The 1,153,433-nt window shown below is 40.0% G+C and overlaps 6 protein-coding genes across 9 annotated transcripts; 2 read left to right on the plus strand and 4 right to left on the minus strand.

Annotated features, from left to right (window-relative positions):
- Positions 1-222,352: 222,352 nt before the first annotated feature.
- mfsd1 (major facilitator superfamily domain containing 1) lies at positions 222,353-279,947 on the minus strand. Of its 3 annotated transcripts, none has more exons than XM_063045861.1 (17): positions 279,747-279,947; positions 267,572-267,624; positions 265,546-265,658; positions 261,976-262,018; positions 259,883-259,950; positions 255,396-255,504; positions 253,991-254,093; positions 252,894-252,992; positions 252,029-252,140; positions 248,232-248,288; positions 246,838-246,994; positions 245,411-245,508; positions 235,877-235,989; positions 234,839-234,886; positions 234,682-234,742; positions 223,653-223,764; positions 222,353-223,285 (listed from the first exon to the last, which is right to left on the minus strand). In XM_063045861.1, exons 1-17 carry the CDS (start codon positions 279,895-279,897, stop codon positions 223,226-223,228), a joined length of 1,557 nt encoding a protein of 518 aa, XP_062901931.1. In that variant the 5' UTR covers positions 279,898-279,947; the 3' UTR covers positions 222,353-223,225. The 3 variants fall into 3 exon arrangements, 2 of the variants coding, with proteins under 2 accessions (XP_062901931.1, XP_062901932.1); XR_010017661.1 differs by lacking the exon at positions 222,353-223,285 and adding an exon at positions 224,029-225,056 and having other exon boundaries at positions 223,716-223,764; positions 279,747-279,945; XM_063045862.1 differs by lacking the exons at positions 222,353-223,285; positions 223,653-223,764 and adding an exon at positions 223,772-225,056 and having other exon boundaries at positions 279,747-279,945.
- Positions 279,948-283,709: 3,762 nt separating this feature from the next.
- Positions 283,710-350,205, minus strand: gfm1 (G elongation factor, mitochondrial 1). The gene is made up of 18 exons (XM_063045865.1): positions 350,034-350,205; positions 343,773-343,925; positions 342,125-342,257; positions 340,765-340,969; positions 339,045-339,161; positions 330,904-331,054; positions 330,467-330,621; positions 329,542-329,626; positions 328,431-328,568; positions 326,291-326,392; positions 325,583-325,639; positions 324,427-324,564; positions 318,619-318,701; positions 294,245-294,407; positions 292,296-292,440; positions 289,837-289,997; positions 289,098-289,151; positions 283,710-288,599 (listed from the first exon to the last, which is right to left on the minus strand). The coding sequence occupies exons 1-18, from the start codon at positions 350,106-350,108 to the stop codon at positions 288,468-288,470; spliced, it is 2,247 nt and encodes a 748-aa protein (XP_062901935.1). The 5' UTR covers positions 350,109-350,205; the 3' UTR covers positions 283,710-288,467.
- On the plus strand, positions 304,845-311,897 carry lxn (latexin). Its single transcript, XM_063045863.1, has 6 exons — positions 304,845-305,084; positions 310,206-310,271; positions 310,539-310,707; positions 310,809-310,945; positions 311,041-311,103; positions 311,220-311,897. The coding sequence occupies exons 1-6, from the start codon at positions 304,866-304,868 to the stop codon at positions 311,412-311,414; spliced, it is 849 nt and encodes a 282-aa protein (XP_062901933.1). The 5' UTR covers positions 304,845-304,865; the 3' UTR covers positions 311,415-311,897.
- Positions 350,206-361,609: 11,404 nt separating the features above from the next.
- On the minus strand, positions 361,610-399,507 carry mlf1 (myeloid leukemia factor 1). The gene is made up of 7 exons (XM_063044902.1): positions 399,343-399,507; positions 393,063-393,225; positions 391,464-391,541; positions 391,115-391,243; positions 389,871-390,030; positions 377,101-377,212; positions 361,610-363,022 (listed from the first exon to the last, which is right to left on the minus strand). Exons 1-7 carry the CDS (start codon positions 399,375-399,377, stop codon positions 362,899-362,901), a joined length of 801 nt encoding a protein of 266 aa, XP_062900972.1. The 5' UTR covers positions 399,378-399,507; the 3' UTR covers positions 361,610-362,898.
- Positions 399,508-407,225: 7,718 nt separating this feature from the next.
- rsrc1 (arginine/serine-rich coiled-coil 1) lies at positions 407,226-799,251 on the minus strand. Its single transcript, XM_063045866.1, has 10 exons — positions 799,171-799,251; positions 766,067-766,264; positions 764,015-764,143; positions 722,874-723,050; positions 627,367-627,403; positions 588,148-588,199; positions 465,046-465,114; positions 416,691-416,794; positions 411,491-411,634; positions 407,226-407,511 (listed from the first exon to the last, which is right to left on the minus strand). The coding sequence occupies exons 2-10, from the start codon at positions 766,246-766,248 to the stop codon at positions 407,413-407,415; spliced, it is 993 nt and encodes a 330-aa protein (XP_062901936.1). The 5' UTR covers positions 766,249-766,264; positions 799,171-799,251; the 3' UTR covers positions 407,226-407,412.
- Positions 799,252-802,439: 3,188 nt separating this feature from the next.
- Positions 802,440-810,255, plus strand: shox2 (shox homeobox 2). 2 transcript variants are annotated; one of them, XM_063044904.1, is made up of 5 exons: positions 802,440-802,686; positions 804,957-805,165; positions 807,486-807,543; positions 807,895-807,987; positions 810,014-810,255. In XM_063044904.1, exons 1-5 carry the CDS (start codon positions 802,440-802,442, stop codon positions 810,253-810,255), a joined length of 849 nt encoding a protein of 282 aa, XP_062900974.1. The 2 variants fall into 2 exon arrangements, with proteins under 2 accessions (XP_062900974.1, XP_062900973.1); XM_063044903.1 differs by having other exon boundaries at positions 807,895-807,983; positions 809,977-810,255.
- Positions 810,256-1,153,433: the final 343,178 nt, after the last annotated feature.

Raw genomic sequence — 1,153,433 nt, forward strand, 5'->3', positions numbered from 1 at the left:
ATGAGAGAAAACTGGCAGGGAACATAAAAACTGACTGTAAAAGCTTTTATAGATATGTAAAAAGGAAAAGACTGGTAAAGACAAATGTAGGTCCCCTACAGGCAGAAACAGGTGAATTGATTATGGGGAGCAAGGACATGGCAGACCAATTGAATAATTACTTTGGTTCTGTCTTCACTGAGGACATAAATAAACTTCCAGAAATAGTAGGGGACAGAGGGTCCAGTGAGATGGAGGAACTGAGCGAAATACGTGGTGTTGGGTAAATTGAAGGGATTAAAGGCAGATAAATCCCCAGGGCCAGATGGTCTGCATCCCAGAGTGCTTAAGGAAGTAGCCCAAGAAATAGTGGATGCATTAGTGATAATTTTTCAAAACTCGTTAGATTCTGGACTAGTTCCTGAGGATTGGAGGGTGGCTAATGTAACCCCACTTTTTAAAAAAGGAGGGAGAGAGAAACCGGGGAATTATAGACCGGTTAGCCTAACATCGGTGGTGGGGAAACTGCTGGAGTCAGTTATCAAAGATGTGATAACAGCACATTTGGAAAGCGGTGAAATCATCGGACAAAGTCAGCATGGATTTGTGAAAGGAAAATCATGTCTTATGAATCTCATAGAATTTTTTGAGGATGTAACTAGTAGAGTGGATAGGAGAGAACCAGTGGATGTGGTATATTTGGATTTTCAAAAGGCTTTTGACAAGGTCCCACACAGGAGATTAGTGGGCAAACTTAAAGCACATGGTATTGGGGGTAAGGTACTGATGTGGATAGAGAATTGGTTGGCAGACAGGAAGCAAAGAGTGGGAATAAACGGGACCTTTTCAGAATGGCAGGCAGTGACTAGTGGGGTACCACAAGGCTCAGTGCTGGGACCCCAGTTGTTTACAATATATATTAATGACTTGGATGAGGGAATTAAATGCAGCATCTCCAAGTTTGCGGATGACACGAAGCTGGGCGGCAGTGTTAGCTGTGAGGAGGATGCTAAGAGGATGCAGGGTGACTTGGATAGGTTGGGTGAGTGGGCAAATTCATGGCAGATGCAATTTAATGTGGATAAATGTGAAGTTATCCACTTTGGTGGCAAAAATAGGAAAACAGATTATTATCTGAATGGTGGCCGATTAGGAAAAGGGGAGGTGCAACGAGACCTGGGTGTCATTATACACCAGTCATTGAAAGTGGGCATGCAGGTATAGCAGGCGGTGAAAAAGGCGAATGGTATGCTGGATATAGCAAGAGGATTCGAGTACAGGAGCAGGGAGGTACTACTGCAGTTGTACAAGGCCTTGGTGAGACCACACCTGGAGTACTGTGTGCAGTTTTGGTCCCCTAATCTGAGGAAAGACATTCTTGCCATAGAGGGAGTACAAAGTAGGTTCACCAGATTGATTCCTGGGATGGCAGGACTTTCATATGATGAAAGATTGGATCAACTAGGTTTATACTCGTTGGAATTTAGAAGATTGAGGGGGGATCTGATTGAAAAGTATAAAATCCTAAAGGGATTGGACAGGCTAGATGCAGGAAGATTGTTCCCGATTTTGTGGAAGTCCAGAACGAGGGGTCACAGTTTGAGGATAGAGGGGAAGCCTTTTAGGACCGAGATTAGGAAAAACTTCTTCACACAGAGAGTGGTGAATCTGTGGAATTCTCTGCCACAGGAAACAGTTGAGGCCAGTTCATTGGCTATATTTAAGAGGGAGTTAGATATGGCCCTTGTGGCTACGGAGATCAGGGGGTATGGAGGGAAGGCTGGTGCAGGGTTCCGAGTTGGATGATCAGCCATGATCATAATAAATGGCGGTGCAGGCTCAAAGGGCCGAATGGCCTACTCCTGCACCTATTTTCTATGTTTCTATGTTTCTATGTTCTATATCTAGAAATGCATTCCTTGAAATATTCAAGAGGCATGCATTCAAATTCCTTCACCAGTTGAGCATATCTAAATATACTGTGCCATATTTATGGCATCTGTGCACCATTGAGAACATATACCATAAACGCTGCCTGGGCAGGACGAAAAGCATCTCACCCTAACCATGGACTTTTTACTCTCCTCCCATCCAGTAGGCACTACAGGAGCCTCCACTCCCCCACCAGCAGGCACAGGAAGAGCTTCTTCCCTGAGGCTGTGACACTGCTGAACCTCTCATCACAGCGCTAAGCAGTATTGCACCTATATTGTACTGTCTCAGTACTTTTATATTTGTGTGCTGTAGCACTTTTTTTATTCGCAGTTATTTTGTAATAAACACTATTCTTTGCATTTCTGGTCAGATGCTAAATGCATTTCACTGGCTTTGTATCTGTACTCTGCACAATGACAATAAAGTTGAATCTAATCTAAAGATGAAAATCAGTTCATAAAAAAGAAGCACTACATTTATTATACTGTTAGTAAAAGCGATCTAAACCATGTGAAAATTGAAGAAACCTTTTCTTGCTGACACTATCCACTACATCAAGATTGACCACCAAAACTAGATAATAGTACTACAACGAAGAGCTGGTTTCTAAGCTCTAAAATTCAATGACTCAGTTAATTTATATTCACCTTGGTCAGCTGCAGCCCAAGGGTTTGCTGCTTGTTCATATTAAATTTGCTTAGAAAATTGTGCAAAAGACTCCCATTTTCAGGATTTTCTCTTTGTTACCAAAGAAAGCAAATATGGCAACATTTCACATTTAGACATGACGATGCTAATGATTGAGGTCACTTGGGTTCAACACTAGATATCCAAGATTCAACAACATATCACAGGATCACCAATGCACAAGTACCACTTCTATATACAAAGCTTTCTTCCAAATATGGCATGAACTCACTGCACAACCACTCCCTGAGAGAAATAAAGCATGCAAGCATGAATGGAAAATGGACAGCTTTATGAAAGGCCTTGTGGGACGTTCACAGTTGAGATGAGAATGTGGTACATATGGTGATTCACAGATTACCAATAGGGAGATAATAGTTTATGCATCAAAGCTTCTTCAATAGGAGATCCACATCCTAAAGTGGTTTAAATACTTTACTCCATCTTTCTAGATATTCGTGCATCAATTCTGATTGCACCCTAACTGCATGGACAGAACCCCAGCAGTGTGCAATGCAAAAACAGCTTAGCTCCCCTCAGACCAAGATATTTGCTGCCAATTCCAATATTAACTCCCAGAAAGTGCAGAGAAATTAGAAGCAAGCCGAAGACCCGAGTATGTGGTTTTCCCGGCAGTCTGAAGTGGTTTGTTATCTAATGAGAAAAGTGAGGAGGCAATTCCATTTAATTAAAGCTGCCCTGTGTGCAAAGTGGGTTGGAGATACATCACATATTGGCTTTAATTTATGAATGACACGAAGGAAATCTGGAAGTTGAACCTGACCAGAGGGCTTAAAAAGAGGATCTTCATAGCAGTCATAGAGTCCATTCTCGCGTACAGATGCAAGACGTGGGCACTCACCAAGACTATGCGAAAGTCTCTAGATGGTTGCTATACACAAATGCTCCTGATGGCTCTTGACATGAGTTGGCAACAGCATGACAAATGTCAAGCTCTATGACGACCTACCGACACTCACCACTAAAATCGAGGCGAGAAGACTGCAGCTAGCAGGGCACTGTCTACGCCACCCCGAGCTACCTGCCAGTCTAGTCATCATATGGGAACCCAAGCACGGGAGGATGAACCCTGGGCGCCCTCCCAAGACTATGGTCAACACGCTCCTAGAAGACAGTGGCGCGGCTAATGTAGATGAACTGAACACACTGATGAGGAACAGGGAGAAGTGGACAGTCTGTCATCGTGCCCGACACCAGCCCCCGAGGCCTAAGTCGATGTAGTAGTAGGCTTTAAAAGTCAAAGTTTGTGGATGAGCTGGTGGATACTCATCATCAACCTGGCCTTCCAAAGCTGCTTCATGAAGGGCACTTAGGATCTCCAAGCTAAATATCCCTATTGGCTCCCATTCATTTTAGTTACTTGAACTTGGGTCTGAGAAATTAAATAAATTTGGAACAAGGAAAGGTGTTACCAGAAACAGTAGTCATGAAACCACTCTAATACCATTAAAAAAACATTTGTTTCACTAATGTCCATCAAGGAGAGAAATGTATAGCCCTCAGCCAGACTGGCGTTTATTTTACTTTAGTGATACAGTGTGGAATAGGCCCCTTCAGCCCTGTGAGCCCCGCCATCCCAGCGACCCCCGATTTAATCACGGAACAATTAACAATGACCAATTAACCTATCTGGTACGCCTTTGGACTGTGGGAAGAAACCGGAGTACCCAGGGAAGAGCCATGCATTCCATGGGAGGGATGTACAGAATGCTTGCAAGTGGTGCTGGTATTAAAGTCCGAACTCCGGCAGCCTGAGCTGTAAGTGTCGCGCTTTCAATTACTGGAGACCCAACGCAGTTCATGACTTTTAATTGTTCTCCACAAAGAGCCAGGCAAATTATTCAGTGAGGGATTAGGAATGGATATTAAATAATAGCCATTTATCAGTGGTGCTTGCATACTGTAGATAAATATTAAAACAATTGTCACATGATTGAAGGTGCAGGCTGACCACTCCTCAATGCACATGAACTCTCTCTGTGGAGAGTATTAGGAGTCCCACATTTCTGGCCATGCACATAACAGACGATCTCAACTGACCCCTCAGCACCACCTCTTGAGACAAGGAAACACACTAACATCTTCTTTTGTTGAGGGGATTAGTCCGCCCTCCATTCTGACTTAATATTTGTAACAGGAGCACCACTGAGAGTGTCCTGACCAGCTGCATCTCCGTCTGGTACTGGAATTGGAAGGTATCTGACTGCAAAACCCTACAAAGGATTGCGAGGACTGCTGAGAGGACCATCGGGGTCTCTCTTCCAGCCATCTGAGATATTTCTCAGAAGTACTGCATACACAAAGCCCTTAGGGATCCCTCCCATCCATCCCATAACCTCTTTGACCCCTACCAGCAGTCAGGAAGTATCGCAGCATTAGGACAAGGACTGTTAGGTAGGATGGAAAACAGCATCTTGCCCTCAGACCATAGGACTGCTGAACTTCCTTCCAGCACCCAGCTCTCACCGCTTACTAAGCGCCAGTACTGTTATACTATTTACTTTTTAACTTGTGTAGTAAAGGCACTCTATGTTAAATGTTATTCTTCTGGAATATATTTTATTATTGTTAATTCATTTACAGTAATAATACTTTTATTATGTTTGAGTTAGACATTTTGTGCCATACACCGTGGCCTGCAAGAACATTGTTTCAGTTAGCGGTATGCATGTATATGTTGAATGGCAATAAACTTGAACTTGATAAAGCAAAACTTGGCCTGTCTAATGCAAAAGCTCATTAATGGACCTCACGTGGCTATCTGAGTAAAGTAAAAACAACAATACGTAGAAATTAAGAGCCAGAAAATAGAGGATGTCTGAATCTTCCAATTTGAAAGATTCCCAAATGGGTCATCCAGACCCTCTGGGAGGAGAGTAAAAGGAAAATTTAACATCCAGAAGTGTCACATTTTGGTATTATTAGTCATTTTAATAGGAAATTGAGTCTATTCTATAATAATTTGAAGCGAAGTTCAAGGTAATTGACTAAGAAGAACATGAGCATCAGAATTTAATGGTTGAAATGTATTCAGTCTTCAATGACTTTAACAATATTAAAAATTTAGTTTTTGCACTAGAATAACATTTTGTAACAAAAAATCTAATTTCATGATTAGCTTACCTGCTGTATTTCTGTAAATTACACCATGAATTGATTCACTTCTCCATAAAAAAGTCTCTAAGTACAAGATACAAATTTGCAAAACCCTTGTAAATCTATTGCATATATGTTCCACAAGCATTTCACTTTAATTGCTTGGCTTTTTGAAGTTCTCGATCATAAAACCTACAAACCTCAATTTATGAAGACATAAGAAACTGCAGATGTCGTAATTCAAAGCAAAAAAGCTGTACGGTCCTGATGCACTGTCTCAGTTCAAAACATTAACCACCCCCCGCCTCCACAGATACTGCCCAACCCGGTGAGTTTCTCCAGCAGTTCGCTTTTTGCCTCTCAGTTTATAACTTGTCTTTTCTGTTCTCCCAGGAGAACAGTTATATTCTAAATTTTCCTCTACAAAATAATTTCATTCTGCAGAATGACAAAATAGTCAATAACTTGTAACAATGTAGTAACAGGGCAGAATTTTCAGAATTTATTTGGCTAAGAAGAGTTACAAAAAGGTCATCTGAAGGATGTATAGCACAGAAAATTTTTCCTGTGTATTGTTTATCTCTGACCATTGCTAAAATGGATTTGGTGCAGAGCATAAAGTGATAAACTAGTATGCCTGGCTAGCCATTATTAAAGTCTAACCAGAGAACAGCATGCATAATTATAGAGCACCAATGACCTTTTGAGAAGACCGTATTACACCAGGCTAGACTTCACATTAAAAATCTTTTTAAAATATCTGAGTTAATCATTACAACACAGACTATGCATTATTTTCTGCCCCACAGCTTGAAAGCAATGGTTTTGTGGAAATAGAAAAGCAACCACAAAGGATGAGAGAGATTTGGGAGATCAGGTACCACAAGCTAGCAGTGCAAAGGTACAAAAAGTAATCAAAAAGGCAATTGTTGGCCTTTGTTTCAAGAAGGCTGAAATTAAAATGGGACAATGTTTAAGCTTCAGTTATATAGAACCTCTGTTAAATTTGACCTCGCATTCAGTGGAGAAACCATAAGACTTAAGAACAGAATTGGGCCATTTGGCTCAACAAGTCTGCTCTGCCATGTTAACATGGGTGATATATTATTCCCTCTCAATGTCATTCTCCTGGATTTTCCCCAAAACCTTTGACACCCTTACTAAACAAAAACCTATCAACATTCATTTAATAAACCGAATGACTTGGCCTCCACAGTCTGTGGCAATTAATTCCACAGATTCACTGTCTTTTGGCTAAAGAAATTCCACCTCATCTCTATTCTGAAGGGAGACTACTCGAAGTATGCTCTCCACATCCACTCCATCCAGCTACCAAATGCTACTCACACATTTAACCTTTCATTTAAGTTCAAATATATTGTCATTCAACCATACATATGCACACTGCATATAAGTATCTCCCCCCTCCCCCGGGGAAGTTTTCATGTTTTATTGTTTTACAACATTGAATCACAGTGGATTTAATTTGGCTTTTTTGACACTGGACAGCAGAAAAAGACTCTTTCGTGTCAAAGTGAAAACAGATCTCTACAAGGTGATCTAAGCTAATTACAAATATAAAACACAAAGTAATTGATTGCCTAAGTATTCACCCCCTTTAATATGACAAATCAAATCATCACTGGTGCAGCCAATTGGTTTTAGAAGTCACTAGTTATTTAAGGTGATCTAGCTATATATAAACCAGTTTGTAGTCAAGATGTTCAATTGATTGTAGTAAAAATACACCTGTATCTGGAATGTTGAACTGCTGGCAAGTCGGTATCCTGGCAAAAACTACACCGTCAAAACAAAAGAACACTATAAGCAACTCCGCAAAAAGGTTATTGAAAAACACAAGTCAGGAGAAGGATACTAAAAATTTTCCAAAAAAAAAACCTTTTATTACCTTTCAATAAAAGGTTATTGAAAAACACAAGTCAGGAGAAGGATACTAAAAATTTTCCAAGCCACTGAATATCCTTTGGAGTACAGTTGGGTCAATCATCAAGTGGAAAGAATATGGCACAGCCATAAATCTGCCTATAGCAGGCCATCCTCAAAAACTGAGTGACCGTGCAAGAAGGGGACTAGTGAGCAAGACCACGAAGAGACCTATAACAACTCTGGAGGAGTTACAAGCTCCAGTGGCTGAGATGGGAGAGACTGCACATACCACTATTGCCCAGGTGCTTCACCAGTTGCAGCTTTATGGGAGAGTGGCAAAGAGAAAGCCACTGTTGGAAAAAAAACCTCACAAAATCTTGGCTAGAGTTTGTCAGGAGGCATGTGGAAGACTCTGAAGTCAGATGGAAGAGGTTCCATTGTCTGACGAAATCAAACTTGAGCTTTTTGGCCATCAGACTAAACACTATGTTTGACGTAACATCATCAAAAAAAACACCATCCCTACCATGAAGCAAGGTGGTGGCTGCATCATGCTGTGAGAATGCTTCACTTCAGCAGGCCCTGGAAGGCTTGTGATGGTGGAGGGTAAAATGAATGCAGCAAAATACAGGGAAATCCTGAAGGAAAACCTGATGCAGTCTCCAAGAGAACTGCAACTTGGGAGAAGATCTGCTTTCCAGCAAGACAATGACCCCAAGCATAAAGCCAAAACTACACAAGAATGGGTTAAAAACAACAATATTAATGATCTGGAGTGACCCAGTCAGAGTTCAGACATCAATCCAATTGAAAATTTGTGGCTGGACTTGAAAAGGGCTGTTCACTCACAAACCCCATGCAATCTGACAGAGCTTGAGCAACTTTTTAAAGAAAAGGGGGAAATCTTAAGTATCCAGATGTGCAAAGCTGGTAAGAGACCCATTCATAGACTTAAATGTGTAATTGCTGCCAATTGATGCATCTACTAAATACTGACGAAGGAGATGAGTAAATTATGCAATTGATTATTTGCATTTAATAATTGTAATAAATTTAGACCAGTTTATAGAAATTTGTTTTCACTTTGACATAAGAGTCTTTTCTGTTGATATGTCAAAAAGGCCAAACAAGGTGTTCAGAACAAAACAGACAACGTAGAACAGTACAGCACAGTACAGGCCCTTCAGCCCACAGTGTTGTGCCAACCCTCAAACCCTGCCTCCCATATAAGCCCCCACCTTAAATTCCTCCATATACCTGCCTAGTAGTCTCTTAAACTTCACTAGTGTATCTGCCTCCACCACTGACTCAGGCAGCGCATTCCACGCACCAACCACTCTCTGAGTAAAAAACCTTCCTCTAATATCCACCTTGAACTTCCCACCCCTTACCTTAAAGCCATGTCCTCTTGTATTGAGCAGTGGTGCCCTGGGGAAGAGGCGCTGGCTATCCACTCTATCTATTCCTCTTATTATCTTGTACACCTCTATCATGTCTCCTCTCATCCTCCTTCTCTCCAAAGAGTAAAGCCCTAGCTCCCTTAATCTCTGATCATAATGCATACTTTCTAAACCAGGCAGCATCCTGGTAAATCTCCTCTATACTCTTTCCAATGCTTCCAAATCCTTCCTATAGTGAGGCGACCAGAAATGGACACAGTACTCCAAGTGTGGCCTAACCAGAGTTTTATAGAGCTGCATCATTACATTGCGACTCTTAAACTCTATCCCTCGACTTATGAAAGCTAACACCCCATAAGTTTTCTTAACCTGTGAGGCAACTTTCAGGGATTTGTGGACATGTACCCCCAGATCCCTCTGCTCCTCCACACTACCAAGTATCCTGCCATTTACTTTGTACTCTGCCTTGGCGTTTGTCCTTCCAAAGTGTACCACCTCACGCTTCTCCAGGTAGAACTCCATCTGCCACTTCTCAGCCCACTTCTGCATCCTATCATCCATATAGATCACATCCACTGCACTACCCTCATCTATATGCCCTGTCACTTCCTCAAAGAACTCTATCAGGCTTGTTTGACACGATCTGCCCTTCACAAAGCCATGCTGACTGTCCCTGATCAGACCATGATCCTTTAAATGTCCACAGATCCTATCTCTAAGAACCTTTTCCAACAGCTTTCCCACCACTGACGTAATGCTCACTGGTCTATAATTACCCAGACTATCCCTACTACCTTTTTTGAACAAGGGGACAACATTCGCCTCCCTCCAATACTCCGGTACCATTCCTGTGGACAACGAGGACATAAAGATCCTAGCCAGAGGTTCAGCAATCTCTTCCCTTGCCTCGTGGAGCAGCCTGGGGAATATTCCGTCAGGCCCTGGGGACTTATCCGTCCTAATGTATTTTAACAACTCCAACACCTCCTCTGCTTTAATATCAACATGCTCCAGAACATCAACGTCACTCATATTGTCCTCACCATCATCAAGTTCCCTCTCATTGGTGAATACCGAAGAGAAGTATTCATTGAGGACCTCGCTCACTTACACAGCCTCCAGGCACATCTTCCCACCTTTATCTCTAATCGGTCCTACCTTCACTCCTGTCATCCTTTTTTTCTTCACATAATTGAAAAATGCCTTGGGGTTTTCCTTTACCTTACTCGCCAAGGCCTTCTCATGCCCCCTTCTTGCTCTTCTCAGCCCCTTCTTAAGCTCCTTTCTTGCTTCCCTATATTCCTCAATAGACCCATCTGATCCCTGCTTCCTAAACCTCATGTATACTGCCTTCTTCCACCTGATTAGATTTTCCATGTCACTTGTCACCCATGGTTCCTTCACCCTGCCATTCTTTATCTTCCTCACCGGGACAAATTTATCCCTAACATCCTGCAAGAGATCTCTAAACATAGACCACATGTCCAGAGTACATTTCCCTGCAAAGACATCATCCCAATTCACACCTGCAAGTTCTAGCCTTATAGCCTCATAATTTGCCCTTCCCCAGTTAAAAATTTTCCTGTCCTCTCTGATTCTATCCTTTTCCATGATAATGCTAAAGGCCAGGGAGCGGTGGTCACTGTCCCCCAGATGCTCACCCACTGAGAGATCTGTGACCTGACCCGGTTCATTACCTAGTACTAGATCTAGTATGGCATTCCCCCTAGTCAGCCTGTCCACATACTGTGACAGGAATCTGTCATGGACACACTTAACAAACTCTGCCCCATCTAAACCCTTGGAACTAATCAGGTGCCAATCAATATTAGGGAAGTTAAAGACACCCATGATAACAACCCTGTTATTTTTGCACCTTTCCAAGATCTGCCTCCCAATCTGCTCCTCTGTATCTCTGCTGCTACCAGGGGGGCCTATAGAATACCCCCAATAGAGTAACTGCTCCCTTCCTGTTCCTGACTTCCACCCATATTGACTCAAAAGAGGATCCTGCTACATTACCTACCCTTTCTGTAGCTGTAATAGTATTCCTGACCAGTAATGCCACCCCTCCTCCCCTTTTTCCGCCCTCTCTATCCCTTTTAAAGCACTTAAATTCAGGAATATTGAGAATCCATTCCTGCCCTGGTGCCAGCCAAGTCTCTGTAATGGCCACTACATCATAATTCCATGTATGTATCCAAGCTCTCAGTTCATCACTTTTGTTCCTGATGCTTCTTGCATTGAGGTACACACATTTGAGCCCTTCTACCTTGCTGTCTTTACACCGTTTATTCTGCTTCTCTTTCCTCAAAGCCTCTCTATATGTTACATCTGGCTTTACTCCATGCACTTCTTTCACTGCTCTATCGCTCTGGGTCCCATCCCCCTTGCATATTAGTTTAAACCCTCCCGAACCATGCCAGCAAACCTACCTGCAAAGATATTGCTCGAGTTCAGGTGCAACGCATCCAATCTGTACAGGTCCCACCTTCCCCAGAAGAGATCCCAATGATCCGAAAATCCAAAATCCTGCTCCCTGCACCAACTCCTCAGCCACGCATTCAACTGCCATCTACAATCTAATCAAGGACAGGGGAAGCAGACAAAGCAGTGGTCTTTGATTCCCCCATTTTGTGGACTCTGAACTGATCCTCCCTCTGGGACAATCTAATCAGAGTAACTGAATGTAGACACAAGGAACTTCAGGGGATGACCTGCTAAACCCGAGACCATTCTCAGAGGAGTAGCTACCAAAAAAGCAATCTGTAATCTTCAGTTAGACTCCGTCTGGATCGCCTTATTTAACTGGTTTGCACCAGTCAGAGTTGAAAGACACAAATACACATGGCTAGGGTGGGCAGAACCATCAAACAATGCTGGTTGTAGCCCTGCACAAGAACCAGTAATAAGGTGACCCAGGTAGGTCAGGTGACTTTGAGCCTTTGGGAAGGAGATCCACTTGTTCAACCGATGATGAACACTGTTTAAGAGTCAGGAGCTCCAAATACGCAGGAGCAATAACTCCAGCAACCAGAGCAACTAAGGAGGACCCCACGGACACGTGGAGATCGGGACCACGAGGAACACCTGGTCAGTGTTGACTCATTTCCCAGGAAATACCTTTTCTCTTCAATGACTGTTCATGGAGGGTCAGGGATTCTGGTGGGGTGCACACAGCCAGTTAGTTTGTGAATCCATGCGCTGCTTAGTTGAGACAATAAAAGTTACTTGTCAGTAAATACAGATTCTCTGTGCCTCACTGATCATTATTACAAGGGTTAATTCTTGTAACAGAGGCAATGTTCTGCTGGACTAAGGTGCTCAACAGGGTACATATAACTCACACACATAACACATAAAGTAATGTTACCACAAATAAATTAACAAATAATAAGGTGTATACAAGATACAAGTCAGAAAGTGAACAGTACAACTCTACTGGCCTTTCATGCATGATTGCAACCTGGGTGGTGGCAGGCAGTCTTACAGCCTGGGGCAAGAAGCTGTATCTCATCATAACAGCTTTTACCCTGGGAGAACGTACTGGGATCATTCTTGTAAACCTTCTCTGGACCCATTCCAAATACCTTCTTTAGATATGGAGCCCAAATCTGTTCACAATACTCCAAAAATGCTCTGACCTGTACTTTATAAAGCATCAGCATTACATCCTTGTCTTATATTCTATTTATACCTACTATTTATATCTACATTATATTCTAGCCTTGCCAAAATAAGTGCTAATGTTTGCCTTTCTCACCACCAATTCAACCTCCAGATTAACCTGAAGGAAATTCTGCACCAGAACTAACAAGCCCCTTTGCACCTCCGACTAATGAATTCTCTCCCTATCTAGAAATTAGTCTATACCTTTATTCTTTCTACCAATGTGCATGACCAAACACTTCCCTCCTCTGTATTCCAGTTGCTACGTCTTTGCCCATTCTCTTAATCTGTCCAAGCCCTTCTGCAAATTTCCTGCTTCCTCAACACTACCTGCTCCTCCACCTGTTGTTTCATCATCCGCAAACTTGGCCAAAAAGCCATCAATTCAATAATTAAAGATAGTGCTGAAGTGGTGACTTTTCATGTGGAGTTCCCAACCGAATTACCAAATACTCTGTTTTACACCTCCTACAAATGAAATCTGCAGACACAGGGACTGCAGGATATAACATTGATCTAAGTCACTTAAAACAACTAAAATCTTCATAACCTGTGGACATGGGACTCCAGACCACTGAGGGAGCAAGTGCAGCAGCTGGAAACATGGAGAACTGACTGAAGGTAAAACTGAAACATGAGGCCCTAAGCCCCCCCCCCCCGCAATCATCCTCAGACTATTCCATGTACGGTCACTGAAACAGAAAATTGAGGACTTCAGAACAAGACTGCAGTATCAGAGGGACATCAGGGACTGTTGTGTACTCTGCTTCACAGAGATGTGGCTCACCCTCAGCACTCCAGACCCAAGGGCTTCACCTTTCACCACATGGACTGGACAGTGGTGGCACATAAATACAGAGGCGGTAGCGTTTGCTTCATGATTTACTCATCGTGGTACAGATATGGCAATCCCGTCTTAGTCCCACTCCCTCAACTTGGAACATAAGGCAGCTAAGTTTTGCCAGTTCTACCTGCCAAGTGAGTTCTCTGCCGCCATCCTGATAGTGGAGTACTATCTACCCCTAGCACTGGAGGAACTGAGCACCATGATCAAATCATGAGACAGCTCATCGTGATGCCTTCCCAATCTTCGCTGGGGACTTCAACCAGGCCAGTTTGAAAGAATCTCTGACAAACTACCACCAATGTATCACCTGCAGAACCACAGGGGTTAAGAGATTGACCACCAGCAAGAATGGTTACTTTGCCAACCCATCCCCACACTTTGGCAACTTCGATCACATGGCTGTACTTCTCCCACATATTAGTAGAAACGTAAGACCGTAGCACTAGCAGAGAGGATGGCAAAGGTATGCTGAAGGGTGATGGAGCAGTATATAGGGACTCCTTTGAATTGGTGGACTGGACAACAATCAGGGTTTCATCTTGGGATCTGAATGAATAAGTCACCACTGTCACCGACTGCATCAAAACCTGTATGAATGAGTGTGTGCCTTCAAGATCATACCGAGTCTTCCCACACCAGAAGCCCTGGATGAACCAGGAGATTCACAGCGTGCTTGGGACCCAATCTGTAGTGTCCAAGACCAGCAATCCAGAATCCATCAAGAAGTCCAAGTATGGCCAATGGAAGGTCACTGTGAGAATGAAAAGGAAGTTCAGTGTGAAATTAGAGACACAATCAAATGCACGGCAGCTGTGGCAGAGTTTACATGCCAGTACCTTCTACAAGGCAAAACCCAACAGCTCAAACAGCAGTGAAGCTTCATTCCTCGATGAGCTCAAAGCCTTCCAATGCATGTTGTGAAAGGAAGATTAACATAGCATCTGGCAACCACATGACCTCTGTTTCAGAGGCCCACGTCAGAATATCCTTCAAAGGACGAAGCCTTGCAAAACAATACAGCCTGACAGCATGCCTGGCAGAGTTCTGAAAACCTACGCTGAAAATCAGACTGGCTCTTCAGCCTGCTTTGGAACACTCAATAGTTTACAACAGCATAACATACAATATGTCATGCTGCTGTTTCTTAATTACATCTCAGCATTCAACACCTTTATTCACACAATACTAATCAACAAACTTCAAAACCTGGGCCTCTGTACCTACCTCTGCAATTAGATCCTCTACTTCTTCACTAGGAGACCACAATCAGCAGGGATCACAATAATATCTCAGACCCGCTGACATTCAACACAGGAGCACATTAAGGATGTATGCTTAGCCTCTGCTCTAGTCTCTGCACTCATGACTGCGTGGCTAGGTACAGCTCAAACCCCATCCATAAACTCACTGACAACACCACTGTTGTTGGCAAAAGCTTAGATGGCGACGAGTTGGTGTACGGGAGTAAGACTGCACAGCTGGTTGAGTGGTACCACAACGTCACACTCTTCATGTCAGCACGACCAAGGAATTGATGTGGATTTCAGGAAGGGAAGGTCAAGAGGCCTGACAGTCCTCATTACTTGGCCAGTAGTGGAAAGGGTGAGCAGCTTCAAGTTCCCCAGAATCAACATCTCAAGATCTATCCTGAGCCTGAAACAGTGATGCAATTACAAAGAAGGCACACCAGCAGCTCTACCTTATTCGGAGTCTGAGGTGGCACGTATATCACCAAAGACACCTGCAAATTGCTATAGATGTACAAATGTGCAATGAAGAGTATTGTAACTCATTGCATCACAGCTTGGCTTGGAGCCTCCAGTCCAGAGGATTGCAAAAGGCTATAGAGATTGTAGACCCAGCAACTCCATCATAGGCACAACCCTCACAACCAATGAGAATAGTGATGCCTCAAGGAGGCAGCATCCACATGTCCCCTTTGCATCACTACCTTTGGGAAGGAAGTATTGTAGTCTGAAGACTCACACTCAGTGATTTAAGAGGAGATTCTTCCCTTTCACCATCATATTTCTGAATGGTCCATGAACCAATGAACACCATTCATCTTTTGCACTATTGAATTTTTGCATTTTTATGTCTTGCACTGTACTGCTGCCACAAACCTACTAATTTCATGACACAAGTCAGTGATGAGGAACCCAATTCTGATTCTGACATGCAATGTGAAAGGTAGCAGACGCAACACGCAACACCAAGCCCTGCAGAACCACCAGACACCAGTAGTCAACCAGAAAAGGTCTCCTTTCTTCCCACTCTTTTCCTTCTGCCAGTTGATCTTCTATCCATGCTGGTATTTTACCTGTAATACCACGGGCCCCTTTCTTGGTTTAGCAGCTTCAGATGTGGCACCTTGTCAAAGGCCTTTGGCCGGCACCTCTCTCATGCCTCATTCAACTGTCATGCCGATAAGCTCAACTTTAGCTTCTCCCTCTCAAACTGCAAAGTGAATTCTATCACTAGCTTCCTATGGGTTTCTTTTAAGCTCTCTATTCAAATCTGGTTCATTACACAACACCAAATACAGAATTGCCCTTTCCCTTCTGAGTTCAACAAGCTAAAAAACCATCATGAAGCATTCTACATATTCCTTCCCTTGGGATCCAGTGCCAACCTGATCTTCCCAGTTTAACTGCACATGGAAGTCCCTCATGACCAACATAACATTGCCTTTCTTATATGCCTTTTCTGTCTTTTCTTGTCACTTGTATCCCACACCCTGGCTACTATTCAGAGGTCTGCATGCAACTCTTATTAGGATCCTTTTACACTTGCATTTCCTTAACTCAGCCCACAAGGTTTCTACATCTGATCCTAATGTTATTGCCTGCCAAGGATTTCATTTCATTTTTTTACCAACAGAGCCACGCCAACCCATCTAGTTACCTGTCTTTTCAATAGGACATGTATGCTTGGATGTTAAGCTCCCAGAAAATATTCCATCAGCCATGAAACCATAGCCCTAGTTATGAGATCCACCAGGACCCTGAAACCATTGTGATTCAGGTCAAGACTGACCTATGAGAACAGCTTCCACTTTCCCCCATACAAACCCCAATGTACCACACCACTCTTTGCCAATTGGGACTGGAAGGACTTCAGATGTGAAAAAATAACAGCACCAATTAGCCAGAAAGTATTTGAAAGGTTAACGTTTGAAATACTGGTAATGCAGTCAATTGTCTATAAGGGCTGAATAGCAATTTAATAAAACTGTAAATGTAAAAAAGGGGTTGAATATGATAAATTCAAAAGCTCAATTTAAGAACAAGACAGCTTAAATTGTAATCACCAAATAAATTCTTACTTTGATGCAAAGCTTGTTCCATACGAACATATACTGTGAAACTGATCTCCTCCAACCATGACACAATTTAATAACCTTACTAAAATAAGCACATTTCAGTTTCTCCTTCAAACCAAATTAATTTAAATCTCCATTCCTCAATCAGATACTTATCCACCAAGTACAAATTAAAACCATCCATAGGAGATCATTTTTCCAGAAAATAACATTTCATATTCCAATTACAGTAGGACACATGAAAGTGATGTCAAAGTTGATGTATTAAAATGTACATACAGAATTAGACAGAATTCACACCTCGTCATGGAACTGCCAATATTGGTTTGGCTGCTTTTTCAGTTTGTTGCCCTCCTGCAGTATTTTGTTTGGCTTTTTTTTTGTTCAGTTACACTTCTCACCTCCCCAGTTTGCTTTTAAGTTTAAGAATTAACAATTGCAAAAAGTAATTATAAATGAAACTGAACAGATACAATATTAATCTATTTAGTATCAAAGATTATATTTCTTTTCATCATATTGAGCCAAATTTAAATTTCTTTCATCCAACTTCATTCTCATTTTTGTTCACAATTCACGATTAACTTTCTTTTGCAGCTCATCTTCTTTCATTTGTTTTATCACCTGCAAATCCCCTAAGAAACCTCTCAGCAAGGACTGACTTTATCTCAGAAGGATACGGGCAACTTGTTCAGACAAAATGGTGGGAAATCATTCAGAAATGTTATCTGGTAAGAAGATGCCTGTCAAAATGTTAACAATTTTTCTTTTGATTAAATTTATGCTCTGACACAAAAACTACCAATGGGGCAATGTGAGGAACCTCAAAAATATTAATGTAAAATTATATCTAGTGATTCACAATTTATTTTAAGTTGCCCTATTCGCACACAACTTTGCATTCAGTCGAAGCAACAGTTCTCATTGACCATCAAGAAAGCTCATTAATTTGCTCATTTCTATGGCAAAATCTGGCCATATTGTTGCATACTTTTGCAAATACCCATAACCATCCCTTGCAGAATTTCACTCACACTTTCTACCACTATATCAACTTGCTTATTAGATTCAACTTTGTCATTGTGCTGAGTACAGATACAAAGCCAATGAAATGCAGTTAGCATCTGACCAGAAATGCAAAGAATAGTGTTTTTTACAAAATAACTGCGAATAAGAAGTAAGTGCTACAGCACGCAAATATAAAAGTACTCTGACGGTAAGTATGGGTGCAATACTGCTGAGCGCTGTGATGAGAGGTTCAGCAGGATCACACTCTCAGGGAAGAAGCTCTTCCTGAGCCTGCTGGTGCGGGAGCGGAGGCTCCTGTAGTGCCTACCAGATGGGAGGAGAGTAAAAAGTCCATGGTTAGGGTGAGATGCATCCTTGATAATGGTTTTCACCCTGCCCAGGTAGCGTTTATGGTAGATGTTCTCAATGGTGGGCAATAGGGTGCCGATAATCTGCTGGGCAGTTTTCACCACCCGCTGGAGGGCTTTGCGGTCTGATATGGGACAATTGACGTACCACACTGAGATGCAGTTGGTGCGTATGCTCTCAATGGTACAGCGGTAAAAGTCCATCAGTATCCTGGGACAGAGGGGAGCTTTCTTGATGCTCCGCAGGAAATAAGGGCACTGTTGCGCCTTTTTGATCACAATGGAGGAGTTCAGGGACCAGATGAAATCCTCGGAAATGTGGACACTAAGGAATTTGAAGCTTGATACACGCTCTGTTGATGTAGATGGGGACGTGAGCATGGCTCCTAGCATGCCTGAAGTCCACAATGATCTCCTTGGTCTTCTAGGTGTTAAGGGGTGTTACATGATCACAATGCTCTTGCGTTCTCTCTCTCTCTCTCTCTCTCTCTCTCACACAACTATTCCATATGTGGAATCCCGCAATCTGCTTGCACAAATTGACTTACAGTATATTCACAATTCACAGGCATTATCTGTTATACAGACACAAATAATTCTCTCCTATTATCTCTGAAACACATGAGCAATCCTTTTCCATACTTTCGCAGACAGACAATTATTATCTGCTGGTAAATTTTCTCAGCTGAATATGAAGAATTCAACAAGCTATATTATCACACTACTTCAAAATAAATTGCATTTTGCAATTGGCATGAGCACAAATGGCGACAGAGTGTAGGTTTTCAAGACAGTCATTTAAAAAGTCAAAATTGCTGGGCCTGGAACAAAGATAACAGCTACTTTTAATTGGATAGTTAATTTCACCATCTCCTTATCTTCCCAGTCAAAATAATTTTAATAGAATTGCATTTGTACAATATAAAGCCTCAAATGTTTCAGCAATTTATCCCATGCATGCGCTTTAGATGATATGAAGCTCCTAATGTCATGACCCCAGCCGGCCTCTGTGACATGCTGTAGAGCTTTGCTACTGTCACGAGTCCTGTAGGCCTCTGCAGCCTGCTGTAGAGTGTTCGGCTTCTAGGTTTCTCAAGCACCGGTATTTACTAATTATTTTAACGGAGTTGTTAAGCCCTTGTGCTTTCTGTGAGCTGGCATGGGTTTTCCACTTCCTATGATTATTTAATGCAGACTTCCGTTTAGCACTCAAACGCAGTTATGGAGGTCACTTCAATTTACCTCACAATACTGTCTTTCATTATTTAAAATCTACAGGACTTTTTGGGGTAACTTAGTTTTCAGTTGATAAAGAACTAGTAGGTGTTTTATTTCCCAACTTTCTACACCACACTCCAGTCCAGTTGGTGGCAGTAATGCACCTTTAAATTGGACTGCCAACCACCATTAAAAGTGAGAAGAGAAGAAGAACAACTCATCGCAGAGTCCTTGTGCTGAGAGTGATTTATACCGCGGTGTCACTCAGTTGTGCCACTGATGCTCTGTTGCAATTTCCATTTATAACCTCGTTTCCACTTCTGCATGGGCATCTGTCAATCCTCCGCACCTGGGTTCAGTCGTTGCCAGCAGTCACCATGATACCTACTGTGGAAACAGTTGAGTTTTGGGTAGCTCTGCCAAGTCAAGAGTTTTCATCAGAGCAAGATTTTCTATTTTAAATCACATCCGTAACAAAGCCCAAAAGGGGGAAAATGGCAGGTGAGCTTTCCATCCATTTCCCAAGTAACTGTCTCAACAGTACTGTACTGCAGAAGCATTCTTTGTCTCCCAATTTATTCCTCTAAAATCCATTTACAAGGATATGAGTATTACCAACAAAGTTGCACTGCAGTTGGGTAGGGAGTTACAAAATTAACAGTGACTGATGGAGTAACAGTGATGTTACCTCAGACAGTGGTGTGAAAGTCAACGAGGAATGTGAAGGTTGTGGCATTCACATGTATCTGTTGCCTTCGTTGTTTGTAGCAGTCAAAATTACAAGTTTCAGATGTCCTGCCAGTGTTCCAAGCCAATAATGTTCCTTTTATAAACGGAACACAAAGAAGTCGCAATTCTTTGGAAGGAATTGAGATTCTGGGTGGTGATATATTCAAGTGGTGGTAACTGCAAAGAAATTGTGGCTCTTTTCTCCTTTGCTCCTGGCTGCCTCACCTTGAGTCACAGTTGAGTTCCCACCTGTCTACCAAGACAGCCACCTTATCCACATGACTCGTTCCAACAGATCGCTTTTTGCTCCACCACTGTGGTTGCCTCTCAACTGTAGTAGCAGCAATTGGGGGGAAGGACAAAAAATGTCAGCCATACCTGTAACATCCACATCTTGAGAACAAATGAAACTACTATCTTTCAAGCACGAAGCCTTTGTTTTATTTATGAATACAGTTGATATTCAGCTTACTTCTCTTTTAGAAGGAAAAAATGCTGCCATTAGTTTCCTGAGCAGAGTGCATGTAACGTACAGGTAATAGCAAGACTACTGCGACACAGGGAAAGGTGACATTGTTTGCATGTGTGGAGTCCACATTTATCTTCCGATCACACTAGAGCAGTTAAAGGGGTGAGGAATAATTTATATATATATATATATACACACACACACACACACATTAGCACTTATTTCTGACATTGTCTGAAAGGTGATTTCTCTTATTATTTTAATATTGAAAGACAAAGTTGCATGATACTATAAATTCTTGTTCAAGGTGGTGAAACTATTCTAACTGGGTCACTTCTTCATGCTACATTGGCAAAGGGCTTTCAACCGTCCAACGAAATATTGGAGAAAGAAATTAATTAGAGAGAAAGAAAACTGGAGAAATTCAGCCATGCTCTGTAGTCAGTGAAATCATACTGTGTTCATTTGAAATGAATTTAAGATTAATTACATAGATTACTGAGGAGCTCTTTCCATACTGTGCCATTTTAGCTTTGAGGTTTTAGTTCCCCTCCCCAACAATGTATAATTAGCCCGCCTGAGTTTAATCTACAACCGAAGACAAATTAGTGAAACCATTTTTCTAAGACGAATTAGATTAAAAACTGATCTATAAATTTTCAAATGTGTGGTATGTCTGAATTGTCACAAACAATTCTAATTTGAGGCTGCCAACTGCAACTGTTCTTTACCTAATACAGTGTCTACTCGGTAGTTTGAGAAAATCACAGCAATGAGTCAATTCAGGAGAAAATAAATTACACTGTGGCCAAATCTTGCCAAGGTGATAATGCACTACCCTTCCAGTCCTACACAGTCTAAAATTAATATTCAGCTGAAATCTATATACTGAAAAATGATTTGCGCAGTTAGGATGGCTTTTGGAAGGCTTCTGCTATCACAAGGAATTCTAACAGCTGAAAATACAATAGAAACTTTTCTTCAGGCATGGAAGTGTATTGATATTAAAGTTATCTGTGTGTATGGCTGATGGTTATGGTTCAAAGGGGAAAAAATCTATTAGCATAAGGCTTTCACAAACTCAATATCCCACTGCACTTTACAGGGGAGAATGCAACCTCCCCAGCACCTACCTTCTTCAAAATAGAGTATAGAGATCATTTCCACCCACCTGAGAAGGCAGGGGATCTGACTTTAACATTTTATCTGTTAACAGTTAATAAGCATGCAATTTCTATTCTCAAGATTTAAAAGAAAGTAGTTTCAACAGGCTAACCGAAGATTGCTGCATCAAAATTAATGCACAGGGCAGATCTGTCCTCTCTAAATAGTAACAGCCTATTATGCAGAATGGATAACTATAGTCCAATTATGTAAATTCATTTTACATTTCTCTGAACCATGACACATTTCTTATTGACTATGGCTGACCATTACAGCACATGAACTGAATTATTACATTTAAATAGCACTGAAGGGTGCAACAGATACATTAAACACTGGCCCGAGCAGATGCAATTGAAGGTCACTGAGATGATACTTAAATGAATTTCAAGTTTTATTGGTTTAATGTGAAACAAAGGGAACATGTCGGTAATGTGCACAAAGTGTAAAAATCCATAGGAAATAGATTTTTACAGTCATATATATAGAGATAATTTAAGATAGTTATGGTTCATTATCTATAAATTTTAAGTTTGCTAAGCACTGACGCAATCACATCCAATGGCTTAAATATTCCACACTGAGATGTAATATGAATTTCTTTTTAATCAAAGTTACTTCAGATCAAGTCTTAGTTTTAGATAAATCACCTTTTCTATATTATAGTGATGCACTTTGGAAAAAGTAGAAGTTATTAATGTGAACAAGTCAAAGTTCTTAGACAAATCTGGATGTACCCATGCCCTTTATGTCCAAGCACATTTTACCGGCAGACAGCATAAAAGATAAAGTTCCAAGATAGCTTTCTTTATTCCAGGTCTGTAGTCCAAGCCTGGATACAGTCATCAGTTGCATTTGAGTGGTGATTTCCATTCAATAGAAGGCCATTAAAACACCAAACTGCAAAAGCAGAGTTACAATGCACGATGAAGTGCTTTTTTAGGAGATGAGTTTCAAAGAGATATTCAGAGAAAGATGGGACAGTCAGAGATTAGGATATATTCCAAAAGTGAGTGAGTGCAGATGACTGAAGCTTCAGCTGTTTAAGAGGAGTCTGGAGAAAAGAGAAGCACGAGAAGCTAGATTCAGAGGATGGATATTTTGGCATTCACTGAATACAGTTGTATTAAAAGGTAACAAGTCACTGGCGTAAGGAAAATGCTGCAACGTAGAACCACATTTTCCAAGCAGGGCATACTTTAGAAGGTTAACGTAGAAAATACTTGATTCTATCCACTTACAAAAGAAATTACAAACCTCATTTTCCTTCTGCTTTAAGGATTGGCTCACTGTGGGAAATAGAACTGAGATGCATTAAGATTTCCACACGAAAAGCGAATATCTTCCTTACTCAAATTATATTTGAACTTTTTTTTTGTTTAATCTTCACTTTGACCATTCCCATGAGCAAGCGAACAAGAATTTATGGTGAACAGTACACTGAAAATTGTTTTACTAATTGATATGAATCTACTGAATAACTCCATTGCAATAAAACAAGGGGTCAACTCCCCATAGTTTAAAGTATATGTAAATTAATTATATATCACAAAAAATTATTAGTTTGTACACTGTACACCAAAAATATGCACAAAATATTTCCCAGTTATTGATGCTATGTTACATCTTTCTGGGAAATAGCCACACCTGTTGCCATTGTTGGGAGCTGCTCTTTTTTTTTGCTTCAGTCGGAATATTTCTTAAAATATCCTTGTGATAAAGAGGCTCACCTTTAATCAGCAGACCTATTGCTAAATGACTAAGTTGAAAATGAGAAATTTGGTGGGCTTACATGATTCAACACCATGATTAAAAATTATTGGCTAACTAGAGGAATAAAAGCAAAGTAAATTTTCATTATCTTAACCGTGCTTTCACCCAGTTCTTGGCAAATGGGCATCAGAAATTCATTTCATCTACCCCCACCACATCCCGGAATGCAAAGAAGCTAAATATTTTTCCCCCATACAGACAAACTGGTCTTGTTGACAACCATTCCACTCTGGATACTTGGTAGCAAAGTGCATCAGGAAAGCATGCCCTTGCATTCAGCATGACCCCTGCCCATCCCCCACGAGTCATCTGTTGTCGGCCCCCAACCAACACATATTCCACTCTCCCCTCCTACCCCTCCTCACAGTCCCCCACCCTGCTCTCATAACTATACCCCTCTCCCACACAAAACCACCACGGTGGGCTTCACAGCTAAACAGGTGAGAAGACAGTTGAAACGTCTCAACCCAAGCAAGGCTGCGGGCCTGGATGGTGTCAGTACCAGGGTGCTCAAAGCCTGTGCCCCTCAGCTATGTGGAGTACTTCGCCATGTCTTCACCCTGAGCCTGGGGCTCCAGAGGGTTCCTGTGCTGTGGAAGATGTCCTGCTTCGTCCCTGTGCCGAAGACACCGCACCCCAGCGGCCTCAATGACTACAGGCCGGTGGCATTGACCTCCCACATCATGAAGACCCTGGACAGACTTGTTCTGGAGCTGCTCCGGCCTATGGTCAGGCCACACTTAGATCCCCTCCAGTTCGCCTACCAGCCCCGACTAGGAGTTGAGGATGCCATTGTCTACCTGCTGAACCGTGTCTACGCCCACCTGGACAAGCCAGCGAGCACTGTGAGGGTCATGTTTTTTGACTTCTCCAGTGCGTTCAACACTATCCACCCTGCTCTGCTGGGGGAGAAGCAGAGGATACTGAGGATGTTCTACGAGTCTGTGGTGGCCAGTGCGATCATGTTTGCTGTTGTGTGCTGGGGCAGCAGGCTGAGGGTAGCAGACACCAACAGAAAACAAACTCATTCGTAAGGCCAGGGATGTTGTGGGGATGGAACTGGACTCTCTGACGGTGGTGTCTGAAAAGAGGATGCTGCCCAAGTTGCATGCCATCTTGGACAATGTCTCCCATCCACTACATAATGGACTGGTTGGGCACAGGAGTACATTCAGCCAGAGACTCACTCCACCGAGATGCAGCACAGAGCGTCATAGAAAGTCATTCCTGCCTGTGGCCATCAAACTTTACAACTCCTCCCTTGGAGGGTCAGACACCCTGAGCCAATAGGCTGGTCCTGGACTTATTTCCTGGCATAATTTACATATTACTATTTAATTATTTATGGTGCAACTGTAACGAAAACCAATTTCCCCCGGGATCAATAAAGTATGACTATGACTATGACATGCTCTTCACATTATGAAATAGCAAATCTCCTACACAATGTAAACAAAACTAACACCAGTTAAATTGTATCTCTGATTTTTGTGAAAAAAAGAAAATATAGAAACCAAATAAATGAGGCACAGGTGAAGCAATAAAACAAGCTGCCTAACACCAGATGACAAGAATAACACAACCTTAGTGCCCAGCAAACAACGTAGAATAGCTTGTTGACTGTCATATTTAACCCTATTGAGGCCGCTCTAGCTTCAGCCGACAAAAACAAATGTCCCATCCTCCAATAAAACATTCAATTATTAGTCACACTTGAAAACTGGCTCTTAAACGAGTTACACAGCAAGAGATCAACACTGTGCTAAGAACTTGATGAATACCATCGCCTGTGCATTTAAGGAGCACCTTTCCAACTTCAAACACCATCTTGCACCAGTTATCCACATCAAGGGAATCCACTTCCAACTGTGCCTCAAATGAGAACTTCTTGAATATCAAAAATTGAAACAACCTTACAAGTTTATCACTAAACCCACATTTGCTTCATACCTCAGCAGTGCTAAAAAGTCACAAGCTATTTCCAGCTTTCGCTATCTTTATTCTTCAACAAATGAAAATTTGCTGAAATATACAACCACAATTCCAGAACTGTACAAGGGTAACTGATGAATCATAATGCACAAAATAAAAATAAACATTATTTTTCATACAACATGGAGACTAACAGAAGAAATTGATGCAACCCCAATTTACACAAAACTTGCACTTCTGCAATTTACTGTACTAGAACCCTTTGTAACCCTGCAGCCCTATGCCTGAGGGTTATCTGTCACAACAGCTGATTGTATAAACCATTTCATTAAAAATGTGGATTTTATCAAAATATATTACATAAAAATACACATCAAGATATTCTCTGTTTAGATCCCGAGCTTCTTAAATTGCATGATACAAAGATTACAGTACAAACATTTCATAATTTTTTTTAAAAATCAATGAAATTTCAATTTTTTTAACAAATGTGCAAAATATTTCAATTCAAACTTTGTACTGATCACTTCCAAATGTCTTGAATATTCCACAATAAAGGAAAATTGACAAAAGCAGGTTTCAAGTAAAAATGAAAATACAAAGCCTTGTAGCACAGCTTGATTTGCTAATGTATATCAAAACCATTCCATTTAGCACACCAGTAAGATAATGTCCTATGTATGTACAATGTACACTTTGCTCTCAGATGGTTGATTCATATTTAAAAAGCTTATTGTGGGCTACATCAACGGGAAAGTTAAGATGAAAAATGAGTGAAAACTATCAAATACATAAGGCTGAAAATGAATCAGGAAAATTGTTCTGAATTACATTGAAAATATTCTAATCCCCATCATGCTCTGTTCCTTATTACATATCGCTGTATGTAATCTAACTTGCCCCATTGTAACAAATAATCCAATTAGCAGAACATCCTAATGTTAATTTAAAACTAAATGCTCTCAGAACAAACTGAAATCTTAAGTTCGTGTAAAAATATTTCTGTTGCTAAACATTTTACTGTAAAATTTGAAATTACTAAGTCCACCTTCTTGTTATGCATGTATACTAATTTTGAAATATTAAATAAATGTGTGATATGATGAGAATAAAAGATCTCATTTTTGTGCACTATAGTGTTTCTCATTTAACACTAAATCTAGTTGAAGGTCACGGTTCTACTCAATACTGCCGTACTCTGCCTCTTCCATTTCCTTTTTTCTAGTTTCTTGAATGGATGATGGTTGCACGAGGAACCAACATAACTGCAGCTTACGTTTGTTGATGGGGATTTCAGGGTAAATATATCCAGCTAATGTCACAGACCTTTCCTCCCCACCCAAGGAATTATGTATTCCCTCCATCTTTCCCCATTACTCCTGTTATGTGTAATATTCATTCTGTCTACCTTCCCCTCGTTCTTCTATTATATATTCCATGTTCAAAATATTGGTTCACACCTCACACACATTTGCTCCTATCCTTGTATCAGGCTTGAATTTGACCAGTTTATTGTTTTTTTTGAAGTAACACATGCTGCGGATCTGCTGGACTGACTATGCTTCAGTTGCCATAAGCATTGCATAAGGTGCTTTAGTAAAGGTATTGCAGAAAATTAAATCTCACAGTGCAAGAGGCAACCTATTGCCATGGACAGATGATTGTCTGGCTAACAAGAAACAGATAATGGGCAATAAAGAGTATTTTTCTAGTTAGCAAATAAATAGTACTGGTACCTCAACTTTTTAAGAATACATAAAAATTCTCAATTTTTTTAATTTAATAAAGTTAAAAATTCTAACAATTTAGTTTTCTCTTTAAAATTCTTAAATAGGTAGCAATTTGGAGATAACACAAAGATGGGTAAGAAAATATGTTACAAGCTGGACAGAAGGAGGCTATGAAGTTAAATAATTGGCAAAAGATTTAGCAATTGGAGCATAACATAGGAAAGTGCGATATTATCCATTTTGGCAGGAATGGGTATCAAAATCACAAAGAGTGCAGAGCTCCAAGATACAGAGGGATCTTAATGAGCTTAGTCAAAGGACTATTATACACACAGTAAATATTACTTAAACTAACATGATGCTATTGTTTATTGCTAGAGGAACTGAATGCAAAAGTAGAGATACTATATTTCAGTTGTACAAGGTATTGGTGAGACAACATCAAAAGAACTACACATTTTATTGGTTTCCTTATTTATGGAAGGATGCAAGTATGTTGGTACATTGCAAGCAGTTCAAAGGTTCACTCAGCTGGAATGGAGAGGGATAGTGGTTTCATCGCGAGAAAAGACTAGACAGGCAAGGCTCGTGTGTGCGCGATGATTTACACAGAGAATGGGTGGTGGAGGGGCTGCAACTGAAATACACAATCAGAAGTTGCTTTATTAGGTACTGACGTGAAACGCAGTGTGGTCCTCTGCTGCTCTACCCATCCAGGTCAAGGCTCAATGTGTTGTACATTCAGAGATGCTCTTCTGTACACCACTGTTTTAACCTGTGGTTATTTGAGTTACTGGTCACCTTTCTGTCAGCTTGAACCACTCAGGCCATCCTCAGACTTCTCTCATTAACAAGATGTGTTTGACCACAGAACTGCCACTCACTAGATGTCTTGTGTTGTTTCTCGCACCCTTCTCTGTAAACTCCAGAGAGCAGCATGCATGAAAATCCCAGGAGATCAGCATTTTCTGAGATACCTAAATCAGCCTGTTTGGTACCAATAATCATTCCATGGTCAAACATCCCCATTCTGATGTTTAGTCTGAACAACTGAATCTCTTGACCATGTCAGCATGCTTTTTTGCGTTGAGTTGCTGTGACATGATTGGCTGATATATGCATCAACGAGCAGATGTACAGCTGTACCTAATAAAACGGCCACTGCATGTATAACATTTTAACTGGTCGAGGTAGTTAGCGTGGGAAAAGATGTTTCTTCTTGTTATGGTATCCAGGATAAGAGAATTAAGAGATTCCCTACTAAGTCAGATGAGAGGATTTTTTTCCCTCTTAAAACTGTTTATCTTTGAAACACTCTTTTTCAAAAGGTAGTGGAAGCAGAATTTCTGAATAATTTTGAAAGAGCTAAATGGTTTACCCTTGTTCGTAATCTATATGTCTATAATATGTGTTTGAATATTGGCCTCTCACAACATCAATCCATCGGCTTCCTTTAACCAATACAAAAGAATGCTTTCAGGAGGTCCCCAGAGCCAGAGATATCAGGGAGGAAAAGTTCACTGTATTTTCAAATTAACAAAAAAAAGGCAATTGCTTTTACTTTTTTACTGTTCCAGTGCAACCCCAGGGAAAACAAATAAAATCCATTAATAGTCACCAAGTAATTCTCTAAACAAACTTTACACAACAGTCAATACACCAGAGTCAAATGTTGACGTGATTACAATTTTTACAGACCTGTTTATGGTACTCCCTGCTATGCTTAATCAATTTTATCATGTATTATTCATGACCTGCAGTTTGCACTTGGATGAGAGTCCAAATACACTCTGAAACACAAATGTAAATTTGTTAAATGTAGAAAAATCTGATGACACAAGACATTCTGTTTGGAAAACGGTTCTGCAAATCCTGAAACTAAGTCTTTTACTTTTACTTGCTATGGCATGAAATTATTTCCAATATTTCTATGTGGTTTCAGTGTTGTTTTATTTAAAGGCAAAAAACCCTCATATCATAAAGATGAGAAAGTCTGCAGATGCTGGAAATCTAAAGCAACATACATAAGATGCAGGAGGAACTCAGCAGGTCAGGCAGCATCTATGGAAATGAATAGGCAGTCAGTGTTTCGGGCTGAGACCCTTCTTCAGGACTGAGAAGGAAGGGGAAGATGGTGGAGGCAGGGGAAAAGGCTAGTTCTAAAGTGATAGGTGAAGCCAGGTAGGTGGGAAAGCTCAAGAGGTGGAGAATAAAGAATCTGATAGGAGAGAAGAGTGGACCACAGGAGAAAGGGAAGGAGATGACCCGGGGGAAGTAACAAGCAGGTGAAAAGAGATAAAAGGTCAGAGCGGGGAACAGAAGAGGGAGAGTAACATTAGTTTGGCTTCATCCCATCAAACAGAATGCTACTGATCAATTTCCATTTCGGGTATATGATTGATAAACCGTGACACTGCGGATTTACTCAAATAGTTTCTGAAAAGACAAAATCATTTTGGGAGGACCGACCTGCTGTGCTATTCATATATAATGTGGTTTTCCTATTAATATCTACAAGGAAAACAAAACAATCTGAAGGTATTGGATGATGGAGTCCATTGCAAATAATGCTGATGCTATCTGCTTGTGTATCCTTGAACAATAAACTTGCTCTCTTAAAACAAGTCTGACAAGAAATCTCTTACAGCACATGTAGCAGGTGAAAGCCTCAACAGCTGAGGTATTTTTCTGAGAGTTTACTTAAAATCTCAAAACAAGGAAAAGAGTCTTTAAAGATATGAGTAGTCTACAACAATGTGGGACATTCCTCACATCAGTGACTAGATAGCTTTTAAATTAGAACGGATCAAATCGCCCAGAAAATAACCTCATGCATCTTGATTTACATAACAAGAATAATAACTTCAATTTGCAGGAAATGCAGTGAAATATCTCAAGGGAAATCTCTTGAGAAGCAAATAAAAATTAATACTTATCTACATTTTAGGGCTAAATGCTCAAAGGCCCAGTCAAAGTTTCTCATGGAAAGAGCATCTTAAAAGATGCAAAGAAAGGAATGCAATTTAAATGGTTAAGGAAGAGAATACAATAATCTTGGTAGCTGAAGGCCTGTTTGCTAATACGAGTGCAAATAAATTCATATACAATCTCAAGACCAGGATTAATAGCAGTGCAGCTATCTCAACAGGGGCAATCACAGGAATTTTGAATGATATCAAACATTTGGTCAGTAAGACCAAAGAACTGATTGTGGACCTTAAAAACGGTAAGATGAGGGAGCACACACCAGTCCTCATTGAGGGATCAGAAGTGGGAAGAGTGAGCAATTCCCAGTTCCTGGGTGTTAATACTCCTAAGGATCTAACCTGGACCCAACCTATTGTTGCAGCTACAACAAAGGCATGACAGTGGCTATATTTCATTCAGAGTTTAAAGAGATTTGGTATGTCACCAAAGACACCTGCAAATTTCTGCAGACATACCATGGAGTGCATTCTAACTGGCTGCATCTGGTATGAGGGAGGGGGCGATTGCACAGGATTGAAATAAATTGCAGACAGAGTTGTAACCTTAGTCAGCTCTATTATTAGCACTACCTCCGTCGTATCCCGGACACCTTCAAGGAGCAATGCCTCAAAAGGGAAACGTCCATCATTAAGGACACCTATCACCACCCAGGTCATGTCTTGTTCCCATTGCTACCACCAGGAAGGAGATACAGAAGCATGAAGCACACACACAATGATTCAGGAACAGCTTCTTTCCCTCTGCCATCCAATTTCTGAATGGACATTGAACCCATGAACACTACCTCACTATTTTTGTGTGTGTGCAGATATATATTAAATTTCACAACGTAGCTGGTGATATTAAACCTGATTCTGAAACAGAGTTCAGGCAGGAGTACACTGGATTAGTTCAATCTGGAGAAACTGAAAGCATGAATGAAAATTATCGAACAAAAGTTCCATTACAGACTTCTCTGCAGAATTATTTGAATTCAAGAGAGAATATTTAGCAAGCAATGTAACATTTGGATAAGTCATTTGACCAGTAATGACCAATAACATACTCCTTATTTTCAAATATGGAACATCCTTGTCATAAAGAGCAACATATAAAATACTGGAGGAACTCAGTGGGTCAGACAGCATCTATGGTGGGAAACAGACAGTTCACAGCTTGGGTCAAAACTTCTCATCCAGATTGGAAAGAAAATGGAAGACAGCTTGTATAAACAGGTGTGGGAAGGGATGGAGCAAGAGCTGGGGGTGGATATCATTGAGAGTGGGGTGATAGGCAGATGAGGGTGGGGGAAAGAGTTCTCTCCAGTCCTGATGAAGGGTCTTATCCCGAAATGTCAACTTGCTACTTCCCTACATAGTTGCTGGCCGACTCGCAGAATTCCTCCAGCATTATGTGCATTGTTCCAGTATTTCCGGCATCTACAGTCCCTCCTGTCTCCCTGTCATCAAAACCTAGGCATTCTTTTGATCACACAAAAAATAAATTTGCAGATTCAGAGTAAATATTTTTGGAGATAGATGTGAGAAGCACAGAGGAACACCTGGAGAAACTTCTGAAATGCCTGCTTCACTGCCTCTGCTACTGTGCGATCGAGAATCTCCGGAGTGGTAGGCCCCAAATCCTCGGCTTTGCCTACTGCTGGGGCCGGGGTCGAAGCGCTCAGCAGAGATGGTGCTCAGTGTTGGAGGCTTGAAGTCTTCGGAAGGACTCAAGAGTCGGCTGTGGACGGGTGCTTCCAGGATGCTGCATTTTTTTTCCTTCTACTGTCTGCGTGAGATGATGGGACTTTCAAGAGACTTTGGGACTGTTTTTTTACCGTGCCCATGGTCTGTTCTTCATCAAATTACAGTATTGGCTTGCACTGTTGTAACTATATGTCATAATTATGTGTTTTTTGTCAGTTTTTCAGTCGGTTTGTCTTGTGTCTCTGTGATATCATTCTGGAGAAACATTGTATCAGTTCTTAATGCATACATTACTAAATGACAATAAAAGCAGACTGTGTGTCCTCATAATCTAATCTAAAAAATTTAATCCAAAATATTTTACTTAACAACATGTTTCCTAATTTTCTCTCTCTTCTCCCGAAAAAAAAATCACAGCCCTAAAGGCCAGCATGATTTTTTTTTTTAGCTCTGTAGCATAGCAGACTCCAATTATCTGCAAGGTAAAGCCAAAGTTCAAAGTGTGCCTTTTGATACCATTTTAAATTTTATTCTTCATTTACTCCTCCAGATGGCAAAAAGAAAGCAAAATGTGGAAAACGCCTGAAGAAATTCAGGGTCTTTGCAAACAGGCAAAAAGTGACTCTCCCGCAGAGTCACATCTGCCAGGAGTGCATGCGACTGGGCGATCTGGAAGACCGTGTAAGGAATCTGGAGCAGCAGCTGGATGACCTTCGACTCATAAGGAAGAATGAGGCAGTCACAGATGAGAGCTACAGGGAGGTAGTCACACCTAGGCTGTCGGAAGCAGATCGTTGGGTGACAGTCAGAGGGGGGAAAGCAAAGGTGAGCAGACAGGTAGTGCAAAGCACCCCTGTAGCCATTCCCCTGAATAATAAGTTTACCGTCCTGGATACTGTTGGCAGGGACAACCGACCAGGTGTGAGCCACGGTGGCAGGGCCTCCGGCACTGAGTCTGACCCTGTGGTGCAGAAGGGTGGGACAGAGAAGAGGAGAGCTGTCATCATTGGAGACTCTATAGTCAGGGGAGCAGACGGGAGATTTTGGGGACATGAAAAGAACACCCACATGGTTTGTTGCCTCCCGGGTGCCAGGGTCCGGGATGTTTCCGACCGGGTGCACGACATCCTGGTACGAGAGGGAAAGCAACCAGAAGTCGTGATACATGTTGGGACCAACGACATAGGCAGGAAGAGGAATGAGGTCCTGAAGTGCGAGTTTCGGGAACAAGGCAGAAGGCTGAAGAACAGGACCTCAAGGGTGGCGTTCTCAGGATTGCTGCCAGTGCTACGTGACAGTGATGGTAAGAATTGGAGGAGATGGCAGTTGAATGCGTGGCTAAGGAGTTGGTGCAGGGAGCAGGGTTTTACATTTTTAGATCATTGGGATTTCTTCTGCGGAAGGTGGGGCCTGTACAGATTGGATAGGTTGCACCTGAACTCGAGGGGGAACAATATCCTTGCAGGTCGGTTTGCTCGCAAAGTCCAGGAGGGTTTAAACTAATTTGCGAGAGGGATGGGACCCAGAGCGATAGAGCAGTGAAAGAAGTGCATGGAGTAAAGCCAGATCTAACATACAGAGAGGCCTTGAGGAAAGAGAAGCAGAATAAACAGTGTAAAGACAGTAAGGTAGAAGGGCTGAAATGTGTGTACCTCAATGCAAGAAGCATCAGGAACAAAGGTGATGAACTGCGAGCTTGGATACATACATGGAATTATGATGCAGTGGCCATTACAGAGTCTTGGCTGGCACCAGGGCAGGAATGGATTCTCAATATTCCTGGATTTCAGTGCTTTAAAAGGGATAGAGAGGGCGGAAAAAGGGGAGGAGGGGTGGCATTACTGGTCAGGGATACTATTACAGCTACAGAAAGGGTGGGTAGTGTAGCAGGTTCCTCTTTTGAGTCAATATGGGTGGAAGTCAGGAACAGGAAGGGAGCAGTTACTCTATTGGAGATATTCTATAGGCTCCCTGGTAGCAGCAGAGATACAGAGGAGCAGATTGGGAGGCAGATTTTGGAGAGGTGCAAAAATAACAGGGTTGTTATCATGGGTGACTTTAACTTCCCTAATATTGATTGGCACCTGATTAGTTCCAAGGGTTCAGATGGGGCAGAGTTTGTTAAGTGTGTCCAGGACGGATTCCTGTCATAGTATGTGGACAGGCCGACCAGGGGGAATGCCATACTAGGTCTAGTACTATGTAATGAACTGGGTCAGGTCACAGATTTCTCAGTGGGTGAGCATCTGGGGGACAGTGACCACCGCTCCCTGGCCTTTAGCATTATCATGGAAAAGGATAGAATCAGAGAGGACAGGAAAATTTTTAATTGGGGAAAGGCAAATTATGAGGCTATAAGGCTAGAACTTGCGGGTGTGAATTGGGATGATGTTTTTGCAGGGAAATGTACTATGGACATGTGGTCGATGTTTAGAGATCTCTTGCAGGATGTTAGGGATAAATTTGTCCCAGTGAGGAAGATAAGGAATGGTAGGGTGAAGGCACCATGGGTGACAAGTGAAATGGAAAATCTAGTCAGGTGGAGGAAGGCAGCATACATGAGGTTTAGGAAGCAGGGATCAGATGGGTCTACTGAGGAATATAGGGAAGCAAGAAAGGAGCTTAAGAAGGGGCTGAGAAGAGCAAGAAGGGGGCATGAGAAGGCCTTGGCGAGTAGGGTAAAGGAAAACCCCAAGGCATTCTTCAATTATGTGAAGAAAAAAAGGATGACAGGAGTGAGGGTAGGAACGATTAGAGATAAAGGTGGGAAGATGTGCCTGGAGGCTGTGGAAGTGAGCAAGGTCCTCAATGAATACTTCTCTTCGGTATTCACCAATGAGAGGGAACTTGATGATGGTGAGGACAATATGAGTGAGGTTGATGTTCTGGAGCATGTTGATATTAAGGGAGAGGAGGTGTTGGAGTTGTTAAAATACATTAGGACGATTAAGTCCCCAGGGCCTGACGGAATATTCCCCAGGCTGCTCCACGAGGCGAGGAAAGAGATTGCTGAGCCTCTGGCTAGGATCTTTATGTCTAGGAGGGAGGCGAATGTTGTCCCCTTGTTCAAAAAAGGTAGTAGGGATAGTCCGGGTAATTATAGACCAGTGAGCCTTACGTCTGTGGTGGGAAAGCTGTTGGAAAAGATTCTTAGAGATAGGATCTATAAGCATTTAGAGAATCATGGTCTGATCAGGGACAGTCAGCATGGCTTCGTGAAGGGCAGATCGTGTCAAACCAGCCTGATAGAGTTCTTTGAGGAAGTGACAGGGCATATAGATGAGGGTAGTGCAGTGGATGTGATCTATATGGATTTTAGTAAGGCATTTGACAAGGTTCCACACGGTAGGCTTATTCAGAAAGTTAGAAGGCATGGGATCCAGGGAAGTTTGGACAGGTGGATTCAGAATTGGCTTGCCTGCAGAAGGCAGAGGGTGGTGGTGGAGGGAGTACATTCAGATTGGAGGATTGTGACTAGTGGTGTCCCACAAGGATCTGTTCTGGGACCTCTACTTTTCATGATTTTTATTAACGACCTGGATGTGGGGGTAGAAGGGTGGGTTGGCAAGTTTGCAGACAACACAAAGGTTGGTAGTGTTGTAGACAGTGTAGAGGATTGTCAAAGATTGCAAACAGACATTGTTAGGATGCAGAAGTGGGCTGAGAAGTGGCAGATGGAGTTCAACCCAGAGAAGTGTGAGGTGGTGCACTTTGGAAGGACAAACTCCAAGGCAGAGTACAAAGTAAATGGCAGGATACTTGGTAGTGTGGAGGAGCAGAGGGATCTCGGGGTACACGTCCACAGATCCCTGAAAGTTGCCTCACAGGTGGATAGGGTAGTTAAGAAAGTTTATGGGGTGTTAGCTTTCATAAGTCGAGGGATAGAGTTTAAGAGTCGCAATGTAATGATGCAGCTCTATAAAACTCTGGTTAGGCCACACTTGGAGTACTGTGTCCATTTCTGGTCGCCTCACTATAGGAAGGATTTGGAAGCATTGGAAAGGGTATAGAGGAGATTTACCAGGATGCTGCCTGGTTTAGAAAGTATGCATTATGATCAGAGATTAAGGGAGCTAGGGCTTTACTCTTTGGAGAGAAGGAGGATGAGAGGAGACATGGTAGAGGTGTACAAGATAATAAGAGGAATAGATAGAGTAGATAGCCAGCGCCTCTTCCCCTGGGCACCACTGCTCAATACAAGAAGACATGGCTTTAAGGTAAGGGGTGGGAAGTTCAAGGGGGATATTAGAGGAAGGTTTTTTACTCAGAGAGTGGTTGGTGCGTGGAATGCACTGCCTGAGTCAGTGGTGGAGGCAGATACACTGGTGAAGTTTAAGAGACTACTAGACAGGTATATGGAGGAATTTAAGGTGGGGGCTTATATGGGAGGCAGGGTTTGAGGGTCAGCACAACACTGTGGGCTGAAGGGCCTGTACTGTGCTGTACTATTCTATAGCTGAAAATGCATACATATCAAGGCAAATACTCCATTCACCCTTCCGTGCCTGCCACAACACATACAGTAGGTATTATCCAGGACATGTTCAATATTAGTAGCAGAGTTTTAAGGGGAATCTACAAACATTTTAGACATGGTGTAGCTTTCAGATATTGCCACTTTCCCCAAAATGCCAACAGAGCAAGAAAGCTGTAAAATAAATGTTACCAAACAGCTGCTGTAAAAATATTCCAAAGCAGCACTTTTGAAAACAAAGATGCAACCTGGGGAAAAAAAGCTGAGGATTCCTATTCAGGCTCTTCAAATGCATAATATTGTTTAGTCTTCAAATGAGCTTCACCAACTCATGTTCCTCACAGGACGTGTAGGCTTTTTGCCATCAATGATGTTATGCTTGCTTTTGCAGTTCATGAACCCAAAGTACTCATGTAATTGTAATATTTATTGAAGATTTATTAGTATTCTATCAAACTGGCCACCCACAGTACTGTGTCAGTCTGTTTAAACAAAAATCTCCATTAAATATATTCAATTTTTTTTTTCCAAACTAACCACCACCCAGAATCCTCCTCAGATGATAATTATCAGAGGTTTTCAAAACGCAGCTTAGAGGAAAATTGATTTCAAGCCAAAACATCTGCAATTATTTCTAATGCCTCAACATGTTATCACTGTAATGTAGAACTTTCAGCAAGACAGTATTTCACGTAATAAAAATGTTTTATGTGACACATTTCTGAATTTACTGCAGGCTTTCGGTTTATTATGAGATGTTATAACAATAAACTCAGCACAGATAGACTAAACCCACAGAACATACTCAATGTGTTACTATTAATTAGGTCCAGAAGTAGGTTAGAAAATATTCTTCGTATGCCACATAGTTTAAGAGCATCGTGTTCATCGCCTCATTCTAGAAAATAAATCGTATTTGTGTTGGAGTAGCTTCTCTTCAGAAGGAGCTACTAAGTTCATTAGCTTCTGTGCAGTGGAAACATGGGGAGGCTGAAATAGTCAGATTGTGTGGATGGGTCAGCAAGAACTAGGTGGGCTGAATGGCCTGTTTCACTGTTGTACAACTCTCTGATCAAGAGTACACATTAACATAATGGGCAGGAAAGTGCCATGTAGGACGTTTTTGAATAAAACAGGCTTGTTTCACAGTTAGCAGACAAATAGCCAGTGTAAGTAAACTAAGGGAAATTCAGCAATACTTTGGCTTTTAATCCAGCTCAAAATCTAATGTGATACACAAACATTGTTGATGGAAATCTTCTCCTTACCTCAAAAGAGTCAAAGAGGAATACAGCGTTGTTCCAGGCCCTCAGCCAAGTCCTTGTCAACCACTGTGCTTACACAGCTAGTCCCAAATCCTGAATTCAGCTCGTACCCCTCTAAGCCCATCTCCCCCCCCCAATATACTTCCCAACTGATGCCATTATATCTCTCTCTCAACAACTTCCTCTGGCAGCCCATTCCATGTACTGCCACCCTCTGTGTGGAAAACAGTGCCATTCAAACCCCTTTTAAATCTTTCCCCCCCTCACCCTAAATCTATGTTCCACATCTCTGCTCACCCCCATCTGGGTATAAAGACTGTTACCTTCTTATCGATGCCGCTCATAATTTTAAACATTTCTGATGCGTTCTGAAGAATAAGGACCTACCCCGTCAACCATAAGACAAAGATGCACAAGACACAGGAGCAGAACAATGCCATTCGGCCCATCAAGTCTGCTCCACCATTCCATCATGGCTGATTAATTATCCCTCTCAATCCCATTCTTCTGCCTTCACCTCCTAACTTTTGATGCCCTGAACCTATCAACCTCCACCTCAAATATACTCAATGACTTGTCCTCCATAACTTCCACAGATTCACCACTCTCTGCTAAAGAACCTCCTCCTCATCTCTGTTGTACATGGTCATTACTTCGATTCTGAGGCTGTGCACTCTGGTCCTAGACGTTCCCACTTCTAGAAACATCTTCTCCACTTCCACCAGTTCTAGGCCTTTCAATATTTGATAAATTTCAATGAGATCACCCCTCATTCTTCTAAACTCCAGTGAGTACAGACACAGAGCCATCAAATGCTCCTCACGTGTTAACACTTTCATTCCTGGAATCATTCTTGTGAACCTCCTCTGGATCCTCTCCAATGTCAGCACATCTTTCTTAGATAAGCAGCCCAAAGCTGCTCACAATACTCCAACTGCAGTCTAACCGATGCCTTATAAAGCCTCGACATTACATCCTTGCATTTATATTCTAACAGTCTCGAAAGGAAGGCAAGTCCAATGTTAGCATTAATTACCACTAACTCATTCTGAAAATTAACCTTTAGGGAATCCTGCACAAGGATGTCCAAGTCCCTTTGCAAACCAGATTTTTGAACTTTCTCCCCATTTAGAAAATAGTCTACATCTTTATTTCTTCTACCTAACTGCATGAGCAAGCACTTCCTACATTATACTCCATCTGCCAATTCCTTGCCCATTCTCCCTATTTGTCCACAAGACTATAAGACACAGGAGCAGAATTAGGCCATTCAGCCCATTGAGTCTGCTCTGGCATTCCTTCATGGTTGATCCCAGATCCCACATCCCGCTCAACCCCATACACTTGCCTTTTCGCAATACCCTATGATACCCTAACCAATCAGGAAACAATCAACTTCCACCTTAAACATACCCAATGACGACCTCCACCGTAGTCTGTGGCACAACATTCCACAGATTCACTACTCTTTGGCCAAAAAAATTCCTCCTCACCTCTGTTTTAAAGGGTTACCCCTTGATTTTGAGGCTGTGCCCTCTAGACGGATACCCCTACCAGAAGAAACACAGAAACATAGAAAATAGGTGGAGTAGGCCATTCAGCCCTTCGAGCCTGCACCGCCATTCAGTATGATCATGGCTGATCATCCAACTCAGAACCCTGTACCTGCCTTCTCTCCATACCCCCGATTCCTTTATCCACAAGGGCCATATCTAACTCCCTCTTAAATACAGCCAATGAACTGGCCTCAACTGTTTTCTGTGGCAGAGAATTCCACAGATTCACCACTCCCTGTGTGAAGAAGTTTTCCTCATCTCGGTCCTAAAAGGCTTCCCCTTTATCCTTAAGCTGTGACCCCTTGTTCTGGACTTCCCCAACATCGGGAACAATCTTCCTGCATCTAGCCTGCCCAATCCCTTTAGAATTTTATATGTTTCAATAAGATCCCCCCCAATCTTCTAAATTCCAACGAGTATAAACCTAGTTGATCCAATCTTTCATCATATGAAAGTCCTGCCATCCCAGGAATCAATCTGGTGAACCTACTTTGTACTCCCTCTATGGCAAGAATGTCTTTCCTCAGATTAGGGAACCAAAACTGCACACAGTACTCCAGGTGTGGTCTCACCAAGGCCTTGTACAACTGCAGTAGTACCTCCCTGCTCCTGTACTCGAATCCTCTTGCTATATCCAGCATACCATTCGCCTTTTTCACCGCCTGCTGTACCTGCATGCCCACTTTCAATGACTGGTGTATAATGACACCCAGGTCTCGTTGCACCTCCCCTTTTCCTAATCGGCCACCATTCAGATAATAATCTGTTTTCCTGTTTTTGCCACCAAAGTGGATAACCTCACATTTATCCACATTAAATTGCATCTGCCATGAATTTGCCCACTCACCTAACCTATCCATGTCACCCTGCATCCTCTTAGCATCCTCCTCACAGCTAACACTGCCGCCCAGCTTCGTGTCATCCACAAACTTGCAGATGCTGCATTTAATTCCCTCGTCTGAGTCATTAATATATATTGTAAACAACTGGGGTCCCAGCACTGAGCCTTGCGGTACCCCACTAGTCACTGCCTGCCATTCTGAAAAGGTCCCGTTTACTCCCACTCTTTGCTTCCTGTCTGCCAACTAATTCTCTATCCACATCAATACTATACCCCCTATACCGTGTGCTTTAAGTTTGCACACTAATCTCCTGTGTGGGACCTTGTCAAAAGCCTTTTGAAAATCCAAATATACCACATCCACTGGTTCTCTCCTATCCACTCTACTAGTTACATCCTCAAAAAATTCTACGAGATTCATCAGACATGATTTTCCTTTCACAAATCCATGCTGACTTTGTCCGATGATTTCACCGCTTTCCAAATGTGCTGTTATCACATCTTTGATAACTGACTCTAGCATTTTCCCCACCACCGATGTCAGGCTAACCGGTCTATAATTCCCCGGTTTCTTTCTCTCTCCTTTTTTAAAAAGCGGGGTTACATTAGCCACACTCCAATCCTCAGGAAGTAATCCAGAATCTAAAGAGTTTTGAAAAATTATCATTAATGCATCCACTATTTCTTGGGCTAGTTCCTTAAGCACTCTGGGATGCAGACCATCTGGCCCTGGGGATTTATCTGCCTTTAATCCCTTCAATTTACCTAACACCACTTCCATACTAACATGTATTTCCCTCAGTTCCTCCATGTCACTGGACCCTCAGTCCCCTACTATTTCCGGAAGATTATTTATGTCCTCCTTAGTGAAGACAGAACCAAAGTAGTTGTTCAATTGGTCTGCCATGTCCTTGTTCCCCATGATCAATTCATCTGTTTCTAACTGTAAGGGACCTACATTTGTCTTAACCAATCTTCTTCTTCTCACATATCTATCAAAGCTTTTACAGCCAGTTTTTATGTTCCCTCCCAGTTTTCTCTCATAATCTTTTTTCCCCTTCCTAATTAAGCCCTTTGTCCTCCTCTGCTGGACTCTGAATTTCTCCCAGTCCTCAGGTGTGCCGTTCTTTCTGGCTAACTTGTATGTTTCTTCTTTGGAATTGATACTATCCCTAATTTCCCTTGTCAGCCACGGGTGCACTACCTTCCCTGGTTTTTTTTTGCTAAACTGGGATGAACAATTGTTGTAGTTCATCCATACGATCTTTAAATGCTTGCCATTGCATATCCACCGTCAACCCTTTAAGTATCATTTGCCAGTCTATCTTAGCTAATTCACGTCTCATACCTTCAAAGTTACCCTTCTTTAAGTTCAGAACCTTTGTTTCTGAATTAACTATGTCACTCTCCATCCTAATGAAGAATTCCACCATATTATGGTCACTCTTACCCAAGGGGCCTCTCACGACAAGATTGCTAATTAACCCTTCCTCATTGCTCAATACCCAGTCTAGAATAGCCTGCTCTCATGTTGGTTCCTCAACATGTTGGTTCAGAAAACCATCCCGCATACATTCCAAGAAATCCCCTTCCTCAGCACCCTTACCAATTTGGTTCACCCGATCTATTTGTAGATTGAAGTCACCCATTATAACTGCTGTTCCTTTATTGCACACATTTCTAATTTCCTGTTTAATGCCATCCCCAACCTCACTACAACTGTTAGGTGGCCTGTGCACAACTCCCACCAGCGTTTTCTGCCCCTTAGTGTTATACAGCTCTACCCGTATCGATTCCACATCCTCCCGGCTAATGCCCTTCATTTCTGTTGCGTTAATCTCCTCTCTAACCAGCAATGCCACCCCACCTCCTTTTCTTTCATATCTATCCCTCCTGAATATTAAATATCCCTGAATGTTGAGCTCCCATCCTTGGTCACCCTGGAGCCATGTCGCTGTGATCCCAACTATATCATATTCATTAATAACTATCTGCACTTTCAATTCATCCACCTTGTTACGAATGCTCCTTGCATTGACACACAAAGCCTTCAGGCTTGCTTTTACAATACTCTTAGCTCTTATACAATTATGTTGAAAAGTGGCCCTTTTTTTATTTTTGCCCTGGATTTGCTGGCCTGCCACTTTTACTTTTCACCTTCCTACTTTTTGCTTCTACCCTCATTTTACACCCCTCTGTCTCTCTGCACTTTTTCCCATCCCCCTGCCACATTAGTTTAAATCCTCCTGAACAAAAGTAGCAAATGCTCCCCCTAGGACATTGGTTCCAGTCCAGCCCAGGTGCAGACCATCCTGTTTGTACCTGTCCCACCTCCTCCAGAACTGGTTCCAATGCCCCAGAAATTTGAATCCCTCCCCCTTGCACCATTTTTCAAGCCACGTATTCACCTGAAATATCCTCCTATTTCTACTCTGACTAGCACGTGGCACTGGTAGTAATCCAGAGATTATTACCTTTGTGGTCCTACTTTTTAGTTTATCTCCTAACTCCCTAAATTCACCTTGTAGGACCTCATCCCGTTTTTTACCTATTTCGTTGGTACCTTTGTGCACACTGGCTGTTCACCCTCTCACTCCAGAATGTCCTGCTCAGAGACATCCTTGACCTTTGCACCAGGGAGGCAACATACCCTCCTGGAGTCTCATTTGCGGACGCAGAAACGCCTATCTATTCCCCTTACATCAAATTCCCTATCACTATAGCTCTCCCACTCCTTTTCCTTCCCTCCTGTGCCACAGAGCCAACCATGGTGCCATGAACTCCGCTGCTGCTGCCTTCCCCTGATGAGACATCTCCCCCAACAGTATCCAAAACAGTATATCTGTTTAGGAGGGAGATGACCTCAGGGAACTCCTGCGCAACCTGCCTACTGCTACGCTGTTTAGTGGCCACCCATTCCCTTTCTGCCTGTGTAGCCTTTACCTGCGGTGTGGCCAACTCACTGAGCATGTTATTCACGACTTTCTCAGCATCGCAGGTACTCCAGTATGAATCCAGTCACAGCTCCAGCTGCTCAATGCGGTCTGCCAGAAGCTGCAGCTGGACACATTTCCTGCACACACAGTCATCAAGGACACTGGAAGTATCCCTGATTTCCCACATGCTGCGGGAGGAACAAACCACAGAACATCCTCTCCATATCCATCCAGTCTAGTACTTTCAACGTTCAGTATATTTCAAAGAGATCCCCATACATTCTTCTAAATTCCAATGAGTTTGGACCCAAATCTGCCAGACACTCCTCATATGTTAACCTCTTCATTCCCAGAATCAACCTTATGAACCTCCTCTGGACTCTCTCCAATGATAACACATCCCTTCTGAGATATGGGGCCCAAAACCGTTGACAATACTCTAAGTGTGGCCTGACTAGCGTCTTATAAAGCCTCAGCATTATCTCCTTGCTTTTATATTCTATACCCCTTGAAATAAATGCCAACATTGCATTTGCCTTCTTTACCAAAGACTCAACTTGTAAATTAACCTTCTGGGAGTCTTGCACGAGGAACTCCCAAGTCCTTTTGCATCTCTAATGGTTGAAACTTCTCCCCATTTAGATAATAGACCACACTATTTTTCCTTTTACCAAAATGCATAATCATACATTTCCCAACGCTGTATTCCATCTGCCACTTTTTTGCCCATTCTTCCCATTTGTCTAAGTCCTGCTGCAATCGCATTGCTTCCTCAGCACTACCTACTCCTCCATCTATCTTCGTATCATCCACAAACTTTGCCTCATAGCCATCAATTCCATTATCCCAATCATTGGCAAACAATGTGAAAAGTAGCAGTCCCAATACTGACCCCCCCAAGGAACACTAGTCACTGGCAGTCAACCAGAAAAGGCCCCTTTATTCCACTTCCTGCCTTCTGGTTGTCAGCCATTCCTCTATCCATGACAGAATCTTTCCTGTAACGTCATATGATTTTATCTTGTTACGCGCCTCATGTGTGGCACCTTATCAAATGCCTTCCACAAATCCAAGTAAATGACATACACTGCCTCTCCTTTGTCCACCCTGCTGTTACTTCCTCGAAGAACACTAACAGATTTGTCAGGCAAGATTTCCCTTTACAAAAACCATGCTGATTTTGGCTTATTTTATCATTAATCTCCAAGTACCCTGAAACCTCATCCTTAATAATAGACTCCAACTCTTTCCCAACCACTGAGGTTAGGCTAACTGGCCTATAGTTTCCTTTCTTTTGTCTTCCTCCCTTCTTACAGAGAGGAATGACATTTGCAATCTTCCAGTCCTCCAGGACCATGTCAGAATCAAATGATTCTTGAAAGATCATGACCAATGTATCTGTTATCTCTTCAGCAACCTCTCTTAGAACTTTGTGAGAAAGTCCATCTGGTCCAGATGACTTACCTACCTTAAGACCATTTATTATGCCTAGCACTTTTTCCTCTGTAATAGCAATGGCATTCTCTCCTGCTCCCTGACACTCACAAACCTCTGGCACACTGCTGGTGTCTTCCACAATGAAGAGTGATCCAAAGTACCCATGAAATTCATCTGCCACTTCGTTGTCCCCCATTATTACCTCACCGGCATCATTTTCCAGTGGTCAAATATCAACTCTCACCTCCCCTTTACTCTTTATATAACTGAAAAAACTTAAGGTATCCTGCTTTATATTATTGGCTAGTTTGCCCTCATATTTCGCCTTTTCCTTACTTGTAGCTTTTTAAGTTGTCTTTTGTTGGATTTTAAAAGTTTCCCAATCATCCAACTTCCCAGTCACTTTTGCTACCTAATATGCCATTTCCTTGGCTTTTATGCATTCTTTAAATTCCCTTTATCGCCATGGTTGCCTACCCCTGCCATTTCAGAACAATTTCTTCTGTGGGATACATCTGTCCTGCGCCTTGTGAACTATATCCAAAAACTTCAGCCATCTTTGCTCTGCCGTCATCACCACCAGTATCCTCCTCCAATCGACCTGGGCAAGCTCCTCTCTCAGGCCTCTGTAATTCCCTTTATTCCATTATAATACTGATATGTGACTTATGCTTCTCCCTCTCAAATTGCAGTACGAATTCGATCATATTATGATCACTGCCTCCGAAGGGTTCCTTTTCATTAAGTTCCCTAATAAGATCTAGGTTATTTCACAACACCCCATCTAAGACAGCCTTACCCCGTGTAGGCTCAAGCACAAGCTGCTTTAAAAAGCCATTCATAGGCATTCAAAAATTCCGTCTTGCAATCTGACGCCAGCCTGGTTTTCCCAATCCCCTTGCATATTGAAGTCCCCCATTACAATTGTGTCATTACCTTTATTACATGTCTTTTCCAGTTCCCTTTACAATCTCAACCCCTCATCTTGCCTGCTATTTGGTGGCCGATATTTGATTCCCATAATGGGTTTTTTACCCTTGCAGTTTCTTAACATCACCCGCAAAGATTCAACATTCTTTGACCCTATGTCGTCTCTTTCTAAAGATCTAATTCCATCTCTTACCAACAGAACAAAAAGCATCACCTATGACTTCTTGCCTGTCCTTTCGATACAAAGTATATCCTTTGATGTTAAGCTCAGAACTATAGCCTCTTTTAGCCATGACTCAGTGATGCCCACAACATCACACCAACCAATCTGAGTCATTCTGAAGACTCAACACTATCTGATCCTTCCACCTATCCTTGTATTGTCTGTAAACTTGACCACAAAGCCATCATTTCTGTCATCCAAATCATTGACATTTTGTGTGGAAAATAAGTAGTCCCTACACTGATCCCAGTGGAACACCACTAGTCACTGGCAGCCAACCAAGAAAGGCCCCCTTTATTCCCACTCTGCCTCCTGCCCATCAGCCAATCTTCTATCCATGCTAGTATCTGTCCTGTAATACAATGGACCCTTAACTTATTAAACAAACTCATGTGCGACACCTTGTCAAAGGCCTTCTGAAGATCCATGTCAACAACATCCACCAACTCTCCTTTGTCTATCCTGCCTGTTACTTTCTGAAACAATTCCAACAGATTTGTCAAGGTAAATTTCCTCTTATGGAAACCACGCTGACTCTGGCCCACTTTATCATGCGCCTCCAAGTACCCCAAAACCTCATCCTTAATAATGGACTCCAGCATCTTGCCAATCACCAAAGTCAGGCTAACTGGCCCATAATTTCCTTTCTTCTGCCTCTCGCCCTTCTTTGGCAAGCTGGAGAGCCATATGCAATTTTCCAGTCTTCAGGAACCATTCCAGAATCTAGTGATTCTTGAAGGATCATTATGAATGCCTCCATGATCTCTTCAGCCATCTCTTTCTGAACCCTGGACTGTCATCTATCTGGTCCAGGTGACTTATCTACCTTCAGACCTTTCAGCTTCCGATGCATCTTCCCTTTCGTAATAGCAACTGCACTTCCTTCTGCCCCCGATACTCTGGAATATTGCTAGTGTCTTCCACAGTGAAGACCAATTAAGTTCATCCACCATTACTTTATCCCAAATTACTGTTTCCCCAGTGTTGTTTAACAGCAGTTCGATTTCCACTCTTGCCTTTCTTTTACTCTTTATATATTTTTTTAAAAACTTGTGGTATCCTCTTTTATATTAGAACGTAGAATAGTACAGCACACTGATGAGCCTACCTTCATATTTCATCTTTTCTCTCCATGGTTCTTTTGGTTGTCTTTGGTTTTTAATGGCTTCCCAGTACTCTAACTTCCCACTAATTGTTGTTATATTATATGCCTTCTCTTATGCTTTTATGCTCTCTTTAATTTCTCTTGTCAGCATATTTGCCTCACCCTCCCTTTAGAATGCTTCACCGTCTTTGGAATGTATCTATCCTGCACATTCCAAATGACCCCAGAAACTCCAGCCATTGCTGCTCAGTCGTCATCTCTGAAGAGTATCCCCTTCTAATCAACTTTAGCCAGCTCCTCTCTCATGTCTCTATAATTCCGCTTATTACAGTGTAATAGTGATACATCTGTCTGTATTTTCTCCCTCCCAAACTGCAGGGTGAATTCTATGATCACTGACTCCCAAGAGTTCTTTACCTTAAGCTCCCTAATCAAGTCTGGTTCATTATACGTTTGTACAACACTGAATCCAGAATTGCCTTTCCCCTACTGGGCTCAACCACAAGCTGCTTAAAAAGCTCTCATAGGCATTCTACAGATTTCCTCTTGTTTTGCAGCACTAGTCTGATTTTCCCAATCTACCTGCATATTGAATCCGCATGACTATCATAACATTGCCTGTATTACAAGCCTCTTCTATCTCCCATTGTAATTTATATTCCACATCCTGGCTACTGTTTGGGGGGCCTGTATATAACACACATCAGTGTCTTTTTACCCTTGCAATTCCTTAACTCTACCTACAAGGTTTCTACATCTTCCAGTCCTAGGTCAACTCTCTCTAAGGATTTGATTTTAAGTTTTGTTAAACCAACAGACCACCATCTCTGCTTACCTGCCTATCCTTGCAACACAAGGTGTACCCTTGAATGTTAAACTCCCAACTACCGTCTTTCAGCTATGACTCAGTGATACCCACAACATACCTGCCAATCTCTAACAACACTACATCTATTCTGTATATAGCATGCATTCAAATATAATACTTTCAGTGCTGTATTCATTACCCTTTTCAATCTTGCCCCCATGTTACACTTCAACTCATCCCACTGACTGCAATTTTGCCCTATCATATGCCTGTCCTTCCTTAGTCTCAATACATTGACTTGTATATCAACTGCTTCACCCTCAGCACTATCATTCTGAATAATGCTCAATGAAACCCAATTCAATCTTGTTTGTTTGCCTTACCTCACTAAAGCATTCAACAAATCCCATTTAAAGAAAATAGGCTCATGTACATTCTACAATGTTCAGTTCAAACAAACTATCGTACTGATTGATGTAAAAGCCTATAGAGTTTCCCTGGGAATCTTACCACTGGGATATAAATCTACAGTGTGCCATTTTTTCTTTGGGAAGAAAGAACCCACAGGCTGTATGTTTTCTTGCCTTTTCACGCACTTTTGAAAGTGCCATGCAGTTGTTCTCTTGGGATTTTAGGAAAAATATCTCCTTTGAGGTGTAATTATTCAATGCTGATTAATAAAAAGTCAAAGAATTTCTCTATACTTAAGACAGAGTAGCAGTGGGTGAAGGTCCAAAGCTATGTCAAGCACCAACTTTCTTGACAACAATTTTCAGGTAACTTGATGAGGAAAGAATATAGATATACAGATACACACACACACACACACACACACACACACACACAGGTTCTAAAGTGTACGCAGTAAATAAAAATTTAGAAACATCAATTCAAGAACTTGGATGAATATCCAGCTTTATTTACATGCAAAACAGAATGACAAGATTAAACTAACTTGCTCATAATGCAGCTTTAACATATCAAATCATGCAATGATCTAGAAGTCCTTGGCCATGTAACAATCAGAACATACTTACCAGGTCAAAATTAATTTAAAGTTTACTCAAGAATTTATTAGCATTAAATTAAGCCATCAAAATGGCATTCCTTGTAACTTAAAATCTCTTGCAGTTCACGTACTTGTGAATGCTTATCAGCAGTCCTCCAAATCCTTGCTGCCGTTCACGTACGTGGTCTCCTGAAAATACACGCAATTCTCAATTATCACGTATTGTCATTATATTGAAAGGGAATTGCCATCCAATCTATTTCCTTTGCCTCCATAAAACCTGCACCTACCAGCTAAGATTCATCCATAACAAATAACAACTTTAAAAATACAATCAGCGATCAATGTTAAAAAGGCATTTTATATCCAGTTTCGCTCATATAAATATACAAGACCTTACTCAAATATTCATTCAGTTCTTATTTCCTGGAGTGTTTAGCCTCACGCCATATATATCGGTTGCTTGCTATGTGCCCGTTGTAGCTGCCCCAAATTAAAATCATGGTGTAATGGCACATTGCTGTTCACTCTTTTACTCAAGGCCCTGTTTTTCATTTTTTTCTGGTTGCTCTGAAATCAAATGTAAATTAAAAAATTATTTGTATCAGGGTTACGAATACAGACCACTGCAATTCCTCCTGGTTCATGTCTGCCCACTGCTCCTATGTAGACGGAATGGTATTAAGTTATTACATGCCATACATGGGATATGTTCCTGCTCTTTCTGTCGAGATCCTACATAAATCTGAGAAAATGAAGTTAGATCTATAAAAGGTACAGTAAATAGGGTGATTAATAAAATGCTTAGTACTGATAAAGTAGTACTCAGCACATAAGTGCTTAGCAATTATAGCTTAATAATTGCAGCTAAGTGCTTTACTGTATGTTTATAGGATGCTAATTTGGTAAAATCATTTAAGCAATATTTATGAGAATCAGCTATAATTTGATTACAAATTTGATATTTCTGGCTTTTCCATTTAATAATACTGTGAAAATAATCTGCAAAGTAAAATGAAAATTAAATGTGAAATGTTGCAAATAGAATCAGACACTTTTGGGGAATGACAGCAGTGCATGCTGATGCTGTGATGAATGATATCATCTTTTACTCTGACACAGTTATTTAATGACCATTTTTGCTTTGACTTCTGTCTTGCTCTCATAAAGGAACATTGTAAAGGATCACTGGTCATTTTGAAGCTGCATCAGCAAAAAACCCCAATACATCTTCACAACACAAGAAGTGACCAAACCTTCAAAGTGAGTCTGCAGGTTGTGGAATCAGTTCAGAGTTGAGGAGAGTGGCGTTATCCACACTGGTTCAGAAGCCTGACGGTTGAAGGGTAATAACTGCCTTTTTTAAATGTTTATATATATTTAATGATGGGATCCAAAGACAATAAATAACAAACTATGTAATGCAACATGTGGAGCAGAGCCGAATTTCAAAGTTGCAATAAAGCAGAAAGGAAAAATTCACTTAGAATCCTATTTGAATCAAAGATTATCCAAATAGGGAAATATCAAAGACAACTGATGCATGGCAAATCAAGTACAGTAAATTAAGGGTGTGAAATGCAATGGGTTAAATTCCTCAACTTATCTGACACTATAAAGCTGTGGCTATTCTGTCTTCTTGCATCTAGACGGTTCGTTACCCATTCAGTTGTATCACCAAACTGACAACAAACAGAATTCAAGAACACAGTCACAAACAAGAGAAAATCTGCAGATGCTGGAAATCCAAGCAACACATACAAAATGCTGGAGAAACTTAGCAGGCCTGGCAGCATCAATGATAAAGAGTACCATTGACATTTCAGGCCAAGACCCTTCAGGAGGACTGAAGAACCCGGACTATATTATTATAAGATGAATTTTCAGTTATAATAAACAAAAGGATACCATTTCTCTCAACACAGCGGGCCAGGCAGCATTTCTAGGAAGAGGTACAGTCGACGTTTCGGGCCGAGACCCTTCGTCAGGACAAAGTGCTGCTGCGTTCACCAGCAACTTTGAAGTGTATTGCTTGAATTTCCAGCATCTGCAGAATTCCTCGTGTTTACGATACTATTTCTCTCTAGCCACTGACCGGCGTGCTCAGGGCTTATAGAATTTTCTATTTTTCAAATATTCAATGTCCACTGAATTTTGTGAATTTCGTATAAACTATGATTCTGTTCAGATACACTAAATTACACCAGAAGATAACTTGTTATTAAAATCAGAATCAATTTTTTTATGTCTGTCTTATATGACATGAAACTGTTTTGCAGCAGCAGCATGGTGCAAGGACATAAAACTAGAAAAGAAATGTAATGAAATAAATATAGTGCAAATAATGAGGTCATGTTTGTGGACCGTTCACTGCTTTTGCAAAATATTTCTGCATATATCCTATCAATCTAATAATTCATATCCAGACAAAGCATAGTGTTACCCACTGAATATACCAAATGCAATTTAAGACTAGCATATTTAACTTGCTGTGAGTACTGCACATTCCTCATCCTGCCACGATGCTGGATTTAAAAGAAAATCCTTAATCATATTCAGTTATGTGCAATGGTCAAGTTAGTCCATGACTGGCATTTGAGGCTTCAGATATTTTCCTTGAACCATCACTACCAATTCACAGATACCTACCCGAGCTCTCCTTATGCAAAATAAAAGCCAGTGAGATCAGGTGGCTGCAGTCAGATAATGTTCATGGCCTTCTTGATAAAATGCCTAGTACTTGTATTATCTAAAACTGCCTATACTGCTGTCAGTTGCTGTAACAGGCAACAAGACAAATCAGGCAGCATCACCAAGTGTAATCCTTCCCCATGAGTTTAACGCAATCTATGCATCTTGAACAGAAGGGGATTAAAATGTCACCACCCACCCTGAAGGCATCCAATGCAGCTAAATCCGCAGTTACTGTTGTGAACACAAGATCAGTCTTCCGGAGAGTGAACCCATAGAGAGCAACTGGCCTCGATCACGAACCTGCCTGTGTCCTCAGATCCTGTGACACTATGGCTACTGCATAGTGACTTTGACACCTACCATCGTGAAGTGAATTAAGAGGCTGGTGATGGCACGCATTAACTCCAGCTTGACCCAATGCAATTCCCCCTCCACTGAAACAGGTCGACTAGCCCCGTAAGGAACCCTGGAGCAGCGGAACAGTAAAGATATCAATCTCAGACTAGTAAACACAAGGAAGTGTTAGACTAGGGTTTATTGACAACCGCTCCACCGTCTTTACTTCCTGGCCAACAGATCTTAAGCAGCAAGGCCAGAGAGCAACATCAATAGTGCTGAGGTCGAGAGGGCTGACAGCTGCAAGTTCCGAGGAATAAACATCACGAATAGCTTGCTGTGATCCAAACACACTCATTCCACAACCAAGAAAGCTCAGTAGCAGCTCTTTCTCAAGAGGCCATAGAAATTTGGCATGGTCTCCCTTTGACCCTCACCAATTTTTGATCAATGCACCACGAACAGCATCCAATCCAGACGCATCACGGTTCAGTACGACAACTGGTCTGCCCATGACCACAAGAGGTTGCAGAGAGTCATGGACACAGCTCAGCTCATCATGGAAACCAGCCTCCACCTTACAAACTCTGCATACAATTCTTGCTGCACTGGTAACGCAGCCAGCGTAATCAAAGACACTGCCCATTCTCTCTTTTCTCCCCTCCCACTGGGCAGAAGATACAAACACCTGAAAGCACATACCACCAGGCTCAAGGACGGCATCTACCCAACCCTTTTTAAAAACTACTGAATATTTCCTTCATATGATAAAAGGACTCCATCTCACAATCTACCTCATTATGACCCCGCACCTTATTGTCTACCTGCACTCTCTGTAACCTCTTGTACTACTTCAAAGCACTGCTGTAAAGAAGTGTATCTGTATAATCTACCTGCAAACCAGGTCTTTCACTGTTCATCAGTCCATGTGACAATAATAAATCAATTTGCCCCACTACACGACTACCTTCAACTCCACAGAACTGATACATTTGGAAGTACCATTGATAGACTGATGCATTTTCATGGATTTGCAACCTTTGTCAAGTCTGAGCCTAGCCTTAGAACTTTTACATACTAAGGGTATAGGTGTCATGGCTTATGGGCTCAATCATGAAGTTTGCATTGTGGCCTATCCTAATCAGCAGAGAGATATGGGTTTGCTCAAGCATATTCAGGTAATATACAGCCAATGTACCATAAATTTGATCTAAATTAATTCAATATTCAGGCCAAAAATTATCTGTTTAATACTCCCACTCTGAACACCACTCAGTCCGCACAAACTAGACTTTGCAAAACTATGATTATGAATTTCATTTCATCGGTGGACAGAGAAATGAAAAATAGTTGTCACTTACACATTGTACAGTGCCGTAAAGTTAACAAATTTCATGACATTTGCTGATGACAATTAAATCTGATTCGGAAAAGGAAGAAAAATGTGCGCCAGCAACTTTAGCACAATAGCTTTCAATACATTAACAACATAATAACTACATCTCCCATCCATTGATACTAGCGAGTTCTGGATGTTATCTGTTTCCAAAAGGATACAGTCCTTCAGAGTCATGCTGAGAAGATGGAAAGACTCTGCATCCTCAAGGATTATTTTCTGAGTAACAGGCGTAACTCAGAACTGAGACTGTATCTCATGACATTCAATTGAGTTTTATGGCTCAAAAAATAAAGATGTGTCAGGAAATTTTTCAGGATTGTGCATGCTATTCTCAACCAAACAATGTGAGGATTTGTGAAAAAGGAAAAAAATCAGGACAAGTTTGCATTGCAAGTCAATATCTTGGAACACAGTGCACCTCAGTTTGAAAAGTGGCAGCTGACCATTCCAGTTTATGAAACTCAGAATTGGACCAACTCCCAGGATGAAGTGCATGGGAATCAAGTGGAGCTCAAAGCTGCCAAGCACAGCACAGAATCAAGCCCTTTGGCCTATCTAGTCCAAGCCAAACTAGTGATCTGTCTAGTCCCATTGGCCTGCACCTGGACCATAGCTCTCCATACATCTCCCACCCATGTCCCTATTCAAATTTCTTTTCAATGTTGAAATCGAACCTGCAGGCACTTCTGCCGGCAGCTCCTTCCACCACCCTCTGAGTGAAGTGCCCCCTCATGATTGAATTAGCTTTGACCAACTATGAATAAGCTTGATCTGTCTCCTCTGTAGTCAGGATATAGGTTTTATAGTGTATTCTAAAGTTCGTCTTACAGACCAATAATCTGACTGAAGGGTAGACACTGGAGACTGCAGATGCTGGAACCTAGAGAGGGGGAAAACTGTCAGAGGAACTCAGTACATCCAGCAGCATCTGCAGGAGAGGAACTGTCAATATCTCAGGTCAAGACCATGAATCGGGATGGAGTATGGTATGAAGGTGAAAATGGGAAGCATTTGGGAGAAATTAAGCACAGACGGAAGAAAGAAAGAAGGGAGAAGGAGTGTGAAAATGTGTGATGGGGGAGGGTGGACTAGAAGATGGTCTGAGAAAGGAAACAAAAAATTGGGAGGACCAGAAGTGGATTGGAGAAATCAGAAGAGTGGCTCACGGCAGGTAATGATTACATGCAACTGGAAAATTCAATGTTCATACCATTGAGTAGTTTGGCATACTTAAAGGATGAAGATGACATATCAAATAGATCAAGTTTGTAGTAAACTTGACTCTAACAAGCTTGCAAAGCTGGTCTAAAAGGGACAGAATATTGATAATCACTCAAGGTGAATTCTCTAATGGACAGGTTGCTCCTGGCTGGCTATCAAATTATTTACTAATTAGTACAGGCAGTTGGCTAAATAAGAAGAGCTTTGTCCCGATTTAAAATCGTCAACACTCGGCTTGGTAGAGGATATCCTCGGGAGGAAAGGGTTTTCTCTACCAAGAAAACAGATAATTAATTTGAGAGGATTTTTCAAAATCTCGATTACAGAATTGGAAAAAAAAGCGAGCAAAGTGATTCAGCAAATGACAAAACAAACCAATTCTATCAAACCGCTTTAAAAGTTTAACTTTGACATAGTTACTGAGGGAAACCTACAACTAACGATTGCCAGGGGAAGTAATCGGTAATTCCAATTGCCAGCGACCATTTAAACTGATAGGTTTGTTTTTTTTAATTCACAAAATGAAGCAAAACCATGATATAGATTAATGAAATAGCAACTGCATTCACTCCAGAAAAAATAACCCAACCCAAACATATTCCTCTCGAACACTCACAGTAGGATTACCTGCATCGATTTTGATACTGCTTTAAGCGCGATGAATCCGGTGCAATATTCGTTAATTATATATACAACGCTGGAATAAACTGAAGAGTCAGTAGTAAGCATTCAAATTCACCTTACAACGTGAAACCAGAGAAAGGCGTGCTGTTCTATCGAATGTAGCCAAGGAAGGGACGGGCACAAGGAAAACTCAGTTTGCGTGCGGGAAATCTCCAACACAGTGTGTCTGTGCAGAGCAGCCGCCGCCCGGACGCACGGGGTTGATCTCCCCGGGAAGCTACACGTGAAGGCAGCCCCATCCCAGTGAAACCAGCGGGCAGCCACGGTGCTGCACATCCCTAAATTCAAATCCACCTACAGAACATCTAGAATAGAACAACAAAAAAAGAATACAGGGTTAAGAGGAAAATAAAATCAATTACCAGGCGCATCTTGGCGTTTCCCAGGCAATGAAACTGAAGGCTGAATTCTTGAGCAAGAATCGGCTCTCCAAGCTCTGGTGCGCCGTGCAGAGTCCTGTAGTGAGAAGCTCGGGTGTTACGCACACCGTGAGCATCTGAGCGACACCGTCAAAGCGAAAGCACCCACCCCACAGGCAGCAGGCGGACTAACAAAACACACCAATGAACTGATTACAATTTGGGAAGTGAATCGAGCGGGAAGGTTGGGTTAGCGCAGGCGTTTGGTCATGCTCCAACAACTGCACAGAAACGTGCGCGTTGCATCCACCGCCGTTAAACATTCAAAAGTGCGCACGGAGTGGCCTTCCCGATGCATTCGTACCCTTTGCTCGGCGGCGATTTACACTCTTTAGAATTGCAACGATTTCAGATCTAACTTGTAAACCCAATTCCAGCTGTTTCTATATGAAGTGTCCAAAAGCCAAACAGACTGTATTTTAAACGGGTTTAAGGTTTTCTATTGTGCCGAAGGGCATATGTTAAGTTTTGTAGACTTTTGGGAATACAGCATATTAAGTCCCCCTTTGTTTCTTTTTCTTGTTATTGTATTGACAATCAAATTAATTTGTATCCACGAGAATGCTAAAATTGACGTGATTTGTCTTCCATTTGCAAATTACACGGGCATTCGAAAGTTCTTATTAATGCAAGTTTTATAAATGCAAATTTGGTTCTCGTAATTTTAATCGAAACCATTCCACAAATAAGACCAAGAATTTAGGTTGACTCTCCAAATCAGTACTGAGGGAGTGATTCAATGTTTGATAGTGGAACAAAGAAATTCAGCCAGGATTCTTTTTGCACTATTCCGATTGAAATAGAGGGCTTCAGAGTGAAACATGACAGCAGCTATTTCCAGGTCAAATCACATCAGCAAGTTCAAATACTCACTTCCAGTCGTCATATGTGACATGGTACCATTTCATTGCCAGTCATTTACATATTGCAGCATTCCATAACCACATTTGGAATTTAAGCACCCAGCATTGGTCATTCCTGGAATAATTATGCTCAGTCAGAAACTTTACTATTTAAATGTGGCCTTCTTGAGCAAGTTGCAAACCTGTACTGGGAACCTATCAGTACAAGTTGCTTTTTATTTTACTTAACTTGTTTGTGGCTTCTACCACTGCACTGACATACACCCCATGACTTCTGGTCCTAATATCAGATTACCTCCTGCCCCTAAAGGCTTTATCTGTGACAAATATCCCTTCATACCACCTCCAACCAACTGCACACCTTCGGACTCCCTACAACTACCTTCCAATCACAACCAGGTCCCCAGTTGCTGATGCTTTTCACACCTTAACCCCCAAATCTGTCCCATTTCACATCCCATCTTCCTTTGCATGTGCTACATGAGTCAAGAAAGGGGGGCAGTTAGGGTCCCACTGAAATAATTGTTGGCATTCTGCACAACAAACCTTTAGTGCACTTTTAATATCACACGTTTTTATACCTGAATCTTAAACTTACTTGTTCTCTCAAGTAACACCAAAAAAATCATCCATGGCACTATTTTGAAGAGAAACAGAATTATTGCCCACAGCTGATGTTTGACTGTTAATCAACATTAGTTTAAGGTCATATTTTATGGCCTGTGGGATCTCCCTTTGCAAACATCAGCTGCCCCCTTTTCTACTTTAGAACAGTAACTGCAATTCAAACTGCCATATTGGCAGTGAAGTTCAAAGTAAATTTATTATCGAAGTACATATATGTCACCCATATACAACCCTGAAGTTCATTTTCTTATGGTCACAGTAAATACAAAAACATAATAGAATTAATGAAAGGTCACACTCAACAGGACTGACAAACAAGCAATGTGCAAAAAACAACAAAATACGAAAAGAAAAATACTAATAAATTAAGTAGATAGATTAAAAAAAAGATAGGCAATAAATATTGAGAACATGAGATGAAGAGTCCTTGAAGGTAAGTCCATAGGGTTGTGGGAACAGTTCAGTGATGGGGTGACTGTAGTTATCCCCACTTGATACTTGATGGTTGAGGGGGTGCTAAGTCTTCCTGAGCCTCCTGGGGCTCCCATACCTTCTTCCTGGTGGCAGCAACAAGAAGAGTGCATGGCCTGGATGGTGGGCATCCTTGTTGATAGACGCTGTTTTTCTGCAACTGCAACTGTGTAGATTTGCTCAATGGAGGGGACGGCTGTATCCACTACTTTTTGTAGGCCGTTCCGTTCAAGGGCATTGATGTTTCCATACCAGTCCATGATGCAACCAGTCAATATTGTCACCACCATGCATCCACAGAAGTTTGTCAAAGTTCTAGATGACATGCCAAATCTTTGCAAGCTTTTAAGAAAGTAAAGGTGCTGTAGAGTCTTTTTTCACAATGGCAGTAAATACAAAAACATAATAGAGTCAATGAAAGACCACAGCCAACAGGACTGACAAACAAGCAATATGCAAAAAAACAACAAAATACAAAAAGGAAAAATACTAATAAATTAAGTAGATATATAAATAAATAGACCCAGGACAGATTCTCTGAAATGATAACACAGAGGAATTTAAAGCTACTGACACTCTCTACCTCTGATGAGGACTGGTTCACAGACCTCAAATATTCTCGTCTGAAAGTCAATAATCAGCTCCTTGATCTTGCTGACATTAAGTAAGAGGTTAACACGAGGAATTCTGCAGATGCTGGAAATTCAAGCAACACACATCAAAGTAGCTGGTGAATGCAGCAGGCCAGGCAGCATCTCTAGGAAGAGGTACAGTCAACGTTTCAGGCCGAGACCCTTCATTAGGACTAACTGAAGGAAGAGATTTTCTCTTACTAGCTCTTCCTTCAGTTGGTCCTGACGAAGGGTCTCGGCCTGAAACGTCGACTGTACCTCTTCCTAGAAATGCTGCCTGGCCTGCTGTGTTCACCAGCAACTTTGATGTGTGTTGCTTAAGTGAGAGGTTGTTGTTGTGGCGCCACCTTTGATCCAGCCAACAACGGTGGTGATGTCAGCAAACTTAAATATGGTATTGGAGCTGTGCTTAGCCTCACAGTCATAAATTAAAGCGATTAGAGCAGGGGACTGAGCACACAGCCTTGTGGTGCACCTGTGTTGATGAAGATGTTAGATGAGATGTTTTTTTGCTAATCGAGTCTGACTGGGGTCTACAAATTTAAGAAATCGAGGATCCAGCTAAGGTCATTGCGTGAATGAAGTCACCGGAGAAAAGTACTGACAGTGTGCAGCAGTTTCTTTATTTGACAAAACAAGATACAGCAGGCATTGTATGGAGACACTTTGGGGCGAAGGTCTGCCTGTGCACAGCACTTCACACATTTTATGTGCGAAACATCTAAGGACAATTCCAAATTTACAATGCTTTCTTTGAAGCTACACTCGAACTTCACACCTCCCGATCCACACCCACACCACAGACATCTAAATGAATTTTAATCTGCATTGTCTGGTCTGTGATTCATGGATTTTAGGAACCTATTGTTCATTTAAATTAAATCTACAATTTACATTCATGTTTGAAAATTGGTGGCAGAGAAGTCATTTGCTAAATGTAAATGTGCTAAACTCAAAAAGTCACTCAACAGTCATCCATAAATTTGTTCAAGTTGTTCTTTAAATGCAGATTCTGCTAAATAACTAGAAGATGATCTTTGGTTTTTTGCTTGATACTGAAATAAATTCTGAGAATTAGCCTTCTTGGTAAAAGTTTGAAGTAAAATTGCATTTAAAGTAACTAATCTAATCTAACCATTTAAAAATATAATTCCTATAATAAAATAGCTATACAAGTAATCCCAGGTTTGTTATATTACAATAATTTTCACACATAGAATCAATAAAAGCTGCAAAGAGAATCGATCCAGAAGCCTGGTGAGTAAAGAGGACACATGGAATGTGTGCGACAAGTTGGTGACCAAAAGAAACTCAGCAACATAAGTGGTGGCGTTTCCAGCTGAGTGAAGTTGTTGAGGGCTTGTGTGATTGATATGCACTGTCCTGGAACAGGATATCTCATGTTTGCTAAGCTTGCTTTCTAAACAACAGCAATAACCACTTGTAAGATCAAAAACAGTTGTAAGTAAACTCCCAACTATATGTTTGTTTAACTTCTGGTCATAAATGGGAGTCAGTCTTTAATTCTTAAAATATAAACATAAAGCAGTAATCAGCTTGAAGTTCAAAAACACAGCTTTGCAAACAAGCTCTGTAGATAGCGGATACTACCTGTCACAAGCATGTGCTAGCTCTCTACACCTGCTTTATTACTGCTTGGGAAGTAGATATGTTTACAGTTGGAAGGTTTTATATCCTCAACAAAGCTAGCTTCACAGTCACCCAAGAGGGAGAAAAAGGGTATAGATGTAGCGAGCAGCTCAGGCTTATCAGGAATGGGGTAAAGAACATCAAGAAGAAACCTGGAAGAAACACGAGGTGAACTAAAATTCATTCCTCCAGCTTTAGATTCTGTGATGGATGACTTATCCATCTGCAACTCTTTAGTAAGTCTTTTTAGTTTGTAGGAATTGTACTTGTGTTTTGGAAATCCTTTTCCTTTTGTGCTTTGGGTTTGGAAATTGTTTATAATTTGGTAATGTTAAGGATAGAAACCCTCTGTGAATTTTAAATATGTTTTAAGAGTGTTATTTTGATTTGAATGTGTATCCCTGAAAATAAATGAACTGTGTTTCAAACTACTTGGTTAGCTGAAACTATCTTCTCCTTGGTAGAAAGAAAGGGTATTGTAGAATAGTGGGTATTGCCAGCTAAACTAATGGTGGGGAATAAGCTAGTCTTTGATGATTGGGTAGCTGAGTGTAATCTCCCTTTAGATAGTGAGAGTACTTGTGGTTATTTATATCCAATAGGCCTTAAGGTCTTTGAGTTTAGGACTTTGCGGTCAGCAAACCCAACACCATCACTCATTAATTGTAGCTGATCTCTGGAAAACATACAAATTGAAGGGAATTAATGAAGAAAGAACGAGAACAAAGCATAACAATTCTGAACTAATGAAGAAGATGATGGATACAGTGTAGATGATGGAAATCTGAAATGCAACAGAATGCTGAAAAACTCAACAGGTCAGACAATGTCTGTGGAAAGGGTTAATAACACAAGCTTTTAATTTTTCATCAGAACAAGCAAGTTCTGTTACAAACTGGCTATATGAAAATAATGAAATCAAAATCAAGTCTTGAAAACAGTAACATACAACATTAGAAGATAAGCTGCTGTCCCTTAAGCTTATGTTGGACAACATTGAACATACTGTTTTGAACAGAGACTGAATTAATCCTCTTCCCCCACAACCCTTCTCTGTATGAGGTCAAGGACACTTGAGAGTGGGGAAGCCAGGAATTAGTGAAGACAATGCAGGGGCACCCATGTAGAAAATCTCATTATCAGAGCAGATTAAAAGGAAGCAACAGAACTAGAGAGAATGGAATAGATCCCTTACAGGAGGGAGGGTGGCAGCAAGTATGGTCATGATAGAAGTGTGCCTTGTTGTTAACCAGTCTTCTGAGATGGAGATAGAGAGATCACATAAGGATTTGGAGATGATACATATGAAGGCAGAAAATGGCGAAAATGACTGGCAAGGTAATGACATGTTCATGCTGTGAATAAATGAGGAAAACTGTATCAATATAGTCATCAATGCCTTGGAAAAAGAGTTCAGAAAATGATTATAATAGAACTGCATCAAAGACTGTTCTATGAATATCACAAAAAGACAGGTTTAGTTTGGGCAGTGTCGCTCTCTCAGCGATATGTTTGATCTGGAAAATAAAAGAGGAGTTGAAGGGTAAGTTGTGCAAAGTGAGGATCAGCTCAGCCAGGTGAGTGTACAAGCGGGTGGAGGGAAACTGTTTTCTCATTTATTTAGTGATATAGCTCAGAGTAGGACCTTCTGCCCTTCAAGCCATGCCGCCCCAGCAACCCCGACTAATCACAGTACAATTTACAACGACCAATTCTCCTACCTGGTACGTCCTTGGACTGTGGGAGGAAACTGGAGTCCCGGGGGAAAACACCCATTCCACGGGGAGGACATACAGGGACTCTTTACAGACGCCACTGGAATTGAACTCTGAACTCCAACGACCCAAGCTGTAATAGCTTCGCAATTTTGGCTATGCTTCCAATATTGGCTATGGTTCAATGAAAAACTGCAGGGTTCTCACACTATCATTCATGCCTGTGGCCATCAAACTTTACAACTCCTCGCTTGGAGGGTCAGACACCCTGAGCCAATAGGCTGGTCGTGGACTTATTTCCTGGCATAATTTACATATTACTATTTAACTATTTATGGTTTTATTACTATTTATTATTTATTGAGCAACTGTAACGAAAATCCAATTTCCCCCGGGATCAATAAATTATGACTATGACTATGACTATCCTCAATGTAGCAATTATATGGCTGCTGTAAAGATAATCTGGTTAAAACCAGGAACTTACAAAAGGTATCCAAGGATGCCACAGGACAGTAATGGCAGTTTCTTTGGTTTTCACTTACTGAATTCAGGATTATATCAGATCTGGCCTAACTGCAGAAGATTCCCATCAATCTTAAAATTTCAGATCTCCAGCATCTACAGTGTCAAGGTTTCAGCATCGATTGTCTCCCTCTCTCTTTCTCTTCTGGTTACATTCATCTCAGGTTTGCACCTTCTCCAGGTGGGTTAAATACAATAAAGTCTTTACCACCCTCCCTCAACCGGCATCATCATCATGTGAGTCTCCTCCCTATCAAATACATCTTCGTAAGTAATGCCAAGGCACTGTATTGCTTCTATTGGTTGAACATAAAAATTTAAAATTCAAATTATTGTATTAAATTTCATGAAAAATTAGCATATTTTAACAATGTTCTGGAGTAGTTTACCAATACTTATTTTAAAAAAATAATTGAGATAAGCCAGTCTAATTTTCAAAATCTTAATAATTTGCAGTGAAACACAAGAACAGTGATAATTCCCTACTGCAATTATCATTTGCCCCAATTACTATGACCTTTCAGACTGCAAAATTGGCTTTCCTCCTGATTATCCCCAATCGAGGAAATACAGAGTACCTTCACAGATATAATAGATGTGGATTGACATTGTTGCTATGCTCCTGCTTGGTACAAAGTGAGGATGTGAAATAGATCCAGGCACTTTCTCCAGGAAGTTGCTACTCTGCTGCTGGACCCACCAGCAAGTTTAGAAACTGAAAATCAGAAAGGCAGCCAGCATTTGACCTGCAGTACATCAGACAGGCGTGCAAACATAGTCAAATGTGGAAGTCCAGGACGCTGAGGCATGAACAAACCTTCCTTCTGAACTACTCTATGTGAACCAACACCACTCAGCCCATTGGTCCAGCATCCATTGGGCTTCTAGACCAACTGCACTGCTGAACTGGCTCTTTGGCAGTAGATTTATTTTCGGGGACGCTGCAGTTCATGTTCTGTGGATTGTTTTATTGCTTCTTTTTTATTGTTTGCATGATTTGTTCTTTCAATTTCACACATTGGCTGTTTGACTGTCTGTGGTGAGGGGTTTCTCGTGATTTCTATTATCTTTCTTTGTCTTGTGGCTGCTTGCAAGAAGATGAATCTCAAGGTTGTACATTGTATACATAAATGTACTTTGATCATTATTCTGCTATTGTATTAAATGTCAGTCATGAATCAACTGGAAGCATTTGTCTCCAAATCAAAGATTTTGGGCTGGAGTCACGTTGCAAAGATTTAAGCACAGATATCTCAGCTAAGGGAATGTTGCACTGATGAATGAGAAACAAGAGAAAACCTGCAGATGCTGGAAATCCAAGCAAAGCACGCAAAATGCTGGAGGAACTCAGCAGGCCAGGGAGCATCTATGGAAAAGAGTACAGATGTTTTGGGCCAAAATCCTTTGGCAGGACTAAGGAAATGTTGCACTGATGAATGAGATGTCGAACTGAAGCTCCATCTGCTTTCTAAATGAAGCCCAGCATTTTTTCAAGGCAGAGCAAGGGATGATCAATGACAAATACTTACCCTTCAACCAAGATCAAAAAACAGGTTATCTGGCTATCAAAACAATGTTGTGTGGGGACTTGTTGTGTAGTACCCTCATTACGGTGGGACTTCAAAAGTACTTAGCTGGCTATAAAATGCTGAGGAATACTCTGAGGCTGTATCAGGTTAGTCTAATTTTTCCCTGCTAATTTTGAAGAGATTTACCTACTATATAGATCTTTGCCAAATTTAATGACCAAAGGTTCATTTTAGTTCATCTCTTCTCTACTCCTGTTCAACTCTAGTCATACTCCCAAATTTTACTTCAACTTATTTAGAGATATAGAGTGGACAGGCCCTTCTGGCCCAATGAGTCACACGGCCCAGCATCCCACCTACTTAATCACAGGACAATTTACAACGACCAATTAACCTCCTAACTGGTACATCTTTGGACTGCAGGAGGAAACTGGAGCACCCAGAGGAAATCTTCATGCTCACACACTCCTTACTGGTGGCACCAGAACTGAATTCTGAACACCGACACCCCAAGCTGCTACGCTACCGTGCTATCCACTTTCACTGATGTCTCTGCCCTTTTTATTTTGTTTCCCTGACATTTCTTCGATGTCTTCAATGCAATAATTTATTCTCACATTTGAGGATCTAAATTCATGAGTAGATCATGAGCCAATTAGCCTTTCCAAACATTTCTCTATACGCATTTCCGATGTTTTCAAAAAACAAATACATTGAAAAGAATCAGAATCAGAATCCTTTATTATTGCCAAGTATGTGGACACATACAGGGAATTTGATGCCGGTTTCCCTGAGCTCTCGCTGTACAGAATCAAAAAGCAAACAAAACTATAGTGCAAATAATTGTGAACTATATACAATGAGGTATACCTGTGTATGTACAGGTGGACTTGGTTTATAATAGACTAAAATTCAAGTGTTCATAAGACTGATGGCATACGGAAGGAAACTGTTCTTGTACCTATTTGTCCTGGCATACGGTGATCTAAAGCACCTACCAGAAGGAAGGAGTTGGAACAGGTGAGGTCCAGGGTGTGATGGGTCTACAATGATGCTGCTTGCTCGCTTCCTGACTCTAGATGCATATAAGTCCGGGATCGAGGGCAGCTCCACACCAAGAATCCTTTCCGCAGCCCTGACGGTTCTTTGGAGTCTATTCTTGTCTTGTTTGGAAGAAGCAAAAGTGGTACACAAGGGATTCTGCAGTGGCTGGAAATCAGGGCACACACACACAAATTGCTGGAGGAACGCAGTAAGTTGGGCAGCATGAACGGACGGGAATGAACAGTCATCACTTTGGTTGCTGAAGATTTTTTGCCTGAAATGCTGAGCTTTTTATTCCCTTCCATAGATGCAGCCCAACTTGCTCAGCAAAAGAGAAATACTGGTGGACAGTATAAAAAGAGCAATACAATTCTCACTCTAACCCCAAACCCACAGTCCAAATTAGTTTTAAGCATTTTTCAGACATTTCTCAACATCACACCTTCCAATTTATTTTCTTCACAAACAGAGCTGAGTATTTATATTTGGATTTTGATATCAAAAGCTGGCAACACCTCACTTTACATACAGTTTGGATGATCATGCAAAGTGACTGCAAATTGCTGTGAACAATTAGATAGCTGGCATATTGAATATCATTCACTTCTATAATTTACATTCTTTAAAAAAGCAGATGTGCTGGAAAAGTAAATATGCTCCAGCACATATAAAAATATTATTGTAATTTGTCTTGTTTTCTAAGAATCTGGGGAAAATGTTTGTTTTACTTTTCCCAGAAGAACAATTGCCGGATATCCCTGACTATTTTCACTCATCATCTTGACAATTTGATTCCTGGCACATTTGCTTTGATACTCTCTGCTTCCAACAAACCACAGAGATAAAACAAAAATTCTGCCAGCTGTTGCTTTGAAAATGTCATTGCATAGATGACTCAAAGAACAAAGAAGTCATAAATGCTCAATTCCATATCATAACATTGCAACTAGGAGTACTAATGATCAAATATTCAGGAAATAAAATAATCATTTTAATACTCCATGGTAAGGATAATTTATTCACAGGTAATTTTATATTCATCTAAATGTTTGCACTGATGTCAATTTGTTTATGAGTAAATATTTGCTGCAATTTGAAAAGAAAAATGCAAAGACAAAGTAGAAATAAACTAGCATATATGTGTCTAAAAGTGTTAAAAGGTTATGAATAAATCAGTTTGTGAGAAGCATTTCTTTTTACTCTTATTTAGTTTACTTCTCAGCTTCAGACTGAACACATCTGCAAATTGAAAGATTACAAAGCATATAATACTGAATTCAACCTGCAATAATTTTAATAGTTTAAATGCACAAAACAGGTTTCTTCATGACTTATTTTCAGTTTTTTCTCTAGCTAATCTTTAAAAACTATATGCATGAAGCATTTTAATGAATTAGCTTGATTTTCATTGATATTTTATTGCTGAGTAAGATGCATGGTCGTATTTAGCAGATAATATTCTCAATGCAACCTAAAGAAATATCTTGTAAATATGAACCTTATTTTTGAATTAATGTATTGATATTTTTGTTTAAAGCTCTTCAAATTAACTTCTGAAGGCTGATAATAAATGAGTAGTGTACGTTTTGCAGTTTATGATTTTAAGAACTGTGCTTAAAGTGTAATTCTTAATGCCATAAACAGCAAACTATTTACTTCGCCTCAAAGATTAATTTGGTTTAAATATTAATAACTTGTGTTTTAATTTACTACAATACATTTGCTACAATTTCACTGCAGCAGGATTTGTTTTACACTTCAGTTACATTTTACTTCCTTTTTGCTAAGGCAAACAAGAACCAGATTATTAAATCATACTAAAGTTGTATTAGCTGCCTTTGTAATGAGCCTGTAAGGATTTCCTTCTGCAGGGCCCCATTTGTCTATACGACTGGAATGGACGCTGATGAAATCATTTACCTATAGGGATTAAATATGGGGAGATGTTAGATAGGATGGAAAATTCTTTGAGAAGTGTTTTGCTATAATTGAGCAGCAAAGATCTGTAAATAGCCGATTCTTTTGTGGATGTGAATATCTATTCAGTAATTGTTGTCAGTTTACATTGTAAACACAGTCGAGCAGTAATTCAGAATCCTGTATAAAATGCTAGGCAATAACCATATATTATGCTTTGTTGATGTTCAATGGAGTAGCTGATTATGAGTCATAACGTGGAACATGAAAAGCAATTATATTTCTTTTCTGAACTGCTGGGACACACTCAATGGGCTGAATGGCCTAACTTTGCTCCTGTACCTTATATATTTAAACAGTTATCCAAAATAACATTCACAAACATGTATATACGAGAGGAGCACACACAAATCGCTGGAGGAACTCAGCAAGCCAGGCAGCATTTATGGAAAAGAGTAAACAGTCAACATTTCGGGTCAAGCCCCTTCATCAGGACTGATGAAGATAGACCGATATGACTGACCAAATAAGGAAGATAAAGTAAGGAAAGCAGAATCTTCAGACTCCCTGCCATGATTCCATAAGCATTAACTCTGTGGTTAAATTATAATCCTGCATGGTTCTGATAATTGCCATTGTTTTTAAGATAATGCAGTGAAGCTGTTTGGCTTTTCTACTATTTCCTTAATTGAAATTGTATTGCTCTCAATATGTTTTTCTAATTGTTTTAGTGCCATTACAATTGGTTAGATATGTTAAATATTGCTTTTGCCATTTTTAAGTAAAACCTGTAATAAGAATACCATAATTGCTTAACAATTTAATACGAAGTGTTAAGTTTCAAAAAATTGCAGAGAGCAGGGAGAACCTTTGGCCTATGACCTTGAAGCTCATTTTTATGTGTGTTTCTATAAATATCCGGCTGGCATGTTGTGTTATCTCATTATATTGTATGCCATTGACCCATTATGCTGTTAAAATCTTTTTTAATTACTTGACAATTCATCATAGTAAAAGGCAAGTAAAAGCTGTGCTTTATAGTTGTCTGCTACTGTTGGAGTGGCCCACAGTTATGGCTAGCGACTCTATAGGAACATTCTAAGACAGTGGCGGATCTATATAATCAGCCCAGCAGAACAGAAAGCACTTTGATAGAGTCAACCATTGTGAACTGTCATTGTCAGATCCATTAACTGGTCTGATAAATCTGTTATGCCATAACATTCCATTTAAATTGGACTCCTAATCTCTTACTTCTATGTGCTTCTCCTTGAGTAACAGGAAGATGCGGGATTGCTGACCAGGAGGTGTCTCATTCTGCAAAGCTGCTGTCCACAAGGGCCCTGGTTCTGTTAACTTTCTTGTGACAATGGTCTCAGCGTTCTGGTTAGATATCATTTGTTGCACCTCAGGGATTTAGCAAATGGAATTTTCTTCTCTCTTACAGGAACAGTTGCGACCACAGTCATTCCCGGTAGAAACAAAGCTGGGCAGACAGATGGGTGCTGCAAATACTTCTAAGAACACCAACTGACAAAAGGCGCTGAACGATTTGCAGCATGGGAAAGGCCTTTTGATCTGTCAGATCTGTAACATTTCCGGAAGCAATTAGTCTGTTCTCAATTCACTGCGCTCCCTATATTGCAGCAAAACCCATCCCTTCAGATATTTATCAACATGGAAGCACATTGAATCTGCCTTCAAACCAAATATAACTTAAGACCATGACCATAAGATATAGGAACAGAATTAGGCCATTTTGCTCCTCAATTCTGCTCTGCCATTTCATTATGGCTGATCCAATTTTCCTCTCAGCCCCAATCTCCTGCCTTCTCCCTGTATCCCTTCATGTTCAGACCAATCAAGAATCTATCAACCTCTGCCTTAAATATACATAAACACTTGGCCTCCACAGCTGCCTGTGGCAAAGAATTCCACAGATTTACCACTCTCTGGCTGAAGAAATTTTTTCTCATCTCCGTTCTAAAAGGACGCCCTTCTACTTTGAGGTGGTGTCCTCTAGTCTTAGACTCTCAACCATAGGAAACAGCCTCTCCACATCCACTCTGTCAAGGCCTTTCACCATTCAATAGGTTCCAATGAGGTCATTCTTCATTCTTCAGAACTTCAGTGAATACAGGCTCAGAGCCATCAAATGCTATTCAAATGACAAGCCATTCAATCCTGGAATTATTTTCATGATCCTCCTTTGAACCCTCTCCAGTTTCAGCACTTTCTGTCTAAGATAAGGGCCCAAACCTGCTCACAGTTCTCCAAGTGGGGCCTCACCAGTGTATTATAAAGTTTCAACATTACATTCTTGCTTTTATATTCTGGTCCTCTTGAAATGCTAACAACACATTTAACTTCCTCACCACAGACCCGACCTGCAAGTTAACCTTTAGGGAATCCTGCACAAGGACTGCCAAGTCCCTTTGCACCTCAGTATTTATTTTTGTATTTTCTCTCCATTTCGAAAATAGTCAAATTTTTCATTTCTTTTACCAAAGTACATGACCAAACACTTCCCAACACTGTACTCCATCTGCCATTTCTTTATCCATTCTCCTAATCCATCTAAGTCCTTCAATAGCCTCTCTGCTTTCTCAAAATTACCTGCCCCTCCACCTATCTTCATACCGTCTGCAAACTTTGCAACCAAGTCATCAATTCCATTATCCAAATCATTGACATATAACGTAAAAAGAATTGGTCCGAACACAGACCCCCGTGGAATACCGCTAGTCACTGACAGCCAGCCAGAAAAGGCTCCCTTTATTCCCACACTTTGCCTCCTATCAACCAGCCCCAGCTTCATTGATACCATGGGCTTATAGCTTGTTAAGCAGTCTCAAGTGTGGCACCTTGTTAAAGGCCTTCTGAAAATCCAAGTACACAGCATCAACCAATTCTCCTTTGTCTGCCCTGCTTGTTATTTCTTCAAGGAATTCCAACAGATTTGTCAGAAAAGATTTTCCCTTGAGGAAACCATGCTGACTACAGGCTATTTTATCATGTGCGTCCAAGTACCCTGAGACCTCATCCTTAATAATCGACTCCAATATCTTCCCAACCACTAAGGTTAGACTAACTGGCCAATAGTTTCCTCTTTTCTGCCTTTTTCCCTTCTTGAAGAGTGGAGTGACATTTGCAATTTTCCAGTCTTCCTGAACCATTCCAGAGTCTAGTGATTCTTGAAGATCATTACTAATGCCTCCACGATCTCTTCAGCCACCCCTTTCAGAACTTTGGGATGTACATAATCTGGTCTAGGTGACTTATCCATCTTCAAACATTTCGGTTTCCCAAGAACTTTTCTCTAGCTTTCAGCATCTCACACACAACTCGCGATTTTACATAGCAGCACTTTGCTCCTGGACAATGGCAGATGTCAGTAAAGGCCCAGACTCTCAGTCTGATAGTCTACATGCAGAAATCCGGGATTTACTGCTGTTCTAGTGGCGAAATGTTGGTGTTTCCATCTCAAATTGTCAGTAATACCAAGCAACATTGGCCCATTATATCTAGTGAAGAACTGATAAATAAAATGTGAGGCTGAGGCCTAAAAAAAATCTTCTTCCAACTAATAATATTTAGCTGGAATGATGTATTTCAAAATTCGGATTTAACTCCTGCTCTTGGAGTTTTTTTTAATATGGCAAGTTCATAATTTGAATGCATAAGTTTGACTTTATCAGGAACTTGACAAGTGGGTAATTTATGAAGAGGAGCACATTCATCTATATTGATGCTCCTCTACCCATTAAAAGATAAATGCAGTGCTGCTTAAATCTCCAGCTCTTGCCTTTAATGCCCTCTTAAATTTGAGTAGAAACTCAATTTGATTGCAATTTAAATGCCAAAATACTAAACTCCCAAGGGGTTCATTTAAAGCAGAGAGCTTGTTAAAATCCTGAGAAGTGAAGGGGAAGCAAAAGCAGTCAAGGGCACTGTCTCTGACATGTCTCAGTTCAGTACAAGAAATGCTGCCAAATACATTAATCATCTCCGTAGTGTTAGGGTGTTTTTGGATGAGCTTAAATCATCTCCAACATATGAGCTGTTCTTATACTGCCCGCCGCCCGGTAGTACATCTATGAGTTGTTTGAATAATTATTTCAACTGAAACTTCAATAGCTAGTTGGAGAATGCAGTCCTGCTTGCCAACTGCAATGGAGGAACTCGAAAGCGGAGATTACACAATAGATCAGAAAATATCCATTTTCCAAATTGTCATTTCAATCCAAAAGTGCTTGAGGCTGTATATGAAGAAATAGATCCACTCAATTATGTAAACTGCCTTCTGTGTATCAAGTGAGACTGCTAGGATTTGAATATTCAATTCTGACACTGCATACCCTGTGCACTTTCAGCAGACTTTGCTGTTTTCATTAAAACATAAAGAAGAGTTGTAAAAAGAAACATTAAACTTAAGAGAAAAAATATGGTATTCTATGGGCATGAAAGTTCTACAAATTTTATTAAAATCTAAATACAGTCTCAGAGCATTGTTTAGATTTTACTTACTTAACCAAAGTTCCACTGACATAATAAAATGTTTCAAGGTAAATGTTTTTGTCCTCTCTTTGTAACTTAGACAAACCTAAAAAAAAAGAAGCTGAAAACTTCTTACTAAGCCAATCAATCTGCAGATTTAACTAATATATTAACAAGTCTAAAATGTGCTTCTGTGTTTAAATTTAAATGTTGCTGATCTGGATCCAACTCATTAAAACTAGTACGGAAAAGATTCTTGAATTTAAAACAAAATACGTTTTATCTAAAATGTGAATGTTTTAATCCAATATACTGTATAAATTAAAATAGTAAAATAAAAACAAAATAAGAAATGAAGGAAACACGAGGAATTCTGCAGGTGCTGGAAATTCAAGCAACACACATCAAAGTTGCTGGTGAACGCAGCAGGCCAGGCAGCATCTCTAGAAAGAGGTACAGTCGAAGAAATGAAGGAACTTATGTTTATTTACTCTCAAAATGTTACAGTACTGAGGCCAATCCAAAGAAGATAAGGCTACACCTTCTCGAATATACAGAGTCCTAGCCCTCTCCAACAATGCATTTCATCAGTCTAACACAATAACAAGGTGATAGCGATATACATCCAAGCCAACAGAAGTGTCATTTATAGCTAGGCTGTAAAGATCAAGGATAACATCAGAAAATGCTGGAATTGATCTAGCAGCCTACATGGAGAGCAAATCTGAGCTAACAAGTCAGGGTAATGACCTTTCAGCAGAATCATCAGTTATTTATGAAGATAAGACTCCAGCAGGAACACTCAGATAGTGTTTTTTTGGAGACTCTTCCAAATTAATTGTAGAAAGAGTAATACAATTACTCTACAAATGTACAGTAGAATAAATACAAGGAGGCAGCAAGTGTATTGAGAGGAAACAGCATAACTGCCAGATGTTTTTTTCCGATATAGCTCTGTGTTTAATCAAGTTCAAATTTAATTGTTATCCAACCATACACATGAATATAGCCAAACGACGCAGAGTTTTTCTGCAGCCAAGGTGCAAAACACAGTACACAACGAGTCACAAAATTTATGCCCAAGTCCTTGTGTGATATGGCCAATAGATTGATGGAGAATGGGAGGTTGCCCTAGAGCCATATTTCTGCAAGAACAAGCACAAAGCAGTCGAATCATCTTGCGCTAGTGCAGCCATGGGTGAACGCAATCCAGCTTGTCTTCTACCAAGTGAACACTAGAGGGCAGGAGAGCTCCCAACCCAGCACAGACTCCAGCTCTCTGTCACAGCATCTCTGGTGTCTCCATCACTGGGTGACTGCAACAGACAACCCCACAGCACGAGGGCCTGGTCCGCGCAACAACAAAGCATGCGATTGCAAAACGAGTCTTGCAATGACAAAAAAAAATGTCCAAGACACTCATTTGCAGCATTTGTTGGGCTGCACTCCGTCTCTGACACCTTCCTCCTTGGGGACCGGGTGGAAACACAATGCACAAGTCCAGCTCTGCCACAATTGAGCAACTCGCCAGTGAGATAGACCTGCAGCACTTGATGTTTTCAGTATCTAGCTGTGTCTTGCAATCGCACAAAAGACGCAAAGAATGAACAGTTACCACTTTTTTTGGACCCAAAGAGGCTGCTGTGACTGAGTGCACTGCTATCTTACCAGAAAGCATGATGCATGCACAATTTATCTGCATAATAGCAGATGTTCAGAAGCTCTGGGTACCAATGTTCACCCACTTTTGCATACAATCAACACGTGCATCATCCACACTAAAGACTGCAAATGTATGAATTAGATTCATGTACAAGTTGCAGGCAGCTTGTTATGTCAATCAATATGAAACTACGATTTAACAAAGGGGTCATTATTTAAATACAATTAAACTGCTGATTGCCATCAGTGGAGTGCTTGCTCAAGCCATGCTCATTGCTTGCAGAATTTGTGCTTGTAAAGTCTAAAAAAGTGGTACTGCAGGAGTTCCAAGTGTTTGCTCTGAGGCATGGCCGGTTTGGTAGCCGTGCCTTTCTGAGAGCATAAAGTGATGAGGAGGACAAAGACAGGGGTAGGTGCAATACCACAGGGGGATTCAGAGTGAAACATAGTAAGACACAAGACCATAAGATATAGGAGCAGAATTAGCCCATTTTGCCCATTGAGTATGCTCCACCATTTCATCATGGTTAATTCATTTGCCCTCTCAGCCCCAGTCTCCTGCCTTCTCCCAGTATCCCTTCATGCCCTCACCAATCAAGAATCTATCAACCTCTGCCTTAAATATACATAAACACTTGGCCTCCACAGCTGCCTGTGGCAAAGAATTCCACAGATTCACCACTCTCTGGCTAAAGAAATTCCTCCTCATCTCCATTCTAAAAGGACACCCCTCGATTCTGAGGCTGTGTCCTCTGGTCTTGGACTCCCCACCATAAGAAACATCCTCTCCACATCCACTCTATTGAGCCTTTTCAAAATTTGACAGATTTTAATAAGATTTTTGGTTTTACTGACGTTGAGTGCAAGGTTGCTGCTGTGACACCACTCTACTAACTGGTTTTTCTCGCTCCTGTACACCCTCTCATCACCATCTGAGATTCTGTCAACAACAGTGGTATCATTAGTAAATTTATAGATGGCATTTGAGCTGTGCCCAGCCACACAATCTTGGGTGTCGAGAGAGTAGAACAGTGGGCTAAGCTCACATCATTGAGGTGCACCAGTGTTGATTGTCAGCAGGATGGAGATGTTATTAGATTGTGATCTTCTGGTTAGGAAATCGAGGATCCAGTTGCAGAGGGAGGTACAGAGGCCCAGGTTCTGTAGCTTTTTGATCAGGACTGTGGGAATGACGGTGTTAAACACTGAGCTACAGTTAATCAATAGCATCCTGACATAGATACTTGTATTGGCCTGGTGATCCAAGGCCGCATGGAGAGCCATTGAGAGCATGTCCACTGTAGACCTATGTAGGGATAAGCAAATTGCATTTGGTCCAGGTCCTTGCTTAGGCCAGAGTTGATTCTAGCCATAACCAACCTCTCAAAGCACTTGATCACCGTAGACATGAATGTTACTGGATGACAGCTCTTCTTGGACACTGGTATGATTGTTGCCCCTTTGAATCAGGTGGAAACTTCCAACTGTAGCAGTGAGATATACAACCCTGAAATTTATTTTCTTGTGGACATACTCAATAAATCTATATAATAATAACCATAGCAGAAACAATGAAAGAACATTGAACTAGGGTGTTCAATGAGAGAAGGCAACAAACTGTGCAATTACAAAAAGAAGAAATAATAACAATAAACAAATTTGATATATGGAACTTAGAAAAATAGAGGGCTATGCGTAGCCCTAGTAATTTCTGAAGTAAGTACATGTTTGGTACAGCATTCTGGGCCAAAGGGCCTGTACTGTGCTGTAGGCTTTCTATGTTTTCTATGTTACTGCTCATTCTTTGGAACTCCAGAGAGTACAGGCCCAGACCCATCCAACACTCACCAAATGACAAGTCTTTCATGAACCTCCTTTGAAACCTCTCCAATGTCAGCTCATCTTTTCTTAGACGAGGAGCCCAAAACTGCAAAGTGAGGCCTCATCAGTGTTTGAAGCCTCAACATTACATCCTTGCTTTGATATTCCAGGCCAAGGCCTGAATGCTGAAGAGGAACCTGAGGTGGAACTTCTTCATGTAGAGTGTGGCCTGAGAAATGTGGATAGGTACGTGGATAGGGGGGATACGGAGGGCTATGGTCCAGGTGAGCGTCAATGGGACTTGGCAGAATAATAGTTCAGCACACACGGTATGGGCTGAAGGGCTGTTTCTGTGCTGAGTGTCCTATGACTCTATGACTAGGTGTTACTCCACAGGAAGTTGCAATGATCTTCTAGGAAGAATTCTTGAATATGAACATCAAAAGGGAACAAAGCAGAGATATCCACAGAAAGATGCCAAATGTTGAAGCTGGATGTGTAATGACAGAACTCTATGAGGACAATTTTACTGGTAGCTGTTAGGAATATGGCAACTCTAAGCTTCAGTATAATGAGCTGCTACTAGCTTGGGGTTGATTGAGCCACACTGCTACTTTAGAAAGATTTCCTGATGCTCTCCCTTCTAAGAGGAGTGAAACATTTAATTCACCATTATATGGGACACTTTAACCAATAAAAGCAAGTTGAGGTTAAGTGGAACAGCCACTGGGGAGTGGGGAACTGAGGCTTTGTCAAGGGGGCACAAACGAGGAGCAGGTAAAGTTTTTACTTCACTGCTTATTCAAGATATAGGAACCTCATGGTCTCCATAATGACACTGTCTGTGGAAAGTGCACCCAACCTCAACTCCTCACAGACCAGATCAAGGAACTTGAGCTGGAGTTGGATGTACTCAGGATTATCCAGGGTTCTGAGGATATTATAAATAAGAGTTACTGAGGTGGCCATGTTTATCACAAATAATAATGAGGCAGCCTACAAAGAAGAAGTCATCACCCTGGCACAGTGGTGTCAAGAAAGCAATCTCTCCCTCAATGTTGCAAAAACAAAGGAGCTGGTTGTGGACTACAGGAGGAATGGAAACAGGCTAACCCCTATTGACATCAATGGATCTGGGGTTGAGAGGGTGACCAACTTTAAGTTCCTTGGTATACACATCTCCGAGGATCTCACATGGTCTGTACATATCGGTTGTGTGGTGAAAAAGTCACAACAGCACCTCTTTCACCTCAGACAGTTGAAGAAGTTCGGTATGGGTCCCCAAATCCTAAGGAATTTCTACAGGGGCACAATTGAGAGCATTCTGACTGGCTGCATCCTGCCTGGTATGGGAAGTGTACTTCCCTCAATCGCAGGACTCTGCAGAGAGTGGTGCGGACAGCCCAGCGCATCTGTAGATATGAACTTCCCACTATTCAGGACATTTACAAAGACGGGTGTGTAAAAAGGGCCCAAAGGATCATTGGGGAATTGATGATCCCAACCACAAACTGTTCCAGCTACTACCATCCGGGAAATGGTACCCCAGCATAACAGCCAGGACCAGCAGGCTCCAGGACAGCTTCTTCCACCAGGCCATCAGACTGATTAATTCAAACTGATACAATTGTATTTCTGTGTTATTTTGACTGTCCTGTTGTACATACTATTTATTACAAATTACTATAAATTACATATTGCGTATTTAGATGGAGATGTAACGTAAAGATTTTTACTCATGTATGTGAAGGATGTAAGTAATAATTCAATTCAATTCAGGTGCAGGCTATGTTCAGATGGGTGACCACCAGAAGTAAGAGATGTAAGCAGACAGTACAGGATTATGCCATGTGCTAGTGAGATGAGAAATAGCTACCTTGTACATAGTGCATTTCAACGCAAAGAGCGTCAGACTCACGGATCATTGGACTCAATTGGTTTGGATCTGAAATAGAGAGGAACTAAGAGGGAGGGTTTAAACTGAAGTGGCAAGGGGTATGGGAACCACATCAGCAGGGCAACAAGTGGAAAGGTAGAGGGCAGGAAAGATGGTATATGGCAGGAAGGAATAAAAGGAAGGATAGCAAGAGATAGGTCAATAAACCTATCAGGGCCAATGGGCTGAAATGTGTTTATTTCAATGGAAGAAATATTATGGGTAAATAGAATGAATTCAGAGCCTGGATCAGTACATGCAATCACAATGTTCTTGCCATTAGAGACCAGGATATGAGAGCAACAGGAATGTCAGCTCAACATTTCTATATGTTGTTGTTTTAGACATGATAGAGAGGGGAATAAAGGAAGTAGAGGGGTTTTATTAGTAACAAGGGGGAATGTCACAGCAGTACTGAGACATAAAGGCTTTATTCACAATTCTGGACAGAATCCTGGTAGAAGTTTATAAATTATGAGAAGCACAGACAGAACTTTTCCCCCAGGGTCGAATCGTCAAGTACTACGGAAACTTGGACGGGCACATGAACATGTGAGGAATGGAGAGATATGGATCGTGTACAGGCAGAAGAGATGTATTTTAGTTCAGCATCATGTTTGTGGCAGACATCATAGGTCATTGGGTTTGTTCCTATGATGTGATAATTTGTTCCTGTGTTGAATCCATCCCTGCAAAGGGGAGGTATTGTAGAGGGGCCTATAAACCAACTATTAACCAATGCTCCACCAATTATGGATTGTTTTTTCCTGCCAGAGAGGGGGAAGCCTGTGACAGGGCATTTTACAATATATAGGGATGATATGGCTATAATAGTTGAAAAATTAGCAATGCATGAGAATTGTGAGATGTGGAAATGAGGCTTGTAGCTTGATAAATGTACGAATAAACTCTTCTCAGGCTTCCAACCAGGTACAGTTATCGATTTCAACCAATGTTTCGATAACAAACTCTTTTACCTTCATCAGGGATGATGCCTGGGCTTGTCTAGTCCCATGGTAATTTTACCCCTGTCATCTGTCCCTCCTGATTGGTTAGTCCTTATCCAATCAGATTCCCACTGTCCCACCTTGTTTACGATCGAATTTTAGTTCTTACTTGGAGAGAGGCCTTCATTTTTGTTAAAATTATTTTCTTCGACTTTTATTTCAATGGCTTCCTTCTCCATGCAGTCCGAAATGCAATTGGCGTGGCACAGTAGTTTTGTGCTGTCAAAGTCAATCCTATGGCCATTGCGAATGCAATGTTCTACTACCACAAATTTTTCCAGGTAACCCAAATGGATACACCTCCTGTACTCCTTGATGCAGGTTTCCACCTGGCTGATATATGCTGCAGAAACCTGATTAGATGAGGACGAACTGGTTAGGAGGGATGGGCAAACTAGACATGCCTAGGCATCATCTGTGATGAAGATGGCAGAGTTTGTCATCAAAACATTAGTTAAAATTGATACCTGTACCTGGATGGAAGCCCAAGAAGAGTTTATTCATCATATACGCCAGAAAAGCACCAGATCCTGGATAAACGTATGTCAAGCAAAACATTTAATTACAAGCTGTAACTGAGAAGATTACTGGAAGTAAATATAGGTTTTGGGATATTGATTAAGTGCTGAGATTGGTGCAACTAATGGCATCAAAGATATTTATGGTACAAAAGACAGACATTCATTCCATCATGTTCCATGGTGGACACCAGGTAAATTTGACTTGCCGTGAGGTTATGCTGCTTTGGCTTCTCAATCACATCCTTTTTGAATGTCGTGCAAGTTCCTGCCACCATTACCCTTCCAGGAGATGAGTTCCTTTGAACAAAGCAATTTTTTTCACAACTCACTTTTAATCAACTTAAATGTACATTCTCTAAAGACAGGGTCAAGCCCCGTTTTACATTCCCTAAGCCTCTTGTGATTCTTATGTACCTGAATTACATTTCCCTTTAGTCTCAAAGGGGGAAAAAGTGCCAGCATGGTGATCAGTTCTCTTAATTCTAATTCTCTAGCTCTGGCAGTATCCTGAGAAATTTACTCTGCACCCTCTATAATAGAACATAGAACAGGACAGCACAGGGACAGGTCTCTTGGCTCACAATTCTGTGCCAAACTAATTAAGCTAATGACACCCAATTCCCTCTGTGTGCATAAGGTCTATATCCCTACATTCTCTGTATACTCATTTAACAAAGAGCCTCTTAAGCAGCTGTCATTTCTATCCCCACCATCACTCCTGGCAGTGCATCCCAGCACCCACCACTCTTTAGAATAAAACCTTGTTCCATGCAACTCATTTGAACTTTCCCCTTCTTCTCCATTAAATGCATGCCCTCTAATATTAGAGGCATGTTATCGGTTCCTGCAAAGCGACGACAGTACACAGTAGGTCAACTAATGTTCTATGTAGTTCTGGTTGAAGTTGTTATCACTTTCTATGCCTTGGTTAATAATGGCAAATACCCCATCTGTTTTCTGTCTTGCTACTTCAGGGGATGATGAACATGCGCTCCAGGATCTCCCTCTTTCACTGGTCACCTTACTATCCCACCATATGTCAAGTTTTTCCTTGCCTCATTTGCCATTTCCAAAAGTGTAACTTCACATTATCTTCTGCAGATTCAATTTTATTTTCTGAATCTTGTGCCCACCTCCCTAATTCAGTGATATCTTCATGTGACCTGGAACCATCTTCCTCATAATTAATCACACTGATATTAGCATTATCAAACTTCTTAATTGTTCCACCTACAGTTAAGTCAAAATCACTGCTATGGAAACCTACAGCACACAGCTTCCAATTTCTAAAATTCCTGTCAACCAATGTTCATTTCCTGCCATTTATCCAATTCATAATCCAACTTGCCACATTCTTTGGATCTCTTGGCCTTCCCACGAAAAGGCAATACCCCCTCTAGGGCATCACAGCCAGTCAACATCATAGCACCATGGGATAATGAATTCAGGACAGCCACAGTGATTGGACATTCAGTATTTTGATGGGAATGTGTGTCGGGGGGAGGGGGGTAAAGACTGCAGTAGTAATTTCTACTGCTTCAAGTATGATTCCAGAATAATTTCATCAGAGATATCCTCCTCCTTCAAAAAACATTCATCAGAGACGTCATTCTCCTTCAAAGGGTTCATCTGATTCTCTTGTCTATTCATCCCTTCCCACTAATCTCCCTCCTGGCACTTATCCCTGCAAGCAGAAGAAATGCGACACCTACCCATTCACCTCCTCACTCACCTCCATTCAAGGCGCCAGTCCTTCCAGGTGAGGCAATACGTCACCTGCAAATCTGAATCTGATGCACCTGATGCTGCCTCCTCTACACTGGTGAGACCTGATGTAGATTGGTTGGACTGCTTTGTTGACCAGCTTCAGTCTATCTACAATAAGCAGGATTTCCCAGTGGCCAACCACTTTAATTCCAATCTCCATTTCCATTCCAACATGTCAGTCCACAGCCTCCTCTACTGCAACAATGAGGCCACTTTCAGGATGGGGGAGCAACACTTCATATTCCATGTGTAGTCTCGAATCGGATGGCTGAGCATCAATTTCTCTCACCTCTGGTAATTTTAGAAGAATGAAGGGAGATTTGATGGAGGTATACTGTATAAAATGATGATGGGTATAGATAGAGTGAATGCAAGCAGGCTTTTTCCACTGAGGCAAGGGGAGAAAAAAACCAGTGGACATGGGTTAAGGGTGAAGGGGAAAAAATTTAAAGGGAACATTGGGGGGGCTTCTTCACACAGAGAGTGGTGGGAGTGTGGAATGAGCTGCCAGATGAGGTGGTAAATGCGGGGTTTTTTTAACATTTAAGAATAAATTGAACAGATACATGGATGGGAGGTGTATGGAGGGATACGGTCCATGTGCAGGTCAGTGGGACTATGCAGAAAATGGTTCGGTACAGCCAAGAAGGGCCAAAAGGCCTGTTTCTGTGCTGTAGTTTTTCTATGGTTTCTATGGTTTTCTCCTCCACTTGCCCTCTTTTTCCATTCCCTATTCTGGCTCCCTTCTTACCTCTTCTCCTCACCTACTATCATTTCCCCCGGAGCCCCTCATCCTTCCCTTTCTTGCATAGCCCACTCTCCTTTCCTGTCAGATTCCTTCTTCTTCAGCTGTTTACCTTTTCCACCTATCATCTTTCAGCTTCTTTCTTCATCCTCCCTTCCTGGCTTCACCTATCACCTTCGAGCTTATACTCCTTCCCCTCCCACACCTCCTCCTTGTGGCTTCCCCCCCCCCCTTCTTTCCCAGTCATGATGAAGGGGCTGAGCCCAAACTATTGACTGATTCTTCCTTTCCATAGATGCCCCCCGCCTTGTTGAGTTTCTCCAGCATTTTGTTTGTGGTATTCCAGAACAATCTGTTGCCTCTCAAGGACAGAGTAAAGCAAGTCAGAGTGCCTGCAGAACACCAACTACAAAGAATGAAGGATTGGGTCGGACAGGCATATTTCAGGAAGCTAAGAAATCAGATGTTTCCAGGTTCAAAAGTTATATGATATACACATTAAATTCATTGTCACATAGAATCTATTGTGCCAGATGCTGCTAATGATCTAAGATCCAGCTCTTGAACTCTGCCATTTGATGATACTTCTTACCCATATGGTTGTCTAGAATATTAGAAATATACTAGCATTTCCTCAGAGTACGTCCTTCTACAGGACTGAGAATCCATACCAAGCCTCTTGTGGAAGAGCAATTAAAATCCAACCTTTCTCTTTTGTCAGTACCTAATGGGCTAGTTTAATTATTTAGTTAGTTAAATAATTGTTGCTTATTGACTTAATCTTGTGTATTAAAAGAAATTGAGTAGTACCCCTTTCCCTCTAAATAAATTTCCTTGCGCACATGAATTTTTTGATCTTGACCATAAGGTCATTGAAATTGTTGCATTCATCCCAAATTCGCTCATCCCACTGCATTTGTACAATATGGCTGAGCCACACAGGGTCGGGGAAAATCTGTCCTTTTCCTCTCCTCCAATTAGTCATCACTACAAGAATGAAAAAGTGTAAGGCCTACACTTTCCTTTTCCTTGTATCAGGCCTTATCATACTAGTCCTGTTCACAGCTGAAACCCACCAGTTCCTGAGAAGTGCAAACTGCCTTCCACATGTGCTTTTGAGCTTTTGTGGGTACTGATCATCCTCAGAACTGGGATCCCTACTTAGACACAACTGACTGCACACTACAATCCACACTATGAATAAACAGTATAATCTTAGTATGCTGCTTAACCAGCTAAAGTGGGAGTGGTTTAATTGTATGCTGCAATCTCCTTTCCTGTTTTCTGCTGCAATCAAATTAATCTTCCATAGTCTCTTATTCAACTTAAGAAGTACATTCATAAATCTGATTGATTCACTCTCTGTACTAAATTACTTGCACAGCTGGCTTGAATTAAATGGGCGACAGGATTTTGTAATAGATTCACGCTTGTTGAAATCTTGCTGTCTCTGAGGGTATTCCACGGGGAATTGATGATAACTCTTGGATAGTTGTCACAGTGAACAGTCTCTGACTGGTAATAACTAATATTTACTTCATAGGAAGAAAAAGAGTGAAAACAGCATCCCAGACTGACTTCTGGAGGGGAAACTCCTAGAACAGGTGCTCCTCAGATTACAAAAGGCTTCCATTCCTGTGAACAGTTTGTAGCAGGAATAATTTGCAAGTCAGAAATATGGTAGCAGACTGAGCTCCCACAAGACAGAATATGCGACACTTAACAAATCCCCACTGCTGGTCTCCCCAATGCTTCTTTGTATGGGTGGACTGTACATAAGTCAGGCATTCAAGCCTGGAGAGGACCTATAATTAAGAGTGTCTATAATTGAGTTATGGTGAGAAGGCAGGAGAGTAGGGTTGAGAGGGAAAATAAATCAGCTATAATTGCTTGGTGGAGCAGACTCCAGGGGCTGAATGTCCTAGAGTCTGATCCTAATGTATTATGGTCTTAAATAACAATCAAAACAGGAATGCGAAGAGGTAATCAATGTGAATGAAATATTGATTATCAACTACAAAGTATGACTTCTTTGTGTTGGTGGCTCATCTTCCAAGATCCATACAGGTTCCTATCATGACAAACAATTGAATGGTATGGAAAATTAATCATATTACAGATATTTCATTTCTAGGCAGAGCAAAAACAGTGATACAGAATGAGTACATAGGAGACTTCCATCATCTGCCAGTGCATATAAAAATTGGCCCAGTACACCATAACTTCATTTGCACTCATTATCTCAAATTAGCTCAGCTTGAGCCTAGAAGGCCAGACGACTAATTGGTATTAATATTCATGTTAACCAGCCCAAGAATAAGGTGTATTTGAGTTGAGGCTGAGGTGAAATAGCACTTTGGGCATAAAAGTCAGTTGGATATTGGTCAATAATAGTCCAGAGATCAAATTATTGAACAGGCAAAATATCAGAAGCATAGGAACTATCCAAAATTCCTTTTAAAATATATGACCATGCACAAAGATGATCCAACTACCATTCATCATGATCAGACAAGGTTTTTTCCCCACAATGCACAGTATTCTGAAGGGTGAGAATTTTGGCTCAGGCTCTACAAATCACAGAAATGCTCTTGACACAGTTTCACAGTTATAAGAAATAATATCAAACCGTATGTCCTAAAGGTTGGTACTTTTAGAAGGGTTTAGATCTCTTCTGCAGCTGTCTAATGAATCTCACTTCTATGTTTGCCTGCCGTTCTTCAACAAATAAATCACAGAAGGGGGAGGGGCATTTCAAAAAAGCACATCTACTGAATATCTACTCAGTCATCCTAAGATACTGACCCACAATTAAAAACAGTCCATTGTAATTCAATATAATTTAACAGTAAGGCAAGTGAAATTACATCCCAGCATAGAAATGGTTCAAATGAAGATTAACAATGTCATGGCAAACTAAATTTTCAATTGTTTAAACTCATTCAGATGCAATTTACACCCTCCCATGCTTCCAATGGAAAGCAAGACCAAAAGGTGCTGATTTAAACCAGCAACACACATCAAAGTTGCTGGTGAATGCAGCAGGCTAGGCCGCATCTCTAGGAAGAGGTACAGTCGACGTTTCAGGCCGAGACCCTTCGTCAGGACTAACTGAAAGAAGAGCTAGTAAGAGATTTGAAAGTGGGAGGGGGAGGGGGAGATGCAAAATGATAGGAGAAGACAGGAGGGGGAGGGATAGAGCCAAGAGCTGGACAGGTGATAGGCAAAAGGGATATGAGAGGATCATGGGACAGGAGGTCCGGGGAGAAAGACAAGGGGGGGGAACCCAGAGGATGGGCAAGGGGTATATTCAGAGGGACAGAGGGAGAAAAAGGAGAGTGAGAGAAAGAATGTGTGTATAAAAATAAATAACGGATGGGGTACGAGGGGGGGTGGGGCATTAGCGAAAGTTGGAGAAGTCGATGTTCATGCCATCAGGTTGGAGGCTACACAGACGGAATATAAGGTGTTGTTCCTCCAACCTGAGTGTGGCTTCATCTTTACAGTAGAGGAGGCCGTGGATAGACATGTCAGAATGGGAATGGGATGTGGAATTAAAATGTGAGGCCACTGGGAGATCCTGCTTTCTCTGGCGGACAGAGCGTAGGTGTTCAGCAAACGCGGTCTTCCAGTCTGCGTCGGGTCTTGCCAATATATAGAAGGCCACATCGGGAGCACCGGATGCAGTATATCGATTCCCCTATTTCTTCAGCTCACATACTGACACAGAAGCTCTGCTAATTATTTGGCATTTTTGGGACTATTCTTATTTAATTGCATTAGTGACTGGTCTGTTACTGCAATATTGCACTTGTTTCAACACTGCAGAGCACCAGTTAAACATGCAGTAACCAGGGTAAATCCAGACCTCAGTGTAAAGTATTTTTCTGTACATTTGGCCCATCAGTGAAGCCAAATATTTTACAGGTCTTCTGCTGGTCTGAAGCTTTAATTAATACCATCTGAACTGTTAACTGGATGTCACATATCACATCAAAATCTAGAACCAAATGATAAAATTCTACCATAAATCTATCAGTTTCTAGGAATGTATGGTTTTGTGCTGGAGCAAAGAAAAAGGATTTCATTTATTCCAACTAGAGCAGGCCAGCAGACTGTTCTGAGACCCAGGGTAATACATTTTATTAAGGACCCAGGTAAATCAGTTTAAAAGTCCCAAATATAAAAAATAAATAAGAAAATTCTAAAGTTGTTAAAATAATTTCCTTATCATTTTCAGCATGGTCCACTGCGCTATTTTACAACTCAATGTCTTATGTTGCAATTGCATCTTGTCTAGTCATTATAACCCAACTTATCACGAGAATTACACCCAGCTCTACTGAAAATGCAATACAACTTTTTTGCCCTGTACATGGTTACAATATAAACGCTGACAGGCCAAGTGTGGAATGAATGGATTAACTATATTGATTGCCTCTCTAATTGCCTTGACAACATACCTTAATGTTAACCTCCAAAAAAGACTACACACGCGTGCCACTTCAAGTGTCCGTACTCTGTAATGAACCCCCTTAAAGAGAGATTGCATAATTAAATGCAAATTATCAGCCCATTCTTGTACAGTATGCATTCAGTTAAAAAAATAAAATGCACCTATTCTCCTTTGGTTAACTTCACTACATAAATTAGATATGCTATAGGTGTACGAACAGCATCTTAGCTGTCACTGAAGATGTATGAACCATCTATTTGTGCCTTTACTACCACATTCTGAAGAGGTTCTTATTTTCACATTTATTTCAAGGGTCTGCATAATTATTGGTAAAACTTCAGCAGCTTCACAGAAAACCTGCTCTTCAAGACAAGAGGAGGAACATTGTTCAGCACTATATTGCAGCAGAGGCCAAAACGATACAACCCTGAATATTATTCCCAGCTACTTGCAATGAGCAGAAAATATAACTAATCAACTTAAATCTGCTGTTGTCTCCTTCCCTTCTGTTCATGCGTTAGATTGGAATCAATCAGTTGAGAACTCAATCTAAAGCAGACTTTGTTTTGTTCTCTTGCTGGTCCAGTGACACATTTCCGAACCAGACAGTTGTCAGTTTGAGGACTGAGGGAGTGAAACATTTGAGTTTGGCCTATCAGATAATACTGACAGCTCTTTCCTTCGCTGCTGTAATAAATGGATCACTTTTCTGCGATGGGATGATAAACACGGATGAGAAATGAAGGTTGAGGGGGAGTTAACATAGGTTCTTTAAAGGCAAAGGCATGACAAATTATTACAGGAAATGCCTGAGCTGCTGCACTATATTTTGAATATGTCTTCACTGTATAAATATAATTTCACCCCACTCTGCCCTAGTGCTAATCCTGCAGCTCTTTCACTTGCTCTGAATTCCAAAAGATCCAGACTACTGGAGCCTCTATTCCATGGCCCTTCCACAAAAGTCGAAGCTAGCATTGTGAATTAAGCCCAAGATTCTGCCTCCCCACCCACATCATTTCCTGACAATTCCTCATAACTCCAACCTACTGGACTGGCCATTGGAAATTCACCTCTGTCACTGGCAGTTTGATTAGTTTTAAATATTCAGGAAATTTTAATGAGAGTTGAAATTACAAGTTGAAATGGTGGAAATTTGGACCCTAGGGAAAGATGAGAAGTGGCAGATCTGTCAGACATCATAGTATTGTTCCGAAGCAATACTGTTTTGTGCTGTGCAGTTAAAAACAATACTCAGCAGTTGAGAAAATTAACATCAGACTATCTGAATGAAGTATTCTAACGTTGTTCAGAGAGCAGATTGAGCCTTGGCTCCAAGCTGACACTGCATACAGATGAAATACCCTGATGGAGAGAATCATGCTTCGTTTGCGGTGATCTCAGCTCAGGCACAAACTCCATACTTCCACCACAAAAATTCAGGAGTCTGAAGCAGAAATCAGCATTGATTCTATAATATTAATTTATTCTTGGGCTTATCAAAGACAATACTATATTCAGTTCTTGAACATTTGTATTAATTATGTAACTAGGTCATGAGTTTAGTAGGCATAATGAAGTCAACATGGCTCTCTGTTGATGATGCAAGTACCATAGTTGAACCTCTTGTTCAAAGTAATTTATGACCTGTAATGGCTACTTTAAATAAAATATGCAAGCACTCCAGCAGTATCAAGGTCCATCTTAGGGCACATTAAAGTCCTAAATAAAAATCATACCATCTCGAACAGTGAAGATCCCATCACTGAACTTTTTACATTTTCAATTTTGCCCTCTTTAACATTTACAAATGCCTACCACTGAATACATCTTATATTATAGATTCGAGCTGTCCAACAATAATTAAGGTAGAAAATCATAGGCCTCACCAATATCTTCCAATATGGTTATTGCTTGTAGGGATTTTCACTCTGTCTGCAAAATGGTGGCCTATTAATGCAAGTCTTGTTTAAAGTAAGCCCACAATCATTTTTCTATAGACAGGACTCATTAATGGCTTTCCAGGATAATAAAGATTTAAAGGAATGGTCCATGAATCCACAAATTCTGATACCTTGCTATATTATCCTTTCACTACACCAAAAGTTATTAAGATAGTTGATTGAGTTGGAAAATGACACAATGGATAGTGCTAGATTAAGCAGGTGTTCAGTAGCTGGCATTTTGATTAGATTAGATTAGATTAGATTAGATTCAACTTTATTGTCATTGTACCGAGTATAGATACAAAGCCAATGAAATGCATTTAGCATCTGACCAAAAATGCAAAGAATAGTGTTATTTACAAAATAACTGCGAATAAAAAAAAGTGCTACAGCACACAAATATAAAAGTACTGAGACAGTACAATACGGATGCAATACTGCTTAGTGCTGTGATGAGAGGTTCAGCAGTGTCACAGCCTCAGGGAAGAAGCTCTTCCTGTGCCTGCTGGTACAGGAGCGGAGGCTCCTGTAGCGCCTACCGGATGGGAGGAGAGTAAAAAGTCCATGGTTAGGATGAGATGCATCCCTGATAATGCTTTTTGCCTTGGCCAGGCATCGTTTATATTACAATTAGTATTGTAACCTAAAGTTCACTTAGTAAAAAGTAAACAACACTTTCATACCTTTACTCCAGATCTAAATGTCAATAAACACATCTAGAAAATACAAAAATGTATATGGTAATTCAAAGCACTTGTTTGTGAATTCCTGTCCTAGATCATTAGAAATTAGGCACATGAGCCTAGGCAAATACAAATTAACATTACGATTAATCTACTATGGATGTAAAAAGCATATAAGCAATATTTTATGGTCTGCTTGGTTATGTTTTTCTCAAATATTACATATTAAAAGTTAGACCCATCAAAAATTATTGAAACCCATTATGAGAAATGAACCATTTTATTTCCTCAATTCCAAACTTGTTAAAAATTGAAGATGCAGGTGGAATAATGGCAACATTTATGAACCATATTTTGATGTGTGTTAAATCAGAACTGCACTCTCTCAGTGAAAACGATTTGGTCCTTCGGTGGTAGTGAAGGTTTCTGCAAATAAAACAAGTGAGGTGTTTCATGTTCAACAAGACCCATAACACATTTTATTGAAATCCAAAACCAATGCAACAAAAGCTTGCTAAAAGACCTTTTACATAATAATGTCATATGAGCCTCTTAAAACGAAACCCCAACTCAATGTCGGTGGTTGTGAATTATGTACGTCTCCCAATTGCGTTACTCTACACAGCAACCCCCGCCCCCCACACCCCCACACTTCCGGCCACAGAATTCACTAAGATCAGCATTGCAAGTCTACTCGGAGCTCAGACAAGCCACCTGGCTCGGGCCCTGCGTTCCACAGGTGGAGGAACCACAGGTGCCTCCATTTCATTCAGAGGTGTGTTGACACATTCATGGTCATCATGTGTCACCAGGTGCATGGTAGCAGAATACTCCAAATCTTGGTAGACCAGTTTAAAGCAATCTACCAAAATACATTCAGGTTTACCCCTCTTATCTATCAGAAAAGTCTTTTCTCTCCATCTAAAACATTGAACGGGCCATCTTGTAGGTGTACAAGATAATAAGAGGCATTGATCGTGTGAATAGTCAGAGGCTTTTACTCAGGGCTGAAATGGCTAGCATGAGAGGGCACAGTTTTAAGGCACTTGGAAGTAGGTTCAGAGGAGATGGCAGGGGTATGTTTGTTTACACAGAGAGTGGTGAGTGCGTGGAATGGGCGACCAGTGGTGGTGGTGGAGGTGGAAACAATAGGGTCTTTTAGGAGACTCCTGGATGGCAACATGGAGCTTAGAAAACTAGAGGGCTTTGGGTAAGCCTAGGTAGTTCTAAGGTAAGGACATGTTCGGCACAGCTTTGTGGGCTGAAGGGCCTGTATTGTGCTGTAGGTTTTCTATGTTTCAATCATAAGGGAATGTTGATGTGCATCATGGCGGACGGAAACAAATGAGGCGGAATGTAGGTCAACAGAAACCTGAGTGAGCTGTATGCTATGATAGCAGGTAGGAATAGGTGAAAAGGAATTGAATTTACTGAGGAGGGTGGAATGCTGTTGAGAGGCCAACCAGGTGGTCATGGCATCATGAATCAAATTACCTGGCACTCGTAGCTTCTGCCTGTATACCAATTCAGCCATGAACACTGAATTGGAGTTGTTCTGAGCCCCAGCAGAACCCATAGGAGACAATCATGCCAACACTCATTGGTCAGGGAAGTCCTCAGAGCAGCCTTCAAGGAGCATAGGCTATTGGTTTGCGGGTGATATGCTTTTTTTTTTACGTGTGTCGTACCAGCACGTGTCAGGATTAACCAGGTCACGTTCCTGACTCGACCCTTGTATTTTTTATGAGGCCGAGTGGCTAGCTTGACACTCAACCTGGCACGGATGGAGGCCGGCCTGGATTTGAACTTGGGAACCTTTGCTCCGGAGTCCAGCGCTGATCTCACTGCGCCACCAGCCGGCTGGGTGATATGCTGAGGTGTGATGTATCCTAATGTCAAGTTTCTGGTCCATCACAGCTCAGAGATCTTAAATAAATTGGGAACTGTGGTCAGAGGAAATATCAGAAAGGGTGCCAAACCAAACAACCCTGGTGCTGGTGAATGCCCGAGCTGCACCTGCAGCCATCATCGATGCTAAAGGGATGACTTCTGGCCACCTGGTGGTACAGTCCACCATGGTAAGGAGACGTGTGAAACTATGGTGGGGGTGGGGGTAAAAAAAAAGGACCTAAAAGGTCCATATTGACATGGTCAAACTGTTGTTCAGGGACCTTAAAAGGTGCCAATGGTGCCTGGATATCATGGTTAATCTTTGCCCACTGGCTCTCCACACAAGCTGAAGTCCAATCACACTTGTCCTTTCTGAGGCCATGTGAAACAAACTTCAGTGCAACCAGTTTCTGTGAGGCCTTGCAGCCCGGATGCAAGAGGCCATGCAGTCCATCTGCAGTTTGCAGGCACGATGGGGCGCGGGTGACCAGTTGAGACATCTCGCAGGAGAGAAACCCCAGCTTCCCCGAACTTTATGTCAGCCAACTGCAGGCCTGTGACTGCTGTTCGGTAAGCCTGGACCTCTGGGTCAGCAACTTGGTCGGTTGCCATGCCAACATAGTCAACACCTATGTGTATGGTCTCAACGGCTGGCCATAATAGGCAATTGACCATTGTGAATATCCATTGTGAACTCAGGTAGGTAGGCCAGGTGGCATTACTTCCATGCAGACCAAGGGTCTGATATTTTGGTCATCGTGTGCACAAGGGGTTTGTAGTCAACGAATGCTGGGAAATATCAACCCTCTAGAAGAAAATGAAAATGGCAGACAGCCAGAGAGAGACTGAGAGGCTCACAGTCAAACGTGCTGTACTTCCTTTTGGGGGGGGGGGGGGAATGGAGCTGTCGGCTGGAGAAGGTGGGCGGCTGCCACAAGTGTCTAAACAAACTGTTCGTGCACGGCACCCACAGCATTGTCTGAGGGGTTAGTTGTAATGGATATGGGTGCACTGGGGAGAGAGCACCAGTGGGGTCACATTAGAAAAAGCTGGTTTGTCATCATCAAATTCACTGGTGATGTCCGCTGATCAGTCAAGCACGTGATTAGGGGTATTTCCTTTAAGCACACTATACAGGGGGAGCATAAGTTCAGCATCTTGCAGAATGAAGTGGTGATAGAAATTCACCAGGGCTAAAAACACCTGTAGTTTTTTTTTAGTAGTGTGGGATGGTGGGAAATCTATAATGGTGGCCATTTTTGACGGGAGGGGTTTCACACCTTCTATGGAGATGCATTGGCCAAAAAAGTCAATGGCTGACTACCCAAACTGGAATTTAGCGGGGTTAATAATCAACCCATGTTGGTATAAGCACTCGAAAACTGGGCAAAGATAAGATAGGTGTTTAGATTTGGACCACTGGTGACAAGTATGTCATTCAAGTAAACAAAAAGAAAATCTAAGTCTTTTAATACTAAGTCCATCAGCCGTATGTCTGTGCTGCATTTTTCAGTCCAAGTGCAGAAACTCTAAAATGCCAAATCACAGCTGTTTTGGGAATGTCTTCCGAGCATGCAGGCACCTGATGGTAGCCTGCAACTAGATCGACTTTGGAAAAAATTAACTTTACAGCTAAGCAAGCCAAAAAGTCTTGGATATATGGGACTGGGTAATGATGGGGGCTGGTGACCTCATTAAGGCATCTGTAATCAACACACAGGCAACAACCACCACTGGACTTTAGGGACCATATGCAGGAGCGAAGTCCAGGGGCTATTCAACTTCTGTACAAGGCCAAGACTTTCCATGTTGGCAAACTCAGCCTTCACGTTTGTCAGCTTTTCTGGGTCCGGTCTATACGCACGAGTATGGACTGGTGGGCCAGTTGTAGGAATGTGGTGCTCAACCCCGTGTTTTGTGACTGTAATGGAGAATGTGGGCTTGGTGACATTTGGGAATTCACCCAGCAGTCGAGTAAACTCACATGCGGTGGAGCATGCGCTTGACAGAGTCATTGTGGGGAGCTTACTGGGGGAGCAGGTAATGACAGAAAGTCCTTGACATCCACAAGCCAGCAGTTCTTAAGACTGACAAATAGCTCTTGGGCACACAGGAAACCTGCACCAAGCAGAGCTCTAGACACTTCAGCCAGGACTAAGTCCCATGTGTAACATCACCCACTGAAGCAGAGGGTCACCCGTTGTGTCCTGCAAGTCTGGATCCTGCTGCTGTTGGTGGCCTCCAGTGAGGTTTTGTCACTCTTTGCCTTCTCATCAATAGGCAATGCTGGCAGCACACTCACTTGAGCACCCGTGTCACACAGGGAGCATCGCTCTGAAAGGGTGTCCATAATGAACAGTAAGTGACCCTGGCAGATGGAACCCATGGTGTTCGCAGACCTCTGATGTCTCGATGCACTGGCACTGTCCAAGCTGCAAGGCAGTCAGCATGTCCTAGCATTCCGGCCGAAGTGAGCCATGGGTGTCCTTATGTTGGGATTCTTGCTGACCAGGCTTATTGAGGCAGAGCGAGGAGGAGGAATGGTGCACCACTGCCCAGCTGAGTGTGGACTATCAGCCATTTTAATAAGCTCTCACGGTCCTTCATGGGTGAATTAGCGAGGGCTATGTGAACTTGATCGGGCATCTGCTGCATGAAGAGTTCTTTAAAAATAAACAAGGATGGAGATTTCCCAAGAGAGACAGTATTTGGTCCATTAGCTCCAAAGGCTTAAAATCGCTGAGACTGGGTAAGGAGAGCAACTGTTTGGCGGACTCAGGCTCTGATAGTCCGAAAGTCTATTAAAGGTGAGCTTACAGTGATCAGTGTCAGGCAGGTGTTCAACCAGACTCACCACTCTCACTGCCGTGGAGTCGATGAGCTCTGCTACCACGTAGTAAAATTTGGTGTTGTCTGCGGTGATTTCTCGCAGAGTGAAGTGGGCCTCAGCTCGCACAAACCAAGCCATGGCATTTTGCTTCCAAAGCTCTGGCAGTTTCAAACATGTTCAATAACTCTGGAGTCTTCCTACAGCGTCGGGGTCACCAATGTAGCTTTCCGCAAATAAAACAAAGTACGGTGAAAACTGTAACACATTTTATTGAACTCCAAAACCCACAGAACAAAAGCGTGCTGAAAACCTTTTACATAATAACACCATCACGTCAGACCAGTGAAACCCCAACTCAATGTCAGAGGTTGTGAATTATGTACATTTCTCCAATTACAGTACTTTACAGCAGCACTAAAATATTGTAGGATATTGTACAGTTTATTTTTTAAAACTTTGGTTCCATTGATCCACATTTGTCATCAGTCATTGCATTGTCATAACACTCAAGATGATTTCTGTGCTTCGATACGTGAAAAAGGACATCCAGAAATCTCTAATTCACAGGTGATATTTCAGCTACCCTCCATAGGGTGTACTTTTCATTGTCTTTGCCAGTATAATCAACAAATTTGAACCAGTGTGAAGGAAACCTCTTGTGAACTAGTTCTTCTGAAAACCTGAAACTTTGTAATGGAAGATAGTTACTGAGCCCCAATTAGTCTCTCACAAAATAAATGGTCCTAACAAATGAATTCAAGCAACATATTTTCTTCCTCGTGCAAGGGGTTACAAAATCATATGCATTGTTAATTTTTAGCATTTCAACTTTCATTTTGCTAGAAATTATTAATCATTAAATTAATACAATAGGAAAATATCTCAAAGTTTCTTTAAAACTGACATTGGTGTTATTCAATGTCATTGGTTGCTGAGCCAAATAGATGAGATCATAGCTGCTAGGTGACAAAGATTACCTTTAAAATGACACCAAATTGATTTTGGAAAAGACAGGCTTTAACCACAAAGGTCACCAGATTTTGTGGCAGTTACCTCCTCTTCTCGAAGGTTAGTTCGAAATATGAGATATGAATGGTGAGGTTTCTCCAAGGCCATTAGTGTACAGTGCATAATATATCTGTCGCTGTGGTGATACAACGATGCTCATTGCTCATGCTGAAAATAGGACCCCACAGACATTATGTTTAAGTGTGTTTTTAATCCTACTGTCATCTACTCAGTTGCCAACATATTATAGATTCTGCTGTGGCACGGTAGGTTGCTTCAGTCATCAAGTTATGGAAGTTACGAGTTCAAGTTCTACATCAGGCACGTGTAATGAAGGCTAAATTTCAGTACAGTATCAAGAGATTGCTGCAGTTAGAAGCATCTTCTTCTGGATAAGACATTAAGGACTCATGGCTTTGGAGAAACTTCTCACCATTCACTGAAAAGATTCCACAGCACTACAGGGAAGAAAAGAATTACTCTGTAGTCTTGGCCATTATTTAACTGTCAGTCAACATTATCAAAGACAATAATCCAGGTGTGTTTTTTTTTGTTGTTTATGGGATCTTGCCATGTATAGATTGGTTACCCATTTTCTACACTGCCACAATGACTATACTGCTTATGTACAATATTTTTAAACATGCTGAAATGGATCAGGAAGATAACATACAAACATAAATTGTCCTTCCTTTGATAAAGTTTGGATTTTTCAATGCTTTATTGTTAAGGGATACATTTTTTTGGGAACCGAGACAGTTGTTCCAATACATTTTGTCTCCCTCTGACTTGCAAAGACAAGGTAGGAATTACAATGGCTTGATTTATCGTTGTCTGTCTCCTTGTTTCATTTCAATCCTTGGTGGTGTCCTTGATTGTTGGTAGCAGTTTTTCACCTTAGATCCCCTGTAAAGAAGACTATTGTTCAAGAAAATAGGAATAATGGTTCTTACAACTGACTAGATTGATATGCAATTCAGCCGAGTAAAAATTTAATTTCTAAAGGTTTCCACCCCACACAGATTGTCACCGCTCCCCACATCAGAAATATAATTATATTTTCAGAAGGAAATTACATTTTCTGATGAACAGATTTTGTTAGAGAATTGCAATGCAGTAAGATTTCGAGCAGGTATAACAAATTTAGGAGCTGTAATTACAGAAGAAATGAGAAATAGTCCCAATGAGCATTAACAATCCTGGCAAACTTTCAAATTATGAATATTTGCTATCAGGTGTAAAATATTTACAATGAACCAAACCAGTTCCACAGTTATGATTCACATTCTGCAGACCCTCAATCCAATCTGTATGCAAGTGAATGTGATAAGTTGGAGACCATCATAAATTATTACGTTTTGATGTGCTACATTGCCTGTGAGCTGTCGCCTTACAAATATGCTGAATTCTGGAGCAAGCTCCCAAATGGGCTTATTGAAGTATAAAACCTAATATTTGAAGAAAATGTAATGTTTATTTTTTCCTGAATCACAAGAAAGATAGCTATTATTTTCTGAAATTATGGCTGTTCAAAATTCCATAAGGAATTCTGGAAATGAGATAGATTTATCTCTAAGTATCTGCTGCATTGCACTAGTCCCAAGGTCTCTTTTAGGAGCTAGAAAGGCAAGATTGTTTTGGCTGTATATGAGTGATGAGTCCATAATACTGAGTCAATGTATAGTAATTTTTAATTTAATGTCTGTTTACTTGTTAATAAAATTCAGCTTCAATTTATGCTCAATCATCATTAACTTAACAAGACTGAAGTGAGATTTTGGTCCTCTTACAGCATACAGAAGCATATACATTTGTAGTGAAAGCAACGGCAAGAAACAGGAGGTATCTGAAAACAACACTTTCCAGTCTGCAATAAAGAAACTTAGCCACATATAAGTGTGTGTGTGTGTGTGGGGGGCGGGGGGTTGCAAATTACATTTTTAAAGAAAAATAACAAACATTGGACTCTACTGTCTAGTAACAGTATGACCAGAAAATCCTAAACACAAAAAAATGGAGATTGCACTGTTTTGGTAGTAGTTTTCTCAATGTTTAAGATAAAATTTGACTAAGGTTCAAACCTTTCACCTGCATGACATCTTCAAAAATCCTGCTAAGCATGCCTAGAATTGGGACATAATAAAAGAGACTAAACAAGCAATTGTAGTTTGCATTCAAATTTAAACAAAATATAAAATCCTTGCAGTTGTACATGACATGTTTGCCCTTGAGAAGACACAAGAATGTCATATTTAGTTACTTCTGAATCCAACCACTATTACGCTGCAGATAAATATGACAGTTGATTTGCATAAAACAAGATCCTAATCCTCAAAAGATAAATTAGATCCAAATTTGGATAAATGATTTTGATATTGATGGTTGAAGTAGAAATTGTGGCAGCAGTAGGTAAGGATCAGTTTAAGATTTCCATTGAGATAGAGAAATAGTGCATGATTTTTAATTAGAAAAAGTAAGTTTCAGATTCTTTAAAAGGAATTGTGTTAAATTATAGCTTAGTGAGAATTATCTCTGGATTATTCCCAATTAATGTTGCTGCACCAGACAGCCAGAAGGATGAGAACTAGCATGATGTGATTGGTGTGTAAAGGTGTATAGGACCTGTAGAGCAGAGGAGTGCTGGGCTTTTGAAATTTCCAAGTTGCAAGACAATGCCCTACACTGGAAAAATATTCAACTAAATCAAAAAAGCACTCATGACCTAGCAAAGCACAGTGGAAATTGATTTTCAAAGTTTAGGCACATGGTGGTGAATATTGGTAGTTCAGGTTGAAGCGTTTGATGTGGCAGTGATTGTCGAGCTTGGCAATTAGCTTGCAGACATTTCATCACCAGTCAAGGTGACATCCTCAGTGCGTAGTTGATGGTGTTTCTCTCTGAGAGTGCTCGTGTTTATATAGGCTGCCCGTTCACTTATCTCAGTCCTGACTGGCTACCCCTTCAGCTGACCTTTGAATTTTATTGGCTTGTGTTTTGTTGGTTCCTAGGGGCTCGTAGATGGTGTCTATTTCAATGTTTGTTTATGGAGTTATCAGAAGAGAACCATGCTTTAAACAATTCTTGTGCCTGCTTTGTGTTTGATGTGACAGAACCGCCACAGTGACCCAGTTAAAGCGGTGTTCTTCTCGGTGCACCGAGATCAGCTTCAGTGGATCATGTCCCATACCACCAATCTGGGTGACGGAGTGAGCTGAGGCAGAGTGGTTGGGTTTTGGCTCATTCAGTAGTCAGCGATAATGGGTCAAGGTGAGGTAAATTACCTGTGAGGAATAGAAACAGGAAGTATGTCTGTGAGACTGGTGTTCTGAACTGGGTTGTCAGATGTGGGAAGTCCAGGAGACTCCCAGCCTCCCGGACAGCCACATCTGCACCAGGCATGTCGAGTTGCAGCTCCTTAGGGACCGGGTTAGGGAACTGGAGATGCAGCTCGATGACCTTCGTCTGGTCAGGAGAAGTGAGGAGGTGATAGAGAGGAGTTATAGGCAAGTAGTCAAACAGGGGCCTCAGGAGACAGGTAAGTGGGTAACAGTCAGGAGAAGGAAGTGTTCCACAAAAACTGATACCCAAATAAGTATAAACGTAACAAGTGGATGCTGCAACTATTTGGTTTCGCTTGAACAAATGGACCCAGACTCGGTAGTTCCTCCGAGACTCACTTTATTGTTAATACAGAGAAGAAAAAATAGAGAGTTGCGAGAAATGTTTTATATTGTACACTACCTACACCACTAATAAGTAGGGCTAACTTAAACAACCCCTAGCGGTCTACACCGCCGAGTATACTTAGCAATATCTGCGTGGTCCCTGAGGCAGGCGATCGACTGTGGACTGGCTAGGGTGGAGGCCCTTGTCCCTGGTTCAGCTGCTCGGCCCGAAGGTGGGACCCAGGCGAGTGGTCTGCCCAAGAAAGAACTTGCCCACATTTATAGCACTATCACCACCTCCCAGTCCAGCTGGGAGGGGCGAGGCTTCCAATCCGACACTTACACGACCCTAACCTTTTGGTCGGCTAATCTTCAACAATCGGCCTCTGCCTCCTCAGGGGCAATCTTACAACCAAACAATGTAAGAAAGACATTCTTTAGAGACAAGGTGATTAATTACTTTTACACAAATCAGCACTTCTAGATTGCTTTCAGGGTATGACTATGACTATGAGGTTATCAGGTAGACCGGAGTCTCATTGTTCTCCCCTTACCTAGTATCAAGGGTCAATTTGCCCAACATGCAGGTAGACCTTCAAAACAGGACAGACCCACAAATTCCTAACTGTTAACCATTTCCTTGCCATATCCATTTTTCAGACCCACACATCTCATCCATACAGGAAGGACAGGAGTCAGATACTAGAGAGTACTCCTGTGGCTGTCCCCTTTAACAATAAGTACTCCTGCTTTGGTTCTGTTGGGGGGGGGGGGAGACATGGCCTACCTGGGGGAAGCAGCAGTGGCCGCGACTCTGGCACAGAGTCTGGTCCTGTGGCTCAGAAGGGTAGGGAAAGGAAGAAGGCAGCAATAATAGAGGACTCTATAGTTAGAGGGTCAGACAGGCAAATCTGTGGATGCAGGAAAGAATCACGGATGTGAGTTTGCCTCCCAGGTGCCAGGGCTTGGGATGTTTCTGACCGTGTCCACAATATCCTGAGGTGGGAAGGTGAACAGCCAGAGGTTGTGGTACATATTGGTATCAATGACATTGGTATGAAAAGGGAAGAGGTCCTGAAAACAGACTACAGGGAGCTCGGAAGGAAGTTGAGAAGCAGGACCTCAAAGGTAGTAATCTCAGGATTACTGCCGGCGCCACGCAACAATGAGTAAAGGAATAGAGTGAGGTGGAGGATGAAGGTGTGGTTGAGGGCTTGGAGCAGGAGGCAGGGATTCAGATTTCTGGATCATTGGGACCTCTTTTGGGGCAGGTGTGACCTGTACAAGAAGGACGGGTTGCACTTGAATCTGAGGGGGACCAATATCCTGGCAGGGAGGTTTGCTAAGGCTATTGGGAGAGTTTAAACTAGAATTGCTGGGGGATGGGAACCGAACTGAAGAGAAGGAGGAAGGAGCAGTTGGCTCACATATACAGAAAGCTTGGAGACAGTGCGAGAGGAAGGATCATCATCAGGTGCCATGCCCAGTTTGAGCTTTGACTGCCATGGCCCACACGCTCCTGTTTCGGGTCAAATGGATCAATTCATTGGAATTCATTTCCAATTCTCTGGCAGCTGTCTCCATCATCATTTGTCTTTGTCTTCCTCTTGCTTTCTTCCCTTCAATCTTTCCCATAATTACCATGCATTCTAACTCTTCTTTCCTAATCACATGTCCAATGAAGTTACATTGCCTCTTCATGACCTCATACATTATTTATCTTTTTGTGTTTGCTCTGTTAATGGCATCCTCATTAGTTATTCATTTTGTCCATGATATTCTTTGCATCCTCCTCAAAAACCACATCTCTGCTGCTTCAATTCATTTCCTCATGTTACTAGATATTGTCCAACATTCTGAGCCATATAACATAACTGGATAAACGTAACATTTCAGTACTCTGAGGCAGGTTGTCATGCCTAGTTTAGTATTGGTCAGTATACTCTTCATTCTCGTAAAGGTGTCTTTTGCCATCCCTATTCTTTGATGTCCATGTCACACCTGCCATCTGATGTCACCCTGCTTCTTAAGTAGCAAAAGTTCTGTACTTGTTTTATGTCTTCCCATTTATTCTCAGTCTGCAGATAGGATTCTCCTTTTTGGATATCACCATACATTCTGTCTTTTTGCCATTGATACAGACCCATTTTTGTACTTTGTTCAACAACTATATCAATTAAGTTTTGTAGTTCTTCCTCCGTACTTACAATTAACATAGTGTCATCTGCATATCTGAAATTATTGATGTTTTCACCACCAACTTTGATTCCCAAGATAACTCTTATTTTTTGTAATATTATTTCACTGTACACATTAAATAAATCAGGAGAGAAAACGCACCCTAGTCTAACGCCTCTCTTGATTTTTGTAAACTGACTCACTTCTCCATCTATTCTTACAGCAGCAGTTTGTTCCCAGTACAGATTTCTGATTAGGCAGAAGTCTTTTGAATCTAGATCTAGAGTCTTCTGTAATATTTCAAATAACTTATTGCGCTTCACTTTACCAAATGCTTTTGTGTAGTCGATAAAACAAACAAACATACCTTTTTGCACTTGGATAGCTCGTTTTGATAGTATCCTTAACCTCAATATTGCGTTTCTTCTACCTTCATCTTTCACAAAACCACATTGTTCTTTACCTATTTCAGCTTGTATTTTACTTTTAGCTCTTGTCATCAAAATTCTTAGAAGTATCTTGGTGATATGACTCATTAAACTTATTTGCTCCAGGTTTCTTAAGAAGAGTGATAAATACCGCACTGATTTTTTCATCTCTTCTGGTATTATTCCAGTCTCATGAATGTCATTGATTAAATCAGTAAGTTTTTCAATTCCATAATCTTCAAGGGCGATAATTTGTTCTATTACTAATTCATCAGGACCTGATGCCCTTTCTTTCTTCATCTTATTTATTGCATTACGAACTTCAGATTTTAAAATACTTGGACCTTCAATGTTTTTCTTAATTTCTGGTTTTTCACCTCGATTGTCTTCAAACAATTCCTGAATATACTCAGTTCATCTATTCATAATCTCATCTTTTTCCATAATAATACTGTCCTTTACTTTCAAACATCCACCTGAAGAACAGAGGAGCTTTTTACCAGTGATATTCTTGATTTGTTAATGTAACCTTTTGGATCAGTAACAGGGATTCTTTCTATTTGCCCACATTCCTGGTTTAACCATTCTTCTTTGGCTTTTTGACATAAGTTTTTAACTTTTTTATCTAAGGATTTATATTCTATAGGATTTGCTTTCTTCCGTCTCCTTTCTTCCACTAGATTTTTGATTTCATCTGTTATCCATTTATTCTTTGTGCTTTTTTCTTTTTTTTTGGAATCACTGACTTTGCTGATTCCACCAAGGCATCCTTTAGAGAGTTAAATTTCATTTCTACATGATTGCTATCATCTTCAACAGATTCTATTTCTAGACTTTGAAATCTATTCCTTACTTCAATTGTAAATTTTTGTCTTAAGTTTTCTTCTTTAATTAATTGCAAGTAGTCAAGGGATCTTTCAGGTTTTTGCTTATTTAGTTAAGTTTTACTTTTACATGACATACTACTGGGTTATGGTCACTATTACAGCCTAGATATGTTTTGCATTGAGTCACTGAGTTTCTAAATCTTTGGTTTATAGTAATAAAATCAATTTATTTATAGTAATAAAGAGACTGCGGGACCGCTTCATCAAGCACCTCCGCTCCATCCACCACAACAGCCAAGATCTCTCGGTTGCCACCCACTTCAACTTTGCTTCCCATTCCCATTCCCATTCGGATATGTCCATACATGGCCTCCTCTACTGTCATGATGAGGCTAAACTCAAGTTGGAGGAGCAATATCTCATATACCGTCTGGGTTGTCTCCAGCCCCTTGGTATCAACATTGAATTCTCCAACTTCCAGTAATTCCCTCCCCCTCCCTTCCCCTATCCCAGTTTCACTCTGCCCCCTCCACCTGCTGCCTACCACCTCCCTCATGGTTCCGCCTCCTTCTACTACCCATTGTGCTTTCCCCTATTCCTTCTTCACCTTTCCTGCCTATACCCTCCCTGCTTCCCCTCCCCCACCCCTTTACCTTTCCCCTTACTGGTTTTTCACCTGGAACTTACCAGCCTTCTCCGTCCCACCCTCCACCCACCTTCTTTATAGGGCCTCTGCCCCTTCCCTCTTCAGTCCTGATGAAGGGTTCTGACCTGAAACATTGATTGATCGTTTCCACAGATGCTGCCTGACCTGCTGAGTTCCTCCAGCGTGTTGTGAGTGTTGCAGTTACTGAACCTGCCGGATCTGCTGTTGGCATTCGCTCGTATCCTGAGCAGGAACCCTTGCTACCGTTCCAGGTCAGAGCGGCCCTGAGAGCAATGAATGACGAAGGAGTAACTCCACTTTCCCCAAAGCTCTGAAAGTCCCCAGTTAGAGCCTCATCATCGGTTGCAGTTTAGAGCCATACCCAGGACAAAGAGGAAGGATAGGCAGGTGATAGAGAAGGGATACACTCAGACTGATGGTTTGAGACGTGTATTTTAATGCAAGAAACATCATGAACAAAGTGGATGAGCTTAGAGCGTGGATCAGTACTTGGAGCTATGATGTTGTGACTTGGATGGCTCAGGGGCAGGAATCGTTACTTCCAGTGCCAGGCTTTAGATGTTTCAGAAAGGACAGGGAAGGAGGCAAAAGAGGTGGGGACGTGGCAATGACACTAGAATACCACAGCACAGTACAGGCCCTTCGGCCCTCGATGTTGTGCTGACCCATATATTCCTTTAAAAAATCGTACTAAACCCACACTACCCCGTAACCTATTTTTCTTTCAACTACGTGCCTGTCGAAGAGGTTTTTAAATACCCCTAATGTTTTAGCCCCCACCACCATTCCTGGCAAGTCATTCTAGGCACCCACAACCCTCTATGTAAAAAAACTTACCCCTGATGTCTCCCATAAATTTCCCTCCCTTAATTTTGTACATATGCCCTCTGGTGTTTTCTATTCATGCCCTGGGAAACAGGTACTGGCTATCCACCCTATCTACGCCTCTCATCATCTTGTAGACCTCTACCAAGTCCCCTCTTTTCCTTCTATGCTCCAAAGAGAAAAGTCCCAGCTCTGCTAACCTTGCCACATAAGACTTGTTTTCCAATCCAGGCAACATCCTGGTAAATCTCCTCTGAACCCTCTCCATAGCTTCCACATCCTTCCTATAATGAGGTGACCAGAACTGAACACAATACTCTAAGTGTGGGCTCACCAGAGATTTGTAGAGTTGCAACATGACCTCTCTACTCCTGAACTCAATCCCCCTATTAATGAAGCCTAACATCCCATAGGCCTTCTTAACTATCCTATTAACCTGTGCAGCGACCTTGAGGGATGTATGGATTTGAACCCCAAGGTCCCTCTGTTCATCCGCACTCTTAAGTAACCAACCATTAACCCTGTACTCAGCTTTCTGGTTTGTCCTTCCAAAATGCATCACCTCACACTTATCTGGATTGAACTCTATCTGCCACTTTTCTGCCCAACTCTGCATCCTGTCTATATCCTTTTGTAACCTTCGACAACCTACAGCTCCATCCACAACTCCTCCAATCTTTGTGTCATCCGCAAACTTACTCACCCATCCTTCCACCTCTTCATCCGGGTCATATATAAAAATCACAAAGAGCAGGGGTCCCAGGACAGATCCTTGAGGCACTCCACTAGTCGCCGACCTCTAAGCAGAATACCTTCCTTCCACTACTACCCTCTGCTTTCTTCCTGTAAGCCAATTTTTTATCCAAACAGCCAAGGTTCCACTGATCCCATGCCTCATGACTTTCTTGATGAGTCTCTCGTGGGGGACCTTGTCAAATGCCTTGCTAAGATCCATGTAGACCACACCTACCGCCCTACCCTTATCAATTTCTTTTGTTCCCTCTTCAATTAGGCTCATGAGGCATGATCACCCCTTCACAAAGCCATGTTGAAATACTTCTTCAAGTGCTCGTAGATCCTATTCTTAAGAATCCTTTCCAATAGTTTGCAGACCACCGACATTAAGACTTATCAGACTCTGCTTATCAGAAATTGTGTCACAGCTCAAGAAAAGGAGGAAGTCATGGAGGGTTGTCTACAGAGTCTCTGTGGGTGGAAATTAGAAACAGGAAGGGGTCAATAACTCTACTGGGTGTTTTTAATAGACCACCCAATGGTAACAGGGACATCGAGGAGCAGATAGGGAGACAGATTCTGGAAAGGTGTAATAATAACAGGGTTATCGTGGTGGGAGATTTTAATTTCCCAAATATTGATCAGCATCTCCCTAGAGCAAGTGGTTTAGATGGGGTGGAGTTTGTTGTGTGTGTTCAGGAAGGTTTCCTGACACAATACGTAGATAAGCCGACATGAGGAGAGGCTGTACTTGACCTGGTATTGGGAAATGAACCTGGTCAGATGTTAGGTTTCTCAGTGGGAGAGCATTTTGGAGATAGTGATCACAAATCTATCTCCTTTACCATAGCGTTGGAGAGGAATAGGAACAGACAAGTTAGGAAAGTGTTTAATTGGAGTAAGGGGAAATATGAAGCTATCAGGCAGGAACTTGGAAGCATAAATTGGGAATAGATGTTCTCAGGGAAATGTATGGTAGAAATGTGGCAAATGTTGAGGGGATATTTGCATGGCGTTCTGCATAGGTACGTTCCAATGAGACAGGGAAAGGATGGTAGGGTACAGGAACCATAGTGTACAAAGGCTGTTGAAAATCTAGTCAAGAAGAAAAGCTTACAAAAGGTTCAATAAACTAGGTAATGATAGAGATCTAGAAGATTATAAGGCTAGCAGGAAGGAGCTTAAGAATGAAATTAGGAGAGCCAGAAGCAACCTTGAGAAGGCCTTGGCAAGCAGGATTTTTAAAAAAAACCCAAGGCATTCTACAAGTATGTGAAGAGCAAGAGGATAAGACACAAGAGAATACAGTGGAAAAGTGTGTATGGAACCGGAGGAGATAGCAGAGGTATTTAATGAATACTTTACTGCAGTATTCACTTCGGAAAAGGATCTTGGCAATTGCAGGGATGACTTACAGTGGACTGAAAAGCTTGAGCATATAGACATTAAGAAAGAGGAAGTGATGGAGCTTTTGGATGTCTCCAGGACCGGATGAGATGTACCCCAGGCTACTGTGGGAGGGGAGGGAGGAGATTGCTGAGCCTCTAGTGATGATCTTTGCATCATCAATGGGGACGGGAGAGGTTCTGGAGGATTGGAGGGTTGCAGATGTTGTTCCCTTATTCAAGAAAGGGAGTAGAGACAGCCCAGGAAATTATAGACCAATGAGCCTTCAGTGGTTGGTAAGTTGATGGAGAAGATCCTGGGAGGCAGGATTTATGGACATTTGGAGAGGCATAATATGATTGTGAATAGTCAGCATGGCTTTGTTAAAGGCAGGTTGTGCTTTACAAGCCTGATTGAATTTTTTGAGGATGTGACTAAACACACTGATGAAGGTAGAGCCGTAGATGTAGTGTATATGGATTTCAGCAAGGCATTTGATAAGGTACCCCATGCAAGGCTTATTGAGAAACTGAGGAGGCATGGGATCCAAGGGGACATTGCTTTATGGGTCCAGAACTGGCTTGCCCACAGAAGGCAAAGAGTGGTTGCAGACGAGTCATATTCTGGCATGGAGGCCGGTGACCAGTGGTGTGCCTCAGGAATCTGGGACCCTTTCTCTTCGTGATTTTTATAAATGACCTGGATGAGGAAGAGAAGGGATGGGTTAGTAAATTTGCTGATGACACAAAGGTTGGGGGTGTTGTGGATAGTGTGGAGGGCTGTCAGAAGTTACAGCGGGACATCGATGGGATGCAAAACTGGGCTGAGAAGTGGCAGATGGAGTTCAACCCAGATAAGTGTGAGGTGGTTCATTTTGGTAGGTCCAAATATGATGGCAGAATATAATATTAATGGTAAGACTCTTGGCATTGTGGAGGATCAGAGGGATCTTGGTGTCTGAGTCCATAGGATACTCAAAGCTGCTGCGTAGCTTGACTCTGTGGTTAAGGCGGCATACAATGCATTGGTCTTCATGAACCATGGGATTGAGTTAAAAAGCCGAAGGTAATGGTACAGCTATATAGCACCTTGGTCAGAGCCCACTTGGAGTACTGTGCTCAGTTCTGGTCACCGCACTACAGGTAGGATGTGGAAACTATAGAAAAGGTGTAGAGGAGATTCACAAGGATGTTGCCTGGATTGGGGAGCATGTCTTACGAGAATAGGTTGAGTGGGAACTTGGCCTTTTCTCCCTGAGTGACTGTGAAACCTCAATACATTAATTGTGTCTTCTCAGTTAACCTGAGCCCCCACAACAAAATGGATGTAAAGCTAATTAGAATTCAGCACTGACTGGCTTTCTGTGGTAAATGAGGAGCTGGCAAATCCATTGGTCATAAATCATGGGATTTTCAGTGGGGGTCATCAGCCCAGGTAGCAGATGTTCAAACTTCCAAGGTCTTACCCACAGGAACATTTTTATTTCATCTATTCCCAGATTTAAACTGACTTCTCGGCCTCTACTAATGTCCACCAAATTTCATTGCTGCTGTTTATCCAATGGGCCACCCGATCTGTCATTGGCATAATATTCAAACACTCAGACCCAAAACAGCGTACATCTATAAGGTATCCATTTAAGTTAACTGGAAGCCTAAACCACCTGCCATTGGAAAAGCTCAAACCATTATACCTTTCCCTCTCGTTCCATTTAATTCCCATTAGATATCACATTACTTGACAGTGCTTTCTGTTAGTCAGTTTCCTTTTATTTTCAGAGGATTTGGCAATGAATCAAAGGCAATAGAAATTTGAGCTGGATAAGGTCTTCTTTCCTACATGATAATCCATCTTACCTTATGAATTAATTGATTTTTCCGTATTCAGAAACAACTGAATCAACTAGAAATATTCTATTTCTGTCAAATTCAAGGAGACAAACCCAACTCAATGTTGTTCCCTTTAAAAATACAGAACAAAGTCATTAGCACAGTATACATATTCGCAGAGTAAAACATGAAAACTCATCTTCAAAATATATAACATTGTATGTAATTGTGTCACTCTTGGTCAAGTGTCTAACTGCCCTTTACACAAGTTTAAACAAAGATGACATAGTTCTGTGGAAAATTTAGTCCAATCAACAATGTATTAAAATTTAAAGGCTGATGACAATTTTTATTTGAAGTATCTAAACCTTCCACCCCAATAGTCTATCATTTTGAGGACAATAAGCAGAGCCTATTCTCCGTTCTTGCTTACATCCAGAATAAAAAAGAAACCTTTATCTCAAGGGAGCTCATTAGCACAGCAATGCTTGCTAGAAATTTAGCCATCAGCAGCTCAGAGTGTTGCTCTTTGCTGTTGCTGTCAAATAACCCTTTTTATCAAGGACAGAAGTGATGTGGTGCCCTACAGCCTAATGCTTTCATTTTCAGTGCTGTGATAAAGCACTCAACCAAACACCAGAAAAACACATACATCCTTAAATTGCTGCAGAACCATTCATAATTTTCATTTATGAGTACATGGGGAAAATACTCTTGTGTACTTCAATTTGAAGGGCAGAGGTGGATTTGTCAGGCTTTTACGGTTTTCAGTCATGTTACAGGGCTCAGCCCATTTAAGCACTTGAAGCAGAGGAAATACAGCAGGTGCTCTGAAAGCTATTTCTGAGGCAAGATACATATATCAAGTCCATACTCGTCCTTCTTACTCATTAAGGAGATATCACGGGATGGGTTTTTTAAACTTTAGAGATTGAAAGAAATGGGCAGCAAATAGAATGCCTTATTATTGCAACTGGCAAGAGGCTTGGTGTGGGTGGGGGGTGGCTAGGCAGCATTGCATAAACAGAAACAGTATTGAGTGGCTCCACTGTTGGACTCTGCTAAGCCAACTTGTTAAAACATACACAGATCGTATGCCATCAAGCTGTTACCCCAAATTATGTCAATAGACAGTGGGATCACTTTCTGTGTGAGCTCCCCTAAAGAGTTGGGACAGCCTACAAAATACAGCAGTGAAGGAGATCATAGCTACTTTATCTCCATTACCGTTCCACTGTTTGCTGTGCCACGCAGCTTCATTTGTTATCAACCATTATGACTTATCATAAATTTGAAGAAGTTGATGAGAGAAATTCAGTTCTTGTGATATATATGAATTTCAAAAAACTTTTTGAAAATTCTTGATAATGTCATCGTAAAGAAGGAACATGAAGAAACAGGAAGCGGGGAGAAGTACTGCGAGTTTTCTTATCAAACTAAGAAAAATGAAGCATTTCATTTTGGTGGGAAGAGCAAGAAGAGGCAAGGCAAAGAGAAGGGCAAAACTCTAACAGGCATGCAACAATACAGCTAAACCTGGGACTGTGCACAGTTTATTCAGAGTGACAGGGCAGGTTACAAAGGTGGTTTAAAGGAGCACATGGGATCTTGACCTTTATAAATAGAGGCAGAGAGTACAAGAACAAGAAAGGCATGATGAACTTCCATAAAAACTAAAATCTGGCATACTGTTTACAGTTCTGACCTCCACATTTTGAAAAGTCATGTCTTTTACTGTAATACCCTGGTTCATATTTTTACTGTTATGCTGTATGCATTTCATTTAGCATTTCTGTAAGAGCAGTCCGTTCTGTTTTCAGCATGGTTGGGTTATTGTTGAAGATAAGAGATGAGGTCAAATTAAGGGGAGGTTTCTTTGCTGAGGGACACTAAGGTTGGGCTTGGGGCTTTTGTTCGAGAGGAGATGAAGAGAGAAGACGCTGGGGAGAACCGGTCGTAGGATATGACTCGGTGGGTGACCCATTTGTTCAAGATGGATTACGAGCGACGTTCAGAAAGTGGTGTGTGCTTTAACGTTGACCGAGGGCCCATCGCGTGAGTGACAGAGACGTTCAAGATGAGTTCCAACTTGTTCACATTTGACTGTTACATTAAACCCTTCAGTTAAATTAAGATTCTTAAATATAATCTTTCAATCGTACTGTGTTATTTCATAGCACTAATTTGTCACAGTATTACAAATTACACAGCATCCACTCAAACAGAGGGCTGGGGTGGGAGAGCGTCTCAATCTCATGAGTTTGGCGGGGCCAGAGGTTGTCTTTCCTAGACTTACACAGCCAAGGAAACCGGGGATTTCATTACAGAGAGAACAAAATGCACCAAAATGATTGCGGGGACAAGGGACTTCCGTAATGTGGAGAGACTAGATTACTTCCTGGAACAGGAGATCTGAAATAGGTACTTAGAATCATGGGGAGTGTAGGAAGGGTAGATAGAGGAACTACTATTCCTTTTGAAAGAAGGGCCAAGAACTAATGACATAGAATGAATCCAAAAAATAAGAAGAAACAAAACCAACTTGAGATTCTGTTTTAATGCATCATGTGTTTTCCAGTCTGGGATGCACCGCAAAGCATAATAATGGAGAAATATTCAATATAGTATTCAAAAGGGAACTGGACAAATACAGGGTTGTGGGGAGAGGGACCAACTATGTTACTCTGACCTAAGCTGCAATTGACTCAACAGGTTGAATGACCTTGCTCTGTGCCATTAACGTTGTGATTTTGCATTCACATTAGATACTGTGTTTTCACACTCAGCAAAAATATGTCCTTCAGATTCAGTGAGTGAAGGAAACACAGCTTGCAACAGCACCTCAGAAAATAGTTATTGAACTAATGCAGATTAAATGGAATATTCATTGAGTCAGAGAGCACAGAAACAGGCCCAAGCCCATCCAGTCCTTACCAACCTGATTTTCTGCCCAGTCCTATCCACCCATTCCTGGACCACAGTCCTCCATATCCATCACGTCCACGTACCTATCCAAATGCTGCAACAGAATCTGCATCCTCCATGCTCACATCACTAACTGAGTGAAGTAGTTCCCCCTCAAGTTTCCTTTAAACATTTCACCTTTCACCCTAAACCTCTGACCTTCAGTTCTAGTGTCACCCAACCTCAGTGGAAGAAGTCTATCTGTACTCCTCATACCTTTATATACCAAGATCACTCCTCATCTCTTACAGTCCCAACCTGTTCAACAGCTCCTTCGTAACTCAGTTCTCAAGTCCTGGTAACATACTCATGGATGTCTTCTGTACTCTTTCAAGATTATCGATATCTTTCCTGTAGGTAGGTGACCAGAACTGCACACAATACTCCTAATTCAGATTCATCAACATATTATACAACTTCAACGTAACATCCCAACTTCTGTACTCCATGCGCTGATTTATGAAGGCCAAGCTGTCAAAAGCTCTCTTTAAAAAAGTTCAAAAGTTCAGAGTAAATTTATTATCAAGGTAACTATATGTCACTATAGACTACCCTGAGATTAATTTTTAATTTTCTTGCAGACATTCACAATAGAACAGAGAAACACAAAAAAAATCAATGAAAAACTACACACAAATGAAGACTGACAAACAACCAATTTGCAAAAGACGACAAACTGTGCAAACAATAAATAAATAAATAGATAGATAAAGCTGAGAACGTGAATTTGACAGCCTTCAAAAGTGAGTTCATAAGTTATGGGGTCAGTTCACAGTTGATGTGAAGTTATCCACACTGGTTCATGAGTCTGATGGTAGAAGGGTAAATAGCTGTCATTGAATCTGGTGGTATGGGTCCTAAGGCTCCTGTACCTCCTTCCCAGTGACAGCATTGAGAAGAGAGCTTGGCCTAGATGGTAGAGGTGCTCAATGATAGCTGCTGCTTTCTTGCGGCAGCACTCTATTCCGATGTGCTCAATCATGTACAAGGTCTTTATAACCCTCTCTACCTGTGACACCACTTTCAAGGAGTTGAGGATCTGTATTCCCAGATTGTTTGTTCCACTGCACGCCCAGTGCTCTTCCTTTCATGGTGCAAGTCTTATTCCGGCTTGTCTGCCCAAGTGCACTACCTCACACCTGCCTTCATTAAATTCTACCTACCATTTTTCAGCCCATTTTTCCAAATCACACTGCAAGCAGTGATAGCCTTCCTCGCTGTCCACTACATTCATCTACAAATCTGCTGATCCAGTTTACCATATTATCATCTAAATAATTCATATAGACAATTAACAACAACAGACCCAGCACCAGTCCCTGCAGCATTCCACTTAACACAGTCCTCTGGTCAGTAGGACAACCATTTTCTGCTGCTCTCTCTTTTCCCCCAGGCCAATGCAGAATCCAATTTACGACTTCATCCTGAATGCCAAGCAACTTAACCTTCAGGACCAGTCTCCCATATGGGGCATTCTCAAAGGCCTTGATAAAGTCCATGTAGACAACATCCACTGCCTTTCTTTCATCAACGTTCTTGATAGCCTCTTCAAAAAATTCTACAGAACTGGTTAGATCCCACCTATCAATAATCAGGCCATCTATCCAAATACTTATATATCCTGTCCCTTGGAATACCTTCTAACAACTTACCCACTACTGATGTCAGGGTCACTGGCCTGTAATTTCCTGTCTTGTTCTTAGAGACTTTCTGGAGATCCTGTCCTTTAATAAGCCATGGTGAGAAAGAGCCTCTCAACGCCTAACCAAAGTACAGCAAATAATTTGTCATGTTCTACACAGTGTACCTGCAGGTCTCATAACACACCAGTTAAGCACATGATTTGCCAAAGACATTTTGACAGATTGCTACCTTGTTCAATGGTACACCTTTCTTTTCTGGTGCAGGAAGAGGGAGGAAGTTATCCATAGGTTTCAATAGGTACATTTAATGTCAGAGAAATGTTTACAATATACATCCTGAAATTCTTTTTCTCTGCAAACATCCATGAAAACAGAGGAATGCCCCGAAGAATGAATGACAGTTAAATGTTAGAACCCCAAAACCTCCCCCCACAGCCCTCTCCTACACACAAGCAGCAGCAAAGTAATGATCCCCCTCCTCACCAGCGAAAAAAGCATCTGCACCCCCCACCAAGCACTCAAGCGTGCAGTAAAGCATCAATAAAGATACAAGACTTGCAGTACCCCAAAGATGACTCGTTCACTCAGCAATTCGACATACTACAGGCTCTCTCTCTCCCTAATAAGGGAAAAAAATGTGCCCCCCCCCTTTCACAATGAGGGGGGAAGACATAACAAAACAACTCGCCGATTTATGGTGTTAAAAGTCTGTTGCATCACTTTTTCCAAGCTCTGTGCACAAAGAACTCGGGTTTGTTTTGGTCTCCAAATTTGAGGAAGGACATTCTTGCTATGGAGGGAGTGCAGCGTAGGTTCACTGGGTTAATCCCAGGGATGGCGGGAATGTCATATGTTGAAAGATTGGAGTGACTGGGCTTATATACACTGGAATTTAGAAGGATGATAGGGGATCTGATTGAAACTTATAAGATTATTAAGGGATTGGACGTGCTAGGGGCAGGAAACATGTTCCCGATGTTGGGGGAGTCAAGAACCAGAGGCAGTTTAAGAATAAGGGGTAGACCATTTAGAACGGAGTTGAGGAAAAACTTTTTCACACAGAGGGTTGTGGATTGGTGGAATGCTCTGCCTAAGGCCAATTCTCTGGATTCTTTCAAGAAAGAATTAAATAGAGCTCTTAAAGATAGCGGAGTCAAGGGCTATGGGGAGAAGGCAGGAACAGGGTACTGATTGTGGAAGATCAGCCATGATCACAGTGAATGGTGGTGCTGGCTCGAAGGGCCGAATGGCCTACTCCTGCACCTATTGTCTACTGTCTATTGTCTCTGGGCACACAACTAGCAGCCAGCTCGCTGCTTTTGATCTTCTGTCTCCCACGACGCAGCAGGCGGTGGCACTAACCTTGAATACACCCACCTCCAGAGCCATGAAAATCTGGCACCCTGAAGGTGCACTTGTCTTCCAGGCTGTGTCCTTGGAATATCGAGAAACAGCCTGCCGTGAGGCCCTGAAAGTGGGTCCCACTTCCGCAAATAACCGAAGTCAGCGTGTAACTGCAGGTCAGGATCCTCAAAAACAACCCTGAAAAGGAGAAAAAAAAAGAGGTAGAAATAGAGTAATCTTATTTAATTTCAATATTTGAGGTAACTGCAAATGTTTTCTTTCCTCTACTCCTTGTGGTCTCCCAATGGCTTTTAAGCTCGGAGGGAAGGAGAAAGTTTTTAGTTAATGGTAAAATAACAAGGCAGACATACAGGGTAGCTAAATGGGCAACAATATCTAAAGTCTGTCAGGAATAGGGAAAACATAAATCTAATAGTATGTCTTTGAAAGAAAGGTCAAGAATTAGTGGGCATAGACTGAAGTCCAGAGGCAAAAGAATCAAAAGCAAATTGAGATTGGTGGAGGGGCAGGTAGTGTTGAGGAATCAGGCCAGCTGCAGAAGGATTTGGATTAGAAGAATGGGCAAAAGAGTGGCAAATGAAATACAATGTTGGAAAATGCATGGTCATGCACTTTGGTAGAAAAAGTAAATATGTAAACTATTTTCTAAACAGGAAGAAAATCCAAAAATCTGAGATGGAAAGGGACTTGGGAGTCCTTGTGCAGAACACCCTGAAGGTTAACTGGCAAGTAGAGTCGATGGTGAGGAAGGCAAATGAATGTTAGCATTCATTTCAAGACGTTTAGAATACAAGAACATGGATGTGATGCTGAGGCTTTATAAGGCACTGGTGAGGCTTCACCTTCAGTATTGTTAGCAGATTTGGGCTCCTCATCTACGACATGCTGGCATTGGAGAGAGTTCAGAGGAGGTTCACAAGGATGACTCCGGGAATGAAAGGGTTATCAAACAAGGAACATTTAATGTCTCTTGGTCTGTACTGGCTTGAATTTAGAAGGATGAGGGGGAATCTTATTGAAACCTTTCGAACATTGAAAGGCCTAGACAGAGTAGGTGTGTAAAGGATGCCTCAATTTAGAGTTACAACAGGGTAAAAACACTGAGAAAAATAATAGAAAAAAGCTGTTGCTGGGACTTCATCAGCTGCACTTAAGGCTTTGAAAGATGGTTATGGTGAGAGTTGATACACTCTCTCACTCCTTCTAGAATTCCATAGATTCTGGAACAGTCTCCACAGATTGAAGAGTAGCAAGTATATTGCAACATTTAAGAAACAAGAGAGAGAAAACAGGAAAAATACAGTTCAGCTGGCCTGATATCAATAGTAGAGAAATGTTATTATTAAAGAAGTGGCAGCAGGGCACAGAATTCAAAAACAATAGGGTTGGGCAGAATTAGTGTGGATTTAGAAAAGGGAGCTATCATTTGATATTTACTAATCTTGTAACTAGCAAAGTAGACAAGGGGAATCACCGACTTGGTGTTCAGAACTTTAAATAACTTATTTTGCAACATTTTATCAAATAAAATTAGACCACACAGAATTGGGGATAATATATTAACGTAAAGGAAGGATTAGGATCTTGCACATGGGCAGAGAGACTGTGACTGGAGTGTGTCAGAGACCAGTGTCAGATCTCCAGCTGCTCACAATTTTTAACAATCATTTGAGAGGGCGGGGGGTGGGGGAGGATGGAAAATCAACTATAAAATATCCAGGTTTGATAATGATACAAAGTTGGGTGATATCTTGGATAGTGAAGATGATGTTCAAGGGGATACAAAGAAGCAAAACAAATGGGCAAATACATGGCTGCCGAAATATACTGTATATGGAAAACTACAAGACCACTGATACAGGTAGAAAAGTAGTGTAGTATTTCAATTGCTGGAGACTGAAAAACCTGTCAGTTTCCTTAAACATATTGCTGAAAGTTAATGTTTAGGAACAGCAAGCAATTGAGATGGCAAATTGTACAATGGCCTTTAAAGCAAGAAGATTTCAGTACGAGTGTAAAGATCTTGTCATGAACCCCGTGACGGGAATAAAGAACCAGCAGAAATAGAAAACACTTTGGAGTCCGGTATTACTATAAACTAATGATATTTATTAGTAACTACACAATACAGTAATATGAATGTAGATAAATCAAACAGGTTAGCAATGATTATATATATAAGTAAGCATATCAGTAAGTGTGGAAATATATGTATGAAAAACCAAGCTTCTTTAAGTCTAGGGGTAAAAAGATACAGTCTTACAATGATGAGTAAAGTTCAGTTCAGTTCGTGGTATTGAGTTGAATAGTGATGGAGAGAGAGAGAGAGGGAGAGATTTGAGTCTTCAGGTGAGTTGATGGCGTTGATCTTCTCGTTGTCCTTCGAAATCCTTTAAAAGTCACCCACTCTGACTTTAACAAAGGGGACCGGTTTTCTGTGGTGGAGCTATCCCCCAGGCGAGGGTGGACACATGGACAACTTCCCACCAGTCAACCCTTTTCCTCTTTCCACTGCAAGAGCGATGGATCGATGCGCCTGATCAATCCTCCAAAACCCACTTTTCCTGCGGGCACAACAATGCTCATTCAGTGTCCAAACATGTGTCTGAGGTCTGTATCATCCGACCTCCTATTTATCTCACCGTACTGGGTACCACCTGTCATTCAAATAATCCCTCCTTCCTCTCTGTGAAAGAAATGCAAGCAGGCAAAAATCCTCGAAGAAAGTGTCAACAACTTGCCAAAAATCATAACATCGAGTGTCCATTAAATAACACCGCCTTCGGTCAACATAGCAACTTATGAGCTGCTTGGTGCTGTCTTCAACTTCAGCAGAAATTCAAAAGTTAACCAGTTCTTTCTCGTGCCTTAAAGTGACAGTCCCACAGTCTCTCTTTCGTCTCTCTCTCTCTTTTACAAACAAGCTGTTGGTGTTAAATAACTCTCTCTCTCTCTTTTACAAACAAGCTGTTGGTGTTAAATGACTCTCTCTCTCTCTCTTCAAAAGCATAGTTCATACGGGTAATTCAGGGTCCCGTCACAATCTTAAAAGAATTTTCTGGAGCATTGGTGAAACCTCATTTGGAAAACTGTGCAAAGGCTGGTCTCCCTCCCGCACAAACAATGCTAACTGAAATACAGAAACCGCAGTGAAAACTCACCAAATTGATTCCTTGGATTGGGGCAGGGAAAGAGGTGTCGTTCTCTGTGGGAGAAAATCTACAGATTGAGTTTATCCTTTCAAGTTTAGAACAATGAGATATGAACTAATTGAAAATGTCTGTTATGTTTACATTGAAAGGCAGTGCAAGTGCAAGGGAATGAACGGCTATCCTATTTCCATTTCACATCTTTTTATGGTTCATTTATAGACACTTATTTCCCAGACACCATCAGAGTATTAAATGGCAATTTCCCCGCATAATGATCAGAAAAAAGCATGTCTCTTGTGAATAAAAATAATTTTCAGGGGAAACACATTCCATTGGCAACTTGATTTATGATTGTCACATGTACCCAGCTACTGTTTTGCATGCCATCTGTACCGACAATTTCATCACCTCAATGCACTGAGATACTACAAAGGACAGTAACAATACAAAATAATATTTAGTTACAAAGAAGTGCAGTGCAGGCATACAAAAAGGCTCAAGGCCATAAGAAGGTAGATTGTGAGGTCAAGAGTCCATCTTATCATACTAGGGTCTATTCAATAGTCTTACAGCAGTGGAATAGAAGTCTGGTGGTATGTGCCTTGAGGCTTTTGCATTTTCTGCTCAATTCGAGGGGAAAGGAGGGAGAATGTCTGGGGTGGTTGGTGCTTTCATGTATGTGGGGAGAGAGAGAGAGACACACATACAAAGTCCAAGGACAGGTGGTTGGTTTATGTGATGTGCTGAGCTGTGTCGATAACTGAGGTTTCTTGTGATCTTGAGTAGAGCAGTTGCCACCACAAGCCATGCTGTATCTAGATAGGATACTTTCTATGGTGAGGGTTGACAGGGTGATACCAAATTTCCCTAACCTCCTGAGGAAAGAGAGGTGGTGGTGTGCTTTCTTGATCAGTGTATCTACGAGATAATAGTGATATTCACTTTCAGAACCTTGAAGCTCTCAAACCTCTCAACCAGAGTACCAATTGTATAAGTAGGACTACGTGCACTGCACCCACTTTCTGTTATCAATGATCAGCTCTTTTGCTTTGCTGACATGGAGGGAAAGGTTGTTGTCAATGTTACCATGGCAATCAGCTCACAACTTTGGACACAAATACCCCCGAGGCACAAAACCACACTTCATCTTGCAAGCTACTTACTAGCCCTTTTTTGGAGAAATGCCTTGCTCCTAATTCGTTTTCAAATATTACCTGATGTCATCCAACTATTACTAAATTATAATCATCAATATTTCTGACATACTTTACTGCACATTTATGCTGTGTGCTCAATGCACTGATGTCAAAGAAATAACGATCTTTAGTATATGAGACATAAGAGCAGAATTGGGCCATTTGGACCATTGAGTCAACTCTGCCATTCAATCATGGTCAATTTACTTACTCCCATTAACCCCATTCTCCCTTATTCTTATAACATTTGAAACCCTTACCATTCAAGAACCTATTAAACTCCACTTTAAATACACTCAATGACAGGGCCTCCACAGCTGTCTGTGGAAATGAATTCCACAAATTCACCTCCTTCTGGCTCAAGAAACCCCTCCTCATCTCTTTCTAAAGAGATTTCATTCTATTCAGAGACTGAGCCCTCTGGTCCAAGACTCTCCTCTATCGGAAACATCCTTTTCATGTCTACTCTATCTCGGCCTTTCAGGTAGGTTTCAATGAGTCACCTCCTCACTTTTCTAAACTCCTACAAGTACAGGCACAGAGCCAGCAAATGCTGCATTGTATGTCCTCTGTTTTGCTATTATGCTGTCTTTGACTTCCCTTCTCAGCCAGTTATCTCATCCCCCTTTCAAATGCTCCTGCTTCTTCAGGATGGACTGATCCTGTGGCTTCCAAATTACTCCCAAAAAGTATAGCCATTGCTGCTGTGCCATTATCCCTGCTGGTGTCCCCTTCCAATAACTTTGGCCAACTACTCTCTCATGCTTTAGAAGTAACTACACAACTGTGATATCAATGCATCGATTTTACCTTCTCCCTCTCAAACTGCAGGGTGAATTCTATCATATTAAGCCCATTGTCCCCTCAGGGTTCCCTTACATTAAGTTCCCTAATAAAGTCTGGTTCATTAGACAACACTCAATCCAGAATTGCATTTTCTCTTGGGGCTCAAACACAAACAGCTCTAAAAAGTAATCTCAAACCAAAAAGGAGTCCCTATCTTCTGATCCTGTCACTGCTTTCTGAGGATTTGATTTCAGTTTTCAGAACAAAGTCACCCAACCCCCTCTGCCCATCTACGCTTCCTTTTGATACAATGGGTATCCTTGGATGTAAATTTCCAGCTGTGATCTTCTGTCAATCACCACTCTGATGCCCACAGCATCATACCTGCCAATTCCTAATTGCACTACAAGATCATTTACTGTATCTTGTTTTGTATATATTCACCACTCTTCTTTTCAATTATGTTGCTATTTGAAGTTAATTAATCTACAAATGACAACAGATTATTTAAAGCTGGTGAGTACACTACAATTTGTCCCTGACTGTTCAAATATTATCTATTACAATCTGTAGTTTTAATTGTTATTGCCAGATAAGGAAGACAATTACATTGTTTTTTTTAGTAAAACAATTATGTCTGAAAGGAATACGTTTCCCTTTTTCTCTTGCTTTCAACTTTACTCATTCTGTTTCTGTTCCATAAATTTTCTTAGTTTTTCATTTGCGCTGCTGGTTTTCTCAATAGAGATGAAACAGTGACTTGTGCACCCTCTCCCAAGAGAGCTGTTTCTTCTCATTACTCCAAATCTACATCAGGAAAGCACCAAATTGAAACTGACGGATTAAGATAAAATCAAATGATTCTGCCCCACCAGCAGGGAGCCTAAAAGACAGCTTGCATCAGACTTAGGGTCAATATAATGTAATGCTCACTGTGAGCTGTATTACCCGTTAATCCCACTTCTCCATTGTATAGCAAGAATCTGTGTAATTGCCTCCATTTTTTATTTATAACCCCTTTGACCAATTATGGAAGGGGCACATTTGATCTTCGAGTTCAGATGCAGCTTGCTGACAATGGATGACCAAAGCCTTGTTATCCCTCTGGACAGTGTAGCCACTTTATTATTTTCCTATTGCAAACCACATTTCATAGCTGAAAAAATCCATTAGGCATGTCTATTCTCTAGGATTATTACTCTCTCATTTAAATTGCTAATAAAAGATGCATTCTCTCCTTTGCAAAAGGGTAGATTTCACTAAATCAAGGCCACGAGGGGATAGCGAGGCTGAGAAAATACTAAACAACTCTGAGGATAGAAGATAGAACAGTATAGCACAGCACAGGCCATTCAGCCCACAATGTAAGTAATCACATTGCCAGCTAAATTAATCCCTTGAGCCTACACACTATCTATATCCTTCAATTTTCCTCACAATCATGTGACTATCTACATGTCTCTTAGAAGTCCCTAATGTATCTGGCTCTATCACCACCCAGGTAGCATATTTCAGGCCCCCACCAGTCTGTGTAAAAAAACATGCCCCATGCACCTCCTTTGAAATGACCCCCTTTCACCTTAAATCCATGCCCTCTGGTATTAGACATATCAACCCTGGGAAAGAGACACTGTCTGTCTACTCTATGCCTCCCATAATCTTGTAAGCCTCAATTGGGTCTCCCCTCAGCTTCTGTCACTCCAGAGAAAACAATCCAAGTTTGACCAAAGTCTTGCTGTAGCACATGCTCTCTAATCCAGGGACCATCCTGGTAAACCTTTTCTGCGCCCTTTCTAAATGCTTGACATCCTTCCTATAACGGGGCGACCTGAACTCTATCCAGTGCTCCAGATGCAGCCTAACTAGACATTTATAAAGCTGCAACATGACTTCCTGAATTTTGAACTAAATGCCTTGACTAATAAAGACAAGCATGCCATATACCTTCTTAACCACCCTATCAAATTGTATAGCCATTTACAGGGAGCTATCAACTTAGACCCCAAGATCCCTTTGCTCATCAATACTGTTTGGAGTCTTGCCCTTAACAGTGTACTATCTCTTTACATTTGACCTACCAAGGTGCAACACTTCACATTTGGCCGGGTTAAATACCATCTGCCGTCTATATCTGCAACTGATCCATATCCCACTGTATTCTTTGCTAGTCATCCATCTACAACACCACCAATCTTCATATAATCAGCAAATTTACTTATCTACCCATCTCTATTTTCATCCAGGCCATTTACTGCACATCACAGACAGTACAAATCCTTAGGGAATATAACTAACCATAGACCTCCTGCTAGAATTATTCTCTTCGACCACTACCCTCTGCCTTCAATGGGCAAGCCAGTTCTGAATCCAAATAGCCATTTCACCATGGACTCCATGCATCTTAATCTTCTGGATGAGGCTCCTAAGTGGGACCTTACTAAAATCCACAGCTCTACTTTCTTCACCTTGTCAAAAACTCAATCAAATTAGACACAACTTGCCCCACAGATTATCCCTGGTTCCTTTCTTGAAAAATGGAACAATATTAGCTACTTGCCAGTCCTCCAGGACCTTGCCTGTGACTGGAGAGGACATGAAGATATTGGTCAGGGTCCCCAGCAATTTCTTCACTTGCCTCTCTCAATAACTTGAGGCATATCCCATCAGGCCCTGGAGACTTATCCATCTTAATGCTCTTTGAGAGACCTCTCCCAAGTCCTCTTGCTCCTGATGTACTGTATGCTTAGAATGCCTTGGGATTTCCTTTAATCCTACCGGCCAAGGACTTTTCAAGGCCTATCCTGGCTTTCCTAATTCCATTCTTGAGTTCTTTTCTGGCTTCTTTATCATTCTCATGGGCTCTGTTTGATTCCAGATTCTCAAGCTTTATGTATTTTTCCTTTTTCTTCTTGACTAAATTCATCACCTCTCTCAGCATACAAGGTTCTCTTAACTTGCCATCCTTGTTCTTAGTTCTGACTGGAACATACCTGTCCTATACTCTGTGTAGTTGGCCTTTAAATAGCCTCCACATGTTGGTTGTAGACTTGTCCAAAAGCAGCTGTTCTGAACTAACTGTCCCTAGTTCCTGCTGAATGCTCTCATAATTTCCCCCTGCTCCAGCTTAATATTCTCCTGCAAGGTCTGTACTTATCTTTATCTATAGCCATTTTAAAACTTAAGGAGTTATGGTCACTGTTCCCTAACTGTTCACCCACTGAAAGGTTGGTCACTTGACCAGGCTCATTACCCAGCATCAGATCCAGTACCACCCCCTCTTCTTGCTAGACATATACATATTGATTTAAGAGATCCTCCTGTTGCATTTGACAAATTCTGTCCCATCTAAGTCTCTTACAGAAGGTTTCAGTTTATATTAGGGAAGTTGAAATCCCCCATTACAACAACCCTATTGCTTTTTTTTACACATTTCCTTAATCTGCCTGCATATCTATTCCTCAATGTCCTGGTGTCTATGGGGCGGGGGGGGGGGGTGTCAGTAGCACAATCCCATCAGAGTGATTGCAGCCTTCCGGGTTTTGAGTTCTATGCATATTGACTCAGTGGATGAGCTCTCTATCATGTCCTGTTTTATGATCTCAAAATCATTGGATTTTTCCATATCCAGCCATCAGATTTTCAGCTTGTAACTCAATTTTGTCCACTTGTAAAAAAAAATGGTACATTTCTGGTTTTGTGTTGGAACAATTGTGGATTCCACGCTGCATCTTGGTGCAGAGGAAAGGCAAAAGGAAGGTGGTTGCAGAGGCCTGTTCTCCCTGTGAAGATTTATTGTCCATGCTTTACTCTATTTGGGGAGTAAATACAAAGCTGAAACATGTTCAAGGTCCTTATTGATCAGCAAAAACCTGCAATCAACCAAATGCCAGCAAAAATGTCAGCAATAAATGACCAAAACAAGCAAATCGGTCGCAAAATGTCACCCTTGTTTTTTGCAACTTTTGTCAGCAGTTTTATTACTATTGGCCAAGGAACATTTGTTAATGGAAAAAAAAGGGAGAATTAGTACTTCATAACTGTAACATAGTTAAAAACCTTTCAGCAAACCAAACAAAAATTACAAATCAGTCAAGCTTTACATGAATTATTAATTTCCCAGCACAATACCAGATTTCAATTATAGCTGGCTTAAGATAAACAAGGACATGCCTTACAGCCACAAATATAGCAGGAAATTAATTTTTTTAATACACATGAAAATGTCTTCCTTAATAACACATCAGAGATAACAACATAACCCCCCATCTTGCTCAGATGTAAAAAAATGCCAACTATTGTTTATGGTCCCGAAATCTTATATTAAATTCCTTCTGTGAATATTTTGACAGACATATCACTCAATATAGGCTGTGGCTTTCCACTTCTTTTGAAGCCCTCAAGAGTGCATTGGAGAAAAACTGTGAGCTGGTTAGCAGACATTAAAAATTGGTAACTTATGTTGATAAAATAGTTTTTTCAAAAAATGGTACTTTGGCAACATTACTATATAGCACAGCAACGAAGGTCATTTTCTCCTTTCATCTCTTCACAGGGCTCATCACTAGAGACCCTTCAACATAAAACTTACAATACCTTAACTTCACCACAGCTAGAATTTAGCAATCTATTTGTTTTTTTTTTGCTTAAATAGCTTTGAGAAAAAATATTCTATCTTGTTCTCTGTGAAATGCTGCCAAAAAAATTACAAATGTTACCACAATCGCAGGGTATTGCACCATTGCTGTGAATTCTAGGAACAGTACAGTTGCTTTAATTTTTGAATACAAACATCAGAGCTCTTGATTAAATTTTTCTGGAAGTTGGAGCTATCAGCATGCTGAATAGATAGACTGACATCATACAAAGCCAAGCACTGAGGCAATGCAAGTTAACACCTCATGCACGATATTAGCATTCTATTAACCAGATTTGCACAGAAATAAACCCCCTGACTGCTCACTTTTTGCAATTCACCAAACAAAACTGCATGAGTTGTGTTAGGGATGTGGAATGGGAATGGCAGTGGTTATCATTCTGAAGAGGACTGTTCAAGACTCTGTTTAAACATGTTCAGAGAATCATCCATATGTGAGAATTACAACTGATGTGCAAAATACAGTATTTCAGCTTGATAATAAAACCAACAATAGCTTGATTATCTATAATTTTCCAGTGTAAAAATAATTTGGTGAAAGAATGCTGAAAACAAAGCTTCTCTTCCTGCAGCACAGATATCCCATGAATCCAAAATCCAAGCGATCAGAGGGTAACAAGTTAACACTGACTGCTATAACCCTGTAACAGGATATTTAGATCCTAACCACCGGCTCCTTTTTAATTACTGATGCAGGCTGCCCATCTGAATATTCCAAATTCTTGTTTGATTTCTAGATTCCCTGCAATTGTGTGTTGTTTATCAGGAATTGATTGATGGTTCCTAAATTAAACTGAGTTCTTTGATAATTAAATTGGATATAATCAGGTATTTTTATTAAAAAGCAGATATGCAAATTTACAAATTATACATGGGTTAAAGAAATTGAAAGTCAGAAACTGCTGGAGTATGCACAGACCCATCAGAATCTGAAACACAAAGACAGGTTTACTTTCCTTAAAGGCCAAGCCTGCATGTATTAACCAGATTAATTCTGAGCATTTAAATTAGCGGATTGAGATGGAAAGAATGAAATACAAGAGGCTGATCTGATCCCTGGATATTTTGCAGCACATCTTCCCATGGTGACTGCAATGCAATCTGTAAAATTTACTGCTCCCTTGAGTAAATTTTACACCCTGTAGAACCAAGAGTCACTTTTTTGACAAAGCCAGATAAGGAGACTCTTACACAAGGGATTCTACAGATGGTGCAAATCTTGAGAAACACACACACACACATTGCAATATTTTGGGTTCAGACCTTCCAAAAGGACAGAAGCCAAAATATGCAAGTGGGAGGAGGGCTAGTGTCATGAGCTGGTGGGTGTCGGGTGATACCAGATGAGGGGAAAGGCGGGTGCGTGGGGAAGGAGGGAAATTGTGAGAAGCTGGGAAGTGATTAGTGGGAAAAGGGCAGGACTGAGGAAGGAGGAATCTGATGGGAGATGACAGTAGAGTAAAGGGGGTGGAGAACTGAAGGGAGACGGTGGTCAGGTCATCAGGGTGCGGAGAGAAAGAAAGGGGCGGGGGGGAAGAAGAGTGGTTCTCAGAAATTTGAGAAAACAATGTTCATGGCATTAGGTTATAGATCACCCAGACAGAATACAAGGTGTTGCATTTGACCTCAGCGTAACAGTAGAGGTGGACATGGACAAACATGTCGGTGGGGGAATGGGAAGTTGAAATGAGATTGGTGGGCGCTAGAAGATCCTGCCTTTTTCAGGGGAAGAGTGAAGAGGCTCAATGAAGTGGTATCCCAATCTGCTTCAGATCTCGCCAATGGTAGAGGAGACCACAGCAGGAGCAGTGGATCCTGACAGACTCACAGGTGAAGTGCAATCTCACCTGGAAAGGTTGCTTTGGGCCCTGAATGATGGTGAAGGAGGTGGTGTTGGGGCAGGTGCAGCACTTGTCACAGTTGCAGGGATAAATGCCAGGAGGGCCATCGGTGAGGAGGAATGAGTGGACGAGGGAGTCACATGGAGAGTGATCCCAATGGAAAGCAGGGGAAGGGGAGAGAGGAAATTATGTGTCTGGTGGTAAGATCATGTTGGAGATAGTGAAGGTTACAGAAGATGATGTGCTGGACACAGAGGCTCACGAGGTGGTAGGTGATGACAACGGGAACCCTGCCCCTGTTATGACGAGGGGGGGAATGGGTAAGGGCAGACAAATGGGAAACGGATGAGATACTGGTGAGGACAGCATCAGTAATAATGGAAGGGAAACCCCATTTTCTGAAAAAAAGAGGACCTTTTAGATGTTCTAGAATGGAAAGCCTCATCCTGAGAACAGATGCAATAGAGACAGAGGAACTGAGATAAGCGAATAGCATTTTTTTACAAGTGACAGGGTGGGAAGTGGTATAGTCATAATAACTGTGAATATTAGTGGGTTTGTAAAAGATGTCCATAGATAATCGAGAGAGAGAGATGTCAGAGATAGACTCCACCATCCTCTCCTATCAGATTCTTTCCTCCTCAGCATCTTCTATCTATCTCTTCCCACCTTCTCACATCATATCCCTCCCCCACCCACCTTCCCTTGCACCTAATGTCAACCAACACCCAGCAGTTTCTACTCCTCTACCTCCTCCACCATCCTATTCTGGCTTCTGTCCCCTTCCTTTCTACACCTGATGAAGTATCACGGCCTGAAACATTGACTGCTTGTTCCTTTAAGGAGAGATTGAATTCACATGCACCCTTTACTCTAAGAGTCTTGTGCTAGAATTCATACCAATGCCTGCTTACTTTGTCCAATATTAGCAAAAATACATGACAAATGTTCCTTACTGAATTTGGAAATGACCTACAAGTATCTGTACATCATCTTCAGCATGTGCACCTAAAATTACAGAAGTAATTTCAGAAGTGTTGCTTTCTCACAACTTTTTTTGTTTATGATAGACCTCTTGAAGCTGAATACAAACATAATTTCAGACTACATGCATCAGATAGGACTTTGGAGAAACAAGAAATTAGCTTTTATTGAATGTAATGTGTTTAATTGTACAACAGAGCTGATACTTTGCAATAGTTCAACAGAGCTAAAAATGTTTTGTTGACAATTTTCATTTGTACTTCTCGCTTCTCGCTTAAATGTACAACAATAATCAGCCAGCATTGATGGATTCCAGTTGCCCTGATACAATTCCTCCGTAACTGCAATGTCCTGGTAAAACCTTTCACCTTGCTCGTCACTGGCAGTGCCAAGATTTGTAAGGTAGAAATCAAAATAGGAATGCAGAAGATGAATCTTTAGTGACATGTTGCACTTCATGGTTCTGTATGTTTGAAGCATGTTGTCAACCAGCTGCACATAGTTTGGTGCCGTAGTTGCCAAGAAAACTTTATAACATCCTTGAATGCTTTCCACGTGATTTTCTCAGATTCTACAAGAAGTTTTTCGAATTGCCTGTCAATTATGACTTGCTTGACTTGTGGACAACAAAAATGCCTTCCTTAATCTTAGCATTAGTTATTCTATGAAACATCTGTCTCAAATATCAATACCCTTCACAGACATTTTTGTGTCTGGTGGCAGCAGATTCCATTTTGCAGTCCATCTGGGTGAAATTCACAAATGCTCCAGAATCTCCTGAGAGGGGGGAGGATGAGAGACTCAATAGGATGGACATAAAGGCAATAGCCAGGACTAGAAACACTATAACAAGAAGGCTCAGGCAAACAACAATGACCGGGGAGGCATTCATTATAAAGTGCCATTGCGGCAAGATCTGCAAAAACCAAAGGGCTGAAGATGGACCAAAGCAGGTCCAGTCGTGGAATGAAGGCAACTCAAGTGCAAAGCATGGACTCAGCATCTGATGAGACAATGGAGACTCCAGCCAGGAAACACCCCACTGAGCTGAAGATCTCTCTGCACCTGACCTGCCCCAGTGCCAAAGAAGGGACCAAGTGAGTGACCCTGTGACACCATAAATCCATTCATCGAGGAAACAGAGGATCAGATGGCTTGGAATATCAGACAATGCATCTTAGAAGCAGTTCGATGACGACCTGGATTACATCTTGGAAGATACATTGGCAGGACCTGTCTACAGGAAAATCGATTCCCTCACAGCCATTGTGTTCAACTTTGCTAAAGAGTGATTCGGCCCAATGGAATAGAAAGGGGATCTTAAACCATCCCGGCAACCAGAGGAAAAGGGGGATTCACCACCTGGGAAGCGAGATAAAGCTCCTGAACAAACAATTCAAAAACAGTTCACCTGATGAAAAAGGTGGTGTCAAAGCTCTAACCAAGCAAACTACAGGAACAGCTGTGCAAGCTCAGGAGGGTGGAGCAGCTGTGAAAGTGAAGAAGGGGGAAAGAGAGAAGGAGAGTACAGTTTGTTAAAAACCCATTCAGGTTCACCAGGACACTTCTCAGCCAGCAAAAATCTGGCACCCTAACCACCTCAAAGCAAGAAGAGGAACAATTTCTGCGGGAATCACACAGCAATCCCTGTACGAATCAGGGACTATAATTCAATCCAAAAGTCCCCTAAACAAGAATCCAGTAATTGAGCTGAATATGGCAGGAGTTGCAGGATGTCATCAAAAGGACACAGACATCTGCCACCCCAGGACCAAGTCGTATACCCTACAAGGTATATAAGTAATGCCCAAAACTCCGCTGGAGGTTGGGGAAGATAATGAGGAAGTTTTGGACTCAAGGCTCTATCCTACCAAGCTGGAAAATGGCTGAAGGACGCTCTGTTCCTGAGAAAGAAGACTCCTCCACATTCACCCAGTTTAAAGCAATCTCCCTCCTTAGCATGGAGTGCAAGATATTCCTCTCAGTGCTTGCGAGGAAGCTGACCTCTTAATTAATGGTGAAGCACAATATCAACACTTCCATCCAGAAAGGTGGCACCCCGGGTTTTTCTGGGTGCCTTGAACACAACTCAATAATCAGCCAATTGATCCACGTGGCCAGGTAGAAGAAAGGCGACATAACAGTCACCTGGTTAAACCTAGCCAATGCCTACGGATCAATTCCACACATCCTCATCGAGGTTGGCCTGGACCTCCACCATATCCCACCAGTAATACAAGACATGATCACCAGCTACCTCGGAGGATTCAGCTATGCTTCACTTCAGCCCACTTTACAATCAGGTGGCAAGACCTTCAAAAAGGGATTTTAACAGGCTGTACCATCTCCCCCATCTTGTTCGTCATGGGTATGAACCTCCTCATATCAGCAGCAGCAGATGTAATCCGAGGCCCAGTGCCGGAGCCCGGCATTTGATAACCTGCAATACGGGGGTTCATGGATAACATCACAGTGATCACTGGAACCCATGTTCAAGCAAGGTGGGTGTTGGAAACCTTGGACAACATAGCTACCTGGGCTAGGGATGACCTTCAAGGCCAGGAAGTACAGATGCATGGCGACTAGCAAGGTTACTAGCAAGTTCAGTCTTCAAGTACAGGGAGAAGTTATTCCATCCAGGACAACCCAGTAAAATGTCTTGGAAAGTGGTTTAATGCAGCAACGATGGACAGCGCCAACATCACTGACACTATAAGGCAGACTGAAGATTGGCTGAAGAAGATTGACAAAACCAAGTTTTCTTCATTGGGGCTCTACATAAGATCAGGCCAGCTACAGCTCCCATTGTCATCAGTAGTGGAGGAGTTCAAAGTGGCAAGTTGTAGAGTTCTGTTAACACTGAGAGCCTCTGATGACAGGCTAATAAACCAAGCAGGAGTCACAGCAAGACTGGGCTGAAAGTGGGCCACCAACTTTGCAATAGACCACGCAGCGAGCTCCTTGTCATTGAGAAACATCTTTGGCAACCCATACCTCGGATGGCAAGGCCTTGGCTCTGCACACTTTTGACGATGGGGGAGTGCAAATGCAAGGAATAGGCATGACATGGTCCAGGCAGAGGTACAGAACTCAAGTGATGTTGAGGCAAAGGATCTATTTTGCTGGTCTGAACCATCCCATCCCATGCCTAATTTCAAAGAGCAAAGATCCCTGAAATGCCACTGACCACTTTGCAGCTGACAAAACCCATTTCCAACTCCACCAAAATAAAATAATGCAAAACTCTTAAATGTAATTTGAAGTAGTAAGTAAAAATATATAATTGTATTGCAATTTCTTTAGCTCTCTTTAACTGCAGCTTTACAATATTTAGTGCAGTACTGGAGAATTGGGAACTGATTTCCAAGTGTAAGTGCTGAGGAATCTATAATTGAGCTACATTGCTGGGTCACAAAAGAAGCCAGTGGTGGAGCATCTTCATTGATAAGTACCCTATATGTTCAAATAGTTTGGAAATTCTGCATCTTAATATGTTAGTGTAGATAAGAAATCCTATCATTTACCATCAAATTCCAAATTAAACATTGACCATGTCATAGTTACTCTCTGAATCATCTACACATACACAGTAGCGCTTCTCATTTCCAGTCTGATTTTCTATATTGCCTTCAAAATAAAACGATCAAAAGCAATATTTTCACAAAGCAGATGTCATCCTGACAGAAGTCTCACACAATGAGATCCAGACAATGCAGAAAACCATTTTTTAAAAAAAAGAAAACTAATCAAAAAGTTATCATTTCTTCTAGAAGCCTTTAAAAACAGCGTTCTACACTTTGATATTTAACTTATTGCTTCAAAATAAATATTTTAGAATAGAATTAAGAGGAGCTATGATACAAGAGAAATATCAATATGCTTTTAGGAATGTAGGATGAATGACTCATACATTCAGAATTCGAGCACATGATTGTTTTCATCAATTTGCAATATTCAGGTTTTTTTTCTTTCATATTCATATCGAGCATATGTCAAATCATATGCTGCAATATATTAATAATGCAACAAAAATTGACTAGTTATTTCTTTGCAGAAATATCATACAAGATCTAATGGTACACACACAAAAGTGAAATTTTGCTCAGAGAAATAATTTTAAAAATCTATGTACAGTATTTGCACGTGACTGCAAATAACACACAATACAATTGTCAGAGCCACTTCAAAGTATGGAAATGCAGATCAACATTACAGATGGTGGAAATTTGGTAGCCAGATAATTAACTAGAGACTTGAGACAGCAGATGCTGGAATCTGCAGTAAAATACAAGATGCTGAAAAAAAGCAACAAGTCAAACAGCATCTGTGAAGGCAAGGGTTTGATCTCAGCGTTAGGTCCTGATGCAGGGTCTCAATCTGAAATACCTAACACAGATGCTGTTTGACTGGCTAAGCTCAGGTATTTATTTAATAGTTACCTCCACAGATGCTGTTTGACTGGCTAAGCTCAGGTATTTATTTGATAGTTTTGAACTGGGGATAGTAACAGACTAATAAACCATATTATCAACCGAGTACCATGTGGCTAACAAACTGGAAATGTCCAAACGTAGACAAATATGATAAAGTTTGATTGATTTATTCACTTCAAAGTTAAACTAAAATGAAAGCTGTATGTGAGCTGTCATAGTTACTGTATTTTAAGAAAAATCTTTATCAAGAGCTGCTGTTGTTACATACAAATGAGATTACAAAAATATGGCATTGTCACACTGAGGATAAAGCAATTCTAAATATGTTTTTCTGATGTCCCACCTTCAGAGCCCTCACCATCAAAAATCATTAGTTATCCACTGCACTATCTGTAGCACTGGCTAGATCACAAATTTTATAGGCATCTTCTCAATGGTGTCAATGAAGTCAACTAGTGTCTCTAATAGCAAGATAATTAAATTGCAGTCTGATTTGGTTTGTAAGCCATCACTGTATTGACATGTTTAATTATGTTCAGTACCAATGATAAAGAAAAATACTTACAGAAGACAAATTGTTGATTGATGTCTGTGGGGGTTTGATGTTTACCAAATGAAGATGGATGGAACCAGTTGTCTTGGTCCATAATTAATCTGGAGAACGTGTATGTTATGTAGCAGGGTGCATCACATTCTTTGAATATTACAAGGCAAAACAAAAGATGATCTAATACTCATTAATATTAAGTACATCACTGCAAAAAGCTACACATTTAAACAACTGAACCTTATACTAACACAAGATTTGACAATTTTCATGATTAAATGAGGATAAAGATTCAGATTAGAATGAATCATAACCAAATACTCATTAACGATTTTTATTTAGCATTAATGTTTTAATTTCAAATACTTTTCAAAGTTTGTCTGCAAATTGAAGCAGAGGCAAGCTGAAAGCAAAAGCAAACAAAAGACATTAAGAAATTAATTTTAAACAAAAAGCTGATGGTAAAAAAAGTCAACAACTGTACAACAGTAACAGCTTACAGTTATGTATCATTTTTAAAAATAAGCAAACAGTAGATTCTTCACAGTTCTAGGATCAAGTAAAACCTTGTTCAAAGATTTGAGGATAAAGGAAGTGAAATAGAGAGGCACAAAGTTTAAGGAAAGAATTTCAGTGTTTATGCAATGCCACAAGAGAAGTAATTAAAATTAGGGATGGTCGAAAAGCCAGATTTCATTCTGAAGAGAAGTCATCATTGTTAAATATCAAGTCAATTTCTCCCACGGTCGACGTTGCTTGGCTCACTGAGTACTCTCAGCATTTTATGTTTGAGTTCAGAATTCCACCACATGCAGTTCTTTGTTTTACGTTCAGAGCTCTATTCATTCAAGGTTGTAAGTAGAGGCCAGGCCAGTCTCATATCCGGTGTCCCTTCTTGGATCCATCGCAGCAACTTCTTATGGGTTGGTTGGGTTGGGGAGGAAGAAGAGTTCTGCTCAATCCCTGGAACTGGATTGTAAAAATTGAAATTCGGTAGGCCAAAATCTTCAGATTCTAGCCAAATATGACAATTTCTCTAGCCTCTATGATTTTAATGCCATGCTAAATTACCAAATCCAAACAGTTGGAAGCAATTAAGCACAACATATGAATTAATGCCATGCACAACAAAATCCATGTACAATCATCCTTACAATATTCTTATAAAGCAGAAGAAAAAGTTTCAGCTCTTGTCCTTCATTAGAAATGTGTGCTCATTTTAAAATCAATGACAACTGCAGTGAACTGCAGGGAGAAATATCATTGTACAGAGATCTAGGTCTGTGTATAACAACTAGAAATATCATTTTACAGAGATCTAGGTCTGTGTATAACAACTACTGAACTGTTTATTAATTCAAGACCTTTACAAATGCACATTGAAAATTAATCGAATCCAGAAGCTGCTGAATAGACAGAACAGTCACTGCAAATCAGTTATTTATTGGTTGAAATGTCCTGTCTTAGTTATCACTGAAGATCTACTCTCAACGTTACTACATTATGCAGGGAATGGTAAAAATATTGTACTGGAGCAAGGTAGGATGATCAAATATTAAACTTTCAAAAATTATGCTGGCTTAAATTACTAGCTAATGATTTATAACTATAGAGTGTTATTCTAATCCATATATGTTGAACTTCAGAGAGAAAATGAGAGGTTAATTTCTGAGGGGGTGACCGCGATTTTGTGGAATCTCCATCTGGCAGAAGGCAAAATAAAACAGAATCAGCACGTTCAGTGTTTAGTTGTTTCTCCAATGTGTTAGGCTACAGATGTACATGAAGCTAAATGAGGCCCCCTGGGAATTTTAGCACTCATCTCACCATGTTTAAATTTATTTCTCTTTATTGACAATTGCTTAAATGGTTATATTCTTATAATTTTCTCACTATAGTGAAAAGAAACATCAATTTTCTGATTCACTCTCATCAAGTACTCCAAATGGTGAATCATATTTTGCGAAAATAGATCAATTCCTTAAAAGTTCTAGATAACTAACTGAGGTAATCCATCATAAAGGGTAAGTAGGTGTACCCACATCTATAGAGCAGGGTATCTCTACAATGCCTTGAAGTTTGTGGGCTACATATCCGGAAATTAGCCAGCATACCATGCAACAACACTTCTCTACATGTGTATGTTTGGAAGACATGTGCTTGTTCAAGTTCAGCCAGGTCTTTCTGTCTCTTACTCCTTTAGTTGCTTAATATCATTAAATTCACAATGGATCATAGAGACTTCATGTATTAAAAAAACTGGACCAAGAACCTTAGAAGTTTTACAAATCAGAAGCTGTTGAATTGGAAACCATTAAAGTTTCTTTAAACTTTCTCCTTCTAACCTTAAATGCACGTCCTCTGGTATTTAACATTTCTACCCTGGGAAAAAGATTCTGACTGTCTACCCTATTGATGCCTCTCAAAATTTTATAGATGTCTATCAGGTCTCCCCACAGTCTCTGACATGTCTGAAAAACAAGCCAAGTTTGTCCAATGTCCCTTATAGTTCATACCTTTACCCTGGCAAGCATCTTCAGTGCCCTTCCGAAAGCCTCCACATCCTTTCTATCAGGGTCAAACAGAATAGCACACAATACTCTGTGTGGCTGAACAAAAGATTTAAATAGATGTAACATGACTTCCTGACTTTTACATTCAATGCATGGACCAATGAAGGCAAGCATACCATGTGCCTTCTTTCCTACCTTATTCCACTTGCAGGTTGTTTTTCAGGGTGCTATTGACTTGGGACCCAAGATCCCTCTGGTATTACGAGTCCTGCCAGATACTTTCCCCCTGCATTTGACCTCCCAAAGTGCTCAGATTTCATGCCAACTCACCTTTTGTCGTTCAATATCTGTAACTAATCTATATCCTGCTGTATCCTTTGACAACCTTCTTCACTGCCCACAACTTCACCAATCATTGTGCAAACTTATTTACAAACGTATTAATCCACCCATCTGCATTTTCATCTGAGAAATGCATTTACATCACAAGTAAAGCAGCACTGATACCTGCAGAACACCAGAGGCTGGACCTTTAGCTGCTCCCTTCTGTCTTCTATGGGAAAGCCAGTTCTGAATCCAAATTACCAGGTCACCATAGATCCACGATTCTCAATCTTCCGGATCAGCCAAACATGAGGGACCTTGTCAGGTGCTTTACTAAAGTCCATGTAGAAAATGTCTACTGGCCAACCTTCAGTCACCTCCGTCTCCTCCTCAGATGAAAACTCAATCAAATTTGACAGATATGTAACATCACCTGTCTCTACTCACCCAGAACACCCCCCCACCCTCCAACCCCAAGCTATGCATCCACTCCTTTCACTTCCTGGAGAAGAGAAACTGTATCCCTGCCTGTGACTCACAATCAATCCCACCCACACCTTTCTTTCTTGCCATTATCTTATGTTACCATCAATCCTCTCAGCTGCACAGTAGAAGATTCATGTGATGAAGGCACTAATCATAGAGCATACATTCAAACGTGTTTTTTTAAGTGAGCTAGCGTATCCTAGATTCAATACACTATTCAAACTTATAACTCATGGTCACCATCTATCCCGCTTACTTTTTCTGACTACAGAGATATAAGTGAGCTGCCACTTTATATCAGTCAGAACTCTTGAGAAGAGGAATAAGTAATGAGTTGACCGCAGGTATCATCTCCTGACACTAGCACCTCCCACAAATTCCCTACCAGCCAGTGGCAGCTTGCAAGAGTATTTTTTTTAAATGCCCCCTGAGATATTCAAAACCTACTCATTTATTTAAGTAATTACCACCAGTAATTCAGAATATTAAAATAAAATGAAGTTATCTAAGAAACACATGTAACTGTACTATTTCCCCACAGAACCCACAACCCCAGTCAGATGACATGATCCTTGTTGCAAAACCAATCTTCACTGGGTTTAAGTTGATTGTGGAGCGTGTTGTATTTAGATGCTCTCTTTGATGAATTGATGCTTCAGACTGGGCTCAGTGATGATTTAATATCAAAATACCGCCAATTAAAAACTATGCAAAATCATTAAATTAGGCAATCATATTTATAGAAACAATACTTTGTCTCTCCTTTTGCCTGCCAACCTGCAGACCCAGAAACAGCTTTCAGATCTTGCACCAAGTCTAATGGTGGAGGATCCAGGTAACGATTCCTCAGCAAGAATCGACTTTTGCACAATGCCTTCTACAATATTCAGCCTATTATTCACCAAGGTTACTCCAAACAATTGGCCCTCCTAAAAAGGATTCATGCAGCAGGTCCATGGGAAAACCACCAAACTGCAGCATTTCATCCATCCTAATATGGAAAAATATCCCAAGTCCATTGCTGTGTCCAAAAACCTGGAACCACCAACTCAACAGTACTGCAAGGGGACCTACACCAGACAAACTAAAGCAGCTCAATGCAACTCACCACTATCATCTACTCAAGGGCAATTAGGATGCATCGTAAGTGTTGCTTTGCCAGCACAACCGGCATCCCAAACGATACTGTTATTAGGTTTTCTATTTGTGTAACATAAAGAATCACAAAGAAACTCCAGCAAGAAACACTTCATGCGAAACACATCCAAGTTAAAAAGAACCCGTTGTATTTTTCCACAATAACAACAGAAGCACCTGAAATTGGAAATCGAACGCAATGCAGATATCAAACATTCCATTGCTAAGTTAGACAAAGAAATCAATTTCTATAATTTCTCCTCCGCAAGAGAAATTACTTTGATTGGCCCTCACTTACAGTGATTGGTGCTGAAAGGATAGCACATTAAATTGAAAATCAATTGAGGAACAAATCCAAAAACGTCTTCTGGCATAAATCGCATCACTTGGTCTACGATGTATTTGATTGTCATTACAACTGACAAAAGCATTTATCTGACAAACAAATGGTGTGCACTTTATAAGAGTTAATCCAAATTTTATTTTAGAGTGGCACAGTGGTGTACTGGTTAACACTACGCTTCACAGTACAGGTGACCCGGGCTCAATTCCCACTGCTGCCTGTAAGGAGTTTGTACGTTCTCCCCATAACTGTGTGGGTTTACTTCGACAGTCCAAAAAGACATACTATTTGGTAGGTTAAATGGTCATTGTAAATTGTCCTGTGATTGGGCTAGGGTTAAATCTGGGGTTACTGGGCAGCACGGCTCGAAAGGCTGGAAGGAACTGTTCCACACTGCATCTCAATTAAAAATAAATAAAAACTATAATACTAATTCCTTCTTTTTTAGTAATTTATTTTTTTATTGGATTTCATCATCAAACAAACATTTCCATAAGATGTATTTCAGATACCGTACATATATATAATCATATTTGTCACAAATCTCCACATAATATTTATCTGAGGTATACACTTATAGAAAGGACAGGAAAGAAAGAACAATCGAAAGAAGAAAACTATTTACAAAGTAGGGAGTGATTTTTTTTTACAACATACTTATTGACTTGAGAATAAAATCAGGCCTATGAGGTGTTACGTAGTTAAACCATTTTTCCCCGTATGGATCAAATTGTTCCAACTTATGATTAACAGATGCTGTTATCGTCTCCATTTTGTAAATGTCCATTGTAATTTCCATCCATACGTTTAAAGTTGGGCTCTCCTGAGATAACCATTTCCTGATAAGGGTCTTTTTACCAGCCACCAGCAGTACATTCATTAAGTATTTATCTCTTTTCAACCATTCTTGAGGTATATACCCAAAATATATGGTCTTACTCCCTAAGGGTATTTCACATTTAAAGATGTCTTGTAAGGTATTATGTATCCCACTCCAATAGTCTTTGATAACGGGGCATTCCCAGAAAATATGATAATGGTTTGCATTTTGATTTCCACAACTTCTCCAGCAAGCAGCGGAGTTACTATTATAATGGGATTTCTGAGAGGGTGTAATAAAATATCTTATCAAGTTTTTCCACCCAAACTCCCTCCATTTCTGTGAATTGGGTCACTTCCATTGATACCTCCATATTATTATCCAGTCTTCCTCAGATATTTTTCTCTCTCCTTCCTTCTCCCATTTTGTTTTAATGTATGAAGTCGAATGTGTTTTAAGATTTGACAAACCCTTATAAATGCTTGAAATTATTCTACTACCATTGACTGAATTATATGCTTTTCTAAATAGTTCTATCAGACATGTACTTGTCTTGGTCACATTTTTAACCATCCTATTAACATACTGTCGCATCTGTAAATACCGGTAAAAGCCTTGTTTTTCTAATAAATGTTTCTCTTTGAGCACTTCAAAACTGAACAGTGTTCCTTCTTTCACTATATCGCAAATAGCTGTTATTCCTTCAGCTATCCAGTCCTTAAATCTAGCAACATACATCAAAGTTGCTGGTGAACACAGCAGGCCAAGCAGCATCTATAGGAAGAGGTGCAGTCGACGTTTCAGGCCAAGACCCTTCGTCAGGACTAACTGAAGGAAGAGTGAGTAAGGGATTTGAAAGTTGGAGGGGGAGGGGGAGATCCAAAATGATAGGAGAAGACAGGAGGGGGAGGGTTAGAGCCAAGAGTTGGACAGGTGATAGGCAAAAGGGGATACGAGAGGATCATGGGACAGGAGGTCCGGGAAGAAAGACAAGGGGGGGGGTGACCCAGAGGATGGGCAAGAGGTATATTCAGAGGGACAGAGAGAGAAAAAGGAGAGTGAGAGAAAGAATGTGTGCATAAAAATGAGTATCAGATGGGGTACGAGGGGGAGGTGGGGCCTTTGCGGAAGTTAGAGAAGTCGATGTTCATGCCATCAGGTTGGAGGCTACCCAGACGGAATATAAGGTGTTGTTCCTCCAACCTGAGTGTGGCTTCATCTTTACAGTAGAGGAGGCCGTGGATAGACATGTCAGAATGGGAATGGGATGTGGAATTAAAATGTGTGGCCACTGGGAGATCCTGCTTTCTCTGGCGGACAGAGCGTAGATGTTCAGCAAAGCGGTCTCCCAGTCTGCGTCGGGTCTCGCCAATATATATAAAAGGCCACATCGGGAGCACCGGACGCAGTATATCACCCCAGTCGACTCACAGGTGAAGTGATGCCTCACCTGGAAGGACTGTTTGGGGCCCTGAATGGTGGTAAGGGAGGAAGTGTAAGGGCATGTGTAGCACTTGTTCCGCTTACACGGATAAGTGCCAGGAGGGAGATCAGTGGGGAGGGATGGGGGGGACGAATGGACAAGGGAGTTGTGTAGGGAGCGATCCCTGCGGAATGCAGAGAGAGGGGGGGAGGGAAAGATGTGCTTAGTGGTGGGATCCCGTTGGAGGTGGCGGAAGTTACGGAGAATAATATGTTGGACCCGGAGGCTGGTGGGGTGGTAGGTGAGGACCAGAGGAACCCTATTCCTAGTGGGGTGGTGGGAGGATGGAGTGAGAGCAGATGTACGTGAAATGGGAGAGATGCGTTTAAGAGCAGAGTTGATAGTGGAGGAAGGGAAGCCCCTTTCTTTAAAAAAGGAAGACATCTCCCTCGTCCTAGAATGAAAAGCCTCATCCTGAGAGCAGATGCGGCGGAGACGGAGGAATTGCGAGAAGGGGATGGCGTTTTTGCAAGAGACAGGGTGAGAAGAGGAATAGTCCAGATAGCTGTGAGAGTCAGTAGGCTTATAGTAGACATCAGTGGATAAGCTGTCTCCAGAGACAGAGACAGAAAGATCTAGAAAGGGGAGGGAGGTGTCGGAATCTTAAATCTAGCATCCAGTTTATTCGGCGTAAAATCCGAGTCATATGCACACCATTTAAGAATTGCAATGTCTCTCTCTAGTTTTTATTCTTTTGTAATAGTTTTCCATATTTTAAGAGTTCATTTCACCCACGGGTTGTCAATATTGTGTATGTAACTTTGTAGGTTATCATCAGCCAAAATTGCCTGTATGGGGATGGAAAGTATCCCCTTCTCAATGTTTTTCCATTGAGTGTCATATGATGGGTTGCACCAGCATATCACGCCTCTCAACTGTGCTGCAAAATAATAATCTCTAAGAGAAGATAGGCCCCATCCCCCCTTTTCCTTGGCTAATTGCAAAGTTTTGAGACGAACTCTAGGCCTTTTACCTTGCCATATATATCTTGATAGCACTTTGTTCCATTCATTGAATTGATTTTGGTTAATCTCTATTGGTAGGGTCTGAAAGAGATATAGTAGTCTGGGCAGTATATTCATTTTAATAGAATCAATCCTTGAACTCAGACCAAGGAATTAGGTTCCATCTCGTTATATCTTCCTTAGTTTATATATATATATATATATAGGCTGATAATTGCATTCTGATAACTTTGCCAGATCTCTTGGCACAATGATACCCAAATATTTGACGGCCTCTGTTTGCCATGCCCAAGGATATCTACATTCAATTTCTCTTGGTGGGCTATAGATATATGAATGTAGTTGGGTTTTATCTATGTTGATCTTGTATCCTGATAATTGGCCATATTGTTCAAAGGATTGCATCAATTTAGGTGAAGAGTATGTTGGTTGCCCTAGATAGATCAAAATGTCGTCCGCATAACAGGCCAGTTTATGCTCTGTCCCTTTAATAGTAATTCCCCTGATATCTTCATTTTGTCTGATGTATTGATCTAATGGTTCCAGATATAATGTGAAGAGTAGCGGTGACCATGCACAACCCTGTCTCGTGCCCCTTTCTAGGGTTAAACTATTATATCAATGGATATTTATCTTAATCCTGGCAGTAGGGTTGTCGTATAGAGCCTGTATAGTTTTAATAATTGTGTCATGTAGACCAAATCTATGTAAAACTCTGTAAAGGAAGTTCCAACTAACCAAATCAAATGCCTTTTCAGTGTCCACGCTTATCACTGTTGCTTCAATTTCATTTTTTTAATATGATGCATAATGTGAAGTATCCTTCGTATATTGTCTTGTATTTAGCGTTGTTGTATAAAACCTGTCTGATCATTGTGGGTAGAAACTCTTCTAATCATTTTGCCATGATGGAGGTAAATATTCTATAATCCACATTAAGAACAGATATTGGTCTAAATGACCCACATTTCATTTTATCCTTGCCTTCTTTCAGTATAGCTGAGATTATCACCTCTTTCCAGCTGGGTGGCATTTGCGTCTTTCTTAGGGTCTAGTTCAGTGTGGGGAGTAAAATAGGAATTAACTCACTTCTAAACTCTTTTTACCACTCTGCTGTATATCTATCTGATTCTGGTGACTTGCTTAATTTAAGCCTACTAATTGCAGTTTTTAGTTCACCTTCAGTTATGTCAGCAGTCATCATTCTATTTTGTTCTTTGCTTAAAGTGGGCAACTCTAAAGAATTCAGGAAGGTGTCAATTTGGGTTAAGTTTCCCCCTGTAACTTTGGAATATAGAGTTTTGTAAAACATTTCAAAAGCTTCTTGAATTTCACTTAGCACTATTTTTAATCACTTTCGTTCTTGGATCCCTTATCCTATGAATTGTATTTTCTGCTATCTTTTTTTTTCCATTTCCATGCCAGTATTTTCATAGATTTAGATCCACTTTCATAGTGTCTCTATTTCAGAAACATTTTTTTTTCTAATTTCTTGCGTAGCCAAACTATTAATTTCATTCCTAATTTTTAAAATTTCCTCTAGTGTATCCTGTGCCAAACTCAATTTGTGTTTTTTCTAGTTCCTTCAGCTTATTTTGTTTTTCCTCGAATGTTCTATTCCTTACTTTTTTCTTATATGAAAATATCACTATAATTTTCCCTCTTAAGACAGCCTTCAGAGTATCCCATAGAATGGGAGGTGAAACCTCTCCATTATCATTGAATTCTAAATGAAGATCAATTTCTTCTTTAATTTGTTCCTTAAAATAGGGATTATTGAGTAGACTTGGATTTAGTTTTCAAATAGTATTCTTTGGTTGTAGGTCAAAGTCAACAGATAAATATATAGGTGCATGGTCACTTACATCTATTGTCCCAATTCCACAGGTGATTATTTTGTCTCTATCTTTTCCAAATGTTATGAAATAGTCTATTCTTGTATATACGGAATGGGGGGCAGAATAATGAGTGTAATCTCTTCTGTCGAGGAGAAGGTCTCGCTATATATCAATTAGACCAACATCCTCAAAGAGTTTTAACTTCCTTATGTAAGGACTTTGGTTGTAATTGTAATTTTAGTCTCCCCCACATATCAAGAGACCTTCTGTTTCCGTTACCATAATACCAGTAATTTTCTGGAAGAAACTAATATCACTTCCTGGGAGTGCATATATATTCAATAAAGTAACTGGATTTCCATCTATATTCCCCCTTACCAGAATATATCTGCCCTCCTCATCTCCCATTTCGAATACTTTTTCAAAATTTAGCTTACTTGAGATGAGAATAGCAACTCCTCTTCTATGTCCTGATTTATATGAGGAGAAAAACAAATTAGTGAAACCCATTCTCTTGAATTTTTCATGCTCATTAACACTTAAGTGAGTTTCCTGTAAATATACTACATGGGGCTTGTTCTTTTTTCATTTTTGATAGAATTTTATTGTGCTTGACTGGATTCAACAGCCTATTGACATTAAAAGAAATGAATTTTACTTTGTCCTTAGCCATGTATATTTATCTGTTAGTATATCATTGAAATTGGCAGAATGTAACTTAATCGATCTACTCCCTGAACAAATAAGAGCCGAGAAACGTGAATAATTTAAAAAAAGGAAACGAAGGTGTGATTCCAAGGCTGGGGTCTCCAGATGACCCTGGGTTGGGCTAGAAGAAAAGTCTAGCCGTGGGGGATAGCCTCTCTTACCTGAGTTGAGGACCCCCGTTGCAGTACCTATAAAAGTAAGTAAAAAAAAAACTATGTCCATTACACAGAAATGATTTCCCTGTATATTCCTCCCATATATATATTCTCATTTAGGTGGGGGAAAAGGAATGAATAAATGAATTTTTAAAAACTGAGTAATATAAAATCCACGTTATAACACGTATTTCTCGAGATAGGTATATCACCGTCTATTTTTGCTTCCGTTTAGTTTATCAGCACTTTTAAAGTTAGCCAAACCTTATGGCTCTTCTGGAGGAGGTGAGGGCTGCCGTCGGAGAACTGACAGTCTCTTCCTAATACTGTATCTTTCTCTCATCCTGCTGCCGTCCCCTGCTTTCTTGGTTCTCTTACTATTTCCCAAGCAACTCGGGACAATTGCTCAGAGTCTTCCTCGGTTTGAGCACGCTAATGGACAGTCATCTGTTGTCCATGTCTGTAGTCACCTCCTCCACCATCTGGTACAGTCGCATCCCTTCTTGGTAAAATACCCTCAGTTTAGCAGGGTACGGGGTTTGGAATTTAATCTTTTCTTGCTTTAATATTCGTTTCGCTTCGGAATATTCCTTCCGTTTCTGTAGGACCGCTGGGGGGTAATCATGATCGAAATATATTAACTTCCAGTTACAAAAAAACCCTTTTCTTACCTCAGACCCTTCATAGCATCTCCGCCTTGCTCTTGAATTGAAGGAATTTAAGTCCTATTGAGCCCAGTTTACTTTCTCTGTCTCCGGAGGGCCGCGGGATGAGTGAACGATGCGCCCTCTCAATTTCAACCTCCATAGTCTGGGGAATGTCCAGCACTTCCTGCAGCCGCTTGTCTACAAAGTCCATCATCGACAGTCCCTCCACTCCTTCTGGAACATTATAAATCCTGATATTTTTCTGTCGTGATCTTCCCTCCTGGTCAAGCAATTTACTTTCCTGTTGATCTAATATTTTTATTGTCTTACTTGGTATCTGTTCCACGTTTCGCACGTGATCTTCCACCTTCTCAATTCGACTCTCTGCCATCGCTATTTTCTGATTGACGTTAGCAAGCTCTGACTTTATATCATTGAGTTGCTGCTTTATATCTTTTTGGACTATTTGCTGCTTCACCTGCACGAGGCCCAGCGTTAGCCTCGCCGCCACGCGCACGTGTAGGGAGTCGCGCGCTGTACCTCTCTCTTCCACAGGCTCTGCAGTGGTGCTTTTTAATCTCCATTCTTGCCCCCCTTATCAATTCAGATATTTTCAAAAGCTCTTATACTTGATGGATTAACGAGGCAAAATATGCGTTTTCCCGGAGGAGCTGTTGATTTAAGCTGCCATTCTGAATGATGACGTCACTGGAACCATACTATTTCCTCCTTAAGTGACAGAGGAATTTGGGACTTCGTCAATCAGAAGCTGTTACCTGCTGGGAATATGCTCACAGCACATCTTGAAAGAAATCTGAAACTGCCACTACGCATTTATGTATTTTCAATAAAAAGCAAACAAATAATTTTAAATCCATTCAAGTAATCCATAAATGATATTGGCAGAAGTAGAAATATACATTAGGAGAGAAAGAAAGGTATATTCAATTAATAATGAATTCTGAATTATTTGTGGAAGGTTTATGAAAAGCTGAAAGACAACCATTATCCTAACACCGGTGTTCAAACCACTTGATTTTAGTCACTACACCATTCAGTGAAAACTAAAATCAATAATCATTTTTCCCCAGGTAATGGGATATTTTGTCTGCAAAGTCATAAATAACAGCAGCACCTTTGCCATTAAGAATGGCAAAATAACAATTAGATTATAATCAGTATTCTGAGGCATTTGAAAATTTTCTGGATGAAATGATGAAGAATGCCTAAGAACCAAACGTATCAGAACAGCTAGCTTGTAACAAGTGGGTGCTTATCAACCTTAATCAAAAATTGCATATTCTCCAATTTGTAACTCTGTTAATCATACAAATTAAAAACTAGGAATGTCAATTGAATTGTAGTGTTCTGTATTCAATGGTAATATGCATCAATTACAGGTGATGAGAGTTTTGGAGTTAAATATGTTGTATATGATCTACATTGTTTTGTACTTAGGTTGCAATCAGCCTGTACACTTGGTGTATGATTGCCACATCAGGACTTCAAAAAAGTGTTATGAAATGCAGCACAGAAGGAAACCATTTGCTCATTATACCCACACTGCTCGATCTAGCTAGCTCATCAATCCCACTCTTCCCTTAGTTTGTTATAAATCTGTTCCTCACGTATTTGGAAACACTCCCTTCCCCATGCATCAACCTATCATTTCACTTCTTCCCCTCCACATCTTCTATCTGAGAAGGGTACTGCCCTCAGAAGTTGAACGTGAATTTAAAACATTGCAAATAAAGCTTTCTTTTTCCTTTCCTCATGACTTCATCTGTACCTTCATTTGTTTTAACTCTCTGTCTGTCTTTTTAAAAAAATGAATATAGAAGCAAAAGGAACCAGGCTTTTGCCCTCAGTGATAGGTGAAACTAACAAATCTAGTAATTAAATGCCGAACTAAACTAATTCCTTCTGCCTACACAATGTCCTGACGAAGGGTCTCAGCCCGAAACGTCGACTGTACCTTTTCCAATAGATGCTGCCTGGCCTGCTGCGTTCCACCAGCATTTTGGGTGTGTTACTTGAATGTCCATATCCCTCCACTTTCTGCATATTCAAGTGCCCATCTCAGAGCCTCATATTTGTCTTCACCCACCACTCCTGGCAGTGTATACTAGGCACCCACAACTGTGTAAAAAAATCTGTCCCACACATCTCATTTGAACTTACCTTGAGAAAAAGATACTGCATACCTTCCCTACTTATGCCTCCCATAATCTTGTCATCCTCTATTAGGTCTAGCCTCAGGCCTTTGATGTTCCAGAGAAAATAACCCCACAGTTTGTCCAAACTCTCCTGATAGCAGATGTTTTCTAATCCAGGAAGCATCTGGTAAACAACTTCTGCATTCTCTCCAAAGCATCCACAACCTTCCGATAATAAGATGACCAGAACTGAATGCAATACTCCAGATGCAGGCTGATGGAATTTTTTTAAAGCTGCAATATAATTTCCCAAATTTTGAGCTCAGTACCTCATCTAATAAAGCATGTGTTACCCTTTATCACCCTTTCACTCTGCAGCCATTTTCAGGAAGATCAGGAAGCCCCAAGATCAACAAAGTACATCAATAGTATTAAGGATCTTGCCTTAATGTACTATCTCTTTACCTTTGATCTTCCAAAGTACAACACTTCAGATTTGGCCAGATTAAACCCCATCCAACATTTCTCTGCCCATGTCTATAACTGATCTATATCCACTGTTCACCTCTATTCAGAGCCCCAAACAGTCCTTCCGGGAGAGACAGCACTTCACTGGTGAATCTGCTAGGATCATCTGTTGAGTCCAGTGCTCCCAATTCAGCCACGTCTGCATAGGTGAGAACCATTGACCCATTTCTTTGTTGAACACCTCCACTCCATCTGCCAAAAGCGGAACTTCCCGCTTGCCAAACATCGTAATTCCAATTCCAACATGTCAGTCCATGGCCTCCTTCTGTCCCAAGATGAAGCTGCCCCCAGGATGGAGGATCCACAAGATCATCCTCAAGATGAAGCCACTCTCAGGGTGGAGGATCCACAAGATCACCTCAAGATGAAGCCGCCCCCAGGGTGGAGGATCCACAAGATCATCCTCAAGATGAAGCTGCCCCCAGGGTGGAGGATCCACAAGATCATCTTCAAGATGAAGCCATCCTTAGGGTGGAGGATCCACAAGATCATCCTCAAGATGAAGCTATCCTCAGGGTGGAGGATCCACAAGATCATCCTCTCAGGGTGGAGGAGCAACAGTTTGCATTCGCTCTGAGAAGCCTCCAACCAGATGGCATAAAGATCGATTTCGCCTTCCAGTTGAAAAAAAATTCCCTCCCCCTTCCTCCTTCTACTTCTTGCCTCTGCACACCTGGCTATTACCTGCCCCTGGTGCCCCCCCTCCTTTCTCCTGTGGTCCACTCTCCTATCAGATTCCTTCCACTCCACCCCTTTACCTTTCTTATCCATCTGGCTTTACCTATCACCTACTAGCTATCTTCCTTTCCCTCCCCCCCACCTTTTTTATTCTGGCATCTCCCCCCTTCCTTTCCAGTCCTGAAGGAGGGTCTCAGCTGAAACTGACCATTTCTTCATTTGCCTGACCAGCTGAGTTCTCCCAGCATTTTGTGTGTGTTGCTTTGGATTTCCAGCTTCTGCAAAATTTCTTGTGTTTACCATATCCTGCTGTATCCTTTTTAATATAATTGTTACATTGACAACTTTGGTCTGCACTCCATATCAGGTATTTCCTGTACTCTCCACTCCTCCACCTCTTTGCAATTTTAAGCATGCTCATTTTCACATTTTTCCTGTTGTTATGTAGGCTCTTCAAACTGAAACAGACTCTTTTTTCTCTCCTCCAGATAATGTTTGAGTGTTTGACAAGTTTTGGTTCTTGTTCAAAGTAAATGTATTATCAAGTACATATATGTTACCATTTATTACCCTTGAGATTCCTTTTCTTGCGGACATTTAAAGTGAGAAGAGAAATTTATGAAAGAACAAAACTTAAGCAGACAAAGACTGACTTACAGTCAGTGTGCAAAAGAAGACAAACTCTGCAAATCATAAATAATACTGAGAACATGAGTTGTAAAGAGTCTGTGAGATTGAGCCAGCAAGTAGTAGAATCAATTCAGAGTAGTAGTGATTGAAGTTATTCATGCCGGTTCAGCAACCTGATGGTTGCAGGACAATCACTGTTCCTGAACTCGGTGGTGTGCGGCCGAAGGCATTTGTACCACCTGCCCTATGGCGGTAGTGAGAAGCAGCTCTTAATCTTTCTGGTTTCTACCCATCTCTTTGCAAGGCTGTAGAATCTAATCCCTGGTGCCGTTCTAGTTAAACTCTTCCTTTTTTAAAACTTGGATACTTGCAGAATGATGCACTCAGAATTAAATACAATATCTCAGCTAAAGCCTGTCTGGTGCTTTACAGAGATTCGATGCAACTTCCTTGCTTTTGTATTCTAAGATGTCGTATGGGATCCTGGCTTTATTATAAGATGAATGAGCAACTAGTATTAAATTGTTCATTCACCTTCATTGTCTGCTAAAGTCCCTCCCCTCAAAATACACATGTATATTTTCTTAGTTGTATTTTAGCATTCCCAATGATCACCTTCTTTTGTGTGGTCTCAAGTATGGAAGCATCAAGTGTTACTGCGTGCAGCCATTCTGTTTGTTCCAACAAGACTGAGTTTGACCAGGACAAATTAAGGTCTATGGAATACCCTGACAAGCAGTCATCTTACCTGTGGAGAAATTCCTCAAGAACCTATTTGACCTCAGAAGCAATGGAAGGAGGCCATTTGACTTAAAAAGTCCATCGTGACTTTATGAGAGTAATCTAGTTAGTCTCACTTCTCTCCTCATTCCCACAGATCCACAACTTCCTTCCTTCTGATATAGACCCAGCTCCTTCTGAACATAATCGAATCAGCCTCTACGACAAAATGTGGAACTGCATTTGCAATCCAATTGCTCAGTGTAAAACTTGTCCAAATGTCACATTTGCTTGACAGTCACATTCATTCAGTATCCTTATTTCTTGGCCCCCTTCTAAAATGGGAACTGTCTCTCCATCTATTCTGTGTACTCTATTATTTTAGATATCTTTATCGAGTCTACCTGTATCACTCTTTGTTCTGAGAAGATAATCACGTTTTATCCAGTTTATCTGCATAACTGAGTCTTTCATCTTTAAAATCAATTTTGTTGACCTCCTCTGTATACACTCTGTAGTCTCTAAATCTTTCCTAAAATGTACTTAGAAATGGACACAGTATTCCAGGTTATCCTTATGAAGGGCCTTTGATCTGATCTGTTAACTGGTTTTCATTTTCTTTATTTTTTTTATTTGAATCTACAGTAACCGACCCTTTCAACCTAACAAGCCTGTGCTGCCCAATTACACCCATGTGATCAGTTAACCTATTAACGCGTACTTCTTTGGTATGTGGGAGGAAACTGCAGCTCCTGGAGGAAAGCTACACAGTGACAGGGAAAATGTACAACTCCTTACAGACAGCAGTGGAGTTGAACCTGGCTAGCTACTGCTGAAATTGCATTACACTTGCTGCTACACTGCTATACTGCCCCTTTCCACAGATGCTTCTTGACTGGTTGACTTCTTCCAGCATATCTTTGTTTCATACTGCAGGTATGGCAGACAAATGTTTCATGAAGGATCAAAAACATATTGCTCTTTCACTCAGTGCTTCTATGAGCCTTCTATTTTCTAACAGTTCCAAATAACTATTCACAAGTACCTCCAAATCTCTCTATTATTTTACCTCTTTCAGATTTATGCTTTCTTGCTTCTCTCATTATTCTTACCAAATATTTCATACTACTCAGTGTTAAATATCAGTTGCTACATAGCAGTCTGTTTTATCAGCCCTTCTATTCTTTGTCAATTTACTCTCCTCCTGACAGTTCAACGTGCCTTGAAGTTTGTGACATCGGCAGCTTTGGAATTTATGCTATTGGACACCTGGATAATGCCCTCCCCCCTTCTTCAGGTTGTGCCTTCTACTCTTTGGAGACCATCCATTGTTAAATTTTGAGTTGCCTGAATCATTAAAATATATTGAGTAAAGTAATGGAACAAATGACAATCCCAATGAAATCCCACTGTGCATGTTCCTCCAGTCCAAAAAGGAGGGGAAAAAAAATCAATCTTTGGCTCCTACTATCCATTTCTCATTACTTCTATTCATGCTGTAACAGATCCTCTTAGTCCATGGCTTGAATTTAGATGTTATTTCATTGCATGATTGATGATGAGAATCCTGAGGGAACAGGGTGGAAGAGATCCATTTGGCTTATTCCCAAAGCAGACTATCAGCACCATTTGTCTAAAATGGTGGCTTTGCCAAAATTCAGGCAATAGGCACCAAGCTGTGGCCAGAATGGTGGAGAGAAGGGGCCTCCCAGTCTGCTGCTTTCAATAGCTTGGGATCCTCAGCACCACCACAACTTGACCTGATGGCTTTGGCGAAAAAGAGGCCATCATCCACTTACTCGCAGCAAACTCCTTTGTTCCGATGTGGAGGGAGATGTATAGGTATCTGCCTGGTTCTTTCCCAATGGAATTCTATGCTATGGCTTTTCCCCAGGATGCACACCCTCACAATTATCTATGAATGGAATGCTATCAACCAAGTCAGAGAGCTTTGGTAGTTGTCTGAATCCTTTTAAACTCCCATCCATTCAACTTGTCAACTATTGTGTTCCAAGGTCTCAAGCAGTATGTATTGTGGAAAGCACATAAGCAGACATCCCACCTCTCCCGGGAGTTCCGGGAGTCTCCCGCATATCGATAGCAGCTCCCTGATGCCCGCAAATTATATACAGTATCCCAGAAATTGATTTTTTAAGAGAGGGAGAGGGAAGAAAAAGAAAGAAAGAAAATGAATGAATCCTGCTTGATCTCTCTTTGTGCTAAGTAGGCCTATCTCTCTTCCATACACCAGTCATTGAAAGTGGGCATGCAGGTACAGCAGGGGGTGAAAAAGGCGAATGGTATGCTGGCATTTATAGCGAGAGGATTCGAGTACAGGAGCAGGGAGGTACTACTGCAGTTGTACAAGGCCTTGGTGAGACCACACTTGGAGTATTGTGTGCAGTTTTGGTCCACCTAATCTGAGGAAAGACATCCTTGCCATAGAGGGAGTACAAAGAAGGTTCACCAGATTGATTCCTGGGATGGCAGGACTTTCATATGAAGAAAGACTGGATGAACTGGGCTTGTACTCATTGGAATTTAGAAGATTGAGGGGGGATCTGATTGAAACGTATAAAATCCTAAAGGGATTGGACAGGCCAGATGCAGGAAGATTGTTCCCGATGTTGGGGAAGTCCAGAACGAGGGGCCACAGTTTGAGGATAGAGGGGAAGCCTTTTAGGACCGAGATTAGGAAAAACTTCTTCACACAGAGAGTGGTGAATCTGTGGAATTCTCTGCTACAGGAAACAGTTGAGGCCAGTTCATTGGCTATATTTAAGAGGGAGTTAGATATGGCCCTTGTGGCTACGGGGGTCAGGGGGTATGGAGGGAAGGCTGGGGCGGGGTTCTGAGTTGGATGATCAGCCATGATCATAATAAATGGCAGTGCAGGCTCGAAGGGCCGAATGGCCTACTCCTGCACCTATTTTTTCTATGTTTTCTATATTCCATCAGTTCCGTTACTGCTGACTGTAATGACGCTGAAATCATCCGGACAACTGTCGGTGATGAAGTACAAAAGCCTGGTGAAGAAATTCCCAAGGCTGGCGGTGACAACCTAACTACGCGAGGCTGTCCTATACGCGCACGGCGCGTTGGCGTCTTAAGGGGAATTAGAGCGGGGTTTAAATTGGAGCGAAATTCCAAAATCGTCCGCTAAGGTATCTTTAAAAACGCGCTCGCAGCAAGCAAATTCTTCGGGGTTTTTTTTTCCCTGAAACACTTCCACTTACAGGTACATTGAAGCCCGCGATGGGCTGGGTTTAAGCGCAGCTGTTTTCAGAAGAAAGACCGATTTTAATAAATACCCGGCCCCCACCAAGGTCTCGTCATTAGGACAGTGAACTGTTTACCTGTGCTGCGCACTTTATATGCATTTTGAATTACACTTTATTAAATAATAAGGTAATATATTGTTTTATGTGGTGTGCGTGATATATGTATTGTGGCTTCACCGTGGTCCGGACAGAGGTTGTTTCGTTTGTGGACAATCAGCCAGATGCCAATAAACTTGAACTTGAAGATACAGAACTTCTAAATCACTCATTTAAAATCCCCCATTTCGACGTGAAAAAGTAAGTTCTGATCCCGACTATTGCAGGCAATGTGTGTGCGTGTGACTACAGACGTATATGCAATTGGACGTTGTCCGAATGGACGTTAAGTGGTGCACACCTGTAATAAGGATACACCTTTTGCTTATATTTCTTTTAGGAACCGCAACATATTAGGGAGGCTAAGCGCAGGGAAGGCTGCTCAAGTATTTCACAGTTCTTTTCAGCAGAAAACCAAAGTCTGACAGAGAAGGGCACTGGAGCTGAGGTGTACTTTACATCTTTCATCGTTGAGCATAACCTGCCATTCCAGGTGTGTAAGCCTACAGGCAAGCTTTTCAGGAAAATGTTTCCTGATTCAGAAATAGCAAAAAACTATGCCTGCTCATCAACCAAGACAGTAGCTATTGTGAACATGGCACATTAAGACAGAATTCAGAAGTCAGCTGTCTCACAAAACAATTGTGAATCTGATGTCTTGCAAGATTAACAAATTCATTGACACAGACTGCTATGAGGTTAGGACATGAAATGAGTTTTTGCACGGTGAGATGTCTGCATAACCAAGTGCACTCCATGCAAAAGAGCAATGGAGAACGCAGGTGCATAAGACCTTCAGCTAATCTTTTTAAATAGCAAAAACCAGCTCAACTGAGGCAGCTTTTTTCAAAAACTGAAAATTTAAAAACTTCAAGTCACTATCGCACTTGTAGATGTTTACCACAGAAACCTGGATTTGAATCTCATTCTATATACCCTTCTATATTGAAGTAATATTTCAGGCTTTCAAACCAGCTGAATATGCACGACTGACACTCATCTTCTAAATCATTAACAATATCACAAAGACCAATTATACCTTCATGTGTCCAACAGATTATAAAACTGAGATTATGATTTCCCAGAGAGGTCATGATGAGCCTTTGAAACTCCTGTGAGAATGGTTTGCATCTCAGCAAAAGGTTTTTCACCTCAGTGATAACATGTCACACATACATCTACAGGAGTACAAATGGGGGATGTCCTGCAGAGCAGACTCGACGGGCTGAATGGCCTAATTCTGCTCCTATGTAAGACTTATGGTTTTGTGGACTTTCCAGATGTGGGCTCTGAACTCATACTCATGGCCTTGCAGCTCTCCTGGGTGCTGTGACCTTTCCTTCGCCCGCTCCACTCTGGGTTAGTGGGAGAAATTGGCTGGACTGCAAATGATGGGGTGAGATAAACAGGCTTGGTGAAATACAGAGATTATACAGTGGGAGGATGGGTGATGGAAAGAAGTGAAGGGTAGATGGGATCAGGCTAGAGCTGGGAGGCTGGAGAAAGGGATGATTGTTTGCAGAAATTAATTAAACGGGAAACAGGAAGTGAGAATGTGGAGGGAGGTGGTGTGTGGCAGACAGGCGTTGGCCAAAGGAAGGATTGGAGTGTCCCAAAGACATCACTAGAACTTTGTGGAGTGAGGAAACAAACATAGGAAAACCACTTAAGGGAGAATCTCTTTAGAAAAGAGAGACTCCAGACTCCCATCAACAGACCTGGCAAAATCAGACACTTTGAACAAACGCCAAGGTCCTGCTTAATTAAAAAAGACTGACAATTTCTATTACTATAGATGTTGCCTGACTTGCTAACCAATTCCAACATTGTGTTTATTTCAAATTTCCGGCACTTTCATTTCTTAAAGCAAGTTCTCTACAACTAAGTTACTGAATGAAACAGATTTTTAAATACAGACTTTACATATCCTTCACAAGTATGTCCATTATGGTACTTCATCTTCCTTCAGCCTACATTGGGGCACTGGCGTTCATTATTCCAGATCCCAGTGGGTTCAGAAACACACACTGAGGACCACTGATTGATTCCTTCGATATAATTGTTAAAGGGCATACATCAGCTGGAAAATATTTACTCCATTAAGCAATTATCTTGGGAGGCATTAACTTTGGCTCTCAGAATAAAATTTGGAAATGAATTGCAACCCAGAGCATAAAATTTTCATGTCACTTTGAAGATAAAACAGAGCATCTGTGAGATATTGCAGAACATAAACTGAAAAATTGTATTTCAACATAACACGTAACCTTGCAGCTATAGATTTCCCTCACTCTTCCATTTTCTATCAAATCTGTCTTAATGAGCATGAAACGGAATGCTTGGAGCAGTGACAGGTAAGTTTGAAAACAAAGTGACAACCTAGTAAAGCTGTAACATGCACCTGCATTTCTGCAGAATAGCAGAGGGAATGATCAATGAAATGACCGAAGCAGTTCCACAACCAAGGCAGGAGATGAAAGCTCCGTAGTCTTCCTCAGATGATCGCAAATCAGAGGTTCCATGAGCATTGTTAACCTCAACGATGGCAAAGCCCAGCAAGTGCACAATAAGAGAAGGCAATTATTTTCAGCTTGCTACATTCACATATAATTGACAAATAGCTGAATGCACTGGTTACAGTTCAGTTATGGAACAATAGCATTTAGGAGCAGCCTAGTTTTAAAAGCTCATGTGCTTCAGGACTCTAGATCTTTCGTCAATGTTTTTCAGCACAACACTAATAACTACACGACAAAGCAGAAAATTGTTGAGTTATTTCCTGTCCACAAAAGTGGGTCGAATCTCATCCATTCAGTTGCCTCTCCATTAGTTGATACGCAGGAGGAAATAAAGAGACAAAAGTATCATCAATGGTACAGCAAGTAACACTCACCAATAACCTGCTCATTTTAAATCAGGACTATCCAGGTACATTTCATTCCAAAAGGCATCAGCAAATGGATGTGACTGGAAATCCATCCATCATTAAATTGGAAAGGGATGTTCTTAAACTGGTGTACCATAGCAAGCCTCATTTAGATTAGATTATGAGAACACTCAGTCCTCTTGTCATTTGTAACTTTTCATACAATAAAGAATAAACCCACGTGAAGGAGGACCTGGTCAATATTTAGGCTTGATTGAGAAGTGACAAATAAAACTTGCATCCCAGATTTATGATACAAAGACTATCTTCAGTAAGAAAGAGTCTATCCATCTTTCTTTGCATTCCAGTAATTGAATTTTCCCATCATCAATACCCTAGCACTCACCATTGTCCCTTTAAAAATTATGTACTTAAACTGATCCAGTTACCAACCAAAAAACAAGTCAGAACCTTGATACTTGGTGGCAAATGACTAACCTCCTGACTTTTGAAAGACTTTTCACTTCTACATGCATTGGGATACCCTTCACTTGCCTCAATGCGTCTTGTTCCAATGAGATTCGAGGTACCAGACACTATCCCAGGCAAAGGCGCTCATTTCAATGGGTCTGATCCATCACTCTGAACATTAATACATCTCTATCACTGACTACAAGACGTGCTGCAGCAATTCACCAAGTCCTCTTCAGTAGCACATCCCAAAACTACAACATGTAATTGTTTGAAAGTCAAATCAGCAAATGCTTGGTAACACGGTTAAGCTCTTCATCGAATGTACTCTCGACTCTAACTTAGAAATAAGAATCTGATCCTCCATCTGCAAGCAATATCTTGAACGGATGCATGCACCACCGATAACTTAAGAAAACAGATGTCGTTGATTTCTCAAGGGCAACAGGCAATAAAAGTGGGTGACCACTACATTCAGTGACATCAAAAATATTTGTTTCTTGGTGTTCAGCTCTGAAGATTCCAGATGGATGTGGACTAATGGTTCAAACTACTGAAGTATCACTTCTTCAATTTTGTACTTTGGAACAAAAACCAAAATTTCAATCGCCTTATTGATTACTTTTTCAGGTAGCAGCTCATTAAGGTCTGAGTAGCAGCTCATTAAGAAAATATCCTTGTCTCTTTCTCGATCTGAAATTGTCAATCTCACACCTCCCACACAGATGTGCATTTTCATCGAGAGATTCCAAGCTTCATTAGATGTGTGGAATAGGATCCAATAGCATCTCTCAATAGTTTATCAATAACGGTATCGTTTGGTGACAGTACTGATGACTTCTCCTCTTCCTTTACTGATGACTGGGAAAAGGCAGATAGGGCAAAAGCTGGCCGAGTTTTCTTAATAGACTGGCATTTTTCTATAACTCATTGTATGGGGCCTATCAGTAGTATCAACAGAGCTCCATGAACTAAATAAAAGTACAGAAGGAGTAAGCAGAGTGGCCAAATGGTGGGAGTAGGCCGATGGCGACCGTAGAAGCGATAGGCTTTGGCTCAAAAGAGGTTTCAGCTTGGAAGAGGTGTCGGCTCTGTGTAAAGCACCTGTTAAGGTTTCCTTTTTTATCTTTTTTCCTCTCTTACTGTACCATTTAAATGGCTGTGGTGTGTTCTTTATGTAGGATGTCGGAGAACTGGGAGACCCGGAGTATCCTGGGGAACTACATCTGCATGAATTGCATCTGGCTGCAGCTCCTTGATGACAGTGTTAGGGATCTAGAGCAGCAACTAGAAGGCCTTTGGCTTGTACGGGAGAGTGAGGATATAATTGATCAAAGTTACAGGGATGTAGTCACCCCAAAGTTGCAGGAGGCGAGTAGCTGGGTGACTGTCAGAAGAAATGGAAATAGGCAGTTAGATCAGAGCACCCCTGTGGCCATTCCCCTCAAAAACAAGTATACCACTTTGGATACTTTTGTGGGGGATGACCTCCCGGGAGAATGCCATGGCAACCGGGTTATAGGCACTGAGCATGGGTCCGTGGTGCAAAAGGGAAAGAGAGAGAAGGGAGTGGTAGTGATAGAGGACTCGGTAGTGAGAGGAACAGACAGGAGATTCTGTGGATATGAATGGGACACCTGGATGGTATGTTGCCTCCCAGGTGCCAGGGTCAGGGATGTCTCAGTTCGTGTCCACAACATTTTGAAGAGAGAGGCGGAGCAGCCAGATGTCTCGGTACATATTGGTACCAATGACATAGGAAGGAAAAACAAGGAGATCCTGAAAAGAGACTTCAGAGATCTAGGTAGAAAGCTGAGAAGCAGGACCTCCCAGGTAGTAATTTCTGGATTGCTGCCTGTGTCACATGCAAGTGAGGGTAGAAACAGGATGATTTGGCAGATAAATGTGTGGCTGAAAAGCTGGTGCAGGGGGCAAGGGGGAATGACCTGTTTAAAAGTGCTGGGTTGCACCTGAACCCGAAGGGGACCAATATTCTCATGGGCATGTTTGTTAGAGCAGTTAGGGTTTAAATTAATTTGGCAGGGGTGGGAACCAGAGTAGGGACTCAGGATAGGATGGTGAAAAAGTAAAGATAGTGTACAGTCATACTGTCAGGAAGGGCAGGCAGGTGATGGGATTTAGTTGCAGCCAACAGGCTGAGTAACAAATCATTAGGGATGCAGAATCAGAAAGCATAGCAAATACGGTACTCAAGGTGTTGTATCTAAATGCACTTAGTATAAGAAATAAGGTGGATGATCTTGTTGCACTATTACAGATTGTTGGGTATGATGTTGTGGCCATCACTGAATCATGGCTGAAGGATGGTTGTAGTTGGGAGCTGAATGTCCAAGGTTACACGTTACATCAGAGGGATAGGAAGGTAGGCAGAGGAGGTGGTGTGGTTCTACTGGTAAAGAATAGCATCAAATCAGTAGAAAGATGTGACATAGGATCGGAAGATATTGAATCCTTGTGGGTTGAGTTAAGAAACTCCAAGGATAAAAGGACGTTGATGGCAGTTATATACAGGCCTCCCAACAGTGGCTGGGAGGTGGACCACAGGTTACAACAAGATATAGAAAAAGCAATTCAAAAGGGCAATGTTATGGTAGTCATGGGGGATTTTAACATGCAGGTCAATTAGGAAAATTAGGTTGGTAATGGATCTCAAGAGAGTGAGCTTGTTGAATGCTTTTGAGATGGGTTTTTAGAGCAGTTTGTTGTTGAGCCTACTAGGAGATCAGCTATGCTGGATTGGGTGTTATGTAATGAACCGGAGATGATTAGGAAGCTTAAGGTAAAAGAACCCTTCGGAATCACTAATCACAGTATGATTGCGTTCAACTTGAAATTTAATAGGGAGAAAGTAAAGTCTGATGTAGCAGTATTTCAGTGGAGTAAGGGAAATTACAGTGGTATGACAAAGGAGTTGGCCAAAGTAAATTGGAAGGAGCTGCTGGCAGGGATGTCAGCAGAGCAGCAATGGCGTGTGTTTCTGGGGAAAATGAAGGTGGTGCAGGACATATATATTCCAAAAATGAAGAAATACTCAAATGGTAAAATTGTACAACCATGGCTGACAAGGGAAGTCAAAGCTATTGTAAAAGCAAAAGAAAGGGCACACAATAAAGCAAAAATTAATGGGAAGATAGAGGATTGGGAAGCTTTTAAAAAGCTACAGAGAGCAACCAAAAAGAAATTAAAAGGAAAAAGATGAAATATGAAAGCAAACTAGCAAATAATATCAAAGTGGATAGTCAAAGTTTTTTCAAGTATGTTAAAAATAAAAGAGAAACGAGAATGGATCTAGGACCACTAGAAAGTGAGGCAGGAGAAACAATACCGGGGGACAAGGCAATGGCTGATGAACTAAATGAGTATTTTGCATCAGTCTTCACTGTGGAAGGTACTAGCAGTATGCCTGATGTTGCAGAGTGTGAAGGAAGAGAAGTGGGTGCAGTTATTTTTATGAGAGAGAAGATGCTTAAAAAGCTAAAAGATCTAAAGGTACACAAGTCACCTATACCAGAGGAACTGCACACTAGGATTCTGAAAAAGGTAGCTTTAGAGATTGTGGCGGCATTAGAAATGATCTTTCAAAAATCATTGGACTCTGGCATGGTGCCAGAGGACTGGAAAATTGCAAATTTCACTCCACTCTAAGAAATGAGAAAGGTAGCAGAAAGGAAATTATAGACCAGTTAGCCTGACCTCAGTGGTTGGGAAGATGTTAGAGTCAAATGTTAAGGACGAGGTGATGGAGTACTTGGTGACACAGGACAAGATAATACAAAGTCAGCATGGTTTGTTTCAGAAAAAATCCTGCCTGACGAACCTGTTGGAATTCTTCGAGGAGATTACAAGTAGGATAGATAAAGGGGATGCAGTGGATGTTGTATATTTGAACTTTCAGAAGGCCTTTTACAAGGTGCCACACATGAGGCTGCTTACCAAGTTAAGAGCCCATGGTATTACAGGGAAGTTAGTAACATGGTTATAGCATTGGTTGATTGGTAGGAGGCAGTGAGTGGGAATAAAAGGATCCTCTTCTGGCTGGCTGTCAGTGACTAGTGGTGTTCCGCAGGGTTCGGTGTTGGGACCACTTCTTTTTATACTGTACTGTATGTAAATGATATAGATAATGGAATAGATGGTTTGTTGCCAAGTTTGCAATGATACAAAGATTGGTAGAGGGGCTGGTAGTATTGAGGAAACAGGTAGGATGCAGAGGGAATTAGACAGATTAGAAAAATGGGCAAGGAAGTGGCAAATGAAATACAATGTTGGAAAATGCACGGTCATGCACTTTGGTCGTGGAAATAAATGTGCGGACTATTTTCTAAACGGGGAGGAAATCCAAAATTCTGAGATGCAAAGGGACTTGGGTGTCCTAGTGCAGAACACCCTAAAGGTTAACTTTCAGGTTGAGTGGTGGTGAGGAAGGCAAATGCCATGTTAGCATTCATTTCAAGAGATTGAGAATACAAGAGCAACGATATGATGCTGAGCCTTTATAAGGCACTGGTGAGGCCTCACCTTGAATATTGTGACCAGATTTGGGCCCCTCATCTTAGAAAAGATGTGCTGGCATTGGAGAGGGTCTAGAGGAGGTCAGAAGGATTATTTCAGGAATGAAGGGTTATGATACAAGGTACGTTTGATGGCTCTGGGTCTGTATTCACTCCAATTTAGAAGGATGAGGGGGGAACCTTGTTGAAACTTTTCGAATGTTGAAAGGCCTAGAGAGTGGATGTGGAAAGGATGTTTCCCATGGTGGGGGAGTCTAGGACAAGAGGGCACAGCCTTAGGATAGAGGGGCGCCCTTTCAAAACAGAGATGCAGAGAAATTTCTTTAGCTAAAGGGAGGTAAATTTGTGGAATTTGTTGCCATATGCAGCTGTGGAGGGCAGGTCATTGGGTGTATTTAAGGCAGAGCTTGATAGGTTCTTGATTGGACATGGCATCAATAGTTACAGGAAGAAGGCTGGGAACTGGGGTTGAGGAGGTGGGGGAAAAAAAGGGATCAGCCATGGCTGAGCCGTCTCAATGAGTCAGATGGCCTAATTCTTCTCCTAGGTCTTATGGTCACTGATGAAGTGCAATTCCTAAAAGATTACAAAATGAGGACAAACAACAGGAATTCTGCAGATGCTGGAAATTCAAGCAACACACATCAAAGTTGCTGGTGAACGCAGCAGGCCAAGCAGCATCTGTAGGAAGAGGTGCAGTCGACGTTTCAGTCCTGACGAAGGGTCTCGGCCTGAAATGTCGACTGCACCTCTTCCTACAGATGCTGCTTGGCCTGCTGCGTTCACCAGCAACTTTGATGTGTGTTGCACAAAATGAGGAGCAAGCTTTGGCCAATAGATTTTCAACAGAGAAGCCAGAATATTGTCACAAATAGTTGTTGCCATTTCAGTAAACTTAACAATTTTCTGATGCCAGTTTCATCAATTGTACAGTTTTTGCTTGAATATTTCTGAAGTGACAATTAAGCATTTCATGTGGTTATTGCAAGACATATTCGAAGAAACGTTAGGTTACAACATGCAGCAATAGTGTTCATAACATCAACTTGAGTTATATAATAAAGAATATTTTTTTGATTCTGAAGATATATTTTAGTACCATGTCTTTGGATTAGCATGTGATGAATGAGTAGTGCTCGGCCAGTGTAATAAAATGTGCAATATAAGTTATGAAAATAAGATTTTCTCCAGTGTAGCATAGAAAATGTAAGTGAATGAGGAAAAGAATAAAGCCCTTTGCTTGAATCCCAATGAATGAAATGTTACAGAAAATTAGATTAGAGACAGTTCTTCAGATATTACGCATCAAATATATATGAATTCCTGACAGAAAGGGTGCCTCGCAAACAAAGCTGATAGGAGGAGGATATTTATTTCAATTTAGTAGTTTTATTGCTCAATTATGAAGTTACTCATTGAGCATCGTTGTGCGTCACTCCTCTCAATGTGCATGGATTCCACCTCATAATTAAAAGTAATTTTGTGCAAATTCCCAACTGCAAACAAAACTAAAATAATTCCAGTAAAATTGGTATCTTAATAGGTAAGTCGAAGCATCAATTCTTCAATTTTGAACTCTGAAACAAAAGTTCATGGCCATAAGTTAAAGGCGGCATGCACAAGAGATTTGCAAAGATATTTGCTGCTTCAGTAGCAAAAGAATGATGTGTCTATTACGAAAGCATAAGCTTAATCTATTTGTGATAATTATTAAATTACATTTTGACTAAAATCCATTGTCTAATAAGGGAAGAAACCAAAAGGTAATAAGTCTCAAGCAATACTGTCATCCGACAACTGAACGCTACAGTTCAGGTTAAATGTAAAATCTCAATATAAAAAAAATAAGTAAAGCATGAAAGCCATAAATGCTTTCAAAATTCTGTTGGACAGTGTTAATGGATGACATCATGACCAAAGGAAAACAAAATACTGGCATGGACTGCAACTAGGAGTGCATTAGGCCCTCAAATGATCCAGGGAATGCACCCCAGGACACATTGAACAAAGCACATGAGGGTTATTTAATTTTTTGCTGATATGCCATATTTTAACCAAACAGTGCAAGTTTTGTCAAAGAAAAATGACTTGGCTCTGTTAAAGGTAATGATTTACACCCTGATCCGGCAGCAGAAATCAATGGAAGACTAGCCTAATTTCTGGAACTTGGATGAACTTTAGGGACTGCTTGAGAGGGTTACTTATTCTGCTTATGAAAAAAAGGTTCTTTTTTGCATCACCTTAAATAAAAATCAAGGAAGAAATAAAGTCAAATTGATGCTAGGAGTCAGAACAAAAAGAGAAAAGGCAGAGAAAGACGAGAAAGAAATAAAGGCTAAGAGATTTTCACAATTTTTCTGGAAATAGAAGAGGCTTTGGTCAGGATAGAGCAAATAAAAAGTATAGTCAGGCTCAGATACAATTTTCTCACCTTGTTCAGAGAAAATGAATGGAAAGGAGCGAACAGAGACTGAAGCTGTTAGCATTTGGTGGGCAGACCTTCATACATGGCTAGTTGAACATAAAACTCCAAGAGCACCTAGAGGTCAGACACAGACAAACCAGATCTCCAGCTGCACTGTTGGACTCATCACTCAGCTCTGTGGCAGAGCAACAATGTGCTTAAAGATTGTCTGAATGTATTTAATGTCTGGCCCTCAACCCGGGAAAACTAGTGAAGGAACAATACCCCCACTGTGATTCTGAATGGGATTACCAACCCCTGTGGCTGAACAAATGATAGTAAATGATAAAATCTAAATTATATACTAAAAGTATCTTAGTAGTAAAATAATTCTTGCTTTAAGTTTATATTCATAATTTTTAAAAAATTGTTTAAACCCAAATAGTTTTAAAATACTTGTAATTCAGATATTTGTTAAAATCTATGTGTTTTTAACACTGATGATTGATGGGGATCATTGGGATCCAATACCCGAGGATTGCTCACATACAGAGCCTTCTGAGATGAAATTGGTCATTTCAGTCAGCAGTATACACATCGTACAGATGAGCAGGTTCATGTAATATGCCAGGTCCACGGCAATCTACCCCAATGGTTTCTGTTCAGAGAGCGTGGAACATTACAATGTAGTTTCTGAGGAAAATGCCAAATCATGTACAAAACAACTCTCATTTTTAAGCCATGAGCAGCATCTGAAACTCTAAAATAATTTAAACCATTGACGTCTGTGCAAATCTGAGGCATTTATTGAAATTTTCCTAAATGTTTTCCTCGCTGTCTGGAGATCTTCACCCTAATAGCTTTCCATATTAGAATTTTTACTTAAAATGCCCTTCTTATATTTCAAAAGATGTTCCCTTTTATTTACACCAGAAATAAAATCCATCCATTATTCCCCAATGCATCTATACCCAAAGTCATCCACATGCAATGTGTCCATCCATAGTGACTGAGACCTTTCAGCTCATGCTCCGGAAACCTTGGCAGGCAATGTCCAGCCAAGGACACTAAAGTAGTTTGGAATCCATCATCTGATATAAACATTCAGCCTCCAATCCAACAATAGAGGCTCATGGTTATGATCCAGTATTTAGATTATGGAAGTTCCCAATCAGATATTAAGTGAGCATGGCTAATTGTCGTGAGTTAAATGTTGGTGATTGGTTTTCCACTCATAATCTGGCCACATAACTTCCAGATCAGTAAAATATAGTTATGCAAGTAATGGACAGTTGAATTTATTTCTTTCATTAGATTTCACTTTCATCAAAAAAATCTATTCACACTTATTTCCATTTCTTATTTCTTAATCAATTTCCAATGCTGATTTATTTTCTTGAGTCATCAGATTTGATACTTGATTAAGGCTGATCATAAAAACAAAATGATTTTTATAAAGTTAATTCCACTTAAGGCATCTAGTTTTATTCTCAGAAAATTTTATTAAATCAGTGCCGCATGTTTTATTGTTTCATATTCAAACCAACATGCCCTGTGACAACTTCTAACTTGAGTAACGAATCCTGTCAGGATCAAGTATTAACCAAAATTTAGTTTGTTTCATGAACTTGGGGAACCCTGTTATGTCACATCCAGCTATCTTTCAGATATTTAATACTTCATATTCTTTTCATGTCACAGTGTACTGGTCTTAGTAGAGTACAGCACAGGGACAGGCCATTCAGCCCACAATGTCATGCCAAACTAGCTAAAAAGCAAATCAAAAAGCACCCAAACACTAATCCCTTCTACCTAAACCTTGTCCATATCTCTCCATCTTCCTTACCTCCATGTGCCCATCCAAACATCTCTTAAAAGCCTCTATCACCATACCAGGCAGTGGATTCCAAGCATCCATAATTCTTTGAATAAAAAACTTATCCCTCACCACCCCTTGAACCTACCCCCTCCCACCTTCAATGCATGCCATCTGATATTAGGCATTTCAACCCTGGGAAACAGATACTCTCTGTTCACTCTATCTACACCTCTCATAATCTTGTAAACCTCTATCGGATCTCCCCTCAGCCTTCAGTGCTCCAGAGAAAACAACCCAAGTTCATCCAACCTCCTGTGATACCACATGCCCTCTAAAACAGGCAGCATCCTGGTGAACCTCTTCTGCACCCTCTCCAAAGCCTTAACATCCTTCCTATAATAGGGAAACCAGAACTATATGCAGTACTCCAGACAACATACATCAAAGTTGCTGGTGAACGCAGCAGGCCAAGCAGCATCTATAGGAAGAGGCACAGTCGACGTTTCAGGCCGAGACCCTTCGTCAGGACTAACTGAAGGAAGAGTGAGTAAGGGATTTGAAAGCTGGAGGGGGAGGGGGAGATGCAAAATGATAGGAGAAGACAGGAGGGGGAGGGATAGAGCCGAGAGCTGGACAGGTGATAGGCAAAAGGGGATACGAGAGGATCATGGGACAGGAGGTCCGGGAAGAAAGACAAGGGGGGGGGGGTGACCCAGAGGATGGGCAAGAGGTATATTCAGAGGGACAGAGGGAGAAAAAGGAGAGTGAGAGAAAGAATGTGTGCATAAAAATGAGTAACAGATGGGGTACGAGGGGGAGGTGGGGCCTTAGCGGAAGTTAGAGAAGTCGATGTTCATGCCATCAGGTTGGAGGCTACCCAGACGGAATATAAGGTGTTGTTCCTCCAACCTGAGTGTGGCTTCATCTTTACAGTAGAGGAGGCAGTGGATAGACATGTCAGAATGGGAATGGGATGTGGAATTAAAATGTGTGGCCACTGGGAGATCCTGCTTTCTCTGGCGGACAGAGCGTAGATGTTCAGCAAAGCGGTCTCTCAGTCTGCGTCGGGTCTCACCAATATATAAAAGGCCACATCGGGAGCACCAGACGCAGTATATCACCCCAGTCGACTCACAGGTGAAGTGATGCCTCACCTGGAAGGACTGTTTGGGGCCCTGAATGGTGGTAAGGGAGGAAGTGTAAGGGCATGTGTAGCACTTGTTCCGCTTACACGGATAAGTGCCAGGAGGGAGATCAGTGGGGAGGGATGGGGGGGATGAATGGACAAGGGAGTTGTGTAGGGAGCGATCCCTGCGGAATGCAGGGGGGGGGGAGGGAAAGATGTGCTTAGTGGTGGGATCCCGTTGGAGGTGGTGGAAGTTACGGAGAATAATATGTTGGACCCGGAGGCTGGTGGGGTGGTAGGTGAGGACCAGAGGAACCCTATTCCTAGTGGGGTGGTGGGAGGATGGAGTGAGAGCAGATGTACGTGAAATGGGGGAGATGCGTTTAAGAGCAGAGTTGATAGTGGAGGAAGGGAAGCCCCTTTCTTTAAAAAAGGAAGACATCTCCCTCGTCCTAGAATGAAAAGCCTCATCCTGAGAGCAGATGCGGCGGAGACGGAGGAATTGCGAGAAGGGGATGGCGTTTTTGCAAGAGACAGGGTGAGAAGAGGAATAGTCCAGATAGCTGTGAGAGTCAGTAGGCTTATAGTAGACATCAGTGGATAAGCTGTCTCCAGAGACAGAGACAGAAAGATCTAGAAAGGGGAGGGAGGTGTTGGAAATGGACCAGGTAAACTTGAGGGCAGGGTGAAAGTTGGTGGCAAAGTTAATAAAGTCAACGAGTTCTGCATGCGTGCAGGAAGCAGTGCCAATGCAGTTGTCGATGTAGCGAAGGAAAAGTGGGGGACAGATACCAGAATAGGCACGGAACATAGATTGTTCCACAAACCCAACAAAAAGGCAGGCATAGCTGGGACCCATACGGGTGCCCATAGCTACACCTTTAGTTTGGAGGAAATGGGAGGAGCAAAAGGAGAAATTATTAAGAGTAAGGACTAATTCCGCTAGACAGAGCAGAGTGGTGGTAGAGGGGAACTGATTAGGTCTGGAATCCAAAAAGCGTAGAGCTATGAGACCTTCAGTACTCCAGTACTCCAGATGTGGCCTAACCAGAGTTTTGTAAAGTTGCAAAGTCTTTATAAACTTTTATCAAGTCTTAGAGTCCACATTGCTGAACTATGTATCTTTTCTTAATAGCATTCACATAACATGAGTATTCTGCTTTTATATTGCTTACGTGTCATTTCTTTGGATATTTAATTCAGTATATTCTCTTCATATCACAATATATTGATCTTGGAGGCTGTGGTAAACCATATATGTTGTAACTGGGTTAACTGGACACGCCCCTCTGCTGACTGCCCCTGTGGCTCCTCCCTCAGACCCCTGAATAAAGGTGATTTCGCCTTGCCCCTCCCCCTCAGTCCGGGGGCAGACACTCACCATGGAAGTCGTATTGTACAGCGAATAAAAGCCTTTCAGTATTTACCCTACTTCAGTCTTTTGGCGCTATTGAAGGTGCTTCAGAGGCCCCATTCCTGAAATAACTATTTGCATCTTTTCTTAATGCTATTTGCATAACCTGAATTTCCTGCTATCCTGTTTTTATATTGCTCACTGCAATCAGAAAGCCACCTCCCTCAAGAAATATCTCCATTTTAATAAGATGAGTTGCAACAAGAAGACAGGTACCTATGCTAAAGATGCTCCACTGAATACTCAGATTTCTTTTGGCCCAAAGCTCATTTAAGATGAGCTAATTCATTCTCAAACAGCTGTTTACCAATAGGGGGACAATTACATGTTGCCAATATCATCTAAAAATAAAAAAAATTTATTTGCTGCTATTTCAGCATGGCCCGATCAAGACATCAAGTGCTAGAGAACGCCAGATTTCACTATTTCAGATTTCTTGCTTTTGCCTTTCTAATCAGAAAGCAAAACATGACAACCAGATAGATGCTTACCCTGCATACCTTCATGAATCATTTCCAAACTGAACTCACAATATTATTTGACAATAACCAATCTTTCAATTAATGTACAAGGCTAAATGTTAAGTGCATATTTAACTACAATTTTTGATACTCTAAATAACCAAAATCAAGAACACACCATGAAAGAATGACTAAACACATACTATGTGCAAAGAAAAGATAAGTCAAGCTTATTTAATGGAAGCTGGATGGATTGTGATGAGCCAAGCAAACTGTAAGTGAAAATGTAATGAAAACGTCAACAGCATTTCAACTCGACTAGAGAGCGAGATTACTTACTATAATAATTTTGGAACTGAAATGACAGTCATCTATACTAACTTGCAGGGACATGCTGTAAATCTTCAGTTTTAGACAGGGTCAGTCTGCCAGCAATTATATTTCCCAAGATAACTTGTTACAGCAGTAATAATTCAACTCCAGAACTAATAAAGAGCAATTAAACATAGGTGTTGAACAAATACAAGTATATTTGGATCCCCAATGAAGAGCAATACCAAGCTTAGAGACGATTAAAAGGATCTGAAAAAGTCATATCATGTACAGGTCGATTATATCCCACCCATCTCATATCATTTCCTCCTAAATCAAAGGAGCATCTGTAAAATTTACATGGACAGAACTGAGGAGATTCCCTTTTACTGACTCCTCTTGTACATTGAAAACAGAGAGTCAGTGGAAGGACTCTGTGAGTTAATTTCAAAACTGAAAAGAAATGGACACCTCTGGAAGGCATAGCTTAAATAAATAGATTTCACAATCTTGTGCTGTTCATGTTCAATCACCTCTTGGTACAGGAATTATTATGGTCCATCTCTCTGCACTTTTTTTTTTCTTTTTAAGCAAAGTAAATGTGATTTCCTGAAATATTGTTTCAAAAAGCTGTACAACTTGCCAGCCAGAAATTCACGCCATCTGCTGATTACTTATTTTTACGACCAAGCTCAATAGAATGAAACTTGGGATCTACTCCAATGTTTCAAGGACAGAACAAAATGTGCTAACTGGTCAAATCCAAATACATTCATTAAAATGAATAAAATAAACTGGCAAAAATAACCTGTTGTAAAGAAAAAAATATACTAATGCATTTTCAAAGATTCAAAAAACTTTATTGTTATTCTAACCGTACATCAGCTCTGCAGGACAGAATGAGACAGCGTTTCCCAGGAGCAGTGCAATCATAACATAACAAGCGCAACACTAAATAATAAACATAACAATAAATAGTAAAACACAACGGCCACATGCCAGTTAAAATCAAGTTATAAGTGTCCAGTGCAAGTTAAAAGTGTCCAAAGTAGAGTCAGGTAGAGCAGCTATTTAGCAGTCTGACTGCCTGTGGGAGGAAGTTGTTTAGTAGCCTTGTGGTTTTAGTTTTGATGCTCCTGTAATGTTTGCCTGATGGCAGAAGAACAAACAGTTCATGGAGAGGGTGTGAGGGGTCTTTAATGATGTACCGTGTCTTCTGGAGGCATCAACTCTGAAAGAGGTCTTGGACAGAGGGTAGGGAGACCCCAATAACCTTCTCTGCTCCCCCAACCACCCTCTGCAAGGCTTTTTTGTCGATAGCACTGCAGCTGGAGTACCAGGTTGTGATGCAAAAGGTCAGCACACTCTCAACCACGCCTCTGTAGAATGTAGTTAAGATGTTAGTGGGGAGTGATGCTTGTTTAAGCTTCCTCAGAAAGTGCAATCTCTGCTGGGCCCGTTTCACAATCCCAGTGGTGTTCCTGGACTAGGTGAGATTGTCTGAGATCTGCACCCCAAGGAACTTGATGTTTTCCACTCTGTCCACTGTGGAGCCGCTGATGCTGAGGGGTGTGTGCTCAGGCTGAGACCGTCTGAAATCGGCGATCATCTCCTTGGTTTTGGTGACATTAAGCTTCAAGTTGTTATCCCTGCACCAGCTCTCTAGGTGTTTGACATTGTTTCACCATTTTTGCTGATGAGCCCCACCACTGTGGTATCATCTGCAAATTTAATGATCAGGTTCTCCTTGAATCTGGCTGCACAGTCATGTGTTAGCAGTGTAAACAGCAATGGGCTAAGCACACAGCCTTGTGGGGATCCAGTTCTCAGTGTGATGGAGTCAGAGATGTTCCTGCCAACACAGACTGACTGTGGTCTCTCTGTCAAGAAATCCAGAATCCAGCGACACATGGCAGTGCTAAGGCCAAGCAGCGACAGTTTCTCCACTAGTCTCTGCGGGATGATGGTATTGAACGCTGAACTGAAATCAATGTACAGGATTCTGGCGTAAGTGTCTTTGTTGTCCAAGTGAGAGAGAACTGTGTGCAGTGTGGTGGATATTGTGTCCTTTGTAGAGCGATTTGGACGATAAGCAAACTGTAGAGGATCCAGCGATGAGGGGAGGCTGGCTGTGATATGAGGCTTGACAAGCCGTTCAAAACATTTCATCACTATGGGGGTCAGGGCAATGGGACGGTAATCATTCAGACAGGCTGCAACTGATTTCTTTGCTACAGGGATGATTGTGGAGGTTTTGAAGCATCTGGGGACAATAGCTTGACTAAGGGAGATGTTGAAAATGTCTGTCAGGACATCTGCTAATACATCAGCACATTCCTTGAGCACACGTCCAGGGATGTTGTCGGGACCTCCCGCTTTTCGTGGGTTGACTCTGGCAAGGATCCTTCGTGTTTGCTCTGGATCAATGATTGGAGCCGGCTGGCTAGATGGTAGAAAGGGACTGACTCTCCCCCTTGCTGTAGTGTTTGATGCTTCTAAGCGGGCAAAGAAATTGTTAAGCCTGTCTGGAAGAGAGACGTCGCTGTCATCAGTTTTCTGCCTAATCTTGTAGTCTGTCAGAGCATTAATTTCCTGCCACATCTGTCTGGTGTCACCTGTGTCACAGAAGTGTCCATGTATTTTGCCCGTGTAAGCCCTTTTCGCTTTCCTGATCCCTAGTGAAAGCGCAGACCTGGCTGAGCGAAGCGCACTCCTGTCCCCCGATCTGTAGGCTGTGTCACGGGCCGACAGTAGTGTACGCACCCCTGTTGTCATCCATGGCTTTTTATAACCACGTGCGGTGAAGGTTTTCATCACAGTGACATCCTCCGTACATTTGGCTATGTAGCTGATTACTGCCTCCGCATACTCCTCAATGTCTGTATGGTCAACATAGGAGGCTGCTGTTTTGAATATGTCCCAGTCTGTGTGCAAAAAAACAGTCTTGTAGTGCTGAGGCTTTCAACCACTTTATGAAAATATCACATATAACATGAAACTTGTGAACTCGGAAGTGAAAGAAAAGGATGGCTACTGAATTTAACCTTCAAAGCATTTAAACTTCACAAACTCCAGATCAATCCTTTTACAAATATTCAAGCTGTATTAAATTATCTATCAGAAACAGATTTCATAAATTCCCATTCCATGGCCCATGTTGGTTCATTGCCTCCTCTTGTCCCTCGCTGTGGCCTCACTCAGGGTGAAGGAGCAACACGCTATATCCCGGCTGGGAAGCCTCCAATCTGATGGCATGAACATTGATTTCTCCTTCCAGTTACATAAAAAAATCCCTTTCCTCCATTCCCCCCCTCTGGCCCTTACCTCTTCTCTCCTGCCTACCATTTCCTCCTGGGTCCCTTCCTCCTTCCCTTTCTCCTATGGTCCTCTCTTCTCTCCTATCAGATGACTTTATCTCCAGTTCTTTACCTTTTCCACCCACCTGTTTTACCCACCATCTTCCGGTTATCCTTCTTCTTCTCTCCCCCACCCCCACCTTTTTATTCTGGCATCTTCCCCCTTCTGTTTCAGTCCTGGAGGAGGATTTGGCCCAAAACATTGACTGTTTATTCATTTCCACAGATGCAGCTTAACCTGTTGGGTGCCCCCAGCATTTTGAGTCTGTTAGATTTCCAGCATCTGCAGACTCTCTCATGTTTATGATCAATTTGGATTTGTTTTGTTTACAGACTTTGCAGTCCTTGTTAACTCAATAACTCAAACACAATCACAATTTTGTGGAGCAGTGCTCCCTGGCTACTATCATTTATGAACAACTCCATATGAAATAGATCAAAAAGCTAGAACAGCTCGAAACAGCTTTATCAGGGCAATAAGCATATAGCCCATCAAGAAGGGTAAAGCCTTTACTGCATGGACTATTAATGCCTGCCTATGACACAGAAAGGAAAAGAGATGTGATCGTGAAAACAATAACATTGGAGGTTCAGCCAGCAACAGTTGCATGAATCACTGAGACATGCTGTAGTTAGTTGCATTTAGCTTACACTGAAACAGGAATGGTGGAAAGAATCAAAAACAGAATGAGAGAAAAAAAAGAGTCAAAAACAGGAGAACCAATTGCATAAAATACAAATCACTATATTTGTATTTTTACCTTTTCCATTTGCTGATACAAATTACAAGCCAAAGCCCTCATAATTTTTGATTGAATTTTCTTCAAGACCTAATTTATTACCCAATAATAAAATGCTACCTAAGCCTGTATTAGATCATGTTGCAGAATAACTTATCAAATGAACATTATCAATTTTATAGTCTGATAAAAAGGAAGTGTAAATATTTTTAACGTTCCTCACAGGCCATGCATTACTGTGCAGATTATTAGTTATATTGGTCAGCTCTTTTACTTCATATGATTGCATTTATGAAAATATTATGATAATGAAACAGATTGACATGAAATTATATTATCTGAGCAATTAACATACAGTATCTGTCAATTCAATCAATATTCTTGTGAAACTGTACTTCGATGCGTTTATCTTGGAAAAGTTCTCGCAGAATTTCTTACTGAAATGTGATAGTCCTGCCTGAGCCCATGGATGTTCAGCATTTTCTGAGCATTACTGGAAACCCTGATTGTGCTCCAAGCTTTACAAAAATATGAGCTTTATTTGCATTCTCAAAAATTGCATTTGTAAGTATTATTAATTACAATACCTGTTCAAACAATTATACCAGATAAATATTGTTGTGGATAGTTTCAAATTTAAGAAATTCATATTTCCACAAGAAATCCCACTGGAAAGAATTGTTATCCTCAGCTACAATGGCTAACAGAATTAAGATACATCTTGGGCTCTGAAATAATGGATACTCATGCTAAAAATACTTAATTAGAAACTTGCAACCATAAACCCCAAACTAATTCTAATTTTTTTTTTGTTCCTCCCGTGCCTTCTTGGTGCATCAGGTGGCAACTTTGCCTTTTCTTTAGCATTTATCTACCTTATGAGGCCAATTTGCTAGCTCAACATTGAACCCAGCATGGGTGGAACTTGTGCAAGGGGCTGGCTGGATTCATACAGACCATGCTCTCTTCTCACTACTACTATTTTGCAGAAGATACAGGGGCCAGAGGTCCTACACCACCAGGTTCAGGAACATTTATCACCATACAGACATCAGGTGCCTGAACCAGCATGGGTAACTTCACTCATCTCAACTCTGAACTGATTACATAACCTACAGACTCATTTTCAAGGATTTTACAATTAATGTTCTCGGTATTATTTTTATTTGCATAATTGTATTCTTATGCATATTGGTTGCTTGTCAGACTTTAATTATGTATAGTTTTTCATAAATTCTATTGTACTTTCTCTGTTTCCCTATATATACTTGCAAGAAAACAAATCTCAAGGTACTATATGGTCTCATACATATGGTCTGTAGATAGCGCTTACTTGGATCTTTGACAAGATGCTGAACATGAGGCTGCTAAGTAAGATAGGAGCCCATGGTATTACAAATGGGCTGGTGTTATTCAGCATTTTAAATGTTCTGAATAACAGAATTGATGGCTTCGTAACTCGCACAAAATGCTGGAGGAACTCAGCAGGCCAGGCAGCATCTATGGAAAAGAGTATAGTCGGTGTTTCGGGCCGAGACCTTCACCAGAACCGGAGTCGGAGATTAGAAGGTGGGGGAGGGGAGGAAGAAACACAAGGTGATAGGTGAAACTGGGAAGGAGGAGTGGTTAAGTAAAGAGCTGGGAAGTTGATTGGTGAAAGAGCTACAGGGCTGGAGAAGGGGGAATCTGATATTTCCAAAAGATCTTTCTCTCTCCCCTACACTCTGCTTTCCGCAAGGATTGCTCCCTATGTGACTCCCTTGTCCATTTGTCTTTCCCCACTGATCTTCTTCCTGGCACTAATCCTTGTAAGCGGGACAAGTGTTACACCTAGCCCGACACCTCCTCCCGCACTCCCATTCAAGGCCCTAAGCAGCTCTCCAGGTGAGGCGACACTTCACCTGAGCCTTTTGGGATTACCTACTGTTTTTAGTGCTCCCGGTGTGGCCTCCTGTATATTGGTGAGACCCGACATCGATTGGGAGACCACTTCACCGAGCACCTATGCTCTGCCTGCCAGGAAAAGCTTGATCTCCCAGTGGCCACCCATTTTAAATCCACTTCTCATTCCAACATGTCAGTCCTCCTCTACTATCGCGATGAGGCCACACTCAGGTTGGAGAAGCAACACCTTATATTCTGTCTGGGTAGCCTCCAGCCCGATAGCATAAACATAGATTTCTCAGACTTCCAGTCATGCCCCCACCCCCTCCTTCACCATTCCCATTTCCCTCGTACACCTTATCTCGTTGCCTGCCTGTTACCTCCCTCTGGTGTTCCTCCCCCTTTTCTTCCTTCCTTGGCCTTCTTTCCTCTCCAATCAGCTTCCCCCTTATCCAGCCCCGGATCTCTTTGAACAATCAACTTCCTGGTTCTTTTCATCATCCCTTCCGGTTTCACCTATCACCTTGTGTTTCTTCCTCCCCTCCCCACACCTTATAACTCTGACTCCTCATCTTTTTTACTCCAGTCCTGCTGAAGGGTCTCGGGCTGAAACATCGACTCTACTCTTTTCCATAGGTGTTGCCTGGCCTGCCGAGTTCCTCCACCATTTTGTGTGCATTGCTTGAATTTCCAGCATCTGTGGATTTTCTCTTGTTTGTGATTTAGGGCTTTATGGTCATTTTTGAAAATGATGCAAAGATAGTTGGAGAAGTAGGTCGTATTGAGGAAGCAGGGAGTCTGCAGAAGGACTTGACAGATTGGGAGAATTGACAAAGTGGCTGATGGAATATAGTACCAGGAAGTGCGTGGTCATGCACTTTGACAGAAGAAATAAAAGCATAGACTGTTTTTTAAATGGGGAGAAAATTCAGAAATTGGACATGCAAAGGAACATAGGAGTCTGAAGATTTATCCACCATAATGTATTTCAAAATATCAAACACCTCATCCATGTTGATATGCTCCACAACATCACCAGCCCCTCCCCCAAATCGCTAGCTCCCATACTCTCTCTGTTGTAAAAATAGATAAGAACTATCTAGTTAATGCCTTGCCATTTCCTGCGGTTCCACACATAGGTCAACACATTGATCCTTAAGTGGACCTTCTCTCTCCCTTTTGCACTTTCTATTGTATCGCTAAGGATTCTTCTGCGCTTTTTATAGTATCACTAAGGATTCTCCTTGAACTTGTCTGCCAGGGATATCCAATTTCTCCTTTTTGCCCTCCTAAGTTCCTTCTTGTCTCCCCATTTCCCTTATCATCCAGGAGCTTGCTTGATTCTAGCTGCCTATATCTGACATTCACCTCCCATTAACCAGACCCTTGATGACAGCTGTGAAGATCCCTGCTGCACCTGATGACCTTGTGATCTCTGTCTCAGAGGATGATGTTAGGCTGTCTTTAAAGAGGGGGACCCTCATAAGGTAGAAGATCCGATGGAGTACCTGGTAAGGCTCTGAAAACCTGTGCCAACCAACTGGTGGGCGTATTCAAGGATATTTTCAACCTCTCGCTGCTACAGGCAGAAGTTCCCACTTCCTTGAAAAAGGCAACAATTATACCAGAGCCTAAGAATAATGTGAGCTGTTTTAATGACTATCGCCTGGTAGCACTCACATCAACAGTGATGAAGTGCTTTGGTCATGACTAGAATTAACTCCTGCCTCAGCAAGGACCTGGACCCATTGCAATTTGCCTATCATCACAATAGGTCAACGGCAGACGCAATCTCAATGGCTCTTCCCATGGCCTTAGACCACCGGTACAACACAAACACCTATGTCAGGATGTTGTTCATCAACTATAGCTCAGCATTAAATACCATCTGAGCTGATTGGTGATAACAACTCCTCCCCGCTGATGATCAACACTGGCGCACCGCAGGGGTATGTGCTTTGTCCACTGCTCTACTCGCTATATACACATGGCTGTGTGGCTAGGCATAGCTCAAATACCATCTATAAATTTGCTAATGATACAACCATTGTTGGCAGAATCTCAGGTAGTGACGAGAGGGCGTACAGGAGTGAGATATGCCAACTAGTGGAGTGGTGCTGCAGCAACCATTGTAGGGCAAGACGTAGGAACACATACCAATCCTCATAGAGGGATCAGAAGTGGAGAGAGTGAGCAGTTTCAAGTCCCTGGCTGTCAATATCTCTGAGGATCTAACCTGGTCCCAACATATTGATGCAGTTATAAAGACGGCAAGAGAGTGGCTATACTTCATTAGGAGTTTGAAGAGATTTGTTATGTCAACAAATACACTCAAAACTTCCATAGATGTTCTGTGGAGAGCATTCTGACAGGGTGCATCACTGTCTGGTATGGAGCAGGGTGCAACTGCAAAAAACCGAAAGAAGCTGCAGAGGATTGTAAATTTAGTCGGCTCCATCTTGAGTACTAACCTACAAAGTACCCAGGACATTTTTAAGAAGCAGTGTCTCAGAAAGGTAGCGTCCATTATTAAGGACCTCCAGTACCCAGGGCATGCCCTTTTCTCACTGTTACAATCAGGTAGGAGATATAGAAGCCTGAAGGCACAGAGTCAGCGATTCAGAAACAACTTCTTCCCTTCTGCCATCAGATTCCTAAATGGACATTGAACCCTTGGACACACCTCACTTTTTTTTTAATATTGTCAGGGTGCTGGAGCAGGGACCCAATTGCAGACCAAGTACTGTGCGCACTGTGATATTTACTGAGTAGCAAATCCAGGAGGCCAACAAAGTCAGTGTCAAAGTTCAGGCAGAGATGAAAACGTCCAGAGAAATCCAAAAACCAGAATCAGGAAACAGACAGAGTCAATATTCAGACAGACAGAGTACAGATATAAATACTGGAAAGGCTCAGGAAAACTCACTGGCACAATCTGACAACAAACAGGTGAAAACACAGGACTGAAATACACTGAGAAATAAACAGAGGCAGATGATAGGTGGAGCACAGTGAGACACAGGTGGCAGCAATACAGGTAATAATGAGAGACAGATGAGAGACGGAGTACTCAGTAACACAGGGGCTGGAGTTCAGCAGGAGTGGGGACAGGAGCACATGGCAATTCAAAACCACAGACAGACAGCTAGGGGGAAACACACAAAAAGACAGTGTTCAACTGGAGGTACTGACAGTATCCCCCCTCTATGGTCGCCTCCTGGTGTCACAGCAGGTAGAGCTGGGTGCTGGCGATGAAGGTCCTTGAAGAGACAGGGGTCCAGAATGTTATGGGAGGGGACCCAGCACCTATCCTCAGGACCGTAGCCCTCCCAGTCCACAAGGTACTGGTGGCCACAGCGACGAACGTCCAGCAGTCGATGCACCGTGAAGACCTTTGACCCATCGATGAGCCGTAGGGGAGTAGGGGTTTGGGGAGAGGACACGGGAATGGCTCATGAAAGGCTTGATGCGGGACACATGGAAGGTGGGATGTGGTGGAGAGTGGAGGGGAGCTTGAGACAGACGGCAGCAGGGCTGATGACTTTAACAATGGGAAAGGGGCCGATGAAGCGGGGGAGGGGGGCAAGCTTGCAGGAATCCACTTTGAAGGGCAGGTCTTGGATTGAAAGCCACCCATGCTGTCCCAGGTGGGAACGCGCGCCCTTGGAGTGATGGTGGTCAGCTTGACGCTTGATCCTGGCAGAGGCATGGAGAAGGGCAGAGCGAGTGCGCCTCCACATCTGCTGAATGCCTCGGCAGATGGAACGCCAATCTCCTCCTCCTGGGCAGGAAACAGTGGAGGTTGGTAGCCAAGGCAGCACTCAAAGGACAGACCAGTGGATAAGGATGGATGAGAGTTTATGGCGTACTCACCCCAGGGTAGCTGCTGACTCCATGCGGAGGGGTTCTGAGAGACCAGACACTGCAATACTATCTCCAGCTGTTGGTTGGCCCACTTGGTCTGGCCATTGGTCTGCGGGTGCAATCCTGAAGACAGACTCACTGAGGCACCCAGAAGATTACAGAATGCCCTCCAGAAGTTGGATGTGAATTGAGAGCCCCTGTCTGACACAACATCGACAGGTAAACCATGTAATTTAAAAACATGGGATAATAGTAATTTGGCTGTTTCTTTGTCAAAGGGGAGTTTAGGTAAAGGAATGACGTGTACAGACTTGGAGAAATGATCAATTACTGTGTGAATGGTGGTATAACCATCTGATGGGGGAAGACCAGTGACGAAATCCAGGGCAATGTGGGACCAGGGTCTCTTGGGGATAGATAGGGGTTGTAACAGACCAGCGGGTGAGCGGTTAGAGTTCTTACCTTGAGCACAGACCGAGCAGGCTCAGACAAAGTTGTGGATGTCATCTCCCATGGAGGGCCACCAGAACTGCCGACTGATGAAGGCCTGAGTATGCTTGGTTCCAGGGTGACAGGATAACTGGGAAGAATGACCCCACTGCAATACCTGTGAGCTGACAGAGCTGGGAACATAAACACGGTTAGTGGGGCATTGACTAGGGGCTGCCTCGTTCTGTTGAGCAGCTTGGACAATGGATTCGACGTCCCATTGTGCTGCACCCACAAGACAGTGAGCAGGGAGGATGACATCGGGGACCTCAGGGGTCTCAGAGGAGGGAAATCTTCCGAAGAGGGCATCAGGTTTTCCATTCTCGGTGTTGTAATGTGAGAATTATTAAAAGTTAATACTAATTAGGATAATGGGGGGCGGGGGGGGGGGGTTTACTTCTGTTCTTTTTGCTTCCGGTGTGATTTGTATATAGTGTGCCTGCCATGCTGTACGGGTTGTGAAAGCCTCTGTATATACAAAACGGTTTTGACGTTCGAGATAAAGTTGTTTCTTTAGGCATGAAGTTGTCGAGTGTGCCTTTTTCAAGGTAGAAGTTACCACATTTTTTTGGTGACAAGGTAAACTGGTTTTGTGGACGTGTCGGCACGTCTCGAACGGGAGCAGCAGCGCCGATAAGGGGCCTTACGTTTGGATGGCTACGTTTGGGACTATCGTTGAATTTGTGGAGTTAACGGAGGACTGGCCAGAGTATGAGGAAAGGCTGGGACAATTTTTCTGTGCTAATGGAATTACTGAGGAGGCTAAGAAGTCCTCTATTCTCCTGTGTGTGTGTGGGGGGGGGGGGGGCAAAGACTTACAAGTTAATAAGGAATTTAGCCACACCGTGGAAACCGGGGGACATTCCATATGACAAACTGGCCAAGCTCGTGGGAACCACGACAATCTGAAACTTTATGTGATAATCTAACGATGCAAGTTTCACAGTCGTTTCAGGAAGCCAGGTTAGTCTGTGGCCGAGCTTTGGCAGCTGTCGGAGCATTATGATTTCGGAGTGGTTTTGGAAGCCATGCTCCGTGACAGATCGGTATGCGGCATTAATAATGATGGCATACCACGCCGCCTGTTAGGGGAAACCCCACCGTTGACTTTCAAGAAAGCCTTAGAGATTGCCCAAGGCATGGAGATGGCTGCTAATAATGTCAAGGATATCCAGAAAGGACATTGGGGGGGTCGCAGTCGGCCCCAGTGTACCAAGTCAGGAGGGAGGCAACAGGCAAAGCGGGTGGAATGTTTCTGGTGTGGAGGGGCGCACTATGCAAATGATTGCAATTTCAAAGACACTGTCTGCCGTGCTTGTAGCAAAAAGGGACATATAGATAAAAAGTGCAGACGTTCAAAGGGTAAGATTAAGCCTGGGCGGGGGAAAGCTCAATAGGCTCAGGCAGCCACACACCATCTAGAAGAAGCAGATGAAGAGGCAGTGTGTGCCTACAACATGTTTGCAGTTTGAACAGATGAGGAACCACCTGAACCATATTACGCCACAGTCACTGTCAGGGGAAAGGACGTTAAGCTTGAGATTGATTCAGGGGCTACTGCATCATCATTAGTGAGGAGACCTACAGGAGGACATGGGGGTCCAACCTGCCTCCCATTAGACCGTCAAAGCTCAATCTCAGGACCTATACGGGGCAGCCCACACCTCATTTAGGGGTGTTATATGTGGACATTTCAGCCAGGGGTCAGAAGGCTGAAGCCAGGCTAGTGATAGCTAAGGGCAGGGGGCCCAGTCTTTTCGGACGCTATTGGCTTCGCAAAATCCGGCTAAACTGGCATGAAATTAAGTATGCACACACAACGGGGGACATTCTGCAGTGGTACAGTGCTGTTTTCAGGGACGAGCTGGGAACACTGAAGGGTGTGACAGTGAAACTCCATGTCGACCCTGAGGCCAAACCACATTTTTTAAAGCCCAGATCAGTGCCCTATGCCATGAAAGGCAAAGTCGAGAAGGAGCTGGAATGTTTACAGAGGCTGGGCATTATTGAGCCTGTCCAGTTTTCAAGGTGGGCGCTCCCATTGTTCCAGTTTTGAAGGCAGACAAAATGGTGAGGATATGTGGGGATTACCTATAAGCTTACGGTGAATCAGGTCTCTAGGCTGGAGGAGTACCCATTGCCACGGGTGGATGACCTGTTTGCGACCCTGTCAGGGGTAAGTTGTTCACAAACCTGGACATGAGCCACGCCTACCAACAGCTGCTGCTCGACGAGGATTCAAAGGAGTATGTCACAAATAATACGCACAGGGATTATTGAAGTACAATCGCCTGGTGTTTGGAGTGGCATCCAGCCCTGCCATTTTCCAAAGGACACCGGACACTTTGCTGCAGGGAATTCCACACGTAGCAGTGTACCTTGATGATATTTTGATCACGGGGGCTATGGAGGTGGAGCATCTGGCTAATTTAGAACGGGTGCTGAAGAGGCTCTCAGACGCAGGGATGCAGTTGAAGTGCGGAAAATGTATGTACCTGGCATTGAGTGTGACTTACCTGGGACACAAGATCACAGCTGAGGGGCTTTGCCCTGTGGAGGATGAAGTGAGAGCTATTAAGGAGGCCCCAAGCCCTAAGACTGTCATGGAACTCAGATCATTTTTGGGCATGATGAATTATTATGGCAAGTTTCTTCCTGACCTCTCAAGGGTTTTGACCCCACTGTATAAGCTGCTTCACAATGACACTAAGTGGCAATGGGGTGAAGAACAGGAGAAAGCTTGCAAGGAAGTGAAAGAACTCCTCCACTCAGCGAAGCTGCTTGTTCACTATGACCCAGACAAGGAGATCACCCTGGCATGTGATGCCTCGCCCTTTGGAGTTGGGGCAGTTCTCTCACATGTAATGGAGGACCGTTCAGAGAAGCCTCTTGGTTTTGCCTCACATACCCTGACGGCTACTAAGAAGGGTTATTCACAGCTAGACAAAGAAGGCCTGACTATTGTTTTTGCAGTCAAACGCTTTCACCAATACCTTTATGGACGCGTATTTACAATTTATATGGACCATAAACCACTGATGAGCCTGTTCAGTGAGACTAGATGCATCCCACCGCTAGCCTCAGCCAGGATACAGTGCCGGGCTCTTACACTGTCAGCCTACCAGTATACTATAGTGTACAGAGCGGGTGGGGATAATGCAAACGCCGATGCACTGAGTCGACTACCTTTACCTGAGACACCTGTTGCCACATATGTGCCTCCAGAGACTGTGTTTTAACTGGAGAGGCTGTCAGAGACACCTGTAAAGGCAACCCAGATCAAGCAGTGGACAGAGAGGGACCCAGTCCTGTCTCAAGTCAAGATTTTTCTTTTACAAGGTTGGCCAGAGTTGTGGACGGAGAGGAACTGAGGCCTTATGCCAAACACAAGACAGAACCCAGTCTGCAGGATGGCTGCATTTTCTGGGGGGCGAGGGTCATTGTGCCTCCCCCTGGCCATTCACAGATTGTGGAAGAAATTCATGAGGCTCACCTAGGAGTGTCTCGAACGAAAAGCCTTGCAAGATCCTACGTTTGGTGGCCAAAAATGGATCAGGATCTGAAAACAAGGTAAAATCATGCACGCAATGTCAGACTAATCAGAATATGCCACCACCAGCTCCTTTGCACCCATGGGGGTGGCCAGACCACCCCTGGTCTAGGCTACATTTGAACTTTGCTGGCCCTTTTATGGGGCAAATGTTTCTTGTAATGGTAGATGCGCATTCTAAATGGATTGAAGCTCACATAATGAGCAACATCACAGCCCCCTCAACCATAGACAAACTCAGGCAAGTGTTTGCAGTCCACGGGTTGCCTGACACTCTGGTCACTGATAATGGCCCGACGTTCACCAGTGAGCTGTTCAGCGAGCTCATGCAGCAGAATGGCATTCATCACATTTGGACTGCCCCTTTCCACCCAGCCTCCAATGGTTTGGCTGAACGGGCTGTTCAGACAGTGAAGGAAGGCCTGAAGCGGATAAAGCATTTAGCTTTTGGCTTTGGCTTAGCATTTGGCTTTCACGTTTCCTGTTTAAATACCGCCTCATGCCACAGACTACGACTGCCCGCACTCCAGCAGAGATGCTGATGGGGCGTAGGCCCAAGTCAAGATTGGACCTGCTGCGCCCGGACATGAAGGCAAAAGTGAAGAGAAAGCAGGAAAAGCAGAAGGAGGGACATGATCAACATGCACGAGAGAAACAGTTAAAACCGGATGACGATGTCTATGTAAGAAACAATCAGCAATGGCTGCCTGGGGTTATTCTTAAGCAGAGTGGTCCCCTCTCCTATGTTGTTAAGCTGTCTGATGGGTGTGTTTTCCGCAGACATCAGGACCATGTGTGCCTGTGTCATGATACTGGCTCAGAGGCAGACAGTTCCATGGAATTTCCAATTGCGAGAATTGGAAGCATGTCCACCAGTGACTTTGCCAGAGGGCGAGGCGCTGGCAGAGGGGTCGGGGTCCCCTGAAGAGGATGGACATTCTCACACACACAGACCCCTCTCATGCCCCCAACACCAGAACCACCCAAAACACCATCACCAGCGGTGCCTGCTGGGTCACCGGGGGTAGTGCGCAGATCACAGCACACTCGTAAACCTCCTGACAGACTGAATCTTTGACGGGACAGTTGTTTTGTTGTTGCTGTTAGATTGAACGTTGAATTTGTCATGTTTTCCAGATGTTTTGTATTGGTAAACTATTGCTGAGATACTAGTATAAGTTTTCAGGGGTATGCAAGTTAATAACACCAGTGTTTTTATTTCCTAGTTTTTTACATTTGGGGAATGTTGGATTTCAAAGGAGGAGAAGTGTTCTAATGTGAGCATTATTAAAAGTAAGTTAATATTAATTAGGATAAAGGGGGGTGGGGGGTTTACTTCCATTCTTTTTACTTCTGGTGTGTTCTGTATATAGTGTTCCTGCCATGCCGTACAGGTTGTGAAAGCCTCTGTATATAAATAATGGTTTTGACGTTCGAGATAAAGTTGTTTCTTTGGGCATGAAGTTGTTGAGTGTGCCTTTTTCTAGGTAGAAGTTACCACACTTGGAACCAGGGCAGAAGAACAGAGTAAAATTGAATCTTGAGAAAAACAGGGACTAATGAGCTTGACGGGAGTTGAGACGCTTGGCCGTACAGATATATTCCAGATTCCTGTGCTCAGTCCAGACTAAGAATGGGACTTTGGCTCCCTCCAGCCAATGCCTCCACTCCTCCAGAGCTGGCTTCACAGCCAGCAGCTCCCAGTTTCCGACATCGTAATTCCACTCCATGGGAGTAAGGCAGTGAGAGAAGGCGGTGCAGGAGTGTACCCTCTCATCCTTGGCTGAGCATTGAGAGAGAACAGCTCCTACACCAATGTCAGATGCATCCACCTCCACAATGAACTGCCGGTCGGTGTCGGGTTGAATCAGGATGGGGGCAGAGGTGAAACGTTCCTTCACATCAAAGAATGCTTTTTCAGCAGCAGGGGACCAGGAGAATCTGACAGCAGGTGAGGTAAGAGCAGTGAGTGGTGCAGCCAGTGAACTGTAATTTCTGATGAAGTGGCGATAGAAGTTAGCAAAGCCCAAGAAGTGTTGCAACTTCTGATGAGTCGAGGGTTGGAGCCATTCGACCACAGCCTTGACCTTCTGTTGGTCCATCTGAATGAAACTGCCTGAAATTACATACCCCAGGAAGGAGACTATATTGCGATGAAACTCATTTCTCAGCCTTCACAAAGAGCTGGTTCTCCAGAAGGCGCTGGAGAACTCTTTGGACGTGACCTGTGTGCTCAGCAAGGGATTTCGAAAAAATCAAAAAGTCATCGAGATACACAAAAACAAGTTGGTTCAGCATGTCCCTGTGAACATCATTTACCAGGGCTTGGAAGACAGCGGGGCCATTGGTAAGACCGAATGGCATGACCAGATACTCATAATGGCTTGATGTGGTGATGAAAGCAGTCTTCCACTCTTCCCCTTCGCAGATGTGGACAAGACGTAGGTGTTATGGAGATCAAGCTTAGTGAAAGCTGAGGCTTCTTGCAGTAGTTCAAATGCTGAGGTCATGAGCGGAAGAGGGTAATGGTTCTTAACAGTGACTTCATTCAGTCCCTGGCAATCAATGCATGGACGCAAGGAAACATCCTTCTTTTCAACAAAGAGAAAAACCGGCACTAGCAGGGAAGGAAGACGACCGGATGATGCCTGCAGCTAGAGACTCTTGAATGTACTTATTCATAGCTTCTGTTTCAGGTATGGACAGGGAATACAGGCGGCCCCTTGGGGGAGATGTGCCAGGCAAGAGGTCAATGGTGCAATCATATGGACAATGAGGCAGCAGGGAAGTGGCCTGGGACTTGCTGAACACAGCCTTGAGGTCCATGTATTCAGGACGGATGGCACTAAAGTCTGGAAATTCCTCGGGGGATTGAGGCTTGGAGACAAGGGGATCTGAGCATGGCGGAGGCAGTGGGAGTGAAGAATGGGCACCAGCCTACAAGCTCATGACTGAGCCAGTCAATGTGGGGGTTTTGACTGACTATCCATGGATGGCTCAGGACAATAGGAGCTTGAGGAGAGTCAATAACATAAAGGGTTAACTGTTCATGATGGTTGCCGGATAAACTAAGACTCACCGGGATCATGACATGGGTGATATTAACCAGTCTCTGACCATTCAAGGCATTGGCCACCAATGGTGACTGGAGAGCAGACGTGGGTAATCCCCACTGGGCAGCTAAGCCAGATTCGATAAAACACCCCTCCGCACCAGAATCAACCAAGATGGAGACTGCTCGCCATAGGACGCCCCACTCCAGAGAAGTATGAGAGTAAGTGGCATCAAGGAGGGCGGACAGGGGTCACGCTCACCAGTACTCCTCATTCTACTGGAGTGCACTTGGCTTTTACTGGGCAGGTGGAGATGAAATGTCCTGGTTGGCCACAGTACAGACAGGAACGGGTGTTGATTCTCCTTTGTCTTTCAGTCAGTGTCAGGTGGGTATGGTCACAGCCTTGGGCTCTGGAACAGGAATTGTAGATGGGGGCAAATGGTAGGGCAATGTAGACTGACGAGGAGCTTGGAACTCACCCCGTGACCCCAAGGGCCTTCTGGAACCCCTCCCACTGCAGCGCTGCTGAAGGCAAACATCAATATGGATGTTCAAATCCACCAGGGCTTCAAAGGTGACAGGAAGGTCCTGGGTGATCAGCTCATCTTTGATGTCTTTGGAGAGGCCGTTCAGGAAGATAGCAGACTGTGCCTCCGAGTTCCAGCCGCTGGAGGTGGCTAGGGCCCAGAACTCTATGGTGTAATCTGACACAGATCTATATCCCTGGTACACGTGCAGCATTTCACAGGCAGCTTCTCTCCCATGTTTGGAGCAATCAAACACTTTCCTCATCTCCTCAGAAAATAACTGAAAACTGATGCAGAAAGGTGAGCCTGCCTCCCAGACGGCTGTTCCCCATTCTCTCGCCCGACTGGACAGTTGAGTGATGACGTAGGCTACCTTGGCTTGATCGCTCGGAAAGGTTGTTGGTTGTAATTCAAAAATAAGGGTGCACTGGGAAAGAAAAGAGCAGCAGGTACTGGGCTTACCTGAGTACTTTTCTGGAGGAGGCAGACGGGGCTCTTGGATGGGAGGAGCATGCGAGGACACAGATGGTGGGGCCGAAGATACGGTCGCAGAATGTTGATGGGCGCTCTGGGACAGCTGGAGTGACTGAGTCTGGGCCACAAGGTCAGCTACATCGGCAGAAAGCGACTCTGCTGCCCTGAACACGGAGTCCAGCTGGTTCTGGTGTCTCCCCAGCATCACTCCCTGTTGTTCCAGGGCAGCTCTCAGGCAACCGGGGTCCGCTGGATCCATTCTGGCCAGATTGTACTGTCAGGGTGCTGAAGCAGTGACCCAATCGTAGACCAAGTACTGCGTGCACTGTGATATTTACTGAGTAGCAAATCCAGAGCAGCAACAAAGTTGGTGTTAAAGTTCAGGCGGAGATCAAAACATCCAGAGAAATCCAAAAACCAGAATCGGGAAATAGGCAGAGTTGATATTCGGATGGACAGAGTTCAGATACGAATGCTGGCAAGGCTCAGGAAAATTCACTGGTACAATCTGGCAACAAACAGGTGAAAACACAGGACTAAAATACACGGAGCAATAAACAGAGAGGCAGATGATAGGTGGAGCACAATGAGACACAGGTGGCAGCAATACAGGTGATAATGAGAAACAGATGAGAGACGGAGTACTCAGTAACACAGGGGCTGGAACAGAGCAGGAGCGGGGCCAGGAGCACATGGCAATACAAAACCACAGACTAACAGCTAGGGGGAAACACACAGAAAGACAGAGTTCAACTGGAGGTAATGACAAATATATAGTATTTTTGTTTTTTTGCACAATTTTTAATCTATTTAATATATGTATACTGTAATTAATTTACTTATTATTAATATTTTATTGTGTTTTTCCCCGTCTATATTATGTATTGTGTTGAACTGCTGCTGCTAAGTTAACAAATTTCATGTCACATGCCGGTGATAATAAACCTGATTCTAATATTCCTCATCGACCAAAATTCCCTAATCATGATAGACTACCTGTCACTCTAACAGGAACATGTTGGCCTTGATTTACTCACATTTCACTCTTGAAGGCCTCCAACTGACCAGATGTCCTTACTTACAAACAGACCGTCCTGGTCAATTTTTATGAATTCCTGCCTGATGCTTCAGAAGTCAGCCTTTCCTCCAATTTTGTAATTTGAATTGACGAGCAGTCCTATAAGTTTCTGTTACTATCTGTAAATGAAAATAATTATGGTCACTGATCGCAAAGTGCTCCTCCATTGACACCTCAGAGATTTGTCCAACATGGTACACTAATAAGAGATAGAATGGAGCCCATTCTCTCGTAGCATCCTCTACAAATTACTTCAGAAAACTTTCCCAAACTTAAATTCTGCCCATCTAATTCCTTAGCACTAAGGCAATCCCAAATAATATTTGTAACATTAAATGAACTGTTATTACAACTCCCTGTATTCCTAATTGTAATCCTACATATTTACTCCTCCAGTAATGGCTTACTATTTTTGGGGTCCTATAGAATAATCCCATAAGGATTATTACTTTATTATTTCTAAACTCTACTTGCATTACTCCACTGGACATTTCCTCTGGGATGGTTTCTGAGGTATTGCTCTCATATTTCCCCAATCAATAGTGCAAAACTCCTTCCTCTTCACCTCTGTCACACGAGAAGAACTAATGCCCCAGAACACTGAGCTAGAAGTAGTCCCATTTTTTATCTTGAAGGAAACTACCTTTTCTCGCTGAGCTAGACAGTTCACAGAATTTACAAGATGTAATATATTTGATCCGCAATTCCACCCATTCTTTAAAATCAACCACCAAGAACTTGAAATGATTTTGTCCATCGTTATATTAGAACACAAAGAAAATGCTCAAGTACCAATTCTTGATGGAAAAAAATTATATATTAAGGTTGAATCTGTAGTTAAATTATGACAGATATTTTTAGGGTAAAAGACAAGTACAAGGCTTTGAGATTTTTCTTTAAATATTAATTCAAAACACGTGCTGCTGCATGTGATACTTTGACAATGATATCATCCTCAGAGCTTTTCCTACAAGGATCACTTTTCCCCTCCAAAAAAATCGAATTGTTCTGTATGGATACTTTTTAAGAAAATACTGCTGCAAAGTACAAGCAAAACAAATGTGGAGGCATCTCTTCTGGAGCAAGTTACCTTATCAAGTCTTTCTGAATACTGAGTACAGCAGCAATTTATGACAGTAGAGAATAGAAAGACTGGATAGACAAGCAAGAACACAAATCCGCCCCCCCCACCCCATGCACACACATCCCCACCAAAACCACACCCACCCAGATAAAAAGAGCAAAATTGAAGATTTACATGCAGAATTTCCATTAGAACTCACTCAATATTTCTGGAGAATAAGCAATTCAATACAGAGATAAAGAATTTATAATACAATTTCATCCACCTACTTTGAACCAAGAATTCTTTTTCTGACACAAAGAACTCGAGCTCTGTGTGAAAATTAATTCAAATTGAGATGCAAATATTCAGAATATTGAAGAGAGTGAAAGTCGAGTGAATCCGCAAACTAAAGGAATTTGACATGGACAGGGATCCTTAAGGAATATTACGGCTTCATTTATCTTTTCTATTATTCTCTATAATACAATGCATATTTCAAAATTTGATAGTAGTTTTGGAGTATTCTAAAAGGGTGCCCCAGGAGATATTACTTTCTTTGAAAATTGGACCAATCCCAAGATGATTTCTTAAAGCTCAGTAAAATTGTTCAGAAGAACATCTTCAATATAGAATAAAATGAACATATGACAACCAGGCCTGCTTCAAAGTAAAGCAATAGAGGAAATTAATTCTCTTCTCTGCCATGTCATTTCATCCAAATTCAGGAATTATAATCCTTTGTCTGGAGATGTTATGCCGAAGTGACAGAGTGTAACCTACTTAGTGTTAAATTTTACTCTGTGACACTAAGAAATATGCCAACAATGGAAGCAAAAGATCTTGAGTAACAAGCACAGCACCAAATTAAATTAAAGAATCAACTAATTAATTGCATAATTGATAAGATCATGGCTGATCAACTGAAACAACATCACTTGCTTTTGCAATAATACCAAATTTGATGGACAATAAGAACAAGTCCTGAGGTGCCTAGATAAGGGAACATTTGCAAAATCTACCTGTGGACAGTGATCCTTCCTTTAATGCTGGCTTTAAGGATTGAGTCATTAGTTACCCGCAGTCTGGAGTTGAAAATATATTTAGGAATACAGGTTTTGAACAATGGCTGTTATAAAAGAAAGGAACAGTAAATCTGCCCACAGATTCTCTATATTTTTCATGAACCTTTGGTTATACTTTACATTATCAACTGAAACTATGTACTTAATATATCTAGCTATGACTAGATCAGTTATAGATTATGGTTGTATTGCTTATGGTTCCGCTGCTACGGCAGTGCTTGGAAAACTAGACACCGTGCAGTCCAAAGCACTTAGACCCTGTTGTGGAGCTTTTAGAACAACATCAGTCCCGGCATTATGTGTGGAGATGGGAGAAGTGCCTCTGCATTTAATTCGAATTCAGCTGGGCCTGCAGTATTGGGTAAAACTAAATGGATTCAATCACAGCTGTCCACCAAAGTGTCTTTTGCAGGGGAAGTCGGAGCGCCAAAGTAAAATTAAAAGATACCCATTTTTAGATTTGGTTAATAACTGGGCTGTGAAATTGAAACTGACTGAGGAAGACATAGTTGGCCAAATTTGCTTGCCACCCGTCCCTTTTTGGCTCTTTCCGGAACTAGATGTAGATCTATTCCTCTTTTTTCAGCTTAAAGGAAGCTGTGCAATTTCATCAGTGTTGATCACAAATGAATATTTAAATAATAAATGGGGATCTTATCTGAAGATTTTTACTGATGGCTCAATGAACCCAGAGAGCGGTAGGGCAGGATTTGGGATGTATGTGTCTCAACTTGGAGTTAAGATTGGTCACCGGGTTTCAGATGGTGTTTCTGTCTTTGCAACAGAATTATTAGCAATCCTCTGGGCCTTATGGTGGATAAAAGACTCTCGACCACGTAGGGTTATCATCTGTTCGGATTCTGCTGCTGCTTTAGAGTCTATAAAAGGGAGTAAATCAAAAGCTCGTCCTGACATAGTTATTGAGATTCTCTTAGTGTTGTTTAGAGAAGGGAAGATGGGTTGTGCAGTTAGATTTTCGTGGATACCTGGGCATGCTGGAGTAGAGGGAAATGAAATTGTGGATGGCATTGCAAAGTCTTCCTTACAGAGCAGGCAAGTAGAAATTAGAGTTCCCCTAGGCAGAGCAGAATTGAGAAGTAGGATTTAAAAAGGTATAGAGAAGAAATGGCAGGAGGATTGGAAAAATGAATTAAGGGGCAGGCATTATTTTTCTAGTCACCCACTAGTTAAAAAGGTCTCAGACTGCTATCTTTTAAGTCATAGAGATATGGTGAAATTTACAAGACTTAGGTTGGGGCATTGTGGGCTAAACTATTGTTTAAAGATAATAGGAAAACATCCTACTGGATTATGTGACAGTGGTAGTCCAGAGACAGTCCAGCATGTTTTGCTGAGCTGTAATTGATACAAAGTTGAAAGAAGCATGCTGTTCAAGAGGCTATCTGGCTTAAATTTATTTTGGTTTTCTATTCAATCTTTGTTTGGCCATCAAGAGAATCAACATCTGATTGAAGAGTCTATCATTCAGTTTGTACGTGAGACTAGGTTGTATTCGAGAATTTGAGTTCCTTGAAGTTCTATAATTAATAATACATCCTGTGAAGGGCTGTAATAAGCCTAGATGCAGCGGCGGTGGTGGAGGAGGAGGTTGTTGTTGTTGTTCCCCATACCTTCGAATGAATAAAGAAATTACTGAGACAGTGTTAGGAGTGCCAGATGATGAAATTATGAATTTTGACGTAATGCAAGAATTGAAATACTGAATTCTAGCAGCAATACTCCCCAGTCGAGGTATTATGTGGTTGCAAGGCGTATCGTGGCCCACCTCTGATACTCCTCCTTCTGGATCAGACTTCATCTCAAGAGATGGATGAGTCATTAACATTCTTTGCAACCTCACAGACTTTGAATATACATCCTTTCATCCTACAATCTGTAAGGATGTCATTCCTTCTTCCCATTTCCATTGTCACCATCACATCTGTTACAATGATGATGCCTTTCTGGTGCCTCTGAAATACTATTCTGCCCCTGAATTTTGCCTTCCCCTCTGCCATACTGGAAGGATCTATCAACTGTATTCTCTATTTCCTGCATGGCTGCTCTCAGTTCCCAGGGACTGAACAAAAATAAACATCCTCTGGTACTCACCTTCCTACCCACCAGCTTTGGCATTCACCATATTATCCTGGGCAATTTCAACCAGCTCCAATCTGATCCCACCATTTATCATATCTCCTTTTCCTTGCATTTCACAGGGACCAATCACGGTCAGACTCCCAGGTCTATTCTGCTGACTTTACCCACCACTCCCTGTATCTCCTCACGCAACCAGGTATTCAATGGCTGTCCACTCACCTCCTACTTTCTCAATTTCCAGGGACCTAAACAATCATTCCAATTAAGGCAGCAACTCAATTACATTTCTTCAATCTCATTCATTGCGTAGGGCGAAACCATCACAAAATGTAAGTTTTGTGATTTCCTCAATTTTGAAGAAACCAAATGGAGATTAAGTAAAGTGCTCCTCAGGAGAGCTCCCACGCTTCCTGTTGTATGTCACTTTGTCAACCCCACTCTTAGTCAAACCTGTCTGAAGTCTCCTCCACTGCCACCAGGGCCCATCATAAACCGGAGGAAAACATCTGAAATTGCATTCTGAGCACTTGGAGCCTCCTGGAACAAACACCTAGATTTCCTAATTCAGGTAAACTGCTCTCTCAACATTTCCCACATAATGCTTGCATCCCTTCCTCAACTAGTTTCTTCAGGAGGCATTATTAATGGTCACTGCTTTTGCTCCTTATCACCTGACCAGTTTTAATCAAACTGATTATAGTGTCACTCCTCACTCCCCTAGCCATTCAAAAATTGTGAACTCTCTACTTTTCTCCGAGATCTGAAAGTCCTTGACCAAAAAGATTAACTAGTATCTCTTTCCACAGATGTTGCTCAACTGGTTGTGTTGTGGCATTTTACTTTTTTACATTTCCAATTCCAGCTTTTGCAGTTTGATTTGTTTTTTCCTGAATCATCAATGTTCTTTAACAAAATCATTCACTAGATAGTGAACAATGACATCGAGCAATTAGTTATTGCCTTTATTTAGTTGAATTTCATAAAGGTCATGACAAGTTGCCTTCTTGAACTTCTGCAGGCTTTGTGGTGAAGGAATTTGCAAACTTGGAGGGGTGGAGCAAAGTTATGATGGCGCTAAATGAAAACTCCTTTGCTTGCATCTTCGGAAACAGCTCTATTTCTATCTTTAACATCTCTTTCTTTCCCTTCCAAGACCCTGACCTGGAGCTACACTCTGACTTCGGTTCCTTGCGGGAATGGGACCCACTCTCAGGGCCTCATGACTGGCTGCTTTTTGATATCCCAAGGTCATAGCCTAAAAGGCGAGCGTGCCTTCAGGGTGCTGGATTTTCATGGCTCTGGAGATGTGCTGATTCCAGGCCAGGGCCCGGCTAAAACGTTGCGGGAGAACACGGAACATCAGGAGCAGCAGGTAAGCTATTGTGGGTTGTGTGTCTGAACAGCTGTGCTGTTCTGGAGCTGATTCTCCGAGCACAGAGCCTGGAAAAGCGACGCAACGGACTTCTAACATCGTAAATCAGTAAGTTGTTTGTTATGTCTCCCCTCTCGCTGTGAAACGGCTATTTCCCTTATGAGGGAGGGAGAGCCTGTGGTATGTCGAATTACCGGGTGAACGAGTAGTCTTTGGAGTACTGAAAATCTGTGTCTTTATTGATGCTTTGCTGCTCGCTTGAGTGCTCGGTGGGGGGGGAGGGTGGTCATTGCCTTGCTGCTGCTTGTGCATAGGGGGGTGCTTTGGGGCTCCAACGTTTAACTGTCATTCATTCTTTGGGGCACTCCTCAGTTTTCATGGATGTTTGCAAAGAAAAAGAATTTCAGGATGTATATTGCATACCTTTCTCTGACATTAAATATGCATATATGAAAAAAGGAGCCATCTTTAGATAAGTCATCTGTCACCCATCACATTTAATGTGTCAGGCACAGTTTGTAACTCCCATTTTAGATTTGTCAGAACAATCAAGCTTAGATTAAGCCATCAAATAATGAACAGAAGGTAGTGAATGCAGGTCAGTCCACTCTTAGAAAACAAGATTTCTTAGTTCTGAGCTGGAGGCCGATTCCCCTCCTGTCAGTGCTGCCCTCCAGTGTTCCATTAGTGAAAGGCAAGCTGGATTGCTTGTGTCTGTGGCTGCACTTTTTTTTAAAAAAAAGTGCATGATGATCGGTCTGCTGGTGCTTGCTGACAACATCTCTCACGCACCATCAACCCACAGGGGATGACACACACGGACTTGTGTGTGCGACATGTACCTTGTGCTGTGTATGATTATTGGTGCTGTGTTTTGCACCCTGGCCCTGAAAGAACACTGTTTCATTTGGCTATATCCATGGGTATTCATGTATGGTTGAATGACAATTAAACTTAAACTTGAACTTGAAGCTGTTCAGAAAATGACATTTTAAATACATCAGTAGGAATTCTGAAGGCAATCAACAATTTTGTGTTAAAGCTGGCTTACATCCTCACTAAATACTGCCACAAACATTGGATGCTTTAAAATTCTTTAAAATTAGGTTGACATATCAATTTTGTACTTTGTCACCATATACAATCCTGAGATTCATTTTCTTGTGGGCATACATAGTAAATCCAAGATACACAATAGAATCAATGAATGACGACACCCAACAGGATGGACAAACAACTAATGAATAAAAGATAACAAACCATGGAAATAAAAGAGAAATAAATAAAATAAAATGAGCAGTAAATATCGAGAACGTGAGATAAAGAGTCCTTGAAAGTGAGTCTTGGATTGTGGCTTTAAAAACGCAAACATGAGGAATTCTGCAGATGCTGGAAATTCAAGCAACACACATCAAAGTTGCTGGTGAACGCAACAGGCCAGGCAGCATCTCTAGGAAGAGGTACAGTTGACGTTTCGGGCCGAGACCCTTCATCCCGACGTACTGTACCTCGACTGTACCTCTTCTAATAGATGCTGCCTGGCCTGCTAAATTCACCAGCAACTTTGATGTGTGTTCCTTGGATTATGGGAGCAGTTCAGTGATAGGTGAGTGAAGTTATCCCCTCTAGTTCAAAAGCGTGCTGGTCCTGAAGCTCCTGTACCTGCTTCCCGATGGCAGCAATGAGAAGAGGGCTTTACTGGTGATGGACTGGGCTGTATCCACTACTTTTTGCAGGATTTTCCATTCAAGATCATCGGTGTTTCCATACTGGGATGTGATGCAACCGACCAATATATTCTCCAACACAAAATCGAAAGTAGTTTGACAAAGTTTTAGATGTCACGCTGAATCTACAAACTTCTACAACAGTAGAGGTACTGCTGTACTTTCTTTGTAATGGCTCTAATGTGCTGGACCCAGGACAGATCCTCTAGAATGATAACACCAAGGAATTTAAAGTTACTGACCATCCCCACCTCCGATCCCTTGATGAGGGCTGGCTCACGGACCTCTGGATTTCTCCTCCTAAAGTCAATAATCGGCTCCTTTGCATTTCTGACATCATCTCCTCTACACCCTCTGCAATACCTTTTGTCAATTTATAATATGATGACCAAAACTATATGCTGCACAGCAAGTACGATCCAGCCGAGGTTCAGAACAAGTTTACCATATTTTTCAATCTTTTCAATTTCATCCTACTCGAAATAAACTTACTTTGTTTTTAATTTTCTTATGGCCTTGTTAATCTGTGGCACAACTTTTAACTTTACACAACTGTATTTGTACTCCAAGATCCCATTGTTCTTTACACCAACAAATCCTGCACCTTCAAAGCAATGTGATTTCTCAGCTTTTTCTTCCAAAATGGCTATTCATACACATCAAATTTAAAATTAATGAGCCAATTATTCACCTATTTTGCAACTACACAACATTAATGTCCTCCAGCAACTGGTTGGAGAACTCATCAGCCTAAGCAACCGCAAAACTTACTGTCTCCCCCCTCCCCCCCCGCCAGAAATTATATTGTTCATTCCAGAGACTAAATGGTTAACAAACAGTAAATCATAAATACTAGTGTTCAATAAATACAACTGAGTTATAAATTTATATTTGTAACTTAATAGGATTTGTACCTAAATGCACACAGGAAATTTATCGGAATAGCTTTTCATTATTTCCATGCTTTGAAGCAACTATTCTGTTTATGGCTGCTTTAAATTGGAGGACAAACTGTAATGAAACAATTTATTACAATGGATTCTGCTTTCCCTGTACAATAATTGCCACATTAAACAACCAACTCTGAAATGATCAAATAACATAATCTGCACAAGAATATCATTCTAATATTGCACTCACTTTTCATCCTAATTTGCAAAGAAATAGATTCCCATTTATCATTCAAAGGACCTTAAATTTTGTGGTTGCGAGGGGCCAAATATGTCAGCATTTGACATCATTACACCACAAATATGACAACTTCTGCAGTATGTATTTTGTGGTTCAACAGAAATCTAGAGATTTCTGTCCGTGATTCCTTTTTCTTTGTAACATAGCTTTGCAGATTTTTCCAGTGTATTCTTCGGTAATCTCATAAGAACCAAAAAAGGTATTTACAAGATATTCTATCTGGAAATCTCTGAAAACATTGCAACATTTTCTGAACTATAGAAATTATTAATTGCAAACTAAGCCTTAATTATGAGTCAGCATTCTTGCTGACTCCAAAAAGCCCCGATTTTACATACACAGATTGTTATCAAGTATTTCAAAATTCAGTGGATATCACCATAAACTAGTTCATGAATTGAAACATCACAGAGAAACAGTTCCATCCTTGATTTTGTGTTCAGTTAAAATAAGCTTCTGCTATTTGCCTTCAAATATGTTTTTGGCTGCTATATGTGAGAAATGTTGTATTTTATTGGTTGCCCAGCAAGCTTAATGAAAGCACTGTATACTTCTTGATGCCATAAATGCCTTACACTTGCACTTAACTACTCTTATTTAAGAACTACCATCAGGGAGGAGGTACAGGAGTCTGAAGACTGGTACTCATCGGTTCAGAAACAGTTTCTTACACTCCACATTAGATTTCTGAAAGATTCATAAACGCTACCTCATTATTCCTTTTAGTTGCACTTTCAAGGTGAAATGGCTTGATAGAGTGGATGTGGAGAGGATGTTTCCTGTGGTACGAGAGTCTAAGACCGGAGGACAGCCTCAGAATAGAGGGGTGTCCCTTTAGAACTGAGATGAGGAGGAATTTATTTAGCCAGAGAGTGGTGAATCTGTGGAATTCATTGCCACAGGCAGCTGCAGAGGCCAAGCCTTTATGTGTATTTAAGGCAGAGGCTGATAGATTCTTGATTGCTCAAGGCATGAAGGGATACGGAGAGAAGGCAGGAGATTGGGGCTGAGAGGGAAAATGGATCAGCCGTGATGAAATGGTGGAGCAGACTTGATGGGCCAAGTAGCCTAACTCTGTTCCTATGTCTTATACATTTGGTAATTTATAGTAATTGAATGTTTTTGCACTGTATTTCTGCCACAAAATGACAATGATAACAAAACTGATTCTCAATACATATTACACGGACACCACAGGTAAAATGCACATTCTAGATTAAAGCCCAGGCAGACACCATGGTGAAGCTCTCTGGACGTGTCTGATTCTTTGCACGTGATACAATGCGGATCAAAACCAACCTGGATTCATTTTGCCCCAGTTGGGTTGTATCAGGACAACTTCATAGTATCCTTGGAACAAACAACTATTAAGGAGCCAAATTCTCCAAATGAGCGAAGATGATTGTTCTCAAGTGATTGCCACATCCAGGTGTCCTGGTAAAATTGAAGATAAGGGACAATAATGTGAAAACATTCTAATGAATGACATCATATCTCACAATAGAATAGAGAATATAAAAATCCATCATTAATACTCTTAGAGAGATGTAAAAACTCCTTAATGAAGCCCTAATTATTCTATCTAATTTGTCAAGAATGCTTTGGCAAGCTTCGTAGCCAATCATCATAGTCCCAGGATGTAACTACAGGAGTTCCTCAAGGCAATGACCTCAGATCAACCATCATCAGTTTGACCGTAAGACAAAGGAGCAGAGTTAAGCCATTCAGCCTATCTGGTCTGCTCTGCCACATGATCATGGCTGACTTAAACCACAAGACATAGAAGAATTAGGCTATTCGACCCCTCAAGTCTTCTCTGTAGTGGGGTTGAGAGGGATTTATTTTCCTTCTCAACCCCATTCTCCCTGTTACCTTACTAGTCAAGAAGCTATCAACTTCCACTTTTGATATATCCAGTGCCTTGTCCTCTATAGCCACCTGTGGCAATTAATTCCACAGATTCTTCACCCTTTGGCTAAAGTAATTCCTAATCTCTGAACTGATGAGTTGTCCTTCTCTTCTGAAACTCCTTAAATATCTGAAAAATAATTACATTTATATTGATGCAAAGCCTAATTAAGTTTTGCAGAAACTTCTTGCACGTAAATTGATATATTAACACTTATTTTAGACGGGAAAATGCACATTCAAATCTTTCCAAAATGCTTACAATTACTTTTATTTTAAAATGGGTTTTCTTATAGCAGTTGTTAAAATGCTCACTGGTGGGAGTGAGATGTACTCACCAAAATTCCAGAGCCAATGATTCCTCCTGAATTTTACACTGAGCGAAATGTTCTTTTTGGCAGACCTTCTGTAGAGCATTGGGAAAAGAGCAGTATATTCACTTAGATAACCAGAAGGGCTAATCCAAGAAATATTATACTGAGACATCTTGCAGTCTTTCTGGACCAAGATTGCTAGTCAATGTCAGCTCCAGAATTTCCACCTTATGGTCCATGAATTCTGATGCATCTCTTATCATTGGAGCTCTAGTGCATCTGACAATGCAATAATGACAGAAGAAAAATTCTTTCACCATTGATTTCATTCCATCAGAAGACCAAACATGGTGATGTTCATTTCTAAAAATAATGCCTAAGAAAGAGAACTCATTCCTGAATGTTCTCAATCCAGTAGCACAATAACTTTACCAAAATTTGGAAATCCGTGGTCTGTGATCAGATAAATTCAGCATAGGCAGGAGCACACAGATGTCTATATAAAGAAGCAGTCCACACTCCAGATTACCTGTCACTTCAAGGACTTTCCGTATTTCCATTGGGGATGTGAGAGGGGTGGCAAATTCTGCAGGTCACCCATTGGCCATTCACATCATCCAAGGGAATGCCTAATAATAAAGTGATGGATGATGATAAATGGCTATCTTGTTTAAAGGTTGCACCAGTAAGTAATTTTCAGACTTGTCACAGAATTAAGTGGAATGCTGCTGTTTTACACATAATCATTATCTTACTGAACATTAAGTTTGTGGCAAGTTTGTGTAGTGGTCAGATAATTGGATAATTAATTCATTGGAATCCTCCCTCTTCCACATGATTAACACAACCTTCATGTAACAAAGCAAGAGGCCATCAAAAGACAATTAGTGAAATTTACTGCAGTACAATTATAAGATCCATACTCCCCATCAATGTACAGCAGGTAACAAAAGGCAGAAGTTTCAATAAAGAAACACGTCTTTTCAGTACAGGCAGTCCCTGGGTTACATAGGGATTCTGCTCTCGACGATTATCCAGAAGCTGATATCTCACCAAGCCAAAAATGCCTATATTCTATGCCTACGTACACTTGTGTAGATAGCATTCCAACTGGTTGCATCACCGTCTGGTGTGGAAGGGCCACTGCACAGGATCGGAAGAAGCTCCAGAAAGTTGTAAACTCACCCAGCTTCATCATGGGCATTAGCCTCCCCAGCATTGAGGACACCTTCAACAAGTGATGCCTCAAAAAGGTGGCATCTATCATTAAGGAACCTCATCATCCAGGATACACCCTTTATTATATACAAGTTATGGATGACTTGTATATGTGAAATTTGTTGAGTATAGCTGCGATAAAACTCTGATTCTGCTAGAATTCTTTCATTTCATTGAAAGAATCATCCTAACACTACCATCTCCAGTCATTAATCAACACCATGAGACTTTTTTTTATTATTACAAGTTTGAAAATGCATTAAAAAGCTTTTGGAAGAACTTGCACTAAGTCATGTCTTCATATGTCTGGTCATCCACAACTTGGTAAACCCTGATATTTGAATAATGTCTTCCCCAATCCAAGCGTTAGACAGAATATAGTTAGGATCCTCATGTCTCCATCATAAAGTAGCTATAATCTAGATTATTCATTAATTCTTTGCCTCCAACCTCTGATTCAATTTGTGCAATGTAGTGATTAGAGTTGCAAACCTATATTCCATCTATGATCAAACCTTGTCTTCTATTGTCTTGTTACCGCCTAATGAATCACTACTCAATCTTTATAGGAATAGATACTAAGATCTGATTTACCTTCCTTATTGCTTAGAACTCAAGATAAACAGAAACTCTTCTTACTGAAGGTTTACATTAAAATTCATGGCAATTAGACTAATTCTCACGTCCAGAAGCAAAACCAATGGCTTCCCACAAGAACAAGTCTTACAATTCAGCAAATCTGCATATTGACAATATTACCGTGGATGCTTTAAACTTTCAAATGTGAATGATCAAATTTTTTAAAAAAAAAGTTTAAGCAGGTGAACAAAATAAGGCAATAATAATCTTAACCCATTTCACACTTCCATACATTTGGAAAGGGGTGCAGTTTAGGTAGGTACAGTACATTTGGACAAAAAATAGGTCCAATTTAAAAATTGCACTAAACTTCCTGGATCTCCCCCTTTCTACTCAACAGCTGCCCTTATGAAATGTCTGGAAGAATAGCCCATAATAATTTCACCACAAAATAAAGCAGCATTTTTATTTTCAAACTGATAATTATCAACAAATGCCAACTTCCTATTCTCACATAGTCATACTTTATTGATCCCGGGGGAAATTGGTTTTCGTTACAGTTGCACCATAAATAATAAATAGTAATAGAACCATAAATAGTTAAGTAGTAATATGTAAATTATGCCAGTAAGTTATGAAATAAGTCCAGGACCAGCGTACCGGCTCAAGGTGTCTGGCCCTCCAAGGGAGGAGTTGTAAAGTTTGATGGTCACAGGCAGGAATGACTTCCTATGACGCTCTGTGCTGCATCTCGGTGGAATGAGTCTCTGGCTGAATGTACTCCTGTGCCCACCCAGTACATTATGTAGTGGATGGGAGACATTGACCAAGATGGCTTGCAACTTAGACAGCATCCTCTTTTCAGATACCACCGTCAGAGAGTCCAGTTCCATCCCCACAACATCACTGGCCTTATGGATGAATTTGTTGATTCTGTTGGCTTCTGCTACCCTCAGCCTGCTGCCCCAGCACACAACAGCAAACATGATAGCACTGGCCACCACAGACTCGTAGAACATCCTCAGCATCATCCAGCAGATGTTAAAGGACCTCAGTCTCCTCAGGAAATAGAGATAGCTCTGACCCTTCTTGTAGACAGCCTCAGTGTTCTTTGACCAGTCCAGTTTATTGTCAATTCATATCCCCAGGTATTTGTAATCCTCCACCATGTCCACACTGACCCCCTGGATGGAAACAGGGGTCACCGGTACCTTAGCTCTCCTCAGGTCTACCACCAGCTCCTTAGTCTTTTTCGCATTAAGCTGCAGATAATTCTGCTCACACCATGTGACAAAGTTTCCTACCGTAGCCCTGTACTCAACCTCATCTCCGTTGCTGATGCATCCAACTATGGCAGAGTCATCCGAAAACTTCTGAAGATGACAAGACTCTGTGCAGTAGTTGAATGGTCATCATATCCATTCATGATTTACATTCAAATACCAGCATTAAAAAGGGAGGAAAATTTATTAATCCAAGTATTTAGGATTTCATGATTTATTCTACTCCCTCTGATAAAATCCCAAATCCGATTTCTAAATGGACATTGAACCTAAGAACACAATCTCACTTTATATTATTTCTGTTTTTGCACTATTTTTAATTTAACTATTTAACATATATACTTACTGCAGTTCATTTACTTTTTTCCCCCCTCTCTATATTATCATGTATTTCATTGTACTGTTGCCACTAAGTTAACGAATTTCACATCAAATGCCGGTGATATTAAACCGATTCTGACTGAGCTCATCTCATACATAGCAAGTAAAGGGAGCTGCATGCAAATTTCTTAAAATTTACACTGTATAGACCAACAAACTTCAACTATAATCATTGAAATTTACAGCACACCATTGTTCTATCATGTATGCGCCAGAAATTTGAAGAGTGCCTTTCACTAGTGCAGCCCAGATCCAAGGCACTGTACTCAAGGATTGCAAACCACCTCACAAACAAGAAATTGTTTAAATTGAATCACTGAAGGCATCAAACAAAATTGCAACAGGCATTGCATGGTTTCAGAACCAGGAGAAAGGAAAGAAGCTTGACAAAAACAAATTGTTCCAATGTACCCGTTTCCAAGAGTGCTGATCACCATGTGCCATCACCTCCAATTCCTTGATCCCGGCTGTCAGATTTGCAGCTGGTTACACTTCCCACAGACGTTATCTGGTGGACTGAGTTTCCCTGACTTCCAACATCTTGCAGGAGGTGCATTCCATTGCCCCAACTGCCAGTTTGTCGACACCAAGTCAAAGTATTTTTAAATGAAATGCAGAATTAGAATTTAATCCAATAAATTTTAAAATGTTGTATCTGTTGAGTTTGTTAAACTCAATTTCCCATGATGATTTCACTATCTGCATTAACAGCATAGTACTGAAATATAGCCAAGTATGTGTTGCTGTGACAGAGAAAATATTTTATTAGCAACTAATTACTGCTTAAGACCACAAGACACAGGAGCAGAATTAGGCTATTCAGCGAGTCTGCTCCACTATTTGGTCATGGCTGATTTATTATCCTTCTCAACCCCATTCTTCGGGCGTCTTCCCATAACTTTAGGTGCCCTTATTAATCAAGAACCTATCAACCATCACTTTAAATATACCCAATGACATGGCCTCCACAGCCATCTGTGGCAAAGAATTCCATAGATTACCCTCTGACTAAAGAAATCTCTCATCTCTATTAAAAAGAGATGTCCCTCTATTCCGAGGCTGTGCCCTCTAGACCTAGAGTCTCTCACCAGAAAGACAGAGTCACAGAACACCAGCAGCACAGAGAAGTACAGCACAGAAACAGGCCCTTTGGCCTAACTTGTCCATGCCGAACTATTAAACTGCCCAGTTCCATTGGCCTGCACCAGGCCAAACCCCTCCACACCCTTTTCCTCCATTTCCCTATGCAAATTTCTCTTACATGTTGAAATCAAATCTGCATCTATCACTTCCATTGGCAGCTCATTCCACACTCTCACCACCTTGAGTGAAGTTCCCCCTCATGTTCCCCTTAAACATTTTACCTTTCACTCTTAATCCATGACCTCTAATTTCAGTCTCACCCAACCTCAGTGGGAAAAAATACTGCATACATTTCCCACATTTATACTCTCATAATTTTGTGCACCTCTGTCAAACCTCCCCTCGATCTCCTGTGCTCTAGTAAATGAAGTCCTAACCTATACAACCTTTCCTTCAACGCAACTAAAGCTATTTTTGGCCCATCCCCGCATGGTCAAGCCCCTCTCAAAAGCAAAGATGGTTCAACCATCCTGAAGAGCAATGCTGACATCAATTCTAGATGGAGGGAGCACTTTGAAGATCTTCTAAATCAAACTGTCTCATTTGACAGGAATGTGATTACCAACATTCCAAAACAACCCATTGATGATTCCCTAAGCAAAATACCAACAGTTGAAGAAGTCAAGGAAACCATCAAAACCTTGAAAAACAACAAGGCCACTGGACTCGATGGAATGCCAGCCGAGGTCTACAAAATTGGAGGTAACCCGCTTCATTATCAACTGCATCAACTTCTCATCAAGATCAGGATAAATTAAGACGTACCAGCAGACTTTAGAGACTCAGCAATCGTTACCATCTACAAAAGGGCAGACAGTCGATCCAAATGCGGAAATTATCGTGGAATTTCGCTGTTAGCAACAGCAGGAAAGATCCTCACCCACATCATGAACAACAGGCTCAAGCCTTTAGCTGAAAAGATCCTTCTGGAGACACAAGCCGGTTTTGGACCATCATGTGGAGCAATCGACATGATCTTCACAATGTGACAACTACAAGAAAAATGTCATGAACAACTTCAACCTTTGTACATGGCATTCATTGACCTCACCAAAGCCTTTGACTCGGTATCAAGGGAACTCCTATAGGATGTTCTATCCACCTATGGATGCCCTGAAAAGCACATTCGAATCCTGAGACTCCTCCACGATGGTATGCTTGCCAAAGTCATAGTCAGCAACAGTAACTGTGAGTCTTTTCAAGTTAGATCAGGAGTAAAACAGGGATGTGTGATTGCCCCAACTTTGTTCACCATCTTAATTGCGACAATCATCCACATTATCAAGGATGACCTACCCCCAGGAATCGAAATTGTCTACAGAACAGATGGCAGACTTTTCAAATTTGCCTGTCTCAAATCCAAAATGAAGACATCCACGAGCTCCCTCATCGAGTTCCAATACGCAAATGACAACAGTGTTGCAGCACTTTCAGAAAACCACCTACAACAGATTCTGACTGCCTTCAACCGTGCATACACAAAACTTGGACTTACCATCAATTCCAAGAAGACTCAGATCATCTATCAACCATCACCAATTGAGACAAATCGAATAGAACCATCATTCCAACTTGGCGAAACAACTCTGGAAAATGTAGACCACTTTCCGTATCTTGGAAGTCACCTCTCCTCCAATGTTGACCTTAATGACGAGATCCACCATCGTCTTAAATGTGCTGGAACAGCTTTTGGACGTCTCCAAACAAGAGTCTTTCATGATCATGACATCCGAACAGACACCAAAATGTTAGTGTACAAAGCAGTGGTAATCCCAACGCTCCTGCATGCATCAGAAACCTGGACAACATACCGACAACATCTGAAGGAACTTGAAAAGTTCCATCAATGCTGTCTTCGAAACATCTTAAATATCATCTGGGAAGATAGAAGAACCAACGTCAGTGTGCTAAATGAAGCAAAAACAACAAGCATTGAAGCCTATGTCATCAAGAACCAACTAAGATGGAGCAGTCATGTTGTTCGGATGAAAGACGAACGTCTGCCGAAACAAGTCTTCTAGTCCCAGCTTAAAGAAGGCAAACGTAAAAGAGGAGGACAACAGAAGAGATTCAAAGATGTCTTAAAAGCCAACATGAAGATCAACATCAACAATTGGGAAACCAATGCCAAGGACAGGAAACTCTGGCAAGCCATCATCTGAGAAAGAACGGCAACTTTCGAAGCCAACGGATGTGCAGCATTAGAAGAAAAGAGAAGGAAGTGGAAAGAGAGGCAGCAACAACCAAAGCCCGATCTGCCATCTGGAATTACCTGTCCTCAATGCGGAAGAACTTTCAAAGCCAAGATCGGACTCATAAGCCACTTGAGAGCCCATAACTAGATCAACAGAATGAAGACCATCATCCTCGACCTCGAGGGATAGCCATGACGATAACTCAGATATTAAAATCCTGGCAACATCCTTGTAAGTTTCTTCTGCACTCTTTCAATCTTATTGATGACTTTCTTATAGGTAGATGACCAGAACTGCACACAATACTCCAAAGCAGGCCTCACCAACATCTTATAAAGTTCAATTTAACATCCCAACTCCTGTAGTCAATACTCTGATATATGGAGGCCAATGTGCCAAAAGCTCTCTTTATGACTCTATCTACCTGTGAAGCCACTTTCAAGGCATTATGGATCTGTATTCCCAGGTTCCTCTGTTCTGCCAAACTCCCAGGTGCCTGACTACTCGCCATGCAAGTCCTACCCTGGTTTATCATCCCAAACTACAACACCTTACACTTATCCATATTAAATTCCATCTGCCATTTTTCCAGCAGGTCCACATTCTGCTGCAAGCCTTGATAGCTTTCGTTACTGGCCACTATGCCAATTTAGGTATCATCCACAAATTTTCTGGTCCAGTTTGCAACATTATCATCCAGATCATTGATATAGATGATGAACTAGTGATCCAGTATTGATCACTAGCCAGCACACCATTAGTCACAGGCCTCCAGGCAGAGAGGCAACCATCTACTATCACTCTCTGGCTTCTCCTGTGAAGCCAATATCTAATCTAATTTACTACCTCATTTTGAATGCCTTGTGACAGAACCTTCTTGAACAACCCATCTAGGACTTCATCAAAGATCTGCTCATGTCATCTAGACAATATCTATTGCCTTGTCTTCATCAACTTTCCCAGTAGCTTTCTCAAAAAACTCTCTAGGATTGGTTAGGCATGACTGACCAAGCACAAAGCAATGTTGACTGTCCGTAATCAGTCCTTATCTATCCAAATATATATCTGACTCCTGCAATTTCTGCACCAGCCTTCCACAAGGTCTGAGGGAACACCTTATCAGGCCCTATAAGTTTGCCTCAATACAGCAAAAATCTCTCCTCTACAATCTGCATGCAGTCTATTACCTCTCTGCTGTTTTACCTCATTTCTATAGACTCTGCATTTACATCCTGTGCAAATACAAATACAAAAAAAAATCCATTTAAGATCTCCCTCGTCTCTTTTAGGCTCCATGCATAATGACCAACCTGATATTCGAGAGGTTCAAATTTGTCCTTTGCTACCCTTTTGCTCTTAATATAGCTGTGGATGCCCTTTGGATTCTGCTTCACCTTGTCTGCTGGAGAAACATCATGCGTTCTTTTAGCCTTTATGACTTTCTTGCATTTCTTACATTCCTCAAGAACCTCATTTGTTCCTTCTTGCCTACACCTGATACATACCTTCTTCTTCTTCACTATGACCTCAATATCTCATGAACACCAGGGTAATCCTTAACCTGTTACCTTTACCTTTGTCCTCTCAAAATCTCACCTTTGAAGGCCTCCCAAAGCCACACTTCTGCCAGAAAACAGCTTGTCCCAATCCACAATTGCCATATTCTTTCTGATACTATCAAAATTGGCATTTCTCCAATTTAGAATCTCAACCCAAGGACCAGATCCATACTTTCCTTGAAATTATGGCATTGTGAAATCTAGATGCAAAACGTTCCCCTACACAAACTTCCGTCACCTGCCCTGTCTCACTCCTTAGTAGGAGATCTAGCATCGCTCACTCTCTAATTGGGACATCTGCATGTTAAGGAAACTTTCCCGAACACATTTAACAAACTCCATCCCATCTATCCCTTTTCCAGAATGGGAGTCCCAGTCAATATGTGGAAAGTTAAAATGTCCCATGTTTCTTGCAACATTTTGTGATTTCTCTACAAAGTTGCTCCTCTAAATACCTTTAAATTGCATGGTCTATAATACAAACCTATTCATGTGGTCATACCTTTCTTATTCCTCAGTCCCTCCACCCCAATAGCCTCTGTGGACAGGCTCTGCAACCTGCCTTGTTTGAGCACTATCAGGCCATTTTCCTTAACTATTAATGCCACCCCTCCCACTGTCATATCCAAAACAACAGAACGCTAGAACCTAAAGCAGACTGTCCTGCCCCTCCTGCAACCAAGTTTCACTGATGGCTACAATATCACTCAGCTGACTTTCCTACAATACTCCTTTTATTGACATATACAACTCAGAATATTACTCCCAAGATACTCAGTCTTTTGATTCCTGACTTTGTATGTCGACCTAACACCTTTCCCCACAACCACGCCACTATCTGCTCTGGTGCCCATTCCCCTGCAACTGTAGTTTAACCCTGCCCCCGTGCAGCACAGCACTAGCAAACCTTCCCACAAAGACATTAGACTTCAGCTGAAAGCCGTCGTGCCTCTACAGGTCCCACCTTCCCTGGAAGGGAGCACAATGATCCAAAAATCTGAAGTCCTCCCTCCCTCCTATCACCTTAGCCTCATGTTAAACTGCATTATCTTCCTATTTCTGGCCTCACTAGCATGTGGCATGGGTAGCAATCCTGAGATTGCAACCTTGGAGGACCTGACCTTTAACTTAGCAACTATCTCCCTAAACTCACTTTGTAGAAGCTCATCACTCTTCCTAGCTATGGCATTGGTACCAGTGTGGATCATGACCTCAGGCTGCTCACTCTCGCACTGACACCAGCACCCAAGAGTCAACATATCATCTAAGAATCTTGTCCCCATCAACGGAACCTCCTGTCTGTTCCCCTAACCATTAAATCACACATCATAACAACTCACCTCTTCTTCCCCCACCCCCTTTCTTCTGAGCTACAGAGCCAGACTTAGTGCTAGAGATCTGACCACTGTGGTTTTTCTCTGTGAGGTCATCCCTCTCATCTCAGCAGTATACTTGTTATTGAGGGAATGGCCACAGGGGTACTCTGCACTGGCAGCCTATTCCCTTTCCCTCTTCTGACAGTCACCCAGTTACCTGTGTCCTGCAGTCTTGGGTGCAACTTGGTTCAAAAAACTAGGTAATGATAGGAATCTATAAGATTATAAGGGTAGCAGGAAGGAGTTTAAGAATGAAATTAGGAGAGCCAGAAGGGGCCATGAGAAGGCCTTGGCAGACAGGACTAAGGAAATCCCCAAGGCATTCTTCAAGTATGTGAAGAGCAAGAGGATAAGACATGAGAGAATAGGGCTAATCAAGAGTGACAGTGGAAAAGTGTGTATGGAACCAAAGTAAATAGCGAAGGCACTTAATGAATACTTTGCTTCAGTGTTCACTACGGAAAAGGATCTTGGCGATTGTAGGGATGACTTGCAGTGGACTGAAAAGCTTGAACATGTAGATATTAAGGAAGAGGATGTGCTGGAGCTTTTGGAAAGCATCAAGTTGGGTAAGTCACTGGGACTGGATGGGATGTACCCCAGGCTACTGTGGGAAGAGAGGGAAGAGATTGCTGAGCCTCTGGAAATGATCTTTGCATCATCAATGAGGACAGGAGAGGTTCTGGAGGATTGAAGGGTTGTGGATGTTGTTCCCTTATTCAAGAAAGGGAGTAGGGATAGCCCAGGAAATTATAGGCCAGTGAGTCTTACTTCAGTGGTTGGTAAATTGATAGAGAAGATCCTAAGAGGCAGGATTTATGAACATTTGGAGAGGCATAATATGATTAGGAATAGTCAGCAAAGCTTTGTCAAAGGCAGGTCGTGCCTTACAAGCCTGATTGAATTTTTTGAGGTTGTGACTAAACACATTGATGAAGGTAGAACAGTAGATGTAGCATATATGGATTTTAGGAAGGTATTTAATAAGGCACCCCATGCAAGGCTTAATGAGAAAGTAAAGAGGCATGGGATCCAAGGGAACATTACTGTATGGATCCAGAACTGGCTAGCCCACAGAAGGCAAAGAGTGGTCATATTCTGCATGGAGGCCAGTGACCAGTGATGTGCCTCAGGGATCTGTTCTGGGACCCCTACTCTGTGATTTTTATAAATGACCTGGATGAAGAAGTGGAGGGATGGGTTAGTAAATTTGCTGATGACAAAAGTTGGGGGTGTTGTGGAGGACTGTCAGAGGTAACAGTGGGATAGGATGTAAAACTGGTCTGAGAAGTGGCAGATGGTAAGTTTAACCCAGATAAGTGTGAGGTGGTTCATTTTGGTAGGTCAAATATGATGGCAGAATATAGTATTAATGGTAAGACTCTTGGCAATGTGGAGGATCAGGGGGATCTTGGGGTCCAAGTCTATAGGACACTCAAAGCTACTACGCAGGTTGACTCTGTGGTTAAGAAGGCATACGGTACATTGGCCTTCATCAATCGTGGGATTGAGTTCAAGAGCCGAGAGGTAATGTTGCAGCTATATAAGACCCTGGTCAGACCCCACTTTGAGTACTGTGTTCAATTCTGGTCGCTTCACTACAGGAAGGACGTGGAAACCATAAAAAGTGTGGAGAGGAGATTTACAAGGATGTTGCCTGGATTGGGGAGCATGCCTTACGAGAATAGGTTGAGTGAACTCGGCCTTTTCTCCTTGGAGTGATGGCGGATGAGAGGTGTTCAAGATCATGAGAGGCATTGATCGTGTGGACAGTCAGAGGCTTTCCTCCAGGGCTGAAATGGGTAGCATGAGGGGGCATAGTTTTAAGATCCTTGGAAGTAGGTACAGAGGAGTTGTCCGGGTAGGTTGTTGTTGTTTTTTAACGCAGAGAGTGTGAGTTTGTGGAATGGGCTGCCAGCAGCGGTGGAGGCGGAAACGATAGGGACTTTTAAGACTCCTGGATGGCTAAATGGAATTTAGAAAAATAGAGGGCTATGGGTAAGTCTAGCTAGTTCTAAGGTAGGGCCATGTTCGGCACAGCTTTATGGGCCGAAGGGCCTGTATCGTGCTGTAGCTTTTCTATGTTTCCAACTACCTTCCTGTATCACCTAATGATTAACTCCTCAGCCTCCTGAATGATCAATTCATCCAGCTTCAATTCCTTAACAATGTCTGTAAGAAGCTATGGCTGGATGCATTTCTTGCAGATGTAGTCATCGAGGACACTGGAGGTCTCTCTGTCTTCCCACATCCTGCAAAGGAGCATTCCGCTACCCTACCTGACATCCATACTGCTCTATGTAAAAAGAAAACAAAAGAAAAAATTTAACAAAAATATCTACCTGGAGCCTCTGCTTTTCCTTGCTGAAGCTTCTATGAGCCAAATCCTCAACTCCCCACTCTAGCAGGGGCCCATTCACCCGATAGCTACTCCCACAATGCCTGTTCCACTTAAACTTATCTTTTTTTTATTGGCACTTGCCAAGTGCCTAATTTCGTAAAATTCAATGTCTTCCAGCAGCGTGTGGCACACAGGATATCCTGACTGCCCCACTCGCTTCTTTTGAAATCTCTCTCCTGCTATATAAGAATCCACCATCTCTGAATTCAACTGAGAATGTTGAATGTTGATGGGTTTTGCTCCTCACAACCACAATAAATAGATAAATAAAATCTAGGGTCTTTACATCATAAGTGGGAATCCATTTCAAAGCTAATTAGTGTGGACAGCTATATCCTAAAGTGCAGTATAAGAATGACATTTCAGTGCAGCTTCTGTCATTGAGCTCTTTAGAGCTGATAGCTTTAACATTGCTGTTTCTGTACAGTGAACCTGCAATAAGCAGCTTCAGTGTGTGTTTTCTACCACTTTAAAAGTGTCATAAGCCAAACAGCTCACCTAAAATCATGGAAATAACAAAAAACTTTCTATGAAATTTGTTTTATACATCTATGATAACAAATCTTAATCATAGAACTATAACTAGCATTATGAGCAAGAAGTAATGTGTATTTTAATACTTATATCCACATAAATTAAATGAAATATAGGACTGGTTTATAACTATTAAATAACATACTACATTTGCAAACCATACTTCCTTATAGTCTGAAAAAGTATTTATTACTGAAACATGACAAACCAACTCTTCTTCGCTCAGTCATCAGCAAAGCAAAATTGATTTCAAACAACAGAAAATTCTACTGTGATTTCCAAATTGGAGGGCAGGATTTACCAGGAATATTTAAGTTCAAATCTCAATTTATAATTGTGAAATGAGTGTTGCAATTGCTACCAATAACGAGCCTCCATTCGGAAGGAATTTGAGGGCTTCAACTGGCACGAAGAATTTAGTAATTAAATTGGCTGATAACCCTTGAAATACAAAAGTAAGCACAAAACTCTCAATTGGAAATTACATCATATGCTCCTCTCTTACAATTATAAAAGCCATTCCTTCAGTGAATTCAGTTCAGTGCACGTAAGTTCAGTAAACAGCCAAGAGCACAGTCTACCACCAATGATTCAGTTGAAGATGTGCTTCATCATGAGTCTCGTTCTTGACCAAGCTACTCCTCTATCATTTCTTAATTGTTGTTTATATATCATTGTTAAAAATTGCCCAACTGTCTCACTTATAGCCACACAAACCCATGGCCCAGCAAAGAAATGGACTGCCAGGGGAATCAGCACAAAAGCAGGGTCTTTTGTCCAACTCATCCATGGTCCTTGTCTGTTTTTAGCTCATATCCCTCATTACCATTTTAATCTATGCACCTGTCCAAATGCTTTTTAGACTGAGTAAATGCTGCCACCTTTACAGCTTCACTGACAGCTCATTCCAAATGCCAACTATGCAGTGTGAAAAACCTAAAAATCCCTTTTAGATTTTTATCCTCTTACCCTAAATTTATACCCCTTAATTCTAAACTCCCATATCCTGAGAAAAAGACTGATCCTGATTTTATATACCTCTGTAAGGTCATCCCTCAAGCAAGGGAAAAAAATTTCCCAGCCTCTCCTTACAACTCAAGCCTTCAGTCCCAGTAACATCCCTGTGAATCACTTCTGTCTTCTTCCCAGGTTAACAGCATCCTTTCTCTGAGTGACCAGAAGTACACACAATTGTGGCCGATACATTTGTGACACGAAGGAACGCACAGGAACAGGGTGAAATCAGATACAGGGATGTCTCCTTCCCAGAGTGCTCATTTTAAAATGTTGCATACACATTCATACTGTTTTAAATGCACTTCAAAAATGGATACATTTAAATTCATGCAAATATGTATGGGGAATCTCGCCCAAAACACATGATTCTACTGTCTTGGAGATCAAGGTTAGCAGGTATATGGAAGGATCTCCATCTACAAGTCATACATTATACTGAGTTTGAAAAGGAGCCAATGTTCATTGATGTTTTATTTACAAACTGAAATGGTCTTCCAAATAGCACAATAGTAGTGTCTTCATAACATGAACTATAGCAATTAAAGGCAATTCATCACCTTCTGAAGGGCTTTTAGAGATGGGTTCTAATTATTGGCCCTTTCCAGTAAAACCTTAGTACTGCAAGTGAATAAAACATTTAAATAATGCTTGGCGCATATATAAATCAGTATTATCGAGTCATTAACCTTTGTGAAAAATATTCTTCAATGTCACATTATAGCCATACACAATTCCTTCCAAAATAACACCGCATTCTTCAACTGCTTGAAAGATGTGCAATGAAACAAAAAAAAACGTTCACTAAATCCAGCAAGCTATCCTCTACTAATCTTTACTGAGCTGCATCAGCTTCCTGTGTCATTTTATGGTACCCTGTTTTCGAAAGAGACATCATTTATCTCAGTAATCTCCCTTTAAATTGGATGCCTCTTATCAGACAATAGCTTTAATGGATATCTCCTGTCAGAATGTCGATTATTTCAGATTTACTCTGCAGAAAGATTTGAAACCTTTTGCAAATATTTTGATAAAGTAAAAACTGTATGAGAAGAAATTAAGCCAAGTAGATAAAGCATATTATCTTTGCTAAATTACACCCACCACTTTCATATAGCTTTATTTAAGGATGATACAATTACATTACAACACAAAACATACAATAATTTGAAGAATCTCTTAATTCTGTTGCAAATTCACAAATTATGAAATTTTGTACCCATCACACTGTAGTATTTTGATTTTGCAATCTGATCAGAAATAATCTTTCAATCATTTGCTATTATTGAAAATTTGATCACCTGAAGGAACAGTCTATCACAATTTCATACCTCAGTGCTGATTATATAGCTTCAGTATTACTCCTTGGGACAAAACGAGTTTGAGGTATTATGCATCAACTTGTTTTTTTTTTACCTCTTCAAGTCTTTAGAATTAAAATTTTCCAATTTTCTGCTTTGAAGAAAATGAGAAGTTCTGACAGCACTTTTAACAGCAACACTTATAACCAAAAACTTTTAATGAAGTTCACAATTTTTATAATTATACCTTTAAATGATTCTGATAACTGCAGTTGGGTGGTTGGAACGCCATATTCCTACTTATCAGAAACAAGTGAATATAACCATGCTCAATGAAGTGATGCTATTTCAACATTCAGCAGCACAGGGGAGGAGACAGCAACTTCTAAAAAGTTGCCTCTTTTCGGCAGAGTTAATATGCACTTTGCCAAAATATTAAAAAAATAAGGTCAAGTGGAGCAGCCAGCAAAAAGCTGAGGCTTTGGCAAAGAGGCACAGGTGAGGAGCAAGTATGAATTGGGTAAAGTTTTTTTTTGTTAATCTGTGACCTTTGACATTATTGATAAAATAACAGTCAGGGCAGTGGAATTTTCTTTCAAGCTGTGGCAAGTTAGTGAACTTAAAGATCTCCCTATGACCACATCTGTGTGAAAAGTATACCCGGATGCAGCTCCTGACAGATCAAGTGAAGGATCTGGAGCTGGAGTTGGCTGTACATAAGGTAATTCAGGATTCTGAAGATATCACAGATGAGAATTTTAGTGAGGTGATCACTCTCAGCTGCAGATTACAGATAGATCATTGATCACCTGAAGCGGAATAAGCAGACAAACCAGGATTCTCTTTTGGCCATTCTCCTAACAACTATATCCCTTTGGATACTGTTGAGGGGATAAGGGACGACAGTTTAGAATTCAGCACCAATCTGTGGCACTGTGCCCATCTCCAAGGCAAAGAAGGGAAGGGTGAAGTCAGACAGAACAAAAGTGATAGGGGACTTGATAATAAGGGGTGAAGGTATGCATTTTATGGCTGCATGATGGGAAAGATGTGGAGATTAGATAACATGTAGAGGTGATTTACCAGGAGCTGCCTCGATTAGAAAGTATGAACCATAGGTTTAAAAAAATACTTGGGTTGCTCTTGCTGGAGTATCACATGCTGAAAGGAGGCCTGATGAAGAAGCTTTACAATTATGAGAGGCATAGATAAGGTAGAGAGTCATAATTTTTCCCTATGGTAGAATTGTCAAAACACTAGAGGACATGCTTTTAAAGTTAGAGGGGGATAATTAAAAAAGGTATGAGCGGCAAATTTCATTTTAAAACATAAGAATATTTGCCCCTGAAATAGTACCAAAGGTAATAGTGGAAGCTGGCTGTTTGATGGAGTTTAAAAGGCTTTTAGATAAACACATGAATTTGAAGGGAATGGAGGAATATTGATGATACACAGCAGGACATTTAGTATAAATTGTCATCAAGATTGGCACAACATTGACTGAAATAGCTATCAAATGTGTACTATTCTATATTCTCAATATGCTCACACAATTCTTCTGTCAAATCAGAAAGTGTGCTTTCAAGAAAAATAGGCTTTCAATAAAGAATTAGAAACAATTCCATAAAAGTGTGAACACAAATTGTTTGGATGATAAGAAAATAATTAATTCCATGCATGGACACAAACCAGCACAAAACACTGCATTCTTGCAAAAATAAAAAATCATTACCAAGTCCATAAATACTGTAAGGATATGCAGACAACTGGCAGACATCGGCATTTTGAAACACATTCTTTATGTAGAAAGCGAACTTGCTGCTCATGTGATTTATATTGTGGACAGCTCAGACTTGGGTCATTTAATCGAGCAAATCGACATCCATCATTGGTCTACGCTTCTGGTTTTGCAATCTGAGCAACATATAGCTCTCCAGAGAGCAAATTAACAAACCCCAAAGTGCAGATTGAAGTGAGACATTAACCAACAGCTAGCCTGTGGTACTGTAATTCAGTCCTGTGTATTAGAAATATGGAGCTAATTTTCCAGCACAAAGTAGTCAAAGCTCCCTTCCAGGTAATTAATACAGAGAAACTGCTGCATCATCACATAGTTAAACCATAGCTTGAGGATATGAACATATTGCTTGACAAAACTATGATGCATTCTGAACTTCCATTTTAAAATAAGGATGTATTCTTTTCATAAAACTGATTTCTTCCAAAGAACTTTATGCTGGTTGATCCTCAATGCTGCTGCTGCAAATGAAGATTAATCACAGACTCTTAATGCAAACGAATAAAATTCTCAATGGGTAGGATTATGAAAAAGTATGGAAAATCAGTATTTTTCCATTAAGATAAAGACTGAAAGTAGATATAATTGCTGTTTCTCAGGCTCAAAAAGGAATCAAATGATTTAAATCATAGCAAGCTACTTGGCCTCGACCAGAAGAACCCAAGATGGACTGCAACTTAATGAAGGCAAATTCACAATAAGCCTACAGTAATACCATTTCACAGAAAGAGGAGTTAATCAAGAGAACAAGCTCCCAAAAATAAAGGAAGCAGGTAGCATTGATTTATATAAATGGAATTTAAGTAAATTTATTCAGTGACATTACTTTACAGGAAAATATTGAAATACTTTTTGTACTTGTATGCAGAGATGTGCTCTTGGGATTTCTGCAGGGAACAGAGACATGGCGCTTAGAGAAATCTCAAGAAAGAAGGCTAAACATGACAAGCAGAATTTACTGTCCAATGTGTGATGTGACAAAGTGAACAATATTTCCACCAGGGAGCAGCAAGTATTGTACCATTCATTCCCATCCCTATCTCAGCTCTTCTGCTATCATCTATATTTTAAACTATTCCATACTTCTCAATGGCGGTTCCAATTTCCATCTTGAGTTCATTCAAGAACTGCTGTATGCATTCTTTCTAACTTGTACCCAAGCTTCATTTGCTCTTTGAATTTGACCTTGTTGATCTAAATCATCTATTTGAATCTCTCAGACTTGTATCCATAATCCGCCATTATCTTACTACTCAAACTGTAGTTTTTTGTCCATCCTTCTAAAATCCGAGTTCTTCCAATGGTGACCTCATATGCTTCCAACTTCCCTACACTTCTGAAAATTCATCCCTTTCTTTCAAGTTGTTCCTTAGTCTGGAGCAGTCGCTTATGGTGAGTAAGCGTGAAATTTATGAAGTGAGCAGGGTTTGTCAGGATTTTCAGCAAAGTTTGAGATCATTTGGATTATTGGACACTTGGCAAAGGCCAATAGAGCGTTTAAGTGGAGCAGCCGTTATCTGAGTGGACCAGGGTTAGAGTTGATGGATGAGGCTTCGGGTCAAGAGGCTTCAGTGTGAAGAGATAAAAGCTGAGACAACTTTATGGCAAGTTTCTTTCTTATTGCAGTTAGAGCAGTGGGAATGACAGTCAAGACAGTGGAGTGCTCCTGTTGTGGGATATGTGAAGACTGGAGATCTCCAGTATTCTTGATGACTACAATTACAAGAAATGTGACCAGTTGCAGCTTCTTACAGACCATGTTAAGGATCTGGAGCTGGGGGAACTCTGGAGTTAGGGGAACTCTGAATCATTCAGGAGGTTGAGGGGTTGATTGACAGGTGATGCAGGGAGGCAATTTGCACCTAATGTGCAGGACACAGGTAACTGGGCGACTGTTAAGAGAGTGGAAGGGGATAGGCAATGTGCAGGGTACCTCTGTGGTTATTCTCTACAATAACAATGGATATTATTGGAGGATGACTTAACAGAGGAAAGCCTCAGCGATTAGGCCTCTGAGACTGAGTTGGGCTCTGTGACTCAGAAGGGAAGGAGTGAGAAGAGGCAAGTAGTGGTAATAGGGGATTCATTGTTTAGGGAGACAAACACAAGGTTTTGTAGATGGGAACAAGATTCCCAGGTGGAATGTTGCCTCCCAGATGTCATGGTCAGAAACATAGGGTAACTGATCAAGTCTGCAGCACTGTTCAGGGGAAAGGTGTGCACCCAGAGGCCATGGTCCATGTCAGTGCCAATGACATAGTCAGGAAGGGTAATGAGCTCAGGGAGTTAGGCACTGATATAAGGGCAGTAGATCCACGGTGGTGCTCTGGATTGCTACCTGTGCCACATACTAAGTGAGGCTAAAAATTGGAAGATAATACAGTTTAACAAGTTACTGAGAAGATGGTGCAGGAAAAAGAGCTTCTGACCTTTGGACCATTGGGTTCTCTTTCAGAGAAAGTGGGCCTGAAGTAACTGGGCAGTTTGTACCCAAGCTGGAGGGTGACTAATATCCTTGAAGAATATTTGCTAGTGCTGCTTGGTGGGGCGGGGGGGTATTTAAAAGTTAGAGCTGCAGGGGGGTGGGAACCAGAGTGTTAGGGGCAGCTCGTGTAGTGGAAGTGGGGAAGTAGATATTAAGCCTACAAAGACAGTAACTGAATGGTTGAGGGTGGTGGGACTAATGCTCAAAGTTGCATCTATTTCAATGCAAAGAGTATGTAGCTATGCCAATGAACTTCGAGCATGGATCAGCACGTGGAGTTGCGATACTGTAGCCACTCTTGACATCGGTTGGAAAGACATGACTGGCAGCTGGGGGGCGGGGCTTGTCTACTGATATTATAGACCTCCCAATAAAAGGATTATAAGGCTGTGATAACGGATGTTTTGAACTTTTTCCATATTGCCTGGTTTTCCCATACTGTAAAAGGACTGGATGGGATCTTCCTAAATCAATATGTAGAGTTCCCAACTGGAGGGTGTGATACTGGATCACCTTTTAAAGAATGGAACATATCAGAAATGTGTGTGGGGAATACACTGGATCCACGGATCATTATTCCATTAGTTTAAGAGAATTATGAAGGATAGGGCTAGTCCTTGGTTTGAGATTCTAAATTGAAGAAAGACCAATGTTGATTGTATCAGAAGAGATATGACAGATGTGAATTGGGATAGGTTGTTTTCTGGCAAAGGGGTACTTACCAAGTGGGAGGCCTTCAAAAGTGACATTGAGAGTACATATTTGTATGTTCCTGTTAGAATAAGAGGCAAGGCCAACAGGAATAATTGGAGAACTTTGTTTTTTTTTAAAAAGGCAATTGAGGCCCTGATTAAGAAGAAAGAAGGACATAGCAAGGGACAATTGAGGTGTTTGAGTACAAGAAATGAAAGCAAATACTTCCAAAGAAATCAGGAAAGCTAAAAGAAAAGGGACAATCCAAGAGCTTCTACACATCTACAGAGAGCAAAAGAAAAGCAAGATTCAAAATTCTGGTAGATCTGTGTGGTCATCTATGCAGACAGCTGTAAGAGATGGCGAAGATAATGTGGATTTTCTTTTGTATCTGTACTTGCTTGGGAGACAGACAGACTCTACAGAACTGAGGCAAATCAGCAGTGAGATCATGGATCATATATGGATTACAGAAGGGGATATGTTTGTTTTCTTGAGGCAAATGAACAGAGATAAGTCCCCAGAGCCTGACAAGTGTCCCCTTGGTCCTTGCAGGAGGTTAGTGCAGAAGTTGCACAGGCCCTGATCTAGGTATTGAAAACATTAACTACAGAAGAGGTGCTGGAGGACAGCTAATGTTATTCTATTGTTCAAGAAAGACTAAGAATAAGCTAAGAAATTATAAGCCAATGAGCCTGATGTCAGTATTGGGTAAATTAATGGAAGGTATTAGACAGGGTCTGATTCGGGATAGTCAACATGGCTTTGTGCGTGATAGGTCACATCTAACAAATCTTATAGAATTTTGAGGTTACCAGGAAAGTAGTTGAAGAAAAGGCAGTGGGTATTTGCCACATGGATTTTAGCAAGGTCTTTGACAAGGTCCCACATGGGAGATTTGTCTAGAAGGTTCAGTCACTTACCCTTTAGGATGAGGCAGTAAATTGGATTCAACATTGTCTTTGTGGGAGAAGTCAGAGAGTAGTGGCGGATAGTTGCTTCTCCGTCTGGCAGTCTGTGACTTGTGATGGGCTGCAGTGATCACAGCTGGGTTGGTTATCATTTGTCATCTATGTTAATGATTTGGATAGTGTGGTACAATGGATCAGCAAAATTTTTGGATGACACTCAAGATTTGAGATGTAGTGGAAAGCAAGGAAGGCTATCAAAGCTTGCAGTGGGATCTGGACCTAGTGGAAAAAATAGGCTGGAAAATGCCAGACGGAATTATATGCAGACATGTGTGAGGTGTTGCACTTCTGGAGAACAAACCAGGGTAGGGCAAACACAGTGAACTGTGGGCCTCGTGGGTAAAACAAAAGGATCTGGGAATACAGGTCCATAATTGCTTGAAAGTAGAGTGACAGATAGACAGGGTCAAAAAGAGAGCATTTGGCATGTTGGCCTTCATAAATTAAAGTATTGAATACAGGAGATGGGATGTTATGTTGAAGTTGTACAAAACATTAAGGCATCATTTGGAGTACTGTGTGCAGTTTTGGTTACCTATCCACAGGAAAGATGTAAATATGATTGAAAGAGTGCAAAGAAAATTTACATGGATATTGTCCAGACTGACGGACCTGAGTTATAAGTAAAGTTTGAAGGGAGGTTTGACAGAGGTATACAAAATTATGAGGGGTACAGATAGGAGTGCAAGCAGGTTGGGTAGGACTGCAACCACAAGTCATGGATTCAGGGTGAAAGGTAAAATATTTAGAGGGTACCTGAGGGGGAATTTTACTCAGAGTGGCGAGAGTGTGGAACAAGCTGTCAGGAGTGGCGGATACAAATTTGATTGCAAAATTTAAGAGAAGTTTGGATAAGTACATGGATGAGAGGGATATGAAGGCCTATGGAAGAGTTCCTGGTCAACGGGACAAGCAGAGTAACAGTTCAGCATGACATCGATAGGCCAAAGGGCATGTAACTGTGCTGTATAACTCCATATCTTCTGAAGTCCATGCTCTAAAATCATATTTAAGCAAAGATAACTCAAAATCATTAACCCTGGCTCAATAAAATTTCATGGTTCTTACCTTTTAAATCAAAATTAAGTGTACTTGCATTGCAATCAAAGGAACAAGTATGGGAACTAAGTGGCTACAAAATCAGGCTACTCCAAAGCACCTCACAAACTCAATCTCTGCTTCACAGGGCAATGCAACATGGAAACCACCACCACTTGTAGTTTCACTCCAAATTGTGCACCACCTGACTTAGAAATATGTCCCTGGTCCTTCATCATTGCTAGATTCAAATCCAGTTTGGTTCAGGCACCAAAGCCTTTTCCTTGGAGCAAAAGTGGCTAAGGTATATTAAATCATAAGGACCATAGATAAGATGAATAGTTAGTCTTTTTCTGAAGGTAGTCTAGTCTAATACTAGAGATCATAGATTGAAGGCAAGTGTGCAAACTTACTGGGAACTGAGTATGAATTTCCATCCGCGTGCACGCTGGTAGATATAATGAGCTGCCAGAGGACATAGTAGAGGTGGTTACAATTACAACATCTTAAAAAACACACATTTGGACAGGGACATAGATTAGAAAGGTTTGGAAGGTTATGGGCCAAATGCAGGCAAATAGAACTAGCTCAGTTAGACAAATTGTTCAGCACTAAAAAGTTGGGCTGAAGAGCCTTATTCCATGCTGTCCAACTCTATGACTTGATGATGGTCCTCTTGGCACCACTGTGATAAAATAAAATGAAAATTACAAGTTTTAACAAATTGGTATTGTTTATTGTCTGTCATAATTATTTCACATGAAGGGTTGCTTCACTTGCATGATGTGGCTGGATTCTCTAAACACGACTCCTCACAAAAACTAAAGAAAAAATTATCTCTCAAGGTCCATTTTATAATGACTTAGTGGATTTTGGACTACAGTAAATATGATCTCTTCACTGTTGATTTAAAAAAAAACAAGTAATTCTTCCACTGGTCATGGTAACTAATATATTACCTTCATGAAAAGATACTCATGTCTCCTAGCTTTTGAAACAACCAACTGAAAATATATGCAGTTTGCACTATCGCATGTAGAAATTTGGTCATCATGTGCAGTGAAAACAATGCAAGGAGATAAGGTAGTGCAGGTGCTCTAATCTATAATGATATAAACTGTTCAAATGAATACCTTCCCATCCTGTAACTTAATGCACTCCCAGCAGAGTACCAATTGCTCGAATATATAGAACTAACCACTAGATGGCAAACCAACAACATAATGAATGCTGATTTCCTAGCAAGTTCTATAACCATGGTGCAGTTATTTTATCCACAGTAAAATCTAATTAAGTAATTTTAACAATGAAAGTATGCAGTTATAGGCCAGGTTACTAAAAAAAAGTTAACCCTTCAGTTCCCTCAAATCTTTTCCCTCACTCTTAATCTATGCCCCATTGGTTTGGACTCCTATAGGGAAAAAGACTGTTCCTATCCACCACAGAAATAGCTTTCTTAATTTTAAAACATTTGTGCAGGGTTTCCTCTCATCCTCCTATGGTTCAAGGAATATAGACAGCCTAGCTACCCTCTCTCAATTACTCAGGGCCGCTAGTCCTGATAATAACCTCGCAAGTCTTTTCAGCACTCTTTTCAGTTTAACATCTTTCCCATACAGAATGTACACAGTACTCCAAGTACAGCCTCAACAATGATTTATGCAACTACAACACAATGTCTCAACCCCTCAATACTCAAATGATTGGACTGATCACAGCTAAATGGCTTTTTCAACATCCTGTCTACCTGTGATGCAACTTTCAATGAACTATGCACTTGCAGTCCTAAGTCTCTGTCTGATTGCACTCCCTGGTGTCCTACCATTCATAGTTTCAGTCATATGCCAATTTGATTTCAAAATGCATCACCTCACATTTATCTGCATCAAAATCCACTTACCACTCCTTGGCTCACTTCCTTAACTGAGCAAGATCCCCTTGTAATCTATGATAACCTTCTTCACAATCAACACTACCTAATTTTGTATCATCCACAAACTTACTGACAAGCCTTGTGCATTTAAATCCAGTCAATAATGAATAAGGATTTGTTCCTCAGTATAGAAGACAGTGACTAGTGGTATGCCACAGAGGTGGCACGCCGCTAGTCTCTGGCTTCTAGTCTGAGAAACAACCATCAACCACCAACCTCTAACCTTTGCTTCCTACCACTGAGCCACTTTTGAATATGCTGCGTATTATTTAATGCAACTCTGATATTGAATCCAACAAACTCAAGCTTCTCCTAGGACTTGTGCCTGGCTTGGTTATGGAAAAGTTACCTGCTGGACCATGGATTTAAAAATTGTGACAGAGTACAGACCAACTGTCACAGCCAATGGCCTAAGGTATCTAGTTGTAAACTAAATTTGCTCTGAATTGCATTGTCTGTTATTTAGTACAATATAGGCTTCCAAGGGCAACTTCAGTGAGAAATTATATGTTTCCTTACACAAGCAGCATTACCATTGCCCTGCTTTATTACAAACCATTACACAAACGATTCAATCTAGCTTTAACCCTGATGTGAACTTGACTATGTGATTATTGACAAGGGTTCACTTCAGAAATGAACTATGATCTAAAAGCAAAGTGCTGCAAAATGGAAAATATTGGAAATACTTAGCGTTGGTGACAGCAGAAAGTAAAGGTTATTGACATGGCAGAGCTTTCATCCAATAAAACATTGTTGAGCCAAACATTCATTGTTCTTCTCTTCCCACAAATGCTTCCTCACCTAAATGTTTTCAGTGCTGTTTTGAGAAAGAAACACCTTTTGTACAATGGTTTTGTGACTTGGTGCACAAGGTAATAGCCTGCCGTGGATACCAGTGAGCTGGATAGGTAATTTCACAGTAATGTCTAGAACCAAGTGCATTCAGTGAAACATCTGTTTTTGGAGAAGCAGGTCAGTGAAATGACTGCTTCAAAAGATCTGAAGAAGTTATTCAATTACTCTTCTATTCAGATGTTGAAAGCATCTGAAAATGTAAGATTGTGATAATGAGGAACTTGATTTTCTTAAATGAATTCATTGTTTTTTTTTTAAAAAAAAGATTACCTGATTTGGACACAGGTGGCAGAGCCCTCCATGAGATTGGCCCAACAACGTTGGAAAAGTAAAAAGTGTGAAAGGGATCTGATAGGGGAGTGTGGAGGGGGTGGTGATAGGCAGGTGAGGAAAAAGGGTAAAGGGTGGTTGGAGTGGGGGATTGAAGAAAGGAGGGGGAGGGGAAAAGGGAAAAACTACTGGAAGGAGAAATTGATATTCATGCCATCAGGTTAGAGGCTACTTACACGGAATATGAAGTGCTGCTCCTCAAATCTGAGAGTGGCCTCATTGTGACAGTACAAGAGGCCATGGACCGATATGGGAGAAAATCCTTTCAGTTGATTTCTGTTCGCTCAAGAGTGATGCGAGTTGAGAAATAAATAATTACTAATTAATAACTTCATAACCATATTCACAATACTTGTTGTGTTCCAAATAGCAATCTAAAATCTTTTCATCCTCCATATCAACTTGAGTTGGATAGGAAACGCATTTGCAACTTTTAATGTAAATTTCTTACTATAAAAGTTCAGTGTTAATTAAACAGCATTTGGTCACCAAGTACAGTGCATTATGTGACAGGAAGCTATTTCATGTCAAACACTACTAGGCATCTTTACACCTTATACAGGAAATCATCAAGCTTGATGCTAACAAAGCTAACAATACTGTGTCATTGTTATATACTATATGAATGAAAGCAGAAATAAGACAACTATGAAACATAAACTTAAAAAAAATTCATGGTTGTTGTGGACAAGCAAACGCTCAAAAGCATGTACCACCAGGTTTGAGGACAACCTCTACCCTGTTATTATAAGACTTAAATGTCTTCCAAGTAGGTTGATATGGACTCTTGACCTCACCACCCATCTCATTAGAATGCAGCACCTCACTGTTTACCTGTACCGCACTTCTCTGTAGTTACACTTTATTCTGCATTGTTATTTTTTTAACCTGGTCAAACTGAATACATCGCACAATGGTTTAATTTGTATGAACAGTCTATAAGACAGGATTTTTACTCTATCTCAGTATGTTTTCAATAATAAACCAATTCCAATACTGTTCAGGAGACTAGAGATAAAGCTTCCCTATCATATTCAAATAAATGACATGTTCCTTTGCCCAGGGACCCCAGTTTAACATTTAAGAATGTAAGAAATAAGAATAAGCCATCTGACCTTTGAGCCTGCTTATCAGTCATTAAGGTCGTGACTAATCTTTCACATCAGCACCATTTTCCATTATAATTTCTATATCTCTCAATTTCCCTGATGCCCAACAAGTCTGTGTTTCTATCTTGAATCAATCCATACACAATATCTTCTAAAGGCAGCACCTATCATCATGGACCTTCACCATCCGGGTCATGCACATTCTATGTTTCAGGAATAGCTTCCCTTTCGCCTTCAGATTTCTGAATGGTCCACGAACACTACCTCACTAAACATACATCAAAGTTGCTGGTGAACGCAGCAGGCCAGGCAGCATCTATAGGAAGAGGCGCAGTCGACGAAGGGTCTCGGCCTGAAACGTCGACTGCGCCTCTTCCTATAGATGCTGCCTGGCCTGCTGCGTTCACCAGCAACTTTGATGTATGTTGCTTGAATTTCCAGCATCTGCAGAATTCCTGTTGTTTGCGTTTAAACTACCTCACTAATCCTCTTTTGCATTACTTTATTATAACATGTAAATTTTTTTATGTCTTGCACTGTACTGCTGCCACAAAACAAATTTCACAGTACATATCAGTGATAAGAAACCTTATTCTGATCCTCAACGATAGTGTCTAAGCCTCTAGGCCAAAGAATCCAAAAGGTTTCTTTGAAGAAAACTGCCCTCTGACGAAATTTCTCATTATTATCCTAAACTGCCCATGCCTTATTCAGAAATTGTGCCACCTGCTCCTGAGGCAGGGTTGAAAAATTCCTCCATGCTCCCAGCCTATGAAAATCTTATATCAATTTGTAAAGTTTAATAAAATCCCCTCTAATTATTCTAAACTCGAGAGAATACAGACCCAATCCAGTCACTCTCAAATGGAAAACTCACCATGTCTGGACCCAGTCCAGTAAATTTATGTAGTAGTCCCTCTGTGGCAAATACATTCTTCCTGAAGGAGACCAAACTGCACAGAATACTCAAAGCACATTGTTGCCAAAGACCTAAACAACAGCAGTAAGACCTTATTATCATCTCATGCTAAAGGCAAGCAGACCATATGCCTACCTGATAAAAATTGTTGCACTTAATATTGGTACGCAGTAAGTGTGTAGAAGCAAATCCATACTATTCAAATTTTAACTATTTAAAGTATCTTACTTTCATGATCTGGACAACCTTGTACTTCGCCAGACTATGCTCCACCTGCTTTGTTCATGGCTACTCACTTATCTTATCCAGAACCCTTAAGGTTTCTGTACTTACTATCCTGTCCAGTACTTTCAGCTGAATTGTCAAAACGGCGTTTTAGTCTCCACAGCCAAACTGTTGAAGAAGCTTGTCAAAAGGCTTGGTACCAAGTTCACATCTCTACAGTATTCCAGTGGTCACAGCCTACCAAACTGAGAGGGATCCACTTATTCCCACTCTGCTTTCTGTCCAACCAATTTTCAATCCATGCCCGTATAAAACCTGGAGCTCCATCTGCTCAGATCTTATTGGCTAATCTGTTGTGTAGAACCTTACTGAAAATCTTCCATGAATCAAAATACATATCTCTATTAGTTCCTCCTTCCCTATTTAACAAGTTACATCCTCAGAAACTCAAACAAATCAGTCAAATATAATAAAACATTGCTAATTCAATTATTATTTTCAATGTGTTTTCATATATTTTCAATTCCCCGCAACATAGGAAGCCATTTGGCTCATCAAATCGATATCTCAAAGCAATCCCACCAGTCTTTTTCCCAAAATTCCTTGCAATTCTATCCTGATTCTCCTTCCATTAGCTGATGCTTTGAAGGCATATAGTAGCCAGTTAACCTATTAACAAAACTTGTGGATGCAAAAGGAAACTGAACAGCAAAGGAAATCTGTTGGGGGGGGGAAGAGATGAACTTGGGTCATTGAAGCTGTTCTGCATTAGCACAAATGCTGAGCCACTATATGGCCCATTATTTTGCAATATCTTTAAATTATTGATACCAGCATTATCTCCACCACTGATATTATATTGAGAGGTTAGAAGGAGGGAGAGAGGAGTCATATTTTTTAATTTGCACTTCACAAAAACAATTCTAGAATAAAAATATCTGGAAGATATCCATAACCACATTTTCTCAAAGATGCCAGTGGACTGCCTTATTGAAATACTGTGGAGGGCATCTTAAGTCAGTTATGTTTGTACTACAGTAAAATGCAAATCACAACCAGCAAAGACAGGTTTCCTTCACTTTAGGAACATAAATGAAATAGTCAAGTATTTTGCAATAATCCAAATCTTCATGGCAAGATCTTCTGATATTTGCAGATTTGCCTGAAACCTAACTCACCAGTTTGGAACTGATAAGTCAGAGACATTTTAAAAATAATTGAAGCTGATGACAAAATTAGAAATAGAAATGAAAGTAATTTATGAAACTCCATTCAAATAAAGAACATGCCAGATGTATCAGGTATGCATGACATCAAACAACTGGTTCACAAAGTTAAGACAATAAAACAGCACCTGCATCTAATTTCCAGTAGCTGAGAAAGTCTGGAACATGCTGTCATGTGAAAAACTGGCATCAGCATGATGTAGCTCATTGCCGAGACGTCCTCAATAATGCATCATCTCCTCAAAATGGAAATATTCATTTATCAGCTTTCATGCACACATTGATACTATCCAATCTGCAGCATTACTACCATGTTCTCTCCTCTACATCTGGAGATTTATTTAATCGGATACAGTCAATTGCATAATAAAGCAGTAATATCCTATGGATTTAAAAAGAACTTTAATCAATACAAAATGGCCATTAACAATGTGTGCAATTCATGTGCATGTTGACGTAACATGCCTGAAGACAATGTTTCCCGGCTCAAAAAATTGTTCATTGCTTAATTGCAGCTTAAATAGTGGTTACAGTCCAAATTACAAAGATAAAATCTGTGGACATACAAACTATCCAATACCGAAGAGCTCCAGGCTAGTTGAAGCTGATACTTTTCCTGATTGCTTGGATTTCTGTACTTCTCAGGTACCCTGTACCAAGTAAAGCAATGATTATGATACAAATTAAATATTTATCACTATAGATATATTGGAAATCTCATCCTTCTCCAAATGGAAAACACTGTGCAAAAGTGCTGCTGTAGTATTTCATCTGTAAATTTTCCATTAGAAAAGTATTGTAACAGTCTTCTGTCAGTTTATTTTCATAGCTCCCATTGTGGAAAATTAAAAGTCCTCCCAGTGCAATTCTTCAGATTATTTTAATACACTCCGAAATGCCAGTGCTGATCCATGGACAGTGTAATGTTCTGGTAACTGAAAGAAATCAAAACAGGTAGGAAACTTCCACATTTTGCAAGTAACATGATTCGTTACAAGTGAATGGATGGGATAAAACTAGAGACAAATACACTGCTCTTAAAGCAGGAATATTGTTAAAAGCACCAAGTAAAATAACATTTGACAAAATCTGATTTGATGGGGACTCAAATAAGTAAATCTTGGAGCAATAGTACTGAGCACAATCCAAATTCTAAACAATGTAATTTCGTTCATGACAATCAATTCATTCTTGGTTAAAAGTATCTTCTGTATCACTTCAGATTTGTTGCATATGAGATCAGTGATACTTTCAAGTGGAGCTATTTTACTGAGACCATTTTATATCAAATCATTTTCTTACTTGTGCACCAAGTCTGGAGAGGTATCGGTTCCGGACTGCAAATGCATTCATTGGCTGAATTTTGGCCAAGTCTTCAACTTGTTGTTGACGAATCCGTTCCCCCTTTGCAGCCCTACAAAACAAATAAAGTATCATTTATACCTCAATACATCACTTGAAACAAATAAAACATGGCTAACCACCAGATCACTGTTGACAGCATGAGTTTGACCATCTTTTAAGATAGGAATCAAACATCATGTTGAAATTCCAATCCATTCCCCAAAAATCACAAGTGTTTTCCAAAATCTAGATAACTCTAGCCTAATTGCAAATATTTCTCATTCATTTATCTTCTAAACGAGCGACGATTGAAAAGTGCTTCAGATGTCCTTACTTCAATGATAGATAATTCCAAGATCTATTCATGTCAAATTGGACAGGATAATGAGAACATGGACTAAAACTTCATTTCTGTGACACTAAAAACAATAGCTTGGAGTTCCTTCATCTAGCATGAACACTGCAAGCACAAGGAGAAAAATCAAACAGTATGTATTTTTGTTAAGCAAAGAAATTTTTAAATAGAACATTTCCATTTGTTGGCAAACTGTTGGTTCAGTTTATTTTCTAAAACAAATACATGGGGTACCTTTATTTCCCAAATGTTCACTTATAATGAAAAATAATTACTGAAACGAAATTGATTCTACAGAGAAAATGAATTTCAGTTCAACTTGCCTTAAATCAAGTGGAAAACTAACTTGCAATCAAATGATAAATACATTGAGCTGACCAGTACTCTTACAAGATAAGTACAATACAAAACACAAGTACGAAAGTACCACTGTGCACATGAAGTGACCGTAATGAAACAACCAACCAACCATTCGAATTACTTCACTGGGAAATTAATATGTTTTGACACAGACCTAGCTTAAGCAAATTTAAGCAACAAAGAATTATTTTTAGCTTGGGATTGTTTCCAGTACGACAAAACTTTCATCATTATTTTCTTAAGCTTAATAGGCAAGTTTACAAATAAATTCTGAATTGCTAAACTTACCCATTCAAGGAATATCAACTCAAAGGTGGATAACCAAACCAGGGATCACAGAATTATAACAGATGTACCATTTTCCAAATAGTTAAAAAATTCCAAATTATTTTTACAAACAGTTAAAAATAAGCAAATACGTTAAAACATTTGGCAGTTTCTTAAAATAGTATTACAACATTTTAGTGCTCAGATTTTTTTTTGATGTTACAATCAACATTAACAATCTTCTATTAAACTAAGAGCTTTCTTCCCTCCACCCCTTTCCAAAATCTGTAAAGTGTATTAAAAATATATTCTTCATGTTGATGTTTTGATGAAGAAAGGTTGTGTACTTCTGCCCGAGGGCTGCCAGTCCTAATCCTCATCTGTAAAAAATTGTGGTGAAAGTTACTATTATGAATCAGCTACATGAAATTATGAACACTAATATGACCACTCATGGGCTTCCATTCCAGTTAAACAAAAACTGCTGATCTTTAAGTTACTTTGCCTAATCACTGCTTCAGAGTGTGTAAAATAATATAATTCCTAAAATGCAGACCTCTTACAGCAAGTAACCTTAAAAGTTCAACTGCACATGTCCAAAGGCCAGAGCAACAAAAAAAAAACCTGAATACTTTGAATATGATACTGTATACCAATTTTAAAAGTGGTGCATGTAGTGTGATGGATTCTGACTGGGTATACAACAATTATGTAAGGGCATTTGATGAAAGTGAAGCATGTCATTGTTCAGGTTCAAAACGGCCCACAAATTTCAAAAACAATTATAGTTTGTAAATATGGTGAAACAAAATAATCGTATAGAATTTTAAAACTGCCTCTGGACTACATTGTCCAATGAAATGATGCTCTTTCACCAACATGATGAATAGGATATGGAAGTATGAATTAACATTTAAGAAACAGAATAAAGCAACAGGAGAAAAAATTAAGTAACTGTTTTAGCACACTGGAAACATTTCAAGTCCAAAAGCAGTAGCAGCAGCAAGGATGTTAAAAAAGTAGATGCAAGCAAGACCAAAAGTCAAGAAGCTAGCTCTTTGATTTTCATCTTTATTCCAAAACAGAATGAAAATACTTAATACAAACGACAAAATAAAAGTATATTTCTGCAGATTGTTCAATTCAATGCCAACTTTAGTAATCACTCCTAAAACTGGAAAAGTTGTTAGAGAATTTATTTTTATACAATATAGATTTATTTTTTATCTTTATACCCAGAAACTGGCTAAATCCTGTAAAACTGAGAGAAAAGAATCTCTGCACACCATTTCTTAAAGGCCCCAGGTTTAAGCACCAGTGAAGAATCCTTCACTGCACTGAAAACTCCACTACAAATGACTAAGGCCACCAATAAAGCAGAAGCATGATATCTCAATTTGATTTGAAATAAAAAGAAGTAAGATTGATATTGATATTGGCCCTGATCAAACTTTATATAGTAATCTCCAAATAAACATTTTCATTCCCAACAATTAGAGCATGTTAATTGTAATAAATTAAGCTCTGCAATATCTTATAGATATTCCATATATTGTGAATTAGGTCATTTGAAACTAAATTTCCTAAGCTTTAAGAAAAAAGTGTCAAGCTTCCCATCTTCAAAAGCCAACTGAAAAGTCTATTCAGACATTCAACAATGTTGTCCCACAGACCTTAGTGAACAAACTCTACTCCTCAGTTTAAATATACTACTGAGCAATTGAATATTGGAATTCCTAACTAACAGACCACAATCAGGATGCACAACCGTGCCTCCTCCATCATCCTCAACACAGGTACACACACCTCCTCCACCCCAGGGCTGAATGCTCAGCTGATTGCTGTACATGCTACTCACACACAACAGCGTGGCCAAACACCCGAGCAATCTCATTGTCAAGTTCACCGATGACATGACAGTGATGGGGCTCATCATCAACAACGATGAGACGGCCTACAGAGAGGAGGTACAAGAGCTCAAGGCCTGGTGCCAGACAAATAACTTCTTCCTCAGTGTCAACAAGACATACGAGATGGTTATCGACTTCAGGAGAACTTGCACCACTCACCGCTCTTCACATCAGTGGAAATTGCAAGCAGTTCTGAACTCCTGGGAGTGTTACATTTCATACAAACTCTCATGGTCCTAAAATACATCCTACATGTTCAAGAAAGCTCACCAACACCTCTACTTTCTGAGGAGGCTGAACTATGCACACCTATACTTACGTCTTTCTCCAGGTGAGCAGTAGAAAGCACCTTAACTTTTGTATCATTGCATGCTACGGAAACGACACTGTGGCAGGCAGGAAGGCTCTACAATGGGTAGTCAAAACGGCCCAACGTATCACCAGCAAACTACCCACCATCAAGTACATATATACAGCAAGTTGCCAGAAAAAAGGCCAGTCACATCACAAAGGATCCCACCCACCCACGGCTGTTTGTACCACTCCCATCAAGGAGAAGACTATGTAGTATCTACGCCAGAACCACCAGATGCAAAAACAGTTATTGTCCTGAAGCAGGAAGGCTGATGAACACCTCCACCCACTAACGCACCCTTCCAAACTCCCCCACCACTACTTTATCATTTCCCGTCAGTCATCTTAATTACAGGCACTCCCGTACCTAGTGTCACTTTAAATGTACAATGTACATAAACTCTTATAGATTCATATTTATTGTGTTTTTTGTGCTACTTTGGATCTGCAGTAACAATTATTTCTTTCTCCTTTACAGTTATGTACTGGAAATGACACTGAACAATCATGAATCACTGAAAGCCAACATCTCTGAATACAAAATAAATTTGCAACTGAAAACCAAAACAATCTCAACAATGCCATTATTTTATTGACATATTCTAATATATAGCTATTATTTTAGAGCAAACCTTCCAGGACAAGGCACAAAGGGTTTGATTCTTTTGTCTCAAAAGCAGTCAATGAACAATGTGAGAAATACTCAAAGATATTTAATGCAAGAACAAGCAGAGCTTCAGCAAGTAAAACTAGCTGCCAAAATACAAATAGGTTATAAATGTAATCAAATTTGAAAATGCCATACAACTATTTCAGTCATTATTTTGTAACAACCTACATGGTTATAATCACCTATAGTTCAATGATGACTGCACACATGCAGTTCTATGATTCTTGAACTGCAGTTACAAACTGTTAATGCTGCAACTCCACAACCAGGTTTCTTTAATCATTAGACTAATGACAGAGAATACAACTTTCCAACATTTTCAAGTAAGTTTTAACAATGACCAGCAAAAAGCATATCTGAACAACGTAATCACACAATAGCTAGAAACATAAAAAAAGCCATTTCATCAGTTTATTTAACTATTCAAAAAAGTATCCTGAAAAACTGCAAGCCATATGGCCTAACAGCAGACTTCAGCCATTCGGCTCATTGAATCTCCACCATTTGAAAATGGCATTATCTACCATGTAATCCTGCTTTTGTCATAACCTTTGACAATGAATTAATCAAGAACCCATCAATCTCTGCTTTAAATGTACCCAATGACTTGACCTCCACAGCCACCAGTGGCAATAAATTCCATAGATCCATTTCCATCTCTTCCTCATTTCTATTTGAAAGGGCTATCTCCTTGAGGCTGAGCTCTTTGGTCCAAGACACTGCAACTAATGGCATCAATTCTCTCTACGTCCACTTTTATCAATAGGTTTCAATGAGATCCTCCCCATTCTTCTAAACTCCAGAAAGAACAGGCCAAGAGCCATCAAAAGCTTCTTGTACATTTACCCTCTCACTCCCTGGACGTGCTCATAAACCATGCCCATTGGACTCTCTACAATGCCAGTAATCCTTCCTTACAACAGGCCCAAAACTAATTAAAATTACCCAAATATGGGCTGACCATCACATTATTGCAGACATTGATTTTATATTCTACTCCTCATGAAATTAATTTTAACATTGCATTTGACTTCCTTTCAACACAACCTGCAAGTTAACCTCTTGGGAATCCTGCACTAGAACTCCCAAGATCCTTTTCACCTCCAATTTATGAATTCTCTCTGCATTTAGAAAATGGTCTGCACCTTTATTCCCTCTACCAAAATGCACAATCACACAGTTCCCTATGCTCTATTCCATCTGCCACTTCTTTGCCCATCCTCCCAACTCATTCAAGCTTTCTGTAAACTCCCTGCTTCCTCAAAACTACCTGCCCCTTCAACTTATCTTTGACTCACCAGAAAACTTGGACACAAAACCATCATTACCATTATCCAGAGCACTGACACACCATCAAGAAAAGTAGCAAACCTAACATGGGCCATTGCAGAATACCATTAGTCACCAGTGGTCAGTCAGCTAATCCTCTATCCAGGCTTGTACCTTTCCTGTAATTCCGCAGGCTCCTATCTTGTTTAGCAGCCATATGTGCAGCACCTTATCAAAGGCCTTCTTTAAAAAAAAATCCACAGATTCCCCTTTGTCCATCCTGCTTGCTACTTCCTCAATTCTGTCAGGTGAGATCTCCCCTTAAGGAAATCATGCTGACTTCAGCCTATTTTACAATGTGCCTTCAAATAATGGAAGACCTCATCCTTAATAATGGACTAAAATCATAATTACCAATTAAGTCAGGCTAACTGGTCTATAATTTTGGCCCCCTCCCTTCTTAAAAAGTAAAGTGGAATTTGCAATTTTCCAGTCCTCTGAAACCACTCTGGTCTCAAGCAATTCTTGAAAGAGATCACTATGAATACCTCCGCAATTACTTCAGATACCCTTTCAGAAACCCGAGGCACAGTCCATCTCGTCCAGCTGATTTATCCGCCTTCACACTTTTCAGCTTCACAAGCACCTTCTCCATAGTAATAGTGACTACACTCACTTCTGTCTTGATTCTCTTGAACTTCTGGCATGCTGCACAGTAAAGATTGATGCAAAATACTTATTCATTTTGTACATCATTTCTTTGTTCCCCAATACTAATACTCCACTGTCATTTTCCAGCTGTCAACCCTGACATTTATTTTACTCATGTATTTGGAAAAAAAAATTTAGTACCCTCTTTTATATTAGCTAGTTTACCTTCATATTTTATCTTTTTGCTCCTTATTGCTTTTTAGCTGCCTTCTGTTAGCTTTTAAAAGCTTCCCAGTCCTTTAGTTTTCCCACTAATATTTGCAATATTGTATGACCTTTTTCTGTTTATGTGCTCTTTTTGACTTCCCTTGTCAGGCACAGTTGTCTTATCCTTCTTTTAGAAGGCTGCTGCTTCTTGGGGACGAAATGATCCTGCATCTTGTGAATTACTCCCAAAATTCCAGTTATTGCTACTCTACCATCATCTCTGCTACAGTCCCCTTTCAATTAGCATTGGCCAGCTTCTCTCTCGTGCTTCTGTTGTTACTTTTACTCATACGTAATACCGATACATCTGATTTTAGCTTCCCCCTCTCAAATTGCAGGGTGAATTCTACCTGAAAATCCCTAATCATATTTGATTCACTGCACAACATCAAATCCAAAGCGTTAGTTTGGAAAATAACATTGTAAAAAATCATTGAATTTGAAATGTGAAAAGCAGTTGAAGCAGTTCAGAAACAAAGATTCTCAAAACATAATCAAAATGGCTCACATACAGTGACTAATTTTATTCCAGGTACCCTTGCAGGATCAGACAAAATTAGATAGTAATCATAACATATGCCACGAGGTTAATTCATTGTTGGCTAATCTTTTGATCTGGATAAATCATACATAATACACAATAAACGCCAAACGCTTAAGCAAATGATGCTTGCCCACAGGAGTTACACAAAAAGACAGCCAACTAAAACAAGCAAAATGATCACTAGCTTCACAATAAAAATTACACAATAGAGAATTTGAAATTTGCAAGTTTTATGATTTAATATTCTCAAAGTGATAAACAGAAGTATAATAAAACAAAACTCTAGAGGATTATTAGGAGCAATGTTCATTTTACTGCAACTAAATTAAGTAGTAAGCCCAAGGATATGTGCAAGATTAGGGACCAATTTTGGAACATTTCTAAGGATTTTTTTAAAAAAGATTTCAATTATTCAATGTTTCACAAAGTCTTCCAATGCTCCTTCTGTAGTGAATTTAACATTTTAACACTGGATTGAATCCCATCAAGAAAGCCATTAAAATAACCAAAATATATGAAATTGCAAGAGTGGACTCTCTTTTGATAACAGATGATGTCAGCCATTGTATTCATTATGGTAAAAATATTCAGACATATACTACAATCTCCTCCAGTACTAGATGACATTCAGCAAACCAAAATCGTGTACACTATTATGATAAATCCACATTCACAGGTACTGTGCAAAAGTCTTGGGCATATGTAAAAAAAATACTAAAAAGCGGAGATGCTTTTAAAAAAGAAATGAAACATTTCTAAATGTCAAAAAAATTATAAAGAGCAGTAAACAGTTAAAAAAAAGCATATCAAATCAATATTTGGTGTGACCATCCTTTGCCTTTAAAACTGCATCAATTCTCTTAAGTACACTGTTGTGCAGTTTTATAAGAAAATCAGCTCATAGGTTGTTCCAAGCATCTTGGAGAACTTGAAACAATTCTTCTGCAGACTCTGGCTGTCTCACTTGCTTCTGTCTTTCTTGGTAATCACAGACAGCCTCAGTAATATTGAGATCAGGGCTCTGTTGAGACCATACCAACTGTTGAAGAAGTCCTTGTTCTTCTTTTTGCTGAAGCTGGTTCTTAATGACCTTGGCTGTGTGCTCAGGGTCATTGTTCTGCTGCAGAATGAAGTTGGGACTGATCAGACTCCTCCCTGATGGCAGTGCGTGACGGGTGAGAATCTGCTTGTACTTCTCAGCATTGAGGATCTCATTAATTCTGGCCAGATTACCGACTCCATTTGTAGAAATACAACCCCAAACCCGAAGGGCCGCTGTGTTTCACTGTTGGCTGCCGTCACCCATCAATATAGCTCTCTCCAGCTCCTCTATGGACAAACGCGTCAGTCCAGAATACTTGCTGCCATTGTTCAGTCCTTGTGGTCCAAAGACCCCAGTCCTTGTGTTTTTGTGCGTAGGTGAGTCTCTTGGCTTTGTTTCCACTTCAAAGGAATGGTAGCAACTCTTCCATGAAGACCACTTCTGACTAGAGTTCTCCAGACTGTAGAGGGGTGTACTTGGGTTCCAGTGGTTTCTTTAAGTTCAGAGCTGATAGAAGTGCTTGACTTCTGATTTAGAAGGGATGCTAGTTTGACGTAGCTCTCATGCATTGCACTCAAGTTTCCATGGACGCTCAACCTTGCCCGTTTCTTTGTACTTCTTCAGGAGAGTTTGGACAGCACATCTTGAAACTCCTGTCTGCAACAAAATTTCTGTTTGGGAGAGACCTTGCTGAAGCAGGATGATAACCATGTGTCTTGTGCTCACTCTTGCCATAGCGTAAGAATTAAAGATTTGATTCTTACACTCTGCCACATTCTCACCATATAGTCTGGTTGCTTCGACACTCATTTCTTTTTCAGTTAATCAGTTTACTTCATTCAACTTATTATGTCATCGATCATTAGCATCCTGTTTGTTAACTTTGTTTAATCATGCACTGGGCTATATACCGACAAAGTAATCAAGGTTTTATTGGTGAAAAGTGGTCTATTACATAACTTTCTTTAATGAATGTTTGAAAATCTAAAATTTGCTCTTTTTTAATGCAGAAGACAAAAAAATAAACAAAACAAGATTTATATAGAAAATTTAGACTGCCTAGGACTTTTGTACAGTACTGCACATGGTATAATGAAAAACAGAGGAACTCGAGCTTGAAATGATGCCCCATCTTAGCAAGTTAACTGGCAAATCTTTAAAATGTTAACCTTGCAAAGCTTCTGGTAACCTAGATACTTACATGATGCGGCACTTTTTCACTGCACCAAAACAATCAACTGGAGGAATGTCAGGAAAAGAAATACCAATACCTTACTTTCGGTATACTGGGGTGTAACCAATCATTTTTCAAAGGAACAGAGTCCAAAGTGGATCTAGTTACACTAGTGGTACATTATAAGAATTCTTTGAGACAGGAAATGCTGTGCTAACCTGGCAACAGTAGGAAATGGGCTTACAATTCAGCTTAAAAACATTACATCTGAATAATAGATCAAATGTTCCAATGCAAAGTCAATGACTGCAAACATTAATTTTGCTTCTTTTCAAATTTGTACTATATAATTAATTTATTTGTCAGTTTAAGTATTGTTGCCCAGGTCCCACCGTGTGTGGACAGAGACCACTTCACAAGTTGCGAATGGAGTTGGATGATGTGCAATCTATGAACACCTCATTTATGATTAAGTATTATTGATGTAGTAGTTGTACTCATTTCAGGTAAGGATATTTGTCCATGAACTCCCACAATAATGTCCAACTACATCCCTTACTTTATGCCAAGTCTGACTCCCAGCCTGTAAAATATTTCCCCAATTCCCTCTCACTTAAATGGTTTGATGGCACAAAACTGACAATTATAAACAAGAGAAAATCTGCAGATGCTGGAAATTCAAGCAGCACATACAAAATGCTGGAGGAACTCAGCAATCCAGATAGCATCTTGGGAAAAGAGTACAGTTGACATCTTAGGCCAAGGCCCTTTGTCGGGACTGGAAAAAAATATGAGGAGTCAGAGTAAGAAAGTGGAGGGAGGGAAGGAAGAACAAGGTGATAGGTGAAATTGGGAGCAGGGAGGGGTGAAGTAAAGAGCTCGGAAGTTGATTGGTGAAAGAGATGCAACAGTAGGAAATGCATCTCATTTCACCGAGATGCAACAGAGAGCGTCATAGGAAGTAATTCCTGCCTGTGGCCATCAAACTTTACAACTCCTCCCTTGGAGGGTCAGACACCCCAAGCCAATAGGCTGGTCCTGGACTTATTTCCTGGCATAATTTACATATTACTATTTAACTATTTATGGTTTTATTACTATTTATTATTTATGGTGCAACTGTAACGAAAACCAATTTCCCCCGGGATCAATAAAGTATGACTATGAGATACAGGGCTGGGGAAAGGAAATCTGATGGGAGAGGACAGAAGGTCACGGAAGAAAGGAAAGTGGGAGGAGCACCAGAGGGAGGTGATAAGGAGATAAGGTGAAAGAGGGAAATGGGAATGGAGAATGGTGAAGGGGTCAGGGCATTACCTGAAATTCGAGAAATTGATGTTCAAGTCATCAGGCTGGAAGCTACCCAGATGGTATACAAGGTGTTGCTTCTCTAACAGCTTCTTCCCCTCTGCCATCCGATTCCTGAATGGACTTTGCAGCATTGGACACTACCTCACTTTTTTAATATGCAGTATTTCTGTTTTTGCACGTTTTAATAATCTACTCAATACATGTAATTGATTTACTTGCTTATTTATTATTTTTTTTCTCTCTCTGCTAGATTATGTATTGCATTGAATTGCTGCTGCTAAGTTAACAAATTTCACGTCATATGCTGGTGATAATAAACCCAATTCTGATTCATATTATGGTCAATATACTGTTAAGCCTATTTCCCCAAGTTATTTTCAGTACATAGTTATTTCTTCATAGAAAATTGACTAACTTTGCTTATGACTAGTTTCTGTGTTACTGTAATCTCCAAGAGCATCTAAAGCAATGCTGGCTAATGAGTTGCAAAGGTTAAAAGCATGTTTGCTACCCCTGCATGCAATCATGTGTTACTGATTCTTTTTTGTTCTATCTGCTTTTATGTCTGTTATACTTCCCTTTATTTCTTTTTGGTTCTCAGTTGAATCTATAGCAATGTAGAGAGAAAATGCCAGACAATAGCATTATAAACTGCAGGTGTGATCCTGTACCACTGAAGGCACACAACAACTCCAAGATACATTTATTTAGGAACTGATCTTAACACTAAAACCACCCATGCTTATTTATTCTTGCTCTTTCCACTTCTGTCATAAACACTTGGATGTTACAACTTGTCCCAATAGAACTTACTCTGCTGCAGCAACAGCTTGGAGTTTTGAACGTTTCCATGCAGTCACATTTAGATCACCCTCTAAAAAAAATTAAAACAAAGATGATTATGAAAATTTAAGATTCTTCAGAGTAATCAAAATTTAACAATTTGGAAACTTTAATTGGAAATTCATACCTGACAGTAAATCCACAAAATAGAGCAGTACCACAGCTATTAGTGCCGCTGAAAAATCAAAGGCAAACATTGTAGTCACGCCTTGATAAATACAACCCAGTTAACTAAAAACAACTTAAAATGAACAAAATAAACAAATTTAATTCACAAAATTAAGCTCTTTCACTGCTTTCAGGCCAAGGGAGAAAGAAAGGGGGAGGGGAGCCCAAAGGAAGGTGGAAAGCAGGCAAGGAGTGATTGTGAGAGAGACAGAGAGAGAAGAAAAAGGGGGGGGGGAAATAAAAATAATAAATAAGGGATGGGGTAAGAAGGGGAGGAGGGGCATTAACGGAAGTTAGAGAAATCAATGTTCATACCAACCTGATGGCATGCGGGTAGCCTCCAACCTGATGGCATGAACATTGAGAACATTCTTTCTCCCTAGGCCTCCCGTCCCATGATCCTCCCCCTTCTCCAACTCTGTATCCCTTCTGCCAATCAACTTTCCAGCTCTTAGCTTCTTTCCTCCCCCTCCTGTCTTCTCCTATCATTTCGGATCTCCCCCTCCCCTTCCCACTTTCAAATCTCTTACTAGCTCTTCTTTCAGTTAGTCCTGATGAAGGGTCTCGGCCCAAAATGTCGACTGTACTTCTTCCTACAGATGCTGCCTGGCCTGCTGTGTTCCATCAGCATTTTGTGTGTGTTGCTTCAATTTCCAGCATCTGCAGATTTCCTCGTGTTTGCGTTTTTAAAAACAAAGTATGTTTTTACATCCAAGGCATTCTTTGCAAAGGGTGAGAGTTAGATGTTTTTCAACAGATCAGTTGAGGCCCAAAATTCATATTCTTCAACTGATATGTTTCGAATCACTTTCAAAAAGTGCTGTGCCCCATACACTAGCTTCCTGATTTTCAAGATCAATGAGGCACCAAGTTATCAACAAGTAAAATTTTAGTGTATTGTCCATGTAAATACTTGGGTATTCACTTGAGTTGACATCCTAAGCAATACAACTGATAGGCTACCAAATAAGACAAGTACAGAATATACAATGCTTACCACAGAGACAGGCACAAAAAAATACTTCAAGTAACAGGTACCCTTTTGAATCCAATATAGAACCTGCGGCAATTGAAATCACTGCAAGACCCAGATTCTGTATAGATTGCATGCTGAAATGGGAGATTCATATTATGATAAACAATACCACAATAAGTTTACTAACAACTAAATTATCCACATAAAACTAGGCTTATCGAACAGCTCAAACACTTAATTTTTTGGAAAACAGCTGACTTCCTCAACAGGAAACATGCAAGGTGAATGGTTCAGAAAAAAAAGTCAAAAATGAAGAAATTCCAGAACTGAATCAATCACAGAATAATAGCTTATAGAATCATAATACAGCACACAAACTGTCCATCCGTGCAGATCATGATACCTTGCCATGCTCATTCCATTTTTCCCCATGTCCCTCCATACCATTCCCATCCAAATACCAGTCCAAAGAGTGCTGTTGTCTCTGCCTCCACAATCTCTTCTGGCAACCTACTGATGTTCACTATCTTATGCTCGGTAAACAATCTGCCCTTCAAATCTCCTTTCAAACGTTAAACTGTGCTCTTTTGATTTAGACCCACTGTCCTGGGAGAAGGATCTTATTGATGCTCCTTATAACTGAGTCTCCCACATTCCACTGAAAATGAACCCAGCCTATCCAATTTCTTCCAACAATGACAGTTCCCAATTCTAGACAGCATTCAAGTCCATCTCTTCTGCATTCTTATTGCTACCAAATGCTGCCTATTGTGTGGAACCAGAACTGCACACAGTACTCTGAGTGCAGGCTAAACTATGTTTTGTACAATGCAACATCACATCACAATTCTTATGCTCATTACCTTGACCTGTAAAGGTAAGCATACCAAATGCCTTTTCTTCCTGTTATCCAACCTTGTTGCCAGATTCAGGAAGCTATAGGTTGTACTTCAGCATCTCTCTGGACATCATTGCTTCAAAGGTCTCCTCTATTTACACTTTATGTCTTACCAGAATTTAAATCCCCATTACCTCAGCACATGCCTGATTCTAATCCTATCTATCACCACTCTGCTAAACACTTCAGATAGTTTACATCCTATCTCCAGAGTCAACTCCCTTGGACCCTACCAATTTTCATGCTGTCTGGAAACTTCCAAATGACACTATTAACATCCCCATCCAAGTATTTCACAGACAGTATATTCCCAAAGGTCCCAGACCAATCTGTGTCCAAAGTCATGTTTAATTGTCACATGCAGAAGTACACGTATGCACAGGAGCAACGAAGAACTTACGTGCAAGCAGCACCATATACAGAAAGCATATAAGCAGCATTCACAAGAAAAACAAATTAAATGATTTCCAGTCAGATAAACACTCATTGGCCAGTACCATCTGCTTCTCATCACCAGTCTGCCAACACACCTCCGATCCTTTGGACTTTAATCTTTTGGGCCAACCTATCATGCAGGACCTTGCCAAAAGTCTCATTAAATTTTGTGTAAACTGTCTCCACCGCATAGCCTTCATCAATTTTCTTAGGTACCTCCTCAGAAAAATTTGTTTTGCAGAGCATGATCCCCCTGCACAAAACTAATTCCTTCTGATCAGTTCCTCCTTTCCATCAGAAACCTAGCAATCTCCTCCCTTACTTCCCTCAGTATCCTGGGATAGATCCTGTCAGATCCTGAAGATTTATCAACTCCAATATTTCTAGTACTTCCTCCTTTCTGTTAAAGACATAGTCTTTTAACTCCATGGCCTCCAAATCCTCTTACCTGGTAAATACCAATGAAAACAGGTTATTTAGGATTTTGCTTACACCCATCTCGATACACAGAATATCCCTGGTCCCTGAGGGATATATTCCTTCATCAGCTAATCTCTTGAGTCTAATATATTTTTTGAAAGGTTTGAAGATTTTTCTTAATCCTACTTGCCAATGTCACTTCATGTCTCCACTGCCACGATGAGGCCAAACTCAGGTTGGAGGAGCAACACCTCATATGCCGTCTGGGTAGTCTCCAGCCCCTTGGCATGAACATTGAATTCTCCAACTTCCAGTAATTCCCTCCCCCTCCCTTCCCCCATCCCAGTTTCACTCTGCCCCCTCCTCCAGCTGCTTATCACCTCCCTCATGGTTCCGCCTCCTTCCACTACCCATTATGCTTTCCCCTATACCTTCTTCATCTTTCCTACCTATCCCCTCCCTGCCTCCCCTCCCCCACCCCTTTATCTTTCCCCTTACTGGTTTTTCACCTGCAACCTACCAGCCTTCTCCTTCCCACCCTCCCCCAACCTTCTTTATAGGGCCCCTGCCCCCTCCCTCTTCAGTCCTGACGAAGGGTCTCAGCCCGAAACGTTGACTGTTTGTTTCCACGGATGCTGCCCGACCTGCTGAGTTCCTCCAGCGTTTTGTGCATGTTGCTTTGACCCCAACATCTGCAGAATATTTTGTGTTCACTTCATGTCTCCTTTTTGCTCTCCTGATTTATTTCAGCTTCTTCCTTTATCCCCTATAACCCGCAAGTGATTCATTTGATTAAAATTCCCTCTACCTGGCACATGTGTCACTTTTATCCCTAATGAAACCTTTAATATTTTTTTATTCCCTAAACTTATCACCTTTGCTTCTTACTTTTGCGGGACAAACTGAGTCTGATGCCTTTTAATCTTGCTTTTAAACATCTCCTACTTATCAGCTGTTGTTCTCTCTCTCAGCTACAGAGCAGCTACTTCCAATCTAGCACTCCGAGGTCCGATCTTACTCTATCAAAATCTGCCTTCTCTCATTTTGCGACCCTAACAGAAAAACTAACTTTATCTTTTTTTAAAATATTGCCTTAAAGCTTACTGAATGATGGTCACTGTTCCCAGATTTCTCACATAGTCACTTCCTAGATTCCTTAGTAGCTAGTTTTGCTTAATTTTTCATCATATTGGCAGACATTGGTGATCTGAAGGCCTTGTTTCTATTTTGTACCGTCTTCCACCAACTCCCTGTCATCATGGACTCACCTTCACTGCGGAGGAGGAGAGAAGGGCTTTGGAGAAACAGCAAAGCATCAGGACCTGATGGTGTGAACCCCAAGCAGTGTGCTGAGCAGCTGTGTGAAGATCTCCAGTGCACTGGAAAGGATCCTGACTGCGTGGAAAACATCATGCCTGGTCCCAGTGCCCAAGAAGGGCCAACTGAAAGTGTTGAATGACTACTGTCCAGTGGCCCTGACCTCACACGTCATGAAAACTGTCAAGAGGCTGGCCCTGGCTCACCTCTGACCCCTGGTCAGATCAGCCCTTGATCCCCTGCAGTCTGCCTACCAGGAGCACATTGGAGTCGACGATGCTGTCATCTACCTGCTGAACAGAGCCTACTCTCATTTGGATAAGCAGGGCAGCACTGGGAGGATCATGTTTTTTGATTTCTCAAGTGCCTTCAATACCATACAGCCCTCACTGCTGGGGGAAAAGCTCCATTCAATGCAGGTTAGCACTACCTTTGTATCCTGGATAACGGACTACCTGACTGGCAGACCAGCTTGTGCAGTTTCAGAGTCGTGTGTCAGACATGGCTATTAGCAGCACTGGGGCCCCACAGGGGACTCTATTGGCTCCCTTCCTGTTTACCCTATATAACTCGGACTTTAGGCACACCGAGTCATACCATCTGCAGAAATCTCTGATGACACAGCAATAAGGTGTATAAAGGGAGGACAGGAGGAAGCATACAGGGCCCTGGTGGAGGACTTTGTCAGATGGTGCAAGCTGAATCATGTGCAGCTCAACATCAGGAAGACAAAGGAGATGATGATGGACTTTAGGAAGACTAAGCCTGCACTGCGGTGATGTGCTGGGGCAATGGCATCAGCACGGGTGATGCCAATAGGGTCAATAAACTGATTAGAAAGGCTGGCTCTGTTGTAGGAGTCAAACTGGACACACAGGAGGATGTGATAGAACAAAGGACTCTGCGGAAAGTCCTGGCAATTCTGGACAACATTTCTCATCTTCTGCATGCCACCTTGGCTAAACAGAAGAGCACGTCTAGTAACAGAATAAAACAACTGCGCTGCTCCAAAGACTGCTGTTTGAGGTCATTCTTACCCTCGGCAATTAGGCTCTATAATGAGTCCACATATATCCAGGGAAGTGATGACACCCCCCCCCCGTTAAGTCTCTTTGAGACAACTTATTTTTTTTATTCTAACTTCTCTTCAAATATTTGTATACTTGCATATCTGTGCACTTATAATGCTACTCCGACACTGTAATTTCCTTTGGGATCAATTATCCAGTTTATGACCCAGCTGGTGGCATAGTGACATCAGTGTCAAGATTTCAGGACGAAAGGTCCCGAGTTCACATCCAGCTCCAGCCAGCTCCCCTGCACACTTTCCATCCGTGCTGGGTTACGAGCTGGTGATCTCTTTGGAAACTCACCCGGCAGAAGGCAATGGCAAACCACTGCTGTAACTTGCCTCATATGCAGTTCCCCACTACGTCAGAGAGGTGCGGAGGGAAATTGTCCGCTAACCGGAGAAACTCCAGATGCGACGTACCTTTCCTTTCCTTCCTATCAGTTTATATCTCTCTCATCTATGTCTTTCCTGATTTGGATTGTTATTTTATTTCTAATTACTGGATCTCACTCCTTCCTTGTGGGTTCACAGCTGTTGTAATCGCACGTTACCATGTTGTTAAACAATTAGCTTTCGTCATTAGGTCGGCCATTTTATATCTTTGTACATTTCAATTAGTGGCTAGAAGCACTTGTTAGGAGTCGAAGGAATTTCAATCAATATTTGTATCTGTCTTTCAGTAGAACGCTTAGTAGTACTGTCTTCTTACACTGGCTCTTTGCGTATTGTAACATGTTGGTGAATAATAAAACCACCTTCAACTACAGCTACACCAGGACTGGAGTTATCTCTCTGTCTAGCTAAAAAAATAATCAAGGAAAACTGTTGAGTGAGTGCAGAACAGGAAAATGATACTCAATGGTGATTCCATCAGTGGCAGCAAGTTAAAATGTCGGCAATGGAAAAGAGAAGCCTTGAAACCAGGTCAGTGTGATCGATAGGCTCATCTCGATTACCTAGACAGACTAAAGCTTCAGTGGCAAGCATGGCAGCACTGGAAGCCTGTGCCAGGGCTGAAGCAGCAGAAAGCGAAATTCCTGTAAAAGTGAAATAGGCTGAACTAAACAGAGAAAATCCACCTGCAGTCCACATTAGAGGCACTGCAGCATGAATAGGAGGTGGAGGCAGTTTTAGCTGAAGTCAAAGTCTTTGAGGTGGGCATGAAGCAGCCAGCTGACAACAAAGTACATCAAAGACCATTCTGCTTATGCTTATACCCACTCACTAGCAGACACTGAAGATTCAGGCCAGCCAATCAAGACTGGCAAGACTGAAAGGCGGACTGGGGGGGGGGGCTCCCCTTCCTCAAGATAACACCCCGCAACTTGACACCTTTCACCCAAACAGGGCAGAACAGAGACTGCCTCCCTCTCATGCTCAATGCTCCGATGTACCATGGCATAACTAACACAGGTGGTGATGCTGCTCAGCCTCCTGGTAAGGTGCATACACTCCCTATGAACCAACCTCATCATCATGTGTCAGGTCTTGCAAGATTCCTAGCCCATCATGGCCGGATTCATGAAATTCAACAATCAGCCAGAAAATTACTGTGCTTGGAACTCCACATTCTGCAATGCCACTTGTTACGAATTCGTAACATACCAGCAGCAAGAGATGACAAATTGAGTCGGGTTTTAATATTAAAACCACTATATTTATTTACATCTACTCAAAATATATAAAATTAAATAAACTACTTTCTTAAACAGAAGTTAACAGTGTTATGCGTCTATAGCTCCCTTACAGTCAAACTTAGAACTCGTTCTTAACAAATCTTACTCAAGCATCGTCTTAAAGTGGTAGTTCAGAGAGTCCCAGTAATTCACGAAATAGGTGAGAGGAGAGACTTGTGGATTCACAGTGCAGCGACGAGGTGATCACCATGAATTCCAAAGATTCCACGGCTAGCGAATGAAGAAATAGTTACCGAAGATCCCAGCAGAGGAATACTATTCCGAAGTCCACGAAGAGCGATTTCACAAAGTGACTGTCACGAAATCCACACCCACGGATTATACGAAGAACAGACACGTCTCCACAGTGCACAGTGTGCCGCTGAGTAACCCAATCCTTTGGGTATGGGTAAGCATTAGATTTTACCCTTCTTGATCATGAGCTGTTCCCAGTTAGCTCGAAATCTGCGATCTTCACACTCTCTCTCTTTCCTTCGACTCCTCCTCAGCCTCTGCCCACATTTCTTTTATACCCTTGGCATATGTCATAAGGTAACGCTCACAGAAACGAAACTGTGGACTCCCAGTAAAACAAAACTGGGGACACGTCACACACTGAAAACCTCAAGCTCAAGCCAAGTGAAGAACTCGACCTGCTGGTAAAGTGGCTTGGATCCAAGTCTGCTGAGCATGCAAGCAGATTTACGGTCAGTTTACATCAAACATCCTAGTGCTGCTTTCACTTTCGTCTGGCAAAGACTGGAAAAGTGCTACGGATCCGCGGAGACAATGGAGACCGTTGTTTTCAACAAACTTGAGTCCTTCTCCAAGATTTCTAGCAGGGAGCCCCTATGACTTCAAGAACTAGAAGACCTACTAATGGAGTTGGAGGCAGTCAAAGCCGAAAGCTACTTAACGTGGCTAGTGTTGCCTTGACTTTGCATGAGGAATCTGTCCCATTTGGAGAAATTCTCCTTTAGTCTGCAGGAGAAGTGGATGTCAAAGAGGACCAGATACAAACTGGAAAAGGGAATCAGCTTCCCACCCTTCTATTTTTCTAGTTTCATCCAGACTGAAACAAAAATGAGGAACAACCTCAGTTTCATTATGACCACGTTCAGCTCGGTGCCACTTAAATCAGAAAAACATGTTAGAGGCCCTGTCATGGTGCACACACCCTCTCCTGAGTGTAAAGGGTTCAGGGAGACACCTCTAGGAGTGAAGAATCTTCCTCAAAGAGCACTCCATATGGTTCCGCTGCTGTTGTTCAACCAGCCACTGGGCGAGGGATGAAATGGTGTCACCCAGTACTCTGAATGTGACAGAGACAAACACTTTGCAGCTCTTCATGTTAGCCCACCTCCCTGGTCTGTGAAGAATAACACAAGTACCTTATTACAGCATGGCAGGGAGGGAGATGAATCCCCTTCCTAAGTTGCCGCTTCTTCCAGCACAAGGTACTTGAGCAATATAATGGGTCTCCAAATGCTCGCTTTGCACAGAGGTCAGCACTGGGATGGGTGATAGTAGGAGATGTCTGCCTAGGGAATGCATACAAATCTTCACCTGTGAACATCTTCAGAACTAGCATTCTGGAAAATAGACACCCCAGTTTCATGACTTCCTGCCTTCGCAGTATCCACATCAAGGAGAGCTTTGGCCAGTCTTGCCAGCCTCCAGTCTCTCCCGCCTTGACCTTCAAACAAAGAGGTTGGACAAGCAACACAACAAGCAAAGGTGAATCTGTTTTTGTCCATAAAAAGGACGACTACAAACCAGTTTCTTCAATAGATGGCCTTCCCTTCCTGAAAGTAATGGATAATCAAGATCCATCAAGTGAACTCATACAGCTGGGTGACACTGTTCCCTTTCCTTAGCCCCGGACAATGCCTCCCAATCAACTGTGAGCAAACGAGCAGTTACTTTCCTTCACTTACACACGTACTCCAGAAATGCTCTGATATTACTGAGGAAGAAAACAAACACTACAAATGGAACAAAAGTCTGTTGGAAAATGATTGAAACATGTACTCTGATTACAAATCTGTAAAAATGAAGTCAATATTTTAAGTTTCTACAAATTTTAGATTTGTTTTGAATTCTCTATTGTATACTGGTATTGGACATTATCCATTTGGCTTATTTCAAAGTCTGGGTAGGGATCCCTCTTGAAAGACAAAATTTTACTCTGCATTTCAAATCCAGCTGATGGTCCTATTATTCTTTAGTATTTGACTGTGCTATTCAATTGATCAGGAACATCGATTCTAATATGTTTCCAATTCTAATCTGATTCCAGTATGTTTAATGTTCAGTTGGCGGCATCTTTTACAGATACCAAGCAGGGAGTGCTATCTCTTATTCCTGATTTAGATTGTTATTTTATTTCTAATTTCTAAATTTCACTGCTTCCTTGTGGGTTAATAGCTGTTGTAATTGCTCATTATCATGTTGTTAAACAATTAGCTTTCATCATCAGGTTGGCCACTTTATATCTTTGCATATTTCATTTAGTAGCCAGAAGCACTTGTTAGAAGTTGAAGGAATTTCAATCAATGTTTGTATCTGCCTTTCATTAGCACGCTTAGAAGTAGTCTTTTTACACTGGCTCCTTGCGTACCATAACACGTTGGCAAATAATGAAACCATCTTCAACTATAGCTATGCCGGGACTGGAATTATCTATCTGTCAAGCTTAAGAAAATAGTGAAAACTCTTGAATGAGGGAAGAAAATACTACTTCTGCCAACCCTGAATTACATTTCATAAATTCCTCCTCATCTAAGACAATACTTGTAGTTTGGCAAAGTTACCCGATCTACCATTTTTTAAAAATTCCTGTTCACTACTGGGATAAGCAAATAAACCCAAAGTGACTGCCCCTTTCTTATTACACTTATGCAACTTCATTAGAGGAAGCCTAAAAAGATATCGCGAATACTATCACAATACTTGCCTAACAAAGCAGCACAACACTTCTTCCTCCTTTACAAACCTATCACGCTTGAAATGTCTACACCACAGAACAATGAGCTGCTCATCTAGCCCTTCCCTCCTCCGCTGAAGCATACCTCTATGACAGTAACAGTATCAAATCCCTGCACTGATACATGCGCTCAGTTCATTCACCTTGTGAAACTGCTTGCATTATATTAAGTGCAGTTAAACCTACAAGTCCTTTTATGTTTCCCTTCCTAACTATGCCCACTATTCCCACTGGACTTGCCTGTTCCATTTTAAAATGGAATACAAACTGATACAATTATCTGAGTCAGTCACTCCATCTGCTGCCCTGTCACTGTGTCCCAACCCCTGCCTTACAGGTTTAAATCCACTCTACAAGGAGATTGGTCCCCCTTCAGTTCAGATGCAACCATTCTTTCTTGTGCAGGTCAACACTACCCTAGAAGGGATCCCAATTAATCAAACGCTTGAAGTTCTTTCTGAACCACACACTCACCTGCTCTATCTTCCTATTTTGACACTCACCAGAATGTGGCATGGAGAAATAATTCTGTGATTCTGACCCAGGAGGTCTTGCTTTCAACTTTCGACCCATCTTCCCAAATTCCCTTTTGCAAGAACTGTTTCTTTTCTTCCTTTTGTTAGAATGCAATAGACCACATTTTCTAAATTGGTCTTTACAAATATTTAAGTCTCTCCCCTCAATGAAATCTACCTTGAACTTGTAAATATTTGCAGCCATATTGAAATAATTTTGAAGCATTATTACTTACAAGCCATAAGCTGTTCCCAGTTGGTGTTCAGGAACAACGAATGCCACCATAGGCCAGAGTGCACAGGCGAGCAAAGAATATGATATACCCAGTAGACACTGAAATTTTAAAAAATGTTCTCTTTTAATCTGTACTTGAATATAGAACTTCAAAACCAAATTTAGCATCAAAAAAAAATTTCTATTCAAATGTGAGATTTGTGCAAATATTTTTGACATAATGAGCTGGTCGTAGAAACTGAGTTACAAGTCATCCAGATGTTTTAAATATATTAGGTAGGTGTCAAATCTACCAACCTGAGGAACGTGTGGATGGGTAGAAACAGAGCCAACTCCCATAAATCATCTATTTTTTAAAAATTTACTGAGATGCAGCGCAGAATAGGCCCTTCCAGCCCTACGAGCCATGCTGCACTGTAATCCCCCGATTTAATCTCAGCCTCGTCATGAGACAACATACAACCACTAATTAACCTACCAACTGGTACATCTTTGGACTGTGGGAGAAAACCAGAGCACATGGAGGAAACCCATACGGTCATGGCGAGAACATACAAATTCCTTACAGGCAGTGGCAAGAAATGAACCCAGGTCAGCTACACAGTAAAGTGTTGTGCTAACTACTAAGCTACTGTGCTGCCCTAATGCAACGTTAAATACAAAACTTAATGAACACATCTTTGGAAATTAAATTAGTATACACTGTGATGCAATCTTCTGTTCCCTATCAATACCAAAGTTTAATTTGAAATCAGCTTGACCAAAATGGCCAAATCTGCTATCTAAATCAATGCCAGATGCTGTGGCCAGTTTCACCCAGTTTATTTTAATACAGTGGAGAGGATATAACTGTGGGATAATTTCAGAAATTAATTAAGAGCCAATTTCATGGTAACAGACCAGGCAACACCAAATTTCTTGCAGTGAAGGACGTGAATGAACTAATTTAAAACATTTAAAAAATTTCCATTATATAAAACAATTGAGATCGCACAGCTGGCATGATGGGACAAGAAACATGCATCCCTCGATTAGTTGTTCAGGTCTTTGGTTTCCAGTGGCCAGTGCTTCCCCAAACCCCTTAACAATTAATGGTAACAAACAACTCATCCACAGTAGAATAACGGGCACAAGAACTCTGTCTTCAATGCGATTTAAACTTTTTTTTTAAACAGGTAAATTCAGATGGAAAGTTCAGATTACAAGTCCACATTTACCTGTACTTAAATGACATTAAGAATGAAGTTAAATATTCGTCATGGAGGATTTGTGTTTAAGTACATGATTAGGTTTTACCAATAAACTTGCTAGACAGAACTTTGCTTAAAACATGGTTAAAGATTAGTGATATTCAGATTAAAAACATGAATGGGATTTACATTACTTTTCAATGAGTTTCCTTACAGTATTAATTGAAAACATGTTTACCATGGCAATCCAAGGGTTCCAGAAGGTGAATGCTAACATCATATGAGCAGCCAGTGTCATCAGAACAGCAGACATCACCCAAAATATATTCTTCCCTACTTTATCTACCATTATTCCCAGAACAGGTGAAGCTGGAGCAGAGATAACGTATACAATACTAGAAAAGAAAACAAAGAGATGAATATCCCACAGGATACTGGTGGTCAAACATTTCCCATAATCATTACTCTTTATGAACACTACAATCATAACAGGGGAATCTGTTAATCCAAATTAACAAATACAATTATATCTTCACGTTGGGAAAACAAGTTTTTAAAATACCAGTGATCAAATTCAATACACTGCCTCCAGATAATGAGGACAAATAGTCAACTTTCCGTTTTGATTAATATCATGAAATCAGATGCCATTATAGCACAGAAAAGAAGCCACCTGGCCTATACTGTCCATACCAGCTAAAAAGGGACATATCTGGGTTAATTCCTCTTCTCCTGAACTTCAGCATAGTGGGTCACAGCATATCCAATACTCTTTGATTGGGAAGATCAGCCCCTACCACATTTAGGCAATTATAAGACTCCAATTACATTTTTTCCCCAATTTTGTTTCCAACATTCCATAACCCTACTGTCAGCTCATTCTAATTACTGATTTCTTTTCTAAAAGAAATAGATACTTACTGTTTCAGTTATATTTTTCTGAGTTTTACACGTCTCAATTAAATCAACCTACCATACAAAAGTAGGGAATTCCACCACAGCTGAATTGTGCTCATAATTTGAAGTTCTTCAGCTGACTTATCTGTATCCTCTGCACCACCTCAAGTATTATCACATCACTTCAAAGCATTCTACATTGTGCCAATGGCTGCCCAGTGTTTTCCCCCCACTTCAATTGTGACCAACCTACCTACATTGTGTGTCTCGGCTGGTAAATGTCATGTCCCACACGCCATTTTAAACTAACGTATCTAAAATGGACAACATTTAACAGATCTGCAATGAACAAACTGGACATAGTAGAAAGTAGTTTAATGTTTCTTAAATTATTTCTTAAAATTTGCTTTCCAATCCTCTGCCCCAACAGGATTTATCTCAATAAATCAAGGTGCAATTTACCAGCATATTGTTATTGAATTGACTGCAAAGTTATTCAAAATATCTGATCTGACAATACTATTGCAAAATAAGATGTTTAAAGAACTGAAGCACTCACAAGTTGCTTAAGTATACAAATAAATTCATAACCAAAAAAAACCAAATACAGAGAATTTAAAGGTATTAAATTGAAGTGATATAAACAGATGCTGTAAATTGTCTCACTAATCCTTCATTGCTAATCCCAACAATTTTCTTGACAAGCAAATCCAGAATTGATCATAACTAAAATACCTGTTAATTAAACTGGCTTCTTTCAGAGAAAAGTTGAATTTTTCAATGAAGAACACTCTACAAGGTATAAATAAAAGCATGTTAAACATACACATTTATTGAAGAAATAAACATGTGCCAGTCTTCCTTGGAAATCGGTGGTGGAGAAAGTCAGAAGCTGTCCTGGGCCCAGGACACAGATAAAACCAAGGGAAAACAGACCAGCATTTTTACTTTCTAAAGAGGTTATTCCCGGCTTCTCATCGAACACTGAAACTAACTTCTACAGGCATGTTGTTGAAAGCCGCCGGCCAGTGGTGTTGTGATATCAGCACTGCGCCATGCTGAGTTGAGAGTCATGCTAGCAACTCTGCCTTGTAAAAAAAAGTGAAATGCTACGAAAACGACAAAAATGCCGCCCAATGTGCCATAAGGCGCAAAAAGGAACAACTGTTGAAAGCACACTGACAGGTTGCATTATAATCTGGTATGGCAATTTGAATGTGCAGGAGTTTAAGAGGCCGCAGAGAGTAGCGGACTCGGCCCAATATATCATAGGTAGATCCTTACCCCCACCAGTCCCAGCTACAGGAGGTGTTGCCCTCAAGGAGGCATCTAACATCCCTAACATCTAGTCTATGCCATCTTGAATCCTGAAGCCCACAACACCAGGTTCAAGAACAGCTACTTCTCTTCAATTATTCTGTTCTTGAACCAAATATCAAATGCTAATCACTTCAGTTTAGCAACACTATGAATTCTTTGACAACTTTGCACTAAAATAGACTTTGTTAAAATTGTTAATCCATGTAAAAACTGTGTATAATTTATTTTTAATTGTTTTCTGCTGCCTATATGCTGCTGTTGTACTTGCGTATACACATGTACTTGTGCATCTGATAAAATCATTTTTGCCTTTGATAATGGCTGGATACTATTTAAATTCAAATAGATGCTTTCCAAGTTTTCAAATCACAAGTGCCTGTTTTTTTTCTTGATTGTCTTATGATAGAAGGCAGATAGAAACAATTAAAATCTAAAACCAGACAAAATGTCTGTAGTCAGGAAAATTTACTATACTGATACAAAAGTCTTAAATTTGTCACAGTTATCAGAGTTTTGTTGTACTCCATCGAATAGTGCTCAACTCAGGTCATACAAGAATTTAGGAAAATAACTTTAGCAAATTATCAATTTTAGATCCACTTCTCTGAGCACACATTTACAGTATTTCCATCTCCAAATACATCCTTGTGTCATCTATTACTCCAAATTCATTGGCTAGGCGTGCAGTAAAGGAATCCTGCAACATTAAGAGCAGTATCTTTGAACAGCTTAATGCTTCAGTGAAATTGTTTCACAAACAGAACCTCCCTGCTTGCTCAGGACAACCTTCCTCTTTAAACTACAAGTAACTTCATTGATACCATTGCTTGAAAAGCATGCATGGGATGTCTGCCATTTTCATTAAATGCCAACAATTTTATTTGAAAATAATTTGTTTCTTTCTCATGATAATCTTCCGCAGCTTATTTGGCTAATTCACCTCATTCATTTTTGTAATTCAAGCATGTCATATGGGAATTTAAAAAAAAATGAATAATTCAGAAAATAATTAAATGTTGCACACCTTCTCCAGCAAAGCACAGCTTATTCTCTTTCCAATCAAGTACCACCTCAGCTCATGATTTCCCTTTTGAGACTGAAATTGAGTTCTCTTCTTTCTATGAATACCTGTATAAGAACAACTTAATCTTTCTGCTACGCAACTTGCAAAACGACTTTGTTACATAGAATTGTAAGAAAAAAATTGTGAACCCTTTGCAATCATCTGGTTTTCTGCGTTAGTTATTCATAAAATGTGACCTGATCTTTCTCTAAGTCACAGTAACAGAGGAACACAATCTGCCTAAACTAATAATACACAAACAATAGTACTTTTCATGTCTTTATTGAACGCAATGTTTAATCATTCACAGTCTAGGCCGGAAAAAGTATGTGAATCCCTGTATTTAATAACTAGTAGAACCTCCTTTAGTAGCAGTAACCTCCACCAAATGTTTCCTGTTGCTGCTGGTCAGACTTGCACAATGGTGAGGCAGAATTTTAAAACATTTCTCCATCAAAACTGTTTCAGTTCATCAATATTTCAGGGATACTTGATTGAACAACCCTCTTCACATGCCACAGCATCTCAATTGGGTTTATGTCTGAATTCTGACTTAGCCATTCCAAAACAAAAATTGTCTCCTTTTTAAACCATTCTGTTGTTCATCTACTCTTGTGTTTTGGATCACTGTCTTGTTGCATCATCTAACTTCCATTCAGCTTCAGGAGATGGACCGCTACCCTGACACTTACTTGTACAACATGTCTTTTTACAATTTTGAATCCATTGTTTCCTCAACAATTGCAAGCTGTCCAGGCTCTGAGGCAGCAAAGCAGCCCCAAACCATGATGCTCCTTCCACCATGCTTCACAGTTGGGACAAGAACTATTGTTTGTGTGTTTTGCCTTTTTCCCTCCAAACAGCAGTGTGCATTTCTGCCAAAAAGTTCAACTTTTGTCTCATCTGTCCACAGAACATTGTCCCAAAGGTGTTATGGAACATCTGAGTGGTCTTTTGCAAACTTGAGACATGCAGCAATGTTTTTTTTTGGAGAGCAGTGGTTTGCTCTGTATTGTCCTTCCCTGAACACCATACTTATTCAGTGTTTTTCTTACTGTGGATACACGAATAGAGACTTTAACAAGTTCTAGAGATTTCTGCAGGTAGTTTGCTGTTACACTTGGGTTCTTTATCGCCTCCTTCAGCATTGCACGTTGTGCTCTTGGTGTGATCTAAGGAGAGTAGCAACAGTACTGTATTCCCTCCATTTGTGGACAATTTCTCTTACTGTGCACTGATGAACACTCAGGTCTTTAGAAATGTCTTTGTAGCCTTTTCCAGCTTCATGCACCTCTACAATTCTTCTTCAAACGTCCTCTAACTGGTTTGACCAAGGCATGATGCACATAAGCAGATCTTTCTTGAGAAGAGCAGGTTTCATCAGTAATCCTGACTGTGTGTCTTTTTTATAGGGCAGGGCACCTCTACAACCACACCTCCCTCTCATCTCTCTCATTGGAACACCCGATTCCAATTGGCTTTTGCAGAAGGCATTACCCCAGAGGTTCACAAACTTCTTTGAACCTAGAAAGTGATTGTTTAAATGCTGTACTCTGTATTGACAAGTAGTACAATTGTTTGTGTGTATTAATTTCCGCAGATTATGTTTATCTATTATTGTGACTTTAAAAAATGGGACCACATTTTATGAGTAATTAATGCAGATAACCAGGTAATTGGAAAGGATTCATAAACTTTTTCTTGCAACTGTACAATAGCCCTCCATTGCTTTGTCAATGATTAGTTGGCATCATCCCACTATCAGCATTCTTTTGTCCAGTCATTTTCTTTCTCTTGGGCTACAGTACTCTGAAATTTTGAGACATCTGAAAAGCATTTACAACTGTCAAAGGTCCATGCCAAGATATTATTTTGAGTCAATGAATTTATTTTCCTTTCAGAGCTCTTCCTCCACGATTTAAAACATGATGAAATGTTTTTCCAACCCAAGATATGGCAATTACCACAAAATGGCATCTTCCAAGTTCCTGCTCTTAGACATCTCAAGATTAACATGTCTACATCACATAAATACATTAAATACCAAATACTGAAATGCTTTCCCACTGCCTGCCTCTCATAAAATAAACATCAACGCCCCTAAAATAAAAAAAAATTGACATTAAGCAATTACAGAAAATGCACTTACTTTCCAAGTCCAATAAATGGAAATACAGCCACATAATAACATACACAAATGACAAATATCAGCCAGAGGGCTCGTGGAAAATCTTTTACATCTGTCAGTTTAATGACTTCACCTAGAAAGATGAGAAAAATTGTCAAGCATTTGGTGTGTCAATTATTTTAATAGATTAGCAATTAACAGGAATGCACACAGATTATCAAAATGCCTATTTTTCAGAACTTCGTTTGTAACCCAACTCATTAATTGTTACTGGTGCCTCTCAATCCAGTAACAATTATCCCAGTAGATTTCTACTCATATATTACCACTGCAGGAAGGAATGTGATCAAAAATGTTAATAAAGAGTATTCTCAATCTCAAAAATGAGAAGAAAGAACAGAATTCCTACATATCATGGACCAGTCACTTTCTTTTGCTCATGCTGCAATACAGCAGAAGCCTGATATACAATTTGCCTTCATCAAACTCTGGTGGTTGTGGATGGAGCACAAACTTTGCTGAGTAAAGGTGCCTGCCAACGACATGTTTAACACTCAAGTTTCATACTTAAACTTTTGAGCAAGCATTTAAAGTATACAAGGCACAATGTTAAAAATGCCTTATAATAACTGTTTTAGCAGCCATCTTAAAGTTAGTGACCTTCACCCTCTCTTTAACTTACTAAATTTGAAAAAAATTGCAGCATCTAATCAGCCACCTACTGAAAGAAAGTGCTCATATCAATAAGGAGAGAAACTGGACTACAAGTGATAGTTGCAAGTTATACAAATTAGATCATATTCATTCCATCATGGCTTTCCAAGTTGAATGTTTAAAACGTTCAGTTTCAGTTACTTCTATCAAAACAATAAAGATTTGATCGCACCTGTTTTCCCTTGATCTTTGTTTAAAATCCTTTTAGCTCTTCTGTCTAAGTAACCAATGATTAACGCACACAACAAGGAGAAAACACATGTTGAGGCAGCTACACAAAGAGAAATACAGTTAAATGATGTTCAAACTGTTCAATAGAGAAAATTAAAAAAATACAAACTGAAGAATCCTAAATAAACCAACATATTCCACAACCTAATGGAGATTAATTGGTCATTCTGCTCACTTAAAAAAATTACTTTGCACAAAATGTCTGGTATTTTACCCCAAAGGAGGGGAAAGTACTGGTCCAGAGAGTATACTTTCTCAAATTATGACAAAGAATGTTTACATGAATTGCCACAACTGGCAGGTAAATAATTAGTTTAAAACTCATTTGAAGCCCAACGTCATCCTAGTATGCATCTAAATGATCCTCAAAAAATAAGTGAAACCTAAAATTACAATTTTTAAGTAAACTGACAATATCTAGAGGATGCTGACAAGTTAGTGCAATACAGTAATGATATACTTCAAAATCCAAATCTCAATGAGCCACATTCACCCTTTCTATATTTTACTGATTTTTAAATATTAGTTGCAGAGAAACGATGTCATACAACAGCAAACCAAAGATTACTTGTAAATATCAAATCCATTTTACTTATAGTCCAGTGAGAAAAATGATTAAGTCAAGAAACACTTTTGCTTACGCTGGCATTACACAAGAATTATGAGTAATGTACTCAAATATCCAAATACCAAATATCAATCAATTTCAGTACAACAACTATTTCAGAAGAAACAAGTTATTTTTCTACTGAAAGGTTAGCGGTGAAATTCTGAATCAAAAACCTAGAAACTATCTCCTTTCTGAATCTTTCTTGCCAGACTTACTAAATGAACCATGACTGGCCCTCAAACAAGTAATGCTTTCACTTCTGTGCCAGTTAATTAGCATAATAACTGAGAAGCAATCATTATTGAAAATTGAACTTCTCAAACCTGAATTACAAGAGAATATAAATACATGAAAAATAACAAAGATGACTGACATTCAAATCAGGATGTTGCTTAGTGAAATCATTTAGTTAAAAATGAGGTACGCACCTATCATGAGGCTTATACCAAGAGTCTTGTAGCCTGTACAGCCTACCATCACTGCTGCTCGGGAATAGATCCATCCCATAATGTTCATGTTCACAGTACTGCCCTGTAAAACAGCAAAGTTTAAACTTTATGGTCTTAGATCTAGTTTGTATTTCTTAAAATAAAGTTTCAATAAAATAAAACAATTACTCCATGTGCTTCACTTGCATCTCTATGAAAAAAAATCATGAAAACCACTATATTGTTGAAGAGATGGTAACACTTTAAAGGTACACTTATATAAATTAATTTCCAGATTTTTTTAGAAACATCTGAATAGACTTCTAACTAGCACTTTGAGTTTTCCCTTCCCTTGAGAATAAAATTGAAAAGTAGTGCCCTGATGATATGCTTCTGACACTTTGCCAACTTGAACCTAATTAAGAGCAGTGGAATCAGAAGGCAGCTAAGAAACTGCAAGAGCTACTTTTGAAGGGAAAGTAATAGAAAATATTTAATGCAGACGAATTAAAAATACTAAATATTGCATTAAGGTAAAATAAAATATTTCTTTCATGAACAAACAAATGATGAAGCTTCTGCGTAGATTTGATTATCAACCTGCATAACAAATGCAGTCAACGAAATAAATTCATGCCAATTACACAATCTAATCAACTGAGAAGTTAGAAGAAATTGTGTCTAATCTATTTCTTGGCTAGATCACATTACAAGCTGTTCGGTATTCTGCAAACATCCCAAGTACTGAAAGTACAGAAAACAAGAGCTAGCCAGTCAAAGGGTTATTGGGCCTTTAGGACCTTTGAACAAAGCATGCAATGGAACACTAAACAGAAATAACAAAATATTGCAGATATTGAGATTCAAGTTCTTAACTGAACAGCAAATGTTAATTGAAAGAATTACCAAGCTGGAGGTGAATTTGAAGACTGATTAGATGGGGTTCTAATGTACGAACACATCTTTTAAGAAAAATAGGAACATAAACTTTACTATGCTCTCAAACCTTATAGTACTGAGGCAACAGAATTCCAGCTAGTAGAATGAAACTAATTTATAAAAAAAGAAAAACAATCATACTAAATCTAAAACAGGGCAACAGTATTCCTTTCTTTCCCTAATCCAATTCACCTTTCCCCAGTTTTATGCTCATTATGTTTATCACAACAATGCTCGATTGCTTCACTGTCACATGCTCATTAATAGTTCATTGGTGCAAACAAACAGATCGAAAGATTACTGAAACCTAGCACAAAATTATATTTATGATTAGCTCTACTGATGTTCTTTACTGCAGATGTGTGTTAAAATGGTATTTCCAGACATCTTAATGAAGAAAATCAAAGTTTGATAACCCTTTGGGACTTTTGTTCTATATTTCTGGATCTAAATTATGCAATCATACCAGTCTAGCCATGCTCAGCTGTAATCCAAACACAAGGTTCAGTTCTTTGCCTTTAAACCAGCTGACTGCATATGTATTCTGTGCTACTGCCAGTGACTCTCCACCAATCCTGTTGAAGGAAAAAGATGTGATTAAGCTGCACCGCCATTTTATTAATTAAATGATGCCAACTCCCATACAGCAAAGTGGATACTCCTTTTGACATGCAGGTAGAAGCCATTTTTAAACATCACATTGTAGTGAAAGAAGTGAAAAAATTAGAAAATCTTAGAATACCATCATTAAATATTGCTGGATCATTCCAAGTTGAAACTATAAGGCAACTTTAGCAATATAGAATCAAGTGCCGAATACAATAAAAATAAAAGACAACCAAAACATGACAGTAAGAAGTTACATAAAAAACCTAACTCCAATTAACTAAGGTGGAAGTGTATTGATTCTATAAAATTGATATTGGATTTAAAGTTCTATGCAGGGTCAAAGGCGAGCTAAAATGGAAATTGCCTGACACAGCTCAAGACAGTAATGAAAAAAAGGATCACTTAGAGATAAGGGAAAAGAATTCTGTCCTCTCGATGTGTAACAGAGAAAAAAACTGCAGCTATTCAGGACTAGTTACAGGTTAAGCAAGCTGGCAAAAAATGAGGAGAAAGAAATTCCCCACTAGAGGGCTTGGAATATAATTACCAAGGGTAAGTGTAGATTAAAAAAAAGGATATAACCACAAAGAAAGACTTTAAGATTAGTTTCAAGTAATTCAATAACAGCAAAAATTAAAACTGTTCCAAAAGAATAGCAAGAAAACATTAAAAGCACATGAAGCACGATAATTACATTCTGAGACAAGCCCTATGGCCCTTCGAAAATTCAAAATGGAGTTGCGGAAACAGATACGAATGTGGGAAATAGCACCATATTTAAGGATGAAAGTGAAATGACTGGAATTGTGGGCTTTAATTGCAAGGAGTGTGGTCAAGAATGAAATACAAAAGCAGATTTGTTGGAGACTGAGTGGTGAAACCTTGCTCCAGTATCAGCACGACAGCTGAGTGGTTGGCAGTTGAGATGAGAGAGAATAGGTGAATAAATTCGCAAACACGAGGAATTCTGCAGATGCTGGAAATTCAAGCAACACACATCAAAGTTGCTGGTGAACGCAGCAGGCCAGGCAGCATCTCTAGGAAGAGGCACAGTTGACGTTTCGGGCGGAGACCCTTCGTCAGGACTAACTGAAGGAAGAGCTAGTAAGAGATTTGAAAGTGGGAGGGGGAAGGGGAGATCCAAAATGATAGGAGAAGACAGGAGGGGGAGGGATGGAGCCAAGAGCTGGACAGGTGATTGGCAAAAGGGATATGAGAGGATCATGGGATTGGATGCCCAGGAAGAAGGAAAAGGGGGGGGGGGGGAAAACCCAGAGGATGGGCAAGGGGTATAGTCAGAGGGACAGAGGGAGAAAGAATGTGTGCATATATAAATAAATAAAGGATGGGGTACGAGGGGAGGTGGGGCATTAGCGGAAGTTAGAGAAGTCAATGTTCATGCCATCAGGTTGGAGGCTACTCAGACGGAATATAAGGTGTTATTCTTCCAACCTGAGTGTAGCTTCATCTTTACAGTAGAGGAGGCCGTGGATAGACATATCAGAATGGGAATGGGATGTGGAATTAAAATGTGTGGCCACTGGGAGATCCTGCTTTCTCTGGCGGACAGAGCGTAGGTGTTCAGCAAAACGATCTCCCAGTCTGCGTCGGGTCTCGCCAATATATAGAAGGCCACATCGGGAGCACTGAACGCAGTATATCACCCCAGCTGACTCACAGGTGAAGTGTTGCCTCACCTGGAAGGACTGTCTGGGGCCCTGAATGGTGGTAAGGGAGGAAGTATAAGGGCATGTGTAGCACTTGTTCCGCTTACAAGGATAAGTGGCAGGAAGGAGATCAGTGGGGAGGGATGGGGGGGGCGAATGGACAAGGGAGTTGCGTAGGGAGCGATCCCTGCGGAGAGCAGGTGGGGGGGGGGAGGGAAAGATGTGCTTAGTGGTGGGATCCCGTTGGAGGTGGCGGAAGTTACAGAGAATAATATGTTGGACCCGGAGGTTGGTGGGATGGTAGGTGAGGACCAGGGGAACCCTATTCCTAGTGGGGTGGCGGGAGGATGGAGTGAGAGTAGATGTGCGTGAAATGGGGGAGATGCGTTTGAGAGCAGAGTTGATGGTGGAGGAAGGGAAGCCCCTTTCTTTAAAAAAGGAGGGCATCTCTCTCGTCCTGACGTGAAAATCCTCATCCTGACCCCCCTCCCACTTTTCCTTCTCCCTGGGCCTCCTGTCCCATGATCCTCTCGTATCCCTTTTGCCAATCACCTGTCCAGCTCTTGGCTCCATTCCTCCCCCTCCCATCTTCTCCTATCATTTTGGATCTCCCCCTCCCCCCCCCACTTTCAAATCTCCTACTAGCTCTTCCTTCAGTTAGTCCTGACGAAGGGTCTCGGCCTGAAACGTCGACTGTACCTCTTCCTAGAGATGCTGCCTGGCCTGCTGCGTTCACCAGCAACTTTGATGTGTGTTAGGTGAATATAATCAATGGGTTGTATTCAGAAGATGTGACAATTTTTTTCCAAAAAATTCACGTGTTCACAATGCAAACATTGTTGGGAAACTCAATATTTATTCAGTATTTACCCCTGAACCAAGGAGGCAGTCACAAGTCAACCACATTTGAAGGATGAAAGTTACTTCTATGTCAGACTGGGTGGGGATTGCAGACTTCCTTCTGAAGATATTAATGAATCTGATGCTTTATCACATTCTAGTATATTCGTGATTATTAATAAGATAGTTGTTTATTCCACGTGAGGTTTTTCAGCTGCTGAGGTAGAATCCAAATTCATATCTCTGAGGTCTGGCAATTAGTCCACCTTAATCTCTGAAATAAACTTGTAAAAAGTATAGGTTCAAGGCTTAGGCAAAGAAAATAAGTTAGTTGGACAGATGATTTCAGTACAGGTATAACCTATATTTTTGTGGAGACTTTAATGGAATGAAATATCAAAGGCATTTTATGTGAAAATAAACAAAATTTGACAGTGACACTACAGCAGATAACAAAAAAGTCAAGGAAATAAGTGTGCATGAATATCTTCAAGGATACAGAGAGGGAGGAAGCCAAAAGTGTTAGAGAAGGAATTCCAGAACTTAGGGCATGACAGCCAAAGCTAAACACTCCAGTTTTGGAACTACCGTATTACAGACCAGATAAAGTAGGACAGAAAGTGGTAACTGATATTCAGATTTCCTCACGTGGAGTTAAGAGGGAGAGGTGAATTAAAAGGGCAAGGTCATAGAAGAATCTTAAAATAAAAATGATAATTTAAAAATGAAAGTAAACATCAACCAAGAATCAATGCAGGTCAGCAAGTACAGGAAAAATGGGTGACAAGGAGTTGATGCAAGTTAGGATCAGTAAACAAAGCTCTGGATGATATATCTATGCAGAGCGGATAAAGACAGCTAGAGTTGTTGGTTGTTGAAGTTTCAGGACAGCAAAGACAAGTTCATTTTAGTAACACAGTTTTGGCAAAGTTGGAGTTAAGCAATATTAGAGATGCAAACATTTTCTCAGGGATGGCACAGATAAAGTCAGAACCTCATTGTTGGTTCATGTCAGTGTACAATTCTCACTGCCTCTTCCCTCTTTCGAGACCCTTCACTTGAATCCTAACTTAGTTCGAGGTTAGGTTTATCTAATGGTGACCCTTTAAAATACCTTGAGGTAAATGCACTGCACAAATGGAAGTTTTAATTGTCCTTGTTTTGTTTTTTTTAATGTAACCACACAGATCATCAAAGAAAACATTGTGAACATGCATTCAGCCCAATTCTTTTTTTTAAATCCCTGGATATACCAATGAAGACATTTAAACAAATATTATAACCAATAACTGTAAACCAAACTTGGATGATAGAAAAGTGAAACAACAGATAAGGCTGTACATACTCAAATCATGCAGCCAATTCTTACAAACTTAATTAAAAAAAACTGTGTTAATTCGACACATTTCTCCAACATTAGGACAATGAACTTTAAAACAATGACCAATATGTTAAGAAGAGATTTCTTTTCATTCCTTTTGGATCCTTTAGGCTTAGTATGTGTGGAACATGGAATAGAGAACAGTACAGCAGAAGAACAGCCCTTCAAATCGTGATGTCAATGCTGTGCATAAATATTAAATTAAAATGAATTTCTTCTGCTTGCATATGAATCCATATTCATTCCGTAAACATCACTATCACATCTGTTTCCACCACTATGCCTGTAGATGTTCTAATCAGTTACCTTCATGTCAAGTACCAAATATCTTCAAATAAATATATTTATGCCAACTTTAATAAGATATAAATAGAATAATTGTTGCCATGACTGTAAGGAATCAAGGAGTTCATATTGACCAACACATGCTTGGCAAAGAAACAAACATCAACTTACCCAAACACAAATCTTCCAAATTCCATTAGCCAAAAAGCATTCAACAGGGCTCCAGATGCAACAATAACCTAAAAAAAAAACAACAATGATATTTCTTTTCATTGATGCTTCTAAGTATGGAATGGTGGAATGTCTCAGGAGGCCTCCCCGCGCTCCCCCCCCCCCTCAATGACTATCAGACTCCCAAATCAAACATCACTTTCACAGCCCCACCCCCTGGAGTGTAGCAATGCTTTTGTACTCTTAACACCAACTCTCTTGGTTATTCTATCATTGTCATTTTAGTATTTTTCTGTATGATAGATTAGACTACAATCTTTGCACCACTCTACTGTTCTATTCTTAAAGTTCAAAGTACATTTATTATCAAAGTAAGCATACTATATACAACATTAAAATTCATCTCCTTACAGGCAGCCCCAAAAGCAACGTATACCACCAAAGAATGATAGGAGTGTACGTGCCGGGGAGCCACAGAGCACACACGCCAGGGAGTCAGGGAATGTAAACCCCAGGGAGTCAAGGGGTATGGGAAGAGGCTACAAAATTGTGTCTTGAGCAATGAGGATTTAGCCATAATTTGTTAAGAGTGAATTGTTTTTTCTCAACATAAACAGAGGATTCCAGATAATTGGTCCATCAGTTAATCAGGGCAGCTACTTGTGTGTGACAACTCAAAAAAGAACAAAAACTAATCAAGAAAATAGTTGTGATTCTCTTCAATGATTTTGGACACTGAGCACTTAACTGGGAGAAGAGTCTTGCCAAACAGTTTCTAACCAGCATCAGTTGCATGAACTTATGTGGCTGTCAGACACTACACTGTGATTAGAGTGAACGGTTTTTAAAAATCGCGTCAGCTGTGCGTGTATGCTCAAAGAGGATTGATTTTTGTCACTGATTTTTGGCGAGAAATAAGCAGTGAAACAATTTAGAACTGTTTGATCACTGCAGTTTCAAGCATCCAGGCTTGGAGATGCCAGAAATGGCTGGAAGCGAAAATAAAATGATTTCACCATTCATCTTGATTGTTACTATGAAAATGAAGATTTGGAGGATGCAAGCATCGAAATCATTGGATGAAGGCTGTCCATTATCTACATTAGGTGTCTGCACTAATTTGTTAATTTACAGTCTATCAGACAGATACGGCAGCGTGTTGGTTGTTTGTCATATCTGAACACGACAGCGAAACCTGTGCGGGAGAGCTTTTAAAAGTGGAAAAGCTGTGGCACTGGGATGATTCTACTCTCTCGACCTTGGAAATTTGGGATCCAGTGATACCAGTAGTCATCACAAACTGGAAGCTTCCTTGGTTGCAGGAGATAACCATGACTTCTTCTGTAACTTCTACATACCCTTCGCTCTCCAAGAAACGTAGAACTACCTTCTTGCCCATTGGATTTCACTGTTGATCACATCCGCTCAATTGGTTGGAACTGACTTCACATGCAAGGACAAGCATGTCCCTATTTCATTAGGATACGAGACCTGTCAGCTACTTTCACCTGCTTCAGCCCGCCTGTCTAAGTGCAGTACCGGGATGTGGCCTCTGTCTTATGCAAACTGCTACTTGGAGCCACAGGTGAGCGCTGAGTGCCTGAAGGGGATCAAAGGTGAGTGAGTTGTCCCAGCATGGACACAACAAGCCCCTTCACTAGAAGTGCTACCCCTCCATGGACACTTCATACGCGGAGGGCAGTGTATCCTGGATGAATTCCTCCATCAATAACTGTAAGGGACTAATACACAGTTTAATAGTACTCTAGTAGCATTGGTAGTGTTCTGTATTTCACTGAAAGACAAAATTATTTACTCAGTTAAATGGCAGCTTGTCTTTTTATATCTTTTTAACTATTTCTATGAAACTTTGCCTAATTAGGACAGTTGCTTGAGACAGAATGTACGGGTCCCAGTTAACTGGAATCCACCGTATACTATATTCTAATTGATAAGTTGCAATCCACATGAATTCTGAAACAGAATCATATAATGGAAATCTGTTGATGAACTAGGCAAATGCAAACTGAATAATCATCCACAATTCTAAAAAAAAGGCTTATACACTTGGATAAAATAGTCTTTCTACTCACCTGGCCAGAACAGACAAATAAGCTGAAGATTATTGTTCCTAAACTGTAAGAAAAAAGTTGTACAATTTACATCAATAACTTTCATAACATGACAGAATTCACCCTGCAGTTTGAGGGGGAGAAGCTAAATTCAGATTTATCACTATTAGAGAGGCATGAAAGAGGAGCTCGCCAAATTTGATCTGAAGGGGACACTAGCAAGGATGTCTGTAGAACAGCAATGGGTGGAGCTTAAGGAATATTCTAAACGGAGGATAAGGCAACCGTGGAAGTCAAAGCAAATATATTCTTGCAAAGCTAGTGGAATGAGAAGGTATTAAAAACCAAAAGAAGAAAACTAAAAAAAAATAAGGAGAGAACAGATGAAATATAAATGCAAGCTAGCCAACAATAGAAAAGAGGATTCAAATTTTTTTTCGGATATATAAAGAGTAAAGGACAGATGAGACTGCTGAAAAATGATGCTACAGAGGCTGAAATGGAGAACAAAAATGGTGAACAAACTTAATAAGTATTTTGTGTCAGTCTTCAGTAAGTAAGCAACCAGCAGTGTGCCAGAAATTTGAGTGTGTCATGAGGCAGACGTGGGTGTAGCTGCTATTTAAGAAGGTGCTTGGGAAGCTGAAAGATCTGAAGATAGTTAATCCAGCTGGACCAAATGGGCAACACCTCAGTTCTGAAAGGGATAGCTGAAGAGATTGTGGAGGCATTAATAGTGACCTTTCACTGGATTTTCGAATGGTTTTAGAGGGCTGGAAAATTACAAATATCACTGCACTCTTTAAGGAGTGAGGGAGGCAGAAGAAAGGAAATTATAGGCCAGTTAGCCTGACTTGAGTGGTTGGTAAGATGTTGGCAGCCCATTGTTAAGGATTAGTCACATGATAGAAATAAGCCAAAATTAGCATGGATTCCTTAAGGGAAAATCTTGCTTGACAAATGTGTTGGAATTTTTTGAAGAAATAACAACTAGGATAAAGGGGTCAGTAAACACGAGGAAATCTGCAGATGCTGGAAATTCAAGCCACACACACACAAAATGCTGGTGGAATGCAGCAGGCAAGGCAGCATTTATAGGAAGACGTACAGTTGACGTTTCGGGCTGAGACCCTTCATCAGGACTAACTGAAAGAAGAGCTAGTAAGAGATTTGAAAGTGGGAGGGGGAAGGAGAGATCCGAAATGATAGGAAAAGACAGGAGGGAGAGGGATAAAGCTAAGAGCTGGAAAGTTGATTGGCAAAAGGGATACAAGGCTGGAGAAGGGAAGAGGATCATGGGACGGGAGGCCGAGGGGGAAAGAAAGGGGGAGGGGAGCACCAGAGGAAGATGGAGAGCAGGCAAGGCTGCACCGGGAGCACCAGACGCAGTATTTCACATCAGCCAACTCACAGATGAAGTGTAGGCATCACTGGAAGAGGCTTCACAGTAGTGAATTTAAAAACACAAACACGAGGAAACACGAGCTACACCTATCCTTACACTTCCTCCCTCACCACCATTCAGGGCCCCAGACAGTCCTTCCAGGTGAGACGACACTTCACCTGTGAGTCGGCTGGGGTGATATACTGCGTCCAGTGCTGCCTTCTATATATTAGTGAGACCCGACGCAGACTGGGAGACCATTTCGCTGAACACCTACGCTCTGTCTGCCAGAGAAAGTAGAATCTCACAGTGGCCACACATTTTAATTCCACTTTCCATTCTGATATGTCAATCCATGGCCTCCTCTACTGTCAAGATGAAGCCACACTCAGGATGGAGGAACAACACCTTATATTCCTTCTGGGTAGTCTCCATCCTGATGGCATGAACATTGATTTCTCTAACTTCCGCTAATGCCCCTCCTCCCCTTCTTACCCCATCCCTTATTTATTTCCCTTTCTTTCCCCTCTCTCTGTCCCTCTCACAATAACTCCTTGCCTGCTCTCCATCTTCCTCTGGTGCTCCCCTCCCCCTTTCTTTCCCCCGAGGCCTCCCGTCCTATGATCCTCTCCCTTCTCCAGCCTTGTATCCCTTTTGCCAATCAACTTTCCAGCTCTTAGCTTCTTCCCTCTCCCTCCTGTCTTCTCCTATCATTTCGGATCTCCCCCCCACCCCCCCACTTTCAAATCTCTTACTATCTCGTCTCTCAGTTAGTCCTGATGAAGGGTCTCGGCCCGAAACATCAACTGTACTTCTTCCTATAGATGCTGGTTGGTCTGCTGCGTTCTATCAGCATTTTGTGTGTCTTGCTTAAAGGGGTCAGTACACTCTTTTCAACTGATGCTGGCTGGCCGGCTGAGTTCCCCAGCATTTTGTGTATGTTGCTTGGATTTCCAGCATCTGCAGATTTCCTCTTATGAGCAGATGTTGTTTACTTGAATTTTCAGAAGGCTTTTGAAAAGGTGCTGCACATGAGGGTGCTAAACAAGACAGAGCTCATGGTATTACAGGGCAGATAATAACATGGATAGAAGATTGGCTGAATGGCAGGAGGGAAAGAGTGGGAATGATGGGGGTTCTTCTGATTGGCTGCTGGTACCTAGTGGTGTGCCACAGGGGTTGTTATTGGGACTGCCTCTTTTAACATTATATGTCAATGATTTAGATAATGGAATTAATGGCTTTTTGGCTAAGGTTGCAGACGATACGAAGATAGTCAGAGGGGCAAGTAGCGTCGTGGAAGCAAGGAGTCTGCGAGACTTTGACAGATTGGGAGAATCGGCAAAGAAGCGGCAGCTGGAATACAGTGTCAGAAGGTGTACGGTTGTGCACTTTGGTAGAAGGCAGACTATTTTCTAAATGGGGAGCCAATTCAAAAATAAGCGGTGCAAAGGGTCTTGAGAGTCAATGTGCAAGATTCCATAAAGATTATTTCTAGGCTGAGTTGGTGGTAAGGAATGCAAATGCAACGTTAGCATTCATTTCAAATGGACTAGAATATAAAAGCAAGGATACAATCCTGAAACTTTAGAAGGCATTTGTCAGACCGCACCTAAAAAATTGTGAGCAGTTGTGGGCCTCCTAATCTACAAAAAGACATGCTGGCACTGGAGAGGGTCCACAAGAAGAATTCCAGTAATGCGTGAAGAGAATTTGATGGCTCTAAGCATGTACTCGCTGGAGTTAAGAATGAGGGGGTATCTCACTGAAACCTATTGAATATTGGAAAGCTTAGATACAGCGGGTGTGGAGAGGATATTTTCTGTAGCGTAGGAGTCGAGGACCAGAGGGCACAGCCTCAGAATAGAGGGACATCCCTTCAGAACAGAGATGAGGAGGAGGTTCTTTAGCTAAAGGGTGGTGAATGAGGCTGCTGTGGAGGCAAGTCACTGGGTATATTTAAAGTGAAGGTTGACAGATTCTCGAGTAAGTATATGGAAGGTTATGTGGAGAAGGCAGGAGAATGTGATTGAGAGGGATAATAAATCAGCCATGATGGAATAACTGAGCAGACTTGATGGGGCAAATGTCCTAATTGAGCCCCTATATCTTATGGTTTTTCAGATCATAACTCTACCTGTGTTTAAAAACTGCTATTTTCAGTCCTAATTTACAAGAAAAAAATCAATCTTTACTTTTGGTCTTACCGCATTCCAAATACTCTGTCCAGTAAAAACCCTCCAAGAAAGCAAAGGATAACATTGGGCCACGAATACCAGGCATACAGCTCCATGAATTTAAAAGTGTTAACATGCATATCCTGCAAGATAAAAATATTTTCATAAGCGGATTTTCAAATTCTGTTGATAATTCTGAAATCTTACAGAAGGGCATAGCATTATTTAATTTTGATGTCATTGAATGAAGTAATAATGCACAACTACTTAATATCATATTAAATGAAACATTCGAAATGCTGGAAATCATAAGTAAAAACAGTAAACAAAAAATTAGAGAAAATTTATAGGTCATTGGCAGAAACCCAATAGTTACATCTCCACGTATACAGCCTCTTCTGCTGAATTTTTAGATAATTTTCAATGATCATTCAGATGTATAATTGTGAGCTGGAGGACAACAATGAAATCATGCTTCACATGAAAGAATTAAGGATTCATAAATAAGAAAGCAAATGTAAGAACAGAGTTTTCTTTATTATCAGTATTTTTAATTAATTCAAATTATGTGATAAATTCCAATTTCTTGAGTGAGAATTTGAAATTATAAAATAATAACAAAATAATTTGAAATAAAACGTTGGTCCCCTGGATCATCAAGATGAAATATAATGACAATCAAATTAGATACTAAATGTGGTCTTGTGAATTTGCGAAAAGGGATACAAAAATAATTTTAAATCACAATTCACTGCAGTTCAGTTTTGTTTGAAATACACCGAAACCATGAGTTAACCACAGTGGTTTTTACCCATGACATTCAATTTGAAGTTTGAGATACAACTTATTTCAATTCAGTATTGCACAGCTAAGTGATTTTAACCACAGAAATACAGCTTGGATAACTTACAGAAACCTTTAAATACAAATAACTCAACAAGTTTAAGAAAAATATTTACTACAGGAATGTAGTTTCATATTCAAATACATTAAAACAAAAAAGCAAGGAAATATACCAGTAGTATTTTTAAAAAATTACATGCGAATGTTATGTTTGTTCAGTTGAAAATATTGATCTCAAAAATAAGCACATTAAGGTTACCTACTTCATGAGTTAAATAACGGAAAATGACAGTGCCTAGAAATGCATTCCCACTCAAATATATATATAGACTAAATTTCCAGAGATACAGTTGGATTCAACTCTACAGCACACTTAGCACTGCATTTGGTCAAATACTGGACAATTTACTAACCATGCTTGTGTATAGTAAGCTGTTCCTTGGCAAACTGGAGATGAAATTTAAATTTTAAACGGACTATTTTTAAGATATAGATCCTCCTGAAAGGCTGCGTATACAATTACTGAAAGCTCAAAGGTGAAGAATTCATTTAATGGACATAAATGTTTGTTGCACTTCAAAGGATTAAACAAAAAAATCTTTCAATCTGCTAGCAGTTGCAAAATTGTCCCAAACTCCCCCCTTTTTCAACTCAACAGGACTGTGAAGATCAGTATTTAGCTATTAAGAAAATCAAGAGATATGACATTTGTGTGGGAGAACAACACCGAACTAAAAGATCAGTCAAATTCTTACTGAACAGCAGAGCAAACACTTGATCATATTTCATGCAGACATCTCAGTTGAATTGCTTTACATTTGTAAGAGAAAGTACACTTCCCCAGTGACAAATACAGATAACTTAACCACTTCTGCACTTAGACAAGATCTGAACTATTTCATTGCACTAATCCCTGTCATTTGCACAGAATTAGAGTGCGATGATTGTAAAAGGTTTCAGCTTGTTACAAATTTACCCACACCTCTGATTATGAGTGTTACAGGACTCAGCTCCAAACACACACACGGTCTGCAATTGTAGATAACACAACTGTTAATTGTCAGGGCATCTTAAGTATTCAATATAGCAAAGTTTCACAAAATTAAAAGTATTACAGAAATCACACAAAAGTATCTGAAACAAGCAAACGAATATATTTCTCTAAAATCAGTCAGTCCTTCAATATTAATGATGCAGTTTTTTTTACACTTACGTTCATAACTTGGGTTTGTAGAGCAGCAGGGTTATCATAACAGAAATAGCTACCTGTAAAAGAGAAAAAGAAAAGCTGAAGCACAGGTTAAGGAACCTGAAGATACAGATAATTCAGAAACAGCTTCCTCCCCTGTGCCATCAGATTTCTGAATGGCCCATGAACACCACCTCATTATTCTTTTTTTTGCATTATTTTTGTAGTTTATAGCCATTTTATGCCACTGTCTGGTACTGGTGCATAACAAATTTCACACCATCCAAGTCAATGACAATAAATCTAATTCTGTACATCTTCCTGATATTAATAATTGCCTGCACTTTCATTTGTTTGTTGATGCCAATTACACCGATTACACCTCAATGACCCTATGATTTCGGTATCTGAGGGTAACGTGAAAGCATCCTTCAGGACAGTGAACTCATCATGGAAAGCATCCAGTCCAGATGGGGTAACTGGACAAGTACCAAAGATCTGTGCTGATCAAATCTCCGAAGCATTCACCAATATCTTTAACCTCTCGCAGGCTTCAAATCGTACCAGTGCCCAAGAACATGGTAACTTGCCTCAATGACTATTGTCCAGTAGCACTTACATCCACTGTGATGAAGTGTTTTGAGAGGCTGGTGATGAAACATTATCAACTTCAGCCTGAGAAGTGACTTCAATTTGCCTACCAGCACAATAGGTCCAGAGAAGATACTATTTCATTGACTGTTCACTCAACCCTGGAACATCAGGACAGCAAAGATGCATACATCTGGATGTTCTTTATTGACTACAGCTCAGCATTCAGTTCCATCATCTCCACAAAACTGATCAGTAAGCTTGAGGACCTTGACCTCAATACCTGTGTGTGCAATTAGATTCTCCATTTCCTTGCTTGTAGATCCCAGTCAGTTCCAATTGACAACATCTCCTCCACAATCTCCATCAGCACAGGTGCTGTCTGCTTAGCAGCTTGCTCTACTCACTTTATACTTCTGAATGGGAGGCTAAGAACAGCTCCAATGCCATATTCAAGTTTGATAAAGAAAACACCGTCGTTGTCCAAATTAAGGATGGCGATGAATCAGCATATATGAGGGAGACTGAAAATCTGGCTGACTGGTGCCAGTACAGCAACCTCTTACTCAATGTCAGCATGAACAAGGAACTAGTTACACTGGACAGCAAAGTTTTTCTGAAACTGTTGCTTCCTCAGAAATATTTTGTGGTTATGCTAGACTATTTGAAACTGAACACACAAGTATAATTTCAAACTACTTGTATCATGTAGGAATTGGGAGAAATGAGAAATTAAACTTCTTTTGAATATAACATGTTTAATTGCATAACAGTGCTGATGCTTCGTAATAGTTCAACTAAGCTAAAATATTTTGTTGATGATTTTCATTTGTACTTATTGTCTGCGGCTTCTTACTTCAGTTTCCAACAACAAACAGCCAGCATTGATGGGTTCCAGTTGCCCTGATACCATTTCTCCATTACCGCAATGTCCCGGTGAAACATTTCACCTTGCTTATTCACTGGCAGGGCCAAGATTTTCAGGGTAGAAGTCTGAATGGGAATGCAGAAATTGAATCTTTAGTTACATGTTGCACTTCATGGTTTTCTATGCTTGAAAGATGTTGTCAACCAGCTGCACGTAGTTCAGTGCTCTGTTGTTGCCAAGAAAATATTCAATAACATCTTTGAATGCTTTCCATGCAATTTTCTCCAGTCCCACTAGAAGTTCTTCAAATTGCTCATCATTGATGGCCTGTTTGGTTTGAGGACCAACAAAAATGCCTTTCTTAATCTTGGCATCAGTTATTCTGTGAAACATCTGTGTCTCAAATATCAGAACCCCTCACGGAAATTGTGTCTGGTGGTAGCAGATTTCATCCTTGCAATCTTAAACCCAGTAACTCTGCTTTTGCCTTTGACAAACCCAAGTCTCTGACCAGGTCAATTAACTCAAATTGAGTTATCAGATGAGGCTCACTCAACGTAAAGGGTTCAAAATCTGTATCAGTATAGTTTTCCAGTCCTGCCTCGTGCATCATGGCATCCTCCTCTAGACGCACATCTCTGGCAGTTTCAGTATTGTAAGGTAAGACTATTATCATGTGGCACAGGTCTCAAGGTTGAAGTGAGATTAGGGCTTTCAATGGATTTCTTGGTTTTAGCAGAGAAACCAGGCACACTGGTCAGAAAGAAGTAGCATTCTGTCACATGATCCTTCTGCTCTCACCATATCATTGGGACAGCGAACGGCACTGACTCCCGAGTACATCTGAGCCAAGAACCATGATCAACAGCCTATGTTGTACAACAAATGTGAGGATCCCAGGCCTTTTCTTTGTTCCCAGTTTTACACCCAAAATAGAGCTCATAGGCTTTCTTAATAAGTGGAGTGATGCTCTGTCTATCAGATTTAAGTGTATACTCTTCACAAATACAACAGAAAACATCATGGCTGTTGCAATATTGGCCAGACAAGTACTCCTGAAAATACGATTACTTTAAAATACACCCAAAAGTACTCGGGAAGCATAATCTTTGTTGTCCAGTGTCATTGACTTCAGATGGAGGAAAGCAGAGGTCCATGAGCCAATCCTCATTGGGAAATCAGAGGTTAGTAACTTTAAATTCCTTGGTATTATCATTTCAGAGGACCTCTCCTGGGCCCAGCATGCAAATGCAATTACAAAGAGAGCTCTGCAGCACCTCTACTTCCTTCGAAGTTTGCAAAGGTTCAACATGACAGCTAAAATTTTCACAAGTTTCTATAGATGTGTGGTATAGTATACTGACTGGCTGCATCATGCCTGGTATGGAAACACCAATGCTATTGAACAGAAAATCTTAAAAGTACAGGATACAGCCCAGTCCATTATGGGTAAAGCTCTCTCCAAGCACATCTACATGAAGTCCTGTCACTGGGAAGCAGAATCCATCATTAAAGACCCTTACCATTCAGGCCACGCTCTCTTCTCGCTGCTAGCATCAGGACCCACACCCCATGTTCAGCAACAGTTGTGACCCTCAACCATCAGGCTCTTGAACCAGTGCCAATAACTGCACTCGCCCCATCTCTGAACAGTTTCCACGACGTATGGAATCACTTTCAAGGACTCTTCATCATGTAGTCCTGAAATATTTATTCATTATTTTCTTTTGTACTTGGTTGTCTTTTGTTGGCTGTTCTGTTGCGTGTTTCTTGGATTTATGTATATGCCTGCAGGGCTATATATGGACGTCAGCGAGTTAGACCGGTGGGGAGGATTTAAATGGACAGAGACTTTTCTTCAGCGGTTTGATCGAAGCATGAATGGGCAAGCGCATGGACATCAGTGAGTTAGAACAGCAGGAAGGATTTAAAAAGGAGACAGCTTTAAAGAGCGGGCGACCGAGTAGGAGGAGTTCAACGGGGCTAGGGAATTGGAGATGCAGCTCAATGACATTTGTCTGATCAGGGAAAGTGAGGAGGTGATAGAAGGGAGCTATAGGTAAGTAGTCAAACAGGGTCCTAGGGAGACAGATAAATGAGTAACAGTCAGGAGAGAGAAGAGTCAGATACTAGAGAGTACCCCAATGGGTGTCCCCCTTAACAAAAGTACTCCTGTTTGATTACTGTTCGGGGTTGGAGGGGGGAGAGAACCGACCTGAGGGGAAGCAACCGTGGCTACACCTCTGTCACAGAGTCTGGCCCTGTAGCTCAGAAGGGTAGTGAAAGGAAGAGGATAGCAGCAATGTTAGGGGACTCTATAGTTGGCGGGGGGGGGGGCAAACAGGCGATTCAGTGGACACAGGAAAGAAACAGGATGGTCGTTTGCCTCCCAGGTGCCAGGGTTCGGGATGTTTCCGATTGTGTCCATGATATCCTGAAGTGGGAAGGTGAACAGCCAGAGGTCGTGGTACATACTGGTACCGGCAACACAAGTAGAAAAGGGAGGAGGTCCTGAAATCAGACTACAGGGAGATAGGAAGGAAGTCGAGAAGCAGGACCACAAAGGTAGAAATCTCAGGATTACTGCCTGTGTCACACGACAGTGAGTATAGGAATAGAGTGAGGTGGAAGATAAATGTGGCTGAGGGATTGGAGCAGGGAGCAGGCATTCAGATTTCTAGATCATTGGGACCTCTTTTGGACAGGCGTGACCTGTACAAAAAGGACAGGGTTGCACTTGAACCTGAAGGGAACCAATATCCTGTCAGGGAGGTTTGCAAAGGCTATTGGGGAGAGTTTAAACTAGAATTGCTGGGCCGTGGGAACAGACCTGAAGAGACAGAGGAAAGGGTGGTTGGTTCACAAATAGAGAAAACTTGTAGAGAGTGTGAGAGGGAAGGTAGGCAAGTGATAGAGAAGGGATATGCTTAGTCCTATGGTTTGATTTGTGTCAATTTTAATGCAAGAAGCATCATGAACAAAGCGGATGAGCTTAGAGCATGGATCAGTACTTGGAGCTATGATGCTGTGGCCATTATAGACACTTGGATGGCTCAGGGGGAGAAATGGTTACTTAGAGGGCCAGGCTTTAGATGTTTCTGAAAGGACAGGGAAGGAGGCAAAAGAGGTGGGGGCGTGGCACTGCTGATCAGAGATAGTGTCACAGCTCTAGAAAAGGAGGAAGTCATGGAGGGATTGTCTACTGAGTCTCTGTGGGTGGAAGTTAGAAACAGGAAGGGGTCAATAACTCTCCTGGGTTTAAACGCAAACAACAGGAATTCTGCAGATGCTGGAAATTCAAGCAACATACATCAAAGTTGCTGGTGAACGCAGCAGGCCAAGCAGCATCTATAGGAAGAGGCGCAGTCGACGTTTCAGGCCGAGACCCTTCGTCAGGACTAACTGAAGGAAGAGTGAGTAAGGGATTTGAAAGCTGGAGGGGGAGGGGGAGATGCAAAATGATAGGAGAAGACAGGAGGGGGAGGGATGGAGCCGAGAGCTGGACAGGTGATAGGCAGAAGGGGATACGAGAAGATCATGGGACAGGAGGTCCGGGAAGAAAGACGGGGGGGGGGGGAGTGACCCAGAGGATGGGCAAGAGGTATATTCAGAGGGACAGAGGGAGAAAAAGGAGAGTGAGAGAAAGAATGTGTGCATAAAAAAGAGTAACAGATGGGGTACGAGGGGGAGGTGGGGCCTAGCGGAAGTTAGAGAAGTCAATGTTCATGCCATCAGGTTGGAGGCTACCCATACGGAATATAAGGTGTTGTTCCTCCAACCTGAGTGTGGCTTCATCTTTACAGTAGAGGAGGCCGTGGATAGACATGTCAGAATGGGAATGGGATGTGGAATTAAATGTGTGGCCACTGGGAGATCCTGCTTTCTCTGGCGGACAGAGCGTAGATGTTCAGCAAAGTGGTCTCCCAGTCTGCGTCGGGTCTCACCAATATATAAAAGGCCACATCGGGAGCACCGCAGTATATCACCCCAGTCGACTCACAGGTGAAGTGATGCCTCACCTGGAAGGACTGTTTGGGGCCCTGAATGGTGGTAAGGGAGGAAGTGTAAGGGCATGTGTAGCACTTGTTCTGCTTACACGGATAAGTGCCAGGAGGGAGATCAGTGGGGAGGGATGGGGGGGACGAATGGACAAGGGAGTTGTGTAGGGAGCGATCCCTGCGGAATGCAGAGAGGGGGGGGAGGGAAAGATATGCTTAGTGGTGGGATCCCGTTGGAGGTGGCAGAAGTTACTGAGAATAATATGTTGGACCCGGAGGCTGGTGGGGTGGTAGGTGAGGACCAGGGGAAACCTATTCCTAGTGGGGTGGTGGGAGGATGGAGTGAGAGCAGATGTACGTGAAATGGGGGAGATGCGTTTAAGAGCAGAGTTGATAGTGGAGGAAGGGAAGCCCCTTTCTTTAAAAAATGAAGACATCTCCCTCGTCCTAGAATGAAAAGCCTCATCCTGAGAGCAGATGCGGCGGAGACGGAGGAATTGCGAGAAGGGGATGGCGTTTTTGCAAGAGACAGGGTGAGAAGAGGAATAGTCCAGATAGCTGTGAGAGTCAGTAGGCTTATAGTAGACATCAGTGGATAAACTGTCTCCAGAGACAGAGACAGAAAGATCTAGAAAGGGGAGGGAGGTGTCGGAAATGGACCAGGTAAACTTGAGGGCAGGGTGAAAGTTGGAGGCAAAGTTAATAAAGTCAACGAGTTCTGCATGCATGCAGGAAGCAGCGCCAATGCAGTTGTCGATGTAGCGAAGGAAAAGAGGGGGACAGATACCAGAATAGGCACAGAACATAGATTGTTCCACAAACCCAACAAAAAGGCAGGCATAGCTAGGACCCATATGGGTGCCCATAGCTACACCTTTAGCTTGGAGGAAATGGGAGGAGCAAAAGGAGAAATTATTAAGAGTAAGGACTAATTCTGCTAGACGGAGCAGAGTGGTGGTAGAGGGGAACTGATTAGGTCTGGAATCCAAAAAGAAGCGTAGAGCTTTGAGACCTTCCTGATGGGGGATGGAAGTATATAGGGACTGGACATCCATGGTGAAAATAAAGCGGTGGGGGCCAGGGAACTTAAAATCATCGAAAAGTTTAAGAGCGTGAGAAGTGTCACGAACATAGGTCGGAAGGGATTGAACAAGGGGTGATAAAACAGTGTCGAGGTATGCAGAAACGAGTTCGGTGGGGCAGGAGGAAGCTGAGACAATAGGTCGGCCAGGACAGGCAGGTTTGTGGATCTTGGGTAGGAGGTAGAAACGGGAAGTGCGGGGTGTGGGAACTATAAGGTTGGTAGCAGTGGATGGGAGATCCCCTGAGCGGATAAAGTCGTTGATAGTGTGGGAGACAATGGCCTGGTGCTCCTTAGTGGGGTCACGATCGAGGGGTAAATAAGAGGAGGTATCCGCGAGTTGTTGCTGTGCCTCGGCAAGGTAGAGGTCAGTACGCCAGACTACAACAGCACCCCCTTTATCAGCGGGTTTAATAATAATGTTAGGATTAGTGCGGAGGGAGTGGAGAGCAGAGCGTTCCGAAGGAGTGAGGTTGGAATGGGGACAAGGTGCGGTAAAGTCGAGACGGTTGATGTCCCGTCGGCAGTTGGCAATAAAGAGATCCAGAGCAGGCAGAAGACCAGAGCGGGGTGTCCATGAAGAAGAGGAGGGTTGAAGACGGGAGAAGGGGTCATCGGTGGGGGTGGAAGAGTCCTTGCCGAAGAAGTAGGCTCGGAGACGGAGACGGCGGAAGAAAAGTTCCGCATCGTGGCGAACACGGAACTCGCTGAGGTGTGGGCGAAGGGGGACAAACGTGAGGCCCTTACTGAGAACAGAGCGTTCTGCCTCCGACAGTTGAAGGTCGGAGGGGATGGTAAAGACCCGGCACGGATGAGAGCTGGGATCAGAGGGGGGAGGGGGGAGGCTGGGGGTGTCAATGGAGAGGGGAGGGTTGGGGTGAGAGGAAGATGGAGCCTCTGAGGGCCCAGGAGTTGACGGTGGGATCTGAGGAAGACGGGGCTGCGGAGTGGTGGTGGGGGAAGGGGAGACGGGAGTCACAACAGCAGCACATAAAGACCCGGCCTGGAGTTCAAGGCTGGAGTCGCAGTTGGTGGTTGCGCGATCGCTTTGAATGTCTCCATGGTCGTTGCTGGAGTCCGGGTTTTGAATATGTCCTGAGGTGTTGGAGCCGCCGAGATCAACGGCAGGGGCCGCAACCGAAAGTTCATGCCTGCTAGCGTCGGGGCCAGCAGGCTCTGGACTCTCCTGGGTGTTTGTTTTATAGACCACCCAATAGCGACAGGGACATCAAAGAGCAGATAGGGAGACATATTCCAGAACGGTGCAGTAATAACAGGTTTGTCGTGATGGGGGATTTTAATTTCCCCAATATTGATTGGCATCTCCCTAGAGAGAGGGGTTTAGATGGGGTGGAGTTTGTTAGGTGTGTTCTGGAAGGTTTACTGAAATAGCATGTAGATAAGCCTACAAGCGGAGAGGCTGTACTTGATCTGGTATTGGGAAATGAACCTGGTCAGGTCGCTCAGTGGGACAGCATTTTGGAGATAGTGATCTCAATTCTGTCTCCTTTACCATAGCATTGGAGCGGGATAGGAACAGACAAGTTTGGAAAGAGTTTAATTGGATGAAGGGGAAATATGAAGCTATCAGGCAGGAACTTGGAAGTATAAATTGGGAACAGATGTTTTCAGGGAAATGCACAGCAGAAATGTTGAGGGGATATTTGCGCGGCATTCTACATAGGTACATTCCAATGAGACAGGGAAAGGATGATAGGGTACAGGAACCGTGGTGTACAAAGGCAATTGAAAATCTATTGTCAAGAAGAAAATAAAAGCTTACAAAAGGTTCAAAAAACTAGGTAATGATAGAGATCTAGAAAATTATAAGGCTAGCAGGAAGGAGCTTAAGAATGAAATTAGAAGAGCCAGAAGGGGCCTTGGCAAGCAGGATTAAGAAAAACCCCAAAGCATTCTACACGTATGTGAAAAGCAAGAGGATAAGACATGAGAGATTAGGACCAATCAAGTGTGGCAGTGGAGAAGTGTGTATGGAACTGGAGGAGGCAGCAGAGGTACTTCATGAATACTTTGCTTCAGTATTCACTGCGGAAAAGAACCTTGTGGGGATAACTTACAGTGGACTGAAAAGCTTGACATACAGACATTGAGAAAGAGGATGTGCTGGAGCTTTTGTAAAGCATCAAGTTGGATAAGTAACCGGGACTGGACGAGATGTACCCCAGGCTACTGTGGGAGGTGAGGGAAGAGATTGCTGAGCCTCTGGCAATGATCTTTGCATCATCAATGGGGATGGGAGAGGTTCCGGAGGATTGGAGGGTTGCAAATGTTGTTCCCTTATTCAAGAAAGGGAGTAGAGACAGTCCAGGAAATTATAGACCAGTGAGTCTTACCTCGGTGGTTGGTAAGTTGATGGAAAAGATCCCAAGAGGCAGGATTTATGAACATTTGGAGAGGTATATGATTAGGAATAGTCAGCATGGCTTTGTCAAAGGCAGGTCGTGCTTTATGAGCCTGATGGATTTTTTTGAGGATATGATTAAACACATGATGAAGGTAGAGCAGTAGATGTAGTGTATATGGATTTCAGCAAGGCATCTGATAAAGTACCCCATGCAAGGCTTATTGAGAAAGTAAGGAGGCATGGGATCCATTGCTTTGTGGATCCAGAAATGGTTGCCCACGGAAGGCAAAGAGTAGTTGTAGACTGGTCATATCCTGCATGGAGGCCGGTGACCAGTAGTGTGCCTCAGGGATCTGTTCTGGGACTCTTCGTCATTTTTCTAAATAACCTGAATGAGGAAGTGGAGGGATGGGTGAGTAAATTTGCTGATGACACAAAGGTTGATGGTGTTGTGGATAGTGTGGAGGGCTGTCAGCGGTTACAGCAGGACATCGACAGGATGCAAAACTGGGCTGAAAAGTGGCAGATGGAATTCAACCCAGATAAGTGTGAGGTGGTTCAATCTGGTAAGTCAAATATGATTGCAGAATATGGTATTAATTCTAAGACTCTTGACAATGTGGAGGATCAGAGGGATCTTGGTGTCCGAGTCCACAGGACACTCAGAGGTGCTGCGCAGGTTGACTTTGTGGTTAAAAAGGCATACGGTGCATTGGCCTTCATCAACTGTGGGATTGAGTTCAAGAGCCAATAGGTAATGTTACAGCTATATAGGACCCTGGTCAGACCCCACTTGGAGTACTGTGCTCAGTTCTGGTCGCCTCACTACAGGAAGGATGTGGAAGCTGTAGAAAGGGTGCAGAGGAGATTTACAAGGATGTTGCTTGGATTGGGGAGCATGCCTTATGAGAATAGGTTGAGTGAACTTGGCCTTTTCTCCTTGGAGTGATGGAGAATGAGAGGTGACCTGATAGAGGTGTATCAGATGATGAGAGGCATTGATCGTGTGGATCGTCAGAGGCTTTTCCCCAGGGCTGAAATGGCTAAAACAAGAGGACACAGTTTTAAGGTGCTTGGAAGTAGGTACAGAGGAGATGTCAGGGGTAAGCTTTATACAACCTGTATTGTGCTATAGGTTTTCTGTGTTAATATTTTGCCCAGGAAAATGCTGACGTCAGTGACAAACGGCAACGCTGGATTTATAATTCCATAATACTAAATCATCTGCCGTAGGCTACCTCTTTAGTGCATTCATAGCCAGCAAAAAAGCTTCACAAGATTCCTTCTATTCATAAATTATATCTCAGCAAAACAAAATGTGTGTTGATTTGTAATTTTCAGACAACTAAAAGCCAATCAAAACAGCCTGGTTTCCACATGCAAAGGCACAATCCATACTGTTATTGCCAAAGGACTGAGTTTTGCACTTGGGACTGTTCTCACACCCCAGCATATTGCTGTATATTTCAATTCCAAAAGTCAGATTCAGTCAGATTCTCCCACTGCTCCAGTGACATGAGGTCAATGTAGAGGTTTAATTCTGCCTGTCTGGAGTTTACCAGTCAAAGCCAAAGTAAAATTTATAATCAGAGTACATACATCTTACTACATACAACTCTAAAATTCTTTTTCTGTGGCATACTTAGCAAATCTATAGAACAGTAACTGTAAACAGGATCAATGGACAAACAGTGCAAACACAGATATAAATAGCTATAACAAAAATGAAACAAGATAAAAGAGTCCTTAATTATTGCAGTTATCCCCTTTCGTTCAAGAGCCTGATGATTGAGGGGTAGTAACTGTTGTTGAACTTGGTGGTGTGAGTTCTGAGGCACCTGCAACTTCTACCTGATAGCAGCAGTGAGAAAAGAGCATGGCTTGGGTGGTGAAGATTTTTGATGATGGATGCTGCTTTCCTATGGGACTGTTTCACGTAGATGTGCTCAATGATTAGGAGGGTAAAACCGTGATGTACTGGGCCAAATCCACCTTTTGAAGGACTTTCTGCTTCAAGGCATTGGGTGTTCCCGTACCAGGCTGTAATGCAGCCAGTCAGCACACTTTCCACCACACATCTATAGAAGTTTGCCAAGGTTTTTGATGACATGCCAAATCGCCACAGACTCCTGAGGAAATACAGGCACTGTCATGCTTTTTTCTCAATTACATTTACATGATGGGTCCAGAACAGGTCTTCTGAGACAGAGACAGCCAGGAATTTAAAGTTACTGTTGCTCTCCACATCTGATCCCCGATGGGTACTGGCTCATAGACCTCTCTCCTGAAGTCTACAATCAGCTCCTTGGTCTTACTGACATTGAGTGAGAGGTTGTTGCTCTCACAGCACAAAACCTAATTTTCAATCTGTCTCCTGTATACAGATTCATCCCCCATTTGATACAGCCCACAACAGTGGTGTCATCAACAAAGTTCTGTATGGTGTTGGAGCTGGACTTAGCGATAGTCATTGGTGTAAAGCAATTACAGCCTGGGGCGAAGTACACATCGTTGACGGTGCTCCTGTGTTGACGAAGATTGTGGAAATGCTTTTGCAAATCAGGACTGACTGGAGTCTGCAGGTGAGGAAATCCGTTATCTAACTGCATAAGGGAAACTGAGGCCCAGGTCTTGGGAGTTTACTGATCACTTTTGAGGGGATGATGGTGTTAAATGCTGATCTGTAATCGATAAAGAGCATACTGCTCTGAGAGCACCTGATGAGCCAAATGACCTACCATATTTATTCAAAGTACAAGGAAAAAATGTAACTCTTTCTGCAGTCTGCAAATAAAATGAAAAAGAAAACACATCCGAAGGGAATTTTTTTAACCAAATGTTCCCATTTACCACAGCAAACGTATGCGTGACAGTTGCGCAACCTAACAACTTCGTCCTGGAACAATAGCCCGCCCTGAAGGCAAAAGGAACCTTTAATAATATGAACAAGGTCTACATTCACAAGCAAACTCAATTAGACAATATCAGCACCAAAAACATACATGAAGCAATACAAAACAATGAAGGAACAGGGTCGAAACACCAACAGAACTCAACTCAGCAAAAATCCCTCTGTACAATTTGCTCCGCGGGCCGGCCCTGGGAGTGTGACGGGATCCCACGAAGTTGCCCGGGGCGGTGGAAATGTGGAATCCGCAGGTCGGTCGGGTCCGGAGACGGGGGGAGAGGAACCTTGTATGCGGGATCCCACCGGCCCGTTCCGGAATCTTCCGGCAGTAGATGCCCCAGGACGGGTCAGCGGCACAAGGTCCAAAGTCAGCTGACTGAAAACTTACCGAAGCCCAAAAAACACATAAGGGCGAGCACCACGAACCGGTGTAGCCCTCGCTGGGGGTCGCACAGGGCCGAGGCGACCCTACCGCAACATGAAACCGGTTTGTCGTCCTGGCAGCCCAGCAGAGATTCCGCCTCCTCCGCTCCTGCCATTGCGCCCGCTCTGCCTGCCCGCCCACGTGATCCAGGTCACACTTCCTGGAGACCAGTCAGCAACTTCCGCTTCTGATGACCTCAGGGTCAGCCAGCGTAAGGAGCGCTTGCCTCTTCCATACGTGGAACTCGGATCGGCGTCTCTCTCACCTGAGGAACTTTGTTTTTCTCTATTTTACATGTGCCCGGAGTAACGCAGTTTCGTTTGGCTGTATTCATGTATGGTTAAATGACAATTAAAGTTGACTTGGGCACACCTCATAAACAACCCCTTCAGAAGACATCTTACTCGACTCGAATGATCGCACTACGACTGCTTTAAATTAACTTTGTCATCATTCTCACAGTCGGGTCGAAACTGTGCCATTCTTATCCTGGCTCATCACATTCATGGTCCCGATCATCCAATATTCACGAGTCGATTTATTTATTGCCATATACACTAGGGTGCAATGAAATTGCTTGGTCACAGAAAGTAACGTAGTGCAAAACAGCAGGATGGTTCAAAGATTGCAGTTAAATCTGAAGAAATGCAATTTGCAATACTGTAAAAAGAAATACTAAAATGACAATGACAGAAGTAGAATTGATCGTCTCAGAACGTAACCGCGCCAGCGGGAAAGGAACGTGAAAGTGTGATTGGTTCTCAGAAATGGAGAATTAACAGTTAAGTCAATTTTTATGGTGTTGACTGGTCCACTTGAAAGAAAATGTCTCTTCATTCACATATTTAAAATATCGTAAACAATAATGATGTTTGTTTTTCAGATTTTGATATGGCATTTTGCAAATGCTGTGTAGTTTACGGAAGGACATCTGCCAAACACACTGTTCCCTCCAAGAATCTGACATTTTCACCCGACACTCGTAGCAACTTTTACTTGCAATGACAGCAGGTATAATGCTGGAAATTTAACCACATTTTAATGTCAAGAGACTCAAATACTCCCTCAACGTTAAACAGCAATTCATTTGCCACGTAGTCATTGAATCGTTTACTGTACAAAATTTTATTTTTGAATTGTATATTTTGAAATAAAAAATCATTTGTTTCTCTGCCAATTTAATGTGCTGCGTAGAATGCACTCAATCTGGTCTTCTCTATAATGAAGAACCAAATAATAGTAACTAAAGGAGATGCAGGTGCTGGAACTTGCAGCGAGAAACAAATTGCTGAAGGCCCTCGACCATTCAGGCAGCATTAGTTAAGGCATAGGGATAGACAATATTTTGAATGCAGAGTCCTGAAGTGTCAACTATACTTCTGCCTCCATAGATGCTGCCAGATCTGAATTCCTTCAACAGATTTTAATTTTCTTCAGCCTGGGAAGTGAATTGCAGAATGCTTCTGTATCGTCCACAGGATCGATCCTGAGATGCGATTATTTTTAAATCAATGTTGAAATTTTGATCCTCAAATTATTCTCACAAAGCATTACAATAGATGAAGAAACATCATCTTATAAGTGGCCTGTTTTGATGAATGGGTATCAAGCTGTAGAATCACAATTTTCTCTCTCCATCTTTTGCCTAACCTGCTGAATTGTTTCCAACATTCTCTTTTATTTCAGACACGTAGCATCCGATGTTCGTATCCTCGTTCTAGCATTATTTTTCTTTCTTCTTCATTCATCCCTTAAATTTCCATCTCTTTCAGATACGTTAACTGTGATTAAAAAGCCTTCAATCTCATGTAATTTCTGTCTCCATTTGAAAATATATTCCATTTGTTCTGTCCTGTATTCCAGACCCATATCATTTACAACTTCAAATATTTGATTTCTAGTTTTTCCCAAATTTTGATAAAATGTCATGGACTTTTTTTTCTCTTTCTCTACATTTGCTGAGTATTTCTGGCATTTTCTGATTCTACAACCTTTGCACCTTTCATCCGATGTTCTTAATACCTTTTGCTTATTTATTATTTTTTTGTTTCCTTTCTGTATTTGCAGTTTGTTGTCTTGTGTGTATTGATTGTTTGCCCATCTTGTGTGCAGTTTTTAATTGATGTTTCTTTATATTTACTGTGAATGCCTGCAAGAACATGAATCTCAGGGTAGTATATGGTGACAAAAATCGACTTTGATAATAAACTTACTTCAAACTTGGAAAAGTTTCAAGCACCTAAATTTCTTTTCTCTTGGACATTCATCAAATGGAGAACAACAGGACATTTAGAAGATACTGCAGGTTCAGAATCAGAATGAAAATGTCATTTTGTCAAATGTGACCTGAAACATCAGAAACAATTTTCCCGAACCTTTTATGATTAATGGCAATGCATAAAAAGGTGTGGCAGAGTAAGTAGGCACATTAACAGTTAGTGTAACACTTCATAATCCCAGCTTTAAGATTGGGGTTCAATTCCCCTTCACTGAACGCAAGGATTTTGTCTGTTCTCCCTCTGAACGTATGGAAATCCTCTGGGTGCTTTGGTTTCCTCCCACATTCCAAAGACATGGGTTCAGGTTATAAAGTTGTGGGCATGCTATGTTGGAAGCATTGTGACACTTGCAGGAGTGTGTTGGGACACTGAAGCAAACAACACACTAATATTTTTTCTAAGCTTGTGAAATACACGGTCATTCCAGCCCTGGAAATTTCAAATTGCCCAACACATCACCGGCACCAGCCTACCCACCATTATGGACATCCACACAGAAAGAACCTGTAACATCTTTGAGAATCCCACCCACCCTGCTTATCCCACTCTCATCAAGGAAGATGCTACGTAGCATCCACGGCAGGACCAAAAGACTCAAAACAGGAACTTTCTCCCAGCTGCAAGGCTGATTAGCACTTCTGTCCACTAACTACACCATGGTTTTATTTCCTGTTAGTCACCTTACAGGTAGCACAGTGCTACTTTATGGACATACAATCAATCTAACTAACTTATGCACTTATAGTTATTGTGTTTTATTATTGTAGTGTTATCTTTTCTGTTTTTGTACTGCATAGGATTCAGACGAACAATTATTTTGTTCTCCTTTGCACTTGCGTTCAGGAAATGACATTAAACAATCTTGAATCTGGAATAACAAACACAACAATATAAGCATTCTGGAAAGGGCAGTAACCACAGGGGTAAGAATTAGCAAACATTTTCTTTTCTGCATTGTTGGCACCAGCCACCTGAGGGAAAGTTCCAAGCTACTCAATGGGGCTAAAATAAAACTGGGATTAAAGCAAAAGTATCTCTTCTTTCTTGGAAGTTTATGGAGGTTCAGCATGTCATCTAAAACTTTGATAAACCTCTATTAATGCACAATGGACAGTGTCATAACTGGTTGCATCATGGTAATGGCCCTAATGCCCAGGAACGAAAAATGCCTTTAGAAGGTGGTGATAGAGCACAGTTCATTACAGGCACAGCCCTTCCTACCATTGAGCATTATTACACAGAATGCTGTGACAAGAAAGGAACATTCATCGTCAAAGACCTCCACAATACACTCCATGCTCTTTTCTCGCTACCACCATCAAGCAGGAGGGGCTGAAGCCTTAGGTCCCACACCACCAGGTTCAGAAAGTTATTACACTACAACCATCAGGCTGCTGAACTGGCATGGATAACTTCACTCACAACTCAACCTACAGACTCACTTTCAAGGACTTTTTCCAACACAAGTACTCATTATTATTATTATTATTATTATTATTATTATTATTCTATTTGGACAACTTGTCTTCCTTGGCACATTGTTAGTCTTCATCTATGTATGGGATTTCATCAATTCTATTTTATTTATTTTCCTGTAAATAGCTGTGAGGAAATGAATCACAAGGTATAGTATATGATAAAGACATACTATGATAATAAATTTTACTTTGACTTGTTCCTCTGCTGTATAACAGTATGACTCTAAACACCAACAAAATCTGATTCCAATTATGCATCCCTCAGGCTGAAAAGAAATGGCAGAATGAGATGAAGATTAATATCACTGATATATTTCATGAAATCTGTTGTTTTGCAGCAGCAGTACAGTGTAATACATTAAAAATGACCGTACATTACAAGAATGTATACAAGATATATATATTTTTTAAAATTAAATAAGTAATGCAAAAATAGAGAGGCAGTGCTTGTTGGTTAGTTCATTGTCTGTTCAGAAATCTGATGGCAGAGGGGGAAAAAGCTGTTCCTAAAACGTTGAATGTGTCTCCAGGCTCCTTTACTTCCTATCTGATTATAGATAGGGTCCTTAATAATGGATGCTACCTTTCTGAGGTATTGCCTTTTGGAGATGTCCTCAATGCTTGGGAGACTAGTAGCTATGATGCAGCTGGCTGATTTTGCAACCCTCTGCAGCCTTTTCTGACCCCTGCAGTGGCTGCTCCACACCAGACGGCGATGCAATCAATGAGCATACTTGCTACAGTACATCTGCAGAAATTTGCTCGATTCTTTGGTAACATACCAAATCTCCTCAAGGTCCTAATGAAATATAGCCACTGATGTGCCTTCTTCAAAATTGCATCAATATGTTGGGCCCAGGATAGATCTTCAGAGATGTTGACACCCAGGTCTTGAAACTGCTCATCCTGTCCACCACTGACTCCTCGATACGAACTGCTGAGTGTTCCCTCAAGAAGTGAATGGGCATATTTATCATAATGTGCCAAAAGTTGCAAATTTCAGGAAATCTATATTCCTGCCAACATAACTGCTATCTATATTAACATCTAATAAGCAGTGGATTATTCTCACAATAAAAAACATTCGAGTTAGGAGTAAAGAAATTTGACCCTTTCAAACCTGCTTTGCCTTTCGATAAGAACAAGACCGATCTGATTTCACCACAAATATATTTCTGACAAATGTTTTTCCTCGATCTATTAACACAGCTTGAACTGCTGAACGATCTTACATTTATAATCTTTAATTTTCCATTGTTTATATTCTCACTCTCTAACTCTGCTCATTTCATTGCTTTTATTTATTTTGTCTATTTTCTATGTCTCTAATTGCCCCATCTCATTAATCCATTGTCTAAATGTTATCAACAACTCATAGCAATGGTTACACTTGCCTCACACCACAAAGATATTCCCGGTATATTCCCCCACTTTGTCTTAAACTTTTACCCAATTCTGACCAAGGGTCTTCAAATATTCTGTTTCTCTTTCCACAAGTGCTGCCATATCTGTTGAGTGTTTACGGTATTTATTAAGTTAGAGGATTTTGTAAACTAAAGCGTTGAAACAGAACTTAAGAATTCAATCTGGAACTATTTCTTAACTCTTCTGAATACTCTACCAACTGTGGAGGCTGAATCATTAAAAACGAAGACAGGTTTTTTTGGTCAAGAGAGGAGTCAAGGGTGAAAGAGAACAGTGAAACAAAAATTCCAAGGCCTAGATGAGAACTTCCATAATTTACAAATGAAAGAGGAAAGAGCAAACTGCATGATTATTTTGATATTATAATAAGGAATTCTACCAAGCTTCAAAGAAAAAAGCTGCAACAAAATCTAAAGAGGGCCTCCTGGTGGCACAAAATAGAATTACACAATCTAACAGAAATTAATAGCCCTAACTGTTTTACACTAGGATGAGCAATACAATACGAGAACATTAGAAAGTTTTTTTTACAAGTTTTTGAAAGTTTTTTGACCTAACAAAGCTTGCCAAATTCTTATTCACATAGTACGTTGAAATAACCATAGAGTTTAGATTTCAAAGTCTCTAAGGTACTACTCTCAACTACACAACTGGGTAGCTTGTTCCATGTGTCCACAACTCACTGTGTAAAGAAATGCTTCCTAATGTTAGTCTGAAATACCCCTTTAACCACTCTCCACCTATGGCTTCGTGCCCTTGTTGATGGATTAATTTTGAGGTAGTAACTGGCATCCACCTTACTGATTTTGAATACTTCTATCATGTTTCTTCTCATTCTACGGCTACTTAGGCTAAAAAGAGTTGATTCTTTCTTCATATCTCATACTTGCAGGCCTTGAATGAGTCTAGTCACTATTCTCGAAACTCTCACCAGTGCCTTCACATCCCTCACAAAATATGGAGAAGTATATATTGATGCAACACATTCAAAATGTTGGCCACATCTGCACAAGGACTCCTAAAGATTAACTTACAGACTGAGTCAATGGTAAGGAAGGCAATTGCATTATTAGCATTCATTTTGAGAGGTCTAAAATATACAAGCAAGGATATAATGCGAAGGCTTTATATGGCATTGGTCACACTACACTTGGGAGTGCTGTGAGCGGCTTTGGGCCCCTTATCTAAGAAAAGGTGTGCTGGTATTGTAAAGAGTCATGAGAAGATTCGTGAGAATGATTCCAGGAATGAAAGTGTTAATGTCTAAGGAGTGTTTGATGGCTCTGGGTCTGTACTCACTGGAGTTTAAAAGAATGAGGATCTGATTGAAACCTATCGAATATTGAAAGGCCTAGAGTGGGTATGAAGAGGATATTTCCTATAGTGGGGGAATTGAGAATGAGAGGGCACAGTCTCAGAGTAGAGGGACACCTCTTCAGAACAGAGGTAAAGAGGGATTTCTTTAGACAGAAGGTGGTGAATCTGTGTAAGTTGCTGCCACAAGTGGCTGTACTGGCCATGTCATTGTGTATATTTAAAGTTGGATAGGTTCTTGATTAATAAGGTCATCAAAAGTTACAGGGACAGGTAGAAAAATGGGGTCGAGAGGAATAATCAGTCATGATGGAATGGTGGAGCAGAATTGATGGACCAAATGGCTTAATTCTGCTTCTATGTCTTATGGTTTTTCTGAAATTCCTGACCACAAGACGGAGATGATTGAATGGTCAGTGGAAATGATTTCTTTGAGGAAAGCTCTCATTGGCAGAATCGTAAAATCTTCCATGACCAATAATTTACTATTTATAATTTTATTTATATTTTGACATCTGTATTGGATCCTAGAAGCTATTCTGAAGTGGAAATAACTTAGAAACATGTTTCCATAACTAACTGCTGCCAAACTAGACCTGCATTGGCATTTCTTCAACTACTGCCAATTTGAACGATGCTGTACAATGTACAACTTTACATTGTTTCAAAAAGTGGTAGTAAAACATACACGCAGGGGTCTTAACAATTACAATGACCTATCGTTTTGTTTTCTTGGAGAGCGGAACAGTCCAGTGTTCCACTCTACAACTCATTTTGCTGACGTCACCAAAGTACCAAATATTTTGAGATTAATGCACTCATCTACCAATTGCTTGGAGATAAAATGAAAGTAAGTCGCCTGTTGTAAAATTTCATGCTCACCATGGGAATGAAAATTGTTCAAAACTAAAAATAACATGACCTTCAATTTTCCAAACCACAATAGCCAGTTCTATAAAGTTTGCAGTTCAGTATTGACTGGCGTAATTAATGTTTCCAATTCTACTTCCCTCAAAATAAAATATTTTAAATCATGTTTTGGAGAATTCAGAATTGTAATCCATGGATTTACAATATATTTTGAAGATCCCAATCAAAAAATGATTTGTATGTAATTTCAAAAGGATTTGGATGATTTTAAAAGTGAGACGAGAACTAAAAATGCAATGGAACATGAATCTACTTTCCCATGGTGGGAATTTCATCTTTAAATAAAACCCCATAAAATTCTCATCAATTCAACTGGAAGACACACATAACATCCATTGTTAATTAGCCTGTACATAATAATGGCCAAATTAGTTAATGGTATCATCAGTGGCCAAATGAAATACATTTCACCTAATATTAGACCAGAACATTTTTTGTATTCTGTCATTGCTGCAACTTGCTCACTGTGAAAATCCCTGTGATACATGCTGAAAGGGCACTGACCTAGTCCTGTCTACAATCAAATCAGCGAGGGCCATTGATATCATAGCCTGCTCAGTATTTCCAGAATTTTCTGCTTTTACTCCACTTTTGAAAGTTTAAATTAATGTTTAGATGCAAGTATGCCACCTTTATATGCCAGCATATCGAAAAAGGCAATCTTTATGGAAAAATCATTCAGGAAAGATTAAAACAGAATGTGGTAAATAATCTCAATAAATAGCAGAACATTTCGTAACTGACACATGACAGTGCACCAAAACCTAGTTATTGTTCCTCGCCAAAAAACAGTGGTTTCATACTTTAAATTAATGCAGTACCCTTTTAAATTATCACAAAATATAAGCCAAGTTTTATTTTTGAAATACAATGTCTAATCGGAGTAAAATTTAGCTGTCAATCACTATTGTAATCAGAATTAAACAGGTCATAGTTGGAAAAAATGTAGCCTTAGTACAGGATTTTGTACTTTGATGGACGATGAAATACTAAGGATAAACAACAGAAACAATAAAGATTGTCTTCATGGAAAAAATGCTGAAAACAAGGTTTTGAGGAAAAACCTTTCAAATAAGTTCAAAGTGCTCTAGACCACAGTGGATTGCAAGTAGCAGCATGAAGAAATAACTGTCCATGCGCTACAACCTGGTTATCAGTTTCCTTAAAAAAAGGTTGATTTGTTAACCGGAAAATTACAGTACAATCAGCCACTTCTTGAAATGTAGCGATTGCTAAATTAGCTGATAGTTACAACACATTTAGCTCTTGGCTTTTCCTTTTTTAGCTGGCAATTGACCAGTTGCTTCTAGGTACTTGTTGACCAACTCTTCTTGTACACTGGGCAGACATGGCTGGTATCTGCTGTAGTCCATAGTGTATTCACCTTTACCCTGCAAAAAATATTTTCAGAAAGTTGAAAACAAAGCTCGGTGTACCCCTTACAGTATCTTGTCATTAATTTGAATTAGTTCTGATATGTTCAAAGACTTAATACACTTGATCAATTAATTTTCATTACGTTATTGTTGAGTATCATTGAATTGTTGTCGACTCATGGTGACATATGGATAGTGTAGTTATCCATAGGGTTTACGGAAGTAGGTTGCCAGGCCATTCTTCCACCTGCTGTTACGCAGGTAGGGACTCGGCCTGATTCAAACTCAGGACCATTCGCCTCGAAGTCCAGTGCTGATGCCAGTACACCACCAGCCAGCCCAATTTTCATTATATAAAGGACAAAAATCAAATCCAAAATATTTATACTTAATCTACAAATAATGTATCCTTCAATCACATTGCTACATCAATTATTGTGAAAAGTGATCGAATAAATGGCCTTAAAGTAGAGAAATATGAACTTATCAACAATACGCAGTTCTATGATCTACCTCTGTGCAAGACCGGAGTTCTGAGGCATATCCGAACATGTCATTCAGTGGTACCTGTAAAAAAAAATAAATATTTTGCTTTCCAGACAATTCAAAATGCTTTCCCTTACTCAATTAAGTGTTGGTTGTTTTGTGATTTGGCATGAAAGGTAAATGACTTGACATTTTAAAACAACAGACAAAGAAGTGTACTGATGCAAAATTAGGCTTTTTAATAGTTATTTTTGACAAGTCTCACAAAAGCATATTATAAAGATTCTTACAGAATTTATCATACCCCCTGCTACATAGTGCTCTACATTATACCTCAACAACTGGGATTCTTTATGTGATATCACTATTGATTTTTCATCAATTATATCTAGAAATAAATAAAAGATTTTGCAGAAACCATTCCATTTAGTCACATCTATTTAAACATTTTGTGAACACCCAAGCAGGAACATTTCTCGTAGAATTCTTTAGGATATTGCTGTGGCACTTATGTGGTTCATGTAATGAGAAAATACCAATATTGCCACCAAAATGGCAAAGGTTTCAATCCATAATATTTTTAAATTACAAAGGTACTTTAATCTTTCATGACATGTTCCAAATGTCGGATCTCCTTCTGAAACAGCTTTTGGTGCTTTTGGACAGGAAGTACAAAGAGGGAAATACCTTCTTCAGAATAAGTATCAGCATGGTGACTCAGTGATAATTAGCCATATATTACACAATAGACAGGCATAATACTTACATCAGCATAAAGTGTGAAATATCCCTCTGTTCCATCCTGGCCAGTGATAATACCATGTCGACGATTGATTCCAGCAATGACAACTCCTTGAAATTCATTAGGAGCTACCACCTCGACTGACATAATGGGTTCCAGAATGATCACACTAGTCTTCTCCATAGCTGAACAACAAAATTAGAAAGTAATTACTGTAATATGCTTGCTTCTTCAAAATCTCAAGGATGAGGACTACATCCCAACTAGACTATACAATTAGGAAGGTATGCAAATCCTTATTTAGGAGTGAAGATGCATTTTCTACGAACATCCAAATCAGAGCTGGGTGTTTGCTACTCCTTTTTACATACCTTCAGGGGATGCTCTACACACAGAGTGCCGGGTAAGTTCAATTGACCAACTGGGATGCCCACATGCTCAAATTTAATATCTAACTTGCAATTTACATGAAGTTAAGTATACTCGTAATTTTTCTAATTAATGCAGCTGCAAGAAGCCAATTCCATTCCTCCCCTTCCCCTCCTCCACTCAAGGTTTTAACAAATCACATTCTAAGACAGCAGGGAGAGAAAAAAGATTAGAAGACCAATTAGCCAGTTGGTAGGAATTGCTTGAACACAATGTCCACGAAATGATACCAGAATGACTAGAAAAATCACAATATGCTCCAAAAGAGTCAACATGGTTTTGGAGAAAAATGTAAATTAAGTTCTTTGAGGATGAAGTTAGAAGAACAGGCAAAGAGAAATAAATTGACATACTATGTTCAGATTGTCAAAAGATTTTTGAGAAGGTGTCACACACAATATTGTTGCACAAAATGAGCTCTCTGACCTATCTTGTATATTAGCAAGGATGAATAATTATTGAAACAGAAGAAACCTAGACCATAAGATATAGGAGCAGAATTAGACCATTTCGCCCATCGTGTCTGTTTCGCCATTTCATCATGGCTGATCCAATTTTTTTTCCTCAGCCAGTCTCCTGCCTTCTCCCAATCAAGACTCTATCAACCTCTGTCTTAAATATACATAAAGACTTGGCCCCCACAGATGCCTGTGGCAAAGAATTCCATAAATTCACCACTCTGGCTTAGAATAAACAGACTATTTTTGGTCAGCAGGTTATTACTTGCTGATGTCACAAAAAGTTATGTTGGACTTACTGCTATTGACAATTATCTGAATGAAAGTGAGTACAATATTTGCTAACAGTACTAAACTGGATGGTTAAATGAGCTAATTTAGACGCAAAGGGCTATTGACAAGAATGTGCACTGTAGGAACGTATAGGAAAATGGGAGCCTTTACTAATTTTGGTTATAATTAACAAAAAAACATCAGACTATTTTTAAATGGTAAAATCAGAATAAATGTTGGCATGCATGTAGTTGGCTGGTAACCAAACTACAAAAAGATATAATTCAGGTGAATAATTTGGAAGACAAATTTTATTTTGTCTTTTATCTCCGGAGTGTTGAGCACAAAAGAACTCCAAGAAATTTATTTTCATTAGTGTCTTCAGCACTCAACCTGGGACTGTCCCTGATTTTAGATTCTCTTAGCCTCACAGCATCTTTCCTGTTGAGACCTCTTGCTAACTCAACTGTTTCAGTCTGATCAACTCTCATTCTTCTGAAGTACAGGGCAAGGAGATCAATCCTGCTCTTTTCCTCAGTGCAAATCCCTCTTCCAGAAATATTCACTAACCCAGACTTAATTATCTTACTCTTACAGAGGACACTAGATGCTCAGTCAATAAATATATTCAAAGCTGATATTCATATGAGGGGTAAAATGGGATTTAAAATTTTGGGTAGAATGTGCATGATTTGCATGATTTTGTTATGGAAAAATCAGCTCAATGAATTGTATGGATAATTCCGGCTTCCATTTCACAGATTCTTAGCTGATCATTCTTACCAACGGCTGGGTAAAACTAAATCCGATAGAATTCACTTTCCATCAAAATGTATGATTATCTAGATTTGTATAATAGTGTTTTACGAAGCCATACATTCCTTAGGTGCAATTATCAAAATTTGTACAAGTTCAATTTTGTGACATGTACAGTAAATGTAATATAACACAGTTAAAATGAAAATGATAATATGCTTTCTTTGCAAATAATCTTTTGTCAACAAAGGCAAAGCTCCTAGCATGAAGAAACTTCTCAATTTCTAAACAAAGATATCTGCAAAACTAAATTAATGTTTGCTGAAAATAAAACATTTGTACTTCCTAAACAAGACACTTCTGACCAAAATTAGATGATCTAGTAAGTTCAATAAAATATTTCAGAGTAAAAAATTTATCAAGGAATTTGCATAATTCATAGAAGTTTTAATTAAGAAATATATTATTGAATTTACTTTAATTTCACATTTTAATTCCCAAGATACAGAAGACATTGAGAATATTTATAGTTAATATTTTTTCATATTTTCTGTGAACTCTACAAACCCTGTTTGACTGCACCCTCTCCGGCTCTGATGAAAGAGATTTCATTGGAATCCACCATGTGATGCGCACCATCCTCCAATACAAATCGCACTCCAGAGACCTTATGAGCTGTAAGAGGACCCTTTTCACAGGCTTCAAGAAAACCCTGTGAAAATAACATGCAACTTTATGACATTTGAAACACACAAGAAGATTTACAGATACCAGAGGAAGTCTAAACCTAGAATAATGCCTACTAACTGTTAAACCCAATGCAGAAGATAAAGTAAGCTGTATATTCACCTTGTAGATAAATATTTAATGATGCCTTCAAGATTAAAAGGATTTGATGAGATGAATGTAATAACGATGTGTTGATCATTTGCTGGGAAAGCAAAACTACGGGCCAAAAAGATTTCACCGATACAGGTAAAAGGACATCCAAGATAATTCCATGAGTGGCTAGAATGTGAAATTTGTTTCCAGATATGTTTGACATGATTAGTGTTGAAGAGGAAGTCAGATAACAGGAACGGAAAGATGAGGTGACCGAGTTGAACAAGACACAAATAGAATGAGGAATATGTGGTGGGTAATCTTTAATGTGGATTACTGAAAGAAAGGCTATATCATATGCTGTAAACATTTTATAATTTTCTCTGCACTCACTAATTGGTTCCCCAAGGTGCCTCTCCTTCTTCCCCTTCTCCCAAGGTCCACTCTCCTCTCAGATTCCTTCTTCTTAAGCCTTTTACCCTTTCCACCTATCACCTCCCAGTTTCTCAATTCATTGCCTCCCCACTCAAAAGCCTTTCCCCTCACCTGACTTCAACAATCAGCTCCCAGTTTGTACTCCTTCCCCTTCCCCCACTTCTACCTTCTGGCTTCCTCCCCCTTCTCACATCCTGATGAAGGGTTTTGGCCCCAAACATTGACTGAGTATTCCTCTCCACAGTTCCTGCCTGACCTGCATTTTGTGTGTGCTAGCCTAGATTTCCAGCATGTGCATAATCTGTTGTCTTATATCTCAATTTAGTACTGGATATCTTACGAGAGGTGATTGATAAGTTTGTGGCCTAAGGTAGAAGCAGTCAATTTTAGAAAACCTAGCACGTTTATTTTTTCATTTACATACTTAGTCCGGCGGTCGTGGAGCATATGGATCCCTTCTTTGTAGAAGTTGGCGTCTTGGACCTCCAGAAGTGGTCCATAGCAGGGGTGTTGATAAGTTTGTGGCCTGAAGTAGAAGGAGATGAGGAGAAACTTCAAACTTTCTGCATTTTCACTCAAAGAGTTGAACTGCACGTGCATGTAACGAGAGCTGTATAACTCATCTCCTTCTACCTTCGGCTAGAAACTTATCAATCACCCCTACTTTGGACCACCTGGAGGTCCAAGATGCACTCGTTACATGCATGTGCAGTTCAACTCGGAGTGATAATGCAGAAAGTTTGAAGTTATTAATTCATCTCTTTCTACCTTAGGCCACAAACTTATCAATCACCCCTGCTATGGACCACTTCTACAAAGAAGGGGTCCGTATGCTCCACGACCACTGGACTAAGTGTGTACATGTAGGAGGGGACTATATTGAAAAATAAATGTGCTAGGTTTTCTGAAATTGACCCCTTCCACCTTAGGCCACGAACTTATCAGTCACCCCCCCTTACAGTTCCATAAATTTCATGTGTTCTAGTTAGCTAGTTTTAATTTTGCCTTTATCTACCAATGATTGACTTTTCTGCATAACAAAATTAAATGTTTGGTTCTGTTGGGAGTGATTTGTGGGTAGCAATTATTCTGACAATTTTTCTTCAAAAGCAATTACAAAATCTCCACATTTCTATTCTCCTACCCCAAAGAATAAAGTATAATAAACTGGGTTGTTGAAAATATTGCTGGTGACAAATTAAGAAAAATTATGGTAGATAAAAATGAATTAAATGGAGATGGAAGTAATAATCCATTACCTTCTCAATGGCTGGTATAAACTGCTGTGGTACATTTGTTCCAATTGTTCTGTCAGCAAATTCTAACTTGATGTAGTTTTCAGGTTCCAAAGGTTCCAACATTCCAATAACTTTGCCATACTGGCCTGCACCACCAGACTGCTTCTTGTGAGTAAATTCAAAGCTGGGAAAAAATAACAATAATCAAAAAAGATCCTGTAATAATCATGTAACCTGTAAATACAAAATATTTTTTGCATGTCATTGAGCATATTTAAAGTGGAGGCTGATAGATCCTTGTTAATAAGAATGTTAAAAGATATTGAGAGAAAGGCTGAGAGGGATAATAAATGAGCCATGATGAATGGTGGAGCAGACACAATGGAGTGAGTGGCCTGATTCAGCTCATATGTCTCATGGTCTGAAGATAAACTTCTCTGATAATTTTCATTTTGAGATCCAATCCATTCAGCATGACATGACGCGACAATGCTGCTGCAATTAACTACCTTTGGGTGAACCCGCTGTTCTTTGGGTGACCCTGCAGCACTTTGGGCTTTTCTATCACAGAACCAAATGAAAAATTTTCATGAGACTACTTAATGAGATTGCCATGGAGATTAGTGATAAATATTATTATACCACTTCCAAAACTGTGGCAAGCTTCAGGTCAACTTCACATTACTAAAAATCCATGACAGTCTGCATTGCAGATATTTATGTGAAACTAATAACCAGAAAGGACTTCTGGTTAATATGAGAGAACAGCAATAATTAAGCTAGTTATTTGACCTTCATTCTGCAGAGGATTATAAAAATATTTAATCAGAATCAATTAACCTGAGGTGCCACTGTAATTTTTGGTAGGCCTCAGGAAGATGTGGGGAGGATCAGTGAAAACCATCTTCTAATTTAAATTACCACAATCCCTAGCAACAGGCATACTATGGCAAATAAATAAGAACAAATATCATCCAGCTCATTTTTTGGTAGTTTGTTTCTAACATTTATACACGTTTTATAATAAAAGGTGGTAGGCACCATCTACCAAAAAAACAGGACAGCTGAGTCTTTTAAAGGAAGAGGAGGTGGAATTTGCTTCATGGCAGTTCTTTCTCAATCCTGCTCACCAGACCTGGAACATCAAGTAATTCCTCCCCTGGCCAACATCAGGCAGCATGAAACAGCACACCCTGATGCCTTCCCTATCGTTGCGGGGGATTTCAACCAGGCCAGATTGAAGACGTCGCTGAACAACTACCACAAACAACATCACACTTGAACACTGTTATGCCACCATCAACAATACTTCCTGTGGCATCCCACACTCACAACTTGTAAAGTCCCACCTGGCTACACTTCTATTCTTGATGTATAGGCAGAGACTAAAAATGCAGCACCAGTTGTGAAGACTAAGGTGTTGTCAAGGGAGGCAGAGGATCACTTACAGAACTGCTTTTGAGTCAGTGGACTGGACAATATTCAGGGATTCATCTTTGAACTGAATTAATACGCCACAGTTGGCAGTGACTTCATCAAGACCTGTGTGGAAGAGTGTATGCCTTGGAGAACTTACCCAAACCAAAAGCCATGGATGAACCAGGAAATTTACAGTCTGTTGAGGGCTAGATCAGTGGCATTCAAGATTGGTGATCCAGAACTATACAAGAAGTCCAGGTATGACCCATGGAAGGCTATTTTAAGAACGGAAATACAATTCTGAAAGAAGTTAGAGATGGAATCGGATGATGTCAATTCTGCTAGGGCTTGCAGGCCATTACTTCCTACAAGGTGAAACTTAACATCATGTATTGCTGTGATACTTCACTCCCAAATAAGCTCATTGCCTTTATGCATGCTTAGAAAGGGAGAATAAAACTAGATCTGTGCGAATTCCTGCACCATCTCGTGATCCAGTGATCTTTGTTTCTACGGCCAACACAGTCAACGCATTAGGACCTAACGGTATACCTGTAAGGGCACTAATAACTTGTGCCAACCAATTGACAGCAGTGTTCAAGGACATCTTCAATCTTTCACTACTGCAGTTGGAGATCTGTATTAAATTCCTGCCTGCTTTAAAAGAGTGACAATCAAACCAGTGCCCAAGAAGAGCAGGGTAAGCTACTTCAATGATTATTGTCCAATTGCACTCATATCTACTATGATAAAGTGCTTTGGGAGGTTGGTCATCACCTGAATGTACTCCTGCCTAAGTCACTATAATAGATTAAAGGCGGGTGCAATTTAATTGGCTCTCCACTCAGCCTCGGAGCACTTGAACAACAGCAACACCGAGTGTGTCAGGCTGCTGTTTATTGATTACACCTCAGCATTCAACACAATCATACCCTCAGTTCTAATCAACAAACTTCAAAATCTGGGCCTCTGTACCTCATTCTGCAACTGCTTCCTTGACTTCCTCATCAGGAGATCATAGTCTGTGCAGATCAGAAATAACATCTCTCACTGACAGTTAACTCCAGCACAACTCAAGGATGCATGCTTAACCCACTGCTCTACTCTCTCTGACATATGTAGCAAGGCACAGCTCAAACACCATCTATAAATTTGCCGACGATACCAGTATTGCTGGCAAAATTTCAGATGCTGACGAGGAGGTGTACAGGAGTGAGACAGATCAACTGGTTGAGTGGTGTCGCAACAATAACGTTGCACTCAATGTCAGCAGGACAAAGGAATTAGTTGTGGACTTCATGAAAGGGAAGTCAAGGGAACACACCCCAGTCCTCATCGAAGGATCAGCAGTTTCACTGGGTGTTAACATCTCTGTAGCTCTATCCAATGTATTGATGCAATTACAAAGAAGACACGACAACGGCTATATTTCATTTGACATTTGAGGAAACCTGCTGTGTCACCAAGGACTCGTACAATTTTCTTCATTGTACTGTGGAGAGCATTTTAATTGGTTGCATAATGGTCTGTTATGGAAGGTCCACTGCACAGGATCAGAAAAGGCTGCAGGAAGTTGCAAACTCATCCAGCTCCATCATGGGCACTTACCTTCCCTGCACTGAGGACACCTTCAAAAGCACTGCCTCATAAAGATAGCATCCATCATCAGGACCCCATCACCCTGGGTGTATACATCTCGCACAAACTATCATAGTCTCAGAACACATCCTACACAATCAGGAAAGCTCACCAACGCCTCTACTTTCTGAGGAGGCCAAAGGGAGTTGGACTATGCACATCTGTAATCAGGTCCTTCTACAGATGCGCAGTAGAGAGGAAGGCTCTACAGTGGGTAAGCCAAAACTGCCCAGTGTATCAGTGGCACTAGCCTATTTACATACACACACACACACACACACATATATATATATATATATGAAAAGGGCCAGTAATGTCATGAAGGATCCTACTCATCCTACTCATGGACTATCTCTCCCACTTTTCTCAGGGGGAGGCTATGTAGCATCCATGTCAGGTCCACCAGATGCAAAAACAACTTTTCCCCAAGCAGCAAGGATGATCAACTCAACTCCTCCACTGACTAATCCACCCCCCACCATTTTAGCACTTCCTACCACAGTTGTCTTATGTACAGAGACATTCCTAGTATCATTTTATGTACATACAAAGTAGGTAAGCTATCTTATTTATATTGTGTTTCATCGTGTTAACTTATTGTGCTTTTTCCCCACTGCATAGGATCCAGGGTAACAATTATTTCTTTCTCCTTTACACTTGTGTACGAGAAATGACATTAAACAATCTTTAATTTTAAATCTTGAGGAACAGATCTGGAAACAGATTTTACAAAGGTTGTCATGGGTGATTTCAACTTCCCTAATATTAATTGGCACTTCCTTAGTGCAAAAGGTTTAGATGGGGCAGAATTCTGTTTGTTGTGTGTAGGAAGGATTCCTGGTAGAAAATGTAGACAGTCCGACTAGAAGAGAGCCATACTGGATTTGGTGCTCAGCAATGAACCAGGTCAGGTATCAGATCTCTCAATGAGTGAGCATTACAGAGGCTGTGACCAGAACACCCTGACCTTTAACATTGCCTTTAAGAGGGATAGGAACAAATGGAATGGGAAAGCAATTACTTGGGGAGGGGGAATTAGGATGCTATTAGACAGGAAATTGGGAACATAAATCGGGAATGGATGTACTCAGGGAAATGAACAATGGAAATGTGGACATTGTTTAGGGAGCACGTGCATGGGGCTCTGAATAGGTTTAGCCTATTGAGTTAAGGACGGTAGGGTGAAGAAACTACGGTTGACAAGAGATGTGGAACATCTAGTCAAGAGGTAAAAAGAAGCATATTTAAAGTTTAGGAAGCAAGGATCAGACAGGGCTCCAGAGCAGGGTTTCTCAACCGAGGGTCCATAGGAGATTATGATTAGTAAAAAAAGAAATATCACTTTTCGAACTTTGCGCTCGCAGTCTGAGCAACCCTGTTAGCCATCTCGTTAGGGATCTCTCAGCCCAGTACAGCAGTGCACTGTAGGCCTCTGTTCATTTGGTTGAGTCCATGCTCAGTTTTTGATGCGAGATAGGGGAGACCATTGATAATTGTTGAGCACTGTATTGCATGGAGGGCAGGACAACAGGCTGATGAGCAGCATGGTGCATTTTCCAAGCACTGAATGGACTTACCCATCATGGGCTGTGACGTCAGCCTCTCCCTCCCGAATTACCTCCCCCAACTTCCCCTTACATGCCCTTGACTGACTTAAGGGAATGAATAAACTCCCCCAATGTTGTAGAAAATTGGAGGGAAATTTTCATTCTAAAGATGGAATTTTTATGTGACATGACTCAACTGCTGGCCTGCCACTTTGCTGTTGTTGTAAACATTACAAAAGGTGGATTGTGAAGGTTAGCAGTGAATTGTATTGTGAAGTTCCCTTATATTTTTGTTTCCTCATTTAATTACTTATACTGTTTTTATTAAGCAACAATGGACACAAATAAAGTCCATCTTTACAATGAAAGCTACTTACAAATGGGCTTTACATGGACTGATGATCCAAGTTATCTTATTCCTTCGTCCCTAGTCTGTAGCAAACAACTTAAATTGACGCGAACTACAAATTACCGTCAAATGACATGTAAAAATGCTGATTATTTTAAACAGCTATTGGAATCTCAAAACAGAGTAAAGCTTTTGTTAATAAAGGCACAGTCAGTAAAAAGACTCAGGAAGACTTAGTAGCAGAACTTATGACCCAGAACATTTTAACCAGAGAGTAGTGAATCTGTGGTTTGCTCTTCCACAGACTGCGGTGGAGGCAAGTCAGTGGGTATATTTAAGGTGGAAGTTGATAGCTTTCTGATCGGTCAGGGCATCAAAGGATATGGTGAGACGGCAGGTGTATGGGGTTGAGTGGGATCTAGGACTAGCCATGATGGAATGGTGGTGCAGACTTGATAAGCTGAATGGCCTAATTCTGCTCCTATGTCTTATGGTCTTCCCCCAAAAAGGAAAAGTCACACAGTTGGTGAGAACCTAATAATGCGAGCAAGTAAAATTATAGTGGGTAAAATGTTCGGACAAGATGCAATACGAGAAACTAAAAAGGTTTTGCTCTCAAACAGTACAATAAATTGACATATTGATGCTGAAGAGGTTTTGTTAGATAAACAGAAAAGCAACAACTTCTCTAACCAGGATGATGAATCAACGAATTTCACCAATAAATGTCATGTTGTAGCATTTGTGAGATTTGTAAATGATGACGAAATTCAGGAAAACCTTTTCTGTTGCAAAGAGCTGCCCGAAACAAGCAAAGGCTAAGATATATTTAATGTTTGGTCTTCATTCATATCTGGAAACAAAAGGCCTGTCTTGGAGGAACTGTGTTGGCATCTGTACTGATGGTGCCCCATCAATGGCTGACTCCATGAGCGGTTTAGTTTCTCTTGTAAAAAAGGAAAATCCTGACGTTCTCACAACACACTACTTCAACATTGCAAATAAATTTTTATATTGTAAATAGCATTAATTAAAATTAATTTGCAATGTTTATTTAAATTAAATCTACCTAGCCTACTTTCAGAAAAATTAAATTTCATTTTGACTTAAGCCAGTTATTTAACAGAAATTTATTATGTTTGCCTTACGAGTTTTTAAAATTTATGAAAGGGAAAGAAAGAGATTAATTTCAAGAAAGGCAAGCTAAGCCTAACTACCTGTTTTTTCAAGAAAGGGTGATCAAAAGAGCATTGACAAATATTTTTGGATTATTACATCTACAAATTACTAATCACGCTAACGCACCATGAGCTGTAGATATAATAATTTTTGTGCAGATGTTCCCTGAGACCTGAAAATTATTTCAAGGGTTTCCCCAGGGCAAAAAGGTTGAGAAAGTCTGCTCTAGAGGGTTAAAAGGTAGCCAGGAAGATGAAAAATGGACGGAAGAGCGAGAAGGCGTCATAAGAAAGCCTTGGTGAGTAGGATTAATAAAAACTGCAAGGCATTCCACATGTATGTGAAGAACAACAGGATGATTAGTGAAGGTAGGACAAATCAAGGACAGAAGAGGAAACCTTCCTGGAATTGGAGGTATGGGAGGTCCTTAATGAACACTTTGCTTCAGTATTTACCCGTGACGTCTGTGAGGTCAGCGTAAAACAGATTGATGTGCTAGAGCAGGGGTGCCCAACCTTTTTCGCACTGCGAACCGCTTTCATATTGACAATATTCTTGCGGACCGGCCGACCGGGGCGGGGGGGTTGCCAGCGAACAAGAGTAGTGGCCAAATACGCTGGGTTTACCCCGAGAAAGACTACAATGACCATGAAGCCTTGCGCGGGCATCAGTGCGCATGCATAAGTTGCGCATGGGTGTATGATTTTTTTTCCACAAATCGTTTTTGGCGATTCTTTTTGGGGGGGCGGGGTGGGTGTTAATCACGACCGGAATACAGATGATAATTAGCTAATACACTCAATTTCGTTTCTAAAAGGGTTTATCTAACGAATTTAATATTAAACAGCGCATATTTTCCTCGCATGAATATAGTGATAAGTCAATTATCAGGGGAGGACAGGGGAGCTTGAAGTAAATGTTGAACGAACTTCCAGTAGAAGTGGTAGAGGCAGGTTCGATATTATCATTTAAAGAAAAATTGGATAGGTATATGGACAGGAAAGGAATGGAGGGTTATGGGCTGAGTGCAGGTCAGTGGGACTAGGTGAGAGTAGCATTCAGCACGGACTAGGAGGACGGACAGAGATGGCCTGTTTCCGTGCTGTAATTGTTATACAGTTATATAAGTCAATAGCATCATAACATTTTAAGTATTGTTTGGATATAAAACACACAGCACATATTTTCCCCGCATGAACATATAAAATCATTGCAACACACCAATATCGGTGAATCAGTGGGAGCCCTGGGCTTGTTTTCCTGCACAAGACGGTGCCATCGAGGGGTGATGGGAGACAGTGATACTCGAACGGGGTTCCTTATGTCCAGTCTTCTCCGCAATTTAGTTTTCGTTGCATTCATTGCAGAGATATGTTGGAAATGGAAGCAACATTTTCAGTGCTTTCGTGGCTATCTCAGGATATTTAGCCTTGTCTTTGATCCAGAATGGTGGCAGAGATGTTATATCAAACATACTCTTCAGCCCGTCATCATTTGCAAGCTCAAGGAGTTGATCTCCTTCCCACGCTGAAATGGATGACGCGCGGGTAATGACCTTGCATGCGTAATGGCTCAACAGTGGGCGTGACGGGGAATGAGAAAAGGTGCAGCTGACTCATATCGTCAAATCATATTGTTTCCTCGCGGCCCGGTACACATGCTCCGCGGCCCGGTGGTTGGGGACCGCTGTGCTAGAGCATCGCGATTTTAAGAAAAAGGAAGTGCAGGAACTTTTGAAAAACTTTAGGATAAATAAATCCACAGGGCTGAACAGGATATACTCCAGGTTACTATGGGCAGCAATGAAAGACATCGCTATTCCTTTGATGATGATCTTGTGTCCTCACTAGCCACAGGAGTAGGTCCAGATGATTGGTGGGTGGCGAATGTTATTCCTTTGTTCAAGAAAGGGAGTAGGGATAACCCTGGGAATTAAAGACCAGTGAGTCTTTCTTCAGTGGTGGGCAAATCATTGGACAGGATCCTTAGAGACAGGATTGACGAGTATTTGGAGAAACAGAGTCTGATTAGAGATAGTCAGCATGGGTCTGTCAGGGGTAGGACATGTCTCATGAGCCTGATTGAATTTTTTGCAGATGTAACAAAGCACATTGATGAAGGATAAGCAGTGGATGTAGAGTATATGGATTTTAGTAAGGCCTTTGACAAGGTTCCCCATGGTATGCTCATTCAGACAGCCAGGAGGCACGGAAACCAGCGAAACTTGGCTATGTGGATTCAGAATTGGCTTGCCCATAGAAAGCAGAGAGTGGTTATAGATGGAGCGTATTCTGCCTGAAGTGTGGTGATCAATGGTGTTCTAGATCTGTTCTGGGACCCCTGATCTTTGTGATTTTTATAAATGACTTGGATGAGGAATTGGAAAGGTGGGTTAACAAGTTTGCAGATGTTGGAGTTGTGGACAGCGTTGAAAATCATAGGTTCCAACAGGATATTGACAGGATGCAGAGCTGAGTTGAGAAATGGCAGATGGAGTTCAACCTGGAAAAGTGTGAGTGATTCACTTCGGAAGTTCGAATTTGATGGCAGAATACAGTTAATGGCATGATTCTTGGCAGCGTGGAGGAACTGAGCGATCTTGGGGTTCACATCTGTAGATCCCTCAAAGTTGCCATGCAAGTCGATAGGGTGGTTAAGGTGGTGTACAGTGAGAAATCTTCATTATTCAGAGGGATTGAGTACAAAAGCTGCAAGGTAATGTTATAGCGCTATAAAATACTGGTTAGATCACACTTGGAATATTATTGTCAGTTCTGGACACTTCATTTTAGGAAGGGCATAGAAACTTTAGAGAGGGTGCAGAGGATATTATACTTAGAGACGCTTTAAAGATATACTGCCTGTATTATAGGGGAGAGGTAACTTGTGCCATGGCTTTTCCCTTTAGAGTTATGGAGAATGAGAGGTGACTTAATAGATATGTACAAGATGATAAGAGGCATAAATTGAACAGATAGTTAGAGACTTTTCCTCAGGGTGAAAATGGCTAATAGCAGTGGGCATAACTATAAGGTGATTCGAGGAAAGTATAGGGGAATGTCACAGATAAGTTCTTTACATGGAAAGTGGTGAGTACATGGAATGCCCTGCTGGTGGTCGAGTCAAATACATTAGGGGCATAGAAGAAACCCTTAGATAGGCACATGGAATATAGAAAAATGGAGGGCTATGTAGGAGGAAAAGGTTAGACTGATCTTGGAATATGTTAATAGGTCAGCACAACATTGTGGGCCAAAGGGCCTGTACAAGAACCAAAAGGTTTTACTTTTCTTAATAAACATTTCAGTCTGAAAGACCTATTAACTTTGGAAAGATGTAAAATAAGCTGCAGTCTTCAAATGACTTACATGATAACCGACTGCTTTTTGAAATTAACTTATTTTCATTATTTAACACTAAATGCAGACAACTAATTTCAACAAGGGCACCTGAACACATTTTCATCAGATGCTTCTCAATATCTCAGTCTAATTGGCTCAGATAGACAAATAACTGTAAGGAAGCCTCAATCTGACTAATCAAATTCAGAACAATTCGAAAGTTTAATATTTTTTGCATAATCACTGTCAAGTTGAAGTGCTAACTGATTTTAAACAGAAAGTATGAGATCCAAGAGATTTTGATTTCCATGACATTACATTATTTCACCTCCATTTCACCTCCCTTCACCCGGTGAGCCATTCATTTAGTCATGTGGAAAATAAATTGCACTCACCAAATGGGAGTAAAAAAACTCAAAGCTATCCAAGTAAAAATACAATGACCAGATGAAATGACCCAAGGCAAACATAACCTTTGAGATACACTGGTTAAACATTGGACTCATGGTGTAAAATGGCTTTTTTGGTTTACTGCCTCGCAAGCTTTGCAAACGCATACTTCCCTCCACCAAAAATTCTGAAATTTTTTGTAGTTATCTGATATCCTAAATGCATGATTTATTTTGGACTAAGTACTCCACTTCAAATTTCTAAGCTAGCACAAAATGGGAATACAAGAGATATACCTGTAAACTGTATTAGGTTCCTTGAAACAGCTGTACTTTAAATCACTCTGCAAGCATTTTTAAATAATTCTCAACAATGACAAACAAATAATGAAAATAATCAATTTGTTGCTATGATGCTTCTGTTATTAATAAGATTGAAGGTGATGGAAATTAACAGCATTACAAATTCATGTAATTTCCTCTTATCAACAGGAAAATTAACAGCAAAAATGCACTACAATACTTTGGACTGAACATCAAATTTCAATTGTTAAGGGAAATCTTTTTTTTCTTAAAACTGAGATACACAGAAGAAACAAAATCATCAGGGTATAATGGATAAAGGGAAACGGGCAGGTATTAGAGACAAGCTTTTAAGGTCATGGCAAAGAACATGAAACATTAGAATTTATTAAATGCGCAATGGTTGAGATAATGATTCTGACGCAATGTTGAAGCTGTACCTTCCACAAAAGTAGAGGCTCAAAGTTCAATTCCAGCATGTACTCGATTCGAGGTTTAGTCATTTGTGTCTTACTGTCATTGAATGGATTGTCAAAATCAAACGATTTAGAGATTCCAGGCACTAATACTGAAATTCCTGTAGGAACCCGCGCTGCTCTCCAAGCTGCAAGTGTGGCCATTCATTACTTAAATTACCATCATGGATCACCATACCAACATTATCAGCTACATAAGCTTAAAGAAGTCCATCGTGAGGTAAGATTACATTAAAAAAAATCACTTGCTTTCTAAATTATTATTTGCAAAGGTTGTCTCAAGATATACCTTAAAAAGAAATTCTAAATGTGTTGCTGCTGCAAACTGTAATCAATTGTGCTTCATACCAGACATTCAAGTTACAAAGTAGGAGTACAGAATTAAAATGCAAAGCACATAAACACAAGAAATGACAATGCTTCGTTACTGAATCAGAAACACTGCGCAAAAAAAACTCCCAATATTTATTTTACTAATAGCTCAGGATTAATCAGTAAATCAGCTTACATTATACTTACCAGTTTATATCACTCTAGCCAGCGTTTTTAGTTTCAATAATAAACTCATTGTTTGTAAGCTTATGAAAATAAATGGCAGATTTAAAGTTGAAAGCTGCTTTCAAATTTTCAAGTTACCTTTTCTAAATCACCTGTACATACATTTGCTTTACAAACTGTTCACACCAAGTGCTTTACTAAAGAAATGAAAAGCATACACAGCTTTATTCTGCAAACATCAGGGTGGGTTAGGCTGTTTAACAGTACAAAAACTATTTTGGCTTCAATCTATGGTGCTTAGCAACAAAAAGCTTTCTTGCATTTACCAATACAATATAATATTTAATCTTAGAAACCTAAATAAAAATTTCTGTAAAATGTATCCAGCTCAAAGTTCGCAAATTTACTGCTTTTTTTGAAAAAGTCTTTACCTATCAGATTACGTGTTTAAACATTAGTCAATCTTTCTTAACTAGACAATAGACATGTGAACAGAGTACACTAAGTTAATCCACACTACATTATAAACAAGAGAAAGTCTGCAGATGCTGGAAATCCAAGCAACACACACAAAATGGCGGAGGAACTCAGCAGGTCAGGTAACATCTATGGGAAAAAGTAGTCGACATTTCAGGCCGAGACCCTTCAGCAGGATTGGGGGAAAAAAGATGAGGAGTTAGAAGGGCGGGGGGGAAGAAACACAAGGTGATAGGTGAAACTGGGAGGGGGAGGGGTGAAGTAAAGGGCTGGGAAGTTGATTGTTAAGAGATACAGGGCTGGAGAAGGGGGAATCTAATAGGAGAGGGCAGAAGGTCATGGAAGAAAGAAAAAGGGGAGTGGCACCAGAGGGATTCAATGGACAGGCAAAGAGATAAGGTGAGAGAGGGAAAAGGGGATGGAGAATAGAGAAGGGGGGGGCATTACTGGAAGCTTGAGTAATCGACGTCCATGCCATCAGGTTGGAGGCTACCCAGACAAAACATAAGATGCTGCTGCTCCAACCTGAGTGTGGCTTCATCGCGACAGTAGAGGAGGCCATGGACAGACGTGTCGGAATGGGATGTAGAGTTAAAATGGGTGATCCAGCTTTTTCTGGTGGACGGAGCATAGGTGCTCAACAAAGCGGTCTCCCAATCTGCGTTGGGTCTCACCGATATACAAGAGGCCACACTGGGAGCACCGGATACAATAAATGACCCCAACAAACTCACAGGTGAAGTGTCGCCCCTCCAGAAGGACTGTTTAGGGCCCTGAATGGTAGTGAGGGAGGAGGTAGAGGCACAGGTGTAGCACTTGTCCTGCTTGCAAGGATAAGTGTCAAGAGGGAGTGCAGTGGGGAGGGGTGACTGGGACCAATCGTCCCTCCCCAGTTTCACCTATCACCTTGTTTTTCTTCCTCCCCTCCCTTCTAATTCTGACTCGTCTTTTTTTTCTCCAGTCCTTCTGAAGGGTCTCAGCCTGAAACATCAACTGTACTCTTTTCCATAGATGCTGGCTGGCCTATTGAGTTCCTCCAGCATTTTGTGTGTGTTACTAGATCTAATGGGATTCTTTTAAATCACATTAAGGCATGGCAGATATACTTAAATAATTTGTAAGTTTTTAGTTATATACTTTATATCTCTGTTTTTGCTTAAAAACTGACATTGAGAGTTATTAGAATGCAATCTGATAAAAATTTAATGATACAAATGATAAATCAGAAGTTTTCACTGCAACTCTAATTTAAACTGGATTACTCTGAAGTGTATATGAATCAGAATGAGAATCAGGTTTATTATCACTGGCATGTGACGTGAAATTTGTTAACTAAGCAGCAGCAATTCAATGCAATACATAATCTAGCAGAGAAAAAATAATAAATAAACAAGTATATTAATTACATATATTGAATAGATTTTAAAAAGTGCAAAAACAGAAATAATGTATATTAAAAAAGTGAGGTAGTGTTCAAAGATTCAATGTCCATTTAGGAATTGGATGGCAGAGGAAGAAGCTGTTCCTGAATCGTTGAGTGTGTGCCTTCAGGCTTCTGCACCTCCTACCTGATGGTAACAGTGAGAACAGGGCATGTCCTGGATGCTGGAGGTCCTTAATGATGGATGCTGCCCTTCTGAGACACTGCTCCCTAAAGATGTCCTGGGCACTTTGTAGGCTAGTGCCCAAGATGGAGCTGACTAAATTTACAACCTCCTGTTGCTTCTGCAACTGTGAGTGAGTGAAGCCTCCACTGGTCAGGGTCAACCAAGTATGCTGCTTCATAGCTATTGAGATATGCAAGCCTAGTCAGTACAATATGGAGAGCAAGCTGTTGCCCAGGTAGCAACTGCCCCCCTCCATGCATCTAAAGAACCTAAAGGAATGGCAGAGACCGATACAGTTTGGTACCAGCAGCATTGCAGAACTACCAGTTAGCACTGAACTCAACTTAGGTCTGCCTTAGGGACTCCGGCTCAAGATTTTTTCCTTGGGGTTTACTCCCAAAGCTTTCCCAATGAGTGGGTATAGCCGCAAGGCAGCAGATGTTTGAGATCAGAATATGAACTGTACATTTGTATAAAAATGTCAAAAATATTGAACTATACACAACTGTCCATGCATCAATTATAGCAAATCAAAATTAATAATATAGATAAGGTGTTCCTCTCTCAGCATCCAAACCACAAGGATGAGATGTTTAACTCCACTGAGATTTGTTGCAGTAGATCCTTTGTAAACAGGATCTTGTTTCTCTTGACTACTAGAAATAAAATCCTTTCTTGACACAGAAACCGAAGCATCATTCTGGTCACCAAGGTACAGGAAGGATATGAGAAGACTGGAGACAGCAGGGAGAGATTTACTAGGATTTTGAGAAGAAACATGAACAAGATATATAAAATAATGAGGGTTATGGATGGGATAGATTGCAGGAAACCCTTTTCCATATCAGAGGTAGATACAAGGACACAGGGTAAGGGGAAGATTCAGAGGGGATACGAGGGAGATCTTCTTCTCCCAAGGAGTGACAAGATCTGGAAATGACTTCCTGATGGTGCAATTGAAACTGATTGCTGACAGCAAGTGTCAAAATTCGCACTTAAATTGCTAAGAAGACTATGAACCAAATTTTGGGTGATGGGGTTAATAAGGAAGGATACCCACTGGTTAGTATGGATGTTGGGCAAAATGGCCTGTTTTTATGCTGTACAATTCTATGGTTTTAATAAAATAGTTCATTGGTATCAGTGTTACCACTGTGTGTATGGCTGGATACTTGTTTTAACACTATTGAAATTGCTCAAAAGATTCCATTTTTAACAATAACAATTAACCTATTTCATTTTTGCATTCTGAGTCCTTTCTATGACTTAAAGACTATGATTTTCTAACATTACTTCTTTCATTTGGTTTTCTTCTTCATCTGCAGAACAAAATTAGCAAAAGGCACAAGGATGTAAAATTAGCAAAAGGCACGTAGTTTATAAACTATGACAGGCAAATCAACATTTTGTTTTAAGTGTTGGCACATACCTCTTGTACTGGGTTGCCATTTAAACACTTTTATTAATATAAATTTCAGATTGTAGCAAACACTATTCAGTCTATCACAGGCTCATCACATCCATCCATCCAGTCAATCTTAATTGTGCATTGCATCAGGCAGGCTGGCAATCTCAGAGATGCCTGCCACCTTCGCCATTCCTTTTTCTCTCTTCTACACACATGGGAAAGTTACAGGAGCCTGAAACTCTGGATGACTAGACTCAAGAACAGCTTCTTCCCCACTGCTGTCACCTCTTTCATATACCCTTCACAGTGGTGATGCCAGCGTCATGAAGCTATGTTTCTTCTTCTTCTTCTGTTATTGTGACTTCAGGATTTCTTTCTGCATTATCTCAGTTTGCATTGCTGTATTTTGCACAATTCTGTTATTTTATGCTTCTCATTGTACTTATGTTGTATTTATTATAACCATGTTCATTGTTTATTCCTTGAGCTTTCATCGGACTTCTCAAGGGTAGCACAAGCTAAGGTGATGGTGAGTGCCCGTACACCAGGCACGTTTGGCTGCTCAGGAATGCCACATGCACATGTTTAAGAGTAATTTTGATAAGACCAATCCTTGTAATGATTCTAAGTTGTAAGGTTGATGCAGAATGACCAGTTAGACTGAGTCATAGTCTTCTTTAACATTATATGACTAGCCAAACTTTGAATATCAACTCCTGTCGCCACAGTATATCAAGGCACAACAAAGAATGTCAAATAGGTCATTCTCTTTTTCTCAAAACCTTCTTCAATGAAGTCATGAAATATAGGACCTAATTGCAGCAGCTGCACTCAATGCTTGAAGGTCTTGAAGGGATTATGTAAAGATCAGAGAGAAATTATTTAAAGAGCCATATCCATTAATTTGCCCAATGAAAACCACAATATCAGTCAGTGGCTAGAGGGACTCACAATGGCTTCCCTCTTTTTAGTAGTCTGCCACCATCTCTTTGGTGATTTCATGTTTTGAACAGCTTTAAAACACGTTTTGGTGAACAGCTTTAAAAACACAGCAAAAAGGCATATCCGCTCAACCCAAAGTTGTTCAAAAGTTCAGAATAAATCCCACTAGGTCCAGTAGCTGTTGTACTTTTAATGGAGGCAAGAGCTGCATCTAATTCCTGCAATGTGCAAGGAAAAGGGCAAATTCTAGAGAGCTTATTTTTGTGAAATTGTACCCAGCTTCTCATTCTTGGGAATTTTTGATAAGGGCTGATGATGAGAAGCAATTATTTCGCATTCTGAATTATATTTCCATTAGGAGCAAGAATAACTTATCAAAGATCTACAATAACACAATTTATTTCGCTAGGCAATTTTCAATCTTGGAAACAAGTACCACCTTGAATTTGAAGTGAAAAATGAAAACTCCTCAAATGTAAGTAGAATATCAATACCAAAATTATGTCATGCATGCAATATTCTTTGTCCAGTTTTAAACAAATAAATCTTCTTTTATACATAATTTGATTCTGATCATGTGCTTTTGGCAATAGGGAATCGCACGAATCATTTGTGGTTATCTGTTTCAAACAACTAAACTAGGATCTAAGCACCCTTGCCTCAAAAGAATAAACAGAGCCAAGTGATGGAAATAATATTAAAGAACTAAACTAAAAATTAAAATCATTGCCTTTCATCATAGGTTACTGAAATCTGTGCAGCATATGTATCCTCTTACAAGAAAAATATTCCAGATGTATCTCTGCAGTGTGATTTAAGACACCTCAAGAATGACAGCTTCAAGAAAGATAATGAATTTTACTTCAATTTGAGAAATAGGAAAGACCCGGTGGTAGGCTACAATATTCCTGGTATGATGTCTTAGTTACACATGCTTGGTAACATTAGCATTAAGAAAAACGTTCTGAAAATATTATGACTTTAAAACTATTTTCTCCCTTCTGAACATCAGATAATTTTGGATTTATAAACCCTGAAATGATGCCAATCTGGCACCTGGCAAAAGTTAGTGCCAGCTATATAATGTGGCACAAATCCACTGAAACTAAGAGGTATAACATGCTTCAAATACAGAAAATTAACCAATGGGTAAGAAACCAAAATAACAATCTTTTCATCACTGGGCATTGCTGATTTGTGGCATTTTCATTTCATGTTTTAATGATTAAATATCTATCTTTCAGATCAGGACAGTCAAATTTCTTGAATTTACCTACACTGTTCTTCTCCACGAGATCCCAACCCAGGTAAATTATTCAAAAATGAAATCCATTGGCTCCATAGCAACCTCAAACCATTTTCGTAATGAACAGTCAGTACATTAATTACATGAAATAAATGCTATTTTCTTTGTCCTGAATAGGAAATAATTACATGTAATATGTGGGTGATGTGGAAGCCTAAATATTCACCGTTGGTGAAATACACTTGCTTACCCCCTCCATCTGAAAGTACTTCTGAAGAGTCAGAACTTGGGAGGACGGAGAGCCCCGGATTCCTCGTACCGGTGCAGCCCGGATCGCAAGTGCTGGAACGCCCCGGATCACAAAGGCGATAAAAGTCAGCTACTGATTACTAAACATCCAAATGGGACACCATATATTTACTAAAAGGATTATTTTCCTTTATACTGGCAGCGCAAAAGAAACCAAACTAGGGACATTATGAAAACAGTATCTGAAGTAGTTTGCCTCTTACACTAATAATGCTACTTTAAATGGCTCACACTCTACCTTGTATTTCAAGACCTGCTATAAAGCTACATATACTTTGTACAAGATAATCAAGACATCCAGGGTAAACCTCTTTCAAATTAAGAAAATAACTGTTAACATCAATTTACTGCATTAATAAAACCTGTGTTGCTATCTAAAAAGAATGGTCAATGAAAAATTTTATTTCTGAACAGATTTATAATCCATCATAGTCTGCTTTGATATGTTCCACATTATTGTCTTAGATCAAGAATAAATACTTTTTAGCAAACCAAAACATTTAGTCTTCAAAACACTTTTGTGAAGGAGTGTGAATGTGGCAACAAAGACTCAAAGAGCTACTGTTTACTATCAGGTTACATTTACAAAAATAAAAAGAAATCCAAGGACATGCACATCATTGCTAAGAGTTCTAACTTAATTCTCACCTGCTCTTGAAAAGAGGACAGTCTTTAGTGTGAACATATGGTAGTCTCACAGCAGTGTTAATTCAGAACAACACACACAAAATGCTGGAGCAACTCAGCAGGCTAGCAGCATCTAGTGGCCTGCTGAGTTCCTCCAGCATTTTGTATGTGTTGCTCAGATTTCCAGCATCTGCAGATTTTCTCTTGTTTGTGTTAATTCAGAATTCCTGTTTACCTATTTTTATTCCAACTTCTTAAGTCTTTCCTCGAAAATTCTGCCCTTATCTTCATCAGTATTTCCACTACCTTGAAAAATTGTCTCCATTGTTTCTCTGTTGCAGTTAGCATTTCTAAAGAGGCCGTAACTATCACTGTTCATAGTCAATTTACAGTTAAACATATAGAGATATCTGGATTACACATGTGCAGTTAAACAAAAAATTTTAAAGTTTCTATTAGTAAATTATAAACACAAGAGATTCTGCAGATGCTGGAAATCTAGAGCAATACACACAAAATGTTGAGGGAATTCAACAGATCAGGCAGCATCTGTGGATATGAATAAATAGTTGACATTTTGGACCAAGACCCTTCTTCAGAACTGGAAAGGAAGAGGGAAGATGTCTGAATAAAAAGGTGGGTGTGAGGAAGGAGGACTAGCTCGAAGATGATAGGTGAAGCCAGGTGGGTGGAATGGATAAAGGGCTGAAGAAGGAATCTGATACAACAGTAGAGTGGACCATGGAAAAAGGGAAGAAGGGTCACCAGAGGAAGGTGATATACAGTTGAGGAAAAGAGGTAAGAGGCCAGAGAGAGGAATAAAAGAAGAAAGAAGGGGGAGGGAATTTTTTTTAACAGAAGAAGAAATCATGCCATCACGTTGGAGACCACCTAGCCGGAATGAATGCAAGGTGCTGCTCCTCCACCCTCATTGTGGCAAAACAGGAGGCCGTGGACCGACATGTCTGAATGAGAATGAGGCTAACAATTAAAATGGTTGGCCACCGGGAAATTCCACTTTTGGTGGATGGTGCAAAGGTGCTCAACAAAGCAGCCCTCCAATTTATGTCGGGTCTCACCAATGTAGAGGAGATCCTCTTCTCAGTTACTTCGTCTCTGCCGCATCTCCTCCCAGGATGAGGATTTCGTTAAACCCTGTTTTTCAAAGAACAGGGTTTCTCTTCCTCCACTATTTACTCCCTTACTATTTACTCCTTTACTCCCTGTATACCCATGACTGTGTAGCCACCCACAGCTCTAATTTGCTAATGAAATTTGCTGACGACACTACATTCATTGGCCTAATCTCAAACAATAATGAGGTGGCCTACAGGGAAGAAGTCATCTCTCCTACACAGGGGTGTCAAGGAAACAATCTCTCCTTCAATGTCACAAAAACAAAGGAACTGGTTGCTGTTTACAGGAGGAATGGAGATGGGCTATCCCCTAGTGACATTGATTTGGGGCTGAGAGGGTAAACAGCTTCAAGTTCCTCGGCATCCACATCACCGAGGATCTCACGTGGTCTGTACACACCAGCTGTGTAGTGGAAAATCCACAACAGTGCCTCTTTCACCTCAGACGGTTGAGGAAGTTTGGTATAGACCCCCAAATCTTAAGAACTTTCTACAGGGGCTCAACTGAGAGCATCCTGACTGGCTGCATCACTGCCTAGTATGGGAACTGTACCTCCCTTAACTGCAGGATTCTGCAGAGAGTTGTGTGGACAGTCCAGCACAACTGTAGTTATGAACCTTCCATGATTCAGGACATATACAAAGACAGGTGTGAAAAAAGGGCCCGAAGGTCATTGGGTGCCCAAGTCACTCCATCCACAATCTATTCCAGCTGCTACCATCCAGGAAATGGTACCACAGCGTAAAAGCCAGGACCAATAGGGTCTGGGACAGCTTCTTCCACCAGGCTATCGGACTGATTAACTCATGCTGATTTGAGTGTATTTCTATGTTATATTGACTGTTCTATTTATTATAAATGATTATAAATTACTATGATTACACTTTGCACATTTAGACAGAGATGTAATGCAAAGATTTTTACTCCTCATGTATGTGAAGGATGTCAGAAATAAAGTTAATTCAAGTCAATTAACCCGCATTTGCGGATGACACCAGGATAGGTGGAGGAACAGGAAGTGTTGAAGAAATGGAAAGGTTGCAGAGACTTGGTCAGTTTAGGACAGTGGGCAAAGAAATGGCAGATGAGATACAACGTTGATAAATGTATGGTTGTACATTTTGGAAGAAGAAATAATCGGGCAGATTATTATTTCAATGGGGAGAAAGTTCAAAAATCGGAAAGCGCAAAGGGACCTGGGGGTCCTCATGCAGGATACCCTAAAGGTTAATCACCAGGTTGGAATGGCAGTAAGGAAAGCGAATGCTATGTTGGCATTCATTTCAAGAGGAATAGTGTACAAGAGTAAGGAGGTGTTGATGAGGTTCTATGGGGCACTGATGGGACCTTATTTGGAATACTATGTGCAGTTTTGGGCCCCCTATCTTAGAAGGGATGTTCTGATGTTGGAGAGAGCTCAGAGAAGATTTATGATTCCTGGAATGCAGGGGCTAACATATGAGGAGTGTTTGTCGGCTCTTGGACTGTATTCATTAGAGTATAGAAGAATGAGAGGGGATCTCATAGAAACATTTCCAATGTTGAAAGGATTGGACAGCGTAGATGTAGAAAGGCTGTTTCCCTTGGTGGGTGAGTCCAGGACAAGAGGCCGCAGTCTTAGAATTAGAGGGTACCCATTTAAAACAGAGATGAGGAGAAATTTTTTTAGCCAGAGGGTCGTGGATTTATGGAATTCATTGCTATGTACAGCTGTGGATGCCCAATCATTGAGGACGTTTAAGGAGGAGATTGATAGGTATCTAATTAAGTCAGGGTATCAAGGGATATGGGGGAAAAAGCCGGAAATTGGAACTAGATGGGAGAATAGTTTAGCTTGCGGTGGAGTGGCGGAGTAGACTCGATGGGCCAAATGGCCTACTTCTGCTCCTTTGTCTTCTGATCTTGTGATCTCCTCCAATTCCCAGGCATCCGTACTCAGACCATCTTCCTGACACTTTAACAGGGATAGAGTTCCTCTTGTCCTCACCTACTATCCCATGAGCCTTCACATCCAACACATCATTCTCTGCAACATCTGCAATCTTCAATGGAATCCTACCACCAAATACATCTTTAGTTCTCCCCCACTCTCCACTTTCTGCAGGAATTGCTTCCTCCATGATTCCCTTGTCCATTCACTTCTTCCCACTAATCTCCCTCCTGGCACATATCCATTTACCTCCTCCCTCACCTCCAATTCAGTGCCCCAAAAAGTCTTTCCAGGTGAAGCAATGCTTCATCTGTAAATCTGTTGGGGATCATCGATTGTATCTAGTGCTCCCTATGAGGCCTCTCGACATTGGTGAGACCTGATGTAAATTGGGAACCACTTTGTCGCCAACCTGTGCTCTATCTGCCAAAAACAGAACTTCCTGGTGGCCAACCATTTTAATTGCTACCCGTATTCACGTTCCAACATGTCAGTCCATGGCCTCCTCTTGTGCCATGATGAAGCCACTCTCAGGGTGGAGGAGTAAAGACTTCTTATTCCATCCAGGTAGCCTCCAACCTGATGGTATGAACATCAACTTCTCATTCCAGTAAAAATGATTTCCCTCTTCTTCTATTCCCCACTCTGGCCTCTTACTTCTTCTCCTCACTTGCCTGTCACCTCCCCATGGTGCCCCTCCTCCTTTCTTTTCTCCTATGGTCCACTCTCCTCTCTATCAGATTTCTTCTTCTCCAGCCCTTTAACCTTTCCCACCCACATGGCTTCACATCAGCCTGTCCTCATTCCCCTCCCACCACCTTTTTACTCTGGCATCTTCCCCCTTTCTTTCCAGCCCTGAAGAAGGTTCTCAGCCTGAAACGTTAACTGTTTATTCATTACCACAGATACAGGTGTCCCCCCGCTTTTCAAACGTTTGCTTTACGAAACCTCACTGTTACGAAAGACCTACATTAGTACCCTGTTTTCGCTTTCAGAAGGTGTTTTCACTGTTATGAAGAAAGGCAGCGCGCAAAAAAATCAGCGCGCCCCGAGCAGTCGCTCTGCCCCGGATTCCGAACAGCATTGCTTAAACACGTTGCATTGAGCAGTCGTTAACAAGATGAGTTCTAAGGTGTCGGAAAAGCCTGAAAGAGTAAGGGTGTTACACTTAGCGTAAAACTAGACATAATTAAGCATTTCGATCGTGGTGAACAAAGCAAGGACAAAGTGAGTTTGGCTTGTGGAAGTTGACGAAGATGATGTTGAAGAGGTTTTGGCATCCCATGACCAAGAACTCATAGATGAAGAGCTGATGCAATTGGAAGAGGAAAGGATAACAATTGAAAGTGAAGCAACTGCGTGAGATTTTCACTGCAATGATAAAGTACAACTTTAATTTTGAAAGGGTACGTAGGTTTAGGGGATATTTGCAGGATGGTTTGAGTGCTTACAAACAACTGTATGATAGAAAAATGCGCAAGGCTCAGCAGTCAAGCAAGCCTTCCACATCAGCCACAGCAGACGATGAACCTCAACCTTCGACATTGAGACGGGCAGTCATAGGAGATGAGCTGCCTGCCCTGATCGACGATGAGATGATACCCCCCCGTCCCTCAACCCCAACACCCGGGCCCCGGACAGATACCGTACCGATTCGCGAAGAACACAGCGGTAGCCGGGAGGCACACAGCACATCATTAAGAAAAAAGCCGAAATAAACATGCTAATTAATTAGGTGCCGCCTAGCACGTAATTAATTAGCATGCTTATTTTGGCTTTTTTTTTAAACGATGTGCTCTGTGCCTTCCGGCTACCCCTTGCGTGCTTCGCAGTAATGTATCGGGTCGGTGGCCCAGAAGATGGGGGCCACTGCACCACCCAGCCTGCGACGACTCAGTCTAACACACCATCATCAGTGTGCTCAGCGCTGTTTTCCCAATTCCGGTAAGTGATACTACACTGTACATACATTATTTCTACTTTTTTAGGCTGTGTATTTTGACATGTTATTTGGTAGATTTAGCAGCTTCATAGTCTAAAGGTTACTGGAGAGTGCGTTTATGCCAACAGCGCTTGTGTGAGATTTTCACTACGGAGATCTGGGCGGGCAATCGTTGTAGAGCAGTATTTCTACTTTATATAGGCTGTGTATTTATCATATTATTCCTGCTTTTACTATATGTTACTGTTATTTTAGGTTTTATGTGTTATTTGGCATGATTTGGTAGGTTATTTTTGGGTCTGTGAATGCTCACAAAATTTTCCCATATAAATAAATGGTAATTGCTTCTTCGCTTTACGACATTTCGGCTTACGAACCGTTTCATAGGAACGCTCTACCTTCGGATGGCGGGGGAAACCTGTACTGCCTGACATGCTGAATTCCTCCAGCATTTTGTGTGTGTTGATCAAGCTTCTAATAGTGGTTTGCTGCCTTTCAGTAGATGTGTGCTGCTCTGGTATCTTCAGTATAATCTTTTAAAAAAATGATCCGATGAGAACTTCTTACAATTATTCAGACTATTAAACATGCAAGTCTTGCAACGCAGACTGCTGATTCTTCATTGTGGCTTTCTTTGAGGCAATTGAGAAAGCCTTGCCATGGTAATCAACATGTTGCTTGATGAGAGTCATTTTAGCAGGTAAGCTTCTGAACTGTTTCAAATGACTTATAATTCAGAAAACAATTTCCCTAGTTAAACCATTCCAATTAACTCAAAAGTACCAAAAATGAACAGCATTCTGAGATTTATTGCAACATTATTCATACCACATGAGCATAAGAGATTGCAACTTTCACTTCCTCAATTAATGAAATGCAAACTTGTGAGTGCATAAAATCTAACCAACAATATTCTCTCTCTGCCAATGTGCCGGAATTCATTCACTGTTAACTTATGTATTTCCCAAAATTATTAATTTTTAAAAAATCATCACACTCATAACACACACTAATCATTAGATTCTATTTCTTCCATTCCAAATAAGCTTTACAAAATCTTGGAACTGTTTGGAACCATGAACAATTTTGGGCTGATATTGGCATTGGTAGGCATGGAAGGCCCATTCACCAGATTGTTAATGGGCTCCAAACTGAGATTACAAGAGATTACATAAATTAATTTTACATTTCATGGAATAGATATTTGATTGACATTTTTATCAATGAATCAAAATAATATTTTCTGTTATTAAAAGAATGGCTTTAAAATCAGCGACCGACCACGTAGAAGAGATATTCTCACAAAAAGAGGCTCTCTGTATTAATAATTTTACATGTGAAATTGATAAATTTTGGTTAAGAAAAGAACAGCAAATGATATGGGGCACAGGTGGATAAGATAAAGATCAGCTGTGATCTCATAGAACAATACAATAGGTCTCCTTTTGTTCCTAAACCTCCCAGTCACCTAGATCATTTTCTTAATAAAATCAACATTTTACCAAGTACAAAACATTTTAAACACTCTCTGTGGAACTCAGGTAAAATTGGGAAACCAGATCTTTAACTTTCTTCAGAACTCCACAACATAGCATATATTAGCGAAGTTTTTAATATCAAACTTTACTTACGGAACAGGTGAAAAAATGGTTTCTCTGAAGGCAACTTTAGGCTTTCCCATTACACATGGACAATTGTATTCTCTTTCTAATCTCTAATAGTGAGAAGAAAATCAATTAAATACCATCTATGGTTTATTTAAAGCATCACACTGAGCTTACCATAAGTACGGTTAAAGGTACTTTTACATTGTTTGTTATAGTTCTGAACTCAGGAAATCAATGTTCTTAAATTGGTTTAAGAAAACTTAGATCATTTCAATCTGGAAATCATTTTTGAAAGGCTTGCTTGATGCAGCTGCTTTGGAATCAGAATAAAAATAGCAGCATAAATGCATCGCATAAAATCTTATACATAGAGAAACAAAACCAAAATATGTCATTGCATATATAAAAAATTACAGTTACAATGATAAAAATTGTGTATTCTAAAATTTGTATATCCTATGTTGCATATAAGATGGCAATAAAGAAATTACACATTGACTAAGATTTCAAAGTGCTCAAAACCTCAAAGAACTCAAACAACTGTTTTTCACAGAACTTATTTCTTTATTTTAACAATTAGTAAACTATAAGAAATACATTTTGACCATCAGTTTTAAACAACTAAGTTTTCTGGAAATGTAAGCTACCAACTTAAATATTTGCTCTTTATTTTAGGATCCCAGGGATTGCCTAGTTGTTGCTTTCTAGGCATTTCAAGAAAGCATCTTTCTTAGAAAGTGATGCCTATTCAAAACACTTCACAAAATCAAGCAAAATCCCGACGTTGTAGTCAGTTTCCTCTCAATTTCACTCAGCAATGATTGCTTTAATATTCTGGAGCAGCTAACCTTTTGGTAGGTTTCTGACAAGGAGTAGCCTGTGTGGATTATACCAGCTTTCCTCCATTGCAATCCATAAGCAATCAGGTTAGTTATGTCCAACTGCAATAGATACATTTTAAAAATTGCTGCTGTACTCTTGGGTCAGGTTACCAATTACAATTTTTTATTTTAACGTTTCCATTTTTTTTCAGGTCTGGAAACTATCAATGTCGGCAGTTATGTCGCTGCTCTAGTTACTCCTGTGATGTTGGACTTCAATGCTTGTGTGCCTTCTCACAGTGCTATAAGAAACAGAATTCCGGGATTTACTTTCAACAACAAGGACATGGTGATATATTTCCAACTTGGGGTGGTGTATGACTAGATGAGGAACTTTCTGATGGTGCTGTTCCTCTGTACCTATTGGCCATGCTTCCTTTGGTGGTGGAGGTCATATGTTTGATAGACAGCATTGGAGTAGCCCAGGTGAGGAAATGGAATATGTTTAGTTGATGTTACACACTTCAACCACTGTGCATCAACAGTGGATGGAATAAATATTTGGAACAGTGCATGGGGAACTAATCAAGTGGGTGGCTTTGTCATAGCTGAGTGGTATCATAACAACCTCCTCCCACTCAATGTCAGTAAGACCGAAGAACTAATTGTAAGCTTCAGGAAAGAGAAGCAAGAGGGCCATGAGCCGGTAATCATTGGAGGATCAGAGGTGCAGATGTCAGTAACTTTAAATTCCCAGGCGTCACTATCTCAGAGGAGCTGTCCTGGACCCATTATATAAATATTATTGCAAAGTAAGCACAACAGCGCCTCTACTTCCGCAGGAGTCTGCAGATGCTCGGCTTGTTATCGAAAACCTTGGCAAACTTCAATAGATATGTGGTGGAAGGTGTGCTGAGTGGTTGCAGTACAGCCTAGTATGGCAATACCAATGCCTTTGAGAGGAAAATCCCACTAAGGGTAGTGGATTCGGCCCATACATCACAGGAAAACCCTCCAGACCATTAAGCACATCTACATGAAATGTTGCCATAGAAAAGATGCATCCATCAGCAAAGATCCTCACCACCCAGGCCATGCTCTTTTCTCGCTGCTACCATCAGGTAGAAGGTAGAAGTGCCTTAGATCTTGCACCCCCAGGTTCAAGAACAGTTACTATTGTTCAACCAACAGGCTCTGGAACAAGAAAGGATAGCTACACTCCTTTAAGGACTCTGTTATTTCATGCTTGTTATTTATTACTATTTATTTATATCTACATTTGCACAGTTGTTTACAGTTAACTATTCTTGATGTTTGCAGATTAGTTACTGTTCTATAGATTTGCTAGGGGTGCCCACAGAACAAGAATCTCAGGGTTGTATGCGGTGACATGTATGTACTCTATAATAATAAATTAGACATTGAAGTTTGAACTTAGAGCTAGGATGCACCTCGATAAGAAAGGCATTGAGCAGTATGGGCTAATGCAGACAAAGGCGATCAGCATAGATGGATGTTAAAGTTAGTGTGAACAAAGAATTCTGAAAGGGCACAATTTTACACTGTATGATTTACTATGATTTTACCTCTAAGTTCCAAGGTACGCACATTGCTGTTTATCCTCTACCAATGACCTGTCAGAAATGAAATCTTGGAAATATATTCAAGGCAGATGGGGCTTGTCAACCATGGTTGGCAGCTTACCGAGGAGAAGGAAAATTCTGATCTCAAACCTCTGCTGCCTTGCAGCTATATCCAATCACAGGGAAAACTTTGGGAGCTTGAGACCCTAAGGCAGTGCTGTGTTGAGTTCAATGTTGACTGGCAACTCCTGGGCCAAACTGCACCAGCCTTTGCTGTTCCTTTGGACTCATCAGCTGCATGGAGAGGAGAATCCTGCTGAACGAGCAACAGCTTGCTCTCCATATGATAGAACTACAACTGGTCTCTTTTCCAAATAAGTGTATTTAATATAGAAACTGCAGGGAAGATTCATCAGACTAATTCTTGTAATAACAGGTCTGTTATATGAGGAGTGAAACAGCAGGCTAGGTCTTTCTCCAGAGTTTAGATCGACTCCATTTCTCACTGATTAAAGTGTCAAGGTAGATTGAAACATCAAGGCAAATGCAGTAGAGAGCAAGTGGTCGAGTGGTCACTCTCCTCGATGCTGTCAGAGGATGTTATCAATATTTTGAGATTTATGAATTGAACTGTGGACTGTAGTTCAAACTAACTGTAGTTCATATTGGTCTCCTCCAGTTTTCTGTGTTTTCGTCCATTTTTCTTGTTGCAAGTTGAGGTTGGGGGATTTGGGGTTTGATGTCATTGTTGCTGTTTTTCTGTGTGGAGCGATCTGTTTATTTTTTTTGTGTGAGGGAGGGGTTTAAGAGTTTGAGTTTTGCAAGTTTCTGTTTCTTGGAGCGATGTCTTCCTTTCAATGACTTCCACGGTTTACTTTGTTTGGTGGCTATCTGGAGAAGACTAACCTCACAGTTGTATACTGCATACATACTTTGATAATAAATGAACCTTTGAACCTTTATACACTCACAATGGGAATAATCAAACAGGACTAAATCAAAGAGAAATTTCTTTGGAAGCTGATGACTTCCGGAAGGGTAAGAAGAAGGAACACATACCAATCCTCATAGAGGAATCAGAAGTGGAGAGAGTGAGTGGTTTCAAGTTCCTGGGTGTCAAGATCTCTGAGGATCTAACCTGGTCCCAACATATCGATGCAGTCATAAAGAAGGCAAGACAGCGGCTATACATCATTATGAGGTTGAAGAGATTTGGAACGTCAACAAATACACTCAAAAACTTCTATAGATGTACTGTGGCGAGCATTCTGACAGGCTGCATCACTGCCTAGCATGGGGGGCGGCGGGGGAGCTACTGCACAGGACCGAAAGCAGCTGCAGAGAGTTGTAAAGTTAGTCAGCTCAATCTTGGGTACCAGCCTGAATGGACATTGAACCCTTGGACGATACCTCACTTTTTAATGTATATTATTTCTGTTTTTTGCAAGATTTTTAATCTATACATAGACTGTAATTTATTTATTATTATTTTATTTAGTTTTTTTCCCTTCTATATTATGTATTGCATTGAACTGCTGCTGCTAATTTAACAGATTTCACATCACATGCCAGTAATAATAAACCTGATTCTGATTCTCTTAGGAAGATCCTACTTTGTAGAGGACATGTCCTTAATAGTATTCAAAAATCAAACGAAATGATGTAACGGGGACCAGGTGTGCAGGGCTGGATGGCCAACTTCTGCTCATATATTTAATGCCAATCTCAATGAAACAATTCAGCTCATGTGTTGGATCACCTGGAATCCTCTGCTTTACTGTCTCCCCTTGAGGTAGAGTGAAATCAAACATTGTAATATGTAAGATCAAACACAAGATTATATCAGTAAACCTCAGTGCCTCCACTGCTGAAATCTTTACGCACTATTTTGTAAGCTCACGACTAGCCATCCCCTGATGCTTTCCATGTCCATAACTGCATCATCTTCTCATGGAGTTTGGTCGTTTACCACTATTGACATCTACTGCTCCCCTGACCCTCAATACATGAAAATGAAACTGGTGAACACAAGAAAGTCTACAGATGCTGGAAGTCCAAAGCAACATACACAAAATGCTGGAGAACTCAGCAGGTCAGGCAGCATCCTTGAAAAAGAGTAAACAGTCAACAGTTTGGGCCCAGACCTGAAACATTGATTGTTTATTCTTTTCCATAGATGCTGCCTGACCTGCTGTTCCTCCAGATTTTTGCGTGTGTTAAATTGAAACTGGTCATTGTTGGCATATCCCTTCCTAACATTATGCATCTTATCTTTCCAACCTGCAGCCCTACATCTCAACATGCGTTGTACAATTCAACAATCCTCTTTCCATGTTCCTCTTTACTTGCTGGCAAAGCTTTTAACCATCTTCATCTGCCCAAAATCATTTCTCTCACTCCTTTGTGAAACATATTAGACAACTGTTAAAAGCACTACACAAAACGTAATTGTTGCTGTAACTGCTAAAACACACACTCTCTCAGGTTTTTCCACGGTCAAAACAGCAACATTCAATAAATGAATCCAAAAGAAACTAATGTAACAGAAAGATAAACTTCAAACACATCTGTATATCAGTATAAAAATGGTCTTTTTTTTTAGAGAAAATTCGATACCCTAAAAACCACAAAGTTTTGCATGGGTTCTAAACTTATTATCGCTAAAATGAAAGGTAATTGTACTTCACCAATTACCTTTATAACTGTCAAATCAAATGTAATTTGTCCAAGTTAAATGAGGCATACTTTACTTAATGTAAATGAAGTAATTTCCCAGTCCATAAAATTAGCAACAGTAAAGCGACCATAAATTCCAGTATAATGGTTTCATAAGTATGAAGGTCATAGTGGCTTGGTTAATACTGGGCAGGATAATGAGAAGATAAATTATATCAGTATGTAAATTCCAACAAACTAGACCATAAAACCTAAAAGGCAATGCAAATCACACTGCTGATTTTATAGTGCCATCATTAAAACTATATGGAAAATATTAGGAAGGGAGTATCTTTGTCAATAACATAAGCAATGGTTACTTAGCTGTTTCCATATTTGCACAATGGGCGAGAAAGAGATGCCCAAAAGTTGATTATAATAAGCTTCAGCAAAATCTACTTCAGAGATTAAAGGACTTGCCTAAGTTAAGCACATCACCAGAATTTTAAACGAATTACAGAAAAGAAGTTCTTCACACAGGTTACCTGAAATTATTGGACATTGTCCTCATTTTACATGGGTGTAAACAGGTGTTTTTCATGAACCCACATCTTTAGTGTAACTATAGACATCTCAGTTCAAGTAACAGCATAGACATTCTATTTAAAAGTTCTGTGAAATACATTGATATTGAAAGAGAAACTTCAAGATCTTATAAACTAAACCAAAAATTTAAACAATTAGATAAAATGTAATAACAATCAGTTAAATACCTGTGCATAAATTTCCAAATGCAATTCACCCATTCCTGAAACAATGGTCTCTCTGCTCTCAGCATCGTAAGTAATTCTGAAAGTAGGATCCTCACGGGTAAATCTTCCAATGCCTTTAGAAAATTTATCCAAATCATTCTGAAACAAAATGCAGGAAATTATGAAGTGTTTTCTTTAATATTAGAGCAGAGAAGTACTTTCATTCTCTCAAAACCTATACTTAAATTTTTAATATACGAACAAGGAAAACTTATATCATCGTATTTGCAAATCAACACAAATTGTGGTGGGTTACAAAGAAATAACCTGTGATTTTAATTGGTGAACTTAGGGAACCAAGAATGCTATATGATTTAAAAAAAACATTTTCTATCTATTGTCCTCTGCCATTATTCAATTGTTTTATTGTTGTACAGAAGCATAGGTTATCTTAAATAATCTTATTTTAAACATAAATATTTAAGAAAACCTATTTGTCCTAAATACTAACCCAGTGTAATGTATTTACTTAGAATATTACCTTTTAGAAACATAGAAAACCTACAGCACAATACAGGCCCTTTGGCCCACAATGCTGTGCCAAAGATGTACTTACTTTAGAAATTACCTAGGGTTACCCATAGCACTCCATTTTTCTAAGCTCCATGTACCTATGCAGGAGTCTCTTAAAAGACCCTATCGTATTTGCCTCCACCACCATTGCCGGCAGCCCATTCCACGCACTCACCACTCTGCGTAAAAAACTTACCCCTGACATCTTCTCTGTACCTACTTCCAAACACCTTAAAACTGTGTCCTCTCATGTTAGCAATTTTGTCCCTGGGAAAAAGCCTCTGACTATCCACACAATCAATGCCTCTCATCATCTTATGTTTCCAAACATAAGTTAGTCCTGACGAAGGGTCTCGGCCTGAAACGTCGACTGCACCTCTTCCTAGAGATGCTACCTGGCCTGCTGCGTTCACCAACACAAATTCACAAGCTATTTTGTGATATTTGGTCTTAATAGTACAGTTAGGAGAACTTCATACTCCAGCGTTTTGAATTACGAAGAAAAGATCTAGAAACTTTGAGCTTACTGTTCAAAATAAATGTATGGAGTGGAAGTCAACACATAGAAAATACAGTTCAAGAATGTTGATCTAGAAATGCATACCTTATTAACAGGTTTTATCGCAACTGATATCACAGGTTCAGGAACATGAATAGATTCCTGCAAAAAAAAAATCAGCATCGCATTTGTAATTTCACAGATTGCATTCACACATTACTTTTTCATTAAGCTCCAGTGAATTTATAAATTATTTTGTTGGTGCATTTTTAACAACAAACATTTTAAAATGTTGCAATTTAAAGAATTTGAAAGTAAAACAAAACAAATTTATTTCATGTTAGTTATCAGATTTTAATGAAAGAAATTTATAATCTGGTTATTTTGAGGCAAAATCAGAAGAAAGACGACTGAACCATTCAGTTCACGTATACAACTATTTTCTGCATCAGAATATCTTTGCAATTTAACCAAATGAAACTTATAAATAAAACAACTGGCTAGCTGCAGTTCACTAACTCAACACAACAACTGGGGAGAACTTGAATATATGAGAACAAGTGCAGAACAACAGTAAATACAAAGTATAAACAGCTGGGCTCCAGTGGGTAATAAATTACCTGCCACAGAAATTCATAATGTGAACTGCTTCAAATGATTACAAGACTCGTAGACTGACATATTTTCCCTTGTTGCCTGATCTTATTTGAATTTCAAAAGACAAGATGCATTTTCTGGAGGAGTGTGTACCTTACTATCATGGCTGGAGAAACTAAATTATTTGCAAGATTTTGTTGATAGTTCCTTCCTTACCATTGAAAGATTGCTGCTTGCTTTCGAGGTAAACGTATCACCACTTGCACAATCAATGCCAAATAAAGCACAAATGTCACCAGCAAAAACTTCCTCCACATCCTAGCAAAGAAAAGTGGAAAATTATTCTTCATGGGTAAATTGAAACAATTAGCCATTCATGTTTACATTATTTTTATTCCCATCAAATAAAACTAAATGAAGTGTCTTACTACTTAACTTGATCATAACGTTCAAACATTCAACTTTGGTAGACTATAGCTTGTACCACATCCACCAATGAACTGAAAGTTTTGTAGTCAATCTAATCAAGGAAGCTATTGTTTAATTTCAACAAATACTTAACAACTGCACAGAAGAATTTTGCATTGTTGAACAAATAGTGTGAGACAAAACTGAAACAATTAAAAATTTTGACAGGTTTCTTCCAACTTATTAAATCACTGTAAAGAGATTAATGTAAATTAATGTAGAGTCTGATGCATGATGAAATGACATCCAACTCGCTTCAATGAGTATAAGGCAATTTCTGTATTTGCCTTCGTGTAATGGATAGCCTTTAAGTAGGATAGATAAAGGGGATGCAGTGGATGTTGCATATTTGGACTTTCAGAAGACCTTTGACAAGGTGCCACACATGAGGTTGCTGACCAAGTTAAGAGCCCATGGTATTACAGGAACGTTACTGGCATAGTTAGTGCATCGGCTAATTGGTAGGAAGCAACGAGAGGGAATAAAAGAATCCTTTTCTGGTTGGCTGCTAGTGACCAGTAGTGTTCCGCAGGGGTTGGTGTTGGGACTGCTTCTCTTTATGCTACGTATACATCAATGATTTAGAAGGTGGAACAGATGGCTTTGTTGCCAGGTTTGCTCCAGTACAAAGATTGGTGGAGGGGCAGGCAATGTTGAGGAAACAGGTTGGCTGCAGAAGGAGTTAGATTAGGAGAATGGGCAAGAAAGTGACAAATGAAATACAATGTTGGAAGATGCATGGTCATACACTTTGGGAGAAGAAATACATGTGCAGACTATTTTCTAAATGGGAAGAAAATCCAAAAATCTGAGGTGCAAAGGGACTCGGGAGCCCTGGTGCAGAACACCCTAAAGGTTAACTTGCAGGTAGAGTTAGTGGTGAGGAAGGCAAATGCAATGTTCACATTCATTTCAAGAGGTCCAGAATACAAGAGCAGGAATGTGATGCTGAGGGCTTAGAAGGCACTGGTGAGACCTCACCTTGAGTATTGTGAACAGCTTTGGGCTCCTCATCTAAGAAAAGATGTGCTGGCATCGGAGAGGGTTCAGAGGAGGCTCACAAAGATGATTCCAGGAATGAAAGGGTTATCATGCTTGATGGCTGTGGGTCTGTACTTGCTGGAACTTAGAAGGATGAGGGGAGATCTCAGTGAATCCTTGCAAATACTGAAAGGCCTAGACAGAGTAGATGTGGAAAGGATGTTTCCCCTGGTGTGGGAGTCTAGGACAAGAGGGCACAGCCTCAGGATAGGGGCATCCATTTAAAACAGAGATGCGGAGAAATTTCTTTAGCCAGAGTGATGAATTTGTGGTACTTATTACCACAGGTAGTTATGGAGGCCAGGTCGTTGGGTGTATTTAAGGCAGAGCTTGATAGGTTCTTGAATGGACAACACGTCAAAGGTTATGGGGAGAAGGCCATGGAGTGGGGCCAAGGAGGGAAAAACAATCAGTGTGATGAATGGTGGAGTAGACTCTATGGGCCAAATTGCCTAATTCTGCTCATGTCTTAAGGACATAATCACATGACAATACTGAAGGTTAAAATCAACTGCCTTCATTTTAGTTTTTTATTTTTGTTTGGATTTATGATACATATGGTTATCACATGAGCAGCAAGCATTAGAATCATATATATTCTTTACAAAAATTTGACATACAAAATGCTAACTGCACCAGGTAAACTTCAAGATCAAAAGAAAAACTAAGACTTTTAGATATCCTTCTGAATAAAAAATGCAGTTTTCTATCCTGAGTACATAGGTTATATCACAAAGTAAGTTATATAGGTTGGATGGGCAGACAATGGAAACTATGTGCATTAAAAGTAAATTGGAGAATGTACAGGTCAAGGCAAGATATTTCATAGATTAAATAGAAGTCATACCTCCATTTGATCTGCATGCATTCGAACTAAGCGCTGCACTCTTATCTTTTTGCCAGTTCGTGTGTTGTATATGTTCTCACTTTTTTTTAGCATGCCTTGGTAAACTCGAATATATGTTAACTGTCCAAATTTGCCTGCCTGATAAAGCAAAAGGAAAACCACACTTATGCAAGTAAACCTTCTCTCAGTGTAATTCATATTCATATGTAGCATGTGGAATTTTTATCCATTAAAAAATTGTGTTATTGCAATTGAAAACAAGTCCAACTGTACTTTTCAGTTACATTAAACTTAGTTAGATACTACATGTAAATATTAAGGTTACAATTTTTAAAAGTTGAAATTATATTACAGATTACAGAAAATCAATGTAATCAACCTTTCCTGATAGCAAATGAAAATATCAGTAGTTAGGTCTATGATATAAATTTGCTTCGTCTAAATTTGAGTCAATGAAGAACAGCTTTTTAAAAAAAGTTTCAGGTTTACCACCACTGCAATTTGTTTATTTGGCTACTGAGCTTTTTTGGCAATCATTCATTAGATTTACAAGTAACCTAACAATGGGACAAATTGCACATGGAAGTATTCAAAGGAGATTCAACAATTATAAGTCGCTCTGAAACAATTAACTGTTTAATTAACCCTATATTGTCAAGTCTGAGTAATTTAATGAACTTACAGCCACAATATCACATACTTATTTCATTTGTTTTTATCACTGACAAACAGCTGTAATCAAAACAAGATTACAAACAAGAAAAACATGAGATTCCAGATTAATCTTCAATCATGTGGCATTTTGGTTGATTTATTTTTCCTTTGTTTCTTGTCTGCAGTTGGATTCATAAATCTTTTAAATGATGAGAATTTTCATCAAAAATACTTGCAAATATCATGTTTTGTTGCATGAGGGAAATATGCTTTTTGCTTCTCTGGCATGAAATAAACTAATTTTGATTGATAGATTATGTAAAATTTCATTCAATGTTAATAAAAACTACCAAACTCTATTCTAAGGAGCAACTTAAAAGTTTGCAAGAACAGTCATCTTTTACCTACTTATAGAATTAAATGCATAAGCAAAAGAATGTAATCATCATCAAATTACCTCAAGTTTGAAGGCTAAACCTACGAATGGGTGAGATGCATCTCTTTTTGGATCCATAAGAACTTTCACATAATCTTCCGAATTCCTGAAGATAATAATGTTTTTTAAATGTATTTTTCACTCAGCTTTTACAGTTAACTTATGCAAATATCAATGCAATCAAATCTGCTACTTTCATTCCATCCTACATTAGCCCTGTTTAGTATTCACCCCACTTCTCATTAACGTTAATTTTTAGTATGCAAAATAACCTGTGCAAATTCCTGCCAAAACTTGGCCCTCCCTATCCCAGGAGCCAATCCAACACCAAAAGCCTCCATTTTCTATTTCACAAATTCTGACCAACTCTGCATTCTCCATTTGCTTTGGCACAGCATGCCATAACTTCAGCAGCCTAGTCATGACATTCTGGATTTTCCATTCTTCACCTCCACTTCTCCATCCTGCCATTCTCTTTCAAAATAAAACTCTCCATTTATTTAGCTCTTAGGGTACAAATCCCTCCAGATTGTTCCTTCTTTTTTCCTATTTAAAAACATCAATTTTTAAAAGATCTTCTGGCTACAATGTGCCATGGTATAAATTGTTATGTACATAGTACTGACATAGAAAAACAATCACAGCTCTGTCGAAGTATTACCAATGAATCTAAACAAATTGAACAGATAAACAACTTAAAGAATCTTAACTCTACAAGTATGATTTGAGCTTGAAGGTTAGATTGCCTGTCTTTTTTTATCATGTTTTTCTGGCTGGGTAAGTGATTTGTCCCCCTTAGAGTTAAAGCTTCAAATTCTAATAGCAGTTGAACTCTACCATTATCACAGGACAAAACCAATATAGAACAGTATAACCATTAGTTGAATAATTACCACGATCATGCTAATGATTAAAGTCTTTAAATCAGTAACAAAAAAAAACTTACTCCTGGTTGGCAATGGCAAAATTTTGGACTTCACTTGGATCTGGTAGATAGTCCAGAACAGCATCCAACAGTGGCTGCACACCTTTATTTTTCAAAGCACTTCCTACTAACACAGGAGAGAATAACCTGCTAATAGTTACTCTCCTTATAGCAGCCTAGAAATCATTAAAGACAAAAAAAAATCTCAATACAGCCAGCAGATAAACTTTACAATTAAAAAAAACAAAATGATTTCAACAGTTGCTTCACTCCCAGTATGTTTGTTTCACTTTTATTCCCGAAAGACAATGATATGAAATCTGTAAAATGAGATCTAAATGCATTGAATAAAGTTTCGTCAACATCTCATTTGCTTCTTATAGATAATGACATACTGTACAAGAAGTCTGCAAGCATTTGAAGTCTGGCACCATATCCTATCTGTCAAAAAAACACACCTTCAGATCAGCAATTGTAGGAACTTTCTCTTCAAGAAAGATTTCTCCAAGCTGCTCATCCACATTGGCCACACACTCAACCAGCTCCTGACGTCTGTCTGCAGCTTCTGCACGCATATCAGCAGGAATGTCATCATAAATAATATTCTGACTAAGTAAATAAGATGAATATTAATTTGTATTCAAATCCTTCAAAATATTCCTTGTATTTCATCAGTTACAAACAAGTAATAAAACCAAACACATATAGCCAAAATTCTTTATAGTTTAAAACTTATCCAGGTTTCAAACAATATGTCAAATTATTACAACAGTACATGTACAATATTTGAGACCCTGACTCTGATCTTTTAAGTACCATTGGATATAGAAGCTATGAAAATATAATACTTCTTGTTTAAAGATGATATGCTATGTAACATTCCAGCTGATATTAGTAAGGGGTTTCTGGAAGTACTAACATGGATAAAACTCATGTTGATTTTATTCAACAAGCAGAGATTTGTAAAATGCAATTTGTACCTGACATGTTTAATGCAGTAGAAGAAGCAAATACAGCAGATTATATATCAATGTATTTTGCAATGGTGTTTGGTTAAATAGAGGTTTATTGATGACATTGAATGGTGTTTTAAAAGAGAAAAGTACCAAAACAAAAGAAATAGCTAATACCTGCTTTTCAAAATGAAATGGTGTAAACACCAGACTTCCCCACAAATCAGCTCTTTGCTATTTTCTTTATAAATTTGCATTATTTCTATGTGTATGATCAGAACTTGGGTACACAGGGAACAACAACAAAACAAGTTATGAAGTAAACTGTCTCGAGTGAAAATCAAAATCAAATTCAACATCTGATTTGAAGAGAGCATTATATACTTAATATACCAGTTGTACTTCAAATGATTTAAAATATTTGCACAAGAAACCTTGAAATTACAATTAGTTGTGTAAGTTGGATAAGTCACCGGGACCGGATGGGATGTACCCCAAGCTACTGTGGGAAGCAAGGGAGGAGATTGCTGAGTCTCTGACAATGATCTTTGCATCATCAATGAGGACAGGAGGGGTTCCGGAGGATTGGAGGGTTGCAGGTGTTGTTCCCTTATTCAAGAAAGGGAGTAGAGATAGCCCAGGAAATTATAGACCAGTGCGACTTACTTCAGTGGTTGGTAAGTTGATGGAGAAGATCCTGAGAGGCAGGATTTATGAACATCTGGAGAGGCATAATATGATGAAGAATAGTCAGAATTTGTCAAAGGGAGGTTGTGCCTTACGAGCCTGATTGAATTTTTTGAGGATGTGACTAAACACATTGATGAAGGTAGAGCCGTAGATGTAGTGTATATGGACTTTAGTAAGGCATTTGATAAAGTACCCCAAGCAAGGCTTATTGAGAAAGTAAGGAGGCATGGGATCCAAGGGTACAGTGCTTTATGGATCCAGGACTGGCTTGCCCACAGAAGGCAAAGAGTGGTTGTGGACGGGTCATATTCTGCATGGAGGACGGTGACCAGTGGTGTGCCTCAGGGATCTGTTCTGGGACCCCTACTCTTTGTGATTTTTATAAATGACCTGGATGATGAAGTGGAGAGATGGGTTAGTAAATTTGCTGATGACACAAAGGTTGGGGGTGTTGTGGATAGTGTGGAGGGCTGTCAGAGGTTACAGCGGGACATTGACAGGATGTAAAACTGGGCTGAGAAGTAGCAGATAGAGTTCAACACAGGTAAGTGTGAGGTGGTTCACTTTGGTAGGTCAAATATGATGGCAGAATATAGCACTAATGGTAAGATTCTTGGCAGTGTGCAGGATCAGAGAGATCTTGGGGTCTGAATCCATAGGACACTCAGGTTGACTCTGTGGTTTAGAAGGCATACGATGCATTGGCTTTCATCAATTGTGGGATTGAGTTTAAGAGCTAAGAGGTAATGTTGCAGCTATATAGGACCCCGGTCAGACCCCACTCAGAGCACTGTGCTCAATTCTAGTCGCCTCACTATAGGAAAGACGTGGGAGCCATAGGAAGGGTGCAGAGGAGATTTACAAGGATCTTGTGTGGATTGGGGAGCATGCTTTATGAGAATAAGTTGAGTGAACTCGGCCTTTTCTCCTTGGAGCGATGGAGGATGAGAAGTGACTTCATAGAGGTGTATAAGATAATGAGAGGCATTGATCGTGTGGATAGTCAGAGGCTTTTCCCCAGAGCTGAAATGGCTAGCATGAGAGGGCATAGTTTTAAGGTGCTTGGAAGTAGGTACAGAGGAGATGCTAGGGGTAAGTTTTTTCATGCAGAGAGTGGTGAGTGCGTGGAATGGGCTGCTGGCGGTGGTGCTGATGGAGGCGGAAACGATAGGGTCTTTTAAGAGACTCCTGGATGGGTACTTGGAGCTTAGAAAAATAGAAGGCTATGGATAACCCTGGGTAGTTCCAAGGTAGGGACACGTTCGGCACAGCTTTGTGGGCTAAAGGGCCTGTATTGTGCTGTATGTTTTCTACGTTTCTATGTTTCCTATGTTTTAATCCTGTCATAAGGTTACAGAATGTCCAAACACAGAAGCAGTACCAACTGAATATCAAGTCCACACCAATGTTTTTCACCTCCTTTAAGCATTTATAGAGGAAAATTCAAAATGATAAAACTTTAGGTGAGAGGGGTAATGGTCGTATTTTGATCATTTCAATTGATGAATTTAGAAAAAAAATCTTTTGATTTGGTAGCATATGATGGAGTCAAATTCAGGATTTTGAAATTTAATTCTCAAACAATATAGTACATTGTTATCACAAAGTTGATTAAGAATATCTGAACTGGGTGTCTTAAGAAGCGCTTGTGAAAAATAATACAATGAAAGTTCAAAGTAAATTTATTATCAAAGTACATTCATGTCACCATATACAACCTTGAGATTCGCTTTGTTAAGGCATACTCAGCAAATCTAAGAAACAATAGAATCAATGAAAGACCGCACCCTATAGGATGGACAAACAACCAAAGTGCAAAAGACAACAAACTACGCAAATATAGAAGGGAAAAAAAGACAAATAAGAAATAAATAAGCAATAATTACTGAGAACATGAGATGGAGAGTCCTTGAAAGTGAGTCCAAAGGTTGTAGTAACAGTTCAGTGATGGTGCAAGTGAAGTTATCCGCCACCCCCCCGCCCCATTCAAGAGCCTGATGGTTACTGCTCCTGAACCCGGTGGTGTGGGTCCTGAAGCCTCTGTACCTTCTCCCTGATGGCAGCCAGGAGAAGAGAGCATGACCTGGGTGCCAGGGTCCTTTTTGACGGATGCTGTTTTCCTGTGGCAGCGCTGTGTAGATGTGCTCAGTGGTGGGGAGAGCTCTACCAATGATTGGCTGGGCCACATCCACCATGTTTTTGTAGGATATTCCGTTCAAGGTCATTAGTGTTTCTACACCAGGCCATGATGCACCAGTCAATATACTCTCCACCAAATATCTAAAGAAATTTATCGAAGTTTTAGATGTCATGCTGAAATCTTCGCAAATTTCTAAGGAAGTAGAGATGCTGCAGTGCTTTTTTTGTAATTGCATTTACGTGCTGGGCCCAGGACAGGTCCTCTGAAATAATAACACAGAGGAATTTAAAGTTGCTGACCCTCTCTACCTTTGATTTGGACTGACTCATGGACCTCCAGTTTCCTCCTCCTGAAGTCAATAATCAGCCATTGAGACTTCTTCACAAAGCAATTTAGGACAATAAGCAAAATGTAACCCCAATGGTTCCAAGTAGTCACTCATGTAAAGAATATTCACAGGAACTGGCTTCACAAATATGCAAAGGTTGCTTGCCTGGAATCAACTTCTCTAAAGAGAAAGAAATGCTTGTTGATCAACTGCATGTTCAGCCCTGAGAAAGAGCAATGACAGGATAAACCTGGACTTTCTTATACAGCTAAGGCCAAAGTAAACAAATGTACTGTCTAACACTGAGGGGATGGAAGATTTGCATGAGGCAGACAGAAGTAAAATACCTGATGTATAGAGCTTCAGTAAAAGACTATAATGAATCACGTACTTTCTCGGAACAGAATAATTGCACACCCTCCCATCACATTAAGCTATCATTAAAACTTGCTGACTTTGTCAACAATCGGATTTAGGTTTGAGTTTTTTTTTTAACATTTTCACTTCCCACCTACCCTAACCCCATTATTTTGGAATTAAAAATCTGCACATTTGTATATGGGATAGCAGAGAAGAGGAAAGACTCTAAAAACAAAAGTAACTCCAGCAAATGAAATGAGACAGCAACGAAGTAAGACATGCTGGCGTGAACTCCCTGAGTGTGTCTCAATAGTTATCTTTATTTTGCTATGTTACTGTTAAAACCACATTTCTAAAATTTCTAACACAAATCTCACTTGCTAGTGGTGCAGGGCAAGGTATAATCTTAGAAGTAAGAAGGATATTTTACTGTCAACTGAAGGAACAACCAGACCCTCATAATCTATTAAGTTGGCAGCCGACTCTGGAAAAGGGAGAAGTTTTCCCTCAAGACAGTCATGACGGCCATTCAGTAAAGCAAGGAAGAACTATCAACACAAATCAACACTAAAATGATTAACATCTAATCCTCGCTAATTAAAGTAGAATCTGCGTTATCAACACTAGCTGACCAAGTTTAGGAAATGGAGGGGCGTGTATCTGCCAATGAAGATAACATAATAGAAGTCACCAGGCACGTCGAGAAATTGGAGAGAGGTGCAATTGTTGAAAGACAAGGTGGACGATTTGGAAAACAGGAGTAGGCGGAACAATATTCGGATACTGAATCTCCCTGAGAAAACTAAAGGTCGCGACGCAGCTGGCTTTTTGGAACGAGTCCTATCAGAAATTTTTGGCGTCACAATCTTTCCTACCCCCATCACCTGCGAGAGAACCCATCGCCTGGGAAAATTCCCCAGCGGTGGTGATGACTCACGGAGACCAAGACCTATAATTGCAAAGCTTCTCAATTTTAAGAACAAGGAGACGATTATGCACCTGGCCAGGCAAAAAGAAGTGATTCAATATCAAAATAATAGGATTTACATATTTCCCGACTGTAGTCCGAGATTGCAACACCTTAAGGACACCTTCAAAGAGGTTAAGAAGACCCTACGGGAAAGGGGCATTGATTATCCACAAGACAAGACAAAGGAGCAGGAGAAGGCCATTTGGCCCATCGAGTCTGCTCCACAGCTCCCCCATGAGCTAAACTATTCACCCATCTAGTTCCAATTTCCAGCTTTTTCCCCATATCCCTTGATACCCTGACTAATTAGATACCTGTCAATCTCCTCCTTAAACACCCTCAATGATAGGGCCTCCACAGCTGAATGTGGCAACGAATTCCACAAATCCACGACCCTCTGGCTAAAAAAATTTCTCCTCATCTCTATTTTAACTGGGTACCCTCTAATTCTAAGACTATGGCCTCTTGTCCTGGACTTACCCACCAAGGGAAACAACCTTTCCACATCTACTCTGTCCAACCCTTTCAACATTCGAAATGTTTCTATGAGAGCCCCTCTCATTCTTCTATACTCCAATGAATACAGTCCAAGAGCCGACAAACACTCCTCATATGTTAGCCCCTGCATTCCAGGAATCATCCTCATAAATCTTCTCTGATCTCTCTCCAACATCAGTACATCCTTTCTAAGATAGGGGGCCCAAAACTGCACACAGTATTCCAAATGCAGTCTCACTAATGCCCCATAGAGCCTCATCAACACCTCCTTACTCTTATACACTATTCCTCTCGAAATGAATGCCAACATAGCATTCGCTTTCCTTACCGCCGATCCAGCTTGGTGGTTAACCTTCAGGGTATCCTGCACGAGGACCCCCAAGTCCCTTTGCACTTCCAATTTTTGAATTTTCTCCCCATCTAAATAATAATCTGCCCTGCACTATCCAGCTAAACTTCGGATTATGTATAAGGGAGCCACCAAGTAGTTTGTTACTCCTGATGCAGTAATGGAGTTTTTGGAAGTTATCGACAATAATGACTGATAGTCCTCTCGCTCCATGCACAACAGACGGGTTACTGTGATGCTTAAGCACTCTGTACATTGAATGACTTTTACCTAAGTGATTATTGGATGTACTGCTGTGACTGATATGAGGTCATGAGTAAGTTTCGCAATATGGATACTTTCCCACTTGGCTATTGTGGAAAGTGTGTCTCCTTAATTTTTGATGACATTTCGTCTCACACTTGTGCCTTGAGATGTTTTTGGTTCGCGGTGATCCTTTTACTAAATATTTTTATATGTTGAAGTCTGAGTTCTGTTTGCTTTGCTAGATAGTATGTGCATGCTCCTAGGCCTCAATTGTATTCGTTTAGAGGATGTAGAACCTAGAATTGTTAATTAATGTGGTTTAATGCTCATTATATTTTTCTGTAACTGTTGAGAACCCTTGCATTCTGAGAGAGAGCAGCCTACCCATCGGAGACGTTTGGTCTAGGGGGCGTCAACGGGTGGATCTCATACCCCCTCCAATCCTCAGGAACTAGTCCAGAATCTAAAGAGTTTACAATATATATTAATGACTTGGATGAGGGAATTAAATGCAGCATCTCCAAGATTGCGGATGACACGAAGCTGGGCGGCAGTGTTAGCTATGAGGAGGATGCTAAGAGGATGCAGGGTGACTTGGATAGGTTGGGTGAGTGGGCAACTTCATGGCAGATGCAATTTAATGTGGATAAATGTGAAGTCATCCACTTTGGCAGCAAAAACAGGAAAACAGATTATTATCTGAATGGTGGCCGATTAGGAAAAGGGGAGGTGCAACGAGACCTTTGAGTAATTATACACCAGTCATTGAAAGTGGGCATGCAGGTACAGCAGGCGGTGAAAAAGGCGAATGGTATGCTGGCATTTATAGCAAGAGGATTCGAGTACAGGAGCAGGGAGGTACTACTGCAGTTGTACAAGGCCTTGGTGAGACCACACCTGGAGTACTGTGGGCAGTTTTGGTCCCCTAATCTGAGGAAAGACATCCTTGCCATAGAGGAAGTACAAAGAAGGTTCACTAGATTAATTCCTGGGATGGCAGGACTTTCATATGATGAAAGGCTGGATGAACTAGGCTTATACTCGTTGGAATTTAGAAGATTGAGGGGGGATCTGATTGAAACGTATAAAATCCTAAAGGGATTGGACAGGCTAGATGCAGGAAGATTGTTCCCGATGTTGGGGAAGTCCAGAACGAGGGGTCACAGTTTGAGGATAAAGGGGAAGCCTTTTAGGACCGAGATTAGGAAAAACTTCTTCACACAGAGAGTGGTGAATCTGTGGAATTCTCTGCCACAAGAAGCAGTTGAGGCCAGTTCATTGGCTATACTTAACAGGGAGTTAGATATGGCCCTTGTGGCTAAAGGGATCAGCGGGTATGGAGGGAAGGCTGGTATAGGGTTCTGAGTTGGATGATCAGCCATGATCATACTGAATGGCGGTGCAGGCTCGAAGGGCCAAATGGCTTACTCCTGCACCTATTTTCTATGTTTTCTATATTTCTATGTTTAGGGGGAACATTAGGGGGAACTTCTTCACTCAGAGAGTCGTAGGAGTGTGGAATGAGCTGCCATCTGATGTGGTAAACGCGGGCTCACTCTTAAGTTTTAGGAATAAATTGCTGGATGGGAGAGGTCTGGAGGGTTATGGACTGGGTGTAGGTCAATGGGACTAGTGGAATAAAGTTTCGGCACAGACCAGAAGGGCCAAATGGCCTGTCTTCTGTGCTGTAGTGTTCTATGGTTCTAATTATTATTGATTAATTATAACTAATTAATTATAATCAAGACCTTTGAAGACTGACTGTCCAGGAAGAGAGGAAGAATGGAAAATGCAGCTGGCAGAGAATAGGACCAAAGTAAATAAAAGACATCAAATTTCATCCCTTCTCAGTTACTACCCTCATCTGCAGCGAGTGCAACAGAAACCAACAAACTGCAAAAGGCACCATTTTATCCAATGGAATCAAAATAGTAAAATAATTTTCAATAGCCCTGTATGCTTACAAAACAAATAATAATGTTACCGATCTGGAATTTTTGTGGACTGAGATTTTCCAAAAGATATACATAAGTAAGCTACTACAACATCTGTAAAACATTCTTACCCAAATTGGCCATCAAAGTAAACTGCGCGTTCCTCTATGAGATCAATAATGCCAGTAAGATTTCCTTCCAGACCAATTGGAATTTGAACAAATGCAGTGTTAAGATTCAATTTTGACCTGCAAGTTGAAAGAAAACCATTTTTTGCACCATCCATTAAAACAAAACATGATTCATTTTGGATATTCTTATTTTCAGATCTTAAGATACAAAATAAAAATTAAGTGCAGTAAGTTATGCATCATAATGAAAAATAAGATTACCCCTCAAAAGATGGGCTCCTAAATGTTTCAAGTACACATAACCAGTAGTCAAAAAAAATGGACTACCTCACAGAGAACCAAATTTGCAATGACTATTGGTTACTCTGAAATGATGACAGGCAGAGCTAAACAGAAATAAAACAAAAATAAGGACACCTGTCTCTTAAGGTTACCTGGTGAATGCTACTGGAAGATCTGGGGTCAATTGCAATGATCCAGAGGTCTAAATCATCCAGTCACAGTCTAGGATAGGTGCCAATGTCAACTGTAATAATTCACTTAAGTACAAGTCGTATCTTCTTCTTAAATATTGGAGACAGATGCTATTAACACTCTTTTACAAAATATCAGATCATATTTTATTAATGTAACACATTTTTACGTAATGGGTGCTAAATTATGAAAGGTTAAATGTCAACACTTACAAAGCAACAGATAAGGGATTTTACACAAGTGTATGGATAGCTTTACTATTTCTTAATCTGCCATCTAGTGGCAGAAATTTAGATGATCAGCACAAACTGAAGTGAGGCTACAAACTGAATGAAAAATAATAAAGTGAGAATTTGCTGTATTTAATTGGGATAGAAAAGGTGAAAAGATTGAATGGGAAAATTTTAAGAGAATCAATATTCTAAGAATCTAGACAGGTAGGTTGGAAAAGGATTTATTGTATTTGTAATACTGTATAGCAAATCTCCAATTATGAAAAGGAAAAAAGTACTCAAGAAGAAACATATTAAAAGTCAAATTAAATCCTTGAGAGTAACATGCACCAGCAAAAATTTTGATGGCAGCAGCTAACATTTTCTGTGTGCCTGCCTGCATCTTTTAAGATTTCACATGAATTCAGAAATTTTTATGTTACTGTATTTTTGCCAACTCTATTTGAACACCGGAAGATATGGCTTAGTCCTTTCATTACAATGTGCTGCACACTAGAACACAATATTACTGTTCAATATATCACAACTGTCTACCATTTTCCTTCAATTCTTTCCTAATTGAAAGACTTCCTCTCTGAAGTATCAGGAGCTTTACAAATAAGAAAACAACAAACAGCAGATGTTGCAAACCTGAAAATGCTTTGTCAACAGCATCAAAGGATGAATGGAAGTGATATAACGCAATGACCCAAAATGTTTTTTTTGATTTCCATGGATGTCACCTTGCCTGCTGAACATTTTCATTACAGCATTTTCTGATTTTGTATCAGGAGTTCAACATTATCTAAGAGAGCAATCTCCAAAAATAATTAGAATATGTATAAGAAACCAAGAATGATCAAGCCTTCTTTCTCATGTTATAAACCAGATGTCATTTAAACTCCAAGGTATTCGCCTCTACCACAACCCTTCAACTCATTTATTGAGCTGAAATCTTATGCATTTACAACATACTTAAATCATGTAAGGTCTCACATTTAACAGTTTGATATTTTGCACATTCACCAACAAACCTCATTTGTTGAAGAGCGCGATTGGGATTAGCTCCCAGCCTGTCCAATTTATTTATGAATGCAAGGAATGGAACACCATAACGCTTCATCTGTCTGTTCACAGTCATTGTCTGGCACTGAACTCCACCAAGTGAACATAAAACTAGAACAGCTCCATCTAAAACTCTTAGTGCACGTTCCACCTCTATTGTAAAATCAACATGTCCTGAAAAACAGAAAAATAAAACATTTGAATTGCTACAAACTATATTACACGATACTAAATTGCAATTTGTTGTAGGTGATATTACAACTTTTCAACATTTGATAAATGACAAGACTGAATCAGAGCCAATACTTCACTAAACAGAAAGCTGCGCAATTTTTCCATATTTAACATAGAGTGGTGTGCTTACGAACATTATCAACAGGGAAGGTTCCAGATTCAATTTCTGCTCTCAAATTATTTAACTACCTTCCAAAGAAAAGGCACTGCGGAGTTTCCAATTGCTTCATCAAAAGACAATTAAAAAATAGGATCCACCATCTTTCCTGTGATGCCTTTGAGAACAGTCTATGGATTTGAGAGAACTTAATAAACTCTGCCTTTAAAATCTGCTACATCACACTGATACTTAATAACTAAGTTCAAAGATAGATGGTATTCGAAGACAAATGTTACACCATTACAAGCTGCTAACTTTAAGTGAATGGGAAAAATGGGGACAGTTTTAAATATTTGTTTGTGTTTACTGGTTTAAAATGGGTGAACATCTAATTTTAGCTCCCAAAGTATTAAATAAAAGTGAAGTGTGACTAACAACATACATCAAAGTTGCTGGTGAACGCAGCAGGCCAAGCAGCATCTATAGGAAGAGGCGCAGTCGACGTTTCAGGCCGAGACCCTTCGTCAGGACCCTTCGTCTCGGCCTGAAACGTCGACTGCGCCTCTTCCTATAGATGCTGCTTGGCCTGCTGCGTTCACCAGCAACTTTGATGTATGTTGCTTGAATTTCCAGCATCTGCAGAATTCCTGTTGTTTTTGTTGAAGTGTGACTAAATTTGTTTGGGACTAGTGATGTAGGGCAGGCAGGTTTCTTGTGCACCAAATAAATTACTGTAGACTGAACCTGCATATGTAACACATACAAAACGCTAGAAGAACTCAGCAGGTCAGGCAGCATTTATGGAAAAGAATAAACAGTTGACGTTTCAGGCCGAGACCTTCTTATACCTTCAACTAACTTCCACTCAACTCTCACAACATAATTTTCTTCTGACAAGCAATTTTTGGACAGAATTATTTCTCCCTTCTAAATATTATTCAAAGCTCCTCTATCTTTAGCATTTCATGGATATTAATCATTTTCTTATATATTACCTGGTGTATCAATTATATTGATATTCCTTGATTTCCATACCGTGTAAGTGGCTGCAGATTGGATAGTGATGCCCCTTTGCCGTTCCAGTTCCATGGAATCCATTACAGCACCCACACCATCTTTTCCTTTTACCTGCCAATCAAAAATGAATCATTAACATGGAATAATTAAATTTAAGAATTAATTCAAATTTATCTTGATTTTGCACCCATCCTTCCATATTTGCTAACTAATGAAATACATGCCTACTTAAGTTTGGACATTAATGTTATTTGTCATATTTTGGATCAAAGAAAGAAAATTAACAGACTGCTTTGTTAATTTATCTGTATTAGTATATCACAAGTTACTCAAACTTTAGGAGCTGTGGAACGTTTGAATGAAATTCCCTTGTGCTTTACTTTAAAAGAGAGCCATAATGAACTGATATATTGTTCTGATATTCTGATTTATTGTTGTTTGTTCAACAGCAATACCACATAATTACTAATTACCAGTTTATAGTGTAAATGCATAATTCATTAAAAAGTGACCTTCCTTGCATTCTGAAACCTACACATTCTGATGCACTGTTACGACTGAGTTATCAAACTAAATAATTTAACAAGGCATACCTAAGTTTTATGATAAAGAAAAAGAAACAGTAGTGCTGAAATCACTGAGCAGATCAGCAATATCTGAGAGTAATAAAGTGGGTTTGACATTTGAGTCCATGACCCTCCATCAGAACTGAGAAAAGTTACAGGTAAGTCACCATTTCTTTCTACAGATGTCATTGACTTAATAATTTAGACGTTTTATTTTTTTACTTCATAATGGTTTGCTCTCAGATTTTTGTTCAAAAATTGATTGTTCTTTCAATAAAAGAAAAAGGGTTTAAGAAAAAAAAACTAACAAAGTGGTTAACTATTTACAAACTCGACATTTTGCTACATATGTAGACACTATAACCAGTTACAAGTTCAAAGATAAATGCAGACTTCTGATTTTCAAGTAAATGAACAGGTTTCAAAAAATATTTTTAATAGTAGTGTGACACTATGCCATCTAGAAACACTGAGTGAAATTCTTTCTCCCCCCAAAACATGTTACACATAAAAGTTTGCAATAGATGAATCAGACCAGAATTATTTCATTCCAGCTCTGAAACTAACGGTAACATAGTGATTAGTGTGACACTATTACAGCTCGGGGACGTCAGAGTTTGGTGTTTAATTCCGACGCAAGAAGCTTGTACATCCTTCCTGTGAGCATGTGGGTTTCCTCCAGGTGCTCTGATTTCCTCCACTGTCCAGAGACAAATTGATTAGCAGGTTAATTATTTATTGTAAATTGCCCCATGCTTAGGCTAGGGATAAATAGGTGAGTTGATGGGTGGTACAGCTCGTTTTGCTGATAGGGCCTGTTCCACACAGTATATCGAAATAAAAACATGCTCGAAGAGAAAAATTCAGTGGTTGGGCTTTAACAACTTAAATAACTGAAGTGACTCATGAGAATTAAGCTGCAAAAGTAAATTATGTAAAATTATTCTGATGAAATTACATATTAGACTTAGGCCAAAATATTCTTTCAAATTCCCCAGAACTTGTCAGTCAACAGGCTAAAAATGGAAACATTCGAGAAATGTAGAAGGATTCTTAGTACCTCATGCATTTCAGCTATTCTTCCTGTATAGTATAGAACCCTTTCTGTCAGTGTTGTTTTCCCAGAATCAATATGTGCAGAGATTCCTATATTCCGAATCATTTTGTTAGGTAATATTCGAGATGAACATTGTCGACAGACGCTCCATAAAACCTGGTAGAAAATAAATAAAGTATTGATTTTACAACACCTCTATATTGTTTCTCACAAAATTCTGCACTTGTAATTAGTTTTAATAGAAATAATTGTTAACTTATATTAAGTAAAACATTGACATTATATTTCCATGATTTCAAAACTTTAAACAAACTTCCGACAAAATTTCCCATGGATTTCCCCCTGGACAGTAATCTACACACCTTTAATTATTTAATACAGTTCTTACTAGAGTGAATATAAATCATATGAGAGAAATTTGACCCACACAACCTAATTGTCAATTCATCCAATCAGCTGGCAACTTTTACATTGAATGGAAGGTATTGCCTCCTATCCCCAAGAGGAAATTACTGAACAATCAAAACTTTGTTATTTTACTGGCTCAGTTTGTAGACTCAAACATCACGATTTCTTCTGCCATTACAAAATGTCAAAAACTAAAAGATTCTTATTTGAATGCAATCTTCAAAAAACTGCAAGCATCACCGAAAGGCAGTTTGGCAAATGTGTGTTTTAGTGTCTCATCTGCACTCTCGCTCATGATAACAATGCTATCTCAACAAAACCACACTGCAGCAGGCTTGAATTAGTGTTCAGAGACATGAATGAATATTGGCATCCCTCATAACAAATTAACTGAGCTAAAGAATGAAGACAAATACCATATAAAGAAAATAGTAATGCTCCTGAGAAGCTCTCAGGGTTTCCCAACAATATGATTCAATAAAGATCTTGTGAGAGTAAGAGTTCGGTATGGACTAGAAGGGCCGAGATGGCCTGTTTCCATGCTGTAATTGTTACACGGTTATATGGTTATCCTAGCTTATACAGGGCAAAGAGTGGATGGTTTTAGGCACTAAGGATTTAAATTGATGAACGTTGAGTATAAGAGTATGAGGAAAAACTATTTACACTAAGAAAACAGTTTGGATGTGACATGCTCGATCTGTGAAGAAACAGAGTGAGTTCCCGTGAAAGGAAATTGGACAGACATTTCAGATAGGATAAGGTGCAGCATTATGGGAAAAAGGCACAGAAACAGGACTGAGAGAATTGGTCGACAGGAAATGGGCAGAGATTCAATGCCCAAGATTCAAGTATATTTATTATCAAAAAATGTATAAATTACACAACCTTGAGATTTGCTTGCTGTCACAAGGCAAGAAACTCACAAAAAAAAAGCAATTTAAAGAAAAATAAAGGAATACAAAAGACCAATACTCAATGCACAAGAGAAAGAGAAAAGTACAAGCCATGCAAACACAAAGTGAACAACAGCATTCCGAACCAAAACTGAGCCCCAGATCGAAACCACAGAGCAGCCTGCGGTCGGCCCAGACCCTTGCTTGTCAGTTTATCATAGTAGGCACAGAAAAGAGCAGCTGGGGCAGTCTTCATAGGCTCAGATCCACAGAGAGAACCATTGCAGAAAAAAGCAAAATCAGCTCTTGCCCATCTTTTCAGTCCACCTGGGCCAGCATTTAAATTGACCCAATGACGGAACAGTGAAATGCTCTGTCACGCTGGAGAGAGGAACGAAGATCACAGAGAGCAGGTAAATCGGCTATCACCTTCAATCTGAGCTGGCATTTAAATTGTCTAAGCAGTGCATTGTACCTTGCACTGGGACCCAGGCATCACTGCTGCAAAACACCCCGAGCCAAGACCACAGTGCCCAGCGACTCACTCTGGGCCCACGTTTTGTCACCCAGCCTGAAGCTGCTCTCAAGCTCTTCAAATAAGCTGAGTGCCCAGGGTGATGCAACCTTGTGCCCGGGCCAGTTATACAAGCATCAAAATCGAATCCCCTCCGCCCAAGTACCAACTTCTCCTTACAGCACCCAGAGCAATCCAGAATCGCTCTGAGCATCAGAACTCCATCTGCATCAGTTCATCCCCCTGAACTCGCCTCGCTATCACCCGCCCCTTCACCATTTGCGGTGATAATTGAACACAGTTTACCTCAGGAAAGATATTTTTAGTTGGATTTCGTAGTTTTTTTTGACTCCCAGGAAGCTGCTGCACATGCTCAGCACCCCCAATTGTCAACTGCAGTGTTGCAATAAACTTTGACGACAATACATACCAAAATCCACTTTGCAGAGGACAATTGTTAATTGGCCGATGCAATTTGAAACTTCATTTAAATAAATGAGAAGGAACAAATTATATCCAGCTTCCAAGAAATCAACCCCGACTCATATTGAAAGGTGAGGTGCTGGCTGATAAAGCAGCAATCCAGAACTATTTACGTGCTAAACAGTGACAAAGCTAAGTTATCCCGTGCCCAACAGATCAGATAAGAGCTGTGCATCCTGCCTCATCTAGTTGTGAATGGTGCTGGACAGTTGCTGACGATTGCCCAAAGTTCAAATCCATTCACAAATCCTCAGGAGGAATCAGTTGATAGCTGCATGCATCTATAATCAAGTCGATAATCAAGCATAGACTAATAACATTCAGACTGCAAATGTGCCAGACAATAGCCATCTTCAACAAGTTTAAAAACCTACCCTTGACATTTAATGCCACTACCACCAATAAGTCCCTCACCTGCAACATCCGGATTCACCATTGAGCAGAAACTTACTCAAACAAATCAATGAAGTACAGTGATTACAAAAGCATGTTGAAGCTGGGCATCCTGTGACATGTGACACATCTACTGACATTGCAAAGTCTCTCCACCATCCATGTGACATGTCAGGAATATAAAGGCATTTATATCTGCATTTGCCTGAATGAATGCAGTCCAAAAACACTTGACAAGCTTAAGAATATCTGAGACAAAGCATAATGGCCTTTCCAGTCGAGCAAAACAAGTGTAATTAAGAGTAGGTTAAAGGGTTGACACCACATCATGGGCCTAAGGGCCTGTACTGTGCCACTTCACTGCCGCACAGGTACCAGGACACCCTCAGTACGATACAGGTACCGGGACACCCTCAGCACGGCACAGGTACCGGGACACCTTCACTGCCGCACAGGTACCGGGACACCCTCAGTGCGGGACAGGTACGGGGACACCCTCACTGCCGCACAGGTACCGGGACACCCTCAGCACGGCACAGGTACCGGAACACCTGCAGCGCGGTACAGGTACTGGGACACCTTCACTGCCGCACAGGTACCAGGACACCTTCACTGCCGCACAGGTACCGGGACACCCTCACTGCCGCACAGGTACCAGGACACCCTCACTGCCGCACAGGTACCGGGACACCTTCACTGCTGCACAGGGACCAGGACACCTTCACTGCTGTACAGGTACCGGGACACCCGCAGCGCCACACAGGTACTGGGACACCCTCACTGCCGCACAGGTACCGGGACACCTTCACTGCCGCACAGGGACCGGGACACCCGCAGCGCGGTACAGGTACCGGGACACCCGCAGCGCCACACAGGTACCGGGATACCCTCAGCACAGTACAGGTACCGGGACACCCTCAGCACGGTACAGGTACCAGGGCTGCTTCAGCACACCACAGGCCCTTAGGCCCATGGTGTTGTAAAGAAAAACCTACACCAAGATCATTCTAACCCTTGCCTTCCACACAGCCATTCTGTTTTCTTTCTCCCATTCAAATTAGGATAGCAATTCGAAGATGCTGGTCAGTGAATTTTGTCAGGATAATCGGTAGAAATTTTCAAGTACCTTGAGATGCCTGCTGCAGGTAATCCAGGTCTCAGAAACACAAATAAGAGCAGAACATGAGTTTTCTACTGAGTCTTAGGTCTCCAAACACCCTTCTCCTCAATCACTCAGTCTGTGTTGGTAGCTTGAAGGCAATGGTCAATATTATCCACAATACTTTGATATTTACAGGAAAGAGTTGAGATTTTCAGGGTCTCACTATGAAGAAGGGTTTTGTCCTGCAGATGTTAAAAAATAACATCCCTCCATCATATGCTTAAGTGAATGAGTCCATGAAGAATTAGAAGGGTGGGTTAGTAAGTTTGCTGATGACACAAAGGTTGGGGGTGTTGTGGTAGTCTGGAGGGTTGCCAGAGGTTACAGTGGCAATTTCCCTAGCACATAGCCGTCTATTTTTCTAAGCACCATGTACCTATCTAAGAGGCTCTTAAAAGACCCTATGTATGCGCTTCCACCATCGCCGCCACTGTCTTGTCTCCCTTTCTCTTCACCATTTACACCTCGGACTTCAACTACTGCACAGAGTCTTGTCATCTTCAGAAGTTTTCGAATGACTCTGTCATAGTTGGATGCATCAGCAAGGGAGATGAGGCTGAGTGCAGGTCTACGGTAGGAAACTTTCTCACATGGTGTGAGCAGAATTATCTCCAGCTTCATGTGAAAAAGACTAAGGAGCTGGTGGTAGACCTGAGGAGAGCTAAGGTACCGGTGACCCCTGTTTCCATCCAGGGGGTCAGTGTGGACATGGTGGAGGATTACAAATACCCGGGGATACGAATTGACAATAAACCGGACTAGTCAAAGAACACTGAGGCTGTCTACAAGAAGGGTCAGAGCCATCTCTATTTCCTGAGGAGACTGAGGTCCTTTAACATCGGCCGGACGATGCCGAGGATGTTCTACGAGTCTGTGAAAGCCAGTGCTATCATGTTTGCTGTTGTGTGCTGGGGCAGCAGGCTGAGGGTAGCAGACACCAACAGAATCAACAAACTCATTCGTAAGGCCAGTGATGATGTGCGGATGGAAATGGACTCTCTCACGGTGGTGTCTGAAAAGAGGATGCTGTCTAAATTGCATGCCATCTTGGTCAATGTCTCCCATCCACTACATAATAAAAAAAGGGGAGGTGCAACGAGACCTGGGTGTCATTATACACCAGTCATTGAAAGTGGGCATGCAGGTACAGCAGGCGGTGAAAAAGGCGAATGGTATGCTGGCATTTATAGCAAGAGGATTCGAGTACAGGAGCAGGGAGGTACTACTGCAGTTGTACAAGGCCTTGGTGAGACCACACCTGGAGTATTGTGTGCAGTTTTGGTCCCCTAATCTGAGGAAAGACATCTTTGCCATAGAGGGAGTACAAAGAAGGTTCACCAGATTGATTCCTGGGATGGCAGGACTTTCATATGAAGAAAGACTGGATGAATTGGGCTTGTACTCGTTGGAATTTAGAAGATTGAGGGGGGATCTGATTGAAACGTATAAGATCCTAAAGGGATTGGACAGGCTAGATGCAGGAAGATTGTTCCTGATGTTGGGGAAGTCCAGAACGAGGGGTCACAGTTTGAGGATAGAGGGGAAGCCTTTTAGGACCGAGATTAGGAAAAACTTCTTCACACAGAGAGTGGTGAATCTGTGGAATTCTCTGCCACAGGAAACAGTTGAGGCCGGTTCATTGGCTATATTTAAGAGGGAGTTAGATATGGCCCTTGTGGCTACGGGGGTCAGGGGGTATGGAGGGAGGGCTGGGGCGGGGTTCTGAGTTGGATGATCAGCCATGATCATAATAAATGGCGGTGCAGGCTCGAAAGGCCGAATGGCCTACTCCTGCACCTATTTTCTATGTTTCTATAATGTACTGGGTGGGCACAGGATTACATTCAGCCGGAGACTCATTCCACCGAGATGCAACACAGAGCGTCATAGGAAGTCATTCCTGCCTGTGGCCATCAAACTTTACAACTCCTCCCTTGGAGGGTCAGACACCCTGAGCCGATAGGCTGGTCCTGGACTTATTTCCTGGCACAATTTACATATTACTATTTAACTATTTATGGTTCTATTACTATTTATTATTTATGGTGCAACTGTAACGAAAACCAATTTCCCCCGGGATCAATAAAGTATGCCTATCACTATCAACTATCGCCTGCGATCCCTACAACCAAAGACGCAAGTCCAGAACCAGCTGCAAGAATGGTCAAGCAGGAAGTTTGGGGTTCTACACCCTGCGCGCACTACTGGAGGCAGAAGAAACCCGGTTTGAGCAACAGATGTGGACAGCAGGGACAACAGTGCACGTTCAGTCGGTGAAAGGTGGGACAGCTGGCTCACGAAACACGGTCCCCATCATTAACCTTGCTCTTGCAATGAGTGAACGCCCCGCCAAACTGCGACAGGGGGCTCAGGCCCCTTCTCCCATCCACCTTTAGGGCTAGTCTTACCTGGCGGACACTGCGCAAAACGGCGGGCCGCGCAGGCTTCCGTGGCAACGAGAGAGCGGCTTTCAACAGGTACATGACGACTAGCGCTGCTTGCCCACGCTACCGGCTTCTCGGCGCTGCAGCAGCGGCTTCCTGCAGCCCGCAAGGTCGAGGCTACCGCTTCCGCCGCACGGCGCCGGACTCCGCACACTACGCCCCCAACCGACGGGGCCTGGGGAAGCGCCTCCCAGCATCGCAATGCAGCCAACAACTCACCAGCTATGTCGTTCCCGGGTGGTTCCTTGCGCTCATGCTTGTATCTCCTTAACTCCGATCTCAAACGGAACATGCAGAGCATACAGCTGAGATAAATTGAGAGCTCCTCAAACAAAGAGGTTTGATGTTTTACTCCTAGACAAGTAGTTATGGTGAGGGACTTTAGAGATGATCAAAAGTGCGTACTGAGGATTAAAGACAGAACTGGACTCCTCTCCTATTCAGTGGAGATTGTACAGTATCTGATGTCATCTGGAGATGACATATCGATCAGTGGCAATTGTTAGAGAAGGAGGATGGTCATAGTTGTCAGAACCACTTCCCTGCAGTCAGAGGACAGAACCTGAGATTGTTTCACAACCACAAATCTCATCTGCCGCAGTCCCCACCGCCCCCGCTTCTGTCAGGAAGAAACGTTATCCCTCAAATCCTCCACAGCGATTACAGTTTTAGGCCTAAATGGAACAGTTTAAAATTTACTATGCTGTGGATATCTGTAGTTGTCTTGTGTACTATACTGTGTATATGTGACGAGAGCAATACGTTACATATTTGGGTTGAAATCATAGTCATAGTCATACTTTATTGATCCCAAGGGAAATTGGTTTTCGTTACAGAATAATAAATATAGCAATATAAAACCATAAATAATTAAATAGTAATATGTAAATTATGCCAGGAAATAAGTCCAGGACCAGCCTATTGACTCAGGGTGTCTGACCCTCCAAGGAAGGAGTTGTAAAGTTTGATGGCCACAGGCAGGAATGACTTCCTATGACGGACGCTCTGTGTTGCATCTCGGTGGAATGAGTCTCTGGCCGAATGTACTCCTGTGCCCAACCAGTACATTATGTAGTGGATGGGAGACATTGTCCAAGATGGCATGCAACTTGAAAGATGAAATGCATTCTATATTGAGTTGAAGTTTATAGCTAAGCAGGGAAGAGTATAGTGTATTTAATATTTCAATAATATTTGAGTAATATTGTAAACATATTATTTGATAAATATTCTTTGTCTGTTTGTATAATTCATCATGAGTTATATGTAAGAAGTACATACGTCATTGCACTGACGTCATATGTGAGGGTCGCTTTTAAAAAACAAGGCAAGTTTGCCGGTTCCTGTGTTTTTCTTTCAGTTACTTTCTAAAGATATTCATTGAAGGTTGTTATTTTGTATGGGTAAGCGGCAAATTCAAAGAGCCGGGAAATAGTTTGGGATGTAATACCTTGAGAGAGCAGCAAGATACTGTGAGGAACAAGCATGGCTGTGGATGACCAGTGATGATTTATGATATATAGGGTAATTAACCACGTAAAAAGACTGTAAACTCAACTGATTATATATTGCATGCAAATGGCCCACATTTCAACTAGTCAGGACTTCATTGGCAGTGTCATTTTAAAGTACGTTTATAACGAAGAATAAAGTTCTAGATCAATATCTTCAGTTAATTCAAATCACATTAATGTTGAGTAAAATTTTGTACGTAGTCTTAAGAAAAACGGTTTTTGACCCTTTGAAACTTTACTGAGACGTGTTAGAGCAGGGATCCCCAACCTTTTTTGCACTGCGGACCGGTTTAATATTGACAGTATTCTTGCGGACCAGCCAACCGGGGCGGGGGGGGGGTGGTGGTGGAGTTGCCAAAGGACAAGAATAGCAGTCAAATACGTTGGGTTTACCCCGAGAAAGACTACAATGACCATGAAGCCTTGCGCAGGCACCATTGTGCATGCGTGTATGTGCCGATTTTTCCCCCCCACAAATCGTTTTTGACGATTCTGTTCGGGGGGGGTGTTAATCACGACCATAATATAGGGATAAGTGGCTAATACACTCAATTTCGTTTCTAAAAGGGTTTATCTAACGAATTTAATATTAAACACAGCGCATATTTTCCTCGCATGAATATAGTGATAAGTCAATTATCAGGGGAGGACAGGGGAGCTTGAAGAAAGTGTTGAACGAACTTCCAGTAGAAGTGGTAGAGGCAGGTTCGATATTATCATTTAAAGAAAAATTGGATTGGTATATGGACAGGAAAGGGATGGAGGGTTATGGGCTGAGTGCAGATCAGCGGAACTAGGTGAGAGTAGCATTCAGCACAGACTAGAAGGGCAGAGATGGCCTGTTTCCATGCTGTAATTGTTCTATGGTTATAAAATTCACTTCTAAGTCAATAGCATCATAACATTTTAAGTAACGTTTGGATATTAAACACACAGCACATATTTTCCCCGTATAAACATATAAAATCATTGCAACATACCAATATCGCTGAATCACTGGGGGCCCTGGGCTTGTTTTCCTGCAACAAGACGGTCCTATCGAATGGTGATGGGAGACAGCGATACTCGAAGGGGTTCCTTATGTCCAGTCTATTCCGCAATTTAGTTTTCGTTGCATTCATTGCAGAGATATGTTGGAAATGGAAGCAACATTTTCAGTGCTTTCGTGGCAATCTCAGGATATTTAGCCTTGACTTTGATCCAGAATGCTGGCAGAGATGTTATGTCAAACATACTTTTCAGCCCGCCGTCATCTGCAAGCTCGAGGAGTTGATCTCCTACCTGCGCTGACATGGATGACACGCGGGTAATGACCTCGCATGCATAATGGCTCAACAGTGGGCGTGGCAGGGAATGAGGAAAGGTGCAGCTGACTCATATCGCTAAATTATATCGTTTCCTCACGGCCCGGTAGCACATGCTTTGTGGCCCAGTATCGGTCCACGGCCCAGTGGTTGGGGACCGCTGTGTTAGAGAACCTAACCTAGCCAGCTCTTAAATTTTAGTACAACAATCATTGTATCCTATTCCTGAGACGTTACATCTGCAGTCAGCTGCTCCGCAAAGACTTTATCTCCCGCACATCTTTAAACTTTCCCTCCTCATCTTACGTGCCCATCCTCTAGTATGACTGACTGCCTTGTCAGTGCTGCTCATAATTTTATAAATTTCTATCAGATTTCCTCAGCCTCCAAAACTCCAAAGAAAACAACCCAAGTTTGTCAAACATAGAACAGTAATAGCGTATTACAGGCCCTGTGACACACGATATTGACCCTGGTGTACCTGCCTCTGGCAGTGTGTTTCACATGCCCTGTGTAAATAATACACCTCTGATATCTCCCCTATGCTTTTCTGCAGTCACTTTGTAAGTACTGTATGCCCTCTTGTATTTACCATAGTCACCCTGGGAAAAAGGCACTGGCTGTCCACTCTGTCTATGCCTTTTATCATCTCATACAACAATATCAAGTCTCCTCTCATCCTCCTGTGCTCCAAAGAGAAAACTCCTACCTCAGTTAACCCTTGCTTTTTAGATATGTTCTCGAATCCAGGCAGTATCCTGGTGAGCTTCAAACAAGAGAAGAACTGCAGATGCTGGAAATCCAGGCAACACACACAAAATACTGGAGGAACTCAGCAGGACAGGGAGCATCTATGGAAAAGAGTACAGTCGATGTTTCGGGCCGAGACCCTTCCTGGTAAATTTCCTCTGCACCCTCTCAAAAGCTTCCATATTCTTACTATAAGGATGTGACCAGAACTACACAGTACTCCAAGTGTGACCTCACCAACATCCTATACAACTGCAGCATAATATCCCAGCTCCTGTACTCAGTGCCCTGACTGATGAAGGCAGTGTGCCAAACACTTTCTTCAAACCTTACCCTACTGAAGGACCCAGCAGACCAGATGGCATCTTTAAGAGGCCAAAGGCTCATCACTATGGCTGAAAACAAGGAGGAGGGGGCTCCAAGCCAAGCTGAAACAGAGAGGGTTGAGGCCTCCTCTATCCAGCATCTTGTTGGAATCCTGGGAGGCAGAGAAGCAGCTACAGGATTGCTTCAAATCAGTGGACTGGGCTGGGTTGAAGCACTCATTCAGAGATCCGAAAGGATCAGAAGCCCTGGATGAACCATGAGATCCAAAATCTGCTGAGAGCCAGATCGAAGACATTAAGGTCTGGAAACCAAGTAAGTTACAAGAGGTGTAGGTACAATCGTCGGGAATCCATCTCACAGGCGAAGTGGAAATTCTGGACCAAACTAGAATCAACAAAGTGTGCTCAACAGTTGTTGAATGGCTTGAACACTATCCTCTTATATAGTTAAATCAAGTGACATGAGAGACAGCAGGTCTCATTGCCTTCTATGCTCACTTTGACCATCAAAACATGGAGGAACCATCACAAACTCTCACATCTCCCAATAATCCTGTGACGTCAGTCTCTCAACCCAGCGTGGAAACTGCTATCAGGAGGGTGAGCCCATGACAAGATCCGGCCTGGACAGGGTACACAGTAGCACTTAGGTCTGCTGTGATGAAGTGCTTTGAGAGTCTGGTGATGAAACACATCAACTCCTGCCTAAGAAGTGACTTGGATCAGAAGCAACAGGTCCACAGCAGATGCCAACTCATTGGCTCTTCGCTCAACTATGGAACACCTGGACAGCAAAGATGCATACACCAGAATACTCTTTATCAACAACAGCTCATCATACAATACCAACATCCCCTCAAAACTAATTAATAAGCTCCAAGACCTTGGCCTCAATACCTCCCTGTGCAATTGGATTCTGGATTTCCTCACTTGTAGACCACAGTCATTTTGGAATAGCAACAACATCTCCACGATCTCCATTAGCACAGATGCACCACAAGGCTGTGTGTCTAGCCCCTTTCTCTACTTGCTTTACATTTATGACTGCATGAATAAGCACACCTCCAATGTCATATTCAAGTTTGCTGATACACCACTGTATTAGGCCAGATCAAATGTGGCAATGAATCAACGTTAGGAGGGAGATTGAAAATCTGGCTGAGTGGTGTCATAACAGCAACCTCTTCACTCCATGTCAGCAAGACCAAGAAACCGATTATAGACTTCAGGAGAAGGAAACCAGAGGTCTATGAGCCACCCCTCAGCGCAGGATCAGAGGTGGAGAAGTTTAGCAACTTTAAATTCCGAGATGTTATTATTTCAGAGGACCTGTCTTGGGCTCAGCACCCAAGTACTTTTCTGATGAAAGCATGGCAGCACCTCTACTTCTTTAGGAGTTTGCGGAGATTTGGAATGACATCTAAAACTTTGACAAGCTTCTATAGATGTATGGTGGAGAGTACATTGACCGGCTGCATCACAGACTGGTTTGGAAACACCAATGCCCTTGAATGGAAAATCCTACAAAAAGTAGTGGATACAGCCCAGTCCATCACAGATAACATGAAATGTTGTCACAGGAAAGCAGCATCCATCATCAGAGAGCCCCACAACACAGGACACACTCTTTTCTTGCTGCTGCCTTCAGGAAGAAGGTATAAGAGCCTTATGCCTTGTTTAGGAACAGTTACTACCCCTCAACCATCACGCTCTTGAACAAAGGGGATAACTTCACTTGCCCCATCATTGAAATGCTCCCACAACCAAAGGACTCACTTTCAAGGACTCTTCATCTCATGTCCTCGATATTTATTGCTTATTTTTGTATATAATTGTTCCTTCATTTTGCATTTGCAGTTTGTTGTCTTCTGCACTCTGGTTGAAAGCCCTAGTTTGGCAGTTGTTCATTGATACTGTTACAGTTACTAATCTATAGATTTATTGAGTATGCCCACAAGAAAACAAATCTCAGGTTTGTATATGGTGACTTTATACTTATAGTTTATATTCTCTAATCCAGGCAACATCCCCTAAAGCTCTACTGTACTCTTTCCAAAGTCTCCATATCCTGTAATGAAGGAACCAGAATTACACACAATACTGCAAGTGTGGTCTCAAGTGTTATACTCAGTGCCCTGATCAATGAAATAAGCATATCATACACCTTCTTGAAAAATGCTATATACTTGCGTGGCTATTTTCAGGGAGCCATGAACTTGAACCTAAAAATCCCTTTATATATCAGAGCTGTTAAGGGTCCTGACATTAACTATATATTTCCTCTGCCCTTTAACCTCTCAAAGTGTAACACCTTGTACTTGTTTGGATTAAACTCCATCTGCCATTTCTGTAACAATATCTGTTACTGATGTATATACAAAATCCCATATTATCAAATTTGAAAATCTGATATATGTACATATTCATTCCTACATTATTGAGTGATCTTGTTTATTTTTCATTTTATCAATTTCTGCTAAAATTGAACCCATTCATAATGTGGGAAAAACCTCTATATGGGTAATGAATTTCCTAGCCTTTTCTCAGTCTATCTTCTTCAGAAAACATTATGCTGTCAACAAAAGACTAATCCCTGATCCTCAATAAGTGTAATCCCATCCCAAACTCTGCCACCTATTTTCTCACTACTTGGAATTCCCTTTAATCACCCATAGAAATCCTCCAAGAGGACCACAACCTTGTCGTGGTGTGCCCAATGACAAGGAGAGGTGTGTTGGCTGGAGTCAGGGCATTATGCTTTGGCTCTTGGTAGGGTCACTCATGCCAAACAGGTCAAAGAGTCGAGGCCAGACTAAAAATAGTCCACCGGTCCTCCACTTTCAGGTGTTGAGCTTGGGGCTAACAACCACGACTGGTAAAAACTGTTACAGAAACTGCAGTGAAAAATACTTCTGCATCTGAGTGTGTTGGTATTCCTGAGTCTCCACCTGGGACGTGCATAACTGACATAGTGAAAACTGAGCTACTGACATGATGAAGGAAGTCTTGAACACTGCTAGAGATGGAGGACCTTCATTGCTACCCTAAACATCAGTGGCGTAATGGGCAGTAGGGCCCATACACATAAGCATTTCCTCTTGATACCCAAACAAATTCCAACTTAAATTTTTTATGCATGTTTGGCTTTATCTTCCCCTATATCTTTCATCATCAATGGACTTCTCTTCAGGAACTCTAATTCCCCCAACTCTGTTTCACGATTGATAATCAATCTTTAAAATATCATCATGCAAACACTGGAATTCACTCCAGAAAAATTCTCCTTAAACTTAATCTCTGAGGTCTTTAAGATCTCTTTTGATCTGGTCTCAACATTAATCTAATTTTCTTTAAAAATAAAGTTGGACATCAATATGCAATGATATATACTTTAGTGAAATTACTAATATTTTATTGTCATGATATTGGTGTACTGTTTTTGCTGGTTATGTTGTATGTGATGCCACCACCCATCTTTCCCTTTATAGTATTAGACTGTAATAGTATTTATAGTACTTCATAGATTGTATAGCATCAGACTGTTCACTCCCATCAAGGGAAAACCCAGTCCGTTTATTACAGCATCTTCCAATTCACCTACAAAAGATGTACTACCTGTCCCTATACATCTTCCTACCATCTCTTCTGCTTCTATGAAGCCAAACACTTCTTCCACTTTAAACATCAAATTGATGGTAATTCTTCCAATCAGTGTATGCATTTCATGCTTACATACGGTATACGCATCTCTTTATTGGAGAAACCCAATGCAGATTGAATGGCTGTTTATTCAGACAGCAAATGTGACTGTAAGCTTTAATTCACCATTCCATTCCCTGCTGTGAACTCTCTATTCTTGGCTTTTTATAAAGCTTGTGGTGTAGCATGTCATCTTTCAACTTAGCATACTATACTGTAGTCCTCAGAATTTAACATGAAGTGCAACAATTTTAAACAACAAATCCTTCCAGTTTGTATCAGCACTGGGCAATTCTGATGAAAAATTATCAGTCTGAAATCCTAACATTCAATTTTTCTATCTCTGCAGATGCTTCTGACTGTTTGAGAACTTCCAGTATTTTCATATTTCCAGCACTTTCAGTGTTTTTATTTCCCTATTATTTTATGCCATTACCTTACATTTTCTTCCTTTCTTTCTCTGTTTATCATTCATCTCACTCTGTTTATATCTGCTCTAGGCAGAGCAGCTGCAATAATTTGCCAGTGTCTCTTAGACAAAATTGTACTTGCCTCTACCATTCGTCTGGCAACTTGTTCCAAATACCCAGCACCCTCTGTGTGAAAAGAATGCCCCTCAGGTCCTATTTAAATCTTTCCGCTCACACTTTAAATATATACCTTCTAGTTTTAGACTTCCCTGTGAATAAGTCTGTGACTATTCACCTTATCAATGCCTCTCATGGTTTTACATAACTCTATAAGATTATGTAACTCTATCAGCCTTCTTTGCTCAGTTCCAGCCTATCCAGCCTCTCATAATTCAAGACATCCTGTCATTGTGAATCCTTTTTCAAACCAACTCTAGTTTAAACATATCTTCCTATAGAATGCTGACCAGAACTACATACAATATTCCAGGTGAGCCTTTACCAACATCATGTAACATGATGCCCCAATCTTGTACTCGATGCCTTGAATCCCATTGACCATTCCATAGCTCATTTTTCACAGTTGCAACTTTAAAAAACTGTCCTCTGCACCACTAATTTTGCTGTCAAAAACAGACTAATTGTGCCACATACTGTATATTCTCATCTAAGTCATTTACATCTATGACTGGGGAACCATCACTGCTACTTCTGGCACACTATTTGGTACGGGTCTCCAAACTAATAAACCGCCTTCCTCCATCATCCTCTGGTTCCTTGAACCAGGCCATTTTGTATCCAACTAGTTAGTTCATCTAGATCCCACATGATCACACCTTCTTCTAGACCAACTTTCCATGTGAAGCTTGTCACAAGTTTTCCTAAAAACCATGTAGACGTCTGCTATCCTGCAATCTTCATAAAAGAAATCCTGTCAAATTTGGGAGACAGGTATGAAGCCATGCTGACTATCCTAAACAGTCCTTGCCTTTACAAATGAAGATAGATCCTGTTTCTCTCAGAATCCCCTCAGTACCTTTCCTGCCAGTGATGTAAAGCTCACTAGAATGTGGTTTGTCCTTAGACCCCTTTGGAAAAAAAAGGCATAGAATTAGCCTTCTGCTACCTTACCCATGGCTATAGTTGGTATAAATACATCTGCAGAACTCCTGCAATTTCTTCACTTGCTTCCTGCTATGCACTAATTGGTCAGGTCCTGGTGATTTATCCACCTTTGTGTTCTCAAGTCTGTGAATTCCTCCTTTGTTAGATTGTTATGTTTCAGGCCATTATTCTCCACTCCCATGAATTTGCCAGCTGCCATGATATCCTGAAGTGACCATGTTAGTCAGGTTCCAGATCAGTTAGTTATAAAGCCAGTGTACTCCCCTTCTTTGTTGCTGTCAGCTTGTTAAAAAAAAAGTACAAAAGTTTGTATTGGAAGGATGTGGGGAATTTACACTTTCCAAACCTTAAAGCACTTACAGTTCACCTGTGCAGCTTTCAACAAAGAAAAATTTTCATGTTTCTTTCAGATTTTCATCATATGCAGTACTTTTTGATTTTCCATTTTACAGGCTGTCCCTGAAGGTGCTCCCAGTGTGGATTGAGACTTCACACATTTTCACTCTGTCCATTGAAACAGTCAGGATGTCTGATGGCCTGTCATTTTAATTCCACTTCCCATTCCCACAATGACACTGACATGTCTTTCCATTACCTCCTCTAAAGCCATGTTGAGGCCACAGATTGGAGGAGCAACACCTCATATTACATTTTAGCAGTCTCCAACATGATGGTATCAACATTGATTTTGATAACTTATGGTAACCACTACCTAGTGTTTCCACCCCTCCCTTTGTTTTCACTGATCCCTCTAAGTCCATTCTCTTTCCCTGTTCCCACCCTCACAACGTTCCCATTACTTACACTCAATTCCCTATGGTTTCCCACCTCCTTCCCTTGGTCCTATGTTTCACTGCCCTCTCCTATCAGATTCTTCCTTCTTCGGCCCTTTGCCTCTCACCTATCACCTCCCAGCATCTCACACTACTTCCTTCCCCTGCCCCCTGCCCCCTGCCCCCCCCACCATAACATCCACCCTCCTCATCTCACCTGGATTCATTCACCTATCAACTGCCAGTTAATGTTTCTCCCACCACCTATTTTTTAGGCTTCTGCCCTCTTCCTTTCCAGTTCTGATGAAGGGTTTAAATCCAAAATGCCAACTATTCATCTCCCTCCCTAGATGCTGCCTGATATGCTGAGTTCCTCGAGCATTTTGTGTGTGTTGCTTCATCTGTAAACTGCTCACTTACACGATGTAAGTATTGTTAGAGTTCACACTTTTTGATCAGCAGTATTATTTTGAGAGTATTAGTTCTCCATTAAACTTCGGTCTTTAGGAGGTTAATTTCCCCTAACATCTTGCTCATTTGGAATTTTCTTTCACCTGCCATTTATGCCAGTGAGATTGATATCTAGAAGTTACAAACGTTTGTAGATTCAGGAAGCAGCAAGGGTACAACGTGTTCTAGCATTAAGCCCTAGGATCAATGTGTTTGAAGTTAGCCTTTGCTGTTTGCTTTGGATTTATTTTAAATTTCCTCAAAACCCACTGTCAAAGGGTTGAATTCAGGCAGCCTCTGATTACAAAGCATCAACAGAGCTGCATGCATTTAAATAGTGGTCTCATTAGTTTTTATTATGTACAAGATTATCACCATTATTGTCTTAATGATTAATGTCTTAATGTATTTAATTTTAACGAGTGCCAACATATGCTCTATTACTATCTTGAGGATAGAAAATGGGATGGAGACATTTTGTCCTGGATTACCTCATCAGATAGATATTTTTCTTCAGTAGCTATTTAGTCAAATGCTTTTTATTTGTTAGGCAATCGTGTACTTCACCTCTTAACTTTTCCAAACTCTGTGTTGTGGAAGTAATTGGCAATGGGTTAAAACATGCTGATCAACAGCTAGTTGCAATTTGGCTAGAATGGACCCATGCTCATACCCATGCAGAAACAGAATCTTTAAATAAGCTGGAGATCAGATGCTTTACATCTGATTTGCTGCAGTGCAATGCAGGTGGATTCACCATTGAGTCCAACACTTAGCACCTGCCTCTGACCTTTTCACCAGGATGGCTGTCAAATGAATGGCAACATCATTTATATGAATGGCATTGCTGACTTTGAATAAATGAGGAAGTGGAAGTAATTGGTTGAGGTATTTCATGTTATTTTAGTGTTCATAATGTTAGAATTTAAAGATTTTTATTGTAAATAATTTTAATCATTTAAATACATTTGCATAGATTTCAATATCTCTATCAGATGGCAGAAGTCTTGGATAGTCTGCCTGATAAATTGCAAGCCTGATTTGGATTGCAAATGTTTAGAATTTCACAATATTTATTTAATATTAAATTTGCACACAAGTCATGCAATGTGCATTTCCTACAGCTCCTTATTTTCAAAGGCTGATTCTCTGGACAAGTGTTTGGAAAAGTGCTCACCCATTTGTCAGAAACTGTTAGTGCATTGAATAACCACTGAAGCAATTTACACTACATAACATTCTGGTGTCATTTATCTGAAGAGGAAAGTCTTCTCCATCAAATGCTGGGAGTTGCTTGTTTGCCCCCTGCTATTCCAGCTGTCCAGAAGCACAGTGTGTGCTGGGCACAGTGGGAATCGATGCAGGCGGGGGCTTTGAATAGAGCAGAGAAAGGAAGGGAAGGGAAGGGAGTGCTGGACTGTTAGGTTCCATGGGGAGCTCAGTGTTTCTGTTTCATTGCCCACGGGTTGTAGAGAAAAACATCAAAGGTTTCAGTTTAGTGTTCAGTTTCAAGCAGAAAAGTCAGTAACTGCCAACAGCTCACAGCCAGAAAGGTTTAGGAAGATCACTACTGTTACTTGAATCTCTTGCCTCAATAGTTGATGCCTTTTAAATTTATTTATTTAGAGAAACAGTGCAGAACAAGCCCTTCTGGCCCTTCGAGCCGTGACACCAGAAACCTCCAATTTAACCCGAGCCTAATAATGGGACAATTTACAATGACCAATTAACATACTAACTGGTACATCTTTGTACTGTGAGAGGAAATTTAACATGGCATCTAAAAAGAAGAAAGCACCACACCATGTAAGACACAAATACCTTTCAAAACCTTTTTCGAAGTGGAGGAAGATATTGCAAAATAATTGAGAAGTTATAAAAATATTGGTGGTGCAGCTGAAAGAAAGGTCATGTAGCAGGATTCTATATAAGAGAATAGTTAAGAAAGATTGTGGTAAAATCAGCTGACTTTCTCAGATGCTGCTAGCACAGACCCAATTGATAAAAGTGACATATCTACTTTAAGAAGCAAAAAACCTGCTATATTTCCTGGGTCTATTATGCAGTAAAATTAATGCTGGCAACTAATCATTCATTTGAAAATTAAGCTATAGACCAAAAGTCAATTGGATCTCACAGTAATGTCATCCATACAATATATCGTACATATTTGTATGTAAAGTACAAGAAACTCAACACCAAAATTGATTGAGTCAGCTACCTTTTCTATATTTCCGAACCCTACTTTATTTGATGCCTAACTTGATTCAGTAATTATTTACTTTTAACATCTATAAAATGCACTTCCTTTATTTGGTGCACCTTGCTGTTGACAAAAATGAAATGCTAGTTATGGAACTATGGTAAACAGCTGGAAGTGAACTGAGTTATTCCACAGGAACTAAGTTAAAACTCAAAAACACAGCCTTGTTATTATCACACAGAAAACGCCTGAGCCGAGTAGTTTCAGAAAACTGCTCATTTTCTTCCACATTTCGATGATGCTTTCATTCTCGCAGGAGAAGCACTCGTACTAGGGCAGCCACAAGAAGCAGGGGGAGGAGTAAAGTACGAAACAGGTTGTTTTTTACTATGCTTTGTCCTAAAAGTGAAAATAAAAGCAATATTAAGTTACTTTATATACATAACATCAAAAGAATTTTCATTTCTATCAACAATTCCTTTTTAAATAGTACTGACAATATAAATAGAAATTCTTCATTTGTCAGAATTCATTTTATCTTTGATTTTTAAATGTCAAATACAGTGGATTCTGGTTAATTGGGACATATCAGGACCAGTATGTTTTGGTCCAATTAAGCGGCTGCCCCAATTATTTGAAGTTTCATTGAAATAGTTAAAAAAGTATAATAAACAGTTTAACTGAATAACAAATTACGTATTTAAATGAAATACAGAACAAATTAGAACATTACTAGTATTATGGTAACCAAAGGAGGAATTCATCGAGTATATGCTGGCCTAATACTCAATTGGTAAACTGTACATTCTTAGCTCCTTAAAGTATCAAGGTTCAATGCTTCGCCCAAAAAACAATAATTTCTTTTTATTAGTTCCTGACATATTTGAACAACAACACAGTTATGCAATCCATTGCTTTCTTTTGTCATAAAAAATAATAGTCGGGACTTTAATCAGGCTTGATTGAAAAAAATCTGCCTAATTATCATCTGCAGCACCAGGGGTCCAAACACACTCGACCACTGCTGTACTATGATAAGATATACAGTTCCATGCCTAGATTGCATTTCGGGAAATCTTATTACTTGGCTGACCTCTCCAATCTGTGTATAGGCAGAGATGAAAGAGCAAGGTTCCAGAGATAAGGACAGCAAAGAGTGTGTCACGGGAGGCAGAGGAGCAGCTTCAGGTTGTTTCGAATTGGTGGACTCGGCCGAGTTCAAGCCCTCATCAGCAGATCTGAATTAATACACCACGGTTGTCACAGACTTTAACAGTCGTACATGAGTGTGTCCCCACAGAATCTTTCAGAGTCTTCCCCAATCAGAAGCCCTGGATAAACTATGATTTCTGCAATCTGCTGAGGGCCAGCTTGGTGGTATTCAGGTCTGGCAACCAAGTTAGATACAAGAGGTTCCAGGTATGATATCCAAAAAACCATCTCACACGCAAGATTATAATTCCGGATCATACAAAACATGGAAGCTCAAAAGGTGTAGAAGGGTTTGGATGCTTCACTCCCAGATGAGTTCAATGCCTTCTATGCTCACTTTGACCATCAAAACATGAAAGAACTTTCACAAACTCCCACAGCTCCCGATGACCTGTAATATCAGTCTCTGAGGCCAACACGAGAGTATCCTTCAGGAAGGTGAACCCATAGAAAGCATCCAGCCCAGATGTGGTTTCTGGCTGAGTACTAAATACCTCTGCTGATCAACTGGCTGGAGGGTTCACTGATATCTTTAACCTCTTGCTTTGACTGTGTGAAGTACCTACCTGCTGCAAGTAGTCTTTAATTATACCAGTCCCTAAGAAGAACATGGTGACCTGCCTCAATGACTATTGTCCAGTAGCACTTACATCCACTGTAATGAAGTGCTTTGAAAGGTTGGTGATGGAACATATCGACTCCTGCCTGAGAAACAACCTGAATCTGCTCCAGTTTGCCTACTGGCACAACAGGTCCACAGCAGATGCCATTTCATTAGCTCTTCACTCAACCCTGGAACATCTTGTCAGCAACAATGTAGTCATCAGGATGCTCTCTATCAACTACAGTTCAGCATTCAATAACATTGTCCCCTCAAAACTAATCAATAAGCTTCAAGACCTGGGCCTCAATACCTCCTTGTGCAATTGATCTTCAATTTCCTCACTTGTAGACAGTCAGTTCAGATTTGCGACAATATTTCCTTCATGGTCCTCATCAGCACAGGTGAACCACAAGGCTGTGTGCTTAGAACCCTTTTCTAGTCACTTTATACTTATGTCTGCAGTGATAAGCACAGCTCCAATACCATCTTTAGGTTTGCCGACGACACCATTGTCATTGGCTGAATCAAAGGTGGCGACAAATCAGCACAGAGGAGGGAGACTGAAAATCTAGCTGAACGGTGCTACAACAACTACCACTCACTCAATGTCAGCAAGACCATGGAACTGATTATTGAGTTCAGGAGGAAGAAATCGGAGATCCATGAACCAGTCCTATCAGGGGATCAGGGGTAGAGAGGGTCAGCAACTTTAAATTCCTTGGTGTTATTATTTTAGAGGACCTGAGCTGGGTCCAGCATGTGTGCAATTCCTAAGAAAGCACAGCAGCACCTCTGCTTCCTTAGACGTTTGTGAAGATTCGGCATGATATCTACTAATGTAAAACTTTGACAAACTTCTATAGATGTGTGGTGGAGTGTATGTGACTTGTTGCATCATGGCCTGGTATGGAAACACCAATGCTCTCGAACAGAAAATCCAACACAAAGTGATGGATATGACCCAGTCCATCATAGGTAAAGCCCTCCCCATCATTGAGCACATCAACATGGAGCAATGTCACAGGAAAGCAGCATCCATCAGCCCCCACCAACCAGGGCATTTTTTTTCTCTTGCTACTGCCATTAGAAAGAAGGTCCAGGAGCCTCTGGATCTACACCACTGGGTTCAGGAACAGTTATTACCCTCTCAACCATCAGGCTCTTGAACCAGTAGGATTAACTTCAGTCGGGCCATCACTGAACTGTTCCCACAACCTATGCACTCAGTTTTGTGGACTCTTCATCTCACATTCTCAATATTTATTGTTTATTTATTAGTATTATTTCCTTTTTTCTTTTATATTTGCACAGTATGTTGTCTTTTGCACATTGGTTGTTTGTCTGTCCTTTTAGGTGATTGATAATATTATGTTTCTCGGATTTACTGCAGAGGCCCACAAGAAAATGAATCTCAGGGTTGTATATGGTGAAATACATGTAATTTGATAATAAATTTACTTTGAACTTACTTGAACCTGATAGTGTTGTGTGTTTATAGCAAAGGGAACCGTACAGCATGGCAGAATAAAAAAGGTCTGCTTCATTGGCATTGTAGATACCATCTGCACAAAATCTTTGAAGTTGGGGAGTTTGTAGATGTCCATGTTTCAGCACTTACCGCATCAGCACTATCCTTCTCACTGTGTGCTTTCTTGAATTTAATGTACTGCCTACATTTCCATCGAGACAGTCAATTTTAAAATCTTCATGACCCAGCTTATTTGCTAGTTCCATTTACATGTTCTTTAACATTGGTTCATTAATGCACACCTCATCCAGTTTAAATGGAAAACCATTAATTGAAGACCTCCAACACCTGGATCCTTATCTTCACAATTTCATTTTTGGAATATTTCCTGTTGTCCCTCGCATAATGCCCATTCTTCTTGCAATTTATCTTGCTGATGTATTAAGCATGCAATTGAAGATTTTGACACTTCAGTTATCTCTGCCAGCTGACAATGAGTGGTGTCAAGTGGATAGCTTTTATTTTGGTCCAGTAAGGTAATTTTTCTGGCTATAGTCAAATATTTTCATGGCAAAAATCTCAAAAAATTTTAACGACAAAATAAAAAAACAAAATAACCAAAAATCACTGCTTTTTGAATTGGCGTCCATCAGCCCAAATGGATAACATAACACAAGAATACACAACTGATGCGACTGTTTGCTCTAAGCATGGTATAGTGTCTAATAGCCACACAAGTGCACATGACTGCCTCCTGCCCCAATTAAGCAGCACAGTGTCCTAAATAAACAAAGGGAATCCTGGTTATTTTCTTGATTTCTTTTTGTTCTTTAAGTGTTGTCCCAAATAAGCAGATTAACCGATGGCACAATTAGCTGGAAAACACTGTCACAACCGTTGTCAAAATTCATTAAAGACCAAATCTCCAAAAAAATCTCATACAACTTATTTCATAAAAACTACAACTGTTTCCAGCCTTGCCTTCTCGGCAGTTGGGATTTTAAAAGATTTAACAAAGAAGTCTTAATTATATATATGTATGTATGCTTCTATGTATGAATGAATAGATAAGTATTTACAACTGCTAAGCAATTTTAAGTAATATAAGTAATGATAAAAATGCAATTTTTAGAACTATGTCAGTTAGCAGGTCATTGTTCATGGAAAACCTATTGAAACTAAGTCACCCCCAAGGCTCTAACATCCAAATCCTTGGATCAGTGATGAACAGCTGTTCGGAAATCTATCAATATTACAAAAATAATGTTTTGAACAAATAACAAGTGAAAAATAAATAGCTAAATTTAAAAGAAAATCAACCAAAATTTGTTTGACATGTGAGGACAGAATACTAAGCAAATCTCTTTCGAGTACTGCTATCTGTTCCATACACTTGACTAAATTTCAGTGCAGAGTTTCATTCAGTAAGTCGTGCAAATGTTATTTTTTTCTGAGGGAATACAAAGGCATCCAGCCATGATCTTTTTTTGAGGATTATAAAGTTAATTTACAAGGAATGGTTAAAGTAAATGTCGGCTCTGCTTTGAACAGTTTAAATGATTTTTTTTAAGATTAAGGAGTAATGGCAAAAAAACCCTATGACTTTACCATTATGACAGGCTCAAAGAGTATGGGGTAAAATTTAAAATAGGAGCTTAAGCTCTGTACTTGCTTAAAAGCTGTTCGTCTCTAAAATCTTCCTGCTCTGATGAAAGATCATCGACCTGACATGTTAATTCTGTTTCGCTCTCCACAGAAGCTGCCTGACCTGCTGGGTGTTGCCAGAATTTTCTGTTTTCATTTTAAAAAATAGGATGTTACGATTTAGGAAAAAAATAACATTAAGATCATCAGACTTCTGGAACTTTGATAGGGAATACTATTTAAGTGATTATTATAATAGTTTTCATAAAATGTGAGGATACTTTTGAGCAGAAAACTGAGGAATCATACCTTCAAAAAAGTAGATCATTATGAAAACATGCAGATATACAGTACCTATAAAAGGTATTTACCCCCCTTGGAAGTTTTCATGTTTTATAGTTTTACAACATTGAATCACAGTGGATTTAATATGGCTTTTTTGACACTGATCAAAAGAAAAAGAATCTTTCATATCAAAGTGAAAACAGATCTCTATAAAGTGATCTAAGTTAATTAAATATAAAACAGAAAGTAATTGATTGTGTAAGTATTCATCCCCCTCCTTTAATATGACACACCAAATCATCACTAGTGCAGCCAATTAGTTTTAGAAGTCATGTAATTAGTTTAATGGAGATCTGATTTTGGAGACGTGTACAGTCAATGTGTTTCAATTGACTGTAGTAAAAATACACCTGTATCTGGAAGGTCCAAGTGCTGTTGAGTCAGAATCCTGGCAAAATCTACATCATGAAGACAAACGAACACTCCAAGCAACTCCATGAAAAGTTTATTGAAAAGCACAAGTCACAAGATGGATACAAGAAAATTTCCAAGTCACTGAATATCCCTTGGAGTACAGATAAGTCAGTCATCAAGAAATGGAAAGAATATAGCACAGCTGTAAATCTGCTTAGAGCAAGCTGTCCTAAAAATTTGAGTGACCATGCAAGAAGGGGACCAGTGAGGGAGGCCACCAAGGGATCTATGACAGTTCTGGAGGAGTTACAAGCTTCAGTAGCTGAATGGGAGAGACCCACTGTTGGAAAAAGACTCACATGAAATCTCAGCTACAGTTTGCCGGAAGGTATGTGGGAGACTCTGAAGTAGCTGGAAGAAGGTTCTATGGTCTGATGAAACCAAAATTGAGCTTTTTGGCCATCAGACTAAACGCTATGTTTGACGTAACATCATCAAAAACACACCATCCCTACCATGAGGCATGGTGGTGGCTACATCATGCTGTGGGAATGCTTCACTGCAGCAGGCCCTGGAAGGTTTGTGAAGATAGAGGGTAAAATGAATGCAGTAAAATACAGGGAAATCCTGGAGGAAAATCTGATGCAGTCTGCAAGGGAACTGTGATTTGGGAGATTTGTTTTCCAGCAAGACAATGACCCCAAGTGTAAAGCCAAAGATGCACAGGAAAGGCTTAAAACAACAAAGTTAATGTCCTGGAGTGGCCAAGTCAGAGTCCAGACCTCAATCCATTGAGAATTTGTGGCTAGGCTTAAAAAGGGCTGTTCACTCACAATCCCCATGCAATCTGACAAGAGCTTGAGCAGTTTTGAAAGGAAGAATGGGGAAAAATTGCAGTGTCCAGATGTGCAAAGCTGACAGAGAACTATCCACACAGACTTAAGGTTGAAATTGCTGTCAAAGGTGCAATTACTAAATACTGACTTGAAGGGAGTGAATACTTATGCAATCAATTATTTTGGGTTTTATATTTGTAATTAAGTTAGATCACTTTGTAGAGATCTGTTTTCACTTTGACATGAAAGGGTCTCTTTATGTTGATTAATATCAAAAAAAGCCAAATTAAATCAACTGTGACTCAATGCTGTAAAACAATAAGACATGAAAACTTCCAAGAGGTGAATACTTTTTATAGGCACTGTAACAGTTCTAATTCCTGATTATTCCTCATCCTACACTTCTTTATGATACGTTACAAGGAATTCAAAGATAATTAAATTAAATGCTTTACATTGCAGATGTATCTTTTCCATTACAAATTACAAGTATTAAATTTGCTTTTATCTATGTGTTTCATATCTATCAATGAAAATCTATGAAATAAGCATTATGTCTGAAGTATTATTACTGGCTTGATTTGTAAGGCCAGATGATCAAGTTTATTTCTGAGATTCAGACTTTTTTATTGCTACCTAAAACCAAAAATTATGTTATTTTTGGTCCAGCCGAAAGATTTCAGCCTGAAACAATGACTGCACTTTTTGCCATAGATGCTGCCTGGCATGCCGAGTACCTCCAGCTTTCTGTGTGTTACTCAGATTTCTAGTATCTGCAGATTTTCTTGTTTGTGTTTTTTCTATATTTAGTATAAGGAAATTCAAACTCATCAATTCTGTAATGCTAGTAAGACACCGGACCAAGGGTTTAGAGCCTCAGAATCATCTGATGTAATAGATAAATACAGTTGTGTGTTGTCTGCATAGCTGTGGTAATTCACCCTGTGTTTTGAAAGAATCTGACCTACTGGGAGCAAGTAGAGTGGGAACAATAATGGGCCAAGAATTGATCCTTGTGGCACACCAAACACAATATCATGGAGTTTGGATACACAATCACCACAGTTAACAAAGAATTTTCATCTTGTTATATAAAATTCAACCAGCTTTAAGCAGTACCAGAAATACCTACCCATTGACTAAGGCAGTTTATCAGAATATTGTGATCTACAGTATCAAGCAGTGTCTCAAATCCAGGAGAACAAGAACTGAAATGTTACCTATGTCAGCATTAAGACGGAAGTCATTAACTATTTTAAGCAATGCAGTTTCTGTCCTATGATTTGATCTGATTATACTTGTCAAGAATAGAATTTTGTGATGTACTTTTCATTATGTTTACAATGCTTCTAAAAAGTAAGACACTGTTTTTGTGGAGTTGTTAAAATAAAGGAATATAATCAACAACATGGTAGGAGGGAAAGTGCTGAATCCTTTTTGGATGACTAATAATGCATTTTGTAATGTCCAAGACCAGTAGCTACATGTGAAGATTTTTAATTGTTTTGTCATTAATGACTAACCTATTCATAGCATTTTATATGTTGAATTGGTAAACAGTTTCTTTTGACAAAAATGCTACTGTGTTCACATATGATTGTAAACTATGTCAAATTTGATTGCTGCACAGCAGCATAACTGTTTGTGTAATACAATTACAGCACCCGTGACCCTAATTCAATTCCGCCACTGTCTGTGAGAAGTTTGTACGTTCTGCCAATGGCTGTGTGGGTTTCCTCCAGGTGCTCCTGTTTCCTCCCACATCCCAAAAACATACATAAAGTGCTGGAGGAAGTCAGCAATTGAGGCACCATCTACGGAGGGGAATAAACAATCAATGCTTTGGGCTGAGACCTTTCAGTCCTCTGTGGATGCTGCCTGACTTGCTACGTTCTTCCAGCACTTTGTACGTGTTTCTCACCCACATGTTGCCCTTGGTAGTATGATTTGACAAATATCACATTTTGCATGCTATGCCACACCATTACCTCTCAATACTTCTACTGTATATGATTTGTCCTGCTGCTTGTACAATAACCATTACAAGATGAACATTAGTCCGACTTTGGTACACATCACATCAATTTCCTAATCACCAATTCTATCATTCACCTTGTCCAAAATCTGACAATTCAAAGTATTGCTCTTGGGCCCCGAAAACCAATCAATAATTTGTTTTTATCATTAACATTAGTAACAGATCATCTCCATAACATCACTGAACTCATCTGTGCAACAATGAGAGGCATTTGTTAAGCAGGTTCAACATTTCCATTAAGAAAGGGGGATGAAATGAAGGAAGGAATTTAATGAATACAAACATAATATGTGATAAACATAGAATGAAAACTAAGTATCTAGCATCTTCATTCATTCATTCAGGTGCCTTGCCGTTCGGCACGGGTGATCATGTCTCTCCATCCATCACGGTCCCTGACCCTCCGAATTGTAGTTGTTGCCTCCCCTGTTTCTAACCAAGATGTTATTCCATCTGTCATTTTCATTCTCTGTCTGCCTCTGCTTCTTTTTCCTTCCAGCTTTCCAGTTGTAACTAGATGTTCTAATGTCTCTCTTTGCATGATGTATCCAAAGAATTTTGATTGCTGTTTTCTGATTTTTTTTTAAGTAATGTACATTTTGTTTTTGTTCTCTGTAGGACTTCTTTGTTGGTTATCCTGTCCGTATACGATATGCATAGCATTCTTCTGAGGAACCACATCTCTGCTGCATTGATTCTTTTTTCCATTGCATTTGTGATGGTCCATGACTCACAGCCAAACATCAATACAGGAAGAATGTAGCAGTTGAGAGTTCTAAGGCGGATGTCAATTGCTATTTTCTTGCTTGTTAGGATGTTTCTCGTATCTGTAAATGCTGTTCTTGCTATTGCTATTCTGGCTTTTATGTCTGTTTCGCATTTGCCATCAGATATTACCCATGATCCAAGGTACTTGAAGTTGTGAACTTGTTTCAGGATTTCATTTCCCCATAGTTTTTTCTCCCAATAGTTCATTGTTTTTCCTTCTTTATAGTTGCTCAGTTAGCAACAGTTGAAATGTCAGGCAGGACAGTGGAATGCTCCTCCAGTGGGATGTGGGAGGGCAGAGAGACCTCCAGTGTCCCTGATAACCAGACATGTGGAAGAGTATCCAGCTGCAGCTTCTAACATTCCGCATTAAAGAGTTGGAGCTGGAGCTAGAACTGGATGAACTCTGGATTATTTGGGAGGCTGAGGGATGATATATAGAGAGGTAGTTATACCCAAAGTGTAGGACAGGAAATTGAGTGACAGTAAGGAAGGGGAAAGGGGTTCGACAGCCAGTGCAGAGTACCCTTGTGGTCATCCCCTTCAACAAGTATACCACTTTGGATACTGTTGGGGGATGGCCAAACAGAGGAAAGTCACAGCAGTCAGCTCACTGGCAGTGAGTCTGGCTGGGTCTGTGACTCAGAAGGGAAGGGGGCAGAAGAACCAAGCTGTAGTCGTAAGGGTTTTGTTAGCTAGGGGAACAGAAAATCATGATTGAACTTTGCCATTTGACCATGATTTATTACTCCTCTCAACCCTATTTTCCTTACCTCCACATAACCTTTGACATCCTCACTAATCAAGAACATATCAACCTCCACTTTAAATATATTCAATGTCTTAGTCTCTTCAGCTGTATGTGGCAATGAACTCCACAGATTCATTACTATCTGGCTAAAGGAATATTCTATTTTAAGGCTGTGCCCTCTTGTCCCTTCTTTCCCACTAATGTATATATTATCTCCATGTCCATTTGATTTAGGCCTTTCAATATTCGGTAGGTTTCAATAAGATCCCCCTTCATTCTTCTAAACTTCAGTAAGTACAGGCCCAGAACTATCACATACTCCTGATACGTTAACCCTTTCATTACTGGGATCATACATATAAACCTCCTCTCCAAAGCCACCACATCCTTTCTTAGATATGGAATGTAAAATTGATCACAATACTCAAATATGGTCTGACCAATGCCTTATAAAGCCTCAGCATTACAGCCTTGCTTTTATATTCTAGTTCTCTTGAAATGAATGCTAGCATTGCATTTGCCTTCCTTACAATTGACTAACCTGGAAGTTAACCCTTGGGGAAATCCTGCACAAAGGCCAAGTCCCTTTGCACCTCTGAGTTCTCAATTCGCTCCCTATTTAGAAAATAGTCTACACGTTTATTCCTTCTACTAAAGTCCATGACTATACACTTCTCTGTACTGTATTCCATCCACTGCTTCTTTGCCCATTCTTCAATCCTTCTGCAGACTCCTTGTTTCCTCAATACTATCTGCGCCTCCACTTATCTACGTATCTCCTGATAACTTGGCCACAAAGCTATAAATTCTGTCATCCAGATCATTAACATATAACTTGAAAAGTAGCAGACCGAACACCGCTACTTGTGTAACACTACTACTGTCACCGGCAGCCAACCAGAAAAGGTCTTTATTCCCACTCTTTGCCTTCTGCCAGTCAGCCAATATTCTGTCTATGCTAGAGTTTTTCCAATTATACAGTGAGCTCTTATTTTGTCTAGCAGCCTCATGTGTGGCACCTTGTCAAGAGCCTTCTGAAAATCCAAGTCAACAACATTCACTGATGCAAACACGAGGAATTCTGCAGATGCTGGAAATTCAAGCAATACACATCAAAGTTGCTGGTGAATGCAGCAGGCCAGGCAGCATCTCTAGGAAGAGGTACAGTCGACGTTTCGGGCTGAGACCCTTCGTCAGGACTAACTGAAAGAAGAGCTAGTAAGAGATTTGAAAGCGGGAGGGGGAGGGGGAGATCCAAAATGATAGGAGAAGACAGGAGGGGGAGGGATGGAGCCAAGAGCTGGACAGGTGATTGGCAATAGATATATGAGAAGATCATGGGACAGGAGGCCCAGGGAGAAGGAAAAGGGGGATGGGGGGAAAAACCCAGAGGATGGGCAAGGGATATAGTCAGAGGGACAGAGGGAGAAAAAGGAGAGAGAGAAAAAAAGAATGTGTGTATATAAATAAATAATGGATGGGGTACGAGGGGGAGGTGGGGCATTAGCGGAAGTTTGAGAAGTCAATGTTCATGCCATCAGATTGGAGGCTACCCAGATGGAATATAAGGTGTTGTTCCTCCAACCTGAGTGTAGCTTCATCTTTACAGTAGAGGAGGCCGTGCATAGACATGTCAGAATGGGAATGGGATGTGGAATTAAAATGTGTGGCCACTGGAGATCCTGCTTTCTCTGGCGGACAAAGCTTAGGTGTTCAGCGAAATGATCTCCCAGTCTGCGTCGGGTCTCGCCAATATATAGAAGGCCACATCAGGAGCACCGGACGCGGTACATCACCCCAGCCGACTCACAGGTGAGGTGTCGCCTCACATGGAAGGACTGTCTGGGGCCCTGAATGGTGGTAAGGGAGGAAGTGTAAGGGCATGTGTAGCACTTGTTCTGCTTACATGGATAAGTGCCAGGAGGGAGATCAGTGGGGAGGGATGGGGGGGACGAATGGACAAGGGAGTTGTGTAGGGAGCGATCCCTGCGGAATGCAGAGGGGGGGGGAGGGAAAGATGTGCTTAGTGGTGGGATCCCGTTGGAGGTGGCGGAAGTTACGGAGAATAATATGTTGGACCCGGAGGCTGGTGGGGTGGTAGGTGAGGACAAGGGGAACCCTATTCCTAGTGGGGTGGTGGGAGGATGGAGTGAGAGCAGATATCCGTGAAATGGGGGAGATGCGTTTGAGAGCAGAGTTGACGGTGGAGGAAGGGAAGCCCCTTTCTTTAAAAAAGGAGGACATCTCCCTCGTCCTGGAATGAAAAGCCTCATCCTGAGAGCAGATATGGCGGAGACGGAGGAATTGCGAGAAGGGGATGGCATTTTTGCAAGAGACAGGGTGAGAAGAGGAATAGTCCAGATAGATGTGAGAGTCAGTAGGCTTATAGTAGGCATCAGTAGACAAGCTGTCTCCAGAGACAGAGACAGAAAGATCTAGAAAGGGGAGGGAGGTGTCAGAAATGGACCAGGTAAACTTGAGGGCAGGGTGAAAGTCGGAGGCAAAATTAATGAAGTCAACGAGCTCAGCATGTGTGCAGGAAGCAGCGCCAATGCAGTCGTCGATGTAGTGAAGGAAAAGTGGGGGACAGATACCAGAATAGGTTGGAACATAGATTGTTCCACAAAGCCAACAAAAAGGCAGGCATAACTAGGACCCATACGGGTGCCCATAGCTACATCTTTAGTTTGGAGGAAGTGGGAGGAGCCAAAGGAGAAATTATTAAGAGTAAGGACTAATTCCGCTAGACACCAGCTCTCACCTTTTTCTCCCTCTGTCCCTCTCAATATACCCCTTGCCCATCCTCTGGGTCCCCCCCCCCCACTTTTCTTTCTCCCTGGGCCTCCCGTTCCATGATCCTCTCATATCCCTTTTGCCAATCAACTGTCCAGCTCTTGGCTCCATCCCTCCCCCTCCAGTCTTCTCCTATCATTTTGGATCTCCCCCTCTCCCTCCCACTTTAAAATCTCTTACTAGTTCTTCTTTCAGTTAGTCCTGACGAAGGGTCTTGGCCCAAAACGTCGACTGTACCTCTTCCTAGAGATGCTGCCTGGCCTGCTGCATTCACCAGCAACATTCACTGATTCTCCTTTGACTATCCAACCTGTTATTTCCTCAAAGAATTCCAACAGATCTGCTAGGCAAGATTTCCCCTTAAGAAACCCATGCTGACTTTGCCCTATCTTATAATATGCCTCTAAGTACCCTGAATCCTCATCCTTACTAATGGACTAACAACTTGCCAACCACTGAAGTCAGGCTAACTGGCCTGTGATTTCCTGTTCTTTGTCTCCCTCTCTTCTGAGAGAGTGGAATGACATTTGCAATTTTCCAGTCCTCTGGGACCATTTCAAAATCCAGTGATTCTTGAACGATCACTGCTAATGTTCTCATAGTTCTCAAGTTCCCTCTTTCAAAACCCTGTCATTATTCAGTACTTATTCAGTTTGTCCACCATTTCTTTGTTCGCTCTTTACAACTTCTGTAGCATCTTATTCTTGTGGTACTCTTGCCTCTCATTTACTCTTTATATATATATGAAAAAAAAACTCTTTTACATTACAGTACTGGATAGCTTATCTTCATATTTCATCTTTTCTTATCTAATTGCTTTTTTTGGTTGCTTTTTAAAAGTTTCCTCATCCTCCAGCTTCCCACTAGTTTTTTTTATCATATTGTATGCCCTCTCTTTTTGCTTTTCTGCTGCCTTTAACTTCCTTTGTCTAGTACAGTTGCCTCATCTTCCCTTTAGAATGTTTCTTCTTCTTTGGGGTGAACAAATCCTGCACCTTCTGAATTACTCCTAAAAACTCCAGTCGACTTTCATCTTTGCTAGTGTCCGCTTCCAATCAACTTTGGCCAGCTCCTCTCTCATGCCTCTGTAGTTACTTTTACCACCTAAAACACCAATACATCTGATTATAGCTTTTGCTCTCAAACTACAGGGTGAATTCTATCTTATGATGATCACTGTCTTCAAAGAGTTCCTTTACCTTAAGCTCTCTAATCAAATCTGGTTCATTACACAACACCCAATCCAGAATTGTCTTTTCTCTAGTGGGCTTGACCACATGCTGCTCTAAAAGGCTGATCTCATTGACATTCTACAAATTCCTCTTGGGGATTCATCACCAAAGCATGGACTTGTTGGGCAGAAACTCCTGTATTCATGCTATATTGCTCTAAGACTCTACGGCTCTATGTAGAAGCAACAATATAAATAATCCTCAAGAGAGGGAAACTTATACATAACAAAAATATTTCTAATTTGTTAGCAGTTTTCCTAAAACCTTGATATTTAAAAAATATGATAAAGGTAAAAATAAAAAATATATTAGTGAACAAAATATGCTCATCCACACAGAGCAAAATTATTAACACTTATTGAATTACATATTAATATTAGCCAACATTATTTTTTAAAAAATAGCCATGCAGAGTAAAACATCTTGAGATACCTTTGTCCTTCCATGGCCTTTTTAACATCCTGAAGACCATACATTTGTGCTCCCAGAGGCATAAAATCTGACACCTTTTCCCGCCATTCCTGGTCAAACATGTTTGCATCATCTGTGAAATTTTGAAAACGAAATTATAGTTACAAAATATAAACTGAAGGAAGTGAATCAATGATGCCTAAACATGAATTTCATCTGGGTTGATTTCAGAAGGTCAGCTAAAGAGACATGTAACAGAGAAGTTTCTGGCTTGGTTTATGGATGTATGATGACCATGGGAATAGAATGGTAACTACTGATTCAAATACAGGTTTCTCAGTTCAGTTTTCTACCTGTGGAAATCACGACAATAGAAATATCATGGCAGTTCATTTCTTGAATAAGATGGTCTTCTATTTCTTGGTTTTTAAGCAAATTTCTTGGGAGTTTTTCCAGTGTTTACTTGTGTTAAAATGATAACATGTAAAATAATAAGTATGTATTCAGATCTTAGAAATTAGTATTTCCATATTATATGCTTAAAATAATTTTGCAATATTCAGGAAAAGCAGGACCTACAAAACGTGTTTAATATTTCTACTGAAGTTTAAATTCAGTACCACATAACACTATACCAATATAGAACAGCAGCTAAATATGAAATCAGTTTGATTCTGCTTGAACAACTATGTGACTTCAGTGAGTTTTATATTTCAAAATTGTTTTAGTTTAATCACATAGTAGAGAAGCAGCAGTTGCTCAGCTATCAATAATACTGCTCTTTTACCTCACTATTACTCTCCTATATTGACCCATTCTCCTTGATTCACTTAATTTCCAAACATCTACTGATCTCTGTCTTGAAAAGACTTAGCAACTGAGCCTCCATATTCCTCTTGAGGATTCCAAAGATTCACTACCTCTGCATGAATAATTTATTTTTGTTGCAGTCTAGAATGACTGATTACTTTGAGACTGTGATCCTGGTCCTAGACACCTTTGCATAAAGAATAATCAGCTTTGCATCCACCCTGTCAAGCTGGAAAAATTTTGTTTCAATGAAGTAATTCATTCTCTGAACTTACGACAGTGTTCTGCTCATTACTATCTCAAAAAACCTCTTAAAAGCTTTATCAAAAATTATTTCTTTTCCATGAATCCATGTTGATTTTCTGACTATCCAATTGCTACCTCTATAGAATCTAACACTTTCCTACTGCATATCTCAGGACAATTGTCGATACTTCATCATTTTCTCTCTTCTTTCCTTAAGTGTGGGTTTACCTTCTAATCTGTGAGATAATCTATTAATATATGGAATTTTGAAAGATGACAAATCCCTTGGGAGATTCAGCCCATCATTTATCAGCTTTTGGTCTGCTAACTTTTGGAATTTTTGTTTTCTTATGCCTTTGACCTCTGGACTTGTTTGAATGAGGAAAAAGCACATAACATTTATTTTGCTACCTTCAGGAAAAAAGATATAGTGAAATATTGGAAAATTTTGGGAAAAAACCTTTACACTCCCAGTTTGTAAGGAGCGTACCTTTGCTAACCATTTCCTTTTACACATTTCTGTACTAGTTTTTATAGGCAGTGCTTATGTTTGTTAAATTACTTTTCCATTCATTATCAATATCTTGGTTCCCTTTTGCTGAAGTCTAAAATTTTCCCAATCTTTTGGTAACATTATAAACCTTTTCCTTTGATGTTAAACAATCTCTTTTTTTGTTGTTTTGTTAACCAAGACGAAGACCTTCCTTAACGATATATTTGTTGTGAACTGTCTGTTAACTTGTCAGATGTTAACCATTGCTTGTGTATGTCATAGCTTATGATAATTTCCAATCTTTGCTCTGCAGTTTGCTTTGTTTAGATTTAAGACCCTCAAATTGCACAGTTACTTTCAATTTGATATAAAATTTTATCATCATTATTCTTCCCAGAACAGCACTTAATTATTTATTATTGCAGAATTCTGGATATAATATCATATGTTCTCTTAATAGTAATTCAATATACTGATCTAAAAATGATGTCTTATATTGTATACTTGAACAATTTATTTTACATAGTAACTGTTCACTTTGTTCACTTTATTAAGTAGATAAAGATTCTCACAAATACCTTCAATATTAGATGCACCTCAAATTCCTCTGTTTGTACTGTCCCTCATATTTTCTCTAATGCTTAAGACCCACTGACTCCTCCACAAATGTTTTACCATTTGCTGTTTCATATTTCCATGCAGCTGATTCTAGTTCCCGATTTTCTGAACTTTGATCCTTTTTTTCTACATTCTCACCATTCCATCCCTTATTATCAGTCCTACCCTGATCACTTTGCAAATATGTAGTTGTAATGACTATCAAACTGTGCACAATTTTCCATTTGTGCCATTAATTCAGTCATCTTGTTATGAGTGCTCAGTAAAATAATACTGCAGAAAAAAAGCAATCCGAATAAAAATTATATATTAATAAAAATGCTCTAATTAAAAACTATAGTATATCAATAAAACAGTTACAATATTGAATATGAAGGAAACTATGGTATTATCATGAATTGCCAGTGGCATGTCCTGGAAATAGTAACAGGCCAGTTCATTAGATTTTATAACAAATTTAATAATTTTACACAGTTGTAAGGACTGCACTATTCAATCCAGGTTGTAGTGGTAGTGCAGATGTAGAAAATATTCATGGCTCCCACAATGGTAATAGAATACATCAAGCATTTGTTTCATGAATTGTTCATTCAAATTTATGTAACCCTTCCATGTAATCTGTGGAACTATATTCAAAACTTTGAGATTTTCTATGTATTTAATCTTGTAATGTGACAAAATGGATCCTGTATAATCCCAGTGTACTTTGCTATAAGCCACATGTGTACAGGGCATGAGGCATTTAATGTCCTAATTTTTGTTCACTGTGTAACTGGTGGTGGGGGGAGGGGGTGGTGGTGGTGGCTGGTAAACTGTGTGGCCTTGAGTGCTGCAGGAGCAGACTCCCAGAATACATAACAGCCAAAGAATAGCCTGAAAACTTGGAATAAAAAATGAACTTTGTAAGCTGTAAGTTAGAAGCTGCCTGCCATCCATGAAGAGTGGAGGTACTTCTCCTTACAAGTGAAAAAAATGCTTTTGAATAGATTCATTCTGTGTTTTTTTTTGGTTCCTTGTTGTAAGACCTAGCAAAAGGTACACGACTGAACTTGAAGTTCCACAGATCGCTTGTCGAGGTGCAGCAGCAGTGTGGGAGAGCCCTGGTGACTGGGTTTCCGGAGAGAAATTCCCTGGCAGTAATGATTGCCAAAAAGTAAATTTCTTTTCATTTCCACGGATTTTCCCTCTTGGAGTCAGACCTTGGGTTTCTGTTTTGCTATTGCCCTATACGCTGTGGTCTACACTATGGCCTTGAGTGGATCAGTTTCTTTCACTGTGACTCCAATGCATGCAGCACGTTGACAGAAATAGTAAGGTGACCAGGGTAGTAAAAAGGTCCATGTTAAAGAGGTGAGCAAACAAATTGGATGACTCAGTGTGACGGATACTTAGAAAGATAGACCCACTATCTGGGAAGCATGGCTCGAGTGGGTAAAAGTTAAAGTATAGTGTCAGGGACATATGTGAGGGTTGATCCAGTGCCTGGAATGCGCTAAATTACTATTAGTCAAAGTGAAGTGGTAGTAATTGCTTATCCCTAAATCAAAAAAAGGATATAACAAAAATTACAAATATGTCCGAGTACCACAATGTTTGAACCCTACAGGACGCTGTAGTGGAGAAGCAATAGACTGCACTGATTAAGGACGAAACAGTAAATTAATTAAAGGGTAAGAGAGAGATGGGACAGAATTACTTTAGGCAGAGTGTGGTAAATCTGTGGAATTTGTTTCCATGAGCAGCTGTGGAGGCTAAGACATTGGGTGTATTTAAGGCAGAGATAGGTAGATTCTTGATTAACCAGGGCATCAAAGGGTATGAGGAGAAGGCAGGGAAGTGGGGATGACTGGAAGAATTGGATCAGCCCATGATTAAATGGCGGAGCAGACTTGATGGGCCAAATGGCCTACTTTTGCTCCTATATCTTATGCTCTTGTGATTCAGTTTCAATATGAAAAGCTAGGGATGGAAGAAACAGTACAGTGCAGTGATTAAAATGATACAGAAATCAGTATATGAAAAGAAATGCAACACTGGAAATCATACGAAGTGTTTAGAGCAGATACAAAAGCATCTTTTAATTGTGTGAAGTATAGTTGTGTGTGTGTGTGTGTGTGTGTGTGTGTGTATAAGAGAGAGAGAGAGAGAGAGAGAGAGAGAGAGAGAGAGAGAAAGCAAAGGCTGTTCTGTGTTTGCTCTGTTGATATTGAGAGAAAGTTCAAATTAATCTTGTGCTCAAGAAATATTTTACCCTTGAGTGAATTGGCCCTTGTGTTTTAAAATATGTTAATATGTTGGGGCCCCCATGCAGCAGTTTTTCCCCTACTTGGTTCTTTGTAAAATGTGTGAAAGCTTTTCACATTGAGAATTAACTGCTCCTATTTTAAGTTTCACAGTTACTCTTGAAGGTTCTGAAGGAAGAAAAGTAGAAGCATGGATTCTTGTTTTGTTTTGTCTTGTTGGTGTTTCTTTTTATTGTATTTCCTTATTTGTTTTTCATGTAATTGATTTTAGATAAATCCAGATTCCACACTGGTCATGTGAAATCAGGATCAAGACCACTGGAAATGTGTACGCCTGTATTCTGGATACAAAATGCCCACATTTCAGAGGGAAATGGGCATTTGGGGAAATTGTTCATTGATGGATGTTTAAATTGGGAATCTGAAATTTTGGGAAGATTGGAATATTTTTGGGAGCAATTCTGAAGTTGCTTTACTAACAGGACCTTCCTTTTATAGAACAAGAAAGCTGTTGGTCAAGACTTTTGATATATTGATTTTGAGTTTGAGATTCCTTGGAAGATAGTTCAAACTTCAAAGTTCAAAGTAAAATTTATTATCAGAGTACATACATGCCACTATATACTACGTGAGATTCTTTTTCTGCGAGCATACTTAGCAAATCTATGAAACAGCAACTGTAAACAGGATCTGTAAACTGTAACCATCAAGAACTGTAAACGAACTGTGGAAATGCAGATAATAAATAAATAACAATAAAAAACGAGCATTAAGTAACAATATAAAAGAGTTCTTAAATGAGTGTCATTATCCCCTTTTGTTCAAGAGCCTGATGGTTGAGGAGTTGTAGCTGTTCTTGAACCTGGTGCTGCAAGTACCGAGGCACTTGTACCTACTACCCGATAGCAGCAGCGAGAAAACAACATGGCCTGAGTGGCGAGTATCTTTGATGATGGATGCTTTTCTATGGCAATGTTTCATGTTGATGTCCTCAATGGCTGTGAGGATCTTACCCATGATGTACTGGGCTGAATCCACTACCTTTTGTAGGACTTACTGCTCAAAGTTTTGATGTAATCAGTGTTTTGTCATGTAAATTGTAAATGGAAGAAGGTAAGGAGTTTCTTGGGGTCTCTACTCTAATACAGTACTTGGGTGACCTCCAGTCTAACTCCCCAAACAAGGAAGCTTGTGAGCAGGATTCCCTCCATAGCTTTTACGTTAACTAGCTAAGAAAGGTCATAAAGTATCAAATAAGAAACAGCAGTTTAGAAACATAGAAACATAAAAAACCTACAGCATAATACAGGCCCTTCAGCCCACAATGTTGTGCTGAACATGAACTTACTTTAGAAATTACCTAGGTTTATCCATAGCCCTCTATTTTTCTAAGCTCCATGTACCTATCTGGGAGTGTCAGACCCTATTGTATCCGCCTCTACCACTGTCACTAGCAGACTATTCCACACACTCACCACTCTCTGCGTAAAAAACTTACACCTGATATTTCCTCTTTACCTACTTCCAAGCATCTTAAAACTGTGCCGAGTTAGCCATTTCAGACCTGGGAAAAAGCCTCTGACTATCCACACGATCAATACCTCTCATCAAGTTATACACCTCTATCAGGTCATCTCTCATCCTCACTCAACCTATTCTCATAAGGCATGCTCCCCAATCCAAACAACATCCTTGTAAATCTCCTCTGCACTCTTTCTATAGTTTCATTTCTATCCTTCCTGTAGTGAGGTGACTAGAACTGAGCACAGTACTCCTAGTGGGGTCTAATCAGGGTCCTATATAGCTGCAACGTTACCCTTCAGCTCTTAAACTCAATCCCACGGTTGATGAAGGCCAATGCACCGTATGCCTTCTTAACCACAGAGACAACCTGAGCAGGAGCTTTGAGTGTCCTATGGACTCGGACCCCAAGATCCCTCTGATCCTCCACACTGCCAAGAGTCTTACCATTAATACTATATTCTGCCATATGTGACCTACCAAAATGAACCACCTCACACTTATCTGGGTTGAACTCCATACACCACTTCTCAGCCCAGTTTTGCATCCTATCGAAGTCCCGCTGTAACCTCTGACAGCCCACCACACTATCCACAACACCCCCAATCTTTGTGTCATCATCAAATTTACTAACCCATCCCTCCAGTTCCTCATCCAGGTTATCTTTTTAAAATCACAAAGCGAAGGGGTCCCAGAATAGATTCCTGAGGTACACCACTGGTTATCGACCTCCATGCAGAATATGATCTGTCTACAACCACTCTTTGCCTTCTGTGGGGGACCATTTTTGGATCCACAAAGCAGTGTCCCCTTGGATCCACAAAGCAATCTCCCCTTGGATACCATGCCTCCTTACTTTCTCAATAAGCCTTGCATGGGGTACATTATCAAATGCCTTGCTGAAATCCATATACACTACATCTACTGCTCTACCTTCATCAATGTGTTTAGTCGCATCCTCAGAAAATTCAATCAGGATTGTAAGGCATGACCTGCCTTTGACAAAGCCGTGCTCACTATTCTTCATCATACTATGCCTCTCCAAATGTTCATAATTCCTGCCTCTCAAGATCTTTTCCATCAACTTACCAACCACTGAAATAAGACTCACTGGTCTATAATTTTCAGGGCCATCTCTACTCCTTTTCTTGAATAAGGGAACAAAATCTGCAACCTTCCAATCCTTCACAATCTCTCCCGTCCCCATTGATGATGCAAAGTCATTGCCAGAGGCTCAGCAATCTCCTCCCTCGCCTCCCACAGTGGCCTGGGGTACATCTCGTCCAGTCCCGGAGACTTATCCAACTTGATGCTTTCCAAAAGCACTAGCACATCCTCTTTCATATATGCTCAAGCTTTTCAATCCACGGTAAGTCATCCCTACAATTGCCAAGATCCTCTTCCGTAGTGAATACTGAGGCAAAGTATTCATTAAGTACCTCTGCTAAGAAACCTGGAGCAATAGAATGTGAATTACATAGGACCATAAGTTTAATGAGTCATATCACCAAGGTACTTCTAAGAATTTTGATGACAAGAGCTAAAAGTAAGAAACAAGCTGAAATAGGTAAAGAACAATGTGGTTTTGTGAAAGACAAGGTACAAAAAACGCAATATTGATGTTAAGGATACTATCAGAACAAGCTATTCAAGTGTAAAAAGATTTGTTTGTTTGCTTTATCAACTACACAAAAGCATTTGATAAAGTGAAGCACAATAAGATATTTGAAATATTACAGAAAACTCTAAATATAGTTCGAAAAGCCTCCACCTAATCAGAAATCTGTACTGGGAACAAACTGCCACTGTAAGAATAGATGGAGAAGTGAGTCAGTTTACAAAAATCAAGAGAGGCGTTGGACAAGGGTGTGTTTTCTCCCCCGATTTATTTAATGTGTACAGTGAAACAATATTACAAAAAATAAGAGACATCTTGGGAATCAAAGTTGGCGGTGAAAACATCAATAATTTCAGATATGCAGATGACACTGTTAATTGCAAGTACGGAGGAAGAACTACAAAACTTAATTGATATAATTGTTGAAGAAAGTGCAAAAATGGGTCTATCTATCAATTGCAAAAAGACAGAATGTATGGTGATATCCAAAAAGAATGAGAATCCTATCTGCAGGCTGAGACTAAATGGGGAAGACATAAAACAAGTACAGAACTTTTGCTATTATCGAAGCAGGGTGACATCAGATGGCAGGTGTGACATGGACATCAAAAGAAGAATAGGGATGGCAAAAGACACCTTTACGAGAATGAAGAGTATACTGACCAATACTAAACTAGTCACGACAACCCGCCTCAGAGTACTGAAATGTTATGTTTATCCAGTTATGTTATATGGCTCAGAATGTTGGACAATATCTAGTAACATGAGGAAATAAACTGAAGCAGCAGAGATGTGGTTTTTGAGGAGGATGCAAAGAATATCATGGACGAAATAAATATCTAATGAGGATGTCATGAACAGAGCAAGCACAAAAAGAGAAATAATATATGAGATCATGAAAAGGCAACGTAACTTCATTGGAAAGAGGAGTTAGAATGCACGATAATTATGTGAAAGATTGAAGGGAAGAAAGCAAGAGGAAGACAAAGACAAATGATGATGGAGACAACAGCCAGAGAATTGGAAATGAATCCCAATGAATTGATCCACTTGACCTGAAACAGGAGTATGTGGGCCATGGCAGTCAAAGCTCAAACTGGGCATGGCACCTGATAATGATCATGATGATATTGTTGGCAGGATTGGTGGCAGTCCGTACAGTGGCATTGCAAATCTCAATGGCTTTGGATTTGGTTTTATCTGAGAAAGGAGACACGTGAGCCCCTGATTAAACAAGGATGTTGCACTTGCATTCTAGATGAATCAAGAGAATATAATTCACTTGAGAAATCACATCCAAGATGTCACGAAGAAGGTTAAGCAAGTAGGAGACCAGTTCAATAATTATAATCCCACAGGCTGCTTGGGATGATGGGATGATGAGAGAATGGTGGACTGTCGCCCTGCATTATGTAGTGGCTATTGGTATTATAATATTGGCAGTCATCCTCTTGCAACTTGCATGTAAGGCATTTGGACCCGGAAGAAGAGAGTATTAGAAAATGGGTACCTGTTGGTGTGGACGAGGAAAAAGGGATTTTGCTTAACTAAAGCTCAGACTGTATCATTATATTAATGTCTTGTATCTCTTTGATTACTGCATTCTAAAGCAGAAGTTTATGAAATTATGATGTTGTAATATAATGACAAAAAGGAAGGAATGTGGAAATATATTTGAAACTTTGAAATTTTTAATGTATTTAATTTTGTAATATGACAAAATGGAACCTATATAATCCCAGAGTGCTTTGCTATAAGTTAAGTGTGTACATGGCAGGATGCATTTAATGTCCTAATGATTGTTCATTATGTAACTAAGAGGAGGCTGATAAACTGAATGGCCTTGAGTACTAAAGGAGCTGACTCTCAAATCAGGCAAAAGCCAAAGAATAGCCTGAACTTCGTAATCACAGAACTTTGTAAACTGTAAATCAGAAGCTGCCTGCCATCCATTGAGGAGTGGAGGTACTTCTGCTTACACGTAATAAACATACTTTTGAACAGATCCACACTGTTTTTTTGGTTCTTTGTTATAAGACCCAGTGAAAGGTACATGACAAATCTCTCTCCACCATGAGTACTTATTATATTTTAATTTGCATCTTATAAAGCCATTCATAGAAAATAATTCTACATAAGCAAACTATTATATACATCAAAACTGTTCTGTCATACAATAAAATCATTGCTGATTTCTGAATTCACCATATAATCAACACTTCTTCTGCCTTTTGATATCTCTGAATTCAAATTTTCAGTTGACAAAAAAATACACCAATCTTGCATTTGAAAAAAAAAATTTCCTTTTCCAGAAAGAATTCTAATTTTTTGTCATGATTAACAGGTCAAACAGGATAAACCATGATCAACAAATTTTAGGACAGGAAACTAGATGATACAAGTTTATGTCTTCATGTATAAATGAATACTTTGATATAGAAAGAACTCATAACCATTTCCTTGTGAAGCGTATTCTGCTTTCTGAATCTGGCAGTAATTTGAACTTTTAATCTGAACTTCTGCATGTGTCAACTGGTCAACAGTCCAATACTTAATCATGTTTAAATAATTGAATGTCCATGTTTCCACACTGAACCTCCAACATTAGACAGCAACTGCAGCCTGTCCATGAATGAAGATTTTCTAGCTTCAGCTTCATATCTTACAAACCTGTGCCAGCAGTTACACCTGCAAGTGCCTGCATTTACTTGTGTATCAACTTGGAAAATGCTTTACAAATAGGCATATCCTCAGGCTGAAGTATTGCTTCCAGGGCACTCATTTTGTGATTGAGCTCTCAACACAAGTCAAAACAAATGGAAAGTGATGGACTATAAAAGTGCTGAGGTACCCTGCAACTTGGACTCTGAACCACCGGTTGACTAAATGACAAAGATATTGCAGTGTATCCCTTATGTGTAATTTCAGCTTGTTGAAATAAGCCAAAACATACTAACATTCTAAACTCCAGTCCTAGTCACAAACACATATGCTTGACCCCAGGTATTCCCAGTCCTAATCAATCCCATGATCATGACTAATGCTCCACAATCTCTTCAGCTACCAATTTCAGAACCCTGGGGGATAGTCCATCTGGTCTAGGTGAATTATCTACCTTCAGATTATTCAGCTTTCCAAGCACCTTCTCCTTAGTAACAACAACTACACTCACTTCTGTGCCCTGACACTCTCTGATTTCTGGCATATTACTGGTGAAGACACTGTTTGTCTGCTATTTCTTTGTCCCCTGTTACTAGGTCTCCAGTGTAATTTTCCAGTGGTCCGTATCAACTCTTGCCTCCCTCTCCTTCACTCTTTATACAGTACATCTGAAAAAAGTTGGTATCCTTGTTTATATTATTGATGAGCTTACCCTTATAGAAACATAGAAAACCTATAGCACAATACAGGCCCTTTGGCCCACGATGCTGTGCCAAACATGTACTTACTTTATAAATTACTTAAGTTTACCCATAACCCACTATTTTTCTAAGCTCCATGTACCTAACCAGGAGTCTCTTAAAAGATCCTATCATAATCGCCTCCAAGACCCTATTGTATCTGCCTTATAATTCATCTTTTCTCTCCTTACGGCTTTTTTAGCTGCCTTCTGTTGGTTTTTACAAGCTTCCCAATTCTCTAACTTGCACTGTTTTTTACTATATTATATGCTTTTCCTTTACCTTTTATGCTGTCTTTGACTTATCTTTTCAGTCACAGTTGCCTCATCATTCCTTTATTGACCTTTTTTGACCTTTGGGATGTATCTAACCTGTGTCTTCCCAATTGCTGCCAGAAACTCCAGCCATTACTGTTCTGCCTTCATCCCTGCTCATGTCCCTTTCCAATCAACTTTGGCCATCTCATCTCTCATGCCTCTGTAATTCCCTTTATTTCATTCTAATACTGATACATCAAACTTTATCTTCTCCATGTCAAATGTCATGAAGAATTATATCATATTCTGATCACTATCTCTGAAGAGTTCTTTTACCTAATTAAATCTGCTTCATTACACAACACCCAATCCAGAATTGCCCTTCCCCTTGTGGGCTCAAACACAAGCTGCTCTAAAAAGCCATTTCCTAGGCATTTTACAAATTTTCTCTCTTGGGTTCCAGCACCAACTTGACTTTCCTGATCAACCTGCATATTGAAATCCCCTGTAACTATCATAACATTACCCTTTTCTATCTCCAGTTGTAACTTTTATCCCACATCCTGGCTACTGTTCAGAAGCATGTACATACTTTCCATCAGGGTCTTCTTACCTTTGCAATTTCTTAGCTCTACCAACGATGATTCTACATCTTACAATCTGATGTCATGACTTTCTAAGGATTTGATTTCACCAACAGAGACACCCCACACCCTCTACCTACCTGGCTGTCCTTTCAATACAAAGGTGTGTTCTTAGATGTTAAGCTCCCAACTAAGATCTTCTTTCAGCAATGACTCAGTGATGCAGCAATCCCACAACATCATAACTGCCAATCTCTAACTGTGCTACAAGATCATCTGCCATATTCTGTATACTGTGTGCATTCAAATATAACACCATCAGTCTTGTGTTCATCATCCTTTTTGACTTTGCCCCCATGTTACAATTCACCTCAAATCACTGCCCGCAATTTTGCCCTATCATCTGTGTGCCCTTCCTCTCAATCTTACTACACACTGCATCTACTTGCATACCAACTGCTCCCATCTTCAGCCCTATCACTCCAGCTCCCAATCCCCTGCCAAATTAGTGTAAATCCTCTCTAATAGTTCTTGAAAACCTGCACACAAGGATATTGGTTCCCCTTGGGTTCAGGTGTAACCTGTATTTTTGTACAGGTTATACCTTCATCAGAAGAGATCCCAATGATTCAGAAATCTGAAACCCTTCCCCCTGCAATAGATCCTCAACCACTCATTCATCTGTACTATCATCCCATTCCTGCCCTGACTAGCATGTGGCACTGGGAATAATCCAGAGATTACTACATTGGATGAATTGCCATTGGATTAAATGATAATCTTAAATGAGTTGATAACATTCTGAATCAGTCAGACAGTACAAATGGAAATAGACGTTGAACAAATACAGTTCCAGAGCATTGGTCATGATTGGCTCATGAAAATAATCTTAAAATAATGAAATTGAGAAATTCTTCCAATGTTTACTGTGTATGTTGTTAGCTTCAATCTATTTAATTGCAATCTTTAGAAAGGGACAGCCAGGATGGAAATGCCTCACCTTCATTTAGGTTGAGAAACTCTTGATTGACTTCTTCATCACCTGTTTTCTGGTTTCTGACTTTCTGAATGACATGAGCACGGTCTTTAATGTGATGGCCAATTGATATTTTTTCAATTCCACTTTCAGAGTCTTTTATGGCCCGTCTTGTCTCTTTAAGCTGTAAAATTCCTAAATTGTTAATATACCCAATGTTTCCAAAATACCTAAAGATTACATTTTCCAACACAAATTATCACTAACTATAGTTGGGTATTAAAATAATTTAACCGCTTTAACAGGTTTCAAATCATAAAGATTGATCCTTGTACTGTATAATTATACTTACATAACATAATCCATGGGACCTAAATCAGGAAACACTGAAAATATGTTTTTTAAAACGTGCAATAATTGCCAAGTGCAAAACAAAATTAACATTTCAGGTTGATAATTTTTTGTTAGAACTGGAAAAAGTTAGAAAACAAACTATTTTTCAGCTCAGAGGTTGGTTTTGTATATTATGACAACTTTCAGTCTAAATGTACAGAGAAGAATTGAATTAGGGCAGCAGAGTTCTGTGAAAACAAAGTCAGTCGGAATCATTCCACCACTGGCTGGAGTTTGCCTAGTAAAAAGAAAGATGGGATTCAATAATTTCAGCTTTAGGTTGTGTACAGACACAATCTTCTTCAGCTGCTTCACCAATGACCTTCTTTACATCCAAAAGTGAGATGTGGGAATGCTCAATGATAATTGCAATGTTCTGTTCATTCCTCAAAAATAACTGTACCTGAATGTATTAAGACCTGAATTACACCCAGACTTGGTAATGAGACTGAATCAAAGCACTTTCCCATCATACTTAATAAAATAATTATCAATCAAACTCAAGCAAAATTCTTAGCAGCTGGATAGGTTGGAGAAACCAAGGCTTACAATTAGAGTGATCATCCATCCCAATTTAGTTGATAAAATTTATGAACAGCAAAATTTGAGTCTCAATGACAGAATGACTGGTGGCAGGACAATATTTGTTCCATATTACTTAAATCCCATCCAGCATTTCCTTCTAGGAACTCCCCAAGCCATACTTTCTAACACAGATCCATTTTTTGGCTCCTTTCGACAATATTTTGCTTTTTAGCCAGACCATGACCAACTCACTTCCAAACAGATACCGAAAGTGATAAAATAATGACATTCATATACTTTAAAAGAACTGTTTAGACCTATTGAGAAATTCACCATTTCAGAATACTTACTCCACCAGGAACATGGTGTACATGACTGGAAGCCTGGAACACTTTAGGAGGTTCATTTCCCACTTTTGAATAGCTCATTACAGTGGAAGTGTTTAAAGAATGATCATTGGGATACTGAGATGTATTTTTCTGTTGAAAAAATATACGCTTTTTAAAAAAAAATTAAAGGCTACAGTTGTTTTGCAAAGCTAAATGAACATTAACACGCTAAAACTCTGGAAGCGTAGACTAAATTAAACCTAAATCACAACATATAACTTTAAGTTATTTGATAGGCAACTTTAACATTTGGTTGTAATCGTGGAAAATATGAGATTTTGGTTGTTTGCCTAAATAACATTACACTTACAATGTTGTGTTGCATTTCAATCATTTCTTTTCTCATTTGTTCCATCATTGATTTGAAAGGATCTGCTGAGCAACTAGCCTAAGTAAACACAAAAATGGTTATAAAAAAATCAAAGGAATGTAACCAGGAAATTATGAGTAGCATTCAGTAAATTAAATTTTACACTTCACATATTAATGAATGGCAACATTATAATAGCAGGATGAGGTAAGATCATGTTTTATTCACTGGTTGGATTTTACCGTCAGTTGCTAAAGAATGGAGGGTGCCATTCTTACACACATCAGATCAGGAAGGACAAAAGCAAATTTTTAATTAACACATACAAAATGTTGGAGGAACTCAAGAGGTCAGGCAGCATCTATGGAAATGAAAAGATAGTCCACCTTTCAGGCTGAGACCCTTCTTCAGGACTAAGAAGGAAGGGGGAAGATGCCAGAATAAAAGGTGATGTGAGGGGAAGGGTGCTAGCTGGAAGGTGATAGGTGAAGTCAGATGGGTGGGAAAGGTCAAGGGGTGGAAAAGAGGACTCTGATAGGAGAGTAGAGTGGACCATAGGAGAAAGGGAAGTAGGAGAGGTCCGAGGGGGAATTAATAGGTAGGTGAGAAGAGGTAAAAGATCAGAGTGGGGAACAGGGAAAGGTGGGGGGGCGGGGGGAATTGGTTTACCGGAAAGAAAAATCCATATTGATGCCATCAGGTTGGAGGCTACCCAGGTTGATTTTTTAATTAAAACATTTGACATCAGAACAAGAGCAGTACTCTTACAAATCACCATCTGTGAAAGAGAATACCATACAGGGAAACTGTGAGAACATTCTTCTCCCAATGTTTTGCTTATATATTTCCAATTTTCATATAAAAGTGGACACTGCACTTTTTGCCTGGATTAAGTGGTTATTCTCACCTTGCAGCTTTTAACATTTAGAACATGCATTTTGTCATACAGATTGGCTAGATATGCCACATCTCCACGTGGAAGTTCAATCTTGTTTCCCAAGCTCTTGTTGACTTTGAGCGAAAATTCAACCATAGTGTCAAAAAAGATCAGAAAAATATTTTAAGCAGCAAACTTTTGACAGCCAACACACTTCAGTGTGAAGAAGCAAGTGTTCAAACTCTTCATCGTTATCTTGGCATAACTGATGAAATATTCTGCTATTTAATGGATGAGCTTTAATTTTGTTGATAGCAGATATTACAAGAGTCATGCTTGAAAAATGTTGCTGGCTGAGGATTTTGGCTGTGAGATGTTGATGATGAATTACACAATGAATTGCAAACAGACTTGTAATTTCTTTCTTCATAAGTGTCAATATACCAGCATGGCAATCTGTCAATACGGTTCTCCATCTGTCCCACAAGAAATAATGTTTCTAATCGGAATACTTTTATTCTCAGTACACATTTTGAGCTTGTCATAGATTGATTCACAACATTCTTTTACATATGCCTCGGACGTTTGCACAGTACTATGTGTGTATATGATACCATAATGGAAAATAATTACACCTACATACTCGTCACCCATTTGAGAAATTTCATTTCCCGTATTCCAAGCACATGAATTTTAACTGGAATACATAATCATTATCATACCACTTCTGAATGTTTTTTCCTGTCCTTCAAGTTCTGTTGCCTTGGGTATGCCTGAGTAGGAACTTTGTCATCTGGGAAATTCACCAAGAGGTCTTGATCCAATTGAATTGGAAAACTGGACATCAACTGATGGAGGTTTTCCTGGTGTGAACGAAAAGGGTCCCTAAAATGGGAGAGAAAATTAATTTTTTTTAAGTTGTAATAAATTTACGACACTCATTAAAGACCTCCTAACTCACGTTTTAAAAGTTACATTTAGTGAAAAATTTAACTGACATTATTTCATGCATCAATTTAAATAAAAGATCTTGAATGTAATTAGGTTGTTGTGACTAAATTGATCTACCTAATAATCTTGAAAAACGAAAAAAAAAGCAAAAAACTTTACCCAGTTGATATAACAACACATACAAAGTACTGGAGGAACTAAGCAGGTTAGGCAGCATCTATGAGGTGAAAGAACAGTCGATGTTTCAGACTGAGACACTTCATCAGGCCTGGAAAGGAGGGAGAAGAAGCCAGAATGGGGGAAGGGGGAGGGGGAGGGAGAGGGAAGAGACAGGGGAAGGAGTACAAGCTGGCAGGTCATAGGCAAAACAAGGTGAGGTAAAAGTGGGTGAGTGGGAGAGGGAGAATGAAGTAAGAAGCTGGTAGATGATAGGTGGAAGAAGTGCTGGGCTGAAGAGGAGGAATCTGATAGGAGAGGACAGTGGATTACGGAAGAAGTACCTAGTTCACATTGTTAATTTTGTTCTTTTGGGACATGTATTCACAAACTGGATTTCATAGGTCTTACAATAGAAACACAAACTGTAAGGCCAACACAATGCAATATGGGTCCTCATGCAAAATAGCAGATATAGAAGGGTAGATGATGTTGTAGATGTCAAAATCAGCAGCTTTGCAGAAGTTAGCATGGTTGAAGACAATTTCCAAAGCTCTGTTGATTTCTCCAGTTTAAATTCTTCACCAGCCCTATCCCCACAACCCCTCCTGAACTGGTGTGAACCTCTAAGTCAAAATTCGACCCGAGATCAAAAATATGTGTGTTTTCAAGCTAATATACAGTTAATATCAAGCAAATTTGTTTATTCCTTTAGTATTGATGCAGCTGTTTAAAACACTTAATAAGCTAAAAGTTTAGACAGGTTTCCCCCGCCATCTGAAGGTAGAGCGTTCCTATGAAACGGTTCGTAAGCTGAAATGTCGTAAAGCGAAGAACCCATTACCATTTATTTATATGGAAAAATTTTGAGCATTTGCAGACCCAAAAATAACCTACCAAATCACGCCAAATAACACATAAAACCTAAAATAACAGTAACATATTGTAAAAGCGGGAATGCTAGGATAAATACACAGCCTATATAAAGTAGAAATACTTCTCTACAATGATTGCCTGCCCAGATCTCCGTAGCAAAAATCTCACGCAAGCGCTGTTGGCATAAACGCGTCTCCAGTAACCTTTAAACTACGAAGCTGCCAAATCTACCAAATAACACGTAAAAATACACAGCCTATATAAAGTAGAAATAATGTATGTACAGTGTAGTATCACTTACCGGAATTGGGAAGATATCGAGCACACTGATGATGGTGTGTTAGACTGAGTCGTTGCAGGCTGGGTGGTGCAGTGGCTCCCACCCTCCAGGCCGCCGACTGATACATTGCCGTGAAGCACACAGGGGTAGCTGGGAGGCCAACAGCACATCTTAAAGAGAAAAGCCGAAATAAACATGCTAATTAATTAGGTGCTGCCTGGCACGTAAATGTTGGCGCAGATCAGAGGCGATTGCCGATTGCATCAGCACTGATCTGGGCCGACAATTATGTGCTAGGCGGCACCTAATTAATTAGCATGTTTATTTTGACTTTTTTCTTAAAGATGTGCTGTGTGCATCCCAGCTACTGTTGCATTTTCCACGAATCGATATCTGTCCGTGGCCTGGGGGTTGGGGTGGTGGGACACTGGGGTGTCATCTCATCGTCGACCAGGGCAGGCGGGTCATCTTCTCCTATGTCTGCCCGCCTCGATGTCGAAGGTCGAGGTTCGTCGTCTGCTGTGGCTGATGTGGAAGGCTTGCTTGACTGCTGAGCCTCGCACATTTTTCTATCACACAGTTCTTTAACAAGGACTCAAACCATCCTGCAAATATCTCCTAACTGACGTACCCTTTCAAAATTAAAGTCATACTTTATCATTACTCATTCAGTTTTGATTGTTATCCTTTTTCCTTCCAATTGCATCAGCTCTTCATCTGTCGTGGTGATGGGATGCCAAAACCTCTTCAACATCATGTTCCTCAGCTTCCACAAGCGAAACTCAAGTTGTCCTTACTTCGTTCACCACGATCAAAACCCTTAATTATGTCTAGTTTTACCGTAAGTGTAATACCCTTACGAGCTCTTTCAGGCTTTTCCGATACCATAGAACTCATCTTGCAAACAGCTGCTCACAGGCTCGTGTTAAAGCAAAGCAGCTTCCAATCCGGGGGAGAGCAGCTGCTTGGGGCGCGCTCTGCCTTTTATCACGTGCTAATTTTTTTGCGCGCTGATTTTTTTTTGTAACAGTGAAAACACCTTCTGAAAGTGAAAACAGGGTACTAATGTAGGTCTTTCGTAACAGTGAGGTTTCGTAAAGCGAACGTTCAAAAAGCGGGGGACACCTGTATTTGGCTTGAGAAATGATATAAAAAATGAACCATCTTTACCCCCCCCCCACCATTTCCCCATTCACATTTCTCTCTTTCTCCTTACCTGCCCATCACCTCCCTCTGGTGCCCCTTCCCTTTCTTCCATGGTCTTCTACCCTATCCTATCAGATTCTCCCTTTTTTAACTCCTTATCAACTTCACCAATCAACTTCTCAGCTCTTTACTTCACTCCTCCCCTACTCCCAGTTTTACCTATCAACTACCACCTTCTACTTCTTACTCCCCTTCCCCCCAACTTCTTACTCTGACTTTGCATCTTTTTACTCTGACTTTGCATCTTTTTTTCCCCAGTCCTGATGAAGGGCCTTGGCCCAAAACATCATCTGTTTCCTCTTTTCCATAGATGTTGCCTGGCATTTTGTGTGAGGCGATAGGTGAAGCCAGGTAAGGGTTGTGGGGGGGGGGGGTGGGTGTGATACGTGGAAGAGCTAAGCTAAATGGCTGAAATAGGAGTCTGATCAGAGAGGACAGTGGACCATGGAAGAAGGAGAAAGAGGAGGGAATCAGAGGGAGGTGACGGACAGTGAGAAGTGGTGAGAAGGTAACCAGAATGGGAAATGGAAAAAGAGAGGACAGAAGGGGGAGAAATTCCAAGAAATTGGAGAAATTGATGTTCATGCCATCAGGTTGGAGACTACCGAGACAGAATATGAGGTGTTGCTCCTCCAATCTGAGTTTGGGCTCTTCATGGTAGTAGAAGAGGCCATAGACAACCACATAAGAATGGAAATGGGAAGTCAAATTGAAATAGGTAGTCACCGCAAAATCTTGCCTTTTGCAACTGACAGAGTGAAGGTGCTCAACAAAGCAGTTCGTCAGTCTCGGTCAGGTATCACTAATGCAGAGGAGGCTGCACTGGGAGCACCGAATAGATGACTACTACAGACCAGCAGGTGAACTGTTGCCTCACCTGGATGCACAGTTAAAGTGTCACCTATCTCTCACCTGGTCTTATCTATCACTTGCCAGTTTGTACTCCTGCCACCACCACCACCACCCCACCTTCTGCCCCCAACCCTTTGCTTTCCTGTCCTGTTGAAGGGTCTCAGCCCCATCCACTGACTGTTTACAGTATTTCCCTCCACAGATGCTGCCTGACTTGCTGAGTTTCCCCAGAATTATGAGTGTATAGAAAATTTCCTGTTAGATTGTATCTCAGCTTGATGTAGCAAGTGTACTGTTCTGGACCAGGGAAATCTACAGAAGGTGGTAGGCACCATCTAGTTCATCACAGGCTCATCAATTTCCATTCAGTCCAGTTTCATGGTGTGGGGCTTTAGGAAGACGAAGATCATCTTTAAGGATGCCTACCACCCTGGGCATTCCTATTCTCTTTTCTACTTTCTGGGATTAGCTTCAGGAATTTGAAAGCCTGGATGACCAGACTTAAGAACACCTTCTTCCCCACTGTTATCAGACTTCTGAACAATCATCTCTTTCACATTCCCTTCCTGGTGGTGATGCTATATTCCCCAACCTTTAATTCTATAGATGCATGATTTAAAATTTTCTAAGTACAGGAGATTCTGCAGGTGTTAGAAACCTTGAGCAACACACACAAAATGGTGGAGGAACTCAGCAGATCAGGCACCATCTGTGAAGGAAAATAAGCAGTTGATGTTTAGGGCCACGATGCTTCATCAGGACTGGAAAGCAAGGGGGCAGAAGCCAGAATAAGAAGGTGAGGGGAGGGAAAGGAGTACAAGATGGCAGGTGATAGGTGAAACCAGCTGAGGGTGAAGGTGGTGGATGGGGGGAGGAGGATGAAATTAGAAGTTGGGAGGTGATAGGTGGATGAGCTAAGCTAAAGAGTTGAACAAATAGGAAACTGATCGTAGAGTACAATGGACCATGGAAGAAAGGAAAAGAGGAGGGAATCGGAGGTGAAGTCAGGTGAGAAGAGAGGGGTGAGAGGGTAGCCAGAATGGTTAATTCTTCTCCATTGATAATTTTATTATTATCACTTCAGCATTCTTTTTACACTACTTCAGACTGCACGGCAATGTTAGCAGCATTCTGTTGTTTTGTGCTCTTCACTGTATACAGTATTTATTATTCAATCCATACTGTTTATACTCTGAGCTTTACACAAGGAATTTCATTTACACCCTAATGTATATAGTATGACAATAAACTAATATTCTTAATTGTAACATACATACTTACCACCCAGATTCTTATCCAAGTCATTGTGCATATTACAAAAGATTGTTGGAGCTGCAGTTATCCATTTGTGTGGATAGTATGTCATTAAAATCATTTCTTGTCCCATTATTTACAGCTATGCAAGGCATCCATTTTATCTTTCCGTAACCAAGTTGTCAAATGATTTATTTCTTTTTTCTCTGAAATAGGTTCTACTTTAAGAATATAGCAATAGTATAGTTCCATCAGCAAGTTTGCTTCCATTCACCCCTCCCCCACATCCGTCCATCCTCATTGATTCCAAACATTCCAAAATTATTCAGAAGTTATGTACAGAAACCACGGCCTCATCCCAACGTGTGTCTATATTATAAATCAAGTGTGTTTCAATTAGAAAGTGCAACCCCATTCAAGTATTTTCCAAGTGAGAAATGAAAATGAGCAGATTGGCAAGCAGCAAGCACTTTGGATACACCTTGGTTATTATAATTAGTCGAGGAATCTGTACTGCAAACACCTAGCTGAAGGGAGTCAAGTGCAAAGTTTGCTGCAGTCCTGATTGAACTGATTTGATTTTGGCACTTAACTGTGCAAGTAAGACCAAGTGCTACACCTGTTCCCTGACCACAATTCGGGGCTCAAATAGTCCTTCTAAGTGAGACAACGCTTCATCTGCTGGTCTGCAGCAGTCATCTGTTTTGTCTTTGATGCTCCCACTGCAGCCTTGTCTACATTGGTGATACTTGAGCTAGAGATGGGAATTACTTTGTCGAGCACCTTCACTCTGTTCACTGCAAAAGGCAAAATTTCCCAGTGGTTACCCATTTCAATTTGACTTCCCATTCCCATATGACTAGCCATGGCCTCCTCTATTGCCATGATAAGGCCAAACTCAAATTAGGGAAGCCACACCACATTTTCCATCTTCGTAGCCTCCAACACCACAAAAGCCATTTTTGCTTATTTCTGGTTATTCCTGCCCCTTTCCTCTTTTTCCATTCCCCATTCTAATGACCCCCCCTCCTTACTCCTTAAATGTCAATCACCTCCCTCTGTTTCTCCTCTTCTTTCCCTTTCTTCCATGATCCACTACCCTCTGATTCCTTCTTCAGCTTTTTATCTATTCCGCTTAATCTGGCTTCTTATTTCATCACCTTTCCCTTGCTTGGTCTCACCTGTTACTTGCCAACTTGTTCTCCTTCCCCTGCCCCCCCCTTTTTATTCTGCCTTCTGCCCCCTTTCCTTGCAATCCTGAAGGGTATTGGCCAGGTCTTGGTATTCCTTTCCATAAATGCTGCCTGACTTGCTAAGTTTCTCTACCATTTTGAGTGAGTTGCTCAGATTTCATCCCCGTCCTTGGTCAGGTGGAGTTGGGCACGATATGCCACTTTAACATTGTAACTCAAGGACTGGCAGCTTACGAGAAGAAAGGGTCTTCTTCCATTTCACGGAACATGTCTGGTCGTTGGTGGTACTTAGCTCGGGAAGGGCGCTTTGTCTGCTCTTGGGATTCGTCAGGCTCGGACCATCGCCAGTTTGGATGTTCTCACCCTCACTTCCAGCGCCCCGAGCTCGCCTCCCGTCTCTGCGCACACCGCAGCTTCTGTTTTGATTAAGGAACAGGGGATCGTTATGACGACGCTACACACAGAAGCTGCCCTGACAACGCAACCGGGCAGATGAACGCAATCTGCGCTGTGATTGGCGGATACGAACACTTCGCTGCCAGAGCCTCCCGGTCTGGTTCACATTTCAACCGCTGTCCCAGGTGTCCCGTCATAATCATCGTGAGTGACGTCAGCCCAAGGACTGCCATGACGCAACGACCCGCAGTGCCGGGAGGAAAGCATTTGCTGTAAATTGCTGCAACGTCGATGTGCATCATAATCAACAACAGCAAAATACCGAAAGTTAGGGGGCTTAAAAATTCTAAATGTGCATTAATAGGCACTGAATCGGTATTTTAAAATTCGTATGCGCAAAACATAAACCGATATTCATGTGCATTGTAGCGATCACTGCATCTTTTTGACGCTTTGCATCAACCATGAATGTTTTATATGATCATGCTAACTTTGATAATGTAATATACCGCATGATGAAAGTTAACACATATCCTCACTAAACCAAGTGATTTGGTTTAAAAATAGTAATAGGTTATAAAGAATAATTTATCATCCTTTGATTTTCTAAGTTACAAGTGAACAAGTATTCACAATTGATATGGGTATGAGCGCTAATTTTTACATATGTTTAATAGTGCCTAAGATAATAATAAAACTGGCAGGATACTTGCATTAAAGATTTAAGTATAAATTATTTAATTTGTTATGACGAATAATCCAGTTATATACATAATCAATACTATTAAACAAAAAGCTGTTTGGTTCAAGCCCAAAGATTCATTCGTAATTGCACAAATGCAAGTGGTGTTTTGAGTGATGAATCTAGTTTCCTGTAAGGTGATCTCTAACACAATGACTGATCTAGTGGAGCGGAACATAGAACATGAAAAAGTACCACTCAGAAACAGGCCATTCTGCCCACAATGTTTTGCCAAATTCATTGAGAGGAGCACTGTTGAGAGCATCCTGACAAGTTGCATCTCCATCTGGTAAGGGTGCAGCTGTGCATTAGACCAGAAGTTCCAAAAAGGACAGCGAGTATAGCTGAAGGGTCTCTCTGCCATCCATCGGAGACATTTATCAGGGGCACTGCGTATGCAGGGCCCTTAGTATTATTAAGAATCCCACCCATCCATCCATCCAACATCCTCTCTTGACTTTCTACCATCAGGCAGGAGAGTCTGATGCATAAAAACAAGAACGGTCAGGATGAGAAACAGTTTCTTCTCCTCCCAGGCCATTAGGCTTCTGAACTCCCCGCCGTATCATATTCGAAGTGTTACTGGTTAATCTGTCTGTACTTTACAATATTTAATATTAATGCACTTTAGTTTGTTATTTATGCAAGGTACATCTGTAGATTTTATCCTTACCTTCACAAGTTAGCATGTGTAATGTGTGTTATGTAAACTACTGTTCTTGAAACCCTGGTTCGGAGAAACATCTTGATTCTATATGGTTACATATGTTATATACATGTATATAGTTAAATGACAATAAATGTGATTTGACTTGAACCAGCTAAGAAGAATATCAAAAACACCCAAACACTAATCCCTCCTACCTACACCATGTCCATATTCCTTACATTCATGTGCCTATCCAAATGTCTAAAAGTCTCTAATGCATTTGCCTCTATCACCATATCAGGCTGCACATTCCAAGCATCTACGACTGAGTAAAAAAAAACGTAACCCTCACATTTCCCTTGAACCTACCCCCTCTCACCTTCACTGCATGCCCTCTGGTATTAGACAGTTTGACCCCGGGAACCAGATATTCTCTGTCCATATCTATGCCTCTCATAACCTTGTAAACATTTATCAGATCTCCACTCAGCCCCCGCTGCTCCAGAGAAAACAACTCAAGTTTATCCAGTCTCTCGTGATACCACAAGCCCTCTAAACCAGGCAGCATCCTGGTAAACCTCTTCTGCACCCTCTCCAAAGCCTCAGCATCCTTCCTGGTGGGGAGACCAGAACTGCATACAATATTCCAGAGCAACACACAAAATGCTGGAGGAACTCAGCAGGCCAGGCAGCATCTATGGAAAAAAGTACAGTGCAGATTTTCTCTTGTTTGTGCATTACTCCCGATGTGGCCCAACCAGAGTTTTATAAAGTTGCAACATAACCTGACTTTTAAACCCAATGCCTTGACTAATTAAAGCAAGCATTCCATAAGCCTTTTTAACCACCTTATTGATCTGTGTAGCCACATGATGCAATTACAAAGGAGGCACAACAGTGGCTATATTTCATTAGGAGTTTGAGGTGTCTTGGTATGTCACCAAAGACTGTTGCAAGTTTCTACAGATGTATCATGAAGAGCATTTTAACTGGTACGCTGGAGCCACTGCACACAGACATCCCACCCTGCAAAAACTCATTTCAGGGAGGTAGCACCCCCGCACCCCCATATCTTCCCCCCCCCCGTCAACCTCCAAGGGTGTATGTAATGCTTTGTTTAGTGATTATGTCTAATCTGTAAACCAAGTTGGGTATATGCAGCAAATGTGACATTAAAATATGTACTAATATTATATTATCATGTTTATTCTATTACAACTTTAAGCAAGTCCACAGGGAGTTTGGCCTCATCACGTAGGACATCAATAGCGTAGCTCCTTGGCAGCTAGCCAGCTAGTTTAAATCAGGGGTCCCCAACCATTTTTGCACTGCGGACTGGTTTAATATTGACAATATTCTTGCGAACTGGCCGACCCGGGGCGGGGGTGGGGGGGGGGTGTTAAACACGACCGGAATATTGGTGATAAGTCAACTATAAATCACTTGTAAGTGGCTAATATACCCAATTTCATTTCTAAAGGGGGTTTAGCTAATGAATTTAATATTAAACACACAGTGCATATTTTCCTCACATGAATGTAGTGATAAGTCAATTATAACAGTGGTTCCAAACCACCGGGCCGCGAAGAACGCAGTGGTACAGTGGTGGCTGGAACGCACCCAGCACATCTTTTTTTTTATATATAATTTTTATTGAGTTTTCAAAGTGATACATGAGAAAATAATATCTACCCTCCCCCCTCTCCTTAACCCTCCCCCCCAGTATATACTCCTACCTAAAGAGAAAAGAAAAAAAGAAAAAAAAAAGAACTGCCTGAATATTCAAGCAACACACATCAAAGTTGCCGGTGAACGCAGCAGGCCAGGCAGCATCTCTAGGAAGAGGTGCAGTCGACGTTTCAGGCCAAGACACTTCGTCAGGACTAACTGAAGGAAGAGTGAGTAAGGGATTTGAAAGTTGGAGGGGGAGGGGGAGATCCAAAATGATAGGAGAAGACAGGAGGGGGAGGGATGGAGCCAAATATTGGAAGGTTTGCACATGCTCCATGGAATAAAAATAAATTTAATATATATTTGTTACTTTCCCCCAAGGAACCAAGATCTTCATCATCGGAGCTATAAATAAGGGCTCCAAATATTCAAAAATATTTCATATTTATCTCTTAAAATCTAAAACATTACTTAGCTTCTCAACTCTCATAGTTCCCTGGGGAATCTCTTTGAACTTCACCATGTTGCTATGTGTTTCCCTCCCACTCATCCAGGCAAAAAGAAAAAAAAGATAGATAAGATACAAAAAAAGAAAAAACAAAATACCCCCCCACTAATGTTGTGAATGAAAAGATACACAACACTACCCCCCTCCATTGTGCGGGTCGTGGCTGTTGCCACGCTTGCATACATGAATAACGTAGCGATTGCTCAGTGTTTCTTCCAGCTCCCCCGTAACAAAAATTGTATATATATATATATATATATATATATATAAAATTAATGTCATTATTCCCAACTAATATTCCTCAAATTTTAACCTTTCTTCCCTTATATAATTAATAATATATTTATATATTCATCCGCCTAAAAATCCAACAGGCCTAATCCTTGATCCAGTCTTCATCTTCAATCCATCTTGCTCCCCTAGGTTTGTTCTTGTATCTGGTGAATATTCAAAGAATCTCGCACAAACTCCTCCGCTTTCCGGTAATCGTCAAAAAATCTTTTTTCTCCACCAGGCAAAAAAATCTTCAAGGTTACAGGATAACGCAATATAAATTGATAACCATGATCCCATAGGACTTTTTTCACTGGATTAAACTTCTTCCTTCTCTTCAGAAGTTCATAACTTATGTCAGGGTAGAAAAAAATTTTCTTCCCTTCTATCATCAGTGGCCCTTTTCTCTTCTTGGCACCTTGGGCAGCCGCCTGTAGAATCCTTTCTTTGTCTTGAAATCTTAAGAATTTTATTGAAATGGATCGTGGATATTGGTCATCTTGTGGTTTTGGTCTTAGAGCTCTATGTACTCACTCAATTTCAATTGATCGGTCTTCCTCTTTCATTTGCAAGGTTTTCGGGATCCATCTTTGAAAAAATTCTATTGGACTATCTCCCTCTATACCTTCTTTAAGACCAATAATTTTAATGTTATTACGTCTACTAAAATTTTCCAACACGTCCACTTTCTCCAAGAGTCGATTTCTTTCTGTTCCAGACAAGTACATCATTTTCTATTTTTTCCACTCTATCATTAATATGCTCCATTGTTCTTTCCATCTTCTTAAGTTTCTTATCCATTTTATCCTGTCTTTTCATAGCTTTATCATAGCACATCTTCATGTCTTTAAGCTCTGTTCTTAATTTTCTTAGTTCAGCTGTTAATTGCAATAAAGCCTCTCTTATGTCTCCATCGTCTCCTTTACTTCCAGTCTCTTCCAGTTCTTCCTCCTCCTCTTCATCTGTATTCTCTGTGATATCCAATTCTGACTCTGAGTCACTTTCAGTTGCAGTGGCCGTCGGTTCCTGTAGCTTAAGTTTTGTCGATTTGCGCATGCGTACTTCTTTACGCATGCGCAATTCTGGCATCAATTTCCGAGAGACCGCTACCGCCGCCATTGCTCCTTGTTCTTCTATGCCAGAGATAAAATGCGTATCCTCCGAAGGAGCTCCAACCTGAATCCGAGGCTCCATCGCTGCAGTAGGCCCTTTTTTCTTCCCATCTTGCGGCGACTTCACAACAACAGACTTCTTCTGTTGCGGTTTACGAGGCATATCGTACAGTAGTGTTATGAAGTTTATAAGTAACTTTCGGAAAGTATTTATTAACTTTACCCTGTTTAAACGGTACTTTGCTGATTTTTTACAGGAGAGCTGCATTCACACGTCTCAATCCCACGTCATCACGTGACGCCCCCCCCTCCCACCCAGCACATCTTTAAGAAAAAAGCCAAAATAAACAAGCTAATTGATTAGGTGCCGCCCGGCACGTAATCAATTAGCTTGTTTATTTCGGCTTTTTTCTTAAAGATGTGCTGGGTGCGTTCCGGCCACCGCTGTATTCTTCGCGGCCCGGAGGTTGGGGACCACTGAATTATAAGTCACTTATAAGTCAATAGCATCATAACATTTTAAGTAATGTTTGGATATTAAACACACAGTGCATATTTTCCTCGTATGAACATATAAAATCATTGCAACACACCAATATCGTTGAATCAATGGGAGCCCAGGGCTTGTATTCCTGCAACAAGACGGTCCTATCGAGGGGTGATGGGAGACACGATACTCGAAGGGGGTTCCTTATGTCCAGTCTATTCCGCAATTTAGTTTTTGTTGCATTCATTGCAGAAAACTCCACCACAGAAATATGTTGGAAATGGAAGCAATGTTTTCGGTGCTTTCGTGGCTATCTCAGGATATTCAGCCTTGACTTTGATCCAGAATGCTGGCAGTGTCATAAGGAGGTGGCCAGGAACGGACCCAAGTGCAAGACACAGACACTGAAGGACTAGGGACAGGACTAGGATACAGGGTGAGGGCAAGGACATGGACACGAGAACTGGGAACCCGGAACAGGGCTGGACAAGGGAGCTAGGAGCCCGGGCTTGGACTCCGAGCCAGAGACTGGACAAGGACCCAGTACCTGGGCCTTGCCTCTGGCTCGGACCCAAGAACTAGGCAAGGACGAGGCTTGGCAGGAGGCAGGAGACTGGAGTCTTCAGGCTTGAGGCTAGAGGTAAGGCTTGGCAGGAGGCAGGAGGCTGGAGTCTTCAGGCTTGAGGCTTGAGGCTAGAGGCGAGGCTTGGCAGGAGGCAGGAGACTGGAGTCTTCAGGCTTGAGACTAGAGGCTAGAGACGAGGCTTGGCAGGAGGCAGGAGACTGGAGTCTTCAGGCCTGAGGCTAGAGGTGAGGCTTGGCAGGAGACAGGAAGCTGGAGTCTTCAGGCTTGAGGCTAGGCAGGAGGCTGGAGTCTTCAGGCTTGAGGCTAGGCAGGCTCCTCCTAGGCAGGGCACGGATCACCACCCGATGGAGGCATGGGACAGGAAGGGACAGAACCAATCGCAGGTAACGGCAAGACGGCCTGGCTTACCTGGGCGGAGGCAAGGGACAGGAAGGGAGCTAGGTACAGGGTGGCTCCAGGACAAGACTGCAGGTGAGACGAGGCGACAGTTACCAGCAAGACAAGGCAAGGCTTCAGGCAATGCAAGGTGAGACAAAAACTTTAGGTGAGGCGAGAGTTAGCGGCAAGACAAGGCAGGGCTTCAGGCGAGGAAACAGGAGGCAGAGGAAGGGATACAAGGAGTAAGGACAAGAACAATCCAGCAGCCGCACCCTGGTCTCTGAAGGTATTTGTGCAGCCAGCCCCAACGAGCATCAGCTGCCTCAATTAGAGCTCAACAAGAACAGAAACAGGGTAGACAGGAAAACCTGGAGCAAGAGTCGATGGACCGGACCGTGAATTGGAATACGGACTTCACGGGCTGGACTATGACAGGCAGAGGTATTATGTCAAACGTACTTTTCAGCCCACCGTCATTTGCAAGCTCGAGGAGTTGATCTTTTTCCCGCGCTGACATGGATGATTCACTGGGGATATTCACAAATGGGTCACGGACCCATTCCTTTGCACATCTTGGGTCACTGATGACCTCGCATGCATTAAATTTCAACAGTGCGTGACAGGGAATAAGGAAAGGTACAGCTGACTCATATTGCCAAATCATATTGTTTCCTTGCGGCCCGGTGGTTGGGGACCACTCTTAGCATGAACAGAGACCAGTCAGGATGCTCGCTCTCCCTCTCCCTCTCAAAAAAATCTATTTCTGGGATATTGTATATAATTTCCGGGCGTCAGGGAGCCACTATCGATATGTGGGAGACTCCGGGAACTTCCGGGAGAGGTGGGATGTCTGTGCACAGGATCAGAAAAAGTTGCAGAAAGTTGCAAACTCAGCCAGCACCATCACGGGCAATAGTCTCCCCAGCATCAAGGACATCATCTAAAGGCAATGCCTCAAAATGGTGGCATCTGTCATTAAGGACCCCCATCACCCAGGACATGCCTCTCTTCTCATTGTTACCATAAAAGAGGAGGTACAAAAGCCTGAAGACACAAACGCAGAGTTTCATGAACAGCTTCCTGTTGCATCAATGCTCATGATGTTGATATCACATGAATAAAATTAAGAATAAATTCTGCATCAGATTATCAAGGGTTCAAGTCAACGTTTCCAAAATCTTGAAAGGGATAGAAAATATACAACAAGACTTGTTGCAATGTCATAACTTTGTATAGTAGTTCTGCACGCAGTAATTTTCTGAATTGTTTTATACTATAGCAATATTATCCACTACGAATAATTGCATATTTATAATGTTTAAAGATGAAAATGTTCTGTATATACAGATTGCTTTATTTAAGAAAAACATTGCAGGATGACAATACAAAACAGAAAACTTCTCCGTAGAAATCCATAGATTACTTATGCAAGGTTAATCACTTAAGCTTGTACAACAAACTTAATGGCTGCTGAGTCAATCATTTAAAGAACATTAAAGTGTTCACAATCCTGACACTGGGCTTCCCATCAATTTCTCCTGTCGCAGAGTGATTAATCTCTTGAACCATTTTTCTTCTGCTTCTTTCTTGTCTATGAACAACTGCAATAGTGGAATAGAACCAAATGAAAGAATTAGTTCTAAGAATTGACATAATTTACAACTATTTTACAACTAAACTTTTTCTAAATGTAATGCAACCAAGTCCAGTTTTAGTTCATGCAAAATTTCTTTTTGAAAATGTCTTTACAAGACATTTGCTTTTTCTTTCACAAGAGTTGCAGAGGGTGACAGACTGATACAACAGCAAGAACTCAGAGAAGACATACTGGCAATCTTTCTGTTGTGGAACATGAAAGTCAGTGCAGTAATATTGAAATTTGTTTCTTTATTTCACATCCATCATTCCTTTTCCAGCATTATGGAGGATCATTGAATACACTTTCCTGGGAACAACCACTGACATTCACTTCAGGGATAATCAGTTAATTTCAAAACAGTGCTGGACTGGGGTGTCTGTCAGATTAGAAACTTTTCAGTTTGAAGGAAGCAGTCCTAGTTAGAGGAAAGTGTGTAAAACAGGAATTAAAGGCCTCAACCAGTTAAGGACAACATTGCCCTTTTTTATTGTTTCAGTACATCTTTGCATAAACCTTTACCCTAATATCTCTTCAGGTGGTGATATGATATTTTATTTGATAACAATTCTGTTGTGCCTCGACATATTTTTATTGAAGAGCTAATAAAGTTAACTTTAGCTGCTCTAGGCTGACATCTCATTTGGGTGTACCAAAGAGAGAACAGTTAACATCAATGGAATCACACCAGAAGGATAGGTATGTGGATAACTTGTGTGGTATATGAGACCACCATTATGCACCAAATACTGATTTTACCTTGCTACTAATTCTTGCTACCTCGGACCTCCTCATTTGTTCCCAATTCAATAACATTATTAGATGGGAAAGATTATTGAAATTTCTTGAGTGCATTTATAGTAGTATTAAAAAAGTGGTGGAGGTGTTTTATTTCTAACAAGGCACTGTATTTGTGATATGTTTTACTATAGCAGCAGTTTCTGCAGTTTAAGAGAAAATTGTTACATGCCAAGAAATCTGAATTCAAACTTTAGAGAATTACTAGGAGATAGAACTGTGAGCACTTAACTCTCAATCCAAAATGAAAACAAGGAAGATAATTTCCGGCTTTGGCAAAGACAACAAACCAATGGCAAATGCAAATTGGACAGGGTATGCAGTGCCTTGAAAAAGTATTCAGCCCCCACAACTATTTCCACATTGTACTGTCTCATTTTCTGAATCTAAAGTATATTGAGGTAGGATTTTTTGAGCTAATTTACAAAACATTGCATATCATGTCATATCAAAAGAAAACTTCCAAAATCAGTCAACAAGTTACTAAGAATTATAAACCAAGATAGTGAGGCTGTAAAGGTATTCATCCCCTTTGTCATCAGCCACAATATATTACCTTACCAACTCACCCAATTTGCTGTTTTCAGTGAATTCAAAAGAATAAATATCCCTCTCTCTGTACGATCCAACAATATGGCAGATTTTCAACAAATAAGATCAAAATGAAAACAACAGAGCACTGAAGACAAGTATTGGAAACAATAATAGGGAGACACAAATCTGGGGAAGGGTACAAGACCATCTCAAAGACACTGAATGTACCTTGGAGCTGAGTCCAGTCCATCAAGAAAAAGTGGAAAAAATATGAAACCACAGCCACACTGCCTTGGTAAGGCCACGCTTCTAAACTTAGTCACGGGAGAAGGATGGCACTTGTAAGAGAGGCAGCTGTGATGCAAACAGTCACTCTGAATGAGCTGCAGAAGTCAGGGGCTGCAACTGGAGATGAAGTTGATGGCTTCACAATCTCCAAGGCCTTTGACAAAAAAGGGTATTTAAGAGTGACAAGGAAGAAGCCCCAGCTAAACAGAAAGTGTATTCTTGCCCATAAAGACTTTGCAAAGCGTCTGTTAGAAGACACTGTAAAGATACGGAAGAAGATTTTGTGGTCAGATGAGACAAAAGTGGCACTTTGTGGCCTCAGTATTAGGCAGCATAAATCTAATTTTGTGCATCAGCCAGGTAACACCATCCCTACTGCAAAGTATGGTGGAGGTAGCATCATGCTATGCAGATGCTTTTCAGCAGCAGGATCTGGAAATCTGGTCAGGATTGATGGAAAGATGAATGCTGCTAAATACAGAGAGATTCTGGGTAAAATCCTGCTCGCCTCTGCCAGAAAGCTTTAACTGGGGAGGAAGTTTGTCTTTTAGCAGGACAATGACCCAATATGTGCTGCAAGAGCAACCATGGAGCAGCTTTAGATAAAGAAAATTAACATCCTTGAGTGGCTCAGTCAGAGCCCTGACCTTATTGATCGAACTTCTCTGGCAAGACCTCAAGATTGCAGTCCACTGCTGCTCCTCCACTAACCTAGCACAGTTTGAGCAATTTTATAAGGAGGAATAAGCAAACCTTATTACATCACGGTGTGTAAAGCTATTAGATTTACTCAAAACACTGCTGGCTGTTATAGCTGTGAGACGTGTTTCTTCTAAGTATTGAGCAAAGAGGATGAATACTTTTGAATTGCTGACATTTCAGTTTTTGAATTTTTCATGTTTTACAATTTTCCCTGCTTTTTTTGGGCTCTGCTATGAAAAAGGAGCATGTGATTCCCAAATAAAAATTCTCAGTTAAATCGATCAAAATTCCTGGTTGTAATACTCATTTATGTGAACAAAGGGTTGGGGGCTGAATAATTTTACAAGGCACTGTACATGGCCTTCCATCCACCACTGCCAGGTTTTTACCCTTGCTAAAAGTTAAAACTATCAAAAACATCTTTCCCCATCTTCAGAATTTCCATGTTATGTATAGTAGACCCATTTCTCTTTCTTATCTGTTAAAGGTATGTTAAAATGCAGTCTAAAAACGGAAGGGTTTCTAGTAATTTTAGGATTTACTTATTTTATCTGTTGGAAGCTAAATGCTCAAGTAATGTTATGACATGATGCATCATTTAGTAATCTAATCCATGCCAAATTAGTTGCTTTAAGTTCATTCTCTCATTCATTACTGGCAAGATCAGCATTTCTTGTTCATCTGTAATGCAATGGCAATGAAACAAATTTCATTTAATGAAATGCTATAGGTAGGTACTTCCAAGATGTTTACCCGGAGATGGAATCATGATATACTTCTTCGACATGATGTGAGAGATGGAGGAAAATCTGTTGTTGATGTTCTGATATGCTTACTGCTCATGTTCATCAAAGCACTTGTGTTTGGCATGTGATCTCTAAGACACCTTGGCAAGTTGCTGCTGTGCAAGTTAAAATCAGAATCAGATTCACATGACGCAGACAGTTAGAATGCTCTCCATGATATAAGTGTTTTAGTTGACAAACCAAATCTCCTCAAACTTCTAATAAAATATAGCGGCTGTCTTGCCTTCTTTATAGCTGTGTCAATATGTTGTGTCCAGGTTACGTTTTCAGAGCTATTGACACACAGGAACTAGAAATTGCTCACCGTGTTCACTTCTGATCCCTCTAGAAGGATTGCTTTGTGTTGCCTCGTCTTATCCTTCTTGACATCCACAATCCGCTCTTTGGTCTTGCTGACGCCAAGTTGTAACCGAAAGTCACAAACCATGTGCTCATGGTTGTAAAATTTAATGAAGGAGCATTTTTCAGTGCTGTGGTTAGCACACTACATTTGTGTTATCCACACCATTAAAAATGCCACTTGGTTAACTTAATTTTATTAAGTAATTTGTTATCAACAGTTAAGATATTGTTACATTTTAAAAATTTGACATTTAACTTACGCATTAAAATATACTCAGTAGAATTTTAATCTCAAATAATTTGGAGTTGAAAATTTACTGCAGCTAAAATTTTAGTCATAGAAGAGGGCGCAATACATACAACCGCTGTTGGTTCAGTTTACAGTACTTGCAGTTAGTTGATGATATGTTTTCTTGTTTCAGTATCATTAGTAGTTCACAAATTTTGAATTTAGGTAGACAATAGTGTACTTACACTAGGATGAGCCACCGAGTCATCATCTTGGTACTTAATGGCAGAAGGAACATAATCAACCTCTTGTTTAATTTCAATGTTAAGGTCTGTTGCTCGGTTGCTAAGCACAGCAATTTCATGCTTAGCTTCTGTAGGTTCTTGTGTCTAAAGCACAGATAAAAATTAAACCATAAACATTCCCTAAAATCTCAACAAAAATCAAATCTTCTCTCATCAGATTCTATCACGGGAATTGTTGTAAAGTGGTTCAGTAACTAAATGCAGATACTGATAATCTGACTTAAAAATACAGAATGCTGGAAACACTTAGCAGGTCAGGCAGTATCTATGTAAAAAGTAACAGAGTTAACATTTCCAGTCAAAGAGTGTTATAGGCAGGGGTTTTAGGGAAGTGGTCACTACAAAGGTTCAGTCTGATAGATACGGTAGGTGACTACCAGGGAAGTGCAGGCAAGCAGACAGTGCAGAATTCCTCAGTGGCTGTTCTCCAATCAAATAAGTATACCACTTTCAATGGGGGTGTGATCTCTGGATTAGTGATGGTGCCATGTACTAGTGAGGGTAGATAAATGCTTGGTTGAGGAGCTGATGCAGCAGGGAGGGGTTCAGGCCCTTGGATTATCTCTTTGGTGCAGAGGGGATTTGTGCTTGAAGGATGGGTTGCACTTGAACTGAAGGGTGACTAATTTGCTGGCAAGAAGCTGAGAACTAATCGAACGAGTAGGGGGCAAGTCTCACAGCAGTAGTGTGGCAGATGAGAAAATTGAGGCAAATATAGAATACAAAGCGAGCAAGTTCAGTAGGAAGGATAGGCAGGAATAGGACAGGGAGCAAGGAAAGTCTGATTGGCTTACCTGTATTTATTTTAATGTCAGAAGCTTGAAGGATAAAGCAGATGAACTCAGAGCATTGAGGCCTGGGACACTAAAGCTGTTACACAAGCATGATTGGAAGGTTGGGCAGGACTGGCAACTCAGTGTTCTAGGTCCTAGATACTACAGGTGGGAGAAAGGTAAGTTGGTGGGGTTTTGATTAGACATAATATTATGGCAGTACATGGCAGAATGTGATGTTCCCTCGGAATCATCCAGTGAGATTATCTGGGTTTGTATCGTACAAAAGGTGCCCCTGAATAGTGAGTGAGATTTAGAGGAACAAATATATAGGGGATGTGGGAGATATTAAAGAAAGAATTAGGAGGGCAAAAAGGGGTCATAAGTCACTTTGGAAGTTAAGGTAAAAGAGATTCCCAAGTGATACTATATTAAGAGCAAAAAGTGTAACTGTGGAACCAGTAGGACCCCTGAAGGATCAATGGGAGAAATCTTAAATGGATATGGAAATGTTATGGAAACTAGGGAATTCAGGGAACAGAAGAGTGACGTTTTGCAACATATCCACATGACACAGGAGGAAGTGATGATGGTCTTAAAGTACATAAAGATGTATAAATTCCCAGGGCCTGCTTTTGGGAAAGTATTGCAGAAATTGCGTGGGTACTGGCAGAGATTAGTCAATACTGGTCATAATAAAGGGAGGTTAAAATGCCCTTTTAACAATCCAGTCATTTCCACTTTTATGAATATTATTATAGTCCTTTATCAGCCATATCTCTTATTGTGTTACCCATTCAGAACTTGCAGACGAGTTTCTGTCACTTTTATGACACCCTCACTTCTTTGTCCCAATTTCTTTTTTAACGTTTCCTCTGATTGCTCTACACATTCTCTTTCCTGTAATCAGTCATGCATTCTCTTTTACTGACTCATCTTACTCTCCACCTCTTTGGACACACAGGCTGTTTTTCTTTGCTTTACCTTTTACCTTGCTGAAAATACAGGTTGAGTACCCCTTATCCAAAATTCCAAAATCTGAAATCTTTTTGAGCACTGACATGACGCCACAAATGGAAAAATTCCCAGTCGATGCGTAGGTCTCTGTGCACCAGAGACAGTTCTGAGAAATGACCTTACATACCCTGAGTGAGGTCATGTTGGTGCCAGTTTGTTTTCAGCAGTCATCATAACCAGGCCTTTGTGCATTACTCGCAGTGATTACCATGTATTTTGTACTTATTCTCTGAAGATATTGTTGAAAATGTCAAAAAGGCCTGCAGTTATCTCTATGAGTAATAGTGAAAAGAAAAAGATGAAGCATTTATGTTTATCTATAACACAGAAAGTCAAGTTGTTGGAAAAATTTCACAGCAATGAAGATGTGAAGCATTTGAGAGATGTTGGTGTTTCTACAATCTGAAGAAACAGAAGGACAAGCTATTAAAGTTCTATCCTGAAAGTAGTGAACAGAAGTTAATGAAAAATAGAAAAGCAGGACGTAAAGTGAAAAATTAAGATCTTGATTGTGTACTGAAAGAATGGATTTGGTGTCAGAGTGAACATCTGCGCCTTAACGGTATTGCTGATCATGAAACAATGAAAACTCAAAATTGAGGGTAGTTACAAATATTCACCAGGTTGTTTGCAGAATTTTAGGAAAAGGGAAGGCATTACATTTTTAAAGATTTGTGGTGATAAAGCATCTGCTGATCATGAAGCAGTAGAGAAATTCATTGATATGTTTGCCAAGATCAGTGCTGATAAAAATCTAACACACTGAACCGTTGCATTAGTACATATGTGTGGTCAACAAGTGTAAGAGAAAGACTGGTTACCAGTAGCACGTAAATTCAAAGTTGAGAATGATGGTGATGCTAAACAGCCACTGACTGTCCAGCTGGGTGCCAAGGTACTGAGAGTTTACCTTTCTAATGGTTCAATGTTTAATGCACAAAATTATTAAAAATATTATATTAAAGTAAATTCAGGGAATATGTATAAGCTATATACGTAATGGAAATGGATTTTCTGTTCAGACTTGGCTCCCATCCCAAAGTTATCTCATTATATAGATGCAAATATTCCAAAATCTGAAATATCCGAAATCTGAAACACTTCCAGCCTTAAGCATTTAGGATAAGAGGTGTTCAACCTGTAATTCTAGCAAAGACTCAAACACACTTCTCTTTAAAGGCAACACATTGTTCAATTACACAACCAACACACATGAAAGTTGCTGGTGAACGCAGCAGGCCAGGCAGCATCTCTAGGAAGAGGTGCAGTCGACGTTTCAGGCCGAGACCCTTTGTCAGAACTAACTGAAGGAAGAGTGAGTAAGGGATTTGAAAGTTGGAGGGGGAGGGGGAGATCCAAAATGATAGGAGAAGACAGGAGGGGGAGGGATGGAGCCAAGAGCTGGACAGGTGATAGGCAAAAGGGATACGAGAGGATCATGGGACAGGAGGTCCGGGAAGAAAGACAAGGGGGGGGGGACCCAGAGGATGGGCAAGGGGTATATTCAGAGGGACACAGGGAGAAAAAGGAGAGTGAGAGAAAGAATGTGTGTATAAAAATAAGTAACAGATGGGGTACGAGGAGGAGGTGGGGCATTAGCGGAAGTTAGAGAAGTCGATGTTCATGCCATCAGGTTGGAGGCTACCCAGACGGAATGTAAGGTGTTGTTCCTCCAACCTGAGTGTGGCTTCATCTTTACAGTAGAGGAGGCCGTGGATAGACATGTCAGAATGGGAATGGGATGTGGAATTGAAATGTGTGGCCACTGGGAGATCCTGCTTTCTCTGGCGGACAGAGCGTAGATGTTCAGCAAAGCGGTCTCCCAGTCTGCGTCGGGTCTCGCCAATATATAAAAGGCCACATCGGGAGCACCGGACGCAGTATATCACCCCAGCCAACTCACAGGTGAAGTGTTGCCTCATCTGTGAGTCGGCTGGGGTGATATACTGCGTCCGGTGCTCCCGATGTGGCCTTTTATATATTGGCGAGACCCAACGCATACTGGGAGACCGCTTTGCTGAACACCTACGCTCTGTCCGCCAGAGAAAGCAGGATCTCCCAGCGGCCACAAATTTCAATTCCACATCCCATTCCCATTCTGACACGTCTATCCACGGCCTCCTCTACTGTAAAGACGAAGCCACACTCAGGTTGGTCGGAGGAACAACACCTTACATTCCGTCTGGGTAGCCTCCAACCTGATGGCATGAACATCGACTTCTCTAACTTCCGCTAATGCCCCACCTCCCCCTCGTACCCCATCTGTTACTTATTTTTATGCACACATTCTTTCTCTCACTCTCCTTTTTCTCCCTCTGTTCCTCTGAATATACCCCTTGCCCATCCTCTGGGTCCCCCCCCCACTGTCTTTCTTCCCGGACCTCCTGTCCCATGATCCTCTCGTATCCCTTTTGCCTATCACCTGTCCAGCTCTTGGCTCCATCCCTCCCCCTCCTGTCTTCTCCTATTATTTTGGATCTCCCCCTCCCCCTCCAACTTTCAAATCTCTTACTCACTCTTCCTTCAGTTAGTCCTGACGAAGGGTCTCGGCCTGAAACGTCGACTGCACCTCTTCCTAGAGATGCTGCCTGGCCTGCTGCGTTCACCAGCAACTTTTATGTGTGTTGCTTGAATTTCCAGCATCTGCAGAATTCCTGTTGTTTGCGTTCAATTACACATTTGCCTTTCAGTCTTTGAATCTAATTTACATTCGGCCAGATGTACAGTATTTTCAACTCACTGAAACTGACCTTCTTCCAGTTACATATATTTACTTACGATATCTCTAATTATATTTCTGTAGATATAGTACTGTATAAAAGTCTTAGGCATATAAATCTGGTGGGAGCAAAAGATGTTGGGAATGGCAAAGGTGGAGCACTGCAAGGGATGTGGGACAGGTAGCAGAGGAGGAGTACTGGGGTGGGGGAGTGGGGAGTGCAGGTGCGGGCACAACCAGCCCCGGGACACTAGGCAGGATCATTTGATTCCAAACAATTGGCTTATCGATACTTACAGCATGTCTCTCTGGTGCATTCCACTCCCACCCCTCTCCCTTCCCCTTTTCTCAACCATGATTCTCCTCTTCCTGCCTCCTTCCCACTTTCTGTCCACAAAAGAGGCCCATATCAGAATCAGATTTAGCATCACTCACATTATGAAACCTGTTATTTTTTTGTGGCAGAACAGTGTAATAGTAAAATTGCTACAGTACTATGCAAAAATCAGGCAAAAATCTTTTTTATATATATAAAAAAGACTTTTGCACACTGTATTTTAATCTTCTGGACTGTGCTGATTGCTTGCTGAGTGACATTTATTACAATTGATCCTCCTTAACAAATACTTACTTTTTTCACATCTCTATTTGATCTGAAAGTTTGTTGGACAAAAAAATCACTTTCAATAGCTTCAATACTTTTGACTCGTTTCACCTGTTCTTCAATTGTAGTTTCTGCAAAAATATAAATTAAAAAGACTTTAGTTTAAATAATGTTTCCAAATACTGTTATGTAATTACCCCGGCAGCTAGTGTCTAATTGGTACATTGAGTCCCAATACCCTTACTGCAGCGAGTTCCTCCACTTACTTCTATATTATTCTGTACCATATTCTAGGTTATTAATATACACTCGGTGGCCACTTTATTATGTACCTTCTGAACCTAATAAAGTGATCACCAAGTGTCTTCAACATGTTCATGGTCTTCTGCTGCTCTAAGTACATCCACTTCAACAAAACACTTTTACCTTAGTTGAACTATTGCAAAGTGTCAGCACCATTCTGCAATTAAATGCATTATATTCAATAAAAGTTAATTTCTTGTTCTCCAAATTCCTATACCATACAAGTAGTCTTAACTTATATTTGTGTTAAGCTTCAAGCAGTCTATCATCAACAAGTGGATGTACCTACAGCAGAAGACCATGAACATGCATCAATATCAATAGATTCACTTATTTAACATACATAAGTTTCTCCACATTCTCAGACATGGACACATGAACTTTTACACACATTCCATCGTTTGCATGCACTACCCTTTCTTCTCTCAGGATTATATTTATAATCCCACCTCTGTCAATCCCAATCATTCTACCTGTCACTTGGGCAGCCTGGTCTTCTGTTGCTCTTGCAAGATAGTGCAGCGAACACTGAGCCTGCAAGAATTGGGGTTGTTCAAGGTAATACGACAAAACCAAATTCAGCCAACTGTACATGAATTCATCAATCTTTCACCAGCTGTGCTGGAACCACTGAAGTATTAGTTCTTGCAACAACTGGGACAAGTGAAGACTGTGATTAAAGGAAAACTGAAGGGTAACTAGGTTACATTCAGTGGTATCTGTCACATCCTGATGCAAAGTTGCCTTGAATCTGGAAGTCTTAACATGGGGAAATCTTTTGTACACAAGGAGAAGGGTGGTACTTCAATGCACTATTGGAAAAAGTGATGTGCTGCAGACATTCAATTATAATGTTTAGAAGAGAGCTGGATCAGTATCTTAAGGAACAAAATTTGCAGGGCTATATGGCGTTGGCTCTAGTTGAGTCACTGTGAACTCATCGAGGCAAGTTGCCCCCTTCATGATGTGAATCTCTTTGATTCTGCGAATACTCTTTTCACAGATATGTTGTACTAATCTGTTTCTCTCAGCTACAGATAAATTCAAGTGAATTTTTCGAAAGTTTTGCTTCCACAATTTTTTTTGTTGATGATAGACCATTTGAAGCTGAACACAAATATAATTTCAGACTACTTGTATCATGTAGGAATTTGGAGAAACAAGAAATTAACTTTTATTGAATATAATGCATTTAATTGCAGAATGGTGCTGATGCTTTGCAATCATTCAACTAAGTTAAAAATGTTTTGTTGTTGATTTTCCTTTGTACTCGGTGTGTGAGACTTCTTGCTTAAATGTCCAACAAGCATCAGACAGCATTGATGGATTCCAATTGCCCTAATACTGTTTCTCCATAACCAAAATGTCCTGGTGAAACCTTACACCATGCTTGTCACTGACAGCAGCAAGATTTGCAGGGAAGAAGTCTAAATGGGAATATAGAAGATGAATAGTTAGTGACATGTTGCACTTCATGGTTTCAGCTTACACTGTGGAAACATTTCAGTTGACTTGAATTATGAATTGAAATAACAAAAATAGGTGACGTCAAAAAGTACTGCGTGACAGGGAAATTTCATGGTGAGTTTCATGATCAGCAGCCCAAAATCCATTAGACATATCCAGACGTATTCAGGAAGCAAAATCTTTATTGTCCAGTGATATCTACAACTTTACAGTGTATGCAATTGTAAGCTCTGCTGCTTGGGTTCTTCCACACCACTGAGATGGTAACATATAATTAATATGAGCAACTACAAATGGCTCATATAGCTTGGATTTATTTGAAGTGGTGTAAGCAATTATAGCAGAAGCTGTGTGCTCTAAGAAGGATAGTTCAACAGAGCAGGATGTGCAGTCAGAATGAAGATTGTGGAAAAGTTGCTTCAACAAATTAAACTGAAATCTATCTCACACCCATCATTGAGGGTATGTGAGAGATGAGCAAACATTTCAGGGAGAAAGCAACAGAAGAAAGAAGGGGATAGACAGATATTGAAAGTGACTAAGAAATAGGAACACAAAGGTAATGAAACTGTAAAGAGAGTGATAAATTATCTTGGGAAACTGATCATTTTTGAACAGATGTAGTTTGGAAACACTGCCACCAGATGGTATGCTGAACAAATCAATCCTCGAAAATAGTAATACAACATGTTAACCAGGAGAGGTCAGCAGATAATAAGCTAAAATGGCCACATTGCTATTCTTAGTATTTCCTAAATGAAGTCCATTTTAAATATTTCTTACAACAACAATTTTAAAAATTGACTAATTTCACCAATATAATATTGTCTTTTCTGCTTAACTTGCAAGTGAAATCCCATCTGCATTGTTGGCTCCAGACTTGAACTAATGCAATGAATATATTCTCTTAACTTGTTTTCAGAAAACTTTGCTGCCCAGGTTGTAACCTGTACAGCACCATTCACCCATTATACTCATGTTTGCCCTTGGTGAAGCAATGTTTTATTTTAAAATCCTCAACTTTGCTTTCAAAACCCTCATCCATCTCTCCCCTTCCTATTTCTCATATTAGCTGCCCTTTGACCCTTTGTAACCCCTGCATACCACTAAATCTCACCTCACGATCTTCCCAAAATTTTACTGCTCAACCACTTACAGCAATTGGTGGAACTAGTCTGTATACAGAATTTCATTTCTTGGTCAGCTAAGTTTTAAATTTAAACCTTATAAAGAAGAGCATTTTACATACAATCAGTCTAAACCAGCCATTCTCAACGGGGGCCATATGGTCCCCTTGGGGGCCCTGGCGTATTCGAAGGGAGCCACCGACTGAAAACTGTGAGAAAGAGAGCCCCAAGGGTTTATGGGGGCCCTGGTAACTGAACCAATGAAATCCCCAAGCAGCAACCTTCATTGGAGTCAATATTTTCCCTCCTACTTATAATATCTTTCCAACACACCGTTTGAATTCAGCGCACCTGGTAAATTTATTGCTTAAGCTCCTCCCACACAGCCTCAGTCGCGAATCAGACTGCACCGGGCCAACGTATTCAATCAAGGGTTCTCGCATTTATTATCACCATACTTCATTCTCCAAAGATCAGCGTGTCTCGCGAGGCCTTTTTTTAGCCTAGTAACTTTAAAGTATATGTGTTTGGATATATTATATGTTAAGGTAGGTTGTGAAAAGTGTTTATTACTGCATATGAAGTCACCGGAAAAAAAAATCCCTGGCTCCGGGTGACAGCATTTTTTGTCAGTAATGTATCTGTATTTCACGTGCTTAGTATTTTCAGAAATAATTCTACCCACGAGTTCCTTGGCGAAAAAAAAGTATCGGCAGTATTCAGTGGAATACTTATCATATGGTTTCATCACATCTCCGCAAAACCCATCTTTGCCCATGTGTTTGAACTGCATGACTACATTGTCAAATGAAAGCAGGAGGCCTTACCATTTATGTGAAACATCTCAAGCAGATACACAAGGATATGCAAGAAAGATTTAATGACCTATTAAACCTTGGTATCCTGGATTGGATTTTGAATCCATATGAAGTACAACCCACCAGAGTTGAGGCAGAAATTCAGGAGGGTTTGATTGATCTTCAGAGTGATATAACTGTACGTCGTCAGTTCAGTCAGTTTCAAAAAGATTTTTGGATCAAGAATGATCTGCTGAATAAATTTACAGCACTGTGGGAAAAAGCCCAATGATATTTTTTTGCCTTTCCCTCAACACATTTGGTTGAGAGTGGATTCTGCAAGGTAGTCTCCTTGACAAAATCCAGGAACAGAACTGACATCGCAACAAGAGGTGACCTCTGACTGTCATGGTCTAATTTGGAGCCCAATATCATGAAACTTGCAGAGAAGCACCAAGCTCAAGGATCGCATTAGGCCCGATAGATGTTTAATTTCATACAGTCTTTTTTTAAAGTTTTGTCCAGTATGTCGGAATGTTCAAGTTTTCTTGGTGTTTAATAATAAATGATTTCCTGTCTATCTGTTCTTGATGTATCCCTGTTTGAAAGGGGGGCCCTGAAACCTGAGAAAAGCTCCTAAGGGGGCCGTGGCCAAAAAACGGTTGAGAATCACTGGTCTAAACTACCAGATTAAATTCCCGGTTGTTTGAACTTGTTCAATTGGAACTTTAAACTTGGCTTTGCACTGAGCAACAATTGCACTACACACAGTAAAAATGGAAGCAGTGATCTAACCAAGGTGGTCTCAAGTTTATTAGTACATCCATAAGTTAGATAATCAGCGTTACTTTGAAGGCACGAACATTTGTCAACATGCTGCTAAAAGCATTTTACAATAGTTTGATAATTGAAGAATAACTGCAACTGCCAAAAATAATTAATTCTTATATCACCAGTAAACTAAACATGGTTTTCAGAAATCTGAGCAAGTGCTGAGGATTTTTAAAAATTAAATTTGGAACTCACAGTAGGGATTGTCCCTTAAGCTACGACATTAAAACATTGTGTTATTTATCAAGGTTGAAAATCTCACAGAGAAAAAAGATCTATTGCTGAAGGATTGATCAAATGAACCTAGTCTTTTGAAATGTAGAAGAAAACAGAAGCAGAGGTTCAGTTACTTTGGGGAGCTATTATATGCATTCTGCTGTCTTTTCCAGTGCTTGGAAATAAATACGAGATTTTGTGAGAAAGGAATGATACTTGGTGTTAAGCAAGGACAAGAAGCCTGCTAAACAAGAAATTTATTTACTCCAGACTTCGGCATATTATTTTTCATTCAATTGGTGATTTCGGTACATCTTCTAGAAAATAATATGATTTTCAGCTGTAATTGTTTAAACTTGTAAATATATCTCAGTCAGCTCATGTAAACATACATTATGGATTTTGTTAATAAAGTTGAGTGTACAGTATGTTTCTGAAATTAAGCTTCAATTAACATTATGTATAATAACTTTAATTTTGATAATTATCTCGGATGCCTTTTTGCAAAGGACAAGTTTTAAAAAGATTATATTTTGATCAGGGTAGAAGACGAGGATGATTATATGTAATAACATGTGAAATGTAAAAATATCTAACATTTTACAAAACAGTGCAAGAATAAATCAAGACAATTTTATGATCAGTTTTGCTGCTGGATCCCTTGATAGCCAAAGCCATAATACAATTGGTCTTCAAATAGGAATGCAATTTTTATTATGTTGGTAGTTTTTTAATTATTTACCAATTAATTCTGAAAATCTCCTTAAAACTTGAAAGCATCAAATTGTTTAAAAAATTACAATGCTTCACTTCACTATCATTTCTGTAATATATGTCAAAAGAAATTAGCTTTCCCATGTTTTACTCTAAGTATAAAGTCATTACAGTTAAACTGGAAATATTAAATTGAATGAATATCAAATACTGAATAATTGTATCATGCTCATAATGGATTGGAAAATAAATAGCCTGAATAGCCAATAATATTGTCATCTATTCCAAAGCTCTTCTTGAAGTAGACAACAACATTGTTGTCTATTCAGGCCATTTATTTTGAATGGTTATTATAACAAAGTTTTTCACGGAATAGATTAATTTACTATGAACCAGAACACAACGTGTTTACAAGGTACCAGCCATTAACTACCATCTGCTAGCCATCTTCAAACACCCCATAACCACATACAACTAGTCTGTCAGAAGAGGTAACACAGACATTGCAGACTATACCATTTTTGTCACTCAGGCTAGGTCAGAGATATGCCTATAATAGACAGCTCCTTTTTTTCAAATACACAGGGCCAGATATGTAATTCAATGCTCAATTTACTCTTGCCTCACAGGAGATTTTTGCCTGCTAATTGATAGAAATTAAGCCATTAATCAAGCCACTAGCCATCATTCAGCCCAGAGAAGATGAATACAAACTTTCATAATAACCACCTTCACCGTTTTAGTGCTCATTAGCATTAATTTTTAATGCAATTATGCTATTCTTTTACGCTGAGCTCATAAATTACAGCTCTTCTATAGCTGGCTGGCCTTGTAAAATCTACAGTAATGCTTTGTAGTCTGATCTTAAAGGCAATTACTGGCTTCTTCTATCTTTTATCTCTCTGTCTGCCCAATAACCTTCTACTACTGATTTATTCCAAATCCTTTCTTTCTGTTTGCTTTTATTTTCTGCTCATTGAAATGCTTTGAATCTGAGGTTTGTAATATTCTAAAATTCATTAAAATGCAAAATAAAATCAAGATTTAAAAGGAGTTATCTATAACTGATGGTTATGTATAGTTTAAATTTTATAATTGGTAGTTTTACATCATAAAAGGGACCAGTCACCCAGCTCTTAAAGTAAAACGAAGCCAGAATTATCTGGATTATATTCACTAAGATAGGCAATGACACAGTGAATGGTTATAATAAATACTCCCATTCTAAGGTACAACAAAATTTTGTTGTTAAAAACTGGCATTCAATGCGACCTGCAACTAAGCTTCTGACCTTGTATTCTCAATAGCTTCTGGACTGCCTACTTCCACCTCTATGGCTGCCCATCTGCTGCTGAAACCCTCCCGTGCTATTGTGAACACAATGGTTGACTTTTCCAAAGTTTTCATAGTCAGCATTTCATTTTCCACCTTACACAAGCATGAACACATCCCAAATATGATCATCTACATCAGTCACTCCTGTTCTCATGGATCAAGACTGGCAGTTCTAACTCTGAATTTAAAATGAACATGTTCGAATTTCTCCACAGCATCAATCCTCCCTTCACCCCTCCAACTATCCAAGGGATTTGTATTCTTCCAATGTCAAACATCTCAGTACTCCGCTTTCTCCCAATGCCAGTGACTTTATTTCCCAAACTTCAAAAGAAAGTCCCGGAACTCTTTCCCATACTTTCTTGAAACCTATCCTTTTAGTTAACCTTTTTCATTATCTCACTAACCACTTCTTCTCAATTTGGTGCCAAATTCAGTATACGGATATTACCTGTGAAACTTCTCATATATTTTACTGCGTTAAATAAACATAAAATGAAAATATTGAGTCCTGATGAAGGGTCTCAGCCCAAAATGTCAACTGTTTATTCATTTCCATCAATGTGCCTGACCTGCTGAGTTCCTCCAGCATTTTATGTTAGATAAAGTAAAAATAGTTGTTGGAAGTTTAGATACAGTTTCATGAACTGTGGTAAAGATGACATGACACACTTGCCTTCATTGGTTGGGTGTGCAGCATAAAAGTAGGGAAGTCATATTGCGCTATACATATAATATTTTGGTTAGGCCACATTTGGAGTACTGTAAGCATTTCTGGTTGCTACATTCAGGAAGGATGTGGAGCTTTTGGTGTTTTGGTGAGGGTGCAGAAGGATATTCACAATGCAAAGAAATTCCTACCTCATGTACATTGGCAATAGGGATCAACCAAAACCAACTTCATTGCTGATCTTGATCCTAAACCTAATCTGTTGGCCTCAGAAATAGTCTCTTGTATATTAAGCAGAAATCAGAGGTAAGAAGACTGACATTCCTCTTGTTTTGAACATGATTTGAGAATGGGAATGAAGGTTTGGTCAAATTACACTTTACAGTCAAGGTTACACACAGCACTTTAGTTAATTTTTGAAAGTTAACTAGAAACTTTTTAAGGTAAAGTGTAGTGATTTATAGTCAACAATCCCAAGTATATTTTCTTCAAAATATTAAAGAGCTCTTTGACTGCTGAATCATGGAATGAGACACAACAAAGGTGAATCTATATCTTGATGGCAAGAAATATAGTACAAGGATTACACTGGAAAAGGAAACATCCTGTTATTGACCTAGGTAGATAATTTTACCAATTAGCAAGACAACAATAAATTGACATATTTCCACTCAACCATTTTGCTTTGAATTTTTATTTTGCTTTTCCACTTGTTTGAAGCAGTAGTTTAGTTATTTACATGCATAAATTAAGATAATTACGTCCCTTTCCATGCCATATAGTTCTATGATTCTATGATTAAAATTACCTCATATCTGTTCACATGATGTGGAGTTTAATAATACCATTAAAGGTCAACTACATTGGTGGGGCTAGAGTCACAAATATAGCAGACTGGTAATGACTGGAAATTTTCTTTCCTGAAGATATTAGTAAATTAGGTGGCGCATTAAATGAGAAACAAGTGGCCTCATGGTCTCAATTACTGAGAGTAGGTCTTTTTATTGCTAATAAACTTAAATACTTAATTTAAATTCCTGATACATGAGATTTAAACTTGCCTATTTAGACCAATAGTCCAGGCTCCTACATGCTCATTCAGCAACTTAACCATTCTCACACCATGTGAGGTAATTAAGAAAATAAAGCTACAACAGACATACCAATTATTCATATTATTTCTAAAACAGGCAAATGTTTGATTATTTTCTGATATTTAAAGTAAAAGGTAAAATGGGTGTTGAGACCCAGCTCTCCATGTGATACGCAGGCCGGTACTCATGGAGAGCAAGCTGTTGTCCATGTAGCAGGCTCCATCAGCAATGGAATGAAATAATAATTCCCAACATTTTGGAACACTCAGCCTGAAGTCACTGCAATATTTCTCTACACTAGTAACACGTAATTCAGCACTTAATCCTGTCTGCTTTTTTTTTTATCTTACTTCTTCTCAGTAGCTTTTCATTTAACAACTTACTCGACTAACCAGCACAATTTACACTGAAACACAACTCCTCTCTCCCTGTAATGAGTCATATTCAAATCTACACACGGATTAATAAATAATCAGCTCAAAGAATGTTGTGGAAATGTCTCCACAGGAAAACAAAGATCATCTCTAGGAATTACCCTATTTTGTAGAGCTTGAAAATTATCACCATCAAAACTAAGTGCAAGTACTATTGCCAAATCATTAGAGTCAGAGCGATATTCTACCAAAATTTAGAAACATTACAATATTTGTCATCCAGTTTTTTGAAAGTATGCATTTTAAAAGTAATAAAAGCAAATGTACACATTTCTAAGTGCACAATTGAGAGATTTCAGGGAGCAACTTGACCACCTGTTCCTACACACAGTCATGCAAGTGTAGCCAAGCATATAGAATTTGCAAATCTGGATCACTGCTTCCTCCTGGGACAACAAATTGGTGAATTTTCAACATAATAATTGATTTGTTGCCCCAGGAGGCCTTGTCAGGCATTTTTTTTTCATCTGCTCTTCTTGATGAGTATCTCATTACCAGTCCCAGTTGTAATTCTGACTTGAAACTACAGTCTTGCTTTAGTAATGGCCCTTGTGCTGGAACCAAGATATTTCTGGTGGTATATCAAACTTCAAGATGTAGTGTTTTCTTCAGAAGTGAAACACCTCTGGCAGGTGAAAATTTAACCAGAATTATCAACAGCAGAAGGGTAGAGGATGGCTGCTGCTTGGAAGAAATGAGTGTCACTCACTTTTGCTTGAACTTTGTGATTATAAACTGACCAATCATAAAGTTTTTAAGATGAACAAGGTTGCACTATTTTTGAAAACTGAGTGTTCACATTCATAGTTTCCTGGGGAAATTTATTTCCAGAACTACCATGAAATCTATGTGCCAATAAAGAATCTCGTATATTGTTGCAAACACTAATTAGTGATTTCTCTAAATAGTGAAACTACTAGAACAATGTTAATTACTGACAAAATGAGATGCAAATTGGTCTAGATAGTTTCCCCAAGTTATTTGACAATCACGTTAATGCAGAAACGTAGCTACAATGCGAAAAACTGGATTGCAAAATTTCATCAAAACCTCTTAAAAATGATGGAAATTCCAGCTAAAATAAATATCCAAAATAACTTCTGCTACTAAAATTATTGCTTGGAGATTCTCTACAGCAGCTTTTATAACAAAACCAATGTATGTTTAGATGTTGTACAGTTAATAGCTCACAGTACAAGCTGAGTTCATTCATCAATTGACCCAATGTAGAATAATTATGATAAAGAAAATTTGATGGAGATGTTCAAACTCATAGATGGTTTTGATAGTGGTTGTGCCAGTTCTCTGAAAGTCTCAGTTTGTAGTTGTTACCTCATAATATTGCAAATCTATCTTTTTTTTTTGGCATAAATGCAATTCACCTTTGAGAATCACTGTTAAACCTGCTTCCAGCTCTCATATAAGCAATGCAATCCAGGCTATAATTACATCACTGTATATATAAAAACAATATGAGTGCCTCTGCCTCTTTTGGTACTCAACCAAATAACCCAGGATCACAATAAAACAAGAGCAGCAGTAGACCACCAGACCCCTAAGTATGCCCTGCTATTCAATAAGATCATTGCACATCTCTGCTGGCCTCAACACCAGTCAGTGCTTGTTCTTTACCAATTTTTCTACCACTGAAAATACTTTTTATTTGCTCTATCAAAACATATACAAGTTTTAACACTTCCATCAAATCCATTTTTTTTAAATTTTAAGGAGAACAAATATCGCTTCTTCCTTGCCCCCAGAGAATTAATAAAATCATCAATTCTATCTCAGATTTTAGCATCCTTTCTGAGCTATAGTGCCTAGCTAAAACCTAACCAATATTTTAGTTACATTTCATTTCACTCTCCAGTGATAAATCCAAGGATCCCATGGCTTATTCATAGCTTTCTCAATTCGCTCCACTTTAAAAGATAGGTGTTCATGCAACCTCCACCAAAAACACATCGGTTAACACTCATTTATTTTCTTGATGAATATAACTGAATTAGATTCAGTAAAAATATTCTCTAATAAAAGCTGAAGATTCAGTAAACACTAGTGGGTAGTATCAAGGTTTTATGGATCAAGTGGATGATGAAATTTGCCTGATCATGAAATTTATGACTATCTCTTAATTCTTGGTTAGGAAAAAGTTCATTTAACTGTGAATTCATTTTACTGATTATAGAAGAAGGTGAATTTGGAATCTCTTAAATTATTTCTATGCAATTCTACAGGAAATTAGTAAAAATGCATTTTATAAAACTGCAAATTTTGTACACTGCAGGATAAAAAAAAACCCTGCTATTTGCACCTATGCTTGAATCTTTTCTAATTTTTTAATCAAGAATAAATGAAGAGTTATTAAAACATTCCAATTTCAAATATGAAATGCTTATTTCTATAAATCTAACTGTAATGTAATTTGCTTCTCCATATCAGAACAGTATTAGCTTAAAATTAATAATTATGAATAAAATTAAGGGATGTATTCTTTCAGTGTTTACTGATATTAGGTTTTCACACAGTAAATAATTATAATTTGCCAATGTTCTCAAAGACCATGTTCAAATCTTCATGATCTCTATTTACAAATCAAGTACCATTTTGATATTTCTGCTGAGCACAAAACTATACAAGGAAACTCGAAATAAATAATGAATCATTTCATGACAACAGAATTAAGTGAGCTACACAGATATTTTGAGCTGCATTTTTAAAAATCTAACAAGTACATTACAACATACTGTATAAATAACCATTGCACATCTGATATCCTCATTCACCTCCAAAAAAAAAACATTGTAGCACTTCCAAGACACATGGTAAACATTCTGGTTTAGTTTTACATAATAAAGACTTCCTACTTGTACCCAGTGATATCACACAATTATATTTATTTATTGACATGCAGTGCAAACAGGCCTTCCTGGCTCTTAGACCTCTGCCACCCAGCAACGCCCCAATTTGTCCAAGCCTAATCACTGGCCAATTCACAATGACCAATTAGCCTATCAATTGGTACCTCCTTGGACCATGAGGGGAAACTGGAGCACCCAGGGAAGCCCACGCAGTTAGGGGGAGAACGTAAAAACTCCTCATAGGCAACAGTGGGGATTGGATTAACTTTAAATAAATAATCCTGTATTGGCACATAGCTATTTCCTGGCAGTTAATAACTTCTGATAATTTTCCAGAAACCCCCAGTTCGTGAGAAGTTTCAGATCCACCCAGAAACCTGATTTAGTTTAGTGGCCATTTTTCACAAAAGACTAGCAGAAACATCCAGACAATATGGTGGAAGAGGAGAAAAGGCAGAAGTTCAAAACAGTCAATAAAACTTCGCAATGAACGAAAATGCGCATGACATTATTTAAAGCAACTGAAATTCAAATAATTACCATATGCTTATAAATTTTATTGTGACAAATTTCATACGACAGCAGTCATTTGTTCCATTTGTTTATTTTTATGTGTTCCAATAACTGAAGATTAATGATTAGTTTTATTTGTCACATCGAAACAGAAAGTGAAATACATCATTTGTGTCAACATAACCCAGTGTATGCTGAGGGGCAGCCTGAAGTGTCGCCACATCTCCTGTGCCAACATAGCATGCCCACTACCTACTAACCCTAACTGGTACATCTTTGGAATGTGGGTGGAAACTGGAGCACCTGCAGGAAACACACATCATCACAGGGGAGAACATATAAACTCCTTACAGACAGTGGTAGCAATTGAACCCTGATTGCTATTCACTTTGGGATGTGGAATAGTCGGTTAACACTTTTGTAATGTAGGAACTACTTATTTCTACCTACTAGAACACCCTCTCCTACTGAAGAGAGAATTAAAAATAGTTGGCCAGAAAATATTCATATATTGGTAACTAGTTGTAATAGGACACCCAATAAACTGTCAAACAAGTTATGACCCAGGCTTGAATACCAAATCTATTCTATAGAAACAGGAAGCTATTGTGTCTCTGCCTTATTTAAACCACTCCGCCCCCCCCCGCCGTTCTGCAAACAGAATAATTTTAAATTCATCTTTAAAACAATGAAGGAAGTAATCTCACTAACACTCAATATTTGAGATTGCTTGCAATGAGCCATTCACTAAATATATTGAGACCCAGATTTTAAAGTAATCCCAAGAGTAGTAAATAAAATCACCATTGTTGAGATTACTAGAAAAAAGCTGGTTTAAGGCAACGAAAATTGGAAATAAAGACTTGACATTCTACACTGCCTTTCATAACCTTGCTGAAGTATTTTTCAAGAATATTTGCTCTTGTCATATAAGAAATATGATAGCCAAGTTATGTACAGTCAGCACCTTAAAGAGCACTGTGATTAGATCAGATAATCTATAATAGTGAAGCTCCTTCAGTGCTAAACAACTCCAAACGTAACTTTACTGCTCTATGTCAATTTTTTCTGTCCACTTTGGAGAGACTATGATGCCTTGGTTTAGCATCACATTCAAAAAGCAGCACAACAAACAATGGAGTACTTCCTCGGTACTGCACTAGACTGTCAGCCTTGAATTATGTGCCCAAGTCTCAGGAGCGGGACTTGAATTCCTAACCCCTTATTGATACATTACAAATTCATTTATATCCAAAATCTAGAAATTCACAGTTGATCAGAACTTTCCAATAGCAACTTATTTGCCTTCCTCTGGGCAAATTCTGATAAAAAAGCTAATATTTGCCATGTGTTTTTATAAATGTCTTTAATCCTTTGTCTTTTAAAATAATTAAAAATTAATTTAATTATTTGTATTGGATCTCTGCATAATGTCTCAGTTAAATATTTTGTCATCTTTTCTACAATAAACTTAAAAGTTAATATAAAGAAATCTATATTGTAAAATAATGATGTTAATCATGAATGAAGATGCAATAAGCAGTAATGAATATGTTCTGGTAGCAATGAGAAAATAGTTGTGACCCAAACTGCCTATAATACTGACAGCATTAGACATGACCATGCAAATGCATGAACTGTGTACCATAATGAAGAGCTATTAAGGCTATTGATTTGCTGATATCAACTGATAGCTTCCAAGCTAAAATTGCACATCAGTATTTGCATGAGTAATGCCCAGAAGGTAACCGCACCGACAAGTGCAAACCTCTATTTGCATTATAGCAAAATATTAATTGGTATGTATGAAGAGCAGTCAAAAATAGCATATATTAGACTTTTAAAACACATCTGATAAATTAAAATTTTGGCTAATGATATAGATTGGCAAAACATGTTAAAAATGCACTAACTCTCTAAAGTGTAAAATAGTTTCACTGAAAGAAAATCAGGCAGCTTATCTAATGAGTGGCTGATATGACACCATTAGTTAAAACCCATAGCTGAAGTTGAGTTTTGTCCCTGTGTACAGTATAATGGAAAACTAGCCCAATATAAAATGTTTTTTCCATACATTTCTGATTTTCCTTCAGATAATTGATTTCCCTTGAAAACTTAGCTTGTGAAGAAAGTTATTTGGGTTAGGTCAGTATAAATGTACAGCGATAATGTTACATCTATTCACACTGAAAGACTGTTGACAAAGTCAACCTAAATGCAAGGAAATAATATAAGAAAATAAAGAGACAGGAAGAGTTGTGATGCCAAGTAATCAGCTCACTCATTACTGCTGCTTATAGGAAATGAATAACTGACCCAAAGGGAATGCTCTTTAATCTGACCTAAATAAAAATGCAAAAATGTTCAATAACTGTCCATTTAATGAAAGCACCTATCAGCCATGTGGGAAAAACTTATAGATTAAGAAGTTCAGACATGCTCTGCAAGTAAGATCTTGATCTAACTGGAGTAGAAATGGTTTCTGAAAACTGCAATCAAAGTCAGTTGTTGTGCATGATCTTGTTCCTTAGAATTAAGAGGCAACTAATTTCAATGGTGTTTGAAGGTGAGTGTTGTAATGACAGATTCTTGCTGCCCACTGATTACTCTGAATGAAGAGCGCGCCCAACACTAACTGTGCTGTAGAATAGCTGTATGGCACATTAAATGGCTAAAAATGTTGTTGTTTTGTGTTTTATAAAAGTTGACCTGCAGCACTTAAAGGAACAGTGTCACAGGTGATAGAAGTAATGTAGGAAATTGTTCTGACATGGGTAAGAATATACTAATGACAGAACATCGGAGAAAGCTATCCCCAAGGAGCACTATACGGCAGAGAAGCCTCAACTACACACCAAGATAAACGCAGCTATTTCATGGCCTCACTATCTCTTCCAGTTTAAAATGCCGCAGAGTCGACAGCTTACCTTCAGTTCACCTGTTCATTATTATTCTGCCTTTCTCCTATCCCAAAAGTGCAACTTTCCAAGGCAAGAAAGCAGTGACAGTGAAAAAAATATTGTGAATTGATCACAGGCACTAGCTCAGATACCGAGATTGTAATTCTAAGCCTGGATCCAGATGTGGTGAGACATTGGGCATGACTATCTAGGAGCCCAGAGCAAATGAAGAACTATTCATATACAAACTCCCAGAAGGCAAGGCTATATACCAATTCTGGAGCACAAAGGTCAGTATTTTAATTGGATGGTCGACAGGAAATGGTTGTTGCCCATGCTTAGCAAAATGCTTGGGAATGCAGAGAGACTTAAATAACACATAGGTGCAGGAGTAGGCCATCTGGCCTGTCGAGCCTGCTCCACCATTCAATAAGATCATGGCTGATCTGGCCATGGACTCATCTTCACCTACCTGCCTTTTCCACAGAACCCTTAATTCCACTACTATGCAAAAATCTATCCAACCTTGTCATAAATATCTCTACCGAGGCAGCCTTCACTGCTTCATTGGGCAGAAAATTCCACAGATTCGCAGCTCTCTGGGAAAAGCAATTCCTCCTCACCTCTGTCCTAAATCTACTCCCCCAGGTCTTGAGGCTATGTCCCCTAGTTCAATCCCTTCAATCCTATCAGTGTGAATGCACCCTGCCTATTCCTGAGTTTTCACTCAAGTAGACTCAGTTTCCGACCTCTCCATTATGTCTTCTCTGAGTGCAGCTGTGATATTGTCTCTGATTGGTAATGCAACCCCTCATCCCTTTTATCTCCTCCTCTATCTTTTCTAAAACCTCAAGAACCTGTTACATTAATCAACCATTCTTGCCCTTCTTTAAACCAAGTTTCAGTAATGGCTACAACATCACAGTTCCACGTACTGATCCATGCTCTAATTTCATCACCCTTACCCATAATACTCTGAGCTATACCCAGAATTGTTCTATACCTTCCCATCCTATCTCACCTCTTTATAATGATTTGATTTAATTTTTTACCAACACAGTCACACCACGCCTTCTGCATACACGTCTTTGTGTAAAACTCAAGAATATGGAGGAATTGAGCATCAACTATGCAAAGGGCTTTCCACAGAACTTGAAGTTCATTCATTCCAGCATGAAAACTGTGCCAAAGACTAGCAGACTTTGAGATCTGATTATAATGTAATGGCCGGAACCAGCAGATGTCACCCACTAGATCCTTTTTTATGCCATGGACTCCTACCTTTAACCAAGGGGTCCTGGACCCCAGGGTGGTAATACCGCACTAGATGCTGTTGTATGTGCTCAGAATTCTGCTCGGATTAATGTGCTGAGTGCAACTACAAGCACTAGTGTTCAAAAGTGTTAACAAATCCACAGACTTCCATCTGGATGACAGTGTTTATCCTTCCAACCTAATAGTTCCAACTTTCTCTTTGCTGCTTTATGACATGAAGCCATTCCAGACTACATGCACTCACGCTGAGATGGCACAGTCCAAGGCTGGGCTTTTTGGGTGCAATCCTGTTTGACAACAACCTCCATGGACATCTGCAACCTCTTACACAATAATTCCACAGCTATTCTGCAGCCACTAAGGTAGCACCGCACAGAGGCTCTAAGACTGCCAAAGCATACAGATATCAGCAGAACAGATTGAAATATGACATACTCTAAAAGACAAAATGTTTTGAAAAGTTCAATTTGGCACTGTCTTATATTTGTGCATTAAGAGCAAGTACATAAAGGAAGGTATAATGTAAAACAATTCTTGAATAAAAGTGAGGTTTCTTTAATGGTGTGGCAGTGAGATAAGATGCTTACAGAGACTGCAAGGCTAGTAAGGGACTGGCAGGTTGCTTACTGCCTTCCTCTTTTTATCTTCTCCTTGGATATTTGCTATACAGCTGGTGGCAAGAGCTGTGGTATTATGACTGTGACATCGTGTGGAAAACAGCAATGACCAGAAACACTGCAGTGTGGAGCTTGTGCCTCAATAGTTTAGACAGGAGGACTACGTCAGCATGCCAATGTTTTCCACTTATGTGCTGTATTTTACATAACTGCATGATTTTGCTGTATATATTCTGTTTGTGTGCAAGAGGCTTGTACACTAGAAGCACGGGCCGTGTGATGGTTTGACGTGGTTTGCCCTGGTGACTTAAATATTACTGAATGTCCTCATCAAAATGGCATCTGGTGCTGGTATAATTTGTATAAATAATGTATACAATGGATCAGACACCATTTTAGAATGGAAATAGTTCCCACAGAGTTCAAAAACATTTGCTATGGAGCTAAATACTGTGCTTAATATTTAGCTTTCAGTAATTCTGATGGTTGTACACCTTTCGCCTGCCTGTCCACAAAATTAATTTTAACGAGGATCAATCAGCAGGTCAATAGATTAAGATCACAGTCACAGCCAGATGCTAAAGCAACCTCAGGAGGTTGACAATGTACACAGCAGGTGGCTGAGTCAGCTTAATGAGGCCATGACATGTACACTGGGGAGGCTTTCAACTTCCACAAGCCCCATCTGTACAGACTAATGCTGCATTTACCTTACAGTCCTGACATTGTTAGCAGCTCCAATTGTGTGCCTATGTTTTAAGGTATGAGATGGGACTGCTGCCCATAGTGATTGCAATGATCAGCTAAAACTGATAGTTTGTCCAGCATTCTGGAAAAAATAAGCAAACCTTTTGAATTTCACTTTGCTTAATTCGGTCCATTTGTAGGATGATTATGACCAGTCCCCATTAGCCAATTCCTTGTGTTTATACCAAAGAAAAAGAATGCAATTCTGCCAGCAGAACAAGGAAGTTGATTTTTGTACTATAAAAATACTGGCAGTAAGAGTCTGTTTATCTGTGACAGAAAAGAAACACCAACATTAAAAAAAACTAGCCTGCTCTTAAATCCACTGCGATTTGGCTAAATAGCTTGCTCTAGTGGTATTTCATCTGTATATAATACATCAAGTGTAGAAATATACCATTTGGCCCACTGTGTCTATGCTGACCATCAGACCTACCTGCATTAATTCCATTTAACTATGTTTTGTTCATTCATGTACCTATCTATTTGCCTCTAAATGTTCTCTCCTTCATCAGTAGGGGCATAGGTTCTTTGACCAGAAAATAAATGTGGGAATTTTAACTTTAAAATAACAACACAATAATTCTACAAATGAATTATGTCTACAAAGGTCATCTCCATCAAAGCAACTGTTAAATGAAACCTATGTTCAGATAGCCAATGGTCCCCCTCATGCAAGTTATAAACTTTAGAAGGTGGCAGTCTAATTAATTAAACCATACAATAAGTCACTCAATTATTTAAAATCAATTACACACTGAATTAACTATCAGTATGGTTCTGATTTGCTCTGTAAATTCTTATTGTTCATAGCTTACAGGTGATACAGTACTTCCCAATTTGATACAGTTCAACTTTCATAACAGAAGTTGGCTGACTCTGCTGAAAATGCATTTAAATTATAGATCACAAATACTCAATATAAAGTTTGAAAGGTAGTTCTAGATTTTAGAGTATTAATTATTAATCACAGCAGCTGGAAAAAATAAAACTGTTCTATTAATGGTAATACATGATGTCAGTGCCTTTAGCTTTTATGGCTGATCATGGGCTTAGGTCACTGTTACACACTCACATTGGGATAAAATATACTTCAATATTCCTGAGTAATTGAATAAGCAAATCTGACCTTTGACCAAAGCTAATGAACTGAAATACATCTTAATATATTATCTTATCATTGGGCATAGCACTTAAGGAATTGCACTTGCAAAATGTGACCTTTTCCAAATTGAATGTCACTCCTGCAAACTTGAACAATCCCTTCACAAAATTAATCAACACAAAACACTAAAATGTAATGATTAGTTTTATATTTGGTTATTTGGAATAATGCAGAAGAAAAGTTAATAATTTCAGAGGCTAGACTTCAACTAACTTGATTTTTTTTCAAAGCTATCAAGATCTTAATAAATGTACTTTTTTTCAGTCAGGGTGCAAAATCCATTGGTATGCTAAACTTCCTTTAGGTGGTTAATTTAGGTATTTACAAGCTTGGCTATATGTGGCCACTTCTCATAACATAAACTGCAGTCAGTGTCCAGTCAGTTTTCTGTAATGGGAACAAATCAAAATAGCATTCATCTAGAACAACCTTTTTGCCTCTTGTGGGCCGGATCGCGTATTAATGAGCGGACGGTGGGCCAGATAAATGCCATAAAAAACTTGATATATGGGAATTATCCATTTAAATACATCTAATTATGTTTTGCCTCAAATTTATGAATAACGCCTGCTAGAAAATCATTTGTGCTTAACCAAGGATGCCAATTAGTAATCAAAGAACTCAGTTTAGTTGCAATTTATTTCAATCAAGGCATCTTTTGAATCTATTAAAAGGACACAAAGAATCTTTAAACATAAAACGCATGAACATGATGCATTGAATGGTGGTAAATTAAGTATAATAAAAAAGAAAATTTTAATGCAAACAGTCAATAAATCAATGTGAAACTTGATGCTGTTTGTTGCTTGCAAGCTTCTCAATATTGGGTGTCAGACTTGTTGATGCCAAGAGCAAGACATTATCCAGATGGGCAACAGTCAATCTTCTCCTCAAATGGTTCTTGGTGTGCTTCATTTTTGAAAATAATTGCTCACACAGGTAAGTGCTGCAAAACAATGATGCCATCTTTTTTGCATGGTCCACTAAGTTAGGATACTCCCCACTTGGGTGAATATATTTTCTATAGAAGCCAAGCACTGACACATCTTCAGAATGAAATTTCGATCTCAATATGTTGTCACACTGCATCTCAATCAATTCCATTTGAAAAATTTCTGATGCAGTGTCCACTTCCACATCAAATGGAGTGGAAAACAGCTTGAACTCATTTGCACGCAAGCGAAAATCAGCAAAACAAGATGAAAACAACAGGAATTCTGCAGATGCTGGAAAATCAAGCAACACACATGATCCTCTCAGATCCCCTTTGCCAATCACCAGTCCAGCTCTTGGCTCCATCCCTCCCCCTCCTGTCTTCTTCTATCATTTTGGATATACCCCTCCCCCTCCCACTTTTAAATCTCTTACTAACTTCCTTCAGTTAGTCGTGACGAAGGGTCTTGGACTGAAACGTCGAATGTACTTCTTCCTAGAGATGCTGCCTGGCCTGCTGCGTTCAAAAACAAGATGAAAACTCTTTTCTCAATTCTTGGACCATATTCGCAAAAATGCCTGGATCTCGTGCTTTACTTTTTTGAAAAGTGGGAAAATGTGCACAATTTCCTTTTTGAAGCTGGTACTCCCACAATTGCAGCTTTCTTTCCACTATGGCGGGTCTTGTAATGTCACCTGATATTTTCCACCTTCTTCACAGCAACACTTTCCAGGCAAATGAGACAAACTGGTTTCCCAGCTTGCTCAATGAAAAGTTAATTTAGTGCCCAAGTGTCCTGGAAATTTCGGCACTCAGTGTCTACCTTCCTGCGTTTTGCATTTATTGCCATTGGAATTTTTTTCTTCGATTTTATTTCGAAACGCAAGTTATTCAACAAGTATCGTAGTACATGTAAATATCTGGATATTTGGCGTGGATTTCTTGTTTAAACACAGTGATGCTGTTTCTGTTTACAAATTTGAATGATCCCATCTGAAAATCTGCGTGTGCACGGAGAGTATCTAATACATATTAATAAGGTAGTCTGCCTTCCCGTCATTCGTATATATCAGTGTTTGGTTTGAAACAAAACGGAACCTGGGACCAGTGTAACAAGTTGCCATGCCTGTCCATCAGTGTGGTCACGTGAAACACTCAGAATAAGGAAAAATTGCTCGCGGGGCCAGATAAGCATAGTATCCCAATATTTGCTCGTGAGCTGGTCAAAATAACTTCACGGGCTGGATCTGGCTACCCCTGATCTAGAAGAAAATAGATCCACAAGTTGAAAATAGTATGAAGATTGTATTCGAGTATGAGTCTAGATTGATCCTTGTGTCAGAATGTGGCTTTTAGGCACAACTGATAAGAAAGCTGTGATTGTATGCTCGAACCCTCTCACATCATGCTGGTGAATCAGTTCCATTTTGCTTTATGGTAATTCCTGTGAATGAGAAAGGTCAATTATGATAAAAGGTGGAATGAGATGACTGGGATAGGGCAAAGTGACAATTGGTTGGAGTATAAACAAAATAACTGTATTATGCAATCCTAGACACCCCCACAAATAGGAAATATCCTCTCCACTATATTTTCTGAATGGGAAAAAGCTTCCTGGTGTCTTTATTCAAGGCAGACTATTTTGCAAAGTGCTTGCAAGTAGCCACCAAATTTATTTGCTTACATCAAATGTCCAAATTCTCTTTCAGTCTATTACTGAATCAAAAATTGTTTCTTTTTTCACATTCACCATTTTAACAAATGGTACATTTCTCGTACAAACGTCTGGATGGGCCAAACAGCCTGTTTCTGTGCTGTCACTAAGACTACAGAATGCAATTGCATTAACGATGCATTGTACTTCCAAATTTCTGACTACCATTTCATATCAAGGCCCATTTTGTGATTTTTTTTTGAATAATGTAATTCTACTGCAAATGAAGGTGGGCAAATGAATCCAAATAAATCAAAGGTTGAACAGAGTTTTCAAATGGCACAACTGATTGCAACTCAGTTCACACTGAGCAATAGCAACAGGAAACATGTAGCTATAAGATTAAAACAAAACCTGTAAATACTCTAAATTCTGCTCTAAATGGACCCTAAGCAAGATAAAATGCATTAATTAAGAATTAGAGAAAGATTTTCTCAGGAGTAGTATATATATTTAATCATTACTCTTAGCCTTAATTTCTATAGTCATCCAAGTTTATTCTGAATTTAGCAGAAATACTTTATCCCTGTCAGATAAGTAACATTTTGAAGAAAAATGAACTGAAACCTAGACACTCATCTGTCAAAAAGGACACCATATTTTATCATAATTTAATTTCTAAGATATAATTTAATCACAATTTCTTTCTGAGATGCTAGGAAAGCAGAAGAACTGACCATCAGTTATATTACTTCAGAGTTAAACCATGTCACACTCATTAAATAAAAATTATACTAAACATTTCAACCTATTGTATCCCATATTTATGTAACATGTGTTTTGAGATTTGCTAACTGGAAAAACAGAACAGATGGCCATGAGTTTGCCACAAAGATGTAACACAATCTCTGGGTTCTGAAGAATGTCATAAACCACAAGTGTAAAGTGGCCATGAGAGTCTAACATCTTGGAGCACACATTAAAAAAAACATACTATGTAGTATAAATTTGATTTCATTCAATGTTGTAAATTATTTTGTTGTATCATCCAGCAATTGTTTCATGAATTCTATGCAAGTTAAAAGAACAAGCATACAATCAAAATTTTGTAGATAATTTAAGTAACCTTGAGGTCAAAGAGATTATATTAATTGCATTTGTACAGTTCAAATGAACATAAATAAAAGATTAGAAACCAAACCTTGGTGTGTTGTAAATTATTTTATTTGCATATTTATTAATATTAATGTCCATATTTTCCCTTAGCACAAAATACACTGGGCTGACACAAGAATATTTTCGAATTTTGCTACGTTCTCAATTTTTCAGAGCACTCCTTGATTATCACTAAGTTAACCATTTAACCTAAATATAGCAATTTATCTGATTCAAAAATGAAATTAAATAATCTGTAGTGAATTCTATTTATACTAGGTTCATTAAGCATCCAGCACAAAAAAGTGAGACTTGCGGCATGATTTCATCCCTCAAAAGAATTTTACCCAAGAAAATAAAGCTCCTATTATTTGAAATATTTAAATGATAAATGGATACTAAAACAAATTTTCTTCATTAAAAATTATTACAGAAGGCCCTTGAAAATATTCAAAATAATTTCAAGTTTTATTTACCACCAATGGATCTGCAAATATTCAATAATCTTTTTCAAAAAGTGAGTTAATATTTGGGAAATATGTAGCAGTTTGAGCCAGGTATAGCTCTGAAATATAAGTAATAGCTTAATAGTTGAATCAATGTTTCTCTAAATTAGAGAAATATTCTGTATTCAAAAAACTATTTACTAGATCACAAACTATAGGCTTGCATACCATATTTGCTACAGTCAGTTAAGAATTTGAACAGTAGCATGATAAGTAATATAATTCACAGTATTTCATGACAGAAAACAGACTAGAAAAACCATTCTTAAGAGCCAAATCTGAAGCAGGAAGAATGTGCATATTCATAGGATTACCTGCTACCAACTGATGAAGGCAGAAATGGGCATGGAACCAAGATTATACCCTATGGACAGTTAACTGGAAAATTAATGTTCTTTTTAAATTAAGACCATAAGACTATAAGGCAGAGGAGCAGAATTCAACATACTGAGTCTGCTCTGCCATTCCATCATGCTGATTTATTAACCCTCTCAAACTCATTCTCCTGTCTTCTCACTATAGCCTTTGACGCCTCACTAATAAATAAACTATCAACCTCTGCTTTAAATATACCCAATAGCTTGACCTCCACAGCTGTCTGTTGCAATGAGTTCCATAGATTCACCACTCTCTGGATGAAGAAATTCTTCCTAACCTCTGTTCTAAAGGGATGTCTTTTTATTCTGAGGTTGTGCCCTCTGGTCCAAGACTTCCCCCACTATAGGAAACATCCTCTCCACATCCACTCTATCTAGGCCTTTCAAAATTTAATAGGTTTTAATGAGATCTCCCCCCCCCCCACCCAATCATCTAAACTCTAGCAAGTACAGGCTCTACAGCCATCAAACGCAATTCATACACATTCAAACACAACCCTTTCATTCCTGGGATCATTCTCGTGAACTTCGTCTGGATCCTCTCCAATACCAACACATCCTTTCTTAGATAAGGGGCTCACATCTGCACACAATACTCCATGCGGTATGATCAATACCTTATAAAGCTTGCATCCTTGCTTTTATATTCTAATCCACTCAAAATGAATGCTAACATTGCATTTGCTTTCCTCACCGCTGACTCAACCTGCAAGTTAACCTTTAGGGAATTCTGCAGGACTCCCTCATCTCTTTGAACACTAATTTCTGAATTTTCTCCCCATTTAGAAATTAGTCGATGCCTTTATTCCTTCTACATAAGTGCATGAGCATACACATCCCTGCATTATATATCATCTGCCATGTCTTTGCCCATTCTCCTAATCTATGTCCTTCTGTAGATTCCCTGCTTCTTCAACACTACAGCCCCTGCACTCCTTGTATTGTCTGCAAACTAGGTCACAAAACCATCAATTCTGTCATCCAAGTTCTGTCGTGAAAAGAAGTGGTCCTAATATCGACCCCAGAAAAAGGCCTCCTTTATTCCCACTCTTTGCCTCCTGGAAGTCAGCCAATCTTCTATCCATGCTAATATCTTTTCTGTTATATCATGGGCTCTTATCTTGTAAGAGCCCATGATATAACAGCCTCATGTGTGGCATCTTGTCAAAGGCCTTCTGAAAATTCAGGTAAATAAAATCAATTGATTCTGAGTCCTGATGAAGACCCAAAATGTCTACAGCTTATTCATTTTCATAGATCATGCCTGACCTGTTGAGTTCCTCCAGCATTTTGTGTGTGTTTCACTGAGTCTTTTTTCTTTATCCTGCCCATTATTTCCTCAAAGAATTCTAGCAGATTTTTCAGGCAAGATTTCCTCTTAAAGAAACCATGCTGACTTCGGTTGATTTCACCATGTGCCTGCAAGTACCCCGAAGTCTTATTAAAAACTCCACATATCTGACTATCACTAAATATTTTCTGCAAATTCAATTTTTGTTAAAGTGAAGCGTTTGCTGAAATGTACAGAGAAACCTTAGCTCACCAGCTTCTATGGCAAAAGCTCACCAAAACATGTACATTACAGAAATATTCAGTCAAAACAAATTCATAATTCTGTGATGGATATACTCAAGTGAACAATGTTACACCATCACTTCAAAGAAATAGTGCGCAAAAATTAGGAACTTTTAATCAGTTCAATGACTTTTAACAACATCAGGACCAAGGAACTTAAAGTCTGTCTATTAATCCTATTGAGTGAAGTGGGCATCTTTTTCACTAATGACAAAGGTATCTTTTCTGTCTGCAGGAACATAAATAAGATATTTAAGTGATCATTTTTAATGGTCTGTAACGTATTAATACATGCCCAATCACACAGAAGCTAACACATTTAACAAGATGTAACAAGATTGACATTCACTTCAATCTAAGACGTGATTCATTCATGTCAACATGTTCTGTTTACATACTACTTGTGATAACTAGAATGAATGTCATTCATTTATTGGTCATTACTCTGCTAAATTTATTGTTACATCATTTATTTGAGGATTTGCTTTTTAGAGAGTAGAAGCAAAGTAATTGATATTTCTGTTGCAGATGAGTATGCATTATGGGTTTCACCTCATCTGATATGTGCCCTCTGATGAATACAGGATAAAACCAATCCACCAAAATGCCACCACTAATTTACTTCCAATCATCTAAAATAAAGGAAGGCATCTCTCTTCTAAAGCCTCCTGATCAATGCCAAGAAATCCTGTCTCCTCACTGAAGCTGTAGGCTAAAAAGAACTAAATTGTAAAGGTGAGATGAGTGAAACCTCCCCCAGCTTCAAAGCATATTTGAGGATTAACTGGAGGTCAACTGCTTCGGCACCTGAACATTAACTTAGGAATCTCTCAGGGAAGAACCTCAGTTAAACCCATGTTCATCAATGCCCTTTCCCCACCTTAAGATCAACTGTGGGACCATCTTCAACAAGATGCCCTACCCTTCCTGTTCAGTGGCATTAATGAAGGCACTGGAGGTCAACATGGGTCAGAATGTTTACTTTGCCAGATGAATGGGTCACAGCAGATCTCAAACTGTATATTCTCCAAAAAGTGATCTTGTTCCATCAGCTACAAGGCACAAACTAGTAGAGTGTTAAATTTATCACTCCCTGCCTGGATGAGTCCAATAACATTCAAATAACTTACATGATTGGCATCCCATTCACAATGTTAACCTGTGGCCGTAGTTTCACCACTTACAAAATGTTATGCTACAATTAAATGCAGGCTTTTGTTTTTGCCAAGACTTCCCAAACCTGCAATTTCTGTTACCTAGGTAGCAAAGAAAATAATTACCTGCACTTTCTTTGCAAGACATCTCTGTCCTGAGTCAACTCTTTCTCACAGCCTTGAGGGAGCAGTTTCCCCTCATGAACAGCTGGGATTAGCATCACCTGCTCAATGTTCAAGTATAATAAAAGCAACAGTTGAATGCAAAGCTGCGTTTAGGGTATTTCATGAGCAGTGGGGCATATTGTCCAATGCTGGACTGCTTATCGGCTCTGGTTTATTTTGCTGTCCTGGTACCTAAACAATACTTAGATGAATTAGGGTCAGGGGAGCTGAGTACATGTTCATGCTTACTTGCATGACATGGAGTGAGATGGTACAGACAGGCTATCATGGTTGAGAACAAACTACGAACAACTATTACACAATATGACAGTGTAAGAGGGTGACATGTGTTAGAATGCACTGGATCAAGTGATGTGAAAGAATTCAGCAGTAACAGCAGCAGCTGAGCCTTGTATGAGGGAAATGTGGCAGTCAGAGGGGAATATTGATTGGTGAATAATAAAGTAACATTTTCCAGCAGTTAATTTGATTACTTCTTCATAAATGAGAATATAGATACCTATTTGCTTAGTATCAGCTAATGATATATCCCTTTTTGAATCATTACCGTTAACTAAATGTCAACATTAACTGCACTGCTCAGCAAGTCTTGTTTTTTCTTTCACAAAGATTTACAAAATAATTTGTTTTTTAAGCGACACATTAATAAATCAACCTGAGAGCAGGAATTTTTAAAAAATATATATATTAGCATCACAATTAAATTGTTTTCATTTTAGTTTTACTGTCAGCAGTGTAAATTAAATGCAGAACATTTAAAATATATTCTTTTAATTATAACCCAATTTGGCTAAGTGAGATCATCTGTATTGATGACATTCGACTTTCTTAAATCTTATTGATACCACTATATTGTTTAATTGCAAATATTTGATTTTCAGAAGTCAAAAAAGCTTTTCAATTCATTAATTTGTCATGTTATAACTCATTTTAATAAAGAAATATTTCTATTACATGTACTTACCACAGCATGACTCTGGTCAATGCTTTTCTTTATGACACTAACCCTATTAGACAGTGGCTGAACTCATTCACATTTCAATGCCACGTGGGTTTAACTTTCAAGCTCATTCAACTGAAGCTTCAAACCATGTGCCACATGACTTGTTCATATAAATAGAGCAAATTAAACTGTCTCCACAGATACCCTATCACATTTGTACCCCGAATCATCTAGTTAACACGTGGGCAAAACACCACATTATCTGCCTGGAAAGGTCAAGCTCTGAATATCAGATTCTGCCACACTTCTATCTTGTACTGAAGGAAGGGGAAACACTTAATCACCCTAGCCTTTTCAAGAAAATATCAACTTAAAATTTGCCATGATGAAAAATCAATAAACCTGTAATTGCTTGGCTTATCATCACGTGGAGGGACAAATTGGGAAGCGAAGCTTGGTGTCTACACAGATTTCCCTGCAACACTGACAGTTTCAGGATCACTGGTTCGGAAAAGGGAAAGGTCTCCAAGTGATAATTAAATCTTCTCATGCTGATTTTCTGCCAAATTTATTTCCCAAGAGTGCATAACCCTGATTTGCTGGTTACAAACCAGGCATAACTAATCAATCCACCACAGATGCACTACCTCCCCTTTTGTAAACATCAATTTAAAGGATAAAAGGAGCTTTAAAAATATTAGGTGGAACTTTTTCACAGTTCTGTTAGGTGTCACTGCAGAAATATAGAGAGAACATATTTTTGCTTGAATTTCTGTTTTATTTGAAAGTGTTTCCAGAAGGTTTGTGCAGTACAACTTATTAGCTAACAATCTTTCAATAACTGCGTCAAATATATTTGGTTGGCATTTCAGTCATTAACAAAAAAATTTTGTAACACAGTAATTCCTTTTAAAACATAATACCTTTTAAAGTGTCATTGTATAACAAGCCAAACCCCTAAAAATTCTGTGCCATGTAGTGTAGAATTAGGGAATGAGTACATAATTTAATTTGCAAGGAGCATGTTTTTTTCATTGTGCCATTGAGGGTGATGCTGAGTCGGAATGGATATTTGTAATGAGTAAAAACTGATGGCCAAATTGCGGTTTCACTTCCTTATAGTAGATTTCCCTATGGTTTATTTGCCAAAGAAACTGAAGAGAAAAATTTGGAACAGCAGTAAAAATATTATTTCAAAATTATTACCCAGTCGTTCGAATTCAAGAGGTCAGATTGCTACAACATACAGAACACTGATCGGAAGTAACTTTGATATAAGTACTGTAAGTTGATATACTTAAATAATTCCTTCATAGTAAATGATGGACAGATTAAAACTTATGATATGGTTGATGGTGTTCAAGTGCTACATTCAGTATTCCAGAGGGGTACTGAATTTGCATGCTAATTTATTCAGATGCAGATAACTCAAAATCAACCGGTATACTTGAACTCCAGGCAGATTGAGACTCAATCTAAATTGTAGGTCTCAGTCCCAAAGGACTTGGGGCCGGGAGCCTTCTGGTCATTAACCAATACTTGGCCATCACTCATAAGTGTTACATGACTAACTACATTGCATTATTTACAAACTTGCGTCTCTTTCACTTACGCACAGAAGTCTGATCTGTCAGAAATTAACTTGTGCATAAAATAATATCTGCATAAGTAATACCTTTAACAGTGGTTTATTTATTATCTCAGTTTTGAGCATTTTACATTCACTTTCACTTTTTCAAAAATTTTGTTTCCCCTACACAGTACCCATTGAAGGAGAAGGAAATATACTAAGAGATAGGATAAGCCGATCATAAAATCATGGCATCTTGAAGCCACCAGTTCCGAAAATCATGAGCAATATACTGTAAACTGATGATAGCACAAGCTGACAGGTACAAGGACAAAGGGTTTAAAAGCAAATTTGACACCCTTTTCAATTATAAACGGGGCATTAATCAGCATGAGGTCTCCACACTAGAATAGAACACTGAAATCTGCACTATAGCCATTAGTAGATAGCGTGGTTGCTCACAGTATCACTGTCAAGGTCAAATGACATTTTTAGAATGCAAGACCCTATTAGGTACTTGTAGCTGCTAGTCAACTAATTGGAATATGCAGTATTCATGCACACAAGTATAACATAAACAATATTTTATAATTTCATCAGAAATATTGAAAATTATAACATTTACACGTGCTAAATGCTACACAGGATACCAAAAATTCATATGTCCAGCCCAATAATTAAAAGCATAAATACACCCAACAGAACCTTATCAGACTGACACATGTCAATTTCTTAATACAATTAATTATTTTTCAAGTGCATTTTACTCATTATAGAAGCACATATATGCAGGTAGCTAGTATAAGTTATTGGACATTGGAAACTTGCCAGATGTTTTTCAAGGCAGCATAATATTATCAAATCATACGTAAACATAACATTTTTACTGAGTAGGTCCAATGTCACACGCTCCTAGTACAATTCAGATAACAATGGCTACTTTTGAGACTGCAACTTGCTGCATGTGATTATTTCAGATATTTATTATACATTCAAAACATTTCCAGATAGACACTGATAATGTACTAATGCAGCAGTAATGCAGGATCAAATGTTATTTAAAATTGATTAGTTCTACAAACATTCTATTATGGAGCCACATTATTCTGCCTTACAGAAAGTCTTTAGTTGCATGACAGATAGTTTATTGGTACACAGAAATTATTTAGCATAACCACAAATACGTTGGGACTCTAGGCATTTTCAATTTCGAAGATCCATTACTAATAATATTCCAAAAGATTATATACATTACTTGTCAAACGCATGCAACTTCAATTACAATTGATTAATTGAGTTATTTTATAACTTGAGTTAAAGCATTCCTATACCACCAACTTCATATTCCATATTTCAGTTGAAAACTTGCTGTTATTACCAGCATTTTCTAAATTTTCATGTGTCCTTCAGCTGGCAGTGAGGACTGTGGTAATTAAAAGATTTAAAGCAGCACAAACCCCTAGCCTCTAATCTAATGCCTAGGTCAGTCGCTTGTAGATTCTAATTTGTCCTCTATTTGTATTCATGACATGATGGTTCTGAATATTTAAAGGCAAACCGGCAGGAGTGTATTTTGTAGGGTTTAGAGGTCAAATAATTTGATTTTCAAGCAGATTATAGTTAACACTTTCGTCCAGTCATTCATTTGTTTGTTGTATAGATGTACTGAAAACAATTAAGCTAGAAGTACTGCAGTAACAATACACAAAATTTTGAACAGCAAAGACAGAAGAAAAAGGTAATTTTTATCAAGTTTGTATTCTGTAAAAAAAAATGCCATAAATTCATTTTTAAACAGAAAGTCCTTTTGGTATTAAATATTATCTGCAGCTCTGGGAAAAGAATATTATTTGTAACGAGTCAAAAAAAAATGTTTGAAATCTACTTTTCTAAATCCATTTTAAAAGTGTCCATAACCTCAAAAAAAAAGGGGAGAATAAATACATGCTACAAATAGATCAACTAGCATAATGAGAAATTTCCAGCATCTGCAGAATTCCTCGTGTTTGTGTTTTTAATGAGAAATTTAGTAACTTAAATGTAAATATTCCTTTACTTCTCAGGTAATGGATTTCACAGTGTGAATCCAAGGAAAGTTGGATTGGATCTTTACTGTTCAATGACCAGATTTCAACATGGAGCTGCAGATCAAAATTATTTTAATGCTTTTTAATTCCCTGTATTGCTGGGACTAAATACGGCAGACAATTTACAAGAAAGCTCCTCTATTTTCCATGGTTTCTATTTCAAGTGCTTTTTAAATATTATTTTTACTCATGTTCAGTTCTGACAGCAAACTATAACTTCTTCCCCATCAAATTAACAACTCATTCTGCTTGTCTATTTCTTACCTCCCTAGCAAACCTGGCAATGTTGATCTTTTTTTACATAATATCTGTCAGGTCGACATAAAAGGTTAGATTTGACACTGGTATTTTGCTTTCCCAAAAATTTCTGCTGCTTTTCTGAATAATTAAACACACTATGTACACTAGGTATTGTTTTTATCTAAATTTTTTGGGATTTGTGATTGCCTTACAATTCTCCATTGCTTTTGCTTGGCCCTTTTAAAATTCTAATTCTGCCTTCAATGTCTCTGTTTAACATGTCCTTCCTTCCGTGGCAAGGTCCCAAGGGTGTTCTGTTGCATCACGATTATGAGATGTGTGGCAAACTATGATACCAGATGCAGCGTAAGCAGCCACAAGGAAACACCTGCATGGAATGAGTGGCTGATCAGCTGAAACTGAGGAAGGACAGCGCCTCAAATGCCTGATAAGACAGTCAAGACAGAGAGAGCAGAAGTAAGTGTTAGGGAGTCAAGAACCACCATTTGGAGTTTTCTCAGACAATATCCAGAGTCAGATATATCCGTAAAATGCCACTGTATATTATGGGCTAGTGCAACATTGTGTATACTAGACATGAGATAAATATTGCTCAACGCAGAGGGAGAACTCTGTGTCTTTTCAAATATCAGTTTGGGATCTTTCATATCCATCAAAACAAAAAGATTAAATGTAAACTCTATTGCGTGTGGGCAACCCCAATCACTATCTAACAAACCTACGTCAGATAGCCTGTGTTTCAAGTGTTTCCCATTAAAGAATGGCACTAACATTCAGATGGATATTATACATCAGACACTAGTAGTATATAATGCAACATAAAAAGATTTTGACTTGAAACACATTTTAAATAGGAATAGGTGTATAAGATAAAGAAACATTAGTGAAGCTCAAATCAGTGACTATTTATTTCCATAGATGCTGCCTGACCTGCTGAGTTTCTCCAGTATTTTGTGTGTGTTGCCTTTTCAATGTAGTTGCTCACTATTTTTCTAAATATCAAAGAGATAAAATTGGCACGGCTGTTCATTCCCATATCTGAGAACTGATATCATTGTTACCTCCCTTTTAAATATTATCAAAAAGATCAGCCATTGCATGTGATTGATTATTCCACTGCCCCTTTAGGCAAAGCAGTCAATTTACCAGAATTGAAAACTATAAGAAAAAAAAGAGAAATTCATGTTTGATGCAAGTACAATGTGACTCAAACCATATTTAATATAAGTTGTATGAAAATATCCAACTAAAGAATCTAGCAGTTTTTTGTGGTTCAATAGCAAAACAGAAACTTTCAACGCACTTTTTGAGTATTGTTGAAAATTGCTTAACAACTGGATCAGAAATGAAATGCTTAATTATAAATCATGCACAAAATTACTTCTGTAAATATTTGGAAGTAGTACACCCATTTCTGCTATTAGACTAATCTTGCAGGAAATTTGATCAGACATTTTCTGTTGCAATTCACCTCAAAGCTGGTGTCCTTTCCCTATCAGATTTCACTCATATTATAAACATTTATGTCTTACCAAAATACATTGGATCAAAAGGTTATAATTTATTAGCTTTGTTGTTCTAATAAAAAAAATGCAGATGCTGAAGCACTAAGGATACTGGAAACAGATGTTGCTTGACGAGCTCAATGTTTCCAGTAAATTCTGGCTTTATTTATGCGTGTTGTTTTTAAGTAGTACCAGCTCATGTAGAAAAGCAGGAACCAGAAATTAAGGTTACAGTTTGATTTTGCCATACTACCTTACATGGATTAACAAGTGCTGTACTTTTGCAGAAGGGCAGATGAAGGGAACAGTACCTCTGCCAATGATCACTGTGGCAGAAGCCCAAGAGTAACTCGAGGCCAAATCACTCTGCTCCATGGTATAGGGTCTCCATTACTCAACACTGTTATTCCACCCTTCCCTGTCCTAATTTCCCCCTTTTCCCCTGGACTCCTCTTGTCCTGTTTCCACCTTCCCTTTCACCATATCGGACAATCAACAAGAGGGAGAACATAAAAGGAGCTACCTTTCAATCAGGTCCGCAATCAAGACTTAAAAGGCAGAGCTTCGGGGCAGTTTCTCTGAGTTGAGCTGCGACCAGTCAACGAGAGGGATTCATTAGAATGGGCAAATAAAAATAACTCCAGTGCAAGTGAAACAGCCATTCTTTTGAGTGTGCCAGTTTTAGAGTAGCTATGGCGAAATTCTGTCCTGGGTATGACTTTAAACTGCAACCGGTGATGCGGCTCTGATTGGGGACTTTCGGAGCTTTGGGGAAATTGGAGTTACCCCTTAGTCATTCATTGCTCCCAGGGCTGCTCTGACCCAGAACGGTAGCACCTGCAAGGGTTCCTGCTCAGGGTACGAGCAAAGGCCAATGGCAGATCCGGCAGGTTCAGTAACTGAACTTATGACGGAGAAGGTGGATGAGCTAGGACCTCAAATGTCAATGGCTATAGTACAGGCAGATGAACATTTGGGAAGAGAAATGGCAATTTCTTTAGTTCATCCAACAGTAGGCAATAGCAAACCACCGTTGCTAGACATTAGGTTTCCTAGAATCTATTTGCTAAGAAAACCATGGCCAAACTCACAAAATGTATCACACAATAACAGTGTCAAGAGGATCTTCAAGACAACTTTGAAGACAATTCTAGGTGCAGACTGTAATAGTGACCATAACCCAGTAGTATGTCATGTAAAAGTAAAACTTAAAAAACTAAAGAAGCAAAAACCTGAACAATCCCTTAACTACTTGCAATTAATTAAAAAAGAAAACTTAAGACAAAAATTTACAATTGAAATAAGGAATAGATTTCAATGTCTAGAAATAGAATCTGTTGAAGACGATAGCAATCATGTAGAAATGAAATTTAACTCTCTAAAGGATGCCTTGGTAGAATCAGCAAAGTCAGTGATTCCTAAAAAAGAAAAAAGCACAAAGAATAAATGGATGACAGATGAAATCAAAAATCTAATGGAAGAAAGGAGACGGAAGAAAGCAGTTCCTATAGAATATAAGTCCTCAGATAAAAAAGTTAAAAGCTTATGTCAAAAAGCCAAAGAAGAATGGTTAAACCAGGAATCTAAGCAAATAGGAAGAATCCCTATTATTGATCCAAAAAGGTTACGTCAACAAATCAGGAATAACACTGGTAAAAAGCTCCTCTGTTCTTCAGGTGGATGTTTGAAAGCAAAGGACGGTACCATTATCATGGAAAAAGATGAGATTATGAACAGATGGATTGAGTATATTCAGGAATTGTTTGAAGACGATCAAGGCGAAAAACCAGAAATTAAGAAAAACATTGAAAATCCAAGTATTTTAAAATCTGAAGTTCATAATGCAATAAATAAGATGAAGAAAGGAAAGGCAGCACGTCCTGATAAATTAGTAATAGTACAATTTATCGCCCTTGAAGATTATGGAATTGAAAAACTTACTGATTTTCATCAATGACATTTACGAGACTGCAATAATACCAGAAGAGATGAAAAAGGTTAGTATTTATCACTCTTCCTAAGAAACCTGGAGCAATAGAATGTGAATAACATAGGATCATAAGTTTAATGAGTCATATCACCAAGATACTTCTAAGAATTTTGATGACAAGAGCTAAAAGTAGGATACAAGCTGAAATAGGTAAAGAACAATGTGGTTTTGTGAAAGACAAAGGTACAAGAAACGCAATATTGATGTTAAGGATACTATCAGAACGAGCTATTCAAGTGCGAAAAGATTTGTTTGTTTGTTTTATCTTTTTCTTTTTAAATTTTTTTATTGAATTAGAACACAAAAGGTAAACCATGTAGAAACTAATACACTGTTGCGATATAAATTTACAAGAGATATTAATACACAAAAAAAGTAGTACAAACAGTGCAGTTTAGTTATAAAATAACAAGGTAATATAATAGTATACTAATTTTCCATATATATCAATAAAGAGAAGAAAAAACCCAAAAAAAAAATCCAAAAAAAAACCCTCCGTGCAATTAATCTAAAAAGCAAAGCAAAGCAAAGCAATGGGCTAACTAGGTATCAAGTAGACTTAAACAACTTAAAACAATCATGTCCTCAAACCTGACCTCCATTAAAAACAGTTAAAAAGCAAGAAGGGAATGTAAATATGGGCAAAGAGAAAAAAAAAATTACATTAAATGAAAATGTTGAATAAAAGATTTCCAGATCTGTTCAAATTTATCTCAAGTATCATAAAGATTACTTACGATTTTTTCTAAATTTAAACATAGTATTGTTTGAGAAAACCAAAAAAACGTAGTTGGGGCATTAATCTCCTTCCAATGTTATAAAATACATCTTTTCGCCATTATGTTTGTTTGTTTTATCGACGAGACAAAAGCATTTGATAAAGTGAAGAACAATAAGTTATTTGAAATATTACAGAAAACTCTAAATATAGATTTGAAAGACCTCCGCCTAATCAGAAATCTGTACTGGGAACAAACTGCTGCTGTAAGAATAGATGGAGAAGTGAGTCCGTTTACGAAAATCAAGACAGGCATTAGACAAGGGTGTGTTTTCTCCCCTGATTTATTTAATGTGTATAGTGAAACAATATTACAAAAAATAAGAGACATCTTGGGAATCAAAGTTGGTGGTGAAAACATCAATAATTTCAGATATGCAGATGATACTGTGTTAATTGCAAGTACGGAGGAAGAACTACAAAACTTAATTGATACAGTTGTTGAAGAAAGTGCAAAAATGGGTCTATCTGTCAATTGTAAAAAGGCAGAATGTATGGTGATATCCAAAAAGAAGGAGAATCCTATCTACAGGCTGAGAATAAATGGGGAAGACATAAAACAAGTACAGAACTTTTGCTACTTAGGAAGCTGGGTGACATCAGATGGCAGGTGTGACATGGACATCAAAAGAAGAATAGGGATGGCAAAAGACACCTTTACGAGAATGAAGAGTATACTGACCAATACTAAACTAGGCATGACAACCCGCCTCAGAGTACTGAAATGTTACGTTTATCCAGTTATGTTATATGGCTCAGAATGTTGGACAATATCTAGTAACATGAGGAAATGAATTAAAGCAGCAGAGATGTGGTTTTTGAGCAGGATGTAAAGAATGTCATGGACGAAACAAATATCTAACAAGGATGTCATTAACAGAGCAAACACAAAAAGAGAAATAATGTATGAGAACATGAAAAGGCAATGTAACTTCATTGGACATCTGATTAGGCAAGAGGGGTTAGAATGCACGGTAATTATGGGAAAGATTGAAGGGAAGACAGCAAGAGGAAGACAAAGACAAATGATGATGGAGACAGCAGCCAGAGAACTGGAAATGAATACCAATGAATTGATCCACTTGACCCGAAACAGGAGTGTGTGGGCCATGGCAGTCAAAGCTCAAGCCGGGCTTGGCACCTAATGATGATGATGATGATGATGATGATGATGGCGAGATCAGGCTAGGGTGAGATAAAGCATCTGGTAAGTTTCTCTATTTTTGTTCTTCTGTGTTCATACCTCGTCTGTTAGGGCAGAGTAGAGTAGTGAGAATGGTTCGGGGGCAGTGTTTAGTACTGTGCGTGGGATGTGGGAAGTCTGGGAGTCCTCCAGTCTCCCAGATAAACACATCTGCACCAGATGCACCAAGATGCAGATCCTCCGAGGACAGATTAAGGAACTGGAACTGCAGCTCGATGACCTTCAACTCACATGGGAGAATGAAGGGTGACAAGAGACTGGTAACTGGGTGACTGTCCGGAGGAGGGGAGGAAAGGCACCACCAGTGCATAGTACACTTGTGGCCAATCTTCTCAATAATAAGTATACAACTTTAGATATTGTTAAGGGGAAGCTACAGTGATCAGGTCTCTGGCCCTGAGTCTGGTGCTATGGCTCAGAAGAGCAGAGAGGTGAAGAGAACTGTAGTGTTGATAGGAGATTCGATAGTCAGATGAATAGAGACGAGATTCTATGGGAGTGATAGAGACATACGGATAGTATGTTGCCTCCCTTGTGCCAGGGTCAGGGACATCTTGGATCAGGTCCATGGCATTCTCCAGGGCAAGTGTGAGCAGCCAGAAGTCTTGGTGACAAATGTAGACAAGGTGAGGATGTCCTGAAGAGAGATTTTAGGGACCTAGGTAGAAAGCTGAAAAACAAGACCTGCAGGGTAGTAAACCCTGGATTGCTGCCCATGCCACACATCAGTGAGTGTAAGAATAGGATGATTTAATGGGTGAATGCGTGGCTGAGGAAGTGGTGCTGGGGACGGGAGTTCAGATTTCTGGATCATTGCAACTTTTTTCTGGGGAAGGTATGACCTGTACAAAGGGATGGGCTACACTTGAACTCAAGGGGGAACCAATATCCTTGTGGGCAGGTTTACTAGAGTTGGGCAGGAGGATTTAAACTAATTTGGCAGGGGGATGGGAACCGGAGTGATATTGCTGAGGATGAGATAGTTGGTTTATAAATAAAGACAATGTGTAGTGAGACTTCTAGCAAGGAGAGGCTGATGATAGGCAAAATTGCAGTCAACAGGATGAGTTGCAATGTAAAAGACAGCCAAAAATCAAAAAGGGTGAACACAGGACTGAAGATATTATATTTGAATGCGCGTAGTATATGGAATAAGGTAGATGAACTTGTAGCACAGTTACAGATTGGCATGTATGATGTGGCTAACAAGAGACATCAAGCCAACATAAAATCCTAAGAGAGAGTATATAATAGAGCAAAAATTAGTGGGAAGTTAGAGGATTTGGAAGCTGTCAAATAGAGGACAACTAAAAATGTCATTCGGGTAAGGATAGAATACGAAAGTATTCTAGCCAGTAATATTAAAAAGGATACCAAAAGTTTCTTCAGATATATAAAATCGAAAAGAGTGGCAAGAGTGGACATTGGACCGCTGGAAAACTATGCTATTTTGTATCAGTCTTCACTGTGGAAGACACTGGCAGTATGATGGAAGCTCCAGATGTTAGGGGTCATGAAGTGTGTGAAGTTACCATAACCAGCGAGAACGTTCTTGGGAAACTGAAGAATCTGAAGGTAGATATGTCACCTGGACCAGATGGTGTACACCTCAGAGTTCTGGAGGAGGTGGTTGAAGAGATTATGCAGGTATTAGCAATGATTTTTCAAAAAGCACTACATTCTGGAATAGTTCTAGAAGAATGGAAAATTGAAAATGTCACTCCACTCTTCAAGAAGGGAAAGGGGCAGAAGAAGGAAATTACAGTCTAGTTAGTCTGACCTCAGTGGTAGGGAAGACATTGGAGTCGGTTGTTAAGAATGTGGCTTTGGCACATGATAAAACAGGCTGAAGTCAGGATGGCTTCTTCAAGGGAAAATCTTATCTGACAAATCTGTTGGAATTCTTTGAAGAAATAAGAAGAATGATACATAAAGGAGAATTGGTGGGTGGGTAGAGCATTGGCTGATTGGCAGGAGGCAAAGAGTAGGAATAAAGGGAGCCTTTTCTGATTGGATGCCAGTGACTTGTGGTGGTCCACAGGGGTCTGTGTTGGCAGCACTTCTTTTTACATTATATGTCAATGCCTTAGAAGATGGAATTGATGGCTTTATTGCAAAGTTTGCAGACGATACAAAGATAGGTGGAGGGGCAGGTATTATTGAGAAAGTAAAGATGCTACAGAAGGACTTCGACAGATTAGGATAATGGGCAAAGTTGCAGATCGTATACAGTATCGGGAAGTGTATGGTTATACACTTTGGTAATAGAAATAAAAGTATAGACTATTATTTAAATGGAGAGAAAATTCATCTGAGGTGCAAAAGGACTTGGGAGTCCTTGTGCCGGATTTCCTAAAGGTTAATTTGCAGGTTGAATGGTGGTGAGGAAGGCAAATGTGATGTTCGCATTCTTTTCAAGACGACTAAAATATAAAAGTAAGCATGTAATGTTGAGACTTTATAATGCACTGTTGAGGCTTCACTTGGAATATTATGAGTAGTTTTGGGCTCCTTATCTTGAAAACGAGTGCTGCCACTGGAGGAGGTTCAAAGGAGATTCATGAAAATGATTCTAGGATTGCATGGCTTATCATATGAAGAGTGTTTGATGGGTCTGGGCCTGTATTCACTAGAACTCAGAAGAATGAGGGGTGACCTCAAGAAAACTATCAAATGGTGCAAGACCTTGATAGAGAGGATGTGGAGAGAATGTTTCCTGTGGTGGGAGAGTCCCGGACCAGAGGACACAACCTCAGAATAGAGGAGCACCTTTTAGAACAGAGATAAAGAGGAATTTTGTTAGCCAGAGAGTGGTGAATCTGTGGAATTTGTTGCCACAGGCAGCTGTGGAGGTCAAGTCATTGGGTATATTTAAGGCTGTGCTTGATAGATTCTTGATTAGTCAGGACACAAAGCGATACAGGGAGAATGAGAGGAGATCGGGGCTGAGAGGAAAATGGATCAGCAATGATGAAATGGTGGAGCAGACTCGATGGGTCAAATGGCCTATTTCTGCTCCTAAATCTTATGGTCCTATGGTCTTGTATTCCTTTCATCTCTATGGAAACCTATGCCGCTATTACAAGGAGATCACTGACAGGACAGGTGGTAGGTACAAGCTCAGGCAGCTGTTCCAATTACTCTTTCACTCTTTTTCTTGTGGTGACAAACATTTTGGCATTAGGGTAAGTGTAGCATCTTTCATGACTTCCGGGCACCGAAAATGTTTCAAACCTAATGAAGTACCTTTTAGCTTTTAACTGTTATAATGTTTGAGAAAGAGTGTAGCTAAGTATGCAGCAGCATTTCACGAATGGTGTGAGCATAACCAGGACCGTCCTGTATTTTGATGTTACAGCCTCAACGCTGGAGTTTAGAGAAGCTCTCGAAAGTTTGTTAAAAGTTTGTTTTGTACTTGTTCAAAAATAGCAGTGCTGGATGCCCTCACGTAACATCAGTTTCAAGAACAGTGGGTATTAGTATTATCACAAGGCAAACATCAGAAAGCAGTTTTCAAATGGACTCCTCACCTTACAAGCATTGTATTGCTAACAGGCGTTAACAATTTTGCAAAAATGAAATGAAGGTTGATTGAGGAGCCTGTACAGAACTGCCACATAAAAGAATACGGAGTTGGCATCTTCCCTGTGCAAAGGCACATTTCTTGGAAAGCCATCCAGAGCAGCAGCTAAAAGGGCATGATGACCTGCTCTGAATGTCTGCATTTTGGGGAGCCTTACAATGCGGCCTATGTACTCCCAGTTCTGACTGTACAGGCTGCATTAACTTAAAACTGTAAGGTTTTCACCATCATGTTTGAGCTTTCATGACGTTAGCAATGCAGTAGTGAGCATTATCAGAATCAGAATCAGGTTTATTATCACCAGCATGTGACGTGAAATTTGTTAGCTTTTGTTGTATATCTCAGCAGAGGCAGAATGGAAGGGCCTTGGAATTAGATTTCAGGTCAGCTGGAGGTCAGAAAAGTAGTGCTACGGTGCATGAAATTCCAAATTCTCACAACAAAAAGATCCGTGCAATATCAAAAACTCTTATTAACTTTTTCAGAAACATACACAAATTTGCTTAAGACCATATCAACTTGATTTTGGTCTGTACACTTCTGCCGATCTTACACAAGTGAATTTCTCCGTTCAGACAGTCACAATTTGGAAAACCTGAGGATTCTGCATTTAGCTCACCAAGTAAAGATTTTGCACTGTCTTCCACTCACTAGAGCCCGAGTTGCCGCCCTCCTATTTGACTCACTGAAGCTCCAATTCTCATGCTCCCTTTAAACTTAACTGGTTCGCTGGAAAATTTATTACAAAATTTTGTAATATCTAAAAACACGAATTAAAAATGTGTTAGGGCAATGATGTGAATAACATGCAACAGTTTGGAAAACTTGCTAAGCCAGCACAACCAAAGTTCTGAATGCGTCAAATTAAATCTGTAAATTTCTTTAATATTGTCGCATTTACTAATGTATGGTGGAAAACCTGCTCAGCATTCCATCCATTCAGATCAAGTCATGACCACAGTGCATTGACGTAGTACAAGGTAAAACAGTAACAGAGTGCAAAATACTGCTACAGTTACAGAGAAAATACATTGCAGGTAGATTGTGCTGTTAAAAGTCCTTTTTATTGTACTGGGGAGCCACTCAATAGACTTATAACAGCGAGACAGAAGTTGTCATTAACCCCGATATTACGCATTTGCAGGCTTTTGTATCTTCTACCTGATGGGAGGGGCAGAAGAAAGAATGTCCAAGGCGGGTAGGGTTTTTGATTATGCTGGCTGCTTTACGGAGAGAGCAAGAAGTATAAACAGAGTCCATGTAGCAGAGGCTTGTTTCCATGATGAATTGAGCTACGTTCACCACCATGAGCAGTTGCCATACCAAGCTGTGACATGCCTAGGGGACATGCCTAGCTTCTTTAGCCTCCTGAGGAAGCGGAGATGCTGCTGAGCTTTCTTGGCTGTGATGGGAATGTGGTTGGACCAGGACAAGCTACTGCTGCTTTTCATGCCTTTGAATCTGAAGTTCTCAACTCTCTCAATGTCAGCACCTTTAATAGAAGCAGGTGCATATGCACAAACCCGTCCCGGAAGTCAATGAGCAGTTCTTTTGTTTTGCTGACATTGAGGGAAGGATTACTGCCATGTCACAAGGTTCTCTATCTCTTTCCTGTCCTCTAACTCATTTGTTATTTTAGATACGGCTCACTACAGTGGTATCTTTTACAAATTTGTGGATGGAGCTAGAGCAGAATCTGGGGGCTGGGAACACATCTGTACGAGGCACTCAGTGTTGAAAATAAACCTGGCGGAGATGTTCACTGCCTATCTTTAGTGATTGTAGTCTGTTGATCAAGAAGTCAAGGAACCAGCTGCAAAAGGAAGTGTTGAGTCCTTGGTGTAGGAACTTGGAGATAAATTTGCTTGGAATTATACTATTGTAAAAGGAGCTGTAGTCAATAAACAATAGTCCACTCAGATGAGTGTAGGGGGCAGGGAGAAGATGTCCGTCATACACTTGTTTCAGTAGTAGGTGAATTACAGTGGGAGGTTGGAGTTAATGCATACCATGCCCTGCTTCTTGAGGCACTTCATGGTGGGGACGTCAGTTGCTGAGTGGTAGTCATAAGGTACGTTTTCAGATTGTCCTCTTTGGTACAGTCCTCAAAACCCTTGCTGATAAAGTCCATGACATTGGTGACACACTCTTCGAAGCTGGCTGCTGAATTTTTGAACATGGACCAGTCTATCAACTTTAAAGCAGTCACATATGGGAGTTTTCATATATCCTCTTTTGATGACATAGTTTAACAAAAAATGTTGGTTAGTCTTGTCATGTGCTTCTTTGTCTCTTTGGAATAGTTTAGACCAAAATATCTTTCATGCTATATCTGAAAGATGGTTAGAATGTGTCATAAAGTATCTTTATTCCAAAATGTAGTGTTGGAAGATGGCAAGTTCAATGGATGATCAGCTCAGGCTACTTCTTATTACTGATGAGGAGAATATTTGAGAAGGAAGTAGAGACAAGAATGTCAAGACATATTGTATACTTTCAAGACATCTGTTTTCAAACAAATGTGAGCTCTCTCATTGGAAGTGAAATGGTCGGATATTTAGAGAACTTGACTTAATGAAAGTGTCGCTAAGATGCCGTTCAGTTCCAGCTGAACTGTAGGATGCACTCTAATGTTTTTTACATTTATGTCAAAAAGCCTCAGTTGCTGAAGGGAGCAAGAAGCTAATTTCAGCACTGATTTAAGCCCTATACTAGCAGAAAAATAATCATGAAATGCAGAGAACCCAATTTCAGTGAGATAAAGTGTACATTAGAAAAATCAATTTTGCTGTGATCAAAGTTTACACGATTATGTGCCACATGTGCTATATAATTACTCCTCTGGAAAAAGGATCGAGTAGCCGTAAAATTCAGATATGAACTCGCCAGTTATTTGTCCAGAGCAGGAGAAACGTGTTCCAAATCTAATAATCACTCTCATAACTGAGAACTCTCCAGATATCATCCAGTGTTCTTGTTAATTTATGAAAACTACTGGCTTTTGGAAACATCATATGTCACTCATTATGCAAAAGCTATGAGCTTGCTGTTGAATTGGAATTTGATTCACTTATTAAAGGCTAAAACCCTCATATTCACTTATTAAAGGCTAAAATCCTCATACCTTTTAAAATATTCACTGATGCAGAGTCAACAGTTTTAGCTGGCTGAGCCAGACCAACCTTTCTTTTCTTCTTGCTCATAATTATGCTGGATGCTGACATGGCCATGAGCTTACATTCTCCATCAATAGTGAAAACTCTGTTATAAAGACTTCCTCTTCTCCAAAGCAAGATGCTGATTAGAAGTATTAGGCTAATTGAAGACCACAAGACCCTCGGACATAGAAACAGAATTTGGACAATCAATTCTGCTCCACCATTCTATTATGGCTCACTTAATATCCCTCTCAACCCCATTCTTCTGCCTTCTTCCAGTAACCTTTGACACCCTGATAATCAAGAACCTATCAACCCCGGCTTTAAATATGCACAATGATTTGGCCTCCACAGCTGTTTGTGGCAATGAATTCCACAGATTCACCGCCCTCTGCCTAAGAAATTCTTCCTCATTTCTGTTCTAAATAGAAGTCCTTCTATTCTGAGGCTCTGCCCTCTAGTCTCTTAGACTCACCCACTATAGGAAACATCCTTTCTTTCTAGTCCTTTCAATATTCTATAGATTTTGTTCAGATACCCCTCATTCTTCTAAGCTGCAGCGAGTACAGGGTCAGAGTCATCAAACGCCCCTCATACGTGAACTGTTTTATTCCCAGAGTCACTGTCATGAACATCCTCTGGACCCATCTCCAATGCCAATACATCTTTTCTCAGATAACGGGTTCAAAACTGCTCACAATACTCCAAGTGGTGTCTGACCAATGCTTTATAAAGCCTCAGCATTATATTTTTGCTTTTATATTCTGGTCATCTCAAAATTGAGCTTCTCCCTCTCAAACTGCAGGGTATATTCTATCATATATGATCATTGTCTCTTAAGTGCTCCTTTACCTTAAGCTCCCTCATCATATCTGGTTCATTACACAACACCAAATCAAAATTGCCTTTTCCATAGTGGGCTGCACTAAAAAGTCATCTTGTATGCATTCTACAAATTCCCTCTCTTGGGATCCAGCACAAACCTGATTTTCCCAATCTACCTGTATATTGAATTTCCCCTTGACTATCGTAGCATTGCCCTTTTTACATGACTTTTGTATCTCCCATTGCAATATGCATCCCACATCCTGGCTACTGTTTGGAGGTCTGTATCTAACTCCATAAGGGTCTTCTTACCCAAGCAGTTTCTTAACTCTACCCACTAGGATTCTTTTACTTCCAATCCTATGTCACCCCGGTCTATGAATTTGAAATGGATTTGATTTCATTTTCTGCCAACAGAGCCATCCCACCCCCTCTACTTACCTGTCCTTTTGATAAAACTTGTATCCTTGGATGCTCAGCTCCCAACATACCTGCCAATCTCTAACTGCGCTACAAGATCATCTACCTTATTCCGCATACTGTGTACATTCAAATATAACACCTTCAGTCCTATTTTCATTTACCTTTTTCAATTGTGTCCCCATGTTGCACATCAGTTCATCCTACTGACTGCAATTTTGCCCATCATCTGCCTGTCCCACCTCACAATCTCACTACACACTGCATTTACTTGCATACCGACTGCCCCATCTTCAGCTCGATCACTTTGGTTCCCATAATTTATAGACAAATATTATGTCTATTTCTAGACTTCACTTCCTGCCCGAATTGCTGAGTACTTCAAAAAAAGTAAGATTTCATGCAAGATCAACCCATTCAGTTCCGCCTCTCCACTGTCTTCTAACAGCTCTGCAAATTTTTTCCATTCAGATGCTTATCCAGCTCGGTTTTGAATGCTATGCTGAATGTATCTCCATGACTAGAATCTTGATCCAAACCTAAATCCCTCTATTCTTACACCCCTTTCACAATTGTGCTCTCTAGTTTAAATTCCATCTTTTTAGTTTTTCCAAGTAAAATGTAACACTTCATGTTTCTCAGTATTAAAATTCATGTCATTTAGCCGTTAATTCCAGTCTCTCTATATTTTCTTTAGAAGACTTTCATGGTCCTTACAGCTCAGTGCACTGTTTACTGTCATTGGTGGATCTGCAGGTAAAAATCAAAGTTAATAACCTACATAAAGAAAAGCAGTGCTCCCACTATTGACCCCGGTGAACTGCTCTGCATACTTACCTCCAGTCTGACAAACAACCATTCACTAGTTCCTTTTACTTTGCCAGTGTTTTCATAGCTGCTGCCATAGCCCCTTTTATTCTATGCACTTTGTACCACTTACTCCACGTCAACCACAGTTCAATCATTTGATATTCCCTTTAATTTATTAATTTTGGTCCAGAAGCTTGGTGAGCATCAAATTGCCCTGCATTTACCTGATAACTAACAGAGAAGACAGCACTTAATTTGTGCGGTGCACATGGTAAGAACCTGCCAAAATATGACTGAAGTTCAATAAACAGACTTGCCAAAATGAAAGTGGTCAAAGTGGCAAAGCCTTCTGCACACGCAGGTTTTCCTACAAAACAACTGTCATTATAATGACTGGCCACAACAACTTCAGTTCCCAGTGCTGTGGTGAAAAGCTTTGCATACCACGGACCTTCCAGGTTGGTGGAAATTTCTCTGAATAGTTCTAAAAATAGATCTATCTCAACTGTGCTGAGTTTGAGACAGTTGAGAGCTTCAAGTTCCCAGGTGTGACTATCACCAGTAACTTGTCCTGGTCTAACAACATTGATTCATGGCCCAGAAAGCTCATCAATGTCTCTACCTCCTCAAGAAGCTAAATAAATTTGAAATGTCCCCGTCAACTCTTACCAATTATTATCAATGTATCACAGAAAGCGTTCCATCTGGATGCATAATGGCTTGGTATGCCAACTTCTCTGCACATGACTGCAAGAAACCGCAGAGAGTCGTGGACACTTCTCAGCACATTACAGAAACCAGCTTTCTCTCTATATACTCTGTCTATACTTTTCACTACCTCAGTAAAGCAGCAAGCATAATCAAAGACTTCATCCACTCTGGACGCTCTCTTTTCTCATCTCTCCCATCAGGCAGAAGATACAAAAACTTGAACATAGAACATACCACCAGGCTGAAAGACAGCTTCTACCTCACTATTAACAGACACCTGAATGAACCTTTTGTATGAAAAGTGATTCACAATCTACCTTGTTTTGATGCACACTTTGTTTACCTGCACTGCACTTTCTTGGTAGCTTTTACACAATTCTGACTGTTATTGCTTTATCTTGCTCAACCTCAGTGCACTGTGTATGAACAGTATGGAAGACAAGCTTTTCACTGTATCTTGGTATAGGTGACAATAATAACCCAATACTAAAACCAACTGAAATGCTACAGAATACTCAAAGCATTTAAAACATTTAGATCTATTAAACTTAATAAAAATTAATACCCAACATCTGACAGCTGTCTACTCCATTAAAATTAGTGGAAAGTAGATCCTTCCACCAGTTCCAGTGGATTTTCTGCTGTAAGTGATACAACTTCAAACACTATTTGAAGTCCCATGTCGTAAGCAAAAGACTGGTCAAAGGCTGTCAGCAAGTTTGTGACATCCATGTATACATCTGCATATACAGTAACACCAAACTTCTGATACTTATGCAGGAACTGCCAAATGCTCCACACAAAACAACCAGTACTTCCCTGCAAAATCTGACCCATTATCTTGAAATCATCACCTGGATCTGAAATGTTATGAAGTTGCCAAAACTAAGTATGTAATAGCAACTCAATTCCTTCTTGGGCTCCAGACAATATTTGAGACAAATCTCAGACAGTACAGGAAGCCAACTCGTGCAACACATCAGAGTGATCAAGCAATTTCTGTACACATTACAGGATTTAAAATGAGAAACAAAATGAAATATACATTTTGTTCAAACAAATACTTAAAGGCTACATTCTCAAATTTCAACTTTCTTGAAACATCTGCAAATTCCATATATTTTATAACTTTACTTTCCACATAAAAATCCTCTGCATCTGTGATCTATTTAAGGCAAGTTATTCTTTTCTTAATGGACCCAAAAAGCAAGGAAGCAACATACAGCCATCTCCAATGATTCTGGCTGCAGACAAGCAGTTTCACCCAGAAGCCACTTCCAAGAAGAGACAACTTTTTGGAAAGCAAAGTTTGTGTTTAGCACACACATATCCAAACATTTGTCATGTATTATGCCTAATTTATCTTTTTTTTCTAGAAAATACATGTCTCGGTATTGGGGAAACAAAATACATAAATGTTGTTTATCAAGATTTAAAAACAAATTTGTCTAACAACATAAAAACAGGTGCCCAGCTTTAATACCACATGTATAGAATTATTTTCAGCTCATTTTACACATCATAAATGAGTAGTCATTTATATCACTTAACTTAAAACGGACAACACATCTGTAAATTTAGGATTTTAAAGAAAAGATTCAGTTATTATCAAATGCACAGATTATACACCCTGAGATTTGTTTGCTAAAAGGCAGCCATAAAGTAAGAAATCTGAAGAACCCAATTTAAAAAAAAACCATAACCACTGCACTAAGAGGGGAAACACATATCATGCAAGCAACAGGAGTAAATGACAGCATTCCAACCAGACTGAGTCCTTGATTGGAACCAGATTCCACCCCCTGAAGCAACCAAAGTTCACTCTGGACTCGATCTCAGTTCATCATGTTAGTGGGGCAAAGACACCACAAAACTTGCAGTTATACTTAAAAATTATGGATGCGATTTTAATTAAATTAATTTCTGTTACCTTGCTCCTTTTTCTTTTTGGCATCTTCTTCTTTTTTTTCCTTAGCTTTTAATACTTCATCTGCTTTTGCTGAAAAGTATAAAGATCAATTATTAAGAAAATCATAAATTTTGTTCATAAAATTTTATTCCTAACCAATTATTAAAATTAAATTTTAACCATATTAACCTATTCAACATGGTCCATTGCACCACACATCAAAGTTGCTGGTGAACGCAGCACGCCAGGCAGCATCTCTAGGAAGCGGTACAGTCAACATTTCAGGCTGAGACCCTTCGTCAGGCCTGCTGCGTTCACCAGCAACTTTGATGTGTGTTGCTTGAATTTCCAGCATCTGCAGAATTCCTGTTGTTTGGTCCATTGCACCGTTTGCTTTTAAAAATCAAAAACAGCTAAATTACTTAATTTACCTAAGAAAGATTTTGTTACTTCTTGCACTTTCACAACAAATCAAATCTCATCTCAGATCTATGCAATCTTTACAGATCTTCGGATAACTTGCTCCTGTCCAGGTCTGTGGGTTCTGAGGTGATTGATGAGGCCAATACGAGACTCTCAGACTCTTAACGCAGATGGGGCAGAGAATGCCTGATGGGACTGTTTGTGATGTTGTTTATGAGATGACATGCATTCTAAACATTGCTTCTTACATTGGAAACACTCAGAAGACCAATGCTGTCCATAATGCTACTTCTTCATTGATTCTTCAATGACCAATGGGGATGTCCTATTATCCATTAGAACATCCATGAACCTTTTTCTCTGTTCACTTAGCAACCTGTAGTCACGAGAGTTTAGAATCAACTTGCTATTTTGGAATTCTATTATCAGTATGCGAACTACATGGCCTTCCTGAAAGAGCTGACTGAAAGTACACAGGGTCTCAGTACTGCAAATCATAGCTTGGGAAAGAGCACTGATGTTGGTTTGTTTATTGAGCAAGTGGATTTGGAGGAGTTTGTGAACACAATATTGGTGCTCTCTCTCCTGCACTTCAAACTACTACTTGCTATTGGGAGCTGGGTACCTAGGCATGGGCAAGCGTGTGGAGAGGAGTGGGGCTATTTTTGTAGCTGGAGGGCATAAGTTCAGTCAGCAATGGGGCTAGGCTTGTGTTTGGGACACATCCAAAAACAAGGGCACATGGAATTAGTGGAGCAGAATTTTTTCAGGTGCAAAAGCTGCTGCGTTCACAGAGGAAGCATAGTATAATTGGCTGGAGGGAGAGAATCTGTAATCCAATTCATCCCTATTGAGTATGCTCGAGCCAACTGGCAAGTCTGGTCAACCATCTTGGTGACTTTGAACCAGATTTTTGAGCACCTAATTTCAAATTCATAAGGAACACCGTATCCTTTCCAATGATTGCAATTTCTGGATTTTACTGGTTGCCCCTGCCCTTGACTGCCAGTCACACATTTTTTTTCACTGATATATTAAATTCCCTCAAAGTGCTTTATTTTCCTTAATATCAAAGAACTATTCCAGTCCGCTTAACCTTCTGTTTCTTCATTTCTACTAATAAGTATCTGCTTTGAATTTTGAGTCTGAGAGAAATCAGTCACACCCACACAAAATGTCACTACTAAAATAAAGATTCAACACTTAAACAAAACAGGCACCCACACAATTACCTATACAAACCGCTAAAGATGAATTTTGCTTGTTATTCAACAATTCAGGTACTACTTCTCCTCCTCTCCCATCGAATTTCTAAATGCACATTTAAACTGTAAACACTACCTCACTACTTATGTTTATTTTAGCACTAATGTGAATTCATTATATACACACATATACATGTACACATACACACTTACTGTAATCCACAGCTATTTTCTCTATTATGTATTGCATTGCTGCCACAAAGACAACAAATTTCACGATATTAAAACTTGATTCTGATTTAAGGATGGAAATTAATGAAGTAGAACCAGTGGCTCATATAGTTTGAGATAATGATTTACACTAACATTCTGAACAAACTTTCACTTAAAATTTAACAATGGCATGTATACCATTGGTGGGTCATATTCATTTAAATAGCCAAAGGCTCCACACCCAACAGGAAGTTTGATTGGCATGCCAACTGGCTAATCTCTGTATGAAAAGGCTGAATAGACAAGCCAAGCCTTAGGGCATAAATCACATTGAAACTGGTTCAAGTCTATAGGGGTAAGAAAGTCACTGGGCTATCTGTCTATTGTTTTCCTAATGTCAGAATCAGTCTGCTCTGGAATAAAAATCATATTGGAAAGAGAATCCAGGTTAATAGTTTTACCACAATTTATACTTCCTATTTTACAGTTGCTCTGGTTCGTTGTTTTATTCTTGTTTGGGAGTTTGCTTTCTGAGGCCGATTGCCCTGTTTCCTATATTAATTCAATTAATACACATCAGATTTCATTGGCTGCAAAGTAGTTCTGATATCCTGAAGGGACCATGTAAATACCACTCTGTCTGAATTTGACAGAAGAACAGATAGCTCAATGCAAAATGCTATAAAATTTTAACCTCTTCTGTTCTTCGGTCACAAAATAAGGCAAAAAAAACTTATAATTCATCTTAATTGATTAAATTGAACATCAGTCTACATTCTAGAAAATAGAAAACACAAAATGGGTCACTTGAGTATTGCTGTAGAATGAAATGTAAAGTTTCACTGGTCTGTTTTGAGTTGTACTATTGCACATGTTATTTCTGGATTGGAAAGGACATGGAAGTCCACAAATCAGAATTAGGAGTGTAGAAAATATTGAGGGCAGACTCACAGCATACAACAGTTCTGGCAAAATGTATTCAAACTGAAATCATAACCTTTTTTCTCCTTCCTCAGATGCAGCTTGATCTACTGAGTATTTTCATCATTTTCACATTTTTATTTTGGAAATCTGACCAATGCAATATGTAATCTGAACTTCCTGATTGTTAGTTACTCTGCCAATATACTCACTATTTTTTCCACAATCAGTAATGGAAATTATTCAAAGTAGATTTTTCAAAAATGTCTCATAGTCTACGCAGCAAAGTTTTAAAGATTTGTAATCAATTCTAGGAATCTGTAAGAAACCTGGAGGATTGGCACCTGATAAGATCTACATAATAATTTCTGACAACATTATTTATGCTAGTCCAACATAATAAACAATGTTACAAAATAAGAATAACACTCTTGAAATATGAAACAAACAATCCATGAAAGTAGAGTAATGTACTGCAATAGCAATAATAAATTCAAAGGCCACAGAAAACAACAATATTAAATAAAGGAGGAAGCCTCTTTCCCAAACTAATTTTCTTACACATTTTCCACAAAAATGCATTTGGTCATATTTATTTTTATCACACAATCCATGACACATTCTTGAAAACTGTTTTAAAATATTACAATGCAGATGTTGGAAAAAGATTAACATACACTGCCAAGAAACTAGAGGTTATCAATAAACTCTGTAAATTAATTAAATTTCTGTTCCAGCATATCATTTATTTCAATACAAAAATGTCTCGAGGGAACCATTTCCCTTTATTGCTAAGCTCTTGGTGAGTGAACTATGTGCAAAAAAAACCTCAAGAAATAATCTTTCATAACAATTGCCACTTGTTTCATGGTGAAAATATTGTATTATAACTAACATTTTATAATTTCACATAAAAAAGTTCTGCATCCAGCAAAATATATTACAATAATTAAATTAAAAGTTTTATCATTCATGTTTTTCACACTGATGCTTATTACTTTAATCACTATAGAAATATTTGCATTTCATTAGCTACAAGGTGTCTGACACAAATTATTTTATCCAAAATGAGCTTAAAAATATCACTTGGTAAAGTCATATTTACTAACGCTCAACTTTTATTATAAACAAAGCATAATTTTATTGTAAGCTTAGTACTATAAAAGAATTGTTGGTGGAGTTTAAATCAAAGTCTCCAGCCACTCACAATTCATATACATTAAATTACTTTATCAAAACAATCATTTAGAATGGTAAAGAACCATATTTCATATACACTTTATTGTGTTTGCCAGAAAGGGAAAGATAATAAAAATTCCATTTAAATTCAATTTTGGCTATATGTGTAATTGTAAATATACCCCCTTGAGTCATGTAAAACGTTTGGCTAATGTTTCATTCAAATTATCTTGCTGCAGAACACATTCAGCACTTTACAAAAATCTTCAAAATGTATTAGCAGTGCTCATTAGACTGAAATTTAATAACTGAAACATCACATGGATTTCAAGATCCCCCATTAACAGTGGAAGATTTATAGCTTCAATGGTGTTCGGAAGCCAACTGGGCACAATTTAGATTCAACAAACTCATGTGCCTGATTTTGATTTATCTGTTGTAGTTCAAAAGTTTTGCTTTAGAGTGGTCTTTTGTTACTCTTTGGGGTTGATCAATTTATAGAAATTCTGATATGCTGTGGGGGTAGGATTCTGGAAATATTATTGCTGAGAAGTGTGGCACAAACTTTCCACTCCAGATTTAACAGATGTTTTGTTTCAGCATTGACATTATATAATTCATGGTGCTTTAAAAATGATTGCACATCCTTTGGCTTTGGTTAGCGGTAGGTGAATGGAGAAGCTGAAGACAATGCAAGATTATTGAACTTTGGAAGCAGTACGTCTCAATCTTTAAGTGACGTTAACCTTCGTATATCAATGGGGCAGTTTTTCATAAAAATGTATGTATTTTCATGCCCTTTTAACCTTTTCCCATTCCTCTTCCAGACTTACCAGAACAAATTGTGGGAAACACTGGTTTGCAAGATAACAATAAGAAGTAGGAAGAGTGCAAGAGTGCTCTGAGGTACCAATGCTTCCAACATGCTGGAAGTCGAGTTAAGAAAGAAGAGGGAGCCTGCCTTGTTGACTAGGAACAACTCATAGTCCTACTCCGAAGGGATATCCTGGAGGAATCCCCAGTGAGATCATACGAGTAGATAATGAAAATTAAATAAAAAGGAGGTTGCATTTTCTGGATTCTATTGCAGGCTCACCAATATGCAGGGAAATTACAAGTAGGTGTAGGAATAATAGTATTATAATAGTACAGGTTACAGAAACATAGTTGCTGCGAACTGTTTGTATTCTCGATAGTTCACAAATTGGAAATGTGGCAACGAAACACATTCCCAGGCAGCAGAAGATGCCTGCAACCCCACAGAAGCAGGAAAATCTATTCCACCAAACTCTCAAATGCTTGAGCACGCACACAGGCTGAGGTGGACTTGTAGGTGATTTTAACTTCCGCAGGCTTGACAGGGACTGGTTTAGTGCCAACGGGTGAGATGCAGCAGAATTTATTTGGTGCGGCCAGGAAAGATTTTTGAAGAAATATATAGATGACCATGCCCCTATGAAAGGATTAGTCCTAAATTGGGGGGGAAGAAGACAAATTTTGATGACAATGGACAGGAATTCTGAAAAGTTGATTGGGAGAGGCTGTTTGCAATAAAGTCACATCTGACAAATGGGAAGGCTTCAAAACTAAGATAGGATGAATTCAGAGCCAGTGTGCTCCTGTCAGAGTGAAGGCCAAGACCAGCAGAATGAGGGAAACTTGTTGGACGAGATGTATTTAGGATCCAGTCAGGTGAAATTAAGCAAATCTGTTGTGGAAGATAAAGGATACTGGAGACGCTTTAAAGGAAACTGGAAGATAAAAAGAGGCAATGGAAGGTTCCTGGCAGACTATAAATATTTTAAGACTAAATGGGTAGCTAAGGAGAAAGTAGGTTACTTAATGATCAGTGAGGCAATCCACGTGCACAGCCATGGGAAACAGGTAACCTTAAATGAATACTTTCATCTGTATTTGCTGTGGAGAAGGACATGGTAGCTAGTGAGGTTGGGGAAGGGACAGTGATACTCTGTAACATATCAAGGAGGAAGCTGTTAGGGTGGTAAACTGCAGTATAGGCCAATCAGCCATACATCAGTGGTGGAAAAGAAACTTCAAGGATTCTGTGAGAGGATATATTTGCATTTGGAAAGGCATAGGCAGCATGGCTTTGTATGCAGGAAATGTTTCATGAATTTGATTGAATTTTTTGAAGAGCTATGGTGACTAAGAGGATTGATAAAGGCAGCTTGGTACATAGAGTGTTCATGGATTTCAGCAAGACCTTTGACAAGGTTCTGTCTAATAGACAAGTCTAAAAGTTAGAACATATGAGATCGAGGGTGAGCTAGTCAACTGGATACAAAATTGCCTTGATAGTAGGAGGCAGAAAGTGGTCGTGGAGGATAGCTTTTCAGATTGGAGCCCTGTGGCCAGTGGAGTACCACAGAGGATGTAGCTTCCTCCTATGTTGTTTGTCATGTATATATTAATATATGTTATATATTAATGATTTGGATGAGAATGTACAGTAGGTGGCATGATTTGTAAGTCTGCAGATGACATCAAAATTCGTGACATGGTGGACAGTGAAGGTTGCCTGAGATTACAATAGAATTCAGATCAACTGGGAGAGTGGGCAAAGAGATAGCAGAGGATAGTAATGGCACATATGAACTCCAGCCTCCCAGGCAACTTCAGCTCACTTCAATTCATAAACCTTGACTGCTTATTAAACTTTTGAGGCTCTCCATATGGCATCATGGTGCTTTGCTCAGGAAGCGATTTCCTGGAGTTATCTCCTCTTACTACCACCCCAGTCTGTATCTGCAGTGTGTCTTCCTGATGGAATGCGTTCCTTCCATCTCATTGATCAATGTTTCCTATGCAACACTGGACTTGATCCCTTCAATGTTAACCCACTTTATGAGTGATATTTGCTGCTGTATTCAATTCCACCAACTCTGAATCATCATTGTCCTCCTCATACCAGTGCAGTTTTTAGTAATTTTCTACTGGCAGGAACAATTTCCAAAATTGGATTTCAGCACAAAACCAATTATCATTGGTACCTCAGAAAAACAAGATAAAGTGCTTTAATGACAACCACCAAGTGGTTCTGACATCCACCACCATGCAATGCTTCAAGAGCTGGTCATGACACACTTAACTCAGCCTGCCAGACAACATAGACCCACTACAATTCACTTATCACTGAAACATATCTATGGTGAGCAACATCTCCCTGGCCCTACAACAATCTCTGGAAAATCTGGACATTAAAAACATCTATGTTAGACTATTATTTAATGACTACTGCTGTAAATACCGTAATTCCAAACACACCCATCACCAAACTCTGACACTGGGACTCCACACTTCGCTCTGCAATGGGATCCTTGACTTCCCGACAAACAGGATGCAATAAGTATAGGCAGCAACACTTTTACCACGATTGTTCTTTACAGTGGTGCTCTACAAGGTGTCATGACAACAACACTTCCTTCAACATCAACCAAAAAAAGAGCAGGTTATTGACTTCAGGAAGGAGGCAGGTCACATATACCTGTTTACATAAAACAATGTTGAGGTTGAGAGGGTTGAGAGGTTCAGGTTGCTAGGAGAAATCACTACCAACAGTCTGACCTGGTCCAACAACACTGTTGCCACAGCCCACACTGGGCTCAAGGACAGCTTTAATCCCACTTTTAAAAGATTATTGAATGGTTCCCTACAACAATAAGATGGACTCCTGATCTCAATTAACTTTGTTATGACCTTGAGCCTTATTGTCTACTTGCACTGCATTTTCTCTAACTGTAACACTTTATTCTGCACTGTTATTGTCATATTTTGTATTATCTCAGTGTACCATTATAATGAATTGATCTGTATGAATGGTATGCAAGACAAGTTTTTCCACTCTACTTTGTAACATGTGACAACAATAATCCAATTTACAAATTTAGATGGCACTCACCCAGACAGTGTGAGGTTATCAATTTAGGAAGTTAACGTAGGTGATGAAATTGCTTTGCATTTTGGTAAGTTAAACCTGTGCAGAACATACGTACTGAATGGCAGAGCCCTGAGGATTATTGTAGAACAGAGACCCGGGGATACATATATACTGTTTCCCAAAAATGTCAACACAGGTCAATAGTGTGGTGAAGCAGGCATGTAGCTAGCTTTTCATTATTGGCCCAGGCAGTAAATACAAGAGTTGGGATGTCAGAAGACCATAAGATATACAAGAAGTAGGCCATTCGGTCTATCAAGTATGCTCCGCCACTCAAACATGGGCTGATCCAATTCTTCCAGTTATCCTCACTCCCCTGCTTTCACCCCATACCCTTTGATGCCCTGGCTAATCAAGAACCTATCTATCTCTGCCTTATATACACCCAATGATTTGGCCTCCACAGCCGCTCGTGGCAACAAATTCCACAGATTTACCACCCTCTGACTAAAGTAATTTCTCTGCATCTCAGTTCTAAAAGGACATCCTACAACCCTGAAGTTGTGCCCTCCTGTCCTAGAATCCCCTACCATAGGAATTAACTTTGCCATATCTAATCTGTTTAGGCCTTTTAACAATCGGAATGTTTCTATGAGATCCCTCTTCATTCTCCTGAACTCCAGGGGATACAGCCCAAGAGCTACCAGACGTTCCTCATACAGTAACCATTTCATTCCTGGAATCATTCTCGTGAATCTTCTCTGAACCCTCTCCAATGTCAGTATATCCTTTCTAAAATAAGGAGCCCAAAACTGCACACAATACTCCATGTGTGGTCTCACGAGTGCCTTACAGAGCCTCAACATCACATCCCTGCTCTTATATCTGGGCCTTAGCACTCAGATTTGCAGCTAGATCTTCAACTTCCTCACAGACAGGACCCAGGCTGTAAAAATAGGGGACAAGCTCTCCTCTACAATCACTCTGAGCACCGGTGCCCCACAAGGCTGTGTACACAGCCCGCTGCTGTACTCACTGTACACCCATGATTGTGTAGCCAAGTTTCCATCAAACTCAATACAGAAGTTTGCTGATGACACAACAATTGCAAGCCGTATCTCGCGTAATGATGAGTTTGAGTACAGAGAGGAAATTAAGAACCTGGTGGCATGGTGCGAAGACAATAACCTATCCCCCAACGTCAGCAAGACGAAGGAATTGGTTGTTGACTTCAGAAGGAGTAGCGGACTGCTCGACCCAATTTACATCGGTGGTGCGCAAGTGGAACAGGTCAAAAGCTTTAAGTTCCTCAGGGTCAATATCACAAATGACCTGACTTGGTCCAACCAAGCAGAGTCCACTACCAAGAAAGCCCAACAGCGACTTTACTTCCTGAGAAAGCTAAAGAAATTTGGCCTGCCCCTAAAACCCTCACTAATTTTTATAGATGCACTGTAGAAAGCATTCTTCTAGGGTGCATCACAATCTGGTATGGAAGTTGTCCTGCCCAAGACCGGAAGAAGCTGCAGAAGATCGTGAACATAGCGTAGCACATCACACAAACCAATCTCCCGTCCTTGGACTCACTTTACACCACACGCTGTCGGAGCAGTGCTGCCAGGATAATCAAGGACACGACCCACCCCGCCAACACTCTTTTCGTTCCTCTTCCCTCCGGGAGAAGGCTCAGGAGCTTGAATACACGTACGGCCAGATTTGGGAACAGCTTCTTTCCAACTGTGATAAGACTGCTGAACGGATCCTGACCTGGATCTGGGCTGTACCCTCCAAATGTCCGGACCTGCCTCTTGGTTTTTTTGCACTACCTTACTTTCCATTTTCTATTTATGATTTATAATTTAAATTTTTAATATTTACTATCGATTTGTACTCCAGGGAGCGGGAAGCAGAGAATCAAATATCGCTGTGATGATTGTACGTTCTAGTCTCAATTGTTTGGCAACAATAAAGTATGAAGTATAAAGTATACTATACCTCTAGAAATGAATGCCAATATTGCATTCGCCTCCTTCACAACTGACTCAACCTGGAGGTTAACCTTTAGGGTATCTTGCACAAGGACTCCCAAGTCCCTTTGCATCTCTGCATTTTGAATTCTCTCCCCATCTAAATAATAGTCTGCCCATTTATTTCTTCCACCAAAGTGCATGACCATATACTTTCCAACATTTTATTTAATTTGCCACTGCTTTGCCCATTCCCCTAAACTATCTAAGTCTCTCTGCAGGTTCACTGTTTCCTCAACACTACCTGCTCCTTCACCTATCTTTGTATCATCGGTAAATTTAGCCACAAATCCATTAATACTGTAGTCCATCAAGCATACATCATAAAAAGCAGCAGTCCCAACACCAACCCCTGTGGAACTCCACTGGTAACTGGCAGCCAGCCAGAATAGGATCCCTTTATTCCCACTCTCTGTTTTCTGCTGATCAGCCAATGCTCCACCCATACTAGTAACTTCCCTGTAATTCTATGGGCTCTTATCTTGCTAACCAGCTTCATGCGCAGCACTTTGTCAAAGGTCTTCTGGAAATCCAAGTACACCACATCCATTGCATCTCCTCTGTCTACCCTGCTTGTAATTTCCTCAAAGAATTGCAGTAGGTTAGTCAGGCAGGATTCTCCTTTCAGGAAACCATGCTGGTTTTGGCCTATCTTGTCGTGCCATAATCTCATCCCTAACAATCCATTCCAACAACTTCCCAACTACTGACATCAGGCTAACAGGTCTATAGTTTCCTTTCTGCAGCCTCCCACCCTTCTTAAATAGCGGAGTAACATTTGAAATTTTCCAGTCATCCGGTACAATGCCAGAATCTACCGATTCTTGAAAAATCATCGTTAATGCCTCTGCAATCTCTACAGCTACTTCCTTCACAACCCGAGGGTGCATTCCATCAGGTCCAGGAAACTTATCCACACTCAGGCTATTAAGCTTTCTGAGCACCTTCTCAGTTGTAATCTTCACTGCACAAACTTCCCTTCCCTTACACTCTTGAATGTCTGGTATACTGCAGATGTCTTCCACTGTGAAGACTGATGCAAAATAAGCATTCAGTTCCTCTGTCAGCTCTGCATCTCTCATTACAATATCTCCAGCATCATTTTCTTTTGGTCCTATATCTACCCTCGACTCTGTTTTACCCTTTATATACTTAAAAAAGCCTTTAGTATCTTCTTTGATATTAGTCGCCAGCTTCCTCTCATAATTCATCTTTTCCTTCCAAATGACCACCTTAGTTTCCTTCTGCAAGTTTTTAAAAGCTCCCCAATCCTCTATCTTCCCAATAGCTCTGGCTTCCGTGTATGCCCTCTCTTTTGCTTTTACTTTGGCTCTGACTTCATTTGTCAGCCACGGTAGTGTCCTTCTTCCCTTTGAAAATTTCTTCTTACTTGAAATATATCTGTCTTGCACTTGCCTCATTTTTTGCAGAAACTCCAGCCATTGCTGCTCTGCTGTCTTTCCTGCAAATATCCCTTTCCAGTCAACTTTGGCCTGGTCCCCTCTCACACCATTGTAATGTTCTTTATTCCACTAAATACTGACACACTAGATTTTATTTTTTCCCTCTCAAATTTCAATGTGAACTCGATCATATTGTGATCACTGTTCCCTAAGGATTCCTTAACTTTAAGCTCTCTTATCACCTCCAGATCATGGCACGACACCCAATCCAGCACAGCTGATCCCCTAGTGGGCTCAACAAAAAGCTGTTGTAAAAAGCCATCCCTTAGACATTCTACAAATTCTCTCTCTTGAGGTCCAGTACTGACCTGGTTTTCCTAATCCACATGACATGTTACAGTTTTACAAAACATTGGTTAGGTGCACTTGGAAAAATGTGTTCTGGTTGCTATAAAAAGATGGGATTAAACTAGAGAGGCTGCAGAAAAGAGTCACAAAGAGTTTGCCTGGATTGGAGGAGTTGATTTACAAGGAAAGGCTAGGACAGTTTACCCTGGAGCAAAGAAAGCTTAGAGGTAACATGGCAGAATTCAAAGAAAAATCAAGAGAGGCAAAGTTTTGGTCTGAAATGTTGGCCGTTTATTTCTGTCCAACTTGTTGGGTTCCTCCAGCATTTTGTGTGTGTTGCTCAGGATTTCCAAAATTTGCAGATTCTTTTGTGTCTGTTCCCCCTGGTAGGGGTGAAGTTAGAGGGAACATGTTTAAGGTGAATGGGAGAAGGTTTCAAGAGGATCTAAGAGGCAGGTTTTCAGATAAAGAGCAGTAGGTATCTGGAATGAGCTGCCAGAATATGGGCTGGAGAAAGTAGTAGTAATAACATGAAAGAGGCATCTGGCCAGGGACTTAAATGAGCAAATTATAGATGGATATGGAATCAATGCAGGAAAAGTGGTAATAGCATGGATTGACATGTTGGTTGGCATTGACGCAGTGAACCTAAGAACTTGCACAACTCCAAGTGTATATGACAAATAAGAATCGTGATTATGTGCGATATAATTTAATTCTCACAAATTTGATAAGCCTTCCAGCTGTTATACTGAAATTGTTGTAATTTTTTTGCATCTAAGCCAGCTGAGTTCATTTTATCATTTTTTGTTTCAACTGTCATTAACATATTATATACTGTTTTTTTCCATAAAACCTATTAAAAGAAAATCACCAGTAAAATCTGTATTGAGTTTTAGTTTTGTGTTATGTTGCATTGTTGATGAATTCAGTTAAACAGAAATAAATGAAGATGAGCAAGTTCCAAGCGAGTAAAAGGATTATGATATGACAAAGGATCAGCACAGAAAATGATCAACTGTCCGCAGACATCGAGGAGAGAAGAAAACCTAGACAGACAATTTCAGATGCCTGTGGGCAATCTCAGCCAACCCATCTTCTAATTAGAACTGCTGGTAGACCCAAAATAAACTGCCACAGCAATAACATCGTTTCTTAAAAATAGTAAATGATGCTGTCATAAAAAAAACTTTAGTCTAAAAATTGCTAAACACCAACATCCAGAAAGTTTCTTAAATGTTTTTCATAGTTACATTTTATCCAAGTTTTTGTAGTATGCAGTGCAGAACATAGGGGTAAGTGTTTTAAAATATTGGCCCATATCATGTCACAATAGAGCATTCTGCTATGTTAAACATTTTATACACACAATTTTGTGCATTATCCAGCTCAATATGTTCTTGCATTGTAACTTTGTGGATGTGCAAGCTTATCGTGGGTGCTGAATGCAATGGGGCATCTCAGACCTTAGCTTGCCAATAATATAAAAGAGGATACCAAATATTCGTTTTTAAATATATATAAAAAGCAAAAGAGAGGCAATAGTGGATATTGGACCACTGGAAAAATGACACTGAACAGGTAGTGGGGGTGACAAAGAAATGGCGGAGAAACTTATTTTGTATTAGTAGTCTCTGTGGAAGACACTACCTTTATGCCAGAAATTCGAGTGTGTCAGGGAGCAGAAGAGGTTTAGTTGCTCTTACTAAGAAAGTGCGTGAGAAGCTGAAAGGTCTGAAGGTAGATAAGTCACCTGGATTAGATGCACAACACCTCAGGTTCTGAAAGAGACAGCTGAAGAGATTGTGGAGGCACTAGTAGAGATCTTTCAAGAAGTGCTAGGTTTTGGAATGGTCCTGGAGGACTGGAAAATTGCAAATATCAATTCACTCTTTAAGAAGAGAGAGGGGCAAAAGAAAGGAAGTTATAGGTCAGTTAGCCTGACATCAGTGATTAGGAAGATGTTGGAGACCATTATTTAAGATGATGTTTTGGAGTAATCTTGAGTCACATGACAAAATAGGTCAAAGTCATTTTCACTGTGGTGGCCAGTGCTATCATGTTTGCTGTTGTGTGCTGGGGCAGCAGGCTGAGGGTAGCAGACACCAACAGAATCAACAAACTCATTCGTAAGGCCAGTGATGTTGTGGGGATGGAACTGGACTCTCTCACGGTGGTGTCTGAAAAGAGGATGCTGTCTAAGTTGCATGCCATCTTGGTCAATGTCTCCCATCCACTACATAATGTACTGGTTGGGCACAGGAGTACATTCAGCCAGAGACTCATTCCACCGAGATGCAGCACAGAGCGTCATAGGAAGTCATTTCCTGTCTGTGGCCATCAAACTTTACAACTCCTCCCTTGGAGGGTCAGACACCCTGAGCCAATAGGCTGGTCCTGGACTTATTTCATAATTTACTGGCATAATTTACATATTACTATTTAACTATTTATGGTTCTATTACTATTTATTATTTATGGTGCAACTGTAACGATAACCAATTTCCCCCAGGATCAATAAAGTATGACTACTATTTCCTTAACGGGAAATCATTCCTTACAAATCTGTTGGAACTGTTTGAGGAAATAACAAGCAGGATAGACAAAGGAGAGTCAGTGGATGCTATTTACTTGGATTTTCAGAAAGCCTTTGACAAGGTGCCACAGGCGACTGCTTAACAAGGTAAGAGCCCACAGTATTGCAGGAAAGATACCAGAATGGATAAAAGATTGGTTGGCTAGCACAAGGCAAAGAGTGAAATAAAGGGGGCCTTATCTGGTTGGCTGCCAGTTACTAGTGGTGTTCCACAGGGGTTGGTATTGTGGTCCTTTTTTCCACGTTATATGTCAGTGACTTGGATGACAGAACTGATGGCTCTATGGCCAAGTCTCTGGACGGTACAAAGATAAATGGAGGGACAGATAGTGTTGAGGAAGTAGGGAGCCCGCAGAAAGAAAATGGGCAAAGAAGCGGCAGATGGACTATAGTATAGGGAAGTGCATGGTTATGCACTTCAGTAGCAGGAATAAAGGCATAGCCTACAGGTGTAAAGGGACTTGGGGTCCTTGTGCAGGTTTCCCTGAAGGTTAACTTGCAGGTTGAGTTGGTGGAGAGGAAGGTAAATGAGACGTTAGCATTCATTTTGAGAGGCCCTGAATATAAAAGCAAGGATGTAGTGCTAAGGCTTTATATGGTATTGGTCAGACTGCACATGGAGTATTGTGAGCATTTTTGAGCTCCTTATCTAAGAAAAGATGCGCTATCATTGAAGAGGGTCCAAAGGAGGTTCACAAGAATGATTCCAGGAATTAAGGGTGAATGCATGAGGAGCATTTGTAGGGTCTGGGCCTATACTCCATGGAGTTGGGGGGGGGGGTGAATTTCATTGAATCCAATCAAATATTGGAAGGCCTAGACAGTGGATGTGGAGAGGATATTTCCTATAACGTCTAGGGCCAGAGGGCGTAGCCTCAGAATAGAGGGGCATCCTTTTAAAACAGAGATGTGGAAGAATTTCTTTAGCCAGAGGGTGGTGAATCCATGAAATTCACTGCCACAGATGGCTGTGGAGGCCAATTGATTTGGTATATTTAAAGCAGAGATTTATAGGTTCTTGATTAGTATGGGCATCAAAGGTTACAGGGAGAAGGCAGGAGAATGGGGTTGAGAGGGATAATAAATCAACCATGTTTGAATGGCGGAGGAGACCCAATGGGCCGAATGTATAATTTTGCTGCTATGTCATATGGTCTAATGGAATGGTAAGAACAATAAAATAACTTATTTCTCTAATCAACGATGGACAGTTTGGTGTGTTTTAGAGTGGATGCAGAGTTAAATCAGCTACTGAATAAGCTCCTAAAAATAAGGGGCTAAGTAGTACAATCTGGTTTGAAGATTCACAAATGTGAGCAACTCTCCTAATACCCTGAACTTGTTTGCCAACTTTAAAATTAATTGCAATTATATCAGCACTTTCAAAATTAGATCTAGAGCATTCTGAAGAATATGGATTAAAATGGCCAATATTCTAAGAAAATACAAAATATGAATATGTAAGTTGAAATTAAGTCCCAAATGCAATTCTGGACACCATATTTAAAGAAGGAAGTTAAGGTTTTAAAGAGGGTAAGAATTTATTTGTTAGAATGGTACTTGGTATGAAACATTACATTTGTTTAGAAGGACTGAAAAAAACAATTGTTCTTGGTGCAATGAATAAATATATATATATATATATTAAATGAAGAACCAGTTGTCATGAAGAAAATAACATTTTGTTCCATAAATGACTTGATTTTGAAATCCATGACATGAGAACATGGTGGAAACTAACTCGAGTAGAATCATTTAAAAATACTTTGCTAAGTATTTGAAACAGAAATTAATACTCTGATGCAGAAAAACAAGTAAACTAACTGAAAAGCTCTTTCAAACCGTTGGTGCAGACTAAATAGGCTGACTGGAATACTTACGTGTTTTATTATTCTACAAAGCAGAAGCTGGCAAGGGAAGGAGTGATAGTGTTCAACTACTTCTACGCAACTTCCCAATTTTTTTTGGATAGATGAAATCCAGCTAATACTTCACATTAATAAATTCAGGTCATGCAGATACATAAGCTCAATTCTAAATTCAGATTTGGAACTGTGACTCCAATTCAGAATTCCAGTTTCTAATTACTTTACTAAGCTCATCTTCACTTTCCTGTACAACTTAAAAAGGCTAATGAATCAGTATTGCCATGAAAGCTTAAAATAATCTTCAAAATTGACATCTTGTTTCTTGTTCAAATGGATATTGCACATCTAGATCTGAAAATAATGCTTTTTCTTCATGAAATGCAATTGTCAATTTAAAACAAAAATATTTTATTAACAGTTTAATATAAGATGTGAAATTCCTTCAAGTTAATGAAAAGGCTATTAATATTGACAAAAAAGACATGCTGTTTAAAATCTGTTCCCAACGAGTCCATTGAAGTTTATCCTTAAAAATAAGCTGCCGATACAAACTCAATAAATCAATGTTTTTATAATATACTACAATTAAGCCTATCTTCCACCAATGCCTGGACATAAAATGGAAATCACCATTCAAGTTTATAATAATCAGTAAAATGTCAACAGAACATTTAAAAATGGGTATTTTACGTAATTATTGAACTTTTAAAGATGTTAACAAAATACTCATGATTGCAGTGAAAGGAAGATTATACAGTATTGTTCTAGTTAAGAAGAACTACACTTGTATATTTGAATATTTTCCTAGGGTTTGTATAATTATGATGCACAGCAGTCTCCCACTTATTTCTTATCCCTATATAACTGCTTAAAATGTTAATGGAAGGTAGGATTTCTGAGACAGAGAGGACATTTCAAGATATGTAAAACTACAGCTATGAATTTATGAAAATAGCGGTTAAATACTGAGAAGTAAAAAAAATAAAAGTAGGTGGCGTTTTGAGTCTATGTATCATGACAAAAGATTTTTTTGCTACACACCAAAAATCCAATATAGAATTTATTTCATTGTTGTGCTATTTGAATGAAAAAAAACAGATACTTTGTTTTCTATTTTAGTACAATTATTCTACTTTAATCTCCTTGGGTAAATTATTTGTGTTATTAATTTGTTAAATTTTACAACACAAATATTTTGGACCAATTATTTCAAGAAAACTATTCCTTTACTAATTGTTGCCATTTCTTGACTGTTACTCTGTCATTGTTATGATGTCACATTTCACGTTCAAAGTTTTGCGACAATCAGAAACAAAATCAGGTTTACTAACACCACCATATGTTGTGAAATCTGTTAACTTTGCAGCAGCAGTACAATGCAATACATGATAAATAAACAAAAAACTGAATTATAGTTAGTATATATATGTATATTTAATAGTTAAATTAAGATAAGTAGTGCAAAATTGGCATTTCTGAGGCGCCAATTAAGGAGACTTGAAGCGGCGCAGCTCAATGGAAACAATCAAATATTCCTGTTTCAGCCTGCTGCAGCTGAGAACCACAATTGCATTTAAGTTTTGCTACTATTTTGTTGCCTTTAAAAATACACAATTATACATGGTGCAATTACAACTTACAATTATTATTTTATTGACCCTATTAATAAAACATGATTTAAACTGTGTTACAGAGAACAAAATCTCTATCAACTCGATGCAAGTAAGTTCAATAGTGCAATTTAAGTTAGTGAGGGTTGGACGTCAATGAAGAGCAATAATATCCTCATTACATAGTGCTATACAACCATTTCCAATTTTTTGACACCCTAGGGCCTGTTACAGACTGGCCAAATGTGCTATATTATTCTTGGTGTTACTTTCATGTATTTTGTTTTAATTACATGAGCATCACAACAACCTCATCACCCTAACACCACAGAGGTCAAACATGGTATCCAATGCCCTTGGCACTTGGACAAATACTCACTGGACTTTATACATCATTTCCCTTCCAAGCTGTCTAAATTAAATATTCACACATGGTCCAACATTGCTTTCTCGATCATTGCAAATTGTTGAACACTATCTTTTCATTCAACTTAGAAATGATCTAATAATACCAATGCAAGCAAATAACGAGGTTATCATTTGACTCTGTGGCTATATATACATTAAATAAATTATCTTCACAACAGAATGTCGTATCAAGTCTTCATGAGATTTGAGTCATGACCCATATTGCCCAAGAGACAATTCAGGGAAGTTGTTCCCATCCTGTAACATTACAATAAATTAAAGCTGTTTGTGATTACCTGAGGTAGGAGAAGAATTACAACACGGAATACATTATGTGCTAACAGTGATCTATGAGTAATTTACTCACAGAACGCTCTCTCAACATTTCTAGTACCTGAACCACTTCATTGTTCCTTAGCTCAATTTCTTAATACCCTTCTGTTTTCCAAACATGTATGTCCGTTATTGCCAACTCTTTTGTTTCAAAGATCTCGATCCTTGAAATTTGGCTCTAAGTATAGTACCCAATGTTTGAAGGAGCAAAACAAACTGAAAAAGGCTGACCCATGAATCATGATGCTTTACCAGTATGGTAGATTTCTGCCAAATAGATTTTCTCACCGTACTTCCTACAAGCCATTTTTACAATCAATTACATGCATGGGATTTTTTTTACCATATTGTCTCACTATGTTATCCATTTATTTCTTGCACTATGTTCTTTGCAAGGTTGCACAACATGTAAGAAGTTCAACCAAATAGAAGTATACCCTTCAGCAAATCAATTTGAATTTAAATACGAATGTGCAATTAAATCCAGTTCTTTCTATATGAGCTTGATTGACACTGAGCTCAATTTCATATGTTATTGCTACGAACTGTCAGTGGGTGGCAGGCAAAGCACAATTTTGTAATTTTTATGCATATTTGGGATTTTAAACTCTCAAAGCCAATACAGAGGATTACAAGCAGCCGCAGATGATGACAGATTCAGCCAGCTGCATCATGGGCACAACCTTCCCACCAAAGAAATCTACAAAAGGCAGTATGTCAAGAAGAGGGCATCCAACATTAAGGACTTTCACCACCTGGGATATGCCCTCTTCTCGTTACTGCATCAGGGAAGAATTACAGGAGATTGAAGACCCACACACCACAGTTCAGGAAGAGCTTTTTCCCCATCAGATTTCTGAACAGTCCATGAACACCACCTTGTTATTCTTTCTTTTGCCTTGTTTATAGGTGTTATTGTACTGTTGTCACAAAACAACAGATTTCACATTATGTGTCATGATAATAAATCTAAATCTGAATCTGAAACATTTAAGCACAGAAATCTTAAAACAGTTTTTAAACATATTTACAATAACTTTGAAAATTATCCTCTCCTCATATTTCAAAAAAATAATTTCAAAGCTTAAAATGGAAGTCAAACATTGTGTAAGGAATAGACTCTCTGTTGATCACATCACCTTACTAAGTTTGAAATTCATCCCGATAATGACAATCAATTTTATATTTAACTAACATGGTGAATAAATGTATAGTAAAGTGTGTAAAGCATTATGAACGATAAGATTTTGATTCTCAACGAAAATAATATAAAGACTTCCTAGAATTATTTTAAAAAAGAACCTTTTGACCACATTTTGTCAGTAGGTGGCAATAAAACTCTAGGCATTAAAATACTATATACACACCTCTTGGATAAGGACAACTTGAATTTAAGTATTTTGGAATTTTTTAAAACCTCATTTGTTTTGTTCAAATCACATGTAAAGATCTTAATAATACATATTTTCAGGATTGGAAAGTTTTATAAACTAAAAAAGCATTGAAAATATTACCAAATGGGGAACAATAAACTTAGTTTAGAAATATTTCTGCAAGAAATCTATGTTTAACCTAATTCAACTTTCAATATTGTGGCTGAAACCCAATGTCAATGTATGGAAAAATCAAATGGTGCTTCACAGCAAAAGAAATTATAGCCAGAAACTTGGTCAAAGTGGTTTATATTACTGAGGGAGCTTACATAGAGACAAAGAGCAAAATAATAAAACAACTTTAAAAAAGAAAAGATAATAATTTAAAAATTCAAGCATTGTTAAAATGGGGGCTGATAAAGTTCAACATGCACATTGGTGAAAGGTTACATTAAAGGAAAGTAGATAACTTCTGGTTTATGAAGGATAGGATGCAGATGGCTGAGCAATAATTGATACCTCAAGAAGTAATAAAGGGATAATAGTTCCACAATAGATGACACTAAAATTGCAGTCTGGCTTAGCTTCAGAGAGTGGTCATGGAAGAGGGATGGACTTCATGGGCATCAAAGGTGGTCTGTGATGGGAATAACATGGAACATATAGCTGGAGGAGATTTCTGCCAATGCAGTCCTTAATCTTAAACAAGCAATCCAACAATTCAGAACCAAGAAATATTGACAGGCAACTTCCAAAAATTGGCCATTGACAATTTACATTGTGTTTTCAGATGAGCTTGACAAAAGACTACCATGCAATTAAGAAATTCCATGGCCAAAGCTGGATCCTCGGAGCCATCAAATTTTATAATCCAACACTGGAAAATAGCAGCCTTTGTAGATGAACCTCTGATACACAAGAATGAAACTAAGTCAGTATTTAGCCCAAATGGATAAGGTGGACAGAAAATGCATATTCGCATTGAGGTTAACTAACCAAAAAGAGCAAACTAGTTGAGAAAGAATAGTCAGCGTTTGCCATGGTTATTTAGATGTCACTTATATTTTTTGATGAACCATTCTGCAAGTGGCAGGAATTCAAATATGAAGTTCTGGTATAGATTAGCATCGTGAAGGACCTTGGAAACAAAGGAAAGACTGGGGAGGATGAGGCATACTCAAGATCAGAGAAGCAGAGTCATGGACAACTTTTTAAGTACAAGGATGAATATGAATGCATATGTGTGCAATTTTTTAAAATAAACTAGACATTTCTAATTCTAAGCACACTTCTTGAAGAAAGCGGAGAAGCTGCAAATGTTCGTAAAGTTGAATGAAGAGGATTATTTTCTTTCTGAGAAAAATGATGTTACTTAATTTTTATTTAGAGATAAGGCGTGGAGCAGGCCCTTTTGTCCCAATGAGCCACACTGTTCTGCTGTTCACTTATTAACACTAGCCTAATCATAGGACACTTTAGAATAACCAATTAACCTATTAACCGGTACATCTTTGGACGGTGGGAAGACACCAGAGCATGCGGAGGAAATCCACAGGGTCACTAGGAGAATGTGCAAACGCCTTACGGAGAGCACTGGAATTGAACTACCAACTCCAGCACCCTGAGCTCTACTAGCATCACACTAACCGCTGTGCTACCATGGCGACCATGACGACACAACATTTGATGGAAGGGGTTGGTTACTAGAGATAGAACACTGTCTAGAATATAGTGTCATTGGATTCATGAAGTCAGATACTTAGCAGTTTAGTTAGTGGTCAAAGGTTAACAGAACAGAAGACGGTTTTCATGGGCTTGGAGAAGGCATAAGGGAAGATAGATAAAAAAACGAAGTCATGAGTTTACATCAAAGTTGGGGCAACCTTCGGCATTTTGTCTTTGGTATTAATGTAAGGAAGGAAAATTGATGAGCTGACTGAGAGGCTTGGCTCAATCTCACTTAAAAGTTCCAGAGTTCTCACAAGTCCATTGAGAAGTGCTTTCCAAAATTAATTTGAATACTCTATGACTATGAGCCGCAAATCAGTCTCCAACACTTCAACTGCAAAAAAAAAATGCACCTAGGTTTTCTGTAACATGTTCCTTTATGAATTAGAATTGCACAGGATGCAGTTGGTAATTAGACAGATTACCAAGATTAGTTTTTGTCTGTAGCCTTATTTGACATCACATAGGGCATTCTCTCTGTAATGCAGTGGGTATGATTTCTATTGCTGTTGTGAGGTATTCTTATTTTAGGAGTTGTCTGTAAAAACAGTGTGCCCTGCTAGTATGAGCATTTTGGCTTCAGCTAAAGATAAGGAGCCATGTTGTCCAACTTAGGAACGTGGTGTCAGCCATTCGGGGTTGTCTTGGTACGTGTCGTAACTTTCTGCCGAGTGGATCATCCGAGACTGCAGGATGGGAGCAGAATTCTGAAGGACAGTAGTCTGGTTTGAGTCTTCTTTGTAAGAAGTACTTTGTACAGATGAATGGCTCCAAGGAGAAAGGGCCAAAACTCCTGAGAGAGCCAGTTCATTTGAGATGATCTTCAACGGAAATTCAGTATGTAGCAGGCGCCTTCACACAGATCGTGGGTTCAGTGCGTGTGTGAAGCAATATACCCAACTACTCCAGAAATGAACATTTATGTACACACTTAGACTGGTTTAACTGTAAAGGGCCCTTTCTGTAATAGCTTAATAAAGTTGAAAACTTAGTAAATATATTTCTCTTGTAATTTTATGCTGGTATATGATCTGTTAATTTTCTGACAAACGATAACTTTGCATGAAGCAGTATTTACACAGCATTCACTTCAATTCATGTTCCGCCCTGGAACATCCTACCTTTCTTGTTTGGTTGAACCCCAAATCATACTGACCCTAGACGTATATTGCTTATGAAAGGTGCCCTTCTCACTACTGAGTCACGTGGCTGTTTGCAGAGTTAGCTAACGAGCCAAGTTGGTATACCAGCCTGGTGAGAGGGCTGCATCTACTATACTCAAAAAGTAACTTGGGGACTAAGCAATTCTGATTGGGAATATGCCTAAAATGCAAATGAGATATTCTTGTATTTGCTAGTTTCAAACTCAATAATAAAAGGCTGAAAAATTATGCCCATTAATGATGTTGCTGTCATTGCCAGAAAGGAGGAAAAGGAAAACATATTGATCAATGTCCATTCATATTCCAAACACATTAATAATGATCAGGTGCAATGTGCTTTATTAGCAAGTGTAAAAATTGAAATTGTCTGTTAGTCACAAATTGGCTAAAGTAGCAAAATAATCCAAAATATTCACAAATAAAAATCACTTGACTAATGGTATCATGCTCATGTGAGAAATCAAGTACAGTTTTAGCTCAATTTCAAGAGTACTTCAAGATGTGTATTTTAATTTTGTTATACGCACATCAACCACGTGTGAGAGGCTTACTGCAAACTATGACTCCATAAGGTGTTACATTAGGGCAGCACAGTGGTGTAGCTAGTGGAGATGTTGCCCCTCAGCTACAGGAACTTGGCTTCAATCCTAATTCTGACTACCAATGCTATCTGCATGCTCTTTTAAATTGTTTGGGTTTAGATTAGATTAGATTGTGAGGACACTCAGTCCTCATTTATTGTCATTTAGAAATGCATGCATTAAGAAATGATACAATGTTCCTCCAGAGTGATATCACAAAAAAAACAGGACAAACCAAAGACTAACACTAACAAGACCACATAATTATAACATATAGTTACAGCAGTGCAAAGCAATACCATAATTTGATAAAGAGCAGACCATGGGCAAGGTAAAAAAAAAAGGCTCAAAGTTCCGACTGACTCCCGATAGTCCTGATAGCAGGTGGCAAAAGGGAGAAACTCACCCTGCCATAAACCTCCAGGCGCCGACAACTGCCGATGCATTGGAAGCACCCGACCACAGCCGACTCTGAGTCCGTCCGAAAACTTCGAGCCTCCAACCAGCCCCTCCGATACAGCTTCCTGAGCATCATTCTCTGCCGAGTGCTTCGACCCTGCCTCAGCTGCCGAGCAACAAGCAAAGCCGAGGACTCGGAGCCTTCTCCTCCGGAGATTCTGGATCACACAGTAGCAGCGGCAGCGAAGAAAGCATTCCAGAAGTTTCTCCAGATGTTCCTCCGTGCTCTCACGTCTGTCTCCATCAAATCAGGATTGTGCAAGGCACCCTACTTGACAGATAACAGATATCATTTCACCGGAGTGGCCGCTGCATGCTGCGTCGCGCTGCCATCTTCTCCTCCTCATTTGGTTTCTTCCAAATGATACTGTTTCTTCAGACATCCAAAGACATGTGGGTTTGTAAGTTAATTGGCTATTAATAACTGAATGTGTAGGTGACTGATAGAATCTTGGGGGAATTAATTGAATTGAGATGTTAGTGCAAATGGATGTTTGCTGACTGGTATTCACTTTGCCTACCATAGGGCCTCTTCTTGCTGCTTGACTACTGGCAGGTACAGCATTCTGCAGGTACACAATGAACATGTGCACAGAGGAAGCTTAGGTGTATATTATGTGCCTTCAAAATAACAATGGAGTAATAAGTTGATAGGCCATTGTCTCTCAAGTGTTAGATGGTATAAAAAGAGAATAGACCTTGCACTAGGTGTTGATAAAGCACTGACAATAGCCTGAAAGAGACATGATCACATGGCCCAGAACACATTGCCTATCACTCTGTAACTAACAATGTCTCCAGCAAACAGATCCAAAGCTGTAAGACTGTCATTTGAGAATATGGAAAACCGTCCAGATATGTTCTGCCTTTAAAAAAAAGGGACAAATCCAATTCAGACCATCAGTCATCTCTGAAACATCAGCCAAGAAGATAAAAAGGGCCACTGACATGACTGTCAATCTGCAATTACAAATCAAGTACTCACTCACTGCTGCTCAAAGTGAGCTCCATTAGATTAACGTACCAGACTTTAGGAACCTTGGGCCAAACACAGACGCTGAATTCCAGAAGTAAGGTCATTTGTTCTTGACGCCAAGGAAGCACTTGAGCAAGTCAAGATTCCCTTGGTAAAAATGTCAGAAATCAAGAGGAATAAATATACTGGAATCATGAAATGATTGGCATCAATGAACATATAGAACAATTAACATCAGCGACTTCCAGGGATAAGGGAAGCTTTGTTCATTGATGCCAATCAGCTTTTCCTCCTATCAGTGCCATAAGAGTTGCTCAGAAAAAATTCTTTGAGTGCCTCATTGATGACCTTCCCTCTTGTGTAAGATGAAAACTAAGGGCACTCTCTGATATTTAGCCCTATGCACAATTCAGAAACTGAAACAGCCACCAAGAGCTGGAAAACATGCTTGAGGTTACGAGAAATTCACAGTGCAGCGGCCACTCCGGTGAATGATATCTGTTATCTGTCAAGCAGGGTGCCGTGCACAATCCTGATTTGATGGAGACAGACGTGAGAGCACGGAGGAACATCTGGAGAATTTTCTGAAATGCTTTCTTCGCTGCCGCTGCTACTGTGTGATCCAGAATCTCCGGAGGGGAAGGCCCCGAGTCCTTGGCTTTGCTTGTTGCTCAGCGGCCGGGGCAGGGTCAAAGCACTCGGCAGAGGACAGTGCTCGGGAGGCTGTATTGGAGGGGCTGGTTGGAGGCTCAAAGTTTTCCGATGGACTCAAAGTCGGCTGTGGTCGGGTACTTCCAATGGTGCGGCATCTGCAGTTGTGAGCGCCTCCAGATTTATGGCAGGGAGAGTTTTTCCTTTTTGCCGCCTGCTATCGGGACTATCGGGAGTCGATCAGAACTTTAAGACTTTTTTTTACCGTGCCCATGGTCTGCTCTTCATCAAATTATGGTATTGCTTTGCACTGCTGTAACTATATGTTATAACTATATGGTCTTGTCAGTGTTAGTCTTTGGTTGTCCTGTTTTTTTGTGATATCACTCTGGAGGAACACTGCATCATTTCTTAATGCATGCATTTCTAAATGACAATAAACGAGGACTGAGTGTCCTCAGAATCTAAAAAAATGCTAAGCAGTAATCATTACTATTCTACTCACCAAAAAGCGGTCTGCCTGAATATGCATTGTGGTTAATTCACTGCACCAAATGACACATGGATTTGAATCCCAACATGGATAGTACAGAATTTGCGTAGTCAAATATGGCAGGGGTCCCTAACCTTTTTTGCACCGCAGACCGGTTTAGTATTGACAATATTCTTGTGGTCCGGCCGACTGGGGTGGGGGGGTGTTAAACACGACCAGAATATAGGTGATAAGTCAACTAGAAGTCACTTGTAAGTGGCTAATACACTCAATTTTGTTTCTAAAGTGGTTTATCTAACGAATTTAATATTAAACACAGCGCATATTTTCCTCGCATGAATATAGAGATAAGTCAATTAAAACAGTGGTCCCAAATCTCCGGGCTGTGGACCGATACATTGCCACGAAGATTGCAGCGGTACAGCGGTGGCCGGAACTCACCCAGCACATCTTTAAGAAAAAAGCCAAAATAAACAAGCTAATTGATTAGGTGCCGCCCGGCACGTAAACATTGGCCCAGATCAGAGGCGACGCAATTGGCAATCTGGGCAGACATTTACATGCCGGGTGGCACCTAATCAATTAGCTTGTTTATTTTGGCTTCTTTTCTTAAAGATGTGCTGGGTGCGTTCTGGCTATCGCTGCATTCTTCGCGGCCCGGATGTTGGGGACCACTGAATTATAAGTCACTTATAAGTCAATAGCATCATAGCATTTTAAGTAACGTTTGGATATTAAACACACAGCACATATTTTCCTCGTATGAACATATAAAATCATTGCAACACACCAATATCGCTGAATCAGTGGGAGCCCTGGGCTTGTTTTCCTGCAACAAGACGGTGCCATCGAGGGGTGATGGGAGACAGCGATACTTGAAGGGGGTTCCTTATGTCCAGTCTATTCCGCAATTTAGTTTCCATTGCATTCATTGCAGAAAACTCCGCTTTGCAGCGATATGATGTTGGAAATAGAAGCAACGTTTTCAGTGCTTTCATGGCTATATCTGGACATTCAGCCTTGACTTTGATCCAGAATGCCGGCAGAGATGTTATGTCAAACGTACTTTTCAGCTTGCCGTCATTTTCAAGCTCGGAGTTGATCTTTTCCCCCGCGCTGACATGGAAGTTTCACCGGAAACGTTCACAAATGGGTCACGGACCCATTCCTTTGCACGTCTTGGGTTACTGATGACCTCGTGTGTGTTTAAGCTCAACAGTGGACGTGACAGGGAATGAGGAACGGTGCAGCTGACCCATATCGTTTCATATCGCCAATCATATGGTTTCCTCGCGGCCCGGTAGCACATGCTTTGCGGCCTGGTACCGGTCCGCGGCCTGGTGGTTGGGGACCACTAAATATGGTATCAACAATTCAAGAAACTGACGTGATGAAGGACAAAACAGCCTGATTGGTTGCCAAAGTTTTAAACATTTATTTCTTCTAAATGTATCTTAATGCATTGATTTATAGGAAGCTCTTAGATAAGGCTTCCCAAGCCCATAACCTCTACAATGGACAACTGCTCCACTTCCAAGATCTTCCTACCAAAACACATACTACATTTATACTGGACTATGCTGTTTAGCTCACACCTCCCTCTAACCTCTCAGCACAGCAGTAAGGCCATAAAATAAGCTTTATGCATGGCATTACACATATCATATTCGTCTGCTGTATTCAGTCTACATTCAACCATTGTGGTCAATACATCTGGTGATCTGTTGTATCTCTGTGGAATGTTTCTTTAAAAATCAAGTTCTGTGCTTTATTCATAAATGTTAGTACTCCAACATAAATTTTGTTCATGAAAATAATAGCATCAAGTTGTAAGAAATTCAGAGAAGCAGGAAGTAGTTTTAAGGCAGAATACAAAGAAGATTCTGTACTCTTGTTAAAGATTGTAAACCACCATGCTTTAGCTGCAAGGCATCGATAGCTCCCTTGGTATGAAATGAGCAACTTGAAATCAAATGAATTGTAAATGAATCAGAATTAAGGAAAAACTATAAAGTCACATTGAAATAAGGCCTAAATAGCTAACACATTCCTTCTCTCAGTAAAGAAGCTGACAGAGGAAAAAAAAGCCGTTGATCCTCTGAAACCACTAAAGAATGTAGTATAATTCACGACAAATGCATATTGTAAATTCAGGACTGTTATTTAACACAGTCATTCACTTCCTTTACCACTGGCAGTCTATGCAAAACTCAGTGGCCATAGCCACAAAGGAAGAGAAGGTTGGGAAACATCACTTGTATTTTCACTATCAGGTCAAACTCCAAACTATTTTGCAATTACTTCTGTTGCCTCCTTTGTCACTGGATCAAAATACTGCAGATCCTAATTGAACAGTCTTGTGATTAGGTTTGTTATGAATTTTCCATCTGATCAACAAGATGGGTGTCATCACATTTTCAAGAGCAATTAGGGATCGTTGTTAAATCTGACCTCATGTTAGCACCATCAGATCCATGCAAGGAAAATAATCAAGGAAAACGAAATTCCCATTGTATCACAGTTCTTATCTTCTCTTTCCTTCCATAACTGGTTATCTCAGAATCTACTTCACTACAATTCAGAAACACAATCAAATTTCCAAATCATATTTATATATCTAATCAAGAGGGAAGAAACCATACACACTGTATGTCAACAGACCTTGCATGTCCCTTTAATGTTTGAGATGTCTTGTTTAACCTACTATTTCTTTGTTGACCTCCCTTAAGTGCCACAAGCCAAGCAAAAATTAGACTGGCTTTGAGGACAACCACAAGTAACTCTGCATCTAGGTTACCCAGCCTGGGTCTCACAATAACTGACAGCAGTCTTGCAAATTGACTGACAAGCATCAGCAAGGGTCTTGCCGGTGAGAGAGATGGGTTTGCAAATGCTGCCACCTTAGGGGAGGACAGTCAAAGTTATACTCAACACAGCCAATGCCACTTTCTCCGGTTGATTGATATGCCTGTGACACGAACAAATCCAATTTGAACATTGTACACAGAACGACAATGGCTGACGGACAAACACAGTTGCACATACCAAGCGCAATTCACATCCCTATCAGAATGACACAATGCATCTTACAGGGCATGAAGTGTCCTTAAGGCACTGTCACTATTACAATGTAAGAAACATAGCACCAATTTGGTTAGGGCAAGCTTCCACAAAAGGTGATGTGAAAAAGACCAAACACATTAAAACTCAAACAATTCACTACGTGACAGTTCAGAAAGGAAAAAAGAAAATGGTTCCGGGGTTGAGCAGGGGAGGAAACAAGTATAAGGCATGCTGCTGACTCCATTAGCAGCCCGTAAATCTGAAAAAACTATGGAATAACGGGGAAGTAGAATGTAAGAATAAGATTTCGGTAGAATACATCTACAGAAAACTCTGAGTTGCTCCTGGCCACGAACCCTGCTGAAACCATTCTAATAATTTGGTCCTGCCAGTTTGTTGACATTGGCTCCAATGTACAGAGGATTTAAGTGTGCATTTATGAGCATCTTGCAATTATTTTGGTTGATGTGGTTATCATGATTGATTAACTGACAATTTTCATAGGTTCTATGATTCCAGACCTGGTGGTAAAGTATAATGATTTTATGTTTGTGATGCCAGTGCTGAAAGTTGGAGAAGATTGGTAGGTAAGTGAAGATAAATATATGTTTATTCATGCTTGAGACAAATTTTGTAGTTTTAAGGAAATCTAAACTCATAATTCCTTAGCAAGAATTAAAGCATTAAACTATATCTAATTCTTTGGGACATAACTCTCTACTTGCGCCTTAACTTTGCCTTCTTCCACTGCTGTTTCACTAGGTCTATATACAGTAATACATTCTGCTACCCCTGCTAGAGCTGGAGGACCTTCTTGTCCACTGAGGTCTCTTCAGAAAATCAGAATGCATCCTTTTGTCTGCCTTCTGTGGTTTCTTCTACGCATCAGCCTCGGCCTCTGAAATTACTTCCATCATCAGTTCCAGTCACAATTAAAATCCATTCTATTAAAAATAAACGTGTAATGTGGATCTATCAGTGCCAACTAACTAACACCAGTGGCAACTTAGAACATTTTCCTCCAGGGTAAACTTGTATGAGCTAAATCATATATCTTGGCCCTAGCATCTGTTTTCCAGGACTATCCGTTTATACAGTATACTTTATTATGAAAGAACAACACATAACAGAGCTACAATGCTGATTACTGGGCAAATTATTAGTTAGTAAATGGAAACACTTGTGTATCACTTTTATAACATTAGAGTGTCACAATGATAGCATTTACATTGCTCAACATTTTACAGGCAGCTGAAATTAACTGAAAACCAAACAACTTTTGATATAAAGTTGAATATAAACATGTGAGGCAATTCATCTACAAGGCTGCACAACACCAACTAATTCATGCACAGATTTTGGAGTTGCAAAGAGAATTTTTTGTTAGTCTTTTGAAAAGACAATGGTGGGAAAGTGGCCACCGGAAAAGGAAAGCGATCTTAGCATCTGTAGCAAAAAATACGATGCACTTGGATGTCCCTGTAGACATGACAAGTGTTGGTTACTGCCTGCTATATTAAGTGTGCCTTTCTCATCACTTAATGCTTATTTTCATCACTTTGTTTAAAATATTGATAATCAATTACAGTTACGTCTGTTTTGCCACAGATTCTGTGTTGCAGTCTATCAGACTGTCAGGACCAATTCGGTCCTTGTTCAAAGTTAATTTTTTCTTCATAAATCTGCCTTTGGAGAAGTCATTAAGTGCAGAACATAGCCTGAGGTGCAATCACCTATTCTCTTTCATTAGGCACAGACAGGGAAGGTGAGGGAGATTATTAGAACTTTGCAATGATCACAAAGCAGTGTGCTGCCTGTCAGATCCCCCCAACATTTAATTCATCTCACCAACTTCAGGGCAGTCTTGCCAACAGTCTTAAGTGGACATTATTCATGAACATCTGTGACACTGTGAATATTTTGAACTTGAAAATGATGAAAAGGAATTGCCCTTTTGACTTTAAAATTAGTGCACAGACAAGAACATTAAGAATAAATAAATGAACCAGAACTATTACGAGATGTTTATTTCATATGACTTCAGAATTATATTCATTTTCAATATAATAAATTCAAACTTGGCAGTGTTAATATATATTTATATAAATATGAAATTAAAGTAGGATGGTTCTCTTTTAACGTATTGAGTATGAAAGCTGTCTGAATAATCAAGCTCATAAAAATGAACACATAGATCTTTTCAGATGCACAATTGGGGAAAGATTCACAATGGATTCATTGGAATGCAGCTGTAAATTTTTTTTTTAAAGCTTTTAACAGAACTGAATTTCTTACATTGGCATACAGAGCCAGTGATGGCTGTGATTTGTTTTATTGTATATCTACGGTCTATTGAATACAGCATTAGCAAAATAAAAAATGAAGAAACATGGAACCAACCCCTGATTTTTAAAATATAGTGCATTCGTGAAAATCTAGTAATTGTTGTTCCAAGTACATTCCGAAAAGTTTCAATGCATTCTCTTATTCTGAATAATGGATTAATTGTAGGCTTGCAATTCAGAATGAATTCACAATGTCATACTATTACTGAATCTCACAGAGGTGCACTCCAATTAAGCATTCCATATATAATTCTGGAGATCTGATACAAAACACATGCACTCTAATTGCTAAGAATGACAGACACGATGTACACATTAGAATAATAGAATAATGCATGTGCGATCGGAAAAGAGTTTAAGAGACAAAGATTCCAAAAGTCACAAAGGGAAACAAATCCAATAAAGAAGCCATTTTAAAAACACATGTTTAAGGAAAAGTGCTTGACATAAATACAATGCAGATTGCCATTTATTTCATTCCACTTTTTCAAATTTCAAGCATTTTAAAAATGATTCAGTTAGTTTTCTGGTGATAGTTATTTAACCTGTTTTTCTCCATCCCATCGTGATGTGCATTATTCTCATATAAAGAATATGAGAACATTCTACCAATGCTGAACGACCTACGTACATGGATAAGTGATTTCACATTTTGATGCTATATGCTGAAATTACAAAATGCAAGACTATTGTTTCTCTGCAAAATCTTGCGACTTGGTATTGGGATGTTTAGGCAGAAATCCATGGACCCAGAAACGTTATATCTACGATTATCATATAAGTCAGTCATGATTATGAGTGACACGATCTAACTTAATGTAATTTTACCAGTTTAGTGTATGATTATTACTATCGGGACTATTCAAAAACATCTATGCACACTGACACCAAATTAGCTTTGTAGAGTTTGTAAATTTTGCAGCCAATTTTCTCATACACCACACTTCCCTCAAGACTTAAGAAATAGCTGCAGATCCATCTGCATCATCAGTTGCTGATGTATTGTTACAAACAAGTTTGTCTGCTGATTTAAATGATAACATATTATAATCAATGATATAATGATTCTCTGTCTGAACATTTGTGTCTGCAAAGTGAAAGACAGCATCTAATTGATTTAAATTAGATATTTCTCTGTAATGTACTGAAGCATTGAGTACAGCAGATCATATGTTGAAGCATATTAAAAGGTCAATACTGGACCAAAAAAGTCAGGTAATGGGGCCACTTAATACATTACTGGCGCACTGACGACGAGCTAAATATTCTTTCACAGGATGTGGGTGTTGTTGGCAAAGCTGGCATTTATTGCCATCATAAATTACTCTCAAGAGGGTAATGATTAACAATTAGACATAGCATACAGATCTGGGTATCACCATCCAAAATAGTATGATCTAATCACTGAAATAAGACATTGATTAAAACATTCGAAAAGTGGAGAGAATAGAAGCTGAATCTAACATAAAAAAATATGGAAAGTCTCTTTTCTACAGAGCTAGGAAGAGAATAACACATTTACAGTATATAATGCTTTGTGAGAATCTGAAACAGAAAATTTAATAATGAGATAAAATTAAACAGCAAAAAAATTAAATAGTATGCAAACCAAAACAAAAATACATTATCAGCAGGCAAAAGGAAGCAAAGGAAACCTGATTAAAAATTCGTGGGCAGAAATCTAAGACTTAGGGCTGACAAATACCCTGGATGGACCTGATGGCTCAATGACTGCAAAGATGGTGGAAGGTTTGTAAATACATCAAATCCTGAAAAAGTTCCAGTGGGATTGAAAAACAGCAAAGGTAACATCACAATTCAATAAATGGTGAACAAGATGACAGAGATCTACAGCTAGTTAGACATATTAGTTGGCAGTGAATGCTAAAATCAATTACAAAGGAAATGAAACAGTTAAACATATTACTTTATGAAAAAGGAGATGAACTTATGAATAGGGAATGTTCATAAGAGTTCTTTGAGAATGAACTATATGAATAGTTGAAAATGATCAATGATTGTAGTGAATTTTAATTTCCATAATGCATTTCAGAAGGTGGTGCATAAAAGTTTTCAGCATAAGAGAATGAGGTTGCCAAGTAACATAAAGAGACATTTGGTTCACAGATAGGAAACAATAGGTGGAAATATAAATGCATCATTTTCAAATTATTAAGTCAGAACTAATAGGGTGGTTGTGGATGAATACTGGGACCAGTTTATAACCCGCATTAAGATTTAGATGAGGGGACTAATGATAAGGCAAGCGGAACATCTGGAAAACTTCTGAAATGTCTGCTTTGCTACTGCTGCTACTGTGCAGTAACCGGAATCTCTGGAGCCGAAGGCCTCGAAATCCTCGGCTTTGCGTGTTTCAGCGGCTGGGGAGAGGTTGAAGGTGCTCGGCAGAGGATGGTGCTCGGAAGGCTGTATCAGAGAGGCTGCTTGGAAGGTCGAAGGTTTTGGACGGATGGACTCAGTGTCGGCTGTGGTCGGCTGCTTCCAAGGTATCGGCAAGTTGACGGTGCCTGGAGGTTTATGGCAGGGAGTTTCTCCCTTTTGCCGCCTGCTATTGAGGACTCGGGAGTTGATCGACTCGGGACTTTGAGACTTTTTTTTACTGTGCCTATGGACTGTTCTTCATCAAATTATAGTATTGCTTTGCACTGCTGTAACTATATGTTATAATTATGTGGTTTTGTCAGTGTTAGTGTTTGGTCTGTTCTGTTTTCTGTGATATCATGCCAGAAAAACATTGTATCATTTCTTAATGCATGTATGCATTTCTAAATGACAATAAAAGAGGACAGAGTGTTCTCATAATCCAAAAACATTAATGAAAAACTTGTGAAAACAACACAAAGTGTCCAAGAAAAGAATATTGGCAAGCTACAGAGGAGTTTAAAAAAAGGTGATGAAATATAATAAGGAAGAAAAAAGAACAGATACAGGTGCTACAACTAGTTGAGGTGAATTGCAAGAGTGATAGAGAACAAGAGTCAATAAGTCTGCTGCAATTATATAACAATTTGGGGAAATCATGGGTTGAGTACGATGCTGCACCACACCAACATCTTTAGTACGTACTGAAGACCATGCTTGCCTTTTGTATTGTACTCTTCCCAAGGGCTCAGCAATGCAGTGAAGGAACTGGTGAACTGCACATGGTGGGTTAGACAATCCCACCCAAAGCCAACCTTGACAGGCAACTTCACCATGTCTGGGACAGTAGAACTTTAAGTGGCACACACAGAAAATGCTGGTGAACGCAGCAGGACAGGCAGCATCTATCGCAAGCGGTACAGTCGACATTTTGGGCTGAGACCCTTCGTCAGGACTGACTGAAAGAAGAGGTAGTAAGAGGTTTGCAATTGGGAGGGGGAGGGTGAGATCCGAAATGATAGGAAAAGACAGGAGGGGGAGGGATGGAGCTAAGAGTTGGAAAGTTGATTGGTAAAAGGAATATGAGGCGGGAGAAGGGAGAAGATCATGGGACGGGAGGCCTAGGGAAAAAGAAAGGGGGAGGGGAGTCCAGAGATTGGGCAAAGAGTTATAGTGAGAGGGACAGAGGGAGGAAAAAGAGAGAGAAAAAAAGGGGAAAAAAGTTTCAATAATAAAAATAAATAAATAAATAAGGGATGGGGTACGAAAGGGAGGTGGGGCATTAAGGGAAGTTAGAGAAGTCAATGTTCATGCCATCAGGTTGCAGGCTACCCAGACGGAATATAAAGTGTTGTTCCTCCAACCTGAGTGTGGCTTCATCTTGACAATAGAGGAGGTCGTGGATAGACATATCAGAATGGGAATCGGGTGCAATTAAAATGTGTGGCCACTTTAAGTGGGGTGAATACCAAACTAATAGGCATAAAGAATATTTCATTAATCACTTCAACTATCTCCCCAAGGAGAATGAAGAACCTAGTAACATTGAGTCAAACAAGTTAATCTCATAAAATATTTTCTGGAGCAATTCACTATAAAGTGGAGACTCAATACAGTTCAGAAGATTAAAATAAACTTGGACCTAGATTTCTGAAGATTTGCCATTATTGGGTTGCAATTTCTGTTGCAGACAAATTGAAAGAATCAAATTGTTCTGATTTGACAATAATGTTATTATTTCATCACCCAACTACAGTCTGAACCATATCTTTATTCCTTTCTTATCTGGGACAATTGCCTGTATTGGGCTATTAGCACACACTATTTTTCATCACTATAAGGACCAAATACAAAGATACAAGCAAAGCTTCAACAAACATGTTACCTACTTTTCAAAAATTGAACACTCGCTATTGAACAACATGGGAATAACTTCATTACACGAACTTAAGTAGTTCAGAATGATAGTTCACCACTACCTCATCAAGAGCAAATAAGAATTGGAATATATGTCACATCAATAAATGAATTAAGTTTGTTGGCTTTTTTTTTTACTCTGTACTCTTTGAAAAAGCAACCTTATTTTGCTTTTGAATAACATCTAAAGGCAATGGTTTAACATTAGTACTCAATATTATAGTGGTGGTAATGGAGAATTACGATGTTTTAAAAAAATTCCTAACTCCCTGGGAGGATGCACCTAAAAGTGTGATGGACCAATTCTTTTTCCACTGCTGCTCAAAATTCACACTCTGTATATCAATGCTGCACGCTTCTTTTAAATCACCATTTTCCCTAAACCTGTTCTCATTTCAGTTCAATTCTTCCTTCCCCTTATAACTCCACCCTCATAAAATAAACACTACACTTGTTCACACATAAATCATTTATTCATCCTGCAATCTCCCAACTTGGGCGATACTTAACACAGTCTTGCATTTTAATTTGAATGCACTATAAAAAGCGTCTTTACACAGAGAAGAGATTGGCAGATGACAGTTTTCACTTAAAAATAAAGACCATTTTGTTTCTGTTTCAAAATCATGTAATACATAACCAACCACAATCATTGAAAGTCAACTGACAAAAAGAAAACAAGAAAAAAATAAGGTGCTCATTTAATCTTGGACAAAGCTGTAAAAACCTTGGATAAACAAAATTGTTTCAATAATGGTGTGCAATGTTAAAGTCAGAAAGGGATAAATAGAAAGGATACACTTCTCGTTGGAGATGGGAAGCTCAGACTGCATATGCTCCTGCCGTTTAAAATGCTCTTCAGCTTTTGAGGCCCTTCATTGGTCAGGGTCTATCATAGATGTTGCGTCCTAGCTGTCGACAGGTAATTCACAAACCATTACGCAAGCCATGGCAGTCTGATATGGAGAGCAAACTGTTGCCCTTATAGCAGACTTCCCCTCTCCACGCAGATGATGTATCCAAAGGAAAGCAGAGACTGATATAATTTGGCACCAGTGGCATTGCAGGGGGTGCCAGTCAGCAATGAACTCAACGTAGGACTGCCTTAGGGACCCCAGCTCCGGATTTTCCTTGGGGTTTACTCTCAAAGCTTTCCGCATGAGCGAGTATCGTGGCAAAGGCAGCAGAGGTTGGCGATTAGAGCTTTCCTTCTCTTAGATGAGCTGCCAAACATGGCTGACGAGCTCCATCTGTCCAGTGCGACTGGTTTAAGGCACAAGTTAGCCACCTTTGCCCTTTCTCCTGTGAGCAGAAACTGTTCTGCTGGGCTCGGTAGCTAAGCCACACATTAAGGACAGGAAGTGGACTCGGTTGTCAAAGGCTATTTGAGACGCTCACCATTTGGGAGCATTTAATAGGTAGTGGAAGCTTATCCCGACTACTACCCCCGGCTATAACAACCTTAAGGAACCTGATCAGCTTAGATAATGTGATATAAGCAGTTATTAAACTCAAGTTGTGGTTACAGAATCAGAAACTATGAATACAAAACTAACCAGCCTGAAGCAGTACTAGAGATGAGAAGAATTTTCAAGAAGGTTCGTTCTTTGCAGACCAAGAGATATGCAGAACAGAATCCCTCCAAAAACAATTAATTTTATGCCAATCTAATTCTTCTGAATGGGAGTGGGCCGGATATCTAGTTACAAAAATGATTGAAGGTTACAGGGATAAGTGAGGCATAGATGATTAAATACTCTACAGATCACTTTGGTTCTACAGTGCTAAGGCACTGGGAGTGTCACCATTGGGTGCAACCAATCACAGTTGAATGATGTGCATTATTAAGTTTATAAAAATTGGGGAGTTTTTTTCTTCATTGGTTGATTAGAATCTAGTAAAAAATTCCGTATTTTTATTTCTTGAACCTTTTACGTGCAGAATGTCATATACCCTGTACATTTAAAACTATCAAAAGCAATAAATACATTCACAATGATAACCTGGGTAGAACATTTACCCTTGTCCCACTTTTTCTGTTGCATTGTCTTGGATTTCTTCCACCATCAGATGTACTTAAGTTACATTTAAGCTATTCCTCAAGCCATCTTATTTCACATATTTATATGTAAGGCAATGCTATTTTTATTTGAACTGCCACAAATGCACTATATTGCATTTAGGATCACAGGGAGACAAAATATTTTAAATTCTTTTTCCACTCTTTTTATACTTTTCTAACACAGATCTAAGTCAACTACAAAAGGTTGTAACAGCGTGAAGTCCTTTAAATGAAAACAGCCCCATCTGATTACCAATCTCCATTTATGCTAATTAGAAATGGTTGACCGTCAAGAGATGATGGGTGAAAATTATACAAACAATTAACATTTGGTGATAAACTTTTCTAATGTTATTCCAGCACTTTAATTATTATAAACTGACAACATCTATTATTAGAAATTGAAGTTTCTCCTCAGGAAAAGATGCTTTTGTTTGAACAAAATGCATCCCAAAGAATTCTGAGACAATAGAAGAGCAAGAGTGTAGTCTGAGAAATTCATTGGACTGTGATACCTGAACATTGGAATAAACACTGGGAATAGTGTTTAGCATTGGAAACACTGGTGACTTTCATTATCATTAACATATTGTAGATAATTCTAGCTCAATTCTAGTCGATGCTAATTTGCTTTAAATTAGTATCAAAGCAGTTATACAAACAACGCACCTCTTGTCTTCTTCCACAATACCTCACCTATCTATTAATGTCTTCACACCACAATTATTCTTAAGCAGTGAGATAAAAACAACCGGAGATAGGGCCCCTCTGAATTAAACTCATCATCTCCATTTTCTGTTTCGTGAAGGGAGTCAAGCCCCGAATGAATAACTGATGTCCAGTGCATGTTTCTCACTGACATGCCAACAAAAAGAGGTAAATACAGCCCTGGCAATGCCCTCCTCACAGTTGCACACATTTGCAAAGCTGTGTCCTCTGGTCTTAGACTCTCCCACCATAGGAGATATCCTTTCCAGATGCATTCTATCAAGGCCTTTCACCATTTGACAGGTTTCAATGAGGTCACACCTCATTCTTCTGAACTTAGTCCGTGAGCCAGTAGGGTTGGTTGGTACCATCCGAGGGGAATAATGTTCACAGTGATTTTTGGCAAGGTATACATCTCAAGAGTTAGAAAATATGTGATAGCATTTTACCAGTGGTAGCTTTATGTGTGCTATCATGCATTTTATGACACTACATTAAAATAAGCATTTCTGAAAAGTGGCCAGTATAAAGTACAACATATATATTCAACCTAATGGTATCAGTGTCCCTCAACATTGAAATTTGTCACAATGATAGCTGAGTTCAAGCACTTTTTATCAAATGTTGTTTTAAAATTCTACACTGAAAACTATGTCATTGGTGGCCCTCGCAGTACAGTGCCCAATTTCAGTAGAGTGAATCATTTCATTTTTAGAAAAATATTTGTCTGTTGTTTATTTTGGGAAAGTCAATAAACACCCTAGGGCACATATAATCACGTGGATTTGTAGAGAATTTATTCAGGCATTAAAATAAGTAATCACTTTTTGTATATGTTCCATATTAACATCAGTACAGCAGAAAATGTTACCCCACCCCCAAAATGTGAAAAACCTCATTTGGAGAGATTTCTGGAGTTTTATCAATGTCATGATATTTTCCATATTGTTGTATCAAATCGAAACCATCTTAAGCTTTTGTCATAGCATATGGAACTACAGTACAATAATTCAAATGTGGGGTTCCACACAGCCATAACCTAGGCCCCATTTGGTTGTAAAGGGAATATATTTATTTGAAGACTGCTTGCCATACTTTGTTTTTCACACTTTCATAACCTATTAATAATCATAATAATTTTCCAAGTCTTCCACATCCTCCACATCTTCATCTGAACTTTCCACACTCTCCGAGGTGGATGCCTGGTTCTCACAGTCTGCCAGTCTACACATGTCAGTACACCTGAGGCCATTTGCAACACACATACATCTTGGGAGTGAATGTTTTTTTGGACAGTTACAGGCCAGTAGATCCAGCATGGCATCGGGTGCTGGCTGGCCTTTCATCCAGTGCACTACCAACTGTTCAGCTTCCTCTTCTCTCTCCATCTTCCATCCTCTGCCAACGCAGCTTAGCACTTGTGGGTCCTTCTCCAAACATCTTCTCCATATACCAGCCTGGTCATTGGCTCGCTGTGCATGCTTTGTTAAGCAGTCCTTGGATGGTGGGAGTTGATGACTTTCGATTTCACCTTTTTTGGCACACAAAAGGTAATACCAGAGCTCATTGACATTGGTGGTTGATGCTTTTGGGGCATACATGAGACATGTAAATGCCTCCAGTTTGTCCATCAGTTCTGGGGAGAGGTCCCATTCCTGACCCAACTCTAAGAATGTGTCCCAAGTTTCCCTGTTGCTGGTCAGAAGATTCAGGGCACTTGTCTTCCCTTTGCCTGTAAAAGCGCTTACAGTGTCACATCCTGTATATGCGTGCAACCCGATGAGAGCCCTACGAACCTCTATGCCAACAGTGGCAGCAACCTTCCTGATGTCTACAAGCCTTGTACGGATTCTAGTGCCACACTTCTGGAACAATGGGGCCTCAATCTTGTCACAAAATGCTAAAGACACGATAACAACATCTGTGTCTTCTGAGCAGATCACTACAGATTGGTATCCCTCTCTTGTGGCATGGGCAGCATGGAGAAGTAGGCAGCCATCTGCTTCTTCTTGTTGACACTGAAGAGTTGACACCTCCTCACTGTCTTGAGATGTGATTCTGTAACATTTGTCATTCACAGTTGCATAAAGAATCTTCTTCTGTAGCTTTGCTCTGTACTCCACCTTCCTCCATTTATGGACTATGAAGCTAATAAGACTACCTTTGTTACTGACTTTGGTCAGGAAGCTCCTCCACTGCCTCACCATCTGTGTGCCTGTGATACCTTGCAATTCATGACCAGTCTCTTCACCCCACAGAGATCTGTCACTATTCTTGATAGAGTTCTCCTTGTATGTGTCAAACACAATATCTATTCTACTACTCTGACTGCTTTCCCTCAGAGCCATGCCCAGAATTGTTGTGGCAACATCTCTGAAAGTAACTTGATCACCTTTCACTCTTTGGACCAAGTTCATTCCATCAACCACTATAGCAGAGATTCCTGGGAGTTGCTCTTCTACTGCTACAGTTTTCTGCAAGGTTGTAGCTAAAGTAGCTTTACAGGTGTCCCCCGCTTTTCGAACGTTCGCTTTATGAAACCTCACTGTTATGAAAGACCTACATTAGTACCCTGTTTTTGCTTTCAGAAGGTGTTTTCACGTTACGAAGAAAGGCAGCGCGCGCCCCAAGCAACTGCTCGCCCCTGGATTCGGAACGGTTTGCTTAAACATGTGTCTGTGAGCAGCCGTTAGCAAGATGAGTTCTAAGGTATCAGAAAAACCTAAAAGAGCTCGTAAGCATGGTACACTTAGTGTAAAACTAGACATAATTAAGCGTTTCGATCGTGGTGAACGAAGCAAGGACAAAGTGAGTTTGGCTTGTGGAAGCTGACAAAGATGATGTTGAAGAGGTTTTGGCATCCCATGATCAAGAACTGATAGATGAAGAGCTGATGCAATTGGAAGAGGAAAGGATAACAATCGAAACCGAATGCAGGAAGTGAAGCAACTGCATGAGATTTTCGCTGCAATGATAAAGTACGACTTTAATTTTGAAAGGGTAAGTAGGTTTAGGGGATATTTGCAGGATGGTTTGAGTCCTTACAAACAACTGTATGACAGAAAAATGCGTGAGGCTCAGCAGTCAAGCAAGCCTTCCACATCAGCCACAGCAGACGACGAACCTCGATCTTCGACATCAAGGCGGGCAGTCATAGGAGAAGATGAGCTGCCTGACCTGATCGACGATGAGATGATACCCCAATGTCCACCACCCCAACCCCCGGGCCCCGGACAGATACTGTACCGAATCGCGGAGAATGCAACGGTAGCCAGGAGGCATAGCACATCTTTAAGAGAAAAGCCGAAATAAATTAGCTAATCAATTAGGTGCTGCTGACACGTAATTGTCAGCCTAGATCAGTGCCGATTTCTGATTGCATCGCCTCTGATCTGGGCCGACAATTACGTGTCGGCGGCACCTAATTAATTAGCATGTTTATTTCGGCTCTTTTCTTAAAGATGTGCTGTGTGGCTCTCGGCTACTGCTGCGTTCTTCGCGGCAATTTATCGGGTCAGCGGCCCGGAGGGTGGGGGTCACTGCACCACCCAATCTGCAACGACTCAGTCTAACACACAATAATCAGTGTGCTCTGCGCTGTCTTCCTGATTCGGTAAGTGATACTACACTGTACATACATTATTTCTACTTTATATAGGCTGTGTATTTTTACGTGTTATTTCGTAGATTTGGCAGCTTCGTAGTTTAAAGGTTACTGGAGAGCGCATTCATGCCAACAGCGCTTGCGTGAGATTTTCTGCCGAGAGCGCTTGCATGAGATTTTCGCTACGAAGATCTCTGCAGGCAATCGTTGTAGAGAAGTATTTCTACTTTATATAGGCTGTGTATTTATTATATCATTCCTGCTTTTACTATATGCTACTGTTATTTTAGGTTTTATGTGTTATTTGTCATGATTTGGTAGGTTATTTTTGGGTCTGCGCTCACAAATTTTCCCATATAAATAAATGGTAATTGCTTCTACGCTTTACAACATTTCGGCTTACGAACCGTTTCATAGGAACGCTCTACCTTCGGATGACGGGGGAACATGTCTTTCTCAGCAAACCTTCTGGTGTGGACAGGGCCCAATGGTCCAAGGGGATGAGAAAGGATATCCTCCATATGTAGACTGTGCCCTTGTGCCATCATTATGATGCATCCAAACAAAGACCTGTCTGCTTTCAAGATGATTTCACTTGTCTCTTCTTGCACACATCACTGAATGTTTTTCGCTTGTTGGTTTTTCAGCTTTGGGTCATGGAATTTCTTTGCTGGTGGGTCTTCCTCTAGTCTCTCATCCTTGAAGGTTGCATAGCATTGCTCATCAATCTCATATGCCTTCATCAGGTCGGAGGCAATGTCCTTTGCCGTAGAGATGCTAATGAGGTCCTGCTTCTCTGCAAATGGGTTGACCCATTCATATATGAGGCTAGCCACTGCTGAAACTGCTTCCTCATCTTTCTGGATTCTTGGCCGCTGCAGCTCCTCATGACAAAGCTCTGATTTGTTGCCTTGCACCATCTCCCTTAACTGTCCCAGGAATGCACTGTGGTGCTCAGCTGTTATGCAGTAATGCTCGATAGCTCCAGCATTCAGACTGAACCGTGATGTGCCTCCAGGAGTCTGTGTGTCTTTGTTCACTGTGGCTTCAGTAGCCTGGTCCACAGGGATCTGCCTAAAGGGGTTGTTACTTGACAGCTGCACTGAGAATTGGCCTGTCTTGAAGGCCTCATACACAGAAGGATTCTTCGCTGGGAGTTTCATCAACTGAGCAAAGTAAGGGGACAGGTACTTGGCATAATTCATCTTATCATAGGCAAAGCATCATGGGATCATGGTTCTTATAGCATGGAGGTGCAACTCCCAGTCCCCCTCACAGAAAGCTACCACAGCTGCAATGCTATCACATATTTTCTAGCACTAGGGGTGTATACCTTGCCAAAAATCATTATACGAATTATACCCCCCAGATGGTACTGGTGGCCCAAATTTGGGGTCCTGGCTCACGGACTAATTCCAGTGAGTGCAGAGTCCTCAAACACTCTTCATATAAGAAGCCATTCAATTCTGGAATCATTTTCATGAACCTCCTTTGAACCCTCTCCAGCTTCAGCACATCCTTCCTAAGGTAAGGGACCAAAACTGCTCACAATACTCATAGTGCCGTCTGACCAATGCCTACTAAGCCCCAGCATTACAGCCTTGCTCCTATATTCAAGTCCTCTCAAAGTGAGTGCTCGTATTGCATTTCCCTTCCTTACTATAGACTCAACTTGCAAATTAACGATTAGAAAATCCTGCACAAGGACTCCCATATCCCTTTGCATTTCCAATTTTTTTTAAATGTTCTTCGTTTAGAAAATAGTCTACACCTTTATTCCTTCTACCAAAATACACTACACTTCCCGATACTGTATTCCATCTGCCATTTCTTTGCTTATTCTCCTAATCTGTCTAAATGCTTCTGTAGTCTCTCTACTTCCTCAAAACTACCTGCCCCTCCACCTATCGTATCATCTGCAAACTTTGCAACAACATCATCAATTCCATCATCCAAATCATTGACATACAGCATAAAAAGAATTAGTCCCAACACAGACCCATGTGGAACACCACTAGTCACCGGCAGCCAACCAGTAAAGGCTCCCTTTATTCCCATTCTTTGCCTCCTGCTTATCACTGCTTTCTCCATCCTAGAATCTTTCCTGTAATACCATGGGCTTGTAAGCCTGTAAAGCAGCCTCATGTGTGGCATCTTGTCAAAGGCCTTCTGAAAATCCAAGTACACAATTTCAACCGATTCTCCTTTGTCTGTCCTGCTTGTTATTTCTTCAAAGAAATTCAACAGATTTATCAGGCAAGATTTTCCCTTGAGGAAACCACACTGATTACGGCCTATTTTATCACGTGCATCCAAGTACCCAAAAACCACATTCTTAACAACCGACTTCAACATCTTCCCAACCACTGAGGTTGGGCTAATTAGCCTATACTTCCCTGTCTTCTGCTCCTCTCCCTTCTTGAAGAGTGAAGTGACATCTGCAAATTTACAGTCTTCCGGAACAATTTCAGAATCTAGTGATTCTTGAAAGATCATTACTAATGCTTCCACAATCTCTTCAGTCACCTCTTTCAGAACCCAAAGGTGAATACCACCTGGTCCAGGTGACTTATCTACCTTCAGTCCTTTCAGTTTCCCAAGAAACTTCTCTCTAGTTATGGTAACTTCACATACTTCATGGCCCCTGACACCTGGAACTTCCACCATACTGCTAGTGTCTTCCACAGTGAAGACTGATGTAAAATACTTATTCAGTTCATCCACCATTTCCTTATTCCCCATTACTACCTCCCCAGCATTGTTTTCCAACGGTCCGTTATCCACTCTCACCTCTCTTTTACACTTTATGTGTCTGAAGAATCTTTTGATATCCTCCTTAATATTATAGGTTAGCTTACCTTTGTATTGCATCTTTACCTTCTTAATAACTTTTAGTTGCCTTCTGTTAGTTTTTAAAATCTTCCCAATCCCTAACTTCCCACTAATTTCTGCTCTATTATATGCCCTCTCTTTGGCTTTCATGTTGGCTTTGATGTCTCTAGTTAGCCACGGTTGTGTCATCATACCTTTAGAATACTTCTTCCGCTCTGTGATGTATATATCCTGTGCCTTCCGAATTGCTTGCAGAAATTACAGCCATTGCTGCTCTGCTGTCATCCCTGCCAGTATTCTGTTCTGGTCAATTCTGGCCAACTTCTCTCTCATGCCTCTGGAATTCCTTTTAATCCACTGTAATACTGATACATCTGAATTCAGCTTCCCCTTCTCAATTTCAGCATGAATTTGATCAAATTATGATCAGTTTTCCCCAAGGGTTCTTTTACCTTAAGCTCTCTAATCAATTCTGGCTCACTGTACAATACTCAATAGCTGATCTTCCAGTGGCTCAACCACAAGCTGTTCTAAAAAGCCACCTTGTAGGCACAATCCATCACCAACCTGATTTTCCTCAATCTATCTGCATATTAAAATCTCCATGACCACTGTAACATTGAGATTTTGGCATGCATTTTTTAATCTCCAGTTGTAATTTGTAGACCACATCCTACTACTGTTTGTGCTCTGTATGCAACTCCCATCAAGGTCTTATTACCTTGCAGTTCCTTAGATTATCTACAATGATTCAACACCTTCCCACCGTATGTCACCTCTTTCTAATGATTTAATCTATTTTTTCTACCAACAGAGCAATGCTGCCCCCTCTGTCTTCCTGCCTGTCCACCGTTTTTGATTTTGTCCACCTTTTACATTGCACTCAACCTGTTGACTGCAATTTTACCCTATCAACAGCATCTCCTCACCACACATTGCCTGTTTGTAAATCAGCTACCTCATCTTCAGCGCTATCATCCGCCTTTCCTTTGATTCTTCCTTCATTGAAATATACACAGTTCAGGACATTAGTGGCACTATGCTCAACCTTTTGATTCCTGACTTAGTCTGAGGTCTTACCAACATCCACCTCCACACCTCTCCAGTAACTGTTCTGGCACTCTGGTTCCATCCCCTGCAGCCTTAACACACCTTCTCGCGAGGATATTAATCCCCCTCCAGTTCAGGTACAAACTGCCCCTTCTGTATATGTCTTAACTCCCCTGGAAGAGCGTCCAATGATCCAAAAATCTTATGCCCTCTCTCCTGCGCCAACTCCTTGGCCACATATTAATCTGAATAATTTTCCTAGTTCTGGACTCACTAGCACATGGCATGAGCAACAATCCTGAGATCTCAACTCTGGAAGACCTGTCCTTTAACTTAGCACCTAACTACCTGAAGTCCCTATGCAGAACCACATAACCACGACTTCTGGCTGTCCCACTTACCCAAGAAATCCTGGAACCTGGCACCCAGGAGGTAACATACCATCCAGGAATCTTATTCTCACCCACAGAACCTCCTGTTCATTCCCCTAACTAACAAATTCCCTAGCACCACAACGTGCCTCTTCTCCCCCCTTTCCTTCTGAGGTACAGAGGCAGAATCAGTGCCAAAGAACCAACAGTGTCCAAATTGGTATACCTGTTGAAGGGAATGGCCAGTGGGGTACTGATCCTTAACCCCTTTCCCCTTCCTGTCACCCAGTTTCCTGTGTTCTGCACTTTAAGTGTATTTGGGTGACCCCTGTTTTCATCCAGGGGGTCAGCGTGGACATGGTGGAGGATTACAAATACCTGGGGATACGAATTGACAATAAACTGGACTGGTCAAAGAACACTCAGGCTGTCTACAAGGGTCAGAGCCGTCTCTATTTCCTGAGGAGACTGAGGTCCTTTTACATCTGCCGGATGATGCTGAGGATGTTCTACGAGTCTGTGGTGGCCAGCAGACACCAACAGAATCAACAAACTCATTTGTAAGGCCAGTGATGTTGTGGGGATGGAACTGGACTTTCTGACGGTGGTGTCTGAAAAGAGGATGCTGTCCAAGTTACATGCCATCTTGGACAATGTCTCCCATTCACTACATAATGGACTGGTTGGGCACAGGAGTACATTCAGCCAGAGACTCATTCCACTGAGATGCAACACTGAGCGTCATAGGAAGTCATTCCTGCCTGTGGCCATCAAACTTTACAACTCCTTCCTTGGAGGGTCAGACACCCTGAGCCAATAGGCTGGTCCTGGACATTTCCTGGCATAATTTACATATTACTATTTAATTATATTTGGTTTTATTATTATTTAATTATTTATGGTACAACTGTAACGAAAATCAATTTCCCTCGGGATCAATAAAGTATGACTGTGACAATGACTATTTATCTCTCTAGATGTCCGGTCTATCACCCCCTCAGCCTCCCGAATGATCCAGAGTTCATCTAGTTCCAACTCCTTAATGCAGATTGTTAGAATCAGCATGGATAAATTCCCACCTCAACTCTGAAATGTTTAGACGATCTATAGACTTATCTTTAAGGATTTTACAACTCAGGTTCTCAGTACATATTATCTATTGACCTTTCTTTTTTGCATAATCTGTCTTCTTTGCACATTGGCTGTTTGTCAGTCTTTGATTATGTATAGCTTTTCATAAATTCTATTGTATTTCTTTTTATTCATAAATGCCTGCAAGAAATATGAATCTCAAGGTAGCATATGCTGTCATATAAATACAAGAGATTCTGCAGATACTGAAAATGAATGAACAGTTGACATTTCAGGATTAGAACATTCGTCAGGTTTGAAAAAGAAGGGGGAAATGCCAGATTAAAAGGTGGGGGCAAGAAAGGACGACAGCTAGAAGATGATAGCTAAAGCCAGGTGAATGGGAAAGGTAAAGGGCTGGAGAAGGCAGAATCTGATAGAAGGAAGAGTGGCCAATCAGAGAAAGGGGAGAAGGAGTGTGATAGGCAGATGAGGAGAAGTGGCAAGAAGCTAGTCTGGGGAATAGAAGAGGCAAGGGGGAGGGAAATGAAAAAAATATAAGAAGAAATTGATGTTCATGCCATCAGGTTGGAACCTACCAAGATGCAATTTGAGGTGGTGTTCCTCCACTGAAAAGTCATAGTCATACTTTATTGATCCCAGGGGAAATTGGCTTTTGTTACAGTTGCACCATAAATAATTAAATAGTAATAAAACCATAAATAATTAAATAGTAATATGTAAATTATGCCAGGAAATAAGTCCAGGACCTGCCTATAGGCTCCGGGTCTCTGACCCTCCAAGGGAGGAGTTGTAAGGTTTGATGGCAATGACTTCCTATGACGCTCTGTGTTGCATCTCGGTGGAATGAGTCTCTGGCTGAATGTACTCCTGTGCCCACCCAGCACATTATGTAGTGGATGGGAGACATTGTCCAAGATGGCATGCAACTTGGACAGCATCCTCTTTTCAGACACCACCGTCAGAGAGTCCAGTTCCATCCCCACAACATCACTGGCCTTACGAATGAGTTTGTTGATTCTGTTAGTGTCTGCTACCCTCAGCCTGCTGCCCCAGCACACAACAGCAAACATGATAGCACTGGCCACCAGAGATTCGTAGAACATCCTTAGCATCGCCCAGCAGATGTAAAAGGACCTCGGTCTCCTCAGGAAATAGAGACAGCTCTGACCCCTCTTGTAGACAGCCTCAGTGTTCTTTGACAATGTGGCAAAAGAGAAGGCTATAGATCAATGTATCAGAACAGGAATGGGGATAGGAATTAAAATGGTTGACTACCAGGAAATTCTACTTTTGGCAGATGGAGCGGAGCTCAACAAAGTGGTACCCAACTTATGGCAAGTCTCAACCCTACAGAAGAGGCAGCACTGAGAGCACTGGATACAACAGACCTCAAACGATTCACAGATGAAGTATTATATCACTTGGACGGACTGTTTGGGGCACTGAATGGAAGTAAGAGAGAGGTGAATGAAAAGATGTAGCATTCTGTCACCTGCAAGGATAGGAGCCAGGAGATTGGTAGGAAGGGACAAGTAGATAAGGGAATTCCACGGAGAGTTGAGAGTGGGGAGGTAGAATCCTGTTGAAGATGATGAAACTTGCAGAGAATGACAAGTTAGATGTGAAGGCTCATAGGATGGTAGGTTAGGACTACAGGAAATCTATCCTTGTTAACGTGGTGGGAAGATGGGCATGGATATCTGGGAAATGGAGACTTTGCAGGTGAGGGCAGCATCAATGCTGAAGGAAGGGAAACACCATTCTTTCAAGGAGGATGATGCCTCTGATATCCTAGAAAGTAAAGTCTTATCCTGGGAACAGATGTGGTGGAGATGAAGAAACTCCAAAAAGGGAACAGTATTTTTACAGGAGATAGGGTGGGAAGAGGTATAGTCAAGATAGCCGCTGTAATTGGTATGTTTAAAAAAGATGGCAGTGGACTGTTTGTCTCCAGAAATGGAGACAGAGATCGAGGAAGGGAAGCGAGGTGTCAGAAATGGACCAAGTGAATTTAAGGGCAGAGTGGAAATTGGATGCTAGATAAATCATGAGATCTGCAATCTGCTGAGGCCAGATCAATGGTATTCAGGTCTTATGACCAAGTAAGATTCAAGAGGTCCAGGTACAATCTCCAGAAAACCATCTCACATGTGAGTGGCAGTTCCGAACCAAATTTGAATAACTGAAGGATGCTCGACAGCTGTGGCAGGGCTTGAATGCTATTACCTTTTACAAAGTAAAAGCAAGTGGCATAGGTGACAAAAAAGGCTTCACTCCCAGATGAGTTCAATGAGCACTCAGCAGTTTAGGAACAGCTTTTTCCTCTCCATTAGATTTCTGAATGGACAATGAACCCATATATGCTACAACTCTATTTCTTCGCAAACAACAGGAATTCTGCAGATGCTGGAAATTCAAGCAACATACATCAAAGTTGCTGGTGAACGCAGCAGGCCAGGCAGCATCTATAGGAAGAGGTGCAGTCCTGACGAAGGGTCTCGGCCTGAAACGTCGACTGCGCCTCTTCCTATAGATGCTGCCTGGCCTGCTGCGTTCACCAGCAACTTTGATGTATGTAACTCTATTTCTTTTTCTTTTTTCGTTCTCTTTTTGCACTACATATTTCATTTAGTTTTAATATGTATTTCATACTGTAATTTATAGATTTTTAAATTATGTAATGCAATATACTGCTGGCACAAAACAAATTTCATGACATCTGCCAGTGATATTAAACCCAATTTAGATTGTGCATATGATATTCAACTCGACTTTGACTTTTCTATTACTGCTCATTCACCACACTCAAAGTACCTGTATCTTGAGGAAAAGCCCAGTACTTGGCCCACTTTTCTTTCCATCAAAGAACAAATTATAACAATGATGAAGACGAAACCAAGTTTGTTAATAATTCCTTCCCGCCTGTCAATTTACTTTCATTGTTAGGCACAGCTGCATGCTGATTTGCTTAACATGAATACTAGGCAGTTAAAATAATCACTAAGGTGATTTGTCGCAATAATTAATTAGCTGTGATTACCTGCAATCTGGACAATGCTATCAAAAGTCACCTGGGGTGGAGATTACACTCTGTGCATTGCAGATCATCATTCCAGTGCAGTATTCTCTAATGAGAAACTAACTGCAATAGATATTTTCTATCACTACGTTTTTTTCTAGTACTTTATCACTCGCTTTGACCAGTGATCAGGTTTGCTGGAGCTGCTCGGGAGGATTTAAACTAATATGGAAGTGGAATGGAAATCGGTCAGGGCTGATGAAGGGAATGGTATATGAGTTGATGTATTGTATAGTGAGACTGTGAGGAAGGACAGGCAAATAAAGCAAACTTGCATTCAGTGGGATGAGTTGAGGTATAACACGGGGATAAAATTGAAGAGGGTGATGAATACAGGACCGAAGATATTATATTTGAGTGCACACATCATACGGAATAAGGTAGAGGACCATGTGGGTAGAGTTAAGAACTGCAAAGGTAAAAAGATCCTGATGGGAGTTATATACAGGCCTCTGAACAGTAGCCAGGATGTGGAATTTACATAAGGACACATAAAAGGCATGTAAAAAGGGCAATATTATGATAGTAATATGCAGGTAGATTGGGAAAATCTTATTGGTGCTGGTTCCAAGGTGAGGGAATTTATAGAATGCCTATGAGACAGCTTTTTAGAGCAGCTTGTGGTTGAGCTAGATTGGGTGTTGTTTAATGAACCAGATTTGATGATGCAGCTTAAGGTAAAAGGACCCTTCAGAGGCAGTGATCATAATTTGACAGAATTCAACTCACAGTTTGAGAGGGAGAAGATAAAGTCAGATGTATCAGTATTACAGTGGAGTAAAGAGAAATACAGAGACATGAGAGGGGAGCTAGCCAAAATTGAGTGGAAGGGAACACTAGCAGGGATGATGGCAGAACAGCAATGGCTGGAGTTTCTGGGAGCAATAAGGAAGACACAAGATAGATTAATTCTAAAGATATTTAAGAAATATTCTGAAGGAAGGATGAGGTAAATGTAGCTGACATGGGAAGTCAAATACAGCATAAAAGGAAAGAAAGGGCATATAATACAGCAAGAATTAGTGGGAAGTTAGAGGATTGGGAAGCTTTTAAAAACCAACTGAAGGCAAGTAAAAAGCCGTAAGGAGAGAAAACATGAAAATATGAAGGTAAATTAGCCAATGATATAAAAGAGGATGCAAAACATTATTTTAGTATGAGAGGCGAGAGCAGATATTGGACTGCTGGAAAATGATGCTGGAGAGGTAATAATGGGGTACAAAGAAATAGCAGACAAACCCATTAAGTATTTTTGTCAGTCTTCACTCTGGAAGACACTAATGCAAGGGTTCAATCTGGGGTCCACAAACCCTTCAATTAATGGTAGGGGTCCATGACATAAAAAAGGTTGGGAACCACTGCACTACCAGTCTGTCAGAAATTCAAGAATATTAGGGGGCAATGTGTGTGTTGTTGCCATAACTAAGGAGAAAGTGCTTGGGAAGCTGAATGGTCTGAAGTTAGATAAGTCACCTAGACAAGATGGATTACACTCCAGGTTCAAAAAGAACTCACTGAAGAGATTGTGGAGACATTAGTAATGATTTTTCAAGAATCACTAGATTCTGGAATGGTTTCAGAGAACTGGAAAATTGCAAATATCACTCCACTCTTTAAGAAAGGAGGGATATAGAAGAAAGGAAATTATAGGCCAGTTAGCCTGACTACAGCACTGGAAAAATGATGGAGTCTATCATTTAGGATGAGATTAAGGGTTACTTGGAATCACATGATGAAATTGACCAAAGTCAGCATGGTTTCCTTAAAGGGAATTCTTCCCTGACTTATCTGTTGGAATGCTTTGAGGAAATAACAGGCAAGGTAGACAAAGGAGAGTCAGCGGATGCTGTTTTCCTGGATTTTCATTAGGCCTTTGACAAGGTGCCACATATGAGGCTGATTAACAAGATATGAGCCCAGAACATTACAGGAAAGATACTAACATGTATAAAAAATTGGCTGGCTGGTAGGAGGCAAGGAGTGGGAATAAAGCGGGGGCGGGGGGGGGGTTCTGGTTGACTGCCAATGGTGTTCCGCAGGGATCAATTTTGGGGCTGCTTCATTTCACATTATACGTCAATAATTTGGATGATAGAATAGATGGCTTTGTGGCCAAGTTTTTAGAAGATACAAAGATAGGTGGATGGGCAGGAAGTGTGGAGGAAGCAGGGTGTCTGCAGAAGGACTTAAGACAGATTGGGAGAAAGGGCAAAGAAATGACAGACAGAATATAGTGTAGGGAAGTGTATGGTCATGCACTTTAGTAGAAGGAATAAAAGCCTAGACTATTTTCTAAATGGGGAGGACATTTAAAAAATCAGAGGAGTAAAGTGTCATGGGAGTCCTTGTGCAGGATTTTCTAAAGGTTAACTTGCAAATTGAGGAAGAGAAATGAAAAGCAGCATTCATTTCGAGCTGACTAGAATATAGGGGCAAGGATGTAACGCTGAGACTTTATAAGGCATTGATCACTAGGAGTATTGATAGCAACTTTAAGCACATTATCTGAGAAAAAAATGTGCTGCCATTGGAGAGAGTCCAGAGGGGTACACAAGAATGATTCCAGGAATGAAAGGGTTAACGTATGAGGTGCATTTGATGACATTGGGCTTGTACTCGCTGGAGTTTAGAGGAATGAGAAGCTATTGAATATTGAAAAGTCTAGATGGACTGGATGTGGAGAGAATGATTCCTGTTGTGGGGGAGTCTAGGACCAGACAGGGCACAGCTTCAGAATAGGTCCATTTAGAACAGAGATATAAAGAAATTTTTAGCCAGGGGGTGGTGAATTTGTCGAATTCATTGCCATGGATGGCTGAGGAGGCCAAGTCATTGAGTATAATAAAGAAATTGATAGGTTCTTGGTTAGCCAGGGTGTCAAGGATTATGGAGAGAAGGCAAGAGAATGGGTTTGTGAGGGATAATGAATCAGTCATGATGGAATGGCGGAGCAGACTTAATGGGCCAAATAGCTTAATTCTGGTTGTGTCTTATGGTCTTAATACTTACAAAATAACTAGATTTCAGAAACATCACTGATTTATATAAAACTGGAGTTAATTATTTGGAGAAATCAAATCTTTCCCAAACTGAAGTACGTGCACGTTACATTAAGAATCTGTGAATGCAGATCTATATTATTAGGTTCTGCTCTATTGCTCAATATCTCTCCATCTTCAATGAAAACAATGACTTGGGAGAGTAAAAAAACATGTGCAGACTTTTCTGTAATGTTGGCCCTTCCTTCAAAGTTGAATCAGAAATCAGAAATAAATACCACTGACTAAGCAGCCAGTTACAGCAACGTTTCACAAATGGGCCATAAATATTGCCAAATGGCTTCCAAATGACCTGCACTTTCTTGCTATGTCATTTTTAATCAGTTAACTAATCAGTTTATAAGATTATAACTTCTAATAGTTATAACAAAATATCCACTAAGAATGCATTCTGCTGAAAATCAAACAGCAGCAGAGCCAGCAACTATTTATTACTATTACATTTTCTGTACAACTTTAGATCATGATCAATTCCACTTTGGAACATTACTACACCAATGAGGTAACAGGCTATTTTCAATGTGATTTTGTGCAACAAGAAAGGGAACTTCATAGTCAAGTAGTTAACGGTTTCTAGGACAGTTATTATTTAAAGCTTGAAAGTGATGTAGTTCAACCTGAAACCAGAGTCTGAGATCCGAAACAAAAAAGTTGTTAAAGCATGAGGCAGACATTGGTTATGCAGATTGAGAAACTACATCGAAATGTATGGAAGTCAGTGAGAGATGGAGCAATGGCTAGTGACAAGTGAGTTAAGGCATGGTTCACAAAATATCATTTTAAGCGATCTAGCCAGTTTGTGGAAGGGGTGGTTGTGGCACAAGAAAAGGTTAACTACAGTATTAAGGCAACAGAAAGAGCAATTGGCCTGATGATTGTGAAAATTTCAGAAGCTAACATTTGATGACAAAGAAATTCATTAAAGAATATAGTATTCCAGTGAGAGACAGATTGCCCGTAAAAAGCACATAAAAAGGAACAGATTAGCAAATGGTAATATGGGTCTTCTACATACTGACACAGAAGAAACTCCATGAGGAGTAATCACATGGCTGAGAATTACTAATACGTGTGCCTGACTTTATGGAAGAGCACCTTAAAATCTGCTGGAAATAGTGGAACATATAGGATCTACAATTGATGAAGATTGAAATGAAATTAATATCAGTAAAAAGTAATGAATACAGTAATTCAATGACAGTTAAATCCCCAGGACCAGTGATCTGCTTTGGAAGAGTTAGTAGTGGAGAGTGGATATACCGGTTGTCAGCAGATTATTGCATACAACAAACTGAAGGAACTCAGCAGATCATCTCTGGAGGCCAAGAAATTATCAACATTTTTGGTTGAGATCTGGCATCAGGACTGAAATGTTAATGCTGGAAATCCAAGCAACACACATAAAATGCTAGAGGAACTCGGCAGGCCAGGCAGCTACTATGGAAAAGAGTAAACAGTCGACGTTTCAGACTAATACCCTTCATCAGGACTGTGCATGTTGTTGCTGCTTGAACTGCTGAGTTCCTCCATCAGTTTGTTTTTTTTTGCTCCAGATTACAGTACTTGCAGTCGTGTCTCCACTGATTACAGAATGCTTCCCACAGATTGGAAGATAGGAAATGTAACCACTCAAATCAAAGAATAATGAGAGAAAAAACAAAGCTCAAAATAATTCTCTTATGTATGTATATGTCACCAAATACTACCCTGGGATTCATTTTCTTTCAGGCATTCACAGTAGAGCAATAAAGTACAACAGAACCAAGGAAAAACTACATACAAAGATTGACAAGAACCCAATATGCAAAAGAAGACAAGCTGTGCAAATACAAAATTAAATAAAAATAACAATAATAATACACTACAGGATCCAGAATCAATCTGATATGTACACAGGCACAATCAAGTGGCAAACATTATTCATCAAAACCTTGTTTTAAAATACAAACTCAAAAGATATGGTACCCGAGTATAAATACAAGCATGATCCAGTTTCAGAGTCAGAGTCCCAGAAATTATATTATGACTGATTCATTTTTACAGATAGGGCAATCCATAATAACCATTCAGATATAATATTACAGGATAAACCATCAAGAATAACTTTAACAGATATAGCCATTCCAAACACTCATTACATACAGACATCTGTAAGTGAAAAACACCAGAAATTTGCTGAATTAAAAGAGGAAATTGAAAGACTATGGAACATGAACAGGGTATACATTGTCCCAATAGTAATATCTACAAATGGTATCATCCTAAAGTCACTTCACAATAGGATTAAACAATTTGGCCTACACAGCAATATTAATGTAAATCTCCAGACAGCCACAATATTGAACAGTAGAATAGTCTAAAAGTTCCAAGCAATTGAGAAATGAATGTCCTTGGCTATGCCCATACCTCAGGTTTTACCAACTTGAGCTGAGAAAAAATACAAATAACAATAGTAATAATATTAATAAATACTTGATTGATCCCGAGTGGGAAATTCTTTCACTACAGCAGCAACATTTAAAGTATGCAAACTTAACTAATAATAAGGTACAGACTAATAATATACTGAATAATAATTTACCAAGGTGCAATAATCATGTACAAAATAATAGAGACTATTGTACTACGATGATATTCTCCTGTTACACAGAGATGAATTGTTGTATATGCTTATTGCATTTGGTAGGAAAGATTTTCTGTAATGATCCTTATGACAGGGGACCTGAATGAGTCTGTTTGAAAGGGTGCACTGTTACTTATTGAGTGGGTCATGGAGAGGATGTGCCACATTGTCCATAATGGATAACAATTTGTTCAGTGACCCCCTCTCCACAACTAACTCAAAAGGGTCTCTGTTGTAGCCAAAGACTGATCCAACCTTTTTGATGAATTAATTAATAGATAAATAATGCTGAGAACATGAGTTGTAGAGTCCTTGAATGTGAGTCCATAGGTTGTGTTCAGTGATTAGTTCAGTCTTGCGGTAAGTGAAGTTGTCCACGCTGGTTCAGGAGCCCCGATGATTGAAGGGTAATAATTGTTCCTGAATAGTTGGAAGGGACTTAAGACTGTTGAACTTCCTTCCTGATGTTAGCAGCAAGAAGAGAGCATGGCTTGGATGACGGGGGTCCTTGATGATGGATGCTGCTTCCTTGCGGCAGAATTCTTTGTAGATGTGCTCAATGATGGGGAGGGCTTTTCCTGTGATGAACTGGGATGTGGAGGCTTTTCTGTTCTTTGGCATAGGTGTTTTCATATTAGGCCTACTGAAACCAGACAGGATACTTTCCAATGTATATCTATAGAGGTTTGTTAAAGTTTTAGAAGATGACGTGCTGAATCTGCTTAAACTTCAAAGAAAGTACAAGTTGGCCATGCTTTCTTTGAAATGACATTTACTGATTCAATGTCAAATGACATTTGACAGATCATCTGATATGATAATGCCTAATAGTCACTGGCTCATGGACCCCAATTTCTTCCTCCTGTAGTCAATAATCAGCTCTTTGGTTTTGCTGATGTTGACTGAAGGCTGTTGTTGTGGCACCAGTAAGCTGGATTTTCAACCTCTCTTCTATACACTGATTCATCACTACCTTTGTTTTGGTCAGCTACAGTGGTGTTGTCAGCAAATTTCAATATGGCATTAGAGCTGTACTTAGCCTCGTGGTCATAAATATAAAGCAAGTAGAGCAGGGGGCTCAGCACACAGCATGGTCATGCACCTGTGCTGATGGTGATTGTGGAGGAGATGCTGTTACCAAACCAGACAGACTGCTCTGCAAGTGAGGAAATCAAGGATCCAGTTAAACAAGGATGTATCAAGGCCTTGGTCTTGGAGCTTATTGATGAGTTTTTATGGTGTTTGATATTGAGGTAGTGCAGAGACACCCAGATGCCAGCCTTGCGGGATGTTAAACGGAACATTATCATTAACGCTACTTGCACAACATGTGAACTCCGGCCATGTGGAAGTGGCATGGGAATAACACTATTAACTACCACTACAGTTTTGGAGAGATGATAATGCTGAATGCAGAACATTCAATAATCAATGATGAGCATCCTGATGTATGCATCTTCACTGTCCAGATGTTCCAGAGCTGAGTGTGGAAATGAAAACAGGGAATGAAAGAGCAGCTAGCCTGACTTCAGTAGTGGTGAAAATGTTGCAATCTATCATAGAAGTGGTAGCAGGACAAACAGAGAATAATAATAAGATTGAGAGAGTCAATAGAGGTTTAACATGAAATCATAGTTCACAAATTGTGCTTTTTGAGGCTGTAGGAAACAAAATAAGTACCAGCAATCCAGTTAATGTGGTGTACTGTATTTGCAAATTGAGAAGGCCCTTGATGTGGTGTCACACAACAAGTTATTGAACAAAATTAGGACACATGGGGTTGGAGGCAATATACTGACATGGAATGAGGATTTTTGGTTAACAGACAATGTTAATTATTTGGATGAGATAACAAATGTTGTTTATCCATGTGCGGTCATGTTACAGAGCTGGAATCATTTTGGGCTGTGAAGAAGCTGCGGAATGGTTTTAAGGAGATCCCATAGTTTAAATGAATGGATGAGAACACAGCAGATAAAATGAAATGTAGAAAAATTGTGCATTACCTACCTATTTGGTAGAAGAAGGAGAAATATTTTTAACCATTTGGTACAAAAAGGAGAAGTATTTTTAAAATGGTAACAGACTGATCACTGCTGGTGCAAAAAGGCCTATAGGTTGAGTGAAGTCGGCCTTTTCTCCTTGGAGCAATGGAGGATGAGAGGTGATCTGATAGAGGTGCACAATATGATGAGAGGCATGGATCATTTTGGATGGTCGGAGGCTTTTTCCCAAGGCTGAAATGGCCAGTACAAGAGGGCATAGTTTTAAGGTGCTTGGAAGTAGGTACAGAGGAGATGTCAGGGGTAAATTTTTTTATGCAGAGAGTGGTGAGTGCCGGCTGCCGGCGAAGGTGGAGGAGGATGATACGATAGTGTCTTTTAAGAGACTCCTGGATGGTTACGTGGAGCTTAGAAAAATAGAGGGCTATGGGTAAGCCCAGGTAGCTCTAAAGTAAGGACATGTTCGGCACAGCTTTGTGGGCTTTCAGGGCCTGTATTGTGCTGTAGGTTTTCTATGTTTCTACACATAGTAAATTAAATACGAAGTTTCTGGAAACACTACCACATGCCTGTTATTAAGAATTTACTCCACTGTAGTGGTTAATTGCGAACTGACTAATTGTTTAAAAAGTCACAACAAATCAGAACTTTCTAATAACTTGTGGTTTAAAGTATGCTGTAAAATGTTAAAAAGATGTCAAGATGGCTTTGAAACTGTTCATTAGAAACAAAGATGTGTTGGAAGCAGAATTCACTCCTTGAAATTTGTTCCACCAGCAAATTGAATAGGATCCAAGCAACACACACAAAATTCAGGAGGAACTTAGCAAGGCCAGGCAGCATCCATGGAGAAGAGTATAGTCCACGTTTCGAGTCGAGACCCTTCATTAGGACTGGTTTACTCTTGTTTGTGAATAGGATCCAATTGCTATCTGAACACCATCCAATCATTTTAAAAACATATACTAAAAAGTTATCAATCTTAGTTCTGAACATTTCAATGGACCACCAGAAGAAATGGTTCCTTTTGTTCTAATGAACAACCTTTTTCAACAAATTTTCAGATCATTGAGTTGTTATTTTTCAATTTTCAGTCATCACTTGGTCAGTTACCACTCTTGCTCACTGTAGAAGATGGTGGATTCCAGATTTATTCTACAGACTTGGCATTTAGGCTAGCATTCTAGTGGAGAGTCAGTGGCATCTATTGAGTGAGGCATTACGCCAAAACTTACTAAAATACCTCTTATCATGATCTTGAAGCAGTGTTTAGGCCATTATTTATCTCTCAAACAATACAATCGAAGGCGATATAAATTACACTGTCATTTGTGGGTGCTTGCTGTGAACAAATTTGATGTTGTGTTTTCAGTAAAATATTTGCAACATACTTAGATTTTGCTTACTCAGATTTGCTCTAACTCTATCAAATCATTTAATTATCCGAAAAACCTCTACAAGCAATACTTAAATATTTGCATATTGTTCCAATAGCATTAATATAAAAATAATACTAAGACCAAAAACAACATTTGCCTTATCTTGTGTAGCTCTGGGCGAATTGAAAACAAACAAATATTTCATTTCACACCACAACACACAAAATACAATGCTTTTGACAACAGAAATATCATTGAGTTGTTATTTTTTTGTTAACATGCATGACAATTCTTTGTAAAGCTAGCATTTTTGTTTCAAGCTGATCATATGTATGCACGATGTTTCTTATTGTACAGTCTGGCGTTAGTGCATTCTTCAAAGTGAATTTCACAATAATCAGTTTCATATTACTGGAATCAGTTCAGTACTGTTTGCTTTGCAATAATTTATCCTTCCCTATTGCTTTAAAATACCAGAGCTTACATTTAACAACAGTCATAAGTAAATCTGAGAACTATTTGCTGAGTTAAATTAATGAACTACAAGAAACCACTATATTTAGTAACATAGGTTGTCACTCAAGGCCTATAATTTGCTTGTGAGGAGAAGCACAACAAAGAACGACAACAACACTTATAGGTGAGGTAGCCAAGAAAAAAGCTATTATATACATCTTTGCATTTGGCCTGTAGGCGCTTGTTCTTCTTCTCCACTGGAAGACAATGTAATATTATTTAGAATGTATGGCAATATCATTGTTTCCTGACAAATTTTTAATCAACAGCATTTCACTTTGGCTTGAAAATATCAGTTAAAACCAATGAAAACTGGAAACATGCAACTTAATATTGCAAATATTTATGACTTATAAATGCTAAGTGAAATCTAACATTAAGCTAAATTGGTTAACAACATTCTATTACCATTTTGTGAAATTAATTTGTTCAAAGTATTACAGATGACCCACCAGTTTAAGGCAGTTTATATAATGGAAATACCCTCTTAAAGAACTCACAAATCACAAAGCAAAAATTTGACATACAAAATAAAATTCAGTTAATGTGATAAAAAGGTAAACAAATCAACATAAAATGTATTAATTTTCAACCTGTATTTCTTGACACATGCCCAGATGATGCAGCGTTTTGTAAAGGAAAATTGTGATATGGACCATTTTCAAGAAATACAACACCTGCTTTATGCAAGAAACACATGTAAATTATTGAATTAAATAAAAATATAAAAATTCTATCATTATATAAAACCCTAGAGTATGTTGGAAAGCTACAAAATATTGATAATTGAGGTTATGTCATCACCATGAGAGCGAAGCTCAAGGTTCTATATATAATTCATGTTGTTTTCTCAAATGCCTTGTAATTTATTTTTCCACTTCCACAATATTTTCCATTTACATGTATGAATCATGCTCCAGTAATATACTATGATGATGATATCATAGCCCCCTTGCAGTTTCCAATTATTCCTATTCAGGTATTACTTTTAGCTTTTGGGCTAGCATTTATTTACATGCAGCAATATATAAAATCAGGAGTACCTGAAAGTAAACAAAAGGTTTTAATTTAATGTTGACATTCCCAAATAAATCTTTACTTGCATACTTGTCTGACTTAGATTATAGTCTATTTGTTATTAATTCCCATGACTTCATACTTTGGTCAAATGATGAAATTATCTGAATTATCAGTACAAATTAGCTGTAACATTTATTGAGGTCTTCATGAATTGTACGTTAGATCACCCACCTGAGCAAAGACCTAGACCCACTGCAATTTGCCTACCACCACACAGGTCAACATTGGACACAACCTCACTGGCTCTCCACTTGGCTTTTCACCACCCGCACAACAACAGTACCCCTGCCAGGCTGCTGCTTATCAATTACGACTCAGTATTCAACACTGCCATCCCCTCAGTGCTGATCAGCAAGCTTCAAAACCTGGGCTTCTGTACTTCTCTCTGCAACTGGACTGGTAACTTCAGTCAGTACAAATTGGTAATAACATCTCCTTGTCACTGACAATCAATACAACACACAGTTCAAAGTAAATTTATCAAAATACATATATGTCACCTTATACAAGGCTGAGATTTATTTTTGTGAGAACATTCACATTATATAGAAAGAAACACGGTAGAATCAATGGAGGTCCGCACCCAACAAGACAGACAAACAACTAATGTGTAAAAGATAACAAACTGTGAAAATACCAGAAAAAAAAATAAACAAGCAGGCAATAACTAGTGAGAACATGACCACAAGAGTCCATACGTTATGGGACCAGTTCATTGATGGGGTGAGTGAAGTTATACCCTCTGGTTCAAGAGCCTGATAGTTGAGGGGTAATAATGATTCCTGATCTAGTGTGAGGACCCTGAGGCTCCTGTACCTTCTTCCTGATAGGGGCAACAATGAGGTTGTGTGCTCAGCCCGCTATAACCAAATTAATATATTTTACAACATATACTGATGATATTAAATCTGATTCTGCTTCCTCCACACTCATGACTGTGTGGCTAGGCACAGCTCAAATATCATCTATAAATTTGCAAATGACACTACTGTTGTTAGCAGAATCTTAGATGGCAAAGAGGAGGCATACAAGAATAAAACAGATTGTCTGGTCAAGTGGTGTCACAACAACAACCTTGTACTTAATGTCAGCAATACCAATGAACTGATTGTGGAGTGGGGGGAAGACACGCCAGTCCTCGTTCAGGGGTCTGCAATGGAAAGGGGGAACAGTTTTAAGTTCCTGAGTATCATTACTCCAGAGGATGTATCCTGGATCCATATTGTATCACCATATTGATTCAATCATGATGAAGACATGCCAGTGGCTATACTTCATTAGGAGTTTGAGGCGATTTTGTATGTCGTAGCAAATTTCTATAGATGGATGGTGGGGAGGATTCTGACTAGTTGTATCACGACTGCTATGTAAGCATTGAAAGAGGCTGAAGGGGTGCTAGACTCAACCAGCTCCATTGCGGGCACAAACTTCCTCACCATCGAGGACATCTTCCAAAGGCAAAGAAGATGGCATCCATCATCACAGACTCTCACCATCCGGGGCATGTTGTCTTTTTACTTCTACCATCAAGGAGAAGGTATGGACTGCTCACTTAATGTTTTAGGAACAGCTACATCTCCTCTGCCATTAAGTTTTTTGAATGGTCCATAGTCCCTGAACAATACCTCACTATTCCTCTTTTGCACTAGTTATTTTTATTGTAACTTGTAGTAATTTGTTATGCTTGCACTGTACTGCCTCCACAAAACAACAAACTTCACTACCTACAAATGGCAGTGACAGAATCAGAGCTGACTCTGTTTCTGATCTGTGACTTGCAAGGAATCTGCATGTGCTGGTGCTCCGTGTACCTGATGTCTTTGGTGTTTTTCATATTTTGGATTATGGTTTAGGAAGCTGCTCTCCAGGTGGCCTGGACAAATAATTACCAAGCTTTTGGTAGATGGCAGACATGGCAGCCACACTGCGATGGTGATTGCGGGCAGCATCACAGTTAAAGCATAACTCAGCACGTACACTGACCAGTATCATACATATTCAAAACTATTTTAGGGTTATGAAAATATTCTTAAAATTTAAACGAATTGTACAGTTTTTAACCTTGTTTCATCTGCACACTGTATATAACTACTTCGTCAGCTTATCAATGCAACCTCATCTAACAGTAACAAAATATGACTAGGTGTAATGATTGGCTGACTTCCCTGGATTCTCTTGATTAAACTGATTCTCTTGATTTCACAGTTGTGAAACAAGAAAAAAAACACCAGTTACTTCAGAAATTTGTTCAGCCTTGGGGAAAAAAAGACAACTGGGTATTCTTTATTATCCACAATCAGTGGAGGTTTGCCTTCAGCGGTTTCACTTCATTTTCATTGTATTTAGAATCAATCCTTATTCACTTCAACTTTTAAGCTTTCAAGTTGAGTACAAGGAAGAATGTATATATTCAAGTGCTGGAAAAAAGGTTTACTTCATTTGCCAAGTCATAATTTTTGAACTTCAGTCAACAATGAATGTTTCCAGCTGCACATCATTAAAAGTGATGGTGAGATCTAACATAGTTAAAGCTTACCTCAGTACTGTATATTGACTTTCACCTGATATATCCAAAACAATTTTAAAAGTATGAAAAATATGTTGAATTTAAACTTATGTGCAGATCACTAAGAAGTGTTAAGTTTAGTCAATGACCAAGACTAGCATTGGTTTTTGAAGAGCATAATTCCATGAAACTAAGATGGAAGATCAAATTAAATTTCTTTTCACAAGCAATGGCTATTAGCAGCAGATTCTTGATTGGGAAGTCAACAGACCATAATCACCAAGAATAGGCAGCAACACCTCTGCCATGATTATCCTCAACACCAATGTCCCACAAGGCTACATCCTCATCCCCTTCCTGTACTCCCCGAAGATCCACAACTATGTGGCCAAATTCTGCTCTAACTCTAGTTACAAGTTTGCAGATGCAACCACTATAGTGAGGGAAATTTCAAACAACAATAAGACAGAGTACAGGAAGGAAGTAGGCAGCCTAGTGGCTTTGTGGAAAGGCAGCAATCTTTCCTTCAATGTCCACCAAACAAAGGAACTAGCCAATCACTTTGTGAAGTGGGGCGGAGTTCTATTGAAGGTTCTCAGCCTAAAATGTCAACAGTTTATTCCCATCCATAGATGCTGCCTGACCTGCTGAGCTCCTCCAGTGCATTGTGTGTATTGCTCTAGATTTCTAGCTTTAATTGGTTGCTAGCTGCTTGTGCTATTGCGTTCCTGCTGATATGTCCAGCCAATAAATATCATGGTTTGTGTCATTTAGAAGAACATACTGAACAAAATTGGCACATCTTAGATTCTCTTGTCCATTTTGAGGGGACGGTAGAATTTAACCCCTGCAGTTTCATAACTTCCAAATTAAAATGTTAAGGTTAGAGTTAGACCTTGAGGTTTTATTAAAATTCACATCATTGGATGGTTGTTGCTATCATAAACAATATTCAAATTTTGTTTGGACTGGACTCTGGACTCCACTGGAATCTGAAACATTTATTTCAGAAGTTTTAAATTTGTCCAGTAGGCTGATACTAGCCCGAATTGCCATCTCAATCTGTGGAAGAAATTAAATTAATTCAGTGTCACCATTAAATGATATAAAGTGAATTTTACCACACAACAGATATAACCACTCTGTCTTCATATATCCCATCAAGTTTTACTTTGTGAAAGAGAAAAAGAAAAAGTTTGCCGATAGAAAACTCATCTGACAAAGAGCAATTCTGTGGTACATTATTGCCATGTCCACAATCACACTTCTCTCTAAATGTGGAGAGAATTAATAATACCCAAGGTTTCTGCAGCATAGAATTTTATTTTGCCCTAGATCGAAGAGCACAGCTGGGTATTCTTTCCTTTTTGGTGTGTGCGAGTCTGTGCATGTGCATCTGCTTCTGCGTCTGTGCGTGCGTCCGTGATGATGTCTTTTTCATGGCTTTTACAAGGCGCGGAGCGAGAGACTGTGTGGTGCGCCACTCCTCACACACACATTTTCACAGTATTTTTCTCTTTATTTTACGAGGTTGAGTTGCGATCTCGATACTCAACCTGGCATGGATGGAAAGCGTACTTGGGAGCAGACCCAACTGGTTTCAAACCCGGTAACCTCCACTCCTGGGTCCGGCGCCAATATCATTGCGCCACCAGCTGGGTGTTCTTGTGGCAAAAATCAAAATAAATCCATAAAATGGTGTGAATTCAGATCTGGTTTCTACTTAAAAAAAATTTTTTTTAAATGATCATCCAACTTTAGGTAATTCATAGAGGTTGAATGACCAAATTCACAAAGGAACTGTGCTATACAGCTTGCTTAAAGGTCTAAGGCAAAATCTTTACTTAAATTCTCTGGCTTTTCTCTTTCCTGTGTATACCTAGCATCAATGAGTCCTTTACTGCTGTGGAAACACTGGGCTGCTACACAATATTGATCTCCTTTAAAGCTACTGAATAATAAATTTCAGGAAAACATAGCACTAGCCGATGAAAACCCTTTAATTACATCACTGCTGAAAGGAAATCATTGATCAATGGCATTATGGGAAATTAAACCACCCCCAAAACTGGATCAAAGTCAATGAAATAGCCTCTTCTCTATCCCCGAACAGGACACAAGGTGGATTAGTGTTTGTGGACAGACAGAAGCAGCTCCACCGTCATGCTATGCCTGCAGTCCTTTTGAAGTTTTACTAGGTAGATGTCATGCTCTGAGCAAGGTTATTGATTACTCTAATTAAATATAATAGTTTTGAATAGACTTTCCTATTGGTTTCCTTAAAATCTCCTTCTAAAGCTCAAATACATATCAATTTTTGTTAGTAGTCCACAGAATATAATAAACCTATGCTTGCTTTGATGTAACTTGCTCGTCTTATTTGTTGACTCAATTTGCTTTTTGAAGTATTTTCTTGAGCAGTACATCGCATATCTAAAAGGGAATCCCACAAGCATTAAAGACTTACAATAATATTGTTGATATATTTTCCAGTAGAGATTTAAGCTAAGACATTTATAAATGACACATAAATTAACTCAGATTATCTGAAACCAGTAAGCCCTATGAATATCAACCATACTCTTCAATTAGAACATTACCATGTTAATTCTGCTAATGAATTGATATCTGTATTAATAATACACTTCTGATCTCTAATTGTCTCATTTGTAAGAGAACTAAAGTTCATCCAAAAAACGGTGACATCACATTTATACTTTCTTATAATGCCATCAAGTCAACCCAACTCACAGTCCACCACCTAAAAAATTATTTACAAGGAATTTGGGGGATGTTATATGTAATTCTATGACTGAGGTAGGCTATCTAACTTCAGTTATCAAACATAAGTTTGAGATAAAAAAAATTAGATGAAAGCCTGTGACTCGACCCAAATCTCAACGCAAATCTGAAACTAAATAAGGAGAAATAAGCTGTCGCTCAGCTCTGAAATTAGACAAGTATGATTGTTGGCTTTGAAGCGTCATGCGCACACAATCTTCAGGACTACTGCAGTTGAAAAGGACCACATAAATTAGCATTAGGATCCTGCCATTCTAACTCAACCTGTGAATTAATTTTTTTAATATAAATGTTTCATAATCACTGTATTCTGCACTAGACCCAGCATTCAACACACATGTTGTATGAACTGCAGTGATTTTCAGAATGAAATCCAGAAAATTTGTCTTCGAACAAAAACAGGCTGGCTGCTGACTCCTACCCTCCCCCATCCTAACCTCTATTAATCATTTCAATTCCCTCAGGTGGTTCTTGTTGCCCAAGTCCAAATGGCAGCAACCTGTTGCTCAGCTTGTCTACAAAATCCAGCCTTCTGGCTAATTTACCCATGGATTAATACTCTAAGACGAATCCAACCTGCTGCTATGCTTCTATACAAAAATCCTGCCCATCAGGGTAATGCTGCCAAAAGCAAAGAGGTACTTGTAAATAATTGATACATAAAGGATAAACTACTTCATCATCACTAGCATAAAGAAACAAGAAATAAACAGGCAAGGTGGAATAAAAATTCTGTGGAAATTATGTCTGGTATTATTGCACAACTTTGGGAAACCATTTAGTCATTTCAATCATTGTAAATTGACAAGAACAGAGAGAGGAAAGTAATTTGCTTCACATGTCCATTTTGGCCTGCTTAACTAAATACACAGTTGTTGAACTGAATGAAGTTTCCTCAGGAAAGGAAAATATAACATAATAAATCAATCTACCAGCTCGAATGCTGGTTAGTATCCTCATATATTTAGCAATGCACTTAACCAAAACAGATAATTTGAAACGGCAAAAAAAAAGAAAATGCCTTAATTAAAAATTGCGGTGCAGAAATACATGCCTGCAAATAAATTTTTTTTTTGTAATATGTTAGATTTCTTGCTTGCGAATATAATAAATTAGTCTGCAATGGTGGTACATAGATTAAATACCCAACAGAATGAATTGCAAAATTCACATGTACATTCTAAAGTAACAGAACAAAATATACAAGCTAAGGAACTCAAGTTTAGGGAGATCAACTGCTGTGGCTTTCTGTGGTGTCAAGGTGCAAAACCAACTCATGGAAAAGTGATGTCATTCAGAGAGATAAATATTTTGGAGTTCTGGTCAAAACTACTTATGTTGAACTTCTTCCCAAGAATTGACATGAATGTAATTCAGTCTCCTTGAGTAACATGAATGGGCTCTTAGTATTTCAAAATGTATTTCAAAAGCTGTATCAAAGCGCAAGCTTTTTTTTTGTTGGTTAATTTAATTCACATTATTGTCTTCTGATTCCGCAACATCAACATTTCAAAAATAACCTTGTGAAATAGAAGGAATGTGTATTTGCATTAATTTTCTAATTTCCCCCCCTTTGCCTTGGGAGCCAGTACAGTATACTGTAGTTCACAGGTGCTGGAAACCCTACAACATCTCGCCAAAGAACTGTTTCCCTTTTATCTATTAGTATAGAAAATGAGTTTTACCATATGATTCAGCCAAGGAGATCATTAGAGCTAAGTCAAGTTTTGCTTTCATAGACATGAACACATGTACACTTTCGAACTGCACTATATTGGATAGCAATCAGTAGCCAGCAACTTAGCTGATTTTTCGTTTCCTAGGCCCAGGGGAACTGAGAACAAATGCAGCTTCTCCAGCTGAGATTAACAAGCTCAAGACAGAGAGAAAATTGAAAATAAAATATTCTTATTTGTGCAAAATTAACCTTAAAACTATCAGGAGACATTCCTACTACTTAAAGACAGTGAAGAAAAATGTGATAATGATTATAAAAATCATACATAACAATCTGGCAAGTGTTTTTAAATAAACTTATTGATTAGGAATCTCAATATTCTTGTTTAAAATACAAAGGCAAAATACACTATTTAAGTACTAAATATTCACAAGAGTTTTAGAAAAACTAATGATTCTCAAAAACTGTCAATGGCTTGTATTATATGGTGTTTTTATACAGTAAAAACATCGAAGGGTGTTTCACAGATGCAGTATCAAACAAAATCGGATAAAGAACTTCAACAATATGTCTGTAATGTTTAGTCAAAGAGACAATTTTAAGAAATGACATGAAAAGGCAAGGCAGCGAGGTATTTAGGAACTTGGGAATCTGTTCACACATGCACCATTGACGGAGAAATTAAAATCAGCAGAGGTCAGAATAGGAGGAGAGTTGCAGCTCTTCAGATTAAAGAGGAGCAGAAACAAGGGTATGGAAGGATTAAATATAATAATATGAATTTTAAAATTCAGATACTGCTGAATTTGACTCATTGTTGGTTGCCAAACACAGAAATGATGTAATATACATGTCTTGTACATGAAACAGTACCCTAGATTTATAGCTGATCACACAAGAAAGGGATTAAACTGAATGGAAAAAAATGATAATGACATCATTTTTAAGCACCGAAGTGAATGAAAACTGTTTTGAGTATTCCACTGTGTAAATGGCCCAGAATTTGTTTGGCTTTTGATGTTTAAGTTAAATATACAGGGCACGCTGCTGCAAATCTCGGCAGTGCACAAGGAAAAAAAAATCAACTATACCCAATTAAAGCACTCAAAAGCCAATATAGAGTGTGCAAAGTAAACAGAGTACAGTCTTGCATTGGGTGTCAGGATTTAAAATAGAGACCTCAGATGGCGGGTGGGGCATTCAGAAGGGTTTTGATCGGGGACAGCATTAGGGGTCTGATTTCTAGACCGGAAACTTCATAGCCCCAGGGAGATACACTTTGCTATTTCAAAGCTATGAGCTACGTGTGCAAAACATTGTGGAAGTAGCATCCAAGCATGTACTGCACATCAGTGGACAACGATGCTAATGTCTAGGTTTCTCTGTGCTTTAACACATCTCATCTAAGTTGAATCCAGACTGAAAATCACAACACTTCACAGTGCTCAATAAATTCTGGACTGAACTTCATTATTGTTGCTAGAAATTACATTGTGCAGCAAATATAAACATTACACAACATAATATAACTTTTAGCCCAATGGTTTACTGGAAAATGTTTCAAATGGAAACACAACCAATAGAATACACTGGGCAAGAATAAAAATTAAAAAAAATCCTTATATGTGCACTATCTTCCTTTTCAGTTTACTAAGTGGAAACAGTTATTCTTTAAGTTTAGTTTATCTGCATGAAATAAATTGTAAAGTATTTCCAGTTTCCATCAGGTATCAAATCATAAGCTTTACAATATAATCTGCTTATTGTATACCTCTGCAAAAATCTGATGTAGATCAGAGTATCTCTTCCCTAAGTACTGTATCAAATATGCACCTTCTCAATGAAGCAAATTAACTTGGTGCCAATGATTAAAAAAATAAATTATCCCATTTGGTAAGATAAAAACATCTAAAAGTGATGAAGGAATTTTAGTAAAAATAAGGAATAGCTAATACAAGAATTACAGTGCCTATATAAAGTATTCAACCTCCTTGAAAATTTTCATGCTTAATTGTTTTACAACATTGAATCACAATGGATTTAATTTGGCTTTTTTTGACACTGATCAACAGAAAAAGTCTATTTCATGTCAAATTGAAAACAGATCTCTACAGAGTGATCTAAACTAATTACAAATATAAAAGTCCGTGAAAAGATGATTGAAAAGCACAAGTCAGGAGATGAATACAAGAAAATTTCCATGTCACCGAATATCTCTTGGAGTACAGGTAAGTCCATCATAAAGAAATAGAAAGAATATGGCACAAATATAAACCTGCCTCGAGCAGGCTGTCCTCAAAAACTGAGTGACCGTGCAAGAAGGGGACTTGTGAGGGGGCCACCGAGAGCCCTTTGACAACTCTGGAGGAGTTACAAGCTTCTGTGGCTGAGACAGGAGAGACTGTGCATACAACTGTCGCCTGCGTGCTTTATGGGAGTGTGGCAAAGAGAAAGCCACTGCTGGAAAAAAAACTCACGTGAAATCTCGACTAGAGTTTGCCAGAAGACATGTGCAAAGCTGACAGATGTCCAGATGTGCAAAGCTGACAGAGACCTATCCACACAAACCCAAGGCTGTAATTGCAGCCAAAGGTGCATGCACTAAATACTGACTTGAAGGGGGTGAGTATTTATGCAATAAATTATTTTGTGTTTTATATTTGTAATTAATTTACATCACTTTGTAGAGATCTGTTTTCACTTTGACACGAAGGAGTTTTTTTCTGTTTGTCAGTGTCAAACAAGCCAAATTAACTCCACTGTGGTTCAATGTTGTAAAACAATAAAAGATGAAAACTCCCAGGGGGCAGGGGGATTACATTTTATAGGCACAGTATATAAATTATTTTATTTTTTTTTAAATGAGGCCACAGTTTAAGAATAAGGGGTAGACCATTTAGAACGGAGTTGAGGAAAAAGTTTTTCACACAGAAGGTTGTGGATCTGTGGAATGCTCTGCCTCAGAAGGCAGTGGAGGCCAATTCTCCGAATTCTTTCAAGAAAGAGTTAGATAGAGCTCTTAAAGATAGCAGAGTCAAGGGATATGGAGAGAAGGCAGGAACAGGGTACTGATTGTGGATGATCAGCCATGATCACAGTGAATGGTGGTGCTGGTTCAAACGGCCGAATGGCCTACTCCTGCACCTATTGTCTATTTTTTTAATTGAATTTCATCACCAAACATTTCCATAAGATGTATTTCACATACTGTACATATATATCGTATAATCATATTTGTCACAAATCTCCACATAATATTTATCTGAGGTATACACATACAAAGGAGAGGAAAGAAAGAATAATCGAAAGAAGAAAACTATGTATAAAGTAGGGAGCAAACTTTTTTTTTACAACATATTTATTGACTTGTGAGAATAAAATCAGGCCTATGAGGTGTTATGTAATTAAACTATTTTTCCCAGTATGAATCAAATTGTTCCAACTTATGATTAACAGATGCTGTTATCTTCTCCATTTTGTAAATGTCCATTGTAATTTCCATCCATACATTTAAAGTTGGGCTCTCCTGAGATAACCATTTCCTGGTAAGGGTCTTTTTACCAGCCACCAGCAATACATTCATTAAATATTTATCTCTTTTCAGCCATTTTTGAGGTGTATACCCAAAATATATGGTCTTACTCTCGAAGGGTATTTCACATTTAAAGATGTCTTGTAGGGTATTATGCATCCCACTCCAACAGTCTTTGATAACGGGGCATTCCCAGAAAATATGATAATGGTTTGCATTTTGATTTCCACAATTTCTCCAGCAAGCAGGGGAGTTACTATTATAATGGGACTTCTGAGAGGGTGTAATAAAATATCTTATCAAGTTTTTCCACCCGAACTTCCTCCATTTCTGTGAACTGGTACACTTCCATTGATACGTCCATATTACTGTCCAGTCTTCCTCAGACATTATTATCTCTGCTTCCTTCTCCCATTTTGTTTTAATGTATGAAGTCGAATGTTTTAAGATTTCACAAACCCTTATACATGCTTGAAATTATTCTACTACCATTGTCTGAATTATATGCTTTTCTAAATAGCTATCAGACATGTACTTGCCTTGGTTACATTTTTAACTGTCCTATTAACATACTGTCGCATCTGTAAATACCGGTAAAAGTCTTGTTTTTCTAATAAGTGTTTCTCTTTGAGCATTTCAAAACTGAATAGTGTTCCTTCTTTCATTATATTGCAAATAGCTGTTATTCCTTTAGCTGTCCAGTCCTTAAATCTAGCATCCAGTTTATTCGGCGTAAAATCTGAGTCATATGCACACCATTTAAGAATTGCAATCTCTCTCTCTAGTTTATATTGTTTTATAATAGTTTTCATTATTTTAAGAGTCCATTTCACCCATGGGTTGTCAATATTATTTATGTAACTTTGTAGGCTGTTATCAGCTAAAATTGCCTGTATGGGGATGGAAAGTATCCTGTCCTTAATGTTTTTCCATTGAGCGTCATATGATGGGTTGCACCAGCATATCAGAGCTCTCAGCTGTGCTGAAAAATAATAATCTCCAAGAGAAGGTAGGCCCCATCCCCCCCCTTTTCCTTGGCTAATTGCAAAGTTTTGAGATGAACCCCGGGCCTTTTACCTTGCCATATATATCTTGATAGCATCTTGTTCCATTCATTGAATTAATTTTGGTTAATCTCTATTGGTAGGGTCTGAAAAAGATATAGTAGTCTGAGCAGTATATTCATTTTAATAAGATTCAATCCTTGAACTGAGACCAAGAAAAGGAATTAGGTACCATCTTGTTATATCTTCCTTAATTTTTTTTATGTATAGGCTGATAATTGCATTTTGATAATATTGCCAAATCTTTTGGCATAATGATGCCCAAATATTTGATGAACTCTGCCATGCCCAAGGATATCTACTTTCAATTTCTCTTGGTGGGCTATAGTTATATAAAAGTAGTTGAGTTTTATCTATGTTGATCTTGTATCCTGATAATTGGCCATATTGTTCAAAGGATTGCATCAATTTAGGTAAAGAGTATGTTGGTTGCCCTAGATAGATCAAAATGTCATCAGCGTAACAGGCCAATTTATGCTCTGTCCCTTTAATAGTAATTCCCCTGATATCTTCATTTTGTCTGATGTATTGAGCTAATGATTCCAGATATAATGTGAAGAGTAGCGGTGACCATGCACAACACTGTCTCGTGCCCCTTCCTAGGGTAAAACTATTAGATAAATAGCTATTGATTTTAATCCTGGCAGTAGGATTGTCGTATAGAGCCTGTATAGTTTTAATAATTGTGTCATGTAGACCAAATCTATGTAAAACTCTGTAAAGAAAATTCCAATTAACTGAATCAAGTGCCTTCTCAGCGTCCACGCTTACCACTATTGCTTCAATTTCATTTTTTTAAATTTGATCCATAATGTGAAGTGTCCTTCGTATATTGTCTTGTGTTTGGTATTGTATAAAACCTGTCTGATCATTATGTATCAGTGTGGGTAGAAACTCTTCTAATTATTTGGCCATGATGGAAGTAAATATTCTATAATCCACATTAAAAATACATATTGGTCTAAATGACCCACATTCCATTTTATCCTTGCCTTCTTTCGGTATAGCTGAGATTATCGCCTCCTTCCAGCTGGGTGACATTTGCACCTTTCTTAGGGTCCAGTTCAGTGTGCGGAGTGAAATAGGAATTAACTCACTTCTAAACTCTTTATACCACTCTGCTGTATATCTATCTGATCCTGGTGACTTGCTTAATTTAAGCCTACTAATTGCAGTTTTTAGTTCAGCTTCAGTTATGTCAGCAGTCATCGTTCTATTTTGTTCTTTGCTTAAAGTGGGCAACTCTAAAGAATTCAGGAAGGCATCAGTTTGAGTTATGCTTCCCCCTGGAAGTTTGGAATATAGAGTTTTATAAAACATTTCAAAAGCTTCTTGAATTTCACTTAGCTTTTTTTTTGTTACTTTTGTTCTTGGATCCCTTATCCTATGAATTGTATTTTCGGCTATCTTTTTTTTTCCAGTTTCTAAGCCAGTATTTTCATAGATTTAGATCCACTTTCATAGTGTCTCTGTTTCAGAAACATTAAATTTTTTCTAATTTCTTGTGTAGCCAAACTATTAATTTCATTCCTAATTTTTTAAATTTCCTCTAGTGTATCCTGTGCCGAACTCAATTCATGTTTTTTTTCTGGTTCCTTCAGCTTATTTTGTAATTCCTCTAATGTTCTATTCCTTTTTTTTTCTTACATGAAGATACCGCTATAATTTTCCCCCTTAAGACAGCCTTCAGAGTATCCCATAGAATGGGAGGTGAAACCTCTCCATTATCATTGAATTCTAAGTAAAGACTAATTTCTTTTTTAATTTGTTCCTTAAAATAGGGATCATTGAGTAGACTTGAATTTAGTTTCCAAATAGTATTCTTTGGTTGTAGGCCAAGATCAACAGATAAATATATAGGTGCATGGTCACTTACATCTATTGTCCCAATTCCACAGGTGACTATTTTGTCTCTATCTTTTCCAAATGTTATGAAATAGTCTATTCTTGTATATACGGAATGGGGGGCAGAATAATGAGTGTAATCCCTTATGTCGAGGAAAAGGTCTCTCTATATATCAATTAGACCAACATCCTCAAAAAGAGTGTTAACTTTCTTATGTAAGGACTTTGCTTCATAAGTTTTTCTATTGGAAGAGTCTAACTTTGGTCGTAATTGTAAATTTAAGTCTCCCCACATATCAAGAGACCTTCTGTTTCCGTTACCATAATATGAGTAATTTTCTGGAAGAAACTAATATCACTTCCTGGGGGTGCATATATATTCAATAAAGTAACTGGATTTCCATCTATATTCCCCCTTACCAGAATATATCTGCCCTCCATATCTCCCATTTCGAATACTTTTTCAAAATTTAGCCTTCTTGAGATGAGAATAGCAACTCCTGTTCTATGTCCTGATCTATATGAGGAGAAAAAGAAATTAGTGAAACCCATTCTCTTTAATTTTCCATGTTCATTATCACTTGAGTTTCCTGTAAATATACGACATGGGCTTATTCTTTTTTCATTTTCGATAAAATTTTACTGCGCTTGACTAGATTCAACAGCCCATTGACATTAAAAGAAATGAATTTTACTTTGTCCTTAGCCATGTGTATTTATCTGTTAGTATATCATTGAAATTTGCAGAATAGAACTTAATCGATCTACTCCCTGAACAAATAAGAGCCAAGAAACGCGAATAATTAAAAAAAGGTAACGAAGTTGTGATTCCAAGGCTGGGGCTCTAGATGACCCTGGGTTGGGCTAGAAGAAAAGTCTAGCCATGGGGTATAGCCCCTCCTACCTGTGGGTTGAGGGCCCCCGTTGCAGTACCTATAAAAGTGAGTCAAAAAAACTATGTCCATTACACAGAAATGATTTCCCTGTGTATTCCTCCCATGTATATATTCTCATTTAGGTGGGGAAAAGGAAAGACTAAATGAATTTTACAAAATTGAGTAACATAAAATCCACATTATAACATGTATTTCTCGAGATAGGTCTATCACCGTCTATTTTTGCTTCCGTTTAGTTTATCAGCACTTTTGAAGTTAGCCAAACCTTATGGCTCTTCTGGAGGTGAGGGCTGCCCTCAGAGACGGTCTCTTCCTAATATCCTTCTCTCATCGTGCTCCCGTCCCCTGCTTTCCAGGTTCTCTTACTATTTCCCAAACAGCTTGGGACAACTGCTCAACCAGACTTTCCCTTGGTTTGACCACACTAATGGACATTCCTCTGTTGTTCATGTCTGCAGTCGCCTCCTCCACCGTCTGGTACAGTCGCATCCCTTCTTGGTAAAATATCCTCAGTTTAGCAGGGTACGGGGTTTGGAATTTAATCTTTTCTTGCTTTAATATTCCTTCCGTTTCTGTAGGACTGCCGGGGGGGGGGGGGGGGAATCATGATCGAAGTATATTAACTTCCTGTTCCAAAAAACCCTCTTCTTACCCCAGGCCCTTCACAGAATCTCCGCCTTGCTCTTGAATTGAAGGAATTTAAGTACTATCGAGTGCAGTTTACTTTCTCTGTCTCCGGAGGGCCGCGGGACAAGCCAACGATGCGCCCTCTCAATTTCAATCTCCATAGTTGGGGGAATGTCCAGCGTTTCCCGCAGCAGCTTGTCTACAAAGTCCATCATCGACAATCCCTCCGCTCCTTCGGGAACATTATAAATCCTGATATTTTTCCATCGCGATCTTCCCTCCTGGTCAAGCAATTTACTTTCCTGCTGATTTAATATTTTTATCGTCTTACTTAGTATCTGTTCCACGTTTCGCACGCGATCTTCCACCTTCTCAATTTGAGTCTCTGCCATCGCTATTTTCTGATTGATGTTGGCGAGCTCTGACTTTACATCATTGAGTTGCTGCTTTACATCTTTTTGGACTTCCCTTATCTCTTCCAGAATCCTCATCATATTTGCCACTTCGCCTGCACTCGTATGTGTAGGAGAGCCGCGTGTTGTACCTCTCTCGTCCATAGGCTCTGCAGTGGTACTTATTTTTATCTCCATTCTTTCTCCCCATTCTTGCCCCCCTTATCAATTCAGATATTTTCGAAAGATCTTATACTTGATGGATTAACGGGGCAAAATATGCATTTCTCCGGAGGAGCTGTTGATTTAAGCAGCCATTCTGAATGATGACATCACCGGAGCCCTATATAACTTATTTAATTTATAATATTTTTTGTCTTTCATTCTAATGCATGCCTCAAAACAACAAATTTCACAACATATGCCATTAATAGTAAACCTGATTCTGATCAATATACTGGGTTTAGGATAGATCTTCAGAGATGTTAACACCAAGGAACCTGAAATTGCTCACACTTTCCACAACTAATCCTTCAATGAGAAATAATGTGTGTTCCCTCAACTTCCCCTTCCTGAAGCCACAATCGATTCTTTGGTCTTAATGACGTTGAGTGCGAAGTTGTTGCTGAGACACAGCTCAACCAATCAATGTATCTCACTCCTGTATGCCTCCTCATTACCATCTGAGATTCTGCCAATAACATCGTCAAATGTAGAGATGTTGTTTGTGCTGTGCCTAGCCAGCCATGTGTGTATAGAGTAGAGCATCAGGCTAAGCACACATCTTTGAGGTGTGTTGATGTTGACCATCAGCGAGGGGATGTTATTTCCAATCCACATTCACTGTGGTCTCCCAATGAGGAAGTCGTGGCCAGATTCTGTTCTGATTGCATTTATAAGCTTGCAGATGATATGAGAATTGTGGACCGTATCTCATATAACAATGAGTCAGATGCAGGATGGAGATAGAGAGCATGACAACAACATTTTCCTCAATGTCAGCAAGGCAAAAGACCTTGTCATTGTCTTCAGAAAGGGGGGCAGCGCACTTTCAATCTGCGTTTGTCAAATGTCTTCTGCCATCAGAAGGCACATGAGCCTCAGGACTCACCCCACTAGGTTCATCAGGTTCAGGAACTTGAACTTGAAAAGGCGTTCAATGTTTCATTGCGAAAATTACAATGAAGAGCGAATGAACATCTAATGTGAATCCTACTCAAAACAAGATGTTCATAAATGTTTGTCTGGCCTACCAGTCCAACTATGATGGAGGACAATTTTGGATTGTTTAATTCGTTATCACAACAGCAGTGACCATCTCTAACATTCTGGTAATGGTTAGCCACCTCTTAGGTCAATATAATTATAATAATCTGCAAACATCTATGCAGTTAATAAACATGCATGGGTTTTTACATACAAATGTTCCTATTGTATAAAAACATTTTTTGTTATCCTCACAGTTGCAAACGGGATGAGAGAGGTAAGGAGGTGGGTCACAAAGTAAATTTTGACTTGGGCATTAGTGTAAAATGGATGAAAGTGGATCAACAGCATATTTTAGACATCTCCTGTCTTCCAAAAATAATTGGGAGTAGGGCATGAAAAGGCACAATTATTTTTTTTGCACCATTACACTGATTTAAAATACTGGCAAGATTTCTGATGAGTATGGTCAGAAGCTTAATCTATTCACCATCTCAGCAAGCATAATTGCTCCTGCTATAGAACTCTCACAAACAACGATTACATGCTGGTCCAGTCCATTAGAGGGTAATTCAATCATTTTCTATTTGCTACCAAAATCACATTCAGTCAAATTTTATTGCCTTGCCATCTAAATAGTAAATAGTTATTATTGGCTCAAAATGAGCTTTTACTAGCCATGGGCATATACTTTGCATTTATTGTTAAGCTCTGTTATAGCAACAAGAAGTTAAAAAGGTTATAAAGATACAATTAAAATCATGTGACAGTCTTGACACAACTTAAAAATGCTCTGTAATTGAAGGTTTCATTCGAAGTGTATTATCTCCATGTAAGGGAACAGTTAATATAGTGCTGTAGGCTTCATTTTGTTGCAGCCTACTAAGACTGCCTACATACCACTAAATAGATAACACGGATTACTGGAAAACTAACAATTTTTTTTAAAATCAACTGGTATGGACTGGTGACTTTAAATAAAATACCATTTTTTAAAACATCTTCTCTGGAGGAGCCAGGTTAACATCAAATCAGAACAACAACACTTCAAGAGATGATTAATTTGGAAGGAAAGACAAGATCTTTGGGAATGTTTACAAAAACTATTTCAATTACATGGTATAACACATGATGCATAATATTGAATTTGAATTTGTCACTTTTATTTTAATTGCACTGCTTAATGTTTCAGGTAGATTCTATGAAATGATTTGAGATAGTGATGCCACTTAAAATATCATTTATTAAATGTGTCTTTTTGAAGGCAAACGATTGTTAAAAAATAAATTTATTTCTACATTTCTCACCATTCTGCCATCTTAAAATATGCATGGTCTGAACACATTAATAATGACATATTATGGCACTCATACACTCATAAAGAATGTTTTTGAAGTGAAGGTCTGCACCTCTACCATCCTTTCAAGAAGAGAGATTTACATCCTTAACATTTGTCTAATTCAATGCCTTCTAAGTTATGGGACATAGGAACCAATGGAGAAATGGTGTGTCTTCTTCCAGTCACTGAGCATCACAGTTTCCTTATTGATATTGGCTTTTAATATGCATATACAGTATCATGCTGTCTTTCAACAGTTTCATTAATTTATGCTCTTCAATCAGTTCTGATCCTTCAATGTAGCTTATTGCCGATATTTTATTTTGGCAGGTGCTCATTTTGTCTACATATAGGGATTCTAATAATTGCACAGTTATGTGACCACCTGGCTATTACAAAATTGTATTCTCAGTTCCATTATTGACCACAATACCATCAATTCTATCATCCAAATCACTGACATACAACGTGAAAGAAGTCCCACACCGACCCCAACAGAACACCACTAGTCACTTGCAGCCAACCAGAAAAGGCCTCCATTATTCCCACTCTTTGCCTCCTGCCGTCAGCCAATCTTTCCCGTAATAACATAGGTTCTTATCTTGTTCAGTAGTCTCATGTGCACCACCTTATCAAAACCCTTCCGAAAATTCAAGTAAACAACATCACTGACTCTTCTTTGTCTATCTTGCAGATTATTCCCTTAAAGAATTCCAACAGATTTATCAGGCAAGATTTCTCCTTAAGGAAACCATGCTGACTTTGGCCACTTTATCATGTGCCCCAAGTATCCCGAAACCTCATCCTTAATAATAGATGACATCTTTCCAACCAGTGAAGTCAGGCTAACTGGCCCATAATTTTCTTCCTTCTGCCTCTATCCCTTCTTGAAGAGAGGAGTAACATTTGCAATTTTCCATTTCTCTGGAACCACTCCAGAAACTAGTGCTTCTTGGAAGATCATGACTAATGCCTTCACAATTTCTTCAGCTACCTCTTTCACAACCCTGGCATGTAGTCCAGTTGGTTCAGGTTTAGCAGCCTGATGTGCAGCATTTTGTCAAAGACCTTCCGAAAACCCAAGTAAACAAGAAGCACTGACCTTGCACTTTACATATCGATACCAACTTCCATTGTCAGCTGAAAACTTTACAAGATAGTAGCCACTTTATCCTGAACAATGATTCTAGTAATTTCCTGGAGAATTTCTTCAATTATAGATCTCTTCAATATTACATAGAGTTTCATTCACAATTTCCAAAAGGAATAACTATGAACTAAAAAAATGGAAGTGGGTGCCACAGCACAGTTTGTATAGCTTCTAGGAATACACTGAGCAATTGAAATGTTTGTGCAGTTAACCATACTTAATCTCTGTTTAGAATGCAATTAAAGACTGATTGGTCTTTTCAATTACTGCTTGTTGGAGGTGCAATTTATTCATTTTGCTTATCATCAGATGACCTAGAGTTGATCCTCCTGGTTAAGCTTTCCACAATTGAAATGGAAAAAACTGCCAATGTTGGAAATCTGAAATAAAAAAAGCCCCAAAGATCACACCAATTTTGCTCTATTGAAGACAGTCTTTTCTCCCTGCAGTTTAATGAACTTCTTTTCTCTCCTTTCCAGTTCTGGCAAAGGGTCTTCAGCTTGAAACGTTAACTCTGTTTCTCTTCCTGCAGAAGTTGCCTGACCTGGTAAGTATCTCCAGCATTTTCTGTTTTCAAACTGTATACAATGACAGCTTCATTTATCATAATAAATCTTATGTTGGGTGTTTTCATCCACCTAACATGGCTTTTAACAGATAATCAATAAATGCTAGCTAAGGAAGGAAAGGCAAAGCCTTCAATCTTCCAATAGTTGTACATAAAGATTAAAATACAATACACTTAAGATGTGGATATGAGAACTGAAATTACATTCCCAACAACAATTTTCATTACTGATTTTCTACTTGCATTCAAAAACGTGTTGGCCACAGTTGGATTGGATTCATCATGTCAGTAGTGTACACATACTGGACAACATTAGCATAAATAAATTATCAAAAATGTTGCTTGTTTTGCTTTTCACTCAAGGCTGTGAATACTCTTGAGATACAGCAATTATTTTACAGCACAGTGTACATTTGAAATCTAAGATTTAAATGTTCATTTTCAATCTATGGATCAGATTATTACATCGACTGACATGTCATACACATTCAGTTCTGTCTTATTCAGAATTCCAAATTAAATAAACTTTTTAAAAAGGTAACTAAATAGTTCACCTAGATTGATAGGTTTTTCCATGCATTTATTTCTGAATCATAGAAACTATTGGATTAGCCATGATCTTGATGAACCACAGCACATGCTAAAAAAAGGGCCAGGTAGTCTACTCCTACTCTGATTTCTTATTTTCTGTTACATATTAATGGAATCAATCTATTTATGTAAAGAGGTTTATTTATAATTCCTGTAATTCCTATCAGTACTGACATACAGCTTGGCATTGAAAAGGGAAATCCACATCACATAGCCCACTTACTGAAGATTTTTGGAGCAGATGTCTTCAAAATAAGGAGTGACTCAACCCCTCAGTCATCATCTGGAATTTCTAGCCCTATGCTATTGAAAATTACAAATCAATGCTGCTTCAATGCGAAAGGAAATGGATCCCTGTCAATTGAATTGTGTCAAGTTTTTCACAGAACAACTGGTTAGGCAGATTAAAATAGCAGTATACAATTATCATTGGTGTAAAGGTTATAAGATCCCATAAATAGGAGTCAGGAAGGCAAATGCAATGTTAGCATTGAAATGAATAATAAAAAAATAAACTATGATGGAATGGCAGAACAGACTCGATAGGCTGAATGGCCCACTTCTGTACATACATATGATGATACGCAGTGGTTTAACGGCAGTGGAAGTAATTTTGAAATAACACAGTTGAGGGGGAGAAGGAAAAAAATTATTATATAAAAATATTTTGGATCTACAGGAGAGGAATTATTGGGTATCAACTCTCTAACATCATTTAGAAATTCACAAATACAGACATAAAAAGTGTCCATGACCTTGGTGAGTAACAGTCTCAATAACTTATATTCATACTGTACAGAAATACGAAAGTTTTCATAGTTGCCATCCCTAATTATCTTGTGAAGTCTAATTTACTCATTCTAAGCAATGGACATAACACAATGAAAGATTTACTTTTATCATTCTTGTAATCTTTGAGGTGAGTAAATCCAATCTTCACACTGAGGATATTCTCCAATATATTCTGCAATATCTCAATCAGGCAAAGTAGAATAAGATTCAGATTAGATCTCGCACCTCAATGTTTTTATCAATGGTGTGCAAACGGCTCTTTCCAGCAGAAATACATTCTATTGTCGTACTTAATCTCAGTTCACTGCTTCCTCACTCTGTCAGAAACATTTTATCTCTGTTCAATAACTGTAGAGCAGCCATCATTCCTAAACTGAGACGTCAACCTAGCAAAACTACAACGTAGGACTACACAGAGGAAGTGGTATGCAACAGAAATAAAGAATCTCATAATCTAAAGGATCACATAAAAGCTTTCTAAATTTGCACAGCTAGCAATGTATATGGGTGGCAGCCAATGGGAAAAAGAGTCAACATTTGAGTACGGAGACTCACGTGGAGCTTAATTTCTGATGGAACTGAAAATGAGCCTCCTCGCAAGGTTCACGATATCACAAAAACAATTTTTAAATTCCACATTATATCAAGAAATGAATGTAGCAATTGTTGTGAGATCCAACAAACCTTTGACAGTAGTCCTGAAGATTTGTTTTCCAGACCTCAGCATCATTACTATCATTGTAGCAAAAGCATTAACTCAACAAGCTGAAAATTGCTTGGATATGCCCAATTCACAAATTGCAGGAAAAAAAAATCCCCCAAAACTTCCAAACATCTGCAGCTTGATGAATACTTGCTTGGCTGAGTATAGCTTTAACTCAAGATCCTCAACAATGTTCAGTACAGAGGAGCTGTCTGGTGGCTAATCCATCATCCAGAACATTCAATCTCTCAATCGCCTGTAAACTGTAGCAAAGTAAGCACCAACTACAACTTTCACCACAGGAGCTTTGGCAAAGTTTGTTTATTGGCATCTATCAAACCTACAACTTCTAACACTTTAGAAAAAAATAGAAAGTATACAGAAATTCACTACCTAAATGCTCCCTTCCAAATCACATACATCCTGTTAGCTTTGGAATATTTTTGTTACAAAATTGCTTGAGATATTTTATGATAATAATATCTAAAAAATGTGATTTCATCAAAATAAAATTAATGATTCATATTTTCTGTTTGTTATCTCATTTGAAGTTTAACAACAACTCCGTCATGGGCAGTAGCCTCCATAGTATCCAGATCATATTCAAGAAAGGGTGCCTCAGAAAGGTGGCACCCATCATTCAGGACCTACACCACTCAGGATACGCTCTCTTCTCATTGCTACCATTAGGAAGGAGGTGCAGAAGTCTGAAGGCATGCACTCAACAATTCAGGAACAGCTTCGTCCCTTCTGCCATCTGATTCCTGAAATGACATTGAACCCACGGCACTACCTCACAACTTTTCTTCTCTGTTTTTGCACTAATATAACACACACACATTATATATTCCCAATTTTCTTTTTCTCTCTATTATCCTCCTCCGTAGAGATTGTTAAGAGCACCAAATGTCTTGGTGTTCACCTGGTGGAGAATCTCACCTGGTCCCTCAACACCAGCTCCATAGCAAAGAAAGCCCAGCAGCGTCTCTACTTTCTGCGAAGACTGAGAAAAGTCCATCTGCCACCCCCCATCCTCACCACATTCTACAGAGGTTGTATTGAGAGCATCCTGAGCAGCTGCATCACAGCCTGGTTCGGAAATTGTACCATATCAGATCGCAGGACCCTGCAGCGGATAGTGAGGTCAGCAGAGAAGATCATCGGGGTCTCTCTTCCTGCCATTACAGACATTTACACCACATGCTGCATCCACAAAGCAAACAGCATTTTGAAGGACCCCACACACCCCTCATATAAACTCTTCTCCCTCCTGCCATCTGGAAAAAGGCACCGAAGCATTCAGGCTCTCACGACCAGACTATGTAACAGTTTCTTCCCCCAAGCCATCAGACTCCTCAATACCCAGAGCCTGGCTTGACACCAACCTACTATATCCTCTACTGTGCCTATTGTCTTGTTTATTATTTATTATTATTTATTGTAGTGCCTGCACTGTTTGGTGCACTTTATGCAGTCCTGGATAGGTCTGTAGTCGAGTGTAGTTTTTGTGTTTTTTATTACGTAGTTCAGTGTAGTTTTTGTATTGTTTCATGTAGCACCATGGTCCTGGAAAACATTGTCTCATTTTTACTATGTTCTGTACCAGCAGTTATGGTTGAAATAACAATAAAAAGTGACTTGACTTGACTTGATCAAGTACTGCATTGCTCTGCTGCTGCAAAGTTAACAAATTTCACACAAAGTGCGCCAGTGATATTAAACCTAATCCTGATTCTGAAAATAAATGTACTGAAATGTGAAAATAAAGATGGGAGTTAACAGTATACATTTGATGTGAATGATAAATACCTTAAGTAGAAAATAGTAAATTTACTATTCAGGAAGTTACCAGGGCCAAATGCCAGATTCATAGGAATTGCTCAAATACATTAAGAAATGAGGCTAACATTCAGCAATAGCACTTTAGGCTAACCATATGCCTTGCAGATGCAGTCTCTAACAATAGATCCTTTATTTGAGTCAATAGAAATGTAAATAAGTCAAGGAAAATGTACAAGATTTTTTATATACATGTTAACAATCTTGTTTATATTTAAATGTGGTTTACATTTAGCATTTATTGTCACATTTAATAATGCATCAAAATGGAATAGTTCATCCAAGAGAAGAATTTTTAATGACTGCCAAATTAAGCTTCAAACAATTATCAAAAGTGCATTTGATTTCCAACATCCTCTGTTTCCAGCCATTAATCAGAAATTATGATATATCCAAACGCTTCTTTTGACAGCACATTAGTCAGAATAGTTTTGCAAGACATTGACATTGACTAATGTGCTGTTCGTTGGAAGGGTCAATCATAAGCTCATCAAATGCTTCATTTAATTTCTTAATTTAGGCAAACAAAATTTGTTTATGGGAAGATATCAGGTGTTCTTGAATGAATAATAGCAATGAAACTAAACTCCATTAATCAGTCAGTGATTACAAATGAATTTGATAGTATATATTCTCATTTCACCAATTGGGTCAACAAAGAAACTATAAGCCATAGTCACATGAAATAGGATATCAATTTTAATATTTTAAATATACTTATTGAACCAAATGGCTTCACTTTGTAATTAAATCCATAACATAGCCAACAAAAATCCTTCAGGACAGAATATTGATCAACATTTCAAGCACCACCCATCAACTCAACAAAACATTAATTGTTCATGTTATCACTATCTCAGGAAGTTTTTCTGCACAATAGCAGTAAATTCCAATCAAGTTATTAAAATGCAAAGTTGTTTTAATGCAAAGAGCTCGGTATTCAATCTTTAGCATCACTTTTAATTTTTAATTGTTTATTTTAAGAATGGTTTTGAGGACAAAAACAGGAGGTGGGGGTTAGAAACATGAGAAAGTCTGCAGATGCTGGAAATCTAAAGCAACATCGACCATTTACTCTTTTCCATAGATGCTACCTGGCCTGCTGAGATTCTCCAGCATTGTGTGTGTAACGTTAGGGGGTCAGGTTAGGGTTTTAAAAAGAGATTAGAGGTCAGACTAGAATCCAAGTCTCTGCTCCACATTCGAAGACCAGCGACATGGACGTGGGACATCCGTGGTCAGATGTCATACTTTGCAGGAAAGTAGATGAGGGATCCACCAGGTCAGCGAATACTCAGCAGGTTCCGGATTTGGACTTCCATGCAGGGAGCAGGGACGAGCTTCAGTGACCCCATGCGTTTACAATTTGGGGAGACCAGAGTTTGTGGCCTCATGTTCAGAGTCACGCCATCTGTGATTTACGATCTCAAAGCCTGGTGTTAGGGGATTGGCGTGTCCTGGAACCGACACCAAGGATCAAGGACCGAGGATGAACTGGAAGTCTAGAAGTCGAAACCCATTGGCTGGAGCAGAGTATCAGAATTTCTGGAAGCCTAGTGTCTGCAGGCCCAAGTCCATCCCTGCTAAAGGCTGGAGCTGGAGGCCTGCCCTGAGGTTAAAGAACTGTATCGCTGTATGGGGTGGGAGGGAGGAACAGGGCTTGTTTTTGCCACTGTTGTTGGTTGCTTGTGCTCTGTGTTGTTTCACTATGTATTGTGGGCATGCTATGTTGGCTCCGGAATGTGTAGTAACACTTATACTAGAATGAGGTCTGTGATAAAGTTTACTAAATCAAAGATAAATGCAACAAAATAGAGAAGAAGCTGACATCTTCTGAAAGTTGACTGGAATGGAAAAAAGTCAGTAAGTTCTATTTGCAGGTTGCAATTTGTGAAGAAGGTATGAAGTCATTCTGGCACTTAAACTCAGTAAAACAAAAAGCAGCAAAATAGGGTTACTTTGAGTTCACATCAATCACAAACAAATGGGTTAAATTGTGAGGAGAATATTCTATTGCAAATTATGAACATCAGAAAGTCTGGAGAAGCTGGAAATGCAAAGCAACACACACAAAACGATTGAGGAGCTCAGCAGGTCAGGGAGTATCTACGGAAATGAATAGATATTCAATGTTTCAGGCCAAGACCCTTCTTCAGGACTGAAAAGAAAGATGCCAGAAAGAGTGTGTGTGCGCGTGTCAGTGTATCAGCGTGTCAGTGCGTGAGTGCATGTGTTGGCAGAGGCTCGCTGTAAGGTGAATGCAGGTGGGTGCGAAAAGTCAAGTGCTGGAGAAGAAGCTGTTCTTGAAACTGGTAGTGCGGGACATCACACTACCGTACCTCCTACCCAAGGTGCAGGGCCCTCCTTATCAGGGTAAATTTGGTAAATTATATACCAAAATACAACTGAAAAACCCCTTACATACCATCCATACAGACCAATTCATTATAGCAGCACATTGAGACAGTACTAGGTAAAGCAATATCAAATATAGGGTGCAGAATAAAATTTGTTTATTTATTTATGTATTTATTGAGATACAGCTCAGAATAAGCCTTTCCAGCTCTTTGATCCACACCACCCAGTGATCACGCAATTTAATCCGAGCCTAACCATTGTATAATTTACAATGACCAATTAACTAACTGACTGGTACATGTTGGACTGTGGGAGGAATCCAGAGTACCCAGGGGACACCTATGCAGTCACAGGGAGAATGTACAACTCCTTACAGGCAGTGGTGGGAACTGGTACTGTAAAGCAACACTCACAACATGCTGGAGGAACTCAGCAGGTCGGGCAGCATCTGTGGGAAAGATCAGTCAATGTTTTGGGCTGGAACCCTTCGTCAGGACTGAAGGGGGAAGGGGCAGGGGCCCTATAAAGAAGGTGGGGGGAGGGTGGGAAGGAGAAGGCTGGTAAGTTCCAGGTGAAAAACCAGTAAGGGGAAAGATAAAGGGGTGGGGGAAGGGAGGCAGGGAGGTGATAGGCAGGAAAGGTGAAGGAAGAATTGGGGAAAACACAATGGGTAGTGGAAGGAGGCGGGACCATGAGGGAGGTGGTAGGCTGCTGGGGGAGGAGGCAGAGTGACATAGGGATAGGGTAAGGGAGGGGGAGGGAATTACCGGAAGTTGGAGAATTCTATGTTCATACCAAGGGGCTGGAGACTACCTAGACGGTATATGAGGTGTTGCTCCTCCAACCTGAGTTTGGCCTCATCATGGCATTTGTGTTTGTGTTTTGTGTTTGTGGTACTGTAAAGCATTGTGCGAACCACTACGCTCATGTACATTGAAAGTGTGGAGACAAGAGATTCTGCAGATGCTGGAAATCTTGAGCAATGCACATAAAATGCTGAAGGAATTCAGCAAAAAAAAAGCAACGCAAGTGGAGTGACGGTCACATCTAGATCATGAAGTCAAGTCCATCTCATTGTACCAGGAAACATTCAATAGGTTCATAACAGTCTGATAGAAGCTGTTCTTAGACTTGGTAGCATGTGCTTTCAACCTCTTGTATCTTTTCCCATTGGGAGAGGGGAGAAGAGAGAATGTCTGGGGTGAGTGGGGCCTTTAATTATTCTGTATGCTCCACTGTGGCAGCAAGAAGTGCAGACTGAGTCCATGGAGTGAAAGCTGGTTTCTGTAATGTGCTGAGCTGTGTCCACAACTCTCCGCAGTTTCGTGCAGTCACCGGCAGAGCAGTAACCATATCCAGCTGTGACACATTCGGATAGGATGCTTTCGCTCACTGGCATATATTGTGAAATTATTTGTTTTGCAGCTGCAGTACATTGCAATACATAATAATAAAAAACTAAATTACAATAAAGTACATAAAAATTAAATTAAGTAAGTAGTGCAAAGAGAGAGAAAACATAGTGAGGTAGTGTTCACAGATTCATTGTCCGTTCAGAAACCTGATGGCAGAAGGGAAGAAGCTGTTCCTAAAGCATTGAGCACGTGTCTTCAGGCTCCTGTACCTTCTCCTTGATAGTAGCAATGAGAAGAGAAGAGTGCATGTCCTAGGTGATGGGGGTCCTTCATGATGAAAGCTGCCTTTTTGAGGCATCACCTTTTGAAAGTATCCTCAATGCTGGGGAGGCTACTGCCCCAGCTTCAAGATGGATCTGACTGAGTTTACAACTTCCTACAGCTTTTTCTGATCTTGTGCAATGGCCCCTCCAGACCAGAGAGCGAGGCAACCAGTTAGACTGCTCTGCATGCTACACAAGGAGAAATTTATGAGTGTCTTTGGCGACATATCAAGTCTCTTTCAACTCCTAATGAAATATCACCACTGTCGTGCCTTTTAGCATCAATATTTTGGGCCCAGGATAGATCTTCAGCAATGTTGAAACCCAGGAACTTGAAATTTTTCACTCTTTCCATTGATAATCCCTCAATGAGGACTGGTGTGCATTTCATCAACCTCCTCTTCCTCAGGTCTGCAATCAATTCCTTTGTCTTACTGAGTTCAGTGCAACGATGTTCTTGCAATGCCTCTTAATTAGCTAATCTCACTCCTGTACATGTCCTCGTCGCCATCTACATTCTGCCAACAATAGTTGTGACATGGGCAAATTTATAGCTGATGTTTAAGTACTGCCCAGCCACAGTAATTGGTATAGAGTGTAGAGCAGTGGGCTAGGTGCTCATCCTTGAGATTTGCCAGTGTTGATTGTTAGAGAGAAGATGCAATTTTCAATCCGCAGACTGTAGTCTCCCAATGAGGAAGTCAAGGATCCAGTTGCAGAGGGAGGTATAGAGGCCGCGGTTTTGGAGCTTAATGATTAGAACTGATTGTGTTGAATGCTGAGCTGTAATCAATAAACATCAACCTGATCAAGGTATTACTGTTGTCAAGGTAATCCAAGGCCCAGTGAAGAGCCAATGAGATTGCATCCACTGTAGACCTATTGTGGCGATAGGCAAATTGCAGCAGGGCCATGCTTCGGACAAAGTTGATTATAGCTATGACCAACCTTTCCAAGCACCATCACAGTGGATGCGAGTGCCACTGGGCGATTGTCATTGAGGCAACTCACCCTGCTCTTCTTGATTATCATCCTTCTGAATCAGGTGGGAACCTCTGATTGCAGAAATGAGAAATTGAAGATGTCCTTGATCACTCCTGTTGGTTGGTTGGCATGGATTTTCAGTGCCCTACCAGCCCCAATCAGGGGCTGATGACTTTCAATGGTTCATCCTCTTGAAAGATGTTGTGACATTGGCCTCCGAGATAAGGGATCACACAGTCACTAGATGCTGCAGGGATTCGCACAGGTGTAGTTTTATTCTCCCTTTCAAAGTGCATTGAGCTCATCTAGGAGTGAAACATTACAGCCATTCATGATGTTAGGTTTTGGTTTCTAAGAAGTAATTACCTGCAAACCCTACCAGAGCTGACAGACATCCAATTCTGTCTCTTAAACTCAATCAGAATATGTCTTTGCTCTTAAAATAGACTCTGTAAGTTCTGCCTAGCCTTCCTGTATATTGCTGGATCACGACTACAAATCTCCTGGTTCATCCATGGCTTTTGGTTTGGGTATGTCTGGTATGCTCTTGATGGCACATCCTCACATAGGTCTTGATGAAGCTGGTGACAACTGTGGCACAGTCATTCAAATTCAAAGGTGAATCCCTAAATAATGTCCAGTCCACTGACTCAAAGCAGTCCTATACGCTGGGCGTAGAAGTACAGCCAGGTGATTGGACTTTCCAAAGTGTGTGCGCAGGCTGCCATGGTAAGCGTACAAGAGTGGTCAAGTATGTTGGCTCTTCTGGTTCCACAGGTGGTATGTTGGTGGCAGTTGTTCAGAGGCTTCTTCAAGCTGGCCTCAGTGAAATCTCCTGCAATAATAGGGAAGATATCAGGGCACGCTATTTTGTGCCCACTGATCACAGTGTTCAGCTCGTCGAGTGCCTGCCTGACATTGGCTTGATGTGGAATGTTACCAGGATGATGGTGGAAAGCTCCCTCAGCAAATAAGGAATATGATATCTATAAGAGTTGGTTTGGGGGTGGGGGGGGGATGGTGAAAGGGCTCATGTCAAATTTTGTTAGCCCCTTCAGGAAGTCAAGGCACTAGTGAGCTTTCTTGGCTGTGGTATTGTGATTAGACCAGCACAGGTTGCTGGTGATGTTCTCTCCTAGGAACTTGATACTCTCAAATCTCTCAATCTCAACACCATTGATATAAAGAGGTGCATGTGCACTAACCACCCCAAGTCAATAACCAGCTCTCTTGTTTTGTTGATATTGAGGGAAAGGTTGTTGTCATACCAGGCTCTCTATCTCCTTCCTGAATGTTAACTCATCAAGATTTGAGATTTGGCTCACTGCTGTGGTGTCATCTGCAAATCTGGTAAAAGGTTAAGTGGAGTCAGAGTAGAATATGGCCACTCAGTTATGAGCGTATAGGGAATAAAGTAGGAGGCTGAGGATCCAACCGTATGGAGCACCATTATTGGGAATAGGCAAAGATGTGCTACTTTTCCTTCAGGAAGTCAAAAATACTGTTGCAAAGGGAGGTGACTCGACTGAGTCCTAGGTAAAATTACAAAGCAGGTGACAATGAGGAAGCACTTTGGGACCAGTGACGATAGACCATAAGATGCAAAACACAGGAACAGAATTAGGCCATTCAGCCCATCGAGTGTGCTCCAGCATTTCACCATGGTCCAATGGGTCTATTAGTTTAAAACTAGTTATGGATAAGAACAGCTGGTCCACATGTTCAAAATGCAAATTGAGGCAAGATGAATTTTGACTGTATGAGAAGCTTGTAAAAGTTGAATAGCACAGGTTGTTTGCAGACAAAGAGAATACAGGCCTTGTTCCTTTTTCCCACAAACAACAATGAATTGTGAGACAGTGAGAGCTCAAAGTCTGCATGCTCCTATTTGAATGAAGGGACTAGGGAGCCCTGGATGATATGGGATTCTGAGGCCCCGGCCAGGATAGAGGTATTGGTCAGGTACAGGCAGCTGGGATCAACTGAATCCTTGCAAGAGTACAGGAGATGCAGGAGCATACTCAAGAAAAGACCTCAGAACTGGGAAAGGTAAATGAGGAGTTCTTGGGGATTGTCCATATTACAGTAGAGGAAGTGCTGAATGTTTTTATTCATTTACCTTTAAGACATTTGTCTGTCCAGGAACACTGGAAAAGTTAGAAATTAAATTGTGGGAGCCCTGCTTGAGATATTTACATCATCATCTGCCACAGCTGAGGAGCCAGTAGACTGGAGGACAGCAAATGTTCCGCCTTTAAGAAAGGCCACAAAGAAAAACCCAAAAACTATACACCAGTAAATCTAACATCTCTGGTAGGCAAGATAATCGGAAGATTCTGAGCGGTAAGATATATCTAGAAAGCCAGTGCTGATTAGGGGAATTTCACTTAAACCTATTGAATATGGAAAGGCCTTGATAGAGTGGATGTGGAGAGCATGTTTTCTATAATAGGTGAGGGCCTCAGAATAGTGGGCTGCCTATTAAGAGATGAGGAGGAATTTCTTTAGTAAGAGGACAGTGAATCTCATTGTGGAGGGCAAGTCATTGGATATATTTAAAGAGGAGCTGATATGTTCTTGATTAGCCAGGGTGTTAAAGGTTAAGGGGAGAATGCAGGAGTATGTGGTTGGGATGAATAATGAATCAGCCAGGATGGAGTAGACTTGATGAGCCAAATGGCTCAATTCTACTCTTATGCCTTTGTGCCTGGGAAATCATTTCTCACAAACTTAATTGAGTTTTTTTGATGATGTGACCGAGAAACTTCATGAGTGCAGGGTATGTTGCTCTGCTAGGTTAGATTGCAAAGAATCCAAAGAGAGCTGGCTAATTGGATACACAACTTGCTTGATGGTAGAAAGAAATGGGTGATGGTGGAAGGCCATATCTGAGACTTGATATGGTCTGTGACTAGTGGTGTGTCTCAAGGGTCAGTGCTGGGCCCATTGTTGTTTCTTATCTACAGCAACACATTTGATACGAATGTACAGGGCATGGTTAGTAAGTTTGCAGATGACAATAAAATGTGGTATACTGAACAATAAAGAAAGTTAACAAAAAGTACAGGTGGATCTTGATCTGCTGAGTAAGTGGGATGAGGAATGGCAAGTGGAGTTAATTTGGAACAGTATGAGGTGTTGAATTTTGGAAAGCCAAATCCAAGAGGGTTTTCACAGTGAATGGCAAGGGCCTGGGGAATGTTGTTTGAGAGACAGATCTTGGAATCCAAGTACATAGTTCACTGAAAGTAGTGTCACAGGAGGACAAGTTGGTGAAGATGATTTTTTTTTGGTACATAAGTCAGGGCATTGAGTATAAAAAGTTGCAAGGTCCATGGTGCGATTGTGCCATCATCTTAGATCCTCACCACCCAGGCCATACACTTTCCTCGTTGCTGCCATGAGGTAACAGGTAGAAGATACAAGTGTCTCAGAACTCACACCACCAGGTTCAAGAACAGTTACTACCCCTCAACCATCAGGCTGTTGAAAAAAAGGGGATAGCTACACTCATTTAAGGACTCTTATATTATTACTTCATGCTCATTATTTATTGCTATTTATGTATTTATATCTACATTCGCAGTTTGTTTACAGTTAACAATTCCTGATGTTTACATTTTACAGTTACTGTTCTATAGATTTGCCAAATATGCCCACAAAAAAAGAATCTCAGGGCTGTAAAGGAGGAGAAGATGGCGGCGTGATGACAGCATGCGCGGCCTTTCCGGTGATGAATAGCTGTTATCTGTCAAGTAGGGGACCGTGCACAATCCTGATTTGATGGAGACAGACGTGAGAGTACAGAGGAACATCTGGAAAACTTCTGAAATGTCCGCTTCGCTGCCACTGTGTGGTAACCAGAATCTCCAGAGCAGAAGGCCCCGAAATCCTCGGCTTTGCTTATTTCAGCAGCTGGGGCGAGGTCGAAGGCGCTCGGCAGAGGGTGGCGCTCGGGAGGCTGTGTTGGAGGGGCTGGTTGGAGGCTCGAAGTTTTCGGACAGATGGACTCAGTGTCGGCTGCTTCCAAGGCATCGGCAAGTTGACGGTGCCTGGAGGTTCATGGCAGAGAGTTTCTCCCTTTTGCCGCCGCTATCGGGGACTCGGGAGTCCATCGGCTCAGGGACTTTTGAGACTTTATTTTACCGTGCCCATGGTTTGTTCTTCATCAAATTATGGTATTGCTTTGCACTGCTGTAACTATATGTTATAATTATGTGGTTCTGTCAGTGTGGTTCTTTAGTTTGTCCTGTTTTCTGTGATATCACTCCGGAGAAACATTGCATTATTTCTTAACGCAGGTATGCATTTCTAAATGACAATAAAAGAGGTCCGAGTGTTCTCACAATCTAATCTAAATCTAATCTAATGTGGTGACATGTATGTAGACTTAGATTAAGATTAAAGTCAGTCAAGAGCCTTGTGGCCCATCAGGCCAGTACTTATGCCGGTTTCCGTGGCGTGAAGCAACTGAGAGTACGAGACTCCTCTCTGGATAGGACACCAGTCTATCACGAGCTTAACCCCCAGCATTTTTGCTGGTACCCATTCTCAGCTAGGTGGACTGGAGCATTGTTTGGTTACGTGCCTTGCTCAAGATCGCCAGTCCAACGCCCTAACCACTTGCCACATGCCACTCTGATAATAAATTTTACTTTGAACTTTGGAACCTCCTCCTTTACTCTCTGTACACGCATGACTGTGTTGCCATCCACAGTTCCAATCTGCTAATTAAATTTGCTGATGATACTACATTGAGTGGCTTTATCTCAAATAATAATGAGGCAGCCTACAGAGAAGAAGTCATCACCCTGACACAGTGGTGTCAAGAAAACAACATCTCCCTCAATGTCACAATAACAAAGGAGCTGGTTGTGGACTACAAGAGGAATGGAGACAGGCTAATCTCTATTAACATCAATGTATCTAGGGTTGAGAGGGTGAACAGTTTTAAGTTCCTTGGCATACACATCACCAAGAATCTCACGTGGTCTGTACATACTGACTATTTGGTGAAAAAAGCACAACAGCGCCTCTTTCACCACAGACGGCTGAAGAAGTTTGGTATGGGCCCCCCAAATTCTCAGGGCACAATTGTGAGCATCGTGATTGGCTGCATCAAATTCTGGCAAATGGCACCAGTTTAGACTGGGCATCTTGGCTGGCACGGACCAGTTGAGTCAAAGGGCCTGACTCTGTGTTGCATTACTCAATGACTGTAATAGCTATTAATACAACCCTTTCATCTTTTACATACTGACTGATGGCTGCCAAGTTCTTTTTTGTTTCTGAAGCATTGATTTGACACCAATTAATGGGGGCTATGAGAGGTATACACTGTTGTTTGCAGGACTGATTTTTATTGGGAGATTGGAAGATTACTAGCATGGTAACTAGACATCAGATTGGGGGGGGGGATAATGGTGAACTGGTCACAATAACCAAGGTATTATAGTCAACATACATCAAAGTTGCTGGTGAACGCAGCAGGCCAAGCAGCATCTATAGGAAGAGGCGCAGTCGACGTTTCAGGCCGAGACCCTTCGTCAGTGTATGCAGCCACTTTTGCAGTATCTATATTAACTTTCTCTTTACTCTCCTCCTCGACATTATAATTCTGATGACTAGGGGTTACTAAGCGGCCCCTCCAGATCTGCCTCCGTAAATCGTTTAAAGTTCAATGTCAGTACACCTTTGATATGCTCAATATTTCTGCTGTCAGTTCATTTCTAAGCTGCATTAAATTGATAAATTAATGATTATCAACAGTCACATTTTAGTGAATAGCTCCCAGCACTGTGCAACCATCTAGTAGTCTGATTGGAGGTGCTAAGAGATCAAGGGTCAGTTGCCACAGAACAAGGACATCATGGAAATCATCTAAGCACCCTGCCCTGATTTGCAGAATAACCTTGTGATAAACCAAACATTCACAAGAGAACAAACTTAAGAAATGAGGTGAACATGACAAATTTGATATCAGTTCAGCATTTAGCCATATGTGAGTTGATGAAACTGAAGTTAATAAGTATTAAGGAGAAAAGACTTAAATAGCTGATGTCATACTCCAGTTAGTTGTGATTGTCAAAGATCAATCATTGCAGCTATTAAGTATCAGTACAGGTGTTACTGTGGTTAATGTCCTCTAAACCAAACCTTCTTCAGCTGCTTCTTATCAGCACTCCTTTCTTTATGAGGTAGAAAATGGAGATGTTCTAAATATAATTCCTCAGAAAATGAAAACGAACACATCTGCATACTCTGGTACAGTGGTCCCCAACCACCGGGCCACAAAGCATGTGCTACCGGGCCACGAGGAAACAATATGATTTGGCGGTATGAAACAATACGAGTCAGCTGAACCCTTTCCTCATTCCCTGTCACGCACTGTTGAACTTGAACAACCTCCCGTCGGCTGGTCCGCAAGAATATTGTCAATATTAAACCAGTCCCTGGCGCAAAAAAAAGGTTGGGGACCCCTGCTCTAATACGTTAAGACATGGGCACTTCAGTGACTAGTAACCACTGTACAACACAGCCAATGACTAGCTCTAACTACCTTTATCAAATCCCTCACCACTCAGAGATTCAACTAGATCAATACATTATTATTGTACTATAAGGGCAGATTAAAGTTTGAACATCGTTGACTCACCAATGCACTCCATTATCAATGGTCAGGAGTGAAACTGCATTCTTAATATTTATCTGGAAATGTATTGCTCCAGCACTCAAGATGCCTGCCACCAACCACAGCAAAGCAGCCTGCTTAATAACCCCCTTACCTCCTGAATATACACTCCATCAGTCGCAAATCATAGCTACAGCATACACTATCTAAAAATGTACTGAAGTTAATCTAAACCTGGAACATCTCTGACCAAGAAATGCAAAGGCCATGAGTACAAAGGAAAGCAAGCACTTCCTGGACCTCATAAAGCTGCACACAACCAACCACTGTAAAAAGAAATAAAACCTCAAAAAAAATTAATACCTCTGATTGCCACCTGAATTTATTCAATGTCATACTGCACTTGTGTGAAGCCAGAAAAAGCCACATAATTAAAGACCCTGGTTGTTGTAAATGGCTTCATTGTAAGTATAGTCAATATAATTGATTATCCAGTAAACAAAGACAGAAGACATCTGCCTGATAAATTTAAGTGACACTGATATCCTTTTCTGTGTGTTCATTCGGATGTATAACAGCTTGGTGTGGCAACTGTTCTGCCCTTGACTGCAAGATACTACAAAGAGTTGTAGACACTGCTCAGCACATCATGGAAACCAATGTCTCGTCCATGGACCCTGTCTAAACTACTTACTGCCTTAGTAAAGCAAACAGCATAAAGGTGCCACAAACCAGACATTCCTCATTCTCTCCTCTTCCATCAGGCACAAAATACAAAAGACTGAGTGTACTTACCATGAGACTCAAGGACTGCTTCTTATCCTGCTGTTATGAAACTATTGAATGGTTGCCTAGTACAAAAAAAATGGACTCGACCTCACAATTTACCTTGTTATGATCTTGCCCCTATTGTCGCCCTGCACTTTCTCTGTAGCTGTTTCACTTTATTCTGCATTCTTTTATTGTATTACCTTGATGCACTATGTAATCAATTGATCTGCAGAAGAGTATGCAAGACAAGCTTTTCACAGCACATATGACAAGAATAAACCATTACAAATTCAATTTCCATATTCTCATGACCTAGAGTGATTATTCCCACTACTTCAGTCACATATAATGGACAAGGGAAGTTTGATCATTCCATTGCATTGCTCTTCACATGCTTTTCATTGTCTCTCCCATCTCTGTCCCCTTTTTTGCCCACAAGAACCTTCTTTCTCAATATATTTTCAAAATTTCAACCATTTAATCTTTTCCTGTCTATCCCTGATTCACAGGCTTCTGTTACAAAGAGTGAGTTCAACCAGTTTACAGATTCTGCTTCTTTCCTTAAGTTTTAATTGTTAAAATTATTAATTGCTAATGATTGGTCATCATTCTTCTGTGACCAGCTCAATACACCGAAATCATCATGATATTACCTTCATCTTCTGATATCACCCAAAAGATATCAGGAACATACAGGTTGAGATTTGTTGGGATAGTATTAATATTAATAAATCGGCATTATTATTGAAGACTTCATACTTGAGTAAATAAGTGGCAAAACTCCTGCTCAGCTTTGCTAGGAAAATACAATTGGAAAAAACACACCTGTCTAGTGATGTTAAAAGATCTTCACTTTGGTCACTCTATACTTCTAAATTGATGCCAAGTGATCCTCTCAATGTTCCAACCAAGCTGGCCTTTTATCTTTCCCTACCAAGTCATTTCAGAACTAATTTATAAGTTCATGTTAAAGGACATTATTTCCTGTGATTAATGCCTTAAAGAAAGAAATGAATGGCCAGGGTCCCAGAACTGTTGCTGAACTGTCAGTGATAGTTAGATGGAAGAAACATTGCTGTCACTGCCTGCTAGGAGTTTATAGGTTCTTCCCATAACCAAGTGGGTTTTTACCCCAGGTGCTCCGGTTTCCTCCCACACTCCAGTCACATACTGGCTGCTAGGTTAATTGGTCATTGTAAATTGTCCTGTGCTTCAGCAGACTGATGGGCGGCATGAAGAGCCGGAAGGACCTATTCTGTGCTGTTATGTCAATATATAAATAAATATTCTATAAACATGAACATCCAAAAAACAACAGTATCAACAGGATTTAGGCGACAAAGTGTGATTTTAACACAAAAAGTAAACCTGTCCTTCAAGTGACTCTTGTTTTCATTCTTAAATGTTTCATCATCCTGTGGGAATTATTACCTACTGCTAAAATGTAGGCAATGAAGCAGACGATTTGGATTGAATAAACAGACAAGCATAGGATAAAAATGCTGTGCACATTCAAGACTCCCAGGTAGTAACTGTTTTGAGAAAGGTATGAAGTGATATTGAAAGAATAAAAAAATTAAAATACTAAGATCAAGCAGTATCTAAAGAAAAATATGTAGGTGCCAAGTTGTTAAGTAGTTTACTCTCTGTAGCATTTTGCTTGTGAAATATTGAGTGGGATCTTCGGGTTGACACTGCTCTCATGAAAGTTCATAAACTAGTTGAGTTTCTTTTCAAAAACAGCCTGTGTGGCCAAGTGTTTCTATTTTTCTGCCCTAAGTGCAAGATTGCTTAAGCCCAGGCTCATAAGCTGTACTTTAAGGATAAACAAAATTAAGTTAAAAAAAATTACATTGCAGCTCATCCATATGACCATGGAAAGCAAAGAGTAATAAAAGTGCATACAAAAATCTGGCATACCCTCACAACCTTCAACGTTCGTCAAGTACTGATTCAGCCACCCTTTATCATTGCTTCATGCTATAGAATAAGCTGCTTAATATGTCATTTAATATTGTAAAAAACACACACAATATAAGATGGGCATTATGGGTTAACTAATACCCATTACACATCAAGTCATGGATGACACAACTATTTATTAAAATAAACAGGCTATATTTTTAACTATTCTAAACAAATTGATAGCAAATAAGTAACTGAAATATAGTGTGACACAAGATGATGAATATAAGATTCTCAAAGTTAATCACTTTTCCTTAAAATTGTTATTGCTGAATTATGAAATTTATTATTGAATTATGTGATTGTGGAAGGTTTTGCACTCACTTTTGCCATTATTGGAAAAACTATAAATTATAGCAACCAAAACATAATCTTCATCCTGATCTATTACGTTCAATTGAACATATCAGGATATAAATTTTGCTGCATAGAATTGATTTTTGACTATACCGCAAACGTCAATGTGTTAAACAATCATGTCATAAATATAATGAAAGATGTAAAACTAATCAAGTCAGAACTCTTCAGTAACAAGAATAATGCTGAAATTAGAATATTGCCAAAAGGCAGATTTTCACACATTTCACATATGTAGCCACCTGTCAGTAATTTTTTTTTGTTCTCGATATCTTCCCACATACAGATTGGCTGAATGGGATCCTCTTTTATTTTTAAAATACTTCTTATAATAAGCCTAGGCCTCTGAAAGTGAAGAGTGATCCAATTAGTTCCACCAGAGTAAAATGATACAGTCTATGTATGTGGTCTCTTCTGCCACATCTGTCATGGGCCATTTCGAAGTTCAGACTCCTGCAGAGTTCAGATCACTTAATGCTCTTATTTACTGTGTAGGCATTAGAGAAAATCCAACTACTTTCCCTTTTCAAATGAATTAACCACAAACAAAATGATCTACAAAATAAATGTACTTATGGTGATTGGATTTCAAAATACAATTAAACTTGAGGATCTGTTGTCTGTGGAAATGAAATGTTAAAGCTGATGTCATTACAAAAATAAATTTTAAATTTCATTTTATAAGTGACATTAGAATGAAATTTTGTAAAATGAAAAAAAATAATTTACTTACGAAAAGTTTAACTAAGGCTTTGAGGAAATAAATCAACCAATGCTCTCATAGTCTGGCAGCTCTAAGTGACAGAAGCTTCACTAAATCCTCTGTTTACACAGGGGATTAACTGAGTAGATATTAAGCAGCAAACTGAACTGTCCATGGTCAAGGGAACCTGCTCTCTTGTCAGCCATTGGGGCATAAAGACAAAGCATAGACCTGGCAGGAAGTGACCCATAAATACATCTTTACACTAGATTTATACAAAGAAAGTCTGCCAGTCACAAACCCCATATGACCATTAACTGCCCCGCAAGGCTTGCCAGGAGGCCTAATTACAGGTCTACACAGTCTAATAACAAAAGCTGAAGAGGTTTAGCCTAGGGATGATCTGCCTCATACTGACTTGAGAGAGTCCATACAGTGTGACACCAGAAAAAGACCCAGCTTTAAACCTCTCCAGAGACACAACACTGAATCCATGTCCAAGTAGCCATGTGCAACTCAGCTTTGTACAAGCTCATGCAACCAGTTTTGAAACATTAACATTCAACTTCTGCATGCTTAACATCTGTTTAGAAAAAGACATACTATCAATTGTGTACTGCCAGATTTTGCTTTGCATATTTATAAATAAGCAACCAACATTTTCATTATCAATTTGATAGTATTCACATTTGCAACAAGGTGCTGGAAAGAAAGAAAGGGTTAAAAACTTAAGATCTGTTTCATGTTTTATCCTTTCAAAAAAAAACCCCATGGCAAACACTTTGCAATTCCAATGTAGAAAATATTGTAATATACATACAATTTATTAATAACTAGGCATAAGTAAATATTGCAATCCTTTAAATCTTTTTCTCTTCAAAATAAATATGATTGGCAAGGTGACAGAATGATGTGATTTTAAGATTTATATAATGAGATCATCTTCTCGTGTAGACAAAACTGAAGTTTTCAATCATAATTATTTACCTACACTGTAACAAAAAAATCTTCTTCAAAATTTTTCTGACAGAAGCTAAAAAGATCACCTTATATCATCAGCAGAGATTTATCATCTGTAACAAAGACTAAAACTATCTTTTTTCCCCACATGGTGCAATATTATTTAATGATTTCACTGGTATAATGGTTATTGTGCACACATAAATAAAGCAAACCAGAGATATACAAATGATACACAAATCCTGCACATCCTTGACAAGTTGTATATTCTCCAAATACTGTGCAGAAACACTCTGCAGGCAATAAAATATTTTTGAGTTATTAACATATGAGACTCTTTATAAAATATGATTTGGAATGTGTGAAAGCCAAAATTCAAAATGATATCATTTGTCACATCTACTCCAGCATATACAGTTACTTCTTCTATGTCCACCTTTACCTTGCAAGTCTTATTCAGCCAAATTCTGATTTTGAAGAATGAAAATACTTTCAAGCTGTGTCTATTATTTTTACAAAGCAGGCATGACATTTAGTTCCAAACAGTATTCCAGTTTGTTTGGACACAAACCTTTATAAAGACTTGTACGAAGCTGTTGGAATGTTACCATCTTGCAAGAATTTTAATACTTGTTCTGGACTGAGGTCCACTCAAGTTTGATTGAGTATTCTCTTCATTGTGATTTAACCCACTTGATTCTATTATAGTCTGAGTTTTTGTTTTGTTGATTGGTTGTTTTTACTATGGTTATAATCAAAGAAATGTGATAATGGTTTAACGTACAGGGACTATTTTACATTCTGTGGAGCTGGTAATTTAAGTTTATTGCGCAGAATTCATTCACCCCTTATGCGATAAATAGGACACAAATATTGAATGCTGCAGCATTAACACTGCCACGATTATGCCATATAGAAGAAATACTTCTCTCACAGAAGCAATTTTAGATTAAGTAGGCTTTGGTGTTAACTAGGATTTGAACCTACAATATGTATGGAACCCTGGATTGCAAGGAGAGATGACTCTTCAGAATTTTTGGTAAAGTCATCTGGCAGCTTCACAATCCATAGATTGTAAATTGAAAGCACTCCATGGTAAATTATGATACCAATAAATCTTGAAATTTGAAATAAAACTCAATTTTTATATTAACATTTTCCTAGAGGAAATTCAGGGCAACTAAGAATGAGTTAATAAAATTGGCCTGTGTTACAACAATAAATTTATAATTTGAGGTGTTGCTAAAAAAGGATTTTACAAAGCATTCAGATTTACTTTCTGCATGCATATAAATAACAAAATGTTCAATAATTGCATCCTGATCGTCACTGATATAAATAACGCATTTCTCCTGGGTTTCTCTCATTGGGATTCTTCATATTTCGTGACCATCGTTATTTAACATCCACTACCAAAATCAGAGGTTTTGATATTCACGTGAATTAAGTTATGGGTAAATAGTAGCCAAAGAATTTCAAAAATTATTGTTGACGTGAAATACATTATGAATGTATAATTTGTTTTAAGCATTGGTGAATATACAATACTTCAAAGACTGCAAAATACATTGCACTGTTTATCTGCAGTCATATTTGAAAAATGTTGTAGACAGGAGACCCTTCTTCCCAATATGCTAACTGTAATCATAAGGCTACTAAACTTCTCATTGTACAACATTTAAAAAACGGACACGAACATTTAAATTATCCAGGAGAAAGGACTTAAGCTTTTCTCAGATTCCATTATTCATCTAGTTTACTCAGGATATTTCAGGAAAACATGCATGTAAAAACTGTTGAAACAAATGTAGCAAATTACAGTAAGAACTCAAGTATTGTAAGTAGGATGCATGGAGTCTAAAAGAGTATTCAACCTCCCCCCAACCCCCCTGGAAATTTTCATGATTTATTGTTTTACAACACTGAATCACAGTAGATTTTATGTGACTTTTTTTGACACTGATTGACAGAAAAAGACTATTTCATGTCAAAGTAAAAACAGATGTCTACAAAGTGATCTAAATTAATTACAAATATAAAATACTGATTTCATAAGTATTCAGCCCCTTTAATGTGACACACCAAATCATCAGTGGTGCAGCCAACTGGTTTTAGAAGTCACATAATTAATTAAATAATTGGGATCACCATGTGAGGTCAAGGTGTTTCAATTGATAGTAAAAATACACCTGTTACTGGAAGATCCAACTGCTGGTGAGTCAGTATCCTGGAAAAAACTACACCATGAAGACAAAAGAAAACTCCAATGAACCAATGAGAGAGAGGAGGTGTTGGAGTGGTTAAAATACATTAGGATGGATAAGTCCCCGGGGCCTGACAGAATATTCCCAGGCTGCTCCACGAGGCGAGAGAAGAGATTGCTGAGCCTCCGGCTAGCATCTTTATGTCCTGGTTGTCCATGGGAATGGTACAGGAGGATTGGAGGGAAGCGAATGTTGTCCCTTTGTTCAAAAAAGGCAGTAGGGATAGTCCGGGGTAATTACAGACAGTGAGCCTTACGTCTGTGGTAGGAAAGCTGTTGAAAAAGATTGTTAGAGATAGGGTCTATGGGCATTTAGAGAATCATGGTCTGATCAGGGACAGTCAGCATAGCTTTGTGAAGGGCAGATCGTGCCTAACAAGCCCGATAGAGTTCTTTGAGGTGGTGACCAGGCATATAGATGAGGGTAGTGCAGTGGATGTGATCTATATGGATTTTAGTAAGGCATTTGTCAAGCTTCCATATAGTAGGCTTATTTAGAAAGTCAGAAAGCATGGGATCCAAGGAAATTTGGCCAGGTGGATTCAAAATTGGCTTGCCTGCAGAAGGCAGAGTGTAGTGGTGGAGGGAGTACATCAGATTGGAGGGTTGTGACTAATGGTGTCCCACAAGGATCTGTTCTGGGACCTCTATTTTTCATGATTTTTATTAACGACCTGGATGCGGGGGTAGAAGGGTGGGTTGGCAAGTTTGCAGACGACACAAAGGTTGGTGGTGTTGTAGATAGTGTAGAGTATTGTCAAAGATTGCAGAGAGACATTGATAAGATGCAGAAGTGGGCTGAGAAGTGGCAGATGGAGTTCAACCTGGAGAAGTGTGAGGTGGTACACTTTGGAAGGACAAACTCCAAGGCAGAGTACAAAGTAAATGGCAGGATACTTGGTAGCGTGGAGGAGCAGAGGGATCTCGGGGTACATGCCCACAGATCCCTGAAAGTTGCCTCACAGGTAGATAGGGTAGTTAAGAAAGCTTATGGGATGTTAGCTTTCATAAGTCGAGGGATAGGGTTTAAGAGTCGTGATCTAATGATGCAGCTCTATAAAACTCTGGTTAGGCCACACTTGGAGTACTGTGTCCAGTTCTGGTCGCCTCACTATAGGAAGAATGTGAAAGCATTGGAGAGGGTACAGAGGAGATTTACCAGGATGCTGCCTGGTTAAGAGAGTATGGATTATGATCAGAGATTAAGGAGCTAGGGCTTTACTCTTTGGAGAGGTGGAGGATGAGAGGAGACATGATAGAGGTGTACAAGATATTAAGAGGAATAGATAGAGTGGATGGCCAGCGCCTCTTCGCCAAGGCACCACTGCTCAATACAAGAGGACATGGCTTTAAGGTAAGGGGTGGGAAGTTCAAGGGGGATATTAGAAGAAGGTCTTTTACTCAGAGAGTGGTTGGTGCGTGGAATGCACTTCCTGAGTCAGTGGTGGAGGCAGATACACTAGTGAAGTTTAAGAGACTACTAGACAGGTATATGGAGTTATTTAAGGTGGGGGGTTATATGGGAGGCAGGGTTTGTGGGTCAGCACAACACTGTGGGCCGAAGGACCTGTAATGTGCTGTACTATTCTATGTTCTATGTTCAACCTCGTGAAAAGTTTATTGAAAAGCAAAGGTCAGGAGATGAATACGAGAAAATTTCCAAGTCACTGAATATCCCTTGGAGTACAGTTATGTCAATCATCAAGAAATGGAAAGAATATGGCATAAATGTAATTCTGCCTAGAGCAGGCCATCCTCAAAAAGTAAGTGACAATGCAAGAAGGGGACTAGTGAGGGAGGCCAGCAAGAGACCTGTGACAACTCTGGAAGAGTTACAAGCTTCAGAGGCTGAGATGAGAGAGATTGCACATACAACAACTATTGACCAGGTGCTTCATCAGTTGCAGCTTTACAGGAAAGTGGCAAAGAGAAAGCCACAGTTGAAAAAAAAACTCACAAAATCCTGGTTAGAGTTTGCCACAGGCATGTGGGAGACTCTGAAGTCAGCTGGAGAAGGTTTTATGGTCTAATGAAATCAAAATTGAGCTTTTTAGTCATCAGAAGAACAAACCGTCCCTACCATGAAGCATAGTGGTGGCTGCATCATGCTGTGGGGATGCTTCACTGCAGCAGGCCTTGGAAGGCTGGTGAAGGTGGAAGGTAAAATGATTGCAGCAAACTACAGGAAAATCCTGGAGGAAAACCTGATGTAGCCTGCAAGAGAACTGTGACTTGGGGAGATTTGTTTTCCAGCAAGACAATGACCCCAAGCATGAAGCCAAAGCTGCATAGGAACGGCTTAAAAACAACCAAGCTCATGTCCCAGGGTGGCCAAATCAGAGTCCAGACCTCAATCCGATTGTTGCCAAAGGTGCATCAACTTAATACTGACTTAAAGGGGGTGAATACTTATGCAATCAATTATTTTGTGTTTTATATTTGTAATTAATTTTGATACTTTGTAGCGATCTGTTTTCACTTTGACACGAGTCTTTTTCTGTTGATCAGTGTCAAAAAGCCAAATTAAATCCACTGTGATTCAATGAACATAGACAATATGTTCATTGTAAAACAATAAAACATGAACTCCTCGGGGGGGGGGGGGGGGAGAGAAGAGTGGTGAATACTTTTTATAGGCATTGTGGCTAAATACAGGATATTCTCGACTTAAAAATGCCCAAAATGGAATTGTTGCACATATGAATAAACTGTATTATTAAATTCAAAAATATTCATATGTCTACAAACAACATAACCTTTTTTTCTCTTTCCACTTTTAGTACTTGTCCTTTTTTTTAAAAATCAGTCTTATATCCTGGTTCCCTTCATTACAATGCGGTGGAAGTACGATTACCACATCGAGTGGTGACTTCTTGTGTATTTTCTGACCAATGGACAAATTGACTTCAGGACTTCTGGAATAACACAACCAGTTTGTTTCATAGGGATGACCTGTAATTTTGCTTTGAGTAGGAGCAAAAAACTAGAGATACATGAAATATGATAGAAAAACAGAATGATGGATATATGCATGTCAAGCAGCATCTTTTGAAAGAAAAGCAGAGTTGTGTTTCAAGATGATCTCTCATCAGTATCTGCAGAGTATAGAATTAGCTCTTTCTATAATAACAATACAACTGTAATACTTCTCAGCACTTCATGAACAATTTTCTTTTTTCCAATAGACTTTTCTGGTAGACTTCTCTCTGCCTTCATAAATTAAATATTAGTCATACATAGACAAGTTGACCGTGCAACAAAATTGTACATCTCAATATACACTTACTTTGTAAATAGTAAGAGGCTCTTTTTAATACTAGCATGTACATACGTAGCAATAACGTGTCCTTACGATGCTTGATTTCTTGTTGAAACTCAGAAGATTAAATCACATTGTTGGTTATATCCACAACATTCCAGTGCTGTGTTACATGATTATCCAACAACATAAGCCATTGTGCAATTTAATATTTCATCCAGCTGTTATGCATTAAAAGTAGCTACTTAACTGCAAGAAACACACTATTTTTATTGCTTAGATTAGATCTATTGAACCAGGAACCAAAGCTCAAATTGCACCTGCAAATCACCAGCATTTCCCATTAATAACTTCTAATTGGATTTACTATGCCTAAGCAATTGTATCTTTCAAATAAACATCTACAACTTGACTTCTAAGTGTAGGGCCCAATGACAAGGTCCTCATTAATAACCATTTACTATATTATACTGGCTTATTTAACAACTGCAGAATTGTATTTGTATAACTCATAATAATTTTAATAAAACATGCATCCAACATTGTTATTTAAAGAAGTAGGAATACATGATTTTGAAGCGAATGAAAGAACTTCATACGCTAGAACTTTGAATAATATTGATATCCAATGATTTTTTGTGCTGTAAAACATCTATGATCAATAATGAAAATCTTCAACACTAAACATATCCAAACTGTTGGTAAGATGCTAATGATGCTGTATTTGGTTAAAGATTTAAAGAAATATTGTTGCATATTATATTCTATGTCTTGCATCAGTGCATTAGTAGGTAAAATATTACAAAACTAAAATTTAAAGTGCCATTTTATATAGTATTAGCCTTTATTTTTTTCTATTAAGAACGCATGTGATTCATTCACTCCTTCAAACATATACACAAAAAAATAAGGTGCTATGCACTATATACCTGATTTGAATCACGGATTCAGGATTGGGATGATATATAACCCATAGCAGTTTTATCATATTTTAGAGAGCAAGACCAAGAAATAAACGCTGGCAGCTCTGTGCAGACTAAACAAATTGTGCTGTTCAGCTTACAACCATCACATCTACTTCACAATTATACATTTGAAAAATATATTGAAGGTATTCTAAGTTACAAACATAACTTAAAATATGAAATAGTTCTATTGTGGGGCAGTGGAGAAGGGAGGGAAGATGAGAAACATGTGTTAGTAGATCAGTCAAAATTGATTCAAAATTCCTATTAAAGATTTTTCATTTTATTATATCATTCAAATTATCAACTGGTTTTTAGTTCAATACTAACTGGCTACTTTTATATACAAAACTGAAAATACTAGCAGTTTGAAAATTCAGGTTTTCTTAACAGTAATAAAAAGCACCAAACCATTTTCAAGATTATATAAGACAGGTTGTATTTTATAGAGAACGACCAACATGTGTAATAAATCAAATATTTCCAATTATTTTCTCCTCTTTCGTCTTCCATGGATTAACTCTTTGCTTGGCTGCAAGTGGACCAATAGAGTGCCACCCAAGTAGTCATTGTTCATGTTAAAGCCATAGCCTTTCACTTCAGTGTCAGCAGTTGAATACAGTTGGGCAGATATCAAAACAATGGAACAAGAAAAAGAGACAGAGAGCAACAATGAGCATGAGACTGAGCATTGTCAGCCCTGAAAGAAACTGAAAAAACTCTGGTACTCAAAAAAAAATCAGTGCAACTCAAATGTCTGCTAATCTTACTCATTTGTCAAAGGCCCTGCTATCTATACATTCATCTTCAGTCACCTTTACAGCCACGTAAATATCAACCACTCAAGTTTCTAATCTCCACCTCTGCCCACATAAATAGATGTTTATGCAATAAATGATATTGGTGGTTGGCAGTTGACAGAATGGCAGCACCAATTTCAATGCTGATGCTGCTGTACTTTGCTGCTCTAAGTGTGCTGCCAATGCTAAAATTGCTTTCCCAATGGTTACCAGACTAAAAAATACCATAGATGGACTTTGCACATCTAAAACTTAAGGAAATGACAATATCAAGTTCATGTTCAGTTTATTGTCATTCAACCACACACATGTATAGCGCCAAAAGAAACAACGTTCCTCCAGACCAAGGTTTACAATACCAAGGTATAACTCACACCCATAACAAAGGTAATATTACCACAAATAATTTAAGAAATATTAAGGTGCATTTATGACACATTAAAAAAGTAACAGTACAATGCTACTGGTGCTTCATACATGATGAGAGCTGGGTGCAGACATGGAGCTCAGTAGCCTTAAGGCTTGAGAGAAGAAGCTGTTTCCCATCCTAACAGTTCTTATCTTAATGCTACGGTACCTCCTGCCTGATAGTGGGTAAAATAACAGTTTTCTCCCGATCAGCTTGAAATGAAGTACTCACTACTTGTTTGATATAGGAATTTAAGAATACAAGAAAATACAAGGACTAGGCCATTCAGTTCCTTCAAGCCCCCCTTATCATTTAACATCATCTTGGCTGATCTGCCCTAAGCCTCATCTTCCATGCCAGTTCCCAATAGTCCTCAATTATTTGCCCTACCAAAATTTTATCTATTCTTCTTTGAGCACCCTCAAGGATCCACACACTCCAAGTTAAATAATTCCAAGGATTCTCCATCTTCTCCATCTCAGCTTCAAATGACTGCCCCTGACAATTGTAACTGAAACCAAACTCTTGCCACTTCTGAAATAAGTGCTTTCAAAAAGATATGCTGTTTCTTTTGGTGGTATACAGGCAGGGAAGTATCCCCCAGACTTGAGCAGCCCTTTGAATAAATTCAAGGAATGCTGAGTGACAGATGATGATACTCCACATGAACTCCAGTGGTGGAACTTGATTATAATGGGATTCCCCAGCATTATTGAGAAAAATGGTTCTGCAATCCGACATTAGATACACTTGGTCAAAGAATGGAATCCTTTTCATTTGATCAGGGGTTTCTGACTGGAGATCAATGAAAAGTTCAACAACTTTCTTTTTTAAATATTATTTTATTTTAACAAGTTTAAGTTAATTGTTTATGTACACTTTTATATTATTTATTGAAACTTGATGGTTTCTTTCTTAGTCACTTAGTGATTTAAATCATTTATGAAATGTGTTGCAATGCCATTTTCACATTATTTGAAAATCTCATCAACTTCAACAGCAGATGAAGATCTGAGCAGTGCCGTAGCATTACGCCAACCAAGTCACCACGAAGACCTTGCTATTGATTCAGGGATCAAGCCTTTGCATCCATAAACAGGCATGGGGATAGTACAGCAGCATATCCCAACAACAAACCAATTTGTAAATACAGTAGATTCCAGTTAATTGGGCCATCCACTTATTTAGGACAACTCTTAAAGAACAATAACTAATCATGAAAATAGCCAGGATTCCCTTTGTTTATTTAGGGCACTACGCTACTTAATTGGTGCAGGAGACTGTAGCTGAACAGCTTCTACCTCACGTGCACTCGTGTGGCCATTAGACACCACACTGTGATTAGAGCAAATAGTTTTTAAATAGTATCCGTTGGGTTCAAAAAGCAGTGATTTTTGTCACTGATAGCTGGTGTGAAATAAGCAGTAAGACAAATCAGAACTGTTTCGTTCACTATGTTTTCAAGCATTCAGGCTTGGATAAGAGAGAAATGTCCGGGAGTGAAAATGAAATAATTTCACTACTTCAGAAATGAAAATAAATTATCTGGAGGATGGAATTGTTGAAAGGACTGTATGAAGACAGTCCATTATCTGCACTAGCTCTGCACTGATCTTGGCAATCAAAAAAAAACCAGCAGCGTACACTAGAGTAATTCCTCCGTCGATATCTGTTGGGAACTAATGCACAGCTTTATATACTATAGTAGTATTGATGGTATTCTACATTGTTCTGTTTTTCATTTAAATATATAATTTGTTATTCAGTTAAACGGTAGTTTGTCTTATTTTTAAATGCCTTTTTAACTACTTCCATGACACTTTGGCTAATTGGGGCAGCTATATAATTGAGCCAAAACATACTGGTCGTGATGTGTCCTAATTAGCTGGAATCCACTGGAATAAAATCTTCATTGAAGGAATAATAGCATGGTAAATCAAACTGATATATAGTAAATGCCTCAATGCTGATAAAAACAGGCATTAAAGGGGTGAAAGCATGGTATCAAACTGGTATATAGTAAATGCTGCAATCCCAATAAAACACACTTTATTGTGATAACATTGAGACTTTGCCAAACCCTGCAGATATAACTCATCTTAGAGAAACAGGATTACAAATGATGGAAACATCCTTTCAATAAAGATATCAGATTGCAAGCCATAAAAGACACGGTTCTGAAATCTCACAATTTACAGGATGGAAAGGGTGCATTTGGAAATTCTTTTCAGACGCAGTAGGCCATTAGCAGAGGACAGGTTTAAGCAGTACTACCATGTTCTTTTCATGTGGTCACATTTCTGCAATTTGTTGAAACTCAGGGAACTGGACCCCAAACCTCTTGAGAGTTTTTGGTATGAACCACAATTTATGAGGGTCTTGAAGTTCTTGCTTTGAAACAAGCACTTGTGAGGTATATAAATTGTCAAGTGCTTACTGTGCTGGAGCATACATGAGTTCATCTGGCCTCTGAAATAATTTCTTTCAAAGATTATTCCATCTCAGGGAATGAGAGGTTTCCTTCTCAAAAGAGCTTTTGCAAGTGGAATAAATCACTGCATAATAAGCCATCAGAGATCAGACTAGTCCTTGTGCTGGAAATGTCATAAGTGGAACTGCAAGGCCACAATTGTAAGACAATGGTTATCTTGTATTTGAGCAACTTATGCTCCAGATACAACAGTGAATCAGAATAATCAGGACTAAATTGCAGTAAAAATAGGGGTGCTAACTGTTTGGATGATGATAGCCTATACTGCTTCCAAGCCTGGGTTTGTCTGATCTGGGTACATTCCAAGTTGTCATTCCACATTACTACAGTTTTAATGTAGTGATGAGTCTGAATCCCTATTTCTTTTCAAGACCACTCTAATAATTTATGCAATTAATTCAAACCCAGAATTAAGAGGAGTCGAGAGGGAGTGAATACTGTTGAAATGCTGACCCAGAAATTATTCTGAGCTTAAATTAATGCACTAAATGACATTGTATAGAGGATACCTCCTTGCTTCTCTAGATTTATTCTTCCCTCCCTACAAGTACATAAACATGCAGGGTCATGATTTTTCAACTGTCACATTAAGCACTCATTATGTAATCAACAATGCACCTGTCAAATTCTTTGCAGGATTGTTTTTACACCTTTATCAAAGTAGTAGATTGTTGACAGATCACACTGAACATCTACAGTGGACATCGTACAGAACAAAAGATCAGTTGGTATAGGTCTAGCATCAACAGAGGTATGTAGCTATTGAGCAAGAACATTACTTTGTCACAAAAACTATGTAACCTGGGATCTAGCCTGCATTAGCTCATGTGTCCAGGCAACAGTATTTACCAGATTTAGAATCATAAATTGAGGCACTCTTGTGTGATGGTAATCAATTTCCTTCATTGATTTCACATTCTGAAACAGAGGCAATTATTGAAGATGGACCTTGGTGTTTTATTATATCACTCTCTTAGAATTCATGACTAGTGCCATGAGACTATATCAAAATGAAAAGGCATTATGGAATATATTGCCAGTTCTATGTAAACAAAATATAATAAGCTTCTAGTTAAATCTAGCATCCAGTTTTGGCTTATTTAAATGGCTGATGAAATTCAGGGTCCAAAAATTATTTTGAAGAAGGCTGCCTAAACGAGAAACAAAATTCTTGCAGTTTACAAAGTAATTGTCATCATTTTAGGACTTCAGTGCTTTTACAACCAAGTAGCTACTACAGAAACATAGTTACTGCATTCCAGAAAGCAGTACAATTTGACAGGAAAGGAGTACAGGGCAAGGCTCTGAAAGCAAGTCCCGCCTTTTCCACTTAATCTCAAGGGACTTTTATTGTCCATTTAATGTGCAGATTTGATGGTACTTCTGTGCAGAATTCAAGACGCTTTGCCTCTCACAGTATAGCAAATCATAGTCATGTATTGTTAAGAACAAAACTAGATTATATGCTCAAATCTGTATCTTAACTCATGAATTGCTGAATTAGAGATGACAGTGCTTAATGGAGTAACACTCAACTCATTTTAAGTGTGCTTAAATTTTTCTTTTCATTGAACTTCAGAGCAAGTTATTAGCTCAGTCAATATACTTGATGCTGATTCACTGCAAACATCAAAGACACCAAAGAAGTCGACAAGCTGAAGGCATCAGTGTACTGAATATAGGTAGGGTTTTGGGTAATGAATATTCTCAATGTGATCTTCATTCATTTGTTCAACATTAGAAAAACAGGTACATTCTATATAAATTCATTCATGCAAATAAAATCCATATAGCTCACCCAAATAGTTTTAAATGTCATTGAAAAAGTGGAAACAAGACATAATCAAAGGACCCCAAATTAAACCTTTTGTAAACATATCAAACAAGAGAAAATCTGCCAATGCTGGAAATCCAAGCAACACACACAAAATGCTGGAGAAACTCAGCAGGCCAGGCAGCATCTATGAAAAAAAGAGTACAGTCAACCTTCTGGGCCAAGATCCTTCAGCAGGATCCCAAATATTTTGGATTAACATACAGAAAAATAACTAAGATTCTAGAATTGCACAAGACAGAACCTAAGTGTACTGCATGTACTGGATCAACTTCATTCGCCTCAGCACTGAACTGGCTCCAAGGCTGTGGACACACTTACAGGGGCTCTGCAGTTCATGTTCTGCATATTATTTGTTTTCCTCTGTTACTGTTTGTACACTGTTCTTTTTTTTCTCCCCCCACACACTGGATGTTTGACAGTTTTTGTTGGGTGGGTTTATTGTGGATTCTATTGTATTTCTTTTGTTTTGTGGCTGCCTACAAGAAGATGGATCTCAAAGTTGTATATGCTATACTGTTCATCCTTTGATAATAAATGCATTTTGAACTTTGAATGTATGAAGTACCGGGACAATTGAAGAGACACTTGGTCAAGTGTCGGTCAGAAAATGAATGGTCATGTGGGATAGAGAATTAAAAAAGCTGGAAGTGAAATCTAACAGCCACCACATGTAAAGTTGCTCTTGGAAAAAAATCTGCTACTGATTTTGGGAGATAAAAGTAGCTGAAATTTGAAAGCTTAATACCTGTTGTTGATTGACAGTAGGAAGTAGGGCAGTGTTCATTGCACCATAACAACAGAAACAAAATGGCTGATTGGAGCAAAGTGATTCAAGTCCATATCTGCATACACTGTTCTTTTAAATTCAGAATATGGCACATTCATATGATCAAACAAAAGCTTTCGGCAGTCCAAGGTGCAGATGTTATTGGGCATGCTATGGTACAGGACAAACATATTCTGGAAGAATGCAACATTTTAAGTGAAATGCCCAAATCATGATAGACTAAAATAATCATTTATTCATATTCTTTAGGGCACCTGAGACCTAAAACAAAAACAGTGTAAAAAATTATGCTCTATATTTCACTTATCTTCTTCAGCGTATTTTGCTAAATTCACAGCATATTTTAAGAAAAAGAAAAAACTGAAAACACATTTCTTAAATTCCATTAATCATTCTTCAACAATTCATTGTGTTCGATTCAATCCAATATCAAAACTTGCATGTTTTTATGTTCTCAGTACATTAAAATTATATTAAAAAGCTGCTTCCAAGCAAAGATATGGCATTCCATTGCAAAAAATAACATGAAGGAATGAGCAGCAGTGTGGTTTTACATAAATTATTAAGGCCATAATTACATGTTTCAGACTGGTTTCAAGCAGTTGCTTGATCAAGTCTAAATATAGCACGGAACATTGTAAAATCTTGCAATGGTAACAAATTTATAGATGCGTACATTAACACATTGGTTTCTGCTCCACCCGTGTATGAATGCTAATGAAAATCTGGCAACAATCTTAAATGAAAGTATAAAAACTACAGATGCTCAAAGTTTTAAATAAAAACAGAAAATGCTGGAAGCACTCACATCAGGTGACATTTGTGCAAAGAGAAACAGAGTTAAGATGTCAGGTCAACAACCCCTAGAACTGCTCTTTCAAACTCACTTTCTCTTTCTACGTATCCTGTCTGACCTACTATGAGTTTCAGCTCGCTGGGGTAGCATGAAGCACAATTACATTGCATTTAACTATTTAAGATGGTAACACCACAAGACACAGAAGCAAAATTTGGCCATTCAGCCCATTGAGTCTGCTTCTCCATTCCATCATGGCTGATTTAATACCCTTCTCAACCCGATTCTCATGCGGTCTGCATAACCTTTGACATCCTGACTAATCAAGAACACATCAATCTTGAAATATACTCAAAGACTTGGCCTCCACAGCAACCTGTGGCAATGTATTCCACAGATTTACTACCCTCTGGTGAAATAAATTCCTTAACTCTGTTCTAAATGGATGCCCTATTATTGTGAGGCTGTGCCATTTAGTCCTAGACACCCCCACCAAACTATAAGAAACATCCTCTCCACATCAACTGATGTAGGCCTTTCAACATTCACTAGGTGCCAGCAAGATTACCCCTCATTTTCTTTTAAAACTCCAGCAAGTACAGACGAAGATTCATTAGGTGGTCTTAATATTTTAGCTCTTGCATTCCTGGAATCATTCTTGCAAAACTCCTCTGGACCCTCTCCAATGCCAGCACATCTTTTCATAGATAATGTGCTTCAAAACTGTTCATAATACTCCAAGTGCAGTCTAACCAATGCCTTATAAAACCTCAGTATTACATCCTTGTTTTTCGATTCTAGTCTTCTTCAAATGAACGCTAACATTGCATTTGCCATCTTTACTACTGACCCAACCTGCAAGTTAACCTGTAGGGAATCCTGCACTAGGATTCCCAACTCCCTTTACACCTCTGCTTTTTAAATTTTCTCCCCGTTTGGAAAATGGTCTATGCCTTTATTCCTTCTACCAAAGTACATGACCAAACACTTCCCTACACTACATTTCATCTGCCACTTCTTTGTTTTCCTAGTCTTTCTAAGTTCTTCTGCAGGATCCCTGCTTCCTCAACACTAAATGCCTCTGCAACTATCTTCAAGTTGTTTGCAAACTTGGCCACAAAGCCATCAATTCAACCGTCCAAATCACTGACATATAACCTGAAAATAAGCAGTCCCAATCCTGATCCCTGCAGAACACCACTAGTCACCAGCAGCCAAACAGAAAAAGTCCCCTTAATCCCTACTCTTTGCCTCTTGCCAGTTAGCCAATTTTCTGTCCAAGATAGCATGTTTCCTGTAATACCATGGGCTCTTATCTTGTTAAGCAGCCTCATGTGTGACACCTTGTCAGAGACCTTCTGAAAATCCAAGTAAACAACATCCACTGACAACTCCAATCTGCTAATTTAATTTGCAGATGATATTACATTGATTGGCCTTACACAAGAACATAAGAAATAGGAGCAGGAGTAGGCCTTCCGGCCCATCAAGCCTGCCCCGAAATTCAATAAGATCATGGCTGATCTGTCCATAAACTAAGCTCCATCTGTCTCCCTTTTCCCCCATAACCCTTAATTCCCCGACTATGTAAAAATCTAACTATCTTAAATATATTTAATGAAGAAGCCTCAACTGCTTCCCTGGGTAGAGAATGCCACAGATTCACCACTCTCTAGGAAAAACAGTTTCTCATCTCCGTTCAAAATCTTCTCCCCTGAATCTTAAGGCAATGTCCCCTAGTTCGTGTCTCACCTACCAATGGAAACAAGTTTCCTACTTCTATCTTATCTATTCCTTTCAAAATTTTGTATGTTTCTATAAGATCCCCTCTCATTCTTCTGAATTCCAGACAGTATAGTCCCAGGCAACTCAACCTCTCCTCATAAATTAACCCCTTCATCTCTGGAATCAACCTGGTGAACCTCCTCTGCACTGGTTCCAAAGCCAGTATATCCTTCAAATATGGAGACCAGAACTGCACATAGTACTCCAGGTGCAGCCTCACCAGTACCCTGTATAGTTGCAGGATGATTTCTCTGCTCTTGAATTCAATCCCTCTAGCAATGAAGGCCAACATTCCGTTTGCCTTCTTAATAACCTGTTGCACCTGCAAGCCAACTTTTTGCGATTCATGCACAAGCACTCCCAAGTCCCTCTGCACAACAGCATGCCGCAATCTTTCACCATTTAAATAATAATCTGCTCTTCTGTTATTCCTTCCAAAGTGGATTATCTCGCGTTTACCAATGTTGCATTCCATCTACCTCAAATAATAACGAAGCAGCCTACAAAGAAGTCATCACCCTGACACAGTGGTGTCAAGAAAACAACGTCTCCCTCAATGTCACAAAGCAAAGGAGCTGGTTGTGGGCTACAGGAAGAATGGAGACAGGCTAACCCTATTGACAGCAATGGATCTGGGGATGAGATGTGAACAGCTTAAAGTTCCTTGGGATACAAATCACTAAGGACCTTACGTTGTCTGTACATATTGGCTGTGTGGTGAATAAAGCACAACAGTGCCTCTTTCACCTCAGACAGTTCAAGAACTTTGATATGAGTCCCAAATCTTAAGGACTTTCTACAGGGGAACAATTGAGAGCATCCTGACAGGCTGTATCACTGCCTGGTATGGGAACTGTACTTCCCTCAATCGCAGGACTCTGCAGAGAGTGGCACAGACAGCCCAGCGCATCTGTGGATGTGAACTTCCCACTATTCATGATATTTACAGTGACAGGTGAGTAAAAAAGGCCCGAGGGATCACTGGGGACCTGAGTCACCCAACCAAAAACCATTCAGGAAACAGTATCACAGATTTAAAGCCAGGACTAACAAGCTCCGGGACAGCGTCTTCCACCAAGCCATCAGGCTGATTAATTCATGCTGACACAATTGTATTTCTAAGCTATATTGACTGTTCTGTTGAACATTCTATTTATTACAAATTACTATAAATTGCACATTGCAAGTTCAAGTCAAGTCACTTTTTATTGTCACTCAACCATATCTACTGGTACAGAACATAGTAAAAATGAGATGTTTTCCAGGACCATGGTGCTACATGAAAGAATACAAAAACTACGCTGAACTACGTAAGAAAAAACACAAAAACTACACTAAACTACAGACCTATCCAGGACTGCATGAAGTGCACAAAAAAGTGCAGGCAGTACAATAAATAATAAACAAGACAGTAGGCACAGTAGAGGATATAGTAGGTTGGTGTCAAGCCAGGCTCTGGGTATTGAGGAGTCTGATGGCTTGGGGGAAGAAACTGTTACATAGTCCGGTTGTGAGAGCCCGAATGCTTCGGTGCCTTTTTCCAGATGGCAGGAGGGAGAAGAGTTTATATAAGGGGTGCGTGGGGTCCTTCATAATGCTTCAGAGACATATTGTAAAGATGTTTACTCCTCATGTACGTAAAGGACGTAAGAAATAAAGTCAATTCAATTCAATTCCTTTGCCTGTTATTTCCTCAAAGAACTCCAATTGTTTTATCAGGCAATATTTCCCCTTAAGAAAATCATGCTGACTGGCCAATTAAATGATGTGCCTCCAAGTATCCCAAAACCTCATCCTTAATAATGAACTCCAACATCTTCCTGACATTTTAAGTTAGGGTAACCAGCCTGTAATTTCCTTTCTTCGGCCTCTCTTCCTCCTTGAAAAGTGGAGTGACATTTGCACTTTTCCAGTCCTCTGGAACCCTTGCAGAATCTAGTGATTCTTGAAAGATCATTATGAATGCTTCCACAATCTCTTTAGCCACTTCTTTCAGAACCCTGGGGTATAGTCCATCTGACCAGGTGACTTACCTACCATCAGACCTTTCTGCTTCCCAAGCACCTTTTCCGTAGTAATAGCAACAACACTCACTCTGCCCTCTGAAACTCTCCAATTTCTGGCATACTGCTAGTGTTGTCCAAAGTGAAGACTGGTTCAAAATACTTAAGTTCGTCTGCCATTTCTTGGCCCCCATTACTACCTCTCCAGCATAACTTTCCAGCGGTCGAACATCCACTCTTGTCTCCCTTTTACTCTTTAAATATATGAAAAAACTTCTTGCATCTACTTTTATATTATTGGCTAGCTTACCTTCATATTTCATCTTTTTTTCCTCATAATAGCTTTTTCAGTTGGATTTTACAAGCTTCCCAATCCTCTAACTTCCCACTATTTTTTGCTCTATCATATGCCCTTTGCTTTGGTTTTATGATGTCTTTGATTTCTCGTGAGCCACTATTACCTCATCCTCCCTTTAGAATACTTCTTCATCTTTAGGATATTTAGAAAATTAATATAATCTGCGCTTCTGACATTGTATCTGCGAATTCTTCATTCTCACTGATTGCTTCACCTGCATTGTGTTTTCCATTGTTGCTCTGTCTGTTTGCACAGCTACACCAATTCAAACAACTCTCTATCGTAATAATTCAGTGGTAATTCTGGCTATTATCTTTTAACAACAGAAAAATCTCTCTGCTTGGGAAAACAGTGTAGCTAAAGAAAGGCAGAAGCTTACCTCACATCCAACCTGGGTGACTACTAAAGAACTGTGCTGATCAACTGACTGGAGTATTCAGTGATATATTTAACCTCTCACTTCAGCAGTCGGAGGCACCGACCTGCTTCAAGCAGGCTTCAATTACACCAGCGCCTAAGAAAAACGTGGTAACCTGCCCCAATGACTACAGTCCAGCCGCACTTGCATCCATTGTGATTAGGTGCTTTGAGAAGTTGGTGATGAAACGCATTAACTCCTGCCTGAGAAGTGACTTGGGCCTACTCCGCAAAATGCTGGAGGAACTCTGTTGGCCAGGCAGCATTCAAGGAAAAGAATCAACAGTCAGCATTTTATCGAGACCCTTCATCCTGATTTACTCATTTCCACAGATGTTGCCTGGCCTGCTGAGTTCATCCAGCATTTTGTGTGTGTTGCTTTGGATTTCCAGCATCTGAAGATTTTCTTGTGTGTGCTCTCATTTACCTACTGGCACAAAAAATCCACAAGAGATGCCACTTCATTGGCTCTTTGCTCAACCCTGGAACACGTGAACAATAATCATCATCGTTACCATCATTCCCTGAAAACTAATGAATAAACTTTGCAAACTTCTATAGATGTGTGGTGAACTAGTTGCATCATGAACAGAAAATCCTACAAACAGTAGTAAACATGACCCAGTCCGTCATGGAACACCACTGCAGGAAAACAGCATCCATTATCAAGGACCCCACCACCCAGGGGAGGCTCCCTTTCTGCTCCTGCCATCAAGAAGGTGGTATAGGATCCTTAGGACCCACACCACCAGGTTCACAAAGTTCGAGAGCATTTATTACTTGTCAACCATCAGACTCTTGAACTAGAGGGGATAACTTCACTCGTCTCATCACTGAACTGTTCCTACAACCTGTGGACTCACTTTCACGGACTCTTCGTCTCACATTCTTGAATTTTATAGCTTATTTATTATTTTTCTCTTTTGTATCTGTATAGTTCGTTATCTTTTGCACATTGGTTGTTTGTTCGTCTTGTTGGGTGTGGTCTTTCCTTGACTCTATTGTGCATTTGGCCCGCCAGAAAGAAAGTCTCAGGGTTGCACATGGTGATATACATGTACTTTGTTAATAAATTTACTTTGAACAGGTGGCGATGAGGGAGTGTGAATAATCTGGGTGATCTGTCCATACCCGGAGTGGTCGCTGTCAGTCCCCAGCAAAGATCTGCGCTCATAGTGCCACACAGTGAACCTGCAAATCAGTGCAGAGTTGGCACACAATTTGCCTAAGCTGGACCCACACCAGCCCTCATGGGCAACCTCCTCACACCAATACATGGAGTGGTTCATTGCTGGATTCACACAGGCATCTCAGGATAGCACTGTACAGAATCTTTGAGGCAGGGGGTTCATGCTACATTCTTGGCATAGCATCAAGGAAAGCAAGAGTTTGTGCCAGGTTATGAACACACAGGCACAGTCAGTAGCACGTTTCTCCATACTCAGTACTACAGTATTACAAGTCCTTTGCAGAATGGTTCCATTGGCACTCTCCTTCCTGGTAACATCCTGAATATCAGCACCATCGAAATGGTCCAAGAATCTTTCACCACATGAAGTTATATCACCGGATAGAAGAAATGACACCAAAATGAGCTTTCTACAAGGCTACCAAAAATAGTTCAATGAAAATTGTGACATAGTTTGCATTTAAAATGGTAATTATAACTCACTCAATAAGGTTAAAATTTTTAATGATCCTGCTAACTAGAGTTTGAAATTCAGTTCAAGTAAGTGAACACCCTGCAGAGGAGTTGTCAATGACGCCACCTATCACAGTTCTGAGTTCAACTGCTTATGTCAGACATCCCACCCTGCAAAAACTCACTTCAGGGAGGTAGCACCCCCCCCCCCACCCCCCACCCTCACCCGTCGACCTCCAAGGGTGTATGTAATACTTTGTTTAGTGATTTTGTCTAATCTGTAAACCAAGTTGGGTATATGCAGCAAATGTGACATTAAAATATGTACTTATATTATATTATCATGTTTATTCTATTACAACGTTAAGCAAGTCTACTGGGAGTTTGGCCTCATCACGTAGGACATCAATAGCGTAGCTCCTTAGCAGCTGGCCAGCTAGTTTAAATAATGTTAGCTATGCTGTAATGACACCTGTTAAACTCATCTCAACATGTCTTTTACATTTTAACCCACCATGGGCAATAGAAAAGTCACTGTTGCAAACAGTGCAGCGAGCAACACTGTCATTATTTTTGAGGTTGAGTGTAAAGCCCGCCCACAGAGAAAACTGATAGGTCTACTTAGCAGGGGTCCCCAACATTTTTTGCACCCCAGACCGGTTTAATATTGACAATATTCTTCCGGACCGGCCAACCGAGGCGGGGGGAGGGGGAGGGTGTTAATCACAACCGGAATAGAAGTGATAAGTCAATAGCATCATAACATTTTAAGTAACGTTTGGATATTAAACACACAGCGCATATTTTCCCTGTATGAACATATAAAATCATTGCAACACACCAATATCGCTGAATCAGTGCGAGCCCTCGGCTTGTTTCTCTGCAACAAGACGGTCCCATCGAGGGGTGAGGGGAGACAGTGATACTCGAAGAGGGTTCCTTATGTCCAGTCTATTCCGCAATTTAGTTTTCGTTGCATTCATTGCAGAAAACTCCGCTTCGCAGCAATATGATGTTGGAAATGGAAGCAACGTTTTCAGTGCTTCCGTGACTATCTCAGGATACTTAGCCTTGACTTTCATCCAGAATGCCGGCAGAGATGTTATGTCAAACATACTTTTCAGCCCGCCGTCATTTACAAGCTCAAGGAGTTGATCTTTTTCCCGCGCTGACATGGATGACGCATGCGTAATAACCTCGCGTGCGTTCAAGTTCAACAGTGCGTGATAGGGAATGAGGAAAGGTGCAAATGACTCATATCGTTTCATATCGCCAAATCATATTGTTTCCTCACAGCCCGGTGGTTGGGGACCACTCTTAGCACCAAGAGAGACCAATCAGGATGCTCGCTCTCCCTCTCCCTCTCAAAAAAATCTATTTCTGGGATATTGTATATAATTTCCGGGCGTCAGGGAGCCACTATTGATATGCGGGGGACTCCCGGATCTTCTGGGAGAGGTGGGATGTCTGTTATGTGCAAACACATAAATTGCTGTCAGTGTCACAAAATAATCACAGCGAACACAGATAGTTTTGTTGCATTTAAAATTGCAAATTCAGCCCCAGGTCCATCTTTCTAGAAGCACCAGCCTCTACCATGATGCTATATCCCTAATTTAAACTCCCTATCATGTATACACACACGCTCCATGTTCATTAATCAAGTACCAGTTGTTAAACTACCAAAACAAAACTAGTATCAGGACCAGAAATAAAGCTATATTCACAAAATTGTTTACATAAAACACAAAATGCAATTGAAAAATCAAATGTGTGCTTGATTAAAGGGTATTGCTAGCAGAGAACATCATTACTATCCAACATACTGACTTTGAACTAAGTAATAACTTCCAACCACTTTAAATATCATGGCAACACATCCAAAGGCGGCTAAAATCCTCCTTAATAAAGCAAATGTAAAAAATGTTTATAAAACTTATCAGTGTTGACATAATATTCTTTGTGAAAGCATGTCTTTAATTAAGCATTTATACAAATCCTTGTTTGAATGTAAATTTCAAAAAATATTGAAGGAGCTTGGCAACTGCAAATAAGTTGTATCTGCCAACAAAGTTGCACAAAAAAATTGTAACTAATTTCAGAATCTGACTTCAGTAAACTTAGCATATATTAATGACAATCCTGAGGAAAAAATAATTATTCCATTTATTTTTGGTGAAGCAAAGTTTATTTTAACAGCTAAGGAAATAATTTATCTGCTGGAAATATAAACCACCTTTTGAAAACAACTGCACAATGTGTATTGAGGGTTCAACCTCATATAATCTTGTATCCTCGCATAATATTTCACTAACAGAAGACAACATGATACTTCAGTCTCATCACCTACCAGCAGCCTGGAGGACCAACTGCAGTCTTGCTTTTGCCTGTTCCGCAGGGGACTGCAAAACAACAAAGATAAGACCCACATCAAATAATGGACTTTGTTATTAATGATGACACAGAGGAAAGGATTTCCATTCATCAAAGAATAAAAGAACAACTGTGCAGGACACTACACAATTAATATGCAATCAAAAAGATACACCGCTTAGTAAATATCTTGAATGATTGGTGGCATACTTTTAGTTTAGGGTTTAGAATGAAACGAGGCAACACTAAACATTCAAGGATATTTTACATAATTCTTTAAGTGTTTCCAAGTCTAAGTGTAAAATCTCCTCATAATACCTGTCACACATCCTCTTACAGCTTCTCAGTTCTAAGAAGTGAGATGCAGCAAAATGTAATATAAATATACAAATATTAATTGCTCCCACAAAATACCCAACCCTCAAATCCAGAGTGCATTTTTCCCTTCAGTACCTCTGTCAAACAAAAAAGGGCACTTCATTTTTGCATACATGCTGCTCTGCTGCATCTATTATAAAATAATGAAGTTACAACAAATAAAATAGATGTGAAGTTTGCTTTAATTCTTTGTAGTTTGGGATAATTAGATTATTTGAGGATTTGCATAGTCAGTTCATACATATGTGCCACCAGAGCTTCCTGCAATCCCATTCAGCAAAGAAATGTTTACATTTGCATAATCCTTCAAAGACATCAACCTCCTCCTCCCCCCACACACAAATCCTAGGAATTACTGTAGCATCAAGAATGATCAAAATCACACTTTCTGCAACTTTGTGAGATGCAAACATATCTATTACATAGAGGTGCATAAATTAATACAAACTAAGGGTATGAAATTTAAGGATACGTAAACAGTAGAAGATATATTGTAAAATCTACAACTCAGAGACCCATGGTGAAGCTTTTGAAGACAGCACATTATTTTGCTTCCATTTCTGCCAATTATCCCTTGTTCCTTCATTTCCTGAAGGCATTGGATCCTGGCTGGGATACACCACTCATGATTCAAAATGGCCATTCCTGATTTATTTGCTTTTGGCAGTAAGTATTAACAGGCTATTCCAATCACAGTACTATCATATTGAAGACAGTTTACATTCTCATTCACTTTTGTACAGAACATGCATCACTGAATAGGCATCTAGTCCAATTCCTTCCTAGTCCTACCCTGCTGATTTCAATTGAATGGTACTGATAACTAATGTTACTCGTGTCACAAAAAGTTGACTTTTAGACTTAGCTTTAATAATCTCTTATTGCCATGAAAATATTCACATTTATACAGCACTTCTCCAGGAACAATGGTGTATCAGCAGCCACAGTACTACACAAAATTCCACTAAATGCTAATGTAATAACGACTGGACGATTTATTTGCATTGAGATTTAAGTGTTGGCAAGCATATTGGAAAGGACACTGATGGTCTTCAAAATTGTGCAAAACTCTGAGGAACAATTGCCTGCAGAGTCCAGCAGGGAAAAAGGAGTCAAATGCACCATGATTTAATCTCCAATAACACTCACAAAATGCTGGAGGAACTCAGATCAGGCAGCATCTTTGGAGACAATTCAGAGTTGATACTCCTCATCAGGACTACAAAAGGAAGGGTTGGGGGGGGGGCGCAGAAACCAGAATAATAAAATTGGGGAAGGGAGAGGAGTACAAGGTGGCAGATGATAGGTGAGACCAGGTGAGGGGAAGGTAGACAGGTGGGAGAGAAGGAATGGTGTGAAAAGCTGGGAGGTGATTAGTGGAAGAGGCAAAGGCTGAAGGAGGAATCTGATAGGAGAGGATAGTAAAACAAGGAATAAAGGGAAGGAGGTGGGGAACCAGAGGGCGGTGATGGGCAGGTCATTAGGGCAGAGGAGGGATAGCAGAATGAGAGAAAATAAAAAGGGGGTGAGGAGAACAGAGGGGAGTGGTTAACAGAAATTAGAGACATCAACGTTCATGCCATCAGGTTGGAGGAGGCTACCCAGATAGAATACAAGGAGCTGCTCCTCCGACCAGTATCCAGCTTCATCATGGCAGTAGATGAGGCACGTCAGTGTGAGAATGAAGTCAAAATGAAATGGGTGGCCACCAGGAGATCCTGCCTTTTGTGGCTAACAGAGTAAAGGTGCTTGCCGAAGCAGTACCATCAACCGCACCCACTCCCCCACCATCTGCGCTGAGCCTCACCAAAGTACCGAAAGCCATACTGGGAGCACTAGATAAAATAAATGACCCAAATGGACTTTCAGGTGAAGCACGAACTCACCTGGAAGGACTGGTTAGGGCCCTAAATTGTAGTCAGAGAGATGTTGGAGCAGGCGTAGCACTTGTCGTTATTGCATGGGTAAGTGCCAAGTGCGAGGAGAGAAAACTGTGGGGATTTCTGAGTGGATTAAGGAGTAATGGAGAAAGCAATCTCTGCAGAAAGCAGGGGTGAGGGAGTGGAGAAGGGGTAAGATTTACCTGGTGCTCGGATACTGCTGGATATAGCAAAAGTTGCGCTGGATACAGGGGCTCGTGGGGAGGTAAGTAAGGACATGGGGGAGGGGAAATACGGCAAGAGCAGATGTGCAAGAAATGGAAGCGATGCCACAGTGGAAAGGAAAATGTTTTCTGGAAAAAAAAAAGGTAATCTTGGATATTCTAGTGACCATCTTGTTCTCATCTTTACCATGTTAAACATTCCTCTTCCCAATTTCAATATCTTCCATAACTTTCAGGATATCCATGAAGCCAGCCCACAACCCTCTCCATTCTAGAAACACAATCATAAAACTGTTGCTCCTTTTCTGACAGATAAAGCTTCCAACAATATTCATGTAATGTTACTTTTCTTTTCCAGGTGCCAAGGTATCCCTGCTAAAATATGGTATCTGGGCTATTCATTGGAGCATTCACTGAGTATCTGGTCAGGATGTTGTTAAAGATTGGCCACTGTCGCTTTGAGACCACGATTCTGTCTCCTTTGCTTTCTGTTACAGTTCATACCTTCAACATCTCAGTTTGGAATTTTAAGTGACATTGGTTCAAGAGCCACACTGTTACTTTCTCTCATCACATTCTATATAGAAGCTATTGCACTGGATAAGATACCTGATGGTGCTTTTGTCACCCAAGTCTGCACAGCAAACAGTAAATAGCAGCAGCCATCGCTTCTTACAGCTCAAAGAATGTGCAATCTTAGATGTGTTCTTAAACACGGCCTCCTTAAAGCAACAAGAAACCATGAATTCAAAATGTGTCCAGTATAGTGTAAGTTCATGTTGCAGGTTTTCCCCCATTTGAACAGAACCTATACCTAGTAGCATTTAACAATATTTCCAAATAAAATGTACTCCTTCACTCGCAAGTACTGAAAGGAGCCCTGTTTCTGAACACAACTGGCACAAGCATCAAATGGATATCCATTATCCCCAGAAAAAAAATGCATATCCTGGTCATGAAAACTGCCTGCACTTTAACTGACACTCCCAGATTCCGAAAGAGGAGAAGAATAAGAGCATAGATTCTCATTGTCTTTATTTTGTTTCCAAGCTTGAAGAAGTCCCTGAACAACTACCGCCAACATACCACTTGTGGAACCAGAGAAGCCAACATACTTGACCACTGCTACTGTTACACCATCAGGACAACATACCGTGCCATCCCACACCCACACTTTAGAAAGTCCCATCACCTGGCTATACCCCCAGTGTATAGTCAGAGACTAAAATCCACAGCATCAGTGCTAAGGACCAAGAAGGTGTGGTCAAGGGAGATGGAGGAGCATTATCAGGACTGCTTTGAGTGAGTGGACTAGACAATATTCAGGGATTTACCTACGAATCTGAACAAGTATGCTACAAGACGTGTGGATAAGTGTGTGCCTTCAAGAATATACCAGACATACCCAAACCAAAAGAAGAGGATAAACCAGAAGATTTGTTGCCTCCTAAGGGCTAGATCTGTGGCATTCAAGACTGGTGATCCAAAGTTTATACAAGTCCAGGTGACTTATGACAGGCTATTTTAACAGCAAGATAACAATTCTGATTGAGGTTGGCAACAAAACTGGATGCATGTCAGCTCCGGCATGGTTTGCTGGCCATTACTTCTTACAAAACAAAATCTAACATTATGAATGGCTGTCATGCCTCCCTCCCAGATAAACTCAACACCTTTTAGGCATGCTTAGAAAGGCAGAATAAAACTAGACCTGTGCGAAACTCTGCAGCAGCTGGCGACCCTGTAATTTGTCTCAGACACTGACGTTACGATTATGATTATGAAGACACGCAGACTTCATAATGATACATTATTTCCTCCGGTGTGATATCACAAAACACCGGACAAACCAAGACTGAAAAAACTGACAAAACCACATAATCATAACATATAGTTACAACAGTGCAACAATACCATGACCTGATGAAGAAGTCCATGAGCAAAGTAAAGTTCAAAGTTTCTCAAATGTCCCATATCTCACGCAGATGGAAGAAGGAAAAAAAACTCTCCCTGCCATGCCGACCACAATCCGACTCTGAGTCATCCGAAAACTTCAAGCTCTGATCAGCTCTCCGACACCGAGTAATGAGTGTCCGAACGACTCGACCTCCTTCTCGGTTGCCAAAAGCAGGCAAGGCTGGGGATTTTGAGGCCAACCCTCCGAAAGATTCATGACCACACAGTAACGACAGCAGCAAACGGGCGTTTCAGAAATTTCTCCAGATGTTGCTCTGTGTTTTCACATGTATTCTCCATCAAATCAGAATTGTCCACGGCCCTTATTTAACGGATACGATATCATTTTTCACCGGAGAGCTGCGCATGCGCAGCACGCTGCCATCTTCTCCTCCCACGGTTAGAACATCTTTCAAGAGGGTGAACTGTCAAAAGGGATCAGGCCTTGATGGTGTACCCACAAGACTCTGAAAACCTGTGCCAACTAACTGACGGGAGCATTCAAGGACACCCTCAATCTCTCACTGCTGTTCTTGGAGGTTCCCACCTGCTCAACGGGGTAACAATCATCCCAGTGCCCAGAACAGTAGGGTGAGCTGCCTCAATGATTACACCCTATTGCACTCACATCTACTGTGATGAAGTGTTTTGCGTGGTTGGTCATGGCTAGATCACTAAGCAGGAATCTGGACCCATTGCAATCTGCCTATCGCCACAACAGGTCTACAGCAGATGCAATCTCACTCACTCTCCACTCAGCCTCAGATCACCTGGACATGAGTAATACCTATACCAGGTAGCTGATTATTGATTACAGCTCAGCATTCAACACAATCATATCCTCAGACTGAATCAACAAACTTCAAAACTGGGCCTCTGTACCTCCCTCTGCAATTGAATCCTTAACTTATTCACCAGGAGACCAGTCTGTGCGGATCGGAAATAACATCTCCTCCTCACTGACAATCGACACTGGCACACCTCAAGGATAAGTATTTAACCTACTGCTCTACTTCCTCAAAGCCCATGACTGTGTGGCTCGGCACAGCTCAAATGCCATTTATTGTATGCACAAATTTCTGATGGAAGCATACAGGAGTAAGATAATCAGATCCTTGAGTGGTGTTGCAACAACTACCTTGCACTCAGTATCAGTAAGACCAAGGAATTGATTATGGATTTCAGGAAAGGTACTTCAGTACATACGCCTGTTCCTAATGAGGAATCAGCAGTGGAATGTGTGAGCAGAATTACGTCCCTGGGTGTCAACATCTCTGAAGATCTAACCTCACTCAAACATCCTGATGCAATTACAAAGAAGACACGACAGCAGCTATATTTCATTTGGAGTTTGATGAGATGTGAGATATGTCACAAATTTCTACAGATATACCGTGGAGAGCATAACTGGTTGCATCACCATTTGGTATAGAGGGACTACTACACAGGATCAGAAAAAGCTGCAGAGTGTTGTAAACTGTCAGCTTCACCACAAACACTAGCTTCCCCATCGTTGAGGAAAACTTCAAAAGGCAATGTTCTAAAAAGGTGGCATCCATCATTAAGGACCCCATCACCCAGGACTTGCACTCTTCTCATTGCCACCATCAAGGTCCATGTGCCTGAAGACACACACTCAACATTACAGGAACAGTTTCTTCCCCTCTGCCATCAGATTTCTGAATGGACAGTGAACCCATAAACACTACCTCATTGTGGTTTTCTCACTTTTTGCACTACTGATTTATTTAAATTTTTTTCTGATATATTTCTAATGGTAATTTATAGTTTTTTAAATTATTATGCATTACAATGCATTGGTGCTACTAAACAACAAATTTTTCACAACAAATACCAGTGATATTAAAGTTGATTCTGCTTTGAACTTGTTCATTGCTAACATGAGACTGCAGATGTTAATAAACTACATATGTCTAATTATACTCTCCATAGGATGGGTCTTAACATCCAGCTGAATCTCAGTTTCTATTTCATTTCTAGCTGCAGGTAGACTTTGGCTTTAATTACACAAAGAACTTCAAAGTACCTTCCTTGCATCTAAATATGCAACATCAAAATTTTCTGGATCAATATAAAAACTTAAAGTCATTGCACTGGAAATGATGTTGCCCATAATAACATGCGTGAGAAAGAAACAACACAAAAAGTTCTGCTGGTTCTGGTATAACTTTTTATACGCACAAACAGTGCAAGAGCTTAGGCATTGTAAAAATGCGAATTGCACAGTTTTACCCATAACATCGTACATTAAGCACAAACACTGCCTAGGAGATGTCTCTGTAAAAACCGAAGAGAATTAACTGGGCGGAGCTCTATCTCTCATAGGAAAGGTGACCATTCAATATAATCACTCCTGCAGTTATGACACAGCTTTGGAAGTACTGCATGGAAGAATCACAACACAGACATGGACAGGATTCACCCCATTTCAAGGTCAACATCTTGGCAGAAGAGATGAACAACCTTAGAGATCGAATGCACAATGAACCCTCGTATTTCCCATTAGTCATATGAGCTGAAAATGTGATAAAATAGTCCTGCTAAGGTCAATAAAATTAGCATTTAATGACCACACCTCACATTTATTTAAACTCAGATATTATAACCATGGAGCCATTTCATATACACATTGAAACACACTCATTACCACTTTTCCCTCTTCTCCTGCAGAAGGTCACTAGCAACTGCTGCCTGTAACAACAAACAAAAGGAGGAATCTTCAATTGCTTGGATGAAAGTGTGCTGGTTATCATGGACAAAAATTGAATTGAAAGTGTTCTGTAAAAGAAGACTAGTAAACGATGTTCTTGAAAATGCTTTGGTATCATGTTGTCCACCCAAAAGCCAGCATGAAATATCACCGAGTCTTGGGTGTCCAGCTGCAGAGCATGCACAAAAGTCTACTTGGAACTCACATTGATCACTAACACCATTCAACATCTTCATAATCTAACCATAGTTCAATGAAGGGTAATAAAGGGGCAGGACTCCATCATAGTACAGCAATAGTCCTTTTAAGGCCATCACATTTTTTGCTATCATGACTCTGGATCCTATTGTTGTTAGGGCTTTGGGGCAGCAAGGATGTTTCTATAGTTTGTACTATAATTCACTGCTGAACCAGTTGACTTCCCTGTTTTAGGAGAAATAGGTGGATACAATTTGGATGTTCTCCCTTAGGATTGCTTTTCTTATTGCATCTATTAAACACGTGGCCAAGACTCAGCCATTCAGAGCAAAGCAGTACAGTTCAAAGCCAAGACATTAAAGTTTAAAAATACTGTTGGTCATTCCCTTGAACTTAACCTCCTCTACAATATCGATTAATCATCCAATGGGTCTGATGTGCCAGCAGACAAACAAAGCAGGACACAAAAATGGTGAAATCAGGGAATGTTAACCAATTGGTGTGATTCTTTTTGTATCACCATGTCAAGCTGTTACTGGCTTACTCTCTGGAAATGTTCTTGCAATTTTGCCTATATCACCTGTCCTGGGTGATATTGTTTGCTTGTACACTAACCATGGAATTAAGTGAAACAGCCAAATTAATGCTAATGGAAAAAAAACACAACATGCAGGGTTTTTGTTCTCCTGTTTGGAGGGGAATAAACAGTCGACATTTCAGGCTGAGAAACTGACTACAGATAAAGGGTCTCAGCCGGAGGTGTCAACTGTTTATTTCTCTCCATAGATGCTGGCTCACCTACTGAAATCGTTCAGCATCTTGTGGTTTGTTCACTACTTCCTATATTTGCAGGAACTCTGATGACCAGACACATGCAAGGCTTAGTCGTCCCTGCTCATGAATCTCTGAGCTAGATTTAATGAAGCGATGCTGCCATTTCTCCAATGGAGTGCATAAAGCTGACTGCTTTTCACTCGAAATTCCAGATATACCTTAATATTGGACCATGGATGAAATCAATAAAAGAGCAATGACCCTGAACTTGGAGCGGAGTGAAGTGATGATGGCACAAAATGGCAACTCCTTTGCTTGCATCTTCGGAATCAGCTCTATTTCCATCTTTAATATCTCTATTTTTCTCTTTCAGGGTTCCTTTGAAGACCCTGACCCGGAGTTACACGCTGACTATGGTTCTTCGTGGGAATGAGATCCACTCTCAGGGTTTTATCACTGGCCATTATTCGGCACACCAAGGGCTTGGCCTAAGAGTTTGGCTCAACTTTGGAGGCCTAGGATGTCGGGGGTCTGGAGACGGACGTATCAAAGGTCGGTGTCATGACAGGAGGTACATGTGTCGTCGGGGGAGTCAGAATATCTACTGCTGTATGCCCAGTGACCAGAGATCTTTGGGCACAGAGCTTGAAAAAAGTGACGTAACGGACTTTTAACGTCGTAAGCCAGCGAGTTGTTTGCAATGTCTCCCCTCTCGCTGTGAAACAGAGACACCTCTTTCTCCCTTATTAGGGAGAGAGAGAGCCCATGATATGTCGAATAACAAGTGAAATGCAAAGTCTTTGGAGCAACTGCAAATCTGTGTCTTTGCTGTTGCTTTACTCATGCTTGAGTGCTCGGTAGTAGGTGCCTGATGCTTTTTTTTGCCGGTGGGGGGAAGGGGGATTGCTGCTTATGTGTGGGAGGGAAGGGAGCTGGAAGGGACTTTGTGATTCTAACACTTAACTGTCATCAATTCGTTGGGACACCCTGTTTTTGTGGATGGTTGCGAAGTAAAAGCATTTCGGGTTGTATATTGTACACATTTCTCTGACATTAAATGTACCTTTGAAACCTTTGAACTTGCATTGGGAAATTAGAATACTAAACCTAAACTTGGTTGAACTGGTGCAGGAATTGTTACTCCATCTACTTGAAAGGAGGGAGACAATATATATTTTTTAATTTGACAGAGCTCTTGACCATGCTTTCTCTACTTCCCACATTTCAGTGCTGACACCCTCTCTTTCTGGAACAAGAGCAGTTAAGAGTTCCTGATCCTCAATTTCCATCCTACTAATTTTCTTATTCAACTGAGCACTTTTTGCAATTTATGCTATTCTCAACAAGATTCAACCATCAGACAGATTTTCCCTCCAATCTATTTCAATCTTTCAGACATACATCTTTCTCCATGATTCACTGGTCCACTCTTCCACCTCTATGAACCACTCACATATTCAAAAGTTTGCAATGCCACTCGTCCCTGCTCTTTTACCTCATCCCTTACCACCATCCAGGAACCTATAGAGTCCTTTCAGGTGAAGCAGAGAAACATGTACTTCGTCCAATACAGGGTACATTTTGTAGATTAAACACAAGTTAAGTGATTGCTTAATGAAGCACCCACATTCAGTCTGTAGGGACAACTGAGCTTTAAATGCCGACAACACCAATTCTTACCTCTCTATCCTTCAATTTTCCAATGAAACCCAAGGGATACCTGAGGAACAGCACCCCATCTTCCATCTGGCAGCCTTTTGGTTACAATCTTGAATTCAATACTCTCCTGACTTCTCTAAATATATCAGAACTAGCTAGTTCAACTGTCAAGATTGTCCATCTGAAATTCTGATTCAGTTTTTCTCTCAACAGTGACAGCCTAACCTGTTGGGTATTTCCAAAATTCTTTGTATAGCTTTAGTTCTCCACTACATCTGTGATCTGCATTTCACAGATCTTATATTTCTTCCGTTTTCTAACAGCACACATTAATCTATCAACCAAACACCTTCATGACATCTCAACAGGGCAAACGTGACCTTGCCCTATCAGTTTCCTAACTTATCCTTTTGCACCCACTCGACAATTTAACTGTTTTTTCACTTTCTGTTTCAGTTTATGAAACTTAGTTCATATTTTTCATTTTTAAACTGATTTAGTTTCTTTAAATGCTTCTATACAGTATGTCAGAGGTACAGTATTGACATTCAAATTATTCACTGATGTGAAACAATTACAGCTGTTTCCTGATGTGATTTTTTTCTTTGCATTTTCCCCAATATTGCATATTAAAATTACAAATTTTGAATTAATATTCTTTATGCATCTTGAATACCTATGCAAAAGGTTAATTTAGTTAAGAGTATAATATGTAATCACAACTTTGTCTACCCTTTAAATGAACACCTGTATAAAAAGGAGACAAATAAAATAAAAAACAAGGCACCAATTTGTAATATGGGAAGTCATTACTGAGGGAACGCAAACTAAAAATTACAATAATCATCCCAAATGAAAATCTTGTTGCTACAGATATGAAGAAGACAATTAAATGAGTAAGAATAAATTCCATCAAAACTAGAAATAGGATTAACATTTGTTCTCTTTCCTGATAACATGTATTCATCAAATTTTCTGTTATAGCACACTCTTAAAAGTGCTATTTCAGCAAAAATGCTTGAAATTTGTCAAATACCACAACAGCATTGGAAAATGCCGAGCAACTAGATGGTGAAAATGATAGACCAACTTATTCCAATGTTTCTTTAAAGGAGAATAGATCCATAATACTATAATTTATATTCCATCAACAATATTTTAGGAGCTTTGCACCATTTCTCAAACTTCATGACCTTTAAAATTTTTCCAAAACTTTTATTTCCACTTAGTATTCTGAACATATTCCATTACATATTTTAAATGTAAACAACTCTGAATAATGATGTGGACTCTTCTGTGATTGTTGCTCTGACATTTGTGCGTGAAGCGGAGATAGGAACCTAGTGCATTAATTTAGCTCTCATCTCCAGTAACTGTGCTTCTGTAAAAAGTTTTATACTGAACTCACATAAATCATGTAGAAGAAAAATGAGAAAATCTGGTGCCCAACTCATCATCTACCATTCTGCGAAATGAAATCCACTAAAATACCTATCAAAACTGCAATCATCAGTAGATAATATCGTCTTAGGTCTATCTGCACTTTCCGATTTAATTTCCTCCATGCCCTTGACATCCACAGATACCATTAAGATTAAGCACATACAGTAACTGAGCATTTTTCATATTTTGATACATGAGGCAGAAGAGCTAAATGTAATATCATCATTTGAAAATTAATGCAATATTTCTTTTGTTATTTTTTTTTGACTTGGAAAGCAGGATGAATACTTTGGTTTCTCTAAAGTAATTTCCCCATCAGAATGACACACAATTATGAATATATATGCAACTTGTCAAAGGTCAGCTAAATTACTACATCATTAAATGAGGGAAGAGATCAAAACAGAGCATGGTGCTGCTGCTGAAATGGTTATGCTGCCTGGTACATCAAATATGATGAAATCATTAGAGTAATAAGCATGGAAATCTGTTTGCAGATTAACCCATGGTTTCACGCTGCTTTTATCTAATGGGGCACGGTGGAAATCTTGTCAGCTTTTCATCAGCCACGATCAAATTACTGAAACCATGAACATATCATGGCTGCAAATGAGAATGGTATGCTTGATTGGCATTTTTATTTATACAGCAGCAAAGGTTTAATTTTATGCCAATAAATGCAGGCAGATAGACAATCTGTCATTAGGAATTAATACAGCACTGAACATCTAAACTGATCCATGATACAATGATATATATAAACTATACATTTAAAAAAGCAAACAACAGGAATTCTGCAGATGCTGGAAATTCAAGCAACACACATCAAAGTTGCTGGTGAACGCAACAGGCCAGGCAGCATCTGTAGGAAGAGGTGCAGTCGACGTTTCAGGCCGAGACCCTTCGTCAGGACTAACTGAAGGAAGAATGAGTAAGGGATTTGAAAGTTGGAGGGGGAGGGGGAGATCCAAAATGATAGGAGAAGACAGGAGGGGGAGGGATACAAGAATCCCCTTTTGCCTATCACCTGTCCAGCTCTTGGCTCTATCCCTCCCCCTCCTGTCTTCTCCTATCATTTTGGATCTCCCCCTCCCCCTCCAACTTTCAAATCCCTTACTCACTCTTCCTTCAGTTAGTCCTGACGAAGGGTCTCGGCCTGAAACGTCGAATGCTCCTCTTCCTACAGAAGCTGCCTGGCCTGTTGCGTTCACCAGCAACTTTGATGTGTGTCATTTAAAAAAGAACATTTGTTTAAAAACGTACATAATTCCAAATTTTAAATTAATCCCATCCACAGGATGAAAAAAAATAGCATCGTTTGCAGTATTCTATCCACATTGCTTTGCATTGATTGGTTGAAATCTAAATCCACTTGTTGTATTCAAAGATAATCACTGTTTGTCCACAATTCATAAGAGAACCACCATCATGTGTCACTGCACTTCCGACTTTCATAGCTGGAAGAACATGCTAGAGGTCAGATGCTCTGCATCTCGACCCATCTTTTGCCAGCAGGTCCAGGGACCAAGTTCAGTCATACAGATCTGTACTTCACGTCGAGCCTCTTACCTTTACGTCAGTGTAGCCCCACTCATTTGAATACAGTTACTGACCTGAATGCAACAGCTAACCAGTTAGATTTTTATATTTTAATTAACATGAAAACAAAAAGTAAAACTAACCACTCACCTTTTCCAAGTCCACATTGGAAAAGACTGAGTTACCACTCTTAGGCTATTCCATTTCATACAAAGTCCATTAGCCTAAAGTCCAAAGTCAAGGCCTTAAGCTCCATTAGATTTGCCTCGCTGCAAAAGTTAGCAGCTCAGCAGGAATTGCATGGACCTAATCAAAAATATATTCCAGCCAACAAATCAGTATAGTTGTTGCAAAGAAAGGTTGTATTAAGTAAGCATTTTCTTTATAATTCTTACAAAATTATGCTATTATCTCAATCGATCATCAAGTACAGGCTCACATCACTTCAGGAAAAAATGTACCCTTGGCTACACTGTGCTACCTTAATAGATAATGCACCAAACATTTTAAATATTTCCTCCAGAGGAGTATACCTCTAATGACATGCTTTGGATGATCAATTGCTGCAATTTAAAGCCCAAAATTCCTTTTTTACTACCTCCATATAAAAAAAATACATTATATACTGTAAGCAGAAACTATTCAAAATGTAGCACAAGAACTTGGTACATTTGAATTTGAGAAATAGTCAACAACTTTTATAATTTTCCAGTCCATTTTCAATATTACAAAGATACATAAAAAATAAATTAATATATTTTTCAATTTCTGAAACTCTCTCAATGAAAATTGCATGTGCAATACCTATTCAAAGCAATACAAGTAACAGAAAGATGAAAAAAATTGAAAAAGCGAATAACCAGTGTAAGGAACAAAGGAAGCCCAAAAGAAATTCCTAATGTAGCAAGGTCAATGAAAAAATACATGGCTCCCTAATGGGAAAATACACTATAAACAGCTCACCTGGTAGCTAAGCATGTGTTCACCTTGATGTGAGCACAATGAATCAATTACATTTTCTCTGATGCCCAACATTAATTCCAGAAATGAATTATGTAGTATGACATAATTCAATAAAAGCATCAACATTGTGTCAGGAGGAGTGTGCAAGAAGTAGATATTTTACCAAATGAACAGCAAAGAAATTTACAAAACAGATGAACTCCATAATTAATTGAGGCAGAATTTTACAGACATTGACATTATTTTTTCAAAAAGGTTCTGAAGAACCAAATGTCATTACAGTTTTGATGTATCATAATCAAATTTTCTTGCCCAGAAATTAGACTTCATTCTCACTTGCTTCATTAAAGAGAAGTTCAATAAACACATGCACTAACAGCTAATTGGATATATCAACAAAATTCATGAAGTTGGGCAAAAATAAGTTAGAGACTTTGCCACAGCAGTTTGCACATGAAACAGATGCAAAAATTAGAACTTGTGCAAATTACATCGAGAGCTGCTTAAAAATCCTACAATTGCCACCCACGAAGGAAAGGAAGAACATAAAACCCAAAAGGCTACGTAAAGGTAAGAAGAGCTAAACAACGGTTGCCATGGAGGTGAGGGAAAGGCAGGACAAGCAGAACACAGGCATTTCTGTGTGCCTGGCAGTGCCTCCCTATGTGATGGTGTGCTTCCAGACCGTGAACAGCTCCAGGCCACCGAGAGGTACAAAATGATCAGAGGACCAATGATCTCAGCTTGCAGCACTGGCATGAATTGCACAAAAGGTTGCCAACAGTGAAATGACCGGCAATGATGCAGTTTTTATTATCCTGAGCTTTCATAGCTGAGGGGATAAGCAATATATCTATGTGCAGGACATCACAACTGTTCAACGAAGGCCATAGGTTGCACCAAAAGGTCCAGTTTGTAATGGTAAGGGAGAAAGCGTGACATTCTACTTATGCAATCATTTGGTGTACGGTTAATGCTGATAAAAGGTCAACTGCAATCAGGTTTGCAACTGATAAATCAAACACTCAAAAAAGCTTTAAAAAAAACACCATTAAAATTGTAGCAAATATTCTAGAAGTTACCACAAAATGCAGAAAATATTTGGGTGGTCAGGCTGAAAGAAAAACTAAGTTAATGCTTCAGATTGAAGAGCTTTAGTCAGACAAAGGATCTTCAACCAGTAACCCTTGGCTCCATTCCCCCTCAAACAGATGCAGCCCGAGTATGCCTACTCAGATTTTTAACATTTTCAGTTTTATCTCACACTTCGGACTACCCTGCTCAATTTCCTGAATAGCACAATTCTACACAGAAATGATCACCAGCGCAATTTAATTTGGATTTGCTCAACTCCATGAGTAATGTGTGCAAGGTATAGTTGGAGGGGGGCAGGAAGCCCAGTCCCAATACGACTTTCCCACACTGGGATCCCCACACCCACATCACCACTCTGCCAGGGCCTGAAACCCTTGGCTGACTACACACTACTCCCTCCTCTGCTGGATTAGTTGGCCAATTTCACTGGGCTTCAGCAGGAGAGAGTACCCAGGGACTGTGTGTGTTGAAATGGATGCAAATTCCAGGCAGCTATTTAAGAAGCCCCTTAAGCCCATTTCACTCTTCAATGAAATCATGACAGATTTGTTTTGTAAACCCATCCAAAGGCATTGATTCTAAAAGCTCTCTATACTTTGGGAAACAAATTTGTAAACCTCATATTCAACATCACTTTCTTTAAAAGAACAAAGAAAAGTACAGCAGGAGAACAGGCCCTTCGATACACCATGTCAAGACCATCCACGAGGCCAAACCAAATTTAACTTATCTGTCTGTACATAATCCATATCCCTCCATGCTCCTGTACCTTTCATAAAGCATCTTAAATGCCACTATTGTGTTTGCTTCCACCATTTTTTTTAAACACACCACACATTAAAAAATCTTATCACATACCTCCTTTAAATTTCCCATGGTCACCTTAAACCCATGTCCTCTCTTATTTTGCATTTCAGTCTGGGGAAAAAAATAGGCTGCCAAATTTCCCCAAATATACCTTTCATAACTTTATATACCTCTATCATGTCTCTCACCAGCCTCCAAGTCTCCAGAAAAAGCAAGCCATGTTTGTTCAACCACTCCTTGTACAGACAATATTCTCGAATCCAGTAAGCATCCTGTAGAACTACTTCTACACCATTTTCAAAGCCTCCACAATCTTTTGCAATGGGATGGCCAGAAATGCAGACAATATTCCATATTTGGTATAACTAAAGCTTTATACAGCTGTAAGTAATATTACTTATCGATTCCTATACTTAAACGCTCCAATCAATGAAAACAAGTATACATTGGCATGCAAAAGTTTGGGCACCACTGGTCAAAATTTCTGTTACTGTGAATAGCTAAGAGAGTACAAGGTGAACTGATTTCCAAAAGGCATAAAGTTAAAGATGACACATTTCTTTAATATTTTAAGAAAACTTTTTATTTCCATCTTTTACAGTTTCAAAATAACAAAAAAAGGAGATGGGCCCGAAGCAAAAGTTTGGGCACCCTACTTAGTAATAACCTCTTTGGCAAGTATCACAGCTTGTAAACGCTTTTTGTAGCCAGCCAAGAGTCTTTCAATTCTTGTTTGGAGGATTTTTGCCCATTCTTCCTTGCAAAAAGCTTCTACTTCTGTGAGATTCTTGGGCCGTCTTGCATGCACTGCTCTTTTGAGGTCCATCCACAGATTCTTGATGTTTAGGTCAGGGGACTGTGAGGGCCATGGAAAAACCTTCAGCTTGCGCCTCTTGAGGTAGCCAAAAAGTTCTATTCAAAAGGTTCAAAAGAACATCGAAACAAGCCTGATGCATTTTGGAAACAAGTCCTGTGGACTGATGAAGTTAAAATAGAATGTTTTGGCCACAATAAGCAAAAGTATGTTTGGAGAAAAAAGAGTGCAGAATTTCATGAAAAGAACACTTCTCCAACTGTTAAGCACGGGGGTGGATTGATCATGCTTTGGGCTCGTGTTGCAGCCAGTGGCACGAGGAACATTTACTGGTAGAGAGAAGAATGAATTTAATTAAATACCAGCGAATTCTGGAAGCAAACAGCACACCGTCAGTAAAAAAAAAAGCCAAAGATGAAAAGAGGATGGCTTCTACAACAGGATAATGATCCTAAACACACCTCAAAATCCATAATGGACTACCTCAAGAGGTGCAAACTGAAGGTTTTGTCATGGCCCTCACAGTCCCCTGACCTAAACATCATCGAGAATCTGTGGATAGACCTCAAAAGAGCAGTGCATGCAAGACTGTCCAAGAATCTCACAGAACTAGAAGCTTTTTGCAAGGAAGAATGGGCAAAAATCCCCCAAACAAGAATTGAAAGACTCTTAGCTGGCTACAAAAAGCGTTTACAAGCGGTGATACTTGCCAAAGGGGGTGTTACTAAGTACTGCCATGCAGGGTGCCCAAACTTTTGCTTCGGACCCTTTTCCTTTTTTGTTATTTTGAAACCGTAAAAGATGGAAATAAAAGTTTTCTTGCTTAAAATATTAAAGAAATGTGTCATCTTTAACTTTATGCCTTTTGAAACTCAGTTCATCTTTTACTTGCTTAGCTATTCACAGTAACAGAAATTTTGACCAGTGGTGCCCAAACTTTTGCATGCCACTGTACCATATGCCTAGTTAACATTTAAACCTTCTTAGTTGCTATTTTCAGGAAGCTATGGACTTGGGGCCCCCAAGAACCATATGACCCCAAGGGTCCTGCCGTTAACTGTGTGCTTTACCCTTATACTTGACCTCCTGTAGTACAACACCTCACACTTGTCCTGATTAAACTCCATCTACTATTTCAGAGATCAAAGTAAATTTATTACAACGTTACATAAATGTCACCATACACTACCTTGAGATTCATTTTCTTGCAGGCGCCTACAGGAAAATAAAGAAATACAATATAATTTATGAAAAATTCTATAAGACTGACAAACAGCCAACGTGCAAAAGACAAATTGTGAAAATAAAAAAATATAAAAAATAAATAATAAATAAATTATACCAAAGACATGAGTTGTAGCATCCTTGAAAGTGAGTCAGTTTAGCATTGAAGTGAGTGAATTTATCCTCACTGGTTCAGAAGCCAGATGGTTTGTTCCTGAACCCAGTGGTGTGGAACCTAAGCCCTCTGTATCTCTTGCTGATGGTAGGAGTAAGAAGAGAGCAGGTCCTGCATGCTGAGGTCCTATTCTGTAGCTGATCTACATCCAGCTGTATCCCTTTGACAAGCTTTTTCAGTATCCACAACTCCATCGATTTTTGATTCTTCACAAACTTATTATTTGACCCATCTACATGTTTGCCCAAGTCATTTATACAGAATCACAAAACAGCACAAATAATAAATACCAGCACTGGTCTCTGTAGAACACCCATCGGGCGCAGTCTTCAGTCAGAATAACACCCTTCCTTCCACCATTATCTTTTGCTTCTATGGTCAAGCTATTTTTGAATCAGTCCAGGAAGTCACCATGGATCAATAATGCCTTATTAAAATTCAAGTGGACAACATTGATTGCCCTACCCTCATCAATCACCTTTGTCAGCTACTCAAAAAACTCAATCAAGTTGTGAAATATTCATTGCTTTTTTGTGGGAGATACTTTCAAGTTTTACAAATTTGAGTGAAGAGTTGCTTCCCAACATCAACCTTGATTTCTCTGGTTCTGATTTTATCACATCCCTTATTTATTACACATTAACAGTCAAATCTGTTTTCCTAACTTATTGCTCCTTTTCCGCATTGAGCACACTTACAAGGAGCGTTGCCACAAGAAAACAGCATTAGTTATCAAGGACCCCTATTTACCCAGGCCATGCTTTCTTCACGCTACTACCATAGAGCAGGGGGTACAGGAGCCTTAGGTCCCACACGACCAGGTTCAAGAATATTTATTACCCTAAAACAATGGTTCCCAACCATACCCTGATAGTCATAGTCATACTTTATTGATCCCGGGAGAAACTGGTTTTCGTTACAGTTGCACCATAAATAATAAATAGTAACAGAACGATAAATAGTTAGATAGTAATATGTAAATTATGCCAGTAAATTATGAAGTAAATCCAGGCCCAGCCTATCGGTTCAGGGTGTCTGACCCTCCAAGGGAGGAGTTGTAAAGTTTGATGGCCACAGGCAGGAATGACTTCCTATGACGCTCTGTGTTGCATCTCGGAGGAATGAGTCTCTGGCTGAATGTACTCCTGTGCCCACCCAGTACATTATGTAGTGGATGGGAGACAGTGACCAAGATGGCATGCAACTTAGACAGCATCCTCTTTTCAGACACCACCGTGAGAGAGTCCAATTCCATCCCTACAACATCACTGGCCTTACGAATGAGTTTGTTGATTCTGTTGATTCTGTTGGTGTCTGCTACCCTCAGCCTGCTGCCCCAGCACACAACAGCAAACACGATAGCACTGGCCACCACAGACTCGCAGAACATCCTCAGCATCGTCTGGCAGATGTTAAAGGACCTCAGTCTCCTCAGGAAATAGAGACAGCTCTGACCCTTCTTGTAGACAGCCTCAGTGTTCTTAGACCAGTCCAGTTTATTGTCAATTCGTATCCCCAGGTATTTGTAATCCTCCACCATGTCCACACTGACCCCCTGGATGGAAACAGGGGTCACTGGTACCTTAGCTCTCCTCAGGTCTACCACCAGCTCCTTAGTCTTTTTCACATTAAGCTGCAGATAATTCTGCTCACACCATGTGACAAAGTTTCCTACCATAGACCTGTACTCAACCTCGTCTCCCTTGCTGATGCATCCAACTATGGCAGAGTCATCCGAAAACTTCTGAAGATGACAAGATTCTGTGCAGTAGTTGAAGTCCGAGGTGTAAATGGTGAAGAGAAAGGGAGACAAGACAGTTCCCTGTGGAGCCCTAGTGCTGCTGATCACTCTGTCGGACACAAAGTGTTGCAAGCACATGTACTGTGGTTTGCCAGTCAGGTAATCAATGAGCAGTGCTGCCAGGATAATCAAGGACACAACCCACCCAGCCAACACACTTTTCATCCCTCTTCCCTCCAGGAGAAGGCTCAGGAGCTTGAAGACTTGTATGGCCAGATTTGGAAACAGCTTCTTTCCAACTGTGATAAGACTGCTGAACGGATCCTGACCCAGATCTGGGCCATACCCTCCAAATATTCGGACCTGCCTCTTGGTTTTTTTGCACTACCTTACTTTCCATTTTTCTATTTTCTATTTATGATTTATAATTTAAATTTTTATATTTACTAATTTTTACTATTTTAAATATTTTAATATTTAATATTTGTAATCCAGGGAGCGGGAAGCGCAGAATCAAATATCGTTGTGAAGATTGTACATTCTAGTATCAATTGTTTGGCGACAATAAAGTATACGGTATATTCTTAAGCAATGGACCCCTACCATTAACTGAAGGGCTGGTACACCCCAGTTTGGGAACACCTGTCATAAAGCCATCAGGTTCCTGTACCAGCATGGATAACTTCACTCACCTCAACAGTGAACTGACTCCACAATCCAGACTCACGTTCAAAGACTCTGCAACTTATGTTCTCATTATTATTTATTTACTTCTTTTACTTATTATCTGCATGATTCGTCCTCTTTTGCACATTGGCTGCTGGTCGGTCTTTGCCATGTATAGTTTCTTCATAAGTTCTATTCCACTTATTTCCCTGAAAATGCCTGCAAGAAAATGGACCTCAAGGCAGCAACGTGGTAGCAGATATGTACTTGGAGAACACTGGACAGCAAATTTTTTCGAAAGTGTTGCTTCCTCAGAAATTGTTGGAGTTATGATAAGACTGCCTGAAGCTGAACACGAATATAACTTCAGACTACTTGTATCATGTAGGAACTTGGAGAAACAATGCGTTTAGTTACATAATGGTGCTGATGCTTTGCAATAGTTCAAAAAAGCTAAAAACGTTTCGTTGATGATTTTCATTTGTACTCAGTGTCTGAGGCTTCTCACTGAAATGTCCAACAATAATCAGCCAGCATTGATGGATTCCAGTTCCCTGATACTATTTCTCCATGACCGCAATATCCTTGTGAAACCTTTCACCATGCTTGTCACTGACGGAGCCAAGATTTTCAGGGAAGTCGTCTAAATGGGAATGTAGAAAATGAATCTTTAGTGACACGTTGTGCTTCATGGTTTTGTACGCTTGAAGCATGTTGTCAACCAGCTTGGTGCTCTGTAATTGCCAGGAAAATTCTCAACAACATTCTTGAATGCCTTCTGTGTGATTTTCTCTTGTCCCAATAGAAGTTCTTCGAATTGCCTATCATTGATGTTTGATTTGTGAACCAAAAAAAATGCATTCCTTAATCTTGGTATCAGTTATTCTGGGAAACCTCTGTCTCAAATATCAAAATCTTTCACAGAAGTTTTTGTACCTGGTGGCAGCAGATTCCATCCTTGCAGTCTTGAACTCAGTAATTCAGCTTTTGCCTTTGACAAACCCAACTCTCCGACCAGGTCACTTAGCTCAGAAACACGACAAAATCTGCAGATGCTAGAAGTCCAAGTAACACACACAAAATGCTGGAGGAACTCAGCAGGCCAGGTAGTATCTATGGAAGAGTATATTTGACGTTTTGGGCCGAAACCTGCTGAAGAGTTTCGGCCCAAAACGTTGACTGTACTCTGTTCCACTGATGCTACCTAGCCTGCTGAGCTCCTCCAGCATTTTGTGTGTGACATTTAATTCAGATCGCGTTATTAGATGAAGCTCACTTGACACAAAGGGTTTAAAATTTGTATAAGAATCAGTGCCGTTTTCCATTCCTGTCTCGTGCATCATGACATCTTCGTCTGCCTTCTCTAGAATCCACATCTCTGGTGGCTTCAGTACCGGATTTCTTGTTTTTAGCACAGAAACCAGACACACTGGTCAGACAGAAGTAGTAGCCTGTCATATGATCCTTCTGCTGGTGCCATATCATCAGGACAGCAAATGCCTTGACTTCCGAGTACCTTTGAGCCAAGCTCCAAGATCGGTAGCGCATGTTGCACAACAAAAGTGAGGATCCTAGGTTTTGTCGCCATTGCCAATTTTATACCCAAAGTAAAGCTCATAAGGATATGGTTACAGATTCCGTAACCCCCCGGGTCATAGGGGCGCTTTACAGATGAATCATAGAAATCTACAGCACATTACAGGCCTTTCGGCCCACAATGCTGTGCCGACCATGTAACCTACTCTTGAAACTGCCTAGAATTACCCTACCGCAGAGCTCTCTATTTTTCTAGGCTCCATGTACCTACCTAAGAGTCTCTTAAAAGACTGCATTCTATCTGCCTCTACCACTGTTGCTGGCAGTGTATTCCACACACCCACCACTCTCTATAAAAGTCTTACCTCTGATATCCCCCTTGTACCTACTTACCATTAAGAGCCTTACCATTAAAACTGTATTCTGTCTTCAAATTTGACCTACCAAAATGAACCACGTCACACTTATATAGGTTGAACTCCATCTGCCACCTCTCAGCCCAGTTTTTGCACCCTATCAATGTCCCATTGTAGCCTCTGACAACCTTGCAGACTATTCACAATACCCTCAACTTATGTCATCCGTAAACTTATTAACCCACCCTTCTATTTACTCATCCAGGTCATTTATAAAAATCACAAAGAGGAGAGGAGGGGCTGCAGAACACCATTGGTCACCATCCTCCATGCAAAGTACGGACCAACTACAACCACCCTTTGCCATTTGTGGGCAAGCCAATTCCAGATCCACAAAGCAAGCTCCCCTTGGATCCCGTGCCTCATTACTTTGCTAATATGCATTGCATGGGGAACCTTATCAGGTGCCTTACTGAAATCCATATAGACTACATCCACTGCTCTGCCTTCATCAATATGTTTTGTTACTTCCTCAAAGAATTCAATTAGGCTCGTAAGGCACGACCTGGCCTTGAGAAAGTCATGCTGACCATTCCTAATCAGATTAGTTCTCTCCAAATGTTCATAAATCATGCCTCTCAGGATCTTCTCCAACAACTTGCTCACCACTGAAGTAAGACTCACTGGTCTATAATTTCTGGGGTTATCTCTACTCCCTTTCTTGAACAAGGGAACAACATTTGCAACTTTTAAATCCTCTGGCACATCTCCCGTCCTTATTGCTGAATCAAAAATCATTGCCAGAGGCTCAGCAGTCTCCTCCCTCACTTCCCACAGTACATCTCGTCTGGTCCCGATGACTTTATCTAACTTAATACGTTTCAACAGCGCCAGCATATCCTCTTTCTTAATGTCTATACATTCAAGCATTTTAGACTACATTAAGTCATTCCCACGACTACCAATGTCCTTTTCACTGGTGAATACTGAAGCAAAGTATTCATTAAGTACCTCTGCTACCTCCTCCAACTCCATGCTCATTTCTACTATCGCACCTGATTGGTCATATCCTTACACGGCTCATCCTCTTGCTCTTCACATACTTGTAGAATGCCTTGGGGTTTTTCTTAATCCTGCTTGCCAAGGTCTTCTCATGGCCCCTTCTAACTTTCTTAATTTCATTCTTGACCTTCTTCTTGGCACCCTTGTAATTTTCTGGAGCTCTAAAACTACCTTGTTTCTTGAACCTTTTGTAAGCTTTTCTTTTCTTCTTAACTAGATTTTCTACATCCTTTGTACACCATGGTTCTTTAACCCTACCATCCTTTCCCTGCCTCCATGGAACATACCCTATGCAGAACTCCATGCAAATATCCCCTGCACATTTGCCACATTTCTGCCATACATTTCCCTGAGAACATCTGTTCCCAATTTATGCTTCCAAGTGCCTGCCTGATAGCTTCATATTTCCCCTTACTCCAATTAAACGCTTTCCTAACTTGTCTGTTCCTATCCTTCTCCAATGCTATGGTAAAGGAGACAGAATTGTGATCACTATCTCCAAAATGCTCTCCCACTGAGGGACCTGACACCTGACCAGGTTCATTTCCCAATACCAGATCAAGAACAGCCTCTCCTCTAGTTGGCTTTTCTACATGTCGCGTCAGGAAACCTTCCTGAGCACACCTAACAAACTCCACCCCATCTAAACCCCTTGCTCTAAGTAGATGCCAGTCAATATTAGGAAAGTTAAAATTACCCATCACAACAACCCTATTATTATTGCACTATTCCAGAACCTGCTTTCCTATCAGCTCGTCAATGTCTCTGTTACTACTGGGGGGGGGGGGGGGTCTATAAAAAACACCCAGTAGAGTTATTGCCCCCTTCCTGTTTCTGACTTCCATCATGACATCTTCCTTTCCTTCAGCCCATGATACTATCCTTGATTAGCTATGCCACTCCCCCACTTCTTCTGCCTCCCTGTCCCTTTTGAAACATCTAAAGCCCAGCACATTGAGCAGCCATTCTTGCCCAAGACATCCAATCCTCTGTAATAGCCACATCATCATAGTCTCACGTATTGATCCACACTCTAAGTTCATATGCTTTATAAATGCTGCACTAGTTGCCTCCATCTCTCACAGTCGTGGGTGAATGCCTGGGTTGTGGCAAAACTCTTTCTGGTCCACTCTGCAATGTTGTCTGCCCACTTGTTCTTCTATCTCTCCCTTTTTCTTTTCCCCCTTTACTGTTCCCCAAAGAATGGTCTTTGAGAGTCCACTTGATCTTGTTTTGTGGCCATACCATCTCACCGGACTTTCAGAATAATAGGAGACATGCTCTATCTTTGAGATTTAAGTATATACTCGCCAGAAATACAACAAAAAGTATCGTGGCTGTTGCAACACTGGCGAAACATTTTGCTATCACCAATACTCTTAAAAATACAAGTACTTCATTATAATAAATACACACAATGTTCTACTTGCATAGAGCATGCACATCAATATGACTGCAAACCAATACACATGTAAACACAATGCATTACAGTGTGTGTGTGTGTGTGTGTGTGTGTGTGTGTGTGTGTGATGTTTTTATAGTCTTTTTAAAACCTGTCTTGTCAAGTTGTATTCATCCTACCAAAGCATGCCCGGACAAGATAAGAAAAATTACAGGCGATTTTTTAAAAAAGGGTGTGATAAGGAAATTTTATTGTGATTTTCATGATCAGCAGCCCAAAATCCATAAGATACACCCAAAAGTATTCAAGTGAAATCATTTTTGTCCAGCGTAATACATTTACTTTGAACTTCAGACTAATTTCATAGTTTTCTATCCCAGGATGCAATAAATAAATAAGTTTTCTTCAAGTGCATGCGACTTCATTTTCCTTGGAACTTCTTTAAAGGATACCTATTGAATGTTTTCTGTGTGTTTACTTAACTGCATCCTTCAGCATTACATTGTCTCATATTTTTCCATTACTTCATTAAAAAAAATCAATGATGTCCTGTAGTATTGCTTGCTCTTTACATGTCTATAAAAATATGGAAAAGGCCTAAATTCATAGCAGGTCAGGAAGCATTTGTGGAAAGGGAAACAGAGCTGATATTTCAGGCTGATCCACTTTACAAATCCCTGTTCATTTTTCTTATTAAGCTCAAATTTCTTCCAGTGATCAGTTCTTAATTATAGATTACAATAGCTTCCACACTGAAAGCTTTCTACATGTTGGAATTTGAGAAGCTTTGAAAGTGCAAGAATGAGAGAGGCAGAGAAATTATTGAATTTCAAGAAAATGGAACTCAAGCAGCTGAGCATTTCCTGTCAATGATAAGGCAAACTGAAAGAAGATGCCCAAAACTAAAGAATCAAGAAGGGTGCTAAAGGCAGGTGTCTGATGCAAGTTAAAGTTATCATTTGTTAAAAGGCCAAAGGTGAGGATCTTAAACTAAGGCAGTGGATGGCAGATGTCATGCAAAAATAAGAGGACTAACTAAAAAAAAATTCACTATGATACTAAACAAAATGCAGTGTTTTACGAAAGTGCATAATGTGAAACATGATAAACTGGACACCAATATTGTGGTACTTAAACTTGAAGCTGACAAAAGCAGATGGGGGACCTAATGAAGGGGTAAGGTGAATGTGCTGTAGATGTGGAAGCAATCAGTCTTAATCATGAAAATGCCACTGCATTTGAAACCATATGGGTTCCAATAGGACATAAAATTTACTAACAATCTGATTCAACCTAATACAGATGGATATAGGCAATGACAGCCAATTTCATCAAAACCGTGGCATGTCTTGGTCATAGGAAAATCTATCACCTACCATGATTGATAGTGATTACCAGAAGATCCATAACTCATACCACCCAAACTGCTTTAACCCTATGAAAATAATGCAAACAAAACTGAACAGGAAGAGAAGAAAAACAGAGTGAGAACTAAATCAAAAAATAATTAAAATTCATAAAAGAAAGCAGCTTCAGTAGAATGCAACTTCTGAGGAAGAAAAAATGATGATCTATAAAGATTGCACAACTGAATCTATGACTATGACAGATGGCGACAGCCAAAAATTATGACCATGCTCTGTATATTCATGGTTTCTTATTTATGAAAAAGAACCTAAATATTTACAGCACCACAATGAGATCTTTTTGAAGTTGATGATAAACACTTTTTGATATATTGCACAAAGTAACTTTTCTACAAAGTTAAAAAGCAAAAATGTACTTATATCTGAAAAAGGAACAAATGGGAAAACCTTTAAACAATTCAAGCAAAAACAAATCTGTATCAAAATTTTCTTTGTTCTGTCTCAAGAGAATGCAGGCAAACTTTTCAAATATTCTTGCTCACAATTAATGCTTCCATCAATAGTTAGTGGGCATCCATATCTGCCAGGCACATGTCTAATTAAGATCTTGCCAGATGGTATGAGGATTTTTGTGCATTATTTTTTCCCATTCAGTCACAGCACTACACTCTGTTGGTGGCACTGACTGAAACAAGGCAATAGACTGGTGTCACACATGTTCCAAAGACAACTGCATCACAGAAGTAATACAGCCAGTGATAGCACTGACTCATTTGTCATCAAACTTGCTCCTGCTTCTTCCAAGCTCTAGGAATGGTGCACTACTACTCACAACCATCTCAGGTACCTTCATTTGCTACTCACCAGTCACCAGATTGACTGCCTTTCGAGGCTTTCCAATGTATGAAAGAAAATACGTTTATACATCAAACATGAAGTTCACTTTTAAATGTATTTTTTGTCTGTTTGCAACCTATCTAGCAGCTCACAGTGCTCTGAATGCATACTTGAATAACATCAGAGAAAAACGTTTGCAGAAGGATAACTACACTTTATAGAATGCCTTGTATTCTTTAAAGCTTTTAACCATAAAATAAAGTGATATTTATAGAGGCAAGTATAGTGTTTAAAAATTTTGACTATACTCACTACGGCCTGCCGTAACCTGGGAAGGACCTGTAATAGTAAGTTGTTACAACCAACAAACTGAATGGTTACTAAGAATTTAACGCACAGAATTTAAGGTGGAATATTAAATATATAAATTATGTGCACAATTATGGGGAGTGATAAATAATGAGAGAGAGAGAGAGATAAATGAAACCACGAGGAAAGGTTTAACAATCATATTTTTAAAATATGAATGAGGAAATGAGTAGGCTGTCTGGCCCTTCCAGTTTACTCCATCATTGATCTAAATAACATCCTTCGCTCCATTTTTCTGTACTCCCATGACTCCCTTATCATTCAGAAATCTATTAATCTCTGAACTGAATGAACTCAATGACTGAACCTCTACAGTCCTCTGGAGAATTCCAATGATTAACCAGTATTGCGATTAAGAAATTCCTTATCTCTGTCATAAATAGCCATTTTCAGAGACTGTCACTCCTGTATCTAGAATCCTCATCCAGGGTAAAGACTTAGAACCTGTCAATCTCTTTGAAAGTTCTGTAAGTTTCAATGAGGTTGCTTCTCACTCCTCTAAACTTCTGAGAATATTAACCCGGTCTACTCAATATCTCCTCAGACAGTAAAACACAACATCCTGGGGAATAGTCTGGTGAAGCATCATTGTACTCCCTCTAAGGGCATATGCATTTTTTAAGGTGACCTGAACTGAACATACTACTCCAAAAGTTGTCTCACAATTTAACTGTAGTAGGATTTCTTTACTCATGTATTGAAATCTCTTGTAAGAAAACTTATCAGACCATTTAGCTTCCTAATCTCTTACAGTATCTGCATTTTAGCTGTCACTTTTGTGCAAGGAATACCTAGGTCCTAAAATATAGGCTAAAATACCAGTTTCCTTCCTGTGTATGTTAGCTTTTCATAGCTTGCATACAATCAACATTTCACAACCTATTGCCATTTAAAAGAAAACTCTGCTGTTTCACTTTGTTCGCCAAAATGGATGATATCACTTTTCCATATTATATTCCATTTGCAAGTTCTCACCCATTACTTAACTTGTTTAATTCCTCTTGAAGTCTCTTCCTTACAATCCCATTTAGCTTTGTAATATCAACACAGGAAATGTGAAATTTGATCCATTTAACCAAATGAGTGTTTGCACAACAGGTTTGGTCTATATTTAAGGACACAGAACTCTGAAATTCTCTGCTCCAGAGGCTGGTGGAGGTGAGATGATCAGATTGAATCTAGGTGGACATAATTAAATATTACAAAGATCGAGGAACTGGGGAATTAACACAGGAGTTGAAACCAGCATGGATCAGCCGTTATCATATTGAATGGTGGCATAGACATAAAGTCCCTGGTGCCCTCCTCCTACTCCAGTGTTCTTGTGACCCCATAATCATGAAGTAGGGTTCACTCTCTACCGCTCTTGGAAGTAGTCGAAGTCACACAGATCATGGACAATTAAGCATAAGGCTTGTTTGGCAAAGAAAACCTAGACATGTTCGCAATAGCTATGCATTGTGAACTATTTTTTAAAAAGTCCCATAAATTGTGGTTGTTCAGTCATGATCAAGACTTGTGAATTAAAAATTTGCACGTACTTCAATAGATGAACTCCAATTATTTCTGAAATGTTTCTATGTCCTTCAAGTACTTGAACACAAAATTGTTCAGTGAGGCTTCTGACTAAACAAGCAACCCTTGCATTGGGAGATACCAGAAGAGTTATCTGATTTACTCCTCAATACTGGTGACACTTCTAACAAACCTCACTGATATTCTAACCACAAAATTTATGGTCAACGTTCTCCTGGAATTTGTCATCAATACTGAAGCTATGGGATTTGACAATTGTCACTGACCTCAAAGAAGGCACCAAACAAATATCTAGAGATAAGCGTACAAGATGTTCCAGTTGTCTATTTAACAAAATCCCTGGCATTCAGCTGGAAGTTGTCTCACTGCACAGAAAAATTATCATAGATCAAAAAACTGGAAAGAAAAAGTATTGTTACAATTAACCTGTCAACAAGTTACAATTTTTTAAAAGTTTGAACATAAACATATGATTCAGGAAGATCTTAAAATATGATTTTGGAATTCATATTTTGAAATATTAATCTGAAGTAATTACAATATCTGTACATTAAAAAAATTTGTTATGACCCAAAAGTGTGTTAATTATGGATTAAAACAGCAGGAAAACATCACTTATAAAGCATAATATAAAGCATTTTTTGATATTCTGCCATAAAAAGTTTTCAGTTGATTCCTTTGATTCCACCAGAGAAAAGAGCGAACTACAGGAAGCTGGAATTTACACAATGGACAAAGTACAAGTGATGTCTCAGATGGTGGTCAAAGTTTTGCTACCATAACAACTCTAAAATCTAGGTCATAGGAACTTTTACACAGAGTGCTGGGTGAACTACAGGGATGGTGCTGGAGGCAAATACATTCAGGATATTTAAATGTCTCTTAGATAGGCATATGGAAGAAAGAAAAATGGAGAGCTGCATTGGAGAGAAGGGTTTGATTTATCTTAGAGTCAGTTAAAAGGCGGGCTCAACATTGTGGGCCAAAGTGCCTGTACTATGCTATACTATTCTATGTTAAAAACATAGAAACATAGAAAACCTATGGCACAATACAGGCCCTTCGGCCCACAAAGCTGTGCCGAACATGTCCTTACCTTAGAAATTACCAAGGGTTACCATAGCCCTCTATTTTTTTAAGCTCCATGTACCTATCCAATAGTCTCTTTAAAAAACCCTATGATCCACCTCCACCATTGTCGCTGGCAGCCACTCACCACTCACTCACCACTCCTGCGTAAAAAACTTAGCCCTAACATCTCCTCTGTACCTATGTTCCAAAATAATTCCTTTCCCATTAAATTAAAAACTTAATTCATTATGTAAGCATTTTGTGAACAAAACTTATAAATATGCAGAGATCCACACAGCCATTTTCTTAAGTAATCTAAAAACCATGTTGTGTCAGAGTACACGTTCTCCGCAGAGTTCATTCCATTCCTGTGAACTGTTTGCAACCTAAATAGTACACAAGTCAAAAATGCATCACAATCTGAGTTGCCACTGGGTAGAAGATGTCTGCAGCCCTTCAGCATCTGGCAAATCCATCCTATCTCCCAAATATTCTTTTCTACATATGGGTTACTGGGAAGACCATGCTACCCTCCTGCATGCTTGAAAATCACAAGAAAAACACAAAATGCAAGGAATTCTCAGTAAGTCATTTCCATCTATAGAAGGACAGAGTCAAACTATTTGTTGAATTAATAGAAAAATTTACTCATTTATTAAGCCTGGTTCTGGTTGTCAAAAGCCTGAAACTTCAATTGTTTTTCTTTTCACAAATTCTGCCCAACTTGCTGTGAATTTCCAGCATTTTCTGATTGTATTGTCTGGAATAGATTTTCAGAGCATCTTGGCTTTAAGTAGTAAGGTCTAAATAACAAGTTAAATAAGCCACACATCCAGTTTCACCTTTCTGTCACAGATTGAATGTTTGTCAAGCAACTGAAATATAACATAGTTAATTGAATGAACTCAAGAAAATTTCTATAGCAGCTCAAACTTACCTCTTTTGTATTGAGTCATTCCTTCCCATGAAAGTAAATGAAGTAATTGAACCTGCCCAGCACAAAACATTGCATTGGTTCAACATGCAAATTTTTCTGTATAATAGATGCTGAGAAATTGAAGGAAGTAGGTGCTCCGTTGGATTCCTTTAAGAGTCTGAAGGAGGAGCATAGTTGGAATGACAACATCACAGGCCACTCAGAAAATTTCAAAAGTCCACCCTGAGATTCATTTTCTTGTGGGCATTCACAGTAGATACAAAGAATTACAATGGAGTCAATGAAAAGATTACACACACAGACTGACAACCAAGTGCAACAGAAGACAAACTGTGCAATTCAAAACCAAACAATAAATTTTAAAAATGAGAACATGAGTTGTAGGATCCTTGAAAGTGAGTCAATAGGCACGATCATATTCAGACATAATGTTTTAGGAACAGCTTCTTCCCCTCTGTCATCAGATTTCTGAATGGACAATGAACCCATATATAAACAAGAAAAAAATCTGCAGATGCTAGAAAACCAAGGCTCAAACACAAAGTGCTGGAGGTACTCAGGAGGCCAGGCAGAATCTATGGAGAAGAGTACAGTTGACGTTTCGGGCTGAGACCCTTCTTCAGGACCCTTCTGAGGTCCTACTGAAGGGTCTCGGCCCAAAATGTCAACTGTAGTCATCTATATAAATGCTGCCTGGCCTGCTGAGAACTCGTATACACAAAGCTTTGTTTTTTTGTTCTCTTTTTGAACTACTTATTTAAGTTAATAATTAAGTATATGTTCTGATTGTAATTTATAGCTTTTGTTTTGTATTTCACTGTATTGCTGCCACAATACAAATTTTACAACATACGCCAGTGATATTAAACCCGATTCTGATCCTCATTCTGAAGCAGCTTTCTAAATGAGACCTAATTTCATCAAATTATAAATATCTATGGCAGAGATGGGGTTCATTAAGCCATGTTGTACCTGTCAGCCAAAAATGTTATTATTGACCTTTCAGTCAATGATAACTTAGCATCCTTCTAGTCATCTGGAGGGATGGCTATTACCAAAAATACTGGAAAATGCTTGTCAAGAGTCTGAGCTCTTCTCCCTGGGTTCTTTCAAGAATCTGGGACTCAATCTATCCTTAGAGACTTACCAACTTCTACATATTTGTGACGATATTTGTCCTACTTAATCTAAGTACTTGTAACATCCATTTTTCTGCAAAGTCAAAAGATGAATTATTATTCAAATGTTACACACCTTTCACCTCTATACCCAGACTACAGCTTTAGTTTCTCATAAGGACTAATTTTCACGTAGTTATCCTCTTTCCCTTCACATATTTATCAAACTTCTTAAGAGTTTTTATCATGATTTTACCATGCTAGTTCACCTCCCGTACCATTCTTGTTACTGCTCATGGTCTGCAAACCTCAAGCAGTGGATCTTGGGATCCCAACCCTGGAACTCGCCTGATGATCAGACGCTTTTTATAAACTGCTTAAAGAAGATAATTAATTGCAAAAATAAAATAAATACTTTAAAATAGTCCTCATGTAAGAATTACTTTTAAAATTGGAATCAAAGAATTTTTTTTAAAGCTCCCAGTCAAGGTCAATAACCTTATTCAAATTTAATGAAGCTGCTTACTTTAGCATAAGGCCAAAAGGTTAGATGTGAAAATCCTGGGATGGCAGGACTTTCATAAGATGAAAGACTGGATTGACTAGGCTTATACTCGTTGGAATTTAGAAGATTGAGGGGGGATCTTATTGAAACGTATAAAATCCTAAAGGGATTAGACAGGTTAGATGCAGGAAGATTGTTCCCGATGTTGGGGAAGTCCAGAACGAGGGATCACAGTTTGAGGATAAAGGGGAAGCCTTTTAGCACCGAGATTAGGAAAAACTTCTTCACACAGAGAGTGGTGAATCTGTGGAATTCTCTGCCACAGGAAACAGTTGAGGCCAGTTCATTGGCTATATTTCAGAGGGAGTTAGATATGGTCCTTGTGGCTAAAGGGATCAGGGGGTATGGAGGGAAGGCTGGTACAGGATTCTGAGTTGGATGATCAGCCATGATCATACCGAATGTCGGTGCAGGCTCGAAGGGCCAAATGGCCTACTCCTGCACCTATTTTCTATGTTTCTATGTAAATGCCAAATATTTTTTCATGGGCTATGCTTGCTTTCCTAACTTCCCTTTTTAGTTTCCCCAATGCACTTTAATACTCCAACCGGCACTCTGCTGCATTCAGTCCTCAGTATGCTCTATCCTGTCCTGTCCTGTTACATTTTTTTGGGCGGAGGGGTGGGTGGGAGGGGAGGGTGGAGGATGGGGTCCAGAATTTGAGGTTGTCCTGTCTTTTTAAAATGGGATGAATACTTTTTTATTAATCACGTTCCTATAATTTTAAACAATGTGATTTGCAAAGGCTTCCATTTGACAAGTGGAACACATGGCTCACAGAGGTACACACCAGCTGTGCATAGTATGCTTTGGAGAAATTTAAAATAAAAGACAAGAGATTAGCTTTATTTGTCACGGGTATTTCAAATCATACAGGGAAATGTGTTGTATGCGCTGATGACCAACACATTAGTAAAATGTGCTAGGGGCAGACCTCAAGTCTTGCAATGCTTCTGGTGCTAACATAGCATGCCCATTAGCTTACCTACTCTGATCCATGTGTTTTTAGGAATGAGAGAGGAACTGGAGCACCTAGAATTAACCCATGTGGTCACAGGGAGAACATGAAAACTCCTTGCAGGCAGCAGCGCAAATTGAACACTGTTTTTTCCAATTGCTGCCACACTAACCGTTACACTACGTTGCCACTCTTCATGCTACTGAGCTGCCCTATACCCAATCCTATAGTTCTCCCATCCCATTTCTTATGAGCAATATGGGGCATTATCCACAAGTTCAAATGCATTCCTGCAGGTGATGAAATCCAAGCTTTTCCCTGTTATACAAATGTCAATATTGTGATGTTTTAAATCTACAAAAAAAAATCTGACTGGAAGTAGGAAAAGAGAGAAAACACTATACTACTTCTTTTCTATTTGATTACGCTTTTGGGATGACCAAGTCCAGAGAGCAACCGTCCTTTTTCAATATGACTCATTGTCAATGTGAAACATAACTACAGTAAGTGTCAAAGTGGTTCTTGCAGCAGTTCAAAAAGACAAAATATTATTTCCACGGTTTTACATCAAAAGCTGTAACATCCACCTTACCCAAGAAAGGAAAATGTTTGTATAAGATTTGATGGAAACGTCATAAATTCTAACACTATATTAAGCACTGTATTGTTGCAGAATTATGAGTTCATACAATAGAGATTATTTCTGCATATTTGCAGTCATACTTTCATTCTGAAATGAGAAGCCTTTGCAGCAGAGAAAACTTTGACTGCATTGCCATGCCACACATTGTAAATCATTCTTCTCAAAGAAGTTATGAGCATTCATTTATGACACCTTCAAAATGTAATCTGATTGCCTTTTGCTATTTGAATTTGAAGTTGCTGTGCTTTCTCTCAACAACAGTATAGGCAAGATAAAATAAACGCTGAATATTGCCTTTCTTTCAATGAATATTCACTACTTCTCAAATGAACATACGTGTGATTGAACCCTTGGATTCAGATTTTTTTTTCGCAGCTTTAATTCCTCATGATTCTGTTGGGTGTTGAGAGTTCTTTTTTTTAAACACCCTTTTGAAGCTGCTAACTTCAGTCAATTTTTCCACATCCATCATTATTAAGTATTAGTACTTACTTGTTTTTGCAGTAAAATGCTTTTAGTTTGTATAACCAGCTTTAACAATTCCTAACTTGCATTTGCCATTTTGGGAGACAGCACTGTAAATAATTTAACAAATGAACACATATCCTCCAAATTATCAATCCAAACGATCAGCACACAGTGAGCATTCGTCACAGCACTACAATGATTATCAGTTTGACTATGATGTTTACCTGAACCTTGGAATATTTTTAGGAAACTAAGAGGTGCAGCTTGCTCAAGAATCTACCAATACATATTTATAAATGTTCCAAAATTATATATTGATATAACACATCATCCATCTACATATTGCAGCAGTGTGAAAGTTGGATGCTTCTATATTATCGACTCACCAAATAATGAATACCTCACCTTAGCTAGGTTATTAAGAACTCTGAGAGCATGCAAAAAGAGAAAAATCAGACACATGTCGACCAAAACCAGAGCATTACATGACATTCATCACATGTTAAAGCACCACTAAAATATTTTCTAAGAAAAATTACAATCTCCAGCTGCAGCAAGAATTCAGAATTTAAGTGGTAATAGCCATAATGCTCAAGGAATTCAATAGGTTCAGCCATACCCGTGGAGGCAAAGGCATGGTCAACACATATGTCAAAGCCTTGCATCATTTAAAAGGCCGCCTGAAAACTCATTAACATGCTTGCAAACAAAATAAGTACAACGGGGCCACCTGTTTTATTTTGCATCTTTCATTTTTACACCATTTATGTTTGTTATTCCATTTGTTTAATCAAAAGTACAACATTTAAAAACTTGTAATGTGCTCATACACATAGTATATGAAGTTAGAACACATTCACATACCTAGGTCACTTTTAATTAACAACAAATAGTTATTGAAATTTCCAGCACGAGGCTATTCTGGCCAGCAAGCTTTTGCTGACATTTTGAAAAGTACTCATGCTTCATTATACAATTTGTCCACAACCTTCAAGAACCTGCCAAACTCATTTTTAAGATGATTTATGAAATTGCCTTCCACTCTTTTTCGGTTAAAATCATTATGTGAACATTCCTAATTGAACCACATTTTATTTGAACAAAATACTTGGTTTCTATATAGAAATGCAAAGGAGATTAACTTGCATTTTCTCAAAATGCAGCTTTTGTTCTCAGCTGTCTGGACAGATTACGTTATTATTTCCGCCATCTTTCCAAGAAATTCCATTTTGAGTAAATTTGATCTCATTTGTCTATTGCTGTTTGTGATGGATATTCACTTTCCAGGTCCCATGAGGCTTATTGCTAACCTAGCAGCATGACATTTCCAATGAGTCAGAGTTGTTTGTGACAAAGTTCAACTTCTAACAAAGTTTGTTTTTGTAAACAAGAACGAGTCTTCAATTCCTAATGTAATTTGCAAGCAGCAATCAGTTTGAAGCTAAAAGTAGTGTTTTACAAATTGCAGTGTTACAGAGCACAAGCTGCTGGCCCACAGCAGGAGGCTGGCTGCTAAGAGATACGGTTTGCAAAGTGAAGTAACCATGAGACTTCTTGCTTTGCATCAGCTAAATGCAAGACAATGGGGTTATGTTAACTAGTCTAAATCAAACCAGGCAACTATAGCTAAATTATTTGCTTCATTGTGGTATAGATCAGGGAAGGTTCCAGACTGGGTTTAATTGTCACCAACCACATCAAAGATGATCACGTACAATTAATCAATAGCTGGGATTATTTGTGTACTTCGAGCCAGCACTAATTTTGAGTGTTTGGAATCTCTGTCCCCAGAAGCTTCTAGACCATCTGTGTGAATTAATTTGAACACCGGCAAGATATCTGAGAAACCCCACATGCAAATAACGTCAACCAGAAGCAAAACAGTACAAATATTAGAATGCATTGGGGATTGTTAGGAATGGCAAGGAGAATGACAGAAAGATGGGGTAACAGAAAGAAGAACTAGAATTCCTCAGCTTTAGGTTTTTGCCACATACAAATAGTTCATCTGCAACTTATCGGTGTGTCCTTTTATTTTGTAAGAATTTCTACCAGTGTTTGGAAATCCTTTGTCGTTTGTAAATCTTTTAATAATAACAATAACTTAATTTATAGTGAGTTATTTTCATGCAAATGATGTTCAAAGTACTTTACAATGAGATAAAGTGCAAATATGAAAATAAAAGAAAAATTATGTTAGTTAAAAGCAAGCTTAAATAAATAGGTTTTGAGCTGGCATTTAAAAGTGTCAACTAAATCTGTATCCTCTATAGTTTTAGATATTGAGATGCACAATTTTGGAGCTTAGTTCAAAAAAGCTGACCTGCCAATTAACTTTTGGGAAAGATTGTTTAAATTTAAGAGACTGGTGGAGGAAGACTTGAGAGCTCAAGCAGGATTATAAACTGAAAGATTCTGTGATGTACTCTGGTCTCAGACAATTGAGAGCTTTAAAAACAAGTAACAGACCATTAAAAGTAATCCAAGGAGATACAGGAAGCTAATGAAGAGTAATTGGGATGGCTGTGTTATGCTTCTTCATCCTGGTTTCAGTTAAAAATTTGGTAGCGGTATTCTGAATGAGTTGAATACCATCACATGACATGTTCATCACTAAAACCATGAACTGAACAGCAAGACATCCTAAGCACAACATGCAATACATGAGCAAATTTTAATGAATTGGCATAAAATACAGTTGGAGCATGAATGATTTAAGAATACATTACAAGGAGAGAAAGGTTCAAGAGAATTTGGCAACTACATCCACCTGGTCAAAAAAGGTTTAACTAAAGAATTACTCTCTTTAGATCAACATGTAATCAGCAGTGAAATAAAGTAACTATTCTGCCAAATTTCTCTAGAACTGAACAGAGGGAGTGCTCAAAGATATATACAGGTGATAACTGTTTGAAGCAAAAGATTCTAAACACTTGGAGTGGTCTTTAGGGTGAAACAGAATAGGGCTTAAAATCTTCTTTTGAGTTTGTATAGAAAAGCCCACATTGGAAGTATCCAATATAGTTGACGATCCCAACAGATTCACAGATGAAGTGCTGCCTCACCTGGAAGGACCTTTTGAGGTCCTAAATGGAGGCAAGGGAGGTGAACTGCAGGTACAGTACTTTGGCCACTTGCAGAGATAAGTGCCAGGAGGGAGATTAGTGGGGAAGGACGAATGGACAAAGGATTCATGGAGGGAACGATCCCCGCAGAATGCAGAGTGAGGGGAGTAGGTAAAGTTATGTTTGGTAGTAGGGTCCCTTTGGAGATTGCAGAAGTTGCGGAGAATGATGTATTGGATGTAGAGGCTTATGGGATGGCAGGTAAGGACAAGAGGAACTCTATTCACTGCTCAGGCGGCGGGAAGGTGGAGTGAGCGTGGATGTTCAGGAAATGGAGGAGATGCGGCTGAGGGCAGCATCAATGGCAGAGGAAGGGAAACCTTGTTTTTTGAAGAAAGAGAACGCCTCTGATGTTATGAAAAGTAAGGCCTAACCCTGGGAACAAATGAGCTGAGATGAAGGAACCACGCAATATAGCATTTTTACAGGAGACAAGGTGGGAAGAAGTAAAGCCAAGATAAATGCAGGAATCAGATTTTTTTTAGACTATCTTATTTTGAAGACTGCGTCTCTATTTTACTGCTGTTGACTGAAAGAAAGTGCAGGGTACAATTCCAAATTATTTTATAGGGACTTCTACATCCAAGAGAAAGGATCTCCAGGGATACAACAGTCCACTGGCAGAGAACATCAGCCTAGACTTTGTGCTGAAGTTTCAGGATTTGAACTTGAACTTTAAATCATGGTGTCAGTGAAGGAAGGATGGCACCTAATTTGATTACACCACAACATTCCATGAATCATTAATAGTGTGGCATGTCTGACTATTTCTCACTTGTTCACAAAATGTTTGCATCTCTAGCCACTTGGCAGTCTGGATGTGCCAATTCAAATGGGCTCTTTGATTCAAAATATTTAATTTCACAGTAAAAAGTGATACAAATCCTTCAAAAAAATCTGGATTTAGTGCATCACATACACAGTCTACTGCTATTGTAATCTTAAAAACAGAGTGATACTCATATAATTTACATGAATCAAGACTAAAGATTGGGAATGTTTTTCTCAGTCTTTGGATTAAGGGCATCAGCTCCTCAGACTTGTAGTACATCATTGCACTGCCCAAAAAGAAATCCATGGGCATTTGATTACAAATAAGAATATGACAAGTACAGCAGAAATTACCTACTATACCATGAAATATTGTGGTTAAATGCATTAGAATGCTAAAGACGACTTTAAATATATATATATATATATATATATATATATATATATATATATATTAATCTCAGCTATCGTATCTGCAGAAGATCCATTACTAATCTTCCTTTTGTGAGAAGAAATATACAGTCATCTTTTCTACATTCACAAGTTCCCTCCTGCACAGTGGGTTTCAGTGTACTTTATTTCATCTTTACATCAAAAAGATATAATTTAGAACAAAAAAATAATTCCCTTGGAATACAGAGATTAATGAAAGTGTGAGTGCCTTGCACATAAGAAAAGTAAGGCTGTTCCTTTGGGAAATTGTCTCCTTTCAGAGTGCTAGGTATTCAAAGCTTGTTCAAAAGTGTTCATTTAGAATACAGATATCAAAAGATGATGCAAATATTGAAGAGATAATCATGAAACTTACCAGATGTTCTAACCCTACTTTGATGTTCACAGAATCCCTGTAAAAGAAAAAAAATATCCTAAATATCAGCTTCTCAATAAAGCCAATGCTCACCCCAGTATCTGTTTGCTAATATTAACCCTAAATTGAAACCACAGAATAATGCAGTCTACAAAATAAGAATAACAGTAATGCCAACACATTTTGCTATTTGATCACGGTATCCATATTTTGTTATGAAGCAGGGTATTGTAAGCTTTAATACTCGGCAATATAGGATTTAAAAGTAAACATATAACAAATTTAGTTGTATGTTATTTGATAACTTAATGTAAAACATATATTCTAGAGGCTTGTGAAAATGAATCAAATTTCAAGATACATGAAAATAATCCCAAAACATACTTACAATTTTCCCTAAGGACCATCCAAGTATAATAACCTCTTAAGGCGAAGAAACTTAAAAACAAAATCCCCCCAAAAAATGAAAACTTTATGTGGCACTGAATAGGATTTTACAGTCCACTTAATGGAACTGAAGTAATAGATGCACTCTGCTGAAGCAATAAATGCATTTCTGTTTTATTTGAATATATTTTTGTCTGTCAAACACCAAACACATCAACACTAAAGAAAGAAAGCCTCAATTTTACTAAGTTGAGAAATTATAATCTCCAACAAGAGTGGATCAATCCATCAAACAGTATCACCATCACTGTTTACCCCACCATCAACATCCTGGGATGAACACTGATCAAAAACTCAACAGGACCAACCACAAATACCAGAGTTACGAAACAGCTGGATATCCTGTGGCAAGTTCAAAGTAAGTTGATTTATCAAAGTACATATATTTCACCATATACAAAACTGAGATTCATTTTCTTGTGGGCATATTCAATAAATCCATAATAGAATCAATAAAAGACTGCACCAACCAGGGCGTTGAACCAGTGTGCAAAATAGAACAAGCTGTGCAAATACAAAAGGAAAGAAATTATAGTAATATATAAATATTGAGAACATGAAATGAAGAGTCCTTGAATCCATAGGTTGTGGAAACATATCAATTATGGTTGTGAGAAATTATTCCCTTTGGTTCAAGAGCCTGATGGTTGAGGAGTAACAACTGCCCCTGAACCTGGTAGTGTGAGCCCTGAGGATCCTCTACGTTCTTCCTGATGACAGCAGTGCGAAGAGAGCATGATCTGGGTGGTGGTCATTGATGATGGATGCCGCTTTCCTGCAACAACCCTTCGTGCAGATGTGGTCGGTGGTGGGGAAGGTTTTAACCCTTGATGAACTGGGTTGTATCTGCTACTTTTTGTAGGATTTTCCATTCAAGGCCATGATGCAACTAATCAATATACTCTCCACCACACATCTATAGAAGTTCGTCAAAGTTTTAGGTGGCATGCTGAATCTTTGCAAACTCCTAAGGAACTGGAGGCACTGCCATGATTTTTTCTTAATCGCACTTGCATGCTGAGCCCACAACAGGTGCTCTGATATGAAAACACTAAGGAATTTAAAGTTCCTGACCCTCTCCATCTCTGATCCTCTAGTAAGGACTGGCTCATGGACCTCTGATCTCCTCCTCCGAAAGTCAATAATCAGCTCCTTGGTTTTGCTGACATTGAGGAAGAGGTTGATGCTGTAGCACCAGTCAGTTTGATTTTCAATCTCTCTCCTATGTGCTGATTTATCACCAACTTGAAAATGGCATTAGAGCTGTGCTCAGCCACACAGTCACAAGTGTAGAGCAAGGGACAAAACACAAGGCTTGTGGTGCACCTGTGCTGATGGAGATTGTGGAGGAGATGTTGTTGCCAATCTGAAATGACTGGTGTATGTAAGTGAGGAAATTGAAGATCCAATTGTACAAGAAGTTATTTAGGCCAAGGTCTTAAAGCTTAATGATTAGTTTTGAGAGGATGACAGTATTGAATGCCAAGCTACAGTTGATAAAGAGCATCTTAATGAATGCAACTTTGCTGTTCAGATGTTCGAGGGTTGAGTGAAGAGCCAATGAGATGGCATCTGTTGAGAGTCTTTTGTGCCAGTTAGCAAATTGGTGCAGATTCAAGTCGCTTCTCAACAGTTGATATGTTTCATCACCAACTTTTCAAAGAACTTCATTACAGTGGATGTTAGTGCTACTGGACAATAGTCATTGAGGCAGGTCACCATGTTCTTCTTAGGCACTGGTGTAAGTGAAAGTCTGCTTGAAGAAGTGGGTAACTCAGACTACCAAAGCGAGGGGTTAAAGATCTCAGTGAATACTCAAGCCAATTGATCGGCACAGGTCTTTAGTGCTTGGCCAGGTACCCTGTATGAGCCGAATACTTCTCGTGAGTTCACCCGCCTGAAGGCTGTTCATACATCGGCCTGAGACTGAAATCTCAGGATCGTTGGGGGCTACAGGTGTTCATGATGGTTCCTCCATGTTTTGACAGATAAAGCAAGCATAGAAGGTATTCAGCTCATCTGGAAGCAAAGCCCTGTTGTTGCCCATGTTGCTTGATTTTACTTTACAAGAGGTGATAACATTCAAGCCCTACCACAACTGTCAACCATCCTCCATTGTCTTAAGTTTCGTCTGGAATTGCTACTTCACCCATCGGATGGCTTTCCTGGAGATCGTACCTGGACCTCTTTTAACGTTCTTAGTCACCAGACATGAACATCTTTGATCTAGCCCTCAGCAGATTGCCAATCTCATGGTTCATCCAGGGCTTCTGGTTGGGGCATCACTCATCTACAACTGTTTTAATAAATTCCATGACAATCATGGTGTGTTCAATCAGACCTACAGACAAGTCCTTGAACATGGCCCAGTGCACTGATTCAAAGTAATCCCATAACTGCACCTCTGCCTCCCGTGACCACCTCCTTGTTGTCCTTATTTCTGGAGCTTTGCTCTTTAGCCTTAGCCTGTATGCAGGTAGAAGGACAGCCAAGTGATAGGTTTACTGAAATGCACTCTGGACATGGAACGAGAGGCATTCCTTAGTGTAACAGTGATCTAGTATGTTGGAACCTCTGGTGCTACAGGTTATATGCTGATGGTAATTGGGCAATTAGGCAAGGTTTCCTTCAAATGTGCCTGGTTTAAGTTCCAACTCTGATTTGAAATGCTTCAGGATAGACTGTTTTTTGTTTGGAGGCGACATCACGCAGTATCTCACGTGCCTGATTATAGTTGGCCACTGGTGGAATGTAAGCTGTGGTCAGGATTATGGAGAAGAATTCCTTACGCAAATAGAAGAGGTAGCATTTGACCATTAGCTGCTGAAGGTCAGGGGAACACAAGTTTGACAAAACCCCCACATCAGAGCACCACCGAGGGTTGAAATGAAACACACATCTCCACCTTTTGCCTTTTCCAAATCAGCATTTCAGTCCATCCATGACATCAAGATTTCAGGTTTGATTGCTGATTCTGGTATGCTGGGACTAAGTCACATACTGAACATAACAATCTTTCATTTCCCTCCATACAGCAATCTTGCCCTCAGGTCCTCAATTTTATTCTCCAGCGACTACACATTTGCTAACAAGGTGCTGGTTAGAGGGGGCCTCACACCTCTACCTTTCAGTTGACTTGGACAACTCCCCCCGCCCAACCCACTTAGCCATGGCTTAAAGGAGCCGTACTTCCTTGCTTGACAGTTAAGTCCATAGAGCCTTCATAAGATCGTGAAAGCTGCAGATCATTAAGTTGATTTAAGGGAAATTATGCTGCAGATTCCAGTGAGTAATTCCCGGCTGACATCCCAAAGTTTTTGTACCAATTACACCACAGAAGTCAGAAGCACAAAGGAGCACTCTCAACCTGAACGAATGGATGTAGCTCCAAGAGAGCACAATAATTTCAACGCAATCCAGGATAAGGCATTCTGCTTGATTGGTTTAATATCTCACATATTAAACAGTTATTCCAATCATCACTGTTGCATCTTATCATTACCAAAATGTACTTCAGATACTAATGTGGACTGCAGCAACAACACCTCCCATATCTGCCAACTCTATATCCAGAAAAAGCAAGCATCACCTGGAAGCAACAGCATTCACAGATTCCCTTACAGGTTTCACACCAACCGGCCTTGAAAGTATAGAACTATTCCTTCACTGGTGGTGGGCCTAAAGCCTGAAATTCCAACCCATCAGGATTAGGGTCATAGAGTTATCTATATACTGCTAAAACTCTCATGCTCTGTCTGTCTGTTTGTCTGTTTGTGACCTCCAATTAGCGTAAACGGTGCATTACAGCGGCACTTTTTTGGTGAAATCAGATTAAAATGTGCTAACTTACAGAATGCAGGCAAAGTTCAGGGTTATATATTCGTATAAAATTGCTCATTCGCCAAAAATCAACAGGCTGGCTTTCACCCGACAGCCGATCCGTCATCATGGAAATCGGGACGCGACCGCCCCACACATGCGCACGGCCAGCCTCAGCAGCGACACCTACTGGAGCAAAAGGGCAGGGCAGCTCTATTTCGAGGGATCACATTCTGCTAATCACCATCAGCATGTGCAGAATTGGGACAGATCTAACTGCCACCCATCAATAAGAGATAATTAAATCTTATTGTAATGACGTACTTTGAGACACCCATAAACCCCTTTGCTGCAGTCAAAGGACAGCAGTGTCTATATCACGTCCATTTACGAGAGCGCCAACCACATCATCAAGAATAATCAGCATCCTTTGGTGTTAGTGCTTCGTATCTTCTATCCAGCATTAGAGTAAAAAAAAAGGTCAGCCTAATTATGCCACGTGGAAAGGGAGGGGGGACATTATGGTCAAGATATGACGCCAGGCATCGTCGGGAAGTGGCAAGGAGAGGGAGAGAACAAGAATCGGATGAGGCCCGGGCTGTACGACTCCAGGATCAAAGAGTCAGGACAAAAAAAAGATGAGAGAAGAAGAGACAGAGGAGGAGAGGCATGCACGTCTCCAGGATCAGAGACAAACAACAAACAGCAGAACAGATGAAGAGATGGGGGAATGAAAGGGCTGCCTGTCTCCAGAATGACAACGAGAGGCACAAAGGTGGCAGAGCAACACTCACAACACGCTGGAGGAACTCAGCAGGTCGGGCAGCATCTGTGGAAATGATCAGTCAACGTTTCGGGCTGGAACCCTTCGTCAGGACTGAAGAGGGAGGAGGCAGAGGCCTATAAAGGAGATGGGGGGAGGGTGGAAAGAAGAAGGCTGGTAGGTGCCAGGTGAAGAACCAGTACCAGGAAAGATAAAGGAGTGGGGAAGGGGAAGCAGGGAGGTAATAGGCAGGAAAGGTGAAGGAGGAATGGGGAAAGCACAATGGGTAGAAGGAGGCGGAACCATGAGGGAGGTGATAGGCAGCTGGGGGAGGGGGTAGAGTGAAACAGGGATGGGGGAAGGGAGAGGGAGGGCATTACCGGAAGTTGGAGAATTCAATGTTCACACCCAGGGGCTGGAGACTACCCAGACGGTATATGAAGTGTTGCCTCTCCAACCTGAGTTTAGCCTCATCCTGGCAGTAGAGGAGGCCATGTATGGACATATCTGAATGGGAATGTGAAGCGGAGTTGAAGTGGGTGGCCACCTGGCGATCCTGTCTGTTGTGGCGGACGGAGTGGAGGTGCTCAATGAGGCAGTCCCCGAATCTGCGTCGGGTTTCACCGATGTAGAAGAGGCTGCACCGGAAGCACTGGATGCAATAGATGACCCCAACAGACTCACAAGTGAAGTGCTGCCTCACCTGGAAGGACTGTTTAGGGCCCTGAATGGTGGCAAGAGAAGAGGTGTAGGGACAGGTGTAGTGCCGGGTGGGAGATCCATGGGGAGGGACGTGTGGACCAGGGAGTCGCGGAGGGAACGATCCCTACGGAGAGGGAAAGATGTGCTTAGTGGCAGGGTCATGTTGAGGGTGGTGGAAGTTGTGGAGGATAATGTGCTGGATCCGGAGGCTGGTGAGGTAGTAGGTGAGGGCAAGGGGAACTCTGTCCCTGTTGTGGTGACAGGAGGATGGTGTGAGGGCCGAAGTGCGGGAAATGGAGGAGATGCGGGTGAGGGCATCATTAATGATGGCAGAAGGGAAACCATGATCCTTAAAGAAAGGGAACATTTGAGATGCCCTGGGTGGCAGATAAGTCAGAAATGATGCCATCAAAGGTGTCCTTCGTTAATGGAGGAACAGCTATATTTGCTTTGCGACACGTCGTTCTTCTTTAATAAACTGAGGTTTTCTACTTCATTTTCCAAAGCCAAGTGATACCAATAGCATTCAGGCAAACTTAATGTTCATTCTGGCCACATCAGACTCCACTACCTTTCTCTCAAAGGGTGCCCCAGTGGATCACCCCTTTGTCTAGTAAAGTATAAAAATAGGTCTTTCGGCCAAATTTATCCATACCGTCCAAAACGGATGTCTGAGGTAGTTCCAATTCCCTGGCATTGTGGGACTACCATCAGAGAGACAAAAAGCTATTAATAAAGGTGGACCACCACTACTTTCTCAATAGTGATTTAAGTGGGCCATAAATGCAAGTCTAGCTAACAACACCCTCTTCCAAAATGAATAGAATAAAATTAAAGAAAATCCAATGGTGTTTCGTTCTATGGAAAAAGCATAAGGACACCTGAGGACAGAATGGGTCTTATTTTCGACCAAGAAGATAACATGTGGAGAAAGAAGACGTAAGCAAAGTTCTTCATTTCTGAAAGGTGGAGATATTGGAACCTTGTAGATAAGGAAGAATTTGGAATATTGGATAAACTAAACATAGTGAAAAAAATTAAAGGGCGTGAGATACTTGAAAATGGATGAATTACTACGCCAGGATAAAATATATCCCAGGGCTTTGAAGTAAGGAATAAAACTGGAGACAATGTGACCTTCATTTTTCAATTTACTCTGGCTACATGAACACTGCCAGAGAAAAGACTGAAATTTCTACCATGGTTAAAAACTAGAGGAAAAATTAACAGAGTACTCACAGATCAATTACTTTAACTTCTATTGTTGGAAAATAATTATCACCAATGCTAAGGAACATTACAAGCAATCACTTAAGAATACATACTAATTACAGATGGTATGCGTGAACTTATTAAGGGAACTGCACATCTAACCAACTTGACTGAATGTTTTGAGGGGCTGATATGGGTGGTCCATGAGGGCAGTGCATTTGATGTAGTTTACATGGATTGAAGTGTGGAAGGTTGATCAACAAATTAAAAGTCAAGAGCAATTATATGGATAACTGCAAATTAGGTTCAAAACTGAGCAACTGAAGGGAAACAAAGGTAAGTAATTTGTTTTCAAAGAGTAGACAATAAGGATCTGGAACACATTGCCTGAAACGCTAGTAGAGACAGAAACCTCCATTACATTTAAAAGGTATTTGCATATATACGGGAATAGTCAAGCTTCAGGTCTATGGACAAAATGCTGAAAGGTGGTCTTAGGCTGTGTAGCAGAGTTTTTGACTGGTATTGAACACATACATAAAAATGCCAGTACAAGTTTATCTCCACAATATCCAATCATGTAGTAATTATAGAAATGAAACAAAACAACTTTTTTATATTATATAATTCAAATATGTTTCATGAGCCAAATAATTTCCTGGATTTTGGAAAGCAAACTAATGTCATAAACTCTGAAATAGCTGCATTACAGCTTAGCAGAAGTCAGTATAAAAGACTGCAGTAAATTATTTAAAGTAATTCATTTTTTCAGTATGCATATAAATACATTAGAGATTTATGTAGGTCATCTTGTTCAAAAAAAAAACTTCCTTCACTTATTTCCTCATACCTTTCTAGTTTTCTCTTGAAGGCCAAAGAAGAACTAGAAAGTGAATGCAGTTTGATTAAATCCTGTAAGCCTGACTCCAAACAAAAGTCAACAGGTCGCAATGCTGAGCAATATCTAAAATTCAACCAATCAGAATTGCTGGAAATATCGTATTTCAGAATCTTTAGAGTTAAATTTGTTCATGTGACTGAAGACTCTGGTCAATGGATAATTATTCAATGAGTTATTCCAGTTTTACAATGAAGTATGAGAAACAAGTGCATGATATCCCAATACAAAAGGTATTCCTTAAAACTACAATAGACACCTTGAGTTCTCTGTCCAGTTTCGGAAATTTAATTGATAAGTAATGAAGGGCTGGTGCTCAAAGTCAAATTTCATGATTAAAATATACAACTGTTAAGAAATTGAACTTTGAACAGTACAACACAGGATCAGAGGCTTCAGCCCACAATGTCTCTGCCAATCGTGATGCCTCTTTAAAATATTTAATCTAAACTTATCTGCCTGTATGTGGTTTATATTCCTCCATTCCCCGCTTATTCATGTGCCTGTCTAAATGTCTTGTATCTGCTGCCACCACTTCCAAGAACCCACCTAAAAAACTTCTCTCATTAATCTCTTTAAACTGTCCCTTTCTCATTTTAAAACCATGCCCTCTCATATAGATATCTTCATCCATTGTTTCCCTAAATCCAGTTGACAAATTCCTACTTGTATGAACTTAAGGTATGAACTTAAAATTTCTTCTTTTTAAAAACAGCTAGATTTTTCAACAGTACAATACGGTCAATTTGTGTTGTTTGGATATGTGACGATTAGACAATTTGCAGAAGAATATTTTTGTAATTTAATATTTTCATGCATCAAGTGAAGCAAATGAACAGGGAAAACGTCATAAACTTTAATGAAAGTAACCTTTTAAAATGGCCAAAAAGTAATTTGGCACCTTGGTCCAAAAAACATTGTCATATAAAGAAAATAGATCCAAATTCATGGCCTAGAATTTTCCCATGCTGAGCCATTTATCCTGTAATATACTGTCGGAGAAGTCACGTTATCTCACACTGAATGTTTTCCCATGTGGAGGAAAGAAACTAAATTTATAGGGCGGAAACACCCTTCTTGACAGCTAGGTGATTTCAGAGGAAATGAGAAATACAGATTAATATGAATAGTAATGGAAGCAATGAAAGGATTTCTAAAAAAAAATCAAGATAAACATCTGCAAAGGTGCTTTGATTTCATTCCTCTGATAATTGAATGGCCTTAAAATTGTGTACAGTCTGTTGTTTGTCTCCAATTTGGCAAGAAATTATAGGCAACGTGGCATCTGTCAAATTGGTAAGCATGCTGGTATCTGTGGTGGAATTACATGCCAGATTTATGCAGTTACTAATCGTAATGACTGTTTATGCACAAAGAATGATTGGAGACGAATGTGACAACATTTGACTTCAAAGGCAGCTGAAGTCATCTATATTCAGCTTGAACAAAGGCCCTAATAATACCAAAAAGAAAGCTCCAATTCTTACATTTTTAAGGTTTTTAAATAAACTGCAGGTAATGCTAAAGGATTTGCAGTATGTTGTGAGGAGAAGCGGCTGTTTGTTGTTTCCAGACATGCCTATGGGCGTAAAAGAGTCAAAGACTTCTTCACTTTGAGCATTTCACAAAACCCATTTGCTCCCAGACATGGCTATTTTAATTATTGGCAGTCCACCACAATACAGAGAATTAAGAAAAGACTACATAAAGCAGAGTAAATTACTCCCAGAAGCAGGAAAGGAAAAGGGACATGGGGAAGGGAGGGGAGGAGGAGGAACTGAGGTATTCTACTGGAAGTCTGACCTAACAAGGTTTCAGGAAGCAAGTCTCTTAGGCTCAGAGCAAAACATGGGGGGGGAGAGGGGCTCTTGCTAACACATACCTGCTGAAACAGAACATGTCAGAATCTAGCAGTCTTAGTTAGCATAGTGGCATAATCAGAATAGCATTATTTGAAAAAATATTTATCCCTGGAAAGTTGACATTGTTGGTATCTATTGTTCATCCCCAGCTTTTCCTGAGGGAGGAGAAAGCTTAAAAAAAAATTACATTGCTGGGTTTAGAATAAGATATAGGTTACATTAAGGATAGTGGGTTTCCTTCTCTGATGGATGTGATGGAAAACTTGTGCTGACCAAATGTCTGCAGAATTCAAGGACATCTTTAATCTCTCAATCCTGCAGTCAAAGGCTCCCACCTGCTTCAAAAGGGCATCAATCATACCAGTATCCAAGATGAGCAGGTTAGGCAGCTTCAACAGCTATCACAAGGTAGCTTTCATAACCACAGTGATGAAGTGCTTTGAGAGATTGGTTATGGCTACAATTAGCTCCTGTCTGGGCAAGGACTGCCAACTGCTGCAACAGCCTACCACCACAACAGGTCGACAATTGTCACAATTTTACTGGTTCTCCATTCAGCTTTAGAGTACCTAGACAACCGTGAAACATACATCAGGCTGCTGTCTGTCAATTATAGCTCAGCATTCAACAGCATCATCCTATTAGTATTAATTAACAAGCTTAAAATCTGGGGCTCTGTTCCTCCTCCCGCAGCTAGATTCTTGACTTTGAGGTGTATGAGAAGATTTGGCATGTCACTCAAGACTCTAGCAAATTTCTACAGATGTACGATGGAGAGCATTCTGACTGGTTACATTATTATGTGGTAAGAAAGCTCTAATGAATAGGATCCAAGGAGGTTGCAGAGAGATGTACAGTCAGTCAGTTCCATCAGAGAAATAAACTGTCACACCACCAAGGACATCCTCAAAAGGTGGTACCTCAAGAAGGCTGAATCCATCATTAAAAACCCTCACCATCCAGGGCATGCCCTCTTCTCATTACTACCATGAGAGAGGAGGTACAGGAGCTTGAAGACCCACAGTCAATGTTTTAGAATCAGCTTCTTGCCCTCTGACATCAGATTTCTGGATGGTTCGTGAACCCACAAACACGACCTTCACTATTCCCCTTTTGCACCATTTAACTTTTTAAAAAAAATTTTTATACTGTACTGTTCCCATAAAACAAATTTCATGATATATGCGAGTGATAATAAACATGATTCTGTTAAGTCTCACTGTTATGGGTGAACCAGATGATATATGAGGTGAGATTAGGCATTCCTTAGAGTTCACTCACTTTGATACTTAAATAGGGTGGGATTTCTTTGATTCATCACAAGAGATGTTTTAAAAACATTTTGTGGAGAGTCCAACTGGAGAATAATACATATTAGACCGACTTTGAGAAATAAACCTGGCCTGGTGTTAGACCTGATGATGGGTGAACACTTTAAGAAGAGTAACCACAACACCATGATGGTGTAGCAGTTGGCATGATGCTATTCCAACTCAGGGTGTCGGCATTCCAAGTTCAATTCCAGCACTGTCTTGTAAGGAGTTTGTACGATCTCCCCATGATTGCATGGGCTTCCTCCCACATTCCCAAGATGTATGGGTCATTGTAACTTAATTGTCCTATGATTAAGCTAGTGTTACATAAGTAGGTTGCTGGGTAGCGCGGCCCTTGGGGCCAGAAAGGCCTGCTCTGCACTGTATCCTTTAAATAAAACATGATGAGTTTTTATTTTATTTAAGTCAGTTTTGAGCAACGATAAAATCAGATCTTGCAGGAAAGTAATAAATTGGAGGAGGGTAAATTAGAACAGGATAAGACAGGAGCAAACGTGCATTGATCGGGAGAAGCTGCTTTCAGACAACTTCACATCGGAAACATGGGAGTTATTTAAAGACTAGCTGATCATAGTTCAGGATCAGCATGTTCCACTGAGGAGCAAGGACAAGAATGGTAAGATGAGGGAACCTTGGATGACCTGAGAGGGCCTAAATTTAGTTTGGAAGAAAAAGGAAGCATACATAAGGTTTATCATACTGGGCCCTTGTGGAATATAAAGCAGTAAAGTGCTCAAGCGAGCAATTAGGAAAACCAAAGGGCCAAAAAATGTCCTTGGCAAGTAACATCAAGGAGAATCCCAAGGCATTTTATGCTTATTATTAAAGAGAGCAGGTCCACTCAAGGATAAAGAATGGAATATGTGCTTTGAGTCAGAGCAAGTGGTTCAGGTATTAAATGAGTACTTTGTGTCACTATTTATGGAGGAGAAGGATTTGGAGGATAGTGAAGGCACAGTGAGGCATACTAACATGATGGGATATTTTGAGATGAAGATGAAATGAAGTGCTGGGTCTTCTGAAAGCCATTAAAATGTATAATTCCCCAGGGCCTGATGACATATATCCCCGAAAATTTAAGTGAGAAGATAAGTGTAGCTAAAGCAAAGATCTTTGTGTCCTCACTGGCAACAGGTGAGGTCACGGAGGACTGGAGAGTAGCAAATTTTGTGTGTGTCTTTCTTTCAAAAGAGGAAACAGAGATAATCCAGGCAATTATACAACCAAGGTGATCACAACCTTATGTAGGGTTTGGAGACTTCTGCATCTCAATGACCTGGAGAACTGGAGTCCTGGAGTCAGGGCCTTGTGCCTTGATTTTGGTAGAGTCATTCATACCAAAAAGGTTAAAAGGTAGAGGCCAGCTAAGTGTGGTCCACCGGTCCTCCAGGTCTGAGTGTTCAGCTCAAGGCCAACAAACCTGACTGGTCAAAAAAAATTGTTACAGAAACAGCAGTGAAGATGGAGGACCGTCATTGCTGTCCTAAGGGTAATTATAGTAAGTAACTCGGTAATTATAGGCCAGTGAGCCTCATGACAGTGTTAGGAAAGCTATTGGAGAGGATACACTCAGAACCCGCGTAGCGCTAATTCGTTACAATGCGGTTATTCAATTCTTTATTGAAAATTTTTTTTAAATGACCAAAATTCACTCTGAACAGCACTTAAAACTTCAAGAGCAGTCACCATTACGGTAAACATTCAATCAACGAGTGTGCTTTACATACATAGAGTCACTCATAGCCAATCATGTATTAGTTCACGCTCTGACTCCCCCGTGTGTGTAAACGTTCTTGTTCCCTCAGCAATTTATTCCATTTTATTCACTCATAATATCTTCCAGTGAGGGTGGTACATCTAAGATGTCTAGGAAAAGCATTAGCAAGGATGTGAAACTGCAAGTGATATGTCATTTGGAAGCTGGTGAGCATCAGGTTGCTGTTGGCGCCTCTTGGAAATCGGCTACATCAAAACTCAGAACAATGATAAAAGAAATGCAGACAAGATAAAGCTTCTGCAATGACGACCTCAAAGTTATCATCAACAATCATCAACAAAGGTGACTCACTCAAGAAGCCATTTCCTTGAAAAAATGGAAAATAGACTAAATATATGGGTGGATGCCCCTCAACCAGTTGATAATAATGCAAAAGGCAAGAAACGTCTTCAATCATATTCAAGAAGATACATAGGGAACATGTACAGCCAGCGGAGGTTGGTTTGATAGATTCAAATAGCGCAGCAACCTCAAAAGCATACGTATCTCAGCTGAAGCAGCTAGTGCAGACAAGAGCCTTAGTAACGAACAGCATTGGGAATTAGCACGGTAACGCATCCTGGGTGAACCTGAGGACAGGTGGAGAAGAGGAAACACCAGCAAGAAACCTTGCCACAAAATTCCTCAGCACTAGCCTCACCACAATCACGCAAATCATGGACCAGTTCATTGATAATGATCATGACTGGGAGTGAAGCAATAAGACAAAGAGAGGTGCTCTCAACATGATTTCCTGCTCCCAAGAACTGCTTCATCAGAGGAAACTTAAGAAAAGGCAGTCAAATCTTGATGCCTACTTGAAGAAGCAGCCAAAGTTCGAGGAGGACACACAGCCTCGTCCCTCCTAAGAGGTAACCACCACCTGCGTCCCTCTGCTGCTGCTGTGATGTGTTGCTGCTCCACTGATATACAGGTTAGGCCTATGTGCGTGTTTGTTACTCCACGAATTACTGTGTGGACAGTGTAAAACACTATTATAGAGTACAGTAAGATATAATTCAATTACAGATATGGACAGAGAAGTGGCAGATGGAGTTTAATCTAGACAACTGTGTGTATTGCACTTTTATAGGTCAAGTGAAAGGAGAAAGGACACAGCTAATGGTTGACCATTAACAGCATTGAGGTTCAGAGGGATTTTGGTGTTCAGGTCCGTATTTCATTGAAAATGGTTACGCAAGTGGATAATATGGTAAAGGTGGCATATGGCACACTTGCCTTCATCGGTAGGGATGTTGAGTATAAGAGTAAGGAAGTCAAGCTGCAGCTATATAAAACATCAGTCACACTGCACTTGAAGTATTGCTGCAGTTCTGGTCATCACTATTATAGGAAGGATGTGGTATGGGTGGAGAGTTGGTTTACGAGATGATGCCTGCTTTAGAAGATGTGAGCTGTAAGGAAAGGTTGGGCAAATTTGGGTTGTTTTCTCTGGAACATCAGAGGCTAGTAGAGGTGTGTTTTTTTTTTAAATGAAGAGCAGCACAAATAAGAGAAACAGTAAGTTACCCCAGAAATTGATCGATTGGTAAAGGGCCCTGATGTCTCCTATGGTGGGAGCGTCTAAAATGAGAGGACACAGCCTCAGAATAGAGGGGCATACTTTTAGAACAGATGTGAGGAGGAATTTCTTTAGCCAGAGGGTGGTGAACCTGTGGCATTCTTGCCACCGCAGAGGCCAAGTCTTCATGTATATTTAAGGCAGATGTTGATAGATTCTTGATTGGTCAGGGCATGAAGGGGCATGGGGAAAAGGCAGGAGATTGGATCAGCCATGATGAAATGGTGGAGCAGACTCAATGTGCCAAATGGCCTAATTCTGCACCTAAACAACAGGAATTCTGCAGATGCTGGAAATTCAAGCAACACACATCAAAGTTGCTGGTGAACGCAGCAGGCCAAGCAGCATCTATAGGAAGAGGCGCAGTCGACGTTTCAGGCCGAGACCCTTCGTCAGGACTGACGAAGGGTCTCGGCCTGAAACGTCAACTGCGCCTCTTCCTATAGATGCTGCTTGGCCTGCTGCGTTCACCAGCAACTTTGATGTGTGTTGCTCTAATTCTGCACCTATATCTTTTGGTCTTATGGTCTAATAGAAATGTCAAACACCGGACAGCACATGTACAGTATAAAGTGAGAGGGGAGATGGCGACGCGACGCAGCTCGCAGTGGCCACTCCGGTGGTGATCTCTGTTTGTCAAGTAGGGTGCTGTGCACAATCCTGATTTGGTGGAGACGGACATGAGACCGCTTCGCTGCTGCTGCTGCTACTGTGTGGTCCAGAATCTCCAGAAAAGGCCCCAAGTCCTCGGCTTTGCTTGTTGCTCAGCGGCCGGGGCGGGGTTGAAGCACTCGGCAGAGGATGGTGCTCGGAGAGGATGTGTCAGAGGGGCTGGTCAGAGGCTCGAAGTTTTCGGACGGACTCAGAGTCCGCTACGATTGGGTGCTTCCAATGGTGCAGCATTGGCGAGTTGGCAGCGCTTGGAGGTTCATAGCAGGGAGAGTTTCTCCCTTCTGCCACCTGCATGGGATGATGAGTCTATCGGGACTTTGAGACTTTTTTTTTAAGCATGCCCATGGTCTGCTCTTTATCAAATTATGGTATTGCTTTGCACTGTTGTAACTATATGTTATAATTATGTGGTTTTGTCAGTTTTAGTCTTGGTTTGTCCTGTGATTTCTTGTGATATCATTCTAGAGGAACATGGTATCATTTTTTAATGCATGCATTTCTAAATGACAATAAACGTAAACTGAACTGAACTGGGGGGGGGGAGTTTAAGGGCGATGTGAGAGGTCAGTTTATGTCTTTACACGGAAAATGGGAGTAATCTGGAATGGATTACTAGGGGTAGGAATAGAAGCAGGCTGTTTGGTGAAATTCAAGAGGCTTTTAGATACACACATGAATATGAAAGGAATGGGCAGATAAAAGTGATAGGAAGGGACATTTAATATAAATTGGCATCGACTGGCATAGCATCATGGACCAAATAGTCTGTCCAAAGTTTGATAGATGTTTAGATATTGAGGAAATCAAACAATCTGGGATAAATGAAAGGAAAGGGAGCTGAGGTGTTATTGAATGTTAGCGTAAATAAGAGAAGTCAAGCGGCCATTTCTTGCCTCTATTTATGTTCTTTGGATGACGATGAAGAAAAAGGAAAAGGCAACAAGCAGATCTGCAAGGAGATACAATACCTGTCAGAAATTAGCTCATCCAACTATATCAATAAATATAGACTCAGTTCCCCTGTGACAATAGCTTTCAACCTATCTTCCCTCTCCAGTTAATCATCAAAATGAGAAAATCAAAACCAATGCCAAAATCAACATTCTAAACCACTTTTCCTCTTGCAATTTTGACAAAAGTATGCACACAAGAAATCATGCCTGTGCTTGTTTTCTGCATGGATTTGCTTGTCTTCCTGCTGCTACTCACTGTAACAGCAGCATCTGTCCCTCAGCTGGTCATAAGTTGCTGACCTTCCCTAAAGAAGGGTTCAAGAAGCCTTGGAGGACACAAGAGTAGCACTGAGCCAATAAACCCTGTCTTCTGACCATGATGGTTACAGTTTGGCTTGCTTTGCTGATGAACAACTGAACAGGCATCAACTTCTGTTCTGAGAAATTGTCATAAACACTGACAAAAGGAAATATCCATGTTCCAGGAAACCAATGCTGTTTTCTGAGGATGGTGTATCAGCAATCCATGCAATTACGAAGAGGACTATTGCTGTTCTGCTGTGAGACTGCAATCCTCGCTGAACATTTATCTCTAAAAGATTATATCAACAGTGTGAGCCTTGCATAACAGAATCAAATCACTGGCAGGCTTCCACTTGTTGTGAATGTGAATGGAAGTTGTGATGCCTGTCACCTAACATAGTACTTTAGCTTCTTTCCTGGAAAAGATGGAAGCAAGTATGTTGATACTTCACACTACTATAGTGATTTCTTGATATAATGTGGAATGAATTCAGTTGGCTGTGGACTAGCCTCTTTGATGATAGCGATTACAAGAGTAAACTGAGATGGTTAATCTGTTTGCCACTTTTGGCTGAACATGGCTGTGAATGCTTCAGCCTTTTCCTTGGCACTCACCATTGCTGAAGGAGCCTCCTCCTACTTAGTGTTTAACTTTTCACCACCATCCTAACTATATGCAATAGGACTGTAGATCTTTGACTTGATATGTTGGTTACGAGGTTATTTTACAGTCTATTGAATTCTGCTTTTGCTTATTGGAATTGAGGAAGTCCTGCATTACAGCCTCATTATTTTAGGTCTATCAGGTGCTGCTTCTTGCAAACTCCTCTACACTCTTCAATGACCTAGGATTGAGGCTAAGTTTGATAGACATTAGAAAGGATAATAAAGTGAGAAATGTCTCCCAGTTGAAGATTCCATCTACCGGGCTGACAGCAACTTTGCCACATCTAATATCCCCAGAGGACTGTCAGTATCTGAGCTGCTGACTGAAAATACTCACAACTGATAATGATATTAATAATAATGATCCCATGGGGAATTTTCTGTCTCCCACTGGGTGCATCCCCAGGTGGTGGATTGGGAAACGCTCTGTAGATATGCAGGGCAGGTGGGAAATAAAATGGCACCTGCAGACCAAAGCAGAATCAAATCCAGGAACATCTATACCCAGTTGCTCTGGTCAGCATTTGCTCTCCATGTAAAAGGGCGGCAGAAACCAAAGCTTGACTACAGGTATAAAAAGCAATATCCTTTCACTTAGAAATGGACAGATGTCTATGGAATACAGTAATAAGGCCACTGCCTGGGGATCACTTATAACTGAAACCACTCAAGCAGTTAAGAGAAAAAAGACACGCATGAAATAGTCGTTAGAAGTAAACGCATTCATAATGTGCATATATTATCGAGTAACGGAACTTGAGACTAATGTGACAACAAACTAATATGGCAGGGGAATGGGAGCCAGTATGATCAAGCTGAGGATAAGCCAGCAGGTTTACAAGTAGATGATGTAATATGTAGTATGAAAAGAAGGAAGGACAAGCCAATGATTGGGTACAACTGCAGACAGAGCAAAGAGTTAAGTTGTACCACGGAGGCTAACTTCGTAAGAGTGAAGAATGCAGGACTGAAGGTGCTGTACTTCAATGTACATAGCATTCGGAATAAGTTGGATGAACTCGTGGCACAAGTTAGAGATTGGTGGGTATGATGTTGCGGGCATCACTGAGTCATGGCTGAAGGGTGGTCAGTGTTGGAAGTTTAACATCACAGGATAGACTTTATATCAAAACAGCAGGCAGGAAGGCATAGGCGGTGGTGTGGCTTTATTGGTAAGAGATGGAATTACATCTTTAGAACGAGGTGACATAGGGTCAGAGAATGTCAAATCTTTGTGGCTGAAGTTAAGAAACTGCAAGGGTGGAAAAAAAACATTATGGGAATCACATATAGGGCTCCAAAGAGTAGCCACGATGTGGGGTTGAGATTGCAAAGGGAGCTGGAAAGGGAAGTAATAAGGGTAATGTTACAATTGTAATGGGGATTTCAATATGCAAAGGGATTGGGAAAATGAGGTTGGTGTCAGATCATAAGAGAGGGAATTTGTTTAATGCCTACGAGATGGCTTTTTAGAGCAGCTTCTGCGTGAGCCTACTCTGAGAAAGGCCACCTTAGATTGGGTGTTGTGTAATAACCCAGATTTTATTTGTCAGCTTAATGTAAAGGAACCCTTAGGAGGCAGTGATCATATTATGATTGAATTCATTCTGATAGTTCAAAAGGCACAGGATAGATATGTCCCAAAGAAGTTGTTCTCAATTGCCAGGCTAAGCAACCATGGCCAACAAGGGAAGTTAAGGATTGCATGAAAGCCAAGGAAAGGACATATAAGGTAGCAAAAATAGGTGGGAAGTTGGATGATTGAGAATTCAAAAAAGCTATAAGGGAAAGATGAAATATGAGGGCAAACTAGCTGATAATATAAAGCTGGATACTAAACATATTTACAGTTATATAAAGAATAAAAGGGAGGTGGCAGTTGATATTGCATCACTGGAAAATGATGCTGGTGAGGTAGTAATGGAGGACTAAGAAATGGCAAATGAATTTAATAAGTACTTTGCATCAGTCTTCACTGTGGAAGTCACTAAAAGCATGCCAGAGGTCCGTGAGTATCAGGGAGCAGAAGTGAGTGCCATTGCTGTTACAAAGCGAAAAGTGCTTGGCAAACTGAAACGTCTTAAGGTGGACAAGTCACCTGGGATAGATGGACTACATCCCAGAGTCCTGAAAGAGGTTGCTCAAGAGATAACAGATGCATTGGTCATGACGTTTCAAGGATCACTTGTTTCTGGCATGGTCCCAGAGGACTGGAAAATAGCAAATGTCACCCCAATCTTTAAGAAGGGAGGAAGACAAAAGATAAGAAATTATAGACCAGTTAGCCAAACCTCAGTGGATGGAAAAGTGCTGGAGACCATTATTAAGGATGAGTTTTCAGGGTACTTGGAGACTAATAATAAAATAAGTCCAAGTCCATAAGATATAGGAGCAGAAGTAGGCCATTCAGCCCACTGAGTCTGCTCCGTCATCCAATCATGGGCTGATCCAATTCTTCCAGTCGTACCTACTCCCCTGCCTTCTCCCCATACCATCTGAAACGCTGGCTAATCAAGAACCAATCTATCTTTGCCTTAGATGCACCCAATGACTTCGCCTCCACAGCCGCTCGTGGCATCGAATTCCACAGATTTACCACTCTCTGACTAAAGTAATTTTTCCGCTTCTCGGTTCTAAACGGACGTCCTTCAATCCTGAAGTCATGCCCTCTTGTCCTTGACTCCCCTACCATGGGAAATAACTCTGCCATATCAAATCAGTTCAGGCCTTTTAACATTTGGAATGTTCCTATGAGATTCCTCCCATCATTCTCATGAACTCCAGGGAATACAGCCCAAGAGCTCCCAGACGTTCCTCATACGGTAACCCCTTCATTCCTGGAAACATTCTCATGAATCTTCTCTGAACCCTCTCCAATGTCAGTATATCCTTTCTAAAATAAGGAACACAAAATGGCACACAATACTCCAACTGTGGTCTCACGAGTGCCTTATAGTGCCTCAATATCACATCCCTACTCTTACGAGGAGTGATTGATAAGTTCGTGGCCTAAGGTAGCTTTCATTACATACACGTGCAGTTCAACTCTTTGAGTGATTATACAGAAAGTTTGAAGTTAACAACTCATCTCCTTCTACCTTAGGCCACAGACTTATCACCCCTGCTGTGGACCACTCTCTGGAGGTCCAAGATGCCGACTTCTACAAAGAAGGGATCCGTATGCTTCAAGACCGCTAGACTAAGTGTGTAAATGTAGGAGGGGACTATGTTGAAAAATAAATGTGCTAGGTTTTCTAAAATTGACTCCTTCTACCTTAGGCCACAAACTTATCAATCACCCCTTGTATATTCTATACCTCAAGAAATGAATGCCTTCTTCACGACTCAACCTGCAGGCTAACCTTTAGGGTATCCTGCACAAGGACTCCCAAGACCCTTTGCATCTCTGCATTTTGAGTTCTCTCCCCATCAAAATAACAGTCTGCCCATTTATTTCTTCCACCAAAGTCCATGACCATACACTTCCCAACATTGTATTTCATTTGCCAATTCTTTGCCCATTCCCCTAAACTATCTAAGTCTCTCTGCATGCCCTCTGTTTCCTCATCACTACCCACTCCTCCACCTATCTTTGTACCATCGGCAGATTTAGCCATAAATCCATTAATCCCATAGTCCAAATCATTGACATACATTGTAAAAAGCAGCAGTCCCAACACCGACCCCTGTGGTACTCCGATGGAAACTAGCAGCCAGACAGACTAGGATCCCTTTATTCCCACTCTCTGTTCTCCTTGCTGATCAGCCAATGCTCTGCCCATGCTAGTAACTCCCCTGTAATTCCATGAGCTCTTATCTTGCTAAGCAGCTTCATGTGCAGCACCTTGTCAAAGGCCTTCTGAAAATCAAGTACATCATATCTTCTGCATCTCCTTTGTCCACCCTGCTTGTAATTTCCTCAAAAAAATGGCAGTAGATTAGTCAGGCAGGATTTTCCTTTCAGGAAACCCTGCTGGCTTTGGCCCATCTTGTCATATGCCTCCAGGTACTCCATAATCTCATCCCTAACAATCAATTCCAACAACTTCCCAACTACTGATGTCAGGCTAGCAGGTCTATAGTTTCCTTTCTGCTGCCTCTCACCCTTCTTAAACAGTTGAGTAACATTTGCAATTTTCCAGTCATCCGGCACAATGCCAGAATCTATCAATTCTTGAAAGATCATTGTTAATGCCTCCGCAATCTCTCCAGCTACTTCCTTCAGAACCCAAAGGTGCATTCCATCACGTCTGGGAAATTTATCCACCCTCAGACCATTAAGCTTCCTGAGCACCTTCTCAGTCATAATTTTCACTACACATACTTCACTTCCCTGACACTCTTGAATGTCCAGTTATACTGCAGACATCTTCCACTGTGAAGACTAATGCAAAATACACATTCATTTCCTCTGCTATCTCTGCATATCTTCTTCAATGCGAGTCACCAGCTTCCTTTCATAATCCATGTTTTCCTGCCTCATGATCTTCTTAGTTTCCTTCTGCATTTTTAAAAGCTTCCCAATCCTCCATCTTCCCACTAGCTTTGGCTTCTTTGTATGCCCTCTCTTTTGCTTTTATTTTGGCTCTGACTTCACTTGTCAGCCACAGCAGCGTCATTCTTCCATTCGAAAATGTCTTCTTATTTGGAATATATCTGTCTTGCACTTCCCTCATTTTTTCGCAGAAACTCCAGCCATTGCTGTCCTTCCTGCTAGTGTCCCTTTCCAGTCAACTTTGGCCAGATCCCCTCTCATGCCATTGTAATTTCCTTTATTCTACTGAAATACTGACACATTGGAATTTAGTTTCTCCTTCTCAAATTTCAAAGTGAACTCGATCGTATTCTGATCACTGTTACCCAAAGGTTTCTTAACCTTAACCTCTCTTACCTGCTCTGGATCATTGCACAACACCCAATCCAGCACAGCTGATCCCCTAGTGGGCTCAACAACAAGTTGTCTAAAAAGCCATCCCTTAGACAGTCTACAAATTCTCTCTCGAGGTCCAGTGCTGGCCTGGATTTCCTAATCCACTTTCATGTTAGAAACCCCAACGATTATCATGCCATTGCCCTTCTGACATGCCTTTTCTATCTCCTGCTGTAATTTGTAATCCACATCCCGGATCTGTTTGGAGGCCTGTATACAGCGCCATTATGGTCCTTTTACCCTTGCCATTTCTTATCTCAACCCATAGAGACTCTAGACATTCTGATCCTATGTCATCCCTTTCTAATGGTTTAATATTATTTATCACAGGGTCACACCACCCTCCTGCCTCCTAAACTATCTTTTCAATACACCATATATCCTTGGACGTTCAGCTCCCAATGGCAGCTATCCTTTAGCCAAGTTTTAGGGATGGCCACAATGTCATACGTTCCAATCTGTAGCTGAATTTCAAGATCCTTTATTTTGTTTATGCTGCATGCATTCAAATATAACACTTTCAGTCCAGTATTTGTTGCTTTCTATTGTAAATCATCCCACTGGCTGTGATTATGCCTCATGCCCTGACTGTCATCTATCATCTCTGTTGCACGCTTTCTTTGATTTACTTCTGTTTTCTCCTTCCTCAGCCCTAACACTCCAGTTTCCATCCCCCTGCCAAATTAGTTTAAACAATCCTTAACAGCTCTATTAAACCTGCTTGCTGGGATATTGGACCCCTTTGGGTTCAGGTGTAACTTGACCTTTTTGTTCAGGTTGCACCTCCCCCAGAAGAGGCCCCAATGACCCAGGAATCTAAAGCCTTGCCCCCTACACTGGTCTCTCAGCCACACATTAATATGCCTGATCATGCTATTCTTGCACTCGTTAGTATGTGGCACAGGCATCAGTCCCGAGATTACTACTCTGGAGGTCCTGCTTTTCAACCTTCTACTCAACTCCTCGAATTCACTCTTCAGGACCTCCTCCCCTTTTCTACCTATGTCATTGGTCCCAACATGTACCAGGACTTCTGGCTGTTCATCCTCTCCCTTCAGAATACTCTGCACCTGATCAGAAACATCCCGTACCTTGACACCTGGGAGACAACACACCATATGGGTATCTCCATCATGCTGACAGAACCTCCTGTGTGTTCTCCTCACTATGGAATCCCCTATAACTACCACATTGCTCATCTTCTTACCTTTCTGCACCACAGAACCAGGCTCAGTGCCAGAGACCCAGTCGCTATGGTCATCCTCTGTCAGGTCACCCCCCCTCAACAGCATCCAAAACACAATAACGATTATTGAGGGGGATGGTCACAAGGGTGCTCTCTAATATCTGAGCTCCTCCCTTCCCTTCCCTGACAGTCAGCATGGTTTCTGTAAAGGGAAATCTTGCCTGACATCTGTTAGAATTGTAGCCCCCTGGTAAGCCTCAGGCTCGCTCAACTTGCTTTTGTCTAAGGGAAGCAGCCTTCGGCCCCTCCAGACTGGGTAATCAAGTTTGTGTGGATGCTGTGTGATGTACCCCACCCCGTCAAATAATAGACAATACACCATATGTGATTAAATGATTACAATTTATAGATATTACTGGAACTATGTAATTAATAGAGATAAAATATAAAAGGAAAGTAAAAGGCGCCAAACTTATCAAAGTCAACCACTTCGTGCACAACAATTGGAGCTCAAGTAACAGGGTCCTCTTTCCACCATTCGATCCCCTCCGACCCGCCGCCTGGGACCAACCCCAGTGGTTGACCAGACGCTCCACACGAGTCTGCCTTCGTCTTCTCGCCGAAGACCCTGGGCCTCGGACTCCCGCTTGGGGTCTGTCCCTTCGGCCAGCTTACAGCACCATGTCTCCTCTCATCGCACCTTCTGCCCCAAAGCCCGCACAACACAATAGCTTACAGACACACAAGAAAGAATAACATCTATCCCAGTTGGTTCGTTCCCTCTCTTATCAATAATATAACCCAAACAGAGAGAGAGAGAGAGAGAGAGAGAGAGAGAGAACTCCTTACATCGCAGTTATTTCAAAAAAGCCATTTTAATTATAACATAACAAAGAAGCCATTTTGATTAGCCTAAGCAGTAACATAAAAGAAGAAACCCCTTACCGAATTCTTCAAGGAAGTAACAAGCAGGGTGGACAAAGGAGAGACAGTGGAAGTCATTTACTTAGATTTTCAGAAGACATTTGATAAGGTGCCACACGAGGCTATTTAACAAGATAAAATCCTATGGTGTTACAGGAAAAATGGTGGCACGGATAGAATGGCTGATAGGCAGGAGGCAGCAAGTGGGAATAAACAGGGCCTTTCCTGGTTGGCTGCCAGTGACTAGTGGTGTTCCTCAGGGATCAGTATTGGGGCTGCTACTTTTTATATTCTTTGTCAATGATTTAGATAATGGAATTAATGGCTTTGTGGCAAAGTTTGCAGATGATATGAAGATAGATGGAGGGGTAGGTAGTGCTGAGGAAGCAATGCAATTGCAGGAGGACTCAGACAAATTGGAAACATGGGCAAAAAAGTGGCAGATGGAATAGAGCATTGGGAAATGTATGATGATGCATTTTGGTAAAAGGAACAATAGAGCGGACTATTATCTAAATGCGGAGAAGGTTCAATCATCAGAGGTCCAGAGGGACTTGAGATTCCTCATGCAGGATTCCCAGAAGGTTAATTCACAGGTTGAGTCTGTGATAAAGAAGGCAAATGTAATGTTGGCATTTTATTTCAAGGAGAATAGAATATATAAACAAGATAATGCTGCGCATTTATAAGACCCTAGTCAAACCGCACTTGGAGAATTCTCAAGTGTTTCGGGCCCCTTATCTCAGAAAGACTGTACTGTCATTGGAAAGAGTTCAGAGGAGGTTCAAATGAGGAGCAATTAGCAGCTTTGGGCCTGTACTCACTGGAACTTAGAAGAACGCGGGGAGGGGGTGATCTCATTGAAACGTACTGAATGTTGAAAGGACTGAATAAGGTGGATGTGGAGAGGATATTTCCTCTGGTGGGGTATCCAGAACCAGAGAGCACAGCCTCAAAATTGAGGGCCGACCTTTCAGAATAAAAGTAAAGAGGAATTTTTTAGTGAAAGAGTGGTGAATCTGTGGAATGTTCTGCCACAGACTGCGGTTGATAGATTCCTGATTGGTCTGGACATCAAGGGATATGGTGAGAGGGCAGATGTATGGGGTTGAATGGGATCCAGGATCAGCAGTGATAAAATGGCAGCAGGACTCAATGGGCTGAATGGCCTAATTCTGCTCCAATGTCTTATGGTCTTATAAAGGGACAAATTTCATCAGTTTATAGCACAATATCCCTTCACATAAGCAAATACAAAAGGAATAACATATCAATGTTGGGTGATCATTAAAAAAAAACCTCTACACATGCTAAACAAAATAAAACATGAAGTTGCAAAAGAGATAGAAAAAAAACCTAATGATCACAACAATGCTATACAAGAAAATAATGAAGATGTCACCTAACACGCCCCCACCCCTGCCCAAAGTGCTGATGAATATAGAATTACTTCAGCAACTGCTCCAGAACCTAACATTAATAGTAACAACACAGATGTAGAGCTTCCACAGAATGCCGATCACGAATGTGAGCTGCAGACAAAATTATCTTAACATTTAACACCATACGAGCAGAATACATGGGCAATGACCCAACCAAAAAAAAACCCTACATACCAAAAGAAAACAAGTTGTTAAAATTTGCCAAAATTGTTAATGAACATTGTATTATTGCATACTGTACCACTAATACAATGGTGTATTAATAATACAATTGTTAATACCTATTGTATTAGTGGTACATACAATGTTATACCACTAATTTAGGAAACTTGAAACATTTGAAGAAGTACACACAAAAACATGCTGCGCAGCATTAGCAGCAGTGCAGTGGTACCCTATACTGAGTAATGAAATGAGTACATCGAAATGGCAGAAGAGATTTAGAAACAAGACTGAAACCTTAAGGGTAGAAATAGCCCACCTAATAGAGTATAAAATAGATAATCCGAGCAAGAAAGTTAAGAGAAAAGCAAAGGGAATACAACGTCCATCCAAGATACAATTTTCTTCATCTGTACCCATTAATACATATAAACTATTATTTTAATCCTGAAAAAAATGCCCAAATTTTTGACAAAAGTTAAAATATCTCTTACCCGAAGGAGAAATCATAAGTAATCTATCAAAATATCGTCCTATTACTTGTCTACAAATTATATAAAAATTTTAAGACTTGGTATCTCTCACCTAATCACCACCCACTTAGACAACCACAATGCACTTACAGAAAAACAGAAAGGATGCTGTAAAAATATGAAAGGATGTAAGGAACACTAATAATAGATTCTGTAATTCTGAATCAAGCCCAGCAAGAAGAGGAGATACCTTTCATGCTGTTATATTGACTACTAAAAAGCATTTGATTCCGTCCCACACTTGTGGTTAATAACTCTTTTTGACAGGTCAAATATTATATAAGTTATACATAAACTACACCCAATACTTGTGAAATTCCTCCAACATTTTATGAAGTATTGACATTCTATAATCACCCTCTTTTAAACATCATTATCAAAATAAATTGAGGCATATTCCAGAATGACACTCTAAGCTTACTATGGTTCTGTCCAGCTTTAAATCTGTTCTTTAATTTACTGAATCAGGCAAAAATAGGGTATCAAATCAAAGACAACCAAAAGAGTTATACCTTAGCACACCTTCTATTCCTGGACAATTTGAAATTATACACTCCTTTATCAGTAAGGGTAAAGCACTTAATTTAAATAATACTCTCGGGTGACATAATTGGTGGAAATGTACATAATTCACAACCACTGACATTCAGTTTGGGTTTCACTTTAAGAAATTGGTCTGATGTGCTGAAGGGTTTTTAGCATGCTTTGAGTTCAGTTTTTTGGTGTTCAATAAATGAGTTGTCACGGCTGTTCTGAAACATAAAGCCTCTCTGTCGTTTTATTTGCGAAAACCTGCATTGGTGACCCCAAAGCTCTCGGACGTTGGCAAGGAATTGTTGAATCCCTGGCTCAGAGTTGCAGACCTCTTCCCAGAAATAGAAGGGTTCCTTGTGGCAAAACAGGACCAGGTAGTTAACACAAAAAAAATTATCAAAAATACGTAATAAAAAAACCAACAAATTCAAGGCAATAAATGCAGAAAGTCCCAAGAGAAACCAGAAACAATCCAGTACAATATAGGGATCCTGCAGCAGTTTAACTCAATCTGATTACTTCCACAGGCACAAACAAGATTCAAGATGCAAGTACATTTATTATCAAAGAATGTACAAATTATAAACCTTGAGATTTACTGGCTCACAAGTAGCCACAAAGCAAGAAACCCGAAAGAAACAATTTAAAGAAAAAATATAAAAATAAAAGACCAACAGCAAGAGGAAGCAAAAAATAAAGTCATGCAAACAACTGAAGCGAACAGCAGCATTCTGAACCAAAATTGATCCTCAGATCCGAACCCTGGAGCAGCCTGGAGTCGGCCCAAAGTCTCGCTCATGAGTTCATCATATTAGTGGGCACGGAGCACAGCAGCCAGGGCAATCTTCATAGCCTCAGCTCCACAGAGATCCATCACGGAGAATGAGCCTCTCACCCCAGTTCCTGACACCGTCATTTCAGTCTATCTGGGCCAAGAGGGGACCGAAGGTCGCAAAGAGCAAGCAAAAGCGGCTCTCACCTCCAAACAGTGCAAGATACCTTGCACTAAGACCCGGGCACTGCTGCTGCAAAGGGTCCTGGCCCTAGACCACGCTGTCCAGCAACTTGCTCCGGGCCCAGATTTTGTCGCCCAGCCTGAAGCCGCTCTCAAGCTCTTCAGTCAGCTTGGCAACCTTTCATCTGGGCTAACTGTATAAAAATCAAAATCTAATTTCCTCCGCCTGGGCCCTGACTTCTCCTTCTGGCACCCAGAGCTATCCAACCTTGCTCCAGGACCAGCTGTACGGGCATTGGAACTCCATCTGCAACGATTCAACCCCCAAACTCACCACACTATTGCCCTTCACTCCTTGCAGCAATAATTTAACACAATTTACCTCAGAAAAGATTTTTTTACTGATGTTTTTTAAGTCGGATTTCTTAGCATTTTGATTACCAGGAAGCTGTCGTACACGTTCCATAGCACCATCTTAAACAGATTAAGCAACCGGATTAATCAAGCAGTAAACATCATTCACCAAAATCTTGCTTTAAAATACAAACTCATAAAAGACACCTTTCCTTACTACAAATAAACCTGATCCAGTTTTAGAGTCAGAGCCCTACAAATCATATTATGACCAATCCATTATTACAGATAGGACTGTCGGATATATTACAAGAAAAACAAACAAGAGCAACTTACTCAATAGATATAGCCATTCCAAATACACATAAATGAAGAAATCAATAAGTGAAAATCACCAGACATATGCTGAATTAAGAGAGGAAACTGAAAGACCATGGAATATGAACAGGGTATTGTGCAGCCTCCGTCGGTCGTGGTCGACCATGGGTACTGAGCCTCTGGTAGTCACTGGGGAGTGGCCTCTCCAGGGCACAAGCCAAGGCAGAGTTGATATGGAGATCTGTCTGTTGTCCATGCAGTGGGACTCCACCCCCCACGCTGATGACAGGTCCAAAGGAACAATGGAAGTCGATACAGCATCACAAGTATTGCCATGCCAGTGCTGGGTACAGCAGTTAGTTGCCTTCGGGACTCCGACTCTGGATTTTTTCCTCCGGGTTTACTTCCAAAGCCTTTCCCATGAGTGGGTATAGCTGCAAGGCAGCGGAGGTTTGAAAGCGGAGTTTTCCCTCTCCTATATGGTTAACGAGCCCCATTTGCCCAGAGCAACTGGTTTCAAGGCGCCAGTGGCCCGCCTTTGCCCTTTCTCCTGTCAGTGAGAACAGGGTATACATTGTTGCAATAGTAGTATCTACAAAATGGTATCATCCCCAAGTCACTACACAATAGCATTAACCAATTAGGCTTTCACAGCAATATTTATGTAAATCTCCAGAAAACCATAGCACTAAACACCACTAGAACAGTCTGAAAATTCCTAGCAATTAAGAAATGTGTGCTTGGCTATGCCTATACCTCTGGTTTTACCAGCTTGAGCTGAGAAAAAATAAAAATATAATGGTGCTCATTTTTATTCTCAAACACTTGTCTGTGTGCCAGCTCTTGGGCATCTTAAAACAGGATGGTACAAGACTACACTTGCAGCAAAATAGTGGGTTACAGGTCTCCAGTGAGTGAGAAGTACAAGAAAGATGGAGAGGTCTAGGAGTTGTATACTTGCATCACTTAAGTCAACAGACACTATTGGGTCAGAAACCAGATGAGAGCAGGATTATGATTAACCATATCTTCATAGTGTCAACTTAATACCAATTATGAATATGCAGCTGCTTCATTAATGGAATGCTACATGGAGACTAATAATTCTACGAGACAGAGATGGCATTTTAAAATGTAATGCGCTGACCTTGCCCAGTAAATATGGCAAATCAATTTCCAACCAGGGCCATTTCCTTCACTCTCTTCCACCTTCTGCGGAAGATGCAAGAGTTTTAAAGCCAGAATGACCTGACTTAAAAACAGTTTCATCCCCACAGCTAATAGACTTCTGAGCCAATCACCTCTTCCACATCCCCTTCCCAGTGGTGCTGCCACATTTTCGGACTCTCAATTCGACTTCTCTTGATTATTCTGTTATTGGCTTCAGTATTTATTTTTGTGCTACTTAGAACTGCACGACGATCTTTGCACCATTCCAGTGTTTTATGCTCCTCACTGTTATTTATTATTATTAATACCACCATGTATACTGTTTACACTGTGAGTTTCAAAGTAGTGAAGAATTTCATTGCACCCTGGAGTATATGACAATAAACTAATGTGAATCCATCGTCTTATATTACTACTATCACGTCAACAGGGCTATACGTCTGTTATTGACCTCAACAGTTACGTCCTCCTAATGCCACTGCAGTTTGGGCCTGCCTTGACTGATAGTGGGCATGTCTCTTCATCTCCTAAGACTTCCAATGGAATGTCAGAGGAGCTGGATGTTCATTTTCACCAGTGTTAAACCAATGCTTCTAACAAGGTACCCAGACCAAGTTCTTGAATTGTTTTGCAGCATTTGATGTAATCACAATGCATCTTTCTTTTCGGTCAGGGGTTCCCAACCTGGGGTCTACGGATACCTTACTTAATGGCATTGGTCTATGGCATTAAAAAGATGGGAACCCCCGTTTTGGGTGTTAGTGACCAAGTTTTAAGCAATGCAAACCAGCTTGATATTGTACAAGCAACTAGAAAAACTATTCCACTGTGAAATGCTAAAGCAACTAACTGAGCAACTAGTACCAGCTGGATGATGAAATGATGTGAGGTACCACAAATTTCAGGAACCACCTTAACCAGTTTGAATGGGTGCAGATTAATCATATGTCATGATTCATGTACATTTTCCATTACTGTGCATTTTAACCTCCCCAACAACCTAGGTTTTATTACACATGACAAAAGAATCAAAGAAATGGTCTGCATATGTTTGTGTATTTTTTTAAACTGAAATAAGGGAATGTGATATTTGCTGAATGAGCTGTTTCCCACCATGTACTGAACTTATTGCACAGGTTTTAACTGTTTCTTAAAATGCAGCTTATTTCCTTGCATGTGCAAATAGGTTATCTGAGTTTTCAACAGGACAGAACACAAACTGTCTCTATTTCTTCATAACTGGTAAAGTAACACATGTACATTACTCTTGAACAACACATTTAAGGTACCCGGAAGCTGCAATGCTGAAAATATTACAACTCAAAATACTGCAATGTACTTCACGCACTTTTGCAGTGCAAGTTGGAAACAGCTTGCAAGAAACACGAGCAATTCTGCAATGCGTGACTCCAAAAAGAAACTGGTTCATTTTAGATTTATTACTATACAGTGCAAACGGCCTAATGAACAGCAATTATCAGAAACCGTTTACATCGCATTTGAAGACTGTTCAAACGAAGCCTCCAGTTAATGGCATATGAAGACTATCCTATCAGTGGTCTGTCTCCAGCACTGTCCCTGTCATGATTCCATCAATATTTGTACAGCTCCTTCCCCTGCGCTGAAAGCAGACCTAATTCAATTATGGGTCTCAAAACTGATAAAATGGTCCTAAAGTGGAAAATGGGAAGAGATTATTGGCAAATGAATAAAGATTTATATCGAACAAGCACACAGGAGTACAACAGTCTTTTTTTTATCATCTTCTGCCTTTGGTCTGCTGGGAACCCTGAGTTTCTCTTTCTCTCATACAGCACATCGATTTCTGAATTAGACTGCAATATTAAATAATTAATATACTTGCCATGATTGATGTTTTGCATTAGTTGAATATTAGGTTATCAATCAAAATCCACTTGGTTTAATGTAATAATATTGAAAAAGTGTCAGGGGCTGTTCATCCAATTTGTAGTTGAAGCAGCCCAGATAGTCATATTGGTGTAACACAAACCTCTGAAGCAGGAAATGTACTGGTTTTACATTCATAAGTCAGAGATTAGGAAACTTATGGAAACACAGCTCAGGCTACCCTAAATAAACCTCACGGCACTTGCCAAATTCAATCACGAAACGTCCACACAGAAATAAACCATTATCCATGATTGCCTTTCATCAGTTCCACACAAAAAAAGTCTTCGAAAAACACAAACACAGATTTTATTTAACAGCAAATCAGAATCCTGTTGAGACCATGTTCTACTAAGCACAGCTACTTCAGCTATCATGTTCTTGTTGCAAAAGGGTACAAACTTTTATTTGCCCATAGAAAATAAATTTTCACATTTTAATTAATGTGACTGCCAAAGGATGTCTAAACTGATGGTGAGTAAAGCCATCTGCTTCCTGAGTTTTATTTTACAGTCTGGAAAGATGAAAGGATATTAGGCTGTTCAGCCTCTTAATAATGAACAATAAAATAAGAACCTAAAGAGAAGAAAATTATTATTCTTTCACAAAATAAAGTACTTTATTTATACCTCACATAATTAAGAGGAAGAACAAGTGTTAAAAAAGGTTTGCATTTAATGCATTGCTTTTGCTGCAGTCAATATTGGCAAATTGGAAATGTCTAGCATATCATTCATGTCAAGGGAACTGTGTGGCTCCAACCCAAATCTCTTAGTCCCATGTCGACATCATTATCGACTAATTCTGAAGGCTACTGTTATGTTCATAGTTACTAAATTTCTCTGGAACAGCTTCCTTTAATCTGTAGCTTGAATTCCAGGTAGCATGCAATTAATTAAAGCCAGAACACCAGTTGAATTTTCATTCATGGTCAAATTTCAAATAATTGCATTTGATTTTTTTTGCTATTCCGTCTTTTCCTGCCACAGCTGAGGCAAACGCCCATCGTCAGGAGCCACAAATTTAAAATGCAAAGCCAGTCATTTGCTTCCCACCTAACAGGGTGGCCCATTAGCACACTGCTCATCAGTGATGCATTATGGTACGACAGCTTCAATGTCCGACATCTAATTTAAAAAAGAAATCTTTGTAAAGATGTGATGTTGGTGCACGGAAGTGTCTGCTAGTGATGACATGAAATCAGAGGCAACTTCAAGCTTTGTCAACCATGTAACAGAAATGTGAAGATATTGTTAAACATTTAACAACCTGAGCATAAAATACATGATGTTGAAAAAAATCTTAGTTCTTTTAAAAAAATCTTTGTAATCAAAAGAAAGTGGTCAATTTACCACTTCCAGGAGGTGATGGCGAATATTTTTACTGTATTTCATTTCCATTTGACATTACGCCGTGTACAAACCACCAGCAAAAGGAACGGGCACCTATTCTAATTCTAATTCTATTTCCTTCCCCAAAACAAATTTTAATTGGGGGAAAAAAAACAATAGCTGTGAAACTTATGCACAATTTTAGCTGGCTGCAAGAATAAAATACCCAAATAATGTAATTTTTGTTTCTGTTACAGTGCTCTAATCACAATGTTCTTGTTGAAACATGAAGAAACACAAGGGAAAGATCTGGCAATGCACCCTGCAAAACTCCCAACAATGTTTTGAGCAAGAAAAGGAGAATGATGAGAGGAAATGGGGAAAAAAAACAATGGAAACTGGATAATAATGTGAATTTCCAAACATCCTGGCATAAATTTGAACTTTACCTTTGAAATTTAACTTTTATTTGGATTGATTAAAAATGAAAAAGACAACATATGGCTTTATGTTAAAAGTATTAAAACAATGTTTTATTAAAAATATACACAGACATGAATCTTGATTCTCTTCTTGCTCCCTTGAGGTAGGAGCAAAATTAACAGGCTGATATGATGCATCTCCTGGTTCAGCTATGCTAAAATAAAACAAAATAATGCTCATCCAAGAGAAACCCAGTACATCTACTAGTATCTGAAATCATAATCAGAAGATTGCAAATTTCAACTTAAATGTTTTGTAAAGCAGCTGAATAAAGGAATGGAAAGAGGATTGAATTCTGAACAAAATACAAACAGCACTAATTACATGTACACAATTTTGGAGTAGCGTGGTGGTTAGCATGATGCTTTACAGTACAGGTGACCAGGGTTCAATTCCCACTGCATCCTGTAAGTTTGTATGTTCTTCCCATGATTGCATAGTTTTCCTCCAGGTGCTCCACTTTTCTCCCACAATCCAAAGACGTAACAGTTAGTAGGTTAATTGGTCTTTGAAAATTGTCTCATGATCAGGCTAGTGTTAAAATGGGGGTTGCTTGGCAGCATGGTTCGAAGGGGCAGAAGGGCCTATTCTGTGCTGTATCTCAAAAAAATAAATAAACCAACAAATTTAAAGCATCTGAGACTTCTTAATAATATTAATCAATTAATTCTTGCACAGATTGTGCTGGTGCCCAAAGGTCAGAAGCAGCACGCTCAACCTCACATTTATTTAATGCCAAAATAGTTCAAGAACCACTGCAACCCCTCAGTTAATTGTAAAGGTCCATGGCATTTAAAAAAAAAGGTTGGGAATTTCTGTAGTGCAACTATTAGGATGAAAGTGGGCAGCAAGTCCATGATATGTGCAAGTTAACATGCATTATATGACATCACAAAAGTGGAGCCACATTTTCTCTCTGACTAGCTATTGAACTGACCTGACTCACTGTGTCTCAGAAGTTGTGCTTACTTTGACTAATGTACAAATGTAGTAAGTTCTAAAAAAAAATCTCAGGTATTGATGGGTTGGTTCCCTTGAAGACTGTTCTTTTCCATTGCTGACTTCTTTAAAATTCTAACAGGGAAGTAGATGTTTATATTTGCATCCAAAATTCAAGTTTTAACTGTGAACACCAAAAAAAACATCAAAAAAAGTGCAAAAATAATTCTGTTACTCTCAAATATTTATGACAGTTTTTACCATTCTGAAAAGTTTTGTAAACTGCAAACCAGTTTACGTTTACGGCCTCAAGTCCTGCTATGGTATCCCCAGAATACCTGTTTTTGAGAAATTTTTAAACTTCAAGTTAAACATAAACAAGTTGGCTTGCTGTGAGCAGAAATATTCACATTATGAAGGATGGATGGCAAATTACATGGGTTAAATTGTCACATGTTGATACTAGTACCTTAGATTGGAAATCTCCTTCGAAGTTGTCCCATAGTCAGTAATTTTCCATTTATAAAATAAAGCATGTTCGTGCTGCAAATGACAAGCGCCATAGCTTGGCAGAATTTACTGCAATTTCAAAAAACAAAAATGGTAAAAGGTCATTAACTTGAAACACTGGTGGGGTTTCTACAGTCAGTGGTGACAAAAGCAATGCTAAAGACTTTTAACAAAGTTGTCAATTCAGATCTTATAATTTCAGCAGTGTAAACTTCTGATTGCTGGGAGGGGACAGTTCAAAATGGCAGTGCCAACCAATTACATTGAGTCATTCAATAGTAGACCAAAAGTGACAGTGCACTGTTATCCGATATTATAAAATGGCGCATGCACTGTTGATTAGTAAAAAGACTGAAAGATCATAAGCAAAATCGTTTAAAACACAATTTTCAAATATTTACCATAAATATTCATAAACTATTGTTGATGCTGACGAGAGGGTATATCCACCTCCAACAGGATCCCACCACTAAGCCACCTCCAACAGGATCCCACCACGAAGCACATCTTTCCCTCCCCCCCCCGCATTCCGCAGGGATCGCTCCCTACGCAACTCCCTTGTCCATTCGTCCCCCCCATCCCTCCCCACTGATCTCCCTCCTAGCACTTATATAGGAGCTTGAGGAGATTTGGTATGCCACCAAAAACACTTGCAAATTTCTACAGATGTATGGTGGAGAGCACTCTTGACTGGTTGCATCACTGGTCTGGTATGGGTCGGGGGTGGGGGGCTGCTGCATAGGATTGAAATAAACTGCAGAGTTGTAAACTCATGGGCACTAGCTTCTGTAGTATTCAGGACATCTTCAAGGAGCAATGCCTCAGGAAGGTGGCATCCATCATTAAGGACCCTCATCACCCAGGTCATGCCTTGTTTTCTTTGCTAACATAAAATTGACAATTCATTTTCAACTCACATAGCAAAGAACAACATACTAGTTATTAAGAACCAAGAACAGTCAATAAATGCCTCTGCTTTATTATTGCAGACTTTTGCAAATATATTGGCAACATCTTCAAAATCAGCACACCCTGTATTGGATAGGAAATAACTGAAAGCAACCAAATTTCACCAGTTAAGTACTCATATGCATACTCTTAAAGTTACTGTCAAATCTAGTGTAATCATGGTAGCTGCTATCTTTAAGAAGAATACAATATCAAAATTAAGACGTTCATTGGTTTTATCCTCCAGAGATACCCATCTGAATGGATGAAATTTTCCAGTATTTCTATTTCAGATTAAGGGTATCTGCAACATTTTATACATGGTGATTTTATTGGTTACTTTATTCCTTTGATTTGGCAAATTATGTTATTTTTCATATTTGAATTATTGTTCTCAAATAATACATTTGTCTACTGAACTGCAACACCATCATGTAGAAATACACTTTCTCTCATCAAGATGTTGCTAATTTATGGATAAAATATCAACTGTGTGACTACTTCAGACAGACATGCTTGTTTGCCCATTTCCTATCTAATAATTATAACCACAGGTGTAAATACAATTGGTAAAAAAACGAGACATAAAATTAGGCAGCTCCATTTTAGGTACTAGCCTCCATGGTGCCCAAGACATCTTCAAGGAGTTGTACCCCAGAAAGGCGACATCCATTATTAAGGACTGTCAGGAGAGAGGTACAGAAGCCTGAAGGCACACACTCAGCAATTCAGGAATAGGTTCTTCTCCTCTGCCATTCAATTCCTAAATGGACATTGAACCCATGAACACTACCTCAGTGGTTTTTTCATTTATTTCTGTCTTTGCACTATTTTTAATCTATTCAATATGTATATGTATATATATATATATATATATACTGTAATTCATTTGTTTACTATTTTCTTTCCATATCATGTTTTGCATTGTGCTGCTAAGTCAACAAATTTCACAACACATGCCAGTGATGATATAACCTGATTCTGATTACACATCGCTCCCCCAATTAAGCAGGATTATTACAATGAAATTCAAGTTTTCTATTTTAAAAATTAATCAACACTACTGATGGAAAATTTCCAGCCCAATAGAATTCTTTAAAATTAGGCTACAAATTTGAGAAAGTGATAATAGTCATTGCATCATTGCGAATATAATATTTTAACATTAACCTGCTTAAACATCATCGTAAAGTAATGTACAAAAGATTTTGTTTTGCAGCAGCTACCTGCAAAGGTGACAATAAGACTTGATGGGCCAAATGGCCTAATTCTGTTACTAAGTCTTATGGTCTAAACAAGAGTATTTACAAGAATTTTAAGTGGCAGACAGATCACCCAAAAAAGTTTTCTCATCAGAAATGATTCATGTTAAGTTCAAACACACGTTATTACAGTAATTCAATTGAATCAAAATGGAAAAGAAAAATAAAGCTCAGTACAGATAATATTTCATAGATTTTTTTTTAATTCCAGCTGTTCCCTGCATAAAACATCCTGTGGAAATGATTCACTAATTAAAGAACAGATTCTGCAGGTACTTCTCATGCTTTCCTCCAATAGCAAGGTCATTCAGCCGCCGAATCTGCTGATTCTCAGATCATTCCCAACAACCCTATCAATGTACAACTTTTTCCAACAAGATTTTTCTCTCACATCTACCCCAACTTCCCTCAATTTTCCCGCCACATAACTATGTTAACATGAATTTACAATAGCACGTCTTTGGTATGCAAGTGGAAATGAAGCATCTCAGTGAAACCCAAGCAGGTACAGGCGAATGTGAAAAGTTCACACAGATACTGCCCAACATCTGTATCAAACCCAGGTGGCCAAAACTGTGGTGCAGCAGGACTGACCACTGTGCCGCCTTGCTTTGCCACTTAAGCACTAAGATACCTGCAAATTAGCTGGACCCAGGATGGCTTACCAACAAGGCAAATGTAGCATAATTAAAAGTCTGAATAACTCATTTGAATTGTACGTTATTTTTAAAAATACCCAATTCTATTTAAATACAATGAAATAAACTTAGGAAATAAAATTAAAAGATAAGTGCTGCTGCAAGAAGTTGAACAAATGTTTAAAGGGGATGATACTGAAGATACCACACAAGTGACTCCATCCTTGGCAACTTGAAGTCTTAGCACGATGATGACACCCAAATAGATTAAAAATTCAATAAATTCTGGTATAAACCAAATACAGAATTTAGACCAGATACATCAAAAGGACAATAAAAAGAATTCACAATGAAGGCCGAATGTCAGCCTATCCATTCTTCAATCAAATTAACCCAACTTGACAAACAAGTTCTCATAATTGGCAATGACAGACAAACTGCTTTACTCCTAAGCAACAGGTGTATACAGATGTGCGACAAATAATCTCAATGCTCAAAGTAAATTTATTATCAAAGTACATTGATGTTACTATATTCTACCTTGAGATTCATTTACTTGTAGGCATGTACAGGAAAAATATCTTGCTCAGCCCTGTGGACACAAATTCTTGCCGGTGTCACAAACTGAAGCGTAATGGGAGCCGGAACATCAAAGACAGTGAGAGTGGTTGTTGGAGGGCTCTGCACTCTGATTAATCACGCTCCCTTTCTCTTTCACCATGATGAGGGAGAGTTTGCTGCTGTTTCTTGAGTCAGGGAACTCTAAATAAAAAGCAACACTTCAGACTGACTAAAATCGAAAGAGCGACTGTTGTCTCCCCTCTTGCTGTGGAAGGAGTGATATCGACCATGGCCTCTCTTTGGGGGCTTTCCTGTTGCTTGCATGGTGGGTGGTGGGGATGCTGATCCTTTATGCCGGAATAAATGAGGGAAGGGGGAAGAGGGGAGGGTTGATGCTGTTTGCTGCTGCTTGCATGTGGGGGGGCAGGGAGTTTTGGGGTACTTATGTTTTTACTGTCATTCATTCTTTGGGGCTTTTCTTCTGTTTTAAGGATATCTGCAGAGAGCAAGAATTTCAGGTAGTAAGTTGTATACATTCTCTGATATTAAATAAAACCATTGAATATATTAAAAAAACATACATAAAACTGACAAACAGGCAATATGCAAAAGACAAACAGCAAAATGAAAAAAAAATTGAATACTTAAGTTGCAAAGAGTCCTTGAAAGTGAGTTTGTAAGTTGAAGAACCAGTCCAGAGCTGCAGTGAATAAAGTTATCCATGCCAATTCAGAAAACTAATGGCTATAAGGTTATAACTGTTCCTGAACCTGGTGGCGTTGGATCTAATGCTTCCATACATACCCCATGCCCAATGGTCACAGTGAGAAGAGGGCATGGCCTGGAAGGTAGCAGTCTTTGATGATGCATACTGCTGTCTTGTGGCAGTGCTCTATGCAAATACACTCAACGGCGGGAAGGGCTTTGCCTGTGATAGACGAGGCTACATCCACCTCTTTCTGTAGTCTTTTCCAGTCTTGGGCATGAGTGTTTCAAAACCAGCCTGTGATGCAACCAGTTCGGATAGTCTCCACTGTGCATCTACAGAAGATTATCAATGTTTTAAGTGACGTGCCAAATCTGCAAAGACTTCTAAGAAAACCAGAAGTACTTACATGCTGATCCCAGAACAGATCTTTTGATACATCAACCACATCATCGCCAAGGAATTTAAAGCTACTGATCCTCAACATCTGATCCCCGAATGAGGTCTGGCTCATGAACCTCCAGCTTCCACCTCCTGTAGCCCTGTGCTGATCTAGATCCTCAACAGTCACTAAATATCAATCAATAAAGTATGGCCTGCAAGAGCTGTTTTTCTTATCAGTGTTCTGGCATATTACTTTTCTGTTTGAATCTATTTTCAAAATATATATCACCTTTTAGCATGCAACTCTACACCATTTTTAACTTGAAGTCCTGAGAACGAACATCAGAAGGGCTGATGAGAGTAGGAATTTTGATTCTCACCATCCTTGTCAAAGACAAGGGGAACTTGAGGGGAAATTCCTCCACTCAGAGGGTGAGAGAGCGTGGAATGAGCTGCCAGTGCAAGTAGTGCATGCAAGCTTGATTTCAATGTTTAAGAGAAGTTTGAATAAGTACATGGATGTTATGGAGGGCTATTGTCCTGGTGCAGGTTGATGGGAGTAAGCAGTTTAAATGGTTTAGCATGCAGTAGTTGGGATGAAGGGCCTGTTTCTGTGCTGTACATTTCCATGACTTGACTAATAAGCCAATTGCAGTGTACTTAATTCTACACTGACTCCATCAACTTTCTCTGAGATTTTCAAGATCACTTCACTGCACACCATCTCATGGAAGGCCTTATTTGTTGCCCAGGCAACATGTACAAAATGCTGAAGGAACTCAACAGGCCAGGCAGCATTTATGGAAAAAAGTACAGTTGACACTTCAGGCCAAAACCCTTTGGCAGGACTTATGTATTGCTCCATGTCTTTTTAGATTAAGTTGGAAAGAATTGAAGACAACTATAGCAATCATTTTGGAAACACAAATATTTTATTTGATAAAAGACACAATGAAAAGCATTAAATCATATTCCTTTATATCATTCCATGACTTCAGACACAGAGCACTTGTTATAATATTTGGTGAAATTCATCAATCCAGAATTGAATATACTGAAATGCAAACTATTATCCAGAAACTGCACTAGAACACAGTCATCTCAATTCTTCAACCCTATTCTCTTCTGTGTTGGACCCTTTTGGGAGCTTGTGATTGGTGAAAATAAATTTAGGGAAAAAATGCAGATATTTTGCAAAATAAATACTACTATAGTTAGAGAAGCAACTCATCTTTACCCCGTGATATTCCTGATTTATTTTGATTAATTATGAACACTAAGCCTCAATCCCAATTTTTTAAATATCATTTATTCCTCTTCAAAATATTTTTCAACAGTCACAGAGTAATATAACACGGAAATAGGCCCTTCAGCCCAACACATCTGTATCAACTAAGGTACCCAATTGACAGCATTTGGCCGTCATCTCTCTCAACATTTCCTACCCATATAGTTTTCCAAATATTTCTTGAGTGTCATTAAACAGGAAATTAGAAATGTGTGCAATAAAGGAACAGCAGTTATAATGGGTGACTTCAATCTACATGTAGATTGGGTGAACCAAATTGGTAAAGGTGCTAAGGAAGAGGATTTCTTGGAATGTATGCGGGATGGTTTTTTGAACCAACATGTCGAGGAACCAACTAGAGAGAAGGCTATTCTAGACTGGGTTTTGAGCAATGAGGAAGGGTTAATCAGCAATCTTGTCGTGAGAGGCCCCTTGGGTAAGAGTGACCATAATATAGTGGAATTCTTCATTAAGATGGAGAGTGACATAGTTAATTCAGAAACAAAGGTTCTGAACTTAAAGAGGGGTAACTTTGAAGGTATGAGTCGTGAATTAGCTAAGATAGACTGGCAAATGACACTTAAAGGATTGACGGTGGATATGCAATGGCAAGCATTTAAAGATTGCATGGATGAACTACAACAATTGTTCATCCCAGTTTGGCAAAAGAATAAATCAAGGAAGGTAGTGCACCCATGGCTGACAAGAGAAATTAGGGATAGTATCAATTCCAAAGAAGAAGCATACAAATTAGCCAGAAAAAGTGGCTCACCTGAGGACTGGGAGAAATTCAGAGTTCAGCAGAGAAGGACAAAGGGCTTAATTAGGAAGGGGAAAAAAGATTATGAGAGAAAACTGGCAGGGAACATAAAAACTGACTGTAAAAGCTTTTATAGATATGTAAAAAGGAAAAGACTGGTAAAGACAAATGTAGGTCCCCTACAGACAGAAACAGGTGAATTGATTATGGGGAGCAAGGACATGGCAGACCAATTGAATAATTACTTTGGTTCTGTCTTCACTAAGGAGGACATAAATAATCTTCCAGAAATAGTAGGGGACAGAGGGTCCAGTGAGATGGAGGAACTGAGCGAAATACATGTTAGTAGGGAAGTGGTGTTAGGTAAATTGTAGGGATTAAAGGCAGATAAATCCCCAGGGCCAGATGGTCTGCATCCCAGAGTGCTTAAGGAACTAGCCCAAGAAATAGTGGATGCATTACTGATAATTTTTCAAAACTCGTTAGATTTTGGACTAGTTCCTGAAGATTGGAGGGTGGCTAATGTAACCCCACTTTTTAAAAAAGGAGGGAGAGAGAAACCGGGGAATTATAGACCAGTTAGCCTAACGTCGGTGGTGGGGAAACTGCTGGAATCAGTTATCAAAGATGTGATAACAGCACATTTGGAAAGCGGTGAAATCATCGGACAAAGTCAGCATGGATTTGTGAAAGGAAAATCATGTCTGACGAATCTCATAGAATTTTTTGAGGATGTAACTAGTAGAGTGGATAGGGGAGAACTAGTGGATGTGGTATATTTGGATTTTCAAAAGGCTTTTGACAAGGTCCCATACAGGAGATTAGTGTGCAAACTTAAAGCACACGGTATTGGGGGTAAGGTATTGATGTGGATAGAGAATTGGTTGGCAGACAGGAAGCAAAGAGTGGGAATAAACGGGACCTTTTCAGAATGGCAGGCGGTGACTAGTGGGGTACCGCAAGGCTCAGTGCTAGGACCCCAGTTGTTTACAATATATATTAATGACTTGGATGAGGGAATTAAATGCAGCATCTCCAAGTTTGTGGATGACACGAAGCTGGGCGGTAGTGTTAGCTGTGAGGAGGATGCTAAGAGGATACAGGGTGACTTGGATAGGTTGGGTGAGTGGGCAAATTCATGGCAGATGCAATTTAATGTGGATAAATGTGAAGTTATCCACTTTGGTGGCAAAAATAGGAAAACAGATTATTATCTGAATGGTGGCCGATTAGGAAAAGGGGAGGTGCAACAAGACCTGGGTGTCATTATACACCAGTCATTGAAAGTGGGCATGCAGGTACAGCAGGCGGTGAAAAAGGCGAATGGTATGCTGGCACTTATAGCGAGAGGATTCGAGTACAGGAGCAGGGAGGTACTACTGCAGTTGTACAAGGCCTTGGTGAGACCACACCTGGAGTATTCTGTGCAGTTTTGGTCCCCTAATCTGAGGAAAGACATCCTTGCCATAGAGGGAGTACAAAGAAGGTTCACCAGATTGATTCCTGGGATGGCAGGACTTTCATATGAAGAAAGACTGGATGAACTAGGCTTGTACTCGTTGGAATTTAGAAGATTGAGGGGGGATCTGATTGAAACGTATAAAATCCTAAAGGGATTGGACAGGCTAGATGCAGGAAGATTGTTCCTGATGTTGGAGAAGTCCAGAACGAGGGGTCACAGTTTGAGGATAAAGGGGAAGCCTTTTAGGACTGAGATTAGGAAAAACTTCTTCACACAGAGAGTGGTGAATCTGTGGAATTCTCTGCCACAGGAAACAGTTGAGGCCGGTTCATTGGCTATATTTAAGAGGGAGTTAGATATGGCCCTTGCGGCTACGGGGATCAGGGGGTATGGAGGGAAGGCTGGTGCAGGGCTCTGAGTTGGATGATTAGCCATGATCATAATAAATAGTGGTGCAGGCTCAAAGGGCCGAATGGCCTACTCCTGCACCTATTTTCTATGTTTCTATGTTGCTATGTCATTATTGTATTTGTCTCAATTACTTTGTTCCATATATGCACCACACTCTGTGCAAAGTTGTCCCTTGGGCCGCTTTCTAGTTCTTCCCTTCTTACCTGAAACCTATGCCTTCTAATTTTCGGTTCCCTTACTCTGAGAAAAATGTCTGTGTTATTCTGTTCACTCTTTCTATGCCCTTCACTAAATGCAGGGCACTGAGAACCACCCCATCCCAACCATCTTCCCAGCTAATATATTGTCTCTGGAAATTAAACTGAAGGCCTCAGAGCAAGACTGCAGTACCAGAGCAACATCAAAATCTGTTGTTTGCTCTGCTTCACAGAGATCTGACTCACCCAACACTTCAGACGCAGTGCTCAAGCCCGATGGGTTCACCATTCATTACCTGGGCTGGACAGTAGCATAAGGTAAAGGTAGAGGTGGTGACATTGGTTTCATAATTAACTCATCGTGGTGCAAAGACATGGAGGCTCTGTCTCAGTCCCGTGACCTGAAACATCTGGGGGTTGTGTCGTTCATTCCATCTGCCAAGGGAGTTCTTTGCCTTTAGCCCCGGCAGACATCAAGCTGGCACTGGAATACTGCAAGATAATTGATGCCTTTCCAATCATCATGGGGGAGCTTTAATCGGGCCAGCTTTAACAAGTCTTTGACAAAGTAAAGCCAAGATATTACCTCCAAAACCAGAGGAGTTAACGCTCTTCATCACTGTTACACCATCAAAAATAGTCACTGTGAGACCCTCGTCAGCACTTTGACACATCCAATCACCTAGCTGTATTTCTTCTCAATGCAAACAGGCAAATACTTAAAACCGCAGCACCAGTGGTGAGGTCAGCAAAGACTTGGGCAAGGGAGCAGCAGACTTTACAGGACTGCTTAAAATCAGTGCACTGGACTATATTCAGGGATTCATCTTCGTATCTGAATGACTGCCAGTAACTTCATCAAGATCCAATTGTGTGGTTTTGAGAACATTCTGTGTCTTCACGAACTAGAAGCTCAGGATGAACCAGGAGATTCGCACACTGATGAGGGCTAGACACATGGTATTCTTGAGTGTTTATCTAAAATCCTATTACAAGTCAAGGTACAACCTATGGAAGGTCTTCATCAGACTGCAATGGGAATACCATGTGAAGTTAGAGACACAAGCTTCCTCTATGCACACCTTGAAAGGGGGAAATAGCACCACACCCATGCAAATCCCCATAGCATCTGGCGACCCTGTGATATCAAAGGCTGATCTCAGAACATCTTTCAAGAGGTTGTCCTTGCAAGGTGTGAAGCCCTGATGGTTTTCCAGGCAAGGTACTGGAAACCTGTGCTGCCCAACTGACTGGAGTGTTCAAGTACATCTTCAACCTCTCACTGCTGCAGATAGAGGCTCCCATTTGCTCCCAAAGGGCATTAATTATACCAGTGTCCAAAAGAAACAGATTGAGCTGCCTTAACAAGTATTGCAAGGTCCCACTCAAATCCATTATGATGAAGTGCTTTGAGAGGTTGGTCATGAGTACAATTAGCTCATGCCTGAGCAAGGACCTGGACCTACTTCAATTTGCCGACCACAACATATCTACAATGGTCACTATTGCACTGGCTCTCCACTTGGCTTTGGAGTGCCCAGACAACAGCAAAAGTGTATATCAAGCTGTTTATTGATTACAGTGTAGCGGTGTGCTACACACAGCGCTAGAATAACCACACGGAGTCGGTGAGTTAGAGCTGCGATGAAAGAGATTTATTCAAACTTCGCAGCCTGCTTTAAAGTCTTCCCGTTCCTGCCCTCCCTGGGCGGGACTACCGTGGGGAATGCCTATTCCCAGACCCTTTCCGCGCGCGGGATTTTCCCCCTGCTGGTGAAGATGGCCTGGCGCCCTTTCTGGGGCCAGCCCTCTGCCTGCGCGCGCTGTTGTGAGCCGGTTCGTGTGTGCCAGAAAGTGGGTCGCCACAACAGCACTGTATTCAACACGATCATCCTCTCAGTACTAATTAACAAAATATGGGCCTCTGTACCTCCCTCTGCAACTGTATCTTTGACTTCCTTATCGGGAAACCACAGTCAGTGTGGATCAGTGATAGTATCTCCTCGTTAGCAGAATCTCAGATGGCAATGAGGAGATATACAGGAATGAGAATGATCGGCTAGTAGCAACAACCTCACTCAGTGTCAGAAAGATGAAAAGAATTGATGGGAAAGTTGGGAGAAAGTACGCCAATTTTCATTGGGGGTTCAGCGGTGGAAAAAGTGAGCAGGTTCAATTTCCTGCCTGTCAACATCTCGGAGGATCTGTGCCAAGTCCAACACATTTATGCAATCATGAAGAAACTACTTCATTTGGAATTAGAGATTTGATACAGTATCTCAAAGATTCTTGCAAATTCCAACAGATATACACTGGAGAGAATACTGACTGGGTACTTCACAACCTGGTATGGAGCATCAAATCCACAGGATCGCAAGAGGCTGTACAGGTTTGTGCACTCTGCTGGTTCCATCACAAGCATAGGTCTCCCCATCACTGAGGATATCTTCAAGAGGAGGTGCTTCAAGAAAGCAGCATCTATCATGAAGGGCTCACACCATCTGGGACCATGCCCTCTTCTTGCCACTAAAATTAGAGAGGAGGTACAAGAGCCAAAAGATCCACACTCAACATTGTTAATTATTTTTATTTACAAATACGACATGGTTACAGCCCTTTCAGCCCAAGGGGCCCATGCCACCCAATTACACCCCTGTGACCAATTAACATATTCTCTATGCATCTTCGGAATGTGGAAGGAAACTGGAGCACCTCAAGGAAACCCATGCAATCACAAAGAGAACATACAATCTCGGGTCACAGGTAATGTAATAGTGTTATACTAACTGCTACATGAATGTGCTGCCCGAGTTTTAAAGAACTTATCTTTCTTTCTGCCATCAGAATTCTGAACAGTCTATGAATCCATCTATGATCTGGTTAATTGCCTTTTGCATTTTTTTTATATAACATACCCATTTTTATCTCTTTCCCTTACAGCCACAAAACCACAAGTATCACAACATGTTAATGATGATAAAACTGATTCTGATTCTACATCTCTGTACGGGCACCCCTCTGTCTCTTATATTTCAAGGAATAAAGTCCTCGTCTGCCCAACCTCTCCCTATAGCTCAGGTCTCTGAGCTCTGGCAACATTCTCCTAAAATGTCTTTGTGCTTTTTTCAACTTAATGATATGCTTTCTATAACAGGGTGACCAAAACTGAGCACAATACTCCAAGTGCAGTCTCACAACTGCCTCATACAACTCTCATACTCACTTCTCTGACTGAAGGCAAGCATGCTAAACACCTTCCTCGTCTACCTGTGATACCTTTCAGCAAACCATGTACTTGTATTCCACAGGGTGCTACCAATCACTGAACAATTCCCATCTTAATCTGATTTCCCAATGGGAATACCTCTCACTTCTCCTTGGACACAATCTGACAAATGCCTCCTCTTTAACCATTAAAATATCAAAAGGGAATTCATCAGTCTTTTACAAAATTAATAATAGTTTTATTTTTGCTTGGCATTTCTCAAAAATACAAGGTTCTATTATATATATTCCATTCATCAGAACACCAAATAAATTATAAACAAGAGAAAATTTGCAGATGCTGCAGATACGTATGACCAAACATATTAAGCCTTTATCCTTTCCCATGTGATACATATACAAGTGTGAAAGTGTAACAAACTTAATGGCAGAAATAAAATTGTTGCCATTATCAGTCTATTACACACATTTAATGTCACATAAACTAGTTTCCATTCAGGTAAATCCTGAGGATAACTTATTTCTAAATTACCAATTGATACAAGTTTGCTGCTTGGAAAAAATTATTTTATTACCACTTCATAAGATGGTTCTGCAAAGCTACTTGATTTTTCTGTCAATTCCTGTAAGTCACTTACAGCAGTCTTACTGACCTTATAGTCGAATATTTCATTTTTAATATATAGATTGAAACAGTATAATGTCTTCATTCCCTAAGGAATACACCAGTCCATGGTTTCCATTGCAGTCACAGTACTGACAGAACAGTTAGTGGGCTCATGGCTGTATGTGTTTTGAATCAGTGGAAACAAATACTACACTGTAAATGTTAAACATAATATCCCAGTGGTAGATACTGTAAAAAACTGAACACTGGCAAAAGAGTTCATTCAAAAACTATGAGCAAATCACATGGCACAATTCATCACCTGAGTAAAAAAAAACCTACCAGTTTCTGTAGAAATTTGTTTAAATCAACTATCATGCCAATACTTATAAGGCATAACTGCCAAATATTTCAAGTAATACTAAAAGTTCCAATTTAGGTTACCTAGAAAATTAAGCAGATAGCAGACAGTGAATGCTCATTGTCTACTAAAACAATAAATCAATCAAGTACAAGACCTTTTCAATGGCACAATGATCTTCCAAGACTTCAAAACCAAACGAATCACTTCCTTTAGTTTTGCATATATTTTGAAAAATGTTTTTGCAATGCTAATTAACATAACGTCAAATCATTGTTCCAGTCATGTACTCCAACCTCTTCTGTGCTGCTCTTGGTCCTCAAATTTGGTCAATCTTCACCCTTCAGCATCAGCCCCTGTAACTGGTGTGATTTTCGCATACATTGAATCAGTGGCGTGAAACCTTTGGATTTTCTGCCCAGTACTACTTTCCAGGTTGCTTATTTTTGATATAAATACAGGTCCAGCACCCCTTATACAAAATTCCAATATCGGTAAAACTCATAATCCAAAATTTTTATGAGGCATAAATTACGATATTGGAAAATTGCAAAGGTACCGGGAAGGTTCCAGGCAAAACACAGATCTCTGCGTACCACACACAGTTCTGAGAAGTGACCTTACACCTGCAACGAACAGAAGTTAATGGAAAAAATAGAAAAACATTGCATAAAGCAAAACCATAGAGATCTTGATAGTGTATTGAGAGAGTGGATTCATCAATGTTGGAGTGAACATACACAAGGCCACTTAATGCCATGCTGATCATGAAATAAGCAAAGATCTAGCATAACAAACTGAAAATTGAAAATAATTACAAATATTCAGCAAGCTGGTTGTGGAAATTTAAGAAAAATCACGGCATTAAATTTTTTCACTCACCTTCGCTTGCTCGATCATTGAAATGTCCCCACAACCTATGGACTCACTTTCAAGGATGCTTCAGCTCATGTTCTCGATATCTATTGCTTATTATTTATTTATTATTTCTTTCTGCATTTGCACAGTTTATTGTCTTTTGCACACTAGTGAACATCCTCAAGTCTGCACAGACATTCATTTTCATGGCTATTATTGTATAGATTTATTGAGTATGCCCACAAGGTATTGAATCTCAGGGTTGTATATGGTGACATGTTGTGTACTTTGATAACAAATTTACTTTGAACTTGGAAATCTTTTAAAACAGAAGTGCACACTGGCCATGAAGCAGTAGAGAAATTCATTGACGAATTTGCCAAGATCGTCACTGGTGAAAATATAACACGGTGAACAAATGCATCAGTACATATATGTGATGAACAAATATAAGACAAAGACTGCCTACCAGTAAACCAAGTTCAGAGTCAGGAATATTGATGATGCCATACAGCCACTGACTGTTCATCTGAGTCACTGAGGTAGTGAGGACACACTTTTCTGATGGTTCAATAACACATTATTGTTTCATGTGCAAAATTAGTAAAAATATCATAAAACTACTTCCCCCCCCACCCAATCACAGTTGCTGTGGAACAAATGGGTGGTCATTCAAATCCAACACTTCGTGGAGGAACCATGTTCATCATGTCAGATTGCACTCTGACTGCGGACTGTTCACTCTGTAAGTTTCACACCATCTGCATGTGTAATGTAGATGGATTTTATGTTTAGACAAAGATCACATACTCAAAGTCTTTCATTATTTAGATACAGATATTCCAAAATCCAAACTACTTCTGGCCCCAAGCGTTTCGATAAGGGGTGCTCAATCTTTACTGTATTCATACTCAAACTCTTCCACTGATGATACTGTAGCATTTGGTTGCAGCACTGAAAAATGCCTTAAGATTGTATCTTGACTTAAGTCTTTAAAAACAATTCACAGGAAACCAAACTTGTGATAAATACAACTCCTATAACTCAGAAGACAACCATCCCAATTGTTTATTAAGTTGCAATACATTTGCCCAGATACATCTTAGGACTGTCAACGTCTCAGGATTATCCATAATTCTTCCCTTGACAGAAACAATTTTGGACCATTGATTACGCCTGTTTTACAACAAAATGTGGTGATTTTAAACCTGTGCACTATTCTCTGAACCAGTAGGAAGTATACCAACAAAAAAAAGCACAAATTCTACATCAGATCATATTCCAATTACTTAATGAGATTGAGTTATTATTTGAACCCAAGACCTGGCTGATAAGTTGTTTTAGCTTTGGCATCATGTAAGTCGAATATGATTGAACTTTGCCTCTGATACAGGTGAAGAAGATAGCTTCATAACAAACAACAGGAATTCTGCAGATGCTGGAAATTCAAGCAACACACATAAAAGTTGCTGGTGAACGCAGCAGGCCAGGCAGCATCTCTAGGAAGAGGTGCAGTCGACGTTTCAGGCCGAGACCCTTCGTCAGGACTCATAACAATTTGTTTTATCTTTATTTGGGAGGGTGCTTCAGAGATAACAAGCTTGAAAATATTCTGATAAACTAAGTCTCGTGCATTATAGGTTCATATATGGTCCAAAACTAAGGAACACTCTTACAGGTACTTGTGACACTGTTTCTCTGAAATAACTTCAGAAAATGCTTTCTTTATTCTAAACAAAACTCCTCCCAGGAAGCTGGGAAGCTGCTGATGTATACATTGAAGGTGGTTTCGTTGCGGGGGGGGGGTGGAGAAAGAGGGCAAATTAATCAACATTACTACCAAAACCTTCCCAAAATACTCGAACAGTATTTAATATGAAACTCAATAGGTTGCAATAATTTAATCAGCCCATCAACTTAGCTGGTTTAAATGTCTGCAAGATAGATCAAAAGGAAACCATGCTAAAGGGTGAGGAGAATCTAAGCATGCAGCAGAATCTCTTAGGTTTGACTTATTTTTCTCAAGCTCTGTTCTGCACAATAAAAGATGTTTATTAGTGAAATAAAGCAATCATTCTGCATCCAGCAGTGGCAGTACCCAAACTGGAAGTGAGAAAGGGCAAATAAGCATGAAGTCATCGTTTTAGTGATGCATTATCAACTTTCCACAAGACCATAGCCATAAAAACAGAACAAGGCCATTCATTCCATTGAGTCTGCTCCACCATGCATTTTGGCTGATTTATAAACCCTCTCAACCTCAGTCTCCTGTCGTTTCCTCACAGTCTTTGATGCCCTTACTCATCAAGAACCTAGCTATGTCTGCTTTAAACATACACAATGAATTGGCTTCCACAGCCATCTGTGACAATGAATCCACAGATTCACCGACCTCTGGCTAAAGAAATTACTCATCTCTGTTCCAAAGGGACATCCTGTACACTGATGCTGTACCCTCTGATCCGCTATGGGAAACATCCTCTATATATCTATTCTATCTAGGCCTTTCAACATTCAATAGTTTCAGTGAAATCATCTCATTCTTCTGAACTCCAGCAAGTACAAACCAAGAGCCATCAAATGTTCCTCATACGTTATCCCTTTCATTCCAGGGACCATTATTGTGAACCTCCTCTGGACCCTCTACAAAGACAGCACATCCTTTCTTAGATAAGGGACCCAAAACTGCTCTCAATACTCCAAATGCCCAATGCCCCACAAGGTTTCAGCATTACACCCTTGTTTCTATATTCTAATCCTCTTAAAATGCATGCTAACTTTGAATTTGCTGTACTTATTACTGACTCAACCTGCAAGTTAATCTTTAGAGAATCCTGCACGAGGACTCCCAAGTGTCCTTGCACCTCTGATTTCTGAATTTGCTCCCTATTAAGAAAATAATCAATGCCTTTTATTCCTTCTACCAAAGTGATGTCTATACACTTCTCGACACTGTATTCCATCTGCCACTTCTTTGTTCATTCTCCTCTTCTGCAGAATTCCCACTTCCTCAACACTATCTACCCCTCCATTTATCACTGTACTGTCTGCAAACTTGGCCAAAGCCATCAATTCAATCATCCAGATCATAAGACCATAAGATACAAGGAGCAGAAATAGGCCATTCGGCCCATCAAGTCTGCTCTGCCATTCAATCATGGGCTGATCCAAATTTCCAGTTATCCCCACTCCCTTGCCTTCACCCCATACCCATTGACACCCTGGCTAATCAAGAACCTATCCATCTCTGCCTTAAATACACCCAACCACTTGGCCTCCACAGCTACTCGTGGCAACAAATTCCACAGATTTACCACCGTCTGACTGAAGTAATTTCTCCGCATCTCAGTTCTCAGTGGACATCCTTCAATCCTGAAGTCGTGCCCCCTCGTCCTCGACTCCCCTACCATGGGAAATAACTTTGCAATATCTAATCTGTTCAGGCCTTTTAACATTCGGAATGTTTCTATGAGCTTCCCCCCATCATTCTGCTGAACTCCAGGGAAAACAGCCCAAGAGCTGCCAGACATTCCTTACACGGTAACCATTTCATTCCTGGAATCATTCTCGTGAATCTTCTCTGAACCCACTCCAATGTCAGTATATCCTTTCTAAAACAAGGAACCCAAAACTGCACACAATATTCCAAGTGTGGTCTCACGAGTGCCTTATATAGCTTCAACATCACATCCCTGCTCTTATATTTGATACCTCTAAAAATGAATGCCAACATTGCATTCGCCTTCTTCACAACTCACCCACCCTGAAGGTATCTTACACAAGGACTCCCAAGTCCATTTGCATCTCCGCATTTTGAAATCTCTATCTAAATAATAGTCTGCCCGCTTATTTCTTCCACCAAAGTGTATGACCATACACTTCACATTTTCTTTCATTTGTCACTTCTTTGCCCACTCCCCTAAACTACGTCTAAGTCTCTCTGCAGGCTCTCTGTTTCCTCAACACTACCCGCTCCTCCACCTATCTTTGTATCATTGGCAAATTTAGCCATAAATCCATTAATACCGTAGTCCAAATCATTGACATACATCATAAAAAGCAGCAGTCCCAACACCAACCCCTGTGGTACTCCACTGGTAACCGGCAGTCAGCCAGAATAGGATCCCTTTATTCCCAATTTCTGTTTTCTGCCAAGGAGCCAATGCTCGACCCATGCTAGTAATTTCCCTGTAATTCCATGGGCTCTTATCTTGCTAAGCAGCTTCATGCACAGCATCCCGTCAAAGGCCTTCTGAAAATCTAAGTACCCCACATCTACTGCATCTCCTCTGTCTACCCCGCTTGTAATTTCCTCAAAGAATTGCAGTAGGTTAGTCAGGCAGGATTTTCCTTTCAGGAAACCATGCTGGCTTTGGCCCATCTTGTCATGTGCCTCCAGGTACTCCGTAATTTCATCCCTAACAATTGATTCCAACAACTTCCCAACCACTGATGTCAGGCTAACAGGTCTATAGCTTCCTTCTGCTGCCTCCCACCCTTCTTAAAAAGTGGAGTAACATCAGTCTTCCACTGTGAAGACTGATGCAAAATACACATTCAGTTCCTCTGCCATCTCTCATTACAAAATCTCTAATGTCATTTTGTATTGGTCCTATATCTACTCTTGACTCTCTTTTAACCTTTATATACTTAAAAAAGCTTTTAGTATCTTCTCTGATACGAGTCGCCAGCTTCCTCTCATAATTCATCTTTTCCTTCCTAATGACCTTCGTAGTTTCCTTCTGCAAGTTTTTAAAAGCTTCCTAATCCTCTATCTTCCCACTAGCTCTGGCTTCCTTGTATGCTCTTCTCTGTTGCTTTTAGTTTGGCTCTGGCTTCACTTGTCAGCCACGGTAGTGTCCTTCTTCCCTTTGACAATTTCTTCTTATTTCAAATACGTCTGTCTTGCACTTCTCTCATTTTTCATAAAATGATCATTGACACATAACATGAAAAGAAGCAGTCCCAACACCAACATTCAAGGGAAAGCACCTCTAGTCACCAGCAACCAACCAGAAAAGGTCCCCTCTGCTTCCTGCCAGTTAGTCAATGCTCTATTCTTGCTACTTTCTTTCCTGTAATACCACAGCCTCTTATTTTGTTTAGCAGCCTCATGTGCAACATCTTGGCAAAAGCTTTCTGAAAATCCAAGTAAACGACATCCACAGACCCTCCTCTGTCTATCATGCTTATTATTTCCTCACAAAATTCCAACAGATTTCTCATGCAAGATTTCTCCTGAAGGAAATCTTACTTTGGCCTCATGTGCCTTCATATACCCTGAAACCTCATCCTTACTAATGGATTCCAAAATATTGACATTGGGTTAACTAGTGTCTTTTGCCTTCCTCCCTTCTTAAAGAGGGGAGTGACATTTGCAATTTTGCAGGCCTCTGGAATCATTCTAGAATCTGGTGACTCTTGAATAATTACAGCTAATGCTGGCACAATCTTTTCAGCTACCTCTTTCAGAACCTTGGGGTATAGTCTATCTGATTCAGCTGACTTACCCACTTCAGACCTTTCAGCTTCTCCTTAACTTCTGCCGCTGACACTCTCAGACTTCTGGCATTCTGTTAGTATCTTCCACAAAGATTAACACAAAATATTTAGAGTTCATCTGGCATTTCTTGGTCCCCCTCACTACCTCTCCAGTAACATTTTCCACTGGTCTGATGTCCACTCTTGCCTCTCTTTGTCTGTTAATACAGTTGCAAGAAAAATTTGTGAACCCTTTGCAATTAACAGTTTTTCTGCATTATTTACTCAAAAATGTGGTCTGATCTTCATTGAAGTCACAATAATAGACAAACACTATCTGCCTAAACCAATAACACAAACAACTGTACTTCTCAATAATACTGAGTACACCATTTCAACAATCACAGTCTAGGTTCAAAAAAAGTATGTGGACCTCTGGGGTAATATCTTCTGCAAAAGCTTTTAGAGTCCGATGTTCCAATCAATGAGATGAGATTGGAGGTGCTGGTTGCAGAGGTGCCTTGCATAAAAAAAAAGACACTCACAGTCTGGTTACTGACAGAGCCTATTCTTCTTAAGAAAGATCTGTTTATGTGCACCATGCCTCAATCAAAACTACTTTCAGAGGACCTTGGAAGAATTGTAGAAATTCATGAAGCTGGATAAGGCTACAAAAGCATTTCCAAAGACCTGAGTGTTCATCAGTCCACGGTAAGAGAAATTGTCTACAAGTGGAGGAAATTCAGTACTGTTGCTGCTCTTCCTAATAGTGGGTATCCTGCAAAGATCACACAAAGAGCACAACCTGCAACGTTGAAGGAGGTGAAAAAGAACCCAAGGGTAACAACAAAAGACCTGCAGAAATCGAGAACTTGCTAAAGTCCCTGTTCATGGAAGGACACCACGGAGGAAATCATTGATTGCCAATAAAAAAAAAACAACATTGCTGAATTTCTCAAGTTTGCAAAAGACCACCTGGATGCTCCACAATGCTTCTGGGACGATCTAATGTAGACAGATGAGACAGAAATTGAACTTCTTGGCAGAAATACACACCACTATGTTTGGAGGAAAAAGTGCACTGCACACCAACACCCAATCCTCATCCAAACTGTGAAGCATGGTGGAAGAAGCATCATGGTTTGCGGCTGCTTTGCTGCCTCAGGGCCTGGATAGGGCTTGCAATCATTGAGGGAACAATGAATTCAAAATTATATCACGACATTTTACAGGAGAATGACAGGTCAACTGAAACTAAGTAGAAGTTGGATGATGCAATATGACAATGATCTGAACACAAGGGAAAATCAACATCAGAATGGCCAAGTTAGAGTCCAGACCTTAACCCCATTAAGATACTGTGGCATGACCTGAAGAGGGTTGTTCATACAGGTTATCCCAGAAATATTAATGAACTGAAACAGTTTTGTATGGAGGGATGGTCTAAAATTCCTCCTCACCGTTGTGCAAGTCTGATCAGCAGCTACAGTAAATGCTTGTTGGAGGTTATTGCTGCTAAAGGAAGCTTTACAAGTTATTCAATACAAAGGTTCACATAATTTTTCCAGCCTGGACTGTGAATGATTAAACAATGTGTGTTCAATAAAGACATGAAACGTACAATTGCTTATGTGTTATTAATTTCAGCAGATTGTGTTTGTTATGTGACTTAGATGAAGATCAGAAAACCAGGTAACTTAATAAGGTTCACAAACTTTTTCTTGCAATTGTACATCTGAAAAAGAAACTTGGCATCCTAAGACCATAAGACATAGGAGCAGAATTAGAACATTCAGTTCATCAAGTCTGCTTCACTATTTCATCATGGCTGATCCCGGATCCAACTCCATACGCCTGCCTTCTCACCATATCTTTTGATACCCTGACCAATGAGGAAACTATCAACTTCCACCTTAAGTATACCCAAGGACTTGGCCTCCACCGCAGTCTGTGGCAGAGCATTCCACAGATTTGCTACTTTATGGCTAAAAAAATTCCTCCTTACCTCCAGGCTGTGTCCTCCAGTTCTGGATATCCTCACCAGAGGAAATATCCTCTCCGCATCCACCCTGTCTGGTCCTTTCAACATTAGATAGGTTTCAATGAGACTCCCTTTCCCACCCCCCCATCCCTGCATTCTCCTAAATTCCAGTGTGTACAGGCCCAAAGCTGCCAAATGCTCCTATGTTAACCCCTTCATTCCTGGAATCATTCTCGTGAACCTCCTCTGGACCATCTCCAATGACAACACATCCTTTGTGAGATATGAGACCCAAAACTGTTGATAATACTCCAAGTGTGGCCTGACGAGTGTTTTATAAAGCCTCAGCATTATCTCTTTGTTTTTAGTATTCTATCCCCCTTGAAACAAATGCCAACAATGCATTTACCTTCTTTACCATAGGCTCAACCTGTAAATTAACCTCCTGGGAGTTTTGCACGAGGACTCCTAAGTCTCTCTACACTTCTGATGTATGAACCTTCTTCCCATTTGACAAATCCGCACTACTGCTCCTTTTACCAAAATGCATGATCATACATTTCGCAATGCTGTATTCCATCTGCCACTGTTTTGCCCATTTTTCCAGTTTGTCTAAATCCTACTGCAATCACATTGCTTCCTCAGCACTCGCTACCCCTCCACCTACCTTTGTATCATCCACAAACTTTGCCACAAAGCCATCAATTCCATTATCTAAATCACTGACAAACATGTGAAAAGTAGCAGTCCCAATACTGACCCCTGAGGAAGAACACTAGTTGCTGGCAGCCAACCAGAAAAGGCCCCCTTCATTCCCAATTGCTGCCTCCTGCCTATCAGCCATTCTGCTATCCATGCAGGCAAGTTTCCTGTAATGCCATAGGATTTTATCTTGTTAAGCACTCTCACGCGTGGCACCTTATCAAACGCCTTCTGAAAATCCAACAACATCCACTGCCTCCCCTTTATTCACCCTGCTTGTTACTTCCCCAAAGAACTCCAACAGATTTGTCAGGCAAAATTTCCCTTTAAAGAAACCATGCAGACTTTGATTTATTTTGTCATTAGTCTCCAAGTACCCCAAAACCTCATCCTTAACAAAAGACTCCAAAACTTTCCCAACCACTGAGGTGAGGCTAACTGGCCTACAATTTCCTTTCTTTTGCCTTTTTTCCTGCTTACAGAGTGGAATGATATGTGCAATCTTCCAGTCCTCCAGGACCATGCCAGAATTAAGTAATTCTTGAAAGATCATGACTAATGCATCCATCATCTCCTCAGCAACCTCTGTTAGGACTTTGAGATGTTGCCCATCTGGCTCAGGTAACTTATTCATTCTTAAGACCTTCCAGTTTGCCTAGCACTTTTTCCTTTGCAACAGCAATGGCACTTACTCCTGCTCCCTGACATTCACGGACCTCTGACACATTGCTATTACCTTCCACCGTGAAGACAGATGTGAAGTTCATCTACCATTTCTTTGCTCGCCATTACTACCTCACCAGTTATCATTTTCCAGTGGTCCAATATCAGCTCTCACCTCCCTTTTACTTTTTATACAACTGAAAAATCTTCTGGTATCCTGCTTTATATTACTGGCTAGTCTGCCCTCATCTTTTCCCTTCTTATAGTCTTTTTTGCAGCTGCCTTTTGTTGGATTTTAAGCTTCCCAATCATCCAACTTCCTGCTCACTTTTGCTACCTTACATGCCCTTTATGCAGTCCTTAACGTCTTTTGTCAGACACGGTTGCCTAACCCTGCCATTTAAAAACTTCTTCCTCTGTAGGACATATCTATCCTGCACCTTAACTATTCACAGAAACTTCAGCCATCTCTACTCTGGTGATATCCCCACCAGTATCCTCCTCCAATTCACCTGGGCAAACTCCTCTCTCATGCCCCTGTAATTCCTTTTATTCCATTGATACATGGAGGCGACACTTCACCTATCTGTTGTGGTCATCTACTGCTCCGTGTGTGGCCTCCTGTATAGACATAGACTGGGAGACTTCTGATGCTCCCCTTTCCCTTTCTTCCATGGTCTTCTATCCTCTCCTATCAGATACCCCCTGCTCTTTACCCTCTGCCCCTCCCACTTTCACCTGTCACCTACCACCTTGTATTTCTTCCTCCCCTCCCCCCACTTTCTTCTGTTTCTTTCCAGTCCTGATGAAGGGTCTCAGCCCGAAATATCGACTGTTTACTCTTTGTTTACTCTTTTCCATAGATGCTGCCTGGCCTGCTGAGTTCCTCCAACATTTTGTGTGTGTTTTTTTGGATCTCCAGATTTTCTCGTGTTTGTGACCTCAAGTCCTGTATTCATCATGCTTCTTTTGAATTTTGTTGCTATATTTTGTCTTTTTGTCTCTTTTCAATTTTGTCTCCATGTTTTGATTTTAATCTCCACAAAGTTAAAATATTATCTAATTATAAACTTTCCTATTCTTTTATTCTGGAAACTTTTGTAACCTCACCTCACCTAGTTTTACTTTTCCAAGCTGCTGAAAACACCTCCCTGTTATTTGGTTTAAAGCCCTATCCACAGCCCTAGAATGAGATTACTCTGGTCTAAGTTGAAATCCATTTGTCATTCCTCAGCCCATGTCACAACATGATCAGGTTTTCTTTGCAATTCATTGTTAACTCACTTCACTATCAACTAGACCCCTTAATATAGTATCATCGGCAAACATGCTAATTATGCTATGCTCATTCATATCCAAATAACTTAAATAATGAATAACAGAGCTCCAACACTGACCCAAGGGGCACTACACAAGTCCCCAGTCAGAGAATCTACCTTCAACCAACACCTTCTGCTTTCTATCATGGGGCTAATTCTGAATCTACCTCACAAGCTCCCCATAAATTCCATGTCACCCAACCTTCCAGATCAGCCTGCCATGTAGGACTTTGTTAAAGACCTTACTTAAGTCCATATGGACAACATGTCAATACTGAAAAGCATACCATTAAATGGCACCTCTTTAAAATACATTTCTGCATTTATTAGTGCAGAATTATATTTCAACATCACATGAAAATAAACACAGCAAAATACAGTACGGAACTCAAATATTTTAAAAATAAAACATAGTAACCTAACAAAATGTCAACAAGTTCCCAAAATATAATTAAATTAAAAATAATGGAATCTGGAATAGTTACCAAAAATATTGTTTTCAGGTGCAGATGATGACAGGAAGCTCAAAAGAAAATTCAGCAATGGCTAAAATATTGTTGAGAGCTCAAAACCCTTAAATCAGTCCTGTGCACACCTGCAAGAACTTGAGTACAGAAGTGGAGTGCATTACAAAACCTACAATAAGAACAGGAATCACTGGAAATACCCAGCAGGTCAAATCACATATTTGGGAAGAGAAACAGAGTTAAATATTTCAGGCTGAAGACTTCGCAAGGTCAGAAAGCTAGCTTAAGCTGTAGCATTTTGTTTTGTTTCTATTAAAGATTTTCAACAACTGCAGTTTCATTTAAGTTTTTCAAATTATTCTATTTAACCTATTGCTGCACATTTAATGTTAGCAATTTCAGAAGTCCCAGTAGCCAACTGTAACTGACCTGCACTAATTCACAGCAAGCTTGGACAGCTTTATCGGTAGGTAAGCATGGATTTCAACCAATGCTACAAATATTTAATCTTGAAGACCAGTGAACAGAAGGACACAGTCCGTGACTAGTGAGCAGGCGCACTGTTTCACCAATGGTCTTGAGATTCTCATGGGAGAAATTACTGCAAATGAGAAGCGGCAGGTAGCCACCAAAGGGTAAAATGAAGCAGGAGATAGACAGTAAAATAATTTTTCACAATGCTGCCCAAGTATTTGATTCCACTGATGGAAAGTGTTTCATGACATCATGTTTTGTCAGCATTCGTGGAAATAGCAATAGATTCCATCTACCAATAAGGCTCCCGTAGACACAAACTTGCCACTCAATATGCACAGCTAACACTGTGGGAGTCAATTTGTAAACTCATAATTCAAAGTACCCAGAAAGAATGTGTATCACTCTCTTTCTTTCAACAAGTCCAATAACTGCAACAGTCACTGGAGAAATGGGGGTCATGACGTTCACAGAATCAGAACTGGAAGCTGATTCACTGGAAGCACGAGTTTAGCCACTGGTGACTCTGAGATCGAAGACGACAAGGTCTATTTACATCAAACCATGTCATTTCTTTCTAAAACAAAAATACAGACTCGTCTTACTCTGACCACATCCATGTTCGTATTTCAGATACCTTATAATGCCAACTCACCAAGCTCTGCAGCACAGCCATCCAACAACGGAGGAAGGTGAAGACACATCATTTGACAATCTATCAACCAGAACAAGGTAGTGCTTCACAAACATTAGAAAATAGATAACAGGCAGGATTTACATCAGGGAAGCTACCAGACATAAGCAGATAGTGGCAAGGAGAAGTAGAAACAGCGCTCTCCAACATCATCACAGGCAGAAACAACCCAGCATTTAAGTGATGCAATTGAAACTTCAACAACTTAGTTGCTGAGACTGGAAGGACAGTGCACTGAAATATTAAGCCAGGCAAATGCACATGGAAGACGGACCACAAGAAAATCTTGCATTTCGTACCTCACCCTTGCACGGAATGCACAGTATACAGTTATTGAGGCTCCCATGCTCCAGTTTACAAAGGACAACTCCTATCTCAGGGCTCAGATTTAAATTTTCCAAAATTTCTTAGTCTGCAAGCATGTTCAATGCTGCACAAGGTCATTTTCAAAAGCCATCCAAACAAACTTGCAGGTAACCTTTTGTTACTTCCTTTCTTCTATATGGCTCCTATTGAGTCTTATTTGCAAATGGATGGATCAGTTTGCACCAGGATTGAAGTTACTTGTGCACACTTCCCACGTATCATGTGGTTGTATATCAGCTGCAGAAAAAACACTGCAAAAAAAAGTAGTTGTAACACTCTGCGTACAAGGTTCTGATTCCATTTGAAAAATAAAAACATTCAAGTTTTCAAATAAACACCATGCATTATGTAAATGACTACCTAGGCCAATGCTTTAGATACTAAATCACAGCTGTCCACTGCCCTCTCAAGTACACCAGTAAGATCTTTTTGGAGTATTCTGAGAACATGTTCTAGCTAAGATTTTCCTTACTACACACGACTACACAAGTCATTATTTGGTCATTCTATAGGACACATATGCAGCTGTTACTTGGATTACAACTCTGACGGAACTAAAAGATGCTCTGTTGCTCATAAGGCACTTTGTGACAAAGAAAAATCCACCTTATCAGTTTTACTCTTCTCGCTTTTCTCACATTAGCACTGGATCAACCCAAATCTCCAGTTTTCCCTTCTGGTGATGCTCTGGTAATCCACCAGAATGAAGATCCTTAACCAAATCAAAATGCTGCTATTCCCAACATTGTTCATTTGCTGGTATGAATTACATTGTCTCTCTCCAGGAGCTAACTTCTGTGTGCTACTTACTGAATTTTGCTTTGAGTTCAGTATTTCTCTTCATAGTAAATTGTAAACAATCTTAAAACAAAGATGAAAAAAGACAATCACTTTATTGCTTATGCCGCTATCTTTCGCCTAACAGCTCCCTCACCAAAATAAAAACTACATCCATACCATACTTGAACTAGGCATTCTTACTTTAACAAGACATGGCAATTTACAGCTCCAATATAGTTTTAGAATGTAAGACATTGTACAGTGCTTTATACACACATTTCAAATGAGTTCATCATTCAGCTTCTAAGAATACCACAGAAAATCAAGAACACTTCTTTGAATGTACAATTTACAGTCAAACACTGTCATTGTGTTGTTGTCAAAGTAATACAGCACCACCAAAACAATAAGGATGCTCATTTCATAGAATCACCACTTCACAATTTTTTTGTTATACACATTAACATTCTGGTAAAAGCAGAAAAAATATTTTACGTATGCAGGTATGAAAGTTAAGTACTTGCAGTTACCTGAAGAAACAAAGTGTTCAATAATTACAATATTCAGCAACTCACAATCTGTGTTGACATATATACCAAGTAAATAAGTGCAAAAGTCTAAACAAATTTCTGACTTCTTTTAAAGTCACTTAGTTATGAAAAAGATCATGAGCAAACAGCAGTCTGAACACAAAGAAGAAAACAAGTTGTTAATGATATTTTTTTGAAATACTGATAGTATACATTTCATATCCATATTCAAGGTGGTTATATCCAAGTGAAAAATGATAACTTCACAAATGCCAATTACGAAATTATTTTGAGAACTGTAAACTGCTTTTTGATCATTTCACTGAATAATCAAGAGAGCTCAGGAAATCCATTTCTAATCTACCAAAAAGGCTCATGTGCCTTTTATGATACAAAGGCACTTATAATACAAAGACCCACTTCAATTTTGCCTAAAGAATTAACGCAGAACCCAATTTGAAAAATATACTGGTTCACCAAATTCTGAAAAATAAGGTTTCACTGAAGCACTTGTACCCAAAGAAGGATTTCCAATCATAGTGATGCAAATATTGAAATAAACATCAAAATTGTGAGCTCTTTTGCAAGTGTAAGACTTTGCGAGAACAATAGCATAAAACATAGCATCTGTCATATCAGAATATAAAAAGATGATCCTGGCACAAAATGAAAAACCCTCTAATTCACTTGCAAATCAACCCTGTCAGTTCTATTTCAAGCTGGCCGTAACTGTCAGGAGTTAACAAGATAATCACTTTCAATCCTGCCTTCAATGGCACATTACACCCCTTATCCCATTCAATAGGCTCTCTCTTTGGGGCAAAAGATGAATACATTTCACTTAAAACTCACACAAAAAGTCAAGGCAAAAATCCTTGGAGCTTGAGCAAGAAATCCCTTTATGGATATTTATCTGACGGCACTTGCTACCAGGCGGGACAAGGCATTCTGACTACATCTGTGTCCAGTTAGCAACACTGGTGCTTCAGGCCTCGAGGTCTGAAGTCTTGAAAGGCATTGCCATCGGAAGAAAAAAATATTAGATAGAATGCATATAATGCTTGAATTGTTAATTAGGTTTCTATAGTGTGACTTCATTTAGACCATTCAGATGGTGAAAAATCTGCATGACGTTATAAAAATTGAAGCAAACCTACAACCAGAACCATTGTCAAATCCCCAAGACAACGGCAGCTGTTGTTCTTCAACAGCCCCAAAAACAATGCAGTTTTACTAAATATGAAAAAAAGGCTCTGGTTTGTGAGTTTTTGAAATTTCATCAGGTTCCTCTGAAATATGCTTTGCAATAAGCACCAGAATTTTAGCATTCAACCCAAATTAAGACTTTAAAGTGAGACATACAATAAAGTAACAGCAAACAGCAATAAAGATAACTGTGAATACATAAGGTGAAGAAGAAAAATAGGATTTAAAATGGAATTAAAAGAAAACGTGAAAGAATTCTGCTAAAAGGATTATGAAGCTTGTCCGAAGAAGCAAAATCAGACAAAGATGGATGCAAAGTGATGGAAGGTGTTATTAGGAGAGGAGACTTAAAGCTTAATCACAGAGGTAGGTCTGAAGGAAGAAAAGGGTGGAGAGGCAGGAAGGTTTATGGAGGGAATTAAGAGCTTAATATCTTGACAACTGAAAGAAAAGCTGTAAATGATGAGATGAAGGAATGAAGCAGAGACATGAGATTTGAGTAGAACAACACAGGACCGTCTGTATGCTGAAGATGATAACATAAAAAGGGAGGGACAAAGTCACAAAACTTGAATTCTAGAGTGGGAATTTTAAACACAAGGAATTAAAGGTTAATCTCATTGAATTATTAAGGAATAAAAGTTATTTAGTTGGAAACTATTATTGTACTTTAAAGGTATGACTATGGTAAGAGTATTTTCACTGATTGAAGACAAATAAATGATCATCTATTTAAATTGTTATTATAAGTGAAGACAGATTAAAGTACATTTTGCACAGAGGACTGATAAATCAATTCACTTTCACAGGCACTAAAATTTCTTTTGATGGGAAAAAGGATATATACTTGAAGTTGGGATCATATCAAATTACATAGTGAAAATGGGGCAGTAGGGTTTGCTTTGGATTACTAGAGCATCAAGTGTGCAGAGACACAATGGGTCAAATAGCTTCCTACTCCAACACCCAACTTCAATAAAATTCTCAGTGCTGAAAACTAGTTTACTCCAAATTTGAAAAATTCTAAGGCACTGAATCCTCTATTTACAGAGATTTGGGTGTCTTTCTTTGCATTTTTTTCAATTTGGAGTAAACTAGTTTTCAACACAGGTTTTTATTGAAGTCGTGTATTGGAGTAGGAAGCTACTTGACCCATTTGGTTTCTGCACACTTGATGCAGGTGCGTGTGCAGGGTGCATACAAATACATATATATGTACATACACACATGTATATATACACATATATATAATACACACACGTACATTGTACAAATATGGTACTAAACAATTCCCTGAAGAAAAATCACCAATTCAACTTCATTACATTTTAAAGTGTGCTTTTCATTTGTGCAGAGTAGGCAAGGGTGATTTTGTAAATCACATGGAAGACTTTGTAATGGCAATATTTAACAAATTTGTTCTTCTCCAGGCAAAATAATGACACAATAAATGGCAACCAAAAGGACTAGTGAAATGATGTAACATCTAGAATAGTAGATATCTGCAATCACATTACAAGGTTGCAATTCAATTAGCGATGATTTACACAAAGTTGGATATTGTGTTAGTAGAAATCTGTGCAAATCACTGTTATCAGAACTGTTTCCTCGTATTGTGCTGCAGACAAAATAAGAATTGCTCATGGTTTTCACTGGAAAACCTGCTGGTGAAAATGAAAATCAGAATGTCTCATAAGTACAGAAACAGTTAAAAAATACATTTGCTCCAGGTAGAATGTACAACAGACAGCAACTTAAAGTACAAGAATTGTAAGATGTTGAAATCAGTTTCAACACTGACTTTAGGCAAATACAAAGGTGAAATACTTGAGCAAGGGTGCATTATTTAATAAGAGCTATATTTAGAATAAGAACAGCATTAGACTTCACTATGCATTAAAGTTAGCATAAATCTTGCACAAATTACAAAAAATACAATATGTACTATTGAAATATTGTTTTAAAAATATAACATACAGCAATAAAACACCTGTATTAAAGCACCTGTATCAACTGCAATTGACTTGAAGTTACTTTTTAAGTGGCAACTGTAAATAGCATCATAAGAAACCACAGAAAATTAGAATGGCTTTATGAAAAAAGACATAAGTCAGTCATTTTCAAAGGTGAACAAAATTATTATTTTGATATATCTGTTTAATCTCTGAGAATTCTAATTTTTAAAATTATGAATTATTAGATCAATTGAAGGGAATTTTTAAAAACTAAAAAACCCTACTTGTGTACAACACTATTTAATTTCAACCTACATAATTTAAAAGCACTGCATTTTGGATTTTACTTCAAATATTACAGATACATAAAATCTCCCTGCTAACCAAAGTAACCATGGATTTCCATATTTACCATTGCCTTACATTTTATAGTCTATATGCATCTGAAAGGGATCTTCCCATAGTAATTCGGCCCATGAACCAGCTCTGATTTGATCTAAAATGCATAGCATCTTCAGACAGTAAAAGGTAGGCTCCCCACATAAACACACTTGGTCATCGAACTAAACCCATACCCAGACGCAACAGTTGTCAAAATTCAAGTTGCTGTCTTTAAGTTAAATATTCTATTAAAAACACTATCACTAGAAAACACAATTGTTTTAGTTAATTCGCCTAATCCTTTAAATAAATGCAAATTGCCTGTAACTTACCTCTCAGCATCACAGCCATTTTTCTCCACTGAAATGAACCCATTTGCTGAAGCAGTACTTAAGCTAAACCTGATGAAGATTGAGGACAAATTTTCTGCCATAAGTGCTGAAAAATTGCAGGTCACTGACACTGCATCACCAGGCAACTTGAAGTGCTATGTTGGAAGTCAATTAGAATGAAAGGCAGGAATCCCACACTCACTTCTACAGGGAAATGCCGAATATTCCATGTCCACCTATCAGTCTTTCCCAGGAATATCAGGGACAAATTATGTTTATTCCTTATGAATTCCATATTACAGATGTTTCAGAGACTCTTGAGATGAGATTTAGTTCAGACTTCCATGGTAAATGCTGGCAACTATAAACAGATCCAGATGCATATAATTGCTGACAAGTCTGAAACTTACTGAACAAAACTAGACACCATATCTGTCAGACACGATGCCACTGGATTTCACTTAAAGCAATTGCTGGGATCCCTCCACTTACTGCAAACAAAACAGCTCTCAGTTCCATTGTCAGATCAGACCTGGTATAGATGCCATGGATTCTAGAGTTGTGTTGAAGGAGGATGGGGGAAATACATATATTTAGTCTGATATAATTTATTGCTTTGAATTACTCAATTGTTTTCAGCTCATTTTTAAAAAAATATCTGTTCAATTTTTCAGCAAGTTTTAAGGATCTTTACAACTCTGACAACCAACACAAGTTTGGCCACTTGACAAAAGATTCTTAGGCCAGGTCTTCTTCAAACACCATCAATGCTCTACCACTGCTCAGGTATTGTCAAAGGAATCTAATTTTTCTGACCAGTGAACTAGAGGCCAATAACTAAACCAGGACAATTGGCATGCAGTGACCATTAGCAGTAATTATTGATAATTTTAATACAAAACAGCACAGTGCAAAGCATCCGGTTCATGAATGGCCCTTCAAGAAAGGAATTCAGCTCACTGACCTTTATATGATTCCTGATCCAAATAACACAAATATCTCAGTTGTATTAGTTTTAAATTTAGGACCCACCACATAAGCTTCTTTATTCCAGAGTGATATGTTTCAGCTTATTTTTTGAAGTCTAAAGATTTTACAGTGGCTCGTGTCCATTTCAAAAACAAAATTGTTTTACTGGTCCACTCCAGCTTACCTCACGATCCTATGAACATTTTGTGACATGGCAGAAGATGTCTGCACCTCTGCAGCAGCCAGCAAATCCAAACCACTGGTATCTTTCATATCTACGTGATGCACCCAAGTCAAGAGTTCATACACTGAAGAGTACCCGTACTGGGCATTTTTTTCTTTTAAAATAGGTTTAAAACTTAATCTTTTATTCTACTTAAAATGGGATCTCAAAAGTTGGCTTCTTTGGTCAGACCGAAATTACAATAATGTATTGCTTTTCAACATCAGTGAAAAACAGTAGTCATCTCTTTGCACTCAAAAGCAATGTGTCAGTGAAGTCTAATCAGGCCTTGGAGATCATCATAACCTTAGATACCTAAACACTAAATCTCTGGAAGACTATAATTTCATTAAAAAATTAAGTATCATAATTAGCAAAGTAGATCTTTAAAGTTAGATTTAAAATCCATTGAAATTGAAGTGCAGATTGGCCACTCATTCTTCAAGCATGCTCCACTATTTAAAAAATCATTCATACCTTGTACCAGTAACTTTTCACCCTCTTGATAATCAAAAACTCATCTATCTCTATGTTGAATATTCTCAAAGACTCTGCTTCCACTGCCCTAGAGGAAAAGCTCCAAAGACTCATAATCCTTAAAAAGAAATTTGTCTAATGTCTGCCATAAATGAAGAGCCCCTAGTTCTGGATTCTGTCTTAAGAGAAACATCCTCTCCATATCCACCTGTCGAAATCTTACCTGAACAAAAGTTCAACAATAAAATATATCTACAAAGAACCATAGAAAAATGAGAAGTACTTGAGAAGAGGAGCAAATTCCATATTTTTATTTAAAAGAGGTAGTTGTTTCTCCTTGGTGTGTTTTCTAACAACAATGAATTCCAAAAATGTTTTTATAATACTGTATAGGACGAAAATATATTTTTAACATTAGTGAAGCTTGGAACTGTGTCTTTTCTGGCTGTTTTTGTAGTTAAGTAACACATCAGGAAACTGTTTTACAAGTAAATCAGGTTCTTGAATTGACAGAAAATGAAGATTCAAAACATCACAAAAGTTCACGTGGAAACCTGTATTCTGCAGCTAAACCCTTGTGATCTTCCTTGCACCAAAAGTCTCTTGTGATCAAGGCTCTCTCAAATCTGAAATTAACAAAAAAAAGCAAAACATACGGCAGTCAACAAACACTAGGCTTCTTTGCAATCTCAGGCTCAGACTGGTTCAGCTGCACCACGAGGGATGATCTATGGCCATTAACAGCTAATTTGAATAATCAATATGACACCTTATTTTTTGATGCAAACAGGATTGCTACAGCAAGGTGTCTGACCGCCATAGCACAGTCATGGCCTACTTTAACCTCTAATTAGATTTAGGTGATTATCCCTTCACTCTCTTACAAGTGTATAGCCTGGATAAGCAGCAACAAAGACTATGTGCTACTTATGCTGCTTTTGCAGGCTGCAGGTTACCCAGGGAGATATGGCAAGATCTTGCAAACAATTGTTATTCATATCATCTACAGTTTTAGGATGGTCACAGTTTTCATCAGAAGTAACTAAAAAAGATGGCCCAAAGCACTTGGCAAATGAGGACCATTTCAGGACATCAGGGTTATACAAATGCTAATCCAAGGTGAAATACTAAGAAAATAATCCAAAACTGATGTGGTCTTTGTGACATAAACAACTAGAATTAAGTTCCAGTGAGGTTTCCTGCTAATCTTATACATAAATGCAGTCTACTTATGACCTATGAAAGCGTTTCATATTTACACTTTGGTTAATTTTTTAGTGCCTCAGAACATTAAATTTTAATAATTATCCTTTTCCAAAGAAGCAGAAACATTTTGGTAGCAATTAAATCATTTTTCTGCCTGCACGATTCAGTGAGAAAACACCATTAACTGTCTTGCCGCAAAAGTCATTGAAATGTATCAAAATTGTGAACTTTACAAAATTCAGTTTTTTCAAAAAATTTGTTAAATGTGTTGCTTCCCGTAATTTGGAGATAAAAGAAATTTTTTAAAGATTATTATTTAAACTTTGATGATCTATAGGCTTTTTATTTCCATAAGTCAAATTTTATTGAAAAAAATATTATTTATTTCAAACTCTGCAAATGGGATAGCAAACCAAAAATATCTAGCTACAAATGTTAAAATGTCAAAGTGCTGCTAACACTCAGTTTTCTTTGAGCTTTGGATCATGCAAATCTAAGAAAATTATGATTAATAAAATATGAAAAGCTCCACATACTCCATAAATGGATTTAAATATTAACATAAATGTTCAACATCAGAGGCCACATCGCAAAAAAAAACCAGGAGCCTAGCTCCAATGAAGCAAAAAAGTAATCACATACATTGTTTTTATGCTTCAGATAAACCTCATCCTGACAATGGCAAAAGCACAGATTTAAGTTATGCCAAGTCACACCCTTTGAAAGGGATAAACAAAATAAAAATTAACTGCTATTTTCCCCACTGAGTAGGATCCTTGCCCTAAAAATACCTCAATTGGGATAGAACTTTATCATTTCACCACTGTCAGCTGAAAATGGAAATGAACTGTGAATCATAGCAAGGCAAAAATCAATCAACGCCACCCCTTCCAGACAACTACATAATAGAAACAGGTCTAATTAAAGATTCAAGATTCAAAGCACATTTATTATCAAAGAATGTATAAATTATACACCTTGAAATTTGTCTGCTTACAGGCAGCTACAAAGCAAGAAACAAGAATAACCCAATAAAAACAAGACCAAAAACCACTGTGCAGAGAAAGAGAGAGAAGGAAATACACATCATGCAATCAATAGAAGCAAGGCAACAGCAAATTGAACCAGACTGAGTGTCTGCTCCCGAAGCAATTGGAATAGGCCCAAGCCAAGCCTTGGTCTCCAGTTCATCACACCACTGGGGCAGAAACACACAGTCGGATCAATTTATAGCTTCACCACCGCGGAAAAAAGAATAAACATTCGTAGGAGAGTGAACAAAATCAACCCGACCTTCAAGCTTTCAGTCTATCCGGGCTGACGTTTAAATTGTCCAGGCACTGAGTGGTACCACACTCCAGGACCCAAATCCAGGCACTCTGATATGTTTGGGCTGCCCTTAGAGTCTGCTCTGCCATTCAATCGTTGGCTGATCCAATTCTTCCAGTCATCCCCACTCCCTTGTCTTCTCCCCATCCCCTTTGATGTCCTGGCTAATCAAGAACCTATCTATCTCTGCCTTAAATGTACCCAGTGACTTGGCCTCCACAGCTGCTTGTAGCAACAAATTCCACAGATTTACCACCCTCTGACTACTTAAGTAATTTCTCTGCATCTCTGTTCAAAATGGACATCCTACAATCCTGAAATCGTGCCCGCTTGTCCTCAACTCCCCTACCATGGGAAATAACTTTGCCATATCTAATCTGTTCAGGCCTTTTAACATTCGGAATGTTTATCTGAGATCCCCCCTCTGAACTCCAGGGAATACAGCCCAAGAGCTGCCAGATGTTCCTCATAAGGTAACCCTTTCGTTCCTGGAATCATCCTCGTGAATCATTCTCTGAACCCTCTCCAATGTCAGTATATCCTTTCTAAAATAAAGAGGCCAAAACTGCACACAATACTCCCAAGTGTGGTCTCACAAGTGCCTTATAGAGCCGATACATTTCAGGCCAAGACCCTTCATCAGGACCAAAAGATTCTTGGCCGGAAACACTGACTGTTTATTCCCATCCATATATGCTGCCCAACCTGCTGAGTACCTCCAGCATTTCCTGTATATTGCTCTGGACTTCCAGCAACTACATAATCTCTTTTATTTAACATTTGCAGCCATTTCTGAGTTAAATTTCACTGGCTGTAAAACTCTACACTTGAAGTTGGAATGCAAGATTGTGCATGTGATGTTTTCTCAAGACACCCACCTTATATGATTGACAAAACTTGTGTCTCAAAAGATCCAAGATATGACATCCAAGCGACATTATAAAAGTAGGGCTAAAAGCAGGTACATTTTCTGTAATAATGCCATTTAAAGAGCAATTCAGCAAAATAGTCTCATCATTAATTAATGTAGTATGTGCATCATGGTCATGCCACCACAAGAACTTTAGTAACATTTGCTTTAGGCTAGCCTTTATAAGAGAAACAAGGTCAAAATGGCTAGGGAAAAAGTACAGAAAAATCATACATGCACAAATCATATCATATATGGGTTTTCAAAGGCATAATTCACCTTCAAGGATACAAAGAAAATGCTGGAAACACTCAGCACATCAGGCAACATTCTTTGAATGCAACATCTATATCAAGCAGTTGTTTCCAATCCACTTTCAATAGATCACTGCTCAGCCTAGTGAAATTGTCCTTACCTCTTGGGATTAAGCAGCTTTATTTCAGATTTCTATGACTACGTTAAATCTGACTGAACCTAATGATTACTGAGCAAAAAATTGCTCCCCTAGTGATATTTCTTCCAAATACATTGCTTAATTTTGTAAAATTTAGTTGCAGAATTGCCTCCATCTTCAGGTTTTTCAACATTCTGCATAAATTAAGAACTGCATATTAAGAACAAATACAATTAAGGAATTATGTGCCACCTGTACCTTTATATTAACTGCATCCCAGTAAACATTAGGGGAACAGAAATGGCCCACAATTTCACCCTAATGTTCTTCTATCTTCCTTGGATTGCTTGGAGCTTTGTGATGCACTCTCTGCCACATAACTGTTTATTTTGCTCGAGTCCAACTTCAGGGAATGAATGGACTAAAATGTCATAAAAGATCTCAAAACTATTTGATAACCTTTGCAAGGGCACAGAACTCTAGCTGTGCATTGTTACCTTCAAGTTTCAATTATTATACTTACGACAAAGCACTAATAATTAAACTAGGTGGTGACAGTCAGATTCTTTACTATTATTGAACTAGTTCTGACAATAGCTCATTGACCTGAAATGTTAATTCTGTTTATCTTTCTAAAGATGCTACCAATCTGATGAATGTCTCTGAACATGATTCATGCAGCTATAAAGCTACCCAAGTTTTGCAAGAACACAAGAAAGATAATCTGAATAAGGCTTAAAAATTGATTATTAAATGAACCAAAAGTTGGGTATACTTTTGATTGTTTTGTATATTAAAATATTTTGGAGCTTCAAAATGGATGCTTCTGAAATATCTTCCCTCAGCTATAGTTGACAGAGCCTTTGATTACTTCTTTGAGAAACCTCTGTGGATACATAGTGAAGAGTATCCTGACTGGTTTCATTTGGTCTGGAGACACCAATGCCCAAGAATAGAAAAGGCTATATAAAGTGGTGGATATAGCCCAATGCATTATAAGGCAGAGACCTCACCACCAATGAGCACATCCACAAGGAACACTGCCTCAAGCAGCAACCATCATTTTGTTTGTGCCATCAGCCAGGTGGTAAAAGAGCTTTTGGACCCACACCAGAAGGTTCAGGAACAGTTATTGCCCTCCAGACGTCAGGGTCCTGAACCAAAATGTTAACTTCACTGACCTCAACTCTGAACTGATTTCACAACCTATGGACTCACTTTCAAGGACTCTTCAACTCATGTTCTCGGTATTATTTATTTATTTTCGTATTTGCACTGCTTGCATTTATTTACACATTGATAGTTTGTCAGTCCTAGATTGTGTATAGTTTTACATTGATTCTATTATTGTACTTATCTCAAATGAATGCTATGCCCAGAAGTCTGGTGCAAATTGCTGCTCAAATGTGAGAAGAGTAAGCACAGCTGATGCTTTGACCAAAGAATACAGAAGAATGTCTTCCTACTGCCTACTGCCTGAACTTTTATAAACAAGTGCTGGTTGAGAGCCTCTTACCCAAAATTCAAAAACTTCCAAATCCAAAGTTTTTCTTAAACGCTGACATGACATCACAAATGGAATATTCCACAAGACACAGGAAGATTCCCAGATGAGGCACTGGTCTCTGGACACTACAGACAGTTCTGAATAGTGACTTCATACATGTAATGAACAGAACTTAAAGAAAAATAGAATAGCATGAAGCAAAAATTGAAGATCTCAATCGTGCATTGTAAAAATAGATTTGCCCGTGTCAGAGTGAACATATGCCCCTTAACTGTACGCTGCCATGAAACAAGTAAAGATCTATCACGACAAACTGAAAATTGAAGGTAATTATGAATAATCAGCAGACTGATTGCAGAAATTTATGAAAAGGCAGGGCATTACATTTTTAAAATGAAAATCTAACACCAGCTGATTGCTTTTTATACCTTACATAAAACCTAAAACAAGTAAAATACAAATATAGTGTACTGTAAACTTTTAATCAAAACGCAACATCGTAAGTGGAGACTGAAAGCCTGCCATTGTTTGTTGGTGTTCAACAGCTGATTCAGGTATTCTCCCGATACTGCTGTGCTGCTTTTGTTACCCTGCACACATTATATTGTCATTATGCTAATGGTATGTAATAATTTTTACTGTTAAGTACACGTGTGACGAACAAGTGCAAGACAAAGACTGTTTACCAGAAGCACATAAATTCAGAGTCGGAAATAATGGCAATCCCAAGCTATCACATTATGTATTCCAAAAATATCCAAATACTGTAACACTTCTGGCCCCAAGCATTTCAGATAAAGGGTACTCAACTTGAATTAAATATGCTTTACAAGGCCTTATTTCTTGTGTTATATTGTTGAAGTAGTGAAACAGTTTCATTTTCACTCCAGGTCATTTCTGGCATCTCCAAACTGGAATGCTCGAAATCATGGTGAGCAAAACTGTTCCGAATTGTCTTGTTGCTTATTCCTTTCTCGGCAACTATCATTGTCAAAAATCACTGCTTTTTGAACAAGCACAGATGCAACAGACATTATTTTAAAACTGTTTTTAAATAGCAACAGACTATCCTGGAAACATCACACCACAGTCTAATTTGATCTTTGATTATAGCTTTACTAGCCTTAGTGATTGGCTAATTTTTTAATCCTCTGCCTTGGGACCAATTTTCACATTGCTGAAAATCAGGGACAAAACTAAGAACTCCTGAACAGTACAATTTTGTAAACTACTACACAGAAAACCAATCTGCTGATTCACCAATAGTTTAGGTTTCCTGCAGCCACTGCTCATTGAAACTGTGCTCCTGAAAGAGTTACGTTGTCAATTTTCCTCTGAACCTACCTGAGGGCTGGATGATAGGAAGTCACAAGACTAGGAAAGTAAGTGACAGGACATTGGCCTACCATAGAGTGAAATATTACATACGCTTACTGGTTAACCAGACAGCTTGTTTACTTATTTCGAACAACCATTAATGCACCAAACCAATGTACAACGAAAGATTGGAAAAGCCAATGAATAAGAGCTTGCCTAATCATAGCACTCAACCACATATTTGTTCTGCAGTTCAGATTGTGTTGACAGTAAATCCTTATATTTAAAATTAGACAAACATTCTCTTTATGGTTATTTGATTGACTGACTGAGAAACGTATTAGTTGTTTTGACCCTGAAAATCTAAGAACTGTTTCCATCTCAATTCCAAATGTGTTTCTTGTGTAATCAAACTCTAACATAAAAGGCATAAGCAGAAGTATAAAAGCATAAAAGACTTACAATCAAAATATCTTCAATTACAGATCCAGTTGATGTATTTTAAATACAGAACTATGATTTGAAAAACAATTTTTTTTAAGAAGTGGGGTGCTCAGTCATACAGATAAGGACGGACCAGATGTGTATGAAGTAGATTTCAGCGAAAATGGGAATAGAGGTGCTACAGCTGACCACAATGACTTGGGCAAAAGATAATGAGACAGCCTTCCATTTCTTGATCATTAGCCAGCAAACCCATATCTGTATACATGTGTCAGTACATTATATGAGGACAAGGGGTGTGTTAATTGAAAGCGCTGCAAGAAAACATCTTTCAATATTCAAATTACAGCTTCCACAGGAACTATCTCTTTATTGGTATGGTACCAGACGCTGAACTGTGATTGCAGAATAATAGTACAAATAAGGAGAGCCAAATGAGAAGGGAAGCTTACAATAAGGGTGGGAAAATGCCTGTAGCACAAGGTAACGTAGAACATAGAATATTACAGCACAGTACAAGCCCTTCGGCCCACAATGTTGTGCCAACCCTTAAACCCTACCTCCCATATAACCCCCACCTTAAATTCCTCTATATACCTGTCTAGTAGTCTCTTAAATTTCAGTAGTGTACCTGCCTCCACCACTGACTCAGGCAGTGCATTCCACACACCAACCACTCTCTGAGTAAAAAACCTTCCTCTAATATCCCCCTTGAACTTCCCACCCCTTACCTTAAAGCCATGTCCTCTTGTATTGAGCAGTGGTGCCCTGGGGAAGAGGCACTGGCTGTCCACTCTATCTATTCCTATTACCTTGTACACCTCTATCATGTCTCCTCTCATCCTCCTTCTCTCCAAAGAGTAAAGCCCTAGCTCCCTTAATCTCTGATCATAATCCATACTCTCCAAACCAGGCAGCATCCTGGTAAATCTCCTCTGTACCCTTCCAAATGCTTCCACATTCTTCCTATAGTGAGGCGACCAGAACTGGACACAGTACTCCAAGTGTGGCCTAACCAGAGTTTTATAGAGCTGCATCACTACATCGCGAGTCTTAATCTCTATCCCTCGACTTATGAAAGCTAACACCCCATAAGCCCTATCCACCTGTGAGGCAACTTTCAGGGATCTGTGGACATGTACCCCAAGATCCCTCTGCTCCTTCACACTACCAAGTATCCTGCCATTTACTTTGTACTCTGCCTTGGAGTTTGTCCTTCCAAAGTGTACCACCTCACACTTCTCTGGGTTGAACTCCATCTGCCACTTCTTAGCCCACTTCTGCATCCTATGAATATCTCCCTGCAATCTTCGACAATCCTCTACACTATCCACAACACCACCAACCTTTGTGTCATCTGCAAACTTGCCAACCCACCCTTCTACCCCCACATCCAGGTCGTTAATAAAAATCACGAAAAGTAGAGGTCCCAGAACAGATCCTTGTGGGACACCACTAGTCACAACCCTCCAATCCAAACATACTCCCTCCACCTCGACCCTCTGCTTTCTGCAGGCAAGCCAATTCTGAATCCACCTGGCCAAACTTCCCTGGATCACATGCCTTCTGACTTTCTGAATAAGCCTACCGTGTGGAACTTTGTCAAATGCCTTACTAAAATCCATGTAGATCACATCTACTGCACTACCCTCATCTATATGCCTGGTCACCTCTTCAAAGAACTCTATCAGGCTTGTTAGACTTGATCTACCCTTCACAAAGCCATGCTGACTGTCCCTGATCAGACCATGATTCTCTAAATGCCCATAGATCCTATCTCTAAGAATCTTTTCCAACAGCTTTCCCACCATAGATGTAAGGCTCACTGGTCTATAATTACCCAGACTATCCCTACTACCCTTTTTGAACAAGGGGACAACATTCGCCTCCCTCCAATCCTCCCGTACCAAGAAGAGCAAATCTTCATAAAGTAATTTTATTTTCTTTAGGAAAAAAAATTGTTATTGCAGTTAAGTAACATTGTTGCTCATAATAATTTGGCAAAATAATTTAATGCCTAACACTAAAGGGTCAATTCAATATCTAGTAGTCAGTTATAAGTATAGGCAAAAAGCTCTCAGTGGCTTCTACTTGTTTGTGCAATAGCAGACCAAATTATTCTTTTCATTTTGCCTAGGATTATCATCTTTGGTGAACTATTCATCTCTGCAGCATATAGTCTCCAGGGTATCTAAACAGTACCATGACTTTTCTTAGGCTGTAAAGAGATTACTGCTCACAATAACTGGATTTTTGCAGCTCTCAAAAACTCACGTAGCATAGCTCTGATCAACATTAAGGTGATCAAATTCAATTTTTCTTCCCATTTTTCACAACAGCAGGTCACTATCAAATCTGACAACACAAATGGATGACAGACTAAAAAAAAAGCCTAAACCAGATGGGCACAAGGTTTAAATCTGTTTGTGTAATTTCATAACTATTGTAAGTGATAGCAACTTGGTACTAGCAAATGTTAGTTAACAGAAATTGTTTCAAAATGAATGGATGAAAGTAGATTTTGAATTAGAAAGATACCAGAAATATGCACAAGTATGTCAGAGTGCTAAATGATATTCCAAATAAGGTCATGAAAAAGCAACTCATCATGATAACATTTGTTATGTATACTATTTCATGAATTTCATATTAGAAATACGAGAATATCTTTATCCTTGGTTACTTACACCACTATTTCTTTTGAAGAATAGCATGTTTTATTTTCCACTCATCAATTCTCCAACTGATCATTACCAACTAAATACCATAATTCTATTTGTAGTGAACAATTCTACAATACCAGGCTAAAACTAGCATTCCATGTACAAGGGGCTGCTTTTGAATTGCCATTGTCACACAAGAACATATACAGGTAGATGCACTGATCACAAGAAGGAACTCAGACCGTTTTCTTCTCTACTTCCCAATCCAAAGACTGCAGTGGCATCTGCATCCTGGTGGGATCAGTCAAACAAACAAGTTATAAAAATGGAAAATGTAAATTACAATCCCAAAAACTGAATCTGCGTCATAACTGCAAGGTACAGGTTCATTAATCTGACACCCAGTATTTGCTGAAACCCAAGTGACCCATTTATCCATTAAATCACTATGAATACTGGTAAACTGCAGAAGTTTCAACCCATTCTACAGAATCTTCACACAAATGATAAAAATTATTGACTCTTGGTTAATTTAAACACTGATTTCAAAAGAAAAACGAAGTATTGCAATTAATGGCTTTGCTTGCTATATATCCCACATTTAACTCTGAAATGATCTATGCTGATCCTCCACTGCTTTAAGGAAAGAGAAATGCAAATGCAAAAGAGAAGGTAAAATAGGCATTGTCGGTAAGATCCAAAAAGAATGGAGAGACATACAAATATGATTCACGTTCATAATGGCCTCCTTCTAAGACTACCCATCTCCCAGGTTAATATTATTCATAGAGAATGGCAAGTATCAAGACTACAGAAGTGACACCTCTTAAGATCACATCTTCCATAAGCAAGAGATTCCAACAGTCCCAAATAAATATCACATTTTCAATATCTGCAGACATTTTCTTTCATATAATGGGGTGAATGGCATAGCTTGAAGTAAATTTATTATCTGGTACATATACGTTGCAATATACTACCCTGAGATTCATTTTCTTGTGGACATTCACATTAAATAAAAAAGAAACACAATTGAATCAGTGAAAAACTACACAAAGCCAATGTGCAAAAGACAACAAATTGTACAAGTACAAAAACAAAATAATAACAATAATAGATAAATCAGTAATAAATAATTTTAAGAATAGGAGTTGAAAAATCCTAAATAAGTTAGTCCAAAGGCTATGGAATCTTTTGAGACCTCAGTGTTAGGTGAGTGAAGTTATCCATCCTGGTTCAGAGCCAGATAGCTGAGGGGTAATAATTAAACCTGGTACTGTGTGTCCGAAGGATACTGTACTACCCCTTTGATGGCAGCAGTGACAGAATGGCCTGGATAGTGGGGTCCTAATGATGGATACTGCTTTCTGGCAACAGCATTCCTTGTAGATGCGCTCAATGGAGGGGAGAACTTTATCTGTGATGGTTGTGTCCACTACCTATCGTAGGACATTGGTGTTCCAATACCAAGTCATAATGTGTTCAGTCAGTAAAATCTCCACCGTGCATCGAAAGTTCAAAGTTTTCAATGACATGCGGAATCTTCACAAACTTCTAAGAAAGTACAAGTATTGCTGTACTTTCTGTGCAATGGCATTTAAGTGCTGGACCCAGGAAAGATCCTTTGAAATGATAATGCCAAAGAATTTAAAGTTACTGACCCTCTCAACCCCTGATGAGGCTTGAGTCATGGACCTCCAGTTTCCTCCCCCTGAAATCAATAATCAGCTCTTTGGTTTTGCTGACATTGAGAGATTGTTGTGGCATCACCTAGCCAGATTTCAATCTATTTCCTTTTCTATGTCATCTTTCCACAAAAATACATGTTTAACACTGCAAGCTATAAATGAAAGAGGAAAGGAATAAATTTGCTTTGAGTGCAGCGTTAATGGATATTAGGTTTAGAATGCCTCGGGCATCAAGGTTGACTCTAATTTTGCTTCCACAATATGCAGGCAACCTGATACTAGGCACACGGAGCATAAGATCAAAACTTACTGAGACTCAAATTGAAGAAAACCATCAGGTCAGACAGCATCCATGGAAATGAACGGTCGACATTTTAGGCAGAGACCCTTCTTCAGCACTGGAAAGGAAGGGGGAAGATGCCAGAATAAAAAAGTTGGGGAGAGGGGAAGAAGGATAGCTTGGTGAAAGGTGAAGCCAGGTGGGTGAGAAAGGTAAAGGGTTGGAGATGAAAGGATCTGATAGAAGAGGAGAGTGGATCATTGGACAAAAGGAAGGAGGAGAGGCACCAGGGGCAGTGATACGCAGGTGAGAAGTAAGAGGCCTAAGTGGGGACCAGAAGAGGGATGGGGGGAGAGATTTTTTTTTACTGGAATAACTGTTTGGGGCCCTGAATGGAGGTGAGGAAGGAGGTGAATGGGCAGGTACAGCACTTTGGCAGGTTGCAGAGATAAGTGCCAAGTGGAAGAATAGTGGGGAAGGACAAATGGACAAGGGAACCATGGAGGGAGCAATCACTGTAGAAAGCAGAGAGCTGGGGGGGGGGGTTGGGGAAGAGGTAAAAATGTGTTTTAGAAACATAGAAAACATACAGCACAATACAGGCTCTTTGGCCCACAAAGCTGTGCCGAACATGTCTCAACCTTAGAACTACCTAGGCTTTACCCATAGCCCTCTATTTTTCTATGCTCCATGTGGAGTTCAGGAGAATGAAGGGGGATCTCATAGAAACATTCCGAGTGTTAAAAGGCCTGAACAGTTTAGATATTGCCAAGTTGTTTTCCATGGTAGGGGATTCTAGAACAAGAGGGTACGACTTCAGGATTGAAGGTCACCCATTTAGAACTGAGATGCAGAGAAATTACTTTAGTCAGAGGATGGTAAATCTGTGGAAACTGTTGCCATGAGCGGCTGTGGAGGCCAAGTCATTGGGTGTATTTAGGGAAGAGACAGGTAGGTTCTTGATTAGTCAGGGCATCAAAGGGTATAGGGTGAAGGCAGGGAAGTGGGGATGACTGGAAGAATTGGATCAGCCCATGATTGAATGGCAGAACAGACTTGATGGGCCGAATGGCCTACTTCTGCTCCTATATCTTACGGTACCTATCCAGGAGTCTCCTAAAAGACCCTATCGTATCCGCCTCCACCACTGCCGCCGGCAGCCCATTCCACGCACTCACCACTCTCTGCGTAAAAAACCTACTCCTGACATCTCCTTTGTACCTACTTCCAAGCACCTTAAAACTATGCCCTCACGTGCTAGCCATTTCAGCCCTGGGGAAAAGCCTCTGAGTATCCACATGATCAATGCCTCTCATTATCTTGTACACCTCTGTCAAGTCACCTCTCATCCTCCGTCGCTTCAAGGAGAAAAGGCCAAGTTCACTCAAACTATTCTCATAAGGCATGCTCCCCAATCCAGGCAACATCCTTGTACATCTCCTCTCCACCCTTTCCATGGTTTCCATGTCCTTCCTATAGTGAGGCGACCAGAATTGAGCACAGTACTCCAAGTGGGGTCTGACCAGGGTCCTATATAGCTGCAACATTACCTCTCAGCTCTTAAACTCAATCCCACGATTGATGAAGGCCAATGCACCATATGCCTTCTTTCTTTTTAAATCTTTTTATTAAATAAGTATACAAAAAGGTAAGCCATATAGACACTAATACATTGTTAGAATATAATAAAATTACAGAAGATATTAATACAAAAAAAAATACTACAAACAATGTAATTTAAACATAACATACCAAGATAACATAATAGTATACTAATTTTATATATATATCAATGGAGAAAAAGAAAAAAAACCCCAAAAAAAACCCACCGTGTAACTAACTAAAAGCAACGCAAAGCAATGGGCTAACTTGAAACCAAACAGAGTTAAACTTAAAATCACGTCCTCAATCCCGACCTCCATTAAAAACAGTGAAAAAAACAAGAAGGGTATATATTACATTAAATGAAAATATTGAATAAAAGATCTCCAAGTCTGTTCAAATTTAAATGAGGAGTCATAAAGATTGCTTCTAATTTTCTCCAAATTCAAGCATAATATCGTCTGAGAAAACCAAAAAAAGGTAGTTGGAGCATTAAGCTCTTTCCAATGTTGTAAGATACATCTTTTCGCCATTAAAGTAAGAAATGCAATCATTAATATGCCTTCTTAACCACAGAGTCAACCTGCGTAGCAGCTTTGAGTGTACTATGGACTCGGACCCCAAGATTCCTCTGATCCTCCACACTGCCAAGAGTCTTACCATTAATGCTATATTCTGCCATCATACCTGATCTGCCATTTCTCCGCCCAGTTTTGTGGTAGGATATCTTTAGAGACAGCAGGAGTTGCGGAGAATGATGTGCTGGATGTGTTAAAGAGAAAAGCCGTTCCAAGTGAGGCAACACTTCACCTGCAGATCTGCTGGGATCATCTATTGTATGCAGTGCTCCTGATGTAGCCACCTCTACATTGGTGAAACCATCTTAAATTCCATTCCCAGTCCTGTTCAGACATGTCCTCTAAAGCCATGATGAAGTTATTCTCAGGTTGGAGAAGCAACATATATTCCATCTGGGTAGCCTCCAACCTGATGGCATGAACATTGATTTTTCTGACTTCTTGTAATTTTCCCTACCCCCTTCCCTCTTCCTTCATTCCTCACCCCAGCTCCCCTCCTACCTCTTCTCTTCTCCTCACCTGCCTATCACCTCCCCCTGGTGCCCCTTCCTTCCATGGTTCACTCTCCTCTATCAGATTCCTTCATCTCCAGCCCCTTACCTTTCCCACCCACCTGGTTTCACCTATCACCTCCGAGCTATCCTCCCCCCTCTCCCCCCACCTTTTTCCTTCTGGCATCTTCCCATTTCCTTTCCAGTCCTAAAGAAGGTTCTCTGTCTGAAATGTCAACTGTTTGTTCATTTCCATGGATGGAGAGTTCCTCCAACATTTTGTGTACGTTGCTTTGAATTTGCAGCATATGCAAAATTTCTTGTTTAAGAAATCCATTATGGCTTATGGAAATTGGATGGAATATACAGAAAATATTTCAGATGGCACTTCAAATATATATATTCTAGAAGGTAAAATAAGGAGTTCAATTGAAAGATGTATAAGAGTGCGCATGAACAGGAGCTAAGAAAATTAAATGACAAGAACTTGAATGTACAGGTAATGGCATATATGGCTGTGAAAATAAATAATGACACTATAGGTAAGGGAAAAGAGAATTGAGTATTAAATATATATAAGAAACCCAAAACACAGATGTAATTGGATTTTGTGCACAATTTTGGTTAGATACTTACAACACTTATTTATCTATCCAATGTCAGAATTTTGCCCGACGATGGCCTCCTAGGCCTGAGTCGACGTAGTAGTAGTAGCAATGTCAGAAAAGAGAGCTTAGCTTTAGCAGATTAGGAAATGATATTGATAGTTATAGCAGTAAATAAGCAATGACTAACATGTAAACATTTAAAGCATTGCTAGTCTGATAATCAATTTTCATTCCATAATGATATATTGTCTTGAATGCTATATGCTCTAATCTTGTTGATTGCCCTTCTTAGTGAACACCCACCAAATACATCATGTGAATTGCTTTCCCCTTGACTATTCTACTAATCACATCTTCAAAAACAAGCCGATTAATTACAAACGTTTGTAAATACAACCTTTCTTTTATAAATCTAGACTTCCACGATGCTTAAGTCCTGTTGGACTGTATGGGAACTGCAAATTGGAATGACCAATTGTAAGTCTTGTGGAAGAATTCAAATGCACCAAAGCAAGGTTGGTCATGACCCTCACTGAATCTGAAGATACTGTTATTCGAACAGCGGCCCCCCGTGTGGTAACGGGGAGGAAGTGGACCCCATCTGAAGCCGTTCAGAGTGCTAAGTCTGCTCTTCACTTCAGGGATGTGGTTGGCCAAGTCCAACATGGGAGAGCCGGGCTCGGGCTTGTCCCAAAGGCTCCTCAATGGCACAAGGCAACATGAGTGCAGAAGAGTCAGCTTGTGGAGGAGGAGGTGAGAAGACAGGGGGAGGCAGAGCGACATGCCAGGGCCGTCTCAATGGCCAAGCAGGGCCAATGGACGAATTGGGAGAGCCTGGAAAAGAGGAAACTTAGCTGGCGTGACATCTGGGAGATGGAGGGATCTCGGCTAAGTTTTGTCATCAGAGCCACTTATGACCTCCTACCCACACCCCAGAACCTGAACCAGTGGTGGGGAGAAGACCCCGCTTGCTCTCTTTGTCAAGCACCTGCATCACTAAGAGACATTTTAACAGGATGCACCATGAGCCTCACCCAGGGGCGGTACACTTGGCGGCATAACCAAGTTCTCAGACAGCTGGCATCAATCTTGGAACAGAGGCGAATCACCACAAATGCACTCCCACAAACATCGGCAAGAAATGTTCACATCACACGATTTCTACCAGCAGGCCAACCTCCAGACCACTTTAACTTTATTGTCGCTAAACAATTGATTCTAGAGTGTACAATCATCACAGCGATATTTGATTCTGCACTTCATGCTCCCTGGATTACAAAACAATAGTAAATATTAAAAATTTAAATTATAAATCATAAATAGAAAATAGAAAAGGGAAAGTAAGGTAATGCAAAAAAAAACACGAGAGGCAGGTCTGGAAATTTGGAGGGTACGGCCCAGATCTGGGTCAGGATCCGTTCAGCAGTCTTATCACAGTTGGAAAGAAGCTGTTCCCAAATCTGGCCGTACGAGTCTTCAAGCTCCTGAGCCTACTCCCCGAAGGAAGAGGGACGAAAAGTGTGTTCGCTGGGTGGGCCGTGTCCTTGATTATCCTGGCAGCACTGCTCCGACAGCGTGCAGTTTAAAGAAAGTCCAAGGACGGAAGATTGGTTTGTGTGATGTGCTGGGCTGTGTTCATGATCTTCTGCAGCTTCTTCCAGTCTTGGACAGGACAACTTCCATACCAGGTTGTGATGCACCCTAGAAGAATGCTTTCTACGGTGCATCTATAAAAATTAGTGAGAGTTTTAGGAGACAGGCCAAATTTCCTTAGCTTTCCCAGGAAGTAAAGGCGCTGGTGGGCCTTCTTGGCAGTGGACTCTTGGTTGGACCAAGTTAGGTCATTTGTGATATTGACCCTGAGGAACTTAAAGCTTTTGACCTGATCCACTTGCGCACCACCGATGTAAATTGGGTCGTGCGGTCCGCTACTCCTTCTGAAGTCAACAACCAATTCCTTTGTCTTGCTGACATTGAGGGATAGGTTATTGTCTTCGCACCATGCCACCAGGTTCTTCATTTCCTCTCTGTACTCAAACTCATCATTACCCGAGATACAGCCTACAATTGTTGTGTCATCAGCACCATATCACATCAAAAGATGTAAGCATTCTGCAGGTTGCTCGGGATTGGAAAATGAACATGGACTTGGGTTAAAAAAAAGCTTGTGTTTCCCACAGACATTGCAGTTACAACACTCTCGCTAGACATGGTCCTGTGGTCCACAACAGCCAAGCTGGTAGATGTTCTGGAATTGACAGTACCATGGGAAGATGGTGTCAAAGAAGCTGTGGGAGGAAAAAAGACCAAGTACTCTGAACTGGCAACTGAAGCTGCCCAGAATGGCTGGAAGACCAAGATTTTCCCTGTAGAAGTGGGATGCAGGGGATTTGTTGCTACATCTACGACCAGTCTATTGAAGAAGATGGGGGTGAGAGGTCACTCCCTCCAACAAGCAATCAAGTCCTTGTCAAATGCAGAAGAAAGCAATTGGATTTGGATTAAAAGGAAAGACAACAATTGGGCTGCAAGATGAAGACAGGAAAGTATGGAACTGAGGGAGGTGTATCTGGAATGCCAGGTAGCACCGTTGAGCCCGCTGGAGACATCGTGGGCTTATCAACGAAACATCAAAAGAAGGAGGGTGCCCACCTGATGACCCCGATGAAGTACCTACCTTCCTTGTCACCACTCCAAGCCCATTGCCAACATCGAGAATGCTGATTTACCATAGGGATTGAAACATCAAGTCCTGGTAGCTCTACTACTCAATACTACTATGATTTTCAAGCTAATCTATTGTGACATCAAACTATTTGGAATCCAAATGTCATATTGACTTCTACTGCAAGACAATGAGTTCAATTGTGCTACAACTGGAAAGGGCTCTGGTGAGACAACATCTGTAATATCGTGGACATGTCTGACTCCCTACAAAGGAAGGATATGCAGTTGCAAGAAAGTTTGTGAACCCTTTGCAATTACCTGATTTTCTGATTAATAACCATAAAATGTGCTCTTATCCTCATCTAAATCACAATAATAGGCAAACACAATCTGCCTAAACTAATAACACACAAACAATTGTACATCTTCTCGTCAATACTGAATATACCATTTAAACAATCACAGTCTCGGTTCAAAAAAGTATGTGGACCTCTGGGGCAATGTCTTCTACAAAAGCAATTTGGAGTCAGATTTTCCAATCAATGAGATGAGATTTTGAAGTGTGGGTCGTAGAGGTGCCTTACCCTATAAAAAAGACACAAACTCATGTTACCGACAGAGCCTGCTCTTCTCAAGAAAAATCTGTGGAATGTGCACCATGCCTCGATTACAACAACTTTCAGAGGACCTTATCAGAATTGTAGAGATGCATGAAGCTAGATAAGGTTACAAAAATATTTCTAAAGACCTGTGTGTTTATCAGTCCACAGTAAGAGAAATTGTCAACAAATGGAAGAAAGTCAGTACTGTTGCTACTCTCCCCAAGAATGGGCGTCATGCAAAGATCACATCAAGAGCACAATCTGCAAGGAGGTGAAAAAGAACCATGGGTAACAGCCAAAGACCTGCAGAAATCCCTAGAGCTTGCTGAAGTCTCTATTCATGTGTCCACTATAAGAAACACACCAAACAGGCATGGTGTTCATGGAAGGACATCATGGAGAAAAACAGTGCTCTCCCTAAATAAATAAATAGATAGATAGATAGATAACTAGCTAACTGCAGGTCTCAAGTTTGCAAAAAAACCACCTGGATGTTCCACAACTCTTCTAGGACAATGTTCTGTGGACTGATGAGACAGAAGTGGAACTTTTTGGCAGAAATGCACACCACTATGTTTGGAGGGAAAAGGGCACTGCACACCAACACCAAAACCTTATACTAACTGTGAAGCACAGTAGAAGGAGCATCATAATTTGGGGATGCTTTGCTGCCTCAGGGCCTGGACAGCTTGCAATTGTTCAGGGGACAATAAATTCAAAATTGTATCAAGACATTTTACAAGTGAACGTCAGGGTAGCAGTCCATCCCTTGGAGATTAAAAGAAGTTGGATGATACAACAAGACACCAATCCAAAACACAAGAGTATACCAATCGAATGGTTTAAAAAGAAGAAAATTTGTGTTTTAGAGCAGTGGTCCCCAACCACCAGGCCACAAAACATGTGCTACCGGGCCGTGAGGAAACGATATGAGTCAGCTGCACCTTTCCTCATTCCCTGTCACGCACTGTTGAACTTGAACGTGGGGTTGCCAACTGTCCCGTATTTGCAGGGACATCCCGGATATTGGGCGAAATTGGTTTGTCCCATATGAGACCGCCCTTGTCCCGTAGTCCCCCTGCTAAGGTAGAGCGTTCCTATGTAACCTTTCATGCCGAAATGGTGTAAAGCGCAGAAGCAATTACCATTAATTTATATGGGAAAAATTTTTCAGCATTCCCAGACCCAAAAAGTAACCTAACAAATCATACCAAATAACACATAAAACTGAAAATAAATAACACTAACATTCAGTGAAAGCAGGAATGATATGATAAATACACAGCCTATATAAAGTAGAAATAATGTATGTACAGTATAGTCACAAAGATGAAAGCAAAACCGATTTATGGGGGAAATCGGCACGTACGTACATGCGCACTTCACACGCACAGCGCATGCACACACAGGTGCCCGTAAAAAGTCTTCGTGCTCATGGTAGTCTTTCCTGGGGTAAAGTGTCCCGGGATTTGACTGCTACTTTTGTCGCTTATTTGGGAATGAGAAAGTTGGCAACCCTAACTGTAAAAGACATGTTGAGGTGAGTTTAACCCTACTTGAACACCCCCCCCCCACCGCCCCCCGGTCAGCCGTTCCACAAGAATATTGTCAATATTAAACCAGACCCCGGTGCAAAAAAGGTTGGGGACCCCTGTTTTAGAGGGGCCAAGTCAAAGTCCAGACCTTACTCCAATTGAGATGCTGTGGCATGGTCTGAAGAGAGTAGTTCATGCAAGGTATTGCGGAAATATTGATGAACTAAAACAGTTTTGTATGAAGGAATGACCTAAAATTCCTCCTCGATGCTGTACAAGTCTGATCGGCAACTACAGAAAACATTTGGTGGAGGTTATTGCTGCTAAACGAGATTCAACCACTTATTAAATACAAGCATTGACATACTTTTTTCCAGCATGGACTAGGAATGATTAAACAAGGTGTTCAATAAAGACATGAAAAGTACTATTGTTTGTCATGAAGAGGCCACACTCAGTTTGGAGGAACAACACTTAATATTCCATCTGGATAGCCTCCAACCTGATGCATGAACATCAATTTCTCCAACTTCCAGTAATGACCACCCCCACAATTCCCCATCCCCTTTTCCCTCTCTCACCTTATCTCCTTACCTGCCCATTGCCTCCCTCTAGTGCTCCCCTCCCCTTTTCTTTCTTCCATGACCTTCTGTTCTCTCCCTTCGGACTCGCACTTCTTCAGCCCTATATCTCTTTCAACAATCAACTTCCCAGCTCTTCACTTCACCTCTCCCCCTCCAGCTTTCACTTATCACCATGTTTCTCTCTCCCCTCTCCCACCTTTTAAATCTACTCATCTTTTTTCCACCAGTCCTACTGAAGGGTCTCGGCCCGAAACTTTAACTGTACTTTTTTCCCTGTAGGTGCTGCCTGGCCTGCTAAGTTCCTCCAGCATTTTGTATGTATCGCTTCAATTTCCAGCAGATTTTCTCTTGTTTGGGTGTTATTAGTTTAGGTAGATTGTGACTAGGATGAAGATCAGACCACATTTTATGATTAATTAATGCAGAAAACCTGTTAATTTCCAAAGGGTTCATTATCTTTTTCATGCAACTGTACCTGCAAAACAGGGACTTCACCTGACTGATTCCTGGGATATTAGGTTTTCACTGTAAGTGGTGATTATGCAACTTAATTCTATACTCATGAGTTTAGAAAATTGAGATGTATTCTCAGTGAAAGATACTAATTTCTTGGAGCTTGACAGAGTACATTTAGGGATGATATTTCTCCCGGAAGAACTCTAAAACCAGGTTTCACCATTTCAAATTAAGGGATCATCCATTCAAGACTGAGGTGGAAGAAATTTCTTCACCCAGAGGGTAAAATTCTTTAACCAAGCAGGCTGTGGAGGCTCAGTTGTTTAGAATATTCAAGGTGGAGATAAATACATTTTTAGATCTTTAGGGAATCCAGGAATGTACAGTTAATGTCATTCTCCAGTTTAAGGTTCCAGAAAGCACAGATTCAATGGGTGACCCTGTGAAACCAGTGAAAAACTATAATGAAGACATCGCACTATTCCCTTTCGTAAATAGAAGCACCATCCTGTTATTGTTAGAAGTCATAAATACCAAGTTTCAAGGAAATACATATTTGCCCTTCATAGACTTTGCAGCAATTTCATTTGTATCACTTGGAGGGGCTCATCACTAATCCCCTAACTTGTCCTGAATCCATTGCTGGTTTATCAATTAAATCAGAAGTGAAAAATAACTGCATGGACATCAACTGATGAAACTCCTGCATACACCAACTCTCAGACTGCAATGTTTTTAAATTCATTAGAACTATTATTATCTAAAAGACTGCACCCAACTCAATTGTAATTTCTACCCTTTAAACCCTTAATAACTTCACTCGCAAATTTCTACAGACCTACCATGGTGAGCATTCTAACTGGTGCATCCATGCCTGGTAAGGAGGGGCCACTGCACAGGAAAAGGAAAAGCTGCAGAAAGTTGCTAACTTTTGCAGTTCTATCATGGGCGCCAGCCTCTCTACAGAGAACATCTGTAAAAGGCAATGATTCAGAAATGTGGCATCCATCATTAAGAACCCCCATCACCCAAGATGCCCCTTCTCATTGCTACCATCAAAGTGGTGGTATAGGAGCCCAAAAACACTCACTCAACATTTTAGGAACAGCTTCTTACTCACCAGATTATAGAACGGACAATGAACCCATGTGCACTTCCTCACTTTTTTAATATTTGTCCCTCTTTTTGCACTACTTACTTAATTTATTATATATAATTTTCAAATAGCATACATCATTTAAAAGTTTATGAAGTATAGTTAGGGTAAACAGTCTTGACGTAAAAAGCTGTTCTTGGCAAAAGCAAAATCAACATTTCACTTCCATGATTTCAGACCCGAAAGATTTCCAGGTTCTACCTTCTATCGTCATTTTGTAAACAACTATGCTTCCAAACTCCCCCTCCTCCATTAGCACAAAGAATGGTGACTTCGAATTATTAAGCGTCATTATTTTTCACAATGTTATAGTGAACAAATTAAAACAAGAACATTCCCTACAAGTGAAATACTGGTTTACTCACTGACAATGTGGATCCAAATAAAATTGTGCTATCATTGGTAGCCTATTACAATGTATGGCAGGATATTCTATTATGGGTATGTTAGAAATACAGCTCCACATGTATGGCTACATCAAAATCCAATAATTTCATGTTTGTGTCAATGCTTTATTAAATATGTCTCTATATCAAAAATAAACATGCCATTTAATACATTCACTATTTCCTATGTGACCTTGTCAAATAGAACAATTCAAGTGTGAAGTCAAAGGTATACTTCCTTTTTCCAATCAACCATTTACCCTTTTGCCACTGGTGAAAGGCAACAAGATCCCTTTACAATGCCTCGTCTTTTTCAATAAATTTTGCATGAAAACACGTTACTCAAGCACAAAGTTGCCTGCTGTCACACTGGAAGTGTGATAAATGTTTAATGAAAACAACACCATACAGCTTGGTGTCAGACAACACCAATCACATAAGCTTGCTTTCATCTGAGTAGACACTTTAAAGAGGTCCTGTGCATGATTCATGCAGCAGAACTCTGTAACCTGTATGCTAATAATGTTAAATTAACATAAGGACTTCCTGCAGTATTGGAAGGTGGGGGAGGGGAGGGTGGGGAAAGATTATTTAAAGGAATGATTGTTTGGTTGAGTTAAGGATGTTATCAAACTGAAAGCTGGGTAATTCTTGTTCACATAGAATACAGCTGTCAAACACGTGAAACAAAAAAAGTACAAAAGTGACGAAGCAACAGCATCACTCTGTACACTTCAAAACAGATTTGGAAAACATTAATCATTTGCACACACAGATGTTTTGATCTCCAGTAGTATGTCTTCTTCACAAATAAGTAAAACAGAATTTGATGTTGAGTCTGTAAGAACTTCCTTGGTTGAAAGTAAATATAATATCATGTCATCTACTACTCAAAACTGTGACAGGGAAGTTTGCTCCAATGAAGAGTATGCAGCTGAGATTAAACTAGCATGTATTTATCAACACCAATGTAAAAATCCCTTCTTTCTCACTTCTCCATGCATTTTACATAAATTTTTAAAAATACTTAAATGCTCTAAAGCTTACATTTTGCAAAATCTTTCTTAATAATTTTAGCATAGATTCAATCTGAAATCAACTTTTAAAAAAGTGATTAAGATTGTTAATGCAATTTCTGTTTTGTAAGGAACAGTGTTTACAAACTTAATAATGAAGTGATATCATTGACAAATGAAGCAAAATGTCAAATGAAGAATCATGCAGCAGTTAGTCTCCTCTGTGCTCTTTTTGTTGTGCCCAGCAAATGTCTCTTTATATAGTTCCAATTCTCCTTAGAAAGAGTTTAATAGGATTTGTATCCATCACTCCCAGTTAGTACATTTCTGATCGCAATAACTCTCTGGATCCAAAATTCTTATTGGTTTACTGATCTTTGGCTAATTACAAATGTTTGTATTTTATATTGTGTTATCTGGTTATCAACACCTCTACCAGTGGAAGCCTTTTTTATCTGATCAATATCACTCATAACTTAGAGCACCTATATAAATTCTCCCATCGTAAAGAAACTTAATCCAGCATCTCAGTTTCTCCCCAAAACAAAAATGCCCCAACTCCAGTAACAATCTCCAATAAATCTTTCAAGATTCTATTTATCTGCAATTCAACAAAATATACCAAATGATGCCTAACCAGTGATCTCTGAAGGTTCAGTAAAACTTAATTGCTTTTGCATTCCACAGAATTATACCTTGGATCCTGCAGACAATCTGACTTGAGCAGGATTTAAGACATAAATGAAATCACTGGGGAGATTAGGGCAAAGATTTTGATGGCAAAGAGGAACATAAATTGCACACTAAATTATTATAATTCTCAAAAGATCCCCATAGATCTGCTGGTCGAGATGCCATAACTGGGCAGTACCCCAGTGGAGGCAGTTGTGCAGTCTCCTCCTCAGTAAAACACTGACCATACAACATCAAGAGCATTTTCCCCATAGACTGCAACAGAACACCATAAACGACTGTGGATTTATCGACTCTCATACTGGGAGGCTGTTCCCTCTAAGCTGTGCGGGTGCGTGGCCGCGCAGTAACTGAAATGCTCTTGTGCACATTGCCTTAGTTGTCACGCAGCTGGAATTTTCTTTTATATGATATTTTAAGTACCATGAAGTTTTCAGGCTCTGTAAAAAATCTCATCAGAGCAATGCTTGATCAGCGGACCTGTTAAAACAAAATAGAGCGAACGTTGTTGGGAAACCTGACTGTTGAACACACAGCAACGTATCCTGGCTCAGAAGACAGTTACACTACTGAAATGAGTGGGAGAAGAAGACAGCAAACAGGAGAAATTGACTTTCGGGACAAAGGCTTTTGGAAGATTTAACTAAGTTAAAGGATTTTGATCCTTGCTTATGCAGGTGTATATGCATTTATGTCTGTGTGCAAATTTTTCTAGAGTAAAGCATTATTTTCAATTTCCTTGACATAACTCAGCTCAAAGCCATTCACAAAATTTAATTTGAACAGCATGCTTAGGATTTCGCAACTAGCTATTTGCATTGCAAAACGCCTTACCTCAAAGAACTAGGAGTCTGCCTCCTCGCAGAAAACTGCATCCTGGACCATTAGGATGAAACAGCAAGGTCAAGGGCACATGCAGCTTGTAATCTTGGGATCTGAGATCTGTCCCAAATTTTTCAAATTATTTCAAAGTACTTTCTAATTCTTTATATTAGAGTAAATTTAATTCTAAGTTTACTAATTTAAACTTTTTCAGTTTACTTCACTTTTAATCAGTTTAAATGCCAGAAACATTCAGTGACAGTGTTTCCAACCTAAAGACTCACTCCGAGTTTTGATAGCTTTAAAAGGCTGCTTGGGGAGTTTTCTTTGCATTTCTGGTTATATGCTAACTGCATTTCATTGGCTTTGTATCTGCACTCGGCACAATGACAATAAAGTTGAATCAAATCAAATCAAGAGCAGCGTTTCTGTACTAAGCTGCCTAAGAACCAATCATCATTCGGACTATACCAGTAAACTCGGAGAATTGGTCAGCAAGTGAGGTAAGATCTTTGATTCAGAAATTGGTGGAAACCAGCCCAACACATTCTGACTAATTGCTTTTCAACTTTTCAAGTGGGCACAACTTCCTGTAATTTCCAGACAGGAACACCCAAATCAATCAATTTTGCTTCTCCATAAATTTCAGACCTCAGACACATGTTAAACTGGCAGATCTCAAGTTAAATGTTTATCTTTTCTTCCCTTTCCCCTGAAGATTTGTAATTTTGTAACCCACCGAGACAAAGAGCTTTGAAAGTTACAATTAAACTCACAATCAATTTTCTCACATTTATTTTAAAACTGGGTTAGGTATCCACATATCAGTAACATCACTAATATAGAAAAAAATATTATCACCATCATTAACAGCAGATTCATAAATAGTAAGCTTCCACAAATCTTATCAACAAAAATATCCTGGAAAATGTTATGGTGGATGTATCATTATATCATTTTTAAATAAATTTCTCACTAAATTCATTATACTGTCAAATGAACAACCTGTGTACTACATTTCCCCCCACTTTCACCAACATAATAAATAAATCAGATATTGCAATGTTGCTAGACAACCCAGCAACACTGTTAAACACGTCCAACAACTCCAGAAACAAGATAAAAACATGTTCTTGATCGTGCAGCCAACCATACATTTGGCCATGGCAGGTGAGAAGCTGAATGCCTCCTGCCTGCCAAGTAAAGTCCAACAAAACATTTTTACTCCCAAGAAAGGAAGAACAGCCTGTCAAAGTCTGGCACTACAACTTTCAAGAAACCACAAAAGTACTTAAATGCATATTTAGCATGAACAGAGCCATGCTGTGTTATATAAAAAAAACCCTTTTGATGATTGCCCTTGTAAATCAGACTAATACCACAATAATGCAATAGGAAAGGAAAGGTACGTTGCATCCGGAGTTTCTCTGGTCAGCAGATGATTTCCCTCCACACCTCTCTGACGTAGTGGGGAACTGCATACGAGGCAAGTTACAGCAGTGGTTTGCCATTGCCTTCTGCCAGGTGTGTTTCCAAACAGATCACCAGCTCGTAACCCAGCACGGATGGAAAGCGTGCAGGGGAGCCGGCTGGATTCAAACTCGGGACCTTTCGCCCCGAAGTCCGGCACTGATGCCACTACGCCACCAACCAGGTCAACACAATAACATATAAATAAAACCAAACAAATGTTTTGATCATATAACATTGATATTTTGCAGCTGCATGACCCTGAAGAATCATTTGATACTTTCCTTAAAAGAAGCCATGAGTCACTGTAAGTATTCCTGTTAGGAAAAAGCCATTAAGATGCAAAAATATTCTCAACGGAAAGATCTTTTTCTCTTGACTGAATACATAATACATTTTACACATACTGCTTGATTAAATGAGACCTAAACATATAGTTTTGTTTTTATTCATCCTTATGCTAAATGTTATTAACTTAGCATTTTGTTAATTGTTGAAATAGTGAATAGTTAATACTCCCAACAGGGAGCGTCTAAAATAGCCTCTGACAATCAAGTACAGCTCCTGGTCTTGACATAACGCTTAGCTACTAAGTCCAGCAAAAATGTTTTTACTGACAGGAAAGGGGACAAAGGTGGTTCCCAGCAGCTTAAAACCAGTCACTTCAGCCAGATGTGGTTCGTCAACTATGGTCGGCAGTTCATCTCAAAGGATGAAAACTCTGATCTGAAAACTCTGTTGCCTTGCAGCTTATTCACTCTTGGAAAATCTGGAGCTGAGATTCCTGAAAGAGTCCTACATTGAGTTCATCACTGAATAGCAACTCCTGCAGCACCATTAGTGGCAAACTGTATCAGTCACTGCCATTCCTTGGATTCATCAGTTTTGTGGAGCCTGCTGCATGAGCGACAGCTTGCTCTCCACATCATACTGATCTGGCTTATGTATCACATAGACAGCTTGCTCTCCATATCCATGGTTGAACCCAACCAATAAGGACTGCATTCCAGTGAACAATGTTGTCACCTCAATAATGGTTTGGGTAAATTACTATAAAATGGGACTGTCATATGTCGAAAGATTGGAGCAACTGGGCTTGTATACTCTGGAATTTAGAAGGATGAGAGGGGATCTTATTGAAACTTATAAGATTATTAAGGGATTGGACACGCTACAGGCAGGAAGCATGTTCCCGCTAATGGGTGAGTCCAGAACCAGAGGCCACAGTTTAAGAATTAGGGGCAGGCCATTTAGAACGGAGTTGAGGAAAAACTTTTTCACCCAGAGAGTGGTGGATATATGGAATGCTCTGCCCCAGAAGGCTGTAGAGGCCAAGTCTCTGGATGCTTTCAAGAAAGAGATGGATAGAGCTCTTAAAGATAGCGGAATCAAAGGTTATGGGGATAAGGCAGGAACTGGATACTGATAGTGGATGATCAGCCATGATCACAGTGAATGGCGGTGCTGGCTCGAAGGGCCGAATGGCCTACTCCTGCACCTATTGTCTATTGTCTCTATTGTCTATTGTCTTGACACTACTAAAAGTACAATTGCTGCATTGACTTACATATAAGAATCCTTATAAACCTCAAACCATTCATATTTGTTTAGACTATCACAACCCACGATCAAACAGTAAACAAGTGCATGAAAAGGAAACATTTTTCCCCAAAATATTTCGGCTTAAGAATTCCCAGTGTGGTGGTAAGACTAACAATGATCCACAAGCATTTTCTGTTTTGATAACATAAATCAAAAATCATGATATTCTGAAATTCAAATCTTACCCTTTCTTATCACTTCGTGATTCCCTTTCTTTTCCTTTATCTCGGATCTTATCGCGCACCTTGTCTCTGCCTTTGCGCCTATCCCTTTCTCGAGACCTGCTTCTGCTGTAGCTTCGTCTCCGGCTTGAGCGTTCACTGCTGCGACTGTGAGAGCGCCGTCCATGTTGAGATCTTGAACTATGTGAAAACAATAAATACATTAAGTCAAAAGGAGGTTTCTCCACTTGACACATTCAATTTAAGTTAAAATGATTTAAATTTTTTTTATAAATGGCACTTCAAAAATCCCATACGCTTATAAAATAGACAACTTGTAGGTGATTTGCAAAAAGTAAATCCTCAACCTCACCTGTACCTTTAAAATTATTTGAAAACTGATGATGGAATTGTGCCAGTAAATAAAGTACTAAAAGAAAATGGTGGACATGTCATCTTGGCATAAAACTGTTTGCACAGACACACACATCCAACTAAAGATCTCAAAATGATTTTTACACAAATCTAGGAACAAGACAACTGCCTAGTTTTTGGCTTAAGCGATAAATCTACAAATCTAAAAAAAAATGTGCAAGATTCCAAAGCAGTACTTGAATAATGACAGCTGTATCTGAAAATCCAGGGAAGATTCTAAAGGCACTGAGTATATACTTCAGATCTGGCTCCACAAATACTAAAAAGGCATTAATCTGCAAAATATTGAGTAAATCCTGTAAGCAATAAAGCGCTACCTATAAGATGGAATTTCCCTTTGTTTTCATGACAACACTCGCTCTTGTAGTTGCTATAAACTTGTAAGAGCACTGAAAGATGTTTGCAATAGAGCACAGGTAGTACCTACAGACAGGATTTTGGAATCCCTTTAGCTAATGTATTAAAGATATCAGTATCTAACTCTCAGAATATGTTTCTTTCTTTCTCTAAAATGGCTGACACAAAGTGATGCATTCTTGAAATTTTTTTTCAAATACACCCATAGCATGTTATCAATTGATTAATCTTGATGGTTTTGTTATTTGAGCAATATTTAAGTAGAACATTTCAGTGGAATCACCATGATACTTCACTACAAAGGGTCAAAACAATGCAAGAAGTACCATAGGAAAGGTGGATAAAAATGCTGAAGATGACGTAGCTAGTTTACAAACGGGGCAATGTGTAATGAGGAGAGTCTAATGACAGGGGCAAAATTGCAGTCAACAAGATGAGTTGCAGAATAAAACACAGACAAAACCTAAAGGGTGTTATGTACCCCTGGGATTCCTTTTTGCTGTGGACTGTCACTTTAAGGCACAAGAAAGAACTGAGACTAACTTTTGGATTTCTGCTGCAAGAGAGAGGGGCAGAGTCTGCCTTTCAGCTTGTGTTTACACTTTTGCAAGGACACTGACAACTGCTGTCAGCTTTTGGGTTGCCATGGACAGAGAGAAGGGAGGAGCTACTTAATGGACAGCTGGCATTCAGCATGGTGAGATAAAAAGGTCAGTTGATAAACACACAGACTCATGGCTTTGGACAGTGGATGAGCTTTGTTGTGCCTGCAGAACTTCACTTGTTCTTTAACAGATTTGACATTGTGGCCCCTGTCCATCCCCCATGAGTCATCTGTTGTCCGCCCCCAACCAACACATACTCCACTCTCCCCTCCTACCCCTCCTCACAGTCCCCCACATTGCTCTCATGACTATACCCCTTCCCCACACGAAACCACCATGGTGTGAGAAGACAGCTGAAAGGTCTCAACCCGAGCAAGGCTGCAGGACCGGATGGTGTCAGTTCCAGGGTGCTCAAAACCTGTGCCCCTCAGCAATGACTGATTGGCAAGAGACAAAGAGTTGGGGAAAAGGGATCCTCTCTGGTTGGCTATCAGTGAATAGTGGTGTTTCACAGGGTTCTGTGTTGGGACCGATTCTTTTTACATTATATGTCATTGACTTGAGTGATGGAATTGATGGCTTTGTTGCAAAGTTTGCAGACAATATGAAGTTAGGTGGAGGTAGTTTGAAGAAGTAGAGGTGCTACAGAAGGACTTAGACAGATTAGATGGAATACAGTGTCAGAAAGTGTTGGCCTTGCATTTTTGTAGAAGAAATTAAAGGGTTGACTATTTTCTAAATGGTTAGAAAATACAAAAAAACTGAGGTGCAAAGCACTGTGCAGGATTCTCGAAATATTAACTTACATGTTGAGTCTGTGGAGAGGAAGGCAAATGCAATGTTAGCATTCATTTCAAGAGGACTAGAATATAAAAGCAAGGATGCAATTTTGAAACTTTAATAAAGCACCGATGAGGCCTCACTTGGAGCACTGAGAGCAGGTTTGGGTCCCTTATCTTAGAAAGGATGTGCTAAAACTGGAAGAGGTTCAAAGGAGGTTCACAAAAATGATTTCAGGATTGAATGGCTTATCATATAAGAGCATTTGATGGCTCTGGCCCTGTATTCACTGGAATTCAGAAGAATGAGGGGTGACCTCATTGAAACCTATCAAACGGTGAAAGGCCTTAATAAAGTGGATGTAGAGGGAATGTTTCCTGTGGTGGGAGAGTCTACGACCAGATGACACAGCCTCAGACTAGAGGGGCGTCCTTTTAGAATGGAGACGAGGAGGAATTTCTTTAGCCAGGGAGTGGAGAATTTGTGCAATTCTTTGCCACAGGTAGCTGTGGAGGCAAAGGTTGATAGATTCTTGATTGGTCAGAGCATGAAGGGATACGGGGAGAAGGGAGGAGATTGTCCCGAGGGGAAAATTGGATCAGCTATGATGAAATTGGCAGAGCAAACTCAATGGGCCAAATGGCCTAACTCTGCTCCTATTTCTTATGGTTTAAAACACAAATATAACTGCTTTGGTATGAAACTGAACCCCCTTGAATTACTGGATTATGAACCAAACTGACGCCTTACTGCTTCTGGAACAGTATATAAAATTTGTCCAAGTTTACAAAGTATAGTAAACTACTCATTATCTGGTATTATGTATCCAAAATTCTCATGCAACCAACAAGAATTTCCAAGGACAATCTGCAATTTCACACTTGCCTACATCATTCGGAGCCTTGAGTATACAAGTCATGTTGCACCTGTACTAAAAATTGAATAAGCCATTGTTGGAATACCGCAAGCATTTCTAATGACCACATAACAGGAAGGATGTGGAGAGGATGCAAATGAGTTGCACCAGGATGTTACCTAGATTAGATAGTATCAGCTACGAGAAGTCAGAGAAACTTGGACTGTTTCCTTGAGAGTGGCAAAGGACAAAGAGTGATCTAACACAAGTATAATAAAATATGAGAACATAAGCAGTAAATTGAACATTTTGCCCAGAGTAGAAATATCAAACAATAGAGGGCATAGCTTTGAGGTGAACGGGTAAAAGTAGATATACAAGGCAAGTTTGTTTCTTTTACACAGTGGTAGGTGCTTGAAATGTGCTGCCATTGGGTGGTGGTGGAAACAAGTTAAGTGGCACTTAGAGAGATTCATTAACAGACAGAGAATGGAGGAGCTTAAACCATGTGCAGGCAGGTATGCAGTTTAAATTGGCACGGATATCTGAAACGGACTTGCTCCTGTGAAATTCTAAACCACGTTCCATGTTTTCAAAAATTTAAATTTGAATTTGGCTTGCTGGGTTCTCATATGGTTTTCTTCAAACACAAAGGGAAAGTTGATTCCAAATATGTTTCCTAAACTTAGTGACTAGTTTTCTTTAAAATAATCCGAAGGCACATTTATCTCAGAGCCAGGTCTTCAACTCCACTTTCTTGTCAACCACCAGTAACTTTTGGGACCTTTGCTTGTCCACAAAATATCTACTATTGTCTTAAGCACATTCAAAGACTCTGTTACCATTGCCTTTAATGAAGAGTGTTCCAATGTCCCATGATGACCCAGGAAGCAAAAAATTCTCATCTCTGTTGTAAATGAGTAATCCCTTAGTATTATAACTCACTCATGGTTCTCGACATCCTCATTGTCAAAGCACCCTTCAGGTTCTGACAAGATTCAATCAAGTTCCCTCTCAATTTTTTAAACTCCAGCAGGTACAAGTTTAGCCCGGCCAACCTTACCCAATAAAGTGACCAATCTGATCAGGTGTCATTCTAACAAATTTCCATTGAACAGATCACAGGACAATAACATTTCTTCCTAAATCAAAAGTGGATACAATATTCCATTTGTGATCTGACCAATGTCCTATGTAACTGAAGCAAAAGCTTTCTATTTTTGTATTCAACATCTCTCGTAAGAAATAACTTTCTGATAAGCTTTCCCAATTATTTGCTCTACTTGCATACCAGCATTTTGTGAATCATACACTTGCACACTCAGATCCTTTACGTTTTCAGAGCTCTTCAATCTCTCAACATTTAGATATGTTCCTTTTTTCAAACTTCTTGCCAAACTTTTCACATTTTCTCACGTTATATTACATTTGCCAGATCTTTAATGTTCGCTTAACCTATTCTACATCCCTTTGCAGCCTTATGTTCTCAATCTGAAATTGTAAAATAACATTAAATACAAAGAATTTAAAAGGCTTCTTGATTAAAAGACTTGTATGTTGTATTTTGTGGCCTCAATTTACTTCATTACAGTTTACAACTAATTAAGTACTTTTGATAAGCAGTCACTTCCTAACTACCCACCTGCAACTCTAATCAAAGTCAGTGTTTCCCAGACCCTGTGCCAGAAAAATACTCCAGTATAAAAATCTGAGGAGTTCACACAGGCAGCAATCAAATGCATTGAAAAATGCAGAATCAACCACAGCACCACAGTAGCTTAGCAGTTAGCACAATGCTACTACAGCCTGGGGTTGAGTTCGGAGTGGAGCTCTGAAGTTACCTGTAAGGAGATTGCACATCCACCCCACGTTTGGGTGCTCCAGTCTCCTCCCACAGTCTAAAGGTGTACCGGTTAGTAGGTTAATTGGTCATTGTAAATTGTCCCGGCATTAGGCTAGGGTTAAATAGGTGGGCTGTCGGTGGCATGGCTCGAAGGGTATTCTGCGCTACATCTCTAATTAAAATAAATAAATAAACCATTTTGTGATTATACTTGGATTTACACTTCTGACATGCATCCCTAACTTGCTAGCTTTTACCTACAGAACTTCAGCCAAAACTATTATTCATCCTGATAAGATGTTTGTTTTTGCAAATTTCTCAAGCAGCTTTCAATCACAAGAAAAAGAACATTTGTTGAAAATAACAATTTACAACAAAATGAAATATAGCTTCCATATTTTCCATTCGACTATCTGTGTAGGTCTTTTCCACAACTGCATCATATTCCCATTCCTCTCCCAATTAGTTTTCTGCCAAACTTTTTAATCTTTCTAACGTAATACCTTCTCATCATACAGCAATTATTTCCATATGACTGCAAAGACCAGTTTATCTCTGATGACCCACCACACTGATATAAACCTGAACCAGAACCATAAATAATTGTGTTAATAGGAGCTACTAAGTATCACAGTTAATGCTGTGACAGGTTTTCAATACCAGCACCAATTGGACATGCTACCATCACTGTGTTATCTGAAGTATTCTGAATATTTTCAGCTTATCGATCTAAATGTGCATGTCCTTCATCCAAAGTATCATTACCAATTCACCCACATAAAAAAGTCAAACCTTTAAGTCTGATGAACAAAAGGAAAACATGCAATTATACAAAGTGAGTTTCAATACTCATCTAAAGTCTCAAATTACACAGCTCAGTTTGAATCTTCACTACAGAATGACAGTAAATAAATTAAATCAATAGAACTGATTTTGACCAGCTAGTTTTGTCTTTCCTTCCACAATATTTACTTTTTAAATGATCTTCCTCTCAAGAATATATAGCACACTTGTAATAGATTATTCAATAGTAAGTTAAACTAAAATATGTTGAAGATTCTTAAAAAAAACTGTCATAATTTTACTAGTTCAAAATACAGAGACGTAAAGGGACTTAGGAGTCCTTCTGCAGGATACCCTAAAGGTTAAACTCCAGGTTGAGTCGGTGGTGAAGGAGGCAAATGCAATGTTGGCATTCATTTCTAGAGGTATGGAACATAAGAGCAGGGATGTGATGTTGAAGCTATATAAGGCACTCGTGAAACCACACTTGGAATAATTGTGCAGTTTTGGGCTCCTTATTTTAGAAAGGATATACTGACATTGGAGAGGGTTCGGAGAAGATTCACCAGAATGATTCCAGGAATGAAAGGGTTACCATATGAGGAAGGTCTGGCAGCTCTTGGGCTGTATTCCCTGGAGTTCAGGAGAATGAGGGGGATCTCACAGAAACATTCCAAATGTTACAAGGCCTGAACAGATTAGATATGGCAAAGTTGTTTCTCATGGTAGGGGAGTTGAGAACGAGAGAGCACGACTTCAGGATTGAAGGATGTCCATTTAGAACAGAGATGTGGAGAAATTACTTTAGTCAGAGGGTGGTAAATCTCGAATTTGTTGCCATGAGCAGCTGTGGAGGCCAAGTCACTGGGTGCATTTAAGGCAGAGAAAGATAAGTCCTTGATTAGCCAGGGCATCAAAGGGCATGGGGAGAAGGCAGGGGCTTGGGGATAACTGGAAGAATTGGATCAGCCCATGATTGAATGGCAGAGCAAACTCAATGGGCCAAATGGCCTATTTCTGTTTCTATATCTTATGGTCTTATATCTTACACCATCATAAAATCAATAGCATTGAATTCACATGTACTTCTCAATATATGTGATTTAAAATTGATAGCAATTCTCAGGTAAACTCCAAAGCAGACTGGTACGTAATTATACTCAGTAGGCACACTCATCATCATGCATGCAGCTAGTATTTTGCAAACAGCAAAAGCAAACTATTTTATCAACTGAATTCACACAAGATACATAGAAGAGCACCAGCGCTGCAAATGATATTGGAAATACAGTGGATTCCGGTTAATAGGGCCATTGGTTTATAGGGGCCGCTGTTTATTTAGGACAATGCTTAAAGAACAGAAACTAAATAGTTAAAATAGTCAGGATTCCCTTATTTATCCCACTTTAATGGGGAAGTAGACCGTTGACAAACAGCTTCTAAATAGTGTCAGTCACATGAACTTGCATGGTCATGTTATGTCGTGCCTAGAGCAATCAGTTTTTAAGTAGCATCTGTTCCACGTGTTTGTCTTCAAAAAACAGTGATTTTTGCCACTGATAGTTGGCGAGAAATAAGCAGTAAGACATTTCAGAACTGTTTTGCTTACTGTGGTGACAAGCATCCAGACTTGGAGATTCGAGAAACAGCCGGGAGTGAAAATGAAACGATTTCGTTGGTTCAACAAGTTAGGAACGATGAGGAAATTGAAGGTAACAATAATCATTTGGAATGTCACAGTGAAAAATGAAGATTTGTAGGATGCAATTGTCAAAAGCATTGCATGAAGGCAGTCCATTACCTGCACTAGGTGCCTGCACTGATCTTGCACATTTTTAGTCAATCAAAAGATTACGGCAGGTGAATATAGTATTGTAGATGCATTGGTACTGTTCTAATTTATTCTGTATTTTTAATACATAATTTGCTACTTTAAATGGTAGTTTGTCTTTTTTATACCTTTTAACTATTTCCAAGAAACTTCAGTTAATTGGGGCAAAATATACTGGTCCCAATGTGTCCCAATTAACCAGACTCCACTGTATTACAAATTTTAAAAAATCCTCAACTTCAAATCTGTAGCAAATTGATGATAAGGAACATGTATACTGTCAAATACAAAATAATGACACAATATGCTCTTAGGGGAGAAATCATGTGAACTCTTATCTACATCAGTGAACTATCAAACCTAGCTAAGAAAGGAAAGAATAACCCACACGCAGTCATTTGCTATAATATATAAATCATGACACTTGCCGGAGATAGTCTCAAGATTTGGGAGAGTACACTTAGGACAGAGACGAGGAGGAATTGATTTTCCCCAGAGAATGGTGAATCTGTGGAATTCTCTGCCCAATGAAGCAATGGGGCTACCACAGTAAATATATTTAAGGTTGGATAGATTTTTGCATAGTACGGGAATTAAGGGTTATTGGGAAAAAGTAGGTAGGTTGAGATGAGTCCACGGCCAGATCTGCCATGATCTTATTGAATGCCAGAGTAGGCTCGATGGGCCAGATGGCCTATTCCAGCTCTTATTTCTTATGTTCGATGTAATCGATCAACAGGAGGCTAGTGAGAATCAGGCTGAAAGGCAAGAAAGTGAATATAACTGTGATCCAGTGCACTAAAGATAGTGACATTGAAGCAAAGTACATTCTCTATGAACAGATGCAATTGGAGGTAGAGTTAACTCCACTCCATAACATTATCATTGTCATGGGATATCTAAACGCCAAAGTTATAAATAACAACTCGCGCTTCACTAGGACCATAGGCATACATTGATGTGGAATGATGAATAACAATGGTGAAAGACTAGTGGAATTCTGTGCCGAGAATAATCTGGCCATAGGAGAGACCCTCTTTCCATACCGTAAAATCCACAAAGTGATATGGCGCTCACCCAATGGATGCAACAGGAAACAGAATGACCATTTGATGATCAATGGTACAAGGGGATAATCCTCACAGAATGTAAAGATGAAGACAGGAACAGACACAGGAAGTGATCGCCACCTTGTTGTTGAAGTGATGAAACTTAAGCTGAGAAACACTGGGATCAGTACACATGTACAGTACACAAGACATTTTGATATTGAGAAACTCAAAAACGTTCCACTTAAGAACAGATTTCAGTCCTTGCAAGACTTTGTCGAGGATGTGTCAGTGGACAAGATCACCACAATGCAGAAACAGATTGCCACAGTCTTTGAGAACAGCAGCAAGGCTTGTCTAAGATACAAACCTGTACAGAAGATCAAAGAATGGATACAGCAGAAATAAATAAATAAATAAATAGATAGATAGATAGATACACACACACACGATTTAAAATTTGTATGTGTAAAGTTTCAGACCAGATCCAGTGGTCCCATGAGAAATAAGAATGGTCTGCTTTTGACAACTGAGAAAGAGCAAGAAGCACAATGGACAGAGTATTTCAGAGAATTACTGACTGGACCACCACTAAGTGAAGAACCTGACATACAAGAGATAGCAGAGGAACCCAACATTAGCACAGATCCACCCAAGAAAGAAGATTGTTGCTGCAATTAAAGAACAGCAAAGCTCCAGAACATGACAATTTGAACACTGAATTATTTAAAACTACACCAAAAGTTGCAGCAGCCAATGTGCAGCCACTGTTTACTATAATCTGGAAATGGGGACAGACACCCAAGGATTGGACAAAGGGACTTACTGCTAGGATCTCCAAGAAAGAAGCGATTGCAACAACTGGCGTGGCATCACATTTCTGTCAGTGCCCAGCAAGACTCTCACCAAAGTTATTGTCCAACAGATTACAGGTGCTATTGATGTGTACTTTAAGGAGGAGCAAGCTGGCTTCAAGAAGAACAGAGGCTGTGTCGACCTGATCTTCACACTGTGTAACATCACAGAGCAGTGTACAGAGAGGCAGAGGCAACTGTATGTAAATTTTATGGATCTTGAAAAGGCTTTTGATAGCATCCACAGGGACAGCCTTTGGCAAATTCTCAGATCATACAGGATCCCTTCCAAAATTGTTCAGCTTATCCAGAGTTTCTGTGCTAATTTCACCTGCACAGCTGGGTTCTGAAATCAAGACAGGAGTCAGGTAATGCTATGTGATGTATGCAATTTTGTTTTAACCTGGGATTGACTAGGTTATGAGGCAAACAACAAAAGATAAGGTGTGAGGCATTAGGTGGATCCATTCTCTACTTTAGAAGATCTTGACTTTGTAGATGGCATCACATTACCATCACATTCACACCAACACATGTAAGAGAAAACTCAGTGGTTGTGCAGCTTTGGTGGACAGGTTGGACTCAGAGTCAGTCAGAGAAAGATTGAGGCCATGACCCTCAATAAAGTCTCCTCTTCCCATCAAGGCGTATGGCATTGATTTCCCCAACTCTGGCAGTTTCATCTACCTGGGCAGCATCATTCATCCAGATGGTGGGACCAAGGATGGCATCCAGTGCAGACTCAGCAAAACTAGAAACGTCTTCAGATCAATGAGCAACAAATGGGGATCAACTAAACATAGAATCTGCACTAAGGTGAAGCTGTACCAGAGCTGTGTTCTGTCCACACTCTTGTATAGGTCAGAATACTGGTACCTGACAGAGAGCAACCTTGCCAAGTTGTCGTCACTCTACATCATGAGCCTCTGGAAGATCCTCCTTATTTTCTGGCCAAGAAAGATCTCAGACCTTGTCCAACTCCTTCTGTATCATCAAGAAGGCATGGCCGTAATCATAATGAGCAAACATTGGAGGTGGATTGGGCATGTGATAAGAGAAGCCAACTCCATCATCAAGACAGAAATACATTGGATTCCTGAAGGGCGAAGGAAACATGGGAGATCAAAGACAACGTGGCAATATACAGTAGAGGTAAAAATGAGGACCCTGAACCACACCTGGGCACAATAGAGAAGCTGTCCAAGGACAGGCAGAGATGGAGAACCTTCATTGCTGCCCTAAATACAAACAGCGTAATGGACAGCAACTTCAGATTTCCACAAGAATCTTTCAAGTTTCAAGTGCAAAATAAAAACAAAATGTTGGAAATACTCAACAATCTAGGCAGCATGTGAGGAAAGAGAAAAGAAGCTTTCAAGTCACAGAAGCATTCTCAGAACTAGGAGAGAGAGAAGTTATTAAGTTGCAGGGATGTTGAGGAGGGATAAATGGAAAAAAGGAAGACATGTGTTTTGAAAATGTGTATGTCTCAGAGTACCTCAAGTATTCATTAAACAAGAAATGACAACAATCCAAAATCATTTTCAAAACTGAGCTCCCATTTGAAAAGTTTGAGACAGTGGTATTTGGGGAAAGGTTCCGATATCATCTAAGTTCAATGGTTCTATTATCTAAACGCAAATAAAACCAAACCTGAAACAATATTAGCATATATTGCAACCTCAAAAGTATGGTGGACAGACATAAAATAAATTCAAAGAGCTAAGCATCAATATATGTAACAATACAGCATGGTATCAAAAAAAATCACCAATTAGACATATTGCATATCCTCATATTTATTAGAGTTTAAAAATAACTGAATACATTTTAAGAGTCAGATTGTATCATCATTTTCGTGCATAGCTGGCACTGTTTCCTCAAGGTGGGATTATCCTGTTAATGAATACACCGACCTTTGAAGACTGTCTATGGGGGAGATCAATTAAGCTCATTTGAGTGAATTAAGTTTCTACGTAAGTATTTATTCCAATTAATACTGTTATTACATTACCTACCTGCCATCTTGCAACATGTTTCAATCTTGATATATTTGAATCGATATTCTACAATATTTGGCATTAATATGATGGTAGCAATGCCAAACATGCACTAAATTTTACCAGTAACACGAGAGATTCTGCAGACACTGGAAATATTGAGCAACACACATAAAACACTGAGGAACTCCAACATATTGTGTGCGTAAATTTTACCAAATGTCTTTTTATTGGAGTCAGAACAGTGCCAAAGTGAAATAATGCACAGAAATAACATGAATGAAAATATAACACCATGGGAGTAATTTTCATCTTTCACCAGGATAGCACCTGATGAAATGGACTTCGTAGATCGCGAAGTTATAATCACAGCAAGAAACTTACTTTTTTTGAGGTTTAGTTTTGAGACCTGAGATTGTGTAGCACTGTGGCTTGATTTCAAAACAGCATGAACATCGAGATAAGAATGAGGAAGAACATAAGTCATCTAGTCTTCAAATTTTTTTTTTAAAGCCCAGAAGGGCATTAACCACATCAGAGCCCTGAAAAAGAAGTCACAGTGTGGCAGAAAGCTTGGATGGTGTAAAAGGTAGAAGGGTTATATTTAATCTTTCGTTAGTATGCAATCTAACAATGCCTTACAAACATTACATCTTTCTCAACCTGGACCTCATTCAGAGAGAAAATTAAGTTTATGTGATTGAAGAATAATGCAAGCAGACATTTCTTCAGATAGCTTTAATAATAAATGAAGTTGAACAAATTATAGACAATGAAGAGAAAGAGATATAAATTCTAAATCAATACTACAAATAACAGTTATTGAATGATATGCAATTTTATCATTGGTTAGAATTGCAAATGACGTTAAGAAATTGCAGTTGAAAGACATATTATTTTAATTGACCCAGCAACAGAGAAACTGAACTAAAATAGTTTAATAGAAATGTCCAACAAAAACAGCGTCCTATTTGAATCTAGCAACACACAAAGTTGCTGGTGAATGCAGCAGGCAAGGCAGCATCTCTAGAGGTACAGTCGACATTTCAGGCCGAGACCCTTCATCAGGACTAACTGAAGGAAGAGCTAGTAAGAGATTTGAAAGTGAGAGGGGGAGGGGAAGATCCAAAATGATAGGAGAAGACAGGAGGGGGAGGGATGGAGCCAAGAGCTGGACAGGTGATTGGCAAAAGGGATATGAGAGGATCATGGGACAGGAGGCCCAGGGAGAAGGAAAAGGGGGAGGGGGGATTAAAAAGCCAAAGGATGGGCAAGGGGGAGAGGGGGAGAAAGTGTGTGTATATATAAATAAATAACGGATGGGGTACAAGGGGGAGGTGGGGCATTAGCAGAAATTAGAGGTCAATGTTTATGCCATCAGGTTGGAGGCTACCCAGACGGAATATAAGGTGTTGTTCCTCCAACCTGAGTGTGGCTTCATCTTTACAGTAGAGGAGGCCGTGGATAGACATATCAGAATGGGAATGGGATGTGGAATTAAAATGTGTGGCCACTGGGAGATCCTGCTTTCTCTGGCGGACAGAGCATAGGTGTTCAGTAAAACGATCTCCCAGTCTGCGTCAGGTCTCACCAATATACAGAAGGCCACATCGGGAGCACCGGACACAGTATATCACCCCAGCCGACTCACAGGTGAAGTGTCGCCTCACCTGGAAGGACTGTCTGGGGCCCTGAAAGGTGGTAAGGGAGGAAGTGTAAGGGCATGTGTAGCACTTGTTCCGCTTACAAGGATAAGTGCCAGGAGGGAGATCAGTGGGGAGGGATGGGGGGGACAACTGAACAAAGGAGTCACATAGGGAGCGATCCCTGTGGAAGGCGGGGGGGGGAGGGAAAGATGTGCTTAGTGCTGGGATCCCGTTGGAGGTGGCGCAAGTTACAGAGAATAATATGTTGGACATATCCCGACGCAGACTGGGAGATCGTTTTGTTGAACACCTACGCTCTGTCCACCAGAGAAAGCAAGATCTCCCAGTGGCCACACATTTTAATTCCACATCTCATTCCCATTCTGATATGTCTATCCACGGCCTCCTCTACTGTAAAGATGAAGCCACACTCAGGTTGGAGGAAAAACACCTTATATTCTGTCTGGGTAGCCTCCAACCTGATGACATGAACATTGACTTCTCTAACTTCCGCTAAAGCCCCACCTCCACCTCGTACCCCATCCGTTATTTATTTAAATACACACACTCTTTCTCTCTCTCCTTTTTCTCCCTCTGTCCCTCTGACTATACCCCTTGCCCATCCTCTGGGATTTTCCCCTCCCTCCCCCTTTTCCTTCTCCCTGGGCCTCCTGTCCCATGATCCTCTCATATCCCTTTTGCCAATCACCTGTCCAGCTCTTGGCTCCATCCCTCCCACTCCTGTCTTCTCCTATCATTTTGGATCTTCCCCTCCCCCTTTCAAATCTCTTACTAGCTCTTCCTTCAGTTAGTCCTGACGAAGGGTCTCGGCCCGAAACGTCGACTGTACCTCTTCCTAGAGATGCTGCCTTGCCTGCTGCGTTCACCAGCAACTTTAAGGTGTGTTGCTTGAATTTCCAGCATCTGCAGAATTCCTCGTGTTTCCTATTTGAATCTAAAAAGTTTTTTCATAAATGTTTTGCACATTCCCTTCAGCAATTCAGAAACATCACTTTTGGAGTTCAGTCTCTGCACCATTAGAGGATCAACGGCCACCTTAATATGCAGCACTACCACAAAGATATAAAGTATTTTCCACAACAGCTCTATATTAAAATAATAGAATTAATAAACCTGATTAGACTACAGCGTAGTGGTTAGTGCAACGCTATTACAGCTCGGAGTATTGGAGTTCAATTCCTGCATTGTCTGTAAGAAGTTTGTTCTTCTCAGGACCGCATGGGTTTTGTCCAGGTGCTCCTGTTTCCTCCCACAGTCCAAAGATGTACTGGTTAGTAGGTTAATTAGTCATTGCTCGTGATTAGGCCAGGGATAAATGGGTGGGTTGCTGGGCTCGTTTGGCCGGAAGAGCCTGTTACTCGCTCTATCTCTCAATAAAATTAAAATAAAGATTCAAAAATAAAACTGCCAATTAAGCTCCCAACATCAATGCAACCAATTCAAGCAGAAGTTCTGAAAGTCCAACCTTTATCCATTTTTGTCATTACATTTATCTGAATGTGGATTTGTAAAATGGATCTTTTCAGAATTAAGTAAATCAACTGCCTTACAAAATGGTACAAATACAAATAATAACTTAAAACAGTAATGGTAGATTACAAATAATTAAGTACGTTTGAGAGCAGGGAGAAATCCCCCTAATTCATATACGCTTACACTGATCATACTAAATACTCCAGCCAAGTTACAGTAACTGCCCTAAAGAGTGATAATTTGCTAATTCTTCACAGGTAATCAGTTGAAAATTGGAATACAAGAACAAAATTAGTTGCATTAAATTTAACAGCTGCTCAGTTCATATAATTAGTTTCACTAGAACCATCTGTGCTTCGACTTCACAGAAACATACGCTTGTTAAAACAAGCCAGAGCAAAACTTTAAATGTGCACTAGTATTATAAAATTTGTACTTAACTAGCGAATGTGTTTTAAAGTATACACAGTATTGATTTGTAGATTTATATTTATTAAGTGTCTGAAAACCTAAAGACTTTTATAAACTAAATTTATAGCTTACATGTGAATGTTTTTCCTTAACACTTTGATAATTCAGGTCATTTAGAATTCAGCAGTTGGGAAGGAAGAAGAAAAAAATAGAAAGCAGAAACACAAGAGAACACATGGACAATTATATTGAAGACAGACTCATGACAAAAAGCAGATACACATACCAACACCAAAAGGAAACTACACTTAATTAAATTTATACATGCACCTGGAATCTTGGCTTAATAAAATTTAACTGTTAATTTCTAGAGTACTGAAGGAAATAAGATCATCATTTCTTGGCATTGTTCTTTACATTTCAAATATCATTAAACTAAATCAAAATTAGAAAACTCCAAAAGAAACAACAAAATTTACTCAGTTAAAATTATTAAATGAATAATTCGGCCCAAAACATCCACTATACTTCTTTTCCATAGATGCTGCCTGGCCTGCCGAGTTCCTCCAGCATTTTGTGCGTTTTGTCTGAACTTGATTTCCAACACTCAATCTTAAGGATAAAAGTCCTAACTTTTAAATAAAACATTGAACATAGAACATTACAGCACAGTACAGACCCTTCGGCTCATGATGTTGCGTCAACCTTTTAACTTGCTCTACCATCAATCTTACCCATCCATCCTCCCTAGCCCTCCATTTCCTATCATCCACGTTTCTTAAATGTCCCTACCCCCACCCGTCAAATGGTTCAAGCACCCACCACTCTGTGACATCCCCCTATACTTTCCTCCAATCATAAAATTATGCCCCGTTATATTAGTCATTTCTGTGCTGGGAAAAAAGTCTCCGGCTATCCACTATATCTATGCTTCTTATTATCCTGTACACCTCTTTTAAGTTACCTCTCATCCTTCTTCACTCCAAAGAGAAAAGCCCAAGCTCGCTCAACCTACCTTCATAAGACATGACCTCCAATCAAAGCAGAATCTGGTAAAGTCTTCTCTGCACCTCTCTGCTTCCACATCCTTCTTATAATGAAGCAACCAGAACTCAAACCAATTTTCCAAGTGGGGTCTAACAAAAGTTTTATAGAGCTGCAACATTATCTCGTGGGTCTTGAACTCAATCCCCTGCCTAATGAAGGCCAACATACTGTACACCTTAACCTTATCAACTTGCATGGAAACATTGAGGGATCTACAGATGTGGACCCCAAGATACCCCTGTACCTCCACATTGCCAAGAATCCTGCTATTAGGCCTGTATTCTGCATTCAAATTCAACCTTCCAAAATGAATCACTTTGCACTTTTCCAGGTTGAACACAATCTGCCACTTCTCAATCCAGTTCCGCATTCTATCAATGCCTATTCCAACCTACAACAACCCTCCACACTGCATAACTCCACCAAACTTTGTCACCTGCAAACTTATTAACCCACCCTTCCACTTTCTCATCCAAATCATTTATAAAACTCACGAACAGCAGGAGTCCCAGAACAGTTCCCTGTGTAACACGATTGGTCGCTGACCTCCAGGCAGTATACACTCCATCCACTACCACTCACTCCTTTTGATGGGCAAGCCAATTGTGTATCCACAAAGCCAGGTTTCCCTGGGTCCCACGCCTCCTGATTATCTGAATGAGCCTACCATGGGGAACCTTATCAAATGCCTTATGAAAATCCAAATACACCACATGCACAGTTCTAACTTCAATGCGTTTTGTTATATCCTCAAAGAATTCAGTCAGGTCCCCTCACAAAACCATGCTGACTGTCCTGCTGAAGGGTCTTGGCCCAAAACACCATCTGTACTCTTTTCCATAGATGCTGCCTGGCCTGCTGAGTTTCTCCAGCATTCTGTGTGTGTTGCTTGGATTTCCAGCATCTACAGATTCTCCCTTGTTTCTGGCAGTCTCTAATCAGGCTATGTATGCTTCTTTAAATACTTACAACTCCTATCTCTAAGAATTCTTCCCAATAATTTGCTCACTGCTGAAGTAAGACTCACTGGTCTATAATTCCCACAGTTATCCCTACTCCCTTGCTTGAATAAAGGAATAACATTTGCCACCCTCCAATCATCTGGAACTACTCCTATGGCCAAGGTATCAGTAGACAGCTTTTCCTCTGAGGCAGAGACAGACAGAACCCAAATGAACCCTAGCTATGCCTGCCTTTTCTTTGGCTACGTAGAACAGTCCACATTCCAAGCCTTCTCTGGTAACACTCCCCAATTCTTTTTGTGCTACACTGATAACTGCATTGGGTGCTGCTTCATGCACCCATGCTGAGCTCGTCCATTTCATCAACTTTGCCTCTAACTTCCACCCTGCCCTTAAATTCACTTAGTATATTTCTGACACCACTCTCCTCTTTCTCAATCTCTTGGGGGAAGCTTTCTACCAATATCTTTTATAAATGTAACGAATCTCACAGGTATCTGACTATACTTCTATCCACCCTGCCAGCTGTGAAAATACCATTCCCTTTTCTCAGTTCCTTTGTTTCTGCCACATCTATTCCACAGATGTGACTCTCCTGTACAGAACATGAGAGATGTTCTCCTTCTTCAAAGAATGGGTTTCCCATTCTCCACCATGGATGCAGCCCCTCACTCACATCTCCTCCATTTCCCAGACATCCACCCGAACTTCAAATCACCCCAACAGGAATAGAGTTCCTCTTGTCCTTACCTACCTCCCCATGAGCCTCCATTTCCAGCATATCATTCTCCACAACTTCCACCATCCTCAACTGGATTCCACCACCAAATCTACCTTTACCTTCCCTCAACACCCCTCTCTGATTTCCACTGGAATTCCTCTCTCCATGACTTCCTTGCCCATCCATCCATCCCTCTCCACTAATCTCCCTCCTAGCACTTATCCCTGTGAGCAGAAATGCTAAATCTGCCAATTCATGTCCTTTCACACCTTCATTCAGGGCCCCAAACAGTCCTTCCAGATTCTTTCTTCAGCCCTTTACCTTTTCCACCTATCACCTCATTTCATCACCACTCCCCCAACCACCTTGCCATTCCTATCACCTTCTAGATTGTACTCCCTCCCCTTCCACCCCACCTTCTTATTCTGACTTCTTCCTCCTACCATTTCAGACCTCACAAAGGCTCTCAGCCCACAATGTCGACTGTTTATTCTTTTCCATAGATGTTTCCTGACTTGCTGAGTTACTTCAGCATTTTGCATGTGTTACATTTTCAAGTTCAAGTTTATTGACATCTTACTGTATATACATATAGTACAACCAAACAAAATATTATTCCAGACCATGATACAACCACAAAATGCATAGCACATAAAATATTACCACAAATAAGTTAGTACAATACCATTCAAGGTGCATGCAGTGTGCAGCACAAGTAAACAGTTTGCTGTCCTAGTGACGAGATCTTGATGGTGCAGGGTATTCATTAATATCTCAGCCTGGGGGAAGAAGCTATTACCTGTGCTGGCAGTCCAAGTCCTGATACTGCTGTACCTCCTTCCTGACAGTAATGGGTCAAAGATTATGAGATGGGTGGTAGGGCTTCTCAGCAATGCTTTGGACCCTTCATAAACAACGCTCCCAGTAAATACCAGAAATTGGAGGAAAGGAGACTCTGGTGATTCCCTCAGCATTTTACTATATTCTATAGGGTCTTGTGGTCCCTTTGCATTTTGTGCATACTTTGATTTACGGATGAGCAGAAAATTGCATATGATTTTCAATGTAAACACAAGAGAATAACATTTCACAGTTCCATTTAAATACAGAGCACAGTTTTGTTCAGTGTGGTACAACACACACAGCTCTATACTTAATGATAAACATAGAATATAAGTTTTAAGTCAGAGAAGCCTCAGAAGATTTTGTTGCCACACTTGTTGGCACAACTGTTTTGGATATGATAGATCCCATTTGAGGGTTTATATTCTGAAAGGATAAGGAAAAATAATCAAAGACTATCTTCAACAAAATTTTAAAACTTCAAAATTCAGTTTACAGATTGCATAGTTGCCAGATGCTGTGAGAATTCACACAGGTGTAGGGTTAATCTCCTCTTCAAAGGTGTTGATCATACTGGGGAGTGAAACATCACTGCCAATTACACTTTTGGGTTCCACCTTATAAGAAGAAAAAGGGATGCTAATCCAACTACAGCAAGTCATGCATCTGCAGCAAGCTTCATTTGGAGTTGCCCCTGCACTCTAACATCAGCCTTGCAATAGATAACCCATGGAATTCTTGTAGGGCCGATAATAGAGACGGATGAGACACCGGAGGGCTGAAAAATAAAGATGCTCAGTGCTTAGCTGAAGTTCATGTCAGTCAGAAATTCTGGAGACAATGGTGAATAGGACATATTGCAAAATTGGACATTATCAGAGACTTGGATGGCCTTAAAATTTAGCTCGAGTAGTGTGTTCTTGACAAGTCAAGTCTAGAAGTTACAAATGGCATAAATGGAGACTTCAGATCTGATGAACAATGGGTAAATAGGAGGATGCTGAACAATATTTGTAAGGATGGAATTGGCTAACTTAATGATGCTGTAGATTCTTTGCCAATAGTTCATTTTCAGATCAAGCATACATTCAAAAAATGGAAATAATCTGGTTTAGCCTCAGACAATTGCCCAAGACGTCAAGTTGGAGTCAGTGATTTTGGAACATGCATATTTGTGGCAGGAATAAAGACAATGACTTGGTCTTCACAACATTTAAGTTGGAGAAAATTTATATTCATCTTGTACAAGACATCAGGTGAGAAGTCTGAGAGTGGAAGAATTGACAGAACTGGTGGTAAGATATGGCTAGATGTGTCAATCTAAGCATTTTTTAAATGCCCCTAAAGTATCTGCCTCTACTACCACCACCACTAAATTTTTATAGAGCCTTGATGAGATATCACCCAGAGTATTGCATACAGTTCTGGTCTCCAACTAAAGAAATACTTCTCACAGAAAGCGTGCAGTAAAGATCTACCATATTGGTTGCCATATTTTGGAGAGATTTAACACAAAGATAATTGTTATTTACTCTTGTGTAAATAATAATTGTTAATGATGAACGGAGTGATGGGGTTTAAATATGAACATTCTTAAACATTATAGGAAAAAATGCTTTTTGTGCTAAGACAGACACGCAACTTTTTAAATATTGACAGCTGTGATCACATTGTGGGACTCCTTTCACAGAGACCCCTCAAATGCAGTTATTTTCATCAGAAAATCAACATTGTTACCACAAATCTTAAAAATATTCTCAAATTTGACATTACTTAAAGCATTGTTACATTTATGTTTCCATAAAATTTGCTGCATAATACTCCTATGATATACTGTAAGGATACCTATACAAGCAATAACACTTCTATGGAAATGTTTAGATTTCAATACACTTGTAAAGGACTTTGGGACATTGAAAAGGAGACAAAAGGTGCTTTATAGATGTTTGCCATTTTTAGGTGTAAGAAAAATAATGATCTTTAATACACTTATTCTAAAGTGAATTTAATATTAAAACAAAAAGGATAGAAAAGTATACTTACATAAAAAGTTAGTTAGAAAGATCTCTTACGGACCGGCTGGTGGCGCAATGATATTGGTGCCGGACCCGGGAGTGGAGGTTACCAGGTTCGAAACCAGTCGGGTCTGCTCCCGAGTACGCTTTCCATCTGTGCCGGGTTGAGTGTCGAGATCACAGCTCGACCTCATAAAATAAAGGGAAAATACTGCGAAAATGTGTGTGTGAGGAGTGGCGCACCACGCAGTCTCTCGCTCCGCGCCTTGTAAAAAAGCCATGAAAAAGACATCACGGACGCACGCTCACGCACACACACGCAGGCAGGTACACGCCAAAAAAAAAGTAAAATCTCTTACACAAATCATTTGAACAATATTCTCAAATTTTAAAAACAAGTTTTACACTTGTTTAAAAAAAAAACTCAAGACAGACTAGCTGGCAGGATAATGGGATCTTTTCCAGGATTCATTTATGAAAATTTATAAGCTAAAGTGCAAGTGCAGACTGGAAGGCAAATGGCACATTGGCCATTACTACTTGAGGATTTGAATTCAAGAGTAAAGATGTCCTACTATACTATTAAAGAGCATTTGTGAGAAAGCACTTGGTAATATTGCATACAGATTCGGTCTCTTACTAAAGAAATACTTTTCATAGAAAGAACACACCGAAGGTCTACTGGACTAGTTACCATCTTAAGCTGAGATTTAACAAAGGAAAATGGAGCAGAGTGAAACATATCAAGCAAGCTTTGCTCTGCTATTCTTCAAGATCACAATGATCTTTCACCTAAATGTCATTTTCTACTCTATTACTAGATTCCTTTAAAATCCAGAAATCTATCCTCCTCTATTTCGAATGAACAATAACTGAGGCCATTAAAACCTTTTCTCAAATAAAAAACCTGCCTTCTCTCAACTCAATCATGTCAATCAAAACTGGAAAGACTGTACCTATATTATCCCAAGTTTAGAAAAACAAGAACTTAGAAAATTCTTACAGGCTTCAGACTGGTTGCAGAGTGGATGCTTCTATTCATTAAGGAATGCAAAACCAGACATCATTCAAAATAAGGATGAAGCCATTTACAACTGAGCTGAGAAATCTCTTTGGAATTCTCAACCCTCCATTGTTGTGGAGGCTCAATCGTGAGTTCATTCAAAGCAAAGGTCCTGGTGTTTCTGGATTTTTAGGTAAATCAAGCAATATGGGGCTAGTGCATCAAAAAAAAAAGCACTGAGGGTAAGTAAGCCTTGATGTTGTTGACTGAGGGAGCAAACTCAAAAGTGTCAAATGATACACTGCTGTTCTAATTTATTATATTCTAGACTCACTCCAACTATGAGGTCAGGCCAGTTACGTGACACAAAAGTAACCACAATTTCCTGATCTTATTGGCTATGTTGATAGATGATTTAGGTTAGACTAACAGATTTGATCTTCTGCAAATTAACAGCAATACAAGTCAGACAGCATCCATTTAAGGACCATTGCTCATTAAGTATTTAGTTCTTAAATTTGTTTAGGATAAAGTGATTTTCCATAAAGATTAAGATTTACAAAACATCGCCTTGACATCTAGTGGTTGCAGGTAAGAATTGCATACATTATATAATCAATTCCTTTATATAATTTTACACCATAGGAAAAGGATCATTTGGCCAACTAAGTTTGTGCCAAAGCTTTCTATCCAGAGCAGTTTAGCCTAATTCTATTTTCTTACTTGTTCCTCTAAAGCTACAATGTTCCTCCTTTTCAAGTGTAATGCCTTGGTTAAGATTTCTACTGCATTGTTGTGAGGTAGTTTTATTTTAGCAGTTTTCAGCAAATGCGGTGTATTGTAAGTAAGCTTCATAGACCAGTGTTTTGGCTTCAGCTAAAGATAAGGAGCTATTTGTCCAACTTAGGAATTTTGTGTCAGCCAATAAGGTTTGTCTTGGTACGTGTTGTAATTTTCTGCCCAGTGGGAAGTGATGGAAGAGAGAGCTAGATAGGATCAGATTTCAGAAGGACAGTAGTCTGGTTTGGGGTCTTTTGGCAGGGGTGGCAGAGCAGAACACAAGGGAAGATGCTAGCAGAAGGCCACTCGAAGGTGAGAGCCCATTGTAAGAAGTGCTTTGTATAGAGAAATCGTTTCAAGGAGTAAGCGCCAATACTTCTGAGCTGGCGAGCTTGCTCGTGACATTCTTTGAGTAAAGTTCTACCTGTGGCTAGTGATGGGAATTCAGTGCTGTAAATAAAACAATACACCCAACTACTCCAGAAAGGAGCTCCAATGTCTACGTGCACTGGTTTAATTGTAATGAGACCTTTTATTTTTCTGTTAACTGTTTGTTAAAGTTGAAAAATAGGTAAATATATTCCCTTTGCAATTTTATGGTGGTATACGATCTTTCACTTCCTACCAAACATTAACTGTGTAAGGGGCAGTACTTAGGCAGCATTCACTACAATCAATGTTCCTTAACATACCAACTTTCCTTAACATACCCAAGTAATACCAACCCTAGATGTGTATTGCTTATGGGAAGGAGCACTTCTCACCGCTGAGTCACATGGCTGTTAGCAGAGTTAGCTAATGAGCCAAGTTTGTATACGAGCCGCAGTGAAAGGGTTACATTTGTGGGGTACTTGTCCAGAGATCAAATACTGTATGAACAGTGTACAAGGAGTGATTGATAAGTTCTTGGCCTAAGGTAGAAGGAGCCAATGTTAGAAAACCTAGCACATTTATTTTTCAACATAGTCCCCTCCTACATTTACACACTTAGTCCAGCAGTCGTAAAGCATACGGATTCCTTCTTTGTAGAAGTCGGTGTCTCGGACCTCCAGAAAGTGGTCCACAGCAGGGGTGATTGATACATCTGTGGCCTGAGGTAGAAGGAGATGAGTTATTAACTTCAAACTTTCTGCATAATCACTCAAAGAGCTGAGCTGCATGTGCATGTAATGAAAGCTGTGTAACTCATCTCCTTAACCTTAGGCCACAAACTTATCAATCACCCCTGCTGTGGACCACTTTCTGGAGGCCCAAGACACCGACTTCTACAAGGAAGGAATCCGTATGCTCCACGAACACTAGACTACGTGTGTAAATGTGGGAGGGGACTATGTTGAAAAATAAATGTGTTAGGTTTTCTAAAACTAACTCCTTCTACCTTAGGCCACAAACTTATCAATCACCCCTCATACAAGGATTGATTAAGCAGCTTATTTGTGTGTTTAAGCCAGTGTTTTGTGAAAAGTGAAATACTTTATTCTGGATGCCATGGAGATAAACATTGGGTGCGATATGACTACCAGCGATGTGACTGAAGTCTCACTGCCCGATAGGATAGGAATACCTGGTGAGGCGGGGCCATGGTCAGTTCACATCTCTAGAGCTGCAGAGAATGTAGCTGAGGGTGGGGATTTTAAAGGCAAATTGTCTCTTTCTGTGGAGTGAGGAGAAGACTTTGTCTGTTGTGAGAAGTCTAATAAGTCCCTCAGCTGTTGATTTAAGCTGTGAGCTGGTTTCAGCTATTTCATCACTGGTTGATAAATGCCAAAAGATGTACCTGCAGAGAGCCATTTCTCTGGAGTCAAGCCCACATCCGATGGGGAAGAAGAATATGAGACTTGGGTAGAGTAGACATCTTAGTTACGAGATGCATGGCAGTGCTCAGATAATATGAAAAAACAGACTGGTAGAAAGTTTAAAGGGTCCAGCGGCTGATATAGTAAGGTTCTGAAAGGCAGAAAACCAGTTAGCCACATCAGTAACTATATGCAAACTCTGGAAGATGTTTTTGGCACCACTGAAAGTTCAGCTGATCTTATGATTAGTTCAGGCACACATTCCTGGAGGAAGGAGAAGCTGTCTGCCTACCTTTTCAGGTTGGAGAAACTGCTGCACTGTTTGTGCCACAAAAGGGGCATTCAACTGTTCAAGAAAAATTGCCTGCAGGTGGAGCAAACTGTGAAGGACCCACTGTCATATGACATGATTGCTCTACTATTCAAATAACCCACAAGATGAGCCCTCCTCCATCTTTTACTGAGTTGCACCTCAGAGTCCTCTACTGGGAGCCCATTTCCTAGCATTTCAGCATCTCAATGTAGACAGGCCTGTTTTACTCACAGAATGGTCTTGACACCCAGAAATACCCCGCCCCATATTCACCAGCTATCAGATATCAAGTCTTATAGTTTGTGAACTTGTTTTAAATTCATGAACAATTGAAATAAAATTTCAAGATAAAAATACTAATTTGAATTTAAAGCACTAAAAATACTTGTGCACTTTAAGTTAATTAAGCACACTGAAATAAACTCAGATAAATGACCCTTTCTTCCACATGTATTTTCAATTCATTTTAATTCTGTTGTTGCACTTTTAGCTCAACAGGAAGGTTTGAAAGTCTACACTACTTCATGGATACCAACATAAGGGGACGAGTGCAGCACATCAGTAGCTGCAGTTCAAGATAGCAGGATGGAGGATAACATGACTTACGTAGACTCAGGCCAGTACTGGAAACCAAGAGCTCTATAGGATACCAAAGTGTTTAAGAAAGATTGTACAAAAGATAAACACAGGCAATAAGAGTGCTGGTAAATGTTGGTTTTTAAAATTGTATTGCTGGAACTTTTGCACGTTTAAGAAATTGGATGGAGCCTAGTTGCAGTATTTCATTTGCAAGAAAGCACCATCAACAATATAGTAAAGTACAAGTCAAGATTTTTTTCTGTTCAAGTACCTGAAGTGGGATTTGACCCAAAATCCAGTATCGCAGAACTAAGAGTTCTATCAATTGAGAGAATAATCTTTAAGACAGTTAATAACTTATTCCATTATCTTCTGGTTCCAGTAAAAAAAATGTTTAGGCTTTTCTTCTAATATGCAAACTCGCAATTTTGCTTATAGCCAGGTTACACTGCAGCAAATATTGCAATGTAAAATTAATACAGACAATTCAAAAAAACTTTTCAATTAATGGCCTAAAATCATTCATAAATATCAGGTGCACTTGCAGAACGATAGCCACTGCAGTACGTGATCTCATTCTAAGATTAGGTTTCAAAATTCTGATGGATCATATAAAGCATTTAAACCGAACAGTGCATTGTTTGATCATGCACGCAACCCACTGTGATACAAAAAAGCTAAATTTCTTAAAACACTTTGAAGAATAATAAAAGAAACTCAATAGAATGTGTTTCCCATACATCACAAAAATGAAGCTTACATCGTCTAATAATCCACTGCCAACTGATTTTGCATCTAAATAGATTCACGTAGTGGATGCTACATCTTCTGCAAAGAATTAAAGCCTATGAATACTAAAACAGTAGCACCTTGGGACTCTACTGTACTCTCATTTAGTTGAACTCTAAGCAAATTTTTAACTCCTATTTGGGGATTCCACTGAAACAATGTCAAAATCTCATTAATCCATTTATTTATGGACCATTCCTGAACAAAATCTGGTCCCAGCATACTGTATGTACACAATATCCACAGAATATACATAACCAAGTTAAAAATATTTAAAACCTGCTATATTATTTGGGGCAATACAAGGATTATATTATTGTGATCAGGATTTGTAACTTTGTAACTTGCAACCATAAAAAAAAATTAACTCTACAAAATTCACTGGATTTTCAATGCAATACTGTACATCGAGCACTTTACATATTAAACATTTTGTCTGAAAGTGACAAAATGCATAAACTAAATCTGGAAAAAAAATTGGTCACATTGAACCAGTATGCGAACTTCCTTGATCGTGACAATAACCTCAAAACAAACTTGAGCAGTTCATCTGTAAATCTAATTTTACCCATTTGAAACATTTGTGACACATCCTCAAACAATCATGTCCTTAAAATCACTGTCCCTTCTTTTATTTGACATCCATTTTGTTTCTCATCTTCTTTAATAAGATTATGCATTTTAAGTATTCTAATAAACAAATAATACTAACAGCTAGAAAACAAAGTCTGGGGATCTGAGTAGGCTCAACTGAAGTGCACATTATTTAAAGATGAGCTTTATTTGTCACATGTACATCGAAACACAATGAAATACGTTGTTTTATGTCAACGATCAACAGTGTCATGACTGTGCTGGGGGCAAGCTGCAGTTGTTGCCACACTTCCAGCACCAACACAGAATGCCCACAACCTATTAATTCTAACTGTATATCCTTGTAGTGTGGGAAGAATCCAAAGCACTTAGAGAAAACCTGCATGGTTAAGATGAACCTACAAACTCTTTTACAAACAGCTGCGGTAATTGAACCCCGAATAGTAATAGCTGGTATTGCAAAGCATTGTGCTAACCACAGCTACTGTGCCGCCATGTTGGTTCAATTATAAAAATTGAAAACCAAAATTCTTCACCCGAACTGAAGACAAAGCTGGCCTTCAATTCTAGATCTACAGTTTACTCTATAGCTGGGCAGTTAAGCCATAGGAATGGCATTTACACAATTACATTATTCAGATGTTTTTGATTCAGTACAACTGGGCAGCATATACATTTCTTTTCTCATATGCACACTTAATGGAATGTGAACCCAAATGTAACTTGGGTTAAAGTGAATAAGGGAATAAAGCTTAATTTATTACATAGTTGACAGATAATTATAAATTGTCTTATTACTTCCATTTGTTTATTAACTGTCACAATTATAGGTAATGGCAGTGTAATACATCCACTACAGCCTGAGTAAAAGGCAGAAGCAAATACTATGTCCCGTTTACTTCTGGTTAAGTGCTGGCCTTGAGAACATATACAGCTGTCAACAGCTGGAGTGTAGATGTCACTAACCCACAACAAACCTCTTCTGGAAAATGTCAGTGTTAGATTGGGATACTTCTTGCTTGCATTTTAAAATGTAATAACCAACTCCACAGGGAGTTGGTTAAAAGCTTTAAAAAAAAATTATCCTTGGGAAAGTTGTTTCACTCAACAGTCAATCTAAGGTATTACCTGACAGTGTTGAAAAGATAATCAGTACTTAACGTGAAAAAAAGATACAGTATACTTGAACACAAGGTATAAACCATGCACTAAATTCACTGCATGCCTAGACTAAGACGACTTTTGGCTTCCATCAATACTAATATGTCACTAAAAAGGACAGTGATGAAAGAAGACTCCACTGTTGTGAAAGCTAAACAAAGTGACACCCACAATTATTGCACTAATTGAAAATGAATATATAGTCAAGTAGCTTTAAAAAGCATAACTTCACACAAATTTCTTTAGGCTCTGACCTCTGCATAAGTAAAGCATTTTTAACTGTAGTCCAGCAAAAGTGATTAATGGCGCCAGCCAAGGCCAGCAAATATCTCAAACTTTTTCTCTATCACATGGCCCCGAGGAGAGTTAAATGAACATTAAAATGGCTACAAACAGCTCAATAACTACATAGTCCTGCCAATTAGAAATAATTAGACAGTCATTTTGGTGGCAAATCTTTTTAAGTGCATACATACTGATGCAATGATGCTTATTAGCCAACTCACATAAGCATGCTCAAACATCCTGAAGTAATTATGTGTATTATTAAAGCCCTGAAGATCTCTGTACTTCACCTTAATGCATTTAAAAATCCACTTCATTACCTACAGTAATTAATCCTTCATTAATTGCAGGAAAAGCCCAGTTTACTGTGCTTCGTTTCTAATTATCATCTTATAAATAGTTATCATCCTAATTAATGTGTTCATTATGATGAATATCTTTCTCAAAGCCATGCTTAGAGCAAAGGTTCAATTTTACTCTTAGAAGTCTAACTAGCCATAAGGCGAGGCCATTTTGGTTTTATTTGCTTTTATTTTACTACATTCAACCTTCTAATTGGCATTTAAAATCCAATTTGGGAAAACTTCAAGCAGCTTAATTTGAAGCAAAAATCTTAACAGAGGAAAAAAATATCAATTTGGAATTATATCCTGGTATAGACAACTTGTTCAAATAAAAAAAGTGGCTTTCAACTTACAAATCACAAAGTTTTTACTAAGTGTGACTGGAACTATTTCCAAAATACCTTCACTACCCTACTCATCGCATAAAAGCATCTTTCTCAAAGAAACTGCACAACATTAATGATAACTTAATCAATTTTGTTTATTCTTAAAAACTTTCAAATATATTCTTGTACATCATGAACTAAGTGACGTACAAAGAAAACATGGAATTAAGGGCAAAGATATTTTCCTTAAGATCAACAGTAATTATTCCATGTGAGGTATTTAATTTAATTTGACATTGAACATATTTAATGATATTTTTTTCAAAATGATATGGAATATTTAATAAGAGAATATCCTCAATAAAAGGTCTACTTGTATAGAATTCCATAGCTGTAATAAATAGTATAATGCAACCAGCTGAGAGTGCTACTGCTACTTTTACATCCATTGCTCAAAAATTAAAAACTGCAGTCAGTTTTATTATCACAGACAATCATGAAATGAGTTGGTTTGAGGCAGCAGTACATTGCAAGAGATAACATTTACTATAAATAACAAATCAATGAATAAACACAGCAAAAGAAAAATATGAGGTAGCATTCATGGACTGTCCAGAAATCTGATGGAGAGTAAGAAACTATTCCAAAAATGCTGAGTGTGGGTATTAAGTACACTAAGATAAATGAACTAGTAAAATGGTCGTCATATCATTAAAATTTTTACATATGGTGCACAGATCACTCAAAATGTGAAAGCAGAGTTCTTGACGGTAGCATGGTAGTATAGAGTTAGTTATTTGCTATTACAGCACCAGTGATCCAGGCATAATTCTATCGCGATCTGTAAGGAGTTTGTGCGTTCTCCCCATGACCACGTGAGTTTCCTCCAAGTACTCCAGCATCCTCCCACCTACCATAGACACACAGGTTGGTAGGTTAGATGGTCACATGAGTGCAGGCCCTTTTTATTGTGCTGTATCTTGAAATAACTAACTAAATAAATATCTTTCCTATGTTATTCTCAAATCTGAAGCACAATTATTACAAATTATTACTTTGGTATTGATAGTGCTTTCTATAAAACAAAAGAGTAGGCATTTTTTTCCACTACCATGCATTGAATTCACAACAAAGCAGCAGCTGTACATTATACTAAATTTGGTTGAATTGACTTCGAACAGCTGCTCTTATATTGCATTTTTATAGCACAAGCAACTGAAGAAAGATTTCCACTTCATAGTCCATATTTATATGCATTCTTGTTTTGAATTACAAAGTGGAACATCTAAAGTTATTTTTAACAATGTGGTGTGTCATTCAAAACATTACAATACTGCAATATTAGAATCTCTAATACCCACACATTATTGAAGCACCCCATTCAGCATCTTAATTATACACAAAACAGGAGCTTCATGCAACAAAAATGCTTAACTATATCCTCAATGCTACCAACAAGTTAATGATCAGTGATCAGCTTCACAATGATCTTAAACTTGTATGGTGTGAATCAGGTACATGTTTACAAGGTCTCTATAGAAGGCTCATCCAGATTTAAGATGGTGAATTGCCCATTTCGACTCAGAACTGGCTTGCCCATAGAAGATACAGGGTAGAGGTCAAAGGGGCTTATTCAAGTTGGAGGTCTGTGATTAGTGGTGTTCCACAAGGATGTGTCTGGGACCTCTGCTGTTTATGATGGATGCTGGATGAAAATGTAGATGGGTAGGCAAGTAGGTTTGTAGATTATATGAAGATTGATGGTGTTGTGGATAACACAGAAGATTGGCAAAGAATACAGCAGGATATAGATAATTTGCAGATATGGGTGGAGAAACGACAGATGGAGTTTAATTCAGCCAAATGTGAAGTGCTTGTAGGCCAAATATACAGAGGCAGCACACTGTTAAGGGCAAGACTCTTGTGTGTTGATGAGCAGAGGATTTTGGAATCCAAGTTCACAGCTCCCAAAAGTTGTGACACAGGTTAATAGGGTGGTTAAGAATATACATGGCATGCCTGCAATTATTAGTGGAGGCAGTGAATTCAAAAGTCAGGAAGTAATGCTGGAGCTTTATAAAACTCTAGTTAGGCCCTCAGTTCTGGTCGCCCCATTATAGAAAGGATGTCAGGATTCGGAGAAGGTACACAAGAGGTTTACCAAGATGCTGCCTGGATTAGAGAGCACATGCCATAATGAGAGGTTGGTCAAACTTGGTTGTTTCTTCTGGAGCAGCAGAGGCTGAGGGGAGATCTGACAGAGGTGTTATAAGATTATTAGAGGCATAGATAGAGTAGACAGACAGTATATTTTTCCCAGGGTTGAAATGTCTAATACCAGAGAACATGTATTTAAGGTGAGAGAGGGTAATTTCAAAGGAGAAGTGAGGGGCAAGTTTTGCTTTATAAATATAAACACAGAGTGGTGAATGCCTGGAGTCGTGGTGAAGACAGATACATTAGACACAAACATGAATGTGAGGTAAATGGAAAGCACAATATTGTGGAAGGGCCTGTGCCTGTGCTGTACTGTTCTATGTTCTAGGTGTTAAGATCAAAATAACTCAAACAGAAGCAAATCATGCCTGCTTTTGTCAGGATTCATATCACATCTGCAATGTAATTATCAACATCAAAAACTGTTGTAATTGAAAATACAGTCTAGGAAAGATACATAAAAAATATTTCCAAATACTGAAGACTGAATTTAGAAATTACCAGTCTATGCAGATCACTGCCATATTATCATGGCAATCTGCTATTCCATCAATTAGAAATCCCAGTGGTTCACCATTTGTATCTCTTTAAATATACTGTACCCCATTCCCTGCTCTTCCTTTAAACTCACTGGGATCCTGTTCCCCATACTCTCTTTAAACTCACCTCGACTCTGTTCCCCACACTTCCATAAAACTCACTCATGCTCTTTTTCCCCATGCTCCCTTTAAACTTCTGGTTCACTGAAAAATGTATTACCAGTACTGAGTAATGTTTTTAAAAACATGAATTAAAATTCTGTTGATATATATTAACTGGAATAATCTAATTGTTGGAAAATCTGACTGCTCAAGGGCATCAGCAATTCCTCCCTTTGCAGATGAATAAGCAGAACTATTCCTCCTTCCTAAGTAATGCAAATTTGTTGTATTTGCATACAAAGATATAACTAAGTTTTTTTTTGAAAAGTTTATTAGAATACCCATGATCTTATTGGATGATGGGGCAGGCAAAGGAATTAAATGGCCTCCTGCCTTTTAAAAAATATTTTAATATAAACACTATTCATTTTCTTCTAGAGATTTAGGATTGCTATGTGCAGCATAGTTAACATCAGAAGATATGATGGTAACTTGTCATTGAATATATAACAGGAGGACTAAAATTCTATGCTCACATTTAAAGTTATGATATATGCAATCATTAAACATACAATAACTTATCTTTAATAAGAAATTATTGACCTTTCAAGGAAGTACAGAAAAAAGCGGTGATCATATTGGTTCAGATGTTGTTGAGCTTTGAAACTCGCACCATAATTAAAAGACATACTTGGTAAAGAGACAATAAGGCGAGTGCGATAACAATATGCTTCTTAGAGGAATTTTGTGGGCGGGTCTTGATACACTTACAGCATGCAGGCAATTACATTGTTTGAGGCCTTGCAACTATCATGATCTCACCACTTGGCACAGTGTCTGGCCAAAAGATCGGGCAGTACTAATGGACAGAGAACCCTGAATTAATAGCACAGAAAAATGACTTACAGCAGAATGGCTAGTTAAGATGCAAGCTGAAAAAGGAGATAAATGAGTTGTCTGAAACTGTTGAATTTGATAATCAAATCTAGAGTGCCAATAAAAATCATGAACTGCTTTTCCTCAATTTTGCATTAGTCATTATTAGAACAGTGAAGGAAAGTGACTGATGAGTTAAAATGAGAGTGGGATGGAGAATTAAATGGGCTTGAATGGGCATTTCACACACTCCTTTTTAGTGAGGGGCAAGTTTTTTTTAAATGTCCGTCATTAACATATCAAGGAAATTACTTCACCAATAGCTTATGCCCTCGGCAATTTCAGAATCAGAATCAGGTTTATTATCACCAGCATATGTCACGAAGGTCGTTAACTAAGCAGCAGCAGTTCAATGCAATACATAATACAGAAAAAATAAAAATAAATCAATTACATTTATATATATTGAATACATTAAAAATTGTGCAAAAACAGATATAATATTTTAAAAAGTAAGGTAGTGTTCAAGAGTTCAATGTCCATTTAGGAACTGGATGGCAAAGGGGAGAAAGCTGTTCCCCAATTGCTGAGTGTGTGCCTTCAGGCTTCTGTACCTCCTACCTGATGGTAACAATGGGAAAAGGGCATGCCCTGCGTGCTGGCGGCCTTTAATAATGGACGTTGCCTTTCTGAGACACCGCTCCTTGATGATGGCCAAGGTACTTTGTAGGCTAGTACCCAAGATGGAGCTGACTAAATTTACAACCTTCTGCAGCTTCTTTTGGTCCTGTGCAGTAGCACCTCCCCCCTCCCCCCGTAGCAGACAGTGATGCAGCCTGTCAGATGCTCTCTACAGTACATCTACAGAAGTTTTTGAGTGCTTTTGTTGACATACCAAATCTCTTCAAACTCCTAACGTAGTCGCTGTCTTGTCTTCTTTATAACTGCATCGATATGTTGGGACCAGGTTAGATCCTCAGAGATCTTGACACTCAGGAACTTGAAACCACTCACTCTCTCCACTTCTGATCCCTCTATGAGGACTGGTAAGTATCTCTTCATCTTACCCTTCCTGAAGTCCACAATCAGCTCTTTCGTCTTACTAACATTGAGTACAGGGTTGTTGCTGCAACACCATTCCACTAGTTGGTATATCTCGCTACTGTACACCCTCTCGTCTCCATCTGAGAGTCTACCAACAATGGTTGTATTATCAGCAAATTTATAGATCAGAAATTAGTGTCTCACCCCATCAGAAATATTCTCTTTCACTTTTCTTTTGCTATCTCGTCATTGTTGCAACTTACATTGGACTTGTTCTCTTTCCCAGTTCTGATGAATGGTTTTCAACCTGAAACTTCAATTCCATTTCTCTCCTCATATGCTGCCTGACTTAATGAGTGTTTTTTTTTTAATTTTATTCATTCTTTAACATTCTAAGTTTTTTTTGTGTTTATGACATTTTATTTTGTGAAGAGTACTCCAAATACGTCTTGCTGTTGTCCTACTGCTGCAATACAACTTAAAATTGCCTTTTTCTATTATCTTTTATGGAATCCTCCAAGAGCTGTCTACAACTTCTAAACTATATGCCACTTCAAGCAATGCCACCTAAAAACATATATTGACAACACCCATCTCTACCTCAACATCACCCTTATAACAACTTGGCATGCAATCCACCTGACCAATCAAATAATGGAGACTGAAACTATGCTTTGGCCAGTACAACTTTCTGCTTGCCATTGACACAATTTTCTACTTTATCCCCTTCAAATTCTCACTTGGTTCAATCCACCCATTAGTTCTGTACCTACTAACATTCACTGGCACCAAATCCAACAAAGTCTTGGTTTTAGAATTTTCATGGAACAGTACATAGAAGAGGAACAGGCCCTTCAGCCCACAACCTAAAAGCAATAAAGCCAACAGAAAGCATGTGGTACATATCTCACTCAGGTCTAACACCACAATCTGGTGCCCCCATTTTCATACTTCTCATTTGTCTCAAATTCTCATAATTATTTTAAAATTAAACCCAATTATGTCAAATGTTTATCAAATGTCTACTGATGGATACCAAGGGACAAAACTGGCCCACTTGAAGATTAGCGTGGTCATCTATGCTAGGAGTCAAAAGAGACGGAGGAAGATATTAAATTGATTTTTGCATTGTCAAGGGATGGACACAGAACTGAGGCAAAATGGTGGTGAGGTTATGGACTATATCCAGACTACAGAAGAGGAGGTGCTTTCTGTCTTGAGGTAAATTAGAAAGGAGAAATCCCCATGACCTGATAAGGTGTCCCCTCACACCTTGTGAAAGGTCTCTGGCAGAGGTTTTTAAAATGTAGTGGGATTTGGACCAGCTAAAAAGATGGGCTGAAAAATGGCAAAATGGAATTTAATGCAGACAAATATGAGGTATTGTACTCTCAGAGAACAAACCAGCGTAAGACTACAGTGGAAGGTAGGCCACTGAGGAATGTGGTGGAACAAAGAGATCTGGAAATACAGATCCATAATTCTTTGAAAATATGCCAAGATAGATAGGCTCATAGAGCTTTAGACATTTTGGCCTTCATAAATCAGAGCATTATGTACAGGATTTCAGATGTTATGTTGAAGTTGTATGAGACGTTGGTGAGGCCAAATCTGGAATATTGTTTGCAGTTCTGGTCCCTATGACCATAAGATATTGGAGCAGAATTAGGTCATTCAGCCCATTAGTTCTGCTCTGTCATTCAATTACAGCTGATTTATTAACCCTCTCAACCTCATTCTTCTGCCTTCTCCCCATAATCTTTGGAGCCCTTACTAATCAAGAAGTCATCAACTTCCACTTTAAACATACCTAATGATTCGGCCTCTACAGCCATCTGTGGCAATTCCTTAAAGCTACTTGCCAAGGTCTTCTCATATCCACTTCTAGCTCTCGCAAGTGCCTTCTTAAATTCCTTTCCTTACCACCTAACTCTCAAGGGTTCTGTCTGACCCCTGCTCCTTAAAACTTAAGTACTGTACGCTCTTTTCTTCCTCTTAACTACATGTTCCACTTCTCATCAACCAAGATTGGGGGTATAGTGGACCACTTTTCCTGTAGGTAGGTACTCACCTACCAGCAGGAAAGATATCAATAAGATTGAGAAATTTTACTAGGATTTTGCCTGGATTTGACAATGTGCGTTATAGGGAAAGACTGAATAGCTTAGGGCTTTATTCCCTGAAGCACAGGAGAATAAGGGGAGATTTGATTGAGGTATACAAAATTATGAGGGGTTAATGCAAGTAGGCTTTTTCTACTAAGGTAATATGAAGCTGGGGGAATTAGGGGCCATTGATTAAGGGTGAAAGGTAAAATATTTTAAGGTAGCCTGAGGGAGAACTTCTTCACCCAGAGGGTGGCCCAACTGTGGAATGAGCTGCAAGAGGAAATGGTGGATGCGGGCTTGACTGCAACATTTAAGAGAAGTTTGGAAAAGTATGGATGAGAGGGGTACTGAGGGCCATGGTCCAGGTGTGGATTGACAGGATCAGGCAGAATGAAAGTTAAGCATGGGCTAGAAGGGTCAGTGGTATTTTTTGCAGTAGTGCTCTATGACACCATAGTTAACCATCTTATGGAATTGTCAACTTCTATTCAGTGGGAAGTTGCACCAATAATACTTAAATTTAATCACGATGATAGATGGCACGACTTTACAGGGAATAATAAGCCTAATGGGTCTGTTTTCTTTTGTCTTTCTTTTTTTTGAATATAGATACTGCATTAATCAGCTTTCAATATACTCTTTATCCCCAATGCCTACTTAATTTTGCAAGAAAACTGCCCAAGCCTTGCAAATCTCACCATTACTGGCTCTCGACACCAAGACAAACAACATCTAACCCTGGATATTTTTTTTTTGTTTTCCTTCAAGCCAACATCATTTCTCTCAGACTTAAATTTGATTTTGTGTTCATTGCTGATTTCCAAACCCACGGACAACTTTCAGTTGTGCACACTTTTGTTTTGCTATATTCTGAATCTGAAGCAATATTTTTATCTAGGATTTTTTTTTTTGCCCTCTGACCATCCTTTTGCCTCATTTCCTGTATCATTCTGACCATTACCTTCAGATTATGTCCTTAATGAATTTTGTTATTCATTTTGTTCTATCTTTCTGTATTTATACTTCGCTGTTTAAATGTTACATTATTTCATTTAGTGTTTTATTCAGCAATACGAGTTAATACAAAAATGTCTCATTCAAAAATGTGTTCAATTTATTTGGTTTAACCAAAAGAATTTTCAAATTATACTGTATACTTTAAGTGAGGACATTTATAGTTGTACTTTGACATCAAAAAGGATTTTTACTTAAAATACAAATTTTCGGTACCATTAATTCTGTGTACTGAATGCAAATATATATTTTCTATATATCAAGAAAGAACCACTTTTTAAAAAGCTATTTGTGCATTAAAACCTCTTTTATAACCCACAAGAAACAATTGCAGAGGAATTATTCTTGCTTGCACGTTACAAAGAATTTCCACAATATATATTGTAACAGAAAAGAATAAGGCATTAATCATCAGGGCAACAAAACCAAAGAGTCAGCACAATGACATGTTTCAAGCATCTTACATCCTTTACTAATGTCAAAATCCTGTATCCAAATTCTTCATTCAATATAATCGTTAAAGACAAAGAACATATTTTGTCAATTCAAAAATACACTATTTAGTAAATTCCCACTACTTTTATTCTCATCTAAACTATTATTTGTAGGGTTCTGAGCAAGATGCTGTATATTATTCAAAAACACAAAAGTCACATAACTAAGAAATATTAAAATAAATTTAATTCAACAAAACTTCATTAAACCTTCCTGTGCAAAAAAATGATTGTCCATGATAAAATATTATATTATTTTCCTTTCAAAAGATATTTGCCTTCAGTACTACGATTGTCTCAATCTAATTACTTCAAATTCCATTAAATGAAAACTCTTCTTTAGTTATGACACTGGCCACACTTATGAAAAATCAGGTTTCTTGTCAATTGCGAACGTGTCAGTTGAAAAATATGCAAAATGCAAGTTAAATATAAATAGCATTACATTCAATACTTTTGAATAAAAAATGTGTGATTTATTTATTCAAAAAATATGTCATGGAAAGCATTTCAAACAATTTTATTATACCTAAATGTGTAATATTCCAATAATTACTATCCAAATTTTCTCTCAGCAATATTTTCATGCCACTATTATTCTCATTTTGTTGAATAATATCCATACTCCAGAGCCATTTTCCGCTCATTTTCAATATCATGCATTCTTATATCAAGATTCTTTTCTTCATATCCTGTCAGAGTATCAATCACTGTCTCCTGTCCACTCAATCCAGTTTTGATTTATCAGCAGACGCCTTTTTGGACTCCATAACTCGACCCAAACCATTTTAATGCGACAGTGACAAATAACACCCCATATCACATCAACCTGTTCCACTTAGTAAACTTAGAAACAGTAACTATGACATCCCTGCATAAGTATTACATTCTATTCCCTAGACTGATGTATATTAATGAGGAGCTGCTATTTGAAACGCTTCTTCCACATCAGCATCTAATATGATCAAATTAGGAAATGGGATGATTTATTAAATTTTGTCATGCCGAAAGATTTCTCTATGTTCTCATATAGGCAGTTTGAGAAATCTATAAACAAATTTTTTTTCTATATTTCTCCATATCAAAGATTTATAAAACTGAATGTACCGTATGGATTCAATATGAAGAATCAACACAATTTTAATTATTACATTTTCTCCAATTAATTCAGTTTTTTCTCTGTTTACCACAAACAAGCTGACCATTTAAGATCATTTTCTAAATAAAGGCATTTTTGTAACACAAGTATTTCAACTTAAAGGAATTACTGTTAAACTAAATGTTTTGAATATAGTAAAATATTTCTACCAAAATTAAGTCTGAGAACTTGGGTAACAGTGAAAGTCATTGGGTTAACCAAACCAATTGAAAAGGACAAAACTCATTACAACTTTAAATTTTGTCCATTAGCAGATGTCAGTAATCTTTTCAGAATCATTGGAATTGTAGCTACTTATTTAAGAAAATCGTAAGTAAGAACACAGAGCCTACTATATTCAGTGCGATTGAAACATATGCCAACATTGTTACAGGAATTTAGTGTAGAGGCCGAAAATCTCAGGAGAATACCAAATATACTTCATGGGAGCATTCATATTAACCTTCCTTAAGTAACTAGAGCATAGTCTTTAATAATTATTTTTGCCCAACTTAAATGTTTACAGTACTAATATCTTGGTGAAAAAGTTTTTTTAAAAAGTCATCAGTATTCTAAGTACTTCTTCAATAAATTAGTAAAATTACAAAGTCATTCTCAATCAAATGTTCTCATGAAAGCCTAATATTAATCTACACATGCACAAATTTAGAAATCAGCCATTCTTTGTAATGTGCAGTTACGACTACATATATCTAAACTCGGTTTCATATTGTTTGCAAAATTAATATTAACACATTAAAATGTTCAATTTATTGAATTCAAATTCACAAAAATGTTATGGCACAAGGACATGGAATGTTAACAAGCTTGGGTTGAAATTGCATTGCAGCATTGAGGTTATTAATATTTTATCTTGCAGGGATCTTAAATGTCTTTGTACACGGATTACATTTAATGTTCCACTGTTCTAAGGTGTCTCAATTTCTGAACGTGTATATAAGTAACCAAACAAGGGAAAAGCAGATTTTTTTAAAATTACAATGTCATGATAAGAATGTTTCCCAATAATGTTAACTAATCAGTCATTGACTTGAATTCTTTTTTTTCAAAAAAATGTGGTCACCTTTTTTCTTTTATTGTGTCTACATAATAACGGATGGTTACTATAAGCAGCATCAACCACTAAGCAAATTGCAAAAACCATTTTAAAAATAAATTTCATTTGAGTAACCTGTTTACTAATAAACACCAAGTTCATTTCACCATACCTTATGGGGGGAGGCGGGTGGGATTCACTGACCTACAATGCTTCACTGTTCACAATTTGAACAAATCTTATCCTTGATCAGATTCCTCCAACTCCCTGTGATATCTTCTCACTCACCTCTAAGATTTTGTGTGTTAACCTAAAGGCAGAATATCACTGCATACAAATACGAACACACATGGAGACAGTGTACATGGAGCATCCTTATATAGCATCTATATACAGCTGATATCAAGAATTAAATTCTGAAGAGGTTCATAAATGGCTTGGGCCTTAAATATTGAAGCAGATTTTAACCAGAGGGTAGAGACCTGTTGAATGATTTAAAATGCCCATCACAACCTGGGTGAGAATTCGGGATTTAAGATACTAGTTTTATATTGCTACTACAAGTATATAGATACTATCAAGATTCTGTGATACTACCAGCAGACTTCAGCTTTATCTTTGTAAACAAAATGATCAGCCTTTCACCGCTATAATGCCATTTATGAACCTCTGCTTTGCCCCCAAGAGTTTTCTCCACTCTGCCCTCAACAACCTTCTCCTCAGCACCAATATATTCCTCTGACCTCATGATCTCCTCAACCCAAACTTCTCCTTAGACTATTTCCAAACACCCTAACTATCAGGGGAAACTTTTACCATTTCCGTAGTATTTGACTGTTTATTTAGCAGGCCAATTTGCTAGCTCAATACTCAACCTAGCATGGATGGAAAACATGCAAGGAGTCAGCTGGATTCAAACTTAGGACCATTCACCTCGAAATCCAGTGTTGATACCACTACATCACCAGCCGGCTAAACCATTGGTTATCCCAATCATTTTTATTTCCCAATCTTAAATCCCAATCATCATCTCCTCTCCACCCCCCATAATGGCAGGAGATCATAAAGAAAAGGATTTTAATGAACAATTGCACAAGCAAGTCATTTTCCACAATGCATGATGCCTCAAGTCTCCTACATGTCAGAATATTGAAGCCTGGGTTTTCAAGCCAAAACAAGATGGGACCTCTTGCTAATCTTTTCCACACAATGGAAGAAACAGTCTTTCACCTGCCCCAGCACTTGCTACCATTACCAAGAATGTTTCTGCCTCTTCATCTGCCTTTCTCTGCCTTTGAGCACAATATGCCCTTTTATTTCCTATGTCTTTTAGTTAAACATCTTAATGATTATTATCTTAAATTATCATCTTAATCATTATGACTTCCTCTCAGTTTCTTTATTGAGAACTCTTTCTTCCTGTAATTTCAAAGCAAGCCAGTTTCTCTAACCCCAGATCTAATTTCAAGTATTCTGTCCTCATTCACCTACTCCCTTCTTTTAAATAATTTAACCCACAACATAAACCCGTTTCTTTGGTTTATTTGCCCAATCCAGTCCAAACTGGTCTCAATGAATCACTTGACACTCACATCCTCTGCCGACTTCAATGAAGGGTCAAAGACTCAAAATTTTAACTGCTTTCTTTCCACAGATGCCACCTGACCTGCTAGGCATTTCCAATATGTTATTTTTACTTCAGATTTCCAGCATCTTCAATTATTTTGATTTTCCCAATACAACACTCACTTTCCTCCAATGGAAGATATATCCCAAACTCCATCACAGTCACTATCAAACTTCAAAGCCTCTGTCCTTATGGACATGCTCAGCTACTCTCTTACTTTTGTTTATGATGGCCTTCTGCTTGACAAAATAGTGATCAACCTCAGTCATCTCTCCAAACAATTCCTCTCCTGTCCAGTGTCCATCTGTTACCGCAACAAAGCACTCTTTAGGAAAATGCACCAGCTAGAGTTGGTTTGCAAAATAAAAGACAGAACAGTTTAGAAACTGAAGGAAGGAGTAACCAAACATATGGTTACTTGCCGCCTAGAAAAGATAATATCCATACCTTCTATTCCTGCTTCTTGACCTAGAATGTCTTGATCTGTAGGACTTGCCTCGATCCCGTGACCTGCTACGACTCCTTCGTTTCTTTCGTTTCTCATACGATGAGCTACTGCTTGAACGTCGCCTATGTCTTAAGGATGATATGTATGTTAGAAGCAGTTTGATGCAATGCACTTATGTCTTCCACTTATTTCAGATATTTTAAAAAAATTTAAAAATTAAAAGTAAGACCCAAAGCATTGTGAAACTAGTTTATGGTTCATAAACAATTGAGCATCAAGATTCACAGGCAGTTTCATTTTTGTTATATTTTAGCTGCAATATTATGCAATAAATATTCCACTGAAAGAAGCATTTGTTTCAGACATGCTTAAATTCATAAGAACTCTTTCAATACCTTGCAGTGCTCAAGACCAACTGACAGAAACATTCAATATAAACTATGAACAAAGTAGTATCTCAACTATAGAGCTGTCAGATCAAAACATCAACACACAGAATATTTAATCTACAGAGCAAATGTTTATGCATACATTGGTTAATTGGTCATTTTCTAGCCAATCAAATCAATGCACAATTCTCAAGACCATATTTTCCTGTTGTAGCAAATGTGCATATTGTGGGAATTGTACAATTATAATTTGTTTTCTTAGCTTGTGTTTGTATTATTAAATTCAAAGCCACATAAACTGTTTTTCAGTAGAGTCCATATTAGTGGTCATTTCAAATAATACTGTATTGGCGCAACTCTAAATATTTTATGTACTATACATAATACACTACATCCTTTTACTATGATTTGCTCCATCCCATTTAACTTGCTGTATTTTGTCCAAGAACACAATTCTTTCCAATAGATCTCATTCACATTTTAATCTGATAGCGTCACTTTGTTGTCAATTTCCAACTTTTATCTATTTTAAACACCAAGTGTTCATGCGCATTTATACTTTATCATCATTTTATTCTCATTCTAGTCAGATTCAAGTGTTTGGAGCCACCTTTAAATGAACAATGTTATCACAATATCCTCAAAATTGCACAAGCAGTCACTCCAAAAAGTGACAACTTCATTTTATGGAGTTTTATTGCAAGATGGCTCATCTTGAATGTTTCTCTGAGGAAAACATCATTATGGAACAAACCCATTATTGTTGTCACTGACATTTTCGCCATAAACCAGTTGGTGAATCAAACATGACATTAAAAGCTATCTGCTATATTACTCTTCAGCTGAATCTTTTCTTACCCACAGAATTTCATTTTCTTTCATTGAAATTAATATTACTAGGTTCATCCTGAAACCAAGCAAATTATAAATAATGTCAGCTATAGTTCCGAAGACCACTTCAAAGGGAAGTGTTTATTCCAACTTCAAATAGACACAAATTGAAATAGATCAGAAGTTAAAAGTAGACTATCATGGTGAAACTCATTAGTTCAATTCAATTTTTAGATATAGCCACTTTTATTCAGAGTAAGTTTCCTTTTGTAGTCGTTCTTAGAATTAAAACTGAGAATTACTTAGAAATACTGGCATTTTGCTTATTTTCAAAGCTGAACTAAGAAAGATTTAATTTCTGTGCAAAAAAAATTCTACACATAAGAGGAGATTTAGTTGAAAAGTAATACGGCAGATAGCTCTTAATGCCACATTCAGTTTGTCAACTGCTTTATGACACATTCTGCCCAGTGCCTTCATAAGCTCTCATATCAGTGGATAGATTTATATAACCAATAACAGGCAGATATAATTTCACTTCAAACTGCTATCCTGAATCTACTGAACTGATGGGAAATATGCCAACCTGTTATTTTCAATTCCATCAACAAATATGCGATGAGTACCAATTTGACATTCCTATCTAAACCAAAACATACTCGATCGAAAATTGCCAATGCAACAAAGTTATAGAGGGGGACATGAAAAATATTAGCAAAAATCAGGAAACAGATATGTTGATTTTATTCATTTATTTGTTTCTAGATGCAAACTATGTTAACGCCAGTTAATGTATTGATACGTTGCTGTAACACATTTCATACTACTTACCTTCTATCTTTCGAACGGGAATGGGATCGGCGACTACGTGAGTGTGATCTAGTTCTTCTACTAGATTTTTTCCGAATGTATGTTCTGCTATCGGAAGAACTGCTGGAAGTGGACTTCCTCCGGTGTTTCTTCTTACGACGACTTCTTGTGTCAGCTTCACTGTCTGAAGAGTGATGACCCATTTTCCAACCTTTAAAGCTTCCAAAGATCAAAGATAAATAAAATCACTAAATCATTGTCCTGATGAAGGATCTCAGCCAGAAACATCGACTGCTTACTCTTTTCCATAGATGCTGCCTGGCCTGACGAGTTCCTCCAAAATTGTGTGTATTACAAATCATTGTAGGAACTAGCTCTTTGAATTGGGGCATTAACTTTTCCATATAATCCAGAAAAAAGTTATACCAGTATAATAAATTTCATCCTTTCAGTTGTATTCCTAACATTCATGTATTCCACCTTCAGCACAAACAGAAAGTGCTGGAAATACTCAAGAAGGATTAAGCAGCATCTTTTGAGAATCAGTGTTAACAGGCCTGATTCAACATGTCACCACAACATCAAGACCAGATGAGAAGAACTGATCGAGTTATCCCTTTGTACCTGACAAAGCAGAGTGTATTCTAACTGACAGCAAAGCCTCAGACAAGTTACTGTTGATGTTCTATCCCTACCTCTCCCCCAGAATACCTTCACAACCTTTTACGGGGACACAGCTGGGGCAGAACTTTGTCTTATATCTAAACTGAAAGAACTGTTTTAAAAGTTTTTAAGTGCTGTGATATGTAACCATACTTCAAAATCTATTAAGACCACTATAATTAGTTAATTACATAGATTTTTAAGATGTTAAAAACAAATAACTTAATTCAATCATAGAACAAGAAACAAAAGATGTAACTTGCCTTTTCCCTCCAAACCTTAAAGCCAAAAGTCGCAAATTAATTCGGATTCTGATTCTACACGTCTTACTGGCATAGATGGGAGATACATACCCCTCAGGGAATGTATCAAGACAGAGCTCCACTGGTGAATTCCAAGAAGAATCCTGTGACAGCAAAGTGTGATAGATGTGCATTGACCTTTGGAAGATGCTTTGAAAGTTTAAAAGAAATTAGTGGTGACTATACCAGAACCAGGGTGTTGAGGAAGTATTAATCTATTCAAAATGCTAAAAGGGGAAATGTTCCAAAACAGAACCTGAAGCTGAAAATGCACAGGAGAACTGCTAGATGAGAAAACAGGTAAAGAAGAAGACAATGACAATGAGAAGAACTTGTTATGTTGCTGGGAAGAGTAGATTATATAAATGCAGAACTGCTGAAAATCTCAGTCAAGATCTGGAATCCAGTTCACAATGACAGAAGGAAATTTTTACTTCACAAAAAGAGGAACATATATTCAAAGTTCTGTGTTGGAATATATAATATTCTTTTGGGTGATCTTACCTTTCTAAACATTTTAAATCAAGCAATTTGGATTTCTATTTTTCTACTAACACAAAGTACTGTACTTAATGAAATCAAAGAGAAATCAGGAAGTTGTCCTATAGTCATTGCAATCATGTACAGAGTTAACAGCGTAAATTTGCACCAGTATTTTTCTTCTTTGCTTTGTTCGCATCTTACAATACCGTGTATGCCTAGTTTACCACTATTTACATTAAAATGATAAAAGTAATCTGGATGTCTAACAACAGGCTTGCCTGCGGTTTCAATGTATTTGAGCTCTTCTTTGGGAACATAGAGTAAGCAGTTGATAACAGCTCACTTTACCCAATTGTGGTAAAGGGAACACACAAATATTGCTTTTCTCTAACTATTTCCACAAAATCAGAACAAAAGAAGCAAGATGTTCTGGAAAAAAAATGTGATTAGTCCCTCAGGATTTCAAAATATAGTTTTCTCTTCTCCTCCAAGTGGCAGTATTTAAGAACAGTGTTTATTTATGATGTTCTGTTGCCTCTGCCGTGAATTAAGGGATGTTAAAGTTAATGCTGCTACTTCACTGCTCTGGGAACAGATTTAACCCTGACCTTGGCTGCTGTGTGGAGTTTGCATGTTCTCCCCATCACTGTTTTTGTTTTTATTGGATACCACCGTTTCTTATCACAACCCTCTGGTGTAGATTAATACAGGTTTCCTCCGCCATCCAAAGGTACAGCGTTCCAATGGAACGGTTCGTAAGCCAATATGTCGTAAAGCGAAGAAGCGATTACCATTTATTTATATGGGAAAATTTTGTGAGCAGTCGCAGACCCAAAAATAACCTACCAAATCATGCCAAGTAACACATAAAACCTAAAATAACAGTAACATATAGTAAAAGCAGGAATAATATGATAAATACACAGCCTATATAAAGTAGAAGTACTTTTCCACAATCATTACTGCACTGTTCTCCGTACCGAAAATCTCACGCAAGCGCTGTTGGCAAAAACACGGCGCAAGCGCTCTCCAGTAAACTTTAAGCTATGAAGCTGCCAATTCATACCAAATAACAAGTAAAAATACACAACCTATAGAAAGTAGAAATAATGTATGTACAGTGTAGTATCACTTACCAGAATTGGTTCAGCACTGAGCACAGTGATGATGGTGTGTTAGACTGAGTAGTCGCAGGTTGGGTGGTGCAGTGGCCCCCACCCTCCAGGCCACCGAGCGATACATTGCCACGAAGCATGCAGGAGTGCAGCGGTAGCCAGGAGGCACACAGCACATCTTTAAGAAAAAAGCCGAAACAAACATGCTAATTAATTAGGTGCCGCCCGGCACGTAATTGTTGGCCCAGATCAGTGCCGATTTCCCATTGCGTCGTCTCTGATCTGGGCCGACAATTACGTGCCGGGCAGCACCTAATTAATTAGCATGTTTGTTTCGGCTTTTTTCTTAAAGATGTGCTGTGTGCCTCCCGGCTACCGCTGCATTCTCCGCGAATCAGTATTTCTCCATGGCCTGGGGGTTGGGGTGGTGGGACACTGGGGTGTCATCTCGTCATCGTCTGTTTCTATTGGAGCAGGCAGCTCATCTTCTATCTCTGCTCGCCTCGATGTTAAAGGTTCAGGTTCGTTGTCTGCTGTGGCTGATGTGGAAGGCTTGCTTGACTGCTGAGCCTCGTGCATTTTTCTATCACACAGTTCTTTGTAAGGACTCAAACCACCTTGCAAATATCCCCTAAACCTACGTACCCTTTCAAAATTAAGGTCGTACTTTATCATTGCAGTGAAAATCTCACACAGTTGCTTCACGTTCAGTTCGCTATTGCATTCAGTTTCGATTGTTATCCTTTTTTCTTCCAATCGCATCAGCTCTTCATCTATCAGATCTTGGGCATAGGATGCCAAAACCTCTTCAACATCATGTTCGTCAGCTTCCACAAGCCAAACTCACTTTGTCCTTACTTCGTTCACCACGATCGAAACGCTTAATTATGTCTAGTTTTACGCTAAGTGTAACACCCTTACGAGCTCTTTTAGGCTTTTCCGATACCATAGAACTCATCTTGCAAACGGCTGCTCACAGGCACGTGCTTAAGCAATGCCGGCAAGAATGCAGTTCCGAATCCGGGGGAGAGCGGCTGCTCAGGGCACACGCTGCCTTTTATCGTGCGCTGCTTTTTTTCGTAACAGTGAAAACACCTTCTGAAAGCGAAAGCAGGGTACTAATATAGGTCTTTCCTAACAGTGAGGTTTCATAAAGCGAACGTTCGAAAAGCAGGGGACACCTGTATATTAAAAAATTGAAACAGAGTTCTTGGTCATTTGAGTTGAAATAACAAAAGGGAATGAATGTAGAAATGTGACTGATGGTACTGCTCAGCATTATGGGAAGTTAAATGGGCCAGGACTTGCACAGTATATAGTAGAGCCCCGGAGAGCGTTGCAGAATAGAGACTAGGAGCACAAGAATTTAGTACCCTGAAAGAGGTAACACAGTTAGACAGGATGGTGAAAAGGGTGTGTGGCACACTTGCCTTCATGAATCAGAACACTGAGTAGAAGATTTGGAATGTAATGTTACAGCTGTACAAAATGCTGGTGACACCACACTGAGTGTTATGTTCAATTTTGGTCATCTAGCTACAGAAAAGATGTACAAAGAGGTTGTCAGGAACGGAAGACTTGAGATATAAAGAAATTGGCTAGTTGGGTCTGTTTTCTTTGGAGCGTAGGAGACTGAGGGGTGACTTGATAGAGACGTATTCAATCATGACAAACATAGATCAAGTGAAATCTTTTTCCCCCAGAGAAGGAGAGTCTAAAAGTAGACACCATTTGTTTAAGGTAAGAGGGGTGTTACGTACCCCGTAACGGGTTAAAAGAACCAGCAGAAACGGAACACACCTGGAGTCTGTTTTGCTGTTAACTAACACTATTAGTAACTATGCAATACAGTAATATAAAACTAGATAAGTCGAACAGGTTAGCAAAGTTTATGCATATTGTTACGTACCCCGTAACTGGGTTACCAAACCAGCAGAAATGGAACACGTGTTGGAGTCTGTGATTACTAGGAACTAATAAAGTTTTATTAAAGAAATAAGTAACACAGTACACTAATCGCAAGGATATAAATTTAACAGGTTAGCAATGATAGTATACACATATACACAGAAATAGGGTAATAGGAATCAACCAAGCTCTATTTCAGTCTAGGGGTAAAATGATCAGTCTTAAGTGAAGCAGAGTTCAGTTCAGTCTACTGCAGTTCGAAGTAATCGCTGTTGTTGTACCGTGAGAGGGAGGGAGAGGGAGACACACACACACACACGCAGAGGCAGTTGGTTTCAGGCAAACCTTTCGACGCCTTCTGATCCAGCTGCGGTCACCGACTGTGACCCCTCCATTCCGGATGCGATCGTTCTTCCGTGGTGAACCCGGCACCCAGGCAAGGGCGGACACACCAGGTTCCCACCGATCATACCTTTACACCCTGTGAGCCTCTGATCGATTCCCGCGACCGGTCTTCCAAACTCCCACCACCTTGTGGGGCACACTGCTCTTTCCAGGGTCTCGTGGCGTGTGTATCCCGTGCCTTAGCAAACGTGCTATTTTTATCCCCCTACTGAGATATCACCTGTCCATCAAACTTCAAACAGTTCAGGTTCAAAGCAAACGGCCTGTCGCAGACACCAACATCGGAATTGTGTTTCTTTCTCGTTAATCTCTCTCTTCTCTCTTATTAGCATTTTGAATGTTTTTCCACTGTCTTCCATTATCTCTCTCATTAGCATCATCCACCCTGCAGCTCTGCTTGGCGTCACACATGACAATATATAGGTGTGGAAATATAAAACCCAAACTTCAAGTTTAGGTAGTAATTGATACAGTCTTACGATGGTATGTAAACGAAGTCAGCTCAGATGCACAGGTTGGTTAATGCGAGATGTTTGTAATCCAAAGGCAAATGTTGTGAGAAAGCACTTATGATATTCCACAGATTCCACAACAGCAAAACAAAATAACAATAGTCGTAGGTTTTTACTCCGAAGTTGTTCCACTCCACACACAAAATATCACTGACAGTGATCTTCAATGAATATCCTTTCAACACAAGTGGTACCACACCCGAATTCAGCTACAGGACATCTCAAAGTGGTGGCCACAGGACACTCCAACAGAATTACGTATAGATTATCACCAACAGTAGTTTATCAAAAAGGGGACCCTCCTCAAGGGAACCCAGGCAAGGGTTGACACATCAGTAGATTCCATAAGGCTACCCTAACCACACAACATGATAGCCACTTATCCAGTTCAACGACAAACGAAATAACTCCAACAGTGATTTGCCACAGGGATGCCTTTCTTCAGTGAACTACCACACCCAGACAAGGGTAATTACACACGTGGTATTCACAATGGTTTCCCCCTCACCAGAGAACCCACTCCTGTGGATTAACTAAGTGACAATCACACTTTCGTAGTTGAATGGAAACAAACTCACTCTCATGGGCTACTTAGAGAGTCCAAACAGTGATTTCTTTGTCACTAAGTTTCTTCTGTTTCAAACCCATCTCTCCTCTTTTCTCTTCCTGCAAACTTATTCTAGTTGCAGAAAACTTGTGAGAGTCATTTATCAATACTCAGGATCGATCTCAACTCACCCCTTTTGGGCTACTGAAGAGTTAAACCAAGGATCGACTCACTGGAGACCAAATCCATCTTGACTGTGTGTGTCTGTGAGTCCTTGTATATTCAAAACAAGCTGCAGAGGAACCATAACATCGATTGTCCAACAAATAAAAAACTCTCTCTCTCTCCCCTGCCCCAAAAAAAAGTGTCCAAAGTCAGTCTCATTCTCCCGGCATTTTAAAGTGACAGTCCACAGAAAATATGAACCCTAGGGGTACATAACAGGGGAAAGGCTTAAAAGTGGATCTGAGAGGCAAGTTTTTCCACTGGTGAGTATGTAGAATAAACTGCCAGAGGAAGTGGTGGAGTTAATGAACAATTGGAGGGATTAAATATTTAGACAGGTACCTGTACATGGATAAGAAAATTTAAGGAATATGAACCAAACACAGGCAAATGGGGCTAACTTGGGTAAGCAGCTGGTTTGGCATGAATGCATTGGGCCACAGAGGCTGGTTCTGTGCTGTATGATTCCATGGGACCTGCATGAATTAGCCAAACGGCCTCCGTTGTGTCATTATAGGTAATGCCACTTAAAAAATATTGCTGATGCTGTAGAAAACTTTATAGAAAGCTACAAAAATCTGGATCATTTGAGAACCTGATTATGCAAGCTATGTTAACAGCAACAAAAAACTTGACACTGACAAGGTTTTGGGCTTTTATCAGGACTAAATTTTTATTTGTCTCCCTAAATAATAGACGACCTTGAATTAATTTTATTCATTACTACAATCAAATTTAACTACAATGTGTATTACGAAAGTTGCTATTTGACTGCATCACAAAAATTAAAAATCCAATGGTGAATTAAGGTAATGTACAAATCTGTGAAGAGTAAAGCAAATCAAGACCAAGGCCAAATAAGTGCTAAGGAGGAGGAGAAAATGGCGACGCAACGGCAGCACGCGTCGCCCCTCCGGTGAATGATATCTGTAATCTGTCAAGTAGGGGACCGTGCACAATTCTGATTTGATGGAGACGGACGTGAGAGTATGGAGGAACATCTGGAAAACTTCTGAAATGCCCACTTCGCTGCCGCTGCTACTGTGTGGTAACCGGAATCTCCAGAGCAGAAGGCCCCAAATCCTCGGCTTTGCTTGTTTCAGCGGCCGGGGCTAGGTCGAAGGCGATCGGCAGAGGATGGTGCTCAGGAGGCTGTATCAGAGGGGCTGGTCGGAGGCTCGAAGTTTTCGGATGGACAGATTCAGTGTCAGCTGTGGTCGGCTGCTTCCAAGGCATCAGCAAGTTGACGGTGCCTGGAGGTTTATGGCAGGAAGTTTCTCCCTTTTGCCGCCTACTATCGAGGACTCGGGAGTTGATCGACTCGGGGACTTTGAGACTTTTTTTTACCGTGCCCATGATTTGTTCTTCATCAAATCATGGTATTGCTTTGCACTGCTGTAACTATACGTTATAATTATGTGGTTCTGTCAGTATTAGCCTTGGTTTGTCCCATTTTCTGTGATATCACTCCGGAGAAACATTGTATCATTTCTTAATGCACGTATGCATTTCTAAATGACAATAAAACAGGACTGATTGTTCTCATAATCTAAACAAATGAAGTCTTGAAATAGTAAAAGCAATAGGATAGAGTGGTGTATTATCCAAGGAGAGATATCTTATACCTTCTTTGGGTGACGGGGTGGAGACACAGCTCTATAAAGGAGGTGCAAGGTGCTCTTTCCCTCCATTAGCCTTGCAGGTAACCCTTGGGCAAAGTGTAGCACCTGCTTAGACCCCACAATCAGGGTCATGTGAAGCCACTGGAGTATGTGGTTGATGGTCACATGAGCAGCTGGTGTACATCACAAGTCCTGGTTATGCACCCACTGACATTAGGCAGACAATCTCTGAAGACTATTGATAATGGCTGGGGTGCTCATCTTGTAAAGACACTGCTAAGAAGGCTGCAACAGCAAACCACTTCTACAGAATTTGCCAAGAACAATCATAGTCGTAGACGATGTTATATGACACGGCACATAATGATCATGATGATTCTATAGCGAGACAAACAGCAAAGGAAATCCAGCATTCTGGCTCACCAGAATGGGACTCCACACATAATTGCTGTTACAATGATCTGGAATAAGGTCTCCAATAAGAAATCATTCACGAGGACTTTTATGCAGATGCTTATAAGTGGCACTATGCATCTCAAAATGCCCATTTCTGAATAGCTGCTTTGCTCTGTCTGGTGCAATGACACAATGGGCTTTTAATATATTGAAAGTTATTGTTTTCAAAAAAAAAACATAAGATCATAAGACAGAAGAGCCAAGAATTAGGCCATTCACCCCATCAACTCTGCTCCACCATTCCATCATCACTGATTATCTCTCTTGACCCCATTCTGCAGCCTTCTTCTCATAACCTTTGACAACCTGATTAATCAAAAAACTATCAACTTCCTCGTTAAATATACCTAATGATTTGGCCTACACAGTTATCTCAGGCAATTAATTCCAGATTCACCACAGTTTGGCTAAAGAAATTTTTCATCATGTGCTCCAAATCAAAGTCCCTTAATCCTGAGTCTGTTCTCTATGGTCTGAGACTCCCCCACTATAGGAAGCATCCTCTCCAAATCCACTTTACCCAGTCTTTTCAATATTCAATGGGTTGCAATGAGATCCCTCCCCTCATTCTTCTAAACTCCAGCAAGCACAAGCCCAGACTTATCAAACGCTCCCCATATATTAACCCTTTCATTCCTGCAATCATTCTTGTGAACCTCCTCTGGACACTCTCCAATGCCAGCACATCTTTTCTTAGATAAGAGGCCCAAAACTGCTCACAATACTCCAAGTACGGTCTAACCAATGCCTTATAAAGCCTCAAGATTACATCCTTGCTTTTATATTCTAGTCCTCTTGAAATAAATGCTAATAATGTATTTGTCTTCCATACCACTGACACAACCTACAAGTTAACCTTTAGGGAATCCTGTACAGGTCTCCTGCACCAACCCAAGTCTCTCTGCACCTCTGATTTTAGTACTTTCTCCTCACTTAAAAAATAGTCTACGCCTTTATTCCTTCTGTCAAAATGCATGACCATGCACTTCCCTACATTATATTCCATCAGTCACTTCTTTGCCCATTCCACCAATCCAAGCCCTTTCTACACCCTCCCTGGTTCCTCAACACTACCTGCCCCCACAACACTACTTTCATTTCATCTGTAAACTTGGCTACGAAGCCATCAATTCCTTCATCCAAATCATTAACATACAATGTGAAAAAAGGTGGTCCTGACAACAACCCTGAAACCTCATCCTTAATAATAGACCATCTTTCCAACCATGGAAGTCAGGCTAACTAGCCTTTAATTACCTTTTCTGCCTCCCTCCCTTCTTAAAAAGTGGGGTGACATTTGCAATTTTCCAGAACTCGGGACCCATTCCAGGATCCAGTAATTCTTGAAAGATCATTACTAAAACCTCCATAATCTCTTCAGCTACCTCTTTCAGAACACTGGTGTGTAGTCCATCTAATCTAGGTGACCTACCTACCCTCAGGCTTTTCACCTTCCCAAGCACCTCCTCATTAGGCAGAGCAACAACACTCACTTCTGCTCCAACACGCTCAAATTTTTGGCATATTGCTAGTGTCTTTCACTGTGAAGATTGATGCAAAATAATTATTCTGCCATTTCTTTTTCCCCATTACTACCTTTCCAGCAGCATTATCCAGTGTCTAACATTCACTCTAGTTTTGCCTTTACTCTTTAAATATATCTGAAAAAAATTCTTGTATCTACTTTTCTATTCTTAGCTAGCTCACCTTCATATTTCATCTTTTTTCTAATGGATTTTTAGTTGACTTCTGTCAGTTCTTAAAAGCATCCCAAACCTCTCCTATCCACTAATTTTTGCTATATTATATGTCCACTCTTTTGCTTTTTTGTTGTCTTTAACTTCCCTTGTCAGCCAGTGGTGTCTCATCCTTCTTTTAGAATACTTCATCTTTGGGATGCATCTTTCCTGCACCTTCCAAATTTCTCCCATAAATACCAGCCATTGCTGCTCTGTCGTCATCTCTGGCTGTGTCCCCTTCCAATCTTCTTTGGTTAGCTCCTCTCTCATGCCTCTGTAATTCCCTTTACTGCACTATAATATGATTCATCCGACTTTACCTTCTCCCTCTCAAATACCAGGGTGAATTCTATCATATTATGATCACTGACTCCTTAAGCCTACCTCATGCTCTTCATTCAAACCTGGGTTGTTACATAATACCCAATTCAGAACTGCCTTTCCCCTAGTGGGTTCCAACACAAGCTGCTCTAAAAAGCCATTTCATAGGCATTCGACAAATTCCCTCTCTTGGGATCCATCATCAACCAGATTTTCCCAATCTACCTATATATTGAAATCTCCCATGATTATCACAACATTGCCCTTTGCACACGACTTTTCTATCTCCCATTGTAATTTTTAACCCCCGGCTATTATTCAGAGGACTATAAACGACCCCAGCCTTTCTACACTTGTAGTTTCTTAACTCTACCCACAAGGATTCTACATCTTCTGATCCAATGCCACCCCTTTCCAAGGACTTGATTTCATTTTGTACCAATAAAACCACACAGTCCCCTCTGCCTACCTGAATGTCCTTTCCTTGGATGTTAAGCTTCCAACAATGATCTTCTTTCAGCCACGACTCAGTACCTGCTACCTTCTAACTGTACTACAAGATTCATGTACTGTGTGCATTCTAATACCATCAGTCCTGTATTCATCACCCTTTTTGAATTCGGCTCCATGTTATAACTTAATTCATCCCAAAATTTTGCCCTATCATTTGCCTGACCTCATCATTGCCTAACCACATACTGCATCTCATTGTACACCAACTGCCCCATCCTTGACCCCATCACCCCATTTCCCATCCCCCTGCCAAGTTTAAACCCTCCCCAGCAGCTCTAGCAAGGCCTTCCCAGAAGGATAATGGTCCCCATCGGGTTTAGGTGTAATCCTTCCTTTTTGTACAGGTCATACCTTCTCCAGAAGAGATTGCAATGATCCAGAAATCTGAAACCCTACCCCTTGAACCAATTCTTCAGCCATGCATTCATCTGCCAAATCATCCTATTCTTACCCTCACTAGCACGTGGCACAGGTATCAATCCAGAGATTACCACCCTGAAGGTCCAGCTTTTCTGCTGTAAGAATATTCTCTCTTCAGGACCTCTTCCATTTTTCTAACTATGTTGTTGGTACCAATATGTACTAAGACTTCTGGCTGTTCACCCTCCCCCTTTAGAATGCCATGCACTCCATCCATGACATCCCTGACCCTGGCACTTGCGAGGCAACATATCATCCAGATGTCTCTTTCATATCCACAGAATCTGCTTTTTGCTCCTCTAATTATAGAAGCCCCTATCACTACTTTACTCATCTTCTCCCACCTTCCCTTCTGAGCCACAGAACCAAACACAACGGCAGAGATCTGGTCGCTGCAGCTCCCTCCAGCCCGCCCCCCCCCCCACCACCCATATCCAAAGTGGTATACTTATTATTTGGGGGAACAGCCACAGGGGTACTACCATAGAACGCTACAACACAGAAACAGGCCTTTTGGCCCTTCTTGGCTGTGCCGAACCATTTTCCTGCCTAGTGCCACTGACCTGCACACGGACCATATCCCTCCATACACCTCCCATCCATGCATCTGTCCAAGTTTTTCTTAAATGTTAAAAGTGAGCCCTCATTTACCACTTCATCTGGCAGCTCATTCCACACTCCCACCACTCTCTGTGACAAAGCCCCCCCCCAATGTTCCCTCTAAACTTTTTCCCCTTTTCCCAAGTAACTATAAACAGGATCAATGAACACAAATTGCGCAAGTGCACAAATAAATAAACAACAATAAATAACAAGAGTCCTTAAAGTAAGACAATCGGTTGTAAATATAGTTATCTCCTTTTGTTCAAGAGCCTGATGGTTGAGGGGTAGTAACTGTTCTTGAACCTGGTGATGCGAGTCCTGAGGCACCTATACCTTCTAACAATGGCAGTAGTGAGAAAAGAGCATGCCCTGGGTGGTGAGGACTTTTGATAGATGTTGCTTTTCTACGACAACATTTCATGTAGATGTGCTCAATGGTTGGGAGGGTTTTACCCGTGATGTACTGGGCCTAATCCACTACCTTTTGTAGAATTTTCCACTCAAAGGCATTGGCGTTCCCATACCAGGCCGTAATGCAGCCAGTCAGCACATTTTCCACCACACATCTATAGAAGTTTGCCAAGGTTTTTGATGGCATGCCAAATCTCCTCAGACTCCTGAGGAAGTGGAGTTGCTGTCATACTTTCTTTGCAATTGTAGTTATATGATGGGTCCAGGACAGGTCCTCTGAGATAGTGACGCACAAAAATTTAAAGTTATTGACCCCTTCCACCTCTGATCCTCCTATGAGTACTGGCTCAAGGACCTCTAGTTTCCATCTCCTGAAGCCTACAATCAGTTCCTTGGTCTTATTGACATTGAGAGGTTATTGTTATTATACCACTCAGCAAGATTTTCAGTCTCCCTCTTGTATGCTGGTTCATCACCTCCTTTGATACAGCCCGCAACAGTGGTATCATCAGCAAACCTGTATGTGGTGTTAGAGCTGCACTTAGCCACACAGTTGTAGGTGTAAAGCAAGTAAAAGACTAAGGAGCTGGTGGTAGACCTGAGGAGAGCTAAGGTACCGGTGACCCCTATTTCCATTCAGGGGGTCAGTGTGGACATGGTGAAGGATTACAAATACCTGAAGATACGAATTGACAATAAACTGGACTGGTCAAAGAACACTGAGGCTGTCTACAAGAAGGGTCAGAGCCGTCACTATTTCCTGAGGAGACTGAGGTCCTTTAACATCTGTCGGACGATGCTGAGGATGTTCTACGAGTTTGTGGTGGCCAGTGCTATCATGCTTGCTGTTGTGCGCTGGGGCAGCAGGCTGAGGGTAGCAGACACCAACAGAATCAACAAACTCATTCGTAAGGCCAGTGATGTTGTGGGGATGGAACTGGACTCTCTGACGGTGGTGTCTGAAAAGAGGATGCTGTCCAAGTTGCATGCCATCTTGGACAATGTCTCCCATCCACTACATAATGTACTGGGTGGGCACAGGAGTACATTCAGCCAGAGACTCACTCCACCGAGATGCAACACAGAGCGTCATAGGAAGTCATTCCTGCCTGTGGCCATCAAACTTTACAACTCCTCCTTTGGAGGGTCAGACACCCTGAGCCAATAGGCTGGTCCTGGATTTATTTCCTGGCATAATTTACATATTACTATTTAATTATTTATGGTTTTATTACTATTTAATTATTTATGGTGCAACTGTAATGAAAACCAATTTCCCCGGGGATCAATAAAGTATGACTATGACTACTAAGTAGAGCAGGGGGCTAAGCACACATCCCTGTGATGCTCCTGTGTTGATGGAGATTGTGGAGATGTTTTTGCCAATGAAAACTGACTGTGGTCTGCAAGTGAGGAAATCCAAGATCCAATTGCACAAGAGGGCATTGAGGTCTAGGTTTTGAAGTTTACTGATTAGTTTTGAGAGGATGATGGTGTTCAGTGCTGAGCTGTAATCAATAAAGAGCATCCCGATGTATGCTGTCCAGATGTTCCAGGGTTGTGTGAAGAGCCAGTGAGATAGTATCTGCTGTAGACCTGCTGCTTTGGTAGGCAATTAGAGCAGATCCAAATCGCCTCTCAGAAAGGAGCTGATATGCTTCAACACCAGCCTCTCAAAACACTTCACGACTGTGGATGCAAGTGCCACTGGGCGATAGTCACTGAGGCAGGTTACCACACTCTTCTTGGGCACCTGTATGATTGATGCCTGGTTGATGCAGGTAGACACCACACACTGCCGGAGGGAGAGGTTAAAGGTATCTACGAACACCCCAGCCAGTTGGTCAGCACAAGTCTTCAGTATCAGCCAGGTATTCCGTCTGGACTGGATACTTCCCTTGGATTCACTCTCTTGATGGCAATCTGCATGTCATCTTTAGAAACTGTCACCAAAGGATCACCGGGAGACATCAGGGTGTATGATGGTTCCTCCCCGCTTTGGTGGTCAAACAGAGCATAGAAAGCATTGAGCTCTTCTGGAAAGCAAAGCTCCCCTGTCTCCTATGTTGCAAAATTTAATTTTGTAGGAGGTTATGGCATCCAAACCCTGCCATAGCTGTCGAACATCCTTTCTGGATTGCAGTCTAGTCTAGAATCTCCACTTCGCCCGTGAGATGGCTTTCTGGAGATCACACCCGAACCTCTTGTAGCATTCTTGATCTCCAGATTTGAATGCCTCTAATCTTGCCCTCAGCAAATTCCAGATTTCATAGTTCATCAGGGCTTCTGATTAGGATAAACCCTGAACAATCTTATGGGGACACACTCATCCACAGCTGGTTTAATAAAGACTGGTGTAATCATTCAGGTCCTCAGATGAGTTCTTGAATACAGCCCAATTCCCTGACTCAAGATACATTCAGGGTTACCCCAATCAGAAGCCCTGGATGAATTATGAAATACAGAATTTGCTGAGGGCCAGATCAGAGGCATTCAAATCTGGAGATCAAGTCTGTAGTTGAGAGGGCGAGTAGTTTCAAGTTCCTCAGTATACACATCACCGAGGATCTCAGCTGGACTGTATATACCAGCTGTATGGTGGAAAAAAGCACTGCAGTGCCTCTTTCACCTCAGACAGCTGAAGTAGTCTGGCATGACTCCCCAAATCCTCAGGACTTTCTATAGGTATAGCATCGATGGCATCCTGACTGGATGTGTCAGTACCTGGTATGGGAAGTGTACTACCCTCATTCACAAGGCACTGCAGGGAGTGGTGCAGACAGCCCAGTGCATCTGTGAATGTGAAATTTCCTCTATTCCAGACATTTCCAGGAGCAGGTGCGTAAAAAGAGCCTGGAGGATTATCAGGAACTCCAGCACCCCAACCACAAACTGTTTCAGCTGCTTCCTTCTGGCAAATGGTACCGCAGCATTAAGACCAGGCTACAGGACAACTTCTTTCACCAGGCCATCGGATTTATCAATACACATTGATCTGATTGCATATCTGACTGTATATACACGTACACAAAACAATTATGTATACAATCTTAGCATTGGGGCAATATCCTCCCACATTTCCCTTCTTTATTGCTTGTACATAGTGACGAAGACACAACACAAAGATTTTTATTCCCTCATGTTGTGAGATGATTGTAAGAAATAAAATTCTAATTCAAGGCAATCATGTAACTGTTCCCCTGCCTCCTGTTGTCACCTCAGTTGTCTATCTATGGAGCCTTGCTTTTAGGCTCTGGCTCTTTGCAGGTAGTAGGAGTACAGCCAAATGTTTCAATTTGGCAGAATGCAGTCTTGGAGAGGGACAATAGGCATTCCTTACCGTACTGTAGCAGTGGTCTGGTGCGTTGGGACCTCTGGTGCAACAGGTTACGTGCTGGTGATAACTGGGCAGGGTTTTCTTCAAACAGTCCTGGTCAAAATCGACTATAACTTGAGATGCATCAGGATGGACTGTTTCTTGCCTGCAGACAACATTGTGCAGTTTTGCCGGTGCTTGCTCATAATTGGCCACTGGTGGCGTATAAATTGTGGTCAGTATCACAGATTTTTTTTTTAAGCATATCGTACCAGACAGTCCGCCCTTCCTGTCTGGCGTGTGGTGTCAGGGTTGGTCTCCTTTCAGATTAACCGGGTCACGATATAAACATTCCTGATTCGACCCTTGTTTTTTTTTTAACGAAGCCGAGTGGCTAGCTCGACGCTCAACCCAGCACGGATGGAAAGCATACTCGGTGGGGGGCGGGGGTGGCCCGACTTGGATTCGAACTCGGGAGCCTTCACTCTGGAGTCCAGCACTGATAACACTGTGCCACCAGATGAGAACTCACAAGGCAAATGGAATGGTCTACATTTAATCATTAGGTATTCAAAATCAGGGGGACAAGAGGTTGACGAAATCTCAATGTTCGTGCACCAACAAGAATTGACCAAAAAGCACACAATGCTACCTTTTTCCTTACCAGAGTTCACAGTTCGATCCATTATGAAAATCGTAAAACCTTCTGATCGTATAGCTGTGTCTGGAGAATCCACATCAAACCCAGTTTCAAGCAACAAACATCTGCTGAATATTCTCAAAAGTGTCTACCTTTTTCAGATTTCCAGCAGTTGCAACTTGTTTTTTTTTGTTCAAATGCACATTGCTTTACTAATTAAAACTTTCAGTATTTATACCATTGTAATGAATTGTGTGCTTTGCAAACTTCTCTATTCCAAAGCAAACAATGTGAATTCACTGTTGATTTGTAAAAGTGCGCAGGACTGTCCAAAAGCTGACATTTTAAACTCTTAGAAGTAATTTACTTTAAGACAATTCAGCTATAAAGAAATAACTTTATCTCGAATATTATCCTAACAGGAACCAAATCACACACAGATAATAGAGTTATTGTACAATGCTACTCAAGTCTGTATCAATAATTTTGTTAAATGTCAACAAGCTGATATCAGCTAGATGCAAGTGAATATTGACCAACATTTTGATTTTAAAATAATTAAACGTATTTGTCCATCTAATGAATACTTCTTTACTCTGAGCACCAACTTGAATCATTTTACTGAGATACATTTCCTTTCTCTTCATCGCTCCCAACTATCAGCATTACTTTTCTACTTCATTTTCAACACAAATAAGATTAGTTATTTCATATTTGATCTTTTCACCGCTTTACTATCCATACAACTTTAGATGAGGCCAAATATTTTATCCTGAGAAAATGGCTGCAAGTCCTAGTATCTATGTAGTTAATTTGAGGCTTTAATCTTTTATTTCTCGAGAGTGACAGAATTACATCATTGCTATTCCTTGTTTTTAGTTTCAATTGGTAAAGAGCAACAGATAAAATCAAAGCCCAAGTGGTGATATTCATTTTCCAAAGATTCCAAAGAAAACCTCACATCAAATAATGCAGTATCAAATGTCCATACTTTTTTTTACTCTCAGCAATTGTTACGTAGCCAACTAATTTAGAGGTCAAGGTAAATCACACTTTGAAAAGGCTGACTGGTAAGCAATTTCAAAATCATTATCTGAACTATGACAATTTAAAGACCTAATAAATTCAAAATGAGAACAAAATCAATTTTATTGGGAAAAAATCCATAATTAATCAGTAAAATGATAGGTCACTCCCAGTGGCTAGCTTACTAGATAAACTTAGTGTAGCACCAACGTGAAACAAAAATACGTTGTTACAGTGGAAAATACTGGAGTTTAACTCTTTATGTAAACAATGACAATTACTGAACCAATTACTGAACCAATTCATTACAATTTCAGCTTGAATAACAATTGCAGAACGTTATATAATTTGAAGAGACCAGAACCATGATATTCACTCTTTTTGTTAAATTGCTTGATAAATTTTCTTTATTTCCCTGTACCCCATACATTTTACAGATGACATGAAGATGCTTTTGTCCTCATATAAAAGCTTAGTGCACAACAGCTGAACTCAGCAGGCGGTAAGCTATGTCAGTAAACACTACAATGAAATCCAGCCAGGATCCCATTAAATGGAACTTCGTTCCTGTTGAGCACATCATTATATGCTTTCATATCTGTCTTCAGCCACCAAGTCCTACAATCAGAAACTAAATTTAAAAAACTATAACTTAAAAAAATTATTACTGGATCTGAGTGACAGTCACCAACTGTCCTGTTGCCAGTAACTGCATTGTTTCAGTAGAGAGATTGTATTTTTGTAATGCCCTCACACATAGGTATCACGATTACTTCCCCAATCCCAAAATGTTTCATCAGCACTTCCCAATTCTCAGGACTCAACTAAACCTATCGATTTTTTTTTTACTGAAAAGTAGCATACAGCAGCTACATTTCAAAATAATCATCTGTAACTTAAAACTAACTGGGGCGCAATGTGTTCAATCCTGGCATCCCCTGTAAGGAATGCGTGGGTTTTCTCTGAGACCTCCTGCTTCCTCGTGGTGCAAAGTCGTACCAGGTAGGTCAATTGGTCTTTGTAAATTGTCCTGTGATTAGGTCAGGGTTAAATCCGGGTTCCCAGGAGTTACTGAGGCACGTGGCTCGAACAGCCAGAAGGGCCTATTCTGCACTGTATCGCTAAATAAAAAATAAACAATTTCTCATCTAGTCTGAAAATTAAAAACTATTATTCTTCTGCATAAACCACATACCTATTGATATCTTGGCTTCCTCATTGAACTATGGTGCATTCCAAAACATGATAAATTTATCACATAAGTAGGCAATTTATTGTAAATACTTAAGTCTTCACCTTGGCTCACATGGAGAATGCACAGCCATATGAACTAATAAATGATTTTCGTACTTCCTGTCACTGCACTTTCCTAGTAAGAGCTTGGAAATATGGCACCTTTCCATACTATAAACAAATCTGATTCTATGAAGATGAAATGCCTTCACACAATGTTGTTGACAATTGGCTTCTCCAAATATTCATTTTCATTGTAACATTCAAGATCATTATCAACACCTTCAAATTCTTCATAGTTTCTAACTTACTGAAGTAGTGAAATCCTTTCATTTTCACTGCCATTTCTGGCATCTCCAAGCCTGAATGCTTGAAACCAGAGAGCAAAACAGTTGCAAATTGCCTAACTACTATATTTCGCCAATTATCAGTGACAAAAAAAATTGCTGCTTTTTGAATACAAATACATACAACCAACACTATTTAAATTTAAAACCTGTTCACTCCAAGCATAATGTTGCATCAAACAGCCATGCCAAGTGCATGGGACTGACACTAGTTAGAAGTTGTTCAGCAAGTCTCCTGCCTGACTTAAGCAGTATAGTGTCCCAAATAAATAAAGGAAATCCTGACGAAGGGTCTCGGCCTGAAACGTCGACTGCGCCTCTTCCTATAGATGCTGCTTGGCCTGCTGCGTTCACCAGCAACTTTGATGTATGTTGGTTGAAAGGAAATCCTAGCTATTTTCTCAATTAGTTTTTGTTCTTTAAGAGCTGTCCCAATTAAACAACAGCACAATTAACCAGAATCCACTGTAGGCATTTAAGAATGTTCACAAGAATATTGACTCAATGTATAATCATTATGAAAATAAATACAAAAAAAATCCTTTTGCTCCTCCCACTTCTCCAAACCCAAGGTGTAGCCATGGGCACCCACATGGCCCCCCACCCATGTCTGCCTTTCCATTGGCTATATGGAACAGGATATGTTCCCAGTCTTCCCTGGTAATGCTCACAGCTCCTTCTGCGCTACATTGATGACTGCATTGGTGCTGCTTCATGCATCCAAGATGAGCTCACGTATTTCAACAACCTTGCTTCAAACTTCTACTCTGCCCTTAATTCACTTGGCCCATTTCTGACACCACTCTCCATTTTCTCTATCTCTCAGTCTCCATCTCCAGGGACAAAATGTCTACTGATATTTTTTATAAACCTACTGACACACAGGGCTATCTTGACTACACTTCTTTCCACCATCTTCTGTAAAAATGCCATTCCCTTTTCTCAGTTCCTTCATTTCTGCTACATCTATTCCCTGGATAAGGCTTTCCTTTCCAGGACATCACAGATGTCCTCTTTCTTCAAAGAACAGCGAACAGCATTTCCCTTTTCACACCCAACATAGACTGAAGAAAATCTTTGTCGAGCACCGTCACTCCATACACGAAAAGCAGGATTTCCTGGTGGTCAACCATTTTGATTCCAATCCCTGTTCCGATATGTTGGTCCATGGCCTCCACTAATGCCACGAAGAGGTCACTCTGAAGTTGGAGAAGCAACACCTCATATTCTGCCTAGTTACCCTCCGACCAGAAGGCATGAACATCAATTTAGACCATAAGACATAGGAGCAGAATGAGGCCATTCAGCTCATCAAGTCTGCTCCGCCATTTCATCGTGGCTGATCCTCGAACCCACTCTACTTCATACACCTGCCTTCTCGCCACATCCTTTGATGCCCTAACTGATTAGGAAATTATCTTTCTTTTTAAATCTTTTTATTGAATAAGTACACAGAAGGTAAGCCATATAGGCACTAATACACTGTTAGAATAATATATTACAGGAAATATTAATACAGAAAAAAATTAATACAAACAGTGCAATTTAAACATAAAATAACAAGGTAATATAATAGTATACTACTTTTTATATATATCAATAGAAAAAGAAAAAAAAAAACCCAAAAAAACCCACCGTGCAACTAAACTAAAAAGCAAAGCAAAGCAAAGCAATGGGCTAACTAGGAAACAAGTAGAGTTAAAGTACTTAAAATCACGTCCTCAAACCATACCTCCATTAAAAACAGTTAAAAAAAAACAAGAAGGGAATATAAATATAGACCGAGAGAAAAAAAATGAAAATGTTGAATAAAGGATCTCCAGATCTGATCGAATTTAACTGAAGGATCATAAAGATTACTTCTAATTTTCTCCAAATTTAAACATAATGTCTGGGAAAACCAAAAAAACGTAGTTGGAGCATTAGTCTCTTTCCAATGTTGTAAAATACATCTTTTCGCCATTAAAGTAAGAAATGCAATCATTCTACGGGCTGAAGGAGAAAGATTACTGGAAATTTTAGGTAATCCAAAGATAGCAGTAATAGGATGAGGAGAGATATCTATATTCAATACCTTTGAGGATAATATTAAAAAGTCTCTCAAAGTTTCCAGAGTAGGACAGGACCAAAACATATGAGTTAAAGAGACTATCTGCCCCTGACATCTATCACAAAAAGGATTAATATGAGAATAGAAATGAGCTAATTTATCTTTGGACATATGTGCTCTATGGACAACTTTAAATTGAATTAGGGAATGTTTAGCACAGATAGAGGAAGTATTCACTAGTTGTAAAATCTGCACCCAGTCATCCGCCGAAATAATAAAACCCATTCCTGTTCCCAATCTGACCTAATCTTATCAAATGCAGCTTTCCTAAGTTTCATAATAATATTATAAATAATAGCCGTTGCACCTTTCTGACATGGATTAAGGTTAATTATAGTATCTAAAATATATGTAGGAGGGAGCATTGGAAAGGAAGAAAGTATAGTACTTAGGAAATTTCTAACTTGGAGATATCTAAAAAAATGTATTCTTGGTAAACTATATTTATTAGATAATTGTTCAAAAGACATAAGGGAACCATCTAAAAATAAATCCAAAAACAGTGAAATACCCTTAGTCTTCCAAATTTGAAAAGCACGATCCGTGAAAGAGGGGGGAAAGAATATGTTACCTAAAATGGGGATCGCTAGCCCAAATTGGTTAAGATCAAAAAATTTTCTGAATTGAAACCAAATACGTAAGGTATATTTAACTATTGGGTTACAAAACTGTTTGTAGCGTTTCAAATCAAAAGGAAGAGAAGAACCTAAAATAGAGCCAAGTGCATAACCTTGAGCAGATTGTAATTCCAATGCTACCCATTTAGGAATGGATAGTGTATCCTGGTCAAGTAACCAAAATTTCATGTGTCAAATATTAATTGCCCAATAATAGAATCTAAAGTTAGGTAATGCTAAACCTCCATCTCTCTTAGCTTTCTGTAAATGTATTTTACCCAGTCTCGGGTTTTTATTTTGCCAAATAAATGAAGAGATTTTAGAGTCAACTTTATCAAAAAAAGATTTTGGAACAAAAATCGGTAATGCCTGAAATATATATAAAAATTTTGGCAGAATAAACATCTTAACTGCATTAATACGACCGATCAAAGTTAAATATAATGGAGACCATTTAAATGAAAGTTGAGTAATATGATCAATTAAGGGTAAAAAATTAGTCTTAAATAGATCTTTGTGTTTACAAGTAATTTTAATCCCAAGATATGAAAAATAATTATTAATCAGTTTAAACGGAAGGTTATGATACAAGGGAAGTTGCTTATTAATCGGGAAAAGTTCACTCTTACTGAGATTTAACTTGTAACCGGAAAAGAGACTAAATTGTGCTAATAAATCTAAAGCAGCAGGGACAGATTTTTGAGGATTAGAAATATATAAAAGTAAGTCATCAGCATAAAGTGATACTTTATGAGACTTTAAGCCCCGAGTTATCCCAATAACATTTGGAGATTCTCGAATAGCAATTGCAAGAGGTTCTAATGCAATGTCAAATAATAAAGGACTAAGAGGACAACCTTGTCTAGTACCTCGAGAAAGAGGGAAAAAGGGTGAACTTAAAGAGTTAGTGCAAACTGAGGCCATAGGAGAATGATATTACAATTTAGTCCAGGATATAAATTTCGAGCTAAAATTAAACATTTCGAGCACCTTAAATAAGTAAGGCCATTCTACTCTGTCAAAGGCTTTTTCAGCATCTAAAGAAATAACGCACTCAGGAACATTTTGTGAAGGAGTATAAACAATATTTAAGAGTGTGCGAATGTTATAGAAAGAGTTAACGACCTTTAATAAAACCCGTTTGGTCTTCCGAAATAATATAAGGAAGTGCTTTTTCTAATCTGTTTGCTAATAATTTAGAAAAAATTTTAGAATCAACATTTAATAAAGATATTGGTCTATAAGCTGCACATTGAGCAGGATCTTTATCCTTCTTTAATATTAGAGAAATTGACGCTCTATAGAAGAATTCGGGAAGTTTACCAAGTTTTAATGAAGCCTCCAGAACCCTAAAAAACCAAGGGATTACTGAAGGTGCAAAAAATTTATAAAATTCCGCGGTAAACCCATTAGGGCCAGGAGCTTTCCCCAACTTCATAGAAAAGATCACATTCTTAATCTCATCAGTGGTAATGGGAGTATCTAGCATAGAGGATATATCCTGTGAAATCTTAGGGAAATCTAGGTTATCTAAAAAGTCATTCATATATTTAGAGTCTCGTAAGGACTCTGATTGATATAAGGAGGAATAAAAATCAAAAAAGGCTTGATTAATCTCAGCATGATCAAGTATCAGTTGATCATTTTGATTATAAATCTGATTAATTTGAAATTTAGTATAATTAGTCTTCAACTGATTAGCCAACAGTTAACCAACTTTGTCACTATGTACATAAAATTCACTTCGTTTTCTTTAATTGATTTACAATCGAGGACGAAAGTAATAAACTGTGTTCCATTTGAAGTTCAGTTCTTTGTTTATACAGCTCCTCAGAGGGAGCTGTAACATATTTCTTATCAATTTCCTTAATCTTGTCCACAATAACCAGCTCCTCCTGCTTCAGCTTCTTCCTCAAAGCAGCAGAATACGAGATAATCTGACCACGAATAAAAGCTTTAAAAGTATCCCAAAGCATGTTCATAGAAATATCTTCTGTATAGTTGATTGTAAAAAAAAAGATCGATCTGTTCATTCATAAAGTTAACAAAATCAGAGTCCTGAAGCAACAGTGAATTGAAACGCCATTGTCTATTATTTTGTGTATTGGCCAGAATTTTAATAGAGAGCTTAAGCGGAGCATGATCCGAAATGGCTATAGAGTCATAATCACATTTAACCACTGAAGAAATAAGACGAGAGTCAATAAAAAAAAATCAATTCTTGAATAGGGATGGTGAACATGTGAAAAAAAAGAAAAATCTTTTTCCTGAGGATGCAAAAAACGCCAAATGTCCGTCGACCCAGAATCAGAGAGGAACGAGGTAATCAAAGTTGCAGATTTTTTAGGTAAGGTCCGTAAAGGAGCCAAACGGTCCAAAACTGGAGATAAACAAGTATTAAGATCTCCGCCCCAGATCAGTGAAAACTCATTCAAATTCGGGAACAGATTAAATAGTGATTTATAAAATTCCTGACAGCCCATATTGGGAGCATAAATGTTAACCAAAACTACCTTTTTATTAAAGAGTAGACCACTAACCAATAAAAATCTACCATTCGGAACAGAAATAATATCATGTTGTACAAAAGTAACTGAGGGGTCTATAAAAATAGAGACAACTCGAATCTTAGCGTTCGAGTTCGAATGAAACTGTTGACCCTTCCGAAATTTAAAAAAAAGTAGTCTGTCGCCCCTCCGCACATGGGTCTCTTGTAAAAATAGAACATGTGCTTTAAGTCTCCGGAATACTTTAAAAACCTTTTTCCTTTTAATTGGATGATTAAGACCGTTAGTATTCCAAGAGACAAAATTAATAATAGACTCTATAAACCCTAAAGTCAACCCGCATAAAAGAGGATTGACAATAGGTTTGACCCACGAACCCGGAAAGGGAACAGAACAAACAAGAGATAACGGGAAGGAGAACGCAACCAATGCTTCAGTAATGTAAATAGCCCAAGAAGGAAAAAACTAAAAAGTGAAGCCCCTCCCACCACCCCCCACCCCATGACCCCAAAGCTAAATCTAAAGCAGACCAGCCAGAAAGAAGCAAGCACTAAGACTACCCCCATGACTTCTGATAGACGCTCACTAAAAAAAAGTGTAAGTATAAAAAAATCAGTTAAAGTTATAAAACAGTAAAGGAATAAAAAAAAGTAGACCAATTAAGACAAACACAATATAATACAAAGAAAAAGCCAGTAAATATAAAGAAAACCGTAACGAACAACAGACCCTATGATTAAACAAAAAAAAAGAAATGAGATAATTAACATAGACTAGTTAGGAAAAATTACAAAAAGTACATTTGAAAACTACAAAGTTTAAGGCCTCAAAGGAAACACGTGAAATGATACTGAGGGAATAACCACCCAGAGTCCCCAGGGAAAAAGAAAGGAATGACGCAGTTGAGAAAAAGTTTGGCAACCATACTAATTAACTAAAAATAAACTTTTCTGCCCATATAAAGCAAAAAAAAATTAAACCCAACAGATTAACAGCCTCCGATCAAACGGAGATAATTAAAAATTACAATTAAGATGTTGAAGGTGAAAATTGATCCAGGTAACTCTGGGCATCCAATGGAGAATCAAAAAAACGGGGAGCTCCATCAGGCGTGCGAATCTTTAAACACGCAGGGTAAAGCAGCACTGGTTTTAAATCCATCTTGTAGAGTTCCGACATCACAGATCTGTAACGAACACGTTGATCCCGAATCTGTTTACTGAAGTCTTCCACGAACCGAAAATGAAGATCCGAAAAATCAATGTAACCTTTAGGTCGAGCGAATCGAAGCAATTTCTCCTTGTCTTGAAAGTAATGAAATCGTAGAATAACATGTCGAGGTTTATCTGACTTAGACGAATATGATGGAACTCTGTGAGCCCGATCCAATAAAGGTGGTTGGTCAGGAAATACGGTAGGAAATGCATCTTTTAAAAGTTGAGAAAAAACTTTATAAGGTTGTCAGATTCAGCAGCTTCACGAATACCAATAATTCGAATATTCTGCCGTCGCATTCTAAGTCAGAGTTTTTAAAAGTCAGAAAGTCAAGTTTTTTCTTCATTACAGTAATTGTTTCTTCAATTTTCCCCATCTTGAGTTCATTTTGTTGCGTGGATTTTTGAAGATTAAATATAGCAGACTGATGTTCCGTGATAGATGTTTGCATTTTATCGATTGCATCGGCAATTTTCTGGAGATTAATTGAAATTTCTGCACGAATCAGCTCCATTATAGAGGTCGAAATTCCTGTTTGAATTAGATCGGATATAGCTTTCAAAGTTAACGGTGGTTCAGTCGGAGGAAGATCGGTACCTTTCAGTCTAACCAGAGGTTTGCCGTCTTTCCCATTTTTCCCGTTCTTGGACATAGCAGACCGTAAAAGCATCCGAATATCAAAAAACACAATTTGTTTCAAAGTATTATAAAAGTCGATGCCTTAATGGTTAGCTTAAAATATAGCTCGTCATAGGAAAAAAACTCAGAGGTAATGGAGCGAGTCAAGAACACGACTTCACTCCATGAGCTCTACCGGAAGTCCCTCAGGAAATTATCAACTTCCACCTTAAATATACCCACAGACTTGGCCTCCATCACAGTCTGAGGCAGAGCATTCCACAGATTCACGACTCTCTGGCTAAAAAAAAACTCCTCCTTATCTCTGTTCTAGAAGGTAACCCCTCAAATTTGAGGCTGTGCCCTCTGGTTCTGGATACCCCACCACAGGAAACATCTTCTCCACATCCACCTTATCTAGTCCTTTTAACATTCAGAAGGTTTCAATGAGATCCCCCTGCATTCTTCTAAATTCCAGTAAGTACAGGCCCAAAGCTGCCAAACGCTCACATTAACCCCTTCATTCCCAGAATCATCCTCACAAACCCGCTCTGGACTCTCTCCATTGACAACACATCCTTTCTGAGATATGGGGCCCAACACTGTTGACAATACTCCAAGTGCAGCCTGACTAGCGTCTTATAAAGCCTCAGCATTATCTCTTTTTTTATATCCTATTCCCCTTAAAATAAATGCCAACATTGCATTTGCCTTCTTTACCACAGACTCAACTTGTAAATTAACCTTCTGGGAGTCTTGCACTAGGACTCCCAAGTCCCTCTGCACCCTGATGGTTGAAACTTCTCCCGATTTAGATAACAGACTGCATTATTGTTCCTTTTACCAAAGTGCATGATCACACATTTCCCAACACTGCATTCTATCTTTTTCGTCCATTCTTCCCATTTGTCTAAATTCTGCTGTAATCGCATTGCTTCCTCAGCACAACCTACCCCTCCACCTATCTCCGTATCATCCACAAACTTTGCCTCAGAGCCATCAATTCCATTATCCCAATCATTGACAAACAATGTGAAAAGTAGTAGTCCCAACTTTGACCCCCAAGGAACACTAGTCACTGGCAATCAACCAGAAAAGGCCCCTTTATTCCCAATTCCTGCCTCCTAGCTATCAGCCACACCTCTATCCATGCCAGAATCTTTCCTGTAACGCCATATGATTTTATCTTGTTAAGCAGTCTCATGTGTGGCACCTTATCAAATGCTTTCTGAAAATCCAAGTAAATGACATACACTGCCTCTCCTTTGTCCACCCTGCTTGTTACTTCCTGAAACTAACAGATTTGTCAGGCAAGATTTCCCTTTACAAAAACCATGCTGACTTTGACTTATTTTATCATTAGTCTCCAAGTACCCCGAAACCTCATCCTTAATAATAGACTCCAACTCTTTCCCAACCACTGAGGTTAGGCTCACTGGCCTATAGTTTCCTTTCTTTTGTCTTCCTCCCTTCTTACAGAGTGGAATGACATTTGCAATCTTCCTGTCCTCCAGGGTCACATCAGAATCAAATGATTCTTGAACGAATATGACCAATGCATTCAATATCTCTTCAGCAACCTCTCTTAGAACTCTGGGAGAAAGTCGATCTGGTCCAGATGACTTACCCACCTTAAGACCATTTAGTATGCCTAGCACTTTTTCCTCTGTAATAGCAATGGCATTCTCTCCTGCTCCCTGACACTCACAAACTTCTGGCACACTGCTGGTGTCTTCCATAATGAAGAGTGATCCAAAGTACCCATGAAGTTCATCTGCCATTTCTTTGTCCCCCATTACTACCTCACCAGCAACATTTTCCAGTGATTCAATATCAACTCTCACCTTTCTTTTACTCTTTATAAACTGAAGAAACTTTTGGTACCCTGCTTTATATTATTGGCTCGTTTGTCTTCATATTTCATCCTTCCCCTTTTTAAAGTTTTTTAGCTGCCTTTTGTTGGATTTTAAAAGCTTCTCAATCACCGAACTTCCCACTTACTTTTGCTGTTATATGCCCTTTCCTTGGCTATTATGCAGTCCTTAATTTCCTTTGTCAGCCACGGTTGCTTAGCCCTGTCAGTTGAGAACAATTTCTCCTGTGGAACATATCTATCCTGCACCTTGTGAACTATTGCCAGAAACTTCAGCCATCTCTGCTCTGCCATCATCCCAGCCAGTATACTCCTCCAATCCACCTGGGCAAGCTCCTTTCTCATGCCTCTGTAATTCCCTTTATTCTACTGTGATACTGATACATCTGACTTATGCTTCTCCCTCTCAAACTGCTGTATGAATTCAACCATATTATGATCACTGTCTCCTAAGAGTTCCTTTACATTAAGCTCCCTAATAAGATCTATATTATTACACAACACCCAATCTAAGAGAGCGGCCCCCCAAGTAGGTTCAAGCACAATCTGAGTAGCCAGGGCATCAAAGGATATGGTGAGAAGGCGGGGCAGTGGGACTAAATGGGAGAATGGATCAGCTCGTGATAAAATGGTGGAGCAGATTCGATGGGCCAAATGGCCAACTTCTGCTCCTTTGTCTTATGGTCTTATCTCCTAGGCATTCAACAAGTTCCTTCTCTTGTGATTCGACATCAACCTGATTGGCCCAATCTCCTTGCATATTGAAGTCTCCCATTACAATTGTGTCATTACCTCTAATACATGCCTTTTCCAGCTCCCTTCGCAATCTCAACCTCATACCTTGGCTACTATTTGGAGACCTGTACATGATTCCCATAATGTGTTTTTTTTTTACCCTTGCAGTTTCTTAACTCCACCCACAAAGATTCGATATTCCCTGACCCTATGTCACCTCTTTCTAAAGATGTAATTCCACCTCTTACCAACAAAGCCACACAACTACCAATACATTCCTATGATTTCTCCAACTTCCAGTACTTACCCTCCCCCTTCCTCTTTTTCCATTTCCCTACTCTGGCTCCCCTACTACCTCTTCCCTTAACCTTACCTGCCTGTCACATCCCTCTGGCACCACTCCTCCTTCCCTTTCTCACATACTTCACTCATCTCTCCCAACAGGTTCCTCCTTCTTCAGCCCTTTATCTTTTCCACCCATCATCTCCCAGTTTCTCACTTCATCCCCCTCCCCCCATCCACCCAGCCTCACCTGTCACCTTCCAGCTTGTACTCCTTCCTCTCCCCCCACCTTCTTATACTAAACCCTTCCCCTTTCCTTTCCAGTCCCGATGAAAGGTCTCTGCCCAAAACGTCGACTGTTTATTCATTTTCACAGACATTGCCTAATCTCCTGAGTTCCTCCAGGATATGTTCCTTTGTATGTATTTCTCTGTGTGTTTACAAAAAAAATTGTTTTTGTCTCGAGAGATTTTCCATCACATGTGCAATGGAGGCAAGCTCTCAAGAATCATTTTGTGATTAGGGGTAATGGTTGAATATTGATAGTTTGCCAACTATTGAAAAGGCTCTAGCTGTTTCAATAATAAAGTCTGTCTTCAACTCCTTTTTGACATAACTAATGTTTAACTGTTATCTGCAATAATCTGACAGGTCAGTGAATCGTATAGTTAATTTCTCTGGGCACTGAGAGGTAAACAATATTGTGAATGATTATAACTATCTCAATTGAAGCTTCATAATTATCTGCCATGATTATCTGAATTCAAGACACAAAGATGTTCCCAACCTAGAAACCATGGATGAATCAGAAGATCTATTCCCTACTCTAGTCCAGTACTGCAGTGTTCAAATCAAACAACCCTGGCTTATACAATAATTTGTTAAGCTATCTGGGATACCAAGGGACCACATCAGTCCAAAATCAAGTGCCAGGTCAGTCATCAGTAGTGCTGGCTATGATGGGCAACAAAGTCATGCAGCATTACCAACAACAGCACATGGCTTATTGCTGAGTTTAATGTATTTTATACATATTTTGTACAGAAGAGGAATGGAATGTGACCTCCTACCCAGACAATATTTAGTACATTTGTACCCACACTCACTACTGCAAATGTTAGGTTTGTCTTCCAGAGAGTGAACCTATGGAAAGCACCTAGCCCGGATGGGGACCCCAAACACGTCCTTTAGGTCCTGCACAGATAGGCTAGCAGGGCTATCTGCAGACATTTCTAACCTCCCTCTTCTTCAGTCTGAGGGCACCATCTGCTTTAAGAAGAATACTATCATCCCAGTACCTTAAAAATATAACGTGACTTGCCTTAACGACTACCGCATGGTTGCTCTGACAGCCACTATCATAAAATGCTTTGAGAGGCATTAACTCCAGTCTTCCACACCACAGCAGAGGAAATGGCTCTTTGGCCCCTAAGACCATGATGCCAATACAAACTAAACCCATCTGCTGGCATATGTTCTACATCTCTCCATTCCTTGCCTGCTCATGTTCTTGTTTAAATGCTTCTGCAGTGTTGCTATTGTATCTGTTTCCACAACTTCCCCTGGTAGCAAACTTCAGGCACCTACAATTCTCAGTTTAAAAACCTTGCATTTCAAGCTTCCTTTAAACCTTCCCCTGCTCATCTCAAAGCTATGCCATCTAGAATTTGACAGTTTCACGCTGAGAAAAAGACTCCAACTTCTACCCTATCTAACCTCAAAATTTTGGATATTTCCATTAGGCAACCCCTCAGCCTCCAGCATTTCAGAGGAAACACTCCACGTTTGTCCAGTCTCTCCTTATAGCTAATCCAGGCACTATCCTGATGAATTACTTCAGCGTCCCCTCCACAACCTTCCTGTGCCCCTTCCTCTGGTTCCGGTTGCAAATTCCCTTCTTTCCTTTGTCCGTGAATGGTTCTACCCTCCCCTCATTACCCTCTTATTTTAACACTTTGGGATTCTCACAAATCCTACTCAATAAAGCATTTCATGGGCCCTTTTGGCTCTCATTCCCTGTTTAAGTTACCTCCTGCTTCCTCAAATGTCCAGGGCAATTTCAGGTTTGCAAATGTTACAAATGAATCCTTATTTCCTTTTTGACTAAATGTGCAACATCTCATGACCAAAGGTTTCTGAACATTGCCATTCTTGTCCTTCTTCCTCAACGGAACATAGTAGACCTGAATTCTTACCAGCGAGACTTCAAACAACACACACAACTTTCACTGTCAAATGCTGACTTGCACAGTATTAACCACTTCCAATCTGCTCTCCCCAGCTTCTGCATAATACCACTGTAATTAGCTTTTCATCAATTTAGCACTTTCCCCTCGAGGTCTTATCCTTAAGTATAATCACTGTTCCCAAAATGCACTCCCACTGAAACACCGATCACCTAACCAGCCTCATTTCCCAATATCAAGTCTGGTATCCTGTATCCCACAGGGCAAGGTTCTGACTTTTGGTACAAAACTACAGAAATAAAAGAGAACATACTGACTTATGTTATTTAATATGGTTGAATGCCTCTTTTGTTTTACCCTCCTACACAATTTTGGACACTAAAAATTATCAAGTCTATAGAAGAACACAAAAGATAGCAGAAATTGGCACCCTTTTTGCATGCTCTGCCATCGGAAAAGATGTTTGGTATTTTAATCACACTGCTATTCTCTTGCATTCAATCCAAATCCCTTGATTCTCTTACTAGCTAATGATCTATTAACCTCCATCTTGAAAATATTAAGTAACTGAAAACCTCACAGCCCTCTTTAGTGAATTCTAAAGATTCACAGCCCTTTGGGTGAAGGAATTTCTTCTTACCTCAGTCCTGAATGATGGCCCCTTGACTGTAATCCGTTTCTGTACACCTCAGCCAAAGAAAATGTATTTAACCATTTTTCAATCCCATTTATTTCCCTAACATCAGTGTTGTTTTTACTAATGCTAATTTCTTTCAGTATCTCACTCACTCTATACCTAATGCACTCCACTATTCCTTCAAGTATTCTGCATCTTCCACAAAGACAAACACAAACATCTGTAAATGATTCTGGAATTGACTTATCTTACATCTCAGATATCATCCAAGTAGGAGTCATTAAAACGTGAAATAAAAATATACAGCGTGTGTGAACAAAGCCCTTCCATGAGCAGAGAGTTTAAAACTTATACCAATTGTGGTAACGTCACTTCAGCAATATTAAGTGTACAGTTTTCACATTGCTGAACTTTTCTTTCCCTCCCAATAAAGCAACAGCAGAGCTTGTACATACACCTTTTAAACTGAGAATACCTGAATTGCAAAAAAAAACGTGTTTGCAAACAGATTTATAATAAGAAAATTATTGTGCTGGTGACAAAGATGGTGAAAATGAGCCAATTAAAACTGAAATTAGTCACTCAGATGAGAGCCTAATGAATGTTGGTCAAGAACAACTTGTCCAAAATTCAAAGGGAAAAAAACATCAAACTCTCTTAACAAATTAAGACCGGTTGGTAGGATTGGAAAGAAATAAAAGTATCACTGTGGCCAATACCTTTTGTTAAGCAAAGTAACCATGCGGACATTGAATAAAATAGAATAGCCTCTTTTTCTCGCACCGAACATGTTTGTGCTCAACACTGGCAAATAACAATTAGACAACATCAGTGTAGTGAACAGAATATACTGTCAACAGTTCAGTAAACTGCTCACTTGAACAGAGTTTCTGTGCTGTTTTCAAATACCGCCTCTGACCGAATGACTGAAGAGCTGTCAATCTCAGCGTCCGTCAGCAGGCAACATTTACGAAGGCTACGCTCTCAGCACCGACTTCAATACGTTTCTGCCCATCACCCCAATCCCTGAACCTTCACCTTCTCGTTGCGAGTACCCCACCCCTTTTCTCCAGCCCCACAAAGGACCATTAGCGCCAGAGGCCTTTTCCCCATTCCCAAGTGTAAAGTACCGAGTACTCCACTGCAGCCCGTGAAGAATCTCCATGGCTCCTATAACCCACCGACCCGGAAACAACCTCTCTCCCACCCCCATCTTAAGGCCACAACAGACCCTGATCACCCCGAGTTGCAGCAATTTCACAGGGCGACTTATTTTCAACTCTTGGCGCCAGGTCTATAAAGGCCATTTCGTTTCTACATCGAGCCGGCAGAGAGAGAGAACGGCCAGGTCCTCACCCGGCCGCAGGCACCCGGAGGTGAATGGATCTCCGGTGCCGGGCACGGTCCATAGGCCTCAGTGTTTACATATTTCCCGTTTCTGCAAGCAGCCAGACAAAGAACTGTGCAAATAGGGCCAGCGGGCATTAATATGCATCTATTGCTTCCATTTTCTCTCCTTTAAAATAAAAAATAAGTACCTGGGTGAGCATTGGGATTTAATAAAGACAATTCTCTGTAGTCCCCACTACCAGGACGACGCCATGTCTAACAGACGTAATCAACGGATAACCGATCCAACCCAAGCCGAATGAAAGAAAATCGTTCCTGATTCATCGATTCGCGGACACGCGTTTCTCGTTCGAGTTGATACGGTGCATGACGCTGGGAAGTTTACAACTATTTCTGATTTTCCTCAATTAGCAATGCTGCCGAATTGAAGTACAGTGAGATTTTATTTCAAATATTGTGAAGAAAAATTTATGTCGATACGGGCTTACAAGTTTAAATTGTTTCCTCCATGAAAGATGAATACACTGTCCAAAAAATCTTGAGCACTTGAACGTCAAAAACACAAAAAGAGGCAAATAACTTCCGAGAAACTTTATTGTATATTGCACAGCTGAATCCGTTAATTGAGCGGCGTATTTGGAAGTACCATAATAACGATTTCATGCGTTACGAATAAGTATTTTTGCTTGCTTTTCTTCGACTGTACAATGGCTGAGTGTAGCTTTCCGAGGTTAGCATTGACTTTTAGGAAGGACGAAATATCGGGCTGGCATTCGTAATTAAGAGACTTAACTAACTGCAGACTATATTCAGATTTCCTCACTATTATCGCTGATTATTATGCGGGGGGTGTTGTTATATGTAAATGCAGCAGCGGAAACGTTTAAAATTCTGAACAAATGGATAAATATATTGACACAGAGAATTTGATTTAACGCGATAGTTTATGTAAATATATTTGACCGCCAACTTGTAAATTATTTGAAATAACACTCAATAAACAATCCAAGTGTTTATGTACATTTAAGAGAATTAAATGAAACAATAAGAAAACTTAGAGTACAGTTTCCGCCAAATTAGAAAAGCATTTTTAGTTTACACAAAAGGTGTAGCAAATAGATTATCATAAGAGACTTCCTCGCCGCTCTCCGGCCCGAAACACGCACACGCAGAAAGTGACAAATGCCAATCGATCATAATTTGGTTTGTTTTGTTAATCAATTTGTTTCTTGGATACCTTCAGAGGAATTTGAGTGAATATATGAAAAGTTCCTTGAAAGTTAAGAAAATTGAATAATAATGTTATTTGCTTTCTCGTAATATGTTGCATATTTTAAATAAACCCAAGCTCTATGAATGTCTAAATATTTTTGTTACTTATGAATCAGGGAAAATCATATTAAAATTTCCGACAGTCTGTGTAATCACACATTCAACAACATCGTGGACTGTTTGATTTATCATTTGGTGTAGCAAAGAGAGAATTGAATGCTATTTTACAAGAGTCGGTAGATTGTTGTCATTATGTACCTATAACAGTAAACTACACTGAAAATTCGCTATTCTGTTACAATTGTAATAAAATATCTCCCTGTAAATGTAGTATCCTTGAAATTTAAATTTTGATTTTTGGGCGTTGAATTAATAAGAAATGTTTATGCATTTTGTCAAAACGTGGGAAATGCAGCGTATATGCTGTGATTACGGATAAAATGTAATATTTTGTTAATTTGTATATTTCAAACACATTTGTGCTTGAGGTTTCATTTTCATGTTAACTATATTCAAACAATAATCTAATTGTGGATTAAGTGCACTTTTCCCCCAAGAAGTTTTACAAAATAATTTTCGCATGCAATCCTAATATATTTTGAAAATAAGCATAACTCTTGCAAAGTGCAATAAATATGAATTTGAATCATAGAGCTGAGATAAAGCAGCTGAAGAGAGATAACAGTTACGGTCTAGTTACAATTTATAATCGTTCGATGTATTTACAGTTCAGTATCTACACGATAGCCTTACTAACATTAATTTGATTAACAATATGCGGTAAATTATGTGTAATCTGCTTAAATGATGAAAAATATTAATTATCTTCCTGGAAAAAAATCATGTGAAGTGTAATCTTAAACGATAGTAATATATTTTTGAACAGACGGCACTGCTGAAGGTGCAGATCAAATTACAGACTTAGTAAAACATGGACACCATTCACAGTGCTTATGTGAAAATGCTACATCCAACTAACATGGATTACTTACGTTAAACAACTTAATGTACTTTTAAATGCCATTTCAATGTATTGCATATATGAATATATTTAGTTTCGTTGAAGATCTAATTTACATGCCGCCGAATTATGTATTCTTTTTCACCATAAAAGTATGAGGTATAAAGTTCCTCCTATAAATAGGAAGAAGTGTGGATATGGGGTAAACAACAACGTATAAAGCCACTTGCTGGCGGATGCTTGAATTAGATTGCAAGGAAACAAAACTATGCGTGAGCGATTCTCTCAAAAATTCTACATCAGGCATAATAAAGTGTCTTTTGTTCACACGGTCCTACGTACCATATTGGCTGTAAATGGTTAAAGCATCCACGAGGAAAACCACGGAGGTGACTTAAGTGACGCATTAATTTTCTTTTTGCCTGGTTCTTTTTGGAAGAAGAGTATGGTCATATCCAGTAAATTTAAATTATTTAAAATGCAAATTTACATCTAAAGCAAGTTGACAACTAAAATGTCTGTAAAAATCATTTCAACCAATTAGAACACCATTCAAGTGGAGAACAGATTAACAAATATTTCATAATTTACCATCAGCAAAATATGTATGTATATTTTTATCATATTACATTTGTAAAAGATCTGTTGAAGTATTAAATATTATGTAAGCTATAAATACTATTTTGATTTACCTTAAGCAAATCAAAAAGTTTACCTGATTTTAGCGTGTTTTGGCGTTTAAAGCCGCTTGTTTTTGGGGACGATCCAGTCACCATGCTCTACGATGTGTCATTCTTTTTGGCCACACCCCAGTGCCATCCCAGCTCCCCCGTGTTTAGCTAAGTAATAACAATAGCAGTAATACTCGCTAATTAAATTAATTACGAATGCTTGTCAGTGGTGGATTAATGGCCAATAGCAGACGCTAGGTATGAGTTGCAGCCCAGGGGCTGATGATAACTGTGTTCCAGGAGTGGGGACACATCAAGAGTACAAGGGGAGGTAATTGCTGAGTACAAGGGGCGCAGCTGGGCAGCATTGCAAAGTATAAATAGTCTGACTTCAATAGCGCATCAGTATTAGATCTACATCTCCGAGCAAGCCGAATTCTGGAAGATCAGGTTTGCATTTCAACTCCAAGACGACATACCACAGAGAAATATTGTACGGTTAATGTATTGGAGAGAATAAAAGAAAGACAGGGTCATATTCTTCAGAGCAGCAATGGAAGAACTTACAGCTTTTGTTTCGAAGTCTTTTGATCAAAAAGTGAAAGAAAGGAAGGATGGGATCACGTACAGAGAAGTTCTTGAGAGCGGGCCTGTGCGAGCTCGAGAGCCGGGTCTGAGTGAAGGAAGCCGGGATGAAGTAATCAGCGCACAGCGTGGGGTGTCTCGATCCCCAAGTAGCGAACCAGAGATCGGGCCAGAGAGACCGCGGGACAGCGGCACTCCGAAATTAACTGATCCGGGTAAACAAACCTTAACATTTCAGAGATACCATCGTGTCTTCGTATGACCTGCGTGGCACAATATCAATGTTAGATTGGTTTATTTTGTGATAATTTCAGTAATATCATTCCAGTTTCGAAAATCAAAGGATATAAGCACATTTAGAACAAACTACCGAATGCTGTTAAATGTACTATTAAGTTGGCAGCTTTGCATAACTCAGGTGCAGTAAATCATAGTCACTTTATAATAAGGGCGATTAATTACTACATAATCAATGATTTTTAAAAAGTGGAAATTGCACATCGATAAGGGACACGAAATGAGTCCCGGATAATACTGCGAGGATGTTTACCGAGGATTCGGTGACGCAAGGAGTTCAATCAATTTTAATTGTGCTGTAAAACTTAATAGCTTCTACTGGTTTCTGATTTTAAAAGAACGTGCCTTTTCCCTCAGTATCAGTTTTAAACCGGCAGGATTTGCTGAGATTGAGAATAACGTAATGGAGTGTTTTAAAAGGCACATTCAAAGCCAGTTGCAGTAGTTTGCTATTTATAGACGTTTAGCCATAGGTAGATGACAGTGATGGAACTGATCTTAATATGTTTACAATGACACGGTACAGCTAACTTCTGTTTTATTTGCCGAGATTAGAACACAATTCCAGAGCATCGTTCAGAAACGGTTTTACTGTTACTTTATCTATGATGCCATTTTAAAGGTTAATTCTTTGCAAACACACAACTATTCGCAATACTTTGTAGCCTATATTTCACAGAATATTGTAGTATTACGTTGTCTCAAACTCTTAAATGGTCGGTTGCATATGATTTCAGCACTGGAGATTTTGAATCACTCGCCTCACGAAGTATAATCGTTTGTTTAACCACTTTGCAGCATTTTCTTTGATAAATTTATTTACGATAATGAATGAGATTCCCATTGTTAAATAAAACGAGTTCACCCTCTTCAATACAGTAAACATAGGGTGCAGATAACGTGTTCGATCAGCATTTATATTGGAGCAAAACCGATTTTCTTTTCTCCTTTCATCTGTATTTGCAATAAATTGTAACAAAAAGCTAACTATTTAATCTGTCTCGTGTAGCATAGATGTTTTCACGCTTCAACGTTGACAATGATGCCTGACGCTATTCATTTTCGGGACTTCTTATGTACACTTGTATTTGATTGCATTGACTTTTTTTCATAAAAAAGACATTTAACAAAAGAAACGTATTGCGCATTCGCAAGACCATTAAAACAATAAGACTTGTCTAAGTTTCCAGAGTCCACACTATCACATTGTACTTGGTTAACAGTTACCATTAATGAGTTGTATTTCTTATTCGTTACAAACAAATCAAGCCGCTAAAATGCGAACAACTGGGGAATTCTAACAAAGGTTCTTCTGACTCAAAGTATTCTGGTTTGAAAATGTATTGTCCTAAATATAAAAGACTTTGAACACTGCCTATGTGTCTAATTTGGTTAGGCTGCCCGTTCTGTCATTAACCGAGTGCCCGAGCCCGCTGGATGTTGCATCTCCGTTACTAAAAAAAATCTAATCTAAATTCGAAATATTTGGAAGCTCCGCCACTAAATGTTTATTAATTATATTTAGTACAACCTAACAGTTCAGCTACTCAAACTTGGTCCTTTGTTACCAAACGCATGTTACAGCACCTGAATATTCCTGATAGATAATGGGCGAATGAGCGAGCAGAATTTTAAAAAGAGCAAATATACTGTGAATTTGTATCATGACTAATTTAGAATTTTCAACATATTTAAACTATGCGGTCTTTCTGTGCACTGAATCAAATTATTTGAAAGCGAAACACAACGTAAATACTAAAAGGTGTTGGCTATTGTTATACCCTGACACAATCAGATCGACGCCACTGAATATTGAAGTTTATCATTATGCGAGTCACCGACTAAGAAAATTATGAAAGTAAGAATCATTTTGAGAGGTTGTAATCATCTTCAATTAAAAAGAGCTTTTATTCACAAACGCAGGGCATCCAGCTATTAAATGTCGCTTCGTTATAATGGGATAAACGTACGCGCTCCAATGACAAGTTCGCTGGCAAGGGCAGAAGTTAAATTACGTTTACCATTAATTGTGCCTTGTATTATTATAATGGTCGTGATTCCTACTGATTTTTATGGAGGTGTTAACTTTTTAGCGATATTCGTTTCGAACTTTCTTATCGATTATTATATCTATCGATAACTGTGGCAAAACATACCAGTAATTATCGCGTGCAATGGTCATTTGTAGGAAGTGGTGACATTAAAGAGAAAAAAGAAGACACCAAACCAGTGGAAGAGGAGGCGCAGACAAAAATTAAGCAACGGCGAAGTCGGACTAACTTCACACTGGAACAGCTAAATGAGCTAGAGAGGTTGTTCGATGAGACTCATTATCCGGATGCATTTATGAGGGAAGAGCTGAGCCAGAGGCTGGGGCTCTCCGAAGCCAGGGTACAAGTAAGACAAACATTCCCTATTACACACCCTTCTGGTATTTTAGAATATAGCAAATATCGGTTTAATTTGGCACCACAATGTTTTAATATATTGAGTGATTTCATTATCTATGTTTAAACACTCTTGCATTTCTGCAACAAATACACACTATACTAAGGCACTCGGGTTTACGTGCAAAGGAAACAAATTAGGGAACTGCGCAACAACAGGCTCAGGGCATAAAGGAGATGATTTATGTTTACATAAGTAGTCCTTCAGATGTCGACGCTGCATACGGCTATGATGAATTAAATAGGTTTGCGTCGTAAGAACTGATATTTAATTTACTAGAAGTTTCAGAGAAGTTGTGGTTGATAGGCCAGCGGCAGCTGCAGCTGCCATTGGGAAATTACTTACAGCATGCGCCCTCTGTTACAGTACCATCTGCATCAAGCTATATAGTATTCTTATGGGGGGGTTCCAGCTTGTAATACGATAACGAGGTAAACTTAGCAGCAACTTGACCTGAACAAATCGACCAGTGTTCAAAAACCATCAAACAGACCTGCAAAAGGGGAGAAAAGGAGATAGCTGCCTCAAGAACATTAGAAGAGGGAAGAAATCATTGCTAGTATGATTATTTGCGTACTCCTTGAAATGGCTTCTGTGCATATAATAACATTTACTCAACAGATTTCCATTGACTCGAGTTCATTAAAATGATTTCTCAATATCGCGTCATAAATGGTGATGAAACATAATTAATGTTTTTAGTAACAGCAGTATCAAGTAGCTTGGTGCCACGAACATTTCAATTAAATTATTTATTAGGACTTGTACGGAGCACTGCACTGGCCCATGTCTATTCGACTCGATTCAGGACTCCCTGTCATGCATCTTATAAATACAAGGCAGCAAGTGGCATATTTTTATACGAATTAAAAACAACTTTTCTATGTCCTTCAAAGTACATAATTTGTTTTTACTTTTACACAATGGCACCTTTCGGCTTGTAACGATTTTTTAAAAAGTCTTTCGCGTCATTTATTCCCTTTCTCTTGACCAGCTCTGGTCATTACTATAACATTTTGTTGCATTGTAACATGTATATTACACCTGAAATTCTCATCAATGTCATTGACTGTATGACATCCTTTGTTCTCAGAGACAATTAAATTCTACTTCCTAGGCATGATTTTTTAAAGAACTTGAAAAATAATGTCAATTAGATTTTTTCGGTCAGTCGGTTTTGAAGAATCAAAGAATACTAACTTTAGTTGCTACGAAAGGTCAACAGAACACTGACAACAACATCTGCAGATTATTTTGTGCTTACGAAAGGTCAACAATTGGATTTCCATTGTTCGAATTCTGATGTTATTTTAGTCATAGACTACAGAATGTTGTATCGATAGAGTCACTTCAACAAAGTATAGTGAAAGCTTTTCAGAAGATTGAATATTTGTTATACGCATCAAACTGCGTTTGATTTCATTATCGTTATTAAATTCGCAAGTTAAACACAACAGTAATATTTTTAAAGGCCACGTCTAAGTGCCATTCGATCTAACGTAAAATTGGCTTCACAATTCCAAATGCACATAAGTTTTGTTTTTCTGCCCATGTATGCTTCTGGGAAACTTGTTCATGTGGTGCTACGTCCAGATAAAATGATTTCGATATAGTACATGCATTATTTAACACCAGACTTTCATCCGAGAATTGAAAACCAGCTTAACATATTAATGCGCTATTTATTGTATGGGTTTTAATGTTTCCTTTGTGAGCGTATGTTGCCTCGCTATAATAAACAAAAGAATAAACATTGTATTTTATATACATCTTGAATAATACGAATTACCAGGTATCAGCTTTATTCATTATCAGGAAGGCATTTTTTTTCTTGGGGGTACTTATTTAGGTCTACTAATGAGTAAAATCTTATTGGAAGGAGGTCTTTGCTCAAACGTCAAGTCCTTTGTCGTTTTGGTATTAGCTATCATGGGGTTGTACTTAGTTCTTATGATATTATAACCTTTACTGGAGATAGGGCATAAAATATTTTGTCGAACCAATAAATATTAAGAAACGGACAATTTAATATGTTCTCGATTGGTTGCATATCTTCTTTCTCCCCCCCCCCACCCCCCGCAGAAGATATTGCCATGCATCGTGTATGTAAGAGTCAGATAATTAAAATAAACGAGGTCAATCACATTAATAATTAATAAGTCCGACGGGATATAGCATCGAATAGTTGTCAGTTTGAACAATATAACTCCTACATCTGAGATGCAGCTGCCAATCATTGCCATACAATTACTTCATTTTTGCCCTATAGGTATGGTTTCAGAACAGAAGAGCAAAATGTCGAAAACAAGAGAATCAACTTCATAAAGGTATGCATGTTAAATCACAGAATCTTAATCATTGTTAATGTTCTGACACGTGCGGTTTAATGCATTGTTGTAAACTTCACGTGTACAATGTCTCCAACCAAGTTTACTGTGATGCATTTCTGTCTGTACCCTGGCTCAGTGGATGGTTGGGATCGTGAGAACAAAATCAGTGAATGTTGCCAGTAGTCATTCATTATTCATGTGTTAAGAAACATGGATTTAAGCAAAATTATAACACTAATTTCAACATAATAATGGGATCGTTGTATGAAAATTTGCACAAACTAATTAAGGGCTATCAGGCCCTCTTGTGAGGCAAAAACGTGCATTGATTTGAGTTTCCTGCTCTAGGTGTGCTTATTGGAACCGCTAGTCAGTTTGAAGCTTGTCGAGTCGCACCATACGTTAACGTGGGAGCTTTGAGGATGCCATTTCAACAGGCAAGTAATAGCACTCACATCGAACTGCATAAAACACTTGTACGTGATATATAAGTTGTGTAGGTTGCTTATACTTCTTGTATGATGCTTGTCTTGAAAGTGAAATACTATTGAATACAGGTAATTTTAAAGCTAAGATCTTTAATGTTCCAGAACTACTTTTCATATCATTGCTAAGGTTACATAATTAGCAGACGACGTCACTGGTTTCAATTGGGCGTGGTTTCAAAGGCGAATAATCATTGAGGGTAGGGAAAATCTATTGAATATTTTAACAGCTAAACTAGTTACGGTTGATTATTACTGAACAGCCCTCATCATGTTCTGCCATTTTATCTGTAAGTGCTGCTAATACTGCGACACGGATCGCTGTTCCTCAGGGCTTTCAATGACCAACGTGTAATTCCATTCTTCATTTGCCCGACTTGGAGAAAAGATTCCCAGGTCGAAGAACAACATGTTGCTTGCCATTTATCTGATTCATTTACTAGAATATAAATGGCAGTATATTCCGCAATAACTCCTTGTATCTATTTTCACTATATCTGAATATTTCAAAGTTTTATCCTTTGCATTAAAAAAATTTAAACACACACGGTTGATAATATTCCAATCTTCGCTCAGTTTACTTCCAAGCCGCCATTAATTTGTTTGGATGTGTACAATTTTCTCTCCGTCTACAAGTAGATTGATCTTCGCACTCTCTGGCGATATTGACTGAGCTCCTCGCCCGATGTAACATTTTCGAGTCAAACTGCGCACGTATTCACGATGTATGGGCTGAATTCCACGACAGCATCCAGATATTTTCAATTAGAATTTACTCTGTAGAAATAGGAATTTGAATCGTGTCCCAACTCTACCTTACCGAAAGTTGGTCCCTGCTGGTCTTATTTCTTTGTACTTTCTCGCTTGGTCTTGCAGTATTGATTTAGTAAGTGTTCATATTTCCACATGATTCTCCGTGCACTTGACCTACATATCCAGCTATTCGAATCGTAGTCCTCAATCAAGGTTGACAGACTATTTTCCAAATGTTCCACTGGAATTCTCCAGCAAATGTAAAATTTATATTCTAATGCTAATTTGGAGATGAGTTGAATTGAACTGAAGTAAATATAATCAAAGTTCTTGCTAGAATAGAATAGGTTCTTGCATTCTTTCTTGAAGTATTGAGACAAGTTTGACAAATTCAACGGGCTTGAATTTCCTCAGCTATCTGTTATGATTAAACTTCATCTTAGAGCATTCCTGGACAAAAGTTTACTCCTCCCTCCTCCAATAACGATATTTTTATACAAGACCATTAAGCATCGACTGATTTTCACAATCGTGGAAATGGAAGCGAAACATTTTCTTGCTCATTTGCCTGAAGTTATTACAAATGCAGAAATTAATCTTCTGTATTTTAACCAATTTCTCATTAAATATTTCCGCATAGCCAGGTGCGTTTAAGTAAGAGCCTTCCGTAACTCATTGCTGCCTTTAAACCGTTATTTAAAGATAAAAGATTCCCCATTCTTAGACAAATTGAGATTATTGCATTGCAATGAATTGGGTGTTTTCCGAACTGGTCGTTTCCTCACTTTGGCCCTAGAATATTGTCGGCTGGTGGAACAATTGTCTACAGGACCATTCTTTTTTATTCTTTATTTGGTTAGTTCTGAGGTGTGAAAATCACGTAACCGTCATATATCAAATTTAGTCACAATGTTAAGTCCTTGATTTCATAGTTACAAGTATTCAAGGGTGAAGGGATCTAATAGTTTTAGGTCAATTTTTAGCGCCTCCACGCATTTGGATTCCGAAACCTTGTTGAGAAACTATAACCTCAGCAGCGGACCAACATTATTTAACCATTCATTTCCCTTCTTATCCATTGATTAATGTCTAACACCTTTGGGAGTATTTTCATTTCTTCAATGAATATTTATTGGCAACTATAATGTCCGTGATTGATATTTCAATAGGCTTCTGTTTCATTATTTTTCAGGAGAATCATTGCAACATGACGCCGTTGTCCTTTCAAGTCCAAGCGCAATTGCAGTTGGATAGCGTGGCGCACGCGCATCACCACCTCCATCCGCACCTGGCGGCACATGCTCCCTACATGATGTTCCCACCGCCGCCCTTCGGTTTGCCACTGGCCACCTTGGCAGAATCTGCTACTGTGGTGGCAGCGGCAGCGGCGGCCAAAACCACGAGTAAAAACTCCAGCATTGCAGACTTGAGACTCAAAGCAAAAAAACACGCCGCAGCACTAGGTCTGTGATCCCAACAGCAATCTCAAGTATAAAGACAAAACCTCCAAAGGAGGAACGACGCGCAGCTGGAAAAAGTTCGGAAGTGAGCTTTCTGCGAATTCATTTTAGCACAAATTTACTTGATATCCATGGAGGCTGGCCTCCTCTCGTAGAGTGGAAATCCTGACGCTTACATTTGCTTCCAATAAACTACTGGAACATTACACAATCGTGGAAAATGGATTTCGTAACTGTATGAGTGAACCATTTATGAGAGTCAAGAGTGAATAATCAGATGAAGTGCAAAGAATTACACTTGCATGTATATTTATACTATTTTCAATGACGCCTATGTCCTTTAAATCAGAATTGCACTTGCTTTATGTTGGGTAGGACACATTTGTTCATGTAAGTGTGAAGACAATAATTTCAGAGAGTTTCATTTTAGAATTTTCCAGTGTACTATTTTCTTGTCCTTACAATAACTGAAATAACGGACAACAATAACAATTCTATCTAGATGTCTATTTGTTTTAGATCAAAAGATATAAATTATGTATCATACATTTTACCGTAAACACATGTAGTTTAAACCCTACGATTAAGGTACGGTCCTTTGTGTAAAACAGTTGTTAATACACGAACAAAGTTTTATTTTGGTTAAATTGTGTATGACTGATAGACTGTCAGTATTTAATTTTTATTTCATATGTGTTATTATTCATAAATATTTCTCTTGTGCTGTTGTGGGAATTCATTTCACATAGATATTTATGGAATATGTTTCTTTGAAGTGTTGGTTTCATTGAAACCATGATTCACTCAAGGGACAGCAGAATTTGAAGAGCTCATTGCAAAGGGATATTACTCAGAGTAATCATGTCCTTTCCCGCCGTCATGATAGAGACCGGAGGTAAAGATGTATTTCAGTTCATAGATGCTGCGCCATTCTTGGATTATTTATAATAAAGAGAACAGACTATTTGTACAAGTGTTCTACGATGACTCTAAAAAAGAAAGAAAAACCTTCTCTGTTGTACAGTTCTACGGTTTAATGTCATTGCAATTAATCTGAATGAATTAAGATTCAAGAAAATCAGACGATATCGATCAGATTTTGCATATATTGCAACGAGTGCCAAGTCAGAATGAAATGCTTTTATATATTTAATTAAAATATGTTGAAGTCGCCATTGTTTTTTTTTCTTTTACACTTTTCTTACTTCTGTTATCAAAGTTTGATTTGCGTGTAATATCGGTGGATTCTGCATTTGTTTTTGAATTGTTTTCGAGATTTCGAACATTGTTGCAGGGTCAGTAATAAGATTTGCTTTTTAAAACAATGCTGTAAGCAAACATAACAACAGAATTTTTAAGTATTTGCAATTCTTGGATACAAGGGTCAGGGAACTACAACGAGCTGAAAATTTCTTCAATGATGCAGATGAAAAGTTTCCTTGTTTAAGTGTTTAGCAGTGGTAAATCAGAATATTCTAATAATTGTGTATTTGTTGTTTTTGACTAACATTTTCGAAATTAATATGCAGCTCAAAACTTCTGAAGGGTAGGCGCTAAAAAAAAACAAAATCAGGCTACCCAACTTGTCTCAAATCAAATAAGACAGAAAAGCATTTATTCCACATAAAAAATTGTGGGACCAACACACTTCAATATTAGTGCTCGCTGGGACAACAGTGGCATATTTTAACGAGTATAATTTTACGTCATTATAAACGTTTGTACTAATTACTTTGAAAACTATAACCTTTTTTTTCTCTCACCACATTATGATTAATGAATCAAATCTACAATTGGATTAATTTGTGAGACAATAATAAATAAAGGTTCCTTAAAAACTGAACATATTGTAAGAGGTATAATTAGCATTACAAGACAAATATTTCTTAAATCTCATTTCCAAAAGTTTATTAGGCCCTCATAGCGGAAAAACTCCTGTATCAGTTACTTCAACATTAGCATTCAGTTAACAATAAATTCTAACGCTGGAAAATTACGATATACTTAATGATAACATTGAGATCCACTTGTAAACGCAATTTCAGCTGCCACTGAGTTTTCTTTTGAGATGACAAACACCTTGAGGTGGCTCACTGGGCACACCTGTGCTTGAACAGAACTGCCTAGTGATTTGATCCTATGTTGCTGTGTCCTATCAGGTGGACCAACCTAAGGCGGGCAAGTGTTTAATACTCCGCAGTACAGTTTGATGCCACGAGGACCTTGGGTTTCCAAAGTAATTTTGCAGCTGCGTTTTCTAAAGAGTTTTGTTCGAGTCAAATGACCAAGCCGACTCTGACGGGGAGCAGAAACGGCGCAAGTAGCAACACATTCGCCTGGGCAACGAGAGTTTTCGATTGCAGAAGCCTCGGCGGGAGGAGGTCGCAGCAGCTGGTAAGTCTGGTAAGAAATTCTACACCAACTGTTTGCTTGTATGGGCACTTCCTGCAACTGACCTTAGTTCTGTCGTTCTGAGGGTGTACTTAACTCCTCGGCTCAGTCCATCTAGGTTAATTGTTGCCTCACACATCAAAGCTGCTGGTGAACTCAGCAGGCCAAGCAGCATCTCTAGGAAGAGGTACAGTCGACGTTTCGGGCCGAAACCCTTCGTCAGGACTAACTGAAAGAAGAGCTAGTAAGAGATTTGAAAGTGGGAGGGGGAGAAGATCTGTTACTAGTTCTTCTTTCAGTTAGTCCTGACGAAGGGTCTCGGCCCGAAACGTCGACTGTACCTCTTCCTAGAGATGCTGCCTGGCCTAGCAACTTTGATGTGTGTGGCTTGAATTTCCAGCATCTGCTGATTTAATCTGTTGCCTGTTTTTTTTGAAGTTGCCATGACGCCGAATTGGCTGTCATACTCCGCAGCCAGTGAGCCATTTCTAATTTCGTGAAATAGACGATAACTGGGCGATAATAGACTAATGAAGGTCCGACAAGTCGACTGTTGATTTCCCTCCATGGATGCTGCCGGACCTGCGGGGTTTCTGTGGCATTTTGTGTGCGGTGATAACGTCCTCTGTACGAGGGCGAAGCATTTGTACCTCATTTATACCTATGCTGCTCTCGTCAGTTGTCAGAGAGTGATTAATACTGCAATTATAATACATGTTGGAGATGTAGAACACCTCTCTTTTATTTAAGTAAATCCTGGCGGCAGGGCCAGAATTTCTTGCATATTGCAGTAGATTTCAGTCTCAGTGATCCAGTTAAGGTGTTTCCGGCGTTGCTGGGTGCCGAGTAGCGGACTGTGTGGACGAAAGCTCTGTGTAAATACCACGCCACTGGAGGCGGACCAGGAACGATGGTTTTGTATATAGGAACACACACGATGCTTTGAGGAACTCAATAGGTCAGACAACATCTTCGGAGGGAAATAAACAATCCGAACCTTCAACTGTTCATTTCCCTCCATAGATGCTGCCTGACCTGCTGAGCTCCTCCAGGTTTCCATCATCTGCAGTCTCCCTTGTGTCTTGGTTTTTGTCTGTAATAATCTTGTCGTCAGAGTGGTGGAAAGTAAAGTCTCGGCGGTGTTGCTGAGCACTTCTTAATGAGTTGCGGAAACTTACGAGATTGTTTTTTTTTGCAGATGTACACACTGCATCCATGATATGGCGGTGGAAGAGCGAAAAGGTACTCTGAGAGTGCGATGGCAATCACATGCTTAACGCTGGGTGGTTTGTAATCCTTTATTGCTGTTGCATTTACTTGCACCCTTCAGTACAAATAAAGAAAATTCCAACGGACTGCTAGATGCGATTTTCAGGAAGTTCAACGAAGTGGAATGAGTATGTGGTGCTGCTGTAAACCAATCGGTACAATTCAATCCACTTTAAACTTCTTAATCAGTGGTGAACCCCAACCACCCTCAAAGTTAAAGACCAGGGGACTCAGTCCACTATAAATATCATTAGCATCAGTGTCTTGTTGGAAATGGTATAAAATTAATTGCCATTTATTAGTCCAGACTTGATGATCCCCAGGTATTGCAATGTATGAACGTAGACAGGTCTGAACGAATTGAACCACGATCTGAACACCAAACAATACCACTGCAGTACCCAGAATGACTTTCTGGTTGGAGATAAAGTACAGTATAGCAATGGATTTTAGGTGGATCCAAAGCATTGTCTTCAGGGATTTTGGCAGTGAATCACTGGAGTGTGTTATTTAGCACCTAACTTGATATGATCTCAACTATTGAAGATTTACTTACCTATTTACTTCAGTTTTTATAAAGTTCCTTGGTACTGTACACAATTAAATGTTGAAATATGACACTGACAATCATTCCTAATTACATTCAGCTAGAGTTCTTTTAACAAAGATTGTGATTAAGTTTGGAGTTGAGTGATAGCATAGAAAGAAAGCATACCATTGTTAACCCAATGCCAATCAGCCCATCATCCTTTGTTTTGTGAGCAAGACGAGCCTGATTGTAATACTGATTGGTAAGTAGCAATATAACTACTTGAACTGCTTGACAAGGAGCATAAGTCATAAACACTACACCTAGAATGATACTAAATCCTTAGCTGCAGCACATCCTGCTGATCCTTGGTAAAACTTGGCTTGGCTCATTAGTTGAAGACTGGCATCTAAGTTAATGGATATCTCAGGAAAAGCTGGAAAAGGATAATTTATTTGGCTTTTCATCTGGTGTGCTGGTAACATGAGATTATTATTTCTTTTCGCTTGAAAAAATATGTTTGTTATTTAGACATTTTCTGTAATTGTAATTGGTCTCACACTGGAAACAGATGACTGGTTAAGTAACAGGCAATTAGGTGAGAAACTATTTTAAGATCTGTATTAGAAATGATGGGGTTGTGGGAGGTGCAAAATGGGTTATAAAGCATATGCTAATAGATTATTTATGTATTCCAGAACACACACGAGAGGAGGTGGGACCTGAAAGTGTCATGGTCCGGTCTGTGAAGTCTGCATTCCGGTTCACGGTCCGGTCCGTGGACTCAGGACTCTGGGTCTTCCAGCTGTCCCTTGTTTTATTTGAGTTAATCACAGGCACCTGATTCCCATCTTGCCGCTTGGAACATAAGTAGCCTTGGGGTTGAGTATGGGCTTCTGGTTTGTCTTGTCAAGATTCCTTGGGAGCAATCTGCTGGTGGAAGGCTAGAGCGGCCACTTGCCATCTTTAGGCTGTGTTGGGGAACCATCCCCTCATGGAGCCTTGCTGTTGGTAGTTGGAGCTGTCTTTGTGGTATGGATTTGACTGTATCCTGGGCCAGCTGAGTGGCCATCAGCCACTCTGAGCTAGGTAGTGATCCGGTTGTTTCTGTAGCCAGCTGAGGTTGCTGGCTGTAACTGAGACTTGGAGCAACCCTGATTCAGAGATGGAACTGTCTGTTGTTCTTTGGTGTTAGTCTCTTCTTGTCTTCACCTCTGTGGTGGAAGTCAGGCTGTTCTGCTGTTGCCCTGTGGGGGATCTGTCTGGTCTTGTCCTCGCCTCTGTGTGGTAAGTCAAGCTGTTCTGCTGTTGCCCTGAGGGGGGGGGGGACTTGTCTTGTCTTTGGCCCTGTTGGGTAAGTCTGGCTGTTCTGCCGTACCCAACAGATGGACCTGTCCCACCTTGGGGTGGAGAAGAAGCTGAGTCCTGGCTTGTCTAAGTATAAGTCCTGGCTCTATGTCTATGTACTGTCCTGTCTCATGGTGGTGTTGTGTTAAAGATGAGTCCTGGCTTTTCGAAGGATAAGTCGCGGCTCTATGTTGATGTTCAGTCCCCAGTCTGTCTCTGAGCTCCAGCCTCCGCGTTATCGGCCTCCACACTCCAAGATCCAAGACCCCAGCCTCCTGTCTTATCATCATGTCATGTCCTTGCCTGGTTCTGGGTCCCGAGCCCGAGGCAAGACCCAGGTCCTGGGTCCTTGTCCAGTCTCTGGCTCAGGGTCCAAGCCCAAGTCTGCGTTCTTGTCCCTGCTCCTTGTCGGTATCCTGTCACATCCCTACTCTAGTCAAGTCCTGTTCCTTGTACTTCAGTGTCTGTGTCTTGCATTTTGGTCCATTCCCAATGCCCCCATTGTGACAGAAAGGGGCAGATCTGCTGGTCATTTCATGCCTGTCTGATTTTGGTGCAGAGATGTGTAAATTTCATGCTAATTCTATGACTGTGGTTTCCTGCTGAGCAAAATAAGTTAACATTCCACCTTCTCCTCCAGACCATGCATCCAGTGGGATGCTGGATCATTATTTCTTTTGATTTGTTTACAAATATAATGAGTATTCCTCTTTTGCTGTGGAGCAGAACATTTGCCATCTACAAAATATGTGGATGTATAAAATGTTATTTGCTTTGTTTGCTTTACTATATTTAAGTTTTTAAAATGTTTGAATTGAAATTGGAACATTTGATCTATTGTAGCTAAATATAAGAAAATTTGCAACATTGAGATATCCAGATCAGCATGCATAAATAATAAGATAAAACTAAACTGCTTTTTTACAGGCTTATTATCTTTGATTTAAAATTCTACACATGTAAAAAGAAATGATTTTGCTTAGAAATGTTTGTCTGTTTGAGAGAAAGGCACTTGATTTATTTCAAGTTTAAGGCTATGAGCAACTGAAGAGGAATGTGGTGGAGGAAATCACGTTTTTCTGGCTCAGTTATAGGAGATTTGTGTTCTTGATTGTAATATTCTGTAGTTCTCAGAGCATGGAAAGCCAAGTTTAAAAAATTGAGGAAGATTATTTCCAAAATACATTATAAACCCTAGCGCGTCTGGGTTAAGATTCAATGTGACACTTTCCCCATTTCAAAGATACAGTTCTCTACCCTTTGTCTCTACCACCTGCTGTCTCTCCATTTGTCCAGAATTCCATCCAAGTCTCCATCCTCTCACTGCTTAACCTTTTTCCTGGTGTGAGCATTATTTCCTGCATTCATTGTTCTGGGCTATCTCCAGATATGCATTCCTATTTATTTTCTTTCTCTTCCTTGCGATCTTGGTCATCTCTGAGATCATTCAGATTTTTTCACTGATTCAGATTCATGAACTGACCTCTCCTGGGTCATTTGAGTTTAATGAACAGACTTACTTGGCTGTGTGTTTTGAATGTGCTTGCATGCTGGAATTAGTCAGAGATTCATCACCAGAAACAGGTCTTTAATCTCATGCCAATGACCAACCACCCATTGACACTATGAAGCTTATTACCTTATTCTCCCTACGTCCTCATCAACTCTCCCCAGTTCACCTGCACACAAGGCACAATATTCAGTGGCTGAATGACTTGCTACCCTGCATACGCTCAGAAACGGGAGGAAACAGGAGCACTTAGAGAGAAAGTGCAAACTGCGTACAGATAGCACCCTGGTTCAGGATTGAACCTGGGCCTCTGGTGATGTGAAGCAGTAGCTGTATTACCCGTGCCACTACCCCATCCCTAGTTGAGCCACATTTGAGTCTGACTGTTGCTAATTATTATTCAATATGGGGAAAAAGAGTTGCTGTGATCAGAAACGCTTGACAACCATTGACAGAGCAGATTATCTGTTGAAAGCTTATTTTATTTCTCAAGATCATACGATAGGCAGCAAATTATTGTTTGGAATTAAGAAGCAATCTTTGATCCATTCTTGGGATTCTAACTTGTTTTTGAAAATTAAATATATAATTACTTTTAAAACAGGGTTAAGTGTGCTGATATTTGATATTTATCATGCTTCCTTCATTCAATATCATATTGCATTATTGGTGCTATTACCTCTGATTTTTCCCATCACTGCTATTTTCCCTCTTTAGCCGCTCATGACTTATTGGTTCAGATCCATGTATAAGGATTGGTTAGGGAAAGAAATTTTCAAGTGCTGTATTGTGTTTTGAAGAGAAAGATTCCAAAGTGCTGCTTCTACAGTTGGGGTGAGGCTTGGGAGGGTTTTATTCCAGACACCAAAAGATTTGTTAGAGTAAAATAATTAAAACTGATTTAAAAAATCTTTAAGGTAATAAATGTAGAGCTGAAACCAATGTTGATATACAGGTATATATTAATATAAACACTGAAGAAGAATAGCCATCTCAGTTTTGGATTTTGGTAATCTAATCCACATTTCCTTGTTTTTTTTTTACTGCCTATTATGCAGATGGCATATTAGGCAGCAATGAAGGTCTTTTGCCATTGCAGTTTCGTAACAATTTTGTTTAACCAGCCAGAATTGTTAGCCCTGAGCAGAACCCCTGAACCTGGAGGAGAGGTGGACCAATGTCCTATACCGTTTGACCTGCTTGTCATGGATTACCTGGCCAAGACCCAAAGCGTATGGCCTTGACTCCAGCCAGCACTGCTTTTTGGGTCACTGAGGCATACAAGCCTCCAAACCACAAGGTTATGGGCTTCTTGAAGGACATTTCGTTATACAGCAGCATAATTTATAACCTGCTTCACAATTATTTTCCTGACTTTTATCAATGATTTTGTTCACCTTGATAATTTTAAAAGCATTAGCTGCAACTTTTATATAATGTATTATTTTAGAAAATGTATTGAAAGCACTGCTATTAACTTCAGATGAACTATTTCAGGCCTTTTCAGAAAATCTGCATTTTGAAAATAAAGTTAGCTGCTCAAATGTTCTTCTCAGGACGCAATATTTTCAACACCTTTAACTTAAAAAGGTGGATGCAATATATCCCTGCCAACATTAAATAATACCAGATTTAGTTGGGAATCCCTCAGTTTCACATGCATGTGCCTATCTCTAACAAGAGTAAATTCAAACAATTTCAACATACTGTTCCTGTACCAGTTCTTCAAAAGAGCATTTTTTTTGAAATGACAGTTAGTGCTGGTTAGAGAGCTCAGGGCATGAGTATCACAGTGGTACACCAGGGTCTGAGATAGGTATTAGTTTAAAAAGGTTTTCTAAAGATCACCTCCACAATGGTCCTTCCAGCAACATGTCATACACGGCTTCTAAGTGTACCATAAACCAGCTTTACTGGGCATTCCCCTTAAGAATTTAGACAAGTCCTGGGTCTTGGTATTGACTCCATGACTTGTTTTGATTTTACAGGATGCCAGTTTCTCTTTGGACTGTGGGAGGAAAACTGGATGATCTGAAGGAAATGCATGCATTCCACAGGGTTGATGTACAGAGACTCCTTACAGAATGATACCGGAATTGACCTCGGAACTCCAGATCACCCTGAGATATAATAGCATTGCGCTAACCACTATGCTGCCATGGCACTGGTAGAGGCAATAGATAATAAATGATACAAAATTTTCTGCTGATACAAATGGTACTTTTAACAGTCAGACAAGAATAGAAACTGTGCTCTTCGGAAAACTGGAGAACTGAATATATGTTTTAATGCAACTGTAATTTGATTTTTCTTTCAAGATATGTAGATTATTTTTCTCTGTATAAAATTAATATTGATACTGTTTCAGACAGGGCTACTTTTTAAAAATCTAGTAATTCTTAAAATACCATTAAAATTTTTTCATTCTTTATAGCCATGGAACAAACTACTGTACATAAGAGCAATGATAAAATGAAATTAATGTCATCCATGGTTAGCAATTTTGCCACACACTTGGGACATTCATCTCTTTGGACTGTGTATTTATTGGTATTACTATCTTGCACAATCCCTACACTTTTTGATACACCTAATATTCAAACATCTCTTAATATTAGTTTCAAATATGCTCATAACTGAACCTCTACAACCCTTGTAAGTAGAAAATTTCCAAAGATCCACTATTGCTTGGGTAAAGAAATCTCCGCTTTTGTCTGACTTGACTGTCGAACCCTTTATCTTGAGATTGTGATTCCTGATTAATGACACGCCAGCCAGGGAAAACATCAACACATGTCTTAAGAATTTTGTTTTAGTGGAATCACCTCTCATTCTTCTAAACTCCACTGAGTATGGTGGAGACACAGAAAGTGTTTTCTGCCCTATTGAGCATAGACCTATTCTGTGGAATCAGTATGTACGTTTTAGAAGTTAAACTAATGAAGATTTGTTGCTTTACCTCTGTCACAAATATATCCTTCCTGAGGTAAAAAGGCTGAATAAATGATATATGGTAAATAGATTATGAACACCTGGGGTTCACTACCATTTATGTTCTCCAAATTCAAAAATGATCTATTTATTGTTGCACTCTTCTTTTGTCTGTTACTCAGTTCTTGCTCTACAGGTTCAGTTATTACTCCAACCCCATATGTTCTAATTTTGTTGTGTGTCTCTAATCAAAAAAACTTCTGTAAGTCAAAAACACCCCAAGAACTGGTTTCTTCTAATTTATTCTTCAAATTGAAATCTTATAATGAAGTAGATTTATTAATCATGATTTCCATTTAATATCTACTCTGCAGTGGCATGCAAAAGTTTGGGCGCCCCTGGTCAAAATTTCTGTTACTGTGAATAGTTAAGTGCAATTTTAGAGTGGAAAAAGGAAAGGAGCAGCATGCAAAAGTTTGAGCTCTCAGATAACTTTTATCAAGGTCTCAGACATTAAGTAGCTTGTTAGGGCTATGGCTTGTTCACAGTCGTGGTTAGGAAAGGCCAGGTGATGTGAATTTCAAAGCTTTATAAGTACCCTGACTCATCAAACCTTGTCCCAACAATCAGCAGCCATGGGCTCCTCCGAGTAGCTGCCTAGCACTCTGAAAATTAAAATAAATGATGCCCACAAAGCAGGCGAAGGCTATAAGAAGATAGCAAAGTGTTTTCAGGTAGCCGTTTCCTCAGTTCGTAATGTAATTAAGAAATGGCAGTTAACAGGACTGGTGGAGGTCAAGTTGAGGTCTGGAAGACTAAGAAAACTGTCTGAGAGAACTGCTCATAGGATTGCTAGAAAGGCAAATCAAAACCCCCGTTTGACTGCAAAAGACCTTCAGGAAGATTTAGCAGACTCTGGAGTGGTGGTACACTGCACAAATATGACCATCATGGAAGAGTCATCAAAGAAAACCTTTCCTGTGTCCTTGCCACAAAATTCAGTGTCAGAAGTTTGCAAAGGAACATCTAAACAAGCCTGATGCAGTTTGGAAACAAGTCCTGTGGATTGATGAAGTTAAAATAGAATGTTTTGGCAGCAATGAACAAAGGTATGTTTGGAGAAAAAAAGGGTGCAGAATTTCATAAAAAGAACACCTCTCCAACTGTTAAGCACAGGGATGGATCGATCATGCTTTGGGCTTGTGTTGCAGCCAGTGGCATGGGGAACATTTCACTGGTAGAGGGAAGAATGAATTCAATTAAATACCAGCAAATTCTGGAAGCAAACATCACACCATCTGTAAAAACCTGAAGATGAAAAGAGGATGGCTGCTACAACAGGTTAATGATCCTAAACATACCTCAAAATCCTCAAGAGGTGCAAGCTGAAGGTTTTGCCATGGCCCTCACAGTCCCTCGACCTAAACATCATCGAGAATCTGTGGATAGACCTCAAGAGAGCAGTGCATGCAAGACAGCCCAAGAATCTCACAGAACTAGAAGCCTTTTGCAAGTAAGAATGTGGGGAAATTCCTCCAAACAAGAATTGAAAGACTCTTAGCTGGTTACAGAAAGCGTTTAGAAGCTGTGATACTTGCCAAAGGGGGTGTTACTAAGTACTGACCATGCAGGGTGCCCAAACTTTTGCTTCGGGCCCTTTTCCTTTTTTGTTATTTTGAAACTGTAAAAGATGGAAATAAAAAAGTAATCTTAAAATATTAAAGAAATGTTTCATCTTTAACTTTATGCCTTTTGGAAATCAGGTAGTCTTTTACTCGCTTAGCTATTTACAGTAACAGAAATATTGACCGGGGTGCCCAAAGTTTTGAATGCCACTGTATGTTGACTCTGTCCAATCCTATTATTATTACCTGAGTACCCTGGCACAATTTCCTGAATAATAGGTTCTATTACTTTTCCCATTGTTGATGCCATGCTAATGGGGTTATGATTCCCTATTTTCTTTGTTTCTCTTCTTTCTTAAAAGTGAGGCCATTTGGTGGGAACTGTTCTGGAATCCAGAGCCACCACTTTCAAGCTATTGAATGCATGTAATCAGATCCTGGGATTTGTTTTTCAGTCTTGACAATTTTTCTAGGTATTTTTACTCCAACTAATTTCTTTGGATTCCTCTTTTGACCTGTTGTTTTCCACAGTTTTAGGGTGGTTATGTTTATTTACCATTTCTTTTTTCCTTGGTTTAATTTCTCTTGTTTGAGTCTGTGAGAGATCCTAATTAACCTTAGTCATTTTTTTTTCTATTTACTTATCCATAGAATCTCTTAAAATCTGTTTTTATGCTTTTGACTGGTTTAGTCTTGTATTCTCTAGCACTTTCCTCATGAATTTCTTGGTTTCTTTTTGCTGAAATCTGAAAGGTTCACATTCCACAGGTGTACTGCTTGTATTAGCAACATTATAAACTTTTCTTTTGATTTAATACTATATTTAACTTCTCTTCATGTTACATCGATGCATCTTGGTGCAGTATAATACTTTTACCAATATTTCCTCTCAAATAGAACATTCAGCCATTTGCAAACCACCCCATCTAGTGGACTACCTGAAGACTGGTAGTGCACATTTTTGGGGTATATCCCTGTTTAAAAAAAACCTTCCTTTATTTTCAATTTCTTACCGTTCCACAAACAAAAGTGTATCAATTTGATAAATATGTTGCCAGCAATGATACTCAAACAATGCAGATATGAGAAACTTTTGGAACAATTTTATTTTTAAAAATTCTTTCTGATGCCATCTGATGCACCATCAACTGACAAACCTTAGTTTGCCTCTTCTTATTAATCATTGAGAAATGAGTCATGAAAGATCCTTTGGGGTGAGTATTTCTGAGCAAAAATGTGGATATGGTGTACAAACTAAATTGCTTCTGGAAATCTCCCAAACATGCCTATTTAATGACAGCTTGATCACTTAGCTAATGTCACCAGGACATATCGCATACTACCAAGCAATGTCCTTACCCTTACTCCCTTCTCTCTGCCTTGTCCCTTCCAAGCCATGTTGCAAGGTTTTCTGTGCACATTTGTTTTTGCTGATTCTTTTCAACTAGGGATTATCAGTTGCTATACCGCTTTGGAAATATAAAACTTACAATGAAGGATGCACTCAAGTATTATTATCTGCCAATTCAAAGCGAAGAATGTAATTGAAAATTTGCTGCACACCATTTTGCTTTAGGTACCTATTAAATATATTGCATAGCAGGGCACTTGGTCTGTATTACTTAGTCACTTCTGAGTGTTACTTACAAACGTTTGTAATTTTGCTGCCTCAAACTACTATTTGTGAACATGGAAACTTTGAAGCCTCAAAGCTGTGCATGAAAATATGATGCTGGGGAGGTGAAGAAAATGGCAGATGAACTGAATAAGTGTTTTGCATAAGTCTTTACTGCAGAACATACCAGCAGCATACCAGAACATCACCTGGACTAGATGGACTATACCCCAGTGTTCTGAAGGAGCTAGCTGAAGAGATTGTGGAGGCATTAGTATTGATTGTTCAAGAATCACTAGATTCTGCAATGGTTCCAGAGGATGGGAAAATTGCAAATATCACTCCACTCTATAAGAAGGGAGGGAGGTAAAAGAGAGGGAGGTAAAAGATAGGAAATTATAAGCCAATTAGCTTGACTTCAGTAGTTGGTACGATGTTAGAGACTATTATTAAGGAAGAGGTTTCGGTGTACTTGGAGACACATGATAAAATAGACCAAAGTCAGAGTGGTTTCCTTAAGGGGAAATCTTGCCGGGCCAAACTCTTGGAACTCTTTAAGGAGACAACAGACAGAATAGACAAAGATCAAAGACAAAGACATACATGCAGAACTAGGCCATTCACCTCATCAAATCTGCTCTACCATTCCAAAGGAGTGCCAACATGGATTTTCGGAAGGCCTTTGACAAGGTGCCACACATGAGGCTGATAAACAAGTTAAGAGCCCGTGGTATTACAGGAAAGATACAAGCATAGACAAAAGATTGCCTGGCAGAGGCAGAAAGTGGGAATAAAGGGGGCCTTTTCTGGTTGGTTGGTCAGTGGTAGAGAAGGTCAGCATCTTTAAATTCCTTGGTGTTATCATTTTGGAGGACCTCCCCTGGGCCCAGCACATAAGTGCAATTTTAAAGAAAGCATGGTAGTGCCTCTACTTCCTTAGGAGTTTGTGAAGATTTGGCATGTTATCAAAACTTTGGCAAACTTCTATAGATGTGTGATGTCATTGATTGGCTGCTAGGTATGGAAACACCAATGCCCTTGAATGGAAAATCCTACAAAAAGTAGTGGGTACAGCCCAGTCCAGCACAGGTAAAGCGCTTCTTGCCATTGAGCACATTTACAGGAAATATTGTCGCAGGAAGGCCACAAACATCATCGGTGCCCCTACCACCCAGGACATGCACTTTTATCACTGCTGCCACCAGGAAGGTGGTACAGGTGCCTCAGGACTCACACCACCAGGTTCAAGAACAGTTATTGGCCCTCGACCATCAGGCTGTTGAACCAGAGGGGATAACTTCACTCAACTTCACTTGTCCCATTATTGAAATATTCCCACAACCTATAGACTCACTTTCAGGTACTCTTCATCTCAGGTTCTCAATATCTATTGCTTATTTATTATTATTATTAATTTCTTTTTGTATTTGCACAGTTTGTTGTCTCTTGTACACTGGTTGAACACCCAAGTTGACGTGGTCTTTCACTGATTCTATTATGTTATTATTGTATTATAAATTTATTGAGTATGCCTGCAAGAAAATGAATCTCAAGGCTGTATATGTTGATATATATGTACTTTGACAAAATATTTACTTTGACTTTGGTTTCTGGTGACTAGTGGTGTTTCGCATGGGTCAGTGTTGGGTCTGCCACTTTTTATGTTTTAAGTTAGTGATCTGGATGACAGATTTGATAGCTTTATGGCCAGGTTTGTGGATGATACAAAGATAGGTGGAGGTGCAGGTTGCGTTGAGGAAGAAGGGATTGTGCAGAAGGACTTGGTCAGATTAAGAGAATGTGCAAAAAAGTGGGAGATAGAATATAATGTAGGGAAGCATATCGTCATGCACTTTGTTAGAACAAATAAAGACATTGACAATTTTCTAAATGGGGAGTGAACCTTGTTGCATCACCATCTGGTATGGAGGGGACACTGCACAGAGGTGAATAATCTGCAGAATGTTGTAAACTCAGCCATCTCCATCATGGACACTAACCTCCTCAGCATCGAAGACATCTTCAAAAGGCAATGCCTTGAAAAGGCAGCTTTCAACATTAATGACCCCCACCAACCTGGACATTCCCTCTTCTCACTGCTACCATCAACAAGGAGGTAAAGGAGCCTGAAGACACACTCTCAATGTTCCAGGAACAGCTTCTTCCCCTCCGCCATCAGACTTCTGAATAGACTGTGAATACATGAAGCACTACCTCACTGTTTTTTCCCTCTATTTTTGCACCACATATTTAATTTATTCTTTTATATATACTTCTAATTGTAATTTATAGTTTTTTTATTACTGTGAATTGCAATGTACTGCTATCTCAAAATAGCAAATTTCACAACATATACTAGTCAGATTAAACCTGATTCTGATTCTGAGTTCAGAAATTGAAAGTGCAGAGGATCTAGAGAATCCTACAGCAGGATTTCTTAAAAGATAGTTTGAAGGCTGAGTTAGTAGTGAGGAAGGCAGTTGCAATGTTAAAGTTAATTTCAAGAGAACTAGCATATAAAAGCAAGAATATAATTATGAGGCTTTTAAAGCTATTGGTCAGACCACATTTGGCATATTGTGAGCAGTTTTGGGTCCCATATCTAAGAAAGGATGCATTGACATTGGAGAGGGTCCAGGTGAGATTTACAAGAATTATACCAGAATGAAAAGGTTAATATATGAGGAGCCATTGATAGCTCTAGGCCTGTACTCCTTGGGAGTTTAGAAGAATGAAGGGTTAAGCTCATTGAAACCTACTGAATATTTAAAGGCCTGGACAGAGTGGGCATGCAGAGGATATTTCCAGTTGCAGGAAAGTCTAGGACCAGAGGGCACAGCCTCAGAATACAAGGACGTCTGTTTTGTGGTAAACCATGTATATATGTTGTAACGCAGTTACCTGTCTGGACACACACCTCTGCTGACTGCCCCTGTGGCTCCTCCCACAGAGTCCTGTATAAAGGTGTTCGCCTTGCCCCTCCCCCTCAGTTCGGGGGCAGACACTCACTGTGGAGGTCGTATCGTACAGCGAATAAAAGCCTTTCAGTATTTTACCAGACCTCAGTCTTTTGGTGTAATTGAAGGTGCTTCAATTTTATTCACTGTACATTTTAAAACATGGAACAGGCCCTGAGACCAGACAAATTAGACCTCAATCCGCAAATGCCTGACGCTGGAAACGCTTTAGAACTCTGGCTGGCCTGCTTCGAAGTGTATCTGGAGGAGATTAAAGTGACCGACCCCGTAGCGAAGCGCAGAGTTCTACTCTCCAGGGTCAGTCCACGGGTCTATTCGCTGATCAGAGACCAGCTGAACTATGACGGCGCGATGAATGCACTCAAAAGACAATACCTGTGGCCGATAAACAGCATCTATGCTTGGCATCGCTTAGCGACACGGCAACAACGGTCCGGGGAATCGAGTGCTGAGTTTGTCCGGGCCCTACAGACACTCGTGCGGGCCTGCAATTGCCAGGAGCTGACAGCGGCGCAGCATGCAGAACTCCTAGTGAGAGACGCCTTCGTCACGGAGACCAGGTCAGTGTACGTGCGCCAGCGGCTGCTGGAAAAAGCCGATCTTACCCTAAGTTCGGCGATCGAGCTGGCTGATACGTTGGAGGCCGCTCTGCATAACTCCGAGGCTCTCCAGGCACGCGATCCCCCGATGGCCTTGTGGGTGCCGCAGACCCCGCAACCCGCCGGCGAATCGACCTCGGCTGCAGCCAGTCGTGAGTCCGCGAAGTGCTACTTCTGCGGACTGGAGAAGCACCCCCGGAAACGCTGCGCGGCCCGACAAACTACCTGCTCCAGCTGCGGAAAGAAGGGCCACTTCGCCAAGGTCTGTAAGTCCAAACCGCGAGCGGGATCGAGCAGCGCCGCGTGCGAGACGTGGTGGTTGCCATCTTCCCTGCACACCGCCACCACGTGCGAGACATGGGGGCCGCCATCTTCCCTGCACACCGCCACCACGTGTGAGACATGGGGGCCGCCATCTTGGTCGGCGTCCCCTGACACCGCCTACGACCAACGGGTGCTCACGGGCCACCCCACCGCACCGGACCAAGGCAGCGACCCCACCCTGGCTTCCGTGACCCTCGACCAAAGCGCTCCCCACCAGCTCGCAATGTCAATGATGGACATCCTGGTGGAGGGGCACAGGACAAGCTGCCTGTTTGACACAGGCAGCACGGAGAGTTTTATCCACCCGGCCACGGTGCAGCATTGTGGACTCATGATACGGCCGGTAAGTCGGAGGGTCACCATGGCCTCCAGGTCGCAAACAACAGACATCCGGTGGGGTTGTGTAGCGACACTAGTGGTGCAGGGCACAGAATACAGGGACTTTAAGTTACTGGTCTTGCCTCAACTGTGTGCCCCTGTGCTGTTGGGGTTGGACTTCCAGAGCCACCTGAAAAGCGTGACAATGAAGTATGATGGGCCCCTCCCGCCAATTACTGTCATAAATCCCCTGTTTTGTAGAGATATGTCACGTACCCCGCTACTGACCACACACACACACCGACCTGCGCATCCCACCCAACATCATGCCAACTGCCACACTACCGACACCACTTGCGGCCTCTCCACCCTCAGGATCCCTCCCCCACCGCTGTTCGCCAACCTGACCCCCGACTGTAAACCTGTGGCAACTAAAAGCAGGAGGTACAGTGCCGGGGGACAGAGCTTTCATTAAGTCGGAGGTGCAGCGGCTGCTCAGGGAGGGGGTCATTGAGGCAAGCACAAGTCCTTGGAGGGCGCAGGTGGTTGTTGTTCGGAACGGGGAGAAGAATAGGATGGTCGTGGACTATAGCCAGACCATCAATAGGTTCACACAGCTCGACGCGTACCCTCTACCCCGCATCGCGGATATGGTCAATCAGATAGCACAGTACAAGGTGTACTCGACCATAGACCTAAAATCCGCTTACCATCAGCTCCCCATCCATCGGGAGGACTGCCCTTACACTGCCTTCGAGGCAGACGGCAGGCTTTATCAATTCCTGCGCGTCCCCTTTGGTGTCACGAATGGTGTATCTGTCTTCCAGAGGGCAATAGACCAGACGGTGGACCAGTGCCAACTGAAGGCCATGTTCCCATATCTGGATAACATCACCATCTGCGGTCACGACCAGCAGGATCATGACAACAACCTCCAAAAATTTCTCAAGCGGCCAAATCTTTCAACCTCACCTATAACAAGGACAAGTGTGTATTTGGGACCACCCGACTTGCTATCCTTGGGTGTGTCGTGGAGAATGGAGTCATTGGCCCTGATCCCAACCGTATGCGCCCCCTGTTGGAACTCCCTCTTCCCAATTCTCAGAGCCCTCAAAAGGTGCCTGGGCTTCTTTTCATATTACACCCAATGGGTCTCTAACTATGCAGACAAGGCCCGCCCCCTGGTCAAGTCCACCACATTCCCCCTCTCTGCCGAGGCCCACATGGCCTTCAACTGCATAAAAGGGGACATTGCCAAAGCAGCAATGCATGCGGTGGATGAGGCCATTCCCTTCCAAGTAGAGAGTGACGCCTCCGACTTTGCGCTGGCTGCTACCCTCAACCAGGCAGGAAGACCAGTGGCGTTCTTCTCCCGTACCCTTCAAGGCCCTGAAATTCGGCACTCTGCGGTAGAGAAAGAGGCCCAGGCCATTGTGGAAGCTATAAGGCATTGGAGGCACTATCTTGCCGGCAAAAGGTTCACCCTGCTAACTGACCAGCGCTCAGTCGCGTTCATGTTTAATAATCAGCAGCGGAGCAAAATCAAAAATGATAAAATTCTGAGGTGGAGAATCGAACTCTCCACCTACAACTATGACATCATGTACAGGCCTGGGAAGCTCAACGAGCCCGCCGATGCCCTATCCCGGGGAACATGTGCCAGCGCGCAGATCGACCGGCTATACGCGCTACATGTAGACCTTTGCCACCCGGGAGTCACCCGGCTTTTCCACTTCGTGAAAGCCTGGAACCTGCCTTACTCTCTTGAGGAGATCAGGATGATGACCAGGGACTGCCAAGTCTGTGCAGAGTGCAAACCGCACTTCTACCGACCCGAAAAGGCACAACTCATCAAGGCCACCCGCCCCTTTGAGCGACTGAGTGTTGACTTTAAGGGCCCCCTTCCCTCCACCGACCACAATGTGTACTTTCTTAACGTAATTGACGAGTACTCGCGGTTCCCCTTCGCCATCCCCTGCCCCGACACCACTACCACATCAGTTATAAAAGCCCTGCGCAAGCTCTTCACTCTGTTCGAATACCCATGCTGTATCCACAGTGACAGAGGGTCCTCGTTTATGAGTGATGAGCTGCGCCAATACCTACTGGCTAGGGGAATTGCAACTAGTAGGACCACGAGCTATAATCCCTGGGGGAATGGACAAGTAGAGAAGGAGAATGGCACAGTGTGGAAAGCCACACTCTTAGCCCTCAGGTCAAAGGGACTGCTGGTCTCCCGCTGGCAGGAGGTCCTTCCCGAGGCACTCCACTCCATCCACTCCCTGTTATGCACAGCCACCAATGCCACCCCTCATGAGCGGCTCTTTTCTTTTCCCAGAAAATCGACCACCGGAACCACCCTACCAACTTGGCTGACGTCCCCGGGGCCAGTGCTGCTTCGGAAACATGTGAGGAGCAATAAATACTCCCCGATGGTCGAGAGGGTTCACTTACTTCATGCGAACCCCCAGTATGCCTACGTGGTTTTACCTGATGGGCAGGAGGACACGGTCTCCATCCGCGACCTGGCGCCCGCAGGAGCTCCGAGCCCCTACCCTGAACACTCCGTGGTGACTATTGACCCCGTACCCACCAATGTATGTACCTACGAGACACCATGCACCCCAAACCCTATACAGATACCACACGACACTCCCATACCGGGCGCGATGCACACACACGGGGGATTACCGACGCCTAACGTGCTGGCACCTGAAGTCAAGCCGGAGCCAGCACAACCGCCGTCGCTGATGCAATCACCGCCGGTGCTACGTAGATTACAGCGACGGACTCGACTGCCTGATAGACTTAACCTGTAAATATACGTCTTGTAAATATTGTCAGTCACTTCACCCCGCGGGACTCTTTTTAAAAAAAGGAGGGGTGAATGTGGTAAACCATGTATATATGTTGTAACGCAGTTACCTGTCTGGACACACACCTCTGCTGACTGCCCCTGTGGCTCCTCCCACAGAGTCCTGTATAAAGGTGTTCACCGTGCCCCTCCCCCTCAGTCCGGGGGCAGACACTCACTGTGGAGGTCGTATTGTACAGCGAATAAAAGCCTTTCAGTATTTTACCAAACCTCAGTCTTTTGGAGTAATTGAAGGTGCTTCATGTTTAAAACAGAGATGCGAAGGAATTTCTTTAACCAGAGGGTGGTAAATCTGTGGAGTTCATTGCCAATAACAGCTGTGGTGCTACGTTATTGGTATATTTAAAGCAGAGTTTGATAGGTTCTTCAATGTTTTAAAAAAATGCAATTTTTATTATCAAAGTACATATATGTCACCATATATAACCCAGAGATTTGTTTTCTTGTGGGCATACCCAGCTGATCTATAGAATAGTAACTATAACATGATAAGTGTAAGATCAACCAGAGTGCAGAAGACAACAAACTATGCAAATGCGAATATAAATCAATAGCAATAAGTAACAAGAAAATTAGGTAATGAGATAAAGATTCCTTAAGGTGAGACCATTGATTGGAGGAACATTTCAGTGATGGGGTAAGATAGTGTAGTTACATCACTTTATTCAAGAGCATGATGGTTGAGGGATATTAACTGTTCTTGAAACTGGTGGTACAAGTCCTGAGTCTCTTGTACCTTCTACATGATGGCAGCAATGAGAAGACAGCATGACCTAGGTGGTGGGGATCTCTGATGATGGATGCTGCTTTCCTATCTCAATATTTCATGTAGATGTGCTCAATGATTGGGAGGTCTTTAACTGTGATATACTGGGTCAAATCCACCACCTTTTGTAGGATTTCCCTCGATTAGTAAGAGCAAAAATGGTTAGAGGGAGAAGGCAGGAGAATGGGGTTGAGAGGGAAAGTGCCCTTTGGTCTCATGGTATAATATATTTTAAGATGTAAAGTATGGAAAACAGGATCTTCTCATAAAAAGTAATTTCAGTTTGTTATGCTACATTCCTTGACTTATTATGTTTCCCAATTCTTCCCACAAAAATGCACAGTATTCCACACTCCTATCACCGATATGTGGTGAAGTTTAACTTTAAAAAATATTTGATTTCATCTATAAATTCATTTTTATACAGTAATTGATTATGTTTCCCCATGAGATCAGAGATATATTTCTTAGTTTGCTTGCAATTCTTAAGTTGTTAAATACTTTGCGGAAAACATTTGACATTGCATAATTGATAGTAATATTTTATTTCCAAATAAAAAGTGGCCACATGTTACATATAAATTGAAATGAATACATCTGAATTTTAAAGTTGTATTCATCCTAAAGTAAAGTAAAATGTTAACTGGCTATGCTGGTTTTGTAATTGCGAACTAATAGTTTTAATTTCAGGAAGTGTTATGACCAATATACGTAATGACAACACATGAGAACAAGTATGACTTTTTGAGTAAAACTAGTTAATATCAAATATACTATCTTGATGCTTCAAGTAAGTTGTAATAATACATTAGTCATGTGAACTCTTTAAATAATATTATTTTACTCTTGGCATAGAGGTGAGAATTTTGAATGCTCCTGTAACTTGAGCACATTCGTTCAAATTTATTGTAAGTTGAAGTTTCTGATTATAGGGATACATACTGTACATACCGCAGGATATAAGTGCAATATAAATTAGCTTTTTGTAACAGCAGCAGAATACATTATAAATACACTATGTCTGTATAGGATAATACATGCACAGAAAATAGAAGAGAACAGGACTGGATAGGCTATTTAGTCCATGATGTTGTGCCGATCTTGATGCCAATTTATACTAAATGTCCTCCTCCTGTTTATTATCCATATCCTTCCCTGCCCTTCATATCCATGCACCTGTCAAACAGTCTCTTAACTTCCACCATATTGTCTGCTTCCACCATTACCCCTGGAAATCCACTCCAGGCTCCTTGCAATCTTGGTGTAAAAATACTTGCTCCTCATGTCGCCATGAAATTTCCCCCTTTAACCTAAATGCATTTCCTCTGGTACTTGTTATTCCTACCCCATCAAACCTGTCTACCTTATCCATGCCCTTCATAATTTTGAAAATCTCTATCAGGCCTCCCCTCAGCCTCCAATGCTCCAAAAAGATCAAAGCCAAGTTTATAAAACCTGTCCTCTTGGCTCATGTCCTCTCCTGGTAAACCTCTTCAGCACTTTTTCCCACAATCTCTACATTCTTCCTATAATGGTGAGATCAGAACAACACACAATGTGGTCTAACTGAAGTTTTGTATAGCTATGTCATGACTTCCTAGCTCTTATACTCAGCACATTTCAGTACATATAGAATGATGCCTCTATCCTGAGATAGCTTCAGTAACTCATGTCTAAAATCCGATATTACTTGGGAATGCACCAACTGGATACACCTGGTTGTAGGCTGAAATTTGTATTTGTGGGTAGATTTTGGACAGCTTTGAGCAATTGTGCAAAACTGACTGTCTTAAGTCTTTCTACATAGTAAGTTGTCTTTCAAGCAATTCTGTCTGTAGTGGCTTTCTGAATAAATGTCCATTAGCACTCTCCTCTTACTCTTTCTCATACCAAAGTAATGTGTTCAATTCAACTATATACATACATACCTTTTAAAAGTTATAACAATGTCTATGTCCATTGTTCTTCCTTGCAGTGCTTCTGAGGTGCATTATCAAACAATTGATGCTGAATGCTGGGACAAATCCTACCTGCCATTGGGTAAAAAGTAGTGAAATATTAATTTGTCCAAAGGCATCCAATTCAAAAGCTCTGCACTCAGATATTTTTCTGTGTTAACATTAGCACATTGAACTAAGACCTGAAAAATAAGAATTACATCAGTTTCAACCTTCAGTCAGCAGTGAATGAAAATGTAGTGTAAATAAAGAAAAAAATACAAACTTACGAATCTTGAACTTAAGGAGACATTTCACCCCTTGAACTTGTTTCACTGTTCATAAAATTACTGTAATTTGATTCTTAGCTCCCTGTTCTTGCCTGTCCCTAGTATCTGTTAATCTTCTTGCTTATTGGGAAATATCTCCCTTTATCTTAATTGTATTCAAAGACTTTACTTCAACCACCCATTGAGTAAGAAAGTTTCAAAGCTTCTGAGAGAAAAAAAATGCTTCATCCATGTCTTAATTGGATGACCTCTTGTTTTAAACATGACCCTGGGTCTAGATTCTCTCACAGAAGGAAACTTCTCCATATCTGCTTGTCAGTGTTCATCTACTTTGATTTTCTTCATATAATGTAAAGAAATGGCTGCTACATTGACAAAGCAAATAATATATTCCCAACAAAATCCTTGCTATTTTGCTGAAGATTTGTGTGCCAGATCTAAACACACCTTCAATACAACTACCACATTGACTTACAATTGATCATGTAGAAAATTGCCAGGCAAATTCTGACTATGAATTGTGGGACAAATACGATCAGGTCAGTTATGCCCCATCAGGCTTTCCCAATCATCAGGAAGGTGAAAGGAAACATCACTGAGATTGTTATCAAGTACGATTACTAATCGATAATTTGCTCGCCTGAGTTGTGCCCTGAGAATTATGCTGCAAACCTCATTACAAACATGAGCCTTTGTTCAAACATGGACTAAAGAGTTGAGGTGAGAGTGAGAGTCTTTCAAATCAAGACAATACATGATTAATTATGGTGAGGAGTGCTTATAAAAGGAAAATGAAAGTAAGTCCCTGTACCTTTGTCAAGGAAAGTACATTAAATATGATAAGATACTGGGACCTTTGGATTGCTATTTAGAGGTGTGCAGTTATTTTCTGCAGGTGCTTCACCAATGTTTTTCTATCAAGTAAAGTTTTAGAAATGGGAATATAGACAAATGATGCAGTGTTCAACCACCTACAACACCCAAGATGATGATGTAGACCATGCTAACCTGCAGAGAAATCCAACCCATATTTTGGCATACGTAGATGTTTGATGCAAAAGTTCCTGCTCGTTATGTGTCCAGAAATTACCATCTTAGACAATAAAAATGTGAATACCTCCCCTTGGCATTTGGTGACATTACTCTCTTCAATACTGGGGATGGGAAGATGGGGGAAGTGTGGAGGGACACCATTAACTAGAAACTTAAATGGATCAGCAACATACATACTATGATTAAAAGAGCAGCTCAGGGGCTGGTGTTCCACAGCAAGTCACTCACCTTCAGACTATCTAAAGTCTTTCAAATTTTAGCAGGAGAATGATGAAATTGTCTTAATTGCTTGAATTCCAGAATTAATGGAAAATCTGCTTTATTTATCACTAACAGTTTGGTATCCCATCTAATACCATAAATGTCATGTCCTTTTCTACCAGCACTTTGTGGCTCTGCACTGTGTAACATTTAGAAGATCCACTGCAGTGAGAAACCTACTGCACCTTCCAAATCAAGCAACACACATAAAAGTTGCTGGTGAACGCAGCAGGCCAGGCAGCATCTATTGGAAGAGGTACAGTTGATATTTCGGGCCGAGACCTTTCGTCAGGACTAACTGAAAGAAGAGCAGCATTCAGAAGACCGCAGGTCAGTGGCGGAAAGGCCACTCTCTTGGAAGGACTGAGTTCGTGTGGCTGCTCTCCTTGGTTCTGGCGGGAGGATGTTTTCAAAATTCTGCGATTTATGTGATTATTGGATTGTAGTTTATATTGCTCTCCTTCAGTTTTCTGTGATTTCTTTCTTGTTGCTGATTGGCAGGTTGGGGTTCTGGGTGGACAATGTGTTGGTTTTTTGTGCGAGGGAGGTGTTGGGAATTTGGGGTCTGATGTTCTTGTCGGTTTTTCTGTGTGGGCGATCTGTTGGTTTTTGTGTGTGAGAGAGGGGTTGGGGATTTGGTGCTGTTGCTATTTTTCTTACCACGGAGCGGTTTGGGGAATTGATATTGCTATCGCTGTCTCCTTTACAAGGGAGGGGGTGGAGGTATGAGGTTTTTGATTTTCTGTCTGTTGCTTTCCATGTGGGCAGTCTGTTGGTTTTTGTGCGAGGGAGGGGGTTGGGGCTTGGGGCTTGGTGTTCTGTCTGCTATTTTCCATGTGGGCGGTCTGTTGGTTTTGTGCGAGGGAGGGGTGGGGGGGTTAGGGTTTGGTGTTCCCGCTGCCATTTCTTTTGTCTGGGTGATCTGTTAGTTTTGTTGTCTGAGGAAGTGGGTGGGGAGTTTGGGGATTGTGAATTTTATTTCTTCTGCTTTTTTGAGTGCGGGGGAGGGGTTGATATCTTATCTTTCAATGACTCGTGTGGTTTTTCTGTGTTCATGGCTATCTTGAGAAGACAAATATCAGAATTGTGTTGTACATGCATACTTTGACAATAAAATGAACCTTTGAATCTTTGAAGGTGCAAAGGTAGGCTACTGTCACTTTACGAACAGTCACTTTGGGCAGAAGGGGCTTGTCACCCATAGTTGGCAGCTCACCCAGGAGAAGGAAAGTTTTGGTCTCCATGCCTACTCATGGGGATGGCTTCGGGAGTAAACACCAAGGAAAAGTCCAGAGCTGGAGTCCTTAAGGCAGTCCTATGTTAAGCTAATGCTGACTGGCAACTCCTGCAATGCTGCTGGTGCCAAACTCTTAGTCTCTGCTGTTCCTTTGGATTCATCAGCTGCATGGATATGGGGAGCCTACTGCATGGGCAACAGTAATGCTCTCCATATTGTACTGCCCTGGCTTGTGTAGACAGGGAGGGCACAATATCCTTGGTTGAACATGATCAATGGACAGCCTACCTACTACAGCAGATAACTAGCTCAGCACTACATTTTTAAAGAGAAATTGAGGGGTGGGAATATGCCAATGGATGAATAAAACTTTATCGATTTTCCATTTAGTTAAAAATAGCACTATACTCAAGAATAAAAAGACAAAAATTTGAGGTACCATTAGAAATCGACAGGCATGAGAGATCTTGAAAATGAAAAAGGAAAAAAAAAATGACTAAAGAAATTGGAGAATCTGGAAGGGAAATAGTTACATGTCTAATACCATGATTACTAAATAAGGAAGCCAAAGACTAGGTACAAATGGTTAATAGTGATGCATTTATGCATAGCTATAATGTAACAAATACCTTGTATTGTAACATAGTGTTAACTTTTACCTTCATCACTCAGGTAGTAAAGTTAATGAGTTATTTGCTTTTTATAAAAATCCTTTCACTTTTTTCCCCTTCTTCTCAGTGGCCCTTCAAATTAGTGGCAGTCTTCCATTTTAACATTAAGGATGAATGCTCCCTAATGTTTTTGTTTTCAATTATGAAATCCTGTCAAGTTTATATTCAGAATTCATCCTTGACTATCCAGAAAATAAGATGGTTTCCATGGAACATCTTTTGTGGATGGTGGACATACCAATTCTAAGGAGATTATGGATAATGCTTCAGTGGTAAGAAAGGGATGATGGGGCTGGTCAAAGACATGACAGTATATTCCCAAACTGGTAGTGCATTTATTCTCCCTTTCCACATCGATTGTTATTTCTTTTATGTTGTTCTGTGCTTAGATATGCTTGGTTGGAGGTGGGTGTCAATATACTGGAAACTTGTATTCCACAGAACATGCTGCAGAATGCCAATGCAGGTGATGGATATTTATGATCAGAGATGGGGATCAGTTGAGTGAATTTTTTTACTGGATGATATCAAGCTTCTTGAAAGTCACTGCAACTCTACCATGTTAGTGGTGTACATTCCATCACACTTTTGAAATGAAACTTGCAGATGGTGGATAGAGATTGGGAGGAGAGGAGTCTATCACAGAATAACCTGCTTTTTCCCTTTTCTTGTGTACATTGATTTTTTTGATGCAGTTAGGTTTCTGTTAGTGATAACTCAAGGATGTTGCTTCTGGATGAATAAGTAAAGGTGATCTTCTGCGAAAGTTAGTTGCTTGCTGTGCTGGAGTTGTTAGCATTTTCAGTTTTGTATCAGAAGTTTTTGGGTTCACGTCACACCTGATCACAAAAGTTGATGCTCAAGTGCTGTTCTTATATATGTGGCGGTGCTAGTGATCTTTTCTTTCATGTAATCTCGGACCTTTCTTATTCTTCCAAATTATTATAAAAGTTTTATGTTTAAATGCAAGCTCTTTTTTATTTTTAGTATTTACTTATTTCTGAACAATAATGTATGTGATGGATTTGTATGTTTATAAGGCATTTAGTGAGAGTTTGTGACAGCTTTCCAACTATTTTAAATGATGCCTTTGAATGTGGAAGAGAAAAAGCTGCTTATTATCATGAACCTAAAGTTGACACCTAGCTTTGACCATAAGAGCTTAAGACCATAAGACAGGAACAGAGTTAGGGTTATCTGGCCAAGCAAATCTGCTCCATCATTCAATCATGGCTGATTCTTTTTTTCTGTCCCCTCCTCAACCCCAGTCCCCGGTCTTCTCCCCGTAACCTTTGATGCCATGTCCAATCAAGAACCTATCAATCTCTGCCTTAAATAAACCCAACGACCTGACATCCACAACTGCATGTGACAACAAATTCCACAAATTCACCATCCCTTGGCTGAAGAAATTTCTCCGCATCTCTATTATGAAAGGGCCCCCCTCAATCCTGAGGCTATGCCCTCTTGTCCTAGACACTTCTACCATGGGAAACATCCTTTCCATATCTACTCTGTCCAGACCTTTCAAAATTCAAAAGGTTTCAATGAGATCCCCCTTCATGCTTCTGAATTCCAGTGAGTACAGACCCAGAGCCATCAAACGTTCCTCGTATGATAACCCTTAAATTCCTGGAATCATCCTTGTGAACCTCCTCTGGACTCTCTCCAATGCCAGTACATCTTTTCTAAGATGATGGACCCAAAACTATGCACAATACTCAAGGTGAGGCCTCACCACTGCCTTATAAAACCTCAGCATCACAACCTGCTCTTGTATTCCTCACCACCGACTCAACCTGCAAGTTAACCTTCAGGGTGTTCAGCATAAGGACTCCCAAGTCCCTCTGCATCTCAGATTCCTGGATTTCCTCCCCACTTAGAAAATAGTCTGCACATTTATTTCTACTACCAAAGTGCATGACCATGCATTTTCCAACATTATATTTCATTTACCACTTTCTTGCCCATTCTCCTAATCTGTCTTAGTCCTTAGGCATCCTATCTGTTTCCTCAACAGTACCTGCCCCTCCAGCAATCTTTGTATCATCTGCAAACTTGGCAACAAAGCCACTTGTCCATCATCTAGAATTGGTCCCAACAGTGACTCCTGCGGAACACCATTAGTCACTGACAGCCAACCAGAAAAGGATCCTTTTATTCCCACCCACTACCTCCTACCAATCCGCCAATGCTCTAACCATGTTAATAACTTACCTGTAATACGATGGGCTCTTAACTTGGTAAGCAGCCTCATGTGTGGCACCTTGTAAAAGGCCTTCTGAAAGTCCAAATATACAACATCCACTGCATCCCCTTTATCTATCCTATTTGCAATCTCTTCAAAGAATTCCAACACGTTCGTCAGGGAGGATTTTCCCTGAAGGAAACCATGCTGACTTTGTACTATCTTGTCCTGTGTCACCAAGTACTCCATCACCTCATCCTAATTATTGACTCTAACATCTTCCCGACCACTAAGGTCAGACTAACTGTTCTATAATTTCCTTTCTGCTGCCTTCCTCCTTTCTTAAAGAGAGGAGTAACATTTGCAATTTTCTAGCCCTCTGGCACCATGCCAGAGTCCAAAGATTTTTGAAAGATCATTTCTAATGTTATCACAATCTTTAACACTACCTCTTTCAGAACCCTAGGGTGCCGTTCCTCTGGTCCGGATGACTTATTTACCTTTAGGTCTTTTACCTTTTTGAGGACCTTCTCTCTTGCAACAGTAACTGCACCCATTTCTCTTCCTTCACACACTACAGCATCAGGTATACTGCACACAGTGAAGACTGATGCAAAATGCTCATTTAGTTCATCAGCCATCCTCTTGACCCCGTTATTATTTCTCCTGCCTCATTTTCTAGCAGTTCTATATCCACTATCATTTCTCTTTTGTTCTTAACATACTTGCAAAAACTTTTACTATCCACTTTGATATTATTTGCTAGCTTGCTTTCATATTTCATCTTTTCCCTTCTAATGATCATTTTGTTGCTCTCTGTAGGTTTTTAAAAACTTCCCAATCCTCCATCTTCCCTCTAATTTTTGCTTTGTTGTATGCACTTTCTTTTGCTTTTACAATAGCTTTGACTTCCCTTGTCAGCCACGGTTGTACTATTTTACTATTAGAGTATTTGTTCATTTTTGGAGTACATATGTCTTGCACCTTCCTTTTTTTTTCTGGAAATGCACATCATTGCTACCCTGCTAACATCCCTACCAGCAGCTCCTTCCAATTTACTTTGGCCAACTCCTCTTTCATACCATTGTAATTTCCCTTAATCCACTGAAATACTACTACATCAGACTTTACTTTCTCCCTGTCAAAATTCAAATTGAACACAATCATATTGTGATCACTGGTTCCTAAGGGTTCTTTTACCTTAGGTTTCCTAATCACCTCCGGTTCATTACATAGCACCCAATCCAGTATAGCTGATCCCCTAGTTGGCTCAACGACAATCTGCTCTAAAAAGCTATCCCTTAGGCATCCAACATTCTCACTCTCTTGAGATCCATTTCCAACCTGATTTTCCCAATTGACCTGCACGCTAAGATCTCTGCCAAATCATCCTGTTTCTACCCACAGGCATCTATCCAGAAGTTACTGCCTGGGAGGTCCTGTTTCTCAGCTTTCTACCTAGTTGTCTAAATTCTTTTTTCAGAACCTCATTGCTTTTCCTTCCTATGTCATATTGGTACCAATATGTACCGAGACATCTGGCTGCTCCTCCTCCCTCTCCAAAATGATGTGGATGTGATCTGAGGCATCCCTGACCCTGGCACCTGGGAGGCAACGTACCATCTGGGTGTTCTGTTCACGTCCACAGAATCTCCTGTCTGTTTGTCGAGTCCCTGATCACTACCACTCCCTTCTTCTCTCTCTTTCCCTTCTGCACCATGGACCCATGCTCAGTGGTTGATTTCCTTGTCGCTAATATGTTATCCTAACTGTGTCACAAAATCACAGAATCAAAGAAACATGCAAAACCGTAACAGGCCTTTATGATCTCCCTTCATCCATGATGCCTTTCTGCACAAGTTCCATTTATGTACATTAGGCCAGTATCCCTCTACTACCTTCCTATCCAGGAATCTGTCCAAATACCTTTTAAATGTTTCCAAAATACTTGCCTCCACAACCTCTCCGACAGCCTGTTCCAAATCTTCCCTGTGTGATAAACATATCTCTCAGATCTCATTTAAATTTCTCCTCTCTCACCTTAAATCTATGCTCCCTCATTCTAGACTCTTCTGCTCTGGAAAAAGATTCTGAGTATGTAGTCTCCTTTAAGTTCAAGTTTGTTGTTGTTATAGGCACACATACATAGAGTGTAAATGCCATAAAAATTGCCGTTTCTGCAGCAGTAGCACCATACATTACAAACATGAAAAATGTAAGTTAATATAAGTTTGTTATCATAAAGTGGCAGATCTATCTATGCTCCTTATAATTTTGTAGATGTCTAAAATATTGAGTGCTTCTTTCTTCCTCTTAGAATTATAGAGGCTGAAGTTCAGTGGACCATTATTGCCATTGTTCCTTTTCCCCTTTGTAAGACAATGAAAGAAGATTCTGTCTAGCATGATAGATGTTCAATGAAGGTGGCAGTTTACAGCTCTGTAACATTGGTTTCTTTTCCCAGCACTTGAAAGAAGTAAAGAAGATGTCTGATGTCTTAGTAGCAAGGTGGTTTTAAATCCTGCAACAGTCGTCATTTTCCCACTGGCCCCATTCTTGAGCTCCAAATTGCAGATGGAAAGCAATTTAAATTAACATGCCCCCACAAATTTGTTAGTGTCAGCACTGACCTTAACCAATTGCTTAGCACAGAAGAAAAGATTAAAAAAATATTACGGTAGTCCAATTTTCTTAACTTATGAATGTCAAAAACTACTTCCTGCACAGGACCACCTTTTCAGGTTCAAAGTAAATTTATAATCAAGGTAAGTATATGTCACCATATACTATCTTGAGATTCATTTTCTTGAAGACATTTTCCAGAAAAATAAGGAAATATAATAGAATTTATGAAAAGCTATATATTAACAAAGACAGATAAGCAAGCAATGTGCAAAAGAAGACAAATTATGCAAATAATAAAAGAAAATATATAATACTGGGAACATGAGTTGTAGAATCTTTGAAAGTGAGGCTATAGGTTATGGAGTCAGTTCAGTGTTGTATATCTAGACTGTTAGGATGCAACGTCCGTAGTTGACCCTGACTGTTGAGGTGAGTGAAGTTGCCCATGCTAGTTCTGGAACCAGCTGCTTGTAGAGTACTATCTGTTACTGAATCTGGTAGTGTGGAACCTATGGCTCCTGTATCTCCTGTCCGATGGTCTCTAACACAGGATATAGCCCAGTCTATGACTGGATCCCCTGGATTCGAGTTATTGTTACTCAGCAGTCCCTATGGACAGCATTTTTCATCTCAGTTTATAGTAAGTGATAATTTGATGGTTTCTATATTGCCAGAATCTTAATCCTGTAAAGATCTCCCTGCTACAGTAATGAGTATTTAAATCATGCAATTCTGCAGCCCAGTCAAAGCCCATTTGGCCCATCAGTGCTGTTTCAGTCCTATCAGAGAACAATCCTGTTAGTCCACCTCACCTGCTTTTTGAACATAACCTTTAATTTTTAGGTTATCTTGGATTATTATGCATTTTAAAAAATGGATACATTTGGCTGAAATGTATCTATTTCTTGCTGATGGAGAACCACTAGTGATGCTCTCCTCACATCTGATCTTGTGGTCTGCTGCTGGATTTAGCACTGAGTCTAGAACCAGACTTCGTATGCACCAAGCTGAGGAACTGGATGCAACTTATGCTGGTGTGAGCATTGTGGCCCTTTCATTTGATTGAAAATGTAAATAGATTCTTTATTTTACTCAGAGATGCTTTTAGGAATCTGTTTTAATTTTATGAACTTTTGATATTTTTAGTTGTCAAAAATTATTTGTGATGTTATTAAATGTTGTCGATTATCCGTGTAGTGTTCTCATGCAGTGTGTTGAAACTCTGACTAAACACCAAGTTAAACCGGAGCCAATGAAGACAGAGTCGTAGTAAGGTTAACCATTTACTGTTCACTCTTCCACATTAACATCGTATGGTGAAAACTGTTGATAAAAAAATACAAACATATACAGCATCTGTTTCATTCTGGAGACCACGCACGCTCTCCTTTTACCGAGTGTCTCCAGCCACCCCGAGTAGGGAACGAGTGGGTCGTGTCAAACTGCCATCGGGCTCGAGCCGACCCCATGCTTGAAATTGAAAAGCTGGTGTGCGCACCGCCACAACCATCGCTTCCTTAACAGAAACCGCATTAATATTTTTACTTCAAATACATTCTTATGAACTTACGGCATTGCTTCTATAAGGTTTCTTTGTGGGTAGACATGGAGCTCTTCACAATCAAGCTGCATGCATGGCACCCTCCTTCACACCTTCCTGAACCAGAGGTTACACATAAGACACGGCGAAACCGGAGGTGACGTCATCACATGCCGCGATATACCATAGACAATGAATTTACCTTTGTTATACTGTAACTTAATTATCAACCTTTAACTTTAACTAGAAAATAGTTACCAACAAATTATTTAAAGTGTAGACCCAGCAAAGTCAAATAAATGCCTTAAGGGCAACACACTCCCCGCCTGAGCTTTGTAAGGTCACTATAAACATGGTACAGAACTTTAGTCTCTAGATCAGTCTTTAGGTAGAAATAGAACAACCTCTGTAACTGGTCCAGGGTTTTCCTTTTCAGGGTTCGTTGTAAAGATGTGAACCGGTTGACTGCTGGCTTTTTGTTGTTTGGCAAGCACTGACATGGTTCCCTGAATGGTAGTGGGGTGACCCAGTTGTTCGCTTTGTCTCTGAAGACCTTTGTGTCCATTATTTTTAAAGAGATGGCGTTTTCCACAGATGGAGCAAGTTTATTATCGTGCTTAGTTTGAGCGAAGACTGACTGTCCCAGTGTCTTCTCAGTTACTTTACTATGCTCGTGCCTTTGTTGTGCTTCCTTGATACATGGAACACTTGTGGAGGGCTGAGAAATTGAATGGCGGCCTCTCTCTCTAGCACGTTAGTCTTGAGCGTGTTAACTGTCGGTTTGTATACGTTGCCAGGGCACACCTCTCCTATCACCACCCAGCCCAGATCCAGATTTTGGGCTAAGGGGGCGTTGTGTGGTCCATTGAACTGCTGCCTGACTTTGTGCACCCTAAGAACGTCTCTTCCGAGTAGCAGGAATATTTCTGCTTCCGGATCCAGTTCTGGGATGTGCTTGGCAATGTGGTGGAGATGGGGCTGGTGCAGCACTGCGCTTGGCGTTGTAATCTTGGATTGGATATTCATGATCTCATTGCACTCTAAGAGTGGAGGGAGACTGATGACAACTTTGCCATCCATTGACTGGAGCTGGAAGCCTTCTGCCTTTCTGCCATACGTTTCTGAGATGCCAGAGCAAGTTCTGAGGTAGTATGGGAATGCATTACCCTTTACGCCGAACAACTCGAAGAACTCTGGTCTCACTAGTGAGCAGTTGCTCTGGTCGTCCAGAATTACATAGGCTTTGATGGCCTTGTCTTTGACTCCCTTAGGGTATACCTTAGTGAGGCAGATCTTTGAACACGAACGGCTTGACTGACCTGTACTACAAACTTCTGTGCAGCTCGAGCTGACAATAGTTGTATCAGAGTGATGCTCTCCCTCCCCGCCATCCTCTTGTGGGAGAGGAGGAACCTTGGCAGTTTGCGGTGATGGGCTGGGATGCATGGCTCTATCGTGATTAGTGCTGTTACATTCCGAGCACTTTACGGGGAACGTACACTCTTTAGCGAGGTGGGAGGTAGAGGAACAGCACTTAAAACATATTCTTTTTTCTTTGAGAAGGGCCCTTCTTTCGTCAAAGGGTTTGTTTCAAAACATTCTGCATTTTTTGAGGGGGTTGGGTTTGTTGTGCAATGGACAATTCTTGCTAGGGTCATTGTTGATTGTGGAGACTTCGGTTTTATGCACTGAGATGGGTTTATTGATAACAAAATTGTTCAAAATGGGTTTGACTGGCTTGGTGTGAGTTGTGGTGCTGCCTTGATTCATGAAGCTAGGGTCGTTTCGCCTCTTCGCCTCCTTGCACACAAACCTACTAAAATACTCAAAGGGAGGGAATCAACCACCATTCTCTTCCTTGTACTCTGAGCCAATAGACACCCATCTTTCCTGCAGCCCAAATGGAAGCTTGTCCACAATTGGTCCAACTCCGCGTGAGGTATCCAGATACGACAGGCCAGTTAAATAGCCGTCTTCTTTAGCACCTTGAATTTCCATGAGTAAATCTCTGTAATTTAGTGTGGTCCTTGGCTGACACCCTAGGAAAATTGTCCAGCCGTTGAAATAGTGCCCCCTCAATAATTTCAGGGGCCGCATAGCTGTCCCGAGGTCTCTCCCATGCTTTGCGTAGGGCTAGCTTGGGGTTGTTGACATACACTGAGCGCATGCGTTTCACCTGTTCACTTGATTCCTTTCCCAGCCATTTAGTCATAAGGTCCAACTCTTGGATTGCTGTGAGCTGGACTCTGCCGGTGGCACTGGTGAATGAGGAGTACCACGCATGGTAATTTTCAGGCTTATCGTCAAACTGGTACAGTCCTGAATTGATGAGGTCTCGTCGCGCTAAATACTGTTCCAAGGGTTCTGCTGCAGGTGGCGTGCTAGCTGAGGGAATATGTTAGGGAACATATGACTGAGCGTGTATGTTCATGATGAGATTTGATGTTCTGACTTCGGCCTTTGTCTCTGATCTCGCCGGAACTGGTAAGTTTGGTGTCGGGAAGTATTCGTAGTCAGCACTTTCATACTTGAATTTGATGCAAGTTTGCAATTGTAAGTTTGTCTTCCCCAGGTGGATGCGATGCAACGAAGCTTCCCTGTGATTTCATATGAGATGGGACACCAACAGGCAAGTATGGAGAGGGAGAATGAATCTGCATGTTAATTTGAGATTGGACATATTCGCTGGTGCATTCCAATTTAGCCCTTCCTGTCGTAGATTTTCCTGCTTTGTCTAGAACGTGCATTTCTTCAGCGTTTTCCAACACTTGTGCTTCCACCATGGCCACATCAGCTGCCATTGTAGTGTCAGCTAATTCTGTATCTATCCTTGCCTTTTCAAACTGGTTTTCCGCTTCTCTGGCAAATTTTTCCGTTTTCAGTTTTGCTTCTTGGTTAGCGTATGACGCTCGCACCTTGGCGGCTTCTGCTTTAGCTCTTGCAAGGGCAGCCACACTTGTCGACGTCCTACTGCTCTTGGCGCTGAGTGCAAGCGACTTGATGCTTGATCGCGAAGCCGTCGTACCACTTGTCGAAACATCTAATGACTTCGCCTTTACACTGTAGTGTTCTCATGCAGTGTGTTGAAACTCTGACTAAACACCAAGTAAAACCGGAGCCAATGAAGACAGAGTTGTAGTAAGGTTAACTATTTACTGTGCACTCTTCCACATTAACATCGTATGGTGAAAACTTTTGATAAAAAAATACAAACATATACAGCGTCTGTTTCATTCTGGAGACCGCGCACGCTCTCTTCTTTTAGCGAGTGTCTCCAGCCGCCCCGAGTAGCGGGCGAAGGGGTCGCGTCAAACCGCTGCTGGTCTCGAGCCGAACCCGCGTTTGAAATTGAAAAGCTGGCACGCACGCCGCCCCAACCGCCACTTCCTTAACAGAAAACGCGTTAATATTTTTACTTCAAATACATTCTTATGAACTTACGGCGTTGCTTCTATAATGTTTCTTTGTGGGTAAAAACGGAGCTCTTCATGATCACGCTGCACGCATGGCACCACCTTCACACCTTCCCAAACTGGAGGTTACACATAAGACGTGGCGAAACCGGAGGTGACGTCATCACATGCTGCGATATGCCATAGACAATGAATTTACCTTTGTTATACTGTAACTTAATTATCAACCTTTAACCTTAACTAGAAAATAGTTACGAACAAATTATTTAAAGCGTAGACTCAACAAAGTCTTAAGGGCAACACAATCAGAGATGTTCAAGAACAATTCAAAGGCCTTTGGCAGCAGTTTGGGAAGGGCAGTGCTTTATGGTTCTCCACCTGAAGACTAGTCACCACTTTGAAACCACTCCATGTTTAGGATTGCCATGGTAAAGGGGCCTCGAGTTGGAAATGTCTGGCAGGATCACAGAAGTGTACTTGCCGGCAAGGTAGAGGATATGAAGATAGGTGTCAGGTGGTTTGAGCTTGATCCAGATCATTGAACCTGCATCCATTACCCTCTTTGGCAGTGCAAATGCTAACCACTTGTTATTTTATCAAATAAGATTTTCCTGCTGTCTCTGGTTCTTCCTTTCTGCCCTTTGATGATCAAAAATTCAAAAATATAAGCAGTTTTTTCTGAATTCTTCATGACTTTAAATATGTCCATGAATCCCTGATTATCCTCACTGCTGGACAGTTATGTCACTGTCACCAGACCTGCGCTATCCGTCAGGAACCAATCATGCTCATCACTGTAGTTTTCATGGAAGCTCAGATTTCTGTCTTGGAGACCGTGGCCTCAAACCAGTGGGCAGAAGTCCACCTTGGATAAATTGATAGAACTGTTTTGATGGTATCCTTCAGCTTTTGGACTCTACTGTCTGGCGAGTAGATGGAAAGTGCTAATCCCTTGCCCTATGGGAATGACAGAGGAACAGCAGGACTGGCAAATGCCACTCACCCTGTCATTAGCAACCTCATCAACCAACAGCATCTCTGCTTTGAGAAAGTGATTGATCTAAATTGCCAAAGATCAGCCAAAGCAATAGAGACAGCAGACGGTCACATGGATTCCAACTTTCAGTATCTCCAGAGGCTCCACTACCTTCCACTAGCCAATGAAGAAGTGTTTCAGGGGAATAATAATAATGCAGTTTTCTCAAGCACATCAGGTTAATTACTCTTGTGGAAACATCATCCATGGCAAGGTTGTTTCAAGCCAATATTGACAGGTTTATAATATTTGCATGTTTGATCAATAGTTTATTTTCCTTGCTTTGTAATGTTAACATTTCCCTGACATACAGGTTGACTTGAATTCTGTGTAAATAGCTCATTTCCTTAATTTCCTTGAATTTATTCAGCATAAAACAGTGTGGAGCTTGGCATTGTTTTATTAACTTGTGGTTTAGTTGCACCACTTATTGTTCACTCCTAAACGCATCTCAGAAAGTGGTGGGCTATGACTTGTTTGAATCAGTGTAATATAAGACCATAAGACATAGGAGCAGAATTATGCCATTTAGCCCATCGAGACTGCTCCACCATTACTCAGTCTTTATCACTGAGCTGACAGTCCCCATGGGAGGAGGCTGTGGACAAGGCTTATGAACGGAAAAGGCTGCGATATGCCAACCTTGCAGTTGAAGCAGAGGAGCGAGGCTGGAATGTAAAAGTGCGCCCAGTTGAGGTGGGGTGCAGGGGCTTTGTAGCCAGTTCCACTGTAAGGCTGCTGAGGGAAGTAGGAGTCAGAGGGCAGACCCATAGGAAGGCAATCCGAGCACTTGCTAATGCCGCCGAAATGAGCAGTCACTGGCTGTGGCTGAAAAGAAGGGATGCTGTCTGGGCTGCCAAGTGACCATCTAGAGACTAACCATGTGACACACACCCAGGTCTGATCAGCCTGTGGTGGGCCTGCCTCGGCTGAGGGTGTCTTGTGATAAAACACCCAGTGATGTCGAGGTACACAACTGAAGATGTGTCGTAATGGTAGTAACATCATCTAGTGGTCATCTTTAAGAACTACTTCCACTCAAGTCAAGTGCAGTGAAGAAACTTTAGGGATTGTAACATCCAGTCCTATTAGTCAAACTCTCAGTATCCCGTCTATCAAATTTTTTTGTAATTTTGAAAACTTCTAGTCTTTAAAATATTTCATTTTTGAAGACAAATAAAACTCAGCGAGTTCTTTTTCTGATTAAGCCTCCATCATCATTGTTGTAATATGGACAAAGTCACCAGAGAAGACACTGAAGCTAATGGATACAGAGGTGTTTTATTCAACAAAATGAGATACTCCTGGAGGAAATGGCCTCCCAACCCCATATTACATGACATTTTTATATGCTAAAGATCAAAGGTAGTCCGCCATTCACTACAAATGGCTATGCATTAATCCCACTCTCTAAATTCTGTCCGGCATCTTGTTCCCTGACTTCACAGTCATTGAATGTAATTATTCACTTTTTTTGTGGAGCATCTTATTCAAAGCATTTTGTAAATCTGGAGATATATCTGTGTGTGATATATCCATGTTTGCTGGTGATAGAAAGTGTGGATTGTGAGGTGAATGAGAGCAGCTTCATGTTGGTATAAACAGGCCAAGGAGATAGCAGATGTAATGTAATGCAGAAAATATGAGATCATCCAGCTTGTAGGAATACTGCCAGAGAAATCTCTAAATGTGAAGAGATTCTATTGTGAAAGAGAAGGATTAGGATGTCCTTGTACAGGAATCACTAGAAGTTAATATGCAGGATTGGCAAGCAACAAAGAAGGTTAAATGTATATTGATCTTTATTGTAAGAAGATTTGAGGACAAGAGTAAAGGTGTCTTGCTCCAATTATATAGACTGCATCTGGAATATTGTATATAGATCTGCTCTGCCTGCCAAAGGAAGTATACTGTGTATTTGATACTGAGTGAGTGGTGTGAAGGTTCACCAGATTGATACTTGGGATAATAGATCTGTCATAAGATAACAGGTGGCATGGAGCTGTTGATTACAGGGGCAGAGACCTGGGTTCAATCTTGACTGTGGAGAGTTTGGTGTTCTCCTTGTGACCCTTTGGGTTTCTTTCAGCTGCTCCAGTTTCTGCCTACATTCCAAAGTCATTAATTACCATTGTAACTTGCCCCTAATGAATGGCTGAGATGTAGAATCGGGCAGTTTGATAAGAATGTGGGAAATAAAGAAAATGGGATTAATGTAGTGTTGGTGTAAATGAGTGGTTGATGGTCAGTGTTGACTTGGTGAGCTGAAAGACTTGTTTCTGTGCAATAACACTGCATCTCTCTAAAGCACACTGAGCCTATAAACCACAGAGTTTAGAAGAATGAAACATATCACAAATACCTCAAAATTTATGTTCGATGTGGTGTAGCATAAGTTCACAGCAAGGGCTTGGCAATGGAAGGGAGAGGTGAGAAGAAAATGTTTCACTACTAGAAGGGCTTGGTCCCAATACATACAGTCACTGAACAGGATTGATAGATTTCTATGTTTAAAGAGAACCCAGATACATGAAAAAGGATCTAGAGCTTTCCCAGCGTATATGACATATAACTCTTCTCGGGCTTCCATTCAGATCCAGGTGTCGATCTTAACTGATGTTTTGATGACAGACTCTGCCATTTTCATTAGGGGTGATGCCTGGGCATATCTAGTCCAGTGGTATATATAATCAACTCTCGTCATCTGTTTCCCCTGATTGGTTAGTCCTCAACCAATCAGGTCTCCGCTGTCCTACCTTGTTTAAAATTGTATTCCAGTTCTTACTTAGTGCAAAACCCTCGGCTTTGTTGAAATTCTTATTCACTAGTCTTATTTCAGTGGCTTCCTTTGGTGATCCCAAAAGCCACTGGTGCGGCCCAGTATCCACAGTACCATCCAGAAACCCGTAAAGAAGCTTAAATCCCAGCTTATGCAGGTCAAAGATGACCTGGGACTCAGGATGGCTTGTGCTTACAGGATTTCCTGTGAATACCGAACAGTGTGTATCGGCCAGATGGGACACACAGTGGAAATCTGCATCAAGGAGCATAGAGGCATACAGTATCAGTTTGAGTTACCTAGAGAAATCGGCAGTTACAGAACATTGCATATACAGTGACTACAAGTTTGATTTTGATGGCACAGAGCTATTGTGCTGCGCCAGTGGCTTTTGGGACAACCTGGTGAAGGAAGCCATTGAAATCGGATTATAGAATAAAAATTTCAACAAAGGCCATGGTTTTGCTCTAAGTAAGAAATGGAATACGATGCTAAGCAAGGGGGTACAGCAGAAACTTGATTGTTTGAGCACTAACCAATCAGGAAGGACAGATGATGGGAGTTGAGTATATATACCACTGGACTAGACATGCCTATGCATCACCCCCTATGAAGATGGTGGAGTTTGTCATCAAAATATTGTTTAAAATCGACACTTGGACTCAGCAGGAAGCCCGGGAACAGTTTATGCATCAGAGACATGACTTTAGTGCATGAATGTGGCACTGTTAGAATTATTCATTATCAGAAGCATTCTTGGACCTTGTGGCAAGCTGGAGAAGAAATTGTGGAGGGCCTTGAAGAGATCTATGTGCCAGCAAACAGCGCTACCAAAGGGACATCCTCAAGATGGTCATGAAGCAATTCCTTTCACTTCTTTTACATTTTCTTTTTTTCAGGTCAATCAGGTGACCTGCTACTTTGCAGTCTCCGAGAGTGTTCTACGAGGCTGAGACCAACTTATATGGCATGGAGGCCAGGAAGCCAAGAGACAGGGTGCGAGCCCATGATCGACTCCATCTCCCACTAATCTCGCAGGCTAATGCACCGAGGGAGTTTGATACCGTTGAGGCAGGTGAATACAGTGAATAATAGGGCCCTGATGAGTGTTATGGAACAGGGGACCTGAGGAGTGCGAGTGCATAGTTAGCTAAAAGTAGTGCTGCAGGTAGATAAGGTGGTGTAGGAGGAATTTGGCGTGCTGGTCTCCATCAGTCGTAGTTGGGAAATCTGGGAAATTATGATGCAACTATAAAAGACATTGGTCAGGTCATACTTAAAAGTATCATGTATATTTCTTGTCATGTTCTTATAGGAATAATGTTATTAAGCGAGAAAGAATGCAGATAAGATTTACCATAATGTTGCCCGGACACGGGGTCTTGAGTTACAGGGAGAAGTTGTGTAGTTTTGGACTTTATTCCTTGGAATATAGGAGACTGCGGGGGTGACCCAATGGAGGTAGATAAGATCATGAGGGGCATAGATGGGGTGAAAGCTCAATCTTTATTTTTAATCAGAGAGTGGTGTTAAAACCAAGAGACTAAAGGATGCTACATATTGGAGTGAGCTGCCAGAAATAATGGTTGACGTCAGCACATTAGCAACATTGAAAAGCTATCTAGTTGAGTGCATGGATAGGAGGTTTAGAGGGCTATGGGCCAGGCAGATGGGACTCACAGGGCAACATAGTCGCCATGGAGATGGGCCAAAGCACCTGTTTCCATGCTGTATGACTCCATAATGAATTATAAATTAGGCACAAAAGGCTGATGACTTACTGCTTCTGCTTTGGTATTTTATGTTCCAGTTATCCACTTGCTCATTGTAGGTTTCAATTCTGAAAACTGCAAATGGGTACCCTTTGAAAAGAGAGGAGATATCATTCAAGGTTATTGCTTGATTTCTCTGTTTAATTGAATTATTGAGCCATTATTAGAACTGTGTAGCCTGGTTCAGGAACGGGAAGACAACAAGCAATTTGTAAACTCGGAAATGAAGTTTCAAAGCATGGATGAGTGAGACAATCCAGAGGATCATATGTAATCATTCTTATCTAATTTCATATAGAGAGGATGCTGGACTGAGTTGTGATCATTCTGATTATCTCTATCATACAATCAAGATTTGCATTTGTATCTCGCTGAAGATTCAGGTAAAGGTAACTGTAAAAGGTGCTGTGAAATTGCAGCAGGATGCAGATGAAGTTGTGGTCAGATGTACCAACTGTTGTTTCTGACTGTTTTCAGACAAGCTGAGGGGATCTTGATTTAGATCTTCAAAGTGAGATCTAAATCAGCAATATGAGAATACATAAGAAGGTGAATGGTAAATTTTTGCTAGGAGTATTTCCTCTCCTTGAGGACTACTGCTGTGAAGAAATGATGCAAATCTACAGAAAGAGTGTGCCAAGATCGTAAAAAACATCATCAATACAGGGGGATGAGTCAATTCAGAAGTCACAGTGTAATGTGAGATTACTAAACATTCATAAACCCACCTCTCTGTTATGAACAGGCACAGTGGCTGATAAGTGAGGTGGAAACAAGATTAGACAGGACAGAGGATTTGTAACTATCCCTTCAAGACCAATGAGGTGTTACGTCAAAGCCTAGCAAAGAAAAGAGTGAAAATATTACAGTAATAAATCAGCTCAATCTTCAGAAATGGCTTTTAAGAACAACTAAATGACTAAAAATAGAGGTTTACATGAAAAATATAAATTCTACCAGCAATGGCAGCTGGAGCTACTTTTCTCTTGTTACGCCTCTATTCTTTTAATTTGGAATCTTGTGAATCCAACTCCATCCCATTTATTTTGCTTTTTGTTTATTTTTCAAGATAAATCTAAGAATAGTTTACTTGATTTTAATCCCCAGCTCCTCTTTACATGTTGTTCATGTGTACTCTGGCAATCTTACAAAATTCTGGAGAATGTGAAAATCTGGAGACATATTCCTTGAAATTGGATTTCAGCTGGCAGAAGTGATTAAAACATGGTTCTGTTGCCAAATTGAATTCCCTGCAATAGATTGCAAAATTGACCTCTGTCCACTGTGAAACCACAAACAAGTGCAGCAAGCAAGTCTGCATGGTTCCTTACTGAACCATGAATTTTGTGCTTCTGGTTTTATACACTTGGATATACGTACGGCAAACAGGATGACACATACTGTATATTCTCTACTGCAACCATGCAACAGCAGCACATGCTGTCACTGTTAAGAAGGAGGCAGAGGCCGCAGAGAAAATGGGGGCAACACCCACATTCACTCAAGGACATGCAAATTCTGCTTAGCAAGATTTATGCTCGCAGGGAGGTCATGTATACAGTGGAGGCAGGAGGTTTGCTAGACCTGTGCAAGGAAGAGTCTGACAGGTGGTCACCAGCATCCTTCAGAAGTGTGAATCCCTACAATGGAAATTTTATGTCTCTATGTGATGCCAGAGTACACAATGCTGCGGCTGCAGTACGGGATCATCATAGGAATGTGTATTTCATCCTGAGGCCTGACTTCTGCATCTGAGGCACCACTTACTGGGCAATACAAAGATGTTGCAAGCCATTTAAGTAACTGGAACAAGGAGTCATTCATTGGGGTGTTACAATATGTGTACTTGGTCTTTAGGATTTGAAGGATATTTTTGTGTCATCTGAGCTCCCTTGCCTGATTGTTATTTATTTTTTGCTGGTAATGATTGAAATGTGGGGAAGATCACATGGTTTGCTTTGGGATTCATGATTTTAGAGTCTGATTGGGAGAAGGCTCTGTAATCAAGATTTCCTTACAGCCCATTAATGCTACTACATTTGCTCATCTGAGACCTGAGTAGAGATATCACCTGTTACCTGCTGCTTTACTCCTTCTTCAGACCCTGCCTCATGGCCTTCAGACTCCGATCTCCTTTCTACTCTCTCTCTGGCACTTGTTGTTGCCTCTGTTTTGCTGGATTATGCAACATGCCAGACACAGCAGTGTAGCTTCTGTGTTTGCTTGATGTGTGCTGCATGGTGACCCTGAACTGGTGCATGTAATAAAATCTCACTTTCAAGAGACAAATGACATTTCAAAGCCACCCTTGGTTTCCTCATTCTGTGCTTCATTGCTGTGGCTGGAAAGCACATAAACAGGGATGTATTTCGGCACTGCACTGTTCCTGAGGATAGTCATATGTGCTTCCCAGAAATATGGCATTTAGCTTGAGAGAACTCTTCTTCAGTTCCAACCAAAACTGCAGATTGAGGAGATGGGACGCTTCAGAATCAGAATTGGATTTATTATCACTGGCATCCCGTGTGTTATGAAATTTGTTGTTTTGTGGCAGCAGTACAGTGCATTGCACAAAAAATTATGATAAATTACAAGAAAAATATATAAAAATAAATAATTGTACCCAAAAATGTGAAAATAGTGAGGTGCTGTTCTTGGGTTCATGGACTATTCAGAAATCTAATGGCAGAAGGGAAGAAGCTGCTCCCAAAATGTTGAATGTGTGTCTTCAGGTATTTGTATGCCCTCATTGATGGTAGTAATGAGAAGAGGTCATGTCCTGGAAGGTGATGGTCCTTCATGATAGATGCTGCCTTCTGAGACATTGCTTTTTGAAGATGGCCTCAATAGTGGGGAGACTCATGCCCACGATGGAACTGGCTGAGTTTACAACCTTCTGCAGCTTTTTTTATCCTGTGCATTGGAGCCTTCATACCCTAGGGTGATGCAATTATTTAGAATGCTCTCCATGGTACAACTGCAGACATTTGCTAGAGTCTTTGGTGACACACCAAAGCTCTTCAAACTCCCAATGAAGTGTAGCCAGTGTCATCCCTTCTTTATGATTGCATCAATATGTTGTGCCCAGGATGATCCTCTGAGATGTTGACACCAGGAACTTGAAGCTGCTCACCCTTTCCACTCCTTACATTGTTTTACTGCAGAATGGATGGAGGATAATAGGCAAAAATTAATATGATGGTCATACCTTTGCCCCTTGCCTGCAGGAATTTGACCCAGCCAGAGTGGTCAGCTAGAGTCATAACAATTCCTCCTATAATGGAGATGCTGTCAACCAAGTCATTACTGCCGCACGGATGCAATTAATTACTTGGTGATTAAACAAAGGAAAGAAAATCTTGTGTTAGTTTAAACATCCATCTTAGAGTTTGGAAATATTTTAAGCAGTTTCCAGTGAAATCTGAAATTGTTCAGTCAAGTGTCGTGATGTCAGCAGTGGCACTTCTGTAATGGTGAGAAGAGCGGCAAACTAGCATGATATGCTCTTAGTTGTACTGAGACTGTCTTACAATAATCATAATGTGGAACTCTGAGCTCTTGTTTACAGACTGAAAAGGGCATATTACCATCAATGACTCCATTTGATGTTGGGATAAGGTCAACCGCACTAACTTGAATCAGGTGTCAATGTGATCAGCCCAATTTCGAATATGGTGTGACTTTATCTGGGAATGATCTACACCCAGTAAAATTTGTGCAATTAAGGCCCAAGTGCCACACTATGAAATCTAATTTCTAAGCAAGAAATTTGATTTGTTGGGCTCTGGATAGAAAGTAATTGTATCACACTTAGCCCTGTTCTTGCTATGGAGGTTGTGATGGTGCAGAAAGTTCTTGCCTGTTGGAAGACATCTTGGATTTGCCTTATACTTTTATTTAGTGGTGGGAGACATGCCTGACCTAAGTTCATCAGCTTTCCTATTATCTTTCATTATGGAGATAGGTCATCCATTTATTGTGTGAGAAGGCAAAACAAAATCTCAGTTATCAATGAACAAACTTTAGATACAAGGTTATATTTGTGTGTATAGTTTGTATATTTTCCCAAACTACCTTCAAACTGGCAATATCAAGATGTCTTGCCTTAGTACAGCGCTTTAGTTTCAGAAATGTGAGTGGCATTATTAAATTAATAGTAAAGCTTGCTGGGTGCACCAAATAGTTGTAAAGCTGTCTTCAAGACTGGAGACCATAATATTGGCAAATAAAGCTTGATTCAGCCTCCTGCCTGCACTTAGTTGGGCTTGAGGACTGAATAAGATCGGTTGCACAACTGAGAGGCATCGGGTGAGGTGCAGTGAGGTCGCAATGCCAAGTAGGCCCCAAGAGTTGTATCTTTGGCTTACCTAGGGTCCTTCATCGGGAAGCAGGCATGGGAGCGATTTATGATTTAACAATTTAGGAGCATCATCTTCCATCAGATTTCTGAGTAGTCTATGAACCCATGAACACATTATTCCTTTATTATTTATTATTCCTTTTGTTTTGCAATATTTAATTATTTTGTAAATTCTAGTAATTTTTTGTCTTTGCACTGTACTGCTGCTGTATCACAACAATTTCACATCATATAAGTCAGTGATAATAAACCTGATTCTGAGCAGAATCTGTCACATTTGTCAAAATTTTTAGATATTTCTGATATTCAGAGGCAATTATAAATTATTAGAATTGCTGTAAATAACTTTACATTTTAAATATTTAACAGAAACTTCAATATCTTGCCTTTTTTTCTCCAAGCTCAAATAAAAAAGGAATCTGATTCTATCCCAGCAAGATTGAGCTCTGCAGCTGGACTCCACAGAAGCATCTGTAACTCAGCACAACCTGCACTTTCAGCTGGTACGTGCGAGCCTGGGATGTACATACTTGCTATGAGGTGACCAAAACCTGGCTGTTCATTTCAAAAGGCCAACTGCAACCAAACTAATTTGGCAACTATCTGATTAGTTTAGACATGAAGAATTAGTATTTTATATTTTCTGACAGGTACTTGAAAAAATGTCAAAGTGGGACATTGGATAAGAATTATTTTTCCATATAGACATGGAGATGAGGAGACAAAATATTATTCATAGCTTGGAAGACCAATGTGTTTGAATTCAGAGGCCAAAACTTTCAGACATTTTAATGGCAATGACTGTCCTCACCATGAATGCTATAAAACTGTCTATGATTTTATTCCTCAGAGGGCTCAAATCTAGTGCATGGATATGGCGCTAAAATAGAATTGAGAGTGATTTATAAGAAGAACTTTGGATTCAATTTTGCATTATGTTGAACCTGTTGTTCTCTTTCGACAAAACCTTGCCATCCTTTAAGTTAGGCTCATCTAATTGTTGGTCCTAAGCACAGGCCATTTCATGATCAAGAGCAGATATGTTTTATGTGCTTTTGAATGAATGCAGTTTAACTTATGCAAAACCTGAACATTCTCCTCTGTCTTTTAATCTCTCTGTAATATTACAGTTTCTTTTCCAGTTCTAATTTGGTTTTCATGTGGAGGCTAGAGAAGTTAAAAAGTTAAATTGTGAGAATGCATTCTGTAAACCCCTGCACGTGACTTTTGACTATCTTTAATGCTTTTGCAAGTCCAGCTTTCAATTCTTGCATTTTCTGTTTAGTGGTCACAATTGACAAGGAAGGCCTGCTTGCAAGGGTACTATTTGCTGGAGCTGGACAGCAAGAGTCAGGTCACCATTTTTGCTTTAGCTGTCACTATGTAAAAACAGCTGCTCATAGATCAGTCCTTTTAGGCCACACTCAAGAACACAGATGTCACATTCATCTGATCAATCTTATATTCAGTCCTGTCGAATCAGATCACAATTTGATGTGGATATTATTCGTTAAATCAGTTAGACTAGACCTAGATTTTTAGATTAATATTGGCCCAGTTTTGGCCAGTATTAATACTTAGGAATTGGTTTTGTTGTGTAATTGAATTATGGAAGGAGGAAAATCTAACATAGAAAAAGTGCTAACATTTTTTGAGAAACTGAGATGTTAGAATTTAAAGACTATAAAAGTGACATGTAAACTCAACGTCATAAGATTCAAGTGCATCCTTTTTATTAAAATTAGTTTTACTTTTTGAACTCAGTGTAAAGTTGCAAAGAAACAGTCAGAGATGACTTGGCCAACAATGATATTATAAGATTCTGTTGGGATAAAGAAAAACACTGGTTAGAGTATTGCAATACACATTTCTGTTAGTAGAAAATGTTATTCATCAGTAAAATATTTAATTACATTTTAAAATAATTATATTGAGGTTGGCTTTAAAAGTTCCAGAAGACAACTTAAATTATGAAGTTGTAATTTTCTGAAGTTGGTTCTGTTTACTACCTATTAGAATACAAAAATGTTCTTGCAAAAAATTACAGTTTTGCATTCTTTTTGAAAAGCTGATTGAACATTAGAAATGAAACAATTATGTTTTCTATTAATTTCAGTGTTCCTGTAGGTACACTTACTGTCATTTTTCATTCATGTTTATTCGGACTTCTTAAAATTCTTATGAAACTGCAGGGGTGTATTAGTTTATTTGGCCATAGTTTTGAGATCAAGTATATAGATTCCATCAAAAGGGATGACTGTCTCTTTAAAAGTTTATCCCTCTGGCACCATTATGTAAGCATACATATGGGACAGTAAAAATGGAAGACGACACATTAAATGACATTATTATAAAATGCAATACTCTTGGAACGATTCCTTATTAAATTAGGCTCTAAGATCTGAGATGAATTTCTCCAATCTCTAATCCATCACTGAAGAAATATTAAAAGATAGGCCTCAACTGGTATTAGATTGGTGCTCAGTCTTTTCTTTCATTATTTTGAATTAGGGTGCTACTGGGGGAAAGCCTCTTAATGAGAATTACAGTGATTCACTGTCCTCGTTTCAGTTTCTGACAAGTAAAATATTAACTCTTCAGTCACAGCTGTCTGAATTAAAATACTTTGCAACCACAGATGCACAAATTAAATTGTGCTTTATGTTTCCACGTTTCTGTCCTCTGTTGAGTCAAAAGCAGAAAAAAAAAATCAGTGTCACAAAATGCCAGCTCCGTACTGAGCTGCGGTCTTTTAAGCTTCTGTAGTGAAAATCATTCTTTGTTGCAAAAGTATGGACTCTGTTGTGAATGACTAGCAGTTTTTTTTAGGAATCATGTGACCCTTCAATTGAATTGTAAACTCAGTAACACAGATCTGCTCTTTGCTATCTTTAAATAATCAATCAATCTCTGCTTAGCCAGTTAAATGCAAATTGAAGTGTTATCAAAGGGTTTTTAAATAGTTAACAATATCATCAATCAGAGGTACATTTAACATTGAGGCTCATTGTCAATAAAATTCTTTTTGTTGACGTATTTAAAGGAAAAGAATAAGTTGTCCAAATATGAAATTGAGAATATGATTGTTTCTCTTACGTACTGTTGTCAACAAAAATGAAACAAAAAGACAAAACTTCACACTTCCCATCTTCCCACAGTTTTACTTAGATATTTGTCCTATCCCTGTGTTATACAACTCTGGAGTTCCTGCAACTCACAGCAGAAATTTGTGAAAAAAGATTAAATCCATCATTACTTATTGATCAGTTATTCTTTATCTCCCAATGTGCACCTCATAAATTCTTCTTTTCTTTAATGATTGATTATTGATCAATTTATTTGATTGATTGAGAGGTAACCTGAGATGGACATTGACAGATGATCTCATGCTATTTCTTTCACTTTACTTGTGTTTATGATGATGTCATGATAATTTTGATATGACTGGCATAGATTAGTTCGACAAGTGCCTCTGACCTGTTTATCAAAATTAGCTTTTTGTGATGCTAACATGTGAATCTTTACAAAGATTTACAATTTTCAAAATTATGACCTATAGGCATGTGTCATTACTTCAGTGTTGAAAAATAATTATTTTATTTGAACAAGTTAGCATGACACATTATCAATATAGAAAAATGTAATTTCTTAGAAGTGTGACCCTGTCCTCTAATATTTCACAGAAACTCAGGTTAAAGTACATCAGCCCTGTGCTGTGCATTAATCCTTTATAGTAGCACGTAAAGCATCTTTTTAGAATTGTGTGCAGACCAATGTCATAGGCCAAGCTATGAGGCGGTTTAATTTATTTTTTTTGGAAGACATTAGAAGAACTCGATAAAGGGTCAAGTAATTTCATCCAGGTTGCCACTAGTTAGTTTAGAAAAAATGACAATAGTTGAGATTGACAGTGTTACATTTCTACAATATATTTTATTAAATAGGGATTTAAAATTTCACTTTTTTTCCCCCACAAAGAATGATTGGTCTGTAGCATTCTTGTAAGTTTTGGAAGAAAATTACATTCCTGATATCTAAATAGGGCATTTTGATTAATATTTTTTATTTTGTGAGTGGTCTAAAAGCAGAAATGAGATGGTTACTTTTAGACAGGAGTGACTTTGGTTCCAAGGCTTACATTGTTTCCAGGGAGGTTGCAGTGGGAGTAATTTCAGCGAATTGTAAGTGGACAGTAACTCCTCAGGGAGCTCTGGCAATCATGGCGGAAACAATGTTTACATCGATCAGCTGTCATGGTGATTTATGGCTTCATTTTGCCGTAATGGAGAATTAGTGGGAAGATTATCAGGGACTCAACACTTTGGCTTGTTACCCATGTCCAGACGAGCAATTTGTCTCACTGAAGTAGTGAAATACTTGTGACAGCACCAACACTTGCCCTAATTCAATCAACAGAAAATGTTGGAATTAATTTGTTACAAGAAAATTTAAATATGTTCAGCAAACAGTAACCGCAGAGAAGAAGGCTGATTTATTGTACTCGGCAAGATATCGATCCACTTCGATCTGACCCATGTTGAGGTTCTAATGTGTAATAATTTCCAATTTAAAGTCCTTTTCAAGATCACGGGTTTAAGGAGAGGGCAGGTGGAGACCTGAGACCAGATTAGGTGCCTATTGCTATGCTGTTGTCAAAAACCCAGTTTGAATGCAAATTGTGCAGCTTTTTTATTACATTATCCTGAATATGCCTGACATGATTTGGATTGGATGTCAAGCTGGTGACCACTAGGATGTCAAAAACATCACAGCAACATTGTTTATAATAAAACTTAAGGCAAAAAAGCAAATTAGATCTAACTTTTTAAAGGGTATTGTTATCTGTGCTTTTATTTTTTATATATTACTTTAATTTTATACAGTATTATATTACTAGAAACAAATTGAACAGAGCTGATCAGAACTTTCCAGAATCTGTCCAGAACTTTCTTCATTTGTATGATGTAAATGATTCTGTATGACTACAAAAATACTTGTACAAAATATATTATCAGGCTCCTGGGGCCAAATAAATTAGTAGATTTAATGAAACCATTTCGGGGACAATTTAATCATGCCAAATCAGTCAATCAAACTGGCTCATTGTTGTGAGGATGGTTTAACCAATTAGTGAATCTACTTCCCAAGTGGCTATGGAATAGAATGTTCAGAGGGCTATGTCACAGTGCAGGTAATTTTTATAGATATGTTTTACAAAGAAACACATTTTTATGGTGATAACTGATAAAATTAAACAAAAGATGATAATCCCTTTGGAGTTCTTGCCAACAGATTGGTTTAATTTCTTATTGTTTTCCTTTACAGAACTATTGCTCTGCTGAATCGAATTCTTCCATCTCATTTCTTTTAGTTTGTCTCATATGGGACAATGTAAATAAATTCAACTGTTCATTCTCTTCCTCTTTGTTGTAAAATGCCTTGTTTGCAATTTGCCATGCTAGAGGACTGTGAGTTCTTGGAGTGTAGTTGTGTGTTGAGGAGTGGTGTTAAGGTGGTATTATTGCAGCAAGCTCAAGCAAAAAGTGTATAATTATGAAGTGATGTACATGTGTATGGAAAAGAATTATCTGACACTGAAATAAAGCACAATAAACATTTTGTCAATGCATAGAAAGCCTTTTTTGACTTCAGGAAAGAAGTTACCTACGTACCCAAGACACATAGCGGAAGATTTTTTCCCCTTATCTCTGAAATTTTGATGTATCGATACAAAAGCTGAATAAGCAATGAGTAAACACAGATGTTTTCTTGATGGGTAAAATGCTATTTTGAGCAGGGGAGATAATGCCAGGAGCTACAATACATTGGTGCCCATGCTGATGCACACATTAAAAATAGAATTTAGATCCTCAGTTCTAAAAGTTTCTGTTACTGTAATTGTGTCCACTGTCAACTGCATTGAACTTGCTTTGCCTCTGCTCACTTCTGGAACCATAAAGTTGCACCAGTGGTAACTTAATGAAAATTTAGCATTGAGTTCTGAAGGGCCGATTTCCCAAATTAAACCCTAATATAAAATTTAAATTTGTGATGGAAATGAGGACACATGGAGTTAAAAAGAGATCATGCTCAGGTTTCATTTTGTGTATAAGCTATATAATTATTTTTTGAATCTTATTGCTTCTGAGTTCTTAGTTAACTTCAGCACTCAATTGTGTGTGTTCGCTGGGGTGCCTCATATATCTCATGCTCATAATGTCTCATGTATAATCTCTTAAAAGTTCTAAGAACCAGACATGTTTTTGTTTGTAATTTCCAGTTCTGTGAGATCTAATTACAGTATATTTTCGGTTTGATTGTTATGGACAACAGTGCAATGAAATAGAGACAATTTCTCGACTCATGAAATTACATTCAGTTCCTTGAAACAAAGCCTGAGAACTCAGCCTCAGTTATATTAGCCAATATGACAAAGTAGAGAAAATTGCACGTATCAATTTAATACTGACTTTTTTCTGTTGTCATTTACGGTTTTGTAGTGTCTTTTAACATCTTTGTGCCAATAAAGGCCACAATATTGTCTGAAATTTTGCTTCATTAGCTTCCTCAATGTCAGAAAACTCAACAGAACATTTATTTTTCTATATTGAGAAATAAAGCATATCTTAATTATTAGAGAAAATAATAGGAGGATCAAATTTTTTTTAGTTTATATTTCTCACAGTATTTTTTATACCAACATATTGTTTTTTCTTGTCTATTTTCTTGAACCAGATCTAGATTTATGGGTAAACAATTTTGAAGAATCATGTGGAGGACAGTAAATTCCATGCAACACACATAAAAGTTGCTGGTGAATGCAGCAGGCCAGGCAGCATCTCTAGGAAGAGGTACAGTCGACGTTTCGGGCTGAGACCCACTACAGTTTTGTATGTAGGAGCCAGAACAAAGATGTACAGTTCTTGTATCTACAAGATTACTGTAGATTGTCACATCTGCAATGTGTATGCAATTAGTTTTAAGTTGTGGAAAACTGCAAAAGGCTTATGCAAGTGCTTTTTAATTTCAGAAATCTGAGTTATCCATAAATTTTTAAATGTCTTTTCCCCATATGAAAAAAGTTACAGGAATTTTTCAGTTCAAGTTAACAAGTACAAAACATTTACTTTGGAAAATTCAAAGTGCATTTAAAAAAAATGTGCATTTGTCTTTCTCACCAAATATTCTTTTCCCTATGATAAAAAATTTTTATAATCATATGAAAAAGAAATACACAGAGCTACAATGATTTCATAACATATGAGGAACTATTTAAAATACAGTGCAAAATGAATGAATTTTTGTAGTCACAATTATGAAGGTAAGAAGACCCCACACTTGGTACAAATTACTGTTTTAGGCCAGAAGACTATCAGACAAGGGAGCAGAATTAGGCCATTTGGACCGTGGAGTCTCCTCCACGTTTCCATCACGGCTGATTTGTTGTCGCTCTCAACACCTGCCTTCTCCACGTAACCTTTCATGCCCTTACTAATAAAGAATCTATCAACCTCAGTTTTCAATATAACCAATGATACGACCTCCATGGCCATCTGTGGCAATGAATTCCACAGATTCACCATCACCAGTTGGCTAAAGAAATTCCTCCTCATCTCTGTTCTAAAGGGATGTCCTTGCATTCTGAGGCTGTGCCCTCTGGCCCTAGGCTCCTCCATGATCAGAAAAATTCTCCCCACTGTAGGAAAAATATTAAAGGCCACTCTGACTAGGCCTTTCAATATTTGATAGATTTCAGTGTGATTTCCCCCCCTCAGTCTTCTAAACTCTCATGAATACAGGCCCAGAACCATCAAATGCTCCTCATACATTAACCCTTAATTCCCAAGATAATTTTTGTGAACCTCTTCTGGACCACCTCCAATGCCAGCACACCCTTTCTTAGATAAGGGGCCAAAAACTGCTCACAATACTCTGTGCTGTCTGACCAATGCTTTATAGGGCTTTAGCAAAACACCCTTGCTTTTATATTCCAGTCCTCTCGAAATGAATGCTAACATTGCATTTGCCTTCCTTACCACTAGTTCAACCTGTAAGTTAACCTTTAGGGAGTCCTACACAAGGACTCCCATCTTGAACCTCTGATTTCTGAGTTTGCTGCTCACCTAAAAAATAGCCTATGCCTTTATTCCTTTTATCAATCTGCATGACTATACACTTCCCTACACTATATTCCATCTGCAACTTCTCTGCCCATTCTTCCAATCTGTCAAAATCGTTCTGCTTTCTCAGCACTACCTTCCCCTCCATCTCCCTTTGTATCATCTGCAAACTTGGCCACAAAGCCATCAATTGCATCATCCAAATCACTGACATACAATGATTTACCCCGATGCAACACCACTAGTCAGCAGCTGCCAACCAGAAAAGGCCTCACTCGTTATCTCCAGCCGGTTAGTAAATCTTCTATCCAGGCTACTATCTTTCCTGTAATACCTTGAGCTCTTATATTGTTTTGTTGCTTCATGTACGGCACCTTTTCAAAGGCCTTTTGAAAATCCAAATGAAAAACATCCACTGACTCTCCTTTGTCTATCCTGACCTGTTATTTCCTCAAAGGATTCCAACAGATTTGTCAAGTAGGATTTCTTCTGTGGGTTGACTTTGCCTTGTTTTAGCATGTGCCTCCAAGTACCCTGAGAACTTATTCTTAATAATGGACTCCAGTGGACTGAAATCAGTCTATCTGACTTATAATTTCCTGCCTAATGGCTCCCTTCCTTCTTACAGAGTGGAGTGACAATTGCAATTTGCCAGTCTTCCGGAACCGTTCCGGAATCCAGGGATTCTTGAAAGATCATTACGAATTCTACGAAAGGTAGTGGATTTAGCCCAGTACCTCACGGATAAACCCCTCCCAACCATAGAGCACATCTACATGAAATGTCGTAGAAAAGCAGCATTCATCAGAGATCCTCACCACCCAGGGCATGCTCTTTTCTCTCTACTGCCAACGGGTATAAGATACAAGTGCCTCAGGACTTGCACCATCAGGCTCAAGAACAGTTACTACTCCTCAACCATTAGGATTTTGAATAAAAGAGGGTAACTACACTCATTCTATTTTTGGTGTTTCCACAACGGATGGTCTCATTTTAAGAACTCTTTATCTTGTATTTATGCTCATGTTATTTATATCTATTTATTTATATTTGCATTTGCACTGCTTGTTGTTCATTGATCCTGTTTACAGTTACTGTTCTATAGATTCAAGAAAAAGGAAAAAGAATCTCAGGGTTGTATGTGGAATAAATTATACTTTGAACTTCACTGTTTTAAAAATGAGAAATGTCTGATTCAGAATGTCATGTTAGTATTTTGCAAGATTTACTTACCTTCCCAATCTAGCATTTTGCAATGAACAACCTTTCCAGCAGGGAATACTGATTAGCCATCAGGAGAAGGAATCACAGTGGATTTCCATGCACCCCATTAGACTATGGACAGTAATACAGTTTTAGCTCTATTGCTAGCCTGCCCACAGAGCTAGCATGATCTAGCAAGGAACAAAATGGAAGATTCATATTATAATGAGGATGCATTTAAGTCATTATATACTACTTAGTCTACTGTACCTGTGAGTGTGTCCAGATTTTGTTCAGCAAAGGGAAAATGCTGATGGTGGAATTTTTGATGGAAAATTTATTTCTCAATGGAAATTTTATATATGTTTTCACAAATGTATCTACATATTTATCTATATATTTTGTAATTCATTTAAAAATGCTATTTCTTTACTCTGAAAATTCATAGATTTGCATTCACTTTGCCTTTCATTTAGTTTTCCTCTTCCAACATTCAATTAGTGTCAGATGCATTTTCCCCTGAGCAGTGTACACAACTTAATCGTAGCCCTTTGGCAAAGTGTCTGCTGCTCCGTGTTTGGAAGTAGGCAAGAGGGCAAGATGTTCCATCCACTGCCTATGAGCTACCGTGATTCTAGTCCCTTGCCACAATAACATATGATTCTCCTCCCTTTTCCTGTGAAGATCTAGGTCTCTTCCAGAAGTCACTCACAATGACTATTTGGTTAAAATAGATTTTGCTGAATGGAGAAGCATAGATGTCAATTTCTATACTACTGCTGTGGTACAATATGTTATTTCAAAATGTAATCTAAATTTTATAAATGTATTTTGTCCTCCTTCTATCTTACTGTGTACATTTTTCACCAAAATATTTCCATCCCTGCAAAATGTAGCACATGTAATTCAAAATTAAATTTGGTTGCTTCGATTTTGGTCATTAATGCAACGTCAATCATTTTCTGCTCCCAAAACAACATTCTGTGTAAATCACAGTGATACAAGAATGCAGACTACATGCAAATTACACATTTAATTTAAATATATTCCACATAGCACTCCAATAATCTGAAACTCTTGGGATGTTGATTATGATGGAGTAACAGATTTTACAGATTATTGGATGCAACTCCTCTTAATATCAAAACAAAGTTTTATTTCACTTTTTTATATGTTATATGGCAGAATAATTAATTTTCTAGTGGAGTATGAAAATATACATACACTCCAAATCCAAGCTGTGGCCAGAAACCTAACCAGATTCTTGATCTTTGATGTTAAGGACACCAGCTCTAGCTACATGCCAGGCCCACAGTCTGGACCCTTGCCCTGGCATGCACCACATTTCATTCTGGAACCTGAATCAGGTTTTGGAATAATGAATAAGCCAGAAGCCAAACTGTTGTGGATTTAATATTTCAATAATATTTGAGTAATCTTGTATCTTGTTTGTGTCTGTGCGTGCGTGTATATATATAAATATATATATAAATATAATGTGTGTGTGTAGTTTGATTAAGCATTCTTGTTCATTTAAATAATTCATAATGAGTTATATGTACTGTATAAATACGTGAATTGCATACATCATCACGCACCCACGTGATATGGTCGCACATTGCTTAAAGTAAATATGAAGTTAGATCTGCATTCACAGACTTCCGTGATTTCCTTTGAAGTAGTTTAATGTTTTGACGTTACAAAACATAACAGAAACCATCAAGTTTTATAAACAGTGCTGGATTATTAGATTGTTATTGTATTTTGGTAAAAAGAAAAATATGAAAATTGTGTCATGTTGTTGTGGAAAATAATGTCATTCCTACCCTGCTCTGATATTCTAATGAAAGAATGCAAAGAGGAATTACATGAATGTTGCCAGGACTTCAAGCCTGAGTTATAGGGAGAGACTGTGCAGGTGAGGACTCTTTTTATATAAATGTAGGAGAAAGAGGAGTAACCTTGTGGGGTGATATAAAAAGATGAATGGCATAGAAAGGGTTAATGCACGTAGTTTTTTTCCTGGAGTACGTAACTCTAGAAAACTAGAGGACATAAGTTTAAGGTGAGAGGGGAAAGATTTATAAGGGACCTGAGGGGCAAACTCCTCATGCAGAGACTGGTGTGTATATCAAAGGAGCTGCAAAAAGAAAGCAATTGAGGTATATAGGTATAATAACAACACTTAAAAGACATTTTGATAAGTACATGGATAGGAAAGGTGTTATGCTTTGTACCTCCAAAACTAATCAAAAGAAAAACACAGAAGTTGGACCAAAAGAAGCTGCAGGGGGTCGTAAATTTAGTTGGCTCCATCTTGGGCACTAGCCTACAAATTACATCTTCAAGGAGCAGTGTCTCAGAAAGGCAGCGTCCATTATTAAGGACCTCCAGCATCCAGGGCAAGCACTGTTCTCACTGTTACCATCAGGTAGGAGATACAGAAGCCTGAAGGCACACACTCAGCGATTCAGGAGCAGTTTCTTCCCCTCTGCCATCTGATTCCTAAATGGACATTGAACCCTTGGACACTACCTCACTTTAAAAAAAATACTATTTGTTTTTTGCACGATTTTTAATCTGTTCAAATAAGAATTACTTATTTACTTATTTATTATTTTTTCTTCTATGCTATGTATTGCATTGAACTTCTGCTACTTAGTTAACAAATTTTACGTCACATGCTCGTATTAATAAACGTGATTCTGATCTTCCGGTGTCTGTTTACTTTTTACTTTAGTGAGGTGCTCATACATAATCAGGTGGTGTAATGATACATGCCATTCACATACTTCTTACATAAAACCCAAAATGAATTATGTAAGCAAAGAATGCTTAATCAAAAATATATTTACAATATTACTCAAATATTACTGAACTATTAAATACACTATACCCCACCCAACTTAGCTATAAACTCCAATTCATAAATAATGTATCTCCATTCAAATATGTAATGTATTGCTCTCTAGTCATCTATACATTTATATAAACACAGTATATTATATCATACAACTACTATATAGACATCTACAGTATTGTAAATTTTAAATTGTCCCATTCAGGCCTAAATATTTCATTGTTCTGGAGGATTTCTTACTCTTGGGAGATAATGTCTTTTCTGACGAGAGGTCACTCTGCTTGGCAGATGAGACTTGTGGCTGTGAAACAATCTCATGTTCTGGGACCTCCTTTATGGTGGTTGTAAGAGATGACTCCAGGACTTAAGGATGTAGTTCTGACAGCTCTGGACAACTTTCACAATTGACTCTGCTCTCCTCAACTGATTGATATGTCATCTCCAGATGACATCAGACACCATCTCTACTGTGTAGGAGACTTGGTCCAGTTCTGTCCTTAATCTTTTCAAGTACCAACTTTAGATCATCTCAGTAGTCCCTTGCCAGGTCTGCTTGTCCAGGAGTGAAACATCGAACCTCCTTGTTTAAGGAGCTCTCAATTTGTTTCAGCTGCTTATCTTGCATAATCCTTCTGAGATTGGATTTGAGGAGATCCTAGTGTGAACACAAGTGACGACCCAGGAACAGCACAGCTGGTGAATTGTTGGTTGTGGAGTGTGCTGCATTGCGATAAGCAAGGAGGAAATTGGCGAGCTTCTGATTCAGTGTCAGTGTAGTGTGTTCTGCTGCCATTGCTCGCAGTGTTTTCTTTAGTCTCTGGACAAACCTTTCCGCCAAACCATTTGTAACTGAGTGGTACGGTGTCTCATTCCATTCACTTTCAGGAATGACTGGCCCTGTTCTGCAACAAGTTGTGGTCCATTGTCACTGACTAAGTATTCTTGAACACCAGTCCCTGAAATGAGGATTCTCAACAGATCAACAGTGTGTGAGACTGTAGCAGAGGCTATTGGAAACACCTCTGGCCACTTTGTAGCTGCATCCATTACTATCAATAAATTTGTATGGATGAATTGTCTGGCAAAGTCCACATGAGTCCTCTGCCAGGGCAAGACCGGCTATTCCCAGAGATGGTGATACGGTGCTCTTGACATCCAGAAAAGTGCATGGTAGCTGCTCGATCTACTGATCTACCCCAGGCCACCAGACTAAGCTTCGGGCCAATACTTTCACTTTGACCACACTTAGATAACCAGCATGTAGCTCTTTCAACACTTTAGCTCTTAGCTTGGATGGTACAACAACTCTCAATCCCCACACAAGGCAACCCCCATCAAAGATACATTCATCCCAGTGCTGCTACAAATGGGGGAGCTGGAGCTTCTTCTGCACATTCCAGGTATCTTGGTTTACCACATAGAAATAAGACAGTGTGGGGTCTTTTCTGGTTTCCCATTGGATCGTCTCTGTAGTAATAGGGAGTCCTTTGATTTGCATCAGGGAGAATACATCAAGAGGAGTATCCTCTTTAGTAAAATTTTAAGGTATTTTCTTGTCCAAGGGTAAATGGGACATTCCATCATCATTTCCATGATTAGTTGTCTTTTTGAATTTGATCTTGTAATTGTGACCTCCAGGAAAATGAACCTATCTCTGCGTTCGTGCTGCTGCTATTTGTGGAACACCCCTCTGTCGATTGAAAGTGGATCTAGTGATTGATGATCAATAATGAGGGTATACCCTCTACCAAACAAGTATTTGTTCAGAAACGAGTGTGTAATTTTTCTCTGCAGTGGGTAAAGAAATGTGATGCAAAGGCTGTGGGGCGTTCACTTCCATCACTCATAACGTGACATGACTGCATCTATATCATGAGGTGAGGCATCACAGGCAAGCTTTACATGATGATGTTGATCATAACGTGTGAGTGCAGTACCAGATCACCATTTCTTTTGTCTTTTGGAAAGCCACCTCACATTGCTTTGTCCATGCCAGTTCTATTAACAGTAATTGACAAATCCCAACAAGAACCACAATTGTGACACATCCTTTGGCTTTGGAGCATTTACCACTGCAGGAATTCTCTCAGCGCACTTGTGTAAACCTTGTGCATGAATGGTGTGACCACAGTAAATGATGCTTGGTTTAAAGAATTCACACTTGTAGTGCTGTGCTTGGAGCCCATAATCTTTTGAACACTGTTTTGAGATTTTGGTGTTATACCTTGTCATCCTCACTAGTGACAATGTTGTCATCCAGTTAACACTGGGTGCCTGGGCAGCCTTGCAGCACCTGATTCATAGCTTTCTGCCAGAGTGCAGGTGCAGATGTTACTCCAAAAATAGGCCGATTATACTGATAAAACCCTTTTGATTGTTTATGGTGAGAAACATTTTGGATTCTTCTTCCATCTTCGTCTGTAGGTAGACCTCAGCTAAGTCCACATTGCTGAAGTGTTTCCCTCTAGAAAGGTTTGCAAAGATATCCTTTATCCTGGGCAGAGGATATTAATCTACTTTAAGTACAAGGTTGATGGTGATCAGCCCCATAGATCCTGACAGACCCATTGTTCTCAGCCACTGGGACTACTGGCTCCACCCAACCTTGAAAATAATCCCTTCGCCTCCATGTGATCTTGCTCACTGACTATTTTATCTCAGATGGTATAAGGAACCAGGTGGCTTTGGAAAACTTAGGTGTTGCATTTTCATTTAATAGTATTTCACCATTGATATGTTTGGGGTTTCCAATGTCACCTTTGAACATTGCTGTGGCATCACCCAGTACCTTCCTTTATTCACCTACAGTTGACCCTGTTGCAAGGGATGTGGTATGCAAGTAGTGGATGGATCAAATTGTAGTTTTCTCAGCCAGCCATGACCCCACAATGCTGGCTGTCCTGATTTTACCACATACAAGCCCAACTGGCCTTGTTGGTTGTATTTCATTATTAGGAATGTCAATTCTACATGACTTATTTTTTTTCATTATAAGTTTTTAGTTGGATTTCTGTGGGTTTCAGTTCAGCACCATTGAAATGCCTTTCAAACTCATTTTGTGGAATGACTGAAATGGCTAAGTCAGTGTTCAATTCCATTTTAATTAATTTTTCATTCACTTCTGGTATAAGCTATATTGCTTGTCTTTTGTCAGTTTTCATATTGTAAATCTTAAGGCTACTCAGTCTTGACCCTGTTTAATCATGATCAGATTTTTCATCAACGGCAGCAGATTAGTACTCTTTTTGAAACTGCAACTTGACTTTTTAATCTTTTTCTCTTCCCTGAGCAGTCTTATTTTTTGTCTGCCCAGTATGTTCTTTGTATGTGTCCTTCTTTGTTGCATTTTCTGCAAGTTTTACCTTTAAATCTGCATTGCTCTGGTGTATGTAAGCCCCTGTAACAAAGGTAACACAACTTGTTCATTCAGTCAGGTTTCTGTGTCATGTGTTTCAAGTTTTGTTCATGCTTACTTTCATTCCTCACTGCATTCAATTGCATCTCTGTTTGCTATTTCCATTAATACAGTGATTTAAACTGCTCTTGTAAATGTGAGCTGTGGTTCAGTTAGGAGTCATTTTTGAAAGCTTTCTTGTAAGATTCCACAAACTAAACAACCTCTCAGTGCATCATTAAGCCCATCACTAAACTGACAATGCTCAGACAATTTCTTCAATTCAGGCTCATCAACTGGAATGGACACCCCTTCTTTTTGATTCCATTTATGTAACCTAAAGTGTTCTGTAATCAATTGTGGTTTTGGTTCTAAGTGTTCCTACATTACTTTCACAATATCAGGAAAGCTCATTTTGGCTGGTTTGGTTGGAGCAGTTAAATTTCTAAGCAGACTGTATGTTCTTCCAGCAAATGCATCCAGAAAAACTGACACTCATTGCTCATCGGCTATTCCATTTGCTTTAAAATACTGCTCAATTTGTTCAGTATACTCCGTCCAGTTATCAGTTGTTTGATCAAATGAGTCTATCTTTCTGATATAGCCACCATTTCTGTTTTTTTTTGTATTTATTATTATCACCTGGTACTCACTGTTTATCAACTCATGAATTTCCTTCATTTTCGGCCTCTTTTTTTCAAATCTTCAGAAGATTTCCTCATCTTCTGAAGAGATACATGTTGTGCCTTTTTTAAAAACTCAAACATCTCTTGCTTGTGAAGAATAAAAGCATGCTGTGCTTCACCAGGTAGGTAGTTATCTTGGTTTTGTTTTAGAACTACCTCGAACACTGCTGTTACATTTTGTACCTCCAAAAATGAATTGAAAGCAAAACACAGGATTCCGGGGATTGTGTACTTAGTTTCTTTTCTTTAGTGAGGCACGCATATATGATGTGGTAGTGTTATTATGTATGCCATTCACATACTGCACTTCTTACAGATATTACTGAAATTTAAATATTCTACAAATGTTTATGGGGATATGGGCCAAACATTGGAAAATGGGATTAGCTTAGATGGGCATCTTGGTTAGCATGGATGAGTTGGGATGAAGAGCACATTTCCATGTTGTGTTATTCTATGGTTCTGTGAAAACCATCTCCATATCAGAATGGAATGAGCACCTTTCTGGAGAGGTTAAAACAAAAGTTTGTACTTTGTCTAAAGTTATTGGTAATGTGAAGACAGAAAAAGCAATAATTTGTTATGAAAATCAGTTCAAGTTACCTTTTCAAAATGTCCCTGATGAGGAAAAAAATGTTAATAAGAAGTTATAGACTAAACACAAGGATACTACATAGATCACTGGCTAAAATAATTTTGAAACTTGTATAAGAGGTCATAAAGCTAATATCAAATAAGTTTAGCTGGTGCGAGAATATGACATACCCTATTTTTTATGCTTTATTTTTGACTGAAGTTTGATCTTTTACACCACAGAGATGACCTTTCTTTGGAACATCTGCAAATTTTATGTTAGAGAAAGTTATGCCTGCAAGATAAGTGAAATAATATATTCAGTTTTGTGCATTGAGTCACATTTGTATTTACGATACTTGAAGTATCCAAGGTTGCATCAAAGTTCAAAGTAAATTTATTATCATAGTCCATAAATGTCACCATATACACCCCTGAGTTTCATTTTCTTGCAGGCATTCACATTAAATACAGAGAAACACAACAGAATCAATGAAAAACTGCAAACAAGGACTGACAAACAATGCGCAGAAGAGAACAATTTGAGCAAATAGAAAATGAATGAAAGAATGAATGAATAAATAAATAATAAATATTGAGAACATGAGTTGTGTTATCCTTGAAAGTCAGTCCATAGGTTGTGGAATCAGTTCAATGTTGGGGTGAGTGAAATTATCCACTGTGGTTCAGGAACCTGATGGTTGAGGGGCAAGAACTTCACGTTGAAGTACTAAAAAAAATTAAACTAAAGAAAAGAATTGACATTTCCAGGAGATCTTAGATTTGTCAAGAAGTTACTAAAATTTGGAAGTTCCCAAAATCAGCTATACCTGTGCACGCATTACAACATGCACATAGCAATGTATCTCACCCATTGAATAAGCTGAGTAGGTATTGTAAGTACCTACTCTCTTAATTGATGAAAATATAGTCAGCATTGCAATAATGGAATCATGGAAAAATGTGAAAACACTTACTCCACTGAGTCCATGATTTCTTGGCTGAAATAGGGTCTCCAGCCTAATCCCACCTTCCAGCATGAGATCATATCCCTGCAGGGGAAGGCCCATTAAATAGATATCCACATACTTGGGATGTATTGGATGACCTGGCTTATTGAAATCTGACTACTCAAATTGTCCCATACGTTTTTAAAGTATTTTTCAGTTTAGTAATAGTAATAATAATAAAATATTTCATGGTGTTCATTAATGACTGGATATTATATATGCTCTAGATTAATTATGGGTAGTGAGTCAGTGAATATTTGATGAAATGATAGAGTTGTAGAAAGTGTATCTAGAGTAATACCATATGAGGAGCTGTAGAAAATTGATGCTTCTGATTTGCGGAGAAATTAGCTTAAGGATAGTTTTTGGGAATGGAGCTCTTATGTATCCCAGGGGCGGTCTGTACCGTATAAATGTAACACATGTTTTTTGCCTTTTTCGCAATGATTCCTAAAGCTTTGCTATCCTCTGAGTGATAAATTCTTTTCTTCTCTCCTCTCCACTTCTTTAAATCTGTAGCCCGTAGTTTTTGGCCTCTCTGGTAGGGAAGGTAGGTCCTTTCTGATATTTTCTGTCCATCTCCTCATAGTTTTCTACAACTCATTCAAGTCTCCTCCCAGGCTTTACTACGTGACGGAAAACAACCATTCCTTATCCATTTTTGCCTCATATATAAAAAATCCCAGTTTGAGCATATTCTTCATAAGTCACATCCCTATTGAGTGCAGCTGCATCTCTGCCTTTTAATGATCTATGTACAAACTCTCTTCTCCAACAGTTCTGGATATCCTCCCAATAATTGTTTTTTTTTTACTTTATTGCACATCCACAGATTCATTGCTTGATACATTTGGAAATTATTGCCTGGAAGTTCATCCTTGGACATAAGCAATAAGTATGGTTTAAAATGCCATCAGCATGCTCTGTGCAGCCTCTGGATTTCATTTCATGGACAATATTTGAGGCAGAGTATAATAAGCTCAATAGGGCTGCACAGTGCAGTTTGCATAGCCACCTGAGAATAATTTTCAAAGTATATATACTGACCATGTTGTTATTCTAGTAACTATCAGCAGTTATTATTATCAATAGCGTGCTGATTGTATTCAAATTTCTTGGGCTCGTAGCCCTCCCCCCCACCCAAATCACTCTCATTCTGCTCCTCAACCATGAAATGTGAAATACTCAAGATTAAATATTGAACCTGGTGTAGTGTAAGTCTTCCTGCCTTGCTCTGAGATTCTTCTGGTATCATATTCCTCCTGTGCTCTTTGTAGGCTTTCCTTAACATGTCCTCCTGGAGTTGGAACCAAATGCAGGCAGCATGTGACAGAATTGGCCACTGGTAATCAAATCCTACAGAGTGCTCAGATTACGGTCACCCGGACACAATTTCATTCTATTCAACCCTAAATATAATCTTAAGTGAAACTTAAAGGATCAAGAGTGGATGAAACATGCAGACTGATGAAGTACTTTAAAGACTACAACTGCTACAGCCACAGAAAATTTAAGCACAAACTAAATCTGTGTAAACACTCTTTAAAAAATAAAGTATAATTTGGTGTAAAGCAGTATCTCATACTGAAGATTCCATGCGAGTGATAATTGTCCATGGCCTCTACTATCGTGATGAGGCCACACTCAGGTTGAAGGATCAACACCTATATCCCATCTGGGCAGCCTCCAGGCATGAATCGATGGCATGAACATCGATTTCTCAAATTTGCCACCCCTCTATCCTTCACCATTTCCTATTCTATTTCCCTCTCTCACATTATCTCCTTACCTGACCATCACCTCCCACTGTCGCTCCTCCCCCTTCCCTTCTTTCCCATGGCCTTTTGTCCTCTCCGATCAGATTTCTCCTCCAGCCCTTTATCTCTTTCACCAATTGACTTCCCTGCTCTTTACTTCATCTCTCCCCCTCTCCTGGTTTCACCTATCACCTACTACCTTCTAATTCTTGTTCCCTCCCCCCATCTTCTTATTCTGACTTCTTATCTCTTTCTCCAGTCCTGATGAAGGGTCTCAGCCCAAAACGTTGACTGTTTACTCTTTTCCATGGATACTGCCTGGCCTGCTGAGTTCCTCCAACATTTTGTGTGTATTACCATGCAAATATTCATTGTATCATGAACATTGGGCAATAGACACTTTGAGAAGAAGAACCAAATGGGTGATACAGAATAATGCAGCATGATAAGCTGGCTATTGATTGGAAAAATGTGCAGGTATCAAGATAAGTTGTGAACATGAAGAGAGCAAATGTGTTTTGAAAAAGGCCAGTCAAAAAGTGTTACATTGCATAAAACACTTGCTTGGATTTCTAGCATCTGCAGATTTTCTCGTCTAGGTTGCATAAAGATCATTTTGAGAGTTGATCATGATATAGAAGCCTCTCTTCATTATAGAAATGCTGATAAGCTCAGAGCGCTAGGGAATGCTAATGGAATTTACATTATGCCCGCAGTGACTAATTCTCTTGTGAGATTTCTGTTTTATTTAGGTGCTCCTTTACACAGCATTGCATCAATGTACCAAGTTATTATTTAAAACAACTTTTTGATACTATCTTTTAATTCCCTTAGTTTCTGTCTTTTTTTTACTTTTGCTGGAAGTAAATACTTAGGCTTTATTTGGGCTTTTCCCAATCAATTATGAAACCATTCTACCTGATCACTGAGATGATTCATTTAATTATTGTTTCATTTCTACTGTCCCTCCTATCAGTTTCACAATATATTATATTTTCACCCCTAACAATTTTCCTAGGTGCCAAAACTTCTTGATTTCATTGATGGCAATTAAGTTCACTGACATTGAAGATATTTGATGCTTTGTTTATAAATAGGAAGCAATAGATTCCATCATCACAGTTTCTATTATTTTAAGTAATCTCAAGCTTTACTTCAAAATTGAATCATTTTTACCAATATGGAGGCTTCCAAAACGTTTGACTTATTATCCATAATGAGTACATTTGCAGGCAAGTTGAAGACTGATTTGACAATGGTGTCTTCTGCATTGTCAAATTTCAAGCCTAGTGAATGCGTTGCAAAACAATATTACTGAAATTTCCAAAAATAAAATTGCAGTTTCTCTTTTTAGGTTAGCATAATATTTCTGATCCTACTCACTATCAACAATTGATCATTTATTTTCTTCATTAACTTTATAATTTTTGAAACAAATTGCACGTTATTACAACTACACAATTAACCAAGGAACATACTCTGGTTGCTGTCAATTGAACTGCCAAGTTCTCAAAGCAACACCAAAGATATGGTTTCCCTCAGTCTCTCCTTTCATTATGGCTTGCTTGTTTTATGTCATGATCTGACCCATGTTGACCTTGCGACAGATGCCTTGCTGTGACTTACTCAGCCTCATAAGTAACAGGATTGAGTTCATGAAATATGATGCAACAACAGCATCAAGACTCATCTAAACATGAACGTTATATTTGTTTTTAAAATGCATTGTATTTTTAATTCAGAATTTAAATTTAAAATATGCACAGTAGAACACTGAAGCCAAGCCAAATAATCCATAATGCTAAATTTATATGAGAAGTTCATCCACACACAGCAGAGAGATTATGCAGCCATCACGATGTTTACTTTCAGAATTCCATACCAAGAGAAAGGAAAGAAAGTGACCTTGGGTTATAGCAAAAGGGCAAACCATTTCATGGCATGTAGTGCACTGAGTAGTTATACTATACCAATAAATAGTAAATAATTTACTTAGACTAGGAAGAGTAAGTGAAATGTATTTAATTATTGTGGCAGTTACTAATTATTTGAACCAATAGGGTGGCAGAACATATGACACAAGTGATAGCAATTGCATCCAATTTAAAGTGAGTTAGATTTCAGACAACATTGCTTTTCTTTGAATTAAAGCAAGATATGGACAATACTGACATGAAGTGAACATATTTATATACAAGAGCATGTTGCAGTTACAGATTTAAGAAGGGCACAATTTTTCTGATAGGTTGTCTTTCCTAATTCTGTAGCATTTCTTGGATTCCTTTCCAGGAGCTTGCTTGGAGTTATGTTCTTTAATGAGCATCCTGGCTCTAAATATATCTATGTTTTCATCCTGCCAGTGGAAAGGTTCCTGGGTATCGAGGAACCTTCTCCCGTGTGAACTCACCTGCCACCATATGAGCCTCTGCATCCAGCACATCATTCTTCACAACTTCTGCCACCTTCAACGGGACCCTACCACCAAACACATCTTTACTTCACTCCCCCACTCTCTACTTTCCACAGGGATTGCTCTCTTCTTGATTCCCTTGTCCATTCGTTCCTCCCCACTAATCTCCCTCCTGGCACTTATCTCCACAAGCAGAAGATGTACTACACCTGCCTATTTCACCTCCTCTCTCACCTTCATTCACAGCCCCAAACAGTTCTTCCAGATGAAACAACACTTCACCTGAGAATATACTGTATTCAGTGCTCCAGACGTGGCCTGCTCTACATTGGTGAAACCCAATGTAGATTGGAGGGCCGCTTTGTTGAGCACCTTCGCTCCATCTGCAGAAAGCAGGATTTCCCAGTGGCCAACCATTTTAATTCAAATTCCCATTCCCATTCCGACATGTCTGTCCATGGCCCCCTCTCCTGCCACGATAAGGCCACACTCAGGTTGGATGAGCAATACATCATATTTCATTTGGGTAGCCTCCAACCTGATGGCATGAACACTTACAGTAATTTTTTTTTCACCTACCCCTCCACTCTTCTTCAATTCCCTACTCTAGCTCCCCCTTAACTCCTCTCTTCTCCTCACCTGCCAATCTTGTCCGCCTGCTGCCTCCCTACCCTTTCTCCTATGGTCCACTCTTTTCTCCTATCGGATTCCTTCTTCTCCAAACCTTTATCTTTCCCACCTATTACCTTCCAGCTTCTTATTGCATCACCCTCCCCCACCCATCTGGCTTCAGCTATCACCTTCCAGCTTGTACTCCTTCCCCTCATCTCCACTCTCTTATTCTGGCTTCTTTCTCCTTCCTTTCCAGCCCTGATGGAGGATCCCAGCTCAAAAAGTTGACTGTTTACTCTTTTTCATCAATGCTGCCTGGCCTGCTGAGTTCCTCCAGCATCTCGGGTGTGTCACTCGGATTTCCAGCATCTGCAGATTTCCTCTTGTTTGTAATTGTCCCAGTAATTGTTTTTCTTCTTTACGGTTTGATCTGACTTCAAACCGGAACCACTGGATGCTGGCTACCGTCTCTCACATTAGTCTCAGCCCATCTTTGCGATCCTGAGGCCAAATATAAGAACTAATACTGCACTAAAGTGTGCTTGCTTCTCTTCAAATGAATATAATGTTGCAAATTTATTGTTACACCCTGGTCTTCATTTCAACAAATATATTAGTCTGATTACATTTTGTATGTTACAATTTGAAATATATTTGAGGCTGATCTCACTTCATTTGATAGGAAGTGGGACATTGGCCAATGTCATCTGATGCTCCAGCTTTGGCAGCTACTCCTCTACCTCTGCTTTAAGAAAATATGGTGCAGGCCTAGGCTCTTAATAGACAGGTTTGGTATCCTGGCAGACGTGGCTATGGTAATGTGTCTAATATAAGGATTAAGTACGCAGACTGTGTTAACAGCTTCACAAACAGCTAGTTTATGACACCTCCCTCCCCTTTCTCGATCCATCTCTGACACCTCACTCCCCTTTCTCCAACTATTTCTGACTCCTCCTTCCCCTTTCTTGATTCATTTCTGACACTTCCCTTCCCTTTCTCGATCCCTCAGTCTCCATCCCTGGAGAGAAACTGTCAACCGACATCTTTTATAAATTACTGATTCTCATGTCAAAACATTTTACACTACAGTCTATAGTTATATTTTAAAGAGAAACCCTTTGAACTAAAATTTCTAATGCATCAGCAAAAAAAGGGTTGTATTGCAGGGGCAACATGTCTGTTCATGCTCATCTTAATGGAAACAAAATTCTGCTGTTCCCAAGGACCATGAGCAAGTCTTCTATGCAAAAGGAAAAGGAAAGACACTTCCTCTGCTAGGTGTGAAATTGTGGAGGGATGAAATCGGGTAGGCAGCTGGTTGTGATAGGGAAGGTTTGACAATTGGTCTTGGATTTGTGGGCACTAACAGGAAAAGGCAATATCTAGCAAGGGATGTTCAGGCTTCAGACTTGAAGTTCAAATGTGATCAGCTCACTGGTGTTGTCTTGTGGGCTAATAGGGATTGTGTGTGTGATCAGAGATCTTCATGAGGTAAATGGTAGGATCAAAAACCAACAAAATATTTACATCACCAATTTGCAGGAGAATGATGTCCTAGTCTGCCTAGCAGCACTCAATGTTCACTCATACAGAGGCAAGTTATGACACTTATTTAGGACCTGTTTTAATGTGCTTTGCCAGCGCCATTAGATGGCTTCGAATGTATGAAGAAATTTTGCATGAGTGACATAAAATCATTTGTTGCATGCTGTTTGGCATCACAATACAAATTGGCTGTCTTGGACAATTTGTGCACCTTACATATGGAGGACCTGCAGCAAAGTTATAAAACTATAATAGGGTTTTAGATTAAATTTGTTTGCACTGCATACATAAGCATTGCACCTCTTGAAAGACTTTCTAACCTTTTGAGTTGATTGATGTATTAAGATTCAAAAACTATTTGAAATTTGCAATTTGGTACTCAGGACTGTTTTGGCACACTGACAGCAAAATTGGCAAGAATTGCTGAAGTAATTTTCTGATAAATTAAGTTTACATATGCTGTATAATAAATTTAAATAAAAAAGCAGAGTAAATGTAGTTAATGCAACTAATTATAACAGTGTTTTGCAGTTGAGTGTAAGGGCTATTGAGTCTAACTTGAGATTGTTTCATTTACTTGATGCATTCACACAATGACTTCAAGAAAGCAAAATTTATTTATTAATTAAAAATTTATTAAAGCAGGACTGGTCAGCAACTGTCAGCAGGCTGGATGGAGAGCGAAGTGTCTCCCAGTGGAGGTTGGTTGTAGGGGATTCATAGCCCGTCCTTTAGTTAGAGCCTTCAGCATTTTGGGCATTGAGGGAGAGAGGAAGAGGAGAGCCATCCGCAGTACCACCGATGCGGCAGAGAGGGCCTCAAGATGGCTGTGGCTCAAAAGAGGGGAGCCATGGAGTCATAAGTAGCTAGCCATCTGGACACAAGCTGGGGTCTGATCAGCCCCGGCTGGGTCACCTGGAGGAGGTTGTATGATGTTGAAAGACCCGAAACACCCGATGATTCCAGGAACATCACTGAAGATGTGTCCAGAAGCATCAATAGATGTATGTACACAGATTGGTCCTCTTTTGGAATGAAAATACAGATATATAAATCTGAGTTGTTATGAACTAATGAGGGAGATTTATCTTTTTTTGTGTACAGATAATTGAAACTTAAAGGTTTCCAGGATGAACTCAGAACTACTATTTAGTTCCATAAGCTTGTTCAGTCCTTAAGCTGAATCATTGCTGATCTCCACTTCAAATCTATGTACTTGCATTTGACCCAATGCCTTTAATATATCTGGTAGGCATAATCTATCACAAATAATCTATCACGCTCAGTTTTGAAAGATTCAAGTGACTCCTGATTTGGCTTTTAGTAGAAGGATCATAGAATGGAGAGGATAATGAAAGTTCAGATCTTCTCTGCTTGGGGAGAAAAATGTTTCCTGATTCGCATCTAAATGGCCTTGATTTGATTTTAATTATGCTCCCTTGTTCTGCTTTCTCCCAATAAAGGATGTCATTTTGGTGTATCCAACAAAGAAAAGTACTTTTTACATATGTGAGACCTTGTTGAAATCATCCTTCAACTTTATAAACTAAATGGAACACATAAAAAGTTTATGCAACCTTGTCTCATAACTTAACCTCTTAAGTCCCATGTCATTGTTAAGAAGAACTGGCTTCTGGCTCCTTCAAGGACTGTATATCTTTGCTGTAGTTTGTTGGTCTAATTGAATGAAGTACTCCAGACGAATTTTGAGAAATGTGGATATAGGAATCTAGAATGAGAAGTGTTGCATACATAAAAAATCTCACTGGAATTACTGTTTTCTGAGACTAAACAGGGAAGCAGATGGAAAAGGTTGGCATAAATAAATGGAATGCTGAAGCACTACCTCCTCATTATTGTATTCCATTGCCCTTCAGCAACATTCCATTAGAGTTTTTGAATACATTTTGTACTTGCTTTTAGGCACACGGACAAGCAGGTCACTTGCTCTTTACTCAGCTTCTGTATGCTTACTACTGAGAATATATTCTAATTTTCCTTTTCTCTGAGCCAAGGATTTCACACTTTCCCAGAATGACCTCTGTCTGACAAAGTTTTATGCTCTCACCATATTGAAAATTGAGTTTGCTTCTATTCTTGAATCCTAAATTTTTTTCCTGCCATTGTTCAGTTTTCAGGCTGAGCTGAAACTTCAGTTGAATTAGGACAGAGAAAATCTTGTAAAAGAAAATATGAAAATAAATGTTCATAACATTAATTTCTATGGTTTCAAGAAAATTAATATGAAAAATATTACAATGTATAATCTGAAAAAATAAAAACACTTTCCAGCTTGGATTTTTATTTGCGCTGATATTTTCAATTTTAAGTTCCTATGAGTGCAATTATAATACAGTCACTGTATGTAAACTTGTGCTTAATTCTTGCTTCCCAACATTACAGGTGCAATGTCACAATTTTTCTATTTGCTTTTGTCTTGCTGTCTTGCATTACAGACAAACTTATTCATTAACCAGTTATTTTTCTTTGTTTTAAAAATTTTGTATGTTTTGCTCATTTATTACAATTAAAGTTAGCCACGAACATAGAAAACGTACACTTAAAGTGGCGACTGAATTTACTTGTACTCCTCAGTTGAATTATCACTGACAAGTATGCTTGCCTTGCTTCATTATGTGTAATACCACTGGAGCTGGATCAGTATAAAAAAAATTAAAGAGTATGGATATTACTTCAAAACATGTTAATACTGAAACTATATAAAGGAATTCATAGGGCAACATTCATAATGGCTAAATCCAATCTCAACCTTTCACTGCGTCATCATCTCAATTGTCTCCCCAATTATCTAGCTTTTTAATTATCATGAAAATACATCTTTGTTATCATTTTGAAAATAGGGTAGAGGCATTATAATTCATTTTCATTTGTTTTGACAAAAGTTTTCATGGAGCAATGCCATAATTTCCATTGAAGAAGCACCATGACAGAATGGTTCCATTGCAATAGCAAGTCATAGGACAGCTGGAGCCATTAATAATGGAATGAACGAGGAAAGCAAATGGGTATGTATGAAGAGCAAGGCTAAGAAAGCAGATTGACAACAGATGAGACCTTTATGAAAAAGATTGATCAACTAAAAAGAAATGGATAACTGAAGTGTATGTAAGACACAAGCAAGGCTCCAAACACCGAAATAACTGGTAAAGGCAATAAACTAATGTGGGTAAAATGACAGATGAGATGACATTCACAAAAATCTTTTTGTGGCTTTCTACCACTACTGTATTGAAGGATGAATAGTATGTTGAAATTAATTATCACACTTGGCTGTAATGTTTTGTGTTACTGTAGTCATTTCTTAGTTTAGAGTGGTTGGCAAAGATTTGGAGCTTTGGAATTTAATCTGACCAAAAAAATGGTTTTCAACATATATGTAGGTTCTTGGCAAGTTGTCTTATTAGGAGGCATTGAAAAAGGTGTTGGAGAGAACAGGTGCCCGGCTGGTCCGCTAGAACCTGTGCTAGGTTTGGGGCTGACTCCCACAGGCTGACTCTCCCATTGTTGCAACTCTCCAATGTTCATTCCCTGGAAGACAAACTGGGTTGCCTTCATCTGTAGCTGTCCCAATGCAAGATAAGGAACTGCTGCATGCTTTTAATTGCAGAAACATGGCTCCAGGACAACATACCAATCTTCAGGTGATGGTACTCAGGGACTTGTTCAGTAAATCAAAAGTTGCTGCAGACGCTGGGAATCCAGAACAACACACACAAAATGTTGGAGGAAATCAGCAGGTCAGGCAGCATCTATGGAGAGTAGTAAATGGGGAACATTTCAGGCCAAGGTGCTTTACCAGGACTCTGTCAAGTAAATATTGTCTTTTACATTATTTATTTATTTTGTAACTTGAGGACGTTTCTATGTTTTGCACGGTATTCTGCTGCAAAATAACACTTTTCATGACATTGTGATTCTGATTCTGACTCTCTTGATAGTGATGGTCATTGCTTTGTTCTTTGCGTAATGCCAATATTACGTGCCACTTACAAGCTCAAATACTCAACAGCAGAAAATGATATTTATTTACTTACTTAGAGATACAGTGCAGAGTAGGCCTTTCTGAACCTTTGAGCCACGCCACCAGCAATCCACCAATTTAACCCTACCCTAATCACAGGACATTTTACAATGACCAATTAGCCTACTAACAGATATGTCTTTGGACTGTGGAGGAAACGGGAGCACCCAGAGGAAACTGATGTGTTCCACAAAGAGGATGTACAAACTCCTTTCAGGGGATGGTGGGGTTGAACTACAAACACCTACACTTCAAACTGTAATAGCATAGTGCTTAACCTTACATTACCATGATGCCCAGTGTTAAGACGAGATGTAATAATTAATCTCAACTTCATATTCTTCCTTCAGCATGGCAGAGGTAGAAAGACATAAAAAAAATTAATGTGAGTGTCATCTATCATTTCACCCACACTTTGTTTCCTGCCAATAAATTCAGTTGTGTTTAGGTCACCTCCTTGTGGAATACTAAAAGTGATTCCGGGGCTGAGCATCTTCCTAATTGAAAGGTATGTCCTTCAATCATAGAGTTACAGAGTAATCGAGTGCTACAGCACATAAACAGGCCCTTTGGCCCATCTAGTCAATGCCAAACTGTTAATCTGTCTAATCTTGTAGACCGATATGTACTTGGAACATAGCTGTCCATCCCCTACCCATCCATGCACTTCTCCAAACTTCTCCAGAATGTTACAATTGAACGTGTCTCCACCACTTCTACTGGCAGCTCATTCCACACCCACAAAGCCTCTGAGTGAAGAATTTCCCCTCAGGTTCCCTTAAATATTTCACTTTTTACACTTAACCTATGACCTTAGTTCTAGTCTCACCCAACTTCAGTGGAAAAAGCCTGCTTGCATTTACCCTGTTGACACCCCTTATGACTTGGTATACAACGTTCAAAGTACAAAATGAATTTATTACCTAAGTACCTTTTTGTCACCATATACAATCCTGCGGCAATGTTCCCTCAAAGGCGTGTGTGTATGCGCGCACACACATTTTTTGCTACTAGTGCACAAAGGAATTTAAACTACGCATAGCATGAAAGTTTGTCACCCTCTACCTCATTGGCACATTAAGGTTATTTCATGATTGTAGCAAACACATTTCCTTTTCCCATTTCTGACGCGGACGGTGTTGACCATGTGGAGTTTGCAATGATTTGTCCGCAGGTTTTAGAACTGGCTTCGTTATACTGCTTTTATTGAAGGAATTATTGATTCACTGTGTCGAATTCCAAAGAAGCAAAGGGTGTGAAATGTAAAAAAGCTGCTAGTTAATTTAAAGCAGAATGGCTGAATGAAACAGTAGAAACTGCCACACTGAAAGCTCACAAGGTCAGGAATGTGCAGCTTGGAGAAATATTTATGTACAATACAGAAACTGGTTTTACCTGTGTGTATTGTCATGATGCAAATGTTGCTGGAGCATTTGCAAGTGGGAAGAAGTGGAGTGATATTTGGAAACTTCACTTTTTAAATTGTCATTTAGCAAGCAAATCACATTTAGATGGTTGCAAAAGCTCCGGCGAGAAAATCCTTCACTATAGGCCTGCTATGCATGTTTTGTGGGATTGCAGATGAACAAGAGTGAAAACGATCAAACTCAGAGGAGATCAAAGTTCTTATTGACAGTGTTTTGCTTGCTGTTAAAATGAATGTCCCTGTATATAAAATTCAGTGTACACCTGTTGTTGTCACTGGGCAAAAAAATTGCACAGCACCAGATTTTTGCGCACTCTAATTACACATTAGAGGGAACATTGTTCTGCAGGCATTCACAACAATACAAGAAACACATTTGAATCAATGAAAGACTGTGCCCAACAGGATGGACAAACAAACAAACGACAACAAACTGTGCAAATGCAAAAGAAGAAAATAATAAATAAATAAACAATAAATATTGAGAACATAAGAGTCCTTGAGAGTGAGGGTTATAGGAACAGTTCAGTGACGAGGGGTGTGAAGTTGAGTGAGGTCATCCCCTCTGGTTCAAGAGCCTGATGGTTGAAGTATAATGGCAACACTCACAACACGCTGGAGGAACTCAGCAGGTCGGGCAGCATCCATGGTTGAGGTGTAATAACTTCTTGAACCTGGTGGTGTGGGTCTGAGGTTCCTGTGCCTTATTCCTGATGGCAGCAGTGAGAAGGGAGCATGGCCTGGATGACGGGGTTTCTTGATGATGGATGCTGCTTTCCTGTGGTATTGCTCAATGTAAGTATGCTCAATGGCAAGGACGGCTTTACCCATGCTGGATGGGGCCATACCTGATACTACGAGTAGGCATTCAAGGGCATTGGTATTTCTATACCTGGCCGGGATGCAACCAATCAATATACTCTCCACTACGCATCTATAGAAAGTTTGTCAATGTTTCGAATGACATACCGAATCTTTGCAAACTTCTAAAGAAGTAGAGGTGCTACCGTGCTTTCTGTATAATGGCACTTACAAGCTTAATATAGGACAGATCCCCTGAAATGATAACACCAAGAAATTTAAAGTTTTGACTGTTATGTTTTGTAATTCCAAAATATAAAGCGAATTGAAGGGAGTCCAGGATAACTCATGCACGTTTAGTTTTACTTTAATGAGATGAGTATATATGACGTGGTGGTGTAATGATTTATGCCATTCACGACTTTTACCATGCATTTAATTCATATTAAATTATGTAAGCAAACAAAGAATGATTAATCAAACAATATATTTACAATATTACTCAAATATTACTGAACTATTAAATACACTTCACTCCTCTATTCTGGGCATAGGTCATCGATTTACTTTCAGTAATAGTTTGGTGGTGACTTTAATATCACCACAGATCCTGATAAACACATCCTTCTTGGCCAATAGTACTACTGGCATTGCCCATAGGCCCCACTGAACTGTGGAAAGAACTCCTTCTGCCTCCATGTGATCTAGCTCACTGGCTACTTTATCACAGATGGTATAAGAAACCGAACAGACTTTGTAAAACTTGGGTTTGGCATTTTCATTTAACACTATTTTACCCTTGATATGCTTGAGCTTTCCAATGCCATTGTTGAACTCTGCTGTGACATCATCCAGTACCCTTCTTATTTCACTTTCAGTTGACTTGATTGCAGGGGATGTGGCATGCAAATTGTGAATGGATTGCCAATGAAGTTGTAGTTTTCGCAGCCAATCACAGCCCCACAAGGCTGACCCTCCTGTTTTTACCACATACAAGCCTAATGTGGTTTGTTGTTTGTTGTATTTCACTGTTACGAATGTCATTCCCACAGGAGTTAACTTTTCCCTAGTATAAAATCTTAGTTGGATATCTGCAGGCTTCAGTTCAGTATCTTTAAAATGACATATTTTCCTGATGGCCACTGACTTGTGGCATCAAATGTTGCTTCAATATCAAGAGCATTTCACCTCTCACCTTGAAGAGGAATTCAACGGTTGTTCATATTTAGACCAAGACTGTGATTTGGTCTGAAGCTAAATGGTCCTTATGGACCAAGTAGCGTATCAATGAGCAGAGCATTGGAAACGATATCCTTTTTTAATAGCATTATTGGTGACAGTTTCCATTACTTTATTGATGATTGTGGTGGACTAATTAAGTGATAATTAGTTGAATTGGATTTATGCATTTTTAGTCGATAGAGCATCCCAAACAATTTTCTAAATTGTCAGTTGTAAAATCGGAACAGTTTGCTGGATGTGTGGCTCATTCTGGAATGTGAGTCATCTGTACAACTAGCTTTTAGGTAGGCACATGGAGGTAATGTAGGGGTAGGGACTGTGTGCAAGCAGAAGAGATTTTGTTTGCTTTGGTGTCATGTTTGGCACTGACTCTGTGGGCTGGAGGGCCTGTTTCTGTGCAGTACTGTTCTATGTTTAAAATGTTTCAGAATTAATATTGGGATATGGAGAGTCAACATTGGTGATGTGAAACGGTAAGGCTCCAGTTAGTGTTTGGTTAAGTGTTTAATTTGATTGATCAATTCAGGATTTATTTGACAGCATCCTTGGTAGCATCTGGGTAACAAATTGCTCATTTGTCTTGATAAGGTATGGGAAGTGCAAGCCTTGGGAGAAATAAAACAAAATTGTGGAGGACACATCAGAAAGTAAATTACTCATAAGAGAACTACAGATTGTGGTTCCCCACTTTTCAGAAATTTGAAATTACAGTCAGTGATTTTTTTTTCTTACTGCTTTGTAGGAAAAGTTATGGAAAAGAAAATTTATTCTTGAACAACAGTTTTAAAATCAGTGCTGCTTTTATCAGTCATCTTTATTATTCTACCTATCCTGATCTTACATTTTGCTATATTGAAGTCAGAGATAAATATCTGCCTCATTTGGTTAAATATGTCTTCTTATTTTCATGCTGGCAGTTTGTGACAAAGTACTTTCTTCGCACATGGCTTTACAATTTACTTAACTTTATGTTAAAATGAATAAAACTGAAAATATTGGAATTATTCAGCATCTCAGGATAGCAATCATGGTTAAAGCAACTTATGAAAGAAAATTTAGCTGCCGTGTCAACATCCTGTCTCTGTTACTGAGTACTGTCTGGCCCCTGAGTCTTTCTAACATCAGTGGTGTTTTGTTTTCAAACCAGGCTGTTTCAAAGCCTCAGAAAAACTGAGAGTTCATGGTCGGTGTTTCAACAATGAGTAGATTGTGTTAATATTGTTTATTATTTATAGCTTATGACAAATACATCAAATGATACATTGGAAATGACCTCAAAATAAATTGCTGCTTAGTGAGTTTGGAAGCCTTTTATTTTTACTGACACCATTCCATTAGGAAGTTTCATGAAAATATTTGATTACTTCAGGCCATCACCGTGGAGGATAACTTAATTATAATGACACAAATAAAGTGAATCTAATTAGTGGTCCCAGGGCAATAGCTCGTTAGCACTGTAGTTTAGTAAATGAAATTTCAACACTAATAAATTAGAGTATTTATCTCAGATGAATGTGACTCACAAAAATGCCTGTACTTTGCCTGTGAGGATTTTTATTGACTTATGCACTAAATGATTAGTTATTAATAAAGGCACAAGGGAATAGACACAATGCTGATGGCTTAATCCAAAAAGTTAAAGGAAGTTCTGTAGTTGTGCAATATTAAAGAATTTTGGTGACACATCAGTAAACAAAGAGTATAGCTAATCCTTTTATTTCAGTTCAGAAATACTCAAAGATATTGTTTCAGCCAAGTCTCTGGTAAACTTCCAAAATATTATTTCTCTAAAATTTGAAGCAGATATATTACCTCTATGCAGCTACAAATGGGTTTTTCAAATTGCATTCTTGCAGTGAAAAAATGTGTAGGTTTAAGTCTACAAGGAACAAAATTATTTTCATGTCAGGCACAATTTGTTTCACTGAAGGCTTAAAAAAATAATATCTATGCACACTCAATGCAGAAGTTATATAAATTGATTCACTCAGATAATATACTATTTTGAAACATATTGGCCATCTAAAGATAAAAATATCTGAACAAATGATGGACAATAAGTCACTGACCATGTTGCATGTCAGTGAAGGGGGAGTAAACCAGTAATGCAGAGTTGCTTTGGAACCACTGAATTACTTTTTGAGATCTCTGTTCCACTTCTTTGACATCAGTATTGGAATACTTCTATTGAGATTGACAGATCCATTAACTTTTCATACTTGACTATAACTAGCCTCATTTTAGAGTGCTTTGCAGTATTTTCAAACATTGTGGTTATTTATCAGCCCATAAAATTTATTTACCCTTGCATTGGTAAATTTGTTGAATTTATATTTTCTGAACCAATAAATAAATTCTTGAACAAATATATTAGGTTTTTAAACATTTCCATATTTACATTTCCTTCCTCTAGATGCTTGGGTAGTGGGGTGGTGATATATCTCTACCAAAGGAGGTGTTAGGCGCTCCAACCTTCTGCTAACCTGCAGGTCACAACTGGGCAAAGTGTAACACTTGCTTAGCGCCCCTGTCAGAGTCACGGGAAGGTGGTGGATGGTCATATGAGCAGCTGGTGCATATTACAATTTCTGGTTATGTGACTACTGACAACAGTTAGGCAACTTGTGCAGAGTATTGATAATGGCTGGGGTCACTCTACAATGTTCAATCAGGTTTGTGGGTCTGGCAAGTGATACAGAAAGCAGGCTCTGCGGATAGGTGTATTAATCGTTTGTTAAGGTCCTGAAGTGTGAGTTTCGGGAACTAGGCAGAAGGCTGAAGAACAGGACCTCAAGGGTGGCGTTCTCAGGATTGCTGCCAGTGCTACGTGACAGTGTTGGTAAGGATTGGAGGAGATGGCAGTTGAATGCGTGACTGAGGAGTTGGTGCAGGGAGCAGGGTTTTAGATTTTTGGATCATTGGGATCTCTTCTGGGGAAGGTGGGACCTGTACAGATTGGATGGGTTGCACCTGAACTCAAGGGGGAGCAATCTCCTTGCAGGTAGGTTTGCTAGCAGGGCTCGGGAGGGTTTAAACTAATTTGCATGGGGGATGGGACCCAGAGAGATAGAGCAGTGAAAGAAGTGCATGGAGTAAAGCCAGATCTAACATATAGAGAGGCTTTGAGGAAAGAGAAGCAGAATATACCGTGTAAAGATAGTAAGGTAGAAGGACTGAAGTGTGTGTACCTCAATGCAAGAAACATCAGGAACAAAGGTGATGAACTGGGAGCTTGGATACATACATGGAATTATGATGTAGTGGCCATTACAGAGACTTGGCTGGCACCAGGGCAGGAATGGATTCTCAATATTCCTGGATTTCAGTGCTTTAAAAGGGATAGAGAGGGCGGAAAAAGGGGAGGCGGGGTGGCATTACTGGTCAGGGATACTATCACAGCTACAGAAAGGGTGGGTAACGTAGCAGAATCCTCTTTTGAGTCAGTATGGGTGGAAGTCAGGAACAGGAAGGGAGCAGTTACTCTATTGGGGGTATTCTATAGGCCCCCTGGTAGCAGCAGGGATACAGAGAAGCAGATTGGGAGACAGATAACTTCCCTAATATTGATTGGCACCTGATTAGTTCCAAGGGTTTAGATGGGGCAGAGTTTGTTAAGTGTGTCCAGGACAGATTCCTGTCACAGTATGTGGACAGGCCGACTAGGGGGAATGCCATACTAGATCTAGTACTAGATAATGAACCAGGTCAGGTCACAGATCTCTCAGTGGGTGAACATCTGGGGGACAGTGACCACCGCTCCCTGGCCTTTAGCATTATCATGGAAAAGGATGGAATCAGAGAGGACAGGAAAATTTTTAATTGGGGAAGGGCAAATTATGAGGCTATGAGGCTAGAACTTGCGGGTGTGAATTGGGATGATGTTTTTGCAGGGAAATGTACTATGGACATGTGGTCGATGTTTAGAGATCTCTTGCAGGATGTTAGGGATAAATCTGTCCCGGTGAGGAAGATAAAGAATGGTAGGGTGAAGGAACCATGGGTGACAAGTGAGGTGGAAAATCTAGTCAGGTGGAAGAAGGCAGCATACATGAGGTTTAGGAAGCAAGGATCAGATGGGTCAACTGACGAATATAGGGAAGCAAGAAAGGAGCATAAGAAGGGGCTGAGAAGAGTAAGAAGGGTGCATGAGAAGGCCTTGGCGAGTAGGGTAAAGGAAAACCCCAAGGCATTCTTCAATTATGTGAAGAAAAAAAGGATGACAGGAGTGAAGGTAGGACCAATTAAAGGTGGAAGGATGTGCCTGAAGGCTGTAGAAGTGAGCGAGGTCCTCAATGAATACTTCTCTTTGGTATTCTTGATGATGGTGAGGACAATATGAGTGAGGTTGATGTTCTGGAGCATGTTAATATTAAGGGAGAGGAGGTGTTGGAGTTGTTAAAATACATTAGGACGGATAAGTCCCCGGGGCTTGACGGAATATTCCCCAGGCTGCTCCACGAGGCGAGGGAAGAGATTGCTGAGCCTCTGGCTAGGATCTTTGTCCTCGTTGTCCATGGGAATTGTACTGGAGGATTGGATGGAGGCGAATGTTGTCCCCTTATTCAAAAAAGGTAGTACGGATAGTCCGGGTAATTATAGACCAGTGAGCCTTCCATCAGTGGTGGGAAAGCTGTTGGAAAAGATTCTTAGAGGTAGGATCTATGGGCATTTAGAGAATCATGGTCTGATCAGGGACAGTCAGCATGGCTCTGTGAAGGGCAGATCGTGTCTAACAAGCCTGATAGATTTCTTTGAGGAGGTGACCAGGCATATAGATGAGAGTAGTGCAGTGGACGTGATCTATATGGATTTTAGTAAGGCATTTGACAAGGTTCCACACAGTAGGCTTATTCAGGAAGTCAGAAGGCATGGGATCCAGGGAAGTTTGGCCAGGTGGATTCAGAATTGGCTTGCCTGCAGAAGGCAGAGGGTGGTGGTGGAGGGAGTACATTCAGATTGGAGGATTGTGACTAGTGGTGTCCCACAAGGATCTGTTCTGGGACCTCTACTTTTCATGATTTTTATTAACGACCTGGATGTGGGGGTAGAAGGGTGGGTTGGCAAGTTTGGAGATGACATAAAGGTTGGTGGTGTTGTAGATAGTGTAGAGGATTGTCGAAGATTGCAGAGAGACATTGATAGGATGCAGAAGTGGGCTGAGAAATGGCAGATGGAGTTCAACCCGGAGAAGTGTGAGGTGGTACACTTTGGAAGGACAAATTCCAAGGCAGAGTACAAAGTAAATGGCAGGATACTTGGTAGTGTGGAGGAGCAGAGGGATCTCGGGGTACATGTCCACAGATCCCTGAAAGTTGCCTCACAGGTGGATAGGGTAGTTAAGAAATCTTATGAGGTGTTAGCTTTCATAAGTCGAGGGATAGAGTATAAGAATTGCGATGTAATGATGCAGCTCTATAAAACTTTGGTTAGGCCACACTTGGAGTACTGTGTCCAGTTCTGGTCGCTTCACTATAGGAAGGATGTGGAAGCATTGGAAAGGGTACAGAGGAGATTTACCAGGATGCTGCCTGGTTTAGAGAGTGTGCATTATGATCAGAGATTAAGGGAGCTAGGGCTTTACTCTTTGGAGAGAAGGAGGATGAGAGGAGACATGATAGAGGTGTACAAGATAATGAGGAATAGATAGAGTCGATAGCCAATGCCTCTTCCCCAGGGCACCACTGCTCAATGCAAGAGGACATGGCTTTAAGGTAAGGGGTGGGAAGTTCAAGGGGGATATTAGAGGAAGGTTTTTTTACTCAGAGAGTGGTTGGTGCGTGGAATGCACTGCCTGAGTCAGTGGTGGAGGCAGATACACTATTGAAGTTTAAGAGACTACTAGACAGGTATATGGAGGAATTTAAGGTGGGGGCTTATATGGGAGGCAGGGTTTGAGGGTCAGCACAACATTGTGGGCCGAAAGGCCTGTACTTTCTGTACTATTCTATGTTCTATGTTTACAATAGCAAAAATTCAACCAAACATTTATGTTCCCTAAGGCTACGTCCACACTAGACCGGATAATTTTGAAAACACCGGTTTCGTGTAAAAACGACAGGCGTCTACACCAGTCGTTGTTGAATATACCTCCGTCCACATTAAAACAGGTATTTGGGCAAATCTCTTCCTACTGGGCATGCGCAGGACACATCTACAGAAAACAAGCGAAGAGGAAACGGTATACTTGGTGCACGTTTGTCCAGTTACAGATCGGAAAAACTTAAAAGGAAATTGCCAAACGACGGACAGCTGTTGGTTTTCGCGCAGGAGGACTTAAAACTAGAAAAACAAATACTGGGGTGTATGGAGGCAATGGACAGGGAGTTCACGGACAGTATGACCTGGCTGATGATGAACATTGAAAAACTGACTAACTCTGTTGCAGAGGGATTTGCAATGATGAGGAATATGATGGCTCCCCCCCTCCCACAATACCAGCCTCACAGCCACTACAATAGCTACACATATGGACACACAGACCCCCGGGTGGCCCCACCAACATCTTCCCCACTCCCACAGAGGGGTCACCCTGGAAACATTTCCTACAGCCATAGTCTCTTCACTGATGAAAGGGACAACAGGTTTTTTAAAACCTCCGGTTACCCCGTACACACTACAACGCCCAACCAGCGTTTTCAGATTTAAACACTCTGGAGAGCTTTTTAGAAAAGCTCTGTTTTTGGGAGAGGAAAATGCCACTTCAGTGTGGACGGAGTGTCAAAATGAAGAGAAAAAGCTTCAGTTATGGATTTATCCGGTCTAGTGTGAACATAGCCCAAGTTACACACACTATAAAGCTGAATGCTCAACAAACATATGTATATTCAACAAACATACTTGGTTTAAAAGCACATGCAGAGAATACCTTCCCAATGGCCAGGTCTTAAACAAAGGAAGAAGAGAGCAAGCCCCTTCCACATGCTATTTTATATACCCAGGATATTTGAAACTGGACACTAGACAGTTATCCAATGGGAAAAGCAGCTGTAGCTTTTAAACTAACCAATCACAATGGAAGTGACTTTGGACAATCAGAACAAGGCATGTCCCCACAGGACACTCACCCCTCAAAAATTCTGACCCTCAGGCTAGTAGGACTCTCACGAACTCCCAACTAAGTTATACATGAAACACAAGAGTGCAATACACAGTACTGTAAACCCAATAGTCACCTCCCAGTATACTCTCATAGTCCACCAGACCCAAATGGCCACCACCTCCACTCTGGAGTGTAATAGCCAATGAGCTGGTCTTTTACTTCATTGTATACACTGACCCTGAGATATGATCAATCAGGTGAGTGGTGTTACCCAACCCATCAGGAATGTAGGTGCAGCTTTCTTGACCATAAGATATAGGAGCAGAAGTAGGTCATTCGGACCATCGAGTCTGCTCCGCCAGTCAATCATGGGCTTATCCAATTCTTCCAGTTATCCCCACTCCCCTGCCTTCTCCCCATACCCTTTGATGCACTGGCTAATCAAAAACCTATCTATCTCTGCCTTAAATGCACCCAATGAATTGGCCTCCACAGCTCTTTGTGGGAACAAATTCCACAGATTTACCACCATCTGACTAAATTAATTTCTCTGCATCTCTGTTCTAAACCAATAACGGTATAAGTGCCACTTTCCTTTGTGAGCAGGTAATACAAGGACAGTCTGACCATACCATGCTGAGAAAGGCTATCATTCAAAACATCCTACCAACCAGCATGGGGCAAGGTGCTCATTCAGGGCACTGGGTGGATTACATATGGCCCCACATATCAACTGCACCACCCTGTAGGAACCACGGGTGGGCCTAGGAACTGCATCTCCAGTAGGTGCCATTTAGTTCCAACAAGTGCCCAGCTTCACAACACCATTTGGCACAGACACAGCCATCCTAGGATACCGCTCCCGCTCACACTTGCCCTCCTCCGTGCACCTTGTACCTGTACTCACCATACCACCTACCCCAACACCTCATCAGGTGGGGAAATCTCTTTAAGAATCAGGATATTCCAATTAAACAAATGGCACATAGGGATATACCAGTCTTTAAAGCACTTACTCCACCAGGGCTATTAAGACTCATACTTTGTTGAGGTTGGCTGGAATAGACGATGCCCTCCCAGCTCCCCCAAAACAGAATGCCAAGACTTGAGAAGTCAGGTGATTTCTCCCAACAGTCTTTTCTTTGTCATCAAAGGAATTGATATCAGTGGCATCCCTTCTGTAATATAGTAAGGAGTCTTCATACAATTTCTGCAATCTGACCTATTGGTTCTGTGTGCAAATTCAAATGCTATCCACAGGAATGTATGACAGGACCTCCCACCACAAATCAGCATTCACCACTTTGCCATTCTGTAATGCAGGGAGAAAAAAAATGCACTTGCTCCTGATCAGTCACTGGACATGTAGAAAACACAAAAACAATAGAACTATAAGAATTGCTCCCCAAATGCTCAATTCCCTCTGAAATGTGGACATCTCATATCTGGAATAAAGTTGCCAGATTTGTACCAAATTTCAACTCAAATTTCATATGGCCACTATGAAAAATGAGTCATCTCTAAAACCAATTACAAAAACCATGGGGAAACGAGTAACGAATTAGGACACAATAAACATGTAACGTATTTAAAAAACAGGAAACAAAGTAGCATATTAGAACACCAAAAACAAATCTTGAAGCAGAAAGCCTGGGCTGTACACTTCTCTTAAAATCTCCTAAGGAACTGCAAAAATTTAGAACAGTCAATTTCTCAGAGAAACATCACTTATCAAAGAATTGATAAGGAAATAGCAACTGAATGGGGCCAGTCTCTTTACCAGACTTTACCAGTCTCTTAAAGACAGAGTCCTCTCTCTCACTCACACACACAAAAGCAAACTGACGCGTATGGCCGCAGCTCACATTTCTTCACATTCAAGTCATTCACATTCTATTTACAGGGAAGGGGGATGCAGTTTGAATGAGATCCCCCCACAGCAACGAGGCGTGAATGTACTACCCCCACACCCCCGCCGCTGATTCCCACTGCTGGCCAAAGCATATCCTTTGCAAGGAACCCTGAATGGAATGCGAGGAATCTGGCAGAGGACAAAAGGAACCCTTATCTGCAGAGGACTTGAAGAATGACCTTTCTTGCTCCTCCTGATAGTATTTCCACCTTGCACAGAGGATGGGGGTTGGAATCCTATTTACCTGCTCCTCCGGAACCACAGTTTTAAGCAACGCTAAAAATATTTATTTACGGGATATGCAAGATCCCCCTCTCCCTATCTGCTTACCTAACTTTCATACTTGGCTATGTGCACCCTCTATCCATGTAATAATTGAATCTCTGTACTTACAGGATGACCACCAGCGGGTGCTATTAAATACAGCACTACCCCTTTTATTAGAAATGCTGCTGATGTAACCACATGTCCCACCATTCCAGAAGTTAACTCAATATCCTCTAGTGGGATACCACTATGGTGGTATATTTCTGTGATATGAGCCCATTGGTGCAGAACTTTACTATCCTCCTCTTCTGTGCTCCACTCTGCTTGGGGTTTTAAGTTCTATTCAGTAAGAGTGGGATACCCAAGTTTAACTGCTGCTGTTCCCCGAATCCATAGAGATGTGTTATACTCAGGGAAAGCAAGCAGTGTTCTCAAGGCATGTTGGGATGATAGGCTCCCTAAAGCACCCATCTCTCTATTAGATAGGATCAGTCCAGTACCCCCCCTCATCCCATATTCTCAATAACCACACGGCCAAAGACTCCCCAGCCTTTTGTCTGTACCTATCCCCTAAACTCGCTAATTCTTTAGTGGAGAATTCTCTGAGCTCTGTGGCCTCGATATAGTCCATTATGTCATCCCCTGCAAATTACTGGACCTTATCCTCCTCCCCATCCTGAGAGGAAGAAGCTGCGGTTTGATGTCCCCCACAGCAGGTATAGGAATGTGTGATCACTGGCCTGGCCCCTACTGTTTCGGATACACGAGGGAGAAGGTGATATACTCGAGGATTAGACCGAGGGGTCCACTCTTCTCTCTCTTCCTGTCAGTACCTCCAGTTGAATTCTGTCTTTTTGTGTTTTTCCCCCAGCTGTCAGTCTGTGGTTTTTTATTGCCATGTGCTCCTGTCCCCACTCCTGTTCTACTCCGGCCCCTGTGATACTGAGTACTCCGTCTCTCATCTGTTTCTCATTATTACCTGTACTGCTGCCACCTGTGTTTCATTGTGCTCCACCTATCATCTGCCTCTCTGTTTATTGCTCCGTGTATTTTGGTCCTGTGTTTTCACCTGTTTCTTGCCAGATTGTGCCAGTGAATTTTCCTGAGCCTTTCCAGCATTTGTATCTGTATTCTGTCCATCTGAATACTGATGCTGCCTGTTTCCTGATTCTGGTTTTTGGATTTCTCTGGATGTTTTGATCTCTGCCTGAACTTTGACGCTGACTTTGTTGGCACCTCTGGATTTGTTACTTGTGCTATCACTGGGTCTGTGATTGGATCCCTGCTCCAGTGTCCTGACTCTTCCTCATTTTCATAATCCAGCCAGTTATCCCCATCTCTCAGCCCCACAGTGAGATCACTGTCCTATCTCAACATGGCTTGAAGCTTAATGGAGTCAGGTTCCCAATTGGCTCTTCGAGCTGCCTCTAAATTCAGTACTTTCATTAGCCAAGAGGCTATCTGTATATTCATCTAACTTTGTAGCCCTACTCTGAGCCATCAATAGTGATTCACTCAGAATAATACAGTGCTGACTGAGAGTTTCCAATTCATTCTTAATTTTATACTGATGCCTCACAATTGCTCCAAGCAGCCAGAAAGCATTCCGCCGGCTATCTTTCCTCCTGGGAAACCCCAATGATCTAAGTATAGAAACTATGTGACATCCCATTTCAACCCCAACAAAATCTAACTGGTGTGACCCATTTACCAGCATCCTGTAACCCATCAGTAAATTGGTGAGACGTCCAAAGTCTGCACTATTATTTGTCCACCCTGGGAATCTGCACTTCTCAAACAGAGGGTCCTCTCTTAAATAACCTCTTAAAGAAACGCAATTCTGCCCAAAAAGCCATATCCTGCTCACAGTGCCAAATGTAATGTTCAAGTGAGTTTGTGGGTTTGGCAAGTAGTATAGAAAGCACACTCTGTGAATAGGTATATTGATAATTTATTTACAAATAGGAAAAATATGACCAAACATTTATGTTCTCCAAATTCCCAAATTTGTTTTGTAGGAAGGATGTAATAGAGAAATGGAGGTCATTTGAAGGTGAAATTCTGAGGGTACAGGATCTTTATGTTCCTGTTAGGTTGAATTGAAAGTTTGAGAGAGCCGTGGTTTTCAAGGGATATTGGAAACTTGGTTCGGAAAAAGAGAGAGATCTACAATAAATATAGGCAGCTTGGAGTAAATGAGGTGCTCAATGAATATAAAGGTTGTAAAAAGAACCTTAAGAAAGAAATTAGAAAAGTTAAAAGGAGATATGAAGTTGCTTTGGCAGGTAAGGTGAAAATAAATCCAAAGGGTTTCTGCAGTTATATTAATAGCAAAAGGATAGTGAGAGATAAAATTGGTCCCTTAGAGAATCAGAGTGAACGGCTATGTGCGGAGCCAAAAGAAGTGGGAGAGATTTTGAACAATTTCTTTTCTTCGGTAATCACTAAGGAGAAGGATATTGAATTGTGTAAGGTAAGTGAAACAGGTTGGATAGTTATGGAAACTATGATGATTAAAGAAGAAGAAGTACTGGCGCTTTTAAGGAATATAAAAGTGGATAAGTCTCCAGGACCTGACAGGATATTCCCTAGAACCTAGGAAGTTAGTGTAGAAATAGCAGGGGCTCTGACGGAAATATTTCAAATGTTGTTAGAAATGGGGATGGTGCCGAAGGATTGGTGTATTGCTTATGTTGTTCCATTGTTTAATAAGGGTTCTAAGAGTAAACCTAGCAATTATTGGCCTGTAAGTTTGACGTCAGTAGTGGGTAAATTGATGGAAAGTATTCTTAGAGATGGTATATAATTATCTGGATAGACAGGGTCTGATTAGGAACAGTCAACATGGATTTGTGTGTGGAAAGTCATGTTTGACAAATATTTTTGAATTTTTTGAAGATGTTACTAGGAAAGTTAACGAGCGTAAAGTGGTGGATGTTGTCTATATGGACTTCAGTAAGGCCTTTGACAAGGTTCCACATGGAAGGTTCAATCGTTAAGTATTAATATCAAAGTAGTAAAATGGATTCAGCAGTGGCTGGAGGGGAGATGCCAGAGAGTAGTGGTGGATAACTGTTTGTCAGATTGGAGGCCGGTGACTAGTGGTGTGCCTCAGGGATCTGTACTGGGTCCAATGTTGTTTGTCATATATATTGATGATCTGGATGATGGAGTAGTAAATTGGATTAGTAAGTATGCAGATGATACTAAGATAGGTGGAGTTGTGGATAATGAAGTAGGTTTTCAAAGCTTGCAGAGAGATTTAGGCCAGTTAGAAGAATGGGCTGAAAGATGGCAGATGAAGTTTAATGCTAATAAATGTGAGGTGCTACATTTTGGTAGGATGAGTGAAAATAGGACATACATGGTAAATGGTAGGGCATTGAAGAGGGATCCTGGAATAATGGTGCATGGTTCCCTAAAGGTGGAATCTGATGTGGATAGGGTGGTGAAGAAAGCTTTTGATATGCTGGCCTTTATAAATCAGAGCATTGAGTATAGGAGTTGGGATGTAATGTTGAAATTGTACAAGTCATTGGTAAGGCAATTTGGAGTATTGTGTACAGTTCTGGTCACCGATTTATAGGAAAGATGTCAACAAAATAGAGATAGTACAGAGAAGATTTACTACAATGTTACCTGGGTTTCATCTCCTAAGTTACAGAGAAAGGTTGAACAAGTTGAGTCATTATTCTTTGGAGCATAGAAGGTTGAGGGGGGACTTGATAGAGGTATTTAAAATTATGAGGGGAATAGATAAAGTTGACGTGGATAGGCTTTTTCCATTGAGAGTGGGGGAGATTCAAACACAAGGACATGAGTTGAGAGTTAAAGGGCAAAAGTTTAGGGGTAACATGAGGGGGAACTTCTTTACTCAGAGAGTAATAGCTGTGTGGAACGAGCTTCCAGCAGAAGTGGTTGAGGCAGGGTCGATGTTGTCATCTAAAGTTAAATTGGATAGCTATATGGACAGGAAAGGAATGGAGGGTTATGGGCTGAGTGCAGGTCAGTGGGACTAGGTGAGAGTAAGAGTTTGGCACGGAGTAGAAGGGCCGAGATGGCCTGTTTCCGCGCTGTAATTGTTATGTGGTTAATTACAGACACTACAAAGCCGAATACCCAACAGACATATGTACATTCAAGCAACATACTAAGTTAAAAGTACACACACAGCATACCTTCCCAATAGTCATGTCTTAAACAAAGAAAGAAGAGAGCAAACCCTTTTCACCTGATATTTAATATACCCAGAATATCTGAAACTGGACACCAGGCAGTTATCCAATGGGAAAAGCAGCTACGACTTCTAAACTAACCAATCACAACAGAAGTGACTTTCAACAATCAGAATAAGGCGTGTCCCCACAGTACATACCCATCCTCTAAAAACATTGATCAGAAGAAGGCAATGGCAAACCACTTCTGTAGAAAAAATTTGCTGAAAGAAATCATGGTCACGGGACCATGATAACCTACGTCATATATGACATGGCACTCTAGATGCACTTGTGAATAATATTTGTACTGTATTTTTATATTCTCCAGCTAAAATATGTTCAATATTTTCTTATTAGATCCACGAGGCTTTCTTCAGCTGTAATATATATCTATTTGAATTACAATATTTCTGTGACTGCCATTTGTCATAGTCATAGTCATACTTTATTGATCCCGGGGGAACTGGTTTTCGTTACAGTTGCACCATAAATAATAAATAGTAATAGAACCATAAATAGTTAAATAGTAATATGTAAATTATGCCAGTAAATTATGAAATAAGTCCAGGACCAGCCTATCAGCTCAGGGTGTCTGACCCTCCAAGGGAGGAGTTGTAAAGTTTGAAGGCCCCAGGCCGGAATGACTTCCTATGACGCTCTGTGCTGCATCTCGGTGGAATGAGTCTCTGGCTGAATGTACTCCTGTGCCCACCCAGTACATTATGTAGTGGATGGGAGACATTGTCCAAGATGGCATGCAACTTGGACAGCATCCTCTTTTCAGACACCACCATGAGAGAGTCCAGTTCCATCCCTGGGTATATTGTGAAGGTTCTTAAACATATTCCACTGATTATTTTGTCCATCTCTTTTCCTCTGAAAGTACAAACGTAGATTGATATCTTGGGGTGGCCTAAAATTTCAGATTCCTCTCCAGTGTTCCAATGTGTACCAGCCTTGTCAAAATCAATTGAACTCAATTAGAAATTCTGCTGAACTTCGGTTTCACTAGAGTTGCCGACATCATCAACACAAACATTCTGTGGCCACTTTATTAAGTACACTTGTACACTTGGTAGTTAATGCAAATATAAAATCTGTTAATCATGTGGCAACAACTCAATGTATAAAAGCATGCAGACATGTTGAAGAGGTTCAAGTGTTGTTCAGACCAAACATTAGAACAGGGAAGAAATATGATCTAAGTTTTTTGACCGTGAATGATTGTTGGTGTCAGCTGGTGTGGTTTTCAGTATCAGAATCAGAATCAGGATTAATATTACTGGTGTATGTCGTGAAACATATAAACATAGAAAACCTACAGCACAATACAGGCCCTTCGGCCCACAATGCTGTGCCAAACATGTACTTACTTTTGAAATTACCTAGGGTTACACAAAGCCTGCTATTTTTCAAAGGTCCATGTACCTATCCAGGAGCCTCTTAAAAGACCCTATCATATCCGCCTCCACCACCATTGCTGGCAGCCCATTCCAGGCACTCACCACTCTCTGAGTGAAAAAACTGTACCCCTGACATCTCTGTACTTACTTCCAGGCACCTTAAAATTGTGCCCTCGCATGTTAGCCGTATCAGCCTGGGAAAAAGACTCTGACAATCCACATGATCAATGCCTCTCATCATCTTGTACACCTCTATCAGGTCACCTCTCATCCTACACCATTCCAAGGAGAAAAGGCTTGAGTTCACTCAACCTATTCTCATAAGGCATGCTCCCCAATCCAGGCAACATCCTTGTAAAGCTCCTCTGCACCCTTTCTATAGTTTCCACATCCTTCCTGTAGCGACGCAACCAGAACTAAGCACAGTACTGACGAAGGGTCTCGGCCTGAAACGTCGACTGTACCTCTTCCTAGAGATGCTGCCTGGCCTGCTGCGTTCACCAGCAACTTTGATGTGTGTTGCTTGAATTTCCAGCATCTGCAGAATTCCTCTTGTTCATCAGGTTTGACCAGGGTCCTATATAGCTGCAACATTACCTCTCGGCTCTTGAAATCAATCCCATGGTTGATAAAGGCCAATGCACCATATGCCTTCTTAACCACAGAATCAACCTGCGCAGGAGCTTTGAGTGTCCTATGAACTCAGACACCAAGATCCCTCTGATCCTCCACACTGCCAAGAGTTTTACCATTACCTCAAAGAGGATACTAAAAGCTTTTTTAAAGTATATAAAGAGTAAAAGACAGGTGAGAGTAGATATAGGACCAAGAGAAAATGATGCTGGAGAAATTGTAATGGGAGATAAGGAGATGGCGGAGGAACTGAATGAGTATTTTGCATCAGTCTTCACTGAGGAAGACATCAGCAGTATACCGGACACTCAAGGATGGCAGGGAAGAGAAGTGTGCACAGTCACAATTATGAAAGAGAAAGTACTCAGGAAGCTGAATAGTCTAAAGGTAGATAAATCTCCTGGACCAGATGGAATGCACCCTCATGTTCTGAAGGAAGTAGCTGTGGAGATTGCGGAGGCATTAGTGATGATCTTTCAAAAGTCAATAGATTCTGGCATGGTTCCGGAGGACTGGAAGATTGCAAATATCACTCCGCTATTTAAGAAGGGGGCAAGGAAGCAAAAAGAAATTATAGACTTGTTAGCTTGACATCGGTGGTTGGGAAGTTGTTGGAGTCGATTGTCAAGGATGAGGTTACGGAGTACCTGGAGGCATATGACAAGAACTCAGCATGGTTTCCTTAAAGGAAAATCCTGCCTGACAAACTCATTACAATTTTTTGAGGAAATTACAAGTAGGCTAGACAAGGGAGATGCAATGGATGTTGTATATTTGGATTTTCAGAAGTCCTTTGACAAGGTGCCACACATGAGGCTACTTAACAAGATAAGAGCCATTGGAATTACGGGAAAGTTACATACGTGGATCAGGCATTGGCTGATTGGCAGGAAACAGAGAGTAGGAATAAAGGGGTCCTATTCTGGTTGGCTGCCAGTTACCAGTGGTGTTCCACAGGCGTCTGTGTTGGGGCTGCTTCTTTTTACGTTGTACATCAACGATTTGGATTATTGAATAGATGGCTTTGTGGCTAAGTTTGCTGGTGATACGAAGATAGGTGGAGGGGCCGGTAGTGCCGAGGAAACAGAGAGACTTGGATAGATTGGAAGAATGGGTGAAGAAGTGGCAAATGAAATACAATGTTGGAAAGCGTATGGTTATGCACTTTGGCAGAAGAAATAAATGGGCAGACTATTATTTAAATGCGAAGAGAATTCAAAGTTCTGAGATGCAACGGGACTTGAGAGTCCTCATACAGGATACCCTTAAGGTTAACCTCCAGGTTGAGTCGGTGGTGAAGAGGGCGAATGCAATGTTGGCATTCATTTCTAGAGGAATAGAGTATAGGAGCAGGGATGTGATGTTGAGGCTCTATAAGGCGCTGGTGAGACCTCACTTGGAGTACTTTGGGCAGTTTTGGTCTCCTTATTTAAGAAAGGATGTGCTGACGTTGGAGAGGGTACAGAGAAGATTCACTAGAATGATTCCGGAATGAGAGGGTTAACATATGAGGAACGTTTGTCCGTTCTTGGACTGTATTCCTTGGAGTTTAGAAGAATGAAGGGGGACCTCATAGAGACATTTCGAACGTTGAAAGGCATGGACAGAGTGGATGTGGCAAAGTTGTTTCCTATGATGGGGGAGTCTAATACAAGAAGGCATGACTTAAGGATTGAGGGGCGCCCATTCAGAACAGAGGTGCGAAGAAATTTTTTTAGCCAGAGGGTGGTGAATCTATGGAATTTGTTGCCACGGGTGGCAGTGGAGGCCAAGTCATTGGGTGTATTTAAGGCAGAGACTGATAGGTATCTGAGTAGCCAAGGCATCAAAGATTATGGTGAGAAGGCAGGGGAGTGGGACTAAATGGATCAGCTCATGATAAAATGGTGGAGCAGATTCGACGGGCCAAATGGGAGACTTCTGCTCCTTTGTCTTATGGTCTTATAGTCATTAATACTATATTCTGCCATCATATTTGACCTACCAAAATGAACCACCTCACACTTATCTGGGTTGAACTCCATCTGCTACTTCTCAGCCCAATTTTGCACCCTTTTGATGTCCCGCTGTAAACTCTTACAGCCCTCCGCACTAGACACAACACCCCCAACCTTTGTGTCATCACCAAATTTACTAACCCAGCCCTCCACTTCTTAATCCAGGTCATCTATAAAAATCATGAAGAGAAAGGGTCCCAGAACAGATCCCTGAAGCACATCACTGGTCACCGAACTCCCTGCAGAATATGACCTGTCTACAACCACTGTGTCTTCTGTGAGCAAGCCAGTTCTGGATCCACAAAGCAAGGTCCCCTTGGATCCCATGCCTCCTTACTTTCTCAATAAGCCTTGCATGGAGTACCTTGTCAAATGCCTTGCTGAAATCCATATACACTACACCTATGGCTCTACCTTCATCAATGTGTATAATCACATCCTCAAAGAATTCAATCGGGCTTGTAAAGCATGACCTGCCTTTGACAAAGCTATGCTGACTATTCCTAATTATATTATGCCTCTCCAAATGTTCATAAATCCTGCCTTTCAGGATCTTCTTCATCAACTTACCAACCACTGAAGTAAGACTCACTGGCCTATAATTTCCTGGGTTATCTCTACTCCCTTTCATGAATAAGGGAACAGCATCCGCAACCTTCCAATCCTCTGGAACCTCTCCCGTCCTCATTGATGACGTAAAGATCATTGCCATAGGCTCAGCGATCTCCTCCCTCACCTCCCATAGTAGTCTGGGGTACATTTCATCCGGTCCTGGAGACATATCCAACTTGATGCTTTCCAAAAGCTCCAGCACATCCTCTTTCTTAATGTCCATATGCTCAAACTTTTCAGTTCACTGTAAGTCATTCCTACAATTGCCAAGATCCTTTTCCATAGTGAATACTGAAGCAAAGTACCCATTAAGTTTCTCTGCTATCTCCTCCGGTTCCATACACACTTTTCCACTGTTACAGTTGATTGGTCCTATTCTCTCACATCTTATCCTCTTGCTCTTCACATACTTGTAGAATGCCTTGGGGTTTTCTTTAATCCTGCTCACCAAGGCCTTCTCATGGCCCCTTCTGGCTCTCCTAATTTCATTCTTAAGCTTCTTCCTGCTACCCTTATAATCTTCTAGATCTCTATCATTACCTAGTTACTTGAAACTTTCGTAAGCTTTTCTTTTCTTCTTGACTAGATTTTCAACAGCCTTTGTACGCTACAGTTCCTGTACCCTACCATCCTTTCCCTGTCTCATTGGAACGTACCTATGCAGAATACCATGCAAATATCCCCTGAACATTTGCCACATTTCTTCCGTACATTTTCCTGAAAACATCAGCTCCCAATCTATGCTTCCAAGTTCCTGCCTGATAGCTTCATAGTTCCCCTTACTCCAGTTAAATGCTTTCCTAACTTATCTGTTCCTATCCCTCTCCAATGCTCTGGTAAAGGAGATAGCATTGTGATCACTACCTCCAAGTTCTCTCCCACTGAGAGACTTAACACCTGACCAGGTTCATTTCCCAATACCAGATCAAGTACAGCCTCTCCTCTTGTAGGCTTATCTACATATTGTGTCAGGAAACCTTCCTGAACACACGTAACAAACTCCACCCCATCTAAAACTCTTGCTCTCGGGAGATGCCAATCAATATTTGGGAAATTAAAATCTCTCACCATGACAACCCTGTTATTATTACACCTTTCCAGAATCTGTCACCCTATCTGCTCCTTGATGTCTCCGTTACGATTGGGTGGTCTATTAAAAACACCCAGAAGAGTTATTGACCCCTTCCTGTTTCTAACTTCCACCCACAGAGACTCAGTAGGCAATCCCTCCATGACTTCCTCCTTTTCCACAGTGGTGACACTATCTCTGCTTAGCAGTGCCACGCCCCCACCTCTTTTGCCTCCTTCCCTGTCCTTTCTGACACATCTAAAGCCTGGCACTCTTAAGTAATCATTTCTGCCCCTGAGCCATCCAAGTTTCTATAATGGCCACAACATCATAGCTCCAAGTACTGATCCACGCTCTAAGCTCATCCACTTTGTACATGATACTTCTTGCATTAAAATAGACACATCTCAACCATCGGTCTGAGCACATCCCTTCTCTATCACCTGCTTATCCTCCCTCACACACTTTCTCCAAGCTTTCTCTATTTGTGAGCCTACAGCCCTTCCTCAGACTCTTCAGGTTGGTTCCCACCCCCCAACAATTCTAGTTTAAACTCTCCCCAATAGCCTTAGCAAACCTCCCTGCCAGGATCTTTGTCCCCCTCTCATTCAAGTGCAACCTGTCTTTTTTGTACAGGTCACACCTGACCTCCCAATATTCAGAAATCTGAATCCCTGTCCCCTGCTCCAATCCCTCAACCACGCATTTATCCTCCACCTCACTCTATTCCTATACTCACTATCACATGGCACAGGCAGTAATTCCGAGATTACTACCTTTGAGGTCCTGCTTCTCAACTTCCTTCCTAACTCCCTGTTGTCTGTTTTCAGCACCTGCTCCCTTTTCCTACCTAAGTCGTTGGTACCAATATATACAATGACCTCTGGCTGTTTACCTTCCCACTTCAGGATACCGTGGAGTAGATCAGGAACATCCCAGACCCTGGCACCTGGGAGGCAAACTACCATCCTGTGTCCACAGAATCGCCTGTCTGCCCCCCTAACTATAGAGTCCCCTATCACTACTGCCATCCTCTTCCTTTCCCTACCCTTCTGAGCCACAGGGCCAGACTGTGCCAGAGGTGTGGCCACTGTCGCTTCCCCAGGTAGGCTGCCTCCCCCCACCCCCCCAACAGTACTCAAACAGGGGAACAGCCACAGGGGTACTCTCTAGTATCTGACTCCTGCCCTTCCTCTCCAGACTGTTACCCACTTATATGTCTCTCGAGGCCCCAATTTGGCTACTTGCCTATAGCTCCTCTCTATCACCTCCTCACTTTCCTCCTCATTTTGTTGTTTTGTGACAGCAATACAATGCAATATATATTAATAAAATATCTAAAATACAATAAGAAATATATTATAAAATTATGCAAGTAGTGTAAAAAGAGGAATAAAATAGTATGGTAGTATACATGGGTTCATTGTCCATTCAGGAACCTGATAGTGGAGGGGAAGAATCTGTTCCTGGAATGTTGAGTGTGTGTCTTCAGGCTCCTGGACCTCTTCCTTGAAAGAAGAAATGAGAAGAAGGCATGTCCTGGGTGATTGTGTCCTTAGTGACAGCTGCCTTCTTTTTGAGGCATTGCCTTTTGCAGATGTCCTCGATGCTGGGGGAGGCTGGTGATCACGATGGAGCTGGCTGAGTTTCAACTTTGTCACGTGACCAGCAACAATGAATATAGAATTGAGTCAAGTTTTAGAAACAAACATAAACATTTATGAAACTCTGCTCAACAATAGCAAAAAGTATTCAAATGACTAACTTAACCGGAAGTTAACTGCTATACGGCAACACTGGAACAGTTCTAAAAGTGGTAATTTCAAACACAATTCTTAAAGTGGTAAATTTGATCACAGTTTAAAGTGGTAAATTTGAACACAGTCTTAAAATGGTAAATTCAAACACAGTCTTAAAGTGGTAAATTTGAAAGTCCAAGTGATTTACAGAGTCAATAAGGCGAGACTTCTCTGGAAATGGATTTCTTCAAAGATGCGATGTTACTGCTGATTCTCTCCAAAGCATTCACGACGAAGGAAATAAAACAGCTTAAAGGAACTGACCCTTTCCTGGCGAATGAACACTGCACAAAACCTTCCTGATCTTACAGGTGTTATCTCAGATGCAGGTCACTATTTCTGAACGAAGATTCAATAAGTCGATCCTTTATGAAACTGCCGAACGGCACCAACTTTACTCAATCCTTCAGGTTCCCATACTTTAGTAAAGTCTTCACTCTCCAATATTAGACTGTAAAGGCAAATCAAAAATACACCAGACAAAACTGGCAACAATTGGTGAAACTGCCGGCACAGCGATGTTACCTTACAATAGAAAGTAAAACTCCACTTTAAAATGAAACTGCGTCATAAGACAAATACGCAGCATAACGGAGTAACTGACGAACTAACGAAACTAACTAAACTGCGTAACAACAGGGGTTTCCTGTTATATACCTGTTGAGAACATGTCATCACGTGACCTCACACTGGCGGGAAAATTACATCACCCCACCATCACAAGACCATTACATCATGCTCACAAGATACTCAATTACATTATGGTCATAAGACAGTCACAAGATACCCATGAGGTATGTAACACCACCCTCCAAAAAGGGAAAATTTTGGTCTTATGAGCAAAATTTTAACAATTAACTATTTACAAAAAAAATACAAATACAATATACAAGGAATAAAATCTACAACATACACAATATACACAGTATTATCATGCAGCACCTTGCAAACTAATATACAGTAGGAGTGTTACAAATGTTAAAGTACCACTCCATCAAAAAAATTACATTGTACCTTCAACATCTACAAACATTTGTAGATAGACAGTCAGCAATCACATTATCTTTACCTTTAATCTGAGTTATCAAAATATTATACTCCTGTAACATCAAACTCTGTTGCTGAATTGAAGTTTGATTTATTTCCTTAACCATTTTCCTTAACCAAGCCCGGACCTACAACATAACCAAGGTAAGTCATTGTGGCATGACCAAATTCACTTTTAGCTAAGTTAATAGTTAAGTTAGCTTTTGAAAGCCTTTCAAATAGTTTCTCCACCACAGCAATATGTGCTACCCAAGTATCATTTCCTGTAACTAAATCATCAATATAGGCATCTGTATCTTTTACCCCATGAATCACAGAATTAATCATCTGCTGGAAAGAACCTGGTGCATTCTTCATCCCAAAGGGAAGTGCATTATATTCATATAACCCAGATGGGGTTACAAGTGCAGAAATCTCTCTACCTCTATCTGTCAATCTCTCTACCTCTATATACCAATAACCTTTTAAAAAATCAACCTTTGTAAGGAACTTTGCTTTTCCCACTTTATCCACACAATCATCCACTCTAGGGATTGGATATGCATCAGTTTTTGTCACAGCATTCACCTTCCTGTAATCAGTCCAAAACCGAATACTACTGTCTGGCTTAGGCACCATTACACATGGTGAACTCCAGTTCAAATTAGAAGGTCTAATAATATTATTCCCAATCATATACTTAATTTCTTGTTCAGCAAGTTCACATTTTTCCATGTTCATCCGATATGGATGTTGCTTTATGGGTTTGGCATCTCCAACATCTACATCATGTGAAGTTACTGTGGTTCTTTTTGGAACGTCTGGAAATAAATCTCTATATTTAAAAAATAACTGCTTCATCTGCTGCCTCTGCTCTGGCTGTAAATGAACTAATTTCTCATCAATATTTTCCAGAATTGTTGAGTTTGGTAATCTGGCAGAAATAATTTTGGGTTTAAAATGAGTTTCAGATGAATCATCCATTAAGTTCCTAGTGGGATCAGACTCATTATTATGGACCACAACAATCATAGTAGCGGACTGTTCCTCATAATATGGTTTTATCATATTTATATGACACAGCTGTGTTGGCCTTCTTTGATCTGGTGTTTTTATCATATAATCCACATTATTAACTTTAGATACAGGTGTCCTCCACTTTTCGAACGTTAGCTTTACGAAACCTCGCTGTTACGAAAGACCTACATTAGTTACCTGTTTTCGCTAACAGAAGGTGTTTTCACTGTTATGAAAAAAGGCAGCGTGCAAAAAAAGCATTGCGAGATAAAGGCAGAGTGTTTTTGCCGAGAGCGTTTGCGCCGTGTTTCTGCCGAGAGCGCTTGCGTGAGATTTTCGCTACGGAGAACAGTGCGGCAAAGATTGTGGAAAAGTATTTCTACTTTATATATGCTGTGTATTGTCATATCATTCCTGCTTTTACTACAGGTGTCCCCCTCTTTTCGAACGTTCGCTTTACGAAACCTCACTGTTACGAAAGACATACATTAGTACCCTATTTTCGCTTTCAGAAGGTGTTTTCACTGTTAAGAAAAAAAATTCAGCGCGCGATAAAAAATCAGTGCACGAAAAAATCAGCGCACGATAAAAGGCAGCACGCCCCAAGCAGCCACTCTCCCCCAGATTCTCGCCGGCATTGTTTAAACATGAGCCTGTGAGCAGCCGTTTGCAAGGTGAGTTCTATGGTATCGGAAAAGCCTGAAAGAGCTCGTAAGGGTGTTACACTTACGGTAAAACTAGAGATAATTAAGCGTTTTGATCGTGGTGAACAAAGTAAGGACAATGTGAGTTTGGCTTGTGGAAGTTGTCGAACATGACGTTGAAGAGGTTTTGGCATCCCATCACCAAGAATTGACAGATGAAGAGCTGATGCAATTGGAAGAAAAAAGGATAACAATCGAAACTGAATGAGTAATGATAAAGTATGACTTTAATTTTGAAAGGGTATGTCGGTTTAGGGGATATTTGCAGGATGGTTTGAGTCCTTATTAAAGAACTGTGTGATAGAAAAATACGTGAGGGTCAGCAGTCAAGCAAGTTTTCCACATCCCCCACAGCAGATGACGAACCTCGACCTTCGACATCGAAGCGGGCAGTCATAGGAGGAGATGAGCTGCCTGCTCTAATGGAAACAGGCAATAAGATGACACCCCAGTGTCCCACCACCCCAACCCCCAGGCCATGGACAGATACCGATTTGCGGAGAATGAAAAGGTAGCCGGGAGGCACACAGCACATCTTTAAGAAGAAAGCAGAAATAAACATGCTAATTAATTAGGTGCCACCAACACGTAATTGTCGGCCCAGATCAGAGATGACGCAATCGGAAATCGGCACTGATCTGGGCCGACAATTATGGGCGGCACCTAATTAACTAGCATGTTTGTTTCGGTTTTTTTCTTAAAGATATGCTGTGTATCTCCCGGCTACCGCTGGACCCCTGCGTTCTTTGCAGCAATGTATCACTCAGCGGCCTGGAGGGTGGGGGACCACTGCACCACCCAAACTCCAACGACTCAGTCTAACACATGATCATCAGTGTGCTCGGCGCTGTCCCGATTCCCGTAAGTGATAGTCCACTGTACATACATTATTTCTACTTTATATAGGCTGTGTATTTTTACGTGTTACTTGGTATGATTTGGCAGCTTCGTAGCTTAGAGTTTACTGGAGAGCGCTTGCACGTGTTTTTGCCAACAGCGCTTGCGTGAGATTTTCTGCCAACGGCACTTGCATGAGATTTTCGCTCCAGAGAACAGTTCAGTAATGATTGTGGAAAAGTATTTCTACTTTATATAGGCTGTGTATTTATCATATCATTCCTGCTTTTACTATACGTTACTGTTATTTTAGGTTTTATGTGTTATTTGGCATGATTTGGTAGGTTTTTTTTGGGTCTGTGAACGCTCACAAATTTTTCCCATAAAAATAAATGGTAATTGCTTCTTCACTTTACGACATTCCAGCTTACGAACTGTTTCATAGGAACACTCTACCTTTGGATGGCGGGGGAAACCTGTATAACCTCATAAGGACCATGAAATTTAGTTTGTAAACGGTTCATTTGTACCGGGAAAAGAACCAACACCTTATTTCCAGGCTTAAATGACCTCATTCTAGCTTCCTTATCATACCAAGTCTTTATTTTCTCCTGATCCGATTTTGAATTTTCCTTAGCTAAGCTACAAGCTTTATGTAATCTTTCTTTAAATTTTAAAACATAATCCAACAAATTAGTATGAACCTCTTTAGTAATCCACTGTTCTTTTAACAAGGCCAAAGGTCCTCTAACTCTATGCCCAAACACAAGTTCAAAGCGACTAAAACTTAGCGATTCATGCACTGACTCCCATACTGCAAATAGAAGTAAATGTACGCCCTCATCCCAGTCGTTTTCACTTTCCACACAATATGTCCTAATCATGGTTTTGAGGGTAGAATGGAACCTCTTCAAGGCTCCTTGCAACTCTGAATGGCATGCAGATGAAATAATCTGTTTTGCTCCCAGTTTATAAACTATCTGCTGGAACAATCCAGACATAAAATTACTACCTTGATCAGATTGTATTTCCTTAGGTAATCCAAAATAAGTAAAGAATTTTACAAGAGCCTTTATTACCGTTTTAGCTGTTATATTCCTAAGTGGTATTGCCTCTGGAAACCTAGACGCTGTGCACATGATGGTCAGTATATATTGATGGCCAGTTTTGGTTTTTGGCAATGGGCCTACACAATCTATAATAATTTTGGAAAACGGTTCACCAAATGCGGGAGTAGGTTTCAGTGGGGCCACTGGAGTAACTTGATTAGGTTTACCCACAATCTGACAAGTATGACACGTTTTGCAATATGTCACCACATCTTTTCTTAAACTAGGCCATTAAAATGTTTTAAGATCTTGTTTGCATTTTTCTTCACACCTTGATGGCCACCCAAGGGCATACTATGAGCCATAGTTAAAATCTCATTCCGATAAATTTTAGGAACTACTACCTGGTGAAAAACCTTCCATTCCTCACTTACAGGAATTGTAGGTGATCTCCTCTTCCTCGTTAATACTTCCTTCTCAAAATAATATCCTACTGGCACCTTCTCAATTTCACTATCCGGAACAGCTTATTCCTTTAATTTGTTAATCTCAGGGTCACTACTCTGCTCTGCTATCATCTCCTTCCGAGATAGAGACAAATCTTCATGCTCAGACTTACTACAAGAATCTTGATCAAACAATGAAGATAAGAAAGTTTCTGACACACCCTCAAAATTCGAATCCCGAGTTGAACAGTCATGGGTAACAGATCCATCCTGCACATCAATCTTTTTAGCCATAGCTCTGGTTACAACACAAGAGGAATCCATGTTAGAATCCACCTTTAGTTCTTCAGAAATATGCTTTATTGTCAAATGCACTTCAGGAAAAACTTGTCCATCTGCTAAGTCATTCCCTGACAATACAGAAACATAATTCATGGATAAATTAGTTTGTCATCCTACTTTAACAGGTCCTGTCACTAACCCTGACCTTACATTTACTTTATACAAATGTACAGGCAGAAGGGCACTCCCAACATCTCATATATAGTTTACCTCATCAATGTCAGACTCACCACTAATCTTTAGAACACTGTCTAACATAAGTGACTGAGAAGCTCCAGTATTCCTGAGGATTTTTATTGGCAATGGAGTGGATCTCTCTTTCAAGGATACAAATCCTTCAGTTATAAAATGATCATGTCCCCTCTTAACTTGGTCAGACTCTGACAAAGCTTCATTTGTATTTATCGAACCCTGTGGATTTACAAGTGTTTCAATATGTTGCACACAAGCATCTGAGACTGCTTCCTTCTCCTTCTCCTTCAATCAGAAGCAGTTAGCTATTATATGACCAGGATTCTTACAATAATTACAAACAGGACCAAAATGTCTTTCCTTCACATGTTTCCCTTCATTCTTACCTTTCTCACTAACTTCTGATTTAATTTCTGGTTTACCTTGACTCTCTGTGCTATTTTTGCTTTTAAAAGTTCTACCTGGAAGAAATTTACTCTTATGGATTAAAGCATACTCATCTGCTAATTTAGCAGACTCCCGCAATGTAGCAGTGTCCCTCTCATTTAAGTATATCCTTACTTCAACAGGGATGCTTCTTTTAAATTCCTCCAATAAAATCAACACTTTTAATATATTATACTGCCCATTCACATTTTTAGAGGAAACCCATCGCTCAAAACACATAGATTTATCATAGGCAAATTCCACGTAAGTTTTTTCCACAGATTTCTTCAAATTTCTGAATCTTTCTCTTTAAGCTTCTGGAACCAGTTCATTTGCTTTCAGTATATGCTGCTTCACAATATCATAATCAAGTGCTTGCTCAGCAGTTAAGGCTGTATAAACTTGTTGTGTCTTACCTTTAATTACACTTTGTAACATCACTGGCCATTTCTCTTTCGGCCATTCTGAAATTAGAGCATCAGTTTCGAAAGGTTGGAAACCTGTTTCATTAAGTGGAGGAGCCAATATAACTTCCCCACTAGCAACAAACTGTTTCCTAGAACCGGAAGCCTGAGTCTCGGACCTTAACTGCTCTACCGCTTGCTCAAACTCCCTCTGTTTATTTGCAGCTTCTAACCGACTTTGTTCCAAATCAGCTTCTAATTGTTTCTGTTTTAAATCAGCTTCTACTCTAAGCTTTTCTAATGCTACCTATTCCAGGTGTAACTGCATTGCTGCTTTACTTACAGGGAACCTATCTAACTCTGCTTCATTAAAAACTCCCGAATTTATATAGTGTTCTGTGATTTTCCTCTGAATTACTGGCTTTGTTGTAACCTTTGAAATTCCTTTAAGGTCCAACCTTCTAGCAATCTCAGATACATCACCCTTTTTCGCCTTCGCTAATAACGCCGGGTCTGGTGATGCCATAAACACGCCAATATTCATTGCTGCCGAATACCACCCACAGACCAATCAAACAAAAGAATTGGGTATTTTCCTTTTCCAAATCAGATTGATAATTAAACAAGCACTTAAGCTCAAAAACAGAACAACCCAGATGAGCCCCAAATTTTGTCACGTGACCAGCAACAATGAATATAGAATTGAGTCAAGTTTTATAAACAAACATAAACATTTATTAAACTCTGCTCAACAATGGCGAAAAGAATTCAAAGGATTAACTTAACCGGAAGTTAACTGCTATATGGCAACGCTGGAACAGTTCTTAAAGTGGTAAATTCAAACATAGTGCTTAAAGTGGTAAATTTGATCACAGTCTGAACTGGTAAATTTGAACACAGTCTTAAAATGGTAAATCCGAACACAGTCTTAAAATGGTAAATCCGAACACAGTCTTAAAGTGGTAAATTCGAAAGACCAAGTGATTTACAGAGTCAATAAGGAGAGACTTCTCTGGAAACGGATTTCTTTGAAGATGTGACGTTACTGCTGATTCTCTCCAAAGGATTCATGATGAAGGAAATAAAACAACTTAAAGAAACTGACCTTTTCCTAGCGAATGAACACAGCAAAAATTTTCCTGATCTTACAGGGGTTATCTCAGATGCAGGCCACTATTTCTGAATGAAGATTCAATAAGGTCGATCCTTTATGAAACTGCCGAACGACACCAACTTTACTCAATCCTTCAGGTTCCTGTAGTTTAGTAAGGTCTTCACTCTCCAATACGAGACTGTAAAGGTAAATCAAAAATACACCAAACAAAATTGGCAGTGATTGGCGAAACTGCCGGCACAACGATTTTACCTTACAATGGAAAGTAAGACTCCACTTGAAAACAAAACTGCACCATAAGACGAATACGCAGCATAACGGTGTAACTGATGAACTAACAAAACTAACTAAACTGAATAACAACAGAGGTTTCCTGTTATATACCTGTTGCGAACATGTCATCATGTGATCTCACACTGGCGGGAAAATTACATCAACCCACCATCACAAGACCATTACATCATGCTCACAAGATACTCATTAAAATCATGGTCATAAGACAGTCACAAGATACCCACGAGGTATTTAACACCTTGATCAGATCCTTTATTCACAGCTTTATCAGGAGACAGTAAATCGAATAACCGTGCGTAACAACTGTGGTGTGCAGAAGAGCATCTCTGAATGCACAACACATTGGACTTTGAAGTGGATGGGTTACAGCAGCAGAATGTATACTCAGTAGCCACATTGCTAGGTGCAGGAGCTACCCAATAAAGCAGCCACTGAATGTGTGGAACTATCAGTAGTCTTCAGATTACTCATGGCCTCAATATTCCTTTCTGTTTGTCCAAAAGGAGGGTTTTGTCAATGTCAAAAAAAATGTCAAAAGTCAATGTCAAAAAAAAAATTAAAAAAAAAGACCAGAAGACCATCAGGCATAGGAGTAGAATTAGGCCATTTGGCCCTTCAAATTTGCTCTGATTTCCAGCATCTGCAGATTTCTCTTGTTTGTGTTCAGTCCTGCAATGAACATTGACGTAGCTACCACCCATTAATGCCATGCCATTCCCATCCCGAACTACATTCGTGTAGTGAATTAGAATCCAAAAAAACAACAAATTTGCACAAGGAGTAGTCAAAGTGTTAAGTAGTAGTAAATAATATGTGGCACTTTATGATGAACATTATTGTTTAAAGCTACAAGAACGCTTCAAGTTATGACTTCAACATTTTGTAAATGCAAGGCTACAATGAGATGTAGATCAATGAAAGAAGTTAGATGTCGAGGAAAGTACTGACGATTGGGAGTAAATGGGGGTGACATGGATGGTTGTAAAGTGATTCTTGTAAGTTCCAGCTGTTTATTTTTCTCACCTTTTTCTGGTAACAGCCTGGCACCTTCCTGCTGCTTGATGATGCCTTCTCTGATGCTGAACTCTAAAACTCAAAAAGGTTCATTTTCCTTTATTTCAAAATTGATGCATTAGTTCATGCCCAGAGTGAAAAGCAGTATTCTGAACAGAGCTGAGATAAAATATTAGCTAAGGTCTTAACTCTGCTCCCAACATACAAGAAAAAAATTCTTGCAAGCCAAACAATATCAGTTTTAATAGTCAACCTTACTGCGGTAACACCCTCTTCAAGGAAGCCTCACACTATTGTACTTAATGCACTAATCTGATATAGTGCATAAGGAATACAGCTGAGGCATGTTGCTGCTGGAAATGCTAATATGTGGTGGATTTGGAAGAGAACATGGTGGATTTGATGATATAACATCTTGATAAATGTGCAAACTTAACAGAGGGGGTTTAAATCAATTTTATGCAGAAGAGTACAGTGCAATGGCTACCTCAAAGAACATATTTTCCTTGGTTTTATGCTCCAGATCTACCAAATAGGCAGTAACTCCAAAGTGAGTACACGATTACATCTGATTCTGAACACATGTGCTTCCTGCATGGGTTGCTTGCTTGATTCAAAAAGGATGCAAGAACGCTAGTTAAGTTTCTCCTCACTTAAAACTAGATTGCTGATTCAATATGTAACACTGTCACTACCACCCGCTCAGATCAGCTTACCCAGAAGCATTCTTGTAGCAGATGTCTGCAGGTTGTACATTCTGTACTTTTAACTTTATTGGCATTTAACTGGACAAACTAAAGATTCTGACTGGCTCATTTTTAAAGCTTAAAGGAGGAAAATAGTCAATAGAATATTCTTGCTTTTTAAGGTATGTGTCATCTTCATTTTCTGATCAATAATTTGGTTCCACTGCAGAATCCAGGTGATGTGAGTGACAGAAACACATAGGTGTACAGTCCACAGGTGTACAGCAAATATCTATATGAAATTATTATTTATTTCAAGGGCAATTTTGAAATAAGTAGTGATTTTACATAGATACCTATTATATCACATTCAAAAGGAATGAAAAGAATGGGTGCATTCATTTCTAAAGAGTTAGGTAGAAGCAGGCTTTTGCTTGTGAAGTTTGAATTCTATACATTCCTGATTTTCAAATAGTTCAAAGAAATAATATGCTTTTGCAGTAGCCGAAACAGGCGAAGGAAAGGGAACAAAATGTTTAACTCTTAAATAATTTCTTCAAAGCTATTTTGCACCATTTGTAGTGTAGTGGTTAGTGTATTGCTTTACAGCATCCATGATCAGCGACTGGGATTCAATTCCTGTTGCTGTCGGTGAGGGGATTATACATTCTCCTTGTGATTCCTGTTGGTGTCGGTGAGGGGTTTATACGTTCTCCCTGTGATTCCTGCTGCTGTCAGTAAGGGGTTTATACGTTCTCTCTGTGATTCCTGCTGCTGTCGGTAAGGGGTTTATACGTTCTCTCTGTGATTGCGTGAGTTTCCTCCTGGTGATCCAGTTTCTTTCCGCCTTCCAAAGATGTATGCGTTAGATTTTCTAAGTTGTGGGCATGCTATGTTTGTGCCAGAATCATGGCAACATTTGCAGGCAGACCCAACACAGTTGCGATGCAAATGACACATTTTACTGTATGTTTCAATGTTTATATATACATGTGACAGATGAAGTTAATCTTTAAATCTTTATCATCTTTGATTTATTGTACTATAAATTATGCAAGAACCCATATAAATCCACAAAAATCTATCACTTGAAAGACAGTAATTAAGTACATTACACCGCAGTTATTCAGTATATTTCCTGCTGCCATTTTTATATCTGACTCAGATGAACGTATGCTGAATAAATAATAATGAAATTATAAATCCATAAAAAGCCATAATTTCCCCTAATGTCATACCGAATCCACTATTTCCAGTTGTAGGCCTCTTGGTATTCTGAGGCCTGAGCAGCGTTTTTGTTTTGTAACTGAAATATTATTTGCTTCTTTGATCCTGGTTTTTTTATTTCTTTGCTTTATAGTTTTGCTTTGAAATGCAAAGCATGATGGGATAATCAGGTCTGAACATGAACTTGCTGAGTTCAAATTATCTGCCATGTATCAAGAGTGACTATACTTCAAAAGTAAAGAACTTTAGGGTGTCCCTAAGGCATTATATAAAAGTCCTTTCTTTCTTTCAGTACCTTCTGTGCTTCATTATTTTATTACTTTAATAATGCAAAAATACATTTTAATTTGATTCCATACATATCTTTTCCTTTTGTTGTGCTGCTTCTCTTTACTGCAGAAACCTGACCTGATTTTGCCACTTCCTGTGTATGTTCTTTTAACCAGCCTCATTGAAGGTAGTGTGGCATTATAAAATTGCAAATTTTATATCTTTGTTCAAAGTGACACCATTTAATCTTCATTTTACGCAAACATTATTATTCAAAAATGCAGCTTATCTTAATCTATTGATTTATTAAGAATACAAAAGCTGCTGAAGGAATTTAGCAGGTCAGATGGCATCTGTGGGGGCAAAGGGATAGCTGACATTTTGTGTTGACACCCTGGATCAGCACTGAGAGTGTAAAGGGGAGATAGCTAAGATAACGAGGTGAGGGGAGGCGGGAGCTGGCAAATGATAGGTGGATATAGGTGAGGAGAATCTGAAAGAGCTCTTCCAGGTGAGCCAGAGATTCATGTGCACTTCTTCCAACCTCGTCAGTGCAGAGTTCCCCAGTGGTTATTCCTCTCAGCAGCAAATATACCCCCTTGGATACAGCTGGGGAAGTGACCTATCAGGGCACAGCAGCAGCAGCCAGGCCGATCTCAGCAGGGAAGGGTAAAATCAGGCAGAGTGACAGTGATAGGACACTGGATAGTTAGGGGGACAGACAGGAGATTCTGTGGCTGCGAAGCAATTCCAGGATGGTGTGTTGCCTCCCAAGCTGCAGAAGATTCTCAAGAGCGAGGGTGAGCAGCCAGAGGTCGTGGTGCACAGTGGCACCAGTGCCATAAGTAGAAACGGGGAAAAAGTCCTGTGCAGTGAGTACAAGGAGTAAGGTAAGACATTGAGGAGCAGGGCATCCAAGGTAGTAATCTCTAGATTACTCCCCATGCTAGTCAGAACAGGAATGGGGTGATAGTACAAATGAAGGAGTGGCTGAGGAAGTGGAACAGGGGACAGGGTTTCAGAATTGTGGATCATTGGGATGTCTTCTGTGGCAGGTATGAACTGAACAAAAGGGATCAGTTATACTTGAACCCGATGGGGACCATTATCTTTGTGGAGAGATTTGCTGGAGCTGTTGGTATGCCTTTAAACTAATTTGGCAGGGGAATGGGAACTGGGGTAGGGCTGAAGATGGATTGGTTGGCACACAAGTCGATGCATTGTTAGGAGACTGTGAGGAAGGAGAGGCAGATGATTGGGGAAAATCGCAGTCAGTGGGATGAGCTGAGGTGTAACATGGGGGCACAATCAAAAAGGGTGATGAAATTAGTACTTAACGTGTTATATTTGAATGCATGCAGTAAACAGAATATGATAGATGATCTTGTAGTGCACTTAGAGATTAACAGGTATGATGTAGGCATCACTGAGTCATGACTAAAAGAGGTTTATAGTAGGGAAATTAACATCCAAGTGTACACAGTGTATTGAAAGGACAGGCAGGTAAGCAGATGGGACAGGGTGGCTCTGATGGTAGAAAATGGAATCAAATCCTTTGGAAGAGGTGACATAGGATCAGAAGATGTAGAATCCTTGCTGTTAGAGTTAAGAAACTGTAATGGTAAAAAGATCCTGATGAGAATTATATACAGGCCTCTGAACAGTAGCCAAAATGTTGGATATAAATTACAACGGGTGATAGAAAAGGCATGTAATAAGGACACTGTTACAATAGTTATGGGAAATTTGAATATGCAGATAGTTGGGAAAATCAGGTTGGTGCTGGATCCCAAGAGAAGGGATTCATATAATGCCTATGAGATGGCTCTTTAGAGCTGCTTGAAGGAAAAGGTAATTCTAGTCAGGTGTTGTGTAATGAAGCAGATTTGATCAGGGAGCTTAAGGTAAAGGAACTCTTAGGAGGCAGTGATTATAATATGATATATGATAATAAGAGCATTCTGACTGGCTGCGGGGGTGGGGGGGGAGGCTACTGCACAGGGTTGAAGTTGTCAAGTTAGCCACTCCATCATGGGTACTAGCCTCCGTAATATCGAAGGCATCTTCAAGGAGCAGTGTCTCAGAAGACTGGCTTCCATCATCAAGGACCCCCACCAACTAGAACGTGCCTTCTTCTCGTTGTTACCATCAGAAAGGAGGTACAGAAGTCTGAAGGCACACATTTAGTGATTCAGGAACAGCTTCTCCCCTCTGCCATCCAATTCCTAAATGGACACTGAACCCCTGAACACTATCTCACTACTTTTTTTTTTATTTATTGCTGTTTTTTGCACTGCTTATTTTAACTTAATTATTTAATTTACATATACAATTAGTAATTTTTTAATATTTCAATTCATTTTTTTCTACGTTCATTTTCATTTTTTTCATTTTTCTATTCATTTTTTCTATATTTATCATGTATTGCATTGTACTGCTACTGCAAAATTAACAAATTTCATGACATAGGCCAGTGATATAAAACCTGATTCTAATTCTTGTTCACGCTGCACTTTTAGAGGGACAAGGTAAAGGCAGATGTATCAATATTACAGTGATTTGGATGATAACGATTTGGATGATAGAATTATTGGCGTTGTGCCCTGGTTTGAAAACAATACAGAGGGAGGTGGTCCACCTACTTTTGTCACAGGAAAAAAAATTGCACAACATAAGATTTTTGCACACACTGACTACTAAAAATTAGAGAACATTGTAGGTGGAGGGGCAGGTAGTGTTGAGGAAGCAGGGTGTTTGCAGAATGGCTTAGACAGATTAGGAGAATGGGAAAAGAAGTTACAGATGGAAAATAGTATAGAGAAGTGTATGGTCATACACTTTGGTAAAAGGAATAAAGGCAGAGACTATTTTCTAAACAGGAGAAAATTCAAAAGTTGGAGGTGTAAAGGAACTTGGAAGTCCTTGTGCAAATATATCATTTGCATTCATTTTAAGAGGACTGGAATATAAAAGCAAGGATGTAATGCTGAGGCTTTCTGAGCCATTGGTTTGACTGCACCTGGAATATTGTAGTAGTTTTGGGCCCCTTATCTAAGAAAGGATGTGTTGGTATTGGAGAGGATCCAAAGGAGGTTCAGAAGAATAATTCTAGGAACGAAAGGGTTAAAACATGAGCATTTGATGGCTCTGGGCCTGTACTCACTGGAGTTTAGAAGAAAGAGGGGAGATCTCATTGAAATCTTTCAAACATTGAAAGGCCAGATAGAGTGGATGTGGGCAGGATGTTTATTATAGTGGAGGGAGTCTATAGGCCAGAAGGACAGCATCAGCATGGAGGGACATCCATTTAAAACAGAGATGCGGAGGAATTTCTTTACCAAGAGGATGGTGATTCTATGGGATTTAGTGCCATAGACAGCTGTGGAGGAAGATTCATTAATTATATTTAAAGCAGAGGTTCTTGATTAGTCAGGGAAACAAGGTTATGAGGAGAAGGGAGGTGAATGGGGTTGAGAGGGATAATATATCAGCCATGATGGGATAGTGAAGCAGATTTGATGGGATCAATGGCCTAATTCTGCTCCTGTATTTTGGTCTTATGTCAGTTATATCCACCTACCACCAATGCTGAGTTCCTCCAGCACCTTGTGTGTGTAGCTCACGATTTCCAGTATCTGCAGAATCTCTTCTGTTTATGACTTGCTTTGTCTTCCCCCTCACTTCTTTATACTATCTTCCCTTTGCTCTCTCAGTCCTGATGCAGGGCCTTGACCTGAAAAATTAACTATCCCTTTGTTTCCACAGATGCTATATGACTCACTGAGTTCTTCCAAGTTTGTTTTTTTCAGTACCAGATTACATCATCTGCCGTCTCTTGTGTTTCTATATAAAAATGTGAATACGTGCTTGGCACATATTTATTACACATAATCAGTAACTATTGCTTTAACTCTTTTGCAATTAGCATGTAGTAAATTAGCATTGAATCAAAAGAGAAGAGTTCAGGAATAAATGATCATATACAAAATTAGCCTTTCTGGATTAACCAGTTAGGAAACGATACCTAAAAATGTGAACCATCGAATCATTCAAAGTGGTTTTATAATCTAATATACAGTGGCAATTTTTCTAAACTTAAAATTTTAAATGTGCAAATCGTCCAAAATTATATACAGGTGTCCCCCGCTTTTTGAACGATCGCCTTACGAAACCTCACTGTTACGAAAGACCTACATTAGTACCCTGTTTTTGCTTTCAGAAGGTGTTTTCACTGTTACGAAGAAAGGCAGCGCGCACCCCGAGCAGCCGCTCTGCCCCGGATTCGGAACAGCATTGCTTAAACACGTTGCTGTGAGCAGCTGTTAGCAAGATGAGTTCTAAGGAGTCAGAAAAGCCTGAAAGAGCTCGTAAGGGTGTTACACTTAGCGTAAAACTAGACATAATTAAGCGTTTCGATCGTGGTGAATGAAGCAAGGACAAAGTGAGTTTGGCTTGTGGAAGTTGACGAAGATGATGTTAAGAGGTTTTGGCATCCCATGACCAAGAACTGATAGATGAAGAGCTGATGCAATTGGAAGAGGAGAGGATAACAATCGAAATCGAATGCAACCGAATGCAAAAAGTGAAGCAACTGCGTGAGATTTTCGCTGCAATGATAAAGTATGACTTTAATTTTGAAAGGGTACGTAGGTTTAGGGGATATTTGCAAGATGGTTTGAGTGCTTACAAACAACTGTATGATAGAAAAATGCGTGAGGCTCAGCAGTTAAGCAAGCTTTCCACATCAGCCACAGCAGACGACGAACATCGAGGCGGGCAGTCATAGGAGAAGATGAGCTGCCTGCCCTGGTTGATGATGAGATGACACCCCCGTGTCCCACCACCCCAACACCCGGGCCGAAAAAAGCCGAAATAAACATGCTAATTAATTAGGTGTCGCCTAGCACGTAATTGTCGGCCCAGATCAGAGGCAATGCAATCGTGTTATTTGGTAGATTTGGCAGCTTCATAGTTTAGAGGTTACTGGAGAACGCGTTTATGCCAACAGCGCTTGCGTGAGATTTTCTGCCAAGAGCGCTTGCGTGAGATTTTCGCTATGGAGATCTGTGCAGGCAATCGCTCAAGAGAAGTATTTCTACTTTATATAGGCTGTGTATTTATCATATCATTCCTGCTTTTACTATATGTTACTGTTATTTTAGGTTTTATGTGTTATTTGGCATGATTTGGTAGGTTATTTTTGGGTCTGTGAACGCTCACAAAATTTTCCCATATAAATAAATGGTAATTGCTTCTTCGCTTTACGACGTTTCAGTTTATGAACCGTTTCATAGGAACGCTCTATCTTCGGATGGCGGGGGAAACCTGTACCTGCATTTTACGACAATATAATTGAACTTATCTGCAAAGTTTCTTTGTTTATTAAAACCTCTCAGTTTCTTGAGATGGAGTGGGATTTGCTTTGATTTTATAACGTGGAGGCATATCCAAAGCTCTCATATGATTGTGCACATCTTCAGGAGTTAAGTAAACCCATTTGGTGGACAAGAGGGCACGACTTCAGGATTGAAGGACGTACATTTAGAACAGAGATGTGGAGAAATTGCTTTAGTCAGAGGGTGGTAAATCTGTGGAAACGAGTGGCTGTGGAGGCCGAGTCATTGGGTGCATTTAAGGCAGAGTTAGATAGGTTTTTGATTAGCCAGTGCATCAAAGGGTATGGGGAGAAGGCAGGGGAGTGGGGATGACTGGGAGAAACGGATCAGCCCATGATTGAATGGCGGAGCAGACTCGATGGGCCAAATAGCCTACTTCTGCTCCTATATCTTATGGTCTTATGGTGCATTGCTCCACAGGCCTCTTGTATAGAGAATTCCAAAGATTCACAACCAGGTGAAGATATTTATTCTTATCTCTGTCCTGAATGACTGATCCCATATTTTGAGACTGCAACCCCTTGCTCCAGACACATCAGCCTGGGAAACATCATAATTTGAAACCATCAGTCAATGAAATGAGTTACCTGATATGATTAAATTGGATATTAAGTCTGGAATGTGCCCTTTAGTGTGCTTTTCTTTGCAATGGAGAAACTAAACATGGAATGGGTAACTGGTCTGCATTCATTCTTGGGTTTCCAGCTGCCTGTTACTTTAATTTTACACTTACCCTTACCTGCAGTATCTTTCTGTGGACCCCTGAACCGAGTAATGAGGGCCAATTTAATCCTTGACAGTGGTGTCAAGAAAACAATTTCTCCCTCAATGTTGCAAAAGCAAAGGAGCTGATTGTAGACTACAAGAGGAATGGAGACAGGCTAACCCCTATTTACATCAATGGATCTGGGGTTGAGAGGGTGAACAGCTTTAATTTCCTTGGCATACACATCACCGAGGATCTCACGTGGTCTGTACGTACAGGCTGTGTGGTGAAAAAAAAACACAATAGCGCCTCTTTCACTTCAGGCATTTGAAGAAGTTTGGTATAGGCCCCCAAATCCTAAGAACTTTCTACAGGGACACAATTGAGAGCATCCTGACTGGCCGCATCATGCCTGGTATGGGAGCTGTGCTTCCTTTAATCGCAGGACTCTGCAGAGAGTGGTGTGGACAGCCCAGCACATCTGTAGATGTGAACTTCCCACTATTCAGGATATTTACAAAGACAGGTGTGTAAAAAAGGGCCTGTAGGATTATTGGGGACCTGAGTCACCCCAACCACAAACTGCTCCAGCTATTACCATCCAGGAAATCATACTGCAGCATAAAAGCCAGGATTACAGGCTCCAGGACAGCTTCTTCCACCAGGTCATCAGACTGATTAATTCATGCTGATACAATTATATTTCTGTTATATTAACTGTCCTGTTGTACATACTATTTATTATAAATTACTATAAATTGCACATTGCAGATTTAGACAGAGACATAATGTAAAGATTTTTACTCCTCATGTATATGAAGGATGGAAGTAATAAAGTCAATTCAGTTCAATTCATGAAGAACAGCACCTCATCTTTGGTAGGTTGCAGCCTTCTGTACTTCGGTGTCAAATTCAACATTTTCCCATGTTTGTATCAGAACAAGCTAGTTCTACTGTGGTTTATCTATTTGTAGCTTTAAGTCGCTTTTTATCTTTCCACTAATATTGCTTAAATTGTTAACAATTTCTCAGCTTCTACCTATTTCCTTGTTGGAACTTCCCTCATTAAGTTATCGTCTAGATTCCACAATCATCATCTTATCTTCACAGTAATCCTGATATTGTTCTAACAGGCATTTTCCTTTTGTCCATTCCATCCCTCCTCTACCCCCTCTGCAACCTAAATTCACTTCTCTTACTTTCTCAGTTCTGATAAGGATCTTTGAAGTGAAAACTTAACTCTGCTTCTCCTTCCACAGATCCTTCCTGACAAGCTGAACATTTGCAGAATTTGCTGGTTTTATTTCTGATTTTCAGTATCTATAGCTATTTGATTTTCATTTAACACCTTCAGAGCTTATGTACTTGAGGCGAAAGATATTCCATTAATTTTTTTAAGTGGAGAAGTATCTGCATAATGGCATTTAAATATCTGTGCTTTTGAAAATGATCCACAAGCATCTGAATATTGAATTTAATTAGCAATAAAATCTAAAAGGTATCTCCGTTAAGCCATCATGAACAAATTCTGTCTGTAAGTTAGCCTGATAGAAACTTGTAGGAATGAATCAGAGATCTTTGCAGTAAAGTGTAATACTCTGCTGATTGTTGACATCTTTTATGTTTGACTTCACTCTTCTAGTCTTTTATGTACATGAGGAGGCGAGTGTGTCTTTTAGAATTGAATTTACACTGAGCTCTTAAAGGTGCACTCACTTTCATAAATGCTTTGTGGTATGACCTTGCTGCATTTTATCAGACGCTACTATTTAGTTTGGCAAAGGAGGCTTTCAATGCTTTAGATTGTCTGAATTTAGATTCATGTGTCAGGCAAACAATCTGCAGATGCTACTTACAACAGTAACAGTTATCAAGTAGTCGAACGACGGAACCGGTTTCTCTGTGCGGGAGCTCTCATTATAGGTGTGGCAGATTATAGGTGTAGCATTTACTGCTGTTATCTCACAGCTCCAAGGAGCCAAGCCTGAGCCTGACCTGAGTTTTGTCTGAGGTGACTTGGCAGATTCTCTCTGAGTGACTGTATAGATTTCTCTTGGTTGCTCTATTTTCTCCTCAGAACCCAAAGGTGTGCTGATAGGTCTATTGGTTACTGTAAATTATCCTTTAATGGCAAACATAATTAGAAAGTTAATGTGTACGCATGAGAGGGAATTTAGAGAAGATCCATTGTTCAATTTCTGAATCTAGCCAAGACTTTCAAACATTGTGGGGACCATTTTTGAACTGTTTTCAAAACCTTTAACTTGCTGTTAAAGTACAGATGGTGGCTAATAACATATTTCACTTTATGATAAGGATTTTTTTCCCTTTTTTCTTTCTTTACCAAACAGCTTTGATCTTGGCAGTGGGTTTAGATTTTTTTTCTGTATAATAAAATTATTACATTTCAATATTACGATTTAATTTAATTTACATGAACATAGGGTAATGTGATTGCAAGTGTGATTCTAATATAATGTATTTGGTATTATTTTATCTTTTTTTATTTATAATATGTATCTTTTTGTACTCTGTATTCTTATATGTAGAAACTAATAAAAATATTGAAAGAGAAAAGAAGTTAATGTGTACGCATGATGTATAAATTGCGAGGTACCTATAGAGAAAAAAGAGACAGGAAATGGGACAGATGGGGCTGCTCATCTGGGAGCAGACTTGGGTTTGATGGGCCAGAGGATTGTTTCTTTTGTTGTTATGCGAATAAGATGTGTGAAGTTTGAGATACTTGCCCCAATTCATACATTCATCTTAAGCAGGCAATGTGGAGTTGTTCTTTAAGGCTGAAATCCTAGCAAAGGACACCGAACAGAGGAGAAAGGAGGAAGGCAATATTGTTGCTGTCTTGGATGGGTCAGAGATGAATGAGATGCAGTTGAGTCTACTTGTACCATGACCCAAACAGGAGGTCATAATAAAAAGCTTAAGGCAGGGGTGTCAAAGTCATTTTAGGTCACGGGCCGGATTGGGCAAAATGTGACTTCATGCGGGCCGGATCAGTTGTGCACGCGTGCGTTCTCCCACAGTTTTCGTTACCTTCGTTTTTTCAACCTGCTCTAAAGTGTCTCAGTCTCTGCTACAACTACAAAGTGTTTCACTTTACGAATTTCGTTTCTTATGAAGAAGATTGCCTAGCAAGCATTATTTTTATGATTGGTATTAACTTACAGTCGTAGGCTACAAGAAAGCTGTGATGAGTGAGAGAAAAAATGATGCTATTTTGGCTAAGATTGGTTTGGGAGCCACACCCTTTCCATTAATAAACCATTTGAAATTAAACAATAGCAAATGCAAATGTAGACTTAATGAAACAAATTGTAAATGTAGGCTACACAACTGCACCTAATTTTTATTAGCCTGCTTCCAGCAAACAAACTCAGACAATGAACACAGTTAGACTCTAATTTTTATTGAAGTGATCACATTTACAATAATAGAATAGTCAGAAAATTAATGAATCACAATATTACGACACTCAATATTTCATAATACAAGTGCATCGAACAGTGTCACTCATGAAGATCATGAAGCCAGTCTGGGTCATCCAACTCTGCCACTGGCTTCCCTTTCTCGTTCATGAATAGTCCAATTTCCGCACGTTATTGAAAAAAAACATTTGAGCACAACCCCTCTGCTCAACCAGCAGACTTCAGTGTGGTAGGGTAGGCCATGTCTAATATTACTTTTGGACAAAAGAGTGTCAAATGGCCGATGGTTGAGTCCCGTGGCTCTAATAAAATTAACCATTTTGATTACTATGTCCATGACATTGTCCATTTTCAGGCTCCTGCTACATAACGCCTCTTGGTGTATAATACGATGAAAATTCCAGAATTCCTGCTCTGGAGTCCCTGTCTGAACATTTTCTCTGAGTTTCCCAACAACACCTGCCTTTTTCCCGACCATGGACGGTGCGCCATCTGTTGCCACGCTGACAACGTGACTCCAGTCAACCTCCAGACTGTCCAAGGCCTCGACGAGGCTGGAGAAAATGTCATTTGCCATTGTGGTGTTTGTCATGGGCATCATCTCCACAAACTCCTCAGTGACGGTCAAAGACGCATCAACACCACGAATAAATTTTTCCAATTGAGCTACATTAGTCATGTCGGTGCTCTCATCAATTGCAATAGAGAAGGCAATAAATGACTTCACTTTGTCTTTTAGCTGACTGTTCAAATCTCCTGCAAGGTCCCCGATTCTCTCTGCCACAATATTTCTTGATGAGCTGATATTACCAAAAGCCTGTCTCTTCTCAGGGCACACCAGCTCAGCCACCGTCAGCATGTATGCTTTGATGAATTCCCCCTTGAGTACGGCTTCAACGCAGCAGCTATTTTGTTGGCAATAATATAGCTGGACCTGACAGCTCCATCATGAGTCTCTCGACTTTTGGTGAACACTGATTACTGTTTTTTCAGAGCTGTTTAAGCTTGTTTACCTTTTGCGTTCTGAATTGTCCTGCGTACTTGTCATATTTTTCTCCATGTGACGTCTCATAGTGTCATTTGATATTGTACTCTTTTGCCACAGCCACTTGTTGTGAGCATATCAGACACACGTTTGCTGTTGACCTCATAGAAGAAAAAACAATCTTTCCAATTGTTGTTGAATATCCAACCTTTGATGTCAACTTTTCTTTTTTTGGAAAGCATTTTGAACCACAGCAGCAAACAGCAGGTGTTACTTACCTGAGTACTCTGTGTGCTTATACTGTGTCTGATGACGTAAGTGGGGCCCTCAGTGCAGGGCGGTAGGTGCTTATGCACAGCGGGTGGTTAACAGCCGCCTGTTGTTTTCTAAGCACACACGACAAGCTGCCGGTGCAGCGGGCGGCACAGACAGCGGTGGGGGAGAGAGCGGCTGCCGTACAGATACATAATAAATAGTCATGAATATACTTTTTTTTCCCCCAAATCATCCCGCAGGCCGGATTGGACCCCATCGCGGGCCAGTAATTTGACCCCCCTGGTTTAAGGGATACTGCAATCAGGTGTTATTGGGACTTGTTGAAAGAAATCAAGAGGAGAAGATGGTGGCGCGACGGCAGCGTGCGTGGCCTTTCTGGTGATGAATATCTGTTATCTGTCAAGTAGGGGACTGTGCACAATCCTGATCTGATGGAGACAGACGTGAGAGTATGGAGGAACATCTGGAAAACTTCTGAAATTCCCGCTTCGCTGCTGCTGCTACTGTGTGGTAACCGGAATCTCCAGAGCAGAATGCCCTGAAATCCTCGGCTTTGTGTGTTTCAGCTGCCGGGGCGAGGTCGAAGGCGCTTGGCAGAGGATGGCGCTCGGGAGGCTGTATCGGAGAGGCTGGTCGAAAGCTCGAATTTTTCGGACAGATGGACTCAGTGTTGGTTGTGGTCGGCTGCTTCCAAGACATCGGCAAGTTGACGGTGCCTGGAGGTTTATGGCAGGGAGTTTCTCCCTTTTGCCGCCGCTATCGAGGATTCGGGAGTCGATCGACTCAGGGACTTTTGAGACTTTTTGACCATGCCCATGGTTTGTTCTTCATCAAATTATGGTACTGCTTTGTACTGCTGTAACTATATGTTATAATTATGTGGTTCTGTCAGTATTAGTTGTTGGTTTGTCCTGTTTTCTGTGATATCACTCTGGAGAAACATTGTACCATTTCTTAACGCATGTATGCATTTCTAAATGACAATAAAAGAGGACTGAGTGTTCTCATAATCTAATCTAAAAAATAATTGAATATGTTTATTAATTTAATAAGTTTAAGGAAATGTGAATGATAGCCACCGGGGGAAGAGCGTGTATGAGAATGTGGAAAAGTTTTACTTGGCATGAATCTGAAGTGCAGGAACTTATTAAACACACCTTTGGATATGGTAACGGGGGTTGTGGACTTCATCTGGGTTCAACAGAAAGCCACATGGATCACCTCTCTGAAAATATCAGGAAGTGTAACCATGAATGCATTGGACATACGAAATCCAGAATGTCCATGTAAATTGGTCTGGTATCATGGTTGTCGTAGGGCACTGAATATTGCTCAAAGGAATACGTCCTTTAAGAACCACAGGTCAATTCTCTGTGAATTGCCCAAGAATTTCCAGCTGGCGGTCATGGGAGTTGATGGTTACAGGTTGTGGATGAAAAAGGCCAAATTTTGGAAAAAGGTGAATCAATGGCCGTAATGAAATTGCCTTGGAAGGAAAAATAGAGAATTTCCAAAGTAGCATCTTAATAATTTGAAGGAATATTTTTTAAAAATCTGGAAAAGTAGCCAATAACCTGAAAATCAATCAGCTTTACATGCTGGAAATCTGAGCTATTAGTAGAACATACTAGAAATATTCTGCAAGTGAGGTAGGATCAAGTGGAAATTGATGAAGTAACTTCAGAGACATCCCAGGGAGTAACTGCAGGGCAACACACATCAAAGTTGCTGGTGAACGCAGCAGGCCAAGCAGCATCTGTAGGAAGAGATGCAGTCGACGTTTCAGGCCGATACCCTTCGTCAGGACTAACTGAAGGAAGAGTGAGTAAGGGATTTGAAAGTTGGAGGGGGAGGGGGAGATCCAAAATGATAGGAGAAGACAGGAGGGGGAGGGATAGAGCCGAGAGCTGGACAGGTGACAGGCAAAAGGGGATACGAGAGGATCATGGGACAGGAGGTCCGGGAAGAAAGACAAGGGGGGGGGACCCAGAGGATGGGCAAGAGGTATATTCAGAGGGACAGAGGGAGAAAAAGGAGAGTGAGAGAAAGAATGTGTGCATAAAAATAAGTAACAGATGGGGTACGAGGGGCCGGTGGGGCCTAGCTGAAGTTAGAGAAGTCGATGTTCATGCCATCAGGTTGGAGGCTACCCAGACGGAATGTAAGGTGTTGTTCCTCCAACCTGAGTGTGGCTTCATCTTTACAGTAGAGGAGGCCGTGGATAGACATGTCAGAATGGGAATGGGATGTGGAATTAAAATGTGTGGCCACTGGGAGATCCTGCTTTCTCTGGCGGACAGAGCGTAGATGTTCAGCAAAGCGGTCTCCCAGTCTGCGTCGGGTCTCGCCAATATATAAAAGGCCACATCGGGAGCACCGGACGCAGTATATCACCCCAGTCGACTCACAGGTGAAGTGTTGCCTCACCTGGAAGGACTGTTTGGGGCCCTGAATGGTGGTAAGGGAGGAAGTGTAAGGGCATGTGTAGCACTTGTTCCGCTTACACGGATAAGTGCCAGGAGGGAGATCAGTGGGGAGGGATGGGGGGGACGAATGGACAAGGGAGTTGTGTAGGGAGCGATCCCTGCAGAATGCAGGGCATTTTTTTTTTGTTACAGATCTTCTGCACTGTATAATGCTGGCTGAGCTGAAGAAAGTCCTTGAGGACCTCACGGTTACTGGAAAGTTTGGTTCTTAAGTTGGCCTCCAATCTTGAAGTGTTGTATTTATTGTATTTGAGAAAGAAATAGGACTGGAATGAGCACTGGAGCACTGAAACAGAAATAAGATTTAGGTATGGAGGATCAGACAATGGTGATTCATGTTGTGGACTATATATTCAAAATAAACGACACAAGCATGCCAAGATTTGATGATATTTAATATAACTGGGATAGCAATTACAGGCATTGATACAATTCTTGAAAGTGCTAACAACGAAGCATTATTCATTGAGGCAATTAATAAATATGCTGATATGACATTGGCTAAATGAAATCTTGAGCAGCACAGGCAATACCCACATCCATTGTTAACAAAGCACACTTCTAATCTTGAGTCGGAGCAGGTTAAGAGTGCCATGGATTCATCCTAAATGACAAATAGTGTGACTGAACACTTGGACATGAACACAGTGGGAGAAAAAAGCAGAGACAAGCAAGAGTAGTCTAAAGCCAAGCATGACTGGAAATTGTTCTGCAGAGTGCAAACGACATCAATGACAAAGATTATTTCAAACACGAAGCTAACAACGAGAAAGCAGATTGAGTTAATTGTGATTGTAGACCATGACTTCCTTCACTCAAATTACTTGACACATAGATGCAAACAATGTGATATGGTGTATCCACTGCAAAGACTGAGACAGGAGGGGAAGAAATGTGGATTAAGGATTCAAAGAGAACAAGAAAACTTAGGATAGATAGATAGACAGATACTTTATTGATCGCAAAGGAAATTACAGTGTAACGGTAGCATTACAAATGCACAGATACACAAATGTAGAAGAGGGGTAAGAAAGAATAAAAATAGGTCTAACAGGAGGGGAGTCATCACTTTCCCTGCTATAGGTTGACTCACTATACCCTAATGGCTGAGGGTAAGAATGGCCTCATATAGCGCTCTTTGGAGCAGTGCAGTTGTCTTAGTCTATTCCTAAAAGTGCTCCTCTGTTCAGCCAAGGTGGCATGCAGAGGGTGAGAAACATTGTCCAGAATTGCCAGGATTTTCAGTGGCGTCCTTTGCTCTACCACAACCTCCAGTGTCTCCAGTTTGACTCCTATAACAGAGCCAGCCTTTCTAATCAGTTTATTGAACCTATTGGTATCACCCGTGTTGATGCCATTGCCCCAGCACATCACTGCATAGAGGGTTGTACTAGCAACAACAGATTGATAAATCATATGAAGGAGAGGCCTGCATACTCCAGAGGACCTCAGTAGAGGCAACTCTGGGCCTTCTTGTACACGGCCTCTGTGTTGGTGCTCCACTCAGGTCTGTCATCCAGGTGCACCCCCAGGTACTTTTAGGTCCTCACCACATCCATGTCTTCACCTTTAATAGTAACAGAGAACAGTGCAGGCTTAGTCTTTCTAAAGTCCATCACCATCTCCTTTGTCTTACTGATGCAAGATGGCATGAGAACAAAGGCAAGAAAATTAGAGTTTTCAAAATGTAACTGAAGTAGAAATTATTGCCATTGATATCTTTTCTCTTTTCTGGGTTATATGTTCTGACACATGAACTTAAAAAAAAAGGCAAGGAAAAAATATCCCACAAAATTTATCCACATGTCCAGAAATACTTTTGCAGGAAATGTGATTAATTTAACAATGAGAATGAAGTCTTCATTTAAAGTAGATGTATTCCCATTTTTCTGTTTTGCTGTGCAAATATATATATATCATTTTTAGAGGAAGCCCAGTCAACAATTTATATTTTGCAGGTTAATGTACTGTAATTTGTATGACTGAATAAAATGTGGAGTGTAGTCTGACAGACTGAAGTATTGGTGAATACCAGCTGAGGGTTCTAGTTTTGATCAGCAGGAGACAAGGGAAACATCAAACCCTCATGTTTGTACAGAGAAAATCCATAACACTGATCTCCAGTGTCAGGAAATTGAGTAATAAGGGAAAACTAGATAGATTGAGCTCTCCTTGAAAGTAGGTGATTGAAAGGGAAATTTTCAGAGCTATCAGCCTTTTCAACAGTATAATAAAGGTGAATTTGGAGCACTACTTCAAGTTAACCTTTGTCAACCAAACAAGTACAGGTTCATACCACCTGTACAACTCTACAAAATATAAACAACATTCTTCATGTAAGAAATGACTAATATTTGCTGTTTGTGCTGGATCATTAAGGTGAAGACCTTGAAGAAGATTAAGGATGCTGTAGCAGAAGGAATCTTGGCTGCTTTAGGTAGATTAATCAAGAACAACAAACACCTATGTCATTGACTATAGCTCAGCATTTAATACCATCATTCCTAAAGTTCTGATCGAAAAGCTACAGAACCTGGGCCTCTGTACCTCCCTCTGCAACTGGCTCCTTGACTTCCTAACCAGAAGACCACAATTGTGGTAATAACACCACTGACAATCAACACTGGGGCACTTCAGGGATGTGTGCTTAGTACACTGCTCTACTTTCTCTGTACCCATGACTGTGTGCTTAGGCACAGCTCAAATGCAACCTATAAGTTTGCTGATGATACAAGCATTGTTAGCAGGATCTCAGGTAGTGATGAGAGGGTGTACATGAGCGAGATATACTAGCTAGATGAGTGGTGTTGCAGCAAAAATCTTACGCTCAATGTTAGTAAGACCGAAGAGCTGATTGAGAACTTCAGAAAGGGTAAGATGAGGGAACATAAATTAATCCTCATAGAAGGATCAGAAGTGGAGAGAAGGAGCAATTTCAGGTTTCTGGGTGTCAATATCTTTGAGGATCTAACCTTGTCCCAACATATCGATGCAGTTATAAAGAAGGCAAGAGAACGGCTATATTTCATCAGGAGTTTGAGGAGATTTGGCCTGTCACCTAAAACATTTGGACCCTTCTATGGATGTACACTGGCGAACATTCTGACTGGCTGCATCACCGTCTGGTATGGGGGGTGGGGTAGTGAGGGTAGGGAACGACTGCACAGGATCGAAGTAAGCTGCAGAGAGCTGTAAAATTGGTCAGCTTCATCATGGGTACTAGCCTCCGTAGGTTCCAAGCTATCTTCATGGAGCAGTGCCTCAGAACCGCAACTTCCATCATTCGAGCCCCTACCACCCAGGACATGCCCTCTTCTCATTGTTACCATCAGGAAGGAGGGACAAAAGCCTGAGGCTACTTACATTCAGGAACAACTTCTTCCTCTCTGCCATCCGATTTCTAAATGGACATTGAACCCATGAACACTACCTCACTCACTACTTTTTAAAAAATTTTCTGTTATTTACACTAATTAGCTTAATTGAACTATTTAATATACATATATATGCTTACTGTAATTCCGTTTTTTTTCTATCTTTATCAATTTGCACATTGTACTGCTGCCGCAAAGATATCAAATTTCACGACATATGCCGGTGACATTAAACTTGATTTTAGTTCTGATTTTGTTATTTATTTAATTATTTTGTTCTTTATTATTGACTGCCAGTATCATACTAACCCAATGTGCACATACAGTATATACTTCCCAGAATGGTCATAAAGGTAGCAATAGGAAATATTGGCTGAATTCCACTAATTTACTATGAACTTGGGATCACTGACTAGCATTTTAATGACCCCAGCACTTACTGGGACAACATTTTATTTGCTAACATGTTTAAATATCTTGAAGAAGAGCATTGTTGAGAACAGCACATCACTTTGCAATGACCTTCATTCATTCTGCTCACATTTTGAACATAAGGTTATTGGAATGTTATTACCCAACCTGTCAGCCTCCAGTGTAGCTGAACCCACAGTTACCAATGCAGATATAAGATCAGACTTCCAGAGAGTTAATCCACAGAAAAAATCAGGTTCAGATGGTATCTGTGGCCATGCCCTTAGATCCTGCATAGATCAGCTGGTGGGGGTAATTACAGAGAATTTTAACCTTTCCCGGCTTCAATCTGAGGTTCCCACCTGCTTTAGGAAGGCCACAATCATCCCAGTATCTAAGAAAAACAAGTTAACATGCCTTAATGACTACTGCCTAATCGCTCCAACATCCACCATCATCAAGTGTCAAAGAATGTATTAACTCCAGCCTCCTAGACAACCTAGACCCACCACAATTCACCCACCACCGAGATAGTTCTATGGTGGTTGCCATCTTCCTGGCCTTACACTCATCTCTGGAGCATTGGGACAGTAAGAGTATCTATGTTAAACTATTATTTACTGTCTACAACTCCAACTTCAATACTATTATTCCAAAGCTCAAGACTTGGGACTCAACATCTCCCTTTGCAACTAGTTCCTTGACTTTCTGACCAACAGATCACAATCATTAAAGATAGGCAACAATACCTTTCCAAATCTGTGTCCTCAACCCCCTACTCTACTCTGTACGCTCATGACAGCCCAGCCAGATTCTGCTCTATCTCCATCTACAAGTTTGCAGATGACACCATCATAGTGGACCATTCTCAAATGATGTCGATGGAGTTAGAATCATCATGCCACCATGTCAGCAAAACGGAGAGCTGGTCATTCACTTTAGGAAGGGGGAAGTGCACATGCTTCTGTTTACATAAACAGTGCTGAGGTCGAGAGGGTTGGGAGCTTTAAGTTCCAAGGAGCAAACATCACCAATAGCCTGTCCTGGCTCAACCACGTTGACACCACAGCCAAGAAAGCTCACCAGCACCTCTACTTTCTCAGGAGGCTAAAGAAATTTGGTCCGCTTTGATCCTTAGCAACTTTTACTGATGCTCCATAGAAAATATCTGATCTGGATGCATATCAGCTTGGTATGGCAACTTCTCTGCCATGCCCACAAGAAACTGCAGAGAGTTTTGGACACAACTCAGCACATCACAGAAACCAGCTTCCCTTCTCAGAACTCTGTCTATAGTTCTCACTGCCTCAGTAAAGCAGCCAGAAAAATAAAGAACCCACCCACCCTGGACATTCTCTTTTCTAGCTCAGTCATCGGGTAGAAGGTATGAAAGCCTGAAAGCACATACCACCAGGCTCAAGGACAATTTCTACCCCATTGTTATAAGAACATTGAGTGGTTCCCAAGTACAATAAGAACTCTTGACATCACAATCTCCTCTTTGTGACCTTGCATCTTGTTGTCTACCTTCACTGCACATTCTCTGTGAGTGCAATACATTATTCTCTTCTTTTATTGTATTACTTTGATTCCTTAAGGTTGTTATAGCTATGGGTAGGAATGAAGATGAGCTCCCACTACCTATTAAATGCTCCCAATGGTGTGCGTCTAAAGTAGCCTCTGATAACCAAGTCCAGCTCCAGGTCTTCACATGTGGCTTAGCTACTAAGCCCGGCAGACTGTTTCTACTGACAGGAGAAGGGGAAAAGGCAGGCAGATGGGGCCCATAAGCCATGGTTGGCAGCTCACCTAGGAGGAGAAAAATTCTGATCACAAATCTCCACTGCCTTGCAACTATACCCACTCATAGGGAAGGCTTCAAGAGTAAACCCTAGGAGAAAAATCCTGAGCTGGAGTCCCGAAGGCCCTATGTTGAGTTCAACGCTGACTGGCACACCTGCAGCAGTGCTGGTGCCAAACTGTATTGGTCTCTGCCGTGCCTTTGGATTCATCAGATGTGTGTAAGGATGGAGCTTGCTACATGGGTGACAGCTTGCTCTCCATATTGGCCCATACTGCTCAGGCTTGCATATCTAGGTGCAGACCAACAGAGGCCTCACATTATTTTACCTTTTACTACCTCAATGTATGGTTGTAATGAATGATTCTATAAGAACGGCACGCAAGATAGGATTTTCATCATAACTCGGTACATGTGACAGAAATAAACTAAGTTGCCAATTTACCAATCTCAGGGATGAAGGTCTTTCGTAATAAAGTGGTGATATACCACTTTTCACTTTGCGTTTATTTCTTCAATAGTTGCTAAAATTCTAAGTGCACATAACAACTACTCACATTCTTCCTACAATGTATTTCATGCTTCTGTAGAATCTTAATGAAAAATGATTGAATAATTGCCCTTTACAGCTCCCTGGTTTCACATGACTGTGCTCTTGTGCACCACCACTGCCATTCACTTCGGTTTTGCCTTCATTCCTGCCGTCTGGCATTCATTAATGGATATCTAACTTCTGTGGAAAGAGAATCAGTTAGTACTTTGGCTCTTTGATCTGAAACAAGAACTCCTTTTTCCCACTGATGCTGCCCAGCCTGTTGAGTGTTTCCAGCATTTTCTGTTTTCATATCAAATTTGCAGTTTCTGCATTTTTAAAAAAAAATAGTGCATGACCTCTGTTTTGCCCACAGTAACTTGTTTGCATGATTGCAGATGTCTGTACCACATCTTGCTTCTTATGAAATTTGATTTAGCAATTTTCTTTGAAAAATTAAAAGTTGTGTTGGCTATTATTCCTGTAATTGGTTAAAAGATAGACATAATCCTGGGAAACATATATGAATGTTCAACTTTACCCGTTTTCTGTTGTATGTCCAAAACTGTTAAGTATATATTTATTGTGACTATTGTCAATGAAATATCAATGATAATATTAATAAAATCTCTTTTGATATTAATTCAATGAAAGCCTTTCTGTTATGGTAGAAACCCAAAGAATGATAGGAAATTGAAACAGAAAAAGAATTATTTATTGTTCGGACATTTTCTTTTGACTGTCTGTGTTTCCTCTGCTCACTGCACAGTGTTTCAGCTCTGTCAACTTCACTCGCTGGTGTATTTTGTGTGAGCCTGCTTTTCTAAATCCTCTTTAAATTCCTTTTGCTGGATTTACAACATTTGCTTATTAGATCCAAATCTCTAAAAAATAATCTGTGCAAATCAGTTTCTAATGTAAGAGAATATTTGTAAGAATAGAAAAATTCTTTGCTTTCCTGATTATTGCAGGCATGTATTGCCCTCTGTACAGTCCAGTACACAGAGCAATTAAGAGCAATTTCAAAATTCTCTTTTATGAACACAAGTAATACCAAAACATGCAGCCATTTAGATGAGGGTTTGGCTTTCCAGTCAGAGTTGGGGGGATGGGTACACTTACAACAGACCTTGGGAAGAATATCTCACCAACTAAGACAAATCCAATGTGAAGCACTGTTAGATATCTGTGGGACTCAACAACAATGATGCCATAAAGCATGCTGAGCAGCCACTCAGATTGAACAATTCTCAGACATCACACAAAATTCTAATTTTTAACTTTTAAACATACTGAAAATGAAAATAAATCTGCTCAAGTTTCTCATTGGGTAGTGTTATCATGAATAAAATTATAAGTATTTTTAAAAGTCGTAGATTTCCTGAGGAAATAACAATCCACAACTTAAAATTACAGTTTTAGAAACAAACTGGAATTATCAGTAAAATTGTCTTTGTACTCCATAAAACTCAGTTATATTTCATTCATTAAGACCCTACATTTTCAGTGTTTATTATGGGATATTTATTTTGTTAGTAAAAAATAAAGTTCCCCTTTTCTCGCTGATTTTGCAAAAAACTGCAAGAGCACAGCCTGCGGCAGAACATCATGTTAATGTCAGCTACTTTTAGATTTTGATATTTGTTGTGCATATGTGATTGCCAGAGGTTTCATTCAAGCTCAGAGAATAATGATGGTGAATACTGACAGTTTTGCAATTTTCACAAATGCAAATTCTGTCTCATTACATTTGTCCAGGAAGTATATACTTGTATATTAATGCAATAAACTAAATAATATTTGGTTCCACAGAGAAAACATTTCCTTAGTTCTTTATGGTTTGATCAATGTTTCTAGAGTTTAATAAGCCTTTCCATGCTGCTAGTTCAGTGCAGTAGTGAGAATATTATATTATCAGAGGTATCACCTTTTGGATAATGCATTAAACTAAAGCTCTGCTTTCTTACTCAGGTGGATATAAAAGATCCAAATACAGTATTTGAAGAAAAACAGGCCTTTCTTCTAATGTTCTGGCCAACATTTATCCCTCAAGCAACAACCCAAAACAGATTAAGTGGTCATGGATCTTATTACTGTTTGCACAAATTGGCTGCTGTGTGTGCCTACAAAATAAGTGATTACACTTCATAAGTAATTCATTGACTGTAAAGTACTTTGGGATGTCTTGCGGACATGAAAAGTGTTATATTAATGCAAGTTAATTTGTGTTTTTTATAAATGGGCTTACAATTTCATTACACATGGTTTATAGAGAAATTCTTCTCCCATAAATTGCAGTGCACAACACATTCACTATTAAAATGCTATATACAGGCTACCTTGCCTCGTTTATTTCTTCATGCAATTTATTCGTTTTGCTGAATGCACTGCTGTGTGAAAATTCAGATTATAGTGAAAGATTAAGCCTAGAGCACCGTGTTTTATTTTTACATGTTGAATATGAACATTTTGCATATCTTTCAAAAAACAGAATGAAATCGATTTTGAAATGTCAAAGTCTGTAGCTTTTACCTTAAACAGTGACACATCATGTATGACAGTTTTGTATAATTTCCATTTCCTTTTCAGTATCTTCTACGGCTAATGTCATTGTAGATTTTAGTGTCTTCTTCCTGTAAATCACTGCCCTTAATCTGACAGTGTCAGAAGGATCTATCTTCATTTTCTCACTCTTTTCATAATCTAATCCTCAAGTCTAACATGCAATTAGTGCCCTTTTTGCCCTCTGAATACCAAACAGGCTGATTGTTACAGCTTTTTCTGTGCAATCCGTTTAGCGACGCAGGCAGTAATGAATATGTACATTTTAAGGACCTAAACGAAGGGGGGTTCATAGGCAATCAACCTTGAATTCAATTAACTGAGTCAAGGTTAATGACTCTGCACAGTGGTCAGAGGTGCTTGGAATGCTACAGATTAAATCAGGCTGTCAGAGCTGACAACGTATAGGACTGAATTACTTGCATGTGGAACAGGGAATCAAGTGTAGATAAAGTGGTGTTGGGTCTTCAGAGAAGATTACATGGAGTTTGCCGTGGCAAATCAGATTGTAAATCTCCCTAAGGTCTGAGATATGATTAGCACAAATAAAGCCTTGCTGAGGTTGTAATGCACTACTTGCTAATGACACCAACTTCAATGTGTCTTCTGTACGATTCAAGGCTGTTATGTACAATATATGTATAGTTCCAAAGGTGTGAATTCCAGGAGACTTCAGTACATATGAATTAAAATAAGTTGACTACCAAGAATAATAAATCGGTGAAGCAGAAAATAGTAATCTCTTTTCCAAAGTACTCTAGTGGTGTGCCGTGCTGCAAAAATCTCATTCTTCATTGTGAGTGAAGGATGCCTAGAGGGTAATACCATCCACCTGTGAATGATAACTTTGGTTACCAATTTGGCTGTGCGCTACAATACATGATACATAGAGGAAATGGAAGACATTTAGGAAGCTTGCTAGGAAAGCTAAACACTTTGCATGGTCTGGTCAGTAGATATGGGTATCAAGAGGAAGTACGCAGGTTGTGGTTGCTTTCGCTCACAATGGACTAGTTTTCCTCCGGCCATCCAAGCTTCTAAATATGCAACTTTCAAATGAGATGTCCTCAAAATAAAGTGGTTCCTATGCCTTGGGATTGGGTGCCTTTAGTCATGCTGTTCCAGCGATGTAATGTGGCAATTTACAAATATACTTCTTCCATTCTGTAGTACCACCCTTTTAACAGTCTCTGCAATTTGATATATTGTTTGCTGAACAACAGTTCCGCCCACAGCTGTTACCACAAGCTTTCTGCCACTTGCTACTCCAGTTCCCGATCTTACTGCCTTACTTGCCTCACTCACACTATTCCAATGAAGCCCATTTTTTAGATTTTTCAGTTTCTGATCCATTTTTGTCTGTTTTACCATATGCATTGCATTTTTCACAATTTCTCTATCTTAAATATCTTTAATTTCTCCTAATGTGATCACAAGAATTTAGCATTGGCCAGAGCGCAATCTCCTGTTCAACATGTAGGCAATTTAAACTTCATTGCTTCCCACTTGCAGGCATGTTTCTCCTCGCAGGATGTATAGAAAAAAGTGCAGAGCAATAAGATAGAACAGGCTAGTGGGACTAATTGAATGGCATTTTTAAAGAGTAACTGCAGCAGAATGGGCCAAGTCAATGTCTTCCTACATTATTAAATTATATTCCCTTTGTTTTATTACATTTTCAATGCTGTTTATCTTTAATCTTTTCCTGCTTTCCTTAAAGGTCTGCATGAACTTGTCTGTTTTTTTTCTGCAGGCGCTGATTAATGTGCTCAGTATTTCCTGTGATTTCTGTTTATATTTTGTGTTTGATTGGCTTTGTGCTAATGGAATATGCAGACTGGGAAATAAAATTGTGCTAAATTTTTTGTTATGATTAAGATCAGAAATGTTATGACAGACTAGATACTATAAATTTTAGAACAATGCATACAGACTGAGATCAGAATGAGATCTGTTAAAAGCTGCCATTCAGCTGGTTGGTCATGTAGTCTCCTTGAATGCTATAGATATACAGCCTGTCCTAAGGTTACAAATGCCTGACTTATAGACTCCTGCACATGTAAATGAGATCTCCTTATATTATTAAATTCAGAGATTGATGTATGTAAATATACTTGTTCAATAAATGGCAGAACTAGATTTCTCTCTCCCTCTCTTCACTTTTAGTATTCTTTCTTTTCAGTCCAATGTGCTTTTGACACTATTCATTGCAATACTGTGGAGGTATGGCTACCATGTGGAGAGATCTTTGTGTATTTTTCTGATTTGCAGACAAGTTTGAAAACAGAAACTATTTGTTAATCCGGAGCAGCCTATATATTATATTATTTGTATCCTGGGTCATCCCAGTTGGGTTCCACAACTACCGCATGACAGCTAACTGATGGTTGGCCAGCTGCACTGGAAGTCAGCATGTCTGGCCTTCTTTTCTGCTACTGGACTCACTACTGAATCTAGTAAAATGGTGTCCAGTAAAATATTGAGTCATTAAAGTGGTGAGTGGTTTGGGTATTTTGTTTTTATTAATATTAATGATTTTGCTCCAGATGCATTTGGTTGTAAATGCTTTTTCAATTAAACTTTTTATTTTTTTTTCAAAATTTCCACACAAGCTGTCAAAAAGCTATCAGTTTATTCTTTGGGTGGGACCTTGAGTTACCATCATCTGTGGCCAAATTGTTTGATGCTCACTCCAGCTTGCAGAATGACATATTCTAATCCCTCCAATTTTGCAAGTTTAGTTTTAGCAGCCATGACTACAAAGAGGATAGAGTTTGAGAAATGTATATTACAATGCTGCTGCAGTTGTGGTTCCACATAATGATAAAACCATTTGGAGCAAATTTAAAACAGGTCAGTAAAATCCATATGGCAGTTTTGACATCATTTAATGTTTATTAGAGCAGAATGAAAATAGTTTGCATTTAAATTTTGAAAGTTGGCTTCTAATCACAGTCATTTAGTTCATGTTCTTTAGCTGTATAATTGGAAAGAAAAAGAAACATTTTGAAATAAAATTAGCTTGCTTGATGATAAAGCTCTGTGCAAATCATCTATAAGTGACCAAGAGCCAGAAAATCCACTATTCTTGTTACCTTGCACCCATTTTAATATATATCTTTCCTCATGTAATGTTCAAACATCTGACATCTAGTGTCACTGCATGCCTTTGAACCTAAACTTCAAAAGAACTCACTTGCACTCATGACTGAGATTTCCACTTTCTGGGTGACTTGTTCTAACATCTCTCCAACTCTGCATGTTGTAGGATCGCTTTGGTCAATTTCAAATTCCACACCAACTGTGCAAACACAACAGTGCTGAATTTGGTTTATAGATATGCTCCAAATCTTTCACAATCATTTTATCATTGTCTGTTGTCTGGGCTCAGCATGGCGATCAGAAATGTGCACATTATTCTACCTGCAGCCTAACCAATGTTTTATAAACTTGTACCAAGACATTCATACCCTTGTTCTTGAAGCTTCAGCTAATGAAATCGAGCAAACTTTAGGCTTCACTACCCTTTTTTACATGTGTTGCCACATTTGAAGATCTTTGGACCTGGACAAGAAGGTTCATCAATAACATCAAGGGCCTGACCATTCATATCTTACTCTAATTTTAACCCTCTCCCCACCAAATGGATCACCTTACACTTATCAGGAATAAATTCCAGCTGCCTTGGCAATGCCTAATTAACCAAATAATCAATATAATTTTGTATCCTAAAACAACATTTTCTTCTAATAACAACACGATAACAACAGGGAGATTGAAAGTCTGTCTGAGTGATGCACCAGCAACAATGCTTTACTAATGTCAACAAGACCAAGGAGCTAATGATTGACTTCAGGAGGAGGAAACCAGGGGTCCATGAGCCAGTCCTCATTGGGGAATCAGAGGTGGAGAGGGTCAGCAACTTTAAGCTCCTCCATGTTATCACTTCAGAGGACCAGTCCTGGGACCAGCATGTAAGTACAATTACGAAGAAAACATGGCAGTGCCTCTGCTTCCTTAGAAGCTTGCAAAGGCTCGGCATGGTATCGAAAACCCTGATTAACTTCTATAGATATGTGGTGGAGAGTATATTGACTTCAGAGCCTGTTATGGAAACACCAGTCCCCTTGAATGGAAAATCATATAAAAGTACTGGATACGGCCCAGTCCACTGCAGATAAAGCTCCCCCAACCATTGAACACATCTACACAGAGTGTTGTCACAGAAAAGCACATCCATCATCTTGGGCCCCCACCACACAGGTCATACTTTCTCATTGCTGCTGCCATCTGGAAGGTGGTACAGGAGCCTTAGGACTCATACCACCAGGTTTAGGAACAGGTATTACCCCTCAACCATTAGGCTCCCGAACCAGAGGGGATAATTTCACTCAACTTCACTTGCCCCATCATTGAACTGTTCCCAGAACTTATGGATTCTATATCTCATGTTCTTGATATATATTGCTTGTTTATTTACTGTTATTATTATTGTTATTTATTTCTTCTTTTCTTTCTTTTTGTATTTGCACAGATTGTTGTCCTTTGCATGTTGGTTGTCTACCCTATTGGTGTGGTCTTTCATTGATTTTGTTATGATTATTGGATTTATTGAGTATGCCCACAAGAAAACGAACCTCAGTGTTGTATATGGTGACATGTATGCACTTTGATAACAAATTTACTTTGAACTTTCACATTCAATTTTCATGTCACCGCCAATCTTACCAAGGAAATCTGTACGTAGTTCGACTCAATAGTCTCCTTCTGCACTGTAATGACTCTCTTGATTCCGCATGCATTTCCAATGATTCTATTGCAATGCCAAACTGTTAATAATCATTATTTAAACATCACACTTACAATAGCAGTAATTTTGTTGCCTCAAGTCCTGCATTTGATCACAATTTACAAACCTTCACTTTTTCCCCACACTTTTCCACCTAGATTAAAGAGAGATTAGATTTATTTATCACATGTACATCGAAACATTGAAACACACAGTGAAATGCATTATTTTGGTCAGTGACAAGCACAATCTGAGGATTATGCTGGGAACAGTCTTCGAGCATAGCATGCCCTCAACTTGTTGACCCTAAACTGCACATTTTGGAATGTGGGAGGAAACCAGAACACCCAGAGGAAACCCACATAGTTATGGGGAGAACGTACAAACTTGCCAGGAGTTAAACCTTGATTGCTGATCACTGGCGCCATAAAGCACTACACTAACCTCTATGCCACCATGCTGCCCCGTATCCATGCTTCGCTTACCCATTCCAAATCACCAACACAAAGGACTGGGGTCATTTCTAGAGTCAACATGAGCTCTGTTGACCAGATGCATAGCGATAATCATGCTGATCACACTGCAGATTTTTCTAATACGTTTTGCTTGGTTCTTCATTAGTTCACCCCACTAATCTGTTGGAGTTACTCAGGTGCAAGCTTTAAAAGGTAAGATTAGCTTAGTGAACTGTGTCAGAAAGACAAGAGGTTCTGCAGATGCTGGAAATCCAGAGTAACAGATGCAAAATGCTGGAGGAACTCAGCAGGTTAGACAGCATCTAATGAAATGAAAACTCTTGACCCTTCATCAGGACTGGAAAGGATGGGGGAAGAGGCCAGAATAAGAAGCTGGGGGTGAGGGGAAGGAGGACAAGCTGGAAGGTGATGTGAAGCCTGGTGGGAATGAAGTAAGAAGCTGGGAGTTGATAGGTGAGAAAGGTAAAGGAGTCCGATAGGAGAGGAGAGTAGACCAAAGGAGAAAGGGAAGGAGGAGGGGCAGCAGTGGAGGTGAAAGACAGATGAGAAGAGAAGAGGTAAGAGGGAGCCAGAGTGGGGAATAGCTGAAGGGGAAATGGGGAGGGGAAAGTACTGGAAGTTAGAGAAATCAATGTTCATGCCATCAGGTTGGAGGCTACCCAGACAGAACATGAACTCCTGCGCCTCCATGCTAAGAGTAGCATGTTGTGACAGTAAAGGAGGCCATGACATGCATCATTTGTGTCAAATCACATTAGCTGGGATGGTGCCGGGCAGCCTGCAAGTGTCACAACGCTTCTGGTCTCAACATGGAATGCCCACAGATCACTAAGCTGAACCATATGTCTTTGGAATATGGGAGGAAACTGAAGCACCGGAGGAAACCCACGGGGTGACAGGGAGAATGTACAAACACGGGCAGTGGCGGGACTTGAAGCCCGATCGGTGATCATTGGCTCTGTAATTACATTATGCTAACCACTACCCTACCATGCTAGGCTCAGGCTGGGAATGACTTGTAATGTTTGGAAAAATGTACTATATTGACTCACTATATCAGCTGGATGCATTAGTGAGGTTTAAGATCTCATTATTCAATTTTGATTTATATGGAGGCACTTTCTTTGCTGTCAGGGCATTAGCAGTGCAGACACACATCAACTTCATTGCAATAATGTATCGTTCAAACACTGAGATATTTTCAAAGTGCAATGATGTGTTTTGATAAAAAATGTGTCATGCATGATAGTATTCAGCAAAGATAGTTTTATAAAAGCATTTGCCAATTACCAAAGAGATTTCTTAAAAGAAAGCAATTGCCGATTACTTTTGGCTGAAGGTGAATTTTAAAAGACTTCATTGTCCTCTCATAATTTCAAAGTTGTCTTTTACTTTCATCTCAATCCACAGAAAATTCTACAAATATTTTAACCTTATCTAGTTAATGTCCAGCATAAATTGTAAAAGTGTGTCTAATAGTACTGTTTTACATTAATCTTGTCAAATCTGCCCAGTTCTCTTACCATTCATTGGGTACCTATAAAAATAAAAAAAATAAGTTTCTACTCTCATTAAACAGAAGCTTTAAAAATGAAACTTTGAGTAAATTCACTTGGGATAATCTTTGGGCAATGAATCATGAATAGATTCATGCAAGGACACTTCCTGCAATGGAATTTTTCTTTACAATAGTGGTTATAGTTGGAGAGAGGGAAGATTCAGCACTTTGAGTATTTTCAAAACATAATTACTAATGGTATTAAAGTTAAAATCAAGTTTATTAAAATTCAATTTATTGGATTCTTTTTTAAAACAATTTATGTATAAATGCAAATAGCCATTCTCTTCAATATTTCAGGTTGCTGCATTAAATCAGTTATCCATATTTCTCATCATATCAATAAAGGTCCAACCTACACACCTTCATGCATTCAATCACCGTTTTATTAGTGGTTTCTGGGAAATGCATATTGTAATGCATTCATGAATATATTGAGAGCAATAAATAAATATCTGTGGTGTATTTACAAGACAACACATTAACTATTAACATGTTGATTCTCATGAAAAAAACGAAGTACAACAATCAATGTGTGCAGTTTATCAACAAAAACTATAAATTAACTGGTGTTCAGAATTTTTTCTGATCTCCTCACAGGCTTTATCAATGTCGGGACTGTTTGGGTCTGGACTCTCAGAATGGTCTGCATCTTTGTTAGACTTGAATTTGATACTTCAGTTCCTAAAGTTGGCTCTGGATTGAAGTTGGACCCAATTTCCTGATGGAGACGTTTTCCATCTAGACTTGGTTTATCTGTAGTAGAGATCATTTAATCTCCATTAGCATGCTGCATTCTGGTGCTATTTTCCACCTAACACTTTTGGATTGAGCAATCTCATCCACAGTGTCCTGGATCCCAGATGTGAGCTCAGATTCATGTATTTATTTAATTTTATTGTGAGGTACAGCAGGGTAACAGGCCATTTGGCCCATCTAGCCTGCACTGCCCGTCCATGTGACCATAAACCATAAACCATAGAAACTATAGCACCTACTAGACCATACTTGTTTGGAATGGGAGAGAAAACTGGAGCATCCAGAGGCTGGCGTTTGAGTTCCTTCTATTTAGTTTAATACATACATTCAGAAATAATTATTTCTGTCTAACTCTTGAAACAAAGTTTGTTTGAAGTGTGTCCTACCAGTTATGAAAAGATACGATTTAAGGGGAATAAACAATTTTGTCTTTCAAGCTGCTCTGCTGATATGACTGTAATCTCAGCTTTGTTTTCCTAACTGTCCTCGGAAACAAAAATATTTAAAGTCACTGCTTGAATAGCCTTTGAGAAAAAGAATTCCAAGAACTCACTAGCCTCTGAGAGAAATATATTGACCTCATACCTGTCCTTAAATGGGTGATGCCTTAATTTGAGCAGTGGCCATTAGTTCTGGATTCTCTCATGAGGAAACGTTCTCTCCACGTTCAGGGTGGCGGATTGGTATAGCCGGCAGGTCTGTTGTGTTACAGCTCCGGTGACCCAGGTATGTTGTCTGTGTAGAGATTTTATCGCCAGTGGGTGAATTCCCTCTGAATGCTTCGTGTTTTTTTTTCCAACATCCCAAAAACGTGAGTTAATAGGTTAAATTAGCGATAGTATGTGGGTGAGTGTTGGAGCTTGAGGATGGCACAGTGATCAAATGGAATTAGTCTCAATAGATGCCTGGTAGTTGGCACGTACTTGGCAGGTCGGACATTTTGTTTCAATGCCATATGATTAAGAATTTGTCTGATAAGATTCTTCAGGATCTTGTATCTTTCAAACAACAGTCACACTACTGAATTTCAGCATACACAAGTCTAACCTGTCAAACATTTACCTGTAAGAGGTCTAGAATACAAGAGCAGAGATGTGATGCTGAGGATTTTTAAGGCTCTGGTGAGGCCTTATCTTGAGTATTGTGAACCAGTTTTGAGCTTCTCATCTAATAAGAGATATGCCGGCATTGGAAAGGGTTCAGAGGAGATTCACAAAGATGGTTCTGTGAATGAAACGGTCATCAAATGAGGAACTCTAGGTCTGTACTCATTGGAATTTGAGGGATGAAGGGGGATCTCATTGAAACCTCTTGAAAGTTGAAAGGCGTAGACGGAGTAGATGTGGAAAGGATGTTTCCAATGGTGGGGGAGTCCAGGACAAGAGGGCACAGCTTCAGGATAGAGGGACATCCATTAAAACAGAGCTGTGGAGAAATTTCTTTAGCCTGAGGGTGGTAAATTTGGGTTAGATATGGAAGCTGCGTTGTATTTAATGTAGAGATCGATAGGTTTTGATTGGACATGGCATCAAATGTTACAGGGAGAAGTCCAGGGAATGGGGCTGAGGAGGGGAAAAAGGGAATTCTGCCATGATTGAATGGTGGAGCAGACTCAAAGGGCCAAATGGCATGATGCTCTATCCACTGTGTTCAATATATCCTCAAAGAACTCCAGTAAATTTGACAAATGGGACATACCCTTAATGAAGTCTGCCTTATGGAACCACTTCCATCCGGAGGTCTCACTATTTCTTCCTTAGTGATAGGTTCAAGCATTTTCCTGACTGCAGATGTTAAACCAATTGGTCTATAGTTACCTGCATTTTGCCTACATCCTTTTTCAAACAGTGGTATGACTATTGCTGCCACCTGTTCCACCAGGATCAACTTAGAGTCCAGACAATTTAGGTAAATTATCACAAATGCATCTCTAAAACTTCTGCCATTTCTTTGAATGCTTGAGGATGCACCCCATCAGGACCAGTAGACTTGTCTACCTTCAGGCCCATTAGTTTTCTCATCTCTTCAGTGACAGTGATTGTATCAAGTTCCATATCTCCCATTGTATCCATAACATCTCTGTTTTGCATGTTAGTCATGTTCTCCACTGACACAAAATAGTCACTCAAGCAAGTTCCAAGGATGGAGGATGTATTCTGCGAGGTATATGGCTATCACACTAAATTCTAATCTTGATTCCATTTTGCAAGAAAATGGTGGAAAGTGTCAACAATGTTCACCTTAGATGTTCACATGTTACCACCAATGGGGGAATCTTAAATGAGTGGACATTGTCAGAAGATAAGAGACCAATAATTTAAAATGAAAATTGTTGTGTCTGTGAATGAAGTCACCAGAGAGACACTGAAGCTGGTTATAAAGAAATCCTTATTCAGTACAACAAGCAGGCATCTTACTGGAGGTGTTTTTGGTACAGGCTACCAAACCCAAAGGTATAGTACATTACATTTTTATAGCCTTAAGGTCAAAGACAACAGCAGCTAATTCAGTACAATTTCAATAGTTACAAAGACATTGTTTACTTCAATACTTTGGAATGCCAAATGGTTCATTTGAGATACATAGTGGAAGCATATTATAATTGATAAGACACTTCTGAAGATCCAAACACCTTTGGGAGAAATTAATTAACACAAATATTCCAAAATCTTTTCATGATAGAGAGCCAGGCACCCAAACTGAATGTTGTCAGGGCTGTCTCTGAGTACAGGTGTCCCCCGCTTTTCGAACATTCGCTTTACGAAACCTCACTGTTACGAAAGACCTACATTAGTACTCTGTTTTTGCTTTCAGAAGGTGTTTTCACTGTTACGAAAAAAAGCAGTGTGCGATAAAAAATCAGTGCGTGATAAAAGGCAGCGTACGCCCCGAGCAGCCGCTCTCCCCCGGATTCGGAACGGCACTGCTTTAACATGTGTCTGTGAGCAGCTGTTTGCAAGATGAGTTCTATGGTATGGGAAAAGCCTAAAAGAGCTCTTAAGGGTGTTACACTTAGCGTAAAACTAGACATAATTAAGCATTTCGACCGTGGTGAACGAAGTAGGGACAAAGTGAGTTTGGGTTGTGGAAGCTGACGAACATGATGTTGAAGAGGTTTTGGCATCCCATGACCAAGAACTGACAGATGAAGAGCTGATGCAATTGGAAGAGGAAAGGATAACAATCAAAACTGAATAGTACGACTTTAATTTTGAAAGGGTACGTCGGTTTAGGGGATATTTGCAAGATGGTTTGAGTCCTTAAAAAGAACTGTGTGATAGAAAAATGCACGAAGCTCAGCAGTCAAGCAAGCCTTCCACATAAGCCACAGCAGACGTCGAACCTCGACCTTCGACATCGAGGTGGGCAGTGATAGAAGATGACCTGCCTGCCCTAATGGAAACACACGATGACAAGATGACACCCCAGTGTCCCACCACCCCAACCCCCAGGCCACGGACAGATATCGATTCGCGGAGAATGCAACGGTAGCCAGGAGCACATCTTTAAGAAAAAAGCTGAAATAAACATGCTAATTAATTAGGTGCCGCCAACACGTAATTGTCGGCTCAGATCAGAGACGATACAATCGGAGAACAGTTCAGTAACGATTGTGAAAAATTATTTCTACTTTATATAGGCTGTGTATTTATCATATCATTCCTGCTTTTACTATATGTTACTGTTATTTTAGGTTTTATGTGTTATTTGGCATGATTTGGTAGGTTATTTTTGGGTCTGCGAACGCTCACAAAATTTTCCCATATAAATAAATGGTAATTGCTTCTTCGCTTTATGAAATTCCGGCTTACGAACCGCTTCATAAGAATGCTCTACCTTCAGATGGCGGGGGAAACCTGTACACAAATATGATTACACAAGAACTATTGATTGCCTATACCTGCGACCATGTTTGATATGCTAGGTGACAACATTTGTCTGGTCTGTTAGCTTGCACTCAAGTCACAATGGAGAAAATAATTTAGCCATATTGTCTGGTCTGATGCAGTGCAATGAACACAATCTGATTGTTTTAATGTTTGGCTCTTACATTTGCATGCTCTTAGTCTGTGGAACAGCCTATGCTTTTAACTTCAATTTACTGCTTGCAATTTATAAAAAAAAACACCAGAGGCTAATTGAGATCTCCTTGAACTTACTTACATTTACAATAAACTGACGTCTGGTTCTTGTTTGCATTAATATCTGCTATATTCACATAACTTCCAGAATATTCCCAAATATACCCTGCTCTAGGCCCCTGGACAGAAATCCATCCCAGGAAGGCTAAATTTTAAGGAGGACCAGTTAAGTGGGGCAGCATGTCATGATAAACTCTCGGTGGTGCTTCGACGTGTCGGTTTTCTGGAACTTGTGTTCCCTCGACTTGGAACACTAAATAATCAAATGCCGTCCATTCTATTCACCTAGGAAGTTCTCAACTCTTATCCTGAATGCAGTGTACATACCCTCAGTGGCTTGCCATAATCAAGTGCTCATGATACTGCATGATGCCATCTCCAACCAAGAAACAGTCCATCCTGACATGCTTCAGTCAACCCTAGCACATCTGAACAGCAAAGCTGCATACATCAGACTGTTCTTTATTGACTACAGCTCAGCATTCAATGCCATCATTCCCCAAAACTAATCAATAAGCTCCTAAACCTTGGTCTCGATACCTCCTTGTGCAATTGGATCCTGGATTTCTTCGCTTCAAGACCCTAGTCAGTTTGGACTGGCAACATCTCCTCCATGGTCTCCATCAGCACAGGTGCACCACAAGGCTGTGTGCTGAGCCCTCTGCTCCAATCACTTTACACTGTGAGGCTGAGTATAGCCCCAATGCCATATTCAAATGTTCTGATGACACCACTGTCATAGGCCAATTCAAAGTGGTGATGAATCAACATATAGAAGACAAGTTTGCTGTCTTCTGAACTCGGGTTGAACACCCTAGTTGGTCGGTCTTTCTCAGATTCTGTTATGGTTATTATTCTATAGATTTATCATGTATGCCCACAAGCAAATGAATCTCAGGGTTGTATATTGTGATATATACACTTTGTTAATAAAATTTACTTTGAACTTTGAAAATACCTTCACTCTGGATCCCTTCCCCCATTACTAACTAATGTGTATCTATATCCACATACCTAACGTCGCTAACTGGATATTTCCAAGACTGTACAGAGATGGCAATAAAACATTCTGAAATTTGATTACACCCTCTAAGCCCCTTCAATCTCTGATAGCAAAAAACTATCAGAAGTGGCTGTCAGTAATTCCTGCCTGTGGGAAGGGTCACAGCAAAGTAACTTCGTTTCTGATTCACAGGTAACAGTTCACATCCCATACTATGATGGAAGATTACCAGAATGATCTTGACAACCAGTCGTTTTGATCAATCTACTGAATGGTTTTGGGTGGCTTCTATTCGGATAGCTGCAAGAACCTTGCCCTTGTGGCATCTCCTCCCATACTGTACTTTGGATCACTGGCACAACCACTTCAAGGGCCCGGCTTATTCATGCTCACTCCCCATCAGCTGGGGTGGCTGCCTTCTGATGCGGTGTGCAATTTCTTCCGCTTTCTTGGTCTGCCTTGCCATCAAGGTGGTGGAACTTGGATACCTCTGCCTTAACTTGGATTCCTTCTCCTTTATTTTCCCCAATATCTTTCTCATCTGATCTATACAACCAGTTATCTATCTCTAAGAACCAGTCTTCACTACAAAGTATAGCTACTGTGTGTGAAGTTACCATAAGTAGAGAGAAGGTTCTTGGGTAACTGAAGAGTCTGAAAGTAGGCAACTCACCTGGACCTGATGGTGTACATCCCACAGTTCTAAAAGAGATGGCTGAAGAGATTGTGGAGGCATTCGTAATGATCTTTCAAGAATCACTAGATTCCTGAATGGTTCCAGAAGACTTGAAAATTGCAAATGTCACTCCACTCTTCGAGAAAGAAGAGAGGCAGAAGAAAGGAAATTGTAAGCCAGTTAGTCTGGCTTCAGTGGTTGGGAAGATGTTGGAGTAAATTATTAAGGATGATATCTCAGGGTACTTGGAAGCTCATGATAAAATAAGCCATAGTCAAAATGTGTTGGTGCGTGGCCAAGTGGTTAAGGCGTTCGACTAGTGATCTGAAGGTCGCTAGTTCGAGCCTTGGCTGAGGTTGCGTGTTGTGTCCTTGAGCAAGGCACTTAACCACACATTGCTCTGCGACGACACTGGTGCCAAGCTGTATTGGCCCTAGTGCCCTTCACTTGGACAACATCAGTGGCGTGGAGAGGGGAGACTTGCAGCATGGACAACTGCCGGTCTTCCATACAACCTTGCCCAGGCCTGCACCCTGGAAACCTTCCAAGGCGCAAATCCATGGTCTCACGAGACTAACGGATGCCTAGAAAAAGTCAGAATGGTTTCCCCAAGGGAAAATCTTGCCTGACAAATCCGTTGGAATTCTTTGAAAAAGTATCAAGCAGGATAGACGAAAGAAAATAAGTCGATGTTGTGTACTTGGATTTTCAGAAGCCTTTGACAAACTGCCACACATACAGCAGCATAACAAGCTATGAACCCATGGTATTACAGGAAAGATTCTAGCAGAAACAAAGCATTGGCTGATTGACAGGAGGCTAAGAGTGGGAATAAAGGGAGCCTTTTCTGACTGGCTGCCGGTGACTAGTGGTGTTGCACAGGGGACTGTGTTGGGACCGATTCTTTTTATGTAATACGTCAATGATCTGAATGATGGAATTGATGGCTTTGTTGCAAAATTTGCAAACGATATGAAGATAGGTAGAGGAACAGTTAGTTTTGAGGAAATAGAAAGGTTACAGAAAGAGAGCTAAAAAGAATGGGCAAAGAAATGGCAGATGGAATACAGTGTCGGGAAGAGTATGGCCATGCACTTTGCTAGAAGAAATGAAAAAGTTGACTATTCTCTAAATGGAGAGAGAATACAAAAAACTAAGGCACAAAAGGAACTGTGCAGGATTCCCTTAAGGTTAATTTGCAGGTTAATTCTGTGGTGTGGAAGGCAAATGCAATGTTAGCATTCATTTCAAGAGGACTGGAATATATAAGAAAGGATGTAATATTGAAACTTTATAAAGCACTAGTGAGGCCTCACTTGGAGTATTGTGAACAGCTTTGGGTCCCTTATCACAGAAAGGATGTGCTGAAACTGGAGAGGTTTCAAAAGAGGTTCATGAAAATGATCTCGGGATTGAATGGCTTGTCATATGAAGAGCGTCCGATGGCTCTGGGGCTGTATTCACTAGAATTCAGAAGAATGAGGGGTGACCTCATTGAAACCTATCAAAAGGTTAAAGGCATTGATAGTATGATGTGGAGAGGATGTTTCCTATGGTGGGACAATCTAAGACCAGAGGACACAGCCTCAGAATAGAGGGCCATCATTTTAGAATGGAGATGAGGAAGAATTACTTTAGCCAGACAGTGGTGAATCTGTGGAAATCCACAGGTAGCTCTGGAGGCCAAGTCTTAATGTATATTTAAAGCAGAGGTAGAGAGTTTTGATTTGCCAGGGCACGAAGGAATACAAGGAGAAGGTAGAAGATTTGGGACGAGAGGAAAATTGGATCAGCCATGATGAAATGACGGAGCAGACTCGATGGGCCAAATGGCCCAATTCTGCTCCTATATCTTATGGTCTTATGGTCATATTCATGGTTTCCTGACATGCTCTCTCTGTATTCTGCATTGGCATTACCATTCTCTTTCATCTCCGGGTCTACTCCCATCAGATGTGGTCAGATGTGATGCAGCAGGCTGGTGTTCATCACTTAGATTCTCTGTAATTACACTATAAATGAGTGGATTCAATCCCTTATTCTGTCTGTGAGAGCAACAAGAAGGTGGAGTCGTACAGTTTAATTTGAGTCCAATGTTTCCACTGGCTGCCTCGCCGGGTCTATACACAAATGCAAATGTCATTTGTCAGATGCACCATCTAGGAGCGAACCCTGACTTTTCAGACAGCTCCCTCACCATGACTTGCTCACCCGGTTATGGGAGGACTATCTTCTCCCTCTCCAGCTCTCTCTGATCAGCTATGTTGCTGCTGCTGTGCACTGTCCCTCACTATGTTAACCCAGTTACAATGGTCCTTCACACTCCCACATAATCTTTCTAAACTGGCCCCAATACTTTCTTCCTCTAAACTTGCAATTTCTGTCATGCTATGCTCTTCTGTTGCTTTCTTTGTCTCGTGATTTGCACACTCATTCCCTTTCTGCAACTTTCTTTCCCCTTTCTGGGCTACCTCTGCAGGCAGCTGCACATCTTCAAACAACTCTTCACTGCATTTGTTCTGATATTATTCGCGATCATTATCCCATCTTCTACTCCTGCTTGGGGCTGCAATCTTTTTTTGAGCCATGTTGTCTGCTTTGGGGATCACACGTGTTTGCTGTCCCTGTCTTGTCCGTGTTTTTCTCCCTTTCCTGAGTCTATGATAGCACCTGTTTTACTCAGTGTGCCTGTCCCCTCGACAGTACCCTCATTATTCGGACACACTCAAAAATTCACAGGAAGTTGCGCTCCCTCAATCTCAAGAACCTGAGGCTCACTGCTCTCTGCCCTCTTTGTTTCAGCCCCTCACTGTTAACGCACGTTACATCTCCTGTCAATGGCAAGGGCAGATCAGTTCCAGACACTGATGCTCCCATGTTAACTAACATTTCACATTGTCAGCCCCCTAAAAAACCTTTTGTGTACATCCATGGGTGACCACAGCTCATAATCGAAGCTGCTGCCAGCCGTTTGGTCTGACCTCACCAGCTCTATATCTGGTCTGAAGTCAAATACGAGAAACAGGGCACTGCAAACACGAGGAATTCTGCGGATGCTGGAAATTCAAGCAACACACATCAAAGTTGCTGGTGAACACAGCAGGCCAGGCAGCATCTCTAGGAAGAGATACAGTCGATGTTTCAGGCTGGGACCCTTCGTCAGGACTAACTGAAGAAAGAGCTAGTAAGAAATTTAAAAGTGGGAGGGGGAGGGGGAGATCCAAAATTATAGAAGAAGACAGGAGGGGGAGGGATGGAGCCAAGGGCTGGACAGGTGATTGGCAAAAGGGGTATGAGAGGATCATGGGACAGGAGGCCCAGGGAGAAGGAAAAGGGGGAGGGGGGGAAAATCCCAGAGGATGGGAAAGGGGTATAGTCAGAGGGACAGAGGGAGAAAAAGGAGAGTGAGAGAAAGAATGTGTGTATATAAATAACGGATGGGGTATGAGGGGGAGGTGGGGCATTAGCGGAAGTTAGAGAAATCAATGTTCATGCCATCAGGTTGGAGGCTACCCAGACAGAACATAACGTGTTGTTCCTCCAACCTGAGTTGTGGCTTCATCTTTACAGTAGAGGAGGCCATGGATAGACATGTCAGAATGGGAATGGGATGTGGAATTAAAATGTGTGGCCACTGGGAGATCCTACTTTCTCTGGCGGACCCGCCAATGAGGGGGGTGCTGTTGTAGTCCTATCATTTTGGATCTCCCCCTCCCCCTCCCACTTTTAAATCTTTTACTAGCTCTTTCTTCAGTTAGTCCTGACGAAGGGTCTCGGCCTGAAACGTCGACTGTACCTCTTCCTAGAGATGCTGCCTGACCTGCTGTGTTCACCAGCAACTTTGAAACAGGGCACTGCTCTGGATTCTGCCTGCTTTGGTGAGTGACACTTACACCTTCCTCCTTCCTTTAGGATACTGCCTCCAACTATGGCCTAATAGGCCACAGCTGTAACATCATTTCCTTTACCATTCTCTGTCTAGTCTGGCAATCCCACTAGTTGCCCATGTATCATCCCACATTCCCTGGGACATACTATCCCCCATATTCCTTGGGCATTTCATTTTGACCTACACTTTGGAGTACTTCTGGTGAATTTCAATCATTTCCTCAAGAATGAGTGAAAGTTCTCTGCAGTGAAAGGCTTGTGAATGGTAGTAATTTAGGTCAGTGGCTAGCTCGGGTCATCAGGATTCTTGACCTGACGTTGTCTGACCTCAGTAAGTGCCATCCCAACAGCTACACCTGGGTCAACAAACAAGAGAATATCTGTAGATGCTGGAAATCCAAGCAGCACAAACAAAGTGTTGGAGGAACTCAGCAGGCCAGGCAGCATCTAAAGAAAAGTGTTCAATCGACATTTTGGGCCAGGACCCTTCAGTAGGACCTGGGACTACCTGGGCATAACCTCTGCACTCTTCCACTTCTGTGCTCCTGAACCCATGATGCCTGTTGTATTCCTTTCAATATAAAGGTCTGCTACCCTAAAGTGTCAAACTTATTCTTAACGCTCAAACAAGTATGCCACTATACATTTCTCCCTCATGAATATACATGCACTGTTCTGGCTTTCCAAATGGTCAGTAATCACCTTTTGGAACTGGTAGCCCTTTTTCACCAAGCTACCAAAGCTGGCTGATAGCTGGTCCCTTCCATGCCATGCCACGCCATGCCACACCATGTCACGTCACGTCACGTCCGTGGATAATTCATGATCCTATGGTCATTTATCTGAACAGATCTAAGTGTGGTTGCTGCTCTTGAAAATACTCACCAGCATTGACTACTTAAATCGCTGACCACGCTGTGGGCCACGAACCTATCCCAGACGAGCCCCCAAATATTATGAGTATGAACTAAGTCACCAGATAGACACTGAAGCTGATGAAATAGAAGATTTTATTCGGCACACAAGCAAGCATCATACTGGAGACATTCTTGGAAGAGGCTCCCAAATACACAGCTACATCATATTTTTATACCTTTAAGATGAAAGGCAACAGCAGGTGATTCAGTACAATTTCAATAGTTACAATGACATTGTTTAATTTAATATTTTGGGATGACAAATGTTTCCTTTGAGATACATATTGGAAGCACATTGTAATGGAAAATACACCTCTGACAGTCCAAACGCCTTTGGGAGAAACTAATTAACACAAACGTACTAAAACCTTTTGGCGACAGAGCCAGACACCCAAAGTTAATGCTGTCAGGGCTTTCTCTGAGTACACAAATATGTTAAATACCCAAGAACTATTGATTGCTTATACCTGTGACCATGTTTTAGACGCTCAGTGGTAGCATCTGTCTGGTCTCTCAGCTTGCACTCAAGTCACAATGGTGCAAATAATTTAGCCATGTTGCCTGGTTTAATGTAATCCAATTTACACAATCCCATTTCTCTTGCATGTGCAATCTCTTAGTCTGTGGAGAAGCATATGCTTTTAACTTCAATTTACTGCTTGCAATTTACAAAAAAAAAATCAAGGCTAATTGCAAGCTTGCTGAACTTACTTACAAAACATATACTATAAACTGAAGCTTGGTGCTTGTTTGCATTAATAACTACTATATTCACATAGCTCCAGAATACTTCCTAAGAAAAATGTGTCGGTATTTCTCTTTGCAGAAGGTGTTTATTCCTTGGACTTTTCTATCTCAAAGGATTATAGAGGCTAGATCATTAGAAATATTAAGTTTGAGATGGAAAGAGTGGGGAATTGAGGGCAAGGATATCTGGCATAGAGGAGAAGTTGGGGTTTGGGTAGATCCCCAATGATCATATTGAATGGAGGGGCAAGCTTGAAAGATCTGGTGGTCTTTGCCTAATTCTATTTTCCTGTAACACACAAAATGCAGATGGAACTCAGCAAGTCAGCAGCATCTCTGGAGAGGAATAAACAGTCGTCGTTTTCCAATCAGAATTTCTTCAGAAAGGCTCTGCTCAGCAATCGACCCTATGTATATTCTATAGGATAAACTGCAAGGGCAACATAAAGAAACTCACCAAACAATGATCCATAGGAGAGTGGGATGGGAAAGGTGGATGACAGGAAACATATTGTTAATGTCAATCTGATACAAATGTGTGGTGATGCACTTCGTACAGAGGGATCATGGGTTGCAAGTGGACAGCTCCATGAACGTGGAAATATAAATGGATATGGTGAAAAAGAAGGCATGTGGCATGCTTGCCTTCATCATTTGGGGCATTGAGTATAAAAATTGAGAAGTCCTGTTGCAGTTGAATAAAAACTTTGTCAGGCAACAGTTGGAGTGCTGTCTGCAGATTGGGTTGACAGACTGCAGTGAGGATAAGATCAAGATGCTGCCAGTGTACAATGCTCCCTTGGTCAACATCTTCCAGGTAGTGCATGAAAATATCCGTTTAACTTCTTTTACATCTGTTATTCACCTTAAATGTGTTTCTGGGACTGTTAGAGTTGTAATTTACAGTTTGGAGATTGAGTGATCCAGCACTTTGCTGTCTCCAAGAGGATTCCGGGAAGTATATGTGTACTCACATGACCTCGATGTGAAGTGACTTTGATATGGGGCATGAGCCAATGTTCATTTCACCGTTTAAAGCAACTATCAATTGCCAATTAAAACGTCGAGGAAGATTGAGATATCAAGCTGAATGCAGGAGGCAAACAAGAGTTTCAGTGCCGACTGCATGCCTTTTGATGGCTGCCGGAGAAGGAGTCTGTGAGCAGACTATTGCTGTGTGGCTCACTGCGGCAAGTGGGTACGTCTCTCTGCGGTGTTCCTCTCTTTCAATGAACGTTGGTGATATCGTAGGATCGTATTGTGGTTCTGTATTTATGGATTGGACTAATGCGTTTGTGGACTGCGGACTTTTTCAGACTTATTGTTTTCATATTCTGTGTATTTTATCACCAGATCATTTTCTGTTTTGTTGTGCGAAGGGCAGGCGTTTGGGGGTTGATGTTCTGTTGTGTTCTAACGTTTTTTTGGGGTTGATGCTCCAGAGTGGTTTGGGGGGATGTTGTGATCGGGATGCCATTCTTTTTGTATTGGGGGGTGGGCTTGATGTTCCTCACCGAATTACTTTCATGCTCTTTCTTTGTTTCGTGGCTATCTGGAGAATACAAATTTCAGAGTTGTATATGGATACATGCTTTGTTAATAAATGAACCTTTGAACCTTTGATATGGAGGGTTTGGAGAGGATGTAGAAAAATTTTCAAAATTTAGTAAAAAAAAGATTTTGCCTGGATTAGAGAGTATTAATCAGAAGTTGGACTAACCTGAATTGTTTTTTTTGGAAAGTCAGAGATCAAGGGGAACCTGTTAGAAACTTACTAAGCTATGAGAGGCATAGGGCTAGATAGTCAGAGTCCATTTCCTAAAGATGGAAATGCCATTTTATAGAGCACATCAATTTTAGTTAAGAGGGGAAAGTTTTAGCAAAACATTTGAGTTTTATTGTTCAGAGACTGGTAACTGCCTGAAATGTGCAGGTAGGGGAGGTGTTCAGAGGAATCGAATTCCTTTTCGTTATAGAAACATAGAAAATAGGTGCAGGAGTAGACCATTCGGCCCTTTGAGCCTGCACCGCCATTCAGTATGATCATGGCTGATCATCCAACTCAGAACTCTGTACCAGCCTTCCCTCCATACCCCCTGATTTCCTTAGCCACAAGGGCCATATCTAACTCCCTCTTAAATATAGCCAATGAACTGGCCTCAACTGTTTCCTGTGGCAAAGAATTCCACAGATTCACCACTCTCTGTGTGAAGAAGTTTTTCCTAATCTCGGTCCTAAAATGCTTCCCCTTTATCCTCAAACTATGACCCCTTGTTCTGGACTTCCCCAACATCGGGAACAATCTTCCTGCATCTAGCCTGTCCAATCCCTTTAGGATTTTATATGTTTCAATAAGATCCCCCCTCAATCTTCTAAATTCCAACATATGAAAGTCCTGCCATCCCAGGAATCAATCTGGTGAACCTATATCTTCTAACAAACAATTAACTCAGAGTGGATCAATCATAAGCACATTTATTTTATTTTTAGCAAGAGAAGACTAGCACTGCACAAAAGCTGGTGATAGCTTCAAAAAAACAGACAACATAGTCATTCCTTTACACACAAGTGTTGGTTCTGTTCAATCATTCTGTTCATCTGCTTAATCAGTGTACTTGGCATTCTTCCAGTAACTGAATCTGCTTGTCTTTCTGCAGTTTGTCAAGGACTCAGGGTCTGTTGCATAATGTTGCACAGACACTATTAGCAAAGCGCTTTTGGTACATTACAGATCCCATTTGCTACAGACAAAATGCCATCTTGTTACTACAAGTAAAATACATTTCCACATTCCTTCCTTTTTGTCATTTCATGACCACACTACATTTTAATAAATACAGTAATTGAAATATGCATATGTATATAAAAGAGTGATGTAGTTTCAAAGCCCTACTCAAAAATCCATCCACTTCCTTTCCTTAATATCCTCTCCTTCGTTCTGTTATTTCACACAAAAAATCATAAAAGACTAATAGCCAATTATAATACCAATAGTTATAGCATAATACAGAATAGTTGCCCACCATCCTTCCAGCACCCTGAATGGCCAACATCCACTTCCTGGATGTGCCATAGTTGTGATACTGATTCCCTACTTTCTTAATCCGTTTGGCAGCTTCTCGGATGTGATTTGCCAAGTCATATTTTCCTATTCATTAGGTATGTAAGTCCAGCAACACAAATACCTCCTTTTTCTGATAGAGTAAAATCCAAAACCAACCTGTTCTGTAAAGCTATGGCTCTCTTCACTACCCCTCATACTTGGAGGACATGCCCGTAGGCACAGTAACCGCATAACCAGTAAATGCTGCTCGGCAGATGGGGGGGGGGGGAGAAACAGAGATTTGTCAGTTCTGTGCATTTACCTTTTCTACTCCCCAGTGACATGCTACCTGATCAACACCCTCGGCCACTGCACCAGACCGCTTCATGTGGGGAATCTGGTTCCCATACTTCTTGCAGATGCACCAATGCACTAAAAGTGGGGAATGCACCATCCATTAAAGCAATCATAATGGCAATCAGTGACTATCCTGTGACAGCTCAGCTCCACTCATCCCTGAATTATTCATGAAAGTGTACCCTGAACCCCATTCACCGGGATTAAAGAAACCATTCAGAGCCAAATCCTGCTTCACAGTGCAATGGAATGGGAGTACAAATCCAACAGGCTGAAATGGTCAGTTGTTAGGCGAATTCATAACCAAGCAAAAAGGAAGAGTTATGAGCAAGGGCACTGTTTATATATGCCAGGTCATCTGTTAGTTCCAGATTCACCAGTACGAGCAGGGCAATTTATGCAGTATTGAGGGATCTCATGTTTTAATTGGCTTGGAAGTCTTCTTACAGTGCGAGCCGTGTATCCATGATGGTTTCTCTCTTACCTTGGTAGATGTATTAGTCACCAACAGTACATGGCATGGTCCTTCAAACTGATGTTGCAAACAATCCTTCTGACTAAATGTCCAGCCAACCACATAATCTCCAGGTTCTCTGTCATGAACTTAGTGTTGGCATCAGCCATTGTGCTTCCTTCAAGCGATACTTTTCATCAAGGATGCACAATAGGCCAACATGCTTTCGTCCAAATTATGCACATCTGTTTGATTAACTCTTAGTGGTACATCAAACAGCAGGTACAATGGCTGTTCCATTATGACTTTGTGGGGGGAACAATTCTGTTGGCTATGGCTCTAATGGTCATACAGACCAATGGTAATACTTGTTTCCATCTTGATCCACATTTTAACAAGCCTGTTTTTAATTGTTCCATTCATGCTCTCTATGAGGCCAAGGATGGTAGCTGCAATGGAAATGTTGGTCAATCTGTAAGGCCTTCTTTTATTACCTTCCCAGTAAAGTAGGGACTGTTGTCACTAGGGAGTTTTAAGAAGGAAGAGAAGCAGAAGAGAGGAAATTATAGGCCAGTTAGTCTGGTGTCAGTGGTTGGGAAAATGTTGGAGTCAATTGTTAAGAATATGGTTTCAGGGTACCTGGAAGCACATGATTAAATAGGCCATCCCAGCGTGGTTTCCTCAAGAGAAAATCTTGCCTGAAAAATATGTTGAAATTCTTTGAAGAAATAGCATGCAGAACAGACAAAGGAGAATTGGTTGATGCTGTGTACTTGGTTATCAGAAGGCTGTGATGAGGTGCCACACATCAGGCTGCTTAACCAGTTAAGAACCCATTGTATTACAGGAAAGATTCTAGCATGGATGAAGCAGTGTATGATTGGCAGGAGGCAAAGTGTGGGAATAAAGGGAGCTTTTTCTGGTTGGCTACCAGTGACTAGTGGTGTTCCACAGACGTCTGTGTTGGGACTGTTCCTTTTTGTGCTATATGTCAATGATTTGGATGACAGAATATATGGCTTTGTTGCAAAGTTTGCTAATGATATGAAGAGAGGTGGAGGGACAGGTAGTCTTGAAGAAGCTGAGTAAATACATCTATTGATGCTTCTGGACACATCTTCAGTGATGTTCCTGGAATCATTGGGTGTTTCGGGTCTTTCAACATCATACAACCTCCTCCAGGTGACCCAGCCGGGGCTGATCAGACCCCAGCTTGTGTCCAGATGGCTAGCTACTTATGACTCTGTGGCTCCCCTCTTTTGAGCCAGAGCCATCTTGAGGCCCTCTCTGCCACATCAGTGGTACTGCGGATGGCTCTCCTCTTCCTCTCTCCCTCGATGCCCAAAATGCTGAAGGCTCTAACTAAAGAACGGGCTATGAATCCCCTACAACCAGCCTCCACTGGGAGACACCTCGCTCTCCATCCAGCCTGCTGACAGTTGCTGACCAGTCCTGCGTACTTGGAGAACTTCCTTTCAAAGGCCTCTTCCAAGCTATCTTCCCATGGGACTGTCAGCTCCAGCAGCACCACTTGCTTAGTCGACTCAAACACTAGGACAATGTCTGATCACAGGGTGGTGGCTGCGATATGGTTGGGGAACTTCAGCTGCCCTTCGAGGTCCACCAACAGCTGCCAGTCCCTTGCAGAGGTCAGAATGCCTGCAGATGTTCTTTTGGCATGTATTGGCTGCTCCCCTGCTCTGACAAAGGCAATGGTCTGCTTGGAGGGTCGGGACCGCTTCGCCCACTCAACTCCTGCACTGACAGCTTCAGCGATGGTCTTCAGGACCTGATCATGCTTCCACCTGTACCGTCCCTCACCAAGTGCCCTTGCACAGCCGCTGAGGATGTGCTCCAGGGTTCCTCGCTTGGAGCACAGTGGGCACGCAGATGACTCTGCCTTGACCCATGTGTGCAGGTTTGATGGGCTTGGAAGCACATTGTACACTGCCTGGATGAGAAATTGGATGCGGTGTGGTTTGGCTTTCCAAAGATCAGCCCAGGTCACTTTCCTCTCAACTGCATTCTCCCATCTTGTCCAAGCTCCCTGTTGCTTCATTCCCACCACCTTGCAGGCTCTCACCTCCTCCTGAACTAGACGACGCCTTTCCTTCCCTCTGGTGTCCATCTGGGGAGTTGGAAAGGATCCTAGCCCAGTTCGGCCTCGTGTGACCACTCCCACCAGCCTCCTGTGACGCAGCTTTGCCTCTGCCTCCTGAACAGCTTCCTCTGCCCTCCACTTCCTGCCAGTACTTACTTGGATCCCTGCTGTAGCCACCTTCGGGTCACTTGAGTCCCTATACTGTAGCACTTCTCTGGCTCTTGTTACCTTGAAGTCTTCCTCCAAGGATTTGAAGGGCGGTTGCAGTTTGTTGTGGTGTCCATAGAGTGCGATGCTGCTCAGGCTCTTTGGCAGCCCCAGCCATCTCCTGAGGTGGTTGCTAACCCTCCTCTCTAAGGTTTCGACTGTCGAGATTGGAACTGCATAGACGAGGAGGGGCCATAGGATTCTGGGAAGAATGACATACTGATACACCCAGGCTTTAAATTTCCCAGGTAGCCCAGACTTGTCCACAGAATTCAGCCAGCCATCCAACTCAGTGCAGATTGCCTGATGGATGTTGTGTCCAGTAAAGAGCTGTCAAAAACTTTGCCTAAGCTCTTGACTGGCTTTTCTGTGATGGTTGGGATGGCTGTGCCTGTGATGCTGAACTGGAACTTGTTCTCCACCTTCCCTTTCCTCAGCACCATCGATCTTGATTTGGCAGGCTTGAAACGCATCCGGGCCCACTCCACCAGCTTTTCGAGCCCTTGCAGAATCCTCCGGCAGCCTGGGACTGATTCTGTGGTGACTGTGAGGTCATCCACGAATGCCTAGAAAGTCTACGGAAGGACTTAGACAGATTCGGAGAATGGGCAAAGAAATGGCAGATGGAATACAGTGTCGGGAAGTGTATGGTCATGCTCTTTGGTAGAAGAAATCAAAGGGTAGACTATTTTCTAAATGGAGAGAAATTTCAAAATTTTGAGGTGCAAAAGGACTTGTGAGTCTTTGTGCAGGATTCCTTGAAGGTTAATTTACAGGTTGAGTCTGTGGTGAGGAAGCCAAATGCGAAGTTATCATACATTTCAAGTGGACTATAATATAAAAGAAAGGATATAATACTGATGCTTTATAAAGCACTGGTGAGGCCTCTTGTCTTGACACTGCAGAGGGTTCAAAGGAGGTTCATGAAAATGATTCCAGCATTGAGTGCTTGTCCTATGAAGAGCGTTTGATGGCTCTGGGCCTGTACTCAGTGGAATTCAGAAGAATGAGGGGTGACTTAATTGAAACCTATTGAATGTTGAAACGCCTTAACAGAGTAGATGTTTCCTGTGGTGGGAGCATTTAGGACCAGAGGACACGACCTCAGAATAGAGGGGCGTCCATCTTAAATGGAGATGAGCTGGAATTTCTTTAGCCAGAGAGTGGTGAATCTGTGGAAATTATTGTCACAGGCAGCTTTGGGGGCCAAATCTTTATGTATATTTAAGGCAGAGGGTGATAGATTCTTGGCTGGTCTGGGCACCAAGTGATAAGGGGAGAAGGCAGGAGATTGGGGATGAGAGGAACAAAGGATCAGCCGTGATAGAATGGCGGATCAGCCATGATGAAATGGTGGAGCAGACCTGATGGGCCAACTGTCCTAATTCTGCTCCTATATCTTATGGCCTTATAGTCTTATAAACATTTAGCTCCTGTAACTGCCTCATTCTTTCTGAAAGGAAATACTTCAACCCATCCTGAAAAAATACATCAATAATGACCAATACATATTTATATCATTCATATCATTGAAGGCAAGTCTATAAAATCTATTTGTAAATGCATGAGTAGTCCATCAAAGGATGATGCATGAGATGCTTCCATCTTCACTATTTTCCATGGATTTTGTGAAATATAGTACATCAGGACCGGATTAAGCTAATGCCTTTACCATATGTTATAAAGGGGCCCTAAATTAAAAAGATGCACATGAGTATTAAAGCATAAATTATTTACTTGCATAGTAAAGTAATTCAATTTTTTTCATTTGCTATACAGCCAGATAATACAACAAATGTCTGACACTTCAGTAATAGTATTACTTCCATGTAGGTATCAATTTCAAATGTCAAAAGTAATAAAACTACAATTTAAAAGTTTTATTTTCTAGATTTAGCATGAGCACGTTTGTTGATGGTACTGGAAATGTCTATTTCACGCAGAAGTTCATGTTCAGTGCTCATTAGAGTGAGATTGTTCAATCTGTTTTGACCCATGGTGCTCCTTAGTTCATTTTTAATCCTTTTCAGTTTTGAAAATGAGCGTTCTCCACTGCAGTGGGTAACCATGAGTGACAAATAGATGCGCAAGGCATTTTCTACATTTGGAAAACATGACTCCAAAGAATTGTCAGTTATCAAACGGTACAACTGTAACTCTACAAGGTCTTGTTTGGCGCCAATATGAGAAGCAAGATCAGTTTTCAACAGTTTAATAAACTGCACAAATTCTTCATCAAGACTTTCTTCCAGATCTTCCAGATGTGATTTAATAAGATTTGATGACCTCTTTATGATTGCTTCAGGTGTAAATGACTGTAACTGATGAAGAAATCCAAAAACACCATTCACCTTTAGGCAACATACATCAAAGTTGCTGGTGAACGCAGCAGGCCAAGCAGCATCTATAGAAAGAGGTGCAGTCGACGTTTCAGGCCGAGACCCTTCGTCAGGACTAACTGAAGGAAGAGTGAGTAAGGGATTTGAAAGTTGGAGGGGGAGGGGGAGATCCAAAATGATAGGAGAAGACAGGAGGGGGAGGGATAGAGCCGAGAGCTGGACAGGTGATAGGCAAAAGGGGATACGAGAGGATCATGGGACAGGAGGTCCGGGAAGAAAGACAAGGGGGGGGGGTGACCCTCTTCCCGTCTTTCTTCCCGGACCTCCTGTCCCATGATCCTCTCGTATCCCCTTTTGCCTATCACCTGTCCAGCTCTCGGCTCTATCCCTCCCCCTCCTGTCTTCTCCTATCATTTTGGATCTCCCCCTCCCCCTCCCCCTCCAACTTTCAAATCCCTTACTCACTCTTCCTTCAGTTAGCCCTGACGAAGGGTCTCGGCCTGAAACGTTGACTGCACCTCTTTCTATAGATGCTGCTTGGCCTGCTGCGTTCACCAGCAACTTTGATGTATGTTGCTTGAATTTCCAGCATCTGCAGAATTCCTGTTATTCACCTTTAGATAAGCTTTCTGCCTTTTTGACAGGGCAGAAAGCAAGCTGTCAATAATGGCAAGAAATGTCTGGCTTTTAAACTTCTGAGAAGGCATTTGAAATTCAACAAGTGGATCAAGAGTGCTGGAACAACTGAAATCATCATACCTGCAAATTTGCTTGTGTTTACTTCAAGTTTGCTGTTGATAATCTTCACACTTAGTCAGATCCTTGGATTTTTGCTCAATGTCTGAAAAAGTAGACCACATAACTTGAATATATCCATGCAAGGATTCACAGAGTGCACAAGTTGTGTTCAAGTCTTGACCAGAAGATTGCAAAGAAGCACTGGTCATTTGAAAACACTATAATACTTGATCTAACAATATGACCATTATTCCTCTTTCCAACTTCGTCATGGTTGAAAGTAGTCCACGAGCCTGTTGTCAACACTCTGCCTTCTGATCATTGTTATTTGAAATGTCATCCAAGACTTCTTCTATTGAAGAAAAGCTGTGTAAAAGTGCTTTTGTTGCATCTGCACGAGCTGACCACCTGGTATCTGACATTATTTTCACAATGGGCAAATGAGCACCACCATCAGAAAATGCAGCAGAAAGGAGATCCCACTGATAAGTAGAAGCAGAAAAAAATATGTACAGGCTTTCTACAAATTGAAAGAAAATTAATGCTTCTTGACCACATTCAGCAGCGCATTTTCCAACCAAATTTAGTGATTCAACTCATTCAGCTCTTTAATTCATGCTTGTAAGCCACTATACTTGCCACTCATGTTGCTGGCATTGTCATAACTTTGACCACGACAGTGTTTTATATCAATGTCATTTTCCTTTAAAAAGTCAAGTAAACTTTGAGCGAGCTCTTCAGCATTATGATCTTCCATATCCAAAAACTTCACAAATCTTTCAACTGGTCCAGACGGCAAAACATAGCGCACAGTCAAAGTCAGCAGCGCAACTTCCAGCGGCGTAACAGCGCACGCTGCAGTGGCTTGGGAGTGTGGGAGATAGCACAAAGGTCACCACCACACAGCAAGGAGCCAACACACGCCTGCACACACATACCATGCAGCTCCCCCACCATGAAAACAACAGCGTTGCCAGATCGTCGTGAGAATACGGTGAGATCTCGATTTCACCAGACTGCAGCTTGCAACCATTTAGTGCAGGGCCCTCAAAAATGTGGGGGCCGTAGCGTATGCTACTTTTGCTACTCGGTTAATCTGGCCCTGCAGTACATATCACACATTGTACACAAACTTGATTTGCATCTTGCGATAAACTAGGACATACCATGTTTGATTTATACATTCTATCAATCCTTTCTTTAGCCTCTGGGGAAAGAGTACTGTGCCCTGAAGGGTACTGGAGCATTTGAGTTGATTGGCCACTTTATGTGGCTCAGCTGTCAGCAATTGGCTAGAGGACCCAAATCAGCACAAAAACAATCCTCCAGCAACTTTCTTTTCAAAGGTTGCCTCTGCTCCTAGTGTACTAGAGAGTGATAAAAAAAAAAGCCCTTACCTCCTTAAAATTGCCAAATATTCCATCCAGTCATTTCCAGGACCTTCTGTCATGGCAATTCTCAAAGACCCTTGACCATTAGTGCAAGGGCCTTTGCCACCTTAAATCTGGAAACTGCTAAAGTTAGGTGGGGTTCCCTATTCTCCTAATCTTGTACTGTGCACTGAACCTTGTGGGGAGTTCACAATACCAGAAACCCCCGCATGTATTTCAGAAGTGTATAGAACAATTTCCTTACTGATATAAGAGTTCAATTTCCAATGCATAAAATGGTCATTTCCAGCCGGGTGAAGATAACAGTGCCACATACCCAGTTGTAGGTCTAACCAGAATTGAGAGAAATCTCCAGACACTTTCAAACCACTATCATAAAAATGTACCAGATTCTTTGGTAAGTGGGTAGTGAGCGCCTGCCACTTATACAAAATAGGTTAACTCCTACTGAAATAGTATAGTCTCTGGTATACACACATTAGTTGTCTCACAAGTGCAGGTAATAGTAGCTCACATTTTACACAATAAATCTCTTCTAAATAAGTTTACAGGCACAGGATCCTGATATCCTGTGCTAACCTCTACTGGGTTTGATTTCAGGACATTAATAGGCTGTCCTCTGTGTGGCAAGGACAGAATGCAATTTGGGCTGAAGACATTTGCAATGGAGCTAATTGTACGTCCCATAGCCTGCACTTTTGGCACACCTGAATATTGTTCTTTTCTGTACTACCTTTTTCATATACTCTTCTCCCTTGTGTCTCCATAACCTTAGACCAATTAACCCTTTTAGGAAAGTCAACATGTAATGCCCCATACATATTTTTATAAAAATCTTTATTTGGCATCGTGGCAGGTCCTGTTCCTGAAAGCCCTGAAATTTAACCTCATAAAATTCAACCTGGGAGCCTAACCATGCCCTTGTTAAGGTTTCCAAATCCATATTACTAGCTTTGTGGCACAAAACAGTAGTTGTATATTCTAGAATAGCCTTTTCCAAATCTGTTTCCAGATTGGGCCACTCTTCTACCATGGCCCGTAATTCTCCTGCCGTCCAAGGTCGATATATACTGCTTGGTTCCCTATCCATAGTTCTTCCACCAATCCCTTCCCATAATTATTAAACATATACTATACTGATGTCCCCTTATTTGGGACAGGGAAAGACTCTCCTTGTCCCATTATGACCAGTTTCTAGTCTCTCTTCCTCACCTTACTTACCATATTTTCTTTTTCTTTTGTTCACTACAGCATCCTGTAGGGATTAAATTTATGAGCCCAGTTTCAACAAATCCCACTCTTACATACTCTTTTTATAGTTGCGTCCCTGAGACTCATACCAATGCGTCCCTAACACCATATATGTCTCTGACAGTCCTACCAGTCAAATCTAGTCCTTGATACCCAAATGTTTCTGGTTGCCGTGCCGAAAATGTTGGAATCATAGAGAGGGAAACTGATCCACTCAACAGGTTGTGGCACAGATTGCATTGTATAGAAATAGAGCAGGGCAGAACCCAGTATTTCCTTCTCACCTGGAAAGGAAACTTACGTTTTGGTGATCACTCTTCCACTGCATTTCCCCCGGGAACAGGCAGTCACCAGGATTCCCCTTGGTCTGCTCCTTCAGCCAACACCTGAAAAGATCAGTGTCTTAAAACAACCAACAATTAACTCAGAATGGATCAATCAGAAGTGCATTTATTTTACTTACAGCAAGGGAAGACAAGCACTACACAAGTGTCAGTGATAGCTTCAAAAACAGACAGCTTAGTCCCTCCTTTATACACAAGTGTTGGCTCAGTTCAAGGAGAGGGTGCATTCTGTTTGTTTGCTTAATCAGAGGGCATTCTTCCAGTACTGAACCTGCTTGTCTTTCTACAGTTTGTCAAGGACTCAGGTTCCATTAAATAATGTTGCACAGACACTATTAACGAAGCAGTATGGTACAATGCAGGTTCCATTTTGTTATGGACAAAAATGCTATTTTGTTACTACAAGTAAAGTGCATTTCCACAAAGCCACAATAACAGGTAGGGAATCGAGGAATACAGACCATGTGAAGACAAAACATTTGGTTTAGTTGGCGTAGGTTTGGTGGGTTAGAAGGTCTGTTTCTCTGCTGACCTGTTCTGTGTTTTAAAGGGAGTGTTTGTACATTGTCCCTGCAGTGAAGGGAGGGAGCACACATTCTTGCTGTTGGATTAGCATGTGCACGTGCGCCGGTCGTGCATGCAGCCTGTTACAGTTGCTCCGTAGTTTCTTACTTTTAAACTTTATAATTTAGTTACTTCTTGTATTTTTTTTCTCACGGTAACACGTTGAAGCTGCACCCTCTCTAACATGCTGGTGGAGAGAGTTTTACTTGTTTTTTTAGCGCTGGAATTAGTTACATTCGGACATGTCTCGTTAGCGTGGCAGCAGGATGGCCGCATTGTGTATTCCAGGGACCAATTGATTACGCTCATGCCCGCTGGTTTAGTGAACAGAGCAGCGGACATCCTGGCTGAAATCTGGAGGAAAGCACACAGAGGATTCAGAGGGGGGTCAAAAAGGCGAGGGAAGAGGACCGGGTCGAGACAACAGAGGCTTATGGAGAAGAGAAGTTATAAGCCGTGTCTCCCCTCTCTCATCATGGGAAATGTGAGATCGCTGGGGAATAAAATGGACGAACTGACGGCGCTTGTCAGGAGTCAGAGAACATTTCGGGAGAGCAGTATCATGTGCTTCACTGAGACGTGGCTTCACGAGGACATACCCGATCAAAGCGTTTCCACAGAGGGCTTCTAGACCGTTCGAGCTGACCGGAATTGCACTGAGAGCGGTAAGCGTAAAGGAGGGGGGCTGGCGGTTCTGGTAAATAACAGATGGTGCAATCCTGGGCATATTACGATCAAGGAACGTGTCTGTAGCCCGGATATTGAACTTTTTGCTGTTGGACTCCGGCCGTATTATTTGCCAAGGGAAATCTCGCATGCAATTGTGGTTGTTGTGTACATCCCTCCCTCTGCAACCCGACGTTGGCGTGTAACATCATTTACACCGTCATAGCCAGACTACAAACCCAGCACCCGAGTGCCCTCATTACCATCTCGGGTGACTTCAACCATGTTACCATGGCTAGAACACTGCCCAACTTCACGCAGTATGTGAGCTGTACAACCAGAGGGGAGAGGACTCTGGATTTGATGTATGCTAACGTTAAGGATGCATAGAGCTCCTCTCCCCTCCCCCCACTGGGAAGGTCAGATCACAACCTGGTGCATCCAAAACCCTGCTACGTGCCTCTGGTGAAGAGTAAACGTGTAACCTCGAGGACAGTGAGGAAATGGTCGGAGGATGCTTATGAGGCACTCCAGGGTTGTTTTGAGGTGACAGACTGGTAGGCACTCTGTGAGCCACATGGAGAGGATATTGATCGGCTCACGGAGTGCATCACGGATTACATCAACTTCTGTGTGGACTGCAATATTCCGACAAGAACTGTCCGTTGTTATTCAAATAACAAGCCATGGGTGACAAAGGACATTAAAGACATCCTGAATGTTAAAAAGAGGGCATTTAGAGATGGAAATAGGGAGGAGCTGAGGGCAATACAGAGAGACCTGAAAGCCAGAATCAGGGAGGCTAAAGACAGGTACAGAAGGAAGCTTGAGTGGAAACTCCAGCAGAACAACATGAGAGAGGTCTGGAGGGGGATGAGGACCATCACTGGGTTCCGGCAAACTAGCAACAGAGGAGCTGAAGGCAGTGTGGACAGGGCCAATGAACTTAACCTGTTCTTTAACAGATTTGACATTGTGGCCCCGGCCCATCCCCCACATGAGCCACTGTTGTCGGCCCCCAACCAACACATATTCCACTTTCCCCTCCTACCCCTCCTCACAGTCCCCCACCCTCCTCTCATGACTATACCCCTTCCCCACACGAAACCACCACGGTGGGCTTCACAGCTGAACAGGTGAGAAGACAGCTGAAATGTCTCAACCCAAGCAAGGCTGCAGGACCGGATAATTTCAGTACCAGGGTGCTCAAAGCCTGTGCCCCTCAGCTATGTGGAGTACTTCGCCATGTATTCAACCTGAGCCTGAGGCTCCGGAGGGTTCCTGTACTGTGAAAGACGTCCTGCCTCGTTCCTGTGCCTAAGACGCCGCGTCCCAGCGGCCTCAATGACTACAGGCCGGTGGCATTGACTTCCCACATCATGAAGACCCTGGAGAGACTTGTTCTGGAGCTGCTCCGGCCTATGGTCAGGCCACACTTAGATCCCCTCCAGTTCGCCTACCAGCCCCAACTAGGAGTTGAGGATGCCATCATCTACGTGCTGAACCGTGTCTACGCCCACCTGGACAAGCCAGTGAGCACTGTGAGGGTCATGATTTTTGACTTCTCCAGTGCGTTCAACACCATCCACCCTGCTCTGCTGGGGGAGAAGCTGACAGCGATGCAGGTGGATGCTTTCCTGCTGTCATGGATTCTTGATTACCTGACTGGCAGATCACAGTACGTGTGCCTGCAACACTGTGTGTCCGACAGAGTGATCAGCAGCATTGGGGCTCCACAGGGGACTGTCTTGTCTCCCTTTCTCTTCACCATTTACACCTCGGACTTCAACTACTGCACAGAGTCTTGTCATCTTCAGAAGTTGTCTGATGACTCTGCCATAGTTGGATGCATCAGCAAGGGAGATGAGGCTGAGTACAGGACTACGGTAGGAAACTTTGTCACATGGTGTGAGCAGAATTATCTGCAGCTTAATGTGAAAAAGACTAAGGAGCTGGTGGTAGACCTGAGGAGAGCTAAGGTACCGCTGACCCCTGTTTCCATCCAGGGGGTCAGTGTGGACATGGTGAAGGATTACAAATACCTGGGGATACGAATTGACAATAAACTGGACTGGTCATAGAACACTGAGGCTGTCTACAAGAAGGGTCAGAGCCGTCTCTATTTCCTGAGGAGACTGAGGTCCTTTAACATCTATCGGATGATGTTGAGTATGTTCTACGAGTCGGTGGTGGCCAGTGCTATCATGTTTGCTGTTGTGTGCTGGGGCAGCAGGCTGAGGGTAGCAGACACCAACAGAATCAACAAACTCATTCGTAAGGCCAGTGATGTTGTGGGGATGGAACTGGACTCTCTCACGGTGGTGTCTGAAAAGAGGATGCTGTCTAAGTTGCATGCCATCTTGGTCAATGTCTCCCATCCACTACATAATGTACTGGGTGGGCACAGGAGTACATTCAGCCAGAGACTCATTCCACTGAGATGCAACACAGAGCGTCATAGGAAGTCATTCCTGCCTGTGGCTATCAAACTTTACAACTCCTCCCTTGGAGGGTCAGACACCCTGAGCCAATAGGCTGGTCCTGGACATTTCCTGGCACAATTTACATATTACTATTTAATTATTTATGGTTTTATTACTATTTAATTATTTATGGTGCAACTGTAACGAAAACCAATTTCCCCCGGGATCAATAAAGTATGACTATGACTACTACTACTATCCATTCGATTCAGAATGGGAATCACTAGCACCAGCTGACAAGATTTGATTTTAACTATGCCCACAACTTTTAAATCAGAGATGCTCATAGGCTCAGTATCTGTTGGGAAACATTTCAAGCATCCAGGAGATTAGGGTAAACGAAAGAGCAACATTGAGGGTGACAAAAATCAAAGTCAAATTGGAGTTTATTGTCATCAGCACAAGTAGATGCATGAAATGTGCGTGGAAAAACCTACTTACAGTAGCATGGCATGCACAAAGTATCACGTAGGATTTGCAAGAAAAGTGCAAATTAAACATAAATTATACACAATTTTTACCAGAAAACACGATTAGAATAATAAAAAGTTAATTTTTGTGCAAAGTGGTCGTTGTATTGTTAAACAGTAGTGATTAGGGTTTTGCCAGTTGGTTCAAGAATGCTGCTCTTCCAGAACCTGGAGGGATGGGACTTCAGGCTTCTGTACCTGCTGCCTGATGGTAGCTGCAAAAAGATGGGAAAACCTGGATGGTGGTGATATTGCCTTCTTGGTGCAGCACCTCCTGTAGATACCAACGACGGTGGGGGTGGGGGAGATCTGCCCGTTACACTCCTGCACATTTGAACTACCATTCCAGACCATGACGCAACCAGTCAGAATACTTCGAACAGTACATTTGTTGAAGATTTTCAGTTGCTGTTTTCTTTTATTTGACAACATTTGTGATCCAACCACTGCTGCATTGACTTTCCCTTTACAGATAGCTCACCCTGACTCCAGCTGCTGGTCACACCAGGAGGGCACAGTATAAATCTGTGTTTCTGTGTTCAGAGCTGCTCTAGGCTGTTATTCACTCCCATTTATTCCTCCCTCTCTTGCAAGTGAGTTGTCTTCCACCAGCTTGGGAGTGTTATATACAGTAGATAATGCTAGGACAGGCAAAGGCACAAGGAAATGGGTGCAAAGAGAATGCACAAGCCGACTAACCAATGTATCATGTTCTTTTGTCATGATTGGTACTACAAAAATATTAGAAATATTAATTTGGTTAGATCAGGGGTCCCCAACCTTTTTTGCACCGAGGACCAGTTTATTATTAACAATATTCTTGCGGACCGGCTGACCTGGGAGGGTGGGGGCAGGGTTGCCAACGGACAAGAGTAGCAGTCAAATACATTGTGTTTACCCGGAGAAAGACTACCATTACCATGAAGCCTTGCACGGGCACCTGTGTGCGCATGCGTGTACATGCCGATTTTTTTTTCTACAAATCATTTTTGTCGATTCTGTTCAGTGAAACTACACTATACATACATTATTTCTACTTTATATAGGCTGTGTATTTATCATATCATTCCTGCTTTTACTATATATTAGTGTTATTTTAGGTTTTATGCAACACAGCGCATGAATATAGTGATAAGTCACTTATAAGTCAATAGAATCATAACATTTTAAGTAATGTTTGGATATTAAACACACAGCACATATTTTCCTCGTATGAACATATAAAATCATTGCAACACAGCAATATCGCTGAATCAGTGGGAGCCCTGGGCTTGTTTCCTGCAGCAAGACGATGCCATCAAGGGATGAAGGGAGACAGCGATACTCAAAGGGGGTTCCTTATGTCCAGTCTATTCCGCAATTTAGTTTTCATTGCATTCATTGCAGAAAAGTCCGCTTTGCAGAGATATGATGTTGGAAATGAAAGCAACGTTTTCAGTGCTTTCGTGGCTATCTCAAGATATTTAGCCTTGACTTTGATCCGGAATGCTGGCAGAGATGTTATGTCAAACATATTTTTCAGCCCGCCGTCATTTGCAAGCTCGAGGAGTTGATCTTCTTCCCACGCTGACATGGATGACGCGTGGGTAATGACCTCACTTGCGTAATGACCTCGCGTGCGTTTAAGTTCAACAGTGGGCATGTCAGGGAATGAGGAAAGGTGCTGCTGACTCATATCGTTTCATATCGCCAAATCATATCGTTTCCTCGTGGCCCAGTAGCACATGCTTTGAAGTCCGGTGGTTGGGGACTGTAGGGTTAGATCTTGTGTTCAGCTACCATTGTGATGTAAGGCTAGAATCTGTGGTCTGATGAGACATACTGTTGCTTTAAATTTTTAATATTCATTGGATTACTGCTGCATTAAATTTTCAAAGATGTTTTCTAATTGCCTAGACAAGAGGCCCAAGGACCAGTTTGTTATCCTGCTGCTGTGCTGAAGATACAAGTATTCCCATTGGATTGAAACAAAAAATATGTTGGAGGAATTTAGTGGATTGAGCAGTATGTGGGAGGAAAGGAATTGTCGCCATTTTGGGCTGAAACACTGCATCAGAACGAAGAGGGGAGCAGCAGATTGGTCCGTGTAGAAAGGAGATGGGGAGTGGTGGGAAAGAAGCTCAAGGTGATTGGTGGACAGAGGAGGGGTGTAAGATTACAGGCAGTTGAGACATGCTGGCTGGTGAATGATGTGGTCAGAGAGTGAGAGTGAGAGTGAGAGAGTGAGAGAGTGAGAAAGATAGAGATAGATAGATATGGAGCAAGGTTGGGGGGGGCAAGGAGACAGCTGTTGAAAGGAGTTAAGCACGAACACAAAGGGCTAAAGTCTGGTTTATACTTTGCCGCAAACCCTACGCAAAGCCGATGCGGAACCCAATGCGAGAGCCTGCGTTGCTGCGCCACGCACCTCTCCCAAAATGTAACCATGCGTCACGGCAACGCAGAACGCAACAACTGTGATTGGTCCGCTTGGTAGCATCGCATGTCATCCTACGCTGCAATAGCTTCCCATTGGGTGACTGAAGGGCAGGGAAGGAACTCTGGCTGTAGTACTTTCCATAAAGCTTTACAGACCTCCGAAATTATGGAGGACACATTTCGCACGAGAAAAGACGCTTGCGTCTGTTTACCCCAAGACAACCATGACCATGAAGCCTTGCGCAGGCAGGTGAGTACGCATGCAAATTGCCGAGCGATGCAGACACACCAACGCACAAGTATAAATGCTCACAACGCACGTAGGCCACTTGCGTAGGTTACAGCGTCCAGTTAACGCAGAAGTATAAACCAGATTTAACACTAAGAATGTGATAATGGAACCATTAGAGGAGGGGTAAATTACATTTGGAACCAGAATCAGATTGGAAGGGACAGCTGAACTGAATGTATTCAGTGGCTGGATGGAATAAAATGGGTAAGCAGGATGAAGGTGGGTGAGAGAGCTGAAGGATACGAGGGAAAGGGGGCAAAAATAGAAAGAAGAGAGGAGGATTGGAAGGGGCAGAAGGAGAAATGAACAATCCTCAAGAGGGGAATGTGGCATAACATTGGAAAACTCACCATTCATGCCATTGAATTGTAGAGCTCACAGGTGGAATATGAAGTGTTGTTTCTCCAGTTTTGCGATGGCTCTCATCCTGGCAGTAGAGAATGAACAGGTTACTGTAGGAATAGGAAGGGAAGTTGAAATAGCATGCAGCTGGGAGTTTGGGCTGGTTAATGTGGACCAAGAACAAGTGTCCTGCAGAATGATCATCCAGTCTGTGCTTGATCTTGCCAACGTAGATGGAGCCCACGTCAACAGCACTTAATACAGTAGATGAAGTTAGAGGAGATAAACCTTTGCTCTTACGTGGAAGTGCTATTTAGATTGCTGGATGGTAGTAAAAGAAGAGATGTAAGTTCAAGTGGTAGACCTCCTGCGAGTGCAAGGCAAAGTGATAGGTGTCAGGGAGGGATGAGTGGGGAGGGTGAACAGACCAGGGAATTGCTGAAGGTGTGGGTTCTGCAGAAGACAGAATGGTTAGGGAGGAGAAGATGTGGATGGGTGGAAATAATGAAGGGTTGAATGGTAAAGTGTCTGTTGAAACATGAAGTAAACAGCTTAATCCAACTTCCAATAGCAGGTTTGTAACTTCAGCTCCCAATTAGGTGAAGAATCAGGGATCAAAAATAAACAGAATTTAAGATAAATGAAACAAAGGTGCATGAAGAAAATCTATTTTTGGAACATTCTGTTAGTGTTTGGAATGCATTGTCCTCCAGGCTGCTAGAAACAGAATCAAGTGAAGGGAAAGTATTTGTAGGATTAGAGAAAAAGAGCCAGTGAACTCACTGGATTGAATCACCTCTATTTATGCTGAAATAATTCTCTGGCTCTCATGTGGAGTTTCTGAGGGAAAAGTGAGCTAGACATCAAAGCTTCAGAAATCCTACTTTTAAAAGGGCCTCAGCTGTAACAAGAACAATTTCCTTCATGCCCTTGGTAAATGTAGTTACAATAATAAACTAAGAAATTATGTAAAACTTCAATCCAAAAGCTTGTTTTAGTGTAGCACTAGAAAATTCAAAATACTAAAATAAGCATTATCCTTCAAAAAAAATTTGATCTGTTGTCACCTGCTTCATTAAGCATATACTTGGCAATTTTGTGGAAATTTCTCTTCGTGTATACTTTTGAAATCTCATAATTGATGACTATATCACCATTTCCTATAAGCTGGTGTGTTTAGCGTCAGCCATTCTCATTGATGATGTGATCAATAGCTGCAGCATTATAGCTTTTGCAACTGGTGCACAGCATCTGTTTCTGTGAGAATATTTGGGATCGAACTGTACTGCCGTCATGTTTGATTGGCACATGTCGAGTTATTTGGCAACTTTCATACATATAGAAGGAAGACATGAATGTTGGACTGCAGAGTTGTCACAACTTCTCAAAAATGATACTTTGACATGAGGCACTTGCATTAAGGAGGAGAGAGATAAGGGATGTGTATTGGAATCAAAAGCAAGAAAACCCACAGGCAATTTTCCACATGTTTGATCAATGTATTTAATCAAGGGTATTTTAAAAATCATTTTTCTACAATGGGAATCAGAAATCAAAGTCAATATTTGACAAGCAGGTGAAGTTAGAACATTTTGCCGATGCTGAAATGCAGTTTCCTGACACTTTTTTTAAAGCAACGTGTCAATGGCAGTTATTATTCCTAGAACATTCATTTTACTGGGGGCTTTACCAAGAATTGAAAAATATGATTTTCTGCTAAGTCTTGCTGCCTGATTGTTGGTCTTTTTAGGATGACAATAATCACATGATGTCCATTGTTCTGGATTCACTCATTATGCCAAACAGTAACAGAAATGTTTTCTGGACAATGGGCAATGCTTTCAGTGCCATCTTTCAAAATAGTCTGTTCGTCTCCAACATCAACCTTCCTTTTCATATGTTTCATCTTGAATACCAGGCAAGATGCCACTGTGCTTCACAATGCTGGCCAACTTGTAGTCAACAAGGCACACAGGATATCAAATACAGGTATGTGCCATTGTGCTAGCTGTTGTCAAGCAATGGCATTTTAGTTGACCACAAAGATGTCAAGACTTAGAGGCATAAAAACTTGCTTTTCTGTGATCTTGCGCAAGTATTACCTGGATTCAGCTTGTGCCAAAAGCTATGGATTATGCTTAGTAATTCGCAACAACTTTTACATTGCTGTTTTCTTCCCAAACAGAAAATAAGGTTATCTGCTAAAATGAATCTGGTGGAATGTAATGTGCTCTTTCAAAACTGACCCATTATAAGCTAGCACAAGAGGTACTAACCCCAGACATCCATGCACTTCAGAAGCCTTTGAATAGTTTGCTAGACTCAAAAGTTACGATGTTTATTTGTTTCTTTTCAAAGTCCATATGAATAACATTATCAAACACGGTTTTACCATGTGAAATTCATTATTTAATTTCACATACTTTATAAATTTTTGGATTATATGGGTTGTTTTCTGAAAAGTTCTATTTTCTTCTTTTTGTGACCATTAATACGACACTTTGTGTTCTTGTTTAGAACAAAGTAACAATTTTTCTTTGAAAGACAAACAAAACTAATTTTGACGTTATTGCTAATAATTTTCAGTTGCTGCTACTTCCAAAGATTTTGAATGTGAGGTTAATTATCTTCAACAATAAACTAATTGAAAAACTGTTAGCATTTACTTTTTATTCATAACAGTGTTACCAAAGTCCATGCAACAATTAAATAAAAATATATTTTATCATAGATTTGCATTGCATGATGAATTCAGTTCACATCAATCTGAACACATTTATGCAAAGCCATAACCCACACATATTAAAGATATGGGATATAACTCACAAATAATGGCAGGGAATCTATTGCTTTTATTAATGTAGGTGTGGGTGAAGGGGATAATTTGGTGTGTCCAAAACAGGAACTTAGCCAGTATGTTGACTGGTTTCTGTAGGTAATGACCCAAGATGAAAGACAAATTTGAATAATTCATTGAAATTTTGCTGGTTCAACAGGATATGAGATTAGTTGGCCCGCTGTTAGATTTGGGAAGGACATGGCGATTGTGTGTCGAAGCTTGAATACTTTGGCAACAGTTCAGAGGTTTGTTATGGATCCTGGTTGAAAGTCTGACTACAGAAGTTCTTGGTTTCCTTTTGAGTGGCTCTAATGTTGGTTCTTCGGGTAAACAATTAGGTTATTCAGAGTCTACCATAGACACACTCCATTCACTTGTACCATTGTCAGTCTTACTCCTTCAGATTTGCTTTTGTCTATTTCAGACAATGGGGCTGCTTCCCTATTTGCTAGTGTGCTTGAATATGACATCATAGTCTTGGGTGTAACTCGGCTAGCTCTGCTTTCAGGCCACTGTCTCCCTAGCCATCACTAATCTCATCAACTCTGGAGATCTCCCATTGACTGCCAACAAACGCATAGTTCTCTTACCATGCACTGCTCATTTCTACCCCCTACCCAGGATCCACAAACCTGACTGTCCGGATAGGCCCATTGTCTCAGCTTGCTCCTACCTCACCTCAACTCCATTCTATCCACCTTGGTTCAGTCTAATCCAATCCACATCCGTGATACTTCACATGATCTCATCAGCAACTTTCAATTCCCTGTCCTGATCACCTCAGTTTTACCATAGATATCCAGTTCCTATGCACTTCTATTCTCCATCAAGATGGCCTTAAAGCCCCATGCTGCTTTCTCAACAAAAGACCAAACAAGTACCCCTCCACCAGCACCATCCTCTGTCTGGCAGAACTGGTCCTCACCCTCAACAATTTCTCCTTTGGTTCCTCCCACTTTCTCCAAACTCAAGAGGTAGCCATGGGCACTTGCATGTACCCCAGCTATGCCTGCCTCTTTGTTGGCTATGTGGAACAGTCCATATTTCAAGCATTTTCTGGTAATGTTCCTAAAATCTTGCTGTGTTACAGTTACGACTGCATTGGTGATGCTTCATGCACCCTTGCTGAGCTCTTCAATTTCATCAGCTTTGCTTCCAATTTCCACCCTACCCTTAAATTCACTTGGTCCATTTCTGACATCTCTCTCCCTTTTCTTGATCTCTCTGTCTCGATTTCTAGAGACCAATTGTCCAGCAATATCGTTTTTAAACTGACCCATCGATTCCCACAGCGATCTTGACTATACTTCTTCCCACCCTGTATTCTGTAAAAATCCTATTTCATTTTCTCAGTTCCTTTTGTTTCCATTGCATCTGTTCCCAGGATGAGGGTTTCCATTCCAGGACATCTTTCAAAGAATGGGGTTGCCCTTCCTCCACCATTGATTCAATGCTCACCCACATCTTCTTCATTTGTGGGAGATCTTGTTCATCCCATCTTCCCACCGCTTTAACAGGATAGAGTTTATCTTGTCCTCACCCTCCACCCCATGAGCATCTGCATCCAACATGATCCTCCACAACTTCTGACGTCTTCAATGGGGTTCTATCACCAAACGTATCTTTACACCACCCCATCCCACCCCCACAACTCTTTTCTCTCCACTGGGATCGCTTCCTCCATGATTCCTTTGTCCATTCTGGCCTCCTCACTAATCTCTCTTCTGGCATGCTTCCCTGTAAGCTCCCTCCATGCTCACCTGCCCATTCACCTCCTCCCTCACATCCATTCAAGGCCTCAAACAGTCCTTTCAGGTGAGGCAACACTTCACCTGTGAATCTAGTATTGTATCTAGTGTTCCCAATGTGGCCTTCTCTACACTGGTGAGACCCAATGTACATTTGGAGACCTCTTTGTTGAGCACCTCTGGTTCATCTGCTAAAAGTGGACGCTCTTGCTTAAATGGAAGGACGTTGTTCCACTTACTCACGCTCAATGGTTACGTGATGTTATGTCATGTTTAAATTTAGAAAAGATCCGTTGTTCAATTTCTGAATCTAGCCAAGACTTTCACACATTGTGGGGACCGTTTTTGAACTATTTTCAAAATCTTTGATTTGTTGTTAAAGTACAGATGTTGACTAATAGCATATTTCACTAAATGATAAGGATTTTTTTCTTCTTTCTTTCTTTACCAAGCAGCTTCAGTCTTGGTATAGTGGGTTAAGATTTTTTTTCTGTATAATAATAAAATCATCATATTTCAATATTATGATTAAATTAACTTACATGAACATAGAGTAATGAGGTTGCAAGTGTGATTCAAATATATGTTGGTATGATTTTATCTTTTTTTGACTTATAATATCTACTTCTCGCACTCTGTATTCTTTATGTAGAAATTAATAATAATAAAAATATCAAAATATTGAAAACGAGTAAGTGGAATTTCCCAGTGACTAGCCATTTTAATTCCTATCCCCATTCCCATTCTGATATGTCAGTCCATGGCCTCCTCTTTGCCATGATGAAGCTGCTCTCAGCATGGGGAAGCAACACCTCATAGCCTCATATTCTGTCTGGCTAGCCTCCAATCTGATAGCATGAACTTTGATTTCTCCTTCTGGTAAACTTTTCCCTCCCCCTTCCCTCTTCTATTTCCCACTCTGGCCTCTTAGTTCTTCTCCTCACCTGCCTATCAATTCCCCTGGTGCTCCTCCTTCTTTCCTTTCTCCCATGGTTCACTCTCCTCTCCTATCCTATTCTCCTCCAGCCCTTTTCCTTTTTCACCTATCACCTCCCAGATTCTTACTTCATCTCCCCTCCCCCAGCTACCTGGCTTCATCGATCACCTTCTAGCTTGTACTCCTTTCCCCCCCCCCCCCATCTAATTTTTTATTCTGGCTTCCTCCCCCTTCGTTTCCAATCCTGATGAAGGGTCTTTGCCCAAAACATCGACTATTGATTCATTTCCACAGATACTGCATTTTGTGTGTGTTGCTCTTTTTTTCTCTTCTACCAGACTTGCTGCTGTCAATGGTAAATATTCATTTGACAAAATGTTTAGGCATGAATGAATTTCTGGAGATTAAAAAATCAGCACTTCATCGAAATTGATGAGGAGAGGTTAAATAATGCAAGCATTTTAATCATATTTGGACAAGGCATGCTGAAAGAGTGTAACAAGTGCACGTGAAGAGATATCTGTACCTGAAAAATATTAGGCAGCACTATTGTATGATCATTATGTAACTATTTGTCAATGTTCTTACTGGAGAAAAGGTAACAAATCAATGATAATGATAAGATCAGAGTTCAGCATAATATCGCTGTGTTACATGCTTCAGAATCTCCATGTTGAAAAATATCAGGATGTTATAAAGGAAGGCTGTAATTGCCTGTTCAGATCTATGCTGGTCTATACCCAGCTAATAATGTGTAATGCACACCTGGAGTACAATCCATAGCTACGTTTAATAGAAATATTTATACAATCACTATTTGACTCAGTGTGTTTGTGTTGGTTATAACAACCAATGGTACAAATGAAAGAACAACTGTGGGAACATAATCATGATTAAAATCTCCCTGCTGAAGAGAGCAGCATTTAAGAAATAGTTCAAAAAAACAATTTATTCAGTGATCTCTTTGCATTTTAACTTTATTGAATTATGTGCTCTTAACTGACAAAGCCAAAATTCTCCATGCACTACAAAACCCACTGTATTTGTCGGAAGACAAGATGTTGATTATGCTTAGTATGCATTCTTCATTTATTAAATATTTCCATTAGATAGATACAATGCCCAATAATTTCCATGCTAATGCAATAATTACGTTGCATAAGGCTTTTACTTACAGAGGAAGCTTTCTGCTTCATCTTTTGTGGAGAATTATTAAAGTCAAAGTATATTAAAGTTGTCACTTTCAGTAAAAGTGGACACTAACTTGAGTATTTTATTATAGTGATATCCACATATTGAAGACTGAGAAATGTAGATCTTTAGAACACTCTGCTCTAGAGGATTAATTCAAATTAATTACAGCTGGATGGGATGATGGCTTACCTTCTGTAATGGTTTTAAGGACTGCATAATAACAAGATATAGACATTTTAAAAAGGGAAAATGTACATTCGTGATAAATATCTTGACAATGAAAGAGCGCAGAAAGACTATCTTCACAATATCTTAATTGGATCTTTGAATAGTTAAAATAGTTACCTCCTAGTTGAGGGGATATAAGAAACTAGTTGAACATAATTGGGGAGATAGCAACATACTTAAACAAGGCAGTTTTGATCTGGCGAAGGAGGCATAGAGCAACCTGGTTGGCATGGATAAATTGGGCTGAAGGGTTTATTTCCATGAATTTGTATTTTATGACTCTATGACTCTAATCCCTCTGGTTCCAGAGTAGGAGAAAGTTGCGCTCAATGTCAATGTCAAAAGAGTGGCCTCAAGAATGTGGGTATGGTCCTGCATGGAATTGAATGAATTAACAGTTGTGGTCAAGGTCAATGAAGGTGCCATCAAATCCCATGTCACAGCAACTGTCTCATACATTATTCCATCAATAAATCACCATTGCTAACCTTCCAACAATGTTTATCTATTATGACTTCTTCCATAACATGTATATCCCTCTGTATATATTTACGAAGACTTGCACCAACATCTCTGTCTTCCATATGTTCAACAATGGCATGAGTATCTTGCAAGTGCCTTACCAGTAGACAGTTTGAGGCAAGTGTCTAGAATCAAATCTCTGTTAAACTCTTTATATCTGTAAGTAGGTCGGCAGCAATGAACAGGCTTTCATCACTTTGTTTCAGCCTACACTTTTATCATTTTCCCACAAACGTATTTGCAGGTTTCCTTTTAGGAGTTTGGTTAAAAGAATGGTTTGGGAATTTTGGATTGGTAGGTTTATTGAAGCAGTGTTTGTGACTAATATGAGACTTCAGTAACATCTGTTAGAACAAGAGCAATGAGTTCTCAGTGGTCTGTAGATGAATGTAGTATTATGCTGTGAAATGGAATGACTAGTCTAGCTTCAGAATGATTGAACTGCATATTCTCTCTAAACGATGAAACTTCTGTGGTAATTGTGTTAGAGCATGCTGTACATGAATGTTGATGCTGTTGTTGTATTTTGTTTTTGTAATGGTTTCCTTCCAACTTAATTGTGATCTCTGAAGGTAGTTTAAATACTTAAAGGTTGGAAATGCAGCACCTTCATCTTTAAGATATTATTAGCTCTCATTTCATGACAAAATGCTTGTTTTGTCTCCTAAATATGAAGTCATTCAGTGAAAACCATAAAGAGGAAATGTTAAATTGAAATATGGTTATTGTTTAAGAGGTAGTGCTGTTTATAATTTCAGAATAATATCCTGTAATAATTATTTTGTTTATTCTTTTCTATATAAATTTCCCTGACACTGTGAGAAAGGTCTCGTGAGACTTAATGGCTACTGTCACTCCATGACAATGTCTATGAAGAATGCAGGGAAGTGTGATAATTACTCCTTGTCTGAGAACTAGTTGTGTATTTAATTGTATAAAAAAAGAAATATTGTTCTGTGGCATGGAAAGGAAATAAATGTTTTCCTTTCTACGGTAAATATTTATTTAATGTGTTAATTGAAATGGCCAGGTTGGACACCAGGAAACATGCACGATGTCCTATGATCTGATTAAGGGTCCAATGACCCTGCTGTACTGTTGACTGTTAATTTCCTTATTGTTACAATACATGTTCCATTGAATGAAACTGACAACGTGAAGGAGTTCTCTATGAGAGTGCGATCAGTTCTCAAGCCTTAAACTGATTGAAATTAATGCTGTAACAGAAAATAGACTATAAGGATTAAAGATAGTTTTCTGTTTTTCATTTCATACACAAGACTGGGTATTTTCTTAAAACATTCGGGGTAGAGTACTGAAATATCTTTGTATTGTTTATATAAATATAAAGTGCAGTTAAAAAGTAACTTACCTGAACTAATTTTCAAACAGGGAAATAAAATTTAAATTCATAGAATTTATTAGTTTCTGCAATTTATTAATTTACATAATTTATATACAATTACATGAAAATGTTTTTGTATCAGAAAAAAGGCATGCATAGAATATATTTTATATGACTTCAGCAATGTTTCACAGCACATTTCAGCCAGTGGTGTAGTTCATGAACTGTGGTCCCTTATTGAAAATTTAATAGTCGGTTTGGTTACTACAAGTTCAGCACATAGTAAAGCAATAATGATAAGATAACCTGATTTCATGATGTTTATTGAGGGACCGCAGCAGTCACAACTGGGATTAATTCTCCTGTTACCTTTTAGAGAAGGATGTGTTGACCCGAGAGAGCAGTAGTAGGAATTTGGTTTAAAGTATTATCTGAAAGATCGGCCTTCTGACATGGCAGGACTATCTCAATGCTGTCCTAGTGTGTCAGTCTGCTATTCTTCATCTTGATATCTCAGCAGTGGAACCTGGGCCCACACTCTTCTGACTCAGAAACTTGAGTGTTAATGTATGAGCGATAGTGGACAGCTGTTGCTTAATGTGCAGCAGATATAACATTCTGTTTTAAAAACTATGGCTTAAATAGTGAAAAGCTCCAAAAAGAAAAAAATATATGTGTGGTAATCCAAACAGTTGATGTGAGTTCTTGTCAATGTTGTTTGGTTTTCTACGTTGCTTATTCGTTATTCGCGCACATGGATGCTCTTAATTTCCACATATCCAACCACAGCGAGGCCTTGCGGATCTTTGCTTGGTACTTCACTTACTACAAGTGAAATCGGTGGCAAAAAGGTGTGAACATTTATTTTCCAGAATAACTGATAATTTCTGCATGCCGATCGAATCTTGAGATATGTAATATTAATAGGAAACAATGTTAATGAAAAAAGACCTGTCGTTGAGTAGAAGAAAGCCTAAGTTGAGTAGTTGCCAATACATTAGCATCTGGGAAGCTGTGGTCAAATGAGCAGATTTTTTTTTATGAATGAAGAGCTTATTTGGAGGGAAAACAATCTGACTTCCAGAAATGACCAACAGCAGAAACACGTCTTTGGCACAGAAGTTTCAATAATTCTTTTGTGTATATGTGTTGTCTTTTTGACTTGGCAGCATAGTAAAATGGATTTTCAATAATTAAGAACAGAATGTGGTTAATTTATGCAGAACAATAAACTAAAATTTATTAAGTCCATTTTCAGGAATTGAGGAATCTCGAAATTTGATGCTCTAGGGTTGATTTATTTGATATTGAATGGTTTATCACTGAGTAAAACAGAGTTTATTAAGGTTTATAGATTAGTTATCACTCTTATTTAACAAGTAAGGATTAAGCCAAAAGCAATCTGAATTGTATGGAATGTTAATAATTCGTTTTGTTACTCAAATCCGACAAAATCTTTTTCAACTCTGAAACAATGCCAAGTTTTTATGCAGCTAAATTTCCAAAATTTCCTTTTTTTTGGTATGCTGAGCTAACTGTTAAATCATCCAACTCAGAGCACTTACAGAAAATTAGAGTAATTGGATTATTGAACAATCGATCCAAATAAACCACTATTACAATTAATTAGCTATCTAAATTATGAGTGTCCAATCAACCCAGTTGGCTTTTAATTGGATTTACTGCTTTATTTATAATAATGACACAGGACATGAACTTTGGTCAGGCATTTACATTTCCTTTGAATGTATCGTCTACTGTAAATAGACATCCAATGTAAGTGAGTCCACTTCCTTGAGGTTATTTGCTGATTGGACATGGTCATTTTAGTCATTCAGAATCAGTGATATCAGCCATCTCATAGAACAAGCAGGGGGCTGTTAATGTCAAAACATTTAGGTAATTTACTTCCTGTGCTGAAATTGCTGCTTGTGTTTATGCACTCTACTCAGAGTGGATTGGAATAATTGTGGGAAGGGGCTTGGGATGTGGCAGTAACTGGTGACATGTGTTGCAGCATATTGGGAAGCACAAATAAATGGATGTATTTCCTGGCAAATGTACAGAAGTATGTCTTATTCATAGTGACAGGAAATGGACCATTCATTAGAAACAATGGGAGAAAATTTAATGGAAGAATTTCAAGTTGCATTTGTCCTAAAATGGAAACAAAGTAATTCTTAGATTTCAGAGACTTGATAAATGCTTTTCTACAGGATGCTGAATTAGAACTCAGATTGTGTAAGTGACTAGTTCCCAAAAAGTGGACGCAACTGTATTTGATGGAAATACAAAACATAGGAAAAACAATGAAAAATACACAGGTTATAAAACTTTAACAGCAATTTGGCCTTTGTCTATTTAAAAACATGTGCTTCTGGGATTCTTGTAGGAGAATGAACAATGATCCTTTTACTTCAGTAATTCCAGGATTTATTTTCAAATTATTGAAGTATATTTGGAGAATGAGCTTGGTTGAGCTCCAAGAACCAGACCTCAGCTGTAAAGAAAATCAACACAACAGAGGAATGACACTCTTAGAATTAGAACAAGCTGTTTTAGCAATTTTAGAAAGCATTGATTCTTGTGATTCTATGAGAACATATCAGATTACAGAGAGAGAGAGTTAGAGACAGAAAATAAGGCAAGAAGAAATTTGCTGAGATCCCTTGTAATGATTTCCATTCCACCATTTTCTAGAGAGTAGATTTGTTATTTCTAAATTTCCTTGTCAATGTCCCAAAATACTTTGAGAATTCTGCCTGCAATACCCTTGGAAAGTCTCAGTGATCATTCGCAGGCCAATGAATGATAACAGTTTTTCTTGAGTTTCACAAAGCATGAAAATCCTACTGAGATATAGCCTGAGTTGCCCTTGCATGCTCCTACTCAGATGATCTGGATTCGGAGAGATAATATTGCTGGCTGTGCTCAGGTTCAAGTTGAACAGTGATGAAAGGACCCGAGGTGTGACCACTAGGGAACCCAGTTTCACTGCTGGCCTCTATGTGGTGTACAGCAGTTGAGCACAGTGACTCATGCAATACCACCTCTCTTTAACTATGCCTCAGACTTGCAGGCTTGAAAGCATATTTGCAGAAGCCCAGGACTATTTGAAATTAAAATGGCTGAATTTTATGAGCTGCAGTGTGGTTATCTTAAAACTGTAATTTGGGATTTTGCCTGAGCCCCTTTGCTTAGTTGTAATTGGAAGGCAATGTGTAACTTGATCCAGTTGATATCCAAGGAGGGTGGTGGTAACACCAGAAACATGCCTAGCTCTTTATTCAAGTCAGCCTTAAAAAAAATTGCCTTTGTAAATTGTGACTACCTTTCAGATTTATTTAATGGTACCTACCAACCTGGTTTTCCGGTTGAAATAAATGCCAGCCACCTTTAAAAAGTAATGATTCGCTGGGGATCAAAGAGATGCAAAACCACTTAATTTGTTTATTTAAATGCTCAATAATCATTTGAGAAATGAACATTTACAACCATTCTTTTAACTTGTCCACATAATGAACGAGATATATGAGTAATGCTTTTGTTCTCTGCTGCTGACGAAGTTATGGGGACATTCATGTGCCTAATAAATGGATAGGTAGCTGAATTTCTCAGTTGCAGTTCCTGTGACATTGCAATTATAAACTACAGTTTTTATTTAAGTTCTAATGATGCAATAATTATTTTGCTCTACAAATTAATAGTGATTATTCTGCTCTACAAATTAATTGTGATTTTTTGTACAAATTAATAGTGATAAGGAGCAAATAAAGACAATCCTGATACTACAAATGAATTCTTATCTTGCACATTCTCATTTCTCCTTTGTGTAGTTTAGCTCCTTCAAATTATTTAAAGTTCAGGTGGCACAGCATAGTATAGTACATTTTTAGATTAGTTTTCCTGTGAGCTCCCTTGAGTTTGTTACCCTCCTGACTAAAGAAAATAGCTTGGATAAACTGGTTTTGGGAAGAATGCTTGTCTTCTCTGTCATTTTCCTGCATAACAGCTATTTTCACCAGAAGTACTTCACATGTGAATGAAAACAAACAGTTGTGAGTTTCATGCTCTTCAAGACAAACCTAATGCCAAAGCAAACTGAATACAGGTTGAAATTCCAAAATCCGAAAACATCTGAAATTAATTTTTTTTGAGCGCTGACATGACGTCACAAATGGAAAATTCCACAAGGCGCTGGGAAGGTTCCCAGTGGATGTGCAGGTCTCTACACACCACAGACAGTTCTGAGAAGTGACCTCACATATGTAATAGCAGAAGTTAATGCAAAATAGAAAAACACTACATAAAGGGAGAAATGAAGATTGTGATTGTGTATTGAAAGAGGAGATTTGTCAGTGTCAGAGTGAACATATACTGTTTAACGGTATGATGATCATGAAGCAAGCAAAGATCTATCTCGACAAACTGAAAACTGAAGGTAATTGTGAATATTCAGCAGGGAGGTTGCGGAAACTTCAAAAAAAAGGCACAGCATTAAATTTTTAAAGATTTAAAAAAGTTTAAAGATGAAGTGCCTGCTGATCACAAAGCAGCAGAGAAATTCACTGAAGAGTTTGCAACCATTGTAGCTGATGAAAATCTAACATCAGAACAAGTCTACATGGTGATTATTTTTATACTTTACATAAAACCTAAAAAATGTAAAATACAAATATAGTGTACTGTAAATTTTTAATCAAAATGCAGTATCGTAGGTGGAGACTGAAAGCCTGCCATTGTTTGTTGGTGTTCAACAGCTGATTCAGGTATTCTCCGGATACTATTGTGCTGCTTTTGTTACCCTGCACACATTATATTGTCATTATGTTAATGGTATGTAATAATTCTTACTGTTAAGCACACATACGTGATGAACAAGAGCAAGACAAAGAAGGTAGCACATAAGCTCAGTCGGAAATGATGGAGATCCCAAGCTACTTCATTATATATTGCAAAATCAGAAAAAATCCAAAATCCAAAACACTTCCAACTCCAAGCATTTTGGCTAAGGGGTACTCAACCTGTAATGTGGGCGGATTAAGCAAATTGCTTAGACAAATAACAATGAGATTTAAATGGAGCACTGAAAAGATTAACTACCAAAGGGGATAGATTTCCACCATAAAATTTAGGTGATTGTTTGATTTCCAGTTACTACAGGTCACTTTGAATCATTGGATATTTAGAGTTCTGTAACTTGCACTTCATCTTTCATTTTGGAGAGGGATTTTCAATAATATGACAGTGTGGCCTTATTGATCAATGAATCAATACCTTTTAATAATTTTATGTCTTATAAGCAATTCATTTGTGGCTGAAAGGGATCACTACAATTAAATTAAAATGCTACTATTACAGGAACGATTTTCCAAAAACAAACTGAATATCAGGCACACTTGAGAATTTAATTTTCGTCTTTTTTAGAGATCGAGACAACTTATCTCTCAGTTTGCACAAGCAAAAATTGCGTTAAATTTGAAAGTCCTTGTGTGTAAATCGATGCTTCAGAAGAGGAAAAAGAAAACATAGAGTGAGAAGGTAAAAGAGAAGGAATGACAGATGAATGAATACACAATTGAAAACTATGGTTTTAGGAAACGTTTGTTAAATTGTAAGAGATGGAGATTTCCAGAGCATGATATTTGGAAAAAAGCATCTGTCAAGAGCTAGGTTTGAGGAAAGTAAAATATTTGAAGATTGGGAAGTAGATGCAATAGTCAAAGACGAAAATTTAGGGCAAGGTCACTGGAGAAAATGGAATGATAAAATGTAGTGCAACACACATAAAAATTGCTGGTGAACGCAGCAGGCCAGGCAGCATCTCTAGGTAGAGGTACAGTTGGCGTTTCGGGCCAAGACCCTTCGTCAGGACTAACTGAAAGAAGAGCTAGTAAGAGATTTGAAAGTGGGGGGGGGGGGAGATCCAAAATGATAGGAGAAGACAGGAGGGGGAGGGATGGAGCCAAGAGCTGGACAGGTGATTGGCAAAAGGGATATGAGGGGATCATGGAACAGGAGGCCCAGGGAGAAAGAAAAGGGGGAGGGAGGAAAAAGACCAGAGGATGGGCAAGGGGTATAGTGAGAGGGACAGAGGGAGATAAAGGAGAGAGGGAAAAAGAATAATGGATGGGGTACGAGGGGGAGGTAGGGCATTAGCGAAGGTTTGAGAAGTCAATGTTCATGCCATCAGGTTGGAGGCTACCCAGACAGAATCTAAGGTGTTGTTCCTCCAACCTGAGTGTGGCTTCATCTTTACAGTAGAGGAGGCCGTGGATAGATATATCAGAATGGGAATGGGACGTGGAATTAAAATATGTAGCCACTGGGAGATCCTGCTTTCTCTGGTGGACAGAGCGTAGGTGTTCAGTGAAACGATCTCCCAGTCTGCGTCAGGTCTTGCAAATATATAGAAGGCCATGTCGGGAGCATCGAACTCAGTATATCACCCCAGCCGACACACAGGTGAAGTGTCGCCTCACCTGGAAGGACTGTCTGGGGCCCTGAATGGTGGTGAGGGAGGAAGTGTAAGGGCATGTGTAGCACTTGTTCCGCTTAGAAGGATAAGTATAAAATGTAGTATAAAATGATAAAATGTAGTATTTGATACTTTTGATAGTCCACAGTACTAAAAGTCAAAACTTAATTTTTAATTATAGATTACTGAGAAAGTATTTTTAAGGTGTATAACTGAAATTGTTAATAAAAACAAATAATTAAATTCCCATTTAATACACTTGTTTTTGTGCCTTTCATGGGATTGTTATAAATCAGAAACTTCAATAAAAATAGCAATAATTATGAGTGAATATAGATGTTATCATAATGCACTAAAACACTGAAGGTAGTGCATTGATCTTGATATTAATTCAACACTTTTAAAATTAGAAGTTAAAATATGTTGGATGGTGAATGGTTTTATTTTAAATTTTAATTTGTATTTTGTGCTATGCCTTTAAAAGCAAAGGTTCCGCATGTTGGTCTTCAACCCATGTTTAAATTACCTTGTGTTAAATCAAAGCAAACAAGGAAACTGCTTTGAAAGATCAGACTGAATAGAAAATGGTATATATGTTTATGTGAGATAAATAAAATCTCTATTTCATTTAATCCCCCGAAAAATTAATTAAGTGTCACCTGTCTTGCCTAGTATGAGGATTGTTAGTGTGATTAGAAATACATTAATCTTAATAATGATTTATTTTGTATTTCCAGCTGCCTAGATAACCCAATTATGAGTTCAAGGTGTGCTCACGCTATCTCTCATTATTTTGTTTTACAAAGTTTCAGCCAGAATAAGATGCAAAGCTGTGGGGCGCCTCATTAAATGTAAATCTCTGGTCAGCCTATAGCATGAGATTAGTTGCATCAATTTAAAGCTCAACTATTAACTGAAGAATCAAATGAGATGCTTAAAAAATACCAAGTCTGGCTAACAAATAGCTTAATTCATTTCAGAGCTACCTTTGCTAATTAAGGCATTCAAACAGTGTACAACTTGAATGGGTCTAATTTATTTCCTGCTCAAGTTAATCGAATGTATTTCCATGAATAAATGGAATTCAGCAACTGATTTGTTGTTAATATAATTGAACATTTGACACCATTCAGAAAAAGATATAAAAATGTATAAATAAATTATCATATCTGTTTCAATTGCTAAGAAATTTAGTTTCAGAAAAAAATATGCAAAATACATTAAAAGATAGAGGAACTGGAAATAATTTGATTGGCTTGCTTTAATCACTTTGGAAATGGTAAATAAGAATACAATTTAGAAAGTAAATATAGCGATTTGAGCAGGTAAATATAGATACGTAGCTTACGGAATTAATCCAACAGGAATAATTAAAAAATAATTTGAAGGAACATTGATTAGTTAGCAGAAGGGACTGTATTATGGTATCATGAAGTGATACTTAGATGGCACACTTACACCCATGAGACAGTGCAACTGAATTAGCTTCTATTTCATTGCCTTGTTATTGATCTAAAGCAGCATAATTGCTAATCAGTTTTATCATCAGATCTCTCAGTTGACTACTAATTAACCCATGAAAGCTGAAAGTGGCCAAGTGCATTCCCTGCTGGCTTGGAATGACTTGTAAATTATTTTAGATTGAGGACTGTACCCTTTTTAACATTACAGACAATAGACAATAGACAATAGACAATAGGTGCAGGAGTAGGCCATTCGGCCCTTCGAGCCAGCACCACCATTCACTGTGATCATGGCTGATCATCCACAATCAGTATCCAGTTCCTGCCTTATCCCCATAACCTTTGATCCCACTATCTTTAAGAGCTCTATCCTTCTCTTTCTTGAAAGCATCCAGAGACTTGGCCTCCACAGCCTTCTGGGGCAGAGCATTCCATATATCCACCACTCTCTGGGTGAAAAAGTTTTTCATCAACTCCATTCTAAATGGCCTACCCCTTATTCTTAAACTGTGGCCTCTGGTTCTGGACTCACCCATCAGCAGGAACATGCTTCCTGCCTCCAGCGTGTCCAATCTCTTAATAATCTTATATGTTTCAATAAGATCCCCTCTCAGCCTTTTAAATTCCGGAGTATACAAGCCCAGTTGCTCCAATCTTTCGACATATGACAGTCCCGCCATCCCGGGAATTAACCTTGTGAACCTACGCTGCACTCCCTTAATAGCAAGAATGTCCTTCCTCAAATTTGGAGACCAAAACTGTACACAGTACTCCAGGTGTGGTCTCACCAGGGCCCTGTACAGCTGCAGAAGGACCTCTTTGCTCTTATACTCAATTTCCCTTGTTATGAAGGCCAGCATGCCATTAGCTTTCTTCCCTGCCTGCTGTACTTGCATGCTTGCTTTTAGTGACTGATGTTGTACTTCCCCTTTTCCTAACTTGACTCCATTTAGATAATAATCTGCCTTCCTGTTCTTACCACCAAAGTGGATAACCTCACATTTATCCACATTAAACTGCATCGGCCATGCATCTGCCCACTCACCCAACCCGTCCAAGTCACCCTGCATTTTCATAACATCCTCCTCACATTTCACACTGCCGCCCAGCTTTGTATAAGTTCTATTAGTATTAGTTTTCTAAATTATAATTAGTACAAAAACTTGAAGTTCGCTTCAATTATGATACTTAGTGTTAAATGGCTAATTTCCATATTTAAATTTGCATGTGTTCGCTTAATGCTCTGTTTACCGGCACGGATGAAGCAACATTAAATGCCACTTTTGTGTCCATTTAGTTCTTTGGGGAAGTTTGCATCTACCTCATCATTTCTGTTTCCACTCTGAAAAGTGTACAACTATATAGGTGCACCAAGACGAAGTCATTCAGCTGTTGATATCACTGTCCTTTGATGGCAGTTGAGATCAAAACATGGTAAAAATTATAGTAGAGTATTGGATGGTGTATAATGTCTGTTCCAGCACACAGTTTTGTATATCCTTACTTGCTTCATTAGAAGAAAGGGGCAGGATATACGTAGAAATTTACAGCACATTACAGGCCCTTCGGCCCACAATGTTGTGCCAACCATGTAACCTACCTAGAAACTGCCTAGAATTTCCTTAGCGCATAGCCCTCTATTTCTCTAAGCTCCATGTACCTATCTAAGAGGCTCTTAAAAGACCCTGTTGTATCCGCTTCCACCACCACCACCGGTAGTGCATTCCACATACTCACCACTCTCTGTGTGAAAAACTTACCCCTGACATCCTCTCGGTACCTATTTCCAAGCACCTTAAAACTATGCCCCCTCATGTTAGCCATTTCAGCCCTGGGAAACAGCCCCTGGCTCTCCACATGATCAATGCCCCTCATCATCTTATACACTTCCATCAGGTCACCTCTCATCCTCCGTCACTCCAAGGAGAAAAGGCCAAGTACACTCAGCCTGTTCTCATTAGGTAAACTCCCTACAATCCAGAATATGTGGCCCATAAATTTGTTTGGCCATTCAGTAAGCTGGTGGCTGACCTCAATTTGATTTTCTGTGCCTGATTCTCATGTTTGATTTTACTGTGGCGTAAAATTTATTCTTGCCTAGTGTTTATCGCTCAGCAACTGCAGCTTTCTGGAGCAGATAAATTCAAAGATTTGCAACCCTCTATGAGGCTCTGTCTCAGTCTGTCATCTTAGTCTTTGTGGTTTCCCTATTCCTGAAAAAATGCATCCCATAACTGACTACCAATCAGGGAAACAGAACTTATACCACTTAACCTCCTCAAAATCATATACATTACATTCTTCTGATTCCCGAGAGTATAGATCTATAGTGTTAACGTTACTCCATAGCATTATCTGTCACACCTAGAATCAATTTCATGAACAACTACAGTCTGCCTTAAATGAAGGGATTAAAACTTTAAGTCGTCATCGTAAGCACGGCAACACAACGGTTCTGTGATGTTGTAACCTGGCTAACAGGTACTTTTTCTCTTCTTCCCAAAAGGACCAATAGTCCATTTGCCATCAGATTTAAACATGAATGCTGAAAATATTCAACAGGTCAGGCAGTGTCTGTGGATGTCGGAAAAGATTTAATGTTTTAGACGATCTTATTACTTTCTGCACTTGGAAGCCTAGTTTGTATTTAACGTGTGAGGATGACCAATAGGACAATACCATTTAAACAATATTTAAAGCAAATAATCATAGCATCACAGAATTAACATAACTTATCTTAAGCAAAAGAAGGTTGACCATCCCGCACTTGCACCTGTGACTTCCAATGGTATGAGCATCACCATTCCTGCTCGTAACATCCTAAGAGTGGCCATGCGTCAGAAGCTGAAATGGACTCACCAAGAACAAGCAAAAAACAAACTCTTGTGAGAACTCAGTGTGGAGGAAAAATGTGCAGTTGATATTTCAGGTTGTGACTGTACATCCTGCAGCAGTTTATTTTTTTCTCTAGATTTCAGCGTTTGCAGCATAAACATCTCTCCTACAAAAGTTTTCGAAGAGCTGGATACTCTGGCTTACCTTCTGACATCTGAAAGACTCACAGTCATCCACAGGACTCTATTTAGGGTTGTAAGAAATTATTTGCCTTTCATCTGGATGTGTATGAGTAAGAAAAAAAACTGCTGTAATGCTTGAGTGAGCGATTAGCTTGGTAACCTGCACTGCAGGATGCAATGTTAATTAGAACATTACAGCAAGTACAGACCCTTCGGCTCACAATATTGTGCCAACCTTTTAAACTATTCTGAGATCAATCTAACCCTTCCCTCCTACATAGCCCTCCATTTTCTTATCATCCCTGTGTCTACTTAAGAGTTTCTTAAATTCTCCTGATGTACCTGCCTCTACCACCACCCCTTGCATGATGTTTCACCACCCACCACTCTTTGTGTAAAAAAGAAACATACCTCTGACATCTCCCATGTATCTTCCTCCTATTACCTTAAAATTATACGTTCTTGCATTAGCCATTTCTGCCCTGGGAAAAAGTCTCTGGTTATCCATTTTATCTATGCCTCTTATCATCTTGTACACCTCTATCAAGTGACTTCTCATCCTCCTGCCCACCAATGAGAAAATCCTTACTCACTCAACCTATAACTCTTAATGTTAACACACTATGCCCTTGTCAATACATTGCAGTAGCTTCTCAGTGAACCTGTTGAACCTCTCCTTGTACATCAAAACCTCTTATTATGTAAATCAATTGAATGAATTTTCTTTGCTTTGTCTCCAAATCAAGCAAGGTCTTCCTTAAGTATGGAGACACCCTGACAAGGACTCCAGATTCCTTTATCCTGCAACATTCTACATCTTACTCCACCTCAATAACAATTTGCTTTAAACTTCCCAATTTCACACATTATACGCCAACTTACCAACACACTATACCACCCTTATCCTTGCTGGCACTCCTTGTATCAGGAGCAAGCTTGGCCCCTTTATCCAACTCATTAATATATACAGTTAAATTATTGAGGCACCAGCCCACAGATTAAGGTTTGTCCATCGCCATTAGTACTTTTATGAGGTCAAGTTGCTAGCTCGACACTCAACCTGGCACGGATGGAAAGTGTGCCCCGGAAGCGGCTGGATTGGATTCGAACTCGGGAACCTTCGCTCCTGGAGTCCAGCGCTGATGTCACTGCGCCACCAGCCGGCTGATGGTGTCGAGACTAGCGCTTGATTTGGATTTAAGTGAGGGAGAGTTGTGCAGAGTCAGCCTCACTCTCTCTTCCCAATTCCCATCTGGATCCGGAGGCAAGACAAGAGTCGAGACGGATGGAGATGGGACTAGGCGCAGTGGATGACCAGGACGTCTTCTGTTTCTTGTCCTGCTCTACGCGTTCCACGACGCCTGCAGAGTCTGCCTTCTTGACCGTTGGACCTTCCATTGGTCTTGTCTGCTCAATCTGCCGGAGTCTGTCTTCACATGCTGGGATAGACAACTCCCTATCTCACCGAAGGTTTGAGACCCGTCGGCTACCCTCACCTGGTTTAGCCAGCTTGTTGAAGCCGTTGCCCGGGGTGTGGCCGCTGTCGCATGCAAGCAGCTACGGGGAGCCACAGGTGAGAGCTGAGTGCCAGGTGGGGACCAAAGGTGGACTAACCGCCCTGAAAAGGACACAAATGTTCCCCCACCAGAGGTGCTACCCCTCCCTGACACCCCATACACTCCAAACTCACTAGTTTCCAAAAGGCAATGTGAAAATGATCCATTTATCTGGATTCTCTGTTGGGGCTTTTCCTCAATGAAATTAAAGAGAGATTCTGAGAGCAATGGACAGGGTGGCTATTTCCCCTTGTGTAGGTATCCAGAACAAAGTGACAGTTTCAGAATAAAAAGTTGTTAATTTAAGATATAAAATGAGGGGGAATGTTTCACTCATCAACCACGGAACTTCTGAACTTCTACTAAAGTTCAAGTCAAGGATTGAAGGATTTGAGAGGCCTATTGCCATTGCTTCTTCCTCCTCTCTTGTTTATAATCTTATATTATCTTGATACCATCTTCAAAGCTCAAAACAAATATATTATGAAAATATATGTCATCCCGAGATTCATTTTCTTGCAGGCATTTACATTAGAACAAAGAAATAGACAATAGACAATAGGTGCAGGAGTAGGCTATTCGGCCCTTCGAGGCAGCACCACCATTCACTGTGATCATGGCTGATCATCCACAATCAGTACGCTGTTCCTGCCTTCTCCCCATATCCCTTCATTCCACTATCTTTAAGAGCTCTATCTAACTCTTTCTTGAAAGAATCCAGAGAATTGGCCTCCACTGCCTTCCGAGGCAGAGCATTCCACAGAACCACAACCCTCTGTGTGAAAAAGTTTTTCCTCAGCTCCGCTCTAAATGGTCTACCCCTTATTCGTAAACTGTGGTCTCTGGTTCTGGACTCCGCCAATATCGGGAACATGTTTCCTACCTCTAGTGTGTCTAATCCCTTAATAATCTTATATGTTTCAATCAGATCCCCTCTCGTCCTTCTAAATTCCAGTGTATACAAGCCTAACCCTCTTGACGAAGGGTCTCGGCCTGAAACGTCGACTGTACCTCTTCCTAGAGATGCTGCCTGGCCTGCTGCGTTCACCAGCAACTTTGATGTGTGTTGCTTGTATACAAGCCTAGTCGCTCCAATATTTCAACATATGACAATCCTGCCATCCCTGGAATTAACCCAGTGAACCTACACTGCACTCCCTCCATAGCAAGAATGTCCTTCCTCAAATTTGGAGATCAAATCTGCACACAATACTCCAGTTGGGGTCTCACCAGGGCCTTGCACAACTGCAGAAGGACCTCTTTGCTCCTATTCTCGACTCCCCTTGTTATGAAGGCCAACATGCCATTGACTTTCTTCACTGCCTACTGTACCTGCATGCTTACTTTCAGTGATTGATGAACAAGGACACCCAGATCTCATTGTACTTCCCCTGTTCCTAACTTGACACCATTCAGATAGTAATCTGCCTGCCTGTTCTTGCCACCAAAGTAAATAACCTCACATTTATCCACATTAAACTACATCTGCCATGCATCTACCTACTCACCCAACCTGTCCAAGTCACCCTGCATTCTCATAACATCCTCCTCACATTTCACACTGTCACCCAGCTTTGTGTCATCTGCAAATTTGCTAATATTACTTTTAATCCCTTCATCTAAATCATTAATGTATATTGTAAATAGCTGCGGTCCCAGCACTGAATCTTGCGGTACCCCACTAGTCACTGCCTGCCATTCTGAAAAGGACACGTTAATCCCTACTCTTTGTTTCCTGTCTGCCAACCAATTTTCTATCCATATCAATACCCTGCTCCCAATACCATGTGCTCTAATTTTGCCCACTAACCTCCTATGTGGGACCTTATCAAAGGCTTTCTGAAAGTCCAGGTACACTACATCCACTGGCTTTCCCATGTCCATTTTCATAGATACATCCTCAAAAAATTCCAGAAGATTAGTCGAGCATGATTTCCCCTTCGTAAATCCATGCTGACTCGGACAGATCCTGCTACTGCTATCCAAATATGCTGCTATTTCATCTTTTATAATTAACTCCAGCATCTTCCCCACCACTGATGTCAGATTAACTGGTCTATAATTGCCTGTTTTCTCTCTCCCTCCTTTCTTAAAAAGTGGGATAACATTAGCTACCCTGCAATCCGCTGGAACTGATCCTGAATCTAGAGAATATTGGAAAATGATTACCAATGCATCCATGACTTCTATAGCCATCTCCTTAAGTACCCTGGAACACAGACCATCAGGCCCTGGGGATTTATCAGCCATTAGAATAGAATAGAATTGATGAAAAACTACACACAAACCAAGACTAACAAGCAACAATGTGCAAAAGAAGATAAAATGCAAATAAAAAAAACTAACCTGATTAAGTAAGTAAATAATACTGAGAACATGGGTTGTAGAATCCTTGAAAGTGAGTTAATAAATTGTGGAACCATTTCAGTATAGAGTTCAGTGACGTAATCGACTCTGGTTAGGGATGGTTGAAGGGTAATAGCTGTTCCTGAACCTGGAAGCGTGTGACCTAAGGCTCCTGTACTTCCTTCCCAATGGCAACGATGAGAAGAGAGCATGGCCTGGGTGGTGGAGGTCCTTGATGAATGATGCTGTTTTCTTGTGGCAGAGTTCCTTGTAGATATGCTCAATGCCTCAATAGTGGGAAAGGCTTTCCCTGTGAAGGATGGAATTAATCATACAGTATATTACTGTACACTGAAATGTAATATGTCATCAATATTATATCTACATAATATATAAAATCAAATTGATTATATATGATTTTGATCAGGAGGAAGAACATGAGGAGTATTGTGAAGGAGTATAGCTTCCTTTAAAACTTCCTTCAAGGCACACATCGTACTGAGTTAGATCTATGTTGTTGTCCTCAGATTGATGCTGAGAGAACTGAAACCATTTCTCCCTTATGAAATTGTGAAAATTACAGATTATATCAATTATGAAAAATGGTGTATTTTGTTTGTATATCATAATATATTTGCAACATAGTCCATGTTCTCTTTATATATAGTTAAAATTTTCTGAACATGATTTTCCCTTTAAATACACTTTTTTGAATGCTACGCATTAACTGATTTTATGTGCTTGGTCTTCATTGGTTCAAAATTTGAAGGAAGGTATATGTTAGAAAGTGGGAGTTATTACTCTGCTTTAGGCGATCATATCTGTAACACTTATTGCCACAAATAGCCAAAAATATATAGTGTATAGAAATACCAATAGAATATGACTGAATAAGATTATTTTCTGTTTAAATAAGCAGATAAACCATTTTGCTTGGACCATTTTCTCAGCTAATAACCTTTGCATTTTAGTTTTACTTTGAGACAATATCCAAAAGGGTGGTTGCATAAAGAGAGCAGGCTCTGTTCATGAACATTATTCTTTGCTGCTGGATATTATCTTATGGGTCTTGTACATACATCAATACGAAAAAAAATATGAACTGTTCATGAGAACAAATATTGCAGAAACGATTTAAACACAGGACTTCCATTTTGTGTGGATCTATGTCAAATGCGATTTCTCAGATTTTCTTCATGTTGTATCAGTCAGCTAGGAAGTGAAACAGTCAAAGACAGCACGCTGTTTTATATGGACATGTGATGGTTTTAACAAGATTGCACATGAGTCAGGGATCAATTGAGAAAATTAAGGTATTCTAAGAAATAGAAGAATTTCCAGCTTTGATTTCATGCCACTTTCACAATTGACTAGGTAGAATGTTTCTACCACATCAGAATGCATTTGCTAAGTATTTGGCATTGTATTGGATAATAAATTAATTTTGGTCTTTTATATACCATGCAACAATACAACCCAGAGACCTGCAATGATCCCCTGTGTTATATTATTCTGATAATGTAATGTTAAATATTTCTGTGCATAGTTCATCAACCTTTTACAATAAAAGTAGACATGCTTAGATCACCCTGTAGATTAACATTTATGAGGAGAATGAAACAAAGTTAATGTCCTTCATAGTAATTTGTTTTAAATATGAAGTTTGGGGCTGTGTTTTTAGTGATTACTTTTAAGTTTTCTTTCTAATTCTTTAAATTTATTTGAAGATTTTTCAAAACCTCTACCATATAAACACATTTGAAAATCATTGAACAGGGTGCAGTCATTGTTTTAACTTTCACTGACAGGCAGACTAGCGACAGTGGTGGTGGGGGGTGTTTTTGTTGTTTTACGTTTTCCCTATGTATTTTAGAATCTTTAATATCATTGTAATTGTGTGTTTGACTTAGGTGCTCTGTCATATTCTTTTTCTGGTTATTTTCTGATTGCATTCATGTATATTTTATGGGGTTTGGGGTGGAATTTCTTCTTTCTCCACCAGCACTAAAATATGGACCATCGAGATCTTCAAAATGACCCTTCCACTCTTCCATTTTATTTCTGATTTATAGTAACTGAACTAAAATAAGCTGGGATTTCTACATTAAATGTGATGGAACTCTTGAGGATTTTACAAGGATCTTGACCTTTCCTTTTTGCAACTGAGGACTGACCACTATGATTCCGGCTTGTGTCAGTATGCTGATTATTCTCAACCTGCATTTTTTGGTAATGATTTGACTGAAATTTTGAAACCCATTCAGAAGAACATTATCAGTAGTATTTAAAATAATATTTTTAGTTTGAATATTCAGGTTATAAAAATTGTCTCTAGTGATAGTCACAGAGAAAGGAAAGACATTCACCTACATCTGCAAGTGAAGTTGGAACTGCAAGAGCTGGAACAGAGTTGTAGTTGGACAGAGAGATTTTGAACATTCCTGTCCAAAAAAAGGAAATAGCTAAGATGATCTTACAGAGGAACTTACAAGGATATACAAATGAAATTCTAATAAAACTACCCAGGTGAAATAGCATAATTCAGAATCAGATTTATTATCACTATTTTATAAGACATGAGATTTGTTGTTTTGTGGCAGCAGTACAGTGCAAAGACATAAAATTACTATAAACTACAAAATAAATTAATAGTGTATAAAGTGTAATAATGAGATAGTGTTCATAGACCATTTGGAACTCTGAGGGCAAAGGGGAAGAAGCTGTTAGTGAACGGTTAGGTATGGGTCTTCAGGCTCCTGTACTGTGTCCCTCATGGTAGTTAGGAGAAGAGGGCATGTCCCAAATGGGCACTGCCTACCTGACGCACTGCTTTTTGAAGTAGTTCTTGATGATGGAGAGGTTTGTGCCCATGATGGAGCAGGCTGAGACAGCTACTTCTCTGCAGTCTCCTGAAATCCTGAGCATTGGAGCCTCTATACATAGAAACATAGAAAATAGGTGCAGGAGTAGGCCATTCGGCCCTTCAAGCCTGCACCGCCATTCAGTATGATCATGGCTGACCAGGCTGTTTTGCAACCAGTTAGAAAACTCTCCACGATATATCTATCAAAATTTGCAGGAGTTTTTGGTGACGATGCAAATCTCCTCAGACTCCTAATGAAGTGGAGCCCTCGGCATGATTACTTTGTGATTGTATTGTTCTGCTGAGCTCAGGATAGGCATTCTGAAATGTCGACACCCGGGATCTTAAAGCTGCTCACCCTTTCCAACACTGACCCCTCGATGAGGATTGTTACATGTCCTCCTAACATGTCCTTCCTTGGTCTTGCTGATGTTGAGCCTCCTCATCGCTATCTGCCATTTTACCAACAACAATGGTGTCACCTGGGAATTGATGAATGGCGTTTGTGTCAGTCATGAGTGTAGGGTGTAGAGCAGTGGGCTAAGCACACATCCTTGAGGTGCATCTGTGTTGATAGTCAGTGAGATGGAGATGTTCTCACTTACCCATAATGTCTGTGGTCTCTTCCAGTCAAACAAGGCACAAAGGTTCAAACAAAGCAGATACCAGAAAATGCAAGATAGGGCATCAAAAATATTTAAATAATTGGCAGAAATTGAGATCCCACTGGTTGAATGAATTATAATAACTACCTCGTAGCTGATTATTTCATGATCTTGCTCATGTACTGACTGCCAGATTGCTGTTTTTGTGCAATTTGTCACTGATAGCTTCATTCAGCTGGTTTTTGTCTTTGGTCTCTCATTATTAGTTTCAGCATTGATTATTTCTTTCACTCATTAAAAGGCAAACTTCCCCTTAAAAGGTATTAAATACTAAATTTATGCAATTTTCAAACGTGAGAAAATCTACAGATGCTGGAAATCACACAACGCACACAAAATGCTGGAGGAGCTCAGCAGGCCAGGCAGCATCTATGGAAAAAGAGTAAACAGTCGATGTTTTGGGCCGAGGCCCTTCATCAGGACCGGAAAAAGAGATGAGAAGTCAGAGTAAGAAGGTTGGGGAGGGGAGCAAGAAGTACAAGGTGGTAGCTGATAGGTGAAATCAGGAGAGGGGGAGAGATGAAATTAAGAGCTCCCCCCACCTACCTAGTTTCAGCTATTACCTTCGAGCTTGTACTCCTTCCTCTCACCCCTAACTTTTTCTGGCTTCTTTCCCCTTCCTTTACAGTCCTGATGAACGGTCCTGGCTCGCAATGTCAACTTTTTCCATAGATGCCAGCCTATCCTGCTGAGTTCCTCCAGCGTTCTGTGCGTGATGCAATGTTTCAGACTTGTTCACCACCTTTTCAATAGTGCTGCTTTAGTTATTAAATATTAAGTTGTTGTGTGCAACACAGGAATTTGTGTTCATATTCATTTATTGTGAACTCATTATGCAATTTTCAGATATCTCGGGTCAAAAAAAAAGTAAATGCTGAAAACTGCAAAATCTTTAACACCTTTGGAATAAAGACTTTTCAGCCTTTCTTGCCTATTAGAACCTGTTTTGATAGAGACCCGTATGTGTTCATTCTTTCATGTGTGTTTCTAATACCAGGCCTGGAGCATGAGGCTCAATGAATTTGCTATTAATGTACTCTGGATGCTAATTGGTGTGATGTGGATTTCTGAGCATTTTTGGTATCATAGTGTGTCTAACATTGGCTTTGGGAAGTCAGCAGTAAGTGTTTTGCTTTTGTAAACCGACAGAAGGGAAGAAGGATATTGTCATATCTATACTTGTGAATCACTAATTTGTTACCAGAATTTATTAATGCCATGTATTAAGAATCCAACATTAAGACCCACTCTATTCACTCCCTTCCTCATCCTATCTGTAGTATTTGAAAGGATCAGTTGCTTTCAGATTTGTTGATTGATTTGAAACAGACTTAGTTGTGAAGTCCTGTGGAACACTGATTTCTCTACTGTGAGTGGAGTTTTCACTAGATTTCAGTGGAGCTTGAGATGTTTTTAGGATTATTGTGATTGCAGGCACACTTTAGCTTACAACTGTTTGAGCCAAATCATGAGGATGTCATGATGACAATGACAAACACATGTTGTATTTAACTAGTGAGTTCTGAATCTTAGTGGTATTTGACTGGTGAGTGATAAAGTTGTATTACATGGAACAGTTTGCAAGGCCCTTAGTACGGTTGATGGGAGATGGGATTTGACAATATATTGACTAACCTTGACTTTGTCTGTCAGACCATCGAACTTTATGTGGCAGTGTGAAGTCTTTGGGCCATAACTCCTCTCATTCTTCTTTACTCACCTCTCCCTTTGTGATTGAGCTGTCCCTAACCTTTGTATTACATTTCATCTGATCTACTTGGGCCTTCTATATCATAACATTGTGGTCAGTGACTGCATACAAATAACTTTGTAGTGATTACAAAGAATAGATACTTTCCCTTTAAAAGTTGCAGAACTTAATGGAAATAATTGTTACCATGTGATTTGATCCCATGATCATCTCCCTGATTTGCATTTTGGTTTCTGATCATGCTGAATTATACAGTTACCTGCTGCGACATTCCCTGGATGGATTGTGCTAAATGCCTCCATTCTGTGACCCTTCCTAGAAGGTGGGAGGGTCCCAAGTAGCAACTGGACTTGAAGTCTGTCTCCACCTGCTCCCCTTCTGTCAAAGGCTTTTTTTTTTACTGTATTAACTGCCTGTGATAATCAGAGATATTTAAGAACAATGGAAATGGATCAGAATAAAATAATTGAAAGTGAATTATTTAATTGCAACATAAATTTATAGTGATGTAAAGAAACTAACAAAATGCTCAACTAAACAATGAAGGGTGCTTGACCTTATTCCAGGTTTAGGGTTAGTTGGCTGGTACAGTTGAGGAGAGCAATGTGAAATTTATCCAAGTCCTTTAGCTCATGATGTTGTGGAGCCATGGCTGCACTTGGTAGTGAGTCCATTCACAGAGTGGGAATTGGCATCTGCTCCTGTCCCTTCTTTACTTCTGTTCTGTAGCGGCAGTCACTTTAAGGAGTGGAGGGTGAATGGATTAACCATATTCTCTCCATCCTGTGTGAACTAATTTCAACAAATGCCAGCCTGTTATAATACTTGGTACCATGGGTATGTGGTGAGTTGAGTAATAGTGTGTTTAATAGTTCTTGATAGCATGCATGGGTTAATTAGAGATCCTGACTCTGATTATTTGTCATTGCTATCCAACTTCATTCTCCATTTTTGGACCATTGTTGTTTTTTTCAGTCTCACTTATATAGTTAATGATCAATTTGTTTGATTGAATTTGCTGGAAAATAGATAAAGATGTCTGGGAATGTGGATGGGATGTTTTTTCTTACAATGATTGATGATCATGCTGAATTATGTTATTGCCCTGGGAGTAAAGTCTTGAGGTTTTGAAAAACACAATAACAATGCTTTTAAATGTTTTTAAATAAAAATGCTAGTTTTTTCCTTTTTTTTATTGTCCTGGCTATTCTTTCAACAAGGCAGCAACACTTTTTTTCATTAAAAAGGCAAATCAGGTGGCTGTATCATAGACATCAATCTGTACCTCATGCTTTTTGTGCAGTAGTTAAGTTGAAATCTATACATAGATGCTAAAGAGACTATGGTATTTGATGCAATAAATGTTCAGTTCTTTGCATTTTAGTTCTTTGTAGAATGGCACAGAGTTTAAGAAATAAAATATTCAAACAAAAAGATTATTGTAAGAAGTTATGTTTTTCTTGTGAATATGATTCTATATGCCCGTGATGCTGCTCCAAGTAATAGTTTCACTTCACCTTTGCATACATATTTTCTTGCTTAATTTTAACAGAGTCAAAATTAAAATATTGTAAATCATGAAACCAATTGGCAGCTCTTAGAGAGAGATAACCATAATATTAAAGTAAAAAATTTCCTTAAATCTTCTGTTTATGTAAAGATGAGCACATGTTACTTCTGTGTTCAGATTTTGTTAGAGGAATATCCATTCCTTCCAGGGTTGCTTGAAAATCATTGGGTTTAATTGTTGGATCCATGGTGGGATATTAGTTTTGAGTGGCTGTTTTGCTTCAGTTTCTTTGAATTTGAAATGGGGAAGTATAGCTTGAAATAGAATGTGTTCTGAACAATGTGCCCTTTGATTATAAATTACAGGATGATATTGGTAAGTTGGTAAAATGGGCAGAGCAGTGGCAGATGGAACTTAATCCTGATAAATGTAAGGTAGTGCACTTGGAGGAATGAGTAAGGGTAGGGCATACACAAAGAATGGAGGATACTTAGTGAATATTGAGGAAAGGAGGATTCTTGATGGACAAGCCCAAGGATTCACAAATGTGGCAGCAAAAACATGCAGTTGGGAAGTAAATCTCATTAGCCGGGGCATGGAATTTGAGAGAGGGTAGGCTACTCACCACACAATAGAAAGAACCCAAAATATCAAAAGTTCTGATGCATAGTTTGGCCTGAGACATTAACTCCATTTTTATTTCCAGTACAATACATAATAATAAAAATAACATTTCAGGTTGAAGTCTTTTTGTTGGAACTAGGCAAGGGGTATTTAAAAAGTCAAATAAAAATTCCCTTTCTTCATTCTTGTTCTGATAAAGGGTCAGAACTGACATGCTGAGTTTGTCTAGCATTTCCTGTTTTGATTCTATCTACTTTTCTGTACTTCTTTGTGTTTAATATTTTCATGTTTTGTATAGAGAAAGAAAGGCAATACAATAAAAAGACTGTAAAAGATTTTTTGTTTTTCATGGTTGGAGAACTTAATTCTCAACTGGTTCCAGATCTGTAACCAAGAGAGTAGACAAGTGACATAAATTGCATCTGTTCTCAGAATTCTTGAGTTGTTACCCTGTTTGTAGAGATGTATTTGGGTTTGTCTGTATTTTGTCCATTCTTTGCTTCTTAGAAATGATGTTTCATAGAAGTGATTAACATTACTAAAGGTCAGGACTATCTTTTCTAATTCCAAAAAAAAGCTTAATTACTTACGTTTTCAAGATTAGAAGAAGCAGTAGATTACCTTAGCAGCACTAAGATACATTGGTATCAGCAAAGACACACAAGAGTCTCAGAGCAATTACTTGCAACCACAAAGCAGTTTCAAAGAACCAAAGGATATTCGCTATCTAAAACCTTCTGTCGTATTACTTGAAACAGAACTTTCAGATCTGTAATTGTTGTTGATTCTTTTCATGTCTTGTGATACAAATGATGGCAACCTTGTCATTTCTTTAGCATTCATCTGTTTTTTTTACGAGGCTGAGTTGCTAGCTCGACATTCAACGCAGCACAGATGAAAAGTGTGCAAGGAGCCAGCCAGATTTGAACCTGCGGCCACTCACCTTGAAGTCCAGTGCAGATACCTCAACACCACCAGATCTACACTACAGACCATGCATTCATAGTAGAAAATATTAATAAATTGTCAGATTAGGGTATGATTTTACTTGTAAGTATATGAGCGGCAGTGTAGAAAGTTACTTGCTTTTTCATACATGCAGATTTTATGTATTTTAGATGAATGCTTTCTACAAAATGTCAACTTGTAGAAATGTTTGATTTAGAATAGAAATCTGAGTTTTATGAAGGAAATAAATACTTAAATAGTGTAAAAATTCACTGACACACCATTTTGAACTTGTTAGGGATATAATTCATTATTTTAATCATTGGTCTACTGTAGAAAGAAATAATACAAAAATTAAGGTTTTATCCTAACCTTCAGAGACATTTCTGGAATACTAAGGGTTTACCAGGTACTAAAGAATAGATTGAGAGGTTTCAGCAGACACATCTGTTTGTTCCTATACTGAAGAAGGGTAACATTTGCTTGCTTCCAGTTCACACAAGGGAGCCTTGACAATCTGTTTCTGTTGTATTCAATCCTGTGAGTATTTATTAGAAGTTCTTGGAGAAATGAAATGTTTCTGTAAATAAACAATTAACAGTTAAGGTGGCTTCAATATCCTTACGACTTAAAGCTTCAGAGCTCTCAGTTTGTGAATAGTTAATTGATATTTACTGTTGTGTTCAAAATGTTATAATTCAGTTTTCTTTATGTGCTCCATGAATGATAGCATTGAACAACATCCCCATGGAGAAGATATTTTAATATACATGGCCTATGTGGCACTCTTGGGCATGCTGGAGATTATTTGTAAGATAAGAATAATGAGCAGGTGAGGGTATTGTTAAACTGGTTCAATAGCAATGAATGTAATTAAAAAAGCTAAATCCATTATGATAGGATTGTTGTGTTATGTCAGTCTAATTGAAATGGTTCAATCTGTAACTTCAGCAGGAAATGAAGAGTACAAGAAAATATTCGGATGAAATTCCAAATGACGCAAAATCTATGGAGAGATTATGGGGATATTTGGCTGAAATTAGCACCATATCAATAAAGCAAATTTTGGAGATACAAGATAGTGTGCATTTGTTGATGTGTCATATGGAATTGCTCTCCTTCATTTCTGCTTGACAGGAGCATCAAATCCAAACTCGTATTTATCACAAGAATCCATCATTATCTTATGAAGCAGACAACAGAACTGAGTTTAACTCAGAAAGACAACAATTTTGTCAATTGGAATTACAATTGGATCAATCAGTCAGGTGGGGGCACAGCTTTTACAAGGTGGAATCTTGTGCAGTTATTTGATTGAATCAAAATGCTCGCTATTTTATGCATGTGTTCTGCTGCATTACAGTTTGACTCAGATATAAAATCTAATTAAATACATATAACTAAAGCACAGCAGAACATTTAGTTTGATATGGTATTTTGTGAAATTCTTCAGCTTGGCAGTCTTTGAAACTCAAGGAAGTTTGGTTTGCAGAATGATTCATCTCTGCACCAAATGAAACTATAATGTCATATTATGAGGTCACTTTTGTTACATACTGAGTTATTACTGTTTGTTTTATTCATTACAGTTGACATATTAAGCTCCTGTATTTTGCATAAAGGACACAATATTGCAGCATATTGGCAAGCTGCTTTGCTTTTCACAGCTAATGTTATGTCCTAATATCAACCCCTAGGGATAAACACACGTATAAAGACTGGAAGCAAATGAGGCCTACAGCAGGTGGCCTTTTGCAGCCTAATGAATGTGGCAATCTGTTACTATCACTCCAGTGCTTTTTACCAGACAATTAGTCAACTAAGCGTGTAATTATTCCAGGCCAACAAGAGAGGCTCTTCTCTAATTTCATCTTTTCATTGCTGTTTACTCACCCACACTCCCCTCATTAATGAGAGATTTTCCAGTCCACATTAATTGGTTTCAATAACATTCATTTTAGTTGAAAGGGAATGATTCTGTTAATTGGGAAGTGGAAGCATCTTTTCATTTCAAGTGCATCTCACTACAGTGCTTGAATAGACTCAACAGGTTACATAGCAACTGCATAACTAAATTAAAATTATCTATTTTAAAGCACATCACCTGAAAATATACCAAAAAGATATGCAAATAAAATACACCTGACCAGCTAAAGCATTATTGTTCAGAGCTTGTTGGCAGCATAATTAACACTTGGCCATTCTTTCTGGTTATCTTCAATCAATAAGCTTTTAACTGCTAAATAAATTGATCTTACTCTTACACTCCAGGTTAAATGTGTTTAGGTTCCATTAGAATCATGTATGTTGGAACTTTAATCAAGCTTATTAGTGTTTTCAAGCCATGATAGGCATGAATTAGGCCTTGTGGCATTTACTTTAGGGATCTGTGTGTACTTAGTCTGGAAAAAGTGCATTTAAGTCATTCCTCTTGGCTGACTGGTAGCTCACAAGTGAACAGCATCTCAATCATTTTAATTTGGTTCCTGGTGGACATAAATCTGCCAGACAGATATGGCTTTGGAACTAACTGTCACTGATTTGGAGACATTACTGTGGAAAATAATAAAAACAAATGTGAGAAATAGAACAGCCACATTGGAAGAAATTGCCGCAAGAGTTGAGCTCCTGGGATTACAACAACGCATTCGGCTTGAAGTATGTGATTGCTAAATAATTGTTTGGATTGAACTCGGTTGTCCATATTCCGTGTCTTCTGAAATGTTTGATACCTATCACAAAATGAAAAATGTAACAATTCAGGATCATCAGAATTCAAATGGCTCCCTTTGATTATTTAAAAAAAAGTATATGCATGTATATTATACACACAACAAACAACAATCATAGACCCTTCCCTCCTGCTCTGCTGCCCCCCCACCATACTCAAACACTCCATTGGGCTATTTGCATTTCTTAAGCAAGTCTTAAATATCTCATTGCCTTTAGAGACAGGGAATACGTTGCTTTCTCGCTTACTGTTTAAAGCTAATTGGCCTGACTCTCTTTCAGTTTATTTTTATAAACTAATATATGAACCCACATCACATAAATTCGGTACATCAGAAAACAATGGGTTTAACAGTACCAAAAGTAGCTCACTAATATTTAACTTTTGATGAAATTACAGTACTGTGATTGAATTTGCTTGTATACTGTAGGATTTTTTTTCATTTTTGCTCTTGCTTTAAAGGTTTTTAAATACTGAAACCCTTTAGTTTCTTTTTTTTATGACATGATTACTGTCAGTTTCATCTGAAGGCATAAACTTATTGAAATTTGGTTAACCAAGCAGGAGCTACTTTGTATCCCACGTTGAATTTACCATTGTTCATGGGTGAGCCGCAAGTGCAAGTAGCTTTTTGAGCGGATATGGCCCTGTCCATCTCCACTATTGAGGAAAGCAGCATCCGTCACCAGGGATCCCTACCACTCAGACCATGCTCTCTTCTCACTGCTGCCATCTGGAAGAAAGAACAGGAGCCTCAGGGTGCACACTACCAGTTTCAGGAACAGTTCATCAGCCATCAGGCTCTTGAACTAAAGGGTATAACTTCACTCAACTTCATTTGCCCCATCACTGAAATGTTCTCACAACCTATGACCTCACTTTCAAGGATATTCATTGCTTATTTATTTATTAGTATTCTTTCTTTCTTTTTGCATTTTCACAGTTTGTTGTATTTTGCACACTGATTGAATGCCCAGTTGGTGCAGTCTTTTGTTGATTCTATAATGGTTATTGCTCTATTATGGATTTATTGAGTATGCCCACATGAAAATAAATCTCAGGGTTGTATATGGTGACATATACAGTATGTACTTTGTTAATAAAGTTACTTTGATCAATGTTGTTGAGGCAGTAAAGCCAAAGCCTGATTTTTGCCTATATATCACATCCAACTAAGATTACTGATTACGCTCACACAATGCTGGAAGAACTCGTCAAGCCAGGCAGCATCTGTGGAAGCAAGTAAATCTCTGCCTGACCTGCTGAGTTCCTCCAACATTTTGCGTGTGCTGCTTGGATTTCCAGCATCTGCAGATTTTATCTTGTTAGGATTACTGGTTAGTGGGAGTTGAATGGAAATGCCAACTAATCTTCCCTTCCCTCCCCGAGTCATGCTTTTCAGGGTAATCCTAGCACCTTAACACAGTTCTATAGTCAACAAGTCATAGAACACTTCAGCACAGAAATAGGTCCTTCAGCCCATCTAGTCTATGCCAAACTATCATGTTGCCCAGTTTATTCTGACTGCACCCAAACCATCTCTCTCCCTACCACATCAGTCCATCCAAATTGTTGAAATTTGACCCATATCAACACTACCGCAGGCAGTTCTCACCACCCTCTTAGTGAAGAACCTCCACCTTATGTTCCCTTAAACATTCCACTTTTCACCCTTAAACCATGACCTCTCATTATAGTCTCACCTGACCGCAGTGGAAAAAGATGGCTTGCATTTGCCCTATCAATATCCCTCATAATTTTGTATACCACTATCAAATTTCCCCTCATTCTCCAACGCTCCAGGGAATAATCCCCTAACCTATTCAACCTTTCCTGATAACTTAGGTCCTCAAGTCCGAGCAATATCCTTGTAAATTTCTCTGCACTCTTTTCAGTCTTATTAATATCTTTCCTGTAGGTACAGTAAGTGACCTGAACTGTACACAATACTCCAAATTAGGACTCACTAATGTCTTACACCAGGGGTCCCCAACCTTTTTGGCACTGCGGAGCGGTTTAATATTGACAATATTCTTGCGGACCGGCCAACCGGGGTGTGTGGGGGGGGGGATATTCAAGTAGGGTTAAACTCACCTCAACATGTCTTTTACAGTTAGGTTCGCCAACCTTCTCACTCCCAAATAAGGGACAAAAGTAGCAGCCAAATCCTGGGACACTTTACCCCAGGAAAGACTACCTTGACCTTGAAGCCTTGCGTGGGCACCTGTGTGTGCACTCTTCCCCCCAGAAATCGGTTGTGCCTTCATCTTCCTGACTATACTGTAATACATTATTTCTACTTTATATAGGCTGTGTATTTATCATATCATTCCTGCTTTTACTATATGTTGGTGTTATTTATTTTCGGTTTTATGTGTTATTTGGTATGATTTGTTGATTTGTTAGGTTATTTTTTGGGTCTGGGAACGTTCAAAAATTGTTCCCATATAAATTAATGGTAATTGCTTCTTCACTTTACGGCATTTCGGCTTACAAACGGTTTCATAGGAACACTCTACCTTAGCGGGGGAAATATGGGACAAGGGCGATCCCGTATGGGACAAACCAATTTAGCCCAATATACCAGACAGTTGGCAATCCTATGTTCAAGTTCAACAATGCGTGACAGGGAATGAGGAAAGGTGCAGCTGACTCATATCGTTTCCTCAAAGCCTCGTAGCATATGCTTTGGTTGGGGACCACTGTCTTACACAACTTCAACATAACATCTCATCTCCGGTACAAGAAATAGTGGATGCATTAGTGATAATTTTTCAAAACTCGTTAGATTCTGGACTAGTTCCTGAGGATTGGAGGGTGGCTAATGTAACCCCACTTTTTAAAAAAGGAGGGAAAGAGAAACTGGGGAATTATAGACCGGTTAGCCTAACGTCGGTGGTGGGGAAACTGCTGGAGTCAGTTATCAAGGATGTGATAACAGCACATTTGGAGAGCGGTGAAATGATCGGACAAAGTCAGCATGGATTTGTGAAAGGAAAATCATGTCTGACGAATCTCATAGAATTTTTTGAGGATGTAACTAGTAGAGTGGATAGGGGAGAACCAGTGGATGTGGTATATTTGGATTTTCAAAAGGCTTTTGACAAGGTCCCACACAGGAGATTAGTGTGCAAACTTAAAGCACACGGTATTGGGGGTAAGGTATTGGTGTGGGTGGAGAATTGGTTAGCAGACAGGAAGCAAAGAGTGGGAATAAACGGGACCTTTTCAGAATGGCAGGTGGTGACTAGTGGGGTACCGCAAGGCTCAGTGCTGGGACCCCAGTTGTTTACAATATATATTAATGACTTGGATGAGGGAATTAAATGCAGCATCTCCAAGTTTGCGGATGATACGAAGCTGGGTGGCAGTGTTAGCAGTGAGGAGGATGCTAAGAGGATGCAGGGTGACTTGGATAGGTTGGGTGAGTGGGCAAATTCATGGCAGATGCAATTTAATGTGGATAAATGTGAAGTTATCCACTTTGGTGGCAAAAATAGGAAAACAGATTATTATCTGAATGGTGGCCGATTAGGAAAAGGGGAGGTGCAACGAGACCTGGGTGTCATTATACACCAGTCATTGAAAGTGGGCATGCAGGTACAGCAGGCGGTGAAAAAGGCGAATGGTATGCTGGCATTTATAGCGAGAGGATTCGAGTACAGGAGCAGGGAGGTACTACTGCAGTTGTACAAGGCCTTGGTGAGACCACACCTGGAGTATTGTGTGCAGTTTTGGTCCCCTAATCTGAGGAAAGACATCTTTGCCATAGAGGGAGTACAAAGAAGGTTCACCAGATTGATTCCTGGGATGGCAGGACTTTCATATGAAGAAAGACTGGATGAATTGGGCTTGTACTCGTTGGAATTTAGAAGATTGAGGGGGGATCTGATTGAAACGTATAAAATCCTAAAGGGATTGGACAGACTAGATGCAGGAAGATTATTCCCGATGTTGGGGAAGTAGATATGGCCCTTGTGGCTACGGGGGTCAGGGGGTATGGAGGGAAGGCTGGGGCGGGGTTCTGAGTTAGATGATCAGCCATGATCATAATAAATGGCGGTGCAGGCTCGAAGGGCCGAATGGTCTACTCCTGCACCTATTTTCTATGTTAAAACTTTGATTTATGAAGGCCGATGTGCCAAAAGATCTCTTTATGACCGTTTACCTGTGATACCACTTTCAAGGAGTTATAGATCTATATTCCCAGATCCCTCTGTTCTACGCACTCCTTAGTGTCCAATTGCTCACCATGTCCATCCTACCCTGGTTAAACCTCCTAAAGGCGCAACACTTCACACTTGTCTGCATTAAATTCCATCTGCCATTTTTCAGCCTATTTTTTCCAGCTGGTCAAGATCATCTTACAAGCTTTGATAGCCTTTCTCGTTGTCACAATGCCCCTAATCTTGGTGACAATTGCAAATTTGCTGATCCAGTTTATCACATTAGTGTTCAGATGATTGATATAGATGACAAACAACAATGGACGGAGCACTGATCCCTGTGGCACACCACTAGTCACAGGATTCCAGTCAGAGAGACAACTATCTACTATGAGTCCTGACTTATAATGCACTGGTTGGAATGTATGACATTCATTGACTAAAAACCATTGCATGTTTAGGAAATGCTTCTGTTCTTAAAGTATGCCAAAGTCTTAAGGTCAGTTATTTCTTTTTCTATTTCACATTGCAAAAATTCAACAATTATATGTTAAATAACAATCAAAATATATAGATTATCTAAATTCGTTTATAAGTTCAACAGTCATTGCACTTTTTAGAGCAGGTGAAACTGTCATTCATGATATTCACCGTCCTCTTCACTTAAATCTCTTAATTTTGTTTTCTAATCAGTATTTTGCATTTTCAAGAGTTAAATTGGCGAAGAAATTACAGAAACCACACTCAGGTTGGAGGAACAACACCTTATATTCCATCTGGGTAGCCTCCAACCTGATGGCATGAACATCAACTTCTCTAACTTCCGCTAATGCCCCACCTCCCCCTCGTACCCCATCTGTTACTTATTTTTATACACAGATTCTTTCTCTCACTCTCCTTTTTCTCCCTCTGTCCCTCTGAATATACCCCTTGCCCATCCTCTGGGCCCCCCCCCCTTGTCTTTCTTCCCGGACCTCCTGTCCCATGATCCTCTCGTATCCCTTTTGCCTATCACCTGTCCAGCTCTTGGCTCCATCCCTCCCCCTCCTGTCTTCTCCTATCATTTTGGATCTCCCCCTCCCCTTCCAACTTTCAAATCTCTTACTCACTCTTCCTTCAGTTAGTCCTGACGAAGGGTCTCGGCCTGAAACGTCGACTGCACCTCTTCCCAGAGATGCTGCCTGGCCTGCTGCATTCACCAGCAACTTTTATGTGTGTTGCTTCAAGAGTTAAATGTTTGTTTTCTTTCTTTTGTCCAAATAAATTTCTTTAGGAATTTAGTTTCATATCATAGAATTTAGCCACAACCATATTCAATTTGCATTAAATCTTATTCCCACTTTGGATTTTCTAACCGCTTTTTCTTTGCAAATATGAAACGTAAATCAATATAGATTTAAAAAGAATTCTAGTTTGTTTTTCAACAATCACTTCTGCAATTAAGAAGATAGCACCTCTCAGCTGCCAGAAGGGCAGAGTGTGAATAGGAACTCCATCACATTCAAGTTCTTCACATATTTGATCATCCTGACTTAGAAATACATTGCTGTTTCTTGAAATTGCTTTTTCTGTGTCCCAGAATTTCCTGCCTCATGGTACTATTACAGTACACTCACTATACACACTCAGTAGGCAGAATCAGGTTTAATATCACTGGTATATGTTGTGACATTTGATTTGGGGCAGCAGACATTATAATACACAGTAATAAAACTATACATCACAATAAACATATATTTAAAAAATGAATGGAATAGCTAGTGGAAACAGAGAGGGGGAAAATGTACTGAGGTAGTGTTCATGGGTTCATTGTCCATTTAGAAATCTGATGGCAGAGGGGAAACAGCTGTTCCCGACATGTTGAGTGTGTGCCTTCGGGCTCCTTTCCCCCACTAGTTGCATTGAGAAGAGGGAATGTCCTGGTTGTTGGGGGTCCTTAATGATGGATGCTGCCTTTTTGAAGCATCGCCATTTGAAGGTGTCTTCAATGCCGGGGAGGCTAGTGCCCATGATGGAGCTGGCTGAGTTTACAACCTTTTGCAGTTTTTTCTGATCCTGTGCAGTCACTCTTCCAAACTTCACAATGATGCAACCAGTCAGAATGCTCCCCATGGTACATCTGTAGAAATTTGAGAGAGTCTTTGGTAACTTACCAAATCTCAAAATCCCGAAGAAATTTAGCAGCTAGCTGTTGTGCCTTCTTTGTAATTTCATCAAGATGTTGTACGTAGGATAGATGATGATAGATCATGATGTTGACATCCAGGGACTTGAAACTACTCTCCCTTTCCACAGCTGATGCCTCTGAGGATTGGTGTGGATTCCTTCGATGTCCCCTTCCTGAAGTCCACAATCAATTCCTTGGTCTTACTGACATTGAGTACAAGGTTGTTGTTGTGACACCACTCAACCAGTGGATCAATCTTGCTCCTGTACACCACCTTGTTGCCAGTTGAAATTCTGCCAGTTACGTTATTGGCAAATTTACAGATGGCATTTGAGCTGTTCCTAGCCACACAGTTGTAGGTATAGAGAAAGTAGAGCAGTGAGTTGAGCGTGCATCCTTGAAATGCCCCAGTGTTGATTATCAGTAAGGATGAGATGTTATTTCTGATCTGCTTTAATTGTAGTCTCCCATTCAGAAAGTCAAGGATCGAGCTGCAGTGGAAGGTACAGGGATAGTGGTTTTGGAGCTTGCTGAGGATATGATTGGGTTGAAAGCTGAGCTGCAATCAATAAACAGCAGCCTGATGTAGGTATTGCTATTGTCCAGGTGATTCAAGGCTGAGTGGAGAGCCAGTGAGGTTGCATCCACTTTAGACATATTGCAGCGACAGGCAAATTTCTGTAGATCCAGGAGCTTGCTTAGGCAGGGGTATATTCTGGTCATGACCAAACTCCCCAAAGCACTGCATCAGAGTAGATGTGAGTACAGCCGGGTGATTGACACTGAGGCAGCTCAATCTGCTGTTCCTGGACACTGGGATGTCACTCTTATGAAGCATGTGGGAACCTCTGACTACAGCAGTGTGAGATAGAAGATGTCCTTGAACACTCCCACTCGTTGTTTGAGACAGGTTTTTTGTGCCCTGCCAGGTACACCATCAGGGCCTGATGCCTTACAAGTATTCACCCTCTTGAAAGACGTTCTGACATTGGTCTCTGAGACTGAGATTACAGGGTCACCAGATTCCGCAGGATTTGCTGAGGTGTAGTTTTATTCTCCCTTTTAAAGCGATATAAAAGGTGTTGAGCTTATCAGGGCTTGGAGCAGCTCAGCCATTCATGATGTTCGGTTTTGTTTTCTGAGAGGTAATGGCCTGCAAATCCTGCCAGAGTTGACGTCATCTGATTCCTTCTCTAACTTCAATCCGAATTGTTTTCTCACCCTTAAAATGGCTTTCTGCAGGTCATACCTGGACTTCTTGTAAAGTTCTGGATCACTGGTCTGGAATGCCACTGATCTAGCCCTCAGCAGACTATGAATTTCCTGGTTCATCCACAAATTTTGGCTTGGGTATGACTGGTATGCTCTCAAAGGCACACACTCATTCACACACACCTTGATGAAGATGGTGACAACTGTGGCGTATTCATTCAGATTCACAGATGAATCCTTGAACGTTGTCCTGTCCACTAACTCAGAGCAATCCTGTAAGCGCTCCTCCTTGATCATACCTGTTTGATCCTCACCACTGGTTCTGCAGTCTTCCACCTCTGCCTGTGTGCTGGGAGTAGAAGTGCAGCCTGGTGATTAGACCTTCCAAAGTGCAGGCGCGGGATGACACAGTAAGTACTCTTGATGATGGTTTAACAGCAGTCAAGTGTGTTGGCTCCTCAGGTTCCACAGGTGATATGTTGGTGGTAGTTGTTCAGAGACTTCTTCAAACTGGCCTGGTTGAAATCCCCTGCAAGAATAAGAAAGGCATTTGGGTTATATCTCAAATGCCATTGATATGGAAAGGCATCCGTATCAAAGCTGTTTGATGACTTCTGATCATGGTGCTCTGCTCCTCCAGTGTCTGCCTGACGCTGGCCTGAGGCGGAATGCATGCCCCGCTACCAGGATGATGGCGAAAAGCTCCCTAGGGAGTTAAAACGCACAATATTTGACTGTTCGGGTGTGCAGGATTGAGGTGCACAATGATGAGTTAAAGACTGAGCTGTCCTATGCTTGCAAGAAAATGGTAAAGCTATCGGGCGGCAGTGCTGTATCCGAAATGGCGGTTAGTAATGTTTCCATGAAACAAAATACTCAGGAGTCCCCAATGTCCCTCTGGTACTGCACTCCTGCTCCGAGGACTGAAGTTTTATTTCCCGGACACGGTACATTCATCAGCAGGAGAGTCGGGAGTTTGGGGGTGGGGTCTAAGGCCTCAGCATTTCAATCGTACCTGTGGACTGGGAGCCTTCCCTGAATCCTTTTCCTAATAGGGAACTGCACTCGCAATCCGAGTCTGCGGTTTAGAGTATCTGGGCATTTTTTTTAAATGACTTAAAACGTTATTGCTGACTGAAGTACCGTTGGCTGCGATTGGATTTCAGCTGTATTCATCCTAAATGAGAAAATTTGATGATCCCCATCGGCGTTGCATGCAAAAGCTTCACTTTATCGGCACAACCTAAGTAAAGGCTGATTTATACTTGTGCATCAAATGTACGCCGTAGGTACAGCGTACCCTACGCTGTATTCTACGCCAACCCTACACTGTAGTCTAACACGCACCTCTCTCAAAATGTAACTACGCATCGCGGCGTCGCAGACTGCAACAACTGTGATTGGTCCGCTTGGTAGCATCGCATTTCCACCTACGCTGCAATAGCTTCCCATTGGGTGACTGAAGAGCAGGGAAGGAACTCTGGCTGCAATGCTTTCCATAAAGCTTTACAGATCTCCGAAATTATGGAGGACCCTGTGCTTGACGCCAGTTTGTAGCTAGCTGCTACAGCCTGTTGACTTCCACCTAAAACTAAAACTTGAATGGTGATTGCCAATCTCAGAGTATACTGTGCATACACTGATGCAAAATAAATGGTTGGAGATGATGAACCAAATCGGCAAATCTACCTGCTGACATCCGAAAATATTGAAATGCATTTCCTCGTCCGTGTCTCTCACCCTCCTTCAGTTTCAGTCGCTATTGTTTGAAGTTTGAGTTTCTTTGTGTTGAGTTTCAACACGAAGAAACTCAACACATTGGCATAGAAACCACACCGCCAACTAGCGTTTTGGTGGTGATTTGCAGAGTGACGCAGACACAACAACGCACAAGTATAAATGCTCACAACGGCGTAGCCCACTTGCGTAGGCTACAGCGGGAGCTAGTACGCACAAGTATAAATCAGCCTTAAGGAGTGTTCACAGTAATGGAACCCGACGTGGTCTTCTGCTGCTGTAGCCTGTCCACTTGAAGGTTCTACATGTTGTGAGTTCAGAGATGCTGTGGCTTTGTAGGGCAAGACCACACCTGGAGTCTTGTAAGCTTTTTTTGGGCTCCGTATCTAAGAAAAGATGTGCTGACATTTAATAGAGTCCAGAGGAGGTTCATGAGAATGATTCTGGATTTAAAAGGGTTAACATAGGAGGAGTGTTTGATGGCCCTGGGTTTGCAGTTGCTGGAGTTTAGAAGAATGAGAGGGCATCTTATCGCAACTGAAGGCCTAGATAGAGTGGATGTGGAGAGGATGTTTTCTATAGTGGGGTAGCCTAGAACCAGAGGACAGCCTCAGAATAGAAAGACATCCATTTGGAACATAAAGTGAGGAGGAATTTCTTTAGTCAGAGGGTGGTGAATCTGTGGAATTCATTGTCAAAGGTTATGGGGAGAAAGCCGGTGAATGGGGTTGACAGGGATAATATAGTCATGATAGAATGGCAGACAGATAAACAGGGCTTTGTTTTTCATTTAAGTTACAAGAAAATGGAATGCAATATGAAGTAATATGAATGCACAATAAAATCTGATGGAATATGAAAGTAGTTTTTGATACTTATTGAGTACAGTTCCCTCATCTACTCCTGTCAAGAGATGAACAAAGCAACCATTATAATGAGAAACTTAAAAAAAAATGTAATCATTTTTGATAATGAGGAGTGAAAGGAATGGTAATCCTCTTAGGCTTGAATAGAATATTTTATATTTAATGCAGTAAATATGATCAAGTTGGGATGGAAAGAACCAGACAATCTCTCAAGACCTCAGATATGATATGGATGCTTAAATTGTGCAATTCATGTATTGTTTGATTTCTAAGCATCTAAATTGGACAGCATAATTGATTGGTTTGACTTTTCTGCAGTGCCTCTAATTTTCCTGCTTATTTAAATAATATTTTCTCTGGTGTTCTTTGGGCCTAATCATTTTATCTTTCTTCCCACAACTCTGTGTTTTTTTTCAGTGTTTTATCTGTGTCATATAGAATCTTGACAGCTGGTTTACAGTTGAGCATGTGCACCTGTGGTTGTCAAGGTTACTCAGTTTTATCCGCCCACAGATTTCTTTGATTTGCATAATTCTATCATATCAGTTTATTGCATTCCAGAATGAAGTTGATAAATGGCACATTCTGAAACTGATATCTTCTCCTAGGATTTTATCAGGGAATGTATTGTATTTTTCCTAAGTAATGGGTTTCTGAGATTGACCAAACTTTGTAGCAATGATTGCGAAGGAAAAGGAAAAAAGAAATCCATGGCACACACAAAAAAACTTCTCTTACATCGTCCTGGAGTCTACTTGATATATATTTGATATTGTAGCACTCCCAGTTGTAAAAGAGCAATGTTTAAATCTTAATTGTGTTGGAGGATTAGCTAAACAGTATTTTAAAACCTTTTCATCAATGAAAATATGCATAATTTTCTTTCATTTATGTAGTTCTCTTTAATAACTAGGTTTCTGGAATATAATATAATACTAATGATGATGCAAACTAAGAAACATTGTTAGAATTAATGAAGCTTACCTTCAATGTGATGAGTGTACTAGCTATAGCTCAATTGGTAGTATTCTTACTTGTGTATCAGGCAGAGTGTTGGTTCAAGTCTCACTCCAGAAACTCCTTGCCCAACAAAAAGATGTAGGCAGGCATTTTAGAGCAATACTGAGAGAGTGCTGCAGCACTGGAAATGCCATCTCTTGGATGAGATGTTAAAACCATGCCCATCTGTCCTTTATTCAACATCAGTGACACAGATCACAAATTCATTATCACATTAGTTTTTTGGGAATTTGGTATGGACAAGTTGCTGCTTTTCCTAATTTAAACAGCAGTGCCTGTTCAGAAAGATACTTCCATGACTGTAATGTGTTTTAGAGTAAACTAAGAGTGTAAAAAAAAAACATGAAAAAGCAGGTTGATTTAGAAGTGAATATCAATAGAATAAATGGATTCTTTAATAAAATTGTTACAGATGTCATAAATAAAATTCAAAAATAATACCTTTGTATGATTTTAGAAAAGTTGAATGATGATTTATCTCAATGTCTGTCAACATAATCTCAAATCACACATATTAAATTAAACTTTCAGCAAATATTAAAAAAGGTAAATTAGGAATAGGGGTGATATTTTGGCAAATTAAAATGTTAGAAATGAATGATACATTGGGTTGGAAGATCTAGATTAATGACTGAAAGCCAGTCAATAATGTATGGAACAATACTGGTTGCATTCTGTATTTATTGTGAAATATGATTCTCCAATATCTGTAAGAATACTTGCTTTGTAGTCCTTTCCTACCTCTGCTAAGTTTGGTGGGCTCTCATTAGCTGTAATATAGGAGGGATCACATGTTATTACCTGTTGTCATCAGTAAGATACATGAGCAAAGAAAGTTAGAGCGGTGAACACTTTCTTTTGTTTATAGAGATTTTTCATGATTACAATCCTCCATATCAGTTGTGTACATCAGAATGCAATTTTGCTGCATTTCCATAATGCAGACAGAGTTAATATGCTGATAATAGTTTTCAAGATTTTTTTTCTGATAGGATTTAGATATTTTAAATTATTGACTGGTGACATTATCAGTAATTACATGTGAAGTGAACATGGTTAAATGAAGATTGTGCAATACTAAACCGTCTTTAATTTTGACCTATTACAGAGCTTCTTAATTTCCAATCATTTAATATAAAAATAAGGTTCAGTAAATCAAAGTTCAAAGTAAATTCATCATCAAAGTACATATACACTATGTCACCATATGCAACCCTGAGATTCATTTTTTTGTATGGGTAATCACAGTAAACACGATAGAATCAATGAAAGACCACACTTAACAGGGTGGACAACAGCCAATGAGAGAAAAAAAAAACAAACTGTAAATACAAAAAGAAAGGAAAAAAGAAATTATAATAATAAATAAGGAATAAATAGATGAAGAGTCTTTGAAAGTAAATCCATTTCAATGGTAATACTTCAGTGAAGCGAGGGGTGAGTGAATTTGTGTGAAGTTATCCTCCTTTGTTCAGGAGCTTGATGTTTGAGGGATAAAAACTGTTCCTGAACCTGGTGGTGTAGGTCCTGAGGCTCCTGTTCCTGACAGCAGCAGCAGAGAAGAACATGGCTTGGATGGCAGGGGTCCTTGATGGATGCTGCTTTCCTGTGAAAGTGCTCTGTGTAGATGTGCTTAATGGTATGGAGGGCTTTACCTGTGATGGCTGTATCCACTACCTTTTGTAGGCTTTTCCATACAAGCCTTCAGATCCTTCTAAAATACAATAAACATGCAAAAACCTCAAATGCACATAGTTACATTCCTGCTGGATATAAAATATTAAATCATTTTCTTTTCAGCAGTCAACTACTAAGTATGTAATAAACAGAAGCAAATACAACATAAGATTCATGCCTGGTAAAAACTCCTTTTAGTGCATCATCAAGATTTACTTAAATTCCTAGATTTAGAATGGTACCTCCTATCGTATCAATATGATTAACTCCACTTTCTATAGCAAACATTCTTAAGATCTTTATGAGCAAGATTACCAAAGTGTGCTGGGTTGTGTGTGGTTTTATGTGACAGGCTTCTGTCCACGGGAAAGAAGATTGATACTTCAAAAAATTTGTTTCACTTGCAGCAGAGTGAAGAGGCTTTCAGATATTATTTTGAAATAGGTTTCCTATCCATCTAAACACTTATTCCCAATACCTTTATTTTTTTATCAAGATATCATAATTGCATCTAGTTTATCAATATTTGCTAATTTGACTTTAATTCATACATAATATTTTGACTTTTCTCACACTTGTTTTTATCATGGAGTGAACACTTTTTCCATGTTGAACTGATAATCTCCTTTGCTCAGTGGTGATATACTCTTACATTCTCTGAGCCTGTGTACTTATGCCACAACCAGGTCAGAACAAGATTTGTAACTAACTGTTTCTTGGTTTATCCACATCAATTTACTTTGCTGCCTGATGAATTCTGCACCTATGTCCTATGGAACAGTCCTAATATATGTGCTCTTTCTGAAAAGGAGCCAGTACCTGTAGAGTACTGACATTTTGCCTTAGCTCCTGGGCACCTGTACTTAGCGGATCATCATGCACAGATTTACCTTAAGGTTACTTCCAGAATACTCAATGAGTTAGTCTCTCTGCTGATGTTGTAATTTGACCAATTAATTGCATTTACGGGAATCCAGCCATTCCTTCCAAAAATCATGGATGAAAATCCACAACTACAAATAATTCAGGGACACTTGCAAATGGAGGTTCTCATCTATAACTTCAATAAATGTGTTAAAGAAGATTGTTGGTGAAAGAAATAAATTTGGCATTCAGCAGCTAAAAGAGAAATATGAGGATGGGGAATGGCGATGGGGAGAAAAAAAGAATAACACAGCAGAACAGCATCTCCATGATTGCAATCCCTATAGCTATGACTCTGTCATGATGGCTGGAATATCTTCTTGAGAATGAGCATGTAGGCTACACCTTTGGTGGCCATGGTCTCTGCCACATGCTGGATTATTTCTTCCTCCAATATAAAGTACTTGTAGCATACTTGTGAGGATCTTTTGTAGAGAACCATTTCATGGTGGGATGGTTCTTATGTAACTCATGTGAGCTATGGGGAAGCAGTAGCTGGAATGGTAGTGAGAGCAGAAGATGAAGAACGTGTTGAAGAAAAGGAAGCGCAGGAAATCTAGAGTGAATGATTAGCCTGTAGATGATACTGTGATGCAAGGAGATCCTTATCTGAATACTTTGAAAATACCATTTTGATTCCCTGTTAACGGTCAGGGTCGAGATAATTTGTATTCCTTCCCAAATACACTGAAATAGAAAACCACATGAAGTAACTATCATCCTCAAAAGGCTAAAATATATTGAAATGTTGTTCTCACATGTTTAAATCTCTTTTAACATAATCCTAAAAATGAGAATCCAGTTACCCTGCCAGTAGTAATTAAAACATTAGAATCCATTTTGAAAGAGGAAAGAAGTAGGAATAGCTAGGGGATTGACATGGCTTTGTGAGGAAAAAAATATGTTGGATCTATTTAACAAGATAGTGAACCTAATGGAGTTTAGTGATGCTGCTAAGTTTTAAGAATACGTTTCACAAGGGAGAATATCCACATGGCAGAAGGTATTGAATAGAAGGGGCCATTGGGAATATCTTTAGGATTGGATAAAAAATCATTTGAAACAGAAGCAAAACTGAAGAAAGAAAGAAGAAACAAATAGCTTTTTGAAAAAGGTGTGTAAAACCAATCAATTGAAGCCACTGTGCTTTGGTTGGAGAGCTGGATGGTTTTGAGCGACAGCTTGCCGCAGGTAGTAAAGAAACCACAGGAAAAAAAAGATCATGAAACCATAAGACATATTAGCAGAATTAGGCTGTTTGTCCAATTGGGTCTGCTCTGCCATTCAGTCATGGCTGATTTATATTCCCTCTCAGCCTCATTCTCCAGCCATCTCCCCAGCGTGGCTGAGGGATTGGAGCAGGGGGCAGGGATTCAAGTTTTTGGATCATTGGGACCTCTTTTGGCGCAGGTGTGACCTGTACAAAAAGGACGGGTTACACTTAAATCCTCGGGGGACCAATATCCTGGCAGGGAGATTAGCGGGGGCTACTGAGGTGACTTTAAACTAGAATGGTTGGGGGGGGGGAATCAAATTAAAGCGGCTAGGTGTGAGGAGGTTAGTTCACAACAGAGGGATGGGAACCAGTGCAGAGAGACAGAGGGGTGTAAAGTGAGCGTAGAAGCAAAAAGTACAAAGGGGAAAAGTAAAAGTGGCAGGCCGACAAATCCAGGGCAAGCATTAAAAAGGGCTAAGAGAGTTGTAAAAGAGTGCCTGAAGGCTTTATGTGTCAATGCAAGGAGCATTCGTAATAAGGTGGATGAATTGAAAGTGCAGATTGTTATTAATGATTATGATATAGTTGGGATCACAGAGACATGGCTCCAGGGTGACCAGGGATGGGAGCTCAACGTTCAGGGATATTCAATATTCAGGAGGGATAGACACGAAGGAAGGGGAGGTGGGGTGGCGTTGCTGGTTAAAAAAGAGATTAACGCAATAGAAAGGAAGGACATAAGCCGGGAAGATGTGGAATCGATATGGGTAGAGCTGCGTAACACTAAGGGGCAGAAGACGCTGGTGGGAGTTGTGTACAGGCCACCTAACAGTAGTAGTGAGGTCGGAGATGGTATTAAACAGGAAATTAGAAATGTGTGCAATAAAGGAACAGCAGTTATAATGGGTGACTTCAATCTACATGTAGACTGGGTGAACCAAATTGGTAAAGGTGCTGAGGAAGAGGATTTCTTGGAATGTATGCGGGATGGTTTTTTGAACCAACATGTCGAGGAACCGACTAGAGAGCAGGCTATTCTGGACTGGGTTTTGAGCAATGAGGAAGGGTTAATTAGCGATCTTGTCGTGAGAGGCCCCTTGGGTAAGAGTGACCATAATATGGTGGAATTCTTCATTAACATGGAGAGTGACGTAGTTAATTCAGAAACAAAGGTTCTGAACTTAAAGAGGGGTAACTTTGAAGGTATGAGACATGAATTAGCTAAGATAGACTGGCAAATGACACTTCAAGGATTGACGGTGGATATGCAATGGCAGGCATTTAAAGGTTGCATGGATGAACTACAACAATTGTTCATCCCAGTTTGGCAAAAGAATAAATCAAGGAAGGTAGTGCACCCGTGGCTGACAAGAGAAATTAGGGATAGTATCAATTCCAAAGAAGTAGCATACAAATTAGCCAGAGAAAGTGGCTCACCTGAGGACTGGGAGAAATTCAGAGTTCAGCAGAGGAGGACAAAGGGCTTAATTAGGAAGGGGAAAAAAGATTATGAGAGAAAACTGGCAGAGAACATAAAAACGGACTGTAAAAGCTTTTATAGATATGTAAAAAGGAAAAGACTGATAAAGACAAATGTAGGTCCCCTGCAAACAGAAACAGGTGAATTGATTATGGGGAGCAAGGACATGGCAGACCAATTGAATAATTACTTTGGTTCTGTCTTCACTAAGGAGGACATAAATAATCTTCCAGAAATAGTAAGGGACAGAGGGTCCAGTGAGATGGAGGAACTGAGCGAAATACATGTTAGTAGGGAAGTGGTGTTAGGTAAATTGAAGGGATTGAAGGCAGATAAATCCCCAGGGCCAGATGGTCTGCATCCCAGAGTGCTTAAGGAAGTGGCCCAAGAAATAGTGGATGCATTAGTGATAATTTTTCAAAACTCGTTAGATTCTGGACTAGTTCCTGAGGATTGGAGGGTGGCTAATGTAACCCCACTTTTTAAAAAAGGAGGGAGAGAGAAACCGGGGAATTATAGGCCGGTTAGCCTAACGTCGGTGGTGGGGAAACTGCTGGAGTCAGTTATCAAGGATGTGATAACAGCACATTTGGAAAGCGGTGAAATGATCGGACAAAGTCAGCATGGATTTGTGAAAGGAAAATCATGTCTGACGAATCTCATAGAATTTTTTGAGGATGTAACTAGTAGAGTGGATAGGGGAGAACCAGTGGATGTGGTATATTTGGATTTTCAAAAGGCTTTTGACAAGGTCCCACATAGGAGATTAGTGTGCAAACTTAAAGCACACGGTATTGGGGGTAAGGTATTGGTGTGGGTGGAGAATTGGTTAGCAGACAGGAAGCAAAGAGTGGGAATAAACGGGACCTTTTCAGAATGGCAGGCGGTGACTAGTGGGGTACCGCAAGGCTCAGTGCTGGGACCCCAGTTGTTTACAATATATATTAATGACTTGGATGAGGGAATTAAATGCAGCATCTCCAAGTTTGCGGATGACACGAAGCTGGGTGGCAGTGTTAGCAGTGAGGAGGATGCTAAGAGGATGCAGGGTGACTTGGATAGGTTGGGTGAGTGGGCAAACTCATGGCAGATGCAATTTAATGTGGATAAATGTGAAGTTATCCACTTTGGTGGCAAAAATAGGAAAACAGATTATTATCTGAATGGTGGCCGATTAGGAAAAGGGGAGGTGCAACGAGACCTGGGTGTCATTATACACCAGTCATTGAAAGTGGGCATGCAGGTACAGCAGGCGGTGAAAAAGGCGAAGGGTATGCTGGCATTTATAGCGAGAGGATTCGAGTACAGGAGCAGGGAGGTACTACTGCAGTTGTACAAGGCCTTGGTGAGACCACACCTGGAGTATTGTGTGCAGTTTTGGTCCCCTAATCTGAGGAAAGACATCTTTGCCATAGAGGGAGTACAAAGAAGGTTCACCAGATTGATTCCTGGGATGGCAGGTCTTTCATATGAAGAAAGACTGGATGAACTGGGCTTGTACTCGTTGGAATTTAGAAGATTGAGGGGGGATCTGATTGAAACGTATAAGATCCTAAAGGGATTGGACAGGCTAGATGCAGGAAGATTGTTCCCGATGTTGGGGAGGTCTAGAACGAGGGGTCACAGTTTGAGGATAGAGGGGAAGCCTTTTAGGACCGAGGTTAGGAAAAACTTCTTCACACAGAGAGTGGTGAATCTGTGGAATTCTCTGCCACAGCAAACTGTTGAGGCCAGTTCATTAGCTATGTTTAAAAGGAAGTTAGATATGGCCCTTGTGGCTACAGGGGTCAGGGGGTATGGAGGGAAGGCTGGGTTCTGAGTTGGATGATCAGCCATGATCATAATAAATGGCGGTGCAGGCTCGAAGGGCCGAATGGCCTACTCCTGCACCTATTTTCTATGTTTCTATGTTTCTATAACCTTTTACACTCTTGCCAATCAAGAATCTATCAACTTAATAACTAGTCCTCCACAGCTATCTATGGCAATGGTTTCGATACTGTCGGGCTAAAGAAATTCCTCCCTATCCCTTTTCTAAAGGAGCTTCCTTTCCAATCGGAGGCTGTGCCCTCTGGCCCTTTTCTCTCTTACTATGTCCTCTCTATGCAGGCCTTACAATATTCAGTACGTTTCAATGAGATCCTCCTCATTCTTCTTAATTCTAGTGAGTACAGGCCCAGAGCCATCAAGTGCTCCTCAGACATGAACCGTTTCATCCCCAGAATAATTCTCATACATCTCCTCTGGACTCTCTCCGATGCCAGCACAAAGATATGGGGTCCAAAACTGCTCTCAGTAATCCAAATGTGGTCTGAATGCCTTATAAAGCCCCAGTGTTAGCCCATTTGAAGGGAATGCTAACATTGCATTGCTTTCCTTACTACCAACTCAATCTGCAAGTTAATCTTTAGGGACTCCTGCTTGAGGATTCGCAATCCCCTTTGCGCTTCTGAACTCACTTCCATTTAGAAAATAGTCTACACCTTTGTTTCTGCTGCCGAAGTGCATGCCAACACAATTCCGTCAGTCACTTCTTTGCTCATTCTTCAAATAAAGGGTTTGTGTAGATTAGACACTGGTTGACAAAAAAAGAGATGCTGAATCTCACCAAATATAAGATAATCAAACTGAAGTTAGTTGTTAAACCATGAGATAATGGGACAAATGGAGACCACAGAAGACAATGATCCAATGAAATAGTCTGTAATTTGTTAGAGCTAGCAATCCATTAGTACCATCTGATAGTGGTACATACATAGGCATAAGATTTTATGGTACTTTACTTGAATTTAAAAAATATAAATATCTGCCCTGCAGTGTAAACAGGAAGGTTGAAGTCTTTACAGAGAAGTAAAGTCACTTGGAGAAACATGTAACTGAGGTTTTCAAGTCTCCAAGTGGCTGGCTAAACAGCAGCCTGATTAGTTGGTTGATACTAAATTAATATTTTCATTCAATTCTGAAAAGAGGAGATGAACAGTTTCGATATAACAATTTTGTGCTGGAATTGGTGAATTATGAATTAGATTACCGAGTGAATACAAACAAATAAATATGACAAATAGGTCAAGATGAATGCATTTTTGTTTGAAGAAAGGTTAAACTAATTTAGGAAAGCACCTTGGTTAGCATGGAAAGTGAGGCTGAAAATACTATTGCTATGTTGCATAACTCTATTCCACGACATCTTGTGATTTTTATTAAATTCTCTGTATTTCTATGTTACTGTATTCGTGTTGCTTTTCTTAATAAATATAATTAAATATCATGTTTGATTTGTGCTAGAGTGATTTTTAGTTTTCCTTTTTAAAGTACAAGTGATAAGATGAAATCTTCCTTTTGCTACTGTGATGCAATTTCTTCTGCTTGCAATGCGTCAATTCTGTCTTTTGAAGGTCTACATAATTAGTTTTGGAGCCTCATTGCCACAAGTGATGTAGGACCCCTACAGTTTAAATGTTTGTAAACTGCAAAGTGTTTTGTGAATTGTGTTGTTTATAGTCAAAATTAAGATAGTAAGATACTTAAACACGAGATTCTGCAGGTGCTGGAAATCTAGAGCAACACACTCAAAATGCTAACGAGACGTTGGATTGATTTGCTATTTTTTTGTATAGAATTTGTGTGTGCTATTTTTCTATGAACTTTCTCTTTGAAGTGAGCAAGATATTAATTGAAAATCCTTGTTATAAAACTTATAATTTTAAGGCAGTATTTGTGCATTTTCATTCAAGCCAGGAAGACAAACATTAATATCTGTAAGAGATCAGGGAAAGTATGTAAAAGCAATGAAGCAATGTCTGTTTTTCAGATTTTATCTTCTTGGAATCTAACAATAAAACCAAAGCTCTTGATTGTGTGTTGCAATAAAAAAATAGTTCAGTATCTGTGAAGCCCTTAAGGGAAAACACTGGCAGAACCTCTAAAACGGTATTGCTATCTTATTCCTTTGTTTTCGTTTGACAGTGATCTGCGATCGGGCTACTGTTCATATCTTTGAACTGTTCAAGTAACTTAGGCTTCCATTGTTGTAACAACACGAAAAACTTTAACAGTTATGTTGAATGTAGTCTGCATACTTATGAGGTGCTATGCAAAATAGATTGTGTTGCAAGGCCATTACTATTGTATAACGAAAGCAGTTTGATCTAATGTTGTCATAGTGAAGTTCTAAGAATGTCTTGAAGAAAAAACACTGAATCTAATAAAACCTGCATAAAGAGATCTGCTGTCCCAGTTGTTTATATACCATTGTATGTTTTGGAAGTCTGAAGAAAAGCAAGTCAGAAAGACAATGACAAAAAAGATGTCCCAAATATATTTTAAGACTCTAGTTTTCAGTTCTAATGTATAGTGACTTCAGTAGTGTGGCATATTTCCATTTTAAAAATCATTTTCATGCCAGCTTCATTGAAGAAGGTTTATGACATGTTGTGTTATGAATGAAAAGTATAACTGAATTGCAAATAGATATACCTGTGGAAAATAAACAATTCTGAACCTGAAATTATTTGCAAATCATTGGCAACATATTCCACTTTTAAGGAAGGTTCGAATCAATCAAGCAAATATTTCATTACTTTTCCTGCAGCTTGGAAGCTTCTCAAGAACCATCAAATTTAAACCTGTTTTAAGACTGCATTATTTAATTTAGTTGTCAGTGTTAGTTACAATATTTTCTTTCTTGGAAGATATTATTCTTGGTTTCATGGTATTTTCACAATTAAGCTAAAATTTACAACTTATTAATATAATATTTTGCAGATAATTATGCAAAAATACATCTGTATGCATAATTACATCTGTTTATTTGAATTTTACAATGATATTCTGTAACGTAATACAATATCCTTTCTATTTCTTCAGCATACCCAATCAACTCTGCAAACATTATATTCCCACACACATTTCTGTTCGATTTTATAATTGAATTTAATGAAAACATTTCATTCAGTGAGTGATTACATTTAGTGCTAAATTAGATTGTGCTTGTTATTATTAATGCCTGTAATAAGAAAAGAGTCAGGTATGGCTGGTAATAATTAATGAGCTAGTTTTAATCCATTTTCACTGCTGCATCGTTAGTATCTAATACTAAGGAGCTATCAACATATTTTTCCTTTTATATGCTGACATATTGGTTGCAACAGAGGGAAAAAAAGATGACAGAATCAATAGCATTCTATTCATTTAACATTTTATGGAAAAGAAAACACATGAGGTGCAACAGTGTTCACTGGCGGGTTTATAGGCCGCTAATATTGTTCAGAATGAATATTACATTCAGACAGGCATATCAATGTGAGGAAAATGGAGGGATATGATTATGTAGGCAGAGGGAATTGGTTAGGTTGACCATTTAAAAGCTGATTTAACTGGATCGGCACAATATTGTGGGCTGTAGGTTCTGTTCCTATGGTGTTCTGTTATATGTTCTATTTACCAGGTAATATACCATGTAAATGTTCTATTGAAAATATACCGATTATGTTGTGCTGTTTTATAGATCTTACTATTATTGTGGTAATTTTTGAACTCATAAATTAAAAAATATATAAATGCAGAAAATGAATTGTAGGTACTAAGTAGCTTATATTTCAATATCTTTTCCCTTGGAGGAAGCAAAAAAAAAAGATTGGGGGAATTGAACATTCTCAAGTGAAACTGCTGTTAAATGACCAAACATCCAAAATCTAAATTGCTTAGAATTTGTAATTGATCATTGATACGAGAATTTTGTATGTCTTGTTTGCAGAGAATGAAGAAACAGGAACCATTCAGTACCCAATGTAACACTAATAGTAACTGACACAAACAATATCAGTTCTGCCACACACAAGATCAACTCTACTCCATTTGCTGCCACCACTGGGACACCATGTTTCCCGCTGATGCAGTTATGAAATATAAAATGTAATTTGACACTAGTTTTTTTGCTAGTTCTGCTACTCTTGCTTCTGATATGGAATTTGATATGGTTAAATATGTGGTCTCAAAACCAAGCTATGTTTGCACTGGCCAAACAAGTTCTGTGCTATGTTTTAATTCTGTTTTCAAAAATTCCTTAATTACTGATAGTTTTGTTAGAATGCTGTTTCAAAAAAGTTATGTCCAGGAATACTGTTCTTATGTCATGATCATTTATATATTTTTTATGTGTTCCAAGCAATATTTTACCTGGTTTTAAAATATTGGTATCAGCAATTTCACAAGCACATTTGTGCTTGAATTTCCTTCTGAAAACCTCCCTGTTTTCAGTTTAGAAATGACAGAATGAAGACCAGTATTTTGATTTTTTTTTGTCAGAGTAATACTTCAAAAAGTCTAGCAAAATAGTCAGTGACGATCAAGACTGTATTGCTAGCTGACTGGAAATCTAAAATCTGGCTTGCTACATATGAATCACAAATACAAGAAAATCTGTAGGTGCTGGAAACCCAAGACAAACACACAAAATGCTGGAGGTTCTCAGCAGGCCAGGCAGCATCTATCTTTGCCAGGACAGGATGCTTTGGAGGTGGTGCATTTGTTGGAAGGTGGATGTACCTGATAACGCATAGGGACAGAATTAGGCCTGTTGGCCTAGTGACTCTGCTGTGCCATTCCATCATGGCTGATTTATTATTCCTCCCAAAACCATTCTTCTCCCTTCTCCCTGTAACCTTTGACACCCTAACTAATCAGGAACCTATCAACCTCCACTTTAAATATACACAGTGACTTGTCCTCCATAGCCATCCATGACAATGAATTCAACAGATTCACTACCCTCTGGCTAAAGAAATTCCTTTTCATCTTGGTTCTAAATGGACATCGCCCTATTCTGAGGCTGTGCCTTTTGGTCCTAGACTCACCCACTATAGGAAACATCTTCTCTATATCCACTCTATCAAGGCCTTTTAATATTCAATAGTTTTCAATGAGATCCCCCCCACCACTCTTCTAAGCTCCAGTGAGTACAGGCCCAGAACCATCAGTTGCTCCTCTTACGCAGACATCCCAACCTGCAAAAACTCATTTCAGGGAGTTAGCACCATCAGTTTGCGGGAGACTCCCGGAACTTCCGGGAGAGGTGGGATGTCTGCAATATACAATAGACAATAGACAATAGGTGCAGGAGTAGGCCATTCGGCCCTTTGAGCCAGCACCACCATTCACTGTGATCATGGCTGATCATCCACTATATCCAGTTCCTGCCTTATCCCCATAACCTTTGATTCCGCTATCTATAAGAGCTCTATCCATCTCTTTCTTGAAAGCATCCAGAGACTTGGCCTCCACAGCCTTCTGGGGCAGAGCATTCCATATATCCACCACTCTCTGGGTGAAAAAGTTTTTCCTCAACTCCGTTCTAAATGGCCTGCCCCTTATTCTTAAACTGTGGCCTCTGGTTCTGGACTCACCCATCAGCGGGAACATGCTTCCTGCCTCCAGCGTGTCCAATCCCTTAATAATCTTATATGTTTCAATAAGATTCCCTCTCAGCCTTTTAAATTCCGGAGTATACAAGCCCAGTCGCTCCAATCTTTCGACATATGACAGTCCCACCATCCCGGGAATTAACCTTGTGAGCCTACGCTGCACTCCCTCAATAGCAAGAATATCCTTCCTCAAATTTGGAGACCAAAACTGCACACAGTACTCCAGGTGTGGTCTCACCAGGGCCCTGTACAGCTGCAGAAGGACCTCTTTGCTCTTATACTCAATTCCCCTTGTTACGAAGGCCAGCATGCCATTAGCTTTCTTCACTGCCTGCTGTACTTGCATGCTTGCTTTCAGCGACTGATGTACAAGAACAACTAGATCTCTTGGAGTAACTCCTTAGCAGCTGGCCAGCTAGTTTAAATAACGTTAGCTATGCTAATGAATGAATAACACCTGTTAAACTCACCTCAACATGTCTTTTACAGTCTTAACCCACCATGGGTAATAGAAAAGTCACTGTTGCAGACAGTGCAGTGAGCAACACTGTCATTATTTTTGACCCCTATTAGGCAGGGGCACACTTTGGGGTAGTCCAGGGAGACGTACGTTTTATATTTTCTTTTGTTTTTTGGAATACTGCCATGGCGCGCTCGTGCTCTCTCTCTCTTGTGGTCGTTCTCGTGATCTCTCTTGCTTTCTCTCACGCTGTCAAAAATTGATTTCCGTGATATTGTATATAATTTGCAGGCATCAGGGAACCACTATTAATATGCGGGAGACTCCCAGAACTTCCGGGAGAGGTGGGATGTCTGCATATGTTAACCCTTTCATTCCTGGAATAATTCTCGTGAACCTCCTCTGGACCCTCTCCAATTCCAGCACATCTGTCTTGGATAAGACAAAACTGCTAACAATACTCACAAAGTACATTCTGATCTTATGAAGCCACAGCATTACATCCTTGCCCTTATATTCCCATCCACTTGAAATGAATGCTAACATTGCATTTGCCTTTCTTACCACTGACTCAACTTGTAAGTTAACCTGTAGGGAATCCTGCACAAGGACTCTCAAGTTCTTTTGCACCTCTGATATTTTGAATTTTCTCTCCATATAGTTTATGCCTTTATTCTTTCTACCAAATCGCATAACCATGCACATCCTACACTATATTCCATCTGTCATTTCTTTGCCCATTCTCCCAATCTATCTAAGTCCTTCTGCAGAATCTCTGCTTCCTCAATGCTACCTGCCCCTCCACTTACTTTTGTATGGTCTGCTAACTTGCCCACAAAACCATCAATTCTAACATCCAAATTATTGACATGTAACGTGAAAAGAAGCAGTCCCAAAACTGACCTCTGTGAAACACCACTGCAGCTAACCAGAAAGGGCTCCCTTCATTCCCACTTTGGTCTCCTGCCAGTCAGCCAATCTTCTATCCATGCTAGTATGTTTTTCTGTAACACTATGGTCTCCTATCTCGTTTAGCAGTATCTTATGCAGTACCTTGTCAATGGCTTCTGAAAACCCAAGTAAGTAATATCCACTAACTCTCCTTTGTCTACCCTGCTTATTATTTCCTTTAAGAATTCCATCAGATTTATCGGTCAAGATTTCTCCTTAAGGAAACCATGCTGACTTTGGCCTATTTTATCATGTGTTTCCAAGTACCCAGAAACCCCTTCCTTCATAATGGACTCTACCATCTTGCCAACCACTGAAGTCAGGCTAACTGGCCTATGATTTCCATTCTTCTGCCTCCATTCCTTCTTAAGGAATGGAGGGGCATTTGATATTTTCTAGTCCTCTAGAACTATTCCAGAATTATTGATTCTTGAAAGATCATGACTAATGACTCCACAATCACTTCAGTTATCTCTTTCAGAACCCTGGGGTGTAGTCCACTTGGTCCAGGTGATTTATCTACCTTCAGACCCTTTGGCTTCCCAAGCATCTTCTCCTTATTAATAGCAACAATACTCACTTCTGCTCCCTGACGTTCTCCAATTTGTGGCAGACTGCTATTGTCTTCCACAGTGAAGACTGCTGCAAAATGCTTCTTAAGTTCATCTGCTATTTCTTTGTCTTCCATTACTATCTCTCCAGTGTCATTTTTTAGCAGTCTGATATCCACTCTTGCCTCTCTTATACATCTGAAAAAAACTTCTGGTATTCTCTTTTATTTTATTGGCTAGCTCTCCCTCATATTTCATCTTTTCTCTGCTGATGGCTTTTTTAGTTGCCTTCTGTTGGTTTTTAAAATATTACCAATCTTCTAACTTCACACTATTTTTTTGCTATATTATATGCCCTCTCTTTTCCCTATGCTGTCTTTGACTTCCCTTGTCAGCCATGGCTGTGTCATCCTCCCTTTAGAATACTTCAGCATCTTTGGGATGTATTCATCTCATGCCTCCTGATTTCCCCCAGAAACTCCAGCCATTGCTGCTCTAAAATTATCTCTGCTAGCGTTCCTTTCCAATCAACCTTGGCGAACTCCTCCCTCGTGCCTCTGTAATTCCCTTTTATTCCACTGTAATACCGATACGTTTGACTTTATCTTCTCCCTCTCAAACTGCAGGGTGTATTCTATCATATTATGATCACTGCTTCCTAAGGGCTTCTTTACCCTAAGCTCCTTAATCAAATCTGGTTCATTACACAACACCCAATCCGGAACAGCTTATCCTCTTGTGGGCTCAACCACAAGCTGCTCTAGAAAGCCATCTCATAGATATTCTACAAATTCCCTACCTTGGGATCCAGCACCAACCCAATTTTACAAATATACATGCATATTGAAATTCCCCATGACTGTCGTAACACTGCCCCTTTTAGATGACTTTTCTATCTCCCATTGTAATTTGTATCCAACATCTTGGCTACTGTTCAGAGGCCTGTATATAACTCCCATCAGGGTGTTTTTACCCGTGCAATTTCATAACCCTACCCACAAAGATTCTGTATCTTCATTTCATCTTCATTTTTTTTAACCAACAGAGCCACCCCACCCCCTCTGCCTGATTGCCTGTCCTTTTCATACAAGGTGTATGTTTGGATGTTAAACTCCCAGCTGTGAATTCTTTCAGCCATGACTCAGTCATGCACAATGTTGTACCTGGCAAACTCTAACTGTGCTCCAAGACCGTTATCCAAGGGCGCATGCCTCTGTCTCTGTGATCTTCCCATACAGTGTCTGGGAACTGACAAGTCTTCTCACCTCACCCCAACTATCCCACTACACGCAGCAGCTGCTCCACGTGAAAAGTACCACTTCCACGTGTCAAGCCATGCTGCTACATTTTGTAGAATAATTCGTGAGTCACATGAAACTTGAGGGCATTTTAGTTTGTGTTTGAATCATGCAGGAATTTCACCATCAATTTCCATTTTCTGAGGTCGCTTGCCACTGATATTATGCATGCAAGGGAGTGCTTTGGTGCACAAAATCCCCCTCTATATGCTTGCATGAAAATTACATCCAGTGGTTTCAACTAGACGTGGCATGAATCCCTTTTGGAATGCCATTCTGGTGTGGCATTGATTTATTTTTATGCTCTGGACTTTTTATTCTTCTACAATTAAGTTGTTAGTTGTAAACTTTACAACTTTATTGAGTTGCTTCATCAACAGACAACCTTGGAAATTTTTTGGTAAATTGGTTTATTATTGTCATATACTTGTACCAATGTATATGGTAAGTTGGTCAGATGGCACTCAGCTGTGATCTGAGTTAGTGGGTCAGACTTACATTGGATGTTTTTTAAGTTCATGAGGGGACTCTGGTTTTAGAGACAGAGAGGGGAATTAGGAGTCAGATTAGTATTTAGGGACAGAGATATAGGGGAGATAGAGCTCATGCTGGAGTATAGGTGTTCAGTGTTCTAAGGCCATCCACATGGGACTTCTGTGAATGGATGTCAGTCTGACAAACGCTGTGGACATAGACCAATGAGGGTGAAGGCCAGTGGCCATAGACCAATGAGGGTGAAGGCCAGTGGCCCTCCACTTCAGTGACTGCCCCTCCCACCCCCCCCCCCCCAGGATGGCAGTTCACAGGATCAGAGGTCCATGCAGGCAAGAGACATGAGTCTGGGTTTCAAGGTCTGAAGTTCAGGGGTCCCGTCATCAATGAGTCCTTGCATTGATACTAAAGATCGAAACTCAGGGGTCGAAGAGTGTAGTCAGTGAGTCCAGACCTTGAGGCCCAATGGCTGAAGCTCTGAGTTTGCAAGTCCATTAGGGAAGTTGGAGGCCCGATGTTTGGGAGCCCATTGGATGCATAGAGGCAGCCTGTCTTGAGAATGGAGGACTGGCTAAGTGAGTGGGTGGGAGGGAGAAAAAGGACTTGTTTTACTGTTATTGTTTTGATGCTGTTGTTTTCTTGCTTTGCTGGATGTTTTGGACATGATATGTTGGTGCCAGAATATGCAGTGGTGCTTGTGGGCTGTCTCCAGGAGAACCTTTGGTTGTGTTGTTTCTTCATGCAAACAATGCATTCAGTGTTTGTTTCAATGTCCATGTGATAAATAAATGAAGTACATTAGTCTTACATCATTTTGGATGACAGTTTGCACATTTGTCAGTCAATGATACAGGCTTTGGTAAACTGCTCACAAAAATCAGTTGAATGGCTTGCTTCCATGGATTAGATGGTCTTATGATGAGGGATACATACAATTAGATGACATGCTGGCAATAGACTGTACAAGGTATTACTGTCTATTGGAGGACTGTAATGGTATTAACACAGCTAGAGATAGAAACATAGAAACATAGAAAATAGGTGCAGGAGCAGGCCATTCGGCCCTTTGAGCCTGCACTGCCATTCAGTATGATTATGGCTGATCATCCAACTCAGAACCCTGTACCTGCTTTCTCTCTATACCCTCTGATCCTTTTAGTCACAAGGACCATATCTAACTCCCTCTAAAATATAGCCAATGAACTGGCCTCAACTGTTTCCTGTGGCAGAGAATTCCACAGATTCACCACTCTCTGTGTGAAGAAGTTTTCCCTCATCTCGGTCCTAAAAAGCTTCCCCTTTATCCTTAAACTGTGACCCCTTGTTCTGGACTTCCCCAACATGGGGAACAATCTTCCTGCATCTAGCCTGTCCAATCCTTTTAGAATTTTATACGTTTCAATAAGATCCCCCCTCAATCTTCTAAATTCCAGCGAGTATAAGCCTAGTCGATCCAGTCTTTTATCATATGAAAGTACTGCCATCCCAGGAATCAATCTGGTGAACCTTCTTTATACTCCCTCTATGGCAAGAATATCTTTGCTCAGATTAGGGGACCAAAACTGCACACAATACTCCAGGTATGGTCTCACCAAGGCCTTGTACAACTGCAGTAGTACCTCCCTGCTCCTGTACTCGAATCCTCTCGCTATGAATGCCAACATACCATTCGCCTTTTCACCACCTGCTGTACCTGCATGCCCACTTTCAATGACTGGTGTATAATGACACCCAGGTCTCGTTGCACCTCCCCTTTTCCTAATCGGCCACCGTTCAGATAATAATCTGTTTTCCTTTTCTTTCCACCAAAGTGGATAACCTCACATTTATCCACATTAAATTGCATCTGCCATGAATTTGCCGACTCACCTAACCTATCCAAGTCACCCTGCATCCTCTTAGCATCCTCCTTGCAGCTAACACTGCTGCCCAGCTTCGTGTCATCCACAAACTTGGAGATGCTGCATTTAATTCCCTCATCTAAATCATTAATATATATTGTAAACAACTGGGGTCCCAGCACTGAGCCTTGCAGTACTCCACTAGTCACTGCCTGCCATTCTGAAAAGGTTCAGTTTACTCCCACTCTTTGCTTCCTGTCTGCCACCCAATTCTCTATCCACATCAATGCCATACCCCCAATACCGTGTGCTTTAAGTTTGCACACCAATCTCCTGCCTGTGTGGGACCTTGTCAAGAGCCTTTTGAAAATCCAAATATACCACATCCACTGGTTCTCTCCTATCCACTCTACTAGTTACATCCTCAAAAAATTCTATGAGATTCATCAGACATGATTTTCCTTTCACAAATCCATGCTGACTTGGTCCGATGTTTTCACCGCTTTCCAAATGTGCTGTTATCACATCTTTGATAACTGACTCTAGCATTTTACCCAGCACCAATGTCAGGCTAACCGGTCTATAATTCCCCAGTTTCTCTCTCCCTCCTTTTTTTAAAAAGCAGGGTTACATTAGCCACCCTCCAATCCTCAGGAAGTAATCCAGAATCTAAAGAGTTTTGAAAAATTATCAGTAATGCATCCACTATTTCTTGGGCTACTTCCCTAAGTACTCTGGGATGCAGACCATCTGGTCCTGGGGATTTATCTGCCTTTAATCCCTTCAATTTACCTAACACCACTTCCCTACTAACATGTATTTCCCTCAGTTCCTCCATCTCACTAGACCCTCGGTCCCCTACTATTTCCGGAAGATCATTTATGTCCTCCTTAGTGAAGACAGAACCAAAGTAGTTATTCTATCAGTCTGCCATGTCCTTGTTCCCCATGATCAATTCACCTGTTTCTGACTGTAAGGGACCTACATTTGTCGTAACCAATCTTTTTCTTTTCACATATCTATAAAAGCTTTTACAGCCAGTTTTTATGTTCCCTGCCAGCTTTCTCTCATAATCTTTTTTCCCTTTCCTAATTAAGCCCTTTGTCCTCCTCTGCTGGACTCTGAATTTCTCCCAGTCCTCAGGTGAGCCTCTTTCTCTGGCTAATTTGTATGTTTCTTCTTTGGAATTGATACTATCCCTAATTTCCCTTGTCAGTCACAGGTGCACTACCTTCCCTGATTTATTCTTTTGCCAAAATGGGATGAACAATTGTAGTTCATCCATGCGATCTTTAAATGCTTGCCATTGCATATCCACCGTCAACCCTTTAAGTATCATTTGCCAGTCTATCTTAGCTAATTCATGTCTCATACCTTCAAAGTTACCCTTCTGTAAGTTCAGAACCTTTGTTTCTGAATTAACTGTGTCACTCTCCATCTTAATGAAGAATTCCACCATATTATGGTCACTCTTACCCAAGGGGCCTCTCATGACAAGATCGCTAACTAACCCTTCCTCATTGCTCAAAACCCAGTCCAGAATAGCCTGCTCTCTAGTTGGTTCCTCAACATGTTGGTTCAGAAAACCATCACGCATACATTCCAAGAAATCCTTTTCCTCAGCACTCTTACCAATTTGGTTCACCCAATCTATATGTAGATTGAAGTCACCCATTATAACTGCTGTTCCTTTATTGCATGCATTTCTAATTTCCTGTTTAATGCCATCCCGAACCTCACTACTACTGTTAGGTGGCCTGTACACAATTCCCACCAGCGTTTTCTTCCCCTTATGCAGCTCTACCCAATTGGGCTGATGCGGGAATGGAGGCAAAGATTACTGGCTGTAATTAAGCAAAGGTTATATTTAAGTTTCATTTCTGGTAGGGGTTATATAATTTCCATGGAAGTATCAATCCATCAGGTGACTGTAATCCTTATAGGTCAGTCATAAAAAAGAAACAGGCCTTTTGGCTCACTTTTTATGCCAGTCCAAGTATTCATTTATGGTCATCTCATTTTCCAGAATTTGGCCTATGATCTTCTATTTCATGACATTTCAAAAATTTTGTCTAAGTGCCAAAATATTATGAGAGTACGTGTCTTCACCATCCACTCAGTCATGCCTTGCTCCCTTTAATCATTTAACCATATAGTAAGGCGTAAGATCCTCATGGCAGGCAGAGTACGTTTTGTGATATGGCTCTCCATGAATTCATGGATGAAGCCAAACTCCACATGCTCCTAGCATTGTCGGCAATTTTTCTAAGATGTTTCTGTACACCAGGGCTTATTTTTTGCAGATCTATCCCTTTTGCAGACAGGGTGGAAATCCAGCTTAGCCAGTTGGAGTGCAGATGATGGTGTCGCTTGATCTGATATTCACCGCCACCAGCTCCAATATTGACTTTTAAGACTTGATGTAGATTAGAAATTGGTTCTGTGTGTAACTGGTCATAAGCCACATGCAGTTGGGGCAGGGAAAATGGTGCTTGAGATGCCATCTGCTTTGATTCAAAATCAGTTCTCTTGCATAGGATTCAGATGAGGAATTTGATGGGGTATCTCACCAAAGAAGGACGATAGATGTGCACAGTGGTGTATGGTGACCTTGTAATTGTCCTTTCACTTCTTTCCTTCCCATCGTCTGGAGACTCAAACAGTCTTTCTAGGTGAAATTGCAATTTACCTGAACTTCTTCCAATCTTGTGTACTGCATTTTGTGTTCACAATGTGGCTTCATCTATACTGGAGGAAACAAACACCGACTGAGTATTTGCTTCATGAAGCAAATGGCAGCTTCCCATTGCTGTCACGTTAATTCAGTATCTGACTCGCAGTCTGACATATCTGTGCTCATACTGTGAGTCCCATTGCAAGCTTGAGGAACAGCACCTTATCTTCCGTCTGGGCACATTTCAGCTTTCTAAACTTAATATTGAATTGTACAACTTCAGGTAACTTGATTTCTGTCTTATCATTTGCATATCCATGACATCATTGGCTTAAGATTATTTGCATTTCTCCCCTTTCATTTTTTCTCTCACTCTGGCTGTGGAGGGCACAGTCTGCCTTTCTCTCCAGGCGCGGATTCCCACTCTGCATTTTACAACACCCGCATTCCTCTGTCTATGTTAGACCATGTTATAAGCTGATAAGACATAGAAACAGAGTTAGGCCGTTTGGTCTATTGAGTCTGCTCTGCCATTCAATCATGGCTGATTTATTATCTCTCTCAACCCCATTCTTTTGCCTTCTCACCATAACCTTTGATGCCCTTGATAATCAAGAACCGATCAATCTCTGCTTTAAATATATTCAATGACTTGGACTCCACAGCTATCTGTGACAATGAATTCTCTCTCTCTCTAAATGCTCCCATTCACTCACTAACTAGAAAACCTTGTTTACAGCTTACCCCTGTTCATCCAGATCTGACCCTATCAGACACATCCCCTCTCTCCATCACCCTACAGCTTAACAAGCATCTTTATTTCCTTCCCAGATCTGACGAAGAGTCTTCAAGCTGAAACCAACTCTTTTTCTTCTTACAACATAGACTGACCTTCTGAATATTTCCAGCATTTTCTGTCTTCGTATTTCAGTGCCACATGTATGAATTTGGTTTCCCTGAATAGAATACTTCCATGATAATTTCCAAGTAATTCTGGAAAGTGGTGGCCTGGGAACTTGGTGTTTTCAATCATGATATTATTTTCATTGTCATGTGCACATACATACATGCCAACACTGAGTCATAACTTGGACTCCCAACACTTGGTCAGGGAGGTCCCCTTTAACTGGTAGCATGCCAAACCAAGAAACACTGACTTAAAAAGTTAAATGATTTGAGAAGGCCCAGTAGCAAACTTATTCCAGAAACCATGGAAACAAACACCCCAGTCACAGGGGAAGTGTGTGTGTGTGTGTGTGTGTGTGTCTTGTACAACCATGGCTTTCTCTCCCAACTCAGCCTATAATCTTCTGTCTCCCACCCGCTCCTGTGGGATGAATTTCTGCCTCCCACCCACACTCCCCTTCCCCCAGGTTTCTGTGCAGTCCCAGTAATATCTCTTTACCTTTGCACAGTGCACAGTGCTTGAAGGCCAATAGGTCAATTCAGAAAAACCTGGTGCCTTTGCATAATGGCAGTTTCGATGCCATGCGGAGATGGATTGTGCTCATTGAATTTCTAGTCCAGCGTTTTTGTTGAGAAAGTTCTCTACTAATTGAGGTAAGTGTTGTGGGTTTCCTAATATGCTCCAGGATTGTCTGCGGTCCGAGGAATCATCGTGAGATTGATTGAAGACTGCACATAGATACCTGCGCTCCCTGCTCAACATATGTTAGAACATTCCTCTGAAATACTATGGCTACAGACTTTGAGAGCTTACCATGGATAAACAATGGAAAAGAAAACAATCTTCGCACCACTGCCAGCCTGCGTAAATAGGAAAAACACATCTTGACCCCACAAATATCGAGACAGATTCTAAAGGTTGCCTAGCAACGTAACATTCAACCAATTACTGAGGCTCTGTGCTCCCTTTCTTGCTTCGATTAAGACACAAAACTCAGTACTTTGAGGCTGTGTGTTGCACTTGCAATTGTCATTCTCAGCCAATCAAAAATAACACAATGATTTAGAAATTCTCATTGTTTTGTAATTCAGTGTTCGGTATGAAGACTGCTTGGAATTAAAGGGTTTGATGTTAATCATTTCAGCAAGATAGCTCCATAACAGATGTTTGCTGATTTAATCTGAAAGTTTAATAGTGACATAAATGTCATCTTTTATGGCTTAATATTCGCAATAAACCCTCTACTGAATGTATTCTTCAAAATAATTGGTCAATGTAATAGTTGTTGAGAATGTTTTACCAGTATATTTATCTTTTGTATCAGGGTTACACCAATAACCATTTATATTGGACCTATAACATAGCAATAATGCAGCAACTGGCTTCAGAAATATTATCATAAATAACTGATGCTAAGTCACAAGGTAACATCACAACATATAGTCAATAGTTTGGTGGGATAAATGTTTCAAGGAGTGTCTTAAGGAAGGAAAGAGTGGTAGAGAGATGAAAATGTTTGGGGAGGTACTTCTGTAGCTTAAGGAAGTCAAATCAATTTCTTTTACCTTACATGGTATTACTGAAGTTTTACTTTTGAACTCCACAATGCTGCTTCATAATTTTGAAAACTAAAATTGAATGTTGTAATTTTTTCTCATGGCACTTTTGAAGCTAAGTGCATGGGCCATGATGCCACAGAAACATAGAACAAAGGTAGGTCATCCAGCCCTTTGTGTCTGCGCCATCTATTAACATATGATTATCTATTTCACTATCCTTCTCTTGATCCCTTTGGCAATAAGAAGCAAGCCTACCTCCTCCTTGAATATAGTTGGTGACTTGGTCTTCTATAGTCGAGAATTTGCAGGATGGCTACACTTTAGGTGAAGAAATATCTCCTGATGTTGGCTCTGAATGGTATATCCAATATCCTGCTGTGGCAGTTCCTGGTTCTGAGCACTCCAGACACTGGGAACTTTTTCTCCTGTATCTAGTTTGTTTTGTTCCTTTTAGAATTTTGTAGTTTTTCATGGGATCCCTCTTCATTGTTCCAATGAATTCAGGCCTAATCAACTCAACCTCTTTTCTCAAGTCAGAATTGCCATTCTAGTAAACCTTAATTGCTCCACCTTCATTTCAAGAATATCCTTTCTCAGATAAGGAGAGCAAATCAGCAAACAACCAGATGTTAAACAGGTTGAAGGAACAGAATGCATAGACATCAAGCAATCAAATATATAAAGCCATTTTAGTAACCTAAGTCCTGGTCCTGGGAATGCCCCTAAATTTCATTGGGACCTGAATATATTTGGTTTCCCCACGGTCTTGTTTGAACCACTATATTTAAAAAAAACACGCTTTATTTAGGGGAGTAGGGCGGGTCCTTTTACACTGTAGCCTAAAATCAAAGCTAAACCAATACAGCAAGTCAGATAAAAATACGTAAGTAAAAATACTTAAATACTTAAATAATACTTGTTCTTGATGGATACTTTGCAAGTCTACAGAGTGTGGTGGATACAACATAATCCAACTCAGAAAAAAGACCCCCCCCCCCATGCTATTGAGCACATTGGACTTGGCGGATCTTATGTGGTGCTTTCAGATGATCATAAAATTGTTGTGGGACTACTGGAATTTGACTAGTGGTCTGGTGTGATTAATTGTGGTGAGGGGTGAGGAGCAGAGGCGGAATGGTGGTGGTTCTTCTTAAGGTGTGGACTGTATTCCTTTATCCGATGACAGAGTGCAGGAGAGATATTGAAATGTGGTGGGTTTCTGAAGGAAGACGAAGGCCAAGGCATGGACCTACCCTGCTGACAGTAGGGGCGCTTCCATTCTGAAAGAATCTTTTTTCTGAGCCTCTGCAAAAAATAAATTTGTTATTTTCTGGATGGGTTCTGAAGGTGTGTTTCTAAGTCATTGTAAATCTGTACTCTCCTTTCATTCTTTCACATAATTAGTAAAATGTTATCAATTTAGTTAATATTAGGGAAATTAACACATTCATTATGACAACAGTTGTTCAGAGGTAAATAGAAGTGTTTATTTGGTGTTTAGTAGTATGTAAGCCCAGTGTTCATATTATGATATTTCTAAATTATGTGGTGACATATCATTCAGTAGCAATTAATTTTCCTGTAAATGTAAACATTTGTACTATTTATTAATATTTCCATTACAAATAGCCTGTCAGTAAATCTAAGCAATAATATAATATTTTTTGGATAATCACTGTAAGTGGTGATGTAAGTTCTCTACCAATTTAACTAATTATTGGCTAGTCTGATGATTAATTTTTGTCTTCTTTGTTGTGTTAATTTGCAATAGAAAAGCACATGGTATAGTATCATATTACCAGTCCGATTTTTCAACTTGGCTTCATTTGCTATTATAAACTAACATCAAATTTGCGGATTGAGCTAACATATATTTTTGTCCACACCTTTACAAAAGATTTTGTTATTTTTTCCTGAAAGGGAAGTCTGTTGTCTTCAGCAAGTTTTGAAAATAATTTATCTCTTTCCTGCTCTGAACTAGCTACCCAGTGAGTATTGTAATTCATCAACTGTAAGTGCTTTATTGCTTCTAAAACTAATTGCTTAAAGCCATAGAATGGGTATCAAGTATGAGAGGATAATAATCCAGAAATGAAATAAAACATCAAATTTATTAGGAACATTTTATGATTTTTCTTTCAATGTTAAATGCTGACCATTAGCAGTATCTCAGACCTAATGGCGCAGCTTTCAGTTTAGAGGGTAGCTATCACTAATCCAGTATATGCCTCATGCACATTTCTCAAGAACTATTTGGATTCAAACGTTGTTGTCTTGGTCAGTGTGCTTTTAGACAGTGTAATTAGGTCATATGAACAGGACAGAACAAGCCAATATCAAATTTTGAGAAAACCTTGGAGGGATGGCAAAACCATGTCTTGTTCGCTGTCAAAGCTGTTAAGTTTTCTTACAGTTTCTGAATGTATCTAATCTTTTGACCTGTTCAAAAATGTACAAAATAACATTTTTCATAAATAATTAATCATTTAAACATTTCTGAACAAAATTAAGCTATTTGTAATGTATCTTTAAACATGGAATATGCTGTTATTATGATGTGTGTAAAGTGACCTAATTAGACCAGCATAGTTTCATGGGAACTTCCTTCTCCACAATGTAATAGTTTCAGACAGTCACTCTCAAAGATAACTTTAGAAATGCAAACTTATAAGCAAGTCTCTATCCCATGCTGTGTCTAAATGCAAATAAAACACTCACCAGTAATTAAAAACTTCCCTGCAAACACAAATTAAATCCTGGGGAATTACAACAATTTTGTGTTCTGTTTGGAAATGTTTGCTGATAAGAATCTGGCATGAAGTTTTAGGCTTCCCTGTTTGAATAAACTTTCATTAAAGTCCTGAGTGTATTACATTTATGGGGAACTGCTGGCAAAACTCAAAGTTTAGGCCAGTGAAACAGTAGGCATGCTATTTCGTGATGAAAAGCAATGGAATTCAGTACTTTGTTTTGCACTGAAGATAAGACTTCGTGGAAATACATTGTGCATAAAATATACAAAATTTTAAATACGAGATAAAAGGCGAGCAACAGAGGATCAGCCGTTAATTTGATAAGAACAGATAATTTGAGAGAAAAGGAAGTTCTGTTCTGATAAAGGATATTGCCCTAAAGGGATAACTCTGTTTCTCTCTCTGTAGATGCTGCTTTATCTGCTGTGTATCCGTAGCAAGTAAATTTTCACATTTCAAATATTTGCATTTTTAATTTATTCTCAAGAAAATAAACACAAAATCCACTATCTTCCCTTTGCAAATAATGTTTAACAAAATAATTCAACCTGAAACAAAAGAGCGAAACTTGTTATCGTTGCTAATGAAAGTGGATGGTGTCTATGTCAAAGTAGAAAGCCGCAGCGTGCAACTCTCTCAGTAACATGTAATTATGGAGTGGGATTAGGCCATTCAGCTCCTCAAGTCTGCTCTGCTATTTAATAAAATAGCTGATCTGACTGTAACCTCAACTATTCCTGTCTACATGTGGCAATCTTTCAACATTCCTCCCCCCCCCCTCGCCCCCAATCTCTTGCTTATCAAGGGACAGATTACACTGGGCAACAACAATTATAGATTTTGGTCTGCGGATCATGAAAATCACTATGGAATTTCCCGATCATGCACCATTTTTTAAAAAATTGCCTATATTTGTTATTTCAATTCATAATTCAAGTCAGAATAACACAAAATGCTGGAGGAACTCAGCAGGCCAGGTAGCACGATCAATATAGGCAGAATAAAGCATGAAGTCCTGAAGATAGAATGTCAGGAGCCTGGCTGAAAGCTGAAAAGCGGGATGAAAATCTCTGGATTGCTGCCTATGCCACGTGCCAGTGAGAGTAAGAATAGAATGATTTGGCAGTTGAATGTGTGGCTGAAAAATTTGTGTAATTCTGGTTCCGATCACCTTATAATAGGAAGGATGCGGAAGCTTTAGATAGGATGCAGAGGAGATTTAACAGGCTTGAGAGCATGTCGTCAGAAGACAGGTTGAGCAAAGTGACTTGCTTGAGGTGTACAAGATGTTAAGAGTCTACTGAGTTTATGCTTGTGTCTTCGGCTGCCGTAGCCCATCTACTTCAAGGCTCATTGTTGTGCATTCAGAGATGTTCTACTGCACATCACTATTTCAATGCATGGTTATTTGAATTACTGCCGCCTTCCTGTCAGCATGAAGCACTTTGGCCTTTTTCCTCTGACCGCTCTCAATAACAAGGTGTTTTTGCCCACAGAACTCCCATTTACTGGATATTTCTGTTTTTCGCACCATTCACTGTAAACCCTAGAAACTGCTGTGTGCGAAAATTTCAGGAGTTGTGCTGTTTCTGAGATATTCAAACCAACCCATTGAGCACCAACAATCATTCCAGAGTCAAAGTCACTTTGATCAGATTTCCTTCCCTTTCTGATATTGAGCCTGAACAACGGCTGAACCTGTTGAACATACCTGCATTGATTGTGTTGCTGCCACACGATTGGCTGATTTGATATTTGCATTAATAAGCAGGTTAACCTAATAAAGTGGCCACTGGGTGTAGCATGGACAGCCAGAGACTTTTCCCCAGAGCAGAAGTGGCTAAAAAAAAAAAAAAAGTAGGTTGGGGGTGGCATTACTTGAAGGTGATTGGAGGAAGGTTTATTATACACAGTGGTGGGTGCATGGAATGTGTTGCCAGGTTGGTGGCAAACTAGAGACATTTTAGAGACTCTTAGATATGCATGGATGAAAGAAAAATGGAGTGCTATGAGGGAGGGAGGGGTCAGATTGAACTGAGAGTAGGTCGCTAAACATCATGGGCCAAAGTATGGTGCTGTACTGTTCTATGTTCTGTAATCCAGGCAGCATCTTGGTAAATCTCCTCCGCGCTTTCTCTAGAGCTTCCTCATCTTGCCTATAATGAGGTGACCAGAACCAAAGTTACACCAGTTCTTCAGCCATACTTTCATCTGCCAAATCATCCTATTCTTATCCTCACTAATGCATGATAATGAGGTGACCAGAAAGGAATACAACACTCCAGGTGTGGTCTAACAAGAGTTTTATAGAGCTACAACATTACCTCATGGTTCTTGAACTCCAATCCCCCAACTAATGAAGGCCAACACACGATATGCTGCCTTAACCCTCCTGTCAGCACCTGCAGCAACTCTGAAGGATCTATAGACTTGGACACTCCAAGATTCTTCTGTTCCTTCACACTGCCAAGACTCCTGCCATTAACGTAGTACTCTACCTTCAAGTTCGATCTTTGAAAGTGCATCACTTCACACTCTTCTCGATTGAACTCTATCAGCATTTTCTCAGCCCGGCTCTGCATCCTGTTTATATCCTATTGTAATTTTTGACAAATTTCTGCACTATCCACAACTCCACCAACCTTCATGTCATCTGAAAACTTACTTACTCACCCTTCCACTTAGTTGGCTTGAATTTCCTTTGTGTGGGAAGTAAACTCAAGAGTTATCATTTACCTAGTTTAGCCTAGATATGTACCCTTGGTTTAATAAATCTGCTTAGTCCCCCTCTCTCTCCTCTCTCCTCCAGACTTACAAATCCAGACTTTTTTCTTTTAATTTTGTTTTCTTTACTCCATTTCAATTTTAATTAACTATTCTTAATTGAGACTTGGTCTGCTCAGTCCAATTAATTAATGAAACATGCCACTTTTGATGCTTCTCTGAACATCTCAGAAGCTTTTTAGAGAGTGCCAATTTATTCATTCTCATACAAACTATAGAGACGAGCAGTCGATTCCAACTCCTTAGATTTCAAGTCTGCGAGTCTGGGTTAGGGACTGGAGTCTGAGAGTTCGGGGCCAAGGACTGGAGGCCTGGCAGTGGCCTGCTCTGGAGTTGGAAACCTGCCTTTTTATTTGTGGGGGGAGGTTGGAGGAAAAGGGTCTTGTATTGCTGTTGTATTGTTCTGTTGTTGCTGCTGCTGCTTTTTTTGTTCTGCTGAACATTGTTGGCATGCTATGTTGGTGTTGGAATATGTGGCAACAGTTGCAGGCTACCCACAGTATATCCTTGGGTGTGCTGGTCGTTAATACACATTACACATTTCACTGTATGTTTTGATGTAGATATGATAAATAAATCTGAATCTTACAATGACCTGCACAGTAAAAGGCCATGGGACTTATGAAAGGAATTCCAACTAAGAAACAATATGTAGCATTTGTTTGCCACTGCAGTGTCCATATTGGGCTGCTCATTTTACAGTAAATCTATTTTAGAAGTTAATAAGAAATTATGAATCTGAAGGTTTGCTTATTAGCAGTAAATATTAAAATGATCATGACACAATGTACTTTACTGTGGCGCTGAATTGTAATTTGTTTTTATTGCATATTAGGCCAGTGCCTGAAGAAGTAAGAGCAAAAAGGGTTACTGAATGCAGAAACACAATGGAGAATCACCACTGTTAACTGAACATCTGCTTTCACCCAGAAAGGTAATGATTACCAACAGGATACTTTTTCTTTACTATATTAATGGATATAATGTCATTTTAGAATGAGGGATACTTTATTGGAGATATTAGGAGCAAGGATAAAATCTGCTAGAGATGCATGTGCATAAAAAAACTGAACTTGGCTCTTGCAAGGAGAGTCATTAATTAAGATATCATTGCACTCTTTAGATCACAGAAAGCTTTTACTTAGCTGTACAAAGATGATTATTTCATGAAGTAGAATCTTATTATCTTCCTCTTATAGAACTTTCTGTTGAGTTCTCAGTTGCTTTATTGTGACAGGATAATTTACTAGGATTTTAATAATTCTTTGAAATAAAATTTGCATTTTGTCTTATTTAAAACATCATAAGGAATGTATTTCCAGCCGGAAGAATGTTTCTGTATATGGGTCATGCACACAAAGACAGAAAAGAAACCCCTTTGCTTTATCTTGTGTAAGAGTTGCATACTATCTTCCAGTTACACTTTTAATACTGCCGAAATATTCTCTCAGAAACTGCACTAAAGTGTGATTTGGTTATTAAGATGTATTTTAAAATCTGTAAATTGATCCTGAATAGATGCAATTGGATTTTGCACTGAGCCTAGCCATCCAGTGAAAAGGAAAGCTCTCAGGGTGATTTAATTTTGTTTGGAAGTGATTGACATGACATTGTTATTGTTAAGAATTTAAAATTTAAGCAATAAGGAATCTATACATACTTGAATCTCAATGAAGCAAGAAAGTTGAACTAAATAAGCCACTGTTTTGGGATGTTCCAAATTTAACTCTCTGTCAGATCAATAGAATAAAATAAAGAGTGGGAAATTAAAATGGGTTGAAAAGAGAAATATGCTAACAGAAACTTGTTTTTATATTTCTCCAATATTTAAAATCTAAAGGACTAAATACATATTTGTCAAAGGCAACTTTTGCTGGGAAGGAGATTAGTTGGTGTCATTGAAGATGAATCGTTCCATCAGATGTTTTGCATTGGAATGAATAAGCCCTCACTGTTTCTAATTATTTAGAAATTGTTGATTTTTTTTTAGGTTCTGAAGGTTTCAATGTATTGCAATGTATGCTGAGATTCATTGGGATGTTGCAATGGGGTAAAAACAAAGTGGGAACTGTGTGGAGAATTAGGATGGCAGAGAACTGGAAATTCATGATCTTCTTGCAGGTAGAACAAGTGTTCCCCAGTGGTGCACCACAGATTAGATGAAATTTGAAGAGCTGAATTACCTATTTCCTCTCCTAACTTCCTCCTTTCTAAAATTCCCATAGCATTCCTAATGACTACATCCACCATCTTCCCCTTCCTCACATCTTCCTCCTTAATGCCTGATGACCAGCCTGTTTGTAAGCAGACAGCCAAGATGAGTTCATCGTCATCATAAATATGGTAAGCAACTAAGATGATCATTTCTGAAATGAAGTCATATTCTATTTTGTTTCTGACATTAGATGTCCCATCTGATCTGAGTGCTTCCTGACATTTAGCTCAGAAGTGAACCTGGGTGATTTTCTCTGCATTTTAAGGAAATCTTGTAAGCGGAAGGGGCTCAGACTGTGGCCTACACCAATTCTAATTTTAAGGAAAACTACTTCTACCTTATGCCTTGATCAAAGTTATTAGTTACTTTAAGATGTTATTACATCAGAAACGTCAGCTTTAACGTGCATTTACTGCTTTCCAAATAGCAATATTGAAATGGATATTAAGCACTTTAATGCGGTACAATCCAAGTTCATTTGACAAAAAACCCTGAAGTATACCTACTAGCTATTTAGTTTCTCTGCAAAGTGGCCATACATTTCCAGCTCTATTTGAGCATCATCTTATTCAATTTATGCTCCTAAGTCTTCTGAGTACTGTTTGTTGTATTCCTGGAACTGCTGGTTAATGTTGGGAGGAGATTTCTTGTATCCACGCAACATGTTACCATTGTCATTAAAATTCTGTTGTTTGCTGCAGTGTTTTATGTCTTTCCTATATCTACTGTTTCGCCATCATTCTGTATTTCCTGGCTTTCATATCCATTTCTCATGCCCTGCAGAGCTTTTGGAAATAGAATTGCTAAAAGGGATGTACCCCGAACTTTTAAATCTTAGCATTCCCCAGCTGTGAATAACTTGCATGAGTATGATTTTTTTCCCCAGTCTACATTCTTTTGTTCAATGTGAATATGTGCTAGACAGCTTTGAACCAATGTCTTGAAGGGCGTTATGATTTATGTATGTTAATTTTGTATAAAGTATTTCCAAAATAACAAAAACCTCAGATTCCTGTCACAGAATAACCACTACCACATGTGAAAACATAATGTAGCATATTGGCATTATAGTTGTGTTTCTTAATTCATAAGTTGTCAAGCTATTGAGTAAACCTGAAAAGTAATGTTAGTTCAGACATTTCCCAGTAGATTTAATCCAAAATACTCACATAGTCAAGCTGTGAATGACAGTGTAGAACAGCACACTGTAGAAACTGTCCTCTCGGCCCACAATATTATGCCAAACTAATTAAATTAGTAATCCAGCATCAAGCTAAACTAAACTCTTCTGCCTAGACAATGTCCATATCCTTTCATTTCCTGCACATTCATGGGCCTACATAAGAACCTGTTGAAGGCCTCTATTATACTTGCCTTCATCACCTCCCCAGGCAATGTATTCTAAGCATCGTGCAGATAGTCAGAGGCTTTTTCCCAGGGCTGAAGGTTGCTGTAAGAGGACACAGGTTTAAGGTGCTGGGGAGTAGGTACAGAAGAGATGTCAGGGGTAAGTTATTTAGTCAGAGAGTGGTGAGTGTGTGGAATGGGCTGCCGGCGACGGTGGTGGAGGTGGATACGATAGGGTCTTTTAAGACAGGGGTCCCCAACCTTTCTCGCACTGCGGACCGGTTTAATATTGACAATATTCTTGCGGACTGGCCGACCGGAGGTGGGGGGGGTAGTGTTGCCAATGGACAAGAAGAGCAGTCAAATACGTTGTGTTTACCCCGAGAAAGACTACATTGACCATGAACACTTGCGCAGGCACCTGTGTGCGCGTGTGCGTACGTGCTGAATTTTTTCTACAAATCGCTTTTGGCGATTCTGTTTGGTGGGGGAGGAGTGTTAATCACGACTGGAATATAGGTGATAAGTGGCTAATACACTCAATTTAGTTTCTAAAAGGGATTATCTAACGAATTTAATATTAAACACACAGCGCATATTTTCCTCGTATGAATATAGTGATAAGTCAATTATCAGTGGAGGACAGGGGAGCTTGAAGTAAGTGTTGAACGAACTTCCAGTAGAAGTGGTAGAGGCGGGTTCGGTATTATCATTTAAAGAAAAATTGGATAGGTATATGGACAGGAAAGGAATGGAGGGTTGTGGGCTGAGAGCAGGTCAGCGGGATTAGGTGAGAGTAGCGTTCGGCACGGACTAGAAGGGCCGAGATGGACTTTTTTCGTGCTGTAATTGTTAAATGGTTATATAAGTCACTTATAAGTCAATAACATCATAACATTTAAAGTAACGTTTGGATATTAAACACACATCACATATTTTCACTGTATGAACATATAAAATCATTGCAACACCAATATCGCTGAATCAGTGGGAGCCCTGGGCTTGTTTTCCTGCAACAAGACGGTCTGATCGAGGGGTGATGGGAGACAGTGATACTCAAAGGGGGTTCCTTATGTCCAGTCTATTCCGCAATTTAATTTTCGTTGCATTCATTGCAGAGATATGTTGGAAATGGAAGCAACGTTTTCAGTGCTTTCGTGGCTATCTCAGGATATTTAGCCTTAGCTTTGATCCAGAAGGCCGGCAGAGATATTATGTCAAACATACTTTTCAGCCTGCCGTCATTTGCAAGCTCGAGGAGTTGATCTCCTTCCCGCGCTGACATGGATGACGCGCGGGTAATGACCTCGCGTGTGTTCAAGCTCAACAGTGGGCGTGACGGAATGAGGAAAGGTGCAGCTGACTTCTATTGGCAAATCATATCGTTTCCTCGCAGCCCGGTAACACACGGTCCGCGGCCCGGTGGTTGGGGACTGCTGTTTTAAGAGACTTTTAGATAGGTGCATGGAGCTTAGAAAAATAGAGGGCTATGTGTAAGCCTAGTAATTTCTAAAGTAGGGACATGTTCTGCACAACTCTGTGGGCTGAAGGGCCTGTATTGTGCTGTAGGTTTTCTATGTTTCTATGTTTCATCAACTACTCTGTACATCTCTTTTGAACTTGTATCCCATCATCTTAAATGTATGCCCTATGGTATTAGATATTTCAACTCTGGGGAGAAAGATACTGATTGCCTACTATTTATGCATCACATAAATTACACACCTCTGTCAGATCTACCCTCAGCCTCTGCTGACCTAGGGGAAGAAAAAACAATCCAAGAATGTTGAATCTCTCCTTATAGCACATACCCTTTGACCAAGGCAGCATCCTGGTAAACCTCTTTTGCACCCTCTCCAAAGCCTTAACATCCTTCCCATCATATAGCAACCGAAACTGGATGCAATACTCCAGATGCGGTCTAACTAGAGCTTTATAACTTCCTGACTCTGAACTTAGTTCCTTGTCTAATAAAGGCAAACATGTCATATGCCTTCTTTAACAACACACACACACAGAAAGCTGGAGGAACTCAGCAAGCCAGGCAGCATCTATGAGGAAAAAAGAAAACAGTGGACATTTTGGGCTGAGATCCTTCTTTAGGACAGCATCCAGGTAAACCTCTGAGTCGAGAAGAAGAGTCTCAGCCTGAAACATCAACTGTTTACTCTTTTCCATAGATGCTGCCTGGCCTGCTGATTTCCTCCAGCTTTTTGTGTGTGTTGCTTTGGATTTCCAGCATTTTGTGTTTTCCCTCTTTAACATCTTGTCAACCTCTGTAGCCACTTTCAGGGAGATATGGACTTGGACCTCAAGATCCCTCTGCACTTCAACGCTGTTTAGTGTCTTGCCATTAATAGTGTACTGTCTCTTTGCATTTGATCTTCTAAAGTGCAGCACTTACCATTTGACTAGGTTAAACACCACCCGCCATCGTTCCACCCAACTCTTACTGTATCCTTTACCAATCTTCTGTGGTATTCAAAACACCACCAATCTTTTTATCATTTGCCATCTTACTAACCCATCTATCAACACACATAAAAGCAGGCCAGGCAGCATCTATAGGAAGAGGTACAGATGACGTCTCGGCCCGAAACATTGACTGTACCTCTTCCTATAGATGCTGTCTGGCCTGCTGCATTCACTAGTGACTTTTATGTGTGTTGCTTGAAATTCCAGCATCTGCAGATTTCCTCGTGTTTGCGTTTTTAACCCATCTATCTACGTTTTCATCAGGTCGTCTGCATGTCAGAACCAGTATGGATCCCTGCAGATGCCACTAATCACAGACTTTCAGCCAGAATAACTGCTATTGCCCACTACCTTCAGTATTCTATTGGTAAGCCCATCTTGAATCCAAATGGCCAGTTCTCCGTGGATACCATGCATCTACTCTTCAGGAAAAGTCTCCCATGTGAAACACATGTAGACAACATCTACAGATTTACCTTCATCAAATACCATTGTCACCTCCTCAGAAACCTCAGTAAGATATGACTTTTCCTGCACAAAGCCATGCTGGCTGTCCTTAATTAGGTCATGATTTCCAATTCTCATAAATCGAATCCTTAAGATACCTTTGCAATAACTTCCCTACCACTAATGTGAAACTCACCAGTCTATAGTTTCCAGGATTATCCCTGTTCCCCTTGAATAATGGAACAATATTAGCTATTTGCCAGACTTGGTGATCTTCACCTGTGGTCAAAGTCCCAGCAAAATCATGTCATAAATATCTCAATAAGCTGGGACATATCCCATTGTGCCCTGGTAACATAATGTTCTTTAACAGACTCACCTCCTTTATCTTGAGATGCCCTAGCAAATTAACATGCTTCCCCACTAATCTCCCTATCCTCCATGTCCTTCTCCTTACTGAGACAAAGTACTCATTTAGGTCCTTACCCACACCCTCTGCCTCCAAGAACATGTTCCCTTCTTTATCCTTGAGGTATCCTTACCTACTCCCAGTTATCCCCATGATGTATGTACAGAATGCCTTGCGATCCTCCTTAATCCTATTTCTCAAGAGCTTTTCGTAGTCCCTCCTAGCCCCTTTCTTGTGTTCTTTTCAGACTTCTTTATAATCCTGAAGTGCTCTATTTGATCTTAACTTCCTAAACCTTACATGAACTTCATGTTCTTCTTGATTCAATTCATCTCCCCTATTGACATCCAAGGTTCTCTTTCCTTGCCACCCTTGTCCTTTCTTCTGACTGGAGCATAACTGTCCTGTACTCTGTTGGTATTCCTCTCCACGCCTTCTGGTGCATCGGGTGGCAAGCTTGCTGTTTTGTTAGCATTGTTGTCTGTGTTTATGAGGGCAAGTTGTTAGTACAACACTCAACCCAGCAAGGTGGAAAGCGTGCAAGGAGCAGGCTGGATTCAAACTCACCTCGAAGTCTGGTGCTGATGCCACTACACCACCGGTCAGCATGTATTCTGTGCAGTCGGTCTTTAAACAGCCTCCACATGTCAGATGTGGATTTGCCCCCCAAAAAAGCTGTTCCCAATTAAATCTCCCTAGTTCCTGCCTAACGGTTTCATAATTTTCCTTCTCTTATTTAATATACTTCAACAAAGGCTATAATTATCCTTACTCAGACCTATCTTAAAACTTAAGGTGTTGTGATCACTATTCCCTAGCTGATCTCCCACTGAAAGGTTGGTCACCTGGCCAGACTCATTAACCAACACCAGGTCCAGTATAGCCTCTCATCTTGTTGGACTATCTACATATTGATTTAAGAAACCCTCCAGGATGCCTCTCACATGTTCTGCTCCATTTAAATGTCTTGCACTAAGGGACTTCAAGTTGAAATTTAGGAAGTTAGGTCACCTACGGCAACAACCCTGTTGTTTTCAAACCTTTCCGTGATCTGCCTGCATATCTGCTCCTCAATGTCCTAATGGCTATTAGGGGATCTGCAGTATAATCCTATGAGAATGATGGCACCTTTCTTATTGTTGAGTACTACCCATATAGGTTCAGTGGATGACCCCCCCATTACACCCCCTTCAAATGCGGCAATAATATTGTCCCTGAATTAAAGCACAACTTTATTGGTCACATTATTTATACTTTAATATGGTCCACATGGTTTCACTTTGTAAGCTTAAAAATAATGAATTAAGAAGAACACCAGTGAAATAATTCTGTAGAATTAGGACATATTTTTAACCAGTTTCTTACATTTTAAGAATATTCAATAGCAAATACTTAAAAATAGCTATTGAGTTATTTGCATCCTGATGACGTTCACAAGATCTGAAGTTAACTGCTTAACCATGATCTTTTTACATCTCAAACCAAGGATCATGGATCCAAATTCATGAAAAAAGATGCCAACATAAATTTATGTAATGGTTTAACAGAGTTTGAGAGCTTTATCAGGAAAAGTGTGGTTTTAATCCACATACTTTCAATTGGTTAATACTTCAGTTATAACTGAAGGAATTGTCAAGGAACTTATATGATTCATAGCAATTGTATTTCATATCTTATATTAAAATTCTAATGAAGGAAGTTGGAAGGCTATTGTGCTTATAACATCTTGGAACTTCAGAAAAATCTACAGAGCTACTACTTAGCAAAAAATAGTGTGTCAGCATGGACAAGGATAGATCTGGTCCTAGGGTTGAGGTTCTTAACTGGAAGAAAGCCAAATTTGAAGAAATGAGAAAGGATCTAAAAAGCGTGGATTGGGACAGGTTGTTCTCTGGCAAATATGTGATCGGTAGGTGGGAAGCCTTCAAAGGAGAAATTTTGAGAGTGCATAATTTGTATATTCCTGTCAGGATTAAAGGCAAAGTGAATAGGAATAAGGAACCTTGGTTCTCAAGGGATATTGCAACTCTGATAAAGAAGAAGAGGGAGTTGTATGACATGTATGGGAAACAGGGAGTAAGTAAGGTGCTTGAGGAGTATAAGAAGTGCAAGAAAATACTTAAGAAAGAAATCGGGAGGGCTAAAAGAAGACATGAGGTTGCCTTGGCAGTCAAAGTGAAGGATAATCCAAAGAGCTTTTACAGGTATATTAAGAGCAAAAGGATTGTAAGGGATAAAATTGGTCCTCTTGAAGATCAGAGTGGTCGGCTATGTGCAGAACCAAAGGAAATGGGGGAGATCTTAAATAGGTTTTTTGTGTCTGTATTTACTAAGGAAACTGGCATGAAGTCTATGGAATTAAGGGAAACAAGTAGTGAGATCATGGAAACTGTACAGATCGAAAAGGAGGAGGTCCTTGCTGTCTTGAGGAAAATTAAAGTGGATAAATCCCCAGGACCTGACAGGGTGTTCCCTCGGACCTCGAAGGAGACTAGTGTTGAAATCGCAGGGGCCCTGGCAGAAATATTTAAAATGTCGCTGTCTACAGGTGAGGTGCCGGAGGATTGGAGAGTGGCTCATGTTGTTCTGTTGTTTAAAAAAGGATTGAAAAGTAATCCAGGAAATTATAGGCCAGTAAGTTTAACGTCGGTAGTAGGTAAGTTATTGGAGGGAGTACTAAGAGACAGAATCTACAAGCATTTGGATAGACAGGGACTTATTAGGGAGAGTCAACATGGCTTTGTGCGTGGTAGGTCATGTTTGACCAATCTATTGGAGTTTTTCGAGGAGGTTACCAGGAAAGTGGATGAAGGGAAGGCAGTGGATATTGTCTACATGGACTTCAGTAAGGCCTTTGACAAGGTCCCGCATGGGAGGTTAGTTAGGAAAATTCAGTTGCTAGGTATACATTGAGAGGTGGTAAATTGGATTAGACATTGGCTCAGTGGAAGAAGCCAAAGAGTGGTAGTAGAGAATTGCTTCTCCGAGTGGAGGCCTGTGACTAGTGGTGTGCCACAGGGATCAGTGCTGGGTCCATTGTTACTTGTCATCTATATCAATGATCTGGATGATAATGTGGTAAAGTGGATCAGCAAATTTGCTGATGATACAAAGATTGGAGGTGTAGTAGACAGTGAGGAAGGTTTTCAGAGCCTGCAGAGGGACTTGGACCAGCTGGAAAAATGGGCTGAAAAATAGCAGATGGAGTTTAATACAGACAAGTGTGAGGTATTGCACGTTGGAAGGACAAACCAAGGTAGAACATACAGTGTTAATGGTAAGGCACTGAGGAGTGCAGTGGAACAGAGGGATCTGGGAATACAGATACAAAATTCCCTAAAAGTGGCGTCACAGGTAGATAGGGTCATAAAGAGAGCTTTTGGTACATTGGCCTTTATTAATCAAAGTATTGAGTATAAGAGCTGGAATGTTATGAGGTTGTATAAGGCATTGGTGAGGCCGAATCTGGAGTATTGTGTTCAGTTTTGGTCACCAAATTACAGGAAGGATATAAATAAGGTTGAAAGAGTGCAGAGAAGGTTTACAAGGATGTTGCCGGGACTTGAGAAACTCAGTTACAGAGAAAGGTTGAACAGGTTAGGACTTTATTCCCTGGAGCGTAGAAGAATGAGGGGAGATTTGATGGAGGTATATAAAATTATGATGGGTATAGATAGAGTGAATGCAAGCAGGCTTTTTCCACTGAGGCAAGGGGAGAAAAAAACCAGAGGACGTGGGTTAAGGGTGAGGGGGGAAAAGTTTAAAGGGAACATTGGGGGGGCTTCTTTACACCGAGAGTGGTGGGAGTATGGAATGAGCTGCCAGATGAGGTGGTAAATGTGGGTTCTTTTTTAACATTTAAGAATAAATTGGACAGATACATGGATGGGAGGTGTATGGATGGATATGGTCCATGTGCAGGTCAGTGGGACTAGGCAGAAAATGGTTTGGCACAGCCAAGAAGGGCCAAAAGGCCTGTTTCTGTGCTGTGGTTTCTATGGTTTCTATTCCTTCAAACGGGAAATGTCAGTTGTGATTTAGGATTTTAAATATGTTTAAAGCTCATAAAATATCTATTAGCTGCTTAAGAAACATGAATAGGAGGAGAAGACCAAATAATCTCTTGCGTCAACTCCACCATTCATTAAGATTAGGACTAAATTTAAATCAACTCCATCTTGACACTAGAATTCCAAACTAGAAAACAGAAGACCCAGTGTTATTGATGAATAGGTATGCAATAAGTTATTCCAATTTGCAAACTGGACTTTGGACTTTCTATATGTCCTGTGGAAATAAGCAGCAGTGCTAAAGCCATAGTGAAAATTCAGGATGAAATCCTCAATTTTGTACTCCTTGGATGTATGTAGCTTTGTTGTAGTGTTTTGTTTCACGGTTTTCATTTATTTTAAATCTCTTTAGCTTTTAAATTCCTTCATCATACTTCAACAGGTTGGCTGTCTTCTGAGTGAGAGATTCTGTCGCAAGAGTTTGCAGCCATGGATAAATGAGGATGGGGTAGGCAGGAAGACATTGTGGTCTGTGGGGGAAGTCTTATTTCAGGTTGGGGGAAAAATGTCACTGTGAAGGTTGTGGTTTGGAAATAATTTGCAATCAGGAAAGATTTGATGGCTTTGTTGGGATCTTTCACTGGGGGTCCTGATTTGGGACAAGATCATAACTGGGATATGTATCTTTTGGAAGATGTGCATCTAGATGGAGCATGTACATTAATTGTGAGCTAGCAGTAGCTAGTTTGACATAATAGAGAAACAATGTCTTAGTTTTACTGAGTGACAATATGCGTGCTTAATTATTGATGTTGGGTTAATTTATTTACAGGAGGGTGAGATCATAGTTGGAAGATCATTGGTAAAGAGACTGTGCTTTGTAAACAAAGATTTTGGTTAGCAACTACATAATGATTGAACTGGGGTGGGAGGAAGGAAGAGTTGGTGACATGACAGCATGATCAGGGAACAAAGTTAATTGTCAAGGGGCAACATTGTTATAAGTAGTGAGATATAGTCAGAGGCTATCTATGAAGTGGCAGAAATCATGATGTCAAAGTTAATGATGCTAGATGGGGTGAGAGTGTGCAAGTGCATGAATAATATTGGGTATTTGGGCTGGAGAAATATTTTAATTGCAAACATATTTAAAGTCGAAGGAATATTGTCAGATTGACGGAGGAATACTGAAATAAGATAGAGATTTATTGTGGCCAGCTATTACCATGAGGATATAAAGAATGAGATTTGAGTTCAGATATGCTGTGTTGGGAACTGGTGGGGTTGATTGTGGTGGAATTTGAAGTGGATGTAAATGGATGCTGGACATGGGGAGGAAAGTGGAAACTTGCTGGATGTGGCAGAAAATAGTCTTGCTCCTCTCAACCCATTAGCAATCCTCAACAATGAATTGCCCCTTCTTGCTTCCTACTGGCTGTTGAGCTTCCCAAGGCCAAATAAACCAGCAAAATTGCGTCTCTAACAATTTAAAAACATTAGGCTTTAAGGATTTCGCTGATGGATATTCCTCCCTGGCTCAGATTATCTGTGCATCTCCCTCACCCCTTTTGTTCAAACTGAAAGTAGGTGGCTGGGGTGAGGGGGGTGTTTTCAGATTTAATTTTAATAATCACAATTCAAAAATTTTTCCCATTGCTGGAAACAAAACTTTCACCTATACAGTATAAATCATAATTTTGCACCTGTAAGTCAAATGTATTTTTCTGATAATCCTGATCGGGGTATACTGGTAAATTGTGAAATTGTTCCTAAATTTTATGACTTTGTAACAATTTCAGAAATGTTTTGAAGATGGTCAAGCAATGCCACTTCCCAATATTATTTCCATTTTTTTTTGTTAAATGGGGATTAAGCACATTGTGTTAAGACTCCTGGACATTACTGGCACAAATATTGCTGAATTAGAGACTTTTAAAATACTTTTGCAAAATTCCAAATTTGGTGTTTCTTATCTTTACCATTTAACTGATGCCACTTTGTTCAAGCGAAACTATAGATAATTAATGCACTTGTGTTTTATTTTGTACATTAATTTTGTATTCACATCTGTTACATTCCTGGATTTACAAGCTAACCTTGTAGAAGTTAAGTTCAGTGCCTGTTTTATTTTTCAAGTTTTGCTGAAATCTTAGGGAAAGTAATATGATCATAAATTTATGGTGCCTTTCTACAGTGTTTCTGCTCTGACTTTTCCGCTGGAAAAGAAATCATTAGGTCAAATAATTAACAGCCTGGCAGACAATAACTTTATCATGTGGCTGCAGTGGCTCTAGGCAGCAATTAGAGGCTATCACATGTTCATACCTCACGATTTATTGAAGTATAACCCAAAATAATTTTGGTGCAGTCTGTGGGCAAATCCAGTGGGACAAGGCATCACAGCTGTTACTCTGATGTAATCCATCAGTAGGCGGAGCAATCTGTTCCATCAATTAAAGAACAAGCAATCAACTGATTTGCTATTGACAGACTAATAGGGATAATGGGCTTTACTGGCCAGACTTGGTACAACATAGGGTAATAGTAACATAAGACAATTTTAAAATAACAATTTGTTAAAATATCATGATTGCCATCACAAAGAAATGTTAGCATGCAGAAAATGTGGAGAAAATGGCACCACTGAGTCTAGAAACAACTATGATTTTGATTTAACTGTTTTATGATTAACATTATTCCAATAGTTGTGTTAGTTATGCAATATGCATAATTAACATGCAAATAAGTGCTAAACTATAACCAGGCATTGGCTTGGAAAATGGAACATAATTCATTTAGTTTGTCTTTTCATTGTTTCAGAACTTCTTGAAAGGTTTTTGCACTCTATAACATCTGAGGTATGTATCTCATGGATGTTGTGAAAATGAAGGCTTAGCATTTTCAGGGGATTCATAAGATAATTTATCATCTCAAATTTGAATTAATCTCATGTCCTTTAAGTTATGGCTACTTTTTCATATTGTAAGGTCTAATGTATTATTTGCATTTAACAACTATATTTATTTGCTACTTATTTTTTATGTGAATTGAATGTTCTGTTCTTCATATATTCTTGACTTCTAATCTTTTTCTCCTCTCTTTTGCATTCTGCTGTTACTTTTAGCGTTTTATTTTGTTCCTGAGGTTTAAATACTAAGGTGATGAACAGTGGACAAAGAAAGCAAAAGATTACCCTGTAATATAGGAGGAATACATTTGCAATAGGTAGGTTGGAATTAAAGGTAATGTTGTTTTAAAACTTAAATGGATGGTGCTTAAAATATTAAGGGATTTTGACCAGTTGCTGAATGAATTCAGAGATCCATTAGAATAGCCTTCATGGGCGTGGAGAATTGTGCATTCTGATCACAGTTCAAATCCAAAAATTATATAGAAGTCATTTCCTAGGTCATTTTCAAAAGTCTTTTTGTGAAATTTTTATTTGGAGTTGGGTAGGGATTCCTCTGGAGCAGCATTTCTTGGGCCACTGGGAGAGTCATAATGCTACATGCACAAATGAGAATCTGAAGGGGGTTATCAACTGAGAAATGATTCAGTATTTGTAACTTTCAATGGCCGTGTATTTGTTTTGGCATTGTAAAATGATTTTACAACAACCAGGAGAAAATTACTCTTTGATATAACTGGAGCTTTTTTGGCATAATTGCTATTGACCTTGCAGAAAGAGTGCAAGCAAAACTCAGTGTTATCAATTACACTATGTCAGTACGCAGCTGACTGAAATGGCTGAAACTACTTTTAAAAACTTGTGTGATTTATCCCCAGTTGCAATTTGTTCACAAATGAGGATTAATTGGATGCAGCAGTTGCTTCCACAGCCAAGTGCAAAGTGTTTCCATGTGCAAGAACCAGTCTGTTCAGACGGACAGAGTTATTTAAAAAAGAAAAGAGTAGTTCTCCCCAATATTTACCCCTTGCCCAACACCAGGAGAATAGATTACCTGGCTGTTATCTTACAGTGTGCAAATTGGTTGTTACGTTTTTGACATCGCAGTATTTGGCAGTATTCCATTAGCTTCAGATGTTCATTATTGCCATATAAAAGCATTTTTTTCTTATAAATTTGAAGTAGCTGTGTCTTGATCATTCAATTTTCATAATGACCCTCATTATGCATCAGTAGCATAGAACATAATTTTAGTTTCTTAAGTAAAAGGCAGCTAAAATCAAAATAAAGTCTATCTATGGTGGAAATAAGAGGAGACACTGGAGAGTCATTTCAAATTGGTGATTTTATCTTGGGGACCAGATGATGTTTAGAGGCACTTGAGCCTTGTCCTCTTGGCTGAGATGACATACGATTCCTCAAGATTGTATTTCTGCATTGCAATCTCTCTCTGTTATCATTGATTTGCTACATAATTTAAGATCATGTATTTTCTGTCATGTTGAGTAGGAAATTGACATTTGTGCTCTTTGAAAAAAGCTTTTAATATTTTAATGATAACTTGGTTCATATTTAGTTTACTTTTGAAAAATGACTGCTTCAGTAAAGGGAAACTTCTTATTTGCAAAACAGATCATCTATTGACATTGTTAATAAGAAACCTCAGTGAATCATATTTTGCCATTTTAAAATATGAAAGAAAGGAATTTCTGAATTTTATGTACTGTATGTGTAGATTCCTGCTTTATTTATATTTAGTGAGGAAGTGTTACATCTTCTGTTCTTGAGTCTCAATACGCTTTGCTTGGCATCAGTTGAACAGATGACCTGCATTGAACCCCTTGCCAGGCTGTACGGATATTGACACCTGGGAGGTCATTTAAATAGTACGATATGAGCCAACCTGTTCTCCGTTCAGTGCCTCTCCATAGCAAGACAGCTGAGGACTAGCCAGATGGAGCACTAACCATTCCATCAGTAGTTTGGCTTCATTGTATTGCATTCTTATTAGATAATTATGAATGTGTATTGATAAATCAATGCACAATTAAATGACTAATGTGGTAGGAAATGTTTAAATTAAAGATCTTTTGTAATGTAAATAGAAATGAATTATTCATAGTTTACCAAATTAACTGTTTCTTTAGCCTTTCTAATTCAATGGCATTTTGTAGAATAGTTGTTTATTCATATAAGCAAAAATGCATCCCATTCAGAGCCTGGCATTCAGCTTTTGGCATTATACCTTTAATGGAGATTAGTTCTAATTTAGTGAAAGGAGACAATAGTGCAAATAACATTGATAACCATAATAGTGGACTTAATGAACAGTTGCTGGAAATCTTCAAGTTTTCATAGTACTCAGACTATGACACAGTCAGCATCATTCATCCATGTTGCTAAACTGTAACCTATTGCCCCAATTAATACTTTCTTTCAACCTCACACAACTGAATAAACATTCAATAGCAGAAAATTCTCCCTCACTTCAACTTCCCTGAAACCCCTCAATCTGGAGGTTAAAGCTAGTCTCCAAGATGCAGAGGGTCTTCACTGAAGCTTGTGCACCCAGCAACTGGTCACAGATAAGACTGTGGTAGAAGGCACACAGAGCAGGCGCAACTAGGAAAGGAGGAAGAAGAATGGAAGAAGGACTCGCAGCAAAGGCTAAATCTACCCTGAATCTTCAGGGAGCTACATCATCAAGAAGCAGTGTGTAAGATTTTTCTCACTGAAGCCTGCTATCTTCTGTAGCCACAGCTCCAACTGCAGACTCTTTGCCAGGGTGTGTGGCCGTGAACTAGAGTCACTTGGTCTTATCCCAGGCTGGATTTGGAGGCACTGGCAGTGTCTCACTATTTGCTGACCATAATTTATTAGTTCCTGGCACACTCTGTTTCAAGAGACCTGAATTAATTTCCTTCTGTTTTGTCAGAATAATCACAAGAACCTGTGATGGTTTGAACTCTCCTAGTACAAGATGCTGTTGACATATATGTACTTCATTTTGTGGACACCTCATGTCTTGCATGACTTGCCAAGTGCAGCGTGTAGCTTGGTGCCTTATTTACTTGCAGCAGTATTGATGCTTTGATTTTGTGGTATATGCAATGACTCACCACAGTAAATCAAAGGATAACTCATAGACAAAAAGAGATTGCCAGCTGATGATGTGCATCTTGAATCTGTGTCCAATCTGTGCATACAGTATAAAGAATGCTGTTCTACCACATCAGATACGTAGGTCATATGAACCAATTTACTCGACTGCCTAGCCTGCCCTGGAAGAAACCCATGACGATGCAGGTCAAGGCTTATGGTTCATAGTTGTCATGACCCCCGTGGGCTTCCGCGGCGTGCTGTGGAGCGTTGGGCTTCGAGCTTTCTTGAGCACTTGTAACAACTAATTGTTGTCTTAACAAGAACCGTTAAGCCCTTGTGCTTTCTGTTTAACCTTGTCAAGCTAATTGTGAGCTGCCACCGATTTTCTGCATTCTTTAATTATGTAACGCGGACTCCCACTAAGCGCCCTTTGTGGAGTCTTTGTGTTGAGAATGACTTGTCTCATGGTGTGGCTTGGTCGTGGTACCGATGCTCTGCTGGTGTTCCTATTTATAACCTCTTGTTTCTGTCTCTACGTGGGAGTCTATCATCACTCCGCACCTGGCTTCAGTCAGTGGCAGTGATCACCATGACAGAGTCCGCAGTTCCCCTGAACCTGGAGTCAGTCATTGCTAGCGCGCACCATGACAGAGGGATTCTGCCATCAGTGGACCCAGCAGAGGTACAAAAGCAGCTTGAGCATTGGTCGGCTGGAGACGACGATGCCTTCTTTATTCAGTTCATGACCCTAGTCTACACTTTGAGTGCCCAAGTCCACATTCCAAGCTTCTTGAGTGTACATTCAATTCAAAATTTTTCCAAGGTTCTCTGGATTGACAAGGTTCATAAGGTCTCTCATGGTATTCAATGTTCCTGAGCTATATACACTGTTACAAATTTCCCAGCCTTGTCTCGAGAGCATCAGGCATGCGGAGGTAAAGGAATGGTTAAGGTTTTGGGTCAAGATCCTGCACTCTAATCTTTATTTTGCAATCTACAAACAAGGTGGAGGTAGGATGGGTAGAAAAACTAATTTTCTGTCTGGGCATGTTGCAGCCTTCCAGACTCTACCAAATTCTCCAGTTTTGGATCATTTCCTCTTTCTTTCTATCTGCATTATAATGGATCATCTTTGACAGTCATCTACCTGTGATTTTTAACTCCACTTATCTCTCCCTACTGGTACAGGAGGCTCAGCTAGGCTTGTCCTACACCTTTGCTTTTAGCAACACTCAACACAGTAAAAGCAGGATAATCTTTGTTTAACTACACTATTTACTTTTTAGACCTCACCCTACCAGAGAAATTCCCTATGTTCTACCCTTTCCCTCCCCCACCTTCTCTGCAATTGAAATTAACCTATTTTCTTTCTTTCCTAGTTTAAGGGTTTTTTTTTAAATGTCACTGCGTAGTCTAATTAAAATGGCTTCTTTGTTATGTTATAATTGAAAGGGCTTCTTTGTTATGTTAACTGCTGAGAAAGTCCTTCCCGCTAGCGGTTTGTTAGAATCATGTTACCGATAAGAAGATGTTATGAACCAATTGTGATAGTTGTTATGATTTTGGTGTATCTGTAAGATATAGTATGTGCGGGGTTTTGGGGCAGAAGGCGGGAGAACGAGACAGAGGATGGACCAAGTGCTATGAGTCCGTTAATGGGGTCAGACCCCGAGTGGGGCGTTTGGCGAGGAGAGGAGATGAGATGGACTCGTGTGGAGCGTCTGGTCGAACACTGTTGTTGGTCCCAGGCAGCTGGTCGAGGTGGTCCGAGGGGTCGCAGGGTGAAGAAGAAGGGTCCTGAGCTCCAACTGTTGGTGCACGAAGAGATTGAACTTTGATAAGTGTGGCGCCTTTTATTTTCCTTTTATATTTTATTCTCTATTAATTATATAGTTCCAGTAATATCTATAAACTGTAAATCATTTAATCGTATCTGGTGTATTGTCTGTTATTTGGGCGGGATGGGGTACATCACACAGCATCCACACAAGCTTATCACCCAGTTTGGCGGGGCCGAGGGCTGTTTCCCTAGACCACAGCGAGCCGAGCGACCCTGAGGCTGGCCAGTGGGGCTACGCTAGTTCTGATGAAGATCTCTGATCTGATACATTAACTTTCCTCTTTCCATGGACGCTATCTGACTTGTTTTTCATCAGTTTTTCTGTTATTATTTCACATTTCTAATTTCTGTATTTTTGTTTTCCAGGGTGCTGGGCTATTTTATGCTCCTTAACATTGGTAAGCCTGGTAGAAAGATCTTGTACAATGTATTAAATTTCTTCATTAGCGACATATTTTGCCTCTTTCTGCAGCTTCAAAAATGAAGTATCTTTCTGTATCACTGCAACAGAACTCTTGAGCAACATATCTGGTTATTCTTTTCCTTTGAAAAATTGAAAATCAAAGAAGATGCTGCAGATACTGGAAATCTAAAATTACAACCAAAAATGCTAAAATTACTCAGTAGAACAGGCTGCATCTGTGGAACGGGAAACCGAGCCAACATTTCAGGCTGATTATCCTTCGGCAAAACTGTGAATGAGATATTAAAAAAAGCTTGTTAAGATGCAGGAAAGATGGGGGAGGGGCTATAGGTCTGAAATATAACATAAGGGTGACCAGGGGGATTGTTGTGACTGACTAAACTGCGCCACATGGAAGCTGTAACTGGGAGATATAAAAGGCTTTATTCAATAGAGCACATCTTCAGAAGAAAACCTAGTTTGCATCTCCTGATACATTGGCTTACACTTTATAAATACAAAGGTAATAAGCAATTAACTGCAGATTCATTAGCTGTAATCACCTATTAACTTAACATTTGACAATTGTCAAATAACTTGAACAGAATTACATAATTACAACAGTAGTACATCTGAACTAGCAGAACCCTTTTGAATATTCAATACTAGTGGCTAGTTTGAAAAACACTAAACACACACTCCAGACTCCCAAAATATATACTTTGTTATTGTGTTGAAGGATAGATCCCTGAATATACAACTAACCAGAAAATTAATTGACAAAACAGACCTGTCCTGAACTCTGCATTAATTGGTAAGGTCATGCCTTTAACAATTGAACTGAATTGACTTTATTACTTACATCCTTCACGTGCATGAAGAGTAAAAATCTTTACGTTACGTCTCCGTCTAATATGCAATATGCAGTTTATAGTAATTTATAATAAATTGTATGTACAACAGGACAGTCAATATAACATTGAAATACGGTTGTGTCAGCATGAATTACTCAGTCTCATGGCCTGGTGGAAGAATCTGTCCTGGAGCCTGTTGGTCCTGCTTTTACGCTGCGGTATCGTTTCCCGGTTGGTAGCAGCTGGAACAGTTTGTGGTTGGGGTGACTCAGGTCCCCAATGATTCTTCGGGCCCTTTTTACACACTTGTCTGAATACTGGGAAGCTCACATCCATGGATGTGCTGGGCTGTCTGCACCACTCTCTGCAGAGTCCTGTGGTTGAGGGAAGTACAGTTCCCATACCAGGCAATGTGTTAATACAGGCGATGCCATCAATATGAACTTTTTAATGACCCCGATCAATCTGAACATTCATCTATGTCCTCCCTTGTATTGTTTCAATGATACAGATTTAGAATGCCCCATGCCCACTGATCGGTTTTTGATGACCCCGGTTAAAGTTAAGTTGTGAACAGGCTTTACTATCTGAAGATTGGATCTCAGTTCAATTGATATGTCAAGCTGGTAAATCAGAGCAATAGTGTGATCAAATTTAAGATGGTAGGTCAGGGCCTCTGCATACTGAATGCAAATGTTCCACAAAGTGACCACCTTGATGTGATCTCCTCTGTACTAGAGAAGACAAATGGAGCATTTGTTCATTTGGTTTTGCCTATCAGAACTATTCCCTTTGTTTTTCCTGTCTAGTCCCACCTTCTCTGTTTCTGAAAACTAATTTATTTTTTTTTCTTTCCCTTAGAACCAGAAAGATGAATTGTTTTTCTTTCCTAAATTGCTGCCCTGTCTACTGGGTGTTTCCAGCATTTTCTGATTTTTATGCACTTGGGGTTCTTGCTCCTTTCATCTCAAAGTTAAAGATGTTCATGATATTCAATAATCCTTGCTCTTTCTAAAGTTCCTTCTCACCTCCCTCTTAAATGGCTGATCCCAAAGGGTACTGAATTGTGTAAACATCTACTTAATTTTACACCAGTAGTGCTTAAGTTTACAATCTTGCCCCATTGCAGCACAATGCTAAAATAGCTAATGGACAGTGTTAACCCCTTGTTCTAAGTATTTGGTAAGACAATATTTGAAGTATCATTATGATATATTGAACAATTATATTTCAATTTATTCTTTACCTACTAAATTTTAAATGTGAATAAAATTATATAAATTATATGAATTAGTTAGAGTAAATACCAGCAATTGCCCTTTAATTTTGTTACAGCTATAATAACGAGGATCCTAATGAAAACCTTGGAACTGTGCCTAACTATTAATCTTTGGACTGAAGCCAAATGGCAAGTGCTTTAAACATCACAGGAAATTAAATGTGAGGATTCCAATTTTGTATAAAGTTCGTAACATAATGAAAATGCCACCTGTTTGATATGAACTCAAAATAAATTTTTTCATCTGGTTTTTATAGAAAGCATTAACCATAAATGACATTGGTACACTTGCATTCATTTTTACCTGTGTATTTTATTACACAAAATTAAATGCAAAAGAAAGTTAACAATAAACAATGGCATGATAAAAGATATGTCCTCAAACAACCTATTTTCTCTTTCATTATGTTCCTCTCCTTGAAGTTGAGACTTTTTAATGGTGTACATTATTTTAAAATATACATTTATATTTAATGTTTTCTTTTGATCTTCCAAGGCCTTTTACAAATTTTCCACTTAAAATGTTTGGTAACCTGCTCGTTTATCACTTTTTTTTGATTTCTTCTCTTTAACCCCTCTCCTTGGGGCAGGTCTGAAATTAGCATCTTGCATCAGAAGTTGAAACCGATGTTCACATTTTCGACAAGAATATGTTAGAGAGTGTGCATAGTATTATTCCTGTGAATCGTATTTAAAGGATCAATTAGCTTTTTCTACATTTACTTTTATATTTTTGTTTATCTATTTTGTCATACATTTATTAAAATGTATGATTAAGCACAGTTCTAATATCCATATATACCAACCATATTAGATTATATTATGATTGCTATTATTCATTTATTATTGTCACATGTACCAAAATAGCGAAAAATTTGTCTTGCATACTGTTCTTACAGATTAAATCATTACACAGTGGTTAAATAAGGTAAAACAACAATGCAGAATGAAATATAAAAGTTGCAGAAGAAGTGCCATACAGATAAACAATAAAGTGTAAGATCATGCAACACACATCAAAGTTGCTGGTGAACGCAGCAGGCCAGGCAGCATCTCTAGGAAGAGGTACAGTCGACGTTTCGGGCCGAGACCCTTTGTCAGGACTCGAGATCATAATGAGTGACGTTGTGAAGTCAAGAGTCCACCTTATTGTACAGGAAGTCTGTGCAAGAGTCTGAGAGCAGCAGGGTAAAACACATACCTTGACCCTCGTGATATGTGCTTTCAGGCTTTTGTATCTTCTGCCTAATGGGAGAGGGGAGAAGGGGACTGCCTGGGTTCACTGAACAGTGTGGATGTGAGGATTTCCTAATCACAGGTGGTTTTTAAGCCATCATGTCTTTGGGTATGTCAAAGATATGGATGATATTGCAGCTATCTCTATTGTTAAGCCTCAATTGCTATTTTCATCACCTGATCATGCTCAAGTATCTAGGCTCTTTGTGGATAGATTCTCATTACTTGTCCATTGCTAACAGAAACAATGAAAATTTTATTTTTCACTTTTCTTATGAATGGGGTTTGTTTTTTCTCACAAAGCTCTGTGCACAGTGCATGGGTGTTTTTCAGGATATGTAGACAGTGCTGCTGTGTTATCATTTCTTTGAGGAGCTAGCAGACATTGGGAAAAGATGAAGTGGAATATTGGGTGGTACTTCAAGTGAAAAGGAGGGTGACGGGGTTTCATTGCCACAACTGTCAAACTATCTTTTCTCCTGTCCTAAATAAATAAATTCTCTTTATTTTTATAAATTCATTTTGTATTTTAACTGCTGCAGTTTTGAAGAAGACATCTTTAAATAATTACAGTTTTACTTTTTGAATATAATTAAAATCCAATAAATCCTTTGTCATTGCATATATAGATATTGAATTTTTATGGTCATTATTTATTTGGGAAGATTAAACAAATTCATTCTGATTATGTGTTTAAGAAAACAAGGAAATAAAAAGAGCTGCAATTTGTTTACTATTAATCCACAGCATCTGAAACAAGCATTAAAGGAAATCTAAGAAAGTAGAAAATGCTGGAATTACCCAGCAAGTCAGACAGCATCTGTGGAGAGAGAAAGACAGGGTTAATGTTTTAGGTTGATGACTTTTTAAGCGATGAAAAGTAAGTGCTTCTCCATGTCTACACATCTGGATTATTCTAATTCCTCCACCCATCAGTGGATGATTTAGATGGCCTTGACCCCAGCCCAACTGCAGGGATTAATGTGGTATAATGATTGCTGAGGCTATCATTGCAGCAGGCATCATTAATTATCCTTATTGATTGCAGCTTTCAAAGATAAAGCATATTGCTGACTGGAAAATACCCTCTTTCTGCAAGGTCAAGGCTAAAAAAAAATGACATTAAATAACAACATTCAAACAAAGAAATGATGTAACCTTTCACAAAATTGACTAATTAAGATCCAATTACAACATTAATCCATGTTTATAAAATGACAGAGTTCTGCTTGTAAAGTCATTTTCCTAAAATTGCTTTGTACATGATAATTGCATTAGAGCAGGTAACTGTAACAGCACATTAAAAGGGGATCAGTTTCCCTGAGTGTCTGCTACTTGCTCTGTAGGCTGACTTACTCACCTACAAAAGTGCAGTGGCCTAGTGGGACCTGTCTAAAAATACTAATGATATGATAAATGAAATGGGTAGATGGAGGAAGTAATAATGAGGCTCAAATCCGATTATATTTCCTGGGATGATATAATCGAGCTGTAAGGCATCCTGAAGATGTAATGGCTTATATATACACATCCTTGCATTACTAACAGCATTATGTTGTCTGGTATCATGCTGTAATTATTTGAAGCCTGTTTAAGTTGTACATTTCTGTGTGAAATTCTCTTTGAACATATTTCTTCATTAGTTGGCACTGATAAATTAGGGAAACATGACACATGCTGCTTTTTGACAGTAGTTTTAAATATGGTAATATTTTGTGTTGCAACATAACAACATAAATAGCTGAGGACTAAGTAATTAGGCCAGTTACCTTGGTTGCAAATAGAAAACTGTTTTATTGACTTGCAAATCTATTTTAATTAGGATTTGGAGAAATCTAAGGAAAGGGAATAAAAATATTTCAAGTTTGATAAGGCTAAATATTGCATCAATTTCTATTGTCTTGAGAAAATCAGTTTATACTCGTGCTCTGTGAATTCCATGCCTTTTATTATGCTTTTTTAAAAAATACCTGTATGTTGATTAATATGAAGTATGAATGCAGGTAAGCAAATGAACTATTGGTAAAGAGATCGATTAGGTAATCCTGTAAACACAATTCTACTTATTTTTCATTAGAAAACCACTATTTTAGAATTAGGGGTTAATTACAAAATAATTTTCTGCTTACAGTTTTCCATGATTGGGACAAATAAATGACTAATGTTTCTCATGTTATTAGTTTTCATCACATGTGAAGACTGAGAGAAAGGCTTTGAAATCTGAGGCCATGTCTCCCAGTGTTTTAAACGCCAGATGTCCCATGGAATTCACATGTCACTGAAGCTTAGACTGTAGCCTGGTGAGAGAGAACTGATGTAGATTTGGTGAATTGTATCATTCCTAAAACTTAATATCAATAGTTGCAAATAAACATCAGGAACTTAGTTCTGATATATATCATGTTAATAGAAGTGACTTTCAGAAAAATCTAGAAATGAAGAGCCTAAACTCAGTTTATCTCACTTCATTGGAAAATTAAAAATACGAGATTGTATGTTTAAAAATGGCAGTTTTCTAAAGTAAAATTACCTTATTGGAATATGAAAATTCCAGACTCAGAAATCAGAGTCATTCATCATGTGCTGATTAATTCAGCATTAAGTTTTCAAAAGAAGAAGATTATTTTTTTTTGAAAATGGTTATGGTGTTGGTACGTGTTTCAAGGTTGAACCCATGTGGCAATCTTTAGAACTCAAATTTATGTTCAGTTTGTGTAACTGAGGTATACTTGTTTAACATTGATAGGCATCCAATAAGTAGCCGTGGTGAACTTGCTGAATAACTGAAGCTTGAATTAGATATCAAGTTAATATTAAGCATTGACACTGACACTAACAAAAGTAAGGATCCTCATATAGGATAATTACAGCATTAACCATTATGCTATGAGCAATCTCAGTTCTGCCCTCTGGGGAATAATATATATTCTGCTTGATTGCTGGGGAATTGGATAAATACCCATCAACATCACTGTCGGGGAAGGGAAAAGGAATATGTAAGACGATGGAAAATATTATATTTTGACATTAGCTGGCATATAAAACAATATGTCATCAGATCCAACTTCAAACAAAATGACATTGATACTGGGTTTAGAAAATTTTTATCTGTTCACAACATGGATAAGTTAAGATTACTTGCAAGTGTTGTATTATGAACACTGCTGGTTCTGTCTGAGTTAAATTCAGTGCAATGATTTTTATGGTATTGTGAATATTGAAGATTAAATGAATTGACCTGCATGAAGATGCAATAAGTCCGTGTCCATTCACTTGTGGTACAGTCAGCATGTTAAAGGGCAAGAACAGCAGGTAAACAAGAATTCAATCACCTGCAAGTTCCCCTCCATATCATCCTGACTTCATAATTTATCACTAATCTTTCATCGCAAAGCCTTAATCCTGTAACTACCTCTCCAGCAGCACTGTTGAAGTACCTTCACCACAAGAAAATTTAAGACGGTGGCTTACCGCTACTTTCCCAAAGTTGTGCAGAGGGATCTCGGAATGCACGTTCAGCTGGTGGAGCTGGCAGGAGTAGTTAAGAACATCATAAACCAGAGTAGGAGTAGGACAATCAAGCCAATAGGGTGGTTTTTCATATTGATTGAGGCACAGAACATTAGGGTAGGGAGATTATACTGGAACTGCATTTTACATTACTCCATCTGCAGCTAAAATATTGCTTACATGTCGCACCATCAGGATGGATGTAATAAAACTAGAGACGATACAGAGGATATCTATGAGGTTGTTCCAAAGACTGGAGAAGTTTAAACATTTGGGTAGTTGGGGTTGTTTTCTTTGAGAAGAGATTATGTATCGATTTAATTATAATATATAAAATTATGTCACCCCTGGTGCACAAATCCCTGATTGTAAATAACACTGAGTGTGGAAGGATTCTGTGCAGAAATTGAGCCCAGTCATTCCAGTGTGGAATGGCTAATTAATCCGATTAGCACCAGGTTGGATTTGCAGTGTCTGTGGTGATGACATTTACCAAATTCACTCTCATTCTAGTGTTAGGCTGGTCCAAGTAAGCATTTCAAAAGAGTAGGTTTTTACCTTGCTGCCCATATTGATCTGGATGCTAGTATTCAAAGTGTTGCCAGGATATTGTTTGGAACACTGTTCCAGTTCAGTCCAAAGTGATTCTTTCTGAAATCAGGCACTCTCTATCCAAAGCTTTTTGGAGTCTCTCTAAAGCTGACCTCAGTCTGCTGAATTCATGTTGCAACAACCTACAAAACATTTTGTGGGGCATCAGGGTATGCAAAGGCACTTGGAGATAAACAATTAGTAAAAGCACTAAGAGTCACTGCTTCATTATAGGAGGCATTACGGGATGACTTAATTCATGAAATTAGATGAGGTTTGCTTTTTGAGTCTTGTTTTTAATGTTTGTTTTGTTTACAGGAGGTAATTGATGCATGAAAGGGCATTTGTGTGGGAGAGTTGATGAATGGGAAAGCATGACTGAGGTTCCGATTATTGCTCAAGAATATTTAATCATGCATAGCCCATGCAGAAGGCGGTTATCTACCTTCCTTTGGCCTTTTTTCACTTTTTGCAGTTTTTACTCTGCCAGATTATATCACTGATCTTTTTTGTTCTTTTGTTTTTTAACCTCTTTATGGAAATATGGTGACATCTCATGCCATGGTCCTCATTTAAACTGAGGTAGGAGATTTGTACCCTAAGAATCCATGGCAGATATAATCTTCTGCTAAGTCTTTCTGTATCTTCTCCTTCTCCGTCCTCATCCAACTTGTTAAGCTCAGGTGTCTAGCTGCCCTTGTGCAAAGACAAAGGTGTGCATAGGGAAATCAGAACAAGATACTGCTGGAAATCAGAATAATGGTGAACATATGGAATTTATTTGCACAGAGGGCTGTGGAGGTGAAGTCATAGGGTATATTTAAAGCAGAGGTTACTAGATTCTTATAAGCAAGGGTGTCAAACGCATGAGGAGAAGGCAGGAGAATGGGATTGAAAGGGCTAATAAATCAGCCATGATGGAATGGTGGAGCAGACTCAATGGGCCGAATGGCTTAATTCTGCTCCTATGTCTTATGGTCTTATTACTATGAAGAAAAGTAAATGCTTTTGGTTGAGGGACGAGACGTGACATGTTCTAAGCAAGTGCTGATATAGAAATCATAAGTTTAAAAAAATACCTTAAGGTAAGTGATTGGGTGGAAAATAGAGGTTCAAATGACCAAAGGCTAGGTTGGTGCAAGGCCATGGGCAATGTTATTTGGACTCCAGAAGCATGACTGAAGGAGATGTAAATGATAGTTGTACAGTCACTGATTATTATCTGAAATAGTTAAATTTGATTTTAGAGGTAAAAAAGTCCCTGACACAAAACTAATTTGCTGCCTATTAACAGATGAACATGCTGTTGAGTTCCTGAATTCCTGAATCAATGAAAGTATCAATGGTTGAAGGATAATAACTGTTCCTGAACATGGTGGTGTGGAACCTAAGGCTCCTGTGCCTCCTTCCCGATGGCACCATGAGAGGCGAGCATCACCTGGCGGGTGGGTGGTCCTTGATGACAGATTCTGCTTTCTGTGGCAGTGTTCCTTGTAGGTACGCTCAATGGTGTGGAGGGCTTTGCCTGTGATGGACTGGGCTGTGTTCTTTACCTTTTGTAGATCCGTATCACTCCTCAGTGCAGTAACCTCTAAGTCAGAAACTTGAAGAAATAATTTGGTATTTAATTTCTAAATAGTTCAAGATTAATTTAAATAGCAACTGTTGTAGGTGCTTTGATTTTGTTTAACTTATTAGGCTGTATTAGGTTAACACTGGGTAATGGCTGGCGTGTAGTGTTCAATAATGGGAATCTTGGCACCACGTGAATTTTGCACACTGATCAACTTCATAACTTGTTTGTTCTGCATTCTTGCATGCTCCTTTACCAGCACAGTTTTCAGATCAGAATTTTTTACCCATCTCAAATTCCATTTTTAAGTATTTATTTGCCCTACTGTGCTCAAAAGAACAGGTGCTTCACAACCCAAATTAGAGCTCAGAGTTTTATATGACAGCACTGTAAATCCACTTGATGATGGACTGCAAAAGTTAACAACATCTGAGGAACTGAGACATTTCAACAGGCCTTAGTAAACTGTTGAATCAAAGTGGAATTCTTTTGAAGGCTGACTTCTTTTCCTTTTGCCTCTTAATCTTGCACTTCTGTCATGTTTATTTTATTGTTTACTTTGCATACACACAAGTTATGTATAGTTCATGTTAATTTAAATTCGTGTTAACTTATGTTTGTAAGCAAAGGCCAATTTTCTTGGCAATTATGCCCTGTGTATGCATGCTTTGGGCTGGCAGGTGATGTAGTAGCATCAGCACTAGACTTTGAGGTGGTTGGTTCTGAATTCAAATCCGGCCGGGTCCCACCCTAGGCAGCAGCAGTATCTGCGTGGAAGAAAGGCCTGGCAACCTTCTGTATCTTGCCATGAAAACCCTATGGACCAGTACACTATTCATTGGGTTGTCATGAATCAACGACAAAGCGTCAGCACTCAACAATAATAACATGCATGCTTATGACAGCAATGAACTTGAACAATGATTTCTCTTGCTGCATGAAAGACACTGTGAGATAAACTTAGATGTTTTTAAATTTACCTTCTACACTTGTTTCGTAGAAAACTCACTGGTATTTGTCTTTTACACTGAAATTCTCTTGCCCTTTTTTGCATTTTTAAGGTGATTTATTTTAGTACTTTTTATTATTAGAGAGCTTTCTAGTCTTCTCAGTGCTGTGCAACTATTGGAACTTCAGAGTTCATGTTTTTGGAAAAAAATTGTAAAGTTACAAGACAATTAACCCAGATGCGTAAATGAACTATGAAATAATTTAAATATTCAAAAAAATTAAGAGCTCAGTAAATGTAATTATAAAACTGCTGGACCAGTGGAAGGTAATTTACAATCCTTACCTTGTCTGGTTTCTACATGAATCCAGACCTACAGCAATGTAATTGATTGTAACTGATAACAGACCTCTTAAAATCCTCACCAAGTTCTTGCTTTTGTCGTGATGGCTATGGTTAAAAATGGATAAAACCAACCACTTCAATTGTGCTTGGTGTCTATATTGGGAAGGTTATTCCATAACATCATAAGACATAGGAGCAGAATTAGGCCATTTGGCCCATTGAGTCTGCTCCTCCATTCCATCATGGTGATTTATTATTCTTCTCAACTCCATTCTCCTGCCTTCTCCCCGTAACCTTTGATGCACTGACTTATAAAGAACTTATCAGCCTCCGCTTTAAATATATCCAATGACTTGACCTCCACAGCTATCTGAATTACACAAATTCACTACCTTCCAGCTAAAGTAGTTCTTCCTCATCTCTCTGTGCTATCAAACACTTCTCATACATTCACCACTTTATCACCAGAATTATTCTTGTGAACCTCCTCTGGACCTTCTCCAATGCCAGCACATCTTCTCTTAGGTAAGGGGCCCAAATCTGCTCACAATACTCCAAGTGCAGACTGACCAATGCCTTATAAGGCCTCAGCATTACATCCTTGTTTTTATATCCTAGTCCTCTCAAAATGAATGTGAACATTGCATTTGCCACTGGCTCAACCTGCAGGTTAATCTTTAGTGAGTCCTACATGAGGACTACCAAGACACTTTGCAACTCTAGTTTTTGAAATTTCTTCCCATTTGCCATTATTCCTTCCACCAAAGTGCATGACCATTCTCTTAATCTGTCTACGTCCTTCTGTAGACTCCCTACTTCCTCAACACTATCTGCCCCTCCACCTATTAACATATTTTCCATAAAACTGGTAACAAAGCCATCATTCTGACATCCAAATCATTGACATATAATGGCTTAACTGGTAAGTGACAGGATAGACAAAGGAGAGTCAGTGGATATTGTTTACCTGGCTTTTCAGAAGGCCTTTGACAAGGTGCTGCACATTAAGCTGCTTTACAATATAAGAGCCCATAGCAATAGCTTAACTAATACGTGGCCAATTGAGCTCACGTACCATTTAAGTAACAGCCTGGTCCTGCTCTCAGGGGGGAAAAAAACACTTGCTGATATTGTAGTGGGCAATTCTATTGCAGTCCCTGGTTATGTCTTGTCCACTGACAGAACAGAATGATCTGGGGTGATGGTACACTGATATAGAGGCTTTATGGTATTAGATCAAACATGGGAAAGGAAACCTCCTCCTGATTAATACCCACTGGCTTTCCTCAGCCCCCGAATCGGTGGCCCCTTTGTATTTGACAACACTGGAAAGAAATACTAAAAGGAACAAGGACAAAGAATGTGTTCTGGGTGAGGGATTTCTATATCCCTCTCTGGGAATGGCTTGATGAAGCTACCACTGACTGAACCAGAAAACTTGTGAAGAGCATCACTGTGCCTATTATGAGTGAAGTCAACATTGGGACAAACCTACTTAATCTCGTGCTCCCTGATCTTTATGTGCTAGATGCATCTGTCTATGAAATCATTGACGAAGTCACCACAAGAAGTCCGTATGGAGACACCCTCCATTGTGTTATGTGGTATTAATATCATGAAAATGGGTTAGACTCAGAAAAGTTCTGGCTTCTCAGAATGAGACATTGCTAAGCTGTTGTTGACCATCAGCAACAGCAGAATTGTATCCCACCACAATCAGTACCTCATGATAAGTATGGTCCTTACTTTACCATTGCAGTCAAGTCAGGAGATCCACCCAGGTTCACTGGAAGGGCAAAAGGATATGAAACGAAGCAGCTTGATGCATAAGTAAAACAAACTGTCACACATTATATACTGTATACATGTTAACCAGCAAAATTACATTCAGTAGACAAAAGCCAAGCATACTTGTAATAGATCAAATCAAAACTCAACAGTCCCACTGCATCTTGTCGTGAACAGCAGGGGACAATTAAATGGCTAATGGGTTGAGAAGGCTGCAAAACTATCTGCATGTTTGACAATGATGGGGCCCAGCATGTGAGTGCTAATGACAGCAGAAATACAGAGAGGATGATCCACTTCCTGAGAGTCCCAGCGTCAGAGTAGCCAGTCTTCAGCCAGTTCAGTTCTTTCCGTATGATTTCAAGAATTGAATAATTAGCACTGTTGTAGGAAAGACAATGGAACCAGAAAATGCCTCATTTTTAGTTCCAAAGGTTTTAGCTCCAGAGCCAACCATGCCTCTCACCAAGATGTTTTAGTATTGTTACCACACTGGTATCAGCCCAACAAAGTAACTGTCCACAGAAAACAGGACACAATCTGTTTAGTTACTTGCCATCCAACCTACTCTTGCTTATGAACTGATTGATGAAAGTTGTCACTGGCATGCTTTAATGTGTCAACTGCACACTGATGCCCATTGTGTTTTTTCCAGGAACATTCAGCTGCAGAATCTATGGGAAGAAAATGAACAAAGAATGGCAAGTGGAATATAGCACAGGGACATGCACTTTGATAGAAGAAATAAAGGTGTAGTGTTCTCGTGCAGTGTGTTGAAACTCTGACTAAACACCGAGTTAAACCGGAGCCAATGAAGACAGAATCGTAGTAAGGTTAACCATTTACTGTTCACTCTTCCACATTAACATCGTATGGTGAAAACTGTTGATAAAAAAATAAAAACTTGTACAGCGTCTGTTTCATTCTGGAGACCATGCCTGCTGTCTTCTTTTAGCGAGTGTCTCCAGCCGCCCCGAGTAGGGAGCGGGGGTGGGGGTCCCGTCAAACCGCTGCCGGGCCTGAGGCATTTGAAATTGAAAAGCCAACATGCGCGCCACCCGAACCGCCGCTTCCTTAACAGAAACTGCGTTAATATTTTTACTTCAAATACTTTCATAGGAACTTATGGCATTGCTTCTATAAAGTTTCTTTGTGGGTAGACACGGAGCTCCTCATGATCACGCTGCACGCATGGCACCCACCTTCACACCTTCCCGAACCAGATGTTACACATAAGACGCGGCGAAACCGGAGGTGACGTCATCACATGCCGCGATATACCATAGACAATGAATTTACCTTTGTTATACTGTAACATAATTATCAACCTTTAACTTTAACTAGAAAATAGTTACAAACAAATCATTTACACCATAGACCCAACAAAGTCAAATAAATGCCTTAAGGGCAACACAAAAGGCATAGGAATAGAAATAAATGATTCATATAATGCTTCTACCAATCAGGTGTTAGATATTTCGGGATTTAAATATTAATAGAAAGAGGCAAAGTGGAAAAGGAGGAGAGATGGACCTGATGTGTTGATGGGAAAAGAAAGAGGGCCTGTTTCTGAAAATATAAAGAGTAATACTCATTTAGGTAGAATTAAAGTTCAGAAGGTGGGACAAAATATTGGTTGGAGTTGACCAAAGGCCACTGAATGGTAATATGAATGTAGGGAAAAGTATAAAATAGGAATTAGAAGCACAGCTAATAAGTGCAATTTTTAAAATATTATTAAGAGATCTAAGTGTTAATGCAGTTCTGAGGTTAAAGATATGCCATTGTCTTATTAAATGGTGGATCAAACTCAAAGGAGTGAATAGCCTTCTTCAGCTTCTATTTCATTGGGTCATGTGGGGATCTTCTCTTGACATTCACTTGAATTATGGTTGCTTTAGAGTTAAGGGTGAAATATTTAAATGGAATTTGAAGGGGTGCTTCTTCACTCCGAGGGTGCTGTGAGTGTGGAGCAAGCTAACAGTGGAAGTGGTGGATGGAGATTTAAATTATAACATTTATTGGAAATTTGGATAGGTACATGGACAAGAGGGGCTTAGGAGGCTGTGGACCAAGTGCAGGTAGATGGGACCAGGCGGAGGACCATGCTGACATGGATTAAATGGGCTGAAGGGCCTGTTTTGGTGCTATAGTACTGTATGACCTGGATTTTAGATTGTTAGTTTTGACAATTGAAGGATAATTTGCAATTCACAAAAAGACTGTGGGCTCTGCAAAAAAAAATGGAATTCAACTAAAGAAAATTTTTGAAAAATATGCAAGCAAGATGCCTATTGCTGCGAGTAAACTAAAGGAAATGAGAGAAGAATGGCATTGCTGATCCCATCATATGATGTACTGTAGTTCATATTATGAAGTGCTTTCTGGTTTATGGTTGCACCTTTTTTGTTGCTATTTTGTGGGCGACTTTGAATCAGCGCAGCCTGCAGATAATGAACACTGAGCTGAACTGAACAAGACAAAATCTGGAGATACTGGAAACTGAGGCAACACACATAGAATGCTGGAGGAACTCCGCAGGCCAGGCAGCATCTATAGAAAAGAGTAAACAGTCAATGTTTTGGGCCAAGACCCTTCACTGGGATTGGAGAAAAAAAAGAAAAGTCAGGGTAAGAAGGTGGGGGAGGGGAGGAAGAAATACAATGTAGTAGGTGATAGGTGAAACTGGGAGAGGGGAGTGGTGAAGTGAAGAACTGGAGAATCAATTGGTGAAAGAGATAAGGGGCTGGAGAAGGAGGAATCTGATAGGAGAGACAGAAGGTCATGGAACAAAGGGAAGGGGGAAAGAGATAAGGTAATAAGGTGAGAGAGAGAAATGGGAATGGAGGATAATGAAGGAGACGGGGAGTGGGCCATTACCGGAAGTTCAAGAAATCAATGTTCATGCTATCAGATTGGAGGCTACCCAGACAGGATATAGGGTGTTGTTCCTCCAACCTAAGTGTGGCCTCATTGTGGTAGTAGAGGAGGCCATAGACTAATGTCAGAATGGGAAGTAGGTTATGTTCCAAGCCTACACTGGTACAAGGGGTATAGCAATGGGCTCTTGTGTAGGTCCCAGCTCTGCCTACCTTTTTGTTGGCTACTTGGAACAGTCTATTTTCCTAGTCTACAATGGTATCACTCCCCATCACTGACTGCATGGATGCTGCTTCCTGCACTCATGCTGAACTCGTTGACTTCGTTAACTTTGCTCAACTTCCACCCTGTCCTCAAGTTTACCTGGTCCATTTCCAACAGCACCTACCCCTTTCTTGATCTGTCTTTCTCTATCCCTGGAGACAGCTTATCCACTGATGTCTATTACAAACCAACTAACTCTCAGTGCTACCTGGACTATACCTCTTCCCACCCTGTTACTTGAAAGAACGCCATCCCCTAGTCTCAATTCCTCCATCTCCACTGCCTCTGCTCTCAGGACAAAGTTTTTCATTCTGGAACAAAGGAGATGTCCTCGTTCTTCAAAGAAAGGAGTTTTCTTTCCTCCACCATCAATGCTGACCTGACCTAATCTCATCCATTTTGCACATATCTGCCCTCACCCATCCTCCTGCCACCCCATCAGGGATACAGTTCCTCTTGTCCTCACCTACCACCCCACCAGTCTCCGAACTTCTGCCATCTCCAATGGGATCCCACCACTAAACACATCTTTCCTTCCCTCCCACTTACTGCTTTCTACAGGGATCACTCTATTTGTCCATTTGTCCCTCCCCACTGATCTCCCTCCTGGTATTTATCCTTGCAATTGGAACAGGTACGACACCTGCCCCTGCACCTCCTCCTTCACTACCATTCAAGACCCCAAACAGTCCTTCCAGGTGAGGCGACACTTCACCTGTGAGTCTTTTGGGGTCATCTACTGTATTCAGTGCTCCCAGTGTAGTCTCCTGTCTATCGGTGAGACCTGAAGCAGATTGGGAGACCACTTCGCCCAGCACCTACGCTCTGTCTGCCAGAAAAAGTGGGGTCTCCTAGTGGCCACCCATTTTAATTCTACATCCCTTTCCCATTCTGGCATGTCATATTCCACCTGGGTAGCCTCCAACCTGATGGCATGAATGTTGATTTCTTGAACTTCTGGCAATGCCCTCCCCACCCCATTTCCAACCCCCCCCCCACCATCACTATTGCCATTTCCTTTCTTACCTTATCTCCTTACCTTTCCATCACCTCCCTCTGGTGCTCCTCTTCTTTCCCTTTCTTTCATGGCTTTCTGTCCTATCCTATCAGATTCCCCCTTCTGCAGCCCTTTATCTCTTTCACTAATCAACTTCCCAGCTCTTTACTTCACCCCCTCCCTCACCCAGTTTCACCTATCACCTACTACCTTATATTTCCTCCTCACTTCCCCCAACCTTCTTACTCTGACTTCTCATCTTTTCTTCTCCCCGTCCTGATGAAGGGCCTCAGCTTGAAACATTGTCTGTTTACTCTTTTCCATAGATGCTGTCTGGCCTGCTGAGTTCCTTCAGCATTGAGCTGAACTGAAAATGGACTCTTTTCTTTCTGTGTTTTACCTTCAATGTTTTTGCTCATTCTTTTCTATTGCTGTTGGTGTAATTTGTTTTTTGTTTGCACGTGGGGGGTGTCAGGGTTGATGTTTTTCTTTGAACAATTTCCATGACTTACTTTGTTTCGTGGCTGTCTGTGAGGTGATGAATCGCAGGGTTGTATATTACATGCATACTTCGATAATAAATATACTTTGAATCCTTTGAATCTTTTGATGTATGATGTAATCTATCCAAATGGCACCAGAAGGTGGTGACTCATTGCATGCAGCTCCAAAGGGAACCAGCAAATGTTCCCATTTAAGACTAATACAGCTAAAATCTCCAATTATAGCCAGGGGTACTTCAGTAAGCAACATTGATTTAAGATGTTTAAGACGAGTCTGTTGATGCTCAAAATCGATGAACTCTGGGTTGCAGATTCAGGTTGTGATCCAGTTGCCTTTTGAGAACAAAAGAAGTGTGGGAACAGCGCTAGGTGACAAGTAAAACTAAAAGGTAGGGTCCCGATGCCTTCACTCAGTACCATCCTGAAGCCTAATGTAAAGTCTCTGGGAAATACAATTGAAGATGTTATAGCAAGACGGCAGTACCAGAAGGTCATCTGGAGCTGAGCGACATGATCAGCAATCATGAGACAGTTCACCCTGACGCATTGCAGGGGGATTTCAACCAGGCCCACTGGAGGAACTCTTTGACAAACTACTACCAACACATCACCTGTTCAACCAGAGGAGCCAACACACTTGACCACTGTTACACCAGCATCAAGGACACTGACCTATAATCCCATGCTCACACTTTGCCGAGTCTGGTCACCTGGCTGTATTTCCATTCCTGGAGTATGGGGAGGGATTGAGGACCTCAGCCACAGTGGTGACGACCATGTAAGTATGGTCAAGGGAGGTGGAGGAGTGCTTACAGGACTGCCTTGAATTGGTAGACTGGACAATGTTCAGGGTTCAACTTTGTATCTGAATGAATACGTTACAGTTGTCACTGACTTCATCAAGATCTGTGTGGATGAGTGTATGCCTTCAGAAATGTACCAGACATACCAGAAGCCATATATGAAACATAAGATTTGCAGTCTGCTGAGGACTAGATCTGTGGCGTTCAAGCCCAGTGATCCAGAACTCCAAGATACCCAGATTCAACCTATAGAATGCTATTTTACGAGCATAAAAACAGTTCCAAATGAACCTAGAGACAGAATTGGATGCATGAGATCTCTGACAGGATCTGCAGACCATCACTTCCTACAAAGCTAAACCCAACATTTGAATGGCTGTGATGCTTCACTCCCAGATGAGCTCAACACCTTTCATGCTCACTTTGAAAGGGAGAATAAAACTTCACCTCTGTAAATCCCTGCAGCATCTGGGGACCCTATAATATCTATATCAGAGACTGACGCAGAACTTCTTTCAAGAGAGTGAAACCTCGCAAGGTGTTAGATCCCGATGGTGTACCTGGTAGTTCACTGAAAGCCCGTGCCAACCAGCTGGCTCACTGCTATAGTTGGAGGTTCCCATCTGCTTCAAACCAGCTTCAATTATACCAGTGACCAAGAAATAAGCAAGAACCTGAATGTGTTGCAATTTGCCTGCAACCACAATAGGTCTACAGAGAATTCAGTCTCACTTCCTCTCTGCTTGGCCTTGGACCACTTGGTAATACCTACATTAGGCTGCTGTTTATTGATTACAACTCAGCGTTTACCATCATCATCTCCTCAGTACTAATTAACAAGCTTCAAAATTTGGGCTTCTGTACCCCTCTCTGCAATTGGATCAGACCACCACAGATGGTATAGATCAGAAACAACATCTCCTCCTTGCTGACAATCAACACAGGTGCATCTCAAGAATGTGTGCTTAGCCTTTGCTCTGCTTTCTCTGTACCCACAACTGTGTGGCTAGGCACAGCATAAATACCATCTATAAATTCGCTGATGACACAACTGTCGTAGGCAGAATCTCAGATGGAGGAGGCCCACAGGAATGAGATAGATTGGTTAGTTAAGTGGTCTCGCAACAATGACCTTGCATTTAATGTCAGTAAGACCACATAGTTCATTGGGGACTTCAGAAGGGGAATCCAAGGGACCACTCCACACACCACTCCATATTGGTGGGTCAGCAATGAAAGAGTGTGGGGTTTTAAGTTCCTGGGTGTCAATATCTCAGAAAATTGATCTTGGGCCTAACATATTGATGCAATTATGAAGAGGGCTTCCCAGAGGCTATATTTCACTTGGAGTTTAAGGAGATTTGATATATTACCAAAGACACTGGCACTTTTTACAAATGTATGGTGGAGTTGCATTGCTATCTGGTATGGAATGGCCATTGTATCGAATTAGAAAAAGCTACAGAAGGATGTAAAGTCTGTTAGCTCCATTGTGGGCAGTAATCCCCCTATCATTGAGGACATCCTTGAAAGCCGACGCCTAAAAATAAAAAACAGCATCCATCATTAAGAACCTTGAGCACCCAGGACATGCCCCCTGTTTCCTTGCTACCATTAGAATATTTCAAACCAGCATCAATTATATCAGTGACCGTAAATGTATTATATATATTTCACAACATATGTCAGTGTTAATAAATACTTTCAATCCAAATTCTGATTCTACAGTGTTCTGTTTCTTTGGCAGATTTTCAAAAATTAAGGAGATAGACGGGTTGGTCTCACATACCTTGTTGCATACTGCAATCCATTCAAAATGTACTCAAATTTCTTTTCACTCTGAGGGTCAATAGACATAGTTTATCCAAATGGTGGAATGGTTAGGTAAATGGACTAGCATTCAAATGCCTGATCTACTTATTCTGAGACAGAACATTGAATCCTGTTATAGCAGCTGAGAAATTTTAAATTGAAGCATTAAATAAATCTGAAATATTAATCTGTTATCAGGTATGGTGGCCATGAATTTACTGGATCATTGTAAACCCACTTTTTTTACGAAGGCTCCTCGTGGAAACAAATCCATTCGTTTACCTGCATTGTCCCCTATCTGATAGCATACCCACAGAAAAACGGTTATCTTTTTACTGCCCTATAAAATGACCACGCAAAGCCCTCAGTTTTTGGGAAGGTAGGGATGGTTCATGAAAAGAAAGGCATAGCAGTAAATGCTGAGCCCTAATTTTTCTCTTGGTGCATGTGCTCTTTTCTCCATTCCACAATGGAATTGGCCACTATTGAGATAGTTGGTAATCAAATAAATGTTGCCCGAGTCAATTTATAATAAACTGACCCTCAATACTTTAAAAAAAAAACTACTGGCTGACAATTGAGCCATCTGATTCATGCTGAGCTTTTTTTTAATCCTTTATCTTCCTGGTAAGTCTGAATCACTTTGAAGCCAGTATCTGGCAGTGCAGAGGTTAACAAGTATCCAGGCCCACTAGTTAGTTTTAGTGCATAGTCTCTGACAGCTCTTGGAAACCAGGTTGGATGTGGATCTGCTCTTTAACTCTGTGCCATTTCTGACTTTCCCGTCACACTGATGATATTTTTGGTTGATCTTAGGTCAGGAAATTACTCAGGAATGCAGTCCCTCTGCTACCCCCCCCCCCCACATCCATCAGATTTCCATCCATGATCAACGTAAAGGGTTTGGGGTAGGCTTATATCTCGTTGATTTTTCCCCTGTTGGAACATAATCCTGTTACTTGCATCCTTTGAATGCTGGGTGCAAAGGTTGAGAGTGAGATCTGTGGTGGCCATAGAATTTGGGCTTGTATAGGCCAAAGAAAATGCTAGAAATGACGAAATATTTCAAATAGTTTTGTTAGCTCATATAGTCAGCAAATGCTGAGGCAGAATAATTGACTAGGATGAAAGTCTCATGCCTGTGGTGGGTGGCAATCCAGTTCATGCCCTTTCCCCTGGAAATGTACCTCATTTATCAAAGCCTGGAACATGCAAGATCCAACCTTTAGGGCCAGTGCAGTTTAATTTTCTCTTTAAAAACGCTGCATTTACTAGTTTGCATTCAAATAACAATCATTTTGATAAACATATTTATTAAGTTATATTTATTTACATATTTCAGAAAATTTGGACAGTGTATAAATTATTTGCCCCCAACATAATTTACTATTTATTGTCAACAGCAATCCAGTTAAACTAGTTGGGGATTGCAGAAAGATATTTTTCAGCACTTGAAAATAATTGTTTTCTTGCCAAATTGCATTTTTTATACTGTATATTAGACATTAGAGCATCACGTATTTCTGGTGGAGAAGAGAATACATTTTTAATGAAAACATCTATTTGGCATAAAATTTATTGTGTTCCAAACTATTATGTAATATGGTTTTATTTCAAAGCAGCATGAATATCCTGAGAGAATTTACATCTTTGATAATATGAAGTAAGTGTTTCCTAGTTCAAGGAAAACAGGATTAAATTTATTGATGTCCATTTGAGATTATACAAATACAGTGGATTCTGGTTAATTGAGACACCAGCATATTTTGGCTTAATTAGCTGAAAGTTCATGGAAATAGTTAAAAAGGTGTATAAAAATAAAGACAAACTGAGTAACATATTATGTACTTAAATGAAATACTGAACAAATTCAAACACTGTCAATGGTACTACAGTACTATAAAACTGCATATTAGTTCCTAATAGTTATTGATGGAGTGTACACTGCTGTGTTCTTTTGACTGTAAATTAACAAGATCTTCACAGACACTTAGTGCAGATAATGGACTGCCTTTATACAATGTTATCGACAATTGCATCCTACAAATGATTGACAGTACCTTCAAATTCTTTGTAGATCCTAACTTGCTGAATGAGTGAAATTGTTTAATTTTCATACCCGGCCATTTCTGGCATCTCCAAGCCTGAATGCTTGAAACTGCAGTGAGCAAAACAGTTCTGAATTTTCTTACTGCTTATTTCTCACCCACTATCAGTAACAAAAATCATTGTTTTTTGAACACAAGCACACATAATTGATGCTATTCAAAACTTTTTGCCCTAAGCATGGTGTAGCATCTAATGGCTACACAAGTGTACACGACTGATGCTATTTGGAATCTGTTTGAGAACATTCTCCTGCCCTAATTAAGCAGCATAGTGTCCCAAATAAACAGATGGAGTACCAGCAATTTTTTGGATTAGTTTTTGTTCTTTAAGAGTTGTCTCAAAAAAGTGTCTATCCAATAAACAATGGCCCAATTAACCAGAATCCACTGTATATGCAGAAAGGTCATGGAAATAGATGAAATATTTCCCAATAATCATGTAAATTATGTAGTTTTTTCTCCATGCAACTGAGTTAAAAATGGCAATAAAGTATACCACTGCTTTCATTTTTAAAGTCTTCATTTTAAGTGGATGTTTCATGAAGTGGCAGATTTTTTTTAGAAATTGTAATTTGAATTGCAATTAGTTCCAATTTATATTAATTGAAACCATGCCTCCCTTAATTGATTTAAATACAGTGAAATAAATATCAAGACCAGAATATACAGTAGTTCTACAGGGACGTATCTTTATGCACCAGACATTAGTCATGCTTTCTTGAGCAGATAAGGTGAACCGTGGTAATTCATGTTCTCTGAAGGAAATCTGTTTAAGCCTTTTTCATTTACCATTGCTACACAACAAACCGAAGTGAATAGATGAGGTCAGTGTGAAATGTACAATTTTGCACTATTATGAAGGAGAAACATACTGGTGCATGGATCAAGACTATCATAAACTGCACATAAATAGTCAGGAAATAACTGCACTCTGCAAACATGAAAATGCAAATATGTCAGACAAATGTTTAGCACATACACAGAGTAATTGCCTTCATTCATATTGACAGATGCACGAATCAGGACCTTTTACTTAAAAGCAAGGGATGAAGTTTCAGTTAGCTAGCAGCTGATATTTCTGGTGTAATTCACTGAAGATCAACCATCAAGGTGAATTTCCTCTCATTATCCCCATTAAATCCTGGCTGGATTTAGGAGTTTCCTTTGACATGACTCCTAAAGTAAAACTTTGTTTTAATGTTACAAGACACTTATAGGCACTCTTTAAAATGTTCAAATGTTAAATATTATCTATGAAGAATTAATGTACATAAAAAGAAACAAATACATTGTTCAAAAACAGCATACCCAAAATTCTGGAGGAAATCAGCAAGTCAGGCAGCATCCATGGAAAAGAGTAAACAGTTGACGTTTCAGACCAAGACCCTTCTCCAGGGGCTTGTAAGACTATTGAATGATTGAGAGATGGACTCTCAACCTCACAGTTCACCTCTTTATCATCTTTCATCTTATTGTCTGCCTGTAAATGTTATGCTTTATTTTGCATTCTGTTATTGTTTTACCTTGTACTGCCTCAATAAACAATAAGAGTCTGGCCCTGTGGCTCAGAAGGGTAGGGAAAGGAAGAGGAAGGCAGTAGTGATAGGGGACTCTATAGTTAAGGGGTCAGAGAGGGCGATTCTGTGGACACAGGAAAGAAACTCGGATGGTAGTTTGCCTCCCAGGTGCCAGGGTCTGGGATGTTTCAGATCGCGTCCAAGATATCCTGCAGTGGGAGGGAGAACAGCCAGAGGTCGTGGTACATATTGGCACCAATGACATAGGTAGGAAAAGGGAAGAGGTCCTGAAAAAAAGACGACTGGGAGTTAGGAAGGAAGTTGAGAAGCAGGACCGCAAAGGTAGTAATCTCTGGATTACCGCCTGTGCCACGCGACAAGTGAGTACAGGAAAAGAATGAGGTGGAGGATAAATGGCACGAACATGGACTTCTCTAACTTCCGCTAATGCCCCACCTCCCCCTTGTACCCCATCTGTTACTTATTTTTATACACACATTCTTTCTCTCACGCTCCTTTTCCTCCCTCTGTAGTTCTGAATATACCCCTTGCCCATCCTCTGGGTCCCCCCCCCTTGTCTTTCTTCCCTGGGCCTCCTGTCCCATGATCCTCTCGTATCCCTTTTGCCAATCCCCTGTCCAGCTTTTGGCTCCATCCCTCCCCCTCCTGTCTTCTCCTATCATTTTGGATCTCCCCCTCCCCCTCCAACTTTCAAATCCCTTACTCACTCTTCCTTCAGTTAGTCCTGACAAAGGGTCTCGGCCTGAAACGTCGACTGCACCTCTTCCTAGAGATGCTGCCTGGCCTGCTGCGTTCACCAGTAACTTTTATGTGTGTTGTTGTTTGGAGGATAAATGCGTGGCTGAGGGATTGGAGCAGAAGGCAGGGATTCAGATTTCTGGATCATTGGGACCTCTTTTGGGGCAGATGTGACCTGTCCAAAAAGGACGAGTTGCACTTGAATCCTGGGGGGACCAATCCTGACGGGGAGGTTTGCTAAGGCTACTGGGGAGAGTTTAAGCTGGAATTGCTGGGGGGTGGGAACCGGACTGAAGAGACTGGGGAAGAGGTGGTTGGCTCACAAATAGAGAAAACTAGGAGACGGTGTGTGACGGATGATAGGCAGGTGATAGAGAAGGGACGCGCTCAGACGGACGGTTTGAGATGTGTCTATTTTAATGCAAGGGGTATTGTGAACAAAGCAGATGAGCTTAGAACGTGGATCAGAACTTGGAGATATGATGTGGTGGCCATTCAGAGACTTGGATGGCTCAAGGACAGGAATGGTTACTTCAAGTGCTGGGTTTAGATGTTTCAGAAATGACAGCGGGGGAGGCAAAAGAGATGGGGGCATGGCACTGTTGATCAGAGATAGTGTCATGGCTGCAGAAAAGGTGGACATCATGGAGGATTGTCTATAGAGTCTCTGTGGGTGGAGGTTAGGAACAGGAAAGGGTCAATAACTTTACCGGGTGTTTTTTATAGGCTGCCCAATAGTGACAGGGATATTGAGGAGCAGATAGGGAAACAGATCCTGGAAAGGTGTAATAATAACAGAGTTGTCGTGATGGGAGATTTTAATTTCCCAAATATCGATTGGCATCTCCCTAGAGCAAGGGGTTTAGATGGGGTGGAGTTTGTTAGGTGTGTTCAGGAAGATTTCTTGACACAATATGTAGATAAGCCTACAAAAGGAGAGACTGTACTTGATCTGGTATTGGGAAATGAACCTGATCAGGTGTCAGGTCTCTTAGTGAGAGAGCATTTTGGAGATAGTGATCATAATTCTATCACCTTTATAATAGCATTGGAGAGAGATAGGAACAGACAAGTTAGAAAAGTGTTTAATTGGAGTAAAGGGAATGATGAGGCTATCAGGCAGGAAATTGGGAGCAGATGTTCTCAGGGAAAAGTACGGAAGAAATAGACAATAGGTGCAGGAGCAGGCCATTTGGCCCTTCAAGCCAGCTCTGCCATTCACTGTGATCATGGCTGATCATCCACAGTCAGTACCCCGTTCCTGCCTTCTCCCCATATCCCCTCACTCTGCTATCTTTAAGAGCTCCATCTAACTCTTTCTTGAAAGAATCCAGAGAATTTGCTTCCACTGCCTTCTGAATTGGTTGCCACAAGTGGACACAGGTTTAAAGTGCTGTGGATTAGGTACAGAGGAGATGTCGGGTACGTTTTTTACGCAGAGAGTGGTGAGTGCGTGGAATGGGCTGCCGGCAACGGTGGTGGAGGCGGATACGATAGGGTCTTTTAAGAGTCTTTTGGATAGGTACATGGAGCTTAGAAAAATAGAGGGCTATGGGTATGCCTAGTAATTTCTAAGGTAGGGACATGTTCTGCACAACTTTGAGGGCCGAAGGGCCTGTATTGTGCTGTAGGTTTTCTATGTTTCTATAACCTTGTGCATTTTCTTTGCCACATCTAACTCATGAGTGGTATAGGTCACTTAAGCAGAAAAAGGCCTTCCTTGATGTATGTGTAGCTTGGGTTAATATAAGTCACAGAGCACTTACATGAGCAGGTGGCAATCAGATCTATCATTCAAAATCTATTTCAAGTGGGTTTTCTTTTAATCATCATAGAGTGGCATCTACTTGTTCCCCCAAATCCTTGTCCAGTTTATAGTCTATCATGACCCTGACTTCCCCTGGCAACTGAGTGTGATCAACCTACCTCAATGCCTTGATATCAGATTATTCTCTTCATATCCTCTGGCTATATCCCAACCCTGGTCTCTCTGCCCTGGATTTCTGAGTCAGACTCACAACCTAATTGTTTCCCTTTGTAGAAACAGCAGATGAAAGACCCGGCTGCATCAATCATGCAGTTGTGTCCAGGTATAGTGGCAGGCATTTGAGAAAATCTTTTGTTTGCCCAGCGTGGATGAAAGAATTTTAATACCTTTTTTTCAAGGAGCTGTTCAATTGTACTCAATCTTGTGCGCATTAATATTTGTGTTTGTGTAAATGAACTTAACTGGAATATTGAATTATCAAATTGCAGTATTGAATACAGATTTTGACTGGGTTGCTGGTTGTGCCCAAATGGAAACTTTACCCTAAATAAATTAATTTCTGCACAGGGTTATGTGTTTGTCTGTAATTTTCTTATTTGTCCACCATTCTCATGAAATTATAATTTTTTCTTTGACTGTTGATAACATTCAAATAATGAATGGAGGAAACTTGGCAGAATTTTAATCTAGATTATTAGATGCTTTCTGGTTATTTTAATCAATGTCGTACTTCTATCTGCTATATCATTCAGTTTCCATTCCCTGCTACGTTTACATTATCTCTTCCCTGACAGTTGCCTATTAACAGTATGGTAGCTGGGAAATCTGGGTAATTTGCAATGATGACAATGTCTGACATTTTTAGGATGCTACAATTTGGCAGATAGTTACAGAACAGAGCTGATAGCTCTATCTTGCTTTTGGTGTGGCTAGATATTTTCCTTACAATGAGTCTGTTAGGCTCTGCAATTATTGTATTGGGTTAATCCTATAAATGCTCTGCTAAAAACATTTTATGTTTGGGGTATTGATTAAGCATTATTATTATCCCTGAATTAGAATATGAAAATCTCATTATTTGATTATACTTACAAAAGCAAATGACTTTGGGCGATTTTACAGTAGAAAATTACCTGCTGTAACCGACTCTTATTCTTCAAAAACTATGACCTAGGATCTTGGCTTTAATAGAGATATAGATAACAAATATGCATTCTGCTCTGCAGAATGCCAATAGGAGCCAAGCAAGAGTTTAAGCATCAATGTGCAGTGTACATGCACAATAATACAGAACAGTCATGGGTTTTGTTGTACATAAGGTTATCTCAATATTGTTTTAGCCTTTGCATTTAAAGTGATAATTGTCACAATTAAGGGGCAGAAGGATATGTGATTCTATAATTATTCTTGCTACATAGCTGTGCTGAAGTAATTCATTATGAGCATGCCCTTATCTTGTCACAGCTTTATGTCATTGGCAATGTTTTAGTGCATTAGTGACCAGCGTCAGGTTGCATGAACAATGATTAGAGCTGTGTCAGTGGCGGCAGACTGAGTGATGTTTGAAATATCAAAATTGTTGTGCTAATTTCTTTTTGTATATGTGTCTGAGATGTCAAGAGAAGGAACTATTTTTGCTTCAAAGGATTCCATCTTTGAACAATTTATCTCTGTGTTATACAAATAACCTTCACCATAGACATAGTGGCTAATTCCAAATGCCACAGAATAATTTTTGAGTGAGCTTATGGTAATATATAACAAATATAGTTGAGTGCTTATTTTCATTATTGCTATATTGATTTTTTGGTTGTTTGATAATAAACCTACAATTAATATTTTTCATAAAGAGATTCATATCATAATATTTGTTGTGATCTAATAAAAGTAGATTAAGGAAGTTCTGGGACTTAATATTGCATTTCTACCAGCAGTGAAAGATCAATATTAATTTAATATGAGACCACAAAAAACAGTTAGACTTTCCACTATTACAGACTGCATGTTCCATAGGATCATAAATCCGTTTTTATCTCGCTATATTATCACTGTCATTTTTGTGAAAACAAAATGATGTGATCAGTTTGCATATAAATGTTAGCCAGACATATGTGAACAATTAAAGTTACACCAGTGACCATCACTTTACTCTTTACTTGCCCTTCCCCACATGGAACAACCATTGGACTGAAGTCTTTGGGATAATTTTCAGGCAAATGTTCCCACTGTCTGTAGATATCCAATGCTACAGTAGACTCTGCCCTTAGTTTCCTTTGAATGCAATGTTGAGGACATCTTTAAGTTAGTGCTAAAGTCTACTGACTGCTGTAGATTTCAGTTCCAAAGTTTAATGTTGATCTAATAATCCTTCTCGGTTGACTGATTTTTAACCATCGCACAAGTATGCAAAAGTAGTACATCTAATATTAATATTTCATCATCCCAGTTGTACTAAATCTGTTGAACTAAATGATCCACAGTTTTAGCTGTAGATATGTTGTGGTTTCCAAATATGTTTGCATCTAATAAATTATTGCGATATAGCACAAATAAATATTCTGCAATACCTGTCTTTTCTGCAAAATCAGACATCAAGCATATCTTTAATTATTTTGTTCAATTAATTATTGAATGTTAAAACAAGTATGGGTTAATCGTAGCAAATCTTTTTTTGAAGGAACATGGTGTATGTGTTACGGCAGTACTGTCTTTGGAGAGGAAAACGCCTGTGGGTTTTGGGGCGAGATCCATTGTCTTACATTAATAGAGAATTGGAGGAGCTGTCACCACTATGTCAGCTTCCTTAGGCTTCATTCTGCTCTTCACTTATCTATTGTCTCATAGAAATAATTGTGTCTTAATTATTTTCTTGCACCATCAAAACACTGGTCATCCTTTCATTTTTAGCTGTGACATTTTTCAGTATGGACAAAGTATTATCTGTAGTTTTCTTTCTCAATTGATGCTGGCTGTCCTTCTGAGTCTTTCCCATACTTTTTAAAAATCCATTTTAAACAATATTTTCAACTATTTGAAACAGGCTGCTGATGAACCAACAATAAACAAAATAATACTGATTTTGCACAAACTATGTTGAATATCCGAAGTGATGAAAGGAAAGAAAGAAAGCGCCTTTATGTATTGAAAGCAGAAAATATAACCTTCCTAATGATGAGAAAGACAAATTGGAGCATAATCACTGTTTATCCCAGGCAAACACAGCAGCTGATAGCACACTGTTTTTCAAATATTGTCTGATCCTTTGTTTTGTATGTGCTTCACTTAATCTATTCTGGTAGAAACCAGATAAACAAGAGAATGAGAGAATATTTGGAAAAGAGTGATGATAACATAGTTGTAATGAAGAAGTAAGAAGCTTATGCTTGTGGAGCCCCTGTGCAATATAGCTTGTGGTTATTTACAAATTTGATTTATAATACTTATGATATATTCACTCTTATTTTTACAATGAAGTCACGAAGATACAATGATAGTAGTAAATAAAGGGATGACAAGATGTGAAATTGATGCTGAATGGGGCACTGTAGTTGCTTTCTCTTTTGCTTGTGCTGAAAAATATGTTTCTAAATGGAGAGGGTCATTTTGTTTCACTTCCATTTTTCCATTTTCTTTTTTTTGTCTTCCGCATCCTCCCTCCAGTTGTCAGGCAAATGGGACTGTGGTCTTCCAAACGATTACTTTTTAATTATATTCATATTTAAAAATTGAATGACATTTAAATACCTCTGTGTCTTATTTCATATTTTAAAAATATAATGTATTATGTACTATCAACTGGAGAAGCTGTAGAATTTGGAAATACGCACAAAGCGCTGGAGGAACGCAACAGGTCAGGCAGCATCTGTGGAAGTGAATAAACGGTCAACATTTCAGCTGAGACCCTTTGACCTTTCATCAGGGGTAGTAGCCAGAATAAGAAGATGAAGGAGTACAAGCCGGAACGTGATAGGTGAAGCCAGGTGGGTGGTGGTGGGGAGGCGGGGGGGCTGCACCGGGGGTGAAGTAGGAAGCTAAAAGGTGGAAAGCTAAAGGACTGGAGAAGGTCATTTGTACTGTCCTTTTTCTTCTTCAGCCCTTTACCATAACACCATAAGACTATAAGAAATAGGAGTAGAATAGTACTCCGAAACTTCATCCTTAATTCAACATCTTACCAACCACTGAAATTAGGCTAACTGGCCTATAATCTCCTGTCTTTTGCCTCCCTCCCTTCTTAAAGAGTGAAGTGACATTTGCAATTTTCCAGTCCAACAGAACCATTCCAGAATCTAGAGATTCTTGAAAGATCATTGGTAATGCCTCCACAATCTCTTCAGCTACCTCTTTCAGAACCCTAGGGTGCACACCATCTGGTCCAGGTGATTTAGTTACCTTCAGACCTTTCAGCCTCCCTGTTTACCTCTTTCACCTATCCCCTGCAGCTTTTTGCTTCATCCCCTCCCCCAGCCACCAACCTTCACCTTCGCTTGTTCTCATCTATCACCTGCTGGCTTGTACTACTTTTTCTTTCTCTTCCCTCAACCTTCTTTTTCTGGATTCTGCCCCTACCTTTCCAGTCCTGATGAAGGGCCTCAGCCTGAATCATCGACTGATTTTTTTCACTCCATAGATGCTGCCGAACTCGCCGAGTTCCTCAGCACTTTGTGTGTGTTGCTCAAGATTTCCAGCATCAGCAGAATCTCTTGTGTTGATAACATAAAACCTTCCTGGCAGCTGTGAAACCTCCACTGAACTGATTGGACTCCTTTAAACTGGTACAGGATACGTAAGCAGAGTCCCAACATAAAGTGGGGCAAACTCACAGATTCAGAGGCTGGAATCCATCAGTATGATCTGCTTTAGGTTGCATATGAACTGAAGTCTCAAAATCATGTTTGCATGGGTAAATGGGAACAGTTTACTATCAAATTGCTGTCATTTACCAGCAATTACATTTGAGCTAAAATTGATATATATTTTTTGGGAAGATGTAGAGTTGTTTATCATTATCTTACATTCTGTTGCTAAAAGTAAATTTCTGAAGCAATTTTCACATATGGTGTGCATAAACAGTAGTCAGCGTAAACATCACTCTTCTGAATAAATTTATAAAAATGAAAAATGGAACATCTCTAGATCTCCTTATCTGCTCGATCCAGACCCCAGAGCACGATTATTTTATAATTATTTTCCCACACATTATTTCTGATCCTGAATAATGGATTGTGAATAATCATCCAACTTTTTCCACATTTTATGTTGGCTGCAAGAACAGAGTTTCCACTTGGAAGATAACCTCAATTAATCTAGAATAACAGAGTGACATTGTAAAATGGGTACAGTGGCATATTTGAATAGGTTTTCAATATTTTATTAAGAGCATAGAAAGCACATATTAAGATTTTAATTCTTTGATTTTGAACATATGACATTATATCAATAAGTACTATTCCATCAAGGTAATGAATTGGTCAAATTACATAGTACAAAATAATTAGCCATGATACAATAAAATTTGTTTTCAAATATTTATTTCCAATCAATTTAGATAGATTTAAGTTATTGTTCAACAAATTATTGAGAATAATTTAATTTATAAATGCTCCATTTAAGTGCAATTTAACTAATTTCCAATTATGAAAATTCCCACTATTACTGATCAACTTAGAATGTGTTCTGGATGAAACAGTACTGAATCATGTCAAACTTACAGCGTCCAGCCCTTTTCAGAATCAAAATCAGATTTAATCACAACTGCTCTAGTTCTTTGTGTGATGTATCAACTAAATGAGGAACAAAATAATTTTGCAACTCTGAGATACCTATAATAGGACAAACGAAACACTTCCCATGATAACAAATTGATGTAGGGTCTTTACTACAGCAAGACATACCAAGGAACGTCAATGATGAAAGGCATATTAAGAATAGGAAAAGTTTGGAAGAACTAAAAAGAGTACAAAAATTACTTCTGTAAGGTCTCGACTTGAAACATTGACTGTGCCTCTACTTCCATAAATGCTGCTTGACTCGCTGAGTTCTTCCAGCAATTTATTATTTTGACCCAGATTCCAGAATCTGCAGAATCATATCTTCAGAGTACTTTGAAATGATCAAGACTGGAGGGAAAGACAATACATGAGTTGCAGCAGCAAACGAGACAAAGCTGATATAGAGTTGAGCAATATTTTGGACTTGGTATTCGTGGTCTTTGTTGTGTATTTAGTATTTCAGTAACATTTGAGAAATATTGTAAAAATATTGTTTGAATAACATTCATTATTGTTTATATTGTTCATTACAGGCTAGATATAAGAAGTATATGAATCACACACATCATTATGACACCACGTCATACGTGCATAAAGTAAAAATTAAGTAGACACCATCATGCTGGCTCCTGTGTTTTTCTTTTAATCACAGTTCTTTTAATTTTGGAGTTACAAAATATAATCGTGATGACGAGGAGTTTTAAAACAAACCTACAAACCTGATATGGCTTTCTACCTATTGAAGCACGGCATTTCTTTGCAATGGAGCGAGAGAGAGAGAGACATTCAAGTTTAAATAAAAAGTACTGCACCTTTATTTCTTCAGAAGTGCAGTGAAATGTTTGAGTTTGAAAAAAAGGTAGAAAACAGATGAAACCCAAGGGTACATAAACAGTGAGTAGTGGGTGATAATAAGATAATAATAATAATATATAAATAAATATGCAGAACTGGCTGATTTCGTTGGAAAGACAGATGTGTTTGATTGCACAACTGATAACTGGATTTTGTATACTGAACAAATTGAGCAGTATTTTGAAACAAATGAATTAGCCAATGAGAAAAAAATGCTAGTTTTGCTGAGTGCAATTGGTGGAAGAAGTATTCAGTTTGTTTAGAAGTTTAACTACTCCAAAGAAACTAACTGAAATGAGATTTGCTGACATAATTAAAGTAATTCAGGAATGTTTAGAAGCAAAACAATTGTTGATTGCCAAACACTTTAGGTTTCATAAGTGGAATCAAAAGAAAGGGGAGTCCATTTCAGCTTTGTGGTTGAACTGAAGAGATTGACTGAGCATTTTCAGTTCAGTGATAGGCTTAATGATGCATTGAGAGATCAATAAGTTTGTGTCATCTTACAAGAAATCATTCAAGAATAGCTCTTAACTGAAGCACAGCTCTCATTAAAAAGAGCAGTTGAAATCACTGTATCAATAGAAACTGCAGCCAGAGACACAATTGAGTTGCAGTCTGGAATGAAAATGAGCATGAACAAAATTGCATGATCTAAACAGAAACTAGCCTGGCTGAACAAATTGTGTTATCATTGTGGCAGGACTCACATATACCAGACCAATGCAGGTTTAAAGGTGAAGCTTACAGAAAATGCAAAGAAAATTAAGACACGTACAAAGATCATGTCAGGCAGACAAAAGTAAATGGACTGCATAGGGAAAAATAAAAGATAAAAAGTCAATTTGAAGTTTCATAAAGAGCACTAATGTGTGTGCTGTTATTGAAAAATCTGATAATGATAAGAGTGACACATGACTGAGTAGTCTTGAGATTTACAATGTGAAAACTAACAAGAAGCAATCAAAATGGCTTGCACCAAGAGTGAATGGCAAATTGGACACTGGCTTGGCTATTTACATCATTCCAGAAAATGTGATTGAACAACATTTCAACGATGCCTGCAAATATATATCTAAGAACTTATACTGCAGTAAAGATAACTCCTGTGGGAATGACATTTCTATTAGTGAAATACAACAAACCAACAAGCTACATTGGGCTTGTATGTGGTAAAAACAGGCTGGCCAGCATTGTGGGGCCATGATTGTCTAAGACAACTACAACATGATTGGAGATCCATCCACTATTTGCATGCCACATCTCTTGCAATTGAGTCACCTGGAAGTGAATTAAGAAAGGTACTGGTTGATGCCACAGCAGTGTTCAAGGATGACACTGGAAAACTCAAACATATCAACATTAAAATAGTGTTGAATGAAACAGCCAAACCCCAGTTTTACCAAGACTGTTTGTTTCCTTGTATCATCTGTGATAAAGTAGCCAGTGAGTTAGATTACATGGAGGCTGAAGAAACTCTTTTGAAGGTTGGGTGGAGCCCATGAGCAATGCCAAAGGTTCCAATACCAAGAAGAATGGGTCTGTCTGGATCTGTGGTGATTTTAAGGTCACTATCAACTCAGTACTGAAAGTAGATTGATACCCTCTGCCCAGGATAGGGGATATCCTTGCAACCTTTCTGGAGGGAAACACTTCATCAAGGCTGAGGACTTAGCTGAGGTCTACCTAAGATGGTGATGGAAGAGGAGTTCAAAGTGTTTCTCACCGTAATCACTCACAAAGACTTTCCGAAGGGAAGCCAGATAAGACCGTACACTGTCTCAGGTCTTCATGGCCACACAAATGGCTGGAATGTGCAGCAGAAATTCCAGTTCCCTCTTTTTAGCAGTGCTAGGGTAAACTTGCCCTTGAGGTGGGTTGCCTGATGTGGGGATTGAGATTTGTTGTACCGTCCAAGCTGGGAGCCAAAGTGGTAGAGAAGCTACATGCTGGTCATCTAGGCATGGTCAAAATGAAAGTACTAGCTCGAGGCTTTGTCTGATGGCCTGCGTACAGAACAGTGGACCGAGCAGCTTGACATCCACTGTTCTGAGTGCCAAGCTGTCTAGAAGATGACAAGAGCAGTGCCTCTCTGTCCCTGGGAATGGTCTGCATTGCCTGCCAGAGGATTTATGTGGATTTTGCTGGATCATTCATGGGCTCAAATTTCTTGGTAGCAGTAGATGCAGCTACAAAGTGGCCAGAAGTGTTCCCACTGCAGCTATGCACACTGTTGATGTGTTGAGAAGCCTCTTCTCAAGGTCTGGTGTTCCAGAAAACTTAGTGACAGTGGACCACTGTTTGTTGTGGATCAGTTTCAGTCATCCTTGAAACTGAATGGAATAAGACGTATTACGTCTGCACCGTACCAGCCAGCGACTCATTGGTTTGGTGGAAAGGTTTGTCCAGAGTCTAAAGAACACACTGCGACCAATGTCAATAGAACAAGCTACACTAACACGGAATCAGAAGCTTGCCAATTTTCTCCTTGCATGTCGCAATGCAGTGCACTCCAGAACCAACAGCTCACCAGCTATTCTGTTCCTGGGTAATCACTTGTGTTCACACTTGGATCTCCTCAAACCCAATTTCAGAAGCAGGATGCAGGACAAACAGCTGAGACAGACTGAAGACTCCTCAAAAAGGGAGGTTCGATGTTTCCCCAAGAACAAGTGGTCCTAGCTAGTGAGTACAGAGGTGATCAAAAGTGGGAACTTGGACAGACTAATGGCATAACCGGACCACTCTCCTACACCATATGACCATAAGATATAGGAGCAGGAGTAGGAGTAGGCCATTGAGTCTGCTCTGCCATTTAATCATGGGCTGATTCAGTTCTTCCAGTCATCCCCACTCCCCTGCCTTCTCCCCATACCATTTGATTCCCTGGCTAATCAAGAACATATCTATCTCTGCCTTAAATATACCCAATGACTTGGACTCCGCAGCCACCAGTGGCAACACATTTCGCAGATTTACCACCCTCTGACTAAAGTAATTTCTCCGCATCTCTGTTCCAAATGGATGTCCTTCAATCCTGAAGTCGTGCCCTCTTGTCCTCGACTCCGCTACCATGGGAAAATAACTTTGCAATATCTAATCTGTTCAGGCCTTTTAACATGCGGAATGTTTCTATGAGATCCCCCTCATTCTCCCGAACTCCAGGGAATACAGCCCACGAGCTGCCAGATGTTCCTCATACGATAACCCTTTCATTCCTGGAATCATTGTCATGAATCTTCTCTGAACCCTCTCCAATGTCAGTGTATCCTTTCTAAAATAAGGAGCCCAAAACTGCACACAATAGGCCCTTGTGTGGTCTCAAACCACGTTGGCTTTGGCCTATCTTGTCATGTGCCTCCAGGTACTGTGTAATCTCATCCCTAACAATCACTTCCAACAACTTCCCAACCACTGATGTCAGGCTAACAGGTCTATTGTTTCCTTTCTGCTACGTCCCACCCTTCTTAACTAGCGGAGTAACATTTGCAATTTACACGATGGAGATTGCATCTGATATCATGTGGAGACGACTTATCAATCAGTTGAGAGCAGAGTCAATTGTTAGAGATGAGAAGTGTCCAGAGCCATCAGACCCACTTCCTGCAGTCCCAGAGTCAACCTCCAGAGCCACCATGGAGGTGTCCCCTGAACCTGAGATTATTTTATAGCTACGTCTCACCTGCCAAGCAGAGTGACCCCCTCCATCCCTTGTTGGCAAAGACATTATCCCACAAGAGTAAGAAATCCTCCACAGCAATTAAATCTTTAGGCCTGAATGGGAGAATTTAATATTTACTATGCAGCTCAGCAATATTGTAAATATACTTGTTTGATTGAGTTACATAATTCATTACGGATTATATGATAAAAATACATGAATGGCATACGTCATCATGCCACCACGTCCATATGTGAGCACCACACTAAAGTAAAAAGTAAGGAGACACAATCATTCTGGCTCTAATGTTTGTCTTTCAATTAGTTTTGGAGTTACAACCCATAACGGTCTTCTAACAGGGTGATATAGAATTCCAGAATTTCTGATAATCTAGTGAGGGGAATGGAATCATTTGCTTGAATACTTAACTTATGATGAGGACAAAAGATAATCGGTTTAAACCTTTCCATTATTTTGCTAGAAGACACTGCTTTTCATCCAGTGTGTTAAGAATGACAAATTGTCTGACAGTTTAGGGGCAGCAGAAGGGCCTAGAGATGTGATGATGAACAGGTGTCAAAAACCTAAAAGGAGCAACAATGCTATAGCTGGAAGTGGAAAACAGTGAGAATAGATATTTGGGAGACATAGGTATTGTAGTGCAAGCACCAGGGCAAATTTGTGGGAAGATGAAGATAAATTAAAAGGCTTTAAGGAAAGATGAATGAATGATGAAGTTCGATGACCTTTCTGTAAACACCTCATTGGCACATTTCCTTATTAGGCATATTTCTCTCTTTGCCTCACAAGAAAATTTTCCATACTTTTTAGAGAATAATGCTGAGCAGACTGCTTTTGGCTTAATGCTACATCCATAGGTAGCTTTAAGCCCTTCTTGAGTTGCTTTTTCCCTCTTTAAAATTGCAACTGTGTAAGAATTGTGCCATTGGGCCTTGTCTTTTGGTATTTGAAGTACAGGCTGCCTGCAGTGAACAGCCATCAAAATGTGTTGGAGTTAAAATTCTTCTAACCAGAACAGCGAGGGAAAAATTGAGGAGATTTACCATGGTGTCTGCTCCATGTATCAGTTCACGGGTCAATGCTGGAAAATGGGTACATGGAATTTTGGGTGCGAACAGAAGCAGCTCAGTTTCTTTATTTCTACTTGCCCTCAAATACTCATGAAGAATGACAGCCAGCAAGACTCCTAATGTTTGCTGGCATCTACATCATCATAATCTAGAAAACAGTACCACCCTTAGGAGGACATGAGATCAGAAATGTAAAATTTCGACTTCTGTCAAAAATATGGAGCCAAAATTCAACTTTATCAGTATGCTGCGAGGTGAAATGTTGTTAAAACCTTCTCATGCAAAAATAAATTCTTTTAAAATGAAATAATATGAACTTCTATTAGAAGTTAAGACTTAATTTAATTGACAGTATCTGGGAAATTCATTGAATGAATTCCTAAAGGAATATCAGATGTTGTGACAGATGAGATCTCTTACTCACTGCCTGACATCTATAAACATTTATGATGTAAAATTAACAATGAATTTTTCTGAGACATGTTTTAATGCTGGATTGGGATATAATTTTTCAAAGGTTTTATTGTGCTTGGCTTGCAACTACCTGTATATCACTTGGCAAAGAATTATTTCCTGTAGCATGAAAGTATGCTGTGTGAAACTAATTGCAGAATAGCCCAGCGAAAATAAAATGTTGCTTTAATCAAAGCTGTTTAAAAATACTTGCAATGCCTTTGAGTTATTTAGCACAGTTAATGGATGATTATAGCTGGTTATATTATTTCTAGCCCTACCCTCATAAATTCTAATCTTTTAACTAAATCAGTGAAAACCATAAAGAGATTGGTGTATTAGCAACACTTGCCAAATTGAATCATCTTGGACAAGAGCTGATTGGAGCTGTTAACAAAGTACGTTCTTTAATATAAACTTATTGAACTATAATCCAATGGTTGTAACGCAGGCGTAGATAGTATCTTCTCTTCCTATTTTTATTTTTTTTTATCACTTCAAGGAGATTAACCACTGTTTATCTCTTACAAGGTAATGACCAGGCAGTAGACCTGATGATCCACTGCTAAATTGAGACCCCTCAAGAAATTGAAAAATAGTTAATCATCAAGATTTCAATAATGTTAGGTGATTAATACCCAGGATCAACCACAAAGACATGAATTGCATGGTTTTTGACAGGGTAAAGCTCAACTCATACCACAGTGATCAGGAGAGAACACCAGGCCGTAAAGGTTTAGTCTCTAAGGCAGACAGCGAGACAGAAATAACATCATGGACTCTGTGGAGGAGAGAGAATCTCATGATTGACCAAGAGGGATGAAGAAGTGTTTTTCAGTGAAGTATGTCAGAGTCAGGTTTATTACCACTGATATTTGTGGTGAAATTTGTTACTTTGTAGCAGTAGTACAGTGCAATACATAACACATAATCCAAGTTACAATAAGAAATATATAAAAAATAACTAAGTAGTGCAAAAAGAAAGTAAAATAGTGAGGTAATGTTCTTTGTTCATGGACCATTTAGAAATCTGATGGCAGAGGGTAAGTAGCGGTTCCTAAAATGTTGAATGTGTGTCTTCAGGCACCTGTACCTCCACTCTAATGGTAGCAAAGAGAAGAGGATCTGTCTTGGGTGGTAGGGGTCCTTAATGATGGATACTGCCTTTTAGAAGCATCGCTTTTTGAAAATGTCCTCAATACTGGGGAAGCTAGTGCCCATGATGGTGCTGCCTGGGTTTACAACCACTGCAGCTTTTTCTAATCCTGCGCATTAGCGTCTCCATACCCGACCGTAAATGCTCTCTATGATACTTCTGTAGAAATTTGTGAGTGTCTTTGCTGATGTATCAAAGCTTCTCCAGCTCCTCGTGAAATATTGCCATTGACGTAACATCTTTGTAATTGTATCAGTATGTTGAGCCCAGGATAGATCTTCAGACATGTTGAAATCCAGCAACTTGAAACTGCCCGCCCTTTCCACTTCTGACCCCCCCCCGATGAGGATTGCTGTGTATTCCCTCCAATTCCCTTTCCAGAGGCTCACTCAATTGCTTGGTCATACTGACATTGAGAGCAAGGTCGTCGTTGCGACACCACTCAACCAGCTGATTTATCTCACTCGTGCGTGCCTCCTCCTCACCATCCTAGTTTCTGCTAACAACAGTAGTGTCTTGGGCAAATTTATAGATGTTGTTTGAGCTGAGCCTAGCCATACAGTCATGGGTGTAGGGAGAGTAGAGCAGCTGGTGAAGCACTCGTCCTTCAGATGTGCCAGTGTTTGTAAGTAAGGGGGAGATGTTATTTCTGATCTGCACTGACTGTGGCCCCCTGATTGGGAAGTCAAGGATCCTATTGCAGAGGAAGGTATGTTGACCAAGATTTTGAAACTTCTTGTTTAGCACTGATAGTGCTGAATGCTGAGCTGTAATCAATAAACAGCAGCTTGACGTCCATATTGCTGTTGACCAGGTGTCCAAAGCCGAGTGGAGAGTCAGTAAGATTGCACCCACTCTAGACAAGTTGTCGTGGTGGGCAAATTGCGGTGGGTCCAGGTCTTTGTTTATGCAGGAATTAATTCTACAGCATATGCCATCAGGTAGGCCACAGGAGACCTACCAGATTCACAATCACTGGAGCCTGACAGGGAGTGGCTTGGTTTGTTTCTCTATGAATGAGAATCCTTGATCAGTAGAGCAAGCCACAGAAATGATTTCAAAGACGTGTCAAAGTGAGCTATGGCTGTGCACATGTTCACTCTCACTCTCGCTCTCTCTCACTCTCTCTCACATACTCATTCTCACTCTCACTCACACACACACACACACACACACTCACACTCTCTCTTACATATTCATTCACTCACTCTCACACACACTCACTCTCTCCATCTCTCTCTCTCTCTCTCTCACACACACACACACACACACACACACACACACCTGTCCTACACTATTCTCCACATTTAATCCAATATTGCCATTTTCTCTTCCTTCTATGTGCTTCAAGCCTCCAGATATAGGACAATGGAAAGAGATAATGTTTTTCATCTTTTCCCTGTTGGCTGCTGAGCAAGGAATGGGCTACCCCAATAGCAATGGGGCCCTCTTGATTGTCGCACCCATCACACTCGAGAGTGTAGAGAAACAATTTTTACAAGCTAAGGTTGTACAAAATCTGGGAAAGGGGATAATTAACAAAGTTTCATTGTGATCTCTCACCTCCTTTATATTGGGCAACAATAATCATCTCATTCTCATGTGCATTTCCCCTCTGCTTTGTTTTAGTAGACCATGAGGACAAGTCAATTGTTATATCCCATATGATTATTTGGACAGCAGTGTGGGATGAGTCTTTGGAGAGGAGGAACTGGAATTTGTTTATTATTGTCACGTATATTGAGGTAAGGTGAAAGTTTGCATACAGTTCTACACATCAATTCATTACATTGAGGTTATACGACGTAAAACTATGCTCTAACAGAATGCAGATAAAATGTAACAGCTATAAAGAAGGTCCAATACAGGTACACAATAAGGTGCAAGATCACAGTGAGGTAGATTGTGAGGCCAAGAGACCATTTTAATGTACAATGAAACCAATGAGGTGGAAGCTAACCTTGAGCCTGGTGGTATGTGTTTTTAGACTTTTGTATCCTTTAGCTGATGGGCAAGAATTTAGTGTCAATTCTCCTAGTTCTGATAATACTCTTCCATAATGGTGGTTGTTTGGAGTGTTTCGTTCCAGTTGACGTTCCTGTGAGCTGAAATATGTTATGTAACACTGAAAGATACTCAGTGACACTGGTAAATACTCAGGCATGTTAATGTGAATTGCAAACCTAGAAATGCCTCATCTATTCTTGTGTTGACATGATTTCAACTGGAGATGAAAGCTAACACAATTTATTCTGAATAAGGTAACTTTTTTGTTTCTGTGCTATGTAATCCATTTTCTGGATATTGTTTCTTTAATGCAGTGAAATGAATGGTGATTCATTCTTGCATTTGTTCTACTTTTGCTGCACTGCCATTTTTCAGAACCAGCTCTGTAGAGATCACAGCGTGCTTTGACAAAATAACACATTAGTCCCAGTCTCACTTAAAAATGGTCCCATTTTTCTACAAAAATGTGAAGAATATGTTGGTTAAGGTGTTTAGGGTTGTCATATTATACTATTTAGTTTACTGTAGTTATTAGAGCATTTTGTGATTTCACTTAAAAAGCTGTAATTGAATCCATTATAGATGTAATAACTATCAAGCATATGTCCCTAATCATTCAGATACAAGTTATCTACCAATATTCATGTCAGTTATCTATCTACAAGTATGTATTATTTCAGCAATCATTTTGTTGAGGATATATCACTTATTGTTGAGATTTCTTGGCTCATGTTCAGTTTGATGGACATTTGAAGTGGTGGAGATGGGGCAAAGTTTGTATAATATGCAGATGAATTCCAGCTCCAATTTATACCTGGGCTACAGACTGAAAATCTGAGTTTTATAATCATTCGCACCAGAGGCATTGCAGTACCCAATTGCCCTGCCCAAAGACATTGAATTCTGATTAACTCTGCCTTCTTACACTGCACTGTCAGCAAAGCAAAGACCATTCTGTTTGGCTTTCAGCTACAATGAAGGACACCTGCTGCTGATTAACTTCTCTGGTTGCTTGTTTAGACTGGGTCCAGAGGTGCATAACCTTGAAAACCTTCGATCACATATTGTGGCAAAGAACTTATGTTCCAAGTTGTCTGCTCTCTTTACCTTCAAAGAATTTTTAATGCATATTTTACAGCTGGGCAACAGGAAGAAAATTTTAGTCAAAGAGTCGAAGATTAATACAGCATGAAACAGGTGCTTCAGCCCAAGAGGTCCACACCGACCACAGCATGCTGCTTTATAGTCCCAGTTGTCTGTACTTGGCCCCTAACCATCTAAGCCACTCCTCCCCGTGTACCTATCCTAATGCCACTTAAATGTTGCAATTATACCTGGCTCGGCCGTTTCCCCTTGTAGATCATTCAGGTATTGACTACACTTTGTGTGAACAAGTTATCTCTCAGGTCTCATTTAAATTTCTCCCTGTGTGGCATGCATCTGTGCTCTCCAGTTATGCACTCCTCAACCCAGGTGAAAAGATTATGAGCAGCCATCTTATCCATACCCTTCATGATTTAACTTCTATGAAGTCACCTCTCTGTTGTGACTGTGATCAAGGTCACCAGGGAGACACTGAAGCTTGTGATATGGAAGTCTTTACTATCACAAAAAGCAGGCATTCTTCTGGAGATCCTCTTGGTAGAGTCTCACAAATTCACAAGTACATCACGGTTTTATACCCTTAAATATAGTTCATTGACACTGCAATGACGACTGCAATATATTTTCAATAGCTACAATGACATTGTTTACTTCAATGCTTCAGGTTGACATTGCTTCCTTTGAATGGCATATCTACAGTGGGAGACCCTGAATATTCAAATACCTTTGCTGGACACTACCCTGAACTTATTTGCAATAGTGGAAATTACTTAAACCCATAGTTGATAGGCCAATTATAACACCATTGTCTTAACGTTTGGCCAATGCATTTGCAATCTTTTAGTTTGTGGGCCACTTCAATTTACAGCATAAGTATGGCCAGCCTTTCCCTATAACTCAGACCCTCTAGTCCAGCTAGCACCTTTGTAAGTCTCTTTATCACCCTCTCCATCCTATCCTGTACCAGATTCATCAAAACTGTGTGCACAATACTTCAAGTGCTTATGTTGTGCCTAGTGGTTATGAGTGACATTTGCAGTGATGAAATTAGTACTACACCACTACATATCAAGAAACCCAATCTACAATATTCCACATTGTGTGATTTTTCCTTCAGCACCCTAAAGATGTGCTTCAATGACCTCTTGATGTTAAGAGTTTTCTGTTGTATGTGGGACCCAGATAAGAGACATGGGGAGGAGATTGCATTGCCCTGAGTTAGTCTAACCCTTTTTATGTGATGGACCAATACTACTTAGCAAGGGGGTCATGGACCCCAGTTTGGGAACCTCTGGTCCAGCATAATGGCTGAGAAGTAGAAAGCACAAGATAAAGACAGTATACACAATCCTCGGTGAGTAACATTGGCCATTAAAACTCCTAATTCTAAATCTCCTTCTGCTTGAAGGATCTTGATTTTGGTGCAGTCAATCACCTCATGGCACAATGATAACAAACCCCAGCGCATGCACTACCTGCTGCTTCATACCCAATAGGAAAGGGGATGGATTCACTTTTTTTTTTTGAGTACAGTTTCAATGATCTGCCTAATGCTGCCTTGCTTTGTACACCATGAATGGTTGATGATGAGCCTGGCACCAGATCTGAGATACAGGATTGGCGAAGGGGCCACGTCTACTTCAACTGACAGACAACACAGCAGATTTTAGCTGTTATCTTGTTACTAGAGTAGATTTTCCTCAGGGATTGCTCAGGTATACATGTGATATCTGTTTTCCGATGACACATAGTGGAATGGCTCTTCGATGTCTGCCTTTCGTCTTTTCTTCCCTATTCTGTCAGATTGTCCTCTTGTGTGACCCCTCTTCACATTCATCCCATGGCCCAGAGGAACATCCTTTAATGCACCCATTTCTAATAGCAAAGAGAAATGGCTAAAGATATATTGGCAGTGTTAGCTCAACGTCAGCCATATTACTCTTTGTAATATTTGGAGGGAGTAGTGCCACAATTAGTGTTTCTCTGTACAATGCATTCCGCTCCAAGTAAATCCCCAACAATCAATCAGATCATTGTGGACTTTTACAGATAGGACAGTTTGCTTGTGGATGAAAAGATTGGTTCTTCTAGCTAAATATCAAGTCTCACCGCATTATTGGTACATTGTATAGCTGGATGGTTAAGGACTAATTTTGAACAACTGTTGTCAAATCAATATGGCCAGAGGATTGCTGAGGCAAAATGTCTTAAGACTGTTAGACATAGGAGCAGAATTAGGCCATTCAGCCCATCAAGTCTGCCGCACCATTCCATCATGCCTGATTTATTATCCCTCTCAAGCTCATTCTCCTGCTTTCTCCCCATAACCTTTGACACCCTGACTAATCAAGAATCTATCAACCTCCACTTTAAATAGACCCAATGACTTGGCCTCCACCACAGTCTGTGGCAATGGATCCCACAGCTTCACCACACTCTGACAAAAAGAATTTCTCCTCATCTCTTTTCTAAAGTGACACCCTTATATTCTGAGGCTATGCCCCCTTGGTCCTAGACTCACCTACTATAGGAAATAACCTCTCCACATCCACTGTATCTAGGCCTATCAATATTTAATAGGTTTCATTGAGATCCCACAACCCCCCCCCCCCACAATCCATCATTCTTCTAAACTCTAGTGAGTACAGGCCCAGAGCCATCTAATGTTCCTCATACATTAACCCTTTTATTCCTGGAATCATTCTCATGATCTTCTTCTCTGGACCATCTCCAATGCCAGCATATTTTTTATTAGATAGTGGGACCAAAACTGTTCACAAGACTCTAGTATGATCTGACCAATGCCCTATAAAGCCTCAGCATTACATTCTTGCTCTTATATTCGAGTCCTCTCAAAATGAATGCTAACATTGCATTTGTCTTTCTTACTACCTACTCAACCTGCAAGTTAACCTTCAGGGAATGCTAAACCTCTGATTTTTTAAATTTTCTCCACAATTAGAAAATAGTCCATGCCTTTATTCCTTCCACCAAAAAGCATGATCATACACTTCCCTATATTCTATCTGTCACTTCTTTGCCCATTCTCCTAATCTGTCTAGTCCTTCTGCAAACTCTCTCCTTCCTCAACACTATCTGCCTCTCCACCTTTCTCCATACCATCTGCAAACTATGCCACAGAGCCATCAATTCCGTCATCCAAATCATTGGCATATAATGCAAAAATAAGCGGTCCCAACAGCGACCCCCTGTGGAACACCACTAGTCACGGCAGCCAACCAGAAAATGCCCCCTTTATTCCCAGTCTTTATCTCCTGCCTGTCAGCCAATTTTGTATCCATACCAGTATTTTTCCTGTAATACCATGGACTCTTATCTTGTTAAGCAGTTTCATGTGCAGCATTTTGTCAAAGGCCTTCTGAAATTCAAGTAAACAATATCCACCTACTCTCCTTTGTCTATCCTGCCTGTAATTTCTTCAAAGAATTCTAATAGATTTGTCAGTGAAGATTTCCCCTAAAGGAAACCATGCTGATTTTGGCCTATTTTATCATGTGCCTCCAAATTCCCTGAAAACTCATTCTTAATCATGGACTCCAATATCTTCCCAACCACTGGAGTCAGGCTAACTGAGCCCTCAATTTCTTTTCTACTGCCTCCCTATCTTCTTGATGACAACAGTGACATTTGCAGCTTTCCAGTCCTCCAGAACCATTCCAGAATCTAGTGATTCTTGAGAGATCACTACTAATGCCTCCACAATACTTTCAGCCACCTCTTTCAGAATCCTGAGGTGTAGTCTGCCTGGTCCAGGTGACTTATCTACTACACTGACCTCTGCCTCCTGAGACTCCTGAATTCCTGGCATACTGCTGGTCTCTTCCACATTGAACACTGACTCAAACAGCTTATGATTTTGTTGGGGAGCCCGCAAGTATCACCATACTAATCCTAACCCTAACTGTATATCTTTAGAATGTGGGAGGAAATTGGAGCACACGGATGAAACCCATGTGGTCACGGGAAGAAAGTACCAACTCTTTACTGACAGTGGCGGGAACTGAATCCTGAATTTACAGTTAGCACAGTAATGGTGCTGCACTCACCGCTATGCTATCATGCCGCAATTACTCCTGATTAAACAATCTTCAAGCGTAATCTTTGTGTTCTTGTAATCTATGTCTCAAATGGAAGACATTCTGTATGACTTTATAACTGCGTTATTGTCTTATCTTTACATCCTTAAGAATGTGGGCACTGTCTCCAAGATTCCTCTTGTTCTTCCACTCAATATGCTCTCTCTTAAAGTGTGTTTCCTTACCATGTTGAGCCTTTCGCCAGTTTAACACCGAACTTTATGCACATCTATATCTTTCTGTAGTTTTCATCTTCACTGTCAACCATCTGCCAACTTCTTTATTATGTCCATTACTCTTGAGTCTGAATTATTAGTACATACCGCATCCACAAAGGAAGGTGTATTCAGCCTATGGAGTTCCATTCATGATGTCATTTGCATCACAAAGGCATACTTGTTTCCTGCTACTAAACCAATTTTGGACCAAATTTGTGAGTCCCTCTTGGATCCCTGAGTGTCATGTGGAACCATTAAGCCAAAAGGCAGGGAAAAGATTTGTGCCCCTTCTACCAGCTCTGGTCTGCCTAGAGGTCAGTGTCTAATGGTGGTCCACAGTGATCTGTTCTGAGTCGTCTTCTTTCTGATTTTTATAAACAACATGGTTGGTGATGTTGTGCAGAGTGCAGAAGGTTATGACAGGACATTGATAGGATACAGAGCTGGGCTGAGTTCAATCTGGAAAAGTGTCAAATGATACACTTTTGAAGGTCGAACTTGAAAGCAGAGTACAGGGTTAATGATGGGATTCTTAGCAATGTGGAAGCTCAGAGGGTTTCTTGGGGTCTACATCCATAGATCCCTGAAGGTTGCTGTGCAGGTTGATAGGGTGGTAAAGAAGGCATATGGTCTGTTGGCCTTCATTAATCAGACGACAGAGTTCAAGAGGTGTGAGGAAATGTTGCACCTCTATAAAACTCTGGTTAGACTTTATTTGGAGTATGGTATTCAGTTCTGGTCTCAGTATCGGAAGAAGCTCTGGAGAGGGTACAGAGGAGAGTTACTGGGGTGCTGCTTGGATTAGAGAGAATGTCATATGAGGAAAGGTTGAGTGAGCTTGGGCTTTTCTCTTTGAAGCAAAAGAGAATGAGAAGTGACTTCATAGAGGGGTGTAAGATGATAAGAGGCATAAGTACACTCAGTAGACACTTTATTAGGTACCTGCTGTAACCTGCTCGTTAATGCAAATATCGAATCAGCCAATCATGTGGCAGCAACCCAATGCATAAAAGCATGCAGACATGGTCAAGAGGTTCAGTTGTAGTTCAGACCAAACATCAGTATGTGGAAAGAATTCCCAAGGTTTAGGGAACCTTGGTTTTCAAGAGATTGAGGCCCTGGTTAAGAAAAAAAGAGATGTATAAGCAGGTATAGGCAGGTAGGAACAAATGAGGTGCTTATTGAGTAAAAGAAATACAAGAGAACACTTAAGATAGAAATCAGGAGGGCTTAAAGAAGGCATGAGGTTGTCTTAGCAGAGAAGGTGAAGGCGAACTTTAAGGGTTTCGACAGCTATGTTAAGAGCAAAAGGATTGCAAAGGACAATATTGGTCCTCTGGAAGATCAGAATGGTAATCTATGCACAGAGCCAAAAGAGATGAGAGAGATCTTAAATGGATTTTTTGCATCTGTATCTACTCGGGAGATGGACACAGAGTCTATAGAAGTGAGGTAAAGCAGCAGCAAGGTCAATAGACAATGGACAATAAGTGCAAGAGTAGGCCATTTGGCCCTTTGAGCCAGCACCGCCATTCACTATGATCATGGCTGATCATCCACAATCAGTACCCCATTCCTGCCTTCTCCCCATATCCTTTGACTCCACTATCTTTAAGAGCTCTATCTAACTCTTGAAAGCATCCAGAGAATTAGCCTCCACTGGACCCTAAACAGATTACAGAGAAGGAAGTGTTCGTTGTCTTGAGGCAAGTTAGGGTGGATAAATCCCCAGGGTTCCCTCAGACATTGTGGGAGGCAAGTGCAGAAATTGCAGAGGCCTCAGCAGAGATAATTAAATCACCCTTAGTGTCAGGTGAGGTACCAGGGGATTGGAGGATAGCTAATATAACCATATAACTATATAACAATTACAGCATGGAAACAGGCCATCTCGGCCCTTCTAGTCCGTGCCAAATGCTCACTCTCACCTAGTTCCACAGACCTGCACTCAGCCCATAACCCTCCATTCCTTTCCTGTCCATATAGCTATCCAATTTTACTTTAAATGACAATATCGAACCTGCCTCTACCACTTCTACCGGAAGCTCGTTCCACACAGCTACCACTCTCTGAGTAAAGAAGTCCCCCGTTGTATTACCCTAAACTTTTGTCAACTCATGTCCTCTTGTTTGAATCAAACCCACTCTCAATGGAAAAAGCCTATCCACGTCAACTCTATCTATCCCCCTCATAATTTTAAATACCTCTATCAAGTCCCCCCTCAACCTTCTACACTCCAGAGAATAAAGACCCAACTTGTTCAACCTTTCTCTGTTAGGAAACTTAGGAGATGAAACCCAGGTAACATTTTAGTAAATCTTCTCTGTACTCTCTCTATTTTGTTGACATCTTTCCTATAATTCGGTGACCAGAACTGTACACAATACTCCAAATTTGGCCTTACCAATGCCTTGTACAATTTTAACATTACATCCCAACCTCTATACTCAATGCTCTGATTTATAAAGGCCAGCATACCAAAAGCTTTCTTCACCACCCTATCCACATGAGATTCCACCTTCAGAGAACTATGCGCCTTTATTCCTAGATCCCTCTGTTCCACTGCAATCTTCAATGCCCTACCATTTACCATGTATGTCCTATTTTGATTAGTCCTACCAAAATGTTGCACCTCACACTTATCAGCATTAAACTCCATCTGCCATCTTTCAGCCCACTTTTCTAACTGGCCTAAATCTCTCTGCAAGCTTTGAAAACCTACTTCATTATCCACAACACTACCTATCTTAGTATCATCTGCATACTGACTAATCCAATTTACCACCCCATCATTAACGTATATGACAAACAACATTGGACCCAGGTACAGATACCTGAGGCACACCACTAGTCACCGGCCTCCAACCTGACAAACTATTGTCCACCATTACTCTCTGGCGTCTCCCACCCAGCCACTGTTGAATCCATTTTGCTACTACAGTATTATTACCCAACGATTGAACCTTCCTAACTAACCTTCCGTGTGGAGCCTTGTCAGAGGCCTTACTGAAGTCCATAAAGACAACATCCACCGCTTTACCCTCGTCAACTTTCCTAGTAACCTCTTCAAAAAATTCAATAAGATTTGTCAAACATGAGCTTTCACGCACAAATCCATGTTGACTGTTCCTAATCAGACCCTGTCTATCCAGATAATTATATATACCATCTCTAAGAATACTTTCCATCAATTTACCCACCACTGACGTCAAACTCACAGGCCAATAATTGCTAGGTTTACTCTTAGAACCCTTTTTAAACAATGGAACAACATGAGTAATACGCCAATCCTCCGGCACCATCCCTGTTTCTAATGACGTTTGAAATTTTTCTGTCAGAGCCCCTGTTATTTCTACACTAACTTCCCTCAAGGTCCTTGGGAATATCCTGTCAGGACCCGGAGACTTATCCACTTTTGTATTCCTTAAAAGCGCCAGTACTTCCTCTTCTTTAATCATCATAGTTTCCATAACTTCCCTACCTGTTTCCCTTACCTTACACAATTCAATATCCTTCTCCTTAGTGAATACCGAAGAAAAGAAATTGTTCAAAATCTCCCCCATCTCTTTTGGTTCTACACATAGCTGTCCACTCTGATTCTCTAAGGGACCAATTTTATCCCTCACTATCCTTTTGCTGTTAATACAACTGTAGAAACCATTTGGATTTATTTTCACCATACTTGCCAAAGCAACCTCGTATCTTCTTTTAGTTTTTCTAATTTCTTACTTAAGATTCTTTTTACATTCTTTATATTCCTTGAGCACCTCATTCACTCCATGCTGCCTATATTTATTGTAGATATCTCTCTTTTTCCGAACCAAGTTTCCAATATCCCTTGAAAACCATAGCTCTCTCAAACTTTTAACCTTTCCTTTCAACCTAACAGGAACATAAAGTTTCTGTACCCTCAAAATTTTACTTTTGAATACCTCTATTTCTCTATTACATCCTTCCTATGAAACAAATTGTCCCAACCCACTCCTTCTAAATCCTTTTGCATCTCCTTAAAGTTAGCCTTTCTCCAATCAAAAATCTCAACCCTGGGTCCAGACCTATCCTTCTCCATAATTATATTGAAACTAATGGCATTGTGATCACTGGACCGAAGTGCTCCCCAACACATACCTCCGTCACCTCACCTATCTCATTCCCTAACAGGAGATCCAACACTGCCCCTTCTCTAGTTGGTACCTCTATGTATTGCTGCAAAAAACTATCCTGCACACATTTAACCAACTCCAAACCATCCAGCCCTTTTATAGTATGGGCTTCCCAGTCTATGTGTGGAAAAGTAAAATCTCCCACAATCACAGCCTTGTGCTTACTACAAATATCTGCTATCTCCTTACAAATTTGCTCCTCCAATTCTTGTTCCCCATTAGGTGGTCTATAATACACCCCTATAAGTGTTACCACACCTTTCCCATTCCTCAATTCCACCCAAATAGCCTCCCTAGACGAGCCCTCTAATCTATCCTGACAGAGCACCACTGTAATATTTTCTCTGACAAGCAATGCAACACCTCCCCCTTTTGTCCCTCCGATTCTATCACACCTGAAGCAACGAAATCCAGGAATATTTAGTTGCCAATCAATCCCTCCTGCAACCATGTTTCACTAATAGCTACAACATCATATTTCCAGGTATCAATCCATACTCTAAGCTCATCCACCTTTCTTACAATGCTCCTAGCATTAAAATAAATGCATAAGAAATTTTCCACCTCTTACTCTCTGCTTCTCACTAACGGTGAAAACAACTATACTATCTCCTTTTCCTTCCTTCTCCCCTACATCTGTTCCTACTCTCTGGTTCCCCTCCCCCCTTGTATCTAGTTTAAATCCACTGGAGCCTCTCTAGCAAATCTACCTGCAAGAATATTTGTCCCCCTCCAGTTCCGATGTAAACCGTCCAGTCGGAACAGGTCCCCCCTTCCCTGGAAAACTGCCCAGTTATCTATAACTCTGAAGCCCTCTCTAATGTTGTTCCGCTGTTCAAGAAAGGCTCTAAGAATAAACCAAGAAATTTAGGCAGGTGAGCCTGACATCAGTAGTGGGAAAGTTATCGGAAAGTGCTCTAATGGACTGGATATATGAGTATTTGGATAGACATGGTCTGATTCGGGATAATCAGCATGGCTTTTTGCGTGCTAGGTCATGTCTAACATATCTTGTAGAGTTTTTTGAGGAAGTTATGAGGAAAGTTGATGAAGGCAAGGGGGTGGACGTTTTCTCCATGGACTTCAGCAAGGCATTTGATAAGGTCCAGCATGGGAGGTTGGTCATGGAGGTCCAGTCACTTGGCCTTCAAGATGAGGTTGTAAACTAGATTAGACATTGGCTTTGTGGGAGAAGCCAGAGAGTGGAAATAGATGGTTGCCTCTTTGAGTAGAAGCTTGTGACTAGAGGAGTGCAGCAGGGATCAGTGGTAGGTCCATTGTTGTTTGACATCTGTATCAATGATCTGGATGATAATGTGGTTAATTGGATCAGCAAATCTGCGTATGACACCAGGATTGGGGTGTAGAGGACAGTGAGGATAACTATCAGAGCTTGCAATGGGATGTGGACCAGCTGGAAAAATGGCAGATGGAATTTAATGCGGACAAGTGCAAGGTGTTACACTGTGGTAGGAGCAACCAGGGTAGGTTTTACATAGTGAATGGTAGGGCACTGGGAGTGAAGTAATGCAAAGTGATCTGGGAATACAGGTCCATAATTCATCGAAAGTGGCTTCACAGGTAGATAGAGTCATAAAGAAAGCTTTTGGTACATTGGGCTTCATACATCAAAGTAATGAGTACCTGAGATGGGATGTTGTATTGAAGTTTTATAAGACGTTATCCAGTATCCCCTCATAGGCTCAAAGACAAACTGCTCTAAAAAAAACCATCTCATAGGAATTCAACAAATTCACTCCCTTGAGATCCATTACCAACCTGATTTTCCCAATCAACCTGCGTGTTAAAATCTCCCATGACTCCCATTGCACTTTTGATATGCCTTTTCTATTTTACGTTGTATTTTGTGGTTCACATCCTAGCTACTGTTTGGAGGCCTGTATATAACTGACATCAGGGTCTTTTTGTCCTTGCAATTTCTTAACTCAACCCACAAGGTTTCAACATTTTCCAATCCTCTGTCACATCTTTCTAATGGTTTGATGCCATTCTTTATCAGCAGAGCCATGTCACCCCCTCTTGCCTCCCTTCCTATCCCTCTGACACAACTTGTAACCTTGGACATTCATCTCCCAACTATAACCATCCTTCAGCCACGATTCAGTGATGGCCACAGCATCATATCCAACAATTTGTAAAAGTGCAACAGGATCATCTACCTAATTTCTTATGTTCCATGCACTGAGATATAGCACTTTGAGTACTGTATTTGCTACCCTTTTTGATTCTGCATCCCAAATGCACTTATATTTACCTTGCTGGCCGCAATATTGTCCTATCATCTGCCTACCCTTCTTGACAGTCTACTTGCCCTTCCTGACTGTGTAACTGCACACTATCTTTGCTTTGTTTTACCATCGGTCCTATCCTGAGTCTCTTCACTCCAGTTCCCATCCCTCTGCCAAATTAGTTTAAACCCTCTGCAACAGCTCTAACAAACCTGCCCACGAGAATATTGGCCCCCTTGGGTTCAGGTGCAACCTGCCCCTTTTGAACAGGTTGTACCTCCCGCAGAAGAGATCCCAATGAGCCAGTTTAAGAGAAGCTTGGATAAGCACGTGGGTCGTAGGTGGGGGGTATGGAGGACTATTGTCCAGGTGCAGGTCAATGGGAGTAGGCAGTTTAAATGGTTTGTCACAGATGGGCTGAAAGGCCTGTGGCTGTGCTGTATTTTTCTATGACTCCATTACTTTAAATATGATCGAAGTGACTTAGACTGTGGAATGATTTTTGGTGCCTGTAAGGGTGGTTTGAGGATCTCAGCAACTCCTGAGAATCTGGAGAATAGCCAGACTTCTCAGGGTGACAGGAAAGAGACTGTTACTCAAATAATCATGCATTGCAGCAGCGGTGTACAGAAGAGCATCTCTGAATACACAACACAATGAACCTGGAAGTGGATAGCTACAACAACAGAAGATCACATCAAAATCCACTCCTGCACCTAATAAAGTGGATACTGAAAGTGAAGGGACTATCCAGCACAATTTTACCAGGGCGGCAATGATTAATACAAGAGGGCATGATTTTAAAATGAATGAAGGAAAGTATAAGGGGGATGTCAGAGGTACTTTGTTTACACAGAGAGTGGTAAGTGCATGAAACTCAGTGCCAGGTAGACGCAGATACATTAAGGACATTATGAGACTTCTAGATGGACATATCAATGAAAGAAAAATGGAGGACTTTGTGGGAGCGAAACGTTAGAATGATCTTGGAGTAGGTTAAAAGATTGGCACAGAATTCTGGACCAAAGGGCTTGTACTGTGATACACTGTTCTATATAAATGTCTCTATTGTATTCATCTCCCCTACAACCACTAGCAGCGCATTCCAGGTGCCGACCACTGTGTGTATATAAAATAAATTGCCCCTCTCTTAAAAAGTAACTTGCCCTGGAGGTACTGTATGTCAACTTACAGCAAGTTGTATACAAGACTGACACAGAGGTAGTCATTCTCAGTACATTTAAAAAGATCATGTTAAATAATTAAATACCACTTAACCTTGTAATTCGTGGTTGGACTTGCAAGAAGAACAGTGATAAATTCCAGGGTTGAAGAGTAGCTGAAGTTGGACTTCATGCTAGTAGAATATATCAAACATACTTTTATGGAAATATAATATATATGAATTACGCATGTGTCAGGAGCTGGACATTGCAGTTATGCAGTAATGGACTTGCATGAAAAAGGAATGTTTATTTTATATGTTCTTATACTATTGTTATTTTTATTGAAAGTCAATGTGCTGCAGATTTTAGTCACACACATATTATACCAGTTATGCTGAATGCAGTTGTTCAATAAGGTGACCAGGGAAGATACTGTTGTTCTTTCGTTCATTGGGTCTAGATACTGGAACTTTGTCCCATTAGCTCTGTCAGACTGTCCTCATCAGAGGACTGCAGGGGTTCAAAAGAGTGGATCACCACAAGCTTCTAGAGGCCAATTAGGGATGGGTATTAACTGCTGAATTTAATAGCAAAGCCCATTAGACACATTCCATAAATGAATAAAAAAGATTGAATTGTTAAGTTTATTATGTACAAATCTACTAACTGACACGTAAATTAGCTCTTTATGTCCCAGTCAATGTTTACTTGCAAAAGAAGTTCAGAAACTTAATCCATGGCACTTAATGAAATAGTATACGTGGCCATGCCTCCATGAATCTAAAAGGTTCCTTATGTTCTCAAAGTGATTTGTACCAATTTTATGCTTATGAGATATGGATATCACTCTCAGATTAGACATAATGCTTTATTTGCTCACTGTTTTAACTGGACAGACTTCAAATAAGTAACTAGATTATTCAAAATACTACATAGTAGGCACTTAGAAAGTTATTAATATGCCCTAAGAACAAGTTAAGCAAGGAAGCTTTGGTATGAAATCTTGCTCAAATTTCTACTTTCTTTTTTCTCCAAGATCACTAATCTTGTTTCATCAGTATTTCCCCAATGTACAGTATGTTCTTGTATTCATAGGTTATAACGGGAATGATGCATTGTCTTTCATTTCCTTAATCTTTCATCAGATCCTGAGGTTCATTTTGATATTGGTAGTACTATCATTGTGAGAATAGTTGAATAGCATACACCTGTGCTGTTCGATATGGCACATTTACCAAAAAATCCATCAAGGTCCTTCTGTGACATATTTGAGAATTACTGAGTTTAATTCGCCCTTTATATTTATTACAAACAATGTTTAATGCTTCATATTCCATGTTAATTACCAGAACTTGTGATCTTTTACATTGCAGCTGAGTGCTAAATGGATTGCACTTAAAAAGTAGCCTTTCATTCTAAGTAATGTAAGTTCTAACCTTCATAAAAATCAGAAGTTTTAAAATGCAGTATAGAGATGAAACCTCGCCAGTCATAGAAAATTATGACAATATCACTTCCAAAGGCTCCATAATTTATCAGTGGACTATGAAGGTCTTTAATACTGTGAATGAGTTTTTTGTTCAATGGGTACTGACCCTTGACAAAATCTTGGATATGAACACCAGTCTTAGTTTTTAATGTACTGATCCAGAACGAGTATGTGTTGTGAGCAAGTATGTTTATTATCTATCCCTTGTTGTGCTGAAAAATTAGTTGTCAGCTGCCACTTTGAAATTTTGAAGATATTCTTATGGTGCATTACAAAATGAAGATTCAGGATTTTTTTTTTGCCACTAATGATTAACACAGTGATCTACTTCTAAGTCATGACCATGCTTAAACTAGTAGGGGAGAAGCTGGAGGTAATGGTGTCACTGTGAGTCTGATAAACCTTGTTCTTCCATAAGACAGAACAGGAGTTTCCAGTTCACTTATCACTTGAATAAGTCCCCGGGCGATGCCCTAACCTCTGGCCTCCACTTTGAAACCTGAAAAAATCAGGCCATGACACATAGCAATTAAAAAAAGTTGTCTTTCATTCTAAATAATGTAAGTTCTAAAAACACATAGTCAGGATAATGCAGCCAGGGCACAATGAGGCAGTGGAATGACACTGGAAGAGGGACTGAAAGATTTAAGTGTACTTTGGCCTGAGTAGTGGTGTGCTCCTTTAGTGTTGGTGCAGCTGGGAGAAAGTTCCTTCACACTCCTGATTCATGCCTTGTAATAGTGAACAAGGTTTTGTAGAGTGAGAAGATGTATCATTTGTAATGGATTACTTAATTTCTGACATACTCTTGTGGCCATGATATTTATGTGGCTTGTCTGATTACATTTTAGGCCAAATGTACTTAGATTTTCTTTTATCTTCTTGAATACGGTTCATGTAGCACACCTATCATACAAGAACCTTCAAAAATCTGTAGTTATTGATTCATTGATAATGAAACAAACTTCATCCTCTACATTTTCCTTATCTTGCAGTAGCTGTGTTGGTTCTGCCGAGCTTGTTACATGCTGAAAACTTCACATTCTTCACTGATGTTCACCTATTTCATATCATAGTATAGTATAGATATGCAGGGAAATGGCAACTGAACTAATTTTTTCAATCCAGTCTATTTGATTCTTGAAGTTGTTGGTATTGCTCACAGTTATATTCATTCAATGTCCAACGTCCCCATTTTCCCAGGGATCTAAACTGCTTTTGGTTTGAAATACACTTACCTAATTTATGCTGAATTTCAGTCAGAACAAGATGGTATCAATGTTGCCAGCTATGCAAAATGCACTCCCATTCCATCACAGTTCACCCATGCATTATATCCCTAATGGGAACTGATGTTACGTCATCATGTAAGGAGCACAGCTTCAACTTTTTTTCAAAATATAATGAAGCAGATTGTGCAACATATGCATTACTGTGGATTATTTCTTCAATTATAGTTCTTTTAATTAATCTTGACATGATCTTAATTCAATTGAATAAATGTTATGACAATACTCAAAAGGATTAATTTGCATGTTACTACCTAATGGTTGTGTAAAATTTGAATTATTGCAAGCATTAGCTAATACAATATTTCACTGTTTGAAAAATATTTAAAGTGAACACAATGTTTTCTTGGAAGTGGTTTTAATAAGTGATTTCTCCTGATTTGAAGTATTGATTCTGAATTTAATTGATTATTGAACTTCCAGTCTTGTGTTGACTATATATGAGCAATGACACTGAAACATTTGGACATTATGCTTCCATCACAGGCAATATTATTAACATACCCCATGTATAAAAAAGTCTATTAAATAAAATGTTTAACGAGCTGCAGAATGATGTAGAAATCCATATAATCAATATAGTCTCATTTTATTTGAAATATAATTGAGAGATCATATTAATAATATTAAATTGGTAGACTTGTAAAGGATGTTCTAATTTCGAAGTGTTATTGTTCATAAATACACTTCATTTACAGCAACATCAGCATTAATATTTAAAGTGAAAAAATGTTCATTCAAAAATCATGGTTTGATTAATTATGAATCTCAAAGAGTTTTCATTCTTTCATTTTTAGGGAAACATGGGTATATGCTCTGTGGATGACAGGAAGCAGCTGGGCAGAGTTCTGTACGTGGGCAAAATCCTGTTTGTTGATTATGGAAGTGATTTTTGTCATTGCTTATAATTGCAGTAACAAGATTTGTGGAAGAATTGATTCACTTTTTCATTCAATGTTGAGAATATACAAATTGAAAATTGAAGTGCTTATCATAACATCTTGTTTTTTTTCATTTTGTTCATCAATTAGCAATTGATTCTTTATAAAGTACATCCAGTGAAACTGCCTGTAAAAACATATTTCTTAGTGTTGTGGCGCAATACCATATAATAATTTGCAGTTTCATATATTTGGCAATTGTGATTTTGAACATATTGATTTCTTAGTTAGGCTATCAAGATAACAAAGTAAATGGAGACTGGACATGTCTCTATTGAGAAGGAAAAGCAATTGGCATCATCAGAAAAATTACAGCAGTAATACTTTTCTTTAATAAAACTTACTTTATAACATGTGTGTAGCCTGGAGGCAGTGGAAATATTAAAAAAAAGTATTGCTGCTGCAATTGTTGTGATAATGCCAGTTTTGGGACACTTACTTTATATTCATAGTGAGGATGGAGGGAAGCTATACCATTTTACCATCTTCTGGCTCCAGGCAGAATCTGGCCTTCACACTCTCTTCTTCTTCCATATTTCTTTAACTTTAGGAAGGCAATGTCACCTTCATATGCTATCCCGACCTCAGACCCTTTTGTATCTCTGTTGATTACTCCCTCTTGCCTCAGGTCCTTTTCTTTTCCCCTGTTTACCTTAAGGCCTTTGTTGCCTTTGAGTTAGATACAATTTTTGGCCATCTTGCTCCCCTGTGGGCATTCTTCGTCCATCTACTGACTGACACCTCTAATCTTGTTTGCACCCCCTTGCTGCAAAAGCAATTGGGAGGCAATTCAGAAATAATCGAAACCCATAGAAGGCAGAGGATAGTCGCTGGAGGGAGTTATTCCTGCTGGAAGTCTGTGATTAGTGGTGTTCTGCAGGGATCTGTACTGCAACCTCTGCTGTTTGTGATATATATAACTGATGTGGATGAAAAAGCAGACTGGTGTGTTAGTATCTTATCAGATGATCTGAAGATTGGTGGTTTTGAGGATTGGGTAGAAGACTGGCAAAGGATACAGCGGGATACTGATCACTTGCAGATATGGGCAGAGAAATGGCAGATGGAGTTTAACCCGACCAAAGGTGAAGTGTTGCATCTTGATAGGTTAAATGCAAGGAGATGAGCAGAAGGATCTTGGGGTCCAAGTCATAGCCCCCTGAAAGTGGCTACACGGGTTGATACAGTGGTTGCCTTGTCTTTATTAGTTGAGGCATTGAGTTCAAAAGTCAGGAAATTATGTGGCAGCTTTAGAAAACTCTAGTTAAGCCATATCTGGTGTTTTGCATACAGTTTTGGTTGCCCTATTATAGGAAGGATGTTGAGGCTTTGGAGAGGGTGCAGAAGAATTTTACTAGAATGCTGCTTGGAGAGGTTAGGTAATCTTCGTTGCTTTTCTCTGGAGCAGCTGAGGCTGAGAGGCGATCTGATAGTGGTTTATGAGATTATGTGAGGCATGGATAGAGCAGACAGCCAGTATCTTTTTCAAATACCAAAGGACATACATTTAAGGTAAGAAGGGGTAAGTTCAAAGGAGATAAGAGAGGCAAGATTTTATATACAGCATGGCCCGTGCATGGAATGCACTGCCTGGGGTGGTGGAAGACAGTTACATTCCAGACTTCTAAGAGATGTTTAAATAGGCCCATGAATGTGAGGGAAATGGAAGGATATGGACATTATGTAGGCAGAGGGTATAAGTTTAATTGGTCATTTGACTGCTAATTTAATTAGCTCGGCACAACAATGTGGGCTGAAGGGCCTGTACCTGCACTATACTGTTCTATATTCTATATCCTACATAGGTATGATGGGCTAAATGGCCTCATTCTGTGCTGTGAAATTTCCTGATTCTAAGTAACACTCATCTGCTTCTGGTACCCACCAGCATCAAGTGGTATTCAATTATACCGGTGCCTAGAAGAACATGGTTCCATGCCTCAATGTCTACCATCCAGTAACACTTACATCCACAGTGATGAAACATATCAACTCTTGTCTCAGAAGTGACTTGGATCTGCTCCAATTTGCCTTCCTGCCCAACAGGTCCACAACAGATACCATTTCATTGGCTCTTCACTCAACCCTGGAAAATCTGGACAGCAAAGATGCATACGTTAGGATGCTACTTGTTGACTACAGTTTGGCATTCAATACTATTATCCCCTCAAAGCTAATCAATAATCTTCAAGACCTTGGCCTCAATACCCCCTTGAGCAATTGGATTATCAAATTCTTCACTTGCAGATCCCTGTCAGTTCAAATTTGCAACAACATCTCCCTCGCAAACTCCATCAGCACAGGTGCACCACAAAGTTGTGTACTTAGCTCCCTGTTCTACTCACTATATACTTATGACAGTGTGGCTAAGCACAGCTCCAATGCCATATCCAAGTTTGCTCATGACATCATTGTCATTGGCTGATTCAAAGGTAGTGACAAATCAGTGTACAGGAGGAGATTGAGAATCTGTCTGAGTGGTGCCACAACAACTTCCCACAATGTCTGCAAGACCAAGAGCTAATACTGAATTGAGGAGGAGGAAATTGGAAATTCATGAGCCAGTCCTCATCAGGGTATCAGAGTTGGAGATGACAAGAATGTTAAATTCCTCAGTGTCATTATTTCGGAGCATCTGTCCTGGGTTCAGCATGTAGGTGCAATTAACGATAAAGTGCTGCAGCACCTCTACTTCCATAGAAGTTTGGGAAGATTTGGCATGTCACCTAAAACTTTGACAAACTTCTGGGTATGTGTAGTGGAGGGTATATTAGAAACATAGAAACATAGAAAACCTACAGCACAATACAGGCCCTTCAGCCCACAAAGTTCTGCTGAACATGTCCCTACCTTAGAAATTACTAGGGTTACCCATAGCCCTCTATTTTTCTAAGCTCCATGTACCAGTCCAGGAGTCTCTTAAAAGACCCTATTGTTTCTGCTTCCACCGCTGTTGCTGGTAGCCCATTCCATGTACTCACCACTCTCTGCGTAAAAAGCTTACCCCTGACATCTCCTCTGTACCTACTCCCAAGCACCTCAAACCTGTGCCCTCTTGTGGAAGCCATTTCAGCCCTGAGAAAAAGCCTCCATCTATTCACATGCTCAATGCCTCTAATCAGCTTATACACCTCGATCAGGTCACCTCTCATCCTCTGTCGCTCCAAGGAGAAAAGGCTGAGTTCACTCAAACTGTTTTCAAAAGGCATGCTCCCCAATCCAGGCAACATCCTTGTAAATCTCCTCTGCACCCTTTCTATGGTTTCCACATCCTTCCTGTGGTGAGGCGATCAGAACTGAGCACAGTACTCCAAGTGGGGTCTGACCAGGGTCCTATATATCTGCAACATTACCTCTCGGCTCCTAAATTCAATTCCACGATTGATGAAGGCCAATGCACTGTATGCCTTCTTAACCACAGAGTCAACCTGCGCAGCTGCTTTGAGTATCCTATGGACTCGGACCCCAAGATCCCTCTGATCCTCCACACTGCCAAGAGTCTTACCGTTAATATTATATTATTATGTAGTGGTGAGTATTATTGTGCAGTGGAGAGTATGGATGTATCACAGCCTGGTATGGAAACACCAATGCCCTTGAATGAAAAATCCTACAAAAGTAGATATGGCCTAGTCTATCACAGGTAAGGCCCTGCCCACCATTGAGCACATCAACATGAAATGCTGTTGCAGGAAATCGGCATCCATCATCAAACACCTCCACCACCCAGACCATGCTTTCTTGTTGTAGATGCCTTTAGGAAGAAGGTACATGAGCCTCAGGACCCACACGGCCAGGTTCAGGAACAGTTATTACGCCTCAGCCGTCAAGCTCTTGAACTGGTTGGGATAACTTCACTCACCCCATCACTGAAATGTTCCCACAACCTGTGGACTCACTTTCAAGGACTCTTCATCTTATGTTCTCAATATTTATTGTTTTATTATTTATTATATTTATTCCTTTTTTTCTTTTGTATTTTCTCAGTTTGTTGTCTTTTGCTCATTGGCTGTTTGTCCATCCTGTTGGGTACATTCTTTCATTGATTCTGTTGTGTTTCTTGGATCAGCTGAGAATACCCACAAGAAAACTAATCTCAGGATTCTATATGGTGACATATATATACTTTGATAATAAATTTACTTTAAACTTTAAACATCACATATCTTAGGAAGAACAAGATCGAACACTACAGAGGAACTCATGAAACCTTTCCATTTCTTTACTCATATGACCATTTCTGCTGAAGTAAGAGTTGAGAGGAATTGGAGAATAAATGGGGCACACAAAAAGGCAAAGAAAGGTCAAACCTGTTTTTTTTTATCTTTTCAGTCTGTACTTCAGTCGCTTTTTGTATTTCAGCTACAAACCTGTTTTATTTTTATGCTTGATCTCTGAGTTTTCCATGTGTGAAAAGCTTCCTTTGCTAGTCCCATTTGTAGCAGTTGTTTATTTGCTTTTAGTTCTTTAATGCATGTTCTATTTGAACGAGATAATCAGTTCACTAATAATCTTATTTCTTATTTGTTTATTGTTGATTTTTACTTGACCCACCCCCTTCACCTTTCATCGGGTTCCTGCCCCTGCGTCTATCTTTAGTTTTCAGTTCTTAAATGCTTCCACCCAAATTATCAACTATCTATTTTCTCCATGGAGACTAATTAATGTGATGAATGTTTTCAGAGATTTCTGCCTTTGTGATTTCCAATGTCTGCATGTTCGTGTCTTTCAGTCACATCTTTCACTGTCAAAATGAAATCTGATAAATCTTTACTAAGCTTTACAATCTGAGTACAGGCTCTTCTGTGATACGTTCTTACTACAGACAGAAAATGAATAGAAATTTTCCTACAGCTGCTTTCTATGTGGCTGCAAAGTTAAAGAGAAATAAAAGTTATGAAGGCCTCAACTCATCTGAATTTTCACTCAATAGTTTCACCATCTGAGCCCATAACAAAGCCACAGCCCATGTCTTCTACACTCTTTGCATCTGTAAGGCACTTCTGCCTCTTTGCCTGCTTTGTGTTGGTGAATGCATGTTACTTAAGTAAAACCTTTATAGTTGCATTTTGTGTGATAATGAGGAATATTCCTTTTCATTTATCCATTTTTGTGGAACAGGGCAGTTCAAAGCAATCTTAAACAAAAGATGAAAAATTAATTGGCACTTTTGATTAGGAAAGCAGTACTCTTCATATCAGTTTTTTTTTGCTGAAATTAGTAAAAAGAACTTAATTTAACCCAGGAGCCAGTGTCTAATCTATGTACAACAATACAGCACTGTAGCCCCACCAGCTGGCGAATCCTAAGATCAGAGGTCCTGCGGCTTTTATTTGTCCTCTTTTGATGTTTAATAATTATTTTATATGCATGGGGATAAATTCAAAATATCATTTATTTTGCAGCCCAAACAAGCATGCCCCACAGTGTACATTGTCTAAGCAATTCTGCATTTATATGGATGCATTTGTCTCTTGATATTAACTAACTAAAATGGTTTAATTAGCATTTTACATCTGGCGATCTCGATCTTTTCACAAGAACATTTTGATTGTCAATAAATCTAATCATGCTAATCTGGGTAACATATAAAAGATCTCTGACTTAGCTATTCAGAAGAAGCAGTGCAGATTTTTGTTAACCGCAGCACTGAATAGAGGAAAAAAATTAAGTAAGTCAGACACAATTTGCATTTAGCACAGTCCAGCCAGAAGCAGAACCGGACATGGATTCAGCTAATTTCTGTTTGTTAAAAGAAACCTGTAGTAGCAGCCTTAAACCAGTTGTTTTGTGCAGTTCATGAAAGCCCTTAGAACACTGCTATACGAAGAGCTTGTGTTTCTGATAAGGACTGTTGTTAAAGGTTCTAATAGGTGGGGAATAGAGTGAATTTTTACCCTTGGGAACTTGTGTCCTTATGAAATACAATTGCTCTGAGAATTTCTAGTAATTTCATTGGCTTTTGCTTGCTATTCTGTTGCCATGGTTGCAAATACACTAAGGAGTCTGAAACTAAGATCATTGCTAACAAAGAGTGTTTCCTTATACAATTACATGAGAGAGCATAGCCATAATTAAAAGCACCCTGATGTGGCCAAAAACATGAGGTAAAGTATGCAGGTAATGTTTTGACAGTGAGCTGACATAACAAGGGTGATACTGTCATCAAGTACAATATAAGTAAACACATCACAACATCTTGCAAACTGAAATTAATCAGGATGCTCAAGGGGGTTTTACAGTATATGCATCTCTTACATTTCTTTAGCAAATCCTCTATAACCTTCATTGTTTATTTTTCTAAGGCATATGATTTGAATTTCCATAAATCACTTATTGGTCCTGGAGGATATCAGGTGCCATAAAGTGACAATAATGATGTCCCTGAAGGTGTTAATTGATTTTGTACTATTAGAGGGATAATTTGGCGTCCAAAGAAGCTTTTAGTTTATGTACTACTGATTTTCTGCCTAGGTAGTATTACTACTAATGAACAGGAAACAAAGTGAACCCACATAAAGATTTCACAGGATTGGTGATGATTAATTTCAAAAAGCACATCAGTTTTGGAATATAAAACAGACACAGTTTCAGAAAAGATTTTTTAAAAATTTGAATCTTGGATAATTTCAAACTGCTAAGTGTGAATACCTTTATACTAAAATGAGCATCTCAGTAATGTCTGCCTTTTTTGGCTTTTTGATAGAACTTTTCCAATAAGCAATATGTGATTCCACTGTTAGAAGAAAAAAACTCCTTGAAGGACTCCAAATTTGCAGTGTAACATGAACTATTTCTTATTGTGAGAATGAAAAATTACTGAAGTGGAGTTATATGGCAGCAAGTTCAAGAAAACAAGAAACGAAAGCTGGAGCAGGCCATTCAATTGGTTCATAGCCAATCCTCTAGCAAAAATTCTCCTGTAAAAAAATAAACAAAACCAAATCTCGGAAGTTCACAAAGGAGCTGCCTTTACTCAATACAGACTGAGTAAGTTTGTGTCCTGCAGGCTGATGGGTTGTCCATGATCAGAACCTCGAGAAGGAAAACAAAATATTTCCTTTTAACATGAGGGGGAAGATTCTTATGTGATCATGTGTAACTAAACTTCAATGTATTTATTTCAAAATAGCTAAAGCAATTCTCTCTACAGAATCAACTGTTATAATATTATTCACTGGAGAAAATCTGCATTGGCTTTCAAAATAATGCGAGTTTTTAAAACTTGGTGTTTCACAATCTGGTTTAAAATGTATAGTATACAATTTGTTTTAATTTGTGCTAATTTATACTATTTTTTGACAATGTTCAGTGATGATCAAATCATTATTTTCTCCTATTAAACCTTATTGTGTAAAATTTAATCTTTGCCATTCAAAATATCACTCTATAAGTGTCCAGTAAACCTTCAGAAGATTGCTCTTCATGATACTTCCATGTAATTTATATTAAAGTTAGTCGTGCACCAGTAGCATTGTAAACTGAATGATATTAACTTTCCTTCAAACCTGGAGATTGCAATGTCTGGACCTTTTCACTTTAAATATTAGGATATTGAAGTTCTTCTAGGAGGCAGTTATATTGCACATTTTCACCATTGTGAATTGTTTTAATGTCTCATTTGTGCTATTGGGCCTTTTATTTCGAATGAGCCTGATTCCTTACCCCACCACTGGCCAGTAAGAAAAAAGTCACAGCCTCATCTCAGCCGTTACACTGGATATTGTGGTTATCATTTTTGTATCCAGGGAGACAAACTATTAGAGGAGCATTTATCCCCTCCCAGTTTGGTTTTGCTAGAGTTATTTCTGCATCACCTTCTCCAGATGCAGCAAGATACATTTACATCAGCTATTTGCTTTGCATTTTGGTTGAAATGGTGCACTAGGTGCTTGCAGGGATTGGAATGGTCATGGATTTTTGTGAATGAAATGAAATAACCAAGTATTTGGTCCTATCATTTGTAGAAAGAAGTTGTTGGTGTTTGAATCATGATTGCGCGTTGCATGGAGAAATGTGAAAGACACCGTACAGACAAACCCACATTTGTATTCTTAGAAAAAGGTCCATATCCCAACGTTCTGTAACCTGAAGTCATGCCATTAGTTGTAAAAAATGTCTTTTTTCCTCAGAAATCTCATGAGAGTGAATTGTATTATGTATATCAAAATTTGGATAGTGATTTGTGATCTCTGTAAGGCTGAATTTCCATAACCTGAAGAAGGGTTTGATTATAATGCTATTCTTGGGAACTGAGTTTTCATGATACATTCTTTGACCTTGACTATAAATCTAAGATCATAAAACTTATATGGAACCATGTCCATTCCCTTGAGATTTGACCCCTGCTGCAGTGCTTCCCCCTAATACAGCTTGATGATTTGCCTACCGGATTTTGTGACCTCCTGTGGAAAAGGGATCTCCTCTCATTTGTCATTTAACAATACCATATCAGAAGATCAGGGCACCCCATTCTTGTCTTTCATCAGTCCTAGCAGCAAGCTCCAAGGACATGAGGAACGGAGTCCTCCACAGAGTACAGCCTCAATGTCTCCTCTTTAAGAGATGCAGACATTGCTTTCATCAGAACTCACTAGTCATCCACTCTTCAAATTCTGCTCCATAGCTATCTGACAAATCAATTACAAGTGTGTTTAGCTCTTTTTGGTTACTGAGATGGAAGTTGCAGCGTGAATTTTGCGCGCAGTCTGCACTGAGTCAAAAGATTTCATGTTTGCAAATATCTTGATTCCAGTGTTCACTTTCAAATTCATGTTCAGGTTTAAAATAATTTCAGCTGTATTATCTGTATATTGCCAAGTGAAACAACGTTCTTCCAGACCAAGGTGCACAACACAGGGCATATAAGTCATAAAGTAATATTACCACAAATGATAAGGTGCATTTATGACACAAGTTAAAAAAAGTAAATAGTACAACGCTACTGGTGTTTCATATGTGGTGAGACCTGGTTATTGGCAGGGAGTTCAGTAGTCTCACAGCCTGAGGGAAGAAGCTGTTTCCCATCCTAACAGTTCTTGTCCTAATGCTATCTTACCTTCTGCCCAATGGAAGGGGGACAAAGAGATTGGTGGATGGATGGAAGCGGTTACTGACGATGCCAAGGGCACTGGATTCAGAATTGGCTTGTCTTCAGAAGGCAGGGGGTCATGGTGGAGGGAGTACATTTGGATTGGAGAGTTGTGACTAGTGGAGTCCCACAAGGTTCTGTTCTGGGACCTCCACTTTTTGTGATTTTTATTAACAATCTGGATGTGGGGGTAGAAGAGTGGGTTGGAAAGTTTGCAGACAACACAAAGGTTGGTGGTGTTGTAGATAGTGTAGAGGATTGTCAAAGATTGCAGAGAGACATTGATAGGATGCAGAAGTGGGCTGAGAAGTGGCAGATGGAGTTCAAAATGGAGAAGTGTGAGATGGTACACTTTGGAAGGACAAACCCCAAGGCAGAGTACAAAGTAAATGGCAGGATACTTGGTAGTGTGGAGGAGCAGAGGGATCTGGGGGTACATGTCCACAGATCCCTGAAAGTTGCCTCACAGGTAGATAGGGTAGTTAAGAAAGCTTATGGTGTTAGCCTTCATAAGAGGGATAGAGTTTAAGAGTCATGATGTAATGATGCAGCTCTACAAAACTCTGGTGAGGCCGCACTTGGAATACTATGTCCAGTTCTGGTCACCTCACTATAGGAAGGATGTGGAAGCATTGGAAAGGGTACAGAGGAGATTTACCAGGATGCTGCCTGGTTTAGAGAGTACGCATTATGATCAGAGATTAAGGGAGCTAGGGCTTTACTCTTTGGAGAGAAGGAGGATGAGAGGAGACATGATAGAGTTGTACAAGATAATAAGAGGAATAGATAGAGTGGATAGCCAGCACCTCTTCCCCAGGGCACCACTGCTCAATACAAGAGGACATGGCTTTAAGGTAAGGGGTGGGAAGTTCAAGGGGGATATTAAAGGAAGGTTTTTTACTCAGAGAGTGGTTGGTGCGTGGAATGCACTGCCTGAGTCAGTGGTGGAGGCAGATACACTAGTGAAGTTTAAGAGACAACTAGACAGGTGTATGGAGGAATTTAAGATGGTGGGGGATTATATTGGAGGCAGGGTTTAAGGGTCAGCATAACATTGTGGGCCAAAGGACCTGGAATGTGCTGTACTATTCTATGTTCTATGTTCTATGTTTCGCTCTCAGCATTTTGAGTTGGATTGCTACATTAGTTTGTGGAATGAATGCATGATTGTTAATTTGCTGCTACTTGGTAAAAGGTTCTTTATTATGGCTCTTATGTGAATGATAAATTGCAAGGATGAGTCTGACCATGTATGGGATGGTAGGCATTGGAAAGCACTCACCCAAAGCTGAGGAACTAACTACAACCGAAGAAAAACTACAAAGGCATGGAACAAAGTTGCCCTGATTTGTAATAAATTATCTGACATTGGCATACTAATTGAATATCCTGCTATAGAATAAACTTGTCTGAAATCCACCCTTTCAGACAACAAAAGTTATTGTGTTAAGGAATGACAGATAGGACTGTTGACAGCTAAGTCATTTTCATTCCTTTTGTGAACAGATCTCATTCACATTGGGGGCCATTTTCTCTTTTTACTTCAATGATTTCCTTTTTATTGAATGATTTCAGAGAAGGCGGGCTTGCTGCAGAAACTATATTGTATATTTGATGCTTGCGTAGCTGTACTTCACATAGAACTGCAGAGCAAGTAATAGTCCCTTCAGCCATAATGCCAATTTAAAGGCACAGCTGCCTGCTCATACTTTATATCCCGCAATCAGAATGTGTTAAATTAGAGTGTAAAGAGTTCATGAGGAGGGTTATGCTGTATATATATTAAAATTTAAAAAGAACACAGCTTTTTTAACAAGCTTGATTGATCATTTTGTTCATTCAGTGTTATAAGTGAAGTGGATGCATTGGTACACTCTGTTTTATTGGCTGTGATCTTTAGATTTAAAAACAGAGACAATAAATCCAGTTAAATTTATTATTAATTACTATCCTGCACAATATTCAGCAATGTTATTGCATGAAAATGATGAGATACAGGGACTCAGAAACTCCCTCCCAAAAATGAGAATTGTAAGCAGGAGTAGGCCATTGGGTCCTTTGAACCCATTCTGCCATTTAGAAGAATATGCGTGATGATTTACTATGGCACTACTTAATTCCCAGATCACTTGGTTCTTGCACTGGGAACATTTAGATCAGGCCAAGTGCAATGTCCTTTATACAGTTAATTTTGACAGCTGGGACTGAACCACCTTCCTTGTGCCCATTTCATTTAATGACGTGAAAGTAAAAGTGGATTAACTCTCCAGAAATGACATATTTTAAGCTCTAATTTCTTGTTAACCATTCACTATAACTTTTCAATAAAGTCAGAGTGAATGGTTATTAAGAAATTAGAGTTGCTTTTGTTAAATGTGTACTAACCCTAATTAAGTCCTATTCATCCAATGTTGCCATGCCTCCTTACTTGCGTTTGCTCTGAATTTAAAAACACCTCAATTTTAAACATCTCACCTTCATTACTGACCTCTCGATGTCCTTGTCCTTGCCCTTGGTTCCTCTACAGACTTTTCTGGAGCCAGCACCTGCTGAGATCTCTGCAGTCCACCAGTTCTGGCTTCTAGTGCATCTCCCAGTTTAATCATTCAATCAACGACAGCTATCCCTTTAGTTCCTAAACTAACTTAAGTTTAATTTAGTTAGTTTAAGTTTGCTGATGACACCACTGTTGTTGGCTGATTCAAAGGTGGTGACGAAGCAGTATTTTGGAGGGAGATTGAAAATCAGGCTGAATGGTGCCATTACAACATCCTTTCAGTCAACATCAGCAAAACCAAAGATTTGATTACTGGCTACAGGAGGGGGAAACATGAGGTTCATTAGTTAGTTCTCATCAGGGGATCAGGAGTGAAGAGGATCAGTAACTTTAATTTCCTTGGTGTTACCATTTCAGAGGATCTGCCTTGGTCCAGCACGCAAGTGCAATTATGAAGTAAGCATGGCAGCACCTCTTCTTCCTTTGGAGCTTGCAAAGATTTGGCATGGCATTTAAACTTTGACAAGCTTCTATAGATGTATAGTGGACAGTATGTTGATTGGCTGCATCACCGTCTGGTATGGAAACACCAATGCCCTTGAATGGAAGATCATACAAAAAGTAGTGGACTCAGCCCAGTCCATCATGGGTAAAGCCCTCCCAACCATTGAGCACATCCACCTGAACTGCTATCATGGGAGAGCAGCATCCATCATCAGGGATCCCCACTGGCTATGCTCTTTTCTCGCTGCTATTATCAGGAAGAAGGTACAAGTGCCTCCTGACTCGCACCACCAGTTTTAGGAACAGTTATTACCCCTCAAGGCTCTTGAATAAAAGGAGATACTTCAGTCAATACCACTCGCCCCGTCATTGAGATGTTCCCACAACCAATGCACTCATTTTCAAGGACTTTTGAACTCGTACCCAATATTTATTTATTTATAATTATTTGTTTTGTTCTTTTTATATTTGTACAATTTGCTTTCCTTTGCAAATTGGTTGTCCGTCTTTGCGTGTTATTTATCACTGATTCCATTGTGTTTCTTATATTTATTGTGAATGCCCACAAGAAAATAAATCTCAGGATAATACATCTATGTATTTTGATAATAAATTTACTTTGAACTTTGAAATTTCAAACTCTGAAATTCTTTCCTACACCTCACCTTCTCTTCACGTCTCATTGCTTCTTTAAGGCAATCCTTAAAATTTACAACTCTCACTAAATTTTGGTCAACTGACTATTTTTTCTTCAGATGCCCAATGTCAAATTTTTTTCATAATCCTCATGTGAAGTACCCAGGGATATCTACCATAGGAATAGAAGTGGTATCAACATACGTTTGTACAATCTTTGATATGACACCTCTTCACTCTTGAAAAGAGCAACAAGTTGCCAATTAAGTTTCCTTTTACCCTCGATGGGACTGGATAGCCATAATGCATTCTGGGAATCTGCATTGGTTGTCTTTCCTGAACAAAGGGTGAGCTAAACATGAGAGCAGAAGGATTAATGGAAATTCTGCCAATTGGCATTTCTAGCAGAATCTCTACACAAGCCCAAAGGGAATGTTTACACTCCCCTTTTCACCTACTCAGGTTGTGACTTGTATGAAGCCAATGATGGTTTTAGATTACTTTTTAATGGTTACTCTGCTGCATTAATAAAGATCATTTCCAATTTGTGGAAATGTGATGTGGTTTGGTATATTACTCAAAAAAACTTTGAGGTAGCAACACAGTGTGAAATAAAATCTAAATTTCTGAGGTCATTGCTTCAACTAAAAGCATCTCTTTGTGTCGCATATATAGCAGTAATTATCCAAAAAAATTCCTATTTAAATGAAACAATTAACTGTAAACTAATGTTTATAGTTGGCTAATTCTACAAGTGTTTGGCGTTTCTTTTCTACTTGAGGATGTGGGGGTCCACTGCAAGGCCTATATTTATGTAACTCTCAGTTCCGCTAGCGGCTTAATCTAGGGGAAGACCGCCCTTGGCCCCGCCAAACTTAAGAAACCTCGTTTGGGTGGTTGCTGCGCAATGTGTCCCCTGTTACTAATCAGTACCATGAAATAACAAACAGTACACCATATGCAATTAAACGATTGAGATTTATAATTCTTAATTTGACTATATGGTTAGTAAAGAAACAAAAAAATGAAAAGGGCCCATTCTCATAAAACAGTCTAATGCGCAACATTGGAGCTCACTGATAAGGCCGTTCATCCACCATCGACCTCCTCTGATCGTCGCTGACCTTCGGACCCTTGCTCCAAGTCCACTCCGTCTGGTGGTCTATCAACTCTCTCCTTTTGCGTCTTCTCTCCTCATATCTCCCTGGCAAAAGACCACAAAATCCCTGCTCCCAGACCCACAAGAAAGAACATTGGATAGCCCCACATTCCAAAGCCCCGTCATCTCTAGTCATACCCAAGCGTTGCTGCTACAAAAAAACTATTACATTAGCAGTGAAACCTTACAGTGCTTTACATTTATTCACAGCTCCTATTTACTATTGAGAAGATGAGTCACCTTCAACTCATGAAATAATTCTGATGAATATACTTCCATAATGCTAGATAAATTCCCAGTAAGTGGGCCGACTGGATTTCTCTTATTTTTTGTGAATGGGACATATTGGCACAATCTTCTTTTTTTTTCAGGAAACCACTCTTTTAATTCTGCTGAAACAGCCTGGCTGGAGGCTCCTGTAGAGTATGCCATTTTAATTCTCTTATCTGTTCTTGGTATCGCATGGGGTAAATGGAATTCGTGGAGACTGGGATCGATGGAGATCTTAGGGTAAGAAACTGATATAGATCACCCACTCAGTGCTTCCAGCTGAACATGGTTGCAGATTTTTCAGCCTTGCCTTTAGGACTTGCACTTGCCCCTATTATTGTTGAGGATGGAGATGTTCTTTTGAGCTTATTCGTATGGCTAGTTAGTTAATTGCCTGCTGCTATTCATAATAAGAAGCAGTAAGATTGAATGCTTTGATTCGAGCTTCTGATTGTTGAAATACTTGGCATTGTCCATTGCATGTTGTGAGGTGATTGGTCCTTCTTTGTAGCTTCAACCATTGGTACCTCATGGTGCACATGATGCAGTTACTGACCTTGGTCTTGCCACACATTGAACTGGTGTTGATGTCCTGGCTTGCTTGTAATGATAAGACCTCTAGATTTTTACTCTTATTCAATTTTTAAGATCCGGGGGTCATTGGCAAGGCAGAAGTTTATTGCCAATCCTTATTACCCTGGAGACATTGGTAGTGAATCATCTTCTTCAACTGCAGCAACCTTCTTGCAAAGGTCCCTTACAATGGGAAGAAGTCCCAGGATTAGGTCCAGTGACAGTGATGGGTGCATAATATATTTTCTTGTCAGAAAGTTTTGTGAAGGGGGTGGGTTGAATCTTTAAAAAGGAGCATTTGTTGATTTTCTGGTGGCCCAATCGAATCAGGAGCAAGAGGGGAGATGACTCACAGGTCTGTGAGTGAGGTTTAAAAAGGAGTGTTCACGTGCTTTCGGTGTTTTCCAGCAGCCCAATCAAATTGCAATTCATTAGCAAGGACAAATAAAAATAAGGAAGAGACAAGCAGACTGGCTATTGTGTGAGTGGACCAGTGTGAGTGTGCAGAAGCTTTGGATTATCAGGCTTCAGGAAGAAGAACCTTGGGCGAGGTAAATATCTGTTGTGTTTCTTCTTCATTCTTTGTTCTTCATTTGTTCTAGCATAGTTAGTGCAATGAGAATGGCTTGAGGGTCTGTGTTGTGTTCTTTGTGTCAGATGTGGGAATTCTGGGAGATCTCTAGCCTCCTGGATAACACTTCTGCACCAGGTGCACCAAGCTGCAGCTCGATGACCTTCGACTCATACAGCAAACTGAGGAGGTGACAGATAGGAGTGAGGGGGAGGCAGTCACTCCTAAGTTGCAGGAGGCAGGTACCTGGGTAACTGTCAGGGGAGGAAATGGATCTGGGCAGCCAGTGCGAGTATCCCTGTGGCCATTCCCCTCAATAATAAGTATACCATTTTGGATACCATTGGGGAGGGATGACCTATCAGGGCAGCCACAACGACCGAGTCTCTGGCACTGAGTCTTATGCTGTAGCTTAGAGGGAAGGGGGAGAGAAGCAGACTGCGATAGTGATAGGGGATTCCATAGTTAGAGGAGTTGACAAAGGATTCAGTGGATGAAATAGTGACACCCGAATGATATGTTGCCTCCCAGGTGCCAGGGTCAGAGACATCCCAGATCAGGTCCTTGGCATTCTAAAGGGAGCAGCCAGAAGTCTTGGAACATATTGGCACCAATGACATGGGTAGGAATAGGGAGGAAGTCTTGAAGAGTGCGTTTAGGGAGCTAGGTTGAAAGCTGAAAAGCAGGACCTGCGGGATAGTAGTCTTTGGATTACTGTTTGTGCCACATACCAGTGAGGGTATGGACAGAATGATTTGGCAGATGAATGTGTCACTGAGGAACTGGCGCAGAGGGTAGGGTTTCAGATTTCTGGATCATTGAGACCTCTTCCAGGGAAGGCATGACCTGTACAAAATGATGAGGTTACACATGAACTCAAAGGGGACCAATATCCTTGTGGGTAGGTTTGCTAGAACTGTTGGAGGTGGATTTGAATCAATCAAGCAGGGGGGTGGGAAACTGAGTGATAGGGCTGAGGATAGGGCAGTTGGTATACAAACAGAGACGATGTGTAGTGAGGCTGTCAGGCAGTACAGGCGGATGATAGGAAAAATTGAATTCAGTGGAAAGAATTGCATTGTAACAGAGACAAAATTGAAAAGGGTGATGAATACAGTAATGAACGTGTTATATTTGATTATTGCATTATTCCGCATAAGGAGAATGATCTTGTACTGCACTTAGAGATTGCCAGGTATGACATTGTGGGCACCACTGAGTTATGGCTGAAAGAAGATTATAGTTGAAAGTTCAGCATCCAAGGATATGCATTGTATCAAAAGGACAGGCAGGTTGGCAGAGGGGCTGGGGTGGCTCTGTTGGTAAAAAATGAAATCAAATCCTGAGGAAGAGGTGACGTAGAATTGGAAGATATAAAATCATTGTGGGTAGAAGTAAGGAAATGCAAGGGTAAAAAGACACTGCTGGGTGTTACATACAGGACTTTTAACAGTAGATAGGATGTGGGCTGCAAAATCCAATGTCAAAAGGGCAATGTTATGATAGTCATGGCAAATTTCAATATGCAGGTAGATTGGGAAAATCAGGTAGGTACTGATTTTAGATCCCAAGAGGAAGAATTTTTAGAATGCCTATGAGATAACATTTCAGAGCAGTTGGTGTTTGAATCTACCAGGGGATCAGCTATTCTGGGTTGGTTGTTATGTAATGAACCAGATTTGTTTAGAGAGCTTAAGGTAAAGGAACTCTTAGGAAACAGGAAGCATATTATGATAGAATTTGCCCTGCACTTTGAGATGGAGAAGATAACGTCAGATGTATCAGTATTACAGTGGAGTAAAGGGAATTACAGAGGAATGAGAGGGGAGCTAGCCAAAACTGATTGCAAGGATGCACTAGAAGGGATGTCCACAGACCAGCAATGCCTGGAGTTTCTGGGAGCAATCTGGAAAGCACAGGATAGGTACATTCTGATGAAGAGTAAGTATCCTAAAAGGAGAATGATGCAACTGTGGTTGACAAAGGAAGTCAAAACCAACATAAAAGCAAAAGAGAGGGCATATAATAGAGCAAAAATTGATGGAAAATTAGAGGATTGAGAATTTTTAAAAAACCAATAGAAGGCAACAAAAAAGTCACAAGGAGGGAAAAGATGAAATATGAAGGTAAGCTAGGCAGCAATATCAAACAGGATACCAGAAGTTTTTTTCATATATACAGAGTAAAAGTGTCATGGTCCGGATCAGGGTCCCTTTAAATTTAGCTTGTTTATGTTACGATCCGGACCGTTGATTCCCTGTTTTCCCGTATCCCTCGACTTTGGTGATTAGAGGCAATTAACACTCGGCTGAACCGGTAGTTTATAGTCTCCGGCTTTCAGCCGTTCGGCGCGGGAGCGTCTGCAAAGTCACGATATGCCGATGTCATCTGGCTGGAGCGAGCCTAGTCTCTGCCGAAGTGAGTGCCGGTAATTCGCCTTTTCCTCACCGGAGCAACCCTGTCCAGTTACCTCGCCAAAGCGAGCCTGCAAAGTTTCCTCATCAAGGTGGGTCCATCAGTTAACCTGCCGGAGGGAATCAAGAACCGCTTGTCTACTGTTCCCGGGCCGAGTCGAGAGCTTGCCACTACCCAGAGGCTCCAAGTCAAGTCCTGGCCCTGGCGGCATTCTAGCACCAAGTCAAGTCCTGGCCCTGGCGGCTTCCCAGTTCTGAGTCAAGTCCTGGCCCTAGCGGTCTGTGATTCCTGTCCTACCCCCTTGTCTGAATCCCTTCTCTGTACCTCTTGCCTCTAGTCCTCGTCTGCAGCCCCCGCCTGCACTTTGGTGGTTGGGAAGGTGTTGGAGTTGGTTGTAAGGATGAGGATTCGAGGTACTTGGAGGTACATGAAAAAATAGAACAAAGTCAGCGTGGTTTCCTTTAGCGAAAATCTTGCATGACAAATTTTGGAATACTCTGAGGAAATCACAAGCAGGATAGACAAAGGAGAATTAATAGATGTTGTGTAGTTGGATTTTCAGAAGGCTTTGACAAAGTCCCACACATAAGGCTGATTAGCAAGGTAAGAGCCCATGGTATTACAGGAAAGATACGAGCATGGATAGAGCATTGGCTGACTGGCAGGAGGCAAAGTCTGGGAATAAAGGGAACCTTTTCTGATTTGCTGCCTGTGACTAGTGATGTTTGCAAGGGTCAGTGTTGGGACCGCTTCTTTTTACGTTGTATGTCAATAATTTGGATGACAAAATTGATGGCTTTGTAGCCAGGTTTGTAGGCGATACAAAGATAGGTGGAGGGAAAGGCAATATTGAGGAAGCAGGGAGTCTGCAGAAGGACTTAGACAGATTAGAAGAATTGGCAAAGAAGTGGCAGATCGAATACAGTGTTAGGAAGAGTCTAGTTTTATGTTTTGTAATTTCAAAACATTAAACTAATTCAAGGAAGACGCGGGTGCCTGAAAATGCAAGTCTAACTTCATGTTCAATTTTAACGAGGTGCTCATCCATCACGTGGTAGTGTGATGATGTATGCAATTCATGTATTTAAACATATAACCCGTAATGAGTTATTAAAAAGAACAAGAATGCTTTATTAAACAATATATTTATGATTACTCAAATATTACTGAAATACTAAATACATAATGCTTCCCATGCTTAGTTATAAGCTCAAACTCAATAGAAAATGCACTTCAACTATATACACAGTATATTATTTAATACAATAAGTACATACAAACATCCACAACATAGTAAATTTTAGATTTTCTGATTCAGGCATAAAGATCTAATCTCTATGGAAGTTTACTTACTTTTTTGGGATTATGTATTTCCACAAAAGGGAATCACTCTACTTGGCAGGTGAGACTTGTGGCTGTGAAGCAATCTCAGGTTGTGAGGCCTCCTCCGTGGTGGTTGTAGGAGTTGACTGTGGGGCTGCAGGAAGTGGCTCTGACAGTGGTAGCCATGTTTCTTCTTCCTTTTTTTTCTACTAGATTGTGCATCTTGATCTTGATATTTAGTTCACTGGAGTAATCCCTTATTAATCAAAGGCATTCAAGTCTGGACATCAAGAGTGCTACACGGGGGTGCAGGCATGGTCTCTGGAAAGCCATCTCAAGGGTGAAGTGGAGATTCCGGACTAGATTGGAATCAGTAAGGGATGCTTGACAGCTGTGGCAGGGTGTGAATGCCATAACCTCCTAGAAAGTTAAATCTTACAACATAGGAGACAGCAGAGTTTCACTTCCAGATGAGCTCAATGCCTTCAATGCTCGCTTTGATCACCAGAACAGGGAGGAGCCATTGCACACCCCCATGTCTCCTGATGATCCTTTGGTCTCAGTACCGTATCTGAAGATGATGTGCGAGCTGTCTTCAAGAGAGTGAATCCAAGGAAGGCATTCAGTCAGGATGGAATACCTGGCCGAGTACTGAAGACCTGTGCCGACCAACTGGCTGGTGTGTTCATGGATATCTACAGCCTCTCACTCTGGCAGTGTGTTGTCCCCACCTGTTTCAATCAGGCTTCAATTGCACTGGTGCCCAGTAAGAACATGGTGACCTGCCTCAATGACTATTGCTAGTGGCACTTACGTCCACAGTGATGAAGTGTTTTGAGTGGCTGGTGTTGAAGCCTATCAGCTCCTGTCTGAGAGGCGACATGGATCCGTTCCAATTCGCCTACCAAAGCAACAGGTCTACAGCAGATGTTATCTCATTGGCACTACACATAACCTTGGAACATCTGGATAGCAAAGATGGATACAGCAGGATGTTCTTTATCAATTTATCATCATCATCCCCTCCAAACTAATCAGTAAATTCCAAGATCTGAGCCTCAATACCCCCTTGTTTAATTGGATCCTGGATTTCCACACTTATTGATGCCATTCAGTGTGGATTGGCAAAAACATCTCCTCCATAGTCTCCATCGGCACAGGAGCACTGCTGGAATGTGTGCTTAGCCCCCTGCTCTACTTGCTTTACACTTATGCCTGTGGCTAAGTACAACTCTAACAACACATACAAGTTTGCTGATGACACCACTATTGTGGGCTGTATCAAAGGGGGTAATGAATTGGCATACTGGGAGACTGCAAATTTGGTTGAGTGGTATAATAACAATATCCTCTCACTCAATGTCAATAAGACCAAGGAATTGATTGTAGACTTCAGGAGAGGGAATCCAGAGATCCATGAACCAGTAATCACTGAAGGATCAGAGGTGCAGAGGGTCAGTAACTTTAAATTCCTGGGTGTCAATATCTCAAAGGACCTGACCTGGACCCATCATATAAATATAATTTCAAAGAAAGCATGACAGCACCTTTACTTCCACAGAAATCTGAGGGGATTCAGCATGTTATCAAAAACCTTGATGAACTTCTATAGATGTGTGGTGGAAAGTGTGCTGACTGGCTGCATTATGGCCTGGTATGGGGGCACCAATGCCTTTGAGTGGAAAATCCTACAAAAGGTGGTGGATTCAGCCCAGTACATCACAGATAAAACCCTCCCAACCATTGAGCACATCTACATGAAACAATGCTGTAGAAAGGCAGCATCCATCATCAAAGATCCTCACCACCCAGGCCGTGCATTTCTCTCGGTGCTGTCATCAGGTAAAAGGGTGAATTGCCTCAGAACTCACACCATCAGGATCAAGAACAGTTACTACCCCTCAACTATCAGGCTCTTGAGCAAAAGGGGATCGCTACACTAATTTAAGGACTCTTTTATCTTGTTACTTCATGCTTGTTATTTATTGCTATATATTTATTATGTGCACTTGCACTGTTTGCTTACAGTTTACAGATCCTGGTTACAGTTACTGTTCTGTAGATTTGCAAAGAATGCTCGCAGAAAAAGAATTGCAGGGTTGTATGTAGTGGCATGTATGTACTCTGATAATAAATTTCACTTTGAAAATTGATCTTTGAATCATTCTATTGCTCCCTCTCCCTTTGCAATCAGATCCCTCCTCTTGGTTTCTGCATCCACAACATTGCCTGATGAATCTTTTTTTTGTACCCTCATTGACTCTTTTCTTTTGGCGTTCCATTCCTCCAGCTGGGCTTTGGTTTTTGCATCTACTTTTTACAACCAAATTATTGCTTCCTCCATGTGCTTGCAGTAACCTTAATGCATGCAGGTTAGATTCTGGTACTTTATACTCACAAAAGCTGAATATTTGCAACATTCTTTTAACTGTCCTCCAGCTTAAAACTAAGCCACTTATCACAAGTAACTCAAACAACAGGAATTCTGCAGATGCTGGAAATTCAAGCAACACACATCAAAGTTGCTGGTGAAAGTTAGTCCTGACGAAGGGTCTCGGCCT

Source organism: Mobula hypostoma, chromosome 4 (genome assembly GCF_963921235.1).
Source record: "Mobula hypostoma chromosome 4, sMobHyp1.1, whole genome shotgun sequence".
In the NCBI taxonomy this organism is placed as follows: Eukaryota; Metazoa; Chordata; class Chondrichthyes; order Myliobatiformes; family Myliobatidae; genus Mobula; species Mobula hypostoma.

Excerpts from the sequence above, each read along its gene's own strand:
- mfsd1 (XM_063045861.1), bottom strand. The coding sequence starts at position 279,897 with ATGGCAGGAGCGGAGGAGGCGGAATCTCTGCTGGGCTGCCAGGACGAC. Across the intron at positions 254,094-255,395 it reads AGCTGAGCATGGCTAGACTG|GGCAGTACTGTGAACATGAA; the intron begins GTATGATTGCAT and ends GCTGTTTTACAG. Across the intron at positions 246,995-248,231 it reads GAAGCCAGTTTAATTAACAG|TATTGTATACGTTATCTCTG; the intron begins GTATTTTAGTTA and ends TTTCTTTTCTAG.
- lxn (XM_063045863.1), top strand. The coding sequence starts at position 304,866 with ATGTACTCGATTCGAGGTTTAGTCATTTGTGTCTTACTGTCATTGAAT. Across the intron at positions 310,946-311,040 it reads TACAGAAAATTAACCAATGG|ATCAGGACAGTCAAATTTCT; the intron begins GTAAGAAACCAA and ends TCTATCTTTCAG. Across the intron at positions 311,104-311,219 it reads TCCACGAGATCCCAACCCAG|GAAATAATTACATGTAATAT; the intron begins GTAAATTATTCA and ends TGTCCTGAATAG.
- gfm1 (XM_063045865.1), bottom strand. The coding sequence starts at position 350,108 with ATGTACCTGTTGAAAGCCGCTCTCTCGTTGCCACGGAAGCCTGCGCGG. Across the intron at positions 343,926-350,033 it reads TTTTGCGCAGTGTCCGCCAG|GTTTTATGGAGCGTCTGTCG; the intron begins GTAAGACTAGCC and ends ATTTTCTACCAG. Across the intron at positions 289,152-289,836 it reads ATTTCACACTTTATGCTGAT|GTACCACTGAATGACATGTT; the intron begins GTAAGTATTATG and ends TTTTTTTTACAG.
- mlf1 (XM_063044902.1), bottom strand. The coding sequence starts at position 399,377 with ATGTTCCGTGAAATGGAAGAAGACCCTTTCTTCTC. Across the intron at positions 393,226-399,342 it reads GAAGAAGACCCTTTCTTCTC|GGACCCTTTTCGTTCACACC; the intron begins GTAAGCTGCCAG and ends CTCCCATTTTAG. Across the intron at positions 363,023-377,100 it reads AAGGCCATGGAAGGACAAAG|GACAAAGCATAGTAAAAAAC; the intron begins GTATCTCAAGAT and ends TTTCACTTTTAG.
- rsrc1 (XM_063045866.1), bottom strand. The coding sequence starts at position 766,248 with ATGGGTCATCACTCTTCAGACAGTGAAGCTGACACAAGAAGTCGTCGT. Across the intron at positions 416,795-465,045 it reads CAAAAAGAAAAAGGAGCAAG|AAACTACAATTGAAGAACAG; the intron begins GTAACAGAAATT and ends ATATTTTTGCAG. Across the intron at positions 407,512-411,490 it reads ACTCGGTGGCTCATCCTAGT|TTGTTCATAGACAAGAAAGA; the intron begins GTAAGTACACTA and ends CCACTATTGCAG.
- shox2 (XM_063044903.1), top strand. The coding sequence starts at position 802,440 with ATGGAAGAACTTACAGCTTTTGTTTCGAAGTCTTTTGATCAAAAAGTG. Across the intron at positions 805,166-807,485 it reads TCTCCGAAGCCAGGGTACAA|GTATGGTTTCAGAACAGAAG; the intron begins GTAAGACAAACA and ends TTTGCCCTATAG. Across the intron at positions 807,544-807,894 it reads AGAGAATCAACTTCATAAAG|GTGTGCTTATTGGAACCGCT; the intron begins GTATGCATGTTA and ends TTCCTGCTCTAG.